Raw genomic sequence first — 1,008,458 nt, 5'->3', positions numbered from 1 at the left:
GCGTGACGGTGAAATGGTTAATGAAGCGTAAGTAATTGGGCGAGGGGCTGAGGATCCCGGCCTCGCTTGGCGACCGTCATTAGCTATTGTTCGTCGAGACGCCGACGCAGTGATCAGGAGCGTGGGGAAGAGAGGGGTAAGATTGAGCCACATTTAGCTAATGGTCTAATGAGTCTAGAGGCTCATCACAGATTGCACTTACACAGATTGCACTATCAGAGCACGGGTACCAACTTTTGAAAAGTATAACCGAGGTTGCAGATCTGTCAAAGCAACGTTTTGAACAAAACGGAGGAGTTAAATTCTCATTCCGAGAGTGCCGACCTGCTCAGCCATCCTCGAATCAGTTCGCTTGATTCTGCTTATATATGCATATTTTAAATCAGCGCGTCGCATTCTTAGGCTTTTTTTAAAAAAACCAAGTAACGTAGACTCTTGGTATTCACTGCACATAAACTAGAGACCCCCAGAATGAGAAACAACTTTAAATCATAATTATTGATGGATAAATAAACTTTTTACACACTTTGGAAAATCTCAGAAGTTCGCGGTAGTCACTTTTCGGTAAGGAACCAAGGGACTCGGTTATTGTATCGAGCAGGGTTCGAAACGATCGCAAAGGCGGTATACTACGTATACGCGCCAAAAAATATTGAAAAATATCAGCATATGTTTGAAACCCAGTTGGTAGGGAAGTATTTTCAGGATGACGCTCAGGTGAAATTAGAACAGTCTATATTCCTTCCATTCTATAAGTAAACAAAAGCAACGGAAGGTTTACGTAGGGTATAAATGCGTCACCATTTGAATACCTTTGACGCATCGCTTAGGTGAAGCAAAAAAGAGGGGTTTATTGCAAAATTTATTTTTTTTGGACAAATTATGACGCTTCCTCTCTCGATCGCACCAACCGCAAAAAATCATAATGAAATAGGTACACCTGCAAATCTCATCATTTCTTTGAATCCGAAGGCAGTTAGCCATATCAGGGCTTCTTCTACTGTTGAAATTTGAGTCTTTCAGTTGATGCCACAAATGAACAAAATAATTGAGGGGCTGGGAGGACAAGGCGCATAAGTGGAGTTTATCCTATTTCGAGAGATACGTGTTTGAAGTTTCGAAATTACAAGGATCCTTGTGGCAGAACGAAAGTTCAAACTGACTTTTTGATGCTTAAAAATTGGAATTTGGGAGCGAATTTTTCACAGAGTATGAGTTAAGACTAGTTTTACTTGAAATCATTAATATGTTAATTTTTTTTAAAAAAAACTGAACAGTGATGCGTCTTGTCCACCGAGCCCCTCATTTAGGGAAGGCCAAAATAAGAGGTCCATGCATCATAATCCAGATATCCCAGGTGCGTTGATCACGTAAAGGCAAAAACCAGGGAAGAGTTTCGATTTTTTTTGGCGATTTTCAATACCTAGGGAAGCGGACGAAGCAAAGTAGAGAATGATGGAGGGGCAAAGATACTCATAACTATCAGTTACTCTAATTACTGGGCTTCGCTCAAAGTTTGCGGACAGAGCGTGGAGAAGTGACGGGTTGAGGAGAGAGACAGAATCGGCGGTAATCATTTTAATTAGATGTACACGGGAGACCCAATTGAAATTAATCACGCCGACTTTCAGGAGGAAAAAACCAAGGGACTGGCCGAGATAGACATCCCGGTCGCAATGTTGGAGGGACAGATCTCCAACGCCTAGTCCAAGGAGGAGAAAACACGGCTCGAGGAAGAACTTAGGTTGTTGAAAAAGGTGAGCCTTGAGAGCTTTTGCTTTTAGTTACAATCACATTGAGCAGAAACTATGATTGAAATTACTAGATGTGATGTTCCATTTGAACTCTTGATCAATAGTGGTCATGACCATAAAGAGTCAAATCTTTATCATTCAGTGAGAATGTTTCCAAAATTACATGCACAATGGTGACAGTTTCAAATTATGGTAAAAATACCACTATTTTCGGTTATGGTGACTTTTGACTATCAGAGTTTATAAGCAACACCATTAATTTACCAATTTCTTCAGTCATAGTTTCTTCTGTAAGAGGACAAACTTTGCGCTGCAGATGAATAATGACTGATGTGTGTATTTAAAAAAATTTAGTCAAAAACAGCCGATCTGCATTTCACGCAGGTACCGTGAAATTTCCTCTCGTGTTTTACCTGTTTAACAGAAAAACCATCAGTGTAAGACCTTACTTCCATAGCTCTTTGGTAATTCTTTGAATAATAAAGAATATCGATTTATCTTAAGTAGAAAAATGTGTATATTTCGTTGCAACGGTGTAAGACTCCGCTTACTGTTTATTTGTTAACGGAACTAACCTTAAAGTTTTCCTAGGCATTTCCTGGAAATTTTCTCCACACATCTTTTCATGAATTTTTTATTTCTCAATAGATTATTTTTATTATTTAACTTTTAAAAAATACATTATGATGGGAAATTTTAAAACGCTGCAATGAAGATACGCATGTTTATCTTAAACCGGAGACGTGCTAAAACAATTCGAGTCGGAATTTCGATTATATCTCTGTTAGGAAGTATTGGGCCACCAAACATAGTACGAGTTGAAATATACTATGTATGTTTCCTCATCAAAAATATGCGCTGAAAGCCATTCAAGCAGCGGCAAGTATGAAAATCAACCCCTAAGTGAGATTAATATCTCGTTGATGAATATCGCGGTTGAAATCCATTTGATTGGTGCTGAATGAACATGTTATTGCGTGGACATTTGGCGCTGATCAAATGGAGTAGATATCACGTAAATGACGTTATTTGTAATTTTTCCAAGTATCTGATTAGCATATGGATGAAAATATTTCAGAGAAGCTATTTTTATCAAAAATTGAGTGTAAAATGCGAATCTTGACTTTCTAGTGAAAACTTGAAACCCCTTACTAGTGTTCCGGCAGTTGCGGAAATTTTTACATTTGGGGATCCGACGTTCCCTCATGGGTAACAAGAGCCATCTCTGATTTTTGTTGACTGTTGAATTTCGGGTCTACCAGTATCGGCTTTTTAATTTTCTATAAATATGACATTGTTTTCAGAATCGCAATGGGCCTGTTGCAAACTTTTGCTAGAGCAAAAATAAGAGTTGTTTCTTATAGATAATGCCTCAAAAATCACGATGAGCGCATCGGCAAAGTCTGAAATGCACTCATAACTTCACAATCTGCGTAAGAAATTTGCGTTTTTTTAAGCTTCCCGCTTCAAAAACGATACTACGGCATAGGTGAACATTTTGTTAGAGGAGTCGCTCCATCGTCGGCGATATTCATCATGGCCGACGCTTGCACGCAGTTCCGCGCGTAATTCAAGGAGAGTTCAAGGTCAATCAATTCGGGCGTGGAAAATATGAACGTTAACACACCGATTGTTATCTGGTCTAATCCAGTTCAGGTGTTATCTCGTCCCATCAAACGTGTTTTGGCGGATTGGCGTCGGCTATGATGATTATTGCCGACGATGGAACGACTCCTCTTACAAAATGTTCACCTGTGCCGTAGTATCGTTTTTGAAGCGGGAAGCTCAAAAAACCGCAAATTTCTTACGCAGTTTGTGAAGTTATGAGTGCATTTCAGAGTTTGCCGATGCGCTCATCGTGATTTTTGAGGCATTATCTATAAGAAACAACTCTTAGTTTTGCTCTAGCAAAAGTTTGCAACAGGCCCATTTGATGGATCAAACAATGGATAAAATTTTGGATCTGTCGATGGGAGGGTTGAAGGTTGACTTACTGAGCACAGGCGCTGTTTCAAAAAACTAGCTATTCAGTTCCAAAAGCTTTGTTTTGACAACAGCGTAAGTATTATACCTAATTTTCAAACAGTCTATTTTTTATGTAAATATGATCGGAAAAGAAGTCACACAACGACGGCCATTTTGAGTTTTACATGGAATTGTGAGATCTGTATGACTTATCTGTTCCAAATTATGTTTATGCAGTGGTATGTATGTACTTTCTGAGGTAGAAAGCTTAAACATGTGGAGCTTAACCAGCTTGTGAGGAAAAAGTCACAAAAAAAATTCGGTGGCAAATACCGAACTTTAGTTCATTTCTAACACCAAACTTTTTCGGTTCAGGTAACCAAAGAAAAATTCGCTTACCTACATCGGAAAACTTCGGTATACACCGAAGTCCGGTATCTTTTGCAATTATTTTTTCTCTGTGTGATTTTTGGACTTTTCCCGTGAGCTTATGGTTATTTTTGAAAAATTATTAGACCCACTGTAAGGAAAGATTAATACAATTTAAACTTGGGAATAACAAATCTATTTTAGGTCTAAATACATACGAAAGAAAGAATTCTGAAGTATCATAAAAGGCATATGAAAAAATCATTTTATAATCTCTTTGATTTATTTCAGAACTACTACGTTGGCCACATTCTGCCTAAGCTGTTTACCGTCTGCAAGGCAAGCGCCGAAGAGCGGGCAATCGAATCAATGTCAGCAGTTTGCACCGAACAACACCGGTCTCTCAAAAATGCAGTTTAAGTTCCTCCTTGAATAAAGAAATATAGATTCATACATTTTAATGAATACTTACGTTTTTTGAAAAGTTTCATTCAAGATTTCAAAACATGTAAAAACGCTATATTATAACATCTTGATATAAATACTGAAGGAATTTGTGTCTCGTGTGTATGTACAAATTAATGCTTACTAAACGCAAAGAAAAAACTTTTTAAAAAGCTAAATCTAAATTAGGATTTCAGTGTGGTGGTAAATAAAAAAAGAACTTGTGCGTTTGCCAACTCTCTCCATTTTGCAATGAGGAACCATCATTACTGACTCAAGTGTGAAAGCACACATCTGCAAAGGGAAACTAATGGCGCACATGTTGATCTTCAAATGAACCAGAAATAGTGGTTTCTCATTGCATAAAGTATTCAGATTTGAGCAAGTCGAGGAGAATTTGAGTTCTCTTTGAAAATATTTTGCTATCAATGGATTAATCCGTTTTTAAGTTACTGGTTGAGCTTGGAGTGCTCATGACGTAGTGCTATTGACGAAAGAATGTAACTCCATTTCAATTTTGCCAAATCGCCCTTCGAAAATTGTATTTTTATTAGGAGAATTTGACTGAAAATTTCATGAATGATCTAATGAAAAAATTATGAGAATTTGGACAAAAATTGAACAGGTTCATTCTTGTAAAAAAAATCGAATTGTTTGAGTCAATTTTGCCACCTTTGAATGGAGTTAAGTTCCTTCGTTCATGAGACGACGATGATTAGCACTCATTCGCAATGTTTTCTCTTAAAATAAAAAATGCATTTTTCCAAAAAAGAAGTTCTTGACGGTGGTTTCACGATAACTGGAACACTTTTGTTGCCGTGACAGACAACACATTTTTTGGTAATTTTTTTAGTAGTAATGATAATCACTCGAATTTTGTGTATTAATCTACACAGGGTTACATGTTATAACAATTTTAAAGATTTATTGCTCTACTTTTGGATTTTAATACATAAATGTCCGAAAATGTGCTGTCTATTACGCTGACTTTTTACCGCGTAACAGACAGCACATTTTCGGAATTTACATAATTAATTGAGTAGTAGAGCAATAAATCATTAGAAAGCGTTATAATACGTAACTCTTTGAAGATTATTGCGAAAAAATTCACGTGATTATCATTTCTACTAAAAATATGACCGAAAAATGTGTTGTCTGTTACAGCGACACAACTATTCCAATTATCGTGAAACCACCCTTGACCTCTTGAGTCTGGCTAGAAATTTACGAACGGCTGTTCCATCAAAGTCGATAAGAAGCTCCGCTGTAAACGCAAAAAAACTAATCAAATGCCCCACGCTTAGGGTGATGAATGCAAGCTGCAAATCGACCATGTTGAAAGGTCTCGGCCCGTCCTCCGTCGATAGTGAAAGGCGTTCGACGCCGAAAACATGATCCACCATAGTCCCATCCCGTGAAACACTCTGTCCGGTTAGTAAACTTTCGAGCCATTTCTTTACTTGGCCTGTCTCGAGAAGTTGTACAATTTTCTCATTCAGTGGCTCGAAGAAGAACGAATCTTTCGGCATTTTAAACGAATATGGGTATGAGAGGAGACATTCCTTAACACGATGAACCTCCATCCCTTGCGGGACGAAGAAGGTCTTTAGTAAGAAATTGTCTTGCGAGAGAAACATATCAGGGAAGCTCAGCACATAAGCATCCATCCTCATATGCGCTAGTTCGTTTTTATCTATTGCAGCAATGCCTCTGTTAAAATACTCTGCGAACATCATCGTTGAGCTTATTTTTGACAAGTTTCCGGTAAAAATATAATAATCATTCGTCTGGGCCGAATAAATATACCAGAAGCTCCGGTAAAAATAAAAGTCTTGGATCAGCTTTTCCCTCAGTTTTCCGTATTGGGGCCATTGTTGGAACATATTTGAATACGTATCAATATCTGGGACATGTATGTACATAGCCGACTCGGCTAAATCCTCCACGGTGTCGATCTCTGAATAACGCGTGTAAGCACTTAAAAGGTCAAACATTCTACTCTGAATGACTGTGGAAAATATTAAAGCAGCGAAGATAAAAATCCAAAAAAGGATTTTCCCTGTGAGCAAGCGTCCCAGTAGAAGCCTCATTGGCGCCCCACACATGAAGTACTCCCAAGCGGTAAGCAGAGCGGACGTCTCCTCGTAAGAAAATAACTCCACGGTTGAGTACAGCCGACTGAATATTCTGACCTGTGAGTACTGGAATATATATTGCATGAGTAAAAGCACAAGAGCCGACATCAAGAAACATAACCAAACGGAGGGGTCGACACACTTAATAAAAACCAAGAATTGGGGTACGAAAACAGCACGCGGGGTCACGATACACAAATTGCAGTGTTCAATGGTGCCTAACGCGTCGAAATTTGCGAAATCGGTTTTTCCGTGTTCAGGACTGAGCCCATGCGTCGCGATAAGAATATCCGGCCCATATCTCTGACCGTCCTCGTAATAATCGAATCCTTCCGTTTCTTCGAATGGGAAAAACACGCATTTTTTGGATTCTTGAACACCTTCAAGCGCTTCGGACAAAATATCTTCCCAGAGAGTGAACATAGAGGCTCTCTCTGCGCCGGGTTCCGCAGTAATTTTTACCGAAAACTGCCAACCGCCCCAATCGTTCCAATCAAAGTTGACTTGATTATCGGCACCCGAAATTGGGTACCGTAACACACGTTTCGCGAACGGGTTGTAGTAGAAACAATCCACCTGGAGGCAAATAACAGTTTTTATCCCTTTGAAAAAACGCCACATAAATTTGAAGAGGAACTGCAACTCCCACCCTATTTGCGCCCTTTTCCCTCCGGCCACAGGTTTATCTTCCAGCGATGACCTCAACTCATTGCTCGCTTCTGTCGAATAAAATACTCCAACCTCGGAGGGACTTACGACAAAGATCAGATGGTTTTTAGAGTTCCAAATTGGGTTTCGGAATAGACCACGGGTAGCGTTATGAACATGGTCGCTCAGTTCTACGCCGGGTTCCATCTCTGAGTAGGCAATGAACAATTCAAAATCGCATTTATGTTTGTTCCTCGTGAATCCGAAGAATGGGTCAATATGAATGCAATAATTGGGCAAATTCGTTGAGGTTCCATTCACATACTCTTCAGCATAGTTGAATTTCGAATAATTTCTTTGATATAATTGGAGAGTTCCATTTCCATTTTTAAAATCATTCTGTCGGTAGCTCGTGCTCCTAGCTGAGGAAGCTAGTATCAAATCGAGAATATTTTCGAAACTCCTCACAAAGAAAACAATGTTTTTTTGACGAAAACTTTGAGTAAATTCTGCAAGACGCCAGATATTGTCACAGACGGTTGTAGTGATCGAACTTTCATGCAAGCGTTCCAAAATGTTGCTGACAGAAAACCTGACATCAGTGTTGACAACGTAAAAGAACGATTGCTTAGAGAGCTTCACAGCGTTTTTGCAAACGTCCACAACCGTGTCTGTTAGATTATTTTTTAGTTTTTGTGGATGTAAGAGAATTGCTTCAGAAATACAAAGTGTTATTACCATCTGGATGAAAAGGGACATTCTCATGCGGTAGAAAATCCAGGCCGCACCACACTACACACAAGTCAGCTTTATATTCCGTGTTACTAGATATGTGTGCCACTGACTTCTGTCACAGAGTATTCTACCTGCCTGACTGATATTGTTGAAATTGTATGGACTAACACTGTTTTCAAGTTATTGATTTCAATATTCTCAACGGAATGGAGAGAAGGCACCGCAAAAAAATTGCTGAAAAATATATGAATATTTTAGTAAATGTACAATTTACAGCACATTGGTTAGATATCGACCTTGATTTGAAATCTAAAGTAACAGAGTGACCTTCTTGAAAACACTCGGACGAAAAAAGAGAAGCTCCTAGATGTCATTCTAGAATTATTTCAAGATTAGTTCGCTTTTTACCGATTCAGTAATGACATTTTATCCTTGTGGGATTTCAACACCAAGCTAAATTGTTGCTGTAAGTACATGGTGCTCTAGGTAACCTTGGGCCTATTGCACGAAGGCAACTTTTTTGAGAATAAATTTAGATCCTGACATGTGCGTTGAGATTCTTGTGAAAAAAAACTCGAGTCTAAAAGTTTAGGAATGGTAACTTATATCATTGGCTTGAAAGGGAAAATGCTTGACTCGTATTGTTTAAAAGTATTTCCTATTTTGCTTCATTTTTACGAAGGAAAAGTAGGTAATTCAAAAATTATCTTAAAATTTCCTGCGAATATTTTTGAATAAGTGGTAAAATAATTAATAATCCAAATGAGAATTATTGGTGATATGAAATAAAAAAAAAAAGAAAAACAATTCCTTACATTATTTTTAGGAAAGAAGGGCTATGAATGATCAGGAATCAGAATGCATTTCGCGATGGCCCAACAGTTTGACAAACTGGCAAATTATACGGATCACCATCCATCTGTATATGATTTATCTGATTTCGACGGGAGTATGCGATTTATCTTGTATGCGATTTATCTGCCCCCCGCTTTCGTGTACACCCCCTCCCAATCTTGAAATCGTAGCTGCGGCCCTTAAATTTGTTTTTGCTCATATAAATCCAATTCGTATGATTTGTAAAAAAGAAGAAAATATCCCCACCCCATATAAGAAAGATAATGAAAAACTTAACATTTTTAAATTTTACCTCATTTAAAATATGTTACCTCATGGGTACATACCTACTTACCCAGCTGAATTTTTATTGACCTGAAGAAGGTAGCTAGTCCTTCAATTTAAAATCTCGTAAATTTGCATTGAAGGTTACAATCAAGCAATCATCTGAGAACATGCTTAAGAAATGTAGCGTTTTTTCGGTTAAAGAAAGGAAGTCCGATTTTCCTTAAATAACTGTCAGTTTTCCTATTTTCTCCTTATGATATGCATATTTACATTTTCCAAAATTTTATTCAAATATCACGATTTTGCCCCGTTGGAATTTTTCATTTTGAACTGATAGATTAGGGAGTCTGATATATATTTAAAGATCTAGGTATGTCCATCCTTACTGATTTATAACAGAGTGCTTTTTTGCCGCAATGTTTACAGCTGCTTCTTACCCCTTCACTAGGTCTCGTAGAAACTAACTGTTATGAGAACGCAACTTATCGAGCTCCTGCGCCAGGTGTGGTATCATGTTGAATTGTAGGCACTTTTCGTCCATCTGAATGCACTGTCGCGCGCGCGGGACAATCCCTAACAGTAAGGCGGCTCAGCGCTGCTTTTTAGAGTTTTTTTTTTTTTTTTTTAAACTGGCGTGACACTAATTTAGGAGGCTGATGAGGAAGGAGAGTAAAAGGGACAGAATCGGGGAGGCTTTCTTTTGTAGTATGTAAGTAGATACGTTTTTATACTTGGGAACTGACACGAGGCACTTGTTGAAAAAGAGATTGTTCAAGTAAAAGTTTTCTTGAATTTGCCACTAAGGCAAGGAGATATTGTTCTTGAACCGAGAGGAAAAAATGCTCACATATAAAAGTGGCTTTTTTTATCAAACAAAAATCTGCTTTATTCAAGCGATTTTATTCTCGATTTACTTAAGGCCTGTAAGCTAAAATCCTCTCGCCTGCAAATTCAAGTCATCTTTTTTCCGGTGGCTTCTCTCCAGATTATTTGCAACTCCGCTGGGTAAGTGATTAGATTAGAGGAGACGATATTCTCGCGAAGAAGAGCCTAAATTTTGATAAATCCTCCTAAAATATCACTTACTTTTATGTACCTATTGATTATGAAGAGTTTTAAGGAAAACTCTAGGCCCATACACTCAAATGTTTGGATGAATAAAATTTGTATCTATCATTGAAATTATTCTGCGAGAAGTCCTCTACAAAACAGTATACCTTGTCAACACGTCTCGCACAATTAGTGTTTCAGGTGCTTCCCTTTTTTGATAGATTTCGTAAACTCGATTTCCCGATCTGCCAATTTGCCTTCAAATCTATCAAGGAGCACTGAAGATACTCGTAAATAAACTGAAGATATTCTTTGATCCATGAGGGTGCTATTCCCATGAAGCCATTGTATTGGGCGTAGACAAATTTTGAAAAAATGTCATAGCATTTTTGTTTCATAGAGGCTTGGTTTTCGAAAAATCCAAGAAAATGGCCGAAAATTCAGAATGTAAAAGAGATCGCGAAGGTATGCGTATGATATATTTGCTCGCAGGTAGAGCTATCGTGAATAACGACAGTACAAGGGAGACAAGTCTCTACGGTGGCATATTTCCGAACGAAACTAATGTTACATTTTGGGCCCCTGGATTTTTAGCCATCCCTGGTAAAAATTGGCAGTAGAATCTGTGTTTCAAAATACCATAGACCTAAAGCCAGCTGTAAGATTTCCAATAGCTTCTGTAGCCGGCTGTACAATTTCTTTTAGCCTTTTATAGCCGATGGCGATTAAGCAACAGCCAGGCGATAAATTTTATGCTAAACGTTACGAAATACGGATACCAGGACTTAGTTCTTGGACTACCACTCTCTTTTTGTGCCGTAGTATCTTGATTTATTTTGCGAGGAAAGCTTCGTACTTTTGAAGGATGCCTGTCATTCTTAATTTGTTGGAGCGCCTTCAATTTCTTATGATACTGTGCAATACATCTGGTGTGAAATAGTTGCTTCAGACGCCGTGGCACGCTGCGGGCGGGCAGAGAGCATGTAGCAGTGTAGCACGCATTAGCGCCTACAAACCTAACAGGGATACTTCACGCATTGCGCAATGCGTGAAGTATCCATGTTAGGTTTGTAGGCGCCAGTGCGTCGCCGCTCCGCGTTGGTGTTATACTAGAACGGTGGTATCTGGAACAGAAGTGAGTGCAAAGCGGAAATTGGAAAGCTTTATGAACTTCATGAGGGTTCACAGAGGCTGAAAGGAGTCCGGGCTGGATGAGTAAATTATTAACTGAGTGGCACAATGTAATGCAATTTTTTTTTTAAAAAACTTGCAATTTCATCCGATAATTCGTTTTTTCAATCCTAAAATTATGTGTATTTGTTCATCATTTGATCAGCGAATGCCGATTTTAAAAAAATAATAAAACGAATCTTACGTATTTGGAGCCATATATAATTGCAATGAAATAGCAATCATATATATAAGCTCCGAGACCTCCTAAATTTGCATATCTGGTAACGCTTAGTTCCAGCGTTCTACCCGGCCGATTTTCTTGATTTTTGCGGCTATATACAGGCAAGTGTATCTAGATGAGCCCGCATTATTCAGATTTGAAAATATGACCCAGGTTTTTTTATATTACGCGGTAAAGTTGCAAATTCTCCCATTTAAACAATGCAAATTTTTGTTTTTTGTCATAGTTGTCTACTGGGCCAATTTCCATAATTTTTGAGGCTAACGACAGGTGATAGGTCCTAAATGAGCCCGCTGTAATCAGATTTTGATATATGACCCACATTTTTTTATAATAGAGTAGGTATACCTGGAAGCTTAGAAAGGGGACAAAATTTGAAATTCCCGCTATTTTTCACTGGCGAGAATTTCAATTTTTCCGGAAAATTGAACTAAGCGGGAAATTGTGAATCTTGGTCTGTTAGTACAGCAAGGTAAGTAAATCGAAGGTGTGTTCACAGACTATCCAAAAGTAACAAAACGCTCGGTTCCGTTAGTTCCGTTTCGTTTCAGTGTAGGCCTGAAGTTTAAAATAAATGAACGGTTTTCTTATCTGATTCTTATTGGTCCAATCGCTCTCGGCCAGAGGAGATTGGATAAATTAGAGTCGGGTATGAAAATCTTTTCATTTTTTGGTCGATCATTTGCCAAAGCGAGCCTAAGAGAGGGCGAAACGCCCTCTGGGGGTTGGGCCGCGTAGCGACCAGGGGGCATAGCCCCTTAGTAACTTATAATATTTCAATTTCATTTCAAGGAGCTTTGATAAGAGGAGCCCCTTCAATAAGTAGATACGCAACGCATACAACACTCTAATGCGGTAGCAATCATTTTATCATGTAATCGCAACTTGCTACGGTTCGTTTGTATCACGTAATTATGTGGTTGAATATCAGTTATATTCAGTCATGCATTACTAAAGTTTTTAGTTCATTAAATTTATCGATGTACAAAAGCTAACCATCTGTATGAGAAGAGAGGTTGTCGTCAATAATTTTAATAAATTGGGTTCCTCGTAATGAACTTTCACTCAAAATGGAACGAATACAATCAAAAGTTATTATTTTTGGGTTTGTTTTTCGAACTACTAGTTTATGGAAAACAGGAGATACTAAACCTCGGAAACCCCTTACATACTTTACCATGCAGAACCTTTGCAAAATACTATACCAGGGTCTCATTGCACTGATGATGGTAAGTGAATCTCGTCTCATAAAAATTGTATTCAAGTATTTTTAAAATTCGACCAATTGTAAAACCAAAAATGACCCTCATGAGCGTTTGCCCTGTGCAAAGAAGTCGTGGGTCTTCAGATCGTGTCATAAGTCTTTAGGTGCTTTTCATCCTCCTCTTTACAATGTAACGCATACCGGATCGTTGAGTCTATATCCATTATCCATCAAGGTTATGCAGCAAATATCAAGAAAATAACTAAAAATCTCATCATTTGAGTCCGAAGTTGGTAACACATTTGGCTTGTTCCTTTGGTAAAAGTAAACATCTTGTGAATCCTAACTCCACTGTTGCACAGGGGAGAGGTCGACGTAGAAACTTAATGCGTTGCCTGAATATCTCAGAGAGTAGCGACTTTAAAATACCTAGGAGTATGATGATTTTTGGCAGTTTTTCACGATTCCATTCCCAATTGTACCAAAAGGAAAAAAATATTGAAAAATATCATCACATGTTTGAAACACAGGTGGTAGGGAAGTATTTTCAGGATGACGCTCAGGTGAAATTAGAACAGTCTACATTCCTCCCATTCTACGGGTAAGCAAAAGCAACGGAGGGTTTACGTAGGGTATAAATGCGTCACCATTTGAATACCTTTGACGCATCGCCTAGGTGAAGCAAACAAGAGGATGATTAAAAAATGTAATTTTTTTTTTTTTTTTTTTTTTTTTTTTTTTTTTTTTTTTTTTTTTTTTTTGGCGAATTATGACGCTTCCTCTCTCGATTGCACCAACCGCAAAAAATCATTTCATCTCTCATCTATATTATACAGCTACAAGCAAAATGTTGGAAGCATTATTTCTGACGAACTACCGGACCGATAAGGATGATCTTTACATGTATGTCATCTGTAATAGCTGTAGATGTGCAAAAAATTATGAAACTCCGAACTTTTAATGTTTTAGAGCTTTTAAAGCTCATGTCACTTATGTCCAATGTTAATAGCGTGAGAGATATGCCGTTTCCGCTAGAAACGTCGAGGTGTGGGATTCTACCTGAGTGACTCGAATAAACTATAGAACAATGGAAAAGCTCTTGTAATGAAATACACCTGCAAATCTCATCATTTCCTTGAATCTGATGGCAGTTAACCATATCAGGGCTTGTTCTTCTATTGAAATTTAAGTCTTTCAGTTGATGCCACAAATGAACAAAATAATTGAGGGGCTGGGAGGACAAGGCGCATAAGTGGAGTTTATCCTATTTCGAGAGATACGCGTTTGAAGTTTCGAAATTACATGGATACTTATGGCAAAACGAAAGTTCAAACTGACTTTTTGATGCTTAACAACTGGAATTTGGGAGCGAATTTTTCACAGAGTATGAGTTAAGACTAGTTTTACTTGAAATCATTAATTTGTCAATTTTTTAAAAAAAAAACTGAACAGCAGCCTGATTGTTGAAATTTATGTCGGCACGACAAGAATCGAAAATCGATATATTACACAGCGCAGATAGGGCTATGTCTTGTCTTATCGCGCCGACAAAGCCAGTTAAAGTTTCAACAATCAGGCTGCTGATGCGTCTTGTCCACCGAGCCCCTCAATTAAGGGAAGGCCAAATTAAGAGGTCCATGCGTCATAATCCAGATATCCCAGGTGCATTGATCACGTAAAGGAAAAAACCAGGGAAGAGTTTCGATTTTTTTTGGCGGTTTTCAATACCTAGGGATGAGTCAAACGGGAAAGTGCTCCTAGCGTGTCGCTTAATGAAAAATCATATTGCACCAGTGCACCATGCATCAGCATGCTGTTGACTGGTGGATAAATCACGCAATGTCAATGTCAATGTTCCATCTCGTATAAATGAGATGCGGAGGCACATAACGACCATTGCCGTTGCAAAACGGCGACCATCCGCCGTTCTCAGTTTCCGGTACGATTTTGTTCGTGAAAGTTTTTAGTTCGGGCCATTTTGTGCCCGCATTAGATTTCTCGGCGTCCCTTTGACGCCTTTCAACATCTGAGAGGCCGCCAGCTTGAATCATGTTGTCGATGAAAAGCTGTCCTTTTGCCGTGACTCTATTGCTCATTGTGCTTATCAGGTAAAATCTTCATCCTTGCAATTCGTAAAACGATGAAAGAAAACCAAGTTCTAAGTACCTATTTCTTATGATGATGTTGATAATGTCCGTTCAGAGGAGGAAGAAAAATTGTTGACTTTAAAATAGAAAATTTTATAAAAGACTTTCTTTTGTTAACTTTAAACCTTTATGCCGAAATTTGAAAAATATTCACGACCATGATTTCTTTATTTTCTGTGTATAATTAGGTTTGCCTTATTGATCCATATTTCCATTTATCGATAAATCCTATTACTTGTCTTTTCAAAACTCTTCTCTAGCATTCATTATGAGTGTCATCTTTAGTCAAAATTAAAGGAAAAAAATTTCAGCAAAAAGTCTGAATGATTGAATTTTCTTACGTGATGGATTAAGTTTCTAAAGGTTTTGGGTAAAAATGCATATTATTTTGCTCATTCACACAAATGTGACAAGGTGGGAAATGGTGCTCGGTCCACACCATTTTGCGGGAAAATTTCGTTTTGTGCGCACTATGCACTACGCACTTCGTTTGTGTACACAAATGTGACTGTGAACAGAGAAAAGGAATTTTCTAATACAATATTCCCGAAAAACTAAAAATGTAGCTATTGGCACCACCACTAGGAGAAATATTTCATAAGAATGATCGCAAAACAGCGGGAAAATAGCACAATAAAACTGAAGGTGTAATAAGTTCAATATGCATTTTTAAAAATGCAGTTTTAAAGTTAAGTTATTAAATGTTTTAAGCTGTTTTACGCTCGGAACGCTTAGTTAGTTATCAGATTGAAGTGAATTTTTTTGCCCTCCTCTGATCCAAAATTGAAATATACCGTTTGACAATTTGGGATAATAGAGCGTTTTCAGAAACTAAAACTCCAGTTGTTGACCCCACATTATTAAAATTGCCTTCCGAAATATTTGCCGCTGTGCGGTAGAGGCTCGTACGAATGGATATCCACAAAAAAGGGGTATCATGGGGCCATAACTGCCCCAGTCCCAGAATCGCAAGATGTTCTGATGTTTTGAAGTTGACGACGTTTACTTAATTTCAGCAAATTTTGAGTTATAGAGTACATTCACAGATAGGTCCAAACTTTAATCCGAACGCCGAGCCGGGCGACGAAAACACGAGTTTTTTCAGTGTTACTCCCAATATGTTATGCTTGGCGCGAGTGACAGTTGATATGGTTTGCTTATATTCCTGAAGACCATTTGGGACGTAAAATATGTCGACTACTGTCTCCTTTGAGCTCAAAGATGACTAACTCTTACTCATACTCAGAGTGTTTTCATAAATGTATCTGTCAAAACTGTAGCGTCTAGAAATGAGGACCAAACAAAACACCGGAATTTTTCAGTAAATTACAGTTATGATGACGGATATTTTTCAGAAACATTTGAATTTTTGTAAAAATATTATTTTTGGTTTTTAACGGGGATCGGAGTTGAGATTAAAGGCCGAAATCGGTGAAATTTCTTGTTTTTTCGTCTTCAACTTCAAAGCTGAATCCCAGACTTAAAGGTCGCAGTTGATGTTCCTTAGATATGTGTATGCTGCTAAGGGATACTTGCTACTCCTTCGATAAAATAGGACCCTTTGCTCCTTCAAGAATCGGAGTGTGAAGACTTTGAAAATACGAACTTTACACGATTTCGGGCTCGGTCTGATAATTTTGGGCCTCCGAAAACTAAGCGCATTGTCAATTTAAAAAATGTCCGAAAAATATGCATCGTACATAAAAGTATTAAGAAGTAGAGTACACAGTTAAAAATGACTGTGTTTAGTGTTACTCTGTGTTACTTTTTTTGGTGTCAAATCAACCCAAAGATCTTGGTTGCTCAACACAATTTTGTGCTAAATTGATGCAAACCGTAGGTTACTCTAAGACATCGGGGCATAAAGGTAGTGTCCTACGTAACTTATGCACTCATGTTTTTCTCCCCTTCAGTGGCGTGGCGTGCTTCACGATCTATCGATATTTCCCTAATTGAAGCTGTGGTAAATATTCGATTATTAAGGTGTTCGCTGCGAACACCCTGTTTATCGATACTTTTCCATAGGTTTAAGTGACCGATCAATCGATATATCGCAAAGCACGCCACGCCACCGCTCCCCTTACTCAGAGTTTGCGACTTACTAGTGGGTGATAACGCATTGAATTACTATCATTACGTTACAGGCTTGATCTTGGCGGTTAGTGCGTAATTTTTAACTACGTCGTAGAATCAACACAAAAATTTGGTCTATTTGACACAGAGGAAGTGATACATAAAAATTTCACCAATATCTTTAGTTTCCTCATGTTTTACTTCGCATGCATATATTAACACAAGATTTTAATTTCTTTATCTCACTGTGTATATTCCCAGGCCCTGGTTTAGCTATTTGTATCTATAGACGCCAATTTGACCAATAAATTAGTAAGAAGAAAGATTCATTCGAAAAGTGTTCGTATTTGTGTTTTACCATGGGCCTAAAGGAGCCCATTGCTCAGCTTCACATATTTGACGTTTTCAGTGCGGTTTTCAACAAAATATCCAATGCACATCGAACGTCTCCTGTGGACTCAGCGTATAATTTGTAGTAGATCATTGAAAGAACACAAATTTTCGCCGATTTTGGCCCTCGGACCCAAGTTAGAGCTTTTAAATTGACGTTGACATGACTGAGTATAGCTTTATCTCAAATATTTCTGAGAAACACAAATAGTTAACTACAAAATATCGGAAAATCTCGCCGTGATAGGACGCATGACTACCAAAGCCAATTAAGTCCAACCATCAGGATTCGATTAGCTTGCTGGGTGTTTCACTCCTCACGTCAGCTTGACACCTAAAAAATTCGAGGGTATGGCGCTTGGAGCGTGATTTCTATCACGCTCATGACAAGCCGCAGTTAGTCAACACTTTTAATTGCGAACGCCTCGGACGCAGATCTTTGAAAACAGATGGCTCCGTTCAAAGAAATCTGGGTTAATTGGATGGATCGCGTGGAGAAAATCCTTGTGATGATGGAAAGAAGTCTGAGTGACGCAAAATTGCGACAGGAAAGAGTAGGCGATTTATTCGTGAGATAGCCTGTGTCAGGTGCTTTCACTGGAATAAGGGGAAAACGTGCATTTTTTCCGGTGAAATTGACGCTGAAAACCTGACGCTCAACCCGTCAAATCAAAAGCAGGCACGCAAATCAGGAAGGAAAATTCTTAAAAAAATAGAAATCCGGAGTTATTTTGAGCGAGTGAATCACACTATCAGTTATTCCTGCGTCATGCGATGTTCCGACCGCATTCAGCATGGAGAGCAAGCTAAATGAATTGAAATTATGTTACAGAGGATATTGAATTCCTATGTTTTCATTAGAATGTTAACAAATCCTGAACAGTCTGGGTTACACGGGATCACTTTTGTATTTTAAAGGCAGAAATGATGCGTTTGAAGAATTTAAACAGAAATGCAGGTTCTCAACACAATACCTTTGTGAAGTGTAATACAAAGTTGTGTGCATGCTAAAGTGCTCCTTTTTTGGAAAGGTTATTACTTCCTTCGAATCTATATCTCAAACAAAACTTTATGATAAGACAATCCTCCAATGAAAGTTTCAGCTTGAGTTCAAAAGTTCGTTTTGGCAATACAGAGGTGCAAAGTTTAAATAAGTATTTTTTACTGTTAAAAGAGATCTGCTTTCAAAGTCGTTTGATTAAAAAGAACAACTTTAATCAATCTTTGTTTTACTTCCTGGCGCAAAATTTTATCAGTTGATGTTACTTGGGTGTAAAGATTTTTGTTGACACTACGATCTAGTAATCAATCATAATATGCAGCTTTACATACAGCGTTATATACATAAATCCTTTCCTATTCTTTCCCTTCAGTTTTTATCGAATAATTTCATCTTGTCACACAATCGCACCAGCGCGCCACACTGCTGCGTGCACTGTGCACTGCCGCTATAGAGTACATAGAGTCGTAATGTAAATGGGAGAACTGGCGCCATGTTCTGCTCGACGAGTTCCGAGCCCGGTGTGCGCCGAGTTCGGGTCACTTTTTCGATACATGTTCGATTAAAAATGGCGGTGTGGAATACGTGGTGATTCCTATCTTCTTTGTTTACATCGGATGACCAGGTACCCGTGCAGCGTGCACAGCAAACAATCGATCATGTATCGAAAAAGTGACCCGGCGTCACACAGGAGTCTCGGAATTCGGTTCCTGGAAAATGCTTAAAAGTGGCGCCCGCTCACCCACTTACATTACGACTCTATGTACTCTATGACTGCCGCATGGACTGGAGTGAGTAAAACGCCTTCCATTTATTCACATGCAACACGCGCGTCCATAGAGTACGAATAGTTGTATCATAAGGCGTTATTATCAACATCATAGGATGCGTTGCCTCTGTTGGTTGAGGTATTAACATGAGTAGTGAGAAAAATATTTGACTCAGGTGGCGTTTAAAAAACTTAAATAAAAACAAGCCGGAAAACTTAAAACTGGAAGGTTGAACATGCAGGTAACTCGTGAGAGAAAGTTGGATTCTATCAAACCCTTTTCTAGTTGATGGATGTTACATTTTTTTTTAAGTTTCCGATGAACGCCACATAATTTAAGCGGCCTCCAAATGAAACATACAATGTCAATAGTGTGCCTACTATAGTGACTTATGTAAACGGACTCCTCATCTTGTTTCAGTTCTTGCAAAGGAGATCAGTTTGCTGACGAGGTGCTTGCGGCGCACAACCATTACAGGGCTGCGCACGGTGTACCTCCTCTCACCCTCGATGAAGACGTAAGTCAACCAATTGCGGCGTGTGCTTTGCGATATATCGATTGATCTGGCATTCAAACCCATGAGAAAGGATCGATAAACAGGGTGTTCGCTACGAACACCTTTATAATCGATTCTTTATCATAGCTTCAAATGGGGAAATATCGATAATTGATCATTCACGCCTTGCTGGTGAAATTAAGAAAACTCCGCTCGATGTAACGGCTCCATATCGTGGTGCCACAATCAAAATTTTTGTTTACATCCACGTTAGATTGTGACGCATTGCGCAAAAACTCATATTTTCATTTTATACATATCTTTTCCCATCAATTTAAATGAGAATAATCCATGCAGAGTGTGCAAACATTTCAAAATCATGAATTGAGAAACGTTGACTCCGCGAGTTTAAATATTCGAGCCATACGTAGCGCGGAGCGACATGCGCACTGGCTCCTACAAACCTAACATGGATACTTCATTGCGCAATGCGTGAAGTATCCCTGTTAGGTTTGTAGGCGCCAATGCGCATGTCACGCTGATCGCCCTCGCCCGCCATGGCGCGGCGCTTCAAGCAACTACTTCACAACAGAGGTGTTGCACAATACCGCGTGGACGTGAACTACCAGAAAAACAGGTGCGCAGACGTAAAATCGTTGACGAAATGTCCTATAATCAACTAAATGAGATGTTGACTAATTTTCTGTGATGTTATTTATTGAAAAACAATTAAGTATGCAATAAAAAAACTTGAAATTCGGTGAGTTTATTCCTCATAATCTACGGTAAATCCACAGATGATTTAAATGCATTAATCAGTTTATGTCTAGTCTATCTCTATATGTGGTCAAACTCTCCATGCACAGATAGGGAGAAAATAGCGGCAAGGTTGCCACTTGGTTTTGGGACTACAGAGTTATTGAACCACGGTAACTCAGCTAATGTATTTTTCCCCTAGCTGTGCACGGAGAGTTCGACTATAGATATAAAAGTGAACTCTCAACGCAGTGTGTAATATCCCCTCCATTGCGGCCAAAATTGGACGTATTTATGCTAAAAGGAACTATACGCATAGGGTTTGTGTTTAACATAGTTCCTTTTAGCATAAATACATCCAATTTTGAAAGCTTTATTTGAGCTTGGGAGTTAATCTGACAGCAAACCAGTTCCTTTATCGTGTTTCTTGAAAAAGTTTACGTAAGAATGAATTAATTAAAACGCAAATCTCTGACACTTACAAGAACTCCATTACCTCGTTGGGATTTGACACCTCCAGTTATTTGTATTTGTTGTTTTGTTATTCTTTTATAGCTGAACGCTCTAGCTCAAGATTGGGCAGTCCATTTAACACAATTAGGACACATGGAACATCGAGACAGTGAATACGGCGAGAACGTATATTACTTTTGGTCCTCAGACCCAGATTACCCCGTCTCAGGAAACGATCCGGTCGATTCATGGTACAATGAGGTTAAGCAGTATACCTACGGCACCGAAGGCTCCGGGACTGGTAATATGTCTGCTTCTTGAAAATTGATATCCAAAAAGAAAATTAATATAACATGCAATGTAAATAGATTTTTGATATCAAAGTAGCTATTAAAAACGACAGGTAGAATAATTTTGCTTGATGATTAACCGCCTATTTATGATACGAACATGAAACGGAATGTTGTGTCAAAAGACGTAAGAGTTCTATCGTTGCACGTATGCGAATTTTTTTACGGCCAGAAGAAAGATGAAAAATTACACCCTCCCCCCTTAAAATCATGGAAAAAAATAGAAAATTAAATTAGTAGTTCAAATTCAAATTTCATAATTTCTGGGCGTTTTAAGATTTTGAATAAAAACTTACTGGTTTTCAAAGAGAGTATATCATGAGCGGTGTTCTAACTTTATTTCTAATGCTTTTTTGTAAACCTAGAAGAGGGCCTAAATTTTAATAGCCAATACTCGACAGTCGCATCGATGTCAAATTTTGATCGTGAAAACAGAGCCTGTATCATGAAAAGTGAGGTACACCTGCGAGCTAAACGCGCGTCTTGAGCGGCTAGTAGGCCTTCGGCCGTATTCGGCAATCTCCGTAACCAATCAGGTTGCAACGACTCGCCGCCCGTAACTCGCTCGAAGTAGGATTGGATCCTCCTTTTCAAGGCGGATAAAGAATGGTGGTCGCATTTCGATTTTGGCTGACATCTTGAAGCGTTGTGACGTCAGGAGGGTACGGGTTTTGCCGTGCAATCCGAGGTTGAGTCGGCCCCCCCGGTCTCGGCCAGCCCATGTACCCGATACCGTGTGACGTCTAGAGAGTACGAAATGCGACCACCATTCTTTATCCGCCTTGCTCCTTTTTGCGTCTAGACGCGCGTTTAGCACGTAGGTGTATTTGGCGGTCGAGTGACCTATTACAAGTTGACATCGTTCTTTGCACTTTCTTCAGGGCACTTCACGCAGGTGGTTTGGAAGGACTCACAAAGACTCGGAGTCGGAATCGCCAAGAGTAACGGACACGTCTACGTGGTGTGCAACTACGACCCTGCCGGGAACGTGGGCGGCATGTACGCCGAGAACGTTCTTCAACCCAACGGACCGGTTCAACCATTAGGCGGCGGCAAGAAAGGTCGCGGAGGTCGTCCAGGCTCCGGAGGCGGAAGCTTCAGTGGCGGCTTCCAGTCGTTCGGACCTTTCGGATTCAAGTCTGGATCCTTCGGGCCGGGGTCCGAGTCGCCACTCTCGTCGTTCGGGCCGGGGATGATGAAACTGGGGTCATTCGGGGGAGACTCCGCCCCCACTTCGCCGTTCGGGAGAAAATCATCCTTCGGAGGAAATTCTGGCTCTAGTTCACCCTTCGGAGGGAGTTCCGGTTCTGGGTCTCCGCAGTCTAGACCTGGCAGTCCCCGGACCATGAGGTTCACGTCGGGTCCGATCCAGATCTCGGGAGGTTCAGGGATGCCCAGCCAGTTGGCTTCGCTCTTGGGCGGTCTTTCCATGCCTGGAGGTGGGTCGATGGGCCGTATGCCGGGATCCCCCATGACGATGCCAGGGTCGCCGGGACGTGCCTCGCCGATGCAGATGCAGAGACAGCCCCAGGTCAAGCTCCAGCGCATGCCCAGTCTGAGGTTCAGCTCCCCGCCGGGCGGTCTTGGGGGCGCCAGGAGCCTTGGGGGCTCCCCTTTCCCGGCCTTCTCTGGATTTTAATTCAGGACCACGTTAATTGGACTACATTTTGAAATTTGGAACGATAAATTCTAGCCCGGTTTAAAAACGACGTATGTGCCATTAGTTTCCCTAGGCACAAAAGTGTTTTTCCAGAGGAGCCAGAATTTATAGTTCCAAATTGCAAAATGCAGTCTAGGACTATGTTTTGCAATTGGATTACATTTTGCAATTTGGAACTATAAATTCTAGCCAGGTTTAAAAACGACGTATTTGCCATTACTTTCCCTATGCACATACTTGTTTCTTCAGATGAGACAGAATGTATAGCTCCAAATTGCAAAATTCAGTCCAATTGACAATGATAAATGCACCGTAACGTTTATCTGCTCTCATAAATAGGATTCACCGATTGGATTACATTTTGCGAGAAGGAACCAGTATTTCTGGCCCATTTCAGAAGCAACATACATGCCATTGGCTTCCCTATGCAGATATGCGCTTCTATGAAAGGGTCAGAGATAGTGGTTCCTCATTGCAAACTCTAATCCGATTGATTCCACCCGTTTTCAAAATATCTTGTGCACCGCTTGGACCTATTATACACGCTACTAGCCGTGATGGGTGCGCTAAGTGCGCCCCAAACAGCTATTACACACAAAACTTCTAATTAATCACATTAAAATGTAAATGTTTTTTTCAAGGTCAGAATAAATGTTCGCCCTAAATTCCTATTTTCGTTCGCATAAAATGTTGTGTTTACCTAAATACATTCAGAATGGAACAGCCACGCTGCATCGCGTTATATGGGTCAAAATAAGACTTTTTGTCTTTCAAAAGGTTTTTTCCCCCAAAATGATTTCAGTCAGATCAAGCCCTATCTAAAATGTTCAGGGAACTTGAGACGTCGATTTTTTTAAGCCAGAGATTGATTTAGCACCAAAAATCAAGGAGAGGTAGCCATTTTCAACGAGTTTCGGTTTATAACCTTCGCCAAAATTCAGAAAGAAACATAATTGACCCAAACATGTGAGGAAGGGTATAGCTCTGAGGTAGGGCATTTCTGGGATTTTTTTGATGAAAGAAGTATTAATATGGCCGTGACACATATATGCACGAAAAAGTAGCGTGAACACTGAACATTCTGGACTAGACTCTCTTCGGGTGTTCGACAAATTGCATATATTAAAATTTGAAGGGGTTTTAAACCCGTGCTCTCTATCCACATAAGTCGTCGTCAATTTCGTGCGCAAACATTTCTATTCCGAGCAATTGAACTCTCTTTCCGTCATTAAGATCCATGTAATTTCGAAACTTCAAACACGTATTTCTAGAAATATAGGAATAACTGAACTTATGTGCCTTGTCCTCCAATGCCCTCGAATGTTCTCACTTCAAAATCTTACCCAGGATGACTACCATAACTGAAAGTTAGGGAATTAAATCCGAAACGAGGTATTACAAAGTATTTCGAACACATAGATCAAGTAGAAGCTAGACGATACAAATGGCGATATTTGTATTTTTGTCATTTTAAAAATATTAATTCTGAACACTTTATAACTTTGTGTAGGAGTTGAAATCCAGACTTCCTGCTACATTATTCGTTTTCCTCGTGAAATGTTCGAGGCGAATTTATGTTGTGTAAATCTTCACTTTGAATCGCATTTTGCAGAAGGGACCCAACGCGATTGCAGCAACCATGTATCTTAATCTATAGGTATGAAAATACACAAAATAGCAAACGATTTTGTTTTTCTGCCAAAAAATTGTTCATTTACGGAAAAATGACCGTGTGAACTGTATTAATTTACGTAAATATAGTATTCTTTTAGAGCGAAGAGGAATATGCCTGATTTTGAATGCGATCTCGCCGATTACCTTTTGCTGGCGAGGCGTGAATTGTGATGTATCGATTGTTCTGCCATTTAATCCTATGGTAAAGAATCGATTATCAAGGCGTTCGCTGCGAAAACCCTGTTTATCGATCCTTTACCATAGGTTTAAATGGCATAATAATCGATATATCGCAAAGCACGCCATGCCACTGACTTTCAGTCAATGACGTTCTTAGTCCTCCTCAAAAATTTCCGCCTGGTCCCCAAAACGAACTTCAATTAATCGATCATGAGTTTAGTTGGAATCAATTTTGCAACAAGGAATACCACTATCTCTGGCTCTTCCATAAAAGCACATCTCTCCACGGGAACCAATGGCATATACGAGGGCTGTCCCAAAAGAAACCGGACTTTTGTCATAGAGGGCGAACCGAGCGTCGTAATGAAGTTTTCTTGGGCTTGTTTGAAAGCTGATAAGCTACTGAAGATGCTTGTTTTTACAGAATGCAAAAATTCGTCTTGGTAAGGAAACTACACGCTTTGGAATAAAGGAAAGTCAAACTCGAGTTGCGATTTTTGTCTTTATGTCAAGAAAAATTTAGATACAACTTAAAAAGAAACCCAGGTTTTAAGTTAAAAACTTCGTTGCTCTCTTATTCAAATGCTTAAGTATAAGGAAATTAAAATTTTAAGCAGCTTACCATGTCATCACCTATCCCCTTCAAAATACTCGCCAGCTTTGTCGATGCATTTTTGCCACCGTTTCTTCAATTGGGAGAAACACTGTTGGAAATCCTCAGGTTTGAATGATCGCAATTTCTTCAAGGTGTTCTCTTGAATTTCCGGAATGGTTTGAAAACGTCGACCTTTCAAGGTAGATTTAAGTCGTGGAAATAAGGAAAATCACACGGAGCCAGGTCAGGTGAATAAGGGGGATGAGTGAGGACACTCATGGCATTCTTCGCACAAAATTCGCGAATTTGGAGGGATGCATGGGCAGGTGCATTATCGTGATGCAGAAACCCCAAAACTCCCCAAAGCTCTCCCCAAAGCTCGGGCCTATTTTTCTGCGGACATTTTCGCGTAATCATCTCAGAACACCATAGGAATATTCGCGATTGACAGTTTGTCCTTTCGGTAAATTCAAGAGAACACCTTGAAGGAATTGCGATCATTCAAACCTGAGGATTTCCAACAGTGTTTCTCCCAATTGAAGAAACGGTGGCAAAAATGCATCGACAAAGCTGGCGAGTATTTTGAAGGGGATAGGTGATGACATGGTAAGCTGCTTAAAATTTTAATTTCCTTATACTTAAGCATTTGAATAAGAGAGCAACGAAGTTTTTAACTTAAAACCTGGGTTTCTTTTTAAGTTGTATCTAAATTTTTCTTGACATAAAGACAAAAATCGCAACTCGAGTTTGACTTTCCTTTATTCCAAAGCGTGTAGTTTCCTTACCAAGACGAATTTTTGCATTCTGTAAAAACAAGCATCTTTAGTAGCTTATCAGCTTTCAAACAAGCCCAAGAAAACTTCATTACGACGCTCAGTTCGCCTTCTATGACAAAAGTCCGGTTTCTTTTGGGACAGCCCTCGTATGGGCTGCGTTAAGCAGAAAGGAACCAAGTCACATCAGTAATTGCCAAACTCAATCGGAGAATTTAATTCTTTATATGAAAACGGCTGTGCGGATTGTTGTGCAGATTTCAGTGAATTTTCTACATAGTGCAAAGCAAATTCCATGAAATTTTCAAAGGAATGCGCACAAACGTTCTCTCGTAAAAAATTAAATTGCCCAGGGAAATTTGGCAATAGCTGATGTGGCTTGGTTCCTTTCTGTTTAACGCGGTCCATATGTTGTTCCTAAAATGAGTCAGAAATAACGGTTCCTTATTGCAAAACGCAGTCCAGTTTTTCTGAGGAAATTTAAATGTCAAATTTGAGTCAGAACCTTCGGGGGGGGGGGGGGAGAGAAGGAGGTCAGCTTTATCAGTTTTAAAATGCGAAAAAAAAGGAAAATAGAACTTTATGAGAATGTGGTGTATTTATTAGAATTAGACCATTCAAATTAGTCGAGAGGTGTGTAAAAAAAAGTCCATTCTAGTGGTGTTTTCCGGGCGCATGAGCTCATATCCACTTTTGGTAGAGGGCCTGGCTGTAACAGCGGCAGTTGGCACCCCAGACGTTGCACTTGCAGGAGTCCTCCCGGCAGCAGCCGCCCGGGTTCGTCGTGCAACTTCCGCCGCGCCTCACGCAGTCTCGCCTGCAAATAGGATGCATGCAACAAGCGTGACATTTCCACTGGTGATACACTGAAAAAAATAGTTCTGTTCACAGGGCTCCCGCACTTCTTTTGTAACAGTCACATAAGCTTCCGTTATGAGGACAGAGCACTCTGTTCCCACGACCGAAGTTCTGTTCTCACAACAGGAAAAATCTGTAAGTGTAACAAAGAAGCTGCAGGAGCCCTCTGAACAGAGGGTTCTGTCGTCAACACCATCCATTTTTTTCTGTGTAGTGCTGCCGCACGGTGGATCGAGTCAATGGGAGGAATCGGACAAAATTTAGAAACTTTAAAAGCTTACAATTCCGTTCTTACAAACTTTGATGTTTTAAAGGTGCTCCCATTGGTTTTCTCATGAAGTTTACTCAAAGAGGCACCCCTTTAAATTGAAAAGTTGACGGGATCAACATCAAAATTTGCACTTTTAGTAAAAAATTTCATGTCCGACTTCTCTGATTGACTCGATCCACTGTGTGGCGTCCAAAGTAAAAATGCAGCAGCCTGCTTATTTAGTCAGAAAACAATTAATTTTCATTCTTAACAATAATATACCTCTCTTTGGTTCTAACTAAATTTGTACGAAGGCACGAAGACGTTAATTATTAAGCCGAAATTAATTGTAAATTTTTTACTTCTGTAAAAAACTTAACTTTAAAACTTTGATTATCTAGTTATTCCATTAAATCAATTTAAACGTAACCCACTTCATTTTTAAAAAAATATGTGTTGACTTGATTTTATTCCATTAGAGATTTTGCCGATTTTTTCCTGACAAAACACTATTATACATACGAGAAAACTGGCGAATATTCATCTTTCATTTTTTGGAGTCAATTTTGGCATACCATTAGGAACTCAAAATTAAAAAAATGAAGCCTCGTCGCGTTCAGATTGTCTTGTATTAGAGCAGTATGTGTAGACAAAAAATGCAGATTTTTAATGGAGTTACGGCGTTTTTGCTGCGGACGGCAGAGTGTGGAACGGTTTCAAGGGTCTAATGGAATCGTACATAAAATGGATTACATTTTTCAATTTGGAACTATAAATTCTAGCCCGGTTTAAAAACGACGTATAAGCCATTACTTGCCCTATGCACATAAGTGTTTTTCCAGAAGAGCCAGAATTTATTGTTCCAAATTGCAAAATACAGTCCAAATATACAATGTTCTAGGTATGGGTCTGAACCTCCGTCATAGGTGCGTTGTAGGGGAAGGAGATGGTGCAGATCTTCGTTACATTACGCTTAACTCTGTATGTTGTTACTTTTTTAAAAATTTCTTCGGTTATTTATTTTAATATTTTTTTCAATTGTTTTATAACTTCTCTTTTGATTACAATTTTCTCTGAATTTGGAATGAAAAAATATGAGGATCACTTGTTATTTCTCCGTTTTATTAATTTATTTTTACCGTTTTTTGTTCTTTTCATAAGTGAAAAAGAGGGGAAAAACGACAAAAGTTAAGTAGCGATTTTTGGGTATGGGAGGGAGGGCAAAAAGGATTGTTATACGTATGATGTGAAAGAGGATGGGTCTGCACTAAGGGTGCGTCACGAAACTTGGGAGGAGGTAAAAAAATCTGGTTCTTATCATGACATGTTTTATGTGCGATTCTTCAAATATTAATGTCTCATGACTGAAAATTGATAGTGAGAACACACATTTTTGACTAAATGGGCCACTGGAAGAGCTCTAAACTAGAGAAAAAGTCACGTAATTCCTCTTCAATATTGCAAGGAGAAATAAATGTACACACTGTTGAGGGGCTGGGGGTTGGGAGCAATAACTGGATGCAATTAAGAACTAAAAATCTAGCCTTGGATATTCTTTTAAGTATCGACTTTCCAGAACGATGACTCTATGGAAATGTTTCCTTGTTGTTGCTTAAGTGTGTGTCAATCTGCATTCAATTCAGGATTGAACCTTTATATCCACAATCGAAACAACATATATGATCTAGTTCTACTTACTTTTGGGCCGGACGGAAGAGTTTTTCTAGATCAAAATCTGGATAGTTATTGTCCGCCAGATTACCGTCTGTAACATAAATAATAAAATGCCTCGGAATAAAATTCTGTAACTTCAATGTAAAGATCATGAATTTATAAAATAGTTGTAAGACAATGGTGGATGCAGAGCTTAAGCACTTGCAATTTCAATTTTTGTTTTTCTTCAGAATTATTTATCGAATGTTCATCGTATCGATATCCTACGAAATGAGTTTGCACGTTGAGAAGTGATAATTTTACGATTTTCAAACTCACATATGAAATGCATATAACTTCTTTGATAAAAAAAAGTACTTTACTTTTATGTTCAAAGAAGTTTTATCGTATTGCTTCCGATCACTGCTGAACGTTGCTTTGTTGAACGTTCAAACACTTTTCTTATCGTAAAGTTTTATTAATTTTATTAAACTTGAATTATTTGTGCTCTATCGAAAGAGATGACCCTTGATTGTAATAATACAATTTTGGCGCATATAGGAGGCTGTTACACATTATTTAAACGGGAAAATAGATGAATCATCACATATTGCGGAATGATAAAAAACATGTGTCATATTCCGAAAATGGGAAAAGAGCAAGATCATTTGAAGAATATTAATTTTTGACCGTCGAAAATCATGGAAATCAGTCGGCTGGATCTCCAGTTTGTACCCAGAATGTAAAGGGCTAGAAAGCTCACGATTATATTATTAAATCGTGAAAGACAATGGATACATACTACTATTACAAACATTCCGCTCTCATAACGCTTCCGTGCGCTCTGCGACACCCAGCCATAACTGATAGCGATCCTGCCGATAAGCTCCTGCGGCAAAGGAGGAGCCGAAGAAAATTGGTACATACATTTTAATAAAAAATAGACTCTCGACTAAATAACGGTGGTAGTAACTCATTTAACCGTTAAACGAAATGAACAGCAATTGGACGGTATTCTAGAATACTTAAATTACATGGTACGAGTAACAGAGTTATCCAAATCAAATATTTGGTTTTAAAACGCAGTGGTTCAGAGCCAAAAACCGGGCAACATATTTTCTCCAATGCTAAGTGGCGAAAAAAACTGTCTGGCGACTCAATCACAATCAGTCCTATCGCAATTTGTAATTAGTTTAAAAGTTAGAAGTGTAAAAGTTAGTTAGAAGGATTCTGCATTCTCATGTCTGGCATTTGGTATTATAATCAATTTTCTGACACTTAAAATGGCTGTTGGGCTGTTATGTTTGCTTATGTCATGTAAAGAATGAAAATAACTGGATTCCTCCAAAAAGTTCTATACGATTAATTGGCTTTGACAATTAACTTAAAAAAAAAAAAAATAAAATAAATAAATAAATAAAAGAGAACGATTTGGCTTATTCATAATAAACACCATTTATTCATTATTTTTAAGTCATGCTCACCGTCATCTTCAGTAGCGACAGATCGTCCAATATTGCCAGGAATCACTGAGACGATGATGATTAGAATAAGGCAACAAAAGCACATCAAACAATTTCTCATCTTAACAGCAAACTCAATATCCCGGTCGGATTCTGAAAAATGCAATAAAACCTGTTTGCCCGAGGTGTTTTCTTTCGGCGAATTTTGAGCCGTGGGAAATGCGGAGGCGTTGCAGGGGCAGTGTGCGCGGATGTTGAAACCGATGGGGGTGCGCTAATTCAGAGGGCACGTTTGCGGCGGAGACGAATTGTAAGCTCAGGGCAGGCTCTGGTGGGGAATTGAAAGCTGAGAGAGGAAGGTCGGACGAACGGTCCCATGGAGTCATGAAATAGAGAGGTCTCTCGAAATCTGAGTTGCAACCCCGATGGAGAAATATCCTTTGATACAGCGGAAAGACGGTGAATTTTTGTCCATTCGACAACACTGCGAGTATCAGTTGCATTTGCTTGGATAAAATTATCTCCTATTTTGTATAATTTACGTGAAGACATTCAGAAGTTAGACAACGTTGCGGTCTTCCTCACGCAAACGCATTTTTGCCGCGGGGGCTGAAAGTCAGTAATCCGCTGAGAAAGCCATTAAGAACAAATGTAAAAGCTCAAATTATCATCATTGAATGGCAACTTCGGAATCTGTAAGTTTGGTGAGATACCGCACCGGTAAAAAAAGCTTATGTGCATGAAGTTTCCGTCCGGAATTAAATGGTTCTTACCCTGCAAGGCAGAGTTTAACGATATCTTACTATATATCCGAGGTAGCCACTTCCTCCGACGCGTGGGATTCCTTGATAAGAAATAAACATCGTAACTCTCATTAGAAATCGTGAGAGGATACGTGGTTTATGATGGTAAACCTGACACTCAGCCATCCCTACCCGCGCACCTCTCCTCCTCCCAACTCCCTCCTCCTCTCGGATGTCAGAGCTGCCCTCCCTTAGGATTTTTCATTAGTGATTGCGTCTATGAATGGCGCAGCCCAAGGGACAGTCTAGTATTTCGTCCCATGGGGAGCCAGCAGCCAGCTCAGACCTGACGGGCGGTGCGAAATTAAAGCAGCACGGGAAAAAAGTAGTCGCGCTGAAATGAGAGATCCTTCTTCGGAGATACTTCGTCATATTATGCAGTGGCGCGGCGTGCTTTGCGATATCGATTGATATGCCATTTAAACCCATGGGAAAGGAACGATAAACAGGGTATTCGCTACGAACATCTCAATAATCGATTCTTCACTGCAGCTTCAAATGGGGGGAAATATCGATAATCGATCATTCACGCCTCGCCACTGATATCGAAGTGGGAACCCTGGGACCTCTTCCTGCAAAAAATCGGTCACCACCCGCTTGCCGGGAGAGCCGCGGCGTGTGCCAGCGCGAAACGTTATTTCACAGCTAGACTGTGAAAAAACACTGATGTCTTCGCTCTGAGGACCGGTGGAATGACGTGCTTTACGCTGTATCGCTTGCAAAGACAAAACCATTTATTAATTGTGATCAAAATAGTTCATCGGGATCGAATCGTATTTCAGACCAGAAGGCACCGGCCGTAAAGTCGACCAGCGCAATCATTTGAAGCTCCTTCATTTCGTTGAGTATGCAATTTGATCTCCGGGGAGTTTAAATAGTTGCTCCAAGTTCAATAGAACGTCCGCGCCCACCGACCGAATTGGACATATTTCTGCCAAACGAAACTAAGTGCATTATGACGTGAGCCCTGTTATGCGTATATTCTTATGGGTCTCAGGGCTCATGTCTTAATGCACATAATTATGTTTGGCAGAAATACATCCAATTGTAGGGCACTGCAAAGCATCTGTCCGACTTGAAATTGCAGATGGACTCTTGGTTTTATTATAACACGATTGCAACACGAACAAACTCAGATGTCATCGATCACCCTTGAAGACCGTTGGTTGGTTAGTGGTGTGATTTCGGGTCATCGGTGACCTCTCCGTTTGTCCGTAATTTGACCGTGTACGAGGGCCTTACAAGTATTCCCTCACAGTGCATTGCTACAGTGAAGGCATTCCAGTTCCAAATTCCTTCAACTATGCTGCGGGCTGATTTTTGAAATTGATGGACAAAGCGATAGACAAGGAAGACTTAGGGAATATGGAGCGATCCTATTCAACCAATAAGATTGCTCCATACTCCCTATATCTATAGGTGGCTCCTATAGATTAATTGGGAAAATGATGGACTAACTGCATAAATTTAGTCCATCACTTAGTCCATCAGTTAGGAGATGGTGTCGTTTACGGAAAAATCATTCTGTATAAAGTGTTTTAAATTACATTTTGAGTTCATTTAAGGAAAAAAAGGACTTATTGGTCCGTGTTTCGTACTTCGAATTTCGGATTTTGCTGGAATATCGACGCCATATCGTACCGATCTACATCACGGGGTAAATAAGCCTCAATTGGACGCATTTCTGCCAAACGGAACTACGTGCATTAAGACATGAGCCCTGAGACCTATAAGAATATATGCAATACAGGGATTACGTCGTGATGCACATAGTTCCGTTTGACAAAAATACGTCCAATTAACGACCACCTCCTCCTTTTCCCAACTGTTTTGCTGCTTCTGCATAGTTCCGGCAAGGAACACACATTGGTTCATTCCCTTATCTTGCGTCTCTCATTTTGTCAATTTAGCCTTCAATAACTGTGATGGCAATACGGGCAGCTTACCCAATCGACATCTTTATCCTACTGACAATAAAGCAATGTTGGAATTTATGTGGCATTTTACGTTTAAGGTAAGAAACGTTATCTTCTTTATAAATCAGAACAATTTTTTTTATTACAAAAAAAAAAAGAAAAAAAAAATGGAATTAATGAAGACAGATCATCAGATTTTTTTTAACAATATCACAGTTTATTTAAAAACTCAACAAAACATAATTTTACAAATCAACATTTAACTACGCGCTTACGTTATCACTTAATCTCTGTGCGTTTCGAATACTTAACCACTGCGAATAACAAAATAAAACTCAATTCTTGTATGCAAACGGAAAATAAAACAAAGAACTGTATACAGAATATTTGTGATCGTTTTGACTAAAAATTCAAGTAAGAAAAGAAGTAAATTATCTTTGTTACCTTGAAATTCACATATTTCAAAATAACGTTTTCATAAAATAAAGCTAACTGGTTTCATTGAGTTAATTTCATTCCCTTTTCATTTTCTAATATGAGAAAATGAGTCACCATGAGTTTAACTTATCGAGAACAAAAGCCTAACGAATAGCGAAATACGTAAACGGAAAATATAAAATTATTAAAATAGTTATGACATTTCATTTTTGGAAACGAAAAGGTACGTTTTATGGGACCAGCGTAGTTTTGGCGAGGGCTCATCTAGGAATTTGGACGAGCCTGGATTTATTTGTTTCAGGGCATACATCCTTTTCAGAGAGATCTTCGGAAGGTCAGTATGATTAATTTGTTCTTGTCGACGTGGCTCACAGTGTTGTTGTTGGCATTCATATAAAGTTAGTTAGTTATTTCTATCAGAGACACTACTCAGCAACTTGACGCTCATGTAGGGTATGAAGGTAAAAACAAAGTTTATTTTTATTTTTTTTCCTATTTTCGGAATAGATCAATTTTTATACCCAAGTAAGTATTAACAAAAAACAACAGTCACGTGAACAAAGTTGATTTCTGTGCATTTATATGTTAGCGTTAACATATTTTTCAAATTAATTCAATCTGAACATTGACAAGACATAATTTGCTTAAGGTTAACAAACACATATTGAAGACGTACGTTGCATTGCAAACATTTGGTACCGTTCCTTTGCCGACGGATTTTCTCTAAGCTTGATCATCCTGCTCTCATTAGATAAGTACATCAGAGATCTCATTAGATAAGTACGTCAGTCTCATTAGATTAGTTCGACGTACAAAAATTATAACATATTGAGCGCGAACATATTAAATACAGCAGTTGAGCGAGTGGTGAAGGCGTACTACTTTGGAAGAGGAGCAACCCTACATGACATATTTTTATCGTGAAAACAGAAATTAACCCCTGACATCGAAATTTTCACGAGCAACTACCAAAACTCTTTATTTGAACGGATTTTACAAGTTTTTAATTATATTGTGCGTACACGAGGGGGGGGGGGGTCGCCAGCTACAGGGGACGAGCTGAATCAGATTTGGACCGCGTTTAACAGAAAGGAACCAAGCCACATTAGCTATTGCCAACTTTAACCGTCCAACGCAATTTTTTACGAGAGAACGTTTGTGCGGATTCCTTTGAAATTTTTAAGGAATTTGCTTCACTCTATGGAGAGGGTCTACTGAAATTTGCACGAGAATCCGCACAATCGTTTTCATGTAAAAAATTAAATTGCCCCATTGAATTTGGCAATAATTGATATGGCTTGGTTCTTTTCTTTTCAAAGCGGTCCGTTTAGGTCCCAGTTGTAACACTCGAATGGAATTAGATTGAAAACAATTTCGAAAAAGAGGGAATATGTTATGCACGGCGGTGAAATTATGATGAGCTTTGTAAGCAGAGCGACCCAAATTGTGCGAGACGTTATTTGGAACTTCTGTATAGGTTTGCATCATGGGTCATCAGAAACGATTTCTCCTATTTTCCACGGTAGAAAAAGAGAATAACTTTTATTAGTGCGTAATGACGGTATGGGTTATAATTCTTTGTTTTGAGAAACAAGCAAATGAAAGATTTTGTGTGCATGAAGCCGAATAACAATTATCTAGTCCCTACAATCATGCACTTGAAATTGTTTAGACATTATTGTATTCGCTTCGGTATAAGTTGAGCTCCTTTTCGCATGAAATTCACCGGTAGAAACTGCATAGTTAATTTTTAAAGAAATTATAAAGATCTTAAATCTTAACGTATACGTTTATATAAAAGCTTAAAAAATGCTCTTTGTGACGGTCAAATAACTGATTACGTAAAGTGATTGGTTGGACCACATCATAAAAGTGAGCGCTATCTTGTATTGTTTACTTTTTGTATTTTTGAGACAAAGTCTACGAAGTCTAGTGAGGACTTGAGGAGGTCAGATTGAAATTTCCTTGCAAAATATAGCATTCTTCAAGTTCTAATGCACCAGCTTCTTCTCATATCTTCTAGGTAAATATCAAGCTAAAATTAAAACGGCAACTCCTAGGCCTTAAAACTCAGAGAAAGAGATCACAAATCAGAAATAAACTGCTTCTAATCGCCCTGGAAAAAGGTATGATCATGAACATGCCCCATGGCTGACATTTTCAATCTGAAAGTATACATGACGATTTATTATGCCCAACTGTAGGTGTATGAAGTTTACGATACTTCAACTGGAAGGCGACGATATGCAAAGATCTGAAGGCGCGAGCGCTTCGGCTTTATTCTTGCCACGGCGCAGAGATGCAAATATTCTGCTTCAAGGCTGCCTGTGTTGCAGACTCAAAAAAATGAAGGCGTTTCCTTTGCGAAAATATTTTTGGTGCAACGCTACCACCAATGGCACGGCAACTTTTTGGAGTCCAAATGACGCACAATGCGAAAGGGACGTTAGTCTTGATTGGCTTTTTTTACCTGACTGAAGAAAACTTTGCTAATTTTTTTTTATCAAAACTCAAGAGTGATAGTGCTTGATCTCACTTTTTGTTGATTTTGATTTTTGTTTTTTAATTCATATAAAATTTTCACTTTTATTTTCCCTTAACATTAATTTTTACTTAGAGAAGAACATGTTTAAGGAAATGCCCTTCTGGGAAACTTAATGGATTCTAAAACTACAATGTCAATACCCAAACAAAACGGTGGACTCAATCTCATATAATGTTCAACTTAATTAGTAGAAGAAATTTAGAAAAAGTGGGTAAAATATCAATGACAGCTTGTAAGACACATTCATGACGAAAATCAGACGATCCACCTTCTTGACCCCTTTCTGAGCCTCCTATCCTCTACCAACCATAAAACGACTTATCAAGAGAAAATGGTCTCTTACTTTTTGGACTTAAACATACCTTAAACATGCTACTAAAAATATCAAAGGTGACACACCTTAATCGAAAATTAACGGCATACTGACTAGGATGTCATACTGATGGCTGAACTCTGGCATGTGCCTTCAGAATGTAATTTTTCATATCTTTAGATATCTTTCAAAACTTTCGATGTGATAAGTTAAGTATACATTGCAAGTCATGATGTAAAAATGACATATCTATGGAACAGCTTAAACGGTTTTATTCTGCATCATTTTCGCAGAGAGGACCCGAAAATTCCAAAAAATGACCCTTTGAAAGCATTTCATAGTTTTAGAATGATAAGGTGTGAATTTGAAAAAAAAAAGAAAACAAATTACACTTTGCAAACGCTGTCGCCAGTTTGGGAGTTAGTTCAATTTCAACGCCGAGGATCCACCTTAATCCGCCGTTTTTCTCACGAGAGAACATGACTATATTTCAATGTTGCCAAATTTCCCCTCGCAAATTACATCTTAACTAGGAGCATCTTGGGCATTCCTGACGAACATTTCACTGTTTTTTCCACAGACTTCATGCAAAAATCAGAAACATTTTTGATAAAACTTACATAGGCACAACTTTATAGAATAAATTAATTGTTAGAGTCAATTTGGCAACCTCGGAATTGAGTTATGTTCATTCGAGCGGGAGACGACACGGATCTTAGCAGGGTAGTCTCCAGCTATTTATGACTCCAATTCTTGCCTGCGTGCAGCGACTCGCAAATACTGTTTTGTCGTACTAAGGAAAAACGCCGTATGAACATTTGAGAGTTGCCAAATTTTCCCGGATAAAAGATGCATTTTCGGGGAGAGCTATGCATATTTTTCCTTGAAATTTGCAGATACTCTCGATTGAATTTCAAATAATAAAGTTTAAAAATTTGAGGAAAAATATCCTCAATTGGACCGCGTTCAATAGAAAGGAACCAAGCCACATCAGCTATCGCCTTTAACAGGGCAATTTACTTTTTCACGAAAGAACGTTTGTGCGGATTCCTTTGAAAATGTTGGGGACTTTGCTTTGCACTATGGAGAAAATTCACTGAAATTTGCACAAAACTCCGCACAGCCGTTTTCATGTATGAACTTAAATTGTCCGATTAAATTTGGCAATAGCTGATGTGGCTCGGTTCCTTTCTGTTGAACTCCTTTCTTTTAAAATTCTTATTGTTTCCGACTGAAAATGACTCAGTTTTGAGTCGAAATGTCTCGGGTTTCATTAATTGTGTATTTTTAGCCTTGTTTCCCGTTTTTCATCCTTGTGATTCCACTGTTTCTGTTGAACGCGGTCCAATTATTCCAGTAAATTCGTATTTTATTGAAAGAAAGTTGGCAACGTCTGACGGCTCATGCGGCGTTGTTCCTCGGCACGGCAGTGTTGAACATGTTGAGTTGAAAATATATAAAAAGGATAAAAATAATTTGATTCTGCTTAGAATTAGCGCATATAAAAGAGTAGAGAAGGGGGGTGGGGTGTTCGGCGAAGGAGGCTACAGCCAGCCCTCGGAGTTGGTGTGTCCGCTGAGTGGCTGGACGCCGGGGATGGAGGCGTTGGGCGGGCGGTAGCCGTTGTTGTGTCCCTTGAGGTCCTGGGACTCGCGCCCGGTGCCGGGGCCGGGGCCGGGGCCGGGGCCGGGGCCGGGGCCGGGGCCGGGGCCGGGGCCGGGGCCGGGGCCGGAGGTGGCGCCGTCGTGGGTCGTCTTCAGGTCCCCCGACGCGGAGCTCGTGTAAGGCTCGATCAGGAGCCGCTCCGCCTCCGCCGTCACGCTCTCGTCCGTCGTCGACGGCGACAACGTGCTCTGCACCTGAGCAGTCCAAAACAAGGAATCATCATACACAGAGATGGAAAGTGAAATTTCATGAAATTTCAAAAGGCTCGAATAAATTTCACAAAAGTTGAAATTTATTAATGTTTTTTTTAGAATTGGACCGCGTCAAACAGAAAGGAACCAAGCCACATCAGCTATTGCCAAATTTAACTAGGCAATTTAATTTTTTTACACGAAAACGGTTGGGCGGATTTTCGGGCAAATTTCGGTGGATTTTCTCCACAGTGCGAAGCAAATTCCTTCAAATCGTCGAAGGAAACCACACAAACGTTCTCTCATACAAAATTAAATTGCCCGGTCAAATTTGGCAATAGCTGATGTGGCTTGGTTCCTTTCTGTTAAACGCGGTCCAATTATTGATTAAACCTTTGGAGGTCTGAAAGCGTTCCGGATGGTCTTTCGGTTGATGCTGCAGTATTATGCTACTCTACTGAAGGTGCCGGACACAAAGAGGGGCAAAAAAGGGGAGTATAGAGAGAAGAACCAAAACCTAACCTCTAAACTAAACGAAAACATTTGCAACGCGCGAATTTTTTAGGCTTGGGGTGAAAAATTTCAAAATTTAGAATCACTGTTTCTAGGCATTTCTTAACCGCCTAAAGGTACCCCCAAAAGTTTCAATAAATTTCACGCGTGAAATTTCACTCGAATGAATTTCATGAAATTTTCCATCTCTGATCATACATGCATGAAAGCCATTTTCACAGCGCTCTCTCTGGCTGCCCTATGCGGAGACAAGAGACCTTCCACTCTGCCGTGATAGCGAAGAGAGCCGTGAGTGCAAAAATGAAATTTTGAGAAAATGGGCCTGGAAGCTTCTGAGTAGAACATTTTATTGAAAAAAGCCTCCGTTCTTTGTCAAATCACAACCAATCATTCGATAGACTCTTAGAAATCATTTGGGGGATTAAAACTCGACCGATTTTATTTTAAAGTACGTGAAAAAGGTAAAATTCAGGTTCATGTTAGGTTAGTATTTGGCAAGACAGCCGTCAGTGCTATCTTCTGCGTGCTTTTGTGGTAGCGTTTCGGACACACAACAAACACATTTTCAGGTTAGAAATCGGCAGATGAGGGCGGCATTCCTCTTGAAAGCACTGTTTTCATTGGCTCTCATGCACCTACGGCTGTCTTGAAATTTACGTTTACGTCCACGCGTAAAATAAGAGGTGTGTTGAAAGAAACTACACAAAAATGAATATAAAAGGGGGAAAAACCAAAAGATAAAAGAAATAATTAAAAGGCCTTGGGGATCATTAAATTTGACACGGAACCACCTTAATATCTACAAAACATATTTCATATTTTCCTTTAATACATCCCCCCCCCATCGATTTAAATGAGGAAAATCCATACAGGATGTGCAAACATTTCAAAATCATGAGCTGAAAAACGCTGACTCCGCGATTTTAAATATTAGAGCCGAACACAGAGCGGAGCGGTGTGCTACCGGCACGAAACGCGCACTAACGCCTTCAAACCTAAGGGAACACTTCACACATTGCGCAATGCTTGAAGTATCCCCTTAGGTTTGTAGGCGTCAATGCGCGTTGGGGGTTGGCCAGCTGCCCGCCGCGCCGCAGCGTGCCACGGCGCTTCAAGCAACTATTTCACAATAGAGGTGTTGCACAGTATCAAACGAAATTGAAGGCGCTCCAACATTTTAAGAATGATAGGTATCCTTCAAGAGTACGGAGCTTTCCTCGCAAAATAAATCAAACTACTCCCCTTCCGTAAAAAACGCGTAGACATAAACTACTAGAAGAACCAGGTGTGCAGACAACAAATCGGTGTCGAAATGTCATTGAACCGGATAAAATAGTAAAAAGAAAAATGGTAAAAATCTAAATTGGTACCTACCTGCCTGTACCTTTTCATAAACAACATTCTCGCCTTGAAAGGTACAGCCATAGGTACTATTTTAGATTTTTACCATTTTTCTTTATACTGTTTTATCCAACCAAGGGATGCTGAGTTCTCAGCCGAAACGATTTATTCAAATGGGTTTATTCGTAAAAGTTCAGCCTTGTTACCCGCTTTTTAAATTGTGTGTGTTTTTTTTTTTTTTTTTTTTTTTTTTTTTTTATTGTATATATTTTCACGGGATGCGGAACGTCAATCGTATCTCGCGTAACTTTGTAACTACGACTTTAAAAATAGCTTGAGGCCTGAGCTTGTCTACTAAAATAGGCTGGCCAAAAATCAGTACTTTTGCAATAATTTTTCAGTATATTCCAAAGAAATTTAGTACCTTCTTAACAGAAAAATTCAACACTTTTTTAGTACCCCCAATTGACGAAATTCGAAGAATTTCAAAGATTTGAATTTCTCGCTTGAAATGCGACAAAAATGAAACAATTCCGGACTTCCTTGCGGTATTTCCGCACTTTTTCAATACTTCTGGACCGCCCTTAAAAAATCAGTGCTACTCCCGGACTTTTCGGACGTGTGGACACCCTGGAAGTCTACTGTAAGAGTTCCGAAAGTAATGACTCTTGTTCCTCAACGAGGGAGACGGTTGAAAGAGAAAGCTCTCACTAGAGTCCCTTTATACTGAGAGTCAAGACAAATCGAATCCATTTCTGATTGGTTAACCGGATTTTAGGCCTTCACAGTGTCACAAACGGGAATAAAGATTACATTTTCAGCAATTGCAAAGATTATAATCTGGAATGGACCGAGGAATTTGGGGTTCGACAAGGAACAAACGGAATGAGAGAAGGAACGGAGAAAAGAATTTAAGAATGAGCCGATCAAAGATTACGAAAAACGTTCAATGTGTGTAATCTTTATTCCCGTTTGTGACTCCATGAGGGGTGTTGTCTTGACTCTCAGTATAAAGGGACTCTAGCTCTCACCTGTGACTGGGAGTCGACGGACTGGGTTTGATCAAGCCGGACGGGGAGACCGAGGCCCTGGGCAGGGTCCGGGATCTGGACGGGAACGCTGGCCGCCCGCTTGAGGTGGAGCTTGGAGGCGGCGTCCTGGAACTTGGGCGCCGTGTGCCCGAGGTGCTTGGAGGCGCTGGCGAAGTTCTCCCGCTTCTTGCGGAGGGCGGCCAAGGCCTCGGCGCGCTCCGGGAAGTGGGCGTCCCCGGGGCGCTGGTGCCCGTGGGGGCGCGGCTCCGGGGAGGCGCCCTCGCAGACCGAGTCCTCCGAGCGGGACTTGGACATGAAGCGCGAGACGCGGCCCGTGATGGCCGCCTCGATGAGGCTCTCCCAGCGCTTCTTGCGGGAGGCGTTTCGCTTTTTGTACTTGGCGGAGCTCCGGTGGGCGCCCTCCAGGTGGAGCATGTTCTGGTTGTTGGAGGAGTAGGCGCGGCGCATCGTGATCCCCGAGGAGCGCCCGATGAGGCCCGAGTGGAGGGACTCGAGGAGCTCGTGCGAGGGGCTCAGCCCGTGGTGTCCCACGTGGTGGCCCACGTTCTGGAAGCTGGCGATGAACTCGGCCGGCAAGGAGCCCTGCTGGCTGCCTAACCCGCCGGACGAAGGCGTCGGCGCGATGTTGAAGCCTTTCATGAGCCGCCGCTCTTTCTGACGGTTTTTCTTCCCACCTGCACCTGCAACAACGGGTTCATTAGCTCCTTTTCTCACTCTAAGCTTCATATCTAGACAGGCTTCGGGTCCTGTATTCGAAACTTAAATGTATGTAGTCAAACTAGGTGGTTTTTGGCCCCTGATTTTGAACCCCCCCCCTCCCAAGCGCTTCGCGGGTTTCAGGACATTTTGTCAACGATTTTTTGTCCGCGCACCTTTTTTGTCCAGTAGTTTACGCCCACACGTAAAATAAGCAGCAGTGACTTGGTCCAAGCGCCATATTTTAGTCGGTATGTAAATTCATATTGACAGTATAGGATGAGAATTTGAGAGAGAAGGAGTTGTTGTTATGGTTGCTCATTTTCTATATGAAATGTTATTACTTTCTCCTTTTGAATCATCTTTTTAAATTGTCATTGGTGAATATTTGGTTTTACTCCTATCCTTAAAATATTTGATATACAACATACCTTCTATATGTATAGGTACTTTTTTTTGTCATGGGAACGGAGTTCCCCATGATATTACAATCGTTCCGTTGCTTTCGCTATGGGATTCCCTATACCTCTGCGACCTTGAGCGTTTCGCCCAGTCTCCGATTTTTGGTTGATTTTCCGATGTATCAAAAACCGTTGTATTTTTTAGCCAATCATGTCTACGTCAAGTTGTGTTGATTTCTAAAATTCGCTTTCAGCGAGTTTTTTCCCACCTTGAGATGCCGTGTCTGACTGGTAAATCTGCGCAGAACCACGAAGTTCCGTTTTTAGGCAAATTCTTTTTTTTGGGAGGTTTTCATTGGCTATTTTTCGCCATCAGTTTTCTGTTCGTTGGTGCAAAAGATCGCCTACCTCGTTGCTCTTGAGAAGCCGCCATTATCCCACCTCAAATTTTAAACATAGATATAAAGAAATAATAACCATCGTACAAGGCGGAAAATTGTTCTGGAGGACCCGTTACGGATATATGAGCCAAAATCAGAACTCGATTGATGGATTTAATCCATGAATACAGAAATATTGCCTCAGTTTACTGCCCCGATCGTAAATGCATCCACGGATGAACCTTGTGACACATGAAAGCATAGGCAAACAATGTCTCACAGAGAAATGTGCTTAATCCGCTGTCTGTTAACAGCAGTGGCCGGATGTCAAGGTCGTCTTTTGTGAAGCCCCGCTCAGCGTCCGAGATCACTTAACTGTTATCTTTTCTCCAATCAAGAATGAGCGTCGAGATAGGTCAGATGTTTGAGACGCCAAGCTACCGCCTCGCTCGTATCCTTTTTGTTGCGAGCGGGGGTTCGAATCTCGTAGACGACAGTTAATTTTTACTGGTTGTATTGAATGTTTTAGACCAATTTCTAACAATAATTAATACTTGGCAACTTAGGAAGCACATAGGTCCCTTATGATGCGTATTCGGGCATATGTGTAGAGTAAAAATATCATACGTAGGGTGTCCCAAAAGTACCGGGACTGGTTCTGTAACTTCAAAAGTAAGATAGATACAAACATGATTTTGGTCTCATTTTGAAGATCAACTCAATACCTATCGATTAAAACCAAGATCAGCTCAATCGAATAAAAATGGACCGAGTTATGACAATTTGAAATTAGTGAGGAAAGTTTACCCCTACGGCTTTTAGGAAGATTTTTCGCTTACCAGGATTCAAAAAGTTAGTATTCGTATCCACTTTCCTCCGAATCTTCCATAACTTCCTTTTGCTTTTCAAAGTACCGTCCATCAAACCGGATGCACTTTTTCATGCGCTCTTGCCACTTATCCAACATTGTTTTCCTGAATTCTTCCTCTGGGATGGAGTTGAAGAAGTTTTGAATTGCATTCTGGATTTTTGTCTTCGATACGAATTTTCGTCCGCGAAGCTCCTTTTTAAGCGTAGGAAACATCCAAAAATCACATGGAGCCAAGTCAGGGCTATAAGGGGGATGAGGGATTGTTTCAACTCCATTTTTACTCATAAATTCACGTGTTAAGCTCGATGTGTGAGGCCGCGCATTGTCTTGATGGAGTATCCACGAAGCTTTCAAGTCCGACCGTTTCCGGGAAATGTGCATTCTCAACTCCTTTAGTACTTTGCAATAATACGCACTGTCAACTGTTGTGTTTGATGGTACAAAATGTTGATAAATGACACCTCGAAAATAAAAAAACACAATAAGCATCACTTTATCGGCCGACTTTTCGATTTACGGCGATGAAGAATCTTCCTTAAAAAACGTAGGCGTAAACTTTCCTCGCTGATTTCAAATTGCCATAACTCGGTCAATTTTTATCCGATTGAGCTGATCTTGGTTTTAATCGATGGGTATTGAGTTGATCTTTAAAATGAGATCAAGATCATGTCTGTATCTATCTTACTTTCGAAGTTACAGAACAAGTCCCGGTGCTTTTGGGACACCTTATGTATACTTTACGCCGAAAAAGCGAACCTGAAACTTAAATGCGTTAACTTCCGAAAACCATATATAATCCAACGAAAATAAATAATTGGTACATAACAGCTTTCTTGTATGCAAAGAAAATAATTAAAAATGTTAAAAAAGAGATGTCAACACAAAATTACATAGCCCCTTCAATTCAGAAGATACTACAAACGAACTGTACCTTAACATTTTCATATCCCAGAAGCTAACGTTCCCATGACGAATATTGCCATCGCTAGCGATTGCAAAATCCAACTTGTTCATTTTTTCAATTTTTTCTTTACGAAATTATTACTTCATTTTGAAAACATTTATATTTTTAAAACGTAACACATATTTGTAAAACCTTTTCCAAGCGACATTAATCTCAATGAGCCTCAGTTGTGCCGACAGAAACTGCAAAAATGAATAAAAGAGGGGAAAAAACCGAGAAGCACGCAATCTTTAGTTTTAACCCATTTGTACATCGATCTTTTAAAGTCAAATAGTCAAATTTTGAGCGTTTGGTTGCGCGTACACTTCGCTGCAGCACAATAAAAGCACAAAATGTTAAAGAAAAAATTAAAGTGCTTTGGAAATGATTAAATTTGACACGGAACCACCAATATTTAAAAAACACACGTTATATTATTATTCTCCTTTGATCGATTGATACATATTTTTCCCCATCAATTTAAATGAGAATAATCAATGCAGAGTGTGCAAACATTTCAAAATGATCAGTTAAAAAACGGTGACTATGCAAGTATACATATTAAAGCCTAACAGAGCGGAGCGGCGGCGTGCTGCCAGCGCGAGAAGACCACTGGCGCCTACAAACCTAAGTGGATACTCCACGCATTGCACAATGCTTGAAGTATCCACTTAGGTTTGTAGGCGCCAATGCGCGTATCGCGCTGGCCGGCCGGCCGCCCGCCGTGCGGCGGCGCCTGAAGCAACTATTTCACACCAGAGGTGTTGCACAGTAATATACGAAATTGAACGTATTAAGAATGACAGGCATCCTTTAAAAGTACAGATCTTTCCTCGCAAAATAAATCAAGATACTTATCGTACACAGGAAAAATCTAAGAGCCTTTGGCTGAGGCAATTATGCAGAGGTTTATCCGGTTCAGGTATAACAAGGTGGGAATTTCTTGAAAGATAATTAAGTCCTGTTACAAAGTCAATTTTGTCTCATGGAATCGACGCTCCCCCATTTTTACCAAAACTCTCGACTATATACCAAACAACCGTTGGGCCAAACAGACAAAACAAAAAAAAACAAAAAAACAAGCAAACCCTCATTCTTCCAAGATTTTATACATTTTCATCCAAAAACGTCGTGAGCAATTGTCGTTTGTATTTACATGTGGGCCAATTAACTTTGGGTCTCAACTGGCACGCGGACCAAAACTCCCGTGCCGAAAAAACGCGTGGACGTAAATTACTGGAAAAAAACAGGTGTGTGGACAAAAAATCGTTGACGAAATGTCCTATAACCGCTTCGCGCCTCAGGCGTTTTAAGTTAAGCGATACTGTAACGATTTTATATTATAGAAGTTTGATTTGGAATACGACCCCAGTGGCGATTTTGCAAGTTGGCAACACTGTTTTTCTACCCTTAAAATCCATTAAAAATATCGATATAGGTGAGGCTAGCTGACTCACCAAGGATCGATTGTTTTCCATACATTTAAATGGAAGGAAAGCGCGCAGCCGGCACGAAACGCGCATTGGCGCCTACAAACCTAAGTGGATACTTCAAGCATTGTGCAATGTGTGAAGTATCCACTTAGGTTTGTAGGCGCCAGTGAGCCTCTCGCGTTGGCAGCACCCCGCTCCGCTCTGTTAGGCTTTAATATTTATACTCGCATAGTCAGCGTTTTTTAACTCATGATTTTGAAATGTTTGCATTGTTAGCTGTCAAGAATCGCCACTGTATGGCTCAGGAAGGGATCCTTTGGGGGCTTGAAGTTTCCGCTAAGGAGCTGAGCCGCGTAGCAACTGCAGCCCAGGTTTCAGATGAATTGATAGATGGATTTTTATTTTTTTTTTATTTTTTGGAGATGGCGTTTTTCAAAAATCCGGTCCCAAATGATTCCGTTGAAATGAGTTGTATACCTGTGCCCGTGCCGGAGCTGGAGGTAATTTTCATGCCGGCATTCCTGAGGATTTCGATGAGCTCAAACCGGAAGGCGGAGATATCCTGTTTGATCTCGTTGACGTCATCCTCTGTTACCCCCTCGTTTTCTGCTTTCCGTTGTTCCACCGTGACGTAGCGTCGAACTAAATTCCGCATGATGCTCTGAAATAGACGCCATGCTATTAGATTTCCCTTCAAAACATCGTCACCTTCCAGGCAAAGTATCACAAGCGCCATGCGACGTTTAAAAATTTCCGCCGCCATTTTATTTCTTTACTGAGAAATTGTTGGTTGAATCTGTTTGGAAATTTCACTAAATTTTATCGGCAGCACAAAGAAAATTCAGTGAAATTTTCGGACAGCTTCGTTGAACAATTTCTCTGTAAAAAAATAAAATGGCGCGGAAATTTTTAAATGTCGCATGGCGCTTGTGATACTTTGCCTGGAAGGTGACGATTTATGTGCTATAGAGTATCTTTATGAAGAAAAAATACCACCAGTAGATCGATTTCCAACTGAGAGATTTGGAATCCAAGGCGCGTAAGTGCAGTTTGTGAAAAAATTTAGGTATTCATGAACTCGGCTAAAACTAGTTTGAAAGTATACTCTGTGAAAAATTCACTACCAAAATCCAACTTTAGAGCATCAAAAAGTGAGTTTAAACTTCTTTTCCTCCATAAGGCTCCATGTAATTTTGAAACCTTGAACCCGTATTTCTTGAGGTAGCAAAAGCTGCACTTATGCGCCTTGTCCTCTAAGCCCCTCGATTATGGTCGAGGACAAAAAAGTATTAGGGGTTATCCCATAAAATTGAGATACTACCCTAACTTGTCAGATGATATGGACGTTTCTAATTAATTTTGGTAGTGCCGCAAAATTGGGGTAGTGACCTACTTCACTGGGGTATCACCTTAATTAATTGGAAATGCCCGTATCATTCAACAGCCTCTACCTCTTTTCTCCGCGGTTTAGTCATTTTAGGCTTCATTAAGCACTCTGTATTGAAATGATGGCAGAAATCGCATGCAAGTTATTCGAAATGACAAAAAATGAGGTTTCACATGCTTGGATCCTACAGTGAACTTTACTTAAATTTAAGATGAGACGTACTTATTAAGTTCCGAAAACAATGGTGTGCATGACACTTCTGGTTGAATTATTTACGTAAAGTGTGAAAATTGGAACTCTACATAAATTTCTCAAATTACCGTCATTTCTCAGCTGTATTTTTTGCACATTGTGCTTTTGCCTTAGACTTTAAGCTGAGCTGAGAGCTAAATTAAATCTTATACGTTAAGTGTCGCCGATATTTGAACGTACTTAAATTAAAAATAACTTTATCCATAGTAACATGAGCCCCGTCATGCAAGTATTCTTATGGATCTCACGGCTCATGTCAGAATAGAAATAGTTCATTTTAATTTAATTACGTCCGTTTTCTCTGTTTGTTTAATATGGTGTTCTCAATGATTCCGATAATATGAAAGTGAAAAAGGAGAGAGAAAATAAAAAAATAAAAATGAAGTCAAACTGAAATTTGAAATACGGGATGCAAATATATAAAAAATACTTACTTGGTACCTTATATCCCTCTCACTGGCTTGCTTCACCTTCTGGTGCAAGCAAATCAAAAAGGGAGGGGGGAGGGATCGAGATGAGCGCGCGAAAATTGTGATATGATGAAACAGATCGGCCATGGAGAACAATGCAGTATTTGGATCAAGAGCATTGTAATTTCAAGAGTGGAAAGTCAAGGGAGAGGGGATACGAGGGAATGAAATGGTATTTATGATCCAAGATTAAAAATGTGGAGGGAATTAAAATTGTGGAGTGAAGCAAGGTTGTAGTTCCAAATCAAAAATAGCAGCATGAAACAAGAAACACACACACAAACCATTAAAATACAAGACTGATAAGTGGTGGAAGGGTAGGATTACTCCTAATGATCGCTGTTATGCAACAAATATAAGTCAAATCATAAGATAGAATAAAGTGATCTCCATTTGTTAATTTTGATCGTTGCTATATTAATCCCTCCCTCAAAAAAAAGGAATTGAACTTTTCAATTCATCATCGCTATTATTTTAGGAGTCACTGTAATTGTCAATCTTCGGTCAACTCTCTTTGGTTTTCTGTAATTGTACTGTACATGTTGGCGCAATCCAATAAGGACTATAACAGTTAAGTAAAAAAATAAACGACTGCAGTGCTTAATATGAGGTTTTTCATTCTATGAGAGCACCCAAAAAATCTCGGGTGAAAATGTACATTGGAGTGAAGGATTAATTCCATGAAGTACCGTACACAACTTCCCCTCCCTCCTCTTCTAATAATGACTAAGGCACAGTCCTGTTTGTCAAACTCTTGACTGCCGAGAACACATAAACATACACGGAGAAAAAAACGTGGTGCATGGGACCGAAAGTTAAGGTCATATGGATCTCTGAAGTTTTCGGATCATGTATCTAAAAACTTGAGGTCCAGCTGCCGAAGTTTGGGTCAAACATCTGAAGTACTTTGATATGTACCGAAGGATTCGGGTCACACATCTGAAATACATACATCTGAGGTACATACCGAAGTGCCTCGATGTCTTTCCGAACTTCGGCAGCTCGACCTCAAGTTTTCGGATGCGTGATCAGAAAACTTCAGAGATCCATATGACCTCAACATCGAGTGCCATGCACCAAGTTTTTTTTCTCCGTGTATAAATCACTAATAAGTACAAAATGTTCTTTAAAATTAAAAAAAAAAAAAAAAAAAAAAACCCAGCAAAATTCAATTATCTCCAGGGACCGTACAAAACTTTACATTTAATTTGATTTTCATCGCGTTTTGAATGCACCCTTCTTAGAAAAAAAGGATGAAGATGTTCGAGTTGATCTAACATACCCGTATTGTCCGCATGTGCTCTTTTTTGGCCGTTCTTGTGTGGCCGTAAATCCGCTTTTGAAGCCACATGATGAAATAAAAGAGGCTTTTTGGTGTAGGAATAATGTTGAACGGAGGAGGAACGGTGCCACCTTCCTCAAAGTAACTAATCCATAATCGGCTTCTCGCAAACTTCCACTCCACATCTGCCCTTTCCTGAAAGCACATCGGTTTTTACCTTACCAGATCGTAGTTGAAATCCACGACTTCATTCGAAACTGAAGTATTCAACGGATATGTTAAGTGACTTTTGCCGATAGAGTGAGTTTTTGGTTTGAATAAGAAAAGGCGTTAAAGTATGTACATGTAATTTCGGAACTCAATTCATAGTCTAATATTACTTGTTTGAACTTTTATTCAGTTATGAAATTCTGCACCCATACCTAGGGGCACGAATAATTGCGCGCACTGGTTTTGCGACTTCTGTCAGTCCTGGCAAGGAAAAGACTCATAACCCTCGGACTGTGCTGCTGTGCTAAGGAAAAACGCCGAATGAACCCTCAGGCGTTGCCAAATTTAATTTGATCGAGCACAAATTTCCTGGTAACCTTAAAAATATTTTTCTCCCAATTTTTAAGATGATTTTGATTGCAATTTCATAGAAAAATCCTGAAAATCTCAAGGAAAAATATTCATAACTTTCCTCAAAAATAAACATTTTATCGAGGAAAATTTGGCAACTCTCGAATGTTCATACGGCGTTCTTCCTTAGCACGGCAGTGTGTGTCTCTAATTCAGCCAAGTTCGCCTTCAATAAATGAGACGGCGATATGAGCGGGTTGGGAGTTCAAATAGTTGCGCGTTGTAATTCGTCAAAAATCATTACTCTGCTTTAGCCGAAAAAATGCCACTCAATATACAATTTTTGTGCATTATTTTGGCTGATCTTGGATCTTTTATCTGAATTCACCTCCAGTTTTGGTTGTCTAAAATTCATCTTAAGTTGCTGCTCCTTCAAAAAATGTCTTCCAACTCAAAAATATAGAGAAGACGTACTTAGACATAGAGATTAAGCCTGAAAAAGAAAGAAAAAATAAGCAATGTACACATATTTCATGAAAAATATTCAGTCGGAATTCAACATCATTACTTACGGATATCAGCTGATAAGAATGATTCATCATAGCTATCAGCAAATTCAAAAGCACAACAATATTGATGACAGAATAAGTGCCGAACATGAGCATGCCCCAAAATCGCGTGAAACTTTTGATCCCGGCCAGTTCAAAGTTATCCAAGTCCACGAGACCGAATACAGCCCAAAATAGCGTCTGAATTGTTTCAAAAAGGCTGTGAACAATCAAGCATACATTGCTAAGAACCGACCGAAAACTCAAAATGATTAATCAAAATTTCCGAATTGGAAATTGGCTCTTCAATACAAACTTTCTTATCGACAGTAAGAATGATACTGACGAAGAATGATACGAGGAAGCTGGTTTTTGGTCTGAGTCTTTAAATAAACCAACATTTGTATACATAAAGAGAGAGCTATGCACTGCCGTGCTAAGGAAAAACGCCGTATGAGCATTCGAGAGTTGCCAAATTTCCTTCGATAAAATGTTTATTTTTGAGGAAAGTTATGAATATTTTTCCTTGAATTTTTTAGGAACTTTAGGGGAAATTGCGAATAAAATTACCTGAAAAATTGGAAGGAAAATACTCATAAGTTTAAAGGGAAATTTGTAGAGCTACTCTGACCAGAAATTCCCACGTAGGTCATTCGGCATAGAGTACCTGAGTACCTGTAATTCAGCGGCGCGAGGTGTGCTGCCAGTGCGGAACGCGCGCCGGCGCCTACAAACCTAACAGGGATACTTCACGCATTGCGTAATACGTGAAGTATTCCTGTCAGGTTTGAAGGCGCCTGTGTGCGTGTCACGTTGGTTGACCGCCACGGCGCGGAGTGCCACGGCGCTTCCAGCAACTATTTCTCAACAGAGGTGTTGCACAGCGCAGTTTTTGGTTTATTCTAATTTGTGGAAATTTTTAGGAGCTTTAGGGGAAATTGCGAACAAAATTATCTGAAAAATTGGAAGAAAAATATTCATATCATTACCAGAAAATTCGTATTTTATCAAAGGAAATTTGGCAACGCCTGAAAGTTCATACGGCGTTTTTCCTGAGTACGGCACAGCAAGCACCGAGCAGCTTTCCGACGATGTAGAAAATTCTCAGCCTTAGAAGCAGCTCTTACCAGAAAAAATTCAAATTGACACGAAAAGGAAAGGAAGAGCTAAATAAATTGGTTTTGAACAACAGTCTCTTTAAGACGGAGCATCCTGAGTTTTTATCAAAATCTGCTGCGAAAGAAAGCACCACCATCTACTAAGACGTCTCCCAAATTTCATTCGAGTGCTTGATGAAAACCGAGCTTCCGCGATTTGAGAAAGTTGTGAATAAGGTTAAGAATCCACGGCGTTAATGACTGCACGCAGCAGCACTTTTATCCGTTCATCTCTCCTTCCTGCTCCGTTTCATGAGCCAAAGCACGGTTGCCAAAGCACAAAGGGGCAGCTTTCACCCTGCGGAACGATCGCCTTGAAAAATACAACGGCGCACAATGGATCGAGTCAATCAGAAAGGTCGAACATGAAATTTTTGACTAAAACTGCAGATTTTTACGTTTACTTTGTCACATTTTGTATTTTCAGGGGTGCTCATAGCAGGAAATTTCACGAGAAAACCAATGAAACCACTTTTAAAATCTCAAAATTTTGTATAAACGGAGTCATCAACTTTGAAAGTTTCCAAATTTCGTCCGACCTCCTCCACTGACTCGATCCACTGTGCGGTGTTTCCGCGCCCTAGCCGCCGCGGATGGAAGTCTCATCCAAAAACGAGGCTTCAAGTATAAATTATGAAACTCGCTGTCATTCTTAACCGTTTAGGGCCATTACTTATCTGAAGCATCTCTCACTGAAAAAACAATTTATAACTCTGTTTTTTCTAGGTTCATTAAATCGCTAACAGCGTCATGGCGTTGCCTGCTCGTCCACCGCTTCCATGAAAAATCGCGTCCTCACTTACTCGAAGCGTCTGTTCGAGCGAGAGGTTCCTCGGAGCTTACGACAAAATTTAGCTCGTGATGATGGTCGTTAAGCACCCCGAAATGACCTGTACTCGTAGAATAGCACTGCCGTCGTTTCTTTCACGAAAGAACGTAACTCCATTTCAATGTCGCCAAATTTCCTCGCGCAAATTGCATTTGAACCAGGAGAATCTCGGGCAATCGAAATGAATATTTCACCGATTTTTCCTCGGATTCCATGCAAAAATTAGGGGAATTTTGGATTAAAATTGCACAGGTACATGTCTGTAGAATAAATTGATTTTTGGAGTCAATTTGACAATCTCGGAATTGAGTTACGCTCCTTCGTCTAGGAGAAGACGCTGTATAATATTAGAAAAGAAGGGGAGGGCACCATGAGGGATTGATTTGTGTCGCGCTTTACACGACTCACAAGCTTTACAGGCTTTTTCAGGGCTTAACACCCAAACAGCATGAACGTATCTAAGACGGAAAAATTAAATGCTGGTTTAGCATTTAAATTGTTAAAAAAAAGCCCGTCAAGTTTCAAATGCTGATTTTACTATACAAAAATGCTAACGCAACATTTGGATTTGTTCGTTTTACAGTCGGCGTAGTTAAGTTAGCATTTCTCCAAATGTAAAATCAGCATTTGAAACTTGTCGGACATTTTTTTAACAATATAAATGCTAAATCAACATTTAATTTTTTCCTTGTACGTATAATGGATCAAGATAAGTCTTTTAAGCGCTTCGTCGAATAGGAGCGATTTTTTATTTCAACCTGCCCTCACATTCTAGTATACTGGTGGCAATACGTTCAAATTGCGTACCAGCTCAAAAAAATATGGCGGAGGGGGGCCTAACATAATTAGGATAGATTTATCTTTGAACTTTTTATATTAAAGATTCTGATGTCAAAGTGCAGAGGATGATATCGTTTTTTGATGAATTATTTTTTGGATTCCAACATTTTGGGATTGACGAGCATTGGTTAAGCCAATCAGAGAGCGTCCCAAATTTCTCGCACCAAGAGGATAAAACCGGCAATATTCCCCCTGAGGTACTCCAAGAGATTGAAAAATTGAAGAGGTTCGGCACCACGGACTGTATATCTCAAGCATCAATTGAGTAATTTTCAGTCAATTGTCATGATGATCCTACTTATAAATTCACTCTTGCGAATCCTGTGATAATACAAGGAATATTAGGGTTTCCTCCTTTTCTGCATAACGCAATCCATGGCGGCCTGCGTCCTTCGGGACGCGGCAATTAACCCCGTGGAAGAGTCCGTCCCTGACACTCCTTCAGGCTTTTTTTCAATTTTTCACCCTCCTCCCTTCATGTCAGGTACATGGCAGGCAGCATGAACCCCCTCTACCCCTCATAAATATTACCTTAACATCGTATCAACTTCATTCTCTTTAAATGTTGATCCCGAAAAATCGGCGCTTCTCGGCGTTTTCGACCGGATTCAATGGCGTGGCGTGATTTGCGATATATCGATTGATCTGCCATTCAAACCTATGGTAAAGAATCGATTATGAAGGTGTTCGCTGCGAACATCCTGTTTATCGATCCTTTTCCATATGTTTAAATGACATATAATGGCATGGTTTAATTGATATACCGCAAAGCACGCCACGCCACTGATTAGATTCTCTGCCGATTTAAGTCTGATGTCAAGTTCGGCTTGATCATACTTCCCCTATAGTAAGGTACATGTCAAGAACCCTTTGGCTATCTCTCTTCCCCTAATAACCGGACGTCAGTCATTTACGTCATCAACGTGGAAAATTTGAAGACAGCAGGATTTTTGTTTCGTAAATTTTGCGAGGAAACCTCCCTTGGAAAGTCTATATCTAATAGCTTGATTTTTTAAATTTTATTTTTGTCAACTGGTTGAGACAAGACAATAAAGAAGGCGTCTTATGACTGGTCGGTCGGAATTGATGACCTTAGCGATATACCAAAAGGAGTGTAAGGGCTAAAGAGTCAAAGAGAAATTCTGTTTCATGTGCAGGTAGGTATATACAACGTCAATCTCGCATCCACGATCGGTCAGTGGGTCGGGTCAATCGTGTAAAAACGCGGTGTGTCCTGATTTTGGACGTCGCATTTCCAGAGATAAGAGAAGCTCCACTGCAAGCTGATTATTGGGATTGATAGACAAAGCGATGGACAAAAAAGACATAGGGAGTTTGGAGCTATCGTATTGGATAAAATGGGTGAGTCCTATGGACTGAGGGAGAAAATGATGGACTAACTATCGGGTCCCTCATGGGTTGCTGTTAGTTAGTCTATTGCCAACGTCCTTTGTCCATTGCGACCACCCGCTTCCACCAATAGGATCGCTCAAAATCTCTTTTGTCTTATTTGTCTATAGCTTTGTCTATCAATTTCAATAATCGGCCCGCTAGCCTCTTGGCGAAGGGTGGAAGCTTTTACTTTCGGGGATTCAACAATTCCTTATAGAAAATTATAAAGGAGCAACAGTCATCACTCTTATTTCGGCTGTTGACTCCCCTACATGGTGGATGATGAGCTTCGGGTGACGTTATGAGCCAAACAAGTTTCCCGAACTTCGGCTTGTTTGCAAAACGAAACTGCCAACACGTTGTTAAACATCAACCATGCAGGTAAGTCAACAGTAGAATGCTGAAGTCCCGAAAGTAAAAGCTCCCACCATTGCCAAGATACCAGTGGAGGGTCTCTTGTCTCTGCGCATTTCCATCAGCAAGTCATTAACAGAGAAAGGTTAGAGTCGCATGACCTCTTTTGACATGCGGGAGTCATCCATCAAATGACTTTCCAATCCATGATCATAGTGGCGATCGGTCAGTGGTGACGGTGCTCAATCGTAAAAACCCGCGGCGGGTTTTTATTTGTCCTGATTTTGGACGCCACATTTCTATCGGCGAGTCATAACCAGATATAAATTAGAGAAGAATGACCCTTTGGACATGTGGGCCGAAATTGTTCAGTGTGTCATCGTACCAAGACAGTTTCTTCGTAATCAAGGATCAATGTCTTTCTGATCCATAAATATAAATAATGTATGTAGGTCATGACGTTGCAGGTGTGAACACTTTCAATGGGATTGAATTTATTACATGTGGAGTGATGTGCGATCGTCAAAACGCCTTCATTTATTTGAGTATGCACATTTATTTGTCTATTCTGGAACGCACAAATAGTTGTGTCTTACAAGCCGTTTGTATTTTCAAACAGGGTGAACGGAGACATCTGGTGAAAAAGTTTCAAAGCCTGCAATGCTGTAAGATTTTAATGGAAAACTCTGTGACTTAAGTAATCTGTGTTTGTAGTATCCGGAACCGTTAAAGCTACGGCTCCTGCATCCGGAACTTTCGGTCTCTGAGCCCGGAACGAACGGTATGTCTATAACGCCCGTAACTTTTTAATTTCAGTGTGCTTGGAAATTTCAGTGTGAGGTGAGTCGGTAATCATCTTGTGAAAAATGAAACTTTCACAGAATGCGGCAACTCTTCGAATGTGTTGGTCCGAAAAACTTGGCCAGCCTTTCATCTTCTCGACGAGCTCACCCGCTGTTAACTTTATCCTTTTCTGACAGACGACTTAGTTGCTGTTGATGCGTTTATTTACCCTACGTTCCCTGTCTCGCTTTTGTTTTGTTTCAATTTTGGCCCCGCTAAGGGCGCTGCGCCGCGCGCACTTTTCCACACGCATCAGTGGCAGTGGGACGATGAGTCTAAGATCCTCTGCCTTTCCGCCGGATGTAGACACCCGCGGTGAACTTTTGATTTCGATAATGCGTTTTTTTCTCGTCATTAACTGCGATTTTTTATTCCTCTGATATGGGCACTGGTAAAGTTGTTAACCTCAATTTCGTTTTTTTATTCGTTGCCACGCTTAAGAGCTATCCAAGTATTACATTAGCTACTTACGAGGAAAGATAGTCTTAAAATAGTGAAATAACAATTTAATTTGGAGAAAAGGCAGCGAAAAGAACAGAGGATTAATGAAAAAAAAAACCGAAGGTTCCGGTTGAGATGTTAAAATTTAATTATCAAAAAAATAAATAATAATTTAAATAAAATTATCCGCTGTTTTTTACTTTTTTTTGGCAGCCTTTTCCCCAAATTAAATTGTTATTTTATTATGTGTTTTGGCTGATTAAGTCGTTTTTCATCTTAAATAGTTGGGTCTTAAATACTGGACTTTGCCATTGATTGAATTATAAAAGGAAAAAACAACCACATTTCCGCTCGCAGTCAAGTGAACTACATTTTGTGATTAAGAACTACAATTTCTGACTAGGTTTAAAAACAACGTATGTGCTGTTTGTTTTCCTATACACGTAAGTGTTTTTACAGATGAGCAAGAAAGTATCAATCCGAATTGTAAAAAATAATACAAGTACTTGATGTAAGCGCATCGAAAAGTTTGCTAGACTCGCTTATTTTCGAAACGAACCAAAGGGAAAATCCAACTTTGCACAACTGATTTTAACCCTCATCGTGTAACACAACTTCAAAATTGAGCCAGAGGTTTAAAATGTCAAAAATGAAATTTTACAATATGCCACGCAGAAACTTGTTTTGCGCATTTAAGACTTCGGCCCAATGTTAGGGCCGAAAAGGGCCCTTCCCATCGGACTGCATTTTGCAATTTGGACCTATAGATTCTGGCTCATCCGAAAAAAACACTTACATGCTTAGCGAAACTAATGGCATATACGTTGTTTTTTAAGCCGGGCCGGAATTTATAGTTCCTAATTGCAAAATGTAGTCCAATTGGAATCTCTCCTTTAAAATGGGAAAAGTCGAAAATTGATGAGATACTCACTTGGAGAATCTACGCCAAACGAGGCAGGCATCGGGATCGCTGACACTTTTCGGATCGAAAGATGACGTCGCGTTCGGACATCGTTGCTTCTCCATGTCCGCGTAATACCACAGTAATTGATTCATACCTGCAAAAGCACCGAGAGGTTGGGGTTTGTGACCTTGTTTGGTAAAATATAATAATTGAAAAAAGTGATAAAATTGTTTTTAGGCATCACCACAGACTTGAAAAAACAACTTACATGAAAAAAATAAAATAAACGCCTTGTGAGACTTTAGACGTTGACAAATGTCCATTGATAAAATACCGATTTTCAACGACATTTTTTCATGTTATTCTCCGATTTTAACCACCATTTCATCGACTCAGAATTTCAGGGGAAAATATTTTTAACTTTTCTCAAAAATTAGTATTTTGTTAGGGAAAATTTGGCAACGTCCGAAGGCTCATAAAGCGTCCAAAAATCTGAATTAAGAGTTTCCGCAGAGGCTACTGCTCTTTTGTGAAAAGTGCAAGTTTCTTTCGGGTCAGTGAGTCGAAGAGTGCGTTTCAATGCCAAGAAACAATCTTGGTACTTTTCCGATTACTTAAAAAGATTGAATTTTACTATTTGAAAGACATCGAATAATTGTTAACGTGAGATCCTACTGAGCCTAAGAGGTGAGCACTTTTGGCGCATAGGTGAGTGTGGTGAAATCGCCGTTTTTCCATAACGGCTTGGCCCGATTTTTTTTTAAAAAAAGAATGCGATAGCGTGACACATAACATAACATAACATAAAACGTATAAACATGTTGTTTCAGCTTAGTGTGGCGTGTGTCAGTTGGAATAATCCAGCTCATTTCGTAGTTTGATTTTTTTCTAGCATTAGTACTTCTTGAAATATAAACTAAGGAAATTTACATGAAAATCTACCCTTGTATTAGCTTAAATATTCTCAAGTGCACTAATGGAAATGTGTTCAAAGGAAACCTTATAAAAACTTTCTTAATATATCCCTAGAAGGAGGGAGACAGAATTCACCTCCTATAGACGCTTGGAAAGTAATGATGGAAAGTAATGCACCTTCAGAGAATCAAAATAAATCTACTACCGTCGGAGACCATTCGCTTTATGCAAGTACTGCTCCACTGTAAAAAAAAAAAAAAAAAAAAAAAAAAAAAAAAAAAAAAAAAAAAAAATTCCGGCTGTTGAAGCCGTATTTGCGGGCTATATAGACATACCGTCCGCGTTCTGGGCTTAGAGGCCGAGACTTCCGGGCGTATAGCACCCGGAGCAATCGAAACTACGGCTCCAGCACCCGGAAGTTTCGGACTCCGAGACCGGAACGGACGGTAAGTCTATGAAGCCTGTAACTTTTTTTAAAGTGCACTTTGCGTCTTGTTGAAGGGTACAAACATATTTTAAAATGACATCTAATTGAAAAAAAGTTGGCGATAAGTATTTACGATTATAGAAATCTATCGGATTGATGGAATTGCTTACCACAAGAAAATGCAAAAAGGACGAGGACGTATAAGAAAAAAAACTTCATTATATCCAGCACCATTCGACTTAAAGATACTTGTAGTGGGCCCAAGTAAGGATTTACAGAAAATATATACACAAGTTTAAGAGAGCTGAAACATACAAAAGTTGCAATTATAAATATGGAATCATGGGTTGTCAAAGAAAGGCGCATAGGGAAGTTTCTTTTAAAATTATGCCGTTTTATATTATTACATTTGTTCCGCGTACAATTCGGAGATTAAATTAGCCAACAGAAATTTTCAATGGTAGAATTTACCATGCATATGGTGTATCGTACCATGTGTTGTGTAATGTATCCCTCGTCCCTTTCACACTGGAAAAAAACACATTGGATCTAGAGTCCAGACTCTTAAAAACATCGACAAGAAAAAGTACACTTGATTCAATCAGAATCTAGCTTAAATCAAGAACCGAGCCTCTTAATTTAAGCGGATTTCGTTTTGATTCAAGCAAAAATCCGATTGAATCAAGAGTATTTTTTCTTGTCAATGTTTTGAAGAGTCTGGGCTCTGGATACAATGTGTTTTTTTCTCAGTGCATTTGGGCCTTAAATTGAGTAAAGAAGTCGAGTAATTGAGTCGATTGATATCGTAAGAGCTTGGTGTTTTTCTTCATCTACATGTCACTCCATACTCGGAGCGGCTGAGAAGGAAAAATATTAGTGTCCGCACATCTCTAATGAAACATGGGATGGGTTCAGCTGAGCAAGCGAGTCGCCTCGTAGCCTCGCGCTTGTTGGACTAGACTGGCGCCGGCAAGAAATAAATGGTTCACACTGTCTTGTGCCTGTCAAATTCTCAACAACATATGCTCGCCCGCCCTGAGATGAAACTTGAGCTCCCTGTCGGAATAGCTTTAAGAGCCGCGGCCGCGAGAGATAAAAGAGATATAAACCTCTCAGTTCGTAAAAATTAAGAATGATTAATGGTCTCGATCCACCGGCACAATGTATCCCTCTTTAATTTGATGGCATTCTGTGGACTTATAAACCTTTTGAAATACATTTGCAAAATACAATAAGCCCCGATAATATGCGTTTCACGCCAACTGACCAACTGCTATACGTTTGGCGCAATGCGAGAAGTATTCATGCAGCTTTGTAGGCGCTAATATGGGCTGTGCGCCGACCGCACTGTTTGGCGCAATGCGTAAAGTATTCCTAAAGTCTTGCAGGCGCTAATAGACGTTGATCGCCGGCCGCGCTGTGTGTTCGGCGCGATTATTCGAACTCACGTTAGAATCGAATAATAAAGCTTAAAAGGCCCATGTTGTGTCTCGACGCCGCGCCGTATGCGCATTCCAACGTTGCCTCGTTTCTCTCGAATAAATATTTTTCCCGGAAAAAGTTATGAAAGTTCTTTGTACCCACGACTATTACTCGATCTTTTCACTTCATTTATCATCAGAAGGAAAGACATCGATGACTTGTGAACAAACTAACGCGTAAAAAAATGTGTTTATTTTCCAACTGTTTCCTGTTTTGCCAAACTTCTAACTTAAATTAACTTCCGAAACTACAGTCTCTGCAATTTTACAAATTAAATGACTTAATGCTGAAATTTTAAGACATTCTTTGAAACTTCTTGGACTTGAAATCTCCGTGGGGATGCACTTAAGGTATTTAAATTTGCGCATGCATAGGGAAATTTCAAAGAAAAAAGATAAGTCGATTTTGAATCGCGTCTCAAAATTCCTCACAAGTGACTAAATTCATTAAGATGAGCTCTTTGAACTCTTAACAGAGAAGTATGGTTGAATTCAGAGGTTAATGGGACTGATGAAATTTGATATTCTACAAAATGTAAGTTGGAAAGTTACTAAGAAGTTCAGACTTTCCTTTCTCTTCCATCCTTTGCCCCTATTCATTAATAGAGTAATAAAGAGCGAAAGTAGATATAAAAATATAGTAAAACGAAAAAAGAGATGTTCAGAGCTGATTGAAAGTGTAGATTAGTTTCCCCAGAAAAATTCAAACTTGACGAAATGGTCCAAAACAAATGAATACCAGTCGTTAAATTATATTCATTGAAGGAAAAATAGAATATTAAGTTTCACAATTTACGACTCGGGGTAAAAACGGGACACGCCTTTTCCCTGAGATGAAGATGGTTTTTACGTGCCTGTAATGAAAACTGCCTCCGTATATTCTCAGTAGAAGAATTTTCAAGCCGCACTGGTGAGAAATTTCCATTTTATTAACAGCTCCGTTTAATTACTGGAGCATGGATTGAATTGTTTATTTTGCGAGGGTTTGAACTCTTCTCTTTCGGTTTAGTATTCGCATTGACGTGGATTAATGATGAAGGAAAAAAGAGAAAAAAGTCTCCGACTGGATGATGACATGAACGGCTGATATGGTAATCATGGAACCGATGACTTTTCCAATCGTGAGTCACACGGAAAGAAATTAAATGTTGATTTAACATTTATACTGTTAAAAAATGTCCGACAAGTTTCAAATGGTGATTTTACATTTTAACAAATGCTAACGTAACTACACCCACTGCAAAACGTACAAATTAAAATGTTATGTTAGCATTTTTGTATTGTAAAATCAGCATTTGAAACTTGTCGGACATCTTTTTATCAGTATAAATGCCAAATCAACATTTATTTTTTTTTTCCGTGCAGGGCACGCGTCCGAAAAATCACGAATGTCATGACTGTGTATGTCATGTTACCCTCAACAAACCTAAAATAAACCTAAAAATTCCTAAAAACATTTACCTAAAAATATTTGCTGCAGAAAAAAGGCCTTCGGAGATGAGCATGGGGTCCCACGTGTCCCATTCTTCTCTCGGAACGTCTTCCGTCCGCATTTTTAATTTCATTTCTTTTTGTACCTGAAACAAATTTTTATTAAGAAATATTGACTAATGTGTAAATTAAAAATTTTAATTTTAAATCGATGAAAATTCATTGAGACTATAATTAAACGAATTATGACATTAATAATTATGAAACAAATTTTTATTCAGAAATATTGACTAATGTGTAAATTAAAAATTTTAATTTTAAATCGATGAAAATTCATTGAGACTATAATTAAACGAATTATGACATTAATAATTATGAAACAAATTTTTATTCAGAAATATTGACTAATGTGTAAATTAAAAATTTTAATTTTAAATCGATGAAAATTCATTGAGACTATAATTAAACGAATTATGACATTAATAATTATGAAACACATTTTTATTCAAAAATATTGACTAATGTATCAATTAAAAATGTTAATTTTAAATCTATGAAAATTCATTGAGACTATAATTAAATGAATTATGACAAGGATAAAGTGTTAGGTCTGATCCCCTAAAATTGTGGATACCTACCCCACACTACCCAATTTTGTTGGATAATATGGGCATTTCTAATTAATTGTTGTGGCACTGCAACTCAAGTTGGAGGTAGTACCAAAATAGTTGGGTTAGTAACCTAATTTATTGGAGTGCTACCACTTTTAAGCTCCCTATTCAGGGTTGGTTCTGACCCCTAACAAACCAAAATTAATGTTGATCATTAGGGACCATGACTATGTCATCATTTTGGAGCTCGGTTAGCAAAAGCTTGGATACAGATATTCTCATCCAGACTTTTCATCAAAGTGAAGATATTAAGAATTAGAAGAAAAATCGACGTCTAATAAGGAAATGGAATAAAAAAAACATAGGCTTTGAACGTAAATGAAAAAAAAAAAATAGCATAAGTTTTGTTCGAAAATTGATGCCTTAACTGTTAAGTTGCGGTGAATTAGGTAGAAAATTCTGGACATTTACAATAAGTCACTGGAATATGAATATTCGCATTTGATAGTATCACTATTTGAGAAGGAGTTAAAACAGAAATTAGAAAATAAACAATTTACATAACGAAGAATGTAACTTTCCTTCAGCGGAATACATCCAATTTCAAAACATTTCAATCAACCTTTATAAAAACACTGTTATCGTTTAAAAAAACTGTTTCAAAACTGCAATTCATAATTCAAATAAATTTGTCAATGCTCTCTGTTCTTCTCTCGGTGGCCTCGGCGAACATTAATTATGGAGAGAACATGTAAAACAGACGGAGTCAATTTTTTCTTATGAGCATTGAAAGAGCCTTGTTAAAAATGGGTCGAAATTCGCCCCTTTTTAGGCCCTCGATTTTGCAAACGGGACTTGCGTCAAATTGTTGCATATGATGCCCCAAGTCTCAGGTAAAAATTTCAGCTTGAGTTAAAAAGCGGTTTCGGAGATACAGGGGGGTGAAGTGGGGGAGTTGAGCGGCTGGCGTGCGCTCTTTCCGCGGCTGTTCCTCGGCAAATCTTCGTTTTGATGTCACCCATTACATGTTTTCTTATGCAATTTTTTGCGTACTTTCCATTTCTGACCTTGAAAATTACTTACAACCACTTTTCAAGGCGCTAGGGGGTGAAAATAGGGGTTGAACGGCTGGCGGCGCGCTCTTCCGCGGCTGTTCCTCGCCTAATCATCGTTTAGTTGTCACCCATTACATGTTTATCTACCGGGTGTCCATAAAGTAACTGAAAAGTGGGTATAACTTTTGAACAAAAAAAGATAGAAGGTCGCGGTTTGTGGCATACTTCATCATCCAAAGGGGGAAATTTTTCGATGGGGGGCTTTTCCTGGTGGACCCCCCTGGGGGGTCCCAGGGGGGGCAACTTCAAAAATTCAAATGGCAACCCCCATTTTTTTAGACATGATCAAAAAGAACTTAAAAAGACAAGAAAAATGGCGCAAATAAAATTAAAATCGGTTATTTCGTTCAAAAGTTACAGCCGGTCAAAGTTTTAAATTGACCACTTTTCAAAAAATCGCCGATGAGCTCCAAATTATCGGAAAAACAAAAACAAACCGGGAATGAAAAGTTTGAAAAGTGCTTTTTAGGAAGAGGAAAAACAACTGACGTTGTCACAAGTCTGGATGGCATTGTTTCAAAATAAAATTTCGGAAAATTCAACATGGCGGCAAATTTGAGGAAACGCAAAAAATGAAAATTCCAGAAACTGTTATCTTTCAAATACCCTCTAGTTTAAGGAAATCAAAGGTATCAACTTGTATTCCTTTATTTGGCCAAGTAAGAGCAAATTTGCTGACTTAAAAGTTGTCAAGCGGGGCGCCTTCAATCGTTGGAGTATGCGACATCACAGGATTAAGTGTGCTGTCGAAAAATGAAGCCGATGTGAAAAAGCGCTCTTCCTTTGGGATGCTTTAGAAATGTTTGAGGTCCTCCTCCTCAAATTTAACGAGAAAAAAGAAGAAAAGTAAAATTTAGCAATTTTTACCCACAAACTTGGCGAGCCAAAAAAACATGATTTATCCTGGTGGGGTAAAGGGGCGGTGGACATTTTTGACATTTCTCTCTCTGAAAATTAAAAATCCAAGAATAATTTTAATTCTCTAACTCCTGGCACTTCAATTTGGCAAGGAGGATATCTGCTACGCTTCACCGTGTCACCGATAAGATAGTGCATCAGATGTTACCGAAAAGATTGGTGTCTCAAATCGTAAGGTTGAGACTGTCAATAAAATAATCTCAATTCAGATAATAATCAAGAGTGGAACGGCGTCTTCGGAATTGGAAGCGTAGCACATATCCTCCTTGCCGAACTGGAGTGCCAGGAGTTAGAGAATTAAAAATTATTCTTGGATTTTTAATTTTCAGAGAGAGAAATGTCAAAAATGTCCACCGCCCCTATACCCCACCAGGATAAATCATGTTTTTTTGGCTCGCCAAGTTTGTGGGTAAAAATTGCTAAATTTTACTTTTCTTCTTTTTTCTCGTTAAATTTGAGGAGGAGGACCTTAAACATTTCTAAAGCATCCCAAAGGAGGAGCGCTTTTTCACATCGGCTTCATTTTTCGACAGCACACTTAATCCTGTGATGTCGCATACTCCAACGATTGAAGGCGCCCCGCTTGACAACTTTTAAGTCAGCAAATTTGCTCTTACTTGGCCAAATAAAGGAATACAAGTTGATACCTTTGATTTCCTTAAACTAGAGGGTATTTGAAAGATAACAGTTTCTGGAATTTTCATTTTTTGCGTTTCCTCAAATTTGCCGCCATGTTGAATTTTCCGAAATTTTATTTTGAAACAATGCCATCCAGACTTGTGACAACGTCAGTTGTTTTTCCTCTTCCTAAAAAGCACTTTTCAAACTTTTCATTCCCGGTTTGTTTTTGTTTTTCCGATAATTTGGAGCTCATCGGCGATTTTTTGAAAAGTGGTCAATTTAAAACTTTGACCGGCTGTAACTTTTGAACGAAATAACCGATTTTAATTTTATTTGCGCCATTTTTCTTGTCTTTTTAAGTTCTTTTTGATCATGTCTAAAAAAATGGGGGTTGCCATTTGAATTTTTGAAGTTGCCCCCCCTGGGGCCCCCCCGGGGGGGTCTTAAAAAGTGGTTTTAAGTAATTTTTGAGGTCAGAAATGGAAAGTACGTGGAAAATTACATAAGAAAACATGTAATGGATGACATCAAATCGAGGATTTGGCGAGGAACAGCCGCGGAAAGAGCGCGCCGCCGCCAGCCGTTCAACCCTCATCTTCACCCCGTAGCGCCTTCAAAAGTGGTTGTAAGTACTTTTTAAGGTCAGAAATGAAAAGTACGCGGAAAATTACATAGAAAAACATGTAATGGGTGACAACTAAACGATGATTAGGCGAGGAACAGCCGCGGAAGATCGCGCCGCCAGCCATTCAACCCCTATTTTCACCCCCTAGCGCCTTGAAAAGTGGTTGTAAGTAATTTTTAAGGTCAGAAATGGAAAGTACGCAAAAAATTGCATAAGAAAACATGTAATGGGTGACATCAAAACGAAGATTTGCCGAGGAACAGCCGCGGAAAGAGCGCACGCCAGCCGCTCAACTCCCCCACTTCACCCCCCTGTATCTCCGAAACCGCTTTTTAACTCAAGCTGAAATTTTTACCTGAGACTTGGGGCATCATATGCAACAATTTGACGCAAGTCCCGTTTGCAAAATCGAGGGCCTAAAAAGGGGCGAATTTCGACCCATTTTTAACAAGGCTTTTTTAACGCTCATTACTTTCAATTAAGGAGCAGATTCAAGATTTATTAAAACATTCCGGTTTGTGAACAGAACTTTCCGGATTGTAGAGGAGTGGAACTTACTTGAAAGTGTGCGACGACCCTAAGTGCTACGGTGGCGACATACAACGAATTGGTAACGAAGTCAATGACGTTCCACATATCGGCTGCGTATTCTTCCAGCCCAACGTCCCATAATTGCTTCACCTCGCTCCATATCAGTCCTGTGGTAAAAAGTTTAGTTCAATCTATCTTTCTCAACATCCTCACCTTCAATACTATTAGCAAAGGAACTTCATCTTCTATCTATCAAATCGATGGTGAAACTGCTAAACTGCGTAGCTCTATTTTCGGCTATAAGGGAGCATTCATAATTTACATAATGCTCAAGGGGATGAGCCTCTGTTATGCTGTATTAGAAAGAGAGAGGGGTGGTCGGTATCAACGGAACGTATAACCCTACCGGTGAAAAACACATAAAATCGAAATAATGCAATCCGTCAAAAATTGACGAAGACCTTCTGTAAATAAAGTCAAATGTCACGAAAGTATGCATGGTCTTTTAAACTGACGGAGATGATACATGTGATTTACCCAGTAAACATTATAGGTAGTTTCCTGATTGCTGAGATCAAGGTCTAAGGAATCTTGCTGCGCCGCTGTCCAGAATGATATTTTTTATGCAGTGTGATTTTAAGCCCCCAAGATTTGTGGTTTGAAAGAGAGCAGTGGAGGTTAGGAGTCGTAGAGCGCGAGGGAGTGCTGTAAAGCGACTTATATGTATGTATGGGGCAATCTTCATTTGTTTTGCCAGATTCGAAGAGCTTCATTGCTAATTTAAAAATTGTGTTGTCAAAAAAAGTGTCACATGTTTCAGTGTAAATTTTACAATAAGAAAATGCTAATTTAAGCACCCCTATTAGCTTTCCACTATTGTAAAATGTACATCTGAAAAATGTCGGACATATTTTTTTTAACAATTTCATTGTAAAACCAGCAATTCGTTTTTTCCGTGTAAGTAAGTAATGGATTCGTTGCGACCAACGCGACTGGCTCACCTACTTGAATGTCTGGTATGGTTCTGAACTTAAAAATAAAAAATACTTACCACAAACCCAACTTAGAATAAGCCACTCAACTAAGGACGGTGGGGACCCTCTCTTGGTCAAATCGTTACTGGCGTAACTAACGTAAGAGGGCGACTCCCCATTTAGAAACCAATCACCTAAAATTGACTCAATTCGTTGTGACGCCAATATTAATAAAACTGAAACAACAACAAACGAGTTCAGTTAGAAAAAATTAATAAGAAGTTATGTTCATTTTTTTTAAAAAAGAAGTAAAACATGGTCAAAGACTTGCAACATTACAATCGGAGGTACTTCCATATTACTCGACCTCAGCCATCGCTATCTATTCTAAAAGATTGAAGTTGTTTTATTTATCGATGATTTTGATGATTTATTTTTGGCTTGTAGCTCAATTATTCCAATCTTTTTACCATGTTCCATGAAAGCCAGCCAAATTGGCATTAAAATGTAGCTATCTATTTTTTTTGAATCACCTAGTTTTTCCCCGATACCTTTTCATATTTTAATTTTTTCGATGTCTCTATAAATGTTCCCGATTTTTTTCCTGCAACATGTTTCTTGTAATTTCAAATCAAGATCACTCCAACCAGTTGCTGGAATAGTGTGGGACCTCTGAAAAAGGTTTACGCCCTTGTAGAGATGACCCTTTTTTTTTCAAGCAAAAACTCGTTTCATCATACCGCGCATATCCACATGACGGGACTGTTCGACGAGAGATCTTTGTCAAGAACTAAAAAGATCCGCTCTCAAGAGCAATAAGCAAATCAGGCGAGCGCACAGTTCCCGAGCGCATCAACTAAAACACGGACGAAATCGCAATCTCAGAATCCGAGTTTGAAAACACACAAGACACCCGAGGCACGCTCGAGCACGGCAGGTGAAAGGACACAAGTGCCGCTGTGTTACCGCGGCGTTTACGTCCTTTCTTCGGTTAAAGCGTTCAATTTGCGGCAAATTGAGCAGCCGAAAAAAGGCGCCCGACGTTACAGAAAGCGTTTAGAGAGCCGCAGCAATATCGCTTTCCGCCTTTGGGGATTGCAAAAAATTGAGCTTCCGCTGAGAGAGTTTTCTGCTCCTTTTTTTTTCTTTCTTTTTTTACTATCGAGGATCTATCATACACAACCGCTGTGTTGAAATTCAGGATAGGAATAATGAACAAAGCCCGTTTCAAAGGATTTTTGCAACATGGACATGGAATTAGATTACACGCTTCCTGTTCCCTGGTAGCGAAGCGAAGGCTTTGCATGTCATGCGACTTGAAGAACTTCCTTGCACTGCCGAGCTAAGGAATAACACCACATGAAAAGTTTGAGGCAGCATTGCCATCAATGCGTTTTCTAATTTTACAAAAAAAATGGACTACTAGACAAGGTACGAATTTCAGTATTCTGATACATGTTTCTTAACCAAAATTTCACGTGGAACACGATACGCACAACGATAATTACCGAAATCAATCCCTTATGAAGATATTTAATGATTCTTGATGCGTGAATTCAAACCACCCGCTCATGAAAACTCAATGCTCTGCGTGATTCACATCGCGCGCTAAACGTTTATCATGACAGTCTCTGCGATATAAAAATCGGGCAAGCCCAATCTTGACGCTTTGGCTCAGCGATAGCAAATTGCTTGTAGTTTGAACAACACATGGTGGGAAATCAACATTGCTCGATTGAGAGGCTTGCTGAAACCGTTGTAGTGCGTGATTTGACTCACGTAGAGCTTTGAGTTTTTTGTGAGCGGGCAGTTAAAAATCCGCGTACCCAATATGAAATAAAAAGGTTAATATCTTCGTTAAGAGTTGGTTTCAGTAACTTTCGTTGCGCGAATCGTGTTCTACGTGAAATTCTGGTTAAGAAACATGTATCAGAATGCTTCAATTCGTGCCTTGTCTAGTGGTCCATTATGAATATTTTTCCTTGAAATTCTCAACCTCAACATACAACTTTTGCGACTAGAATTCTCTCAAAATGCAGATGAAAATTCATAAGTTTTTTTTGGAAATTCGCGTTTTGTCAGAGCCAATTTTGCAACTTTTTAAAGGTGATAAATCTTGTTTCCATGGCTCAGAGGATTCGTAAGTTTTTTCAGGGTGCAGGTATTTAATATTCTGGGTTGGAGGATTCTCAAGATTATCGAAAATTGACTAATCGAAAGTTCGATTTGAAAAAGGGTTCGCATCAAGAAGTTTTTCTTTCCTTCCCTTCCACATTTTCTGAACCTAGTATGTTTTATTGTTTGTTTGTTTGTATGGACTCATAAAGTGGAAATATTCCGTACAAATTCGTACCAAAAAACTACAAATTGCGTCTAGAAGGGGTTGAAATTTCAAAACTTATCTCTTGGAAGAGTTCCCCCACCCCATCTCCGAGGAGGTATAGTCCACCATGCTACGGAAAAGCGCCGTATGAACCTTTGCCAGCTTCCAAATTCCCTTTGACTAAATAGGGATTTTCAGGAAAACTCGTGAATCTTTTTTTTCGTCAATTTTTCAGAGAATTTTCTTCGTAATTAAATCTAAACGATCTAAAACTTTCAAGAGAAAATATTGATAACGGTCTCCAAAAAAAGAAAAAAAAATTAATGGGAGGAAATTTGACAATGCTCGAATGTTTATACGGTGATTTTTCTTAGCATGACAGTAGTTCAGAAGGACCCGTACCACAATCTGCTGCCGGAAAATCCTAGCTCCAGCTGATTGTTGAAATTGATAGACAAAGCGATAGACAAAAAAGACATAGAGAGTATGGAGCTATCCTATTGGTTAAAACGGTGGTTTTTATGGACGAAGGGGGAAAATGAAAGATTAATTAAAGGTTTCTCGTGGGTTACCTTTAGTTAGTTAATCACTAACCTCCTTTGTCAAGTGCAACTAATCGCTTCCACCAATAGGATCCCTCCTTATCCCTTTGGTCTTCTTTGTCTATAGCTTTGTCTACTAATTTCAACAATCACCCGGCTGGAATTAGTTAGTGACACTAAACATTCTGCTCTTAAAGATCGAACTATAATAGTGAAGTGAACTCCCGGATTTTTTAACAGTTTAACTAAAGCTGAGTGTAGATCGGCCGGAGTGTCGAGGAAGGATCACGCTCGGAATGAGAGGATACGTGAAATTATGGGCGTCGAAAACAACATAGTGCATGACATTTTCACAAAACAGCTTGTCTGGTATGGTCATGTACAATGGATGCCAGATGATAGGTTGCCTCAGAAGGTTCTGGATTGGGTCCCCCCTGGCAGAAAGCGTAGAGGGTGCCCTGCCAAATATTGGATAAAGGGAATAAGGCATGAAATGAGGAGATGCGATCTACCGGAGGAGCTCTAGCAGGATCGCCATCAGTGGCGGTTGGGTGTCGCAGAGCGCACAGGAGCGCTATAAGAGCGACTTGCTAGTTAGTTAGTGGTTACCAACGCTGAGATCCCTTGTTCCCTGAACCCTTGGTTCTTTTTCATCCCTCTAGATACCGCTCTTAAGAATCCGACGGAAACGCAACGTTCCTTCGCCGCACAGTGGATCGGGTCAATCAGAGAGGTCGGACATGGAATTTTGGACTAAAACTGCAAATTTTGATGTTTAATTCGTCATATTTTAATTTGCAAGGGGTGCTTCTGGAAGATAATTTTACGAGAAAACCAATGGAGCCACTTTTAGAACCATAAAGTTTATTATAAACGAAGTTAAAAGCATTTACGGTTTCCAAAATTAGGTCCGACCTCTCCTAGTGACTCGATCCACTGTGCGGCGGTGGTTGCAAGGTGGGGGAGGGGTGGAGGGGAAAAATCCGATGCAAGCAGAGCTCTCGGGGGTCGGGAGTTAGTCGCAATCTTATTACGGGCGAGTATGTTGAGGCTGACGAGCATTGAGCAAACAATCCGCCGAGTTCAATGGGCCCAAGTTCTGTTTCGAGTTGTTTATCTTGGAATCAAGAGCGGGGGAACGCTTAATCTTGTAAAAAAGGGGGATTCGAGGGGACCACAAGTGATCCCGGTCTCCCCGCCGAGAACCGCGCCGTGCTGTCAAGTTTTGCCGCGAGAGCGAGTGGATGTCACCTGATCACTGGTGATGGTTGGACAACTTCGGGTTCTTCGGGATACGGCAAAAATGTAAATTTTGAATATATTCTGCTAAAATCCTGTTTTATATCAAATTTTTGACAGAAAATGGACCATCCAACACTATTAAAAGCATATTTCAGCTGTTTATTCTAAAAAAAAAAATCTCGTTTCTCAAACCTTCATTGGAGCTGAATGTATGTGTTTGCGAAAATTAATCATTCAATTTGACTAATTTTTAATGAAATACTTTGCCTCCGCACAGTTCTAACTTTAATCCACCGATCACAAGATAGATTTTTTTTGGAAATAAGCATTGATAAACACCTCCACGCGTAATGGATCCACTTACATCAAGGATTTGAGTTTAAGTCTTGTCTTATAAGATACACTTAAGCTTTTTAAAGATGAAATTTCATCAAAAAGTGTTACTTGTTCAAACTACATATTTTGTATACGTACAAATAAAAACAAAATCAAAGATTCGGAGTGAATCACGTTGGTCAGCAAAATTGCGGTTCGATAGCTCGCCTTTTAAGTGCTTTCCGTGCAGATTCAGTTTAATTCGATGAAAATTAATAATAAGTCGATTGTATGAATAAAGAAAAATGCGAATCTTTAAGAATTACGTATTGCAACTTTAGAAATTGCCACTTCTGGTTTATTTTTTAAAAAGAAAAGTAATTAAAATATCTTGTGGATATTTTTTTGGAATATTCTCGAAGGAATTAGGACAATTACTGGAAAAAGTTCAGGCAAACCGTCGGTCAACTTCTTTTTGAAAAATAAATTATGAGCGGAGACTTGCAACGTCGCAACTGAAGGGACGAATTTTACGACTTCAGTCATCGATACTGCAGCTATTCACTGCACAAGCCCCTCCCTCCACTCTAAAACAAATGTGGGCTTGGTTCATTAGGTTCTTCAATAAGAGGTCACGCATAAATTACGGCATGTACTTGGGAAGAAAGAAAGTGTGCATATATTGCGTGACGACAAGAAGGGGAGTAGGTCCATGGCACTGTGTGACCTTAATTATCGATCATTGAAAATAATGCGCAATGTGCCTGAATCTGTCAGCAGGGACTGTTTTTTTTATAAAATATAAAGATAGTCTTGTTTTAATTATTGATTTGTAAATCGTATACCTTACTTTATAATGTAAAAGCATAAGAATAAAGCGTAACGCATAAACCGACTAAGGCCCGAGGCCCTGCGGGGGGGGGGGGGGGGGGAGGTTGGACCGCTAAGCCGTCAGGGGCCGTAGCCTCCTAGTACCTACTTTGTACACAACGGGAGTGGAAAATTCAGCGTGATAAAATTTGCTCGATTGAGCACAGGGGAGAATTTCAAGAGCCGCCACCCGCAGCGCATTACGGTCCGGAACTTAAGAATAGGAAGAAATAAGTCGTATAATGACTGAAAGATCTCAAAAGTTCCGCTACCTATGTTTTTTGAGTTGCTAATTTCGAATTTGATGTCAAATTGCAAAGATTTGAACACCCTGACCTATTAAATGTGGGCAAGTTTATGGCACGCTGCGGCGCGGCGCGTGCTGCCAGCTCGAAACGCGCATTGGCGCCTACAAACCTAAGGGGATACTTCACGCATTGCGCAATGCTTGAAGTATCCCCTTAGGTTTGTAGGCGCCAGTGCGCGTTTCGAGCTGGTAGCACGACGCGGCCTCCCGGCGGGCTGGTGGTGTACCATTTCTAGCGGGGAGAGCTCCATGGCGAAGAAACTCGTATAGCTAATTTCACCTTAGCTCAGTTTGTAACAAACTTCAGTAGCTGAGCAGATAAGACGCTCGACTGCCGAACACGCTATTCCGGGTTCGATGCCCGATGATCAAAAAACGTCCTCCATCCTCTGCACAAACCAAACAATGACGTTCTCCACGGCAAATATTTTTGAAGTTTTCAGTATCGTCTCAAAATATTTCAAACGTTTTCTGTATTCTTTTAAATTAAAGTCTTTAGTCGGGATGTCTTAGATGCTCTAAGTTTCCTTAAAAATCTTTAAACCCATATTGGTGGTTAATGTATCTCAGTTAGCGACGTTGTAGACTTCCAGTCATAATTTCCTTCTTGAGGAAAGAAATACTCAACGTCAATTCGTCACCTTCCGGCCGAAGTATCATGAGTGTCATGCAACGTTTAAAAATTTCCGCCGCCATTTTATTTTTTACAGAAATTGTTCAACGAAGCTGTCCAAAAATTTCACCGAATTCCCTTGGCGCTGCCGATAGAATTCAGTGAAATTTTCAAACAGATTCAACCAACAATTTCTCTGTAAAAAAATAAAATGGCTGCGGATACTTTGAAACCTCGCATGGCGCTTGCGATACTTTGGCCGGAAGGTAATGAATTCTTAAAAACGCCCAAGGAGTATTTTCCTCTGTGCATAGCAAATTCTGGGGAAACTTACAGGCGTGACGTTAATCAGTTTTTCTTTAAAAATATGAAAAAGAAGCGGATATTTTTAAACATCGCAAGCGAAATACGTGGTTTAGGAGTTTCATTGTCGATGAATTGGACGTAACAAGGTGGAGAAATGGTGCTGGGTCCACACCATTTCCCGGTGAAAACAAAGCCAAGAAGTTCAAAAAATTAAAATTAGAGTCAAAATTATTTAAAATTATTCAAATTATTTAAAAATTAATAATTTTGACTCCAATTTTAATTTTTTGAACTTCTTGGCTTTGTTTTCTCCGCGAAATGGTGTAGACACAGCACCATTTCTCCACCTTCTTATATACAGTTCGGGCCACTTCTTAGTGCTTTTTTTTTCATTTGAATTTTACGTATTTATACCAAAAGAAACTATGCCGAACGCAATCCCTAGGCACATAGGCCCTTTCAGCATAAATACGTTCAATTGTATCCCTCCTCTCATGGTTTCCTGCAAAATGTAGAGCGAGGAAAAAAACCGTCTGGCCATGAGGCAACGCAGAGAGGGTATCTGAGCTCCGGGGCACAGCTTTATTCAAACCTGATTCGTCGGCATCATTTTCAAGTGACTTATTATTGGAGAAAAAGTTTCAGCTGCTACCGCGAACGAAGCGAAGACGGTCTGGAGGGTCGTTCGGGGAGGGTGAAAGTTTTATCAGGATTTCATTAGCACTCATCAGTTAACGAAACATAACTTCCCTTTTTGCTCTCCCTTAATCGAGGATTAAGCAATTTCAGGGCTGAAAATTATTACGAGAGCTAAAAATACGCTCATTAAGTACACCCGCCATCCTCAAACAAATTTCATTGAATAAATATATTCAAGTTTCACGTCGCGGATCATGTCTCTCAAAGAGGAGGTATAAGTTCGTGGATTTAGAAATTATGGTTCTGTTCCGGAGACCAGACGCATCGGTTGACTCGTGCGGAAGAACTTTGACTGCTTCAAATGAGAGGCTTGGAGGACAAGGTGCATAGGTGCAGTTTTTGAAAAAATTGAGATATTAATGATTTCAATTGAAACTAGTCTTAATGCATATTCTGTGGAAAAGTCGCCCCCAAATCCCAATTTTTCAGCATCGAAAAGTCAGTTTGAACCTTCTCTCCGCCTTTAGGATCCGTGTAATTGCGAATTTTTAAACACGTATTTCTCGAAATAGCAAAAATTGCACTTGTGCGCCGTGTCCTCCAAGCCCCTCAAATATAATTTTTGTTAAAAAAAACCAGGAGACCGGCTCTGAGAAGAGCGAGACTTACCTTATTGGTTGCATCAAGTGATTTTCCTCTCTAAATGACGTGCAAAACTGGTAATTTGACACGGGAGTAGAACTAAATGAGACGGTGATAAAGGAAGTTCTCGAGGAAAATTAATTAAAAGAACCATAGAGAGGGTTATGAGTGAAGATGTTGATTGAAGATTAATAAGAAAAACTAATACTTACATAAAAATGTAAAATAAGAGGCCGAATGACATATAAATTTTATAAAAGGCTTGCGAAGAGTTTGTCCGGCACTGGAATGAGGCGCTAGGATATACATGAATGAAAAAAGAGGGAACATTATTCCTATCCGGACAATCTCTAAAGCTTGGAGCACCATATTTTTTCTTCTAAACCCTGGCAGTCCTTCGTACCAAATTGAAGCTAGGAGTTGTTGCACGTTAGGGTGCGCTACAAACTGAAACAGAAACAAATGTTCCTTGTAAGCTTACACAATAAATCTCTCAATAGGTTGAGCCATAGAAACATATTAAAATCAAGATTGAAAAGAATGCGGAAATATGAAAAAAGTGGCACTGACACAAAGATTCAACAACATTGTATAAAATAAAGTAGTCTCATTATTTCAGGGGTTTGGAGGCCAAGGCGCATAAGTGCAGTTTTTGAAAAAAATTGAGATATTAAAGATTTCATGTAAAACTAGTCTTAATGCGTACTTAGCGAGTACCTCGCCTCCAAATTCCAATTTTTAAGCATCAAAAATTCAGTTTGAAATTCCTTTCCGCCGTAAGGATCCATGTAATTTCGAAACTTCAAACACGTATTTCTCGAAATAGCAAAAACTACACCTATACGCCCCGTTCTCCAAGCCCCTCGTTTATCTTTCGAAACCAACAGAATGTAATTAAGAAGAACTTTTAAACATGGCATCAGCCCTCTAAAAAGAATATGATGACGGATACGTTATTTTTTCATTATAACAACTTAAATATTGCAATCGCTGATACTCTCTTGGTAGTCAAATTCCCTGCTCTGTGACGTGCGCTTACATTGTGAACTTAGGTAGTAAACGTGACCTTTATGATACGAGGAATAATTTTTTCTCGTTTATTCTTTAGGTCTTTCTTACAATAATTTAATAGCAATTTTTCTGGTGCAAAAAAAAATTATATAAAAAAGATTATTAAAAGTAATTATGTCTTGATTCAATGAAACGTATTGAAACGAAAAAAAAGGTCTCCATCATACAAAATGGGAAGTGTCATGCACATTGCATATTTTCTTCTGAGTCTCTCGACCCATGTCAGAATGGAGATAGTTCCTTTTGGCTTAAATACGTCCAAATAAAAAATGGACCGATACAAAAAATAATGAACGTGGCTGCTTGAATTAGATTTATTATACATCTTTTACGATGTGTGACCATACATGCTTCGGATTTATATAACCAGTTTTTACTGAATTCAGCTGCTCAATGCTGGCTGGTTATATATTACAAAAGTATCCGTTATTAAATGTATAAAATATCTGCGGGAGGACTTGAACGACAAAATTAATGAACTTTGTTCAACTCGCACCCTCCGTAGATAATTTCATGTGAGCACACACATAAATCCCAACAAAATTAGAATGAGCTACCGCAGTGTGAGCATGCAACTTGTAATCTAAATGTTGTGGATACATTTCGTGAAATAAAAAGAGCTGGGGCAAAAAAGGGGTTGCAACTAAGAGTAATTGCACGATTTTAAAAGCAGCAGGGGCTTGAATCCGCTACCCGAAACTTTGGCGCAGGTTAAAAGATAATCGGAGTCATATGTCTGTCCTTCTCGGCGTTGCCAACTGAAATAAAATGATTGCACATAGAGAGAGTTGAATTCGCCACTAATTGGTAATGAACCATAGTAGAAAGGGTTGTGAGAAAGGGGTTGCGCCTAATCCTCAGGATTGAAATGAAGTGCCACATTCATTCTTTTTCTTTTTTAATTAAAATTGCGTTTATTACCATGAACACATTAAAATTACACTTATTGCTGTAAACACTGGAGATATACCATCACAGTTGATGAAATGCGGAACGGGAAAGTTATTTCAGCTTCTAAGGGACTTGTTTGATCGTTGCATTAAGGGCGAGGAAGTACCGAAAGAGTGGAAAGAATCCTGGATTTCAGCTAAGCACAAAAAAGGAAAGAAGGATGACTGCGAAAACTACAGGGGGCTATCTGTCGTAGGGACAGTTAGTAAAATTTACGGGAAAATTTTAAAAGCTAAAATCGAAGAAGAGTGGGCTCCATATGAAGCAGAGGAGCAAGCAGGATTCAGGGCCGGTAGGTCAACTGTCGACCATTTATTCTGTATCACACAACTGGTTGAGAAAAAAATGGCCGTAGGACAGGAGCTCCATCTAGTTTTCGTTGATCTTCAGAAAGCGTATGATAGCGTTCCACTAGTGAAACTCTGGGAAGCCCTGAAAAAATCGAATTTTAGTGATGGACTTGTGAATGCGATTAAGAAATATTACTGTGGAAGTTTTACTAGAATTAAATGTCAAGGGAGGTTATCTGGTGGTTTTTATGTTTCTAAAGGTTTAAAACAAGGATGTTGTCTGTCACCTACATTATTTAAGATCTTTCTAGAACACGTTTTAAAAGAGTGGAAAAAGAAGTGCTCTGGCATGGGCGTTCCCCTAAATGATACGGACACATTGTATACTCTATGTTTTGCTGATGACCAGGTGGTGATCGCGCAGGATGCGGATGACGCTGAATATATGACTCGGAAATTAGTGCTAGAATATCGAAGGTGGGGCCTAGAGGTCAGTGTCAAGAAAACGGAAAAGTTGACGATTGGAGGGGATCAGCAAGACATAGAGCTGGAAGATGGACAGTGTATTAAAAGCTGCGAGCATTACAAATATTTAGGAGTTCGAGTATCCCAGGATGGAAAGATGGACCAAGCCATAAAAGATCGAAACCTGCAGGGAAGGAAAGCTATTGCTATGTTAAATAGGATTCTTTGGGATCAAAGTATCTCTAAAGAAAAAAAGAGAATGATTTATAACACCATAATCAAAAGCATTCTGACCTACGGCAGTGAAGTGTGGCCCATGAAAGAGCGTACCAAAAAGATTCTTAAGGCAACTGAGATGGATTTCTGGCGAAGATCAGCCGGAATCTCGAGGAGAGATCACGTAAGGAACGAAAGAGTCCGTGAGATCATGAACGCCGAGCAGAACATCGTGCACGAAATTATGACCAAACAGCTTGTCTGGTATGGTCATGTTCAACGAATGGCGGATGATAGGTTGCCTAAGAAGGTGCTAGATTGGGTTCCTCCTGGGAGAAGACGTAGGGGACGCCCAGCAAAATCGTGGATTGGTGGCATTCAAGATGAGATTACAAGATGCCATCTACCAGATGACCTCTGGATCGATAGGCAAGGATGGCGATTAGGTGTCGCAGAGCGCCCGAGCGCGCTGTAAAGCGACTGTAATGTATGTATGTATGCTGTAAACACATTAAAATTTTCGAAATTCAATCCCAAAGTTTGATCACGTTACTTTACATGCTCCTTATTAAAACCCTCCCACTCGCAAAACATGGAGAATTGAGTCTTTGGCCCTATGCTAAGTTGAGAAGCTACCTTTACAACGAGATAAGTTTCTTAGTTTGATAAATTTGTTTCAACAAATTAAAAAAAAAACTGGCGTGTAAAATAACATTTGAGAGCAATGTATAGTTTATCTTGAAGCTTAATAGGTTCGTCTCCGTCGGCAGATTTACTTCAATTTTTCCTAGAAAGGTTGCTTTCGGAAATTTGCGATTTTTTTAGCATATTCTATAAGAAATTTTGACGGAGACACATACTGCTGTCCTCAGGAGAACCACCGTATGAACATTCGAGAGTTGCCAAATTTCCCTTGATAAAACATGTATCTTTTGCCAACGTTCATGCATATTATTCCTTGCAATTTTCAGATATTATAGATTTAATTGTTTACAGAATTGTATGACAATTTTAAAAAATAATATTCACAATTTTCCCAGTAAATTCGATTTTTATCGGAGGAAACTTGGCAACGTCTGAAGGCTCATACGGCGTTCTTCCTTAGCACGGCAGCATAGGTCTCAGAATCTTTTAATTCTTATTCTGTCCGATGAGCCACAAGTGAGGCTTCGCATATTTTCCACGAGGGAAAATGAAAAAGGGTGAGAAACGACTCCCTGTCTTTTCACCACTCATCTATAAAACCGAATCTCTGATAAGTTGAAAAGTTGTTGCATTTCAAAGTATACCTCCTTGATTCAACGATACAGTTTTCAATGGTATCTTAACTTGAAAAGGCACCACCGAGAGAGAGAGGAAAAAGAAGGTTTAGAGCGGGTGGAAATAGAGAGGTAAGTGACAAGTTTGTTTGACTCTAGAGCTCAGGTTTTGAACCTCTTCAGTATGATATACGCGTCGAAGGAAAAGCCTATTTGCATAACGTTGGTTACATGCTGATTGTCAAACAACGAGTAAATTTTCAGTTTCAGTTTTCAGTTACCTCGTGCGGAGGGACCATGCTGAGAATATCTCCATTAGCGGATCCAGAAAATTGGTAACGTTGTTTTTTCCCATTTCAATCTATGGAAATGTACCGATTCTTGAAGGGGCCAGGTGCTCCGATAAGAATCGATTATTTCATATAGGTTTAAATGGAACAAATCCGGAGTTGTCAAATTGCTGGATCCGCCTATGAAAATCTCACTGTTATCACGCTCCCAATCACAATGCCTCAAGAATGTTTCGAATCACTCCGATCGTTTTTCTTTGATCACGCTCAGGGGAATTCGGGAGTATTCCACATACGAGATCTGCTCAGAATATTCTACGGTTACCCACATTGATTACCTATTACGTAAAGAATATTCTTTAAATTTTCTTCACAGGTTGAATTTGCCATGGAATATTCTTAATCATCCGACTCATTTTGAGGTAATCCCTAGCGTCTCCTTAAAAGGCGTTGTTTTTGCCCTTGATTCTTCATTACCCCTCTGGAAACATTCTCCAGAATTTTCTAGCAACTATTTTTGGAAATATTTCATCGTCATAATGCAACGCGAGAAAGAATTATTATGAAACAATGCCGTTGATATTTATGATTACTGTTTGTTACTATATGCCCTCCTCCCCTCCTTCAAAGGCGAAAAAGAAGGCGAGAAAGAAGGCGAGAAAGAAGGTGAGAAAGTAGTAGTAGTAAAATAATTTTATTTTAAAGCGGTGCTTTAGCATCTAAAGAAGGTGAGAAAGAAGGCGAGAAAGAAGGCGCGAAAGAAGATGGAGAAGGGAAAGAAGGAGAGGAGAGGGAGAGAGTGGGGCAGAGCGACGGAAAGATGAAGGAAATAGAGAGGAAGAAGAAGAGAGAGGAGAAGAAAAAAGAGAGGGAGAGAGGTCAGGAAGGATTAGGGCCGGAGAAAAAGGACAATAAAGAAGAAGAAGAAGGGGACAAAGAAGAAGAGGAAGAGGATAAGAAAGAAGATAAATATCGCTTCATTCGGTCTTTTTCTTGGTCTTGGCTATCCGTGACTCCCAGAGTGTCAGACTGCGAGAGGCGAAAACTTAAATCCGTGAGAAAGAGGCATCAGGAGCTTTTCCCGGCGATGTAATTGTTTTCTTCTCATCCTCATGTAGCAGCGACGACGCGTGGCGAGTTCGCAGCGCGGGAATTTCCGGAATTTCCCGCGCCTGCTTTCGGGCGGCTCGCACAATTTTATTACGCTTTTCCCGTTCCGTCGGGGGAAAAAACTTGATCCCCGGAAACCACGGTCGGTTTCTGTGGCGTCATCCATCATCTCCTTCTCGCCCTCTCCATTTCCTGATTATCCCCGCGTTTTTCGCGTGGAAGCTCATCCGACGTACGCGAGGCCGCAAAAACCGCGGATCTGCAGAGTGAGTCTATTGGAATTAAGCGGTTATATCGGCCCTATGGCAGTCGTATGGCTCTGGTGTATGCTGCATAACCATCCACAGATGTTTTCTATCATTCTCCTTTTTCTATGTTTAACCACAGTTTGGGATTTGGTATTTTAATAGTTCCAAATATTTTTTACTTTCTTTTCGGGAAGTACGACTAAAAACAGACTATTTATACAGATTACGAATTTTTCTCATCAGTTGGAGATGCTTACAACATGGTTTTACAACAAAGTCGGTAAAGTTTTTTTGCTTAGGGGGCTGACTGGGAAAAATTTGACGTCCAGTTAAGTTTGGTGGCAGGAGAGATAGAGGAAAGGCATAGAAGAGGAAATTATAAAAGGTCATTCGTCTAAGGATCAGAAGAGGGATAGGCTCTGATGGCGATTGAGAATTGCGGAGCGCCGCACAGTGAGAGCAAGATGCGATTATTCGTGGATCTCAGTGTGTTTGGCAGCATATTGCTCGTAAAGGTCTTTTAAGAGGAACTTAATCGAGCAATTTCCTCAAAAGTTTACCTTAATATATTTGATCTTAATCAGTTGATTAAAAAAATTCCTTACTTTTTTTTGGCGAAGTTTGATGGCTAGTTTGAGGCGGTTGAGATGCATACGCTCTCCATGCTCGAAGGCTGGTCCCGTTGGGTCATGGTTAAGGAGCACTTCTAGTTCGTATGAACTCCGCGTGTGGTCCAACAAGGCCGTTGCGAAGTCCATGCACTGCTTTCTTAATTCCTGAAAAGACACACACATTCATTATTACAAATGAAAAAACCGTATGGTGTGGACCCAGCACCATTTCTCCACCTTGTTTATTATTACATCAGCGCAATAAATAAATTGAAAATTGAACATTTTCATCTTAACCCTGGTCTGATTGATAGGCGCGGGTTTTAGGACTCCTTACATACATGGACTGCATTTCTCAAATTGAACGTTTTTCCGGATGGGCTAGAAAATTTGGTGCCGAACAAGTTCCAAATTGCAATATGTAGCCCAGGTGTATGTCCAATGTAGATTCATTGGAAAAAAAGGCAGGAGAATGAGAAGAATAAGAGGAGCAAAGAAAGCAGGGATGAGAAGGAGGAGCGGACGAAGAAGAGAGAGACAAAAAATAAGAGGGCAGTGGGAGAAATAGAGGAAGAGGACATAGAGAAATGGGAAGACGACAAAGAAAGAAGAGACATTTTGTACTTATCGTCTTTTTCTTCCGGTTTTCCTCCTTCTTATGCCTCTCGTTTTCTCCCTGCTTATCCTTTTCCACTCCTCGTTCCATTTCCTCCTCCCTGTTTGCCCCTTGTTCTTCGTATTCCAATAACAAACGCGTCTCCATCTGACATAATGAAAAGAAGACCTGGACCATCGTCCACGAGTCTTTTTTCAAATATCCTCATGCAGATTTGACCCTATTACTTCATTTCAACCAATGATGGAAAAACTCGGGTCTAATGGACCCGAGTGGATCAAACTTGGGGTAATATCTCGCGGGTAAAAAGTAGAGCTCTCGTAGAATGATTGAAGCTACCTTGAATGCAAACCAAGTTCGGAATCAAGAACGACAAAGCGTCGCTCAAACTTTTAAATGAAAGAACAAATGAAGTCTTTTATTTCCACGTGGGTCATTAGATGCCGACAAGGTGAAATACTGAAGCGTGAAGTCGTAAACAGTCGGCAAGAGAGTGCATTTTTGCTCATTTCAGTGTGGATTCGCTGAATTTCTGCACGATCTTAAAGCGCATTCGCAAGATGAGGAGGAGGAGGGGGGGGGTACGTAAGCGGCACGGAGCGTTAGTGGGTGGGGGGGGGGAGACCGAAATACGACCCAATGGCCATTTGTCGCCCGATTGAACTCGTGGGCAAGTCCGCACTAAGGAGGACAGAATGTATTGGTCGATTATTATTGCATTCCTTCCAGGCTTTTATACTTTTATTCTTCGTCTCGAGTGCGCTTTTTGCCTTGACCCGCCGCCTGCGCCTTCAATAATTCATGATTTATCGATAAAACCCACGATATCGCACTTGTGCGTCCTGATATGAGGCGTAAAGTGTAGTTTCAGAGGTGCGAAAGGTTGTTCGGAAGGGAGTTTCAAGCACCTCGGAATCAGGGTGATTTTGAGAGCTTCCTACAAGTACTTCAATGATATTATTTTACATAAATGCACATATGCGTGGAATAGGTTTGCTAATGATGATGTAACTAGGGAGCCAACCCCCTGGCCGCTACTCGTTCCCAGTGGCGGATCCAGCAATCCGGCAACACCGGGATTCCTCCATTGAAACCTGCGGAAATATATCGATTCTTGGAGGAGCCAGGTGCTCCGAGAAGAATCGATTATTTAGCATATCGACGGTGAAACTACCAAACCACGTATCTCGTTTGCGGTGTTTAAAAACCTACGCTCGCATTTTATTTTTTTGAAGTCGACCAAATCAATATCATTCCTTGAAATTTTCACAGAATTTTCTCCGCACAAAGAGGAAAAATCACAGAAAGTTTCAAGACTAGACGTTAAGTAGTTTTTCATTTAAAAAATAAAGTATGACAGGAAGTCTGCGACGTCGCAAACCGAGATACGTGGTTTGGTAGTTTCACCGTCGATATGTTTAAATGGAGGAAATTCGATGTTGCCAAATTGCTGGATCCGCTTCTGCTCGTCCCATCCCCCAAGGGCGCATTCCGCCCTCAAAGGCTTCCTTCGCGGGCCCCAGGGCCGCTTTTAGGATAATCTAAATAAGACGGGTTCATCTAGACTATTTCCTATCGATAGTTGCAAAAATCATGAACTTTTGCTCGGTAGAATAAAATTTACAAAAAATGAAAAATTAGGAGGTCGGAGCGCTTAAAATAATGATGGAACAGAAAGAAAACGTAATTTTTAGTGCGAAAATGGATACCGGTGATGATTCATTTTAAATAAGACTCTCAGCACATAGTGGCGGATGTTCTATTTGCTTTATGTACTATGAATGTTTCTTTGCTCTGATGATACTTGCGTTTGTTTATTCATGTTTGAAGCTCAACATGGCTAAAGAAACTTAAGAAATCGTCAAACTCTTCTCTTAATTGCCAGAGTTGGCGCTTGTGATGCGTTCCCCTAGACATGACGCTTCTCCTACACACTGTCTTCAACCTATGAACGTTTTTAGATGTAGTGAATGATTTTAATTTAGCAGAAACAGACATTTTCGTGCTTTATAAAGTATCCGAAAAATTCAAAACCATTGGCACCGACTCAATTTTTGCAGAAAGGGTGTTTGTGATATTTTCACCAGGAGGGAAACGATATTTAGACGCATTTAAGCAGAATCATTCCAACTATATTGGACACTGCCTCATTTTTGTTCAGGTGTTTTTTCAACAAAAAATGAGCAACAATCTCACTTAAATCTTTGTAAGTACTTGTCATTTAGGGGAAATACCTAAAGAGTTTTAAGACGTAATGCGTTTTAATGCTCTGACAAGTAAGTATACCACATGGGAAGGAATCAGACAACCTGAAATGCAGTTAGCAGATTCTGGTCGAATCCGTCCATTTCTTCAATCCAAAAAATGTGTTTGTTAAATATGCCATAACAGGATATCGCGACAGGGAAATTCCAAACCACGAATCTCCTTTACAGTATTTAAAAACATACGCTCCTATTTCACTGTCTTAAAGGTGAACAAATCAACATCAACCCTTGAAGTTGTTTTTCGGTATTTGCTTCGCACAGAGAGACAAAATCAAGGAAGTTTTTAAAAATTGACGTTGAGCAGTTGTTCATTTAAAAAATAAAGAATGACAAGAAGTCTGCAACATCGCAAAGCGAGATACGTAGTTTTGGGAGTTTCAGCTTCGAAATCCATTCGAAGGAACAGGATTACTGTTTGGAATGCGAGATCCTTTTTATCAAAAACGAGAAATTCTGTAGATGGCATTGAAGACGAGTCTCCGTTGATCCAGCAGGAAATTATTCCTAGTTTCCCTCACAAAACAACGTAACTGCATTCCAATGCTGCCTAATTTCTCCCTCGCAAATTGCATTTTTACCGGGAGATTCTTGAGCATTTCCGATTGAAAATTTCACTAATTTTTTTCCTGATCTCATAAAAAAATCTGACAAATTTTGGACAAAAATTTCGAAGGTATACTCTTGTAAAAAACTGAATTGTTTCAGGCAATTTTGCAACCTTGGAATGAAGTTACGTTCCTTCGTCCGCGAAACGACGCTTTCTCAGTTCTGCCGTCCAAAGTAAAAACACAGTATCTCCATTCGAGATTTTTTCAATTTTTTTCTGACAAAATACTATGTCACCAGAAAACTAGCGATTATATTTCTCTCCTTTTTTGGAGTCAATTTTGGCATACTATTAGAAACTCAAAAAAAAAGCCTTGTCACACTTGGATTATTCCAATGGCTGGAGGCATTACATGCCCCAGACCATCACGATAAGCTTAACCGCTTATCATACGTTCTACTTATCGTTAAATATTTTAAATATCAAAATTAATTCATGTCAATGGATACCGGCAATCTGATTGTATTTGGTAGTAGTGACAAGTATTTTATTGTATATCAATAAACTTTATTTAAAAAAAAAAAAAAAGGGTTTTTATGTATTGGAGCAGTATATGTATGGGAGAAAAATACAGATTTATAATGGAGTTACGGCGTTTTTGGTGTGGCAGGCAGAGTTTCTATCGGAGCGAAGGGGCAAACTGAGTCTTCAACGTTGGGTCTGATAGAACGAAAGCTCAATGGCACATGCAAAATCGAAGGACAAACAACATGAATGATAGGGGGACTTGTGGGACATAACACCAGGAGTGTGAGCTCAATCAATAAACTTTTGTCGTTGTGCGGTTAACACTCCCGAGTGGAGCCCTGACGGGAGACGCAACAAGTGCTCAAACCAACATTCCAACTCCCGTGCTCCGGAGAAGAGCAGTAAGTTCGATCAGGAAAGAGCCTCGGAGTGCCTAAGACCACGCTTCAACCGTGGCTCCTTCTAAATAATACATAGCTAATGCGAAAGCTGACGCAGCCGAGGCGCACTGCCGACCTAAGGAGGAACGCCGTATGAGCTTTCGAATGTTGCCGAAGTTCCCCTGATAAATAATCATTTTTGAGGAAAGTGTCAGATCGTGGTTTTCACATTGTTTTATACGTTTATATGAATAAATCCGTTAAGAAGTTATAGTTTTTACAAATCGAAACAGCGTTTTTAATTGAATCAATGAGAACGAAAACACACCAACTCGGTAACTTTTTTTTTTTTTTATCACGATAAGTCATTTATTATCAAAAGAAATATGTTATAACAGGAGTGAAATTAACTATAGTATTCAAGAGCTAACGCAAGAGAACTCGGTAACTTAAAAATGCTCAATTTTCATTAAAGAGAGTCAGTTTTCATCAAGGCCATCGAGGTTAACGCATCTGTTCCAACTTGGGCTTTTAAAGTGTCCTGAAGTACCTACTTGTGTTCTGGCACCAAAAATATTTTTCTTGTGCTAATTTATTCAATTACTGTGCAGTTTTGCGTGTGTCTTGATTAGTTTAATTTTTTCGAGTTGGTGTGTTTTCGGTCTCAATGATTCAATGATTTAATTTTTAAATGGAGTTGAAACACATTAATTAAGATGACTTTTAGGTTAAATTGCAACTGCTGCTCCTTGCTCAGTTAATATGATGATTATTTTTATTTTAGACTCCTCTGATAGAGAGGTACTTGATGTTGATTTTTAATATATTTAGATTTGTGCTGTTATACAATGTATTAAAAGCGTAATCGTGTAAAAAAATAAAGTCTCTTTCATGACAAACTCATTTTAGAGTTGTTAAAAAAGTCACTTTCATTAAGCTCATGAAAATTGACCATATTTTTGTAAAAACCAATAAGAAATGTTGACCTCTAAATTTCTCTCTGAGGCTAAACTGTACATTAGCCCTTTTAAATCAATTTTAACAATTTTGGCTAGCAAATCATTCAGTTATACCATTAAAAGTTTTTTTTTTCAATTTTCAGCTACTTCAGAGTAAATTTTAAAACAAATTCTCTAATTTTGTTGTTTCTTTTTTTTTTTGTTAATTTGTTTTACAATTTACTCTGAAAATTGAAAATTAACTTTTAATGGTATAACTGAATGGTTTTCTGACCGAAATGTTTTAAATTAATTTAAAAGAATAATAGTAGCAAGTTTCCGGGAAAATTCTGTTTTGTTTATGGGAGGAAATCTGTTAACATCTAATGATTGTTACGGCGTTCTAGCCTAGCACGGCAACGTGCGTTCTACGAACTTTCGCAACTCCGCCCAACTCCCTTTCATCCCCAGGGAACTGGAACTTTTAACTTTAGTTTAAGGCGGGAATCGATACGCCCCCCCTCCCTCTGTCCTCCTAGGAGGCGGAAAGTTATCCTTCGGTTTAAATCCTCGAAAGTTTTGCATCGCAGAAGGAGCACGCACTCTGAACTAACTTCGTGAATAATTCGGCGGAAAATCGACGTGTTTCTTGTTGATCGGGTTAAGGAAAAACATAATAAAAGCATGCGTTTTCTTTTCTCGTTTCTTGATTTACGGATTTGGGCTGTCCTCTTTTTTTTTTGGTCGATACTGTCTACAAATCAGAGACCGGGAATATTATTGGACTCAAGAGCCTTTTAATTGATCGATTGTGGCGTTTTTCAGAAGGATCGTGACGTCATTCAAAGGTTGAAAAATTGACTCAATATGTAATATTCATGCCTTGAATAGGTCATTAATAACTAAACTGCAGGCTATGAATCATTGCCGTTGTATTAACAGTAATTTTTCCAATTTGATATTTCTTTCAGTTTTCTACAAAGTACCCTGATATGTTGTTCTCATGTAAATTAAGTAAATTTAAAACAAATTATGATTTGGATTTCGTAAAGCTTTGAAATTTTGGTTCAAACGCCGCACGGTCCCATTAATGCAGAATGAATGGTGATTCATTGAAAAAATCGAGCTAAAATGAAACAACTCAATTGATTCAAGCAGCCTTGGAAACATAACCTCATCGTTGGATGGAATCTGAATATTTAGCCAAGCGCACATAGTATTGCGCGCCTTCAATCCTGCTTGATGCTCAACGCATTGCGACAACGTTAGTTTCGTTGCTCAACCCAACAAAAGCTGAAAAATTTTCCTCATCTCCTCATTCTGTGTTTGATACAAAACCGCATCTACTACTGCTGGCTCACTTCGAGTTTGGAAAGTAACCTGACGTGATAAAATTAAATCAACAATATGTGCCTCCATTTGAAATAGAAAGCATTTTGACAAGTAGATGAGTAAGCAAATTTGTTTCCCAGTTTAAGGCGTCGCAAATCGTCGCAAAAACTTTCTTTTTGTAAAAAAAGACTGACCTATATTTATTCTTGAACCCTCTGAGAAGTCTTCGCGCTCAAACAAAAATATTCATAGAAATTGCAAAGAATTACTTTAGTGAGGTCTATCGCAAATAATGAGTGTCTCACGGTCAAACAAGCAACTGCAAGAGTATAGTCTTTGCCACAAAGGCCACACTATGGTGCTGATTGGTGATTTTTTTTTTTTTTTTTTTTTTTATTCAAAGAAAATAGTTATTACACGATTATTATAAATGGTACTCAAAAATCAGAAATTAACAATACACTTCAATAATCTTAAATGTAAGTAATTACAGTATAATTTATCTATTTTCTAAGAGACCGGAACCAGCCGTGGCTACTACTTCGGTTTGTGTGGGGGTTGGCATCCTATTATGATTGGTGAATTGGTATAGGATTATTAGTCAAGATAGGTATATTTTTAACTCAAGTTATCAAGGGAAACGGGTATTTTCGGGTTTGATATCTCAATTTTAGCTCACTTCTATCCTGTCCTACTAGGGAAGAATGCCGTATGAACATTCGAGGACTACCAAATTTCCATCGATAAAATGTTTATATTTGAGGGAAGTTATGGCTCTAGGTAAAATTGCGAACGAAATTATCTGAAAATTGGAGGGAAAATACTCATAAGTTTAACGGAAAATTCGTAGAGCTACTCTGACCAGAAATTTCCACGTAGTGGAGCATTATTCGGCGTAGAGTACCTGTAATTCAGCGGCGTGAGGTGTGCTGCCAGCGCGGAACGCGCGCCGGCGCCTACAAACCTAACAGGGATACTTCACGCATTGCGTAATGCGTGAGGTATCCCAGTTAGGTTTGTAGGCGCCGGCGCGAGGTGTGCTGCCAGCGCGGGACGTGCGCCGGCGCCTACAAACCTAACAGAGATACTTCACGCATTGCGTAATGCGTGAAGTATCCCTGTTAGGTTTGTAGGCGCCTTTCTGCGTGTCACGTTGGTTGACCGCCACGGTGTGGAGTGCCACGGCGCTTCAAGCAACTATTTCACAACAGAGGTGTTGCACAGCGTAGTTTTTGGTTATTATAATTTGTGGAAAACTTAAATTTAATAAAATAGGGTTTTACATTCTATCTACTTTAATAAAATAAATTCCATTGGTTTTATTGTACTCTCTTTTCTATCTCAATATGTTTCTTTGTTACAGTTAGTTCACCTTTGGACGCTTAGGTGCTGAAGGCAGGTGAAGTCTTTACCTGATCAAATAAGAGCTTGGACCTCTAAACTTTTTTTACTCATAATTGCCCACAGTCGTAGGTACGCCTCTCCCTTTTAATATTTAAGAATTGTATCGGTATTTCTAAATTTTGGAGGTGGTTACTCACCGGAGCTCATGAAAAATAGTTACCCTTCATACAATTGAGCCCTGAATTTATCCCTAGCTTAAAGAAAAGTCGACATTTTAAGTTCATGGGAAATTTTTGGGGGTTTAAAGAACCAAATTTTTTACTCTTAAAGATCCAAGACTCTCTGAAACCCGCCCTTCTTTCGAATTATCGGTATCTTTGAAGCCATGCATGGGTGAACTTAGCGATGAACATTATCAAAACAATTTTCTATGGGTTTTGGTCCACAATCGTTGCTGAAATTCAGGAAATATTATGATTCTCCAAAGAATTGGAGGAGGCTGGGGCATTGACTTGCATTGGGAGGAGCGTAGGAAAAAAAAAACTTTAAAGGAGAGGGAATTCTTATTCCGACTTATGCAAAAATTTATTTAGAAACGACTTTGGATACAAGATGCGCATTATTAAATTTTGATCACAAAACACAACAAGGAACCAGCATTTTCATCGGCATGGAAAGCAGAAAACAAAGTAACACAAAGTTGCGGTAAATTCCTACGGGTTACAGTTTTTCCTCCTGACGAATTGATCACATTTTTCGGTTGCATTAACCGAAAAAATCAGTTAAAAAACTTCATACTGTAGAAACTAGGCACAGACAAATAGCATCGGACCAGGATTTAGAATTCGACGATCCAATTACTCTACCGAATCGCAAGTCGCAACCAGAAAACGAATGCTGGCAAAACGTGAATGCGTTATGCTTCGTAAATTTAACTAAAACTTTGGCTGTTCAACTTGGTTACTAAGTGAGGTAAATGCTTTTGTGGCTCCAGCGGAAGCGTCAACCCAAAGTTACAAAAAAACGCAGATCTTTTTAACTGTGCATCGGCGTCTCTTCCTTTTCTATTATGCAAGACTCCAAATCGATCGTGAAGAACCTGATAAAGTGGTGTCAATAAGAAGTCTCCTTCATCTAAGAGGGGGTGTTGTAGACCACAGGGGACGTCCCATCGGGAACCGCAATTGACAACGCATTTCTATCATCGCGAATTTGAAGGATTCTCTGCCGTGATGAGCTAAAAGCTCCGACCCACAATAGGGTTCTGCTACACAGTAACGCGATTCTTGCTCTACTAGATACTTAATCATCGACCTCATTCCCAGGGATAGAACCATTTCATAGTAACGTCATTAAAGAGTCATTACTGCCGTCTTAATCGCGGCCCGATTTTCCTCCGACGGAGCTGGATTCCTCCGTACTAAGAAAAAACGCCGTATTAACATTCAAGTGTTGCCAAAATTCCTTTAAAGAGTTATTACTTTTTGAGAATAGTCGGGAAAAACGTTGTGCACAATGGAAATTTCCGAAATTATATTTTATTCGAATGTTCCGCGTTTTCTCAGTTTGTAAATCGACATTGTCACTCCTCAGATAGAGATGCAGATGCGGAGCTGACATCGGCGTACAAAACGCCTACAAATAACCGTATAGGCAATTTCGCGAATGCAGTGTACGAATAGTTGCTCAGCCAGCTAAAGCAAACAGAATCCTCAACTATGCCGCGCCGTGCCGTGCTAAGGGAAATCATGGTTTAACATTCAAATTTTGCCAAATTTTTCCAGATTAAACATTCATTATAACGGGAGTTTATGAAATGTTTTCCTTGCAGAGACTTGAAAAGACAATGCGATTGCAATGTTTTGCAAATTGGGGGGAAAATATTTAAAGGTTTAAAGTTTGAGTGGTTGGAAGGGGATCAAGCAGCATCCACAGGCTCATGAGGTGTTTTACTACTACATTTCAGTATTGATTGCGTAAATTTTGAATTCGATATTATCTCGTCCGAAAAGTTGAGGATTTAAAAACACTTTTAAATTGAATAAGTTTACTTAATTCCAACACTAAAAATTCGCGTAAATCACGCACTTTGTTTTTTTTCTCATTTGAAAAAATATTATTAGACGTCTCAATTTTTACGAAGTTTAATGAGAGCTTGACAAGCGAAGAACTTCAATCTACGGACCACAAGATAAGATCTGAAGAGAGTCGTGATTTTCCTTATGTTGTGCGAGCACGCCCTACAAAGTTTCTTTTTCCCTAGTTAGAAGGGTGCCTCTCAGAATAATTTTGTTGTGAACACGTTGTTGGATTACAAAGAAGGACGTGAGTTATGTATGGACATGATTTATACATGAGGAAATTGAACACGGTTCATTAGGTACTGCGAAAAATATTTATGAAGGACATTTTCAATCACGAAAAAAAAATGGAAAAGAAACCAAGATCATTAAGGGATAAATTAAAAAAAAAAAATTTGGCAAGGGAATTATACCCTATCAAATGAAGGGAAAATAAACAATGAGGATATCTAGTTAACGCGGAGACATATTCAAATCCAGAAACAGGACTTGCAACTCGAACTTTGCAAAGGGTATCCCAAATTCTCAGCGTCTAACTAAGTTACGAGAAGTTTAGGAAAATTAGATTATCATTGACTGATTGCGTGTTTAATCCCAACTTTGTCAACTTCAGCAGAATAGTGCCAATGAAAATACATTTTCCGTTGACTAAGGTTAGATCTAATTCAAATATTCTCAAATGAGTCACTGATCATTTACCGTTGAATACGAGTATGAAGAGAGCTAAAAGTTTTTAAATTGCAAGCATCTGTTCGACTTAAAAAAGGTTGTTGTAACCTTTACGACACGTCGCTATTGTTTTATACATAATTTTTTAAAGTTCATTACATTCGTCTTTACAAGAAGTTTTATAATTTTAGAAAACATTGTTGGCTAGCATGAATCTCTTAGTTTTCAATTGGTTGTAAAAATCACACATGAATTACACTGATTTACTGAAGCAAGTTTTTCTTTAGAATTTTTAGAATTCATATTATTTTCAGCTTTTTAAGGCTTCTCTCTAACTTTGCGCTAACTTAACGCTGATTTATTAACTTATTGAATGCTAATTCGACAACCCTTCAATCAGGCGCTTTATTTATTAAGATTAGCAAGTTAGTCAATTCTCAAATTGCATTTTAGTATTATTGTTCAACAATTAATAAAATATGAAAGTTTGAACGTTTTCAACTAATCACAAAGATATCGGTGTTTTATACTTTGTTTTTGGTGTTTGGAGAGGATGAGTTGGAACTTATTTTAGAATAATCATTCGTTCGGAGCTCATAAACGTTGGGTCATTGCGTCCTATGCATGGTTACAATGAATGTGCTTTTTTGTAAATTGTCCTCGAACCTTTGAAAATGGATTTAAATCGATATTTAAAGTTCAAATTGAGGGACCAAGAGCATCACTTGACAATGTCGTAGCGTGAAGATGTTATCTTTGCTCTGAGGAGTGGTCCCATTTTGAGGTTATGACAGGAGATCGTATCGAGAGGGATCCCATTCTTGATGACGAGAAAGAGGGCAAAGGGTTGGTGGGGCAAAGGGGGGAGAGGAACAGATTGGGGCGTGAGTTGGGTTTACGAGCGTCGGACGCATTCAATCTTGATCAATTATTTCCCAGAGACTTTACAATTAAATTTGAAACGCTTGAAGACCTCTGGGACTTCTCTCACTGGCCACTGCAAGTATTTCAGCTCCGTAGTCAAGTTTAAGCAGAAAAGTTATTGAGGGAATTTCTCGGAGACTTACAATGTTTGTGAGAAACAATTACGGTGGGCCTACAGACAAAGGTATTAATTGGACCGCGTTAAACAGAAAGGAACATCAGGTATTGCCTTTAATTGGGAAATTTAATTTTTTGCATGAAAACGGTTGTGCGGATTTTCGTGCATATTTCAGTGAAAATTCGCCATGGTACGAGGCAAATTCTTTAAAATTTTCAAAGAAATCCGAACAAACGTTCTCTCGTAAAAAAATTTAATTGCCCAGTTAAACTTGGCAATAGCTGATGGGGCTTGGTTCCTTTCCGTTAAATTAGGTCCAATTAAAACACTATGCAATGTGTTTACTCTTCGATTTCACGATGAAAACGTATCACACGTAGAAAAGAAGTCTGGAGGTCAACTCCCAAACAAGATATAACTGTTTAAAATTGACATTGGTTAAATGACACGGATACAAATGACATTATTTGCATTATGTAACTTCCATTAAATACTCCTAATGTCTTGTTCACGAGTTGATTTCCAAACTTGCCACAGTGTGAACCATTTACCGTAAGATTTTTAAGATATAATATTCATGAGGTCATTTCGGAGGGGTGTCATCAAGTTTGGGGATCATTAAGGACGGTTAGTTTACCAACAAGTTCAAGTGTGCGTTCACACCGGCACGTGAAAATATACGTCTGCCACATTAAGTTGAACAGCTCTGAAATCAATTGCAGGGTGATTCTAAAAATCTCAGCGCTGATTTTGGTCCTGTCTTAATTAGATTAAATCAGGGTAATCAATATTGATAAGTCTTTTTTACTCCTCTCAGATGCCAGCAAAGCATGCTCAGGTTATTAGTCGTCTAATTTAAGAACATTAAATTACGTAAATTTAAATCAATGGATTTTTTAATCGTTTTTCAATGATTTGTTTTCAGTGGTAGTGTTGTTTTCTCAAAATTAATAGTTGAAATTTGGTGAGCGAGTTCTTCCATCTCAACGGTATCCGTCTTTTTCATGGAACTTAAAAACGCGCTTACATAGAGATCAGCTGAACGCTTCTTCAATGGGCCAGTTGCGCTGGTCATAGAATTGTGTTTTGATTATTGACTCTTGTAGATCAGTCAAAGGTAATAAGATCTGTCCCAACAGCAACTTTCCACGTTCAACATTAACCGAGATATCGCGACTTGAAAAACTCGATTTATGAGGTCATCAACCACACTTTTGCATGACATTATATGTACATATATTTATGCAGTGGATGACGTCATAAATCGAGTTGTTCAAGGAGCGATATCTCGATTATTATTGAACGTAGAAAGTTGCTGTTTTGACCTATCTTATTATTTTTAGATGATCAACAAGAATAAAGCACCAAAACAAGATTTTGTGACCAGCGCAACTGACCCATTCGAGCGTATCAGAGCTTTCCCTTTTCTTTATTCTCTGAGTAAACGTTTAGAGGTCCCCTTCTAAAAAGGATGTGCCCCATTAAGGGGGGTTTTTTGGCCCTAACTTTGGTCGGAAATTGGAACAGCTTAGAATAATTTAATGTATGGTCAAATCGACTCTTAATCATCTACCCTGTGATAACATTTCCTTATTTGAGGTGCTTTTGAAAGGTTTTCGCCTGATTTACCAGCGTAAAGTAGTGAAATTTTGCAGTTTTCTCGAATAATTGCTCATTTTCGGTCCTAAATTAGATTGTTTATGTATGAGCACAAGCGACTACCACTCTCTTCTTTAAATATGCTGTAGTGGGTGTACTAAAGATGATCATATTCAAAGAAGAAAGTGGTAGTCGCTTGTGCTCATACATAAACAATCTAATTTAGGACCGAAAATGAGCAATTATTCGAGAAAGCTGCAAAACTTCACTACTTTACGCTGGTAAATCAGGCAAAAACCTTTCAAAAACATCTCAAATAAGGACAAGTTCTCACAGGGTAGATTATTGAGAGTCAATTTGACCATACATGACATTTTTCTAACAGGGTGTCTAGTATTTTTTAATTTTGAAAAATCCTGATATTTTCCTGATTTTTCCTAATTGTATTGTATAAAAAATTCCTGAATTTTTCATTTTGAACATTCCTGATATTTTCCTGATTTTTTCCTGATTTTTCTCCACCCCTGGCACGGTAGGCAAAACACAGTAAGACTTTCTCCGTTGAGGAGATTCGCGGAAGAAAAATTCCTGATAAAACGACCGATTTTTCCGATTTTCCTGATTTTTTCCTGATCGACCAAAATTCCTGACATTTTCCGATTTTTCCGGTTTTTCCTGATGCTAGACACCCTGCCTAAGCTGTTTCAATTTTCGACCAAAGTTAGGGCCAAAATACCCCTCTTCATGGGACACATCCTTTACAAAATTCTGGAAAGGAAACAGACCCGCAACGGAGTACCTACTTTGGTTCGTAGCTCCTCCGGTGTCCCATTTGACAACATCGCGGGTGGTCGATCGCTCGGGAATCCGCGGTTCCTGTGACGTCCAGCTCCTCGAGAAAGTTTCTGTATTTAATAATTCGACGTTTCCGCCGCGTTGCGTCGTGCCCGCTTTTTTCCGCCGAGTCCCGCGCCCTTCCCAGCTCCGCCGCGGCCGTAGCGAGGACGTGACCGGATCCCCGCTTGAGCCGCGGGCAGGACGGAGTCTTGCGGGAGACAGGGCTCGCGGCCGGGCGGAGTTGGGGCGTTGCGTCGTAGGAGCGGCGATTTTTGCGAGATGATGGAGGGGCTGCCGCCAGGAATGGATGTTGGACGACCAATATCTCGCCGTTTGGTTTTCACCGCGGCCGCTCCGTCCGTCGGCGTTATTTATGGCGCTGGATTTGTTCTCATACGCGTCCATTCATTTTCACACTGATTGCTTGTCCGAGACACGTTGCCGAGCTTCGCCTTTCTCCGCCGGCTCCGTCTTACCTGCCGCTTGATTTTTCAAACTTTTGCCGCAATCACACGCTGAATTGGACGTATTTCTACCAAACAGACCTATGTGAAAGTGAGAAATATGGGGTGTGCTCGTTCGTTCTCTCGCCGTAAGAGTGAATGAGAATAATGGGCCTGTTGCAAACTTTTGCTAGAGCAAAAATAAGAGTTGTTTCTTATAGATAATGCCTCGAAAATCACGATGAGCGCATCAGCAAAGTCTGAAATGCACCCATAACTTCACAGTCTGCGTAAGAAATTTGCGGTTTTTTGAGCTTCCCGCTTCAAAAACGATACTACGGCACAGGTGAACATTTTGTAAGAGGAGTCGTTCCATCGTCGGCAATAATCATCATGGCCGACGCCAATCCGCCAAAACACGTTTGATGGGACGAGATAACATCTGAACTGGATTAGACCAGATAACAATCGGTGTGTTAACGTTCATATTTTCCACGCCCGAATTGATTGACCTTGAACTCTCCTCGAATTACGCGCGGAACTGCGCGCAAGCGTCGGCCATGATGAATATCGCCGACGATGGAGCGACTCCTCTAACAAAATGTTCACCTGTGCCGTAGTATCGTTTTTGAAGCGGGAAGCTTAAAAAAACGCAAATTTCTTACGCAGATTGTGAAGTTATGAGTGCATTTCAGACTTTGCCGATGCGCTCATCGTGATTTTTGAGGCATTATCTTCAAGAAACAACTCTTATTTTTGCTCTAGCAAAAGTTTGCAACAGGTCCATTGTGCGCCAGTGACGTCAACGGAGGAGGACGCCGGCGTCACGTTCCTCGTGGTTGCGATAGTCGTGGTCATTAACTCATGAGCCCTGTCCACAACGCTCTCTTGCCATGCCCGCGGCTCATGAGTTCCGCATTCAGTTGGCACATAGGTCTGTTTGATAGAATGTAAAATCCCGCTTTTCCAATTCTTCAAAAGGAGTCACGCCCACTTTAACATTGCTTCTAATGCAGCTTCGACGAGCACACCCCATATTTCTCACCTTCACATAGGTCTGTTTGGTAGAAATACGTCCAATTTAGAAGCTGAAGGTGGAAGTCAACAGTCATCACCCAACGGCTGAAATTTAGCGAATTCGAGTTATTTTCATCCAGTTGTGTATCAAATCCACTCGAATAGTTCAAACAAATTCGAAATTGGTCCGATGGTTGCTGAGAATCGTTGCTGAATTTTGTGCGTCACGCGGAAAATTCAGGCATCGGGCCGATGACTTCCACATTCAAGTCACATTCAGTTACCACATTCAGCGTGTGATTGCGGCATTTTGGGTCGTTCCAAGTATTACGTAACGCACTTAGGGGGAAATCGGGGTTTGAGCCAGCGTTACGGTGCGCCACAAGGGGGAGAAGGTCAAGCCCAAGGTTACGTAACACATCCGAGCCGGAGGAGGGGGGGGGATAAGACAAATAGAACATGGAAATAGAGCGAGGGAGCTAGGAGGATGCGCGTTGATTACGGCGCAGAGATACGACTATTTGTGCTTGATGGATGTCCGTGTTGCATCTTCAAAATTGAAGGCGCGATGGCGCGAGGCGTGAGCTCTCACAGCTATGCTGTAATGCTGCAAATGAGATTTCGCTCAAATTCGGGAGAGAGAGTTGAGAGATAATAATAGAAATTGAGGCCCATGCCAGCAGAGAATTAAGGTACAGCATTTCGAAAAAATGCATTTGAAAGGAATTCTCTTAACCTAGATCCCTAGAGTTTTGAAATCCATTAATACCTACTTTAAGAAAAAATAATTTAAAAAAGGAGGTATTTCGAGGTACGCCCCTCTTCCGGCATGTTTCTCAATCATAGCTTGAAACTTCGACCCAATGTTCGTGAGAGTATTAGAGAGTAATCAGCACCAAAAACTGAATTTTTATATTTTTTTACTCCCAAAAGGGTTATTCGCTGTGCTGAATAGTTTGGGTTTCTACCTCAAGGCACATTTTGCTGACTGCGTCATAAATTATAAAATATTTATTCCCGTATGAGTTGCCGGCCGTGTACACAGATCATCAAGTAAACAAATAACCTCGATTATTATCAATACCACGGAGCAACACTCAATGATGTTGGCGAACGGTCGGAACAAAACAAAGTAAAACAAAAATTGAAAAAGTTCAGGAAAGGAACAGCAATAAACGGAACACCCATAACGATTAAAGGAAAGGCAACTAGAGCGTAGCACGAAACGACCCACTAATCAGAGAGTGTAACAGTAATCAATCAAAACATAGGCTGTTGCCCCGCTGCCAGGTTGTGCACTAAACGGCTTAATCGGAGATCCTACAAGCTTCCCCTTGAATGAAGCACTGTTTTATTTATTGGGAACAGAGACAATGCATTTCAGAGACCCCATGTTACACATCTAAGCAATGTAATCGAGCGAGGCAAAATTTACATCCAGTGGTCAACGTTGTGCTGAGCATCTCCTTGAGCAAAAATCAAGAAATGAAATTCGCCTATCAATGACTGATAAGTATCGGTGTTCAACGTAGCTATTTTAGGTTTTGCAAATTAGGTTAAATTTGCCAACCCAATTGCTAAAAACTATGGAGGAGATAGCCATGCGATGTTTCTGACTGAGAGAGGAAGCAGTATGACATCTAAATAGGCTGAGTACGTTAAGTTGTTTCGACAAAAATCAACACTGAGTGTTGAGCAAGTTCTTAAAGTCAAGTCCATCATTATGGAAGAGCATGTTGTCAGCATACAGGAGGTTACATTTACTTGTGTGGTTAAATACTGTGTGATTAAAAATTTATGAAAATTTCACGGAATAGCGTTGTTTTGCTCTCCTTTGATAAGATAAAATCAGAGTAGAGATTATGAAATACCACACACGATAAATGCGGTTACGCGGTTGATATCAGAACTGAGAGTTGAAATGAAATAAAATCCAAAATTTTTAACAGCGTGCCCTGCTAAAAATGACGAGTAGGCTATTCAGAATTCGCCGACTCACATGAGTAGAACTTCCTACTTGTATGAGTAGAAATCCTACTCATATCCTTAGAATATTTTACTCATAAGAGTAGAAAAGTTCAACTCACATGAATTCAATTTTTTTTCATTTTTCGGAAGCGTTGTTTCTGACCAGAAGACACCGACATGGTATGTAATTTTGAAAAATAAAAACATTTTGTTCGTATAATTTTCTTGATGCGGAGACTAGTTTCTAAGATATCGAACACGGCAGATTCAACGTTGCGAACTCATGTGAGTTGAAACCTCTATTCATATGAGTTGGAATCTCTAGTCATATGAATCGGCGAAAACTGAATAGAGAAATTCTGCTCATATGAGTTAAATTCTATTCATATAAGTTGAAATTCTATTCATATGAGTTGGAATTCTATTCATATGAATCGAAATTCTATACATATGACTTTGATTTTCTACTCATTTGCACTCGCCATTTTTAGAAGGGTGCGGCTACTCGCTCCATTTATTTCTGTGCGGATTTCCGCAAAAATTCAATTAGTTAAATCTAAAATGTCGGACTTTAGCAGGATTTTAAAACGATTTATAAATATTGTTACTGCGAAGGGCCCTAATAGATTCTTTGTTCGGCGTGGGGCTCGTCGATTAGATACTGGAAATCGGAACTGGATTAAGCACTGGCCGTTGCGCATACAGAGGTCCCGAATGATGAGGTTAATCCGGTATTTGCGCCGTGAGAGAGTGCAGTTCTTTTGAATGCAGGGAGCCCCTGTGCCCTCGCCGGCTTATCACAAATGAACATGTGCAACCACAGACCACACAGGCCACGGTGCGGGCGCCTCCAACGCACAGTGGATCGAGTCAATAGGAGAGGTCGGACAAAATTTGGAAACTTTAAAAGCTTATAACTCGAGGTATACAAAACTTTGAGGTCCTAAAAGTGGTTCCATTGGTTGCCTCGTGAAATTAACTTCTAGATGCACCCCATGAAATTTAAAATTTGACAAAATAAACGTCAAAATTTGCAGTTTTAGTCAAAAATTTCATGTCCGACATCTCTGATTGACTTGATCCACTGTGCAACGGTTGGAACAGTAAGCCGATTATTACCGAGTTCCCGTTTGGAATAATTTGCGTGCACTGCCGCACTGAAGAAAAACGCCGTGTGAACATTCGAATGTTGTCAAATTTACTCTCAAAAAAGTATTATTTTTGAGGCGAGTTATGAATATTTTCCATTGAAATTTTGAGACACTGTAGATCAAATCACGGATAAAATTCCCTGAAAATTTTGAAGAAAAATACTTACAATTTTTCCCGAAACTCCGTGATTAGTCAAAGGAAGTTTGGCAACGGCTGAAGGCTCATGCGGCGTTTTTCCCTAACTTGGTAGCACAGCTTTCGATCTTTTCCACGTTTTCCGCCGAACTCAGGGAAACGGCACATCAACATCCACGTGTTGCCGAAATTTCTTGGGCAAAACATGAATTCTCCGGGGAATTTCACATATTTTTCTTCCAATTTTTTAGAGAATATTATTCGCAATTCGATTCAAAGTAATTTTGAAAATTCCAAGGAAAGAATATTCATAACTCTCCTCGGAAATAAATATTTCATTGTGATAAAATTTGGCAACACATTAATGTGTTGCCAAATACCGGAATACCGGATACCTTTTGAATACCGGATGGTAATTTTCATCCGGTATTTTTCCTCAGCACGTCAGTAAATTCAGAGTTGCACACCTCTCTCTTGTGGTTATTTCATTTGGTTGGACCGAAAAAAGAGAAAAAAATAAGTTGATGTAAAATAACCTTCTTGTGAGTTAAATGTGCATTTCCTGATGGGCCCGTACATGTGTAATATCATACGTAAGCGCACCCCGTGGTACTCCGCGCCGAGGCGGTCAACCAACGTGACACGCACATAGGCGCCTACAAACCTAACAGGGATACTTCACGCATTACGCAATGTGTGAAGTATCCCTGTTAGGTTTGTAGGCGCCGACCCACGTCCCGCGCTAGCAGCACACCTCGCGCCGCTGAATTAGAGGTACTCTACGCTAAATGACCCATTAAGTCGGAATTCCTGGTCAGATTAGCTCTACGGATTTCCCGTTAAGCTTATGAGTAATTTCCCTCCAATTTTTTAGATAATTTCGTTCGCAATTTCACCTAGAGCTCTTAAAAATTTCAAGGGAAAAAAGCCAAAACTTCCCTCCAAAATATACATTATTTTTATCGATGGAAAGGTAGCCCTCGAATATTCACACGGCATTCTTCTCTAGTAGGACAAAGTAGGAATGAGCTGAAATTGAGATATCAAACCCGAAAATACCCGTTTCACTTGATAACTTGAGTTAAAAATATACCTAGCCTAACTAATAATCCTGCCAATTCGCCAATCAGCACCAATTAGTGTGGCCAGTGGTGCCACTGTTAATTTACCGACGTTGCCAACTTATACATTTTTTTATTTTTCCCTATATTTTCGGCGATTTTTCGAAAATTCAGCCTCAATGCGGCACCACTTAAAATTATCGAAGAAGAAAAAAATTTGGCACACATCATTTTTTAATCCTAAGGAACAAATTTCTGAGGCGGCGTACTTCAGATTCGAAGAAAAAACATCACCCATGTTAAAGTGGACCCGCACCATGTAGATAGATGTCAAAGCTAAAAAATGGATAAGATGGGCTCCATAGTTTACCAAGGGCCAAAAGGTCGTTTCCCACCACAGTTCAGTTATCCAGCTGTCTCGTACCCTTCCCTACTTTTGCCCTCGCCTTTCTTTTCTGAATTTAAACAAAATACTACACTTATCATGCAATACAACTTTAAAACTAAGTCAGAGTGTTACCTAGTACAGTCATTAAAAATTGAACTTAGCCACGTAGAAACGTCTTAGCGCATTAAAAGTTTTGAACAAATTTTAGGGCCAGAAAAGACCCTCTAGATACACCGGAGTCCCCGCATAGAGAGAGTTGTGACAACGCGGCCTATGGATGTAACAAACAGGAATGAAGATTACACAAATCGGAAGTTTTTGTAATCTTTGATTAACTCATTCCCGAATTCCTGTTGCCGCAATCACACGCTGAATTTAGCAGCTGAATATGGAAGTCAACAGTCATCGCCCAACGGCTTAAATTTCGCAAATTCGTGTTATTTTCATCCAGATGTGTATCAAATCTACTCGAATAGCTCAGACAAATCCAACATTAGACCGATGGTTGCTGAGAATCGTTGCTGAATTTGACTTCCACATTCAAGCCACACTCAACTCCCACATTCATCGTGTGGTTGCGGCATGTCTCCGTTCCCTCACTCGTTCTATTTGTTCCTTGCCGTACCCCGATTCCCCGGTCCACTCCAGATTATAATCTTTGAAATTGGTGAAAATGTAATCTTTATTCCCGCTTGTGACACTATGAAGGCCTAGAATACGGGAACCAATCGGAAACTGATTTCCATCGCCTTTACTTCCAGTATAAAGGGACTCTAATGGGCACCTGACTTAGCGGACATAATAACTTGACGAGCAATTTTTACGACTATGCGTCACTGGAAATAAAACCACATTGGATCTAGAGTGCAGACGCTTGAAAACATTGACAAGAAAAAATACTCTTGATTCGATCGGATTTTTGCTTGAATCAAAACGAAATCCGCTTAAATTAAGGGGTTTGGTTCTTGATTTAAACTAGATTCTGATTGAATCAAGAGTACTTTTTCACGTCGAGAGAGAGTCTGGACTCTAGATCCAATGTATTTTTTTTTTTTTCAAGATATGAACGAAACACTGACCTGGTATTCACTTTTGAACTCGTGTTCTAGGAAGCTGAGCCGTCTGAGTTCCCAGGAAAGCTCGAAGGCGGTGAGGATGGGGTCTTTGGAGGAGAGGGCGATGAGTGAGGGACTGGCCAAGGCGCGGTACGCGTTTATCCGGGACCGCGAGTGACGTAACGAGTCCTCGATCCGTGACGTCACGCACTCGTCACACCCGCACCTGATTTCAAGACAGCCGGTAAAAGTCACCATTAAACCGTATAAAAAACATAAAAACAACCACACTGGAAAAAAACGCATTGGATCTAGAGTCCAGACTCTTAAAAACATCGACAAGAAAAAATAATCTTGATTCAATCGGATTTTTGCTTAAAATCAAGAACCAAGCCTCTTAATTTGAGCGGATTTCCTTTTGATTTAAAGCTTAAATCTGATCAAATCAAGAGTATTTTTTCTTGTCAATGTTTTCAAGAGACTGGACTCTAGATCCAATGTGTTTTTTCCCCAGTGCAAAGTGGAAACGTACAATATGAAATTAATAATTTGATTAACTCTTAACTGAAAAAACTACCTTTTTGCCACCGATACTGCCGAGCTAAGAAAAAACGCCGTATGAACATTTGATAGTTTTCAAATTTTCCCAGTTTAATCATGTTTTTTTTAGGAAAGTTACTAATATTTTTCCTAGAAAATTTCAGGTATTTTAGGTCGAATTGGGAACACAATCGTCTGAAAAATGTGAAACAAAACATTAAAAAAAAATTTCAAGAAATTTCGTTTTTATTAATGGAAATCTGGCAACGCTAGAGGGCTCATACGGCGTTTTTCATTAGCACAGCAAGATAGGAGCCTTGACATATACTCGTGTTTGATTCAATATACTTCCTTGTTTATCACACTGGTCTGTCTTGTTTAGGAACAACATCATTCAGTGGAAAGAAGTCTTGTAATGGGGACAAGGCTTCAGCACTCTTAACGACGCATAGCGTGGTCTAGGATCACTAAGGTCCTTGTACATCAAATATGATGTAAGGATCATTTTTTCAGTGTTTGTGATGTATAGAAACATAGATAAGTTACATGAATAGAATAGAGAAACGAAAGTTTAAAAACTAAAAACACAAATAAAGGAGGCTAATATTTTAAAAACACTTAAAAATCAGGACGTTTCCGAGACATCCACATGCTTACTTTCAGCTGCACAACTGGATACAAGCTTTTTTTTTACAAGCGAACGAATTTTTGAAAGCTCGGAACGTCTTGTTTTTTCCCCCTCGGTTTTTTTTTTAAAATTTTAGCATCGTCTACTCATGTTTTAGTATTTTTATAAACATACACGCATGCTTAATACAAACATGCTCTTTGAAGAGTTAATGACAATATTTAAAGTAATTAAAAATGTTTCTTTTTAAATAACAAAAACTAGTCATAAATTTAGTCATTAGAATCCCTCTCCGAAATCGCATTTATATCAATTTGATTATTACTTTTAGGCTATCATTCACACTCTCACGGATACAATTTTGGAGTAGGAGAATGTCTGAAGATTTCCGGCATTTTAATTCTACATGGGCTGACTGGAATATTAAGAGGATTCCAGAGCAGGGGATTTTTTTGGGCAGGGAGGGGGGAGGGATGATGCTGAGCACAGAAGTTTACCTGACATCATGAGGCATTGGAAGAGTCGCCCCTCGATCTAGTAGAATTTTGATGATTTCATAGTTATCACGATGAGCTGCTAAGATTAATGGAGTGATGTCAGGCGTGAACGTGGCAGTGTCCGGTGGTAGAGCCTCCCAACTCTGAAACATGCAAACCTGATTTTAGTCATTAGCTGCCATCACTGCTGGTTTCAGGACATTCCGTCAACGATTTTTGGTCCACGCACCTGCTTTGTCCAGTAGTTGACATCAATGCGTAAAATAAGCAACAGTGACTTGGTTCAAGCATTATATTTAAGTCCAATTTTGAAATTATATCGACAAGATCGAAATGAGAAAATTGAAAGAGAAGGGGGTGTTGTTATGGTAACTCATTTTTTAAATGAAATGTTACTTTCTTCTTTTGATTCATCTTAGTGAAACGTAACAAACATTTGTAAAACATTTTCAAGCGATGGCATCGACATTACTCTCAATGAGTCGGGTGTTGAAAGGAACTGTACAAAAATGAATAAAAGAAGGGAAAAAACCAAAAAGCACGCACTCTTTGGTTTTAACCCATTTGTACATCAATCTGTTAGAATCAAATACGTCCAATTTTGAGCGTTTGGTTTCGCTGCAGCACAGTAAAAGCACAAAATATGAAAGAAAAAATTAGAGGGCTTTGAAAATCATTAAATTTGACACGGAATCATCTTAATATTTACAGAATACACAATTTATTTTCCTTTAATACATATCTTTTTTCATCAATTTAAATGAGAATAGTCCATGCAGAGTGTGCAAGCATTTCAAAATCATGAGTTGAAAAACGCTGACTCTGCGAGTTTAAATATTAGAGCCAACAGAGCGGAGCGGTGTGCAGCCAGCGCGAGAGACTCACTGGCGCCTACAAACCTAAAGGGATACTTCACGCATTGCGCAATGTTTGAAGTATCTACTTAGGTTTGTAGGCGCCAATGTTTTGCGCTGGCCGCCCGCTCGCCGTGCCGCGGCATGGCACCTTAAGCAACTATTTCACAACAGAGGTGTTGCATAGTATCATTCGAAATTAGAGGCGCCCCAACATATTAAGAATGACGGGCATCCTTTAAGAATACGCAGCGTTCTCCGCAAAATAAATCATGATGCTACGGCACAAAAAGAAAGCGGTAGTCCTAAAACTCGTCAATTCCTAGCATCTGTATTTAATAAATTTTAGCATAACTCTCAAATTTCATCAGAGAAAAAAGTGACTCGATCTAGGCAGAAAAGTTCCTAAGTATGCCGTCAAGAATATTTTATTTTGAGTCTCAATAATAAATGGTGGGTAGACCAAAACTCCCCTGCCGAAAAAACGCGTGAACGTAAACCACTGGAAAAAACAGGTGCGCTGACAAAAAATCTTTGACAAAATGTCCTATAACCTCACTGCTCAATTGGACACAATAGACGACAAACAAGACAAATTGGAAAAAGACCCTCCGTATCCGTATTCCAACTATAAACATGCGCAAACTTGATTTCAGTGATATGGTGATATCACTGCACTATACGTATGACAAACTAGAAAAACGTCATCGTCTTAGAGCACCGATTTACGGCATATGTTTACTTCTAAAACTTCAACAACAGGGTTTGTAGGACTAGAAAAACACGTAACTCAGTTTTTCATATCGTAGAAGTTCTGCCATTGAAAATTTTATTGTCACATTTCATTCTCATAAGTATACACGATATATGAATCATTACGTCTGGAAATCCATGGGTAGGTACCTCAGTTCTTGGGGATAGCATGCCAAGTAGAGCCATGCTTTTCAAATGAAGTAGTCAAAAAAGGGTCAGTTTTTTATAATCCAAGAATGGAGAAACATTCAGGTCGTAATGTCGTATCAAAGAATAAGTTAAGAAACAGTTAATCTTTAAAAGAGCTTCGGGTTTTTAAGAGTTTATTCATTTAAATCCGACAGTTTTAAGAGATTAACATTAAAAGCTGTTTCTCAAAACTTCGTATTTTGTAAAGCAGACTGTAAAACATTTTAAGCTGCTTGGTTCTGGACGCAAAATATTCAGGTTGAAATGCATCGTTATACCCTTTAGGGTCGAACCGAACTGCTCTCAATTAATTCTTTGAGATACAAGAGAAGATGTCTCGTCAAACTGAATGAAAATTCTCCGACCTACCTCAAAATAGATGCTTCAATTTTAAAAAAAAAAATGTGCTCATGAAAACTAAGGCTCATTTACAAATTCATACATGACATTAGCTAATGTTTAAAAAAAAGTAAACCTGCATGTCATTTTTAGGGACGCACTTATTGGAGGAGGAGGAGAGAAGAAAAAAAGGACCTTGGCTCGGGAGACCAAAAAGCGTAATTTTCGAATGTTACCTCCTCCGTAAGAATTTCGTCTCTCTTATATTCAGTTACCATGACGCTCCCGTTTAACTTATTACCACGAGGCCCGTTCGGCCTTCCACACATCGCCCCTATTTTCAAGTCATCCGTTAGGCCGCGTTGAAATCCGGGGTCGGTGATGGATCGTTTCGTCTAGTCCCTTCCTTCGGAAGTTGTTTTCGAGTGTCAAAGCTACCTTAATTGGGCCGCGTCCATGTTTGCCAGTTGGACTACATCATGCAATAAGGAATTACTATTTTTGGTTCATCTACAAAAGCATCTATTCGCATAGGAAAACTGATGATAGATATGTTGTTTCTGAAATGAGCTGGAAGTAGTAGTTCCTCTCTGCAAAATGTATCCCGGTCGTTTGAAAATTAACATTTTATTTTCAATCGATTTATTCTTAACATTAGCTGACTCATTCGTTTTGTAGACGATATTAGAAGTGTAGAAGTAGATAGGTGCGATGCAGATCCTACAGAAGACCATTGAAATGAGGTTGAGGAAATTGTCTAAGAGTCATGATAAATTCTTTAACCGCGAACATTGGTTCGTTTGCGTATAAGTCTATTGATGAACACATAAAATTTAAATCAGTAAGTTTTCACCTGGGATGATGACCAACAGGCCAACTTTCTTTCAGTAGAGGTTTTTTGATCGAGCCTATGACGGCTATAAAAGAGGCAAATACAGTGAGAAATAGTTGTGTGTTCATGTTGTTGGGGAGGTAAAACACAATTTTGCTAATTTCTGTAAAAGTAGGCAATTTCTATAAATTTCGGTACTATATGTCAACGAATCAAACAGGAATATAAAACATTTACCAAAGGCTTACTTTATTGTGCATGTTTCACTTTCCGCACGACCGAATCCACGGCGAATCAACGAAGTTTTTAAGAAATTACGTTGACTAGTTTTCTAAAGGAAAAATAAAGTATGACAGGAAGTCTGCATCGTCGGAAACTGAGATGCGTGGTTTCGTACTTTATCAATCGATACGTGCTTAGCGCGTACTACAAAATAGCCGTCAGTGAGGAAAGTTGGCTTGTTTCACTTAAAAAAAAAAAACAAAATAGGAATCGAAATTAAGAGACACCAAAATGGAGATACGATGATTAGAACTTTGCATGGTCATCGATTTCGCCCCCTTTTTGCAATTGGGAACTACAGTTTCTCAATCGTTCGTAAAAACATGTATGTGCATGGAAAAATGTATGGTATCAGTTCCAAGTAAGCCCTATTCTTCATATACCTTTAAGCTTTCCGCGGCTAATCGTCGCTCCTCTGACGTAAGGGCGTATCTCGATTTCCACGTGAGCCCTAGAAAGCATAGAGTTACACGGAAAACAGGGCTCACGTTCAAATTGAGATACGCCCTTACGTCAGAAGAGCGACGTAATGTGGAAATAGAAACACGCCCTTACGTCACACAGTGAATCGAGTCATTTAGAGGGGTCGGACATGAAATTTATGACTGAAACAGCAAATTTTGATGTTTATTTTGTCACATTTTACAATTAAGGGATGCTTCTAGAGGGAAATTTCACCAGGAAACCAATGAAACCACTTTTAGAACCTCAAAGTCTTGTATGAACGGAGTTAAAGCGTTTAAAGTTTAAAAATTTCGTCCGACCTCTCCTATTGACTCGATCCACCGTGTATCAGTGGAGCGACGGTGTGTGCCCTTTTCGAGTTATCCGCATTTTTTTGTTTAATTTGACAAGTACGCGGCGGGGGCTTATTCCGCCGTCACATCGCATCGCGTCTTGCGACGAAAGCGAGGCAGGGGCCGAGAAGTAAAAGACCGGGGAGGGGCCAATCGAACCCCTCATTTCCGGAAGGATCCACACCCCTAAACTCCGGAGCCGGCCACGGTTAACAGGGAAGCGGGGCTCAAGAGTTTCGAGCACTTGGGCTGTTCCAGAAGGAAAGGGTTCAATTAACCCCGTCGAAAAGCAGTGATCGGGCGAGTAATAACGAAGTTTGCTGCCCGGCTCCCGGACACGTATGCTCCGCGGATGAGCTTTTCTAATTATCTGTTTCCGAATTGGCCTCCCGGTCGTGCCGCGCGCCTGCTTTACAGGACATATCGTCACTTCTTCGGCGTAAGGGCGAATCTCGATTCCTGCATGAGCCGCGGAAAGCGTAGATTTATATGTTAAACAGGGCTCACGTGAAGATTGAGATATGCCCTCACGTCAGGGGGATGACTATATTCGCATTCTTACACCACAGAGAGCAGTGGGTTCATCGCTCCTTCCTCGAACGACCTTGAGAGAAAGGGGCCTTCTCTTGTATTGTAATTTGTTGATGAAGGTTAATTGGACGGAGTTGAACAGAAAGGAACTAAGCCACATCGAGATGGAACCGAGAAAAAGAGGTTTAAAGCTTGGCTCCTGCATAAGACTCAATGTAAAAGATAAACTTCAAGTTCAATTTCTGCAAAATTTGCTCCGACCAAAACTTTGAATTTTTGGCGATAGATAGTAGAGCAGTTGTTGAGTTCAAAATCACTCATAACTCAATTTTTACAAAATGTGGGTTGGTTCCTTTCTGTAGAAAGGAACACAGGTTCATATTATACTACTTATTTTCATTCTCAAGATTTTTCTTTGCTATAGTTAGTTCATCAATTCTTTGCTCTCCTGGCAAAAAATAAACAGGAAAAAAAGAAAAATGGGGACGGTTCCTTTCCGAAACCGTCGCACAGTGGAACAAGCTGACGGAAGAAGTCGGACACTGAATTTTCGGCTAAAATTTCAAATTTTTATGTTCACTTCGTCACAAGTTCAATTTCAAGGAGTGTCTCTGTGAGTAAATCTCACGATAAAACCAATGAAACCACTCTTAAACAGTTTTGTCTCATATTTTTGAAAATATAGGCTTCAAAGTTTCCAAATTTTTTCCGACTTCTCCTCTGCCGTGCCAAGGAAAAACTTCGTGTGAATATTCGAGAGTTGCCAAATTGCCTTCGATAAAATGTTAATTTTGGAGGAATGTTATGAATATTATTCTTCCAATTTTTCAGATAATTTTGTTCGCAATTTCACCTAAAATTCCTGAAAATTGCAAGGAAACATATTCACAACGTTAGTCCAAAATTAACGTTTTATCGCAGGAAATTTGGCAACTCTCGAATGTTCATACGGCGTTCTTCCTTAGCACGGCAGTCCTGTTGACTCGATCCACTGTGCGGTGTGCGCGCGTCGACTCGACAAATTAAAAAGAGAGGAATAATCTGTTTCCAACATCCAGGACCGTGGGCACTGCGGCGGAAATCGACGCTCCTTTCATTCTTTTATCCCGGCGCATCAGAAGATTATCCCGGCGGTCAGGGTAATCGCTAAACAAACCCTAGGATCCGACCGAAGGTGGGTAACGATAATACTGCCGTGCCGAGGGAAAACACCGTCTGAAAACGCAAACGTCGCCAAATCTATTTCGGTGAAATTCAAATTCCCTAGAAAATTTAGTAATACTTTTACATGCATTTTTCTCCAAATTTTATTCGCGATTCAATCAAGCGGGATTCAAATTTTCCAAATAAAATATTCTTTACTCTCCACACAATTAAATATTCTATCGGGAGAAATTTGGCAACATTGGAAGGTTCTTAAGGCGTTTTTCCTCGGGACTCTAGAATACTCGAGGCGTAGAATAGCAATGGTGCTGCGAATCGAGTATACTTCCGACATCCGAGGGCGCCTCTCTAGGATGCGGGGCGGATGTAGCGAGGCTCAGCATTAACGAGAGGCCTCTCACAGGACGGGAGGAGGGGCGCACGGCGGGAGGGGAGGGGGAGGGGGGAGGGCGGCGGGGTAAAGAAGTGCTAATCGTCGGTTCATGGTGCAGTGGCGCAAAACGCCCCCGGCGGAATGAATATATTCCTGTAGGACTTTGGTCCCTTTCCCTATTCTTTTGCCTTCGCCACTCGCTCGATCATTCAACCGCCGCCGCCGCCGCCTGATGAAATTTTCCCGCCGTCGGCATAGTTGCCGTTTGTTACGTAAAATAGAAGGTTGAAACTTTGGTCGAGCTTGAGTGGGTGTTCGTTCTTTGTTTTTATTTTCTTCTCTTATTATCTATTGTAATTTTTATCATAGGGGTAGGTGTCGCACGGTGGATCGAATCATTAGGTGAGGTCGGACATGATTTAAAAATTTGAAAAGCGTATATTTTCATTAATATGAAATTTTGATATTTCAAAAGTAGTATCATTGGTTTTCTCTTAACATGTTCTACAAAAAACACCCCTTATAATTAAAATTGTGATGAGATACACGTAAAGCTTTACAATGTTCGTCAAAAATGTCTTATCCAACTTTTTCCATCGACTCGATCCACTGTGCTTCGGTTAATGAGGCACCTTGCAGTAAACGTACATATTTTACTAAACAACTTTACTCGTCTCATCGCTCCCGTAACATGTCACCTTATGCAATGAACATTATCTCACCGTATACAGGGTTATCCAAAAGTCACTGACCACCCCTGTAACTTTTTTCCAAATTGAGATAGAAGTTTGAAACTTTGGGAATGTTCCTCGGTCTAAGGTAGCAACTGTTTGGTCCCCCCAAAATTTTGGGGGGCGGCCCCCCTTAAGGGGGGCGGGGGCTAACTTTTTTTTTTCAAATGGCAACCCCCCCTTTGTGATACCTCATTCGAAAGATAATAAAAAAAGAAAATTTTTGGCGCAAACCGCAGGTCAAAATGTTCATTTTTGACAAAATGGCGGCCGGTCAAAATTCAAAATGGCGGAAATGAACATTTTGACCTGCGGTTTGCGCCAAAAATTTTCTTTTTTTATTATCTTTCGAATGAGGTATCACAAAGGGGGGGTTGCCATTTGAAAAAAAAAAGTTAGCCCCCGCCCCCCTTAAGGGGGGCCGCCCCCCAAAATTTTGGGGGGACCAAAAAGTTGCTACCTTAGACCGAGGAACATTCCCAAAGTTTCAAACTTCTATCTCAATTTGGAAAAAAGTTACAGGGGTGGTCAGTGACTTTTGGATAACCCTGTATAAAGCTCAACGATCTGATTATGATAAAATATGCGCCATAGGAATTGCCAAAAGCGAGTTGTAAGTTTTGATTCTGAGGTTTTTCAGACTGATCAATTAGGCCGAAAAGTAAGTTTGCGATGAGACGGATTAAACGAATGTGGCAAGATGACGTTTGGATGAAATTATATCTGTACCTCCTTTAGCGAGAGGGACATTTTTTGAGGCCGAGTAATGAATGCTCGGCAGCTTTCTTATTCAATTTAATGAAGGAGCTCTTGAGTGGTTTAACTCTAAAGGGCGGTTGCTATAAATCTAAAATAATTCAAGGAGAAAATAGTTTATGATAGAGAAAAGGCGACGAAGTTAAAAACAAAAAAAATATAATAGGTGAAATAAAGAGATGATATGAAGATTCAGAGTCCATTTTTACGGTGCCTCGTTTTAAGCAGGATAAGGAGGTGTAGGAATTGTTCGTTTATGCATACTCAAGGTTTACGTCGATTAAATTACTGAGTTCCTTTCGAGAAAATACTTAGCGCAGGTTAACCTCTCTACCTTAAAAACCTAGGAATTTTGTAAGCAAAGTGCGTTGTTTTTCGTCAAGGCAGAAGCTCTGCGTAGTAAAAATACAACTTTTGACGTTTAAATCCATGAGAAAATTTTCTCACGGAAAACGAAGTTTACGAAGGCGATTTGTCAACGCTGGCTGAAAACTCCCTCCTCTTTTTCGCTTGAACAGGTCATTTCCACGTGGAAAAGCCGAGCCTGGCGAAAGTCAATTAAAAATGGGAATCACTCTGGTTGAACAACCCCGGCTGTGCCACTAATATGACGGCTAACATTGTGAACATTGCTCTGCCGCCGCGGCCGTGAATGCAAAGAGATACAAGCGCGAGAAAATACTCGTAGTTATAAACAAACCGCATTGGAGCTTTTTTTTTAAGTTCTTCAAAAATCATGGTTTTTATTGAGTACGGGCGGTGAAACTGTACAAACTAGAATCTTGTTTGTGGTGCGTGCATCTGTAGCAGACAGTCAGCATTCGGCAGCAATTTGCAAGCGGCATGCATGTTAACTCATCAAATCGCAGTAATTCGAATCGACATTGAAGAGACATCATTGGCCAAGAGCTTCAAAAGCACCATTTCGGCTTCGAGCGTTTTCAGTTTCCCGTGATTAGAGTGACTACTAAAATTGGCTGGCCAACATTTAAATACTTTTACAGTACTTTTTCAGTACTTTTTCAGTGCCCTACAAAAAATTCAGTACATCATAAGCAGAAAAATTCAGTACTTTTTTGGTAACAATAAGTTGATTGTTGATTTAAGTTCTTATTATTTAGTTATATTTTCTACCGCTTGTTTATTTGTAATTCTGCTATAAAAATTATCCGGCGTAAGCCAAAAGATATCTCAGAAATTAAAAAGTTTTAACCACAACACCTTTGTTCTTTTCACCTATAGTACAAAATGGTGTTGCTCAAGTGGAACTCTATTAAAAATCATCCTCTTGTTAAATACAATCATAGCTTGAGCACACTTAAACTATGCGGTCGAAACTGCAATAGCGGCAAAGAAAAATTGACAAAGCCAGCGTGGAGGCTACTTCAATGTTCATCTTCTATCTCATTGCTCAGGCGCAATGATACAACTATTCGTACTCTTCGGAATGCGTGAGGTATCACGCCGCAATTGAAGGCGTTTTCGAAACTGCCGACTTCTAATATCGGGAGTCTCGTGTCGCATAAATAGGGTGTCTACTAAAACTTGCTGGTAAATATTAGGTAATTTTACAGTACTTTTTCAGTACCTTCCCAAGAAAGTCAGTACCTCATAAGCAGACAAATTTAGTACTTTTTTGGCACCTAAAAGTGACAGAATTCGAAATTTATCGGCATTAAAGCGTAAATCGCGAGAAAATGACGTAGCCACAAAATTTGATGCTCATTGGTGGTGAGGATACAATAGCAAGCGGATAAATACTGCACGAAGAGTCATTACGCAACAGATTGCATATTTTCTAGGTTGTTTAAAAAACACCCGTGGCACGAAGCAAGAAATTCCGGACCTTTACGAGGAATTTCCAGATTTCCAGACTTTCCGGACCAATAGACGCCCTAGTGATACTCACCGCTTTACCAAACAGATAGTTTAGTTGCCTATCCGAACCAAATCCATCAAAGATCACTGATATCACCACATGCACTTGCGATTGTGAGTGTGCTAGTTGGTTCCCCAAAAAAGAAGATAAAGAAGTAGAAGGAGAAGAACAATTAAAAGACTCACGTGAGGTTCGCCGTTTTTGTGGCAGGTTTTCTCGTGGTCGAGGAGGAGCTCAACAGCCTCGACGAACTCCTCGGAGATGGCGTGGAGGAGGGCGTCCTTGGTGTCGACTTTGTGCTCTATCAAAAGCTCCACCATGTCCAGGTTCTCGTTGTCGATCGCCATGAGCAGCGCCGACCGACCAAGAGGATCCACGCAGTTGATGTTGATGTCCCGCTGGTGGAGGTTCTCCAGTATCCTGCAACAACCACCACATCTTCTTTACTGCCTTTCGCCGCTAAGAAAATGAAGCTAATGCATTGCCGGACAGTAGAACGACCCACGATGGGGGTCGAACATGAATATTTTTTTTTTACTAGAAATGCAAAATTTCGATAAACATATCGTTACATTATAAATTTTGACTTTTTTCTAACTATAAAGGCAAGGAAATTCTTGCAATGGAGAATTTGCAAGGGTCTGAAATTTGATGAATTTCCTGTTTAAGTGGAATCCTCTGAGTGAACTGAACACGAAGATACCCTTGATTCATAAATTGAGCAATTATTGGAGGAGATATGACAAAATAACCGATTCTGCTAAAATACATGTGTTTAAATGGGAAATGCCGCCAGATGACGTCACAAGGCGGCACATTTTCTCACTTTTAAATCAATTTTTCTCCAATTTCCCATGCCAGAAAAAAATTATGAAAAATACTGCGAACTCAGCTCATTAGGCACTTTCAGATGAAGCAATAAAAAAATTGCGTGCAAATTCTCCATTTACAGGTTTGCTGAAAGATTCACAAATTTTCGATAAATTCATAGGTTCTTCGACCGATTCAAGGAGTTGTCGATCGATTCGCGGATTTGTCTGTTGGTTCACGGGTTTGTTGGTCCGTTCGCGGTCGATCGATCACTTCGGTCGGTTTACGTTTTTATTTTTCAATCCGATCGATTCACGTTTTTGGTTTTCAATGGATTCATACCCATCCATACCCATCATTCGAATCCATACCCTCCGACCCAATTCTCATCGAATCTCACCCGTGCAACTGTTTATTGAAAAAAATATACAAATTCTATAGTAGCTTTTTTCTTCTTTTTCTATGGAAAGTTTTCCGCCCATTTTGCCGTGCTAAGGAAGAATGTCACATGGACATTCGGGAGTCGCTAAATTGCCCCGGATAAAACATGTATTTTCGAGAACGATCATGCGTGTTTTTTCTTGAAATTTTCAGACATTTTATACGAAATCGCGAACAAAATCGTCTGAAAAAATCAAAGGAAAAGATTTAATATTTTTCCAGTAAATTAAGGTTTTATTGAAGGAAATGTGGCAACATATGAAGGTTCATACGGCGTTCCTCCTTAGCACGGCAGCATAGGCAACCACCTAGGCTTCCTATCCAACGAATCCGGGAATGTCCGCCGTTTTACCGAAAAGAACATAATTATCTCATTGAGGCTCGGATGATATATTTTGCTCTTTCATTAATAAAAAAACAGAATTCGTTTTCTGTTCTATTGTAAGATAACAGATTTCATGAGGGGGATTTTGCCGAGAGTCCGATAGGTTCCCTCGGTCGCTCAGAACAGAAAAGACGAGTGTAACTTCCAGAGCGTCTCTTTCGTAAAAGAGAGATCACCGATTGTCGGGAAGCATTCCAAAGTTGGTGGCGAAGTCAACAGGACAAAGATTCCCCGCGAAGTTTTCACACCTCAACCATGAACAATATTTCGGGAAGCTCCCACATCAGCTCCGCTTTTAAAGTTAATGAACAACTCTCGGTACCCGAGTGCATTTCATTTCTCATAAATTTCATTTTTTCCTCTCTCTCTCTCCTCTCTATTTTCCTCCTCCTCTCTTTTTTTCTCCTCGCCATCGCGCGGCTGACGAGTCGCGCTTCCGGGACAATGATGGAAAGAGAAAAGAGAGAGGAGAGATAAAAACTGCGACAACTTCCTTAATGACTCTTAAAACTTGCGGTGCCGAACCGCGGAAACTTCTAACGAGCCCGCGTCCCACCCAGGAGCCCGAGAGTGACGGCTTTTTCTTATTGTTTTTTACGGCGGGCTGCCCTCGAAAAAACGTAAAAAATGTATTATTTTAATATTATTTCACGCGAACTTTGAGACAATGAGCTTTCCCCTGGCGTCGCCGCTCCTCGATCCCTCTAACGGCCGAGAGACGGGTTCAATTGTGAATATTTCTCATGGTCAATTAACACCGTTGAGGACTCGATTTGCGGAGAGAAAATATTGTTTAATTGAGCAATTTAACTTAATGGGTGTCGAGGAAGCGTTATTCCGAGGCGCTGCTCCCGCGCTAGGCAAACAACGTCTCAAGGCGCGAGACGGGGCGCACAGCCCCTTGGAAAATTCCATTATTGCTCACTTCACTCGACAAATTCATCCTAGCGTAATGTCTTCGGAAGCTAGCTCGGAAGCTGCTGAAAGGCAATCAAATTTTATCCGCAAATCAACGGCGGCGTCGTTTTAAACATTTTACCCGAAAGCCAGTTTCTACTAGCTTGAAATTTAAACGGAATATTCCGCTGACAGAGAATAAAAATCAAAGAAGTTTTGAAGAAATGGACCACTAGACAAGGTACGAATTTCAGCATTTTAATATATGTTTCTTAACCAAAATTTCACGTAGAACACGATGCGCTCCACGAAAATTACCGAAATCAACTCCTTACGAAGATATTTAATGATTCTTGATGCTTGAATTCAAACCACCCGCTCATGAAAACTCAATGTTCTACGTGATTCACATCGCGCGTTGAACGTTTACCATGACAGTCTATGCGATATAAAAATCTGGCAACCTCAATCTTGACGTTTTGGCTCAGCTATAGCAAATTGCTTATAGTTTAAACAACACATGGTGGGAAATGAACTTTGCTCGATTGAGAAGATTGCTGAAACCCTTGCAGTGCGCGATTTGACTCACGTAGATCTTTGAGTTTTTTTTTGAGCGGGCAGTTCAAGTTTCTCGTAACCAATATGATATAAAACTGTTGATATCTCCGTTAGGAGTTGGTTTCAGTAATTTCCGTTGCGCGAATCGTGTTCTACGAGAAATTCTGGTTAAGATACATGTATCAAAATGCTTAAATTCGTACCTTGTCTAGTGGTCCATTATGTACAAGCTAGCACTCCCAAAAAAAAATCAATTACGACGGAAAGTGTGCAACGTCGCAGACGAAGATACGTGGTTTTGCATTTTAGCCATCGACAGGCACTTGCGCTCCGTGGGCGCGAAAAATACGGTCGTTGGTGGTAACGTGTCCCGCCGGTCGATGCTTGCGAGCGCGAGAAAAATTAAAACGCCTTCAATTAAGTGAGTCTGCAACCCGCGCATCCATCGAGTACGAATAGTTGTATGCAGCGCCTCGGTGGAAGTCGCATCCTTACGTTGTTGCGGTGGTAGCGTGTCGTTGAGCGGTTAAGTCTGCAAATCTGTGTGTTTGTGGTTGAATACCGATGCTTTTCTGATCGTTTTCTGTGGTTTAAAGTGTGCAACGTTAATGTTGCAACGAAGGAGAGTGGTTTCGCACTTTGGGCATCGATTTGAATTAGGTCCCGTTCCAAAAACGGATCAGGCGGACAGTTCTGCAGTGCTAAGGAAGAATGCCGTATGAACCCTTAGGCCTTGCAAAATTTACTTTGATAAAACACGAATTTCCTGGTAAACTTTTGAATATTTTCCTCCCAATTTTTCGGAAAATTTTGTTCGCAATTACACCTAAAGTTCCTGATTTCAGGGAAAAATATACATATCTTTACCCAAAAATAAACATTTTATTGGAGGGAATTTGGCTACTCTTGAATGTTCATACGGCGTTCATGCAACGTATGTTCTACTCTTCTGGATTAAAATTCTGAGATTATATTTTTAGTGTGTCCAATAAAATAATGGACACATATTATTATCACTAAAACGATGTCTAGAGTGAGAGGCCGCGTATCTCTATCCGCAACGTTGCGGACTTCCGGTCATACTTTATTTTTTCCTTGGAAAAGTACCTAGACAACGTAAATTCTTAAAAACTTCTTTAATTTTTCTTCTCTGTTGGTAGAATATACTACATCAATTTAAAGCCATAAAGTCGACTGCTTACTCTTCGAAAAAATAAACCAAGAGCGGAGATTTTGAAACACCGCACTGGAGATCCGTGGTGTCGTACTTTAGTCATCGATATGCTCTCTGGCTTCCTAAATTTTCATTTTTAATCGATTCAATTTTGGAAAAAATCTTCACCTAAAAAGGTGACATCTACTCGGCGCTGTCATAATCATTTCTTGAGTTCAAATTTTTGAGCTCCTTAGGTAGGTAGAAAAATCTATAGGGATGAAAAATTCGGATTTAGGACACTCCAAAGGTTTCACCTCTCAACAAATCAACATGCAGTGCGTTTCAGAGGATTGGTGCAAATAGCCACAAATATTTCGTGGAGAATAATCATATTTGTTTGACGAAGGGCCCCTGAATTAATTATTTGTCCAAAAAGATAAATCAATGGTGAAACCGCAGAGAAGCGTATTTTGGTTTTGCGACGTTGCAGTTTTCTTCTTTTTTATTCTATAAAGCTATGATGTGGGCTCGGTCCCATTTCAAAAAATGAGATGGTAGCGGATATTTTGAAACATCACAACGGAGCTACGCAAGATTGCAGTTTTACCGTCGAATTGAAACATGATGAATAACCGCTTGCTCAAACATTCGGGGATTTTCTCTAACTTTTTCCCTCATTTTCTCATTTTTTCTAGTTAACTGTCCGGTTGTATTTCATTACGCACGCCTCAATTTTCGTCACATCAGAATTTTTTTAATTTTCATCAAACCAAGAGTTGACACAAGGGGCTCGGAAAAAATGTGTTGCAGGAAGAAACAAACAGAATTATTTTCAACAGTTAAAAAATCATCTCTTATGAATGGTTGATATTGATAAAGTAATTATCCTTTTAGCTCTTTTTACCTTTCCTGTAACCTGGAGTATTGCCAAAATTATGATGAACGGTCTACCACTTAACGCCCTTTAGCTAACATAAAATATGGAACATAGAGGGGGTGGGAGGGGGTAATGAAATCGGATGCAGGGTACAGAATTGCCTCGAGAAATTAAAAAAGAAAAATAGAGGCGAAGTTATTTTTGCGTTTATACATATGCCAATTCGATTAGGCGGGAGTTTTAGGTGCCGTCAGGAAATTCTATCTGAAAAATGCTGAAATATTTTGAACGATATTTGCACGATGCTCGCGTGAAAAACGTGAGAGAGCTTTTAATGTATCTTGCTTTTTTGTGCGCCGTGTGTTTTATTTATATTTATCACATCATTAACATCTAAAATGAAGTTATCCTTTTTTGCCGTTTGCACCCTAATTAAAGCTTGCTGAGCAAGCTCGCGACGATAAAAGCTCAAATAGTGAGAGGATAAATTGTATGCAAATATGAATAAATTCATCGAACTGAGTAAAATATGAACGAGAAGACTAATAGTTTTCGAGTTTCATGCATTTAAAAATGGGTATACTGCGTCTCTCTAATCACACTGGTTCATTGTCTTGATTAAAAAACTTATCAATTTATTGCTCCTTTTATTGCTTGAGCTTTTCTTTTTCTTCTTCTACTTCCGATTTTTAAGAGCCTCGATTAGTTCGAGATTTGCTACAAACTGTATCAATGAAAAAAGAAAAGTACTGTGATGCCTCATTTATTTCCTTGGTGATGGTTCATTATTGTTGACTTGAAGCCGCGGGCATGTGATGTATGAACGCACTTTTCGCTTCATGCAACTATTACCACTCAAAACGGTATCATCTACTTTGAAGGTGCTCCTCTCGTTCAACTGCATAAATCTGGCGTGTCATTTCGATCGAACCATTCGGTTTGTTAACTCAAACCTTTGATTTGTTCCACCGATATATGAAGTTCAGTTTGATAATCCGAAAGTTGAGGTCGACACACTGAAAGCTCGGTTTGACAAACTCAACATCACGGATGTTACGGTTGTCAAAAAAATGTGCGACAACTCTTGGATGTTGTCATTACCACAGTGGCTGTTGTAGTAACATCCTAGGATGTTACTTATACATCCTAGCATGCTACGCTAACTGCCAGAGTGTTAAAAGCAACATCCAATAGTTATCGCACATTTTTTTTGACGACCGCAACATCCGTGATATTACTAGAGCATCTTTTTTTTTTGGTGTTAGCGTTTTTTTTTGTTTCTGCGCTGTAAATTTATAACGATTATTTTTGCTTACCTGCCGGTCGAGGCTATGTCACCACGCTCGACTGCAAGCAGGAACTGTTTCTCGTCCAGAGTCAGCTGCGCCATCTCTTGATGCGGCCGCACCACGTTTTCGCCCTCCGTCATCCCGTGGATGCTGTGTTTCTGAAATCAGTCACCAATCAGTTCATCCAAACTGGTCAAATCAGGAAGAAAAATCCGAATTACAATGTTAAACGCTATGCTTCTTTATTACCGTTTGCTCTCTCCGTCCTCGTAAAGTCTTTTTATACCCAGAGTTACGACATCTCAATTCTGGTCGGGCAGAAAGTGGCCTAAAAAAAATCCAATTCTGATTGGTTCTCGCTCATGGAGTCACGAAAGAGTGCACCAATATGGTGGTGGGCCGAATGTGAACTAAAATAATGAAAATATTACCTAATGGAGATGTTGCATGTGTGAGGGATTTGCGATTTGACTGTAGATTCTTATGATAAGTTCGCGAGAAACAAAATGGTGCCACTGGTTTTCCTTGAAATCAACTCCCAAGCTCAAAAAAAGCTCTCAACTTGAGGCCAAAATGGAGGGGATATCCCACGCTATCCTGAGAGTTCACCTCTGTATCAAGACAAACTCTCCATGCAAAGATAGGGAGCAAATACATTGACAGGGCTGCCACTTCATTTGGGGACTCTAAAACTGAAATCACGGCAACCCAGATGATGTATTTGCTCCCTATCTTCGCATGAAGAGTTTGTCTTGATGTAGAGGTGGACTCTCAGGATAGCGTGGGATATCCCCTCCATTTGGGCCTCAACTTGAGAGCTTTTTTAAGCTTGGGAGTTGATTTCAGAGAAAACCAGTTAAGACATTGTGTTTCTCGCGAACTTTTACGTAAGAATCATTAGTCAAATCGCAAATTCCTCACACATGCAACATCTCCATTGTGATTTATCAAGAGTTAATTGTTATTTTCATCGCACCAAAATGAAAATAGACTAAACAATTATTCATAAATCAATCTCATTTTATTTTATTACAATATCTTTGGTTAGGTTTTGATCAGTTTTGTTGATGTTGTTGTTTTTGGATAACAGACATGGCAAGTTCCCTTATCATTATCCCTCAATATCGTTCGTTTGGGTGCACACTTTTGTGACACCATGGCCAGCCCAGGCCAGCTAATAATCGAGATGTCTTAACTCTGGGTATAAAGAGACTCTACGTCCTCGATTGACTTTAACGACACCTGCTTTGATAGACAATGCACATGCGGGGTAAGAATTAGAATCTTTTGGAGAAATCCTTCGCCCGTCAGCCTCCGTGCGGGGCTTAACTTAATGAGACAGTCGTAAAGGCTGGGTGGAATAAAATGGGAAAAGATTAAAGCAGAGAGTAACAAAAGGCCTCTCGTAACTACAATTTTCAAAGTGTGAGGACATTAGTTCCTTAAAATTTCAGCGGTAATACCCCCAAGCTGTTACAGGTAATTATAAGTTAATTCACACTACGCAAACATACTCTCTACTTTTCGCGTTTATGACTTTTTTCCTCTCATGGAAAGCACAACTTTCTCACATGTCGACGGTGAAATTGCATTAACACGTGTCTCGGTTTTGGACGTTGCAGACTTCCCATCTTTTTTACTTTTTCAACTGGCTTAACATACTTACGAACTTGACACCATATTGTGAGTACGTCCGAGGATATTGGGTTGATTATAATCAAAATAGCAGAGGTTCCTCTTCCTCCTCCTCAAAAAAAAAATAAAATAAAATAAAAAATAAAATAAATAAATATAAAATTCACGACGGTTGAGATATGTTTTTGCAGTTTAAGCATATACGCATACACACAGTGTGTGTAGGGAATGTCAAATGATTTTTTCAAGCTCTGGGGTTTTATTTTATGAGAGTTAAAAAATTCTTTCCGAGGAAAATGAAAAATGTAAGAAGCACAGAAAGAAAGTGGAAGAAAAGAGGCAAAAAATTAGAGAGTAGAGCAAAGAAGGAGAGTAAAATGAGAAGAAGGGGGAAGGAGGAAGAGATAGAAATAACTACAAACAACAAGTTGGGGTGGAGAAGAAGAGATGACAAAAAAAAAGATAATACACATCACGAAGGGAGAAAAAACGAATTATAAAGAACGAAGCGAAGGGACAAAGGATTAACTAGAGAAGCGCATCTCGCGAGTTGTTATCAATGAAATGAGAAAATATGCCAAAACACGCATTGTTTATTTTATTATTAATGCTGTAATCGAATGCATTTTAGAAATATATCTCATCATGAGCAAAATGTACAAAAACACAACCAAGTTAGAGCGAATAAATATCAAAATGCATAGTGACGTAAAACATTAAAAAAATGAAAACGTAGCGAACAAACACGCAATGCGTCTTCTGGTATATTTTCTCATTCTTTTGAAATAGAGAACTAAAAAAATGGGAGAAAGGAAGAGCAGAGAAAAAATAAAGGGCGGAAATGAAAAATAGAAGATAAATATAGTCTGAAAAGGACGGAAAGAAGGAAGAGGGTAAATAGATGGATAAAAGGATAATATAAGAGAAGGGTATAGAAAAAAAAAGTGAATGTAGGAAACCTAAGAAGAAAAGTAATAAGAAAAATAAAAGACGATAATGGAGGATTTTTCAATTTTAATCTCCCCTCCGACTCCCCAGAGCCAGGAATAAACGACCCATATTTTCATATCTGCGGATGCGGAGAGTATCTGGAGCCATATCGGGGTGATGTTCCCCGAATCTGGGAGCCCGGGATGCGTCTAATCGCGAATTTCGCCGCGGGAAAAGTTCGGGAGATGGATGGAGGACGGAAACCCATACGTCGAGCTGCGCGCACGAGGCGGAGGGAGAAGGTATTGATGAATGTATCAACACTTATCAAACTGTCACCTCTTGCCCGTCGAAAAATAAATACAAATAAAAAATAAACATTTCGCATAATAGCGCGGGCGCCCGATGCGCGCCGGGATTCCTTCTGTTGCTCGTTAATGATTTCCCGCGTTGCCGCCCTTTCGTAGAATACACGAATTTTATATGAAATGGAGATGTTGCATGTGTGAGGAATTTGCGATTTGACTGTTGATTCTTATGTAACAGTTCGCGAGAAACACGATGGTCCCTCTGGTTTTCTCTAAAATTAACTCCCAAGCTCAAAAAAAGCTCTCAAGTTGAGGCAAAAATAGAGGGGATATCCCACGCTATCCTGAGATAGTCCACGTCTACATCAAGACAAACTCTCCATGCAAAGATAGGGAGCAAATATATTAGCAGGGTTGCCGTGATTTCAGTTTAGGAGTCCCCAAATAAAATGGCAGCCCTCTCAATGTATTTTCTCTCTATCTTTGCATAGAGAGTATGTCTTGATGTAGAGGTGGGCTCTCAGGATAGAGTGGGATATCCCCTTCATTTTGGCCTCAACTTGAGAGCTTTTTTTTTTAGAGAAAACCAGAGGCGCCATCGTGTTTCTTGCGAACTTTTGCATGAGAATCAACAGTAAAATCGCAAATTCCTCAGACATGCAACATCTCCATTCTGTTGAAGTACACATGCGAAATTTTGCATTAATAGTTAGGCTTTGAAACGCTGCAGCTCTCATTTGCAGCCTCACTTTTTTAAAAACCAAGTGGGTAGTCGAAATTGAACGGCTTGTTTCGAAAAATGCTCGGGGAGGGGGGGGGTAAAAAAAGGGGGGAAATCCCGGAGAGGGAAAGAAACTGGATTCAGCCGAAACTTTTCGGAGAATGCAAAATGTGATAGAGTATTAGGTACATCCAGTTTCCAAAAAGAGCCAAGGAACACGGGACACGGAGGTCCCGGGTTCGATTCCCGGCCAGGCGACCCGAGTTTGATGGTCTCAAACAATGGTTGCCTGGGACTGGTTGTTCAGTAAGGACGGAGGGGGGCCGGGACTAAAAAGCGCGGGATTAGCCCTTGTATGCTACTTAAAGTGGTAAAAAAAAAAAAAAAAAAAAAAAAAAAAAAAAAAAAGGAGCCTAAAATATGAAAAGTGTCGGTCACGTAGTAGTAAAATATGAACGTTATAAAACCTTGAAATTGAGCATTGCTGCAAAGAAACGGAATTTGTATCTATTTTGTGAAAATACGTAAAATGAAAAGTAAAAAAAAATTAACTGATACCTTAAAAACAACGTTGATGCAATTAAACGGAATTTTCATTTTTCTCGAATTAGGCAATTTTCGAAGCAAGACATCCAATTAAGATATTGGTTTAAAATGATTGTTTGTTTTGGTTTACAATTTATTTTAAATTTTTTAATCCTTACAATTAGATTAGGGTATCTCCGACAAAAAGTAAGCACTCTCAAAATCCTCTCTAATCGTACAAACGCAATCCCATGTAACTCCCACACTAATTCAAATCTTAATATTGGGTATCAAAAAACCTAAAACCTTCAAGAATTACTATGCTCGAGGGTTCTTATACTGAATATACCGGAGTATGCTGTGACACAGTATTGAAACAGGTAACATAAGAATCTCCGAGAAAGTTTAACATGTGTTGCCTATAAGACTAACCAAACTCAACGACGAACGATCGGCATAATTAAATGCTGTCCTTCCACCTTAAAAAAAACTTGACTTTTTCGATGTAATATGCGGCAATTACTCACGCTACATTTCCTCATACCAATATTAGGATATTTCGTCGCAATGCGTACGCTAAGCATTGAGTGAGATTGACAGCCATTGGGAAAAAAATTCATTGTGCGCAGAGCAACGCAGATATTCTGACAGTGAACTAGATAAATGATTGTGTACATAATGCACAAAGCAGGTGTCTCTCAATGACAATTTTCAGGACGATATCGATGCACTTTATTACAAGGAAAAATACTTGTTTGTGCGTGACACATACTGAACTTTTTTTGCTTTCAGTGCAGCGCTATCTAACGTGAGTTAATTGAATATTAGGACTCGCTGAAAGAGTGATTTTCACCATTTCAGACGACGAATTAAAAATTGTCAACAAAACTCGATTAAAGTTGAACTGAGACAATTTTTTTTAAAAACTCAATTTTGTTTTGCAACAAAAAATTTGTGATTCAATGCCGCATGTTATATCTTACGCAATGGCTTTTGAAAAAGTTAGTCAAAGTTAGTTTGAAAAATTTAGTCAATGCAAAGAGGATTGCGTGGGCTCAATTAAAAAATGTGTTTATAAACTCAATTTTACAACGACTCAAAACCACTTTGAATTAACCTTTAAAAGCCTTGACTCTCAAATTTTAAGATAAAAGAAACCTCATCGCGCGTTGATGACGGCGCGAAGGGACAACTATTTGTGCTTGATCGTTGTCCGTGTTGCATCTGCAAAATTGAAGGCACAATGGCGCGAGGCGTGAACTCGCAATGCTCCGCTCTATGCTGGTGATGAAGTGTCGTTCAGATTCGGAGGGAAAGTCAAAAAACGAGGCCAAAATACTCCAAATATCCTCGGCTGTGTCGACACTTGATTTTTTGTCATTTTTTTATTCATATGTCATTTTTCATTTGGTGTCAGATTATTTATTTAGTTTTAGACCTATACTCTTTCTAAAGCTCATAAATACACCGGCCTGATACAACCCTCGCGGCAAGCATCGATTCAATTTGAACTTGCTTGACCATTTAAGGATTAAACTGCACAAATTATGTTTAAATAAATGTATACATTTTCACATTAGCGGTAGTCTTATTACTCCATAACAATGCACGTCAGTTTAAAGGTCAACAAACCCTATCAGCTTCCTCTTATGATACGGCCATCATGAAGGAAATCTGATGGAGGTATAGTTAGGTAGGAATGGTAACGCAAGATATTAGACAATGTTGGGGTTTAAAGTCCCCCTTGATTTTAATTTCTTCTCTTTTATCATTCTCTTTATTAAAGGATTTCCTAATTTTTATGAATATACAATCATAAAGAGTGGAATTGTCTGTTTTATTTTCTTATTTTAAATATTATACTTTTACATTGAATTTTTTAATATCCCAGGTTTAATTTCTTAGCTATTTTTCTGTTCTTGCGTACCTAGTTGTGTAGTTTCTAAAAACAAAGTACAATCAAAGCAGATCTTGTTAACGCAACATGTATACTGGAAAAAAAACACATTGGATCTAGAGTCCAGACTCTTGAAAACATTGACAAGAAAAAATACTCTTGATTCAATCGGATTTTTGCTCGAATCAAAACAAAATCCGCTTAAATTAAGAGGCTTGGTTCTTAATTTAAGCTAGATTCTGATTGAATCAAGAGTACTTTTTCTTGTAGATGTTTTTAAGAGTCTGGACTCTAGATCCAATGTGTTTTTTTTCCAGTGTTGCAGAACATATTCCCTTTTTTATCTCACACGCGACCCCCGTGAAGGACGAAGTGCAACAATTGGTTATCCATCAATAATGCAGATAGAATAAGTAGCACCCTATCCGATACCGATCAAGGGCCAAATCCCCAGAGAAGTCATGGACAATCGCTCAGCCGGACAATGCGAGAGACCCGAGTCATGGTCTGGATTCATTCAAAGCAAAAAGGACCGTCAAGACGTCGGGAACGGGTAAAATAAAACAGCATTAAAATGACCGGATCCAGCATCAGCTTATTTCGAAAACGACGTGCTTGTCATTGATCTGACCGTGGAGATAGGTCCTTTCGTGAACGCGTCCATGCACTCGGTCGAAATTAGCGCTTCCGTGCGCGGGAAGCCCCGCGGGACGCACGGGTGGCACGAGCAATCAATTTGCGATTGCCGCCCGGGAGACTCAACGCTCAATTAAAGAAGTGTCCGTTTTCACCGGGTGATAGCGCTGAGAGCTCGTTGAAATTTATTGCCCGGCGTTCACGTGTGGTATCGCATGACACCCGATTGACCCTCCTAATAGTGCATTGTTACGGAGCCGCGGTGTTACTTGACGTAACGAGCTGGGGAGGATGTGGGCTTGCGGATAGAGGGAGGTTTTAAGGGGGTGGAGGACAAGGCGCATGAGTGCAGTTTTTGACAATATCGAGCTATTAACGATTTCAAGTCAAACTAGTCGTGATGCTCATTCTGTGAAAAATTCGCTCACGTATTCAAATATTTAAGTATCAAAACAAGAGTTTGAATTCTCTTTCCGCTGCAAGAATCCATGTAATTTCGAAACTTCAAACACTTATTTCTCGAAATAGCAAAAACTGCACGTATGTGCCTTGTCCGACAAGCCTCTCATTTGCTGCGGACCGCGTCCTCTAAAAACGCAGCGAGTCCTATTTTGGATACGAATAAGTTAGGGGTAGTTTAGAATATAACTGATAGTAAATTTTAGTATCGTTGACAAATTGGAACTTGAGAAAAAATATTCAAGATATGAAAAAAGTCTATAAACTTTTACCTATTGACTCTTAGTATTGATTAATAACAGTTCGATCGAAGGGCTTGGACGACAAGACGTGTAAGTGTAGTTTTTGAAAGAAATTGAGATATTCATGATTTCAAGTAAAACTGGACTTAAACATATGCTGTAAAAATTCGTTCCCGAATTCCAATTTTAAGCATCAAAAAGTCAGTTTGAACTTTCTTTCCGTCATAAAGATCCATGTAATTTTGAAACTTCAAACGCGTATTTCTCGAAAAGGCAAAAACTGCACGTACGCACCTTATCCTCCAAGTCCCTCAGTCACCCTTTTTCCGTGTAATCTTGATGCCACTCGCTGCGTTTCTATTGAACTCGGTTCAAGTTCAAGTACCCGACATTTTCCTTGAATTGGTAACCAAGCCAAATTAATTGCAGGAACATTTTCAGGTGGATGTGTCATTTCCACGAATTTGACAGATTTTGATCAACAGTAGTGCAATTGATCTTGGAAAATAGAGCTTTGGGATCGAACAAATTTAAAGTTGAGTTTTCGGCACCTCTGCTTGAGTTGGTGTCGTATAAAAAAAATTGGTTCTGTCCTGAGGCAAAGAAAGATGCAATTAAACGTTGCTTTAAACTCTTGAACAAATAGTTTCCTTGAATTATTCGACGTAGCAGATTTCTGGGGAATTTACCTTAAAAAATATCATCAATCTCCTTTGCCTGACCATGTTTTTACGGTATGCAAAATGGAGTTTGGACTTAGTACCGCTTATAATAGCGATCAACCATTTTTTAATGGGCTATACCTGATTCTTTGATTGATCTGCATTGCTTCTCTGCTTTATACAGACCTGCAAGTAATTACGCTAATTCTTAATTCCGGTAGAAATCACGCTTAAGCCCAAAAAGAGTATTCTACATCACGTTTCTAAAATTGAGTTGCCGAATTTAGCACTACCCGTCAAAATTTGACGATTCCATCGACACAGTTGAAGAAAACGCTGACGGCCGCTAATTCTTGTCAAAGGCCCTACATACCAAATTATAAAAACTCTGTCCTCAATCGCTTTCAAAGTTTATTTTTCTTATTATCATTAAGAAAGCCGTGTTTGCCTTTTTGACATGAGCATTGCGCCTAGGTGAAATTTTCAAAACTCGTAATGGACCCTTTCGTATTGCGTCGTTTCTTATTCGGCTTCCTTGGTAGCAAAAAAGTAATTCAGTACAGGATATCGTTTCAGTGCTGCCAACGATTCCGACTGCAGAATATAAATCGGGAGATGGACGGCGTGAATCATTCCTGAATTCGACACCATTTCGTCCTCTCAACTGTCCACTATACTGCCGGTTTTAGGACATTCCGTCAACGTTTTTGTCCGCGCACCTGTTTTATCTAGTAGTTTACGTCCACGCGGAAAATAAGATTTGTGTTGAGAGAAACTATACAAAAATGAATAAAAATGGGGAAAAAACCGAGAAGCACGCAATCATTAGTTTTAACCCGTTCGTACATCGATCTTTTAGACTCAAATACGTCTAATTTTGAGCGTTTGGTCGCGCGCACACCACGCTGCAGCACAGTAAATGCACAAAATATAAAAGAAAAAACTGAAGTGCTTTGGGAATCATTAAATTTGACACGGAACCACCTTAATATTTACGAAACACATTTTATATTTTCCTTAAATATATATTTTTTTCCATCAATTTAAATGAGGAAAATCCACGCAGAGTGTGCAAAAATTTCAAAATCAAGAGCTGAAAAACGCCGACTCCGCGATTTTAAATATTAGAGACTGCACTGAGCGGAGCGGTGTGCTAGTGCTACCGCGGCGGCGGCGCAAAACGCGGACTAACGCCTACAAACCTAAGGGGATACTTCACGCATTGTGCAACGCTTGGAGTATTCCCTTGGGTTTGTAGGTGCCAATGCGCGTTGGGAGTTGGGCACTTGGGCAGCCGCCCGCCGCACCGCAGCGTGCCACGGCGCCTCAAGCAACTATTCCACAACAGAGGTGTTGCACAGCATCAAACGAAATTGAAGGCGCTCCAACATTTTAAGAATGATAGGCGTCCTTTGAGAGTACGAAGCTTCCGTCGGAAAATAAATCAAGGTACTGCGGCACGAGCTCCCCTGCCGAAAAAACGCGTGGACATAAACTACTAGAAGCGTGCGGTGTGCGGACAAAAAATCGTTGTCAAAATGTCCTTCAACCATACTGCCGAGCTAAGAAAGAACGTCGTATAAACATTCGAGATTTTGCCAAATGTCTCCGGATAAAACATTTATTTTTGAAGAAAACTATGTTTATTTTTCTTTGAAATTCTCAGATATTAAAATAAAATTGAGAACAAAACCGTCTGAAAATGTTTAAAAGGATGACGATAATTTTTCCCAGTGAATTCGTTTTTTATTGAAGGAAATTTGGCACCGTCTGAAGGCTCTTACGAAGTTTTACCTTAGCACGGCAGTATACGATATCGTCGATCTGTTGACACAAGAAGTAACTCCATTTTCGCCTGAGCCCTTAAAGAGGATGGATATAACCGACAACGAGGCTCATCTGAAAGTATTGTGAGGACCCTATGTCAGCGAAGGGATGGTATCAGAGAGTGATTACGGGACAGCGAGTATCCTGTTCCGAGAGGGATGTTGACCGTTACTAGTGTTTGCGCGCGAATCCCCTCAATCGCTGGCGTATTGGATGCATGCCAAATTGGACATCAGGGAACAGAAGAAACAGACCGCTATGTAAATTAACTCATCAGGGCCCGCCTAGCAGGTCATTAGAGAGCACGAAACACCTCACATCATCCTTCAATTTCATGTTGCTCTCCACGTAAATTTTTTGAAATTTCATGGAAAATAACCTGTGAAAGTACATTTAAGTCGCTTTGCAGCACTCCTTGGCGTTTTGCGACCCCTAACCACTGTCCTCTGTCGAACTCCAACCCTTCGGGCATTGAGCACCTTGACATTTCTGCTGCAATTCCATCCCTTCAACGTCTCATTTGGCGCCCTCTGCGCCTTCTTCCAGGTCTCCCAGAAGGAACCCAATCAAGGACCTTCTTTGGCAACCTATCTCCTGCCATTCTTTGAGCATGCCCGTACAAAATAAGTTGTTTCGTCATAATATCATGCACGACGGTCTTTTTGGCATCCATGGTTTCCCGCACCGTCTCATTCAAAAAAGAAAAGTAAAAAAAAAGCTCCTGTGGAAATTACATGAGAAGATTTTCATGTGAAATTTCAAATTTTTATTTTCCACGAATTTTTCTATCTCGGCAAAAAATTTCAAAGGGGATGGGCCGCGTAGGGTCAGGGTGCCTACCACCTGGTTTCCTAGTTTCAAAATCCTAATCAACTCACAGGTGTGTTCAGGGAGGATTCTCCTTTTAACAGTACACGTCAGATTGGCCTCCTCCTCTTCTACCCTCTTCAAGTACCTCTGGATCTCACACACCTGACATAATATATGGACCCCCCGATGTCGTTGTTGTTCCCCGAAATTGATTACGTTCCGGAACAAAACGGCACACAGTGGATCGAGTCAATAGGAGAGGTCGGACGAATTTGTAAACTTTAAACGCTTATAACTCCATTTTTACAAACTTTGAGGTCCTAAAAGTGGTTTCAATGATTTCCTCGTCAAATTTTCACCCAGAATCACCCGTTGAACTTTAAAATGTGACAAAATAAATATCAAAATTTGCATATTTTCTAAAAAAATTCAAATCCGACCTAGGTAATAGAGATTTTGCAGGTATCTGAAATTTGATGGATTTTGTGTTTAAGTGGAAACTACTGAGTGAACTGAACACGAGGATACCCTTGGCTCATGAATTGAACGATTATTGGAGAAGATATGACAAAATGTGTTTAAATGGGAAATGCCGCCAGATAACGTCACTAGGCGGTGCATTTTCTCACTTTTAAATGTATTTTTATACTGTTCCCCATATCAGAAAATCATTATAAAGAATACTGTGCAAGCAGCTCTTTAAGCACTTTCTTAGAGCTCCCCTTGAAATGTAAAATGTGACGAAATAACCATCAAAAACTGCAGTTTTAGTCAAACATTTCATGTCCGACCCCTCCGATTGACTCGATCCACCGTGCGGCATTACGAGAAATTCTCCACGAATTTTCAATTTCGTTACGACTGGATGCTGGGGCTTGGCAACGCGGCGCGGCTGGCGGACGAATAGATAACGACAAGGTATAAACGGACATTGATTTATAGGAGACTGTCTTGAGTATGTTCGACATTTCTCGTCGGCGGGCTCTCGTTCTGGCGGCGGCGGGGGGGGGGGGGGGGGGGGGGGGGGTGCGACTGCTCCGGGCGGAACTCGAGACGCCTCCCTCGGGATCCGGCGTCTTTCCGGTCTTTGTTGCCGAAGCCGGACGAATCAGACGTCAACCGAGACCCGGAGAAAAATGCCCCGGCCTCGGACCCAACCGCCGCAGAGATTGAGATCGCACCGACTCCCGCGCGTCCAGCAAAAAAACTTTCACGCGCCTCTTCAAGGTTTTCTAAGAGTGGTAATCAGTGCAATTAGAAGTGAATCAGTAAGAACGAAAACACACCAACTCGGAAAAATTTAAGTAATCAAGACACACAAAAAACTGTACAGTAGATGCAGAAATTAGTCTAAGAAAAACATTTTTGGTGCCGAAATACAAGCACTTAAGCACATTTCAAAGGTTCAAGTTGGAACAGATGTGCTAATTTCAATGAACTTCATAAAAATTGACTATCTTTGATGAACATTGAGCATTTTCGAGTTACCGAATTGGTGTGTTTTCGATCTCACCGATGCAAGTGTTTTTCGAGGTTTATTTTTTTTATTTTATTTTATTTTTTTTTTGGGGGGGGGGGGTAAATAAGTCGTCACCTTCCGGTCAATGTATCACTAGCGCCAGGTGGCGTTTAAACATTTTCGCCGCCATGTTATTTTTTTTACTGAAAAATTGTCGGTTGAACCTGTTTGAAAATTTCACTGAATTTCATCGGCAGCACAAAGAAAATTCGGTGAAATTTTCGGACAGCTTCGTAGAAAAATTTCTCTGCAATGAAATAAAATGGCATCGGGAATTTTTAAACCTCGTATTACGCTCGTGATACTTTGGCCGGAAGATGACGATATGCAGCACAAACAGCACTCAAAGTTAGCACATCAACTCTTCATAGGTCGCGGTCAGGCCATCATAGAACGCCTTCAAATGCGTGTGATACTGTGCAACACACCGGAGTTGATATAGTTGTATTCGTAGGTTTGAACCTAACTCGAGTTTACTCTACCAAATAAGGCGTGCTGAAAATTTCAACAATGCGGTTTTCGTGGCAAAATTTCAAGTCAAATTTGCATTGCTGACAAAGTTACAATAATTTGAAATGAACGAAGTCAAAAGCGCATTGGCTTTGAAAATTCAAAAAGATACTTGAAATCTTGGCACATGTGGCATTTGGGTGTCACAAAACGCCACGTTATAGGAGCGAATTTAATGTATAGGTAATTGAAATCTTGATCTTTTTTTCAGTTTTTAATGCGAAAGAAAGAAACGGATAAGAAAATTTGTCATCTACTGGAAGGAGGATCGTAACTCCATTCCAAGGTTGCCGCATCGATTCAAACGATTAATTTATTTTATCTAAATTTTTATCCAAAACTTCTATTTTGCATAATGTCTGAGGGAAAATCAGTGAAATTTTCAGTTAGGAATACCCAAGATTCTCCCAGTTAATATGCAATTTGCGAGGAGAAATCTGGCAACAGTGAAATGGAGTTACCTTCTTTCGCGAGGGAAATGACAAATTAAGGACCGAACGGCAAAGAAGATAAATTCCCATAAATCTTATTTTTGCTCTCCTGCGGACCGATTATTGAAATTGATAGACAAAACTATAGACAAAGAAGACAAAGGAGATATGGAAGGATCCTATTGGTGGTTGCAATGGACAAAAGAGGTAGGTAATAGACTAAGCAACGGTACCCCATGAGGAGCCCGATAGTTAGTCCATCATTGTTTCCCTTAGTCTATAGGAACCACCCATTTCAAGCAAAAGGATAGCTCCACACCCTCTACGTCTTCTTTGTCTATCGCTTTGTCTACCAATTCCAATAATCGGCCGGCAGAAAAGTCGTCAAAATCTTGGTTTGCCTTTTTGCCGTTAAAACGACGAATTAGCTGCGTTTTCTTCGAAATCCCGATTTTTCGAGCTCCAACTTTAAAACGCTCTAGAAAAGTCAGTCATTGAACCTTTTGAGAGCGTTCTTTTAGGCTTATGTTGCGGAATTAACCCCTCTAGGCAGTGGTATTTTTAACTCAGTTCAATTTTTCTTGTTAAGACATTAGCCCAATTGGCCCATCGTTTTGAATTTAGAAATCGAGGGCTGTCGAACAATTCCGCCCAACCGACGATTTTGACGAAAGTAAGTCCGCAAAGCCGCATTCTACTATATAAAATACACAAGCTGATGATTTTACTTTTTTCCAATTCTCCAGGGGAGCGTTACAGAAACGCTGTAATGTATGAGAAAATCCCAAGAGTAGCGCAGGTTTCTCTTCCTTCTGCAAAATCGCTAGTTTGCAGATAGAAGGTATTGTTTGTTAGATATCGATATGGGTAGAAGAAGAGTCCCTTTATACTGAGAGTCAAGACAATGTGAATCCATTTCTGATTGGTTCCCGTATTTTAGGCCTTCACAGTGTCACAAACGGGAATAAAGATTATACATTTTCACCGATTGCAAAGATTATAATCTGGAATGGACCGGGGAATTACGGGTTCGGCAAGGAACAAACGGAATGAGAGACGGAACGGAGAAAGGAGTTTGAGAATGGGCCGATCAAAGATTACGAAAAACGTTCAATTTGTGTAATCTTTATTCCCGTTTGTGACTCCATGAGGGGTGTTGTCTTGACTCTCAGTATAAAGGGACTCTAAGTAGCAGTGGGCTTTACCTTGATGTTGTTGGCACCGGGCTTGGATTTGTCGTGGAAGCAGCGTGACGCGTTGGAGGGCCTGTGATTGTACTCGCGGCCATGTTCCACGTCTTGGTCCATCACACACGGCTGCAGCGTCAATCGCGTGACGCCTACGGTGGAAAGCTCGCCACCCTCATCAGCAGAAAGGTCTGAAATGTAAAACACACATACATCATTACCGTGATCACTGCGTGAACAAGGATAAGTGATGCAAATGTATAACTGAAAGCCTGGAAAAAGAGGGAAAAAATTAACAATTTCGAACCATAAAATTACATTTTAGGATGGTTCGACCGGTCTATGAGAAAAACGTGAAATCTCATTTCACATTGATTATGATATATCGACGGTGAAAATACCAAACCACGTATCTCGGTTTGCGACGTCGTAGACTTCCTGTCATACTTTATTTTTCAAATGAAAAACTACTTAACATCCAGTCTTGAAAATTTCTGTGATTTTTCCTCTTTGTGCGGAGAAAATTCCGTGAAAATTTCAAGGAATGATATTGATTCGGTCTTCTTTAAAAAAATAAAATGTGAGCGTAGATTTTTAAACACCGCAAACGAGATACGTGGTTTGGTAGTTTCACCGTTGATATGCAGCATATTAATATGGGGCCTAAAATGACGTGAAAGAGCATGAAAATCCTTTGACCAGGGCTCAGGAGGAATTATTACAGATGAGGGGTTTTTCCGCTGGTAAAAGATACCTACCTTTTTGCATACTAGGATAGGAGAGTCATATAATACTTATATGCATTATTAAAACTACAGTTTTTTTAATAGGACTGAAATGAGGTAATTTTAAGGTTTGAATGGCGAAGTTTTAAGAGGTAATCATATATAATGTCTAAACGCCTGCAAAAGGCTAATAGAGGGTCTCTGCTTGACCTGCAGCTTACTTATCTCGCCAAAGCCCGGCAAAGTATCAAAGAGTTTTTTTTCTTTTGGTGTCGCACTAGGTGGTTTTAAAATGTCCATAGAAACACCCAGATTCATAGAAACATTTTGCCTAACAAGATAAATGTACAAGAAGAATTTGGAAGAGCTTAGTGAAACTAGACAAATTATTGAGTTTCTCTTTTTTTGCTGGATATGTCCGAAGTAACATATACAGCGCTCTTGGTATTATCAAGGAGGCGTAAAGACAACAATTTTCATTTGATGAATTATTTAGTCTTTCCGATTTCCGAGAGAAAAAGATAAAAAATCATTAGACGACATATGTGTTGAATTCTGGCTGATGAATATTCAATACACAAGCTGAAAGTTTCTAAATTTCCTTCAATAAATCAGATGCTTTCAAAATTTATTGTCATCAATATAAAACAGACAAATGGTGGTGTAGCATCTATAAGTGTCAGTGGCGTGGCGTGAATTGCGATATATCGATTGTTTTGCCATTTAAACCTATGGAAAAGGATCGATAGACAGGGTGTGCGCAGCGAACACCTTCATAATCGATTCTTTACCATAGGTTTAAATGGCATAACAATCGATGTATCGCAATCCACGCCACGCCACTGATAAGTGTGGCAGACGGCAACCCCTGGGCTAAGTTTTAATCACAAGAAACAGACGAAGTTGTCCCACAGTAGCTCTAAAACAAGGTTGTCATGTTGAGGTCTGAAACTTTTCTCATTTGCGATGTTTGAACAACCAAAGTTTACTCCAAAGGGCTTGGGAAAATTACCATCGTCATAACGACGCCGAAAATTAAGGCCTGAATCGAGGAATTCCTTTCCTAAAGACGAGTTTTTTTTTTTTTTTTTTGTAAATTTAAAGAGGATACTCGCTTTGAGTGGATGAGAACTGAGCAGTGTAAACAGTCCTAAACAGCGCAATAGCATGAATTAATTACACAAGGGACACTCGATGGACAGCAAAGAATTATTTGTAAAAATCTGATTCTTCTTATTCTCTCCGTAGTGATAGGTAATGAAAACATATTAAATAATAATAAAATATGGGATTTATTTATAAGTCAACGATGGAAACAGTTATACTTGTTAATTGGTAATTCTAGTAAGAATAATTAATGTAGAAATAATTGAACATATAAGTTAATTGAATATTTAAAGACATATTCAATTAAATAATTAATGATTTATAAAAACACGAAACACACCGATGACAATTTTATTTTTATTAAAAAAATGAGCTCATTTAAAATAACAGTCTTGATGTGCTCACGATAATGGAGTTAATCATGAGCCTAACTGATTCCCGCGCCAACCGGTGAAGATTGTTAAATAAACCAACTTTCCTCGTTGAATTTATTAGCGTTAAGCAAATAAGTTATAGCAATATTGAGTACTCACACCTCTGTGCTATAGCCTATAAAGTATGACTGGTAACATGTGTTGGGTAGGGCCACATGCAAAACTGGATGTATATAGAACGCGCCGGGGAGGTTGAAAATGAATGGACATTTTGCAATAAGGAACAACTGGCTCTGGTTCATTTGAAAAACACCACATTGGCTATTTGCTTCCACATGCAAAAGGGTGATTTCATGTATGACCTAGAAACATTACTTCCGAATTGCAAAATGTAGTCTAAAAAGCACTCGCAAAAATTACCCAAGGCTCCATTAAACCCCGTGCGCTCCAACATCCTCTTATTAAATGTGTTTAATCCCTCAGCGAGCAAATATGACCCTTTTATTTAGTGTAAACTCCAATTAAATACAGTGTAACAGTTGAGGGAATAACGCTGTACCTGCTGAAGGGCAGTGTTGAGGCTATTCTACTTTTAATCTTCAACTTTGCGAGGCTACTTTTATGGAATTACGCCCAAAAACAGTCTCTGCATGACTAAATTTGGTCCAATTTATTCCACTTAACCGATAATGGCGGTGAAACTGTACGAGGGCGCATCTTGTTTGCGGTGCGTCGAAATCACTCCCCTCATTTTATTTTATCTATACGGAGAACAAAGCAACGCTACTGCTCGAAAACTTCATGGATTATTCTTTCAACAGAGAAGAAAATGCAGCTTTAAGAAACGACGTTGGGTAATTTTCCATAAGAGAGAGAAAATGAATATAGCAGAAATTTTGAAACGCCTGAAACTAAGATACGCGTTCTTGGGGTTTCACGGCTGGGAGGTTATTTTTAATAAGGCTCAATATTGAGGTATGGCTGGTTTACTTAATGCTATTCAATTACTATACAATTTGATGGAGATGTTGCATGTGTGAGGAATTTGCGATTTGACTATTGTTTCTTATGTAAAAGTTCGCGAGAAACACGATGGTGCCACTGGTTTTCTCTGAAATCATCTCCCAAGCTCAAAAAAATCTCTCAAAGTGAGGTCAAAATGGAGGGGATATCCCGTCCTACCCTGAGAGTCCACCTCTACATCAAAACAAACTCTCCATGCAAAGATAGGGAGCAAATACATCGACAGGGCTGCCACTTCATTTGGGGACTCCAAAACTGAAAAAAACGGCAACCCTGCTAATGTATTTGCTCCCTATCTTTGCATGGAGAGTTTGTTTTGATGTAGAGGTGGACTCTCAGGGTAGGGCGGGATATCCCCTCCATTTTGGCCTCAACTTGAGAGCCTTTTTTGAGCTTGGGATGTTGATTTCAGGGGAAACCAGTGGCCATCGTGTTTCTCGCGAACTTTTACATAAGAATTAACAGTCAAATCGCAAATCCCTCACACATACAACATCTCCATTGACTGCACTAAAACTTTGGTGGTATAGACCATTGACGTCTCTGCTTGTGCCTAGAGTCCCTTTATATTGAGAGTCAAGACAACACCCCTCATGGAGTCACAAACGGGAATAAAGATTACAGAAATTGAACGTTTTTCGTAATCTTTGATCGGCTCATTCTTAAATTCCTTTCTCCGTTCCTTCTCTCATTTCGTTTGTTCCTTGTCGAACCCGAAATTCCTCGGTCCATTCCAGATTATAATCTTTGCAATTGGTGAAAATGTAATCTTTATTCCCGTTTGTGACACTGTGAACATCCGGTTAACCAATCAGAAATGGATTCGCATTGTCTTGACTCTCAGTATAAAGGGACTCTACTTGTGCCTATCTATGGTTCGAACACTATTTTTCCAGCCTTGCCTTTATACTCCGACACGTGGCAGCGATGTCTCTGGTGGGCATGGAAAAGACGAGATGTGAGTGGCTCTCCTGAATGCGGAATATGTTCGTGCGCCTTGTCGATGAGTCGAGTTTCGAGCAGTCGCTAGGTAAATACGCCTGTGTCTACGAGCGGCACCAAACAAACTCAGTTTTCCTGTCGTTTGTGTCTCCCGAAGCTCCCCCCCCCCCCCCCCCCCCCCGTGTTTTCGACGACCTTTTCAAGTGCGGATTGTATGCGATTCAAATTTACGCTCGCTTGATTTGTCTGTGTATTTCACAGTTGCATTCTATTTACTACCCGTAGAGAACAGCTTTGGTTACAAGTACCAAACTGTGGCTGTCATTGCAAATTGGACTATATTTCTCGATAAGGAACTACAGTTTCTGGCTAATCCATAAAAACACATAAATGCATATGAAAACTAATAGTACATACAGTGTCTCTAAGCTGGAAAAGAAGTTGTAGTTCCTAATAATTCATGAATGAAGTCAAATCAAATTGAACTTCGATTCAATTATTTAGAAGGTTTTTTTCAATCAGAAGTCTCCGTTGCCTAAACCAAAAAACCTAGGATACCCACGAAGGAAGAATATTGCCATGTTTATGGCCTAATTTAAACAAACCCAATCGATATCTATTTGTAATTTCTAGAAAAAATGAACAAAATATAAAAGGCATTACTCAGAATATTTCAATTAAAGTTTATGAAGAAATTCGAATTCCCCCTCACTACCCGCTACCCACCGCCGTCTGGAGAACACCAATCTGCTGGCTAAAAAGGTTTTTTTATGGCGCCGTTTTTTGTAAAAATTTTGAGAGGCCATTTTAAAGATTCTTGTTTAGATGTCATTTTTAGAGACTCTTCTTAAGGTCCATCTTCACGGAGTTGTTTAGAGGACCTTTTTAGGAGGTGCTTTAAGGGGCCTACTTTTAGATTGTTTTGTTTCAAATTGCTGCCTCCTAATTATCTTCCAACAAAGGTATCCTTAAATTCGTCTGAGCTCTATCAGTAAACTATGTGCATTTTCTGAAGAAAAGACTGTTGGTGGAATGGCAACGGCCATAGCTCCGCTCCAGGGGTTTGATAAAGTATTTCCTCGATCTCATCCGTGACGTTCATTGGTAATAGACGTGTGTGTTTCTTGCCGTTTGTTATACGTCTGTGATAACTCTTCAGGCCAAAATGTCGATAGTTTTCATTTAGGTACTTTATAATGCGTTGAACAAAACGTCGTATGCTATGTGTGCACTTAAAAAGAGCGCTGGATAAAACTAATTTTGGAAATGCTTTCAGCATGAGGTTACCCATTTTGTTTGGGTATGATAAAATTATGGCCGTGATAAGATGGCCTGAAAGCTCCCACAAGCCAACTAGATGCACTATCAACTCCATGGTTCCCTGCCAAAAGCTCGATTTAGTACGGTTTATCTCCGTGCTAATGGCATTTCACCTACATAAAAGTCACTAAACGTTGTCAGGTAGTAGTAAAACGTCAATTTTCTCCCATTTTTTCGTGAGGAGTTCCCAAGTTGAAGGGTATATCCATGCTCACATGATATACACAATATGTTTATACATTTTATCCGTGCATATGTTTAAGGATAGACATGGAAATGCAAATTAAATACACGAGAAGAAACGCATAAAAAGGCGATATTTCGATTTTGAAATTCTCTACAGTCGGCTCTCACTTCCCACACCTCTAACTACTCAGTTTTCAAAATACTGCGTTAATTGCGTCATTTTATCGGTGTATTATTTGTTTTCAAAACCAAAATGTTACCGCGCCTTGCTTTTTGGCTTTTTAGCCAAAATATCTACTACTTAGGAGCGTAGAAGCAAAAACGATGTCCCAGGTATGAACATAATTATTTCAAATTTTTGGAAATTTATCTGGTATCAGTGAAATCCTACGAAATACTTAAACGTGTATTTTCACTTTCCATTTCTGTGACTAAACGAGTCCATAGCAATTCGACGGTGAAACTACCAAACCACGTATCTCGGTTTGCGACGTCGCAGATTTCCTGTCATACCTTATTTTTTAAATGAAAAACTACTTAACATCCAGTCTTGAAAATTTCTGTGATTTTTCTTCTTTGAGCGGAGAAAATTCCGTGAAAATTTCAAAGAATGATATTGATTTGGTCTACTTCAAAAAAATAAAATGTGAGAGAAACGAGAAAAAACGAGATTTTTAAACACCGCAAACGAGATACGTGGTTTGGTAGTTTCACCGTCGAATTGTGCGAAGAGTACCTCTGAGGGTGAATACGGCCACTAAGTAGATCCTTATAGGACTCAAACAAATAGCGGCAACTCTTGTGGGAGTAGTTGGGAGCGACAAAAGGGGTCGTTACCAACCTTTGACGTTCGCCACCTGTTGCATCTATTACCAACTATGTCATTGTAGAGGCTCAAATGTTTTTTTTCTTCAGTTGTAGAGTACAAAATTGGTTTCAAAACTGAAGGAATACGTCTGAATACGTGATTCGAGGGAAGCTCGCGGTATTTCACGCAAATTAAACCCGTGCTTTTGAATCATCTGCACGCAACGCCCGCCATTTTGCGGGTCCTAGGTACTCCATAAAATCTAAGATGGCTGGGCCAATCACGAGTCGACCCATCATTGGTGTTACTCTGACTATGAAGGCACTCTGAATTTACGATCCACGCGGAACTAGAGAACCTTCATAGGCTGGGTATGGGCAAATCGATTTATGTAGCTCTTAGAGCCCAAAAGGTCGACAACGTGTAAAATGAAAATCACTAAAAAAGTGACGCTGCTAACCTATGCATTTGAACGATTAATCAATATGGCCGGCAGCGCATTGTAAACAAGAGTCTTTAAGGATTAAGACTTGAAACTGAGAAAATTTATGCCAAATCAAAGTTTTATATGTGCTCTTATAATTTTTGATCCGTGTACCTACAATGGGTGGTAAGAATTGTGAAAATTAGTACCATTGGATAGTTCGATTTCATAGGTTGGCTGCCATTTTGGGCACCAAGAGCTCCATGACCTGATCAAACCTAGCCTCTAAATTCTCCTTCTTCTTTTTTTATTGGTTTAATGGCTTACATTCTAATTGAGGAACCTACAGCCAACTATAGACAAAAATTTAACTGTATGTTAGTGGGACTTCCGGGAGGTTTAGGAATAGATTAGTTAACCTCTAAATTTTCGAGCTGTCTATACTCTCCCTAAAAAGGTAACCTACGCGGAACTAGGCAACCCTGTGCGGGAGTCGGCGGACCCGAACTATTTCCGGAATAATTAGCCAGAGGGCGCTTTTAGTCGGGCGTCGGGCACCGGTCGACAATTAATATCAATCACTCTCATTACGCTTTGATGTTTAATCTACGACGATTGTTCGCAGCTCCCGCGCTGCGAGGGGACGACGGTAGGCGGGGGGAGTAGGAGGGAGCTGTGGTCCAGGGGATGGTTTACTGGTGGGGTCCCGTGCCAAAACAACAAGGCGCGCGACAATAGCCGCAATTGAATTTTGGCACCTCGTCGTCCCTGTTGTCGTCGTCTGCCCCGCTCAGACGCACATCACTTACACCGCAAGGCATCTTGCCCTGGCGCATGGTCTGATTTAGTGGCTGCGTTAGTAATGCGATGTTCGACGCATTGATGTATCTGTCAGCGGGAAAACAAACTAGACGTGCACTCATAACGCAGAAGCGGATCAAGCCATTTGGAAACACCGGGTTTCCTCCGTTTAAACCTATGTTGAATAATCGATTCTTGTTGGAGCATCTGGCCCCTCCAAGGATCGATATATTTCCTTATATTTAAATGGAGAAAAAGCAATGTTGCCAATTTGCAAGATCCTCGCCAATGTCATGAGGATGGCGAATATCGAGGGTACCTCCACTGCCGTGCTAAGGAACAACAACGTATGAACCTTCAGGCGTTGCCAAATTTTCCTTGATAAAACACGAATTCCCTGGTCAACTTATGGACGTTTTTCTTCCAATTTTTCAGAGAATTTTGAAAGTATTTTGATCTAAAGTTCCTAAAAATTTCAAGGAAACCTATTCATGACATCTCTCAATAATAAACATTTTATTGAAAGAAATTTGGCAATTCTCGAACGCTCATACGGCGTTCTTCCTTAGCACTGCAGTATATTCGTCGTTTCTCTCACGATAGAACGTAACCACATTTCAATGCTGACAAATTTCTCCTCGCAAATTACGTTTTTACGAGGAGAATTTAAGGTATTTCTAACTGATACTTTCACTGGTTTTTCTTCTGATCTCATGCATAAATCATAAAAGTTTTAGATACATATTGCACAATTACATTCTTTGGTACAATTGAATCGGTTGGATCTGTTCTCAATTTTCGAAGGGAATTACAATCCTTCGTTCGGGAGACGACGTATTGTAGCGTTTCGAAATCTCTGATTGTGTTGGATTTTCCTGTAAGAAAACAAGCCATGAAATCTCAAAGTTTCTGGTAAATATTTTTGGAAGAGTGCGAAGAAGTTCTAAAAAAAAAAAAACTGTATCTTTCCTTGAAAAAGAAACAAAATGAGCGGATATCTAAGAACAAAAATTAGAGCTAAGCATGTTTCAGTTCAGCTTCAGCCATTGGAATGAAAGCCATAAGACAGTGTGCCTCCGTAAATTTTCATTTTTTCTTAGAGTTCGTTCTGGAGATCTACTACTCAGACCAAATACGACGATTTTTGCGGATACTATCAGGTCTTTTTAACTTCGAGATACACGTATCTTTTAAAATTTTTAAGAGCACAGATGTTTTTATTATTACACGAAGAAATTGTGAATTTCCTAATTTAACCGATGTAAATTTTCATTTTTTGCCATACTGTGCTTCTATACATTTTCTGAGCCTGATCAGCATTTAGAGATTTTTGCAGAAATTGACAGGTTAATAGTAATCTAAGAAGGAATCCGATTTTTTATTAATTTTTTTCTTAAAATCATCAAAGTAAGATCTCACCTGATAAATTGTCTTATTTTCTTTTTCTGATTGGTGGGATATGAAACCATTAGTGAACATTTTCTGAGCCGATGTGTATCCCTTTTGAGACGTGATATGAAGTTCTTCGGACGTTCTAATCGATTCAAACGAGGAGAATCCGCTAAGCTTCAAGAAAAACCAATCTTAGGTGAACTTTCTCTCTCGTCACGATCGGAGAGATGCTTGGAATGTTTTCCTATAATTACAGAAGTTACTTTGAAACGCACGTCTCAATGATAGCGAGTAACTAGTTCAATTGATGTGACCTTTGTTTCTCCCTCCTCCAGTCCGCCTCTTCAACTTCCCTTCATTTTATTCTCATACCCAACCGTGGCAGCAAAGGGAGCGTATTAGCTCCATTCACGCATGATCCCTGATTGATGTTCAGTTTCATGAAAAAACGGTACCATTCTCAAAGTGCACTTACGCTCTTTTCTACAAAGCCTGGCAAGAATGGCATATGCACGCACTGTTTCCACTGGAGTTACGCCTTTCTTTTCAAGCGCAGCGATTTCGCCGCGACTTGTTCCCGTGGAACTCCCTGGGGAGACTGATGCTCGCTGCGTTGTAAGATTATATTGGAAACCCTCTTCTTTAAATAGCACGTTACTGTTTTCTGGGCAGGTTTGACAGCGTGGGACGTAAGTGTCAGAATGGCGCCCAGACGGGTTGTCATTAGAATATGTTTACTATCTCCTTAAGTGCCCTGTTGTTATCCGCGACGTCTTCTGTGATGTTGTAATTTGACTCCAATGAGATTACTTCATCTGAGGGTTACGCTTTTAAATTGTAAGTCAATTTGTCTGCCAGCTGATCTTTTAAATGAGTCAATTGTGACTGACGATTGTTTAATGGACTAAATCAACTCTTTTAATTAGACCAAGTTCAGGAAAAGAACATTCAAACCACATAAAACAATAAATCCAGATTTTCTCTTTCACTCCATCTCTCCCCGTCTTCTTCTTTTTTCTTTTTTTGGTAAACATTTGACGTTATATCCATTTGTTTGATGGAAATAACATGCTAAGAGGAACAGTTGGACGGTAATATAACATAGGTATACATTTTTCCCGGTCCTGGTACATGAGCCCAAGACGGAGCTCTAGAACTAAGTCTCGGGGACTTTTCGTATAACCCTTAACAATCAAAATCCGAGCAGAAAATGTAATAAATGATAAGATCAAAAGATCTTACAAAATGAAAGGAAAATGGCTATTCAAAGTTGAAGAAACTCGTAACCACACTATAAGTCAAAAGAATCAGAGTATGGAGAAAGTGATCTGGATGTTTAAGTTCGTTAAAATGTTTAATGAGGCTCGCCTGCATGACAGTTCTGAAAGATTTTATGAGAAATCTGACATCAAACATCTTCATACCATTCAATTTATTTCAACCAAATCGTTTAACAAAGAATTTCAACAATAAATTGATTTTTTTCTTCTTCATATTTTGCATTTTTCTCTACTTAGTATTACCCTACATTTCTGTATCGATCCATATTTTTTAAGGTGTCAATAACTTCAATTTGTCATAAGGCACCATCAAAAAACGTATTTACCTACCAACCAACCAACAATATAATTTTTCCATGAATTTTCGGTTTCCGCGGATAGGAGCATTAATTTGGATAAACAAAAACAATTATATAGAAATCATGGTTTATCAACAAAATATTTGCGGCAAAATCAATAGGAGCAGCATAGCAAGAACGCGTCATAAAAAAAATAAAAAGGGGAAGCTGTCTGCCTTGATGGGATGATCAATGGCTCTATCTTAATTAATATTTTATCCTCTCTTTTGATTATCGAATCGGCTGAGCATTCAACGCCGATTTTTATAGGATTTCGAAGTTGTAAAAACCCAAGCAATGAGTTACGAGACCGCGACCAGTTTTATTTATCCCCGCGGGAATTGAACTTAGTTCATCTATTCTCATCATCGTTTCTTTTATAATCCTTCGGAATTCGAGATACTTCGGGTTTTCTCACAATGAACAAGAAAGCTCCACATAAACGTAAATCATGCGAGACATAAAAATCCCGCGGTGTCTAGTTTCGAAATATAATGGGTAGTTTTGGCTTTCATCGGGAAACCTTTGAATTGAAGAGTTTTTTCGGTAACAGAATCGTGTGTTGATGGTGAAATTACGTGGAACTCCAAACCAGAACAAAGATATGTTCCATTCGTCGAGGTGTTACGTCCGATTTTCATGATCACATTTCTCTTCCAAATGATACTACAAATTATTAGAAAAAAAATTGTAAATCCACCCAAAAAGTGTCCAACATATGGTTTTCTGCACAGTGGTTTCATCAGTGATGGAAGATGAATCACAAATCGAATTGTGTAAATGACTGATTATTACTAAATCTGATGTGGGAGAAACCATGGTCTGCACAACCACCAATATAAAGGTAAGCTACCGGTACTTTTCAAGGACAAATGAACGTCATTTTTCGTATTTTAAGTGTAACGCAGATATAAATAAAAAAAGTGGAATATTCTTTATACGCCAAAAAACAAAACCAAAAAATTGAGAATTCCGAGAAATTAAATAAATTATTTTTCTTCAATTAAGATAAAAGGACGGGTGCTCTTAAGGGTTTTTTTGACTCGAAAACCTCTAAATCGCCAACCCATCGAAGTTCACGGCAAAACCCGAACTGTTTCTCTTATGACGTTCATAGTAGATTCCAGGTTTTCCGAATTTTCTGCTCATTGTCACAACAAACTTTGTTTGTGTTAACAAATGGTTCGTTATTTTTACCGGGAGCCAATTAACCAAAAGTAACATTGTAAATACGACTAGAAAAGTATGCGGAACTTAGAGTTCACAATGATCATTTTATAAGAGCATCGATCCTTTTTTTCTCAGTTTATGGTGCTTTATTGACGTTGCGTGTTTTGAGATACATCGATTGCTCTGTCATTTAAACGCATGGAAAAGAATCGATGAAAATAGTTTTCGCAAGGAACACTTGCCACACTGCCATAGTTTCAAATGGGGAAATATCGATGACCGATCATGCATACCTCGCCACTGTAAAGGTTATGTTTGCACTCTCCCTCAACACCCGAGTTTACGAAGCTAAACCGTGGCGATGCTGGCTTTGTTAAAACAACGACTGGGTCGGAGAGTTGACAGCCGCGACATGACACAAGGGCGTAACTCCACTCTGCAATGAACCCTGTCCTCCATACTATTCAATGCCTTTCCGGGCTCATCTCACTGTGTAGATACGCCGTTATGTCACCCAAGCGACGAGTTGACAGCCGCGACACGAAGCAAGGCACAAAGGCATCGCGGCGCCTCGATCCGACGATAACGACAAGGGTAGAATGGAACATGAACGAATGCGCAGCGGCGCCGTTGCAGAAAACACGTAACTGCAATGGAAACCTGTCGGATATGCGGGGTTTCAGGTCGGCACGGAGGCACGTCAGCCACGCTGCTGTGCTAAGGAAGAACGCCGTATGAGCCATCAGACGTTGCCAAGTTTCCTTCGATAAAAACCGACTTAATCAGGAAAGTTGTGAATATTTTCCCCCAAAATTTTCAGACAATTTTGCACGCAATTTAATCTGAAATATCTGAAAAATTTCAAGGAAAAATGTTCATGAATGTCGTCGTGAATACATGTTTTATCAAGGGAAATTTGGCAACTCTCGAATGTTCATACGGCGTTCTTCCTTAGCACGTGAGCCGCGGGTTTGTTATGACTAGCCGCGGAAACTCGGCCGGAGGGATCGCAGCTTGCCGGAAGCCGGGACAATCGACGCCATGAAAATGAAAATGAAAATTTAAATACGGAGCATAGAGCCCGGCTAGAAAAAAGGATGAATGAGCGAGGAATCTGAAAGGCCGGGGGAGAATACGAATACGAGCGCCCGCAACTGACGTTTAACCACTCCAATTCGCTCCGTCAACAATATTTCGCGAGATGCCACGTGCCCGGGAAATTATCCATTTAGCTCCGCCGTAATCTCCTTAGCTTTTTGCTCAGGTCTCCTGTGAACTCTTTTTCGTCGCACAGTGGATCGAGCCAATTGAATCAGTGAGAACGAAAACACACCAACTCGGAAAAATTAAAGTAATCAAGACACACACACAAAACTGCACAGTAGATGGAGAAATTAGTCTGAGAAAAACATTTTTGGTGCCGAAATACAAGCACTTACGGACTTTTCAAAGGCCCAAGTCGGAACAGATGCGCTAACTTCAATGAACTTCATAAAAATTGACTGTCTTCGATGAACATTGAGCATTTTCGAGTTACCGAGTTGGCCGAGTTGTTTTCGACCTCACCGATTCAATTAAAGAGGTCGGACATGAAATTTTTGGCTAAAACCGCCAATTTTGATGTTTAATTCGTCACATCTTAAATTGAATCAGTGAGAGCGAAAACACACCAACGCGAAAAAATGAAAATAATCAAGACACACACAAAACTGCATATTAGGTGAAGAAGTTAGTCTAAGAAAAGATTTTTGGTGCCTAAAAGGTAGTACTTAAGGAAATTTTAAATGTCAGAGTTGGAACAGACACGGTAACTTCAATGACCTTTATGTAAATTGTCTATCCTTAGTGAAAAGTGAGCATTTTCGAGGTACCAAGTTGGTGTGTTTTCCTTCTAACTGAGTCAATTATAAGGGGCGCTTCTAAATGAAAATTTCACGAGAAAATCAATGGAACCACTTTTAAAATTTGTAGAAACGGAGTTATTCCACATCCACTGTGCGTCGGAGAGAATTTGTTGGATACATAAAACGCGGGGCTTGGAGGATAAGACGCTAGGTGCAGTTTTTGCTATTTCAAGAAATACGCCGTTTAAAGTTGCAGAATTCCATGGAGCCTTATGGCGGAAAAAAAGTTTAAACTCATAATGTGATGCCTTAAAGTTGAATTTTAGTTTTGAATGTTTCACAGAATACAGGGTGATCCAAAAGTCCCTTCCACCCCCTCTAACTTTTTACCTAATTGAGGTAAAGATTTGAAACTTCGGGGATATTCCTAGGTCAAAGGGAGCTACTTTTTGGCCCCCCTAAAATTTTCAGGGGGCCCCCCTTGGGGGGACAACGGCCCCCAACTTTTAATTTTCAAATAGGAAGACCCCCTTTGTGATAGCTCGTTCGAAAGAGCATGAAAAAAGAAAACTTTTCGCGCAAACCCGAAGTCAATATCTCAAACCGTTTTAAAATGGCGGCCGGTTAAAGTTCAAAATGGCCGAAAATTCACACCGGTTATTTGTCGATGGATTTGCGCAAAAATCGGTATGTAGGGGTATTTTGACACGAGAAAAACGAATTTGACGTTAGATTTTCAAAAAAACCGAAATTTCCAAAATGGCGGCCGGTTAAAGTTCAAAATGACCAAAAATTGATTTTTTTAAATTCTAAGTTCAAATTTGTTTATCTTATGCCAAAATACTCTCAAATTCCAAGTTTTAGGCAAATCCATCAGTAAAAAACCGAGGTGACAATTTTCGGCCATTTTAAACTTTAACCGGCGGCCATTTTGGAAATTTCGGTTTTTTTGAAAATCTAACGTCAAATTCGTTTTTCTTGTGTCAAAATACCCCTACATACCGATTTTCGCGCAAATTCATCGACAAATAACCGGTGTGAATTTTCGGCCATTTTGAACTTTAACCGGCCGCCATTTTGAAACGGTTTGAGATATTGACTTCGGGTTTGCGCGAAAAGTTTTCTTTTTTTATGCTCTTTCGAACTAGCTATCACAAAGGGGGTCTTCCCATTTGAAAATTAAAAGTTGGGGGCCGTTGCCCCCCCAAGGGGGCCCCCTGAAAATTTTAGGGGGGCCAAAAAGTAGCTCCCTTTGACCTAGGAATATCCCCGAAGTTTCAAATCTTTACCTCAATTAGGTAAAAAGTTAGAGGGGGTGGAAGGGACTTTTGGATCACCCTGTATACTCTCAAACTAGTTTTGGAAGAGTTTATGAGTACCTCAATTTTTTTTTAAAAAAAATTGCACTTATGTGACATGTCCTCCAAGCCCCTCAAATGACTTTAGAGATTACGATAAGCATACCGAGGAAGTCTGTGGGAAAAATGTAAAAAGAGGTTTCTCTTGATGTTAATTTTACATTGGTCAACGGGCTGTTTTAAAATTTAGGAATTTTATACTGTCCATTTCAATTTTACCCTCAATTGATTTTCTGTATTCTTAACATCATTACAGGTCCTATTATGGGGTACGCCCCTGACTGCTTCTAACCCTCCAAAGTTCTTCGCGCCTCCGCCGCGGTATAGGTTCGGCACCAAGATATTACAAATTTTCAACGACCAAAGCGCGCATTGTGGTGAACGCGCAATGCTTGAAGTATTCCTACGGCCTTGCAGGCGCTAGTATATGCGTTCCACACCGATCAGCGACTGCGCTGTGTTTGGCGCAATGCGTGAAGTATTCCTCCACTCTAGTAGGCGCTAATATACTTCTTGCGCTGACCAGCACTCTGGCATTGTGCCTTACGCCTTTCTCTTATGATTATATATGTATAATAGGGTAAGATCCTGAATTGTGCCGAGAATTTTGATGTTTATCGTCCTCTTTTATAGATTTTTTTTTTCAAGCAGGGTTCTGAAAGCAGTAACTTACAATAGAGAGGATTTCTTAAACCACAAGATTCAATTATTACATAGGAGAGTTTGTGGAGTTGTCAATGAAAACGAGCTAGGTTTTTTTGAAAACTAGAAGCCAGCCCAGGAATTTCCATAAAATTTCCTGTTAATTAATGAACAATTAGTTTCGTACTGTGGATTAAATTCCACTTTTTAACAGTCTGAACAGGAACCTCGACGTATCTTTAAGCTCTCTTCCGTGATTAAATTTCGCTTTTTTTCCATTTCGGAGGACGAAGCCCTCTTACATTAAACACTGAATGAATAATTCTACCAAATGTAATTCTCTCGATAAAAAATGGACAGAAATCTCAGGGTGGATAGCTATAACTAGAGAGCATAGTTGTGCTTCTATGCATGAATCAATGCGAAATTCCGCGCACGACTTTCAATGAGTATGCACTGCATCTTATCTGCGATGAAACTTGGTTCTCTTTCACTAGACGTTGCCAATTGATGCGCTAATTTCATGGGCTGAGAGGAACACGATGCACCAGCCCACCCGCTAGGAACACGAATAACAGGAGAATAGTTATGTAGTAAGATGGTAGTTTCTTTCAGCATAAATACGTCCATTTTGTTAGTTTTGCAACTGGATAAAGGATGTCCCGCGGTCGAAACGCAATAGAGACAAACTTAGGGAGTAAGTTTGTATAACTTCACCGCGAGTATCCGTAAAACAACATGGAAACGGTGGAAACCTCTTCTTAGGTCGTTTTGTAGGGGAAACTTTCATTATTGAACCGGCGTGGTTAATATTCATACCGAGAACTTAAACCAATTTCGCCGGGAATCGCGGCTAGGCTCATCAGAATGGATGTTAACTGCATCGTAATAATATTCCGTATTCACCGAGAACCGCGATGATTTCCCGGATAATTTTTGCTCCCGCTCCCCCCCCGCTCCCCCCCCCCGCTCCCCCCCCCGCTCCCGGCCCCGCTTTTTCTTTCCGCGCTCCCCTCTTTCTTTGAGGGTGCTCTTAATTAAATAATCTTGAAAACTTGCAGCGGCTCCTCTCCCCCGAACTCAATTATTTCCTACCGGTTAAAATCCGTTTATCACGCATTTATTGAGCTCCAAGCCGAGAGTTCAGAGTAAGAATAAGAACGAGTTAGGATGCACCTTATTCTGCCTCTTTGTACTTAAAAAAAAGATCGCGAGAAATTACTCCGGTGCATAACGCGGGAAATTTTTTCTCAGAAGCCGACTCTGCCGTGCTCTGGAAAAACGCCGTATGAACCTCCAGGCGTTGCCAAATTTCCTTTGATAAAACACGAATTTCCTGGTAACTTATGAATATTTTCCTTCCAATTTTTTAGATAATTTTGTTCGCAATCTCACCTAAAGTCCCTGAAAATTTCGAGGAGTGATATTCATATCTTTCCTAAAAAATAAACATTTCATTGAAGGGAATTTGGCAACTCTCGAATGTTCTTAAGGCGTTTTTACTGAGCACGGCAGGCAGAACTACTTATAGGTTTCTTTCTTTATTTACTTAATTGACTTTATTACTTCATTTTAATCCTAAAAGGGCAACTCTGAAGAGGAAAGTGCTATCTATTAAAAGATTTGTACTGACTTACAGCTTTTCTATGGTTCGAATTTTCTTGGGTCTGTAAATAATAGACCAGCAGAAGGTATCGAATTTTTGAGTTGAAAGAACGTGAGAAGAGAAGAAACATGAAAAGAACTTTCGAAGAAATAGCAAGAGTTTATAAAATTATGGATAAGGGACGTATTAAGGCTGGTTATAATTTGCCAATGTAAATCTTGGGGAGGGTGTTTTTTTTTTTTTTTTTTTTTTTTTTTTTTTGACAGGAAATCAGAAGAGCCTAATGTAGAACCCTTAGTGGATCGCAGTTTGTTTTACAAAGGACTTTTTTACGAACAAATTTTGGGAAGCATTAATTTCAGAGGAGATGGTTGTGAGATTTACGTTACCGACGGAAGAAGCCTATTTTTAAGGAACAGTCCCTCTTGCCTTTCCGCAGCCAACCCCTTGCCGAGCGCTCTCTTGTCCGAAGACCACGTCACGGGAGTAAAAAATCTGGGTTCAGCCAACCATTATCCGGCAACGTTTCACCTGCGGACCAATTCTTACTGATAGCCGAAAAATTAGCATGCGGGATCTCTAAATTAATTATGATAAAAATCGAGCTTAAAAAACGTGAGAGTACTCAAAAGAGTATGTTCTTAGATGCTTTGACACTTGGCAAGCGTTCATCGCAATGCCAGTTTCCACCCACGCAACCACCCCCAGCGCCTCTCTATCACCCTAACCTTCCCCGCTTCCGTCTTTCGAGCGGCTTTTGTCATCAGTTCTCACTTTCAGTAGTTGTTCTTCTGTTGACCCTCGTCAACAATGGACCAACAGAGGAAGGTATCTACATTAAAGTATTCCTTCATACATTCCTATTCTCAATTTTCACTACTAAAGCAACGCACAAAGGAAAGCTCCAGTGATCCCAAGCGTACTTACGGATATATCCGCGCCGTGTGCCCTTACTGGCGCGGATCGAGATAGAGTGCGGACCAAAAGCTTATGGGGAAAACGCTTCCCTATCTTAACTGGTTCGCATGCGTGACATCATAGCATGACGAAGCAGCCAATAGCATAGCACGAAGAGTGGCACAGTGTACGGATCTCGTATCTCGAAGCACCAGGGAACGCTGAAAAGCTCAAAAAAGGGTATTCTTTTACTGGAAATGCCATCAAAGAAGAATATGAAATGGTATTATTATAGGTGCATTATTTTAGTTACTAAGTGTTCAAAAGTTATTTTAACTTGTGCACACTTTAACTATGCGTTCACAACTTCAACAAGCAGGAAGCTCCAACGCATTGGCGTCGGAGAGCGGCTCTGGGGGCAGTAGTTGTAGTCAAGAATGAGGGCCTAGACACATTTTGTCATTGATGTACAATCCGACAACTGTCGATTCATGTTTTGTAACTTAGCAGATTTACGTAGCCGGTGTATAAATGTGTATTGGGCTTTGATATGGCGAATACATGGCATTATCACTTGTTGTATACTTTTAATTTTGAAAGCTCTTTGGAGGTCCGCTTCCTAAAAAATCTCTGGTTGATAAGTCGTTTAGCGAGGCTGCAAAAAATTTGCATTTTTATATCTGAAAGTGTAGGTATTGGTTTTTTGTATAATTGTTTTTTTGGATTGCTGGAAAAGTAACGCATACTTCTATAATTTAGGACTGAGTCAGGGAAATATAAGGTTCGTTAAATAGTAAATATTCCTAGTACCGTGTGACACTATTGTTAACGAAAAGTTTTTGCAACTTGTCAAAGAGGTTGTTGAATGATCTTCGAATAACTTTTGATGAGCTAGAGGTAATGGTTCTATCTGCAGCTCGTGGACTTCTGTACGATATTGTCCAGAATCATCTAAATTTTCAAAAAGTGTCCGCTTGTTCGATACCCAATTTGCTCATTCATGCATACAAGGAGAAGCGCATGAAAGCTTTAGCAGACATTTTGGAGATGAATCAAGAATTAGATGAAGAATTTATGACTTAAATCACGGCACCTTAATCACGGGATGACCTTAATTACGGCAACTATTTATTGTCCATGAGATGCAGATGGTTCCATTTCCCTAGCTCATCAAAAGGTATTCGAAGATCAATTTCATCAGCCACCCGTACGAACCACGTTTCTAGTGACCCGTACTTGCTTCGCACGTATGAAACATACAATCAGAGAAAACAGAATTCATCTTACAATAATCAATAATCAGTAGGACATGAATCGTTGCGATGTATAATACGACATTATAATGCGGCATTACTATTGTAATTCATTTTAATGGATTAGGGGCATTATAAATCATTATTGCCACGTCGGAATGAAATGTTGTAGACTGAATTGAAAAGCATGTTGGCAAAATTTATTATAAAAATAGTATAACATGTAGGTACATAACATAAAGGTAATACAAATTAAATGATTAGAGCGTGTATATTTCATTACATTATAGGTATATTACAATCATTTTTGTCATTGTTGGAAATTTTGATAGTTTGAAATTTGATAGTTGATAGTTGATAGTTTGAGAGTTGAAAATTTGGTTATTTTATTTAGTTAAGGTGATTCGATAGACGCCATATTTTGTGTCAGAATGGCATGCGACATATCCCATCAATTGGTTCCATTTTTTCATTTACTCATCATTTTTCTCCAATTTTAAGTTTCGCAATTCTGTTTTCAGGAGACTAAAGCACTCACTTATCAATTTGTATATTTATATTGAGTTAAGGGTAGAGACGTATTCCTCACCGGAATTGAGGAATGGAGGTGTTACAGTAAGTCCGGCATTAGGTTCCATTTCGACATCAGCGACGATCAACGCTACGATACTGGAAGCCAGTCTTCCGATATTAAATCCCTAGCGGGGAAGAAAAAAAATGCCTAGATTTCGCTAAAAATCCCTAAATCCCCAGATTTGCTCAAATATACTTAAAAAATCCCTAGATTTTGCAAAAAGCGCCATTTTTTTACGAAGAATCATGATGTCATTCGATGTAGCGATTTGCAATATTTAAATCTGATTGGCTCGTTTGAATTTTGGCGCTCTCTGAAAGCAGTGCTAATCCAGACCAATAAAATGAAAGAATATTAGTTGATTTCTTATTATTAACAGGTTGAATGCAGTTGAATGTCAAGTACATCGAAGGACGCAATCGTTTTAATTTCCGGCTTATTTGCGGGGAAAATAGTGTTGCCAAAAAGGCCTACAAAATATAGATGAAAAAATGTTTTCGATTGTCGAAGCTAGAATTGAGGTTAAAAAGTTGATTTTTGGTAACTTTACCTCATCAAAAAAAAATCCCTAGATTTCCTGAAAAATCCCTAAATCCCTGGAAATTCCGGAAAATCCCTAAATCTAGGAATAAACTCTTAGACATCGGATGGCTGTTGGAAGCATTAGAGTCAACATTTGAAACGCTGCTGCAGAATTTGCCGGGAGTATAATCGAGTGTTGAAAGTCAGTAGAATTGAACAATGTAATAATTGCTTTCCGAAATAAGCGTTATAATAAAAAAACAACGAATCTGAACTGTTAATACTGGAACACACCTTCTGTAAATGTACCTTGCGAGAGATAAGTAAAAAAATAGATGTACTGGAGGAGAAGTGCTTCTCCACAGAGTTTGAAGAAGGAAAAAAAAATGCCCAAATTTACTTACTTCAGCATTTTCGGCAAAATCACTGCAATTTCCGAACCTTTTTCTGGCCAGGGGCCAAAATTAAATGATTATGAAGGGCCACTTAGATGTTGTAGATAAAAATAGGACTGTTGAAAAAGTCGCCGTTTTCAATAAATATGTCCCGGAATGGAAGACATCTAGGGGAAAATTGTTACGATTTTCCGATGCAAATATTTTCCTACAATCTATTTTCCTGCGTTTGGGATTTACGTATAAGCAGGCTAAGGCCGTCGCCAAACTAATCGGAACTGTATGAATGAATTGCTCCTTTTAAAAATCAAAACAATATCGAATTGCGATATATTACACAGTTAAGATAGGGCTATGTCCTGTCGTAAGCGGCGACATACAGTCGATATCATTTCAATAATCGCCCCAATGGCCACGATAGTTGTTAGACGTTTACGGTTTCCCTGGTAACCTTTGTTTGCTATCAGCTGATATCGAGTAAATGACTAGGAAGCTCCAACCCAGTGGTTAAAGCTTCCTTAACCGCGAAAACTTTAAAATTCAAATTTTCAAATTTTGAACGTAAAGTACATTTTTTCCATCACGAGATAAAAGCACAAACAAGTTTTGAATTGTTGACTGTATCACCATGATTCCAAAAATACAATACACAACATAGCATTGACTAACAATAAAACAGTATGCAATAAAATAAAGTCATGACAAGGAACATAGCCGAAAATGGCGCCGATTCCCATCAACCAACGCGCGGTCTCTACAATGTAACATGCTGCATTGATACTCCCCAGCTGGGACCGTCCGGAATAGCAGCTCTAGTGCAAGCACCAGAGCCGCTAAAAATGTCAAAGGAAAACCGTCGAGACCAGCGTGGAGGCTCTTTTACGTATTTAAACCTTTAATCGCATTTGTAGGGCGCAGTGATACAACTATTAGTACTCTCCGGAATGCGTGAGGTATCACGCCACGATTGAAGGCGTTTTTCAAAATTGCCAAGTTTTGCTATCGGAATTGTCGTGTCGCATTTTGGAGCAAAATGGTAAATGGAATGATTGATCTTGGGATCTAACGCGACAGTTATGGGCAACCATCTCCTTCTTTTACACAAAAAAAGATGCTGTAGTAAAATCCCGGATGTTACGGTTGTCAAAAAAATGTGCGACAACTCTTGGATGTTGCTATTAACACTCAGACGGTTAACGTGGCATGATAGGATGTAAAAGTAACATCCTGGGACGTTATTTTAACAGCCAGAGTGGTAATGACAACATCCAAGAGTTGTCGCACATTTTTTTAAATGCCCAGGATGTTACTACAGCACCTCTTTTTTTTTCGGTGAATCAACTTTTAATTGAGAAATAATGATTTACACTCAACAGTGATCATATCATGAGGTAAGAGTATTGGCTGCTAAGTCTCAATCTTTACTTATCCAGCAAATACCTTAAAGTTCATCTGCTGGACCTCCAAACCAACGGATTTTGTGATTACACTCAGCCGGAAAAAGCCGAGGATTTTTGGGAGAGATCAGTCTGTTCATTGGTTAAGCAGCTCTGAATAATTCTGCTAGCTATAGAAGAATTCGCAAAGTTTGTAAACCACGCATCAACGGTCGATGCAAGATTTTTGGACATATTAGACACAACTTCTCGAAAAGATTACTGTTACCCCACGCACGATGTTTTTTTAATCTACTATGAGGACTGAAGGCGTTAACCGATGTTGAGTTGTCTTGAACTTTAACGAGCCCAGCGGTTACCACCTAATGACTAAATCTCATTACACATAAAAAGAAGTTATTTGACTTCCTCTTTTTAGAAACCACGTATGTGCCGTTGATTTCCACATGCATAGGGATGCTTTTAAAGATGAATCAGGAATAATGATTTTTACGCATAATAAAGTCTACGATCGAAGCAGCGAATTCTCCATTCTCATAATTGCTTAGTGTATTCGAGGATTATAAAATGCAATTGATGAGAGTCGTTCCTGATCAATTAAGTGATTTGTTCATTTCTAGAAATTGATTTTACATACATGAAGGTTTGACTAGGAAGTAACAGTCACTCAGCGATACTTTCATATTATACTATCAAATATTATTTTTCTAGGCAGCAGAGAGGAACCATGTGATTACCAAAAGTATACCTACGGATTTTTAAGCCAAATTAAATTTCATTGTTCAGGAAAAATAAATAATTGCTTTACCTGCCGACATCCTAATTGTGATTTTTCTCAAGAATAAGTTTTTTAACGATAAATTTGGCGACATTCGAATGTTTATACAATGTTGTTCTCTGGCACGGCTGTAATGGAGCCAATCATATTGGCTGAATACCTGATCTGCGTTTTGTTATCCTACATGAGACCAAAAGAGCTATCCGATCTCAGCCCAATGTACCATGGTGGCACACGGAGAAGAAAACCTCGTGCGTGGGACCCGAAGTTTAGGTCATATGGATCTCTGAAGTTTTCAGATTGAGCATCTGGACACTTAAGATCTAGCTGTCGAGGTTTGGATCACACATCTGAAACTTCAGTTCTTATACATCTGAAGTACTTCAGATGTGAGAACTGAAGTTTTTCGGATGTGAAAACCGATGTACTTCAGATGTAAGAACTGAAATTTCAGATGTGTGATCCAAACCTCAGCAGCTGGACCCTAAGTGTTCGGATGCTCAATCCGAAAACTTCAGAGATCCATATGACCTAAACTTTGGGTCCCACGCATGAAGTTTTTTTATCCGTGCACAAATCTGGCGACAGGCGTCTAGAGGCAACTATTCCTGCTCGGTTAAGGTCCGGGTCGTATCCAGAGAAATGAAGGCGTTATGGTTTCGCACACTGGCCGGCATATTCGGGTAGTAACTTCCAAAACTATCGACATGTCCGTATTCTCCTCATGTCCAGTGGCGAGGCGTGCGAATGATCGATTATAATTATCGATATTTCCCCATTTGGAGCTATGGTTTAGAATCGATTATTAAGGTGTTCGCTGCGAACACCCTGTGAATCGATATTTTCCATAGGTTTAAATGGCATAACAATCGATATATCACAAAGCACGCCACGCAACTCCTCCGGCAACTCAGCTCGCAACTTTCACGGGAAGCTCCGTCTGAGAATCACCCTAAATTATAATCGCACACTTTCTACCGGTCCGTTCCAGTGGCGTGGCGTGATTTGCGATACATCGATTGTTATGCCAATTAAACCTATGGAAAAGGATCGATTGACAGGGTGTTCGCAGCGAACACCTTAATAATCGATTATTTACCATAGGCTTAAATGGCATAACAATCGATACATCGCAATCCACGCCACGCTACTGGTCCGTTCACATTAACTCGGGAGCAGTCGTCCCGAATGAAAACCGAGTGCGGCCCCTCGTTCATATTTATTTTGGAAAAACTCCAATTTATAGAATAAACACTTTAATTATTCTGTTAGGGCGGAAGCCACCGGGACGAACTTTCGACCGAGACTTTCATTAAACGACCCGGCAGCCGGTCCGGGCCAACTCCAGACGAGTTCATATCGTCGCCTTACTGATAGAAAGACGAAACTACATTCAACGATGAACCCTGCCGTCCGTACAATACAAGGCTTTTCAGGGCTCACCAGAAGTGCAGTCACGCTATTTTGTCAGCCGGGCGACGATGTGTCAACAGCAAGCTTCCATCTAAATCATGGCGGAATTTCACGCTGCATGCAAATCACGGCGAGCTTGCGCATCCAGACCAGACGTCCTCTGACCATGGGTGGAATAATCGCCGTATGGGATTAGACAAAATTAGAAATTAGGATAAGACGCACGAAAACATAGCCCGATTATACGAATACAATAGAGAGAAATGCAATACAGTAGGTAATCCTGTTGTATTAGAAATTAAGAAAATCAGGATTCAGGGATCGAAAAAGTCGGTATTCAGGAGTTAGGGGAAGCGCAGAACCATTGGGGTAGCAGGACTCATGTGGAAATCGAGATACACCCTTACGTCAATGGAGCGTCGGATTATGCATCGTGAGTTTGTCCACTCCTGTTCAGTAACTGGACTATATTTTTCAGGAACTGCTATTCCTGACTCTTTTGGAAACACAGTATGTGTCATATGTTCTCCTATGCAGATAGGTGCTTTTATGGATGAGCCAGAAATAGTAGCTCCTGGCTGAAATATGTAGGTAGTCCAATATGATGTCTCATTTTTAGTGATTATTCATTCGGAGTAAGCTGTCTCTAGAAATTTTTGTACGCAAATTAATCGCATAAAAGTCCAAGTTCGGTATTCATACTCCGATGAGTTTTCTCTATTGGGTGCCTTATTTTGAGGTGAACATATGAAGGGAAAGGGGACAAAGCAGCGTAGCGCCGTGCCGCACAGTGGAGCGAGAGAATGAACATGATTTGGAAAGCTTTTATCCCCCTTACAAAAATCGAAAAATATTAGATGTGATACCATTTCTTATCCTGTAAAATTTCTTTTGAGAAACAGCCCTTGATGTTTGATGAAATAAACATTAAATTCATCAGTTTTAATAAAAAATATCTTGTCCACCTTCTCCCAACGATTTGCTCCACCGTGCGCCAGCCGTCATCGAGAATGGGGTACGCGGATCCTGTCGAGTCAGCATGTGTTGGCGCGTAACTACGTAACAAGGTGGGCAACTTGACACAGAAAGATGAATCGATTTCCGCGGGAGGAAACAAAATTAACAATACTCCTCATCAACAACACTGTTGCTGCGCCTTTGTTTCATTCGATTTTGTCATTAATTATTCTTATTTAATTCAAACGGCGTTTTGTCGAGTTGTGCAACTTAAATCACCGCCGGGGGAACTCACTGCAGTGCTCTTTTGCAAAATTTGGCGTCGCGCTGAGTGACAAGTTCCTCGGCGTTGGGAAATGGTCCGTAAAATGGTCTGTTTTGAGTTGGATTGTATGTAAATTTTCGGATTTCATCATCAATCTTGTGACGCCGATTTTGTCACGACCCGGCGAATAGAAACAAAACCCGGTGACGGATTTCAGTCTCGGTTGCGATATTTCAGAATCGGAATAAAGGTGCTCTCCGGTAATTGGGTCAGTGGTTTGGGTCACAGGGAGGACCACTGGACAAAGATAGAAGCATATAAAAATGTCACATATTTTTCTTCAAAATCTCGAGAGTAATAAAAATAATAAAATAAAAAGAGTAGATGACGTTTCTTATATTTTTCAAAATAATATACCTCCTTTCACATTGGGAGAAATATGAAGATCACACGGAGTTGGAACTCAAATCGCTGCATGAGTAGTTTCAAATGATGGGTTTATGACAAGGCCGACAGTCATTAGAAATAAAATGTTTCAGAAACTATTGAGTAATTTTTCGAAGAAACGAGAAATCGAGCCAAATGCCAAATTCCTAGGCCTTTTATTCAAATATATGGCCTTTTGAGAGACTTAACGACATGGTCAAATGAATCATTTACCACTTCAAATCATACCATGACTTCCTCCAAAGTGATCTCATTCAATCGGCGATGAGTTATATTGTTTGCTTAAACAACGCAACTGACAAATTAGGGGGAAATTGGGATAGAGAATGACGTTATGAACGTGTAATTCTAATGGTAATAAGGTCGTCTAAACTGGAGATGAACTCTTAGGTCTTTAATAGACTTTAGCATTTTTTGCTACTCTGCAAAATTTGATCGTGAAAATACGAGTTGATAACCAGTGCAATTGAGTCATTTCTTCGCACGTAAATGAAATGTGGGTTTCCGATAGATGTGGCAACACTCGTTACAACTCGCGCTAGCTTTCGACAGTCGCAAACCCGTGTGCTGGCGTGCTATCCATCATGCGGCGCTCTGCGTCCCAATTTTCCGGCCAAAGGTCAAGTCCTGTAACATGAGGCAGCGGGGGCACCCTAATCAAAAATCAATGGTTTAATTCCCTGATTTTCTTTCTCTTTCACCCGAACCCATGTCAAGAGACTCGGTGTGAAAATTATGATCCTCTCGTATGATGCTTGGATGTGGTGATCGGTGGAATGTCGACCGAGTTTTTCAGAGATGTACCGAGTTGCATTTAAAAGAAGATGGAGAGGAAGGAGAAGTTTACAGTAGTTTTGCATGCGAACAGTTGTTCACGTAAGTTTCAGTATTTACTTCGTTAAGACAAATCTCAAATTTGAAATAACAGTCATTCAGTCGTGAATTGAGAGGGAATTTGTCCGTAATGGTTGCAAAAGATGACCTACCTCAAGAACAAGGTCCGCGTCAGCGGCGTGGCGTGAATTGCGATGCATCGATTGTTATGCCATTTAAACTTATGGAAAAGGATCGATGTACTCGGTGTTCGCAGTGAACGCCTTCATAATTGATTCTTTATAATAGGCCTAAATGGCATACAAATTGATACCTCGCAATTCACTCCATGCCACTGGTCCGCGACAAACGTGAAACGCGACGGACAATTTAGGAGCATTTTCGATAAGCTTCTAAAACAAATTAAAAGTTCTGTGGGAGAAAGTCCGGTCACACAAATTTTGTGATTGCATCTGAAGCGCAGTAAAAATGCAGTAGAAGGAAATAAAAATTATGAAAAACAGTTTCCAAATTAAAATAAATCAAGGAAAAGAAATAAGCTCTCTACTCCCTAAAGCCTGATTTTTGATCTTCGTTGCCTTTAGTCTGCCTATGATAATGTTTCATTCCCATTATTCACTTTACTTGCTTATTAATAGAGAACATGAACTCACATGCCAGGAATGCGACGATTTGAACGCCTGGGAATTGAATTTGCCTAATCCCTGGAAAGAAGGCGAACTCAAATATGTAGGAAGCATGATTGGAATTGCTATATCAAATGCGAACTTTTTTTTCATGGACAAGTTTTGGTTTTATGTCCCTGCATTGTGCAATTAATTTTTTGTTTGTTTTTGTTCGTTTTTTTCTTCCAATGATCCTCTACGCTTATGAGTGGGACTATCTTTTGTTTCAATTTGTTTCTGCTAATGGTATTAAAACCAAACTGTGTCTAGACTTTTCGCCCTAATTTTTCTGATGTATCGAACGACAGTTTGACTGACATTCCACAGATGCGGATCCAACAATTAGCAACATCGAGTTTCCTCCCTTTAAACCTATGTTAAATAATCGATTCTTGTCGGAGCATCTGGCCCCTACAAGGATCGATAAATTTCCATAGATTTAAATGGAGAAAAAGCAATGTTGCCAATTTGCAGGATCCACTAATGACATCGCACCGCGGCAGCAATCTCTATCTTTTCATTGAGTCCATGCCGCGCGTCTCCCCTGTATATTTGTGACGAGGGGAACAATGAAATAACGTCGTAACAAAGTAACGAGTACCCGCTGTTTACGGGACGCAAACCGTTTTCCGAACTGTCTGGGTGTCTCTGTCGAGTAAGCCGACTCGAATAATTGGATCATTACTCTATCGTAAACTCCTGCAAGCGTCTAAAATTGGTGGAAGATACGTCGAGTCTTCAGCAACTTTGTCGGTGCTCCATCAAAACTAAATTCTCACCGGACGTGACTCGAAACGAAAGTTGTTCGGCCGCTTTTTTGGCCCCACTTTGAGTTCTGAAACCTACACATTCGGCTCCGGACCATGTGTCCGATCACTCCTTTGAGCCTCCCTCAGCCTCAAAAGCGACTTTTAAATTCTTTGACACAGGACGTGAGTACACAGGTTTTCGCTCTTCAAAATAAAAAGGCGGGAAAAACTCAACGAGAGAGGTAAAGAACTTTCTGAAAAAATCAGGGTATGTGAGTTGAACTTGAGATCACGATCTGTTTGTTCTGACTTTTTGACACAGTGCCAAGGGGACCGAGACCCTTTGCCACCTTCACTAGTTTCAACAACTTACATGGTACATGCAAAGCACACGGAAATGTGAAATAAAAAGCATATATAGTTACAGAAGTACATTTGACGTAAGGATATATTTATTTATTTATTTTTTTTCCAGAATGCAACGCAACATGATTAAACGAGTGATGTGAACACTTAGTTTTCTCACAATAAAAGACTGAGACTTCTAAAATTCCTGGTCTTTTAGATAATTTGCTTTACCTGATATTACTCTGTTTCTTAATATCTTCGTTAACGTAATCTATGTAGGCACGTACAAGACATAAAGTTCTTGTACTAGTAATGCTATTTTCAAATAAAACTTATTTTTTAAAAAGAAATAAAGAAAGTATTGGAATTTGAGCTAACCTCATGATTCATTGAGGATTCTATAGGAAAGTGTTCATTGCAAAGATAAACTTTTTTTTTTTTTTTTTTTTTTTTTTTTTTTTTAAGTTTATTATCAACAATCTACAGAAAGTATTCAGAGAGAAAATTAGGCAACGTTAGGCTGAACCGGTCAAATTCGTTCAATTTGGGAGTTTCTCAAAAACTATTGGTCCTCCGTGCTCGAGCAGAAGTTGCGTCTATTGCATGAACGAGGTCCCAGTTTTTTGCTCATGCCCTTCCCGGTATTCCTTTATCGAAAGTGGTGCAGTTCTTCAGTGTTTTTGTGCTAAGTTTCTTCAACTTTGAAAGTTTGATTTGGATTGCCCTGTTGTGACTCTCCGACACTTTGAAGTCAAATAATTCATGCGATTAAGTGTAGCCTAACCTTTACAAAATGTACTAAAATCAAAAATTTTCACAAGCATCCCCTTGGGCGTTTCCATAGTTACCGTCAATCCATGTTGCCATTGCACGTCATTTTCTTACAATAAAACGCGAAAGATTCCTTATAAAAATGGCACAGACTAACGCTTCGTCGGAGAAAATTAATTACAATTGGAAATATGAACCGGTAACCAAAACTCATCTGACATCGTCCGAAAGTCAGCGTTCTTTACATTCCGTGCCGCCTACTTCTGCCTATCCTTTGCTACCTCAAAACGAACAAGTGTCGAGTGCATCCTCCTCTTCTTCCCATCCAAAATCCCCATGTGCTCTTCCTCTTCTCAACCTTCCAGCTAGCCAAAATCAACCGTCCAGCCTTGATCTTTCCAAAAAACACGCAATTGTGATTCCTGCTCATAATGAACTTACAATGGTTGATTACCTAGATGAGTTATCAAAAATCATCCCACCGGCGGACATTAAATATGCTGGCGAGATTTCAAACAACCGCATGTGTTTCTACCTCTCATCTTCAGCTCTAGTTGATAAGATTGTCGAGACTAAAGAAATAATAACCAAAGTTGGGCCCCTGCTAATCAAAAGACTAGATAACACAACTTTCACTTGAAGTTGTGAGAAAAATGTCTCCCTTTTCCTTAAAAAAAAAAAAGAAAAAAGAGCTACATGTATCATTATTAAAATCAATGAAATCTATATCAGTGATATTTTACTATTTATTGCTTATTTCTATTCCCATCCAATTTTTACTCCATCAATGCGCTCCATAATCAAATAAATTTTCAAAGAGAGCACAACTGTTGCTGCAAATTCGACGACAATGCTCAGTTTCTCTCCTCAGCGAGCTTCCCTCGAAATCTCGGCACCATCATTCTGCCGTGTTAAGAAAGAACCCTGTATGATCATTCGAAAGTTGTAATATTTCCTCCAATCAAATGTTTACTGTGGAAGAAAGTTGAGCATGTTTTTTCTTGAAATTTGCAGATATTTTAGATTAAATTGCGAAGGAAATCGTCTGAAAAATTTGGGGAGAAAAAACATTCACAATTTTTCCAGTAAATTTGTTATTTGTTGGAGGCAATAGGGGCAACGCTTGAAGGCTCATACGACGTTTTTCCTCAGCAAAGCGGCATAGAGGTCCTGGGGTTAACAATAATGCAGAGCAAATAAATCAATTTAGATGCCACCAGAGAATAAAGACATCCGCATGTAGGGGTGTGAATTATGTATGTTTTTCTAACTAGTTGAACATTGAGTCAAATATTTACTCTCGAATTCTCGCTGACCCGTCGTCTCGCGCTACCGCGAACGCCCATCGTGGAGAGCCACTGCGTTTCCGCCTCCGTATGGTTTTGCCCCCCCCCCCCCCGCCCCCTTTCTACATCCCCCTCTTCATTTTTCTTTGCCCTTCAGTTTAGCAGTTCTATCTCTTATTTTGAGCTCGACTTCATATGTTTTTTTGTTACTTTATACGATATTTACAAATAACATCATGCAGTTGAAAAGTGACCCAACCGGAGATTTGCATGTTTCTGCTGAAAATTTCTTTCTGCAGAAAAGAGACTTGCTCGAGGGGGATTTTAAATCGTATCAAAACAGCGAGGCTGATTAATGAAATTGATAGAAAAATTGATAGACAAAAAAGACATATAGGGAGTATGGAGCGATCCTATTGGTTGAGAAGGGTGGATTTTATAGACTAAGGGGATAAACGGGACTAACTATAGGGTTTCTCAAGGGTTGGCATTAGTTAGTCTATTACCAACTTCCTTTGTCCATTGAAATAACTCGCTCCCATCGACAGGATCCCGCCATATTCCTTTTGCCTTCTTTGCCTACAGCTTTGTCTATCCATTTTAACAAGTAGCCCACAGATACTGCTAAAAGTGGTCGAAAATCATAAAAAAGGGTTGTGTTTTGTACACCTCAACGATCAGGTTTTGACTGAGAGGGGTTGCAAGTTTGAAAATTTTCTAATGAATTATTAGGCGGGAATTTAATTAGTTTGAGTCCTATCTGATTATCTCAGAACATTTAGCCGTTTTACCGAAAATATAGTCAAATTAAAGAGCTCTATAAAGCAAGAATTTTATCTGGTATGGCTTTTTTGATTACGAAGAGCATCATCCACAAGCAAATTCATACATCATTCATTTTTTGACCGAAATGTCTGCTTTTCAAAACGAGGTCGATACGAAAAGAACCTCTTTTGTTAGGGAAAAAAAGTTCATTTTTGGTTCCAAATGTATTTATAGGAATTAGTAGCTAGTTACCGACAAGTTGTCGGCGACAACTGATGGAATGGGCGCCTTGAGCATAAACATACTTTGTCTCTGCCGTGATGAAGCTTTCGACTATTACACAGTTTTTTTATTATTTTTCAATCGCGATGTACGTCGCTTAAGTTCCACCATCGATACTTAAGTTACTAATTACTTGGACCGTATATTTTTCAATTAGGGGCTACCAGTTCTGGCTCATTTATAAAAGTACCAATTGGCACTGGGAAACTACCGGAACATAAATCGTTTCTAAAGTGAGCCGGAAATAGCAGTTCCTCATTGTGAAATATAGTCCACTTGGCACGCGGCACCGACTTGAGCCCTCAGAAACCGCAGGCGAGCAGACGTCTTTTTTAAAATTTCAAATATGATCTAGATAAAAGGAAACGATGGAAAATAATAACCATGGAGAGGAAAACAGGGGTTTTATTTATTTTATGGTTTCACTTGAGTTGAGTTTGAGTAAGGATTATTATGTAAATATGCCCCTGGCAAGTCATCCACTACGCGGGATGAAAGACGTACGATCTCGCAATCCTTTTGAGGATAATTATTTGAATGCATAATTCATGGAAGTTGAAGGCGCCCGGAACATCCAGTCGTCATCACCGATTTCCCTAAATTATTTCCACCATTAGTTGTTGCAGGATTAGACACTCACCAACGCCTTAGAGTAGTGCCGTGCTAAGGAAAAAACGCCGTATGAGCCTTCAGGCGTTGCCAAATTTCCTTTGAAAAAACACGAATTTCCTGGTAAACTTATGGATATTTTTCTTCCAATTTTATCGATAATTTTTCTAGCAATTTCCCCTAAAATTCCTGAAAATTTCAAGGACAAATATTCATAACGTTCCGCAAAAATAAACATTTTATCGAAGGAAATTTGGTAACTCTGGAATTTTCAGACGGCGTTCTTCCTTAGCACTGCAGAGTAGCACTGCTTGTTTGCTCTAATTCCTCTAGGTTCTCTTCATCGGTGTCCAGTGGCGTGGCGTGCTTTGCGAGTTATCGATTGCTCTGTCATTTAAACCTACGGAAAAGGATCGATGAATAAGGGTTCGCGACGAACACCTTAATAATCGATTCTTTACCACAGCTTAAAATGGTGAGATATCGATAATCTATAATTTAAGCCTCGCCACCGTTGGTAACCACATTTAAAAACTATTGAAAAAATATAATACCCTCAACGAAAAAGTAATTTTGTTCAACACTGTGAAGATATCAGCCTCAAAATAAGGAGAAATTAGAATTAAAACAAAGTGACGTGATAATTTTGCGTGGAGGTATATGTGTATAATTTGCATTTTAATGGAGATCCAAAGAGTACGTTTTTCTCCGGAATTGTCTTTCTCATTGAAAAAATTTCTCGCACGAAGCCAGTCAGTCCTCTCAGTAGACAAGCATTCCAGTTGTCTTGAATAGAATTCCATGGCTGGGTTTGTACTCGAAGAGTTTCAACATATCAAAATAGAAGAGCGCGCTCATAATGAGTTCTATGATGGTTGAGGGTAAATTGATTTTGAAACTCAATAAAAAATTTATAGATCTTGATTGCGAGGATAAGTACTTTTGGAAAAGCTAAGAAAGCACTTTAGCTGCCACGTTCGCCATCTTTGATTTTAGAATTTCAAAATTTAGCCAAATATTTGAGTCTCCCGTCAAAAAATACCCCATGATTCATGACAGATGCGTGCAAAAAGAATGAAATTTCTAGAACAGTTTTTACTGCAGGTACGCCTCTTTCGTTGGTCATATTAATAATGATGATTCTTTCGCTTTAAGTCGATTGAGGATTAAATATTTGTCGCGAGTAATAATGAGCATTGAACACGCGAAGTAACTTGAAATACAGCAGTTAACCAGTTGAAAAACCTTATTTGATAGGGTAATTTACTTGAAGTAGGTTCGAACCTAAGAATACAACTATTTCAACTTCGGTGTGTTGCTCAGTATCACGCGCAATTGAAGGCGTTTTATAATTGTCCAATCGCGACTTACGGGGAATAGAATTTCAATGTGTTGGCTTTGAGTGCTGTTCACGCAGCATACGTCGAACGCAAAATGATGAGTAATTTTCATTTATTATGTTACGAGGGGCCTAGAATGACATTTCGGGTCAAAATAAAGTATTCATTTTTTAATGTTGGAATTGGTTGAAAATGGAAGTGTTGGCTTCTGAAAAGTTCCGGGTTTTTTTCAATCCTTTGTTGTTTTTTTGCAGCATTTCCCCTAAACTAAGTTGTTATTATATTATATTCATTTTTATTCTGAACAAATTTTGAAAGTCTGAATTTTGTATGCCAAGAGGTTCTTTTTGTCATTTCTAGGACAGTCCCCGTTAAGAAATACCCCCTGATACCGAGTTTCACAAAAATCGATTTGGAGGACACGGCGCATAAGTAAAGTTTTTGAAAGAATTGAAATAGTCATGAACTCAACTAAAACTAGATTAAAAGTATATTCTGTGAAACATTCAAAACTAAAATTTAACTTTAAAGTATCAACAAGTGAATTTAAACTTCATTTCTACTATAAGGCTCCATGCAATTTTGAAATTTTTAAACACGTATTTCTTGAAACAGCAAAAACTGCACTTATGCGCCTTGTCCTTCAAGCCCCTGAATTCAAAATCGCGGATTTCGAATTATGTTCCTTACCTATACTAAATGCAGGGAGACAAGGTTTTCGAGAGATGGATTTTTGGTAGGTTCGATCAGAAAGCCAGATTTGAGTTATCGATCGAGCAGAATCGAACAAATAACGTAACTGATATGGACAAAGTAAAACGTAATCTCTACTTAAAAGAGAGGAAAAAACTCACATTTTCTTGCCTTTTCACGCAGCTTAATTTCAAAAGGCCTCTGAACACGGTGCTCGTTCTTTGGATTTTCAATTCCTCTCTCACTTCGTGACGGCGAATTTCATTCGAGCGCGGGTCTGAACTTCTCTGCGAGGACCCAGGACTCTACCGAAGAGGTGAAAAACCTCAATTACACGGCTTGATTGCGGATCGTCCAAACACCTTGACAATTTAATCTAGGTCCAACGTCCAACGGTCTAACGTCCAAGTCCGCTAACTAAGAAAATTTCATCTTAACACTGTTGCCTATTCGACGATCAACTTCGAATTTTCCCTGATTATACCTGGGATCCATGCACAATATATTGCCTCCCTCAGAACTTTTCTAACTAAGTTTTTACCTGGAATTTTTTGAGAAAAAAAAACACGTGACGAGGTGTGAAGCTCATACTTTTTTAAATGCAAATTATTTAGCAGTATCTTGCGGGAAACTCCCTTTTGTACGATTTTTCAGCCTTCAACTTTCCTCGATGCCGCAAAATAACGGCCCTCCTCCATATCCTTTCAGTAGAGGGTAACCCTTTCATTTTAGGTAAGTTTTTGTTATTGGAATTACTTATTTATTTCCGCTGTGCTTATATCTATTCCTATAGAAAATGAATACAATTGATAGATACTAAATTTTAAATTTTTTAAATTTTGGTTTGTTTTCTTTCAAAAAATTAAAACACGATCGGAGTCTTACAGCAATACAATTTTAGATAATTCATGAAGCGAATTTTATTTGAAGTTCCGAACCTCTGTAGGAAAGACCGCCTCGGTTTGTTTCATCAATCACCAACACTAGTGAACACCGTTGCTACCTGATTCGACCAATCAGATCGGTCGGTTTTCGATGGGTCGAATCCGTTTTAGAGCCACCTCGCTAGGTGATACCAAAATCACGCATAAATGTTGCGATTCCTTAGTCACCGAATTTGAAGTTCCGAGCTCAAATAAAATGGTAGCTCGGAGGTTGGGGCGCGAAAGTAGTACCGAACCTCTAAGATCTTGTCTCCATGGGCCGTTTCACGGGATTTGTCCCTGGGAAAAATACCACTTACGAAGTTGGGAAAAATATTGAGTTAATCAGTATTTTTCTCTGTACCAAGTATGGTCCTTGTACTCCTAGGACCCATTGAGAGAGGAAGAAGAAGTGAAAACAAAGTAAGCGATATTTTGTTGATTACTCCATTGTTAATGTTAGTTTAGTTAAAATAATGTGTCTACACGGAGAAAAAAACTTCGTGCTTGGGACCCGAAGTTGAGGTCATATGGATCTCTGAAGTTTTCGCGGATCACGTATCTAAGAACTTGAGGTCGAGCTGCCGAAGTTCGGGTCAGACATCTGAAACACTTCTATATATACCGAAGGGTTCGGGTCACACATCTGAAGTACTCCGGTACATACCGAAGTGCCTCGATGTCTGACCCGAACTTCGGCAGCTGGACCTCAAGTTTTCGGATGCGTGATCCGGAAACTTCAGAGATCCATATGACTTCAACTTTGGGTCCCATGCAGGAAGTTTTTTTCTCCGTGTAATTGTCAATTGAGTGCAATTATTATTTCAATCCCGGTTAAATACTCGACTTTAACTAATTTATCTTCCTGCGCAAACTATTCGCAGGAAACGTGGAGCCATGTCTAAATAAAATTCCCTTTTTTTGTTTTTAATCATCGATATTTCGAAGCTCCACACTAGAAGAATCTTGAGGAAATAGAAAAGGTGTGAGAACTTGGCACGACTTTGCGGCCTCGCACGAGAGTCTCGTGGCATGGCTCGAGCGGAAATTGAGCTGCGGCTCTCGGCGCGGGAGGACCAGACTCCAGTCGGGCGTGTGAAACTGTTATTGGTAATCGGGCCAGACTCCGAGTCCTAGCGACAAGGCGTCCGACGAGGTGATTAGAAATTCGACCGCACAATCCGCAGCCAATCGAGGACGGGACGACGGACACAGCGTCTCCTCCAGGGTCATACTCCCGCGCGCTGAGGGAAAACGCCGCACGATGGATCGAATCAATATGGAGAGGTGAACAAAAGCTGGAAACTTTGGAAGCTTACACTGTTAAAAATAAATGATTTACTCTGAGTGAATAGCCGGCGTGAAAAAAAATCCAGCGCGAATATCGCGCCGCACTCTGAGTGAATAGATCAGAGCGTGAATATCACCAACGATCCATGCACTCGAGTAACTGGTAGTCAAAATAACAACTGAGTAAGCGTGAATTTCGCGCCGGGATTTTTCACAGAGTATATTAAGCAGCAAAAATATAAGACAAAAAAGTTTAAAGGTGGTTTTATTGGTTTTTTCGTGAAATTAATTTTCAGGAATATCTCTTGAAATTGAATTTGTGACGAAATAAACACTAAAATTTGAAATCTTAGTCAAAAATTTCATGTCCGACTTCTTCTATTAGATCGTTCTACTGCGCCGTATGAACCTCCAGGTGTTGCCCAATTTTCTTTGATATTATACGAGTTTATTAGGAAGCTTGTAAATCTTTTTCCTTAAATTTTTCAGCAAATTTTGTTGGCAATTGAAGGTACAATATCTGAAAAATGGAGGAAAAATATGCATAAATTTCGTCCAAGGTGAATTTTTTATCAGGGAAAATTCCTCAACATTTCGATCAATGGATTTGTTTCCTTTAAGCAAACTTTATTACATAAAAACTACTGTTATTTCAGTGTTTTTTTTTTTTTTTAAATGTGACTTCATGCATTTCTGTTATACTAGGTCCATATATTCCCTCAATTTAAGTCTGACTGACGTTGAGTTACGGCTCTCGCAGAAGTTTGAAGAAAAAGTCTGGGGAATTTCAATAGCGCTGCAGTGACTTCAGCTAGCCGTCCCGAGATAAAGCCCCAGAAGGACTTTTAAACCTATCAGCTTTCTCGCTAAATAGATTTTGATCAAAGAAAACTTCAGGCACCGATCAAACTTTTACAATGCAAATTTTAAACTCGCGCTTTTCTCTCATATCAGCCTGTGTTTCATTAGAAGGAAGTTTACTTCCGGAACTCCGAAGATTCCTCAGCGTCGTCACCGTTGACTTTTTCTTTGGTTATTCACCGTCAAGGAAGTTATAAAATTTTATTGAGATAACCGGATCAGTATTAACTTCAATTCTCTCGAAAAATTCAATAAAAACACATCAAGTAACGGACGTCATTACGAAAGGGAACCAAGTCTTTTTACAAATTCCGCTGCAGTCGCTGAAAATCTTTCAAAAAGACTTTTCACTTTGGAGCGATCCTCCTTCGAGTTAGTTTCGACAAATCGAAGGAAGAAAAAAGAAAAAACAACATACATTTTGCTCCTCTTCCGGCCCTTTTTCTACTCTCCTTTTCCTCCGTTTCAATTTTTTCATGGGTGATTTACGAAATGGCAGGGGTCACAGGAAAGGTCTCTTGTTCTCATGAATTAAAATTTTACCTCCTTCAGATAGTTTTAGTTGGGACTCTCCTAATGTGTTGCCTTCCATGATTTTTCTAAATTAGCATAATTATTATTAATCTCTATATTAATCTGTAAATTTCTTCATATTGTAAAATAGGTGATGGTGAAGTATCGTGAAAAAAATAAAAAAAAAAAAAAAAAAAAAAAAAAAAAAAAAAAAAAAAAAAAAAAAAAAAAATCCATCCGTAAATGTGATGGATCGTAAGCCCTGTATTGACGATCAAATTCCGAACCTATTCCGATCAAAGTAGACATGCTGATGACTGATGGTCACCATCTACCATCAAATTTTGACGGGCCGCACTATTTTGTTCAAAGTAAGATAAGAATGGAGTGCCACCATTCATCATTTCCTGTCACAGGAAACATTTCTGCCAAGGTTTCATTTTAAAATTAAGCAAATTAATGAGTTTAAGACTGATGACTCCCGACACTTAGATGCTACTTTGATCGGAATTGGTTCGGGAATTTGATCTTCTATCCAGGGCTATCAAAGAGCGAAAGTGTAGAAACGGTGTGAGCGAGTTAACGATGTTCTTCCTAATATTTTGTGTTGTTCATTAAAATACTGAAAAGAAACAAAATGAAACGAAGCAGAACAATGCGGAGCAGAGCAGTAAGTAAGAATGAAAAGGGACCGGATAAAGAAGACTAAAACGCATTTAGATTCCGAGCTTTCAAGAAAACTCGCGGGTTTTTTGCGGTTATTGATGGATGTTCCGCGGTTTCGCAAATTCATTCGGGTACTCAAGGAAATTGGATCTCTGAGCCTGCACGTCAAAAGTATCGTTTCTGTGGCTATTGAACCATTCTCGGGTTTTTAAGGTGCATTAAAGGCGGATACGCTCCTCTTTCTGGGTTTTGCATGCATGAAAACGCAATCGACTTCGAAAATGAACTGTATACGAATCTCTTGCAAAAGCACGGAACCAGCTCCACAGAAAGATGATTGGATTGTAAAAATTATTGAGGAAAAAACTATAGCTGGAATAATGCACGATGCGCGATTGTTCTCCGAATTTGTAGCACTGAGCGATCTTAAAATTTGTCCATGCTTCAATGCCTCATACATTACTTGGATTATGAATGTTTGACTATGGGAAACCAATGGAAAATTGAATCGGTGAGTAAGAAAACGCACCAACTCGGAAAAATGAAAATAATTGAGTCACACACAAAACTGCACTGAAGGTGAAGAAGTTAGTCAAAGAAAAAGGTTTTCGGTGCCGAAAGGCAAGTATACCAGGACACTTTAAAGGTCCAAGTTGGAGCAGATGCACTAACTCCAATGACTCTTATGAAAATTAACCATCTCAAATGATAATTGAGCATTTTCGAGTTACCGAGTTGGTGTGTTTTCGTTCTCACTGATTCAATTATCAATTGAGGCAAAATTTGCACTAACATCATTCCAAGTACTCGGGAAAATTGCATTTCTCGGTCTTCAAATACACGAGTATTTTATCCATCCGACACAGGACATAATGCCTAATTATACCATCAGCCGACGACGAATTTAAGAAGACTTATAGCCCGCATGCACGGAGCAAAAATTGATGCCGCATTCAAAGGTCGACCATTAAATACGTAACGTTAAAAATTGGTTTTATCTACTCATCTCAAAAAAATTACTTGACAATTCGTTTACTTCTTTCTCCCGAATTAGCTTTGCCTGATTAATTGAGACTGGAACATTGTTAATTTTACCTTTAGAATTTCGAAAAATCGGCTTCCCGCGTCCATTCTACTGATAAGTTCAGCATCCTTAAATGTTCCTCTATATCCCAGTCTTAGACGATCTGTCTTCCCACTGGAGCGTTATGTATTTTATGAACGACGTTTAATGTTTTTTCGTTTCTTCGTTACGGAATTTGATAGCGCGGAGAATGCATTTGCCGCGAGAGCTTACACCGCGTTCTTTATTGATAAAGCTGCAGCGACTTTTTTCAAAGTGTATACCCAAAGACATGACTCTCTGGAGGATATTTCCAGAAAAAGAGGCCATCACGCTGGACACCATTAATCATCGTAATCGTGACTCCAGTGCAATGCGAGTTATAAACTCCCGCAAGTGCTTCTCGACCAACGCAATGATCAATTTGGATCAAGACTGACAGAACAAAGTCGCTCTCTTACAACGTCGCCGAACGATGTTGGGAAATTCAAAGATAAAATTGGAAAAAATTGAGGAGACGCAATAAGTCAGTTGCGCTAGTCATGAAGTTGTGCTTGGGCGGTTTAAAATGAATCCAGGGTTCGATTAGGGATAATTCAAAATTAGAGATAGCGCCACAGTCACCACTGAGAATATCACTTTCCTCGACGATTACTGAAATAATATTGTTCAAATTACAAAAAGCAGATCCACATCATATAGATTATTTTGCTTGATTTTTTGAGCTAAAAATATTGGTAATTAGAATTACAGAGAAGTACAGAGAAAGTACGGCTGAAACTTTCGGCTCAGTGGCGGCGGCCGAGCGCGCAACCGAATCCCTCATGTTCCGTCTCTCCCTCTCCCATTGCCGCAATGGGAATTACTTTCCACCGTTGTTACGACTTTATTTTTGGGGATTTGAGAAGATTTTTTTACTGAGTGTTCCTCAAGTATGTTGCTATATCCCCTGGATCCTCAATCTTGAATAATTATCGCGGGTTTTCTTATTTTGGCAAATATATACGGCTATTCTGAGCAGCGCGACGTGGTGGCCAAATCGCGCGAAGTTCGAAGCCTGGATTCACCTTAAGCTCATAGATTACAGAAAAATAGTGAGATCTGCTAAACTAGGGATCAAAAGGTGAAAAGTAGTGTTGACCCCCAAGCTTACTCAAACCTCACCCAATCACAAGGCTTAGATTGCTAGTGCGGAGAGTGGACGGTCTATAATATACATGGTCTCTCCAGCCTGATTGATGTTCGTCGACCGGGCAAGACAGGATTAAGGAGAATTGAGTCATGCGATTGGTCGGTGCTCTGAGTTGTTCGTCTTATCGTGCCGATAAAAGATAGATTTTAGGAGGATGGATGAAGAATTGACAACTCACAAGGTGCTCTTAACTGCTCGTGCGCCCCTGCTGATTACGCCCTTTTTCGGCCCGATAAAATCGCTTAGGTGGCTCCAGGAGAGAGAAATGTTGTTTTTTCACGAGTTGGCAACCCATAATAATAGCTCTAGAACACTACAGCTGAGTAGAGAACAAGAGCGCCAGAGTGAAGCAGCGAAGTCGAGTCGCGGGCTTGGGTATGTTTCATCCGCTAAAGCTGATTGGACTGCAATTCGCAAAGCTCCGAAACTTTAAGCTCAGTTTCCGACAAGATCTTAGTAATGCGAGCATTCCCGCACCAAACTCTCTTAATTCTCCTTGTCATATCATGCGAGAAGAATCGCTGGATTCCTCGGTTATTGATTATTTGGCACTAGAATTAATTTGAATTATTGATTCTTGAAAAAGTCACCTATACACCAAGAAAGACTACAGGATTTTTCAGTGATTGAATATAGGGAGAAATTTGTGATAAACTAATAATATTGAAGTTATCAAGATAACCCCGGAGTTTTAAAATAAGGGAAAGTATGCTAAAAATTATTGTGTGGTTTGAATTAAAACACTATATTTTCAATGTTAATGTTTCAATTTTAAAAGTTAAAGTGATTTTAGACATTATGTAAGTATAGCAGCTCCTAATTATAAATGTACTAGCTGAAATGGTCGCAACCACTAATAAAAAATATTATTTTCATGTACTTTGAGAGTAGTAGTAGTAGTAGTAGTAGTAGTAGTAGTAGTAGTAGTAGTAGTAGTAGTAGTAGTAGTAGTAATAGTAGTAGTAGTAGTAGTAGTAGTAGTAGTAGTAGTAGTAGTAGTAGTAATAGTAGAAGTACATAAAATTAATTCGTCTCCAAATCAACAATTGGCTGAAAGGCACCAAGAGTGAATTAAGAGTTCAGTGCAGGAAAAATAAGTTTCTTCATCGGCGAAAATTTTGAAATTGTAAATTTCCCCTACTCTTATTTCAAATCACGAAATTAAATAATTCTTCATGAATCTGATCATATTTGCCTTAAACAGAACTTAACAGTTCATAGGGTGTTATTCAAAGTGAGTGTTTCTTTCCGATTAAAAAAAGCTATAAATATTTAATTTTCCACCTGCGACGGAAAGTGACGAAGCTCAGTAACTCGAATATATCCATCAATTTAAGATGAGGTGAATGTCTGTTGATTACTTAGTTTGTGCAATATCATCACAAAACTCGTGAAATTCCAAAGAATTAAGGTCGCATTTGAGTTTACGAGTTTAATATCTTTCGCAAATGTAAGTTTCATCTGCCTGTCAGCTTAGATTTAAATTAGTTTTGAGATTAACACACTTGATTCATGGTGAGGAGGGAAAGAACTCGTGACTGCTGGGTAATTAAACTGCACTTAGTGGCACTAAGCCCAGTGTTGACACTCCCGGAATAGAATATGGTTTTCACTAGCGGCGAAAATTGCAGGGTAAGATTTGCGACGTAAAGTAGGGGTTCCAGCATCAAGGTCTGAGCGACCGAACTTTCCGCGGGTTTTTTTTAATTAAAACAGCTGAAGATTGAAGAAAAACCATACTTGTTTGAACGTTGTTTGAATATTTTAATACTATGCAAATTCCTAGCCCATCTGAAAGTCACCTGAGGTGAATTGTGTATTCTAAGTTCCGAATATTCATAAAACGTACCATGAACTTCATTTTTTATTCTTGAAAAGATCAGAATTGAATCTGGTAGTAAATCAATGTAACTTAGAGGGATAAAGTTAAAGAAAAAGCTCACTGTCAGCCAATTTTAAAATACGCGTGATTGAAAAGAAAGGAGCACACTTTAATTTTTATAAAGATTGTCGTGAGCTGCATGAATTAAGGATAGCAACCTTCTATCTACGTTAAAAAATGTTGATTCATTTTTAACAAAAAGGGTTCACCATGCGCCATACGATACAGCTGAGACTAGTTCAGAAGCCAGACATTTTTCAAAGGAGCCTAAAGTCAACGTTTTTCTAGGATGGTCGACGCTTGCATAAAAATAGATCATCTTTTAATAAAAGACAGAGATTTTCGCAATTCCTGGTCTTTTAGGGAATTGGTATTATCTACGTCTCTGAATTTCTATGTAAATTTAATTAATGTTGTTAGATACAAGGCATATGGTTCGTGTGGTAGCTACGATATTTTTTTTCAAAAGAATTCTGTTTGATAAAGAAGAAAGGAGAGTAGACGCAAAATAATAGTATAACTTTTTTGAGGAATACCGCCTGAGCTTTGGAGGGCTTACTGTTATACTGCCATACTATGATTACTATTATATTATAAGTGCATGATACTCCTTGAATCTAGTATTGACCATTTTCGCGTGGACTTTTGAAGGTAATTAAATTTTACCGTGAAGATGTGGCCCCTTTCCTCAGAGCCGGACACATATTTTCCGCTTCAAGACAGGAAAAAGAACAGATGAGCAAAACACTTGATTTGCAAAGCGAAAAATGAAATTTCTGGCGTTTCATCACGGAGAGTTGCTCCCCAAGTATGTGGAGCGAAATACTGCCGAACGCTCGTTCATGTGCGGTTGATGCAACATCGGTAGAGACTACGTCCTCACGTATCATCTCAACTTTTCTTTCAGGACTGACTGCAAGTATCTTTGCAGCGTTAGAGTTTGCACCGATGATTTCATAATATTGCAAAGTTTTAATTCATGAGAAAAAAGTTGGATCAGGTTCTCTGATTAAGGGCTCATTCGTGAAAGTAACCATTCCACCACAACTACCAAACCGCAGTTGGTGACAACTTTTCTCACCGGAGAGTATCATTTTTAACCCTTAGAGTTACACATGTTTGCACTGTAGCAGTCGGACGGCAACATTCTGGATGGGTGTGAGTACGAAACGGGTTGTTGCATGGCCAAACTACTAATATAAATGTTGCTTCGAATTAATTCATGAGAAAACCAGCCTGGGAGAAGTCGTGTGCAAGTGTGTGACGTTTCCGGGATGGAAAAGGTCAAGCACTATATATGGACCGAGTTAAACAGAAAGGAACAAGCCACATCAGCTATTAATTGCCAAATTTAATTGGGCAATTTAATTTTTTACATGAAAACGGTTGTGCGGATTTTCGTGCAAATTTCAGTGAAAATTCTCCATGGTACGAAGCAAATTCCTTAAAATTTTCAAAGAAATCCGAACAAACGTTCTCTCGTAAAAAATGTAATTGCCCATAGTTAAACTTGGCAATAGCTGATGTGGCTTGGTTCGTTTCTGTTAAACTCGGTCCATATTATCACTATATTTTTGTTAGTATTAGTCGCGGCAGTGGAGCTTTTGCATGTGAGGGGAAATTGCGATTTCAATTTTGAATCCCATGTAAAATTTTGCGAGGAACACAATCGTGCCACTAGTTTTCTCTGAAACAAACTTCAAAACTGTAAAAAAGCTCTTAAAGTCGAGGCCGTATTGGAGTGGATATCTCACGGTATTATTAGAGTCCCCCTCTGTGTATCAAATCAAACTATCTCCATGCAAAAGATAGGAGCAAATGCATTAGCAAGGTTGCCGTGTATTCCATTTTTGAGCCCCCAAATAAAGTGCCAACTCTGCTAATTTATTTTCCTCCTCCCTTTTTGCATGGAGAATTTGACTCGATGTAGAAGTGGACTCACAGGATAGCGTGGGATATCGTCTCCATTATGACCTCAACTTCGGCAACTTTTTTTGAGCTTTGGGATTCGTTTCAGAGAAAACCAGTGGCACCATCCTGTTTCTTGCGAACTTTTACGTAAGTTAAAGTACCTAAATATCAAATGGAGATGTTGCATGTGTGAGGAATTTGCGATTAGACTGTTGATTCTTATGTAAAAGTTTGAGAGAAACACGATGGTGCCACTGGTTTTCTCTCAAATCAACTCCCAAGCTCAAAAAAAGCTCTCAAGTTGTGGCCAAAATGGAGGGGATATCCCACGCTATCCTGAGAGTCCACCTCTACATCAAGGCAAACTCTTTATGCAAAGATAGGGAGCAAGTACATTAGCAATGATGACGTGTTTTCAATTTAAGAGTCCCCAAATAAAGTGGCAGCCCTGTCAATGTATTTGCTCCCTATCTTTGCATGGAGAGTTTGTTTTGATGTAGAGGTGGACTCTCAGGATAGCGTGGGATATCCCCTCCATTTTGGCCTCAACTTGAGAGCTTTTTATGAGCTTGGGAGTTGATTTCAGAGAAAACCAGTGGCACCATCGTGTTTCTCGCGAACTTTTACTTCAGAATCAACAGCCAAATCGCAAGTTCCTCACACATGCAACATCTCCATTCCCCACACATGCAAGAGCTGCATTGTGCGTGCGTTATGGTGCTGTGCGGAGCTTTTGGATCATACTTCATGAAGAGGGAAGCAAAATACGTAATAAATATCGATATGCATCCTTTTGTCTCGTATGTGGCTCAGACCTTTGACGTCGATGGGAATACACCACACCTCATAGGTTACAACCACGAAATGGGCCGCAAAGGGGACCACAATGAGATGGTTGAGAGTTGCTGCAGCACAACCGCAAAGCCCGCTGAATTTTGAATTATTTACACCTGACTTCATCTCAGGCGCATCGCTCTTGCGCTATTCATTTCACTTTGCATTAATTTGTACTTACAGCTACTCATCATTTTGGCTGCCATTTGTGATGCATGTATAGCGCTCAATTTTACACTGTTCGAAATTCGCCGTTTACTCGGTTTTTAACGGTAGGTAAAAAAGGGATGGTGCATGAGACTACAGATCACAGCGAACGATTCAGAGAAGTGATGCCGTGCTAAGTGAAACAGCCGTATGAGCGTTCAAATGATGCCACATTTCCTCTGAAGAAATATTTATTTTCAAAGACGTTATGGATATTTTTTCCTCGGCATTTTCAGACTTTTTAACTCAAATTACGAACGAAAGCCTCTGAAAAATCGGAAGAGAAATATTCACAAGTTTGCCTGAAAATTCGTGATTAGTCGGAGGAAATTCGGCAACGCCTGGTTGCTCAAACGCCATTTTATCTCAGTACGGCGGAGTAGTTAAGTACACTATCCTCACAAGAACTTTGACCGCATCAGAAGATTGCACCTAAAAAGAAGAGGGAATCTAGAATCGAAGTTTTTAAAAATTGTGCGGAAACTCTCGAAGGTTTATTGGAAAGTCCTTCACCTGTTGTTCACTTTACATCCCAGAATATGATTTTGAACTCGGCTGATGTGAATGTAACCGCAAGTAGAGGTAAATTGGCATTGAGTTCTTCGACATAAATCCTGACAGAAAATGGCATAACCCATGAGATTTGCGATAAATATGCATACTTGTAAAAAAAAAATCACTATCTCCTCCGAAGATTAAATTCCATAGCTTCATCTTATGGAGCATTACGCCTGACGATACCCAACTTTCATGCATGATGTGATAAAATAATAAAATAAAACCTAAAAGCTTGCAACTGAACTCATTGGAAAATTGGCTTCCGGCACCGGAGCGCGCCAAAGGAGACTCCGGAGGCAAGTTGCTAAACCGGGACAAAGAGGGAACGAAGAGGAACTCACCATAGGGCGGCAAGTCCGTGTCATGACCCAGCCATTCCGAAAACTGAAACAGAAAATAGAATATATTTGAAAAGTTGTAGTAAATTATAAAATCCACGGTGAGGAGGAAGGTGTGCATGTTGTGGAGGGGGTGAGGGAGGTGTTATTGGCGAGCAGCACGCTAGGGGTCGCGACCTGTATAAGCCAATGCTCCGTAAGGGGGCTACGCCAAGCAGAAACAACTTAACTACACGAGGCCTCGGTTTAAATTACGCGGTTTTTGCTTAGCACAGCAGAGGGGGCTGGGGGCACTCGCGAGGGCGGGGAAGGGCGCTGGGGGGTTGCTTCGATGCGACTGGCCTATTCCATAGCCATACTCTAATCAACTGCTTCCAGCCCGTAAATAAATGGGGCAGAATCAACTTTCGTGTTACACAAACTTTCGTACTTATGTGCATGAAACATTGTAAAATCAATAATGTTGTGTGTAACCATCCCGACGGCGCACAGTGGATCGAGTCAATAGGAAAGCTCGGACAGAATTTGGAAACTTTAAACGCTTATAACTCCGTTTATACAAAACTTTGAGGTTCTAAATGTGGTTCCATCGGTTTCCCTCGTAAAATTTTCTTCTTAGAGCACCCCTTGAAATGTAAAATGTGACAAAATAAACATAAAAATTTGTAGTTTTAGTTTAAAATTTTGTGTCCGACCTCTCCAATTGACTCGATCCACTGTGCGGCGTATAAACGCTGAGGAAATTACCTACTGTATCCTCCCCTGCCCTCTTTCTTTGAGTGTTCGAGCATCGTTCGATGTATTTGCTCGTTGTGGATTCCTCGCTCTACGCTAACCGATCAGTTTTTGCGCCCTTCTAATTTTAAGATCTATCTCAGAGGCTGTGAATGAGGACAATATGTCCACAAATCGGGCTTTGTTAGCTGGAGAGTAAATGTTTGGAGGTTTGGAATTTGAACAATCACTTTGAATATTATATAGACATAATTGTATAAAGCAGGCGAAACTGCCAAAATGCGTACCTCGATTTAAAAAAACGCAGACTTACTGTCATAACTTATTTTTTTGAATATAAATACATTCAAAATTATTTCATGAAATTTCCCTGATTTCTCCTCTCCACGTGAGTAATATTACGTGAAAAATTTAAGAAAAAGTGTTGATTCATAATTGTTCTGTGATAAAATAACATGAGGGGACCAACGAGACTAACACGGTTTGTGGCCGCCAACGAGATTTCGACGGTGAAACTACCAAACCACGTATCTCGTTTGCGGTGTTTAAAAATCTACGCTCACATTTTATTTTTTTGAAGTAGACCAAATTAATATCATTCCTTGAAATTTTCGCAGAATTTTTCCCGTACGAAGAGGAAAAATCACAGAAATTTTCGAGACTGGACGATAAGTAGTTTTTCATTTAAAAAATAAAGTATGACAGGAAGTCTGCGACGTCGCAAACCGAGATACGTGGTTTGGTAGTTTCACCGTCGATTTGTGGTTTTGACTGTTAATGTACTCTTCGGTACAATGATGCAATGCTGAGGATTTTTTTGACTAATATTCCTCTCTCGCTGGAGGGTTGAAATTAAAGAAAATATTGAGTATTTTCAGTTAAACTCCTTAAAAAAATAAACATTTGTTGGTCTTTTTTATAAACTTCAATCAAAGTTCCCTCGGCCGCAATTTTTAGTTTTGCATAAATACATATAGTTGCTCCTTTGAAATAAGAGCGTATATGACTTCAGCAGGAAAGCGTATCTCGTTTTTGCGGTATTTCAAAATCCCCGTTTCTATTTAATTGCATTAAAAGAGGACAGACCAAGGCTCCTGCTTGACATTTTCACAAAATACTCTCAACACTCAGAGGAAAAAATCGAGAATTCCTCGAACGATTACGGTGTTTTTTCTTTTGAAAAGCGAAGTATAACGAAAGTCCACAACGCCATGAACTAAGATACGCGATCCTGCAGTTTCACTGTCGATTTGAAGATCGACCACTGTCCATATGACTCCTAGCTTTCCAATCATTCCTTCGAATCCATGGCTTCCTGGAAATAAAGATGCGCTCTTACGTCAGAGCAGCGAAGAAATACAGGCGGGGTGAGTATGCACTCACACAAAGAAACCATATGATAAGTAAACTTTGATTTTGTAATAAAGTGAAAAATCGGTTATCTCCGTTATTTGGGCTTGACAGGACCGGACATGGCCGGGATGGTGAAAAGAGCAGTTAGTGCATGCTGGGATGAACCTTGAAACATATAAAAGCATGTGCTAAGCATGGCTCATACAGAAATGTACTTACTGCTCTCTTCGCTATCACGTCAGCATGGCCGGGATAAGCGAATACCCTCGTTCATACGGGATCTGCGATAATACCCCACGATGATTGTAGAAGAGCTCAGACACTTCGAATAGACCGAAAAGCTTCCTGTGTTTGATATTGAACTTTCAATAACTTTATTTCCTCTTTATTACCTCCTCAATTCAAACGGTTTGTGGTATTTCGTCGTTTCTCAAACGAGGGAACGTTACTCCATTGCAAGGATACAAGATTCTAGTTCAAACAATACCGTTTTAGGTTATAACAATTACCGAAGATATGACTGAAGCGCAATTTTTGTGAAACCATGCGGGTTTCACATTCTCAAACCAATTTTTGTTGGTTCATGTGGGGACAATGCTGTCATGCTTCAGAAAACGCCGTATGAACATTCGAGAGTTGCTAAATTTCCCTTGATAGAGCATGTATTTTTGACGCCAATTTAAGAATACTATCCCTGGAAATTTTCAAGTATTTTAGATTAAATTGCGTACAAAATTATCTGAACAATTAGGAGGAGGATATTCATATTGACCAGGGAATTCTCGTTTTATCAAAGGAAATTTGGCAACGCCTGAAGGTTTAGTCCTTAGCACGGCAGAATGGGGCTTAGGGTTAGATGTTCTGCCGTGCTAAGGAAAAACGTCATAAGAGCCTTCAGGCGTTGCAAAATTTCCTTTGACAAATCGCAAATTTTCGGATAAATTACGAATAGTTTCCTTCCGATTTTCCGAAGCATTTTGTTTGGGATTTGCTCCAAAAAACCTGAAAATTTCAAGGAAAAATATTCAGAGCATTCTTCAAAAAATAAATATTTTCTGATAGGGAAATTGGCAACGTTCGAATACTCATGCGCCGTTTTTACTTACCACTAACAGTGTTGAAGGAAGCCAGGGATGAGCGTTATGAAGAGAACTGAATAAGTGAATTTCAGCAAAATTAAGGCAAAATTGGGGGAATCGGTTCTGGTTGAAACGGAGGCACAAGAGGCTAGAGAGGCCTCGGATATATCCGTGATCCAGCTGTGGGCAGGATGACATATTGTCTCATTTAAAATGCAACGGCCTGTGAAAATGTTATAAATAACTGAGGCATGGCGAAATGCTACACTCAGTGACAGAAAATATGCGAGTGGGCCTCGGCAACGCAATTTCGCAAGTTGGTAACACTGGTTGTTACCCTCCATTTAAATGTATATAAAACAATCGATTCTTGGTGAGACAGCTTGCCTCACGTAAAATCGATATTTTCAATGGATTTAAATGAGGGAGAAACAGTGCTGCCAATTTTTAGGAATCGCCACTGGGCCTCGCGCACGCCCATTAGTGATCTCGCTCAGAAAAGCATTTAACTTAATGCCTTTATTTCAATCCGAATTAACCGCTTGATAAAGCACGTGAAGCGGCAAAAACGAAATATTACGCAACTCGACTGACAAATAAAACGAAATACAACTCAATGAACCTTGATTTCCATTTAAATTCGCGGTATCGAGGGCTCACTTAAAAATGGAGTTACAAGCTTTCGATGGCGGAGTGACGGCTTGTGCGCCGACTCAGATATTGCTTTTCATTCATTATTTTCGGCCCGCTCGGATCAAAGCGAAACAGTGGAGGAGCGTTGTCGATTTTTAACAGAATAAATGTATCCGGTTGAAAATAAATATCATACCCACGGTGATAAATTAAGGCTGAATAGACTTTTTATTGAAATTACAAGAAAATCGCAATGTTATAGGGGAGGGGGAAGACGTGAAGAGGGGCTTCACATGGCACAATTTGCGTAATCCACACCTCGAAATTGAAATTTCATCACGTCTGCAGGCACTTTTTTTAAAGCTACCAGCAATCAAGTTTGTCTGGAGAGAAGCACAAGACAATCAAATGTATAAGTAAGCCAGTGGCATGACGTGAATGATCGACTATCGACATTTCTCCATTTGAAGCTGTAGTAAAGAATCGATTATCAAGGTGTTCGCTCCGAACACCTTTTTAATAATCAATCTTTTCCCATAAATCGCAGATCAATCGATATATCGCACAGCACGCCACGCCACTGAAGTAAGCCAAAACTGGTATCAATTTTTGACACACTGTAAAACAACACTGTAAGACTACTGGTATCAATGTTTGTACGGCGTTCTTCCTTAACACGGTAGATTTGGCAACGTAGACGGGGGACGGAATGAACCGGACTCACTGCGAGTGGGCACGGAGCGAAAACTAAACCGCGGCGGGAAAAGATAATGCTGCCGTGAAAGCAGCAAAACCGCGTATCTGCATCGGAGCTCGTTTCTGAGTTGCGCGGTTTTGATAACGGTTTGATTGAGGCAGAGAAGTAAAAGGCAACAAGAGGACGACAAGTGGATGAGTATGGATTTTTGAGGGATGAGAGAATTATCGGGGCTTCGGGTATAAGTTAGAGAGCTGTTCTGCTTTGCTGAGGAAAAACGCTGTATGAGCCTTCAGACGTTGCCGAATTTCCTTCAATTAAGTCCTAATTTAGTTAAAAAGTTGTGAATCTTTTTCTTCCAATTTATCAGACGATTTTGTTTGCAATTCAATTTAATATCTGGACATTTCATGGAAAAATATATTTAACTTACTTCTTGATTATACTTTTTGTATTAAGAGAAAATTGGCAACATTTGAATGCTCATACGGCGTTCTTCCGTAGAACGGCAGAGTTATGCCACTGCTCGTGCCGCGTTGTTTCATGAAAGAGCAAGTTCGAGGCTCAAAACTCTAAAGCATGCATGAAATTTTCGCGGGGCTTTCATAGTTCCTTACACGAGGCTGCGTAACTTTATTCCAAGGTTGCATCATGGATCTGTTGCTGACAGGAGACACAACCATGCGAATATACTTTTAATGGGTATACTCGCACAGAAAGAACGCTCATCAAATCGCAGACACGCTCGCCGTAAAAATGCCTTCAAAACGTCGTACAGGCAACTTGAGCTCCGGCACGTTCGAATAGTCGTATGCAGAGCAGAGTACAGAAGGCGCTCACCGAGCTCCGAAACGGAAACGTGTTTTTTGAGAGGGGCAAAAGTCCAACAATTTGAAGGCGTTGGGTTCCTCTGTTAAAAATGTCCGCCGTGGCATGGCTGAAAATTACTAAGAGGTACAACCTATGAGAGCGAATACCAAGAATCCTTCATTTCGGTGACTGAATCGATCTGATCTGATGTTGGTAAAATCGGCACTGGCCTGAGTTGGTGTGAACAAAAAAAATGATTCTAGTCAGACCCAAATTCAATCCAGTTCTCATGTGAAGCTAGATCAATTAAAATATTTGAAGGGTATTGCATCAAGGCAGCGCGTTATCGTGGACATGCTCCGATTCAAAGCTATTTTAAAAGTTTCAACAGACTTTTTAACACCGAAGTTATATCATCAAGGGATTTTATCTATATTACAATGTCTGCCTAAAGGGATTTTCCTCATCATACGCACAGTCGAGGATCCATCCACAGGTTCCATGAAATATCCAAGACCTCCGCTCACTTATTTTAATACTTTCAATAGAACCAATTTTTGCATCTTATAAACATTTTTCGCAAAAAAACACGCGTTGTTTCATATGAGGAAAATTTTTTTCTATTTTGATAAAGAGAGACAAAAAGACTAAAATGCTGATGGGCTTTTTTAACATGTTCTTTTTTGTGAAAAATAAATAAATACATGTTAGTAATTACATAAATACAGAAGAAAAGACATGAAAGATAGAATATCGATTGTTGTTGCAGTTTTCAGGTTTTTTTGTGTTTCTTGTCCAAAAATAACGAGTACTTTAATTCAAGCTACGGAAGTGCCACCCTCTTTTTGAGCAGTATATAATATATTTAGCTCCTATTTGTAATGCTTGGTCCAATTCTTGCAATCCAACGTCGAAATCAAAGAGGCTACAGTTTAATGGCTTCTGATAACTTTTAAGTGAAAATCTGAATAATTTTATTCAATTATTTCTGAGTGAGCCTATTATTCCGTCATTTTCTTTCGACATAATGAATCTCAATCATTCTTAGCTTCGCACCGGAAATTACGAGAAGGAGAAGAAAGGCGAAAGGAAGAACTAATTATCGCTTTGCGCCGGGATCATTTCAGCTCCTTAACTGAATTCAAGCGTCAAGCTCTCTTTCGCGGTAGCTTGTAAGGACTATTTATTTATGTCGAAATAACTGAGCACAAGAAAAGCTACCTTAGTGTATGGAGAACATGTTTTCCGGGGAAAACTTATCCTTAAGTTGGGTGTAAAATTAAAGGTTTGCGTTGTTAGCAGAACACACTCTACGGTTTCTGAAATACTGAAATTACAAGAAATGATGTCAATTGTTGATCGAATCTGTCATTTTATGACGACAGAACGTATTCACATTTTAACGCTCTAAATTATTTCGCCAAAAGGACGGTTGGTCACATTCCCGGAGAAGTGGAGTGGCGTGCTCTGTGATACATAAATTGATCTGTCATTTAAGCTATGGAAAAGGATCGATAAACGGTGTTCGCGATGAACACCTTAATAATCGATTATTTACCATAGTTGCGAATGGGAAAATATCGATAATCAATCATTCACACATCGTCACTGGTCCAAAGATTATATGACTCATATGCATACCTTTTTTTTTAAATTAAGAAGTGTTGAACGCCGTGACTCTGGTTCAGTTTCATACTTCTGTGCATTTTTGGTGTTAAAGTGCCCGTTAAACACGCGTTTTACTCCAGTTTGAGTGCTGCGGACTCTTTTTGAGCATTTATATTCAAATTTTTTCACGTCACAGAGCGAATTTACTGAAATTTTAAAACCCGTCCTTTAAACTACATTCCTTCAGATTCAAAATTATCTAAATCAACGATAGAATGGAACTCATGCATGGTGCTGCACCGCGATTGTTTCTCTGTTCCCCATGTTTGGTAAAAAAAATGCAGGTTTTTTTTAAAAAACATAACTTTTTTCGGATGTAAGGACGGTGGAACTTTAAAATAAATTAGGATAAACTATTTCCTGATGTTAAAGCAAGTATGCTTTGATCACGGAAGTGTAAAAATTTAATGCTGGCAAAGGAATAGAGTATCGCTGTAATTAAACACAATTTTCAACAGTTTATCTGCGTGGAATCCTCCAGGCGCACAGCCCTAACTACTGAGGATTCCTCACAAGGATGACTGTGAAACATCCACGCCGGTACCTAGTTTTGAGATCATAAATGACAGCGCTCAGTAAGGGGCGCATAGTTGCCGCAGTGAACGAATGAGGGGGACTGAATAGTTCAATATTGATTTAACAGACACAGCGCCCTCCAAAACGAATATTAAGAGTATGTGATGTGTCACTAAACGTAGTAGAGCATTCGTCTAATGTCTACATCTTCTAACTTGGTTCATCTGTATTCTATTTGGAGGATTAGTCTAAATGAAGAGTATAAAAATTGGTAACCTAGTAAGCGCGATCAGGCGTTGCTGACAATAAAATTGTGCACGCCGATGGTAGAAATGTACTCGAAAAGGTCTTCAAATTTCAATAGCTACTGTATGAGCTATATAGAAGTTAAAAAATAAACCTTAGATCAAAATGACTTTTGGTTAATCGGTTAGTTTATGGTTAATTACCTAATTATTAGATAATTGAATAGTTAAATATAATAGTAAAGTATTCGTTATCCGGATTGCTTGATGGCTATTGATCGGACAGTTATCAATTTTAAATAGGTTTTTACGAGCAGAGGGGGACACCTGACACCTCATATGTTCACATGATTAAATATTTGCAATTCTTGAATTTTAAGACTCTTAGTTATTGTGCAGCGCTATGAGTGAATACTTGAACCAGGGCCAAATTAATCGCCACGCCGTACCGAAGTGCTACATCACCGTGGGCTGGGCCTTCGATCCCACAGGCGTTCCTGGACGATTTTTTCTAAATCCTCACCCGCCAGCGGTCCTTGAACTCTAAAAAAAAGTCTTTGAGAGACCCTAACTCTGGAATTTTGGGTTTCGTGGGGCCCTTAAACTGTTGGACATGAAGCCCCTATCGACCACCACCCCGTGCAGTCTCCTGAGCGCTTATCTGGCCCTGACTGGAACCAATCAGAAAACGGCACAGATTCCTTAATCTGAAGGGGAAAAGATGCCTCCACTTCCTACATCGATGCTCTCTGGTCCAGAATACAATTTTGCTACGATATACACGGAGAAAAAAACCTCGTTCGTGGGACCCGAAGTTTAGGTCATATGGATCTCTGAAGTTTTCGGATTGAGCATCTGAACACTTTAAGTCTAGCTGTCGAGGTTCGGATCACACATCTGAAACTTTAGGTCTTTCATCTGAAGTACTTCGGTTCTCACATCCGAAAAACTTCGGTTCTCACATCTGAAGTACTTCAGATGTAAGAACTGAAGTTTCAGATATGTGATCCGAACCTCGACAGCTAGACCTAAAGTGTTCAGATGCTCAATCCGAAAACTTCAGAGATTCATATGACCTAAACTTCGAGTCACACGCACGAGGTTTTTTCCTCCGTGTACCGAACGCTAATTTCACTAAAACCACTAAAGCTGTCAACTCAATTCACGGCAGGGACGCAGAAAGTGTCCGTTTTTCGCACAAGTTGGCAAAGACGCGGAACCTCTTAATAGATAATAATAATTATAGCGCAGCGTGAAGTGGGAAGATGAAGATGGCTCCATCGCTCCCCCCCCCCCCCGCACCCTCATAAGTGGCGGTGGGGATGACTCGCCGCGCCGCCTGACCCTTTCTCGGAACCGCCGTGCGAAAACCGCTCAACTGCGAGACGAACCCTGTGGACACTTGCGGGGTTTTCGCCGCGAGGAGCAGTTCTGCTCAGGGCGCTGAAACCAAGAAGGGAGAGCAAATTATTTATTAATTCGAGAGTGTAACTTGAGGATCATAAGTGGAAGAGTCTTAAATGCGGGAGTCCCTTCATATGGACGGTACCGACTCCAAGCCGGTCTCCGGTGACCCTGAAGCTGCTCTTTGACTTTCCTTTGCCTCATGGCTGCGTCACCGTGTTAAGAGGAAACGCCGTATGACCCTTCAGACGTTGTCAAGTTTCCAATAAGTAATACGACACGGACGTCTTAATAAACTTTTAAACATTTTTTTTTTTTCCAATTAGTCAGAGAAGTACATTCGTGATTCGATCTACACTGGGAAAAAAAAAAAAAAAAAAAAAAAAAAAAAAAAAAAAAAAAAAAACACATTGCATCTAGAGTCCAGACTCTCAGAAACATCGACAAGAAAAAATACTCTTGATTCAATCATGTTTAAGCTTAAATCAAGAACCAAGCCTCTTAATTTGAGCGGATTTCCTTTTAATTTAAGCTTAAATCAAGAGTCCTTTTTCTTGTCAATGTTTTCAAGAGTCTGGACTCTAGATCCAATGTGTTTTTTTTTCCCAGTGTAAAACATCTGAAAATGTCGAGGATAAGTACAAATAGTTATAACTTTTCTGAAGAATAAATTCTTTATCATGGGAAATTTTGCAACTTATGACTGTTCAAATAGCTTTTTCTCTTCCCAGTCCAGTGCAGGAGTCAGAATTTTCAACACGTTTCTAGATTTGTACGCTTGTACTTGAAAATATTGAGCATTAAAAAACATGGGTATGTACCACACTGGACTATATATTGTAAAAAGGGGGAAAAACACTAAAACACGGCCCGAACTGTATGAAACATAAAAAAGAGCAAAAAATGTTTTGACTCTAATTTAAAATTTTTGGAACTTTTTGGCTTCGTTCCCCCAGCGAAATGGTGTGGAAATGGTTGTGGTGGTGGTTCATTTCACCACCTTGCTTTCCAATAAGGAAGTACTATTTCTGAATAATTTTAGAAATAACATGTATAACACTAGTTTCCTCTCGAAGATGGGTGTTTTTTGGATGAGTCAAAAATAAGAGTTCCTTAATTATTGCAAAATGTAGTCAAATTGGGCCGAGGTTCATAAAACGGAAGTAACGACATCGAGTTTGAAATGAGCAGTGGAAGGGTTGAAGTTTTATATTTCTACCGGATTGGATGTCAGAGTTGAAGATTTTTAAGTACCTGCAGCATGTTCTGATCTTTTTGCGTTAGGGTCAAAGCATTTACTTCTTTCTGCCACGACTGTACTCTAAATTTGCGGCATGATCCTTTGTCATAAAAGCTCTTTCCCAATCAGTTCCAGATTTGCTGCATAAGAGGTATTGCCAGATTCCATCCTCTTTGGGGTTGCAGTTTCTATGTAACTTCATTAACCAGATCATTGCCTGCATATTTTTTCAACTTTATTTTATTTTAAGAGGAAAATTTCTATATTTTCATGAAAAATATATATCATTACAAGCGCGTTCTTGTACATTGTTATTTTTTGAAAGCCACGGACCGAGTATCCGCATTAGATCTTACCCTTAGGTATAATCCATGATGACGGGAGAACGGTTGAAGGGATGGAGGGAGGGCGAAGTCCTCACGAACAGTTATCGGACCGAATCATTTATCACTCTCTTTAAAACCATCGATGATTGACAGTATCTGGTTTTGTGGAACAGATTTTATTGTATTGTTATTTTTTTTTTTTCATTCATTTCAGTGTTGTTTTATCTTGAAACCGACCGCCGTCATACAAACTGCTGTCAACAAGCGAATCAATTTACTCAACGTTTTGAGTAAAAATGAGCCCTTAGTATGATATTCTGCCGAGCGAAGGAAAACACTGTATAATCTTTCGAACGCCGCCCAGCTTCTGATATTTTTTTTAAATGGGAAATTGGATGATTATTTTAAAAAATTACTCTATTTGTACTTTTATCTAATAAACATCCGAAAATGTTAAGGAAAAAATGTTGTCAATTTACATCGAAAAGGGTATCCCGGGATAAGCATGTCGAAATGCCCTTGTGAACGGATTTTTATTTTAACCATTTTAAGTCATCAAGGGTGTCCTAAAACTTAGGTTTTGGGGAATTTTAGCCCTCCAACCCCCTCCGCCCCCCCTCAGACCCCCAAAAACCGCTTTTTGGGGCTATTTTTGACTATGCTAACGTCTTTTCCTCATAACTTTCGTAATTTTCGATAGAATTGAACCAAAATTTGTCAGAATCTACATCAATTAGCTTAGTTTCTGTAGAAAAAAATTCATTATCATCTGATAATATTTTAGCTTCTAAAAAAATTCGTAAAATTTTAAAAAAAAATCATTTTTCTCCTTTTTTCGCGCTAGGTGACGTATGGAAACGAGGACACAAACAAAAATTGCCTCTTTTCTTAAGTTATACATCCAATAAGATACAGAAAAAATTTCGTGTTGATCGGAGTGGTGCGCCATACTTAAAAACGCAATTTTCTAACCTCAAAACGGCCAAAATGCCACCATAGCCTCCTTTGATGACTAGGCGTGGAGAAATATGTAGAGAGAAACATCCGGTTTTATCGTCTCACCTCTTAAGTGATCCACTTAAGTACCTTGAGCCAAAATTTCGAGTTGATCAGAATGGTGCGCAACACCCAAGCACGCAATTTTCTAACCTCAAAACGGTCAAATTGCCCATTTCGGCACCCATTATCACTCCGTGTCAAAAAATAAGGAGAGGGACATCCGGTTTTATCATCTCACCTCTTAAATGATCCACTTAAGTACCTTGAGCCAAAATTTCGAGTTGATCAGAGTGGTGCGCAACACCCAAACACGCAATTTTGTAACCTCAAAACGGCCAAATTGCCCATTTCGGCTGATTTCGGCACCCATTATCACTCCGTGTCAAAAAATAAGAAGAGAGACATCCGATATTATTGTCCTACCTCATAAATTAGACACTTAAGTACATTTAGTCGAAATTTCGTGTCGATCAGAGTGGTGCGCAACACCCAAGCACGCAATTTTGTAACCTCAAAACGGCCAAATTGCCCATTTCGGCTGATTTCGGCACCCATTATCACTCCGTGTCAAAAAATAAGAAGAGGGACATCCGATATTATTGTCCTACCTCATAAATTAGACACTTAAGTACATTTAGTGAAATTTCGTGTCGATCAGAGTGGTGCGCAACACCCGAACACGCCGTTTTCTTGTTAATTTAGTTACTAGAATTTGCCAGTACCTACTCGGTGCACTACTACGTATTATTGAAGTTTGGAGGAGGGCACGCTTCTACGTGGGGGATGTGCGAGCCTCCCGATTTGAGTACCAATTTAGTCGAAATTTCGTGTCAATCAGAGTGGTGCGCGACACCGGAACACGCCGTTTTCTAACCTAAAACCTCCCAAAATTCCCATTTTGGCATTCATTATCACTGTATGTCAGCGACGAGCCCGCTTGATAAGTGCATGATGCACATTTCAAAGTTCATTTTGGCACCCTACCGCGTAGCAGACCCGATCACTCAGCGAAACCTCTGAACTCCCAGGAATTATATGACAGTAGGGAGGCTCGCTCATCCCCCACGTAGAAGCGTTCCCTCCTCCAAACTTCAATAATACGTAGTAGTGCACCGAGTAGGTACTGGCAAATTCTAGTAACTAAATTAACAAGAAAACGGCGTGTTCGGGTGTTGCGCACCACTCTGATCGACACGAAATTTCGACTAAATGTACTTAAGTGTCTAATTTATGAGGTAGGACAATAATATCGGATGTCCCTCTTCTTATTTTTTGACACGGAGTGATAATGGGTGCCGAAATCAGCCGAAATGGGCAATTTGGCCGTTTTGAGGTAACAAAATTGCGTGCTTGGGTGTTGCGCACCACTCTGATCGACACGAAATTTCGACTAAATGTACTTAAGTGTCTAATTTATGAGGTAGGACAATAATATCGGATGTCTCTCTTCTTATTTTTTGACACGGAGTGATAATGGGTGCCGAAATCAGCCGAAATGGGCAATTTGGCCGTTTTGAGGTTACAAAATTGCGTGTTTGGGTGTTGCGCACCACTCTGATCAACTCGAAATTTTGGCTCAAGGTACTTAAGTGGATCATTTAAGAGGTGAGATGATAAAACCGGATGTCCCTCTCCTTATTTTTTGACACGGAGTGATAATGGGTGCCGAAATGGGCAATTTGACCGTTTTGAGGTTAGAAAATTGCGTGCTTGGGTGTTGCGCACCATTCTGATCAACTCGAAATTTTGGCTCAAGGTACTTAAGTGGATCACTTAAGAGGTGAGACGATAAAACCGGATGTTTCTCTCTACATATTTCTCCACGCCTAGTCATCAAAGGAGGCTATGGTGGCATTTTGGCCGTTTTGAGGTTAGAAAATTGCGTTTTTAAGTATGGCGCACCACTCCGATCAACACGAAATTTTTTCTGTATCTTATTGGATGTATAACTTAAGAAAAGAGGCAATTTTTGTTTGTGTCCTCGTTTCCATACGTCACCTAGCGCGAAAAAAAGGAGAAAAATGATTTTTTTTTAAAATTTTACGAATTTTTTTAGAAGCTAAAATATTATCAGATGATAATGAATTTTTTTCTACAGAAACTAAGCTAATTGATGTAGATTCTGACAAATTTTGGTTCAATTCTATCGAAAATTACGAAAGTTATGAGGAAAAGACGTTAGCATAGTCAAAAATAGCCCCAAAAAGCGGTTTTTGGGGGTCTGAGGGGGGGCGGAGGGGGTTGGAGGGCTAAAATTCCCCAAAACCTAAGTTTTAGGACACCCTTGATGACTTAAAATGGTTAAAATAAAAATCCGTTCACAAGGGCATTTTGACATGCTTATCCCGGGATACCCTTTGGCGTAATATCCGACAAGATATTGCAGCAACACCAGTTGTTGGTCCTTTTATTTTCTACTGATCGTCTACTGATATAGAGAGCCGACTATCACAAGAATACACCCAGTCCGAAAATGCCCACAAGAAAGTTAGCTTAGTAATATCTTCCAAATGTTCCAATTGCATTCAAACCACGAAAAAATAACACTTGATCAGTACATGCGTTCTAAACATTGATTATGCACATAGTAGTTGTTTTTGTTATATGCGAACGTAGTAAATATTTTTTGACTGATACAAAAATTGACCAACTTTTTCGGACATTATACAATTGGATACAACTTTAGTAAGGCTCAAATTCAGTGGACGTGTGGATGTGATGAACGAGTAGAACCGACTTGTCTATAGCTGAAATTCGAAAGAATAAGATGTGTAGCTCCATACTTTAAAAAAACTTCAGATACAATTTAAATCGTTCCAACCCCTTAAAATTGAGTTCTGATTATCTTAAGATGATCAAAATTATCTTAAGATAATTCAGCTATAGTTTCAATTAAACTTACAGCTGAATTTGCGAATCTGTATTGCAATTCTATCGATGAGTGGGCGACTATTTGAAACTTTCAATACGTGTTTCTATGCATCTCAAATGATAAAGACGTTGCAAAGCTCCTAAGCGGGGCTCTCGAAAATATCTTAAACTTTCGCTGGAGCTACGCCAGAACCTTCTTCACACGTCGCAAGTGGCAACTGAAAATAAAATATCTCCAACCCTTTCGTGAACCAGAGGTAGACTCTCGCATAAGGACTCTATTTTCACTAACTATCATTGACGTGTAAAATCGGCTAACTTTGGAGAGAATCCAACAAAAACGAAAGCACGAGATGGAAAAAATAATGAAAAATTGCGACGGACGTAACATTGCATAAAAACATAAATTAGCGATAAATCCCATGCAAATTCGACTCGTCTGATCCACGGAAAGTGCCGCGAAAAATGGGCGGAACGTGCTGAAAAAAGTCTCTCCGCATTTTATTACTCTACTTGAAAGTCCGTTTTTTTTGTGACGGAGTGCCGTGCAGCGATCCTCGAACACCTCCTTTGAAGGAGGAACTAGGGGCGACGAGATCCCCATCGCGCACAGTGGAGCGAGTCAATGGCAACTTTAAAAGCTCATATTTTTACTAATACAAAACTCGAAAGTTTAAAAGTGGCTACAGTAAAAGCTCGTTAAGACGAAATACGGTTGAGACGAAAATCCACTGAAGACGAAATTTTTGTCGGTCCCTTGACACATCCACAAGAGTCAATGTAAAAAAAATACTCATCGATTTTCTCGTAAAATTTTCCCCGAGAGGCATCATCCCCGTACTACTTATTATATCATTACTATGAGCGCTGTGAACCCCTAAATTTTCATTTTTCGTCACAATTCGTTCTACCGTTCCACTTGTCAAGATTTTTCATCTAATAAAAAAAATATGTCACTTCTTTTTATTGACATAATCTTTCACTCAATTATTATAGTTATATTTTTTTTTAAAAATTATCACGTTTACTGTTGTTAATAAAATAATAACTGAGTATATCAATAAAATCAGAATTTTGTTAATCTAAAAATTTATCTAAAGTTATCTTCAATTTCACATATTAATGATGATTTTGTACACCTATCAACGGTCTCTAAATGATCCCGCTTCATTATAAGCTCTGAGGTCCCCTGAATTTTTATTTTTTGGTCGCGGTTTGTTCTGCTATTCGGCTAGAATTTTCCAAAACGCGATATCTCGGTTAATATTGAGCTGGTACAGCGTGTTTTTTACCGGTTACAGCTGCTGGTCGGACAGACCTCATTACTTTTAGCTGATCTCCAAGAATCAAGCATGCCAGCACGGAACGCACACTAGCGCCTTCAAACCTAAATGAATACTTCACGCGTTTCGCAATGCTTGAAGTATCCTGTCAGGTTTGTAGGCGCGAATTCGAGTCCATCGCTGGCCGGCCACCCGCCGTAGCGGCTAGTACGTGAAGCATCAAATTTGCAGTTTCAGTGAAAAATGCCATATCTGCCTTTTTCCGATGGCTCTTCCCACTGTGTCTGCTCGCGTTTTTGCCTGGAAATAACACGTTACGTTGCATTGAGTCGAGTAACCAAGCGCGAGCAGTGACTATCGCTGGCGCGAAAAGCGAAGAGGTTATGTAAAAAGTCTGGATGGTTGGCTCGGTGATATCGGTAAATAAGAGTGCATCGCGAGCGGAAGCGGAGTAATAACAGGGAGAGTAGTAATTGAATGTCTTGTCGACAAGATTACGGTCGGAGCAGTCGCACGTCCGTCGCTCTGTAATTTTCATCAAAAATTGACGACGACATCACACGCTCAACTTTTCATCGCATCGAGTCGTTGAGCTTCGTCTCATACCCAAGAGAGTATGAAATTTTGAGGAGATTGACCCACTGGTAAAAAATATATTAGCTCCAGTGACAATGAGCATTGTTGGTGGGACCTAGAGTCCCATCATGCTGAGAGTCAAGACAACCCCCCTCATGGAGTCACAAACGGGAATAAAGATTACACAAATTGAAAGTTTTTCGTAATCCTCGATTTGCCCATTCTCAAATTCCTTTCTCCGTTCCTTCTCTAATTCCATTTGTTCCTTGCCGAGCCCGTAATTCCCTGGTCCAGATTATAATCTTTGCAATTGGTGAAAATGTAATCTTTATTCCCGTTTGTGACACTGTGGAGTCCTAAAATGCGGGAATCAATCAGAAATGGATTCACATTGTCTTGACTCTCACTATAAAGGGACTCTAGTGGGACTGAACTATTCTACCACACTGGGGAAGAACACCATATGAACCTTCAGGCGTTGCAAAATTTCCTTTGATAAGCAAAAATGCAATTTGCGAGAGGAAATTTGGAAAAATTGAAATATAATTACGTCCTTCCTTGAGGGAAAGAAGAATTTTGTCGTTACTGCTTTCTTTAGAACATGCAAGTCTTGATGAATGGCTCCTTTTTGGATCGTAAGTCGGTGCCGATTTGTGTCACGTACTGTCATGTTCACATTCTTTGAGGCAATACTGCCGTGCTGAGGAAAAACGCCGTATAAACCTTCAGGCGTTGCCAAATTTCCTTTGATAAAACGCAAATTCCCTGATAAACTTATAAATATTTCCCTCTAAATTTTTCAGATAATTTTTTTCGCAATTTTACCGAAAGATTCTGAAAATTTGAAGGAAGAATATTCATGACTTTCCTCAAAAATAAACATTTTATCGAAGGAAATTTGGCAACTCTCGAATGTTCATACGGCGTTCTTCCTTAGCCCGGCAGAATAGGGAAGTAGGCAAAGTCTCGATGAGAACCTTTCGCCCCTTCCCGGAGAGGGGGGGGGGAAGGGTTGGTATCACACGCGCTCCGATTGAGGGCCTATTTCCGACGGGGAAAGTGAATTACGGCCCGTTAGGCTTTCACATCATGCAGTTGCTTCATTATTTCTTGCCTCCGTTTATGATGAGTTCCAGCCGCTTGGGGCGACTCATGAGAAAAGCTCCAGTTTATGTTATCGCTGCGTAGCGAACTAGAGTACCCATACAGAAAGAGCACTGTCATATCAAGCTTTTTACTACCGAAACATTGTGCCACTCTCTGATTAGGCGAGTTTTAGGATTTCGTGGATTCCCATCCGCTCCTGGTGTTATGGACCAAAATAAACGAAGAAAGTAGCGTGGCACGAAGTTCACTTAAGGGATACAGCCAGGTGAAAACCCATCCCAGGGCTAAAATCACATTACACGAGAACCATGAAGGGTACATAAAGAAAGTCTGAAATCCATTCCTGTGGGCTGATTGTTGAAATTGATTGACAAATCCGTAGACAAAGGAGACAGAGGGAAAATTGAACGATCCTGTTGGTTGAACAGGTTGGCTCTTACAGAGTAAGGTAGAAAATGATGGACTATTTACAGGAAGGGCCATTTTTGTGTTGCCATTAGTTAGTCCATTACTAACCACTTTTCTCATTGCAACAATCTGTTTCCACCAATAGGATCCCTCCCATTTCTATTTGTCTTCTTTGTCTATCCCTTTGTCTACAGATTTCAACAATCAGCCTACTGCCGCGTAATTTTTCTAGTTTGTAATGTGTTTCACGAATTTTTTGTTGCACCATCATGATTTTCTCGTGATTTTATTAAGATAAAGCCTTTTAGTTTCGCTACATTTCTCGCATACAACATTCATTTCAGACGCGATAAGAATTTTTTCGTTTCCAACTTCTGATTAAGTTCTGAACAAACGTTGACTGTTTTTTTTTGCCGAGTGAGGTCCACTTTTTCTCCCTTATTAATGTATATTTTCTCAATCACGTTGGTCCAAATTGCCCTGAAATTACCATATAAAAAGTCTAAAACAGATGGACCAGTCTCAGAACGGCACATGCATGGCGATACTTTCCTAACATACGCTTTTTATAGAGGACCGGTTAAGAAAGAGAAGGGGAAACATGTGCGTGATGCTCCAACGTTTCCTAAACTAAAAGAGCCTTAATGTGCAAAAATTCATGGAAGTTCATATCTCTTAACGATGTGATTCTTCAGAAACTTTACCTCAGGGGAAAAATTGAACAACATATTCCTTCATGAAAAATGTTACCTGCTGAACTTCCGTGGACATATATTTTGCTTTAGCTCTCTTTAATTTTCCGATATTATAAAATTCATTTTTATATCTTTTTCAGTGTATAATAGTTATTGTGTTTTATAAAAGTTTCTTGCTGAAGATGGGATTTTCACCCGAAATGCATCCAGAACAAAACCTCTGTCACTAAAATGTGTGCTCCGGTACACTTTTTATTTCTTTATTTTACCATAATATTTTGTCTTGAGGAACCAAGGCACGAATCAATATATATAATTTAATATAGTATAATTTATGTACAATTTTAACACTGCTTTTCAAACTTCAATGTGTGCAATTTCGCGATTAAAATGTCGATTGCGTGACTACTGAAATTTCAGAGATAGAAAAACTAGCGGCCGTGCATTTCTAGCCTAGCATGCCATGGTAACGTTTTCCGAGCCCTACGTCTTGTTAGCACTTTTTTTCATCAGTTTTTAACGTATTCATTATCTCTCGGAGTTTTGCGAGCCCGTTTCCGGCCAAACCGGAAACCGGACGGCTCCTTGCTAATTCCGGTCCGTTGCGCTCCGCCCTTCCCAATCTAATTAACAGCAACACAGAATGCCTTGCACCGACGGACAGAGCCTCGAAAAAGGAAAAAGGAGAGAGCAAAGGCATGAAATTGCCTGTAATTTAAGTGTGCACGGCAAGGGTACGAGACTCGCAGCGCGTAAAAAGAAGTGCAGGGAGATCCCTGCTCATGCAAGGACTCTAACTAAGCTGCGGGGCCGCGGCAATGGGATTAATTGGGTGGCTCCTGTTGAGGCGAAAAAAAACTGAAATAATGGGATACATGCCGCCTGCTTGGGACGTGATACCTTAGTGATTTTGTGCGTCCAGTCTCTTGTTTGAGCGCATTTTATAATTATTCCTCGAAATTTGAGACTGAGGGCAGCCATATATGCTGCACTGGAAAAAAACACATTGGATCTAGAGTGCAGCCTCTTGAAAACATTGACAAGAAAAAATACTCTTGAATGGGATATATGCCGCCTGCTTGGGACGTGATACCCAAGTGATTTTGTGCGTCCAGTCTCTTGTTTAAGCGCGTTTTATAATTATTCCTCGAAACTTGAGACTGAAGGCAGCCATATGCTGCACTGAAAAAAAAAACACATCGGATCTAGAGTCCAGACTCTTGAAAACATTGACAAGAAAAAATATTCTTGATTCAATCAGATTTTTGCTTAAATCAAAAGGAAATCCGCTCAAATTAAGAGGCTTGGTTCTTGATCTAAAGCAAAAATCCGATTGAATCAAGATTATTTTTTCTTGTCGATGTTTTTAAGAGTCTGGACTCTAGATCCAATGTGTTTTTTTTTTCCAGTGTGAGAAAAGGCAGTTCGAGCTCATGGACCGTGGTTTGACGTCAGCGTGTTGCATCAGCTGCACTATTCGGTCCGTCAAATCGAAGGACCGGTTCACGCAAAAAAGTGAGAAAGGCAGGAAACGTTGGTATCCATGGAAAAAAGTGTCAAGGGTTGTCCCCAAAAATAATTGTGGTATTACCCCAATTTGTTGGCTGGTATGGACATTTCCAATTGATTGCGGTAGTACCGCAACTCAGGTTGGGGTGGTGCCGCAACTTTTGTATCAGTAACTTAATTGATTATTATAGATAAATGTAAAATTGAAAATGCCTACATCATCCGACAGCCCTCACCTCTTTTTTTCCGTGTCGATAGCCGAAATGTGACAGTTGCATAGAAAGGCGCTTGTTTCGCGTATCTTGGCAATTGGCAGAGTCCACGGATTTAGAACACGGAAAAAAAGCACGAGGTTGTTGGATGATATGGACATTTCCAATTAATTGTAGTAGTACCCCAATTATTTATGGTAGAACCCAATTAATTATGATAGTACCCCAATAAATTAGGTAACTAACCCAAATGTTGCGGTACTACCACAATTAACTAGAAATGTCCATATCATCCATCAAATTGGGGTAGTACCGCAATTTTAGGGGATAACCCCTGACACTTTTTTTCCGTGGAATGCTCATATTGTACCCTTAAAGGTCCTGAAAGTTTAAACTCTTTTTCCGGCTTCAGGACTTTTTCTGGAATTAAACATATCATTCGCTAAAAGTATTTTCCGCTTACTGAAAAAATTCGACTAAAATAATTTCATTTCGTTTTCTGGATTTCCGTTTTTCAAAATCGAGCACTTTCCGAAACAAGCAATTCATTCGCTTTCGACGGGAATCCATTTAAATTCCTCAGAGAGCACATAAAATTTTTCCCGCGAACGCTCAACCAGGCGAAAATTTCGAAGAGCCACAATGCGGAAGACCGAACCCATCGACGCTCCAATTTAAATATGAAAATCTGAGCCTCAACGGCATGATCCGAGGAGAGGAACAAACCCCAATCACGGTCAGAAACGTCTGCTGACCTTTCAACTGCAGGCGTTTCGTTCCCTTCGACTCGGAAAAAGCCGCCTATTTGTCCCCTTCAGACCCCAGTTGTGAAGAAAATGAGAGTGGGATAGGTACGCGTGTCGGTGTTTTTCTCCATTTTTCTCCAAACGGGATCCACTCCCGTTTCCCTTCGAATTCACGCGTTCCAGTAAGGATCCAAATAGAAACCACTTAACTGCAAACGCGAACTCAGATAAAATACGCGCTTTGGCATGGCACAGAAGGGAACTCACGCTTTTCTCACGCGGAAGCTCATAATCTGAATGCTCGCACGAATTCGTTGAGTGGATTTTCCTCGGCTTCAGCTCCAAGATAGAATACTGCCGCGCTAAGGAAAAACGTCGTATGAGCCTTCAAACGTTGCCGAGTTTCCGTCGATAAAACCTGAGCTAACTGGGAAAATTGTGAATATTTTCCCCCAAAATTTTCAGAAAATTTTGTACGCAATTTAATCTAAAGTATCTAAAAATGTCAAAGGTATATACGCATGGATATCGTCGAGAAAACATGATTTATCAAGGGAAATTTGGCAACTCTCGAATGTTCATTCGGCGCCCTTCCTTTATAGCACGGCAGAATAAGAGTCTCCAAGATGTAATACTGCCGTTTTAAGGAAAAACGTCGTATGAGCCTTCAAACGTTGCCAAGTTTCCTTCGATAAAATTTGAACTAACTGGGAAAATTGTGAATACTTTTCCCCAAAATTTTCAGACGATTCTGTGCGCCATTTAATCTGATATATCTAAAAATTTCAAAGATAAATACGCATGGATATCGTCGAGAATGCACGATTTATTCAAGGGAAATTTGGCAACTCTCGAATGTTCATTCGGCGCCCTTCCTTTATAGCACGGCAGAATAAGAGTCTTCGTCGCTCCTCTGACGTAAGGGCGTATCTGTAATTCCACATGAGCCCCGGAAAGCATATAAATATACAGAGATCAGGGCTCACGTAGAAATAAAGAGACGCCCTTACGTCAGAGGAGCGACGTCTTCTCGGCTTCTCAGCCTCCACCCCGAGGATAAAAAACCGCAACTGCCGTAGACACTCCGTGTGGATTTGCGGTTTTGCATCCATCGCCTCGCTCCACTCCCAAGTTTAACTCGGTTCCCGTTGCGTTATTATCGTCTGCAATGTCTCCTTCCTCGTTTCTTTGAGCAGGCGGCTTAACGCGGATCGTGGGCGAGTTGTTGTATATGTCATTTCTTCAAAACGCTTTACTCATAAAGCTGATATTCTTCATATGCCCGCCGTTTTTTATTTGTCACAGGCCAACAGTCAAATTGATCATTTTAAAGGAGAATAAGTTAACCTCGAGGTTAATCTATTTACAATCTCACTGTGATCTACTTGCAGTATGATCTCTTTTTCAGAATTGAGTAATTGATACCTAATGAGCGTAGAGAAATGCGCGTTTTTTACGATTTTTGGGGAAAAAACGCTCAAGACTGCGAGACTGGACAAAATATACGGCGATTTGAAAGTTCTGGTTTAAAACACGTAATTTTGAGAGTAAGCTACTTAAAATTATAGGGGCTTAAAATTGCCGGATTTTTAACCACTATTACGCAATGTTTCGGCACGAATATGAACTAAATTACTCGTCATCAATTCCTCAGGATAATGAAAACAAATTTCTGTCATATTCTGAAAATCCTATTTTTCAACACAACTCGTGAAAAGCCGATTTCGTGAATTCCTACCCCGGGAACTGAGGTACCCTTCCGTGGACAGTTATGGTCAGGGCCGGATTTACCTTCTTGCCGCCCATGGGCCACTAGTATTTTGCCGCCCCCTTCCTATTCGTTTTGAAACATCGATGAAAACCATCAAATGAACGTGCTAGCGGGGGAGGGGTGCATAAGCCGCGTTTACTGGTGTTGAACACATTTTTTGGGAAAGCCCTGTCAACACTACTAGCATAAGTTCACGGAACTTTGCGCGAAAGTTAAGTTTCGTAAACCTATCTCTGTGTGGACAAGGCCTTCCATTCATAAGAAATGAACGAAAAAATTATGAAAGAACAAACATAAATGTGGATTAATGATTTTAACTTCCACCGCCGCGCCTCGCAGACCGCACTGTGTTTGACGCAATGCGTGAAGTATTCACGCAGTCTTGTAGGCGCTATGCGTCTCACGCTGATCGCACTGTGTTTGCCGCAATGCGTGAGGTATTCATGCATTCTGGTAGGCGCTATCCGTTTCAAGCTGTCCGCAATGACCGCACTGTGTTTGATGCAATGCTTGAAGTATTCGTGCAGTCTTGTAGGCGCTAATATGTGTTACATGCCGATCGCCGCGCCGAGTGTTCATCTTTTTCATCTCAAGTCCTCGTAATCATTTCTCTCTAGGTAAGTCGCGCCGTTCCACGCCAAATTGCATGTTTGTTTTCTCTTTTATCTCGACTAATTAAAGGTGCTCTCTCTTGTATCACTGAAAGACGACAAAATTATAAATTACTATACTCTCAGAAAATTAGAGATTTTGTCGCCTTTTCTCGTTTGTAATTTTTTTTCTAAAGTCGAATTTACCTACATTTAAAAAAATTGCAAAATTTGCCGCCCCCTATAGATTTGCCGTCAAGGGCCGCGGCCCATGTGGCCACCTTCTTAATCCGGCCCTGGTTATGGTCACATCTGCTGTTCACATATTCACAGTGAAATTGCAAAATCATGTATCAAGTATGATGCGTTTCAAAGTATCACTCCTATTTTATTTCATGAAAGAAGAGTAAACGAATAATATTTCTTTAAATTGTTAGAGAGTATTCTTCACAAAGGGAGGGAATATCAGGGTGGTTTTCAAGAAATGACGTAGAGTATTAGCCATTCATAAAATAAAGAATGACGAGAAATCTGTGGCATCGCAAGCTGAGAGACACGTTTTTGCAGTTTCACCGTGGACATGTAACTCCTCGCTAAAAATGCGATTGACCGCGATCGTTTCAGCCGCCCCCATTGTTTCAAACTGTCGCCGAGTTCAAGTTTGCCATCGACCCGTCACTTCGGCTACCTCCATGCCTCAATAATTTAAAAAAGGAAGTAACTTCATTCAGGAGCGAGCTCTCGAAAATACAGGTTCGTGCGTCTAGCAAGGCTCATCTGTAAGTGTAGCTACGTCAATTTGTCAGGAGAACAACGATATGCACACACTCGTCGGACCAAGGCTCAAGATCTCCGGAGCTGACCCACAAGTGCGGTGAGCTGAGCCTTAGACCGGGCGTATCCAGCAAATTTGAATACCTCATTCGACAAGCCGCTAAGGCGTGGTCTCTTGTCAAGTTAAGATGGATCGCCAATCCCCTACGTTGCCTGACCTGACTCATGCCCACTCATAAACGTTGGGTTGCTCTCTGATAAAGTCAGAATTGTACTTCTACGATTGTTCTTTGCGAAAGGATGCAATGGAAGGCCTTGTCTCCACGAGCCGTTTCACGAGATTTGTCCCAGGGAAAAATCTCACTTACGAAGTTGGGGAAAATATTGAGTTAATCAATATTTTTTCCAGTACCAAGTATGGTACTTGTACCCCTAGGACCCACTGAGAGAAGAAGAAGAAGAAGTGAAAACGTATTGTGCGATATTTTATTCATTACTACATTGTTAATGTTTGTTTAGTTAAAATAATGTGTCTAATTGTCAATTGAGTGCAATCATTATTTTAATTCCGGTTAAATACTGGACTTTAGCTAATTTATCTTCCCGCGCAAACTAGTCGCAGGACTGGATGAGCCCCGTCCCGTGGAGACGGTAACTGGGAAAAATCCCAGAAGTTTCATTCCTGCGATTCGGACTTGGGACAAATCTTATGAAAACGTCCTGTGGAGACAAGGCCGAAGGAAATTAATTTTTGCTTAACCCGTATTCATGAAGCGCTTCAATAAAGGCGCGCAGGATTCAAAGTCTGGGTGCGAATTGCGAAGCCGAACGATTCAAGAAACTAGGCTCGTTGACTATCTCTATAGGATAGATGTTGTAAGTGATTGGATTAGGAATTGGAGAGAGATGTACATGGTTGAAGAAAGCAAAGAAACAAGGAGGGCAACTGTACAATTCACAGTCTTTCTATGCGAGTACGCGACTAAATCTGCAAAAATCGCACAGCCCCAACTTTTCTGTCACTTTTTACACCTCGAAATGGACCGCGTTAAGCAGAAAGGAACCAAGCCAGATCAGCTATTGCAAAATCTAACTGGGCGATTCATTTTTTTTTTTTACAAAAGAACGTTTGTGCGGATTCTTTTGAAAATGTTAAGGAATTTGCTTCGTACTATGCAAATATTTCACTGAAATTTGCGCAAAAATTCGCACAATCGTTTTCATACGTAAAAAATTAAATTGCCCAGTTAAATTTGGTAACAGCTAATGTGGCTCGGTTCCCTTCTGCTTAACGCGGACCAAATATATTCACGTTTCTTGGGTTTTAAGGTAAAAGTGAATTTTTGTCAGAATTTGTAAAAAAATATTTTCGACAGGGTGGAGGAATATCGTTTAAAATTAAGTGCAGTAAAGGGTGGTAAAGTTAAGCTAGGTGCAATGTTAAAAAAAAGGGACGAAAACTTTGCAGCATTAGAAAACAGGATACGTGTTCCTAGTTGTTTGTGATCTTGCACCCCTGGCTTAATCGAAAGACAGGTCCATGGAAGGCAAGCTGCAAAACAGCACATTAAGACTGGCTCCGTCTCTCCTCATAAATAAACGACTTCAAATACTGCGGATAAGTGAAGTTTTTATCACAGTGAGTTTCCTCTCTGCTGTGAAAACGCAGCTTTCGAGGGAATTTTTTAATACCGCGTGCTTCAGAGCAAGCCTCTTTCATTAAAAGACGCAGAGAGAGAGCAGGTATGAGAGCGCCATACGGTGAGTCTCAAGTGCATGGCTGCCCGACGTCTGAAAGTATTACCGCTAAAAGAGGAGAGAAATCGTATGTGCTTGAGCGTGAACTGCAACACAAACAGACGTCATGAGCGGTAAAGAGACCCACACATCGATCATTTTAAAACGAGCCTATCAACTTTAAGGGTGCAAATTTTGTGGTTTAAAGGTAATCTCACGGGGAATTTCATGCTCAATCTTTTTCGCACATTCATGATAGTACGTTCAATACTGCCGTGATAGCGAAGAGAGCCGTAAGTGCAAAATTTTCGGAATCGAGTTTTCTTCAAAATTCGTCTAAACTCTTTTAGATTAAATTACTGAGACAGCTAAAACAGCAAAATTCATCCTAATTTAATGAAAACAAGACGTATGAGAAAGCCGTAAGTGCACAAAAAATGACATATAGTTTTTTTCAAGACAGCCGCAGGTGCATGAGAGCCAATGAAAACAGTGCTTTCCAGTAAGGTGCCGCGCCCTCTTCTGCCAATTTCTAACCTGAAAATGTGTTTGTTGTGCGTCCAAAACGTAACCACGAAAGCATGCAGACGATAGCACTTACGGCTGTCTTGCCTAACAATAACCTAGCATGAAAATGAAAAATACCCTTTTTATGTAATGGAAATAAAATCAGTCGATTTTTAATCATCCATACGATTTCTAGGAGTCTTCCGGACGATTAGTGGCAATTTGACAAAGAACGGAGGCTTCTTTCCATAAAATGTTCTTGTCAGAAGCTTCTGAGCCCGTTTTCTCAAAACTTCATTTTTGCACTTACGGCTCTCTTCGCTATCACGGCAGAATATCCGAGAGCGTATGCGTAGGCGTAGAAAGCAGTGGCGTGGCAATCGATTGATCTGCCATTTAAACCTATGGAAAAAGATCGATAAGCAGGGTGTTTGCAACGAACACCTTAATAATCGATTCTTTGCCATAGATTTAAATGAGGAAATATCGCTAATCGATCATTCACGCCTTGCCAATAGTAGGAAGATATAGCTTTTCTTCCTCTGAGTTTTCGCAGATAACTAACCAAAATCAGCGTAACTAAATCACAATTTTTTGCCTAAATTTTTCTCCTGCTTTTTTCCTGCATCATTAAAAAAGATAAGCAACATTCTGAATTGAAATATTTTGGCTACATAATTTTAACCCCAGATGAAATTCGCAGATAGTTTCAAGGCGTTACGTTGTTCAGTTCTTTGTTAAAAAGAAAATGAAAACAGCGGAGGAAATTAGGCGACGTGAAATACAGTTGAGCGAAATCTGGTAAAATTCGTCAAAATGGCTGGAATTGCATTCCAGCCATGATTTACCTGATTGTATAGCCTGATTGTAGGTACCACATAAATACTTGCCTAGAGAAGCTAACATTTTCAAAAGGGGATTTCTAAATCCGTCATTTTCAAGATGGTTGAGCATGCAACTTCATTTTGACTTTACATCATCTGCAACTTTTTTTCTTAGGAAACTGTTGGGTATTTTAACGGCAAATTTCACTGAATTTCCTTTTGATTACTCTAACAATCTGTAAAATTTCGAGGTAAGATTCCACACTCACATTCTTGTGAGTAAATGAACGTTTTTAGTCACTTTTGCAACCTTCGAGTGAAGTTACGTTGCTTTGTCTGGACAACAAAGAAACTACTCGACAAAATATTGAGAGGAAAAATATCGTGCGATAGACCATGGACAGACAATCAGTAATGAAAGGGATCTAGCATACGGCATTTGAATACAACTATTCGATCTTCTGAGCACCCGCCTTTGCCTACTCTCAAAATTGAAGGCGACTAAGTAATCGCCGCTGCATTTCATTCTTTCCAAGCGCACATTATGCCAGCTCTCCGATTGATCGCGGATAGTCGGATCGCGGACATTCAGGTCTCCATTGCACCTTTCTTTCGATCCGGGCTGACATTTTGGGGCGCCACAGTATGATACCTGCTCTCCCGTGCTAGTGAAAAACGCCTTATGAACATTCGAGAGTTGCCAAATTTCCTCTTAAAATACTTTTATTTTTGAAGAAATTTGCGAATATTTTGCCTTGAAAATTTCAGACTATTCAGATCAAATCAAGAACAAAATTCTCTAAAAATTTGGCGGGAAAAATATTTGCAAATTTTCCCAAGTATTCGTCATTTACCAGAAGAAATTTGGCAACGTCTGAAGGTTCAAAGGGCGTTTTTCCTTAGCGCGGCAGTGCTGTTAACAATGGACACCATAACGAATGCCGTAAAGCCCTCGGTCGCGATTGATGGAGATCATGCGATCACTTGAAGGGGTGGATTTCGTTTATTGGGGGAAACAACCCTGGGAACAGCGTCTAGTCACCGGTTTTATTGCTCGAAGCGGGGAAAAAACAGCGGAACTTTCCAATTTCGTTTTATTTTGCGTGAACGAGCCCCCTCCCTCCCCTCTCAGCCCAGCTCGCACCCCACCTAACTCGCCGTGCACTCGGAGCCGATGCTTATCAATTGATGTTGCGAAGTTTTGACAAGATTCAGCTCCGATGGACGTTTATAACTTTTGATGAGAGTTCGACCGAGTTGATGAGATTGTTCCCCTGCACCTACATACATGCGGCGTCTCTGACAGATTTATTATTTTCAATTTTTTTGTGCGTCCTGCTTTTTTCATGTATGATATCATAAAGTGGTATCGGTGTTTCGTCACCTTACGGCCGCAAAGTATTACAAGCGCATTGCGATGTTTCAAAATTTCCACAGCTATTTCAAAATTTTTACAGAGAAATTGTTGATTGAATTTGTTCGTAAATTTCACTGAATTTTATCGGCAGCACAAAGGAAATAGGAGTAGGCGACGGAGAGGGCGTCCAGCCAAACGGTGGGTAGAAGGCATCCATGAAGAGATGGAGAGATGCCAGCTTCCGGAGGATCTCTACCATGACAGATTCCTGTGGAGAATAGGCGTCGCAGAGCGCCCTAGCGCGTCCTAAAAGCGGCTCATACATACAAAGGAAATTCAGTGAAATATTTGGACATCTTCGTAGAACGATTTCTCTGTAAAAAAGTAAAATGGCGGCGTGAATTTCTAAATGTCACATGGCGTTTGTGATATTTTGACCGGAAGGTGAAAATATGCAGGGCGAATAGCACTCAAAGTTAGCACATCAACTCCTTCGTGGGTCGCGGTCGGGCCATCATAAAACGCCTTCAAATGCGTGTGATACTGTGCAACACACCAGAGTTGATATAGTTGTATTCTTAGGTTGCAACCTAACTCAAGTAAATTGCTCCACCAAATAAGGCATGTTAACCTTTTAACTGCTGTATTTCAAGTTACCGCGCATGATTTTTGCCTTAATTGTCTATGAAAAAAATTTAAGGTTAAATTGATTTAAAAATAGAATTAACACAGACATGTGGCCAAAGAGAAAGCGTCACCGGAAGGAAAACCTGTTCTTGAAATTTTTATAGTTTTTAAGCGTGCCCGAGATATACCAGGGGGTATTATTGGGCGGAAATTCGATTTTTTTGGTCAAATTTGCAAAATTTCAAAATACAAAAGGGTGGATGCGGCCTGAAAGTTTTGACAAGATTCAGCTCCGATGGACGTTTATAACTTTTGATGAGAGTTCGACCGAGTTGATGAGATTGTTCCCCTGCACCTACATACATGCGGCGTCTCCGAAAAATTAATTCTTTTCAATTTTTTTGTGCGTCCTGCTTTTTTTAATGTATGATATAAAGTGGTATCGGTTTTTCGTCACCTTACGGCCAAAGTATTACAGGCGCCATGCGATGTTTCAAAATTTCCACGGCTATTTCAAAAGTTTTACAGAGAAATTGTTGGTTGAATTTGTTCGTAAATTTCACTGAATTTTATCGGCAGCACAAAGAAAATTCAGTGAAATTTTCGGACAGCTTCGTAGAACAATTTCCCTGTAAAAAGGTAAAATGGCGGCGTGAATTTCTAAACATCACATGGCGTTTGTGAGATTTCGACCGGAAGGTGAAAATATGCAGGGCGAACAGCACTCAAAGTTAGCACATCAACTCTTTGTGGGTCGCGGTCGGACCATCATAAAACGCCTTCAAATGCGTGTGATACTGTGCAACACACCGGAGTTGATATAGTTGTATTCTTAGGTTGCAACCTAACTCAAGTAAATTGCTTCACCAAATAAGGCATGTTAGCCTTTTAACTGCTGTATTTCTAGTTACCTCGCACGATTTTTGCCTTAACTGTCTATTAAGCAAATGTATAATGGCAGCGGGAATTTTGAAACGTTGCATGGTGCTTGTGATACTCTGGTCGGAATGTGACGATATGCAGCGCAAACAGCACTCAAAGTTAGCACATGAGTAAACTTTGAAACGTCCCGTGGCGCTTGTGGTACTTTAGCCGAAAGATGAGGGTTTGTTGTGTGCAGTTATGGCTATTTTTATGGTGTGTTTATCTGCTTTATTTCTCTAAAATATGTACGGTCGAACATAGATGCATCGATTATATTAAGCTATTCTCTGTATACCGTGGCCTTAGCAATATTTTGTCTTTTGAGCAACGTTGGGGATTAAAAATATTTATTAAATTGGTTGTTGCTTTCACTTCTTCCTCAAAATAGCTTAAGTGACACACATTTTTTGAAACGACGTAAGTCATCATTGTTTCCATAAATAAGGTGTATGTCGAACAGGTGTGTTCGATACTGGATGACGTGACAAATAGGCCTATGCATGCCCTAGTAGGTTGTATAGAAGAAGAAAAGAAGAAGAGGGTGTAGACAGGGCGGAATATGAACACTTTTTTTGCAAAAAGGCGTAAGAGGCGCACTGCCGCATCGCACTTTCCTGCCCTCCTGACTTGACAACAACGTGGATGGGATAAAGGGTCGACGGCCCGAAATCCTGCTTCAACAGAATTAAACACAACGCATCCGATCAAACCTAAAATCGTTTCGTTGACCTTACAGGATGCTTACAGTGCCGCGAGACAAGCTCAAAACGGAGTCTTGAAAAAATTATCGGTGTTCACTTCGTTACTTTGAACCCGAGAGTTATCCGTTGTGAGACACTTGTGCGGCACAAGTTGTGCCCACGAAAACTTCATACTGAGGATGAGATTGAAATGATTTGTCCCAGGCTGCGGTTGCTTGCGATATGTTGCATCGGGTTGGTCAAAAGTTGTAGCAGACTATAAGTCTACGTGATCATTTCAAACAAACAAAATATGCAAAATTTGAAGAAATAAAAACAGGATTTTTCAATGGGCGTAGTCGATGCTGACATCAATGCCTGTATTACTTTTTTACGAGAAAATCTTATTTCGATGGCTAAAGTGCGACAACACGTATCTTCATCGCGGTATTTCAAAATCTCCACTCCTAGTTTATTTTTTCGGAAAGGAACAAGTTAAACTCTCAGCTTGAAATGTATACAGAATATTCTACTGACAGTGAAGAAAAATCGAGGAAGTTTTCAAGAAATCACGTTGACTTGTTTTTTTAAGGAAAAAAAAGTTATGACAGGATGTCCACAACGTGGCAAAGGACATGCGGTCTCGCACTTTAGCCATCTATTTTATTATTTTTCTCAGACTCATTTGCAGGGGCTGATTTTTTTATGTTTCTCATTTTTTCCTACAACTTTCCTTTCATAAACCCTAAAATCTGTCCTGTCTATTGGGTGCATAGATGGCCAATTAAACCACCATTGAATCAAGCAACTGCCCATACTGCAATTTAAGAGTTTGTCCATGTTTTCCCCCTTTATCTTTGATAAAATTCTCTACCTTTAAAAAAAGCAACGAGCACTCACCTCAAATATTATCAAAAATCAATAATTGACGTACCTGTGCATGTATATTACTAGAATGAATTATGATTAGTGATGGAGTTTACTAATTATCGAAAATTCCGACTGAACGAAATGAAGCTATAAAGTTATCAGATTATCTTGTAATTTAGCTTTTTTTTCTCAGAGAAAATTGTAAATTCTAGAAAAAAGTCAAGGTACTTTTGCGTCGGACGACAACATAGGACGGATCACCTCAGTATTGAAGACACCACCATAGGATAAAAAATTAAATGGACTCAATGTGAGCAGAAATCTAAGCAAGCAGTCCCCGTGAAGCTATGCAGCTGGCCAGATCGGTCTGCAACATGTGGCTCTAGCAACATGTTCCCAAGAGTCCGTATGATTGATGATGTCCCTCGGACGCATTACTCTGTATCGGAGTATAATTAACCTGGAGGAGCAGTCAATTGATTACCCATTTTAGAGACCTAATCAGACGAAGCGATGACACTCAAATTATTACGCGCCCGCTGATTCGGTTACAGAATCGTTTTTTGATTATTAGAAGTTGTGGATTAGCAGAAAAAGGTTCAGATCCGTCGAAAATCAAAAGTTCCCACTTAAATTGTATTAACCGCCCCTTAAAAAATAGATCGCGCTTAGCAGAAACTAACAAAGCCACATCACCTATTGCCAAATTTAACTGATACACGAATCAAATTTCAGAACAACGAAACCGAAAAACACACAACTTAATCTTCTCCAAAATCTTCCAAACTTCCAAAAACTCTCCGAAACAACCGAGACTCAAAGAGACCCAAAAACCACACTTAGCACACCGCATGACTTGGCGGGACTTGTAAGGATTCCTCTGAAAATTTTATGAATTTGCCTCGCACTATGCAGAAAATTCATTAAAATTTTTAAAATAATCCGCACAACCATTTTCATAAGAAAAATTTTAATTGCCCGATTAAATTTTACAATAACTAATGTGGCTTGGTTTTTTTTGTGCTTAACGCGGTCCAAATGGTGCTTACCGTCGACCTCTGAGATTGTGTAGATCATAATCACTTCCACTTTTAATTTATCAATCTCCAAATCATTCATGAGTGTTGGCTGCAATCGATTTCTGGTTTCTGGTGCAATGTACTTTCTTAATCATCGGTGATCAGTTTTTCTCTTGTTTTCCGATGTTTGTTGTATTTCGTGCCTTGTTGTTTCTTCTGTTATCACTGCAGTCTCATTCCAATACCAATTTCACCATGTAACACCGTTTGTTGGATTTTATTTTAATTTCGTCTTTATTTTTAATTATATTTTAGAAGTGCCGTAAGGTGCCGTGTGCCGTGTGTAATAGTGCCGTAAGGTACCGAAACGGTCCTGCCTTTGTATTTTGTATTTTAGCCTTGTTTCCGCATTTTCCTGTGTTTTCGATTTTCTGGTTTTGTTTGTATTTTCCCATTTTGTGCACTTTTCCCCCTTAGAATTGGGTCTTTTTTGTAGGGGAAAATACCCTCCTTCGCAATTCCCAAGCCATTACCAACATCTTGCAACAGTTGCGTAACCAAATTCGTTACGAGGTAATGAGCAACGTAGCGTTAAAAGCCTCCTCGGAACGTACGAACCTCGTTACGTTGTTTTCCGAGTCGCGGCTTAGGGGGCTTTCGCTGAGCTGGTATCGTGAAATCTGACTCAAGCCGGTAGTGGGTGATTTTTTCCCTCCGGGCATCGGGGCGGGCTCATCAGAATTCAAATGAAACAGAAAAGATGGTCGATGAGCACCGGGATCCCGTCGAGAAACCGCTCAACTCCGGTTGGAAACATCGGGGTGGAGCGCGGTTTTTGCGGCGCCGCGGTGCTGCTCGATGGACCGTGAGACGGTCGCCGGATCGCGATACACGCCGGGAAATTCGAGGGAAATGTGGAGCTCAGATCCGATCTTTGCCGCTCCACTCGGTGAATCCTGGTCGGTCGCCAAACAGCCGCGTTGTCGGCTTGCTACTACGTTAAATCTCTCATTGTTGTCAGTTTTTTACACTGAAAAAAAATTCTCGGTGTTTTTACCATGGTCCGTTGGCACCTTTACCATCTCACTTTTTTTTACCGATTATTGGTAATTTTACCAAGACAGACTGGTAAGCTTACCTAAAAACCGGTATTTTTACTGTTTTTTTTTTCATGTAAGAATACCACTTTTATTGGTAATCAATTCCCGGTAACTTTGCCATTTTATCTCGGTAATTCTACCACAGTCGATAAAAAATATTGGTGTTTTTACCAAGTTCCAGTAAAATTACCGAGAAAGTTCAATAATTTTATCAAGAAAAAACTGGGATCAAATAGAACCCTGAATTCTTGGTAATTTTACCCTCTTCTTAGTAAATACACCGAGATTTTTTTTTCAGTGTATGCCGACAGAGTGTCTACTAAAACGGGCTGGCCAATAATCAGTACTTTTCAGTACGTTCCCAAAAAATTCAGTACCTCCTCAACAGAAAAGTTCAGTACTTTTCCAGTACCTCCAATTGACGAAATTCGAAAAATTTCAATAATTGGAATTTCCCGCTCAAATTGCGACAAAGATAAAAAAATTCCGGACTTTTTTGCTAAACTTTCGCACTTTTTCGGTACTTCCGGACCGCCTTTCAAAAAAAAAAAAAATCCGCCGGAAAAATCAGCACTGTTTCCGGACTTTTAGACACCCTGGCCGAATGAGAATTTCACAAAGAGCACCTGAAGCGAATTTTATTTAAAGTTCCGAACCTCTTTGGGAAAGTTCGGTCCCGGTTCGTCTCATCAATCACCAACACCAGTGGACAGTGACACCGGGGTTACTAGATTCGACCAATCAGATCCGTTAATTTTCGATAGATCGAACCTTTAAATGAACCACCTCGCGAGGTGGTACTAACATCACGCACCGACATTGCGATTCGTTAGTCACCGAATCGAAAGTTCCGAACTCAAATAAGAAGTCAGGACAATCACGACCAAATGTTCGGTAATTTCAAGTCATGGCTGGTGCGAATGTCGATAATTTCTCGGTCCCAATTAGCGCTAATAAGAACACCATATGACGGAGGGAATCAAAAATCTACAAGCGCTAAAAAGCGAGAGAAAATGGCTTGGACTTGCCCATAATTGCAGGTGGAAAGGGTGCGCTGAATTCTTGCGTTGTACGGGCGAGCCCAAGTCGCTAACCTTCGCGGCACCGCGGAAAGGTCACCATCGTTCTTTGGCCCAATTGCAGGCATTCCCTGGCAAGTTGGCTGTCGAAAGGTCACTATTTATTCGTTTTCGAAGCCTTCCGCACTCCTTCGGTGGCACCGTCAGGTGAGCAATGAATAAGGAAGAAGCGCAAAGGATCATGTGAACTTCACTGCTCGTTGAACTTTTGCAATGACACTTTCCCAGCGAGGCAATTCTGGGTCAGCCCCCGTTTGCTACCGGCGGATGATCGATTATCGATAGTTCCCCATTCGAAATCATGGTGAGGAATCGATTATTTAGAGGTTCGTTGCGAACACACTGTTTATCGATCCTTTTCCACAGATTTATATGGAAGTTCGATCGATTCATCGCAAAGCACACCACGCCACTGTTCCTTACGCCAAGACGGAACACTAATAAAATTGAAGAGTATACGAGAACTGCACGTTTTACACTTCGTATAATATTCTGAATCCTGCTAAGACTATGAGTCTCTTTTTTGAAAATGCGCGGGATTATTCTTCAGTGAAAATTGTTAAAATAATTTCGTAGGAAAAGTAGTTGGTTCACTATATTAAGTTACTTTGGAAATAGAAAAAGAAACAACGGGAATTATAGATTATCCTAATCAAAACACGAATGTGCCTCTGAAGCACCACATTTAAATCTAAACAAGTCAAAACATATGATACGGCGAGAAGCACGGCCGCCGAACGGCATTCACAGTCTGATCAAGCGTAATTTTTGCGATCAAGAGACGCAGCGCGCCTTCAACTGAACGAATATGCAATTTCAGCTACTCTGGAGCTGATATAGTTGTATCGCGCGTGTCGCTCTCTTAACACACCATCCCGAGCGTAGGACGATTTTTAACAAAAAACTGAGGCCGGTTGTATTCAACCCTTTACCTACACTTAGAGTTCAACTAACAATACATTATGTATAGGTGCGCTCTATTGTATACCATAGAGGCCAAAAAAAGGACGATTATACGCGTGAGCATAATATAATAATTCTCAACTCAAAAATTTGCAACTTTATAAAAATGAAATCAGGATTCTTTTTGAGAGAAAACCCCCGCACTTGATGCAATTGATATGGGCTTTCATCTTTTTGCAACCGATTGCAAAGATTATAATGTAGAATGGACCGGGAAATAACTGTTTTGGCAAGGAATAAATGGAATGAAAGAAGGAACGGAGAAAGGAATTTGAGAATGAGCCGATCAAAGATTACGAAAAACTGCCTATTTTGTGTAATCTTTATTCCCGTTTGTTACTCCATGATGGAGTGTTGTCTTGACTCTTAGTATAAAGGAACTCTAGTACAAACGATCTCTTGTAGAAAATAAGTCTCTTGGTTAAATTTGGCAATAGCTGATATGGCTTGGCTCCTTTCTGCTAAACGCGGTCCGTTTGATGTCCACGGAAAAAAAATTGTGAGGGGTTATTCCCTAAAATTGTGGTACTACCCCAATTTGCTGGATGATATGAACATTTCTATTAAAATTTGGTAGTACCGCACCATCAAGTTGGGGTAGCACCGTAGCATTTGGGTTAGTAACCTAATATTTTGGGGCACTAACACAATTAATCGGGGTATTACAACAATTAATTGGAAATGTCTACATTATCCAACAGTCGGGACTTAACCCCTACCTCTTTTTTTTCCGTGTCGAAAATCAGAGCGTTACTGATCTCTTCGGTAACACAGCTGGGAAAGACAGTCATATTTTTGCCGCAATTCTGCACAGGCGGGGAGTTGGGGTAGCACCGTAGCATTTAGGTTAGTAACCTAATATTTTGGGGTACTAACACAATTAATCGGGGTATCACAACAATTAATTGGAAATGTCCATATTATCCAACAGTCGGGACTTATCCCCTACCTCTTTTTTTTTCGTGTCAAAAATCAGAGCGCTACTGATCTCTTCGGTTACACAGCTGGGAAAGACAGTCATATTTCTGCCGCAATTCTGCACAGGCGGGGATGGTGAAATTGAGAATTGCCGACTCTTCCATACACATCTCCGGCCTCATTGACACGAGACGTTTTCCGGATAACCTCGTTTCGTGAAGCGGAGATGCATTGCGTGTGAGCTCGGATCGAATCCGCGGGCGCTATGACGCATCGAATCATCCGGCGGGGAACCGAGGGCGCGCGGGGCGGGGGGGGGGAGCGGGAAAATTGTTCCCGTCAATTTTCGTCCCGACTTTATTTATCATTCCATTATTTGAGTCGGAAGTCAAGGAGCGAGCTTTTGTCTCCTCCTTGATTCGGAGTCCCTCGCGCGGCAACGCAATCCCCGGCTCGAGTCGGGTGTACTAAAGGGTTACAACCCTTCCCTACCCCCCGTTACCCCTTCGTCCCCCCTAGCACCTGCCCGACCCGGTCGTAATCCACCGTCACTCAAGTTCGGCACCTTTGCGTTAGTTGTTTCGGCTCTCACGAACAGCAGCCTCGGTTCCGCGAATCTTGAAGCGCAGTTGCCAAATGGGTCACTTAGAGTTCCTTTATACTGAGAGTCAAGGCAACACCCCCTCGTGGAGTCACAAACAGGAATAAAGATTACATAAACTGAACGTTTTTCGTAATCTTTGATCGGCCCATTCTCAAATTCCTTCCTCCGTTCCTTCTCTCATTCCGTTTGTTCCTTGTCGAACCCGCGATTCCTCGGTCCATTCCAGATTATAATCTTTGCAATCGGTGAAAATGTAATCTTAATTCCCGTTTCTGACACTGTGGAGGCCTAAAATACGGGAACCAATCAGAAACGGATTCACATTGTCTTGACTCTCAGTATAAAGGGATTCTACGGAAGAGTAGATTATGCGATGATTTATTGCGTATTTTTAGAGAAAAAATCTTGGAATAGTCCGTTTTTAAAAGTTCAAAGATTCGAAAGAATTTCAAACGCGCCGGAATGGAGGGAACATAATGGAAGTCATGTGTTACGGCATTATAATCGCAGTTTCCACACATTTTTCACGGATGTTTCTTAAAATGAAATATTTCAATGGAATCGTCGCTTGTTTACTACAGATACATTAATGAGATTTGATTCTTTGAGTCTAAAGATAGAGGTATAGATATATGGTAAAACACTATTCATTCAAGTTTTCCACAAATTAGAATGAACCAAAAACTACGCTGTGCAACACCTCTGTTGTAAAATAGTGGCACTTCGGGCCGTGGCGGTCAATCAACGTGACACGCACACAGGCGCCTCAAACCTAACAGGATACTCACGATTACGCAAGCGTGAAGTATCCTGTTAGGTTTGTAGGCGCCGGCGCGCGTCCGCGCTGCAGCACACCTGCGCCGGCGCTGCAACTAACAGGGATACTTCACGCATTACGCAATGCGTGTAGTATCCTGTTAGATATATTGTTTTCATATAAAAGGAGTAGAGAGGCATTTGACGGAATAGGCATAGAAACGCGGGCTCGTTTCTGAATCGTGCCGGATCTCGGAATGACATCATTCGGTTTGGCGCGAAACTAGGACTTTTTAAATTTGCCTGCGTATTTCTAGGTTTCTGAGTTACATTTTCGCGTTTCTAGCGTGCGCAATGCGCGCCGTTTTTTTACGCATCATTTACCTGCTGAAAATACACTCGTAAGCCGAAATTTACTCATGGTTTAGTGACCAATTACATCGCTCGGTTCAGAAACGACTTGACTATGAAGGGAAAAATGCGAAAAACTGAAAAAAATAACCCTGATCGAAGCCGATAGTTATCCGTGATTTGAAAGATCTTTGAGTATCTTGAGCGGCTTTGGAAGAATTGCCTCATTTTGGGGGGATCATTTGGTTCGGACGAAGAGGTGGGTGCGCCTGGACCCTTTTAGTCGACTCTTGCTCGAATGACATATTGACAGAAGAACTGCGGAAACGTGAATATCATTCATGAAGTTTCGAAATCCTCGATACCGTTCTATTCTATCAAATGAGAACAAACTACCGCGTTCTTCTGTATTTATCACAGAATTTTCTTTACACGAAAGACGAAAATCCGTCGTGAGAAAGACTTCGAGTGCTTTGCGATTTAGATCATGAATTACGCCAGGAAATCAGAGGCGTCGGAAATCGAGTTTTACGCACGGAGAAAAAAACTTCGTGCGTGGGACCCAAAGTTGAGGTCAAATGGATCTCTGAAGTTTTCGGATCAACGCTTCCGAAAACTTGAGGTACAGCTGCCGAAGTTCGGGTCAGACATCTGAAGTACTTCGATATATACCGAAGGGTTCGGGTCACATATCGACGGTGAAACTACCAAACCACGTATCTCGTTTGCGGTGTTTAAAAATCTCCGCTCTCATTTTATTTTTTTGAAGTAGACCAAATCAATATCATTCCTTGAAATTTTCACAGAATTTTCTCCGCAAGGAGAGGAAAAATCACAGAAATTTTCAAGACTGGACGTTAAGTAGTTTTTCATTTAAAAAATAAAGTATGACAGGAAGTCTGCGACGTCGCAAATCGAGATACGTGGTTTGGTAGTTTCACCGTCGATATGTGAAGTACTCCGGTACTTACCGAAGAGCCTCGATGTCTGAACCGAACTTCGGCCTCAAGTTTTCGGATGCGTGATCAGAAAACTTCAGAGATCCATATGACCTCAACGTCGGGTCCCATGCTCGAAGTTTTTTTTTCTCCATGCGTTTTCACACTTTCAACGACGATAAACTACCGATATATTATGACCGTACGGGCGTCTTGCTGGATTGGAAAAGGCAACTGTCCCAACTTTGGGGTCAAATTCAATTCAGTGTCTATATCCCTTCATTCAAAATTTTGAGTAATTGTCTAATGGTGTTGAAAAATTCTAATAACATCCTTGGAGATATCGAAGAATTCAGAAATTTGGCAACTGTATTGAGGACACGAGCCCTGAATTCATCCCGCTTGATAAATAATTCATGCTCGCTCATAAATAATAATAAATTTTGCCTTAACGTCAAACAGTTCGCGAGAAAAACCGATGAATTGAAATCGTGTTACATCTTCGGGTGTGTTTGGTTTGGTATTAAACGGTTTGGTCTCATTCTACCCGCGATAAATTCCCCGTTTCACTGTCGATTGCTTTCATTTGCCATGTTTTCTCGAAGTTTCGCCCCGCAGCCGCTAAACCGTTGAATCCGTATTGACACAAGGCTGCTCAAATAAATTTCAAGCATGCCCGAACCTTATGGAATTAAAAGCAAGATTCTAAAACCATAAATTTTTTGCTTCATTCCTGACTTATCTTCATTATTTTTTTTCTGTTTGGTACTGCATATCGGGGAATAACGAACGATACCGCCTAAGAGACAATTTTGGCAAAAAAGAGTTTTATAAAATACACAAGCTCTACTGGGGAGTGCTTCCTTGACACTGTAATATATGGAAAAAATGTAAATCTAACCTTCTTCTTCTTCTGTTCGTTTACTGGCTTATATTCCTAATGTGGAACCTACAGCCATCAACAGACAAAATTTTATACTTGATATTATAAACATGGAGGGATCAGGAAATATAAAATAAGCTGAATAGATTGATTGTTAAGACCGTCACCATTTTCACGCCTAGAGGCCCTTCTAGGCGACTTCCTATACCGGGATTTTACTGGGTCGTGGAGAACATTCAAAGTGAACATACGGAGGACTTATATTCTTTCTTTCCCTGGTAAAAATTGGCGATAGGAGCTGCGTTTCAAAATACTATAGGAGTTCTTATAGCCGACTAAAGAAGGCTATTGAAAATCATATAGCTGGCTGTAGAAAGCGGAGCAAATCATATAGCCGGGCTATACGAAGCTATAAAAAAGTATACAGTTGGGCCATAGTTCCTATCGCCGGACTTTACACTCTATCGCCATTGGCTATAAAAGGCTATAAGAAATTGTGTAGAAATTCGTGTGCTTTGGAAATCATTAAGTTTGATACGGAACTACCTTAATATTTACAAGACACACATTATATTTTCCTTTTAAACATATTTTTTTTCATCAAATAAAATGAGAATAATCCATACTGAGTGTGCAAACATTTCAAAATTATGAGTTGAAAAACGCTGTCTCCGCAAGATTAAATATTAGAGCCTAACACAAAGCGGAGCAGCGACGCACTGGCGCCTACAAACCTAACAGGGATACTTCACGCATTGCGCAATGCGTGAAGTATCCCTGTTAGGTTTGTAGGCGCTAATGCGCGTTACGCGCTCTCTGCCCGCCGCGCCGCAGCGTGCCACGTCGTCTGAAGCAACTATTTCACACTAGAGGTATTGCACAGTATCATGAGAAATTGAAGGCGCTCCAACATATTAAGAATGACAGACATCCTTCAAAAGTAGGGAACATTCCTCGCAAAATAAATCAAGATACTACGGCACAAAGAGAGAGCGGTAGTCCTTAAACTAGCTAAGTCCTAGTATCCGTATTTAGTAACGATTAGCATAAATTTTATCGTCTGGCTGTTGCTTAATCGCCATCGGCTGTGAAAGGCTATAAGAAATTGTACAGCCCGCTACAAAAGCTATAGGAAATCTTACAGCCGGCTTTAGGTCTAGAGTATTTTGGAACACACATTCTACTGCCAATTTTTACCAGATTTTTTTTTTTAATATTAAGATTTTGGAAGATTAAAATACTGACTACTAGACTTTGGAAGTGGCTATCGGACAGCTTTAATAAAGTTATAAATAAAAAATACAAATTGTTATGGTCTTAATGTAAATAGTTAAAACATTCCTAGGCAACCGCCACCCGCAGCGACCCAGGTGGTGTTTACTCCTAAAAAATAACTAATACAGATATAACTTAGAGTTCTAATTATTCGTTATTTTTTCATAGATTTATATTATTGACTTTTAAAAAATTAGCAATGATTTTGTATATCTTGGGATCTGGGGTGTGAAGTATTTATGGGACCTTGAATGGAGGAAAGTAGTTATTTTCAATTAGATTTTGGATCATCGTATCTAGATTTATTAGATTTTGACATTCAAATAATATGTGGCTTAGGTCAACCTTAAAATTACAAAAATGACGAAGATTCCTCTTCGTTCTGCAAAATCATCAGTTTGCAGACAGGCGTTATTGCTTGTCAACCATCAAAATGTGGTTCTTTATGCAAAACATGTTCATGGATTCACTTCAAACGAAAAATGGCTTACTCTGCTCCGTTAATTCCCTGCATAATATGACAAAGATCATAGCGGTGTGTCAACTTAATCCTGCAACAAAAATCCTGCGCGACGAATGGAGCTTTACCGATCACAGTGGTTCGAAAGAGGAGTGATAAGGTTTCAATAATCAACCCGCTGCGCGATTCTGTTGCTTTATTCAAGTCACGCGATAGAGGCGCCTTCAAGGAAGAGGAGATACAATTTAGAGTACACCGGAGTGGCAATAGTTGCATCCAGAGATGAGTTATAACTACGTGCAAGGAATGAGTCATTTTTATCGATTTTATCGAGACAGATCACCAAAATTCTATCGATCGACGATTGACTAATGGCATTGCAATTATGAGGTTCTCATAATTGAAGTGATTCAACGAAGGAGCAGAAAAGTTTCGATGCACAGACCCTAGTTATTATTAAATTTTGATCTAAAATGTTATCGAAATGGACCACTTGACAAGGTCCAAATAGGATTCTAATACATGATTATTTTCTTTTCAAAATTTCACGTAAAACAAGATTCGTACGACAAAAATTTTTAAAATTAACTCCCATTTATGATAACAACTTTTTCATTAAGAATTGGTTACGACGTATTTGAATTTCGTGGTCACATGAAAACATAAGTCTACTTGAAAAAAATCGCTCACTACAACAGTTTTCGTAAGTTTTCAATGCGTACTACTTCTGCTTAACCTTGAGTGTGTAAAAAGATATGCAACAGCTGAGCCGAAGTATCGAGACTGAGGTCGTCATGTTTTCATACCCAGAGACTGCCAAGGTAACTTTTAGTGAGCCATTGAATTCAAATAGATCATTGTTTTTTCTAGGAGTGGGAAGTCTGAATTTATGCATCGAACAATATTAGCACCATGGTTAGAAGTTGCTTTCAATCATATAAAAACCATGTTCTACGAATTTTGATGGGAAAACATTTATCATGCACTGGAAAAAAACACATTGGATCTAGAGCCCAGACTCTTGAAAACATTGACAAGAAAAAATACTCTTGATTCAATCAGATTTTTGCTAAAATCAAAAGGAAATCCGCTCAAATTAAGAGGCTCGGTTCTTGATTTAAGCAAAAATCCGACTGAATCAAGAGTATTTTTTCTTGTCGATGTTTTTAAGAGTCTAGACTGTAGATTGAATGTGTTTTTTTTTTTTTTCAGTGTGATGTCATGAATCACAACATCATGGTGTTTAGTGTTCCATCGTCGCAAGTTACACTTTCCACAACCTTTTTAGAAAGCGTAGCACTCTGTGTCAAGGTCGCCGCGTAGATGACGACAGAGACGGACAACTTTTATAGAAAGGTGCGCTGGAACCAGGCTGCAACAACGAGGGACTATTTATTAGGGCAGCTGTTTGAGTGTAAACAGCGCGGACCAGTGGCGTGGCGTGAATTACGATGTATCGATTGTTCTGCCATTTAAACCTATGGTAAAGAATCGATTATTAAGGTGTTCGCTGCGAAAACCCTGTTTATCGATCCTTTTCCATAGGTTTAAATGGCCGATCAATCGATATATCGCAAAGCACGCCACGCCACTGGCTCGGACCCACGAGCGAGGAAGTAATTTGAGGGCGACATCGTCCACAATGTTCTGAATCTCGGTGATAAAAGCAACACTCTGGAGACTCGATGCCCGGCCGCGGTACTGGGTGAGGAAGTGTGAAAAGCGCTACGGAGAGCGATTACAGTGAAAGCACAATTCGCGATGGACGATGCACCGTGCTCATCCGATACCTCTGCCAGCTCGACGAATTTTCAGGCAACAATACACTGGAAAGAAAAACACATTGGATCTAGAGTCCAGACTCTGAAAATCATCGACAAGAAAAAGTACTCTTGATTTAATCAGAATCTAGCTTAAATCAAGAACCAAGACTCTTAATTTAAGCGGATTTCGTTTTGATTCAAGCAAAAATCCGATTGAATCAAGAGTATTTTTTCTTGTCGATGTTTTCAAGAGTCTGGACTCTAGATCCAATGTGTTTTTTTTTTTTTTTTCAGTGTAGTCCGTCAAAGAAAAAAATTCTGGCCATTTCAGATTCTACAGCTCCGCACTGAGAGACAGTGTAAGTATTAAACAAGCTACTTGAGGCTTAAGGTCTGAACTTATCTTAATGTAGGGTAACTTTTTTTTTTTTTTTTTTTTTTTTTTTTTTTTTTTTTTTTTTTTTTAAAGTAATAACGTTCATTCAATTTGTTTAAATATTTGTTGAAATAGCTTAATTTTATAAAAATGTAATAAAGAAGTTATTAAGATAACCTGATAGTTTTAAAACACAAATAATTCTAACATTAATTAGTGTAAAAAAAACACCATATTTTCAGTACTCGAGGAAGAAAGATTAAAAACGAAAAAAAAATATATCTTTCCTGGATTGTATTATGGTGTTCACTGCCCAATATGGCAATGACATTCAGAATCTCGGGAGGACCAATCATAAAACCGTACGCGATCGACCAATAACACGCTAGAAGACATAAAAGTGGCGACGGTGCAGCTCGCCAAGTGCCAATAATTACACTGCCCGCTTTAAGCCCCATGAATCCACCCCCAATCCTAAATTAATTTTCACCTTCTGCCTCGCGTCCCTTTTTCTCATCGTCCTTTTTTCCCATGATACGTGAAATTATGAAACCCGTGAATTTATCCATTCGATAGACCACCAGCCAAGGTGTGAATTTAAGCAGTACAGCAGTACACTGTTAAAAATCCCAGCACGAAATTCACGCTTAAGTGGACCGCGTTTAAGAGAAAGGAACCAAGCCGCAGCAGCTATTGCCAATTTTAATTGGGCAATTTAATTTTTTACGAGAAAACGTTTGTGCGGATCCCTTTGAAAATGTTAAGAAATTTGCTTCGTACTACGCAAAAAATTCACAGAAATTTGCACGAAAATTCGCACAACTGTTTTCGTGTAAAAAATTAAATTAGTCAATTTTTGGCAATAGCTGATGTGCCTTGCTTCCTTTCTGTTTAACGCGGTCCAAATGCTCACTTGCTTTTTTGACCACATGTTACTCAAGTGCATGGATCCGGCGCGAAATAAGCTCGGCGTGAATTTATCGCTCTGGCCGGAGTGAAAATCTGACAGGCAAATGTAAAACGAAGCTGCCGCAGCATGGATTCGAACTCGAGTGACGGCTGTGATAGACGAATGCGTTACCACTTTGCCAATCCATGCTAATATCTGATCACCCTGAATTCACGCTACTTGAGGGAGCTCAACTCATTCGTCCGTCGTTGGTGATACATACGCTCTGATCACGGAAAAAAATTAAATTGCTGATTCAACAATTCAATTTCTAAAAACGGTGAGTGCAATGTTTCAATGTAGATTTTACAACAAAAAAATGCTACTTTAACCACCCCTGTGGTTAAATTAGTTTGCAATGTGGTTAGAGTAGCATTTTTTTGTTGTAAAATCTACGTTGAAACATTGCACTCACTGTTTTTAGCAATTGAATTGTTGAATCAGCACTTTATTTTTTTCGGTGGATCTATTCACTCAGAGTTCGGCGCGACATTCGCGCTGGATTTTTTTTCACGCCGGCTATTTACTCAGGTATTATTTTTGGGGATTGCATCACATATTTGGCGCACGGAAATCCCCTCGACTCAATTTCAAATTTAATGTGAACGGATCGCGCTAGGTTCCAGAGACAGATTAATGAAACTTCCCCAGGTTTCAGACTATAACCAATAGCCTTTATGACGCAAGGGTGTAGCTCAATTTTCTCGTGAGCCCTGCGCAACGTAAAACTCCATACTCTCGGGGCTCACGTGAAAACAGAGGTACGCTCTTACGTCGGAGGAACGACAAACTATCCCCGTCAACTCGACGCGGCGACCCACGGCGCGAAGAGGCGCGAAGAGGCGCGGACGGGTTCCATAACTTACGGTTATTATCTGACCATCTGACCTCAGGACCAGATCAAGAAGCAACAACACCCGGCTCGAGTAAAACCGCGCAACTCGGCGCACTCCCCTCGAGCCGATCCGAGGTTTTGCCGGCCGCGATGCGGCGGATAAACAAGGTAGCGTCCAATTTCATAATGGAAAAGTGGGGAAGGCGACACGAGAGAGGGATCGATGCTCTCAATCAACAGCCGGAATTTAATGCCGGAGCTTAGTTCATAATTGCATCGTCGCTGAGTGCTCGCTGCAGTCGCCGCGCGCGGCGTGGCGTCGGCCGTATCCCCGCGCGATTAATTGAGCCCGGGTCATCACGTTGATTCCTCCAATCAGGGCGCGAATCCAAATGAAGTTGCGGTCGATTCCGCCCCCGCAAAGGCTCGTGTGGATTTTTCCTCCTTCGCCGATTCGGATTCCGATTGCCGCCGACGCACGGCTCGAATCCAGGATTATCAATTCAAAATGCGCACTCTTTACTATTAAAATAAAGTCGCGCCTGGAGCAGAGACAAGAGACCTTCCACTGCAGGCCGATTATTGAAATTATTTGTTTGTCAAGCGGACATAGATACATACATATGAGTCGCTTTTATAGCGCTCTTTGGCGCTTTACGACACCTGATCGCCACAAAGCTCGGTCTTTCCACAGATCATCAGGGAGTTGACACTCCCTCATCTCATTTAATACCCCCTGTCGCCGACCTCTCACTGGGCGTCCCCTACGTCTCCTCCCAGGAGAAACTCAATCAAGCATCTTTTTTGGCAGCCTCTATTCCGTCATCCTATTGACATGACCGTACCAGACAAGTTGTTTGGTCATGACGTCGAACACGATGTCATTTTCAACTTCCATTATCTGACGCACTCTATCATTACGGACCCGATCTCTCCTAGAAATTCCTGCCGACCTTCTCCAGAAATCCATCTCCGTTGCTCTTAGCATATCCTGGATATAGGTTACATAGTTTAAATGGATGTATTTCTGCCAAACGGAACTATAAACAAGTGGAAAAGATGGGGGTAAGCTCGAGAGAGCTGCATAAGAAACAACGTAAAAGTGGGCGTGGTTTCTTTTGGAGAAACGGAAGAGCGGGATTTTACATCCTGTCGAACGGAACTATGTGCGTTACATCTGAATGCGGCACTCATGAGCCACGGGCATGGCAACAGAGCCTTGTGGACAGGGCTCATGAGTTAATGCGGGGACGGGCGACCGCGGCGGCGGCTTTGTTGCCGCTGACGTCACTGGCTTTTTATAATTCCCATTCATTCTTATGGCCCTCGACCAACGAGCACACCCTTTCTTTCCCACCTGTCTCTGGTTCTGTTTGGCAGAAATACGTTCAAATGGTGTAGTGTGATTGGCCGGCTGCGTCTTATCTCTGCTTTTTTGTGCCTATGTTCAGTAGAATGGACGACACACTGTCGGAAACTCGCATAAGGTACCTTTAGCTTGTCGTCCATTCCACCTGACATAGGCACGACAAAGCAGTGATAAGACATAGCCGACCAATCACACTACGCCACCTAACGTATGTCGTCTATCTCCGTCTGACAAAAACAGAATTTCAATAATCGGCCTGCTGCCTTTTGACGACGGGTGAAAACTTTTACTTTCGGGAATTCGACGACACTTCTTTAAGAACAAAATTTCGAGGATGTTTTCAAGAAATTAAGTTGACTAATATTCAAAAGAAAAAATAAAGTAAGAAAAAATGCCTGCGACGCCGCAGACATAGATGTGCGGTTTCGCACTTTGGCCATCAAATTTTAATTTCAACGCGTTTTTATCAAACCTACACTATATTAACACCTGCATTTATTCTAGTCAAATTTCCTCTCAACACTTAATAAACCGTCAAACGACTTCGGTAATTCCTATCAAGCTACTTTATACAGAGCTAAAGAGGACAAATTACTCTCTTGACGAACGTTTATGCGATCAGTCATTCCGATCTCACAAAATATGCAAAAATAGCTCTTGAGAGCTACAAAAAAGAGCTTTGGTTACACTTGCCAAATTGATGGTAAATTGACTCATAAATGCATTGTTTTTCAATCTGAGAGGATGGGATTCAGACCCTCTTGACACTCATGGTTCGGCTAAGCGAGCTCCTGCATCACTTTTAAATTGCATTTAAATCTGATAAATCGCAGAGCACACACTGTCAAGAACGTCGAATTGCGCAACATTGTTGCTGAATTGGAAAAAAAAAGTATAATTCTAATCTCGAAAGACTTGCAGATGAATGAACGTCCCTGTCCTCTTACATCCTGCAGTTGTTTTACCTACATATATTTACGAAACAATTTTTGCTAAATGTAATTGTCCTTATTTTATGACTCAAAATGCAGGAACTAGAAGCATATTATATATGAGCTACCTTTCACGAAGAAAGAGGTAAAAAAAAAACTCAAACGGGTATTCTTTCAGATTATATCGTAGGAGCATAGCCCGCAGAAACATCCTCTTAAATTCATTATTATTTATAGGCAATCGAAGGATCTAAGCAAAGAATAGGTAGGAGTAATAAAACCAGGAATAATCTGTACTTTTAGGGGAAGGGAAGTAGTTTTTGTTCATAATAGCCTGAGCCAAGAAGTAAGAATCACGTTACATATTATCACGGAGCATAACATTATTGCAGAGGATTTGTTCCCACACATCGATGGTCAAGGTCGAAAAATGCGTACTTCAGTCATGACGTTTAGAAATCTCTGCCTACTTTTTATATTTTCAGAAGAAAATTGACTGAAGTGCTTCCTTGAGATTTTGTGGATATATTGTTGCATACATTGCAAAAATTCATAGAAAATTTTTGGACGTACTTTTGGTTGGTTCGCTTTTGAAAAAGTAGAAAATCAGAAGATATTTACATCGTTGCGGGCAGGTATACGCATTTCACGACTTTGGTGCTTTTTTTTTTTTTTTTTTTTTGGATGAGGGGAAAAATTTTCTACAGTGCCCCCGTCAAGAGGGTTGCCGAAACGCGCCCCCCTCCCCATGAAAGGGGCCCACCGAATACCGGGACGGCAGCGGCAATCAGCCGGTGAGGAGCCACCGAAACGACCCCTAACCGACCCGACTGCTGTGAGATGAAAACTTTGGTGATTGATAAGATATTTTCTTCTACATTGAGCACAGAGACATGACACCTAGACAGACCTGATTATCTATTCCTAATCTAGATGATTCACTTGACTTAAGACTGGTTGAAGTTATTGGCATGCATTTTCCGTTTCGCGCCATTGATCCGTAGATTTGAAACCGGCTGCAAAAATATTCTTTCCCCGTGCAATGTGGCACTAAGGCTAACAAGCGGGGAGAAAAATTGTCGCGGTATTTGCATTGTCTGCTCACCTCTTTCCCGGCGCTACACGGACTCCTAGATATCACCCCGAGTGACTCAGTGCGAAGCACTGCTCGTTACGTTCGAAGCTTTACGCGGAGTTGGAGCAGAATTTGCAGACGAAACAAGGAGTCGGATTTTACTCAGTCCGGAAAAAATTTCAGCTCCGTATTAGCATTTTGATCCTGCATACGATGAACTCTGGCATATCGCCGAGGCATGGAAAAGTTGCGACGAACTTTTGTTTTTCTGTAGGACAGGGAGAGCTGAGTTTTTTCCCTCCCTCTCTCTCTCTTTCCCGACCGCTTCAATTGTTACGATACCGTGGTTACTGTCCGTGGCAGTATGCACACGCACAGCTTGTCAAACTATCGAGATGGTGTACGTCGAGAAAAAAGTTTCATCGATATTTCTCAGAATGAAAATGTTTTTAAAATAACTTGATTTTTTTTTGAGGCGGGGGGAGGGGCCGGGGAAGACAACGAGAGTGCTCAACTTGTTTTGAAAATAATTTGATGTTTAGAATAAAATCAAATGGATGTTTATCATTGTATTCGACGATTTTTTTTGGGGGTGGCGTGAGATTATTGCCGCAATCACACGCTGAATTTAGCAGCTGAATGTGGAAGTCAACAGTCATCGCCCAACGGCTGAAATTTCGCAAAATCGAGTGATTTTCATCCAGATGTGTATCAAATCTACTCGAATAGTTTCGACGGATCCAACATTAGTCCGATGGTTGCTGAATTTTGCGCGACACGCGCAAAATTCAGGCATCGGGCCGATGACTTCCACATTCAGCTCTCACATTCGGCGTGTGATTGCGGCAATAGTCCCATGGAACAAGGATGTCCTGTATGACCGACATAATTCGCGTTGTACCTAGACAGGCATAAAAGGAATACAAAAGTAAGTAGATGAGGACCAAATGAAGTTCTGAGGAAGAGCAGACCTCCTTTCCTATCACACAGTGGATCGAGTCAATGAGGGAGGTTGGAAAAAGTTTGGAAACTTTGAAAGCTCATGACTCCGATCATACACAAATTTGAGGTTTTAAAAGTGGCTCCATTGATTTTCTCGTGACATTTTCTTTCAGGAACACCCCTTGAAATTTAAAATGTGACGAACTGAATATCAAAATTTGCAGTTTTAGTGAAAAAAAACCATGTCCGACCTCTCTCATTGACTCGTCTCACTGTGCGGCGTTAATCCTCTATCCCTCTTTAGTAGCTCCGCCCACATTCTTTTTATGTTTTATGGTGTCAAATTTCTTCACGATAAGGAAATTCCTGGTGTCAGGACTGAAATCTCACTGCGCATAATTAATTGCTTCCTTGAAGCAATGCGATTTTTCTTCAGCAAAACCAGGATATAGCTTTTTCGGCAATAGTGAATCCGAATATTTCTCAGTACGACGGCAAAGAGGGGAAGTAAAGAAAGAAGGATAGGATCATAAGCTTGAAGTTTCTCCCACAATAGTAGCAAGTTTAAATTGAATCCACGTGCCGTAAATTCAATTTGAGTCGTTGAGTATGGAGAATTAATGCATTCTACCTGACGGAGCTCACTCGGCTGAGGTTAAGAAACTGCGAGATTTCCTCGCACACTCCGAGGTGAAAGGGACTCGGACGCAATCTCAAAGTGACTCGCAAAGTTGTTACTGCCTGCAGAAGAGGAGGAAACGGCAATAAAAGAACTACTTTCAACTGCTTGCATTCGGATTATAAAAAGTCCGTCTCAAGTTCGACAGTAAAACATTTCGCCTGGCTCGAGTCCAAATCCTGCTCATTCGACCGTTAAGAAACCTCGACGGATCTCTTTCCGCCACAAAAACCGCGCATCAATAAATTAGACCTCAGCGGCACCTGCGCGGTTTTCGCGGTTGGGGGGCAGAACATATGCGTGAACCCAACCTATGATTTGTAATGACCGTTTCCGTCGTCGGCGGGGGAGGAGGGGGGAGCCGGCCATTATTGCTAAAATACTCATGAAAAAGCTTTAATTTGCGGTGGAAATTGCTCGGAAAAAATGACAAATCCCGCGCAACAAATCTAATAAAGCGAATATTAAATCTCCCGGCTTCCGACTCAAGGAGTCATGCACTTTGTCCCCCATTTTCATACGCCATTAATCTCACTCCCTACTCAGCGCGCTTATTTATTTTGTCGTTTTGCCTTCGGCGAGTGCGTCGTCCGGCTCGAATAATTGCAGCTCTATTTCACCCTCCCGCCGCTGACAAAGCACCCAAGGGTCGCCCCGTGAGAAAAATCTGTCTCGTCCTGAATTATTTTTCATTTCCGACAGCCTGCAACAGTCCCCGGCGTCTCTGCCGCCACCGGGAAATTTTTCACCCGTCGTGCAAGGTGGCCACAAAAATTTAGAAATAGGATCTCCTTACTCCTCTCTGTTTCTCCAACCTATTTTCGGAATGATCCTGTGCAATTTAGAGGTTAGACAAGTGACTGCTGAAACATAGAGGAGATACAAATGTCGACTAGAAAAACACTTTAATGAAGAGGCTGTAAACCTCTTTGATAGTGCAATTTTAGTGAAAACATTAAAAAGGTGGGACAGCGTCGAATTTTCATCAAGGTTTACTTTGTAAGTGGATAAGGTATGAATGAGAGTGTGAATGGAGTGAGAAAGGAAGAATGTTGAGTAAAATATAGGTTTTCATATTTCTAATAAAAAAGACCGAAAATTTCATAATTCCTGTTCTTTAGATAATGGTTTTATTACCTCACGTTACTTTGTATATTGAATGAAATTAATTTAGTTTATTTAAATCATGTGGATAGATACAAGACATATTCTTGTAGTAGTTACGTTTTGTCTGAATAAAGTTTGTTTTAAAAAAAAGTAAAAAAATAAAATTTAGAGAATGCTTCTACTGAAGAGTGCTCATGTGAAATGAGGGTTTGAATTTTTAATCGAAAGATTGCTATCTTACCAATACTACTTATCCATCATGGTCATTTGATAAGGATTTCGCAATCCAAGTGCTGATCACAATAGGAGATAAATTCAGGGGCTTGGAGGGCAAGGAGCCCAAGTGCAGTTTTTGCTATTTCAAGAAATATGTGTGTAAAGTTTCAAAGTTATATGGAGCCTAATAGCGGAGAGGAAGTTTAAACTCAGCTTTTGATGCTTTAAAGTGGGGTTACAGTCTTGAATTTTTCACTGAATATACCTTCAAACTAATTTTATTTGCGTTCATGAATATCTCGATCTTTTCAAAAACTGCACTCGTGCGGCTTGTCCTCCAAGCCTCTCAATTGAGGTGATGCAGTGCCATACAAAAAATATCGTCGTTTCTGTAAAAACCTAGAAAAAAAAGTTACCCTTGCTCAGTAATTTCAGCCATGGGTGGACATGCCCTATTTTTGTAAAATTTCGCTCCATCATTTAAAAATAAAAAATTATTGTGCGATTTGTCCACTGTTGGTTAATGCGGTATTTTTATCCCACGTTCTTGAGAGTGAACCACGTGAAGTCCAATTTCCAGATCGTCAACCACAAGACTTCGCAAGACGGTAGAACTCGGTGCAGCTCACTTGACAAGTGATTAATTCATGATCCGAAAATGTTGGTTGGCGAGGATAGAAGTTTACGTGACGGTGAATGAGAGAATTCAACCCGAAAATTCTTCACACGATAAATGAAGTTCTTGAAAGGAGGATGCGAGGTTGACTCCCCCTCACGAATTCTGCTTTCAAATTCCAAGGAATCCTCGAAGGCATTCAGCGTTGAGTTGAAGTAATGAATAAGAAGGTGGGAAACTTAAAATTTCGGATAAGTTTTAGTAAATGAGGGAGATAAGTTGATACTGGTGCTGATTTCCTCCCGAATTTGAATTCGCACATGTGTACCTGCATGAACGGTGCCGATTCATTCCTTACACTTTGCGTGGATTTTGAGAAGTTCGAGTACTTCTTATCTAACCTAGTTCATAACCGTGCAAAAATTCGTAGTATAAAGCCGTGCAATATAACTTATGAGCACGGCCACCATGAAACTATTCGGCATGTCTCTTATTTCTCCCAAAATAAAACAAGCAGTTTCATCACATCAGTGTTGAGGAACGCGTCCATACCAAGGTTCATACTAGCTAAGAATAGATTGATTTTGATGGTGAATAAAAAGTAAGTGTATATAGCTTGATTCCAAGGATGGATACTTTGGAAAAGCACTTCAGGCCGCATCCACCATTTGTATTTTGGAATTATCAAAATTTGACCAAAAAACGAGTTCTCCGTCCAACGATAACTTCTGGTATATTTTGGGCACGATTAAAAACTATAAAAGTTTCAAGAACAGGTTTCCCCTCTGGTGACCCTTTCTCTTTGGCCACATGTATGTGTTAATTCTATTTTTTTAAAAAAAATTCAACTTTTTTTCATTCGCAATTAAGGCAAAAATCATGCGAGGTAACTTGAAATACGGCATTTAAAAGGTTAACATGCCTTATTCGGTGGATCAGTTTACTTGAGTTAGGTTCCAACCTAAGAATACAACTATATCAACTCTGGTGTGTTGCACAGTATCACACGCATTTGAAGGCGTTTTATGATGGTCCGACCGCGACCCACGAAGAGTTGATGTGCTAACTTTGAGTACTGTTTGTGCTGCATATTTTCACCTTCCGGTCAAAATATCACAAACGCCATGCGACGTCTAGACATTTACGCCGCAATTTTATTTTTTCACAGGGAAATTGTTCAACAAAGCTGTCCGAAAATTTTACTGAATTTTTTTGGTGCTGCCCTTAAAACTCAGTGAAATTTTCAAACAGATTCAACCAACAATTTCTCTGTAAAAATAAAATGGCGGCAGAAATTTTGAAACATCGCATTGCACTTGTGACACTTTGGCTGAAGGTGATGATATGTCGAACACAAAATGATTAGTAATTTTCAGATATTAGGGTTACAAATCACTCAGTGTTTTAATTTTAATTTCAATTAGACACGTTTATTTAGATAAAAGCTATTTACAGCCTAACAATTTGTATGAATCTTTTTACATGGCATAAGATGTAAAAAGCGGAAATTGAAAATGGCGGCACAGGGCTCATAATCACGCAATTAAAACAACTCGCAAAAGAAAAACTCGAGAAAGGAAAACTCAAAAAGGAAAAACTTGAAATAGAGATTCAAGCACACAGAAGAAACCCAAAGCGCCTTTAATCTCGCAGTATGCATTGGAATAGCCTAAGTCATAGCCTCATCTCTTGACGAGAAACCCCCATAAGTATGAAGTATGACGACGCTCCAATACTGCCTTGCTTTGGAAAAACGCCGTGTGAACCTTCAAGCGTTGCCAAATTTCCTTCAAGAAACACTGAATTTACTGCAAGAATTGTGAATATTTTTCCTCAAAATTGTCAGTCAATTTTGTTCACCATTTAATCTAAAATATTTGAAAATTTCAAGGAAAAATATGCATAACTTTCCTCAAAAATACATGTCTAATTGGGAAAATTTGGCAACTCCCGAATATTCATACGGCGTTTTTCCTCGGCACGGCAGAATAGAACCCTCATACAAAACGCCCCCGCAAAGGTCAGATCCGTCTCCAGTATTTTTCCTCAGAGGCTCTCGTTGAAGAGCTACTCAATGGGGTAGGTCTTACCATCCGATACGAAACGAGTGGGCGGGAGGGGGTGGGGGATCGCGATTTTAAGGGTCGTCAATGCTGCGCGCCGTCTTCGCGGTTGCCCCGCGGGAGTGGGGAGGGGGTTGAAGGGGGAGGAGCCGTGCACCTCCGGGGCAGTGATCGACGATCAGGGCGGGCGAGGAAGAAGAAGAATCCCGGCGAGTCGCGACTGACACAGTTCACTCCGTCGGTAAGCCGCGCTGTCACAGTGGTCTAGTTTCCACCCCCTACCCCCACCCCGCCCCCCGCCGAGCCGCGCTGACCCCTCGACGCGAAATTCGAAAGTTATTCGAAAATCATTATCATTTTATAAAAGACTGAATAGCGTGATCGCCGTGAATTTAATTGCTTCACGTTTTCTTGCCCCCCCCCCTTTTACCCCCCTTCTACCCCTCCGGTGCTCGGCCCCCTTTCCTTTGTTTCGAAAATGCGCGCTGAGACTAATTTCCCAGCTGGAATGTTTCCGTTGACCGCAGCACTGCTCCACTAAGCGAGGAACGGCGTATCTCTGATGGAAGCCCGGTTGCCGCAACGGTTCAACACTGAATTTCCATAACCTCTTTGACCGATGCGCAGGATAATTTCCTGAATTCTCCCCGCGAACCCCTTTTTAATCGGAGTGTTACGCAAAATTACACTGGAAAAAAAAAACACATTGGATCTAGAGTCCAGATCTTAAAAACATCGACAAGGAAAAGTACTCTGGATTCAATCAGAATCTAGCTTAAATCAAGAACCAAGCCTCTTAATTTAGGCTGATTTCGTTTTGATTCAAGCAAAAATCCGATTAAATCAAGAGTATTCTTTCTTGTCAATGTTTTCAAGAGTCTGGACTCTAGATCCAATGTGTTTTTTTTTCCCAGTGTACTTAAAAGTCAAGTTGACTGCGTTTTGATAAGAGGTATAACTACACAGTAATTTTGCTAAAATGTCTTAAGTTCTTCGTTCAAAATACGTTATCCGAAGACCGATCACACGATGAAATTATAGTCTAACTATCAAATTTGGTTTTTCTAAACCATTCTCAGGTTTGCACGTAAGATGATAAAAGTTGCACAACTTTAGCAGAAGCACTGAAATTTGCAAATCTTTGAATTCTTAATTGCAAAGCACAGTCTAAATCGTGCACATATTTCATAAGAAATAAACTTTCCTTCCATTAGTTTTCCCCTCGGTATGCTCTGTACTCGATCTTTGAAATCGTGTGATTTTTCTTTTTATAGGTTTGCCTGCCTTCATAAGACAGCAGGGTACTGAAAACTATATGTTTTATTTTAAATATGTGAATTGGATATCATCCATTGAATACCAATTGAATTGCAGGCCTATTTTATGAGGTGCGTAACAGCTCATGTAAGATTTCTATGACTGTTGTTGCAATTGCACGATGTACCGGGTTTTATGTTTAAGACTCCTTGGTATTTTTTACTTTCTTTAATTTTCTCTGGACTTCTGGTTTAATTTGTTTGAAAATCCCCAGGATAAGCAGGCCAAACAAAAACATCGGTTTAATTTTGTATGAACTTCCAAGTTTAATCTGACTTCTGAATTGCATAGTTGCACCCCCCCCCCCCCCCGGATATTAATTTACCCTCGAGGACATTACTCAACTTATCCCTGCCGTCTCTGACTTTGGCAACCCTGAAGGGCACCACGTAGGTTTGCGGTTTTTGCTTAGCACATCAGAGCGTTTCAGGTTGGTGCCGATTCGAACGGGTCACTGCTAAAAGGGGGCATGTCCGCTTTCAAAAGAGCCCCCAACCCGGTTACTCTCTCGCCATTCAAAGCTCATCAATCGATCAACTCGTTCCTTTAATCGAAAGACTCGTTTGAAAACAAAGGCCTGAGGCTGTACCTATTTTGGAGCTGTCTTTGATATCGCTGCCTAGCTTGACAAAACGTCGTTCCTCGATCGTGAAAATACGTATCACAATTTCTACATAAGCAACGGGACGGTAGTATACAGACAACACGTTTCAAGAGAATCGAGTTATGTCCTTCTGTCAGAGGAAGGACGAAAAAACACAACACCGGGTGTTTTATTTCCCGTTTCTTTTTCGCCCTGTACTCTCGGGACCTGTTTTATAACTTAATTATGCCCGAAATTAATAAAATTTAATTGCCACCCGCGAGAACGCAGAGGGAGCCGGAAAATTCTCGGCTCAGCTGTCACGTATCACACGTTATAATCTTGACGCTTTGTATTACACATTTTTCCCCGTGGGTTTTTAATACCTACCTTTTCAGCATATCAACCCCACCAATCATCAAGCATTGTCGAGAAGGATATTTTTAGGGTTTTCATTTATTTGGGGGAAAAATAATGATCCCCAAGTTTGAATAAAATAGTAGCACGAATAACTTTTCTGAACCAACTCCAATGAAAAAAAGAAAACCCCCTTTGAAGATTTTACTTGTGTATGTAACGACGGCTAGTTAAAATTATCGCCCCATCGTCAGGTAATATAATACAAACAAAAATTTGAATGAAACTTTAGATTTATGGCGGCGAAACTGATTTGCTTCTTTTCACATATATGTTTTTACTTTGTTACCAATGTTACCTAAAGATAAAATGTTAAATTCGGAATGCTTGCCGTGACATAACCAAGTTACACCTTTTAAACATTGTACGGGTGAAACAGTTTGGACAATTTTCCGTGCTACTGCACGGATAGTTCTCCTGGCTGAAGTTATGTTATGTATAAATTAAAATTTGTACCTGAATTTTTATTATTTATTTAAAAGCAGTAAATCCACTTGCCATTTACAATACTACCTATTCAGTCACAGCTTACTTTTTATGGCAGCCTCATAAAGATAGTAGTCCTAACGGAGTGCTATGATTTAACATTCGCAGCACTGTTCATATTAATTGAGCGCATGTTCAAAAAATTAAAACCAACAAAAAAAAGAAGATAAATTGATCATAGCAGAAAACTGAACATCCAATTTCCCGCTTACGCATATCATCTCCGTTTTTCCCCCCCAGGTTATGTAAGCAGTCATTCTCCGGTACGACCCAGGAGTTAAAGGTTTACATAATTCCTTAAAAATGTCTGTATCTCTCTTATAATTTTTTATGAATTCATCAAAATATTGAAAGACAAATTACTTCCCATGCGAAAATTCTGTGCCGGGTAACTAAACACATTTTTACAGAGTTTAAAACAGCAGAGTTCAAACTCCTCCTTACTCCAACCCTTCGGCTCCAAGGCATAGATGGGCTGCAAAAACATTGTGCTAGAGAGAGCGCTTCGTATAAAAAGCTTGCGGTTTTTTTTTTTCTTTTTTCAATTTGCAATCTTAATCCTATTATTCTCTTCTCCGAGACAGGTTTTTTTTTTTGCTCACCGATAGAGCTTAATTCATCCTCACTTCTGTAGGACACCCTGTTTTCTCCGAGCTTAATTTATTTTCCTTTTTTCCGAATCCATAGTTGACGCACACGAATAGGAAGCCTGGCTGTGGTCAGCGAGTATCTGTAGTGGCGATATTGCGAGTTGTCGACACTATTTTTTTTTTCTCCATTCAAATGCATGTAAAAATATCGATTTTAAGTGAGGCAAGCTGCCTCACCAAGAATCGAATGTTTTACATACACTGAAGGTAAGCTTCAAAGGCGTGGCGTGCTTTGCGATATATCGATTGTGATGCCATTTAAACCTATGGAAAAGAATCGATAAACAGGGTGTTCGCAGCGAACACCTTAATAATCGATTCTTTACCATATGTTTAAGTGGCAGAACAATCGATATATCGCAAATCATGCCACGCCACTGGAAGCTTGTAGTCGGAAAAATCTCTAAAAAAAACTACGCCTATGTCATGTTGAATTTGTTTGTCAAAATTTGTAAATAAATTCTTTAGTCTCCTGACAAGAGAATTGCGATCTCAAAATTTGAGAACAATGACGAGTAGCTGAAAAAATGGAACCAATCGATGCGATACATTGCACGTCGTTTTGCCACAAAATATGGCGTCCATCAAATCCCCTTAAAACTAAGATACCGAATGCAGTTAGCCTATTGCTTGACATACGAGTAGTAAAGCTATTACTCAATCTAGAGCTTTAATTCAATTTTCGAAAAAAAGGGACAAAACTAAGATTCGCACCGCGACGAGGTAGCAAATCGACGAGGTGCGAATAGAGGGGTACTAAAGGGGCGGGTGGAAGTGAGGTACGCCCCGAGTACTGCAACTGGGAAACGATTTCTTCTGAATATTAAAACGAATCAATATTCACCTCCTGCAGCGTAAGGGCTGGCACTCATACACCTGTAACGCGTCCCGCCCCGCGGAGCAGTGGGACAAAATCCCGGATTCCGAGAACGGATATCGGGCATTGGTTATGCGAAACAAGGGATGAAACAATCGGGCGGCGTTTGGCGGAAGGGATGAACCCGGAACGAACCTCTGCCGCAGAGGAATCGTGCATCAAGAGGCTCAATTATTTTAGTCTCTCATTTCTGCTAGGAAAAATTTCTATTCGAATCGAAAATAACTTCCATTGGATATTTTCCACAACATAATAATAATTTGGTTTGAAAAATAATTCAGACTGTTCTGAAAATAACAGAGGGATTTTTCCCGTGGTGTTGTGGGATTTTTTCATTTCTGGAAAAATATTCAATATATACGACGGCTAAGCGGAATATACTTTTCAGAAAGGCTGATAGGAAGTTCAGGTAAGATTGGGTCTAAGTCCCTTTCTGCTATGCCACTGAAAACGCCGTATTTGACTTCAAATGTTGCAAAATCTCCCCCGATAAAATATTTATTTTTGAAGAAATATGTGCAGATTTTCCTTTAAGATTTTTAGCTATTATATATCAAAAAGGGAACAAAATTGTGAAAAATTTCAAGAAAAATATTCAAAATTTTCACGGTTAATTCGTTTTTTACTGAAGAAATTCCATTAAATTTTAAATTCTTAATCAATTAGTTATAGTCGAACTTATAAGTCTTAACCTAGAAGTTAAATAAACTATTAATAGCTTTACACTGAAAAAAAAAGTTCCTTAGATCGAGCGTGGTAATTCTTGAATTTGCCGCCAAGAATTTTCTTTATCTTGCTTTAAGCTGACTTTTTCTTGATTCTAAAAAAATAATGCTTGGGTTAAGTAAAAAGTAGCTTATATTAACCAGCAAAATTCTTGATTTAAGAAGAAATACTTCTCGGCGGCAAATTTAAGATTCTTTTTTTTCCAGTGTACATACTTGATTATAGATAAGAGAATCAGATGGTCCATAATTGAAATATGATTCCAACAGCTTATTTTAGCTTACATACCGTAGAAGTAATTTCTAGGGGACGAGGGTTCATACGACGTTTTCCCTCAGTGCGGCAGCGATCCCCGCGTAAGACCCATAAAACAAGCTCAGATCTCACTCCCCAAGTGGCTTACGTATACTTGAACGCTTGGGTTGGTTCTAGTTAGGCCCCTCGGAATGGTCAAGGAAAGTTGCGTTGCGACCCAGTGTAAGAGTCGCCACGGTTGGCGGGCGCGGCAACGCAAGGCGTGTTATTACGGCGTACACTCGAGCAAGTTTCACTTGTTATCTTCGAAACAATTACGCTCGCGAAACTTCTCTTCTTGGCCTTAGCCGCCCTCACATGGCCTCTTTCTTGGCCCCTTCCGCAGGATCCTGCTCCCAGTTGACCTGCATTAACAGGATTTCCGGAACCTCTCCACTTTTCTTTGTGTCCGACGGAAAGCTCAGTAGTTTTTATCCGTACGAATGACCGCTCACTGAAAAAGGGATCCAAGTCCACATAAACTTACACACATCGAAATTCGCCCTTCTTGCTCTGCCGTGCTGAGGAAAACCGCCGTAGGAGCCTTCAGGCGTTTCGATACTTGACTCAGTGAGATTAGTGAGGGAAAACACACCAACTCGGTAACTCGAAAATGCTCAATTTTCATTAAAGACGGTCAATCATTATAAAGGTTATTGAAGTTTTGGACCTTTAAAATTTCCTTAAGTGCTTGTATTTCGGCACTAAAAATCTGTTTCTTGGACTAATTTCTTCATCTACTGTGCAGTGTTTTGTGTGTGTCTTGATTACTTTCATCTTTCCGAGTTGGTGTGTTTTCGTTCTCACTGATTCACTTCCTTTAATGACCTACAAATTCATTGGGAAAATTTTGAATATATTCCCCCCAATTTTTCAGACGATTTTGTTCCCAATTTAATCTAAAATATCGGAAAATTTTAGGGAAAATTACGCATAACTTTCTTCAAAAATACACGTTTTATTCAAGAAAATTAGGCAACTCTCGGATATTCATACGGTGTTTTTCCTTAGCACGGCTGTACTGACGACGAGGGTTTTCGGGAAGGAGTAGGTGCCCAAAAATTGACGTCATTTTCAGTGGCGAGACGTGAATAATGGGGGAGTTGTCGAATTGGTTCCCACTTCCGAGGTCCGCATTGGTTCCCGTTTCCGAATTAGTTCCCAACTGTAAAATCGTAATTGAAGCTTTGAGGCAGTGATGAAGAATCGACTATTATGATGCTCGTTGCGAACACCCTGTTTATCGATCCTTTTCCATAAGTTTAAATGGCAGATCAATCTATATATCGCAAAGTAAGCCACACTACGGACCATTTTCAACAGGAAATCCAAATTATTCGGTAAGAAAGCTGTGTATACTGCTGTCCTGTGCAAAAGGTGCCCTTTTCTGCCTACAAAATCTTGAAATTCGTTAAGGAAAAGGGGTCTGAGTCCACAAGAATTCAAAATGAGGCTGTTTAAGAGGTGTTTCACGATCTTTTTGAGAGAAAAAGTGTTAGATAAAGTCAAACCAAACCGAAACAAACAAAAAGTTGATTCCCGGCTAACCTCGAAAATTCAGGAAACAAAAATATGCTTGTAGCCTATTAAGGTGCTGGTATCCCTTACGGTACGCGCACAGCTTCCGTTTCATTTTCCATTAGAAACGTCCGTAATATTTAACACTAAAAAAAGAAATCTTAAATTTGCCGCCTCTTGAGTCAAGAATTTTGCCGCTTAGCGTAAGCTACTTTCTTGCGTAACCCAATATTTTTTGTCTTGCATCAATAAAAATTCAGCTTAAATCAAGATAAAATAAATTCTTGGCTGCAAATTCAAGAAGCATCATGCTCGAGCCGCAAGCACATTTTTTTTTCATAAAATAAGAAAATGAACACATATAAAAAAGTGCTGAAAATCGAGTGTTTCTAGCACGCAAATTCGGGATATAATTCACGAATAAGGATGATCAATTGGACTACATTTTGCAATTTGGAACTATAAATTTTGGCTCTTCTGGATAAACACTTATGTGCATAGGGAAACAACTGGCAAGTACGTTGTTTTTAAACCGGGCTAGAATTTACAGTTCCAAATTGCAAAATGTAGTCCAATTGTACTTTATTAAACGGCCCAACACCCGAGGTATTTAAAGCATCGGGTTTTATCGGTGAAGTGATGAAGCTAATACGCGTAGAAAAGTGAGTGACTGTATTTGCTCAAGGAACAGCGATATAGATCAAACGATGGAGATAGTTAAAAAGGGGTCGTTCAAATGTTTGCTCTATCATGTTTCTAATTCCCCCATTCGTACCCTCCGGGCAGTGTGAGCACCTTCGACGACAGCCGATTCTCGGTTCGTTTTTTAGTTCAGCTGACAGTGCAGTGGAGCAAGACGGGGGTCAATGATGACTCGACTCCGCCTTATTTGCAGTTCCATGCATCTACGTTGTCACATTCCTAAAGAAAATAACGTTGGTGGTTTTAATCGGGTGAGGTAACTTTAATGTTGAACCTCCAATTTGATCACCATTCTGCTGTGCTACGCAAAAACGCCGTAAATCCATCAAGATTTTCCCTCGTTTTTGGAATTTAACACTTTCTAAAATAAAAACTGTTTGACCCATGCACCTCAAATTTTCAGGTCAAGTTTTTCATAGTATTTGAGAAAGAATTCTGTACAAACATTGTCCCAAGGTACACAAGTTTTTCTGCGATGATACATTGTTTCCAAAAAATGAAAAATGGCGTTTACGGCGTTTATGCGTTGCACGGCAACATTTGGAGGGATCGAAAGAGTTCAAAGCCATTTTTTGACGTACTGAGGTAAAAGCACCGATAAACAGTTATTTTTAAGGCCCATCTAAAGAAATACAAAATTTGCGAAAATAAAATTTTACAGATCTACGAGGGAATTCGTCTCGCTCCTCTCTTAATTTTTGGCAATTTTCCAAAAATGGACTGAATCTTCTTTTTTATTTTAGGTATGGTCGGATCTCCATGCATCCATAACTCTTTAGCCAGCCCATATTTTGAGACCATCAAACTGAAGGAGCCTGGTCGGGAATCGAGCCCGAGACTTCCTGATTAAAAAGCATAGATTATCTGGAAAAAATGGTAAACTCACTGATTTTTAGGAAAACCTTACGATTCACCACCTTTCCACTTTATCAATATAAGATCACGTAATCATTATGATCGATCAGAAAATTTTTCGAGAGGTGCCCTTCTGACTTTGCCTTCACAATGTTCCTGAGTTAAAGAGTTAGACCATTAATCACAAAGGTCGGACGAATCATGAACAAGGTGCGTGTCAAAGTTTAGAGCAAAAAGTGAGGTTAATATTCCTGAGATTGCCACTTGTTGTGTTACTGTCGAAACCATACCAAAATGATACCAAATGATGATCACCGCATAGTTCTCGGTTGTGGTTGATGATGATATGCACCGTTTAAGTGATCCGAACGCAAAAAGCGCATCTCCGAACAAATATCGAACTGAACATTAGAAATTTACGTTTCAACTCACGACACACAATTTTAAGTATGTTTATCGGTACGAAATCCATACTTCAAAATGTAAGTTGAAATTTCTGTTAAATCACTTGAAACCATTAGAATTCGGTAGTAGGTATACCATTACAAGCGAAGACGAATAAAGAAAGGTGGTCGCATTTCGAGTTGAGCCGCCATTTTGAAGGCTGTGACGCGCAAAAGGTACATGCTTTGTTATGCAATCAGGATGTACCCGAAACGTACCTGATGTCATGTGACGTCAAGAGGGTGCGAAATGAGACCATCATTCTTCATCCGCCTTGGGTACATGGACTTTATGTCCACTTTTTTTACGTCCGCAGACTTTTCGTCCACAATTTTTACGTCCACAGTTCTAAATGAAATTGATTACTTCATTTTAAAAACATTTACATTTTTAAAACGTGGTAAATATTTGTAAAACCTTTTCCAAGCAATGGCATCGATATGAATCTCAATGAGCCGTAGTTGTGATGAAAGGAACTATACAAATATTAATAAAAGAGTAAAAAAACTAAGAAGCACGCAATATTTAACACTTATTCACCTTCTTGACCTTCGACCTTCTTGCATCGACCTTCTTGAGTCAAATACGTCCAATTTTGAGGGTTTAGTTGCGCTTACACCACGCTGCAGCACAGTAAGAGCCCAAAACATATAAGAATAAAGAATGCTTTGGAAATCATCTAATTTGACACGGAACCACTATTATATTTACAAAAAACACATTATATTTTCCAGTAGTGCATATTTCTTTTTCATCAGTTTAAAAGGGAATAATCAATGCAGAGAGTGCAAACATTTCAAAATCATGAGTTGAAAAACGCTGACTCCGCGAGTTTAAATATTAGAGCCTAACACAGAGCGGAGCGGCGTGTTAGCAGCGCAGAACGTGCACTGGCGCCTACAAACCTAACGGGATACTTCACGCATTGCGCAACGCGTGAAGTATCCCGTTAGGTTTGTAGGCGCCTATGCGCGTGTCAGGCTGGTTGCCTGCCGCACCGCTACGCTTTAAGCAACTATTTCGCGTCAGAGGCGTTGCACAGTATCTTACAAGATTGAAGGCGGATTGAAGATTGATGGTTCCTGTCATTTAAATGAGAAGAAAAAAATGTGGACATAACATGTGGTTTTCGCTTCGGTTTTCATCTTATCATATCCGTACAGTGTACACATGAGCATATGTTTTTATCTGCTCTTAGAGTCTGTTCTATTTCATGACTTGATTCATGAATGAAATGTTTTTAAGAATGAAGGTAGTAGTAGTATGCATTTATTTTTGAGGTGGTTCCTGTCATTTAAATGAGAAGAAAAAAATGTGGACATAACATGTCCACAATTTGGAAAATTTTGGACATATTCATGGTTGGACATTAAATCATGTGGACTTAATAAAGACTGGACTTAACGTTTAGTGGACATAAATAGCGGTGGACATTTATTTAATGGACGAGAGGAAGGTGGACATAAAGTCCTGGAAGCCCGCCTTGATTACAAGCAATGTCTTCGGAAAGTTATTAACTCACTGGGATGCATTTCAGGTATCATAAAGTGCCTATGAGACCTTTTTTCTTATATAGGTGCATTAAGTATCCTCTTCTACAGAAAATTGCTGCGACCTCTGAGTAGAGTATTGACATTTATAGGCAAAGCGATAAACAAAGAAGGCATAGGGAGTATGGAGTGATCTTATAGGTTGGAGTGAGTGGTTTCCATAGGCTAAGGGGAAAAAAGATGGACTATAATTATACGGTCACACGTGGGTTGTCGTTAGTTAGTCTATTCCTACATCCTATTGCCTACATCCTTTGTCAATTGCAACCATCCGCTTCCACCAATTGGATCTCTTCATATCCTTTATGTCTTCTTTGTTTATGGCTTTGTCTATCAATTGCAATAATCGGCCCGATGCTCCTGTTTTATTCACAATTCAAACACTCACTGGAAACTGTCATGGAACTTACCGTCTTGTTCGTTTTCAAAAGTGACATTAAAAAACCATGTAGACGCACTCCTGATCCTCTTCATTGAGAGAGGAGAAACCGTTCCTTGAGAAAATGAATACAAATTATTTGAAAGAAGGGAAGAGAAGGCGGAAGAGGGAGGAGAAAGAGTAAGAGAGGATGCGGTGAATTCTGAGGGTGAAGTTATGCACACTTTTTGTCTACAATTTGCACGAAGCACTACGGTGTCTTAATTTACATTCTCGAGATACGCGGTAACTAAGGAAGCGGTTGTTCAAGTGATTTTAAATTATCGCTGCAATCTTTACAGATGGTGTTCATCTAGACGTTCGCCACAAAAAACTCCAGCACCGCGTTTGCAAATCCTTTTTGAGAGACGATGGTTCCCCATCTTGCGCTCACCTTGAAAATTTATTTGAAAACTTCTCGTTTAATTGATTTACTCTTTCCTTTCAAACAAAATCCTACCAAATTTAAATTGATTGTTTCTTGCCTCTACCTCGACGTCTTTTGAGACAAAAAATTATTCTAACGCAATAAAAATACAAATATAAGTATCAGTATTGGTCTCGCGTCTATTTTGAGGGGCGAAACCACTAAACATGTGCCTCTAACAAAACATGCATTTTATAGCATGTTAGGGGTTTTCTTGGTGAATAAAACCAAAAAATGTCATGGCAAGCCTTTTATGGCTTAAAATTGACCCCATTTATTACAAAATATCAGCGGTCTTTCTTAAATAAAAATCTTAATGCCTTGGTTAGGAATTAATTTCAGTAATAACCTATTTTATGTTGCGAATCGTGTTTGATGTTAGACTTTGAAGAGGAAGCATTAGAATGCTCAAGATGGATCCTTAACTTTGGCGCAAAGTTGAGTACGATCGAAGTATTTAAAATTTGTAAATTTTGAGAAAATCGTAAACTCACTTTCTAGATCAATCGTTAAGAAATATGCATGCCGAATATCATCAAAATTTTAAAAATTAAGTCAAAAGCTCTGTCTCCAATGAGCCAACTATGAACTATATATACATTGAAGCCTGTTGCAAAATGGGAACATTATTTTTGGCATTATCTTAAGATTTCGGAAGATAATTGTTGGCACCTACATTCCTTAATGATTAGTCCAGAGACTGAAATTCCAATTTTCCAAAATAATCCACGTAATGGTTAGAATTTGAAATACATCGATACCCAGGGTGTATTGCGCAAATTCTGAGGATCTCTACTCTTTCTCTGAGCAAGCTCGATCTTCTACACGATTGGTTCAAAATAAGTAAAACATTGGGGAAAAAAACACATTGAATCTAGAGTCCAGACTCGTAAAAACATCGACAAGAAAAATACTCTTGATTCAATCGGATTTTTGCTTAGATCAAGAACAAAGCCTCTTAATTTGAGCGGGTTTCCTTTTGATTTAAGCAAAAATCTGATTGAATCAAGAGTATTTTTTCTTTTCAATGTTTTCAAGAGTCTGGACTCTGGATCCAATTAGAGTCCCTTTATACTGAGAGTCAAGACAATGCGAATCCATTTCTGATTGGTTAACCGTATTTTAGGCCTTCACAGTGTCACAAACGGGAATAAAGATTACATTTTCACCAATTGCAAAGATTATAATCTGGAATGGACCGAGGAATTTCGGGTTCGACAAGGAACAAACGGAATGAGAGAAGGAACGGAGAAAGGAATTTAAGAATGAGCCGATCAAAGATTACGAAAAACTGCGATAAACGTCTAATTTGTGTAATCTTTATTCCCGTTTGTGACTCCATGAGGGGTGTTGTCTTGACTCTCAGTATAAAGAAAACTCTAGATCCAATGTGTTTTTTTTTCCAGTGAATACTGTAATTCGCATCCATTTTCCACGCGAGAACATTCCATTGCAGATTTTTGCATGAAATGCGCGAATCGCGAGCGGACCAAAAGGATTTGCAAAGCGGGTGCCTCTGTGTGCAGTTTTTGTGCCATAGTTGAGAAGTGTCTTACAAATGCGTGTAGCGGGTTCAAATTGAGATGGACATGATCTGAGGAGCTCATTTCTCGGCCGGCGAGTCACACCATCAATCTACGGCGATCCGTCTCGATCCCGGAGCCTTACACGCTCCCGGGCATCCCGTCTGCCGCTCCCGGCTCTCGAAAACTCCCGCTAGGACTTTAAAGCTCCTCTCCGAAAGCCCATCCTCACGACCTGCAAACTTTTCAACGAAAAAAAATCATCATCCTGAGAGAGAAGTTTCAGCTCTGACGTTTGGAACTAAAAAGCCACACAGAGAAATAAGAGAAATATTTCCAAGACTGCCCAGCTGGATTCCAATCAGAGCAGTGTTCGAAACTCACCTTCGAGTTTCAGGAGTCATGTGGCGCAACGAGCTCAATTTTTAGGGGCCATTGAAGATTTTTTAGGGGCCGGATTGACGTTTTGCCTATATATCACGGTGCATTTAGTGAAAAGTCAGACGCAAGATGTTTTAGTTACGGAACTAGTAACTGTAACTTGGGGGGAAATTTCGAAAAATCACCAAACATAAAAATTAGGATTTTTTAGGGGGGGGGCAATTTTTAGGGGCCACGTTGGCGCAGTGCCTTCATTTTTCAGGCGCCATGACCGATTTCTTAGGCGCATTTGGCGCGTTGGCGCCTGTGAGTTTCGAGCACTGAATCAGAGTAAAAGTCCGTATCTTTCAATGCTTTCCGCACAGGAATTCTTTACACTGGTTTTCCTATCAATGAAACTGGACTATGTCGGTTAAGGTAAGCGTAGATACAAATTTTGGTAGAGCAGCCGGAGACAATGGTGACAGAAAAAAAAACAAGGGGGAAAAACGGGAAACCAGGCTAAAACACGCGATAAAGCACCCAAGACGTTTCGACTTTAAGCTGAGTCATTTTCAGTCGGAATAATACAATAAAAATTAAAACATATCGATGAAAACACCTGAGTCCTACATGGACTAAAAATGACTCAGTTTAGAGCCAAAACGTTCGGGTGTTTTATAGTATATTTCAGCCTTCTTTCCCGTCTCCGTCCCCCTTTGTTTTTCTTCTATTAAGGTAAGCGGAGAGTTGGGACTATTGATAGCGTGTCGTTTGACTGCTGGCAGATTTCCTGTTATCTTGAACATTCGGTTAAAAATTTCCGTCTTTGATGTCACCTTGTGTTACTTTGTGTTACTTTTTTGTGTTAGGTCAACATACACGGAGAAAATAGGGCAGTCGACAAAACCAGTAGCTGGTTAAAAATGCGCCAGCTATCGTGCGGTAGTTACGATAACTACTGCGGTGGAGGTCACATGGTCACAACTAACCCGGTAGTTATCTCGTAACTACCACACGGTAGCTGGCGCATTTTTGACCAGCCGCTGGTTGTGTTGACTACCCTATAATTTCCGTTTAAAGGACTTTGTGCTCAACACATTTTAGTGTTTCAGCCCTAATTATACACAACAATGAACCATTTAAGGTGATTCAATGGACGCCATATTTTGTGTCAGAACGGCATGCGATATATCGCATCAATTGGTTCCATATTTTCAGCTACTCGTCATTTTTCTCCTATTTTGAGATCGCACTTCTGTTGTCAGGAGTCTAAAGCACTCACTTACCAATTTTAACAAAGAAATTCAACGTAATAAAGGCGTGGTTTTTTCAGGGAGAAAACATCGCATTCGATACTGATAACGAAACTGCACTCGAATGCGATATTTTCTCTCTGAAAAAACCACGCCTTTATTACGTTGAATTTCTTTGTTAAAATTGGTAAGTGAGTGCTTTAGACTCCTGACAACAAAATTGCGATCTCAAAATAGGAGAAAAATGACGAGTAGCTGAAAATATGGAACCAATTGATGCGATATATCGCATGCCGTTCTGACACAAAATATGGCGTCCATCGAATCACCTTAATCCATAGAAAATGCTGCAAAAATAAAATTACATAAAAAACCAAGCTACCTCAAAGTACTTTACAACTTCATGTCCGATTGGCAAGGAAAAAGCAAATGAAAGGGGGAAAACAAGGAAAAATGAGGTGTCAATTTCTTCTGTTGCGAAATCGAGATTCATTTCGCGAACCGTGTTCCGGTTTCCCAATGACCGCGGTCAACGGATCATTTTTCCTTGTCCTCCCCTCTTCATTCAATTTTTCCTTGCCGGTTGAAAATCAAGTCGTAAACTTATAATTCGAAACGTCCCGGGATTTTAATATAATTTTTAGTTTGCAGCCTTTTCCCCGGATTAAGTTGTTTTTTAGTGTGTATTTATCAAACGTATTAATTTGAGTATCATTATCTATTTTTGATATTTCTTATATATTTAGAGTTACTGATTTCGTGGAGAGAGCGTAGACGTTAACAGTTAACGAGGATAAGGATTTGGAAATAAGAAGTAAAAAATAAATGAGGGTATGAAAAATAGTTCAGGCAGTGCCTGATTTACCTACTTGCCGCCCATGGACGGTTTGTATTTTGTCGCCCCCTTCTCATTCGTTTTGAAACATCGATAAAAACCATCAAGTAAACGTGCCAGCGGGGGTAGGGTGCATTAGACCCTTTAATTCGCGTTGGAAACATTTTTTGGGAAAGCCCTGTCAACACTACTGGCAAAAATTCACCGAACTTTGCGCGAACGTTAAGTTTCGTAAACCTATCTCTGCGTTGACAAGGCCTTCCATTCATAAGAAATGAACGAAAAAATTCTGAAAGAACAAACATAAATGTGGTTTAATGGTTTTAACTTCCGCCGCCGCGCCGCGCAGACCGCACCGTGTTGGAGCAATGCGTGAAGTATTCCGACAGTTTTGTAGGCGCTATGAGTTTCACGCCGACGACCGCTGCTGAACACACTGTGTTTGACGCAATGCGTGAAATATTCACACAGTCTTGTAGGCGCTATGCATTCCACGCTGACCGCACTGTGTTTGGCGCAATGCGTGAAGTATTCATGCATTCTTGTAGGCGCTATCCGTTTCACGCTGACCGCGCGCAGTGACCGCACTGCGCGGTTTTGATGCAATGCGTGAAGTATTCAAGCAGTCTCGTGGGAATGTAGGCGCTAATATGTGTTACATGCCGACCGCCGCAGCAAAGAGCTTCTCCTTTTCATCTCAAGTCCTCGTCATCATTTCTCTCTCAGTCAGGCCACAGTTTTTCTTTAGATTAGAGAATGAACAAAAATGGTATTCATCCTTCTTTCAGGTAACCTTAATTTCTTTGATGCGTATTCAAGAGAATACAGGTTTAACAGGAAGCAGCCTAGTCATAGAAAATCGGACGAAAATGGTTTTGAAATTTCAATAAAAATGCGTACTAAAAAGCCATTCGAAAAACTAAAACCACTTACCGCTCATTAATTATTCTTTTTCCGACGCTTCTCCTCTTCATTTCCCCATTTTGAAGGGCTTGAAGCGACCCTTGAAGATGAGCAAATGAGCCCGAAACTCGTCGGGAACAGAATAATTAACGAGCAGTGAGTGGCCTTAGATTTTCATCTCACTCTCCAGTATTATTTTCAAATTCATCTCGTGTCAGTGTTTTGAAATTTCTAAAATATATTTTATCCTCCAAATTGCGTTTTTACTTTTATTGTAACTTCATTGTACAAATAAGTTCGTTTGCTCAACCTTTGCTCGATACGTTTTTTTTTCTTCTCCAGTAGGAAGTTACTCAATCAAAGATGAATCGTACAGAGTATGCAAAATCTCGTGAGAATATTCTAAACTTATGTAAAAATAATACTAGAAGAAACGATGCCGTTACTTTCTTACCCTGAACATTGTGTATTTGTTCCAATGCAACAGGTTGGATGGATTCCAACGACTTCAATGTTTATGGACGAACGACTGAGTTTGAATTTTACAACATGGCGTTGTTCTTATATACAGTGCATTGTAAGTTCATGAATTAAATGGCTATGAGGGCAAATGTTTTACTTTTTCCCAGATAAGAAATATGAATTTGATAATTTTGAAAATAATGACACTATACAGGGTTATTCAAAAGTCACGCACCACTGGCCATAACTTTAGTTCTAATATGATATCGATTTGCGGTTTAAGACTTTGTCCTCATATCGAGGGGGAAACTTTTTCGATACTTTCCAGTTTTTAATCCCTTCGGAGGGAGGGGGGCGTGGCCGGGCAACTCAAAAATTTTAAATGGCCACCTCTCCCCCTCATGGCCAGTGGTGCGTGACTTTTGAATGACCCTGTATGTGGAGATACAAATAAATCATGTACCGATGTTCAATCTATCCGATCTATTTCACTACTAAAAATTCAATTTGAGCATTTTTTCATCATTTTTTGTATCTCATCTAAAAGAAGCCTCTATATATTCCATGAAAATTACTAATTTTTGTCTTTTAAAATACAGAAACAGTACAAATATTGCAAGGTCCATCAAGATACACTGGAAAAAAAACACATTGGATATAGAGTCCAGACTCTTAAAAACATCGACAAGACAATTTAATCTTGATTCAATCAGCATCTAGCTTAAATCAAGAACCAAGCCTCTTAATTTAAGCTGATTTCGTTTTGATTCAAGCAAAAATCCGATTGACGCAAGAGTATTTTTTCTTGTCAATGTTTTCAAGAGTCTGGACTCTAGATCCAATGTGTTTTTTTTTCCTGTGTACATATTCACCGGTTTTAACATCGATATAACATTCGACCTCGAGACTCTCATTTCAGTCACTATTTCCCATTTTCCTGATAAACCGGCGAAAATCTGCGTTTCCCTTTTCGATAAAATCCTATTTTGACGGTATTTGCCTGGGATTATGGGCGAAGCCCGTTCCTTGGACCTGCCTGGACCTGTCAACGCTTTGTGTTTCCTCTGCGGGGGATCTCTTTGAGTTTGAGGCCGTCCGGGGTTTTCGATAATCACTGCGGCGGCTTTTCGATTCAGCCCCTCGGCCTGGAAATTTGATTTATCCTGCCCTGAAAACACGGCTGCGAACACTGCCGTGCCAAGGAAGAACGCCGTATGAACCTTCAGGCGTTGCCAAATTTCCGTCGGTAAATCACGAATTTTCGGGATAGTTTGTTAATATTTCTCTTCCAATTTTTCAGACAATTTTGTTCTCCATTTTATCTAAAATATCTAAAAACATCAATGAAAAATATGCACCAGCTTCCTCAAAAATACATGTTTTATCCGGGGAAATTTGGCAACTCTCGAATGTTCATACGGCGTTCTTCCTTAGCACGGCAGAACAGCCCGACCCGAGGAGCCTCCGTCGAAACGAACGGTTCGGTTCGATCCCGGTTCTTGTGTTTTGGTAGTGGTCCGGATTACGGGAACGCCGCGTCGTCGCGTATTCTGGTCCTGTCGGCCTGGATCCGGAGAAAATATGTCATGGGAGATGTAGAGAGGGGAAAGAAGCTCCAGCGTATGGATTTGTCTTATTTTGCGGCTGAGGCCCCACGAAAATTGCCATCAATCAATATTCGGGTGTATGTACGTACCGCACAGGGTGCGGCGAAAGTCTTGAGACTACTGATGAATTGGATTGCATTTTGCAAAAAGGAACCACTAGCATTGCAATGTTGCTAAGATTGTGCGACTTCTTTTGTCTTGGAGGGAAAACCCAATTATCCATTAATAGTTTCTATTTTACTCGCTAAATTTCATAGTTTTTCACGATTTCCGCAATTTTATTGTAAAAGACGAAGTTGCACAATCTTAGCATCATTGCAATGCTAGTGGTTCCTTTTTGCAAAATGCAATCCAATTCATGCACTCAGAAAATAACTTCGGTTACAGGGATTGATCCTCGTTTCGTACTAAAAACCAAAGTTTCTGGTTACAAGAATGTAATTTTATTCTGTAATACAGAATTATAAAAAATTAACGTAATTTAGGTTAGCAGGGTTAAAATTCGGTTCCTAAGCTAAAAAGTTTGATTACCTATACCGCAAGTTAGAAAAAAGAGTCTAGAGGTGTCAGGGAACTTTTATAAAGGTATTATAAAGGTATAACTTTTATAAAGGTAATATTCCGACCCTTTTGAAAAGCAGCGTATGCATATTGCATACGTATACTGTAGGACGTATCCAAAATTCCAACTGCTCAGTACTCTAGAGGAACATGAAATTTAATTTTTGTAAAAATATTAAATCCCTCCATGTGTCGGGAAAATTATGATCAAAAGGGATATGTTTTGCATTGTTTGCATGTGCATTTTTTCGAGTCTTCGGGCTTAATCGGTCTATGTATTTTTAAAAATTGCTTGATCTTAACCGTTTGAAAGATATAACTGCGGAGAGAAAAGCGTTACTCTTACAATACTCATTGTAGATTTCAGGCCCTGCATACGTTTCAAGTCGTATGTAGTTACAATGTTACACTCGAGGTAATGGTTATTTCGACCACAGTATGATAACGTCGTTCCAGTCAGCATTGTTAACCGGACTGAATTAATTCATCGTTTTCCGAACGAGGGAACGAAACTCCATTCCGAGGTTGCAAAATTGAATAAAACAAATCAATTTTTTACAGGAATGTATCCGTGCAATTTTTGTCCTTTCGTATGAATTTTACACGAGATGAGAGAGAAAAATTAATGAAATTTACAGTCAGAATCGTCGAATATTTTCCCAGCAAAAATGCAATTTGAGCAGGAAAATTTGGCAAAATTAAAATTTAGTCACGTCTTTTCGTGGAGGAAACGACAAATCGTCACTAAAAAAATAACATTAAAAAATCAGAAAAATAGGTAGGATCTGGAATCCATTTTAAACATTGTGATGACAACAATTCTACCCCGAAAAAAAAGTGATGTTGACTTAGCATTCTAGATGTGGAAAAAGTGTGCGAGAACTTATAATATGCTGAAATACGCTGAATTACCCGCTACACCAGTTATTTTAGCAATGCCAAGATGTAAAACTAACTGCTGTGGCAGATGATTCAGCATTTCATGAGCTCTCGCACACTACTTTTACATCCAAACTGTTAAATGAACTTCACTTTTTTTCGGTGTATTTTCCCCCTCGTGTCTCAGGACTTTTGCCGCACCCTGTGTTATCAGCGGAAGCTCCTCGCTTTCTGTAAAAACGGCATGATTCCAGGGTCACTTGATCCTCCGAAAACACGGGATTACACAGGCGGCAGGGTTCATCTCAAAAGGTACTTGAGCAACTTATTGACTCGAAGTAATCCGCATAATATGTTCTCCGATCGGTTTGCGGTCCCGCTCCCCTCGGCCTAGTGACAGCCCGGGGCTCGTTGCAATACGCACCGGATAATGCGATAAAATCGGGAGCAAACAAACATAAGATGGTAAATAAAATCAGAGGACTCGGGATACAATGTAGGTGGGGAGCACTCGTCAAAACAGGAAATAAAACTCGCAGAGCTCTCGGGATTTTTTATTGGAGCGCGTAAAAATTAAGAGGACGGGGATTCGTACAACGAGACAACATATTTTAGAGACCCTGTACAAAGTTCCCTTTTCAGTAGAAAGAAAGGTGTGTTTGAAAGTCAACGCGCAGATTCGCCTGATGAACAAGGTGTTGCGGGCAATTACGAAAAGGGAAATTTCAGACGACTTAAAGTTGATCGGAGTGTGAAAATCGCGTGATGTCTTCAATACATGTCTGTCCACGTAGGACACGATTTTTTGTACAACGAATATAATTCTTGGCAAAGATATTGTCCGGTTTTTTGATGCATGAATAAAACTTCCCGCCAATAAATACAAAAATCCACTTAAAATAAATCGCACACTGAGCGAAGACGCGACAATCTTTGCAGTGGTAAAATATGACAACCTCAATTTTGGCACTTCGGTTCAGCTGGTGCTAGTTGTTGGCACTTTGAACAACACAGGAAAAAAGAACTCTGCTAGATTACGAAGCCTACTGAAACTACCAAGGTGCTCAATTTGATTTACGTCGACTCTGGTTTTTCGCGGGAGCGGGAAATTCAAATTTTTCGTAGCCTAAGCAATTTAAAAACGTCAATATCTTGGCGACGAGTTGATTCCGGTAATTTTCGTGGCGCAGATCGTGTTTTACGTGAGATTTTGAGACAGAATAGATAAATATATCAGAAATCGAAAATCCTTATCTTGGCCGGCGCGCATTGGATCGAGTCGATTAGTGAGGTCGGACATGCAATTTTTGACTATAACTGAAAATTTTAGTGTCCGTCATATTTTACATTTCAAGGGGTAGTGCAAGAAGAAAACCTCACGAAGAAACCAATGGAACTACTTTTAGGACGTCAAAGTTTTGTATAAACGGAGTTATAAGCGTTTAAAATTTCCAAATTTTGCCAGATTTCTCCTATTGACTAGATCCACCGTGCGGCGGTCCATTCTATTGACTGTTGTTATTAGGAAGGAACCTCTAACACGAGCGCAAAAATAAAAACGCGAGTGCCACGTGAGCCCAATCAATGCAAATATGCGTTGATGTTGCAGCTGGAAGTTTTTCCCGGAGACCCCGTGGCCGTGCATTCGATGGGGGATTTCCGAGGATGGCGTTCATTGATTTTCCCGAGGCCATTAAGTAGATTATCCCCGGCCAGACTTGGCGAATCGATTAAATGGCCCGTGTCCTAATACCCGGATATTACATCAATATTATTTTGAGACACGACCGCCAACCGCCGCCGTTGCGCCTTGTCCCCGCCATTCATGAGATGATGGCAGAATGTTTAGCTTACGCTCATGAGCGCCGTATAAAAATACACCGACTGACACAGGTTGTGCGAGTGCATGGGTCTGTAGCAAACTCACGGAGAATAATGTCCCTGCAGACCGGTGTTCGAAACTCACGGATGCCAACGCGCAAAATGCGCCTAAAAAATCGGCCCTGGAGCCTAGAAAATGAAGGCTCTGCGCCAACATGGCCCCTAAAAATTGCCCCTTAAAAATCTGAATTTTCATATTAGGTGATTATTCGAAATTGTCAGCACTATAAGTGAAAGCTTTTTCTATTCTTCACGATTTCATCCTTAGTGCTTTTGTCTTCCGCAAGTTACAGTTACTTACTAGTTCTGTTACGAAAACATCTTGCGTCTAATTTTTCACTAAATGCGCCGTAATATAAAGGCAAAAAGTTAATTTATCCCCTAAAAAGTCTTTAATGGCGACTAAAAATTGGGCTTGATGCGCCACATGGCTCCTAAAACTCAAAGAAGAGTTTCGAACACTGCTGCAGACTGATGATAGACATAGAAGACATAAGGAGTATGGGGCGATCCTATTGGTTGAAATGGGTGATTCCTATAAACTAAGGGAGAAAATAATGGACTAACTATCTAGTCTCCTGTGGGTTGCCGTTGGTTACTTACTTCTTTTGTCCATTGCAACCACCCGCTTACACCGACAGGATCCCTCCGTATCCCTTTCGTCTTATTTGTCTATAGCTGTATCTATCAATTTCAAAAATCGGCCCGCAGAGCGCCTGAGGGAACGTCCTATAGATACTTTCCTCGTAGAACTTTCATTTGAGATGACCAGAAATAATGTTGCTTCAATGGGATTCTAATTTTCGTAACGAGATAATCCTATTGGGACAACGGGAATTTCGGTTGGTTCAAGTAAATATCCAAAGAAAATATTATTATTAACCAGAGTATTTCTCTCCGTGCTTTTGTTGAGGCTTTTGGAAGAGTTGATAATTGAGGGGAACTTACACCCAAAGGTCGCTTCCCGCTTTTGAGCTGAGATTGCCCTCAAAATTGCACGTTGAATTTCACGTGAAGTTTCTAAAGATTTCATTAATTACACAAAAAGTTGTCTAAAATTTCAATTCTGCAATAATTTACAGGAATTTTAAGAGAAAACTTCACAGAATTTTAAGAGAAAACTTCACAGAATTTTAAGAGATGTTTTTTCAAATTCTAATTTTTCACGAAATATTCCAGCTCCGCCTCTGAGGCCCACTTAGAGGGAGCCGGACCGAGCCCCCGTGAGTTAATCTAAATAGAGCGGGCTCAACTGGGTCACTGGGCAAGACGGCGACTATATCCTCAGCACATTCTTTTTGTGACATTTTATCTGTGTTACCACGGTCATGTGGAATGTGGATGGTAGAGCAATCATAGGTTTTTATTGATTTCCGTGTAAAATAATTTTTCTGTAGCCTTCACGAATAAAGTCAGGCAATATTTTTCACACATTTAAAAACCAACCAAACGACCTTTTCAACTTCTAGTCTAGTAACGCGAGTTTTTCTTCAATGAAATGTTGATTGATTTAATACGTACAAAAAAATTAAAGCTGATATCACGACCCTGTCAACTCATATTCATTCGATTTATCTAACAGCTACTGAGATGGATCTGTGGTATTTAGCAAGAATCGCCCCGCTCAGGAATCCCGTGCTCTCTGAATGTACTCGTTCGTTATACCGCCGTGCTAAGGAAAAATGCCATAAGAGCCTTCAGGCGTTGCCAAATTTCTTTTGATAAAACACAAATTACCGTGTGAACTTTTCAATATTTTCCTTCCAATTGTTCGGATGATTTTGCTCGCAATAGTTCCTGAATTTCGTGGAAATCAAGGGGAAATATTCATGTTTTTCTCCGAATGAATGAACATTTTATGGGAGGAAATTTGGCAATTGTCAAATGTTCATACGGCGTTTTCCCTAAGCACGGCAGTATACCTTACAGGAAAAAATGCTTAGCCGAGGAGGAGAGGAAAAATTAGACGGAGTTCGGCGAATCAATCAAAAGTACCCGCCCGGAGCGGTGCACTCAGCTGAGAATGAAGAGGGAAGCCTGAGCGAGGGGCGAGGGAAAAAATATGAAGGAGTAAGCCCTTGGAGCGTGATCAACGATGTTTCATCGGAGTAAAATTAATTAGCGCTCAATCCTGGCTTGCTACTTGATAAATTACGATTCTGCACCGTGTAGCCTCCGCAGGAGAATCGCGGAATGATTAAGATGAAAGCGAAGTTACATCAGGTGACCCCCACAGCCAGCTTTACCGCCCCTGGCTCTTGACGTGACTTCTCTCGAGGTTCTTTTTTCCAACTATCAACCGCGCATTTTTGTGGACAGGTTTCCATGAAAATTGACCGATGTAAGTTTGCGTTGGGTTCGCGTATATTCCATTGATTTTCCTATAGACCAACGTAAATGGGGTTACGCGTCTGAGCGAATATCACACCTTAGCAGGAGTAAAAATCTAACAGGCAAACGTAAAATAGAGCCTCTGCAAGATTTCACTCACTCGCGGAGCACGGCGCGATATTCGCGCTGGGTTCATTTTTCACGTCGGACATTTCATGTGAGTGAATGGTTGATTTTTAACAGCATACAACTCAATAAAAATTCTCGTTTGATATTACCAATCGGCGGAGAGGGCATCCGTGAAGAGATGGAGAGATGCCAGCTTCCGGAGGATCTCTACCATGACAGATTCCGGTGGAGAGTAGGCGTCGCAGAGCGCCCTAGCGCGCCGTAAAAGCGGCTCATACATACACATATTATTACCAATCGGAATATTCTATTGAATCGATTAAAAATGTGTCTCCGTGTAAGGAGAGGCAGGGTATGGAAAAAGCCTAACATTCGCCGAAAATGACCGACGGTTTCGAAAAAAGTAGGTGATTTTAACGCAATTGTCTGTTCGGCTGAGCCGTGCCAAAATTAGTCCATATTCGTTCCCGTTTCAAAGTACCATAGACTCGAAATTTTCCTACAGCTGTACGATTTCATTCCCTTCTATGATTTAAATTTTAAAAAACATCAACAAGAAAAATCTCTGAAACCTACTTTACGACATGCTTCGTCAGAGATGTGCAATGTGCGTGAGGAAGTGATATTAATTTTCTAGTTTAACGTCAGAATCGCATCTTTCAAATCGAGTGTTTACATAGAAAAATATACCGGATAAACTTCCTCGCGTCATATTTTAAATCTATGCAAGTTGGTGGAATTTTAGGCTGAAACGTGGCAACTTCGATGAGAATCATCGACAATAAACTTAAACGATAAAAAGTCATCGTTGGCGTTAATAAAACGCGAATATTTAGAACTTTTTAATAAAATGTCTTCGCCTTGGAACGTATTCTGAATGAACTTTATCAGACGTTCACACCTCGACGGTTTGATCGAGTGCCATAGAAACGAAAAAAAAGTTCAAGATAGTGAGCGGAAAACTTTTGCTCTCACTATTTTTTCGCGCAATAAATTCAAAAGGTGCGCTGTCATGGGGTAAAACATTTACTCTGTTTCATACGTTCAAGAGGATCATCAAACTCAATTTCCGGAGCGTGGTACAGAAGCTAGCTCCTTCAAAATTGCTATGTGCAATCCTGTATGTGAATCCATATTTTCATGGAGGGAACATGCTCATATTCTGCATGAGCCCTGGACCGCTTAGGAATACACATACCTCAGGACTTTTCAGAAATGTGACTTATTTTCCCTTTTAAAAATGTGGGTTCCTTGTATGTGATCATCCACAAGAAAAGATATCATCATTCAGTGCCTGAGGACTTAACACTGAAATACTGGTGTCGCAACTTATTGTAGAGTTGTTTGCGAAAATGTTCTTTTTCAAAACACTCCAACGTTGAACTAAACCGGAATAGGATTTGAAGTAAGTAAGGTATCCGACAAAATTAATTTTCAGAAAAGATTAGAAGATTTTTATCAAATTAGTCGGCTTCAACTGCAATTTTACTTCTTTTATTTAGCCCAAAAAGTTAAATAATGCTCGCTACTTTTTTGCATACACTGTCTCTACATATATGGCATACAACAACCCACTATAGAACACTCTGCAACATTGCGTTTATTTTTAAATTTATTTATCAGGCATACTTTTGTAAGTACAAATTTAGAACCCTATTCAAATAAGTACCTTAAGACAAGTTCTAAGACTTGATTCTTAATGCTGTGACTCGATCAAACTTAAGTAAATGATTACAAAGAAGATATGTCAAAAACTGCGTATGCAATGAAGTAGAAATAATTCAAGTATATACAGAAGTAGAGATGTATTTAACTTTCTAGTTCAGTCACTCTGGCATTTTTCTGAGAAAATCAATACATAGGTTGCTTTGCGGAGGTATAACTTATCATCTCTCCTCTGTTTCTACAGTTTCTTTCAAATCTAATGCTGTATCGTCGTTTCTAATCTCGCCAAACGTTGTGCAGCCGCTGGTCGGCTCGAAACGCATGTTATGAGCGCCTACAAGAGTGCAGGAATACTTCACGCATTGTACCAAACACACCGCGACCGCTGATAGGCGCCGAAAACATATTAGCGCCTACTAGAATAGAAGAATACGTCACGCATTGCGTCAACACAGTGTGGTCGCTGGTCGGTGTGAAACGCATATATTAATTACGAGTATTAGCGGCTACAAGAACGTATGACTACTTCACGCATCGCGCGTTCACCACAGTGCGCGCTTTGGTCGTTGAAAATTCGCAATATCTGGTTGTCATACCTATCGCGGTGCAGTCCACACCATTTCAGACCATTTTCAGCGTGCACCTCGAGACTGCAATACTAGGAACGAGGGATTGTAGAGATTTTGCACCCTGAAGGTATCTTAGTCTATTGAGTTAAATTGCAAAATCGCGTACCTTGATTGAGACGTTTCAAAATTTCTTGTACCATTTTATTTCATCAAAAGGGGACGGACTGATGTATTGCTTGAAATTTTTACAGGGTATTGCTCACAGAGAGAGGAAAGATCAAGAGAGTTTTCAAGCGGTAATTTTGAGAATTTTTCCATTCAAAAGTTAGATGTACGACATCTTGTGATAAGTTAAGGTTAATATTTTAGTCTCATTCTAGAGACAACGTATGTGCTTTTAACGTCCTTATGAATAGAGGGGCTTCTTTATATTCTTCTTCCTTCTTCTTCTTCTTCTTACTCTCATTCTTCTGATACTTCCTCATTCCTTCTAGTGATTCTCTCTATCTTCTTCCTCATATTCAATCTCCATTCCTTCCTCCTTTTTTTCCTTTCCTGCTACTGTTTCCTCCTAATTTTTTCTTTTCTGTTTCTTTTCCTTCCTTCATTTTTTCTTTTCTGCTTCATTTTCTTTCTTTCTCTTTTCACTGCTTCCTTTTCCTCATCTTTTTCGACCTCCTCTTCTTTTTTCTCGTCTAAATACCTCCTTCTTTTTCCTCCTTATCCATTATTTTTCCTCTTCTTCCTTCCCACTTACTTTGATACTGCCGATTCAGATGAGCTACAAATAATGAATCGAAAAATGTGGTCCAAATGATGATAAGTTGCCTAGGCTGAGCACTCTTCCCCTCAGTTTTGTAATGGTACTCATTAGAGCTTTAGAGCTCATTCGATAAAATTCAAAATTATTGACTCCAATTTAAAGTTTGGAACTTTTTGGCCTTGTTTTCTCCGCAAAATAGTGAGGATCCAGCGTTATTTTACCAACTTGTTACAAACTATGATAGGAGGCCTGAAGTGTCGTGAACTGAAATACGCGTTTTTACAATTTCACCATCGAAATGAGGGCCTAAATGAGGGGTTGCAATCAAGCGCCGTGGAATAATGAAATACCTAAGGCGACATTCCTGGCAGTAAGTTACTGAAAACATCCCTTTTCGCGCTCGGGCTTCCTATTAACGCCAGTGGCGTTGCGTGAATTGCGATGTATCAATTGTTATGCCATTTAAACCTATGGAAAAGGATCGATAAATAGGGTGTTCGCAGCGAACACCTTAATAATCGATTCTTTACCGAAGGTTTAAATGGCATAACAATCGATACATCGCAATTCATGCCACGCCACTGCTTCCTATTAACACCGTTGTCTCGGGGATGAAGGCAGAGCGCCGAGCCTGCCCGGCAACTGAGTCGAGCCAAATTGTCTCGCTTAAAAATGAAGTCGTTCATTTGCGAAAACGCGGAGTCTTTAAATTCAATTTCATTCGATTAAACGACAAATGAATTCAAACAAACTTCTCGACCAAGTTTTCGAGTAACTTCAAGGAAACTCCGCCGCCGCCACATTTGTACTCAGTGTTGCCATTTTGCAGCGGAAATTCACCTAATTCTTTTAACAAACAATAGAAGGCGTCCGAGAAAAATTGTCTACTATTTTTCATTTTTCCTAGATCGGAAACAGCATAAGATGTTCCTATTTTTCTCTCAACCTACGAAAAATTGGGAATTCTGATATATTTGAGGGGCTTGGAGGACAAGGCGCACACGAACAGCTTTTAAAAAAATTGAGATATTAATGATTTCAACTAAAAATCGTCTTAAAATATATTTTGTAAAAAAACTACGGTAAGTTCAATTAAGTATCAAAAAGTGAGTCTAAACTTCCTTTTCTCCATAAGACGTCATGTAATTTTGAAACTTTAAACAAGTATTTCTTGGGGGGAAAATTGGACTTATGCGGCTTGTCCTCTAAGCTACTGAATTGTCTTTCTTTTTTAATATCTCATGTAAAAACCAGAGAGTAAATGAAATTGGCCTGCCATACTCTTAGTTTTGTTTATTACAAATCGTTAATCAAATGCAATTCTGACTTTACTTATATTTTTAGAATAAATTTTATAGAAGAACTAGTTTCTTCGCTTCCATTGGGAAATTTTTCAGTCAAATGAAATGAAACACTTTACGTCTATTTTTTGGATAACAGAAGATCAGCCGAAAGTTTCTTAAAAACTTTTTAACGCTTTACATGGAAAAACAGGAAATTCGCTACATTTAGGTAAAATATTTCTGTAATATTTTATGATTTTAATTTTCCTTATGGATATAAACGCGGAGATTATTCTAAAAAAATTGGCAACGCTGAACTCGCTTATAATCCCGGAACCCTAGTTCAAGAGTAGAGGAGAAGCGAGACAAGCTAACCGAAAATTCAGTTCCAGCTGTGACGTCATACACAATCCCTTAATTTTTCCTTCTACGGAAGTTTTTGAAGACACACCCAAGGAAAGTAATGCGGCCTCTAATACAAGCCTTTTCTGAATTCGAGGAATAGAAAGATGAAAGTTTTGGAGCGATGTTATTCGCCGCATATCACTTTTAATCTTACCGTCATTTATTATGAAAAAAATTAGTCAGGAACATCTTCTCTCAGATTTCCTTAAAACTTTTATGATGTCGGAGGACTTTTTGAAAATGTTTGTATTTACACCGTTGCCAAAGGTGTACTCGTCTCTTTTTTACAAAAAAGTCCAACCAGAACTGATTTTTTTGGTAAATTTCTCTGAGGTTACAAGAAATCTTTGATTGTAATCACATAGTGCATCTGGAAAACAATAGTTGAAAACTTCGTTCGGGTATTTCGCAAATTTTGCAGAGAATAAAAATCGTCTTTTCTGAGTTTTCGTTAACAAAAGTCTCAAAACATAACAATCTGAGCTATTCTGACGGTGTTAGGTGACCACATCTCTACTTGTTTTTCGACATTTCAGCGTATATAAACTTTGCGTTGAAGATTTCACATACACCGGAGAAAGAATATTAGTTTGCGGGAGCGGAAATATCACCGGATCCATTTACTAAATGTTCTGAATGTTTCAACTACACGTATATAACAATTGAATACGGTTGCCTCCTACAAGAATGTTGGATCAGGCAACAATAATTCAATTGGAAAATCTAGTGAAAAAATGGAACTAAAATTTCTGGCACAGGAACGCGCAAATCTGTCTTCTATCTCAAGGAACATACAAAATTGAAAGTTACACTTTACATAACATTAGTATAATTCTGTAAGATCTCAAAAGCAGAATAATGGTGCGTCGTCGTATGATGGTAATTCGATAGCACTAGCAAAGGATATCCTTGTATCGTACACGTGAGAGCAGATTCAGCAAAAAGGGAAGGTGAATCATAACAGAAATATAAACGTTTATACGTGAATAATGGAAGCATAACGCGAAAATACGAAGATTAAATCAACGGAAAGACAACTTTTAACAAGCTCAGATAATGAACTAAATATTAGCTGAGAGCACAACGGAAAACAATCATGATGGAACAATAATCAATCAGAACTTCTGCTCCTGCCTGGATGCCGAGTGGGTGGGTTAAAAAGACTCTCTTGAATGAAAACGTAGAAAGCCTCTTTTACTTAAAAATCGAAGTTAAACCCGAACGCCCTGACTTTCATGCCGTACATCCTCACACAATGTATTGAAAATATCAAGGAAGGTTAGGTAATGCAGACTCATTTTTTTTCAAACCGATATTATACCCGGGTGTACATTGAGATGTAGTTAGAGAAAATGTACCTCTATTGCAAAGTTCCAAAATCTTCGATTATGTTTTGTTATTTTGAAAGATAAATTTGAGGAAGAGACTCATTTTTGAGGAAAAGACAAATTCACTGTAGATATTTTTATTGTGTGGAGAACTTTAATTACAAAATTCAGTAGAGAACTGATTGTTGGTTTTTTGTAAAAAAAAAAAAAAAAAAAAAAAAAAAAAAAAAAAAAAAATTATATGAGAGTTATTATGACGTAATTCATAACGTCGCTATTGAAAATACACATTTTTCCAATTTAACCAGATACACGTAAAACTAAAGGATTTACCTGGATGTTAGACCTGCTGTTATTTTTTTCGTCATTCTTTAAACTATTCGTATTTTATGAAGAAGAGCGAAGAGATTGATTTTCATTTAGAGCTGTAAATTTTGGCCAATATAATGAAATCATCAAAAATTGCACAAATGTTTTTTTAATTTACCATTAGGATAGTTTCCTGTTAAAACATCGAGAGGAATCTCAGCATTGCAATCTCAGATATAATAACTATCTGCCAGATATTTAATCAAATGCCCAACTCGCCAATCAACAACAGTCATCTTCATTCACTGTCAAACGGCTCTCTAATCAGCGCACCTGACCTATTAATTGAATGAAAATATATTTTCAAATTGCGATCGTAAAATAGAAACTTTTAGGGGATGGAGACAACGATGGTTCTTACGGCTAGAGGAGAGTAAACAGGGAGTGCCTCGGGTTTGGGTTGTTTATTATTTCAATAGCACCGTCTTTGAACCCTAGGCGTAACTCAACGCCCACCGTTTCAACGGGGAGCGAATTCAAACACGCACCAAAATTATTTGCTCTGGGCGCAGTTTGGAGAAGAGGGCTCCCGATTTGCATTGGCACGGCGACGCTCAGTCTCACCGAACGAAGTAGCGCAAGCTAAGCGCATCGCTGCCGGCTCCAAATAATTCACGTTTGGTTTTAATTCCTCGCCATCGTGACACCATTATGCTGCCGTGGGGCTGAGGAGAGCAGTAACTGCAAGAAGTAAGTATAGTGGCCTGGTTACACACTTAAATTTCCGTCAAATTCCGATTAAAATGATGACCAAGATGGCGGTCGAGAGTTATCTAGATTGATGAGTAAAATTAATTAAAACAGCGTGTTGGAAATAAGCATGAAATAAGCACGGTTGTGTGGAAATCAGATGAAGGATGAGCCCCACAGTTCCATCATCTACCATCAAATTTTTGCAGGCCGCAGAAATTTGATGGTAGATGGTGTGCACCAGTCACCATTTGATCGGAAATTGATGGGAATTTGAGCGTATAACCAGCACATAGAGGAAATGGATCGAATGATCGTTCTTCATAAGATGGGCTACTTAACTTCGTGTTTTTTATTTAATATTCTGAAAGCACTAGGTGAGTAGATTACGCAGTAATGATGCTGAAAGATTCGAAGAAATTTTAGGAGCGCCAGAATGGCAGGAAAATAATGAAAGTTATGCACCACCACAGTCAAATCGTAATCTTCTCTCATTTTCCATTGATATTTGTTCAAATAAACGTGTATTAATACCATGACCAAATTTTCAAAATTTGGCAATTGTCTGGTGACTTATGGTCTATTAGCTACTCGTTAAGTCGTGACGAGAGGGACGAACCACCAACGCGCGCATCGCCTGCGCCTGAAAGACAGGAAAACACGGAACGCCTTCAATTTTTGACTAGGCAACACACACGTCCGTTGACCACGAATAGTTGCATGTCAGGATGCGTTGGAGTTGGCGACTGCATCCGCCTTGAATAATTTTTGTGCGCGAACCAATCAATAATTCGATCTGTACATATAAAATTGGAAATAATCTTTCAAAAAAAATTATTTTCTTTGGAAATTGCTTGAATGGTTTATAATCGGCAAATTTTCTTTATTTCCACGGTGTAAAAGAGGGTTTTTTTTTTTTTTTTTTTACTTCATTTCAGGCAAGAAAGCATCACGCGCTATGCATGCTCACGTGAACACAAGTCTCTTTGTTTCCACTCTATCAACGAGGTATGGGTCCAAGAGGGCAGAGAAAACAAGAAACGACCAGCAGAGAAAGGGACAAAAACGTCGGGTCCTGAGAAGTTCCAGACTCCGTGATCTCCCTTCATCTGGGTTCCTTCTTTCTATCAAATGGTTTAAGCCATTTTGGTTTACGGAGATGATTCCAGCGTAATTTAGTTTGAAACGCATGGCCGCATCGTAGCGAGGGACGGCAGAATTCAGTCGGTTTTCCGTGTTGTAATAAAATGGTCAAACAATATCACGTGTCTAGATAAGTTAGCAAGCAATAAAAGTGTCGCGCTCTCGTCCTCCCACCCTCTCGTAATTGTCACGGCGAAACCACCATTTGTCTTCCGGTGAACACGCTCACTCAAAGCTGATACGGCATCACTCCAGGGAAGTTTTTATCAAATTCGCTCGAAAGGATTGAAACCTCGCAACGCTTTGTCGTACATTGAGGAAAAACCTCGAATTTACAAACCAACAGCTCAGCAGGCACTTTTTGTCGCAGAGGGCTAATTGGACTACATTTTGCAATGGGGATGTTGCATGTGTGAGGGATTTGCGAATTGACCAATTGTTCTTATGTAAAAGTTCGAGAGAAACACGATGGTGCCACTGGTTTTCTCTGAAATCAACGCTCTGTCCAGCGGAGCGGCGTGCTGTCAGAACAACACGCGCGTTAGCGCCTACAAACCTAACAGGGATACTTCACGCATTGCGCAATGCATGAAGTATCCTCTTAGGTTTGTAGGCGCCAGTGCGCGTTTCGTGCTGGCCGGCTACCCGCCGCGCCGCAGCGTGCCAAACACGATGTTGCCACTGGCTTTCTCTGAAATCAACTCCCAAGCTCAAAAAAGCTCTCAACTTGAGGCCAAAATAGAGGGGGTGTCCCACGCTATCCTGAGAGTCCAACTCTACATCAAGACAAACTCTCCATGCAAATATAGGGAGCAGATACACTGACAGGGTTGCCGTGATTTCAGTTTTAGAGTCCACAAATAAGGTGGGAGCCCTGTCAATGTATTTGCTCCCTATCTTTGCATGGAGAGTTTGTCTTGATGTAGAGGTGGACTTTTAGGATAGCGTGGAATGAAATATCCCCTCCATTTTGGCCTCAACTTGAGAACTTTTTTTGAGCTCCATCGTGTTTCTCACAAACTTTTACATAAGAATCAACAGTCAAATCGCATATTCCTCACACATGCAACATCTCCATTTCTAGCCCATCTGTAAAATCACTCTTGTGCAGAGGTAAACTAATGGTACTTACGTCATTCCTAAATTAAGCCAGATACTGTTGTTCCAAATTATAAAATAAAGTCCAATTCAAGTCGAGTCCAGCTTAACGAACCGATTACCGAGTTTAGTAATTTTAAAATGAATGGCTCGTTGAAAATCTAAAATGACGTTTCTTTTAACGCTGCGCCGGGTTTTTTTCTGTTTTAATTTTTCTGGCATAGTGGTATTTGCATATTGATCGTGAAAATAAGCAAAAGTTCCTAAAAACCCGCCCTCTTATAATAGGCGAGTTGAAAAACCACGATTCTCTGGAAGTAAAAGACTTTTGTGGTACGATTTACCTCAAACCTATGAATAGAGATGGATCAATTCTGCCTCATGACGTCCAGTTCTTCTCGTTTGAAATTATCTCCCTGGTAAGTCTCGCGGAAAACTTGTAAATATTCATGAGGCGAAGTGCTTGTGTTATGTTAGCCCTTCCGCTGCTTGCTATTGTATGAAGTAATGTCCATTGTCAGATTTACAAGGAATTCCTACACAAACCGTCATTGGAGTATCATTTTAAACAGCTATTTTTCATCTCGGTTTGTTTGTTGCATAATTCCTCTAAAAAATTTACTAGGAATCTCTCACTTACTCTCGATTTAAAATCTACGTATTGAGTCTGATATGATTATTGGTGAGTCGTGTTTCAATGACTGTTTCTTATTCTCAAATAAAAAAAAGTTACCTTATTTGTAAATGTGCTTGGTTTTTGTAAACACCTGTCAATATGGCTTGATCTCTGGTTAAAATGTTCCAGGAAAGTGAAGTGCTAGTTTTTTGACCAAATATTTCAAAAAAGTTGAAAATATTATTCGACCATAAAAGTTACTACGTTTGCCCTAACATCTCCTGAAACAAGATTCAAAGGTTAGATCTGTCGAGAGTTAAGCAGCACAGCGAAGTTTAACCACCAAGTTAATACGATTAATATCACACACACGTATAAGAGCCTCTCCCACAGAGCCAGTTGGCGCTCCGCGACATCTAGCCGCCACATTAATCTGTTCTCTCAAAGTCTCACTGGGAGTTGGCACTCCTTCATTTCTTGTAGGAGTCCCTGTCGCTATCAATGGTTTAATATTAACGGAAGTTAATTTTTGAGAACACGGAAGGTTAGATAATCCATCGAGCACATCATAGTGTCTTCTTCCTTTATTTCAACAAAAAAGGTGCATGTGACATACACATCGTATGAGGGGCTTGGAGGACAAGGCGCACAAGTTCAGTTTTTGGAGCAATTGAGTTATTAATGATTTCATGTAAAACTTGTTTCAATGCATATTCTTTGAAGAATTCGCTCCCAAATGTCGACTTTTAAGCATCAAAACGAGAGTTTGAACTCCCTTTTCGCCATAATGATCCAAGCAATTACGAAACTTCAAACACGCACTGGAAAAAAAACAAAAAACACATTGAATTTAGAGTCGAGACTCTTGAAAACATTGACAAGAAAAAATACTCTTGATTCAAGCAGATTTAAGCTTAAATCAAAAGGAAATCCGCTCAAATTAAGAGGCTTGGTTCTTGATTTAAGCAACAATCCGATTGAATCAAGAGTATTTTTTCTTGTCAAAGTTTTTAAGAGTCTGGACTCTAGATCCAATGTGTTTTTTTTCCAGAGCGTATTTCTCGAAATAGCAAAAAATGTACTTGTGCGCCATGTCCTCCAAGCGCTTCGCATATTCTTGGAATGGTTTTTAGGAAAATGAGATTCCACGGCGAGACAGTCGACGCACATCAAGGGAAAATAGGGGCGTTTTGTGACGAAATGTGGCTACAGTTGATTGCACGAAACGATCGGTGCACGCCCAGTTGTAAATTATTCTTGCGTTGATGTTACAAGAGGACGCGTTGCATTACCGTAAAGGCGCAGGATTTCACGCCGTGCCTACACGTGGCCGAATTGCTCTTCATTAGTTTTCTACATCAATGCATTCAGCCCAAAAATAGTCTTGCGGAGGAATGTGCATGTGCTTGTGCATGTGCACGCGAATTCTTCTTGAAAGACATACGATAAAAAAAGTAGGAAGGCTCTTTTAGAAGGAATCGAGATAATATTACCAGTAAATAGTGAATTTTAAGTCATATGTAAAAAAATAAACGAAAAAAACTCGAGGTTCAGGAGGGGAACTTGCTCCCACAATTTTGAAAATGTTCTAATATTAAACGAAAGCCGGAAAAATTGGATACAAATGGGAGCCCTGAGTAAATATTCAATAGTTTGTAATTTTCCAAGCTAACCATGTCTTCAGGAACAATGAATAAAATTACGCCATGGAAAAGTTGGGTTTAAAAGAGCAGTGAGACGTATGGTGGTGAAAAAAGTTGGAATCAAAAATGAACAAAGTCATTATTCCCCTAGGAAATTAAAATAATAATATCTACTTGGGCTTTTAAAATTTTCTGGTCTAATCTTATCGGCCTCGAAACATAATTAAGCTAAAATTAATCACACCAATAAGAAAATTGTTTTCCTCGATTTCCTGAAATTCGAAAAAAGGCTGTGTGTCATTTTGATCCTTCAACATACACGTTTTATTTTTTCTGTGATCGATACAACAATATCAAACGCCTACACAGTCATACCATGTTTCGTGTTTCTTCCGAAGGAGGGAGCGGGGATCCTACGGGACCCTCTGCCTCCATTACTGTGATAATCGAAGTTGAATAAACCTTTAAGTCCTCAGAATGTGACAAGAATGTGTGGCGAGCCCAGCAAGATTTATCTCTACAACTTAACTTCCTAATTTCGTGAGTTGTTGGGCCCCCGTTGTTTTTATGAAGTGACCGAAAAACATGTGCGTGCGTTCAAGTATTGTCACTTTTTTCGTAAATGAAAAAGTAAAGTAGCTGTGGTAAGAATATTTTTTCGTTGAAATATTTAGTACACTCAAGTTGCCTTAGAAAAGAACCCCATAATGGGTTATCATTAATTTGTATTGATTATTTTAAATTGTTTTTAAGGATATTTTAAGATTTTCTCTAAAAAAAAGTCATCATAATAGTAAAAAAGAAATAAGAACGCTGCATCTCATTTTGTAGACGTTGACACTTCTTAATGTAAGTAATTACTTTCAACTGTGAAAAAAACATAAAAAAAAAAAAAATAACACTTTGACTTAAGACAACCCCCCCCCCCCCCACCCCGCAAAAATTCTACTTTCAACTTATTTAAATGGCTTGCTTACAAAGCATTTCTATTGTGCGAAGTGATTTTTAAGCTCCAAGTGTATTATAATACAACTTAGCAAGACCATCAAGTATTTTGTTTGTAATTTGATCTTAAGTGTCTGCAATTTTCATAGGAAAAAATGTATAATTTTCCTCAAAAATAAACATCAAATCAAATGAAATTTGGCAACGCCTGGAGGTTCATACGGCGTTCTTCCTTAACACGGCAAAATGGGAAGGACATGCAATACTCAAATTCACTAACAAAATGGCAACAATGTGCGGATCATTATTTCATCCATTCGGAGGAATACTAGGTCCCATGATGTTATTCGCTGCCCGGGCCGGCTGAAATATTTACGGGCTCGGAAAATCCTCTCAATAGGAATAAAGGGATACAACCGACACAGTTTTACAGATCCTTAAAAGGGCGTAAAGACCGGAGGAGTAGCACCGACCCTCGTCCTAATGCCTTTCAAATAGGATTTGGTCCGATTTGATGACTTTTATAAACAGCCTAGCCTCTCCCTGCCCTCTCGGCCGATAAATTAAATGATGCTTGATTGAGATCGTATTTTATGACGTCATCATCAATTTTTACGCGGGGCCTGAAACGCTTGGTCACGCTTCCGTCCTGAGTTGGAAGAATGTGGTTACAAATACTTTCGTTCTCTATATTTCGTAAATTGAGGGCGATGGAACAACATCGCCTGACTGACAATTTTGGCAAGAGTGAGCTAGCGACTGTGCAGCAATTGCAGCATTTTCCCAGTATAAAATACGCAAGATGATGATTTTAGTTTTTTTTTCCAATTCTGTAGGAAAACACTGCAACGACGCTGCACTATATGAAAATATCGAACCTCTAAATTACCAAAATGTTGAAGTTTCCTCTTCGTCCTGCAAAATTGTCAGTTCGCAGATAGGCGGTATAGTACCTCCGCCATCGATATTTTCCTTCGTTCTTGGCGTTAAATTGTACGGTATGTTATATTTTGCTTCAAAGGAAAAATATTAATTTCAATTTTGCGGGGAAAGTTCATTCACTGCCTTTAATTTGATTTATTCATATAGGATAAGAAGAGAAAAAATAAGAAATTCAATAAGGCCTTGCAGAGAAGCTAGTACGGATTTGTCGAGTATCTTCATGCCTTTATTGGTGGTTTCTCTTTGAAACAAATTAAAAACGGGTAACTATCCACAGGGAAAGGATTTTAACAGGCAATAATTCGAGTTTGAATTAAGAATACTAATGAGTGGAGGGGAGGGGGTTTCATAAATATTTTGGAACATAAAACACCCAATGATTTCAAGCCAGACCGTATAGTTATATCGGGTTGAAATTTATAATTCAAAAAACAAAATTATGGAAAAGTTGCTTAAAGTCTTTATTTCCAAGTTCTACGACTTGAGATTTGACAAACTTTGTTTTATTCTAAGTCGTCTCGGGCAAAAAAAAAAAAAAAAAAATGAGCTTTACTTTATGCAACTGAATCTTCGTGATATAATAAAGTGAAGAATGTTTTTGTCGAAAACTGAAGTGTTGTGATGTTGACCCTATCCGATGAAAATTTCTTCCTGGGGAACTTTTTCTGAATAGTTTTGAAGCACCTCCCCTTCCCGCAGATGGTGCATTTTTTTTCATTATTTATTTGGTTTAAGATTGAAAAGCTCACTCATTTTCATGTAAAAGAAGTACAAAAAAGAAAGGAATTCAGCATTGGTCCGATATGAGCTGGTGCAGATCCATTGAAATAAACCAAGTTGGTATACTTCTCATCACGGTTGAGTACCCGGTTGAGTAAAATTAAGGAGCCTCCACTTTTTATTCTTTTTTTAAAAAAATAAACTTAAAGGAATTACTTATTATCTGATGAAAATTCGACGTTGCATGTAGATAATCTGGGAATACCTTAAAGCTTCATACTCATGCACGAAGAAATAAGTTTTGCATTGGTGACAAAATGACAGTTAATTTACCGTTTCATACGAGCAGAAAACACTCAGATAGGTGACCAATTAAATTCACAAAAAAATATCAAGAACAACCAGAAATGTTACAAACGATGTTAAAATATACTTGGGACAATTTTCTGCTGAAAATTACGCAAAATTTCAGTATTACGCCCTAAAGTAGAATAAGTAGCTTACAGCCTAGACATTTAACAAAATGCTTACTTTGACCATACTGCCGTGCTGAGCAAGAATGCCGTATGAGCCACCAGGCGTTGCCAAATTTGCCTCGATAAATCACGAATTTCCGGGAAAATGTGTGAATAAATCTCCTCCGATTTTTCGGAGATTCCGTTCGTAATTTGATCTAAAAAGTCTGAAAATTCCAAGGAAAAATAGACTGCGTTTAAAAGAAAGGAACCAAGCAACATCAGCTACTGCCAAATTTAACTGGGTAATTTTATTTTTTTTACAAAAGAACATCTGTGCGGATTCCTCTGAATATTATAAAAAAATATGCTTCGTACTCTGCCAAAAATTTACTGAAATTTGGAAAAAAATCCTTACAACCGTTTGAATGTAAAAAATTAAATTGTAAAATAAAATTTGGCAAAAGCTGGTGAGGCTTCCTCCTTTCTTCCTAACGCGGTCCAAATATTCATGACTACTCAATATTAAATATTTTCGAAAAGGAAATTTGGAAACATTTGAATGCTCATGCGGCTTTATATCTTAGCACGACGGTATTACTGCGGTGTCGAGGAAAAGCGCCGTATGAACCTTTAGGCGTTGCCAAATTTCCTTCGATAAAAACCGAATTTACTGGGAAAATTGTGAATATTATTTTCCAAAATTTTCAGACTATTCGGTGCGCAATTTGATCTTAAAAATCTGAAAGTTTCAAGGAAAAAAATCCAAGAAGGTCGTCAAAAATACATGTTTTACCAAGGGAAATTTGACAACGCCCGAAGGCTCATACGGCGTTCTTCCTTAGCACGGCAGATTAGACTGGGGCTTTTACAGTTAAAAAATCCATGCAAACATGCGTGGGCGCGCGTAATAAATTTTACCACCCCAAAAAGGAACCGGAGCCAAACTCACCGGAAAACGTTAAATTCCACACGTTCCGACCGAAGCAATTTGGGATTATAACAATCCTGAACAAGACAGGAAAAACCTAGCGCGGAGAGGAGCACTATTACATTTTCGAACGAGGCACCGGGATTTCCGCGCGGACCCGAGTTGGGGAAACGGAACGTTGCCTAGCGCTGCCGACCGGCCACGGCAGACATTACCCCGCTCATAATTAGCCCCGAGCCGACTGATGCGGCCCCGAAAAAGATCCTACCGGGGGAAGGGGAGGGGGCGCGGGGGGATTATGGAAATTAAGGGAAACTACGGGGGAGAGGGGAGGGCCGGGGAGAAACACGAACTCGCGGACGGGGCGATCGGGAGACGAACATCAAGTCGAGGCGGCACGAGGGCTCGGAGAGCACGACTGGCGTGCAGGGTGAACGCCGGTGCCCGTTGCCCCCTTTCGTGGGGCGGGGGGCGCTCACCCCCGGCCCCCTCCCCCCGCCGCCCCTCCCGTGGCGTCGCGGTAGAGCACTCAGTGCAACCCCCCCGCGGAGGAACAGTGACCGACTTAAACATCCCTCTAACTTCACTCCGTATCTGTGTTACGTGCGAACTACTTTCCTATGACTACCTGCGATGTTTAACCTAATTTACGATATTACCCCCCCCCCCCCTTCGACCCCCCTCCCCGCGTCGTTGAATTGTTTTCCCCCGCGCGGCGTTGTGGCCGCGCGTAGGAATGTTCGAATCGATGCAATTAAAAAGGGGACGTCGAATTTCTGACGCGGAAAGTAGCGTACCGCGTCGGGTTATCCGATGGAATATACGGGTAGGCCCGAAGTCTTGGGGAGCTGAAGATAGGATTTTCGAGAATCGTTGCTGACGAACTTATTCCGGAGATTTGCATTCGCTGAAAAGTGATGAGATTGACAGATTTCAATGCACATGCTTTGGAAACGTGCGCTTTAAAGTGTATCCGTGACATTAAAAGTCCTTGGGACCGGCGCGGCAATTCTAAATTAAACCCAGCACTCGAAAAAAAAAAAAAAAAAAACACAGTGGATCTAGAGTCCAGACTCTTAAAAACATCGACAAGAAAAATACTCTTGATTCGATCAGATTTAAGCTTAAATCAAGAACCAAGCCTCTTAATTTGACCGGATTTCCTTTTAATTGAGCTTAAATCTGATTGAATCAAGAGCTCATTTTCTTGTCAATGTTTTAAAAGTCTGGACTCTAGATCCAATGTATTTTTTTTCCGATGAGGGTAAAAAGTTCTGTGTAGCTGTACAAATACGCGCGTGTGCGGCGTTTAAATGTGTGCGGCTTTGATACGTAACAAATTATTAATATCCGTCGGGTTTCTTAAAAAAAATACAAAAAATTAAAAAAATAAATCGGAAAAATTGGATCGACATGGGATACATTCAATTGCTCGCACAAATGTACTGAATTTTGGTGCATCAGTGGCGAGGTGTGAATGATTAATTACCGATATTTTCCCATTTGAAACTGGCGAAGAACCGATTATTAAGGTGTTCGTTGTGAATACGCTATTAATCGATCATTTTCCATATTTTTAAATGGTGGATCAATCGATAAACCGCAAAGCATGCCACGCCACTGTGGTGCATCCAGACTCGTCCTCGAAGAAATGACGAGAAGGATGCGGGTTTACTTGATCCGCATACAAGGCACGCGCTGGTGTGAGCTGCGTCAAACTGCTGTCAGTGGTCAAAAACGATTTCCTCCTACTCATTTTAAAAAATTCCATAATGGGAACTACGAGAAAAAAGAAACGACTGTGACTGGAAAACGCCTTCAGCTTCGCGCGATGCTTCACCGCTCACACGAGAGTTAATATATTTGTATCACAAATATTGCCACCGTGCAGAATCCTATCCACATTTCAAACACTAATGAAATATAGTGTCTCGAATCCAGTTAGAAAACCTTTCTTGCAACTGTTGAGATTATATTTATGCGTAAAGACTAAGTGATGCAATATTCAAGGTAATTATCCCAAACATACATTCAAATGTACGCGACCCAAAAAAATCCATCAGTCAATTATAGTTTTTGATCGATTTTGACCGGATGCACGTAATAATATTATGGCTCACCTGAGTTTTCGGTTCTGAGAACTTCTCTCATTGAAATCGAACGTCGGAAGCCAGATAATTGAAGGTCCTGAGAAAATGCAATCTTCGATGTAGCTACCAAAATTTAGGTTTTATGAACCGAAGCTTGGTCGCCATGACTGGAAATATTGTCGGCCCAATCTGAAAAGTTAAGCAGGAAATAAGAACCGAGGTTTATTTTGTTCAAGTATAGAAATAAGATTAAAATGTAGGTCGTCATAAGAAATAATAAACTTAAAAAAAAGTAAACTCGATCAAGATTATGACTTGAAAAAAAAGCGTTGCTTCTTCGATTGTTGACGAAAATTAGGAGGGTTGACCTGATTCCCAAGCGCTATTGACCGTTGGCAGCCTGCAGCGACAGGTCACGTTTACTCGTAAGACTCATGAGAGTGTTTGCTTAACTGGGTGCCAATGTTTTAAGTCACGGCTGTTCGCAAATAAGTACCTTTGCCAATCGCTGTCCGATCGAATCAATTTGAGTCTATCCAGAGCAGGAAAGTAAGCTCATTTGAGAGCGCTCGCTCTCACAACAGTGAGTTCAGATGAGAATCGAGAGGCTTAAGTAGAATAACAGAATCAGAAACAGCTCTAAAGAAACAGTTAAACTATTATTTTTATGTGGAATAACAGTTGGATTGCATTTTGCAAAAAGAAAACCAAGAGCAATCCAATGTTGCTCAGATTGTGCCATTTTTTTACCTCACAAATATAAACTGATCATCTAAACAAGTTTATGTTACTCCCAATAAACTACAATTTCAAGCTGAAAATTACCCTGTAGATTTGATTTTCTGCAGGTATTCAATAATTTTTTTCGGAAGGAATGCATGATGCATAATCTTAGCAACATTGGATGGCTCTTGGTTCCTTTTTGCAAAATGCAATCCAGTTTGTCTTCGATTTTTTCGTTTATTTTGATTCATATATTTCTTTTCACTACTTTATAATTTTTATTCTTTCCATTTATATTGTTGTTATAGAGGAGTATGCAGGAGTTTGTGGAAAAATCAGGAATATTTATTCTATATTTTATGATTTAAATAATGCACAGTAAAAGCCCAAAACATAAAAGAATAAATTTGAATGCTTTGGAAATTATTAAACTTGACACGGAGCTACTCTTATATTTACAAAAAACACATTATATTTTCCAGTAGTACATATTTCTTTTTCATCAGTTTAAAAGTGAATAATCAATTTAGAGAGTGCAAACATTTCAAAATCATGAGTTGAAAAACGCTGACTCCGCGAGTTTAAATATTAGAGCCTAACACAGAGCGGAGCGGCGTGTTAGCAGCGCAGAACGCGCACTGGCTCCTACAAACCTAACGGGATACTTCACGCATTGCGCAACGCGTGAAGTATCCCGTTAGGTTTGTAGGCACCTATGCGGGTGTCACGCTGGTTGTCTGCCGCGCCGCAACGCTTTAAGCAACTATTTCGCGTCGGAGGCATTGCACAAGATTGAAGGCGCACGAAATAACTAGTTGAAGAGGACTTTCAATTTTGACAGCATCTGTTACTGAAAAATGTTTAATTTGGCATTGGAGCGTTTCCCAGGCTCCCGCTTCGGTTTTCATCTTATCATATCCGTACAGTGTACACATGAACATATGTTTTTATCTGCTCTTAGAGTCTGTTCTACTCCCATTTTCAAAATTATCATCTGTAAAGACGTTAAAAGCCTGAGACGCTGAATGACTTAAAATATATATAACTAACTAACTAACTCTTTCATGACTTGATTCATGAATGAAATGTTTTTAAGAATGAAGGTAGTAGTAGTATGCATTTATTTTTGAGGTGATTCTGTCACTTAAATGAGAAGAAAAAAATGTGGACATAACATGTCCACAATTTGGACAATTTTGCACATATTCAATCATGTGGACTTAATATAGACTGGTATTAATGTTTAAAGGACATAAATAGCGGTGGACATTTATTTAATGGACGAAAGGTAGGTGGACATAAAGTCCTGGAAGCGTAATTTAACAGATGAGTCAAAAACAGTTGTTTCTTACAACACACGTCAAATAGGTTTACGCGTTTTTAAAGAGCGATAGAAGATCAGCTTTCTTCGGTTAGCATAGCGAGTAAATACACAAATCAAGACGGCGGATTTCCTAAGACACTTTAAGAGTGCGTAATCCTATTTGACGTGGACTCAAGAGCGTAACGCAGTCCATTTACAAGATTACGAGGAAGCTGCTGCCTTCAATGCGCCTGAATTTCGAGAGAGATGCCACAAAAAAGCATGCAGCGCCAATTCAAGTCGAAGAAGAAAAAAACCAATTCATCAGTCAAAGAAACGGAGCTTCCGAAATTGAATTCACGGATCTTATACCAGACAACATGTGACGCCAAACTTGGAAAACCCGCACTAGTGGTCCTGTAAGTAGGATGTAATATTTATTCAGTTTCGTTTTTGAAAGCTTCATTTTCAGTTTTTTAAAGAATTTCTCAATGAGAAAAATAAATGAAGAATTATACCCCTTGCATAAACTCAAAATTCGCTCAGCAATTCTAGGACGCAGCTAATCGAATAAAAATTTGACTCTTGAAGAAATACCTTATATTATACCTCTTCAACCGAAAAGCTGGGTTACTTAAGAACTCCGTCTCCAGTGTATGATAGAGAAACTCCGAGAATCCATCAGGCCTTCACCAATGCCTCCACGAATAAAGTAGGTCCCAAACGGGCAGCAAACCTATGAATTCATATTATCCAAATTGGCTGTCCTTTTGAGACCTGAGTCCTCCATGAAACGATCCGTACATACTCTCGCTATAAAGGTACTCTGTTGTATGACAATATCAACTTGTAACCACAACCCAGAAGTGAAAAGCCCAAGAGCAGAAAGTGAAAACTCACCTAAAAGCGCAAGTAAGGTAGACGAAGTCACTGAGCAAAAAACGCTAATTTGTACATTGAAAAGAACCAAAAAACGCATGTGTAGTGGAGAAGAGGTGCAAAACTCGCCAGATTGGTGAATTTCGCAAACAGGCGTTGTGGAGAAATAAAACCAGCAGTGGAAAGTCAGATGTCCCTCGTCAACTTTAAAACTTTCGGAGCGGAGGATTTGAAGTCCCGTGTCAAAATATCGAAACTTAGAAATTTAGACACGCTTAGCTTGAAACTTCGAACTGACGCAGTGTAGGAGATGTAAAATAAAGGCGAAGTCGGTTTGCAGGAGTTTTTACTCATGATCATTTGGACCGCGTTAAACAGAAAGGAACCGAGCCACATCAGTTCTTGCCAAATTTAATTGGCTAATTTAATTTTTTACATGAAAACAGTTGTGCGGATTTTCTTGCAAATTTCAGCGAATTTCCTCCATGGTACGAAGCAAATTCCATAAAAATTACAAAGGGATCCGCACTGACGTTTTCTCGTAAAAAATTAGATTGCCCAGTTAAAATTGACAATAGTTGATGTGGCTTGGTTCCTTTCTGTTAAACGCGGTCCATTTGTCGGAGACTCGGGGTCAGAGGTGGATCCAGCACTTTGGCAACACTGAATTTCCCTCATTTAAATCTATGATAAATAATCAATTCTTATCGGAGCACCAACCCCTCCGAGAATCGATTCATTCCCATAGGTTTAAATGGAGAAAAACAATGTTGCCAATTTGCTGGATCCGCCAATGCTCGGGGTCGAAGCCGAACCGCAATTTTGAGTTTTTTGCGGAGGGCTCTGCTGTCACGGCTGCTGAGATTTAGTGTCTCCTGCGGTGCTGCAACTATGCAACCTTGCATACGCGTGTTGCCGATAGCGCGGATATTGCGTGCGTCGGGGGCATAACGCGTGGCGGAGTCGGAGTGGTATTGCCCCTCTAAGAAAGAACGACGCAAGTCCGATGGCAATCCGGTTCAAATACGCTGTTTTTGTATCTCCGGTCTCGGATTGCGTGGAGCTGTCGACTCCGCCACAGACGTGACCGAAATCTTGTATCAGAACACTTGACTCGCTTGAAATTTTATGAAAGCCACCCTCTCTCCTCTCTGTAGATTGTGTTTTACCCAGACTCACGTTTCGACACTTTCGGGATTCGTGTCTCCTACTTCCTCGATGATATCGGTGGATTAAGATGAAATCGCCGCGCATCTTCATTCTTACGTTCCGAAATGTTTGCTGGTATCTTATATCTGTTGAATTATAATAGTCGAATATAATATAATAGTCGAATCAGGCATTTTATCAAATGTCTAGGGAAATAATCGAATACCCTTCACTTATGGACTAAAATTCTGATTATTTTGCTAACTATAGAAAAAATAATTCTCTGAACATGTGGGAAAGAATATTCTCTGTAAAAATTTGCTTCATAAAATGTAAAATATTTATTTTCTCCATTAACGTTTAAGTCGCCGGTACTACATCGACGGTGTCAGTCGGCAATCACATAACTCGGTTTGCGACGCCGCAAACTTCCTCTCATACAGTATTTTTTAAATGGAAAACTACTGGACGGCAATTCTTTAAAACTGCCGTGAGTTTTCTTCTCTTTGCGAGGAAAATTATGCAAAAACTTCAAAAAATGATATCTGTTTGTTCTTCTTTAAAAAAATCACAATCAAAATTTTCAGACACTGCAAACAAGTTATGTGATTGCCGACTTACACCGTCGATATTAGTGATTTTGAAAAACACACATTGCAAAAAATCGACCTCAAAAATTCATTCTGAACTCCGAAACAGCAAATTAATCTTTCATCAGCTTAAAATGAATAATTTTAAACGCTTTGTTGTTCGAAACCTTAGACATACGTATTTTACCTACATTTACCGAAGCCTTCAACTACGCCTTAGAAATATCTTGGCACTCCGCTCAAAGATCAAATTCGAAACAATTAACCGCAAGGAACCATCAAAGAGCTCAAAATACACGAAAGTCTTACGCAAAGCCTTTGGGCGCTCCGGCTTTTGTGAAATCTCAAAAACAAAAGAGAACCGGGGATAAGAAAAAAAATAAAAGGAAGCAATTAGACTAAGGACTGGAAATATTGCGTTTCGGGCGGAATAAAATAAATTTACGAGTCCTGCGGGTATCCTTAAAACAATACTTCTCTCCATGTTTACTCGTCTCGTCTTCCTCACTCAGGCTCTGAAAGGTCAGCCGGAACAGAGGCGCCTCTCCACGTTTCCTCTTCCCCTATCATCTTGTTCCTAGGAAAAAAACACTCGATCTATGTATGGTTTCCATTGAACTTACGCGGTTTATCCTCAGAACGTCAACCGTCCGACTTCCTTCTCGGGGTTGAAATAATTCGAGTTTATTGCTCGTTGAATGAGAGACTCTTTACACAGTTACAATAAAAAACAATTAAAAAAGCGGGTAACAAGGCTGAAATTTTTTACACACAAGACCAAAACGTTTCGGCTGAAAATTCAGCCATCTTGAGTTGGATAAATACAAATAAAAAACGGATAAAAATCTAAAATAGTACGTGACTGTAAATACCTTTCAATTGAGAATGTTGTTATCAATACAACATTGATAGCGCAATATTGATAACAACATTCTCAATTGAAAGGTACTTACAGCCAGGTACTGTTTTAGATTTTTATCTATTTTTTATTTGTATTCATCCAACTGAGGATGGCTGAATTTTCAGCCGAAAAGTTTTGGTCTTGTGTGTAAAAAATTGTAGCCTCGTTCTCTGCTTTTTTAATTGTTTTTTATTGTATATCTTGTCACGGGCTGCGGAGCATCTGTCATAATTCATTTTACACAGTTATTTCGACACATACACAGAAAAAAAAAAAACACATTGAATCTAGAGTCCAGACTCTTAAAAACATCGACAAGAAAAAATACTTTTGACTCAATCAGATTTAAGCTTAAATCAAGAACCAAGCCTCTTAATTTGAGCGGATTTCCTTTTGATTTAAGCTTAAATCTGATTAAATCAAGAGTCCTTTTTCTTGTCAATGTTTTCAAGAGTCTGAACCTAGATCCAATATTTTTTTTTTTTTTTCCAGTGTAGATAAAATCAAGTATCGAAACTACGGAGCAGTATATTGATATACCTCAGTATACCTCATTTATCAATAGGAACTACAATTTTTGGCTTAATTTAGATACAACATATTTACCATTAGTTTTGCTATGCATAGAAGTCTTTTTCCGTACGAGCAGAGATTGTGGTTCCTTGTTGCAAAATGAAGTCAAATTAGTGGAACGCTTGAGAAAAACAAAATTCTGTTGGTAAAAAACTGACAAACCAAGTGGGGCATTGCAAAGGTTAGGTTGTATCCAATTTACTTAAACATTTTCCAACTTTGGAAATGTTGAAGGAATTACATAGAAATTTTTGCAAGATTGAAAGCACTAGCTAAAAAATTCTGCGTGAAGTTTCCAAAATTTTATTTTGCTCAAGAGCCACGTGTTGGGTGAAATTAAAAAAAAAAAAATTATTTGACGGATTTGAAAAATTGACATAATAAACCTGCTGAATTGTCAAAGATCAAATTAGTTTTGGGTGAAAACTTGGTAGGAATTGCTCAATGCCGATAGTAGTTTCGTGACACGAGGCTTAGAAAAACTTGAGTAAATTTTTACAAGAATTTAATGAAGTTGAAACCGGATAATACCAGCGAAAACCAAACAATGCGAAAAAGAACAAGGAAAGAAGAGTGACATGGCCGCGGTAGGATATAAATCGGAAAAAAGTGACCCCGAATTCATAAAAATAATTATATTACGTCGGATAATATACCGGGTTTAAAAAGGGAAAGAGCTGCAAGCGGCAGGCAAGAAACAGTTATTGCACGGGAAAACCCAGGGTGGGACAGTACGTTAAGGCGAACAAAAAGCGCCTTCAAATTGGAATGATACTAAACCAGGCGCAGGAGCCCGATACGTTGTAAGCTGCTGTCAATGGGCTTTCGAGGAAGCTCATTGGAGGGGAAGAAGCCGCGAGCAGCAGCTTAGAACTAATGGATGGCCCCCCCTCCCCCCGCCCAATGATTTAAGAAGTCTCGGCCAGACCGTCTATTTTTCGCACGTTATGACTCTCCAGAATTAAAAATGAGAAGTCCAGCGATACAACAAAATGAAACGCAGTAAATTTTGCTAAGTGTGGGAAATGTCTCTGCAAAACTTGACAATATGAGGGATTAAAGCACTCGTCTTACTCGAGAGGACTTGCCACTGTAAAATTTTATCGCAGCTATATACCCGTTGTACATAGCCATAACCTTCCCAGAGTGGTGATTAACCCGGCAATTGGCGAGCTGTCTTATTTGCGCAATTCTGATTTATGGTAGACATGAGGTTGAATAAACAGCAATGGAATACATCGCCATTTAGCGAGAGTGCTCCGTTTCTATTTGGAGTTTTGGAAAACGGACCCCCTCTGAAGCACTGTATTATAGGAATTTAATTAAAATGGATTAATTGGGTGTGCATATATGTTAAAAGGAACTATGTGAAAATGGATTAAATCAAAAGGAGCCACGATACACGAAAGTCCTATAATACTCGTAGTTCCTTTTGATTTCATTCACTTTCACGTATGGGTCCTGTTAGCATAAATGCGTCCAATTCAGTGTTCGAAACTCACAGGCGCCAACGCGCCTAAAAAATCGGCCATGGCGCCTAAAAAATGAAGGCTCTGCGCCAACGTGGCCCCTAAAAATCTGGATTTTCATAGGAAGCCAACATGAAAAAAGAAAAACAAATCTATTTGAATTGAAGAAACACAGAATTTTCAGCACAACAAGTGAAAGCTTTTTATATTATTCACGATTTCATTCTTAGTGCTTTTGTCTTCCCCAAGTTACAACTACTTATTAGTTCTGTTACGAAAACATCTTGCGTCTAACTTTTCACTAAATGCGCCGTAATACATAGACAAAGAGTCAATTTGGCCCCTAAAAATTCTTCAATGGCGCCTAAAAATCGGGCTTCATGCGCCACATGGCCATTGGCCCCTAGAACTCAAAGGTGAGTTTCGAACACTGGTTTAGAATGTATGAATTAAATTAACATAGCCTACCTAAAAGATCTCATCTCACAAAGCTAGATGATAATAAATATCACATCATCTTCTGACTGAGGCTTCAAACTCTTGCTGATTGGGCATGTTCCGTCCGAAGAACATTATGTGAACGCATCCATGGGTTACTATGTTGGAAGACGCCCAAAATATTGACGGAGGGTTTTTCATTTTTTTAAACGTTTAATGTAGTACATATACTAACCCCACTGTTATGCCTACGTGTCCGCATGATGCTGTATCACTCTCGGTGTCGATAAAAGAGTCAAGTTTTGGAACACCTATCTGCGTTCATGTATACGAACGAGAGTGATAAGCTAAAAAAGCATAGCGGTAACGGAATTTGTATCACCTGAAATTGAAGGGAAGTTTTATAACCGGATGTCATGCTGAGTTAAACGTTATGCCGTGCTTGCCACCATGATCGGTGCAAATACGATATAGCATGCTTCTGTTTCGTAACTGTTTTTAGAAGATGTTTGAACTCAGTATAGTATAGTGGTACCTTAATATATACATACCCTATTTATGTATATAGTATGACCTACGCTCGTTGGATAGAAAACATGTTTCCGTTTCTGAGTGCTACACACACTTTGTGATAATAAAGGGACCTGAATCCCTACAGTGTAGGTATTTGATAAGAAATCTTGTTCTTTTAGCACGTGACCTAGCAAAATATCTCCCTCACAAGGCAATTTTTGACGATAAGAGGGGCTGAGGGAGCCTTCGTCCTATGGGGCATAACCGAATATTTACAACGATAATTTCCTTAACATTGTTTTTCCCCCTCATTTTCTCTGAACAACGTCACTTTGAACCCAATCCAACTATACAACCAATTTTACGACTTTATTTATTCAAAAGATTGCGAACTTTATTTATTATTTAAAAAACTAGGGCGAAGAGTATGTATTCCCATGTACGTGAACCCCGGAGCCATCGCAGAACTTCCTACATCTCCGTTTTTGTTTGCATTTATACTCATAGGGCCGATTATTTTTGGTTTGTCCAGAAAATCTTTAGAAAACAAGCTTTTGGCATACGAGTATATATTTGTGAAATTATTCTTAAATATTTGTAATCTTTCTTCCCTGTTTCATGAGAAAGCATACTGGGTTTTGTCGCTCGTAATTCCTATTTCAAGAGTATGTCAGAGCACTTCTAAGAAAGATCAAAACACGTTTCTGTACACTTAGTAAGTCCAAAATCTCCAATGCGTTATTACGATGACCCTTTCATAAATGGTAATATCATACCACTCACAAAAGTAGCTTCAAATGACTTTTTCCGTAGCACTGACTTTCTTCAAACGCTATACCGTAGGGACGCGTATAAAGGGGATAAAGCCTCACCGAGGATAATTTGAAAGCCGGCGAAGCCGTGAATGAATTTCTTTCTAACACTCAAACGCCTCACTTTTTCTATATTGCATTGCGCACAGTAGGTCAGGTCAATCGGAGAGGTCGGACATGCAATTTTGGACTGTAACTACAAATTTTGATGTTCATTTCGTCATATTTAATATTTTGAAGCATGCTTCTAGAGGAAAATTTCACGAGAAAACAAATAAAATCACATTTAGAACCTCAAAGTGTTACATAAATGGAGTTAACAGCTTTTAAATTTTCCAAATTTTGTCTCCTATTGAATCGATTCACTGTGCTGCGGTTGAAACTGACGAGGGCAAATCCTAAGAAAAAACGGATATAGCTTTTTAAAGCGGCTCTTGCCGCAGAGATTAGCGTTTGCGCAAGGTATCAAATAGTGATGCATTAAGGCTACGAAGCACAATTGTGAAAAGTTATCTAATAGTTATCTAATAATGTTAGGTATAGTAGACTCTGGATTATCCGGATCGATTTTGCAACCTTGTAACTACGTACGCATTCCGATAAGTGAGTGGATTTGCGGAGAAGCGGTCGCAAGGCATATTGGCGCCTGCAAGGCTGAAGGAATACTTCACGCATTGCGCCGTGAGGTCGGCGTGGAAGGCATTAGCGCCTACTAGATTGCATAAATACTTCTCGCATTACGCCAAACGCAGTGCAGTCGGTTAATTAGCCTAAAACGCACATTAGCGGCTACAAGACTGAATGAATACTTCACGCATTGCGCGCTTTAATCGTTGTATTATAATTTATCGTTGTCGGCTACCATTCACAATCACCATTGAGTCGTTCAGTTTGGCGTTAACCTTTTAGTTAGTTAGTTAGTCAGTTAATTTTATTTAACGACGATCAGCATCTAGGCTATTTACGTCGGGGACTAGGCAATTTTAAATTTTTAAAAATTCGCATTGGTATGTACATGATGTATATACATAATAAGAATACTGTGGTGTTGGTTGGTGGTGTTTGTGTTTACTATTATTATCCGGATTTCTTTTTCATCCGGATCGGGCCCGGCACCAATTAATCCGGATAATCCAGAGTCTACTGTAGTCTAATTTCATCTGATAATTTTAGGAGAGTGTTCGGTCATGGAGTAGCAAAGAAAAGATTAAACGATTACTCTTGAGATATTTCTTTTAAATATACATCATTAAAATTCAGTTTACATTTCATTTATTTATGTAGTTCATTCATCACATATTTTTAATGAAGAGGAATTAGTGCCCAACAATTTATTTTAGGGTGACGCGAGAAGTTTCTACGATGAATACACTCCCGCTCTGGCAAGACCTTGTCACCTCCGATTCCATAACAAATCACATGGAATCCCTTTGCAAATCCCACAAAACTCATCCTCTGCTAACAGATGACTCTTATATGACAACTTAAACTCTTCAATTTCCCCCTATAAAATTAAGGTACGGATCTAGGTTCACTCACTACAATCCAACAAAAAACGAAATTAACAGCCATTGAAGCTACAAATGTTTGTCCATTGGAAAAGAGACAAGGAGGCAAGATATATTATACAGCGATTTGTGCTGGATTGAGTTGAAATGTGGATTTTGAGATATTTACGGAAAAACTCTCTGTTGTCATAATTCATACGTGAGACCTACCGGACCGATTTTCATGTTTTTGTTTTTTTTACTGTCGACGGGCGTCAGCAAATAAATTTGGAGCCACTCCCTTCAACTTTCAAGTATGACCAAAAGGGTGCAAAGCGGATCTTTAAGTTTGGCTGCGTACACGGAGAAAAAAAACTTAGTGCATGGGATCTGGAGTTGAGGTCATATGGATCTCTGAAGTTTTCGGATCACGCATCGAAAAACTTGATGTTTAACTGCCGAAGTTCGGGTCAGACATCTGAAGTACTTAGGTATGTACCAGATACTTCAGATGTGTGACCCGAACCCTTCGGTGTGTACCTAAGTACTTCAAATGTCTGGCCCGAAATTCGGCAGTTGGACCTCAAGTTTTTGGATGCGAGATCCGAAAACTTTAGAGATCCATGTGACCTTAACTTCGGGTCCCATGCACGAAGTTTTTTTCTCTGTGTAGTGGTCAAGGGACAAACCTAAAATATATACATCAGTATACACTCCAGTATATACATAAGGGGTTCGGAGGACAAGGCGCATAAGTGCAGTTTTTGCTATTTCAAGATATACGTGTTTAAAGGTTCACAATTAGGTGAAGCCTCGTGGCGGAAAGGAAGTTTAAACTCACTTTTTGATGCTTTGAAGTTGGATTTTAGTCGTGAATTTTATCAGATTATTCTTTCAATTTGGTTGTAGTTGAGTTCGTCACCTTCCAGGCAAAGTATCACAAGCGCCATGCGACGTTTTAAAATTTCCGCCGCCATTTTATTTTTTTACTGAGAAATTGTTCAACAAAGCTGTCCGAAAATTACACCGAATTTTCTTTGTGCTACCGATAAAATTTAGTGAAATTTTCGAACAGATTCAACCAACAATTTCTCAGTAAAAAAATAAAATGGCGGCGGAAATTTTAAAACGTCGCATGGCGCTTGTGATATTTTGCCTGGAAGGTGACGAGTTCATGAATGTCTCGATTTTCTCAAAAACCGCAATAATGCATATTGTCCTCCAAGCCCCTCATATTAGGTTCGTAACAAAAAAAGTGAAAAGTTACCGATCCAACCCCATTATCACAATACCTGTCGGCGCGTGTAAGGGGAACGTATGCGGAGTGGCGAGTGGCGGGAAGCTGGCCATCCTGAGCCGAGGTCCAGAAGATCGATTTATCGAATTGCCTCAATCGATAGATATCACTATTAAGATAGGGTGAAGATGAAGATGGTTCGATAAGGACTGAAGAGTCGATGGCCGGGGCAACTGGGGCGGCGGCGGGACGCACAGTGGATCGAGTCCGTCAGTCAGGTCGAACACGGAATTTTTTACTAAAACTGCAAATTTTCACGCTTATTTCGTCACATTTTACATTTTAAGGGGTGCTTCAAGAAGAAAATTTCACGAGGAAACCAATGAAACCACTCTCAGAACCTCAAAAATTTGTCTGGACGGAGTTATAAGCGTTTAAAGTTTCCGAATTTTGTCCGACCTCCCCCGTTGACGCGATCCATCGTGCGGCGCCCGGGTTCGGCGGCGGCGCACAGTGGATCGGGTCAGTAGGAGAGGTCGGACAAAATTTTGAAACTTTAAACGCTTATAACTCCGTTCAGACAAATTTTTGAGGTTCTGAGAGTGGTTTCATTGGTTTCTTCGTGAAATTTTCTTCTTGAAGCATCCCTTAAAACTTGAAATGTGACGAAATAAGCGTGAAAATTTGCAGTTTTAGTAAAAAATTCCATGTTTGACCTGACTGACGGACTCGATCCACTGTGCACCGCACCACCGTCCCAGTTGCCCCAGCCATCGACTCTTCAGTTCTTATCAAACCATCTTCATCTTCGCCCTATCTTAACAGTGCTGTCTATCGATTGAAGCAAGGTGCGTTTTAAAGGACCCCTTAAAATGTAAAATGTGACGAAATAAACGTAAAAATTTGGAGTTTTAGTGAAAAATTTGATGCCCAACCTCACTGACAGACTGGGTCCACTGTGCGGCGGCGGCGCGGTCCTCATTCCTAACCAGTCGTTCCCCGATTAGTCTTGGCCCGGACTTCCTCCGCACCGCCGCGCCGCGGCGCCCCCTCCCGGGGTTCCCTTCCGCGTTCCAGCATTCCACCGCGGTCCCCCCCCCCCGGCCCCCCGGCACCGGGCGAGCCCCCTCCGTGTCCTCGACTTTGAGCTCGGATCAAGGACTGCCCCGACACTGGGTCAGTAGTGGCGTGTCCTCGCCGTCCGTCGCGCTGTGTCCGTGGTGCCCGCTCTTCCCGTGTCCGCTCCTGCTCCCTGTGCCTTGGCCCGCGCCTAGCGCCTCTCCCGAACATGTTTCCTCGTACTGTTATTTTGGTGAGTCCACTTCAGAATCTCATCCCCCACCGCCTCCCCGCTGTCACCCCCCGGCGTCCTTTGCGTCGCGAGGGTTTTTCCCGCTGCTCTGCCGGGACAGCTTGCACTTTTGCGGCTTTGCGCGTGGGAAATTGCGCGGCACACTTTCGACCCGCGCACGCTCGGGTATGGAGGGTACCCGAGACGCAGTCTACCCGGGAGGACTCGCGGTCTTGACCGCAGAGAAAGAACCCCGGTCAATTTGCGCTCGTCACAGTGAGAAAAAAGCAACATGTTCCTTCTTTCCTCCTCAAAATGTTACGTGGAAAATGACGCGCACGATGAGAGGGATTTAAATCATGTAATTTCATTATGGCATCATTTGTATGATTCGTGCTCCATTTGATCAGTGCTGTCACAGTAAAAAAAAAGCAACATTTTCCTTCTTTCCTCCTCGAAATGTTACGTAGAAAATGACGCGCACGATGAAAAAGATTTAAATCATATAATTTCATTATGGCATCATTTGTATGATTCGTGCTCCATTTGATCAGTGTCAAGTGTACGTATGAAATATTACGGGAGGAAAGTGACTTGATTCATGCAGTATAATTGAATTACATTTAGCAATAAGGAACCAGCCATAAGAGCCATGATAACGATCTATGGCTCTTCTATTTAGGCACATTTCTGCAGAAAGAATCCAATGATATATATATTTTCCTTGAAATGAGTCAAAGATAACGGCTCCTTATCGCAAAACGTAGTCCAATCAATATGTTCAAAGCTGCCAAGGAGAAATTTTCCTTGATTAAGGATCAAAATATACTATTATCAAGCAGAAAGTCGCTTGTATGAAGCGATTCTATTTTTCTATTTAAGAGGAGAGCTCCTTGACAGGAAATAAAGTCGTTTTTTTGCATCTTGCTTAGAAGAAGTTATAAATGTCCCGTGGCGTGTATTGCTTTCTGCGTAATATTTTTGAAAGCAGAGGCGGATCAAGCAATTTGGCAACACTGGATTTCCTCCAATTAAACCTATGCTAAATAATCGATCCTTGTCGGAGCACCTGGACCCTCCAAGAATCGATACATTCTATAGGTTTAAATGGAGAAAAGACAATGTTGCCAATTTGCTGGACCCGCCAATGTTTGGAAGGAAAAACGTGACGCGTTGTTTCAATTTATACTTTGTCTAGTGTCCATCGGTCTTGGAACATCAGGAATCCTATTTCAATGGCTTTTTCTTTTGGCCCTACACGAGATTTTCAATACAAAGCAAGAGTCCAAAAAGTTCAGCTACTGCACAGGAGAGTGAAAGATTGAAGTGCGAAGACAGTACACATTTTTAGTTTTAGTGAGGAGTCGTGGAGGGAGCAAAGTTGTGAAGTGGTCGTGAAAGTATGCTGCGCGAACGTAATGTGATGTTATCGCGCAAATTTCCCATTTAAAATGATTTAATTCGTTTAGCTTTCAGTGTTGTAGTTGTTTTTCTTTCTATCTTTCTTTTTTTCTTTCTTTTTTAAAAAAATATGTGTTTTTACCAAACAGTCAATCCGAGGTAGTTTAGCTAGAGTAAGGCTCTATTTAGTTCTCTACTACGAGGTGAATTCATTTTTTCCTGATTTTGGTCCTTCTTTTATTGATGCTTTGAAATTATAAAACTAGAAAAAGTGACGTTTTCGAGTATCCAAAGATCGCAATTGCAATCCTGCGTAAGTGCGCCAAAGGAACAGAGAACGCTTTTTTGTGCTTTCTTTCTGCTGAAGATGTTGAAATATTGGAGGGAGTTTTGCGTTGAATTGAAAATAATATAGAAGATTGAAGAATTGTCGACTTATGCTCTTTCATGCACTAGCCGATAAAAAAAGCGCCAAATCATAATTGTTTAGAATTAATTTTGCTACGTACAATATCTGCTTGGAGAGAAAATAGTGCATCGTGAAACACTTTCAAACTTAGCTAGAAGTTTTAAGGTCACTATAGTCCCAAGTCCGTTTAGTCATTAATCCTAGGATTATCCTGGGCATTACTACGACCAAAAATATACCAGATCCTACTCAAAATTTCTCAAAACTCAGTATATCCTTACAATCGCAGCAACATGCAGCTTTAATTACTTACTTGAATTGTACGTGCCTCGTTTTACTTTAACTGAACCTACGTTGGTGATTCTTGAAACATTTTCCACCGTCAAATCTCCTGATGGATTTCTCCGACGATTATGCGTTGACTTGAACATAGAATGCATTTAACGTGACCTCTTATTGCAAATATCCCATTAGACTGGTCGATTCGTGAACGGTGGGGGAAGTCTAAAATATGAGCGGCGAAAATGAGGAAATTGATGCTTCAGCTCCGTTGTCAAAAAAGTAGAGAACTAAAAAATAGAAATTTATACGTCCCTTTTTGGCCCTTTATTTCGCAAAAATAAAAGGACCTAACTCAATGGGGCAATCACTTCTTCGCGAGCGAGAGAACCCTCCAAGTACTCGTTTTCATTTTCTTTGGAATTTGGAATCAGAATCTAGACTCTAACTGGATACGGGGAGAATTTGCGTTTGATTTTATCCTGGAATCTTTCCTAAGTCAGGCGCTGTTCATTGGATGAAAGAAGCTCGCGCGGTGGTCTGTGTTTTGGCAGCTTAGCCGATTTTGCACATTAATTTGAATGCTTCAAGAAGTGAGGGTCTTTTTTTCCCTCACTTACCGAGGGTTTAACCTGAATTCTTGGCTCGTACGATTTGGGGGATCGTAGATTGGCCTTGCATAAATTAAACCCCGAAGTCTAATATTAGCAAAGGAATGGAAAGTCTAATGTGAGGATGTCTTCCGATCCCACCTTAAATACATTGTTGCCGGTGCGATTAGAAATCATCTTATTAAAGGCTATCTAAGACCCCATTAAACAGTTATTACCCTAGGCTGGGACCTCAGGTCTATTAGTTACCCTTAGATTAGTCAATAAGTCATAAGTAAAATTTCTTAATACTGTTACGTAGGAGAATTACAAATAAAAGTTTAAAAAAAAGAAAATCAAACACGATGCTACAGGGACCATGAATGCACTGAGATGATGAAATCCGTTTAGCAGGAAGGAATTAAATTGCTTGAGATTGATGACCTTTTTCATCGCGAGTGGCTCGCGGAATTTTACTTCACTCTTCGTCTCGGCTCTGCCGGAATAGAAACAACATTATGACTCGTGTAAACAATTGCATTTTTTTGTGCTCACTTTTACGAACACATAACACGTTCTACTTTTTGAAGGAAGGGCCCTAGTCCTCATAACCACAGTTTACCAAAACTTTATTTAGCGGTTTCACTCATACCATACTCTGCTAGTACCACTTTTAGATTTTGCCTTTGTTTTAAATTACTGAGACTGGCATGATCCAATAATAAGTTCGATAAGTATGATCATTCAATCGCGAAGAGCAAGAATATTACACCAGAGTGGAAATTCTATCTCCACTGATGAAACACTTTGCCATGTTCACTAGAACATAATTTTAAATGCCTTTCCACACTAGTCTCATGGACAGCACTGCAAAACATTTTTCTTTAGATATTATTCTGACTTTACTGTCGACAATTTTTTTTTTTGGGGGGGGAGAGGGGTTAGAGAAACGTTTTGTTATCGTTTCTTTACTTTAAACTTAAGGATAAAACATAGTTTTTTTAACTAAAAAGAATGACTTTAAAAGCAATACTACAAGGAGTTAACTAAAAAAACTTGTTGGCGAGAAACGACGCGTTAAATCAAAATAATATTTAAAGAAGAAAATTTGTCAGTGAGGGGCAGCACTATAGAAAAAAAAAAAAAAAAACACATTGGATCTAGAGTCCAGACTCTTGAAAACATTGACAAGAAAAAACACTATTGATTTAATCAGATTTATCCTTAAATCAAAAGGAAATCCGCTCAAATTAAGAGGCTTGGTTCTTGATTTAAGCTTTTTGATTGAATCAAGAGTATTTTTTCTTATCGATGTTTTTAAGAGTCTGGACTCTAGATCCAATGTGTTTTTTTTCCTAGTGCTGCCCCTCACTGACAAATTTTCTTCTTTAAATATTATTTTGATTTAACGCGTCGTTTCTCGCCAACAATTTTTGTTTGGTTAACTCCTTGCAGTATTGCTTTTAAAGTCATTCTGTGTTCATCAAGTGTCGATGTTTTAAGAGTCTGGACTCTAGATCCAATGTGTTTTTTTTCCAGTGAAGGCATTGACCTTCTGTGATAAATATCTGAGTCGGCGCATACCGTTATTGTACATACTGTGACGAATTTCAAAATACTACGCAACTTGAAAACACTGCGTTGATTTGACCACTTGGTGGCCAAGTTCAAGGTGAGCGGAGCGAGCCGGACGCCAGTTCAAAGCGGAGGTGGTACTTGGCACTCTTGGCAACTGATCATTTTACGGTGACGAAAGTGCAACTGCAGGCGCCCCGCACCCTCCCCCTCTCGCTTTAAACTGTCGTGTTTGTTTGGCACCGCGCACAAAATATTGCGCTTTTGACCGCATACTCTCACGAATGAATATTTGGCAGATTAACGGAGCGATTTAGTGGCTGACACTAGGTGGTTCCGACCAAAACAAAAAAAACTCTCAACCCCATTGTCACTGTTTCATAGACGCACATAGAGGCCTTTGGCAAGTATCTCGACTAATACTACCCGCAATTTCGAGTTTCAAAATTTCTTACGCTCAGCAGTGTTGCTCTCACTTTCTCCTTGATTGCTGTTGAACCGAGTGCCGGACAAGTTTACAAAGCAACGTCTTATGAGTTGAGTGAAAAGGTGATTTCAAGAGTAGCTAGCTAGGTAAAGCCCTGAGAGTAAAGGTTTTCGTCTATCTCCATGAGGCTATCATTGAGGGTTTAGCTCAATTGATTAGGAGGGAAGCAAATTAAAAAATTGCAAAGGAGGACCTTTGAGTGCATCCATCCGTCCTCAATTTTAGTCCATACTTAGATAATTTTGAAAACTTTGGGGGTTGATTTCCCCTTCTGATCCTTACAATTTCGTTATATCCATTTAGATGTTGCTTAAAAGCTTAAAAAGTACCCTTTAAAAGTAATTTTATCTCAGATGCGTCCGAAAATGTTCGTCGACCCTCAAGTGGCGTGGCGTGAATTGCGATACATCGATTGTTATGCCATATGAACCTATGGAAAAGGATCGATAAACAGGGTGTTCGCAGCGAACACCTTAATAATCGATTCTTTACCATAGGTTCATATGGCATAACAATCGATGTATCGCAATTCGCGCCACGCCACTGCACCCTCATAATCCTAAATGCTTTGCACCTGGGACCGTTCGCGGAGAGCGTGATTTAGGTCCACAAAAACTCAAAATTGAGTCATAAATGCTGAATCATCGATGACTTTTCTGAGAGAATTTTTGGACACAATATGCCCCAAAATAAGATAAATCAAACCGGAGTCGTGGTGGTTCTAAGTTTGCAGTTCCAAACAAGTCGTTTTAAGGAAAAGCTAGATGAAGTTTTAATCTTCCCTATTCAGAGTACGAAATTGTATTATAATATCTTTTTCCGCCCTCTAACGACAAAAAAGTTAAACGCTCGTAAACTAGGCATTTATCTGGGACCTACCATCAAATTCTCAAAATTCGACGTTTGACTCTTTTTTGACGAAAAAAGCTCTCCTGAAAATTTTGCCTCTGTGGATGTCACGTGTGCCCAAGCAATCCAGCAGACAAGGAAAAAGAAACACTCAAAAATTGGCCCGAGCACTGTAAATAACAAGATAATAGAATAGTGCTAGGTCGACACCATTCAGTGGAAAAATCAAATCCAGAAAACTCAAATTTTTGAATTAGAGTCACGAAATGAGCCTTACTGACTTTCTGTGCATGCCCTGGGGGGGGGGGGGGGGGGTGTTCGGCTCAGGTAGACGCATGAGATGAGAACCTCCTTTCAGTCTTGCACTGAAACTCCTTAGAGTTCATTTCGTGACCATTGTTCTAATTAGAGTACCTATACAGGGAGAGTATATGGACATCTCTAAATATGTAGCTCTTAGGGCCCAAAAGGGTAGGTAACCTTTGAAAACGAACAATGTCACTATCAATCTCTAGCCAATCTTCCAATATCAAACGAAAATGGACAAGAAAATTCATTAGTAAGCATTCCTCCGCAAAAATGAGCAAGTTCATGCAAAAACTAAGTCCAAAACGTGCTTCACCAACGACAGTTTCCAACAATTGTGATTATAAATCACTCTGGATAATTTGAATTCATATAGATTGCCTACCCTTTTGGGCCCTAAGAGCTCCATCACCTGACCTCAAAATTTTCGACATGTTCATACCAGAGACAAGAGATCCTCCTCTGGCCTTCTAGCGGCAGGTGGAAGCTTTTACTTTCGGGGATTCAACACTTCCTCGCGGACAACTATAAGGAAACAACAGTCATCACTCTTTTTTCGGCTGTTGACCTACCTACATGGTGGACGATGAGCTTCGGGTGAGGTCATGAGCCAAACAAGTTTCCCAAACTTCGGCTTGTTTACAAAACGAAACTGCCGACCAGAGACAAGAGACCCTCCACTAGTATCTTGGCCATGGTGGAAGCTTTACTTTCGGGACTTCAGCATTCTACTTTTGACTTACCTACATAGTTGATGTTCAAAAACGTGTTGGCAGTTCCGTTTTGCAAACAAGCCGAAAATGGCCGATGTTTGGGAAACTTGTTTGGCTCATGACGTCACCCGAAGCTCATCATTCACCATGTAGGTAGGTCAACAGCCCAAAATAGGGTGATGACTGTTGCTCCCTTATAATTGTCCATAAGGAATTGTTGAATCCCCGAAAGTAAAAGCTTCCACCTGTCGCGTCGCCAAGAAGCCAGTGGAGGGTCTCTTGTCTCTGCCTAAGAGTTCCATCACCAACCTCAAAATGTTCGACATGTCCATACTCTCCCTATGTAGGTACTGTAGTTCTAATTTTAATTTTTTGAATTTTCTGGCTATAATTTCCTTGAGAAATGTATGAGCCCAGCATTACTCTAACAGCTTGTTGTCTCTTGGAAATCCACGAGTTTCAAGGACGAGACGTCGAGGATCTCGGCAGGGATGAGCGCAAGTGACCCATCGAGTGAGAGTCGGCAACTGTGTCAGGAGGTCTGTCCGCGGGAGGAACCGGATATTGTCCACTTGCGACTGTCGCGCGACTCCGTCCGCGCCATGATGGACTCGAGCTCCCGCCGCCTTCCTATTTCGTCTCTCCGTCGTCGTCCGCGGCGTCCGTCCTCCCGTCCTGCGTCGGCGACCAAGACGTCATTTTCGACTTGTCCATCATTCACGCGAGACGAACCAGGCCAACCCGCCAACCGCCATCCTCCAACGTCTTTATCTCACTTCCCCTCCGAGCCGTCTCTCCTTTTTAATATGCCTAAAGGACGCTTACGAGGAAAACGAGGTGGCGGTCGCTCTGGATATCGTCCCCTTTCCAACGATCTGAAGACTTAGATGGGTCAACGGGAGAAAAAACTTCGTGCGCGGGACCCGAAGTTTGGGTCAGTCCTAAGGTCCCGTTCCGGTCCTAAGGTTAGGTTATGTCCTTCTTAATATGCCTAAAGGACGCTTACGAGAAACATGAGGTCGCGGTCGCTCTGGATATCGTTCCCTTTCCAACGATCTGAAGACTTAGATCGGTCAACGGAAGAAAAAACTTCGTGCGGGGGACCCGAAGTTTGGGTCAGTCCTAAGGTCCCCGTCCGGTCCTAAGGTTAGATTAGGTCCTTTTCAATATGCCTAAAGGACGCTTACGAGGAAAAACGAGGTGGCGGTCGCTCTGGATATCGTCCCCTTTCCAACGATCTGAAGACTTAGATCGGTCAACGGGAGAAAAAACTTCGCGCGTAGGACCAGCAAGTTGGCAACACTGTTCTTTCTCCATTTAAATGTATGTTAAACAATCGACTCTGGGTGATGCAGCGATATTTTCAAATTGATTCAAATAGAGTGTTGGGAGTGTTGCCCACTTGCAGGCCATGTGAATCCCTGAAGCTTTCGAGAACTGGATTTTCAGCCACCGATGTCCACTGTCCAGGTCACACATCCAGGGTGTCTCCAAGTCTGGAATTTCCGGAAAGTCTGGAAATAGCACTGCTTTTTTAAGGGCGGTCCGGAAGTACTGAAAAAGTGCGGAAATTCCGCAAGAAGGTCCGGAACTTTTTTCATTTTTTGTCATTTTTTTCGCAATTTGAGCGAGAAATTGAAATTTTTCGAATTTCGTCAATTGGAGGTACTGAAAATTTTCTCAGAAATTCAAGGAGGATCCAAAAAATCCTCTTTACATACGACGGTTTCGATTATTTCCCAGACGGGAAGTGATTAATCATGCACAAAATAGCCTACCGTTTGTCGGGTGTCAAGAATTTGCCAACTACGCGAATTAACCCAAGAAATATGATTGAGATCCCTTATTAAAGTGTTCATGACATTTCTTTCATGCTTTAAAATTTCGACTTTCATGATGATTTTGCAACCATGCCTTATTTTCGGGGAAAATTAACAGAAGTGCGTGATGAATGACTGATAAGTTCCGCTGTACAGCTCATTGACAAAATGATGTTCATTTCAGTCGTAGACCATTTCCCTCATTATTATATTATTAAACCCTTGGTTCCAAAATGTGATTTATGATCGAAGATGGCTGTTGGTAAGGGGTTATTAAAAATTATGATTTTTGGGCAGTTTCGAGTTACTAGTGTCAGAGCACTCATTGAGAGGGGAAAAATACAAAACGGGCACTGGGATTGAGTACAAATACCAATTCTCTTCTTTTCCCTCAATATGTACTTGGAGAGGATCTCTATGAGGGTTGTGTCACCGGGAATTCAAAATTGCCAACAATAAACTTAGGTTGTTATCGCAGACGTCTATCATGGTCCTCATACCCGAAATGTTCTTGTTCTTACTTTTTAAAGATGTTACTATTAAAGACGAAACTTGACATTTGCACAAATCTAATCCCTCCCCGTCATTCCACAAGATCCAACGGACAAAACGCAATCCGGTGACTAAGAGACATGCTATGCATTAAAAACAAAAGTATAACTATTACGACTTAGAATCGCAAAGCGACATACTCGTAAATTCCATTTAAAAGTTCACAAATAGCAGGCGCAGTAGCGGCTATGCAAAACCGGAGACAGTCGGCAGCGAGTTCCTCATACTCGCATTTGTGCGAAACTCTGTGACAAAGCGATTTACAGGTCACCAGCACAAGTGGAGGTAACTCACCACTCCCCCCCCCCCCACTACGATCGCCCCCTCCACGAGTGAGTGAGGAAGTACGGGGGAGAGGGGGGCGCAGCATCTTACGGACTTGTGACTAATTATGTGTACTACTTGTGGTCATGAGGTATCCATAAAAACCAGAGCCGTGAAATTGATGGTTTATTGTTTCTCTTACGGCTAGAATTACCGGCTTCCCTCGCTCTAATGACGTCTGTTTCACGTCGGCTACTCCGTCCGTAGGCTCGAAAAGCGGTGCTCTATCTATTCGATGGGCCACCTGGTCTCCGTATGTCGATGGATACAGGGTGTCTTCAGAGTCGCGGTTCTTTTCCTCGAAAATTTGAAGCATATCGGATCAAGAGTCCACGAGATGACTTTTTGACTACACTGAAATAGATACACCACTAAATGATACTTTTTAAGCACACTAGAAAAAAACACATTGGATCTAGAGTCCAGACTCTTAAAAACATCGACAAGAAAAAATACTCTTGATTTAATCAGAATCTAGCTTAAATCAAGAACCAAGCCTCTTAATTTAAGCGGATTTCCTTTTGATTCAAGCAAAAATCCGATTGAATCAAGAGTATTTTTTCTTGTCAATGTTTTCAAGAGTCTGGACTCTAGATCCAATGTGTTTTTTTTTTTTTTTTTTTTTTTTTTTTTTTTTTTTTCCAGTGCAGCATCCAAATAGATGAAAGGAATTGGTGCGTAACACATTATCGGGCACTGGCAGAAACCCAGCCCTCTCCCAAATTTTGAAAATTTGCCAACTGTGGACTGAAACTAAAACCAAAAACCGAATTCATTTAAAGGTCATGTTTGCTAATTTTGTAATTTTTACCCTCTACGTCAGCTGTGTCCCACCTTCTTATCATCCCAACAATGGTGCTCTTCAACTCCTGTAGTGGGATACGTCAAACAATGTTGAAACTTTCGGAATAAGGAGTGTCGGCGCACAAGAAACTTGTTGAAGTTCATCGATCCAGGCGCAAGGTCTCTAGATTTATCAGCAGTGTAGCAAACTTTTGAAACACCCTCTATTGGTTTGCACATGAAATGCGCGTGTCTTCTTGACCACTTTGAGCTAGTAGTGGTCAGGCAATGAGGATGGGTCGAATGGATCTTTGTAATCTCTCAAAATGTTCGCTCGCGTAATCTATTTCCACTAGGTTGATGCTCCACCGTCACCGTCTGTGCGAGGTTTGGAAGAAGATTGCCCGATGATATCGTAATATAATCGATTCGTCTAAGCATGAAGTCGAAGTTTCATATCGATTTTTGAGTTTGTGGTTGATTCGATCATAACGGGCTTCGCAAGTTAGGCCAAAAAGCTTGGTTTAATTAACGTAACGCAATGCAATCTGAGCTAAAGCTTGAAAAAATTAGGGGTTATGCCCGCGTGTTCCCAGCGATCATGTTCGCTGCACAAATGTCTTCATTTCTTTATTTTTCTCGGTGGACATTACCGATTTCTGCGGCTCTTTTCAAATTTTAGAAATGCGGGATTTGTATCAGCATGTACACCAGTCTTGTCGCCGAAAAACAAACGTTCAATCGTATGAATTAAAGCTCCATATTCCTCGATTTTCCAGTTTTCAGACTGAAATCTCGTTTTCTATGACCGAACTTTTGATTTATGAGAGATATGTGGATACAAAGGAAAAAGACATGATAGATCATCGCTGAAATAAAGCGAGAAGATGTTGATAAACTGTGTCTAAATGAAGCTTTGCGAGCTGTTGTTTTTCCTAGCCGTGCGTTTAAGTCTCTCCGTCAATACTTCGGATCTCATCGAAAGCAAGACGGCAACACATTTTCTCTACACGGAATATACATTTTTAAAACTTTCCATAAGAGTCTAATATATTTTGAAGAGTTTCACGATACCATTAGTTACAATGCAGACTTGTTCTATTTTAATTTGACCGACATAAAACTGGGACAACAATTTGGATTGTCAAAAAGGTTGGGGCAAGTAGGGAAGGTAGGCTGGAATTGAATGGGATCAGCCCTTGGGGGCTATCTCAAGTGTCCAAAAAAAAAAAAAAAATCAAGACCACTCGATTTCAGTAGTGGCGAGGCGTGAAAATCGACTATCGATATTACGCCATTTGAGGCTGTGATAAAGTATCGATTATTACGGTGCTCGTTGCGAACGCCCTGGTCATCGGTTTTTTTTCATACACTGGGAAAAAAACACTTTGGATCTAGAGTCCATAGACTCTTAAAACATCGACAAGAAAAAATACTCTTGATTCAATCAGATTTAAGCTTAAATCAGGAACCAAGCCTCTTAATTTGAGCGGATTTCCTTTCGATTTAAGCTTAAATCTGATTGAATCAAGAGTATTTATTCTTGTCAATCTTTTCAAGAGTCTGGACTCTAGATCCAATGTGTTTTTTTTCCAGTGAAGGTTTGAATGACATATCAACTGATACATCATGCACAAAATTTTTCAGTAAGGCGAGAAGATGCCCGGCAACGATGGATGGTGGATCAAATTAATTGAGTGGAGATTGATGGTAATCGCGGTTAGCGCCCGCGTCTGCACCCCCCTCCCCCCCAACCTTCCTTCAATCCGCTCTGACGCTTCGAAGCTTCACGCCTCTCAATCTCAGCTCTTAAATGCTTGAGCTCAGAGCACGGAGCATCCGAGCATTTGCGTGCGATTTATCTCGCATGAATCCCATTGAGAAAATGCAGCAGTCGGTAAGGCACCTCAGATTTGGCAGGTCATTTGATTACGTCACCAATGAAACGGCAGGCGTCTAGTTTTTAGAAAACTGTCACAAGATATAGAAATACTAGGGGGCTATGCCCCTAGTCTCTACGCGGCCCGACTCCCAGGGGGCGCTTTGCGCTCTCTTAGGTCCGTTTTGACAAACGTGCGACCAAAAAAAATGAAAAGATTTTCATACCCGACTCTCATTTGTCCAATCTCCTTTCGGCCGGGAGCGATTGAACCAATAAGAATCCTCAGGCTAAGACTGAAACGCAACGGAACGAACGGAACGGAGCGTTTCGTCACTTTTGGATAGTCGTAGTAAAAGAGCATATACCTTCGATTCACTTATACCTCACCCTACTATCGGATCGAGATTCACAATTTCCCGCTTAGTTCAAGTTTCCGTAAAATTTGAAATTCCCGCCAATGAAAAATGGCGGGGATTTCAAATTTTACCCCCCTTTCTAAGCTCCCTGGTATACTCATTATAAAAAAATTTAGGTCTTATTTCCAAAATCTGAGTAAAACGGGTTCACCTGTCGATAACCGCAGAAATCATGGAAATCGGCCTAGTAGAACGCTCAAACGAACTATGACAAAAAATATAAATTAACATTGTTTAAATAGGAAAATTCGCAACTTTACCATGTAATATAAAAAAACCTGGGTCATATTTTCAAAATCTGAATAGAGCAAGCTCATCTAAAGACAATTGCCTGTCGATAGCCGCAAAAATCAAGAAAATTGGCCCGGTAGAACGCTGGAACTAAGCGTTACCAGATATGCAAATTTAGGAGGTCTTGGCGCTTGATGATAGCGATGGCTAGCGAGCAGTACCAGCACCTACACACGGTACTTGCTTTTTAAATGAACGCCGAAATAGGGGGAAAAAGATACGAGGAGAAGTAAGTGTAATGAGAAGCAGTGAGATACGTAAGAAAAACCGATGATAATTGAAAATAAAGAGGGTGTACATGAGTAAGTCTGATTTAAAATTTAAAATAGTGAGAGAAGAAAGAGGCAGGGTCGGATTTAGGGGATGGAGGGGTGACCGCATGGGCCGTGGCCCATGGCGGCAAATGTTGTACTTTTTTCAAATGTAGGTATCAAGAAAAAAATCGGATTCAGAAAAAAAATTACAAATGAGAAAAGGCGACAAAATCTCTCATTTCCTGAGAGTTAAAGTAAAGTAACTTCTAATTCGTTTGTCTTTCGGTGATACCACAGACAGCGCCTTTCATTAGTCTAGTTGAGAGAGAAACAAAACACGCGATTTGGCCTGGGAAGGCGCGGCGCAGAGAGCAATGATGACGAAGACTTGAGATGAAAAGGAGAAGCTCTCGGCGCGCCGGTCAGCATGAAACACATATTGGCCCCTGCAAGACTCCATGAATACTTCACGCATTGCGTCAAACGTAGTGCGGTCAACAGCGGTTGGCGTGAAACTCATAGTGGCTGCAAGACTGCATGAATACTTCACGCATTGCGTCAAAAACAGTGCGGTCAGCAGCGGTCGGCGTGAAACGCATAGCGCCTACAAGAGTGTAGGGATACTTCAAGCATTGCGCCAAACACAGTGCGCTTGCGCGGTGGCGGAAATTAAAATCATTAAACCACATTCATGTTTATTCTTTCATAATATGTTCGTTCTTTTCTTATAAATGAAAGGCCTCGTCCACACAGAGATAGGTTTACGGAACGTAATTTTCGCGCAAAGTTCCGTGAACTTTTGCTAGTGTTGACAAGGCTTTCACAAAAAACGTGCCCAACACGAGTATACGCGTGTTATGCACCCCTCCTCCTCCGGCACGTTCAGTTGATGGCTTGTATCGATGTTTCAAAACGAATGAGAAGGGGCGGCAAAATACAGGCGGCCCATGGGCGGCAAGTACGTAAATCCGACCCTGGAAAGGGGTGGCAAAGAAAAAGAATAAAACAAGTTGATGGAATTGGCAACATTTTCTATTTTGCAGATTAACGGTTTCGGGATCTGCCAGGATTTAAGTAAATTTTTCATCATTCGCACGTCATTTTCATTTTTTTTATTTTTTATTTTTTTAATTTTTAAAAAATTGATGACTCCTTGAGGGTAGTTCTTTTTGTTAGTGATAAAAAATGGTTAATAGGCCGTACTCCAAAACTTTAAATCATGGTCGTGCGTATCTAGAGGAGAGGCAAATTTGAATGTCGAGTGTTTTAATCAAGACTTTCAAACAACACAATAAGTTTTCCTCTACACTCAAGGTTTCGCCTATTATCATTTCCACTGTGCCTCAGTACATTCAGCAACTGCATGTGTTGATCTATTTTTCGCTTAACCAAGTTTTATTTGCTTCATCATTTCCAATCGAAAATTTGTAAGTAGTTAGCGAAATTTCTTTCCTGGGTGACATTAACATTTAACTTGCCCCAACCGTGAAAATGATTTCATTCATATAAGGCCTGAGGTCCAATAATTTGCAGACTTACAGAGAATTTTGCTGAAAATAAAGGAAAGAGGCTGACTTTATTCCGTCGCGAGAGTTCTTACTCAAAGTGAATTTCTCTTTACAAATAAATGAAAGTGTTCACTTTCATTAGCAGTTATAATCTAATCAGTTGGCGTAATTGGTCACCCACAGCAGTTTTGTCGATCAGTCTCGTTCTATTCCAAGGACTTATCGAGCAGTGTTCCCTCATCTATTTTCGCCTCAAATGACTGAGCAGAGAATGGATTGCTAGAAACGCAGCGTAAAAAATAGAGGCGCGCGTGCAGATCAACCGACGACTTTCGATGAGGCTCTGCTCAACGATTTTGCAAGGATTGCTGTACATCAATCCGGTAAAATGGAATTTACAGAACGCATTTTGTTCACTGTACTAGTTCAGTAACACTAATACACTTGGAAATGACATAAATTCAATACGATTTTTTTAATTTTATTGTTTTTTAATATTTTATTATAATTTTACTTGAGAATATAAAAAAATCTGTTTTAAAGAAAAGTGACGGCAAATTTCAAGCATTTAAAATAATAGACAGCTTTTAAACGAGAAATGTAAGTAATCATGGTCAAGTATTTCAATTTACTTCAGCATTAAACATTTGATTATTGAATGTATGGAAGTTTCTTCGTTAAATAAAGGGAATTTTATGCCTGTGCCTACGTCTATGGTTGTCTTACGTCTGTTGTCTATGGTCATATGTTTGAACATGGCCGTGTCATTTTCATGCTTGGACATCTCATGCCACGCACAGGTACGGTAAATTAACCTGAGGGAAACATATAGTAACGCGGCCTCTAAAAAAAAAATCCTAATTTTTCTGCTTGGTGATTTTCCGAAATTTCCTCCAAGTTACAGTTACAAGTTCTGTAACTAAAACATCTTGCGTTTTACTTTTCACTAAATGCGCTAGGATATATCGGCAAAAAGTGAATTAGGCCCCTAAAAAATCTTCAATGGCCCCCAAAAATCGAAGGTGAGTTTTGAACACTGTGCAACATGTTCCTTGAACACACTTTTACGCTCTTCTACGCGTATAAACGGCTTCATGTCGAGGTTTTGGTCTGAAGGCACTCTCCTTGTAGATCAGAGACAAGAGACCCTCCACTAGCCTCCTAGCGACAGGTGGAAGCTTTTACTTTCGAGGTTTCAACAATTCCTTATTGACAATTATAAGGGAGCAACAGTCATCATCCTAATTTCGGCTGTTGACTTACCTACATGGTCGATGATGAGCTTCGGATGACGTCATGAGCCAAACAAGTTTCCCAAACGTCGGCCATTTTCGGCGTGTTTGCAAAACGAAACTGCCAACACGGTGTTGAACATCAACCGTGTATGTAAGTCAACAGTAGAGTGCTGAAGTCCCGAAAGTAAAAGCTTCCACAACGGCCAAGCTACTAGTGGAGGGTCTCTTGTCTCTGTTGTAGACGGTCAAAAATATAAAATTAAATTTTGCAGCGTTGCAGAGTCCGTCTGCTTAAACAGTCCAATTATTATCCTAAAAAGTTATCAGCCTCAGGGAAAAAATCGGTAAGGAGATATTCCTCAAACGTAAAGAGTGTAAATGAGACATCTCATTAGATGAAAAGATGACAAAAGACGATACGCGGATATATAGCAGGATGCCCTCATCCGGAGCCCTCCCTCGCCCTCCCTCACACTCCCCCCCCCCTCGCCCCTCGAGTCGACGACTGAGTAATTGATGTTCCAACACAGCGCCTCGCGACAACTCCATCGGATGCGGCCTTCCCTGACACCGACACGTTTAATTCCCATTGTTACAGATCTTCTTCTAATTGACCGGCAAACTGCCCAATTTGCGCCCCGCGAACCAACTTACTTGACAGCGGGAGGGCCACAGCGCCGCTGTCAGACCTTCTACCGAGGAACGTCCAGTTGGACGCATTTAATCAGAATTCAGGGGCTTGGAGGACAAGACGCTGAAGTGCGGTTTGCGAAAAAATTGAGATATGAATGATTTAAAAAAAAAAAAACAAAAAAACAAAAAAAAAACTAGCAAAAAACAGAAATGGATGGATTCAAGCGGAATCGCAGTTTATCCGTATCTGTGGGCTACACTGGGGAAAAAACACATTGGATCAAGAGTCAAGACTCTTAAAAACATCGACAAGAAAAAGTACTCTTGATTCAATCAGAATCTAGCTTAAATCAAGAACCGAGCCTCATAATTTGAGCGGATTTCGTTTTGATTCAAGCAAAAATCCGATTGAATCAAGAGTATTTTTTCTTGTCAATGTTTTCAAGAGTCTGGACTCTAGATCCAATGTGTTTTTTTTCCAGTGTGGTTATTGAAATTGATAAACAAAGCTATGGGCAATGAAGACAGAGGGAAAATGGAGCTAGGGGAAGACGGGGTAATAAGAGAGACCATGGGGTAATAAGAGAGTGACACCCTTATTTGAAGAGTTGTAATTGAGTTACAAATTTGAAAAAAATAGGCATATGCACCTATCAGTAAGTAACACTTCCTCAAAGTTTCAATGTTTTTCGTGCTTTTTTTTAGCGAAAAAAAATGTAAATATTTAAAAAAAAAAATTTCTCTTATTGTACCCCCTGGGGTAATAGTAGAGCAGGTCTGTATCTCGCATGAAATTTTAATTGTAAGCACGGAAAAGTATATAAGATCAAGCATTACATTACTCTTAATAGCCCTGCAAAATTTGAGTGAGATCGGACTAATAGTTCTTGAGTTATGAACTTTTGACACTTGAAAATCGCTAAGTTTAAGAAATGAATTCAAAATGCAAGTTTTAGAAATTGTATCAAAACCATACCCAAAAAAAACCCCTCCAATCCCCCTGCCCCTGTGTGCCTGCCAATTCTCTTTAGTGTAAGGCACCCTCAGGCCCTTCTTTTTTCGGTTTCGAGTCATTTAATGTGAAAAAAAAAAATCACCAACAGTTTTAGTGTTCATTCTACTATTGTACCCCTCCCTGACATAACCTCACTCTCTTATTAGCCACAGGGGTCACCGCTTGGGCCAATAAGAGTAGAACATTATAAATCAGTAAAAAAAAAACTAATCTAAAAAACCAAGTATCAGGAAGAAGCCCCATATCCTAAGCTTCAAAATGATATATAGTTCGATTTTTATGAAAATGTTTACTTGACTTTATGTTGATTAAAGCGCCGAGGTACCCGAACTTCGAAACCCAGTTCAAAAAGAGGTTAAGTTTACACGCTGGTCCTGTCCCAGCCACTTTTCCGATTCGGCCCGGAATTAAATACGAAACGCGGCAATGGACCAAGATTCGTTCCCCACGACGGTAGTTCTGTTATCACTCACCAGAGAGCGGCAAAATCCAATCTACCTTATTGTCCCACTCTCTTATTACCCCGTCTTCCCCTATCCATTTGGTGGAAGCGAGTGGTTGTAATGATAGTCAAAGGAGGTACGGTAGGTCATAGACTGATAAACGGCAACTGACCTGAGACTCTACAGGTGGTCCATCATTTTCCCCCTTCGTCTTTGACAATTGCCCGTTTCAAGCAATGCGATCGTGTTTGACAATTGCCCGTTTCAAGCAATGCGATCCCCCATTTTCTCTTTGCTTTCTTTGTCTATAACTTTGTCTATCGATTAAATTAACCAGCCTGCTGCGGAAAGTAAACCCGATAATTTTAAATTTAACACCGGTGCCGCGAATAAGTAGTTAGTATTATGCGGGTACACCTAGGTACTGAAGGTTCACTTGATTCCTTTACTAAGCCTAAATTACCTAATTACCCAAATTACCTCAATTCCTAAACATAACACGCCTGGATGCGAGAAATTTACTACATTTAACATTGTATTGATGCCATTTTAGTGATTCGCAGCAAATAAACATTTAGAGCCGTACAGCAATGCACTTTTTTTGGAGACTTTAACGCAAAAGTAGAAAAAACAACTAAAACGTTGGTTGCCCCTCTGGAGTTTCTAAACCAGAGTTTAAGACTTCCTTATGATAAATATAATGTATTTTAAAGGAGAAACAATATTCTATGATATTTTTGCTCGCCTTTGACTATTGAAAATTGATTGAATACAGTAACTTATCCTTTTACGCACGAAGCAGCTGGAAACTTATGGAAGTCAAAATTATTAGCTTTTACGAGACGCATACACCACCAAGTTTTTTTTTTACGTACAAGCAGAAAGTGCAATCTTCTTTACTGGGCCTGCAGGCAGATTACTTTAATCAATAAACAAAGCTATGGATGAAGAAGACAAAAAAAACTGTCCTAAAAATTTACATATATTATTTATTGAGTATTACCAATACATTCACGGCGTCGTTTATCGGTTCAATGAAAGCTCATGGAGCGATATATTTGTGTTTTTTCGCTTTTGTGTTTATTCGCGTTCTTCAGTACCTATGTTCGTTGCATATAGGGCTGATGAATTGAAGGCAAATCTCATGTGAACATTTTCTGTCAATAAATTTACGTACAGTCTTATGGTTCTATCAAAGCTCATATGGAGCTTATTGGTGCTCATCGGTGTACACACCCTACAATATAGAGCTTGATAGTGGCTACCAGATTGTCTGGACACAGGCCTGCTCTCCAAAAATTCCCGTGGCTAGTCAGTGCTGCCATTTTATTTTATGAAAAGATTCCGAAATAATTCCGATTTGCCGAAGTTCCGAGAAAAATTTCGATTTTTTCGAAAATTCCGGGGGAAAATTCCGAAATACGCCCGGATATAATTCCGAAGATCGTCAAATTTGATCAAAAAGTCCCTAAATTTGATTAAATATATGGTCAAACTGGCGGAAAACCGCAAATTTCGAGGAAATTCCGTAAAGAGCTGAAAATTCCGGGGATTCAGATAATGCCGGGGAAAATTCCGATAATTTGAAAAGTCCCGAATTTCGGAATTGATTCCGGAAAATGGCAGCACAGTCCACAAATCTGCACCACTTGATACTAGATTTTCTGGGGAGAGATTAGCCGCTTCTAAGCCTCCTTCATCTAGATACAGGAGAGATCCAGACATATTAAACTCCCATCGGCTGCACCCCACGAGTTCTTCCATTCGCTTAAGAGGATCGAGTGAGCTCTGAATATCGTTCCGGTTCAATTTGTGCGGCCGGTACAAATTGGAGCCATATTCAAACAAAATCATCGGCGTCTGGATGAATTTTCCATTTCTCGATGGCGCCTGGAGTACAAAAGAGAGAGGAGAAAATATGATTTTCTTTTATCGGGAGAAAGGACGAGGACACCCGAGAGGTGCGGGTGGACTCGCGGGGACAAAAAAAAAAAAACAAGTGACAGTGCAGTTTGCGTTCGGCCCGCTCTCGGCAGAAGAAATCATGGGCGTCTAATTGACGTAAATTAGTCAATAAAAAGATGACGCTCTTGCTTTGTGCTCAGCTCATGCGAAGCGGGTGCTATTGGCGCAGTGGCGTAATGGCAAACGAGCAACTTGGAGAAAGTGATAGCCGGCCCTGACTTTCTGACCAAGAGCCGCGTCATTTCCGTTGAGTCTCCATGGCGGGTGCGCGGTTCTTGCCGAAGGAGAGAGAGGGATCGGGCATTATGCTCGTGTGATTGTGTTCCGGAAAAAAAAAGATCCGCATTTCTCAATGGATCCGCTGTGCTCTTTTAAGCGCCTGTACTCGTGCCTTGTGTAGACGCTCTTGTAAGCTAAAGAGAAAAACAAATCGTTACGAAGTGACACGGAAAAAAGAAAGGACTTGATTCTACGCAACATAATATTGGATCAACAAAAATTTCATTCGATGACGCAAAATTTGTGTTGATTTTCTACAACGCTGAAGATGAGTAAAGATGGTCAACCCAACGCGTTTTGTTAGTGAAACCTAAGATTAGTGTTGATTTCACAGAAATGGAGATGTCGCATGTGTGAGGAATTTGCGATTTGACTGCTGATTCTTATGTAAAAGTTCGCGAAAAACACGATGGTGCTACTGGCTTTCTCTGAAATCAACTCCCAAGCTTAAAAAAGCTCTCAAGTTGAGGCCAAAATGGATGGGATATCCATGCAGATATAGGGAGCAATTACATTTAGCATGGTTGCCATGTTTTCGATTTTAGAACCGCAAATAAAGTGGCAGCACTGTCATATGTATTTGCTCCCTATCTTTGCATGGAGAGTTCGCCTTGATGTAGAGGTGGACTCTCAGGATAGCGTGGGATGTCCCCTCCATTTTGCCCTCAACTTGAGAGCTTTTTTAAGCTTGGGAGTTGATTTCAGATAAAACCATTGACACCATCGTGGTTCTCGCGAACTTTTACATAAGAATCAATAGTCAAATCGCAAATTCCTCACACATGCAACATCTCCGTTAGCTCCTTACTATGCTTAAAATTCACTGAAATTGGCACTAAAATCTGCACAGCCGTTTTCATGTAAAAAATTAAATTGCCCCATGAAATTTGGCAGTAGCTGAAGTGGCTTGGTTCCTTTCTGCCTGACGAGGTCCGAATGCTCATACGACATCCTTACTCAGCACGGCAGTGGCAGTGCATGGCGTGCTTTGCGATTTATCGATTGTTATGCCATATAAACCTATGGTAAAGAATCGATTATTCAGGTGTTCGCTGCGAACACCCTGTTTATCGATCCTTTTCCATAGGTTTAAATGGCATAGAAATGGATATATCGCAAAGCACGCCACGCCACTGGTGCATGGAGGCACTCGAGGTATTCTCCGCGGCTGCACCTCAGCTTGGGGGCGTGTGACACCGCCGCAGGGACCTGAACCCGGACCGTCTTCGCGGTGCATGTCTCGGCATCCGTCACCCGGGTCCCGGCACGCAGCCGATTAAACGCATGGAGCATGAGAGGGAACGGTGCTGAAATATTCGCGCCACCGTGGTTGGAGGCTAAAAGCGGAGCGCCCGGAGGACTCCAGGCCCGGTTCCGCGGCTCAGCCGACAAGTGTAAATATGATTGACAAGTGCCGTTAACTTAGTCCCAGCCTGGGGACACCGGGTCCTGGGTTCGAGGTCGGAGCACAAGCGACCCGGTCGCCGCGGGTCGGCTACCAGCCTCCAACCCGGCGTTGTTGACATTATCGCCGATAATAATGTCCGCTTTTATCGTCGCATCGTCGGAATCCAATCGAAGCTTGCCTTATTTTATTTCTTTATTTATTTTTTATTGGTGCTTCGAGTATGTAGTCTGCATGCACTGATTCCGCGACGAACTCCCCGACATTCCTGCATTCCAGAACCGGGAACCCTCGTTCCCACCTCCCATCGAACTCAGGCCACCTAGTCGGGAATCGAACCCGGAACTTGTGGATATCAGGGCTACACTGGGGGAAAAATCTATAGGTAGTTCAGGAGGTGCTTTTCGGCTCAATTGATAGGACGTCCAGTTAAGCTACACTGAAAAAAATGTGCTTGGCTCAAGCATGATGATTCTTGAAATTGCCGCCACGAATTTTTTTTATTTTGATTTAAGCTGAATTTTTCTTGTTACGAGGAAAATAAGGCTTGGGTTAAGCAAAAAATTAGTTCATATTAAGCAGCAAAATTCTTGATTTAAGAAAAAAAAATACTTCTTGGCGGCAAGTTTAGGATTGTTTTTTTTTTTTTTTCGGTGAACTGTTGTCCGAACTGAACTTAAGTTTGGTTAACCGATGGGTGAGTTTAACGAACCAAAACATCAGTTCACTGAATTGAAAAATCTGCGCGTGAAACTAAAAAGGCGAAAAGGAGGAAAAATCAGTTACAGTCGGCGAAAAACAAGTTTACGCACTTTCGGAATGTGACCGAGGATCTGCCGTTTTGATTCTTGGATTTACTTTCAATGCTAAACCGAAGACAGCTGATCTTCTGTCGCACTGTAAGAGAGAGAGTGAACTTCTTTGCAAACCGAATATTTCAGTAGGCGCTTCCTGTTCAGAGAACTGAGTCTTCAGTAAGGCTAACTGAAAGCTTCAGTCGACAGAACTGAAGTACAGTTAGGTCAACCGAAAGGCTCTGTTCAAACGACTCAAAATCTTAGTTCATTGGAATGAAAAAATCCAGTTGTTATGGAAATTTTTTCAGAGTTTTAGATTTCTAAATTGAAAAACTTCGGTTTGCATGAAATATCCATATCAACCGAGTTTTTTCAGTTCAGTTAACTGATATTTTAGTCAGTTGAACTGAACCTTCGCTTAATCGAAATTAAGTTCAGTTCTGACAACAGATGCGGTCAGTAAGCTTAACCGAGTGCTCAATCTTCTGAACCAAAAAGCACCGACTGAACTATTTGGTTCGTATGAATGAGGTTTTTCTCTCCGTGTGGCTCTTTTGTCTGCAAATTCTGGGTTCGGATCTTGCCCAGGCGACTCAAGTTTGATGGGAAAGAAGGAACGAGAGTTTCAGGGGTTGAAATGCAGAAATTTTGGGGAGTTTGACCTAAAAGTCGTCTATGCAGAATACTTGAAGCACTATGAAAAAATAAACCAAGTCTCTATTCTCTAGATGGTAAAGTCAAGAGTCCACGGATGAGTTGGTTGTTGTTTGTTCCAGAATCGAGCCTAGTTGATTGAATCCTGCAGTTAAGCAAGGACTAGCACGAGCACAGCAGCGTAATGTTTCAAAGAATAGGGATTTTGACCTGATTAATTTTATTGTTCGTTTTCCTTTTACCCCAACAATACCCGATCACTTACGTTCCTCAAAAAGTGCTCCACAATGCGAAATTAATCCTTAAGATGAGTGGTCATGTCCAACGAAAAGTGATTAAGTTCATTACTGATAAAAACTAAGACCGGAATTTTAAGATGCCCCTTGAAACTTCCTTGACTTGAAATCTTTTCATAATCACCCCTAGCACATGGACTTCTATGTACATGAAGCACTCTCGAAGGGGTTTTGAAATGCAGGGCTATGAGATGTTTCTCCACTGGGAAAAAACACATTGGATCTAGAGTCCAGACTCTTGAAATCATTGACAAGAAAAAATACTCTTGATTCAATCAGATTTTTGCTTGAATCAAAACGAAATCCGCTTAAATTAAGAGGCTTGGCTCTTGATTTAAGCTAGATTCTGATTGAATCAAGAGTACTTTTTCTTCTCGATGTTTTTAAGAGTCTGGACTCTAGATCCAATGTGTTTTTTTTCCAGTGGCTGATTGGTATGGGGCCAAATCCCTGACACCTTGTGGCATTAAAAAACTTTGGTGTTGATTTGAGAAGTGGACTTCCAACTCATCCAAAAAAGATAACACGTCAGGAACTAAAACATTATTCAGATCAGATATGTGGATTCCCAAGAACAACTTTGATAAAAAAATAAAGGAAGCCTTGTAGTAATGATACCTACCTGATATGAAAAAGATCTTGGATGTCGTCATCCAGTTTGAATCGGATTAAAGTATCTCTCCTCTTGGTCCTATTTAAGTAATTTTAACGCACACATAAAACGGAGGCGTGTTTCTGCCTCGGCAGGATAGAATACGGGAATTTCTGATTTCTGTGAGATCTGGCAACTGTGGCACGGCGGTGCGGTAACAGATGCAAATTAGCTAAAAGCAGATTAGAATTCCAACTACATTTAATAACAGCTTCAGATGCCGTTGGACTTGTTGTTAGCTTCTTGAGACTTAACCTCTTCGCACTTTCCAGCGCACCGTGCAAGCATCTCGCATTTTTGTGCCACCCTTAAAGTTGGAAAATGGGTCAATTGCTCTGATCACAGAATCGAATTTTGTTGGCTGAACTTTATTGATTAGATGCATAGTTAAGAGACTTGAAATTCGCGGTTACATCCGCTTTTAGCACCGCGGTTTTTATGCGAAATAAGTGATGATACGTGTTCACCACGTTGAAGAGCCAGTTTTTGGCATTACGAGTACACCAGAAAGTGAATTAAGTAATGATACGTGTTTACCACGTTGAAGAGCCAGTTTTTGGCATTACAAGTACACCAGAAAAGGTGCTACTAGTGTTAACCGTCACATTGAGCCCTTTTGTTCCCAAAGCGCAATAATTTTAGGATCCTAAAGTATTAGTGAGAAAATTGGAGGGACGATACATCCAGGTCCCACGCACTATAAAAGCCTGGTAATTGCATACACATCAAAATTCAGGTTAAAAATGTTCATGTTGTCGCACCATGTCGACGTTGAAATCACGTACAAATGTACGTAAATTTTAGTGAGCCGAAATTTTTTAGCCAAAATTATTTTATCAGAATATAATTACAAACGTACATATATTACGATGCATTTCTACAAGAGAATTCTTGGACGAACAGAGAGAAATCATAAGAAATTTTTGTCAATACCTCGATCAGCCATCTTCGAAACATGAAAACAAAAGGGTAGAAACGTTCTAACATTTCAAACGCGGGTTCTTATTTTCATCATCGGTATTGACCTACTTATAAACTGAGATGTGCCAGTCTGCTTTATGGTCTTTAATACACAGTTTATAAAATTTCAGATTTCCTTGCTTAGATATGAATATTAGGTTTAACTATTTGCAGCCAGTTGCCATGCTTTCCGGAATGTACGTGTAGATCAAAAGTTCGTATGTTTAGACCATTAAGCAAGTGAACTCAGCACATAGGGTACGAAGTTATCCTTGAACCTCTATCGATCCGTCACCGATTAACTATAATCAATAAAAAACGATTCAACGTAGGGTTGAATCGATTAAGGTCGATAAGAACTGCGATGCTAGGGAACAACGCCGTATGTGCCTTTAGACATTGCCAAATTTCTTTCGATAAAATACGAATTTCCTGTAAAACTTGTGAACATTTTTCCTTCAAATTTACGAAAGATTTCGTTCGTAGCTTAACCTGACGTATTTGAAAATTTCAAAGATGAATATGCGTCAAATACTGCCGTGCTAAGGAAAAACGCCGTCTGAACCTTCAGGCGTTGCCAAATTTCCTTTCATAAAACGCGAATTTTCGGGTAAACTGATGAATATTTTCTCCCCAATTTTTCAGACAATTTTGTTCACAATTTCACCTAAAGATTCTGGAAATTCAGAGGAAAAATATTCACAACTTTTCTCAAAAATAACCATTTTATCGAAGTAAAGGCAACTCTCGAATGTTCATACGGCGTTCTTCTCCAGCACGGCAAAATACCAAAAAAAAATAAATATTTCATCGGAAGAAACTTGGCAACTTCCGAAAGTTCATACGGCGTTTTCGCTTAACGCAGGCAGTAAAAGAGCGCTAAGTTTCGAAAAGCCACCCGCAAGAATCCCGAGGTGTGCACCACTTCCGTAAGGTCGGGACGAAATTTAAATTTTATATTCGAGCGGCCGGCGGGCACGGTGTCCGGAGGTATGTGGGATGCCGAAAAAATTCCAGCGGATGGCTTGCGAGGGGGGGGGGGGGGAGGGGGGCGGTTGCGGTTTGCGACGGCTTCGCGGGAAAACCGTGAACAATTCACGGGCTCGCAGCTCCATTGTGGAGCTCCGAACTCAGCGGGACATCCTCGCGGCCATGCAGAATCTAGTGTGGAGCTAGCTCGGCCTCAAAACCGCCTCGCGTTTCTGGCAGGTGCAGAAGGCTAGTGCAGGTTTGACGGATCTTGTGCATGGTTCCCTTTACACGGAGAAAAAAAACTCGTGCGTGGGACCCGAAGTTTAGGTCATATGGATCTCTGAAGTTTTTAGATTGAGCATCTGAACACTTTAGGTCCAGCTGCCGAGGTTCGGATCATACATCTGAAACTTCAGTTCTTACATCTGAAGTACTTCAGATGTGAGAACCGCAATACTTCGGATGTGAGAACCGAAGTACTTCGGATGTGAGAACCGAAGTACTTCGGATGTGAGAACCGAAGTACTTCAGATGTAAGAACTGAAGTTTCAGATGTGTGATCCGAACCTCGGCAGCTAGACCTAAAGTGTTCAGATGCTCAATCTGAAAACTTCAGAAATCCATATGACCTAAACTTCGGGTCCCACGCACGAGTTTTTTTTTCTCCGTGTAGAGTACCTATATAGCGAGAGTATGGACAGATCGCTTCATGGAGGGGTAAGGGCCCGAAAGTGCAGCCACCCTTCTAACCAACTTCTAACGCACAAAATTTCTCAGCCAGTTTGCAGATTCCAATTCTAACCAAGATGGCTGAGAATGTACATAAATGAGCGTTCTTCCGCAAAAATGAGTAAATATATGCAAAAAATAAGTCAAATACGTGCTTTATAAACGATAGTGCGTAATAATTGTACTAGTAAATCGCTCTGGATAATTGAAATTCATAGGTTGGCTGCATTTCTGGGCCCTAACTATATTCGCAGAGGCATCGGTGAAGGCCTGATGGATTTTCGGAGTTTTACATCTGTCTACTCTCGCTATGCAGGTATACTCTAGTTCCCTTCAGGTGGAAACTCATGTAGTGGGTTTGGAGGACAAGGCGCATAAGTCCAAAGTTTTTGCTTTGCCAAGAAATACGTGTTTAAAGTTTCAAAATAACGTGTAGCCTTATGGCAGAAAGGAAGTTAAAACTAATTCATTTTTTAGGCGCCATGGCCGATTTTTAGGCACATTTGGCGCGTTGGCGCCTGTGAGCTTCGAACACCGGTTGTGAACACCCTGTTTATCGATCCTTTTCCATAAGTTTAAACGGTAAATCAATCGATACATCGCAAAGTATGCCACGCCGCTGCTTTCGTTGACCATTCGGATCACGTCTTTGGAGCCTTTGAGAATCCCTGTGCGGGAGACGGATCTCGCGAGGAGTCTCGTCGGTGACAAGTGACGCTGGACGACGCCTCGACGTCGGGTGCGCAGGGCGTCGCGACGCCAGCCGGGCGATGGACGGCCACGGCGGCGGACGCAACGGCCGGCGACCGCTACGCAGCGTAATATTTTAGTAGGTGCGCCGCGACGGACCGGGCCTGGACCAGTGATGCTACGTCTCTGGAACCGGATGACTGGCTGATTAGCGATTACAGCTGAAAAATAACGCCAGGCATCTCTAGTCGACGTCTAACGTGCCCGCGCCGGCCGAATAATCGACTATCGAAATTTTCCCATATGAAACCATGGTAAAGAATCGATTAGTCGGAGATCGATTCTTTTCCATAGGTTCAAATGGCGGATCAGTCGATCCAGCGCCAAGCGCGACACGCACTCACGCTCGCCGCGCCATCGGATCCGATCGGGACTTTAACCGGTTTTTTGAACTTCTCGGGTGACGTCACGCTAGAGTCATTGCACCGGTCGCCCGCCCGGGCCCGCCCCTCTCCCCCCCCTCCCAATCGCGCAACTTGTCGGCTCCGTGATAGTCCGATCGCGTAGCTCGGGCTTATTTTAATATTGAATATTCTGGGCAATTTGACAGTCATGCTTACGCATCCTGCACGAAAAGTATTAAACTTTGAGATGATGTGTCCCAAATGATGATGAATCTCTTGCATGCCGCAGGGATTTGCGATACTTTTGTGTAGGTAAAATTTCGTGTGAAACACGACGATGCCATGAGCTAATGCCACAGTATCAAACCGTGCCATCAATATGCCAAAGTCAAGTGATGTGATTGATCCAAGTCATCCAATAAGCCGATCACAGTGCCAGACCTTGAGGATTTGATGGCCCAATTTGATCGTGTGACCTCAGCCGATGACTTCTCTGGAGCAAACTCCCATCGATCAAAGTTTGTCTCTGGTCGAAGTCATCTAAGAAGTCAATCACAATCCAACACCTGATCTTGAGGCTTTGAAGGCTCGATTTGATCGGACATATCAGTGGGTGATTTGCTCTAGAGCAAGCCTCCAAGCTTTAAAAAAAAGCTCTCAAAGGTGAGGCCGTAATTGTGAAGATCGCATATATTTCGACAAGACTCTGTAGGACTCTCGACAGGACCTGTGTAGTCTGTCAAATTCTTCATGCAGAGGGTCTCTACTCTAATGACCATGACAATAACTTCACGACGAGCTCATTTAACACAGACTAATTTTGACTCGCACCGAATGGGACATTCGTGAATGAAACAGGAAGAGCACGGATTCCGGATTTTCAACAGTGGATGAAGAATAATAACAGAGCAACCCTTTATTCCAATGATGAGCAAAGAGGCGATTGAAGTAACTTATGATGGAGGACTTTTTCAGTAAAAGGGTGTATGAGGCTTGCAATATACTGCTAAGATTGTGCAATTTTTATAGCGTTTGTGGCGAATGCAATTCATTCACAGTCGACTAACTTCTTTACAATTGCGAGAGAAAGCTCGGAGCACATTCAGGGAAAATTCGTAGCAGAATTGCCGGATAAGTTACGTAGAACTACAGAACAACATTACACAACCATAGCAGCATTGGAAGTCTCAGACGCCCCAGGGGCGGATCCAACGATTTGGCAACACCGGATTTCTTCCATTCAAACCTATGTTGAATAGTCGATTCTTGTCAAGGCACCTGGCTCCTCCAAAAATCGGTACATTTCCATACGTTTAAATGGGGGAAAAATAATGTTGCCAATTTGCTGGAACGGCCAATGAGACGCCCTTTCATCGAAAAAAGTCTCAATTATTGCCTTCGCGAAGATAGTGAAACTTCCTCTTCCCTATTTCCGTTAAAAAAGCGCACGATGACGCGAAGACTCCGGGAGACTTGAACGCCGGCGTACAAAAGTAAACCAGAGTGCATCCACTGCTACGAGGCGGTCTGCACCGCATTTTTTTGCTCTCATTGTTGCTGCTCGGCGATGATGAGAACCACTCTACCGCGGCCCAAAAGTCTTGTGTCTGGATGTAGATGTTTCCATTTCTCTTTCTCCCCCATGCCCCATGCCCGGCCACTAATTATCCATACAGAATCGCAAAGACTTTGAACAGACCTCATTATTAATGTCCCCACGAGACGCCTCAGAATTTTGCCTTGTGCTTGTCCTAATTATTCGTGCCTTTCCTCGTACCCTTATTTCCTGTGAATACAAATTTAAATGAATTTATGTGCGTGCGATTCAAACAAGCAGATTCCTCAAAAGGAACCGAAAGAAGTGAGAACAAACACGAAACTAACGGAGAGATCCGAGGGTAATAAATTGTGAGCGGATGAACATTACAGTTGATATTTTACTTTATAGATGCAGGTTTCGTTTTCAATTATTTTCCTAGTTCCTTTTGGTTCTGTTTCCTTGGAGTTTCATGATTGAAAAAATAACACAAAACATTAAAATGGACGAAAAAAATAATTTAAGCTTATTTTCGCAATTTCATGCTTTCTTTTTATGCGCTTTAAACGTGAAACTTTGACAAGATAACGTGGATTGTGGAAGTTAAATTCATACCCTGTCTAGGGATCCATAACTACATCTGCCGGCTGATTAAGTATTGAAATTGATGGAAAAAGCAATGGAAAAAGAAGAAAAGAGCGATCCTATTGGTTGAACGGGTAGTTGTTAAAGACAAAGCAGGAATATGATGGACTAACTTCGGAGTCTATCGCGGGTGGCCGTTACTTAGTCTATCATCCGTTGTCCATTGCAACCACGTACTTTTACCAATAGAGTTACTCATTACATTGTAGAGTTGGCTCTCTTTTCCTGAGGATAACCGACGATTTTATGCTGCTTTTATTGATTTGACGAGTCCTTTATATTTAGTGATTTTTAGATTTTTAATACTTATATATAGTTTGTTATGCTCGATACTTGATGGCCTGACGAACAGGGGTATGCCCTATAGTCGTTAGAGGAAGAAGAAGAATTACTCCATTTTTTCTTCGCGTACTTTAGCAATTGCTTTGTCTATCAGTTTCAATAATCAGCCCTTAGGGCAACTTTGAAAGGTTTAAGGTGATTCGATGGACGCCATATTTTGTGTCAGAAAGGCATTCGATATATCGCATCCATTGGTTCCATTTTTTCAGCTACTCGTCATTTTTCTCGAGTGCAGTTCCGATATCAGTATCGAATGCGATGTTTTCTCTCTAAAAAAACCACGCCTTTAGTACGTTGAATTTCTTTGTTAAAATTGGTAAGTGAATGCTTTAGTCTCCTGACAACAGAATTGCGATCTCAAAATTGCAGAAAAATCACAAATAGCTGAAAAAATGGAACCAATTGATGCGATATATCGCATGCCGTTCTGACACAAAATATGGCGTCCATCAAATCACCTTAACCATCAGTGATCAAGGTGTTTCAAGCGGCATCGTTGCGAAACGTGACAGTGAAATTATTAGCTAGCCAAAATATGGAGGAGCACGGTGCGATTTCCCGGTAGGTCGTTCCGATCGAGGAACAGCAACGTTGCCAGATCGAAGCTACCGTGCCGCGAGGGCGTAACTGCGGATAGAGATGAGCCCTGCCATCCGCACAACTACACGGTTTTAGCGTCTCAAGTGAGAATGGAGTAACGATTCTGCGTTACGAGAACCACGTCGGCAATGCACGTGGTCTCCACGGCGTCGCCGTTGACGCGAATGCGCTGCGTTACTCGGCTGCATCCTCGAGAATCGAAAGTAAACCGAGGCAAACGAAACAGAGAGAAAGAAGATGAGCAACATGGGAATCTTCCACCTCTCATCCACACCTTAGGCATACCTTTGTGTGAACTGTTCTAACGTGCTGGAGAAAAACGCCGTATAAATATTCGCGAGCCACCAAATTTCCTCCGGTAAAATGACCATTCTTGAAGAAAGTTATGGATTTTCTTCTTTGAGGTTTTCAGGAACTTTTTGTAAAATTGTGAAAAAAATTCTTTGGAAAATTCGCTTTGGAAAAAAAGTTTTATCAGATGAAATGTGGCAATGCCTGAAGGTTCATACGGCGTTCTTCCTTAGCACGGCAGTGTTGGGACCGAACTTCATAGTAGGTGAATCCAGCGGACTGATTGTTGAAATCCATAGACAGAGTGATAGACAAATAAGACAAAAAGGATATAAGGGGATCCTATTGGTGGAAGCGGGCGGTTGTAATGGACAAAGGGCGTAGGTAATAGACTAACTAACCGGCAACCCACGAGAGACCCGATGGTTAGTCGATCATTTACCCCTTGGTCTGTATAAGAACCACCCATTCAAGCAATAGGATCGTTCCATAATCCTTATGTCTTCCTTATCTACCGCTTTTCTATCAATTTCAGCAATCAGCCCGCAGGAGGGAGGGAGGGCGTAGAGAGCGTACCGAAAAAAAGGAATAAGGAAAAGGGAAGAAATAAAGAAGAAACGAAGAAGGAATGAGGCATATATTTGATAATTATTCAAGACAAAATTGACGCAAACCGCTCATTAGATACTGTAAACTTTCAACAAATTTCAGGAGGGGGGGCGCAAGGGGTGTCGAGGGGGGGATGGATCCCTGAAAATTGTCGCAATTTTAAAGCATCTAACGTGCAGTTTGAGTCAATTTGGTCATGGATAATTACCAAATGTAAGCGTCCTTCCTTCTTTGGTTCTTTCCTCTTTCTTCCTCCGTTCTTCAGGCGAACAGAGGGGAGGGGGCGTAGCACCCCCCTCTACGCCCTCCCTGGATCCGCCTATGACAATTTTACACAGATTTTGAGAGATAACGCCCAAATCCCCAGAATTTACAGGGAAATAATCAATGGGCAAAATTATATAGCGTCCTTATCTCATCTTCCGGATATTTGAAGCCGAGTCTGGGGGCGACGTCAGAGGATCGGCAACATCAAGGATCATTTTGTCCTCGACGTTGACTGACCCACTGCTGCTCCGGGAGGGGGGGGGGCGAAAAATGGATCGAACAAAAAAAGAGGGGGGACTGGAGGAAAGTTGCGGTCTCAATAGCTGATCATCGGATCTGCGGATCATGCTTATTCGTCGTTCATCCGTCTATGAATCTTCAGTCTTTCCGCGATTGTGATTGTGCAAGCGGGGAATCTTCATCTCCCAGTGCCCCGGATTTGGTTGCAGCCACTTCTTGCTTCTCCCGACCTTCTTCCTGGCACTTCCTTGTCGACGTCACGCGTCACGCTCCCGAATACGGGGGTAAACTGATGACGTCAAAGCTGTCGGCTGGATCAAGGGCACGTGCCGAGAAATTCTGCTCCAAGTGCTCATACACGGAAAAAACGAGCTTAGGGTTGGGACCTACATGTTAGTGCTGGGCACTAACGAGGGTTAGATCAAATGGAGCCAGCAAGTCAGAGGAGTGCTGGGCACTAAACAGCTCGAGGCTGGGTCACTAAGGAAGAAGTAGTGTCAAGCCCTAAAGTGACTTTGGAGCGAGCGTAAAATATGAAACGCCTCCGCCGGGGATCGAACTCGAGTTGCGCCGGTGGAAGACCAGCGCGTTACCACCAGGCTATCGTAACTCCGACGTTTCATGTGTGAATTTACACCTGTTAAGCGCAACTACGTCTCGCGGCATCTGATTAGCACTACTCATGTTCAGTGCTCACCTGTACTGCCTTCCGGTGTTGAGCTGTACAGCGCTTAGACGCCAGCCCTCAACTACTCCCCACTAAACGGCCAGTAGTGCTCAACACTAGTCTTGTTTTTTCCGTGTACTTTTACAGAAAGGGAGCTTTTGCATGTGAGAGGGATTTGCGATTTGAGTATTATTTCTTGCATACAATTTCGCGAAAAATACGGTGGTGTCACTGGTTCCAGGCTCCGAAGCTCAGAAAAAGCTCTCAAAGATGAGGCCGTAATGGCGGGTATATCCACCTGAGAGTCCACCTCTATATCAAGTCAAACTCTCCATGCAAAGATAGGGAGCAAATACATCGACAGGGCTGCCACAGGGACTCTAAAATTGAAAACACGGCAACCCTGCTAATGTATTCGCTCCCTATCTTTGCATGGAGAGTTTGTCTTGATGTGGCCGTGGACTCTCAGGATAGCGTGGGATATCCCCTCCATTTTGGCCTCAACTTCAGAGCTTTTTTTGAGCTTGGGAGTTGATTTCAGAGAAAACCAGTGGCACCATAGTGTTTCTCGCGAAGTTTTACCTAAGAATGAAGAGTAAAATTCCTTACACATGCAACACTTCCATTTGTACTTAAAGCGAATTCATGGCAATAAATGGTTCCAAACGACGCCAAAACTGGCGGGAATATTCTGTATCAGAGCGCCTGGCCTCCAACAAAAATGAGATTTCCCGAGTCACGCGAACAGGTAAGATCCAAATCGCCGGATGAAAAGCCCGAGCTACGAAATGCTCGCCGGAGGAAATTCGCCGTTTTGGCAATAAATGGTTCCAAACGACGCCAAAACTGGCGGAAATATTCTGTATCAGAGCGCCCGGCCTCCAACAAAAATGAGATTTCCCGAGTCATGCGAGCAGGTACGATCCAAATCGCCGGATGAAAAGCCCGAGCTATGAAATGCTCGCCGGAGGAAATTCGCCGTTTTACCGTTGGCACGCATGCAGCGCGCCCGAACGCCCGACGAAAAACCGCGCATCTCCAACGAAAACCACGCTCGGACCCGCGCGTTTTTCCACAACGAGAGCCATTCGGCGTTTCGCGCTCCTGCGGCGAATACACCCAGATCGGGCCACGACAAGTATATCGAATATCACAACGACCGGGGCCTAAAGAGGACACGCACACCCCCCCCCCCCCCCCGACTAGAGCTCGGCTATTGGCTCAGCATGCTAAATCAGTAACGGGGACCGGAGTTTCAGAGCGCCGCCACTCCACCTGTCACCATCGACCACCGAACAATGGCCTGGCCGGTAATCACAGTCTCGCATTCATGTGCGTCCCCCCTGGCTTCCCCTCACCCCCCACCCCTCCCCGCCGAGATAGTGATACATTTTCCAACTTGAAAAAATTCGGCCACCGCGCCGAGGATATAGAGGTCACCGCAAAGTGAACTATGACCATGACCACGGTGTGGACACTACCTACCGAGGCGAGATCGCCGCGAGTCCACTCCAGATTTTGCAATTTTGTTTCCGGCAAAACTCTCTGTAGGTACAGTCACTCTGAAGAAGTACAGGATTTTTGCAAGTTCTTTTTTTTATTTTATTTTTTCATAGTCATTTCGATACTTCTCATTCGTACGGGTAATTTTGGACGAGAATCGGAGCAAACCATATTTGGAACAAGAAAGGGTCCTCCTGATTAATACTCGGAAAAGAATCTTGTATGGGCTCACTTTCTTATCCCGCCGTTTAAGTCACCGACCTTCTTTTAGTACCTCTCATTCGTCCAGGTAATTTTTGACGAGAATTAGAAAAAATCATACTCTTAACAAGAAAGAGGCCTGATTTATACCTAGAACAGAATCTCCCGTAAGTTGACTTTCTTATCCCGTCGTTTAAGTCACCAAAGTTATTATAACACCGTACAGGTAATTTCTGACGAGAATTAGACCGAAACATATTGGGAATAACAAAATTTCCTCCTAATATTTACTTTGAACAGAATCTCATGTAGACTCACTTTCTTAGCCCATTGTTTAAGTCACTTGAGTAAAGTTAACATTTTGGCGGAAATCACTGATCATACGAAAACCGCGATATGTGACTAAAATCAGCTCTCTAGCTTTCTTAGTTCAAAAGGTACAGCACTAGTCTCAGTTCTTTTGGGTCAGCATTTAGCCTTTCAATGTCTCCTTTCCGAATCTGACAATTTTCTGAAAATTTTGCAAAAATATGTCATTTTAAGAGAGACGGACGGAGGAAAGGTAAATCTGTCATCTTCGGGCCGGGGAGGGAGGCTTCAGGATTCACCTCCCCTCACTTCCCCCGCAGAGTAAGGGTACACCACAATCTCGCTATGGAAGAGTGAAGTCCAGTTGTACAACGTTTCACATGGACGACTCCGCGGGTGACGTCATAGGGAGCTCATACCTCTCAGGTGATGCATGGAAGTTGAAACAAAGATTATGTAAAATCACAGAGCGTGTACATGCACTCGGTAGGGTTAACTGAGCTAATCACTCCACTGCTCAGCCTCGGTACCTGCTCTCTCCGGTGTAGCCATTTCATTCCTAAATTAATCTTTACCTGAGATGCCATTAAACCAACACTGAAAAAAGTAAAGTAACACCTCCTTTAAGCCTACTTGATTTTATACACAGTGATACTATTTAGTGATAATAACTAAACTGGACCACTAAGGTACTAATTTCAGCATTCTGATATATGTTTCCTGACCAAAATTTCACGTAAAACACGATGTGCACAACGAAAATTACCGAAATCAACTCCTTGCGAAGATATTTAATGATTCTTGGTGCTTGAATTGAAAGCACCCGCTCATGAAAACTCAATGCTTTACGTGATTCACATCGCGCGCTAAACGTTATCATGAACGTCTCTGCGATATAAAAATCTGGCAACCTCAATTTTGACGCTTTGGCTCAGCTGTAGCAGGTTTTTTATAGTTTGAACAACACATGGTGGGACATGAACATTGCTCGATTGAGAAGCTTGCTGAAACCGTTGTAGTGCGCGATTTGACTCACGTAGAGCTTTGAGTTTCTTGTGAGCGGGCAGTTCAAATTCCTTGTAACCAATGTGAAATAAAAATGTTAATATCTCCGTTAGGAGTTGGTTTCAGCAATTTTCGTTGCGCGAATCCTGTTCTACGTGAAGTTCTGGTTAAGAAACATGTATCAGAATATACTTAAATTCGTACCTTGTCCAGTGATCCATTATAGTGGTATTCACCAGAATTTTGCTTACACTTCCCATAATACGGTAAATTCTACCATAGAGTCTGGTGTTACATACCATACTCGGATCACTGTGTCAGGGTATGGTAAAATTTACCATATTTTTTTTTTCAGTGAAGGTTGGTGGAACGGCCATTTTTAGCCAGTTCTCGAGCCCTTTCAATGCAGCATAATAGCGTGCATCCCTCTTAAAACCCTATTCAAAATGGCTCAAATTTACCGGAAATGGGATGATCGAAAAAGCTCCGGTTTTAAAGGTCCTTTTGTTGTGAGTAACGTTAATTTTTCATGAACGACCGTAACGGTAATCTAGGCCTACCTCCGATTGCGTCATACTTTAAATGCAGTCTGTTCAAATGAGAATGATTTTGCGTGATTTTAGACCAAAGCTCATTGGGTTTTTCCCTCTGAGAATATTTTTGATAGGGAAGTTGTAACACTTGCGTTTTGGCTATGCATAAATGACTCTTTGACTATTTTGCGATTCAAGTGTCTTTTCAGGGTATAAATAGTCAAATGATGATTTTTTACGAAAGCCTAGGTAGAGGTAGATAACCTGGCTTAACCTAATGATTGAATCTTCGGATTTTTTCTTGCTAAACTGAATTCATCTTTCTTACTTAAAGCTCAAAGAGAAATCATCACGCTTATTTTTAGCAAACTGCAGATATTAGCACTTTGACTTTGTTTTCGCGGTATATACTTTATAAAATACAAAAATCTTTCATTTTTCCCGCGGGTAAATGTTAATAAAAAGCGGAACTTTATTTTTAAATTTTTTACAAAAAAAATAAGAAAAAAATATATTAGCACCCACATCTATGATTGATTTAAAATTAAGATGGACTGAAAGGTCTCCGTGCAGTGCGTGCATAATTTCACAGAGTTTTAAAATTTGGCGATTTTCCTGCGCATATGATAAAACGTCTAACTTGATCCTTGTTACTTGGGTCGTGGGTGCGCAGTGCAGTTTGACAACTGACGTACTTAAAATGAAGAATAAGAAGGCAGTAGAGGCCAGTGGCGTGGCACGCTTTGCGATATATCGATTGTTATGCCATTTAAACCTATGGAAAAGGATCGATAGTCAGGGTGTTCGCAGCGAACACCTTAGTAATCGATCCTTTTCCATAGGTTTAAATGGCAGAACAATCGATATATCGCAAAGCACGCCACGCCACTGGTAGAGGCTAGCACGTTTGACGCCCTCGAAGCAAGGAAAAACTGCCTCTCGAGCGACGCGTGTAGTCCGAGGCTCAAGTTACACCACTGTTCTGCCGTGCTAAGGAAGAACACCGTATGGACCATCAGACGTTGCCAAATTTTCTCTGCTGAAATGCGAATTTTCAGGAAAATCTGTAAATATTTTCTCTCGATTTTTCCAGAGAATTTCATTCACAATCAGATCTTGATAATCTGATAATTTCACTGGAAAATATTCATAACTCTCCTCAAAAATTAACATTTTATTGGAGGATACTTGGCAACTCTCAAATGCTCTTATGGCGTTTTTCCTTTGAACGGCAGTGTTCCGTGCGATACTCTCGGACATCAACCGTTTCCCCTCGTGCACCTGGACACCCGGACAGTAATTTTTAGGCACTATCACTGCAGCCCTACGCTTATTATATTCATAATTGTGTCCATGTTGGTCGGGTTACTATAATTTCAAATTGAAAGATAAAACTTCCAAATACACGAAGAATCATTAAATATATATTTTGGACGAACACACATATATATGATAAAGCGTGTTGTCTCTATTCGTTGATTTAGTCATCCACTGTGCTGGGAAGCAAAGTTCCCTAGAATTGTCAAACGTTGGGGAAAATATTTTTCCGGAAATTTTTAGGGAGCTTTCTCGTTAACTTCCCAGATTATGATCGTTTGCTGTATAAGTGATGTATGTGGACACATGCGTATTCATCTCGGGGGAAGGTAATTTTTGATGAGAATAGACGAAAGGATTCTGGGAACATGAAAGGTTCCTCCTGATTTTCGCTCTGAAAAAAATCTCACGTAGGCTTACTTTCTTAGCCCGTCGTTTAAGTCACCAAAGTTATTTTGATACTCCTCATTCGTACGGGTAATTTTGGACGAAAATTAAAAGAAAACATGCTCGGAATAAGGAGGGTTTCTCCTGATTTTCACTCTGAACAGAATCTTACGTGGGTTTACTTTCTTAGCCTGTCGCCTGTCGTTTAAGTCACCAAAGTTATTTTGATACTTCTCATTTGCACAGGTAATATATTTGACGAGAATTACACGGAAACATGCTCGGAACCAGAGAGGTTCCTCCCGATTTGTAGGTACTCAGAACAAAATCTCGCGAGTGTTTACTTTCTTAACCCGTCGTTTAAGTCACAAAAGTTATTTTGATACTTCTCATTCGTAAAGCATATCAACATGTAAATGATGCGATGTTTGTGTCAAATGAATGGATGACGATTTCACAAAGGGAGTTGCTGAACTTGTATTTTGTCAAATTTTTCCTATTAATTTATTTTTCCTCATATTTTCTTTCGAAGAAAATCCATCAGCGTCGGCATGACATTTTGCTCACGGTAGTCCATCAAATCTGCTTAAAAGCGATGTATCACGTTATCCACGAAGTTGTGGAAAGGTGGGAAGGCAGCGGTGCCAAATTATCGTCTTATGAATAACTTTTCTACGCGGTCTGCAGAAAAATCATGTAAGAAAACAATTTATTGGGGACGGACGATTCCCGGAAAATTGTAAATTTGAGAACACATAATCGGCATGTTAAAGATGGCGGTAAGAGTGGTTAAACTGTGACAGGATAAGCTCTATTTATAAATGTGACTCCATTAACTCCTACTCATCAATAATTCACATGGAACCTGCAAATGGACTGCATTTTGCAATTTGGAACTATAAATTCTGGCCCGATTTAAAAACAACGTATGTGCAATAGTTTCCCTATGCACATAAGTGTTTTTTCAGATGAGCCAGAATTTATAGTTCCAAATTACAAAATGCAGTCTAAATATGGTAATAGCCTTGTTGTAAACTTCAGCTAGAGTAAGAAGAAGAGTTATTTCCTACACAGAATGTTTAAAAAATCACGATGAGCGCATCGGAAAAACTGAGATACGTACTCCTGACTTCATAGTCTGCGTAAAAAATATGCGTTTTTTTTAAGCTTCCCGCTCCAAAAACGAAACGACGACACAGATTAACTCTTGCGCACTAGGATTCTACACAGTGTTCAACATGACTAACGCTTTCGTGCGCAAATTTTGAGGAAGCACCATGGTCTTTATCAACGCAAGGAAAATGTAAATATTAAAATGCCGGTTGATAAAATTCCGTTTCGCCACGTTTGTTTTGGCGTGTTGAATATTGCGTAGCAACCTAGCGCGCAAGTGTTGGATTGAACGACTTCTCGACGAGCTCTTCTCATATGCCGTAGTATCGTTTTTGAAGCAAAGAGCTTGAAAAACGCCGTTCATGAACTTGGGATCGTATAACTGAGACTATCCCGAAGCACTCATCGTCATTTTCGAACCGTTAAGCGAACTTTTGCGATCGAATATCATTCACCGTTGAATGATATTCGACGATTGTGCATTTTTTTAAAATGAAATTCGACTTACTCGTTGGTCTCACCGGAGGCCGTTGAAATCCATCAATTTGAAATTTCGAATTCACCTCGGGACCGATCAATTCGTTTGATGAATGATATTAGATCGCGAAAATTCTCTTATTTTCTATAAGAAATAACTCTTTTTCCGCTCTGGCTAAAGATTGCGACAGGCCCATAGGTATATTCACGACAGTGATGAGAGTAGTTACATCGTGTGAAAATAGCTCTATTTATGATTATGACTCCTATTCATCAGAAACTCACAAGGAACACTATATATATGGTAATTTTAATCACCGTTCTATCTCCGTACGGCCGCTGTATCTTATTAGAGTCCCTTTATACTGAGAGTCAAGACAACACCCCTCATGGAGTCACAAACGGGAATAAAGATTACAGAAATTGAATGTTTTTCGTAATCTTTGATCGGCCCATTCTCGAATTCCTTTCCTCGTTCCTTCCCTCATTCCGTTTGTTCCTTGCCGAACCCGTAATTCCCCGGTCCATTCCAGATTATAATCTTTGCAATCGGTGAAACTGTAATCTTTATTCCCGTTTGTGACACTGTGAAGGCCTAAAATACGGGAACCAATCAGAAATGGATTCACATTGTCTTGACTCTCATCTGACCACCACCATTTGTCCTTTCTCCATGGAATGTGACAACCATGGCTCGGGAGCGCGGCGAGGAATTGTTGGCGATCTCGGTCATCAGCTGATGTGCATGCCCCATCAATTCGAGTTCGCTACCCGCTTCGTCCACGAGCATACACCTGGGTATGATGACTCGCGAAAATGATCAGATCGCTGGCCGCCGCGCCGGCCGCTCACAGAGTGTCGCTCAACTTGGAAGGCTCAATCCGAGCGCCTGCACCGCGCGGAGGCGAATTGAATGAGATCAGAATGAAGACTCGACTATCTCGGCACAGGGCTTAAGTATGATGTCATGTCTAGAAACAAGATCGGAAGTCACTGCAATGGAAGTTGAAACAAGCGGGAAAGTTCTAATACTGTCGTATTAGAAAAGTGCTCAGGTGTTAGTAAATGTATTTAATGAAGAAAGGACGTATAAACTCCGTCGACTTGGCTGGGTAACGGAAATAAAACATCAGCTGATAGCAAACAAAGGTTACCAAGGAAACCGTAAACGCGTATTTTTGTTTCCCGAAAATGAGCTCACCGTTGAGCTCATCAGGCGCGTTTTTTTTTAGGCCTCATTTAAGTTCAACGATCAATTTCGATAAGAATTACTCTACCGTTAAGAAATTTTCTTATAGACAAACGATCGAAACTACCTGCGCATTACGTTAAAAGCGTAAAATACGGTTTTCACAGCTTTATTTATTTTAAAACTGGACCCCCCCCCCCCCCAAAAAAAAAGCCTACACATCGATGAGCTGGTGCGCCATTTAAACGCATTAGCACTAGTATACTAGTACTCAGAGGCAAGTCGAAATCAAAAAGCGCTTCCTATCGGCTGAGCGCTTAATACACGCGGCTGGCTCTCGTGGTCCTACATATATTATTAGTTGTTCCTTAGGGAGGACCCTATATGATTTACATTGTGACTAAGGTAAAGCTTCACAACGGATCGACTATTTATTGGGTTTCATTCGCTTGTATAATCGGAAATTCTATTCATCTCCTTGTAAGTAACGCAATGAAACGAGCTCAATCCATTTGAAAACAAATTTTTAATCTCGTTAAAAAAACTCCTTCATGCGTAGACATGTTTCGTGACAAGGCCTGCACAAAGTTCCGCAAATAATAACCGAGATCTCTCCCTCAACCTGACAAAACCATAAGATAAAAATAACCATAATATGCATCCGCGCGTGTTTACGTTTTTTTTTTTTTTTTTATTATTTTCTATTTGTATTCGCGCAGACAGAATTGATTCAAGAAAGTAACGGAAACATTATAAGATCCGTTGAAAACAACGTGATAAAAGGTTGTAGCGTAGCTCCTTGCTAGGTTTTGTACCCGCAGTCAATTTTAAGGACATGCTATCGATGTTCGATGCGTCATTCACGAGGCCCTAAATTCAGCTCCGATTAAATTCCGCGAGACAGTTTATGACCCATTTCAAACACAATATAAACGAGGAGATTTTGAGCGCTAATTACCCTAATTGCCGTTTCTATGTAGCCGCCCGGACCTGTTCTCTGTACGGTATTACGCGGTAGTTTCCATTTGGGCAAAATGCTCTTTCTTCAACTCTTGTACGGATTTAGAACACCGTCGTTTTCCTGTAAGACTTGAACACGTGTCATTTCAACCGAGGAGAAAAAAAGTATGGCGTTGATATTATATTTTGACGGTAAACTAGAAACACACTCGGCGGTCGCAAACATTATATTTTATGTTTTTTTTCTGGATGGAAAATAATTGTTTGATGTCACTCTCGTAAAATCCCGTGATTCGCGCACTTGAGAATATACAGAATATTCTATCAGTAATATCCACTAACAAAGTCTGTTAGTTGTCTCCTGGAATAAAAAACAAACAAAAAATATTCGAGGGGAAAAAATTAAACGTAGAAAAGATAGAAAGAGAGAGAAAACGAAAAAGAAAAAGAGAGAATAGGAAAAATATGAATTGAAGGGGAAAACGGAAAATGAATGGCAGCTGGTAGCAGTAGTAATATTCCTTTATTTTAAAGCGATGCCTCAACAGCAATGGACGTATTGTAGGCGCTAATATGTATTTCATGCTGACCGGCGCGCCGAAATACATATTAGCGCCTACAATACCCCATGAATACTTCACGCACTGCGTCAAACGTAGTGCGGTCAGCAGCGGTTGGCGTGAAACGCATAGCGCCTACATGACTGCATGAATACTTCACGCATTGCGTCAAAAACAGTGCGGTCAGCAGCGGTCGGCGTGAAACGCGTAGCGCCTACAAGACTGTAGGGATACTTCAAGCATTGTGCCAGACACAGTGCGGTCGGCGCGGTGGCGGAAATTAAAATCATTAAACCACATTCATGTTTATTCTTTCATAATTCTTTCGTTCTTTCCTTATAAATGAAAGGCCTCGTCCGCACAGAGATAGGTCTACGGAACTTAACTTTCGCGCATAGTTCCGTGAACTTTTGCTAGTGTTGACAGGGCTTTCACAAAAAATGTGCCCAACACGAGTAAACACGTCTTATGCACCCCTCCTCCTCCGGCACGTTCACTTGATGGCTTGTATAGATGTTTCAAAACGAATGTGAAGGGGCGGCAAAATACAGGCGGCCCATGGGCGGCAAGTAGGTAAATCCGGCCCTGGTCGCCGCTAGAGTCCCTTTATACTGAGAGTCAAGACAACACCCCTCATGGGGTCACAAACGGGAATAAAGATTACAGAAATTGAACGTTTTTCGTAATCTTTGATCGGCCCATTCTCGAATTCCTTTCTTCGTTCCTTCCCTCATTCCGTTTGTTCCTTGCCGAACCCGTAATTCCCCGGTCCATTCCAGATTATAATCTTTGCAATCGATGAAACTGTAATCTTTATTCCCGTTTGTGACACTGTGAAGGCCTAAAATACGGGAACCAATCAGAAATGGATTCACATTGCCTTGACTCTCAGTATAAAGGGACTCTAGTCGCCGCTTATCTATACATCCCCATTTGACGCTATGGTCATGAATCGATTTTTAAGGTGCTCCTTGCGAACACTCTTTTCATCGATCCTTTTTCATAGGTCTAAATGGCAGATCAATCGATATATCGCAATGCACGCCACACCAGTGACTTCCGTTTCATGCAACCGGGCTGGTCGCGTGGTCAGTAAGTTTGTGCACGTCTGGAAAAGTTTATCAAATCACAGAACTGGTTAAATGTGCCTATAAAGGGAGAATATGGAAATGTCATTTCACGGAGGCATTAAGGCCCACAACACAGTTAACCTCCCCACACGAAATATCCGAAATCGAGTCGTTGCCAGCCCTCACGTTCGGGGAAAAAAAACAGGCTGGCCAAGCTGGCGGCGATCAGCAGTGCAATTCAGTTGGTTCAGCTCTGAAATTGTTAGTGCGGGGGTCCTAAAATACTTGTGGGAGGGTATGGATTCAATCGACATGCATTCATCGAAAAATAAAAAAAGTGAATCTTAAAAACCGGTGTCGATTTGATGGACATAAATTGGTCGGAAAATGTAAACGTGAGCCGACTAACGGGATTTGATCGACAAAAGTCGATGGATTTACGGATTTGTTGAACATTATTGAAAATAGCAAGGTTTAATAAATTATGAAAATAAAGACAACACTGGAAAAAAAAACACATTGGATCTAGAGTTCAGACTCTTGAAAACATTGACAAGCAAAAGGACTCTTGATCCAATCAGATTTAAGCTTAAATCAAAAGGAAATCCGCTCAAATTCTGAGGCTTGGTTCTTAATTTAAGCTTAGATCTGATTGAATCAAGAGTATTTTTTCTTGTCGATATTTTTAAGAGTCTGGACTCTAGATCCAATGTGTTTTTTTTTTCCCAGTGAAGTTTATAGCCTTACTTTGCATGATTTAAATAACTTCTCTTTATTTTCGTACGGGTTTGTCGATCGATACACAGATTTTGTCGATCGATTCTCGATTTGTCGATCGATTCACAGCTGTCGATCGAATCATGTCGAGTGGCTCACGTTTTTATTTATCGATGGATTCATGTCGATCGAATCCTTCCTCCTTTTGTCTACACCTTATTAGTACAGTTAAATGACACTTGTGGTAGGAGCTCCATTGGTTCTTCGTGATCCGATCGTGCAACCAGCCAAAGGCACTGGAAAGTGAGGAGAGCAATAGCCGAGGTGGGTGATAAGGGTGAGGGAGAGGGGGAGGGGAGAGGGGGAGGAGAGAGGGAGGCTCGTCCGAACAAATAAAATAATAATTCATGACGAATCTGCTCGCGTTTACTCGCGCTTGAGCGGCGTGTCTTGGCGACGTGCCGCTCGGTTTCCTCGACGTAGCTTCGCACTGTGGACCTAGAAATGGAAGAGGTCGGACAACATGGCATTTTTACGCAAACTGCTAATTTTTAAGTCTACTATCAACTTTATGGGGTTGTTCCCTGGTAAAAATTGGCGATAAGAGCTGCGCTTCAAAATACCATAGGAATTCTTATGGCCGGCTAAAGAAGGCTACAGAAAATCATATAGCTGGCTGTAGAATGCGGAGAAAATCATATAGCTGGCTGTAGAATGCGGAGAAAATCATACGGCCGGGCTATACGAAGCGATAAAAATTATGCAGCCGGGCCTTACACTTTATCGCCTGGCTGATGCTTTTTCGCCATCGATTATAAAAGGCTATAAGAAATTGTGTAGAAATTCGTGTGCTTTGGAAATCATTAAGTTTGATACGGAACCACCGTAATATTTATAAACTACAAAAACCCTCAAAAACATTTTCGGGCAAAAAATCCGGTCGAGGAAATTGACGTGTTACATCTTATTAACCAAAAAAATTCCCTTTCACCCCTCCAAGGAGGTTGATAAAACCAAGTAAGTAACTATGAGATGGCAAAAAGCTCTCTTTTAAATTCTCAGGGTCCATCAAGGCCACATATGTCCAAAAACTTACTCTATATGGTTTAAAAAAAAGAAACAAAAAATAATCCCTTAACAATAAGAAAATTTAAAAAAAAAAAAACAAAAACAAAAACCGATTATGTGGTTCACAGATATGTACATAAATCCTTCGAATGAACTTGAAATCACAAAATCGGTCGAGAAAATTTAAATGAATTTTCTCCTTCAATTATGAGTTCCGCAACAAGCACGACTCGCTTGAAGCTTACCATACACGAGCCGCAAGAAACTAATTTCTTCTTTCTTACCTACTGATTGTGAGGAGAGCGGGAGCATTTACTTTTTCCTTCATTTATACAGGATGCAACAAGCATGACTCTTGCGTTTGCAGAAACCCTTTCATTAAGGAGATCGCGAGAGCCTTTACCGCGTTCATTTCCAAAAGGGATTACTCCAGAATTTCATGCATTTTAATAATTTAAACGATTCATCTGTTCTTCTCTTCTCTCCTTCTGTCCATTGACAGAGATACACAATTTTTCCGACTCACTGACGCGACCGGCTCGATGCTCTCAGTGAAACGATGCCTTTTTATCCCTGACGCCAGCTTCAGTTTTACAAGTGGACCCATTTTACCACATAGGTACATTTCAGACTCTTTCGATTAACTTCGCTGCATCTAAATCATGGTTGCTTTTACTGTAAGCTTACTATATGATTTGGATGGTGAGAAGGCTAAAAGTTTTCGTTTACTTTTCCTTTTTTTCATTTTCACGAAATGGGTCCCATTTGACAAGAAGAGTTACTTAAAGAAATTGAATTAAGTTTCGATATAAGAAAACTCACACCCATGCTGTGATGTGTTATTCTGATTTTTTTTTTTTTTTTTTTTTTTTTTTTATACCTTAGAGGTAATCCACACTTGTTTACGCATCGAGCCGGTCGCGTCAGTGAGTCGGAAAAATTGTGTATCTCTGTCAATGGACAGAAGGAGAGAAGAGAAGAACAGATGAATCGTTTAAATTATTAAAATGCATGAAATTCTGGAGTAATCCCTTTTGGAAATGAACGCGGTAAAGGCTCTCGCGATCTCCTTAATGAAAGGGTTTCTGCAAACGCAAGAGTCATGCTTGTTGCATCCTGTATAAATGAAGGAAAAAGTAAATGCTCCCGCTCTCCTCACAATCAGTAGGTAAGAAAGAAGAAATTAGTTTCTTGCGGCTCGTGTATGGTAAGCTTCAAGCGAGTCGTGCTTGTTGCGGAACTCATAATTGAAGGAGAAAATTCATTTAAATTTTCTCGACCGATTTTGTGATTTCAAGTTCATTCGAAGGATTTATGTACATATCTGTGAACCACATAATCGGTTTTTGTTTTTGTTTTTTTTTTTTTAAATTTTCTTATTGTTAAGGGATTATTTTTTGTTTCTTTTTTTTAAACCATATAGAGTAAGTTTTTGGACATATGTGGCCTTGATGGACCCTGAGAATTTAAAAGAGAGCTTTTTGCCATCTCATAGTTACTTACTTGGTTTTATCAACCTCCTTGGAGGGGTGAAAGGGAATTTTTTTGGTTAATAAGATGTAACACGTCAATTTCCTCGACCGGATTTTTTGCCCGAAAATGTTTTTGAGGGTTTTTGTAGTTTATATCAGCTCGTTTTTGAATGGAGAAAGGTGTGGCCATAAAATATTAAGTAGGTACTATTGGCTATTTGAAAATCCTGAATGAATGGAAAGTAAACAACATCTGCTAAAGCACTAACACATTCAGCGGAAATTTTAATAGCACCCACTGACTTTGTGATCAGTCTGGAAATAGGTAGTTGAAAGTAGTGGGGCTACCTAAGGTAGTCAAATGTATCAGTACCTATTGGAAAGGCTCACAGGAAAAGGGTGACAGGGGAGGGGGAGGGGTTAAATAGCTATCGAGTTTTCATTTACCTGCGTGAGAAAATTAATGGAAAAAGAGTATAACTTATTGTCATAGGCATTACACTGCTAGCTTATTCCAAGTGATAAAATAATTTTGCTCATTTGTTTCAACTACGCACATCATCCCTCTTAAGCGCACCTATGTTTGTATTAATGCTAGCAGCAAGTTTTTCGATAAGTACTGAATTTGATCACTCAGCAACCTATCAGATGATAATGGAAATTCATGAGAGCGTTGCCTTATAAATCATAGGTACTCTGTATGGAATGATGAATTATTCATGAAACAACCAGTGAATGAAGTAGTAGAGCACAAATTTTACCAAAATGAGTCTATTTGGTGTGGCGTAACTTTAAACCAGCTAGGTATTTTCATGACTTTTGGGATTATTATTCTTTAGAGCATCCGAACATCCAAACTTTGTTCCTACAGACTCTAGGTACACCATACTCTAAGGAGCATTGTAAAAGAAAAATTGTCGATGATTGCAATGAAATGAGAAATATTTTCATTTCCCCTGAATACTTAATTTCTCATTGAAAATTTGGCAACAGGCATACTTATCGCATAAAATGATCTTCCTAACTTGAGGGTGCCAGCAGCCTGATTGTTGAAAGTTTGTGTTTGAAAGGTAGACACAGATGACATTGGTTAAAAGGTGGAGCGTTATTGATCAAATATGTCTTATCGCTGCTTTATCGTGCCTTTGTCTGGTGGAATGGACAACATACTGTCAGAAACTTAAGAGATGCCTTTAGCTTGTCTAGGGTTCCACCCATCAGAGGCACGACAAAACAGCGACAAGACATAGCGCCGACCAATCACGTACCGCCTTTTGACCTATGTCATCTATGTCTACCCGAGAAACACACAATTTCGACAATCAGGCTGCAGGTTCTGACAATGAATACCTATTAAGAGAATTTCTCACTGACCTTATTAAGTATCGGCCATTGCAAAAAAATACCTGCGCATGCAATGAAATAGCTTGTCTTTCTCTTGGATTAATTTCGAATAATATCGCTTCACCATAAAATTTGTCAAATCATATACTTGCCCACCTAGGTAGTGCCTTAGGTTATTTTAAAAAATGCAATAGCCACGAAGAAAGTATTTGGTCGTAATACAGGCATTTTTTGGGTAAAATATTGCAAAATTTACCTCTTAGTTTCCTTGAGTTTTTAAGGTTCACTGACAGACATCAACCGAAACGGCAATCTCTTGATAAGAGCATTTAGTTAATATATGGAAGGTGATATGCGAGCTTTCAATTTCTTCTCATAAATGATACCAATTGATCTAATCACATTCAGCCTTGGAAGATTAGCGGTGCAGAAACTAGGTAGGTCAATACTGAACTCCGAACACCTGATATTTTACGTGCACTGTTTCACTGGAGTAATTACATGCTGGGAGCTGAGCTTAGAAAGCACTCGCTAGGTCAAAATGGAATAATACTTCAGTAACACATCTAGTAATAAGTATAAATAGCAATAAGTGGGTGCAAACATAACCTTATGACTTGATGTAAACAAACACTCAATACGTGAATGACACAGAGGCTCCCTCTAGCAAACTGGTCCTCATTTAAAACAGAGAACTGAGATTAAATATCCATTAACAGGGTGGAGATTATCCCCTCACATAAGCAGCAAGAAAGAGGGGCGGCGATTTAAACAAAGCTTTCCATTCCGATTTAGGTGGGTATATCCTCTCACTTACTGGGGCTGATGCGATCAGGCAAGGCTCATAGACAAAGTAAGGATCATGAAGACATACTTCTGGCTGGATAAAAAGATAATTGTTAATATAATTGTATTCAGCCTTGATTGACACAATCGCACTTATTCCAATGGAACTAGGTAGGAACTGGGGGTGTAATTCGGTATTTGGACTGCTCGGAAAGTCGCTTTTGTACGGAGGAAGAATGGACGCACCCATTTCACACGGTAATCGATGCAAGAAAATGAAGCCTTCATTGTGTTTTCATCATCAACTTATGAAATTATGAGAATAATACGAGTACATACCTTTCATTAAAGACCTTGTTACTAAAGTTGGGCAAAATGATGTTTCTAACAACTCCTGACGCAAAATCAAAGAGACTCAGAAGAAACCAATTTGAGCAAATGCTCACAGTCAAAGACCTTTGATTATGTGACATTCAGTTGACCTATGATTGAACTGTTCCGAAAAGGGATGGAATTGTGCCTCACATACTCAGGTACGCAAGCCGCGCGTAACAAGAACGGTAGAAGAGATAGGAGGATTCCAAGATAAATCATGAAGGAAACATGTTCTTAATGTAAATAACATACACTTCAGAGAAGCATAATCACTCCAGAGCACATAGGTTGATGGCAAGATATAGAGCGAATAAATTTTGGTCGAAGTTCAGTGACAGTCGCATGTGAAGACCGAGGCTCATATTCCAGTAATTTTTAGACTTTAGTAGTGAGAATACATTCTGTGATGTAAATGCTGCTTTCTTTGGAGAGTTTGGCACAATTTCGGTGTAATTTCTTGGACGTAATTTACCGGAATTACATCGATCGCTTCGGTCAGGTACTGACATAAACATGACGACATAACCTCACTTAAAATTTTGTCACATATCGTTCAATAAAATAAAGATATCACTTGAACATTTTAAGAGAAATTAAGGTATATCGGGCTCCAGTAGAACACGTGAGACGTAATAATAAGAGTACGTACATATAGTGGTTAGCATCTACAAAGAATTAAACTCTTATACAAATTAGGTAAATCTATTCACAACTAGTTAAAGAGGTTGGTAACGACCGACCAGAAATCACTTGAGATTTTTAAGAAACCAATGGAGTAGTGTATCGGGATCAAAGTGGGCGTAATAATAGAAGTGTGTAATATTAGTTAGGATCTAAAATGAATTGAACTTTTAAATTAAATCTGTTCATTTTCATTATTCACAAATAAATACAGTAGATGGAGGTTGATAACGACGACAGGAATTTCGTTCCCGAAACTCGGACGAACCTGAACAGAATGAACCAATGGCGTTGAACCATTATAATACTGGCTTTTTTCTAAATTCAAAAATTATAGCTAAAATTTTGAAGGATGTAAGCGGATGCTGGATTATCCGTGAGATAAAGCGCTTTTTTATGTGGCAAAATGAAATCCTCACATCTTCACGGAGTGCCCTTTATATAGGCTCCATTACGATCTGCGGCCGGGTAAGCGAGAAATCTGTTGTTAAAGATGGTCATGACGGGCAGTTTAGTCGTATTTTCCGTAATTTCTCTTTTAGAACACCAGGAATGTTAAAAAACTGTAAAAACCCGTGGACACGGTAACATGGTGATTCTTTAGGTACCCACTTTTATGGGTCTAAGGTTTACCGTTATCGCGGAGTTTGAGTGACTTTCTCAGGACCCTGGATTCTTGAAATTCAAATTTCCCGGCAAAGTAAAAAGTAAAATTTTCCTTGTTTTGGGTCATTAAGTGCTTATAACTTTTTGAAAACTCGATGGATCTTAATGAAACCCTTAAACGCCATCCGGCTAACTTAGCTGCGTCCATAGACACCAAGATCGTTGGAATCCGTGCCGCCGTTTGCTCTGAATTCCATTCTAAATCGAATCAATTTTCAGATTAAGGGAGTTGCCTGTGACTAAGAGTGTCGGCCACCCGTTTGTTATCGGGACTTTAGTAGGACGTCATTTTCCTCGACCGGGGGTGGCTACCGCCACTCTTGACAAAACACACATTATATTTTCCTTTAATACATATTTTTTTTCATCAATTAAAATGAGAATAATCCATACCGGATGTGCAAACATTTCAAAATCATGAATTGAATAACGCCGACTCCGCCAGATTAAATATTAGAGCCTAACACAAAGCGGAGCGGCGACGCCCTGGCGCCTACAAACCTAACAGGGATACTTCACGCATTGCGCAACGCGTGAAGTATCCCTGTTAGGTTTGTAGGCGCCAATGCGTGTTTCGCGCTGGCTGCCCGCATGCCACGGCGCTTGAAGCAACTATATCACACCAGAGGTATTGCACAGTATCATACGAAACTGAAGGCGCTCTAATATATTAGTAATGGCAGGCATCCATCAAAAGTACGGAGCTTTCCTCGCAAAATAAATCAAGATACTACGGCCCAAAAAGAGAGCAGATTTCCAAAAACTCACTAAGTCCTAGCATCCGTAATTAGTAACGTTCAGCATACACTTTATCGCCTGGCTGTTGCTTAATCGCCATCGGCTATAAAAGGCTATAAGAAATTGTGTAGCCGGCTATAGAAGCTATTGGAAATCTTACAGCCGGCCAGGGGCGGACTAGTCATTGGGGCGGGAAGGCGATCGTCTCCTAACGATTTGCCGCGGAGGTCCCAAAGGGGCCCTCGGGGCAATTTTTTTCGAATCATCGTTTTTTCCCCGTAATGTTGTGATTTTCCTATCCTTTTCAGTCACTAAAAGGCCCTGAAATCCTTGAAAATTTGTCTCTAAGAGATATGAAAGGTCGCCTAAAGCTTATGTGATGAAGGGACCCCCGAAGTATCCTGAGAATGGGTTATTTAGAAGTTCAAGTACTGTAGAATCCAACTACAATAATGCTTAAAATTGCGTTTAAAAAGTGTGAAATTTTCAAAATTTTCCGGGAGAGGGCCCCTGGACCTTCTTAGAGGGGCTCCCGAACGACAGGAGGGGCCCCCACATTTAGGTCGCCTCCTAACTTTTCGACTACCAGTCCGCCCCTGCAGCCGGCTGTAGGTCTATGGTATTTTGGAACACAGATTCTACTGCCAATTTTTACCAGGGGCTGTTGAAGGAAATTTTATCGGAAAAATCAATCGGGCCACTTTTAAACTTTAAGATTTCGTATGAACGAATATGTAAGTTTTTGAAGAGTCCACAAGATGTCCAACTTGGGTCGCTGATTCGCTCTACCGAGCGGCGGTGCGGTTGAGCTCCGGTTGCGGTCGCTTCTGCCGGCGGATTAGTTAAATTGTTTGACTAAGAGGCATGTGCTCTATATTTTGCCGCTGCCCAACGCCCGGATCCACGGCAAAACGCCGACGCCAATCTGATTCCGGACGCGAAGCCGCCTCCGCGACGAAACCGCCGACGGGTCAACGTCAACGTCGCATCGTGCCGATCGCCGACCCAGAGAGCTCTTCACCAACAATCCGATCGGTGTAATTGCACGAGATACAAATTTACGATGATGGTAGAGGAGCAACATGTTAACCCTTTGTTGCGTGAGCCAGTCACCGATTTCAGAGGAAAAATCTACATTTTGCAGTGTTGTTGGACTAGAGGAACAGATGCAGTTATCCAGTTTACATTTTTTTTGAAAACTTTAGAGATTAGACCTCTAATCCTCTCAAAAAAACAATGTGTTGCTTTGCTCAATTTAATGTCATAGAGGATCAAAGCCCAAAAAAACATTTGTTGCTTTCATGCAACGCTACGCAATAAAGGGTTAAGCATGAGATTCGCCAAACTATGACGGATGAATGTCGAGATACCCCGGTGGCAAAATAAAAATATTTTATGAAAAGAAAAAAAAAAAATTGATGAAAAAATTGAGAAAATAAAGAAAAAGTAGCTGGTGTTATGGAGAGAAGACAGAAAATTTAAAGTGAGTGTCACTATTTACCAAAGAGAATAGGTCTATTTCCTGTCTACAAAATGGATCTACTTTCCGTCTGGAAAACTGATAGGGCTATTTCCTTGAGAAAAAATATACGAAAACCTGATGGAAAATGGAGAAAAACTGAGTATTTCATGAACATTAATAAAAGAGGTCCGTCTGAAGGAATTTCTTCGGAGGAAATTAATCACTCTGGATAATTTGAATGCATAAGTTGGCTGCTCTTTTTGGCCCTGAAAGCTCCATGATCCAACCTCAAAAGAGTTGCGTGGCGTGCTTCGAGATACATCAATAACCCCCCCCCCCCCCCCAGTGGCGTGGCTTGCTTTGCGATGTATCGATTTATCTACCATTTGCGGTGAACACCTTAATAATCGATTCTTTACCACAGCTCAAATGGAGAAATATCGATAATCAGTCGTTCACGTCTCGCCACTGATTCCCCCATTTAAGGCTATGGTAAAGAATCGATTATTAAGGTGTCCGTTGCGAACACCCTGATAATCGATCATTTTCTATAGGTTTAAACGGCAGATCAATCGATATATCGCAAAGCACGCCACGCCACTGCCTCAAAACTACCGACACGTCCGTGCTCTTCCTATATGGGTACTCTGGAGCGATCTCACAACGTCTAAATGTCCATACGGTTTTTTTCTCAGCACGACAGAGCTCCTCAATGAGCGTCTAGCTGGGAAGCATCCGTGGCTAATGCACGACCACGATTTACATGGATAATGGATTAGGAGGCCGCAGCAGCATCACCATCGCTGTACCACACAGTGGAAAGAGGCATTCGGGATGGTCGGACAAAATGTTTTTGACTAAAACCACGAATGTTAATGTTAGTTACGTCACTTCAAATGGAGTCCCTCCTGATAGGAGATTTCACAAGAAAACTAGAGTCCTTGTATAGAGAGAGTTAAGACAACGCGGCTCATGGACGTCACAAACGGAAATAAAGATTATACAAATCGGACGTTTTTTTTGTAATCTTTAATCAACCCATTCCCGAATTCCTATCTCCGTTCCCTCTTTAGGGTGTCTACTAAAACAAGTAGGCCAAAAATCAGTACCTTTACAGTACTTTTTCAGTACATTCCCAAGAAATTCAGTACCTCCTCCCCAGAAAAATTCAGTACTTTTTCAGCACCTTCATTCGACGAAATTCGAAAAATTTCAAAGATTTGAATTTCTCGCTCAAATTGCGGCAAAAATTCCGGACCTTCTTGCGGAATTCCCGCACTTTTTCCGTACTTCCGGACCGCCCTTAAAAAATCAGTACTATTTCCCGACTTGTAGACACCCTGCTCTCTCATTCCATTTGTTTCTTGCCATACCCCCAATGCCCCGGTCCATTCCAGTTTATAATCTTTGCAATATTAGTGAAAATATAATCTTTATTCCCGTTTGTGACACTGTGAAGGCCTAAGATACGGGAGCCAATGGGCCAATACGGGATTCGCATTGTCTTTACTCTCAGTATAAAGGGACTCTAAGGGGGAGAGATCGGGTCCGTAATGATAGAGTGCGTCAGATAGGTAATGGAAGTCGAAAATGACATCGTGTTCGACGTCATGACCAAACAACTTGTTTGGTATGGTCATGTCAATAGAATGACGGAGGAGAGGCTGCCAAAAACGATACTTGACTGGGTTCCTCCTGGGAGGAGACGTAGGGGACGCCTAGTGAGAGGTTGGCGACAGGGGGTGTTAAATGAGATAAGAGATTGTCAACTCCCTGATGACCTGTGGGAAGACCGAGCTTGGTGGCGATTAGGCGTCGTAAAGCGCCAAAGAGCGCTGTAAAAGCGACATATATATATATATATATATATGAATCTAAAGTAAACCAACTTCTACGTTTCGCATTATTGGAGATACGAGCTTTCGAAGTTTCTACACGATGTCCGATACCTCGAACTGCCTGGCTCCATTGTGCGGTGCTGTGGATGCCACGATTGCCACGCCGAGATCGCGTCGAAAACGAGATGAGACGAAATCCTTTGACCCAATTATGACGGCTAATATCGATAAGCGCTGCCCATTCACTAAAACCCCATCTCCATACCGACAACCTCCTCGTGGCCAAGTGTCGGGCTCTACCCTACATTCGGCATAATTTGCAACGAAATTGATCTCTCCACGCTCGTCCAGCCGTTTCCTCTCCGTATTTATTGTGCTGCCTCGCGCCTCCGCGCATACGACTACACGTGCTTTTTTTTATTATTTTTCGGACACTGCCTAATCTGCTCGTTTTCCTGCTTTCTATCACATGCAGATCTCTTTTTTCCATAAAAATAGGAGCGATATTCTGTATGCTAAGCAAGAACGCCGTAAATCCAACAAGATTTTCCTGCGTTTTTCGGAACTCAACACTTTTTAAAATAAAAACTGTTTTACCTATGCACCTCAAATTTTCAGGTTAAGTTCTTGATAGTATTTGTGAGCAAATTCTGTAAAAAACATTGTCCCAAGGTACACAAGTTTTTCTACTATGATACATCGTTTCCAAAAAAATTAAAATGGCGTTTACGGCGTTTTTGCATTGCACGACAGTATGAATAGCCGCTCCTTAGGGTGGATTGAGGGGCTTGGAGGACAAGGCGCAAAAGTGCAGTTTTCTTTGAAAAATTGAGCTATCAATGACTTCAAGTAAAACTAGCCTTGATGCATATTCTGTGAAAAATTCGCTCCGAAATTCCAATTTTTAAGCATCAAAATGTCGCAGTTTGAACAGCATCGAACACAGTGCGGTCATTGCGGTCAGCGTGAAACGGATAGCGCCTACAAGAATGCATGAATACTTCACGCATTGCGCTAAACACAGTGCGGTCACCGTGAAACGCATAGCGCCTACAAGAATGCATGAATACTTCACGCATTGCGTCCAACACAGTGCGTTCAGCAGCGGTCGGCGTGAAACGCATAGCGCCTACAAGACTGTCTGAATACTACACGCTTTGCGCCAAACGTGGAGGGCCTTGTCCACACAGAGATAGGTTTACGAAACTTAACTTTCGCGCAAAGTTCCGTGAACTTTTGCTAGTAGTGCTGACAGGGCTTTCCCAAAAAATGCGTTCAACACGAGTAAATGCGTCTTATGCACCCCTCCCCCGCTGGCACGTTCACTTGATTGTTTTTATCGAGTTTCAAAACGAATGAGGTGGGGGCGGCAAAATACAGGCGGCCCATGGGCGGCAAGTAGGTGAATCCGGCCCCGAAATTAACACCACAAAAATCAACCAACAGATTGTGTAAAAGAAACCAAAATTACAGGAGTTTCCATTGAAACTAAATGTGTAAGTGATCCATCACTAAACTTCAACCAAGATAGAACCGTGTATTCTTCCTCCGTGCATAAATTCCCAGATTAACACAAACTTTCGTCTGATTTTCTTATTGTGTAGGTGAAACGGATAATACACATCCCAGTCTGACAACGGACAGTTTCCCGGCCGGCGCTGGCCCTCCCGAGTCGGCCGCCCGCTGATAGAGCAGATCCGTCTGCGAGTGACCTATTTTACGTAATAATGATTTAATTTAATCCCAAGATCCTCCTCCCCCGACGCCGGTGCACCTCGACACGGTTGCGGCCTCGTAAAACGCCGCGCACTCCAGATTTCCTCGGTTCAAACACCCGTGTAACTCCGGCCTCAAAGTTTGGCAATGGCTCCCGGCGACCACAACCGCAAGACACGCACCGTGTTTTTTCTCCTCGAGCTTGTGCTTTTTGCCAACTCATCGGCGAAATCATCGGTGAGGTCTCGTCGCACGTGTGACGTCATCTCCGGCTCACCGCTCTACAACTGTTGTAACGGATGATGAGAGAGTCCGTTGCCAGGTCCAGGCTTTTCGTATTTTCCGAATTTCCCGAGTTTTTCTTATTTTGTCGGCAGCAGGATGATTTTTGAAACTGACAGAAAAGAAGACGTACGGAGTATGGAACGATCCTATTGGTTGAAATGGGTGAATTCCATGGACTAAGGGAGAACATGATGAACTAACTATATAGGGTCTCTCCTGGGTTGTCTGTTACCTGCCCTACTGGAAAAAAAAACATATTGGATCTAGAATCCAGAATCTTAAAAACATCGACAAGAAAAAGTACTCTTGATTCAATCAGAATCTAGCTTAAATCAAGAACCAAGCCTCTTAATTTATAAGCGGATTTCGTTTTGATTCAAGCAAAAATCCGATTGAATCAAGAGTATTTTTTCTCGTCAATATTTTCAAGAGTCTAGACTCTAGATTCAATGTGTTTTTTTACCCAGTGCTCCTTTGTTCATTATAACCACCTGCTTCCATCAATAGGATCCCTCCATATCCCTTTTGTCTTCTTTGTCTATAGCATTGTCTATAAGTTTCAATATCGACCCGCAAATTTCTTACTTTGCACAGGAATTGGAGACGCAAAAAGACCCTCCACTAAACTTTTGGCGACAGGGAAGCTTTTATTCTCGGGAATCAAACTTTCCTTACGAACTTGGGGGTATTGAACACCAAGAGGGCACTTCTCGGTTTCAGTGTTTCGGATGTAAGGATGTACCTCAATTTCTACGTGGGCCGTGTTCCTCGTTTAACTTTATGCTTTTCAGTGATCTTTTGGATAAAGAGATATGCCTTTACGTCGGAGGAACGACGATAAAGCCGCAACAGTCACCTATTTCTTGTTGACTATTAGTGACTACCTAATTGTTGATTGATGAGCTTCGGGTGATACAGTGCGCGAAAAGAGTTTTTTCTAAACATCGACTGGTTTGCTGAATGAATTGCTGGGTGCATTGCTCAACATTCAACAGTAAGTTCGCGTGCATGAGCTGGATTGAATGTTGAAGTCTTGAAATCTTGTTCTTGACGCAAAGGAATACGAAACACAAAATCCACCGCATTAAAAACATTCAGACGGCGATAAATATTTCGTCTTTGTCCATGATGCAAAATTGAAATCCCCTACGTTTTTTTTTCGAAAATCCTGAGTTTCTCAGGCGTTTTCTCGTTAAGTTACGTTCCTGGTGTTTTTCAAACTTCGTGGCTCAAAACCCTGCACTCCTCCAGGTCGGACTCACATGAATACTCAATGTAACATCCCCGGTAAGAACCAGCAAGTGCCACTTCGCATCCTGGATTACCATTAAATCTCCGAGTTAATTAACCTCAACTGGTCGGAGTTAATTTCATACTTCGGCATTGAAATTACATCTACTTGAGGTTATTAACTTGACTTCGGACAGTTGAGGTCAATTAAAACCAAGTTTTTCGGTCAGAGTGAGGAAGGTGGAATCAATGTCGGATACCTATGCCGGGTCTCAATTTGCGTCGGAAACTTTTTTACTGATACGTGCGGTCCAATGAGATCGAGTTTTACCATCTCTTGAGAGACCAAAACATTGAATTATGTTTTGGCATAAAGTACACAATATAAGCAGTTCATGATTCGAATGAAATTGTTGGCTATACCGAGAAATTTTTGTTAAAGAAGAAAAATATTTAAAAAACTCTAAACTACTTCATTGATTTCCTTGAGATTTGACAGGTACCACGATCACATTATGAACTAAGTATAAATAGTTTTGAAAAAGCGAGAATTAGGTTAATAATGTCTGTAGCTAGGAGGATATTTTTTACCAAGCCAGACTTATGAGTATTTAAATTCCAATTATAGATTTAACGATAGAGTATTTGGAAACACGTTTTTCTACAAGTACCTTGCTGTCGAATTGAATCAAAGAGAACGAAAACACACCAACTCAATAACTCGAAAATGATCACTCTTCACTAAGGACAGACAATTTTTATAAAGGTCATTGAAGCTACCGTATCTGTTCCGATTTGGACATTTAAAATGTCCTTAAGTACTTGCTTTTAAGCACCAAAAATCTTTTCTTTTTTTTAGACTAACTTCTTCACCTACTATGCAGTTTTGTGTGTGTCTCGATTATTTCCATTTTTTCGAGTTGGTGGTGTTTTTGTTCTCACTGATTCAATTTCGCAAAATCGCAAATTTCAAAATCAATCAATTTTTGCGATTTTTCAAAATCGCAAGAAGTAATAGAATGGCGAAGGCGATGTAAAAACTTAAAGTTTAGACGAGCGTAACTGACCTATATTCATAATAAAAGGAGGGGGCGAAAAAGCGATATTTTCGCTTGGAACTCGGCGTCAATGGTGCGAGTACGGACTGGAGCTGGGTAAGTAAAGAGAATGAGCAAATGAATGAAAGATCGCGAGGCGACCACACGGCGATGCTGGCGGCAGCGCTGGCTCTGGGAGTAAGTGCTCCTGCACTCACTATCATGATCATGGTCTCGGTCAAAGTGTTGCCGATTCATCGTCTCTTCCAGTTGAGATTCACCTCAACGTCCCGTCCTCCTTAGTGGACTGATTCTTAAAATCAGAGACAAGAGACCCTCCATTGGCCTCTCGGAGACAGGTGGAAGCTTTTACTTTCGGGGATTCAACCCATCCTTATGGACAATGGAGATGTTGCATGTGTGAGGAATTTGCGATTTGACTGTTGATTCTTGTGTAAACGTTCGCGAGAAATACAATGGTGCCACTGGTTTTCTCTGAAATCAACGCCGAAGCTCAGAAAAAGCTCTCAAGTTGAGGCCAAAATGGAGGGGATATCCCACGCTATCCTGAGAGTCCCCCTCTACATCAATACAAACTCCCTATGCAAAGATAGGGAGCAAATACATTAGCAGGGTTGACGTGTTTTCAGTTTTAGATTCCCCAAATAAAGTGGCAGCCCTGTCAATGCATTTGCTCCCTATCTTTGCATGGAGAGTTTGTCTTGATGTAGACGTGGACTCTCAGGATAGCGTGGGATATCCCCTCCATTTTGGCCTCAACTTGAGAGCTTTTTTGAGCTTGGGAGTGAATTTCAGAGAAAACCAGTGGCACCATCGTGTTTCTCGCGAACTTTTACGTAAGAATCAACAGTCAAATCGCAAATTCCTCACACATGCAACATCTCCATTGTAAGAGAACATGAACAACATACAGTCATCACCCTAATTTCGGCTGTTGACCTACCTACATGGTAGATGATGAGCTCCGGGTGACGTCATCAGCCAAACAAGTTTCCCAAACTTCGGCTTGTTTGCATACGAAACTGCCAACACGTTGTTGAACACCAACAGTAGAATGCTGAAGTCCCGAAAGTAAAAGTTTCCACCAGGGCCAAGATACTAATGGTTGTCTCTGATTAGAATCGACAGACAAAAAGGACATGGGAAAATTGAGCGATCCTATTGGTGGAAGCGAGTTGTTGCAATGGACAAAGTAGGAAAATGATAAATTAACTTCAGGAGCTCTCGTGGGTTGCCACTGGTTAGTCCCTCGTTCATCTCCTACGTTCATTGCAACCAGTCGCTTCCACAATTATATCACTGAAAAAAGAAAAGTGTCAGAATCGAAACTATACTCAAATTTTGTAAAAACTTTTTCTTACCGATTTTTCTAATAAGAAATTTCTAATTTTTAGAAAAAACGGTAAGAAAAAGTTTTTACAAAATTTCATAAAGTTAACAAAAGAAGTGATACGAAACTGTACTCCTGGCTGATTTTGGCGCCAAATAAAATAAGAGGAGATGCATTAGCCAGAGGTATTGTCGATCCAACCACACTTTTGGCAGATTTAACAATAACTCTGACTGGTGCAACTGCTATTAATCTGGCACCGAAGTCAGCCGGGAGTATGGTTGGGGTTGTGATACTTTTTTCCGTGAGGGTCGCTATATTTTCCTTTTTTTTTTTTTTTTTTTTTTTTTTTTTTTTTTTTGTCTACAGCTTTATCTGTACATTTCAATAATATTTCTACCCATGGTGGCGGAATAAGCCCTGTTTCCGACGTTTGTCGTTTGCGTTTGTGTTTGCGTATACCTGATGGAAAAATGATGAATGCGACTGAAGACTCATCTGATTGGAAATTTTCTGCATAGGTTCTGAGAAGAAACTCTGTTCCGGACATTTGAAAAAACGCGCACATTACAATTTAACACTCGTTACACCTGCGTCATGTCGTGTGGCAACCTGACAACACAAGGAATCAGCGGAACACCGACTACAGAGACCCAGGGTCTATAGAATTTCAGAAAATTGAAATTTAATGGTAGACGCCGAACAGCTACGAGGTATCGCGTAACCTGAGACACGCACAGAGCACGCTTCTGAATCGGAAAGTCGTTCTGGGTCACTGTGCGCTCGGCCAATGTCAAATTTTGTCATGTCACGTATGACCCGTATTTGGACTTGTTTGTGCATTACTGGATACTCACACCGTGCCTCCCGATGGCCGAAAGAACTCACCGCGGTCCCGGAAAGGGTCGGGGTAAACTTCATCATTGGGAGCAAATAGCTTGATTTTCTCATCGGTTTTTTTCCTATTTTTTTTTTTTTCTAAATTAGTGACTTTTCGCAGTGGCGTAGGCACTGCGATTATTTCAAATAATACTAGTCTTAAAATATAATGTGTGCAAAATTTAGCGCTAATATAAAATTTTTAAGCATCAAAAAGTGAGTTTGAACTTCCTTTCCACCATAAGGCTTCATGTAATGTTGGAAAACTGTGTACAAAATCTGCACACATACGCCTTGTCCATCAAGTCTTTCATTTAGTTAGGAGTGCAGAGGGTTCTTCATTGTACGCTTTCGCAAACAATCCATACATTTTCTACGGACTATTACACAGCGCAGTCGGTGTAATTGAAGCAGAAAAAATCCCACGGTTGCGGGAAACAAAAGCCGCCTCTACGAACGCGGACCCGATGTAGCGCCTTCGACACTGCGGAATACTTCCAACGCTACACCGTTTGACCCTTGATATCTGATGTGCAAATTGCCTACACTGCGCCTGCCAGAGTGTACACCTTGTTTCGAGCCTTCAAGGCGCAGTGTCTATCCGCGATCCACGGATCGGGCGATCGGCCACATTCTACGCGTCTGAATTTATCTCAGCTAAAAGTCCTTCCATGGAACAGCACAGTTTGAAAATACACGACGAAAATTCGGACCGTCTGGAGCAACAAAAAAAAACTTACTTTGGCTCGATAACTTTTTGATGAATGTTATTCCGGCAGACATGATACGTCTCTACTTTCCCGTTATGCATCTTATTCAGTAGAATAGTTTAGTGTTTCGCGCTTGAAGAATCGTTATAAAATACCCCATCAAGACGGCAACCGTATTATTCGGTGCACAATTCACTATTAGATTGGTCCATAGTTTCACAGATCCATGGAACGTCTCAAGATTGCTATGGCTATGGGAATTTTATTTGCCAGTAAACTACCTTGAGAAAAATTGCCTGGAATTACTGAATCTGATTTGGCGTAGGCAAAGGAGGGGGACCCAGACCCCTCGCCCCTTGTCTATGCCCCCTTTAGCCTCATTAATTGTACCTTTTTTTCTTTTGAAGAGCAGACATAAAATATTACCAGGAGCGTATACTCAAAATAATGTAACTTTACCGTCACGTTTTTGAAAGGACACCCCCTCCCCCTTAAAGAATTCCTGGCTACGCCACTGACTTTCCACCGAAAAGGGACTATAATCAACGGGGGAAATGTTTAATGAGGCAAAAATTCAGCTGAGTCGAAAAATCGGATATTGAGATTTAAACGAACAACTTGCCTGTGTCCTGAAGGATGACCCAAGTAGCAATTTTCGCGAGAAGTTGCGATTTGATCGGAGAATGTATCACAATTTTGTTGACGGCCATTCATTGCAATGTAATCGGATAAAAAGTTGCGAGTTTATCGACGGCGTTTTGTCGCGATATTACTGAACAAAAAAATCGAGACAAATTTTGAAAAAGTTTCGATTTTATCAAAAACGAGTTCAGTGGGATAAAATTGCGACAAGTTTAAGGATAACTGCTCAGATCTTGATGATCGTAGCGATTTTATCGCAAAAAAATCGCGATTTTTCCGTTGAGGAATGCCATTTGGGAAGTTGGGAGCGGTTTGGTTTACTTGAGGGACAATTATTGAGAGCGTAAATCTGCATCTCAGTCCGGCATGGCAGATACAAATTAAAGTAGCTCTTTCTCGAAGTTATTTTTTGGAAGTAAAACCAAAATTGCATGCCTTATCATCGGCTGGGTACGACATTTTTAACACATTTTGCCACTGAAATGTTCGCAGAACTAGCCTCTATACAATGGTGTTACTGACTCAAATTTGAGTTTATGAGAACTAGCATTCTTATATTTTCAGGGAAGCTTTTGGCCTTGAAAAAGATCTCTCATGAACTTAAATTAATGACCCAGGTGATGTGCTCGATGCCCACTTTTAAGGAATTAAAGGCATTTTTAAAAATTTACAGTCCTTCAAAATGAGCTTTCCGTGTGATTTTGCTGAGAATGTACCATGGCCCCGAGCCCCTTCTCCCCAAATTTTAGCGTACCCCGAAATCGTTTGACGTGCATAAAGAGACCATAGATATGGTCTTCTCTGCAAATTTTGAGTGAGATCGAACAGATAGATTCCGGGAGAGCACTGTACACAGATTAGGAGGACGCCTGACGGACGGACACACATTTTTTCAAGTATGGTTATTTTGACTCCTGGGACCTTAAAACGTCTAGAAATGATGAAATTTCAACTCCCCCCCCCCCCCTTGCAGGATGACAATACTTCCGCTAACCTGGGGGAGCGAGAAAGTAAAACATAGAGTACATAGAGTCGTAATGTAAGTGGTTGAGCTGGCGCCACTTTTAAGCATTTTCCAGGTCCGAATTCCGAGACTCCTGTGTGACGCCGGGTCACTTTTTCGATACATAATCGATTGTTTGTGATACACGGGTACCCGGTCATCCGATGTAAACAAAGAGGATAGGAATCACCACGTATTCCATACCGCCATTTTGGATCGAACATGCATCGAAAAAGTGACCCGAACTCGGCACACACCGGGCTCGGAATTTGTTGAGCAGATCATGATGCCAGCTCTCCCATTTACATTACGACTCTATGTACTCTATGAAGTAAAAATATACTTCAATGGATGCCTTGACTGATTGTTTGTGTATTTGTTCCAGGTTACCGTATGTGTTCTATGCGCTGTGTCTCTATGTTCTGCCATCATCGCTCAGCCCCAAAGCTACGCGCCTCTACCACCGCAAGAGGAAGCTGACCCGGAAGAGACACCGGAGGGATACTACGCCTTCATCGAGTCCGCCAAGTCCGAGCCCCCGCAAGTCAGACCCCCGCCCTACTTCAAATCCAACAAAATGTGTCCAGGTTAGTCTCCTTTTATCCTCAATGGAGATGTTGCATGTGTGAGGGATTTACAATTTGACTGGTATTTCGTATGTAAAAGTCCGCGAGAAACACGATGGTGCCACTGGTTTTCTCTGAAATCATCTCCCAAGCTCTAAAAAAGCTCTCAGAGTGAGGCCAAAATGGAGGGGATATCCCGCCCTACCCTGAGAGTCCACCTCTACATCAAAACAAACTCTCCATGCAAAGATAGGGAGCAAATACATTGACAGGGCTGCCACTTTGTTTGGCGACTCCAAAACTGAAAACACGGCAACCCTGCTAATGTATTTGCTCCCTATCTTCGCATGGAGAGTTTGTTTTGATGTAGAGGTGGACTCTCAGGGTAGGGTGGGATATCCCCTCCATTTTGGCCTCACTTTGAGAGCTTTTTTTGAGCTTGGGAGTTGATTTCAGAGAAAACCAGCGGCACCATCGAGTTTCTCGCGAACTTTTACATAGGAATTAATGGTCAAATCGCAAATCCCTCACACATGCAACATCTTCATTTCAGGTGAATTGTCCCGGGACTTGGCGTTATCGTTAATATCGTAAGTAAATAATCGAATAGTAAGGTGTTTGCAGTGTTTGCTACGAACACCCTGTTTATCGATCCTTCTCCGTAGGTTTAAATGGCATAAAAATCGATATATCGCAAAACACGCCACGCCACTGCCATTTGGCTTTAGTAAGTCCATCATGATCTCCTTCGGCGACACAACATCACCCATATCCCATATGCAACGTGCATTCGGTTACCATTTCAGAAACGGCGTGACTTGCGAGTAATCATGCCCAATTGATGTCCGTCTTGCGTGCACAAAAACTGAAGGCGCTCCATGAGTGTCAGCGTCCCTGAGACGACGTGCGCGGCAGAATGGCATTCCATCCTATAAGTTGGACGTATTTCTACCAAACAGAACTATGTGTATTAAGACATGAGCCCTGAGACCCATAAGCGGATATGCGACGACACCCCCAGCACATGATAATGAAACGCGAAAAATAATGCTAAATTCGGACAAATGAAAAAAGGATTTGCCTCAGGAGGGAAAACGTTCAATTCTATACGAAATTTGACAGTTGTCTTGAGTGAGATATTTTTTAAAGCCGAATTCTGTTTTCATCCCTCAAAATTATTCAATTACTTTTCGTCGCGATATTTCTTCAGACTTATAAGATGAGGGTATCGTCATTTTTGAGGCTACTGAGACGAAATCGGCCAATTTTTTTACATAATCGATGAGATATATCGCACACTAGTTCGACCAAAACCAAATTCGGGGATGAACACCTTAAGCGATTCATGACGAACAGAACGGAGTGCCATACCACCGAGCGCATCGTTTGGGAGGATTTAAACACGCGCAAAGCGCCTTCAATAATTGAGCATGCAACACGGACATCTACCGAGCACGAATAGTTGCATGTCACGCCGTTTCTGAGATGATGACGGAATATTGCGAATAGTCGTGTCGCTGGGGGTCGAGAGAGCTTTGAAGCAAAACATTTGGATTAAATTTTGCATTAAAGAACCATTATTTCTGGCCCATTTTAGAGACAGCATACATGACATTGGACTCCTTATGCAGATTTCTGCTTTTATGGGAGAGCCAGAGATAGTGGTTCCTTATTGCAAAATGTAACCCATTTGAAAGTCAAGGTAATATAAATCAGAGGTCACGATGTCCCATACATTTTGAGTGCAAAATATCATGAATCATTCTGATTATATTTAAAATCCAAAGTCTTAAAGACTGACTGAGACCGGTCGTTTCTTTCGTTACAAGTTGCCAATTCCGATTTTGAATGCAAAATAGTAATTTTCGGCAATTGATGGAATAATCTTGGATTTCTCGACGGTGCCCTTTGAAAGGAGTCGCGAATATTCACGAAAGTTTTAATAATCGTGCGAAAAAAGTCATGGAAAAGTTGTGACACCGCTAACGGCATAACACGATTCGGCAGTTACACTTAGTGCAGTTATTTTTTGCGTGATAGAGCCAGGAGTTTTAAAAATGTTACGAATGGTTCTGTAAGGTGTATCCGAGTGAAACGTTAGCGGTAAATTGGAATGTATTTACAGGCAAAACTTTATTTTAGAAAATAAACAGTAGTAAGAGGTGTGTTGTATTAATTCCTCAGCCCCGTCATTTCTCAAATGGATATGATGAAATGGGAAGGAAGTCTCCAAAGTTACGAAATAGTTCAATGCAGCTCTGAGTGTGCTTCATATTTTAAGAATCGACAGTTTTCATCTTTTCAATTTCGATTTTTAGACTTTGGTTACGTAACCGACAAAATTTGACAATGCTGCCATAGTTACTAACACGGCCGCAATAGCCGAACGTACCAGTTCAATTGGCTTAATACCTGGTTAATTAGCAATTTTAACTCGGTACAAAATCGAAGTCATTCATGTCAAAGCTAGGGCAAAAGGAGTTCAATACAATACCTTCGATCATGGCGAAATAATGGCATTTGGTAAAATGTCGTGCACTTTTATTTTTGAAGTGTTACACACCGAACTATTCCTGCTCTCTTGAGATCACCTTATGCGACTCTTTATAAAACAAGCAGGCCTGAGTGTCATGCTGCAGCTGCCGCCGCTCGGTGGATCGAGTCAATAGGAGAGGAGAGGTCGGACAAAATTTGGAAACTTTAAACGCTTACGACTTTTTTTAAATGAAACTTTGAGGTTCTGAAAGCGGTTCCATTGATTTCCTCGTGAAATTTTCTACCACTGGCACCCCTTCAAATTTAAAATGTGACGAAATAAACTTAAAAATTTGAAATTTTAGTCCAAAGTTCCATGTCCTACTTTTCTTATATTGACTCGATTCACTGTGCGCCGCGCTGGCGCTCGTCATCTAGAGGATAGAAAACCCGAGAGCGCCTTCAAATTTCGGGTATGCAACACGGACATCCGTTGAACACGAATAGTTGCAAGTCACGATACGTCTAACGTGTCGGCCATGCACCAATTGCACCACGCATATTTCTAAATAAATGAAGACTCTCCTTCAGTAGCGTTCTCTTACTTGCTTTCATTGTGTTTAATTTTCACATTTCAGGTGCTGGAATGGTGGGACCAGTCAAGTCACTAAATAACCTATGTGGAGATTTAAATAAAGGATTCATTCCGATCAATCCGATGCGGCAGAATGTGTTAGGGGCTCCATATCCTTTGTAAGTTATTTCCGACGAGTAATAAATTCTTTTAAATTTCAGTTGGTTTTCGATGAGTTGGTGGCAACGCTAGCTATCGCTAAGATAATTTTAGTGAAAGAGAAACAGTGATTTTTTTCTGATGTATGTACTTGCTGAATCGACCGAAAAATCCTAAGAATAAGTTTAATTCAAATCTGCATTTAACGAGGAAGGCCATCACTGAGCAAAAAGTAAATAACGTTCATTGGGTGGATTTGACAAACTTCAATGTAACGCTCCCTTCACATTTTTTGAAGCAGCTAGCCTTCACATTGCTATCCACATAGCACTGCAACTATTTTCTTCCCACAAAATTACCGACATATAAGCTTCCTCCTCAAAAAATGGCCCGTCCAATGGTTTCCGTCACCAAAAAAAAAAAAAAAAAAAAAAAAAAAAAAAAAAAAAAAAAAAAAAAAGATAAATAAATAAATAAATAATCCCGAATGCTTTCTGCCTTCGAATTTTCCTCTCTTCTCAGGTACCTTGATACATTTACCAAATGATCGGCTTACGATCGGCCGATCGAGCAGTTTCTGCACCCGTGATTGAAGATATAATGTTGTCAAAATCTCTCACCGTAGATAACTTTTGCTTACGGCTTTTACTTGGACGAATCATCTGCCTAGTCCACCAAGCATTGTCGGATTCTTTTCCACGTTTTCCCTATTTGGCAAAAAACTAAGCAAAATTCTGACTCAAAATTTTGTGAGTGCATTCCTCATTACCTCAGGGAAACGCAGAGGACGATATGATATTCACAACAAGGAATGATGAATGATGATTGTGCAAAAAATAAAACATGAGAGAACATTAGGCAAGAAAAAAGCAGTTAAACTAATCCGATGACATCCGTCCAATTACGGCTAGTAACTGTTCCGATACAAAAACCTAACGAGATTGTAATAGTCCATACGTTGATTTTTCATTTTCTGTTTCAGTGATCTTCTGAAAAACAAAACATTAGAATTTTTCAGTAAAACCTTACCAATCCTGAAAGCAGACGAGACACTGCCAAAAGTTGCTCGTCAAGAACCAGACCTATCGATGTACCAGTCTTATGCACCAACAACTTATACGAAGTAAGTTCTTTTATGAGTTTTATTCACTTTATAAACATAGATTAAGAATTTTTAAAGGAGAAAATAACGACGATCAAAGGGCGAAACCACGTATCTCCGTTCGAAACGTCGCAGACTTCCTAACGTTTTTTTTCCTTTGGAAAACTGGTCGGCGCAACCTCTTGAAATAATTTTTCTTTTCTGTTAGCGAAATATTCTACATAAATTTCAAGCTCTTGAAATAATTTTTCTTTTCTGTTAGTGAAATATTCTGCATAAATTTCAAGCTTTAAAGTTTATTTGTTTCTCTTGGAAAAAATAAGGTAGGAGCCGAAATTTTGAAACACCGCAATGAAGATACGCGAACATCAGTGGCGTGGCGTGAATGATCGATTATCGATATCTCGCCATTTGAAGTAATGGTAAAGAATCGATTTCTGAGGTGTTCGCTGCGAACACCCTGATAATCGATCTTTTTTCATGGGTTTGAGTGGCGTATCAATCGATATATCGCAAATCACGCCACGCCACTGGCGAACATAACTTTAAAAATGGATGAGGAAGAAATTTAAAAGGTCCCTACCCTTCCCGCGATTCTTCCTGGGATTTTTCGATATATTTTCTCCGTTTATCCTGACATACTTGCCTTCCTCCTCACTGGGACAAATCTTGAGGATTCCTCCAGTTTGATAGGTACTTCAGGGCGATTTTTGCCGAGAAGAAAGAAACGACTCCTTATTGCGTTACAAGACGTGGTACTTCAGCCGACAACACATCATAATTTGCCTTCCTTTGAACGGGTATGCAAAAAGTATACTGTTCTTGTGAGAGTTCAGCTTCGTGCTTGAGATCGGATTCTTAAGAAATTAAGATGCTCCTTGAACCCTATTGACAGTGTAGTGTGTCTTCTTTAAAACATCTTATGTGCGGGGAGCTCAATGTCCATAAGATTCGCTTGAGGTGATACGTCAAGGATGTGCCAAAGAGTATATTCATGGCGAAAGCCAAAAAATGAGACTTTTCAACTGTGATGTTGCAAATCTACGCTCAAGTTTCATTTTTTAAGAGAAAACTAGTTTTTCTACACATTTTCAGGGAATATACTTCATTATTTCAAAAAAATTTTACAGAGAATTTTAAGAGGATATTTCATGGCTAGTTTTCTTTTAAAAAATAGACACGAGAGAAAAGTTTGAAACCTTACACCAGAGATATGCATTTTAAGACTTCGGCCATCGGTTCTAAGCCTCGGGAGAAAAAAGAAAAAAAAGAAAGATATAAAATTCCTGTTTAGCCAAGAACTCTCGGCTCATCTATCTTAAAGTCTGTCCACCCATAGGGCCGGATTTAGGGGGTGGCCAAATGGGTCGCGGCCCGTGGCGGCAAATTTAGGAGGCGGCTTTGCAATTTTTTTAAATGTGGGTGTAATAAAAAAATTGGACTCAGAAAAAAATTACACACGAGAAATGGCGACAAAATCTCTCATTTCCTGAGAGTAAAGTAATTTCTGATTTTGTCGTCTTTCGGTGATACGAGAGAGAACTTTTAGTTAGTCGAGTTAAGAGGGAAACCAAACACACAATTCGGCCTGGAGCGGCGCGGCGCAGAGAGCATTGATGACGAGGACTTGAGATGAAAAGGAGAAACCCTCGGCGCGGCGGCGGTCGGCATGTAACACATATTAGCACCTACAAGACTGCATGAATACTTCACGCATTGCGTCAAAAACCAGTGCGGTCAGCAGCGATCGGCGTGAAACGCATAGCGCCTACAAGACTGGAGGGATACTTCAAGCATTGCGCCAAACACAGTGCGGTCAACGCGGCGCGGTGGCGGAAGTTAAACTTATTAAACCACATTTATGTTTGTTCTTTCATAGTTTTTTCGTTCATTTTTTATAGATGGAAGACCTTGTCCACACAGAGATAGGTTTACAGAACTTATCTTTCGCGCAAAGTTCTGTGAACTTTTGCTAGTAGTGTTGAAAGGGCTTTCGCAAAAAATGTATCCAACACGAGTAAACGCGTCTTATACACCCCTCCCCCTCCGGTACGTTCACTCGATGGCTTTTATTAATGTTTCAAAACGAATGAAAAGGGGGCGGCAAAATACAGGCGGCCCATATGGGCAGCAAGTAGGTAAATCCTGCCCTGTCCACCCAACCTTATCTTAGACCGTCTAAGAAAGGATTAGATAGGTAACTATATATAAGTAATAGTTACATCTTGTAATTTTGAGTGTCTCTGCCTTTTTCTATTTTTTTTTTTTTTTTAATCTTCATTTTTCAGTCTACCACCTTCTCGTTACAATCCCAGTAATAGTTACATCTTATAATTTTGAATGTCTGCCTTTTGCTATCTTTTAATCTTTATTTTTCAGTCTACCACCTCCTCGTTACAGTCCCAGTAGTAGATCCAAAAGGTCAGCAGAGTCTAATTCAACCCTTGGCCTGGAGATGAAAAACCCTCCTCCTCAGCTCGATAATGAAACAGGTGCTCCACCTGTAAATATTACTATTGCCAGGAGGACATCTAGGAAATTCTGCGACAATGGCGGAGGGATGTAAGTATAGTCTTGTTTTACTTTGAAATGCACTTATTATCTATCATGATATTAAGGGGAATTGAAATGAATTTTTCTTCATTGGATAAGATCTTAAAAATATTTAAACATCATGATATAATCATGGACCCATTCATATGCATGTTAGTTTTTAGAATAAAGAAGGAGAGAATTAAGATATGGGTAAAACAAGGCTAAAACATTAAAAAACACTAAAAGGCAGGACGTTTTGAGCTGTTACTAGCTCATTTTTAGCTGCAAAAGCACATAATACAAGAAAAAAATTGAGTGGCGACCTGACCCCAGCCGTTATCACGTAACCACTCTTATTCGTATATTCGGGCTTTGTTTTTGTGCTTTATCGATAGTTTTTAGATAGGTACACCCTACTAGCAACAGCTGTTAAAATATATGAAGAAGGAAACCCTTTTTGGGATTTTTTATAAACGACTATTGTACTTAAATTTGACCTCTCGTAAAATTTACGTAAAAAAATTCCAGAAAGGGTTTCCTTCTTCATAAATTTTAATAGTTTAATTAAGAGTTTTTAATTAAAATGTACACATTTTTTAGGAAATTGTTTACAGTCCCTGCTATTATGGCAACATTACAAATTTTCCTAGGGACTGGTGTTTAGGAAGACCCATGAGAGAGACATTTTGAGAAGCCAGACTTTGTATAAGATTTCATTGTAACAGTTTGCAATATAAAATTATTTTCCTCTTTTTCTCATGGCTGAACTCCTAGCAAATGATGCCTCTATGCTTGTTCCAAGGAGGTATAGAGCACAATAGGAATGTATAAACCTGAGCAAGAAGTGAGAATTTGATATGAGAATTATTTTTTTGCAGTTTGTGCATGTTGTACAAAGCAATCCAAGGACGACCTCTAGGCTCTGGTATGATTGAGAGGAGGGACGATGAGTCACTTGACTACCGAACGAAGACTGACAGCACCAATGGTTTGCCATTAGATGGACCACCAACTCCCTGTCCAGCAAAGGTGGAATATGCAACACCTGTGTTTGCCAGAAATTATCAAGGAGTTTGGCGATATGTGGTTCAAATTCCATATGAGGGATACTTCACACAAACAGTAGAAGTAACAAGATGCGTGTAAGTGCAAATCTCTTAAACGTAAAGGATCAGTGTTAAATTTTAAATGAATCAATCCTCATTTTCAAACGTGGAAAGGTGAAAACTGGAAACTAGGCAGTATTTTCAACACACTGAAAAATCTTATTAAAACGTACAAGCCAAGATTGGTTTCACTGAATATTATCTGGTAAGAATTTAAAAACTTTGGATTGCAACATTACATATTCCCATTTATGCTCATTAAATGTTTAAAAACAAAAACTGAGTAACATTTTTCTTGAATCTTCTTCTGAATTTTTCTCCTGACACAGAATATTTTGTAAGAAAATTTCAGAGAAAAAATTCAAAATTTTAGAACAAACCCTTTATTTATTTAAACAATAATATCTATAGATTTTTCTTTTAAAAAGATGAAGTTGCCGCTTAAATATTGATACACTACCGATTGAGTGTGCATTTTTTAGTTTCTCCCCGAGGGTAAGTTTTAGGTGTTCCCACTATTCATAAAATTTCACTTTGAGTTAAGCTAAAAAATTTTGTTCCAGACAAAGTAAGTGTCACTACATGGACGGTGGTTGTCTGTCTTCTCCAAGATGGGCAAGTTTACTTGTAGCTGAAATTTTCTACCCTGACACTTTCTTGCCATCAAATAGACGGCAACCAGTTGTGCATCGAACTCCAGTGGCTGGAGAGGAGCCACCAGCGGTTCAAGACTTCCAACAATATCAGCAATATTTACAAAAAAGAGCTGGCTCTGAAAACTCAACTCCTAGCAGTAAGCGTTCACACTGCGACGGCGTTGATCAGCTGGGTTGCTTCCAGGTAAATGGTTTGATGATTTTTGACCCTGATGTTGCCCTTTGACTGATAACTTAAACAATATGTATAAAACTACGGAGATGCTGGATGAGACCACATGAAACATTGTCCTTGGATGAGATAGGTACCCATAAAACAGTGTTTTTAAAGCTGATTGTAAGGGCTTAATCAAGAGACGGACCCTGATTTAATGGGAACAGATGACCTTTTTCTATGAATTTGGCGTCCACAAACATACTTTATTCAATCACATTTGCTACTCGGAAGATTTGCTTTTTTTTTTCAAAAAAACACAAGTCACTCAATTGTTTCATCATTTTCTCTGAATTCAATACGTGCCTAAAATGTATTAAAATCTCCCACATTTTTCCACTTTGGGACCTGACCTTCTTGCTGAAACTACAGTCACATACGAATACCTATCATTGAATATCTTTAGAGAAGGTACTTATTTACAACTTTTCCAACTCCTTCCTTGGTGATAAATGTGCTTTTCAAAATTAAGGTCAAAATGTGCCCAAAAAAAAAAAAAAAAAAAATACTTTGAACTACTGTTCCAAATTTTGCATTGAATAATGTTCTAATTAAAAAACCGTCTTCCAAGAAATAGTCAGTTCTGGAACATGGATTAAAGTTTGACAACATGGTTCTACCACTTCATTCTAGTGCAGAGCACAGATTACATAAATGATCATCATGTTTTTCAGGTACGAAAGAATTCTTACCAATAATTAGCATTCAACGTCAAAAGTTCTATTTTTATACATTGAAGATAAAGGGAAGAATGAAGACTATACGAATTTAATTTTCAAAATCTTGTCATACGACTGATTCCATGTTTATTAACCCTCAACAATTAATAAATGATTTCAGGTCCGTCTATACTATGACTGGTTCTTAATCCCTGGAAGCTGTAAATGCTGGAGGCCTGATTACTTCTCGAGGTATGTTCGGAGAAAACATATGGGCTCTGAACTTTAGGGACTAGAAAATTTGTTTTTGAGAAATTATGCCATCCTTGAAGGCCTGTTTTCCACAGTATCAATGATCTACATTGCCAATTTGTTTGGCACCTTCAGTGTATCTGAGGGCCACCTTGATTTATGAAGTTTTAAGCTCTCTTGTGCTCAAAAAATCAAAGATTTGCCATAATTTACAACCAGATAACTGAGCATCCATTGATTAGAGTTAACACTATTCCCTCTAAAGAATGAGATTGGGTGCGTCCCCACAACAGAGTAGATACAACTTGGATTTCACTTTTAGGCACTACAAAAACCTGTTGGGTCAACACTGCTGGAGGCTTAGTAAATTTTTTAGAATGCTTTCATTTTTCTTCAGTTCAAAGCCATGATGTTTGGTAGATTGAAGGCAAACAGTTCATAATTATAAGTAAAAGTTTGACTAAAAACATTTCATTTATAATTTTTAAGAAAATTAACACCTCATCTTTTCATGAATACCGGCCTACCAAAATCATTATATGTACGTCAAACTTAGTGATCCTCAGGAATCCAGAAATAATATTTTTATAATTTACTTTCCACAAATGAAGTATGCTCAAATTCACTTCGAAGAGGTGAAATAATTTCACTTGTAAATACATGCAGTGAATCAACTTTTACTTTTGAGAATTCGCTTGCATTCAGTATAACACTATTTCTACGGGCTCTTTAGGATTGGTTGACCTAATGGTCGTTTTAAGCTTGATGGTCAGTTTCAGCTACAATACCTACAATTAATACATATTTCCGGATTCTCTAACCCACCTAATTTTATTTTCAAAGCACTGGATGGCAACAGTCTAAAACTTGATCTCACAAATGTCAACTCATGCCAATTCTCATGAAGTAAATAATGTTAATAATGACTCAGTTCTCATAATGAAAGGCTGGCCACAGAAGAAATCAGTTTTCAGATTTGTGAAAATTCTATTCAAAGATGAGCATTTCCTTTTGATGGTTCTTTTAAGAGGAGTTTACAACTTTTAGACACATTTCTCTGTTTGAGCACTGCAAAATTTTACACGAAATCAGCATTTAAAGTTCGTATCTGAACTCATGATCATGACTCTTCTTCAAGTGTTATTATTAGTATTTTGATACACACATAGTAAGAAATTCCAAAGTCATCTCGAACGAGTTATACATTAGCAAGTTCTTTTTTTCTTTTCGTCGTTTTAACACCGATAAAATAGAAATTAGACTATACAAATGATTTGGTTTGCATTTTCGCCATTTAACCAATGTTGACTGTAAACAGTTAAATCTAGTTAAGGATTTGAGTTTCAGACTTCCCGTTGCGTCATTTGTTTTCTTGTGAAATTTTGAAGAGAAAATATGTGCAAAGTGCTTAAGATCTTACCTCAGCTAGTGACACATTATGGCCGTTACTAATTAAATTTACGTTTTAACCACCGTTTTTTATATTGTTCAATTTAGCCATATCTTGGATTAAAAGTAAAAGAACTGTGGTAAATTTTTTTGTAAGACCAGGTAACTAAACCGAAATTTATGTTAATAACACAGCTACAAACTTTTTTAGCATTGTTCATGTTCTGAAGATGAGAAAAATTTGGAGATTTACAATTTTTAGAGGGATAAAAAATATTTATCTCACCTTCAGTTCTCACGCTGCAAATCTAGCAGAGAAAAAAAAAATAAGATAAAGAAGCAAATTTAAATAATTAGTGAATGATAATTTGTTTACTACTATGCATTTGAAGGGTCACACAGACAATAATTTTAATGACTGAAGAAAACTGAGAATATAAGTTTCATATTTTGCAAAATCAACTTAAAATGGGACTAGGGCTGCAAAATCATAAAATAAAAAACCCAGAGCATTTCACGGTGTTACAACCGTATTTTTTCGCACTGCAGTTGTAACACTGTGAAGCGTCCTGGGTTTTTTTAATTTACGTTTTTGAGGCTTTTGTCTCATTTTAAGTTGATTTACTTAGTCTTATTGCTTCAAGCCAATTAAGTTGTTTTTTTTTTTTTCTTATTTTGTCAAGTAATGACAGCGAGCTGATGTATGACATTCATTCAAACTCAGGAGTTTTCATTATGAGAGCCACATATCGTCGTTCCTCCGACGTAAAGGCATCTATTTTATCTATTCCCACATGAGCCCTATCATGCTAAGACTCAATGCTTTTTGGAGTTTGTATGGAAATAGTTATACGCCCTTACATCGTAGGAACGACGATATAGGTATGTATTCTATTACTCTCAACGTCTTGTAACCTAGCTGATTACTATTTTTATACAGTTGTTATTTCATTCAAAAGTTTAATGAGAACCAAAAAATAGCAAATTTTCGAATGTAGACTTGTAAATAAATTCTGTACAAATTATGAAAATAAATAATTTATAAATGATTATTTGCAATATAAATTGCATGTAAGTATTTAAAAATTATCTGAAAGTCTTTGTAAATATTTATAAGCCTGTATAAAAAATAAATTACTTATTTTCCCATTTAGAGTTTTGTGCTTTGTCCTATGATTTTTTTCTTCTTTTTTTTTTTGGCATTAAGAAAAAGTTGAAAACATTGCCAGACTTGCATTGTGCCAAAATGATGCTACTGTTACCAAGAGGAATACTCAAGCGCCGAAACTATTGTGCGTAGCGTCAACCAACAGCACTCAGTATTTCTTCTCAGATAAATAGATTTTTTCAAATAAATGGTTCTGAATATTCCGTTCAGTGGGATATTAATAAACCGAAATTTTTGTGCAAGCTTGAACCAGTGTTTTTTTGAGTTAAATGAGAGGATGCAAGTCTAAAAACAATAGAAAAAAAACTTTATTTTTAGACCATACGTCCATAATTAAAATTGAACATGAAAATCAGTAAGGTTTGGATGCCCAAACAGCAAAATTGTTGGAAAATTTTTAAAAATGTATCTTTCAAATGCGTAGAGTATTTCTGCTAGAGAGTAAAAATGATGGAGTGCTTGAAAATAAAAACAAAAAAAACGAATTAAATATATCAGATTAGGTTCTTGTCAAAGGAGAAAGTATTTGCCAAGAGGAAATGATTTCTAGATGGAATACATTATGTTCTTTTTCCCTGAGTCAACCTTCATCCTGGGCATTATGATCATGATCAAAACTTGTAATAAGTCAGAAATAAGAGAAACACAAAAACTAATCTGAAGAGAACAAATATCTCAATGATTCATTCTGCTCAACAAATGAATGAAATTTTTTGTTGGGAACAGAAGTTTCGAATTTGTATGATTTTACCGATGAATGATCAAAATATATTAGAGAGAAAAGGAACAACAAAAAAGAAAGAAGGTATTTTTAGACAAATATAAGCTGTGTCAACTGCAGTCACACACGACTGAAAATCCCGCAAGAAAAAAATTCAAATGAAGATAAAAATGAGAGACAAATAAAATTAAATCAAAATGTTTTGTAGATTCTTGACACCACAAGTTTAAGGTGCTATAGTTGTAAAAACTGTAATGAAAATACTAAGCATTTAATTATTTGATCCACTTGCCGAAGAGGCAAAACAAAGCAGAGTGCAAAAAAAAGGAGAGAATTTCAATGAAAGAGATTTATTCAACCTTTTTTTTGACTGACCCAATGAATTCAAAAATGGAAAAAAATTTCAGATTTTAATAAGAGGTATACGAATTGAGGGCTTGAACCAATGAGTTTTCTAGAATATCAACAACTCATAATTTTGTAAACAAAACCAGAAATATTACAAATCCTTTCAAAAAGAAGGAACAAAAACTAGGAAAGGAGGTCACAGAGTGGCGCTGATAGGTTCAAAATCAAACCTACTCGATATCACTTGTGGCTAGAGCCATACAAATATTCCATAAAAAAAGAAAAATTCTAGACTACATTCTACACAACCCAAATAGCTAATAACTCCCTTCAATCCCACTTAAGTATAAAAATCAGACCAATAAAAACACCAGATGATTAGCAATGTGCCTGCAATACAACAAATTACAAAAAAAACTTTTGTAAAAGCAAGAGCCATTTAAATAATGTAGCTAACGAATAATTTTTGGGACAAACTTCACTCAATTGTTTATGAGTGCATCTTTAGATTTAGTGCAATGCATTACGAGTATGATTGTACAATTTTAAATAGAAAATTTTAGCTTCTAGATGTATTGTTTTGGAAAACTGAAAATTCAATCTAAAGAAAAGTTACAATGGCATATTTGTAACGATGATTGACCGTCAAAAACCCAAAATGAGATTGATAATTCAATTCAAATTTACTGTCAGGGTCGATTTATGATTTGAACAACATGTATTTGATCTTTGATCTTTTTGATTTTCCTTAATAATCTGTCAGATGTATAAAAATTTAAAAAAATTAATCTTACCCAAACTGCATGGCACTAAATCTGAGGATTGATCGAGAGCTATGCAACAACTTTCTTTCTACTTAAATCTCCGAACGAAAGTTGAAAAGATTTTTTAAAGGCAGCCATACCTAAAATAAGATTGGCATGCAACGTAAAAAGGTCGTAACTTTAAAGAAACTCTGAGTAGATGTACTTTTCTTGCTTTGCATGTGGTTCCAAAGTATACAATGGTAAGGGCTTTTGTACATGAAACCGACAAATGGTTGCAATATAAGTAGAGGGTACCTATCTCAAGGATACAACAACATTAAATAAATAAAGGGTGATATTATTCCCTGCTTTAAAACAGAAATCGATTCATAGTTACGATCCAATAATTAAAAATTAACCATGGATAATGGTTGCTTTGATTGTTGACTTAAATCTAGACCTGAACCTTTGTTTTAATAAGAAAAGAAAAACATAAACAGATAAAAAAAGACCTCTATAAATAATGCATCCACATTTCAAAAACCTTGAACTCATTGAATAAAATTCCTTATCATTCAATTTTCATTTATACTGATAAAATATTTTCATTCACCAAACCAACAAATATTTTCAAACACCAAATTTAATAATACATAATTTAATGATTCATACTGATTCAACATTTATCACACATTTCATCAGTCATTCCATTTCATAATCATGTCACATCACCTATACATGTGGTTCAAATAAGTTGTTGGAGGATGTGGAAAAGTTTTTCTGGGCTGCCAAAAAAATTACAGGTAATGGATAGAAAACATCTCATTCTTAGAATCCAAGCTTCTGTTGTTTATTGTTTTATTTTTTTATGCATAGATATTTTTTTAAAAAAATTAAATTTTGAGATTTGTAACCTCCGGAAATTCAAACATCATCTAAGAACAAAAAATGGATGCACCATTTATAAAGAAGATATTGTCACAGAAGCAACATTTTAAGAGGGGGCTAGCTTTGCAAAAGGATCAATTAAAGCGTACAAACCAGCTGCAGAAGAGATCACACCTAAAACTCCAACTGTTCCTGGACTGAGTTTGACGTAGCCCAATGCGGCTAATGGAATGAAGACATCACAGAGATTTTTCAGACTGTCTAAAACTACATCTTTGTGACCCACAGCAAAGCGGGATAGTTCTCGAGAAAACAGTGACAAGTTTTTGGTGTTGAATTTGTATTGTTGACTTTTCAAAATTTTTTGGAGTTCATATAGATCACGGACTAGACTCATGACAATTGAATACAGCCAATACCTACAAAATAATTGGTTTTCATTAGTTTAATATTTTTGCTGATTTAACTGGAATCCAAAACTGGTCTGAAGTACATGAATTCATTAGAACAGAATGAAATTTAATATGAAAATTAGAATTTAAATTTAATGATTTTTTAAGCTGCGGTTTGGCATTTCTTTCTGAAAGTAGACTGACACATCTATTAATGAGAAATGTAACTTACTATTTGAATGAATTTGAGAGCTATACAATAGTCAAATCTCTTCCTCAATCAAAAGTACAATAGAACATTTCAAATGCACATATTTCATTAAATTTAATTGATTTATTATTTTATTTGAATTAATTTTCTGGGTATTATGGCATTTTACATCATTTTATTGTGGGCGGGGGCGGGGAAGGGGGCTCTTTCTTTCAGATGCTTAAGTTTTTAATTTAGATGTGCAGGTATAGTTGCTTTCATTGTTTATGCATAAAGTGCGCATTTACCGTAGAAATAGTATACTTTTTGAATAGAAATCATCATCAATCAACTCGTAGGTTCACGCAAAAAAAAAAAAAAAAAAAAAAAAAAAAAACGCATTCGATCTAGAGGCCGGACTCTTAAAAACATCTACAAGAAAAAATACTCTTGATTCAATCAGATTTAAGCTTAAATCAAGAACCAAGCCTCTTAATTTGAGTGGATTTCCTTTTGATTCAAGCTTAAATCTGATTTAATCAAGAGTATTTTTTCTTGTCCATGTTTTCAAGAGTCTGAACTCAAGATCCAATGTGTTTTTTTTCCAGTGTTGGATTAGTCCAACACAGTTATCAGCTAACAATTTTGAAATTAAAGTAATGTCGAAAAACAGTTTGTCTAAGGGATTTCTACCCACGACCCACTGATAAAAGTCTCTTCAAAAAAATTCCTCCAGTGGCTTTGCACAACGAAGTATTTGTCTAAAATGTTTTTGCACAACGAAGTATTTGTCTAAAATGTTTTTGCCTCTGACCCTTAATGTGAGGAACATATTCCGAAAAACTTTCCAGTCTTGAATCACTATTCAGCGCGGCGCCAAGCCCCATCCAGTTAGGTTATAATATGCAAGTTGCAACGTTTGCACCTTGCCGTTGATTCGAGTTACGTTGTTTAACTTTTGGCCATACACTATTTCTATGCAGTGTAGAAATTGTTGCCATATCGTTTTTGGGAGGTATGCGTTAAGTTTAATCACATTATTTTTATGTCGTTCAAATGAAGAGTCCTGGGGCCAAAATTTTGAGGAGCCTTTCTATACTGAGAGTAAAGACACGTGGAATCTGCTCACAATGCTTACCTGTATTTTAGGCTCTAATGGTGTCACAAATAGGCAGCAAGTTTACAATTCACCTGTTACAAGGATTATAGAGACCTATAGAGACTTATGAATCATTCCCCTGGAATTTTCTCAATTTCTCCCGTCCTGTACATTGGTTGACACATTGGCTTTGATGCATTTCTTGCTTTTCATATTTAAACCCTTAAATCGCTGGTAAAAAGTTTTACTGAAACCACTGCTACATATTTCCTACCAATTTTTCAGAGTATGAACTAAGATTGATGAAAAAAGGGACAAAATTTTTTGTAACGGATCACTTGTTACTTACTCTCACAAGGTCTGCTTCCTTGCAACTAATATTTATGTCAATGTGCAGAGTGAAAGGTCTCCAAAATTTAGAAAAAAGGAAGTACACATACCTGTTGGCTGTCTCCAACCACTGATCACTGCGCACATCCATCAGTCCCACACGACTGAACCAAATAATATGGTCACAAAGCAAGTAGAGAGCATGTGCAACTTTAGACATAGAACTTGTTGCACTGACAATGCGATCAGAATAGTGAAGAGAATTTAAGGCACCATACAATACATCTAAGGAGCGTCCAAGTCGTAAAACTGCAAAGGACATGGAACCACATGAAAATTAGAGGCATACTTAAATATGGGCGTCCATTTTATCGAAGGAGTTTTGTCAGTATAAACTTCCTTCGAATGAATGCATTACCCTAGGTATTGCCCTTCATTTGTAGAATCCCATTACAGAGACAGATAATTGAGATCACAGCTTTTTGTCTGAGAGGGACAAAAAACTACAGTACTTGAAGTACAAGGAACTTTTGGCCAGACTATGATTGAAATCTTGGTCGGACACTGCGTAACCTCTGACCTCCTCTTGTTAGACTTTACTGTTGTTTTAATAGGAAAATAAGCCCTTGAAAAAATAAAAACTACCAGAGGTGTGGAAAATGCCTGATATGGCAAGTTTAAGAAACCAGGCATTTTGCTATAAAATCGGACGTTTGGCCCAGAGGAATGTTGGTAAAAACGCCAAATTTCTGCGGATGGTCAGCATTTTGGGGCCTTCTGCTTCAAACTACAAACTGTAAAAACTGAAAGGTGAAGTAAATTGTCTTCCATGTAAACAGAAAAAAGTGGACTAATTAGCTTCTTTCTTGTCTTTTAGAACAAATGAGGATCTTCTGACTACTGACCTCATGCTTTCAACACAAAGCATCTCCTTGCCCATCTTTTGATCTTTCACAATGATGGCTATGAGACTCATTAAATGTTGACAAGTTATTTTTCTAAATTCTGAAGATATCCACAAAAAGACCTCATTTTAAAATCCAGAGAGTCTTACGTTCCCTCCTTAAAAACTACAGTTTTGAACTTTTACTGTTTTTCAAAATCTATTTGATGGATGTAACAGGTGCCTCTTTCATTAATATCTCATGTAGGTACTTTCTTCTAGTTACTCCATTTGTTGGATCTGCTGCATGAAATTTGGGACTGCTCTTCGACTCGAGCGAATCTTTTGCTTTGAAAACTTAATCAAGAGAAACTAACCCAATCTTCTTCCACTTTCTTAAATATTTTAATCTAACTAAAGAAGCAATTTGTAAAACTGAACACTCAAAACGTGGTAAACTTACGTTTACGAAATGTGCTGAGGTGATACTCAAGGTTTTTTAATTTATCCATGGATTTTTGATTGAGGTTCCGTTTCTGTAAAAAGTACCATACTGCACGGCTGGCATACTGCAACAACCTTGTGAAAAAATTGGAGAGTTGATTAATTTTTAGGGAAACTTCCATAAGAATCTATGCATGAAAAAGAATAGGAAAAAAAAGAGGGTAAGGAAAGTGATGATAGTTGTTAGGAGGTGTCAGACTGTCTTTTATTGAGAGGCTTTTACAATGTAGAGAAGTGGTCACTAGAAAGAAATTAAACTTCAGAGCCTAAAACAGCCAATTCCTAATTTTTCATGGCGAATCTCTTGAATCTGAAATGTCTAACAACTTAGGCAAGGCCTTTTCACAACATTGAGCAATTTGGATTGTTGAGAAATTCTTGGCTTGACCATGTAAAATCATATTTGAGAGGGTGTTCTTTTAACCTCTCCTCTCCTCCAAAAACATGGGATTGAAAAAAAGAGATTAATGAAAGGACTAGGATGAAATGGGTCAATGATACTTAATCTTTATTTTTTTAATTCATTTTGTTCAAATGTTTCACGAGTTCAGCTCCCAGTAATTTTTTCAAATTTTATCCTAGTCAAAATGACATAAAAAAACAATTTCAAAGTTAACATAATCTGAATGTACTTAGAATAATATTTTTGGCAGCCTGTTATAATGTAGGCAGGTGAGGGAATTCTGCATTCGCTGGATGGCTAGAGCCCACCGGAAGACATGGCCTACTTACATCATCTCATCATCAGCCTTCCGTTGGTCAAATTTTAATTAGCTGGGTATATTTGATTTGGAAATGCCTTTTTAGTGGACGTCTTGGTTGCTTCAAATTAAACTTTGCATGGGGAATAGGTACTCTGCAGATATGTTATGCTACTGACCCATTTTGGCACTTTAAAAGCCTTGTTTCAGATGATACAACCAAATATATTCAATATCTATTCCATAAAAACTTCAAATACATCAATGGAAACCATACAAACCTGGCTAATTTATCCCTGCCAGCTGTTAAGTTGTTTAATTTGATGACCTCGTCCATAGGAATATTCATATCTTGGGTTGAAAAAAAATCTTCAAGAATTCTGTAAAAAAGAAAGAAAAAAGCATGAGAACGGGTATGACTACTGAGGAACACTGGACAAGTTCTACTTAGAGAAATGTAAAGCAACAGACTGAGTGCATGCGTCTCCTCTGATTTGCTGGTTAGATGGGTAGTACAAACTTTCCACGTTCAAAAAACTGGATGGACACTCCTGTTCTGCTGGATAAATTTTCTAGGACCAAAATGCTTGGTCTAATGTCATCCAAGGATAAAATGCTATGACAAAGGCATCAATTATTAGCAAAATATTGATAAATCATATTCACCAAATTTCATGATTGGAATTCATCACAATCGGTAATTGAGGGGCTTGGAGGACAAGGCGCGTAAGTGCAGTTCTTGCTATTTCGAGAAATATGTGTTTGAAGTTTTGAGCTTCCATGGATCCTTGCGGCGGAAAGAAAGTCCAAACTGACTATTTCATACTAAAAAATTTGAATTTGGGTGCAAATTTGACATAGAATATGTACTAGGACTAGTTTTACTTGAAATCATTGATGTCTCGATTTTTTTACAAAACTGCACTTATGCATCTAGTCTTCCAAGTCCTTCAGTTCTACAACCTAGAAAAGATCTGGGCTGAGCACGATTCCACACTATGCCTCCAATACCTAACAGTGAAATTTCCACCAAATGGAGTATGCGTATAGTCAAAATGCACTCTCTGGAAGTTTTTAGGATAGGGAAATTTTTCATAATTTTGAAGTATGAGTTAATCTCATCACAGTACAGCAATATCAGATGACGAGAGTACCTTTTAAAATTGGAGATAATAAAAAATTTCCAATGACGCAAAATCGAATTCCATCTCATACTGAAATTTTTGACGGCTATTAATAACAAATGAATGTGTACTCGGATCTTCGAGAGAAACTTTGTGGTTAAGTTTGTAACAACTTCAAGCGTTGGCTCCTGCATGAACTTCAGAGTTTGGTTATCGATTCCGAACAAGGTATGTAATGTCATAATCATTGAGTGGTTGGGTGGGGAAATTCTTAAGTCGATGCTGTTGATAGCATAATCCAATTTGGATAAGATAAAGAAACTGTTACGCACCAAGGAGTGAGATGTTAGTCTTGATATTTTTGGCTCTGATTAACTCACTGCTTAAGTAGCTAAGGTAAAAAAATGAAAGAACCTTAAAAAAGTCGAAGCAAGGAAGAGGACTTCAGATACAATATTTAAATATGTTAAGATTTGAGATTTGAGACAAACACAGAGAAATTCATTAATTTTCAACTTGATCACGTACTCGCCCACAACATGTTTTTGTTTTCATTGAACTTTACCCCTTCCCCCGTCCCATGCGCGAACTTAAGTCAACAATAACATAACCTCAAATATAAAGTTCGAAAAAAGCCGCTTCTGAGAGCGAGGGAGGGAAAGTTGGTGTTTTTTTTGTACTTTTTCAATAGGAAGCCCCTGCTTGAATATCTCGGTGAATTAGTTTCTCATTAATCTGAAGATAATTTTATTTATTCTCTGTTGTTATCTGTTTTTTGTAAGTAAACTCTAACGATTCGCACTTAGGTTTAAGTCACTTATCTCACGCATGTTTCACATGCCTCATCTCACTCTTTTCCATCATCTATCGCATAGAGAACCGTACTGGCATCAATGAAGTTTTCTTTCATTATTTCAGGGTCCAGATTTTTGTTTGATTAACTCTTCTGTCATGGCGGATGTATCTTCCACACCTGATTCACAGCCTCTCAGCAACGGAGAAGCTTCCTCCTCAACAGCTAGCACCAAATCATCTTTGACGCCTTATGACAGAGCAAGGATTGAAGAGAAAAGACAAAAAGCTATACTCCTAAGGAAGTCTCGTGTGGTGTCTCATCCTTATCTTAAGCCGTAAGTAACACTCTATACTTACGTTCCAGAAACAATGCTCTTAACATGAGCTCCTCTCCTTGTAAGGCACCTATAAGACAACTTTTTACCCATCCCTTTTTGAATTATGTAAGGTTGGCCTGATCATGTTTCCCCGAATGTCATCTGATAATAATGAAGAAAGTCTGAAAAATTGGAGGCTGAAACAAGACTTGGCTCGACCCACCCCCTGCCTCTCGTAAGTTAAACTCAGACTCTGGTTCCCTCCAAAGTAGCTGAAGTAAGTAATACTCGGATGGTCTTAAATTCCAAATCGATACAAATAGATTTTTCACTTATGCTTTACTCACTAAAGTACTGTTGTCTAGAACACTTGTCCCTCAAGGTTTCAGCTACAGTAAGTATTATAGTCTTCCACTATGTTACCTTTCTTGGAAAATTCCTGGTGCCTTGGTAAGTATCTTTGGAAAAGAAAGAAAAAGAGTGCATGAAATTATTGGATCAGCAAAGCTGCAGCAAGTATGAATTTATTTGTGCAATGGCGAAATTTCAAGCTCACCTTCAGTTCAAGTCCTAGTGATTAAAAGGGAAGCTACCTCGATATGTAATAGACATCACCTATGAACATTTTAGCATTGAGTTGATGGACCTATTATACATCTAAGATATTTTAATTTAATCACTCATCATCGGCATAAAATCAGTGGGCTGTACTCTTCATTAGAAAGAGGAGGAAACCGATCACTACTGCAATGTATTTATTCATTTCTGCCCCTGTGTTTCTGATCTTTAGATTAGTTGAAAACATAAAAACCACAAGTGGGAGTACTTTCAATGATCAAGGAACTAAATTTATAGATACTGGAGGTGGATTTTTGATTGAAGAAGAGGAATTTTGCTCTGAGTCTTCTGGGAAGGTATGTATGTTCCTCTTTTCCAATGAGGTGGGTTCCCATCAAAGACATTGAATCACGTAGACCGTGCGTTCGGCTCGGTTTAGTACTGGCGGAGCGAGGCAAGTCTCTCGGAGCCCCATGATGGGCGGACGGGGAAGGGGAGAGAGCGTGTGTCCCAAGCACTCGAAGAGACTGCAGAGAGGCAATGGAGAATTCATGCCCACGCTCGGTTTTTCACGAGTATCTCGTTTAGAGTCCATTTTCAGACCAAATTCCTAAGAACGACAAAATCCAACGAAAAATGTTATGATAATAGCATGATGAGGAAGCCTCATTTGCATATCTAATTTAATGAAAATATGCAGCTTAATGTTTTTCTTTAGTATTTTTGCTAATTTTTTGTAGTTCGTTTTCACAAACATATGCCTCTTTGCTTTATTTTAAACAGTGTTATGGTTAAAATGACAGAATTTGATTCACAAATGAAATTGATGGGAAAAAGTATTAACGATTCAATGCCTGATGTAGTTTTATCCTCTAAGATTTTTGTATTTTTTTAAATTCCAGGTTAATCTTGTCAAAGAACCAGCACCAATTCTTGAATCGGACAGGCCATCTTGTCTGGAGTGTGAAAAAGAATTTGCTGATTCGTACCTGCTGAAGACTTTTGATCATCCTGTTTGTGATGGCTGCAGGTCAGTGGAGTGTCCTTTTTTGGGGTTTACCTGACTGTAAAATTAGAAATTCTTGTAAATTTGTATGATTTGTCAGTAGCAGGTAGGTCATTGAAAAGAAATTGAGGAAATTTAATTTACTTCAAAAGATATTGAAGAAATATTTAAGTGATCCCCTCTGAAGTCCAAGATTTCCTCTGTTTTTGAATGAGCTCTGTGCATAAAAAGACAATACCCCTGCTAACAAGTGAAAAAAGTCATCTACAATATTAGAATTATCAAGTTTCAAGAAGGAAACACAGGTTTCGTTCATGGAAAAAACATTCTACCTCAATTGACATAGCACATGTATTGTTCAAAAATGTAGAAACGCCCCAAAAAACGTGGAAGGAGGGAAGACTTTGAGGGGCCAAAAGTCAATAATCAAAGGAAAACAGACAAAAAACATCATCTTTTTTTAGATCGGTGGGAAATTTTCTGAAAAAATGATGAGACAAAAGTGGGAAGCAAGCTAGCGGGCGTGCGAAAATGTACAAGCATTGAAGATTCTGCATCCCTGAAATTTAGGGTGCACGACCTGAGTCCTTACGTAATTTTTTCCCATCTACACTTGTTTGACTCTTTTAACATCCATCTACTCAGTGGTCAATTTTATAATACATGTAATCATTGATATCAGCTGTTTTCTCAACTAGTGTCACTATTTTCCAGGGACCAGGATGAAAAACATACACTAATTACTAAAACAGATGCCAAAAACGAATATTTATTGAAAGACTGTGATTTGGAAAAAAGAGAGCCTCCATTAAAATTTATTGTCAGAAAGAACCCTCACAACATAAGATGGGGTGAAATGAAGCTGTATTTACACCTACAGGTAAGAAAGTTTCTGCACTTAAGTATTTCTCTCAAGTGTGGTAAACATCTGAAATATAAATTTAATTTGATTTTTTTTTTAAAACGATTTTAAAAATGACATCTATCACCAATTGAAGACAGAGGTGGAGCCTAGGATGAAATATACTTACTGGCGGTGAATTAAAAAAAAGAATGCGTCTAGAATAAAGGTCCCAAAATTTCTGTTTAGTTTCTTCTTCACAAGAATATTACGCATATTGACAGCGTAAGTCCGCTATCACATATCTCATTTGCGGTGTCTGAAAATTTCTACCTCCATGTTATTTTTTTAAAGGAGAACAAATTGGCATAATTCCTTGAAGTTTTTGCAGAATTTTCTTCGTACAGAGAAGAAAAATCATGGCAGTTTTAAAGAATTGCCTTTGAATAGTTTTCCGTTATAAAATGAAGTATGTCAGTAAGTCTGCAACATTGCAAACCGAGGTATGTGATTGCTGACTCACAACGTCCATATAATATTTATGCATGGAATTTATAAATATAGTATTTGTTCATTAAAGGGCAAAGAAAAATCTTGAAAAATGTCTAATGGAGAAGTATAAATGATGATATTTTAAAAAAGGAAAACAAGATCAGAAGCTTTAAATCTTGCCGGTGGAGGTAACTTTTTTACAGTTTCCTCATCAACATGAAGTTTTTGTGTGTTGTTGAGATTGGGAAAATGTATTTTACAAACATATGTATTTGTCGCCTTTAAGCCTTTAGGACCTGTAACCACCACTGTTCTCTACTGAACCATAACTCTCAGGGTGGGGAATCTAGAACCTAACCATTTTTCATTGAATACCATTTTTCCACTCTCTCTTTGGGTGCCCTTTACGCCTTCTTCCATACTTGAGGGCCTTTTTTAGCAACCTGTCATTAGCCATTCTCTGCACTTGATCATTGATCATGCATGTTGGTTGTTTCATCATTATGCCATAAACAATGGTCTGTTGCTCAGACATTCTCTTTCTTAGAAAGTTAAAAACCTGAGAGAAAATGTTTAAATCCTGCTATAAACTTACATGTTTTCTAGTTTTACTATGGACATTTGATGGCTTGTAAAAAGTGCAGCCTGAGTGAGTTCCTGGATTTTCATCTGCAAAATGGCACAAGAGATTTCCAGGGAAACAGGGGAACTTCAGCAAAAGTTCTCGGTGTTGTTTTCTTTTTGTCATCTTTTCAGCAAGCAAATTTTTATTTTTAGGTCGAGAAAAGAGCACTAGAAGTTTGGGGAACAGAGGAGAAACTTGCAGAAGAAAAAGAACTGCGAGAAGAGAAGCGTGTTAAATCAAAAATAAAGAAATATCAAAATAATATGAAAGGTAAGTGCCTCCATTTTAGTGGATCAAGTTAAATTTTATGAAAATCCGTAATTTTTATTAAATTCAGCGAAAATAAGTAGATAAAGAATTTTCTGGAATTCAAGGCACATCCAAGATCTCCATCAATATTTTTGCAATGCAGTTGTGTTAATAACTTCATAAAGATACAATTTTATAGAAAAAATTTCAAAGCAAAACTTTTCTATTGCGTATTAGGTATTGATGTACAGATACATAATGATACCATAAGAAATAGGTTCAAAGGATGATGGTTGTGAGCATAGACAGTTAAAGGCTGAGCCAGTGAATTGATTCTTTATACATGTAATTATTAGAGAGCAAAAAAAAAGGTAAGTTCCACCTATCAACAGACTCGTGAGTTAGAAAGAGATGCAGAAAATAGCATTAGAGCCATTGCATGTTCCCTTGCTTTTTTACAAACAAATGCTCTATTCTTTTATTTGTTAAAAATTTTTGACCTGCAGTCTATAAGTATTTCTGTCGTGGAGCTAACATTTTGTAATCAGGATAAGTCATTTAAAATGTATTGGATTGGATTGGATGACATTTTAAGTGAAATTATAGGGCATTCTTTAATATTTTCAAAGCAAGTGGCATTCTTTTTCACTGTTTGATCAACCGAGAGAAGCATGTCGGCCGAAGTTTGTTTGTTGAAATTGTTTTGAGAAAAAGTCATTTAGATTTAAACCTGCCTTGTCTGGAGCTCATAATCATTAGATTACAATGACTAAGGTTCTCTCAACTGTTGCTTTGAGATTCTAGAAAACATTTTCTGTTGAAAACTCAACAAAATACTGCTATCTAGGTGTAACTTTGCAAAAATTGCTCCTCTAAACAATTTTTTTCGCAGAACAGAGGTTCATTAGCGGGGGATGGAAGATTAGTGCTTGGTTTACACTATTCTGCATGAAAACTGAAGTCAAAACATCTAGTGTGTTTCAGTGCAAGATGGAGGGGTAGAGTATTCAGCCTAGGCATTAGGCATATAAGTACATTGGAATACTCAGCTGGGGTCACACAGAAAGATCTAAAACGTTTTGGGTTTTTTTTGACCTCATCAGTAAATCTTACTCAGTCAGTGAGCCCAGCTTAGTTTCCTGCTTGCACCACTGGAGTGGATGGTGTAATACGCTGTGCTTTTTGATGGGTAATATTTTCCTTAATATTGAATGTAGGAATTTGGTGAGCAGACAGATCTGATTTATTTTTGTTGATCCACAGGCTTAAATCATCAAAGCTTGATTCTGTGATCGGTAAAACTGACTTACATTACCTCTTTAATTTAAAGTTTAAATCTGGTGAAAGGAGAGAAGTCTTCAATACCTTTTGGTAAACTGCAGTTTTTATTTAAAACTGCAACCTATCAGTTCTCATTATGAATATCACATACTCATTTAAGCATGATCCATTCATTCTTTTTCAGCTTTGCGAATGAATGTAAGAAGTAGTCTATTCAACAAAACAACTGCAGCAGCTGCTCATGAGCACACTTTTGGAGCAGAAACATACAATGCAGACGATGATGATTACACACGAACGTGCACATCGTGCGGCTTCTCGGAAACTTTTGAAAAAATGTGAATTCGTCCAGATTTGACTGAAAACTGTCTTGCAGCTGAAATGCTTTAAAAACTAAAACCGATGCTATCAACGAAAAAAAAAGCCTGTTATCATTAATGAAATCAGATTTTAAGTAGTGGAGGTTGACTCTAACATCAAACGTTTTAGATCTCATTTTTCCAACGCACATCAAACTAATTTCGATGTGTGACGTTTTTTGCGTTTGTGTTGGATGGCCTTTGAGGGTTTCTTCAAGAGTTTGATAGCAAAACTTGAAGGACAAGTAATTGAAACTAATTGCAAGGGCAAGTTCACGGCAGATAACAGCCCCACTTTTTGGGTGATGGAATTAATCAAATAAAATCCTTCAGACGTCATTTTTACAATATTTTTTGTTGTTTTGTGAGATAAGTATTTTAATATTAATTGTGGATCAATTTTTTAAAAATCATCTAAAATGACTTAATTCTAGTCATTTTAGATGATTTTTAAGTCTAGAATTAAGTGCCAAGGAAGGCTTTCAGACGGTTTTTTTGTCACCAAGGGGCTTAAGCAGGGATGTTGTCTGTCACCGACGCTGTTTAAGATATATCTAGAGCACGTTCTGAAGGAATGGAAAAGAAAGTGTGCCGGCATGGGCGTCCCTCTAAATGACCAAGAAACACTGTTCACGCTATGCTTTGCTGACGACCAGGTAGTCATAAGTCAAGATCACGATGACGCGGAGTATATGACCCGGAAGTTGGTGGAGGAGTACCGCAAATGGGGCCTCGAGGTTAGTGTCCGTAAGACAAAAAAGATGTCAGTTGGAGGTGCTCAGCAAAGCATAGTCCTGGAGGATGGTCAACATATAGAAAGTTGCGAACAATACAAGTACCTGGGGGTGAACCTGACTTCGGATGGGAAGCTGGATCAGGCCATTCGGGACCGTAATCTTCTAGGAAGGAAAGCCATCGCCATGCTTAATGGGATCCTTTGGGACCAAAGGATTTCCAAAGACAACAAGAAGAGGATTTATAACTCGGTTGTCAAGCCTATTATCACCTATGGCAGTGAAGTGTGGCAGTTGAAGAAGCGGACCCAAGAAATGCTCAAGGCGACCGAGATGGATTTCTGGCGAAGATCGGCTGGAATCTCGAGGAGAGAACGTGTCAGGAATGAACGTGTCCGAGAGATAATGGGCGTTGAGGGGACGATTGTGCACGATATCATGACCAAGCAATTGGTATGGTATGGGCATGTGCAGAGAATGGCTGATACCAGGTTGCCGAAGAAGGTGTTGGAGTGGGTCCCACCAGGTAGGCGACGGAGAGGGCGTCCAGCCAAACGGTGGGTAGAGGGCATCCATGAAGAGATGGAGAGATGCCACCTTCCAGAGGATCTCTACCATGACAGATTCCTGTGGAGAATAGGCGTCGCAGAGCGCCCTAGCGCGCCGTAAAAGCGGCTCATACATACATACATCTAAAATGAACCAAAAGATATTAAAAAATTGGCATGATGGAGAGGATATAACATTAGTCTATTGCATGGATTTACATAAATGCTAGATAAATATTTTTTTTTGTCTCCTGGTATCTGGCTTAAGGCACTGTTAGAATGTTAATAGATGAGATGTATAGGAAAGATCATTGAGGGCTGAAAGTTAGGAAATTTGTTAATCACAAACGAGGAGTACATTAATCTGTCATCAAGTCAAGTAACTGTGTCAGGTAATAAATATACCCTTTATTATGAGTTTACAAGTGATTGCGTAATGTAGCTCCAATAATTTGTATTCTGTTTGTATACTAAAACAATATTAAAGCTTTCAGTTAAGTAACTAGTTTATCTTGTGAAAGTACAAGATCACATCAGAAACAAAAAATGTATCACTATATTAGTTTTATATTCCTTTTTTTTATATTACCTGTGAAGAGGCTAGACTTGCCTCCATTTTTATTGCCCTGAACAAATTTGATGCTGATTGTGTTACTCCTAATCTAAGATCACCGTAACTACTTTTTACACAATTTTATTCTTGCATGTACAAACATTTCAATAAAATACATGGAAAATTAGCTGCATTCTCATGTTTTTCATCTACCCTTCATTAATCTATTCTCAGTCCAAACTTTTAGACGAAGGACCGCTGAAGGATACTTTTTTTATTTTTATGACTCTTCGTGTAAAAATTTGGCATTTTGATGGCCAAAGAGCGAAACCATGTATCTCTATAGTGGTTTTTGAAAATTTTTGCTCCTATAACATTTTTTCGAAGAAAAACAAGCAAACTTTATATTTTGAAATTCATATAGAATATTCTGCTAACTGAGGAGCTAAATCAAGGAAGTTTTCAAGGAGTTACACTGACTAGTCTTGCAAAGAAAATGTAAAGTATGAGAGGAAGTTTGCAACGTTTCAAATGGAGATATGCGGTTTTGCATTTTGGACATTGATTTGAAGAGACCAAAAATTAATTAATGATTCTCAGTATGTATACTTATATTATCCTCACATGCCCAATGCACAGCCTTGGCAACACACCGCTGAAGGTATAAATTTCCAGTCTTCTATTTTCGACTGTAAAGAAAATTTTAAAAAAATTCAAGGCATTTAAATATGGGAAAATATTTTCAAATGTTGAAATACAGAGGAATCTTCGCAAGGTGAATGGTGATGATATCAAGTGTCGATTTTAAAATTGGCGCTTAAATATTGAGTTCTATTGTACTGCTATCTATAGGCGTTCGCGGTAACTTTCAAGACATCTCAGAACTGGGCTCCGATTGGCTGACACAAGTTCTAGGCACAATGAATGAAAACAAACGAACGAACCCGGAAAAATTCTGAAAATTCATCGAATGCACGTGGAAAACTTCCCCCCATCACATAAATCAACCACTTTGCGTCGCTGTCTTTGTTTTTATTAGGTGCGTTTACATTTCGTCTTCTTGCTGCCACTCAAGAATTTTTAATCTGGTAAGTTTGAGTCCCTTCTTTTAATTGGACAAGAATGATGCTCTTATTGATAAGGGAAGCAACAGGTACTTATTTAAGTGAGCTTTGTCAATTTAATTCCGAACCCTGCTCATTTTCCTCCTTTTGCACACTAACATAGACTAATCTGATACTGCTATTTTATCACAAAAGCGCATCAATTTCTTCCAACTTCTATATTTACTCTAAAGATTATCATCTCGATCCTGTCCCTGATTTACTTTGGGTAGTGCTTAGATAGACGCGCTCTGCCTGGAACGAGAAGTCATGACGGTTGTAAACTGCCAGCCTTCTAGGCCCTAGTTCTGGAAGTAACATTGAACAACAAGATTCTTTGATCAGCAAGCCTTGCAAGGTGCGGGCCATTAAGGAGGTGATTACGAGAGAGAGTTGAAACGGCAGCAATTTTTTCACCTAGTCACGAAAAACCTCTTGAATTCTTGCAGGAGTAACTTTATTTTCAATGAGGTGACTAGCTTTTTCACTAAGTCAATCTTTACTATTGATTTGTCAGGTTGTCAAGATGGAAAGCAAGTTACGCCAATTCGCTGTACAACTCTATGAGGCTGGTGCTTTGAAACTGGGCACTTTCACTTTGAAAAGTGGTGCAATATCTCCCTTTTACGTCGATCTTCGCAATGTTGTATGCTCAACAGAAATGCATGTAAGTAATTAGTACCCACCAAATCATCTTTTTAGTAATGAACTAAGATAGTGTCAATGATAAACTTGACTTAAAGCATCTATGCTCAGGTAATACATCAAAGAGTGGTTGTACACAGGTACCATGGAGCTGGGTAAAATCCTAATCTTATTTTACATCAATGGGTCAGTTGCGCTGGTCACAGAATCGTGTTTTGATGCTTGATTCATGTAGATTAGCAAAAATTAATATGATCCGTCCACACCGCAAATTTCTACGTTCAGTATTATCCGTGATATCGCCCTTTGAAAAGTCAGGTTTTCAACATCATCCACCACGGTAGTGAGTTAGTGACTCCCTTGGTTTCTCTCTCTTTTGTTCAATCAGTGATGCAGAGGGTGCAACACGAAATTTCAACAACTTTAAACGTTAACAAACTCAAGAAACAGACGTATCCGCACTTTAAAGATCCTTCCCATCGGGTGGTAACGCTCTTGCCGCGAAGAGATTAAGCAGTCAGGCAGTTTACCTCAGTTTGTTTACGTTCAATGTCGCTGAAGTTTTGTGTTGGATCTTCTGCATCACTAATGGAACAAAAGAGGAAGAGACTAAGGGTGTCACTGCAGCGGTGGATGACGTCAAAAACCTGACTTTTCGCAGGGCAATATCTCCGTTAATATTGAATGTGAAAAGTTGCGGTTTGAATAGATCCCATTATTAACCCTCGTCTTCCCGACCATTTTTTTCTACGCTAATGCCCGACCAGGGCCTCGGAGGCCCTCTGAGGCCGTCGGCCTCGTGCCTCTGGGAGGCACTTATTTTTTGTCGCTTTTTCTCTAGTTTACACGTTATATCCCTTTTCTACTTTTTGTTTTCACTAAAAAATAATTTCTTGCATAACCTCCTCACCTCCCCCCCCCCCCCCCCCCCCCCCGCTCAAGCTCTGAAAATTCCAAGTTCCTGATTTTCATACAAGTATATTATTCATTTTTCTTGTTTTGATTTAATTTTCCATGAATTATTATTATTTTAGCCTTTATATACAGTATCTTTCATAACTATGTGTCATAAAATGTTTTGGTGAAGTGAAAGAGGGAGGGGGAGGGGAAAAGTTATAAGAATGTACTCAACCGCTTACGGCGCGTCAACTCTTAACATCATGGTTTTACTGATTAGGTTGTGGTTATAATTTTAATTTTGATTTTTGATTTTGAATGCAGTACTCTCAACTCTTCAGTATTCCATCCATCACTCCAACCCTCTCTCTTTTCCATCAAAACAATGAGAAAAAGAAAAAAAAATGGCAAAACTTCCAAAAATAATTTTATAAAAAATCGCATAATTCACAGAAAATACCATGTGAGTTATTCATTTTTACAAAACTAAAGTAAAAAAATTGCTAATATCAAATAGCCTGCTTGGTTTGTTCATTATGTTTTGCATTTTTTTCAATTTTTTTTTGTTTTTTTTAGTTTTTATCATATTTTGGAAACATTTTCTCTGCGTGGGACACTTTCTAACAATTGAGGCTTCTTTTTTTTTCTCTTTTTTCTTTATTTTATTTAGGTTTGAGAGACAAATAGGACAATGTAAAAGAATAAAATATTTTTTTTGAATCATATTTTTATTCAGTCTTATTTCATCAGTCATAAAGTAGAAAATAAGAAAATATGTAAGGAAAGAAAAATTCTAAACTGATTGGAAACATTTGAAAATTCAGTCACAAAAAAATACAATATCTGAGGAATACCTCTACATTTTTGAAAGAGGGAGATAAGTGCCTACAGTTAAAATTTTACTGCCTGTTAGAACCTTTGAAATCATGAAATACCTAACATAATAGCTATTTACAAAAACCAAGAACACATTACGTTAGATAAATTTTCAAAAAAAGAAACACAAACTTAGCGCAAAAACAAACGTAAAGTAACTAAAGTACTGGTAACGAATGCGAAGAAACTAGCACAAGGTAACTAACTTAACATGACTAAGGCAGGAAAAGTATTGACTAAGTAAAAATAAAATCAGTCTACTCATTAGATTGGCAGGTTTCACAAATAATACTACTATGCTCTCCACACACAGTTGACTTGCACTTGTAACAGCACACTTTAGATTTTCTGTGTTTTCCATAAGGACACAGTGAGCACCTTTTTCTTTTTTTTGGTTGGGGCTCTTCGTCATCTGAAAGTTGATCAGGCAAGCGACGCTTAATACCACTTAACTCCAAAGCCAGCCTCGTCTCTTTTCTCAGTAAGGTACTTTCATTACGTGTAATCATTTGCGGCGTTATGAGCTGTTCAACTAAGCCCCTCAGAAAAATTTTACGACACTTTTTTACTTTATGCCAGTTTAATTCTGGATGTTGCATCTCAAAAATTCTGAATGCATTCACTCCTGCAACATCCAAGATATTATAAAAAAAAGCAAAGGGCCACCTTCTGGTCTGGCGTTTAGCAGTGTAAGTCCGCACCAGTTTGTCAACAGTGTCCACACCCCCTTTTGTTTTGTTATAATAAACCACAATTTCAGGTTTATTTTTTAGCGTTTCTACAATGGCTGTGTCGTTGTGAACTGTACTAAGGAGAACTACACTTCTATTTTTTTTTGGCACATAGCTAGTCATTGTTATATCATTATGGAACCCAAAAATTGACGAATGCTTTGCGCGGTCCCGACTTGGTTTCATAATGGGCGGCACTTCTCTCCTGTTTTGTTTCACCGTACCTACTATGGTTGTGTTAATAGAAAGTCATAAAAGAGTGTCATAAAATGAATAAATAGCTGAGTTCAATGTAGAACTGGCAAGTTTATATGATGAAAAGTAAATGCAAACTATTTGATGAATGCATCCCACATGATAAATACTCCTACATTTTGAATGATAAAATAACAAAAAACATTACTTACTTGAAAAAAAAATGGTCTTGTTTCTTATCAATTTATCTTGAACATCGGCGATAATCACATAACCTCAAAACAAAACAATAACAAACACTAGTGCCAACTATCATGGCGAAATAAAACAAAAATTCCCTCTGAATTGACAGCAGGGCCTGGGAGGCCCTGGTTGGGAAGTCACGGGGTAGAGGTGAAAAAAAAATTACTGTGCCTAGAATTTTTTTTTTTTTTTTATAATTTCACTAAAATATTGTTTTTGAAGGTTTTTGTAGAGATGTCACAAAAGCACAAAATTATAGATAGCTTTGAGAAGAAATGCCACAAAAAACAAACAAGCCCAGGGCCTCTCAGGCCCTGGTCGGGAAGACGAGGGTTAATGATTCTTGATTTTTTTTTCTCCGTTATCTATATTTAAACAAATTGCAAAATTTGCTGTAGCCCCCCCTCCCTGAACTGAACCTAAACTTCTACTTTTCTTTCTTACATTACTTTTGCTTTGGGTTTCAGATGTTCGTAGCGGAATTGCTCCGTGAACTCATTGTATCAAAAAAATTGGAAAGTCAAATTCTTTGTGGTGTGCCCTACACAGCATTGCCTTTGGCCACTCTAGTTGCGACCAAGTTAGGTCAGAATATGGTCATTAGGAGGAAAGAGGCAAAAGCGTATGGTTTGAAAAATTTAATTGAAGGTGTAAAAGATGGAATGGCTGGACAAAAATGTCTCGTCATCGAAGATCTCATCTCCAGTGGTGCCAGTATTGTTGAAACAGTTAGCGTAAGTCAATACTTTTCATGTAACAATACTTATAATTTGATCAAGATTTAAAATGCAAACTGCTCTCTTGAGTCTCTAATGGTTGGATTGTTGTAAAAGTATCACTGACCCGCTGACTGCCTTGGGTGATCAGTAGTTGTTCAGTCATGTAATGAGCTGCAAGCTGTACCGAGTCGCAGTTGCTTTGCTGTCTTTCGTTTTGATGCCATTTTACTGCAATCAACAACATACATGGTAGCTAAATATGGAGTGGGAATGTTTATGTCGAGGTCATTTCAGTCATGTCAGATTTTCAACTTAGCATCTAGCTAATCTTTTTAAATTATGTTAAACTGGCTTTATCCATCCTCTTCAATTTTTCCTAAAATAAACGAAAAATCCTGAATAATAGCTGAAAAATTATTTTAATTGGATCTAAACTTCCCTGGCCCCCTCGCAATAACTCATGGTGGCTTTTATAATACTTATTAAAGACCCCTTGACCCTCACCCTCCTGACTAAAGAGTTTTGTATAATGATAGATAGCTCTTAAATCATTTGTTTTTTTTTCCAGGATTTAGAAGCAAGTGGTTTCATAGTCAAAGATGCGGTTGTTATCCTTAACAGGGAGCAAGGTGGTGTTGCGAACTTGGAAAAAAAGAATATAAATGTTCATGCTTTATTTACAATTTCTGAGGTATGCGACTCTTTTGCAATTCAACTTTACCAGGTTAAGTTTATCTTGTCAAGCCTTGTTAGGTCCATTTTACTCAGTGAAAATTGATATCAGATGTCTGCGGTATGTATAGATACTCTGAAAAAGCACAGATTTTGAACTCTTAGTGCGGAAGTATAGAAGCATATGTAATTTTAGTGTGACCATACCGAACTTTGTCATCAATGATGCAACGAACTGAATAAAAGAACCTGGAGGGTGTGTAATTTTTGTAGATTTTTTACTTTATAATGTCTTTACACAACCTCTGTTAGATTCTCAACATTTCAATCCATTTCCCTAAAATTCTCAAACTCTTCCCTCCAAATCTGAGTTTCTTTATCTATTGAAAGATTGTGTCCTTGTGAGAGTTATAACGCCTGTTATCATAGAAAAACGTGAGGCAAAGACCATGAAAAAACAAGGATTCATGCAAGCTTGTGGGAGGTTTGGAAAAAGCAAAGGAAAGGTAATGAAAAAACAAGGATTTTAGATCGATGAACCTACCAGTGGACACTTTTTATTTTTATTCTTGGGAAGATCTGAAAAGGTTTTTTCTACCGATTAAAACTTTTCAAAAGTCCTCATTTAATTATTAATTCAGAAGCAGAGTTTGACCTCACTGAGACGCAGGAGTACTATTCAAAGCTGCCTTTTTTATTGTGCATGTACATGTACAGTATGAGAACCTAAAATGTTTTAGAGCAAATAAGTGAAAATTTTAGTGTATCTCAAATTTTTAAACATAATCAAAAAATTTTGTCGAATATTTTCTCAGATCGTTGACATGCTACTTCTAGAAAAGAAAATCGAAGAAAGTGTTGTTACCACTGTGAAAGAATACATTAAAACTGGACAGATTCCTTTGAAGATTTCCCCTGAGCTCTCATTATCTGGTAAGAAATTTTTAACCTCTTGGAAGACAACTTACCTTTTCTACACAATGTGGAAAGGAGGTTTCAAGACAGGAAGGGGTGCAGAACATTTTTCCCTTCCAGAGGACAACGCACTGCATAGGTACTAAAATAATTCAGTGCCGGCTAAATTTCGAGATTTCTTATGATGATTTTCTAGACATGATGTTCCTTACGATCTCCTGAGTAAAATAAGTTTTAAAATCGAACTTTCTATGTGCTAACTACAAAAAAATTAGACTGAAAACAGCTCTTTTGGCAGTTTCAAATGCTTTATTAAGTACGGAAATGAAAGTGACCGAGAAGTAAGCTTCTTTTTCCTTGTCTCACGCCGGCCTACAAGATAAGACAGACGTGCAGCATTTGGTGTGTCACCTCAGTTCAAAACAAAAATCTCTGCATCTTGGACTCAGCAATGATGCCATTGCACCGTTTGATAACTGTTAAACTTTCGAAATATGCACTATTGAGACCTAAATTTCGCCAGACTCTCACAAATGTAAGTCTTGATTTTAAAAGCTCATTTTATTCAGGAGATCGCAAGGAACATCATATGAAAAAATCTCAAATTTTACCTGGGGCTGAATCTCTTGGTAATGTGTACTTAGTCCATTCAACAACTGTATGATTGGGAAATTAATCACGAATTAAAATAGATGTTTCTGAAAAATGACTGCACGTTTAAGAAAATGCAGAAAAATTTAGAATGATTTAAGTCCCTATTAATGCTTAAGGCTTCCAGGAGTGACCTGCATTCCAGAATCCCATATTTTCTATGTACTACACAAAAAGGGGCTGATGTTGCAAATCAATGTGTCTAAAAACCCTCTGCTAGCGGTTTAGATTTTCTAGTTTTTTTTTTTATTGTTTGTTTGCCGTTACAATATAAATACACAATAAACTTATTTCATACAGTAAATGAAATGATTTTTAAAATAACTGATATTAGAGATACATAATAAAAAGGGACCATAAAAAGAAAGCCTCTAAAGGAGGCTGGATGTTGTACTTCTGAGCCTTCCATCTAGAAAGGAAGGTTTTAGGACAGTCCTCTGACGGCTCCGGAAATTGCCGGTTGGCGTGCATCGGATAGTGTGGCCTCGTACATAAATTTCCTCTTAGCGGTCAGGATCGAGCTGAGGTAGTTCCCAACCAGCAACCAGTCTTCTTTTGTGCGACAGATCAACTTCTGAAAAGCGGTTAACGTGAGAGGTTCGCCTAATTTAACCTCAATTTCATCTCGTTCAGCTATGAAATGAGAGCAATTGAAGATGGTATGCTCAGGAGAATCAAAAATCCCAGGACAATAGGGGCAGGAGTCAGTTGAAGATACGCCAATTTTATGAAGAAAGCTGTTAAAAATTCCATGTCCAGTAATTGCTTGAGTGATGTAGAAATTAGGTTCGCCATGTTTCCTGTTTAACCAGCCTTCTGGGTCGTTGATTATTTGCCTTAGCCATTTGTCTTTCTCGGGGGTTGAGTTCCAAATCTCCATCCATTTTTGTTGTGTTTCTGCCTTGATAACCATCTTATCTTCTTCTTTATTCAGTAGCCTGATTCTTTCTTCAATAAGGATCTCTACAGGGGGAATACCGCAGATAAAGTCAAGAGCACTTGATGATACAGTTCTGTACGCCATACAGAGGCGTGCTTTGATGGGACGTATAGCCCTCGTAAGCTTCTTGACGTTCATCTTTGAAACACCTGACGCCGCCCAAATGTTCACTCCGTACAATATAATGGAGAGTATTGCAGATGTTATTAGTTTCCTTTTCAAAAAGGAAGGACCTTTAGTATTTGGAAGTATACACGAGAAAGCTTTGGTGACAGATGATACTCTATTGCAAATTTTATCCACATGACTATTGAAGGTTCCATTATTGTCAAGCCATATGCCAAGATATCTTAGAGCGAGAGAGGGAGTTATAGCTTCGTATCAAAGGCACTGCCAAACTCATTTAGATAAGGTATCAGGTTGGAGATTTTGTTTGGTTGATACAGTGTAAATACATGAGCAACTTCTGTTGGACTAATCCAAAACAACTTGTGATTTTATTCATTGTCTCTTTCAGCAGTCTGGGTTTTGTTTTATCCCACCTCCTTCATCTAAACTAGGTTTTTTCCCATTGGATTTTTTCCCTAGTTATTTTCATGTGCAACTTATTAAATTGTACAGCCTAAAATTCCTCCCTATCTAAAACTTTCTGTAGAAAATCTTAACCTACAAATTCAAATGGATACCTTCTAAACAGAGGTAGTTGTTGTAATAATTCTTAAGTGTATTCTAAAAAGTCATGTTCTTTCTTTGTATTGATTTCTTTCTTGACAATAAATTCGATATATATATATATTCATTGTCGTTTCCCTAAATGTGTACTTTAAAGGAATTATACCCTTTTGAATTCTACCCTTATTGTTGATTTCCCCGCAGGAGATAGATTGAAGCTTTCGTTCGAAAAAAGGAAACAGTTTGCCAAATCCGCTGCGGCTGCCTCTTTATTTGACATCATGGTGGCCAAAAATTCGAACTTGTGTGTTGCTGCTGATGTGCCCACTGCAGAAAAACTCCTGGAAATCACTAAGCTCGTTGGGCCTTATATCTGTGTATTAAAAACTCACCACGATATAGTGGACAATTTCACCGATGACACAGCTGTAGAGCTCCAGAAGTTAGCAAAAAAGTTCAATTTCCTGATCATGGAAGACAGGTTAGTTTTCAATTTTAACCTGCGGACTGATTATTGAAATTGATGGATAAAGCTATAGACATAGAAGACGGGAGTTTGGAGCGATTCTATTGGTTGAAATGGGTGGTTCCTATAGACAAAGGAGAAAGACTAACTGTCGGGTCTCTCGTGGGTTGCTGTTGGTTAGTCTATTCCTTTCCTCCTTTGTCCATTGCAACCACCCGCTTCGTCCAATAGGATCTCACCGTATGTCTTTTGTCTCCTTTGTCTATAGTTTTGTCTATCAATTTCAATAATCAGCGTGCAGACCTGTTTATCTTTCATCGTCCAAAGTTCTTCAGAGATGAAAGAGCCTCACCATCTGTCTTGTTTTAATAAGTGTTTTGCCTCTAATTTGCAACAAATCTTCCGTTCTAACTGCTGCAGTTGCATGTATTTTAGAATATGAAGTCTCAAATGGAGAAACAGGTTAATTATCGAGGGAATAAAAAAATCTATGGGCAAGGCAGAAATTTCAGTGCTAAAAATTAAGAAGTTCTTCCTACTCTGCTCAGAAAACATTTATCCTGCAAAAATGTTCAGTAACTTGGTGCCGTAGACGCATGACCTAAAATCATCACTTTAAAGTCAGCAGAAAAATATTGTTCTTCCTCAAAGAATCTTTGAGACAGTGTCCGGAAAGTTCAAGTATTCACCGAAAATATTCCCCCCAAATGCAGTGAAGTATCAAGGAAATCCTTCTTTTTCTTATTTTGTTTTTCTCCCTATACGTAGTAGAAGTATTTACAACATCATTTTACTTTAAAAAAATGAAAAATTATGAAATTTTACTTATATCCAAATCAATCCTAAATCTATCAATCTCAAATTTTTACAGGAAATTTGCTGAAATTGGGAGCATTGCCTTAAAGCAAGCCAGTAAGGTAGCTGGATGGGCAGATCTTGTCACAGCTCACAGTAACGCAGGCCCAGATATAGTGCCTGCTCTCAGATCTGCTTTCAGCACTTGTCCAGAAGGGGATAAAAAAGGCGTGTTCCTTGTTGCAGAAATGAGTTCTAAAGGCAACCTTCACTCTCCAGAATATGCGAAAGGTATTTATCTCATTTTACTCAGGTCTACCCTCCTTGGCTGTACTCCTCCCTGTTTTTATTTACCGCTATGTTTAATTTTCAACCCCAAAAAAGGTATTCAATGTCCTCAGGGTCCTCGGTGGGGGGGGGGGGGGGGGCTTTTAGTTCGTTTCGGTAAAACTCTATTACCTAGAGTCATTTGTATGATTATTTTAGGCCCAGAGCTGACAAGTAAGTTGAATCTCACCTCAGGAAGTCAAAATGTCAGCCTGAGTCAAAGACGCACTATTTTTTGTGCAGCAGAGGACTGAAAATCCTTCCTCTGAAATCTCCTCTCTTCGTTTTGGTCATCTATCTTTCTGCGTTACATCTGACACGTGAAGTTTTCTTCAAATAATGATGACTAAAATGACCATATATAATGACTTGATGTTGCTTAGTTGTTAGCTGTAAAATACTGAGTAGTTCTAATTATTGCAAAATAATTTCAGCTACCGCAAACATGGCAATCTTATATCCTGAAGTCGTCTCTGGCTTGGTTTGCCAGTCACCATCAGTCGTGCCTTCATTGGGAGTCCTACAACTTACACCTGGTGTAAACCTCGAAACAAAAGGAGACTCACTCGGACAGCAGTACAACACTCCAGAGGTTGTAGTAGGCGAGAAGGGAGCCGATATTGCTGTTGTGGGTCGCGGAATTGTCTCGGTAAGCGATCCAGCGGCTGCGGCGCAGAAGTATCAAACTCTGCTATGGCAAGCTTACCTGAATCGACTTGCTTAAAAAGGTCTAATATGAGCTGCTTACCACTGTTTTTTCTGGAAGTTTGCAAGAAAGAGAAAAGTATCATGCTGTCAGAGAAAATACCAGTGGGTAGATTTGAGAGCCCTCTTTATCAATTTTGGTGTCTCATAATTTCTGTTCCTATTTTATTTTTTCGACAGGACTCCAGAGAACTTTATAGTTAACATTTTCACATAATGCTCCTCAGGTAAGTTTGAAGAATCGTACTGAAATTTTTGAGGAATTTTGTCGTTTTTTTTTTTTACTTGAATAACAAAGTATGGTGTGAAATCTGTATGGGGCACATTAAGATGAAAATTTTCAAAGTTCAACCATTGGTATGAAGAAATTATAACAGATTCAGTTGATATGTTGATTTTAGATGCGTGAGTATTTTCAGTCTAGTTTTAATCCCTGTTAGTGTAAGTAGTAAGTTGCTGCAAGTAACCCCATTTCTGTGAGTAGCTGCAAACGAATTTTAACAAAACTCTGTCCGGCCCACAGGCCTCAACAGGCATCACTGTGAAGCTGACTTTTTATTCACATTATTATCAGCATCAAATTGAAACAATTTAGAAATTTGCTACACTGCCTCTAGTGGCAGTATGCATAATAATTATATCGCTCAGTGTTACAAGAGATTTTTAAGTTTCTTGGAACCGACAGTGCCATTTTTGCAGTATTACTTCGACCATTTGAAGCAAAAGGAGAAAGCAGATGAAGGTTGTTTACCGATAGGTGCTCTTATCAGCAATCCTAATTTCCTCGGAATTTGTGATAATAGAGTAGGAGATAATCATTCCAAAAGTTTGGTTGCCTCAAATCTCAGGGCTATCACTTAATTGCTTCATCACGCACCTTTAAATTAAGCTGTATTTTTATAAGTATTTTTTGGAAAGTATCATACAAGTATCTATTTCATAAACTCTTTAAAACTATGTACCAAGTAGATGAGGAAATCTTAATTTACTATGTATTAATTTCTTGGATGTAGTATTATTTCCAAAGTGAAATTCCAGTGAACGGCCAGCAGCTTTAAATGTGAGAGAGAGAGAAATATTGTCCTTGTGAAAACGTGAATTAGCCTCAGAAATGAGCTCAGTTCATTCATTATTTCCTAAAGTGTTTTGTATGTTTCTCAACGAAGTGCCATTTATACCTAGTATTTTTTAGCATACGTATCATTCCACTACAATAATGTTAGACAAACTGATATTAGTCATGTAAGATAATCTGTACCTTTTTTGCCTTTTGAATCTTTGAGAATCAGTGCTTAGAAGTTCGTGTGTCGAAGATTCTCAGGGAATTGAAAAATGTAAGTATGGAAATCGTGCTGAAGATACTTGATGTATCAAAATATTTTTTAATCCATTAATTTAAAATTTTTCGTCTTATCGTATAAAATGCTCAAATCGATCAAGAGGTCAGCTTTTTTGTGATTTATTTTATTAACTGCAATATATTCTAATCATTCTCTTTAGCCAGGTCAATTTTTAAAATGGACTGAAAACTGAAAGGAGACGACTTTGAAATTGTTATCCTCTAAGTGACAGGACAAAAGTTGCTTTTGTTGAGCTTTTGCTAGTCCCTCAATGTTTTGTTAAAGTTAATTTTCTCCAGTTTTTGCAGTTATTACCCCTTATTATCCATAATCTGTTGTTACATGAAGCAAGCGTTGAATTTTACAATGTGATAATTATCTTGAGTGCTGTGCATTTTGTATGGAAGTCTTAGCTTGTAAGTGAAAATCAACCATGCAAAATTTTTCACCTTCATAAGTCTAGGATGATCGGTAATTTTAAATGATTACTTAAATTTTCCAGTTTGTGTCTTCCTGTCAAATCATTTCATTTTTTTTAAAAATCATTTCGATTATATAAAGTGTAAAGAAGAACTTTTAGTCTTGATTTGCTTATATTTTTATTCATTAGTTACGCATATCACAATTCATTTGAGGAAATCAGCACAGGCCAGGGATCTTATAGCAGCCAAGAGATGAACACAATTGTTTTAAAACCGTTTATTACTCACTAGACATAATCATAAGTATATTCCATGTTACATACTGATAGGATTTCATAACTTGTAGACCCAATTCCTTCGGTAACTGGGCGATGGTTTATCAGGCACTTGAAATTCAAATCTGGAGAATCTGCACCAGTAAGAAAATGTGAAAAATCCTGAACCTGATCCTACTTTTTTACTTCTCTCTTTTTATTTACTCAGCTTATTTTTAATTTTCTCAAACTTCAACCTATCTGGTGGTAATGATGAATAAATTTTATGCAATTACTATCTTGTTGTTACTACTTTTTCTGTATTTAGCTCCAGTTTCAGCCTGAATCTTCTTTTTGTATCACTTTTCGTATAGAAATTAAGCAACCAAAATTCTTTGTATTGAGAGAAGGTGAACATCTCTCCCATTTGAAAGGAATTTTTCCAATACCTAAACAATTGATAAACTGCAACACATTGCATTGACGCACTGGATTGTATGCACCAAGCTGGGATCCCATCTTGGGTCTCAGCAACTATCATCATAAAATATACCCTATTTCCGAGAGGAAGATGGTGTGGCTAACTAAGGACAAAACCGAAAACAAAACTGTATCATGAAATTATTATACGTGGTTGGTTTTTGTAGAGGCTATCAAGAACTAAGCATACTTTATAGAGGAACATTGTAACCTTTGCATCAATTTGTCCATTCTTTTCAAAGAAGTAACTATTGATCATCACTTTTTATTTCAAGAAATATTACTTCCTTCGTTAATACTTCATTTACCCAGTGATGTAAAATGATCATGCATATATCTTCGGCCTTAGCTATAGGTAAACTATCTGTTTCCTGTAAAGCAGCCAAAATTACCTCGGAAACCATGAATTGCATGCTTTCCGTTCTGTCCCTAATACTGAGGTTTTTCTAGACAAGGGCTCCTTTTGGTTCATATAACATCATGTAGAGCCAGGTCCGCCACATCCCATCTTGGGCCCTGGTACCAGTTTTAAGGTCCGGGCCCCAAGCACGGAGGGGAGGGGGGTCCGAGGGGCATCCCCCAAGAAATTTTAGAATTTATACGACTAATCGGACGCATTTTGAAGCTTTCATAAAGAATTTTTCCATCAATTTCTGCGGAATAATTATGTTTTTTTTTCTACATTCAGCACAAAATACTTGCGAATTGTTTGCGCCATAAGAATGTGACGGAAGATTTAAATGGAGATAGCCTCCATGCACGCTGGGCTTGTCGATTTCCTCTGAAATTTTTGCAGTGGTGAATGCATAGCTGGAGTGCGCTTCACCTAGAATTGTATTTAAAAATGGGTGGTTTTTCTACGACGATTAAAAATAAACGAGTGGTACCGAATATAACAAAAGAACATGAACTATGCAAAACGATAATGCGGGTATCGGAACTTGGCTGTTTTGAAAACGCCTTCAAATGCGGCGTGATACCTCACGCATTCCGGAGAGTTCGAATAGTTGTATCATTGCGCCGTAAGAATGTGACGGAAAATTTAAATGGAGATAGCCTCCATGCACGCTGGGCTTGTCGATTTCCTCTGAAATTTTTGCAGTGGTGAATGCATAGCTGGAGTGCGCTTCACCTAGAATTGTATTTAAAAATGGGTGGTTTTTCTACGACGATTAAAAATAAACGAGTGGTACCGAATATAACAAAAGAACATGAACTATGCAAAACGATAATGCGGGTATCGGAACTTGGCTGTTTTGAAAACGCCTTCAAATGCGGCGTGATACCTCACGCATTCCGGAGAGTTCGAATAGTTGTATCATTGCGCCGTAAGAATGTGACGGAAAATTTAAATGGAGATAGCCTCCATACACGCTGGGCTTGTCGATTTCCTCCGAAATTTTTGCAGTGGTGAATGCATAGCTGGAGTGCGCTTCACCTAGAATTGTATTTACAAATGGGTGGTTTTTCTACGACGATTAAAAATAAACGAGTGGTACCGAATATAACAAAAGAACATGAACTATGCAAAACGATAATGCGGGTATCGGAACTTGGCTGTTTTGAAAACGCCTTCAAATGCGGCGTGATACCTCACGCATTCCGGAGAGTTCGAATAGTTGTATCATTGCGCCGTAAGAATGTGACGGAAAATTTAAAGCCTCCATGCACGCTGGGCTTGTCGATTTCCGTTAACAAATTTGCAGTCATGAATGCGCTTAAGTGCGCTTTAGCTAGAATTGTATTTAGCAGATGGGTGGTCTTTATATAAGGATTATAATTAAACAAGTGGTTAGAAATGGAAACAAAATAATATGAACTATGCAAAACGATTATTCCGATAACGGAACTTGGTTGTTTTGAAAACGTTTTCAAATGTGGCGTGATATCTCACGCATTCCGGATGGTTCAAATAGTTTTATCATTGCGCCGTAAGAATGTGACGAAAGAATTAAATGGAAATAGCCTCCATGCACGCTGGGCTTGTCCATTTCCTCTGAAATTTTTGCAGTGGTGAATGCATAGCTGAAGTTCGCTTCAGCTAGAATTGTTTTTACGAATGGGTGGTTTTTCTACGCGGATTAAAAATAGACAAGTGGCACGGAATATAACAAAAGAATATGAACTATGCAAAACGATAATGCGGATATCGGAACTTGGCTGATTTGAAAACGCCTTCAAATGCGGCGTGATACCTCACACATTCCGGAGAGTTCAAATAGTTGTATCATTGCGCCTTAGAAATGCGACGGAAGATTACAATTGAAATAGCCTTCATGCACGCTGGCCTTTTCGATTTCCGTTAACATTTTTGTAGTCATGAATGCGCTTAAGTGCGCTTCAGGTAGAATTGTTTTTAGCAAATGGGTGGTTCTCTACGAGGATTGTAATGAAACAAGTGGTTAGAAATGGAAACAAAAGAATACAGTGCCCCAGCGTGTTTCTGAAAATCTATTCACCTTTTGAGAAATTTTTAGGGTAAATTCTTCACTTTTTCTTACGAAACAAGGGTTGCATGTGAATTCGTAGTGATTTTTCACGGGTAACACGGGCCCCGGTACCAGGGACCCAGTATCCCCCCCCCCCCCCTTGTGGCGGGCCTGTGTAGAGCTCATCTGATTGTTTTCCGGCGAAAATAAGGGAGAAAGTTATTTTTTCAGGTAATAAGTGGAGTAATTCTCACTCATTTATTGCCACTGAAGTCGTAAATGATCTTCGTTTTCTTCCAAAATACATCAAATTTGTGGAAAATCGATTTTCTAAAGTACCTAAAAGCGTTTTTTCACTGAGAAAAATCCCCTCTTTTTGGAAACTTGATTTTACAAAGATTTTGGATGAAAACAAAGGTCATTTATGGCTTCAGGGGCAAAAAATTTGAGTAGAAAGAATCGCAGTTGTCACCCAAGAACAAATACTTTCCCCTCCTCTCCAACGCAAAACAATCGGATGAGCTTTACATGGTGTTATATGGGTGAAAAGGAGCACTTGTCCAGATAAACCTCGATATTAAGAGGAGAAAGGAAACTTTGTTAGGCCTGCAGTTCATGGTTTCGATGTAATTTTGGATGCCGAATCCGGAAGTGATTGAAGTTTTTCTCCATCCTGCACAGGTTTTTCAGAGAATCGACTATTCTTTAAAGAAGCTCGATTTTCAGGGAAAATTTTGATACATACGGGGAAAATCGAGTCAGCCCAGAAAAACCAAGGTCATTTTCGGCATCAGCGCTAAAAATCAATCGGTGGTCAGTTGATACATCGTGGGCAAATTGATCCGGTGCGTGATGTGGTGTCACGCGATAATGATAGAATATTTTAACTTTTCGCCTGTCTAAAATTACTGACATTTCGTATGATTGTGGGCATGATGGTCATCGATACATGCGGAAATTAAGCGTAGAACTCCTCTAACTCTGAAGTAGGTATGTGAATTGGTATCACAAGATTATGAAGGAAAATCTTAGCTCTTCACCAATCTCAACTTGCCGACGTTTTTGAATGTAGGCACTACGCTCCCATCGTGAAATACCGGGATTATGTGCAAAACTATATTCGAACTCCGGAGGAGGTATGCGATGTGGTATCACCGCGGAAAATGAAATAAAAATCGCCTAACTTATCATCCGTCTCAAATTGCTGACGATTATGTGTGGACATTACATTCGCATTGTTACATGCGGTAACCAAGCGCGTATCTGTCGGACCTGATGAGTAGGCTGCATGCGATGTGGTATCATGTAAAAATGAAGGAAAATCTTAGCATTTCACATTCTATCCCAAATTACTGGCGTTCATGATGTAGGCATTTTGCTTGTTGTATCGTTAAAACGGAGAAATAAAGCGCGCGATCACTAGGACTGCTGCGTCGGTATGAGATGTGGTATCACGCAAAAATGAAGGATAAGCTTAGCTCCAAAAGTTCCCAAACTCGCGAAGATATCCTTGCATTAACCAGTGAGAATTCCTACCACCAGATTCTTAGCCAGGAAAGCTGGCATAAGAGCATGGATTTTTCATTGTCTTCCGACCAATTTCATCGACTCCATCATAAATAACGTGTTTTGAACTCTCTCAAATCAAAATTGAAAAAAAAGAAATAAAGAAAAAAAAATACTCCATTTGGTCGAAAATATGCGAGGGGAAAAACTCGAAATTCCACGCTGCGGATGGTCATCCAAGACAAATGGCAAGAGAATACATTGATTTTTCGTTCGTTTCCGACCAATTGCATGAACTCGATTATTTATAGCGCGTTATTAACTTTCTCGGATGGACCTTTCAAAAGTTTCCATCTGCGCACAGTGTAACAAGCCAATAGAAGAGGTCGGACATAAAATTGTTTGCTAAAATTCCAAATTTTGATGTTAATTTCATCACTATTTTAATTTCAGGGGGTGCCTCTAAAATGAAATTTCACGAAAAAACCACTTAAACCCTCTTTTGAACTTCTTCGTTTTATACTATCGAAGATATGAGCTTTCAAAGTTTCCAAATTTTGTCCGACTTTCCTCGTTGACTCGTCCCACTGTGAGGCGTGGAGACATCCTCAGAAAATGACTTCAAAATCCTGCGCATTTGATGGTCAGCCGAGAAAAATAGCGATTAGCGGTATAGCATGTACTTTTTTGTTACTTTTCGATCTTGTGGATGGACTTATTATTTGAAGCGCGTTTCCAACTTTCTCTGATCGAAATTTCAAAAATATTTACACGGGCGAAAATATCCTCGGAAAAACTATTGAAAATTCCGGGCTCCAGATTCTTAGACAGGAAATCTGGCATTGGAGCATGGATTTTTGGTTTTCTTCCATCCAGTCGATACAATCCATGAGCGCGTTTTTAACATTCTCGGGCTGAAGTTTTAAAAACTCTCGCAGAAAAGAAAACTGAAGATTCCCAAATTATTGGGCATTATGCCCGCATCGTTAAATGCGGAAATCAAGCACGTATTTTTTCGGAATATTGAGTGGGCATGTGATGTGGTATCACGCGGAAATGAAGGAAATTGCGAGCCTTTCATCCATATCAAATTGACGACGTTCGTGAATGTAGGCATGCTGATCGCATCGTTTGAAAATCAAGTTGGCAACTATTGGGACCACCAAAATTTCTATGGTTGCAAAAATATCCTTGGAAAAACTATTGCAAATTCCGAGTTTCAAATTCTCGGCCAGGGAAACTGGCAGAGGAGCATCGATTTTTTGGAGTTTCCCGACCAGTTGCTTCGCAACTATTTCATATGGTGCGTTTTTAATGCTCTCAAATACGAGTAGAAATTTCACAAACTTCCGTAGGCGCGGTTTCCTCGGAAAAGAAAACTAAAAAAAAAAATCACGCTTTCCTTAACCTAAAAGCCTTCACCTAAAAATTTCAGCCTTGCATGGCTGCAATGAAGAGATTCTCAGGTTTTGCCGTTACTTATCTATTTTACCGTTGCATCTTGCATAGCCAGTAGCCATAATCCAAACGAGCTCTCTTCCACACCATCTTAGGAGAACCCGGTCAAGCAGAGGATGTGGTGCTGCTCCTGAAGGTAGAGCTTTCTGCGCATTTTTTTTTTTTTAACGTGGTACCGCCTTCGGTCGCGGGAACAAACGTCAGATGGACTGCATTTTGCAATTTGGAACTATAAATTCTGGCTCATCTGAAAAAACACGTATGTGCATAGGGAAGATAATGGCACATACGTTGTTTTTAAACCGGGCCGTAATTTATAGTTCCCAATTGCAAAATGCAGTCCAGATGATCCAGCGGCAACAGTTACGGCACCTGAAACAGTAAGAACGCACATTTTTATTATAGGTTGTGAAGTTATGGGGTGTATTTCAGACTTTCTCGATGCGCTCATCGTGGTATTTGAGCTATTTTTGTAAGAAATTACTCTTTATTTTGCTCCAGCTGAAGTTCGCAACAACGGGCCGACTTTACGGTTCTCGGAGTAGGTGTGTAAGGTAGTATCACCCAAAAATGAAGGAAAATCTTAACATTTCACATGTGTCAAAGTGACGTTTATAAATGTAGGAGTTTTGCATCGTTAATGGGTTAGTTGTGCTGGTCGCAGAATCGTGTTTTGATGCTTTATTCTTGCAGATCAACTAAAAATAATAAAATCTGTCCAAACAACAACTTCCTACGCTGAACATTAACCGAGTTGGCGTAAAAACCCGACTTTTCATAGGACGATATATCGGTTAATATTGAGTGTAGAAAGTTGCTGTTTGGAGAGATCTTCTTATTTCTAGCTAATCTACAAGTATCTAGCATTAAAACACGATCCTCTCACCAGCGCAACCGGCCCATTGCAAAAATCAAGCGTACAAGAATTCGGACTCCTGAGTAGATGTGTGATGTTGTACCTATCTCTCGCGATCTAGCAAATGACCCAAAAATCTCGATGAGCGCATCAAAAAGGTCTGAAAACCACTCCTAACTGCACAATCTGTTCAAGAAAGATGCGTTTTTTATAAAGCTTCTAGCGTCAAAAAGGACACATCTGCACAGTTCTTACACAAAGTTCGGAGCTTACGATGATATTGCTTCTCGAAGACTCTGACTGTAGGGGCGTAGCTTGGTAACGGATCTCGTCCTTAGATCTCCTAGATTCACCTTAAAAACTCCCCGCACCCCTGGCGCCCAAGCCTTCGCGCGAATATTTAGATTTAGCCCGTAGACGACTCAGACTTTTCGGTTTCACCTCTCCACACCCAGGTAGTCAACGTCGTTGCGAAACCGCAGATATACCGTAAAGCTCCCGCGGAAGTTGAGTGGTTTTTACTTCGCGGAGCCGCGCCGCCGCGATATCTAACGGAGCCGCTGCGTCCCTAAATCGCCCCCTCTTCCAGCCCTTCAGTCGCGAGCACCTTTCGGAGCACACACCACGCGTTCGCTCGGTTTTCCCGCGTCGCGATTTCGCAAAACTCTACCTCGAATTTTCGAGCGACGGTCTCTCTCCTTCATCAGTTGTTTCCTCTCAAAAAAGTGCTCTTGTGCCACAGTGGCGGGAATTTCAACGCCATTCTCAATTTCGCGAAATTTAAAGTTTCCTCGAAATTTTGAAGAATTCTTCAACCCTCTCAAATATTTCGAAATAATCCTGGATAGTGTAATTTTTCGGTAAAGGTCGAAAAAATCCACGCACTCGCTTTTAATAACATTGCTTCATTTGTGATTTGAACAACTATACGCGCGTGTTACCGCCGTTTTGTGAACAGAATATTTGTTCTATCAGGCATCTAGAAAAATACCCCCAAGTTTCTTTATAAATCTCGCGAGGCGATATATATCACCGCCTCTATGCACCAATCCTCAGTCACACATCAATTTTATCGCATCTAGTAAAATTGGAGTGATTTTACTGTGTACTAAATAATTAACCGCAAGTGTTGGCTCCGCCGAAGCAGCTTTTTCTTTCATCGATCCCCGCTGATAATCCGCAGTGAGACAGCTAATAACACGACAGTGGCAATTTGTGCAGTTGTGCGACGATCAAATTGATTTTATGGTCACCGTCCCTCGTTATCGTCGGTTATTGTTTTTCTAATTGTTTCCGTCATTAGTGCAGTGCTTCGACTACGAGCGGACATTCGCTATTTTTTTCGGAGGTACAATTTCGACGGGAATCTTTCCGAGTTTTCGAAACTGATTAAATTGTTGTTTCGGTGGTCTCGCGATTTCAGAGTGACCCGACTCACAGGGGTAAAATTTCAGCCGATGTGATGTTGAAAATCGCAAAATTCACCGAACTGTGAAGTCGATCGGCGATAAACCGAAAGCAACATTATCAACCGAGAAACAGGATGTCCGAAGCTCAGATTATGCAAATTGTATGGTTTTCCAGGAGCTTATAATTCTTAAAGTCATCATGAAGAGTGCGTTTACCGTTCCTAAAATACGCAGTTTTAAGTCGTAATTTGCACGGAAACTTTTGAACTGATTTTGGGGGTTCAATATTGCGTTCAAAGGTAAATTTTTAAGAATGCAAAACCTCTTGAGGGCGATTGGCTACCTTAGTGCTTGGAACTTATAAATAATTTTCAAACGTTCCAGGTGGTTAATTCGTACGGAAATTTTTGAATTGTTTTTGGGGGCTCAGTAATTCGTTCGAGGGTGAATTTTTAAGAATGCAAAGCTTTTTGGGGGCGATCGGCTGCCTTGGCTCGGAACTTTTAAATAATTTTTAAACGTTGCAGGTGGGATATTTCGATTCGAAAAATGTGGAGCCCTCTGGGTAAGTGCGATCACCGTTGCGGTTCGGCGTTCTAAGTCATTACTTTCGGATGCCAGCGGGGGTTGACAATTCGGGGCGCGGAAATGTGGGGGCGTGCGGCGGCCGTGGCCGTTCCGAGGCGGGATGTGAGCTTTTTCGGGCGGGGGTGGCTCGCGGCTCCGTTCAATTAGCCGCGGCTCTAAATGTCGCGCATTGTTTTCGTGAAATGTCGCCATGGCAGGTTGAATTAGTGGCCCGCGCCCGGGTACATATTTAATGAGCGGGGGTAGTTTTGAATTAGTGCAGTGCCGGTTGCGTGCCGCTCGGCGGAAGGCGCAGCTTCCGCGCTTCATTTGATTTCTGATTCCTGTGGATTATGTCGTCTTGAAATATTCAACGCCATGGTAATATTCTGGCCGGACGCTTCCTTGGCCGCCCCTGCTAGAGCAACTCTCTTCCTCTGCTGCTGCGCTTTCCTCCAGAATACTAAAGGTATGCTCCTCCTTTATTCCCCTTATTTCAGCCTTCTTTGCCGTCGTAAATCTTTCGGTTTCTATAGGCGCACAGTGGATCGAGCACTGGAAAAAACCACATTGGATCTAGAGTCCAGACTCTTAAAAACATCGACAAAAAAAAAAAAAAAATACTCTGGATTCAATCAGATTTAAGCTTAAATCGAGAACCAAGCCTCTTAATTTGAGCGGATTTCCTTTTGATTTAAGCTTAAATCTGATTGAATCAAGAGTCTTTTTTTCTTTTCAATGTTTTCAAGAGTCTGGACTCTAGATCCAATGTGTTTTTTTTTCCAGTGAGTCAATAAGAGCAGAGGTCGCGGACAAAATTCGGAAACTTTAAGAGCTTATAACCCCGTTTATACACATTTTTGAGGCACTAAAGTGATCTCATTGGTTTCTTCGCGAAATTCGGTTCCAGAGGCACCCTTTAAAATTTTAGACGTGACAAAATTAACATCAAAATTTGCAGTTTCAGTCAAAAATGTTATGTCCGACCTCTCTGATTGTCTCGATCCATTGTGAGGCGTAGCCAGAGCAATGGGGGGGGGGGGGGGCGGCTTGGCCAGGTGACCTAGCTGCACTTTTCCAGGAGAGGGTCTTCCCAGAGAGGGGGGTTAAGAGAGGGGGTTCTGTCTCCGAAAATGTCTCGAGATTAGACTCTCTTTGACGCGTTTTAAGTCCATTACGTCAAAGGCCCCACGCAAACTTCAGGTTCAACTTCACTGCACGTCTCAATAGCCCTTGAAAAACATCTCGAACTTGTTCATTTTTCCTATCGCATTATGCAACGAGACAAGGCTATTCTCTATTGGGCTTATTTTGTCAGGGGTGGAGGCAGTGGCGTGGCGTGGTTTGCGATAGATCGAATGATCTGCCATTTAAACCTTTGGAAAAGTATCGATAAATAGGGTGTTCGCAGCGAACACCTATCGATTACTTACCATACGTTCAAATGGAGGAATATCGATAATCGATCATTCACGCCTCGCCACTGGGTGGAGGGCGGGGGCAGGTACTCCAAAATCTGAAGTGAGCCGGACCTACAGTGGACCGTGATAAACTATTAACCCTGAAATGAACTCTCATGCAGTTCAGTGGCGCGGCGTGCTTTGCAATATATAGATTGATCGGCCATTTAAACCTATGAAAAAGTATCGATAAACAGGGTGTTCGTAGCGAACACCTTAATAATCGATTATTTACTATAGCTTCAAATGGGGAATTATCGATAGATCGCAAAGCACGCCACGCACGCCACTGATGGCAGTTTTCCTTCTCTCATCGTCGTCAGGGAACATAAAAAAACGGAGGAATATTTAAAAGAGTAATCATTGAAATTTGAAATTTTAGCGAGTTTCAGCCGAGGCTGAGAATAAGTACCCTGTGCCACCCTTCGATCGTATATTTTCGCCAATTCCTTCCTCTAAAGGAAAAAGAAGAAAAACAGCGAACTTTATATTCGGAGACTTCGGAAGGAAATAATTTGTTTTCCTGACTTTTTTCAATGAAAATTCTGGAAAAACTGCATCGAACAGATTTGACAGCCCTTATTTCCTTTTACTAAACACATTCGGCAAACTGACGTGATATTACAAGGTATTGCTAACATACCGGAGTAATTTCACAGTACATATGCATGTAGCTATCATGTAGCAAACTTGTAATCGTCTGTAAATTGCTTGACTGCACCCATTGCATCTACCCATAAGTTCAATAACCAGAGGGAATCAGGAGATTTTTTTTGAGCCATTGTATTCCTTCTGCATGTAAAAATTCCATGAAAATAATTTGCCTCGAACATATTTTTAAAGTATTTCATTTTTAGTTTTACTGTAATAATAAGTAAAAACTAACTTTCGGGATAGGGGAAAAGAAACAAACAAAATAACGAATTCAACAAAAATTTTCCTGGCCGGTCAGAAAAATTGGGAGGGGGAAGCGGGGGGGGGGGGGGGGGGGTTCGAGCCCGTGCTGTAATGAGTGCAAATTTTAAAGAAGTAGGGAATAATAAAGTTGCATCCGAGATCTTGATCTCTTGTGTATGACTATTTGAACGGGGTGACGGAAGAAAAACTATGATGGAAGATACTTAATTGGGCTTCCCTCGGGAGGAGGCAAAAGGATACCGGGAAAGGGTGTTGATGCGACGAAGGGTTAAACAAGGAAAGAGAGTGACAACTCCATGAATGGCTTTGGTAGAATAGGGAACTGTAATGTTTCGGCTCCACAGAGCGCTGCTAAAGCGGATCTTATACATGTAAAAAATAATATAACCTGTTGAAACTTCAGATTTTCAAGTACGTATAATATCAACGTGTGGTTAGCCCTTCCACGGCAACTATATGTAATACGCAGTCATCAATACTATAGAAAAGATTGAGGTGATCTCATAAACCATGTAATCAAGTATATAACATTTATATGGGAGCTGGAACTCCCTAATTTCTTGTTCACCCCCGTGTTGCCATCAGTGGCGTGCTTTGCGATATATTGATTGATCCGCCATCTAAATCTATGGAAAAGGATCGATAAACAGGGTGTTTGCAACGAAAACCTTCATATTCGATTCCTTATCACAGCTTCAAATGGGGAAATATCAATTGTCGATCAGTCACGTCGCACCATCGGTTGACATTCTGGATGTCACTGAATGTCTCATTCATTTCCTCCCCCTAAAAACCCAATCAAGTATCCTCTTCACTAAATATTACAATTTTAATAAATTATACAAATGAACCACTGTATCGATGGCTAAAGTGCGGAACCAAGTATCTCCGTTTGCGACGCTACAGACTTCCGGTTATACTTTATTTTCTCTTCGAAAAACTGGTCATCTTAATGTCTTGAAAAGTTCCTTGATTTTTCTTCACTATCAGCAGAATATTCCGTAGATAATTTATGCTTTATACTGCCGTGCTAAAGAGGAACCCCGTATGAACCTTTAGGCGTTGCCAAATCTTTTTAGGTGAAACGAATTTTCAAGAAAATGTGTGGATTTTTTTTACTCCAAATTTTCGGAAAACTTTGTGCGCAATTTTATCTAAATTATCTGAAAATTTCATGGGAAAAGTATTCATAACTTTCCTCAAAAATAAGCCGCATTTTGTCGAAGGAAATTTGGCAACTCTCGAATGTACATATGGCGTTTTTCCTTAGCATGGCAGTATAGTTGACTCGCTCCTCTGTGAAGAAATAAAGTAGAAGCAGAGATTTTGCAACACCTTGATGGAGATACGTGGCTCCAAACTTTGGTCATCGATATATATTCTATTAAAGGAAAAGCACACGAAATGTCGTGGAATGGTGGCGAATAGTGATCATGCGGAACAGCATAAAACATGAGGAACTCTGCAACGTTGCAAAGTGAGTTGCGTGGTTATGCCGTAGATTTGCCCGGATTATCGGGATGGTTGTTTCGTTTCGATACGAAATGGTCGTCCCACACGGAGAAAAAAACCTCGTCCGTGGGACCCGAAGTTTAGGTCATATGGATCTCTGAAGTTTATTCGGATTGAGCATCTGAACACTTTAGGTCTAGCTGTCGAGGTTCGGATCACACATCTGAAACTCCAGTTCTTACATCTAAAGTACTTCAGATGTGAGAACCGAAGTTTTTCGGGTGTGAAAACCGAAGTACTTCAGATGTAAGAACTGAAATTTCAGATGTGTGATCCAAATCTCAGCAGCTGGACCTAAAGTGTTCGGATGCTCAATCCGAAAACGTCAGAGGTCCATACGACCTAAACTTCGGGTCCCACGCACGAAGTTTTTTTCCCCGTGCAAAAGGCGGCACAAAGTCGCAGTCAAGATCATGCAGTTGCCTCTTTTCGCCTTTAATTTCGATGATGCTTCAAGCACATTCACAGAGCACGAATAGTGGTATTGAAGAACCGCTGGGGCTCGAAATACTCGTCCTCTCGTCGTACCTCGATATTCAGCACCTCAATGGTATTTTTTTAGTGTCTTGATTCGATTGTGTCGTGATATTGAAGGAAACTGAAGTAAAGTTTCTCGGTGTTGTTGCACGCTCTAGAAATCATTCCACTCAAACGCTTTTCACATGCACGTGTGATGCAAATAGTAGTTTGAAATTTTGACGGTAGTAACGACTTCCAGTTCACTCGAATGGATCAGTTGCGCTGGTCAAGGAATCGTGTTGTGACGCTTGATTCTTGTATATAGGTCAGCTGAAAATAATCAGATCCGTCCAAACCAGCAACTTCCTACGTTCACTATCAACCGAGATATCGTCCTTTGAAGAAATTCGGTTTGTGACGTCATCCACCGCAGTAGTGACACCCTCGGTTTCTTCCAACTTACTTTAATCAATCAGGAAGACACACATTTGCACTTGGTTACTCAACGTGAAGGTGAAACTCAAATATAATCAAGGTGAAAGAAACCAAGGGTGTCATTACTGCGGTGGATGACGTCACAGACCGAATTTTTCAAAGCGCGATGTCTCGGTTAATGTTGAACGTAGCAATTTGCTGTTTGGACGAATCTTATCATTTTTAGCTGATCTGTAAGAATCAAGCATCAAAACACGATTCAGTGTCCAGCGTAACTGACCCATTTCGACCCAGCAGCGGGGTGATAATTGAAATGACATCGACTCTACGTCGCCGCTTTGTCGTGCCGCGCAATCGACTGATGGTAAGTGCCACTCACGACAAAACGGCGACATAGAATCGATATCATTTCAATAATCGCCCCGCCGGCTGATTATTGAAATTGATAGACAAAGCTGTAGACAAAAAAGACAAAAGAGATATGGAGAGATCTTATTTGTGGAAGCGCATGGTTGGAATGGACAAAGGAGATAGGAAATAGACTAACCAACGGCAACCCACGAGAGACCCTATAGTCAGTCCATCATTTCTCCCTCAGTCTATAAGAATATATGAAATGGGTGCATTTCAACCAATAGGATCGCTCCGTACTCCCCATGTCTTCTTTGTCTGTAGCTTAGTCCATCAATGGAGATGTTGCATGTGTGAGGAATTTGCGATTTGACCGTTGATCCTTATGTAAAAGTTCGCGAGAAACACGATGGTGCCACTGGTTTTCTCTGAAATCAACTCCCAAGCTCAAAATAAGCTCTCAAGCTGAGGCAAAAATGGAGGGGATATCCCACGCTATCCTGAGAGTCCACCTCTACATCAAAACAAACTCTTTATGCAAAGATAGGGAGCAAATAAATTGACATGGCTGCCATTTTATTTGGGGACTCCAAAACTGAAAACACGGCATCACTGCTAATGTATTTGCTCCCTATCTTTGCATGGAGAGTTTGTCTTGATGTAGACGTGAATTCTTAGGGTATAGGGTGAGATATCCCCTCCATTTTGGGCTCAACTTGAGAGCTTTTTTTTGAGCTTGGGAGTTGATTTCAGAGAAAACCAGTGGCACCATCGTGTTTCTTGCAAATTTTTACATAAGAATCATCAGTCAAATTGCAAATTCCTCACACATGCAACATCTTCCTTTCAAAATCGGCCCGTAGGATTTTCATTATTTCAAAGCAAGGGTTGAGCCGAGGTTCCCTACTTGCGGTCGGGATCGTGTTCCCGTCTGTGTGTTGCCGGTTGAAGCCTCGCGTGTTGCCGGCCCCGAAATTGCAGGCGCGGCGGCGCTCACGCAGCACGCTCGGCGCGAACGTGAAGTCGTGGACTCGGACACGCTCGGCTGATCTATCTCGTAAGCGATTCTCTCACGGCTCTCATGAATGACTTATGATGAATCTTTCCGCGAGGCAGCGCATGGGTATCCTCCCGCCTTTTTCACTCCGCCGCCCCGGCCACTCCGGCTCCTCCATCACTCGCCCCTAAACGTTTCACTCTCCCGCCCACTCCTGCCAAATCCCACCGCTTTTTCCTCGGGTTTTCAAGGGGATTACAGGATTTTGGCAACGTTGCTTTCCTCCCGTATCCGCCCGAATTTCCCTCTGAGTGCTCGCTGCCCCCGACTTCCTCCATTCAACGGATTTTTAAGTAAGCGTAAGACGGGCTCATATCTTCGTTTCCCGCGGTTCGTTACTCAATGGACCACTAGACAAGGTACGAATTTAAGCAACCTGATACATGTTTTTTAACCAGAATTTCACGCAGAACACGATTCATACAACGGAAATTACTGAAACCAACTCCTAAGAAAGATATTAAAGTTTTTATTTCACATCGGTTACGAGGAATTTGAACTGCCCGCCCACAAGAAACTCAAAGCTCTACGTGAGTCAAATCTCGCACTACAACGGTTTCAGCAAGCTTCTCAATCGAGCAATGTTCATTTCCCACCATGTTGTTGTTCAAACTATTAGCAATTTGCTACAGCTGAGCCAAAGCGTCAAGATTGAGGTTGCCAGATTTTTATATCGCAGAGACTGCCATGATAACGTTTAGCGCGCGATGTGAATCACGTTGAGCATTGAGTTTTCATGAGCGGACGGTTTGAATTCACGCATCAAGAATCATAAAATATCTTCGTAAGGAGTTAATTTCGGTAATTTTTGCTGTGCGCATCGTGTTCTACGTGAAATTTTAGTTACGAAACATGTATCAGAATGCTGAAATTCGTACCTTGTCTAGTGGTCCATTCTGAAGTTACAGAACTCTAACGATTGAGGGGCTTGGAGAACAAGGCGCATAAATGCAGTTTTTGCTATTTCCAGAAATACGTGTTCGAAGTTTCGAAGTAAAATGGATCCTCGTGGCGGAAAGAAAGTTCAAACTGAGTTTTTGGTGCTTAAAAATTGGAATTTTGGGGCGAATTTTTCACCGAATGTGCACATCAAACACAACAAACACATCAAACTGCGATACACATGGATTATCATATGTATCGATACTCGCATACACAGCGATGCTGTGGCGGCGGTTGCTTAGCAACCGTGAGCCCGTTCCTCTCCCCAATTTTCCCATTTTTTGACGATAAAATCCCGAAATCACGACCGGGATAAAATTGATGTAGCCAGTGTCACCCACCGAACCGGAGAGGACCTGTACACAAATTTTAGGGAAGATCGTACGAACGGTACGACCCCCATTTCGTGAAAACCGTCAAAACCGACCTTTACTTCATTTATAAGAAGATATGGTGTAAGAAACCAAGCAAAGCGTCCCAGTTAGTATTACGTGTTACGAACATTTGATGAGTTTTATTACAACGCCTGGATGCAGCTATTCGGGCTCCACGGATGTCCGTGTTGCATACCCGCAAAAATGAAGGCATTTTGATCCTCCAGGCACTACTCGCTGCTTCGCTTCAACCGCGTCGGGGTTGTACTGCGAGGATTCAGAATGACAGATCGTCTTCAATCCTTCATTTATACTACAAAGACATATCCTATTGGTACGAATTGTTGCACTAAGGCGCAGGATGCGAGTATTTTGTGGCTTAGCTTTGATATCGCAATATGCTGGAGCATGATTTGTAGAACAAATATTTGCACTATAAATGAAGAATTGGAAGCGCTGTCATTTTGGATCCTCGCAGTATAGTCCGCCTCTCCACCGTGAGTCCAGCCCGGTACGGCCGTAAAGTTCCAGATTCTACCGTGCTAACAAAAACACCGTATTAAAATTAAAATAATGCCAAATTTTTCCCATTGAAATATTTAATTTGAACAAAAATCGTCGATATTTTTCCTTGAGTTTTTCAATATTTTCACGCTAGCTCAAAGTGCCAGTAGGACTCTTAAAATAATGCAAGAAGGAAATTCACGAGTTTTCTATAAAAATCATATTTAACCAGAGACGATGTGGCAACGTTCGAATGATCATCCGACGTTTTACCCTATCCCGGCGGTTTTGAAATTGCGCCAGGTCGCGCTCCGTTCCACGAGGGGGTCACGTCGTGGGCCAAGATCGTGGACGGTGGACAAACAAGCCGGCCCCGCGTCGCACAGTGGATCGAATCGATATGTGAGGTCGGACACATTTTGGAAACTTTAAACGCTGATAACTCCGTTCATACAGACTTTTGAGGTTCTAAGGCCTTGTCTCCACGGGACGTTTTCATAGGATTTGTCCCAAGTTCGAATCGCAGGAATGAAACTTCTGGGATTTTTCCCAGTTACCGTCTCCACGGGACGGGGCTCATTCAGTCCTGCGACTAGTTTGCGCGGGAAGATAAATTAGTTAAAGTCGAGTATTTAACCGGGATTAAAATAATAAATGCACTCAATTGACAATTAGACACATTATTTTAACGAAACAAACATGAACAATGTAGTAATGAATAAAATATCGCACAATTCGTTTTCACTTCTTCTTCTTCTCTCAGTGGGTCCGAGGGGTACAAGTACCATACTTGGTACTGGGAAAAATATTGGTTAACTCAATATTTTTCCCAACTTCGGAAGTGGGATTTTTCCCTGGGACAAATCTCGCGAAACGGCTCGTGGAGACAAGGCCTAAAAGTAGTTCCATTGGTTTCCTTGTGAAATTTTCTTCTGGAGGCACCCCTTAGAAATGAAAATGTGACGGGATAAACGTCAAAATATGCAGTTTTAGTCAAAAATTTCATGTCCGACCTCTCGAATTGACTCGATCCACTGTGCGTCGGTCCACGACTGAGGGTGAAGCTCGACCGGACAATGTCAACAGATTCAGAGGACCTTTATCGAGAGCGTATCACCGTCTTCATCCTTCTGCCGCCCTCTGATTGGCTCCGCCAGGTTTACGCTCTTTAAAAATGTGCTCCTGGTCTAAGAAGCTGGTGGGCACGAGCTGTTTAGAACAAGGTGTCTACAAGTCCGGAATTTTCGGAAAGTCCGAAAATAGTACTGTTTTTAAGGGCGGTCCGGAAGTGCTGAAAATGTGCGGAAATTCCGCAAGAAGATCCGGATTTTTTTAAATTTTTTGTTATTTTTGTCGCAATTTCAAATTTTTGAAATTTTTCTAATTTCGTCACATAGAGGTACTGAAAAAGTTCTGAATTTTTCTGTCGGAGGATGTACTGAATTACTCGAGAATGCACTGAAAAAGTACTGTAAGGTACCAGCCTGTTTTAGTAGACACCCTGGTTTGAGCGAGTTTCCAGCGGCTGACAAATCAGTGCAGTTTCACGAGCGTTGCGAGCATGGTGTTGACCACTTGTAAATGAAGAGAAGAAAATTAGTTGGTTTTTATGTAATTGCTTTGTTTTATCATTTTAAATGACAGTAATCCATACAGAGTGTGCAAAAACATTATGGTAGTAACAAGTTGAAAATATCTGTTTCCGCAAGTTTAACTTATCGCGCCAAACACTATGCGGTCGGCGCACAACTCCTATAATAGCGCCTACGAGACTACAGGAATACTTCACGCATTGCGCCAAAGAGTACGGTCGGCGCGGACGCATAGTAGCGCCTACAAGACTGGCTGAATACTTCACGCATTGCGCGTATACCACGATGCCGGACTCTCAGCGGTGTGCATCATTTCCTACCAGTGCACTTGCCGATCCTTCAACCGTGGATCGAGGGATCGATCGATCGCATCGTAGCGATTTTGTATCCGTGAATGGTACCTTAGGGTCTAGACGCCGAGCAATCCGGATTATGAAGTCGAGGGTTCCGGCACTGCTGAGTGTGCCTCTTGTTCTCTCAATTTGATATTTTTTTGAACAGTGAAAAATTGAAAATTTTAAATTTTATAGTTTGAAGATTTTTGTTTTGCTGTTTTTTGGTTTATATTCTTTAAGGAATCTGCAGCTATCATAAGATATAGAGGAAACCGGAGGGTTAAGAAACACCCATGCTCGAAGGCCCTCTAGGCATTTAAAATTTCAAGGAGCACACTGAATAAAATAATGAACATGATCTCAACCCGTCTGATCCCGATTGGCGTTGCACGTAAATGTATCGGTACTTCACAGCAAACTTATTTGAGTTTTACCCCCACTTATTGGAGTTATATTCTAACTAATTTGTGCTGCTCCAACAAGTTGGAGTATAACTCCGATAAGTTTGCTTCGCAGTACCAATCAGTTTGTACCCGACACCAATTTGAGTTTGCGAAGACAAAATCTTCCAGCCCTTTTTTCTTCAATTTGTTGATTTCCAAGAAACTCCTTATCTACAGGGGAGGGATCTCTCGGAAATCAGACACGCTTGTTCGTAGTTCGTCACTGCCACCAGCGGGCCGATTTTTGAAATCTATAAAAAATGCGATAGACAAAGAGAGTATGGGACAATCTTATTGGTCGAAACGGGTGGTTCTTATAGACTAAGGGAATAAATGATGGACTGACAATGGGGACTCTTGTGGGTTGCTGATAGTCAGTCTATTACTTACCTCTTTTTCCCATTCCAGCCACACACTTCCATCAATAGGCCTTAATTAACTATGTGTTCTCTGTCTATCGGTTTGTCTATATCAATTTCAATAATCAACCCGCGGGGTTTTAATGCGAAACCTATTGATTTTGTAGAGGGAGACGCGCTAAGCTGACCCAGGTTGTTCAGAAACTTCAATTGTTAAGCTCTTTTCTTGCTAACTCTATGATTCGACTATCACCGATGCCAAATTCGATGCTTATTGATCACACTCGGAGTCACCTCAATAGTCAGGAACCTTCACATTCATAATAGGCAAGAACGGATGTAATAGGCACTGCGCTGAAGCAACAGTGCCTCGGAACAGCCTCCGTAGAAATTGTTTTAGTGCTATGTAACTATTTAACTTCGAGGAGAAAATGACGCGCCACAAATAAAGCGCCGAAAACAAAGTTTAAAGAGTAAAGTTTCCCTCGAGGCAATTTCGGAGCCATGACACCTGACAATCCCTCCGAACCTTAGTCTGAAGCTTTATCCACTGCTCTTTCGGACGCCTTTTCTTCCTACTTATCAAAGAATTGCATTTGTAAATACTCATATCGTTAGAAAGAATCTTTCCACTCCTGCTTGGGAAAACTTTCTCGGGCAAGCCCCAAGCTTGCGTTTTTTTTTTTATCCTGACTGTCAAGTTGGAACTTTTTCGGAACCACCATTGGCCATTTGACTCGCGATCTTATGCTGAGCTGAGCTGGTTTTATTGAAGCCCCTTTCGTCGCACAGCGATCATGAACCAAGATACAACTGAATAAACTCAATGCGTGCATAACAACCGGAAAACGGTCATAATAAAAATCAAAATAAAAAGTGATTCTTTTTCCAATTGAGGCATGTAGATTGTCGATAGAATCAATCAGATATTTGTTGAAAATTTGTTCAACCTAATTGTAAATTTGAGAAACTTACAAATATCCGAGATTTTTTCGAGCATCCCTATAACACTGTGCCCTAAGACACAATACCGATATCGACTCACGGTTGAGTAAAATATTTTAGTTTTGAATCTTTGCAACGTACAGGGTTCGTGCGGCCTTGAAAAGTCCTCCAATATTTTTGATTGTTCCAAAATTTCAAGTCCTCAGAAGTATTAGATTCATGGACAAAATCATTGAAAGCTTCTGTAGGTCTTTGATTTTCAAAGTTGAGGATCTAACTGCTGAAAATCATAGTTCTCGTATCACAATAATTTAAGAGTCTGTTTTAATTTTCTCATCGTCATAGCTGTACAGACAAAGTCGTGCTTGAAAGTAATTTTATTATTCCTTCTCTCTCGATTGTCTTAACTAATCTTCTGGCGACTTTGTTACTTTACTGGACGCATACTCATAGCCGCGGGTGAGTTGCAAGTACCCTGCGTTAACACCACCTTGTCACACAAACTTTCGTAGCTCATTTTCTTTAAAAAAAAGCACTCGACTGTAGTGTCATTACAGTGTCCAGAATATTCCGGAAAAGCCCTCAGACTAATATAGGTCCATAAATTCCAATGGTTTTGGCTGCAAGAACCGTGTATCAAACTCACCACCATTACTTAAAGCTTCTAAATTCCCTAATTTTAATTTTGCATTCAAGTTATTTCTAGAGAGCTACCGAGAGAATCTTCATGACTCCTCGGTAATCGACAGAAATGGCTTCCAAATGGACATAACTTTTTACGACAATAAATTCCAATTTCTAGCCCATCTGTAAAAATACTCATCTGCATAGGGGAACTAATGGAACATACGTCGTTTCTGAACTGAGCCAGATATTGCCATTCCTAATTGCAAAATGCCTTCCAAATGACCTGCTATTTCATAATCATCCAACTACTTCAATCAGGTTTTTATTTGCGCCAAGGGTTCATCGGGGGTTAAACATGGGTATGGTGACAGTAGGAGGTGGCTATGGCTAATGTGAATGTTATGTGGAGTGAGTTTACCCACTGTGCCCCGTCGTTTGAAAGGAATCGAGGAGCCTTGGAACCGACTTTGAATTAACATTCAGCCGGACAAAGTTCAGTTTCAATTTGTGTCGAAATTGGAATTCGAAAAGGGAAAAATCCGAGTGCGGTGGTAAGTTTTCTCCGGGCCGCACCCCGTGACGGTCAAACCCCGGCCATCGCCGCGAATCTCTTTTCACATAAAGCTCCCCTAGCAACGTTGCCAAAGGCGTGGAAATCGAGACTAGTAAGAAAGTTTCCTGAATTTGGGAGAAATTCGTCGAATGGTTCGTTCACATGCCTTGAAGTTGCAGTGAACGTTATGAAAAGGGGAAAGAAACGTTCGAAAGGATCGGAAATATAAGAGAGATATTTCGAAAAGGGAAGCTTTTTTGGTATGTATATGGATGAAACATTCTTGTTACTTTGCAATTTTTGTCAAGAAAACAGTTTTTTAACTTTATGATAAAAACGTAAACTGCTTGGCTATTTAATTACCAATATTATTTATTCATCTGTTATAATGAATGGAGAATTCATTATGGTAAAGTAGAAGTTTACAATAAATAGTAAGAAGAATAATTGGATGAAAAACCCTCAGTTTCACGGACATTTAATCGTAAGAGAATGATTGAATCCCACTGTATTTCTTTTTAATTTGTTAAATTAAATATTTGCGTCCTTTCCCATCGATTTCAAAACTGTGAATTTTTCCGTGAACTAGGAGATCCTAAAAAATTACAAATTCTTAATGTGAATTCTAAATTACGTCTCGGAAAAGAAACGAAATCTCTCAAAGTTGTTAAAATTATTTTCCTCTCATTCACCCTCCCTTACTTCAAGGGTGCGGAGAAGAAATCCCAATTCATAAAGGGTTTTCTTTTTTTTCCTACGTAAAATTTATCTAATTCGGTTTCGCACATCAACTTATTAGAATCACACATAGGAGGGAAACTTCCATCAACAAATCAGTAGAGAATGAGGAATTTTCTCAATTGGATCCAGAAATTTTGGGGAGACAGGGATTCGCAAAGGTGAATTTTAACTTGTTTTACCTTCCAAATGTAAACTATTGAGACAAGTTTTATTTTCACTCCCAATAAACTATAAATTCAAGACAAAAATGACCTTTGAATTTAATTTTTTGCACAATTCCAGTAATTTTATTGCGATGAATGTAAGTTGCACAATCTAGCAACATTGTAATGCTCTTGGTTCCTTTCTGCATAACGCAATCCAATGGGCCTGTTGCAAACTTTTGCTAGAGCAAAAATAAGAGTTGTTTCTTATAGATAATGCCTCAAAAATCACGATGAGCGCATCGGCAAAGTCTGAAATGCACTCATAACTTCACAGTCTGCGTAAGAAATTTGCGGTTTTTTGAGCTTCCCGCTTCAAAAGCGATACTACGGCACAGGTGAACATTTTGTAAGAGGAGTCGTTCCATCGTCGGCAATACTCATCATGGCCGACGCCAATCCGCCAAAACACGCGTGATGGGACGAGATAATACCTGAACTGGGTTGGACCAGATAACAATCGGCGTGTTTTAACGTTCATGTTTTCCACGCCCGAATTGATTGACCTTGAACTCTCCTCGAATTACGCGCGGAACTGCGCGCAAGTGTCGGCCATGATGAATATCGCCGACGATGGAGCGACTCCTCTAACAAAATGTTCACCTGTGCCGTAGTATCGTTTTTGAAGCGGGAAGCTTAAAAAAACGCAAATTTCTTACGCAGATTGTGAAGTTATGAGTGCATTTCAGACTTTGCCGATGCGCTCATCGTGATTTTTGAGGCATTATCTATAAGAAACAACTCATATTTTTGCTCTAGCAAAAGTTTGCAACAGGCCCATTGGTGTTGAGAAATCGGGCAGATTCCTCGAAGCAAGGCAGCGGAGTCAGCGACCCACCTTAAAGTAGCGAATCAAGTTAGGACTCAATCTGTTTTCTTTAGTCTGCAGTCGGATTGCAAGTTGAAAACTTAGAGGGGACGCAAGAAGCCGAAGCTCGGTCAAAATCCCCCGCTTCTTCCCTCAACCTCGCAGTCTTCGTCCACCAGGGTCAGTTGCAAATGGATCGGGTTTAGCGGATTGGAATCAACTTTCAAAGCACGGTCCAGTAACAACGTATCTCCTGTTGAGTTCTCAGCACTATTGGTGCTTTTATTAATTTTGCCATGAAAATGACCCCCGAAAGCAAGCCTTGAATTCTCTCTGTTGGATGGATCGGCGGCTCTTAGACTTGTTGGTCGCAAACATCCCAATAATCCGGATTCATACGATTTTTTCTCGCGTTTTACCATTTCTATGCTCAAACAAGAAAACTGTGAATGCCAATTTTTTTACGAATATATTGTTCCTGTCGTTCAAGCACTCTCATCACTGCAACAAACTCAAAAAATCTTGAAGGAAAATGTATGCGTAAAAATGTCAAAAATAACTGAAAATTTCGAATTTTATATCTCCCTCAGTTACTCCAAATTCTTGAGTGTTGGCTTAAAGCAGAAACAATGATTTTCGAAAAAGTAAACTGCGGGGAAATTTTGTCTTTACAATTATTTCAAATAAATTGCTATTACATCAGACTCATCCATAAATGCACCCATCTTCGCAGTGCCTAATTCATTTAGTGGTTGCAACATACCCAACCGTATGTTGTTTCTAAAACGAAGCAGAAATAGTGGTTTCTTCCCTTCAATGATGGTTTCCCTGATGGTTTTCGTTGACGCAAGTCCCGGAATTATTCCTCCGAAGCAACACCTCGCTGACATCGCTAGATTGCAGTCGCGTAAAGCAGCAGATACACTTGCGAGTTACAAGCGCTTTTTGAAAGTGGAAAACCAAGATTTCAATCGCTGGACGTCGAGCTATCGAAATCCTCTTTGCGTATTCTGCCGTGCTACGGGAGAACGCCGTATGAACATTCGAGAGTTGCCAATTTCCCATGATAAAACATGTACCTATTTTTGACAACATTCATGCATAGTTTTCCTTGAAATTTTTAGGGCATTTAGATTAAATTGCGTACAAAATTGTCTGAAAATTTTGGAAAATAATTTTCAGAACTCTCTCCTTAAATTAAGTTTTTATCGAAAGAAACTTGGCGACGTCTGAAGGCTCATACGGCGTTTTTCCTTAGCACGGCAGTATTGATGCTTTCTTTTTCAACAAACGCTTGTAACTCGCAGGTATATCTGGGCCTTTACTGCCCTGCTAAGGAAGAACGCCGTTTGAACATTCGACAGTTGCCAAATTTCCTTCGATAACATGTTCATTTTTGAGGAAAGTTAAGAATACTTTTCCTTTACTTTATCAGAATCTTTAGGTAAAATTGTGAACTAAATTATCTGAAAAATTGAGAAGAAAATATTCATAAATTCACTGGGAAATTCGCGTTTTATGAAAGGAAATTTGGCAATGCCTGAAGGTTCATACGGCGTTTTACCTTAGCATGGCAGTTTAGGTGTGCCGCGAGCGGTAAGTCCATACTGTGACAGCACATAACCAACACCAAACCAATATTAAAAGCGGAAACGAATACAAAACCACGATGAGAACAGTAATTCCAGTCGTGTGGTGGTTTACCGTAGGGTGCCGTATCCCGTAAATTCCGCAAGTCTGCTTCGCGCTTCGAGACGATTGAGCGCTCGTTCATCTCTACGTGGAGCTATCACCGAGCTGAACCTAAATAGCGTAACTCCAACGACGCCCGTATGGATATACGCGGTTTTTGCCCGCGCGCCATAACGCGATTCGCGACTGGATCCGACGCGGGGACGGACGGAGCGACGCACAGTGTGTCAAAACACCAATCTAGCTGCTCAAAACCTCTTAACGTCTCTAAATTTGGTCGGATAACCACCAAATTTTGCACAGGCATTAGTGTAAGCTTGAAGAGGGTTCACCTAAAATTTCAAAACTTAGTCATCAAAAGTTTCAAAATGGCAGCCATCTAAAAATCCTGTTTAACTCATGTAAAAATCCTAAAATTTCAACTAATTTTTAGGCGCCATATGTGACCTGATGAACCCCAAAAATCAGTTAAATTGTGTTTTTAGATCCAAAATAAGTCCTGGAGGATGTCTCGGGCTTATGCATTCCACTTCAAAATGGCGAATTTCTCATTTGGCCGTCCAAAGAAGTATGAATTCCATATTATTAAAATGATACGTTTCGGCAACTCTATATGATCAGTCAAAGGTAATATTTTCAAAATGTTTGCCTGTAAAGGAAAATTTGGGCAAAATCGTAATGAAAGAAAATAAAATTTTAAAAAATTGGACGGTTCGAGATTTGATCCCCGATCTCGCAAGTAATAATGAAGGAAGCTACCAACTGAGCCACAATTCCGTCTTATCTGTCCCGGTGAAAAGCCTCATGATAAGGTTCACTCAAATCAGGGGACCGAACGCGCGTATTGAGATGCTGCCTCCGTCTCAATTCACCTGTGACAGCCTGTAGAGGGAGAGCGCATAACGCCGCCCGCACGCTTTTACACTAGGAATCGCCGAACAAAATGTGCTCTCTCTCTCAAGGTCGCGGAAGGTCGCAGTAAAACTAAAGATATTTCAAATCTAGATAGTTTTCTGAACACTCTCATATAAGTTTCATGGTGTTCCGTGTAGTTCCGCGCTTTTGCGGCTCTACTAAAGCCAGGAAAAGTAAACGGTTTCGGGTACTGTTTTCAATGAGCAATTATAATACTTAAATAATGATTTTGGAGAAATCAACGGTCATATTTCCTTTCTCTGGCCTTTGACATCTCGTTTCATCCATAAATGACACTTTTTCGCCACGAAGTACTCTAAAAAAAAGCAATACAGTGGCACCACTCCTGATGGCGAGATTGAGGCAGGACGTTTACCGGCTGCAATCCCTTTCATTTTAGCGACCACAATATTTATTTTTGTGATAACCATGATAGATACGTAACCAGTGGGTGCCTGTGGACCCACTCTGACCATAAATAAAACCATTTGTTGACTTGATATAAGGGGGGTTTTGAGCAGCTAGATTGGGGGTTTGACACACTGTGCGACGGAGCGACGGCGCGCGGCGTTTAATCTCCGACCGTCTGAGACTCGAGCTTGAAAGATGAGCCCCCCCCCCCCCCTTTCGCCTCGTTTTCCCAGTCTTAGCCTTAAATTCCTCAACTTTTTAAATTTCGCCCCATCGGAGAATCCTCGGCTGATTACTCCCATCGGTTGATCGCTCGTCGAAAAGTTCTGGGAGGCAGACCCTCCCAGAAATCTGATCGGTTCATTCCAGTAAGTGTGGGTAAATTACTAAGTAAATGCGTGATGCATCCAGGGTAAGATAAGGTAAGATAAGATATTTTATTCAGAAAGTAAAACTTAAAGTAAAGAACAACATTAATCTGCCCGGAAAATTGGGATGCTCAAATAATCTGCCGGATCAAACATAAAATTAAATTCAACTAATGATAGTAAGAAAGAGAGAAAAAAAGAAGAAAAAAGAAAAGAAAAGAAAAAAATAAATAAATACCGTGGATACATCGACATAAATTAAAACCAGAAAAAGGCCCGAATAATTAAAACTGGAAAAGACGCAATTATAAAAAAAACAGTAATTTAGTACAAAACAAATGAGAGAGAGAGAGTTTAAAAAAAAAGAAAAAAAAAATCATTCCAATGAATGGTAAAAAATTCTTAACTAGTCAAGGGAAACCTGGAAAAGGTTTGTGCGAGTTTCCAGTGGCTGACAAATCAGTGCATTTTCACGAGCGTTGCGAGCATGGTGTTGACCACTTGTAAATGAAGAGAGGAAAATTAGTTGGTTTTCATGTAATTGTTTTGTTTTATCAATTTAAATGACAGTAATCCATGCAGAGTGTGCGGAAACGTAATGGTAGTAACAAATTGAAAATCGCTGTTTCCGCAAGTTTAACTTATTGCGCCAAACACTCTTCGCGCGGTAACTCCTAACAGCGCCTACGAGACTATAGGAATACTTCACGCATTGCACTCAAAGTGCGGTCGGCGCGGCACGCATAGTAGCGCCTACAAGACTGGCTGATTACTTCACGCATTGCGCGTATATCACGATGCCGGACTCAAAGCGGTGTGCACCATTTCCTACCAGTGCACTTGCCGATCCTGCAACCCTGGATCGAGGGATCGATCGCATCGTAGCGATTTTGTATCCCTTGAATGGTACCATAGTCTGCTGAGTCACTGATGTCGGAGTTCGTCCATCTTTTTATGATCGACCATCGCTTAAACGAGAACCTTTCTATAGCGAAGTAATCGGCCGGTCCATTGAGTTCTCGGTTTAGAGAGAAATTAATGTACTAAGCTACGTTCAGTAGAAGGCAATAGAGTTGATTTATAGACTGAGTGCCTGCTAAGAGGACAAATAGAGAAGTTTACAATTTGCAGAGAGATTTTAAGGAAAGACCATATGGTAACCGGAGATAGATCCATGCGTCGACTTCAGGCACAAATGTCTTCTGTCGATGTTTGAAGTACCCGCCCATTGGATATTTTTCTCAATTTCAGGCGTGCAGAATGTTCACGAGCTTGCTATTTGCTATCTGTATTTCGCGGGTGAACCGTGTACACTGCAAAACATTATGTTCACTTTGGCAGCCTGTAGCCGCGCTGATTGTTAAACTTACTTCAACAGCGTTGATTTTTTGTCAGATATACTTCAATCGTGCTGATTATTGTTAAAAGTACTTCAGTCGTGCTTAAATTTTGTCAAATTTACTTCGACCGCGCTGTGTAATAGTGTGTAGAGAAAATTTACGTTTTGTGGTGAGAGCGTACACTGATGTACTTTCTGCACCTCTGCTTAGTTGGATCGCATTTAGCAAAAAGGAACCAGCGCAAATACAGTGTTGTTAAAATGTTACTTCTTCATAATATTCTAAAAATCTCCCAAAATTGCAAATAGTTTTTGTATCCCACCAAAAAATTTTTAATTTCAAAGGGAAATAATTGTGTAAATTTTAATACTGTACGTATGTTTATTATTTTTAAAAGAAAAAACATTGTTTGAAACACTGTAATCAGGCTGGTTCCTTTTTACTAAATGCGATCTAATTCTCTCTGGTGTTTTCTTAAAAATTGGACCTTCTATTTCTTACAATGACGTTATCCAAATAACGGCGCAAGTGAGGCGGCGGCGGTTTATTATTTTTAAAAGGAAAAAAAAATGTTTGAAAACACTGTAATCGGGCTGGTTCTTTTTTGCTAAATGCAATCCAATTCACTCATGTTTTCTCCTAAAAATTGGACATTCTATTTCTTACAATGACGTCATCCAAATAACTAATTGACCCGAAGTTAGGCCACGTCTAATTTGCCCGCTACCTCACATCTTCGCTGTGAGAGCTAATTACTTTAACTTACCAGTCGAGAACGCCTACAATCCGAAGACGGGAACATAGGCAAGTGTGAGGTGTCGTTTCATCGCCAGAAGTTGGGTCGTCTACCGGTCGACCGACGGATCCGAAGGACCGCAGCGTTTCGCGTGGATCGACCAAGAGGGAGGGAAACTTTTTCAAAGCACCGGCAGCTAGCTATCTTTCGCAATCACTCCTGCTCGCCGAGAACTAAGAACTGCTGAACTGCGGAAAGTTGTTTCATTGCCGCCTTCCCAAGTTTATAAGGTCCTTATTCGGTGAGAATATTTTCTCCGATGGCTCATTGTCTTTTTATTATCGAAGTTTCCGAGTCGCTTCGCGCCGACGAGTAACGGCACCGAAATATCGCTCCCTGATAAGGCCTCCAACTCGCCACCGTGTCAGATCTACCCTCGACCCGTGGGGATTCTACCTTGGACGACGTTCGTTGCGAGCTCTTGTGACACTTGGCAACTCCGATAGTGAATAGTTAACGATCAAGTTCCGAGTTCAATCCAGACAAAGTGGGTGGGATTTATCGCTCCAGAAGTCATCATCCTGTAGTTTTCTGCAGAGGAACAGAAATGACGGCAGTAGCGGGTCCAGGATGTGGTCGAAGGGAAGGAGCTGTTTCACAAGGTCAAATGGATTTCATTTCGCAGTAGCGAACTATCCATTTCAAAATGAAGTCCGTGTGGATACAATTAGGAAAATCTGGGAAACGGGGTATTGTGAGTTTGCGGAGAAACTATGTCAGGGACACCCCGGCAAAGGTCAGAGGAAAAGAGGAAAATGATCCGAGGTGAGGAAAAGTTAACGGAAATGCCAAATTTATACGTATCACATTATTTCAACTTGTCTTCTGATTCTGATTTTTGAAATCGATAGACAAAGCTATAGACAAAGAAGACAAAAGGGATATGGAGGGATCATACCAGTTGTGGAAGCGATGGCGTGATTGCGATGGAAAAAGCAGGTAATAGACTAACTAACGGCAACCCTCGAGATACGCCACAGTTAAGTCACCATTTTCTCCTTTAGTCTATAGGAACCACCCATTTCAACAAATATGATGGCTCCATACTCCCTGTGTCTTCTTGTCTATAGGAGTCACCCATTTCAACAAATAGGATGGCTCCATACAACCTGTATCCTCTTCGTCTATCAATTTCAACAATGAGCCTGCTGGACCGATCGGAAACTCTCAAGTTGATGCGACTGGTGCGTCATTTGCAGGGCCTTGTTGGCAATTACCTGTAATTAGTCATGCTAATGACCCTCAAACAATTACGTGATCGGAGAGTTGCCATCGGTTAGGCATCCATCGTTGCGATACATGGAAGAGTGCACCTCCGCAACCAAACAAACACTCTATTCAGGAACAAGACTGAATACATCAGCAGGGTAGCCCTGAATGTGGGCTAAAACCAGGTGGATTTTTCACTCTGTTCAATGGAGCCTCTTTCACCGGAGCCCTTTCGTTCTCGTCTCCCCCCCTCCACCCCGAGATGTTTCAGATGAATAGTTAAGTCCGGCATTGAGTTTTTCATAATGTTTTTTTTTTTTTTTTTTTTTTTTTTTTTTTTTTTTTTTTTTTTTTTTTTTTTTTTTTTTAGCTTGCTTGCGGCTAGTTAACCGTCAGTGATCGATTCGAATAACGGCGCATTCATAAAATAGAACAAACTTTTTATTGGTTTTTTTTTTTTAGAAAAAAAAACCTCGTATCTTGTTCACCTTTTAATGCGGGTGTGTGTTTTTTTATGAAAGTATTTCCGAATCTATCGCTTTTTAACAAAACCTGTCTATTTTTCGGGCCGATTTGGGGTTTTTTGACGAAATTACGATTTCACATCACATTGTCTCGTCAGTATTTTTGAGTTGCATAATATATTCTCGTTGATACTGCTGCCATGTTGAGTATGTTGAGCAACCATGTCCTTCGCGTTGATCTGACACAAAGAAAAGTAACACAGAGTAACACCGAACACGGAAATGTTTAAATGTGATGTGATTGAATCCATTTCTTTTTCCCCGTGCCAATGTGACTTGTGGCTACTTTGGATGCATGAAGGAGACGAGTTTTGAAACACGGCCGTGTAGATAAGTTTTCCTGAAGTGTCACCAAAAATGTTATCCGTCGTGCCAAGGAAGAACGCCGTATGAGTCTTCAGGCGTTGCCACATTTCTTTCAACACAGAACGAATTTATTGGATAATATGTGAGTATTTATCTTCAAATTTTTCTGACAATGGAGGTGTTGCATGTGTGAGGAATTTGCGATTTGACTATTGATACGTATGTAAAAGTTCGCGAGAAACACGATGGTGCCACTGGTTTTCTGTGAAACCCCACTGAACTGGTTTTCTCAACTCCCAAGCTCAAAAAAAGCTCTCAAGTTGAGGCCAAAATGGAGGGGATATCCCACGCTATCCTAAAAGTCCACGTCTACATCAAGACAAACTCTCCATGCGAAGATAGGGAGCGAATACATTACCAGGGTTGCCGTGTTTTCAGTCTTAGAGTCCCCAAATAAAGTAGCAGCCCTGTCAATGTATTTGCTTCCTATCTTTGCATGGAGAGTTTGTCTTGATGTAGAGGTGGACTCTCAGGATAGCGTGGGATATCCCCTCCATTTTGGCTTAACTTGAGAGCTTTTTTTGAGCTTGGGAGTTAATTTCAGAGGAAACCAATGGCACCATCGTGTTTCTCGCGAAATTTTACAAAGAATCAATTGTCAAATCGCAAATTCCTCACACATGCAACATCTCCATTGTCTGCACATACATCCTAAAAAGAATCACGCATCAAATTGAAAAAAGAAAAAGAAATCGAGAATCCACACATCCGATCATGGGAGAGACGTATTCTGGCGTCGTTTCTTGACTTTTCTCCCTAATCTAAACGAAAACCTCATCGGTAGCATAGAGCCTAGCACTGCGAGTTCACACGTGTCGCGCCATCGCGCCTTCAATTTTGCAAACGCAACATGGACATCCATTAAGCACGAATAGTTGTATCTCTGCGCCGTTAACCCTAGTCTGCCTGAGCCTCTGAACCAACGAGAAAGCCTGAGCGGGGTCAATTTGACCCCATAGCTGAAAATCAATTAGTTATGTTTTTTTCATGTTTTTAGTTAATATCAGTGCACTAACCTTACAGGCCGTAACCATAAAGCATATCCAAGTTTTAAAAAACACGGCATAGGGTATGCAACCATTTTATCATACATATGTTGCCATGTTGTTCTCAGCATGAGAAAAAAAATCATAGGGCTACTAAATGCTGAAAACGAAAAAATCTGAAAAATTTTGCTTGTTTTATAAGTTTCTGAAAAAAATTAAAAAGAGAAAAATGATTACACCTTCAAAGTAAGCTTTTGTGATGCTAAATGGTAAAATATATGTTATAAGGATATCTGACCCTGCTCAGGCTTTCTAGGGGTACTCGTGAATTTTTTAATCTCTCATGCATATTTTTCCCCCCCCTTCAAAATCGTGTTCCTAGATGTTTTTGTAGAGCTGTTTGTGAAGGACAAAAAATTTCGTGCATACCACGAGAAATGGCAAAGAGTTGAAACTCCTGTGGAGTCAATCTGACCCCACTCAGGCAGACTAGGGTTAACAACGCGCATCCTTTTCCTTGCTTTGTTCCCATATTATGTTTGTTTCCACCGTTCTGATTTGTGGTGGTGCTTCCAGGACTACATGAGCAACACAAGCTGAATATAGGAGGTACGTAATAGGGCTTCATTTTTAAACTTTTCTCCCGAATCTGAGCGACATCCAACTAGCAGCATACAGAGGAGCATTTTCGACTTACGCAGGAACTTCGTCTTAATCGTGGTTCGAATTAGCGAGATTTTACTGTAACTAGTCTTCCAAACCTCATATAATTTTACTCGCTATTTAAGCGATATAATTTGAGATGTTGAGGGAAAAATATCCACTCATTCCTAAAAAAAATATTTTATCGGAGGAGTTTAGCAATGTACGAGTGGTTGTACGGTATTCTTCCTTACTACTCCAGAGCGAGTCACCTACTCAGGGTTGCCATTATTTCTTCATCGTCAAATACCCTGACTTTTCTCTGACTCCAGAATTTTCACATTCCCTGTCTCCCTGACTTCCCTGACTAATTTTCTTTGCGATTGAATCTTGAATATCTGAAGATTTCGAGCGAAACTACGCATAACTGTCCGCAAAAATACATGTTTTGTACGGGAAAATTCGGCAACTATCGAAAGTTCATACAGCGTTGTTCCTTAACATCGCAGTAATGGATCGGAATGACGGTGCACTGGGGAAAAAACACATTGGATCTAGAGTCCAAACTCTCAAAAACATCGACAAGAGAAAATACTCTTGATTCAATCGGATTTTTGCTTAAATCAAGAACCAAGCCTCTTAATTTGAGCGGATTTCCTTTTGATTTAAGCTTAAATCTGATTGAATCAAGAGTATTTTTTCTTGTCAATGTTTTCAAGAGTCTGGACTCTAGATCCAATGTGTTTTTTTTCCAGTGTGCGGTCTCATCAAAGTCGAGGATTATTTGATTCGACCCGGATTCCAAATTTCGACAAAAGCACCAGGTTCGTTCCGTCGAGCGGTGCCAGCGTGTTGGGTGCGAAAATGAATGCAATCGTAGCGTCATCCACGCCGCCCTAAAAAGACGCAAGAACGACGGACCCGCAGCAAGGTTCAATCGGGAGTTACGCGGTTCTGCCCCGACCGTATCGTCGCGCGGTGTGCAAGCATAATTTGGCCGGGTCCCCGACGCCCCCCCCCCCCCCCTCGTCTCCCCAGGTGGCCCCCCGATTCGGAATTGACCGCGCTTTCCATTGTTTACCCGCTCCTGTTGTTAGTGACGGAGAAAACGTTTTCACGTGGCGCGCTTTCAGCCGGCGAAATGCACCCCCGAAACGGTTTTATTTTCGCTCTTTCTTCCCTTTTTCGGCCGCTTTTGTTTCCCTGCCAGCACTCGGGTCCGCTCCCCGCCCGATATTGCTTTTGTGCCGGTTACCCGAAGTTGCCAGACTGTGCAATTAAATCGTCGTTTCCTTCACGAAAAGACGTAACTCCATTTCATTGCTGTCAAATTTCCCCTCGCAAATTGCATATCAACCAGGAGAATCTTGGGTAGAGTACCTATATTGAGAGAGTATGGCCACTGGGGTTACCCCCTCTGATTGGCTCAGCCATCTTAGGCTGAATGGAGCCCCTAGGACCCAAAAATGGCGGACGCCATAAATTAATGAAATGCAAAATGACTCAAAATGTAGTTTTCTTTGCTTATCGTAACGAGAAATTTACCCAAATGCACTATTGCGACATCTTTACATATTTTTAAGGCTAATCGTGTGCATTTTTTGAGAAAAATTATCGTAGATGTAGTAAGGTTGGCAGCAAGTGCGGTTGGTGATAACCGTCAAAAGTTGGCAATGACCCCCCTCCCATCCACAAAAACCAAAACAAAGCACCGCCATTTTTGGGTCCTAAGCCTCTCCATGGAGCCCAGTGGCCATACTCTCTCAATATAGGTACTCTAATCTTGGGCATTTCTAACTGAAAATTGCGCTGATTTTTCCTCATATTGCATGCAAAAATCAGCGAAATTTTGGATAAAATTGCACCGGTACATTTTTGTAAAACAAATTAATTGTTTGACCCAACCAATTTGGCAACCTTGAAATGGAGTTACGTTCCTTCGCACGGGAGACGACGAAATGTAGATATTTTACATGGGAAAGTGCTGATGTTTCAGCACGATCTGGCAACAATGCGGCTGCCCCGTTCTGCAAGGACCTTCCGGGCGTTGCTGCCTGACGTCACGGCTCGCTGTAATTTTGGATTGTTGTGGCGTCGGGGGGAGGGAAACTTTTGACTTTTCGGGTGGGGATAATCGTGTTGGTAGCGTAACAACGTGCATCAGAGAATGCCGCGTTATCAGGCAACTTTAACAGGATAACAGGTTCTCGGAACGGTATTGAAAACCTTCAAAAGTCTAAAATTGTTGCCCAAGTGCAGAGAGTCAGGAAGACTTGTGGTGTAATCTTGAAATTCTTCCCTCTGGCCGAGATATTTAGTTATTTTCAACTGCATTCGACATAAATGAGAGCTCGTGAATCAACTAATCATGATGTCTTTAGTTTTTTATTTTTGTATTTAATTCAAGAGATTTTTCGCAATGATATCCTTGTGGCAAGCATTTGCACGTGAAAAAATGCCCAGAAATACGTTTGAATATCATGAGCAAATCAGGTAATTTTATATTGAAAAACACCGGAAAGTTAGGAGATTTTAAATTCAAAAGCTTTAAACAAGTTTTGGATTTTTTTTTTTTTAAAAAAAGTTTTGTTAACATTTATCTACTCATCATACAGCGGGGAGTACTGAATACCAAGAAAATGTCCCTCCCAGTTAATCGCTCCAAAAATTAAACCTAATTTTATGGAACTATCTCTCACCGAAGTCAATTTAAAGCTCCTTATTGGTGCTTTTTTCGAAACCCGGTCTCGAATTAATGTCTAGCGTTTTTTTTACTCGTATTTCCCCGATTTCCCTCTTTTCTCCATCTTTCCCATCTTTCGCGCTTTTTAGCCCTTCGCTCTCTCGTTTATTTATTTTTCTCTGCACTCTGTTTCCCACTTTCTTACTTTTGCTCCCAGTTTCGTCATATCTCTTCCTCTGTTTCCCTATCTCTCCCTTTATTTTTTTTTTTTTATGGTTTTTGTAGTTTTTTGTTTCTCTTTCGTTTTATGTAGAGTACCTTTATAGGGAGAGTATGGACAACTCGAAAATTTGGAAATTAGGTTTGATCAGGTCATGTAGCTCTTGGGGCCCAAAAGGGTAGCCAACCTATGAACTGGAACCATCCAGTGGTACTAATTTTAACTGCGAGAGCAGGTACACCGATTAAAAATTATAAAAGCACGTATAAAACTTTGATTTCGCATTAATTTTCTCAGTTTCATAGTCTCAGTCCTTAAAACGCTTGTTTACAATATGCTGTCGGCCCTATTGATCAATATTTCAAATGTATAGGTTGGCAGCGGCACTTTTCTAGTGATTTTCTTTTTCACGTTGTCGCCCTTTTGGACCTAAATTACATAAATCGACTTTTCCATACTCTCCCTATAAAGGTACTCTCGTTTTGTGTAGCCGGAAAAGCCGCCCGATTTCAACAACCATCCGGCAATGGGGATCCGGGTCTCATCGGAGATGCATCGCGGAGCTATCAAAGGCCAGCGATTATTCATGCCGGAGGCATTGTCAAATCTCCGCGGATATCGGCGCGGTCAGCACCGCCGGACGGCTCCTCCGCGTCCGCTTTTCCGCTGTGAAAAGTGAAAACACGGCCGAGCTGGCCACCGCCGACGGGCACCGGGACTGGACAGCAATATGTGGAGAGATGAAACACAGCGGGCCCGGCCGGGCTGAGGTCCGAAGTGCGGCACTGCTCTCCATGCTGCCGTGCTAAGGAAGAACGCCGTATGAACATTCGAGAGTTGCCAAATTTCCCTTGATAAAACATTTATTTTTGACAACACGCATACATATTTTTCTTTGAAATTTTCGGATATTTTAGATTAAATTGCGTACAAAATCGCTTGAAAATTTTGGAAAATAATTGTCAGAATTTTCCGAGGAAATTCGGTTTTTATTCGAAGAAACTTGGCAACGTCTGAAGGCTCATACGGCGTTTTTCCCTAGCACGGCAGCATGTTCGATAGCATCGGAGTTATTCATCTCAGACCGACGCCGACGCCACGCAGCGTCATTCGACCCGACGCCCGCGACCGCGGGGAAAATTGGGTGTTGGTTTTTCCGCCGCGTCCACCCTCATCGCCCGGGAATTGAGCGCCGTTTTTATTCACGTCCCGCTACAAATGACCATGCTAATATCCTCGTTTCCCCGTCCCAAGTGCGTGGCCATATTTTTTAACACCGCAAATTTCCCGCTTGCAAATGGGTCGGTTGCGCGCTGGTCACAGACTCGTGTTTTGATGCTTGATCTTCTGTGGTGTGATGGTTGTAGCGCAGGCTCTATGACTAAGAGGTCCCGGGCTCGATTCCCGAACAGGTTACCTAAGTTTGATGGTCTCGGGCAATGATTACCTGAGGCTGCGATAATATATTAGCCAATAGAATACTTGAAATTAGTTTAAAAAATAAATATAAAATAAAATAAACTAGAAAAAAATTCTTACAAGAATAAAAAATCTCACACAAAAAACTCGTTTCCACAGGTTACTTTAGAGTCCCTCTATACTGAGAGTAAAAACAAAGTGAATCCATTCCTGATTGGTTCTCATATTTTACCCCTTCACAGTGTCACATTGTCACAGACGGGAATAAAGATTACAGTTTCACCAATTGCAAAGATTATAAGCTGGAATGGACTGGGACATTGGAGGTACGGCAAGGAACAAATGGAATGAGAGAGGGAACGGAGATAGGAATTCGGGAATGGGTTGATCAAAAATTACAAAAAACGTCCAATTTGTGTAATCTTTATTCCCGTTTGTGACATCCATGAGCCGCGCTGTCCTAACTCTCTCTATTTGGGGACTCTAAGTTACTCGATTGACTATTCTGCCGTGCTTAGGAAGAACACCGTATGAGCCTTCAGACGTTGCCAGTGAGTGTGGAACGATATAGTGGCAGTAACAAGTTGAAAAACACTGTTTCCGCAAGTTGAACTTATTGCGCCAAACACTGTGGTCGGCGCGCAACTTCCATGATAGCGCCTACGAGACTACAGAAATACTTCACGCATTGCGCCAAACAGTGCGATCGGCGCGGACGCATAGTAGCGCCTACAAGACTGACTAAATACTTCACGCATTGCGCGTATATCACGATGCCGGACCCACACTGCCGTGCTAAGGAAGAACGCCGTATGAGCCGTCAGATGTTGCCAAGTTTCCTCCGATAAAAGCTGAATTTACTGGGAAAATTGCGAATATTATTTTCCAAAATTTTTATACTATTTTGTTCGCAGTTTAATCTAAAATATCCGAAAATTCCAAGGATAAAAATGTATGAATATTGTAAAAAAAAAAGTGTTTAATGAAGGGAAATCTGGCAACTCTCGAATGTTCTTACGGCGTTTTTCCTCAGCACGGCAGTATTGAGGCCATGTTTACATGTTGAACCAATCGATATCGATACGATCTCACCTGTTTAACGTTTCGAATACGATCCATTGATGCCCATCCAATACGATCTATTGATGCCCATCCAAAACGATCTATTGATGCCCATCCAAAACGATCTATTGATGCCCATCCAATACGATCTATTGCTGCACATCCAAGAGTCAAAATCGCCAGCTCCGAGAGGATCCTCGATAGACAAAGACTCAGTTCGAAGTAGAACCCGGCGTATCGAGTCATGAACAAAGCAGATACGTAATCAAAGACAGAAAAACTCATTTGGAACTAATCAAAAGACTATTTTGTCGTTGAGGGTCTTCGTTGGGAGAACTTTCTCGTCAATGGGCATTGTTATACGATGCTGCATCGAAGAAGCACACCACGCCGGCGTTCTTAAACCTCTCTCAGCAATTCGACGGAACTTTAGAGAAGGAAAGCATGCCGGGAAACAAAGGCCCGATCCCGGAGGAAGATGTGCAAATAAGGGAGAGAGGGCAAAGTTGAACCCTTTATTTTAAAAAGGTCCAAAGCGTAAAAAACTCGGGAGCTCTGATAGTCGTGATGTAAGGCCTATCATGGCTCGGAAGTATTGAGCGTTTGGGTTCTTTTTGAAATAAACGGCCTAGTTGACGTCAAGTTCTATCCTTGGTGGACGGACGGACGATTTCTATGGACTTCGTTCGCATAGAAAAGATATAGACACCGAACGAAGAGTAGTAAGGAAATTAGACGAATCGATAGTTACGGAGACTTGCGACAAAATCGTCTTACTTGATCATCGTTTGCTTTGCCTTCTGAAGAATTTCTTCCTACGTTTTTTGAACGCGAAAAATAGATACAATGGATTTTTTTCTATCAGGTTTAAAAGTTTTGAATGACAACGTCTTTTTTCCTGTGCCATAGTCCAGCAATGAGTTCAACTATTCAGTTACAGATCAATCGTTTAACTTTTGTCGTTTGCTTTTTACTCGACGTCGTTCTAATTAGCAATCTCTGATGCTTATCGATTATTTTCGAAGTCATCTTGACTTTCTGATCCTTAAATTTTCACTCAACATACTTCTTACCAATGCCAAGCTTCCCGCTTCTGCTAATACCTCAAGTGTCAGGAACTTTTACCAAAATGTGGCAGAAAAATCGGGGAAATGTCAAAGAATTTCATTTTCAAAATTCTGTGGCAACCCTATTTCTAAGCATGCGAACGATCTCCAAGCGTATTTTGCATGATTATCGACAATTGTATGCGAGAAACGAAAGGGTTCGTTCTGAAAGTTTTCTGTCAGGACGCTATACCAGCTCGCTTTTCTGAGATTTTCATTTTTGCACCAACTGCTCTCCTCGGGAGCACGCGGCAGCATAATCAAGAGTGTAATTACATGTTTATAAATCTTCTTTCCTCGACGTTGCGGATGATTTTATCGCATGCCGCTACCACCGCTGCCGCACAGTGGATCGAGTCAGTAGGAGAGGTCGGACAAAATTTGGACACTTTAAACGCTTATAACTCCATTTATACAAAATTCTGAGCTTCGAAAGGTGGTTCCATTGGTTTTCTACTGAAATTTCCTTCACTAAAGACTTCTTTAACTTTAAAATTTGGCAAAATAAACATTAAAATTCGCAGTTTTGGTCGAGAATTCCATGTCCGACCTCTCTTTTTGACTCGACCCACTGTGCGCCGCGCCAACGCTCTGAAGAATCGGCTTCGTGAAACATCCGAGCGGGTATAACAAATTATGCGGAAAAGTGCGTCCGCACCGACTGCGACTGCTCACCGTCGAAGTTTTTCGAAAACTCGCTTGATTGATCGAAGTCGATCTGAAAGTGCCTCAACTTTTTCAATTTAAGAAATTTTCATTGTTGCTCGCCGCCGCGCCGAGCGTGAGGCAATCTCCGAGATCCCGCCGAACCGAGGACCGAAATCAAAGGAAAATTCCAGAACAGAATATACTGTCTATCGAACTTTTCCAGAAATTAATCCGGAAGAAACCCTTCCTGAGACTACCAACAAAGTAAAAAATGCATACGCAAATCGGTGAATGTACCCAACCGCAAAATCTCCTAAAACTTTAAATATGAATTTTTTTAAATGAAGTCTGAATGAAATTTTCTCGCAAAATAGTGTTCCTAGCCGCATGAGAAGTTTGAATTCCTGTGCAGAAGGGCAAAACCAGGTTGGAATTTTCATACGACTATTTGAGCCCTAGAGCACGCCGGGTGGTATCCATTTTAGTTGAAGGCGATTTTTTCACCTAAGTTGGCTTGAAATAAATAGGTATACGATGTTCGCAGATAACGGGAAACAACTTGATCGGCCCGAAACGATACCACATATTCAACATCTTAAATTGCGACTAATGCCGCAAAATAAATAATTATTTTATGTTTTATTTTTCGGCCCCAGTCCCATTTTAAGTTCTTGAATTTGCAGATAACGCAATACTCAAATCCCCGAATAGACAACTATTCCTGCACGATAGATGTTTTCTGGCCTACCCCGAAAATTGAAGGCGAAAATGTAATGTGTCCAATCTGCTTACACCTACGTGTGAATCCTGCTTCCTCTTTTTCTAGGTATGAAGCAAACGTGACTTCTTTTTCCACCTGTCTTTTTCCAGCCTCTAGCCCTGCAGACACTTGAGCCAATCATTCCACCCCCACTCAATTCAATCGAATTCGGCCTAAATAAAATAAATATAAAAATCAAGGACGATGAGGGATGCAAGGACGCAAAGGTGTGCAGAAGCCGAAAAACGATTCACCGGAACAAGGGTTGAACGCAGTGGCGTGGCGTGAATTGCGATGTATCGATTGTTATGCCATTTAAACCTATGGTAAAGAATCGATTATTAAAGTGCTCGCTGCGAACACCCTGTCTATCGATCATTTTCCATAGGTTTAAATGGCATAACAATCGATATATCGCAAAGCACGCTACGCCACTGTTTGAACGGCTCATCACGGGGGTGGCGGAGATCGCTTTGGCGAGCAATTTTCCCGCGAGGAGCGAAACACTTCGCTCCCACCCTGATGAGATACTTCCATCGGAATGAAGCCGAGATTGTAGTTTTCTCGCAAGGTCGCGTCATTTGGGCGGAACTGCCTCAACCACCCCTCCCCACCCGAAGCTCATTTAGGATTGATTCAAGCTCCAGCGGAGGGGGTCCTGCCCCGCGAAGCAAGAGTCGCTTAACTCCAATCAGAACTCCTCGCACATACGTGGTTTTTGGATTAGGAAGGGAGGGTCCCCGTCGATTCCCGACACCCGGCGCGGGATCCACCGGCGAAGTCACCGGATCCTCCGGGCTAATAATTGACGAAAATTTTGGGGTCTTTGACCTCTCTGCCACGCGGAGGAAAAACGCCGTATGAACATTTGGATGTTGCCGAATTTCTCAAAATTGAATGTTCAGAGCCATATTCTTTGTCGTTCTTTAATCTGTCCTTTCTCAAGGAGTCCCTACACAGTTTTCACCGTGACTGAGGGAGGGTAATGGAGATCTCTGACATGCCATCATAGAAAGGACATTTTTTCGAAACCTCGAGTAAAATACATTAGTGGAATTCCAGAAATGGATCCTTACCAGGTCTAATTATGATTTGCCATTGCAAAAAATACAATGTACCGAAGAAAATAATTATTTGCTTTTTCGAACCTCAATATAAGTGCATCCTGCCTCAAAATTTACAAAATTTTCAGTATACTTTCCTCAGTAATCTGCACTTTTTGCAGTCGCAGATCGTCGTAATCCTAAAGATTTATTTTCAGACTTATACTACTGAAAAAAATTGTATTTTTCTATGATACCATGCCAATGAGCTCCTTAAACTTTCTTAAACCCTAATTCAACCATATCGACGCTGAAACTACCAGACCACACATCTCGTTTCCTGCGTTTAAAAATCTCTGCTCCCATTTTATTTTTTCGAAGCAGAACAAATCAATATCATTCATCAAAATTTTCACCGAGTTTTTTTCGGACAGGGAAGAGTTGAACTTCAAGAATCGAAGTTGAGTAATTTTCCGTTTAAAGAAAAAAGTGTGGCAGGAAGTCTGCAACGTCGGAAACCGAGGTACGTGGTCTACTAGTTTCAACGTTGATGTGGGGCCTCTTAAGCAAAGAAACTGATTAAGACAGGACCATGAATACGAACCTAACTCTTGAGACAAAGTATATCAAATCTCAATCAAATTCTCATGAAATCACAATCAAATTCTCAAAAAATTTCAAAGAATAGATTGAAGTAATGGACCACTAGAAAAGGCACGAATTTCAGCAATCCGATACATTTTTCTAAATCAAAATTTCACGTAAAACACGATGCGCACAACAAAAATTACCAAAATTGACTCCTTACGAAAATGTGGAATGCAAAAATGCAAAAAATTGCATGGAAACAAATGTAATGTGGAAATAGAACAAGAGGGAACGGAAGCGAGTTTATACGGCGCAGAGATACAACCATTCGTATCTGACGGATGTCCGTGTTGCATGTGCAAAATTGAAGGCGCGATGACGCGAGACGTAAATTCTCAATGCTTTGGTCTATGCTGCTATAGCCCGTTTCAGATTACTTTTCCACCTTTGTTGTGTGTAATTCTCTATCCTGCGCATACAGGAAAAGAGCGATTTTCGTCTACTTTGTGGTTTTTTCATGTGCGTACGGAATTTCACCGTTCCGACGTTAAGAACGATTACACGGAACCTCGAACTGGATGATAAATGTTAGAATGGAACACTATGCAGGGTTTACAAGGTATATCTGATACATGTTTCTCAAACAAAATTTCACGTAAAACACGATGCGCACATCAAAAATTACCGAAATCGACTCCTTACGAAAATATTTAATGCGTCTTGATGCGTGAATTCAAACCACCCGCTCAAGAAAACTCGATGCTCCACGTGACTCTCATCGTGCGCTAAACGTTATATGACAGTCTCTGCGATATAAAAATGTGGCAACCTCAATCTTGACGCTTTGGCTCAGCTATAGCGAGTTGCTTACAGTGTGAACAACACATGGGGAAATGAACATTGCTCGATTGAGAAGCTTGCTGAAACCGGTGTAATGCACGATTTAACTCGCGTAGAGCTTTGAGTTGCTTGTGAGTGGGCAGTTCAAATTCCTCGTGACGAAAATGAAATTAAAACGTTAATATCTTCGTTAGAAGTTTATTTCAGTAATTTTTGTTGCGCGAATAGTGTTGTCAGTGAAATTCTGGATAAAAAACATGTATCAGACTGCTTAAATTCGTACCTTGTCTAGTGGTCCATTTTAGAAAAATTCACGTCTTGTCGGGAGAAATTTGACAACGTTCAAGTGCTCTTACGGCGGAATCCCTCAGCACGGCCTCTCCGAGTGAGTTTCCTTCACCCTGCGGGTTTAAATGTTGGGGTGTAATCGTTGGGCTCCATCGTTTATTACAGCCGTACTCATAATTGAGCAGTTTATTTGAACGGGCTGTTTCTAAATAGAATGGGCCCATTTCCCAGATGAGTCCTGGATAGGCAGAAATACTTGCCTTGCGGGGCTCACCTGCAAAATGGATTTCTTCTGTTTTAGGAACCCACCGTTAATGCGCGAAAGGGATCAAATGTCAAAAAGTCAAAAGACTTGAGGGCTGTGATGGATATCGCGGGTTAATTTCAATGATTTTTGACACTTAGGTCTGAGGAAGCTAGTGACAGTAACAGTCGAAGACTTGACATTTTTAAAGTCGGTATGGGTGCCCTTTTAAAGACCTTCAAAAGGACGCTTACTAGTGCGTGACTATCTACGGATAAAATATGTTGAGGTTGTTGGATGATACGAGCATTTTCAATTAATTGCGGTAGTAGGTACCCCAATAAATTAGGTAACTAACCCAAAAATGTTGCGGTAATACCCCAACTTGAGTTGTTGTACTACCACAATTAATTAGAATTGCCCATATCATCCAACAAATTTGGGCAGTGCCACAATTTTAGTGGATAACCCCCGACACTTTTTCCCCCCTTGTCGGTTCACCTATCGTCCTTTTGTATGTTTAAAAAAAAATGCATGCATTCAACTGGTGGTTGCACCAAAATATTCGATTTAAATTAGCTTTCTCCTCAAAAACCAATTTTTTTTACTAATCCAAGATTTTCTAATTCTTTTGTTACAGGTGAGCCTTTCAAAAACTTCCCTACCAATACATCAGTTAAACTTTGAAGCCTGAAACATGTAAGTGGCAAATTATAATCTCTTGTTTTTCATCTCGTTGTATTTATCTACCAACGTTCAAATCATCGAATCAATGACTTCAAACGGGCTGCAGTCGCAGGTCACAGACACGTGTTTTGTCATTGTTTTTGTAACTGCGATATTTCCGTTGATATTTGACGCATAAAAACATGACGTTTGCACAGATCTTATCTACGGACTCCAACCATCTAAAAACAATCCCGTGATACGCGCAACAGTGACTCATCATTCGGAAACGTCCGGCGTGACGTATCAATTTATTTTCACCTAGTTGGCGTGTGTTTTGAACTTTTGATTACATCGGAGTATGCCCGGAACTCACGTCGCTCGCAATCTCATTAATTTTATTGCGTATTGTCTCATCCGTTCGAGCGGAGAGAGATGTAACAGTGGCGAGGCGCGATGACCGATTATCGATACTTCCCCATTTGAAGCTATGGTAAAGAATCGATTATTTGCGAACACCGTGTTTACCGATTCTTTTCCATAGGTTCGAATAGCAGATCAATCGGTAGATCGCAATGTGCTCTACGCCACCGAGATGTAACGAAATTTCGGACGCGATTCACCCATCAGTGGATTCGGATGCAGTATCCTGCCGTGCTAAGGAAGAACGCCGTATGAGCCATCAGACGCTGCCAAATTTCCTTCGATAAATACCGAATTTGCAGAGACAATTGTGAACATTTTTTCCCAAAAATTTCAGACGATTTCGGACGCAATTCGATCTGAAATATCTGCAAATTTCAAAGAAAAATGTGCATTAATGTCGTCAAAAATGCATGTTTTATCAAGGGCAATTTGGCAACTCTCGAATGTTCTTACGGCGTTTTTCCTTAGCACGGCAGTATTGTACGCACTTTCAACTCGGCCGTTCGAAAACCGCGTATCCGCTCGGGGTTTTTGCTCGCTGTGCGCGGTTTTATTTTAACGGAGCGGCTTTCAGGATCCGGAAAACGGATCGATGGTCACTTCCGGGAATTCCATTTGCATGAAAAGCGGCAGCATTTATTTTTTCGGCTCAACGGTCCGCCGCACAGTGGATCGAGTCATTCAGAGAGGTCGGACCTGAAATTTTTGACTTAAACTGCAAATTTTGATGTTTATTTCGTCACATTTTCAATTTCAAGGGGTGATTTTAGAGGAAAATTTCACGAAGAAACCAACGGGGCCACTTTCAGAACCTCGAAATTTTGTATAAACGGAGTTAACAGCGTTTAAAGTTTCCAAATATTGTCCGACCTCTCTAATTGAATCGATCCACTGTGCGCCGATGTGCTTTCGTGTTCCGCTCGCGGAGGCTGACATTTCAATGTGTTGTGTTCTCTCGCTTTTCGGATCTCATATCGATATGCTCGAACGCTCTGCCTCCCCCTAATTTCTCCTGAGATGCGCCGCGTGTAGCTTGGATTTTTCGTGCGGTGGCTTTGTAAAGATGCAGCGCCGTGAATCCTTTCAAATCTGCCGTGCTAAGGAAGAACGCCGTATGAACATTCGAGAGTTGCCAAATTTCCGCTGATAAATTGTTCAATTTAGAGGAAACTTGTAAATATTTTTTCGTGAAATTTTCAGACACTTCAGATCAAATTATAAACAAAATTATCTGAGAAATTGGCAGAAAAATATTCAAAAATTTCCCCAAAAATCAGTGATTTGCCAGAGGAAATTTGGCAACGTCTGAAGGCTCATACGGCGTTTTTCCTTAGCACGGCAGAAATGCGATCCGAGTCCACGGAAATTGCCTACGCCCTGGAAGTCCTGACAAAGGAATTAAATAGCTATGGCTGAATGACGCCGAGTAAGTTTGAATTTTCCTGCTCGAGAAACTAAGACCGGGAATTTTTGAACAGTTGGAAAACGGCAAAGTAATACAAATCCATCGTTACAACTTCTTAAATGTCGAGATAATTTTGCCTAACCCCGGAAGAGTAAAGGGATTTGCTGAGGGATTTCAAAATGTTATCGCCCACAGTCAAATCACTATAATTTAAAAGAGTCTGCACGCTTAAAATTTTTGGAGAAAGAAATTCTGGAAAAACATTGGGGGAATAATTAAAAAATCAGGGAGTTTTAAATCGAAAATCCGTGTTAAGTCAGGGAACTGTATGTTAAAAATCCGTGTTATATCGGGGAATTTTATATACCGAAAATCCGTGGTAAGTCAGGGAATTTTACATTAAAATTCAGTGATAAGTCGGGAAATTTTACGTTGACAATACGTGAAAAGTCATGAAAAAGCAAGGAAATTCGAATGTTCAGGATACATTGTGACCCTGTATTTAATTGACAACCATCGTGTTGCGTCTGAAGTTCTATGTAAAACAGTGGCGCAGCGAGCTTTGCGATTTATCAATTTATCTAAGGAAAAGGATCTATAGACAGGGTGTTCGCAACGGACGATTAACAATAGGTTCTTTACCAAAGCCACAAATGGGGAATATCGATAATCGATCATTCACGCCTCGCCACTTTTAAAAATAAGGTTGATAGTATGACTTTGGAGGCTGGTATTTCGTATCGATCAAATTATCGATTAACGACGATGAAGGCGTTCGCTTCGAAAAGCTTCGGTATAAATTTGTTGATAAAAAGTAAGTTTTTTAAAGAAATTTTACATTATTTCTAGCACTCGGCTACAATCCAAACTCCAATATATTCAGTGCTACTACCTTCAGACATTGCATTACAATGTTCGCTGATTTTAATGATCTCAATTTACCGCGTATTTGGTGTGTCCTCAAATTATCCAATCTTCACAGAGAGTGTCGCATTGCCCAAACTCAATGAGTTCAAAATGTAAACATCATGTCCATGCTACCGATTTCACTCATTAATGAGCAGTGAGCATCGAAATTACCCGTCGTGTATTTCGGTGTCAGGGAATAAATAATTCACGGCGAAAAAGGGAATCCCACTCGATCGCAAGTCGAGATTCCGTCGTTTTCATGCAACTTCTATCATGGTTGCAAGTTCTATAATATTTTGATTTTCCCTGATTTTTCTTGACTCCACCAATAATTTCCATGCTTTGCAGTGCAATTCAAATCTATTAAGACAAAAGACCCTTGTGATGACCCTGTTTAGGGGTCGATAGGGGACGTAGCCGGAGCGTCGTGACGTCAGCCGACGGGACGTCTCTAAAGAGAGATATCTCGAGCTGACGTCACAGGACTCCAGACTGTTGTGTCGGACAGTGGTCGCCCGTGGTCTCTAGAGAGAGATCTCGTGCAGACCACGACGCAACACAACAGTGGGGCTTTTGGCAGTCGTTGACCTCCCAAAAAACGAAAGACGTAGTCAATAAAGAGAGAAAAGGTCTGTCTTGACTGAATTTCGGTATATTGTTTGAGTTGGCTATTCTATCAAATGAAAGGGCTCGACAAGACACAGAAAAGAATAGCAAAAAGGGGGAGAAAAGACTCAAAAATATAGACGTGTTGAGAACGAACCGGAGTCGTTCGTCTGACGGTGTGGTTCGACAATGACATGCAACTGCAGACCTCCGTAGCAAGTGCATAAGACGACCACGTTGCGAAGACTGGCTTTCTCGAGCGTCGGAGCAAGTGGCCCAGCTCCCTACGCTTCGGCCGGCGGCGCGCATGCGCATTTCCCAGGGACATCAGCATTTTTCCTAAAGTCGGTGCTCCTCCTGACGTTGCCAATTTCCCCCTGAAATGATGAATTGTCTGGGAAAATTGGGCGTCTCCTCACACCCTCAAGATGGACACTCATTTTTTGCATAATGCACCGGAAAAAAAACACATTGGATCTAGAGTCCAGACTCTTAAAAACATCGACAAGAAAAATACTCTTGATTCAATCAGATTTAAGCTTAAATCAAGAACCAATTAAGCCTCTTAATTTGAGCGGATTTCCTTTCGATTTAAGCTTAAATCTGATTGAATCAAGAGTTCTTTTTCTTGTCAATGTTTTCAAGAGTCTGGACTCTAGATCCAATGTGTTTTTCTTTTTTTTCCAGTGTGGCAAAACTTATTACTCGAACCCAATTATATGTAGACAGAGTTGTCGGTAGTTCGAGAGGGTCTACAGCCTAGGATTATAATCTATGCTTTGACTGCTTGAGGGTTAATCGTTGTCTCGTCCATTTTTGGCGCTATCTCAAAAGATGAGTCCAAAATTTTGCGTAAGGTCGTCTTCCCTGTAAAGGTGAAAAAGCTAATGCAGTGCAGCGTAATAAGTTCCTGAAAGAATACGGAAAACCTAGAAATTTTTCCCAAACCCAGAAAGTGAGGGAATTTTGCTGCTGAACTATAGAATGTCAGAACATTATATTCTCCTCATTCCAAGAGACCTTTTTTAATATTTTTTGTTAATTACATTTTTATAGAATATCATAGTCCAGAAAAAAAAAATTAAAAAGTCAGAGAATTTTATGTTCCAAATCAGGGAAGTTTGGAATCTAAGCACACTTTTCACCCTGGTGTAGCCTTTTTGTTTTGCTGAAATGGAAGTTAAAAATACGTCATTAACTGAACTGGATGTCCTCACATTCCCTTTTATTGTAAAAACTATGATATAGCATCAAAATCCAACAAGTGCAAAAGGTAAACTATCACGTCTGTATCACCGACCAACCACGGTAAGTAACGAGTGCAGTGAACATCCAAATCAACAAAGGAATGTTCGGCATCATCGCGGAGATAAATTATCGCACCTTTGACATAAGGACGTATCTCAATTTTCTTATGAGCCCCAGAGATCATGTATTTATAAGTGAAACAGGGCTCATGTGGAAATTGAATTACGCCCTTACGTCAGAGGAGCGACAAAATATTACACTGCAAAAAAGGGTATCTGCACCCGACCGCAATTTGAGATTGCGGGGTTTTTATTCGGCACGTCTGTCAATATTGAAAATGGGGTTTACGTGGCAGCGTCGGGCCGGTGGGAAAGCGAATTTATTTGATTACTCGTGGGGGCCGAGGACAGGGCCAAACTTGCAGTATAGAATATCATTAATACTTTAATCCCCAGTGACTGGGCACTGAATTAAAAATGCATCGCTTCCGTTTTATACCCCCCCCCCCCACACACTCTCACGCGCCCGTCAACCCCGACCCCCGCGGATAAATTAAATAAATTGAAACACGGGTTACGTAATTTGATTATGGTTCACGCAAAGAGACAGTCGGCCCCGTTCTTGTGTGAGTGCTCGGGTTTTTTCGAGTGCGGTCTCTCGGCCGGCTCATATTTTGGGGCCCAATCAAAGGAATGGAAATTTCGGAGATTTGCGGCAGGGTTCGTGTGGCCTTTAAAACTCCTTGAACCCTTACTTTTTTCCGTTTTATAAATTTTTGAAGTATCCAATTATTAAATTTTTCGTGGCATTGCCTGGGGTTCTTCAACTCAAGTCAGCGGGCTGATCGTTGAAATTGATAGACAAAGCGATAGACAAAGAAAACGTAGGGAACATAGAGCGATCCTATTGGTTGAAACGGGTGGTCCGTATAGACTAAGCATGAAAATGATAGACTCACTACAGGGCCTCTCGTGGGTTGCTGTTAAGCCGGCTCGTGCGGTTCGCGGTATATTTCTTGTGACTTTCGAACGACTCAACGCTAGGAAGCTGTGTTTCACGCGATTTTGAAGCTTCCTGGGTTGTGCGAAAACGGTAATCCCGTTGTGCGGTCCGCGCGATATTTTTGTGACTTTCGACGAAAATTTCACCGATTTTTCGTCTGATCTCGTGCAAAAATCCGAAAAATGTTAAACAAAAAGGTGTGGAATCTTATAAAAAATCGAATCGTTTGAGTCGATTTTAGAACATAGGAATGGAGTTTCGTTCTTTCGTCCCGAAAACGGCGTAATGTAATGTTACGAGCTACGTCCTCTGCCGTTACCACGACAGCTTATCTTTCAATAGCGGAAGAACACCGGAGTTAATGTGAAAGTGAAAGGGCAACATGAATGTTCCCAACTTTTGAACTTTGCTAACTGACCTACATTCGTTACGGTTATATCCCTGCACCTAAGCTGCTTCCCCTGCTGAAAAATTTTGACCTCTCGATCTTAAAGTTTGTATCAAAAGTTGTGCATTATTGGATGAAAAAAGCACACTAAAAGTATAGTCATAAAAATCTGCGCAATATAATGAACGAGAGAAAATTTAATAAGTCAGATTTTGCAAAATATACATTTACGAGAGTCATATCAGGTAATACTACGTACGCCCTACGTCACATGCGTTCTCAGCCGGGTTTAAAAGTTACTCGTAAAGTTAATCGAATTTAAATGGAAAGAAAAGGATTGAATACGCCGACATTTCTGGGAGTGTCTGCGCAAGCCATTCAATCGTGTCTCACAGCAGAAGGATAACATTTTCTGTAGCTAAAAAAGTAATTGTCATCCGTTTCTGGTGTACTCGGTCCGCGAGTTCCTAGACATACAGCACTAGTTCCAAGAATTTAGTTATTTTACAGAGAAAAAGAGTGCATCTGGAACATCAGAATGTATTTAGAGTGCATTGTGTGTAGAGTGTCAACATAAGAGTGCATTTAAAGTGCACTTTGTTGGGCATAAGCAACATCAATAAAACAATTTTAAGACAAGAGGAAGAAAAGTATAGCCTTTAAAGAAAAAATTCAGCTCATATTTTTGAGTATTGCATTGCGACGACCATCAGCTGAAGCTTAGATAGTATGAGTCATCCATGCAGTGTTACTTTCCACTTGAAGTGTGAAATGTCGTAATGGAGATGTTGCATGTGTGAGGAATTTGCGATTTGACTGTTGATTCTTATGCAACAGTTCGCGAGAAACACGATGGTGCCACTGGTTTTCTCTGAAATCAACTCCCAAGCTCAAAAAAAACTCTCAAGTTGAGGCCGAAATGGAGGGGATACCCCGCGCTGTCCTGAGAGTCCTCGTCTACATCAAGACAAACCCTCCATGCAAAGATAGGGAGCAAATACATTGACAGGGCTGTCACTTTATTTGGGGACTCTAAAACTGAAAACGCGGCAACCCTGCTAATGTAATTGCTCCCTATCTTTGCATGGAGAATTGTTTTGATGTAGAGGTGGACTTTCGGGATAGCGTGGGATATCCCCTCCATTTTGGCCTTGACTTGAGAGCTTTTTTTGAGCTTGGGAGTAAATTTTAGAAAAAACCAGTGGCACCATCGTGTTTATCGCAAACTTATACATAAGAATCAACAGTCAAATCGCCAATTCCTCACACATGCAACATCTCCATCGTCAACATTGGTGGACCCCAACAGTTAACTTCTTTATCGTGCCTATCTTGGGTGAATTTTTGGACAAACTAAAGACGATTCCGGAGTTGCCTATACTTTGTCGTTAAATCCACCCGACGGACATGGGCACGATAACAAGGACAGCTATAATACTACTGTGCTAAGGAAAAACGCTGCGTGAACCCTCAGGCGTTGCCAAACTTCCGCTGATGAAACACGAAGCTCCAGGTAAGCTTATGAATATCTTTCTTCCAATGTTTTGATAATTTTGCTCGCATTTTCATCTTAAATTCTTGAAAATTTCAAGGAAAAATATCCACGGCCCAAATAAATTCCCAAAAATGAATAATTATTTTCAAAGAAAATATGTCAACTATCGAATGTTCATGCGGCGTTCTTTCTTAGCACGGCAGGATAGTCGACCAATCACATAGCCCGTTTGTCTTAAATTACACTTGTCTCGTACTGCCGTGCTAAGGAAGAACGCCGTATGAACATTCGAGAGTTACCAAATTTCCTTCTGTAAAATGTTTACTCTTTCGAAAAGTTATGAACGCTTTTCCTTGAAATTTTCAGGAACTTGAGGTAAAATTGCGAACTAAAGTATCTGAAAAATTGGGAGAAGAATATTTACAAATTTTCCCCAAAATTTGTGATTTACCAACGGAAATTTGGCAACGCTTGAAGGTTCACACGGCGTTCTTCCTTAGGACGGCAGCATATCGACGGTGAAACTACCAAACCACGTATCTCGTTTGCGGTGTTTAAAAATCTACGCTCACATTTTATTTTTTGAAGTAGACCAAATCAATATCATTCCTTGAAATTTTCACAGAATTTTCTCCGCACGAAGAGGAAAAATCACAGAAATTTTCAAGAGTGGACGTTAAGTAGTTTTTCATTTAAAAAATAAAGTATGGCAAGAAGTCTGCGACGTCGCAAACCGAGATACGTGGTTTGGTAGTTTCACCGTCGATATCCGGTCGACATACACGAAATTTCAACAGCCACACTGAGTTCATTTTAAATGGTCAAGCGCATACAACTTAAAACCTCGAAGGACGTCTTACGGCAGGAAAACCCTCAAGCTCAGAAAGGTTCATCACTCCGTGAAAATGAACGATTCAACTCGAACATTTTAAGCTGCTCCACCAGAGCAGTCACTCGGTTCAGTGTGCGTTCCGCTTACGCCGTCCTTTGAGTCGATGGAGAAAATGTGGAAAAATTGACATTTATAGCGTGCGCGAGGTATCTAAACAGACTAATTTATTATTCCTCGCTCCCGGGGAGTCGAGTCGAGTCGAGTCGACGTGAGGAAACGATGAGGCGTTCCTGCCTCCCGGATTGCGCCCGGATCTGACATTCACCGGTGTAACCTACTCTCACACAGCACCGCGGCGGCAGCCGAACTCTACGGATACGTCTCGGGCCGTAGACAATTGAATTCGAAGCTCATGTGCTGGCATTTGAAACAAAAGTTCACGAGGTTTTATTTAATCATCTTAATATCAAGGTCTTTGTTTCACATTGACAGGATCCTTCGCTGCCGGAAAAATCTAGGGAATTTAATACGGCTCGGAATACTCTGTAAACATAGGAGAATTGGGGAAAAGCCCTAAAATACAGAGAATATTGATTGTTCTTGGAAATCACCGGCAGGAATTGCAATTTTTAATCAAATTCTCATTTCAAGTTTTTGTATTTTATCATCGCACATTAAATATATGTACGAAATATGGAAAACGTACGTACAGCTGATGTCTGAAAAAACTCAGAGAGTTTTGGAGAAAAGCAGGAAATTAGAAGTACGGAAAGTGTTTATTTATTTTTATTTTTTTAAAACAAAGCTTATTTAAATGCAACATAAATACAACGAAATTTTGTCTTGTACCCATTCGACACGATTTAAATAAAATGATTAACATTATTAAATTAATTAAAAATGAAAGGTATAACCTTAGATAATAATACCATTATTTAAAAGAAACAGGAATTCTAAAATTCTCCGTCTTTTTTTATTTTTATTTTTTTTTTATCTTTAGAAAAATTACAACATATAAGTGACCAGTTTAATTACTGAACATTCTTCTTCACGCATTCCATTCACACTTTCATTCATATCTTCTCATAAACTAAATCTTGATGGGAGTTCAAAGGTCTCCTATACTTTTTTAACCTTTTCACTAAAATTTTACTATCTAAAAGGTTTACGGCCTCTTGATTAACATGTTTTTGCAGTCAACATTTGTATCTCCTCGAAGGAAAGTATGAAAAGAACTTTCTTAAAAAACGGTAAAAAGGTGAGCTACGGCTATGTCCAGTATTCTGCAGAATAAATATACTAATAAAACAATGCATAGAGTGTTTGCAGCTTGAATTGACATAATGAGATTAATTGTTGCACCTCATTAAAGCATTACTCATATCAACTCCGTATGTGAAAAGGACCCATGCAGTCGAAGAGCCATGCGTAACTTAGGTTACTCTCTGTTCCATATGCGTGTTTGCTAAGGAACTTCAGCGCGCCTTCAGTTTGAAGATATGCAACATGGACATCCATGAAGCAGTAATAGTTGTATCCAGGCGCCGTGTGCGTGTGCGGTACGGAAATGAATAGGAGCTGAGTGGGGGACCCAATGAAATGCATCCGCCTAATTATTCCAACGACAGAAGTGATAATTTTTGAAAACTTTTATAATTTTACAAAAGAATAGATTGCGCAGTGATTAATCTCCTACGCAGAAACTGTGCCTGTGTGCTATTTTCAACCAATAATCCAAGTTCCCTCATCTTTGATAAGTATAAACGCGTTCATTTTACAACTTTAATTTCTAACCTTTCGAGTTTTTTATTTCTATATAACTCTTTACATAATAATATATTCCCACTGAATTAGAGTCACTCGGGGAGATCATTTAAGGAAGACGTGTACACAATGTATCGCATGCTCACATTTTAAGACTTGTTCCCGATTTAAAACTTTAATTTTCCTTTTTTATCTTATTCATTTCTCTTCCTTTCAAATGTATTTCATAATTGAATTTTTTTATCGGTCATCTTTTTATTCTTGTTTTCTCTGATGATAGAATTCGACGAAGCTCTTTCTTGTTCTCTTTTTTAAGTCACATGAGTCCTTTTTACTTTTGATTAGTTTACATCCCAACGAATGAGTGCATCATTTATTCAGGGTTTCCACAGTCCGAGAAAATCAGGATTTGTCAGGGGATTTCAAAAGATTTAAAAAAACCAGGAAGTATAAAGGAAAATGACGAGAAGACTACCTGAAAACACAACGTACAAGAAAAATCGTTGCGTTAATTTTATTTGATTTCTGGAGGAAAGCCCTGTAAAAATAAATCATTCAAAGGGGAAAAAATTTCCCTCAGTCACTGCCAATGATAAAGAAACTAGATGTATACACAACGTATGTATATAAGTTTTTCACCATCAAACTAATATGTTTTCATGAAAACTACTTCAAATTATGTCCTTCCAATCTAACCGTACACTGGAAAAAAAACACATTGGATCTAGAGTCTAGACTCTTAAAAACATTGACAAGAAAAAGGACTCTTGATTCAATCAGATTTAAGCTTAAATCAAAAGGAAATCCGCTCAAATTAAGAGGCTTGGTTCTTGATTTAAGCTTAAATATGATTGAATCAAGAGTATTTTTTCTTGTTGATATTTTTAAGAGTCTAGACTCTAGATCCAATGTGTTTTTTTCCCAGTGTACGTCCTTAAATATCAGGAATTTTCACCAAAACGTGCGAGGGGAATTAAGGAAGCTGGGAAGAGTTAGAGGCTTTAATCTTCTAAATTTCGTGGCAACCCTGTTCCCCAGTCGTGACGTTTAGTTTTTGCACACTCACCATCGAGCCAGTCATTCAACAGGGCCTCGAAGGATCGAAGCTCGGTAAAAACTCCGAGCCATCAATAGCTCATTATGAAAGTCAAGATATCCGAATACAGCGATGAATAATTAAAGGGCCGTCTCCTTCTTCTGATAGCTTGAACCTCTTCTCCCGATCGTGACCGTCGATCTGTGAAACACTCTCGAAAGTTTTAAAACGCTTTCGATTCTGACGTGCTGCAGCAGCGGAGCGGGTTGAAGTTAACGGGAGGAATGCCCGTGCCCGTATCGGCGGTCGAGCAGGGGAGGGGGTCAAAACGCCCCCGACCGAGTCGAAAAGTTGGGAGGAAAGTGACACGAGTAACGGCCGCGTCATAGAGAACATGCAAAACCAATAAAACTCGGTGAATAAGCGATTAGCGTGGGGACAGCTTTTGGCTTTCGACGACTTCCACCCTACCCCTCCATCGGCCATCATCCTCCAGATAGATTCTGAATAATTCGTCGTAACTGTCTTTGTGTTCAGACAGCAGGAGGCAGTGCCAGCCTTGCCGATATTTTCGCGATTAATGCCCATCAATTTTCTTCCACCTCCATTCTTCGGTTTATTATGAATATAATCTCGGAAAAATTTCCACGTGAATTACCATATTCTGTGTTGAAAATTCCTTCTCTCTGCTCTTTGCGATTGACTACATTTTGCAGTAGGGAACTAAAGTTTCTGGCTCATACCTGAAAGAACCTATCTGCATGGGGAAATAAATGACTCATATGTTTTTCCTAAAATGAGTCTGAAATAGTAGTGTCTAACTGCGAAGTGTAGTCCAAATTCTCTTCAGGGTAATAAATTCTTCAGAATTCATTAAGAACCTGGAACATCCAAATAATTTCGCCCCACCTAGAATAGTCAGGGAATTTCACCGCGGAAACTTGTAATTTTTTTCTTCCAGTCTAGTCGTAAATGCCCCTTTGGCGTAATGGAGTGTCTGGATTTCCGCATGAACCCAGAAAGCATGGGTTTATTTGTAAAACACAGCTCACGCAAAAATCGCTGTACGCCCTTACGTCAGAGAGGCGACGAAATGACTGCATTTTTTCAATTTAAGAAACTAAAAAAAAAAAAAAAATTGTGAAGAATATTTTTGAAAAAGCATCCAATTAAAAATAGTAAATAGCCAGGGAATGTTACATTCAAAATATCCGTAGAATGTCGGGGGATCCTGAAATCTAAGAAAACTTGTCACCCCGACTTGTTTCTTGCGTTGAAAATTTCTTTGCGCTGTCATTTTAAGTAATTAAATATTGTTTAGCCTTTCAACCCTTATGCCTACCTTCATATTTAAACTTTTTAGTTTTCGCTTTCGGAGAATATCTGGCAACGCCGTGTTGTTACTGTTCTCGTTCAGAGCAAAGCATTAGAAGAACATGAAGCACTGTTATCATATTCAAAGATTCAGTTTGTCGAAACGTCACACGAATTTTCCTCAGAATTTGAAGTGACTTCTTTGAAATGCTTACCAGAGAAATCACACGTGGCTTGCTTGGAGGAAACGAAATGTTCGTTGAAGTGTATTTGCCTTGATCGGCTTAGTGGAAGTTACTTACCGCACAGTTTCTGGGTCTGATCTCCTCTCAAAATTAGTCCTTATGAACTAATAAGATCTCCCATACCTCTGTAGCCTAACAAATTGCCAAAAATGGACGCAGGTTGCCGTAGATGTAGGAATTAAATTGTCAAGTTAAGATCCTCTAAATTTCCGTTTTTGACCTTCTTCGATTTTTGTGTGAGGGAGAGGTTTGAATTTATTAATTCTGCTGTGAACAATTTGATGTCAATTTCCTCCTCATGAAGGAATTTCGGAAGTCCCCAATTTATTCCACATCTTTTTCCTACACAGTGACCTACATAGTCTTTAGGAGGGTTGGTATTCTTTGAGCTTTAGTAATCTAAAATTTCAATCCCTCCCGTCATTTCTAGATCGCGTTGATCGTTAAGAATATGAGTTGATCAAAATCAAATCATCTTCTTAAATTGGTTTTTTATTATTTGATCCGCAAAAGCCAAAATACAGAGTGCAGTAATGCAGTATACTTCAGAATACCACTGGGGCTCAATGCGATGTACTGTATGAATAGATAATATACGCAAGACAAGTCTCAAAACTCATATTTCATAAAAAAATAATTTCGCGCGGCGAACCTTATAAATGTATTTTCATTCAATTTAACCAGAATCAACCAAGCTTCGAAAACGTTTATATATCGTACCTAGAAGTTGATTTCAGTAGTTTTCGTTGCGCGAATCGTATTTTACGTGACATTCTGGTGAAGAATCATGTATCAGAGTGCTTAAATTCGTACCTTGTTAAGTGGTCCATTCAATCGAAAAAAGCGAACACAGAGAACTTTCCTAACTTTTTTCAGAAAAAATATTTCACCGAGAGAATCAAGGCAACGTTGGAATGCTCATACGGCCTCAAAATACAATATGGGCTTCTTCGGCCCCATTGTTTGATGCCGCACCCTAACGCGAGCTCGAATAATCGCGCCAAACACGGTGCGGTCGGCGTCAAACGCATGTTAGCGCCTGCAAGACTGCATGAATACTTCTCGCATTGCACCAAACGCAATGCGAGAGTTATTTGCTATGACTATTTTAAAGTAAGGAATACCTCGTTGAAACCGAACCCTTACTCTGTTGAATGGCCCATTGGAACTCGAGTTATTTGTGAGGAATCATTGATGTTACTATAATAAGGAGTCCAGATATTCCAAAGGGAAATCCGCATCCAGAAACATTAATCAAATGTTGTACACTATCGATCCGAACGGAAATATTGTTTCAAGCAAATGCCTTTTTAGTACAATAGCGCAGTAAGAAAAAGTAACCAACATTTTGTATTAGCAGGAGGTAACACAAACCTCTCGGTAATTTATTTTGGTTAGTTTTTCCTTGCACTGGCTTAAACTGATCAAATTACTCGAGTGGAAAGATAGGATCCCAAGCTGCTCTCCAAGCTCAACCAATATTCTAGTCTTCTGCAATTCGCAACCGATCAACAAAAGTGAGGGAAACGTGAGTACGTTAGGTCCAAAGGACATGTCGATAGTGAAATTACAAGACCACATATTTTGTTTGCAGTGATTGAAAAATTCCGCTCCCATTTTATTTTTATAGAGGAGAACAAATCAATGTCAATTCTTGAAATTTTTGCAGAGTTTTTTTCACAACGAGAAGAAAAAACACGGAAGTTTTCAAGAATTGACTTTAAGTGGTTTTCTATACAAAAAGTAAGTATGAAGGAAGTCTACAACGTCGCAAAATGAGAAACGTGGTCTGGTAGTTTCATCGGCGACATCCTTTATCCTGAGAAGTCTCGAAGTAACCTATAAGGTCTAAGTTAGTTTAACCAAACGTTTCGAGTTCAGCGAACATTGTAAAACAATGTCTAAAAGGTAGTAACACTGAATGTATTGGTATTAGGAGTGTAGCCGAGTGCTAGAAACAATGTAAAATTTTCTTTAAAAAAATGTACATTTTATTAACGAACTTTGACCGAAGCTGCCGATGAAGCGGTTGCCCCGAAAAGCTTCGGTCAAAGTTCGTCAATAAAATGTAAGTTTTTTAAAGAAAATTTTACATTATTTCTAGCACTCGGCTCCACTCCTTATACCAAACGTTTCGGTTAAATCTGAGTCATTCAATCAGCCAAATCGTTCTGGTTGATCCAATTGAAACGGGAGTAACCCGAAATAACCAAAAAGCACATACATTTTTAACTGTACAAGAGAGCATGGAGCTTTCTCTGCACATACACCTACCTCCCGAGCAGAATGTAATACGAAGGAGCCATCGCTAGAAAAGACCATATCCACTTCCAGATGAACCCTAGCATACCCCGGGAAACCCTGATTTCGGGGCTCATCCGGGCCTCCTTTCAAAGTCGACCCGGTCGTATGAATTAGTGGTTGAAGTTGGGTCGTTGTCGCATATCCGCAGTCGCATACATTCGAGGCGGCGTTGCCATTTCGGGTGGGGTAAAATCGCCGACCGACGGGTTTCGGGCACGGGTTGGCAACGCTGCTCGGAGGACATCCGGCGTCGGAGCTGCCGAGCGTCTCCGGGGATGATGCCGCGCCGCGACGCCGACGCCGCCGCCCGAGCCCGTTTAAAACTTGTTCTTTATCGCGGGACCCGGGTCCAAGTCTGCCCCGAAAAGGTAGAACCGCTTAAGTGCAATGGAGACCGAGTGCAGATCCGCGGTTCTTCCACCGCGCGTCGCGCGCCACCCCGCTCAATTATTTTTCGTCCCTTCCGCCCGTCTGACCCACGGTCGACGTTGCCGTCTTACGGTGGAAATTCTCGACTAATTACAGGGCGTGCATTTCGGGAATGGCGAGGGAAAAGGGTAACTCGAAAAGTTTTGGGTCAGATAGAAAAATATCTTTACAGGCCTTCACGATTTGTTCGATCACTGGAAAAAAAGAGGTGCTGTAGTAGCATCTTGGATGTTGAAAAAATGTGCGACAACTCTTGGATGTTGTCATTACCTCTCTGGCTGTTAAAGTAACATCCCAGGATGTTACTTTTACATCCTATCATGCTGCGTTAACTGTCAGAATGTTAATAGCAACATCCAAGATTTGTCGCACATTTTTTTAACATCCAGGATGTTACTACAGCATCTTTTTTCTTGGTGTAATTGAAGGAGATGGTTGCCCATAACTGTTGCGTTAGATCCCAAAATCAATCATTCCATTGACCGTTTTGCTCCAAAATGCGACGCGATAATTCCGATAGCAAAACTTGGCAATTTTGAAAACGCCTTCAATTGTGGCGTGATACCTCACGCGTTCCGGGGAGTACTAATAGTTGTATCACTGCGCCTTACAAATGCGATTAAAGATACAAATACGTAAAAGAGCCTCCACGCTGGTCGCGACGGTTTTTCTTTGACATTTTTGAAGTTCTGAACGCACATAAGTTAAAATAACTTTTGCACACGAAGTAACTAAAATAATGCACCTATAATAATACAATTTCTTATTTTCTTATTTTTGGCCTTCCCAACAGTACGCGTTTGAATGGCAGCTCAAAATATGCAACTTTAAACTTATTTATTCAGGGTTAATCTTTTTTTAGAAAAAAATCGGGGGAAATTCATGTAATCTATGTGCACTCTCTACCTCTTACAAATGTAGTAATTTAAAATTACTTAACAATCTCATTGTCGGAGGACAAATGGAGATCCTCCACTAACTTCTAGGCGTCGGAAGGAAAACGTTTGCTGAGTTCTGCCACTCATTTCTTGATGTAATGCTCTTATTGGCTGGTGAGAAACGCTTTTAGTTTTTCGTTGAACAAACAAGCCGATAGGGCGGCCAGCCATGTTGGCCTATTGTAATTTTTGCGTCCGGATCTAGATCAATAGGTTTCGGGCTCAAATGACGTTAGTGGCAGCTTTACCCGGAATCGGCGAGTAGATCTACCAATTCAGATTTCACTTAACCTTTTCCTTGACGTTGATAAGCCAAAATAATGAATGTGGTTATTTCCCGATGGTCGAGGACAATAAATAGAGATTGGAGTTGACTCGTCGCACAATGGATTGAGTCAATTTGAGAGGTCGGACATGAAATTTTCGACTAAAACTACAAATTTTGATGTTTATTTCGTTACATTTTCAATTGCAAGGGGTCCTTTGGAAAGAAAATTGGACGAGAAAACCATTGAAACCACTTTTAAAACCTCAAAAATTTGTATAAACGGAGTTATTCGCGTTTAAAGTTTCCGAATTTTGTCCGACCTCTCCCATTGACTCGATCCACTGTGCGTCGTTCCCTTCACGAAAGAACGTAACTACATTTCGATGATGCCAAATTTCCCCTCGCTATATGTATTTTTACCAAGAGAATATTGGGCATTTCGGACTTAAAATTTCACTGACAATCCTTCTGATCACATTCAAAAATCAGACCAATTTTGGGAAACGATGGTACAAGTACACTCTTGTAAAAAATGGAATTGTTTGAGTCAATTTTGAAACCTTGGAATGGAATCACGTTCCTTCTCGTGGAGAACGACGAACTGTAGGTTCCTAACGGCATTAAACCAGGAAAAAAAAGAACTACAAAATAACTTGTTGGGAGTAGAGTCCCTTTATACTGAGAGTTAAGACAATTTGAATCCATTTCTGATTGGTTCCCGTATTTTAGGCCTCCACAGTGTCACAAACGGGAATAAAGATTACATTTTCACCAATTGCAAAGATTATAATCTGGAATGGACCAGGGAATTACGGGTTCGGCAAGGCACAAACGGAATGAGAGGAGGAACGGAGAAAGGCATTTGAGAATGGGCCGATCAAAGATTACGAAAAACGTTCAATTTCTGTAATCTTTATTCCCGTTTGTGACATCCATGAGCCGAATTGTCTTGACTCTCAGTATAAAGGGACTCTAGTTGGGAGCACTGCTTATCCCAAAACTCAACAGCCAACGCGAGGTTTGATGATTGTTGCTGCCTATCATTGAAGGAGATGTTGAATCTCCGAAAATGAAAGTTCCCACCGTTGGCGAGTCTATATTAGTTAGTGGAACTGACCATCAAGAAACGGAGTCTTTGTCACGCGAGTTGACCCACTTCTGCAAGAGAGTTCAAAGTTCGAAGTTGTTTAAGAAGAGGCAACGTGGGACTCATTGATAAAGCCATGCACTGCGAAAGTTTTTCGAGTTAATAAAGCACGGGGACGACATGCCCCCCGCTCGGGATGTTTACGGGGCCGAAGCTGCTTCGCTAAGCGGAAACGTCGTATGAACACCCAGACGCTGCCAAATTTCCTTCGATAAAATACGAATTTTCACGGGAAACTTGTGGATATTTTTCTTCTAATTTTTAAGAGAATTCCGTTTGTAATTTAAGATGAAGTGTATGAAAAGTTTAGGGAAAGATATCCGCAACTTTTATCGAAACTAGAGTATCTTTATAGGGAGAGTACAACCATACAACCAAAAAACCATACAACCCAAAAATTTGGAGGCTAGGTTTGATCAGGACATATAGCTCTTGGGGCCCAAAAGGCAGCCAACTCGTAGGTAACTCGAATTATCCAGTGGTACTAATTTTCAGAATTCTTACTCCCCGTCGTTTCTGAAATTATGAAAGCACGTGTACAACTTTGATTTTGCATACATTTTCTCAATCTCAAAGTCTCGATCCTTTAAAACGCTTGTTCAGAATGCGCTGTCGGCCCTATTGATTAATCTTTCTAATGCATAGGTTGGCAGTGGCACTTTTTTAGTGATTTTCATTTTTCACGTTGTCACCCTTTCGGGCCCTAAGAGCTACATAAATCGAGTTGTGCATATTCTCCCTATACAGGTACTCTAATCGAAACTAAGTACTTTATCGGGGGAAATTATTTTATTTATTTCTTTTTTTTTAGTTATTATATTTACGTACATGAAAACCCCATTATTGGAGCTATGGCACAAGTCAAAAAACATTAGGAATCACAAAATACAATAATTGAAAATATTAATTATAATTGTAAAATGTTAAATTAAGTGGTGATTGGTAGAATGTTATTCAACGGCTGAAGTCAGAAATTCGTTAATATCATAAAATGCCTTGGTTAAGAGGAGATTTCGAAGTAAATTGAAGAATTTTTTTACTTCACCATCGCGGAGTTGTTGTTTGATGTTCCAGGGTAGAGCATTTATAACTTGGATAGCCGAAAATTTGCAATCTCGTTCAGATCTCTTCAGTCGAACTTTTTACGTTTTTTTAAGGCAAAATTAGGCATCGCAGCAGGGTTCATATGTCGTTTTTCCTAAGCACGGCAGTAAAAGTAGCCGAATTCCAGTCGGAGCCCGAATGACGTGTGGCCCTCGGAAAGTTCTTCCGGATGTAACCGCGCGATTACCGCGGAGAAAAATTAGGAAAGTTTCAGGCTCGGCTCACCGTACGGCCTGCGGGCCAAAACCGCGCAACTGGACACTCAAACCCGGCGGAGATACGTTGTCCCGGCCCAGCGGCGGCGGTGTGTGTTTATCGCTTGCGTGACTGATTGCAGCCGCGCCGGGCGTCAAGTGAGAGGCGGAAGAGGGTGTGAAATTTCCGCTCACCCCCGCCCCGCCCACTCGGACCGCCGCTCCGTGGCCATGCTATATTTCCCCGTCATAAAACCCCTCGATTTTTATCAGTTTCGAAACCTGTTAGAGTCCGGCAACTTGGCGAACTCTCTCCGAGTTTGACCAGGTTTCTCACCCAAGGTGAGCGGCGATCGCGTGTATCGGTGTATCGCACAACTTGACCGCAACTTTCACGTTTCGGTTTTCGCTTATTGAAATCTGGATTCGTTGTTTTGTCGTGGGTTTGTAGTGAACTTTTGCCGAAGCGAAAAGTCGCTGAAAGAATCAGATCGTTCGCAATTGCTTTTGCTTTTCGAGGGCTTGCGAACGATTGATTAACAAAAGGTTTAGATTCATAAACTTTTATGGATTTGCATATTAAATTTGATGCTGAGATTTTCTTGATATTGTTTGATTGTGCTTGTATATCTTGCTTTCTTGACGAGGCACAGTGGAACAAGTCATTGTAAGAGGCTGGACAAAAATTGGAGATTTTGAAAGCTTATATCTCCGTTTAAACGAAACTTTGAAATTTTAAAAGTGGTTCCACTGGTTTCCTTGTGAAATGTTCTTTCAGGAGCACCCCTTAAAATTTAAAAGATGACAAAATCAAAATTCGCAAGTTTAGTTGAAAGTTTCATGTCCGCTCTGATTGACTCGATCCACTGTGCGAGGAATGTAAATTAATTGAAATTTAAGAGATTGTATTAGTACATAGAGTATAATTAATTTCCAGAAAAAAAGTAGTTGGAAGTTTCTTCAGAGGACCTTATCCGCCGTTTAATGTGTGTCAAATTGAAAAAATTTAAGGAGCAATGAAAAGATGTCGCAAATTCTACTGCAATAAAAAGAAGAGATGGTTCTTACGGTAAAGGGCATAAAAATCATGGTAAACTCATAAAAAAAGTCTGAAACTATCAGTGCCATGTATCACCAGCGCAACTTTTGAACACATTGAGATAGAGACACGAAAATTTATGAATGTTCCTAGGTCGCAAAGGACACAACTTTTGAGAACCCCCTTTAAAAGGACCACCCTGAAACGGGGCAAGAACTAGTGTTCTAACACTAGGGGTTACAACCTCCTACTTGCTACTGTATTTTGTAAATTTTTTCAGAAATGAATAACGTTTTGAGGTATCGTCTAAGTACCACATACGACATTTTGACCGATTTTTGACGCCCACTCCTTCCCTTGTAAGACACCTTCAACGAAATACTGAGCCCGCTCTTTTTGAATTTCGTAAAACTGTTCTAAAATTCTCCCTAGATTCCTTTCCCCGGGAAATGCCTGAAAAGTAGCTGAAAAATATATCCTTTTTTCATTTTGAAATGGAAGGCCTCCACATTAGACCGAGTCTGAATCCGCCCTTTCCCCCCCTAAGACCCGGTAAGGGAAGCTCAGACCCGCCTCCCCTCTCAAGTGGCTTACGTAATATTTGAACGATCCGAAATGTAAGACGCGGTCTGTAAGAAATTTTGGGCAATCCTTCGCACGCCATCGCTATAATGCGCGTAGGTGAACTCAACGAAAGCGTCTTAGGATTACTCGAGAATTATTCTTTTCCTATGGTGTAATTCTTTTCTGCGATTTGACGAGTAATTTAATTCGCTCTCTAAATATTTGTAGATGTTGTCTCTCCATCGGGCTGAGCCCTCTCGAATAATGCACTGACAGTAATTTTGAGGTGGTATTTTCTTATTACGTTTTACGGAAGCTTCCATTTTCATCCGACGATAGAATTCCACGAATTTCCCGCTTCCAGACACTTGTATCTTCAATTTAAAATCTTGGCTCTGCTTTATTCTGAGGCATTCAATCGCTATGAGAGGTGCAGCGCAATCCGCAACATGCAATGTTGCCCGAGCTCTGAGACTCGACCAAGCACTGAATTCTCTCTTCTTTCTTCCCTCACGACTTTCCCTTAGAATCTTCTTCCATAACACTGTAACACACTCACTTGTTTGTTCACAAAGACTAGCGCTTAAATGACTTGATGTGAGTTTTTACGAAATAATACTTTAATTTCCCAGAGAGTGCGAACAGTACGAAAATTACGAAGTCGATTCATATATGTAGTCCCTGGGGTTGCAAAGTTGCATTGTAATCGACAACGCCCGGATTACAGGAAATTAAACAAGTTGGATTTTGCAATCGCTAGCGATAGCAATATTCGTCATGGGAACGTTAGCTTCTGGGGTATGAAAATGTTAAGGTACAGTTCGTTTGTAGTATCTTCTGAATTGAAGGGGCTATGTAATTTTGTGTTGACATCTCTTTTTTAACATTTTTAATTATTTTCTTTGCATACAAGAAAGCTGTTATGTACCAATTATTTATTTTCGTTGGGTTATATATGGTTTTCGGAGGTTAACGCATTTAAGTTTCAGGTTCGCTTTTTCGGCGTAAAGTATACGTAAGGTGTCCCAAAAGCACCGGGACTTGTTCTGTAACTTCGAAATTAAGATAGATACAGACATGATCTTGATCTCATTTTAAAGATCAACTCAATACCTATCGATTAAAACCAAGATCAGCTCAATCGAATACAAATTGACCGAGTTATGGCAATTTGAAATCAGCGAGGAAAGTTTACGCCTACGGTTTTTAAGGAAGATTCTTCATCGCCGTAAATCGAAAAGTCGGCCGATAAAGTGATGCTTATTGTGTTTTTTTATTTTCGAGGTGTCATTTATCAACATTTTGTACCATCAAACACAACAGTTGACAGTGCGTATTATTGCAAAGTACTAAAGGAGTTGAGAATGCACATTTCCCGGAAACGGTCGGACTTGAAAGCTTCGTGGATACTCCATCAAGACAATGCGCGGCCTCACACATCGAGCTTAACACGTGAATTTATGAGTAAAAATGGAGTTGAAACAATCCCTCATCCTCCTTATAGCCCTGACTTGGCTCCACGTAATTTTTGGATGTTTCCTACGCTTAAAAAGGAGCTTCGCGGACGAAGATTCGTATCGAAGACAAAAATCCAGAATGCAATTCAAAACTTCTTCAACTCCATCCCAGAGGAAGAATTCAGGAAAACAATGTTGGATAAGTGGCAAGAGCGCATGAAAAAGTGCATCCGGTTTGATGGACGGTACTTTGAAAAGCAAAAGGAAGTTATGGAAGATTCGGAGGAAAGTGGATACGAATATTAACTTTTTGAATCCTGGTGAGCGAAAAATCTTCCTAAAAACCGTAGGGGTAAACTTTTCTCACTAATTTCAAATTGTCATAACTCGGTCAATTTTTATTCGATTGAGCTGATCTTGGTTTTAATCGATAGGTACCTATTGAGTTGATCTTTAAAATGAGACCAAAATCATGTCTGTATCTATCTTACTTTTGAAGTTACAGAACCAGTCCCGGTATACTTTTGGGACACCCTACGTATGATATTTTTACTCTACACATATGCCCGAATACGCATCATAAGGGACCTATGTGCTTCCTAAGTTGCCAAGTATTAATTATTGTTAGATGATTGGTCTAAAACATTCAATACAACCAGTAAAAATTAACTGTCTCTTACGAGATTCGATCCCCCGCTCGCACCAAAAGGGACGAGTCTCATGCGCCAGAGCGGTGTTTTAGACAACTGAGCTATCTCGGCACTGCCCAAACATCGGGAGAAAAAAGAACTGTTAAGGGATCTCGGACGCTGAGTGGGACTTCACAAAAGACGGCCTTGAGGTTTCGGCGGTGCGGCCACTGCCGGCCGTGATAAGAGAACGGATTAAGCGCATTTCTCTGTGAGACATTGTTTGCCTATGCTATCATGTGTCTCAAGGTTCATCTCAGGATGCATTTGCTATCGCGGCAGTAAGCGGAGGCAATATTTCTGTATTCATGGATTAAATCCATCAATCGAGTTCTGATTTTGGCTCATATATCCGTAACGGGTCCTCCAGAACAATTTTCCACCTTGTACGATGGTTATTATTTCTTTATATCTATGTTTAAAATTTGAGGTGGGATAATGGCGGCTTCTCAAGAGCACCGAGGTAGGCGATCTTTTGCACCAACGAACAAAAAACTGATGGCGAAAAATAACCAATCAGAACCTCCCAAAAAAAAGAATTTGCCCAAAATCGGAACTTCTTGGTTCTGCGCAGATTTACCAGTCAGACACGACATCTCAAGGTGGAGAAAAACTCGCTGAAAGCGAATTTTAGAAATCAACACAACTTGACGTAGAGACATGATTGGTTAAAAAATACAACGGTTTTTGATACATCGGAAAATCAACCAAAAATCGAAGACTGGGCGAAACGCTCAAGGTCGCAGAGGCATAGGGAATCCCATAGCGATAGCAACGGAACGATTGTAATATCATGGGGAACTCCGTTCCCATGACAAAATTTCTTGAGACTATATGATTTGAAATTCAAATATTGGCATCTTATTTTGTTTAATTTTACATTTTCGCGTTCTATCCATGTCAAAATGATGGTGAAACACTTGAGGTCTCCATGAAGCGGAGTCACTATTTCAATTTCAATATTTGCGGCAACAAGGTCTCTTTTTCCGTCGGACGGGCGCAAATAAAGATAATAAGATTATCAAATGTAATTTAAATAAAGAATCCTAAGTTGCTTTGTCTGAAATCACTTTTTTAGTTAGTTACGTACGACGAAGGTAACATAATCTTCCGTTCTGAAGATATATCCCTGAGTCCTACCAGAACTACTACTCCAGATGGGGGGGGGGGGGGGGGTTGATTATTGAATTTGATCGACAAAGAAGACATGGGGAGTATGGAGCGATCCTATTGGTTGAAGTGGGAGATTCCTGTAGACTAGGCGGTATCTCGGTTAATATTGAACGTAGAGAGTTGATGTTTGGCTGGATCTTATTATTTTTAGCAAATCTTCAAGACTCAATCATCAAAATACGACTCTGTGAAGAGCGTAACTGCGGGCCGATTATTGAAATTTTGTGTTTGTCAGGCGGACATAGATGACATAGGTTAAAAGGCGGAGCGTGATTGGTCGGCTATGTCTTATCGTTCCTATGTCGGGTTGAACTCACGACAAGCTATCGGTGCCTCTTAAGTTTCCGACAGTATGTCGTCCAATCCACCTGACAAAAGGACGAAAAAGCAGCGATAAGACATAGCCGACCAATCACGCCTCGTCATTTAACTCATGTCATCCATGTCCGCCCGACAAACACAAAATTTCAATAATCGGCCCGCTGATCCGTTCCTTCCTTTTCTTTTTATCTCCTTTGTCTATCGCTTAATCTATCTATTTCAACTATTAAGCCCGCTGTTCCCGTGGGGTGCGACCATGATGAGGCAACACCGGGGTGACGTGTGCGAGGGTGCGGATTGCACGGAAGCAATTACCGGCCTCCTGCGGTAACAATGAGCGCAGATCGCGGAATCATTCGATCAAAAGCTTCGGCCCCGGCCCCGGTTTCAGCTCGGGTCCCCGATACATTCCGCAGATTTTTGACCGCGGCCACCCTTCCCCTCTCCTCCTCCGGGAGCATCCACCTGCCCGCCCCCGCCCTCCCCGCGAAGGTGGAGGTGGAGGTGCTGCCCTGCTCCTGGCTCGGAAGGGGCGTGAAATGGACCGCGCTTCATCCGCCCCCATTGTGTTGCTCTTAAATTCAATTCTACGACTCAGCGAGCGAACCCCGACGCTGCCGAACTTGGACTTCCGCGTCGCCGGAAACAGGGATGTGGAATTGGGTTTCATGGAGTGGAATGGACTCCCCGATGGAGTGAGAGCAACATTAAAAAAATACTTGAAGATTTCATCGTTTCCCTCACGAAAAAGCGTAACTGCATTTCAATGTTGCCAAATTTCCCTTCGCAAAGTTCATTTTTGACTGGAAAATGTCAGGCATTTCTAACTGAAAATTTCACGGATATATCCTCTGATTTCATGCAGAAATCAGAGTAATTCTCGGAAAAAATTGCGTGAGTACATTTTTTTTAAAAAATTTAATTGTTTGAGCCAATTTCGCAAGATTGGAATGGAGTTAGGTTCTTCGTCTAGGTAACGACTGTATGAGAAAGAATATAAGACACCGTAACATGCTGGACCAACATAGGAAGTAAGAACTAAAATAATTAACATGTCTGGATATGAGAATACGAAAGTCTTCATACCATTAAAGTTTGATGAAGTGAGTTCTTTTGATTGATCTGACCGGAAAAAAGTTACTCTAAAGGCGGAAGTAACCAAAAACGCGGAAATTCGTAACTTTGTGCTCATTCTAGTTCGTTAAGAAAAGGCTTAACCGTCTGCATTCATCCAATGGCTTCACATTTGGGACGGGTGACACAATGTAACACATTCTTCAATTGGACTGCATTTTGCAATATGGAACTATAAATTCTGGCTCTTCTGGAAAACACTCATGTGCATAGGGAAACTAATGGCACATACGTTGTTTTTAAACCGGGCTATAATTTATAGTTCCAAATTGCAAAATGTTAGTACAATTGTATTGAGCATTTGTGCAGGTGAATTCATTGTATCTTCCTTGAAAGAACGTACTTGTATTTCAATGTTGCCACATTTTTTCTCTCAAATTACATTTTTACGAAAAGAACCTTGAATATTTTCAACTGAAAATTTCACTGATTTTTCTTCAGATCTCGTGTAAGAACCAAATAAATTTTCACAGATACACTGTCTTAATAAAACAAATTGTCTGAGTCAATTTTGCAACCTTGGAATGGTGTTACGTCCCTTCGTCCGGAAAACGACGAATATTGTGAGACCCTAGAACTGCCGTGCAACGCAAAAACGCTGTAAACGCCATTTTAAATTTTTTTGGAAACAATTAATCATAGCAGAGAAACTTGCGCATCTTGGACAACGTTTTTACAGAATTCTTTCGCAAATACTATCAAGAACTTAACCTAAAAATTTGAGTTGCATGGGTAAAACAGTTTTTATTTGATATAGTGTTAAGTTTCAAAAAACGCGAGAAAATCTTGATGGATTTAAGGCGTTCTTGCTTAGCACGGCAGAGAACGTGTCAGGTGTAGGAGTTCATGACTCTTCTGGGACCCTACGTACCTGTTCGCTGTTTTTTTATGAAATTAAGTTTCTTTCAAGCCAAAAAATTAAAAGATGAATTGCGTCTTGTACACAGATTTTTTAAAATTGAAATGAACGTTAGCACGGAAGAAAATCCTCCGGAAGCACGGGCGCCGTTTCCCTCTCATACAATATTTGTTGAGCAAGGTTTTATCAACGCAAGAAAGCAGAAGGGGGAAAAAGAAAACTTTTATTAACTTCTTATTTGTGTTGAATGTAGGTCAGAAAGCTTATGCCGTGAGTCTTGTTTGAATAAGTGCTGCGTTCAATTTCTTATGGCAGGATGAAATACTTATAAAGAAAATTCCTACGATAACGTTTTTGATCCTTCGAAAAGCAGGATTTTTCGTTTATTGACGTTGTTTTCACAGCCGTCTCCGGAGGTAGGACGAAGTCGCTATGACCAGTTTTAAGTCATCAATGAGCCACAAGGTTTCCAGCATTTTTTATGAAATTTCAATTGTGTTGAAGTGCTCAGTAGCCGTAGGACTTAAAATTACAACGACGTGAAATATACTTCATCAAATATCATTGCGTTTTTAGCCAATAGTTTGTTATTTCCCATGATTTTAAGAACACATTTGAATCGGTGAGAACGGAAACACACCAACTCGGTAACTCATAAATGCTCTATTTTCATTGAAGACAGTCAATTTTCAAAAAATTCATTGAAGTTAGCGCATCTGTGCCAACTTGAACCTTTAAAGTGTCCTTAAGTACTTTTCCCCCGGGACCACGAATCTTTTTCTTAGACTAACTCCTGCACCTACTGTGCAGTTTTGTGTGCGTTTTGATTATTTTCATTTTTTCGAGTTGGTGTGTTTTCGTTCTCATTGATTCATTTATGTTTCCGCCATACTTGAAAGCTGATTCACTAACAATAAATTTGGGACTACATAAAATACTGTCAATTTTTTACCCAATAATTTCAATGAAATTTTAGAGTAAAATAAAGGAACTAGGAACGAAACTCAACAGATCATACACTAACCACAAGAATCTCCTCTTCTAAGTGCAAATGTTCCAAGAAATATCCAGAGTGTTCCTTCTCCCATTAAATCACAAATCTGTAAATCTTCTGTTAGTGAATCAATGATACATGTGTTTTTTCATAACAAGCCAGAAAAATTGCTCCTTTTTGGGTGATGCAACCCTAATGAAATTAAAGGTTAGCTATTTGTCACAACAGGAGAAGACGTAAACATTTTTCTCCTACTATGTTTAGGAATGTAAAAACAATTCCATATTTACTTCTAAGATACTAAAATTTCTCGTATTTTTCAAATTTTGGCAAGCACTAGTCAGAATCAAAATCACTCTTAGTATATACACTCTGTTGCCTCACCTGTAAAAGATCCCATCAGATGAAGGATCGCCCTTTTTCACCCTCGCCCATGGGTGACTTTTCTTAACAAACCAGAGAAATTACATTTTTTCTGCATTATTTTGTCCAAACTTTTCTGATCTTTTTGTGTTACTTAAAAGGAATCCAGCAGGAAAAAGTAAATTCGCATATTAAAAGTTTGCTCTCCTCTCAACTTAGCCTTAATGTAGATAACTTATTTTTGCTTATTTCTATCGTGTCAGTGAAGTTCTAAGTCATCGGAAGGGGCAAAACGCTTGTTGAAAGTGAAACACCAATAGGAAACCAGGATTTCGATCGCTCGACGTCGAGCTATCGAAATTCTCCCAGCCCATTGGTGTTTCTATTTCAACAAGCGCTCGTAATTCGTGGGTGTATCTGGGCCTAAAGTTTCGAAAACGCTTTGGGGGTTCGAGTGACCCGGCAACGCGGCTGCAGCGTGGTTGCAACCCATGTTGCTCCCCTGAAAGCGGAGGGCGCTGGACGCAACCCGCAGAACCCTCGGAATTTCCTACGCGTGATTGAAGCTATTGCTCGCTCCCGAGTTATTGCCGAGTACCCGCCCTCTCATTGTAGCTCGCCAGGGGCGCTGCGGCGGAGGGGAGGGGGAGGACTCCTCAAGAATCCCGCCGCCAACCTGAGCACCGCCGATTCGTTTTTATACCCTTTCATTCGCTCATTCACGTATTTATTTTATTTCCTTTGATAGAAAATGTCACTGGCATCAGAAGCGACGCTCCGCTTGTGTCAGCGTTTTATGTCACCCTCCACCCCCTCCCCGTTTCGACGCCCTTTTTCACCCTCCTCTCATCTTCGCTGATGTGTTTCTTAATACCTCAATCGAGCACGCGTGTTTTCTCGGGCGCGAGGGAGGGCGGGCGACTGCGGGAGGCCCGTCCGAGATTAGCACAATGGCGAGTAAATTGCCGGGTGCGGCTGTGCCGATGGAATTTTTATGGGATATTCTACGCGATGATCCGATATTAATTTACCGGGAGAAACTGAATCCGGGCGAAGCGCTGTGTGTATGGGGCTTTACTGCCGTGCTAAGGGAAAACGCCGTATGAACCTTCAGGCGTTGCCAAATTTCCTTCGATAAGATACGAATCTCCTGGTAAACTTATGAATATTTTCCTTCCGATTTTTCAGATAATTTTTTTTCACAATTTCATCTAAGGTTCCTGAAAATTTAAAGGAAGAATATGCATAACTTTCCTCAAAAATTCATATTTTATTCGAGGAAATTTGGCAACTCTCGAATGTTCATACGGGGTTCTTCCTTAGCATGGCAGTTTAGGGACCGTGGTCCTCCCTTCCTCCCCTTCCGCTTCATCGGGTTGGAGGGGTCTGATTTTATTTTGGTAAAAATCGTTTGTTGAAAATGGCAGAGAACGAAGACAGTTGGAAAAATTGGAGAGAAAAGAAAGAGGAATGTTAACAATAGATCAGAGAAACGGAGGTGACTATAAATTAAAAATGGTTGGAGGAACACAATACGAAAAATAATAAAAATCAGAAGCTTAAGAAATGTAGACGGAGGGAAATATAAATTTAGAAAGGGCTGGGAATGAATTGAAGAAGAGAGGCGGAAAAACAGGCTAAAAGAGAGATAAGGAGTAGGATTAGTGCAAGAATATAATATGCATAGGGAAAAGTAGGAAGTAGGTGCATTAATAGGAAACAACAGACGGAGGGAATTGATTAAGTTCCTTTTTTTCTTTTTATTGTTTTTTTTCGGTGATTATTTTGGTTTCTATTCCTGTATAGGAAGTTTATTGAAAGCAAGCAAGGGATAGACAACAAGAAGAAAAAAGCGGAAGAAATAGAAGAAGAATAACCGAGCAGAACAAGGATTAGACTGATGCAACGAGCAAGAAATTAGAATGAAAAGAAGTTATATCGCGAACACATCAAGAGGAGAAATATCAGTAACGCAAAAAAGAAGGGAACACTTGGAGAGAGGACGGGGAAACGAGAGGTTGAAATTAAGAAATTAGATGTAATAAAGAGGAATATGTAGAAGGTCAAGCATGAACATGAATCATAAAAATAGAAGATGAAGAAGAGCGTTTTATGTCCTTAACATCAATTTCACCCTCTTCATCTGCGCGAGATACGATCCCTCGCAGTCGCAGTGGCTTATTGTTAGTGTCCTAATCAAGTAAGTGTGTTATGCTCACACGTCGGGCAGTTCGAAGGGGATGTCGTGAGAGTTACACAGCTACCGTTTAGAAGGGAATGAAAAAAGCAATATGAGGAACTCAAATCAACAATTAAATGAAAGAAAATCCAGTCAAAAATTAATGTAAAAAGTTCAACTATAGAATGATAGCACGTTACGTTTCAGGGAAATTACTCGTTCATTTTCAACTGGAACAATAGCTATGAATAAAAAATTACACCGAAAAAAAGGTGCTTTAGTAATATCTTGGATGTTAAAAAAATGTGCGACAACTCTTGGATGTTGTCATTACCACTCTGGCTGTTGAAGTAACATCCTATCATGCTACGTTAACTGTCTGAGTGTTAATAGCAACATCCAAGAGTTGTCGCACATTTTTAACAACCGTAACACCCGGGATGTTACTACAGCATCTTTTTTTTTTTTTTTTTTTGTGTAAAAGAAGGAGATGGTTGCTCATAACTGTTGCGTTAGGTTCCAAGATCAATCATTCCAATGACCGTTTTGCTCCAGAATGCGACACTACAATTCCGATAGCAAAACTTGGCAATTTTGAAAACGCCTTCAATTGTGGCGTGATACCTCACGCATTCCGGAGAGTACTAATAGTTGTATCACTGCGCCTTTCAAATGCGATTAAAGATTTAAATATGTGAAAGAGCCTCCACGCTGGTCTCGGCGGTTTTACTTTGACATTTTTGAAGTTGTGAACGCATAGTTAAAGTGTGCACAAGTTTAAATAACTTTAATTCCATTGACCGTTTTGCTCCAGAATGCGACACGACGATTCCGATAGCAAAACTTGGCAATTTTGAAAACGCCTTCAATTGTGGCGTGATACCTCACGCATTCCGGAGAGTACTAATAATTGTATCACTGCGCCTTACAAATTCGATTAAAGATTTAAATATGTAAAAGAGCCTCCACGCTGGTCTCGGCGGTTTTCCTTTAACATTTTTAAATTTGTGAATGCACACTTAAAGTGTGCACAAGTTAAAATAACTTTAAACACTAAGTAACTCAAATAATGCAGCTATTATAATACAATTTCTTATTCTTTTTTGATGGCATTTCCAGTAAGAGAATACCCTTTCTTCCGTTGTAGCAAGCATTCGCAACAGACTATCTACCATCTGCTTTTCCTTGCTGACCTTTACATGGGAAGGAGCAGAGTTCTTTTTCAAAAAGCCCCAGATAGATAGGGGGCTCATTCATTTGCGAAGTCGCGAGGCTGCAACCGTCCGCCCGTTCTTTGGGGAATCGTCGTTTTTACATTCGGACGCTGAGTTTCCCTCCTCAAACATTAATTTTTCAAAAATTGTCAAAGAAATTTTCCAAAAAAATGTTAAAGAAAATTGATCGTAAATTCTCTCAAAAATATGTTGACGGTGAAATTCCCAAGGCAAGTATCTCGGCGTAAGACGTAGCAGATTTCCTACAATACTTTATCTCTTAAATGGAAAACCGCTCAAAGTAAATTCTTGCCGACTGCCGTGATTTTTCCTCTTTGTGCGAAGAATATTCCGTGAAAAATGTATGGAATGATGTCGATTTACTCTATTTTTTTAAAAAAAAAAAAACAAACAACAACATCAACAACAACACCAGGAGTGGAGATTTTAAAACTTTACAGGAACCGGAAAATATCAGAAAATTCGATGATATAAAAATAATCAGAAAAATATCAGAAAAATCAGTCAGGGATCAGGAAATTTTGAGTGACTCGAGTATTCATCAAACATTTGATCCATTGCATTACATATGTTGATTTTTTAAATCAAACGAGGGCCAATTTACTCGCGCAAAGAATCTCGTCTCACACATCATGGAAATTCAGGAACTTCCAAAATTAAATTTCAGGATACACCCTATTATGGGAGTTCACCATCGCGTCGAAGTGTTTTACCCGGTACAGTTGAACATCACTCGGATGCTCATACTCGTGTTTTCAGCAGCGTGATAGCATACCCAAAAATCGCTAGCACGCCACACCTTTTGAGCTAGCTGACATTCCTCGGAGCTGCTAGCGCGTGAATGACGGCGACGCGTGAACGAAACTCGGGGAAAACGACGGAACGACATCGAATCCGGGCGGTGGCGTACAGTGGATCGAGTCACTAGGAGAGGTCGGACAAAATTTGGAAACTTCAAACGCTTATAACTCCATTTATACAAAACTTTGCGGTTTTAAAAGTGGTTCCATTGGTTTTCTCGTAAAATTTTCTTCCAGAAGAACTCCTAGAAATTTAAAATGTGACGAAATAAACGTCAAAATTTGCAGCTTTAGTTAGAAATTTCATGTGCGACCTCTCTGATTGACTCGATCCACTGTGCGGCGGGGCGTTATTTACAAATTGGCCGAGTGTCAGTTGCATCGGTGCATGAAGTCCCCCGGTGAACTTTACCACCCTCCGCAGCGACACCCCGTAACTCCAGCCCCGACCCCGGTTAAGATACGCGGTTTTGTTGAGTTCACACCTCGTCTGGGAGTTTTTTTTCCGCCGGAACTGAGCACAAAGGAACGAGGCACCTCCGAACACTTACGCAGCTACGTCGAGGGAGAACCGCAGAGTCGCGTAAGGTTTGTGTTGGAGTTGGGTGGTTTTTGAGAAATGGGGCACTTTGAGAGCGCGTAACCTCGCCTCGTCCCAAGTCAATGCTTATCGGACCGATTAACGAATGCGCTCATTAGTTTTTCGCGTCCTTGGCGATGACGTCATCACCTCGACGACGGATTGCCAGATTGTGACGTAGGGTGACAAGTTCGTGAGAAGGTACACATTTTTTAAGAGCAGCCCGAGACAATGATAACAGTGGTAAAAACAAGGAGGAAAAACGGGAAACAAGGCTAAAAATACACAGTTAATAAAACCCCCAGAGGTTTCGACTCAAAACTGAGTCATTTTTAGTCAGAGACAATGAAAATTTAAAAAGAAAGATGGAAAACCTGAGCTCTATATGGCGGTGGCCGGGATCTGAGATAAAAAAGTTTCTTTCAAAAAAATCTAATTTTTTTTTTCTCAGATCCCGGCCACCACCATGTACGACTCAGGTTTTTCATTGTTTTTTTTTTTTTTTTTTTTTTTTTTTTGTGTTTGTTTGTTTGGTCCAACGGAGAAGAATATATAATTGAGATTTTTGGTAAAAATGGGGGAGCGTCAATTCCACGAGACAAAATTCACTAAAACTCTCCACACCTCTTTGCTGCAACAGGACTTAATTTTCAAGAAATTCCCACCTTGTTATACCTAAACCGGATAAACCTCTTGATTTGCCTCAGCTAAAGGCTCTTACATTTTTCCTATGTACGATAAGTATCTTGATTTATTTTGCGAAGAAATATCTGTACTTTTAAAGGATGCCTGTCATTCTTAATACGTTCAATTTCGTATAATACTGTGCTTCACCTCTGTTGTGAAATAGTTGCTTCAGGCGCCGCCGCATGACGGGCGGGCGGCCAGCGCGGAACGCGCATTGGCGCCTACAAACCTAAGTGGATACTTCACGCATTGCGCAATGCGTGAAGTATCCACTTAGGTTTGTAGGCGCTAGTGAGCCTCTCGCGCTAGCAGCACGCAGCTCTGCTCTGTTAGGCTTTAATATTTAGACTCGCATAGTCAGCGTTTTTTAACGTTAAAATTCTGACTAGGAAACTTGTATCAGAATGCTTAAATTCGTACCTTGTCTAGTGGTCCATTCAAAAATTTGCCCATGATTACCTCCTTCTTGCAAAACGAACTTAACAAAGATCGACAAAATCGGTCCTCAACTGTCTGAATCGAAGGACTCGAATCGATGTAACAAACTTTCGCTCCCATGCGATTGGAACATCCATACCTCAACCTCGCCTCCCACCACCGCCGCCGAATGTAACCGAACCGCAAAACCGCTAAGCCCAGCAAAAAATCCGAACCCCAGCTCATAAAGCACGTTCCAAGTTCTCCCGTTTTTAATTTCCGCGCTGACCGGCACTTTTTTCACGAGTTACAGTTTCGATTCGGAGGAGACGTGTTTGAATGAGCGTGTGTACTTGCAGCAGCGCTAACTGAAGCGGTTCAAGCGCTGGTCAGCACGTAACGAGGTTCCTAACGATCATTTACCAGTTACTTTGTTTCTTTTTATAGTAATTGATTCTTCGAATCCCCTCCGGTTGTTGCTTTGAGTACATATATTGGTAGCGAACAATGTTGTAATTATTTTACCGCCCGAAGCATGAACGCTGTAAATCCACTCTTGATGTTCGAATTCAACAGAGACGAGCCAAATATCTTGGCGAACGAGGAGTAAGCTTATTGGTTGCTGGGGTCATCGTACAGTTGGTTATTCCTTATTTGAATTGGATCTATTTTTACTGTAGAGAACTATGTACACATTACGTCGTTTCCCGTACGAAGGAAAGTAACTTTATTTCAAGCCGACATCGGTTGGTCCAGTGGTTAGCGCAACTGATCACAGACCTAGATGTCCCGGGTTCGAATCCCGGCCTCGGTGGCAAGATTTGATGGTCTCAGATCTTGTCACCGTGGAGTGGCATGGATGTTTCTCTTCGTTTCTTCCTTCGTTTCTTCCTTTGTACTTCTGTTTCTACTGTTGTTGTAATCTTCCCATCATTTAGCGGTGGCTGTTTGTCTACACGACTAAGGCCAATGAACTATACCTAGAGTGCGCAAGCTCTCAAAAAAAAAAAAAAAAAAAAAACTTTATTTCAATGTTGTCAAATTTCCCCTCGCAAATTGCATTTTTACCTGGGGAATCTCCGGCATTTTCCTCTGGAAAACTCACTGATTTTCCTTCTGATCTCCAGCAAATATCGGAAAAATTTAGGACAAAAATTTTACAAGTATATTCTTGTAAAAAATCGAGGTTTTTGTGTCAATTTTTCAACCTTGGAATCGAGTTACGTTCCTTCGTATGTAAAACGACCTGCAAAGGAACAAGTCTTTGGAAGAATAAGTCAGACATGAAATTTTTGACAAAAACTGTAAAATGGTACGTTCATTATGTCACAATTTTAATTTTAAGGGGTGCTTTTTGTAGAAAATTATACGAAAGAACCAAAGAAACTACCCTTTAAAACATTAGCATTTCAATTAATGGAGATATACGCTTTTAAAGTATGTCCGACCTCTCCCGTTGACTCGATTCACTGTGCCAGGATCTATTCAATCCGATCCACAAGATGGAGCATCATGCTGCCATGCTAAGGAAAAAACGCCGTATGATCCTTCAGACGTTGCCAAGTTCCCTCCGATAAAAACCGAATTTACTGGGAAAATTCTGAAAATTATTTTCCAAAATTCTCAGACAATTTTGTCCGCAATTTAATCTAAAATATCTGAAAATTTCACGGAAAAGTATGCACGAGTGTTGTCGAAAATACATGTTTTATCAAGTAGAATTTGGCAACTCTCGAATGTTTATACGGCGTTTTTCCTAACACTGGAGAAAAAAACACATTGGATCGAGAGTCCAGACTCTTGAAAACATCGACAAGAATAAATACTCTTGATTCAATCGGATTTTTGCTTGAATCAAAACGAAATCCGCTTAAATTAAGAGGCTTGGTTCTTGATTTAAGCTAGATTCTGATTAAATCAAGAGTAATTTTTCTTGTCGATGTTTTTAAGAGTCTGGACTCTGGATCAAATGTGTTTTTTTCCAGTGGAGCTGTAACAGAGCATTGTGTATGGAAGAAAAATGAAAAATCTGGAATGGAGTTACGACATTCTTGCAGTGGACGGCAGAGTAGAGGGATGATACCCGAGGACGGAGCTGAAACTTGTGTTCCGGTCGTATTCAGAGAGCATTCTGCCGCGAAACGGGAAAAGTCGTATGTCTCGAGGATTTTTTTCATCTTTCACGCGGTTTTTGCCGGATGAAGGAGGATTCAAGTCCCGTCGGTGCCGACACCAATTAAAGACGGACAATTAGAAACGCACGATTTATCCGGCCGCGAGCGACGCGGAAGCGATTCAACTTTCTGAGTCAACAGAGACTCAAACATTGCAACTCAAACACAAAGAAACGGGGAAATGAAAAAGCGGGACGGCAACCGGCCGTGCGTCCGAAACTGTCGGCTCATTGTTCTTCGCCGTTGCCGCAGTCGAGGAAAATTCAGAGGAAAATCATGGGGAAAATGCTCCTAAATGAATAGCGTGTTTCGAAAACTATTCAAGTCAAAAAATAAAAAAATAAAGAAATAGAAAAAAAGGTAAAATGAAATTCATCCAAAAAATGTCAATGAATGAAAAGTGTTCCTATAGCACACGTCATCCATACCCAAAACGAGCCCTCTACCCAAGAATATGAACATTTTCGGTCTGAAGAAAAGCTGAAACTTAAAATTGTGCAAGTATATTCTCCATAATCTAGGATAAATTCGTTAAACGTTTCAATGCGTTTACTGTAGAAAATTATTTTCTTATCTCTGTTAAAAAGAAATGAAACAAGACGACGGTTCCAACGTTAAGACGTTGGAGAGCGTTCACCGTAGCGGCGTAGCACCTCGTCAATATGTAAAAGTGGTTTTGCACGGACGGAAGAGAGCGCTGCAAGACGCTGTTGAACTTAACGTGGGGCGTAACTTAGGAGACATACATCTATATAAGAAATGACTTGTCTTCATAGAGTAAAATATAGGGGTCATTAGTGAAGGGGTACTTTGTACCCAACAATTTTTTTAGATCTCCGACGACTAAAAATTTGAACGATTCTTGAAAGAGTCATTAAATAAAAGTACTTTGCAGAGTTTTAAAACGTAAAGATATTAATTTCTCAAGGACAAGTCAACAGGCATTACATAAAGTGGACAAAATAGGAGAAAAAAGGTAAAAATGATACATAAAAAAAAATTGAGAAACTAGGTATTGATTCCCGCCACGAAAAATTGCGCCGATTCTCGCGGAGCAGTGCTGGCCTTTGCCAATGGATACATTAGTAACATACCCGATGCAAAACGACAGGAAAGAGCGTACCCTAGACCCTACTAACGTGGTGAACGTTCAAAATGAGAGAACATTACCCTACGTTAATGCAATAATTCTGGTTAATTTATCACCGTAAATTTGGAGTTGGTCGTGAAAATGTCTCTTACCTTCACATATCTATGAAGGTCTACTGAAAGTAATGGTCAGAGTTCGAAAAAAAACCGGACATCTTTTTAAACGCTGGAATTCTTAGCTTCGCGGGATTTGACTTTAGAGCCCGTTTAAGTCTCATTTCCACCTAAAAAAATTCTCTCTTAACCCTGCTGGTTAAAACTGGGACACCCTGTATAACGTACTTAAAATTAGTCGACATCCAAGAAGTGGGGAGTCCCGCCAGTTACGAGTACACTCCTACGTTAGAATAACAGTGCGAAGATACCTACATGCGCGTATGTAGCGATCTTGATGGAGTCGAAGCACGCACTCGTACGTTCTCCCGCTCTTTGGGAGCACTTAATGGAAACACGGAGATTATGACGTAGATAAAATAAATATGCACGCTCCTGTGCTCCCGCGCTAGGGAAGAACGCCGTGTGAACATTCGAGAGTTGCCAAATTTCCTCCGATAAAATGTTTATTTTTGAGGATTGTTATGAATATTTTACTTGAAATGGAGATGCTGCATGTGTGGTGAATTTGCGATTTGACTGTTGATTCTTATGTAAAAGTTTGTGAGAAACACGATGGTGCCACTTGTTTTCTCTGAAATCAACTCTCAAGCTCAAAAAAGCTCTCAAATTAAAGCCAAAATGAAGGGGATATCCCACGGTATCCTGAGAGTCCACCTCTACATCAAGACAAACTCTCTCCATGCGAAAATAGGAAGCAAATACATTGACAGGGCAGCCACTTTATTTGGGGACTCTAAAACTGAAAACACGGCAACCCTGCTGAAGTATTTGCTCCTTATCTTTGCATGGAGAGTTTGTCTTGATGTAGAGGTGGACTTTCAGGATAGCGTGGGGTAGCCCCTCCATTTTGGCCTCAATTTGAGAGTTTTTTTGAGTTTGGGAGTTGATTTCAGGGAAAACCAGTGGCACCATCGTGTTTCTCGCGAACTTTTACGTAAGAATCAATAGTCAAATCGCAAATTCCTCACACATACAACATCTCCATTTTCAAGAACTTTAGATGAAATGGCGAACAAAATTATCTAAAAAGTTGGATGGAAAATATTCATAAAATTACCAGGAAATTCGTGTTTCATCAAAGGAAATTTGGCAACGCGTGAAGGTTCATACGGCGTTTTTCCTTAGCACGGCAGTGTGTTCATCTGCACCGGGAAACATGAACGCAGCCGAGTCGGCGGAGTCATGCTCTTTGTTTCTTAAGCTCAGCTCTGATGCGTCGCTCAAATGTTTGCTCCCTTTTAATGGCCGGAACAGGAAGCGTTAGCAGGGTGGCCGCCGCACAATGGATCGAGTCGATAGGACAGGTCGGACAAATTGTGGAAACTTTAAACGCTTGTAACTCCGTTTAAACAAAACTTTGAGATTTGAAAAGTGGTTCCATTGGTTTTCTCGTGATATTTTCTTCCATAAGCACCCCTTGAAATTTAAAATCTGACGAATTAAACATCAAAATTTCCAGTTGCAGTCAAAAATTTCATGTCCGACGTCTCTAATTGACTCGAGCCACTGTGCGCCGCACAGTCCAATGGACCATTGGGAGAAATGGGCAGGGTGGCATGAAACGTAAGAAAGAAATGAAAGATTGGGAATTTCAGTGAATTTCATGAGATTCCACGAGGCTGTGAAATATTTCGTATTTTTCAGGGGCCAGAGTATGCAACCTGCCCTCAAACACACAAAAATAGAAGAAAGTCACGATTTTTAAATTTTGCGGAACATGAAAAGGAATCGGTATTTTTCAATATCTTTCATAAAATTCTGAAATCATGAAATATTTCTCGTGAAATTTCAATATTTTATTTTTCATGAAATTTTGCCACCCTGGAAATGGGTCACTAAGTTCTTGACTATAACTCCAAATTTTGACGTCACTGCCTTTACAATTTGTATTTTTATTGGTGCTTCGTGAAGGACTTCTTACGGGAAATCAAATGAAACAGAGTTTATACTTCTACGTTTTGTGCTCATTAAGATATTAGATTTTAAGGTTTCTCCATAATTGCCAGCCTCTCCCGATCACTAGCCCCACTGTGCGCCGCAACCCGTAGAGCCTCGAATAATCTCAGTCGCGGAAAATTCGTTTTTCCTCGACGAACAGGTACTTACCCCGAGGGTAATTGGTGAAACGGCGTTAGAGTCTTTCGAACTTCCTTAAATCTGCGAAACTGATGCAATTTTAAACTCCAGGTAATGAAGTTTTTAAGTGTATGGAAAGGGACCTCTAAGAAGGGTTGTAATTTTTCACGATTTCTCTCCGACCAAATCGACGACGACTCCCGATCACTTTCCTAAGCTCTTAACTATAGTGTCATACGCGTTGGCGGATTCAGAAATTTGGCAACACCGGATTTTCTCCATTTGAACCAATGGAAATGTATCGATTCTTTGAGGGGCCAGGTGCTCCGACAAGAATCGATTACTTAACATAGGTTTAAATGGAGGAAACCCGGTGTTGCCGAATTGCTGGATCCGCTTCTGCTCACACGATCAATTCGAGCTAACAAATCCTCAAGGTTAGACAATTTTTCTTCAAATACCAGCGGCCTCTCGGTATTTGATGGAATGGATGAGCTGTGATAAGCCAACTTAGCTAATAAGCACTCCATTAAATACCTGCGGACCGCTGGTATTTCATGGAAAAATTTGTGATTTTGGCCATTTGATCGTGTGGTACAAGCTATTTACTCATGTTTAACAATACACTAACTGCGCAAAATTATGAAAAAACCACCATCGAGACTAAAAACACCAAATTTGTTTTATTTATCCATGTAGCACAAAAAATTGTATTTTAATCCAAAGCTAACTCCTAACCGGCACGAAAAATCAGCGACATGGGACAAGTCGGAGGAGAAGCAAATATGAATGTAGGGCACCCTATTGAGACTCTCACCAAAAGCAAAAGATCACCCCCAATTTTCAGCTTCATTTTCCTCCCATATTTCTGTTTTGTAAAAAGTTTTATCCCTCCTGAAAATTGTTTGAGAATAAATAATTTGCAGGTGGCAGAAATTTGATGAATTTGGTGGTTAAGTGGAAACCAACGAGTGAACTGAACACGAGAATACCCTTCGTTCATGAAATGAACAGTCAAAATGATCTAATCTGCTGAAATAGGTGCATGCGTTAAACTTGGAAATGCCGCCAGATGATGTCCCCGCGCGGTACATTTTTCGCACCTCTAAAATTTCTTTTATACCATTTCCCTCATCAGAAAAAAATTATGAAAAATACTGCGAAAACAGCTCTTTAAACACTCTCAGGTAAAACAATAATACATTTTCGTTCAAATTCTCCACATCTTGGATTGGCCAATCTTCCGATTTCCACTGGTATCGTGTACAATACCAGAAGGTCAATTCGGGAGAGAGGAGATCTTAGTCATTGCTGACAAAAAGAAATCTGCCTCACTAAATTCCACGACAGCCTTTCAGACTTTATTCCTCCTGTTCTCCAGCCGTGTAGACTCGCGGGGAGCACGCGTCAAGGCGAGGCGAGGCAGAGCGCTCGGCATTGTCGAATAAAGTGTTGGCTTGTCGCGCAAATCGTCGAGCGCCCCTTCACTTTTGTGATAAAGCCTCACCTCGAGGATTCGGATGACTGCGCGGAGAAGAATGGGAAAGAGTTGAAGAGGGTGCGAGATCCGCGGCCTCGGCCCCGGCCCCGGCGTGTCAGCGTCGCGACGCCGCCATGCTAATGCGCGGCGTGATTTCGGCGCCGGAGACACACGCCGCGACGCTTTAATAATGACGAGCGCCGGTGCAAAGGGGCGAGCTCTCACGCACGAGGTGGCGGAATCACAAAGCCGCGCTAAGCGACGGGCGAAAAAATCCGAAATTCGCGGAACACCTTTGTCAAGCCCGGCTGACGGGAGCACTGAGAAGTCACCTAGGAAAAATGACGCGCCTTCACGCCCAAAATCCCGCAACCCGCAGCCCAATGTCTTCATCGCTTCCCGCCGCGGCTCGCTGATAAAAGTATTTCCTCCGTACAGGGTGGTTCAGTATGATGTTCAGAGTTTTCTCATCGTATACATAGTCCATTGAAATGCGTTAGAAAAATCAAGGGAAAGAAAATTGTCGCAATGGACCACTAGACAAGATACGAATTTAAGCATTCTGATATAAGTTTCTTAACAAAAATTTCACGTAGAACACGATTCACACAACAAAAATTTTTGAACCCAACTCCTAACTACGATATTAACGTTTTTATTTCGGATTGGTTACGAGGAATTCGAACTGCCCGCTCACAAGAAACTCAAAGCTCTACGTGAGTCAAATCGCGCACTACAACGGTTTCAGCAAGCTTCTCAATCGAGCAATGTTTCCCACCATGTGTTGTTCAAACTATAATAAATTCGCTATAGCTGAGCCAAGGCGTCAAGATTGAGGTTGCCAGATTTTTATATTGCAGAGACTGTCATGATAACGTTTAGCGCGCGATGTGAGTCACGTAGAGCATTGAGTTTTCATAAGCGGGTGGTTTGAATTCACGCATCAACAATCATTAAATATCTTCGTAAGGAGTTGATTTTGGTAATTTTCGTTGTGCGCATCGTGTTCAACGTGAAATTTTGGTGAAGAAACATGTATCAGAATGCTGAAATTCGTACCTTGTCTAGTGGTCCATTGAGGCGCTACGTGCAAAAGGGGCATTTCTTGGTTGTGGTGTTTCAGAATCTGCAGTGCTAATTTTTATTTTAGAGCGAAAACTATTGTATGAATTTTCTGAAACTTTACGTGCTCAGCAATGTAAAATCATGAAGAATAATCAGTGAAAGTTACAGCAAATTACACATATTTGCGTGAGTTATAATGGATGAAACGTAGGCGGAGATTTTGAGACACTGCAACTATATGTAAGAATACATTTTCTGTACCCAGCGCTTCAATGTCAGTCTTTTTTATGCAAATTTTCGTGATTAGAACATTGAAATTCCGAATATAAAAATAAGCCTAGAATATTTCTAAGGCATTTAAAAAAAAATATTATTTTATTCCGGTGAGCATTCTTTACTATGAAGAGCAAAAGAGGAAAAAAATGATAGAAACAGTGAGGAAGTCAATAATTAAGGTAGAGTCCATCCTTAACAGAACTTTTCTTTGCCACTCGGCCATGTGAGGCCCCATATTTTTTACGCTGTGATCAAGGGAGGAGGAGGTTTAAGGAATCCCCTAAAATAGCATCATGAAAAGAAACTTTTTTGCAAATCTCAAGTAAAACTCAGAAGCATAACTTTGGAAATGGGTCCTTGGAAGTGATCACATTGCTTGCCAATCACAAAAAGTACGAAATATGGTAGAAAATATTCTGCGAGTTGTAAAAACTTTATGGTAGGTTTGCACCTGGCCCAGAGTTTGTCAAAATCATAGAATTTTTTCTTCCGTATATTATTCAGTGGTATCTTGTAATCTGTTGCAATGCTCCATTCCCAAAAATATATACCCAGCTTTTCAATTTCAGTCTTTTTTTCTGCAAATTTTCGGGAATAGAGCATTGACATTCCAAACTTAAAAATAAGCAAAGAATTTTCTTAAGGCATTTAAAAAAAAGTCATAATTTTTACCCCTAAATACTCCTGAATGCCACTACTGAATTCTATTCGAGGTTGGCAAAAACGGTCTTTTTCATGTTGTTATTTTGAGGGATATTTCAAAAGTTTTTTAAAAAAAATTCTTAAAAAATTAAGTAAATAAAAAAATAAACACATATTATTTTAATTGACGGCTGAAATCTCCAGATTCAATCCTGAATCACCCTGTATAAGAATTCTCCCTCCGTATAAGACTCGCCGTAAAGGTGGCGAGAATTTCCGCTGAGATCGACGGTGCTGCTCACCGAATCTTGACGTTTCTGGTCTTCCCGTCTGGATATTTTGTCACGACTCACGATAGCTGCCGGACGACGAGACAAATAAAAAGCCGAGAAAATGGAATAACTTTAGAGGGAATAATAATGCGAAAGCAAACATGGGACGAACCCACGGAGATTTTCCCTTACGAGTCACCACTTCTTCGTATGTTCTGTCGCCGCACAGCGAAAATTATGCATGCATGAGAGCGAAGATTTGGATGCGTTTACGCAAAAGTAGTCTATCTGTATGAGGCGCCTTTGAAAGCCAGACTTCTTTCATGATAAAGTCAGAGAAAAGGGCACCCAGGACGAAAGCTCGATTTTTTCAGCTTTGCATTAACACAAAGCAATGAGGGAATATTCATTTCTTGTTACTTTTTGCTGAAAATCTATTTGCGCTTAAAACAGCTGTATCAAAATTTTTCTCAGCATTCTGTCAACTTATCTTAATATCAACAATTTCCCATTATTTTTTTGCAAGTTAGTCAAATCATTTGACATGCGTCAAAAGTTTGTCGTAAGTTTTTCACGGTTTTTCCTGGATTAAATATGGAACTTGCGATTGCCAATGCATCAAAGAAATTTCAATCTCGCGTTGTATCCATTTATTTTATTTTTTTCTGAGGGTGTTAGTTTTCTTTTGTTATTCTCATGATATTATTATGTATGAGGAAAAGGGAGTTAACTATTTGATACGTATTTCAGAGAGTCAACCGAGTGTATATACTTGTCGATTATTGTAAGTTGACCTAAACCTCTCGTAATGAATCATAATCTTTCTCAGTGTAAGCTATGAACGAACTTTCAAAGATAATTTGCGTGAACTCGTTACGAGAGATTTTTTTCGTTGAAAATTACGTTTCCATGATTACAAGCAGCTTTCGTCTACGAGATCAAAAATGAATAAATAAATGCTTCAAAAGAAATAGAATCATAGAATTCAACCTGTCACACTAAGCCACTGTAAAATCATTTCAGGTCGTAAGCTTCGTGTATTTTCTTTCTTTATATATTTTTCTTAAACTAAAAATTTTAACTTGACTAATGAATGTAATGACCCTTTTGCGTGCAACCTCAACTTTACGCTTTGAATTCAAAAATTGTCCACGCATATCGCCCTCGTTTGATGTAAAATGTCACTGTAAGGCAATGACTGGTGATCACTAGTAGATTTCGATTTCTTCCTTTTTTCTCGGCAGTTTTAAAGAATTGCCGTTGGGTAGTTTTCCGTTTAAAAAATGAAGTATGACAGGAAGTCTGCGACGTCGCAAACCAAGTTATGTGATTGCCGACTTACACCGTCGATATGTTTTTTGCGCCAGTAGTACTTTACATATCCTCTGATCAGGCAAACTATTACTTTCAGAAAAACAAGTCAAAATTGCATCATAAAATTATGTTCGCTTCATTAAAGACTCACTTTCTCAGTGGGTGCTTTATTTCTGCCTCGTCCATAACAGTCTTTTTCCTCGCGATTTCCCGTCAGAATTCACGGGGATCAACATCGACAATTTCCGCGATAAAATCAAGACCCTAAGAGTAACGGCGTATCAAATCCAGACCAGCGTCGCCCTCTTTACGAGAAACGCCCATTTCGCGATAGAAAACAACGAAAGTAGGTAAATTTTACGAGAAGAAACCGGCAATACCGACCCGGTTTAAATAGAAAAGTCTGCAGCGGACATTAAAACTTCATTTCCTCAGATCTTGAGCTCAAACACACGATCCACGCGGCGTAATTTCTTAGGTTCTGTACTGCCATGCTAAGGAAAAACGCCGTATGAACCTTCAGGCGTTGCCAAATTTCCTTTCACAAAACGCGAATTTCCCGGCAAATTTATGAATATTTTCCTTCCAATTTTTTAGATAATTTAGTTTACAATTTTACCTTAAGATCCTGAAAATGTAAAGGAAATGCATTCATAATTTTCCTCAAAAATGACCATTTTATCGAAGGAAATTTGGCAACTCTCGAATGTTCATACGGCGTTCTTCCTTAACACGGCAGAGCAGGTCCTCGACGTAAAATCTTACAACTCGCCAGTCATGGAGCGCGAATATAATTAGCACTATCAGGACAGAGTTGTGTGTTTTGTGCAGTTATGTAACCATCAGGATGAAATCCGAGTTGGCCTAATAAGCTGGTAATAGGGAAAGCAGCGGAATCGATGGATAATCCAGCTTAAACAAACGGTCGTCAGTTGTAAATACTGTCAGTTACAAGAAATCTAATCCGCTAAGCCGGACGCACTATTGCCGAATTGTTAGTCCCTGACTCGACGAAGTGGAGTTACGCTGGTTCTATTTGATGACTAACGCGGAAAAGACTTACAAGTTCTTGAAACGTCAAGAAATTTGCCTCAACCACGCAAAATCAGTGAAAATTCAGACAATTTTGCATCGGAACCTTGAAATTTGAAACTTGAAGGGTGGTGACAAGGGGTTTTTAGAAGAAATGAGGGTTTGCCAACTCCCTGAAGGGCTTTGAGAGGATAGGGTACTTTGGCGGCTAAGGGTCGCAGAGCGCCAGAGAGCGCTATAAAAGCGGCTTTATGCATACATACCTTGAAATTTTTCCCTCAGTCAAAACTCATGATCTCTAATGTAAGTTGTGACACATAAGGCTAAAAGGCTCAAAAGCATTTGTCACTCAAGCCTTTATCGTCTCGTTTTCCCAACAGCAACGGTAAACAGATCGAAAGGACAGGGCTTAAACTTTAAACGAAGGGAATCAATGTTTATGCAAGGAGTATCGTCTGATTATTAAATTAGCAGGTTTGCCGAGTTTAAAACCTGTACGTAATGAAAATGTTCGTGCATGCATGCTCATTGCTAAGTTTAGTGGGATAGGAGATGAATAAAATAAAGTCCTTACCAGTAAACGTTTTGTTCTATTTTTCGAATTAATTTAAAAAATAGACGACTTATTTCATAAAAGTTAGTCTACTAAATTTTTTAAGACTTAAACTGAATCGATCACATCGCATCAATACTGAAAATATATATTTCAATTTCAAAGTAGAATGTTAGAAGTGTAAAAAAATTTCAACTTTATTTATTAAAAGTGGTTAACAACGAATCATATAATTGGACTGCATTTTGCAATTTGGAACTATAAATTCTGGCTCATCGGAAGAAGCACTTATGTGGATAGGGAAACTAATTGCACATATCTTTCTTTTAAACCGGGCTAGAATTTATAGTTCCAAATTGCAAAATGCATTCCAATTATCAATCCTGGAAATCCTGCGATTAGACTCAATGAAGGGACCATTAAGCAATTGAACCATCTGATTACCCTTGCCAGGGTGGAAATCTAATTTCCATGTGACAACTGTGCAAATTGTTCCTATGGCCTGTTCAGACCTAACGCAGACCATCAATGAGCTGTTGGGATTGTTAAAAGGTTTCTGCCTGCTGAAAATCTGTTTTCCTGTTCAATCACTTTTTACTTTGAAAGCCTCGTGTAGGCTCCATTTCGTGAAAGCGTTCAATAAGAGTCAAATGTGAGTTGCTCACCGTTGCAATTCATCTCACCATTATGATCGTTCTTTTTGTGGCGGAAGAGGTAGCCGCCATTCACGCAAATTTCACCATCAAAAACAATCACAAATTGATCTTGGATATCGATAGCCAAAGTTAATAAATGGGTGTTTGCAACGGTTGAATACCTCCAATGATATGCATTTTTTATTTTTTTCATGGAAACCTAACATAACTCATTCCTGAAAAAGTGAGGGAAGCTCACAGGCATTTTTCAGAATGACTATTGGTTAGTTTATATTTAGCTCTTAAAAAGAATATTTGAGTAAATTTTTTTTCACAATTACTCCATAATCGGAAGACCCCGCCGTTTTATTTTATCATACCAGTGCGATCTAACAAACAAATGAAAGATTTGCAATTTCATTAAAGAGATCCTCACATTGACCGTCCTCATTTCGGCCAAGTTTAACCATAACGCTCCAAATCTATTTTGGAAAGAAATAAGTTGAGAGTACTTTTGAAATATGGTCGTACATTTACTCCCATCAAAATGCATCTTATAACAAAATACAGAGCATTTTGAAAATCCTGGTCCTCTAGATAATCTGCATCATGTTACTTTTCTGCTTAAAATCTTCGTTAATCTGATTTATGAAGATAGACGCAAGGCATATCGACGGTGTTAGTCCAAAACCAAGTATCTCGGTTAGCGACGTCGCAGACTTCCTATCACACTTTATTTTATAAATGGAAAAGTTCCTACCGCTATCTTCAAAAACTGCTGTGATCTTTCTTCTCCGTACAAAGAATATCCTGCGAAAACTTCAAGGAACGATGTAGATTTGTTCTCCTTTAAAAAAATAAAATAGGAGCGGAGGTTTTCAATCACCGCAAACGAGATATATGGTTGCGGACTTACACCGTCGATATAGTCCCTGTAGTAAAATATTTTGAGGTAAAATACATGTTTGAAAAAAAATCAATTCCAAGTCGAGAAAAAAGATTTTAAACGTTACAGCAGTCGTTACGCTTTGTCATTTACACTGAGCCCTACACTGAAAAAAAAGTTCGGTCGCACGTACTAAAGTTCGGTGTTCCATATCATCATCCCAACCAATTCGGTTCGTCGAACTGAATTTCCGGTTTGTCAAACCAAACTTTCGGTTCGTGTAACCGAAATTGTGCGGTAAAGTGAACTGACGAACAAAGTTTAGTCATAAATGCCGAGCATTCGGTCACTTGAACCGATAGTTCAGTTTGACGAACCGAATATTTGGTACGATGTGGAACACCGGACGTTCGGTTCATAAGACCGAATTTGTTTTTTCAGTGTATAGAGGAACTAAACTTCAAACCTACTTTTTCGGTACAAACATAATGCGCCTGGCTTCGTTTGACTCGGTCCCTTTGCATATTAAACAAGTTGGTTTTTGCAATCGCTAGCGATAGCAATATTCGTCATGGGAACTTTTGCTTCTGGGATATGAAAATTTTAAGGTAGGTACAGTTCGTTTGTAGTATCTTCAGAATTGAAGGGGCTATGTAATTTTGTGTCGACATCTCTTTTTTAACATTTTTAATTTTTTTTCTTTGCATACAAGAAAGCTGTTATTTACCAATTATTTATTTTCGTTGGATTATGTATGGTTTTTGGAAGTTAACGCATTTAACTTTCAGTTTCGTTTTTTCGGCGTAAAGTATGATATTTTTACTCTACGCATATGCCAGAATACGCATCATAACGACGGTGAAACTACCAAACCACGTATCTCGTTTGCGGTGTTTAAAAATCTCCGCTCACATTTTATTTTTTTGAAGTAGACCAAATCAATATCATTCCTTGAAATTTTCACAGAATTTTCTCCGCACGAAGAGGAAAAATCACGGAAATTTTCAAGACTGGACGTTAAGTAGCTTTTCATTTAAAAAATAAAGTATGACAGGAAGTCTGCGACGTCGCAAACCGAGATACGTGGTTTGGTAGTTTCACCGTCGATAAGTGACCTATGTGCTTCCTAAGTTGCCATTTTTTTCATTCAAATAGATGTAACCGAAATGTTAGATGTGTACTACCTATACTACTTTCATGTCATTGCTTTATTTATTTATTTACTTTTTGCGTAGGTATAAATTGTTATTTTTTGCTGAATTTTGGAGAAAATATTGCTTTAAGAACGTGGAATGTAAATTAATTTTATTGAAAAAAGAAAATACCATCATAAATTTGGGCGAACAGAGAAAATATACATCAATATTTGGGTCAACATCTCCCTGATTATATAAAGGATGAATATATTAGTATTTCTGTATCAAAAAACTTAGCTTTTGTCTTCAGAGATACGATGATTCTAGTCCCAGTCAATTTGTTTTATTGAAAAAACAAAAAAACAAAAAATAAATAAAAAAAAAAAAAAAAACAACTGAAATGTTAGCATACTATTTTCATGTCTTTCTATTTGTATCAATAGGTACTTTTTGCTTAACTTACGAACGTTGAATGCAAATTAACTTTATTGAAAAAAGAAAATAACGTCATTAATTTGGGGGAACATGTGGCTGATTATATGAAGGAGGTATATTCCAGTATTTTTGTTTAACATATTAACTCACGAGAAAATGTTCGTACATTTATCATCTAGTATTAATTATTTTTTGATGATTGGTCTAAAACATTCAATACAACCATTAAAAATTATCTCCCATCGCCGGGTATCGAACTCCCGATCACCTATTGCCCGCACCTTATCAAAAATATGGGGCGCCTCAGTCGACTAGGTTATCACAGATCGGCGAATGGATGGGAAAAAATAGCATTTAAAAGACTCGGACGATGGGCGGGACTTATCACAAGAGTTGTCCTTGAGCGATTCGGCGATTCGCGTCTTCGTAGCTTCTGGAGAAATGAGCTAAGCGCCTTTCTCTGTGAGACATTGTTTGCCTATGCTATCATGTGTCTCAAGGTTCATATCAGCAGGCATTTGCCATCGCGGCAGTAAGCTGAGGCAATATTTCTGTATTCATGGAATAAATCAATCAATCGAGTTCCGATTTTGGCTCATATATCCGTAACGGGTCCTCCAGAGCAGTTTTCCACCTTGCGCAATAGTTATAATTTCTTCATTTCTATTTGTAAAATTTGAGGTGGGATAATGGCGGCTTCTCAAGAGCAACGAGGTAGGCGATCTTTTGCACCAACGAACAGAAAACTGATGGCGAAAAATAACCAATCAGAACCTCCCAAAAAAAAGAATTTGCCTAAAAACGGAACTTCGTGGATCTGCGCAGATTTACCAGTCAGACGGGACATCTCAAGGTGGAAAAAAACTCGCTGAAAGCGAATTTTAGCAATCAACACAACTTGACGTAGAGACATGATTGGCTAAAAAATACAACGGTTTTTGATACAGCGGAAAATCAACCAAAAATCGGAGACTGGGCGAAACGCTCAAGGTCGCAGAGGTATAGGGAATCCCATAGCGAAAGCAACGGAACGATTGTAATATCATGGGGAACTCCGTTCCCATGACAATAATAAAAAGAAGCTTTTAGATGTTGAAGCGCAAACTTCTGCTGCCTGGCAACCCGACCATCCACGAGCGAAGTCCCAGGTGGTGTTCAGCGGTGCGCAGCCTTCGGCGGTTGGTCACTTCCAGAAATGGACTGAATGCATCATTAGGTGCAAAGACCCCTGAAATGTAAACAGCTAAGGTCATATGGATGTCATTAGGCAAAAGAGATCCATCTAAAAAGACGGTTTTGGAAGAGACCGTATCCACGAAACTGCGACAATGCCGACTAGCCTCCTTCTTTGAAACATGTTTCGTATTTTTCGTACATACATACATACTGCCGTGCTAAAGAAAAACGCCATATGAACCCTCAAGCGTTGCCAAATTTCCTTTGATAAAACACGAATTTACTGGTGAACTTATGAATATTTTCCTTTCAACTTTTTAGATAGTTTTGTTCGCAATTTCATCTAAAGTTCCTGAAAATTTCAAGTAAAAATATTCATAACAATCCTCAAAAAATTAACATTTTAGCTGAGGAAATTTGGAATTCTCGAATGTTCATACGGCGTTCTTCCCTAGCACGGCAGCATAAGTCTTCAGAATTGATCTCTACTATTTCTTTTCTACGTGAACACCTGGATTCGTAAACACTGGCGGAAGAAGAGCTTTTGATTATTACAGGCAGTTTTTGACCCAGCATTGCCGTGTATACAATACATGTTTAAGAGTTGACGTTTGATGCAAAACTAGTAATATTCTTTAGTAATATTGATCCATTCTCCAGTTATATCTTATTTATAAACATATTTGAAAATAGTAGAAAATATGACATAATTATCTTTCAAGAAATTCCCACTTTGTTATACCTGAGCCGCATAAACCTCTATATTTGCCTCAGCTAAAGGCTCTTAGATTTTTCCTGTGTACGATAAATATCTTGATTTATTTTGCAAGGAAAGATCTGTACTTTTAAAGGATGCCTGTCATTCTTAATACGTTCAATTTCGTATAATAATGTGCAATACCTCTGTTGTGAAATAGTTGCTTCAGGCGCCGCCGCACGGCGGGCGGGCGGTCAGCCCGAGATGCGCATTGGCGCCTACAAACCTAAGTGGATACTTCACGCATTGCACAGTGCTTGAAGTATCCACTTAGGTTTGTAGGCGCCAGTGAGCCTCTCGCGCTGGCAGCACGCCGCTCCGCTCTGTTAGGCTTTAATAGTTATACTCGCATTGTCAGCGTTTTTTGACTCATGATTTTGAAATGTTTGCACACTCAGCATTGATTATTCTCATTTAAATTGATGGGGAAAAATATGTATCAATTTATCAAAGGAGAATAATAATATAATGTGTGATTTTTAAATATTGGTGGTTCCGTGTCGAATTTGCGGATATGCAATAGTACGCGGACAAAAAATCGTTGACAAAATGTCCTGAAACCTTCATGCTCTTCGTTTCATCATTGATTTTGCAGCAGTTTCTGGCCTTTTGGGCACCTCCATTTCCATCTCTCTTAAATACATACAAATTTAAAATATGTGCATTTTCTGTATGTTTCAGGTAAAGCCAGCATCATGTTGTGTTGACGTCATTTTCATAGAATTGTTTCGTAAGTTACATTAATAGCATCATTGCATCCTAATTATTATATTCCGTGCTTCCTTTTATCTCTATATTTTTACTTTTCCCGGAATCCGCTTCTATTAAAACTCTGAACTTGCATCTTAACGGAAAGTATCCTCCCTGATCTTAAGCTTACGGCTGGATATTTTATTCAAACTCGACAACAATGCGTAAATCAACTAATTGCAAAAGAGAAAGCGAGGAAACCTACGTAAAAAGGAATACAGTTGACAGTCGAAGACGAATTTCAAATCGAAGATCGAACAGGACAAGCACTTGAAGTCAGCCATATTAACTGGATTCTAATGTATTGATAATGTTGCCAAGTCAGGGTTTGAAGATTTAGAATTTCGATACATTCTCCGTCCAAAAAAGTGGCCAGCTTTTCGGTGCATTGTGGCAAGGGAGATCAAACCTGAGAGTCACGAACGCCCTTTATGGTGTTGGGCGGGATCGGAAAAATCCCGCCTTAAAACGTCACCGAATCAATTTGCTCCGCAATGAATGTCTCGACTCACGGCATGTCAGCCAGACTGTGAGATAATTTGCGTCTTAAAAGGAAATCCATAGGATTATCTCGAGGAAACCTATCCCATCTAACGCTACAATGCATTCCGCCGTGCCGAGGAAAAACGCCGTATGAGCCTTCAGACATTGCCGTGTTTCCTTCAATAAAAACGAACTTACTGGTAAATTTCCGAATAACAAGGTGGAGAAATGATGCTGGGTCCATAGCATTTCGCGGGGAAAACAAAGCCGAGAAGTTCCAAAAATTATAATTAGAGTAAAAAATAATTTTTTTAACTCTAATGAGCTTTTTACCTCTTCTTGGCTTTGTTTTCCCCGCGAAATGGTGTGGACCCAGCACTATTTCTCCACCTTGTTACGTACAGTTCGGGTCACTTCTTAGTGTTTTTTTTCCCCTTCAAAATTCTGAATATTTTTCGTCCAATTTTCTAGGCAGTTTCATTTACGATTTCATCTGAAACATCTTAAAATTTCAAGGAAAATTTGTGTAATTTTTCTCGAAAATAACTATTTTGTTGAGGGTGATTTGGAAACATCAGAATGCTCATACGGCATTCTTACTTAGCACGGGAGCATTGGTGGCGTTTTCGGAAAAACGTTCCTCAGTTCTCCAGGTGAAATTTGCAGTGGAGCGATTTTTTTTATGCTGCATAGTTGTAAGGAAAAACGCCGAATGAACATTCAAGATTTGCCACATCCCTCCGATAATACGTTTATTTTTGAGGAAAATTATTGTCTATCGATCCAGAGATCATCTGGTAAATGGCATCTTGTAATTTCATCTTGAATGCCGCTTATCCACGATTTTGCCGGACGTCCCCTACGTCTCCTCCCAGGAGGATCCCAATCTAGTACCTTCTAGAAAGGTACCTAAGAAGGTACACTGGAAAAAAAAAAAACACATTGGATCTAGAGTCCCGACTCTTAAAAACATCGACAAGAGAAAATACTCTTGATTCAATCGGATTTTTGCTTAAATCAAGAACCAAGCCTCTTAATTTGAGCGGATTTCCTTTTTGATTTAAACAAAAATCTGATTGAATCAAGAGTATTTTTTCTTGTCAATGTTTTCAAGAGTCTGGACTCGAGATCGAATGTGTTTTTCTTTTCCAGTGTACTAGAAGTTCGGTTCATTCGCCGGGGAAATAACAAATCAAGCTTGTTGTTTTTTCAGTGTAGGTGTGATGTATTCGTTAATTTTTACAATCTCATGTCTCACTGTTTCTCGGGCAGAGAATAAGCCGAAAAGGGTTAGTGAATATCCTCGGAGAAATAATAATTTGAGAAAGGGATTGGTCTTTCTTTCGGTTTCGTGATGTATATCTAACTAGACGTCAAATCATGTCTTTCTCCGATGTTGCGTAGGAGAAGGGGAGCTCATCTCCGTTGAAAATATGAAAAGGAAGGCAGAGGTCCCGCTCGGTTTTTTTCGCGGCGTCGTTTTGTTCACCGATCGAGGAACATTCTCGCAAACGCCTTGATCATAAGTCACATCTGTTGAGGTCGTAGCCCTCTCAATCTTCTTTATCCGTTCTATCTCTACCGCGGTGTAGCTTTCGAGCCATTTCCTCCGCTCCACCTCTTGTTGCCAAACAACTTCCGTCCATTACCGGGCGGCCACCACCAGGAAAAACCGGGAAAATTCACGGTGAAAATGTGCAATGACGTCCTCTGAGTGAATACTCGCAGGAAGGAGAGTTGGTATCTACGCAGGATATCCGCATTGATACTTCGCCTTCAATTCGCCAGGTAGGCCATAAAACATCCCTCGTGCAGCAATAGTTATCTATTTCAGGATATTTGTCCGATGTCGTCCTGTTACCGGAGCCAGGTGTCAGTTAAATTTAACTATGTGGTCGAACTTTGACTGTCAAGAATTCGTAATTCACGGAAAAAAATTGAATAGTGATTTAGCTTTTACACTGTTGAAAAAATGTTCTTCGACAAGTATCAGATGCTAATTTTACATTGAAAAATGCTAACTTAACATTGAATTTGTTCATTTAACCGTGCACGTGGTTAACGTGGCAATTTTTTAATTGTAAAATCAGCATTTTTATTTGCCGCACATTTTATGTACATTATAAATACTAAAGCAACATTCAATTTTTTTCCGTGCTGAGAAAAATTACAATTGAGCATGCAAATAGTCGCTATTAGTCCTCAACATTGAGTCGTATAAAATAATGCAACTTTAAACATTCTTTTGGCGATTAAAACTCGATGTGACTTAGTGCGTTTCTAGCAAAGCTGGTTTCAGGTTTAAGTTTTATTTTAACCTCTTGCGATTCACCCTCCCTTTTCCTAGAGAATTTTGGTAATATTTACAGTGCTTGCGTACAAAAACCTTCAAATACAATTATACAAATACAAATTCAGGTTTTTTTAAAATCCGATTTAATTCTCCCAGGTTTGGCAACCCCCATCGCAGCAACTATCAGCAACTGCTAGGTGATCCCCTCACCCCCTGCCACCCCCGTCAACCCCCCCCCCGGCCACCCTTCCGGCACCCTCTCGAAAAACGGGGCTCATTATTTAAATGCACATTTTCTCGAGTTTTTCCACGCGAGGTTTATCAATCACTCAGCTTATGCTGCGTTTGTTAATATTCTTCTGCTTTATTATCACCTCCCCTCCACTTTACCGCCACGTCCCCCTTCACCCCGCCTCTCGAGTCATCTGACTCCGATGTTTTATTCGGTTTCTTGTGTCGATCCTCACCCGATTTGCGCTTTTAAATCCGCTCGTCTTAGCAGCGTCTCTAATTCTTTCGACAAATGTCGCGCCATTAGCGCATTCAATTTTCAACTTGTTAATTTTATTGCCTTTTTCCCTCACTCTCTCCGCCTCCTCTTCTTCGTTCTCTTCTGAGGGATTTGAATGGCAGGAAAGGCGATCATGTGAGGATCGTGTACTACAGCTGTAGAAAAGTAGGGGGATGAAAAAGGAGGAGAAAAGAATGAGGAGAAGAGTACAGTGGGCTTATACAATGCTGCATTTTCCGGTGAAAACTTTAAGACTTTTAATAGTTGAAAATATTGCGCTATGGGTGGAATATCGGATGAGTGGAGGTGTAGTTTCTGCGGATTTTTGAATTTTTCCTGCGATTCTCCCTCCTTATAAATATACGGCCTTTCAACAAGTATTCAAGTGTAAATACACACTTTTCCAATGCACGGAGAAAAGAACATGGTTATTACACGGTTACCACGGTAGTGATGTCACACGAGATTCCTTGATAGTAGAACTGTGGATTTTGGTAAGATTATTGATGAGCATAGTAGCATAACCATGTTCATGGTAGCATTCCTTCGTTTTAAAATCATCAAATATCTTAAAAAATATAAATAATTGTCTTGAGATTACAACCTCGCATCTAAAGCGGTGGGAAAAGTATATAAAATTTTCAAAATAGAGGAGTCGCATAAACTTTTTTTAGAATCGCAAGAGCAGTTAGTTTCAAAGGGAAATACATGTCAAAAAGCACGTAAGCTTTCGGTGAATGCGTATTGCACTTACTATACGTACCTCACACCTGCGGGCCGATTATTGAAATTGATAGACAAAGCTATAGACAAAGGAGACACAAGTGATATGGAGAGATCTTATTGGTGGAAGCGGGTGGTTGCAATGGACAAAGGAAGTGGGTAATAGACTAACTAACGGCAACCCACGATAGACCCGATAGTTAGTCCACCATTTTCTCCCTCGGCCTATAAGAACCATCCATTTTAACCAATATGCTCGCTCTATACTTCGTATTTCTTCTTTGTCCATAGCTTTGTCTATAAATTTCAATAATCAGTCCGCAGGCGGTTTTGTCCAACTGTCAGATAAATATTTGTGGTCGTAAGTGTGGTTTATTGCAGACAGTGATGTTATTGATAAGGATATCTATAAGCGGTTCCGCTAATGGCTTTCTTTTATTAAAATTTTAAACTGAGCTCGGAATGCCCGCCTGTTAGTGGATTCCTGTTTTGGCATATCCTCGGAAATTCCTAATTCCCGCGTCAATACAAAGCGACCGGTCCTTATAAATATCAACGAGGAACGCATCGCTCCAGGAAGAGGACGCTCTAGGAATCCACCGCCTCCCACCTCCCCCTCCCCCCGCCTCCGCGTAATATCAAGAAAGCGAATAAAATTTTCAATAAAAACGTAAACTCGCGGGATGAGCGCTTCCGTGCCGAGTAAGAACAACATAAGTCCCGCCTGCAGTGCGATTAGAGTTGAGCGGTTTTAGGTCGGGGAGCGAGTGCGGGCGCGTTTCGGATTCCGAACCAAATCGCTCGCTGGCCTGTTTCGGGGTGGCTAAGCTCACCTAGTGATTAATGACTCCCAAACCTCGAAATATTTCGATTCAATTTCGCTTTTTCTTTTTCGTTCCCCGTTCTCATTCCCACTCTCGCTTTCTCGGCGTTCCCATATTTTCCCGAATGATTGATCTTTCAAGAGCAGATTGTGAGATGATGGACTTTTTAAGCATTCGCCTCCTCCTCCGGACTGCGCCTAGCTAAAGCCGCCCCGAAGGGTTCCGACTTCCTCCGTCAGGACTGAAGACAATCCGATGGGCTAAAGTAGAATCCGTCCGTCGATGGGGTACTCTCCCGTGCTAAGGAAAAACGCCGTATGAAGCTTCAGGCGTTGCCAAATTTCCTTTGATAAAACTTTAATTTTCTGGAAAACTTATGAGTATTTTCGCTTTAATTTTTGTAGATAATTTTGTTCTAAATTTGATCTAAATAGTCTAAAATTGTCAAGGCTAAATATTCATCACTTTCTTCTAAAATAAACATTTTATTACTGGATATTTGGCAACTCTCGAATGTTCATACGGCGTTCATCCTTAGCACGGCATTACTCTCTCGTGCTAAGGAAAAACGCCGTATGAACTTATGAGAGTTGCCAAATTTCCTCAAATGAAAGGTTTTATTTTTGAGGAAAGTTGTGAATATTTTCTCTCATAACTTTCAGATTATTTACATTCAATTACGAAGAAAATTCTCTGAAAAATTGAACGGAAAATATATTCATGAGTCTTCCTGAAATAAGGCATTTAATCAAAGAAAATTTGGTGACTGCCGAAGGTTCGTACGGCGTTTTTCCTTAGCGAGGAAGTATTTTAAGGAAGAATGCCGGGAAAGCATTCAAATGTTGCCACATTCCCCGGCAACCAAATTCCCATTTCCTAACTCCACTAAAAATCCAACCCTTAAATTTTTCCTAATCCCACTAAAAATCCAACCTCTAAATATTTCCTAACTCCACTAAAAATCCAACCCCTAAATATTTCCCAACTCCACTACAAATCCAACCCTTAAATTTTTTCTAACTCTCCTAAAAATCCGACCCCCAAATATTTCCTAGCTCCACTAAAAATCCAACCCTTAAATTTTTCCTAACTCCACTAAAAATCCAACCCCCAAATATTTCCTAACTCCACTAAAAATCCAACCCATAAATTTTTCCTAACTCCACTAAAAATCCAACCCCCAAATATTTCCTAACTCCACTAAAAATCCAACCCTCAAATTTTTCCTAACTTCACTAAAAATCCAACCCCTAAATTCTTCCTAACTCCGCTAAAAATCCAACCCCTAAATTTTTCCCCTTGTGGCAACGCAGTGTCCTCGATCTTGCCGGCGGCGGTCCAAGTTCATAAAACGTATCCGAGCTGGAAGGCGAAGGCGGTCGGATTTACCTAACGGTGGTTTCATGAACTACACGTGACGTGAGTCGATTATGACGGGATGATTAATTTAACCCCCTCGCCGCCCTCCTTCAACTCCCACCCCCACCCCCAACCCTCGCGGCCCCTCGCCGGCGCTCGGCAGAAATGTGCAGCGTCGTCTAAATGGCAGAAGCTCGTCAAAGTTACACACTGAGTGAATGGGTTCGCCCCGGTCCGACCCAGGTGTATGATGAATTGGATACTCCGCCTTGAGATTACGCCGTGATCATCGATTTCCTCTTGTTTTGGCTCGAACTTTACGTCTATCTCGCTCCACCGTTTCCTCGAGTCCTTATTTTATACTTATAAATTAATCAGCAGATGGTAATTATAGAGCTGCAGCCTATCATTTTTTTAATAGTGCCATTATTTAGTCCTATAAGACTTCCGAAAAATGTATACCATAAGTGTAGCAAAGAAAAATTTGAGATAGAAAATAAATAGTATAATTAGATCGACGGAATTAACTTTATTAAAGCAGATAAGATGAAAAATCTTATTCATTCGAGTTTTCCACTAATTAAAAATAAACCATTTTTTCCTCGATCGAGGGAGCGAGAATTTTCCAAAACTTTTCGCTTTTACAGGATTTTCGGCAATAGCACGCGGTTTTAACCATGTCAGACCCCGAGAAAATTTAAACATTTTGGGACTCACTAGGAAATGGAAAATATCCGGAAATTCGTGCTAAAAACCGAAAATTCTTTCACTCCTCACAGCGAGATCATTTTTTTTAAGTGATGGCCCTAGGGCCGGATTAAGGGGGTGGCCACATGGGCCGCGGCCCATGGCGGCAAATCTATAGGGGGCGGCAAATTTTGCAATTTTTTTAAAAGTAGGAATAAAAAAATTCGGATTTAGAAAAAAAATTACTAACGAGAAAAGGCGACAAAATCTCTGATTTTCTGAGAGTATAGTAACTTCTACTTTTGTCGTCTTTCAGTGATACAAGAGGCAGCACCTTTAATTAGTCGAGTTGAGAGAGAAACCAAACACGCAATTTGGCCTGGAACGGCGACTTACCTAGAGAGAAATGATGACGAGGACTTGAGAAGCCCTCGGCGCGGCGATCGGCATGTAACACCTATTAGCGCCTACAAGACTGCACGAATACTTCACGCATTGCATCAAACACAGTGCGGTCATTGCGAACAGCGTGAAACGGATAGCGCCTAAAAGAATGCATGAATACCTCACGCATTGCGGCAAACACACTGCGATCAGCGTGAGACGCACAGCGCCTACAAGACTGCGTGAATACTTCACACATTGCGTCAAACACAGTGCGGTCTGCGAGGCGGGGCAGCGGAACTTAAAATCATTAATCCACATTAATGTTTGTTCTTTCATAATTTTTCGTTCATTTCTTATGAATGGAAGGCCTTGTCCACACAGAGATAGGGTTACGAAACTTAACTTATAGTTCCGTGAACTTTTGCTAGTAGTGTTGATAAGGCTTTCCCAAAAAATGTGTTCAACACCTGTAAACGCGTCTTATGCACCCATCCCCCGCTGGCACGTTCATTTGATGGTTTTCATTGATGTTTCTAAAGGAATGAGAAGGGGGCGGCAGAATACTAGCGGCCCATGGGCGGCAAGTGGGTGAATCCGGCCCTGGATGGCCCATCACTGAAAAAAAAGTATCAAAATCTCACCTGCACTCCTGGCTAATTTTAGCACCAGTTATAGAAGTAGTAGAACCAGCCAGAGGTATGGTTGATCCAACATCACTATCGGCAGACTCAACCGAATCGCTCACTGGTGCAATTACTCTCATATCTGGTTCGAAAATAAGTCAGGAGAATAGTTGGGATTGTAATACTTTTTTGCCGTGATGTTGGCTTGATTTCAAAGAATCAGATCTTAGATAAAAAAATTGATTTTCTTTCTCTCAAATCCGGAAAAATACATTGTTTTTTTCCTATCAAATAAGATTAGCGGAAAGTGAGAGAGATTCTCGGGTAGATACCAAAGAATCTTAGAAATCAATGAAATATCGTATCTTTAGATATCGTCCTTTAAAAAGAGCATCATTTTAGAATATCATAGGAGAGGGTTGCAAATTTAAAATAAAAAGAATAGTGTAGAATATTTTACTACTCAAATTTTTACAGAGGAAAATAACAGAGAGGTAGCTTATGTTCAAAATAGGTACCTGAAAGATCAGATCATTTTGTAAGCTAACCTAATCTGGCCCTTCAAGATGAAATAATCTACACAATCTCAGTAGCATTGCAAGTAAAGCGCTGGGTGCAGAAGGGGTATTTCTTGGCTGTGGTGAGGATCTACGTTAAAGTTTTATTCAATATAATTAAAGCAAATGCATGGAATTCGTTAAAAATTTTACTGAATTTTCTCTGTGATTTACAATGCTGGAAGCTGAAAATCTCAGAAAATTCGCCCAACAGTCTTTCGAATCCCCGAGCACTGGAAAAAAAAAAAAAAAAAAACACATTGGATCTAGAGTCCAGACTCTTGAAAACATTGTCAAGAAAATATGCTCCTGATTCAATCGGATTTTTGCTTGAATCAAAACGAAATCCGCTTTAATTAAGAGGCTTGGTTCTTGATTTAAGCTAGATTCTGATTGAGCCAAGAGTACTTTTTCTTTTCGATGTTTTCAAGAGTCTGGACTCTAGATCCAATGTGTTTTTTTTTCCAGTGAGATCCAAAATATAAAGTAGGAGTGGAGATTTCGAAACACCGCAACCAAGGGTTGCCGTTTTTGCACCCAACGCCTCAATTCTATTAGTCTCTAATTACAAAATTCTGTCCAAATGACCCTCGTAATTCGGCTGAAGGTTGCCCAAATAGCAACTCCAATGCACACACAGTTTCCGGTCGATCGGACGTTACGCCACGAGGACGTATTTATGCTAAAAGGAAGTATGTGCATAGAGTTTGTGTGCAACATAGTTTCTTTCAGCATAAATACGTTCATGAGTGGCCCCCTGAAATTCAATTCAAGGAAGTGTAAGTGTGTCTTTTGATAATTGCTCTAAGTTGTGTTGTGAAAGCAAACTCGTCAAGAATCAGGAAGCGTCTTATGATTTACAAATCTTGGCGGGCGGCGGGACTTGGAGGCATCGTGCTCGGGAAACGGGAATCCTAGGGTTCGAACTTGTCCCCAGGGGCACAAAACTTCCGTTTTACGCCTCTGCTCGCTCCGCTTTGCGCCGTTGTCAACGGCTCCCGCTCCTCGAATTCGGTGCAGTTCTGCCTGCCCCGAATTTCGCATCTGACGTGTTTGAGCACATTCTAAGCGTCCAAACATGGCACGAATACTGCCGTGCTAAGAAAAAACGCCGTATGAACCTTTAGACGATGCCAAATTTATTTGATAAAACACTAATTTCCTGGTAAACTTATGAATATTTTCCCTCCAATTTTTCAGATGATTTTGTTCGCAATTTTACCTGAAGTTCCTGAAAATTTGAAGGAAAAATATTCATAACATTTCGCAAAAATGAAAGTCTTATCGAAGGAAATTTCGCAACTCTCGAATGTTCATACGGCGTTTTTCCTTAGCAGGGCAGAATAGTCCAATAAAGAATTTCCAAGAAATTGTTTTATTGCCCCGTGTGACAGTGTTTTATTGAGCTGATTTCGTAGCATATTTTATCATATTTTTCTGATGCGGGAAATGTTAAAAAAATTGAGTTCAACGTGAAAAAATGCACCGCTTTTTCACGTCATCAGGTGGAATAGACCACTAGACAAGGTACGAATTTAAGCATTCTGATACATGTTTCTCAGCCAGAATTTTGCATGAAGAACACGATTCTTGCATCAAAAATAACCGAAATCAACTCCTCACAAAGGTATTTAATGATTCTTGGTGCGTGAATTGAAACTACCCGCTCATGAAAACTCTATGCTGTACGTGATTCACATCGCGCACTAAACTTTAATCATGACAGTCTCTGCGATATAAATATATGGCAACCTCAATCTTGACGCTTTGGCTCAGCTGAAGCAAATTCCTCATAGTTTGAACAATAAATGGTGGGAAATGAACATTACTCGATTGAGAAGCTTGTTGAAACCGTTGTAGTGCGCGATTTGACTCACGTAGAGCTTTGAGTTTCTTGTGAGCGGGCAGTACAAATTCCTCGTAACCAATGTGAAATAAAAACGTTAATTTCTTCGTTAGGAGTAGGTATCAGTAATTTTCGTTGTGCAAATCGTGTATTACGTGAAATTCTGGTGAAGGAACTTGTATTAGATTGCTTAAATTTGTACCTTCTCTAGTGGTTCATTGACTTTTGAGGCTATGTTTATGTTTTGAACCGATCGATATCGATACAATCTCACCCGTTCGATGTATCGAATACGATCTTTCTCAGAGCAACCGCTCTGAAGATGTTGAGAAATCGAGACGAAGGAATCGCATTGGCAACGCAGGGCGCGAGTGTCGGTAAAATAGCTGTGTGCTGTGTGCCACCACGGCAGAGCAGCGCGCACCGGGGTTAACTGTATCGATACCCCCCGATCAGAAATGAGGATGGTCGGCCAAGCGAGAACAGTTATCGAACGTTAGGAGCATTGACTTGCCACTCATTTCTCTGCGTATGACACTAATATGGGCTTTGAGATTTACGTCGTTCCCCCCACCCCCCGTCAAAGCTTCCCACGACCCCCTTGATACCCCTTCCACTTGGGCACCGATCAACTGCCAGCCTCTATTTCTTCGCGATGCTTCATCCCTCACACCAACATTAGCTCTTAGTCGGCAGAGCCATGAGACTCGATTTTCACGCCCGTTACCCGTTACCGGTTACCGCTAACCGCAAAGGGCAAATTGGCTCCCTAATGAGAGCTACTTACGAAAGCGGGCCGGGTTTCTCATGAACAAGGGACTGCTAATTAGTCAGCTAGTCTGCGAAACTTTTGATGAAAACTAAAGGGTAATAGGTTCCTTTTTGTGAGTGAAAGTGCATTCTCTAGAAATCTAAAAAGGTTTATTTGTGAGTTATTCTTTTCAATGATGAATCATCCCTTACATTCAATTCGGAAGTGTTTGGAATAAAATTTTTAGACAGTATTGAATGCTGCGCACTTTTTTTATTTTAAATATGTTGTTTTGCCATCAGAACAGAAAAATGTGATGATTTTAAATACATATATATAACTAAAACCAGAAAGGTATGGGGGATCGAAATCCACAAGGAATATTGCAAGAGCAATGATTCTTTTTTCTTCGTGCAGTTCAAGAACATTATCTATCAGGTCCTTTTCATATTTTGTTGATTTTTTCTTCTTTATGAGGATTCACGATAATCTTGGAATTTTTACCCTTTTGTTGTTCTTGGTCTTCTAGTTTTGTCCTCGACTCACTCATTATTGAACGATGGCTATTTCGAGAGTTTTTTTCCCAACTTCAGGTCCTCTGTTTCTTTATGATCACTCTTTGTTCGGTTCTTTGTGTTTGAGTTCCATCCCTAGTTTTTTGAGGCCCGATAAAAATTGAAAAAGGACAAAACTAGGAGATCAGGAACAACAAACAGGTCTGCGAAAATTCGAAAATTAAAGTTGCTATTCCGTCATTATTTGGCGCATAGACAGATCCAGACACTTCAAATAGGAAGGGTGGAAGTGGGTTTTTTTTTGGGGGGGGGGCAGCTTCCCCCAGAAAATTTTCAAAATTTTGAAGCATGAAATTTGTAGTTTTAGTCCATTTCGTCATTAATAATCACTATGCATAAGCGCCCTTTCTTTTTCTTTCCTCCGGTCTTTTAATCTTTCTTTTTCCCACTTGCTTTTCTCCTTTTTCTCGAGCGAACGCGGGAGGCATACCCCCCTACTGCTGTGCTAAGGAAAAACGCCACATGAACCTTCAGGCGTCGCCAAATTTCCTTTGATATAACGTATATTTCCTGGTGAATTTACAAATACTTTTCTCTCAATTTTCCGAATGATTCAGTTCGCAATTTTACCTAAAGATTCTGAAAATTCAACGAGAAAAAATTCATAACTTTCCTAAAAAACAAACATTTTACTGAAGGAAATTTGGCAACTCCCAAGTGCTCTTTACGGCGTTCTTCCTTAGCACGGCAGCCAACGTCCCCTCTTTGAATTCGTCTATGATTCGGCGAAAAGTTATATGTCTTACGAAATCAAGATTTACTTTCACCTGTTTTTCTCGGTCGCACAGTCAGGTGATATTTGGTTTCTGTTATTAGACGGTGAAAATTCCCTAACGGATCCGTAAAATTAGTGGGGGGAAATGAAGATGGAAAAATTGGCTGTGGGTCGCAACACCATAACTCCCCCGGGAAAGCGATCCGCCCCTGCGACGAAGGGAGCGGCGCCGACGGAGAGGGACGGAGAAAGAATGAAAGAATATCAGAGAAGGATCTACAGAAGATCTACCATGAAATGGTACCACAATGTGGTTACCGTATTGCACCATGTTGCTGGGTCCTATATTTCCAATGCTATTGGTTTGTGATATATTTGTAGATGGTGAAAATTCCCTAACGGACCCGTAAAATTAGTGGGGGGAAATGAAGATGGAAAAATTGGCTGTGGGTCGCAACACCATAACTCCCGCGGGAAAGCGATCCGCCCCTGCGACGAGGGCAGCGGCGCCGACGGGAAGGGATGGAGAAAGAATGGCTGGAATGGGTGGATCCTAATTGAAAACGAAGGCTATCATCTTGTCGTCGACAGTATCCACTCCGGGACCTGTCCGACACACAAAGGTGTCGAGTGGGGACTGGGGAAAACAATCCCGGACCTGCCGCGGCCTTTTGAGGAGCCCCGTAGTTCTCACTCTCGCCTCATTCCTCTCCCAGGATTTAATTGAGTTTTCAAAGTCAATTTTCTCATGTAGCCTCAAGCGTCGGAGCCCTTTGCGAACTTCTCTTTTAAAAGTGACTTTTGTCTTCCGTATAAGTCCCCGCGCTCTTGGATGAATTAAGCGATCTCTTGTCGAGCGCCAAACTATCCCTGCCCATCGAGCCTCCGCCGAAGAATGCATTCCGTCAAGTAGGCAGGGTTGCCGCCGGTCTGAGAAACCGGGAAGGTTAGGGAATGTCAGGGAATTTGCGGCGACAGGGAAAAGTCAGGGAATCCACAGGAAAAATTAGGGAATTTTAGGAAAAATCAGGGAATATATCCCGTCAAGTAGGCAGGGTTGCCGCCGGTCTGAAAACCGGGAAGGTCAGGGAAAGTCAGGGAATTTGCGGCGACAGGGAAAAGTCAGGGAATCCACAGGAAAAATTAGGGAATTTAGCGAGGTGCGTTTAGCAGCAGTGTGAGTGATTTAAAGGAAAAAACATCAAAGTGGAAGTTTGATTCAAATGTCAGGGAGAATCGGGGAATCCGAAAATTTTGGAGTCAGGGAAAAGCTAAAAAGTCAGGAAATTTGATGATGAAAAAATTATGGCAACCCTGAGTAGATGACTCGCTCTGTCGTAGTAAGGAAGAACACCGTATGAGTACTCAAACATAGATAGATAGATAGATAGATCGAATTTATTGATGCATACAGCCTATAGTAAAAAGCTCTGGCACAAGTCAAATTTACAATTTATACAACAATTTAAGCAAAATGAAATTATACAGGTTCCTCAAAAAATTCTTTTAGATTATAATAAGCTTTATTTTTTAGTTTTATTTTCATTTGGTTAAAGAATATTTTGCTACATTTTTTACTAACATTGCTGAATTCCTCCGATAAAATATTTACTTTTGAAGTATCTTATAAATACTTGTCCTTCAACACATTAAACTCTTTATATCAATTCGCGAGTAAAATTATGTGAGAATTTGAAAGACTAATATTACAATAAAATCCGCTAAGTCGAACTACTAAAATGAAATCCCGCTTGAGAAGAGAATTCTCCTCTGTATACTAAATGGAAACAAACAATACACTTATGGGAATAGAGCAAAGGAACGAATGCGCGTTGATGACGGCGCAGAGATACAACTATTCGTACTTGATGGATGTCCATGTTGCGTTTGCAAAATTGAAGGCGCGATGGCGCAACGCGTGTGAACTCGCAATATGCTACCAACGAGGTTTCGCTCAGATTGGGGAGAGACGTAAAAAAAACGAGACCCGAATACGTCTCTCCTATGTCCAGATGTATGGATTCTCGGTTTTTTTTTCTCTTTTTTCAATTTGTAGTGTGCTTCTTTTTAGGATGTATTTGCAGACTATCTAAAGCTCGAATGTGCCGTTATCACACAACTTACGGGTCACGTGTTTTTAAAGAGCCTCTGTCCAATTTGACCCGACTTGAGTATTCAAGGGTTAAGTCAAAAAGAAATTGTCAAAAAACCAGACTAAAATTATATTTTATAGTAAATAATCCAAGCGAAGGAGCTTTTTGTAAGAAAAAAAGTTCGCAAAAGAAATTCGCGATGACGCACTTGGTGCAGAACTCACTTGAACAATGCAACTTCTCACAAAAATATAACTGTGCAATTCCTGACAACAATATTTTCTGTGTACCCAGTAGAAGTATTTGTGAAATTCTCAGTAAAAAGTGCTCATAGTTTTTCTGTAAAAATCCAGTTTCGAGCATCAGTGGCGTGGCGTGCTTTGCGATCTATCGATATTTCCCCATTTGAAGCTGTGGTAAACAATCGATTATTAAGGTGTTCGCTGCGAACATCCTGTTTATCGATACTTTTCCAAAGGTTTAAATGGTCGATCAATCGATATAACGCAAAGCACGCCACGCCACTGTCGAGCAGTCATCTTATAACGTTGAAACACATGTAGCTTCCTACATGGGCTGATAAAATAACCGTTCATGCATCAAAACGTCTCAAAATTTTACGTTACAACTGAGCCTTCATCCATCATGTGTTTTATCTGTCCGTGTTTATATATTGAAATATTGACTTTCCTTCGATGAAAAAGACCGTTCCATTCAATATTCCCCGATGAAACTCATTTGGACCTCGAACCGATCCGCTCCGAACTAATCCGAACTATCAAATGTCTCAAATTTTTGCGTTACAACTGAGCCTTCATCCATCATGTGTTTTATCTGTATGTGTTCAATATTCCTCGATGAAACTCATTTGGACCTCGAACCGATCCACTCCGAACCAACCCGAACTATCAAATGTCTCAAATTTTTGCGTTACAACTGAGCCTTCATCCATCATGTGTTTTATCTGTATGTGTTTACTAGCCGTTCTGGGCGCGCTTCGCGCGCCCGTCACGCCTAGCCGGGGGCTACGCCCCCTGGACCCCCGGTCACTCGCTACGCGAGTGACATTCGGCTCGCCTCGCGAGCCGATTTTGTAGTAGTTGCAAATTTTTTATCACTATATTTTGAAGATTTCATAGAAAACATTATGAAATTCTCACTCCACAATTAACTTGTAGAATAATAATGGCAGGGCAAGAAATAGACTATATCTTAAAATGGACGGTTCCCACTTAGTAAAAACAGCCAACACCACGTGAAGGTGAGGAACCATCGTTAGCCACTTTTTTCTTTCTTTTTTTTCTTTTTTTCTTTACTTTTCTGAAAAAAAATTTACTGAAATTTTAGTTGCGTCCCCTGAAAGGAAACACGGAGAAAAAAATTTGTGCATGGAACCCGAAGCTGAGATCGTATGGATCTCTCAAGCTTTCGGATCACGCATCCGAAAAGTTAAGGTCCATCTGCCGAAGTTCGGGTCAGACAATTGAAGTAGTTCGGTATATACCGAAGATTTCACGTCACAATCTGAAGTACTCGGTGCATACCGAAGTGCTTCAGATTTCTGACTCAGAGATTTAGGAAAAACACAGTAGAGAACCAAGGAAATCACAGTAGAACAGAGAAAAAACTACAGTCGAATAAATAAAGAAAACTATTATCGAAGAAATTCTAATTATTAGAAAGTAATTAGCTGGCGTAATCAATGCGTAGCTGCATAGGAGCATGAGCGAGATTTATCATCAACTGACCGCTGGTACCTAGGTACCTGGGTGGGCGAGCGACAAGACGTAAGCGGTGGCATATGGTTCGATTGACAGAGGAGTGGGGAACGGTCAGACGTAGGGGAAAGGTTCAGGCTGAACCGTTCAGCACAGCGCAGCGTCAGTCACCGGGTGGGGAAGAGAGTCCGGGAGGGGACACTTCCCCTCGAGTGAAATAGAAAAAGGCAGAATCCTTCGAAGTTTATATTAATGAGATACATTGAAATATTGACTTTCCTTCGATGAAAAAGACCATTTCATTCAATATTCCTCGATGAAACTCATTTGGACCTCGAACCGATCCACTCCGAACCAACCCGAACTATCAAATGTCTCAAATGTTTGCGTTACAACTGAGCCTTCATCCATCATGCGTATTATCCGTATGTGTTTATATATTGAAATATCGACTTTCCTTCGATGAAAAAGACCATTCCATTTAATATTCCTCGATGAAACTCATTTGGACCACCAACCGATCCGCTCCGAACCAACCCGAACTATCAAATGGACGTATTTCTGTCAAACGGAACTATGTGCATTCAGACATGAGCCCTGAGACCCATAAGGATACAAGCGTAACAGGGCTCACGTCATAATGCAAATAGTTCCGTTTGATAGAAATACGTCCAAATGTCTCAAATTTTTGAGTTACAACTGAGCCTTCATCAATCATGTGTTTTATCCGTATGTGTTTATACATTGAAATATCGACTTTCCTTCGATGGAAAAGACCATTCCATTCAATATTCCTCGATGAAACTCATTTGGACCTCGAACCGATCCGCTCCGAACTAATCCGAACTATCGGTTATGCAAAACGAGCGGAGGAACTCGGCACGAACTCGGCGGGAATGTGACGCGAAACAGTCTCGAATCTCTTCATAGGGAATTTTTATTCGGTTGGGAGAGCGGCGACCGAAATAAGACCAATATCCGTGCGAATACAAAACAGGGACGGGAAGCGAGCGCGAAGAAAGGAGCGAGCGCGGCGCAAACAAATTCAATCTCCGCGGGCGGATGCGGACATTTTCCCGCTGGTTTCAAAATAAACTTTTGACAGAGCCTTTGACACTAGCCGGGAAGTAAATATTCGTCCGACAAATCACGTATTTTTAGCGCTAAAAGGAGGATATAAAGGCATAATGTATTCCCGCGCGGAGATCCGAATCCGGGCTTCGGTTTTAAGGAAATCCACTGACCCCGCCAAGGAGCGCGGGGGATGCTTTGCGTCAAGTCAAGTACAAAATAAGGGCTGAGCGTCAACAGACTGGATTCACTTCCTATTTGAATATTTCGATCGGAATATCTCCCGACGTTTTGCTTTGGCCGCGAGGCGAACCCCACGGCGACGCTGCTTCCTCTGGGACATCCTTGCCGCGCCCGAGGGGATATTCCGGGAATCCTCCCGGTTTCCCGTCGGAAATAAATCACGAGATGCTAAACTCGTCGGCTGCGGCTGTATTTCGGTCTCTTTTCCGCTTCTTTCGTGCCTACGCTCGGCTGTCGCCGTGGGACGTGCGCTTGACTCTCCTGACCTCGAAGCGAATGATGGGAGTCGGCGGAGGCTTCTGAGAAGGAGCTCACGAAACCTCGTCTTCCTGAAATTCGTCGTTTTCCAGACGGAAGGATGCAGCTGCATTTCAGCGTAGTAAAATTTTCACTATCACGTCGTATTTTTACCAAGAAAATGTTTGACGTTTTGAACTACAAATGTCACAGAACTGAGGTGACTCAGGGTGCATATAAGGTCGGAATTTCCGGAAAGTCCGGAAATAGTACTGATTTTTGAAGAACGGTCCAGAAGAACTGAAAAAGTGCGGAAATTCTGCAAGAGGGTCTGGTATTTTTTTAATTTTTTGTCATTTTTGTCGCAATTTCGAATTTTTGAAATTTTTCGAATTTCGTCAAATGGAGGTACTGAGAAAGTACGGAATTTTTCTGTTGGAGGAGGGACTGAATTTCCTGAGCAAGTACTGGAAAAGTACTGTAAATGTACTTATTGTTGACTAGCTTGGTTTAGTAGACACCCTGGGTAACCTCATCTTCCTAAAAGTCGTCGTTTCCCAGACGGAAGGATGCAACTTGCATTTCAACGTTGTAAAATTTTCACTATCAACTCGTAGTTTTACCAGGAAAGTGTTTGACGTTCTGGACTACGAATTTCCCAGAACTGAGGTAACCTCATCTTCCTGAAATTCGTTGTTTCCCAGATGAGAGGATGCAACTGCGTTTCAACGTAGTAAAATTTTCATCGTCAAATCGTACCTTTACCAGGAAAATGTTTGACGTTTTGAACTGTAACACAGAACTGAGGTAACCTCATCTTCCAAAAGTCGTCGTTTCCTAGACGGATGGATGCAACTCGACGGTGTAAGTCGGCAATTACATAACTCGTTTGCGGTGTTTGAAAATCTCCGCCTCATATCATTTTTTAAAGGAGAACTAATTGACATAATTTCTTGAAGTTTTTGCAGAATTTTCTTCGCATAGAGAAGAAAAATCGCGACAGTTTTAAAGAATTGCCGTTGAGTAGTTTTCCGTTTATAAAATAAAGTATGATAGGAACTCTTCGACGTCGCAAACCGAGTTATGTGATTGCCGACTTACACCGTCGATACTGCATTTCAACGATGTAAAATTTTTACTATCAACTCGTATTTCTACCAGGAAAGTGGTTGACGTTTTGAACTACGAATTTCACAGAACCGAGGTAACCTCATCTTCCTAAGGGTCGTCGTTTCCCGGACGGAAGGATGCAACTGCGTTTCAACGTAGTAAAATTTTCACCATCAACTCGTATTTTTACCAGGAAAATGTTTGACGTTTTGAACTACGAATTTCGCAGAACTGAGGTAACCTCATCTTCCTAATAGCCGTCGTTTCCTAGGTGGGAGGATGCAACTGTATTTCAACGTTGTAAAATTTACACTGACACGCTGTATTTTTAGCAGGAAAATATTCGACGTTTTGAACCGCAAATTTCACACAATTTATGACTGCAAGCAAGAGTCAGCCACATTTGCAAGGAAATATTCTTGTGAGGAATTGATATTTTAAAGTAGCAATTTATCGAATTGCAGTTTTGCAGTCTTGGAGTGGAGTCACGCTCTTTCGTCTTAGAAATGACAAATTTCCTGGTGGCGCGACATTTGGAAACGGGAGAAAAAGTGTCCGCTGAAAGTTGAAAGGCACGGAGCCTTCCATGACTTATCTTAATGTATTTTTAGGGCATTGACTTTGACTTCAACCAACTATTTGATTGAGACCGCAATTCAATGTCAATTCTACGTATGGTCCTCCACTCAGATGTACGAATGACTTCGTGTTTAACTATTAAAGTTACTGTTAAGATATGAAATAATTTATCGTAGAAAAGTTTTCGTGCAGATAGCTCCTAATAATTAAGGAATTAATCATTTTTGTCCTCAATAGTCCTGAAATGAATCATTAAAAAAACTTATACGAGTAGCGCAGGTTTAAATGTACAGGTCAACTTTGGTTCCTTAAAGTTCGACGAACTATCCAATAATACAGTTTCGCTCTTGCAAGATGAGACATCAGTATTACACCATAAACTACACTCGGAAAAGTTCTCCAAGTTCCATCTATTTCACCATTGGCACGCTGTTACAGGAAGAGGCTTCTTTTTAGAGTCTGACGACACATTTTCTTCGACAATTACACTCTCCATCATAAAAAAGTCTTACTTTAGTCTTTACCTTAATAATCTTCTCCTTAATTATTTATCTCTAATTTAAGGCCAACCCTCAATCCGTCAGGTATGACTAGAGAATAAAATAGTTTATTCTGGCTTATGTGTCAGTAAACGGTTAAACAAGCAGTTGATTAAATCATTCGACCACGTTAAATTTTGCCATTAGTTTTAAGAAAATCTTGTCTGAATTTTTCACGGTCCAGCGGAAGAATACACCCGAAAACAAAGCGTCAAGATGAACTGCACCGCTATCCTTCCGCAACCCTCATTTGAATCGAATGAAAAGCCAAGGCGGGCTATTTACTCTGCGTCTGGCGGGAGAAAAAATGGTTGTTGAAAACGCCGAGTGCCGCACAATGGAAAGGACGCCAGCTCTGAATGGCCAGGCTTAAGAAGAAAAGTTTAGCGAGACAATGGACGCCTTAATTTCCGGCTCAAACTACCAATTATTACGTCAAGGACGGCACTGATGGGCGAAAAAAAAAAAAAAAAAAAAAAAAAAAAAACGGGAGAGCAAAGAGAAACCTCCCCCCGCTCCGCATCGAAAAATTCAAGTATCTCTCCGCTTTCGAGGTTTTTTCCCTTCGAAATTCAAGCGAACGAATTGTTTGATAATTTAATCATCTGAGCTGCCTCCAATTTAAGGGATCGAGCCGGGCAATAACCCAAGCGCCACCACGTCGTGCCCCCTAGCGCCGTAATGACTTAAAGGATTCGGATCTCACGGAATTCCGGAACTTGCGCCGTTTTCCGGATCTCCTCTCGTTCAGTCACCTATTGTCTGCACGGCCGGTCCGGGCGCGGGCGGAGTGCGGCGAGGCAAAAATCATTGCCGCTGCTTAGCTAATTCCATTAGCCCGAGTTTTACATGAATTTTATGCATTTCAATTAAATGTGGTTAAAGCTCTGAAAAATTGAGTGTGACGTTGCGCCTCGCCGAGGACGGGGTCGTCCCCGGAGTGATTCTTTATCTCCGCTACTCAACGACTTCCATTCGGGCCCGGCGCGCTCCTTGTTGGAGCAAAGCGGATCTAATTTAAATGTTAATAGCGCGAGAGCCCCCGTCTTTTGGAACGAGAACCGCGTAACCGTCAAAAGAGTTTTATGGAGATACGTTGTTTCGGCTTAGCGGGATGGTTTTGGACCGCAACCTGCTTTTCCGAACGCCGCGTTAGTTTCCCTCGAAACGGGACGCTCCGACTCTTGCCGTCTTAGTTGGGAACGGTTAGGCTTGCAATTGCTTTCGTTACTGCTCAAGAGACGAATTTGCGGGATCGAATTTGGTTTTTCTTTATTTTTTAACGAAATTCAGCTTTTTCGTTATTTTCAAACAAAACTGCCCGCGGGAATCGAATGCTTGGTTCACACGCTGAGTGCAATTAGGAACTATAAATTCTGGCTCGGTATAAAAACAACGTATGAACCATTAGTTTCCTTATGCACGTAATTGTTTTTTCGGATGAGCCAGAAATTATAGTTCCTAATTGCAAAATGAAGTCTACTTGTTGGTCGTCATTCAACAGTCATCAACCAGGGTGTGTCTTCTAATCTGGAATTTCCGGAAAGTCCGGAAATGGTACTAATTTTTTAGGGGCGGCCCGGAAGTACTGAATAAGTGTGGAAATTCTGCAAGAAGGTCCGGAATTGTTTCCATCATATCACGAGTGCTTTTTTATAAGGGCTGGGAAGTATACACCCCCCTGCATTTTGATTCTTAGAGTAGTATTTGACTGCAATATTGCGATTGTGCAGTCAGTTTATCTTCAGCCACCAATGAATTTTTGTGTCTACGCAATTCGAAGATTTTCTCACAAAATTTGGAAGGACTAAATGGCTGTTAAGCGCCAATCCTCATTAATTTTATTTCATTCTTACATGTGAATCAGCAGAAGACGCTAAACAGCAGAACTGTTGTTCTGTACTTTTTTGGTCAACAATCGCAACAATGATGCATTTGATGAATTTTTCCATTTACATAATATGGTTACTATTGTTCGTTAAAGTTTGCCCTAGAGATTTACTGGGCTGATCTTCAATTTTTTGCGACTCTCGGCAAGTTATATCATCCACACAAGAAAGCTCTTTTTAAACTTTTGAAAAATAATCTAAGAGGCGGTCCTTTAAGGGCGGATCGTCATTCGAGGGTTACTCCGCGTTGCGCCCAGGCGGTGTGCCCCTATTACATTTTTACACCATAAAAATCTCATTTAGTCGCAGAAATTCCTCTTAAAACTATGTTAGTTGAGGTCAAAATGTTAGCCTAAAACTTGTCTGTAGAAGAGATCACCTATTACCTTACTTCCGTATTCAGTCCTTTCTCAAAGATAAGGCTGAGTATAGCGTAGGCTTTCCATGCCTGTGGGATGAAAATCATCCCCTTGGAATTTCCTCCTACAATCTGACAACCCTGTGGTTGTGTACTGCCCTATCTCTGCATAAAGAATTTGATAAATTACAGAAGTGGACTCTCGCATAATCGTGTCTTGCACCACCACAGACGTTGCCACAATATTGAAGAAATTAATCTTTTGAACATCCTCGGTGGAGTAACTCCAAATGTAATGCGTCACGAAAACTTGGGTTACTGGGTTGAACTTCTCAGTAAAATGGCAAACTGAAGTTCTCAACTCAGATTACCAAAGTCCCTTGTAAAATAATACGAACCCTAGAAGGGCTAACATTTTCGTTACTTTAGCCGAATTTGTGTTTCTTTGACAAAAAATTCCGGTAACTTTAGTGTACCGCGTGAACAGATCTGTTTTCCAGTGTACAAATAGTTTCATTCTCCGATTCGACATCTTCTCTTACATTATTTAGTCCTTGTGTCATTTCAAGCATTTCAATGGCCAGATTTTGCATACTACTACCTGTATTAATGCACAACATAATAATTTAACCCTGGTAGATTTCCTAAAACATGTCTTCAAATATAAAATTGCTTGCGATTAAATGGTAAACTGAAGTTATCAACTCAAACTATCAAAGTATTTTGTAAAAAATTGTGAGCCCCAGAGAAGGGCTAACAATAATTACTGTCGTTACTTTAACCGAAGTTTCGTTTCTATGACAAAAAATGCCAGAAACTTTATTGTGCCGCATGAACAGATATTTTTTTCAGAACACGAATACTTTCATCTTCCGATTCGGCAGTTTCTCTTACATTATTTAGTTTTAGTGCCATTTCAAGTATTTTAACAATCAAACTTTGCATACTTGTACCTGTAAGAAGAAAGAACACCAAGAAGTGGCCCGAATACTGTATGTAACAAGATGGAGAAATGGTGCTGGGTCCACACCATTTCGCAGGGAAATCAAAGCCAAGAAGTTCCAAAAATTATAATTAGAGTAAAAAATAAATATTTTTAACTTTAATGAGTACCGGTACAAAACTGAGTACTTGTACCTGTATTCATGCACTACAGAATAATTTAACCATGTTAGATTTTCTATAACATGTTTTCAAATTTAAAATTTCCTATTCTCTCTAAAAGGGCGATGTAATTTTAAGTTTCTTCAGGATTGCTCAATGCTCATTCCCTCTTATCAGGTGGTGGAAATTCAAACTCAAGTAAGTATTGTAGATCCACCTTAAGGGATTTCCGGGCTGGTTCTCCTCCGACGCCTCTCTCAAACACCAGCTCGGCATTACTCTTGTAAGATCTCTAAGTGATTTTTGGAACAATCTTCCAGCGCCTTCCCCAAACACCATCCCGGCATAACACTCTTGTAAGATGCTGCTTCTGCTTGATTTGTACGTGCAAGAGACGAGGTTTACAAGCAGAGGTGTCAACCTGTGAAATAAATAACCGATCCTCATCGCACATTCCATCCTCTTATTTTGCTATTCTCGCACCGAACGGCAACGGTGGCTAAATGTTCGCACGCTTCTGTCGCGGTGCTAAATCTCTTGTTTGCAAGACTCACATCTTGTCTCAAGCAACGCAACGAGACCGATGCATGAAAAATTTATGTAACCCGTATATGTCACTTCCCGTGCGAAAATTTATGGTCTCCCGGTCGAGGGCGAAAGAAAAAATTAAAAAAGCATTCGTTTCCGCGATATAAAAGGGAATGGCGCCAGGTCGCTCCTTCGCCGTTGCGTTTTATATCTTCCTTCACTTCGTTCCTCTGAGTCTGAACACCGTTTCATCCACCGATGCATCCGTTGATTTGATTTCTGCGGCCTATAGATTATTACTTGCCAGTCTTTCTTAATGGAAAACTACCGAATTACAAAGGGAAAGATCAATTTATGTATGCAGGGTACCTTAACATACAGGGTGAACCGCGACATTGCAAGAGCGTGTTCTATGGGTCAAGATTAGGTGTTCTAAAGTTATTTTCTAAAAACGCCTTCTCTAAAAATTGGGGTTTCAGGACATTTTGTCAACGATTTTTTGTCCGCGCACCTTTTTGTCCAGTAGTTTACAACCACACGTAAAATAAGCAACGGTGATTTGGTCCAAGCGTTACCTATATTTTAATCGGTATGTAAAATTATATTGACAATATGGAAATGAGAAATTGAAAGGGAAGGAGGTGTTGTTATGGTTGCTCATTTTCTAAATTAAATCTTATTACTTTCTCCTGTTGAATTATCTTTTTAAATTGTCATTGGTGAATATTTGGTTTTATTTCTATCCTTAAAATATTCGATGTACAATATACCTTATACATATACGTATAGGTACTTTTTTATTTTTTTTCTTTAAGAAATTATTACTTCATTTTGAAAACATTTATATTTTTGAAACGTGAATATTTATAAAACCTTTTCCAAGTGACATTAATCTCAATACGCCGCAATTGTGCCGACAGAAACTGCAAACATGAATTAAAGAGGAACAAAAAACCAAGAAGCACGCAATCTTTAGTTTCAACCCATTTGTACATCTATATTTTAGAGTCAAATACGTCAAATTTTGAGCGTTTGGTTACGCGTACACCTCCCTGCAGCACAATAAAAGTACAAAATGTAAAAGAAAAAATTAAAGTGCTTTGGAAATCATTAAATTTGGCACAGAACCACCAATATTTAATTTACACACATTATATTATTATTCTCTTTTGATAAATTGATACTTATTTTTTCCCATCAATTTAAATGAGAATAATCAATGCAGAGTGTGCAAACATTTCAAAATCATGAGTTAAAAAACGCTGACTATGCGAGTATAAATACTAAAGCCTAACAGAGCGGAGCGGCGTGCTGCCAGCGCGAGAGGCTCATTGGCGCCTCCAAACCTAAGTGGATACTTCTCGCATTGCACAGTGCTTGAAGTATCCACATAGGTTTGTAGGCGCCAATGCGCGTTTCGCGCTGGCCGCCCGCCCGCCGTGCGGCGGCGCCTGAAGCAGCTATTTCATAACAGAGGTGTGGCACAGTATTATACGAAATTGAACTCTGAGAACTTATACGAAATTGCATATTGAATAGGTTAAAATTTTCAGTCTAAAATGCTCAACAGGCTCCGAGTAAAACTATTATTTTCGAGTGATAAATTGGAAACGTTGAAATTTAGTTACGCTGTGTCAGGCAAAACGTTCACTAAAAACAACAAAATGTCGGACTGAAATATTAGGATCAAGATCAGTCTTGCAATTCAGTTTGCGCTGTGAACTTGTCCCTTGCCACGAAACGGAGGAGGTGAAATAAGTCTTAATATCTCTCGAGAACCAAAAAAAGTTCCTCGATTCTCCAGTCTCCGCTCGGTAGTTCATGAAGTATCTCTGGCACTGTTCCGGGCTGCCCCCAAGCATCGGCAATTAGCATTTATGGAACAGCTGTTGACCGTCCGCCACCTCCAATCTTCATCTTGGAGATTAAGTACCTTTCAACTCCCTTCGTCGTTGTCAAGTTTATTAAACAAGCTCATTCCAAAACGAACAGCATATGACATTTTAACTTAAAATTGACAACATCAGGACAAAAGCGATTTGATATAAGTAGAAATATTCTGGAATTTGCCGTCAAAAAGATTCCCCGTTGAATCAATAGTAAAACTGATTGAATCTAGTAGAAACCTCATCTATAAAAGTGACTCTTTTTTAAATGGAAGTATTTTCGTAACTAGGCGTTTCCCTCTTAATGCAAGGTCATTTCCACCTGGTGGAAAATTTAATATTTTTTTTCTTAAATCAAGTCATCATTTTCTCGGTAAAATTTTCTGCGCGTATTTCTAATTGGGCCTGACTGAATTTAGAACTACCTAACTACCAATCATCCTACGACAACCAAGTAATGAAAGTCTCCCATTTGCTCGCTCGTGTTCAGCCTCAGTAGTGACTCAGGTAATTGAAGCAGAAGCATCAATTCTGAAATTATTTCAATGAACAGAAACTAAATAAATCTGCACGGAGGCTGCACCAGAATATATTGAATGAACATCAAAACTATTTTACTCCTCTGAACCTGTTCTTTTTGAAAATGGACTTGTTTCACTCTAGGCTGTAGAGCATCAGTAGTGTCACTGCTATGCACTTTTCAAAAGAGGATTTCTTCTTGAATCTACATTAAAATCGCTTGAATCAAGCAGGTTTCTTCTTAACATTAGTATCTTTTTTTTATTGACGTAAGCCTTTTTTTAGATGAGAAAAAAATTTCTGGCGGCGAATTCAAGAATATTTCTGTCAAAATCAGTCCACCCCCCCCACCCCCCCCCCAAGGTCCATCTAAAGGTTAATTCTGCGCCGTATGAGATCATCTCCAGCTGAATGTCTCGCCAAGTCATAAATGTTTATTGTTCTCAGTATTCTCTTGAAATAAAGGGCTTTCTCGTTGGGGGTGAAGTTTGTCGTTTCATTTTAAATGATTAACTATGCGTCATTTGTTTTCATATACTTCTTGGAATTCCAAAAATGAACGAACTGAAAATAACCGCAATAGCAATATATTCCCTAGGAATTGACAGTACTTATCATGCGTTTCGGATCGCTTTCTTATCTTTCACCAATAATTTTTACCGTGTTTGATAGAAAATAAAGTAGATACCATTCTGCAGACCACAGTAGAATCATTGGAAGGCGGTAGAATTACTAAAAATTCCTGATGATCAATAACTACTCGTAATTTTGGTGCGGTAATCCTGCCAATGTTTTTCTGTGCAACCCATACGATAATTTTTTCCCCAACTAGGCAACGTAAGGCTTTTTGCGCCTGAACCCTTCAATATGCTGACGTCGAACGCTCATCTCGTAGGGAGCTTTCACACTCTGTGAAGGAAAAACCGCGTAAGACACATCGTGTTTCCATCGGCGTTCCAATTTTCATCCTTGAGGCAGAGCGAAGGCCACGGCTCCACTTCTCGCCGACATTGAGCGCCGCAACTCTAATCTACCGCTCCAAGGAAAAACCTCGCATCTACACATGGGCTCCACAGGAGTTAGGCGGTTCTTGCCTCGCGGGTTAGTAATCCCTGGGCATCTGAGCTACCGACCGTTAAACTTAATCGCTCCGCTCCGTTCGGGATGCGAGACGCGAAAGGGAACAAACCTGGATACTGGACAGACCTCCGTCGATTAATATCATCAATAATATAGGGATGTATCAATCAAGGTCACTCAAGAACGACTTCAGAATCGAACCCTCCATCGATTAATATCATCGATAAGATAGGGATTTATCGATCGAAGTCACTCAAGAAAGACTTCAGAATCGAACCCTCCATCGATTAATATCATCACTAAGATAGGGATTTATCGATCGAAGTCACTCGAGAACGACTCCAGAATCGAACCCTCCATCGATTAATATCATCAATAAGATAGGGATTTATCGATCGAAGTCACTCGAGAACGACTCCAGAATCGAACCCTCCATCGATTAATATCATCAATAAGATAGGGATTTATTGATCGAAGTCACTCGAGAACGACTCCAGAATCGAACCCTTTATCGATTAATATCATCAATAAGATAGGGATTTATCGATCAAAGGTCACTCAAGAAAGACTTCAGAATCGAACCCTCCATCGATTAATATCATCAATAAGATAGGGATTTATCGATCAAAGGTCACTCAAGAAAGACGTCAGAATCGAACCCTCCATCGATTAATATCATCAATAAGATAGGGATTTATCGGTCGAAGTCACTCAAGAACGACTCCAGAATCGAACTTCAGGAATGTTCTACGCGATTTCTCACAGAATTTTCGCCGTTACGCCTCGCGTATAACTCGAGCTTTCAGCTGAACGTATTAATGCTAAAAGGAACTATGTGCATAGGGTTTGCGAGAGACATAGGTCCTTTTGGCTTAAATACGTTCAGCTTGAGGTTTGGCTCTTAACATTTCGCCGGGGTCTGCTCTCTGCTACGTGATTTCTTCTCAGAGGAATCGGAATGCGCAAGGGTGGAATAGCGAATAGCGAGGATGAGAAACATTCCCACAGCCTTTTTGAAATCATTATCATGAACTTTGTTGCGCATCTTCGGATTCGGTTCATTGGAGCCGTTCCTTGCAGCCCTCTCCTCCAGTTTTTGTTGAAAGACGTGGTGTTGTAAACTCGTCGGTTTCCAAACGAAGAAACGTAACTCCATTCCAAGGTTGCAAAATGAACTCTAATAATTCTTGTTTTTAAAAGAATGCACGTGTGCAATTTTTGTGGAAAATATTTCTGATTTTTGCTGAAGATCGGGAGAATAATCAGTGATATTTTCTGTTAAATGTCCGAAATGTTTTTTGTAAAAATGCAATTTAGTAGGGGAAATTTGGCAACATTGAAATGCAGTTACGTTCTTTCGTGAGGGGATCAAGGGGTCTCATCGGAAACGAAGGAATTGCGGGATAATCAGGAGATCGTAAGATGTCGGGAATAATCTCTTCCTATTCTGCTCTAAGAACAGTTCCTAAAATTATCTAAAAGATTAAAAATAAAAGCATACTAAGCTTCAAAATTTGAAGACGATTTTAGTTTTTTGACACAGCTCCGTAAAAAATGAAAGAAAATCCTAGATTTTCATCAGGAATTCACCTCCCAAAGTCAGGAACATATCAGAGAATGGTAGGTTTTAAGAATTCTGGGCACCGTGCCTCACCCAGGAGAGCGTCGTTAATCTGGTTTCATGAGCTTACAGTGCGTCTGACACACCTTCGTGACGTAACAACGCAACTTGCGACTTACGCAAATAACTTAATCCTCAGCGCAGCAGGGTTCCAAAGTGTTCGTTCACTGAAACGGATCTCAACTGCAAAAACAGCCTCGAACACTGAGGAACGTCGTTGCAAAGTAATTGTGATAAATTTCTATTTTCTTCGAGAGGTTGCTAAAAAATTTCATCATTTTAAGAACCATTTCAAATCTTCCCAAAATTCTCAGGAAAGTCAGGCAATTTTGATAAAATTAGTCGAGTGGTTTTTTTTTTCTTTTTTCTTTTTTTTTTTATAGAAATACCGAACAAGTCGGAAGAATCTGAGGCAATCTTGATGGTTCAGCTCGGTTTGACAAATCGTATAGTTCGATCGACTTTGAACATCAAATGTTCAGCTCAAGTGATCGAACTTTGGTTTTCAGTAGACGATTGTACCACAATGTACATGTACAATGCACAATGTACAATGTATGATTGTACTTCCCTTGTATACATTTTGGCGGAGAAAACTACAAAAATGGCCCGATCGTTAAGCAGATCATGCAATTAGAAGTGAATCCGAGATTTTTCCGATGCGCTCATCGTAATTCTTCCATCCTTTGGGGAAAGTTCAACAGCAACGCACTAACTTGCATTAAAAAACATGAGTTGGGAGTAGTTTTGAATTCAATTAGTCGTCGTAAATTTTGCCCTGTCAACAATTTATTTAAGGTGGAAGAAAAATAATTTCACCTTAAAAATAGTCGTTAATTTTCTCATTTAACATCGGGCCTCTAGAGAAATAAAACTTCAAATCTTTTTTTACTCGGCTAAAACTCGATACGAGTCGGTGCGTCTCTGTTAACGCTGGTCCAACTCTCTCGCAAAAGTTCGCAACAGGCCGATGTTGCAGGTTTCGGTGCGATGTTTAATTGAAATATTCGCAACAAGTTGAACGGAATCAAGTGCCGACGACAATTAAGTCGGCGTAATGGGGTCGTCAAAGGGAGGGACGCGGATTACTCGATTGCTTTTAGTCCGCACTGAAAAATACGGACACGGTCCCGGTTTTACACGGGTCGCTTCTTTTCGTAATTTTGCGCGGCCCTAGATCACGTGGATTCGAAGTTGGGTTTCCAGCCGAGCGAGGAACGAATTAAAAGTCACGAATTAAGTTGGAAACGCTCAACGAGTAAATTGCCGAGTGCATGATTCGGATTACATTTTGCAATAAGGAACCACTACTTCTGGCCCATTTTAGAAACAACATACGCACCATTGTTTTCCCTATGCAGATATGTGCTATTATGGGAGAGCTAGAAAAAGTTGTTCCTATTGGAAAATGTAATCCATTTGTGAACGCCCTCATTTATTTGCACTCGCAGGCCTTTCAGTCATGGCGCAAACACCTCGGTAAGAGTAGTGGCGTGGCGTAAATGATCGATCATCGATATATCTCAATTTGAAGTTATGGTAAAAAATCGATTATCAAGATGCTCCTCGCAAACACCTTGTTAATCGATCCTTTTCCATAGGTTTAAATCGCAGATCAATCGACATATCGCAAAGCACGCTACGCCACTGGTAACTATGAACTCACTCTGCGAGAAAAGAGTGTCAGCGGATTATAGATTATTGATTATACATGACCCCTCAAGAAAGTCTTTTCCTGATAGCACACGTTTTAGAAATGTTCCGAATATGTGTTCACCTTGTTTTTTATGTAACCGCGTGACACAGTTAAAAATGTCCGTATTTAAGGTTACTTAGAGTTACTTTTTTTCCAACCAGATCAACCAAGAGTATATGACGGTTTGATCAAATTTTCGGTTAAATCCACCAAAACCGTAGGTTACTCTGAGACATCTTGGGAAAAAGAAAGTGTCGTGGTAAACTTTAATGTCCTCTTGTTCATCTTGATGTCACTTAGAGTGTTTAATCAGGGTGGCTGGCGCCTGTTTCTCAACACTGTGTCCTAGTGCTTGAGGATTGGCTGAAACGACTCCCCTTACGGAATACTAACCTGTGTCGTGGTATCATTTTTGAAGCGGGAACCTTAAAAAAAACATATTTCTGACGCAGATTGTGATGTTAGTTGTATATTTGGACTGAGTCAAACAGAAAGGAACCAAGCCACATCAGCTATTGACAAATTTAATCGGGCAATTCAATTTTTTACATGAAAACGGTTGTGCGGATTTTCGTGCAAATTTCAGAGAATTTTCTCCATGGTACGAAGCAAATTCCTTAAAAATTTTACAGGAATCCGCACGAACGTTCTCTCGTAAAAAATTAAATTTCCCAGTTAACTTTGGCAACAGCTGATGTGGCTTGGTTCCTCTCTGTTAAAGGCGGTCCATTTCAGACATTTTCGATGCGCTCAACTTGATTCTGGAGTCATTTTCTTTAAAAAACAACTATGCTCTTTGCTCTAGGTAAGGTCCAGTTACACGTCTTTTCGGTCTTTTCCCACCAATCAGAGCTTCAATTTGATCGTGTAACTGGACCATTGAAGTTTGCAACAGGCCATTGTTTTGACTACCCACTTTGCCTCTCCTCCTACCCTTTCACACCTCCTTCCCCTCCTCCCCACCCTCAAAAAGTTCTAAATGATTCAACCGCTCGGCCCGTAGATAGAAAGTACTCGTTGAGTGGGGGACGGCGAAGGGGGGGTCGTATCAATTCACAAATTCGAGATCGTATGCGAGACGACGTTTTGAGCGGATGGAGGCACTTAAGGGATGCGCGGGCGGCGTGGGCGGCTGGAGGGCGCCGGGGCCGAGGCAAATCGTCGCCCCTCTGGCGTAAGGGCGTATCTCTATTTCCACGTGGACCCTGTTGTCCATTTAACTTTATGCTTTCCAGGGCTCATGTCGAAATTAAGATACGCCCTTACGTCAGAGGAGCGACGAAATGGGCCCGGGCCTGGCGCAGTCGTCACGAAAAATAATTCGATGCGATCGGCCCAGACGGAAGCGGAATTTTGATGAGCCGCGCCATTCCGACTCGGATTCAGATTCCCGGCCCATGCGAACGGGGCTCGGTCAGCGGCAGCCGCCCCCCGGCCAAACCGCGTAACACACGCCGGGTTTCCGTTGCAGTTACGAGGTTTTTGCACGGAGGGAGTGCATCGCGACAACAGTGCCGCAGTTCACAAATAAACATCCGCCGCCCGGACCGGGATGAGGTGAATCCGTGCGTTTTATCCGCGTGTATCGAGGTCGCATCGATTTGTGGCGGTTTTGGGGTCGTCTTGCCTCGAGCCAATTTAAATAGGAGGGGTGGAATCTCGTGATGAGGCTTAGAGAGAGCAAAGAGGAAAAAAAGGAGGTCTCATCTTCAGGATTATTTACTTCGTGATGTAGTTCGGTACAATATGGCGTCAATGTTCCAGCAAAATCCAACGATATAGAAATTGTAGATTGGTGATGGTCTAATTGGTCTACAAACAACGTAACACACATAGAACAGTCGTTTGATAAGTGGGCGGGGAGTGGAACTGACCAATGCTATTCACGTCATAATCTCAATTATATGGGATCTTACGGAATTTTATAAATTAAATGACTCAGCGTTGAAATTTTTTATCGTAAATGCACTCGATGAACAACTAGGTTTCATATCTGATCACAGATTTTCAACAGTTTTTAACGGTCATTTTAGCGGCTCTGGTGCTTGCACTAGAGCTGCTATTCCGGACGGTCCCAGCTGGGGAGTATCAATGCAGCATGTTACATTGTAGAGACCGCGCGTTGGTTGATGGGAATCGGCGCCATTTTCGGCTATGTTCCTTGTCATGACTTTATTTTATTGCATACTGTTTTATTGTTAGTCAATGCTACGTTGTGTATTGTATTTTTGGAATCATGGTGATACAGTCAACAATTCAAAACTTGTTTGTGCTTTTATCTCGTGATGGAAAAAATGTACTTTACGTTCAAAATTTGAAAATTTGAATTTTAAAGTTTTCGCGGTTAAGGAAGCTTTAACCACTGGGTTGGAGCTTCCTAGTCATTTACTCGATATCAGCTGATAGCAAACAAAGGTTACCAGGGAAACCGTAAACGTCTAACAACTATCGTGGCCATTGGGGCGATTATTGAAATGATATCGACTGTATGTCGCCGCTTACGACAGGACATAGCCCTATCTTAACTGTGTAATATATCGCAATTCGATATTGTTTTGATTTTTAAAAGGAGCAATTCATTCATACAGTTCCGATTAGTTTTGGCGAACGGGCCCTTAACCTACGGCACTCGGCTCATGGGAATTTTTTAACTTGTCCTGGACGGACTCGTCTATAGCGCCTCGTTCTTCGTTGTGTGTGTGATTTCGTGAAGAAGTTTCTATGGCAATTTGCTTTTATTTGTGAGCTGTTTTTTCACGGGATTTTTGAATGTTCTGTACGAATAAATTCGGTGAGTACCTCATTTATCCCTCCTTCCAGTAAAATTATTTCAACTTTTCCTTCTCCCTCATTCTGGACCCACTCATGGGCTGATTATTTTCTCATTCTTGAAACTTTAGACTGGCAATTTCTATGCACAATCTATAGCTCATTAACCTATAGTTCAAGAGTTCCTCACTAGTGTCTTGCTCTTCTTTTTTATTTTTAAAGCCTCAATGTATTTATAGAATTTCAAAAATTTAGTTTTTGAATCGAATCACCTTAACTAAATAAAATAACCAAATTTTCAACTCTCAAACTATCAACTATCAACTATCAAAATTCAAACTATCAAAATTTCCAACAATGACAAAAATGATTGTAATATACCTATAATGTAATGAAATATACACGCTCTAATCATTTAATTTGTATTACCTTTATGTTATGTACCTACATGTTATACTATTTTTATAATAAATTTTGCCAACATGCTTTTCAATTCAGTCTACAACATTTCATTCCGACGTGGCAATAATGATTTATAATGCCCCTAAACATTAAAATGAATTACAATAGTAATGCCGCATTATAATGTCGTATTATACATCGCAACGATTCATGTCCTACTGATTATTGATTATTGTAAGATGAATTCTGTTTTCTCTGATTGTATGTTTCATACGTGCGAAGCAAGTACGGGTCACTAGAAACGTGGTTCGTACAGGTGGCTGATGAAATTTATCTTCGAATACCTTTTGATGAGCTAGGGAAATGGAACCATCTGCATCTCATGGACAATAAATAGTTGCCGTAATTAAGGTCATCCCGTGATTAAGGTGCCGTGATTTAAGTCATAAATTCTTCATCTAATTCTTGATTCATCTCCAAAATGTCTGCTAAAGCTTTCATGCGCTTCTCCTTGTATGCATGAATGAGCAAATTGGGTATCGAACAAGCGGACACTTTTTGAAAATTTAGATGATTCTGGACAATATGGTACAGAAGTCCACGAGCTGCAGATAGAACCATTACCTCTAGCTCATCAAAAGTTATTCGAAGATCATTCAACAACCTCTTTGACAAGTTGCAAAAACTTTTCGTTAACAATAGTGTCACACGGTACTAGGAATATTTACTATTTAACGAACCTTATATTTCCCTGACTCAGTCCTAAATTATAGAAGTATGCGTTACTTTTCCAGCAATCCAAAAAAACAATTATACAAAAAACCAATACCTACACTTTCAGATATAAAAATGCAAATTTTTTGCAGCCTCGCTAAACGACTTATCAACCAGAGATTTTTTAGGAAGCGGACCTCCAAAGAGCTTTCAAAATTAAAAGTATACAACAAGTGATAATGCCATGTATTCGCCATATCAAAGCCCAATACACATTTATACACCGGCTACGTAAATCTGCTAAGTTACAAAACATGAATCGACAGTTGTCGGATTGTACATCAATGACAAAATGTGTCTAGGCCCTCATTCTTGACTACAACTACTGCCCCCAGAGCCGCTCTCCGACGCCAATGCGTTGGAGCTTCCTGCTTGTTTTAACACTTGGTTCTGGCAATAGGATGAACCTGATTGGTTTTTGCAAATCGGTTGGACCTATAACCCAGTGAATACAATCACATGATAAGCGCACTGCTAACAGGTTAAAGGGACTTTAAGGAGCTGATGAAAAGAGGATTCTTTTATGTAAAAGAATGTAGGAAATATTGCGAGAAAACTGCGAAAACTTTCTAACGCTTTATTTTTTTTAAAACCCAAGTCCAAAACATTTTATCTCACCCTACTGAGCGGTAGTAGTAATGTCATCCACAACACTGAGAAACATTAATGCGCATAATATGAGTTTGTATTTCTTCGTTGCGAAAATTGCATGGGGGAGTTGCAACAGGAAACTTTAGTTCCTCCCGGAGTATACGGAAGGTGGTTGTAGGACATTTCGTCAAAGATTTTTTGTCTACGCACCTGTTTTTTCTGGTTGTTTACGTCCAGGTGACACTGTGCAACACCTCTGTTGTGAAGTAGTTGCTTGAAGCGCCGCGCCATGGCGGGCGAGGGCGATCAGCGTGACACGCGCATTGGCGCCTACAAACCTAACAGGGATACTTCACGCATTGCGCAATGCGTGAAGTATCCCTGTTAGGTTTGTAGGAGCCAGTGCGCGTGCCGCTCCGCTCTACGTGAAGCTCGAATATTTAAACTCGCGGTGTCAACGTTTCTCAATTAATGATTTTGAAATGTTTGCACACTTTGCATGGATTATTCTCATTTAAATCGATGGGAAAAGATATATATAAAAGACAAATATGACGTGTGTTTTATAAATATTAAGGCAGTTTCGTATCAAACTTTATGATCTGCTAAGAACGTTAATTTTTTCTTTTATATTTTGTGCTTTTACTGTGTTACAGCGTGGTGTACGCGCAACCAAACTCTCAAAATTGGACTTATTTGACTCTAAAAGATCGATGTAGAAATGGATTAAAATCAAATATTGCGTGCTTCTTGATTTTCCCCGTTTTATTCATTTTCATATAGTTCCTTTCAACATAACTATGACTAATTGAGATTAATATTGAAGCCATCGCTTGGAAAGCGTTTTACAAATATTTGCCAGATTTTAAAAATTTAAATGTTTTTAAAATGAAGTAATAATTTCATGAAGAAGAAGAAGAAAGAGAAAAAGATATATAATGTATATTTTGTGTTAAACATTTTAAGGATAGAAATAAAACCGAGTATTCACCAATGACAATTTGAAAAGATGAATCAAAAGAAGAAAGTAAAGTTTCATTCAAAAAATGAGTTACCATAACTGCACTTCCCTCTCCCTGAATTTTCTCATTTCGATAATGTCAACATAATTTTACATACGGACTAAAATATAACGCTTGAACCAAGTCACTGTTGCTTATTTTACGCGTAGACGTAAACTACTGGACAAAACAGGCGCGCGGACAAAAAATCGTTGACGGAATGTCCTGAAACCCGGAAGGTAATTACCAATTTAAAATATGTCTCGAAGTCAATAGGTTGATCAGGCTAATCCAACCCTAATTTTGCGCCTTCTTTCAGAGTGTCTTCAAGCAGATTTTCTTTCTCAAAAGGAAAAAAATTCTCAAGCCACTCAAGGATAGTTGTCAAACAATGTCTTTGATTTTACGTTAGAGGAATTGAACTGCACGGCCGGAAAATCCTTTAATGAGCTTTCCCATTTTGTTGCAGGTAACGTTGACGGAAAAGCAGAGGCTTGTTTGAATACGACGCATAAAGCGAGATGAAAAGTAAGGCGATGTGCCGTTCAAACGACTGAGATTAAAGGTAAATTGTTTACACAACTTTTTATGCTCGAAAGATGGCGGCGCGGAAGGAAGGAAATCCCGCCTACAACGAGCGAAACTTCGTCGAGTAGGTAAAACCGTTACGGGGGAAAAAATTGCTCCGAGTGACTGTGTTTCTTTTGACGGGCTCTGTTTGAATTATTTTGATTATTTTAAAAGCAGATAATTAAAATCTGCCCCCGCGCAATCCCGTAATCAATCAGCGACCAAGGGTGAGTCGCTTTTTTACGCCCGGTATTAAAAAATTAGACGTGAATATTTTTCTCTCGTAATGCCGGTTTTTCTACCCCATCTTCCGCCTCCACCGTCCCCCGTGCATTCTAATTGAGTCGTCATGCACTGCAGCCGACGTTATAAGCAAGAGCAAGTTTTATTGGTTTATTATGCTGTGAGCTTTTCGCGTATGTGTTTTTGTTTTTTATGGCATCACGTGGTCAGTGCAGAACGTATGCACACGATCACTACTGAGGAAGGATTATTTGGGCAAGGGGAATATAAACGGACAAAATAATTTCAATACAGCTGTGAATTAATTTTAGAGCAGAGGGAGAGACACCAAGAGATGATTTCCAATCCATCTAATTCTTATAAACTTTGCAATTTTGTAAGTTATTAAAGCTGAATGGCCAGAAAATCAAGAAGCATCTAGCGATAGCAGAAATGGTCATGCTTGTTATAAATGTTGATATTTTAAGACCAACGCCGACGATTTAAACATGATTTTCAGATATCTCTGAAAACACGGAACATTTTTCAAGGATGTTGCTTTCGAACGAAGGAACGAAGTAAAAAAATTCAAAATTACTTTGAAGTGCTTAAAAATACATGAGTTGAGGTGACATACATGTAAAAAATGCTTCAAAATAATTTGGTTTTCCTCTTTTAAAAATTTAATATAAAGTAGTCATAGTAAGAAGTAATTTTCAAATCGTTTCAGCCCGTTTTTAAAAAGCGACAGAAAAGCTTTAAAATGTATTTAAAAATAAATATGAGCTATTTTTCTTTTTAAAAAAAATATGGGTTAGTCCAAAACATGTCTGAACTCTAAAATTGTTTTATTTTGAAATCGAGCACAAGAAAATATTCCTAGCATATTTTTTTTTTAAAAAAAAAATAAAAAGGTTTTCAGAAAAAGGATTGTTTAAATTGTCATCGTGAATTTCTTTTTCCTAGATTGCATTGAAACTTGTTTCAAACTAGCGTGTTTTCGGGTGTTCTTTAAGGGTTGAGCGCTAAGGATCAGCCACTTCCCAGACACCAGTGGCGTGGCGTGCTTTGCGATTTATCGATTTATCTGTCATTTAAACCTATGGAAAAGGATTGATAAACAGGGTGTTCCTAACGAACACCTTAATAATCAATTCTTCACCACAGCTTTAAACGGAGAATTATTGATAATCTATCCTTCACGCCTCGCCACTGCTACGCACCCAAAGCTAAAGAGTTTTGATTCTCTGTTCACGGTTTATGCTCTATTCACATTTCTCTATTCAGTGCCTAAAGCTCCATCGAGCGGAATCTTTGTTTCTCTGAAATCTCCATTCCTTGTCGCTGATCGCGGTCCATTTGCAGGGATGTACGGGACAGAGTACTGCCGTGCTAAGGATAAACGCCGTATGAACATTCGGGAGTTGTCAAATTTACTTCGATAAAATGTTCATTTTTGAGTAAAGATATGAATATTTTTTTTTGAAATTTTCAGGAACTTTAGGTGAGATTGCGAACAAAATTATCAGAAAAATTGAAAGGAAAATATTCATAAGTTTACCAGGAAATTCGTGTTTTATCAAAGGAAATTTGGCAACGCCTGAAGGTTCATACGGCGTTTTTCCTTAGCACGACAGAGTGGGCGTCGTTGGTTGCGCCCGGTGTAAATGAATTCAGGGATATCCCGGACCCCGCTGGCGGCAGTAAGCTGATTTCACGCTGCTCCGCGCCGTGTTCGGCGGTGTGACGCCGCGGCGTCGGCGTTGATCCGCTCAGCGCTAAGGAAAAACGACCGATGAAAATTCGAGAGTTGTCACATTTCCCCGTTTAAAACGTGTGTTTTTAAGGGAGGACATGCATACCCTTCCTTGAAATTTTCGCAGATTTCAGATTAAGGTGATTCGATGGACGCCGTATTTTGTGTCAGAACGAGATGCGATGTATCGCATGGATTGGTTCCATTTTTTCAGCTATTCGTCATTTGTCTCGAATTTTGAGATCGCAATTCTGTTGTCAGGAGACTAAATAAATCACTTACCAATTTTAACAAATAAATACAATGTAATAAAGGCGTGGTTTTTTCAGAGGAAACATATCGCTTTCGATATTGATATCGAAACTGCACTCGAATGCGTTATTTTTCCTCTGAAAAAACCACGCCTTTATTACATCGTATTTATTTGTTAAAATTGGTAAGTGATTTCTTTAGTCTCCTGACAACAGAATTGCGATCTCAAAATTCGAGACAAATGACGAATAGCTGAAAAAATGTAACCAATCATGCGATACATCGCATTTCGTTCTGACATAAGATATGGCGTCCATCGAATCACCTTAAACTGCTAATAAAATTTTTCGAAAAATTTAAAGAATAATGTTCCTAATTTTTCCGATTAATTAGGTTTTCATTGGGAAAATGTGGCAACGTCTCAGGGCTCATACGTCATTCTTACTCAGCACGGCAGTGTAACCCAGTCGACTGCCTCGTGTCCGCCTGCCGGACAACCGGCAAAATTCTCACGGACAGCGCACTAGAAAAAAATGTCCCCCGGCTCTCGTAAATCGAGGGGCATGAAATGCGGCATTTTTTTATAAAGGCTGAGCACGGAAAAACTGAGTCTCGATTGGAACACGCGATTCGAAGTTAGGTAGTTATATGAATGCCTCCGGAGCTTAGTTTTTATATTAAACGCGTGGCCAGGTGACTGATAACTGAACTTTATGGACAGAGAGATGTACATTGTACAAAGAATATGACAAGAAAATAGGGGATCCTATCGGTGAAATCGGGTGGTTGTAATCGTCAAAGGAGATGAGGAACGGAATAAATCGACCACAGCATAAAGGATCCAATCCACATCAGTTATGGCCAAATGTAACTGGGTACTTCAATATTTTACAAGAAAAACTTTATGCGGATCACGGAAAAAAAAGCACGAGGTTGTTGGATGATATAGACATTTCCAATCAATTGTGGTGGTACCCCAATTAATTATGGTAGCACCTCAATTAATTACGGTAACACCCCAATAAATTTGGTAACTAACTAAAATGTTGCGGTACTACCCTAACTTGAGTTGCGGTACTAATACAATTAATTAGAAATGTCCATATCATCCAACAAATTGGGGTGGTACCACATCAGGGGATAACCCGTGACACTTTTTTTCCGCGATTCTTTTGAAAATTTTAAAGAACTCGCTTTGCATTATGCAGACAACTGACTGTAATTTTCACAAAAATCCACACAATCATTTTCATGTAAAAAATCAAATTGCTCCATTTTTGGCAATAGCCTATGTGGCTTGGTTCCTTTCTGCTTAACGCAATCCAATGACGGAAACCCACGAAAAACCCTGTCATTTTTTACATTAGCCTTCAAGAACCGCCTGTTTCAACCAAGTAGATCGCTCCGTTTCCTGTGTGTCATCTTCAGTTAGTTAGTTAGTTAGTTAGTTAGTTAGTTAGTTAGTTAGTTAGTTAGTTAGTTAGTTAGTTAGTTAGTTAGTTAGTTAGTTAGTTAGTTAGCTAGCTAGCTAGCTAGTTAGTTAGTTAGTTAGTTAGTTAGTTAGTTAGTTAGTTAGTTAGTTAGTTAGTTAGTTAGTTAGTTAGTTAGTTAGTTAGGGGTTAGTTAGTTGATTAGTCAGTTACGTTCTTTCGTTGGGAGAACGAGGAATTTAGAAGCTTTTCGTGAGCTTGGATGCTGATTTTAAACGAAGCCAACGACACCACTAAGTTCCTCTCCCAAATTTCCGGAAAAATTCGTCGGCGCAATCGAAACTTTTCAGTCATCACTTGAGCTTCATTACTGTAGTTAATCGTTTTCTTTGTTATCCCATCGTGACGTCACAATTTATGCAAGGATCTTGGCAACAAACGGCCGTAAAGATTCCTCACGAGCTCAGTGGTCTGCAAGGTTAAAGAGCGAGAAGTCGGTAGGAGAGGGCGGGAGTCGCATTAAATGAGACCTAAATTTAATATACTCGTTGCCTTGTTTCCAGATCATTTCGTTGTGAATCGATTCCACCGCAGAAAACAACGATCGGAATTCGGGTTTCGACAGAAAAATGGCAGCGGTCGGTGGCTCACGGTCCGGGCCGGAGTCTCGCTGGCGAGGGAACCCTTTCGCCGAAAGTGTATGATAAATGGAACTCGTTCGTTTGCATTCGGGGGAGATTAGCGGGCTCAGGTCGGCGTCGCCATTTTGAACGTAAAAAAATTGATTATTGAAATTTCATAAATCATAACTAGTACGTCGAATGATTTCGATCGAAAAAACCCTATCGTGAAATTTCATTTGTCGATCAATGTCGTAGACAAGCTGTCGACCGGTTTTCATAATCTGCCTGCCGTAGGTTGAAAATGGTAACTTCGGTAACTCGAAAATACTCAATTTCCATTAAAGACAGTTATTTTACATGAATGTCATTGACGTTAGCGCGTCTGTTCCAACTTGGACCTTTAAAGTGGCCATAAGTACTTGTCTTTCGGCAGCAAAAATCTTTTTCTTAAACTAACTTCTTCACCTACGGTGCAGTTTTGTGTGTGTCTTAATTATTTTCTGTTTTCCGAGTTGGTGTGTTTTCGTTCTCACTGATTCAAATGTATTACCCCTTTGTCGAATGACCTAAACTTCCCTGGAGTTTCAACGTGCCATTTGATACAACTATTTCAACTCCGGCGTACGCGAAATTGTATCCTCGCCGTTTTGAAGGCGTTTTTTCAGCGCTACCTAGTGGTAACCACAGAGACCTCAAGCTGCAAGCGAGTCCAGGTGCTTTATCGCTCTGTAAATCGTTCCTCTGACGTGAGGGCGTATCTCGATTTTTGTTTGAGCCCCAGAAAGCATGGGTTTATATAAAGTACGGGGCTCATATGGGTGTTGAGATACGCCCTTAGGTCAGAGGGACGACTTGTCCAATGAACTTGATCGACAAAACCCTATTGTAGAATGTTATTCAACAAACAATCAATCGCATCTCAATGCGTTTACCAGACGAGGTATAAATTTAGCACCACACCACGCAACATGTTTTCTCTTTAAAATCTCACGAAGAAAAAATATCACACCACAAGAAGTCTGGATATCAACTTCTAAAACATATATTCTAATCAAGATATAAGCGTTTACAATGAACATCGGGTAAATGGAAAAAAAAAACGAATTACGTCATTTGTAAAATCTAAATTCCATTTGATGTGTGTAAAAGAAAACGTGTTGATATCTCGTTCGGGAGTCTACTTCCAAATTCCCTGCAGTCAATTTCGTCAAAAAAAAAAAAAAAAAAAAAAAAAAAAAAAAAAAAATTCCCTGTAGTTTGAATCATTTTCTATGTCAGATTTTAAAGAGGGAAAATGTGAATTTTTGCTAATTCACATCTCCTCTAGTGATGTCATTGTTTACCCTATGAATTGTCTGAAAACGGCTCATTTCTATAATTATATGTGTTCAGTCGTATCTCGTTTTAACGTTTGCGAAGGCGAATTAAAAGTAGAAAGTTGTTTCCGGAAAAACGTTTTTCCTAGCAGCATTTTAACGAGAAATGGTTGGCAGGGACTTGAAAAAATGAACGTCGTTTCGAGGAAAACATTATTTCGAGAAACGCCAGAAGGAGATGCGACTGAAGTTTCAATAAGTTAGTTGATACAACTATTACTACTCTGGTGTACTTTAAATTGTATCCTTACCTTTTTGAAGGCGTTTCTACAGTGTAATTAGAATGAAGCTTGAAGCTAGTGGAAACGTTCAGCCACTTGACTATTAGAACTTCATGGCACTTTCATGAAATGTCCGCGATCAAAAAATCCCCATCTCTGAGTATCGTTTTGTGACCGTTCGTGAAGAGAGGGACCGTAGATCTCGGAGGCAAAATTTTCAGGAAATAATTTTGGTCTGAGGTATGCAGCTCAGAGATTCAGATTTTCAAATTTCAACTGAATATTCCTTCCAGTGCACTGAATGAATGAGTTGCGTTCATTTTTATGGTAATTGAAGGCCCACAGTTGCTTGAAAATCCAGACATTTTGTTCTCAAATGCAAAATAAAATATACTTTCAATCTATGCATTCAGTACTGATTTTTTCCCAAACTACTTGTTTGGAAACTGAGCTTCAAAACCGCCATTATTTCAGTTTTCCGATAGAAATAGGGTTTTTTTTTTTCTCTCAGCCGTTCTTAGAACATTCCTCTATACTCTGCCGCAATTATGAATTTTCATGTAGGTTCTTTTCCTAAATACGATTAAATTTTGTCGTTTCCAAACAAGGGAATGTAACTCCATTCCAAGGTTTAAAAGACTCCAACAATTTGGTTCTTCACACGAATGTGACTGAACAAACATTCTTACAAAATTTTGCGTGAAATTAGAAAAATGCGTGACATTAGTAGTTCGAAAACCCAAACAGCTCCCGGCAATAATGAAATTTGTGTGTATGTATGAAAGTCGCTTTTATAGCGCTCTCTGGCGCTCTGCGACTTTTAGCCGCCAAAGTCCCCTATCCTCCCAAAGCCCTTCAGGGAGTTGGCAAACCCTTAAAAATGAAATTTGCCGGTAGAAATCTCGCAACGTTGAAATGTAGTTACGATCTTTGTGTGGGAAACGAGAATTTGTCTACAAAGCCCATCGGACAAGCAACCGATCAATTTTGATACCACGCAAGCTGTTTTACCAACCTTTGAGGGGATAATTCATCGATCAAGCACTGAGCGGCAACACCGGTATTGCCCCGATTTTGGGCCGGTCGCAAATGGGGGCTCGCTCTCCGCCCCCGCTCTCACACCCACCTCTAAGATAGATGGTGCGCTAAATATCTTATCTTAAAAGCTGAACAAGAAAATAATCTCCGCAGTAGGGAGATACTTCGGATCTGAGTAATTCCTACCGCGTTCATGCGTTCGAGTTTCGCCGCGAGGAGAGGTGGAGAAGGGAGGAGAAGGGTAGAAGAGAGGAGGGTAGTGGTACGGGTTGCAGAGATTTAAGCCGTCAGCTTCCCATCAGATCTTCTCCGGGTTGTTTTCGGTGCTTAGCAACATGGTCGTCCGACTGAATGGTATTTTTTTCTGGAATCTCTAAGGTCGGTGTGGGAAATCCACGGTGAAGTGCAACCAAATGTCAACGTCTTTATGGGAATAAGTGTTCACGAAAACCAAATTTTCAGTAGAGTTCCGAGTATCTTATTGGAGTTGGGGCCGAAAATCAGATATTTTACAGGGCAATTCTTAAGTATCTTTAAAAATAAATTACGAGCAATTTTGGTTATATGTAGATAAAATTTTGTTATAGTCCTGCATTTTAACCACTGGTAACTTCACGTTGCATTGTCATGATGCATATCAAAACATGGTATAAAAATTCAAGAATTTGGAGGAAATGGCTCGAATACTTGGATCATAATGAAGTTTAGCCAAAAATGTTTTATTTATAATATTTTTTTTCTAAATTCCTTCTTCTTCTTTTTAGAGGCGAAAAGCGCCTAGAGAGGTTTAGCCGCCAAGCAGTTAGGGAGTGCAGCCATCTATTTACTACAGATTATACCATGCGACTCCCTAATTCGTCTGAAAACATTTTATCTAGTTTCCAAACGGAAACTTTAACATCGTGTCATATGTCTCAAACCATTCACTCTCGCTTCAAAAGAGGCCAGTTTTCCGTATTCCTAACAACCCAATCGTCAGATTATCTTATCATCCTTGAACTGCAAAGTTGCATATTACAACAAGGCACAAAAATTACATACAAGGTACAGCCGTGTACTAAGATTTTAGGTTTTTACCGTCTTTTATCCAACTAAGAAAACTGAGTTTTCAGCCGGGACGTTTTGGTGTTATCTGTGTGAAAAAACCTCGTTACCAGCTGTTTATTTGTTTTATCACTGCAGCGAAATTACAGCCTATGCCGTTTAAAGTGGAGTGTTCATAATCGAAGTGAAAATTTTGAGTCCGTGCTTACTTTCGGTTTCCTTGCCGAGCGGATAAGTAGCATAGCGTGGGGTGCTTCTCGAACTTTGAGGAGTAACGAATTCAATTTATTTAACGTTTGATTTTCTCTCATGCGAAACTTACAGGCGTCGAAGTGCACTGTTTCCGGGGAGTAGCTTTTGATAAGTTTTTCAATTCTTTTAGGAGTTCGCAAGAAGTTTGCAATTAGGAGAACTGCAGGCCGGAGAAAGGCTGTCTGGGCCTTTGGATTGAGGTTTGTTGCGTTCGCTAGCCAGAACTTTTTCTCGAGAGAGCGGAGGTAGTACAGAAGAGCGTGGGTTGGCCCATTGTCATTGTTCCTAAAAACGGCGGACCCTAATAGCTTTGAATCCAAGAAACAACAGCGTTAAATACCAAAATTAAACGAGTGAATAGGTTTTTGGCTTGGAATTCACCTCAAAAGATTTGATAATTACTAAAATAACCAAGTCGAATAATTTGCAGTTGGCTTATTTTACACATTAATTAATGGAATATTAATGAGGAAACTCTTATTTGTCTGCAATATCAGGTACGCTTCGAAATTTTACTGTAGAAAATACGCATTGGCGAAGAATAATTACAAACAGTTAATTTGAAATCGTTTAATTAAAAGGAAATATTGAAACGAATTTTCTGAAAATGATTATTAAATCTTAGAAGTAGTGCGATTACGGGCTTACGTAGCACCACGACAAAAAAGAGAATCGGAACCAACACAGGGGAGAGAGCAAAGAAAAGGACGCGTTGATGACGGCGCAGAGATACAACTATTCGTACTTGATGGATGTCCGTGTTGCGTCTACAAAATTGAAGGCGCGATGGTGTGCGAGGCGTGAATTCGCACTGCTCCGCTGTATGCTGCCATTGAGGTGACAGTGACACCGTGTCACCCAGACTCGGGTGAAAAGTTTATAATGGAGGCTCGATTACATTTTATATAGTTGTTGTTTTGACTTTTTTTTTTCGAAAACATATATGGCGTCTACGTATGCATAATACAATACGTGGCTCATGCAGTTATGAATGCTGTTTGAGCACTTCAGTGTACTGTCTTAAAAAGTGCTGAAATTTTCCTGAATTTTTTCCTCGGCTTTCAGGCCTAAAAAAGCTACCGAATTCACAAGAAATGTGCATGCTTCCCATTTTGAAATCCTAGAAGTTAATGATTTTAAACCTAAGGGATAAATTATTCGATTATTGTCGCATACTGTAGATTTCTTTGTAATAGGTATGGCTCTATCTTGCATGATTAATTAATTAATTATGCATTATCAATGCAATTATTGATGCATCTGCCTAAATTGAACACTTTTGCCCCTCAGTCTTGTGCTGATACTCATTAGAGCTCAAAAATATTGACTGTAATAGAAATTTTTGGAATTCTTTGGCCTTACTTTCCGCGTAACGTACTATGGACCCAGCACTGAATCAAAACCTTGTTACCTACGATTCGGACCACATTTTTAGTGGTATTTATTTTTTAAATTGTTGTGTTGATTAATAAGTAACTTTCATATTCATAAATTTTTCAACCGGATCCCAGAAGAAAAATTATTTGTAAAATAACCCGTGCGATTTTCTGAAATAACTCGCCATAAGTCCTTCCAATGCCCAAATGCCCCTTGAAGTTTATACATTTTCCTCCTGTTTAGCTCGAAAGCTTTTCCAATGCGCATGTGTTTTTTGTTTTGTTTGTTTGTTTCCTGCAATTGAATAATCCTCCTAAAAGTTCTCAAACATGATGGACCTATTTCAATAATTGACCCTAAACATGAAATGTCATACCATAGACTATTAGATAGTTATGATTCTACCGTTTTTGTATACCTACATCTCTTCAAAGATGCTAAGGATTACATTTTAGACGTTGCTATGTGATTTTCGTCTAATTTTGATTGCATGAAATGAATATAGTGAACTGCATCTCTTGCACAGAAAAGATGCATCGATTGTATAACCTAAACAAGCGGGAAAGTTCTAATACTGTCGTATTAGAAAAGCGCTCAGTTTTTGTCATGGGAACGGAGTTCCCCATGATATTAGAATCGTTCCGTTGCTATCGCTATGGGATTCCCTATACCTCTGCGACCTTGAGCGTTTCGCCCAGTCTCCGATTTTTGGTTGATTTTCCGATGTATCAAAAACCGTTGTATTTTTTAGCCAATCATGTCTCTACGTCAAGTTGTGTTGATTGCTAAAATTCGCTTTCAGCGAGTCTTTTTCCACCTTGAGATGTCGTGTCTGACTGGTAAATCTGCGCAGAACCACGAAGTTCCGTTTTTGGGCAAATTCTTTTTTTTGGGAGGTTCTGATTGGTTATTTTTCGCCATCAGTTTTCTGTTCGTTGGTGCAAAAGATCGCCTACCTCGGTGTTCTTGAGAAGCCGCCATTATCCCACCTCAAATTTGAAAAATAGAAGTAAAGAAATAATAACCATCGTATACAATGTGGAAAATTGTTCTGGAGGACTCGTTACGGATAAAGAAGTCAAAATCAGAGCTCGATTGATTGATTTAATTCATGGATACGCAAATAATGCCTTAGCTCAACTGCCGCGATCGGAATGCATGCTGGGATGAACCTCGAGACGCATTAAAACAGTGCGAACCATGGCTCCTACAGCAATGCGCTTCATATTCCAAAAGCAGTCAAGGTCTCTTGTGATAAGTCCCGCCCACTGCCGAGTCTTTTAAATGCTATTTTTACTCTCGCTCACGTAGATCCGTTATAGCCTAGTTGACTAAACCGCCTCGCATTTTTGATAAGGTGCGGGCACCCGGCGATCGGGAGTTCGATACCCGACAATGGGAATTACTTTTTAATGGTTGTATTGAATGTTTTAGACTAATCATCAAAAAATAATTAATAGTAGATGATAAATGTACGAACATTTTCTCGTGAGTTAATATGTTAAACAAAAATACTGGAATATACCTCCTTCATATAATCAGCCACATGTTCCCCCAAATTAATGACGTTATTTTCTTTTTTCAATAAAGTTAATTTGCATTCAACGTTCGTAAGTTAAGCAAAAAGTACCTATTGATACAAATAGAAAGACATGAAAATAGTATGTCTAACATTTCAGTTGTTTTTTTTTTTATTTATTTTTTGTTTTTTTGTTTTTTCAATAAAACAAATTGACTGGGACTAGAATCATCGTATCTCTGAAGACAAAAGCTAAGTTTTTTGATACAGAAATACTAATATATTCATCCTTTATATAATCAGGGAGATGTTGACCCAAATATTGATGTATATTTTCTCTGTTCGCCCAAATTAATGATGGTATTTTCTTTTTTCAATAAAATTAATTTACATTCCACGTTCTTAAAGCAATATTTTCTCCAATATTCAGCAAAAAATAACAATTTATACCTACGCAAAAAGTAAATAAATAAATAAAGCAATGACATGAAAGTAGTATAGGTAGTACACATCTAACATTTCGGTTACATCTATTTGAATGAAAAAAATGGCAACTTAGGAAGCACAAAGGTCACTTATCGACGGTGAAACTACCAAACCACGTATCTCGGTTTGCGACGTCGCAGACTTCCTGTCATACTTTATTTTTTAGATGAAAAGCTACTAAACGTCCAGTCTTGAAAATTTCCGTGATTTTTCCTCTTCGTGCGGAGAAAATTCTGTGAAAATTTCAAGGAATGATATTGATTTGGTCTACTTCAAAAAAATAAAATGTGAGCGGAGATTTTTAAACACCGCAAACGAGATACGTGGTTTGGTAGTTTCATCGTCGTTATGATGCGTATTCGGGCATATGCGTAGAGTAAAAATATCATACTTTACGCCGAAAAAACGAAACTGAAAGTTAAATGCGTTGACTTCCAAAAACCATACATAATCCAACGAAAAAAAATAATTGGTAAATAACAGCTTTCTTGTATGCAAAGAAAAAAAATTAAAAATGTTAAAAAAGAGATGTCGACACAAAATTACATAGCCCCTTCAATTCTGAAGATACTACAAACGAACTGTATCTTAAAATCTCATATCCCAGAAGCAAAAGTTCCCATGACGAATATTGCTATCGCTAGCGATTGCAAAAACCAACTTGTTAGTAAATGTATTTAGTGGAGAAAGGAAGTATAAACTCCGTCGACTTGGCTGGGAAATGGAATTAAAGCATCAGCTGATAGCAAACAAAGGTTACCAAGGAAACCGTAAACGCGTTTTTTCGTTTCCCGAAAATGATAACCACCGTTGAGCTCATCAGGGGCGTTTTTTTAGGCTTCGTTTAAGTTCAACGATCAATTTCGATAAGAATTCCTCTACCGCTAAGAAATTGTCTTATAGACAAACGATCGAAACTACCTGCGCATTACGTTAAAAGCATAAAATAAAGTTTTCACAGCTTTATTTATTTTAAAAATGGACCCCCCCCCCCCCAAAAAAGCCTACAAATCGATGAGCTGGTGCGCCATTTAAACGCATTAGCTCTAGTATACTAGTACTCAGAGGCAAGTCGAAATCAAAAAGCGCTGCCTATCGGCTGAGCGCTTAAAACTACTAGATATTTTACTAATCGGCAACCTGCTCGGATAGAAAGGTACATACACTTGTCCCAGTGAAAACTTTGCTTTAAGCAAACACGAAAGTTTCAGGAACGCCCCTTGTTATTGAAAGGGAGCCCGGGACAATTTTTATTAAGGGATCCGCTTCCCGGATCCGTTTTATCAGCCTATGAGCCGCGCCTCGCCAGATGCAAAGCTCCGAAATGAAGCAATAAAACAGGAATTATGCCCGTGATCAGCCCAACTTTTTCAATGGCCCCGGCGTCCTCTCTCCTCCCACCCGCGCTTTCACTAACAATCTCAAAAGAAATGGACCGTGACTCTTTCGAAACGGGACCTCCCCGAACCGTGACCCGGCAAGTTCTCATTCAAAAGACTCCTCGAGCAGGAACGGAACGAGGCGAACATTTCGGCCTTAGATTTTTCCTCCTCGTGCGCTGTAATCGGCTCGGGTCCATGAGCCGTCCCAAAGTGCAATCGGCTCGCTTCGCGTGGATTCCTTACGTTTTTGGAAATGGCTTCGCCGAAAAGACGATTCCGACACCTGAGCCGGTCGATCGGCCCAGACTATCTCCATAAGGAAAAATGCTTCTTCATTCTTCGAATGCTGCCGAATTTCTTCATGTGATACGCAAAGTTTTTTACAATAATTTTTTTAGAATTTTTTGGGAGTTTCTTTATTTTTCTTCTTCCTCCTCTCCTTGTTTTTGTCTTTCTTCTTCTTCTCCTCCTCCCTCTACCTCTCCTACTTCCTCCTTCTCTCTCTCTCTCCTTCTTCTCCCCCTCCCCTTCCCTCCTCCCCCTCCTCCTTCTTCTTCCTCTTCCTCCTCTTCTTATTCTTCTTCGTCTCCTTCTTCTGCTATGAACGACTAAGGCATAGTCCTGTTTGTCAGACCATCTAGTACCGAGTACTTGGAACGTTTTTAAAAAATAGCATTTCACCAAACTGGAGAAGACTAATTAACGTCATTTCATTTCGCCTTCAATTTCAGTGTAGGCAACAGGAGCTTCCGCGTGGTCAAATAGCAGTATCGTCGTGAAATAGCACGCTCACTCAGGCAAAACAAGCTCCCATGTGGTCGAATAGTGGTATCATCCCCGAAACAATATCGGCCTAATGCTCCTCGTTATTAAATTAATAATTATTTTTGGTGAAGTATCTAGACTCGTGACTTTAGTCACGGGCTTTCCGCCAGTTAAATCATGAATATCATGAAACAAATAGTTTTTTTTCCACAATCTAATATTGTGTCTCTAGAAATTGCTAATAAGAATATTTTTTTTTTCGCAAAATAATATTTTATTCCGGGAAATTTTGCAACATCCTAACGCTAGCAGAATTCTCATGTGGTGCAGAAGCTCTTTACTCTTGGGACTTTTACAGAACTGGAAAAGCAATAATACCCGGGAGGAAATATTTTACTCAAAAGTAGCAACAGAATTACGGGAATACAGCAGTGTATCGTGATAACTGTATATTTGTCCTTCTGATCAATTTTTCTGTTTTAATTTTCACAAACGTCCCAGCAAAAAATTCTAGAAAATTGCGGTTCCGATAAGAAAGAGTGATGATTTTGAAGTTCCTGTAACTCGGTGGAAACTAAATGTGTGACTTTTATTGTTTTTTTTTTTACTCAGTCTTCCAGAGAGCAAAATGTATGAATTCATGAGGATAAAAAAACTCACTCCATGCGAGTTGAACTTGAAATTTTTCGATGTTGCTTTCGTGTTCTCCCTAATAACCGGTGAGGAAACATGTCTTATGATGCTTGATCCACACCTCTGACTATTACTTCGAGCCTTCAAAATAGCAACACTGCGTCACGCTTCCCTCACCGCAAGGATATTAATTTATCACGGGGAAATTTGCATCCACAGGGCTGCAACCCTGCGCAGATTAAGCGCAAATTCCACCGAAAGCAAAAACAGCACATCTCCAATGAAGATGCCATCGAACTTGCGTGGTTCTACCGGGTGCGGTCGCCCCGGTTCGGCAAACGCGGGTAATTATGTACGCCTGATTCCCGAAATGATAACATCATTAACAATAACGCTAGCACCATCAACAATAACGTTGGGCGCCCGGTTGTGTGTTGTGTCACACCCCTCCCCCGACACCTCTCCTCGGCCGACCCGAAGGAGGAGTGATTACATTCTTGCTCGGAGCAATTTAGGTGTTTGCGCCCCCACCCCCACCCTCCCGCTGCCTGCTGGTGCGAATCTTGACCGGATCCGTAATCAGACTCTGATTCCCATTGGCTCTTGGCGTGCATTCGTACGTCGCATCCTACCGTACTAAGTGAAAACGTCGTATGAGCATCCGTATATTGCCAAATTTCCATTCGGAAAATTTTTATTTTTGAAGAAACTTATGAGTTTTTCCCCTTGAAATTCTCGGTCTTTTTAAATCAAATTACGAATGAAATCCTGTGAAAAATTGGAAGAGAGATATTCGCAAATTTCCCTGTAAAGTTGCAATTTGTCGAGGGAGATTTGGCAACGCCTGGAGGCGCATACGGTGTTCTTCCTTAGCAGGGCAGTATTTCTCTTCCTCCCTTCTCGCGGAAATTGCAGCTTTGATAGCTCCCTTTCATGTATAACGATAGTGAAAGTCGGCGAATAGTATTTGAGTGGGATCAGCTGCGCTAGTCATGAAATCGTGTTTTGGTGGTGTGAGCTTATAGAGGAACAGAAAAGAAGTAAAATTTGATCTGTTGAAATGTCAAGTTTCTACCTGCAGTATGAACGGAGATGTCGCTCGTTGTAAAACTGGGTGTTTGACGTCATCTACCGCAGTAGTGTATAAAATAGCATATGTGTATAATTGGATTGTATTTAAGGGAAAGAAACACAAATTTTGCAATGCCGCTTTTTTGCAATTTTTTTGTCGTGCGAAAAATCTGACAGTCAAACTGATGTAAGCTTTAACTGCAGACCTTAAAAGGTTTAGATTAAGGAAGGATATAAGTCCAAATTTTTAATTTTGTTGCGCTATTTTTTCTTTGTTTTGTCGGTTTCTGTGTAAGCTAAGTAGAAACTGCCCAATCTGAGTAACATTACGACGTATACGGTCATTCCCCGCTGAAATCGGCCCAAGTCTGTTTCGAGCTATAGTCATCAGATCGTCACCATCAGATTTCTGACGGCTCCTCATATTTCATTTCTTTTCCAGGTCATTTCGAGAGATTTATTTTCCTGATTACCATGATTTCCAGGCTATCGCTGAGTAATACTCATCAGACGACTTGCTGTCTTCTCATGTTTGAATTATGATCCAGGTTTTTATCATCGCGAAACCTTCCTTTAAGAGCACGAAATGTCCTCTGAAAGTCGCACCGGCGAAGGAGTTATTGTACCGGAGAAAAAAACAAAGGCGGCAACTATTCAAACTCTCAGGATGTTATTTTGCCTATTCGACTATTTGAAGGTGAACTGAGTTTCTTTCGAAGCAATAGCAACATCATTACAATAAATATTGGAATTTCGACGGTGTAAGTCGGCAATCACATAACTCGTTCGCGGTGTCTGAAAATCTCGGCCTCTATGTTATTTTTTAAAAGAGAACAAATTGACATCATTCCTTGAAGTTTATGCAGAATTTTCTTCACACAGAGAAGAAAAATCACGGCAGTTTTAAAGAATTGCCATCGAGTAGTTTTCCGTTTAAAAAATAAAGTATGACAGGAATTTTGCGACGTTGCAACCCGAGTTATGTGATTGCCGGCTTACTGTCGATTTGTCCACATAAAATGACTAGTGACTTAAAAAAGTAGCGTGGTTCAGTTAATGAATGTGGGATACATCCAGGGGCAAATGTTCCAGTTCAGCGTATGGAGAGAATGATTCACAAAAGTGACGGTGACTGATTTTGTTCATAATAAACCATTGCCCCGAAACCTTGTAGTCGAACACTGAGCACAGAGCAGGATCAATTCATACAGCTCCCAGGATCATCGTCCAATGAAATTCGCAATCATGTATCCTTGTAAAGCGGACTTTTTCGCCTCTCTATTCTGCATGCCCGTAAACGAAATAGATTCGCTCAAAACAGCCAAAACTGCTGATCTCACGGGAGCCGTGGAGTTGCTCAACTCTGGCAACGAGCCAGCATACCTCAACATGGTAATAGCCTCTCGGTCCGACCCACCGCCCCCGCGAAACCGCTTAAGTCACACAGTCTTTCCCATCGCAGTTAAGTGTTTCTTCACCCGAAGGGCGGTGTTTCCGATTGCGAGGCCGCGCCGGGGTTGGAGGGGGTCAGAAAAGCGGGATCTGTGATGTCTGAAAGCAAGACAGTTATAATACGGGGGTGATTTGGGGGATCGATGGAGCGGGGGGTGTTTAGGGGGGGCTCGTCTAGGAGACGGGGTGGTGGGGTCGGGGACGTCATTATTAAGCAGGTCGCAGTTTCAATGATTTCGCAGCACAATTGAAGCCGGACTAAGCCCGGATTTGCCGCGCGTAATAATATTGACCCTGCTCGCAAACGAGGCACAACAAGGCTGCACGGTCGGCAGATCGTCGGCCACTCTACCGCGAAAGTGGCACTCTCGTGCTATTCTCCTCGCCTCGAGGACCTGAAATTGATATTGATAGATAGTCGATGCAGTAGTGCCGCGTGCGTGGTCGAGGATGAGTAGAAGGGAACGTACGATGGAATTGAATTTTCTCAGCAAGGAAAAGAAGAAATGGGTGTAGATGACGATATTATGCAAGAAGAAGAAAATTAAAAGGAGTTGGAATTGCAGAGAATCAATCCGAAGAAAGTAAAGATGAATAAAATAGGAAGGTGCAGTGAGAATCGGCCTACGTTTTGCAATTTAGATCAGCAATTCCTGACTTAGATTAGAAACAACGTATTATTCATTAGTATCCCTATGCTTTCAAGTGTTTTTTTTATAGATGCGCCAGGTACAAAATGTAGTCCAATTAAGACAAGAAAAGAGGAGGGGTGTGAGAAAAAAGGGCTAAAAGGGAAAGAGCGAGCAGAAGTGGATGGTGATGGCAATGAAGAAAGAAAGGAAGGCGAAAGAAGATGAGAACGAAAGAAATATTAATTATTAAAAGAATAGTAAGAAGAACAACAGAAAATGACGACGGGGAAGAATAGAATAGACAATTGTTCATTGTGTCAATTTTCCAAATATCTTGTGAAACTATCCTAAAAACATCTAAGCACTATTCTGTTGGAACCTCATGTTCCGCGTCATTCTGCTTAGTAAAGACTTGTCTCTTCTTTGTATTGTGGCTTTATGTAATTCATAGATGGTCCGTATAACTTAGGTCTAACGAATCAATCTGAAAAATCTGAGAATCTAGAGAGTTTGTCGAAAGGCACTGAATAAGGATAGCTTCGATGTAATATCGGATGCAACGGCTGAATCCAGGCTTCATGCCAAGTTTATACGCTGAGAATGGGAACTGAAAATGATAGTCATCTTTGCGTTGTACAATGACTCCATATAACTGTTCGAATATATCTGGTACTTTTGATGAAGAAACTCAAGCGACCGGTTTGCGTTTCACTTCCTGTATTAACCAAATGTAACACAAGAACACAAAAGCTCTCGATACACGATCAAATTCCGATCAAAGTAGATCAGTTGATGACTGATTTTCCCCATTCAACAGTCCTCTTTCATCAAAATTGGACGGGCCGTCAAATTTAGATAAGAATGGAGTGCCGCCATGCATCATTTCTTGCCACATGTAACATTTCTGCCAGGTTCTCATTTGAAAATTAGGCGAAGTAACGATTTTAAGACTGATGACTCCCGACGTTTTGATGGTAATTGGTTCGGGAATTGATCGCGTATCAAGGCCTAAATATTTTTCTCGGTGTAGTAGGTATGATGACTCTTGCTCCCTCATATTTGTCCATAAGGAAGCGTTGAATCCCCGAATGTCAAAGTTTCCACCTGTCGCTACGAGGCTAGTGGAGAGTCTCTAGTCTACTCTGTTTTGTCGTAGACTCGTAGACCTGAACTCGGCCGATGACTCTACTTTCCAGTGAGTGAACTTGGCATCAAGCTGATATTGAAATTAGTTCAAGGAACAATTTTTCACGAGAATGAATTCCACGAAACAATCAATAAAACCTGATTTGGGGATGATAGGATGCACCGCACAGGCCGCACACGGTTGCCGGGAGGAGGCACTTACGCTGCGCCGTCATAAAAATGAGGGCGAACTACTGAACGCGCGGGCAGGGCTCCGAAGGAAAGAAAGCCGGGTTCTCGGAAACAATATATTACAAACGCTTTTATCATAATAATTAATTCATTTCCCGGGAGTTTGTCTTATAGCAGCGCAACAAACTCGAATTCCGGATAGTTTCTTTGCTCAACGCGGATAGGATTTCCCCGGAAAGGAAAAAAAACTTAGCCAAAGAAGTTTGCAGGTCTTGTTGATTTTCTTCCGAGCGCCGCACCGGCGAGTTGCGACGCAGGTCGTTAACATCATCGCCAGTTCGTGACGAAAAAACCGTATAAAAAAGCTCGTAAAAATCGAGTCCGAGTAACTGCTACTCTCAAGTGTTACTGCATGTAATTAGGGTTTTAGTGATGGCGTTAAATTTCGAGGTATCGCAGGATCAACCTTCGGAGCACGTCTTCATCTCTCTCTGTCTTAATTGACCCACCGTTCATTCGTGCCCCTTTTGCTTTCTTTAGGATTCCCCATTCAGACTGCAACGCAAAATTAGTAGCTCATATGGAGCGTTATATTAATTGGTCCCCACACACGTGACTTAGGTGCGTAAACTACATTTTCGAGATGAAGTTGGTTACCCGCATACTTTTGGATTTCCAAGTCGTAGCGTGGCTTACTTTGCGCTATGTCGATTGATCTGCAATTCAAAGGTATGGAAAATGATCGATAAACAGGGTGTTCGCAAAGAACGACTTAATAACCGATTCTTTACCATAGTTTCAAATGGGGAAATATCGATAAGCGATCATTCACGCTCGCCTCTGGTAATAATATAGTTCCTAACCAATCCTCCAGGATTTCGCCAATTGAGGCCTCTTTTGAATGAAAGAGGGGACAATAAAGCAAACGGAGCAGTGATGGGTGAAGTGAATGGACTCGGGTTTTTTTGATCTCAAGAAAAATCAGCATCAAGCTCTAAAATCGAATTGAGTCTCTAGAGTAGTGAAAAGTTGGAACTATATCGTTTTGATGGAAATAAAGGTGAATTTGTTCTCAAAGTTTACCTTAAAATAAGTTTTGTTCAAGGTTATTATTATATTTTCCTCGTTACCAAAAAAATTATTTATCCTCTTTAATCACCGCAAGTTTCAATTGTAGGGCTAGCTGATCCTAATATAGTCTAGTTAAACTTCACCTCAAATGTGTGTGGAAGAAAAACCCAATTCATTTGGATAACACAGTTGTTGCGGATAGATTTTTAGAATCGGACTGCATTACCCAATGATGAACCACTATTTCTCGCTCATTTGGCTGCATAAAATATCTAATGACACATACTTCCCTCCAAAATGAGCCAAAGGTTCCTTATCGCAAAATGTTGTCCAATTTATGAAGTTTCGCATGAGCTCTTAATGCAATACTTCCGTGCTAAGGAAGAACGCCGTATGATCATTTGAGAGCTGCCAAACATTCTCCGATAAAATTTTCATTTTTGAGAAAAATCGTCGATATTTTTCCTTGAAATTCTCAGACTTTTTAGATCAAATTACAAGCAAAATTACTCGAGAAATTGGAAGAAAAATATTCACAAATTTTCTTAAAAAATAGTGATTTGTCAACGGAAATTTGGCAACGTCTGAAGGCTCATACGACGTTTTTCCTTAGCATGGCAGAGTAAGTCTCGAAGCAAAGTACCGACAAAGTAGATCCATCAGACTTTTTGACATAGTCGCCATAACCTGGCAACTGGTAAAAATACACAGAGGGAAGAAGCTCTCGCAATCCCCCACGGATCGAGCCGAAACTGGAGTTAAAATAAATTTATAATTCTGCTACTCAAAAATATTCCCGCGGCGTCTTCTCCGTTTTAGCTGGGTTATTTTTATCTTGTTTTTAAGTATGATCATCTTAAAAGTGTACTTTCATCAGCGTCTTATTTTTACCAACGTGCCCCACTGCCATACGCGATGAACGGCGTATGAAAATGCGGCCGACTGATAATGGATTGAACAGTATCGCAAATAAACCGTGGCTCACGGTATTTATTTTTTTTTCAATGTTTTGCAACTGAGAACCGCAAGCATTTAAGAGAAAAGAGTGACCAGCCTTTTTTCTGGGGGGGAATATTCGGATGTTTTCTTGAAATTTTTGGAGGGACACATTTCCCGATCTCCTAAAAGATCATTCGCTACGGTTTTAGGACATTTCGTTAATGATTTTTTGTACGCGCACCTGTTTTTTCCAGTAATTTACGTCCACGCGTTTTCTCGGCATGGGAGTTTTGGTCCACGTGCCAGTTGAGACCCAAAGTTAATTTGCCCACATGTAAATACAAACGACCATTGCTCACGACGTTTTTGGATGAAAATGTATAATGTATTGGAAGAATGAGGGTTTGCTTGTTTTTTGTTTTTTCTGTTTGATACAATTGAGAATAATATGTAGTTGAGAGTTTTAGTAAAAATGGGGGAGCGTCATGAGACAAAATTCACTAAAACTATCTCCACCTCTTTGGTGTAACAGGACTTAATTATCTTTCAAGTAACTCCCACCTTGTTATACCTGAACCGGATGAACCTCTATATTTGCCTCAGCTAAAGGCTCTTAGATTTTTCCTGTGTACGATAAGTATCTTGATTTATTTTGCGAGGAAAGATCTGTACTTTTAAAGGATGCCTGTCATTCTTAATACGTTCAATTTCGTATAATATTGTGCAATACTTCTGTTGTGAAATAGTTGTTTCAGGCGCCGCCGCACGGCGGGCGGGCGGCCAGCCCGAGACGCGCATTGGCGTCTACAAACCTAAGTGGATACTTCACGCATTGCGCAATGCGTGAAGTATCCACTTAGGTTTGTAGGCGCCAGTGAGCCTCTCACGCTGGCAGCACGCCGCTCCGCTCTGTTAGGCTTTAGGCTGACTCGCATAGTCAGCGTTTTTTAACCCATGATTTTGAAATGTTTGCACACTCTGCATTGATTATTCTCACTTAAATTGATGGGAAAAAAATATGTATCAATTTATCAAAAGAGAATAAGCAACCGTAAGCAGAGTTGGAATATTTCCTGAAGTTTATTCGTGTTAAATTTCATGAAATTCATTCGTGTTAAATTTCATAAAATTTTGTGAAACTTTTGGAGATGCATTCAGGATGCCACGAAACGCCAAGAAAAAGTGATTCTAAATTTTGAAATTTTTTACCCCAACCCAAAAAAATTTGCGCGTTGCAAATGTTTTCGTTTAGTTTAGAGGCTAGGTTGGGGTTTTTCTCTCTAAACTCCCCTTTTTGCCCCCCCCCCCTTTGTGTCTGGCACCTACAGTAAAGTAGCATAATACCGCAGCATCAACAGAAAGACCATCTGAAACGCTTTCAGACCTACAAAGGTTTAATTAATAATTCTAAAAAAAATTAATAAATTTCAACTTTTGTGAAATTTATTCGAGCCTTATGAAATTTCACTTTCCATCTCTGTCCGTAAGAACTAGGAGCACGCCTCCTGACCGTTAATCGTTACTCTTATGACCTTACATCATCGAGTATAAGATAACAGCTGTTTAAGGAGCGACCATAAATACGGATCTCTGAGTGTGTTGAAAGTGGGAAACGAGATTCGCGAGCGAGGGCCGATGTACGCAAGCGCGCTTCTCGCCCTGAGTGTTTAAGTCGTCGCTTACCTGATATAAGAGCGTAACCTGCAACTCTGCAATGAGCCTTGTTTCCCATACAATTCAATGCGTTTCCGGGCTCATCTCAATGTGAAGTTACGCCCTTATGTCGGCCAAGCGACGAAATGTTGGAAGGGTCTGAAAAGAGGAGCGGGCGCGGTGCGATTATTAGGAGCCAGTTAACGCGGTGGATTATGAGGTTGCTGTGACAGGTCTGCGGAGCCAGCGGGGTCCGGGGTGATCATCCCTAATACGCAACGCATCGTTGACACGTGTTAACTTAAAAATCTTTTTACGCCGGCGTATCGCCCGCAGGCGAACGCGGAAGAGCCGTTTTTGTCAAGTTTGGTCGAAAAATCCGGATTTGAGTTGGACAAAGTGATTGAGTTACCGAACATCGGGAAACCTTCCGGATTCGGGAATTTTGTTGCGAATGCTGAACCTTGAAATTTTGTCTCTCAGCTAAGAAATTGCGATTTTTCAATCTCTAAATATTTTGCGCTTTTTGTCCGTGAATATAATTTTTTAGGAAAACCTAGCCCTAAACACTGGGGGAAAAAAAAAAACACATTGGATCCAGAGTCCAGACTCTTAAAAACATCGACAAGAAAAAATACTCTTGATTCAATCAGATTTGAGCTTACATCAAGTATCAAGCCTCTTAATTTGAGCGAATTTCCTTTTGATTTAAGCTTAAATCTGATTGAATCAAGAGTCCTTTTTCTTGTCAATGTTTTCAAGAGTCTGAACTCTAGATCGAATGTCTTTTTTTCCGGTGAATTTGAGAAGTCGGAGAAAAGTTGGGATCTTTATGTTTGAAATTCCTGTGAATTGGGCAGTTTTATCAGTCCCTAAAAAGTCCAAAGATTTTGTTGCGGAACTTTTATTGTTTTAATTTTTTTTTTTTTTTTTTGGAAAAATTGGTGTTTCTTTATTTCAAGAGTTTTTTAGTTCACCATGTTTTGTGGATTGAATTCTTAGGAGGAATTGTGTCTAAAAAATACATTGAAACCTCAAAAATCCACTAGAAGCCCATTAACGTTAATATATTTTCCTGTTTCTGGTAAGGAGCAATTAGCATAAGAGAATAGAGCTTTCATCCAGAGCATCCGCACGAAGGTACTTGAAGTGATGGTAAAATAATTTCTTCAAACTTTCTGTCATTTTTCCACGTGCCGCTCGTAACGTAGGAAAGATATTCAAAGATAATATTAATTACTAAGGAGCTACGCGGCCCCTGCAGGGCGTTTCCCTCTATAAAGCTCGCTTCGCGGGCCCCCGTGAGGTGATTTCAATAGAGCGGGTGTATTTAGGGACTATCTCTCACCGATAACCGCAAAACTCGTAAGGGTCGGTTCGATAGATCTTTAGAACAAACTTGGACAAAAAATGAAAATTTACACTGCTTCCGTGCTAAGGACAAACGTCGTATGAACCTCTAGGCGCTGCCAAATTTCCTTTGGTAAATCATGAATTTTCGAGAAAATTTGTAAACACTTTTTTCCAGTTTTTCAGAAAATTTTGCCACCCCCGTGGTTAAATTAGCTTAGTACAGTGGTTACAGTGGCATTTTTTTGTTGTAAAGTCTACGTTGAAACATTGCAGTCACTTTTTTTAGCGATTGAATAGTTAAATCAGCAATTTAATTTTTTCCGTGCTGTATAGGTTACCGTGGTAGAAACGGTAAGCTGATTCAGGGGCGGATTTGGCAACAGGTAGTGGGCAGCGAAGAGGGGCGCAGCTTTTCCAGAGGGTGAGAAGGGGTGGCCGGGCCGGGGTTGGGCGGACCCGATGAGAAGTTTGAGTGTATTAAATATTTAACAGGCTCGGCAATCATATTAGCGAGTTTTAAGTTTTGGAGGAAGGATTACTCTTGACAGCAAGCCGAAATAAGTGGCTCTTTGCAACCGCGCACCTCGCACCCCTCATCCCTCGCCCTCGTCCCCGGCGAAGAACCGCGTAACTCCAACGGGTATCGAATGCGGGTCCGCCGTTTCTGCAGCGAGAGGGAGCTCAGCCTCGTTAATAAGGATCAGAACTGCGGCGGTGGCGCTTCTCCCTGCACCGGGACCTGCATCGTCGCCCATTCATCTTTCCCGATAAACTTAAGATCTTTTACTTTAAATCATTGCGGTGCTTTGCAAAAATCCTCGCTTTTAGATTTTACTCTATTTTTTTTTCATGCTTTTCTATTTTTAAATGGAGATGCGTAGGCTATTCAACATGAATGCCTACCTCAAGAACTGCCGAACAGCAAATCATTAAATTAGACACAGAACTACCTTAATAATCAAAAAACACACATTATATTTTCCTTAACTTTATACATTTTTTTTTCATCAGTTTAAATGAGAATAATCCATGCAGAGTATCCATGCAGAGAGCATTGCGCAATGCGTGAAGTATCCCCTTAGGTTTGTAGGCGCCAATGCGCGTTTCGGCAATGCGTGAAGTATCCCTGTTAGGTTTGTAGGTGCCAATGCGCGTTTCGCGCTGGCCGGCTAATAAGCCCTGAGACCCATAAAAATGTCTGCATAACAGGACTCACGTCATAATGCACATAGTTCCGTTTGGCAGAAATACGTCCAGTTGGTTGATAGACTGATACGTGCAATGGGAAAATTAAAAATAGATCGAGTACATAATCTGTTAGCCATTAACTTGCGCGGAAAATTTCTTAGTTTAGTTCTTTTTCGCTTTGATTTCATAAGTTCATTTCATTTCTGTAATGACGCTTCAGTTTAGTATATCCAGGTTATTCGTGTAGTCGTGGAAATCCCCAAAAAATGGGTATATTTACCGATTAGCCAGCGCTGCACTTATCCGACGTAGCTTTTTGCTCTTCATGCTGTTAGTTTTTTTCCTAGAATTTGACCACATCATTTGCAACATATTTAACGCACTTCCGATAATTAGCCGTCTCATCGAAGTTCTCTATCACAAATCGCGGGATAGACAAGTTTTACTTGTTTGTCAAGACGAGCGTAAAACATCAAGCTTTTTTCTTCCTCAATTGTTCCCATAGGAAATTGAAGGTTAAAGCGTGATACCACAGAAATTCACCGTATATACTAACTTGATACCTCTAAAATCCAGGAAACGCGCGAGGTATAGCTTATGGTCTTGTGTGTTCGTTAGCTGACCTTTCGTGAATCCTTTCTGTCGCTTGCACGACTCGCAAATATTTCTTCTTTTTTATGTGTCCTCGTGCAATTTATTTTACTTTCTCTAAAGGTCACAGCCCTAATTGCACATTAACGGTAGTGAGACTGAGGATATTGGAAAAGACGATTACAGTATTGTTGCAAACCAGCATAAAATCACCGGAATTGCACCTCATGTGCGAACTGTGATATGGACGTATTTCTGCCAAAAGAACCTATGTGCATTAAGGCATGGGCCTTGCGACCCATAAGAATGTATGTATAACAGGGCTCATGTCATAATGCACGTAGTTCCGTTTGGCAGAAATAGTCCGTATATGATATTTGATAGCAACATACACGGCATTAGTTGAGGTCACCGACGCCAAGGATTCCGTTATTATTGGACGCTAAAATGCAGCGTCCAGGCGAACCTTAAATTGAAAAATAAAGTCTCTTTGATCCAGAGTCAAGACTGTGAAAACTTTGACCAGAAAAGGTACTCTCGATTCAATCTGATTTTTGCTTGAATCGAGAGCCAAGCCTCCTAATTTAAGCGTATTCCCTTTTGATTCAAGCAAAAGTCAGATTGAATCAAGAGTATATATTCTTGTCAAATTTTTCAATAGTCCGGACTCTTTTTCCAAGAGACTTTTTTCCAGTTTTCGGTTTTTCTCCTTCTCTGAGAACTCGACTCCTGTCGGATACGCCCCTTTAACACGAAACAGCCAAACTCCAAATCGTTCCGAACCGCGGCCTAACGAGCGGATGACTCAGATTCATATCGAATCATCGTGTTCGGACCGTTCACTGGAAAAAAGTCTCTTGGTTCCGGAGTTCACACTCTTACAACTTTGACAAGAAAAAATCCTCCTGATTCAGTCGGATTTTCGCTTGAATCGAGAACCAGGCCTTCTAATTTAAGGGGTCTCCTTTTGATTTAAGCAAAAATCCGACTGAATCAAGAGTATTTTTTCGTGTCTAATTTTTCAGGAGCCTGAACTCTTTTTCCTATCCTCGTTTGTTCTTGTTCTCCCAGAACTTAACTCCCTCTGGATACGCCCCTTCAAAACGAAAGAGCCAAACTCGAAATCGTTCCGAACCGCGGCCAAACGAGCGGATGACTCAGATTCGTATCGAATCACCGTGTTCGGACCGTACAGGGTCGTTGCGGCGGAAAGGGGTGGGGGCGGTTGTAGCGGGTCGAAGCGGAGGAGTCAGGACATGTCCGTCGAAGCTGGTCTTCCCTCGTGCTCTGACTTTAATTGCAGTTGGGAGCCGAGCTCGGAGGAGGCAAAGGCAACGACTATCGATTCCGCTCCTGATAAAATGCAGCGCAACGGCGACGCAAAGGCAGGACGCAGCCGAGTTTTAAGACCATTTGACATCGCGCCAAATAGGCTCTACAGCAGACGAAGAGATTCTAAAGGCCGCCCCCGCCCCGGACCCGGCCCAGTTAATGACCCGTCCCCGGACTTGCCGATTCTTCAACTTTTTCCCCTGAAAATACTACTTTGAAAAAAATTCATGGGCTACCAGGGTGTCTACAAGTCCGGAATTTCCGGAAAGTCCGAAAATAGCACTGAGTTTTTAAGGACGGTCCGAAAGTACTGAAAAAGTGCGGAAATTCTGCCAAAAGGTCCGGAATTTTTTCATTTTTTGTCAGTTTTGTCGCAATTAGAGCGAGAAATTCACAGTTATAGATTTTTCGGATTTCGTCAAGGAAAGGTACTGAAAAAGTACTGATTTTTGCCAATGCGCTATCCACTCGCAGCTGAGTATTTTTGGAGGAAAACAAGAGTGGAATCGCAGAATAATTTTTTCATGCTCGATTTTTCAGAGTTACCTACGGTTTGGGTTGATTCAACACGAAAGTGCGTTGAGCAACCAAGCCCTTCGGGTTGATCTGACACAAAAAAGTACACGAAGAAAAAAACTTCGTGCGTGGGACCCGGAGTTGAGGTCATGTGGATCTCTGAAGTTTTCGGATCACGTATCTAAAAACTTGAGGTCCAGTTGCCGAAGTTCGGGTCAGACATCTGAAATACTTCGATACCTACCGAAGGGTTTGGATCATACATCTGAAGTACTCCGGTACGTACCGAAGTGCCTCGATGTCTGACTCCAACCTTCGGCAGCTGGACCTCAAGTTTTTGGATACGTGATAAGAAAACTTCAGAGATCCATATGACCTCAACTTCGGGTCCCATGCGCGAAGTTTTTTTCTCCGTGTAACGCACAGCAACACAGATTAACACTAAACACGGAATTTGTCGATCGTGTAGATTGCAACTAATTGAAATTACTGAAATTATTCATAGTTACTGCAATCATCTCCTAACCAAGGCAGTAACTTTCTTAGATAAGCATCGGTCACTGACAAAAAATTCTAAGCTGATACCGGCCGACGGCGCCTTCATTTGCACACGATACTCGACAAGCTGCCCCGGAGTTGGTTTAGTTGCTTAACCCAATCGAACCCAACTGAGGGACGATAGAAGTTTTTGGAATGATTTTCCAATCAGGATTGCTTGCATTGCAATGCTGATGTGATTGTGAAATTTCTTTTATTTTTCAGGAATCCCTAACAATTTAAACAGTTTTTTATTTCTGCGAAAATAAATTAACGAAATTAATAAACGAATCGTGTTTTATGTGAAATTTTGATAAGTAACAATTGAGTTTAGCAGAAAAGAAAGAAGCCACATGCGTAATAGCGGATGGTTGTGCGAATTTTTGTTCAAATTTCTAAAGAATTTGCCTTTTTATTCTGTAGAAAATTCACTGAAATTTTCCCACAAATCCGCACAAACGTGTTCACATAAAAAATTGAATTTCTCGATTAAATCGGACTTAGCTGATGTGACTTGGCCCCTCTCTGCAGCTTAATGCGGTCCAATTATCATAATGCTTGTACCCGCACCTTGTCTAGTGGTCCATTACCTTATATTCAGAGACCGAAGAAACAGGTCCCGCCTCCTGAATGGGTCTGTTTCGAAGTTTCATTAAAGCAAATAGAAGAGTTGTTTTTTTATGAATAGTGGCTCATTCATCCCTCATATCGGATAATAAATCACTTCCATTCTTAGTATTTAAACATCGTAAAAAATTTAAAAGTAGATCTAAACACAAGGCTTGTTCACTTTCTTTGCTGTGTAGATTTTATACAATTTAACCGGTCGAGCGAGTGGAAAGCAACGTCAAAATCATCGAAACGGTCACCAGTATCAGTGGCGTGCCGTGCTTTTTGATCTATCGATATTTCCCCATTAGAAGCTGTGGTAAAGAATCGATTATTAAGGTGTTCGATGCAAACATCCTTTTCATCGATACTTTTCAATAGGTTTAAGTGGCAGATCAATCGATATATCGCAAAGCAAGCCACGCCACTGACCCGTTTATGGTTATTCCAAAAATTGAGGAAAAAAAAATCCTCCTAGGATGAGTTCCAGTGGCGTGGCTTGTTTTGCGATGTATCGATTGTTATGTCATTTAAACCTATGGAAAAGGATCGATGAACAGGGTGTTCGCAGCAAACACCTTAATAATCGATTCTTTACCGTAGGTTTAAAGTACATATCAATCGACATATCGCAATGCACGCCACGCTTCTGATGAGTTCCATTATTCAAATTTTGACAAGCCGTGGATTAATCTTTATTTCAAAAATCCTTGCTGAGGTCATGACCCATGACAACAACTATTTTATCAATTTTGATTGGTTTTTATGTCAGCAATAAAAATACTGAATTGGTCGAAAAATAGGTATTGCCGGCTTTCATCAAGTAACAAAAGCCCGGTTTTGTTCTTATCATGCGTGAAATTGTTGGGTGTGCCCCACGGAACATTACGGTTCCAGGTGAGCAAACCTTTGAGAAACATGGCTTTAATATATAAAACGCGGTGATAGTCAAATTCCTCAAAGTCGTTAGCATTGAGAACCTACTACCATGCCCTTCTGAAGGGCGCCAGATTTTCCGATATTATTCTGAAGACGGTAATTCCTGGAAAAGCCGTAAAATTGTGGTCTTCTGTTGACTGAGCAGCGTTTCACGAGAGCATGGAATATACACTCAGGGCTAGCCCTCCATCATGTAATTGGCCGACGCTTAAACATTTATGGGTTCCGTGTCAGAATGCAAGTAGGCTTGTAGATGATCCATTAAACGCTGTCAAATTTCTGAAAGGAATTATCGAATCAGCAAAGTATTTCTGAAATATTTAATAATCAATTTGAATCATGGACGGTTACCACCTATTCTAGGATCTTTTTAAAAATCCATTCGTAACTATTTAATTACGTTACGACTTGAAAATGCATGTTTGACCATAAGCAGGAGGATGAAACTCAGTCATTGGAGCCTAAATTTTCGGTTTAGCAATTTTTGTTGAATCATGTTGAAAAATCGAATTGAAAATGTTGCTGGAAATCCTTCTCAGTGTCCCAAGAAGAAACTGCAAGGTTTCTTGTCTATTTTCATCCAAATAAAGGCGCGAAATTGCATTTCAACAGCCTCATTTTGCCCTGAACATGTCAAATTATAGTTTTTAACAACTTCTCCTCAAAAAGAACAGTTTTGAATCGTAGGCTTTAAACCGCCATTGTCCTGATTTGGCTGAAAATTTGGGAGTGTTTTCTCCAATTTCTTGTCGTAAAATATGCGTGTAAAGAATTCATCAATGCATGCACGGTGTCGATCAGTGACATGGCTTACTTTGCGATGGATCGTTTGATCTGCCATTTAGACTTATGGAAAAGATCGATAAATATGGTGTTTGCAACAAACACCTATATAATAATCGATTCTTTACCATAGCTTCAAATTGGAAAATATCGATACCTAATAAGTAATCGATCATTTTAGCCACGCCACTGGTGTCGATAAGTGGATATTGAGTAACCAAGATTCCTTAACGATCATAACGGGCACGAGAGTTGTTTGATTACGTTTAATCCATTTGTCAATGTCCACTAAAAAAATACTGGAAAACTCAAAATTTAGTAGTACGAAGAAGAAGTGATTGAAACCGGTGGTCTCGGTGTAACCGATTATCATGGTTCAAGAAAACGCCCAAAATTATGTGTAACCATTTTAGAGTTTTGATAGTGAAGCTCGCAGTTGGAATAACGTTGTTTGCAGTTATAAATCAGTTACAGTTTTATGCTGAGTTGTTCAGAGCTTAAAATCGGCGGAATAAAATGTACTTTACTGTCTAAAATTGTCACAATAAGCATCTTAATCGTTTAAATCTTATGCTGCAATATAGCTGGTACCGCAACGTTTATTATTTATAACTGAAATCATAAACCAATCCGACAAAAATCATTTCGCTGAAAAAATTTGCCCTCTTTCTCCCCCCGAGAACTGCAGCCCGATGTTTCTCCTCTTTTCATTTCTAAATAAGGTGTTTCAAAGGTTCATGATAATTTTTTTCTCGATTTTATTCATTTTTAATGTTTTTTTAGAAGATAAATGCAGGTATCGTTTAGCGGAAACGGTGTGAAAAATCATACTGCGCGTTAGTTTCGAATAATCGGTATGCGCACAGAAATATTGCAATGCCGATGGGATCCCCCCTTTCAATTAGCGCCTTTGTTTGAAGGCATGTAAAGATAACAGAAATTACTTCTTGACGCACCTACACTCGGCTGGCATTGTTTTCCTGCTTACTGAAGCGATGCAACACTCAGTGGGCGGTATCAGAGGAAAATTGGTGCCGCTGAACCGAACAATCATGCTCTCCAAAGTAAGAGCGTCGTAAGTCCATTCCAGGTTTTGACATTTCGATTTCAGCAACGTGAACTATCAAAGTAATTAACGAGCACTCTTGTGCTATATCTCGGCATTTACTTCAGTATTAGCTCCCGATGGTATGATACAGTCATCTTAAAGGTATAAATGGTGAGTGTCTGCTGGTTCTCTTAGAATTGATCTCAAAACAACTCTCGCAACCGTTAAGATCATGAAAGAGATCTTGGTTACTCATAATCGACGTATCGACACCAGTGGCGTGGCTAAAATGATCGATTATTATCGATATTTTCCAATTTGAAGCTATGGTAAAGAATCGATTATTAAGGTGTTTGTTGCAAACACCCTGTTTATCGATCTTTTCCATAGGTCTTAATGACAGATCAATCGATCTATTGCAAGGCAAGCCATGTTACTGATCAACACCGTGCATGCATTGATAAATTCTTTACGCGCACATTTTACGACAAGATATTGGAGAAAACACTCCAAAATGTTCAGCCAAATCAGGACAATAGCAGTTTAGAGCCTAGGATTCAAAACTGTTATTTTTGAGGAGAAGTTGTCAAAAACTATGATATGACATGTTCCGGGCAAAATGAGGCTGTTAAAATGCAATTTTACGCCTTTATTTGGATGAAAATAGACCAGAAACCTTGCAGTTTCTCTCAAAAACGTCGTATCTCCATTCAACGCATTTCCGAATCCTTCCCGACACCATGCTGTTTTACAAAAACAAATGTTCATCCTTAATTTTTTCAATACAACTCCGCCACACCATTACTAACTAAAAATTATAAAATGAACCCTCGTGGCAATTGCATTTCCTTGTATTAGAGCAATACGTGCTGGAAAAAATTAATCCATTTTGAGTGGAGTTACAGCACTTTTGCTGTGAACGGCAGTATGTATCCAGATACTTGATTCCGAATCCTACCGATCGGCCTATTGAGCGACGAGTGAATGTTTGCCGCCCATCAGAACACCGCGCTGCGCGATACTTTAAATATTTACGGGGAATTGAAGGGGGCGCTTTTCCTCCCCTCTCCCTCCTCTCCTGGCAGCGCACTAATAAGGGCTGCTAATACTAAAACAAAATATCGGCTCGTGTTTCCCTCGATCGTCGAGAATCCTCAGCATCCGAAGCTACGTTCTCACCTCACACTCCGCAAGTTAACAATGGAATCAGCAGCAGCTTTCCTATACTCCTATAGCGTGGGATATCCCCTCCATTTTGGCCTAAACTTGAGAGCTTTTTTTGAGCTTGGGAGTTAATTTCAGAGAAAACCAGTGGTACCATCGTGTTTCTCGCCAACTTAAACATAAGAATCAATGGTCAAATCGCAAATTCCTCACACATGCAACATCTCCATTTTCGCTTCATTTTGATTGATGAGCGACTTATTGAGCATAACTGCCGTGCTAAGGAAAAACGCCGTATGAACCTTCAGGCCTTGCCAAATTTCCTTTGATAAAACACAAATTTCCCAGCAAACTTATGCATATTTTCCTCCCAATTTTTCAGATATTTTCGTTCGCAATTTCACCTACAGTTCCTGAATACTTCAAGGAAAAATATCCATGAATTTCCTCAAAAATGAACATTTTACCGAAGGAAATTTGGCAACTCTCGAATGTTCATACGGTGTTCTTCCTTAGCACGGCAGTATACAGAATGGAGAATCCGCATACAAACAGTTTGTTGCTTCATCTGAGAGTGCCTAATGAGCTGAGTTCGCAGTATTTTTTATAATATTTTTCTGACATGGGAAATTGGAGACAAATTGATTTCAAAGTGGGAAAATTTTTGTCGTATGACGTCATCTGGTGGCATTTTCCATTTAAACACTAGCAGATTAGGTCATTTCATTGTATTTTTTACAATAATTGTTCAATTTAGAAACTAAGGATATCCTCGCACTCAGTTTTCCTAGCAGTATCATTTTAAAGATGAAATTTACAAAATTTCAGACACCTGCAAATTCTCTATGTTGCTTGATTTTCTCTCGTGTATAAGTTTTTCGGTACCAAACCAAGAAAATCTCTTGCATTGAAATTTTGTGAGTATGTTTTTCATGATCTCTGAAAAATTCACAGTAAGTTTTAAGGCCTTGTGTTACTTAGTTTTTTGCAAAACATTAAAAGATGAGAGCAAAGAAGGCAAGATGTGGCGCAGACAAGCTGAAACCGGGGTGTCTCCTGACCTGGAATACCGGGTATACTGAAATCACCAGGAAATATTTATCAGCAGAAAATGCCTAGAAGAATCGTTGCAATATTCCTGAAAAGTTTGTAGATTGTGAAATGGTTTGTGAAAATTTCCTTTTTCGTGTTTTGAAAAATCGGTAATTTTACAAAAATTCTGAAAAAAATTTCTCAGTACGTTCTTAACAACTATAACTTTTTTACGCGGGGTGCTCTCATTGCAGGCTTCAATGTTTTAGCTCTTTTTAATTTGAGACATTTCCACTTATTTTAGAGGTAGGTTCAAGTTTTCGGATCTTGGGGCAAGTGTTTCCTATTATCTATGATTTATAGCAAAAATTTGACTCCGAAAATCAAAAGAAATAGTTTGGAATTTTTTTTCTGACAATTGCTAACACCGGGTGTATTTTGAGCTCGCCCACTCGGGAGAGCTCTTTGCGATCGATTTCTTTTAGCATTGGTAGTGTCCGTGGCGACAAATGGATGGTTCTCGTTGCCGTCGGAGGAACGGCCAAAATCCCATTGATTTCAAGGTCTAAAAGTTGAATTTTCGCGGGTTACAGTTTTCCTCCGTCGAACATTTCCGTTCCCTCATTCAACTGAGGATTAATTGTTCCTCGTTTGCTACACTAGAGAGCAGCACTTTCCAGTGGCCGAGTATATCATAGCATGTTGCTATGGTTTTATAGCAAATTACCTAATTGTATGTTATCATCCTCTTATCTTTTCAATGCAGTTTTTGTGTGCAGTTGTACTTGCAATTGTTATTATTTCTTAAAATAAAAAACATGGTGACCTCGACGTGATTTAATAATTTGTTCAATTAATTTTAAGTTACTAAGACTAAGATTGAGATTTGCGCATAATTAATGGATAATCCTTAAGATTGCCGTTATTGGTACCATAGAAGGTTAATTAACCTCAAAATAATTGCATGCTTGAGAGCTCGGTTGAGACTCGCATTGGGATCCTTTCAGAGTTTGTTTAAACCTCATATTAAGAATGCTTTAGGATTCGTTTGAGCCCCTCGCATTAAGAATGCTTGGGAGTTCGTTTGAGCCTCGCATTAAGAATGCTTGAGAGTTCGTTTGAGCCTCGCATTGAGTTTCTTTAGAGTTCGTTTTAACCTTAAAATACAGATGCATGAAGTGCTCTTTCGAGCTCCGTGCTATTTATAGTGCGCGAGGTGCTCCATTGAGCCACCGCATACATACAAAGGCGTGATGTGCTCCATTGAGCCACTCGCATACAAAGACTTGAAGTGGTCTTTCGAGCTCCACGCTAAAATTCAAGTGAGTTCCTTTTCCGCTCTTAGTGTATACCATAAGTATTGTGTAAGAATTATGGCAGAAACGTTCCTCCGAACCGTGCTCAATTATAGTTTCTTTGAACTCTGTGCCGATAAAAATTCAGAATTTCAGACTGCCAGCTTAACAAAGTATAACCTTAATTCAAGTTGGCGACTTGATTTAAAAAAAAAAAAATTAAAATTAAATCATATGGTTTCATTACATTGTTGACAAGTTAAGAAAAAGCTTATCAACGATGAAAGCCAGAAACAAAGATGCGATGGCAAAAATAGCCATTGCAACATTTGCCGCAAAATCACATTCATAAAAGATAATTCCATTTCTCTCTCTTTATTTCTCTTTATTTATTGAAATGTGAAAAATTTGACTTATGAAATTACGTCATAACATTTTGCATCGGCATGTAACCTCTGATAATTGGGTAAAGATTCATTTAATACGTTTACAATTTTAGAAAAAAGCATTAATAGTTGTTAATAGTTTCCCAAAGGCGAGCTCTCCAACACAGTAGTGTTGGAACCAGCAGCTTGTTTTAATTTCTAGGTAGGAAATTATGAAATTATCTTTTCTTTTATTTTTTTGTTTTTTTTTTTTTGTTTTCAAAATTTGTCGAAGGGACCACAATGTGATTTAATCCGTCCAAATATAATTTAAAATTGTCTAATTAATTTCGGTTGGACTGACTATGCTTAGTGGCCTCTTTGCGTGTGTAATTTAGCGCGTAAACATGTATATCATCAACAAAATCGAGGTGGAAGAATTCACAGAGGATATCATGCACCCTTTTTCTTCGAGGAACAATAACTCCATGTCTATCAAATGTAGTAACTTTTCGTATGGAATGTTCGTATTAAATTTTCTACGCCTAGCATATTCAATCATTTGAAGTGCTTCAGATGTGAAGGCATCTGTTGTATTCGTCACTTCCGTTGTACATCAATCTGAAAGAGTGGATTTTAGTCGTTTTTTGATCTGCTTCTCATAACATTAATGCGATTTTACATGCGAAAAGAGTGATCAGTCGGCTGTATCTTCCGCGCGTAAAACACCCATCGTCGGCGACGTGCATTCTGCCGTGCTAAGGAAGAACGCCGTAAGAACATTCGAGAGTTGCCAAATTTCCTCCAATATAATGTTTATTTTTTAGGAAAGTTGTGAATATGTTTCCTTAAAATTTTCAGGAGCTCTAGTTGAAATTGCAAACGAAATTATCTAAATAATTGGAGGGAAAATACTCTTAAGTTTAACGGGAAATTCGTAGAGCTACTCTGACCAGAAATTCCCACTTAGTGGGTCATTTAGTATAGAAGTACCTGAAATTCAGCGGGGCGCGGTGTGCTGCCAGCGCAGAACTCGCGCCGGCTCCTGCAAACCCAACAGGGATACTTCACGCATTGCGTAATGCGTGAAGTATCCCTGTTAGGTTTGTAGGCGCCTATGTGCGTGTCACGCTGTATCTGATCAGTCGGCTGTATCCTCCGCGCGTAACACACCCATCGTCGGTGACGTGCATTCTTCCGTGCTAAGGAAGAACGCCGTATGAACATTCGAGAGTTGCCAAATTTCCTCCCATAAAATGTTTATTTTTAAGGAAAGTTATGAATATGATTCCTTAAAATTGTCAGACACTTTAAGTAAAATTACGAACAAAAGTATCTGAGAAAATGGAAGAAAATTATTCACACATTTTCCTGAGAATCGATGATTTGTCTAAGGAAATTTGGCAACGCCTAAAGGCTCATACGGCGTTTTCCCCGCATTATCTGGCGGTCATTTGGAGCTCGATATCGGCAACGGTGACGAAATCAATATCCCGGGGAATAATGACCGATCAGAGTTCGGGGCGAGGAGCCGTGTGATTTGCGACGAGCGACATTTAGTCGGAATAACAGATCAAAAGACCCGCGTTGCCCCCTCCACCCACCCCCCTGCCCGCGACCGCGCGCCTACAGATTTATCCGCGTAATGTGACGTCATCGTCCGCCCGTTGAAATGATTGGCCCCGCGCTCTCATAAATATTTTCGCCGTTGATTTCGTCCTTTCGCCACATCCATCCCCCCCCCCTCCCGGCGTCCCCCCGGCGGGGCGACCTGTCCTAATTACTGACGGATCGAGGCAACAGTTTCCCGGGCCATTGTTACCGGGTCGGGGGCGGGGTGGGAGGGGAGCTTCGATTGTCCGAGCGCATCCGTCTGTCAAACCTAGGGGAGTGGATTTGAAAGGTGTTCGGAAAAGTCTTATTTTATTTGTACATTCCGCTGATCAAAGCGCGGTCGCACCGGATGAATGCGGCGTTTTCAAAGTGTCGCAGTTTCCGTTATTTAGAGACCGTGCTTAACACATTGTTCTGCAGTTTTTTCCTCTGATTTTATCGTGTACAGGGTCGTCGCGGTTAGAAACAACTCGTGGAAGCGAGAAAGGTGAGAGAAAAATGGAGCCAGAAAATCCTGGAAATGTTACGAGGAAAGAATTCCGTTAATCAGAGGACGAGCACAGATTGTTGTTAAAAATTGTCTCCGGTTATTTCACTATTTTTATTTTATGACGTGCATCGTGGCTTTGATCAGGAAAAAACCTGCCAGAAAAGTCAGGATTAAGAGGTCAGAAAAATCTGAGAAGAATCAGAGAAATTTTGGGTCAGAAAAACCCTCGAAAGGTTAAGCAAAAAGCAAAAAATGGCTCAATAGATAGTTGAAAAATTACCATTTACGAAAGAAGTGAATTTTGTGTATCGCACAACGTATGTACAGCCTGTCTCCCATTCGGATCGAAAAATCTCGAGAGTACTATCAAGAATTCATTTTTTCGTAAGGATGTATTATTTCTCACTCATTTGTAAAACAAAATATGTGTCATCGGTTTCTCTATGCAGATATGTGCCGGTATGGATGAGCCATAAAGAGTGGTTCCTCTTTGTAAAGTGCAGTCCATTTATTATCCCATACTGTCCTAAATCAGTTCAGTAAAAATCTAAGGAGATAGAAAAATCCAATTTTTTTGGCTGAAGTTTTTTCTGGAGCACGGTGTGTAGGACCGGTAAAATAAGGAAATCGGTAATAAAATCCAAGAATTTCCTTTCTTTCCGTTTCGAGGTCAAATTATCATTAAAATGTACGGTCCGTGGTGTGGTGACTTGCTTTCATAGAATCGGACGAAATAAAAAACAAGAAGAAACATCCAACATGAATATGTTGGAAAAGCGTGCCGAAGAACTGAAATCTAGTGTGTGCACTATTTCCATTTCAACGAGATGTGTATAAATTAGTACTCTCTGCAAATTGGGGAGGAATTATTGATTTGATACCGTTGAATGTAAATACATTTTATTGAAAATACATTTTATTGAATAAAGAAAGTAACATAATTATATTGGATGAACAAAGAAAATAACATCATAAATCATTTAACTGAATTGGTTCATTCAGAATTTCAAATTAAAGTTTGGAAATTGTTCAGTTTGTTGCGTCATGTTGGAGATTGCTCAGTTTGCAGCAGCAGAGTATGGAGTTTACTCTGTTTAATGAGTCAAACTTTGTCTTTTCTCTTTTCTTAGATTGATTTGTATTAAAATGAGACTTTAAGGTATCTTTTCTGGAAATAAAAAAAAAAAACGTGGCACAAAAAAAAAAAAAAAAAAAAAAAAAAAAAAAAAAAAAAAAAAAAAAAAAAAAAAAAAAAAAAAAATGCAACTTACACTCAGAGAATCAACAAGGGAACCTATCCTCCAAAACTCTGCCTTCCAATTGGTCGAATTGGAGATTGCTCACTTCGCTGCAGTTGTAACTATGGAGATGCAGCCAACTTGGGTTTAACCGCTTTTGAAAAGACGCTGATTCGCTAAATAGTTATGGCGGCATTTAAACTTCTAATTTAAATCCTCCGAGCGTAGAAAAGCTTATTTGACGTACCTATGAAAGAAAATAATACGGTTTCCACGGGAAAATGTTCTCAAGGGTTTCCAGTAACAGGATAATTCGGTTTCTCGATGAATGACCTTCAGGGCTTGACACTATAACGGTTCAAAAACGGAAGAACGGATCCGACGGAAAAAAAATTCGGACCGCCCCTTGAAAAGCATTGGTCGATCGGTGTGCTGTACTACAGTACATCCGAGTGATTTCAAAAAGCGAGCCCTATAGGCACGCTTAAAAGTATGATTTTCCCCGTGAACTTTGTGCATTTATTTTATTTTATTTTATTTTTTTTTGTGGAGAATCTAGCAAAAAATGAGAGAAAATTCCGGATTTTTATACCAGAATGTATCGTAAGAATCAGGCTGAATCAGGAAAATATCAGGGAATGGATCGAATCAAAGAGTCTAAACACCATGTTCTGGAGTAGCAACGCATGAGAGATTTACGTCTGAAAAATAGGGATGAATAAATTGCGAGGACAAGACGCGGTGGAGTAATAACAGTTGACAACAGAGTTGGCGTGGACTCGTCGATAAATAATAGAAACTGTCAACGGAAGTGAGCCCCGGTCAGTAGCGGAGGCATTAAAATGCTCAGTGATAGCGGGCTTGATGAATAGACGCTTGTTTTGAAATAACGCCCTGAAATATTTACCAGTCCCTCCCTTATGCTCTCACTTCAACGTTTGTCTTTCCTCCCCTGCCAAATGCCTCTCATATATCAGTTACGAGTTCAGGGCTCAGGGAAAAGTCAGGGTACTCTAACTCTTGGCAGGGGACTTTTGACTCCCGGAGTGCGCAGATATAAAATGTATTATTAGAGTTTTCGGCGATCTAGAAAACCAGTAGTTATTAGAAAATTCAGGGACAAGTCCACGTCTCTTAAGGTGATTCGATGGACGCCATATTTTGTGTCAGAACTACATGCGATACATCGCATCGATTGGTTCCGTTTCTTTAGCTACTCGTCATTTTTCTCAAATTTTGAGATCGCAATTCTGTTGTCAGGAGACTAAAGAATCCGCTTACTAATTTTGACAAACAAATTCAACGTATTACAGGCGTGGTTTTTTAAAAACTACGCATTTATTACGTTGAATTTGTTTGTCAAAATTGGTAAGTGGATTCTTTAGTCTCCTGATAACAGAATTGCGATCTCAAAATTCGAGAAAAATGACAAGTAGCTGAAAAAATGGAACCGATCTATGCGATATATTGCATGTCGTTCTGACACAAAATATGGCTACCATGGCTTAAAGGCCGGAAATTAAAAAAAAAAATAAGTAAATAAAAAAAAAAATAGTAAAATTGAAAGAAAAACATGAGCGCTTTCCTTACAGGCAAACTGAGTATTCGTCTGGTTTGCGGCTCAATCTTTATACATTCTGAATGGTGACTCGACGACTTTTGCGCAACCCGGTTAAGTAGGAAAAAGTTGGAGAATTTTGCTGCGGAAATTTTATTCTCCAGCCAAAACGTTACATTTTCTCACTCTCAAGATACTCCGCTCTCAGAAGTTTTCGTGATTATAAAATCTTAATCAGGAGCTATGCCACAATAAAAACTGAAAATTCGAGGATTTTTGTACTCAAAATATCTGGAAAGTCACGGAAGTTTAGAATCGAAGAAATATTCGGAGGTCGTAGTTCCACTCGCTTTTGCCGATAAAGATCTCTCAAACTGCACGATTTGGCAACTTTGCCACTTACGGAGAATAGTAAATAAATAATATGATACGATTGGTACATATTTTCAAGTGAATGAAATGAGAAGATTCATAATTCATAATGCCGATAACGTCAGGCGAGTAATTGCCTCGTGAATATTCTGCATTTCATTTATAAGTTTCCCAGTTTTATAATTTACTTATTTCTTTCTTTCAATTTTATTAAACACTTCAATCACCGTATCTTTGTGTAACAAAGACGTGTGCATGCAATGAATGACACAATTGGCTATTACAAACGGCAAAAATTGAAGGCGCTCTGGCGCTCTGGCGCTCTGCCTCATTTAACGGCCAAGTCTGAAATGCAACTATTCGTGTTCCTAGGATGTCCGGGTTGCATACTTAGAAATTGGAGGCGCTCTTTCTTCGGCACAACGTATATTTGCGGCTGTTAGTTATCAATTATTTTCTTTATTTTTTACAATCGCGCATTTACAGTTGTGTTTACCATAAAATCCTCGAACTGTGGAGGAGTCGTATAGCACCATGGCAGCGTTGCAATACATTGCTAATTACGGAAATGTTATCGGTAGTAATTTGAAGGATTGACGACCACGATGGCCTTTTGGAAATGTTTTTAGTGGCAATTTTTTTGAAAATTCCGCAAATTTTCTGAGGAGAAGGTTCATGTAGATTTGCAGATAGACTTGGCCCCTCGGCTTCCACCACTTTTTTTTAGATTTTATTTAGAATTTCACCTATTTTACAATATTAAGAAATTTACAGATTAATATAGTGATTAAGAATAATTATGTTAATTGGTGGGTCCCAAAGTGTCAACGGGACTTTTGAGAAGCAGCACTAAAGCCTTTCGTTCCTCACGGAAAAACGTAACTACATTACAATGTTGTCAAATTTTCCCTCACAAATAGAATACTTTCGGTATTTTTCACTGAAAATTCCACTGACTTTTTTTTTATCTCATGGAAAATCCAGGGTGGTTATGGACAAAAATTGCACATATGTATTCTTGTAAAAAATTGAATTGTTTGAGTCAATTTGGCAGCCTTGGAATGATTTTAAGTTTCTACGTTGCGTCGGGGGGATGACGAATTGATGATCCGATAAGTTGCCCTGTTTATTTAGTAAAGAAGACTCAGTCCGGCAGATTTGCTAGAAAAACTGATTAACCTGATTAATGAGGCACTATTAGGCGAGAAAAACGATGAGAGACTAACTAAGTCAGTTCATCATTATCACAATACTTAAGCAAGTGTTGGTCAGTAAAATACAATTTGTGCGGCCTCCAAATGCTCTAATACTCTGTCGGGGAGTGTCCCGACAAGAAACGCGACTTATCCTTGTCTGACCGGGGATATCAAGGATTTTCAAGCGGTTATTTATTCGAGGTTTACCTCCTCTTTCACGGAACACCAACCAATCGAAAAAGTGAAAAAAATCGATCGAAGGAAATTTGAGCCGCGTTCAACAGAAAAGAATCAAGCCACATCAGCCGTTGCCAAATTTAATTGGGAAATTTCATTTTTTGCGAGAGAACGTTTGGGTGGATTTCTTTGAAATGTCTAAGGAATTTGCTTCGTACTATGAAGAAATTTCACTGAAATTTGCGCCAAAATCCGCACAACCGTTATCATGTCAGAAATTAAATCGCCCAATTATATTTGGCAATAGCTGATGGCTTGGTTCCTTTCTGTTTAACGCAGTCCATTTATTATGTATTACCCTTGTTAATTAACATTTCTTTACTGGTCGAACCAGAGAAATTAAAGATCCACTTTTCTACGACCTCTACTGGCCCAAATCCGGAATCAGAAATTGATCAAAGCATGTAGTCTGGAGCTGAATTTTGTCGGTTCTTTCACATAGGTGCAACATCCATAGATGAGTCCAAACCGCACCACCGGCCAATTAGAAGCGCTGAGCTGGACTATAGTGCACTCAAGACTCGTCTTAAGTTTATTTAAGTGCGATAGAAGGACCCAAAAAAATCCACTCCCCAGATTTTTTTAAGGAAAGTAGTTTTGACTCCATTCGGACCTCATTCTGCGCTATAAAGGTATTAAGATCCGTATCCGAAAGGCACATCGCAGGAAGATCTCGTTTTCTGAGCAGCGTCCAACTCCGAGACGATCCGTAATGCATTTACAATCTAAATGCGTATCGGATGAACCGCAGCCAACCGGATGCAACATCGTGCAGGAGAATTTTTCCCCCGAACACTCGCAATATCGAATCCGATGTAGATACGTAGCGAAATAAATCACTTAAAAATGAATCCCTCGTAAATACTTGTAATCTGTAAACAATACTAAAGCCAAATTGAAGCTCGATGTTATTTCACCCCATCGGGTAATTGAACGGCTTATCTGAAGAAACACTCAAGTGCCTCTAAAACCCACCGGGGGTGGCGCCCTTCTTCAAGTAAACCATTCAATTGTAGGCTTATTCGCAGGGGTGAGAGGAGCAAGGGACCTATTATTGCCGCCCCCTCGCAGAATCGCCGCAGCGCGCGATTTCGAGCATCATTGCCAAGTTGTCGAAATTAATACGATTTTATTTGTAAATTCTTCGGAAAATAGGTAATTTTTCAACGAAGGGCGGCAGCGCTCGGTCGAAAGCTCATTGTTCCCGCCGCACCTTTCGGCCGGAAATTTATCGGCTCGCGAGTGGCCTAGAAGGCTCGCCGTATTAAGCTTCTTTTTAAAAACCACTTATCTCAATTTGGAATCCTTTTCCGGATGCGTTGTTTTCCCTCACCGGGGCAGAGTAGGAATCGGCATAGCACGAATTCTGCCACCGTGGATCCAGACACAGTTGTCATTTTGTAATTTTGATGATTATGATTCCGTTTAGTGCCGACGCGTTTCATGACGGATTTGGGCTCGCCGGATGCCGATCCCGTTGAATGGGTCTCGTTTTCGGGTTGTTCTGTTTTGTTTGAAATATCCGTCCGAATGCATAACCCAATTGCAAATATTGATACCCATGACCGCTTCCATTTACACTTGCTCACATTGGGAATGGGTTCGCTTTTTTGGATGTTGCGGTCCCCCGCGATGGGTTTGTTCGGTAATTTTTTTATCCGCTCATATTTGGAAAAAGCTTTGTGAACTGAATGCAGAAGGGTTCGTTTTTTAGGTTGAAGAGGGGAGAGGCCACGATGAAATACTGATCGAGCAATTAGCAGAGGCAGTAACAATAATCCAACAATTCACCGAGGCTTCATCATCCCCATTACTTTCCGCTCTCTGACTGTCTGAATTTCATTTTTGCTGAGCTGTATCTAGAGATCTACCGAGCCAGTTTCCTTGATTTTTCAGCCATCTGCAGGTTTCTCTAAATGAACCTCTTACTCTAAAATTTAATTATAACTCTTTTAGTTTATCGCTACAGAGTGTGTCCCGAGGGTAGGTCCGCGTAACAGCCAGGGAGAAATCGTTTGAAGGGAGCTCTCCCGTGAAAATATGACAATATTAGCAGATTTTACAAAATAGAAAGAGTAAAAACATATTTTTACAATGTGATTTTTTGGAGGAAGTTTTACAGAAAATAACTGATACTTAACTCGATCGAATCGAGTAAAAATGGTTTCCTTCAGAAGCGAGGCATGGATGATCGGTTATCGACATTTTCCCCGTTTAAGACTGTGGTAAAGAATCGATTATTAAGATGTCTTTTGCGAATACCCTTTTTATCGATCCTTTTCCATAGGTTTAAGTGGCCGATCAATCGATGAACCGCAAAGCACGCCACATAGCTGGTTTCTTTCACAAGACCCATTGGTAGAGATAAAATTCAAAGTCTGTTTTCACTCTCTTTTTTTCGAATTTGTATTTGTGACAAAAAAATCTGTGGCTTTTCAAGCTCAAAACTACGCCAAACTTATTTTGTTTTAAAACCATAACTTGTCTCCCCTCAGTTTTTTCAGTCAATTTTTCCAAGTGAGCGATACTCCAATTTCCACTTTCATTAGGACCCACCTGTTCCAGTAAATTATCTCCACTTTGTATTTATCAATGCGTGTGACATGTAGATTCGGCCAATGATCACTGATGATTGAAGTGTCGTTCAATCTGTCCAGCAAACAAGATCAGGCTCTGATGGAGTAAAGAGGCTTTGCAGGTGAAAAAGAATATAAATGAAGTAACTCTACTTAGCTAAGAACGCTTAATCCTGCATCATCTGGTACTAACAGAATACCGTGAATTCCAAATATTGACCCTTTGGGAACAATTCAAAGTTCGAGGACGAGAAAAGAGTGCTTTGAGGAAAAACTCAGTCAACATTTGTTCAAAAGCTTGAAGCATCATTAATATGCAAATTATGACATGAAGTATGACTCAAACTTCATGAGAGAATTAATTAACGTTTCGCATTGAAACTGAAAATCAATATTTTCAACCCCAAACTGATTTTTTCATGTACGTATTTAACCTTTTTAATTTCCTCTTTAAGGGTCCTTTAGGCTAACTTCATCCAATTGGAAGGCCGTTTTTGAAAATCGATCGATCCGACATGTATTAGTCAATATACGGCAAAAATTGGTGAACAAATCGCTTATTTATCATCCTTATAAAGAAAAAAATGTTATTTTCCGAATTTAACTTGCACCTCAATTGTTCATATTGTTTTAATCAGCAGCGTAATCTTTGAAGGATTTTGTCTCAGGTTGACCCATCGGTGCATTTGTTTATATTACTCTGAATCACGTGAAGGACCACTAGACAATACGAAACTAAGTGCCACAATGTAAAATTCCTTGTTGAACTTTTATGCAGAATACAATTGATGCTTAAAATAATCCATAAGTTTCATGTACAGTGAGAAAATATAGTTTTTTATACCTTTTATTCCTCAAAGTATACTTAGAATGCTCACCGACCACGCTACTGAATATAAGGCGGTGACACCTTTGAAACGCGTCTAGGACATTTCAACTGTTTTCAGGAGACATAAGTAGTGTATTTGGACCGTGAGCGTTAAGCAGAAAGAAAACAAGCCACATCAGCTATTGCTAAAAATTGGGCAATTTAATACTTTACGTCACAACGGTTGTGCAAATTGTTGTGCAAATTTCAATGAATTTTCTGCATGGTACAAAGCAAATTCTTTGACATTTTCAAACAATTCACACAAACGTTCTCTTAACATTAAATCGTCTAATTAAATGCGGCAATAGCTGATGTGGTTTGGTTTTTTTTCTGCTACACGTGGATCATATAATGTCTATAAAATTGTATGATTTTAATCTCGTTGTTTATTAATTTTATTTTTACCACTTTCCTCCTCAGGGTGTTCAGTTTGAAATTTCTAGGAGAAAACATATATTTCAGGGGTCTGGCTCTCCCTCTGTCTAGTGGTCTATTTGGATCGAGTTTAACAGAAAGGAACCACGCCACATCAGCTATTGTCAAATTTAACCGGGCAGTTAAATTTTTTTACGAGAGAGCGTTTGTGCAGATTCCTTTGAAATTTTTATGGAATTTGCTTCAAAATATGAAAATTTTTCACTGAAAGCACGGGAATCCGCGCAATAATTTTCACGTTAAAAATTAAACTGCCCGATTAAATTTGGGAATATCTGATGCAGCTTGGTTCCTTTTAGAGTCCCTTTATACTGAGAGTCAAGACAACACCCCTTCATGGAGTCACATACAGGAATAAAGATTACACAAATTGAAAGTTTTGCGTAATCTTTAATCGGCCCATTCTCAAAATCCTGTCTCCGTTTCTTCTCTCATTCCGTTTGTTTCTTGTCGAAACCATAATTCCCCGGTCCATTCCAGATTATAATCTTTGCAATTGATGAAAATGTAACCTTTATTCCCGTTTGTGACACTGTGGAGGCCTAAAATACGGGAACCAATCAGAAATGGATTCACATTGTAATCACTCTCAGTAAAAAGGGTTTCTATATAGTTCCTTTCTGTTAAACTCAGTCCATTTTCACTTAACCCCTTCTTCCACGAAACCCTTTCAATGAAATAGCCCGAAATGTGGCAACAACGAGTCGTCCTGCACACCGGCAGGAATCCGAAATGAACTGTTGATGTTTCACGTAACGGGGAGCTGTCCCCAAGAAAGAGATCCACCGCCCCGAAAGGAAACGTATTTAAACGACAGGACTGGGGATTTGCGGCTCGCTGCAGGGCGAGTAGGGGCCAACAAGGGGGGGGGGGTCAATTTGGGAGTTGACGGATCAGAGAGGCGGGCTTCTATTGGGGCTGACAGGCCGAAAATAAACCGGACGCGCGAAGGCCGCCGGGCAACCCGCGAGTATTTCCAGATTAAAATTAGCAAGTTAAAATGTCGGCCGCTTTACGCTTTACTTAAATTGAGCGAAACAGATCCATCGGGTGTCTCTCACGCTTTTCTTCCCCTCCCAGTGGCTTGACGGGCAGACGCTCGTAATCTCTTTGGGAATCCTTCCCCCTTTAAATTTGTTCTACAGGATTTTATAATAGTTCTCTCTTACCCTCCACGGCGTGAATTAATTTTGGATCTCAGATTCTGCGGGGGACATACTTATCTATATTGTTAAAATGCATGTAAAAAACATGCTATTTATTCTTCAAAAATAATGATAACTATTAATTGGACTGCATTTTGCCAAAAGGAACCGAGAGCATTGCAATGTTGCTAAGATTGTGCAACTTCTCTTGTCTTGGAAGAAAAACCTGGTCATCTATAAACATTTTCTATTTCACACGCTAAAAACTGTGAATTTAAGACCAAAATTACCATGTAAATTTCTTATTTTTGCATGATTACAGTAATTTTATTGCAAAGGGTGAAGTTGCACAATCTTAGCATTACGGCAATGTTTCTGGTTCCTTTTTGTAAAATGCGATCCAATTTAAACAAAATATCTTTAATTATGAAAATAAGAAAAGAAATTACTAACCAAGAACTAAGAAAATTTTTCTTTTAATTCCATCCGTAATTCTAGGAAACAAGTTATCATGATTAATGGACTTAAATAAAGATTAAAAAAACTTACAACTTACGTGTATGTATTGTTGGGGGCTTGCATTAAAAAAATATAGAGCACCAAATTTGGTTCCGAATTTTCTAACGTTAAGTGCTACTGATTCTTCCTCTAAGTTCATTTTAAGCAGGTTATAAGGGACTAACTTTAAAATCCGCAATTTTCAATCAAGGTGGATGTGACGTAAAGTTAATACCATTTTAGCTCCTGTTCGATAGATTTTTGTGAAATTTTGGATCACGGCGTATTCGCCGAGGACTATCCGAGGACTCGGAACAGGAGCGTCTTAGCATAACAAGTGCAGACTTTCAACATTAGTCTGAAATAAAGTTGAATATTCTATTTTAACCAGCAATACCATTTTATGCTCTTCATAACACCAACGTATGTGAATTACTCATAATTATGCATTCGATGTCTCCAGCGCAAACAGCACTCAAAGTCAATACGTCAATACTCTACTCTCTGCAAGTCACGGTCGGACCATCATAAAACGCCTTCAATTGCGTCTGATACTGTGCAACACACTGGAGTTGATATAGTTGTATTCTTGGGTTGGAACCTAACTCTAGTGAAATGCTGCATGAAATGAGCCATGTGTCCCTTCTGTTACCTGCTGTATTTTAAGTTACCTCGTATATTTTATGCCCATTTTTGCCCGTGGCGAAATTTGAAGCCTCGATCGGTGTAAAAAGACAGAATTTTCATTATTTATTATGCGAAAGAAAAAGGCTCACCCTAAGAGATACATGCTCTTGACGCTTATATGGTTTCAAAGCGCGCCCGTTGTGTACTGAGTGGTATTTTTTAACAGGGAAGTTATTCGGATTTCAAAGTCTTTGTGGTGAATTTGCAGCTCATTTAGTGTGGAGAACTTTACTTTCATCGGTAATCCAAATTTTCATTTTGCATCTACTTATGTGTAAGTTACAAACTACATTATTTACGAAATCTTTTCTTTCCCATCCAGTCGGATTGCAACTTACTGAAGGAAATGAGAACTGTCGTAAATGGTCACCCGATTTCTTTGATCACCCAGTTCCCCCTGATGAAATTTGGTTCCCCCCCCCCCCCCACCACAGCTACCGTGGCAAGGAAAAACGCCGTTTGAACATTCGAGAGTTGCCAAATTTCTTTCGATGAAATGTTTATTATTAAGGAGAGTTATGAATATTTCCTCTTGAAATTTTCAGATAATTTAGATTTAATTACGACGAAAATTTTCTGAAAAATTCAACGGAAAATATTCGCGAGTTTTCCTGACAATTCTTATTCAATCAATGGAAATTCGGCGATTGCCAAAAGGTTCATACGGCATTTTTTCCTAGCACGGTAGCATAGTCTCTGGCAATACCGCATAGAATATGAGTCCATACCTATGCATGTGAACGTGTGTAGAGTGTGTGTGTGCATATATTATGGCAGTTATGAGAAGCGCAGTTACCAGAGGAGAACATGGGAAGGAACACGGAGCGATGCGAAACAACGGGAAGAAAGGAGAAACATTTGGAGGTATTTCTGTCAAACGGAACTATGTGCATTTAGACATGAGCCCTGAGACCCATAAGAATATATGTATAACAGGGATCACGTCATGATGCACATAGTTCCGTTTGATAGAAATACGTCCATTTGGAGGACGTAACGACCAAGCAGCCATTCCTCTCCTCGGTGTTTGCTCGGCAAGATTTCCTCGCCTTGGAGAATTTTTCGACCGCACGAATATGTAAATCCGCAATTGAATTTAAGCACAATTCCCAACTTCCACCACTGTCCTCCGAAGATCGAGATGCTTCTTGTCACCGACGTCTCGCTTAAGGGCATACACGATTTTCACATTTTGTGGGCTTTCCTTTATCCTAATAATTTCACCACGTGCGATGCATCAGGAAGTACGAAAAAAAGAGGGGTTTAAGTCTTGGCCTAAAAACTACCTGCGATATTCCCCCGGAACGCGCCCGGCTCCGAAGTGAGGAAGTTTAGCATTTTCCTACTTTTTTCTCCCCGCCTCATAACGGGCGGGTTTCGGGTCTCGGGTTGAAATGAAAGTTAGTCGGTGAGATTTAGAAGTTTGAAACTCAACCTTTCAGGAATCTGAATCTATAATGAGCGTGCTTTACTCTTCATAAGTCCACTTCAATTTCGAATCTTTAAGCTTCGTGTTCAGTCGGCTACAATGAATCGGTCGTATCCGCTGATCCGATGGAATAATCTTTTCAGCGCCGGTGGTTAAGGTGGTTTGTTTTTCAACATTTGCATTCGTTAAAATAGCATTCTCTTCTTTTTAGAGAGACTTATTATGATCATTTTTCTTTTTATACTATTCGGATTACATTTTAGGTCTTTGCCTCTCTGTGCGTACACATTATTGGAGAGCAAATGAAGGATATGATTAAGATGATGATGAGGAAAGATTAACGTAATGTTTTTGTGATTCCCAAAAATTTGGGGTTGAAGTTCATGACTTGAATAATTTTAACTTGAATAGTTGAGTAGAAGACTGAGCATTGTTGTTATTTTTGTGAAAAATATTCTTCTGACAATTTTAAAACGAATCGACTTTAGCATCAATTTTCATAGAATCATTACTCATGCTCTTTTGTTCGTGACTGAAACGCCTCAAATTCTATTTGGAATCCTCAATTCTCTCTTTTTCATAGTAATTGGTATGACCATATTTAAATTATCTCCGGCATTTTTCAAATTTTAATTCCTATCCTGCTACGTATTTCTTTATATTCTATTTGTCCCTCTTTCATCTAGAAACCTTCAAACTGTAGGTCTTTTTTTGCCATCTGCGAGGCTAAATTCCTCTTGCCCGTTTGCCAAACGTAAGTTGCCTGAGATGCCTGACGTAAGTTATGGACAGCTCCCGGGTTTAAATGGGAATAGGAAAAACAATTTTCTCCCGAATGAATGATCATTTTAAAAAGATACACTTTATTTCACATCGCAGTGGTCATTAACGTTGATCTATTTTCCTCTGTTGCAGGTAAGAAGCAATTAGCACAAGAGAATAGGACTTTCATTCAGAAACCCCGCTTAAAGGCACTTGAAGTAATGGTGAAGTAATTTCCTCAACCGTTCCGTTATTCATCTACTGTTCAATTTTAACCTAGAAAAGATATTCAAAGATAATGTTAAGTACGTCAGACCCTGTGCTTTATTTCACGTATAACTTCGAATTCGTAAAGTTCCTCTTGTGCGAAAAATACTAATGTGGAGCAATGCGTGAAGCAAACGGAGATTTCTTTGTTTTCATCGTGGTTCTATTGCCTTAAATTCAGTAATCTGATGGAGTGTTGAAAATTTTACAATAAACAACAAAAATTGTCTCATTTTTAGATTATAACATTTTACTAGGAACCGAGTGTAAAATTCAGGGACTCCTTGTTTTCTTCATCACGGAAAACCCTGAAGGGCTATTTTCTTTCCGTGAAGTCAAAATACACAGAGAGAGTATTAAGCGATGCACTAGTTCAGCAGACAGAATCTCAAGTATCAGTTTTATCAGTGTGATCGTGATTTGATGAAATGAAGTTATGATATCATAGACGACAAAATTGCTAGGATCGTCATCATATGAATGATAATCTTTGATTTGATCGCGATTAAATGGTGATATTTTTCTGAGGGACGCAGAAAATTTTTCTGCGCCGATGTTTTTCTTGACGCTAACGTCAAGAAAAACAATCTCGATTTTATCACAATAAAATCGAGGATAACCGCTCCTATGCTGGTGATCGCAATGATGTCGCCGTTAAAATCACATCGATTTTACAAAGATTTTTGATTCGATAATTTTACGGTAGATTGTCTTCAATGAAATCGTGATAATCTACCGATCGAATTGCAACCCATCGCGATCACTGCTACTTGTGATGGCGGTAAGACGGAACGTAAGCACCGTTAGAGGGTCGTTGGAGCGGCACTTTGGCACCGAACTCCCGAACTTCGAGTGCGGAAACCCAAAGTGGAAGTGGCAGTTTCCTCAAAGAAACTCGAAAGTTAGACGGAACACCGCCGGAAAGTAAGGTTCATTATGAGCCCTGACAATTTTTACCAATCGCTCAACACAACACCGCATCGGCGAGAACTGCAAGGAAGTTAAGTTTGAGCCTCATCTTTTGCTTACACCCGAGCTTATTAGATTCCTGGCCCAGGGCTAAAAGCGCGTTGCCAAATTGTCCAAGATGGGTTGTTAGCGTTGCAAACGCAACTCCTAAACAGAAATAGCACCCTCAGAAACACGGTGTGGACTAGCTTAGGTGATCTCCGTTTGAATCGTGCGCTTGTCTCAATATGGCAACGCATTTTTAGCCCAAGGTCAACAATCTGATGGGAATATCTTGGGAAAAAGAAGGAGGAAAAAAATGTATGACTTGAGGTACAGAATCTGTACATTAGTCAGGGGAGGAAGATTTTTTCCCAACAGTCCATCTCTAGACTTGTGGACAGCCGGTGACTGTCTTCAGGACACTCTTTTCGCACTTGATGACGTAATGTCTGTGCTTTATGACCATCGTGTGGACTGTTTATGCGGAACTAATTTTAATTTTCCTCCTGTATTTAATTAACCGATGCATCATTAATTTCCTTATGCAGATAGATGCTTTCACGAATGAGCCAGGAATAGCAGTTCCGCATCGAAAAACTTAGTCCACAGATTGTTTCTAAGATGAGCCAAAGAAGTTAGTTCCCTTTTGCGAATAATGCGGTCAACTTGTGCTTTATTTTCCAACGAAGAACTGTTATTTCTGGCTAAGCCATAAGAGCACCTTTCCTCATGAGAGAACGGATAGACCTTACTTTGCATCTAAGATGGGCCTAAAAACATTAGTTCCTCACTGCGTAATGTGATGAAACTGCTCTTCCCCCTTGACTGTACATTATCGCCATATCTACACGTAGGTCATCTCCCAGCGGGCTGATTGTTGAAATTGACAAACGAAGTGATAGACAAAAGATGACATAGGAAGTATGGAGCGATCCTATTGGTTGAAATGGGTGGTTCCTACAGACCAAGGAAGAAAATGATGAACTATATAACTATAATTAACTATAGGGTCTCTCGTAAGTTGCTATTAGTCAGCCTATTACCTCTCTCCTTTGTTCATTGCAACCACCCGCTCCCACTGATAGGATGCCTCCATATACCTCTTGTCTTCTTTTTGTATAACTTTGTCTATCAATTTCAAAAATCGGCCAACAGAGGTCGCGGAGGACCTGGCTCAGTGCGGAAGCCATCGCCGCGGGATGTCGAGGAGTTCTTGTCCCCGATCGACATGGCAACGGACGGGTTTATCGGAAGTTGCAAAGCCACTTACTTCCCAGTTTACGTTAGACGAGACTTAATCAGCCGCTCCAAGAATCCCACTTCCGCTCCGCCCACCGGCGGGGGTATCAGATTTCGGGGACCGCCCCGCCGCACAGTGGATCGAGTCCATTAGAAAGGTCGGTCACGAAATTTTTGACCAGAACTACACATTTTGATGTTTATTTCGTCACATTTTAAATTTCAAGGGGTGCTTTCAAAAGAAAATTCTGCGAGGAAACCAATAAAACAACTTTCAGAACCGCAAAATTTTGTATATATAGAGTTATAAGCGTTTGAAGTTTCCAAATTTTGTCCGACCTTTCCTATTGACTCGATCCACAGTGCGCCGCCGGGCCGCCGAGGGCGCGCCGCCCCCGTTTCGCCTGCCGATCTGGAAACGCTTCCCGCCAGACTTCCGGCCCGCGCCGCACCCTGGCGGTGGTGCTCATGCTCATCGAAGTAGTTAAATTACCGCCGAGCTCCCCCGGTTCCCAGTTTTGCCGAAACTCTAATTAGTTTTTTCGCGTCGGTAGTTGTTTGCGCCAAACATCCGCCCGGGATAGATTGATCCCCGCCGCCGCGCCGTGCGTCGCACTGCGGGAGAACGTACGCGGGAACAATGGGGTGGTCGTCGGTTTGGGATCTGTACCCTGCTGACGTCACGCAAGAAAACAAACAACACCAACATCCGGATTGATAATAATTAAAACCGTCCTGACTGTGAACCGCAAATTTTGGTCGCCGCTCACAGTTGGGTTAGGTTTGGTCCGGCACACAGTGGATCCGGCACTGGAAAAAAACACATTGGATCTGGGGTCCAGACTCTTGAAAACATTGACAAGAAAAAATACTCTTGATTCAATCAGATTTTTGCTTAAATCAAAAGGAAATCCGCTCAAATTAAGAGGCTTGGTTCTTGATTCGAGCAAAAATCCGATTGAATCAATAGTATTTTTTATTGTCGATGTTTTTAAGAGTCTGGACTCTAGATCAAATGTGTTTTTTTCCAATGGGTCAATAGGAGAGGCTGGACAACATTTGGAAACTTTAAGCTTATAACTTCGTTTATACGAAAAGTTGAGGTTCTAAAAGTGGTTCAATTGGTTTTCTCGTGCAATTTTCCTCTAAATGCACCCCTTGAAATTAAAAATATGACGAAGTAAACATCAAAATTCGCAGTTTTAGTAAAAAATTTCATATCCGATCAATCTAATTGACTCGATCCACTGTGCTGTAATTGAATTAACGTGACTGCAAAGTGTTGCCGAAAAATGAACGGAATTTACCCCGATTTGGTGAGGAATAAGTGTTCAATAAGCGCCCCTTACGCGGAGACATTGCTTACTCCTCGGAGCTGTAGATAAACGTTAAATGTATATTTCCGTTTCGGATACTCAAAAATGTATTCTGTGTTGAATTTAGAGGTTACGTCGACCAAACTCGCGGTGGACCGTAACAAGAAACTCCGGACCAAAGACATAAAGACGGAGGGCTAAAAGCAAAAAATGAAGCTTCTTTTCAACCACCTCTACTATTGGCTAGAGGATTGGCGGGGAAATCGGGACAAGTTTGAAATTCAAATGTAGGGCGGGAACTAAATAAAATTGCGGAAACAAAGTATTCTAGGTTGATTTTTGCCCAAATTCACTTACCCACTCATATTTTTTTAACTTTAGGCTAGTTTTGGTCCGTCGTCGACCGATTAATTTCATTTGGGAGTAACGGTCATCTAGCACTGTAACGGCCTGTTTGAACCTGCAGAACCACCATGAGCAGAAGAAAAACTAACTTTATCTGAGATTACTGCCTGTTACTGAGCAAAAGTAGGTGTATTATATTAGGACGCAGACCGAACTTTCTTAATATAATCGTTTTAGGCATTTAAAACACGTTTAGAAGAAGAAATAAGGAAAAATCAAGAGGACAAGTGCAAATCAAATTTCCGTTTGCCGCCATGGATTCCCGCGCTCATTTACACACTCACACAAGCACCCAGCGCCAAACCAGGCTTCACTTTTTTCCCGTGCTTTTAGATACGAGCACTCCGTCTTTATGTCTTTGCTCCGGACTCAGATTAGTAGATCCGTCGGGTGGGCAGCGACAAATAAACGCGTAATAATGAACCAAGAAATCAAAACAAAACGGTGGTGCCCCCTGCGAAGAGAAATTTCTTACTTCTCGGAGCTGTAGATAAACGTTAAATTTATATTTTCTGTCTAAGATATTTAGAACTAGATTTTGTGTCGAATTTAGAGGTTACGTCGATCGAACTCGCGGTGGACCGTAACAAGAAACTCCGGACTCAGATTAGCAGGTCCGTCCGGTGGCAGCGGTGAGGAAACGCGCAATAATACTGCCGTGCTAAGGAAGAACGCCGAATGAGCCTTCAGACGTTGCCAAGTTTCCTCCGATAAAAACCGAAATTACTGGGAAAATGGACCAGTAGACAAAGTACGAATTTCAGCATTCTAATACCTGCTTCGCAACCAAAATTTCACGTAAAACACGATAGGCACAACGAAAGTTACCGATATCAACTTCTTACGAAGATAATTAATGATTCTTGATGCGTGAATTCAAACTACCCGCTCATGAAAACTCAATGCTCTACGTGACTCACATCGCGCACTAAACGTTATCATGACAGTTTCTGCGATATAAAAATCTGGCAACCTCAATCTAGACGCTTTGGCTCAGCTATTACAAATAGCTTATAGTTTGAACAACACATGGTGGGAAATGAACATTGTTCGATTGAGGAGCTTGCTGAAACCTTTGTAGTGCGCGATTTGACTCACTTAGAGCTTTGAGTTTCTTGTGAGCGGGCAGTTCAAATTCCTCGTAACCAATGTGAAATAAAATCGTTCATATCCTCGTTAGGAGTTGGTTTCAGTAATTTTCGTTGTACGAATCGTGTTCTACGTGAAATTCTGGTTAAGATGCATGTATCAGATTGCTTAAATTCGTACCTTGTCTAGTGGTCCATTGTGAATGTTATTTTCTCAAATTTTCAGACAATTTTGGACACAATTTTATCTAGAACATCTGAAAATCTCAGGGAAAATAATGCATGAATTTTGTCAAAAATACAAGTTTTATCAAGGGAAATTTGGCAATTCTCGAATCTTCATACAGCGTTCTTCCTTAGCAGGGCAGAATAGGTCACAACGTCAACGCGGTCCCTAGGGAGGCTTAGAGACACTGCGGTGACGGTGGGCCGACAAAGGGAGGGAGCCGAGTCGGAGAGCGACGGGCATTCATCCCGGTATGGAATCACGCTCCGAGCCACTAATTAGTGGCATTAAATCGCAGGCGAAATCTGCCCGTCGAGTTTTTCACATGCCGCAAATCCGCAGCCGAGACCCGGGTCTGGAGACGGGAGCTAAGCGTGACCTCGAGTGGCCGTTAACGACCTGCCCCGGAGCCGCCCTCCAATCAGGCTCCGACCGCATCGGCAACGTTATTTAGACGCAGAAATAACGGGGACGCTTGTAGCCCCTCTAGATCCAGAAATTTGGCCACTTTCGGACAATGCGTTGTTTTCAGAGAAAATACATAACTACATGTCCACGGTGTTTACAAGTCCGGAAATAGTACTGTTTTTTAAAGGGCGGTCCGGAAGTACTGAAAAATGCGGAAATTTTGCAAAAAGGTCCGGAATGTTTTTAAATTTTTTGTCGTTATTTCAAGTTTTTGAAATTTTTCTAATTTTGTCAAATGGAGGTTCTGAAAATGCATGGAATTTTTCTGTTGGAGGAGATACTGAATTTCTCGAGCATGTACTGAAAAAGTACTGTAAAAGTACGAGGAAGGTCCTTTCAACAGGTATTTCCATCTTATTTAAATGTTTTCAAACACGCCGTGGAAGTTGTCAAACCAATCTGCGAGAACGCAGCGAAGCGCCTTCAATTACGCTTGATACTTTTAGCTTCATCGCGAAGTTAGTTTAGTTGCTTAACCCAACCAAACCTAACTTGACTTGGTTCTCTTCACCGTCCGCTCTTTTTGACGCAAAATACGATAACCATTAAACGGCAGAGCTGTCGTTATATTTTGACATGAATATAAGGCACCGACAAGTAAGCTGTGTTAAAAAAGAAAACAAGTATTATCATTGGATTAAATGAGTAACGCAATTATTAAGCTCAGAAATTGTTTGCTGCCACGACGATAATTCTTTTAAATAAATTATGGAAAAAATCACTCACATGGAGGAATATTGCTCTGCTAAGGAAGAACGCCGTATGAACATTCGAGAGTTGCCAAATTTCCTTCGATAGAATGTTTAGTTTTAAGAAAAATTATGAATAATTTTCCTTAATATTTTCAGACGCTTTAGATCTAAATACAAATAAAATTATCTGAGAAATCGGTAGACAAACGTTCAAAACTTTTCCTGAAAATTAGTAATTTTCTAGGGAAAATTTGGCAACGCCTAAAGGCTCATACGGCGTTTTTCCTTAGCACGGCAGTATAGCTCACAACTGCAATTGTCTATCATTGCCTTAAAATGCCAATCAATTACATTTTTGGAAAGTTCAACTTCAGAATGCTAATTTAAACTAACAACAAGTAAGATTCTCAGATTTTTGACTTATTGCTATTACATTTGACGGAATACCATTGCCATCTTTACATTGTAACCTCCTCACTACCCATTGAGAATGGTGGAATGGCTATTTTTGAAATTTCCAAGACTCCGCCCCCCTCCTGTAGCGCTGCCAAGTTAAAAATGTTCTTGTATCCGCGGGAACTTTTTCCTTAGTCTCCGGCAACCAGAGTTACATTGAAAAATGTAAGAAAACGTAACCCTAACATACAAATATTTTTGCATTTACTTCTCATTCTCTTTCGAAACTCTCTTTCTCAAAGAATCTTTGATTCAAGGGGAACAATTAAGTAAATCGGAAGGATGCACTGGAAAAAAAAAAACCACATTGGATCTAGACTCCAGACTCTTGAAAACATTGACAAGAAAAAGGACTCCTGATTCAATCAGATTTAAGCTTAAATCAAAAGGAAATCCGCTCAAATTAAGAGGCTTGGTTCTCTATTTAAGCTTAAATCTGATTGAATCAAGAGTATTTTTTCTTGTCAATGTTTTTAAGAGTCTGGACTCTAGATCCAATGTGTTTTTTTTCCAGTGTGATATGCAATAGGAGTACACAAATCATCGAGAGAATAAACGAGATAATGAGGGAAACAAAGGAATTAAATCGGTAAACGGAGCAGATATTAAAAATTAATAAGAGCGCGAGAACGTAAGTGGGGTGTTTATCGAGAGCCAAAAATGGGCGTGGATAAACGGTATTAAGTCATTGTGTGAGAGTCCTCTTTCCGGCGCTCGGCGTTTTTTGGATATGCGTGGTTTGTGCTTTTCTTTTTAGTCTTTTCTGTGAAAGGGAGGCGTGGCTCTCGATACGTCTCCATATGTTATGTGCCCCCAACTTAACCAAAACACGTTTGCCAAATCAGCCTTTTTCCATGTATCACTCAATTGAATTTAGCTAATTTTATCTAACGATCAGGCAGCCCTGCGCTGAAGTCAAGTTTCCGCCCCGCGATAATTCATCTCGTCCTTCGAAACTTCAGCCCCCCAACCCTTATCACTGGCCGTGGTCCCCCTTTCAGAGTTTGTTTTTGTTTCGTCATCTTTACGATCTTTCAGAAATAATTTCTCCAAACTCCCCCACTTAATCTCTGGGACAGGAAATGTATGCTTGAAAAGGAAGGGAATTCCCATCATTTCTCGACTAAAATCCTCAATCGATGACTGAGCGTCCTCGTCCAATTAAAAATATTGTCTTTCATGAAGTTGGAATCAAGTTGAATGAGGAGTTTTGCTCGGGACCCGCCCTGATTTTATGGGCGAATGAATGGGCTCTTTAATTTTTACCTCCCGCTAGCTTGGCTCGCAAACGATGAAAGTAAGATAGACGCGTGCGTATTTAAAACTCATCTTCCGATTTCCTCGTACTACCTTATCTACACTCTGAAATTATAATTTGAATTACTAGAAAGTTTCCTGTACAGGAAAAAATTAACGTAGCAGGATCTCATAATGCTGTTAATTACGCAACACTCAAAATCAGATATTGGTTTTGCTTCCGCACTCTAGCCTGGATGGAAATTCTCTCCACCCTGACTTTTCTTCTAACTTTCAAAGTTTTTTGGGGGTAAAACTAATTCTTTCGAGTTTTGCACAGCAAGGGCTCTCGTTTTTTCTCGATGTGAAATTTAAAGTTTGCTCAAATTCTTAACGTAATTGATGCTCTCTCGCTTTGAACCAAGCGGCAATTTAATCAAAACTGAAGTCAGCAAGAAAAGAATTGACTGAGGTTCTTTTATTTCTCATTTTTGTTTTTGTCAAAAAAATACAGTTTAGAAATGAGCGTACCGGGAGGATTCTTAATCGTTTCAAAACAGAAAGTGTCCAAAATGGTTGAAAACATCATAAAATTGGATGCACAGCTGTAATTTTTCAAAAAGGTTTTCACTTTTCAGCCATTGTAAAGCTTCCTAATTCGAGTCTCAAGATTTTAAATAATTTATTCCCACCTCTTCCGGCAGTCATGCAGTCTGTAATATAACCTCTCTAGGATTTAGGCTTGCAGAGATGAATCGTATTGAACTGGCAGGTTCAGTTGCATTGCGAAACAATGTTCTGTAGGCTAGCAAAAATTATTTCGTCCGTAAGGATACCGCTTTTTCCCTACGATCGTGAACCTTCAAGAAGTCAGTTGGCTAGGGTAACTTCGGCAACTTCACCATGAAGCTCCACGCTGTTTTTCAACCGCAACCAGCAAAATCATGTTTCCGTTCTGAGCGACGAGACGGTTCACTACGAATCTCCGCTCATCGATCTGTGTCAATGCGAATTTTGACCCGGTTACATATTCGCTCGAATTGTTCGAGCTGCAACACGCCTGCGATTCATCCTTGCTGAATGTTTGCTCCAAATAGATTTTATCGACAGGAGGAATCTTTCACGCAAATGTTTTGACAGAATCATGTCTCGGAGTCCGTTGGTTTTGGATTACAAATCACTATTTGAGCGCGGATTAAAAATTTGCCAGAATTTGATCCCCTTCCAAGTAAAATCACACCTCTATTTTAATATTGGATACAGAACGGAGAAATGAAAGTCTCTAAAACCTTCTGAATTTAGTTATTCCCAAAATATGTGTTGATAGCACCAAGAGATCAAAATGGTCCTTAATCATCACGGAGAAAAAATGATCGCTGCTTTTACAATGCTCATAGTTGACTCCGGGTCCAATCTTCTTTTCAACTTGTAATTAAAAAGTTACTTTTGTGGTAAAATTGTACCTATGACTAAAAATGTAGGTAGAACGTATCTGAAAACTAATAAAACCATTGCAGCAATGATTTTGTGTGCTCTGGGCTGGAATCAAACAATGGTCGTATGATATGACTCGTTTAATATGAATGGCACCAGGATATCATAAACATGGTCTTTGGTGATAAATTCAAATGAAATTCAATTAAAAACGAGGTGCGCGTAATAAAAAAATACGAGTTCCTCAATATGTAGACATACATTGTTTCAAAACTGGTTTTTTTACTGGAAGGATTTTTAAACTGCGGAAAATTTTGCAATTTTTAATCTACCTCCTCTTTCTGTTTCCTTTTCCATTTTTTTCGGGATGAAAAGTCTCTCTTTTGTGTCAAAGGAAGCGAAAGAGAAAATTTTAACTTAATACAAGTATGCTGCTTATCTAAACAGAGCTGATCAAAACCGGTTTCACGACAAAATACTTCATAGCGTCAGAACCGTTTATGTTGTCCACAATTAATCGTAACCTGTCTTAATGAACAGGGGTGTAAATCACTATGTATTTGATCCGTTAGTTTTTGTTTTTTTCTCTTTTTTACTCAAATATAGAGTCAAAGTTTTCCTCGAAAAGTCCTTATTACCTTCATCCTGATTCAATTTTCTTCATTTTCCGTTCTTAACTGCTGATTAATTGGTTCCTCTAATGTATTTAAGGGTGAAGTTCCTCTTAAACTTCGTAAGCTCCCAGATGCAGCTTTATAAAAAGGTTGGCCAAGAGCCTGCTTTCGAAATTTTATGAGCAACAGGACGTGAGCATTTACTTCTTGAGGTTATCTTGTGCTTCTTCTTGTTGCACTTTTCATTGTTTACTTTTCCGTGCTTGTTGCCTTTGAATTTGGTGAGCTGTGCAAGGTGAACATTAATTTTTGTTAGGGTTTATCGTTTCAGATCCACCCTTGAAACATTCAACGAGGGTCAAGCCTGTCTGCTGGGAAAGCAGTACTGAGTTAAAACTGAACCAGTGCATGGGTGAACCTTTAGCACAGTTGTCTGCCTTCAATTAAGAGTATAGGCAAAACGAGCTCCTAGAAGTTAAATTAGTGGTATCAAACTCAAGCATATTAACATTTCAGCTTCATTTCTGCTGCAGGTCAACTAGCTGACAGTGGGAATTTCGCCGCAACATCGGACGAATTTAAGTTCTTTCCCGTTTTTTTCTTCTTTTTAAACCATGACAAGTATTTTATGTACAATCTGTTATCACAGCAAAACATACACTGGAAAAAAACACAATGGATCTAGAGTCCAGGCTCTTAAAAACATCGACAAGAAAAAATGCTCTTGATTCAATAAGATTTAAGCTTAAATCAAGAACCAAGCCTCTTAATTTGAGCGGATTTCCTTTTGATTTAAGCTTAAATCTGATTGAATCAAGAGTAATTTTTCTTGTCAATCTTGTCAAGAGTCTAGACTCTAAATCCAATGTGCTTTTTTTTCCCAGTGTAGAATAGCTTCGCAGTACTTCTTGAGGAGAAACGAAACAAAATTCCTAAGCAAGACTGGAAAATCGTCAATGGAGCGAGCTTGGATCTTTTTTAATTTCTTTCCTCAAAAAAACAGAAAACAAAAAAAAAAAAAACTTGGTTTCAAATGCAATTTTGTTTTGTTTCTTCTATTCAAGTATGCTTTTTTCTCGTCATGAAAAGGACTGAAACCACCCTAAAACGCTCCGGCCTTTTAATTCCATTTTTAACCATGGTCACTATAGTTACATAAGTTTTTTCTAAAGCCATGCAGTCATGCATGAAAAATTTAAAAATTTCCACGATTTCAATAATATAAATATTAACAATATTCAAGCAATTTTGGTCAATTTAGTACACTCTTTACAAGTCTTTCAGTTCTACCGCTAAGAAACTTATCTCGCCCCTAACAAATTTTAAATCTCCCTAATTTACCTCTGCTTTCTTAATATCCGCCGGAAATGGTGCCCCTGAAAAAAAAGAAACAAGGTGGACACACTTTGCTACGCAGTGAGAATTTTGTCCGCGTTGTATTCTTTAAGATACAAAAACCACCCCGTTTCCCTCCGAATAAAACTTAACGAGACGGTTCCGCTATCATTTCGTTCTCATCTGGAGCTGAAGTTAGTCTTCGCCCGACGCTCCTTTTACGGGGAAGTGTGAGCATTTAACAGCTCCTCGCAGGTCGTGAATGGGTTCCAGCTGAAAAGAACTCGTAGATTACCGGACTATTGATTCAATGAAACGGAAACGCGGATGGCTGGACGCCGGAAACGGCGAGTGTCAAGCTACACACGGCCAAATTGAGGGTTTCATCGCATCCGTCCGCTGTTATCTTTCTCTTGTTGACCCGTCATGTATCAAACCGCGGCTTCGTGAAAAGATTCTATTATTGGACTCATGTGGTGAAACATCTTAGAAGTCGGTTTTTGTGCGTTCGTAATTTGATAATCCCGATTTTTTTGTAAACGTGAATATTAAGCGTATGGTCATTTTTGTTATCTTTTTCTTGTTGGCCCCGTCATGTATCAAACCGCGGCTCCGTGAAAAGATTCTATTATTGGACTTATGTGGTGAAACATCTTAGAAGTCGGTTTTTGTACGTTCGTAATTCGATTATCCCGATGGTTTGTAAACGTGAATATTAAGCGCATGGTCATTTTTAAAGGTCGAATACTAAATACTATGAGATTTCGATTTTATTCTCCGGGGTGTATACAAGTCTGGAATATCCGGAAATAGTACTGATTTTTTAAGGGCGGTCCGGAAGTACTGAAAAAGTGCGGAAAATCCGCAAAAAGGTCCGGAATTGTATAAAAATTTGTTGTCATTTTTGGCGCAATTTCAAATTTCTGAAATTATTCTAATTTCGTCAAAAGGAGGTACTGAAAAAGTACGGAATATTCTGTTGGCGGAGGTACTGAATTTCTTGAGAATGTACTGAAAAAGTACTGTAAAAGTACTTATTTTTGACCAGCCTGTTTTAGTAGACACCTTGTCCAGGGTGTGTACAAGTTCGGAATTTCCGGAAAGTCCGGAAATAGTACTGATTATTTAAGGGCGGTCCGGAAGTACTGAAAAAGTGCGCAAGATTGTCCGGAATTTTTCTCATTTTTTGTCATTTTTGTCGCATTTTAAGCGAGAAATTAAAATCTTTGAAATTCCTCGAATTTCGTTGATTGGAGGTACCGAAAAAGTACTGAATTTTTCTGTAAAGAAGGTACTGAATTTCTTGAGAATGTACCGAAAAAGTACTGCAAAAGTACTGATTTTTGGCCAGCCTATTTTAGTAGACACCCTGCACTGGCTATTCTTCAGATCTCACGCAAAAATAAAAAAAAAAAAAAAAATGAACAAAAATTGCATAGGAGCTTTTTCGTAAAATTTCAATTGTTTGAGTTAATTTCGCCACCTTGGAATGAAGTCATGTGCCTTCGCCCGAGACACCACGAAATGTCTTCCTCAGCGTATTTTTAGAGCCGACAATAATTAACCGAGATGTGTCCCACTTTCCACTCATTTATTCGTGAAATCGGCAAGCGCCCGGTAGTGGCTCCCCTGTCGAGTGCACACCCCCTCCCCCAACTTTACCTGGGTATTCATCCAAGAAACGACACCGCACCAAACTTCCGTTCCACTCCAGAAACCCTCCGGAACGTTCTCTTCCGACCCCACCAGCAAATCGGGCTGGAAATCGTCCGATTTTTCCGGAGCAGCGGGAACCGGGATAAAAAGAGGAGAGGCGCGCCCCACGTGGCAACCCCGGAAACCGCGAGCGGGACAGCCGCACGAGGCAAAATATTTGCGCGCGCGTGTTTGCGACTAGTAAACTGTGCCCGTGTATCAGCAGTTCCCGGAACCGGCGAATGATGACGGGAAGAAATTTGGAGAGGGTAGCGGGAGTAGCGACAAGGGTCCTAAACGGAATATGAAAACATCCCCGGAAAACAGCCCCTCTATTAAATAGTCCACACTGGTTTTGAGTCTCGTCGTAATTTGCTCCACAACTGTCGAAAAAGATGCATTCTCATTTTCTCTTGCGCCTTGTGCCGAGAATCTTATAGTAATGCACCGTAAAGCGAGTTTGTTTCAAAGTTGCCTCATTGAAATCTGTATGATAAAAAGATTTCAAGAAAATAGCTAAGACTGAAAAAAAAAGAATCTTAAATTTGCCGCCAAGAAGTATTTTTTCTTGAATCAAGAATTTTGCTGCTTATTATAAACTACTTTTTTGCTTAAACCAAGCCATATTTTCTTGCATCAAGAAAAATCCAGCTCAAATCCAGAAGAAAAAAATTCTTGGCGACAAATTCAAGAATCTTCATGCTTGAGTCAAGCACCTTTTTTTTCAGTGAAGCATTATCTTAAGAATACTAAGCAACTTGTGTATGTTATGCACTGGTTGCATTTTTAAAATTTTAAAACATATTTTGAAAGTTAAATTTTCAGAATAAGAAATGCGTAAATTTTGAAATATGTTTAAGTTTTTAAAGGGTAAACAATAGCTAATAAATATGTTTTGATACTTCTAAAAAAATTTTTTCATGAAACTTTTTATGACTACGATACATTTTAATAATGTTTTTAAAACGATTAATCAATGACCTCAAGGCATAATAGAGACGCGTTTAAGTCACAGTAATTTACCTCCCGAAACGTTCCAAAGTCTTATCAATAATAGCTCAGCTTTTACTCGTTTTAAAGGAACATTTGTGGAACGGTAGTACATTAAAAACATATTGTCATCAAGTTGTGCGCTACGACAAACTGTTTTTGTTGCCAGTCAAAAACGCCTTCAATTTTGTGTGATACTTCACTGCCAACACCGGAGTTAAATTATTTGTATCAAAAATCATTACCTATGCATCTTGATAACTAACTCGTGGGCTCTTTTAATCGCTTATCGAACATTCATGAAGTATCATCTCGTAGTTAGTCGGAAACAAACGTTTTTTTTTTGCAAACTCTCCGATTTTTCAATGATAATTGGTAGGTGAAACCAGCAATGGAGAATTTGCAGGTGTCTGAAATTTTGTGAATTCCATGTTTAAAATGAAACTGTTAAGAAAACTGAGTACGAGGATATCCTTGGTTTCTAAATTTAACAATTATTGGAAAAAATTCGACAGAATAACCTAATTTGCCAAAATACATGTGTTTAAATGGAAAATGCCGCCAGATGATGTCACAAGGCGGCACATTTTCTCACTTTATAATCTACTTTTCTCCGATTTCTCATTTCAGAAAGAAATTATGAAAAATACTGCGAACTCGTCTTATTATGCACTCTCAGATGAATCAATAAAATTTGTGTGTGCAAATTCTCCATTTTTTGTCATTTCGGTCAGGCAACACCTGGATGAGCTCGGGAATATTTGACTGGGAGTCTATAGGGGAAGACACCCAGTATAACCTGGTTGGCAGGCGACTGGTAACGTGAATTATTCTAACGGCAGGTTTATTAGAGGCGGCGCTAAAGGTGGCTCGGATTCAAAATTAACGCATTCTTCCGGGCGGAGCGAGACGATTGCCCTAATGAGCGAGGCCATTACAATTGACAAGGGTGAAACATGAACACGCGGAAGGTGCTCGAATCCGGAGACAAAGGGATCGGAAGGGATGACGTGGCGCGCCCGAAGGGCGGGGAGGGGGCGCGGGAACCGAACGGTGAGGAGCCGAGGGGGTTTTGAGTCCCTGTCAGTTCGCCCGTTCGCTCTGTCAGATTGCGACTCCTCGGCTGGAAATCTGCCCGACGAAGAGAACCGCGTATCCTCCATAGGGAGTTCGTGGACGATGCACGATTTTGGATCGCAGACTCCGGGCTTGTTTAAGTCAGCCGGGTAGCCCGTTCTGCAAGGTTGCCGCAGTCGGGAAAATCCTGGGAAAAATCAGAAAAATGTGGAGGAATTCTTAGGTGAATTTAAGTAGAATTGGACCGCTTTAAACAGAAAGGAACCAAGCCACATCAGCTTTTTCCAAATTTATTCGACTAATTCAATTTCTTACATGTAAACAGTTGTGTGGATTTTCGTGCAAACAGTGAATCCTCTCCATAGTACGAAGCAAATTCCTTAACATTTTCAAAGGGATCCTTACAAACATTTTCTCGTAAAAAATTAAATTGCCCAGTTAAAATTGGTAATAGCTGATGTGGCTTGATTCCTTTCTGTAAGGTCCAATTAGAGTCCCTTTATACTGAGAGTCAAGACAATGTGAGTTAATTTCTGATTGGCTCCCGCATTTTAGGCCTCCACAGTGTCACAAACGGATATAAAGGTTAGATTTTCACCGATTGCAAAGATTATAACGTAGAATGGACCGGGGAATAACGGGTTCGGCAAGAAACAAACGGAATAAGAGAAGGAACGGTGAAAGGAATTTGAGAATGAACCGATCAAAGATTACGGAAAACTGCCAATTTGTGTAATCTTTATCCCCGTTTGTGACTCCATGAGGTGGGTTGTCTTGACTGTCAGTACAAAGGGGCTCTCAGTAGAGTCAGCCTATTACATTTCATGCCGCCTGATTTCCTCTGAGGATGAATTTTTTTTAAAAGAGGACCAAACAACTTAACGCCTTGAAATTTTCAGGGAATTTTACCCTGAAATTATAAAACGACACCCACAAAATTTTAAGTTAGAATCATGATTGGATTTTTGTTGAAAAAATAGAGTATGAGGGGAAATTAGGCAACGTCTGACATAGCTAGGCTGGTTCTAATTAAATCCGTCTATTTTAGTGTCCACAGAAATAGGCCACGTGCGGAACCAAATAAAATCATGAAGAGAAGTCTTCTACACTTAAATGCCAGCAAAAACAAAAAAGGTGTCGTGGAAAAAACTTGAAAAGTTGAAAGGTTTTACTAATAATACTAACAGGTAGGTACTTACTAATAGGTTTTACTGCTGCATCTACTGGACCAGAAATACAGAGATCGTTAAGTTTACCCATAACTTGCTAAGAAAAGTGGGGAAATGCGAAAAAATGACGTTGAGTTCCCTCCTCTCAAAAAAAGTCCGGAAAATTCAAGACTTTTCTCAGGAGGAAGACTTTGTACTCCAGGACGTCCAGCTAAAAAGTGGATATATGGTATCCAGAAGGAGAACGAGGGATGCCAGCTTTCGGAAAATGTCTACCTTGACAGATTCCAGTGGCGCTCTTATCGTCACATAGCTTTTAGCCTTCTATAACCATTCTGCTCAGTAGGAGTGACCACTACGTACATGCTGGAAAACTACAGGAAACCGTAAGGGAAAAATCTACCGAAAACTGTTATGGAAAACAAATAAGATCTGAGTTAAAGTGCAGTGCTGAAATGATGAAGTACGAATGATCATGAATAACTTGGAAGATTAGGGAATATACTGAGAATACGAGCTTCTTACGGAACTGACATTTTTACAATCCCGAAAAAATTGGGAGGAGTATCCTCATAGGAATATACAAGAAGAACAATCCTGGAATTAATCGAACGCCAAGGCACCCTTGAGGAAAATTATGCAACGCGCGACCAATACTTCATGTCATCACGCTGCTACTGATAAAAAATTAAGGAAAAGTTCGGGCATTCCCTCAAAATCGGTGGCAGAATATCTTTTCCGCACAAAGTACATGTGTCGTACTTTTTCCGATTATCGTTGCCACACAAAATCATTTTCGCACAAATCAGATCTCAAACATCTGGTGACATCGATAATTTTTCCAATCTTTGTTCGCTCATTTTTCTTACATAAGCCTCATGTTTTTCTCGACGTTGCCATATACTACAGACAAAAATTTAATTATAAAAATTTAATTTAAGTAAAGATGATAATCTTTTACCTTTTGTATCAGGGTTAATTAACAATAAAAAAGAGTTTAATGTCTCGAAATTTACAACCATATAAGAATTTTACATAGAATTTGCGCGAAAATGATTTTTTGCGGCAACGATAATCGGAAAAATTACCACAAAATGTCCTTCGAGCGGAAAAGATAGTCAGCCAAATCGGTTTGAAAAGTTAGGGGATCGTATTTTCCAGTATATGTGGCAACTCTGGCTTTGTTACACCGGGCGTAACCACACAGTGAAGTGAAGGAGCCAAGAGAATAACTCCGCGAGGACCCAGATCCCGTGGGCCGTGTAACCCCGAGACAGCGATGAATCCAGAGCTCAAGAGTTTTTGGCATCTCCGACCTTGTTCGCTCGAGCTTTTGAAGTGGAAAATGCGAATGCCAGCAGAGCCAGGCCCGAGTTTTCCGTAATTAACGATAACAACTCTACAACTTTTGAAAGAATGCAACTAATGCCGCAGCGCTGTAACGCATGTCGTGTTTGCGAGTCCTCACTCCATTCCGGTATCTGCATTATCGAGCAAAGCAGAAAAGTGAAGTTATCTGTGAACTTACGTTATATGCGAAATTACTTGTCATAAACGGATCATCATATTATATAAAAACGAGCCACCAGACTAGGTCTGCAGCCTGATTGTTAAAATGGAGATGGTGCATGTGTGAGGAATTTGCGATTTGACCGTTGATTTTTACGTAAAAGTTCGCGAGAAACACGACGGTGCCACTGGTTCTCTCAGAAATCAACTCCCAAGCTCAAAAAAAGCTCTCAAGTTGAGGCCAAAATGTAGGGATATCCCACGCTATCCTGAGAGTCCACCTCTACATCAGGACAAACTCTCCATGCAAAGATAGGGAGCAAATACATTGACAGGGCTGCCACTTCATTTGGGAACTCTATAACTGAAAACACGGCATAACTGCTGATGTATTTGCTCCCTTGCATAGAGAGTTTTTCTTGATGTAGCGGTGGACTCTCATGATAGCGTGGGATATCCCCTCCATTTTGGCCTCAACTTGAGAGCTTCTTTTGAGCTTGGGAGTTGATTTCAGAGAAAACCAGTGGGACCATCGTGTTTCTCGCGAACTTTCATTTGAGAATCAACAATCAAATCGCAAATTCCTCACACATGCAACATCTCCATTTTAAAGCATCTTATATCGTCATATTCCGGTCAAAGTATCACAAGCACCATTCAACGTTTCAGAATTCCCGCTGCCATTTTTTATTTTTTTCATAGACAGTTAAGGCAAAAATCACGCGAGGTAAGTTGAAATACAGCAGTTAAAAGGTTAACATGCCTTATTCGGTGGAGCAAATTACTTGAGTTGGGTTCCGACCTAAGAATACAACTATATCAACTCTGGTGTGTTGCACAGTATCACACGCATTTGAAGGCGTTTTATGATGGTCCGACCGCGACCTAAGAAGAGTTGGTGTGCTAACTTTGAGAGCTGTTTGCGCTGCATATTATCACCTTCCGGCCAAAATATCACAAACGCCATGCGACGTTTAGAAATTTACGCCGCAATTTTATTTTTTCACAGGAAAATTGTTCAACGAAGCTGTCCGAAAATTTTACTGAATTTTCATCGTGCTACCGATAAAATTCAGTGAAATTTTTGAACAGATTAAACCAACAATTTCTCTGTAAAAAATTCGAATGGCGGCGGAAATTTTGAACTGTTCCTGCCTGTTTTTTTTCCTTTCAACAACGGAGGGCGGGAGGGGGGGGGTTACGCCCCCTAGTTTTCATAGTTTAACTAGAATGTTTTAAGAGACATCAAGCACTGAGTGAATCACAGAATAGTTTCGCTCATTATAGGTACTTTGAACACATTCCTTTGAATTATTATTTATTTAAAACAGGCAGAACTATACTCTATTGAAACGTGTTTGAACGTTGACGCGAAGAAAAACACTTGAACGTTCGAGCTTTCGAGGGTACTGAGGGCTGAAAAAGACTATTGTATCACCACGCAATTGAAAACCGCTACAGCTTTATTTGATTGCTTCCCGAAGTCTATTGATTTTACTTCGTTCATTTCCAAAACCAGAGGCACCACCGTGTTTCTCGCGAACTTTCACATAAGAATCAACAGTCAAATCGCAAATCCCTCACACATGCAACATCTCCATTCGGGAACTCTCGAATGTTCATACGGCGTTTTTCCTTAGCACGGCAGGATGGCTTTCGCTCAAAGCTTGTGAGCCGACTCATCAGGAAACGTGACAACGGCGACAATGTGTGTCATTTCGTTATCTTAGCCCCAAGTTCTGGGAATGTTGGGGGTTTACGGGTCTCATACGTGAACGGAGGTGGGTGGAAACGGTAGCGGTGCGGCGGCGGAGGTGGAGCTCCAGGCGGGCGGCGCACAGTGGATCGAGTCAATTAGAGAGGACGGACACGAAATTTTTGACTAAAACTGCAAATTTTTGCGTTGATTTTGTCACATTTTACATTTCAAGGGGTGCATTAGGTAGAAAATTTTACGAGAAAACCAACGAAACCACTTTCAGAACCTCAAAGTTTTGTATAAACGGAGTTATAAGCGTTTAAAGCTTCCAAATTTTGTCCGACCTCTCCTATTGACTCGATCCACTGTGCGGCGCATGAAGCCGCGGTGGCGGGGCGTGGGAGGAAGGAGTAACTTCTAATGGATTCTCAAGTCAAGGTGACGCCTGCACGGTGTTAATTAGAACCCTCTATTAATTTCACTCACTGTGTCACTGAGCCTCAGCGTCCCTGTTTTTAATTTACCCCGACGCGATCCATTGATAAATTCTCGGGCCCCGACTCGGCTCCGACGTTACAAGTATGCGCCGGAGCGGCCGCAACCATCACCGCACCCATCAGCTTGTTAATCGGGGAACTCCTGCAGCGGTATCCTATGCAATTATGTTTGAATAGATCAAATATCAACAGGATTATGCGTTTGTTCGCCTACGGAATCCCGAGGCTGATGAAATGCATCGCGTGAAGTATCGTAACAGTGTTAAGCAGAGACATCAATGTTGCCGTGCTAAGGAAGAACGCCGTATGAACATTTGACAGTTGCCAAATTTCCTTCAATAAAATGTTTATTTTTGAGGAAATTTTTGCATATTTTTTCTTGAAACTTTCAGACACTTTAGATTAAATTGCGTGAAACATTGTGTGAAAATTTTGGAAACAAATATTCACAATTTCGTCAGTAAATTAGGTTTTGATTGGAGGAGATTTGGCAACGCCTGAAAGCTCATACGACGTTTTTCCCTAGCACGGCAGAATGGCGGTGGATATGTTTCTGTAAGTCAGAGGTTCGATTTCAAACAGATGCTTTTGTGTCAAGTTTGCATTGTAAGCAGAATGAACCTGTAATGATACCTGAATAAGAGTCCATCAGTCTCAAGAGAGAATCTGTCCTCCATTCCATCCAGTGTTCGAAACTCACCTTTGAGTTTCAAGAGCCAAGCTCGATTTTTAGGGGCCATTGAAAATTTTTAAAGGGCCAAATTGACTTTTTGCCTCTATACCACGGCACATGTAGTGAAAAGTTAGACGCAAGATGTTGAAGTTACAGAAGTAGTAACTGTAACTTGGGGGAAATTTCGAAAAATCACCAAACAGAGAATTTAGGATTTTTTCCGGAGGGGGGAGGGGCAATTCTTAGGGGCCACGTTGGCGCAGAACCTTCTTTTTTTAGGCGCCATGACCGATTTCTTAGGCGCATTTGGCGCGTTGGCGCATGTGAGTTTCGAACACTGATTCCATCACATAGTTTTCCGTTTAAAGAATGAAGTATGATAGAAATTCTGCGGCGTCGCAAACCGATTTATGTGTTTGCCGACCTTCACCGTCGATATTCGAATTCTGTAGAGGCAGGTCGAAATCAAAAAGCGCTCCTCATCGACTGAGCGCTGAAACCGAAGTGTTTCTTTATACTTCAGCCTTGCTGAACTCACGTTTCAATATTTAAATCATACTTCTCATGTATTTCTCTCGCGTTTTGAAATTCTCTAATATTTAACCTTACGGGACACCATCGGAATGTGAGTGCATCCTAAGCGTAGCCGTGCTAAGGAAAAACAACGTATGAAGATTCGAGAGTTGCCAAATTTCCCAACATAAAACACGTATTATTGACAACTTTCATGCATATTTTTCTTTGAAATTTTCAGGTATTTTAGATTAAATTGCGTACAAAATTGTCTGAAAATTTTGGAAAATAATATTCGCAATTTTCCGAGTAAATTCAGTTTTTATCAAAGGAAATTCGGCAACGCGTGAAGGTTCATGTGGCGTTTTTCTTTAGCACGGCAGAGTCGGTTCATATCCGGCGAGCGAATGCATGGTGCCAACGAGCGCGCTGTCCTCGGTCCAAGGCAGGTGGCTGAAGAGGGGAAAAAAACGACATTAATTAACTTGATGTCAATAGCATTAATCTCGTGATAAGTTCAGCCGAGAGAATATTGAGCTGTTAATGAACGTTGGGCGGGCTGGGGGCCCGGGCGGAGGGGAAGGGGGTGGCGGGAGGCGCGGGGCATAGGTAAAAGTTATTTGCATATTCTGTCGATTTAACGAGTTCCGCTCCAGAGCAGATCCGAGAACTGTCCATCGCCTCGATATTCGTCTCGGAATCTGCTAAAGACTCCCGCGCCCCGCCAAAACCGCGTATCTCTTACGGGGTTTACGTTCGAGTTGCGGGGTTTTTGCTTAGTGCGCTGCAGTGAACTCCGCTCGTTTTATTGAAATATGCTGATTGCTCTCCGATAAGCGTTTAAGCGCGGTGCCGGTGTTGCTTGCAACAGAGTAATCGCTCCGCTGTAATTGCAGTGGGAATTGCGTTGCCGTTGAGATCCTCGCGTAAGGAGCTCTTCGCGCCTTTTTTGAGGAGACGCGATTGTGGAAAGTTGCACCTGGCCAGGGTGTCTACAAGTCCGGAATTTCCGGAAAGTCCACACTGGAAAAAAAAAAACACATTGGATCTAGAGTCAAGACTCTTAAAAACATCGATAAGAAAAAATACTCTTGATTCAGTCGGATTTCTGCTTAAATCAAGAACCCAGCCTCTTAATTTGAGCGGATTTTCTTTTAATTTAAGCAAAAATCTGATTGAATCAATGGTATTTTTCTCATGAATGTTTCCAAGAGTCTGGACTCTAGATCCAGTGTGTTTTTTTCCAGTGCAGATAAAGTACTGCTTTTTTAAGGGCGGCCGGAGGTACTGAAAAAGTGCAGAAATTCCGCAAGAGGGTCTGGAATTTTTTGTCACTTTTGACGTAATTTGAGCGAGAAATTCAAATTTTTGGAATTTCGTCAATCGGAGGTACTGAAAAAGTACTGAATATTTTTAGTGAAGAGGTACTGAATTTCTTGAGAATGTACTGAAAAAGCACTGTATAAGTACTGATTTTTGGCTAGCCTGTTTCAGTAGGCACCCTGCTGGCGTATTATTTTACGAAATCAGGAGATATTAAAAGAGCGACTAAATCGGGATCAGCCTTGCAATTTTCACTAGTAGATACCTTAAAGAAGTTCTTGCTGCCGTGGTAATGAGAAACGCTGTGCGAGCTTTGAGAATTTACCAAATATGAGGGGCTTGGAGGACAAGGCGCATAAGTGCAGTTTTTGCTATTTCGAGAAATACGTGTTTGATGTTTTGAAATTACATGGATTCTCATGGCGGAAAGGAAGTTCTAACTGAGTTTTTGACGCGTAAAAATTGGAATTCGGGAGCGAATTTTTCACAGGTATTGAATTACGACTAGTTTGACTTGACATTAATATCTCAATTTTTTTTTTTTTTTTAAACTGCACTCATGCGCCTTGTTCTCCAAACCCCTCATATATACTTCAATAATAAACCAAATTAGGGACACACTGATATTATCAGGAATAATAATGATAAAATGGATTCATGAATATTGGTGTCAAGAGACTTTATAAATATTAGATCAACGTGAGTTATTTTACCAATAATTAGTATACTTTCAAGAAGAGCTCAAATCTCATTCTCTTCGTGATTAACAAAGCCCAAGCAGCTTCAACTCCCGTAACAGCTCTTGTTCATTCTTCAACTTTAGTAACAGCTGGTGTTTATTTAATCATCGGTTTTGGATCAAGATTAGTCGATCAAGATTTTTGACATAATATGAAGTTTCAGAAATACTTGCGAATATTTTAACCCAATTTCCAAGAAAATTGGATCCGCGATTTCAGCTTTACTTGGAAACTTTGAGGACAAATGTTTGAGACTTTGCAAAAATAAACATCCAACAGGGGAAAATTTAGCAATGTCAAAGTATGAACCAGTTTATAAGTGCTGATTTTTCAGTTTTCACCTCCGGTTTAATATTTTGTCTTCCTTTTTCGCACGTGAAGCCATTGTCGGTGAAGCTACTCGTGACGTAAGATTTACGGAGCGAGCTTTAAAGCCTATCCTGCCGTGTTAAGAAAGAACGCCGTATAAGTCTTCAAGCGTTGCCAAATTTCATTTCATTAAACACGAATTTTCTGGTAAACTTATGAATATTTGTCTTCTAATTTTTCGAATAATTTTCTTCGCAATTACACCTAAAGGTCTTAAAAATTTAAAGGAAAAATATTCATTACTCTCCTAAAAAATGAACGTTTCATCGTAGGAAATTTGGCAACTCTCGAATGTTCATACGGCGTTTTTCCTCAGTACGGCAGTATCGGCCCCGGGATTCAGAGGCGATCAAAGTGAGGCTGGCGAGTAATCATTTCAATGGTTTTATCACCGCGTGCTAAGTTTTTACGACAGAACGTGAGAAAATTAGATTAGAGGAGCATCGCCTGCTACCTTGGGAGCTGCGTAATGCGGCTTGTGAAAGTTTTTCCTCCTCCGATATTTACATCTCCCTCGCCAGTGAGAAAGCCATCGGGAAAATTAAGGGAACTATGAGCTGGAAACACCCCGCCAAGTTTTCCCACAATTAACACTCCTGGAACCTCTTGTTCTTCGTAGCTGTGAGGGAGACGTTCATGGCGCGGTTACGGGATCTGCTTTGACAACGTTTCTTAATTAAGGAGGAAGCAGATCATCAGAGGGGAGTCTAAATGAGGAAAAAAGAACAAAAAATTCGCTAATATCGCGTTTCTCCCGCGAGTAACTATTTGATCGGAAGGATATCAAAATATCCTAAATTATAATTGGAGGTAACTCAATAATGTTGGGAATGGAAACATCACTGTCTCGAATCTGAAACTGCTGTAGTGCGTTATTTAACTGCGGGGTTTCGAGATTTCCGCCTCTATTTTATTTACTCAAAGGAGACCGAATCATCATCGTGGCTTGACATTTTCACCACACAGAAAAGCACACTCACCGAAGTCTTCAGAAAGTAACTTCGATTTGTTTTCTATATAGATAAATTAAGTATGTCAGGAGGTCTGCTAGAAGCGTGGCTAACGGATTTACGCGCTTTTGCAGTTTCATTGTCGCGCCTGTTCTCTGTCAACTTGGTATCCCGGCAGAAGTTCAAGTGGTTCTGAAAAACCGGGAAACACTTTGCTAACGGAAATGCTAATTTTATTCAATTACGATCATTTCTTATCTTTTCCAGGGAAAAATACTCATTTCTAAGCCTTTTGCTCTGGTAGACGCGTCAAGTTTTGCAAAACTGAGCCAGCAAAGTGTAGTCTGGCGACCTTCAAAACAGTTAACTGTTATTTAATATGGCATACGAAGCATAGTTTGTATTTTATCTAATTTTTTAGTTTTTAGGATTTGCCACCATCTTGGATTTAAGGATTTTGCAAGAATAAGGTCAAATTTGAATTCAGCGACTCAAAAAACATAAGCACATTAAATTTAATAATAATCTGACCATTTCCTGATTTATGACCACAATTCGGCGCTCCCAGACCACAGTGCACCCCTCGAATTTCTAAGAAGCGTAGCAAGTTTGTCGTAAGAAAAATCCTAGGCTTTCGTCAGCAATCCTCCCCACGAATTGGTGTGAAAACAAACAAAAAAGATCGTGAGAAAGATCGGTCCGCTGAACCGAACCAGAAGAATTTGTAATAGTTCGGTTGCACAAACCGAGGAGTTTGGTCCAGGAGACCGAATTATTCGGTTATGTGTACCGAACAAAACCTGGCTCCATATGCTCCTAACTAGTTCGGATTCACCGAACTTTTTTTTTCAGTGTAACCTTTTAAAAATTCAATAAGCGAGTAGAAATTTAGTAACTTCGATGTTGTACAGTTACGTTCTTTCTCCCGGGACACGACGAATGTGGCCGCGGGAACGAGCACGCTGCGGAGAGGCGGAGTGCGCTACCTCGCGACCTCAACTCCACCGGAAGCCCTGGGTGGTTGCGCGGTTCTTGTCGGGGACGACAGCCGGGGTCGTTGCACGGCACGGTCGGGCCGCATCGCCGTCTTTTTCAATTATCCGAGCGGGCAAGAACAATGAGAGCAACTGCTGGAACAGCCTCTCCCCGGGTTTTTTCCCCCACCTCTTTCATTTTTAATCATCTCGCCCACCCTTCGAGCCTCGCCTGCCACCTTAATTGCTCGATGATTTAAACGTAATTAACTTGATTTTTAAAAAGCGCAGCGTTTAGCGCACCTCGCCGACCCTTGCACCGCCCCTCGTTGCATCCTCCTTGCGCCGCCCGACGAGCCGCTAACGGGACTGCATTCAGCGAAAAAAATACCTGGATTCGGGGAAGACGAAGAGCGAGAGCCCCTCAAAAGGTTCCCATGTTGCTCATCAGGATGGACTGATTTAGTAACTACGTCATTTGATGTAATATCGAACTCAGTGGTCCAAACCAAAACGAACAACATAACCTCGTCTGCAATATCTGTGTGGGTCAATGGGGATGTTGCATGTGTGAGGAATTTGCAATTTGACTGTTGATTCTTACGTAAAAGTTCGCGAGAAACACGATGGTGCCACTGGTTTTCTCTGAGATCAACTCCTAAGCTCAAAAAAAGCTCTCAAGTTGAGGTCAAAATGGAGGGGATATCCCACGCTATCCTGAGAGTCCACCTCTACATCGAGACAAACTCTCCGCGGTTCGGTTGCGCGTACACCATGCTGCAGCACAGTAAAAGCACATAATACAAACAAAGAAATTAAAGTGCTTTGGAAATCATTAAATTAAACACAGAACTAACTTCTAACTAAAAATCAGAAAACACACATTGTATTTTCCGTAACCTTATACATTTTTTTCATCAATTTAAATGAGAATAATCCATGCAGAGTGTGCAAACATTTCAAAATCATGAATCGGAAAACGCTGACTCCGCGAGTTTAAATATTAGAGCCAAACACAGAGCGGAGCGGCGTGCTGTCAGAGCGACAAGCGCATTGGCGCCTACAAACCTAACAGGGATACTTCACGCATTGCGCAATGCGTGAAGTATCCCCTTAGGTTTGTAGGCGCCAATGCGCGTTTCGGCAATGCGTGAAGTATCCCTGTTAGGTTTGTAGGCGCCAATGCGCGTTTCGCGCTGGCCGGCTACCCGCCGCGCCGCAACGTGCCAAGGAGCAATTGTCGTTTGTATTTACATGTGGACCAATGAATTTGGGTCTCAATTTGTAGGTGGACCAAAACTCCCCTGCCGAAAAAACGCGTGGACGTAAACTCCAGGAAAAAAACAGGTGCGCGGACAATAAATCGTTGACCAAATGTCCGATAACCGTCGAAAAGGAGCCAAAACATTATAGATCTCTCGGCGTGAGCTCAATTTAATATTCCAAAGCAAGCTGCTCGAGCTAGACCCCCTCCCCCCATCCCTTAATATTGTACTGGCACTCATTAAAGCTCAAAAATTGTTGATTCTAATTGACAATTTCGAATTTTTTGGAATGGAGGAAAATAATTTGGGATTTTACATTCGGAATTCCTTTCAGAATTTAGAAATTATGTTCCCGCACCGGACCGGCCCAGTGAGAGGGTAGCGACAGTGGCTTTTAAATGAGATGAGAGAGTGTCAACTTTCTGATCGATTGTGGGAAGACCGAGTTTTGTGGCGATTAGGCGTCGCAGACCGCCAGAGAGCGCCATAAAAGCGACTCATGTATGTATGTATGTATGTAACCGGAGTTCGGTTAGGAACCGAACGATATAGTGTTCTATATGAACCGAACTGTGGTACGTGTGTAACCGAGCTTTTACTTCTTTCTCAGTGCAGGATTTTGAGGATTACGTATCATCGCGGCCATGATATTGGACTCCATGCTCACCCTTGATATAATTGCCTGCTCATCTCGTCCAAGATTTTGGACTCCACGCTCGTCGCTAAACTTCTCACTCCTTTGCTTGAGCATGGAGTCCAAAAGCAAGTAGACCTCCCTTAGTTTCAAAGTTCATCATAATAGAAAATCGGATACTTCGCTTATCTAATCGAATTTGAACTAACCTAACTTAACCTAACCAACACTCAAAAAAGGTATGACTCTGACACCTATAAAATATGGCTCGGAGATCCATAATTTCTAACCAAAGTGACTTACCGTCTACAGTATGGCTTTCTGAGCCATACTTCATTGGTCGTGAACCTATAAGCATGGCTCCACGAACTATATTTTACTAGGGGGCTACGCCCCCTGGCCGCTACGCGGCCCAACCCCCTGAAGGCGCTCCGCGCCATCAATGGGCCGCTTCGCGGCCCTATTGAGCTCGCCCACTCGGGAGAGCTCTTTGCGATCGATTTCTTTTAGCATTGGTAGTGTCCGTGGCGACGAATGGATGGTTCTCGTTGCCGTCGGAGGAACGGCCAAAATCCCATTGATTTCAAGGTCTAAAAGTTGAATTTTCGCGGGTTACAGTTTTCCTCCGTCGAACATTTCCGTTCCCTCATTCAACTGAGGATTAATTGTTCCTCGTTTGCTACACTAGAGAGCAGCACTTTCCAGTGGCCGAGCATATCATAGCATGTTGCTATGGTTTTATATCAAATAACCTAATTGTATGTTATCATCCTCTTATTTTTTCAATGCAGTTTTTGTGTGCAGTTGTACTTGCAATTGTTATTATTTCTTAAAATAAAAAACATGGTGACCTCGACGTGATTTAATAATTTGTTCAATTAATTTTAAGTTACTAAGACTAAGATTGAGATTTGCGCATAATTAATGGATAATCCTTAAGATTGCCGTTATTGGTACCATAGAAGGTTAATTAACCTCAAAATAATTGCATGCTTGAGAGCTCGGTTGAGACTCGCATTGGGATCCTTTCAGAGTTTGTGTAAACCTCATATTAAGAATGCTTTAGGATTCGTTTGAGCCCCTCGCATCAAGAATGCTTGGGAATTCGTTTGAGCCTCGCATTTAGAATGCTTGAGAATTCGTTTGAGCCTCGCATTGAGTTTCTTTAGAGTTCGTTTTAACCTTAAAATACAGATGCATGAAGTGCTCTTTCGAGCTCCGTGCTATTTATAGTGCGCGAGGTGCTCCATTGAGCCACCCCATACCTACAAAGGCGTGATGTGCTCCATTGAGCCACTCGCATACAAAGGCTTGAAGTGGTCTCTCGAGCTCCACGCTAAAATTCAAGTGAATTCCTTTTCAGCTCTTAGTGTATACCATAAGTATTGTGTAAGAATTATGGCAGAAACGTTCCTCCAAACCGTGCTAAATTATAGTTTCTTTGAACTCTGTGCCGATAAAAATTCAGAATTTCAGACTGCCAGCTTAACAAAGTATAACCTTAATTCAAGTTGGCGACTTGATTTAAAAAAAAAAATTAAAATTAAATAATATGGTTTCATTACATTGTTGACAAGTTAAGAAAAAGCTTATCAACGATGAAAGCCAGAAACAAAAATGCGATGGCAAAAATAGCCATTGCAACATTTGCCGCAAAATCACATTCATAAAAGATAATTCCATTTCTCTCTCTTTATTTCTCTTTATTTATTGTAATGTGAAAAATTTGTCATATGAAATTACGTCATAACATTTTGCATCGGCATGTAACCTCTGATAATTGGGTAAAGATTCATTTAATACATATACAATTTCAGAAAAAATCATTAATAGTTGTTAATAGTTTCCCAAAGGCGAGCTCTCCAACACAGTAGTGTTGGAACCAGCAGCTTGTTTTTACCCTCCTATCAGTGTCAGTTTTATTTTTCCCCTAAAAAATTACGATATGAGGTATACTTTAATTTTAAACTTTACTTAAAATTACTTTAAAATTAAAAGGACGCGTTTTGGAATGACTGCTTGATGAGTTATTGCAGTAAAACAATGAACAATGATAGTGAGGTAATAATCAAGTTTTTCATGCGTCGGGAATTGAACCCACACCGAAATCACATTGGACGTATTCGACGTCTTAGACGACTCGGCCACCGCTCGACGTGAGGACGACGGTGCGAATCTTGTGTAGATAAGTGTAGAGCTGATGCGCAAGCTACACACTGCGCAACCTCCTCGACCACTGCGCATCCTCCCGCGCATAGCGGTAGCGGTACCGGAGCATTCTGTAAACTCACTCACTTTTATAACGTGATTTTAAAAAAACCTGGGTCCTTTTTCCAAAATCTGATCACAGCGGGCTCATCTAGGGCCTATTACCTGTCGATTTACGCAAAAATCATGGAAATCGGCCCGGTAGAACGCTCAAACGAACTATGACAAAAAGTATAAATTTACATTGTTTAAATGGGAGAATTCGCAACTTCACCACGTAATATAAAAAAACCTGGGCCATATTTTGAAAATCTGAAAAGAGTTGGCTTATCTAGAGACAATTGCCCGTCGGTAGCCGCAAAAATCATGAAAATCGGCCCGGTAGAACGCTGGAACTAAGCGTCACCAGTTTCGCAAAATTAGGAGGTCTTGGAGCTTATAGTATAGATAGATAGATAGATGGCTCCATGATCCAAAACTCGACCGGTAAGTCACTCTTACCATACTTGTTTTTTGAGTGAACCTAACCTAACCTAAGCAATGCACAATTTTTTCTCGAGAACACATTTTTTCGTCTTCATTTCACAAAAATTGTCTTATTACATTTTTGGACCCTATACTCGTGTATTGCCAGAGAATATCTGCATCCCACAATTCTGGACGCTATGCTCACTTCGATTTTTCGAAAAAAGTATCCCTGATTAAAGTGAGCATGGAGTCCAATATCATGGACGCGATGCTACATTACCATTTCGAGCATCCTCTAAAAAATACTGGACATTGCCACTGAACCGGGGATATTTTGCCCGGGGCATCCCAACTGGGCAGAAAACTGCGCGCAAACAATACTCGAGGGACCGACGGCGTTTTTCCAGGCGGACGCGGCCTCAGGGTCGACTCAAAGGCAGTTAATGAGAAACCGAACTGAAAGGGCTCACTGTTCACCGGGGCCGGTGGCGCGGTCATTAGCCGCAAAAACCATGATTAAAAGCCCCCTTTCAGAGCAAACCTGTTGACACGCTGCAGCGACAGTATTCATGAGCTAATCTCTAGGTCCCTGAAAAAAGTCTCAAGTCATCTATTTTACAGTTGCTCCCCTCGCGCCCCCGCCTCCCGCCGACTGTCGCCGGCTCCCGGTTGCTCTCTTTCTATGCTAATGTGACTTTTCAAACACGTTTAAATACTCCCGCGCCGAGGAAGAACGCCGTATGAGCCATCAGCCGTTGCCAAAATTTATTCGATAAAATACGAATTCTTGCTGCAATATTAGTGCAATTGACACTCCCAGACACACATTCTTTGAGTGTCCTACCTGGAACAAAGACAGATCTGATTTAGAAAAGACACTAGGTATAGGACATAGGATTACGCCAGAAAATATTGTAAATATAATGATAGATAGTAAACATAATTGGAATTGTATATATCGTTTTATTAAGAATATACTAACGCATAAGAATATCGCACTAAATAGTCCAACCAAACTAACAACCCGATGTAATATCACCGATGGTTCCGGGTATAGCAATAGTATAGATTAAACTAGTTAACCCTAAGTAAATTAAAATAAGATATTTAGTAATTAAATAAATAAATAATAGTAAAAATTAGGTTAAGACTACTGTAAAATTCTAATATGTAACTGCACTATCTATATCTTTTTACTGCACCTAATATTATTACTCTCATTTCAAAGATTGTAATTTGTAAAAGAACTAATAAATGCTATAAAATAAAAAAAAAAAAAAAAAAAAAAAAAAAAAAAAAATACGAATTCTAAGGGCAATCCGTGGATGTTATGCTTCGCATTTTTCAGAGAAATTCGTTCATAGTTGGATCTGAAACGTCTGAAATTATGAATGAAAAATATTCATAACTTTCCCCGGAAAAGGACGTTCTATCGGAGGAAATTTGGCAACGCTCGGACGTTCATACGGCGTTTTTCTTTAGCGCGGCAGAATACCAAGCTTACTTTCCAATGTCTCTGCGGAATGGATCGAGTTTTCTGCGCCGCGGTCCACCGACGTGCTTCGAGCCAGTGGCGTGGCGTGAATTGCGATATATCGATTGTTATGCCATATAAACCTATGGAAAAGGACCGATAAACAGGGTATTTGCAGCGAACACTTTAAAAATCGATTCTTTACCATAGGTTTAAATGGCATAACAATCGATATATCGCAATGGAGAATTTGCAAGGGTCTGAAATTTGATGAATTTCCTGTTTAAGTGGAATCCTCTGAGTGAACTGAACACGAAGATACCCTTGATTCATAAATTGAGCGATTATTAGAGGAGATATGACAAAATAACCGATTCTGCTAAAATACATGTGTTTAAATGGGAAATGCCGCCAGATGACGTCACAAGGCGGCGCATTTTCTCACTTTTAAATCAATGTTTCTCCAATTTCCCATGTCAGAAAAAAATTATGAAAAATATTGCGAACTCAGCTCATTAGGCACTTTCAGATGAAGCAATAAAAAAATTGCGTGCAAATTCTCCATTCACGCCACGCCACTGCTTCGAGCCCGTTTATTTTCCTATCGGGCTAATACGGTCGCAGTGCGCCTCCGCGCGGGTCCCCCGGCGGAGTCGAGCCTCGAGCCGCTTTGGATTCTTACGCTGCCGTGCTAAGGAAAAACGCAGTATGAACCTTCAGGCGTTGCCAAATTTCCTTTAATAAAACACGAATTTACTAGTGAACTTGTGAATGTTTTCTTTCCGATTTTTCAGATAATTTCGTTCTCAATGCCACCTAAAGCTCGTCACAATTTTAATGGAAAATCTTCATAACGCTCCTCATAAATGAAGATTTTTTTCGAAGGAAATTTGGCAATTCTCGAATGTTCATACGGCGTTCTTCTCTAGCACGGAAGTACGGTTCCGCTCAAGAAGCCGACTGAGTTGAAGTTGCGTTCCGTAGCCCTTTCACGCAGTTTCTGTCACTACGCAAGTCCGCTATAGTGCATGACGACATTTCAACTGATCGAAATTTTAAATCTAAATGTGCAATCACCAATTTCTTCAACAGCTGTGGTCTAAACCTGTACTTCCGTCCTAAGAAAAAGCGCCGTATGAACCTTCAGGTGCCGGTGTATAGAGTTCCAGATACAGGTCTATACATACATTCTAAAAAAAGAATCAGACATCAAATTGAAGAAGAGAAAAAATGCACACACAGGAAAAGTTAGAGGAGACATATTTGGGCCTCCTTTTTTTAAGTTTTTCTGTCAAAACTGAGTAATACCTAATTGGCAGCACAGAGCGAAGCATTGCGAGTTCATGCCTCACGCCATCGCGCCTTCAACTTTGCATACGCAACATGGACATCCATCAAGCACGAATAGTTGTATCTCTGCGCCGTCATCAAGGCATGCCCTTTAATATTTTGCCAACCAATAAAACTCAACCTTAAAATAAGATTCTATTACTTGTAATACGAAATCTTCTTTTTTATGATAATATTATAAAGAGGTTAATAATAGTCATATATTCGTTCTCCTCTTTCTATCTGATCTTTACGCACTTTGTTCGAACCTGTCTACAGAGAGCCCCTCCGAAAACTTTTTTTTTTCTTCGAGAAATAATTAATCCTAGGTGAGTAGTTTTTTTATGATGAGTGTTATTTTAATGATACATACTATTGACACGACAGAACTGAAAATACATAGTTTTTAGAGAGAAATGCCAGCTCAAGAGAATGAAAATGATGACGTCGAGAAAATAGAAGCAGCGCGTGTCATTGTTTCAGGTCGCGTTAGTTTTTGTTTTATTTGTCTCTTCTTTCCCGTCCCATCCCCCCAGCCTCCCGCTGTCCCGAAAACAAAAAGTCTCGCCCATTTTTCAGCCGCGTCTAATGTAAGTCCTCTGCCCCACGGCCCACACGCCTGTAAATTGAAGACCATTATAGCTCTACCATTATACTATCAAATTGTCCGTCTGACAGCGCGAAACAAGCTTTGTGCGATGCGGGTCGTCCCAGTGAGAGCGCCTGGATTCAAGAATGAAATAGAAAGCGACGCAGAAGCTTTAGTCTCAAAATAAATTAATACAGCTGTTAAACTGGCGGAGAAATATTTTTCTTCCGTTGTGGAATGTAGTTATACCACCCGTTCAAGTTTCAGAGGCACCGGATCACGTGTATCGTTGACTTTCATGTTGTGTGAAGTACGCTGACTCAATACTACTGATTTTTATGATTTTCTACAATCATTTCAGACTCTATTGTGGCTCTCTGAATGTTGGAAAACTCAAGATTAAGATGTTGGTACCGTTGCTTATAAGTGATTTTTAGGGCCGTTTTGAAACCAAAATACGCCAAAAAATGTTAGACTGGTTGAAAGGTGTATGAAGTTGAAGGAATGTAGACTGGTTAATACATTTTCTTTCAAAAATTTATGTACGTTTTTAATCGGCCGTGTTTAGAGCCCTCACATGTCAGATAAAATGGAATTTCCCCCTCTTTATTAATATAAAAATGAACTTAACGCAGTAAATTTATTTTGCAAAGACAGTAACATCCAAAATAAAAGTTTTTATTTTCACCCCGATTTGACAAAAATAACCCTCATTTTGAAAAAAAGGGGAAGAAAAAGAATAGGAAGAAGATAAAGGAGTAGGACAGGAAGAAACAGAAGTGAGAGGAGGTTAAATAGAAGTATAATAGGAAGAAGAGTAAATTTCCATCATCTTATTTTTACTCTTCTTTTTCGAAAAATCGAAGAACTTGATTATTTTGAACTAGGATTAAGTGATTCTTTACCGTCAAACTCTGAGGTTTCGGTAAAATCTTTTCCCCTAAAATAGGAGCCGCTCGAATGCAAAATTGCCAAAGACAGTTGGAACGCTTTACGTAGAAAGGAGCCAAGCCACATCAGCTATTGCCAAATTTAATTGGGAAATTTAATTTTTTCAAGAAAACGGTTGTGCGGATTTGTGTGCAAATTTTACTGAATCTTTTGCATAGTACGAAGCAAATTCCTCAACATTTTCAAAGGAATCCGCACAAACGTTCTCTCGTAAAAAATTAAAATGCCTTGTCAAATTTGTCAATAGCTGATGTGGCTTGGATCCTTTCTGCTAAACGTGGTCCAATATTGACACCGTAGCCGCGGTCATTTCATTCACGCACAGTGGATCGAGTCAATTTGAGAGGTCGGACATAATTTGGAAACTTTAAACGCTTATAACACCGTTGAGGTTCCAAATGTGGTTCCATTGGTTTTCTCGTGGAATTTTCCTCTGGAAGCACCCCTTGAAATTTAAAATGTGACGAAGTAAACATCAAAATTTGCAGTTTTATTCAAAAATTCCATGTCCGACCTCTCCGATTGACTCGGCCCACTGTGCCACGCGGGGGAATAGCCGAAACACGCGGGTGGAGTCTTTTCGGCTGTTGCTCAGCGGTGCGCGGCCCTTTGAACTTTTTCCCGGCGACCGACCGATAAATAAAGCCCCGAAAAAAGATAAACGTCCAAGCTCGTTTTGTGTTGTTTGCGTCCCTGTTTCGGCGCGGGGTAACAAGCGGCCCAGCGCCCGGACTCGGAAATCAACTTAGCAGTCCGTTGTTATTTCGGCGGCCCGACGCACGGCCTCTCGGCGAAGTCGCCCCTTTTTTTCGAGTCTAATTTAGTTTTCTCCCGCCGCCGCTCCAAGTTATCGTCGCTGACAGCTCTCATTTTCCTCTTTTACATATGGCCTCCGTCGGTGTTGCCAATTTGCTACAAAACCCATCGAATATCCTGCCGTGCTGAAGAAAAACGCAGTATGTAACTTCAGGTGTTTCCAAATTTGCTTTGCTGAAACAAGACTTTCCCGGGAAAATTATGAGTATTTTCCTTCCAATTTTTCCGATAATTTTGTTTGCAATTTTACCCAAAGTTCCTGAAAATTTCAGGGAAAAATATTCATAAATTTTCTCAATAAAAAACGTTTTAGTGAAGGAAATTTGGCGACTATTGAATGTTCATAAGGCGTTCTTCCATAGCACGGCAGTATCCATGATAATCCGCGACTAATCTGCCTAAAATGCACTGCTGGCTGTGTTAGAGTTGAAGGCCGAGAAATGGTTGCGCTGGAGAGACAGCAGAGTAGCACGTGGCTGAATTGTGTCAAGTGTGACTTTCCTGGCCGCATAATGAATCATCCATCGTGAATTTTAACTACAGAGTCAAACATTTCCTTTTCAAAGGCCGCCTTCCTTAAAATTTTAGCGGAAACGAGTTAGCGACTCTGCCACATTCTACAATTTAAAACGGCCCAGCTGATGTTCTTAGTTTTTTCCAATTCCACATGGGCGCACATGTAACGCTGTAATGTGTAACAAAAGGAGTATCTAACTTCAAATCAGAAAAAAGGAATAAATCTCTCAAAGGTAATCTTGAAACGACTTTCTGCGCGGAAGATGGTTATCAAGTAATTTTGGAGATTCCCAGAGGTGCAAAATCGGCCATTCGGCCGAACATGTTTCGGAACTTGGGGTCTCTCAGTGGTAATCTTAAAACAACTCCCTGCGCGGTAGATGAACATTATGTAATTTTGGAGGTTCCTAGGGGTGCAAAACCCGTCGTTTGGCCGAACGTTTCACGCGATTCAATTGGTAACCTTAAATCCACTCCATTCTTTGACGACGCGTGCTTTTGGAGATGTTCAGGGTTGCGGATACGGCCATTCGGCCGAATGTCCGGCGCGACTCGGGCGGGATCTATCAGCGGCAACCTCTAAACGACTCTTCGCCTGGACGATGTACTTTATGCCCTTTGGGAGATGCCCAGGGGTGGGCGAACGGCTTTTCTGCCGACCTTTTTACGCGATTTGGGGACTTACTGCGGATGCATTAAAACGAATCTAAGGGCAGATGATGTGCTGTATGTGCTGTTGGAGATGCTAAGGGGTGCTGAAATGGTTATTCGGCTGAACTTTTCTCGGTTTTTGATCGGTAACCTTAAATGCAATACTGGTCCAACTATGACAGTTTGCGCGTGTGTGATACTAAACGAGTTTGCAAATTTCCAACCCCTAAGATTTGTTCAATGAAACCTAAAAAAAAACTGCCCGAAACATGTTAACCGCGCATGTAGAATATTTTGCGTTCTACTTCCCATATCAACTTAAAATGACCATTTCTTTTTCATACCATGTAGCACGTCAGTTTTCTATCCGAATTATTTTATTTTAGAAAATTGTTCAAGGAAAGATAGTTTCACTAAGAAGAGAAGACAGCAGCACCAGCACCCACTTATTTTTCGTTATTGGAACGATAACAGATTTGCCCGCTTAATTGGCGGATCCAGCAAATCGGAAACATTGTTTTTCTCCAGTTAAACCTATGGAAACGTTTCGATAATACAGAAGCCAGATGCTCCGACAAGAATCGATTATTTAATAAAGGTTTAAATGATGGACTTCCAGTGTTGCCAAATTGCTGCATTCGCCTCTGGCCTGCTTTTATTGTCATCGCAGAGCTCCGCACAGTCCTTCCGGGTTATGATAAATGACCTTCAAATACCAGCTACCGAAACGGCGAGCTTTGATTAATACCAGTCGGCATTCATCCGCACGCAGAGTGAAAAAAAAACCGACGGTCCCGTCTCTCCCGAAAATTAAAAACATCCTCAAGTCCCGATGTTGGCGTCGGCGAGGCAGCGAAAAATTAATTCCGAAAAGTTAGAGGGAATAATTAATGTTGGATCAGTCGCCGGCTGTCCAGAGGCGGGGCGAACAGGTACGCGAGGCAGGTCAAAAAGTTTCGCCAGATGGAAAGCTGAGGAGCGTAATGAAGATATATTTCATTATTTGTCTGGGAAGCGCCTCAAACGGTGAAAAATCGGACACAAGGGGGACGCAGGGCGCGCGCACTGCCCAGCGGCCCTTTCCCCGTTGAGCATCTAACGAGGGAAGTAAGCACGGGGACACGCCGGGGGAGGGAGGGGGATAAAAAGTTTCCGTTGGTCAGTATTTTTAACATTGTTTGGGTGAACTGCGCTATCTCAATATTTTGATTAACGATCCTAGTTGGTCCAACTAAATGGGAGCGTTGCTTATTTTCATCCCCCCCCTCCCCCCCGCGCCGTGCCCGCTGACCCCGCCGGTGAAAGTATTAAACATGAAAATAAAAACGCGGGAAAGTTAAATAAATGAAAGAGATGCGTGTATTGTGTTGAGCGGCTCGGAAATAAGTGCATTATCTGCTCAAGTGCAAGTCATGCGATGCGATGCGGTGCAACAGGATCCAACTTCGCTGCCGTGCCGAGCAGAAACGGCAGATCTGTGCTTTCGTGCTGAGGAAAAACACCGTATGAACATTCGAGAGTTGCCAAATTACCTCGGATGAAACGTGTATTTTTAAAGAAAATTATGCGTATTTTTCCTTGAACTTTTCAGACGTTTTAGGTACACTGAAAAAAAAGTGGAAGTGGGATTGACCATAATGGTATAGTAAAAAAAAATATGGTGATAAAAAGCCAAATAATGGTCGATTTAAGCATCTAGATGAAATTTAGAATCATACTCGATATAAAAATTACCATACCCGGATTGTAAATATCAGTTAGGTGTGTCTGTCCATCGTTTAGGTATTTCTCACCATCAGCTGGGTATTTTTTACCATACGATGAGTTAAAAGTATGGAATAACATGGTAACACTTGCGTTTGATATCTGTAGGCATCTGTATGCGACTGGTCATGGTGTTGGTAGGTTAAATTTACCATACTGGTATAGTCAGCGTGGTGAGAGCTCCCGCTTGACTGCGCTGCGGTCTGTGGTCCGCCATTTTTCGTTTGTCTGTTTGTCAGTTATAAATTTATCACGTTGAGGGTCGGAGTCCGTGGCTGTGTTTTATTGATCCATATTAATCCATGTGAATCCACGCGTAATTTGCCCAAATTTGTGTTCGAATTGTCCCTAAAGCTACCGTCTTCTCTTCGAATCTATCTATATTGATCTGCCACATACATTTTCTGAGATTTTTTCGTTATTCGTATCGACCAATTTCTGGAGGTTAGGAGTTGCTACAATGAATCTGGCTTGCAAAGTGAAGGAATCCTGAAAATTTGAAAACCTTCGCAAAGTTGTTCTGCAATCCAGTGAATATCGGTTCTGTGTAAAGTCATTTCGAAAACATAAAAGTGCGGAAGTAATTTGAAAATAATCGACTAGAAGTGATTTTTGAATACTTCGTTCGTAGGTATATCTATATTCTTGTTAAAATTTTCGAAGCTCAACATACTCAGATGAAGAGACAAATGTGCGTGGGATTGATGTTTAACTGTAACTTTAAGCAAAATTTGGCAGCTTCTGCCCCACCGTGAACCGTGCGATTGGATTTTCATGTAGTGTCTTTTTGTGGGTATATTTTGAACTATCTATTTATTATATGCAATTAAATTTTCCGTGGATCTGATTTAGTCTGTAAATGATACCTTAACGCGAATAACAAGTATGGTTGTGGTATCATTTACTTGAAATCAGTGAAGCAATTATCTGCTATTTCTCGTTGAAACTGTCTTTAACTGCCATTGATTGTGTATGTAACGGAATTTCTAAAAGTAAGATGTAAGTAAAATATCCACGACTTTCATCAAAAGCATTTAATAATATAAGATGAGTGGATTTTAGAATCTACAAGGTTTGTCGCAGCATCTGGATGCTTGAAATTACCATACTAGTCAGTCGGGAACGCCACACTGCCACTGTGTCGCATAGTGTCAGCCGTATCGTGTTATTTACCATACCGGTATATTGGTAACTATGCTGCAGCTTCACAGTGTAAAAAATCAAGTAGACAGTATGGTAAATAACACCCAAACTCTGGTAAATCCCACCGATTATTTTTTTCAGTGTAGAATTGCGAACAAAATTGTCTGAGAAAATTGAGGGAAAATTTTAACAATTTGCTATTAAATTAGGTATCTATTGAAGGAAATATGGCAGCATCTGAAGGCTCATACGACGTTCTTCCTTAGCACGGCAGTATGTCAGATTTTCGGTGAAGTTACACAGCTCTCAGTGGAAGCGGTGGGATAGGCGAATATTCGTGCACCGCAGTCGTTGACTGCATATTCGGATGAGTGAAGGCGTTTTAAACTGATTTGTTTGGCCATGGAAAAAAATAGGTTGGGGCTCAGTGCCAACTCGGCATTTCCAATTAACTGTGGTAGGGCCGCAATTAATAAGGTACCTAACCCAAACGTTGCGGTACTAACCGTACGTTGCGTACGGTTACGGTTACGGTACGTTGCGTTGCGGTGTATGAATTTGAATTCATTGAAAATGCCCATATCCTCCAACAAATTGGCTCAATACTTCCTCTGATACTTTTTCCCGTGGCAAAAACGGCGTATCTCATAAAATCTCTAGGAGGATAAATAACAGCATAAACGACTGTGTACGCGCCACTGACAAATTTTGGAGAGTTTGATTGCCCAAGTAAAGTGCCGAAAGGTAACCCCTACGTTGTTCTCCGTATGCAACGTAAAAAGTACTAACCCACTTCCGAACGGCAATGCTTGAATCCATCGCCTTGTTTTACAAGTAGCACGGCGCGAGCAAATAAATAAACAAAAAAAAACTTCTAAATAGGATAATTCATGTCAGAGGTCTTTTAATGAAGTCGTAACGATAATCTTTAAATTTTGAGGGTCAATCTGGACTAGATTGCCTCATTGTATCAGAATTTAAGCTCAATTTTTATATACGTATAATATTAAACGAATTCACAAATTCTCAGTTTGAAAATATATGTTTTTCCCCCTTACCGTTCTTATGTTTCTTTTTTCCCGCCTTTTATAAAAATGAATAATTCACAGCATTTATTCAGCGATGTAAAGAAAAGAAGGACGGAAGAGAGATACTCAGCATAAATTTTCATTAACTTCTCTTCCACGAAAAGAAATATCGGAAGCTAACATTGAAATTATATGTTGTGCAAAAAGAAAAATAATAAAAAAGCAGGCCCATCTGATTTAGGCCTGATTGTATTTAAATTAATGATTTTTTCCCCCTTTTTTTCCAGGTATGTTTTTGTGTACTTACTATCAATTTATGGATTGGTCACTTTACGTAAGTCTTAGTTATATTATTTATTTTAGTTTAGTTATTTAGTTTAGTTATTTTTTATTTTACGCTCATAATTTCGAAGGTCCAACGGGTCTGTTGCGCTGGTCACAGAATCGTGTTTTGATGCTTGCTTCTTGCAGATTAGCTAAAAATAATAAGCTCCATCCAAACAGCAAGTTTCTGCGTTCGATATTAACAGAACATCGCCGTTTAAAAAGTCGGGGTTTTGACGTCATCCACCGCGGTAGTGACACCCTTGAATTCTTCCACCTCGCTTTCATCAGTCGGTGAAAACACATTTCCACTGGTTACTCAACGTAAAACTCAGATGAAACGCGATATCTCGGTTATTATTGACCGTAAAAAGTTGCTGTTTGGGCAGCTCTTATTATTTTAGCCAATCTGCGAGAATCAAGCATCAAAACACGAGTCTGTGACCAGCGCAACTGAGCCATTGTTCGCCATTTTACCTCTCGGGATTGGGCTCTCAGCCCCTCCTTTCAATCTCAATTGTTTAAAATCCGTCAAGACGCTTAAATGCCTGAATTTAATTTGCCGGAACTTACAAACCTGGATGAGTTCGGAAATTGGCTAGAAATTGGGGGGATGTTTCCTATAAAATTGAGCAACTTGAGGTTCGTCGGGCGCGAGGGCGAGGGGGTGCGGAGAGGGGGTGTCAATATCCGGCTGCTGCGGAGATAGACAGCGGCTGTCGGGAAAGGCGGCTTGTCGCGGGAACGTCTCGCTTGTTCCTCCGACCGGGACTGGGAACCGGGGGTCGGGTTAGCTGAAATTTCCGAAGACACGCCGAAACACGAAACAAAGCAAACAGACTGCCAGCGCCGCGCCGGGGCGGCAACCACCCGTACCTTCAGACCCAAGATCTGGAATATCTTGATAGGGAGAGTATCGCCATGTGGATATCGTTTCTGCACTGGGAAAAAAAAAAACACATTGGATCAAGAGTCCAGACCCTTGAAAACATTGACAAGAAAGAAGACTCTTGATTCAATCAGATTTGAGCTTAAATCAAAAGGAAATCTGCTCAAATTAAGAGGCTTGGTTCTTGATTTAAGCTTAAATCTGATTGAATCAAGAGTATTTCTTCTTGTCGATGTTTTTAAGAGTCTGGACTCTGAATCGATTATCGCGATATCGCGATTTGTAAAACACGATTCTGTGGCATTCATTTTAAAAACTTAAGTATTCAAAACATTAATCCGTGAAACGCGCAAGGAATTTACTTTACTCTCGACTTTTAAGTAGATCTGTAAGGTTCAGAGTTGAAATCCATCGCCTGAATCCGGCCGGGTCACTATTCGAGCACGTAAGTCGTGGGATTGCCTATACGAATATTTGAAGGCATTTCAATCGCCAAGGCTCGGTCCGCTCTCCGCTCGGCGCGGTGTCGTGAGGAATGATAATAATCGGACCGCGTAAAGTAGAAAAGAACCAAGCCACATCGGCAATTGCCAAATTTAATTGGGCGATTTAATTTTTTACATTATAAAGGATTGTGCGGATTCCTGCACAAATTTCAGTAAATTTTCTACGTAGATCGATTGTCAAAGGAATGCGCATAACACTGGAAAAAAAACACATTGGATCTAGAGTCCAGAATCTTAAAAACATCGACAAGAAAAAATACTCTTGATTCAATCAGATTCAAGCTTAAATCAAGAACCAATCCTCTTAATTTGAGCGGATTTCCTTTTGATTTAAGCTGAAATCTGATTGAACCAAGAGTTCTTTTTCTTGTCAATGTTTTCAAGAGTCTGGACTCAAGATCCAATGTGTTTTTTTTTCCAGTGAAACGTTCCCCTGTAAAAGATTATATTACCCAGTTAATTTTGGCAATATCTGATGTGGCTTGGTCACTTTCTGCCAAACGCGGTCCAATCGCTGAAGGGATATTCTTGCGATTGAGAGTGTACTTTGGACAAAAATAATCAGCAGCACCATCATGATTCTCATAAAAATTATAAGAATCTCCAAGGCAGTTTTAAAATGAGCCTACAAACATGCTCCGTGAATACACGGAAAAAAATAGGTTGTCTCTAACAGCTAATGCGGTATGGTTGAAAAGTAAAAAGCCGTGAGAACCAACAAAAATAGTTGGATTCACCAGCCACGTTGACCGATGTGACCAAGCACGAATCCAATTTACCTATACGCCTAAATTAAATCCGACTGTTGCATCTTTTAGTGGTGCAACCAGCAATGTATGTTATCATACCCTCACATGTAGGCCAAGCCAGCAAGAATATTACGGCGGATGTCACTGTGGCTGAGATGGACGGATTAACCATCTTGACAAAGCTGATCTGGCCATCACAAAGGCGACCCAACCATCAGGTACTGTCAGCGCGGTGAGAGTTCCCGCCTGGCTAAGCTGCGGTCCGCCATTTTTCCTTTGTCACTCAGTAACTCAGTTACGAGTTCATCACGTTGTTGTTTGGAGTCTGTGCGCTTGGCTTTATTTATCTATATTAATCCATGTGAATTTACGCGTAATTTGCCCAAATTCGTGTTCGAATCGTTTCTACAGCTACCGTCTTCTCTTTAAATCTATCTGTTTTAACTTTCCACGCATATTTTCCGAGATTTCCTAGTTACCTGTATCGACCACTTTTTGGAGGTTATAAGAGTTGCTGCGATGAATCTGGCTAACAAAATGTGTGAATTCTGAAAACTTGAAGGGCGTTTCGCAAAATTGTTCTGTTATTTAGTGAGTGTCGGTTCTGTATAAAGTCATTGCGAAAGCGGGAAGATACGGAAGTCCCTTGAAAATGATAGACCAGTGATTATTGAATACTTCGTTCGTATATCTATTTGTGTTAATATTTTAGAGAATCAAAATACTCTGATGCAGAGTAAAATTTTCCTGGGATATTTGTTGAATATAAGCTTTGATCAAAATTTGACAGTTTCTGTCCCACCGTGAACTGTGGCAATTGGTACTGCGTGTAGTTTATTTTTTTAGGTATATTTTGAACTATCTATCTACTTATTATGAAATCAAACTTTTTGTGAAACTGATTTAGTCTGTAAATGATTCTTTGACGGTAAAAACAAGTTTCGTTTTGGTATCATTTACTTGAAATCGGTGAAGCAATTATCTGCTATTTCTCGTCAAATTTGCTTTAACTGCCAGTAATTGTATGTGTACCGGAATTTTTAATCAAAAAGTAAGTAAAACATCCACTACTTTCATATCAAATTTGTTTCTGATAATTTGAGTTAATATTTAAAAATATATGTTGAGTGGATGTTAGAATCCATAAAGTTCGTCGGAGCATCTGGAATTCGGGAAGCTTGAAATTACCATACTACGCAGTCGGAAACGCCACACTAGCATGGTGTCAGCCGTATCGTGTAATTTACAATACTGGTATATTGGTAACTAACTAAACTGCGCAGCTTCATTGGAAAAAAAGCAAGAAGACAGCATGGTTAATAATAACCAAACACTGGTAAATCCGATCATATTTTTTTTTGTAGCGTGTGTAGTAGAAATAAAAAGTATAATAAAGAAAAAAAACAGGCTGTGCGATTTAAAGAAATGAAACAAATGATCACAAATACAAATCTAGATTCCAATTCAGTTATCAAACTCAAGCAGATCGACGTTGACGGTTAAATATAGATTTTTTGTGCTCCTTCATCATCGGTCGTCATAGCTCAATCGTTAGGGTGTTAGGTTAGGATTAGGTAGGTCCAGGTTCAATCCCAAATAATGGGTTGAAAAAATTCTATCGTAGTAAAATAAGTTGAGTAAATTGACAAATTTCATATTTTTCATTTTTACAATTTAGCGTTCTCAGATATTTATTTTACGGGGCTTCTGGCCCCCTATTTTCCATTAAAAGCCCCGAAAAATTGTAGCAATGACCGTTGTCCATTTTGGCAAAACTAAGCGGGCATGGTAGCCCTCAAAATGGGTCACTTTGACATAATTGCTAAGCGCTGCGGCCGAGCGCTCGGGTTGATCTAACCATCTCCGCAGGGCTGACCCAGCCGCGCGGCATGAAAGCAGCGTCACTACCTGCTGGTTGTCGATCTAGCCAACAATTTGGTTGGCGCGGTTTTCAGCTTTCGAAGATGGTCGAATCGACCATCTTCACGGCTGCACGAGACAACCTTTTTTTTCCGTGTATCCCGTATTTGTTCTCGTTTTGTTTCACGGATATTCTGGTAATGCCTCGAGCTAAACCCTCATCGCAAACAACGGAAATGAATAATCACGAAAAAGATACACGGTAGGACGCTGAGGAGAAGAAGAGGGAGTCCCGTTCGGGATAATTTAACGAGACACTTTATCCCGGAGTTGCGGGAGGCGAACTTTTACTTTCAATCGCCCGGGCCCGGGAACGGTTTCGGAATTTAAAACTGGTGAACCGTTAAATAACGACTAAGGAATATGATTTAGTAGACTGCGCACTCGGCGCTGTCTCCTCGCCGCGCCGCGCCGCGCCGCCCGCGCGCCGCGAAATCCGCCGGGCGAGATTTCCGAGCGCGGGCGAAACTTTGCTCCGAGCCCGGGATAAAAGTTGCAGTTTGTTACTCGCGGAACAAGCGAGCGCGGAACAAACGAGGGATGTTTATCGTCTTCCACCGAGTTGACGAGCAAAGTGGGGAAATTCTCGTCTCGCAATTGAGTGAGGGATCACGGGCCTCGCATGGCTCCGAGCAGGCATAGCTCCCGAGCTACCCAACAGGAGAGCAGTATCTGGAGCTAGGAGTTACGTCCCCTGGCCGCTACGCGGCCCTACCCCTAGAAGGCGCTTTCTGTGGGCCACTGGGAAAAAAAACATATTGGATCTAGAGTCCAGACTGTTGAAAACATTGACAAGAAAAAATATTCTTGATTCGATCGGATTCTTGCTTGAATCAAAACGAAATCCGCTTAAATTAAGAGGCTAGGTTCTTGATTTAAGCTGGATTCTGATTTAATCAAGAGCACTTTTTCTCGTCGATGTTTTTAAGAGTCTGGACTCTGGATCCAAAGTGTTTTTTCCCCAGCGTAGGAAATGCGGTCATCGTCGTGCCGCACAGTGGAACGAGCTTAAAGAGGAGGTCGGACATGAAATTTTTGGCTAAAATTTCAAATTTTGATGTTATTTCGTCACGTTTCGAATTATAAGCACTGGAAAAAAACACATTGGATCTGGAGTCCAGAGTCTTGAAAACATTGACAAGAAAAAGGACTCTTGATTCAATCGGATTTTTGCTTGAATCAAAACGAAATCCGCTTAAACTAAGAGGCTTGGTTCTTGATTTAAGCTAGATTCTGATTGAATCAAAAGTACTTTTTCTTGTCGATGTTTTTAAGAGTCTGGACTCTAGATCCAATGTGTTTTTTTCCAGTGCTGATTCTTGAAATTGATAGACAAAGCTATAGACAAAGAAAGCATAGAACGCATGGAGCGATCCTACCGGTCGGAATGGGTGGGTGTAATAGACAAAGGGGGAAAATGATGGGCTAAGTACAGGGTCCCTCGTGGGTTGCCGTTACTTAGTTTATTACTTACCTCCTTTGTTCATCGCAACCACTCGCTTCCACCAATAGTATTGCTTTATTTTTAATTCGTCTTCCTTGTCTATCCATTTCTATAATCAGGCCGCTGGGTTTCCTGGGTGTGGCTCTCTGTGAAAAAGATACTCTATTTCCGGGAAAAAATTTTCCACAACTTTTCGCAAAAACTGAAACCTCGTATATCATCTACAACCTTGGAATTTTCGTCTCAGTAGAACTTCAGGACGCATATCTTTGAGCTTTCAGGATCAAACTTGTGCCAAAATTTCCAGCTCATCCCCCTTCATGCATTTTAAAACAAATTGAGGAAAATTTTCTCCCGGAAGATGAGGTCCTTTTTTTCAGACCCGTGGTCACAATTGTTAAAAAATTGAAAAAATGGGACCATCCAACCCGTTATTCCCCGGTTCATTCTACATTATAATCTTTGCAATCGGTGAAAATGTAATCTTTATTCCCGTTTGTGGCTCTGTGGAGGCCTAAAATACGGAACCAATCAGAAATTGATTCACATTGTCTTGACTCTCAGCATAAATGGACTCTAATTGTAGCCAAGAAGGCGGTTTCAGAGTTTACCCTTCAACATGCCTTGCCTCTTGCTCAAGCAAAACTCGGTGTCATCACAAGAAAGGAGGGTCACGCATGAACATGTGTCGATCGTCGGAGAGAGGACTCCGAAATTGCAGAAATAACCGAAGTTTAAGGGCGACTAAACGAGCCCCCGGCAGGGGCGGGCAGCTGCTTGATATGCGCTCGGCGGTTTCGGCAAGGGTGCAACTTATTTTTTTCCTCGCGCCGCGCCGTAAACAATATCCATCGCGAGCGGCGGGATAACTTGCGGGAAACTCGATAAGTCCCCGAGTTGTCACCGCCCCCCCCCCCGGGGGGGGGGGGGGCGCCGTAATGGCCCAAGTTTCCGCGGCAGCAAATTAAACGTGGGTGCTCCGCTAGTTTCGTCATAACCGGATAATCTTTCTCCGCTTTCGGGGATTTTTCACTTTCTCCGGGCTTCGCGCCTGGGCGTCGCTTGAGCCCCCGTCGGCGTCGGATTTGGAGAAGTTTCGGCGTCGTGACCGCCTCCGCGCTCGCTTTAACTTTCAAATTCCGAGGGGTTTTACGTATGAATTAGTTTCCAGGGTCCTTGATCAGGAAAACAGGGAAACTCGCGAAAAACGCAGAAACGATTTTAAAGATCGAGTTAGGGTAGGTTAGGTTAGGTTAGGTTAGGTTAGGTTCAAAACCTCACGAGTTAGGTTAGGTTAGTTTAGGTTAGGTTAGGTTAGGACAGAAAACTCACGAAAAACGCAAAAAACGGGGATTCAGAGGTACGTTAGGTTAGGTTAGGTTAGGTTAGGAGACTCACGAAAAACGCAAAAAACGGAGATTCAGAATCGCGTGCAACTTTTGCTCAATAACCCGAGATTCGCATATAAAAAACCAGAAATTCCCTGAACAAGAATGTCAGGAAAACTTTGGAACGAAAAGAATGTATCAATAATTTTTTCGTCATTTGCGCGATGTTTTGATACCCACAAAAACTTGAAGGAAAACGGCCTACTAGATGGAGCACGAAAAAAATCGACTCTCGGTTCGATTTTTTTAAACCAAAATTTATTTGGGAGGCTCGGAGACAAGACGCGTACGTGCATTTTTTGAAAATATTGAGATATTTATGACTTCACGTGTAACTGGATTCCAATTTTTAAGCATCAAGAAGTCAGTTTGAACTTTCTTTCCGCCATAAGGATCCATGTAATTTCGAAAATTCTAACACGCATTCCTCGAAATAGGAAAAACTGCACTAATGCGCCTTGCCCTCCAAACCCCAAGTCTCCAAATTCAACTCATGAGCAAGAAAATATGGTTTTCTGTATTTGCTGTCTAAATACAATTTAACGTCGGGACTACACCTTCACGCTTTTAACAATTGGTCTATGGCCTGAGCTAAAAACTATGAAAATTCATCGAGAAGGTTTCCAGGTAAAGCGGCTTCACAAAAAGCTTTTAGGAAGCAAACCTTGGTAAACATTAAATATTAAAATGATGTTCAAAAGATCGTCAGAGGTACGAAGTAACTTCAGTGATCATCAAAGAAGTGTCACCGAAATATGGTGCGGCCTCTTGCAGGTTCTTTAACCTGAAACTCGCGTATTCTGACTCGTGAATTCAAGGAAAGAAACAAGAGCGGAACGTATCACAATTTGATACACCGTAGTAGAGCTCCAATTTTCCGAAACTCGTTCCGAGTTCCGGAACTTTTGAGGTTTTCCTAAATTTTTCCCGGAACTTATGGAATTCCCGAAATGTTTCGGATCCTTTGCATTATCCGAAACTTTTGAAAAAAATCTAAAAGAAATCCCGGAACTTTTGACGGTTATACGGAGTGAGAGTAATTATTAAGGTCCAGTTACACGATCAAATTGAGCCATCAAATTGGGCCTCTCATCGGTCGCATCCTCACCTCAGGTCTTTTTCCACCAATCAGAGCTTCAGTTTGATGGCTCAATTTGATCGTGTAACTGAACCACAACAGTTCCAAATCCCGGAACTTTTAACGTACATGGAATGGGAGCACAGCGCCGTAAGTGATGATCTTTGAAGTTCTATTCGTACCACTGATAACCATTTGAATATCATGATGATGTTTTATTTTTACTTGGAAATAGTTTTAAGTATTTATTTTGACAGTAGTTCCTTCCCACAGATATGGGTTTGTGTTGGTAGCCGAGTGCTAGAAATAATGCAAAAAAATGTTTTCAAAAAAACACTTACATTTTATTATTAAAGTACCGAAGCTTTTTTCACCAGACTGACCGGATCATAAACCAATTCTCAAAATACCTAAATAGCCACTTAAAACACATTCAATTCACCATCGAACATATGAGTAATAACCAAATTAATTTCTTAGATCTTACTGTAATTGTCGACAAGGATAACCTCATCCAATTCAAAATATTTCGTAAACCTACAGCCACTAATAGTATAATTCCATTCCATTCTAATAACCCTAACAGCCATAAACACGCTGCAATTCATGCAATGGCACATAGAGTGTTTTCCATTCCTCTTAGCCACAAACATAGACAAGAGGAAATTGGAATTATCCAGAATATTGCTAAAATTAATGGATTCCCCAAATATATTGTCAACAAAATTTTAAGGAGACATAAAAAACAGCACTCTGATGCCAACAGAAATGAGGCTAAAAAACCCAAAAATAATGACAAATATGTAAAAATCGATTATTTTGGCCCTGTTAGCTCAAAAATTAGCAATTGTTTCAAAAAAACTGAGTACAAAACAGCTTTTAAGACTAATAACAGCGTACTAGACAATATAAGGAAGGTCACCAACAAAATCAAAAAAGGTAAAATCAATAGTGATAATAGTAAGAAAATAACTGGCGTTTACCGTTTAGATTGTAATTCATGCAAGAAAATATATATTGGAAAAACTGAGCGCTCAATCAACTGTAGAGTTAATGAACACTTGACTCTTCCATCCTCAAACGTATTTAAGCACTTAAAAACAGAAAAACATCAGATAAAAGAAATTAAAATTCTACACAAAAACAGGGACAGTAAAATGCTTAGCATCCTAGAGAAATATGAAATAACTAAGGCAGTAAAAAGAGGGGAAGAATTATTAAATGTACAAAAAGAAGTAGACCTGACAACTAATCCCCTGTACCTAAAATGTGCTGCCATCTCTGATGAGAAACAGATACTAACTTGATACTACTTGACTTTGTTTTGATTAGTAAGACTGATCTAATAACTTGTTACCTAGTTTGAAATTTAAAGTATGGCAACGGCCTTTGTGATATTAATTTTGTTGTTACCCTGACGATGAGGCGTCCGCCTCGAAAAGCTTCGGTACTTTATTAATAAAATGTAAGTGTTTTTTTGAAAACATTTTTTTGCATTATTTCTAGCACTCGGCTACCAACACAAACCCATATATATATAGTGCTACTACCTCCACACATTGCTTGACAATGTTCGCTGACTTTGGTTCCCACAGATAGTATAAGGACTATGATTTCTCGAAAAAACCGCTCCCTCTGCACAGTAGAAAATGAAGCTTCGAACATATTCAGGGTGTTCGTGGAAGGGGGAGTGTCAGTCAAAGCTCGGATGATCGACTATCGATATTTCCCCATTTGAAACCACGGTAAAGAATCGATTATCAAGGTACTCGTTGCGAAAACCCCGTTAACGATCCTTTTCCATAGATTTAAACGGCAGATAAATCGATATATCGCAAGGCACACCACGCCACTAGTGTTTGTGTAGGCCAGAATTGCGCCTCGGCACTCTGCCAAAGTTTGGTGGCGTCCGACAGCACCAGTACACATTCCTATTACAGTCTTGTCAGCTCGTGTGCAGAGCAAGAAAACTTTAACTCACCCGCATTCAACAGATAGCTGTGTTTTCCCCCCTTTTCTCATTTTCATACCGCATTCTTGAAACAGTGATCTTCCTCCGGGGTAACTACCAGAGATGAAAGAGACCCTCCACTGAAGTGTCTTTTTAGGGGAATCATAACCCCCTCAAAAAAAGCTCGATTGACCTGCGGGTTTCGGGCTGTCGCGAAGCCCTTGTGACCGCGGGTGACCACAAGAAAAAGAAAATACCAATCGCCCCTTTTGGTTGATAGGCCGTATAAGTAACTGTTTGCATAGAAATTAATGTGCAACAAAAGTTCTCTCTAAAGTATCGTTTTCTTGTGTTTTTTTTTCTTTTCATCAAGTATAAATACTACCGATGACAGTCGTTGCCACTGAGTTTGATTGCATCAGACTTGAGATGAGAAGGAGAAACCCTCGGCGCGGCGGCGGCCGGCATGTAATACATATTAGCGCCTATAAGACTGCATGAATACTTCACGCATCGCATCAAACACAGTGCGGTCAGCATGAAACGCATAGCGCCTACAAGACTGCGTGAATACTTCACGCATTGCATCAAATTCAGTGCGGTCAGCAGCGGTCGGTGTGAAACGCATAGCGCTTACAAGACTACATCTTGCATCAGTTTGATTTACCAATAATGCATCACCGTGACCAGTTCGAAATTCGAGACGTTCCGGGTCTGAGATGAGAGTTGATACATGTCCGTTGTTCAGTAAATTTCTCCAAGATTGACGGATTCATAAAACATGTTGAATGCTCACTGCTCAGCAGTCCGTGACTAGGAAGCGCAAATGAAAACAAGATATTTTCGGCTGGAAACATCGCAGCCTTCCTCAGTTAGACAAAAAAAAATAAACATTTAGAAACTTAGTACTCGGCCGTACCTTTTGTAATCGAGACGAATGTCGTTACCTACATGTTGTTATTTCGTTTCCTATGAATTCACCATCGGGGTCATAGAAAAAGGGGGGTCAGAAGATATGTAGAGACGTTTCACAACCAAATGCATAACATCATTCATCTCGCTTTGGAAAGGTACAACCGCGTACTAAGTTTTTAAATTTTAAAATGTTTGTTGTTTTTTTATCAAACTGGAGAAGGCTATGGTGTTCCAGCCGAAACATCTTGGTTTCATTTGTGTTTTCTAGCCCTGTTACCCGCTATTGTAATAGTTCAAATGAATGTCTAATTCCTGAATTGTATGAAAAATCAAAGGCAGACGAAAACCACAACAGCCCAAAGAAACCGCGTCGGAAGAGATGCTGTAACCCAAGCTGCGACTACTGACCCACTGTAAATAAATCCGTAAAATAAAGGGGGCGGCGGAAATTAAAAGGAGGGAAATCTACGGGGGCTTCCCGGAGGTGAGCTCGCCCGCCGAAAATATTCTTTCTATCAAACTTTATATTGCCAAGTTCGGAGGCAGCGAACTCTCTAAATGCTAATTCAGCCACCGGACAGCGTTGCCAGACGGGCGCGCCTGCCACGCTCCCGGCGAGGACCCGAGAGGAATCCCCGGAATAATGGCAACGCCGCAGCGGCCCTGCCTCCGTATTGTATTGATTTAATACTTTGGCGCGGACACGTTTGAGAGACGAGGAGTCTCATAATTTACGTGACGGAATTTGCTTGGCGCCGGATTTTTGCATTTTTATACCTCCGCAGCATCCGTGCATTCTGCCGGAATTTCGCGGCGCAATCTCCAGCGTGATTGGCGATCGTGTTTACAATTTTCCCGTTGACGTGAAAATAGGTTCCGCCCCCCTCGCCGCCCTCCCGTCCCCGCCGACCCCGCCCACGCGCTCGCCGTGAAATATGCTCGAACCTTTCAATTTCGCCTAGATCCGGTAGAATTTGTTCCTGGGAAATCGCCCGTGTCAGTTCGCGAGCGAGATCCTCTCGACCATTCTTCGCGAGATAACGTATGGGTTTGTCTAGTTTTTGGAGAGAGTAGGGAGGGTGTCCACTTGTTTGACAGGCAGACAAAGGTTAGAGTGCCTAGATAGAGAGGGTTTGAGAGCGTGCTAAGGAAAAACGCCATATGTGCCCTCAGCTGTTGCCAAATTTCCTATGAGTCCTGAAGTCTCATTAAGAAGTTTACACCGGGGGAAAAAAAACACATTGAATCTAGAGTCCAGACTCTCGAAAACATTGACAAGAAAAAGGATTCTTGATTCAAGCAGATTTAAGCTTATATTAAAAGGAAATCCGCTCAAATTAAGAGGCTTGGTTCTTGATGTAAGCTTATAAATCTGAGTAAATCAAGAGTATTTTTCACTGTTGATGTTTTTAAGAGTCTGGACTCTAGATCCAATGTGTTTTTATTCCAGTGTAATTACTAACAATAAGTTAGTACTGTTTTCATAAAAAGCTATGTGAATCGAAAATTTAAAAGTTCCAAATTGGAAGATGAATACGAAGAAGGTGATGAAAAACACAAAGACAACGGCCTCTTATGGTGTAGTGGTTGAAGCGCTAGCTCTATGATCAGGAGGTCCCGGGTTCGATTCCCGGCCAGGCGACCCGAGTTTGATGTTCTCAAACAATGGTTGCCTGGGACTGGTTGTGGGGACGGAGGGGGAACGGGACTAAAGCGTAAGGATTAGCCCTCGTGGGCTATTTGAAGTAGTAAAAAAAGAAACGATGAAGCAGGAGAAGAAGGAAAAGCGGAACAAACCCAAGACGAAGAAACGGTCCATGCAGAGTGCCAACAAAAGTATTCAAATAAAAAGTCTATCGAAAATAAAATGTTAATAAGAAGTAAAGATAACGCGGGTAAATCAGCCGTGAAAAAGAGAATTTCATCGGAGGAAAATTGTGACGTCTTAGTTCGCATTAGCTTCGACTTCTTGTTTGCATTTTATTTTCGATAGACTTTTTATTCGAATATTTTTGTCTGCCCTCTGCATGGCCTGTTTCATTTATTTTACCCAGCCGTTCTTCAAACATATTATTTCTCCTCTATTTTTACAGTTTTTTTAATTCAAATCTAATGCTGAATAATCGTTTCTAATATCGCTAAACACAGTGCGATCGCCGGTCGGCGCAAAGCGCATATGATAGCCCCTACAAGACTGCAGGAATACTTCACGCATTGCGCTCACACCGTGCGGTCGCTGGTTAGCGCGGAGCACGTTAGCACCTACAAGAGTGCTTGAATACTTCAAGCATTGACACAGTGCAAGCAATTATTCTTTTTTCTCTTTTTCCTTTCCTGTTTCCTTCTAATTTTGATTTTTCCCCTTTCCTTCCCTTTTGTTCCGCTTCCCTTTTCCCCTCATCTTATTCCTCTTAATCTTTACCCTCTTCTTTTTCCTTCTTTGCTCCATCTTTTGATTTTATTTCTTTTTATTTTTTATGCTCCATCACCCGACGTATGTTACATGTCGGAGCCTAGATTCTATCAGACATGCTGCCGACACGAAACGCATATTAGCACCCACAAGATTGAAGAAATACTTCACGCATTGTGCTAAACGCCACTGCAGTTGAAGTTCGGCGCAACACGCCGAAGAGCGCCTACAAGACTGCAGGAATACTTCAAGCATTGCGCCAAACACAGTGCAAGCAGTCTATGTGCATTAGGAGTAAGTTGTATAGTTTTTGAAAAATGAAAAGTCTAATTCCCTCATTTAAAACTTCTCTGTTAACGCGAAAACCACAAAAACGCCAGCGTGTCGCCAGGTGTCCCGACAAAATATCTCACCCACGTGATAATGTCCCCAATCCCGTTTCCTCTTGAATTTGTCAATCTAAGGCCTTGTCTCCACGAGACGTTGCATGGGATATGTCCCAGGGAAAAATTTCACTTGCGAAGTTGGGAAAAATATTGAGTTAGTCAATACTAATCACAGTGCCATCTAAGAGTCATTGTGGAGTCCCAGGAACGACTTAAAAAGAAGAAAAAGAAATCTTGTCGTGTTGTTACGGGAGGAGAGGGGGAGCCAGGAAGTTTCATTCCTGCGATTTGAGCTTGGGGAAAATCCCGTGAAACGTCCGGTGGCTACAGCTATTTCGTGTTTTACTTCCCGTTTTAACCAAACTTTTGTGTTGAAATTTCTCTCAGTGTACCTTCCCTATCTAGGTACTCTGATCCGGGATGAAGCCGAATTGAAACTCGGTGGACAGCTTGTCGAACGACCTTGATCGGCGAATGACATTGCAAGATCGGGCTCTGTCGAGCGATGCCGTTCGATGGAAGGAATCCTCGAGAGTCGAGCGACGAGCAGGGCGGCAACGCGGGGGAGTTATCACCTGCGAATGGTAATGCGGCCGGCTCAGCGTCGAGATACCGGGTGACACGAAACGCGCTCGCCCTAATTATCTCGTATCATCCATCATTCCTCTCGAACTCCCCTGTAATAACTGACCCCGCCCCTCCCCCCGAATTTCCCTTGATTGATGAGTGTCCATAACGCGAGCGTTTCGCACGACCCCCCGCCCCTCCGGGCGCCCGGCGTTGTTTTATCATCGCATGTAAATGATTATAATTGTCAAATTCGAAATCATCGTCGATTACGGTGAGTTATGCCCTGATCGCGTGGCCCTTTGCTCCCGCGCCGTCTCCTTCGGGATCGCCGACGTTATCACGTGGGTGAGATATTTTGTCGGGACACCTGGCGACACGCTGCCGTTTTCGCGGTTTTCGCGTTAACAGAGAAGTTTAAAGGAGGGATTAGACATTTTTTTTTTCGAAAACTATACAACTTACTCCTAATGCACATGGACTGCTTGTGCTGTGTTAGGCGCAATGCTTGAAGTATTCATGCAGTCTTGTAGGCGCTCAGAGGCGTGTTGCGCCGACCCGCGACTGCACTGCGTTTCGCACAATGCGTGAAGTATTTCTTCAATCTTGTGGGCGCTAATATGCGTTTCGTGTCGGCAGCATGTCTGACAGAATCGAGGCTCCGACATGTAACATACGTCGGGTGATGGAGCATAAAAAATAAAGAGAAATAAAATCAAAAGATGGAGCAAAGAAGGAAAAAAGGAGAGGGTGAAGATTAAGAGAAATGAGGGGGAAAAGTGAAGCGGAACAAGCGGGGAGGTAAGGGAAAAATCACAATTAGAAGGAAACAGGATTAAGGGAAAAAGAGAAAAAAGAATAATCGCTTGCACGACGTGTTAGCGCAATGCGTGAAGTATTCCTGTAGTCTTGTAGGGGCTCATATCATATGCGCTTTGCGACGACCGGTGATCACTGTGTGGCGGCAAAAATTGTCGCAGAAAATAATTCGCTCAATAGATGAACCTACAATACATTTCTATTGGAAGAATTTGCTTTTTAAAGTATCAGTGCTTTACCGTGCATATCAATGTCTCGATTGCAAGAAAAATAAATGTCCACGCGAGTTAAAGTAGTTTTTGTGTAAGATTTTGCACGTTTGCGCAGCTCAAGTTTCCGGTGTAAAGGAAAGGATCATCCCTTTTCGATGCAAGGCAGATAAAATTTTCCACACGGGAAAAAAATTAGCACACTAGAAACTCATCAATTCCAAAACATGATAACATTCTTTTCGTATATGATAATGACTCACGTTATACGCTCATCAAGTACAAATATTTAATGAACGGTATGTTTGAATTTACGGACGCATGTACCTCTGTTGGGAATGAGAATATATCATTTCAGTTGCTCAAATCGTTTTTTGCACGAAATTTCAGTGAGGAATCCTGCAATATTATGCTCAATTTCAGAACGTTTACTTGTTTACCTTGCTATGCTAAGGAGAAAGATTTTTCCTGCGTTACGAAATCCCTTCTGATCACCATACATTTTTTGGGAGACTTGCGAATATTTTTCTCGGAAAGTCTTATAGAAAAATTTTGCAACATTGGGTGCTCACCCTTTTCTCTTCCTCTGTCTCTCCTCCTCCTTCTGTTTTTTCTGATTACTACTTCTCTATTTCATTATCTTCCTCTGTTGTTCTCTTATTTCTTCTTTTTCCTCCTCTCTTTCTCTTCACTCTTTCTTCTTTTCCTTTCATTCCCTCTCCTTTCTCACCTTCTCTTCTTGCTTCCTCGTCTTTTAATTTGTATTTTCTTCTTCTTCTGTTCTTCCTCCCCTTATTCCTATTCGCTTTTTTCTCTCTCGTCTTATTCCTCCTTCCCCTCTTCCTCCTCTCCTTCTCCTTTTGCTTCCTCGTCTTCTAATTAGTTTTCTTCTTTTCCTGTTCTTCCTCTCTCTTCTTTTTCTTTCTTTCTATACCATTTCTCTCTCTTTCTTTCCATCTCCCTCTTCTTTTCCTTTTTCCTCTCTTTCCTCTCACCTTCTCTTTCTTTCTTTCCCTCTCCTTTTTCTTTTCCTTTTTCCTCTCTTCCCTCTCACATTCTCTCTCTTTCTTTCCCTCTTCTTCCTCTTTTCCTTTTTCCTCTCTTCCCTCTCACCTTTTCTCTCTTTCTCCCCCTCTCCTTCCTCTTTTCCTTTTTCCTCTCTTCCCTCTCACATTTTCTCTCTTTCTCCCCCTCTCCTTTCTCTTTTCCTTTTTCCTCTCTTCCATCCCACCTTTTCTCTCTTTCTTTCCCTCTTCTTCCTCTTTTCCTTTTTCCTCTCTTTCCTCTCACCTTCTCTTTCTTTCTTTCCCTCTCCTTTTTCTTTTCCTTTTTCCTCTCTTCCCTCTCACATTCTCTCTCTTTCTTTCCCTCTCCTTCCTCTTTTCCTTTTTCCTCTCTTCCCTCTCACCTTTTCTCTCTTTCTCGCCCTCTCCTTCCTCTTTTCCTTTTTCCTCTCTTCCCTCTCACCTTTTCTCTCTTTCTCCCCCTCTCCTTTCTCTTTTCCTTTTTCCTCTCTTCCATCCCACCTTTTCTCTCTTTCTTTCCCTCTTCTTCCTCTTTTCCGCTCTTCCCTCTCACCTTCTCCCTCTTTCTTTCCCTCCCCTCTTCCTTAAAGCACCGCTTTAAAATAAAATTATTTTACTACTACTACTACCTCTTTTCCTTTTTCCTCTCTTCCCTCTCTCCGTTCTTCATCCTCCTCTTCTCCCTTCATCAATTGACCCGAGTGGTGTAGACCTGGTCCCAGATTCACAGTTTGCGTGGGTGCCAATCCACCCCCGCGACTTCATCCCCTTGATTCGTTCGGCAACAGGGGATCGCGAGCTCTCGCGGAGGAATTATCTACCCGGGAAGCCCCCACGGCCGCGGGATCACGAAATTATCGCGTCGATCGAGACTCAAACTCGCAGGCGATATTAAATATTTGATTTATGTCCCCGAGTACGGAGTTTTTCGCACGGGTCCGCGCCTCGCACGTCTCGATCGGCACACCGTTGTCATTTACACACACAACCCTCCAATTTTCTATGAGCTCGGTGGCTTTGACTCGAAAAAACGGCAATATTCGACAGGAGTCGAATTTTAAACCGCGCAAACGTGGACGGACACCTCGCAAAAGTACGTGGTTTTTGCAATGTGGTTGCGGATGGTTGATCGCAGCATCGCCCCAGTGCACATAATGGTTCGTTGCCGCATCTCATTTAAAATTCTCGGATTTGTATTGATTCATATGGGGAAAATTAGCCGGATCCGTCGAATACGGCACGTGTGGAATCCGAGTTGTTCCGCTCACTCCACTCCGCCGAAACTTCCAACTCGACCATATCACAATGCTTGCATAATGACATCAGAATAGTTTCAGGCTCAATTGATTCCTTTCTCTCCGGAAGTTTTCGCGCAAGTCCCCGAAAGTCGACTTATCAAAATGTGACGTTGCGTTTGCTTCGGCGGTTCGCCGGGAAAATAGGGAAAAATACTGTTATTGCCCTCTCGCCTATCACTGCCTCCGTTTAAACCGCTCGTTTATCATTGAGATTTTTTCTTTTGTACTTTTCTCCCGTCAGAATTTCCTTTCACCTTCTGAGACTTGAATATTAAGAGAGCTGTACACATTAGCTATCCTTTAACTTTGTTAGGCACACGAATGATGTTGATAAACACAAGGCGTGTGGATATCTTAAACCAATTTCGTTATTTAATCTGGTCAAATCACCGTTTTTTTGGTCCATTAGAGACTCCGGAAGGAAAACGTGATTTTGATTTGTCGTCAAGAAAATTTCCTCTTTCATCACGCACAAATCTGCTCCAAGCCAATTACTGCTTAATGCAACCAGGGGTGAGAAACAATACCGTCTAACTCACAATTTTGACGAAAATGAATTGGCGACCTTGCTGGATTCTGAAGTATGGGGGCTGTTAGATTAGAAACCGAATTTTGTTAATAACTAGCCCATTGTGCGTCCAAATTAGATTTTCTTGGACTTTCCTGATAGCTGATAACATACTGAAGAACGCTAGATTCACAGATTTTGTTTATTTTGATCAGTGTTCATTCTGTGTCTGTGTGTGGATACGAACAAATCAAGTGATGGAATCAAGGATTTTTCAAATTTGTGAACGTAGCGTTCTTAAATATATTTCCAACTATCAGGAAAGTCCAAGAAAACCTAATTTGGACGCATAGTGGGCTATTTATCACCAAAATCCGGTTTCTAATCTAACAGACCTCGTATAAAATACGCAAACTGATGTTTGTAGTTTTTCCCAATTCCGTATTTCTTCTTTCAAGCGCTGTAATGATGCCATAATATTTGAAAAATGTATTGCAAACCTCACCTTAAAATTACAAAAATGGCGAAGTTTATTTCTTTTTCCTGTAAAACTGTCAGTTTGCAGATAACTGCCGGATGACTATAAAGCCATCGATAAGCAATTTTCTTCTCGGTACAGGTAATGATTTCTGCTTGATTCAAGGAAAAAATAGATTTTTCTTGGCAGCGAATTCAAAATTATTCTTTTTAACATCAAGTTCCTTTTTTCCGGAGGCAAAGGGATGAAGTACATATTCTCCTCCATCACAGAAAGGTTCGACTAAACTATCTGCCCATGTCCGTAGTCTTAATCTCCGTGTGTGTTTTGCGATATTAGTCGGAAAGTGTTAGAGCGTGCCAAAACTTGTGCACAAGTTGAGAAGCAGCTGAAGTGACGTCTGCGGCTCTCCTATGAATACCTACATCTCCCCTCCCTCTCTTCCTGCCCAGACGTTACACGGCTCTCGTGCCAAAATCCTTTTTCTCAGCAAAGTTGCCGGCTTGAAGAGAAAATTACCCGTTTTTCAAAACCCTGAAACTCGAGAGCATCTCGGAGACAATTCCGATACGATTTACTGTAGGCGGACCCGGAGGGGGGGGGGGTGTTAGGAGGTCCCCTTCCCCCGTTCCCTCGAAAAAAGGGAGTAAGAAAAAAAGGGAAGACCTTCCCTTCCTCACCCTACCTTCCTCACCCTATGGCGCTTAGGTCCGTTTGACAGAAATACGTCCGTTTGGTGCTTATTTCGTGAAAAAACTCAGTCATACTGCATATTAGATGCTTTAAAATTTTGACAATTTTCTTGGAAAGCCCCCCGGAAGCCCCATACGCCTCCTCCGTTGGAGGTGTCTGGATCTGCCTATGTGATTTACATGGTTGCTGCTCTTAAATATCATCACTCTTGGAAACCTGTGCAGGCTGTTTACTATCGATGAAAACCGGAAAATAGCAGGAAATTCGACGTCATCAGAAAAATGTCAGGAAAATTGGTCATGGATCAGGAAATTCTGAGTATAATCACCAGTTTTCGGACGTTCGATTCAATTCATCAGTTACGTTGATTTTTTAAATCAAACGAAATTTTTTCGCGCAGAAAATTAGGAAATTTCGTCGAAAATATCAGGAAAATCTGAAATTAAATTTTAGTTGCCATCTTGGCGTGACAAAATCCTTGTTTTTTCCTCCAAAATTGTTTCATTCAAATTTCATTTCTCTAGTCTCCTAAGGATTTTTAGGTTTAACCGTCTCGTGTGTTTAAAATTACAGCTTACCAGATGTTGAATGTTGTATACTCCTTGATTTTTCCTCTTGTTAATTCTCCGAAGCAACCAGCGTTTCCAATTGTGTTTGTTGTTTTTGTACTCGCTTAAAGCTCGTAAGTAAAATCAGAGAAAAGAAAGGAAAAAACCGGCGCTCCGCTTCGCTCCGCGCCGGTTTTTTGGGGGGGCTTCGCCCCCCCAAGCCCCCCCAGGACGCGCGCTTCGCGCGCGTATTGTAGACGCGCACTTCGCGCGCGCTTTTTAGTTTGAGTGTCCATTCCAGTTGTTCTGTCTTCTTAAGCGACCCGCGCGTCCACCGCGGGAAGAGTGTATTTTCCGAAGGGGGGGGGGGGGAGATCAATCTGTAAGGGAATGAATTAAGAATTGAAACAGAAGTTGAGTTGTGAGCAGGTGAGCACGTTGTGAGCAAGAAGTTGCGTGGTTGTGACGGTTAAATGGTGAGATTTTGTTCAAGAACAGATCATTTAACCTGACCCACTGTGCGACGAACAATTTGTCCAGAATCTTCCTTCCCCTGACCCACTGTGCGACGATCAGCTTGTCCAAAAACTTTCTCCCCCGACCCACTGTGCGGCCCTGCTCTGGCCGGCTCCCCTCATGCCGCGCACCCCTCGCCTAAAACTTTCAAAGCTCGCCATTCTTAAACGGCTCGGCCGATTTAGCTCAAATTCAATACCAAACCAGTCCTAGGAGAGAACTACCACCTATAAAAATTTCAGCTCAAAATATTCATTTTCGCTCGAGTTATCGAGTGGACAAGATTTCACCTCCCCCCACTTTCGAGCCCCACCCCTCAAAATCTATTGCCTCAAATTTCAATTTTTTTCGCAGAATAGTAGTCCTAATGAGTCTCTACAAAATGCAAAAAAATTGGTCAAAATATCTTTCAACGTAAGAAAGATATAACCACTCAAAAATCGAAAAATCTTCAAAAGGCGGAAATACACACATACATACATACATACATACATACATACATATATATACACATGAATTTGAATAGCATATATTTTCGTGATCTACGACCCGTGATCGGTGCTCTTCACAATGTCTTAGGTCTGGGTCCGACATCATGGGAGAATGCAATAGTGTATTTCCTTCGGAAAATACACTAAAAACCATCCGCGATAGCCCTTGAATAATCAAAATCTCTAATGACGATTGCTATGAGTTGTTAACTCTCTTTATCCTCCTTTTAAGTGCACTTTAAATGATAGATTCCAGTTAAAACAGCCCGCCTCAATTAATATCGATCGTTTTACGTACGTTTAAACAAAACGTAAACAGTATTGCTAACTTGTGCGAGTAACCACTGTTAAACGCAAACAAAAACTGCGCTGCAGTACATCAAATTGCATAACCACCGAAACGAAGGAGTCGTAGGTTCATTGCTCTCGTATCACTTGTTCAGTGCCGCCCGACGATAGAGCGATGGTGCAGGGGAAGGGGTGGGCCGGTGAGGGTAATGATTTAGACCTATGTAAATCTAAAGGAACCGTATTTATCGTGACATGAACCCTGCCACGCATGCATTCTAGTGGATCTCAGGGCTCATGTCATGGATGTACATAGTTCATTTTGATTTAAATACGTCCATGTCAGGCAAATGCAAACGCGAGCTTCTTGCTCGCTAGACTGCCGTGCTGAGGAAGAACGCCGTAAGAACATTCGAGAGTTGCCAAATTTCCTTCATTAAAATGCTTATTTTTGAGGAAAGTTGTGAATATTCTTCCTTGAAATTTTCAGGAACCGTAGGTAAAATTGCGAACAAAATGGACCACTAGACAAGGTAAGAATTTCAGCATTCTGATACATGTTTCGTAACCGAAATTTCACGTAGAACACGATGCGCACAGCGAAAATTGCCAAAATTAACTCCTTACGACGATATTTAATGATTCTTGATGCGTGAATTCAAACCACCTGCTCATGAAAATTCAATGCTCTACGTGATTCACATCGCGCGCTAAACGTTATCATGACAGTCTCTGCGATTTAAAAATCTGGCAACCTCAGTCCTGACGCTTTGACTCAGCTATAGAAAATTGCTTAAAGTTTGAAAAATGCATGGCGGAAAATGAACATTGCTCGGTTGAGAAGCTTCCTGAAACCGCTATAGTGCGCGATTTGACTCACGTAGAGCTTTGAGTTTCTTGTGAGCGGGCAGTTCAAATTCCTCGTAACCAATGTGAAATAAAAACGTTAATATCTTCGTTAGGAGTTGGTTTCAGTAATTTTCGTTGTGTGAATTATGTTCTACATGAAATTCTGGTTAAGAAACATGTATCAGATTACTTAAATTCGTACCTTGTCTAGTGGTCCATTATATGAAAAGTTGGAGGGAAAATATTCATAAGTTTACCAGGGAATTTTGCATTTTATCAATCGAAATTTGGCAACGCCTGAAGGTTAATACGGCGTTCTTCCTTAGCACGGCAGTAGAAAACGGCAACCGGTACGATAGCCCGGCGGTAGTCGGGCTCGGGAGGTCGGGGTCATAAACATTGGTTTTATCGTGATGAAGATGGCATTGGGAAAAATGCAGGAGCGGCCGCCCGCTACGGACGAGATAAAAGCAAATAAACCAACGGCTAAACTGCACTTGTTGGGAGGGGGCGGGCACGTTTGCGAGCGGCGGGGAGGGGGGCTCTAAACGGTGGGAAACGTCAATTTATGAACAATTGATAACGGGCCCGTTTTAAAGTAGGCGTTTATTCCGTGACACATCGTGCGGCCGCCTCTTAATGGGGATACAAATAGGCCGGCGCCGTTTCGAACGTCTGCATTTTGATTTTTATTGCATTTTTTTCTTTTTATTATTTTTTAAAGGAAAACTTGAGGAGTAGCACTTGTAAGTATAAATGTACCTCCTTCTTTATCGGAGCACATTAATAATGAAAACACAGCACTTGGGGGAAAATACGGGTTTCGCGAAGAAAAACTTACTGAAGCTCGCGGTTAGCTGGTGTTTTGAGCCCTCTTTTTCGTTCTCTGATTTCGTAATTTGATTCGATAATGATTGCGTATCAACTGTAATTCAACTGTTGTAACCTTTAAAGACATGAAAAAAATTACATAAAATTTCTTAACATGTCATTACTTAACATTTCTACTCGCGGGGTTTTGAATTCTTGCAGCAAAACTATTGGAGCTGATTACGGTATTTAATGGACTGCATCAAACGGAAAAGAACCTAATCAATTTTTTGAAAAAAGAGAAGAAAAATAGTGGCGATCGATTTTAAGCATAACTTTATCTCTAACGTTGAGTCTGACGGAAACTCCAGATGATTGATCTTGGTTTTACAGGGTTCCTTTCTGTCGAACTCGCTCCTTATGTATAGGGAAATCCTCAAATTAGAAACCAACTGAACCGCTGCGATCAGTGTTACCGAATTGTTATCTGTCAATAAAAGTTTCCACTAGAGAAAGGAAGTGATCACTTGAAATGAGAGCAGCAACTATTTCAACTCCTAAGTAGCTGGAATAGTATCTACCTAAATTGAAGGCGTTCCGTCGAGTTCGACTTGTTTGACTTGATTTGTTACCATGATGTAATCGCTTGTATTCGCGTCATTATTTTTTGTCCAAAAAAAGGAAGAGCAGAAACTGAGTATTTTTCAGCTGAAGGACCTAAAGATGCAAATTTATAGCCCTTCGTCGTGAAAAGGTGACTGATAAGAAAGAAAGAAAGAAAGAAAGAAAGAAAGAAAGAAAGAAAGAAAAAACATCGAAAAATATTAACATACTGGCACCATAATGTAACGAAAAGGATTTTTGAACTTAAATACAACGTGAACTTCTATCATCGATATATGCATATCCTCGAGCCGGTACATCCCTGGATTCAAAACTTTGAGTTGTTATCAACTTTATACCAGAATGTTACAACCATGCTACCGTGCTGAGGAAAAACGCCATATGAAGATTCGGGAGTTGCCAATGAAATGTTTATTTTTAAGGAGAGTTATGAATATTCTCTCTTAGAATTTTCAGAAATTTTGAATTTAATTACAAAGAACTTTCTCTGGAAATCGATCGGAAAATAATCACGAGTTTTTCTGAAAATTCATACTTAATCAAAGGAAATTCCGCGAATGCCGAGGGTTCATACGGCGTTTTTCCTTAGCACGGCAGCTTTCTCTTTCACTTCTGAGGATAATCGAAGCAGTGATATTCCTTTGAATTCCCTCCAATTTTCCTCTCCATTCCTGCGTTCATTAAATGCTTTCGACGAGCGACGATAATGATCCGGGCTTTCCTCGAAAAGAAAATGTAATCCGCCCGGCAACATCCCATACCGCCTCTGCAGTGCTAAGGAAGAACGTCGTATGAACATTCGAGAGTTGTCAAATTCCCTTCGATAAAAAGTTTATTTTTGAGGAAAGTTATGGTTATTTTTCCTTGAAATTTTCCGGAACTTTAGGTGAAATTGCCAGCAAAAGTACCTGAAAAATTGTAAAGAAAATATTCATAAGTTTACCAGGAAATTCGTGTTTTATCAAAGGAAATTTGGCAACGCCTGGAAGTTCATATGACGTTTTTCCTTAGCTCGGCAGGGTTATTTCCTGACCGTTCTCGGCAGAACCAGTGGCGTGGCGTGAATTGCGATGCATCGATTGTTATGCCATTTAAAACTATGGTAAAGAATCGATTATTAAGGTGTTCGCTGCGAACACCCTGTTTATCGATCCTTTTCCATGGGTTTAAATGGCCGATCAATCGATATATCGCAAAGCACGCCACGCCACTGGGCGGAACCCGATCCGCGTGACCCTTTCATTACGCAATTCCAATCCAAAAGGAAGCCTCACTCATCTTAATTTAGTCTCACCGCCCACAGGGTTGGCCGAGGAATGTTATAATCTCTTTTTTGTAGACACGGGGTTTTCCGCCCGCGTCGAGTCGGGAACCGCTAAACTTAATTCCTGGAACCGTGCACCGCGGCGCCGGCGGTTCATATTCGAAAATAAACCGTGCATTTTTCATTCATTCTCGAGTATTATGCGCCTCGTTTCCCGGTGAGTAAACATCTCGTTTCGTGGACCTCCGACCTCACCCCCGCCTCCTCCGCCGGTTGCCGCTCTCTCATTATGACTGCCTCTCAACCCCAATTGATTTCGCTCTTTATTGTTGCGTTCTCGAGAGAACGAGCTCCGTGCATCATACTTTAATGACGTATTCCGATTCCGATCCGGGTTCCGATGCCGGATTGGGCGCAGGTGACGTCATCGCGTAGCTCAGTCTTTTTTAGACACCCTGCCCTAACAATTTGAGCATTGTAATCAGGAGAAGAACCACGTTTAAGTTACTTTGTGTTTTACTTTCCATGTGAACGCAGAAGTCAGTTACTATTAAGCGCTCAGTCAATGGAAAGAGCTTTTCGATTTCAACCTGCTTCTGGAATCCTAGTACACTGGTGGTAATACATTTCAACAGCGCAACAGCTCAATAATAAGATGGCAAAGAGAGGCCCAGCATATTTAAAATGGATGAATCTGTGATACCTTTATTTAATGCTTCTAATACCAAAGTACGGATGACAATAATCGTTTTTCTGTAATTTATTTTCTTAACGGTAGTGTATTTTTCTCAAAATTGATAGTTCACTGGAAAAAAACACATTGTATCTAGAGTCCAGACTCTTGAAAACATCGACAAGAAAAAAATACTCTCGATTCAATCGGATTTTTGCTTAAATCAAGAACCAAGCCTCTTAATTTGAGCAGATTTTCTTTTAATTTAGGCAAACATCCGATTGAATCAAGAGTATTTTTTCTTGTCAATATTTTCAAGAGTCTGGACTTCAGATTCAATGTGTTTTTTTTTCCAGTGTTGAAATTTTGATGAGGGAGTTCTTTCATATCAACGGGGCTCATCTTCTTCAAGGAACCTAAAAACGTGCCTACATAGAAAACAGATGAGCGCTTCTCTTATACCAACGTATTGGAAAAATGATTCCTGCTTGTTCTTATTGTGCACTCTCTCTGTTTGTGGAGATACCATTTCCAACATTTCAAATGATTGTTTGCAAATGCAAACTCCGTATCTTTTTAGATACACCCTGCCTTCGGCATAGCCCGCCAGTAGATTCATTCTATTTTCTAGTGACGTGGGCAGGCTTTCGGATGACGAGGCTTCGGGTTGTGGTCTGATGTTTCCAAGGCGTAAAAAATATCGCGGGGCCGTTTGTGGACTTTCTCTGTGAAAGGTGGTTCGGGCGCGAGAAAGCGGGAGATTGTGGATCCATTTTTAATCAGTGTACTTATCCATCATGATTCATCATTATTCTTTTCGTCTAGACCGCTCCATCATACTGTATCGCCGCACGGGGCACCGGCGGGAGAGAAAAGAATGGATCATCGTTTATAACAATCTCACTCCCCTAAGCGCCCGCACTATACACCTACACCTGGGAAAAGGTCCGCACGTACAGAGCTGAGCTTCAAAATGTGTATATGATTATTAAAAGGAAAGCTCAATTGCACAAAGAGATAATTGCGGGGCTTGTGGACAAGGCGCATAAAAGCAGTTTTTGAAAAAATTTAGATATGAATGATTTCAAGTGAGACAAGTCTTGATTGTGTAAAAAAAAAAAAAAAATTCTCCCAAATTCCGCCATAAGAATCCATGTAATGTCGGAACTTCAAACATGTATTTCTAGAAATAGCAAAAACTCTACTTATGCGCCTTGTCCTCTAAGCCCCTCATTTAAAATGTAACCCCGAGCAGTTGCAAACAAGTTGTCATAACATTCAGCAGGGTAAAATTCCTTTACATTTACAAGTTTTTCCTGGCTAAAATTATCAAAACTTCTTGACTTTTTACATCGACAGTTTTCACGCAAAGAAATGAAGCCAGAACGGATGTTTAGGAAGAACACCATATCGTCGGCTCTTTGACAGAGAAACGTAACTTCACTTCAAGGTTACCAAATTGTCCCCAACGTTAAATTGATTTTACAAAGATGTATCTGTGCATTTTTTATCAACAGTTTGCTCATTTTTGAATGAACCATGAATTCTGGGGGAAAAATAGTGAAAGTTTCAGTTAAAGATGCCCAAGACTTTCCTGGATAATTTGCAATTTACAAGGAGAACGTTGGCAACACTGAAATTTAGTTACGCTTTTTCGCGAGGGAGACGACGATATGAGCCTCCTAGTGTTATCCTCGAATGAATCATGAATTTTCTGGAGCGCTTGTGATTATTTTCCTTCTAATGTTTTCGCAAATTTTATTCGCAGTTTTAATCTGGAGTGAACAACTCCAGCAGTAACTCCAGAATAACTCCAGAATAACTCCAAGAGCAAATATTTATGACCTTATCTGAGGAAATTTGGAAAAATTTAAATGTTCATAGGGGGTTTTCCTTCACTGGAAAAAAACACATTGGATCTACCGTCCAGACTCTTTAAAACATCGACAAGAAAAATTACCTTTGATTCAATCAGATTTAAGCTTAAATCAAGAACCAAGCGTCTTAATTTGAGCGAATTTCCTTTTGATTTAAGCTTAAATCTGATTGAATCAAAAGTCCTTTTTCTTGTCAGTGTTTTCAAGAGTCTGGACTCTAGATCCAATGTGTTTTTTTCCAGTGTTTAACACTCTGGACCACTCTTATAGCCCACTTTTGACCTGCTGCCTTGCTTCTAAATATCTTTCCTGTAAGCTCCAAGTTTTTTTTTTTTTTTTTTTTTTTTTTTTTTTTCCTTCAAGGATCATTGATCATACGGAACGGAGCTAGCTGGAGAGAAGTCCCCCGATGCAGTTAGGTAGGCATGGAAAATTCGCTCGGCTAATCGGGTTACTTTCCCTCATAATCCTTTTAGGTGTATCAAGGCGGGGCGCGCGGGGCGGGGGGGGGGGGGGGGGGGGGCGGCGGCTGCTCCTTTGCCCCGACGCGTCTACGGCTAAATTAAACGCAAACAGAAGCAATTAGACAGAACGAGCTTGCACATATTTAGATAACTCCGAAAGTGCAATTAACGGCTGCACACGGCTACGTGCCTCAATCCGGGCACGTGTTGTGAAGAACTCGAGTTACGAATCCGACCAAACAAACGAGACCAACATTCTAAAGTCGGCGCACTTTCGGCGCCCCGAACCCCCGCCCCCGGGCCCGCTGCTCCGCTTCCGCCCGATTATGCACTCCGAAAAGAAGTCAACTAATTAAAAAAAATTAAAGTCGAACGGTGGAAATTAGTTAGTTCGGGGCTTGAAGCTCGCGTCTTTTTTCCTTCGCTTTTTTTTAGAGGGGCTGGGGCTATGCTACTGTGCTAAGGAAGAGCACCGTATGCGCTTTCAGACGTTGCCATGTTCCTTTCGACCAAAAACGAATTTACGTATAGAAAGTTATGAATATTCGTGTTCAAAATTTTCAGACAGTTTTATTCGAAATTTGTTCAAAATTTACTCCATGCTATCTTAAAATTTCAAGAGAAAAATATGCATTACTTTCCTCAAAAATACATGTTTCATCCGGGAAAATTTGGCATCTCTCGAATGTTTCTACGGTGTTCTTCCTTAGCGCGGCTGTGTGTGTGCAAACCCGCATTTGAAATGAACCCTAAATGAAGGTCTATGAATTTGTCGTAACGCGACATGCTTCGATGCTTTTGATTTCGCAAGAGTGAAATGCGTACCCTGGTAAAAATTTGCTTTAAGAGCTGAGTTTCAAAATAGCATAGGAATTCTTACAGGCGGCTATTGAAAGCGATAGTCATGTAGCTGACTAGGAATACGAAGTTATTTCTTTCGGCTGCAAGATCAGTCGTAGTCGGGACTTTACCTCTCTCCCCCCTCCCCCCCCCCCCCCCCGTTGGCAGGCGGCGCACAGTGATTCCAGTCAATTAGAGAGGTCGGACATGAAATTTTTGACTACAACTGCAAATTTTGATGTTTATTTTGTCACATTTTAAATTTTAAGGGGTGCGTTACATAGAAAATTTCACGAGAAAACCAATGGAGCCACTTTTAGAGCCTCAAAGTTTTGTTTAAACGGAGTTATAGGCGTTAAAGTTCCCAAATTTTGTCCGACCTTTCACTGAAAAAAAATTCTCGGCGTTTTTACCAAGGTCCGTTGGTACCTTTACCATCTCACTTTTTTTACCAATTATTGGTAATTTTACCAAGACAGAATAGTAAGCTTACCTAAAAATCGGTATTTTTACTGTTTTTTTCAGGTAAGAATACCACTTCCATTGGTAATCAATTCCCGGTAACTTTGCCATTTTATCTCGGCAATTCTATCACAGTCAATAAAAAATGTTGGCATTTTTACCGGAGTTCCGTAAAATTACCGAGAAAGTCAATAATTTTACCGAGAATCTCGGTATAATTACCAATTCCATACATGGTAATTTTACCAAGAAAAAACTGGAATCAAATAGAACCCTGAATTCTTGGTAATTTTACCGAGGCCCTTTTCTCAGTAAAAACACCGAGATTTTTTTTCAGTGAATTCCTATTGACTCGATCCGTTGTTCGGCGCCCACACCCCCTCTCCGACCGAACTTCGATCGGTCGCCGATCGGAGCCCGGGCCTTCCTGTTTGTCATCAATTGTGTCACCGCGGGAAGGTATCCCTATTTGTCTCGTCTTTTTATCTGATTTCCGCGGGTCCCCGCTCCAAATGGCCTTTATATTAGTGCCTGTCGCGTGTTCGTGTCGCCCCGCGTCGCCCGAGCCTCTTGTTCCGGGCCGCTCTAAATCAAAACTGCCATCGAGGTGAGTCCGACTTTACCATCGCCGCCGTTGTTATCGCGTCGTCATTTTTCTCGAGAATTCACGCTGTTGAAAGTATCATCCGAAATGGAGATGTTGCATGTGTGAGGGATTTGCGATTTGACCGTTGATTCTTTTGTAAAAGTTTGCGAAAAACACAATGATGCCACTGGTTTTCTCTGAAATTATCTCCCAGGCTCAAGAAAAGCTCTCAAAGTGAAGCCAAAATGGAGAGGATATCCCACCCTACCCTGAGAGTCCACCTCTACATCAAAACAAACTCTCCATGCAAGGATTAGCAAGGTTGTCGTGTTTTCAGTTTTGGAGTCCCCAAATAAAGTGGCAACCCTGTCAATGTATTTGCTCCCTATCTTTGCATGGAGAGTTTGTTTTGATGTAGAGGTGGACTCTCAGGGTAGGGTGGGATATCCCCTCCATTTTGGCCTCACTTTGAGAGCTTTTTTTGAGCTTGGGAGATGATTTCAGAGAAAACCAGTGGCATTATCGTGTTTCTCGCAAACTTCACATAAGAAACAACCGTCAAATCGCAAATCCCTCACACATCCAACATCTCCATTGCATGCGTTTCTCTTGAACGTGTCTCAGTGTCATATTCGGAGTTGCTCTTGAAACAGCTCTTTTCCTCAGGAAGCTACATTTCGACGGTGAAACTGCAAACATGTGTATTGTGTTTACGGTATTTCGAAATCTCCGCTCCTATTCTGTTTTTTAATAGGAGAGCAAGGAAAAATTATGACTTGAAATAGTCACAGAATTTTCTTCTTAAATAGAGGTTATAGGACATTTCGTCAACGATTTTTTGTCCGCGTACCTGTTTTTTCCAGTAATTTACGTCCACGTGTTTTTTCGGCACGGGAGTTTTGGTCCACGTGCCAGTTGAGAACCAAAGTTAATTGGCCCACATGTAAATACAAACGACAAATTATTGCTCACAACGTTTTTGGATGAACTTGTAAAATGTCTTGGAAGAATGAGGGAATGAGGGTTTGCTTGTTTTGTTGTTTTGTCTGTTTGGTCCAACGGAGAATAATATGTAGTTGAGAGTTTTGGTAAAAATGGGGGAGCGTCAATTCCATGAGACAAAATTCACTAAAACTCTCTACACCTCTTTGGTGTAACAGGACTTAATAATCTTTCAAGATTTTCCCAACTTGTTATACCTGAACCGGATAAACCTCTATATTTGCCCCAGCTAAAGGCTCTTAGATTTTTCCAGTGTGCAATAAGTATCTTGATTTATTTTGCGAGGAAAGATCTGTACTTTAAATGATGCCTGTCATTCTTCATACCGTCAATTTCGTATAATACTGTGCAACATCTCTGTTGTGAAATAGTTGCTTCAGGCGCCGCCGCACGGCGGGTGGGCGGCCAGCGCGAGACGCGCATTGGCGCCTACAAACCTAAGTGGATACTTCACGCATCGTGCAATGCTTGAAGTATCCACTTAGGTTTGTAGGCGCCATTGAGCCTCTCGCGCTGGCAGCAAGCCGCTCCGCTCTGTTAGGCTTTAGTATTTATACTCGCATAGTTAGCGTTTTTAACTTATGATTTTGAAATGTTTGCATACTCTGCATTGATTGTTCTGATTTAAATTGATGGGAAAAATATGTATCAATTTATCAAAAGAGAATAATAATATAATGTGTGTTATTTAAATATTGGTGGTTCCGTGTCAAATTTAATGATTTCCAAAGCACTTTAATTTTTTCTTTTACATTTTGTGCTTTTATTGTGCTGCAGCGAGGTGTGCGCGCAACGAAACGCTCAAAATTTGGCGTATTTGACTCTAAAAGATCGATGTACAAATGGGTGAAAACTAAAGATTGCGTGCTTCTTGGTTTTTTCCCCTCTTTTATTCATTTTTGCGGTTTCTGTCGGCACAACTGCGGCGTATTGAGATTAATGTCGCTTGGAAAAGGTTTTACAAATATTTGTCACGTTTTAAAAATATAAATGTTTTCAAAATGAAGTAATAATTTTGTAAAGAAAAAATAAAAAAAATAAAAAAAAGTATTTATACATATATAAGGTATATCGTACATCGAATATCTTAAGGATAGAAATAAAACCAAATATTCACCAATGACAGTTTAAAAAGATGATTCAAAAGGAGAAAGTAATAATATTTCAAATAGAAAATGAGCAACCATAACAACACCTCCTTCCCTCTCAATTTCTCATTTCTATATTGTCAATATAATTTTACATACCGACTAAAATTGTATAACGCTTGGACCAAGTCACCGTTGCTTATTTTAAGTGTGGGCGTAAACTACTGGACAAAAATGGTGCGCGGACTAAAAATCGTCTAAAAAAATGCCTGAAACCCACAGAGAATATAGACTATCGTAGTTTTAAAGAAATGGACCGCGTTCAGCAGAAAAGAACCAAGCCACATCAGCTATTGCCAAATTTAACTTAGCAATTCAATTTTTTACAAGAGAACGTTTATGCGGATTCCTCTGAAAATTTAAGGAATTTTCTTCGTCCTATGTAGGAAATTCACTGAAATTTGCCCGAAAATCCACACAACCTTTTTCATGTAAAAATTAAATTGCCGAATTAAATTTGGCATCAGCTAATGTGGTTTGGTTACTTTCTGCTTAACGCGGTCCAAGTAACGTTGAGTAGTTTTCTTTGTCGAAAATATAATGTATAACAGGAAGTCTGCATCGCCGCAAACTGAGATACGCATATGCTGTATCACCATCGATTTGGTGTACACCCTTTTTGATTAGCATTAATTGTTAAAAATAGCCCGTGACTTGGCCGTGAATTATTGTGCATTTGCTTTCTACCGAATGGTCGTTGAATTAGGTGGGAAGTTCATTGTATAAGTTTGGCAGCAGTGAATGTGCGTTTCCTTGCACAATCGAAACGGTAGCGGGGGGAAAACGAAAAAAGTTCACCGCAAATTCAATTAAATGGTTAACTTCTCACGCCCTCTTTTTCTTTTCTTTTGAGGATGAGTTGACCACTTGAACTTTAACAGCCTTACCTTTGAGCCAGTTCTTCACTCGGAGTCAATCCCAGCACAGAATAAGCATCGGTACTTTGACTCTGTTCATAAATCCGGTTTCAATTCGGGTAGATGTTGACATTAGGAGTTTAAAAAAAGCTTTTCTGATCTCTAATGGAGGTTTATTTTTTTTTATGGAAAACCGCTGTAGTTTTTCGTGAAATTTTCTTCGAAAATGCTTCTTTTACTAAAATATGTTCACAGACAACTTTGACGACACATTTTGGTTAGTTTCTCATGAAAAAAATAGACCCTATTGTAAGATTTTCGAACAGAGCAACAGAACTACGCATTCGTAAAGGTGATCAATCCATGAATGAGGGGCTCAACGCGTTTAGATCTCTGCACATGGACCTCGGACCTGATTTTCGACCAGATGTCAGTTGTTGCATACTTGCACTATCATGATTGATCATGAATCACTATCATGAATTGCAAAGCAATGGACCGGTTGCGCTGCTGGTCACAGAATTGTATTTTGATGCTTGATTCTTGTAGAGTGGCTAAAAATAATAAGATCTGTTCAAACAGCAATTTTCTACGTTGGGTATTAATCGCGATATCGTCCTCTGAAAAGTCGTGTTTTTGACGTCATCCACCGCGGTTGTGCATAGAAAGGTATGTATTACCGCAGTGGATGACGTCATATATCGAGTTTTTCAAGGTGCGATATCTCGGTTGATAATCAACGTACACGGAGAAAAAAACTTCGTGCGTGGGACCCGAAGTTTAGGTCATATGGATCTCTGAAGTTTTTGGATCGAGCATCCGAACACTTACGGTCCAGCTGCTGAGGTTTGGATCACACATCTGAAACTTCAGTTCTTACATCTGAAGTACTTAGGTTCTCACATCCGAAAAACTTCGGTTCTCACATCTGAAGTACTTCAGATGTAAGAATGGAAGTTTCAGATGTGTGATCCGGAACAGCTAGACCTAAAGTGTTCAGATGCTCAATCTTAAAACTTCCATATGAGATCCATATGACCTAAACTTCGGGTTCCACGCACGAGGTTTTTTCCTCCGTGTAGAAAGTTGCTGTTTTATGTTGCTGACAGATCTTATTATTTTTAGCTAATCTACAAGAACCAAGCATCAAAACACAATTCGGTTACCAGCGCAACTGGCCTATTGTCTAGGAAATTGCTACCCCCTCTTTTGCGTCTTCCCTGCTCGTCGCCCCAGAACACTCGAATAACCCGGCGAATAAACGGTGGTCGTTCCCGGGCGGAAAAAAAATAAAAGCGTGGGAAGGAATCCAGATATCGTCACCTTCCAGGCAAAGTATCACAAGCGCCATGCGAAGTTTAAAAATTTCCGCCGCCATCTTATTTCTTTACTGAGAAATTGTTGGTTGAATCTGTTTGGAAATTTCACTAAATTTTATCGGCAGCACAAAGAAAATTCAGTGAAATTTTCGGACAGCTTCGTTGAAAAATTTCTCTGTAAAAAAATAAAATGACGGCGGAAATTTTTAAACGTTGCATGGCGCTTGTGATACTTTGCCTGGAAGGTGACGATCGTGAACTTGCGTTCATACGTAGGACTCCGTGCACAATGTCCGGTGCAAAAATGCGGTGGCGCGAATTCCGTTTATGCAGAGATTTAAATGGAAGCACGGGGCGGGGGGGGGGGTGCAGCAATTTCCGAATGTGGCGGGGATTGATCCCTAGGAAATCCCTGCGGAATTGGGAGCGGCTCGGACTGGCTTGGCGGCGGCGGCGGGTTTAACAATTCGAGGAGCGTTGCGCTCGAGTGTGTAATCTACGGATGGAAAGAAAATAAGTCGCAGCGACGACGCCGACGACCGACGTGGTTCTGGTTCCCCGTTCCCCGGTCCCCGGTCCCCGTCCGCGGTTTCCCCCGACTCGAATCGCCCGGCCATGATTAACAACGGAGACCAGAATGCCCGTCTTGTTGCCTGGTCGCTCATAAATAAACGTAAACAGGCCGTAATAAGGCTCCTGAGCATGATTCAACTCGGTGCTCCCTTTCCATGTCCGTCAAAAGTTCCGGAATTTCTTTCAAATTTTATCAAAAGTTCTGGAAAATGTAAAAGCTCCGGATCATTATGGGAATTCCATGTCCGTCAAAAGTTCCGGGATTCGGAACTTCTTGTTCCAATGGAGATGTTGAATGTGCGAGGGATTTGCGATTTGACCATTGATTCTTATCTTATGTAAAAGTTTGCGAGAAACACGATGGTGCCACTGATTTTTTTCTGAAATCAACTCCCAAGCTCGAAAATAGCTCTCAGGTCGAGGCCAAAATGGAGGGAATATCCCACGCTATCCTGAGAGTCCACCACTACATCAAGACAAACTCTCCATGCAAAAATAGGAAGCAAATACATTAGCAGTATCACCATGTTTTCAGTTTTAGAGTCCCCAAATAAAAAGGCACCTCTGTCAATGTAGTTGCTCCCTATCTTCGCACGAAGAGTTTGTCTTGATGTAGAGCTGGACTCTCAGAATAGCGTGGGATATCCCCTCCATTTTGGCCTCAACTTCAGAGCTTTTTTGCGCTTGGGAGTTGATTTCAGAGAAAACCAGTGGGATCATCGTGTTTCTCGCGAACTTTTACATAAGAATCAAAAGTCAAATCGCAAATTCCTCACACATACAACATCTCCATTTTAAAGCATCTTATATCGTCACATCCCGGTCAATGTATCACAAGTGCCATGCAACGTTCCAGAATTTCCGCTGCCATTTTATATTTGTTTCATAGACTATTAAGGCAAACATCATGGGAGGTAACTTGAAATACAGCAGTTAAAAGGTTAACATGCCTTATTTGGTGGAGCGATTTACTCAAGTTAGGTTCCAACCTAAGAATACAACTATATCAACCCTGGTGTGTTGCACAGTGTATCACACGCATTTGAAGGCGTTTTATGATGGCCCGACCGCGACCTACGAAGAGTTGATGTGCTAACTTTGAGAGCTGTTTGCGATGCATATTTTCACTCCACTCCATGGCCATCAAAAGTTCCGGAATTTCTTTCAGATTTTTTTTGAAAGTTCCGGAAAATGTAAAAGATCCGAATCATCTCGGGAATTTCAAACGTCCCGGGAAACATTCAGAAAATCTCAAAAGTTCTGGGAAATGGGAGCACCGTTTAAACTAAGGGGCTATGCCCTCTGGCCTCCACGTGACCCAACTCCTGGAGGGTCCGCTTCTCGGGACCCCATAGGTTAATTTAAATTGAGCAACGGGCCGATTGTTGAAATTGCCATACAAAGCTATAGACAAACAAGATAACAGGGATATTGAGGGATCCTGTCGGTGAAAGCGGGTGGTTGCAATGGACATATGAGGTAGGTAATAACTGACTAACGGCGACCCACGAGAGGCCCTATGGTTGGTCCATCCTTTACCCCCGTGGTCTATATGAATCACCCATTTCAACCAATAGAATCGCTCCATACTCCCTACGTCTTCTTAGTCTATAGCTTTGTCCATCAATTTCAGTTATAGGAACTTTGCAAAACGATAATCCGGGTATCGGAACTTGCCTGTTTTGAAAACGCCTTCAAATGCGGTGTGATACCTCACGCATTCCGGAGAGTTCAAATAGCTGTATCATTGCGCCTTAGGAATGTGACGGACGATTACAAATAAAATAACCTTCATGCACGCTGGGCTCGTCTATTTCCTTTGACATTTTTGCAGCGGTGAATGCATAGCTGAAGTGCGCTTTAGCTAGAATTTTATTTAGCAAATGGGTGGTTTTTATACGAGGATTAAAAATAAACAGGTGGTAAGGAATAAAACAAAAGAATATGAACTATGCAAAACGATAATCCGGATATCGGAACTTGGCTGTTTTGAAAACGCCTTCAAATGCGGCGTGATACCTCACGCATTCCGGAGAGTTCAAATAGTTGTATCATTGCGCCTTAGGAATGTGACGGAAGATTATAATTAAATAAGCCTCCATGCACGCTGGCCTTTTCGATTTTCGTTAACATTTTAGCAGTCGTGAATGCATAACTAAAATGCGCTCCAGCTAGATTTATATTTAGCAAATGAGTAGTTTTTATAAAAGGATTGAAAATAAACAAATGGTAGGAAATAAAACATAATAACACTGGTCAACATGGGTTCTATACTTCGAACCAAACCAATTTTTTTCGATTTCTAGGTGCCAAAGAAGCCTCAAAATGGCCATATTAACCTCAGGAAAATTTGCGGGTCCTCAGATGCCGCCACTTTGAATATTCCAAAATTGAGATTGCTCCATACTCCCTTTATCTTCTTTATAAATAGCTCTGTCTACAATTTTAACATTCAGCCCGCATGCCTATTTAGGAATAATCTGTGTTAATCTTTTGGGCTCCGGGATAGCCGCAAGAATCATGAAAATCACCGCGTAAAAGGTATGTATCACAAATTAGCAAAACCATCAAATCGTGCTATCAACATGTCAGGATCAAGTGTTGTGATTGGTGCAAGTCATAAAATAAGCCAATATCAACACCTAACCTTGGGGGTTTGTTAGGTCGATTTGGTCGTGTAACAGTAGCCACTGGATTCAATCGTAAATAATTCGCCAGGAAATGGGAAATTTTGGTTGGTTGTGGGAGTTCAAGTCTCAGTTCAAGTCTCCCTCCGTCAGACTTTGAAAAAAAAAAATGAAAAATAAAAATGACCTATGGACTATAATTAATATCCTTTGATTCCTGGGGATATCTATGTTACGGTTGGCTCTTTTTGGCTTATAGGGCTTTTGGAACGTAGACAAACATTTTGCGACGCCAGCTTTGATTTGTTTTTCGAGCACTCCTCTGATCTGCGCGTTCCACGGTTCAAACGAAAAATGAAATTCCTCTCGTGGAATTATTTGATTTACGGTGTTTTCCACGGGCGTTAAAAAGCTACGATGGCTAAGAGTACGAAGCCGAGGTTCTTAGTCCATCACCGGATACATGCGCTGCTTTCCTTGTTTATACCAACGGAAAATTTAATTTTCCTCGTATTTTAATCTTGCTGCGTTTCGTTGTTGAAATTTTAATGCACTGACTTGCTGCAGAGGATGAGGGTTTGTCTTCAATTGCATCTTGCTTTTGCGTATCTTCCTTGTACGTCTCAACTTTTGGGCTGGGTATACTACAGAGTGTTTCCCGGTACGAAAAGTCCGGGAATTGTTTTGCTTTCTTAAGGGCGGCTCGGAATTTCCGATTTCGCACGGAGATTTGGAATTTTTCGCTTCATGCCTCGCGTGCTTTTGAAGACAGCTTAGAAAGGATACAGTCCCTTTGCACATCGATTTTCAATGCAGTATTTGCTTGATGTATTGCGATTGTAAAGTTAGTTGATCTTTAGGCCACTAATTAGCTTCTAATTATGTGACCTTCATGTTTGTCGGGATTCGCGGGTGAATTTTAAATTTTCAAAATCTTGCGAATTTCGTCACATAGGAGCGTTCTGAAAAATCCCTATGAATAATTAAATCCCCTAATATTATGAGGATACACTGGATTTTTGGTGGATTTTCTGGAGGTGGAAAGCACCAAAAACTTGCCAAAAACGTATTGTGAGAGTACTAATGTTTGCTCAGCCAGTTTTGGTGAATTCCATGAATCGGAAGACTCTCGAATCTCACCTCATCGAGATATGCAGTCAATTGGCCGAACATAAAATCAAAGTTTGAATGTGCAACCAACGGGCCTCTCCCAGAATTTTCTTCAATATGTGAGTTTCACCAAGAAAATCAAATTTCACGTCTCGCACTATTGGCAGCCAAAAATTACGTTATATGTCCAAACGCTAAGTTTTGCATATATGTAACATTGATAAGGATACATTACTCTTCAAAAAAGCATTAATCGACATTATTGCGATGATGCATTTCATGGTAATTCAATCCTTTACCTTAAGTGTACTTGTCATTCATCTTTGTGTAAATTCATGAATTCACCATTTTAAGGATACAGGGTGAAATAAAACATGGAACAACACTATTGTGGTGGATGTATTTTGAAGAACGATGTTTTCCTCAATATTATACAGAAATCTATTGAATGTTAGACACAACGCCAATTCACAGGACCCGCTAATCTGTAGGATTTGATTTGCTAATTCATGGAAGTTCATCATTTAAATACAATTCTGAGGGCCGATTATTGAAATTCATAGACAAACCCACAGGCAAAGAAGACAATAGGGGTATGAAGGGATTCTATGGGTGAAAGCGGGGTGGTTTCAATAGATTACGGAGGTTAAATAATAGACTAACTAAGAAGAACCCATGAGAGACCCTGTAGTTAGTCCACCATTTTTGAGCTCGCCCACTCGGGAGAGCTCTTTGCGATCGATTTCTTTTAGCATTGTTAGTGTCCGTGGCGACAAATGGATGGTTCTCGTTGCCGTCGGAGGAACGGCCAAAATCCCATTGATTTCAAGGTCTAAAAGTTGAATTTTCGCGGGTTACAGTTTTCCTCCTTCGAACATTTCCGTTCCCTCATTCAACTGAGGATTAATTGTTCCTCGTTTGCTACACTAGAGAGCAGCACTTTCCAGTGGCCGAGTATATCATAGCATGTTGCTATGGTTTTATAGCAAATTACCTAATTGTATGTTATCATCCTCTTATCTTTTCAATGCAGTTTTTGTGTGCAGTTGTACTTGCAATTGTTATTATTTCTTAAAATAAAAAACATGGTGACCTCGACGTGATTTAATAATTTGTTCAATTAATTTTAAGTTACTAAGACTAAGATTGAGATTTGCGCATAATTAATGGATAATCCTTAAGATTGCCGTTATTGGTACCATAGAAGGTTAATTAACCTCAAAATAATTGCATGCTTGAGAGCTCGGTTGAGACTCGCATTGGGATCCTTTCAGAGTTTGTTTAAACCTCATATTAAGAATGCTTTTAGGATTCGTTTGAGCCCCTCGCATTAAGAATGCTTGGGAGTTCGTTTGAGCCTCGCATTAAGAATGCTTGAGAGTTCGTTTGAGCCTCGCATTGAGTTTCTTTAGAGTTCGTTTTAACCTTAAAATACAGATGCATGAAGTGCTCTTTCGAGCTCCGTGCTATTTATAGTGCGCGAGGTGCTCCATTGAGCCACCGCATACATACAAAGGCGTGATGTGCTCCATTGAGCCACTCGCATACAAAGACTTGAAGTGGTCTTTCGAGCTCCACGCTAAAATTCAAGTGAGTTCCTTTTCCGCTCTTAGTGTATACCATAAGTATTGTGTAAGAATTATGGCAGAAACGTTCCTCCGAACCGTGCTCAATTATAGTTTCTTTGAACTCTGTGCCGATAAAAATTCAGAATTTCAGACTGCCAGCTTAACAAAGTATAACCTTAATTCAAGTTGGCGACTTGATTTAAAAAAAAAAAAAATTAAAATTAAATCATATGGTTTCATTACATTGTTGACAAGTTAAGAAAAAGCTTATCAACGATGAAAGCCAGAAACAAAAATGCGATGGCAAAAATAGCCATTGCAACATTTGCCGCAAAATTACATTCATAAAAGATAATTCCATTTCTCTCTCTTTATTTCTCTTTATTTATTGAAATGTGAAAAATTTGACTTATGAAATTACGTCATAACATTTTGCATCGGCATGTAACCTCTGATAATTGGGTAAAGATTCATTTAATACGTATACAATTTTAGAAAAAAGCATTAATAGTTGTTAATAGTTTCCCAAAGGCGAGCTCTCCAACACAGTAGTGTTGGAACCAGCAGCTTGTTTCCCTTAGTCTATGGGAGCCACTCATGTCCACCATAAGGATAGGTCTATACTCCCTATGTCTTTTTTGTCTATCAGTTTCAATAATCAGCCCGCTGTAACCAGGGCAAGTGACCTATTGCGGTTTAAATAAGATGACGTCCGTCAGCTCGCCCCGATGATAATATTACTACTATAAAATTACTACGTCAAACAGTTTCGTATAATTCCTGTTGACTCATCAATTTTTGTTTAAAGTTTTATATCCACAGCTCACCGTGCACTGGAAAAAAAACACATTGGATCTAGAGTCCAGACTCTTAAAAAACATTGACAAGAAAAAGTACTCTTGATTCAATCAGAATCTACCTTATTTTAAGAACCAAGCCTCTTAATTCAAGCGGATTTCGTTTTGATTCAAGCAAAAATCCGATTGAATCGAGAGTATTTTTTCTTTTCAATGTTTTCAAGAATCTGGACTCTAGATCCAATGTGCTTTTTTTTCCCAATGTATTTTTGTTCAAAATTTTCCCTCTCAGCGTCTTCCGAATGAACGGAATTTCTCCCGAATAGACAACCCTGCGGATAGTTAGGGAGACTCCTCGTCAATTATGAGCATAATGAAAAAGTTAGCTGAAGAAAACGTTTCGCCGGAGAATGGAAGAAAAATTGAAAATTTACCCAGAATTCTGGAATCATTAGTCATGGACGTTGACAAAATTTATCCGCGCTTATGATTTTTCACTCTCCGTCCCATTTTGAACAGAGGAGAGGTGGGGGGGGGGGGGGTCCATTGTGCCAGCGATGCACCAAGTCGCGATTCCACAGAGTCCCTCCCCCCCTTCCTCCGTTTTTATCTTATTCCCGTCCTTTTCTTTCAATTTTTTTTCCTCCCTGTCCTCTGCCTCTTTGTCCGCCGGTGACGAGGACGCTCCATGACACTGGGCGTCGCGAGAAAAAAATTAGAATAAGAAATGACTTTATTGCTCGTGTAAATTCGCTGCGCGCTCATGTGATTAATTCACGGTCGTCCCTTCCCCAGCGATGCCGAACCGTGGAAATCACTCCGATTTCACCGCAACCGGCAGTATAATTCAGGCGAATTCCGCGTGAAAACTTGCAACGCTGCCTCTCTTCCTCTGTCGCAGCGCCAAGTTACTCTGACGCCCGATTACTTTTTGTTCGTCTCCCCTCCACCTACATTTTCCCTGGAAATCGCGGCGAAATTTTTGCGGTGCCGAGTTCAACATAATGCGGAAAAGTCCTCTTCAGGTGAGGCGTTTTCATGGAGTCACCGGAGCACAAAGTGACGGAAAATTGAAGTATTAAAAGCCAGTTAGTAATGCCCTTTGCCGACTGCAGAGACAAAGTGGACTGCATTTTGTGAAAAGAGAACCTATAGCATTGAGATGTTGCTGAGGTTGCGTCACGTTTCTTTCAGCCCTCTGGGAACCTTAAAGTTATGGACAGTTTTATTCTTGTGAACCGTTTTTAAGTAGAAAATGTATCGATGGCCAAATTACGATACTTTCGATATTTTAGCACTTTAACCTGCTGTGTAATTTCTTTTATTATTGTATATCGTCACCTTCCGGGCAAAGTATCACAAGCGCCATGCGACGTTTAAAAATTTCTGCTGCCATTTTATTTTTTTACAGAAAAATTGTTGGTTGAATCTGTTTGAAAATTTTACTGAATTTTATCGGCAGCACAAAAAAAATTCTGTGAAATTTTTGAACAGCTTTGTTGAAAAATTCCTCTGAAAGGAAATGAAATAGCGGCGGAAATTTTTAAACGTCGCATGGCGCTCGTGATACTTTGCCCGGAAGGTGACGATATCTTGTCACGGGCTGCGGAGCAAAAATCATATCTCACTGCAAGGAGCGTCTCTTGTTAGCGGTGTTCCAAATTTTCGCTCTTACTTTATTAAGGTTACTTTACGCTCAAAAGGAGGAGAAACTACCACTATGGCTGATAAACTAAGTTGAACAGTTTTCCATCCGAAAAATTAACTATAACAGGAAGTTCACAGCGTCGCACGCCGAGCTACTCGTCTTTTCAGGTTCGCAAAATCCAGTACTTACCACCTGTAAACTCAATAATAGCGGACGTAGCGCCTTGCAGCAATTAAGACTACCTGATATCATTTGCACGCGGTAACTATGTCCAATTACCGAATGTTGTCCAATTTTGATTAGCAGAACACTTCATTTGTCACATTAATCCGCGAGCAAAAGTACACGTTACCTCCGAAATTGCGTCAGATTTCGTGGGGCAGCCCGAAAACAGCCTAACTGCAACCTAAACCTTTTCCAGATACGTTGTTTCCGCTCTAGAGTGCTAATGTTATTTCAGTGCCGGACAGCGTTGACACGGTTCGTGGGCTGCGCGTGATGCTTTTAAGTGCATGTCTGTGTATTCGCCAGGCGACACGCGGCCAGTACGTGTAAAAACCACTTATCTCCGGTTTGCAGCCTTTTTCGGATATGTTGTTTCGTCGGAGGATGACAAGGGAGGCTAATTAAATACAACGTCCAGTGCTCGGGTGGCAAGCACACCAGATTTTGTGATTAAATGTGGATATTTTACGTGCGGTTAAGTAGGAAAATGCTAATTTTTGAGCATTCTTTGGCAACAATGTTGGTGGCGATGCACGTTGCGGACAACACATCCAACAGCAACAGCACACCCACGCGACAACACTAATAAATAAGCCGGCTAAAACGGGCTTATTTGATCAATTTCGAATCTTCCTTCTCCGTAGATTCCACAGCTCGCTTCTTCCTGCCTTTCTGCCGACACTAATTGGACCACAAGTGGACGAATGCACGTCTCGAAAGCACAAGATAAAGTAACTTCAACTGTAATAGGTATATAAAACTCTAGCCCACCCCACAAATTTCTGAGCAACCAAAATAGACTCCCGATAGATTAGCTGTAGGTGTAAGCAACGAACGGTTTTTGAGAGGGTTTGGGAGTCCAATCTCCAAATTTCGAAGAAAAAAAAATAATTTGAGACTCAAGTTGTTTCTTTAATCCTTATATGAATGTAAAATGTACTTCTTGCTTCAAAAATCAGTGATTAATTCATGCAATAAAGGATTACCTAATTAGAATAGATTCTACTTAACTCCAAAATCCGCGGATTTCACGAATATGGAGGTCCAAAGTTGTCTGATTTTCGGTACAAATAGGCTCGAAAGAAGGAGGTAAGATATCATGATTCAGGAACAATTATTCTGAGAGTAATGATAAAAATAATTTTGTCAGATCACGATCCTTCATGTAGACTTGCTCGAAGTATAATTATATTTTTAATTATTAGTATATTAATTATTCTTATGCTATTATCATTATGACAGGTTGGATTACTTCTGTTTTGAAAAAAGTTGAGTTCATCAAAGGAAGATTAATCCACAGCAAAAAAAAAAAAAAAAGTTTTACGTTTTGTTGCTACATAAAATTCCGTAAGGTAATCAAAATGTTTATTTCACAAACTAATTGTAATGGAGGCAGGTTCTCGTAAGATGAAAATAGGTGAACTCTCGTAGCCCTTAAAACACCACCAAAAAATAAGACAAAAAACACAACTTCAACACAACAACAACACAACACAAATAACACAACATAGCACAACACAAATAACATAACTTGGAAATAGAGCAATGACAAGGACGCGTTTTGATGACGGCGCAGAGATACAACTATTCGTGCTTGACGGATGTCCGTGTTGCGTCTGAAAAATTGAAGGCGCGATGGCAAGAGGCGTGAACGCGCAATGCTCCGCTCTACGCTAAACATTTTATAACATTTCGTGCACTGACTTGGGGTAAAATTTCATCGATGGAGACGCGTTTCAGAGCTTAGAATGAAGTTGTTATTCTTTTTCTTCCCAATCCATGCGCCGGTATTATAGACTGTTGGCATGTTTCTATGTATTTTAACAGCATATTGTTGGTACCAGCCAAGTCCGTATTGAAGTTGTTTGTCCTGTGTATATAAATATTTTCCCAGACATCTAGTTCCTTGCATTGTTTATTTTTTTTCTTTAAATGTGTTTGTTGGCTATTTCATGCTTTTTTAGCCAATGATTGCCCGAAACTTGCATTATATTTTCCGTAATTTCAAAAGCACCACTCATTCTTAATTATGATGGACTCCGGCTCCATTTTGGCACCCAACTTTATTGGAGGTGATGTTCCTTTGCTTTTGAAAGAGCTCAAAGTGTTAATCCATGACGATAAACAGAAAAAGGTCCAGGTTCCTGGGGACTCTAAGCCAGACTGCCGTGCGAAGGAAAAACGCCGTTTGAGCATTCGAATGTTGCCAGATTTCCTATCAGATAATATTTATTTTTGGAGATAGTTATGCATATTCTGCCTTATAATTTTCAGACTTTTTAGATCAGATTTCGAATGAAATCCTCCAAAAAATCGCAGAAGAAATATTCCTGAGTATTCCCGAAAATTCGTGGCCTGTCAAAGGGACTTTGGCAACTGACGAAGTTTTATACGGTGTTTTTCTCGAACACGGCGGTAGAGGTAGAGGGAATCAGCGCAGAGGACTCCAGACGGGAGAGAATGAAAGAGGGAAGCAGAATGTTGATTCGATTTCTATCGATTCGTTACGAGTGAATTACAAGTTCATAAAACTATGAGCCGCCAATAAATAGACTGTAAATGATTTCACGAGCCGCGCGTCCAGTCTCGCGGAAAATTTCCCCGCCCTGTCCCTCTTCCCTTTCTCTTTTCCCGTTGCTACCAACGTGTCTTACGGTGAGAGAGGGTGGGACCTCTCACTGTTGCGAAATTACTAGGTCATCGGCTCCGCCGTCCTCCACACTGAGAACGCCGTGAGTCCTTTCCAGATGTGGTATTTCTTCTGGGATTAAAAACGCTGATACGCTGAGAAAAAGGGATTGCAGATCTTGCCACTCTTTTTCGATGGACGCCATATTTTGTGTCTGAATGACATGCGATGTATTGCATCAATTGACTCACTTTAAGTGAAACAAGAATCCCGATATAGAAAGTCGGCAGTTTCGAAAACGCCTTCAATTGTGGCGTGATACCTCACGCATTCCGGAGAGTACGAATAGTTGTATCCTGCGCCTTAGCAATGCGATGGAATGTTAATATTAAGGTGATTCGATGGACGCCATATTTTGTGTCAGAACGACATGCGATGTATCGCATCAATTGGTTCCATTTTTCAGCTATTCGTAATTTTTCTTGAATTTTGAGATCGCAATTCTGTTGTCAGGAGACTAAAGAATTCACTTACCAATTTTGACAAACAAATTCAATGTAATAAATAAATTCGTGGTTTTTTTAGAGGAAAAATATAGCTTTCGATACTGACTTCGAAACTGCACTTGGATGCGATATTTTTTCTCTGAAAAAACCACGCATTTATTACATTGAATTTGTGTGTCAAAATTGGTAAGTGAATTCTTTAGTCTCCTTACAACAGCATTGCGATCTCAAAATTCGAGAAAAATGACGAAGAGCTGAAAAAATGGACCCAATTGATGCGATACATCGCATGTCATTCTGACACAAAATATGGCGTCCACCGAATCACCTTAAAGGGTACGAAGATAGAAAATACATAATACGGCCTCTTTTTTAACTTCTTTGCCGAATCTGAGCGATATACACCTCATTGGCAGCACAGAACGGAGTATTAGGAAATCGCCGTTCGCGCCATAGCGCCTTCAATTTTGCGCACGCAACATGGACATCCATCAAGTACGAATAGTTGTATCTCTGTGCCGTCATCAACGCGCGTCGTTCCTCTCGCTCTTGCGAAACCAATTGATGCGATACATCGCATGTCGTTCTGACACAAAATATGACGTCCATTGAATCACCTTAATATTTTTAATTGTTTGAAAACTGGTGGTATTTTGTTCAAGCGTTTTGGCACCTTTACGGGGTTCATTTCTTAAAAAGAAAATGATCCTTTTTTGGAAATCCAATTTTTACAGCGCTACGGAGTTCTTACCAATAGGACCAACGCGGTGTATTTTTACCTAGAATATGTCGTGTGAGGGGCTAAGGGAACGAGAGAAGACAGATTCAACAGAAATCTACCTAAATAAATCAGAAGTTGCATAATTTGCTCTCATTTTATTCATTAAAGAGGAAAATACGATGTGACCTGTCCTGGAATTTCGAGCGTATCTTTGTAATCTAGGGGCTCACAGAGATTTTCAATATGTTATGTTATTACTCAATTTTGTATCCTAAAAATTAAACGCGAGATGGAATCAGGCTACGTAAAATATAGTCATACTAACTCCATATTTTAGGCCTTGAGGCGACTTTTTTAATGCTCGTTTGTCATACTAGTTCAAGTTCGTGTTTCAACAATGAAAACTTGCCAGGGATAGTTTCCTGTGTGTGCCTTTTTGAGAATCTTATTTTTTTTCCAGGATTAAGAAAATTTTAAAAATCGAACATTATTCCATTCCGTGTGCAACCGATTGATTCTGCGCACAAGTTTGACAATGCCTCAGTCGGAAGACATCAGTTTTTGACAACTGAAAAAATTCCTCATCATGTGATCTCTTTAAATAATGAATGATCCTCCTCTGACTGAACCCCCTCTCCTGAGACCAATAACTCGAAGGGACTAAATTCTCACGTTTCACGAACGATGGTCGCGGCAGAGGGGGGGGGGGGGAGAGTCCGCCACGTCGCTATATTTGTGTCAAGCGATAATGGTGAATTCCCCGGCTCAAAGGGGACGTAAAGTGAGTAAAAATGAAGCATCCTCATCAATTATACTAAAACAACACTCTGCTCCGTTTAATGGTGGCCGGTGACCTCGAAACGTTTCATCTCAGTCAGAGAAAACGTTGCACCGACATGGGAGAGCGGCGAGAGAGGCAACCGCTGACACAGATCCAGTCAAGTAAATTAAATATTTCTTCTCCTTTGCCGCTCAAGATATCGCTTTAAACCATGCCTCCTCCGGACTCGGGTGTTCGAAACCCTCCATCTCAGTGGCGTGACGTGCTTTGCGATATATCGCTTACTCTGCTATTTAAACCTATGGAATAGGATCGAGGAACAGGGTGTTCGCAGCGAACGCCTTAATAATCGATGTTTTATTATACCTACAAATAGGGAGATATCGATAATCGATCATTTACGCCACGCCTCTGCTCCATTTTCTCGGAGCGCCATCATCTCGCGATCTGATTTACTTTTTAACTATTCGTGTCTGTAGAACTTTCAAATTTTTACGCTGTGATGTTTTTAATTTTATCTAATTAGTAGAGTCGTTGTGCTCTAATATCACGACGGGAAATTAGACGAAGACGGCTTCAGGGGAACATAAAAGGAATCTTTCGGAGCATCTGGGAAGGAAGTTCGCTTCAAATACTCATTGAGTTTTATCGACCCAGCGTCAAAATTTCCTCTCAATAACAGTCTTTACCTCTTTTATTGCATAAAATAATTGCGGAAAATTCTGTCCCATAAAAATGAAAGGGAATAATTATTATGAATGCATTTATTCGCATCTTATACACTTGCCAAGGGTTCTTGATATCATCAAGATTAAGGGGCTTGGAGGACAAGGCGCATAAGTGCATTTGTTTTAAAAAAAATTGAGATATTAATGGTTTCAAGTAAAACTGGTCTCAAAGCACACTCCGTAAAAATTAGCTCCCAAATTCCAATTTTTAAGCATGAAAAGGTTAGTTCGAACTTTTCCTCTATCACAAGAATCCTTGTAATTCAAAACTTTTAAACACGTATTTCTCGAAATAGCAAAACTGCACTCATCCGCTTTGTCCTCTAAGCCTCTCAATTGGACGTATTTCTGTCAAACGGAACTATGCGCATGAAGACATGAGCCCTGAGACCCATAAGAATTTATGCCTAACAGGGCTCACGTCACAATGCACCTAGTTCCGTTTGACAGAAATACGTCCAATTGTCCTTAAAATTAAACTGCTTAATTTGTATATGAATGAAAAAAGAAAATCTGTCGGAAGAGTGACGGGAAAGCGATGAAAAGAAATGAAAGAAAATCAAATGCTGAATAAAAACCGAAAGGGAGGAGATAAGTTTCAAACAATATCTGTAAATACAATCTCAAAATCCGAGATCAGTTTTTAAGAAGAGTGTTTAATTACGACCCAGGAATCTCCTGCGCTTTTTCATTTACGGTTACTATCAAAGAATTGAAATTAAAAGCAAATTATTCAAAACCGATACATTATTCATAGAAAGCGAATTAAAGAGGGAAGCGAGGGTGCTTGTCGGTTTTCGAGCCTTGATTTTTCAGAATATTAATATTTATGGACCGAGTGCATAACCTGTTATCAAAGGCGGCCGACCCTAATTATTCGGACGGCTTTTCTTTCCCAAAGTGCGCCTCCTGTAATGCGATTAAATATTTTCAAGATGTAGGCTTAGCCCAGTTGCCCACTTTTTTGTGTCATTTGAAAGTCAAATTGGTGCGGTGAAAAAGTTCATACCTCACCGCTATTATTATGATCTTCCGAGAAATTATAATGTGACGGCTCGTTCCCTCGTCAAGCCTCACGAGGAAAAAAATCTTCTCGAGTTCGTTTCCGGTTGGAAATATGCGTGCGGAAGGACATTATTTAAGCGTCCTTTTATATTTTTGTATCCAAAAAGCGAATTCGAGCATTGCTGTAACTAACTCTATCCTCCCTGACGGATAGCGCTTAAGCCTGAGATTGCAGAACGCATGCAATAGTTTGCCCCAGTGTGTGGTTCCCACAAGATTCACGGTCCTTGTTCGATGCAAAACTGGCTGCGTTCGTAAGAAGGACAAGTAGTTGGTTAAAAAAACAATGAAGAATTTGCAGGCGTCTGAAATTTGGAGAATTTCATGCCTAAGAGAAACTATTGAGCAGACAAAGCAGGAAAATATTCCTGTTTTTTATGATGAACAATAAATTGATAGAGGACATGACCAAATCATCTAATTTGCTAAAATACTTCGATGGCCAAGGTATGAAACCACGAACCCTTCAATTCAGTGTTTTAACATTTCCGCTCCTATTTTATTTTTTCGATAAGAAAAAGTCAACTTAAAATTTCAAGCCATTATAAGCTGGAATATTCTGCTACAAGAGAAGGAAAATTAAAACATATTCAAAGAAATTACGTTGAGTAATTTTCGAAAGAAAAAATAAAGTTTGACAGGAAGTTTTCATTTTAAACATTCAATTTGCACAATTTCAGACTCCTGCAAATTCTCCATTTTCCATTCAGATTTTTTAACCCGAGCGGGTATCTCAATTAATTCGCTGAAAAATCGAAGGCTCGAAACCCAAGGGATTTTCTCGATTAACTCGATAAATTCTCCATTTCCCATCCAGATTTTTTAACCCGAGGGATTTTCTCGATTAATTCGCTGAAAAATCAAAGGCTCGAAACCCAAGGGATTTTCTCGATTAACTCGATAAATTCTCCATTTCCCATTCAGATTTTTTAACCCGAGGGATTTTCTCGATTAATTCGCTGAAAAATCAAAGGCGCGAAACCCAAGGGATTTTCTCGATTAACTCGATAAATTCTCCATTTCCCATTCAGATTTTTTAACCCGAGGGATTTTCTCGATTAATTCGCTGAAAAATCAAAGGCGCGAACCCGAGGGATTTCCTCGATTAACTCGATAAATTCTCCATTTTCCATTCAGATTTTTTGACCCGAGGTATTTTCTCGATTAATTCGCTGAGAAACCAAAGACTCGAAACCCAATGGATTTTCTCGATTAACTCGATAAATTCTCCATTTTCCATTCAGATTTTTTAACCCGAGGGATTTTCTCGATTAACTGCGCTGAAAAATCAAATTCTCAAAGTAATCGATTTGAAATCAGGAGCCCTAGAGAGTGGCAGCAACGGCGTCGGGACGGCTAATCGTCGCCGGTCGCGGGCGCCTAGCGCGGAGCTGTTATCAGACAGTGTTGAACGTTGATGCTCATGTTGATGGGGGCGGCCGCGAAATATGCTTTCTTAAACGCCGCCCCGCGCCTTTCCCGCGCCGTTTAATGACTTAACTTAATCTCCTCCCCATTCGCGCTCCGAACCCCGTACCGTCCCCCATCCCCCCCTCCGGCGGAATCTGAGCCGCCCGCAATCCCCACTATTGCCTCCACGTTGCAATCCGTTATGACGTCACTAGGAGCACGATAATGACGCCAGAACAGGCTCACGGCGGAGGGTTGTGTCGCAACGGACCCGATATTGTTGCCGAGTCGAACGGAATCCGGCATGATGTAATCGAAACTTTACACGGAAAAAAAGGTAAGGTTTAAGCCCTACCTCGAAAATTTCCAATTTCTTGTAGTATTACCACAAGAAATTATGTTACTAACACACTTGTTGTGGTGCCACGCAAACTTGAGTTGTGGTACTACCAAAATGAATCGGAAATTTTCATTTTATCCAACATATTGGGAAGGTACCACCAGTCCAGGGATAACCCCCAACATGAATTCCGTGTACAGAAGGGTGGAAGTGTATTGCAACGTCTTCAAATTGCCACGGACAGTTTATTTTTATGAGGGTGAAACACCGAGCGAATTCATTCGGTAAGATTGGATATTTGTCTTACTACGATCATTCGTACTAAGATTTGTTGGTGCTGTACTTCTTATACGGAATATCTCTTTTTTGAACCGAACTTTCAAACTAAATCGGTGATGATGGGTTCCATGAACACAAACTGAGCAGCACAATAAGAAAAAGCTATAGTTTGACGGACTGCGTGCGCACGGTACCATTAGTATTGAAAATTCGTTCATTGGGTTAAGTCATCATTTCAAGTAAACTTTTGCGTTGAATAACATGAACTTTTTTCTGGAAGAAGTTTTAGAGGAAAAAATTATTTTTTGTTATTTTGATCCCAACTTTCTCTCTTCATTAGTAATTCCACTATTATATATTTGCTCTATTGATCCTAAAACTTTCATGGTGTAACTTCAGAATTTTTTGGAGTACACCATTTATGCGGATGGAGGTGAATTAGAGGATTTTTATTTTATTACTTACAGAACCTAGGGTTTTATTTTTCCAATCGTGGTAATTTTTATGTGCATTTTCAAAATTCTCCAAGATTGATTTCTCCTCAGACCGCTGATTGTTGTAACTATTATCTGTCTAACTACCTTATGTACTTCTTTGTGTACCCGATCTGAAAAATTCGACTTTTATGCAGTGGAAAGGTTTCGACACACGCGATGACGTGCGAAGTATTACACAAGTTCATTCTAAAGTGGGACAGTTGTAAATAGGCCAGATAAGCATACTTAAAAGCGGGGCCCTTTTTATCAGGCCAATAAATTGCGGGACACCTGTGCTCGGATGATGGTTTCGTCAGCTCGCAGGCTGTAGTCCCCGGCCCCTCCCCGCGACCACCTGCTTCCTCGTTGCGCCCTGCAAAAAAAGCGCATCTGCTCGCGATTCCCGTGACACTTACGCGGTTCTCGCTAGGGCCGGCAGTGCTTCAGACTTAAAAACGAGAGCGACGCCGCGCCGCGGTGGATTTTCATTTCGTCTTTTTTATGTTTTCCTCATTTACTTTTGACTGCAACGAACGCTTTCGCCGCCCTTAATTTGCGTCTCGGCATAATTTCCAATTACGAGCGTAATAAAGCGGTTATTATTTAGACGAGGTGAATGTACAGGGTGTTCTGGAACATTTTCTTGGCGTTTCTGTCGACGCGCGAGTTGCTTCGCAACTCTTTCCACGACTTTCAAACTTTTCATTGTAAATTTTGTAACCTTGAATTCGTCGTCTCCCGTACGAAGGAACGTAACTCCTTTCCAAGGTTGCTAAACTGACTCAAACAAATAAATAATTTTACAAAAATCCACCTGAGCAATTTGTATCCAACATTTTTCTGATTTTTGCATGAAATCTGAGGAATAATCAATGATAATTTCAGTTAGAAATGCTCAAGATTCTCCTGGTTAACATGCAATTTGCGAGGGTCAATTTGGCAACCTCAAATTGGAGCTACGTTCTTTTGTGAGGGAGACGACGAAGTATGTATACACTTATATATTATGTATGTCCGGGAAAAGACGGATTGATCCAAACAGACACTTTTCGAAGTGGTTTTGTTCTCAAAATTTTGCAGCAAATGCACACAAATATGAATCTTACATCATCAAGTACGTGTCATTATGTAATTTTTTGTTTGTTATTTTACAGGTAAGAACCTTTGCAAAACTTGTAATTAACAGAGGCAGTGCTCGTTATAAAATGTAAGTTCTTGACTTTTATTTTCATCTTTTGATCTCTCTTCTTTTAATTTAGCTGCCACCATCTAAAAAATTTCAAATCATAATAACTCTACAGACACGAATATTCTCGACTGAAATGTGTTAGTCACTAATCTGGAATGGTTCGAATTTCAGCGGGCCTTTGTGCATGCTCCAGATACTTCCCAGCATGTAAATTAATTACTATCGAATCTGTGAATTTTCGATATTGCTGCCCTCACAATTCGAGATCTATATATCGATAGTTATTAGATGCGGTATCAGGAAGTTTACATCTTTGCGGTTCTTGAAGCTGTCTGACTCGTAGCGTAGATATCACGTGTTGCAAAGGTCAAGAAATACATGACGTCCACTTTGCTCTGAATGGCGCCGAATCAATGCAGTGCCTTTTTCAAAGGAAGATATTGAAACATAGCGTTTGGACAACTTTCCTGGAAAGTATTTTACGGCAGGGAGGCTGGCAGGTAGAAAAAAATATCTTACTGAAATCTCAAGCTTCAATCACGAATTAAATAAACAATCTCAAAGAGAAACTCCTAATCCATCGAGCACGTCACATCGGGTAGATATTTTTTTCACAGTTCAGAAACAGTAAAGATTGTAGATGAAATATAATAATAAATCAATCGTTAAAAAATCGGAAGGGAATGGGAAAACTCGTTCTCATGAGTAATTGACTTTGCTGAGGCGAAATGAAAAATTCATTTCTGGACGCATAGAGCTCAGGTACTTAGCGTTGATGAATAATAAATAAAAACAAGCGGATGGCATCGGAGAGGAATTGATTTCAGTTCGCCGTCAATTAATTGCAGCGAAAGTAAATTTGGAGGGATTTTCTTCTACATCAAAGCTATATTCGAGTCGCTTGGGCGGGCTCCAGCCGGAGCATCGATAATCAAAGCTTTTATTGAAATCGATTCCCATTAATATGTTTTACAGCGCGATGGAATGACCGTCGCCTCTTATTATGACGCATTAAAGGCGGAGTTACATCTAAGCTAACACGAGCTGCTTCTCTGCTGCCAAATCTAGAAAAAAGAATTATCGAATGAACAGTGCAAGAAACGTCAGGTCAGGTTTAGACACTCGTAAATTTAGTCGTCGGAGTAACTAAATTAACGTCAGCGTCACGCGGGCTTCGTTAACGTAGTCAAACATTAACGAAGATGCCTTAAAAAAAACTCGCAAAATGACGTCATGTTCCGTAGTTCCTCACTCGTCGATCTCATCTGTGAGACACTCGGAACCAGTGTTCGAAACTCGCAGGCGCCAACGAGCCAAATGCGCCTAAAAAATGACGGCTCTGCGCCAACGTGACCCATAAAAATTGCCCCCTAAAATCTGGATTTTCACAGGAAGTCACATAAAGAAAGAAAAAGAAATCTATTTGAATTGAAAAAACTCAGAATTGTCAGCACCACAAGTGAAAGCTTGCTTTTTTTATTCTTCACGATTTCATTCTTAGTGCTTTTGTCTTCCCCAAGTTACAGCTCCTTACTAGTTCTGTTACGAAAACATCTATTGCGTCTAACTTTTCACTAAATGCGCCGTAGTATATAGACAAAAAGTCAATTTGGCCCCTAAACAATCATCAATGGCGCCTAAAAATCGTGCTTGATGCGGCACATGGCTCCTAAAACTCAAAGGTGAGTTTCGAACACTGCTGGGAACAATCATTACGGATTTTACACATTACTTATAGGACTGCGTGCCCAGTGCTTTACTATCGTATTTTCCCGACAGACTGTGGCAACGTTGCTCTGGCAAATAGCATTGACCGCTATTATTAACATTAATCGAAAATTGAAACAAACCAGAGTTTACTGCCCTCTATTTTGCACTGTTTTCTGCTCAATTGCTATTGAGCTCGAATTTAAATGAGTTTCCATGTTTTCACTGTAGCCACTACGCCTCTGATCCTCGCGCTGTGTTCCTGCAGGGAAATTCGAAACGCTTCGCTTTCATTTATGAACCCACTCAGTATGAGTCAAGTTTTGCGAGTAAGCCGTCGCAATTAATTCTCTCAAAATGAAGTCTTTAGTCATTGCCTTCATCGAAGATATTCCCCCTTGTATTCGCACAGTTGTTTGGTTTTGAAGTGTTAGGAAAATTCGTTCTGCCTCTTTAGAATACCTTTAAATTGACTTTTCCGTGAGAATATATTTTCTGAGTTGATTTGACCCGTTGATTTTCTTCAACTGCGATTACGCTCTGTATAAAAGAAGAAAATTGACAGACAACTCAAATCTTGTCTGATGTTTCAATACGACCTCTTCTTTATATTTCCTTGAAACAAATTAGGGGGACCCACTCAGGTAGAGAGTATTAATTTTTATTGATATTTTATTTCCTTGCATTATTATAGAATCTATTGAACAAAATTACTTCAATACACCATGATGAGGATTTTGCAATTACAAATTGAACCCTAAGATCCAAGCCGCAGTGGTATCTTGTGTAATCCAAATACTTTATATTTGACCGATTTTAGACAAGCATGATTGTCTCAACAGTTTTTTTCCGAAATATATTTACAATTTCACAAACAGCTGGGAAAGTTGAGACTGCAATGTCCTTCTATACTGGAAGAATGGGAGCATCTACCACTTTAATTAAACACATTTTGAACGCAAAACCAGGGTTGCAGGCTTAGCCGTATGTATGAGAACTTCCAAGGGGGAATGGTAATGTTTAGCTTCCAGTCACAAACTCGTGCATTTGGCTCCATCTCTTTTTTGGGAATCTTACCGATGGCGAAAGTGACTCCCAAATAAAACAGCTCTCATAGTTGAAGTCGTAATGGAGAGAACCCCCGTGCCTTAAGTTATGAAAGAGTCTTCTTCTATATCCAGTCAAACTGTCCATGCGCAGCTAGGATGAGTGAATAAATACACGAGGGTTGTCTCGGCTGCAGACTTGAAGTCTCTGGAAGAAATGGCAAGGCTCATGTATTTTCGCCCTATCTGCACTTAACTACCTTTGTCTGGATACACAGGTTGACTCTCTCATTGAGTAGGCAGTCCCATTCATTATGGCCTCAACTTTGAAAGCGTTTTTTGAACTCGGGAGTATTTTTTCGAAAAAATTGATGGTAATATTGTGTTTTTTGCAATATTTTCCCCAGAAGACTGTCCCTTTATTGCAAAACGCCTAGCATGCAAGAGTTTCACTGTCTAAAGGAAAAAGTTAGAAAGATACATCAACTTTAGAGCTCAAACTATTACCGTAATGCATAATATTCAATGGTACCATTATTTGTCACGTTTCAGCTGCGATTTTAACTTACTGAGGGTTTTCACACCTTGACCATTTTGCGGTCCAACCCCCTGAAGCGTTTCCCACATCAAGCGTCATGTGTTACGCGTTATTCTCATGATATTTTGTAACAGAGTATAATTTTAGCTCTATGCTACATATGTTTACTGTTTTTTCTTGAATTTAACGTGATATAAGCGTTTAAAGTTTGCTAATCATTGCCAACTCCTCTCATCGACCCTCTCCATCGTGCGAAAAAGGAAGCTCGGCAACGTCTGTGGAGGAGCATCCTTCGTTGGTGGATCACGTGCACTCGTAAACTGGGAGGAAACAAGAGTGCAAGAAATCTGCTCGGAGCTTACGACTCGGTCCCGGAGACGAGCGAGAAATTAGTTCGGGTCGTGTCCCGGGCCGCAGTCCCGGTCATTCGTAAATTTCACTCAGCTACTAAGTGGTCGCCCCGAACTTTCGTCCGCCCAGGGGCCCACCCCCTCCCCCGCTTGCCGCCCGCCCAACTACCCAGACGCTCATTCCGCGCATTCGGGGAAAAAAGTTCAGTCGGTGTTTAATATCCACCCAACTCTCCGGTTAGTCAAATTGAACTCTAGATCCGTGCAACTGAACTTTCGAATGTCGAGCAAACCAGTCATATCCACGACAGAGAAGAGAGTTCCTTGTACAGTAAGCATGCAGTTAAAAATTTCCGTTTTTATGGTTACTTTGAATTACTTTTTTTCGGTGAGATCAATCAAGAGTACTCGGTTAGTCGACCAAAGTTCCTCTCGCCGAACGATCTAGACGCTCATCATTCCGTACATTGGGGGAAAAGTTCACTCCGTGTTTCATATCGACCCAACTCTTCGGTTAGTCAAATAATTGAACTCTAGATCTGTGCAACTGAACTTTCGAATAGATGAAGTTCTTTTAGATTTTTTAATATTTTCTTTTTCGACGGTTGGACCGGTTAAAACGTCCCATTTTTTGTAAATTATTGTATTTTTTAGCCTCGTCCCGCCTTTCCCTGTCCTATTTTATATCGAAGTAACAGTAGTCTGCTTTGTATCATAGGAATAAATCGGTGTGCAAAGTTGGCAGCATTGGCCAGTCTTGCCGTGCGTTCGAACACAACTTTAAACTGTAAACATTGCTCCATGCTGTGCGAGCCCTACTTCACACGCACTGAGGGGTCAACGGGAAAAGGGCCACCATTTTACGCCATGTCTCAATAATTGGAAAGCTCCGCCGAACCTCAACCGTTTTTCAGATTGCAGTATTTCTAAGGGAACATAGTCACAATATTTAGGACCGACTGTTCGGTAACCGTGCGATAATCTTCCTTGCTACCCAAACGTAAAAAATAGGGATGTTAAATCGTGCAAGACGACTTTCAGCTATTATAGCTTTCGCATGGAATCGGTACTTCGGTCCTGTTTCGAACTCAAATCTCCCGTTAAGAGTACCTTTTTACGGAGAGTATGGACTTTTTGTAATTTACCTCTGATTGCTCCCGCCATTTCGGGCTTTTGGCTATTCAGGGATCAAAAATGATTCTTAATGGGCCTGTTGCAAACTTTTGCTAGAGCAAAAATAAGAGTTGTTTCTTATAGATAATGCCTCAAAAATTACGATGAGCGCATCGGCAAAGTCTGAAATGTACTCATAACTTCACAGTCTGCGTAAGAAATTTGCGGTTTTTTGAGCTTCCCGCTTCAAGAACGATACTACGGCACAGGTGAACATTTTGTAAGAGGAGTCGTTTCATCGTCGGCAATAATCATCATGGCCGACGCCAATCCGCCAAAACACGTTTGATGGGACGAGATAACACCTGAACTGGATTAGACCAGATAATAATCGGTGTGTTAACGTTCATATTTTCCACGCCCGAATTGATTGACCTTGAACTCTCCTCGAATTACGCGCGGAACTGCGCGCAAGCGTCGGCCATGATGAATATCGCCGACGATGGAGCGACTCCTCTAACAAAATGTTCATCTGTGCCGTAGTATCGTTTTTGAAGCGGGAAGCTTAAAAAAACGCAAATTTCTTACGCAGATTGTGAAGTTATGAGTGCATTTCAGACTTTGCCGATGCGCTCATCGTGATTTTTAAGGCATTATCTACAAGAAACAACTCTTATTTTTGCTCTAGCAAAAGTTTGCAACAGGCCCATTAAAACATGTAATGATACGTGCTCAATTCATTTGAAAGCCAATTTTAAGCTTCACATGGAAACTTGAAAATTGTTTTTGTTTTCGTCTTTTCCATGACATGGTTGGCAAAAAGTACAGGTAAGGTGAGGTTGGGTAACTGGGCAGGAGTTCGGAGAAAAATGTCAAAATTTCAACTTCATGATTTTTTTCCCATCATTATATTGACAGTGGAGGCTACTTTTAAATTTTTTTTAGTAAGTACAACACCTTGTCTAAATGTAGGAAGAGTCAAAAGTCGAATTTCATCTTTCAATTTTTTCCCACAAATTTTCAAAAATTTCCCGTTTTTTTCACCCAGTTACCCAACGTCGTGGGGTAACTGGACTACCCCCCCTTAATTTTTGAGGGGAGCATTATTTTTAATTCTCATTGGCCAGAAAGTGATGTCCTGCTCATGAAGGTTTAAGAAAATGTCATTTGAATGTATATAAACATGTTCAAGTGGTTAAGAATGATGTCGTAACAGTTAGCGGCAAAAAAACCCTCAAATCTGAGAATTGAATAACGGTAAAAAAAATTGTTTCCTTGTAGATAAATGCTTAGAACTTTCTGTATTACTACTTATAAAGTAGTATTGTATACCAGGACACTGTTTGGCCACTTTTAGTGAGATTAAGCATGATACATTTTTAAAAAATGAAAAAAAATTAAGCCGCAAGGCTGATCTGGGATAGAGTCAGGCGCCAAAAAGTTCCCTTAATTTTTAAGGGGGGCATTATTTGTAATTCTCATTGGCCAGAAAAGAATGTCCTTCTCATGAGGGTTTCAGAGAATTTCATTTGAATTTATATAACCATGTTTAAGTCGTTTAAAGTGATGTCATAACAGTTAGCCGCAAAAATGTAATTAAGTAATGCTTAAGTTATGCTATAATTGACTTAAGTTAGAAGTTTAGTGTGCTGGGAACCCTGATTATTGGTCTTTGGCACTTAAAAGTCCACAATAGTCAATTAGTTTTTACATTTTCAGAAGTAAACAAACACCGAAGCACAGCAACCTTGCAATGGGTAACTGGGCAGGTGCCACCACTGCCACCTGCCCAGTTACCTTGGGGTGGGTGCCCAGTTACCCCACAAAGGGAAAATTTTCAAGGTAACTGGGCATCAACCCTTTGCAGCCAGTATTTTCATCCAATTACGTTGTAATTACTCACGCATTACACAAATACATCATACATGAAGAAGAATTGTCAAAGTTGAATAAAATACTTGCTGGGAGTGAGATATGAGGCTCTTTTCGGGACCACCTCCGGCGTTGTTTTGAAAAAAAAGCTGTCCAATTTTCGGCACTTCACCATTCACCATAAAATTTTTTTTTGAAGTTATGTTTACATGTTCTAGATGGTTTACGTCATAATGAAGGTATGCCAACAGTGAAAACAATTTTTGCACTAATCTGGTAGAAATACAGAGGGTACTGCCCAGTTACCCCACCGCCCAGTTACCCAACCTCACCTTAGTGCTAATAATATTTAAAAGTTATAACAAAAACCCTCTTAATCCCCCCCCCCCCCATCAATCGTCTTCCGTCTAACGTTGCCGCCCTTTTAGGGCCTTAAACAGCATTCACACTGTCCAGTGTCCATACTCTTCCTACAAACGTACTCTGATTCCACTCATGTAAGTAGTTCCTTCACCGCTAATAAATTACAAATTCAACAGAATATTCCTCCTTAAAATTTTGCAGAAAATACAACGATGCCAGAACATCTATAACATGAATTCCTAAGCCCATCAATTTGAAATCGTGATTATCCTCTATCGAGTGAATCTAAAGCCTCGGTTCTCTGTATTACTTTTCTCCTAGTTTTATCGAGGACTTGAGTAAAAGCCAGTGTTACTCTAAGACACCAAGGTATTGCGATCCATATATACAGTCATTTGGGCTTCGTTTAGCAGAAAATAACCAAAGCCACATCAGCTAATGCCGAATTGAGCGGGGCAATTCAATTTTTTACATGAGAACGTTTGTGCAAATTCCTGTGATAGTTTTAGGGCTTTTACCTCGTACTATGTAGAAAATTCACTGAAATTTGCGCAAAAATCTGCCCAAGCGTTTTCAGGTAAAAAACTGAATTGCTAAATTAAATTTAGCAATAGCTGATGTGGCTTGGTTCCTCTCTGCTTAACGCGGTCCAATTGTGCCATAGATCTTACGAATTGGCAGGAAAACCATTGTTCATACTTAAACGTAACAGAAATCAATGACTTTATTGGAACTTCCCTAGACTTTCCGTGAAGTATTACTCACCATAAAACGTCTGAAATATCCTTGCTTTAAATTCATCTCACCTAATAGGTTCGCCGCAATTGGCATGTACTACAAATAAAAATTGCACATTTGGACGGAGTTAAACAGAAAGGAACCAAGCCAAATCGGGATCGAACCGAGAAAAAGAGGCTTAAAGTTTAGCTCCTGCATAAGACTCAATGTAAAAGTTAAACTTCAAGTTCAATTTCTGCAAAATTTGCTCCAGCAAAAACTTTGAATTTTTGGCAATAGATAGTAGAGCAGTGGTTGAGTTCAAAACCACTCATAACTCCATTTTTTCCAAAATGTGGGTTGGTTCCTTTCTGCTTAACTCAGTCCATTTAGTCTCTCTGCGTGGTGTTTCGTGTTTACGAGGATATCTAGCATTATTGAGGGACGTTTCCTCCACTCCTATCATTCATCAGCAGTCATAACAGTGGTTTGCACAGGTTGTTTAGAGATGGTATTAAAGATAGGCGGAGCCAACACAGCCGTCATAAACATAATCATAAACGATAGAATTAGCTGGAAACATCACCATAGACCAATTAAGCACATTATATCCATAACCACGCAGGCATGGCTATAGGACTATTTATAGACGTATTCATATCTGCCCGTAATTATTATTTATTTTTCGCTTTATGTGTCTGTTTTGACTCAAAAAGCGGATGTGTAGACATAAGAATACTGTAATCATTAGCCAAAAGGTTAGGCATGTAGACGTAGCCTTGAATAAAAGGCATTGTTGCCAAGAAACTAACCATAAACACAACCGTTTCTTTAGACCTTTGCCTATTGAAATAGTTACAGATTTAACTATCCCTACTCTTTATAAGTGAAGTATAATTTCGATGGTGAAACTCCAGAAATGCGTATCTCGATTTGCGGCGTGGCTGCCTCCCTGCCATATTTCATTTTCTACATGTATAACTACTGAACGTCATTTTCTGATAATTTCAGTGATTTTTCTTCTCTCTACAAAGAATGTTCTGTGAAAATTTTAAGCAAAGATGTTTTCTCGGTCTCCTTTAAAAAATAAAACGGTGGCGGAAATTTCAAAACATCGGAACGAGATACGCATTTTTGCATCTTCACCGTCGATTTGCTTTTGCCTCGTCGTGCCAAGCAGGCCTTTGGCTGAGGCGTTTTTAGATATAGCCTCAAGAGAGCAATCACCTGAAAGGTATCTATGAAAAATTGGCATCTTGAATAATAGAGATAGTTATAAATGTCGCAGATCAATAGTCAAATCAATTATTTTTGAACGGGTTTATTCACACATTGTACAGATTTTTTGTCAAACGTGCAAGAAAATAATCACATTTTGAAGGCTTCGAAGATTGTTGCCCAAGACTTAACTAGTGTGTAGTTGAGTGAGGCATGTTCAGACATCGAATCAGAGAGAGCACTCAGCTAGGAGGTAACTATAGATATTTGACATAAATGCCTCGAACTGTAGGCATAGTTACATCTAGTTTTATATAGACTGATCGCCAATGAGATAATAAATATCACTGTCGATTCGACAAACATAGCTCTCCATTTACACTGAAAAAAAAAAAAATTATCGGCGTTTTTACCAAGGTCCGTTGGTACCTTTACCATCTCACTTTTTTTACCAATTATTGGTAATTTTACCAAGACAGACTGGTAAGCTTACCTAAAAACCGGTATTTTATCTGTTTTTTCAGATAAGAATACCACTTTTTTTGGTAATCAATTCCCGGTAACTTGGCCATTTTATCTCGGTAATTCTACCACAGTCGATAAAAAATATTGGCGTTTTTACCAAGGTCCGGTACAACTACAGAGAAAGTTCAATAGTTTTACCGAGATTTCTTGGTAAAATTACCAATTCCATAAGTGGTAATTTTACCAAGAAAAAACTGGGATCAAATAGAACCCTGAATTCTTGGTAATTTTACCTTTTTCTTAGTAAGTATACCGAGATTTTTTTTTTTTTTTTCAGTGAAATTCATTTCTTCTGCAAATACTATTCATAGATAATTCGCTGTAATAGATCTGCTGGCCTCGACTTGGCAAGCGGGCCGTTGGGAGAGGCATCTCATCGGGCGATAACACGAGAGCTCGAAAGAAAAACACATTCATCTCTCCGGGAGCCCGCTCAAGCACCGCGTTTGATTTATATCCATTTTTCCAGCGCACTTTTTCAATTGTTTCGCTACAATTAACTGTGCTCGTACTCTGACGCCGCCGCCGAGCCCGGAGAGACGAATGACAAACACACGGCAAAAACCCGCCCGCCACGCCGAAACTTCTTACGCAATCGGAAGCCAGCCGCACATAAAAACCCTCCGCGCGGAGAACAATAGTCAGCGCAACCTTTCAACAAGCCGCACTGCCGTATCGATACGGTAATGGATCTTGTGCAAGTAGAAGATAAAGTGAAATCGGAGACAAATAGGGAGTTAGCCCCCACCCAGAACTTGTAGAAACTTTTACTTTCGGGGACTCAGCACTCATCTAACCTCCTCGCTCGGAGACAAAGAGAGACCTTTCGCGAATCTCTTGGCGACAGGTGGAAACTTTTACTATCAAGGATCCAGGGCCAGAATCTTGCCAGCCAGCGGGCTGATTGTTGAAATTGATAGACAAAACTATAGACAAAGAAGACGTAAGGAGTATGGAGCCATCTAATTGGTGGAAATGTGTAGTTATTTTAGACTGAAGTAGTAAATGATGGACTACCTAACGGGTCTCCCGTGGGTTGTCGTTAGTTAGTCTATTTCCTACTTCATTTGTCTATCGCATGCTATTGCTACCTGCTGCCGCTAATAGGATGCCATCATATCCCTCTTGTCTTCTTTGTCTAGGGCTTTGTCTATAAATTTTAATAGTCAGCCCGCAGTTGGACTGCATTTTGCAGTAAGGAACTATAATTTCTGGCTCATACATAACAACACTTATCTGCATACGGAAACTGGCACATATGTTGTTTCTAAAATGTGCCAGGAAATGTAGTTCCTAAGTGCAAATGGTGGTCCAGCTTATGTACGGCTGAAAGTTGCGGTAAAAATATAGAACACGGAAAAAAATAGGTTGTCTCTAACAGCTAATGCGGTATGGTTGAAAAGTAAAAAGCCGTGAGAACCAACAAAAATAGTTGGATTCACCAGCCACGTTGACCGAGCACGAATGCAATTTACCTATACGCCTAAATTAAATCCGACTGTTGCATCTTTCAGTGGTGCAACCAGCAATGTATGTTATCATACCCTCACATGTAGGCCAAGCCAGCAAGAATCTTACGGCGGATGTCACTGTGGCTGAGATGGACGGATTAACCATCTTGACAAAGCTGAACTGGCCATCACAAAGGCGACCCAACCATCAGGTACTGTCAGCGCGGTGAGAGTTCCCGCCTGGCTAAGCTGCGGTCCGCCATTTTTCCTTTGTGACTCAGTTACGAGTTCATCACGTTGTTGTTCGGAGTCTTTGCGCTTGGCTTTATTTATCTATATTAATCCACGTGAATTTACGCGTAATTTGCCCAAATTCGTGTTCGAATCGTTTCTACAGCTACCGTCTTCTCTTTAAATCTATCTGTTTTAACTTTCCACGCATATTTTCCGAGATTTCCTAGTTACCTGTATCGACCACTTTTTGGAGGTTATAAGAGTTGCTGCAATGAATCTGGCTAACAAAATGTGTTAATTCTGAAAACTTGAAGGGCGTTTCGCAAAATTGTTCTGTTATTTAGTGAGTGTCGGTTCTGTATAAAGTCATTGCGAAAGCGGGAAGATACGGAAGTCCCTTGAAAATGATAGACCAGTGATTATTGAATACTTCGTTCGTATATCTATTTGTGTTAATATTTTAGAGAATCAAAATACTCTGATGCAGAGTAAAATTTTCCTGGGATATTTGTTGAATATAAGCTTTAATCAAAATTTGACAGTTTCTGTCCCACCGTGAACTGTGGCAATTGGTACTGCGTGTAGTTTATTTTTTTAGGTATATTTTGAACTATCTATCTACTTATTATGAAATCAAACTTTTTGTGAAACTGATTAAGTCTGTAAATGATTCTTTGACGGTAAAAACACGTTTCGTTTTGGTATCATTTACTTGAAATCGGTGAAGCAATTATCTGCTATTTCTCGTCAAATTTGCTTTAACTGCCAGTAATTGTATGTGTACCGGAATTTTTAATCAAAAAGTAAGTAAAATATCTACTACTTTCATATCAAATTTGTTTCTGATAATTTGAGTTAATATTTAAAAATATATGTTGAGTGGATGTTAGAATCCATAAAGTTCGTCGGAGCATCTGGAATTCGGGAAGCTTGAAATTACCATACTACGCAGTCGGAAACGCCACACTAGCATGGTGTCAGCCGTATCGTGTAATTTACAATACTGGTATATCGGTAACTAACTAAACTGCGCAGCTTCATTGGAAAAAAAGCAAGAAGACAGCATGGTTAATAATAACCAAACACTGGTAAATCCGATCATATTTTTTTTTTGTAGCGTGTGTAGTAGAAATAAAAAGTATAATAAAGAAAAAAACAGGCTGTGCGATTTAAAGAAATGAAACAAATGATCACAAATACAAATCTAGATTAGAATTCAGTTATCAAACTCAAGCAGATCGACGTTGACGGTTAAATATAGATTTTTTGTGCTCCTTCATCATCGGTCGTCATAGCTCAATCGTTAGGGTGTTAGGTTAGGATTAGGTAGGTCCAGGTTCAATCCCAAATAATGGGTAGAAAAAATTCTATCGTAGTAAAATAAGTTGAGTAAATTAACAAATTTCATATTTTTCATTTTTACAATTTAGCGTTCTCAGATATTTATTTTACGGGGCTCCTGGCCCCCTATTTTCCATTAAAAGCCCCGAAAAATTGTAGCAATGACCGCTGTCCATTTTGGCAAAACTAAGCGGGCATGGTAGCCCTCAAAATGGGTCACTTTGACATAATTGCTGAGCGCTGCGGCCGAGCGCTCGGGTTGATCTAACCATCTCCGCAGGGCTGACCCAGCCGCGCGGCATGAAGGCAGCGTCGCTACCTGCTGGTTGTCGATCTAGCCAACAATTTGGTTGGCGCGGTTTTCAGCTTTCGAAGATAGTCGAATCGACCATCTTCATGGCTGCACGAGACAACCTTTTTTTCCGTGAATTTGTTATTCGGTAGCCAATGAATGGTTTGCATCGTTAAGGAGCTAAGGATGACTTGAGCCTGCTGTAATAAAAGCTAGCTTGAGGTTAGGATATATTTTTCCTTCCTTGAAGTCAAATTTAGAGGTTCGGTTTCACAAGTTGCGGTCGACCGTAAAATAGCAAGGTTGGAACCGTATCATTTTCCAATAGGAACTGCCTAGCTAGCCTGCTAGCTGTTGACTGCCTCGTCGTTGGCCGATGAACTTCGGGTGATACAATGCGGCAGAATCTGATTCTACTATTACGTTATCCACCGCGGTAGCACAAACCTTGATTTCTTTCACCTTGGTCCCATCGATTAGTGATACGGACACTTGCACTGGTTTTTCGACGTAGAACACGGCTGAAATCAAGACGGAAGGGAGAACGCCCGGGTGAATGTCATAAAATGTATTTTTCGAAAGTCGATACCGCCATTAATTTGGACCTAAAAATTTGACTTTTCGATAGATTTTATTTATTTTTGCTAATCTATAAATTTAAACCAACAAAACACCACTTTGTAGCCATAGCTTATTTGACCCTTGACAATATGGTTAGTGCTCTTGGAGACAAACAGTCTGGTTGGATGACTTTCGAAGTCGGGGATGAAGTTTGATGGAAAGATTTTTGTGGAATAGTCGTTGAAAAAAAACCACTACTACCGTTTCGTTTGATATAATGGAATGCGAAGGAGAAAATAGAGCAGCTTTGAAATATTTATTGGATATAATCCCGCATGAAGAGACTGAGAGACTACAGCCTTTCGTTTTGAAGTTCCTCTTCATCTTTTTTCGCGAAAACTTGAGGGTGGAATGAAATCCAACGTCCGTAAAGTATTGCGACCCCAGTTTCGCGACCGAACCCGCCCTTGAAACAAAAACCGCGCCAGCTTTTTGCGGTGTTACAGCAACTCAAGGAGATTGCCGCGACTCACGAGGGTTACCGCCCGTCGTGCGTGCCGCGACCACCCCCAGGGGGTATATTACCCGGAGAATCTTGTCATTTTGAAGACATAATCACGACAACGTTAAGTTTTAGGCAATGGTGGCAGCAAGTGCTGGATCACAAATGAATCAAGTTTACCAGCATGACCAGAGACGATATATTTTGAAGACCCCTCACTGTTTTCTTCAGTTTAAAACTTACTTCCAGAAGTCAAGGCCCAGATTTGCTGAGGTCATATTTGTCCTAAATTTGTTTTCTTTCCTACTACAAGTTTTCTTAATACTTTCAACCTACTCGGTTTTTCCCCATCACAGTAAGTTCTATGAGTGAGATGTCCTACTGGCTTTATCCCCCAAGGGTGTTTGGACCGCGTTTAACAGAAAGGAACCAAGCCACATCAGCTGTATTGCCAAATTTAACTGGGCAATTTTATTTTTTACGAGAGAACGTTTGGGCGGATTTTTTTGAAAATTTCAAGGAATTTGGTTCGTACTATGGAGAAAATTCACTGAAATTTGCATGAAAATCTGGTTAACCGATCTCATGAAAAAAATTAAAGTGCCCAGTTTTTGGCAATAGCTGATGTGGCTCGGTCCCTTTCTGTTTAACGCGATCTATTTGTCCTAATTGAAATTGAAACTTTAACATGAGAAGAGCAGAAGGGAAAATTCTTGACCTAGCCCCGCAACTTATACTACATGTACTTCCCAAAAAACACCCCTAATTGGAGCCAAGTTGCTGGAATGCTGGATACCGACGGTGAAACTACCAAACCACGTATCTCGGTTTGGTCGTCGCAGACTTCCTGTCATACTTTATTTACTAAATGAAAAACTACTTAACGTCCAGTCTCGAAACTTTTTGTGATTTTTCCTCATCGCGCGGAGAAAATTCCGTGAAAATTTCAAGGAATGATATTGATTTGGTCTACTTCAAAAAAATAAAATGCGAGCGTAGATTTTTAAACACCGCAAACGAGATACGTGGTTTGGTAGTTTCACCGTCAATACGTCTCTGATGGTTCATTTTCACCGTGACATTTTGAAAAGAAACAATGATGCGTACTGCCATAATTTAAACCTTGTTATAAGTGGCCAATTCTCTCCAAGAATAGCCTGACTATACTCATGGAGATCGAACATGTATTGAGACTGGATGCGTGAATCTTGCTCAGTTGTTATGCAATTAAGACGAGTGGATTCTGTTCCGTTTCGGATTTGACAATACTCAACAGTTGGAGTTGTCTCATTAAAAGTTCCGTAGTCAATTTAGCTGAGATGTCATGACTGGCGCAAAGACTAAATGACGGCAAACACTAGGATCTCATTAAGGTCTCGAGCACATACTCGGTAGCTCCAGTCACTGAGAAAGTTTGTACTTGCTTCGAAATTATGTGAGAGCCTTGTCTCGTGGGGGAGCTTTTCATGCAGGGCCCTAATTATGAAATAAATAAATGATTATAGTGCTGCAATCCGTATCATTATTTTCCTTTTTCCACTCATTTTACCTACTTAAGCGATATTGTCGTGAACATTTCGGGGTGCTCATGAACAAAAAGAAAATTAGTGGACACCAGGCTGTCTTGTTATTTTTGCTCTCGAGGGAATATTTTAGTCAGCACTAGATTTCTGGCAGTGTTAAACATACTTCCAATAGATCTACCAAACGTCTGCTCAACTCTAACCGGGGCGGGAGCCAAAACTAGGGCTCTAGGATACAACATTTCTTGTAGAACAAAAATAACCAGACAATCTTGTTTACACTGCCATTTTCCTCCTTACCTATCCACTTCTGGTGTTTATAACTATTTTATTGCGTTACAATTAATTCAATCAATGGATAAATTCTACAACCAATTACGTCACAGTATTGCAACTTTTAAAAATTTCCTATTTGTGTTTTTTCGTCGTTTCTAAGACAAAAGAATGTATCTTCTATCTAAGGTTACAATACAAAATAAAGGTAAACGATAAATTAGAACGGTTTCTAAAGTAAAATGTACTTAAATAATTCAATTTTTCACAGAAATAAATGACTCTGCGATTCGTGTCCCAATTCATCTAATTTTATTATGCAATGAGAAAAAATTAGATATTACCAGTTAGAACAGTTGAAATATTTCCAGTTAGAAATACTCAACGGTTTCCTGGTACAATATAACTAGAGAGAGAAAACGTTGCAACGTTTAAATGCAGTTATGTCCCTTCGCCTGCGGAACGATAAAATATCTAGGGAAAAAACAAATCGCCGCAAAATATTTCTAATTTTCTCAGATGTTTTCGATTTTTGCAACGTCTGGGTCTCTATTTAAAAAAAAAAAAAAAAAAAAAAAAAAAAAAAAAAAAAAAAAAAACAAACGATCGAGAAGTTCCACATTTACAGTTTTCTGCGGTTTTACAAAAGTTGAGGAAACGTAAGGCTTGTCCGATTTGATTCGATACGCCTAAATTTCCCCTCATGGTGGCAACAGATTTTCGCGCCGGTTTCATTATTACATAGAGTAATTATCGTAGCCAAGCCGTTTGGGTCGACGGGAGGGCGCAATGCAGGCGCGCAGTCCGAGTTTAGAGGTATATACAGGGTGATTCAAAAGTCTCGGATCACATCTGTGGCTCCCGAAGGCTCTTAACTGCTTTTGGGGCAATCCCTGAATTTTAGGGAGTCTAAATAGTCGTTTCCTCAGACCTTGAAGCTTTCACAAAATGTGAAGTCCCTACCTAGATTTGTTCAAAAGTTAGAAGGATTATGTCGGGTGCTGGTGGTGGAGGTCGTATAGGTCACCCTGTATTGCAGCAACCGGCGTGGCACGAATTCCGACTGGGGCTAAAGATACCGCGGCGTCGATGACTACAAACATAATTTCACATTTTGATGTGTGACAATGAAATAATGCATTTGCAGCTGCGTTTGAACTTAATTAACCGGCCATTTAGATACAGGGCTCCTCGCGTATGCCCAATGTGATTGTCCGGTGTTGAAAATGGGCATGATCACAGATGAAGTGAGACCTTCCGCTAACCTATTCTGCCGTGCTCCGGAGAAACGTCGTATGAACATTCGAGAGTTGCCAGATTACCTCAAATAAAATGTTTATTTTAAGGAGAATTGTGAAAATTCTCTCTGAAAATTTAGATCTGATTCCGAATAATATTCCCTAAAAAATGGGAGGAAAAATATTCACAGATTTCCCTGAAAATTCGTATTCTGACGCGTCAGTATTGACGACGGGTAGAACATTGTACTTTCGGGGATTCAAAACTTTCTAATGACAAATTATGAGGCAACAGCAGTCATCGCCTTTTTTTGGTCCCCCTCCCAGTAGGTGGACGATGAGTTTTGGATAACGTAATGAACTAAACGAGAGAAAAAAAAAAACACCGAGAAATGTGGCTCGAAACTGCACTTAACACAGTCACTGACGAGCGTGATCTATTCATGAGGTCTAAAAGGGTTTTTTTTTTCTTTTTCTAATGAAAATATTACTTCATTTAAATAGATTTACATTTTTAAAACACGGACAAATATTTGTAAAACCTTTTTTAAGCGTTGGCGTCTATGTTCATCTCAATGAGCCGTAGTTGTGTCGAAAGACATTACACAAAAATGAATAACATGGGGAAAGCCGCCAGAAGTAGGCAATCTTTAAGATGATAACCCATTTTTACATCAAACTTTTAAAGTCAAATACGTCTAATTTTGGGCGTTCGATTGTGCGTACACTATGCTGCGGCACAGTAAAAGCACATAATACAAAAAAAAAGAAATTAAAGTGCTTTGGAAAGCATTAAATTAGACACAGAACTACCTTAATAATCAGAAAACACGCATTATATTTTCCTTAACTTTATACATTTTTTTTTCATCAATTTAAATGAGAATAATCCATGCAGAGTGTGCAAACATTTCGAAATCATGAATCGGAAAACGCTGGCTCCGCGAGTTTGAATATTAGAGCCAAACACAGAGCGGAGCGGCGTGCTGTCAGAGCGACACGCGCATTGGCGCCTACAAACCTAACACGGATACTTCACGCATTGCGCAATGCGTGAGGTATCCCCTTAGGTTTGTAGGCACCAATGCGCGTTTCGGCAATGCGTGAAGTATCCCTGTTAGATTTGTAGGCGCCAATGTGCGTTTCGCGCTGGCCGGCTACCTGCCGCGCCGCAACGTGCGAAGGAGCAATTGTAGTTTGTATTTACATGGTAAAATGGTGTAAACCCCCGGTTTTCCACAACGGATTTTCCCTAAAAAAAATTAGGAAAATATCTGTGGATGCGGAACGATTAAGATTTTTGGACGCCGTGATTCCGCCGCAATCGGCCCTAAACTACGTAACGCTCGGCAGGGAGGAGGGGGGTGGTGGTGACGGGAGCGTCATGCCATTTTGTTTTTACGTGTTATAGGACAGGTGCCTATGTTACAAAAACGTTACAAGGGGGAGGGGGGTCAAAAATGACGAAAAAGTGCGTTACTTAATGGAGATGTTGCATGTATGAGAAATTTGCGATTTGACCATTGGTTCTTTTGTAAAAGTTTGGGAGAAACACGATGGTGCCACTGGTTTTCTCTGAAATCAACGCCCAAGCTCAAAAATTAAAGCTCAAGTTGAGGCCAAAATGGAGGGGATATCCCACGCTATCCTGAGAGACTACCTCTACGTCAAGACAAACTCTCCATGCAAAGATCGGGAGCAACTACATTGACAGGGCTGCCACTTTATTTGGGGACTCCAAAACTGAAAACACGGCATCACTGCTAATGTATTTGCTCCCTATCTTCGCACGGAGAGTTTGTCTTGATGCAGAGGTGGACTCTCAGGATTGCGCGGGATATCCCCTCTATTTTGGCCTCAACTTGAGAGCTTTTTTTGAGCTTGGGAGTTGATTTCAGAGAAAACTAGTGGCACCATCGTGTTTCTCGCGAACTTTTACATAAGAACCTATAGGCAAATCGCAAATTCCTCACACATGCAACATCTCCATTTCGGGACGGCTCTTCTCCGATGATTACCGGCTGAAGTTTTGCAACGCGGGGGCACTGGAAGTGGGCAATCGGGGGCTCGGGGCCTTCATGAAGCCCGTGGGCGCAAGTTTGGCGCTTTATCATTCTGTCAGCAGTTATGGGCGCACAAGGCGCGGCTTAAGTGCATCTGACAGCTGCAACCGGGAACTAGAAACTGGGAAGCGGGCTCCTCAACTGCAACCTGCTCGCCGCTCCGCTCTTGCCCTGCGCAGGAGTGTGGTCAGAGATGTGTCCGCTCAACTTACACCCTAATTTGCCTCCTTCGTTTCGACGGTGAAACTCCAGGAACTCGTACCTCGGTTTGCGACATTGCATAGGGTGTCTAGCGACCGGGCAAACCGGGAAATGTAAGGGAATTTTTGGCGGTATCAGGGAAATCAGGGGAAACGTCAAGGAATCTGTAAAAATTCGGCATATCAGGAAATTGTATTTTGCAAGCGATTTTTGTGTCAGAGAAACATCAGAGAAATAGAAAAACGCGGATTTTCCGGAAAATGTCTTTGTGAAATTTACTCTTACGGAAACTTCTACCAAAATTTCTACTCGAATTTCTGCAGATGTCTTTTGAATTTTAAAAATAAGGCAAGAATATCTCGCATAAGTGTAGGTATGGTGTCATATATCTTGCTCTATTTACTACACTATATTCCTAAAACATGAAAAAAATTCTTAATTACATCTGATCAGTTCAAACGTGTCGAAAAATTGGGCATTTTTATAATTTTGTCAGGGAAATGGTAGATAAATATCTTTTCCGTCTCTTAGGGAATTTTGAATTTTTTGCCGACTTTTTGGCCGCTTTTGTCAGGGAAATCAGGTAAAATGTCAGGGAATTTGTTTTGAAAATCGTTAGAATTCCTACATCGCAGACGTCTTGTTTTCTAAGTGGGGAAGCACTCAAAGTCATCCCTGTCATATCGGAGAGGTATCCCTCTAAAGCCAAGAAAGTGTGCTGCATCCTGTATATAATCTTTGTATTAAAGTTGTATTAAATGACAAGTTAAAACCACATCCAAGAATACGTTGTTTCCGTTCATTCTTGCAGCAGGCGATTCTTGAAAATCGGTCGACAGTTTATCAAAGGACCCCTACTGACAAATAGTTTCGTGAGATAGAACTTCATCGAGTAAGCTAGCTAGGTGATCAGACGGGGAAGCTATGGAGTTTCAAAAATTAACTGAGTGACCGTAGATTCATTTTACTTACACCATAGAAGTGCCCTCAAAAAAACTAAGGATACAATTTCAAGTACACCAGAGTCGCAATAGTTGTACCAAGAGACGAGTTGAGGCTACATGCAAGAAATGGCTCGTTTCTAGTGTTACAAGCAGACAGATCTTTGGATATTGATCAACATTTGTGAAATAGATAACATAAAATGAGATAAAGTTGTATTGATCAGTTTCCTTCAATGCACGAACAATCATTTTTCAAAAATCAACCCGCTGAACGACGATTTTATTATTTTCATTTTGGCTGCATTGAAGAGGCACCTTCAAAAAAGTAGGGATACCATTTCGGGCATACTGGAGTTGCAATAGACGTATTTATTGACGAGTAGAAACCACATGCATAAAATGAGTTGCTTTCAATGCCACCAGTGGACCCATCATTAAAAATCGATCGACATTCGTATCACAAGTAAGATGAAGTTATATCGATCAAGGTCAATCGACAAAGGAGCGTGAAAGTTTCAATAATCAAGGCACAGCCGTCATTAGAATTCAAGAGATTGCTTGTCCGGGGACGGGTATTGTGCTTGGCGAGTGTGTAGCCCTGTCAAAGTTAATTAAGGTGTATTCATAAGGTTGGTGTTCGGCCCTGGACCGGGAGACTGGGTCTCGCCGCGGTCGAGAGTTGAATCGCTCGCGATTGACCTTGATCGATAAACAGCATCTCTAAGATAGGGACTTATCGATCGAGAACGATTCAAGAATCGACATGGAGGCCTCCCTCCGCGTGCGTCAGTTGATACTCACGGGCATGACCACAATGCGGCTTGCCTTATTCCTGTTGCGCGCTGTCAAATTTCCGCAGCTATCTCGAAGGGTCAGTTTTCGCTTTTTGACCTCGGAATTTGGCATGGTGATCAGTTTGTTGACTCTAGGTCAGCAGGTCCTGGGTTTGAATCTATGTACTGCGTGGATGCAAATTCATCAATGTACCTTCTTAATATATGAAGGTGAATTCAGATAAAAAGTGCCGGCGGACGGCTGGTCCTTTCAGGAGGGATGTGGTATCTGCCGGCGCGTCGCGAAAAATGTAGTCCCCAAAGAAAAGTCCCCGATTTTCACTCATTTTTGCAGGTATTTCAATGTCCAATTCCGACTATAAATTGTTCAATGATGTCTTAGATATCGAAGCGCGGTTTGCAGTGGTTGATTCAGCTACATCTGGTGGATTTTTCTACATCTTTCACAAACCTTCACTTGATTTTTTCGGGGGGGGGGGGGAGGGGGTGTCTTTTTCCCTTTCACAAGGTATTGGTATTTGTCAATACCTCGAGAACGGCTGATGATATTGACTTGCGGTTTGTACGAAACTTCCTTGAATTAAAGTAGGTACATTTTTGGTGAGGGGTCATGATCCCCCCCTTGCTTTCCAGGAGGATTGAGATGAAGGGCAACTTTTGAATCTCTAATAGGAACTCCTGATATCACGTTAGAAAGAAAATACAAAAAGACAATTATTCGCGTTAATGGAGAATTTGCAAGGGTCTGAAATTTGATGAATTTCCTGTTTAAGTGGAATCCTCTGAGTGAACTGAACACGAAGATACCCTTGATTCATAAATTGAGCAATTATTAGAGGAGATATGACAAAATAACCGATTCTGCTAAAATACATGTGTTTAAATGGGAAATGCCGCCAGATGACGTCACAAGGCGGCACATTTTCTCACTTTTAAATCAATTTTTCTCCAATTTCCCATGTCAGAAAAAAATTATGAAAAATGTTGCGAACTCAGCTCATTAGGCACTTTCAGATGAAGCAATAAAAAAATTGCGTGCAAATTCTCCATTGCAGGTTTCCATCTATCACCGTCACGAAACGGCGGCTGGATCAAGTTCAAAATGGCGGACAATTGATATCTTGGTCGTTAAGCGGCGGATTTTGATGAAATTCAGTAAACAGAAGTATTTCTTCCAGGAATAGTACTCAAGAGTGCAAGTGGGTAAGGGACATCTTATCATTTCGGTCTGGGCATGCCCAAAGGTTTAAAAATCCTGCGATTTCAAATATAATTGTGGGAACAGTTTAGTTAGCAAACCTAATTGTAAGAAGCCACTACAGCTGTTTCGATACCACAAAACTTGTGATAATGCATCAGAAAATATTGTTAGAAGTATGGAAGAGATAGCAAAAATTAGTGTTGAAGACAGTCAGGTGTTATGGAATGGTTGGCCAGCGCACCTTATTTTTCGTCGCATTCCGTGCATGCCACTCGGAGCATCAATAACACTGGTTCTCTTTGCCTACTCGGTGCATTTAATTTCTAATATTTCTAACAGTCACGAAATGTCCTCAGTCACAATCCGAAAATGTCCTCGACCAGCAATTTCATTTCTCGTGTGCTCGGCTATTGCCGGTACACCTAGAGCGTTTTCCAGGAGCCAAGTTGCAAGCGTGCGGTCACCATCGCAGCATCGCAAAACGTTCTGAATGTTAGCTGCGCCTGCTTGTCCATGAATATGCAGCCGGCAGTGCACGCGGAAATTCGGGAGTGCAAAAGGACCGCCTCTGCCCACTTCCCTTCCAAATCCAATACGGCTAATTAATGTGCCGTCATAGGTTATAACTGAGTTATACCAGGTTCACTTGCTGGGGAGCGTTGTCACCGAATAGCCGGATATTTTCGTTCCTCGAACGTATTACTCGCGCTTCACGCTGAAATGTGACAACAAGGGTCCAAACCCCCATAGAAGCTCCTTGTATATACTTGAGCGTGTCTAGCACCACCCGAGACATTAATTCTCTACTAGCGGCAGCTCCTACGCACACACTAGGACACGAGAATGGAGGTTTTGATGTTCCGCCATTAATGTCCGCTCTTCAGTAAATTCCATGATTTCGATCGACTTGGGATGTGTATCTTTAAGTGGCGACGACCTAAGTAAAATGACATGAGTGCCAAAGTTGAATTTTACCTCCAGAGATTATTATCCGGGAGTCTGGTTGTGATCGATTAATCGCATTGTATCGACTGGATGAAGAAATGGCGCAAAGTCTCAGTTTACAATGAAAAAAAATGTTACGGGCTATATAACATACCGTTCGTTCCGGACTCAGAAGCCTGATATTCCTTTATTAAGATTTTGTTCAATTATTGAAGAAAAATTGGCCTAATCGTTTTTCGCTGCATGTGTTTTGACGTTCTCAGTCTCAATTTATTTACGTATCTTAGTACGTGTCCTGACTTCCATCGGTTTTCTTTGACTTTTGAAAGGTTGTCTACCGCATTTTGTCTTTTTTCGGATGAAAGAACGTGACCATACGTTTCAAAGTCGCAAAATAGATTTTTATTTGGAGACTCCTTGGCGTTTCAAACTTAATTTTTTATTTATCTTTCCTTTGAAGTTGCAACTTTGAAATACAGTTACGTTCCTTTGTCTGGAGACCGGCGTTATATTTGATGCTCATTTTGCGATTACTCGGACCAGAAGGCTGATTACACAGCACAACAAATTTCGGGTTTTGGTTTGTCCTTCAAACCAAACCAGATTTTTTTTAATTCTAGGTGCTAAAGAAGCCCAAAAATGGCCATAATAACTTCAGGAATATTGGCTGGTCCTCATGGCGCTGCCATTTTGAATTTTTCAAAAATGAGAAAACCCACGATAAGATTTTTGCAAATATCTCCTGAACGGTTCATCTCACGAAAAAAAAAAAACAAAAAAAAAACCAGCGGAAAAAACATAACATTTCCTATCGAAATCATTCTTCTTTGTTTTTTCTAACTTAATTTTTTGGTCGTTAAATTTACGTTTTATTCAAAAATTAGCTTAAACAAGGCGCATTTTTGCTGATTTTAGGAGAAACTTTGATTCATACCTCCAGCCACGATTATCTGAGAAAAAAACTGTTATGCTCATTGAAAAGAGCGTAAAATTTACTTCTAGAAAACTTATATGTCAATAGTTCCTAAAATTGATTTATTCCTGTGAAGCTGCAGTTTATTTTAATTTTACTTTATAATTTTGGGACAATTTATACCTCATCAGTAGATCACACTAGTCATGTGAAACCAACTGAAATTCTCGTAAAATCCAAGACGGCATCAAAGCTTAGAAATCGAAAAAATTGGTTTGGTTCGGAAGACAGAACCCACGTTGACCAGTGTTATTAAGTTTTACTTCCTACCATTTGTTTATTTTCAATCCTTTTATAAAAACTACTCATTTGCTAAATAAAATTCTCGCTGGGGGGGGGGGGGGGCATTTTAGCTATGCATTCACGACTGCTAAAATGTTAACGGAAATCGAAAAGGCCAGCGTGCATGAAGGCTAATTTAATTGTAATCTCCCGTCACATTCCTAAGGCGCAATGATACAAACTCTCCGGAATGCGTGAGGTATCACACCGCATTTGAAGGCGTTTTCAAAACAGCCATGGTTCCGATATCAGGATAATCGTTTAGCATAGTTCATATTATTTTGTTTTCATTTCTTACCACTTGTTAATTTATAATCCCTCTATGTATAAAACTTACCCATTTGCTGTATACAATTCTACCTGAAGCACACTTCAGCTATGCACTAACGACTGCAAACATGTTAACGGAAATCGAAAAGGCCAGCGTGCATGAAGGCTAATTTAATTGTAATCTTCCGTCGCATTTCTAAGGCGCAATGATATAACTATTCGAACTCTCCGGAATGCGTGAGGTATCACGCCGCATTTGAGGCGTTTTCAAAACAGCCAGGTTCCGATATCCGGATAATCGTTTAGCATAGTTCATCTTATTTGTTTTCATTTCATACCACTTGTATATTTATAATCCTACTAGGTATAAAACTTACCCATTTGCAAAATAAAATTCTATTTAAAGCGCACTTCAGCTTTGCATTCACCACTGCAAAAATGTTAAAGCAAATCGACAAGCCCAGCGTGCATGAAGGCTAATTTAATTGTAATCTTCCGTCGCATTTCTAAGGCGCAATGATATAACTATTCGAACTCTCCGGAATGCGTGAGGTATCACGCCGCATTTGAGGCGTTTTCAAAACAGCCAGGTTCCGATATCCGGATAATTGTTTAGCATAGTTCATCTTATTTGTTTTCATTTCATACCACTTGTATATTTATAATCCTACTAGGTATAAAACTTACCCATTTGCAAAATAAAATTCTATTTAAAGCGCACTTCAGCTTTGCATTCACCACTGCAAAAATGTTAAAGCAAATCGACAAGCCCAGCGTGCATGAAGGCTAATTTAATTTTAGTCTTCCGTCGCATTTCTAAGGCGCAATGATACAACTATTTGAACTCTCCGGAATGCGTGAGGTATCACGCCGCATTTGAAGGCTTTTTCAAAACAGCCAAGTTCCGATACCCGCGAATTATCATTTTGCAAAGTTTCTATTTCTGAAATTGATGGACAAAGCTATATACAAAGAAGACATAGGGAGTATGGAGCGATCCTATTGGATGAAATGGGTAGTTCCTATCGACAAAGGGAGAAAATGATAGACTAACCGTCGGGTTTCTCGTGAGTTGCCGTTGGTTAGTTTATTGCCTACCTTCTTTGTCCATTGCAACCACCCGCTTTCACCAATAGGATCTCTGCATACCTCTTTTCTCTCCTATGTCTATAGCTGTGTTGATTAATTTCAATAATCGGCCCACAGAGGGCTGATTATTGAAATTGATAGACAAAGCAATCGGCAAACAATACATGGACACGGAGCGATCTTATTGGTTGGAACCGGTGGTCGTTTTAGACCAAGGGGGAAAATTATGGACAAACTATAGGGTCCGTCGTGGGTTGTCGTTGATTTGTCTTTTACTTACCTCCTTTGTCCATTGCAACCACCTATTTTCACCAATAGGATCTCTTTATTTCCCTTTTGTCTTCTTTGTCTATAGCTTTATCTATCAATTTTAACAATCAAACCACAGATAACCTAACTGCATTTCGACGCCTCGAATTCTCCACCCGCAACTAGTTTTTACGGAACTTTAGGACATTTCTATCGGAAAATTTTACCAATTTTTCTCTCGACGACACTTCAGAATTGACGAAAGTTTGAATAGAAATCGAACTCTTCCCAATAAAAATAAAATAAATTAGAAACAATTTATAACACCTTGGAGTGAAATTACGTTTCTTTGTTCATGAAAAGTCGCGTTACGTTTGAGTTCTACGAAACTCAAGATTCGTCTGACGCCCAGAAAGCGTGATTTTTCCAGGGGTGGTTCGAGGAAGGGCTCAAAGTGACGGACACTGAGGCTAATCAAAGCCGCGAACCAGGGGGGTTGAGAAGAGGGGGGGGGGGGGCTCGACAGTATTTGCGCGTGCATATCATAGCAGTCGAAGTGAACCGAGAGTGGGGGGCAACTTCGGGACTAATCAGGGGGCTTATGAAGTTTAGAAGTTGTCTAACTACCAAATTGAATTCATCACTCCTACTCCGGGGAACCCGCCGCTCGAAATATGATGGATCTCCCATTCTCCTCCACGTTGCGTAATTTAGACGCCCGCGCAAACCGCGCAACTCCCGCGGGGACCCCGGCGCGCGTCCGCGGTTTTCGCTCTCGAGTAGGTGGAGATTGAGCGGAAATATTCGCCCTTGTCCCCCAACTGTTTCCTCTTCAAGTTGCGTCGCGCAGTGGACCGAGTCGATCAGAGAAGTTGGACATGATTCTTTTTTAATTAGACTGCAAATTTTCATGTCCAATTCTTCACATTTTAAAGTTTAAGAGGTGTTTCTGGAAGGAATTTTTAAGAGGAAACCAATGAAGCCACTTTTAAAATCTGAAATGGAGATGTAGCATGTGTGAGGAATTTGCGATTTGCCTATTGGTTCTTATGTAAAAGTTCGCGAGAAACACGATGGTGCCACTGGTTTCCTCTGAAATCAACTCCCAAGCTCAAAAAAATCTCTCAAGTTGAGGCCAAAATGGAGGGGATATTCCACACTATCCTGAGAGTCCACGTCTACGTCAAGACAAACTCTCCATGCAAAGATAGGGAGCAAATACATTAGCAGGGTTGCCGTGTTCTCAGTTTTAGAGTCCCCAAACAAAGAGGCAGCCCTGTCAATAATGTATTTGCTCCCTATCTTTGCATGGAGAGTTTGTCTTGATGTAGAGGGGGACTCTCAGGATAGCGTGGGATATCCCCTCCATTTTGGCCTCAACTTGAGAGCTTTTTTTGAAAGTGGGAGTTGATTTCAGAGAAAACCAGTGGCACCATCGTGTTCCTCGCGAACTTTTACATAAGAATCAACCGTCAAATCGCAAATTCCTCACACATGCAACATCTCCATTGCTGAATGAACGGAGTTATGAGCTTTTAAAGTTTCCAAATCTTGTCCGACCTCTTCCATTGACTCGATCCTTTGTGCGTCGCTCCGCCCCCGCCGCCCCCGCCGCCCCCGCCGCCCCCGCCGCCCCCGCGGCCGCGGTTGGCGCGACTCTCTTGAGTTGCGGCCGACGGATTACTCTGAGTGGCCTCCGTCCAAGCGCCGGTTTGATCGGAAGCTTTGTGCTCCGCAATCCGAAAAGGTTTGACAAGGAAACAGAGTCTTTGCTCGGACCTTTTTACGTGACAGTTGATCCGTGAATCAACTTTGGTTCAATTCCTTGTTGCGCACTGTTAAATATAATAATACTCTGCTCCCATATTCAAGATAAGATTGAGTCAACTTTGAACCTACTTTTCGACGGTGTCAATCCGCAACCACGTATCTCGGTTTGCGACGTGGCAGACGTACTGTTATAGTTAATTTTTTAAATGGAGAACTACTCAATGGTAATTGCTAAAAACTGTGATGATTTTTCTTGCCTGATGAAAGAAAATTCTGCGAAAACTTCAAGGAATAATGTCGCTTTGTTCTCCTTTAAAAACATAAAATAAAAGCGGAGATTTTTAAACACCGCAAACGAGATACGTGGTTACGGACTTAGACCGTCGTTTTACGCTAAATTTAACTTGCTTCAATGGATCGTATTTGCTACATCGAGCAGGTAAGATTGTACCGATATCGACTAGTTCAACGACTTGTCCAAATCCTGGTCGATACGTATCTGGTGAAGATAACCTCAAAATTCAATTGAGTAATCTGAGGGAACGGGTTTTTTGTGATAGAATTTTGATTCTTTTAAGTTCAAAATGGCAACGAAAAGTGAAATTGTCATAAAAATTTTCTCATTTTTAGCTAATCCAACTTAAATCCGAACATTTTTGTTTGAGGTTATGGTCCATTGTTTTAAACCGTACAATACATCGAACCACAATCGAATACGATCCATTGAGGCGCTGGGTGCAAAAAGCGCACATGTTGGTCGCGGTGTATCAGGATGTTCATTAACGTTTCATCCAATATAACTAAAGCAAAAGCATGGAATCCGTCAAAACTTTCACTGAATTTTCATCATGATTTTAAAATGCTAAAAACTAGAAATCTCAGAAAATTCACCCAATAGTTTCCTCTCTAAAATATAAATTGAATGCAGAGATTCCGAAACACCGATAATAAGAAATTCTCTTTCTGCACCCAACGCACCAATATTTTGACCTGTATTGACTTTGATTGACTCTCGTTTACTCGAATATGATTTTAATCGACTTTAAAAACGTGTCCGACTAGTCAACTAGCTGACTAAGCCAACTTGACATTACTTAGGTTAAAAAGAGTTGTTTCTTACAGCATATTTTGTCATTCTCCTCACGAAAGAAGGTAATATAGCATTTCAATGTGGTCAAAAATTTCCCCTCGCATATTGCACATTCACCAGGAGAATCACGGGCATCTCTTCCTGAATATTTCCCCGATTTCTCCCGGGATCTCATGCAAAAATCAGACAAATTTTGGACAGTTATTTCACTGGTGTATTTTCTTAAAAATTTGAACTATTTGAATCAGTTTTGCAACCTTGGAATGGTATTACATTCTCTCGTCCTGGAGATGACGATTTCTCTCATATCACGATGAGATGTAATGCAAAGCCGATGTCTAATAATCGTCTCTGAAACTGCGGATTTCTTACGAAACTTGTGACTGTTTTTCCTCTAATGTTCCAGGTAACTTTACTCAGAATTTAATCAGAATAATTTGAGCATTTTACGAAAAAGTATTCATAACTAACGTCAAAAAATAATATATTTACGGGAGAAAATGTGGCAACATTCGTATTTTATAAGGTGGTTTTCCTTAGCGTAGCAGATCAGGCCCATGAGCCTAGATCCACGCATATGTCATCCTACTAAAGAGATTAACGGAACGGGGAAGACTTCAACCTTTACTGGGGGTGTTTAGATCAAGATTAGGCTTAAAAACATGCATATGCATAATACATTACCCAGCTCCATTTTAAGGTAAAAAAAGAGTTAGAAATGGGGATAATTTCCGACAACTCGGCGAATTTTACAAAATCTGGCGCAGGTAAGTGCAGAATCTAGCACTTCGCCGCAACGAGGCATGAAGTCAAAGGCCACCAAACCAAGGACCATTATCCAACGCGACGTTCAAACGCGCATTATTCTAATTCGCTCCAGGAAGTAAAGTTTTCTGTTGGTACAATAATTGGATTATGTCCCATGCAACGCTAGTGCAGGGGATTATAATTTGTCGGAGCAAACTTCTCCTACTTGAGTAGCTTTCAGAAAAAAGTGGCGCTTTTTTCTAAATACCTGCCGCGAACGTTGAAATCCTTTTGAGTGTCTTACATGCGCCCAGACGCGGTCCTGCAATCGTTTCCCGGAACTAGTTCACGAGATGTTGCCTGTTCGTTCATTTAAAATACGTCTTGTACACATTTACGGCTAAAACAGCGAAGTTTCAAAGATTTTTCAATGGACGTATGTGCTTTATACTCAAAACGTCCGTTTACAAGGCGAGAGACTTGTGAGTCATCAAAGTCGCCTGCAACTATGCTACCTCTTTCCTCGACAAACGTAACAGTCAACTCTCTGAGCGAAATCCAAAGTCCTTGTGTGAAGTGCCATGCTTTGATTTTTGATATTCCTCGAATTTTCATATCTTTCCTTGCGTGCTCTTTTACCTGAGAGTAGGAACGATAAATCGTCTCATCTTCTAAAAAATTAAAGGTTTCCCCGTGTCCATGCAACGCAAAATGCAGTCATACGAACACGCATCTTTAAGTTTGCCAAATAATTGGACCGCGTTTAACAGAAAGGAACCAAGGCACATCAGCTATTGCCAAATTTAACCGGGCAATTTAATATTTAACGAGTGAACGTTTGTGCGGATTCTTTCGAAAATTTAAAGGAATTTGCTTCGTACTATGCAGAAAATTCACTGAAATTTGCATGAAAATCTGCATAACCATTTTCACATGAAAAAATAAAGTGCCCAATTAAATTTGGCAATAGCTGATGTGGTTTGGTTCCTTTCTGTTTAACGGGGTCAAATTGTTTCAGGATGGTACTATTAAAATGTTTGGGTCTAGTGGTTTTTTTTTTCAACATTTGCAGAGAGAAAATTAAAACAATTCTTAGTGGCATTAGGTTTAACTAGCTGGATCTCACCAGTCTCACATGTTGGGGAAATTGAATTTCATTCATCTAAATGTATGATAAACACTCATACATCTATAAAATTGATAAACGATAGCAGAATATCCTGTAATGATCTGAGAATACAGTTCATGCTTTTATGTATACAGTTCCACGCATCCTTATATTCTAATTTGCTTTTAACTATTGTTTCAGGTACGTTCATGCATCAGCTACGTCTTAATGTCCTCTCAAGATCCTGTCTTTCTTTGTGAAAGGAGGAACACTCAAAAAGGTATGTATAAGGATAATGATGATTCCTATGGCGCCGATATTCCAACACTGATACAAGAGGGAATTACACAGAGACTTTCTGGTGAGGAATACCACGTAAAACCTCACTAACACCTAGCGGCGTTCAGGATGCTTTGAATTCCCACACTCCAGTTGTTTTTCCTCGGAGTTGGACACTTTCCGAAACAAGACATTCAATTAAGCTCAACGTTGCGTCGGGAGTGCGTTTTGAGTGATACCGCGCTCCCCGCCCCCACGGGTAATTTCCGTCTGAGTGGTCAAAGCCACAGTTTTGAAGCTGGCAGACATGGAGACGGATCGGGGGAGGGGGGTAAGGTGGGTAATTGGCGGGGAAACGGGACAGGGACAGGGAATTAAATTTGGGCCGGAGGAAGACGGCCGAAATTACTTGAGCTCGCACGGAGCGGGGCGGCGCGGTGGCCCGACGTAAGCCCCACTAATCTCTGTTCCCTCGTAGCCCGTTTATCAGTCGAACCATTTATCATGGTGCGAAGTTTTGTCGCCTGCATTTGTTCCCATCCGAGCTGCCGGATTCACTTTTTACCCGACGCCGTCTTCGCCGCGTTACGGGAATCAGGAAGACTCTGGAAATCAGGGAGAAATCAGGGAATGGACTGCTCAGAGACAAGAAACCCTCCACTGACCTCTTGACGACAGGTGGAAGCTTTTACTTTCGGGGTTCAACAATTTCGTATGGAGAATTATAAGGGAGCAACAGTCCTCACTCTTTTTCGGCTGTTGACCTACCTACATGGTGGATGATGAGCTTCGAGTGACGTCATGAGCCAATCGAGTTTCCCAAACTTCGGCTTGTTCGCAAAACGAAACTGCCAACACGTTGTTAAACATCAACTATGTAGGTAAGTCAATAGCTTAATGTTGAAGTCACGAAAGTAAAAGCTACCTCCATAGCCGAGTTGCGAGTGGAGAGTCTCTGTGTCTCTGGGACTGCTTGACAAGATCAATAACCAAGCATTACACTCGAAGAGGAGAAATTTAGAGTTCCTTATGAGGAGAGTGTGGACACTGGGTTACATGCAGAAACAAGAGACCCTCCGCTCGTATCTCGGCTATTATGGAAGCTTTTATTTTTGGGACTTCAACAAACTGTTGACTTACCTACATGCTTGATGTTTAGCAACGTGTTGGCAGTTGCGTTCCGCAAACAAGCCGAAGTTTGGGAAACTTGTTTGGCTCATGACGTCACCCATCTACCTTGTAGGTAGGTCAACAGCCGGAAACAGAGTGATGACTATTGCTCCCATATGATTCTCCCTAAGGAATTGTTGATTAAGGTTGAATAAGGAAGAACGCCGTATGAGCCTTCAGGAGTTGCCAAATTTTCTTCGATAAAAACCTTATTTACTGGAAGAATTGTGAATATTTTCCCCCAAAATTTTCATGCAATTTTGTACGAAATTTAATCTAAAATATCTGGAAATTCCAAGGAAAAATATGCACAAATTTCGTCGGAAGTATACATGTTTTATCAAGGGAAATTTGGCAACTCTCTAATGTTCATACGGCGTTCTTCCTTAGCATGGCAGTGTGGAGGGCAGCATAACGAATCCTTGTTCTGCCAGAAAATTAAAAGGGAACAGTGTTTTGGTAAACTGTATACGATATTTCAATAATTTTTTTTTTTTTTTTTACAACTGGCGTAAATTCACCCTAAGGCCGCACCCACTCCGCGCGGGTTGAGCGGGACCTCGGCGAGGTCCCGCTCACCTCGCACCCGCGCTTTATCTTTCCGGCGCATTTTCTCAGGTTTCCGAGCTCTCCTTGAGCGGTGAATCAGGGTGGAGCGCGGGATTTGCATGACTCGACGGCGGTACATGCACCCACGTCCCGGCTCCGTTCCGTCCGCCGATGCCGCCCCGCCCCGAAAAACCACCCCTTTCCGGGGTCCCGCACACCGCTCCAGCCCCGAGCGGCACCCCGGCCGCATTTCAGACGTGGCTTATTACCCCGAGAAAGAGACTAAATGTCGCGCAGAAGAGCACTTTATCCACCCCCCTTTCATATTTCTTGCCTTATTACTTGTAAGCACCACCGTCCCCTGCCATGTCGCCCCGATAAACAACCGCACACGACGGAAAATATTTTTACAGCGCGCAAGAACAACACACTCGAATCGCTCCGCGTCCTCGGAATGCCTAATGTCGGAGCTCTGTTGCTTCACCTCGTTCGGGCCCTTGTTTCGGGGATCGTTCTGGTGTCACAGGACGCGATGAAGCTCTTGCATGTGTGAGGAATTTGCGAATAGAGAACTGACTCGTGTTATGCAAAATTTTGCGAGAAACACGGTGGTGCCACTGGTTTTCTCTGGAACCAACCCAAAAACTCAAAAAAAGTTTCAAAGTTGAGGCCGCAAAGATGGGAATAGTCCACACTGGAAAAAAAAAAAACACATTGGATCTAGAGTCCAGACTCCTCAAAACATTGACAAGAAAAAGGACTCTTGATTCAAGCAGATTTAAGCTTAAATCAAAACGAAATCCGGTTAAATTAAGAGGCTGGTTCTTGATTTAAGCTTAAATCTGATTGAATCAAGAGTATTTTTTCTTGTCGATGTTTTTAAGAGTCTAGACTCTAGATCCAATGTGTTTTTTTTTTTCCAGTGCACGCTGTTACGAGAATCCACCACTACATCATGGTTTTAAACACGGCAGGAACCCTGATAATGTATTTGCTAGGTGCCTACCTTTGCGTGAAGAGTTTGACTCCATTACTTTTAATATACTACTTTATGACTATTTTGACAGCTTTTTTCGAGCTTTGGATATCGTTTCAGAGAAAACCGGTGGCACCATCGTGTTTCACGCAAAATTTTACGCAAGAAAAAGTATTTAAAGAAATCCTTCACATATGCGAGAGCTATACATTCTCCGAATTCAGACGTCGCCTTACCCGCTGTCATAAGCATCTAAAAATCTAATCTGGATTTTCCGATGTAAAAAACCTCTACTTTTTGAAGGCCTCTAGAATTTTTTTCCATGAACGTTTCGTGCACATCAATGGAAAACCGCGACTTTTTTTCGCACCCGTCATGACAATCAAGAGAGGTTTTTTCCCCCGGATTGCAGTTATTTATACCTCTGTCGATGAGTTTCCAAAAAAAAAGCAAGAAAAAAAGGTACGTATTGTGTGAGGGAGCGCCTTGATCCGAATCCAACCGCATACCTATTTCGGTTTGAAGTAAAAAAATTCCCTTCTTCATCAGTTTTTTTCTTTTTCCTCTGTAATGAAGCTCTGTAATCCATCTCCTGATCCTCCATTTTTGTCAAGTATCTTTTAAGAGTATTTTGGGCAGATTGAAATTTTTTCTTACTTCTTTTCACATTTTTACTACTGCTTTGGAGGAAAGTGCATTCAAGTGTGCTACCCCCCCCCCCCCTTCCACTTTATGAAAAGGCTATTCGTGGATAATCATGTCGGAAATTCATCGTCTACGAATTTTTACTGCCCAGATCTTAATTCATCAAAGACATTATTAAAAAAAAGCTTTTAGTTAATTGTTGGCCTCCTGATCTCATCTGCTCCCTTGAGGCTCCTAAACAACCCTTTTTGAGATTATTCGGATTTTGTTGTCGATCTTTTCATTTCTCTGGTTTGATTCTTCTCATAGGAGTGAACCTAGAGTCGACTGAATAAATCAGTTTTTGCAAGAACAACCTGAGGGCCAATGGATTATCTTTGAGTATTTAACAATTCTGAAGGGTTTCAATCACTAGTTTTGTATTAAAACATTGAAATGATTAAAATGATAAATCACTTGCACAGAAATAAAATTCTAAAATCGGACCGGTTCGGTTTCGAGTACTTTGCCTCATCATCAGCCATCACGACGGTGATTGATGTCGACGATCGCTGATGATTTAGACAGTGCTCAAAACCGGTCCGATTTTAGTACTTCATTTGTGTGCAAGTGAGTAACCATTTAAAAATGTTAGTCTAGTGCAATTCGTTTTACGTTGAATTTGCCAATTTTTTGTTCGTTTTCTTTTAAGCGAATAGAATATGCAAACACTTTCATCTAAAGTCACATCATCCCACCTTTTTAGTAAGAAATTTATAGAGTTTCAGTTAAAATTTCTTTTTCGGGAGTGAAACTTACCTTTACAGCTATAAGTGACGTTCAGCAGTCAGTTTATATTTCTAACTCATCCACAGAGGCACCACTCTCCGTTAGGAACTCAATAGCACATATATTGTTTCTAAAATGAGCCAGGAAAGCTGATGAAATAGCGACGATTTACTGTGCAAAATATAGCTTAGCTGGTACCTCTTTTGCAAACCACTCTAAAGCTAACACTGATGTGATGTTCCCATGCTGTGATTACTGTTACTGAGAAAGAAATAATAGGTTTATTCTGTCCGAAAATATGTTTTTTATTTGACAAGTAAAACACACTTTATCTTACAAAAATGTTGAGGAAACGTGTTGAGGCTTACAATTATTAGTAACATTTTTCATGAGTTTTAATAACATTTTTTAATACGTGTTTCTTCAACTGTTCATACAAGAATCTTTTTTTTTGTTGTTTATGAATAAAAAATGTAACAGCTTTGAGCCCGGCGATTCCGTTTTTACCATATTCAATTAGAGTTCGTAAATATACTGCAACTGATGAATTCGCTCAGTCAGGTTCGTGTCCTTTTGTTCACGTGTACGTTTTGGATGTGCCGATTGACATCTGCCGTTCTGTTGAAAGATCTCCCGCAAAAAAGGCAAATCTTGGATTTTTTGTGATCATCTTTGTGGTTTAATAGATTCTCAAAGGTTCCAAAATCAACTTGACAAATTTGACACACATAAGACTCAGGAACTGGAGGTTTTGGATGCTTATCGTACACATGTCGATTGTAAGCTGAGACGTTCCCATACTCTTTCTTACAAGTATCGCAATATGTTCGTCCTTCATGACGTTTTTTGTGATTCTGCATGGACGCCTTACTCGCGAATGACTCATTGCAAACATCGCAGGGAAATAATTTTTCCTTGGGTTCCTTCTTCGCAGGCTCTTAAAAAAGAAATAGAAGTAAAAAATTAACAGCAGCTTCATGCCTTTCACCTATTCTCTAAAAAACGAAGAAACGAACGATACTGCAAAAAATGTATTTTTCAGGATCGTTGAAAAATTAACAATCAGGATAGAAATTTCAATTAAATTAACCCCTCGTCATATTATTTTGGAGTGTGCTGAGTAATTCTGCCGTGCTAAGGAAGAATGGAGTACCTATATAGGGAGAGTATGGAAAGCTCGAATTATGTAGCTCTTAGGGCCCAAAAGGGTAGGTAACCTTTGAAAACGAAAAATGTCACTGTCGATGTTTAGACTCAAATATCAAACGAAATTTGACAAGAAAATTTACAAGTAAGTATTCTTCCGCAAAAATGAGTAAGTTTATGCAAAAACCAAGTCAAATACGTGCTTTACCAAAGACAGTTCCCAACAATTGTGATTATAAATCACTCTGGAAAATTTGAATTCATAGATTGCCTACCCTTTTGGGGTCTAAAGTTCCATCACCTAACCTCAAAATTTTCGACATGTCCATACTCTCCCTATATAGATACTCTAAGGAAGAACGCCGTATGAGCCTTTAAACGTTACCAGGTTTCCTCCTATAAAATCCGAAATTACTGCGAAAATAGTGAAATTTTTTCTCCAAAATTTTCAGACAGTTTAGTACGCAGTTTAATCTAAGATATCTAAAAATTTCATTGAAAAATATGCATGAATGTTGTCAAAAATACAGGATTTATGAAGGAAGATTTGGCAACTCTCGATTGTTCGTACGGCGTTCTTCTTTAGCACGACAGAATTATTGTGAGTGAAATAAGCATACGCTTTGAAAACTTCGGATCCTTGAATGTGAATAAGCCTCCCATTTGATTTGAAATATCTTGGTCGTTTATGAATGAGCGGCTCATTGGTTTTGAACAGTGTTCGTCGTCAAATTTTGATGAGTAAATCATTGAAAATGTATAATTGTTTCCCCTGAAAATGAGCTAACTGCTCGTTGGGGCTCACAATTTTCATAAATGTATACACACGAGAAGCAGATATTTGATACTGAGCAACAGTTTCCTACATTTAAACAAGGTAGCGTGTAGTGGTGTAGCCACTTCATTGAGATAAAAAAAATCATTTATAGAAATGTATATTATTCATATATTTAATTTCTATATATAGGGCTATAAATGAACAATACCGCTTGAATACCAACTTTGGCGAAAATGAATTGGCAAATTGTCCGCATTTTAAAGTGTAATATATGTAAACTAATGTTTTTAGTTTTTTCACATTTGCCTGGGAGCGCTGTAATTAATAATTCAATTTCAAACGCAACCTCAAAATTACATAAACGGCGAAATTTATTCGTCGTCCCGTATTATCTTCAGCTTGCAGAAAAACGATATAGCTCCTGAGTCATCGATGCGTTTTCCAGCTTCTACTCGTTTGAAATTAAAATAAAAAAGTAAATAGTGCCCTAGGTCAAGGCGTCTTGATTTTTAGATTACCCGAAAAGAGGTAATATTCATGGAATCGTCTACTCTCAGCACTTCGCAACTTTTTGCTCATTCTTTTTAGTGACGAGCGTCGTGCAGTTTTCTAATTGATTAAAGAGACCGGCTTGCTATGTAAACCGTACCCGGTACCCACCGTCTACAAATTTTCTGAGGATAATTTCAAAATAGAAATAACCTTTTACCACTAAGCATGATTACGCCACGCTTTCTCTTGTCTTAGGAGTGATAGCTCGATCAATATAAATTGAGTGTTGGCGTTTGGACATATTTAATTCTTAAACTTATCACAATTAACCTGCGACTACCAAATTACGATTCAAACATTCAGATAGTATATTCTTCCAGTAGAAATGTATGAACTCACCTTCTTGGTGTACATTTTGCAAATGCGTTCGGTAGGTATATACTGTTTGGAAATACTTATCGCATAAAATGCAGTAAGTGTCCGCTGTGTGAGTTTCCAGGTGTTTCCCCGCCTCGTTTTCAGTGGGGAAGTATTCTTTGCAATGGGGACATTTGACTGACTTAGAAACGCCTCCTTCACCAGCTTCTGAATAACATATAATTCCAATTATCAATTGCAAAGTGGGTTTTTTCCCCTACGTTTCATTGTTATCGTTGAGACTATTCATCATCGAGCAAATCTTCGCTGATATTAGGGGGAAAAAGATTATCCCTGGAACGATCACTCCGCAAAATGTAGCTATTAATTTTTTTCCTAAGTCTAATGAGGTATATAGATTTTCCCAAAGAATTTACGGATAAGTTTCCCGAGATTGCGACAAAGGGCCACGAGGATCCGACATTGAGAGATTCCGAAAAATGTATCCGAAAATTGAATACAGGTTCACTAAAAATTAAAAAATTGACTGCTCAGGAAGGAAGGAATTGTTGTTCTCGTAATGTCGATATTAGACCCTGTCCGGTCGAAGTTGCAATGTTACTTTCGTGATAATAATCATTTTGATACCGGTAAAGATGCATCAGTGTTATTGATAACGCAGCCAAGATACCCGGATTAAAATATTTGTTACCATCGAAATGAAATTATAATTACCAAAGCATCCAACTATAAAAAAGTAGGATCTGGAATCCCTAACGAAGAACGTTGTATGAGCCCTCAGACATTGCCAAATTTCTCCAGAAAAATCAAGAATTTTCGAGAGAATTCATGCACACTTTTCCTCCGATTTTCTAAAGGATTTTGTTTATAATTTGATCTGAAGTGTCCGAAATTTTTGAGGGAAAATATTCTTCACTTTCTCTTTAAAAAATAATTTCTGAGAGGAAATTTGGCAGCATTTCAATGTTCATACGGTGTGTTTCCTTCAGCATGGCGGTAGCACCTTGTGATTGCGGGTTTATTTAACGCAGCTCGCTACGAATTTCCACAGTGTTCATTCTGAAGAATGCTGAATTTGAAGGAACACATGGGTTAAAAGGGCGAGCAACCGAACAAAGCACTTATTAGAGAAGACCATGCTCTAAAATATACAACGATTCAGCGATATAATTCACAAATACCTCTAGCGGATTGGGAAGCTGTAGTTGGTGGATGAGCTGTAGTGGGCGTTTATGCTGCAATGGGTCGAGGAACTACAGTAGGTCGAGGAACTGCAGCGGGTCGAGGAACTGCAGCGGGTCGAGGAACTGCAGCGGGTCGAGGAACTGCAGCGGGTCGAGGAACTGCAGCGGGTCGAGGAACTGCAGTGGTTCTAGGATTCGGCGCGTGAGTATAACCAGGAGCATATGAAGGACCACCACCATAAGAAGAACCACCATAAGAAGAACCACCATAAAAAGAACCACCAACAAACGAAGAGCCACCACCTTGAAAAAAGCCTGCCGGAATGGGGGGAAAATCTCCGTAAGGACTTGCAGGAACAGAACGGCTTGTAGCGTTTGGCACCTTTGTGCCGGCTGAAACTGGGTGAAAAAGTCTAATTAAGTAAACGAAAAAAAAAACAAATCAGATGAGATTCGGAAAATTTTGTTGAACCCTGACTTTGTCATCGAAATGTCATCCCCCCCTCCCTCAAAACTTTTAGGGTTTATAGTTCTACCTATAATTCGTGTTCATTTATGCCTAAATCATGCGACATCATTTCAACTCAAGATATCAAGGTCAAAATAAACTCTCATTGCGATTGCTTCTGTATATATCAGGGTCAGACACACAATCAAAAATGATAGTTTCGGCTCACGAGCTCTCAAATGTTTCAATTTTTTCCCTCAGTTCTGATATTATGTGACGTATGATGTATCTTTTTAAAGTTTCCCCGTGCCACACGGCCTTCCTGAGGCGCGGAGGAGCTCCAGTGGCTCGCAAGTTTGGAAATCAGTAGGTATATCCAATCTAAGGAATCAACTTTGGGAGGTGACCAGCAAAGCATTGAGTTGGAGCAGTATGGGCTGCAGATCAAAGGCTGCGTGGACCATAGTATTTAGGGGTGCAGTTGACCCAGGATGAAAAGACGGATCAAGCTATCAAGGAAAGGAACATCCCAGGGAGGAAGGCCATAGCGATTTTCAATGGAATCCTCTAACCGAGATCAGCGGACGTCCTAAGAGGATAAAGGGTGAAATGGGCCTGTTGCATGCAAGAGATACAGCCGCGCGAATAGACTTTTTAGAGGTTAAATGAGACGAAAATTACGATGGTCACATTAAAAAAGTCTGAAATACACTCCTTACTGCGCAATTTGCGTTGTTAGGAACGCGCTTTTTCAAATTTCCCGCGTCTGGGGGCAGTTTTCTAATCACCGGAAACGAGCAAACGGCGGGCTCGGTGATTTCTGGAAGATGCCGAGTCGTTGTTGTTGTTGTTATTTTTTCCTTCAGTTTGTTTACAAACCCAACGTGATCTCCTATAGTGGTCCATATACGCTTTATGCGGTAGCCAAATTGATCAACTTTTAAATATCCAACGCAATCCTTCTACATTTCATTTCACGATGTCACGATCTCCGATTTTTAGGTTATGTTGTCAGTTTTAGTTGACCGGAAATAGCCGCGAGTTGCCGTTAATTGTTTCCGTTAGAAAACTGCCCCCAGACGCGGGAAATTTGAAAAAAGCGCGTTCCTAACAACACAAATTGCGCAGTAAGGAGTGTATTTCAGACTTTTTTAATGTGCCCATCGTAATTTTCGTGTCATTTAACCTCTGAAAAGTATATTCGCACGGCTGTATCTCTTGCATGCAACAGGCCCATTACAATTTTGCGTTGTAGTCAAAAGCACGCTTACTTGTGGACGTGAAGTTTTGCAGCTGGGCAGGGTAAGCTAGAGCGACGGATGAATTTCTGCGGAAGGTCAGCTGGGAAACCCAGGAGACATCGGCTCCGCAGTGATAGAGTGCATTAGATCATGGGAGTCGAAAATGGCATCTTATTCGACGTCATGCCCAAGCAGCTTGTGTGGTGCGGACATGTTAACTGGATGACAGGAGAAAGGCTGCCAAAGAAGATGCTTGATTGGGTTCCTCCTGGGAGGAGTCGAAGGGGGCCCAGTGAAAGGGTGGCGATAGGAGGTTTTAGAGGAAATGAGGGAGTTCCAATTCCCTGGCGGGCTTTGGCATAATAGGAGACTTTGTCGGTTAGGCGTCGCAAAACGCCGAAGAGCTTCGTAAAAGTGGATGTTCTATAAGTAGAGCACCGAAAAGCTCTGTGAAAGTGCAGGGGCGGATCCAGCAATTTGGCAACAACGGATTCCCTCCATTTAAACCTATAATCGATTCTTGTCGGGGCACCTGGCCCCTTCAAGAATCGATACATTTCCAAAGGTTTAAATGGAGAAAAACAGTGTTGCCAAATTGCTGGATCCGCTAATGTGGAAGTGGTTCTCGCGTTTGGATGTATAAACGATGATCACGTATAAAATGTGTTTTCTCAGAGCGTACTTTTAAAGTTTTCCGAGGGTCACAGGAAATTATTAGACTAAGATTGTGGCTGATTTATGGCTCCAAAGAAATGTCTGCACCCCTGCATCCTTGAACAGTCAGGAGAAACGACAAGAAATCTTACAATCCGAGAAAAATAGCTACCTTGTGAAGCGCTTTTACCCTTCTTGCGCTTGCTTTGAGCAGCCTCAATCCGTTGATCCAGGTCTCTTTTCACCCGCGAGTACGTGTCCGAGTGTTGCGGCGGTTCTTCGTTTATTTCCTCCTGGAGCCTGAAGTAGAAGGAACAGTCGCGGAATGTCTTGACCTTGGTTGTCGAAACCCAAACGTTACAAGTGCGGACGACGACAGAGCATCGGACTTGGTTCACGGCCGAGATGAAGCGGCATCCAGCCTGGCGCCATCCGCGACAAGACTCATCCATGAGTCCGGCCCGTTCCAGAGCCTGGAAGGCCGATTCGCAATTGCTGTTGGCTGCACTGATCGCGTCGGGTCCCGAACCCGAGATGTTGGTGCATTGGTCGCTCCATGATGTGAAACTGAGAAGAGCCCGGTCACGATCACCTTGTCCCTGTGCATGAATAAAAATGCCAATTTGATCGACTTTGATTCGTGGGCAAGCGAAAAGTTTGAATCGACGAGCATAGAAAACGATGATAAAAAAGTCCAATTTGATAGACTTTGATTGTCGGGCAAGCAACAATTTTGAATCGACAACCATAGAAAACTATGATTCCTCGTGTGGATTGCATTTTGCAAAAAGGAACCAAAAGCATTCTAATGCTGCTAGGATTGTGCAACTTACACTTTTGGTAATACCATTACTGAAATCGTGCCAAAAATTAAATTTACAAACGTAATTTTTTTCATGAATTTATAGTTTATTGAGAGTAAAGATAACAAGTTGGATTTTGCAATCGCTAGCGATGGCAATATTCGTCATGGGAACGTTAGCTTCTGGGATATGAAAATGTTAAGGTACAGTTCGTTTGTAGTATCTTCTGAATTGAAGGGGCTATGTAATTTTGTGTTGACATCTCTTTTTTAACATTTTTAATTATTTTCTTTGCATACAAGAAAGCTGTTATGTACCAATTATTTATTTTCGTTGGATTATATATGGTTTTTGGAAGTTAACGCATTTAAGTTTCAGGTTCGCTTTTTCCGCGTAAAGTATACATAAGGTGTCCCAAAAGCACCGGGACTGGTTCTGTAACTTCGAAAGTAAGATAGATACAGACATGATCTTGATCTCATTTTAAAGATCAACTCAATACCCATCGATTAAAACCAAAATCAGCTCAATCGGATAAAAATTGACCGAGTTATGGCAATTTGAAATCAGCGAGGAAAGTTTACGCCTACGGTTTTTAAGGAAGATTCTTCATCGCCGTAAATCGAAAAGTCGGCCGATAAAGTTATGCTTATTGTGTTTTTTTATTTTCGAGGTGTCATTTATCAACATTTTGTACCATCAAACACAACAGTTGTCAGTGCGTATTATTGCAAAGTACTAAAGGAGTTGAGAATGCACATTTCCCGGAAACGGTCGGACTTGAAAGCTTCGTGGATACTCCATCAAGACAATGCGCGGCCTCACACATCGAGCTTAACACGTGAATTTATGAGTAAAAATGGAGTTGAAACAATCCCTCATCCCCCTTATAGCCCTGACTTGGCTCCATGTGATTTTTGGATGTTTCCTACGCTTAAAAAGGAGCTTCGCGGACGAAGATTCGTATCGAAGACAAAAATCCAGAATGCAATTCAAAACTTCTTCAACTCTATCCCAGAGGAAGAATTCAGGAAAACAATGTTGGATAAGTGGCAAGAGCGCATGAAAAAGTGCATCCGGTTTGATGGACGGTACTTTGAAAAGCAAAAGGAAGTTATAGAAGATTCGGAGGAAAGTGGATACGAATATTAACTTTTTGAATCCTGGTAAGCGAAAAATCTTCCTAAAAACCTTAGGGGTAAACTTTCCTCACTAATTTCAAATTGTCATAACTCGGTCAATTTTTATTCGATTGAGCTGATCTTGGTTTTAATCGATAGGTATTGAGTTGATCTTCAAAATGTGACCAAAATCATGCCTGTATCTATCTTATTTTTGAAGTTACAAAACCAGTCCCGGTACTTTTGGGACACCCTACGTATGATATTTTTACTCTACACATATGCCCGAATACGCATCATAAGGGACCTATGTGCTTCCTAAGTTGCCAAGTATTAATTATTGTTAGATGATTGGTCTAAAACATTCAATACAACCAGTAAAAATTAACTGTCGTCTACGAGATTCGAACCCCCGCTCGCAACAAAAAGGATGGTGATGATGCACTGACTTGGCGTCTCAAACATCCGAGCTATCTCGACGCTCATTCACGGTTGGAGAAAAGATAACAGTTAAGTGATCTCGGACGCTGAGCGGGGCTTCACAAAAGACGACCTTGACATCCGGCCACTGCTGTTAAGAGACAGCGGATTAAGTGCATTTCTCTGTGAGACATTGTTTGCCTATGCTTTCATGTGTCACAAGGTTCATCTCACCTTGCATTTGCTATCGCGGCAGTAAACTGAGGCAATATTTCTGTATTCATGGATTAGATCCATCAATCGAGTTCTGATTTTGGCTCATATATCCGTAACGGGTCCTCCAGAACAATTTTCCGCCTTGTACGATGGTTATTATTTCTTTATATCTATGTTTAAAATTTGAGGTGGGATAATGGCGGCTTCTCAAGAGCAACGAGGTAGGCGATCTTTTGCACCAACGAACAGAAAACTGATGGCGAAAAATAGCCAATGAAAACCTCCCAAAAAAAAGAATTTGCCTAAAAACGGAACTTCGTGGTTTTGCGCAGATTTACCAGTCAGACACGACATCTCAAGGTGGAAAAAAACTCGCTGAAAGCGAATTTTAGAAATCAACACAACTTGACGTAGAGACATGATTGGCTAAAAAATACAACGGTTTTTGATACATCGGAAAATCAACCAAAAATCGGAGACTGGGCGAAACGCTCAAGGTCGCAGAGGTATAGGGAATCCCATAGCGAAAGCAACGGAACGATTGTAATATCATGGGGAACTCCGTTCCCATGACAAAACTTGTTTGGATGATCAGTTTATGTTTGCAAGGTAAATAAAGTTGCACAATCTTAGCAATATTGGAATGCTCCTGGTTCCTTTTGCACAAAGGAAATCCATGTATGAGTCAAATGGGTCAATTGCGCTGGTCACAGAATCGTGTTTAAATGCTTTATTTTTTGAAGAGTAGCTAAAAATAATAAGAGCCGTCCAAATAGCAACTCTCTACGTTGAATATTAACTTAAATATCGCGCTTTGAAAAATTCGGGTTATATCGTCATCCACCGCGATAGTGCCTCTCTTGGTTTTTTCCACCTTGGTTTATCAGTGAGGGAAACACATATCATACCCCTGGTAATTCAACGTGTAATTTTGATGAATGCGAGAGGAAGTAGCCAAGGGCTTCCCTACCGTCGTAGATGACGTCATAAGCCGATTTTTTCAAAACGCGGTACCTCGGTTAATACTGAACGTAGAAAGTTGCTGTTTTGACAGACCTTAATATTTTTAGGTTATCAACAAGAAGAATTTAAAACATGATGCTAAGACCAGCGCAACTGATCTATTTGGAGCTTCCTGGTGTTCCGCCGAATTTTAAAACTTGTGCTATGTCGCTCAATATCTTAGCTTGTCTATTGGTTCATGAAGCAGGAATCGCCAGAGGTTGGAGAATCGACGAGTTGAATAAGCTCGTTAAGATTTTCTTTCGATGGATCACTTCATCATGAAAATTTTTCACGCCATCAATTATGTTTTAATAGAAATATAATAAAATTTGCTTTGATCAGTTGTCGGATCAACATGTGTGACAAATTAATTTTTTTCTAATCTAAAATTATATGATTCAAGTGATTTTTCAGCGATTCGTGAACCACCCTTCATATATATCGGTTTCTTTCTTATAGTAAAGTATCATTCTTATTGACTTCCTCAGTAATTCTGAGCATATATTAATAATTTTTTTATATCTCACTTTAAAATTTGGAATATAGCCTTTGGCTATCGATAAGATGTAGTTCTTATATGAGCTTACTCTTTATGGATTAACTGACAAGGGGTTTGCGGAGCACCCTCGGGGAGTGTTGTAGGGCTAGGAGGCGGACCCCCTAATAATCACTAAAAAATCACTAACTTGTAAGCGTTATGGAAGTATAAATGTTTGAGAAATAAATTAATATTTTTATCCCCTGAGCAATGCAAATATATAAATATCTTGTTACGTGCTAAACTTCTGACTCACCACTACCCCTGTTTGGAACAGAGACAATAAGGTCACGACCAACCATAAGAGGCACGTTAATACTTTTAACCCCATCGTGAAAATAACTCTTCTTCACTAAATCTCACAAGCACCAATTTTTGATGTGAGGAACGGCGCGGTTGAAGCCTGAAAAGCCGATCGTCACATATTTATTTTTAGGCACGATTTTGATCTCTTTCTATAGATAAAATTCGTGGAAATCTACAGAATTTCTTATGAGTCTTTCCGATGTGAAAAGTTGGCCTGTTTCAAACTTCAGCTTGAGGAAAGAGAAGAGTTGCTTTTTCCAGAAAATGGCTCGAAAATCACGATGAATGCATCAGGAAATGGTTCAATTTTTGTACTAATTTCATCAAAAATACTGGTCGTTGAATGGGCAAGGCATTTGACTTTTTAAAAAATAGATTTTCCACCTGAAATATTTTGAAAATATGCTGTCATGAAGTTCCTACGTCACGGGTGTTTTTGCTCATCAAAACGGCTGCTCACGACAATCAAATTACTACAAAACGTTCCATTCCGTTAAGTAAAGTGTTCAAATCAAAATATGATCGCACAGCAGTCACTGCCGGAATTGAGAATATTCCGGAAAGATTTAAAACGCAAATTTTCTCCATTGAACCTTTTTGCTTGTTACGACTGTCACGCTTTTTATTTATGAAGCGCGTGGTTTTCTGAAAATATTTGTGCCCACTTCATAGTCCTTACCTCCAATTGCACATGTGCCGAATTTAGAGATTGTGCTTCAATGGTGTTCCGTGTACCCGCCGTTTTTGTTTATATTTGTCACATCGTATAGGATATTTTGCTTGTAGAAAGAAGGGGAGAAATACATCATTATAAATGGTACCCGTGTTAAAGTTTCAAGCCTGATGCTATACTTGATCAGGAAAATAATCCCTTGATCCAAAATAATCAAGTTGGATTTTTAGGTTTTTGGTGGTCGGATTCGACAGTTATCGTAGCGTAGCGTCAGAAGCGTAGAATTGCCCTATGCGTTTCACGCTGACCAGCGACCGCACCGTGTTAGGCGCAATGTGTGAAGTTTTCCTACAGTTGAGTAGGCGTTAATATGCTTTTCGCGCCGATTTGCGACCGCACCGTGTTAGGCGCAGTGCGTGAAGTATTCCTGCACTCTTGTAGGCGCTGATATGATTCTCGCGCCGACCAGCGACAGCTCTGTGTTAGGTGCAATGCGTGAAGTATTCCTGCACTCTTGTAGGCACTATTATGCGTTTAGCGTCGACCGGCGCGGCGGCCGCACTATGTTTAGTGAGATTTGGAACGATGATCCAGCATTAAATTTGAAAAAAAAAACTGCATAAAGAGAGGAGGGATTATAAGTTTGAAGAATGACAGGGTAAAATTGATGAACCGGTTCATGCAGAGTGCAGACAAAAATATTCAAAGAAAGAGCCCATCGAAAATTAAATGAAAACAAGACGCGGGAATAAGCAAGGACAGGTACATAGAGAATCCACTTATGGGAATGAAGAAAAATGTTCAACTCCAGGAATGGTGTGGAAGTTTCTTACAACGCAAGCCTGAAAAAAGAACGATTGAGAAATTGTTAAAATATGTGCTACGTACAGAACTGGTTTTCAATGATACCGCCACTGCCGCTCAGAATCTTCTTTCGCAAGTGGAAGCTTTATTATATTAATTCATGTTATTACCATGAAGTCACTAATTTGTGAGCGCTATGTTTGGATATTATATTCTTGAAATAGAATATATTTGGTTCTCTTAAGCAATATAAATATGTACTTGTCTTTTTAAGTGATAAACTTTCGACTCACCTTCAGCAGAAACATGAAAGCCACGACCAATAATGAGAAGCAAAGAAATACGTGAGATCTCATTGTGAAAAATACATTTTCTTAACTCAACCTAACGACTAAAAAATGTGTACGTCAGTACTGGAAAGCCGAGGAAAGGAGTTTTGATGCGAGGAATAGTAGTATAGCTGTGAAGAATGAAGAGCCGATTGGAATTTTTTTTTTTCACTTGAAAGGAATTATCCAATGGAATTAAAGAAATCCCACTATCTCTTTAATGGAATTAAAGAAAATTGATCCCACCTGAAACTCCTCCCCTTCTTTGAAATTGGAACTCTGCGGCAGCTGAGCTATTGAATTGAATCTATTTTTTCAATTGTCTAGTCTTTCCTTAGATAAAACATGACCTGGAATACAATCACAATTTTTTTTGGCCTCGCCAATCAGAAACACTAACTTAAAAGTTCAACGGTGTCACAATTTCTGCCCTTTCCTCGGTTTCATTAGTACTTTTCTAAAACGTATAAAATGAGGAGGGTCGCCATTTGAAAATGAAGTTTTGAAAAAAATGTTAAACTAGTCGGTGATGGCATACACAGGAGTTTTGCAAAGGCGCGTCTGTAAAAAGAGAGTGTTGAGATTCATTCGAATTGAATTCATTAGAATGGGGAACACGAGAAAAGTAGGATTGGCGTCCTGAAGAGGCTTGATTGCGCTTACTATGTCGCATTTTGGAATTCACGATAACCCATAGCAAACATAATTCAGGCATCGTAAGCGGCACAGAGTCGCGCAGCGGAGAAACATTATGATCGTGTTTACTATTATATGAGATCATTGTAACACCTACTGTTCGGTCTACCTTGGCTTTTAGGCTAGGCATCAAAGGCAGCACGAAAAATTAATAAGAACGATGACGATAAGTATAGCTGATAATTGGTTAATTGGGTTTAAGTAAATGACACAAAAACCATCGATATTATTCCATTCAAAGTATTATTTATAGACTAAATCCGTTTCGTAATGAGTCAAACTCACCAAAATCCTAATAGTTCTAATGTACCTAAACACTGCACAAAAATTTAATCGTTGCAGTTTCTGGTGAGGCATAAAAAACACGGTTTCGAGACCGTCAACAAATTACGCAAGTTGCATTTTTTAGGTTCAGACTCTCCCCCTCCCCATTAAGACACCTGCAAGCCACCTCTCGACACTCTTGACTGACACTGAGTTTCAATTTACGATGAAGAATTTCGTTGTAACGCATCAAACTTTCAAAATTCACTCATTTTGCAAGCCAGATTCACTGCAATGCTCCAATTAAACGTTGTTTCAGAACTTCTCAAAGCAAAGGTTCTTAGAAGCATAACAATGTAATAACCACTGAAACAAACGACTGCAAATTTCAATTGCTCATTACTCATCTTCATACTTGTTACTCATTACTTTTGCCCATTACTCGTCATGAAAAAAATCACCCATATGGAACTTCTAAAATTCTGGGACCAACGAACGTTGCCATGGAGAGGGAGACTTCACTTTAGGATGGAGGTCATTATTTTAGGTGGTGAAATAGCGACGATTTATCAATGCAACACATAGCTGAGCTGCTACATATTATGCAATATTATATACCGTGATATAGATACCATTACTGAGGAGGAAATAATAGGTTTATTTTGTCCGATAATATATTTTTATTTGACCGGTAAAACTCATGTCATCTTAAATAAAATTTGAAGAAATAAGTCGAGGCTTACAATTAGAAATATTCTTCATCAGTTTTAATTACAGTTCTTAATATATGTCTGTGTCCTCAACTGTTCATGCAACAACCGTTCTCTTTCTGTTTATGAATCGAAAATGTAACAGCTATATGAGCGGGGCGATTCTGTTTTTACCACATGTGATTAGAGTTTGCAAATATATAGAAATCGATGAATTCGTTCAGTTAGGTTAGTGACCTTTCTTCACGTGTACATTTTGGATATGCCGATTGACATCTCCCGATGCGTGGAGAGATTTCCCGCAAAAAAGGCAAATCTTGGATTTTTTGTGATCATCTTTGTGGTTTAATAGATTTTCAAAGGTTCCGTAATCAACCTGACAAATCTGACACTTAAAGGACCCAGAGTGATGATTTTCTCTCATATGTGTATCGAACGTAACCACGCTTTTATAGTCTATCTTACAAATACTGCAGTATGTTAGTCCTTCGTGACTTCGTTGGTGATTTTTCATACCCTTCAGAGATGCAAATGACCTGTCGCAAGCGTCGCAGGGAAAACGCTTTTCCTTAGTTTTCTCCTTATCTTGCTCTGTAAAAATAAACAGGAATAATAAATGTAAACCATCTATAGATATCGTCACCTTCCAGGCAAAGTATCACAAGCGCCATGCGACGTTTAAAAATTTCCGCCGCCACTTTATTTTTTTACAGAGAAATTGTTCAACGAAGCTGTCCGAAAATTTCACTGAATTTTCTTTGTGCTGCCGATAAAATTTAGTGAAATTTCCAAACAGATTCAACCAACAATTTCTCAGTAAAGAAATAAAATGGCGGCGGAAATTTTTAAACGTCGCATGGCGCTTGTGATACTTTTCCTGGAAGGTGACGATATCTTTTATCTATTTTCCAACAAACAAAAGAACGAAATAATCTTTTTAAAAAAAATGGATTTTTTAGAACAATTATACGACTTTGAGTTGAATGAACAGCTTATCATATTTGAATTGTGTTAAGCGTTTCATTTGAGTGAAACTCTCATCCAATTTAAAGAATGCGGGTTGTTGAATGTTAATCAGCCTCTCATTTCATTTGAACTATCCTGGTCGTTGAATTTCATGGACTGGCTCATTGGCTCTGAACGGCGGTCATCGTCAAATTGTAATGAGTAGCTCATTGAAACTGAATCATTTTTTCACTGAAATTGAACTGACTGACTAGTTGGGGCTCGCAAATCTCTTAAAATTATTCACATGAGAATCAGATCATTCTATTGAAGAGGCACAAAATTGCAAAATGTTTTCTTGGTCTTGTAAGATCTTCAGTTTGCATATACCTAAGCGGTTTTCAACTTCCACTCGTTTGAAGTGCAAAGTCCTAGGTGCCTCGATTTTCAGATAACCTAAAAAATAGGTATTATTTTCATATATTTATCATGGAATCGTCGATTCCAGTAGACGGCAACATAAGCAACGTATGACTGCCAAATTACGATTCTGCTAACATTCTCAGAATAGATTCTTCCAATAAGATTGTACTTACCCACTCCGTGCTTCTGCCACATATGCTCTCGGAGGTAAGGTACCGAATTAAGATACTTATCGCATATCTTGCAGTACTTGTCCGGTGTGTGAGTTTCCAGGTGTTTTGCAACCTCGTCTTCAGTGGGAAATGTTTTCTTGCAATGCGGACATTTGATGGACTTAGAAATGCCTCCTTTACCAACTTCTAAACAAACATAAAGTGTAAATTACTCATAACGAGGTGATTTTTTATTCTTAAGTTTCACCTACTGATTGACACTGTTCACCATGCAGCAAATCTTTGCTGATAATCCGAATGAAAATATTATCTCTGGAGTGGACATAGCGCAGAATGTAATTATTCTTTTTTTTTTTTTTCAAGCAGTTAGATAGGGTAAAAGTTTTCCCAAAGAACGTAAGGATAAGTCTCCCAAGTTTGCGACGGCGGTCCGAAAGGATCCGAAAAAGAGTATATCTGACAAACTTCGGCATTGAATAAAGTTTCTCCCAAAATTGAAAAATCGACTCCACGGGCTCAAATAAATCGTTACTCTCTTTATGTTGGTAATAGACCCCGTAATGTTCCTTTTGTGGCAACGATCATTTGGATCCCAGTAGAAACACAACCTACGGAAAAGAATTGATAATAATCGATTCTTATTCATTATAAGTTTAAATGGCGTAACAAGCGATACATCGCAATTCACGCCACGCCACTGCCTGGCAGAGAAAACGATGCCTCAAGATGTACTGTAAGATTCAGTGTAAAATGTTGCAAAAGTACCTGTAGCAGATTGCGGAGCTGCAGTGGGTCTAGTATTTGGCGCATAGGTATAACCGGGAGCATATGAAGATCCACCACCGTAAAATAAGTCTCCTGGAATTGGAGGGAAATCTTCGTAAGGACTTGCAGGAACAGGAGTCGCAGATTGAGAGCGGCTTGCAGCGTATGGAGCCATCGTGCCGGCTGAAACTGGTTGAAAAGGGAAATTCCACTGTTGAATAGTGAATTTGTCACTGAAATGTGATCCTCCCCCCGAAAAAAAACCTTTAAAGTGCATAGTTTTACCTACTTTTTTTGTTCATCCATGCCAAAATCATGCGAAATCATGCAAACGCAAGATATCAACGCCAAAATACACTCTCTTTACAATTGCGTCTGTATTTATCAGAATTAGACAGATAGTAAGAAACTTCGTCAGTTTCTGCTCCCGCGTTCTTGAATTTTTAAATCCCCCCCATCCCTTATTCAAAGTATGTAACATATAATGTGTCTTTTCAAAAGCTATGTCATGCTTTACACCCTTGATTCCACCCTAACGTTAATGTCCACCCTAACCTAAGCCTTGATGCTTATTCTGGTGAATGCTATATTCCGAGGAACACATGAGTTAAAAGGGAGAGAATCCAATCACGTCACCTGTTAGAGAAAACCATGCATTAAAATAATCTGTATGATTCAGCGTAAAATTTTGCAAAAGTACCTCCAGCGGGTTACGGAGCTGTAGTAGGTTGAGGAACTGCAGTGGATCTAGTATTTGGCGCGTAGGTGTAACCAGGAGCATATGAAGAACCACCAGCATATGAAGATCCACCACCGTAAAATAAATCTGTTGGAATTGGGGGGAAATCCTCATAAGGACTTGCAGGAACAGGAGTCGCAGATTGAGAGCGGCTTGCAGCGTATGGAGCCATTGTGCCGGCTGAAATTGATTGAAAAGGTCTTATTAAGTAAACGAAAAATACAAATCAGATGAAAATCGGAAAATTCCTCTGTTGAACAGTGAGTTAGTCACTGCAATGTGATACCTAGGGTGCGGCTTATTTGGGGCAAGTCTGAAATGTTATGACGGCACGTTTTCAATCGGTTCCATTTCATGAGAAAACATATACCAAGAAAAATTTCAGCTCGAAATTCGAAAATTTAGAAGTCGCTCAAAAGCCTCAATTTTTTGATGGAAAAATTCGTTGAAATTCGCGAGCTTATTAGGAATTTTTCAATGAAAAGGGGTTCCTTATAGGGCGGGGAGAGGAAATATAATTACATTCAGACATTATTTAATTTAAAAAAAGTATACGATTTTTTTCAAAGGATGCCCAGTGAAAGCATAGTGACGGAGGGTTAAAGAAATTAAGGGAACCCAACTTCCAAAGGGGCTCTGGGAGGTTAAGGGGCTGTGGCCATCAGGTGCCGGAAAGCATCAAAGAGCGCTGTGAAAGTGTCGTGAAAGTTCAACGTAGACTTATAACGTTTTTGCGGAGTGATAGAAAATTATGGGACTAAGATTGTGGCTGATTTTCTCCATAGAAATGTCTCCACCCCTACATCTTTGAACAATCAGAGAAACATGTAGGAAACTTGGGAAACCAACCCTGCTAAAAATTTTTCATGGAATTCCGTGCTGGTTTTCCATGGAAAATTTCTCCACGTAAAATTGGGCACGGAAAATTTTTCCATGGAAAATTTCTCCACGGAAAGCACCACGGAAAATGTCACCATGGAAAATTTCTCCATGGAAAATTTCTCCACGGCAAATTCTCACCGTGGAAACCTGCCACAGCACTCACTGTGTCTCATGCAGGTTTCCACCATCAAGTTACCATGGTGTTGTTTCTTTAAGTCATCATAGAACTGTTCTACTCAATGTTTCTGGTTTTTTTAGTATTTAATTAGATAATTTACAAGTTTTCCTTGTAATCAAAATAAATGAAAATGATACACTCACCAACTTGAAGACACATAGTACCAACTATACTTGACAGAGATGTAATAATTCTTTTAACAATTGAGAAACTACCGCACTGTACCTTCGCGTCACATACTGCACGCTCAACGTTTCAAATAAGATTTCATTCAGTTGACAATGTGAAAACATATTCAAATTATTTCACAATAAGCACGGAAAACAGCACCAAAAATTATCACAACACTATCCAAATTAGAGGCCAAGAGAGTGAAATATGAACTGTAGATTTTGGTTTCTGTCTGGGAAGCTTAATTGCATCTAGATGGTTTAAAGGTTGCCACTAATTCCCTGCGAATGGCTGTTCGATAAGATCAAAGGAACTGCCAGATGATAGGAAACAAATGGCGATTGCTGCAGCTGAACAAGGCAGGTAAATGTCTCGGTGTGTTTTTATGAAAGCTCTGAAAAATGAATAATGTACAGCGCATCAAAACCATGAGTACAACCAATGATCAGCACTAAATTGAAACAATCTCAAGGTGAAGCCAACCAACATTTCTTGAGAAGTTAAAATAAGTTCTGAGGATAGCCAAATAATTTTTAGTAATTGGACAAAATACTTGTGAAAAAGCATTGGTAAAATTGTGTGTAAAAGCAATTATTGCATTGGTAGCCATAAAAATAGGAAGTAAATTATTGGACATCTGATAATTCACTGAAACATCGTTGATAAGGATGTGATGTTTTAGCCCTCTAGAGTTAAAAGTTTAAGGCCTCATCTGTAACTTCAGATATATCTCTCACACTACTTACATTTCTGAATAAAAATACCAAGTAATAGCTAAGGCTCAATTCAGACGTCACTTTTCCTTCACTCATGTCAAATGAAAAGTTGGATCGTGTAATACAACACGAGAACACAACGATCATTTGAGAGGTTGAACAAAAATTTGAAAGTCAGGTCACACCAAGGTTTCCGTTCAACTTCTCAAACAAATGTTAGCGCTCGCGCATCATACATTGAGACAAACGTCAAAAGTATTGCTTAAGTCACCATTCACCAGTGGTGCCACCTGACTACATGAATTTACCTGTTGAGTGGTGCGAATTCAGAGCTAATCAGAGAGAAACATTTGTTTCAACATACGATGAGCGAGCTCTATGTTCTCATGTCCGTATCAAACGATCCAACTTTTCACTCTGTATAAGTGGAGGAAAGCTAGACTGTCTGAGGTGGGCTTTAGTTTCCATCACACAGCAAAAAAATCTAGAAGGGCCTGTATTTAAGGTTTTTTTTTCAGTCCTAAGTAGTTCTCACCTGTGAATTTTATTCACAGTCTATATGGGTTTCAGCAAACGATAAGAAATGGCAATCTCATATGATCTGACAGATATCTGATATTATCCCTGAGGAGGACGATGACATGAGCTGATGAGCAGCTGGGAATGGAATGCAGTTAGAATGTTAACCGTGTGCTGAAAACACGATAAGGGAGACTGTAACCAATATTCGATCACAGTTCATGTTCGGGGTGCAGACTTGGAGGAGCGACCAAGGAGAAGATAGAGAAAATGATGAGCACATACGAATCTACTATTCAACAAAGAATGTTAGAATAGTTTATCAAGATACAGAGATAAATGTAATGCTATGATTCTATGGAGAGGTTACAGATCAGTGGCTGATGGATCACTATTGGTGCCTATGCCTACATTCAGTAATAGAAATTGCTAATCATTGTTATTCATGACTTACCTAGATTCAGTTCAAGGCCCTTGCATTCAACTCAGATTTGGCGTGATGTAGCGAAAGCAGGAAGTCAAGAAATATATAAATTTCTGAGAATTACTGTATGGTTTGCGAGAGCTTCATTGAGCCTGACGATTCACGCCTCGTTGATAATATAACCTCAAAATACCGACAGGGCAGGGCGAGGCAGGGCGAGGCAGGGCGAGGCAGGGCGGGGCGGCACATCTCCTGACTTGCCGAATTGAATTGAGGATTTTTTATTTAAATCTGCATGATCTATAAAAACTCATTCGCTTATTTATTACTGAAATGCGTAACGCCGATAATGTTTCATACTTCACACGCTTTAACATTTGCGTTCTATTCTTGCTTTTATTTTTATTTTTATTTTTATACAATTTCAACATGAAACAGGGCAGGCCGGCAGGATTGCAACGCAGGTTTTGTTTTGGAGTCGGAACTGAATCACTTTGTAAACACAACACAAGATGAGTTGTTGGTTATCACTGCCAGTAATGCAAATTTTAATTTTTTTATGTGATTTAATTAGTATCAGCTCGAATTCGAGTCTTCTTCGTTACGAAAGTAATGTTACCTCGAAGTTGGTGAATTTTGATTAACCTGAAAGTAAGCCAGCAGTGTATCGCAATGGACTCTTGGTAATCGATATTCAAATTTTTATTTTGGCCATGCGTAGAAATAGAATGAAAAAATTCTGATAGATACAACTCAATTCTCATTGGTTTTGCTTTTACCGCTATTCGGTTCTTTCTACAATTCAATGTTGGTTTCACACAGGAGATTTGAAAGTATGACGGTTGAGCTTCAGTAGGTGAAGGCGATCCTATTGAATAGTTAGTGTCTAAACTAATCTTGCAAAACACAGACGTTTGGTCTCTAATTGACAGACTTTAAAGCTGTACCTACAGGTTCGAAGAAGCTGCGTGTTTTCTGTTTTTTGACAAACTATTGCGGTTATTTCAGTTGTCTTAAACAGAGTATAAGCAGCAAATTATTATTACATCTCTGTCAACCATAACGAATCTCTGAGTTAATCATATTTTAAATGAAAACATTCTCCGTACAAAAAGTAATTGCTACCTACTGGTACAATTATTAAATTATCGTTAAATAGTGGGCATTGTCTTGGGAATGCCATGGTTGTAGAAATTTCAGTGCACTAATGAAGACTTATTCTGTGATAACTGATGACATGAAACATTTTAGTGGCCCTCACTTGTGAACTTCGGTGAGTAATTCAACTTAATTCTATGATGCATAACGAAACAGCAAATAGTTGCTGATTGTCAATGATCAAAGGCTTACAGATTACCATGTTTATTCTTGTGGTGGTCTCCAGTGTTTCACGGTGTTCCAATGCATGTCCTCTGCTATTCCGTTACACTCCCTTGAAATTCCATGTAGCCACCACGGAATCTCCTGCTGCCACCATGGAATCCCATGCAGTCTCCACGGAAACCCAAGGAGTCACCATGGAGTTCCGTGCCTCCTCCATGGAGTCTTCATGGAGTCTCCATGGAGTTCCGTGTCTTCACCATGGGATTCCATGAGAAACAGCACGGAATACTATGGAATTCCATGAAAAATTTTTAGCAGGGAAGAAAACCCGTTACCTTGTGAAACGCTTTTACCCTTCCTCCGCTTGCTCTGAGCAGCTTCAGCCTGTCGATCCAGCTCTCTTTTCTGCCGCAGAAACTTGTCCGAGTGTTGCGGCGGTTCCTCGTTTATTTCTTCCTGGAGCCTGAAGTAGAAGGAACAGTCACGGAATGTCTTGACTTTGTTTGGAACCCAAATATTACAAGTGCGGACGACGACAGAGCATCGGACTTGGTTCACGGCCAAGATGAAGCGGCATTTAGCCTGGCGCCATCCGCGACAGGAGTCATCCATGAGTCCGGTCCGTTCCAGAGCCCGGAAGGCCTCCTCGCAAGCCCAGTCCGCGGCGCTCGTCGCGTCGGGACCCAAGCCTGAGGTACTCGTGCAACGGTCGCTAGATGATGTGTAAGTGAGAAGAGCCCGGTCACGGTCACCTTGTCCCTGTGCATGAATAACAAATTTAGCCAGTGGGTCAGCGACAGGGCACAGCGGGCTGATTATTGAAATTGATATACAAAGCTATAGACAAAGACGACTATAGGGATTTGGAGGGATCCTATTGATGGAAGCGGGTGGCGGCAATGGACATAGGAGGTAGGTAATGGACTAACTAACGGCAACCCACCGAAGACCCGACAGTTAGTCCATCATTTTCTTCCTTAGTCTATAAGAACCAACCATGTCAACCAATAGGATCGCTCTATACTCCCTGTGTCCTCTTTGTCTATCGCTTTGTCTATCAATTTCAATAATCGGCCCGCTGGGGAGAATTTTATGAGTCGTCCTGCGCCGTCCGCAGCGCGCATGGCGCACGACCCGCCTTTCATTATTACACATCATCTAGCATTGAGAGTTCACTGATTACTTCACACGTCCAGTGTGTGATTTTAAAAGTCGAAAATTTAAAAAAAAAATTAAAAAAAAAATTCGCCGAGCGAGTTTCTCCGCCAGGAAGCTCTCCCCGCCTTAAAGCGGTCACCGCCCGCCCGCCGGGAGAGCCGCGGCGTGCTGCCAGCGCGAAACGCGCACCGACGCCTACAAACCTAAGAGGATACTTCAAGCATTGCGCAATGCGTGAAGTATCCCCTTAGGTTTGTAGGTGTCAGTGGGCGTTTCGAGCTGGCAGCACGCCGCGTCGCGCCGCAGCGTGCCATAAAATCCGTAGGCAATTTGACGTCAAATTCGAAATTAGAGACTCAAAAAACATCTGCTACGAAACTTTCGTGATCTTAATATACTTTCTAACTATCTAATATCTTTCAGTTAATGAGTGGATCAAGGATTACAAACATTTTTCAAACTGTGTAATCAGTGTAATCTTTACTCCGGGTTGTGACATCTATCTTAACTCTCCCTATAAAGGGACTCTAGACTTGAAGCGCACAGAAAACGATGATTATGACGATTTTGATGACACGATGATCGATTTTGGAAATTGCAATCACCCTGTTTCACGTTTATCTGTTGTTTTGCTGAAACTTATAGCCTGTTCTACGCGTCATGAAGCAGGAAACAGCTAAGGTTGGAGAGTGATGAATTAAATAATAATTTCAGCAAGCGTACTTCACTTTTATGGATCATCTTATAAGGAAAAATTACACGAGATCAGTTGAGTTTTAATGGAAATATAGTTAAATGTGTCTGGATCAGTAATCGAATCCACATATCGACGGTGAAACTACCAAACCACGTATCTCGTTTGCGGTGTTTAAAAATCTACGCTCGCATTTTATTTTTTTGAAGTAGACCAAATCAATATCATTTCTTGAAATTTTCACGGAATTTTCTCCGCACAAAGAGGAAAAATCACAGAAATTTTCAAGACTGGATGTTAAGTAGTTTTTCATTTAAAAAATAAAGTATGACAGGAAGTCTGCGACGTCGCAAACCGAGATACGTGGTTTGGTAGTTTCACCGTCGATATGTGACAAAGCAAAGAAGGATTAAATTTTTTTTGGTATACAATGAGGTTGCAATTTTACATTATTACCAAAACTGGAGCCCCAAAACAATTGTTGCTTAATTTGCAAGTACAGGTTTGAAGGGAATGCACTCATCAGAACGAAGGAAAATGTCTAACTCTAGCAAGGATGTGAAAGTTTCTTGTAACGAAAATCTGATAAATAAGCGGATGAGAAATTTTAGGGACATGTGTGCACCATGTAAAAACGATCTCCGAAAATTCCACTGCCACAATGGAACTTCTTTCGCATTTTGAGGCATATGCGTGTATAGGTAACAACTATGAAGTAACTAACTTGTAAGCGTTGTGTGTGGACATATATTTGGGAAATAGGATGTTTTTTTCTCCTGAGCAATACAAACGTGTAAGTATCTTGTCACTGCTAAGCTTCCGACTTACCACTACCCCTGTTTGAAATAGAAAGGAAGAGGCCACAACCAACCATGAGAGGCAAGGGAATACTCGGAACCTCATTGTGAAAAATCACTTTTCTCAACTTAACCTCACGAGTAGAAAATTTTTTGTGAGTCTGTGAGTACTGAAAAAACAAGGGAAGGAGTTTCTTGATCAGAAAACCTCAGGGCCTCCTCCGCCACCGAGTGAACGCAATTCTTAATGAACTCATACCGCACCTCCGTGCTGCCATCACATGATATTTTTTTGATTTCATGTTGCACTAAGATTTTTTTTTTTTTTAAATAAAAAGTGACGCAATTTTCTCTGAATCCGACCGTAAAACTGCAACATTTGAATAGTTCATCAAATTAAGCGCCTTTTCTTCTTATCCTAGAGTTTTTTACACCATTGCTTTCAATTCCTTATTGTCTACTTCACTTGCTCAGGTAGTGATTCTCAAAATTATATTTGATTTATTATAGTCTGAGTTTTTGTAGCATGCCACACACATTAATTTGTAGGCACGGTTTTTATTTCGTTCTATTTTATCGTTCCAAGATTACAGGTAATACTGAATACTGGTAAAAATTTCCAATATTTCTTACGACCATTTTCGATGCGAAAAATTAGAGGTGAACAAGATGTGTATGCATGAGATGAATTTTATAGTGAGAGAAAGCGTAGTATAATTAAGCCCTATTTTGATTTTGTCCTTCCAAATCTCCTCATCCTCTGATTCGATCAATCTTACACTCTCCGTTATTTAATACTTGCGAGGATAAAAATTGAAACGGCCCTCCTGCTGAGTATTTTCGTAATTATTCCCAAGGTGCATAGCTCAATTTGGCTAGCTGGAAAAAAAACACTGGACTAAGTAAAACCAGAGTCCAGACTCTTAAAAACATCGACAAGAAAAAATACTCTTGATTCAATCAGATGTAAGCTTAAATCAAGAACCAAGCCTCTTAATTTGAGCGGATTTCCCTTTGATTTAAGCTTAAATTTGATTGAATCAAGAGTTATTTTTCTTGTCAATGTTTTCAAGAGTCTAGACTCTAGATCCAATGTGTTTTTTTTCCAGTGTACGTCAATTTTTCTTTTTTAAAACCAGGCTGCACGAGGAGAAGCTTAAACACTGTACTCTGACTTATTTTTCCCTTGCTCAGGACAGCAAGGCAAGGGCTTCGTGCTTTGTAGATTCATAATTGCATTTCTGGGGAATTTCTAGAGAGTGCAATGCTGCTTCAAGCTTCATCCTGCAAGGAGGTCAACAGACCACTTCAAGAAAGACAGACTCACATGACTATGGTAGTTCTTTGGAGCGAGATCAAACGCGCTTCATTATGTGTACGTTAAATCGCGCCGACATTATCCAATTATGCAATCGCGGTCTCCATAATTGGACTGTATTCAACAATAGAACCGGTGCTTTTAGTTTTTGGCCCTTCGCTTTTTAAAAGCTTTATTTCACGTTTTCCAATTTCTTCATGGACTCAGTGATTTCAAAAAATCAAATAAGCGGATCAAAATTCTCTGTTGATACATACAATGTAAATTTTCTCCATAATTATCCATCTCCATCATTTTTTTTTTTTTTTTTTTTTTTTTTTTTTTTTTTTTTTTTTTTTTTTTTTTTTTTTTTTTTTTTTTTAACAAGTTAAATCATTGTGCACAAAATATAAACTGTAAAATACTTAGTAGTAATATTACATTGTAATACAGTTAAACTATAGTCTTATCTAATGATTAACACTGAATGAACTGTCCGGAACTATCCATCATCGGAATCATGGATATTTTTAATCAATTACCATGTTCTATAGTCTACACAGCTTAGCCAGCCAAATTTGTTAATAAAATGTATTCGTATTTAACTTTGTCTATCAATTTCAACAATCAGCCCGCAGCCTTCCTTTAACTATCTTCCATGATGAAAACACGCGGCAACATCCCGTCCCTCTCTGAGTTTCCGGCTGACCCTCGAGGGAGGCAGACGGGGGAGGGGGCGAAAATGGAGCACGTGGGTACGTGTAAATGGGCGCAGCGGAGTCAGTTCAGGGCAGCCGGAGTACTGAAGTAGACGCAACGAATAGCCCGAATAGGCGTTCCAGACGGAAAGAAGATAACGAAAGATTATTTCTTCGGGGAGATTAGTCCCGACGCCCCCACCCCCCACCCCACCCCCCGACGCCGCGGCGCTCCGGAGCACTTGAGCAAATACCAGAGGTATTATCACAACAATTTTAATTGGAACTGTATATAACGTACGATTGTACGCCGAGGGCCTCCGCTGAAAGTTCCTCCGCCCGAATTTGTTTTTCTTTCCGCCTCCCCCCCCCCCCCGCCCCGCCTTGCCGCCGCGCCAGACTTGGTTTCGCGTTTTTAATAACTCGGGTCAGAGACAATGAGGGTTCCGGCGCGGAATGTGCGTTCGTCCCAATTTGCGTCGACGTTTTTAATTATCGTTTTCGGCGGTCGCGGTCGGTCGGACGGTCTTGTTTCGGCGGAATTAATCCGGACGAGCCGCTCGCTTGGCTAAATCGCGTTTCCGCGTCGATACGGACTCGTGATATTTAGATTATCCCGCAGTTACGCTGGGGAATTGGAGCGGTATGATTCCGGGCTGTTTTTGGTGGTTAATATGGTATTATGCTGATGTATGTCGATGAAGCTATGCGAAAATTAAAGAACATGAAAACCGTTTGAAATGAATACAAGCTGATTGAGGAAAAAGAAGCAGAATGCTTTCATGATTCATGTTGCAGAATATCGCACGGAAAGAAGACAACGGGGTTTTCGGATGATATGGGCATTTACAATTAATTTGGGCTGCACTTCAATTAGTTTTGGTACCATCTCTATCAATTTTGGTAATACCCCAAAAAATTAGGTAACTTACCAAAATCTTGCGATGTTACTCCAACTTGAGTTTTGGTACTATCACAGTTACTTGAAAATGTCCACATCATCCAACAAATTGCGGTAATGCCGCTATTTTAGGAGATAACCCGTAACCTTTTTTTTCGTAATCATCGTGGAAGTATGCCAAGACCATGAAGAAGTCGATATTGATTTTGTATCGAACTATATTCAGCATGAAACGAACACCATAAACAAATTTTACTATAACGCCTGGATGCTACGCTACTATTCGGGATCCATGGATGTGCGTGTTGCATACACACGCAAGTGAAGGCGTTTTGACTCTCAATGAACTTACGGCTTCACTTGAGATGCGGTGCGGTGGCGGGCATTACTACGTGGATGCCAAAAGACAGGGCGCCTTCAATTCTTCGTTTATCGTCATCAGACATCTCTAAGGCACCGAATTGTCGAAAGCATGTGAGTGTATTTTGTGCTTCAGTTTTGGTATCGCCATTCGCTGAGAATGATTTGTAGAGCAACAATCGCATCATCTTGTAGTATAATATAGGAATTATGGAGGACGCTCTATCATATTGAATATTCTTACATTTACCACCAGCCGCAGTTGAACTGTTGATTGTCTGGTGAGTCAAAACGCCTTCACCTCCGGGCGTATGCAACACGGATATCCGTAGAGTCCGAATAGTTGTATCCAGGAGTAAAATTATCATGAAACTCGTATAGTGCTTATCGCACGCGATACTAACTGAGAATTGGTGCCATTAACGACCATTTTTGCCCTCAACGTCCGTTAATTGCCTTTAACAGCCAATGTCTCCTTGAATGACCATTGTTGTGGCCGTCAACGAACATTGTTGCTCTTCACGGCCACTGTTGCTCTTTACGATCATTTTTGCATTTAAGGACAAATATTTCCTTGATTGACAACCGTTGCCGTCATACCACAACTTGGAGAAACTTAAAATGAAACTTTTGAAGTTATGTTTGGCGATTCGATTTTCATGTAATAAGATCAGTATGCGCGCGGAAGGTAAATACCTAATTTGTAATGGAGTTACGACGCTTTTGCTACGAACGACGCTAAACGACTCTCTGTTGATTTCACTTCCTCAAAGTCGTATTGCACTTTTTTATTTCGATTTGAGCTTTTGGAATTTCATCGATACGATTCGAGCTGCTGATAGGGTTTATGAAAACACACTGTAAAAAAAAAACACACACACATTGGATTCAGAGTCCAGACTCTTGAAAACATTGACAAGAAAAAATACACTTGATTCAATCGGATTTCTGCTTGAATCAAAACGAAATCCGCTCAAATTAATAGGCCTGGTTCTTGATTTAAGCTAGATTCTGATTGAGTCAAGAGTACTTTTTCTTGTCGATGTTTTTGAGAGTTAGGACTCTAGATCCAATGTGTTTTTTTTTTCCAGTGCATCATTCGAAGGGAGTTTTGTCGTTGGTTTACACCGGTTGGTATTTTCTGCCATCTGCGATCGAAGAAATTCGCCCGACGTTGGATCTAGACGGAACGGCAACGTCGACAAGATCCGTGTCAGAGGTCGGCTCTCAGCGGAGAACAATAGAAGCTCCAGCGCAAGGCGCGTCGATGGAGGTGGAGGCGGCGTGGGGCTCATAAACGCTTAAAAACACTGTAAACACTGTAAACGCTTTAAACGCTTAATCGTTTAACCAAATGAGCTTTTACCAACTGCACAGATCCCAGAGCCCCGTTCCGGCTTAGCATAGACGTCTCAATGCCGGCCCGGTCGTCTCCCGAACGAGCCCATCAACTTCCCCACGCACCGGCGAATAGCCTGCACCGACGCACAGTGGATCGAGGCAATCAGAGAGGTTGCACATAAAATTTTTAACTAAAACTGCAAATTTAATTTAAAATTTGTCAAATTTTCAATTTCAACTCGAGGTTTTCTTCCGGGCAACTAACGAACACATCCATTGTTTACTAGAAAAATCGTGGTTTCTCTTTTGTTGAACTCGATATAAACGTACCACGGTGGATCGAGTCAGTTGGAGAGGTCGGACATGAAATTTTCAACTGAAACTGCAAATTTAAATGTTTAATTTGTCAAATTTTCAATTTTAAGGGGTGCTTCTAAAAAAATTTCACGAAGACTAATGGAATCACTTTTAAAACCTCAAAGTTTTGTATGAACGGAGTAATAGCTTTTAAAGTTTCCAAGTCCGACCTTCTCCATTGACTCGATTCACTGTGCGACGCGCAGTGTACTGCTGAAATTTCACACCGGGTGAAAAAGTCATGCAGAGAAAATCTGAAACAGTCCGTAATTTTGTTCAGTCGTGAAAAGTTAGCAAAAATTATAGAACCTAATAGTTCCTTTTGATCTAACTCATTTGCGAATAGTTCTTCTTAGCTTTGAAACGTCCTTGCCAAGTTCAAAATAGAGTACTCATTTAGAGAGAGCGCGGATATCAAAAATGTTGTTACTTTTGAGGTTGGGTCATGTAGCTTTTAGGGCCCAAAAAGGCAGCCAACCTGTGAATTCAAATTATCGTGAACGATTAATTATTACTATTGTTACCACTCGTCGTTTGTAAAACACGCTTTTGATTTAGTTTTTGCACCAATTTACTTATTTTTGCAGGAGAACGGTCTTTTATGAACATTCTCGGTCATCGTTGCTTGTTGCTGGAATCTAAAGTTTGGCAGTGACATTTTTTGTGGCAGAAGGTTTGCTGCCCTTTTGGGCCCTAAGAGCTCTATATTGCGACATGTTTGTACTCTCCCTATATAAGTACTATCTACTTCGAAATCAGCAATTTACAGCTGCAACTCATGAGCAACTTTCCAGTTTTGAAGCAAAATCCTATGAGAAATACGAGTATTTTTATCATGAAACCCCCCGATTCCAGTCTTAAAAGGGCCACTTTTTTACTTTAAAAAGGGTAAGTAGTTCAAACATTTTAAAATGGGTAGTCCATTTTGCAGACGATTGCGAGCTGATAACTTAGAATTTATAGAATTCGGGTTTTTAAATCTGTACGAGTAGGATACCAACATTTATGAAAAAAATGATAATTTGGAGAATAAGAGAGCTCGCAGGAAGTAAATTTTGAAATACGAGTATTTCTCTGGGTAATGGCCCATTAGTTTTGGAAAACACTCTTCGATGAGCGCAAAAGGCGTCGAAGAACACCAGTGAATGGAGGAATGCTTATCAGGAAAGCGTAGCGGCGCGGCGGCGGTGGCGCGCGAGCGGCGAGAAGCGGAACTAGGAAGCACGCTTCGCCCCGGAGCTGGGTTCGGTGCCGGGCGCGGGAGTAAGGAGGAATAAATCAAGTAAAAATTAATACATTCACACGGCATAGACGACTTCGTTAGAGTTTATTGGAGGGAGCTCGCGGATGGTTGCGTCTGTAACGGGAGCCAAGTGCAGCCATCTGTAATCTTTGAAGATACCGATGCACCCGGCGACACTTAGCCTCGCGAACAAGTTGCTTCTCCCGGCTCGCCCGATGAATTTGCATGCGTTGATTGAATTTATGCGCTCCAGTCGGGAAGCGTCTTTCCTTGCCGCCGGATCGAACTCCTTGCAGAGTCTTGGAGGTTTTCTTTCCGACACCGTTCACTCTTTCATTCTGGCATGGAAAAATTAAAGGCATTTTTCCAAAATCTACAGCCCTTAATACTGAGCTGTTTGTGTGATCTCGCGGAAAAAGTGCCGTTCTTACACGGAGAAAAAAACTTCGTGCGTGGGACCCGCGGTTGAGGTCATATGGATCTCTGAAGTCTTCTAATCACGCATTTGAAAACGTGAGGTTGAGCTGCCGAAGTTCGGGTCAGACATCGAGGCACATCGATACATACCGGAGTACTTTAGATTTGTGACCCGAACCCTTCGGTATATATCGAAGCACTTCGGATGTCTGACCCGAACTTTGGCAGCTCGACCTCAAGTTTTCGGATGCGTGCATCAGAAAACTTCAGAGATCCATATGACTCTAACCTCAGGTCCCACGCACGAAATTTTTTTTCTACGCGTATGTGCCTCGTATCCCTTGAATTTTGAGTTTAGTCAAGGTGGTATTTGATGCTCCATTTTTAAAGAATTAAAGGCATTTTTTTCAAAATTTACAGTCCTTGATGTGTGATTTGGCTAAGAATCATGTTTGGCCCCTAGCCCCCCCCCCCCCCAAATTTTAGGGTTCCTTAAGATTGTTTGATATCCGGAAGGAGACGAAAGGTATGGTCCTCCACGCAAATTTTGAATAATATCGAGCAAATAGATTTTGAGATATGGCTGTACACAGAAAAAAGGTACGCCCGACGGTCGGACATACATTTTTTCAAGTATGGGTTTTTTACTCTAGGTACCTTAAAACGCCTAGAAATGATGAAATTTCAAGTTTTTTTCTTTTATTTTTTTTCTTGGACGATGACAATACTTTCTCTACCCGCAAGGGGCGCGAGAAAGTAAACATAATTGTGTAAAAGAACTAGATGACGGAATGACCGGATCAAGGGTGCAGATAGTGCTCGATCGGCCGTTGGCAGACCGATCGCGAAGCAAATGAGGAAGCACCTGAAAAGGGGTAAAAAATGTGAAGACATCTGGAAAAGGGGAAAAATGCAAAGGCATAAACCTGCTAAGCGCATAACTTTTTGCGAAGGAAACTGTAACACGCTCTAATTAAGCGCACTCTTTTATGCGAAAGGAATAGTGAAGCGCGTGCGTCTTATCGTCGTCCCTCTGACGTACCTAAGGGCGTATCTCGATTTGTATATGAGTCCTGTTAACTTATTATTCCATGCTTTCTGGGGCTCATGCTGAAATCGAGTTACGCCCTTACGCCAGAGGAACAACGATATGTGGGTAGCAATGTGGAGGCACCTTAAAAAAATATGAAGTCGAATAAAGTTCTGCACCCTTGGAGCGGATGATTCCAATCTACTGACCTGTTCAATCTAGGGGAGACAAGCAAGCAGGAAAATTGGGGATGATTCCGGAAGATGAGATCAACAGGCAAGACAAGCTGATTCAAAATCAAAATCTCTCGATTTGAAGTGCGCTAAAGCATAGCTATCAGCAAATAATTGGAGAATTTTCGTGGTTGCATTTTTCGAAAACCTATAAAAATCTCACTAAAAAAGATATAATTCATAATTGAGTGAAAAATATTGTAATTTTAAACAGGAGAAATATAGATGACAATGTACAACATTCTATCCAGCGTGGCGAGGAATGACGATTTTCCGAATAAATCGATACGATTTTATGGAAAAAATTAAAATAATTTTAAAATCTGAACAAAAAACCAATTTAAAAAAGTCGATTTTTCCGAACTTGAAAAAGTTGGTTACTTTCACTAGTTTTCATTACTTTCCCACAATAACCTTCTTCTTTAAAATTATTTATCGAATCTACCCACACTGAGGGAAAAAAGCACATTGGATCTAGAGTCCAGACTCTTGAAAACATTGACAAGAAAAAGGACTCTTGATTCAATCAGATTTAAGCTTGAATCAAAAGAAAATCTGCTCAAATTAGGAGGCTTGGTTCTTGATCTAAGCTTAAATCTGATTGAATCAAAAGTCCTTTTTTTCGATGTTTTTAAGAGTCTAGACTTTAGATCCAATGTGTTTTTTTTTTCCAGTGCATAAGAAGGAAGCAATTCAATTTTCGCTGGAAAAATCGATTCCGATTCAAAATCGACCTCGAGAAATCAATTCGATTCAACCGGCTATCCTTGCAATCATTTAAATCGCCATCACTACGAACGCTCAATCCCGGCAACAGCGCGAGAGGTGTGACTGCGGGGGCGTCGACGTGACTTGTGCCTTCCGATCGGCGATCACCGCAGTCGGGACCGCAGCATCCCTGTCCCAGCCCCGGTCCCTGCGTCCCCGTTCCTCGGTCCCCGGTGGCCCGTGCAAATCTGCTGAAAAATCCCGCTCCATTTCAAAGGCGGCTTTCACCTCCCATTCACGGCGGCGCTCTCCCCCATACACGCGGTGTGGGGGGGGGGGGGGGGGCGACCTCAGACTCCACACACGAGTGACTAACCTCCTAATTCGTCGTCTCGTTTGATCACTATCGCCGCCGCCGTCTTCCCGCTGAAACCGTCTCCGGTACCGTTTCAAAGGGACCCTTCACGCCAAAGGTGTTCAGCCGTGAAACTTGATGGGGTGTCTCGCGTGACTTGTGAAAGCGCCGAGTAGGCGACTTTTAGGCTTTGGTTTTTTGGCCGGTGCAATCTCCACGGATCGCTAAACAAGGTCTGAACCGGAGAAAAACATCGCATCCATGGCCAAAGTGCAGAACCACGTATCTGTATTGCGATGTTTACTAATTTCCGCTCCTATTTTCTTCTTTGGAGGAGAAAGAAGTCAACTTTGTAGCTTGAAATTAATACAAAATATATATACACTGAAAAAAAATTCTCGGCGTTTTTACCACGGTCCGTTGGTACCTTTACCATCTCACTTTTTCCACCAATTATTGGTAATTTTACCAAGACAGGCTGGTAAGCTTACCTAAAAACCGGTATTTTTACTGTTTTTTTCAGGTAAGAATACCACTTTTATTGGTAATCAATTCCCGGTAACTTTGCCATTTCATCTCGGTAATTCTACCGAAGTCGATAAAAAATGTTGGCGTTTTTACCAAGGTCCAGTAAAATTACGGAGAAATTTCAATGATTTTACCGAGATTTCTGGGTAAAATTACCAATTCCAGTAATGGTAATGTTACCAACAAAAAAACTGGGATCAAATATAATCCTGAATTCTTGGTAATTTTACCCTTTTCTTAGTAAATACACCGAGATTTTTTTTTCAGTGAAGGTCTGAACCAGAGAAAATCATCGCATCCATAACCAAAATGCATAGCCACGTATCTCTATTGCGATGTTTACTTTCCGCTCCTATTTTCTTCTTTGGAAGAGAGAGAAATCAACTTTTTAGCTTGAAACTTATACAAAATATATATACTGCTAACAGAGAAGAAAAATCAAGGTGGTTTTCAACAATTACGCTGATAGTTTCACGAAGAAAGAATAAAGTATGACGGGAAAATCTGCACAACATCGCAAACAAAGGTTCGTAATTTCGCACTTTGGCTATAGACATGTTCCCTCTTTAGAATCTTACGAAGAAAACGATTTATGGAACGGGAATTCAGGTAATTTACCTCTGAACGGGATAATAACTACATTCTTAACACAAATTAAATGGAAATTAGATTATGAAATTAGAAATTGGAAATTACATGACGTTATTTGAATCCTTGCCATGGACTGCATTTTGTAATGAAGAGCCACCATTTTTGGTGCATCCAGGCGTGGCACATGTTAAAGTAAGATTGGCATAATGTTGCAGTTGGTATTGGATGCTGTGAGGGGAAGTTTTTGAAAAATTAAAGATATTTGAATCGATATTATTCTGATGTAAGAGTCATTGCGAAAGCACAATGGTACTTTGAATGCCAAATGTATGAAAGAAGATGAACGCTCCTCGCGAGTCTGAAAATTGGAATTATAGTTTTGAGGTTGAGAAATGGGGAAAAAGACCGAGATATATCTTTATTTTGTTCCACTTGGTTTTTTTAAAGCTACAGAAATGCCTCTTATTCTCCAATCGCCGAATTCGTCAATTACATCTCAATGATTAAATTAAAACATCATGCAACTTGACATTAAAGAGTTTAACTTTTGACTTACATCGGCAATAATCTATAGCTGTACTTCGAATGCTTATTCATACCTACCATACGCCAATATATTACAAAAGCTTGTCTGGTTTACAATCCATAGTAATGATCGTGTTTCACGTTTTCCAGAACGTCTTCAATATTACTGTAATTGGCAGTATTGTGCATCAATTTCATTCAGCAACCCGTCAAGGGAACCAATGATGGAAGTGTGAAAAGAGGGCGCTCAATGAACACACCTAATGATCCTCACGCCAATCGGATGGAATCCAAAAGGATCCGAGTTGTAAAACATCACCGATAAATTATCAATTTTTTCTTTCACACGTCTAATGCGGCTAAAAAAAGTGAGCTCGTGAGATGTTGCGAAATGTAATTTTTTATTTCTGTATGTACCTCTACTGGGTGTTTTTCAGATTTCATAGTTCCCTTCTTGTCATGAAATGTATTGATAAATCAGTGACACGTGCCCCAAAATTTTGTTTTGATACTAAAATTTGAGGCTGCAGACAAAACGTACATCCGGACACTCTTAGAATCCTAAGGCAGTCTATTTGTGTGTTTGCGTGGAAATCTGTGAGTCGTTTTAGCAATCATAGAAAATTGTGTCACTAATGAATTTATCACATAGCGCCAAAAAGGTGTGATTTTTCGACGTTGTTGTTTTTCAGAACAAAGTCCTACGCATTATCAAGATTAAAACATTGTGAAAATTTTTGAGCTCAAGTGTTGTATGGGTATGTGGTTGCATTGAAATTTTTTTTTTTTTTTATAGTGAACCCCAAATGTCTAAGTTTATTGAATAGAGATGTCGCGTCCAAAAAATACAGGGAGGGACGGTAAAGAGTGTACAGTTTGCGCACAGCGTATAATGCCTTGATATCATCATCATTTGATAGTTTCAAAATTTGATGTATGAATAGAAAATGGAAGCAAGGTACGTAAGAATTTTAAACTTGTTCCTATTTATTCCCAAAATAATGGGCAATTTAATTGGGCAAAGGAGGGAAATGATGAACCACGCTCGATGTAACTTTTAATCCCAATTTTTCTCCAGAGAAACTGCGTGAATAGAGGTTCAATGGCCTACTATCGGAAAGGAAATAATGCTATTTTGTTGAGTTTTCAAGCAGGTTTCGCAGGCTGTCCGCAGGTGTGGAGAACTGCGAATTTAGACAGCTGCTCCTGAAGGAATCTGGTTAAGCGAAATTACGAAAACTCGAATTTTCCGGTGTGTGGGTCGAGGGTGGAACAGCAGCGCCGGGGCCCGCAGTTGATGGCAAACAAAATTGCTCCACGAAATTCGGCGAGGGAAAGTTTCCAGCGGCGGAATTCCGAGAATTTCCAATTGAGTTGCAAAGAGGTTCATCCCCGATACTCAGCCGGCGGTTTTACTTTTGGCAAGTGTCAAACTCCGCTCGATATTCCAGCCTCCTCGCTACACGCTTGGAAGATCACAGGCGTCAACGTCACACCCATGTCACTCCGAAAATTTACTCAAAAACCGAGCGCTCCGGAGTTTTAGAAATACAATACCCGGTCCGCTCAAAATGGGTCACTAGCGCCAGTCAAAGACTCGTGTTTTGATCAGAACCTTTCGTCGCACTCCAGACTAGAGTCTCCTTATACTGAGAGTCAAGACAACACCCCCTCATGGAGTCACAAACGGGAATAAAGATTACAGAAATTGCACGTTTTTTGCAATCTTTGATCGGCCCATTCCCAAATTCCTTTCTCCGTTCCTTTTCTCATTCCGTTTGTTCCTTGCCGAACCCATGATTCCCTGGTCCATTCCAGATTATAATATTTGCAATCGGTGAAAATGCAATCTTTATTCCCGTTTGTGACACTGTGAAGGCCTAAAATACGGGAACCAATCAGAAATGGATTCGCATTGTCTTGACTCTCAGTATAAAGGGACTCTACTCCAGACGAAGAAACGCAACTCCATTCCCAACTCGCACAATGTACATTTTACAGAAATGTGTTTCTGCAAGTTCGGTTCAAGGTGTGTCTGATTTTTTTGTGTGATAAAAGTGTCCGAAGATATGCTCAGACCACGAAAAGTGAAACATAGGTATGCTCTCTTGCCGACCCCTTTAGCCAAAAAGCTATTCGTTCCCACCGCCTTTATGCCGCGGCGCGAGATTTGAAACTCGACAATTGATTTTACAATGCTGAATTCTGAAAATTTCGGAAAATCCACCCAATTGTTGCCTCTCTAAAATATAAATTAGCATCGGAAATTCTGAAACACCGCAACCAAAAAATTTCCTCTCTGCACCCAACGCCTTAAAAGTGGCCGTCTGCTGTCGATAAAAATAAAAAACTTTGGTGCAAACAAATTCGTGAAGAATCAAAATGTATTTACTTTCAGCGAGGTGGTTATTTTCTTACTTTATCAACAGCAGAAGTTCATATTTGCTTTCGGTCAAGACTGCACAAGTATTAAAATTCAAATCTCGCGCCACGGCTATGGTGGTGGGAACGAAGAAAGCTGCATTTCGGCTAAAAGGGTCGGTAAGAGCAGAGCCTACGTCTCACTTACCTTGAGTTGAGCAACTGTTACTCTGATTTACTGTAAGTGTAATGGCCGGAGGATGGAAATGCTTGTCATAAAATAAGATCAAAATAATTCAGAGAAAATTTCCCCTGTAATGAAGCGGAGGCATTTAGGCTCTTTTACAGTACCCTGCAAAAAAAAACACATTGAATCTTGAGTCCAGACTCCTGAAAACATTGACAAGAAAAAATACTTTTGTTTCAATCAGATTTTTGCTTGAAGCAAAACGAAATCCGCTTAAATTAATAGGCTTGGTTCTTGATTTAAGCTAGATTCTGATTGAATCAAGAGTACTTTTTCTTGTCGATGTTTTCAAGAGTCTGGACTCTAGATCCAATGTGTTTTTTTTCCAGTGTAAAGAACAACACGAATAATCTTAGGAACACCTGATGGCCCCTCACCAGGTTTTGAATGGCTAATCTTTAACTCCTCCCAGCAGAGCGGCGAGTGCGGAATGATCGGAGACAAAAGACGAGCGTGAATTTAAATACGTGTAAAACGGCGCGGGTAGGCGGGGCCGGGGAGCGTGGAGTGTTGAACGGTGAGCGGTGAACGGTGGAGCCGAAAAGCTCAACACGTGCTTACACTCAGGGCGTCTGCCACGGAATGGGCGGCTTTCAGTGGGGATTCGAATCCAATAATAATAATTAGAGCATGTTGTAAGCCCGGCCGGGAAATTGGCGAATTCATGAATACCGGATTAGACTCGCCTTACCTCGCTGTCAGATGGGGGCCCCAGCCACTTGACGCTTTTCTTCGGCTCTTTCAAGGGCGCGCCACCCTCTCGTCGGAAGTGTGAATGAGCTCCGTCGTGGCACCGCAAGGAGTGTGAGTAGTAAGTGCAAAAATAATTTTTGAGGAAATGCCGCAATCAGACGCTGAATTTAGCACCTGAATGTGGAAGTCAACAGTCATCGCCCAACGGCTGAAATTTAGCAAATTCGAGTTATTTTCATCCAGATGTGTATTAAATCTACTCGAATAGTTCAGACAAATTCAAAATTGGTCCGATGGTTGCTGAGAATCGTTGCTGAATTTTGCGCGTCACGCGCAAAATTCAGGCATCGGGCCGATGACTTCCACATTCAAGCCACATTCAGCTCCCACATTCAGCGTGTGATTGCGGTGAAAGGGGCCCAGGGTCGTATTCACAGTTACTCAATAAGCGCCTTTCCTAAGGAGCTCCCATATGGTTTACACTGTGGTGAAAAGAATTTTAAGGGAATCCTCAACATAGTATCATAGAAAGGACGATTTGAATGAGTGTCGAGTATAGCTCAACTGGTTTCAGGACATTCCGTCAACGATTTTTTGTCCGTGCATTTGTTTTGTCCTGGAGTTTACACCCAAGCGTAAAATAAGCAACGGTGACTTGGTTCAAGCGTTATATTTTAGGCCGAATGTAAAATTATATTGACCATATCAAAATAAAAAAATGGAGAGAGAAGGAGGTAATTTTATGGTAACTCATTTTTTAAAGTTTTTTTTTAACTTTCTCCTTTTGATTTATCTTTTCATTTTGTCATCGGTGAATATTTGGTTTTATTTCTATCGTTGAAATTTTCGGTATCAAATATACCTCCTATACGTTTTTTTTTAAATGAAAATATTACTTCATTTTAAAAAAAAAATTTAAGTTTTTACCAATGGGGAGAACCTTTTTCAAGCGATAGCATCAATATTAATATCAATGAGCCGTAGTGATGTTGAAAGAAACAATACAAAAATAACCTAGAAAACCTAGAAGCACGCAATCTTTTGTTTTAACCCATTTGTACATCGATGTTTTAGAGTCAAGCACGTTCAATTTCAAGCATGTATTTGCGCGCTAACCACACTGCAGTACAGTAAAATTGCAAAGCATAAAAGAAAAAATTAAAATGCTATGGTAATTATCAAATCTGACACGGAACCACGTTAATATTTACAAAATACTTACCGCCAATACATATTTTTTTTCATCAACTTAAATGAGAATAATCCATGCAGAGTGTGCAAACATTTCAAAATCATGAGTTGAAAAGCGCGGACTCTGCGAGGTTGAACACAGAGCGAAGCAACGTGCAGCCAGCGCGAAAAGCGCACTAGCGCCTACAAACCCAACAGGGATACTTCACGCATTGCGCAATGCTTGAAGTATCCCCTTAGGTTTGTAGGCGCCAATGCACTTGGCGCGCTGGCTAGCCGTCTGCTGCCGCTCAGCGTGCTTCGGTGCCTCCAGCAACTATTTCGCAATAATGGTATTGCCCGGTATCATGCAAAATTGAAGGCGCTCCAGCATATTAAGAATAGCAGGCAACTTTTATGAGTATGGACCTCTCTTCGAAAAATAAATCAAGATACTACGGCACAAAAAGAGAGCGGTAATCCAATTACTCACTAATTCCTAGCATACATATAATAATGTGCAACGTTTACAGATGATAACGTTTGGCATAATTTTTTCATTTTATTACAGAAAAAAGTAACTCGATGTAGGCAGAAACATTCTTGAGTATGCGGTCAAGAAGATTTCAATATGAATCAAGAATAAAATAGCCGAATCAAAGCGGGTTTCTGCTTGATATGACTTTTTGTTTTATATCAGGATCGTGTCTTCTTTTAACAAGCAAATTTATTTCGATGAGACATACACTTTTAGGAAAACTTGTTAGTATATTCTTCCAATTTTTCAGAGAACTTTATTCACATTTTTATCTGGTGTATCACTCAATTTCAAGGAAAAATATTCATGACTTCTCCGAATAATGCATAATTGATCGGGTGAATTCGGCAATTTTCGAATGTTCATACGGCGTTTTCCCTTAAGTTGGTGGTGGAAGATAAGCCGGAATTCGGAAAATAGTATCAATCCTAATATGATTATCGTGATACGCTATCAGGAAAAATCAAGACAAAATGCTCGTGGAAAAGCGGCACTCGAGCAAGGGTTTCGTTGCAAGGTGGTGAGGCTCCGGGGGCGGATTTTTGTTGGCATCCCGATAATTATTGACCTGAAAAACCGGGAGCCCGGATCCCGAAATTCGGCGCGGGGCCTCGGATCGGTGACGACGCCGGGGCATTTCCAACTCCGGGCACGTTCATACCGACGAAATTTTATAATGATGATGGAATTCCGGGCAAACTTTCCGAGTGGAAGCGACGGATAATGAATTCATGTTCCGTTGCTTCAAAACTCCGCGAGTCTTAATTTTTTCCCATTCTGCCTTTCTTTTCCCCGACTTCCGGAACTGCTTTATCACCCGCCCTCCGCCCCCTCCCGGGAACTCTTTCAGAAGTACTCTTAATATTCTGCGTGAAACGCGAGGGGTCATTTAATTATCGCTTCCTCCCGAACGAAAATACCAGTAAATTTCGGGGCCCAAAGCTCCAGACCCTCAGATCCTGAATTTCAGAACAACTCGCGATGATGTATTTCATGTTCGAGCTACTACGACTGACTCACGTCAGAATTGGTGCTGAGCTTTTTGTGCCTTCACCAACAGAGTTTTTCCCTTCTTTCAGACGGTTCTTGCCGCAAGATGCTCGACCCTCAACTCATAGCTTGAAATCTAATGTTTACAAAGCAGTCAAAGCAAAATTCCACGCAAATTTGCAAAGCAATGAATGCGAAGCCATTATAAATTTTAAACAAAATATTGTAAAGAAACAAGAATAAATACTGTGCAAGGAAATTTGTGCAGTAAAAAGTTTAAAAAAAAAAAAAAAAAAATTAATGATTCTCCAAGAATCAGAGCCAGCTCAGTGCTATCTATTAGGAAGTCGTCTAGGCAAGGCATCAGACATTTTTCCATTGTTAAGAGCATTTAACAATTTGAATAAAATATCACCTTCGATTCTATCTACATTCTATCTATGAGATAGAATCATACATCAAAATTAATTTAATTTTTGTTAACCCAATGCTGAAATTGCTGTATCCTATCCAGACGTTTCCACTCGTGAAACTTGATCAAAGAAATACAGTCTTGCATCGTGTCCGTCCGTTTTAAAACCCTCGTGGTGTGTTCCTAGCAAACTTAATAAGAAACCATGAAAATCTTGTCGAAAGTTGAGCTTGCGTCACTGACAGCCAACAATGTTTTCGTCATATGGTTTACCGGTCTCGCGTATCAAACTTCAAACTTTTGACAAGGTTTTCCCGGCATTCGGTGTGTTATGAGCAGGGGTCGGAAAAAGCTTCTCTTTGCTGAAATCAGAGCCAGTCTGAAACCGGCTTCACAAAAATAGCTCAACTTAAAAATTTTCCTCTCATGCGTTAAAGCCTCTTACCTCATGGATAAGAAATAACTGCTCGAAGTCTCGAGCCTATGCTCGCACGGGTTACTGTTTACTGTTCGTGTATAACGTTCGATACGGAAGATAGAATATGTTAGATTTTTTTTTTTTTTGGAGTTTTGTGGCTTCTATTCCTCTGTATTATTTTGATAGGAATCTACAGCCATCTATAGACAGAGGAAGTTATATTAAAGCTAAGAAGGATTTGAAAGAATAGGAATGTACAGTAGAATTTTTTTTAAGGTTTTAGGGAGTTGGGTGGGTATATAGTAAAAGTAAGAGTCCCCTACACCAGCTTCACGCTAAGAGGCTCGAGATAGCGACTAATAAGAAAATAATTGACTGAGCCATGGAGAACATACCAAGTGAACAATCAGGACAAGTTGTTTGGTAGGGCACAAAAGGGTTGTATGGACTACTGGATTGGACTAGTCCAATCCAGTTAGCTGGAATCTACCATATTGTCTTCTGTTAAAAAGTCGATTTACAAAAGTTGGGAGTTAACGCGCAAATTTGCCTTACGCTGGCTGATGATTAACAAGGTGAGCAATTGATTCAGCAATCCTGATGAGGTAATTTGCAAAAAATCGCCAGCAAAGCGCTTACCCCGACACTTATCAGCCATCATTTTGATTTTATGATCAACCTGTCTCTCATCAATCACCATTTTGCGAAAAGTATAGCATTGACGTCCGAATTAAACTTTGCCTCGCCCAATCACATTGCACCAATCGATAATGCGGGAATTCCTAAGACTACTTAAAAACTGTGCAATAAGGGGAAAATGAATGGAATCAATGCTCAAGATCTCTTGTCATTCTATAATCGAGTAGAAAGGTTGTACCCACTATAAAATGACGTTTTGTTAAGTTCTTTCCAACCACTCAACCTCATTCAATTAAACCGCAGAGCTGGAAGGCTCCGAAGAAATAACAATTACCGCGATGGAAACCATAAAAGTCAAGCATTGAACATAAAGTTTTCAAGTTTTAAGTACAGTTTCAAGCCATCGGTCTCCCGTCTGGAGTGACTGAATATTGCTGTTAAAAAGGTTACACATTTAAGCGATTAGAGCGGGTCCCTGTAAAATATTGCACCCAACACTTCTCGGGGAAGTCGAATGAGCTCGAACCGCGGTCGGGTTCCAAAAATTGATAGCCGCGAAGTTTTCGCATTAATAAAATCCACCATCGATGTCTGGTGAGATGACGGCGGTCGTTGCCGATCAAGGAAATCGGGTTGAAATTCCGCGCACGAGATTGCGTTGAGGGCCGGAGTGATTCGATTGGTTTGGCAAATCTGCCCGAGAAATAATTACACGAGCATCGGACCACGACTGACGCTGTTTCGCGGGTCGAATCAGAGCGGCGCCTCGATATTTTCTCCCAGTACGCGAGGGGGAGTAAATAATGACGGAAGTTCTAACAGTACATGAGCCCTGTTCTTATTTCTGGTTCGCAGATCTTAGAGCTCATAAGCACTAACGTTTACATGATTCATTTCTACTCAACCTGTATTCATCGTAGTCAATTAGTCAAATCAAGCATTTTGTCAAATGCCCAGGAAAATAGTCGATAACATAGTCGATACATGAGCCCTGTTCTTATTTCTGGTTCGCAGATCTTAAAGCTCATAAGTACTTGACGTTCACATGATTCGTCTCCTCACAACCTGTATCCATCGCAGGCAATTAGGCAAATCAGGCATTTTGTCAAATGCCCTTGAAAATAGTCGATAACATTGGACACCAAGAAAACCGTAGACGGCTCCAATTACTTGATCGGCCCCAAAAACTTATGAAAACAGGTGGTAAAATGGTGCTGGGTCCGCACTTTTTTGCGGAAAATGCAAGACCAAAAAGTGAAAAAAGTTTCAATTACAGTAAAAAATGCCTGAGTTGAATACCCTTTTCCCCTTCCCACCGCTTCAATCTTGTGCTTGCAGTCGTCGAGTTTTAAAATAGTTGACTCTAATTGAAATTGGTGAACTTTTTGCGCAAAACAATGTGTACCCAGCAATATTTTATAACCCTGTGATGTACAGGTCGGGCCACATTTTTTAGTGTTTCTTTTTTCTTGCTTATGAAAAAATTGGGTTTCGCTGCCAGTGTTGAGAAAAATTGGCCAATGTATGCAAAATACTCCAGTTTTGTACACTTCTGCGCGTGTTGTAGCAGGGAATCTGCATTAGGTTAAAACGGCACTGCTGCAAAGTGTGACTTCGATGCGACAGCATCACCAAACGCCTTCAATTTAGGTGGATACCATCTAGAGCGACCGCCGAGGTTGTATAGTTGCTTCTCGCCCCTGCGAACTCGACCGCTTCGACGTGGCCTGCGCTTGCAGCCCAACAACATAACTTATTCGCGTTTATTTGTTATGAAACAGTTTGGCGTTATAACTGAAGATTTCACTGATTTTTTCTTCAATTTCACTAAAATATTGGCATGATTTGACCCAGTATTAGCATTATTTTTTTTTCGCAATGAACTTAGCGTTCTAGTCTATTTTAACCTTGGAATTGAGTTAACTTTTTTCGTCCGGAAATTTTCGGGAACGAGGACGTAAGAACAAGTTTACGCTAACTACAACTATTTGACGTCATAACTAAAACATTTACTGAATTTCTCTTCAATTACACTAAATATCAGCATAATAGCCCAATCTTATTCTCGCAATAAACTTAGCGTTCAGTCAATTATTCAACCTTGGAATTGAGTCAACTTTTTTCGTCCGGAAACGATGCTAAATTTTCACTCGTAAATTTTATTTTCACTGTAAAACTGTTCGGCGTCACTGACTGAAAAATTACACTGATTTCCCCTTTTACACTGATTTTCCCTTTAGTAACACTAAAATATCGGCATAATTTGACCCATAGCACAATTTTATTTTCGCAATAAACTCAGCGTTCGAGTCAATTTTTTAACCTTGGAATTGAGTTAACTTTCGGCGTTACTAACTGGAAAATTACACTGATTCCCCCTATTACACTGATTTTCCCTTAGTGACACTAAAATATCAGCATAATTTGACCCAGTAGTAGCACAATTTTATTTTCGCAATAAACTTAGCGTTCGAGTCAATTTTTTAACCTTGGAATTGAGTTAACTTTCGGTAACGAGGACGTAAGAACAGATTTACATTCCCACGTCAGGAAAGCGATGATTCGATAGCTGCACGTTTTAAGCGACGAACAGACCGGGAAGCTCGAACACGGATCCGCGGGATTTTCTTCGGGAAATTCAACGCCGCGACGTGCGCCGTTGAATAATACTCTCCTCGGCTGCGGTTGAAACCCTCTTGCAAAGAGCCATGCACAAAGTGGCCCATTTTTGGGCCCTCGAAATTGGGGTCGAAGTGAGGTTTTTTTTCATCCTTAGGGTGACCCTTTACACATACTAAAATTTCAGATTGAGTATATGCACCGTTTTCGAGTTATGGGGGGGCAAAGTCCCCGATTTTCACCCATTTTTGCAGGTGTTTTAATGTCGAACTCCGGCTGTTACGAGGTACCAGATTTAGATGTTGAAGCGCGGTTTGCGGTGATTTGTTCACCTATTCCTGTAGTATTTTTCCACATCTTTCACAAAGCCCCAAATGGTTTTTCGGGGGGCGGGGAGGGGGCTTTATTCATACTATCATGACCGTTAGCGCATCTTACTGACTTTACTTTGTTCTCTTCTCTCCACGCCGCAGTCACGATGGTATTTTCTGTTGGGGATTTTCCTTCTTCTTCACATTTTACCAATTTTCATGTCCTCCCCCTCTTTTCCCTTTTTACCCCCTCCCCCTCAATCCAAACACTTCCTCTCAAGCGCTTCTTCCTGTAAGGCAGATATGACGGGGTCATATGTGGGGGATTATTTTTCTTTCTTTACGATTGATAAACTTTGACCCAACTTACTTCTCCCGTACATACAGGGCCCTCCTTACCCCTGTATTATCCCTGCCCCCTACCCGCTCCACTTTACTTGAAGTATTTTGCTCCCTCCGCAGCAGAAATGACGATGTTTCTGAAGAAAAGAATGTTTTACTTATGTTTAGGTACTGAAATTCTGAATACATGGGAGCCACCCTCCTCCTCTTCTCTATTAATTATTCCCCCTCTTCTTCCTCTTCCCCTTACCCTCTTGTTTGTCCCTCTTTTGCCTCGTTCTCTTTACTTTTCACTTTTCTTTTTTTTTTACTACTTTTTTGTGGGAGTAATATGGTCACGCGACGAGAAAGTGGAAGAGAATGTACCTAGGAAAGAATAAATCAAACATAGAAGTGGAAAGAGAAACGAGAAAAATATGAATAAGAAACAATTCTTCACAGGAAACATCGTCATTTCTGCTGCGGAGGGAGCAAAATACTTCAAGTAAAGTGGAGCGGGCAGGGGGCAGGGATAATACAGGGGTAAGGAGGGCCCTGTATGTAAGGGAGAAGTAAGTTGGGTCAAAGTTTATCAATCGTAAAGAAAGAAAAATAATCCCCCACATATGACCCCGTCATATCTGCCTTACAGGAAGAAGCGCTTGAGAGGAAGTGTTTGGATTGAGGGGGAGGGGGTAAAAAGGGAAAAGAGGGGGAGGACATGAAAATTGGTAAAATGTGAAGAAGAAGGAAAATCCCCAACAGAAAATACCATCGTGACTGCGGCGTGGAGAGAAGAGAACAAAGTAAAGTCAGTAAGATGCGCTAACGGTCATGATAGTATGAATAAAGCCCCCCTCCCCGCCCCCCGAAAAACCATTTGGGGCTTTGTGAAAGATGTGGAAAAATACTACAGGAATAGGTGAACAAATCACCGCAAACCGCGCTTCAACATCTAAATCTGGTACCTCGTAACAGCCGGAGTTCGACATTAAAACACCTGCAAAAATGGGTGAAAATCGGGGACTTTGCCCCCCCATAACTCGAAAACGGTGCATATACTCAATCTGAAATTTTAGTATGTGTAAAGGGTCACCCTAAGGATGAAAAAAAACCTCACTTCGACCCCAATTTCGAAGGCCCAAAAATGGGCCGTTTTTGGCCCTTTTTGTGCATGGCTCTTTACGCATAATAAATTCGATTACATCGGCCAGATTAAAGGCTCAGCTTACGCGCTTGCCAAGCTGCTGGGACCCGACCCGGAATGCAACGGGAGCGAGGGAAAAACCACCTAACTCCCGTGATAAACCCTACGCAGGTAAGCGGTTCTTGCGAGGCGCGGAAAGTGTCAGGTATTTTTCCGCGGGGCTGAGCAGCTGCGCTCGGTAGTGATACGCCGAGTCGATAAAGACACCTCCGCCGCACGGTGGATCGAGTCAATAGAAGAGGTCGAACAAAATTTGGAAACTTTAAACGCTTATAACTTCGTTTATACAAAACTTTGAGGATCTAAAAGTTGTTCCGTTCGTTTCCTCGTGGAATTTTTATCTGGAAGCAACCCCAACATTTGGATTGCATTTTGCAAAAAGGAAGCACTAGCATTGCAATGATGCTAAGATTGTGCAACTTCATCCTTTGCAATAAAATTGCGGAAATCGTGAAAAACTACGAAATTTAGATGGTAATTCTTGTCTTAAATTCACAGTTTTTAGCGAGTAAAATAGAAACTATTAATGGATAACCGGGTTTTTCCTCCAAGACAAAAGAAGTTGCACAATCTTAGCAACATTGCAATGCTAGTGCTTCCTTTTTGCTAAATGCAATCCATTTAAAATGATATGAAATAGACATCAAAATTTGCAGTTTTAGTTCAAACTTTCATGTCCGACCTCTCTGGTTGACTCGACTCACTGTGCGTCGAGGCCCAGGCTCACTATCCCGGGAATTCATCGCCGAGAGGTTTTCATTCACTGATTTTTTTTTTTTTTTTTTTCGCGTTTTTTTCGCGTTTTTTCTGCGGAGAATGGCGAAAGGTGCGAGGCAGGTTCCCGCGATTTTTTTATCCCGCGAGATGCGGAGATTGATGCCTGGTCTTGCAGATAACTCGATCCTTTTGCCTGCGTTAACCGTGCGTTTGTGTGCGCGAGGAAATGTCAATTTTGCCAATAACGACCGTATACAAATAAAAAATAAAAGCAACACCGATAAAAAAAAAAAGTGATGCTGATTTAACATTCTGGATGTAAAAATGTGTGCGAGAACTCACAAAACGCTGAACCAACCGCTACAGTAGTTACTTTAGCAATTTCAAGATGTAAAAGTAACTGCCATGGCGGTTGATTCAGCGTTTCGTGAGTTCTCGCACACTTTTTGACATCTAAAATGTTAAATGAGCGTCACCTTTTTTCAGTGAAGGCAAATGCTTAAAAAAAAAGAAGAGAACTATGCATTCAATGAACAAATTGATGTCAGAAAATTGAAAAACCTAAGACAGTTTCAATGAGTAATAAATAATTTCACAGACACAGGTTGGTTATGATCATACGATCAGAGGCAAGATGACGTCATGACACCATTACTCAGAGTAATCTCACCATAGAGGAAAAAATCGTGTATAGAGCATAACCATTCTCATAAAGTTAAGCTGTTTTGTCAGAATACTCTAATGCAAAGTCATGATCTCACCTTGCTATTTCGTGTGATCACCAACTTGCGTCTATTTACTGGTGCATCTTCTCGATTTGTTCTTAGTAAAAATTATTGAGTTTATGTATGCTATTTGCTTTTTATCATCAATAATCGACTCACGATATTATATGCAGTTTTAAATTCAGCTCAATTCCAAAACTGCACAATTCACTCCAATATACTTTGCGAAAATAACCGCAATTTCTGTCAAAGATTCAGCTAAATTTCACCCGCAATCCATTGTGAAATTGGACTGCATTTAGCAATAAGGAATTAGATTCCTAACTCCTGCATTAAAACATCTATCTGCATAGGAGAGCTGATGGCGCATACGTTGTTCCTAAAGTGAGCATCAAACTGCAGTTTTTAATCGTGAAATGTAGTCCAATCAGTACCCTCCCCCCCCCCCACAAAAAATCCCAAAAATTTGGGAGTAAAAACTCAACTGCCCCAACATTTGCAACTTGGAATGAAACTTGTATCTCTCGCCAGCGAGATAACAAAATACCAGACCCATCAAATTAGAAAAAAAAACGAAAAAATACGGCAGTTTAAAAAATGCATGAATTTTGCACTCTAGTGCTAGTAATCATGCTTTTACAAAGTATTTAAACGGTCTATGTTTTAAAAAATTCTTGAAGTGGGTCTATCTTTCAAAAATCATCGGAAAATGTTCCTCCTTCGGTTTGCAAGGCGCGAATAGCAGGAGGTCAACTTGGTGTTCAGAGCGCAGAGATGTATCAGGCAGGGAGAGACGAGTGCCCTAGTGAATCTGAGAGGGAGGATGCACCGGTTTTAGCCGCAATTACCGACGCTTGGCTGGTGTAAATCAAGATTTGGGAAAGCTTCACCGCGACACGCCCGCAACCCGCAAAACGCAGGGGACATCGTTGCTATATTGCTGCGTAAAAGACTGCCAGCGACAAAATAAAGGAGGGAAAACTGTGTGGTTCACGGAACGGATAACAGACTGAGTACAGTTACATTCTCAATCATTCGCAATTTTCGAGACCGGGGGTATCGCGGATATTCAATAGTTCGGATGAACAATACGAATTATCATGAGAGAATACGATCATAACATACGATCGGTATATTCACTGGGAAAAAAACACTCTGGATCTAGAGTCCGGACTCTTAAAAACATCTACAAGAAAAAATACTCTTGATTCAATCAGATTTAAGCTTAAATCAAGAACCAAGTCTCTTAATTTGAGCGGATTTCCTTTTGATTTAAGCTTAAATCTGATTGAATCAAGAGTATTTTTTCTTGTCAATGTTTTCAAGAGTCTGGACTCTAGCTCCAATGTGTTTTTTTCCAGTGGTGTCCTTATTTTTTTTTTTAAACTTTTTGCTGAAGTTTCGACATTTCCCGGACGAAGGATTGTAATTTCCTTCCGAGGGTGCAAAATGACTTTATATCCAAGGAAATTTGGCACCACCTGAAGTTTCATACCTCGTTCTTCCTTAGCACGCACTGGGAGAAAAACACATTGGATCTAGAACCCAGACTCTTGAAAACATTGACAAGAAAAATGACTCTTGATTCAATCAGATTTAATCTTAAATCAAAAGGAAATCCGCTCAAATTAAGAGGCTTGGTTCTTGATTTAAGCTTAAATCTGATTGAATCAAGAGTATTTTTTCTTGTCGATGTTTTCAAGAGTCTAAACTCTAGATTCCATGTGTTTTTTATTCCAGTGCGGCAGAATTCTTGGCTAAGATTGAACTCATTTTAGCTTGAAGTCAGAGGATAAATCGGTAAAATTTTCAGTTGAAAATTTCCAAGATTCTCACGGCAAAAATGCAATTTGCGAGGGAAAATTTGGCATCAATGAGATATAGTTACGTTCTTTCGTGATAAAAAAGACGTTATCCAACTTTTAAAACTCATGCATTTGTCGTGGAGGTCAAGTACCCAGAAAATGTCCTTTTATGAGCAGAATCTTAAAATACGACTACAGATCATTGTGTCTCTCCAGCAGACACGCGTTTTTACAAACACTGCAAAAAAACACACTGGATCTAGAGTCCAGACTCTTAAAAACATCGTCAAGAAAGAGTACTCCTGATTCAATCAGAATCTAACTTAAATTAAGAACCAAGCCTAATAATTCAAGCGGATTTCGTTTTGATTCAAGCAAAAATCCGATTGAATCAAGAGTATTTTTTCTTGTCAATGTTTTTAAGAGTCTAGACTCTAGATCCAATGTGTTTTTTTTGCAGTGAGAGCTTTTCTTTGCAGCTTTTTTCCTAGGTGTATTGTGCTGAATAGCGTCCAATTTGGCAACAAGTGGCAGGAAAGATGTTCGCACAGGTTCCTTAGGGAGACAATCTCTCGGCATCGGGTTTTAGTAATGGTTGTCTTGTCCGCTCGATGACAGTGGTTCGAGGAAGGGCGAGCAAGAGCGAGGCATTGAGTCATTGCTTCCTTTCGCCGCAAAAAAAAGGAAAAGAATGGGATAATAGTCGTATCGCCGGGAAGCCAGCCACAGTTTTTGATCCTCGCCAAAATCTCTCAGGACCTGACAAGTTAACGTCGTAGAATAGAGGGCTTTACTCATGACGTATACTCCGCTGCGCAGCAACCTATGATTATCGCGGAACTTTTTTGACATCACACAGTGACAGAGGTCGGACATGTTTTAAAAACTTCAAAAGCGTACACGGAGAAAAAAACCTCGTGCGTGGGACCCGAAGTTTAGGTCACATGGATCTCTGAAATTTTCAGATTGAGCATCTGAACACTTTAGGTCTAGCTGTCGAGGTTCGGATCACACATCTGAAACTTCAGTTCTTACATCTGAAGTACTTCAGATGTGAGGACCGAAGCTTTTCGGATGTGAGAACCGAAGTTTTTCAGATGTGAAAACCGAAGTACTTCAGATGTAAGAACTGAAGTTTCAGATGTGTGATCCGAACCTCAGCAGCTGGACCTCAAGTGTTCGGATGCTCAATCCGAAAACTTCAGAGATCCATATGACCTTAACTTTGGGTCCCACGCATGAAGTCTTTTTCTCCGTGTACATCTTCATTAATATGAAGTGCTATGTTTAAAAGGTAGACTTTTTGGTTTTCTTGTAAAAATTTCTTTAATAAACACCCCTTAAAATTAAAATTGTGACAAAATAAACGTACAATTTCACACTTTTTGTCAAAAATGCCATATCCAACTTCTTCCAAAGACTCGTTCTACTGTCCGAGAAAAGATGAGCGACAACGTTATGGATCCTGCTAAATCATTCCTAATTAAGAACCTCTTCGAGGAAGTTTAAAATTTTCACTCCTCCTCGCTCCTCTGATGTAAGAGCGAATCTCAATAGACCACAAGACAAGGTACGATTTTAAACGATCTGATATATGTTTCGCAACCAGAATTCCACGTAGAACACGTTCGTACAACGAAAATAACCAAAACCAACTCCTAACGAAGATATTACGTTTTTATTTCACATTGGTTACAAGGAATGTGAACTGCCCGCTAACAAGAAACTCAAGGCTCTACGTGAGTCAAATCGCGCACTACAACGGTTTCAGCAAGCTTCTCAATCGAGCAATGTTCATTTCCCATCATGTGTTGTTCAAACTATTAGCAATTTGATACAGCTGAGCCAAAGCGTCAAGATTGAGGTTGCCAGATTTTATATCGCAGAGACTGTCATGATAACGTTTATCGCGCGATGTGAATCACGCAGAGCATTGAGTTTTCATGAGCGGGTGGTTTGAATTCACGCATCAGGAATCATTAAATATCTTCGTAAGGAGTTGATTTCGGTAATTTTTTTGGTGCGCATCGTGTTCTACATGAAATTTTAGTTACAAAACATATCAGAATGCTGAACTTCGTACCTAGCATAGTGGTCCATTTCTACGTGAGCCCTATGCTCTGTATAACTCTTAGCTTTCCACGGCTCAAAGGGATATAGAGAAACGCCCTCACGTTGTAAGTGACAATTCAAGGAGGAAGAATTAAAAACCTGGTGAGCTCCATGGATTGTCGCTAAGATTGTGTATGGTGTTTCAAATTATAAAGTTCCCTCGCTATTTAGGCTTTTTATTGGAAAGTTTTTTCTGAGTGACTTAACTTTCAATAAAAAATGCTCATTAGCTACTACTAGACTCCTGTTAATTTGTTGCTCCTCTGACGGAAAGGCGTATCTTGATTCCCACTTGAGCCCTGTTATACATATAAATGCATCCTTTCTGGGGCTCATGCAAAAATCGATGTACACCCTTACGCCAAAGGAGCGACGAATTGAGAGAAAAATCTGCATAAGTACAGGGTGTTTCAGACCACCCGTACCAGGCCTTTTTCTCGGTTGGTATAGGTCGTACGAAGTCGGAGACCGCGGGGTTGAATAGGGAATTGACCCCAAGAAATCCGAATTTCGTGGTCCCGAAACCCCCCCACCGCCCCTTGGGGGGTAAAGGGGGGGTCACGATGCTAAAAGTCACGGTTCCCGACCGAATTGCGGATAGATCGCATCAGAATTGAAAAGCACGGAAAATTTCACGTGGAATTGACCCCTAAAAATCCAAAATCGGACCATCCAAGGCCCAAAAATGACCCCCTAAAGAGGGGGACAGTACCCCCCTCCAATGTTTCTCTTTGGTCTCAAAATTGACGTAAATTCTCCAGAAAAAGGCGGTTTCCCAGGTAATCGACCTCGAGAAATCCAAATTTCATGGTCCCGAAGCTCCTCTAGCTCTCTTGGGGGTTAAACGGGGGGGCCCAATTTCAAACAAGCAGGAAGCTCCAACGCATTGGCGTCGGAGAGCGGCTCTGGGGGCAGTAGTTGTAGTCAAGAATGAGGGCCTAGACACATTTTGTCATTGATGTACAATCCGACAACTGTCGATTCAATCAACGAAAACGATTCAAACTGTCGAATCGCCCCAATGGCCACGATAGTTGTTAGACGTTTACGGTTTCCCTGGTAACCTTTGTTTGCTATCAGCTGATATCAAGTAATATGACTAAGGAAGCTCCAGCCCAGTGGTTAAAGCTTCCTTAACCGCGAAAACTTTAAAATTCAAATTTTCAAATTTTGAACGTAAAGTACATTTTTTCCATCACGAGATAAAAGCACAAACAAGTTTTGAATTGTTGACTGTATCACCATGATTCCAAAAATACAATACACAACATAGCATTGACTAACAATAAAACAGTATGCAATAAAATAAAGTCATGACAAGGAACATAGCCGAAAATGGCGCCGATTCCCATCAACCAACGCGCGGTCTCTACAATGTAACATGCTGCATTGATACTCCCCAGCTGGGACCGTCCGGAATAGCAGCTCTAGTGCAAGCACCAGAGCCGCTAAAATCGGGGCTCCTTTCCGAATCGCAAATTGATTGCATCCAAATTGAGGAGCAGAACACATTTACATCTTAAGTGACTCCTAAGAGTTCTAATTGACCCCCCTGAACGGCAGAAAGTAACCCCTGAGGAAGGGGGCCTCGCCCCCGCCAAAAATTTCTCAGGATTCCTCTTTGGTCGCAAAATTGACGTCGGTTCTCCAGAAAAAGACGGTTTCCCATGTAATCGACCCCGAAGAGCTCAGGGAACATGAAATTTAGAGTCCTCGGGGTCGATTACATGGGAAACCGTCTTTTTCTGGAGAACCGACGTCAATTTTGCGACCAAAGAGGAATCCTCAGAAATTTTTGGCGGGGGCGAGGCCCCCTTCCTCTGGGGTTACTTTCTGCCGTTCAGGGGGGTCAATTAGAACTCTTAGGAGTCACTTAAGATGTAAATGTGTTCTGCTCCTCAATTTGGATGCAATCAATTTGCGATTCGGAAAGGAGCCCCGATTTTTGAAATTGGGCCCCCCCGTTTAACCCCCAAGGGGAGCTAGAGGAGCTTCGGGACCATGAAATTTGGATTTCTCGGGGTCGATTACCTGGGAAACCGTCTTTTTCTGGAGAATTTACGTCAATTTTGAGACCAAAGAGAAATATTGGAGGGGGGTACTGTCCCCCTCTTTAGGGGGTCATTTTTGGGCCTTGGATGGTCCGATTTTGGATTTTTAGGGGTCAATTCCACGTGAAATTTTCCGTGCTTTTCAATTCTGATGCGATCTATCCGCAATTCGGTCGGGAACCGTGACTTTTAGCATCGTGACCCCCCCTTTACCCCCCAAGGGGGGTGGGGGGGTTTCGGGACCACGAAATTCGGATTTCTTGGGGTCAATTCCCTATTCAACCCCGCGGTCTCCGACTTCGTACGACCTATACCAACCGAGAAAAAGGCCTGGTACGGGTGGTCTGAAACACCCTGTATAGCAACCTCTGATGACGCTAACCAGGTTTTGAATTCCCTTCCTCATTCTTGGATAAGAAAAAAAAAATTGAGGATCAAGTGGAAAATTCCGTGGGTGTCCCACAGGAAAAACGATCGTCGGAAAAAGAATTCCAGCCTAGGAAGTATTCATTGGACGTTCCTGTCGATCAAAGCGGATATTTGTCTCCGCGCGGAAATGAACGCAGGAAAGATAATCCCACGTCATCGGCAACTTTCAATTTCCTACACGGACGTATCTCTACCAAACGGAACTATGTGCATTATGACGTGAGCCCTGTTATGCACATATACTTATGGGTCTCAGGGCTCATGTCATAATGCACGTAACTCTGTTTGGTAGGAATACGTTCACATATCAAACGAAAATATTCCGGACGCGGAGTCCGAGAAAAATTCCGGCGTTCCGGGAAGCCTTGTCTCCGTCGGTTGATGGGGGCGATTTTTTATCGCGACCGCGTGTCACCTGTTCCATGATTGCCTTTCAAACGTAGCACGTGCCGTAAATATTTCCGGGGGAGGACGAGGGGCATATTTCAGGCCTAAATCGGCGCGGGGAGAAGTTAGCGATTCCGGTTCCGTATGCAAGCGAAGCATCGCCGAGGTGAGTTTAACGTTTCCAACACTCGGAGCCACTAAAATACGGAAATAACGCGAAATCGTAAAAGAGTTGCCCGACCCCGGAAGCAGAGAGGAGGAGAAATAACAGTTCAACGTCGAGTAAAATGCCTCCGAGGCCGTAAAATTTTTCTCAGGATCCATTGTCTTGGCTCCGTTGCCAATCAGGGTCGGAATCCGTTTCCTACTCTGTTGAAATCTCGGAGTTCATTTCACTGGCACTCCTTGTCCATATCGGCGATGCACTGAGGAAAAAAAAACACATTGGATCTAGAGTCCTGACTCTTAAAAACATCGACAAGAAAAAATACTCTTGATTCAATCAGATTTAAGATAAATCAAGAACCAAGCCTCTTAATTTGAGCGGATTTCCTTTTGATTTAAGCTTAAATCTGATTGAATCAAGAGTCCTTTTTCCTGTCAATGTTTTCAAGAGTCTGGACTCTAGATCCAATGTGTTTTTTCCCCCAGTGTACTGACAGGTATTTAGCGAGAACTACGATGATGCCACCAGTTGTATCTCAACTTGATTACATTTTTTTGCAATGTTGAACTACTAATGTACAATGGGCCTGTTGCAAACTTTTGCTATAGCAAAAATAAGAGTTGTCTCTTATAGATAATGCCTCAAAAATCACGATGAGCGCATCAGCAAAGTCTGAAATGCACTCATAACTCCACAATCTGCGTAAGAAATTTGCGTTATTTTAAGCTTCCCGCTTCAAAAACGATACTACGGCACAGGTGAACATTTTGTTAGAGGAGTCGCTCCATCGTCGGCGATATTCAGCATGCCTGACGCTTGCGCGCAGTTCCGCGCGTAATTCGAGGAGAGTTCAAGGTCAATCAATTCGGGCGTGGAAAATATGAACGTAAACACGCCGATTGTTATCTGGTCTAATCCAGTTCAGATGTTATCTCGTCCCATCACACGTGTTTTGGCGGATTGGCGTCGGCCATGATGAGTATTGCCGACGATGGAACGACTCCTCCATCAAAATGTTCACCTGTGCCGTAGTATCGTTTTTGAAGCGGGAAGCTCAAAATAACGCAAATTTCTTACGCAGATTGTGAATTTATGAGTGCATTTTAGACTTTGCCGATGCGCTCATCGTGATTTTTGAGGCATCATCTATGGGAAACAACTCTTATTTTTGCTCTAGCAAAAGTTTGCAACAGGCCCATTGTCGGCTCGTTTTGGAAACAACGTATGTGCTATCAATTTTTCTATGTCGATAGATGCTTTTGTGGATAAGATGGAGATACAACTGGTTGCATGATCGTAGTTCTTCCTAAATATTACCTATCAGTGCACTGGAAAAAAAAAACCACATCGGATCTAGAGTCCAGACTCTTGAAAACATTGACAGGAAAAAATACTCTTGATTCAATCAGATTTAAGCTTAAATAAAAAGTAAAGCCGCTCAAATTAAGAGACTTGGTTCGTGATTTAAGCAAAAATCCGATTGAATCAAGAGTATTTTTTCTTGTCGATGTTTTTAAGAGTCTGGACTCTAGATCCAATGTGTTTTTTTCCAGTGTATAGTAAAAATCGCAAATCCTCTCTTCATGTTAGATTTTTACAAAATTGTGACTAATTAATTTGTATTTTTGGGCGATACGGCCTCTCTGTATGTTAGATTTTTATAAAATTGTGACTATTTAATTTGTATTTTCGGGCAATGCGGCAACGGCGCGGCGCGGGTGGGTGTGTTACGGATTCAAATGTTACGTCGATGCGGGTTTATTTCCTGAGCGCCCCGCTCCCGGCCCGAGGGCTGGCGGCTCGGGTTTTTTTTGCACTCCCTTTTTTCACTTTAAAAGTTTCCCGTTGAAAGCTCTCCCAACTTTGTTTCTTCATCCGTCAAGCTCTAATTTAGATTACCCTGTCGGCAACCCAGTGAAAATTAGGACGGATCCCGCGGTCGGCGCACGGTGGATCCGGTCAATCAGAGATGTCGGACATAAAATTTCCGGCTGAAACAGCAAATTTTGATGTTTATTTTGTCATATTTTAAACTTTAAAGGGTGTTGCTAGAAGAAAATTTCACGAGGGAGCCAATGGGACCACTTTTAAAACCTTAATATTTTGCATAAACAAATTTGTAAGCTTTTAAGGTTCCCAACTTTTGTCCGACTTCTCGAATTGACTCGATCCACTGTGCGGCAGTTCGGACGCCTCCATGAAAAGTTCCTCTAGGAGGGACTCAGTTTTTTAAACCCCGCGACTGGATCTGCTTGTTTAGGGTCGCGTGACTAAGGATGGGAAACCAAATATTTGGCGATGCTCGGATTTTGATGAAGTTCGTTGATAGATTTGTATGCCTACGTGAAGAATTGAGTTCTGACTTATTTTTTCGGTGCCGGAAGATGTGCTCTGGAGTAATTCCACGTTGTCACGTTTAACCCCGAACTGCCTCTTACCTTTGTTTGAAGCACTGGAAAAAAAACACATTGGATTTAGAGTCCAGAATCTTAAAAACATCGACAAGAAAAAGTACTCCTGATTCAATCAGAATCTAGCTTATATCAAGAACCAAGCCTCTTAATTTAAGCGGATTTCCTTTTGATTCAAGCAAAAATCCGATTAGTCATATGAGTTGGAATCTCTAGTCATATGAGTTTGCAAAAACTGAATAGAGAAATCCTGCTCATATGAATCAAATTCTATTCATATAATTTGAAATTCTATTCTTATGAGTTGAAATTCTATTCATATGAATTGAAATTCTATTCATATGACTTTGATTTTCTACTCGTCTGTACTCACCATTTTTAGCAGGGTAGACCTTGAATCAAAATTGGGAGAGTGATGGATGGACAGAGAGTTAATATGACTGAAATAGCAACGCTCCAGTTCAATGAACTGTGCCGACCGGCACCAAATTAGACGAAACAATGCGAGATTAAAACCTGTAAATGATCACACCGACCTAATACTCTCCGTTGTACGCGTCAGCCTCAGCTGGGTAGTTCGTCATTCAGGGGTTACATTAGGATATTGAAATGAGTCTCAATTCAATACCAATTTCACCAAGTAACGCCGTTTGCTGGTTTTTATTTTAATTTATTTTTTATTTTTAATTCTATTTTAGCAGTCGATAATGGTGCCGTAAGGTACCGAAACGTCCTGCCTTCGTATTTTTGTATTTTAGCCTTGTTTCCGCATTTTCCTGTTGTTTTCGTTTATATTTGCTCCCTATCTGTGCATGACTAGGTATAGAAGAGGACTCTCAACGTAACGTGGGAGATCCCCTCAATTATAGCCTGAGCTCGGAGAGTTTTTTCGTGTATTTTCTGAAGAAAATTCACTATTTTGAGCTTGGGAGTTTATTTTAGAGAAAACCAGTAGCAATATCGTTCTTCTCGCAAAATTTTACATCAACCGCGGTGAAATCCTTAAAACGCAAATTCCTGACAAGTGCAAGACTCCATCGTCCCTGATACAGCTGTCGATTTGAAAATTTAGTGAAAAGCAATTGAATTAGTGAGAACGAAAACACACTAACTCGGAAAAATGAAAGTAACCAAGACACACACAAAACTTTACAGTAGATAAAGAACCTAGTCAGAGAAAAATATTTTTGGTGCCGAAAGATGAGTACTTAGGGACATTTTAAAAGTCCAAGTTGGAACAGATGCGCTAACTTCCATGACCTTTATAACAATTCAATGAAAATTGAGCATTTTCGGGTTATCGAGTTGGTGTGTTTTCGATCTCACTGATTCAATTTCTTTGAATGTATATGTTGAGAGTGGATCATTAAATGTTGGCTGGAGAGAAGAAATCAAGCCGAGAATGATTGCGTCGGGCCCGGTAACACTGTAACGGAAATGACTGCGGAGCCGGCTGAAAAATAATAAAATAACTGAGATACAGCGTAATCTGCGCAAGAAATAAATAAAATTAATTACCGCAAAGAAGGGGGCGGCGAAGGCGGCGCGAGTTGTTAAACCGCGCATTTACGCACGGCGCGGAGACTATGAGAAACCGGGTGCCGAGCGGGTTGCCTGATTGCTCGATGGCAGGCGCGGGTCGGCGAGGGGGTTGCCCGAATTCGTAGTTGCAGGCGCAGCGCATTAAGATTTATGATCTGTGGTGGGCCACGACCGCCACCGGTGGGCGCGGAGCTTCGCGATGCCCCGGCGTTGCCATATTTTCAAAAAAATTAACACAAAACCTAATCATGTAAGTACAAAATACTCGATTTGTGTAAGTGATGTGGCAACGCTGATTCAGTTTCCCTCCCTAGTGTCAAAACTAATACTTGCATGATACCACACGGGAACCATCTCAACTTTTCAACACACACAAAAAAGTAATGAATACATAAATGAGAATACAAATAAATTAGCCGTGGATTTTTTTGACCCATCACAGGACTCCTAGGCTTGCTCTATCAGTTATATTTGGACCGCGTTAAGTAGAAAGGAACCAAGTCACACGAGCTATTCCCAAATTTGATCGGGCAGTTTAATGTTTTTCATGAAAACGGTTGTGCGGAATTTTGTGCAAATTTCAGTGAATTTTCTCCATAATACAAAGAAAATTCCTTAAAATTTTCATAGGAATCCGCATGAACGTTCTTTCGTAAAAAATAAAATTGCCCCGTTAAATTTGGAAATAGCTGATGTGTCTTGGTTCATTTCTGTTTAATGCAGTCCAATTTGTCATTAGTATGCCAATCCAAGTTTGTGCGAGTTCTTTAAAAATCAAGGAAAACCTGGGAAAATCAGGAAATTGTACTGGGCCATTACTAAATAAAGCGAGTTTGTTAATGAACCTTGATTTTTTTACAATTGCATTATGTTATATTAAAAAAAAACCCGATCAATTTATTTGTCGGGCCCACGTGGAGGTTAAAGCCTACCAATACACACAAATTCATAGACTTCGGCCCAGTAGATATCTAAAACAATATATAAAAGATAGAGAATGAAAATTTAAGGTTTCAGAGATCTGTGCATTACATTTTGCCACAAAGAACTACACTTTTTGGTTCATCCGTAAATGCATATACCAGCTTAGGGTAACTATTGGCGAATTTTTTGCTCCGAACTTAAGACCTTAGAAATAACAATAGTTCCTCTTTGCAAAATGTAGTCCCTATGATACCTCTCTTCTCCTTCATTCCGCAGCCCTTCCTGGAACACTTTCAAACTAGAAACGGACCACGTTGAGCTCTAACACTTTTTGAAAGCGAATGACAGGACGGTGAAGTGGTGCCGAACAGACCCATTAGCAAGTCTGCGGTGTTCCAAGTCACAAATGCAAATGCCGAACCATCCAAACTCATTTACATGTACATCTCACTGGCAGATCTGTTCTAGCCCTCCAACCTTGTCCCTTTAATTTGACGCCCTTTTTCAGTCGTTTACTCCTGTTCCTACCAGCAATTATCTGCCGCCCGTGTTTTCCACCGTTTTAAAACAAGCTCATCCGTCTAGTCTTCGGAAATATTTGCTCCGCCATATAAGGCACCTGCTTTGACGTTTTTCACATACTCTCGCTCTCGTTTCAACTCTGGAACATTGCTCTGTAGTCGGATGAGTTGAATATCACCCATTGAAAACATCTGCACGAAGAACACTGTTCCCATTTTATTTTGTCGCAGATCACATCAATACACATTAATCGCATCAGAATCAATTGTTTCTACACTTTTATCTTTCTTCCCTGATAATTAGTCCATTATAGACGACGGCCGTTTCGAGTGGACTTCATCCTTAACATATTAGTTGGTTGGAATTTTTTGCCAGATTTCTTTTGTAGAAGCGTAATACAGGTAACACGACGTTTAACCTAACAAACTTGAAGCATAGAGGATCAAAAAGGCACAATGGAACTTTTTATTGAAATTAAGATATCCACCAAAGGTTGAGCATGGATCAAAAACTTCGCAGCTTCAGTGACTTATATGCATACTATTCTGCATGCCAGAAAACGCCCTGATCAAGTGTTGTATAGGTCCTCTCTATTGAGGCAAAATTGTGTCGGTCCTCTACATCAAGGACAAACATTGTAGGCATATGTGCATTAATTTGTCTATTCCTGTAAAACATGTAATATTTCAAACTTATGAGAGGCTTCTGAATGTATTAAACAATTTGTAGTCTCACATTTGAATCCAAGGAAAATAATGTTTTGACTTGAAATAATAAAACAAAAGATTTTTTGACCCAAAGTACTCACTGACTTCAAAGTATGAACTAAACTTGTACGTAATAAAAAGTTATACTTTTTGAGAAAATAAATGAATTTTTGCTGCAAGGAGTTTGCTCTCCAAAGTTTCCCATCTATGCGTTATTTTGTGTGCGTTGAGAACCCGCCCGAAATTTGACCTATAATCGCCAGGGTGTGTTCGTTTCTTAGAACGGCTGGTAAGTGGAAAAGCATTATCGACTTTGAGATCACTAACTGCTTTTCCAGGTAATACTCCTAGCGCATTCATGAACTTTCGTAGATTTTCGCTCTTCCACGAAACTAGCACATGTTTTAAGATAATGTTGCAAGTTTCAAAATTCTACAAGTCTCAATTAGATTTTCCTACCACTCCAGGGTAGGTATAGAATTTGAAATAGTTGTGTGAAATAATTGTGGAGAAAATGTGTTAGGTGAAAGGAGACAAATTAATTACATGCAGAAAATCAGGGAAAATGCGGGAGATGTGAGTCAGGAAAAATAATTTTTTCCATTTAAATCGGCCGTATATAGCTACTACTACCACATCACTGACATTAATTAACGGGGCACCAAATTTCACGGTGTGCTTGTGCTAGCTATGAAAGCTCCGATAATTGGACTTTATTTGGCGATTCAGAGCTACGATTTTTGGTTCACTTGTAAAAATACTTATATGCATATTGAGAAAATGGTGCGTGCGTTGTTTGTAAACTCAGTCACAAACTATAGTTCCTAATTTCAAAATGTAGTCTAACTGCCGGTAAGTTTATTTGCAGCGTCACCTTTCCCTTGAACCGTTTTCATAACTCCTTAAAAATCTATGGAACACCTCTACTCCAGGCAAGATCAGGAACTGCCAAAAATATATACATAATAAATTTTCAAAAAGTTAGGGACCGTCCAAAAGTCAATGAGAATAAATACGGAAAAGTCGGAAAATTTCATGTCCGAATCGTCGTAATCTAAACAACTTTATCCAAGGAAAATCGGTTTCAGTGTATTTTCCGAAGAAAATGCACTATTTTCTATTGTGTTTTCTGTACAGTTGACATTTTAGCACTTGGGATATTATTTACGGAGGGGAAATTATTATCTTCAAATGAGGGTCTATCCGTGCAACTTGGAAAGGCCACCGAGTGTCGTTTGATGAGAGAGATATGAGCTGAAAGAAGCCAGCTAGCATTGCGGTGAATTGCTCCGGTAATCGATGCGGACTATCGTTGGCGTTCCGATCGCGTGTTGCTCTCTTTAGTTCTAACTACAATAGGTGAGCCGCCACATGATTAATTATCTTGTCAATCGTCCCGCGCCTGTTGTCGCTTGTTCTCAAATCCCACAATTTCCGACACCCCAGATCAGCTAGAATTTCCACCCTTGAGTCTCAAATGAATAAGCTGGTCTCTCAGGGCCTAAATAACTCCATCATGTCCCGCTTGGCTTGAGCTCGTGTCCCACTATCGAATGAACTCATCAAATTCAATATGGCGGAGATGAGTACTTGTTTTTGCGCAAGTCCGCTATCAGAAGCTGGCGGGCCGTCAAATGTTCATGAACAATTGCCATCCAACATTTGATGAATTCATTTGATAGTGAGACACGGGCTACAGCTAAATGAGGACAGATGAACTGCCTATCAATGGCTAAAAAGCGACTTTTCCCCCGATTGAAAATGGCTGATTGTAAGGAATCTGTCGAAACATTAGGGCTTTTTTTGAACTTTATTGAAGCCTTGATTTTCGTTAAATGTCCTCTTGAAAAGATGAAGTTAGGTTGAAGCTTTCAATTATAAAAGTGCTAAAGAGACTAAGGAGTCTTCTCTTTCTACATCGTAATTTCCAGCACTTAGCAATGTTTGACGGGTTTTGGTCTTTTTAAGACATAACGGTCAAGAAACATCTCGTTTCATGACACACAGATTGTTCGAAGGTAAATTTCAAGAGTTGCAATCACTGAATATCTTAAACCGTTTGGCAAGAGCGTGCAAGGTTTGTCGCAACAACTTGACAAGACGAATTACCCTCATTCCTGAACAGCTCGCTTTTCCTTTCTCTTTTTTTAGCGTCGTTTTCAAGGGTTTTCTATATCAACAATCAATCGCTATTACGATTGGACAACTTTATTTTTCCGGCCGATCACCGATTTTTCAGTGCCTCCCTGCATTTCAGGAAAATGTTTAATTAATAACAAAATTTTAACTCACCTTTTGTGATTCTCAAATCGAATAAGGCAAGTGAGGTCATCACTATTACACGGGTAACATATTTTCTGAAGCACGAAGCTCAAAGCAGCTCACATTTTCTTACGGAGATTCTGTAGGTAGAAGTGAATTTTAGACTTCGACAGTTCAAAATTCTAGAGTGAAATTCAATATTTGTAGAGTCTCTACATTTATAATTCCAAGTAGACTATTGGCCACCTAGACTGTTACAACTTATCAAGGGATTTGTTCCATCTATTGAACATGAAATATGCGACTAGAAGGAACAGCTAAAATACTAAAAAATAATTGGTGGTAACAAGATAATCCGAAAATATTTCAAGAACTGATTATGTAAAACACGATGATTAGGGGCGCCGTTCATAAAATACGTATAGCTAAATCTCGGATTTCCCCTTCCCCCTCCCACTCCTCTTGTAATGCTTCTATGAGAAAGACCCTATCCATTCACAAGTACAAACAAAATGGCAAAAAACTCTCGACCCTCGCCCTCCTATGCATGTCACGGACTTTTAAAATATAAACTAATTAAACGAAAATATTTATATTACTTACATTATACTTTTTGTATCAAGGCTCATTAAGATTTAAAAAAATTAAAATATCCAAATTTAAATGGATAATAATTTAAATATTATATATTAAAGGTTTAAAGTTGAAGTAAATAAGTTTTTAGATTTATTTTGAAACCAGATTTCAGCTCTACAGGTACAGAGTGTTATTTTTGTGCCATATTTGTCATCATTAGAAGAAACTCTCCTTTCCATCCCGCGGGATGGAAAATTTGCCGCATGCGGCAAATTTTCCAACAGCCCCATTTTCCGGATGGTGACTTCCTCAAATTTAAATCCCACACTCTCGACTCTCGGTAGAACTCACTTCAGATAGTCCGGTGACTTCCCTCGGTGGACCGCGAGTAGTGTCGGGGGTGCTCAGGGGTCTCAACTTGGCTTCACGCCACGGCTCCGCGAGACTTTGGGCAGCTCCTGCTCCTAGCGCCCCCTAGCGCCCCTGTGACCGAAAGTGGGTGCGTGGCTCGCCCGCAACTGCCTATATTGCTCATTAGCGGGATTCCGCGATCCGCGCAAGTTTCTAATTTATTTCGCGCGCCACCGGGCAAAAAGATAATTACCTTGTTATGCCACTTAATTAAGGTCGCGCCGTAAAAGTTACCGCCGCCGCATCTTCCTCCCCGCCCCCGCACCCCTCGCCGCACGCGGTACCCCGGCCAAACCGCGCAAGTGTAATGAGGACTAGTCGTGAGAAAGGCGTTTTACAATCCAGGCACACTCTGTCCTCGCTCCACGCGGTACCCCCGGCCAAACCGCGCAAGTGAAACGAGGACTGGTCGTGAGTGAGGGGGTTTTATATTCCACTCTGTCGCGACTTTAGGCCAGACTGTCCCTTATCCCTTTCTCTCTCCGGCTCCTTTCAAGTGCCTTGATGAATTCATCGGGAAGCTCCTAATTAATGTGCGCGCCGTTTACGGGGTTAAATGCTCTGAACGTGGAGTTTTCCAATATGGCCGCCGCTAGAAAGGTGTCATTTGTGGAAGGGCAAAGAGATCGTTGCGTTGTACTCAGAGATGACTGAGAATTGTCCTGTTTCCGAGAAAGCTCCATGGTATTCCCGACTGAAATCTTCTTTCCCGGGAATCTTTGAATGAAACATCATATACAAAGCTGCAATACCTCCTAAATTTGTGTACCTAGTAACGCTTAGTCCCAGCGTTCTACCGGGCCGATTATCTTGATTTTTGCAGCTACCGACAGGAAATTGTCTCTAGATGAGCCCGCTCTATTCAGATTTTGAAAATATGACCCAGGTTTTTTTTTTACATCACGCGGCAAAGTTGCGAATTTTCCCATTTAAACAATGTAAATTTTTAGTTTTTGTCATAGTTCGTTTGAACGTTCTACTGAGCCAATTTCCGTGATTTTTGCGGTCATCTACAGGTGATAGTCCCTAAATGAGCTGACAACTCTTGGATGTTGTATACAAATAGTGAGTGAAAAATTGCAACATTGAACGTGTTGCTATATATATCATCTGGAAAACAATGAATTGACGGGAGTTTTGAATGACGGCATTCGATAATGACCCGTGCTTGAGTATTAATTCTTACAAACTAGACCACGAGATTTGACTCCTAGATCTCGAACAATTCTCTGCATTTTGCAAAGAGGAAAAATTATGGCTGACGCATTTCAAAAATACTATATTCTCCATTATTAAACCCCTTTTGCAGATAGATCTTGTTACTGATGAGCCAAAGAAATTAGTTCCTCATTGCAAAAAAATAGTCCGATTCGACTGTCGTCGTGATTAGCTATACACGAACGTATAATCTTGCCGTTTAACGACCCTCCGAAAAACTCACGAGTAAAACGCAGCACGCAAAATTATGACGAAGATCTTTAAGGAACACTCTATGACCGCACAGTGGATCAAATCATTTAGAGAGGTCGGACATGAAATTCTTGACTGAAATTGAAAATTTTGATGCTTACTTTGTCTCATTTTAAATTTTAAGTTGTGTTTCTAGAAGAAAACTTCACGAGGAACCCAATGGAGCTACTTTCAGAACCTCAAAATTACATATAAACGGAGTTATAAGCGTTTAAAGTTTCCAAATTTTGTCCAAAATCTCCTATTGACTCAATCCACTGCGCGCCGCTGCCCGGCACAACTTCAACAGTCTTACATCCTCGGTGATAAAATTAATTTCAGAAGAGAGTCCACACACCCCCGCTATCCACTCGGCGTCTTTGTCAGCTCCTTTTACGAGGACAAAAGCTCGGCGAAGATAAACCAGACGAGAAATATTTGTCGCGCGGCAGAGACTCAGCTCGCGACGCGTCCGTGAATAAAATCTGTACTATCTCAACCAGGAGTTTCGCAGTAAAAGTTGTGAAACTCAGTGCATAACATTTATTGGAAAAAGTTGGCGCGAACAAACTCGCGATGATAAAAACAGGGCCCTCCCCCGCGTGTCCACCGCGGCCGGGGCGTTGTTAAATTATCAGCTAGCTTTACAAGTTGGTGTTTTTAAGTCAATAACGGGGAGCGTCGTGTAGTTCGCACTCGGGCCGGGAATAAAATTTAACAAACCTCATTAGTTATTTCGACGGCCGCCGTAACCGGGGCTCCGTCGTGATTTAGAAACTTTTAAGTGGACGCCGAGTCATCCGCGGCCGGCTTTTTTAACGGCCGCCGTCGTAAAATTGCGCGTGCTGCCCCGCTTTAATGCGCCCAAGATTGCATTCCCTGGAACGCTATGGTACACGCTCTACAGCTGTGTTCCGCGGTACACTCGGAGGATGAATCCGATGCATTTCGTTGTTCCTCTCACGAGAGGGCGTATCTCCTTCTCCATTACTGCCGTGCTAAGGAAGAACGCCGCACGAACCTTCAGGCATTGCCAAATTGCCTTTGATAAGACACGAATTATTTACTGATGAATCTTTTGAATATTTTTCTTCCAATTTTGCAGATAACTTTGCTCGCAATTCAGCCAAAAAGTCCTGAAATTTTCAAGAGGAAATATTCATGACTTTCTTAAAAAAATATCATTTTATCGAAGGAAATTTGGCAACTCTAGAATGTTCATACGGCGTTATTCCTTGGCACGGCAGATTACAACGTAGGTAAGCCCTGTTCTGTCATGCTGAGGGAAAACGCCGTATGAGTCTTGAAATGTTGCCCAAGTTCCCTTGATAATATACACCGATAAAAAAGATGATGTAGTAACATCCCGGATGTGACGGTAACAAGACCTATCTGCAAAAGGGGTTTAATAATGGAGCATATGGTATTTTTGAAATGCGTCAGCTATAGTTTTTCCTCTTTGCAAAATGCAGAAAATTGTTCGAGATCTAGGAGTCAAGTCTCGTGGTCTAGTTTGTAAGAATTAATATACTCAAACACGGGTTATTATCGAATGCCGTCATTCAAAACTCCCTTCATTTCATTGTTTTCCAGATGATATATATAGCAGCACGTTCAATGTTGCAATTTTTCACTCACTACTCGTATATTTACTTGGAAGCTATAGAGCAAATTCCTTCAATTTGTCTACTTATTGCGGGCAAAATTCATCAGAATTTTGAATGGGAAGCGCACAGTCACATTCGTATAAAAAATAATTGTTGGAGTAAATAATTTTGCAGCATTGGAATGAAGTTAGGTTCTTTTGTCTGGTAAATGACTAACGATCATCGGTCTCCGTGATTTATCCTTTTTCTTTATATTATCATACATAATTATCCATGTTTCCCTGTGTTTTTGCATCTTTCAAGCAATTACCTCTTCAATTTTATGAGTTTTTATCTAATTTGCATACAGGCGGATTCTGTATCGTACTTTTTCTCATGATAGTATTAGAATGCCTAATATTCAATGACATGAGTACATTCTATAATTTTTCTTTCTTTCTCTTTGTTGCAGGTAATCGAATGCAGAAAATTCATTCATTCGTTTGACTTAGTGAAAGTACATTGGTACAAAACAACAACAGTGAGTTTTGTCTTGAATATTTTCCTTGTCACAGAACATCATACATCTGCAGTTATTGAAAGTCCTTCATTTTTTACATCATTTCACACGTTCAAGGGGCAAAATCGGGTTTTCTTCCCACGGCTGGCTTTGGTGATACGAAACACCAAGTGCAATTGTAATTTGTACCAAATAATTTTACTACGAGAACCGTTATGTGTCAATGTGCACACCAAACATTCGGTAAAATTGGTGAACGTAAATTACGAATTGGTTCTTACTAATAGGCCAATGCGCACAAATTATAAATCAATTTCATACTTTGTATATTTTAGGGTGATGGACAGAATTCTGCATCAAAAATCCCATTTCATCAACATGCCATAAAAAATGGCGCCTGAAATCTACTTCTGATCGGACTCTAGAAACTATTAAGTTACCGAAATTATCATGCGCTTTGTCCAATAAATAATTTTGATTTTCAATGTAATTTACTCCTTGAATTTGCCGCATAATATAGCATGAAGTTGACACACATTAGAAAGAATCTTTCGAAGAAGTAAAACATTAAATTTTTGACAAATATTGTAAAAGTTTACGTTTATGTCGTGACAATTTTAATTTTAAGGGGTGCTTTTAAGAGTGAATTTTACGAGAAAACCAACGAATTTTCTTCTAAAACATCAACATTTCATATTATTGAAGATTTTTTAAAAGTTTTTAAATAATGTCCGACCTCTCCCATTGACTCACCCCATTGTGTGGCAGTGGCAACAACTCACAAATAGCAAGGTGAGTCCGGGTGAAAAAGTTATCTACCGCGACTCGGCTCCATTTTTATTCATTTTCTTGTCATATTTTAAATTTCATTTCGTTGAAACTTTGTCTTCCGGTGTCATGTCATTATAAAGTTTCCTATCGGCCTTTGGCCGCACGACTTATTCACAGTGAAATAAAGAGGATTGCATTGCATATCCCTTGCCTTATCATCAACCAGTCAGATCGCGTTCAGTGTAATCGGGCGCTCCATTTTGTTTCAGCGTAAGCTAGCAGGTGATTAAGTAGGGCTTCATAATTAAAATCCGTGCAAATAACGATTTTTGGTGGAAGTTGGAATTTCAAAAATATGGATCTCAGATCGCAGCGTTGCAGATTTACCAAATTTTGTCTATTTATTAAAAATGAATATTACTTCTCCTTTTAATCTTCTTCCTGCCGGCCAGGTTGGCCTAGTGCTCAGCGCGCCTGACTCCAGGTCAATACGCCCCGGGTTCGAATTCCAGACGTGGCGTCAAATTTTCACGGAACTGACGAGTGGTTCTGCAGAAACAATTTCTACTCGACCTGAATCCCTGAAAATTTGAAAAGCCTGGTGTATGGGTGTGCCAACGCTCAGATACCATTCACATGTGTTTAAAGATAGCCGTAGATTCTACCCTGATACATAAAATAATGAAAGCCAAACGAAGTGGAAAAAAACAATCTTCGCTTCTTTTCGTTTTTAAATTCCTGCGGTTTTTAACTTCGCTTCAGTAAGGATGTCTCGTAAAAAGTCCAAAGAATCGTACTGCTGTTTTTATGCAAAATATGAAGAAGTTCAAAGAAAAAATTCAAAGTTCAGTACCATCATGTTTACAGTATCTATTAACTATGATCAAGGTGGAGAAATGGTGCTGGGTTCACACCATTTCACGGGGAAAACAAAGCCAAGAAATTCCAAAAATTAAAATTAGAGTCAAAATTATCTCTCATGACATAAATTTTGACTCTAATTTTAATTTTTGAAAATTCTTGGCTTTCCCCTTGAAATGGTGTGGATCCAGTACCATTTCTCCACCTTGTTACATACAGTTCGGACCACTTCTTGGTGTTCTTTTTTTTTTCATTAAACTATGATCATCTATACCGTTAATTTAATTGTTTCCGAAATCATTTCGCTCCTTCGCTTCTCATTAACAAATACGGCTCGCGTGAAAAATTCACCTAATAAACAAGCCACACCTTTTTATCCTGACAGAAAAAATGGCCCTCTCCTCTCACCAGGGTCTGTCGGCATTTTTTCAGGATTTTTTTCTTTTTTCATCCGACGTTTTAATTTGTGCCGGAGGGCTGGTTTTAATCTTCGCAAATGGGCGAGAGCTGGACTCTCTTGCTCAGAGTCTTTTGCGTTCGTAGTGAAAGCGGTTAAAAATTGTCCTTGAATCCCCCTCTTCGTAGTTATCCCTTTCATCTGCCCCACTAAGTAAGAACCGCGCATCTCTCGTGGAACCCTCGTGCAAGTACGCGGTTTTGGATTAGCGTCGGAGGAAAGTAACAGCCGATGATAATCGTGTCGCTCGCCTTTTATGCCCGAGGGCTCATCACGATGCGACAAATTGTCACGTTTTAAAATAATTAAGGATAAAATAGTAAGCTGCCGTGCTAGGGGAAAACGCCCTATGAGCCTACAGGCGTTGCCATATCTCCTTCAATGGACACCGAATTTACTATAAAAATCGTGAATACTTTTCCTCGCATTTTTCAGACAGTTTTGTTTGGTGCTTAATCTAAAATATATGAGAATTTCAAAGAAAAATATGCAAAGCTTTCTTCAGAAAAGCATATTTTATCCGGTGAAATTTGGCAACCCTCAAATGTTCATACGACGTTCTTCCTTAGCCTGGTGATGAAGGCCCCTTCGAGATCCAAGCGCGTGACGGAGATAGTACATTGATTTTTACAGCTCTTCAGGATACGAAACAAAATTGGACTGAGTTTATCAGAAAGAAACCAACCCACATTTGCGAAAAAATTAAGTTGAGCATGTTTTTGAGTTAAACTAGTCGTGTATTTTCTCTTGCCCAAAACTCAAAGTCGTTTTTTTTTTTTTCTTAAAAAAAAATAAATAAAGTAGGAACGGAAATTTTGGAACGCCGAAACGGAGCATCTCGGAAAAAATTAAATTGCTGATTTAACAATTAAATTTCTAAAAAAAAAGTGACTGCAATGTTTGAATGTAGATTTTACAACAAAAAAATGCTACTTTAACCACCCCCGTGGTTAAATTAGCTTACAATAGTGGTTAGAGCAGCATTCGTTTGTTGTAAAATCTACGTTGAAACATTGCATTCACTTTTCTAGCAATTTAATTGTTAACTCAGCAACTTACTTTTTCCCGTGATGGCCATCGAATGTATCGTTAAAATTGTTTTATTTAATTTCCTTTGAGAAATGATTTATTAATCCTGTAAGCTCAAATGATGATGAGATTAATTTTGAGTATAAATTGCTCAGTTTAAACGTAGCGTAGATGATTTCTATTTTTCAATTCGGTACTTGCTCGCGTGATGTTGAGTGACATTATACTTGGTAGCGAAAGCAGGAGCACTACCTCTGCTGTTCAAAAATGTATGACCACCTCGCCGCCTCTATATTGAAAATGAGTTTGCCCACGTGAATGACAACCCATTTCTGAATAATTTATCCGAAAATCCGGAAGTTCCTACGAGGAGAAGTCATCTCCCGCACTCCTCTCCCCCCTTCCGTCTCGCGAAACGCCCGTGAATGTAAATATGCAAATGAACTTCAGCCGTTTAACAATACTAAATTCCAAGTGCTTGCTTAGTATGTAAATGCACATCAGCCCATTGTTAGTCCCTTGACTTGTCAGCAAATGAACCACTAAGAAGTTTTGAAACAAACTTGGTCTATATTTTGTAATGAGGAACCACTATATTAGGTTTATCGACTGGTCATGGCCTTTTATAGTCGGCGAGGAGAGAAATGGGCATTTTGCACCGAATTGCAACTTCTTCTAGATCTTTTAGAAAAGTAATTTGTTTTTACACTCAAGCTCTAACAACATCTTTGAATTACGAAGAGGCTTTTTTTAAAATGAGATACTAGACAAAGTTCATAATCATGCCTCTTAATGTAGGAATGTATGATCACTTATCAAAAAGATTCGTACAACATGACGGACTCATTCCGCTCACGAAAAATATCTGAGTCTGCTCGAGTTAGATCAAGCATAAAGCTTATCTCGGTATATTTTACGACTGAAGAATTTTCCTGAGCTCCAACTTTTGTTGACAATATTAAAGGTTTTTAACATCAATAGAGGAAGATTTGTGTGTAAAACTGTGCTCTAGTAATTTGCGTAAAGCTCAGGTTGAATTATCACTGCTTAATTTGACCTACATTGACAACGGCTTGTTCACGAGCAGCAGTTTTAATATTCTGTTAATAATGTAAACGGAGTACGTTTCTTCCTCATTTATAAGTTGATTTTGACTGTTTTCAATATGTTCTACGGGTTTTGCGTGAAATTTTAACGATAGGACTTGTGCTATAGTGTTTAATTTTTTGTTTTGTCAGGTAGTCAATTGCTGCATTCAGTGACTGATACCAACCTCATACCATTAAATATTTGGACTTATTCATGCTAAAAGGAACTTTATTGCACGGAACCCTATACTTATAGTTCCCTTTAGCATAAGTACGTCCATTTTAGGCTCCGTGATCATCACCGACGCGACGTGCAATTTTCGTGGGAGTTGGGTTTGGTTGGGTCACGCAACTAAACTAACTTCGTAGTGAGGCATAAAGTATGAAGCGAAATTGAAGGCGCTTCGCTGACGAGAAACGTGTGAATTACACAAAGCGGAGGAAATTTGCAATGAAAAACGGAGCGGTTTTAAATATTACCATTATCAATCTGAATTTTATCATTACATTATCAGCTCTTATAGTTCTAAAGACATACTTTAATTGATTATATCGAGAAGAATTGTAAAGTTAAATTGTGAGATCCGATGGATTTCACGCACTGAATAGGGTGTATTCACGAATCAATCGCATCATGAGGGAAAACATTAATTGGCTGTATTGTTAGTTGAAGAAGAAACTTATATGAGAAAATCGTGATATCTCAAGGTATTTAATCGTCTGAAACACTCGCAGAAAGTTGCTTAAACTTGAGATCACGAGATATCGCTTTTCCTAAGTTAGCCATAAAATCTGCACGCACGATAGTTTTCAAATAAAACGCACTTGGCGTTTTGTTTGAATAAGAACAGTTCCAATAATCAGTATAAATTCTCTTTTTACCTGAGACTCGTTGCGTTTTTGCAGAAATATATACAAGTTACATTTGACAGCTCTTTTCGTGAATTGAACGACAGTATTTCAGATATCGTCCATCGGCAAGTCAGATTTTTTTAAGCACTTACTGACACGATCCAGTTGACGTGAAAGTTAATATTGAATAGTCAAGATATTGAAGATTTTGTACCTTTGAAATATTAAAGCACGAGGCAAATCCGACGACGACATGCTTGGTTTATTCATACATTCTTCATCGAAGGCGCGCCTGCAATCGCGCATGATACCTCGTGCCTCACTACTAAGTTAGTTTAGTTGCGTGACCTAGCCAAACCCAACTCTCACGAGAAACGCAGGTTCGTGATATTCAGAAGTAATATCGGTGTTGTTAGTTTTTTTTGTTTTTGCTAATTTATTGTGATTTCTTTCGACGCGGCAAAGAAAAATAATATATAACTGTGCTTTAATCACAATTTTGCACAAAAAAAGCGCACTTATCAGGTAACTTTTTATCCCATATGCTTCTATCACCTAAATGTTTTTCCTGCTTCTTATTCAATTGAGACCTCATTCTTTAGAGAAAAGGTTGGCCTTTTGTAGGAAATTGATAAAAGGGAGAACGTACCAATGATATTGGCGGAAGAGACCATGACTGTCGGGTTTTCCTGGTCATGAAGTCCAGGAATAATTGCGGTTTTTTGACCTTTCATGATTACACGAAGTCTTCAAGTATTAAAACAGCAACTAATTACAAGTGAATTCAATAAGGAAAGATCTTGTGCTTTTGTGCTCTGCTTTGACATTACGGAATTAATTGCATCAATCTTTATATTTCTTCCGTCGAGAGCCACTGTAAATAGAGGAAAAGCACTGTCAATGTGTGTCCTACTATGATTGATGAGACCAAGTATGAACAGGCCATCATATATGTACGAATACGGCATATTGAGATTGAAACTGAAATAGTACGTATCTAGACTGGGGGTGTTTCATAATCATCGCATCAATTCCATTTTTTCCTATTTTAATACAATATGTTCTATTATTCCTTTTTTGGAAGCGTCTTCAGATATTATGTACGACTTTTGCGGAGAGAATTTGTGAAAGGATCTCACGAAACTTTAAAAAAAAATGATTTTTTTAGTATTTGAGGCTTACTGCGAATTTAGCTTTTGGCCAAGTGGCCATGCAATGGACCACTAGACAAGGTACGAATTTAAGCGATCTGATACATGTTTCTTAACCAGAGTTTTACGTAGAAAACGATTCACACAACGAAAATTACGGAAACCAACTCCTAACGAAGATATTAACGTTTTATTTCACATTGGTTACGAGGAATTTGAACTGCCCGCTCACAAGAAACTCAAAACTCTACGTGAGTCAAATCGCCCACTACAACGGTTTCAGCAAGCTTCTCAATCGAGCAATGTTCATTTCCCACCATGTGTTGTTCAAACTATTAGCAATTTGCTATAACTGAGCCAAAGCGTCAAGATTGAGGTTGCCAGATTTTTATATCGTAGAGACTGTCATGATAACGTTTAGCGCGCGATGTGAATCACGTAGAGCATTGAGTTTTCATGAGCGGGTGGTTTGAATTCACGCATTAAGAATCATTAAATATCTTCGTAAGGAGTTAATTTCGGTAATTTTCGTTGTGTGCATCGTGTTTTACGTAAAATTTTGGTTAAGAAACATGTGTCAGAATGCTGAAATTCGTACCTTATCTAGTGGTCCATTGTGAGGATCTCGTTATAGATTTTGCCCCGGAAATAAACATGTTCCATTCCTGGAATTTAACGAGTTGCAATATGACCCTTGTGACAATTGAATGTGCTTAAACAAATATGTACATTGGAAGTGAATTACATTTGATGGCAAACATTCAATGGATGTTATTTGAGAATTTCACAGCCACATGGCAACATCTGCCGTAATTGCGCTCAATACTGTGTTGGATATATTCCATATGGGCCTCATCCAACGCAAAAAAGGATGATCTTATGATCCGCGTATGCATCACGACAAGTAGTAACCCAGTTATTTTACGAGTCGCTCGAACTTTTCTGGGAGCAAGGACCTGTAAAAATGTTGCCGGCCTGTCATAAAAACTTAAAATTGATTTTACCGTCATGGTGTTAATGATATAATCATGATTTATGATACAGTGGCGCATGTAGGATACTCGTAGGAGCCAAATCTTGCTCAATCGAGGACATTAGATACCTCAGACACAGATGTTCCTATACCAAGTGACATCGATTTTCGATGTCTTGTCAGTTTGGCATAAGTCTCAAAGATCAGGCCGCAGGAGGCCGATTATCAATTGATAGACAAAGTTATAGACAAAGAAGACAAAAGAGATATGGAGAGATCTAATTGGTGGAAGCGGGTGGTCGCACTGGACTAACGAGGTAGGTAACAGACTAACTAACAGCAACCCACGAGAGATCCGATAGTTAGTCCATTATTTTCTCCCTTAGTCTAAAGGAATCACCCATTCAAACCAATATGGTCGCTCCATGCGCCCTATGTCTTCTTTGTCTATTGTTTTGTCTATCAATTTCAATAATCAGTCGGCTGGTCATAACGGAATCTCTGAGCACAGATAAATGTCTCCCTCAACAGCATGTTTTTGTTGCAAGCAAGTTCATTTACATGTATTCTTGATAGAGATGCCAGATCTTGGAAGATCTCTATCATAACAGATTCCTGTGACGGTTAGGCGTCACGAAGGGCATTTTGCACTGTAAAAGCGACTAATACATACATATATGTAAATCATCTAAGGTAAAGTCTCACATTTTACCCTTCAAAATGTTTAATCCTTGAACCTAAAGGTTTACAATTTGCTCCGAGGAGAATTGGTCCGCTACGTATTTCAAAATTATGGTTTCCGTTATTTCAAGTAGAGACCGCTTTGCAAAGGCGATCAAGCATGCCTAAGAGCATTAAGATCCTAATTTAAGTTGAAAGGGAATTCGTCTCGTCGCTTCCCAGAAATCCAGTCTCTCCGCTGTCTGATTCGCGTTGTTGTGGCATGTTCCTCGGTTGATCTTTTCAGCTGTTGCAGTTCAGCCGCGTCAACACCAGACTTCCTGAAACCTCCCTCCAACTTCCTTGCCTACGTTTTATCCCGGCTTATTTATCATATAAAGTGGAGGCGCTGTTCCGATTGTTGTCTCCCGAAATCCAAGCGCAAATAATAATATTTGTCGTATCCCAGGATTGCTCCATCTTCTTCAAGTCGAGGGTTTCATAGTTTGATCAGATGAAGACCGCACTTTACTCTAATAGAGCGCAATAAGGAAAATACATTTTTTCAGTATTTTCCGTACTAAACCGAAATTAACTGTCATGGGGACTTTTTTTCAGTTTTCACTCCCTCCTCTGTTTTCGATTTTTTTTAACCCTTGGAAGTTTCAAGACCATCTTTCTGAATTAGAAAAAAAATTACGGCCGTAAAGAAATAAAGAAGATGTTGTAACATCGATAAGAAGCTATTTGATAAAAATTTCAGTTATACGGCAGTTCTATTTAAACTAGCATGTTTACGAATAACACATGAAAAAACATATGAAAACGCTGTTTAATCGCCTTTCATCTTAATCACAGGAGGATGTAACATGTGCATAACCTCAAACTTGCTTGCTGATAACAGCCATCTCGTTTGTTTATTTACGGCTGTAAGAACATCGTGTCATGCCGCAATCACACGCTGAATTTAGCAGCTGAATGTGGAAGTCAACAGTCATCGCCCAAAGGCTGAAATTTAGAAAATTCATCATCAAATCTACTCGAATAGTTCAGACAAATTCAAAATTGGTCCGATGGTTGCTGAGAATCATTGCCATTTTGCGCGTGACGCGCAAAATTCAGGCATCGGGCCGATGACTTCCACATTCAAGCAACATTCAGCTCCCACATTCAGCGTGTGATAGCGGCATCAGCCCATTTTCACGTGACTAACGAAAAACCGGCACAGAAATGGCCATACTCTGTCTATAAAGGCACGCTAAGGTAGCAGAGTTCGCTCAATGCTATACAGATGGCGCTCTGAACGCTTCCAGTATGAGGTCGCGATTTGGCAACCTTATAGCGCAATGACGAGCGTTTTAATCAAATCAGTTGTGTAACGCTATGTTTCATCAACTGCGCCGTCCGTGGCATGTCCCGGCCGGTCTACCGCCCTTCCGCCCTCCGCCGGGAAATTGGATTCCGCGATAACTGGTCCTGGATAACCGACGGATCAGTCAAAGGTGTCAAAGGTGCTCGCGGTTTCCCGACACCAGCTATGCCGCTCGACTGTTACGACGACCGAATGTGGCCACGCAGATTAACCGCTCCGTGGATCTTGGAATTCATATCCGCATGCATGCACTTGCACATGCAGCAGTGGCGATTCGTAAAAGTCGGCAACACTGTTTTGCTCCATTCAAATACATGTGAAACAATCGATTCATGTTGAGACAGCTTGCATCACCCAACAGCGATATTTTTAATGGATTTAAGGGGAGCCGCATGCATACGCTTGTACATACAGAAGTGGCGATTCATGAAAGGCGGCAACACTGTGATCCTCCATTTAAATACATATAAAACAATCGATTCATGTTGAGACAGCTTGCATCACGCAAGAGCGATATTTTTAATGGATTTAAGGGGAGCCGCATGCATACACTTGCATATGCAGAAGTGGCGATTCGTAAGAGTCGGCAACACTGTGATCCTCCATTTAAATACATGTAAAACAATCGATTCATGTTGAGACAGCCCTCATCACCAGGGTGTCTACAAGTCCGGAATTTCCGGAAAGTCCGGAATAGTACTAATTTTTTAAGAGCGGTCCGGAAGTAATGGAAAAGTACGGAAATTCCGCAAAAAGGTCCGGAATTTGTTTTAATTTTTTGTCATTTTTGTCGCAGTTTCAAATTGAAATTTTTCGAATTTCGTCAAATGGAGGTACTGAAAAAGTACGGAATTTTTCTGTTGGAGGAGATACTGAATTTCTTGATAAGGTACTGAAAAAGTACTGTAAAATTACTTATTTTTGATCAGCCTGTTTTAGTGGACACCCTGATCAACCAAGACGTCACGTGATCGGGCTGAGGTTTAAGTCTTGTTTTCTCTGCGAAAGCGCACTCTCATCGACACTCACTGAAAAAAATCTTAAATTTGCCACCACTAAATATTTTTTTTGAACAAAGGATGTTGCTGCTATATTTAACCCTCTTTTTTGCCTGACCCAAGCACGTATTTTCTTGTTTTTAGAGCATTTCAGCTTGAATCAAAATAAAGCAAATAAAGTTCTTGGTGGCAAATTCAAGAATCATCAGACTCGAGCCAAGCAACTTTTTTGCAGTGCTTTGCTCCTCCACAGCAGAGCAGTATAGTCTTTGTATCGTCGTCTGATGTTCAGATCTAATGATGAGCAACGGTTCTAGCACGCGATTCTATAATGCCCGATTTCTGGGCGGATTCTCAACAGGGAGTACGGCACATCTATGAGGCCAAGTACGACTGCAAATTATACTTGCAATCTAGACTGCATTCACTAACGTCACGAAATTTGAAGATGAGCCGGAACCCTTAGCAGCGTGCCTTGTCCTTAATGTAGCTCCGTTGTAGTATCGATCTGATGTTCTTAAGACACGTCTCGTCAGGAGGCGTAATGAGTCCTTGGCCGACCACTAATATCTACACGAACAAGGCGTTCTCTGGACCAGGGGTCGAACCAGGGAAGCTGCCGAACAAAACAATTCCATTAGCATAGGAGGATGTCCCTACACCGGTTGTTTGGACAAGATAGGCTGACGCAGGGCTGCCGTTCTTGCGTGTCATCCAGTTCTGTATGTATAGGCAAATTACGGTTGGTCGGAGTAGCCATAAATTGTTCACGGGGAGGACCACTGCCGTGCTAAGGAAGAACGCCGTATGAGCCTTCAGGCGTTGCCAAATATCCTTTGATGAAATACAAATTTCCTGGTAAACATATGAGTATTTTTCTTCCAATTTTTCATATAATTTTGATCGCAATTTCACCTAAATTTCCTGAAAATTTCAAGGAAAAATATTCATAACTTGCCTCAAAAATAAACATTTTATCGAAGGACATTTGGCAACTCTCGAATGTTCTTACGGCGTTCTGCCTTAGCACGGCAAAGTAGGTATCGACGTTGGGACTTTCCCGGGGAAGTTCCAGGAAAGTCCTGGTTCAAGTCTACCTACCTCAACAATTTTGGTAGAAAAACACATTCTCATGTACAGATGTACAATAAATAACCAAATGTTAAGAAAAACGCATAAAACCTGAGGCGAGAAACGGTTCAGGAGGTTGAAGTGGTCAGCAGCTTATACAAGAAACATACCCATACACTCTCTGAATAAAATAAAATATTATGTCAAAAAAAAAAAAAACACTCCCTGAAGAGTTACCGAAAACCGAACGTTCGGGAATATACAAAAAAACCGTTTTGTAAGACCACATGTCACCGTTCCTCAAACAAAAGAATGTAACCACATTTCAACGTTTCGAAATTTTCAATCGCAGAACTGATTTTTACACCATGGACGGTGTGAGCGTTTCACTGAAAATTTCACTAATTTTTCTTCTGAGTTTGCGCAGAAATCGGAAAAATTTCGGGAAAAAGTTACGAAGTCTTGTCTTTGTGAAAATTTAAACGGTTTAGTCTGATTTCATAACCCTGGAATGCGGACTTACGTTACTTCCAGGGCCGGATTCACCTACTTGCCGTCCATGGGCTACCTGTATTTTGCCGCCCCCTTCTCATTCGTTTTGAAACTCGATAAAAACCATCAAGTGAACGTGCCAGCGGGGGAGGGGTGCATAAGACGCATTTACTCGTGTTCAACACATTTTTTGGGAAAGCCTTGTCAACACTACTAGCAAAAGTTCATGAAACTTTGCGCGAAAGTTAAGTTTCGTAAACCTATCTCTGTGTGCACAAGACCTTCCATGTTTGGCGCAAAGCGTGAAGTATTCAGACAGTCTTGTAGGCGCTATGCGTTTCACGCCGACCGCCGCTGAATGCACTGTGTTGGACGCAATGCGTGAAGTATTCATGCATTCTTGTAGGCGCTATGCATTTCACGCTGACCGCATTGTGTTCGGCGCAATGCGTGAAGTATTCATGCATTCTTGTAGGCGCTATCCGTTTCATTCTGACCGCAATGACCGCACTGTGTTTGATGCAATGCGAGAAGTATTCGTGAAGTCTTGTAGGCGCTAATATGTGTTATATGCAGATCGCCGCGCCGAGGCTTCTCCTTTTCATCTCAAGTCCTCGTTATCATTTCTCTCTAAGTCGCGCCGTTCCAGGCAAAATTGCGGTTTGGTTTCTCTCTTAATAACTCGACTAATTGAAGGTACTGTCTCTTGTATCATTAAGAGACGACAAAATTCGAAATTACTATACTCTCAGTAAATTAGAGATTTTGTCACCTTTTCTCGTTTGTAATTCTTTTTGTCTAAATCCGATTTTTTTAATACAGCTGGGTGAGTTCAAATATGCGTCTAATTTGGTGTCCCGAGCTGTTTTAATCGTCATAATCTGAGAATCATGGGCAGATCAAATTTTTTTCTCATTTTCCACACTATTTTTGACTATTACATGTTACTTCCCACTTTATTTGGACTGAAATAAAAATTTAGGAGAACTTTGAATGTGCAAATTGCCTACATTTGTCCCAAATTTGCGTGTCCCCCGTGCCTGGTTCTTGACTTTAAATCTATGTTGCAGCATAACTAGAGTGATTATTTGAGAAAACTTTATCGGAGATGATAGGTAATGCTTTTGAATTTGAGAAAAAAAATAAGTCAATTTATTTTTTGCTCCATCAATAACTTTTTCACGCGCTAGAATCATTGTCCCGAGCAACAGTCAGCAACAGTCAGGAGAGACATGGCAACGATGTAATAAGCTCTAAATGACAGCCGTAACGTTGAGGTTTTTCCAAAAACGACTTTTTTTGTTTTGATTGAATAGTTCACACGTCGTAGATGGCAAAAATTCTGAAATTCGCAAATTTTTGTGCAAGATTAACGCCATTAATGATGCCAAACAGAATGCTATACATGATAACTAACAGGGCGTCAAGCATACACACACACACTAATATCAGCTCGTAAAATACTTTCGAAGTGTGCGTTAGGGAAAATTTTCTCTTATTCCGATCCTCTAGGACGTGCTACTAAATATTCCGTGAAAAAAAACACCAAAATTGTCTTTACTGTTAGAGATAAGCTTAAAAAACAGCTTATTCCATCCTGTCCCGTTCCATCTTGTCCCGTTCCATCCTGTCCCATATGTTTCCATCCTGTCCCATGTCCCACTGTAGTGGGACAGAGTGGAAAACTGTTACAACTGATACTTGCTTGTTTAAGCCCTGTAGGCGCTCTTTTCTACCGATTTAAGTGAAACTTGGTACCCGGGGGTATTTTTCAATGGGGAACTCGAATTTTTAGTCGAATTTTGAAAATTCGAAAATCCAAGATGGCGGACATGACCTAAAATGCTATCGCAGCGCCTAATCAACTGGGACTCGTTTGTTTAAGCCCTGTAGGCGCTCTTTTCGACCGATTTAAGTGAAACTTGGTACCCGGGGGTATTTTTCAATGGGGAACTCGAATTTTTAGTCGAATTTTGAAAATTCGAAAATCCAAGATGGCGGACATGACCTAAAATGCTATCGCAGCGCCTAATCAACTGGGACTCGTTTGTTTAAGCCCTGTAGGCGCTCTTTTCGACCGATTTAAGTGAAACTTGGTACTCGGAGGTATTTTTCAATGGGGAACTCGAATTTTTAGTCGAATTTTCAAAATTCGAAAATCCAAGATGGCGGACATGACCTAAAATGCTATATCAGCGCCTAATCAATCGATTTACGCAAAACTTGGTACCCGGGGTATTTTTGAATGGGAAACTCGAATTTTTAGTCGAATTTTCAAAATTCGAAAATCCAAGATGGCGGACGTGGCCTAAAATGCTATCTCAGCACCTAATCAGTCGATTTACGCAAAACTTGGTGCCCAGGGGTATTTTTGAATGGGAAACTCGAATTTTGAGTCGAATTTTCAAAATTCGAAAATCCAAGATGGCGGACGTGGCCTAAAATGCTATCTCAGCACCTAATCAGTCGATTAAAGTGAAACTTGGTACCCGGGGGTACTTTTCAATGGGGAACTTGAATTTTTAGTCAAATTTTTAAAATTCGAAAATCCAAGATGGCGGACATGGCCTAAAATGCTATCTCAGAGCCTAATCAATCGATTTACGTGAAACTTGGTACCCGCGGGTATTTTTAAATGGGGAACTCGAATTTTAGTCAAATTTCCGAGATTCGAAAATCTAAGATGGTGGCCGTGGCTTAAAACACTATCTCGGTGACTAATTAATTGATTTTTATGAAACTGGACCGGAAAACCTTGGTATAAGGAAAAGAAAGGAAATTTTAATAGGGGTGCAATAGGGTTTCTTATGTATCTTAGGCTACGAAATCGAAAAATTCCTGTGTTTTTTCCATCGTGCACAGATTCTCCCGGAAAATTGACTCATCTGGAAAAGCTAGACTTTTAAGGAAAATTCCGATTTCTCCGGAAAAATTCCGAACTTTCCCAGGATAAATCGCATTGATATAGGTAAATGGAGGTGTTCTTCAGAATCAGCGCCAAAAATCTACTCCGAAACCATTGGCAAATCTTCGGAAAATCAAAAATAATAATAAAAAAAAAAAAAAAAAAAAAAAAAAAAAAAGTTGACCGGTGTAATTGTTATGTTAATGTAAGTCCTCAAAATTTCCTGGCTTTATCGCCACTTCAGCGGGTAAACGCCCACTCGAAGTTTTAAAATTCGGTGTTTTTGATCCATTTTGTATTGCAATATTCCAAGAAATAAAAGCTTCTTCTCGTGTGAAACGAAATCAGTGCGCATTTTGATAAACAGACGGAACTGTCTAAAAGACAAGCAGAATAAGCTCCAGATATCTTTCATGACAGATGAATTTTTTCTTAATTTTTTTGGTTCTGCAAGATATGAAAGGGTTACATGTTTTCAATTATGCTTTAATTTAGTAATCGACGATGCTTTTATGACAATTGTGTTCAATTTTTAATTATAAGTATTACATGTCACCTCTGAGATGAAAATTTAGGAAATCAGGCAAAATTACGGCAAATTTTGGGAAGTGATACACTTGACGGTGGAAATTCGGGTTTAAGCCCAACTATTAAGCTCGACGAGCTATATTTCCTAAGTCTACACCTAATGATAGTCAAAATAAAGTTTGGTTTGCCCAAAAATTCAGAAAAAATTTTTGGGAGGAAATAGAACCTGGAATTTGACCCTTATTTGAATTCACCCACCTACACTTAAAAAAATTGCAAACTTTTGCCGCTCCTTTGATTTGCCGCCATGAGCCGCGGCCCATATGGCCACCCCCTTAATCCGGCCCTGGTTACTTCATGCAGAAAACAAGAATGTGCACGATCAAGGCAAGGTTAAGGCAGATTTTCACTCAGTGCCTAATCTGTGCTTATAAGCTAATATCACACGATCAAACTGTGCCGTCAATATATCAACATCAGATCTTTTGATTGGTTTATTCCATGACATGGACCAATCATAACTTCTGACCTTGAAGATTTGATGGCTCGATTTGATCGTGTAACATCAGCTATACTGTACTCCTCCTCGGTTGTATCGACGATCAATCGGAAAATCCCCGCAATGCTGCCGTGCTAAGGAAAACCGCCGTTTGAACATTCAAGAGTTGCCAAATTTTCTTCGATAAAATGTTTATAAGGGAGAAAAATTATAAACAAATTCCTTGAAATTTTCAATCACTTTAGATCAAATTACGAACAAAATTATCTGAGAAATTGGCAGGTTAATATCCATAAATTTTCTTGAAAATTAGTGATTTATTGGAGGAAACTTGGCAACGCTCGAAGGCTCATACGGCATTTTTCCTTAGCACGGGAGAGTACGGGAGCGTAGCGACACGGCTTTTGGCGCGCCGTTTCGCAGCGGGGATAATCCTCATAATTGATCGGAGGGCATTGAGGGACGGGCGTCTGCCGGCGACAGGGATCGAGGCCGCGACGCAGGGACGCAGGGACGCAGGGTCGCAGGAGGGGGCGGGAGGCCGGTGAAAAAGCGGCCCGGCCGACGGAGGCGGCACCCATTCCCCGTTCGCTTGTATCTACTGTCCACCGAGATTAATCTGAGCCCGGCAAAAAAGGTGCCCTTAATGAGCTACGTTTGATCACTGCCTCGTCCCCGCCCGCCTCGCCAGGGCTCCTAAACGGATACGCCGCTCGTGCTGTATCGGCGGGGCGCGAGCCGCGTGCGTTTTCGGGTGCGTCGCGCGGTGGAACGAGTCGATGGAAGTAGGACAAAATTTGGAAACTTCAAACGCTTGTAAGTCCGTTTATACTGAACTTTGAGGTTCTTAAAGTGGCTACATTCGTTTCCTCGTGAAATTTTCCTGAGAGAGCACTCATTGAAAGAGGTTGTCCCATTTTCCATAGGAAATGGCCGCAAGAGCTGGTTTATGTAATGATTCATGCGTTCCCTTTTATAGAAATCCCCGAAACTGAATTTTTTGGGCTTGAAAAATCAAACAATGATTTTTTTACATTGAAAAATTACCAAAAACAGACAATACTACACATCAAATAAAAGGTCTCGTCAAGAGCTTTCATTTGAGCCCAAGATCAAGTTGATCCAATGATTCGTTCAAAAGTTATGGCGGTCGGAGCGTTTGACCTTTGACCCCCTCCCCCCTCCCCCTGGAGGGCTAGACGGGAAATGACACCGGATTTAGGCCTCTCCGATGATACGTCATGATTCCTGAAAGTATGGATGGAAAAGCTCTTGCGGCCACTTCCTATGGAAAATGAGACAACCTCTTTAAAATATGACGAAATAAACATCTAAATTTGCAGTTTTAGTCAAAAATTCCATGTCCAGCCTCTCTGATGGACTCGATCCTCTGTGCGTCGTCCGAACTTATGTGTTTAGGAGTAAAAGACACCTGATTTTGGCAGTAAAACTGCATAAATGCGTGTATCAGTCGCGGTGTTTCAAAATTTACGCCATTACTTCATCTTTTAATAGAAGACTGAACCAATATCGTCACCTTCCGGAAAAAATTATCGCAAGCGCCATGCGACGTTTAAAACTTTCCGCCGCAATTTCCGAAAGTTTCATTGAATTCTCTTTGTGTTGCCGATGAAATTCAGGGAAACTTTCAAACAGATTCAACCAATAATTTCTCCGTAATAAAATAAAATGCCGGCGGAAATTTCGGAAAGTCGCATGGCGCTTGTGATACTTTGGTTGGAAGGTGACGATATCACGGCTTGAAGCTTTTACATAGAATATTCTCATAAAGCGAAGAAAAGTCACTAAATTTTTTTTTAAAAAAAATGACACTCAGTAGTTTTTTATGTACAAAATAAAATATACCAGGAAATTTGCAACGGCGCAAACCGAAACGCGCATTTCTGCAGTTTCTCCATCGATTTACTCTGCCGTGATAGCGGTGTTAGAGAACACCTAGAAAAGTGGGATAGGAAAGAGAAGAAGAAAAGAAGTCATCCCGAGGATAGTCTCGCAGGCAGCCATCTTAAAGGCAGGGCAACAAGAATAACTTAGGAAGAGAGAGAAGAAGAAATGTAGAGTGAAAAAGAGTTGTTGATTGACGAAGGGGTTGAAAGAATGTAACGAAGAGAGAAAGAGAGAGAAGGGAGGGGGCGTCAGATTGAGAATCGCCCTTGAAGGAAGAGTTCGTGGCGCCGTAAAGCTTAGCGCCGAAGCAGAGTGCCGAAAAACGTGGCAACCCTGTTGAAGAAGTCTTAGCGCCCCAAGAACGTAGCGCCGAAGAAGAGAAGCAGAGTACCGAAAGACGTGGCAACCCTGTTGAAGAAGTCTTTGCGCCGCAAAACGTAGCGCCGAAGAAGGGTACCGAAAGTCGTGGCAGGGACGAGTTCTATAGGACGCCGTTCTGTTGTGAGCGGGTGATTGCAGCGCATTCTCGCGTAGGATCCTAGTCAACTCAGAGGATCCTTCCCCCCGAACCTCGACTCATCCATCGCCCGCTCCAAAAGTGAGGTTAAGCCGGAGATTGAAAAATAACACATAAGGCGGCTGAATTCTTGAAAAATAAGTATATTTTTGGCGTTTTTCGACCCCTATCGACGAGGATGGGCCTGCTGCATGTATTAGAATGACGAAAACTTCGATTTTTCGCAGTTATACGCGATCCTACGGATTTTAATGAAGTCCAACAACTGATAACAGCAGTGAGTCGCGAGGATCCTACGCGCGATAGCAGCACTAGTACCTGCTCACGAATTTTTACATTGACTCTTACGGGAGTCCAGGGTCCTATAGAACTGGTCCCTGGTCGTGGCAACCCTTGTTTGAAGAGGTCTTAGCGCCGAAAGAACGTAGCGCCGAATGAAGGAAAGGAGCGCCGAAATGCTTGGCAGCTCCGAATACTTACTCGTACTTACTTGTAGGTGAAGGAAGATCTGGAGATAACAATCTCAGAAGGTTGAAGACGAGACCTTACACAATGAAATCGAGAGATGAATTGAAGAAGTGGGCAGAGCCCAGGTGAAACGGGTGCGGGCCCCATTGACGGGATGGTCGCGCACGGAGCGCTGCCAAAAGTCTCCATTTGAGCCTTTCAGCTTGAAATCCCGGTAAGACGGGTTAAACGTCCATGGGTCATGTGCCCAACACGCCAAAGGGCGAAAGGTCGCAGTTTGTGCCCTTTAATTTCCCCTAAAAGGGACCGCAACGGCAGAATTGCGCCGAGCGCGCCCTGGTGGCGAATATAGCAAGCGCGGTCGCAGTATGCTCGCCGCGCAGTCGCCCGGGTTGCAAGGAGGCGGACAAGCTGATCCTTAACAAGCGGAAAGAGTCGTTATTGTAAATATGCTCCCATTATAAAATTGCCACCAAACATCCGATAGACTCTCAGAAGTAGATTAAGTGGTTTAAAATGGGCCTGTTGCATGCAAGAGATACAGCCGTGCGAATAGACTTTTTAGAGGTTAAATGACACGAAAATTACGATGGTCACATTAAAAAAGTCTGAAATACACTCCTTACTGCGCAATTTGTGTTGTTAGGAACGTGCTTTTTCAAATTTCCCGCGTCTGGGGGCGGTTTTCTAACGGAAACAATTAACGGCAACTCGCGGCTATTTCCGGTCAACTAAAACTGACAACATAACCTAAAAATCGGAGCTCGTGACATCGTGAAATGAAATGTAGAAGGATTGCGTTGGATATTTAAAAGTTGATCGATTTGATACCGCATAAAGCGTATATGGACCACTATAGGAGATCACGTTGGGTCTGTAAACAAACTGAAGGAAAAAATAACAACAACAACAACAACAACAACGACTCGGCATCTTCCGGAAATCATACCGAGCCCGCCGTTTGCTCGTTTCCGGTGATGAGAAAACTGCCCCCAGACGCGGGAAATTTAAAAAAGCGCGTTCCTAACAACGCAAATTGCGCAGAAAGGAGTGTATTTCAGACTTTTTTAATATGACCATCGTAATTTTCGTGTCATTTAACCTCTAAAAAGTCTATTCGTGCGGCTGTATCTCTTGCATGCAACAGGCCCATTAACGAATTTTATTTTGAACGTTTTAAAAAGCGCATTTTTCCCTTTTCATGTTAGGCTGGTAAGGCAGCTGGAAGTGATATCCTCCGCGTATTTTCGTGATTGCATTTTGGACAAACAACAAACAAATTTAAAGGCTAGAAATTGGCAGAAAAGAGGGCCATACTCAATTGACAATAACTCGAGGACCTATCATCGACAAATAATATTGCAAAATAGGGCTTTTCGGGGGATTTGCTTGAGGCACCTTGCCTCATCTAAAATCGATGTTTTAAATGAATTTAAATGGAAGAAAAACAGGATTGCCAACTTTTAAAATTGCCACCGAACTCGGTTCATTTTTTTTTTAAAAAAAAAGGTTGTGTTTATTTTTTGAACCCGGTACTGAAGCCAATTCCAGTGTGAGTCTTTACTAAATTAGAAGACTTCCCGGGTTCCCGTCTAGCAACATCGGTTGACCGCGTGACGGCAATATAACTGACCCGCACCGAGGAAGCGGGATCCGGGGTGTTTGTCAAAGCCGTGTTTTCTTTACAAATTTATCGTAATTAAAAACGCGGAGATGAAGCGCAGTTTTACATAATTACCAGTGTCCAGATTGGTGCGGCTTACAGCGCGGTGAATTTTTACTTACTCCGCACAAATAGAAACATGGTTGCCACCCTCGTTTTTTTTAATACCGTCTGAGAAATTGATGTCGTTAGGTTGGCAACCACCCACCAGCGAAGACGATGCTAAACCACGATTGGAGACTTACGAGGGTGGTATTCAATGTAGGTAGTCCTTCTAGCCCATGATTCTAATGGCTTATAGAGGCATTTGAGTTTAAGAAACGACTTTGAATATGATCCTAACGTCCCCAATTTCGGGGATAGAATCTCTTACGTGCGTGCTAAAAATGTAAAATTATTTGAGCCGTGAACAATGTATCCTATCATTACTTTCACCTGTGGGAGGAAAGGGGACAATTGCAATTGGATGTTACAGAGCGCGAAGCTGCGCTATAAAATCGGCTATCATGTACGTATTATTTTCAGCTTTTTGACTCCTGAAGTTTTCACGTTTTGCTCTAGGTATAAAGTTGAACTATTTTCAGATATCTACAAAGCCGTAAAATTTTCATCTGCATATGAGCTTACCGTATTTACAATTTCAAAATAACCTCGAATTGATGCGTTTTGGGAATGGGGAAGTCGCGACTTCTCCATTCCCTTGCGGTTCTTTAAAAACTAAAAATTGATGAATAGACCCAACAGATAATTTCCTATTCCGAGTGTCTTATAATAAGAGCCTTAAATAATTTTGGGTCTCCTAAACCTAGATCCTTATTGTTTTACGAAAAAAAAAAAAATCTAAAACCAGGGAACTACGTATAACATCTGAGGAAATTTGGCATTACCAGTCCGATATGTTTTTATTCTTTTTTTGGGCGTGAGGAAATTATAGAATATTAGTAATGCAAAACCCAAAAATTTAACTTAAATTGGAACCCAAAATTTTTGTTTGGCCGAAATCGGTGGAAAAATCACGTTTCCAAGTGTCAAAACTCGTAATACTTACAACTTCAACCTACCCGGAAGTAACAGCGCATAAACATTTGAACGTTGCCAAACTTCTTTATATAATTTCCTTAAAAAACCTCGCAAATTTTTCTCTCTAACTTTTTGACATAGATTTTTTTGCTACATAACTCATACACATACCAAGGAAAAATATTCAAAACTCTTCTAAAAAAAATTATTTTACCGGGAGGAATTAGGTAGCATTCAACTTGTCATACGGCGTTCTTTTGTATCCCGGCAGCGTAAACTTACATTACTGCTACTACTACTTTCTTTCTTTCTAAAATTTAACCTCCCCTCTCAACCCTTTTGTATTTTCACTGATGTAACCTTGATTTCCATGTAAACACACAAAGGTGTAAATGAACCAAGTTTAACAGAAAGGAACCAAGCCACATCAACTATATGGCCAAGTTTATATAACTGGGCAATTACATTTTTACGAGAGAACGTTTGTTCAGATTTCTTTGAAAATTTTAAGGAATTCGCTTCGCACCATGGAAAATTTTCACTGAAATTTGCACGAAAATCCGCACAACCGTTTTCATGTAAAACATTAAATTGCCCAATTAAATTTGGCAATTGCTGATGTGGCTTGGTTCCTTTCTGTTTAACGCGGTCCAAATGGCTTTAGATGCTAAAGCACCGCTTTAAAATAAACTTATCTTACTACTACTACTACTAATCTACTTTTCAGCGGAGATGTGGCTACCTACGGGACGACCGAAACAAAGTTTTTATTGCCGGGCGAGCTTCCTAGCATACGCTTTCGTCTCCCCTGTTTAATTAAACCATTTTTATGTAGCTCCCACCACACGTTAGCCATCGGCCATTAGCCCTGCGCCGGGACTGCCAGATAGGAGAGGATCCTGAATTAGCCCGCATGTCGGCGACCGGGGATTCGGGCCCACGTGACAGCCGCGAGCTCCTCTTTTTGTAATTTTCCGAGTTGCGCTCCAGACGAGCTCCCGGATTTATTCATCAGACCCAGGTTGCCCGCAGGTAATTTCTAATGCAGGAGGAGCTGTCATTTCACGCAGAGCCACGACGGAGACCGTTTGACTTGAGGACTCCCGCCAGCAGATCCGAATTCTATTCGTTTAATTATTTACTTGCTTACACGCTTATTTTTCTGCGTTTTGGAACGGAGAGGCCAGTTGCTATGAGAAAAATGCAGACATTTTGTGTAGAAACGAAGTGTACTTTGTCCACTGTTAAAAATTTTCGTGTTTATGGTTACTTTGGGTTACTTTTTTTCAGGTCAGATCAAACGAACGGACTTGGTTGGAGAAAGCCAGTCGCTATGAGAAAAATTGAGACATTTTGTGTAAAATCGATGTGTTAATTTTTAAGAGGATGGTGCGACTTTGTGCACCGTAAAAAAATTCCGTGTCAATGGTTCACTGGGAAAAAAAAACACATTGGATCTAGAGTCCAGACTCTTGAAAACATTGACAAGAAAAAGGACTCTTGATTCAATCAGATTTAAGCTTAAATCAAAAGGAAATCAAATTAAGAGGCTTGGTTCTTGATTTAAGCTTAAATCTGATTGAATTAAGAGTATTTTTTCTTGTCGATGTTTTTAAGAGTCTGGACTCTAAATAAAATGTGGTTTTTTTCCAGTGTTACTTTGGGTTACTTGAAGTTACTTTCTCCGGTCAAATCAACCAAACGGATTTGGTTGATCGACCAAATATTTGGTTGAATCGTCCTAGACTATGAGTTACTCCGAGACATGTGAAAATAAAGAAAGTGTCCCGCTGAAGTAATAATGCACTCTTGTTCCTCGTGATCTCGATGTCTCTCAAAAGTTACGAGTTCCAAACGGCTACCGCAAAATACCAAGAGCATTTTCTTTTTATGTCACGTATTTCCTCAAAAAGCAAGTAGGAAAATTCTCCAGAAAAAGATTACTCTCATTCATCCACTATACTAAAATTTTGCTCCCTTCAATTTCCAAACAAATAAAATTGCTTCGTTTACAAATGTTGTTCAGGCAATTTAACGAATGAACAAATTCTCTTATCGACTTTTGGATTGAGATTTCTTGAAACCGGATTCCTCAGGATATCGTGTAGGAATTCATCAATATTCTTTGGATTTCTTTGAAATGTTCATAGTTTAGCACCGGTTGAAAGTTCCAAACTTCCAGGCAACATCTGTGAAACTTATAGGCGGCTCTTGGAAACTTTTTAAAATGATTTTCAAATTACAGAAGAAAAATTTACACCCAAAAGAGCAATCGTTACATTTGAAGTGAACCGAATTACAGAATTCACGGTTTTCTCTATCACACGACGGGGTTTGCGGCAGGAAACTTTCCATCATTAGCAATTTGTTTATGACTCTGCGGGTCCTGAAAGCCTGCCACACCGTTGTTTCTTCGGAGGAGTCAAAAAAAGTCGGAAGCTTTTTAAGTGGTGACGCAGCTATGGATTGTAAAGCGTTAGTTGAAAAAATGAAAAGTGGTGAAAATTATCGGGACGGCGAAAGTAAAGGGGGGGGGGGGGGGGGGGGGCGAAGGATAGGAACGGAACAACAATAATTGTTAAGTGTTGTTTGCAACTGTGAGCGGAGCTACCGAGACGACAGGAGTCGTCGGGGTTTAATTAGGTTTAAAATACGCTCAATATTGTCGTTAGCAGGACTCGAGTCATATCTCCCGGCTGAAATATCACAGGTTTCTTTTTGTGCGGGGGCGTAATTTGTCTCGGGGAGAAATGCGCTGAAATAACCGAGGTCGCTCCGCTTCGCAGGACTCTTTATTCCGGCTGAAAAATCGCTCACGCTCCGCGGTTCTGATGCAGTGTGCCAATTCTTTTAAATTGCGTTTTCACAAGTTTTTATTTCGCCGTGGCGCGGCGCGCCCGCTCAGCGCTTGATTTTTCTATTGAAAATTACGTTGCACTCCTTCGAACCTTCAATTGCTCCTTTCGGGGCGTTGCCAGCCTACTCTCCACTTGGCCAAAAAATACGCTTACGTTCATTGTTTGAGGCGCACTGGAAAAAAAAACACATTTGATCTAGAGTCCAGACTCTTGAAAACATTGACAAGAAAAAATACTCTTGATTCAATCGGATTTTTGCTAGAATCAAAAGGAAATCCGCTTAAATTAAGATGCTTGGCTCTTGATTTAAGCTAGATTCTTTTTGATTCAAGATTACTTTTTCTTGTCAATGTTTTTAAGAGTCTGGACTCTAGATCCAATGTGTTTTTTTTTCCAGTACGACCGACACGCGTGACTTGCAGAATTTCGTCCAAATAATCGAAATTTCCAACCCATTTTTCGCTTTGAAATGCTTACATCGTCGTTTTTCAGCCAAAGCATCACAAGCACCATGCGTTGTTTCATAATTCCCGCTGCCACTTTATTTTTGTACAGAGAAATCCCAAAGCTCAAGAAAAGCTCTCAGGGCAGCAGGCAGGAACAGTCCAAAATTTCCGCCGCCATTCGATTTTTTTACGGAGAAATTGTTGGTTGAATCTGAAATTTCACTGGATATTATCGGTAGCACAATAAAATTTCATTGAAATTTGTGTGAAAAAGAATATTCAGTAACATTTTCGGACAGCTTCGTTGGACAATTTCTTCGTAAAAAAATGAAATGACGGCAGAAATTTTGAAACGTCGCATGGCGTTTGTGATATGTTGGCCGGAAGGTGAAAATATGCAGCGCAAACAGCTCTCAAAGTTAGCACACCAACTCTTCGTAGGTCGCGGTCGGACCATTATAAAACGCCTTCAAATGCGTGTGATACTGTGCAACACACCAGAGTTGATATAGTTGTATTCTTAGGTTGGAACCTAACTCAGGTAAATTGCTCCATCAAATAAGGCATGTTAACCTTTTAACTGATGTGTAACAAGTTACCTCGCATGAATTTTGCCTAAACTGTATATGAAACAAATATAAAATGGCAGCGGGAATTCTGAAACGTTCTATTCTCAAGTAGTATGCTTTCCTCTTCTGAGAGAGGCACTGTCATTTGCTACTCAATGTAATACATTGAGAAAAAGATTGTAAATTTGAAAAGTAATTGATTTTTAAGTTTTTTATATCCCCCGTTCAAACCTGTGATATTGCATTTGTTCTAAAAATTAGCTCCTTCTTCAAGATTACAAGAACCTTGATGTGTGAGGTAAATATGTTTTGAATACAAATATGTCAGTCTCATGAGTAGATTTGTATTATTCATGCAGTAAAAATTGTGAAAACATGGACTCCGACGATATAGACGCTGTTTGTGGCAATGTCACCAAATGAATTCTCTCTTGTATCGAATCTTTTTATAAGAACAATAATAAAAACAAAATTCTTTTCTATTCTACAAAAAAACCCGATTTATACATAAAGTTGTTTTGATTTAACATTAATAGCTCTCATACTAGTAATGGATTTTCTTGAATCAAACAGGAATCAAGGAACCAGTTCACACTTCGACTTTATTTTAAGTCATTTTCCTGGCTTTAAATTTACATTAGCCTTTACAAAGACAAACTCCAATTTGAATTCTTCAGGTCAATCACTTCATTGGTTCTTCAAAAAAAAGTTCCTCCTCTACTTGTTGGAGGACATTAACTGATCCCGCAAGATTTGAGTCTTAAAATTCCACACAATGATCAGTTCTTTCATCCCTTTGAATACAGTGCTACAGATGCACTCAGACTATTTTGCAGTTCGCAATGGCCAATGGGATAACGGTTTAAAAGATTACGCGATAGACAGTTAAATAAAACACCGATTGATATCACGCTACTCTTTTCGTGGAGGCAAGCCTCCAAAAATTTAAAATTAAAATCTCTGATAAAATGGAAGAATCTGAGAATTTATTTGCTTAGGAGTACTTTCTGAATCAATAAACGTGCCAAGAGTAGTCAAGATCCCTGCCGAAGCCGTGGAGAAAACTGTCGTGCGCTAATCCCAGTTCTAACACCACGTGACAACGCTTTTTTCCGTTCCCTCATAACGGTGCACCAAGCGTGTCTGCCATAAATATGTTGGGGATTAACCTTGGAGTTAATCAGTCGGATAGGATTGAAAATGTTTTTCACTTAATCAGCAACCCCATCATCTTTCCTTTTTCCTCCAATCTTTTTAACTTTTCTGTAGAGTTCATCCGGACAAGTACTCTACCTCTGTCACTTGAATATCAAGTTCTATTCTCAAGAAACTATATTTGAGTCTTCTAGTCCAAATTATACTTTGAGGGTGCTATTTAAGATTACCGAGACTGCACTTTATTTGAGCAGCACTGAGAAGCCTGTCGGAGCACTGATCAATCGCTGGTGCTATCTAATTGGTGCACCATTGAAACGCAAAGTAGGCACAAAGAATTCCTGCTTTCGACGGAGAGAGCAAAAAATTATTCTAATTTGCTCTATTCAAGATATGATACTGCCAAATTATATGCAACATGGCTACCCTGTTGATCAGCTGAAAATCAGCTAGATGACTCTCAATTTATTCTATGAGCCACAAAAAATACTGTTTCGTTAAAATTCTCATGTGCGGTGCTGAAAAAAAATTTTGAGCGAAAAATTTTACCTCCCAGAATGAAGAGCTGTTTTTCTGAGTTTCCTCGGTCAAATAATTTTTTCCTACCAATTCTTACAGCTGTTACTGCATCACTTCTTGATCTCTTCTCATCAGTTTAAAGCTCTTTTCTTACCAAACTTAGAGTTTAACGGCCAAACTCCCGAGGTACATCTAAAACTGTGATATTTTTTTTTTTTTTTTCTTTTGCTGTAACTTCCTGTTTGAATTAGTTTCACACTCATCGTTGAGAATTAAAGTTTATAAATTTGTAAATTTCAAAAATGGAATTGGAAAAATAAGGTTCCCTCTTCAATCATACATTCCGTGCAAATATTGATACCAAGGCAACAGAGAAAGTTCTATCTTTTCCCAGAACAATATTTTTATCACCTAAACTACACATAACATTCAGTTCCTTCTTCTCTGAACATACATGGGTGACTTTACGCTTTCATGATTCGGTGCTCATCATAACTAAGTTGGGCTAGTAAACAAGCACAGATTGGTTCTAAGAGGCAGTCTTGCCATGTGTCTTCTCTTCGTAAAACAATACTAGACTTCCATGTAATATATTCGAGTGATTGCAAATGTGCTTCCTGTATTCAATTTGCTCTCATTTCGTATTCAGGTACTTATTCTTTTTGAGGAGGACATTAATGGTTGAAAAAAGTTGGATGAAACCGTGCACTCGCAATAAAGCATGTTTACGTGTCGTAAAAATCCGAGGTTGTAACTAACAACGTTAGAGACTTCATAATGGCGAATACCGAGCTGAATTTTCATTGATTTTACGTAAGTTTCATCGTGGAACTACGCTGAATACCAATAGAGAAAGTCGAAAAAATTGTATTTTAATTGCAACTTTTCAAAATATCTTATCAAATTTTACTTCTCAAAAATAAAATTGACTTTTATTGAAATTTACAAAAAATTCTGACCCTCAATTTAAGGATTTGCTTCGTCACAATTTGATATACGCTGTTCAGCACCGAAATGTAATATTCCGGAAGTTTCAAGTAACCTTCTTCTGCTAGTGGATTAATGAGGGGTTGTCAAAGTAAATGAAAGCGTTCAAACAAAATTTTAAGAAATTCATTAGGTCAAAAATTTGGATCTAACAAAGATGAAGAAATGATATAAGAATGAATAAAAATAAATAATCAATAAAAACAAAAATAAAAGTCATACATTTATTAATTATGTAAATTAAGTTAGATTTTTTCTTAACTCTAAAAGGCCGGCCCAATTAGTCGAAATCCACGACTTGATGATCTCAGTTCCTCATTAAAACGATCGCTCAGCAGCTTATACACTCGACGTTGGGTTCGATTCGTTGATACAACTATTACAGCTTCTGAGTGTTGCACAGTATCATGTGCAATTGAAGGCGTTTTTCTGCTCTGATGTTCTACACGCAATGACTTGGCACCACGGCTACGGCGTTCGAATCGTTGATACAACTATTTCAGCTTCCAAGTGTTGTACAGTATCATGCGCAATTGAAGGCGTTTTTCTGCTCTGATGTTCTACATGCAATGACTTGACGCCATGCTACTACCACGGCGAAGACGGGTGCGTTACGGGAAGGGGTGATTGAAAAATCCGGATTTCAGCGTCGTGTCTTTTCCGGATGACCCTTTACCTTTGTCTATCGTGCGGCTACAGGGGCTTTGTTTCCCCAACGCAAGCTAGGAAGAGGGGCAACGTGGCACAAATAAGTAGCGCTCCTCGAGGAAACGAGTAGCATCTCTGCGTGCAGTAATAAGTGAAGTCGTAGCGGAAACCTATTCCGATCTTCTGAATTGTTTGCGAGAGCTACTTCCCCAGATTCCCCAATTCCGGGATTCATGCTATGAGCAGATAAGACGTGATTTTCACCCCCTCCCGCCCCCCTCCCCGTTGTTACCGCCCCGCGCTCGGGATTTTAACATTGTATCTTCGAGTACACGACTATTACCGGAGATTATCGTTTAACGCACGAGAAATCATCCGCTTCATGGGTTGCTCCGCCGTAGATTTAATGCAACGTGATTTATATTCCTACTTTAAGCTGGTTCGACCGCCTCTTTTCCGGAAAGCGGTAGTTGAATTGAGTATGGACTCTCTATTTGGAGAGAGTTATCCGTGCTGGGATCTCCGAATAGAAACTTTGGGTGGAGTTCGTAAAATGCAACTGTCCAGTGTCTGCAAACCATGAAGTCCGCGGTAATTCAAGGTCAAGTAGAAGTCGAGAGCTTAGGAGACTAAACTTTGAACATTTTGGAGCTAAAAACGCCCAAAAATAACCAAGAAATAATATATTGTAGAGAATCTGCACTAACAATATTAGTGATGTAATCGGGTAAGGCAAAAGATAAGTTAAGTGGTCAACGCTATATTTCTCGCCTGGAGATGCTTGATGTGCAGCGGGTTGAGTATAAAAGTGCATGAAATAAGCGCAATGATAATCAATTAATTGTGGGAGGAATCATTTTGCTAGGCGAGTTTCCGGAAATAAGGTTAAAATTGCTAGTTCTACTCTTTAGTCATCAGACATCATTAGACGATGAACGGTATCTCCCAAAAAAAACTTGCGTTAGGTATAGCCTTAAGATTGACAGCAATGCTAGGTCTCTAAAATATATTATTCCCGGTGGAAGTGTATGATAAAAAGCTGCCAATGTTTTGGGACTAATACCCAACAAGTTTAAAGCAAACCGTTACAGCGGTTTAAAATACATAGTTTAGAGTGAAAAATTACACAGCATAATTCTCATTGATCACATTCAGGGCCAGAAATAATTTATTAAAATGCTTTTTTAAGCCCTAAGTCAACAGGAAACTGAATTTAACCTTGTACCTTATTTTTCAAGACTTAACGAGCATTTTTAAATGAAATCTAAAGTTTGGATTTTTTGACCCAATTCTATGAAAACAGTGTTTGCCTCTGAAGTTTGAGGGTTTTCTCACCTTAACGTTGAGATTCCTTCTGCGTCGCGTCTTCGCCGTAAAACGCCTTCAATCGCGCATGATACTGTGCAACACGCAGGAGTTGAAATAGTTGTATCAAAGAATCGAACCCATCGTCAAGTGTAAGCTGATGAGCGATCATTTTGATGAGTAACCGAGAGTATCAAGTCGTGAATTTAGACTTGTCTCGCCGGCTTTCCAGAGTTTTTATGAAAATAATCAAACCTAATTTATCATGATATAATTTCCTTGCCTTTTTTAGATCCACATAACTTCATAGTTTACCTATTTTTAAAAATACCTTGAATATACCTTTAATATAACTTTCTTTTTTATCTATCTTTACTATCTTTTTCCGTCATCGTTTGATTTAAAGAAAACCCGACACGTTAGTCATGAATTATCATTCGTCCTTAGAGTAGCGTTAAGCCTCGAAATTAACTTGTCCTTGCCTTTTAGTTTTTACTTTGTTTGAATACTCAGAGCATGTTCTTTAAAATATTTTAGTTTTCGTTTTCCTTATATCTGCCATTCATAGTAAAAATACCGAACTTCCATACAAAGTATTGCATGTTTTCTCCATATTTAATGCGCTTCTGCGAGCAAACGTCATCACAATTACTATGATAATTTTTTTCAGTCTGAGTCTTTAAATATTGCTACTATAATTTTGAAAATTTAATAGGTATATACTCGTCATCTTGTCATTTGACAATTTACCAGAGGAAAATTTGAAAATTCATGAATAATGAAGTTACGGCGGTTTTTCTTTGGACAGCGCTGCTAAAATGTCCATGACCCGAAGCTTGAATTCGACTCTAGCGCGGCACCAACGGAGCAGGTCGCAATCATTTTGCGGTCTTCATTTCGCCGAGCAGCGAGCTTAATGTCAAAGACGTGGATATTGAAAAGAAACATGGACTTTTCAATAAGATGCAGCTATGAGCTTATTCCTCGCTTCCGAAAACTAAGATCCAATCCGACCAATCTCGAGAACAACGATGAAATAAGACCGACCTCGCATCGCTCGCAACACGAACCAGACACATGACTCCGCGCGTAGCTGCCGCTCTCAATCAATTTTGCCACCGACTCCCGGGACACCGCTCTCGAGAATAGCGTAAATGCTATTAAATTCCCGCGTAGATAGGCGGTTTTCGCCACGCTCGACAATACAGATAATCTTGTTCAATCTGTTACGGGTGACTTATAAGATTGAGTAGAAATGATTGAATGATAATGTGGTATCTCGTGGAAGTTTTCCCGTTATATTTGCAGGAATAATATCGGGTAAAACTCATGGAGTCTGAAGTTTTAAAACAAGTGTCTTAGGGTCTTTTCTTTCTATCATTTCTTGTTTTTATCGTTTCATATGTCTGACAGTTGTTTAATCCTGTGTTTTATTACATTTCACTGAATTCAATTTTTTTTGTTTCAGGTAGGTAATTCGAAATTTAATGCGAATTCATTTAGTATCATCGGGCGTAAGTACATTTCCCATAATTTCTCTAGTCTCCTTCCATATCAGTCGATTTTTAGGTTGCTATAGATACTATGCAATGCCGAAGGCACTGGTATATTATCAATCTGTTTTGAGAAAAACAGGTCTCAAATTAGAAACGAAAAAAGACAAATTTCGTCCAGGTGACCTGAGCAAACATAAACTAGGGTCGTGAGACTAACATTAAGTTTTAATTTTCCAGTTTTTACAAGTTGATAAACACGTTATATCTCGACCACAAAAATAATAAATTCCCCTTTTCTCCAAAAATTTTTCAGTCCATGTACATTTTTAGTGACGGCGTAGCTGTTTTGTGCATGAACGAAACAAAACTTAATGGGCATCCAATGTCTGCTTTTTCTCAATCAGTAGCCTTCGAATTACCCGTGGAATAAGGGTATTGCCGTCTTAATCTTATTACTGTAGAAAAAGTGTGTCGCTCACTGATTCGTCTTTGAGTTCTTGGCTTTCACGGTAGCCCCCGCTCCTAGTTTTGGACCAAGGTATACAAACAAGATGGCAACCGATTTCTGGACAATGTATTATTCATACCTAATTTTCAATCTCTGATACAAATGTTGAGCCAACTCGATTCTTGCCAAAAATTACACTTTTTTGTCAGTGTCATTGATTTTCCCCTCGATAATGCAATTTCCTCTTATGGGTTTGTTTACACTAGTCCTCCAGAGGCCCATGAAAAACCTGAAACTGATGAACCAATTATAGAGCGGCACATACGTGATGATTCTCTCCTTACATCGGTACACTCTTTCATTGCGAGATCGGAAAAGAAGCCCTAGGAACCCAATAAACACCATCCGCACTGCTGTGCTAAGGAAAAACGCTTTATGAACATTCAAGAGTTGCCAAATTTTCTTTCCATTTTTGCGGAATGTTATGAATCTTTTTCCTTGAAATTTCCTGATATCTTAAATTAAATTGTCAAAAAAATTGCCTGAACAATCGGAGGAATATTATTCAAAAACTTTCCCGTAAATTATTGTTTTATTGAAGGCAATATGGCAACGCCAAAAGGCTCATACGGCGTTCTTCCTTGGGATGGCAGCGTATAGTTCACAGCATCAATGTTGCGTTCAATCGAGAACTTTCCAAAGCTTCATTTACCCGCCCACTATTAATATTTCCACCGAATAAAAAATGGTCCGCCTCGGGGGAGCATCGGGGCCTTTGAAAGGCCCGATCCGCCCGAGGAAGCTGCCGCTCTAAGAGAATACGCCGTAGGAAAATTCCAACGTCGCCAAATTTCCCCCGATAAAATATTCATTTTTGCGGAAAGTTACAAATACCCGCCGTTGAAATTTTGAAGTCCACCAAATTAAACCGCAAATAAATTCCTGTGATGGATTCAACCTAAAAATCTAACAAATTTCCATGGAAATCCGTGTTTTGTCGGGGGAAATTCGGCATCGTTCGGTGGTCGATACGGGGTTTCTCCCGAGCGCAGCGGAGAGGCCGTAAGGTGTGAAAATTGTTGATTAATTCTCACGGCCCTCGAGGGTACGAACGGGAACAATGTTACTTCAACGCCCGAGATTTGGGTTAAGTCCGCGAAGTGCTTTTCAAAAGGGCGCGGAAAGCCGGGCGGGGCGGGGAATGGAGGAGGGGGGCGGCTGGAAACGTGTGAAAGATGACCCTAAGATGTAGTCAGCCCTCAACTCGGCGCTAATACAAAAGGACTTGGCTCGCCGCGCAGCGCTCCCAGCACTCGGCAGTTCCGCGAACTCCCTCCTCAAGAATCGAAGCGCGATCTACCGTCCGACCCGGAAAACGCCGTCTCGTCCCGGAAAACCGCGCATCTTCCCATGAAGGCATCGGGTCGATAGGTGGTTTTTTAGCGGGCTTTGAAGGGTGCGAATAACGAGCACCATTCGGCAACCTCGCGACCGCAGCGCGTCCGACACTCCAGGGCCGCGACTTATTACGCAAATGAAAATGAGTAGTTCGGAATACCTTACGAGAGGCTCGGTAAATATTAAATGCGGTGTTTAGTATTGCGCGATGGGTTTACACTGCTTTTGCAGTTCGGTGGAATCGGGGACCGTATTTGGGTGCTTAAGTGGCTTAGTTGTAGTATCAGGGATACATTGCGAGACGGGCAGCGTTTATCAATTGGACGTATCCTCGCTGAAAGGAAGTATGTGCTCGGCTCCTATGCTGCCGTGCTAAGGAAAAACGCCGTATGAACCTTCAGGCGTCGCCAAATTTTTTTCGATAAAACACGAATTCCCTGGTAAACTTATGCATATTTTTCTTCCAATTTTTCAGAGAATATTCTTTGTATTTTGATCTGAAGTCCCTGAAACTTTCAAGGAAAAATATTCATAATTTTCCTCATAAATGAAAATTTTATCAAATGAAATTTGGCAACTCTCGAATGTTCATACGGCGTTCTTCTGTAGCACGGCAGTATAGCGAAAGGGTGTATCTCAATTTCTACGTGAGCCGTGTTCTCCGTATAGCTTCATGCTTTCGGGGGCTCATGTGGAAATTGAGGTACGATCTTACGTCAGAAGAGTAACTTACAGACTTGAAGAATCGAAAGTAACTACAAAACAAGAAAAATTCACGTGCTTTTTTCGTTTCATTTGATTGATTTTATTTGTACATACAGTAAAAACTTGCGGAGACGAGCTACGTGATTTTTCCCGTATACGCTAATTTCATAGCCATACTGCATACTATGAAAAGCACCGATTTGTACCGAAAAATCACTAACAGGTGTGCTCTTGTTGACTTTTGCCAACACTTAGTTTTCTTTGATGAACACAGACCAAGTGAACCTAGTCCTGTTGACTCAAGAAGGAAATGTACAGGATCTGGTACTTTTCTCCCTGTCGCAATATGAATATAGTCAGAGAATTTTCTGTCAAAAACTGAAACATCGATTCTTACATGAACCAAAATTTCTCCTTAAAAATTTGGTCCCTTGGAACTATGAAATGAAAAATATGAAACTCTGAAAATCGGATTTTATTACCCCATCCCTCTCCACCATAACGCATCTGTAACATGTGTTTCCTCATCTTAATAAAATACAAAACACCAAGTTCGACCCTCCTCCCGTCCTCATATTGGCGTTTCGTGATAAATCTTGCATGGACAATTGCCACTCAGTGTCAATCATCCTAGATTTCCGAAAAATCAGTGTCCTGCACCGGTATCAACTTTGTGCGTCGCAGTCAGTTGACTCCCCTTTCCCTCTTTTGACGCACCCGCGACGCAAGCACAGGCATCTCTCCTTAAAACGTTGCGTATTTTATGAGGGCTCCGAACGCTTTTTTTCCTGTAGACTGTCACATTTTCACCTTTTTATTTTACTGATTGATTGTGCCTTTTTGTACCCTTCGCATGCGGTTTTTCCATCAAACAAAGACGCAGTCTTCATACCAAAAGACAGACAGAATGGGGAAAAAAACACATTCGAAAAGAGCAAGAGTTTTTTACTCCTATTTTTTCGCCCTCTCGTCCATGTTCTCGCTTCGAGGAAAACGTTGAGGAAAGTCAGAGGTTGAAAAGGTTTAATTTTAAAAAAAGCGCTCAAATTGAGACTGACACACCCCTTGCACGGAGGATGTGAAGGCCGTTCTTCACGGACGAGTAGTATCTTTCCGGTGAAATTAAAATTGATGGATAACGAGACGTCCTCGGAAGAGCGGAAAAAGCTTGAGGCTGAACCGCTCTCAAAAATCCAATCCTATGACTTGTTACACTTGCACCACTGCTGATAGGCGTCAGGCGTCACATCCCCGGAGGAGTGCCTTGCACCCTTGTCACATTTTCAAATAACGTATAAAGTATTCTTCAAAATGAAGAATGAAATTTTCTCTTTGGGATCCCGAAATGGACCACTAGACAAGGTACGAATTTCAGCATTCTGATACATGTTTTGTAACTAAAAGGGTATCCCGGGATAAGCATGTCAAAATGCCCTTGTGAATGGATTTTTATTTTAACCATTTTAAGTCATCAAGGGGGTCCTAAAACTTAGGTTTTGGGGGGTTTTAGCCCCCCAACCCCCTCCGCCCCCCCTCAGACCCCCAAAAACCGCTTTTTGGGGCTATTTTTGACTATGCTAACGTCATTTCCTCATAACTTTCGTAATTTTCGATAGAATTGAACCAAAATTTGTCAGAATCTACATCAATTAGCTTAGTTTTTGTAGAAAAAAATTCATTATCATCGGATAATATTTTAGCCTCTAAAAAAATTCGTAAAATTTTTGAAAAAATCATTTTTTTTTCCTTTTTTCGCGGCTAGGTGGCATATGGAAACATGTACACAAACAAAAATTGTCTCTTTTCTTAATGTATACATTCAATAAGATACAGGAAAAATTTCGTGTTGATCGGAGTGGTGCGCCATACTTAAAAACGCAATTTTCTAACCTCAAAACGGCCTAAATGCCACCATTAGCCTCCTTTGATGACTGGGCGTGGAGAAATTTAGAGAGAAATATCCGATTTTATCGTCTCACCTCTTAAGTGATTCACTTAAGTACCTTTAGTCAAAATTTCGAGTCGATCGGAGTGGTGCGCAACACCCAAGCACGCAATTTTCTAACCTCAAAACGCCGAAATTGCCCATTTCGGCACCCATTATCACTCCGTGTGAAAAAATAAGAAGAGATACATCCGATATTATTGTCCTACCTTATAAATTAGACACTTAAGTGCATTCAGTCAAAATTTCGTGTCGATCAGAGTGGTGCGCAACACCTAAGCACGCAATTTTCTAACCTCAAAACGCCGAAATTGCCCATTTCGGCACCCATTATCACTCCGTGTGAAAAAATAAGAAGAGGTACATCCGATATTATTGTCCTACCTCATGAATTAGACACTTAAGTGCATTCAGTCAAAATTTCGTGTCGATCAGAGTGGTGCGCAACACCTAAGCACGCAATTTTCTAACCTCAAAACGCCGAAATTGCCCATTTCGGCACCCATTATCACTCCGTGTGAAAAAATAAGAAGAGGTACATCCGATATTATTGTCCTACCTCATGAATTAGACACTTAAGTGCATTCAGTCAAAATTTCGTGTCGATCAGAGTGGTGCGCAACACCCAAGCACGCAATTTTCTAACCTCAAAACGCCGAAATTGCCCATTTCGGCACCCATTAACACTCCGTGTGAAAAAATAAGAAGAGGTACATCCGATATTATTGTCCTACCTCATGAATTAGACACTTGAGTACCTCCAGTCAAAATTTCGTGTCGATCAGAGTGATGCGCAACACCTAAGCACGCAATTTTCTAACCTCAAAACGCCGAAATTGCCCATTTCGGCACCCATTAACACTCCGTGTGAAAAAATAAGAAGAGGTACATCCGATATTATTGTCCTACCTCATGAATTAGACACTTGAGTACCTCCAGTCAAAATTTCGTGTCGATCAGAGTGATGCGCAACACCCGAACACGCCGCTTTCTAACCTGAAACCTCCCAAAATTCCCATTTTGGCATTCATTATCACTGTATGTCAGCCAAGATCCCGCTTGAAAATTGCATGATGCACATTTCAAAGTTTATTTTGGCACCCTGCCGCGTAGCAAACCCGGTCACTCAGGGAAACCTCTAAACTCTCTGGATATATATGCCGGTAGGGAGGCTCGCTCATCCCCCACGAAGAAGCGTTCCCTCGTCCAAACTTCCATAATACGTAGCGGTGCAATGAGTACTGGCAAATTCAAGTCAATAAATTAACAAGAGGTTAGAAAGAATCCTAAAGTGAAAGGAAAACACTTTTTCAGTAAAGAAACTTTGTTATGAGTGAAAGAAACGGGGTTTTTTTTTTTTAAATATAATTAATATTTACAATTGTAGAGATGACAAAATTAGTACTTAAGGTAAGACATGATATACAAATCGGAAAATAAACAAAAATCAGTGGCAAGAAATAAATACGAGTGATCAATGGTTTTAAGTTGCTCCATTTTGCCGGTGTCAATCGCAATTTTGCGTTTAATTTACAGAATAGATTTTTTTTAAGAAGCACGAGATAAATTTGACCTAATTTGGTGGGTATTTGGTATGATTTCTTCTTGGCAAAGAAGGTCCATTTTAACAGACTTTGTCAACAAACACTTGCTCATTACAATTTTTTTTGTTTACCTCTGAAACAATTTGTACGTATATTAGGTTAAAACAAAAACAGAGAACAAATTGAAGGTGTTTTTTTTTTTTTTTTTTTTTTTTTTTTTTTTTTTTAAGACTTCAGTCTACCTTATACCTTAAGTCTGACAATCCATAACCCGCTGAGACCCGAGACAGCCGAACCAATGTGACAACCAAATCCCGACATCCCGGCACCTCCCCACCTCCAATGGCGCAATCAACTACCCAAACGACCGATCTGGCTCCCCAAACCTGATGCCGCTTATCCCCCCAGGCTAGGCAACGTCACCGGAATTGACTAGACTACGCGACCGTATTTCTAGTCACTCCAGACGACCCTGCCAGACCTTATTAAAACTTACATGAAGGGGGGGTCGGGGTAAGCCCCCGCAATAAATTGCGGGCGGGCCCCGACTTGTTCCTCCCTCATGCAAAGATTAAAAATGATAAAATGAAGGTGTGGTTAAACACCCCTCCCTCTCCTCCGAAGAGAGAAGTTGTATGCAACTTCACACACACAATTTCTTGAAGAATGACATGTTTTTCATCTTAAGTGATCAGTGGAGTTTTCCAGCCTCGCCAGCTCCAACTCTTGTATTTTATTCTTGTTCTTTGATCCTTGGTCTCTGAATGCCCAACACCCCCTGGTCTTGTGAGGTCATTCCGTTATACTCTGACTAAAGAAAGAGAAAACAAGGGAAAACGATGTCAGAGACCCGAGGGTGTTGGACAGTGAGAGACCAAAGGATTAAAGAACAAGACGAAAACACACGAGTTACAGTTTGCGGGGCCGGAAAAACTCCTCTAATCACTGGAGATGAAGAATATGAGAGAAAAGGTAAGCCGACCGAGGTTAAAAGCCCCGGCTTTCAAAAGTCACATTTTTTCGCGAGCATAATGAGCCGATGCTCCAATGGAAAAACTCGAAAACGGAATCATGCAGCTCCCGCTCGCGCAGACGGCGCTCGCTTTCCCCCAAGTCCTGCTCACGGAAACCAGTTCTCTAATCAAATGAGTTTTCCAGGCAAGATATTGCCTGGAATTTTTCTAAGGCGGGAAGTGGAGTTCGCAGCCAGGCTGGAAAAGATGCAGGGGCCGGGACAGAGTTTGAAAAAGAGGACGGACATATTATATTTACACATATTCATACTAAGTATGAATAATATATAAAATGGCACCGAGTCACAGAATATATGTATACTGGAAGGGAAACTATACTAGCTATGTTATTAAAAAAATACGTAATTTTGTATTTACTGTAATCAGGACCAAAAGAAAAAGAAGAAGGAATAAAAAATGGGCAGTAAAATTGAAAACAAAAGGCGAAGCTTTTTAGTCTTCATCGCTGTCTTCGTTTATGGAAGTTTCTCCCCGAAGTTGTTGTTTCCTTCCGCGCATGTCCCACTCAGTTTTTCGTTATTTTTCTTACCACATTCGCTTACTCTTCGTAGTTGTCGAAATAGACACGAAATAAAGAAAAGGAACAACATTTCGGTGTTAAATAACGTTTGTAGAGTAGATTTCGAAGATAGAATAAGAAATGATAATGTTTCTCCTTACCTGCAGAGAACTTGCACATCTATGAGGTAGTAAATAAAGCTGGTGAGCGCGAGCATCACTTGTTAATGAACTCTTCTTTAATTAGTCAGAAGAAATCAACTTGTCAAGGTCACCATAAAGTAAATAAATTCTACAGAGCACTAGTTTAGCATTAGAACGCCGGCAAAAATCAAATACCAATTTCACTATCACCAAAAATCAAACACGAATCCGTGTTTACTGTCAAGTTAAGCTTCCTCCCGCCAGGTCCATGAGCAGATTCCCGCGCAGTGTGTTGTAATATTGCTCCACTGGAGCGCTGGAGTCGTGCCCGGCATTTTTCCCCTGTGTTTACACAGTTGCCAAACTGTCACTCGGAATTCATTCCCAGTTTGCCAGTAATTTCCATGAAAATGAACTTAATCCGAGTGTTTATCCGTATATATTTCCCTGAGTGACCGGGTTAGCTACGCGGCAGGGTGCCAAAATAAACTTTGAAATGTGCATCATGCAATTTTCAAGCGGGATCTTGGCTGACATACAGTGATAATGAATGCCAAAATGGGAATTTTGGGAGGTTTCAGGTTAGAAAGCGGCGTGTTCGGGTGTTGCGCATCACTCTGATCGACACGAAATTTTGACTGGAGGTACTCAAGTGTCTAATTCATGAGGTAGGACAATAATATCGGATGTACCTCTTCTTATTTTTTCACACGGAGTGTTAATGGGTGCCGAAATGGGCAATTTCGGCGTTTTGAGGTTAGAAAATTGCGTGCTTAGGTGTTGCGCATCACTCTGATCGACACGAAATTTTGACTGGAGGTACTCAAGTGTCTAATTCATGAGGTAGGACAATAATATCGGATGTACCTCTTCTTATTTTTTCACACGGAGTGTTAATGGGTGCCGAAATGGGCAATTTCGGCGTTTTGAGGTTAGAAAATTGCGTGCTTGGGTGTTGCGCACCACTCTGATCGACACGAAATTTTGACTGAATGCACTTAAGTGTCTAATTCATGAGGTAGGACAATAATATCGGATGTACCTCTTCTTATTTTTTCACACGGAGTGATAATGGGTGCCGAAATGGGCAATTTCGGCGTTTTGAGGTTAGAAAATTGCGTGCTTAGGTGTTGCGCACCACTCTGATCGACACGAAATTTTGACTGAATGCACTTAAGTGTCTAATTCATGAGGTAGGACAATAATATCGGATGTACCTCTTCTTATTTTTTCACACGGAGTGATAATGGGTGCCGAAATGGGCAATTTCGGCGTTTTGAGGTTAGAAAATTGCGTGCTTAGGTGTTGCGCACCACTCCGATCGACTCGAAATTTTGACTAAAGGTACTTAAGTGAATCACTTAAGAGGTGAGACGATAAAATCGGATATTTCTCTCTAAATTTCTCCACGCCCAGTCATCAAAGGAGGCTAATGGTGGCATTTAGGCCGTTTTGAGGTTAGAAAATTGCGTTTTTAAGTATGGCGCACCACTCCGATCAACACGAAATTTTTCCTGTATCTTATTGAATGTATACATTAAGAAAAGAGACAATTTTTGTTTGTGTACATGTTTCCATATGCCACCTAGCCGCGAAAAAAGGAAAAAAATGATTTTTTCAAAAATTTTACGAATTTTTTTAGAGGCTAAAATATTATCCGATGATAATGAATTTTTTTCTACAAAAACTAAGCTAATTGATGTAGATTCTGACAAATTTTGGTTCAATTCTATCGAAAATTACGAAAGTTATGAGGAAATGACGTTAGCATAGTCAAAAATAGCCCCAAAAAGCGGTTTTTGGGGGTCGGAGGAGGGGCGGAGGGGGTTGGGGGGCTAAAACCCCCCAAAACCTAAGTTTTAGGACCCCCTTGATGACTTAAAATGGTTAAAATAAAAATCCATTCACAAGGGCATTTTGACATTCTTATCCCGGGATACCCTTTCAAGTAGAACACGATGCACACCGCAAAAATTACCGAAATCAACTCCTTACGAAGATATTTAATGATTCTTGATGCATGAATTCAAACCACCCACTCATGAAAACTCAATGCTCTACGTGATTCACATCGCGCGCTAAACGTTTATCATGACAGTCTCTGCGATATAAAAATCTGGCAACCTCAATCTTGACGCTTTGGCTCAGCTACAGCAAATTTCTTGTGGTTTAAACAACACATGATGGGAAATGAACATTGCTCGATTGAGAAGCTTGCTGAAACCGTTGTAGTGCGCGATTTGACTCAAGTAGAGCTTTGAGTTTCTTGTAAGCGGGCAGAGCAAATTCCTCGTAACCAATGTGAAATGAGAACGTTAATATCTTCGTTAGGAGTTGGTTTTAGTAATTTTCGTTGCACGAATCGTGTTCTCCGTGAAATTCTGGTAAAGAAAAATGTATCAGATTGCTTAGATTCGTACCTTGTCTAGTGGTCCATTAAACTAACCGCACGACAAAGCGGCAGGTATCACGAAAAATGAAGGCGCTTCCCGACAAGATCTTTTGAGCCCTCTATCAATAAACCGTTATCATATTCATTGTATGAGACATTCACATGTTCTCTCACGTAAATCTTTTGTCCTGAAAAATCCACACCAAAATCAGGGTCCTTACCGTGCGAAAAAGCACACATACTCTGGAATGATGCGGATTTTGCAAATTCGGTACGGAAGTATGGAAAATGTGCGGACATTCTGTGGAATATGAGAATTTCAAAGGAGACTCGATTTCGAAAAAGAAGAAAAAAACAACTCATCATTTTTGCACGCAGTAATGTTATCCAATCGAAATTATGAGAACGTACTGTTGATTTGTCTGAAACGACGTCATTTATTTTTTGCAGACTACATGCCGCTATCTCATAACTCTAATTGTTGTGTTTTTTTATGAATAAGAGGAATTTTGCTGTTTCAATTGAATTAGCCAATTCTTTCAAATCAGGACAATCAAATTTTTAAGGAGACTCGATTTTAAAATTTGTTGAAAAGTTCGAAAAAAAACATCATCCATGTCCACGTAGTAATGTTATCCAATCAAAATAAGAAGAATTTACCGTCGGTTCATCTGAAACGACGTCATTCATTGCGGACTTCTTGCTGTTTTCTCATAACTCCAGTTTTGCCCCTTTTCTCTATACAAGTAAGAAGAATTTTGCTGTTTCAATTGAATTAGTCAATTTTTATATATCTCCAGTAGCATGGGGTTCTATTTTCTGTCTAGCGCTAATTTAGAAATTGTCTATTTTCTAGAGAGAAAAATAAAATAGAAAGAAAATGGAAAGAAAATAGATGTATAAAATGGAGATAAGAAAATTATTAAAAAAATTCCGTCCGTTAAATTATTAAATATGTTCTGGACACTAAATACAAGGAAAACAGACAGTTTTTCTGCCTACGTTCTGTGTTTTTTCTATCTGTTTTCTGAATTTTAAATTTCTAAGAGATAGATAAAGAAAATATTCAGTTTTTCTCCATTTTCCATCAGGTTTTCGAATATTGTTTCCTAAGGAAATAGCCTCATCAATTTTCTGGACGGGAAATAGATCCATTTTGTAGACCGCAAACAGACCTATTTTCTTTGGTAAATAGTGACACTCACTTTAAATTTTCTGTCTACTTTCCATAATGCTAGCTACGTTTTCTCTTTTCTAAATTTTTTTAATTCATTTTTTTCCATAAAATATTTTCATTTTGCTACTTGGGATTAGAATAGTCGAATTTTAAGGAAGACTAGATTTAAACAAATTCAGTATCACTGCTGTCTTATAATATCTCATAAAATCATCTAAATTGATTATCTCAATAAGGCGAGGTAATAGAGAGGTTTAAAAAAATGGGTAATTTTTGCACTTTAGAGGGGCTGGGGGGCGGGGTTAAGCAGAGGCGGTAAAAGTGAGGACTTTTTGGAAAACACTACTTTTGAAGAACATAATCGATGGTAAAAAATTCAGCTTTTTTCCAGTTTGTTCCACTCAAATCCCTGCTCTGAGTCCTGAATCGGCACCAGTGGGCGCACGTGATTCGGCGTGGATGTGCGCGCCACGGCCCGTTAACTTATGCTCGAGAAAAAACCGAGAGGTTAGCAGTGTCATACATTTTCGTAATTCATCTTTCGGCGGACTGACATTCGTAAATCTGCCGCAGCCTCCCAGCCACCCCTCCTCCCTCCCCACCTCACTTTTTATCTACCCGCTACTTATCTCGAGGAGCCCCGTCCTTTGATAATGCGCTCACATCCCTTACCCTGTCTCCTTTTATTTCGTTCATTTACCCTATCTCCTTCCCGGCCTCATTTTTCTTCTTCACCCGGGGAAGAGTATCCCCCGGGCTTTCCCTTCGCCGCTTCCCCTTTAATTATTTTACATACGAGTCTGTAACTCACCGCAAGTTCTGCCAGATCTATGGCGAGCGGATAGAGAGGCGAATATGTTTGCCGTCGGCGGAGAGAGGCTCCTCGGCATTTTTGTGAAATGTTCAGGAGGAGAAAAAATTTAGAATGGACTAGAGTCCCTTTATACTGAGAATCAAGACAATGTGAATCCATTTCTGATTGGTTCCCGTATTTTAGGCCTTCGTAGTGTCACAAACGGGAATAAAGATTACATTTTTGCCGATTGCAAAGATTATAATCTGGAATAGACCAGGGAATTATGGGTTCGGCAAGGAACAAACGGAATGAGAGAAGGAACGGAGAGAGGAATTTGAGAATGAGCCGATCAAAGATTACGAAAAACGTTCAATTTCTGTAATCTTTATTCCGGTTTGTGACTCCATGGGGGGTGTTGTCTTGACTCTTAGTATAAAGGGACTCTAGAATGGACTACTAGACAAGGTACGAATTTAAACAATCTGATACATGTTTCTTCACCAGAATTTCACGTAGTACACGATTCGCGCAACGAAAATTACTGAAATCAACTCCTAATGGAGATATTAACATTTTTATTTCACATTGGTTACGAGGAATTTGAACTGCCCGCTCAAAAGAAACTCAAAGCTCTACGTGAGTCAAATCGCCCACTACAACGGTCTCAGCAAGCTTCTCAATCGAGCAATATACATTTCCCACCATGTGTTGTTCAAACTATAAGTAATTTGCTATAACTGGGCAAAAGCGTCAAGATTGAGGTTGCCAGATTTTTATATCGCAGAGACTGTCATGATAACGTTTAGCGCTTCATGAGCGGGTGGTTTCAATTCACGCATCAAGAATCATTAACTATATTCGGTAGGAGTTGATTTCGGTAATTTTCGTCGTGCGCATCTTGTTTTGCGTGAAAATTTGATAAAGACACATGTATCCGAATGCTGAAATTCATACCTTGTCCAGTGGTCCATTGTTTTCTTTTTATGGAGGAGATTGAAGCTTTACGTATCTTGGAGCATTTTTTTTTGGTCCCAGTTTGGAACCACTTAACCTTTGACCTCTACCTCCCATGCTAATACAAGATATCGACGGTGTGAGTTGGCGGTCGCATCCCTTTTGGGCGAATGACTTTTGGGCGAGGCCGAAATCGTGGCACTTTTGGGCGAGGTAATTCGCTGGTTGCCCTTGTCAATCATAGGACTTTTGGGCGAGGGTAGATGATACTGAATTTTTAATTTTTGGCAACAGTGCATCCATGGGATTTGTTTACAGGTGAGCGTATCAGATGGTCATGTATCGGATACTGATAAGAAGGACCGTGGATGCGGGGTCTTGGCGAACGCGTTGTATTTTCCCCAGTTTGTGCACGCTGCTTGCTGCAGCCTCTTACATTGTCAATATGGATCGACAAATATGGATCTACAATATGAATAGGTTAGGTTAGGTTAGGTTAGGTCAGGTCAGGTCAGGTCAGGTTAGGTTAGGTTAGGTTAGGTTTGGTTAGGTAAGGTCAGGTTAGGTTAACGATTCGGCTGTGATAATTCTCAGTGAAGTTTCCATGAACCCTTCTTTCAATAATATTCATAATATTCTTCTTCTATTTTATTCTACTTTTTAATATTACTTTTGACGACCGTCCGGTTCGGCTGGGATAATTTTCAGTGAAGTTTCCATGAACCCTTCTTTTATCGTTTTTTTACCATGCTTCCCCTGTCAATCGTCTAAATTTGCCGCAATGGAGGTAAGCTATTTAAGTGCTATCACAAATCTCGTTTGCGGTGTCTGAAAATCTCCGCCTCTATGTTATTTTCATAAAGAATAAAACATTTACAGCATTCCTTGAAGTTTTTGCAGAATTCTTTTCACGCAGAGAAGAAAAATCACGTTAGTTTTAAAGATTTGCCGTAGGGTAGTTTTCCCTTTAAAAAATAAAGTATGACAGGAAGTCTGCGACGTCGCAAACCGAGTTATGTGATTGCCGAATTACACCGTCGATATCGATTACTTGTTCTAGCCGTGCACGTAAGATTTTGAAGAAAACTTTTTGAACATTTTCTTAAATCCCCCTTACTTATTGATGAGGTATGATTTTGGAGGTCTTCAAATGAAGAACTTGGTCCACGCCTTGAACCCTCTTTTGGCTCCCTTTTTCTCGAGATTTTTAAATTATTGAGGCTTTTACGCACTAAAATTACGAAACGTAGCCATTTTTGCAGTTTCGGCCCATCGCTGTCCCTAAAATACAGAGGAAACGGTGCCTTTCCTTAAAAAAATTGGGGGACCGTGGCTTCAACTGAGAACAATTTTAAGAAAAACTTGTTTTAAAAAAAGTCTCATTTTGACCCATAGAACACCTGACCAAAAATCAATTGTAGCTCCTAAAATAACTAGAACAAGTTGATTGTATTTTGCAAAAAGGAACCAGCAGAATTGCAATGATGCTAAGATTGTGCATATTCGTCCTTTGCAATGAAATTACTGAACCCATGAAATAATATGAAATTTAGATGGTAATTTTTGTCTTAAATTTACAGTTTTTAGCGAGTAAAATAGAGACTGTTAATGGATAATCGAGTTTTTCTTCCAAGACAAAAGAAGTTGCTCAATCTTAGCCACATTGCAATGTTCCTGGTTCCTTTTTGCAAAATGCAATCCAAGTATAACCAAAATTTACTGTGCTGACTTATGCATTAACGCAGAGATTATTTAATTCTATTAAATTTAACTGTATGCATAAATGAGATCTCGAGAAACTCTTTATAGTCAGGAATCTATGACCACCTCTACCTTTTTCATCCGTGCAACCGTGGACCATTGCCTCAAACCTTCGGACAAAATGCCGAAGCTCCATCAATAGCCGGGATTTTCAGCGAATCAAAATAATACCGCCTCTACTCTCATCATCCTCTCGCTCATTCGCAAGTTTCCCTCAACCCACCTCGTCGCCCGAAATTCCTGTTGTCAACGTAATCTTCGTTCACGCAAATCCCTCGAAATTCTGCCTCATCGGAACGAAGTGCCTGTTGTTTCCGGATGGTCGGACAATATGACGGATAGCCGCGGCTGGAGACGAGAGACAATCGAGAGTTTTCCAAAAAGGGAACAAGTTCATTTTCTAGATGAGCCCTGGACCACGTAAGAATACTAGCATTGTAAGGACCATTTGAAAAATGGACTTGTTCTCGATTAGAAACAATTCGAGTCCGGTAACTGCCCCAATACGATTTTTATTCCGCCCTTTGTCCCCGCGGCTTGATTCGGAACTTTACTGCCGTGCACAGGAAGAACGCCGTATGGACCCTCGAGAGTTGCCAAATTTCCTTCGATAAAATGTTCATTTTTGAGAAAAGTTATGAATATTTTTCTTTGAAATTTTCAGCAACTTTAGATCAAAATATGAGCAAAATTCTCTGAAAAATTGAAAGGAAAATATTGATAAGTTTACCAGGGAATTCGTGTTTTATCAAGGAAAATTTGGCAACGTCTGGAGGTTCATACGGCGTTTTTCTTTATCGACGGTCCGTCTTGTAATCCGTCGAACCGCGGAGAAATGACGGAGTCGAGATTATTGTGTATTGATACAGTGTCAAGGCGAAGGACACGTTGATCCCGAGCCGTGCGTGCGTGCCTACACGGGGCTTTGAGCCCGAAATTAGTCCCCCCGACTTGTCCCTCTGTGTCCGGCAAAGCTCTTTTGAAACCTTTAAAAGCTCGCTAACCCTCATTTTTCCCCCGATCGCTTTCCGGCCGCCCAACCGCTTATTTTCGGGCCGCTCCAAGGAATCGATCGCTTCTCGATGATGAAAACCGCGGCATGGATCGGAGCCGCTTGGATAGTATCCTTGCTTAAAGCGAATGTCTGCCATCGCACACTGGAAAAAAAAAAAAAAAAACACATTGGATCTAGAGTCCAGACTCTTGAAAACATTGACAAGAAAAAATACTCTTGATTCAATCGGATTTTTGCTTGAATCAAAACGAAATCCGCTCAAATTAAGATGCTTGGTTCTTGATTAAAGCTAGATTCTGATTGAATCAAGAGTACTTTTTCTTGTCGATGTTTTTAAGAGTCTGGACTCTAGATCCAATTTGTTTTTTTTCCAGTGTATGTGCACGGAGAGAAATTTTAACAGGAAAGTTTGGTTAACACGTGAGATAAAAACACAAAGTAACCCTGTCCTTCGATTGGCAATTTCAAGAGGAAATGCAAGCTAGTTTTCTTGAAGATAGGATGTGTCCCATTAAGGAGGTTATTTTGACCCTAATTTTGGTGGAAAATTGAAGCAGCTTAGAATAATGTCATGTATGGTCAAATCGACCCTTAATCATCTATCCTGTGAGAACTTGTCCTTCTTTGAGGTGTTTTTGAAAGGTTTTTGCCTGGTTTACCATCGCAAAATAGTGAAGTTTTGCAGTTTTCTCGAATAATTGCTCACTTTCGGTTCTGAATTAGATTGTTAATGTATGAGCACAAGCGACTACCAATTTCTCCTTTAAATGTGATGTAATGGGTGTACTAAAGATTAACATATTCGAATATGACAGTGGTAGTCGCTTGTTCTCACCTCGGTCACGTGGACCATAATTTACGGCAAGGAATAAAGTCGTAAGCTGTGGCGAAGCGTGAATGATCGATTATCGATACCTCCCCATTTGAGGCTGTGGTAAAGAATCGATTAAATTGTTCGTTGCGAGCACCGTGTTCATCGATTCTTTTCCATAGGTTTAAATGACAGATCAATCGATACATCGCAAAGCACGCCCACGCTCCCGGTCGTAAGTGCACGATTCAGTCCCCGGTTCGGCAACGCAATGCAGGCACGAACGCGAAAGGAAACGGACGGCGAACAACATCAAAATTTGTAATCGCGGCATCTAATATGCCCTCATTTATAATTCGCGGGGCGGGCAATATAAAACCTCAGTCCTGCGCTACGTTATGACGGAAGGCTATGCCGGGCACGGAGGGCTGCGCCGGCGAGGGATGGGGGGGGGGGGGGGGGGGGGTCGGCGCGTTTACAAATATGTACACGCTTCATTTCAGGTTGATGAAAAATATCCGCTCCCGCGGCTACGCGTAACGATGAAATGTGCAGCGCGAATTTATTGGCCCGCCGGGTTGTCGGTTCCTAGCCGCCGCGTCGAGAAACAGACGTGGAGAAAAAAGGAACATTTTGCAACATTCCTTGAGTTGAAAAAAAAAAAAAAAAAAAATTAGTCCATACACAGGTTGATTCAAATCATAGAGTACATAGAGTCGTAATGTAAGTGGGAGAGCTGGCGCCATGTTCTGCCGACGAGTTCCGAGCCCGGTGTGCGGGGTCACTTTTTCGATACACATTCGATCCAAAATGGCGGTGTGGAATATGGCTGGGTCCCCGTGTATCGCAAACAATCGATTATGTATCGAAAAGGGGACCCGGCGCCGCACAGGAATCTCGGAATTCTGGACCTGGAAAATTCTTAAAAGCGGCGCCAGCTCTCCCACTTGCATTACGACTCCATGTACTCTGTGATTCAAGTGCCCAGCATCATACCTGTAGACCTCAGGGTTCGCGGCCTTTTTTAGGGAGATCCCCTTAAATTTTGGAGGTTAGCCTGCCAGGTTGGCCTAGCAGTCAGCGCGTCTGACTCTAGACCAATAGATCCCGGGTTCGAATCCCGGTAGTGGCGACAAATTTTTACGGAGCTGACGAGTGGATCTGAGGCACAGATTCCACTCGGCTTTAATCCCTGAAAATTTGAAAGCCGGAGCATATGTGTCCCTATCGCCCTGTTGTCTAAGGTTATTAAGTCTCTGTCTATAGTTGGCCGTAGACCTCTGAGAAGAGGCATACGCTATTAAACTTGAAAAGAAATTGGAGGTTATTGGGCATTTTGTCAACGATGTTTCGTCCGCGCACCTGGTTTTCCTAGTAATTTACGTTCACGCGTCTTTTCGGCGGGAGAGTTCTGGTCCACTTACCAATTGAGACCCAAAGCTAATTGGTCAACATGTAAATACACACGACACGTGCTCACCACGTATTTGGATGGGAATGTCTAATGTCTCGGAAGAATGAGGGTTTGTTTGTTTTTTTTGTGTGCCCAGTCCAACGGAGAAAAATGTAAAATTGAGATTTTTGGTAAAAATGGGGGAGCGTCAATTCCATGAGGGAGAATTCACTGAATCTCTCTATACTTCATTGGTGCAACAGGACTTTAGTATCTTTCAAGAAAATCCCATCTTGTTATACCTGAAGTAAATAAACCTTTTGATTTGCCTTATCTATAGGCTCTGTGTTTTTTCCTGTGTACGACAACTTCACGACGGTGCCGGCATGCCACGACGCTTTGATCCACTATTTCGCCACGGAGGTGTTGCTAAGTGTCAAACGAGATTGAAGGTACTCCAATGTATCATGATTGATGGCATCTTTCAAAACCACGAAGTTCGCTCGCAAATTCAATCGAGTGACAAAACCAAAAAGAGAACGGTAGTCGAAAAACTCACTAAGTCCTAGTCTCTACATTCCATAACGTTTAGCATGATTTTTGAACTTCATTAGAAGAAAAAGTCACTTGATTCCAGCAGAAATATGCTCAAATTTACCGCCGAGAAGATTTCCTTATGATACAATAAAGAAAATAATGCTTCTTTAGAGAAGAAAAGATGCTTATGTTGAAAGAAAAGTCACTTACATTAAATAGAAACTTGCTTTTATACAGCAATTTTATTCTTTATTCGTATTAAAATCTTCCTGACGGCATACTTAAGAATTTTGCTGCCTAAATCAAGTCACTTTTTTCTGTAATGAATTTCAAAAATTATGTCAAACGTTATTAAATACGAATGCTAGGAATTAGTGAGTTTTTAGACTCCCGCTCTCTTTTTGTGCCGAGTATGTATGTATTATGTGATGTATTTTGCGAGGGAAGCTCAGTATTCTTAAAGGATGCCTGACAATCTTGATGCGTTGGAGAGCCTTCAATTTCGTATGATACTGTGCAACACCTCTGTTGCAAAATAGTTTCTTGATGCGGCGAGGCGCGGCGGGCGAAGGCGACCAGAACGACACGCGCAATGGCGCCTATAAACCTAACAGGGATACTTCGCGCATTGCGCAATACGTGAAGTATCCCTGTTAGGTTTGTAGGCGCCAGTGCGCGTGTCGCGCTGATAGCACGCCGCTCCTCTCTGCATGTGTTTGGCTCTAATATTTAAACTCGCGTAGTTAGCGTTTTTCAATTCATGATTTTGAAATGTACGCACACTGTGCATGGATTATTCTCATTTAAATTGATGGGGAAAAAATAAGTATTTCAGGAAAATATACTGTGTGTTTAATAAATATTAAGGTGGTTCCGTGTCAAATGTATTGATTTCCAAAGCAGTTTAATTTTTTCGTTTTTATGTTGTGCTTTTACTTTGCTGCGGCGTAGTGTACGTGCAACCAAACGCTCAAAATTTGACGTATTTGACTCTAAAAGATCGATGTACGAATGGGTTAGAATCAAATTTTTCCCCAAAAATTAATTTGTCGATATTTTTAGCAATTTTTTACCTTTGAACCAGCTCCTATGAAAATTTTCGGATATGCCATTGCAGTGAAAACTTCGATCGTGACTTTTTTACGCGGGAGCGGCGCGGGGAGCCTGCGAAGCGGGGCTCGAACCGCTCGCGAACTAATTAGTTATTTGCTATCGGACTGTTTTACTGTCGCTTGTGGGAGCAGATAAAGCACTATTTATGATAGGTCGACGGGAAGTTTGTTAGGCTTTCGCGCCTAATTTGCATGACTCGGTCGGGACCGCGAATACCGCTCCGGTGATCGGAACGGGGAGTTGGGTCCATCTCAAAATATCCAACTCCCGCCTCCATCATCTGGGTCATGCTCATGCCATTTTTTTCGCGTATTTTTCTTTCCACGGACCGGAGCATACGTCAGGTTTTTTTGGCTCTACCGTTTGATCGATGCATGCGCGCCGAATATAGGGCAAACGTATTGGCAGATGCGAATGTTGATGAATGGTTGTGTTGCAGGATTCGTCATTTACCCGATGAAGGAGCGTAATTCCTTTCGAATGTTGTGGAATGGACTGAAACAATTTGAAATCATTCCGCAATACGATGCTGCTATTCCTGACTCATCGATTTGAGTTTTTATTTACATGGGAAAACTAATGTTATCATCCATTGTTTTGACGTGAGCCAGAAGTCAATTTTTCCATGGATCAAACCTTTTATGGATCAACCTTTCGAGGCGGCACGAAAATCACTCACCAACGATGTAAAATTATATTGAAAATATCGAAATGAGAAAATTGAGAGAAGGAGGTGTTTTTAAGGATAACTTATTTTTAAATGAAATGTTACTTTCTTCTTTTGATTCATCTTTCCAAATTGTCATTGGTGAATATATGGTTTTATTTCTATTCTAACAATTTTTGATATAAAATATACCTTAGCTATAACTTTTTTTCCCCCAATGAAAATATTACTTCATTTTATAAACATTTGCAAATATTTGTAAAACCTTTCCCGAGCGATGGCATCGATATTAATCTTAATGAGCCGTAGTTGTGTTGAAAGAAACTGCACAAAAATGAATAAATGAGAGAAAGAAAACAAGAAGCACGCATAATTTTTGGTTATGTAAATAAAGCAATTCTACTGGTGTCTTCGTAAAACTCGCCTCAAAAAACACCCCTAAAATCAACCATGAGAAAAAAACATCAAAATTCGAAGTTTCAGTCAAAAATATAACATCTAACTTCTCCTAATATCTCGTTTTATTGAGTACTGCACCGTGGTCAAGGCCAAGGGGGTGGGGGGGAAGGGGCTCAGAGGATCTCAACTCCAAATTTCTGAAAAATTCGTCACCTTTCGGCCAAAGCATCACAACCGCCATGCGGCGTTTAAAAATTTCCGCCGCCATATTTTTTTCATAGACATAGTTAAGGCAAAAATCATGCGAGGTATAACTTGAAATACAGCAGTTAAAAGGTTAACATGCCTTATTCGGTGGAGCAATTTGCTTGAGTTAGGTTCCAACCTAAGAATATAACTACATCAACTCTGGTTTGTTGCACAGTATCACACGCATTTGAAGGCGTTTTATGATGGTCCGACCGCGACCTAAGAAGAGTTGATGTGCTAACTTTGAGAGCTAATATCACAAACGCCATGCGACGTTTAGAAATTTACGCCGCAATTTTATTTTTTTACAGAGAGATCGTTAAACGAAGCTACCTGAAAATTTCACCGAATTTTTTTTTTTTTTTTTTTTTTTTTTTTTTTTTTTTTTTTTTTTTGCGCTGCCAATAAAATTCAGTGACATTTTCAAACAGATTCAACCAATAATTTCTCTGTAAAAAAATAAAAAGGCGGTGGAAATTTTTAATCATCGCATGGCGCTCATGATACCCCCGTGGAGGATGACGAATTGTTCAGATTGGGAGTTGAGATCCTCTGAGGACCGCATTCCTTTGGCCATCCCACTGTGCGGTACTTCATGGGACGAGGTATCGGAAGAAATTGGCTACGATATTATCGACTGAAACTTCAAATATTGATGTTAATGTAAGATGGTTAATTTTAGGGTTTTTTTTTTTGGATGAGTTTTACGAAGACACCAGTAAAATCGCTGAATGCTCCCGCAAATTGCATTCATAAAGGTATAAGCTTACAAATTTTCCTAATCTTGGCCGAATTTTTTCATTAACCTGCATATTCATGTGGCATGCTGAATTTCTCATTTCATGCCCAACGAAAATTTCGCAGGATGACAAGTTTGCATAAAGTCACCTTGAAACTTCAACTAATGCTCATGATCACCAAATTTCTCTCTCAATTCCACTAGTTGTGTTACAAATGAGCCCCTGAAAGTAGTACATGTCCCCTCAGTAATATACGTATCGTAACTCATAACATGAGACGGTGCATAACGGACGTAACGAGTTCCGCGCGCTGTGACCCTTGCCTTGAGTCTCGCCGAAAAATAGAGCAGAAATCTAAATAATCGAAAGAGCCCGCATAAGAGGAATTTGAAAGCAGGAGGAACGAAATGAACTTTCAAAGAAGAAGAATAGGCATAGGAACAGAAAGAGGAGTGAAATGAAGAATTAAGAAAAGAAGAAGAATATAAATATGAATAAAAATGCAATAGAAAAAGAGGAAGAAAAAGAAGAACACCAATTTTTCAATTTAGGCCCACTTTTTTAACACCACGTGCCGCCCGAACCCCCTTCGCTCATCGTCATGCACTCGGAGTAATGCTCCATTTGTCTTGTGCCATCCCTCTCTTCCTGCTATGCTTCACTCGGTCTTCGTGGCACCTAACACATGTTTTATTCAACTCCAATGACTTCGAAGTTTGGTGACGTTGGGGTCTTAGAATTCCCAACTGATTATCGTATTCTCTAGATTATGTTTCCATTTTCCAATAAAGGAATAATCACCCCTCCCCTCCCTTTTCCCCCTCAAAATTAACCGTTTAACCTAAGGATTGAATAGAAATTTTATCATTCAAGGTGAAGATGTGAAACAAACCAATGAAGGAGAGATTTTTTCATCACTGGTAAAAAAAACCTCTTGGTTCAAGAGTGCAGTTTCTTGTCGCCAGATTTAAGAGTCAGGACTCTTGTTTCAAGCGGATATTGAATTGAATCAATGCAAAATCCGCTTGAAACAAGAGTTCAAGACTCTTAAATCCGGCGACAAGAAACTGCACTCTTAAGTCAATGCACCGCGGCATTGGTCCAAGAGGTTTTTTTTACCAGTGATTAAATCTTACTCCTCAATGTAAAATCATGAGAGTAATGCAACGTGCTTTGGGGGAAGGACCGCAAATCGTTAAGGGGGAGTCTTGAAATAATATCATATTAGCGTGGCGCAACAATTTCATTTTTGAATACTAGGCTCTCAATACTTCGACCGCGTTGAGCAGATAAAAAGCCAAGTTCACAACTGCCAGTACCAAATTTTATCGAATTTATTTTTCTTTACATAAAGCGGCTCTACGGATCCTTTTGAACATTTCAGAAAATTTGCTTTATATTAAGTCGCAGAGAAAATACCTTGAAATTTTCAAAAGAATCTTCACCACCATTCTTCCTAAAAAAACACTCCCTGCAAAATGTGGTCAAACCGAAGAAGTACATGTTTATGCCTGTCTCTCGATTGGTCTTTGACAAAACGTGAGTATCTCCAAGATATAATAGTATCAATTTTTCCCCCAGTGTTTAAGATAAGATTTAGTAAGAGTCTGCCAATATCCAAGACTGTCATGAGCATATTTCCCCCTATCTACATACTTTAAGCCACAACGTTCAACATCAGCAGTGAATACGTGGATTCAAAGGACCTTCTGTTCTCTTGGACGGGAAGATATTAAAGAGCGTTGTCAAAAGTTGCGAGGACATGGACTCACAAAGCAAATATGTTCCCATGGTGCAAGAAGAGAGCAAACAAGGGTACGTTTAAACTTGAACGAGGCAGGATCTCAATGACGTCAGATATGGCTCAAAAATCCACTCTTAGTTTTTAACAACCGCTTGTAACATTTACGACGTCTCTTTCTTTCAGTGAACGTTCCGAGACTTCAACCTATATCGGGCATCGGAAATAAAAAATTTGTTCAGATAGAGAGTACTGATTCGCTAGGTAACCTTGATTACAGCTTTTTTCAAAAGTAATTCTCTTTCTTCATTTCAAGTTGAAAAGATAGGCAGACTTTTTGACTAGTCCGAAACATGTAGATGCCCATGGTTTAAGAACGTTCATTTTGCACCATCAAGTAGCCAAGAAGTTTCAAATCGACGGTGTAAGTCGGCAATCACATAACTCGGTTTGCGACAGCGCAGATTTCCTGCATGCTTTATTTTTTAAACGGAAAACTACTCCATGACAATTCTTTCAAACTGCCGTGATTTTTCTTCTCATGTGTGAAGAAAATTCTGCAAAAACTTCAAGGAATGATGTCAATTTGTTCTCCTTTAAAAAAATAGCATAGAGGCGGAGATTTCCAGACAACGCAAACGATATTTGTGATTGCTGACCTACACCGTTGATATACTTTTAGGTTGTGAGGCTCTTTTTGGAATGTAATCAATACTAGCTGCTTCAACTTGCTACGCTCGCTTGCGCCGCTAGCCGAGGGCTAGCCCCGAGATCGAATTAGCGCAAACTGTCCAAACTGAAGGAGGATAAAAAAAGCCTTAGGATATTAAATACATAGATGTGTCAAAAATATTTTCCACTTGCCAACATTTCTCGGCTGAATCTAATCTTTTTTCTGTCTCTGGGTTGTTTTCGGAGTTTTGCAATTTTTGCTGCATTCATTAAATTCGGTAATTTACCCCTCTTATGCATGATCTTTGTCATGAAAAATCAGATACTAATTGTCTTCCCTTTCATTCGACAAGCCTGCGTGATCTACTCACCGAGGAAAGTACCAAATGAGGAACTCCATTTGGCAACCCGGCGAAGCTGCAGAGAGGTCGACAGGCGAGCCGAACAAAGGTGAGGCCTCGAAGATGATTTAAAATCAGCAGGAGCCGAGGCAGGAAAAGGCGGAATGTACTTAAGCTCGAATTAAATTCTACATCGAAAGTTAAAGGGACTAATACTCTACTTCAAAGAAACGCCTGCTCAAAGGCCCGGCGAGAATGCAGCGAGAGAATATTTACTAAACATGGGCGTCGCCGTCGGGTTGTGCCACCAGTCGCCGGGTTCCTTGCGCGAAGGGGGGGATCTGCCCCCTCCGCTGGGGACGCTCCGACAAACCAGCGTGGATGTTGCAAACAGCGGGGCAAGTTTGGACGTAGCCTACATTAGCGCGGCGCTCGAGACTAACTGTGACGGGAGACCCCATCCCAAGTCCCCAATAAACACCATTTTGGATTCCCTTATCCTGTGGGAGATCTTCCGGAGAGTAATGGAGCTCCAGAGACAGTTATTTTTTGGTAGGATATCACCGAAAAACATGGTATGCTGTTTTGGCACCTAGGATGTCAAAAATGTGTCTGGTCATCCTAAGATGCTACCTTGATTGTCCACGCAGTTGAATTTGCATTCGTAGGATGTAAAGTTAACTGCGAGGGCAGTAAAAGCAGCATTTTGGGATCACCAGACACATTTTTGACATCCTAGGTGCTAAAACAGCAAATACTATTTTTTCAATGATTGAAATGACCGATGAATGGTTCAAGGGTTATCCAAAAAAATAGGGTCATTCTTCACATACGTAACGCTCTAGGGGACGTTCAAGTACCATATAACGCACGTAACGTAGGGGAAGGGAGAGTTTGAGCCACTGTTACGGTGCGTTACGAGGGGGAGAGGGATCAAGCCAAGCGTTACTTAACAAAACCGGGCCGTGGGGAAAAGACGTGCAAAAAACTGTCCATTTTTTCAAGCTGTTTTCGAAAAATATCTGCAATTGCACTGCACAGCATTGTCACTTCTCAGCGCATTTTGAATCAAATGATTCTGATGCAAGAATCCGTCATCACTTCCAATATTTTGAAATAAAGTTGCTCAATATACTTTGCCTTAATTTTTTGAAAGGCATAATACTGACAGAGAGAGACACTTTTGCAATGCTTGTAATCTGGTATTGTATTGCACTCAAAAGCAAACGCGTACTGCAAATTCAGATTGTTGGAACAATTTGAGACTATCATGTTGACGTCCCGATATTTGTTGAAATTGTTTAAAAGCAATGTAAACCATATCCCATATGGAAGTCGTTCCTATCACAGCTTTTTTCCTAAGGAGAGCAAGAGCTATTTTAAAGACGAGGACAGTCCATACTCTCTCACGTTATCTGTGCCGTTTATTTTCATGCTGGAATCTCAAAGGTCTCGACGGACAGAGAAACCGCTTGAAAATACTCACAAACCACGAAGAGGAGGTCTCTGAGCGGCGCACGGTGGATCGAGTCAGTTAGAGAGGTCGGACGGTAAAATTTTAACTAAAACTGCAAATTTTGTTGTTCATTTTGTCGCATTTTAAATTTTGAGGGTTGCCTCTGGAAGAAAATTTCGCAAGAAAATCAATGGAACCACTTTCAGAACCTCAAAGTTTTGTATAAACGGAATTATAATCGTTTAAAGCTGCCAAATTTTGTCCGACCTCTCCTATTGACTCGATCCACTGTGCGGCTTAGAGACGAAGCCGAGAAGAATTCGACGGTCTCGACGTATGCAGGCAAATTTCTTCGTGCCCGAGATATCGTTGCCCTGGAAGATACGTGGAAAACACGAGACAAAACCAGTGGTAACACTGCGCTCCGGAACAGCAACCGCCCAACTCCAGCAGAGGCTTTGCACGGATCCGCGATTTTTGCGCGACGGTGAAAATTGGGCGAGAGGAGAGTCGAGAGGAGAGTCTCGCCGCAGCTATGCACCCAATTTACTCGGGACAAAATTCACGCCGTGTTCCCAGGTTAAGGGATTAAAACCGTAGCAACGCCCCTCTCCCTCCGCCCGGGCCGTGCCCGGGCCTGGAGGTGGAGGAAGCAACGCGGGGGAGGTGGCTGTTTTTGTTAAGACGAATTGATGAACTGCAGAGTTTTCTTCGAGCTCAAAAACGCGGGCACCGTTGCAGCTTCGCCGACGTTTGCCAAATTTTGCAAACTGTTGCGTAAGAAACCTCACACATTTTGCGTGAAAAATTTATTCAACACATCGTCCCGTTCAATAATCTCGTCAGCGTGATTTGTTATCACACATTTTCAGTGCGAGATTCTCCCTTGTATTTCTCAAAAATTATAGTCTCCACATATTGCGCTACATTGTAGCAAGAATATAGTTTTTAGTTCTGTTGTTGTTGTTTTTTAGTATTGGTTACCCGTTTTTCTTGCGTTTTTAGTGAAACTATTTCGCTATTTTCGTGTATTTGTGTCTTCCTAGAAAGGGAGCTTACCTAGTAAAGGTGATACTATCATTGTGATTATCAAAACTATCACCAAAATCTCCTTTCTTACCACCATCAATTGTATTGCATTTTGTAATAAGGAATTACAATTTCTGGCTCATATGTAAAAAGACCTATCTGCATAGAGAAATTAATGTCACATATGTTGTTTCTGCAATGAGCCAGAAATTGTAGCTCTTAATTAAAAAATGCGGCCGAGCGCCCCAAGTTCGGCTCTGTCGTGCATGTATTCTTTAAGATACGGGATCATGATATAGACGCCGTTATAGTGTTACATCACAGAAAACTAATATTACATCAATTTATTCTAATTTAAAGCGTGAATAAGGGTTATGCCATTGTTATTATTTGGATACGATTCAATATGATGAACAATCCCTTATGGTGACATCACTACTACTATCGTCTTTTTAATCTTCAAGGTTTTACTATAATCACGGCGACCATAGACTGAGGGGCTTCAAGTACAAGGCGCATAAGTTCAGTTTTCGATAGAATTGAATTATTGATGATTTCAAGTAAAGCTAGTTCTAATGCATATTCTGTGAAAAATTCGCGTCCAAATTCCAATTTTTAAGCAGTAAAAAAAGTCAGTTTGATCTTTCTTTCCGCCAAAAGGATCCATGTAATTTTGCAACTTCAAACACGTATTTCTCGAAATTGCAAGCACACTGCACTTACGAGCCTTGTCCTCCAAGTGCCTCAACTGCGAAATAATGAAGTGTATGTGTGTGACTTTGTAGTCCTTGTAGAGTGAAGTTACAACACTTTTACTTAGGAAGGCAGTTTACGGGTGGTTTCTCGATAACTGGAATAGTTTTTTCGCCGTAACAGACACCACATTTTTCGGTCATATTTTTAGTAGTAATGATAATCACTCGATTTTTTTTTGCATTAATCTACACAGGGCTACGGGTCATAACGCTTTTCAAAGATTTATCGCCCTATTTTCCAATTTCAATATATAAATGGCGCAAAATGTGCTGTCTGTTACGCGCGTAGCAAACAGCACATTTTCGGATTTTACATAATATCAATTGAGATGTAGAGCAATAAAGCATTAGAAAGCGTTATGATACGTAACCCGTTGAGGATTAATGCAAAACAATTCGAGTGATTATCATTTCTACTAAAACTATGACCTTTAAATGTGTTGTCTGTCACGGCGACAAAACTATTCCAGTTATCGTGAAACCACCCATGTGTGTGACTTAATAGTCCCTGTGGAGCGAAGTTACAGCACTTTTACTTACACTGAAAAAAAATTCACGGCGTTTTTACCAAGTCCGTTGGTACCTTTACCATCTCACTTTTTTACCAATTATTGGTAATTTTATCAAAACAGACTGGTAAGCTTACCTAAAAACCGGTATTTTTACTGTTTTTTTCAGGTAAGAATACCACTTTTATTGGTAATCAATTCCCAGTAACTTTGCCATTTTATCTCGGTAATTCTACCTCAGTCGATAAAAAATATTGGCGTTTTTACCAAAGTCCAGTAAAATTACCGAGAAAGTTCAATAATTTTACCGAGATTTCTCGGTAAAATTACCAATTCCATAAATGGTAATTTTACCAAGAACAAACTGGGATCAAATAGAACCCTGAATTCTTGGTAATTTTACCCTTTTCTTAGTAAATACACCGAGATTTTTTTTCAGTGTAGGGAGGCAGTATACTAGTCAAACGTGATACCTCTGATTTTCCGCACCGGGCGGTGTCTGTTATCGGAGCTTTCGTGGCGGGGAATTTCCCGACGACCGTGATTCCATCGGCGACCTCGCGACTCGCAGCGGCGCCGGTGGGTGGCGCCCGCGAAACCGCGACAAAAGTGCACGCCGCGGCGCGCGATCCTCGAGTATTCTCCGAGTGATTCCGCACCCCCGCCCACCACTACCCCCCGCTCCCCACCCTGCTAACCTCCCCGTCTCAACCACGTGCTTTTCATTTTCCCGGAAAAGAGATCGTGGGAACCTTCTCGCCCCCCCTCACCCTCGCTGCTGCTCGCCCGGGCGAGAGGTGTCTTGTTGCCGCGATACTCCTGCGCCGGGTTTTTGCAGGTTCTGAACCTTTGCACTGGGTGCAAACTGAACTGCATTTTGGTACTTTAATATTGCTAATATTTTGCAGTTTCTAATTTTCCAATGAATCGTACTGGAAAAAAACACATTGAAACTAGAGTCCGTACTCTTAAAAACATCGACAAGGAAAAAATACTCTTGATTCAATCAGATTTAAGCTTAAATCAAGAACCAAGCCTCTTAATTTGAGCGGATTTCCTTTAAATTTAAGCTTAAATCTGATTGAATCAAGAGTCCTTTTCCTTGTCAATGTTTTCAAGAGTCTGGGCTCTAGATCCAATGTGTTTTTTTTTTTTTTTTTCCCAATGCAACTGGTGGAATTGGTGCACGGGTACATTGGCCATGGATGCCAAAGAAACCATCGTGCATGACTTTATGACGAAACAACTTAAATGGTGTGGTCATGTACAGAGAATGGTAGAAGAATGGTTACCAAAGATGGTTCTGAATTGGGTTTCTACTGGGAGAAGGCGCATATGGTTCCCAATTACTGGGTAGAGGGTATAGGGATGGGTTTGAAGAAGAGATGTTGAGGTAATCGATTTCCGAAGGGTTATGGTTCGATAGGGGACAGTAGCGGTAAAGTGTCGTGAAGCACCCGGAAGTGCTATGAAGTATGAAGTATGTATTAACTGATAGCCGAGCAATACGCACGATGGAGGAAAATTTCCTCGTTTGGTCAATATTTTTTCGTAAAGCGACAGAAATGCACTGTTTGTTGGTAGTTCCATATTTCAAAATCCAGTTGAACTTTGACTCAGTTAACCAAACATGTAATGGTATAGTCATCTCCACTACCGACGACCCGCACAGAACATTATGGATAGTGGGGCACGTGCAGAGTCCTATTTAGACTGCATTTTGCAATTTGGAGCTATAAATTCTGTCTCATCTGAAAAAACACTTATGTGCATAGGGAAGCTAATGGCACATACGTTGTTTTTAAACCGGGCTATAATTTATAGTTCCGAATTGCAAAATGTAGTCCAATTTAGTGGTGCAATTCGCCATTATTCTGTTGTTAGTCATTGCCTCTCGACCTGTTCTCCTACCTTTTTGGTTCGGTCAGTTTTACTTTTAGCTCGTCATTTTCCCGAATTTTTTTTACCATTGATACGTTAATATCTGTATGAATATGACAAAATTTTAGTTCATACAACACGAACACCCGGCACCCCTGCGATTGAAGGGTATCATTTGGAAATAATCGGAACTAAGCCGACAAAATTTAAGCCGGATTTTGGAAAAAACCGAGTTTGGAACGATTTCCAAAACTTCAATGTCGAAAAAAAAACATGTTTTTTTCAACCTAAAAATTAGCATTGATACTATGAAAGAGAAAAGCCTCAGACCCCTTTCTTCGGTTCTAACTTCTGCCGTGATAGCGAAGAGAGCAGTAAGTGCATATCGGTATGAGCCATGATTAACACATGATTTTATGCGTCTCGAGGTCCACTCTAGCATGCACTAACTGCTCTCTTCGCTATCACACCAGTCTTCTGCCGTGCTAAGGAAAAACGCCGTATGAGCCATCAGGCGTTGTCAAATTACCTTTGATAAAACACAAATTTTCTGGTAAACTTATGAGTATTTTCCTCCCAATTTTTCTGATAATTTTGTCCGCAATTTCACCTGAATTCCCTGAAAATGTCAAGGAAAAATATTCATATCTTTCCTCAAAAATCAACATTTTACTGGCGGAAATTTGGCAACTCTCGAATGTTCATACGCCGTTCTTCCTTAGCACGGCAGTCTTGATGTGCCTCGGTCTCGTGCCGCTGAAAGCTGCCCAAACGGTTGTTAATGTAAACCACAAGATAGAGACGAAAATCGGGGAAATCAAGATAACACGAAACTCATTAATGTCCCCCAGTCTTATTAACATGCCACTCGTATTGGCTTTTCTGGAATCAGCGGAGTAGATCCACCCAAAATTTCCAAATCTCTCTCCAACTCTTTGTGCTCCCTCTCACAACACCGTTCAACTGTCAAGTGGTAAATATTCTTGAGCGTAATATTGACCTTTTTCCATGTCAGAGTCGACGCTCTCCCGCCCGCGTGCAGAGTGCCTCTGCCCCCGGTGACGTCACTTTCGGGGGGGGGGGGGAGTTTAGCGACCAGACGCAGAGTGATTCGGAAGCAGGTCACGCAAATTTCGCCTCGGTTTTCGCGCAAGAGCACTCCCTCAAAGCTCCCTGTTCAAACAGCTCTGTTTACCCGTTTTATTTATCGAGTTTTCACGGCGCAGCCGAGGTACCTCCGCTGCATCTTCCGCCGAGCGTTTTCCATATTTGCTCAATTTTTATGAAATATTTGCTCTGTCAACGGAGACACTTTGGGCTTTTATCTAATTTCTAGCTCCTTTGTCACGTCGTCACATCCGCGCGCGGGGAACCCAAGGTTGAGCGGAGGCCTCCGCGCTCGGGGAAATCGCCATTAATGACACGGGAGTCAGGAGGTCCCGCTTCCTATTCCATGATTTTTCTTGGCATTTTTTACGCCGAAATAGAAATGTTTCGGGCCTCCCGATTCAAAACACATCCTACGATCGTTGCAATGTTGCAAAATTTAGTAGGTTTTCGGCCTGTTCTTTTCAATCATATGCCCGTTTGCGTATTTTGGTGCGTGCATGCTCACTAGCGTGTGTACATATATAAGCAAGTTCTAAATCAAACATAAACCCATCTGTTACTTCTGCAATTTATCACCTCTAACCATCAAATACGTAATTATGGACTGCACTGCCCTCAGATATCTCCAATCACAGATCTACTCTCCTACAATCAACAGAAATACAAACCCGTTTACATGGGATGAACCCACTGTCACTGCCAAAATTCTGAAACTCTTCACCTCTCTCAATTTAAACAAGCAGGAAGCTCCAACGCATTCGCGTCGGAGAGCGGCTCTGGCGACAGTAGTTGCAGTCAAGAATGAGGGCCTAGACACATTTTGTCACTGATGTACAATCCGACAACTGTCGATTCATGTTTTGTAACTTAGCAGATTTACGTAGCCGGTGTATAAATGTGTATTGGCCCTTGATATGCAGAATGCATGGCACTATCACTTGTTGTATACTTTTAATTTTGAAGGCTCTTTGGAGGTCCGCATCCTAAAAAATTTCTTCCACAGTATTTTTTTTAACTTGTCTTTGTGATTGGGCGCCAATTTCTTTCAATTGAGTGATCATCTTCTTTTTTTGTCAAATAACTAGTTTGTGCAACAATAAGACTGAAACTGACTGTAACTGAAATTTTGTCTTTTTAGATATTTGGTTATTTTGTATTTATTAGATTGTATATTTTCGCAGCCCTGTGATAAGAAACTTTGGAATGCATGGTTGATAAGTCGTTTAGCGAGGCTGCAAAAAATTTGCATTTTTATATCTGAAATTGTAGGTAATGGTTTTGAATATCGAATTGCGATTTATTACACGGTTAAGATAGGGCTATATGTCTTGTCGTAAGCGGCGACATAGAGTCGATGTCATTTCAATAATCGCCCCGATGGCCACGGTAGTTGTGTGCCGTCTGCCCACGTAGCAAATGGGAGGCGAAAATGGAAGTCATCAGTGCATCGGTGAGTGTTGAACGTGAAAATTGCGCGGGCCGCGCAAATTTCGCGATCATCGATGTGTCGGGGCTGAGCATCCATCATTTTCTATCTTGTTTTGAAGCTATGTGAGTTGTGATAAAGTACATAATTTTTTTGTATTATATTACTGTATAAATAGTGTAAAATTTGTACAGAACCTTGTACAAAATAGTTTCTTGTAAAAAGTGTGGACTACTGCCACGTCGTTTCCATACAAACTCCCAATACGCCGCAAGTACCACAAATGCCCATGTTAACCAAATCACCTCATCATCCATTTTTTAAGGACACAATTTTTAATTCAAATCAACTTACTTTATCAAAACTCCAATCGTTTATCAAATAACATATATCGAGTCATTTTAACAAAATCAAAGACGGCATAATATCATTTATCACACAGCCAAAAACCTAACCTAGAAACCACGATGTTTACAAACTCAAATTGGAGAACACTCATTGGTCCAATAATAAAAATTGATTTGCCGCCTTTTTTCTTTGCAAGCAAAACGTGTGAACATGTCTGAAAATGGGATCGGGCGTCAACACTCAACGATGCACTGATGACTTCCATTTTCGCCTCCCATTTGCTACGTGGGCAGACGGCATTAGACGTTTACAGTTTCCTTGGTAACCTTTGTTTGCTATCAGCTAATATCGAGTAATATGACTAGGAAGCTCCAACCCAGTGGTTGGAGCTTCCTTAACCGCGAAAACTTTAAAATTCAAATTTTCAAATTTTGAACGTAAAGTACATTTTTTCCATCACGAGATTAAAGCACAGACAAGTTTTGAATTATTGACTGTATCACCATGATTCCAAAAATACACTACACAACTTAGCATTGGCTAACAATAAAACAATATGCAATAAAATAAAGTCATGACAAGGAACATAGCCGAAAATGGCGCCGATTCCCATTAACCAACGCGCGGTCTCTCCAATGTAACATGGTCCAATGATACTCCCCAGCTGGGACCGTCCGGAATAGCAGCTCTAGTGCAAGCACCAGAGCCGCTAAAATCTTAATTTTCGTATATACACCCATTCTCAAAAATCTCTGTAAAGACGTCAATAGCCTGTGAAGCTGAATGTCTTAAAATATATTAACTAACTAACTATATGTACTTATCAAAATGATAACCATCTTACTATTTAATTCTCCCAACTCAAATTGTATGTAATTTATATTGTCGGAAATGCTCCACTGTTGATAATACATAACTTGAGATGACCCACCATTCTGTCATAAATTGAGACAGGATGGCTTTTATCAGAGTCTGAATAGTGATGAAAAAAAATCCGCGCATTTAGAATTAGTGTCGTTTTTTTAATCGTCTTATTATCCTATCTTGAATTGACCTTAGGACGTTTAAGAGGGCTAACTATACTAATATAGTCATTCAAAGTATGCGGACTGTTCCTCTAGCATGCTTAACATGTTAAAAATATTTAGCGGTCTCATCGAAAAAAAAGTGAAGTTGATATACTATTCTGGATGTAAAAAAAGTGTGCGAGAACTTATAAAATGCTGTATACCCGCCACAGTAATAAGTTTTAAATTTTGGCATTGCTAAAGTAACTGCTGTAGTGGGTAATTTAGCATTTTGTAAGTTATCGCACCCTTGTTTTACATCCAGAATGTTAAATCAATTTCACTTTTTTTTTCGGTGTACATAATGATAATATCTTTGATGAACATTTTATGTGGTAAAGACGTACGTAAAAAAATTTAATACACATGTTTTTTCTTGTATAAACTCCATAAGAATGAAATCTGGTTCCAATGGTCACCGGAGATGGAAACATCTTAAGGAGGTCACCGGTGATTGCCAAGTTGCCCTCAATTTCGAGAGTAGGCAAAAGCGGGTGCTCTGAAGATCGAATAGTGGTATTCAAACACAGGAAGCTGTACCGCTCATTCTTCATTATAATGCTCGTGCATGTGTGGTCCTCTGCTGCACAAAATTGTTGACGGGTATACGAGTGTCATCAAGGAAGGTATCTTATAGATTTTAAAATTTGTTCATCAACAAAAAGACACTAGTTGCAGGTTGCAGTAAGGGGACTTCTCGGTCGGAATGTTTCATAATCTCTGCTGACATTTCATCCATTACAAGGAAAGAAAATGCATATGCCTATCAAAACTTTTAATAAATATTGCTAATGATTTAAAAATTTCCAAACGAAAAATTCCAGAAGTATCACATCCCAGTTCTCTCCCTTCAATATAAATTATTCGCAGCAACTCCAAAAAGCGCAGCCGAAAAATGCTCTCCTTACGTTCAGCGCTTCAACTGCATTTTTTGATGCTAGACATTTCGCAAAATAATTTCAAGTTGAGTAGCAGTGGCGCTGCGTGAATTATTGACTATCGATATGTTCTCATTCAACATCATAGTAAAAAATCGATCTGTGAGGTGTTCGTTGCAAGCACCCTGTTCATCGATCATTTTCCATAGATGTATAAGGCAGATAAATCGATTTATCGCAGAGCTTTCCACGCCACCGTTGAGTAGAGTTTATTGATACGGTGTCGAAGTGTACGGAAAATGTATCTGCCTGAATAGAAACCCTGCTTCGATAATAGAACAAGAGTACATCCTCAGGTTAACGGGCGGGAATAGAGTACCTTTATAGAGAAAGTATGGCCATTCGTATATTTTTACTACAGGAAAACTGTTCCGCTTTTTGATTCGTCAACGAGTCTTTAGGCTTCATGATGCTCTTAGGGCCGTGAATAAACAAACAAGATGGCGGCTCACCGTAACATCGATGAGAAGCTAAATTTGACAAAAATTTCAATTATGCGGCAGTAACAATTTAAACGAGCATATCTACGAATAGCACACGAAAAACACACGAAAATATTGTTAAATCGCCTTTCACCTTTATCACAACAGGAGGATGTAAGATGTGCATAACCTCAATCTTGCTTGCTGATAACGGCCATCTTTTTTGTTTATTTACGGCCCTAAGAGCATCGTGTCAGCCTATTCGCTCGCGACCAATGAAAAACCGGAACAGAAATGGCCATACTCTGTCTATAAAGGTACTCTAGGCGGGACCCCGAAGGAGTTTCCGAGTCAAATTTGACAACGGGAGCGGATCTATCGAAACTAAAAGGTCTATTTCCCGCGGGACACGAAAGATGAGCCGTGGATCCGTCACGTAACTCACGTAAGCAAACGGAGGAAAGTGCCCATTTGATCTTTTACAATATTCCTCACTTGTAAAAGCCAACATGATAGAAAGGTAGACACGAGGGGTTTTCGGCCCCGAACCCAGCGGGGGGAGGGGGTGTTATTTCATCTTGAAGATTACATCCCTCACGCCCCCGCACCCCGGGCTCGGCAATAGGTTCGCGGACAAAGGTGGAGGCGCGGGGTATTATTTTACGCTGAAAATTGAATGTCTGCTTTTGACAGACACAATACTCGCATTAAATTTTCTATTTCCTCCTCTCGACTCATTTCTTTGTGTCTCGCAGCCCGCCGCGCCCGCCCTCCGTTCACCCGTGCAGTGGACAACTTTGAGGTTAGGTCTTACGCGAGCTTGCGTCGGGGGCTCTTGGATTTTTCTTGAGGGAGGGGGACTCCAAGAATTTCAAAAGCCCACTTTAGCATACTCGAAAACGCTGGAGTCTAAGCTGCCGTGCTGAGGAAGAACGCCGCATAAACCATCAGCCATTGCAAAATCTCCTTCGACAAATCATGAATTTTCGGGATTTTTTTTCTCATATTTTCCCCCGATTTTTTTAGAGAATTTTGGTCTAAATTTGATCTGAAAATTTCAAAGAAAAATATTCATACCTTCCTTCAAAAATATACTTTCTAAGAGAAAATTTGGCAACTCTCGAATGTTCATACGGCGTTTTTCCTCGGCGCGGCCGTAAGGGAGTCTTCTCCTAGATGCAAGATCTGGAGAGCCAAATTGTTGTTTGAAACGTTTGATTTCACATAGTTAATGGATCTAGAGACAGGAAAAGATGTTAACTAGTGTTGTAAGCAGTCGTTGTAGTAGTTGTAAAAAGTTAGTGTTGCACCAAACAGCGTGTCTCTTTGAGGGAAAATCGGGCTCATATGAGCTTCTTCCCTCTGTATTGAAATTTTCAGCTTTATGTTGCTTTTTAACGCACGTTCGCGAAAAAATTCCAACTCACTTTTTGAAAGATATTACAAAAAATATGCTCGCTTTCATTTACCACCGCATTGTATTTTACTTTCCTGTGCACTTAAAAAGAAATGCGGAGATTCCCTAAACGCAATGGCAATTCTTTCAAAGTGATAACCTTTATTTTCTTCCATTTTAATTTTGTGTAAAAAAATCGATTCTCATGCAGGCTGCCTTACACTGAATCTGTATTTCTACTGCCGTGCTAAGGAAGAACACCGTATGGACTCTCGAGAGTTGCCAAATTTCTCCGCACCAAACATGTATTTTTAAGGAAAGTTATGAATATTTTCTTTTGAAATATTCAGATATTTTAGATTAAACTGCGAAAAAAATTGTCTGAAAAATTGAAAGTATTATAATGACAACTTTCCAAGAAATTCAAATTTTAGCGAAGGGAATGTAGCAACGCCTGAAGGTTTCTAAGGCATTTTTCCTTAGCACGGCAGTATAATGTATTGAAATTAAGGAAAAACAATGTTGCCAACTTTCCAGAATAGCGCGTCACTTAAAGCTCAGGGGTAATCACCACCGTAGCCTCCCTAAGTTACGGTTTCAGCCCAAGTTTGAATCCGTATCAGTTTTGCGTATAAAAGTTTTCGAAAATTCCATTAATTTTTCCGATATTTTCAAAGTTTGAGGGAATTTTGTACAAACTAAGATCCTAGCTTCTCTAGAAAAATTCTATCATTTTTTAAATTTGGAACCTATCCCGGGAAACAATAACACTAGCTCGGATATAAGCTAACACTTGTAAACGCGGCTTTTAAGACTTCGAACCGCACCGACCGTGAAAATCTCTCAGGTACGGACCAGCGTAAAACGGAGGAGCCCCGCGGGTTTATTTCGGGGTGTCCAACGGCGCGAAATCTTCAAAAATCGCGGCTTTTCCTGCTAAATTAAGCATAAACCTCGCATATAGACACTGAGTTGCAGAGGCAGTTGCGGGTTTTATCTATGGCGAATCGATTTAGCAAGTGTTTTCAGCGCAATCTGGTGGTCATGTTGCGTTTTATGGAGCTCACTCCAATCGTTAACGCTTTTACGAGGGACCGGCCCAGCGCTGCCATGCTGAGGAAGAACGCCTTACGAACACGTAAATATTGTCAAACTTCCTCCAATCAAATATTTATTCACGAAAAAAGTTATACATAATTTATTTTGAAATATTCAAATATATTAATATAAATTGCGATTAAAATTCGCTGTAAAATGTAAGGTTAAAAATCGATAAATTTCTCGGATAATCAGTATTTTATAAAAAGGAAATTTGTCAACATTCAAAAGTAGATACGGTGTTTTTGCCCAGCAAGGCTCAGCAGTCCGCCGAGAGCTCCATCGCTTCTGGAGTAAATGATACACCGACATTTAGATCACACCGCTTACGATAAGCTCTGGGGTGAAAGGGATGAGGGGGAGGGGGATTATACTGGTCGCGCATCAGTCGCTGCCCTGAGTGGATTCTTTCAGTCTGAGCTCAGTTAACAACCAAGTAAACGAAAATAATCTAGGGAAGCTTTAGCGCTGACCGTAAAAATTGTCGCTGCCGATAGATGCTATATTTAGTGGCCGTCCCTTGATGCTCAAATTTTAGACGCTCCTCTCTATACAGTGCAATTTTTACTGCCTTTTATCTCTCTCCCAGTCTCTCGAAGCTTAAAGGCATTTATGGACTTTTGATATTTGTATGCATTTATTTAAAACGGAAACTGGATGGGTTCAAAGAGAATGTGGCAACTTTCATGACAAAGAGAGGGTTTCTTGACAGAAATTTACGTACATTTTTAATAATAAAGTTTTGTGCCTAATTTAAATTCTAATGAGCCACGGCAGAACTTTTGTCCGTTTTTATTTCCTTTTAAAAATTGAATTTGATATAAAAATCATACTTGTATAGATATAGATACAGAAGTTTATTAACATTACGACTGCATCAGTATTTCATTAGAGGATTTAGAAGTAATAATGCCAATTATTTGATTGAGTGTGAAATTAAGTGAACATTTATACACTATCTCCGGTCTGTTTAATCGAACTTCCTTTCAGGATACCACAACATTCAGCCATTAAAGTGCGATTTTCTAACACGCAGAACTGACCCATTATCACATGAAATTTTCCAACTTTGAACAAAGCGTTCCCATTTAATTTGCTACATAACCGTGCGAAACGAAAACATCGTGTGAGCTTTCAGATGTTGCCAAACTCTTTTTGATAAACTACGAATTTTTCGGGAAACTTGTGAATTTTTTCCTTCAAATTTTTTAGTGAACTCCACTCGCACTTCAATCTAAAATGTATGAAAGTGTCTAGAGAATATATTCATAACTTTCCTCACAGGTAAATATTTTATCGAGGAAAATTAGGCAACTTTAGAATGCTCGTGCGTCGTTTTGTTTCAGCATGGGAGTATTCGCGGTGCCAGGTAATTTCATCGCTTGAGGCGGAGAGAAAAAAAAAAAAAAAAAAATTGAGCGTGAACAAGGAGTGACACTCGACGCATTCCTGGCCTTTGTGCGAAGCAAATTAGCTTGAAAACAAATACGGAACCGCCGGCGGAAAAACCGCCTACCTATCCGCGGTGCGCATCGCGGAGTTAGGCGGTTTCGGCGGCGGGCGGGGAGGGAGAAGTGGACCGCAGGGACGGAATCGCTGCAAAAAACGCGGGGAAATCGCGGGCAATGAAAGGGCCGAGCGTGTGAAAGAGGTGTTTACGTTTGGCGGATAACAACTTCGTGAAATATTCAGCGCTCGCCGCGCCCGGACAAACTTTTCCCGGACCTGACGTTATTATGGAGTTATGAGACATAATTTGAGCTTCATTAATTTGTGATTGGACGTATGCTCGGCGCTGTTGCTGTTTTAGAGCACACAGATTTTGAGGGTTGGGTGGTGAGCGGGATCGGGTTTTCGTGTGTGCATGCGTGAGTGCTCGTGATTGTCGTTTGCTTTGAATCATACATTTTTTGTGTTTTCACATCGGTGATTATTTATGAAAATAGGTCAAAGGTATTGTCGGTAGGCAAACAGAATTTCAGGGCGAAATAATCCTAGAGCAAAGGAAAAGGTGTTCGTACACTGGAAAGAAACGCATTGGATCTACAGTCCAGACTTTTAAAAACATCGACAAGAAAAAGTACCCTTGATTCAATCAGAATCTAGCTTAAATCAAGAACCAAGCCTCTTATATAAAGCGGATTTCGTTTTGATTCAAGAAAAAATCCGATTGAATCAAGAGTATTTTATCTTGTCAATGTTTTCAAGAGTCTGGACTCTAGATCTAATGTGTTTTTTTTCCAGTGTAGTTGGAAAGTTTGGAAAGAAATCGATGCCGTCAGTGGGTACAGACATTTTTGTCACCGGCTTCCTCGACAATGGTCCGTATTCCACACTAGCTTTGAATTTCGGAATTTGCAAAGATATTTGCGGCGTATTGTACGCCTCTGTGTCTTGGTATGAGTTAATAGGAAACTGCAACCACTCCTTTTTCTCGATGAAAAATAATGACAAAAAGAGAGAATTAAGAGGGAAAATAGACAAAATTGAAGCTTCATGTCAGTTTATTTGTAGAATAATTCAGTTCATTAGACGTATTTTTTAGGAAAGTATATTCGTGTGTTATTGTTACCTTCAAATTTGTTTTTTTTTTTGTTTTTTCAACCCTTAGATGCCCAAACGGGTCGAAATCCGACAGTCTCTTCTGGGGGAGTTAGTGAGTTATGCGGCCGGTACACATGAACCTTAGATGTAGGTCAAAAAATACATATTTAAAAAATAATTAAACATTACATTGAAGAAAAAGAAAAAAATCGAAGGTCAACACATCCAAAGATAGGAGAGACGTATTTGGGCCTCGTTATTTGAATTTTCTCCCGAATCTGAGCGACATCTCATCATCAGAATGGAGCGTAGGTCTGTAAGTTCTCGCCTCACGCCATAGCGCCTTCAATTTTGGAGACGCAACACGGACATCCATTAAGCACGAATAGTTGTATCTCTGCGCCGTCACCAACGCGCATCCTTTTCCTCGCTATATTTCCATACTTAAATGGTTCCGTCCATCTTATTTGTAATGATAATTCTAGATCTACTTGAGCAACAAAGCCGAGGATGAGAGAGACTTTGGATTTTGAAGACTGCTAGAGATGTTCTATCTTTTGAAAAGAAACCTCTCGCCCCAAAATATTGCCTTTGAACATAAATTCGAGTGAAAAATGTGTATATGAGGACTTATCTGTAACAATAGGGGATGTGATAAATTACCTTTTAGAAACACGCTTAAAAAACTCTTTGTTCACACAAAAATTTAATATGTTTGGCTCTGGCATGATGTATATTAGTAAAATAGTATTTTTAATCATCTAAAAACTTATATTTAAAGTTATCTTTAATTTCACATATTAATGTTTTTATAAACTATTTAGATTTAAATAATTAATAAATCTGGATTAACTGAAATCAAAACCATGGGGGTGATGAGTATAACGGAAGACGGAATATGATCTCAAAGATCACATCTCAAGTATATTTTCAAAATTTTCTCGATGCCAAAACAGTTTTTTGAATGTGTTTCGAAAAGGTAATTTTTCACATCCGCTATTGTTACAGATAAGTCCTTATATGTCCCATCAAAATTCTGGCTCAGCCCACTTGCTGATGATATTAATAGGCTTAATGAATGACACTTTGGCAACGGTGTTAATTTACATTTGATTTCGAGCAGGCGTTTAAAATTAGTAACTTTAACTCCCGGGAATAGACCTCAATATGAAAACTGCAACGATTCGCCGCTTAACTCCCCGCCAAAGTCCCCGCAGGTAAATGCAAAATTCACGCGCATCACAAATAAAGCCGCGCTAATTAGATTTCGCATTTTGAGATGAGGCCGTCAATGAACAACATTTCCCTGCTCGGCGTGAATTTTTGCGGATTCCTCTAATTATTTACCGGCGGTTTAATAATTAGACATTGATTGTCAATACTCTCACCTGCGCTTTGTCGGTGTTTTCCACTCCGATTTCCAAAATTTGCATACATGTTTGGAGAAGTTATTCCATGAATTTTGCAATGGGTCTGGCAGAGAGGAATAAAGGTTTTTACGTCGAAAATAGGATACGCTCCGAATAGAGCTCTTGCATTACGGGGGAATTTTTTATTTAGTCAACTAATTCTACGTATACCATTTTGCGAGAAACGATGGTTTCATCCAACGAAAAAACATTTGATTTTTCAATTTTTCTGAAAAAAAAAAACAAGAAGAAAAAAAGTAAAAAGAAGTTGCAAAAGCATAGCCGAAATTCATAAGCGGAAGGCGTGTTTTGCACAAAATGTCTGAATTATTGCATCGATGATCAACGAATCTATGTTGGAAGATACTAGGCTTTGCACCTTCGCGCTGATGTCTGCGGCCTTCGAATTTCAAAATTTTTCGGTCTGTAATGATCAGCATTTAGCAAAGCAACAACTAAAACATTCAAAATAGTCTGGATTTCATAAGAGATCATTAACTATACATTTCAATCATTTTATTTTAAGTATTCAACGAGATACCTAAAATTTCAAATGGAGAGAATTTAATTTACTATCGGCCGAGACATGTGACAGCAAAACAGATTTGACTGTTAGGCTTGGTCTTACATATTTGCATAATGTCAATAACAAGTTAATTCAACAATTCCGAAAATCCTAAAAGTTAATGCTTAAGATGTTTTCTAAAAATTAAATTTTCCCGTGAGAAAATTCGGCATCACGCTTACGCTTTACGCTCACATAGCGTTAATCTCTTAATCGGTGGATCTTTTGTGTAACTCGATTTCTAACCTTATCTAGTCTTTAGTAGTCCTCTATGTGGCTCTCGTAACTGTCTCACTCTGTGACCAATGTCCCCGACCTATTTAAACCGTGCTCCGGCCCCCTTTAATCAATCAATTGAGATCAATCAATTAATTATGCAAGGCCACGCAAGGACCGCAGTGACAGAATACTTTCGCAGTTCCTTGAACCGGAATGCAATCAATGCCGATTCGAATCTGATCAATTTGTGACGAGTCGCTCAGTCACCATTCTTCGTGCCTTTACAGGAGTGCAGCGGCGCTGAAGCCGGGATGAAGTGCAGCACACTCTGGAGTCGCTGAACCGAAGCGAAGTTTCGAGTCGCCCCGAAAACGAGACGCTCTCCAGTGCACTGTCCCATTCTATTGTTCCTCAACCCGCGTACTTCTCCTTGCTTTTCGCCCGTCTCTTGTTCTAGTGTGGCCATGTTGCCGATGATGATGACCTCGGTATGCAGACAGAAGGTCTACAGCAAAAATGTCCACAAGCAGGAAGTATAAATTTTTTGGTCTACATTTACAATGTCTAGAGCTAAAAAGTCTACTACGAAAATGTCTACAAATAATAATGTCTTCTAAAAAAAAGTCTATACTCAGAAAGTTCAGTTCTGAATGGAATAGGTAGAGTGAACTCACATCAGTTACTTCTTTAGTTGTATCTACGGAGAAGAATCATCGTGGTTTCATTTTCCTTTAATAGACGCGTTATATGTGGATATTTACTTTCTTCGGCATTCTAAAAGTAGACTTCTTGATTGTAGACATTTTGACTGTAGACCAAAAAATGTAGACATTTTTTGAGTAGACCTTTTTTCCGTAGACCTACCGTCCGTGATTCACGACCTCTAAGTGACACGAGTTACCATCAGATCACGCAAGACACATTGAATAATTCGAAACTCCCAAAATTAACTTCCAAGTACGAAATTAACGTATAATTCAAATCGAACAACACTATCATCGTTAACACACGTCTAATTAGCCATTGCAAGCAAATTATACTTTAGGCAAATCACAAGAGCTTTGTTTCATACACGGAAAAAAGAGATAGGCGTTGTTGGGTGATATGGGCATTTCCAATTAATTGTAGTAGTACCCCAATACATTATCTTACCAACACAAATTTTGCGGCACTACCAAATTAAATAGAAATGTTCATATCATCCAACAATTGAGATGGTAACACAATTTTAGGAGATAATCCCTAACATTTTTTTCCGTGTGCACAATCCTATCCTCCTTTTATAAGTGACACCTCTAACCTTGTCAAAACAATGGCACCTCTCGGAAAAAGTCTTCCATTGGAAAACATCAAAAGTTAAGCGTTAGCGAGAGGAGACGTTGGTTTTTTAAGAGCAGGGTGTGTGAATGGATGAAAAAGAAACGCTTTTCTCCTGCTAATAACCCTCCCTAAGTTTCAATGAGAGGAATAAAAATATTAAAACTCGGAAATCAAAGGACGATTTTTTTCATATTTTTGGCCGTTTTTGGTGCTGTAGGAAATGTAGGTGCATGTAACAACTCTCCAGTGTAATGCAAACTTGACTTCGTGTCGATTCTTCAAGAAATTAGACCATGAACGAACGTTTTCAAAAAGCGACCTTAATTCAACAAACCCAAAATTAAACTATTTACATCAGAGCGTAGGGAATTATTCAAAGCCCAAATACGTCAATTCAAACCGCAGTCATAACAATTTGTAGTTTTCAGTCCAAAAAAAGTTCTATTGAGAAAAATTCATTTTAATTTCTAATATGCCGTGTTCTACGCACAAATTGTGTATGCAAAAATTCCTAAATGCACCTTTAGCTGAAATTTTCAACAGTTCTGTCGAACAGAATTAGCAGACCAAATTCAGTTTTCTCTGTCTTATTTTAGCGACTGTACTTGATTTTCGTCTATTTCTCTGTACAAAAAGGTGCTTTCGAAGATTACGTCCAAATGTTTACAGTTTCCTCTTTTTAAACTCATTCGAATCGACCGCTTCAGGTTCGCATTGTTTCTTACGGAAAAATTGAGAAATTCTGTGCAAAAATGGCAATGTCGCGTGTCTGTCTGTGCACTCATCATCTCCTTCGGGCACCACTCACTCGCGCTCACTTAACCGACCAGCCGTGGTATTTTCGCCAGCTTTTCAATTAGTGAAATGGGAAATGGGCTCGCTTATTCCCACGCCCAAGATACGACGTGACATTCTCTCGCCTACCGAATTTATTTTTCGCCCCGACACCTGAAACGGAGCATCAAATGAACGGCTCAGTGACTTCAACTCCTTCATTGTGAACTATTTTTTACAAACTTGCAGGCTGTAAAAAGTATCACGTTGTACTGAAAAACGGCCGGTCGATGCATACAGTATTTTTTTCAGTACGAACAACGAACATTTTAAGTGTGCTCAACCAAACTGCGATTCAACAATCAAAAGCGTGAATATCTATTGAGTTAACCTGGAAAGGAGGCTGAGTAGGCTGAAAATTTGGTTTTCGTGAAGCGAACAAAATTATAGTTCTGCATCGTTGAATTCTATTCTAGAATACTAATTTTTCAATAAACATTCAGAAAATAAAGATACATAGCGGTTGCTTTTAATGTATGAATATGTGTCTCCTATTTTGATATTCCGAAACTTCGCTCCTGTTTAAAAGAAAATCAACCAATAGTATTTCCGGAAATTGTCTAAGAATTCTTTGCTCATGCTGAAATATTCACGGTAAAGAAGGAGATATTTCGGTTTGTTTTTTTCAAAAATTAAAAACACGATCGGGGATTTTTAATCGTTGCAACGCAGGTACAAATTCTCAACCTCTATCATAATCGATATTTCGCAGGGTATAATATTTAAATCAGGAATTTTGTTAAATAACCTAGCAAATAGTCAATAACTTCAACTAAAATTGAACTAATCAGCTTTTATCTGATTTTTGAAGAGAAACTGTTCCGCATATTTATACTGAGGCTTTGTGTTACGTGTCTGTTTTTTTCATGATTGACTTTAAAATTTTTAGCAATGAGTAATGATTTTAAATTTCAATAATATTAAGATTGATTAAGGTTTATGAAATACAAGTTACTTAAATTTAAAAAAAGCAGATACTTATTTGAGACACTTTCTACAAATTGTAGAAATATAGGTCGTTGATTTATTATCCACTTTTGAGCCCCAGAAATCTTAAAAAAAAACAAAGCAAAAAAAAAAAACATGAAAGACGTGAATGGGCCTCTTTGACCATATGCCTGGTCATTTGACAAAATTCCTGATTACACTATGCACTATGCGACGCTATGTGCACTATGCGCACTATGTGACAGATACGATGATAAGTATTCAACCTTTTTTCAGAGCGTGGTTTGTTTCCACCGAAGAAAAACACCGGAATGACAACCCGCTCGACGGAGAGAACCCTCAGGACTCTTGGTGGGGTGCTGGAGCTGGGCGGGCAAAATTAAAAATGAAAACTCTGCAATCCGTTCGAATTTGCATGGAAATTGCACACCATTTGCATAGAATTCAGGTTCGAATTTCAGTCGAGGGCGGGAAAAAAAATGAAAAACGACCGGAGAATTTCAACAATTAATCTTCGATTTTAATGAAGTGAATAGGAATTATGGCCGCGGCGAAACGTTCCGGGGGAAAAAGTTCGCCTATCGAAAAGCCATAGGGATCGGATACCCGTCGAGCGCGGGACTTTTATCAGTGGCAAAGCGTAAATCATCATTCATCGATAGTTTCCCATTTAAATCTATGGTAAAGAATCGATTTATAAGGAACATCCTGATAATCGACCCTTTTCTATAGGTTTAAATGGCAAATAAATCGATTCATCATGAATCACAATACGCTACTGCTTTTATCTCGACAAAAATACATCTTGGCGCGGGCGGCGACTTTACGAGCCTTTTATCGCTTGTCCAAGCAAAATTGAAATCCTTTCAGCTCCACCTCGACGCGTAATAAAACCAAAACTCCGTAGCGCTCATTAATGGTTATGAGATATGAGGGCCGCCCCCGGCCCCTCCCCTCCAACGCGCCCCGGAACATTTGCTTTTCCCTCTGCAGCCGTAATTAAATGTCTGAATCATCCCCCACTTGCCTCCGTTTCGATATCACTAGCCCGCGCAGGTGATATCGCTGCGATATCTCGAATTAGAGCGTCCTTAAAGGGAGGGCATTGCCATATTCGATCGAAGCAGTGTTTGAAACTCACATGTGCCAACGCGCCAAATGCGCCTGAGAAATCGGTCATGGCGCCTAAAAAATGAAGGCTCTGCGCCATCGTGGCCCCTAAAAGAGGAAGAGGTAGATAAGAGAAGGAGAAATGAAGAAGAGGCAGAGGGAATAGAACAGAAAAGAGAAAAGAAGAGGGGGAAACACCTAAAGAGGAAGAGACAGGGTGTAAAGAGGGTTAAGAAGGAGCAGAAGGAGAGGGAGTAGAGAAAAAAATGCTTTTCTCGTATTTTCTTTTTTCTCTTTTCCTTCTTCCTCTTCTTCTTCATCTTCTGCTTCTTCTTCTTTTTCTTCTCTCTCTTTTTCTCCCTCCTTTCCTCCATATCTGAGATTTTTTTGCGGAACCATCAAATATTGTCTTGTTTAATTAAGTTAAATCTTAAAAGGCCCAAGCCTGTAGCCACGGATGACCTTTAAATCTAGAGAGAAAATAAAATCCCAAAACGAAGTTTTCACTTGAGATGACATCATTCTTAAGGCCAAGATACACCTCCGAATTACAAGTGCTTGTCGAAAGTGAAACACCAATAGGCAAGGAGGATTTTGAGCGATCGGAATCCTTGTTTCCTATTGGTGTTCCGCTTTCAATAAGAGCTTGTAACTCGCAGATATGTATCTGCCGCTTAAGGACGCACATGAGCGTATTCTCGTTGTAAAGGTTCTCGTCCTCGAGTCGCGATACCTCGAACGGCGGGTGATCGAGAGGGGATTGTAATGAGTTCGGTGGCGAGTTGACTAGTCAAATATGCCGGTTTTATTACCGGAACGCTTCCGCTCAGGTGGCGAAGCCGTGCCGCGCCGCACAGTGGATCGAGCCAATCAGAGATGTCGAACATAAACTTTTTAACCAAAACTGTAAATTTTGATGTTTGATTCGTCACATTTTAAATTTTAAGGGGTGCCTCTAGCAGAGGATCTCACGAGAAAACCGATGGAATTACTTTCGGAACCTCAAAGTTTTGTATAAACGGAGTTATAAGCGTTTAAAGTTTCCAAATTTTGTCCAATCTCTCATATTGTTTCGATCCGCTGTGCGCCGCGCCGCGCTACCGAGAAGGGACCGGGCCGCCGCGTCTATTGAAATATGATCTAGCGCGCTCCTGCCTCCTGGCTCCCGCCGTATAAAAGCTAACAACGTGAAATTCTCAATTATGCTAACAGATTGTTTGAGCTAATATGCAAAGCTAACGTGTCGGCATTTCTATGCCAGGTTTGTTTGTGCTCTGCGGGCTGCGTCCCGTCCTGCCGCGGCGCAGCCGGTAAGTGGAGCCTGACAACCATCACGATCATCCTAGTGTTGCTGAAACGCCGTATGAAGCCTCCGAACGTTGCAAAATTTTGCCCGATAAAAATTTTATTTTTGATGGGAGATATTGATGATTTTTCTTGAAAACTACAGAGACTATGTAGATTCAACAACAATTTCCCTGTGAAAAAATAAAATTGCGGCGTAAATTTCTCAACGCCGCACGGCGTTTGTGCTATTTTGGCCGGAAGGTGAAAATATGCAGCGCAAACAGCTCTCAAAGTTAGCACATCAACTCTTTGTAGGTCGCGGTCGGACCATTATAAAACGCCTTCAAATGCGTGTGATACTGTGCAACACCCCGGAGTTGATATAGTTGTATTCTTAGGTTGGAACCTAACTCAAGGAAATTGCTCCACCGAATAAGGCGTGTTAACAAATAACTGCTGTAATTCAAGTTACCTCGCATTATTTTTGCCTTAACTGTCTATGAAACAAATATAAAATGGCAGCGGGAATTCTGAAACCTTGCATGGTGCTTGCTTGTGATACTTTGACCGGAATGTGACGATATAAGATGCTTTAAAATGGAGATGTTGAATGTGTGAGGAATTTGCGATTTGACTGTTGATTCTTAAGTAAAAGTGCGCGAGACGATGGTGCCACTGGTTTTCTTTGAAATCAACTTCCAAGCTCAAAAAAAGCTCTCATGTTGAGGCAAAAATGGAGGGGATATCCCACGCTATCCTGAAAGTCCACTTCTACATCAAGACAAACTCTCCATGCAAAGAAAGGGAGCAAATACATTGACAGGGCTGCCACCTTATTTGGGGACTTTAAAACTGAAAACACGGCAACCCTGCTGATGTAGTTGCTCCCTGTCTTTGTATGGAGAGTTTGTTTTGATGTAGAGGTGGACTCTCAGGATAGCGTGGGATATCCCTTCCATTTCGGCCTCAACTTGGGAGCTTTTTTTGAGCTTGGGAGTTGATTTTAGAGAACACCAGTGGCACCATCGTGTTTCTCGCGAACTTTTACGTAAGAAACGACAGTCAAATCGCAATTTCCTCAGACATGCAACATCTTCATTATGAATGAAATTTTAGCAAAATTGGTAGGAAAATATTCGCAAGTTGCTCAAAATGAATTTTTATGAGATGAAATTTGGCAACGCCTGCTGGCTCATATGATGCTCTTCCACAGTGCAGCGGAGCATGTGTAACATCATTCTGTGTTCACTGAAATAGGGACGCACAAGATTACTGAGAATCTGGAGCCGCACTTGGATAATGACACGATTACTGAGTTCTGGTCTGGACGATATTCCAACGGCGCTACATAGAGAATTAAGAGAGGGTGATCGTGAGTCAAGCAATTGTATCCACTGGCTTCATCGGATACACGTGAAAATTAGCTACGGTGTACTCAGTTATTTTTCAACGTGTATCTGGATTTCATTTCGCAATAAGGAACCACTAATTTCCGGCCATTTTAGAAACAACATACATGCCATTGGTTTCCCTGTGCAGATATGTGATTTTATGGGAGAGTCAGATAGTGGTTTCTACTTGCAAAATGCAATCCATCGCATTCTCGGCCTCAAAAATATAAAATCTCAAGTTGTAGGTGAATTTCAGGGGGTGCAAGGGGAAGAGGCAATTTTTTTCACCCTAAAGATTTAAAACCTCTTTAAATCCCCTATAACTTGATTTTTAATTTTTTTAAGGCAATAAACAATTCAGCGCCAAAACCCACGATAGGTGGCATTTTTAGGGGTTTTCGGTGCACAACTGCGACCAAATTTTGGGGGCTGAAAAATGTTTTATAGAAAATTCCAAAATATGTGTCTTAACTCATACAACATACTCCTGCAGTATGGTGGTTTAACCAAGAGCATAATCTTTTGACGTAAAATATGCCGTGATAATTTCAAGCTACGGTGCCAATTCGTTCTTCTTTGATAAAATATAATGGGGAGGGGAGATTTCGAAATAACGTGAATGAGATACGCGTTTTTTTACAGCTTCGCCGTCCATTCGTGGAATAAATAATAAAGCACAGCGGGTCACTGACCCATTAATTCTGCCCGATGTATCTAATCTTCTCTTTTGTCTGTGTTATTTATTCGGGCCTTGTTGTTTGTTCGCAGGACTACCTCGTGTGGATTTTTCAAACACCGCCAACACAATTAACAGCACGAACTTGTTCCCGTATTTCGATTTGAACGTCGAGCGAAATGTGACGACGGCCGTGGGTCAAACGGCTTTTTTACACTGCAGAGTGGAGCATCTAGGCGATAAATCGGTGAGTGCTTTTAGAAAACTCATCCCAACTTTACGTTCGTCTCATCAATGTACCTCAAACTGGGAAAAAAAAACACATTGGACCTAGAGTCCAGGCTCTTGAAAACATTGACAAGAAAAAATACTCTTGATTCAATCAGATTTAAGCTTAAATCAAAAGGAAATCCGCTCAAATTAAGAGGCTGGGTTCTTGATTTAAGCTTAATCTGATTGAATCAAGAGTATTTTTTCTTATCGATGTTTTTAAGAGTCTGGACTCTAGATCCAATGTGTTGTTTTTCCAGTGCAAGTGGCATCCTGGATAACGAGAGTTGCCATCAGAAAGGAGACAGGGAACTGTCGGGGAATTTTTTCCGATTTGCAGTGCTCCCATTTCCCGGAACTAGTTCCGAATCCCGGAACTTTTTAGATTTTCCTCAATTTTCCCCCGGAACTTTTGAAATACCCAACATGCTCCGGATCTTTTACATTTTTCGGAACTTTTGGAAAAATCTAAAAGGAATCCCGGAACTTTTGACGGTCTTGCAATGGGGAAAACTTGAAACAAAAAAGTTCCGAGTCCCGGAACTTGGAATGGGAACACTGCCGATTTGTGCCCTAAATTGGTCGATAAAGTCAGGGAAATGTGGAAAGTTAATTACTTGGGAGTTAAAAGTTCCCACCTGTAGTTAGGAGAATATATCGTCGCTCCTCTGACGCAATCGCATCATTCGCACCAAATATTGGAGTGAGGAGGCAAAAGCTATTGAAAAGAGACTTTGTCTTTATGGAGAGAGCCAACAAGAAAATAAAAGATTTTCAAGGAATACCCTAATTTGATCAAAATTAACGAAAATTGGTCTACAATAGATCAATTTCACTATAGTAGGGGGAGGGGTGCCTACATTCCGAAATGGCGCAATTTTCTTCATTCAATCGTCATTATACATATATCTAACTGTTCATTCCCGAAAGTTATGGAATTTACCTCAAATTGATCCATAAGGCCACAGGGAAAAGGAAAAAGTAGTAAGGGCTCTACATTATTTCCGTTGCCGTCAGGACTATACAGAGGGCCTGCAAGTTCCCTCTGGTTTTAATCGACCGATGAGCTCTAACACCAAATAATACAAGTCCTTGACGTAAAGTCTGTGACGAATTGGACACCCTGTGCTTAAAACTTACAATCCCTCCGCAAAGAGACACTATTTTACGAACTTAGATTGAAACTTCCGGAAGAATGCCTCCAAGAGTTGCAGGTGTCGAATTCGACCTTTTTGAGCTTTGCGCTTTCCCTATTTTGACGGCGGTTTTCCCTCTTCTTCTTCTCTCCACCCTCTCTCCTGTAAAGTTCAAACAGAACATCACCGGTATCTGGGAACTGAGTGTCGGTATCAAGAAAATTACTTCAAAGGAGTTTAATTTTAAACACAAGATATTTAGGATATTCAAACTAAATACTCCTTTATAAATTGGCCATGAACTGTTTTCTCGACCCATGTCCTTCTTTTACTCAAAAACTTGTGCGTTATCGACTCACAGGGATATGTTGCATGTGTGAGGCATTTGCGATTTGATTATTGATTCTCATGTAAAAGTTCGCGAGAAACACGATGGTGCCACTGGTTTTCTCTGAAATCAACTCCCAAGCTCAAAAAAAGCTCTCAAGTTGAGGCCAAAATTGGAAGGACATCTCACGCTATCCCGAGAGTCCACCACTACATCAAGACAAACTCTCCATGCAAAGATAGGGAGCAAATACATGACAGGTCTGCCACTTTATTTGGGAATCTACAACTGAAAACACGGCAACCCTGCTAATGTATTTGCTCCCTATCTTTACATGGAGAGTTTGTCTTGATGTAGAGGTGGACTCTCAGATAGCGTGGGATATCTCCTCCATTTTGGTCTCGACTTGAGAGCTTTTTTGAGCTTGGGAGTTGATTTCAGAGAAAAGTAGTCGCACCATCGTGTTTCTCACAAAATTTTACAAAAGAATCAACAGTCAAATAGCAAATTCCTCACACATGCAACATCTCCATTCACATTACCCTTTCGGGTGGGTTTAAACTGACCCTCGAGGGTTCTATGAGAGACCTATCAATTTTGAAACAAAACATAGTGACATTGACTTTCAATTGGACGTCTTTATGCTAAAAGGAACTATGTTACCGCAAATCCAAAGCACATAGTTCCTTTTAGCTTAAAGACGTCCAATTTCTTGCTATAAATATTACACGATATGATACTTCGGAGTGAAAACGAAATCCGAGAATCACCACACCATGTGAACTGTGGAACCTGCTCTTTGTTTGGAGTGGAATTCGCTCTCGCACAGCTGGAGTATCACTTTTCGCAAAGTAACCATCAATTTTATGTATAGCGAATATCTCTATTTATATTCACATCAATGCTGCCGTGCTAAGGAATAACGTCGTATGAACATTCGGGAGTTGCCAAATTTCCCCGGATAAAACATGCATTTTTGACGGGATTAATGCATATTTTTCCTTGACATTTTCAAATATTTTAAATTAAATTGCAAACAAAATAGTCTGAAAAGTTGGAAGAAAAATATTTACAATTTCCCCCAAGAAATTCGTATTTTATCAGAGGAAATTTGGCAACGCCCGAAGGTTCATACGGCATTTTTTCTTAGCACGGCAGAATGGAGGCTCCGAAATCAAAATAGCATCCGAACAGCGACAAGCTCCGGAAATGCCGAATTTCACTCCGAGAATCGTAAACGTATACTTGACAACAATGTTGCTTCGTTGCAGGAAATGCGAATCCATAGACTCATAGACCCATAGACTGGTGGCGAGGCAGCTATTTATGCTTATTGCCCCCCCATGCCCCCCTCTGCTACCTCACCCCACCCTCAAACATCATCGACGTCACGGTCCATGAAAACGCACCTTCCCAGATCTTGGTGCGGAAACGTGTCGGAGAGAGCCTACCTGGAGGCAATGACGTCACGGTGATGGGGCGGAAAGAGCAGTGGGGAGGGGAGGGGGTTTAGGGTAGGACGGCGGGGACGCGAGGTTCGTGACTCTCCGTCCACCTGGCCAATTATTCGCCGCGGCGACCTCAGGGCCCGAGGGGGGCGCTAAGGGGAGGGCGGGGTGTGGTGCGGGGGCCCCGGCCAATTCTGCACATCTGGGGGTCGTCGGATGTGACACGAGGTTGCCACCCTTGCATTCCCGATTCAGTTTCGGGAGTGAGAGAGTTGGAGGTGGTAGATATCATGTTACGTTAAATAAGCTCAAGTTTTTTTTTTTTTTTTTTTTTTTTTTTTTTTTTTTTTTTTAAAAAAAAAATGAAAATATGATTGAAAGGGTTGGTTGGTTTTAATTTTAGTGTGCCAAGGTTTTAGTTATTAGCGTTCCCTTTTTATTACGCCTGGCTTTCAAAAAACTACACAGAAGTTCAAAATTTTAGACTTGTATTTTCTCCTCTGTGATGATGCATATAAATTGTAGAAATATTTGTAACTTAACTTTCAGGTCGGAAAATTTACAAAAATAGACGAAGAATTTTAAAAAAAAATTACTTTATTTTCACGATATAAACATAATTTTTTTTTAAAAAAAATCGAATGTCTTGAAAAAGTAAGTTTAGTATCTGTATTCTATGCTACATTTTACTCGAAACCACTATGGGCAAGGCAGTAGCGTAACCCTTTATTTTTAAGAGGCGAGAGCATCTCCAGTCAAATGCATCTTTCTGATCGAGGGTCCTCAGGTAAAATATCCCTAAGAATCACGAAAGATGATTCATTTCGCAAAAACCATTTTTTAAGGAGGGATCTATCCCCCAGTACCCCCTCCTCGGTTTGATTTGACTTTATTTGTCGAGATAATGCTGAGTGACAGTAAAGAATCAAAGTCAAAAGTTCGCCGAAAAATCAAGTGCCAGGAACGGAAATAGGGAGGTTCTCGGGACGTTCCCAGCGGTTTTTTCAGGACCAAGTTACTACCGCGTGTTTTTAAAAATGAATGAACGAATTTGAAGAAAAAATGGAGATCCTCGATCGAAATTCAAATTTGGCGACGACGCGGAGCACCCGATCGGATTTGCTTACTCAATAGGGGTTTCGTTGCCGCTGTTTCGGATGACTTGGGATGGATTGCGGACAGAATTCACCCGGGCGAGTGAATAGCAAGCACCGAGGGGGGGGGGGAGGGGGGGGGGGGAAGGGGCTGACGGCAGCATCCAAATTTGCTGACAGCTCCCGACACTTAGTCACAGGCGCCGCTTCGCTGCCGGGGGCCCCGAGGGCGGAGGGGCGGGGGCGGCGGGGGGCGCTTGGGGGCTATTGTACCGCGTCACCAGTTGTGCTCGGTGCGCCAAAGGCCACATTACTAACCTTTGTTTCTTCACCTAAATCGGTGGGCAAATAGCCTTGCGTGTGCACTCCGGGAGCGCTCAAACGGATTCGGCTCCGTTTCAAGATGGCGATGGCGAACGTCGGGCGATTGATGGATTTTAAATTGGACTCGTTTCCTAACTGCTGGCGGAATGGTGGTCTAATTCTGAAGGATGGGATTCACTCTCGTGTAGTTTTTGAATAATAATACAAGGAATCGTAAAAACTTCAGTAAAGTTGGGCTAAGTGTCGCGGATATGAAGAATGTTGGGGGTTACTAGATTCCTGATCATAGATCGAATCGCATCAATCAGACGGAAACCAACGCAACGGAGATGTTGCATGTGTGAGGAATTTGCGATTTGACTGTTGAATCTCATGTAAAAGTTTGCGAGAAACACGATGGTGCCACTGGTTTTCTCTGAAATCAACTTCCAAGCTCAAAAAAAGCTCTCAAGTTGAAGCCAAAATGGAGGGGATATCCCACGCTATCCTGAGAGTCCACCTCTACATCAAGTCGAACTCTCCATGCAAAGAATGGGAGCAAATACATTGACAGGACTGCCACTTTATTTGGGTACTTGAAACTGAAAACACGACAACCCTGATAATTTATTTGCTCTCTATCTTTGTATGGAGAGTTTGTTTTTTTGTAGAAGTGGAATCTCAGGATAGCGTGGGATATCCCCTCCATTTTGCCCTCAACTTGAGAGTTTTTTCTAAGCTCGGGAGTTGATTTCAGAGAAAACCAGTGGCACCATCGTGTTTCTCGCAAAATTTCACATTAGAATCAACAATCAAATCGCAAATTCCTCACGCATGCAAAATCTCCATTTTAAAGCATCTTATATCGTCACATTCCGGTCAAAGTATCACGAGCACCATGCAACGTTTCAGAATTCCCGCTGCCATTTTATATTTGTTTCATAGACAGTTGAGGCGAAACTCATGCGAGGTAACTTGAAATACAGCAGTTAAGAGGTTAACATGCCTTATTCGGTGGAGCGATTTACTCGAGTTAGGTTCCAACCTAAGAATACAACTGTATTAACTCCGGTGTGTTGCACAGTATCACGCGCATTTGAAGGCGTTTTATGATGGTCCGACCGCGACCCACGAAGAGTTGATGTGCTAACTTTAAGAGCTGTTTGCGCTGCATATTTTCACCTTCCAAATGCGATCCATAAGATCCCAAAGAAATCTAGTGGCGAGTACTAGATTTCTGGCATTTCCTGTCATACGGCTTGTAAATCTTATACCAAATGTCTGATCAGAACTAACAGAAGTCTAGTCCTGATTACCAGATCTCCGAGGATTGCAGGTATAATTTGGAATATAGTAACCACCATCATTTCTATTTTTACCGTGTTCATCATCTCTTTCGTATCAATACTTAGTATTTCTTGGGCGGATGAGTTTTTCACAAGTTTTCAGTATGTTAAAATTTTCTTTAGCCATCGTGCGTTAAAAATTCAGCACAAAGCTGAAAATCTCAATATAGAGGGAAAAAGCTCATAGATGAGCACAATTTTCCTTCAAAGAGATATGCTGTTTGGTGCAAAACTAGTTACGACTGTCGTAACTAGTGTTGCACGTTGAGAGAAAATTGTGCTCATATGAGTTTTTTCCCTCTGAATTGAGGTTTTCAGCTTTATGCTGAATTTTTAACGCACGTTGACTTTAAAAAAAACTCCAACATACACAGTCTTACGACCCGTGCATCCATCGCAATCAGTTCTTGTGCACAAGTTTCAGTAATTTTAAATGGAAGAGATCTTGGAAATTGTAATCATGCTGTAACTAACGAGTAATAGGTTGGAAATGGAGCTTTTTGCGGATAGAAACTGAAAATGTGATGCTAATAGATCTCTCACACTCTCATTTAGTTTTGAGGTCGAATGAAATGAACAGCCAAAGCTTCGGCAAAGTTCGACAAAGACGTTTCATCCCTTTGTTATTAATACCTAATGTTTAATGAGAAAAAGAGCTGTTCACTGGTATTTAGTGGTTTCTAAAGTAATGAAGTCTTGGAAGTCTTTGATTGCAACTTGTAAATAATTAATGACTACACTTTACAAAATCGTCTTATCGCAGAGTTCTTGTTAAAAGCGAGACACCTTTGTCACTGAAGTTTTTGAGGATTTCATTGAAGATCTAATCCTAGAAACCACTGTAAATTCGTAAATAGCTTGCTTCTAAGAAGTTCTATCAGTTACCAGAAAAACGAAAGAAATGAATTGGTAATGAGGCTTTCCACAATTTTCACAGGGCCACTGTCGTTACCAAGTACTCCAAAAATGTATTTCAATCTCATATTCTTAGCTGACAAATGTCTTATCAGTCAAAGGAGTGTAATAATATTGGTAGGTAACTTTATTCATAAAGAAAACAAACAACTTAACAACTTCCTTAACTCTATTTAGCTCACTGGTTATTATACCAAAGCTGCTTCATGTTCGGAGATACTAGTCCTCTAAGTGTGATTTTTCCGTTCTTCTTCACTTGACAGTAAATATTCCCAGAAAATCATCGGAAGTATTTTTTTTTTGTAAACTTTCTATTAAAATAATAAAATGCAATAATTCACAATACATTAAGTATACAAACCTTTGAAGCATGTCATAGCATCGCACTGCCGAACTTATTTGAATGAGCAATGCTTCTATTGTATAATGTAGAAAACATTTCCATCCTGTGAATCTCTTATGGACTCATATATTAAGAATGAAATGCCAACTCTATTTTGCGTGAGAAAGCAGAATCGAACTCGGTACCGGGCTTTTAAAGGTATAAGAAGCCGTATTGATAGTCGTTTCTCAGTCCGCTGCCTCCTGAGGTAGACCTTGTGTGGTTTACACTTTCATTAAGGGAGGATCAAAGGAGCTTTCGACATAACATCATAAAAAAGAATCTTTTTGCAAGCCCCGTGTAAAATTCAGCAATTAAATTTTGAAAAAAAAAATGTCTTTGCGAGGGACTACAATACATTATTACCACAAATAAATAAAAATTCAAAATAATGAATTCTACGATTTTGGTCAACTTAAATGGAAGTGCGGATTCAGGCCAACCTGAAAATTTGAAAAACCTGTTTTACTTTCCTTTTTTGTATTTTGAAAGTGGCAAATTATTTTAATCCCCTCAAAGGATCCATGTCTATTTTTATGATGTTAAATCTTACTTGATGTATGTAATAATCCTCTTTTTTTATGATGCAACCTTGAAGATCGGCATGAACCTCTCCAAATCACAATGTGAATCAGTGAGGCGCATACGTGGCATACGTGCAGTTTTTGCTATTTTGAGAAATACGTGTTCGACATTTCAAAATCACACGGAGTCTTGTGGCGGAAAGAAAGTTCAAAGTGACTCTTTGATGCTTCAAAGTTGCATTTTTCTTGAAAATTTTTCACAGAATATACTTTCAAACTAGTTTTAGTTGAGTTCATGAATATCCGATTTTTTTTCAAACACTGCACTTATGCGCCTTGTCCTCAAAGCCCTTCATTTGGGGCCTCACTAAGTAAAGAAACTTATGGACCGCGTTAAACAGAAAGGAACCAAGCCACAACAGCTATTGCCAAATTTAATTGGGCAATTTAATTTTTTACACGAAAACGGTTGTGCGGATTTTTGTGCAAATTTCAGTGAATTTTCTCCATAATACAAAGCAAATTCCTTAAAATTTTCAGAGGAATCTACACAGACGTTCTCTCGTAAAAAATGAAATGTCCCTCACTGAAAAAAAACACATTGGATCTAGAGTCCAGACTCTTAAAAACATCGACAAGAAGAAATACTCTTGATTCAATCGGATTTTTGCTTAAATCAAGAACCAAGCCTCTTAATTTGAGCGGATTTCCTTTTGATCTAAGCAAAAATCTGATTGAATCAAGAGTATTTTTTCTTAATTGTCAATGTTTTCATGAGTCTGGACTCTAGATCCAATGTGTTTTTTTTCCAGTGCTGTTAAATTTGGCAATATGTGATGTGACTTGGTTCCTTTCTGTTTAACGCGGACCAAATCAGAGTGAGCAAACTCTGGAACGACGATGAAAACAATCCAAAGTCTCGAACTTACACAAGATTGGCGGTCATCGAATCGACGAAACCAAAGACAGCACCGCATGTAAGTGAAATCCAGTACCAAGAAGCTCGTTCGACAGGCGTTCAAATGCGTCGGCGAGATCTTACGTCGGGGAAGCTCGGCGAAAACTTCTGGAAGGAAGTTAAAAATTATTCCAAGCCGAGGAGCGGAATCAAAGCCGACAGAAAGTTTCTGGTCGAGACAGCGGCGAAACACGTCGGACACGACTCGGACAGCCGGACGGAGCCTTTTTGCGTTCCTCGATATCGCGGCGGGGGTTTCAGCCAATTTGATTTGCTTTGGCCCCTCCGTTTTAATGAGCAAAACGCGGCGAGCAAATAAATTTATCTTCCTTAGAGTGATTCCCGCTCAACACCTACGTCCATTTGTCAAACTGTTCACATATTTCAGCGCGGCTACTTACTCTGTCTCTGGAACTCCGCCGAATAATACTCTTGTAATTCTCCGACCCTTTCTTCTTCCCGCGGTATCGACTTTTTGCCCCTTGTTTTACCCTTGCCATTTTGGACACTACTGTTTGGCAGACTCTCGGCGAAATTCATCCTCTCCTCGACGAAGCAGCGTAACTGCATTTTAGTTTTGTCAAATTTTTACTTGCAAATTGCATTTTTACTCGGAGAAACCTGGATATTTTTAACTGAAAATTTTACTGAATTATCCTCATGATCTCCTGCAAAAATTACACGAAGGGTTTGTCCCATTAAGGAGGGTATTTTGGCCCCAACTTTGGTCGAAAATTGAAACAGCTTAGAATAATGTCATGTATGGTCAAATCGACTCTTAATCATCTATCTTGTGAGACCTTGTCCTTATTTGAGGTGTTTTTGAAAGGTTTTTGCCTGATTTACCAGCGCAAAGTAGTGAAGGTTTGCAGTTTTCTCGAATAATTGTTCATTTTCGGTCCTAAATTAGATTGTTTATGTATGAGCACAAACGACTACCATTTTCTCAATTAAATATGTTGTAATGGGTGTACTAAATATTAACATATTCGAATATGAAAGTGGTAGTCGCTTGCGCTCATACATAAACAATCTAATTTGGGACCGAAAATGAGCAATTACTCAAGAAAACTGCAAAACTTCACTACCTCGCGCTGGTAAATCAGGCAAAAACCTTTCAAAAACACCTCAAATAAGGACGAGTTCTCACAGGATAGATATTATTAAGAGTTGATTTGACCATACATGACATCATTCTAAGCTGTTTCAATTTTCGACCACAGTTAGGGCCAAAATACCCTCCTTAATGGGACACATCCTTTACTCAGAGATGTTTTTAACTATGGAAATTTTACTGAATTATCCTCAAGATCTCCTGCAAAAATTACACAAATGGGCAGATACTGCAAACGTGCATTCTTGTAAAAAGTTGAATTGTTTGAGCCAATTTTGCAGTCTTGGAAGGAAGTTGCGTTCCTTTGTGTGGGATTCGACGAATTTAGCCATTTGTCGTAAAAACTGCTTACAACTTTTGCCGTGCTGCTCAGATTGCGTAGCTTTGTGCTCGATTTCCAACTGATCGGTATGAACATTCCACTCGAACTTTCTCTCCGAAAATCTACCACATTTATACTCATTTTGCTATAGAATTATTGGCAAACGTATTTGCACAAAGTGAACAACTCTGCAACGCTTAAACGTCGGTTCTAGCTAAATAAGCTAAAACACGAGGCCGTAGTACGCATTTTCTATATTCGGCTGTGTTACCCACGTATAGCTCTGGAAGCACCACTTCAACCAACTAACACAATATGGAAGTGGAGGTAGGATTAGGACAGGCATTGATGACGGCGTAGCGATACAACTATTCGTGCTTATTGGATGACCACGTTGTATCTCCAAAATTGAAGGCGCTATGGCGTGAGGCGTGAACTCGCAATGCTCCGTTTTATGTTACTAGTGAGGCGTCACTCAAGATTCGAGAGAAAAGTTAAACAACGAGGATCGATTAGGTTCTTCCTAGGTGTGTTGACACTCGACTTGTCTCTTCTTCTCTTTTCAATTTGATGTCTGATTCTTTTTCATGATGTGTTCGTTGGCATTTATCTAAGCTTGTATACACCGACCCAATCCAACCCGCAGTGCACTTGTTTTTAGCATGCCTTTCGGGTGAATTGGACTTGGCTTATAACTGGGCATCTAAGAGTATAAGTAAGAGGGACATTATAATGTTTAGTCACTCCCATTTTCCATAATTTAAATCGTAGGGTAATGAAACCATGTGTATCGTATCATGATCAATAAATCTCGAGATCGCGATGTCTAAGCACTGAATTTGGCATAGATGACAATCCGAATCTAAAATGGGCACAAAAAATGCTCAAATTTTTACCTTTAAAATTATCAAACTGACGGCTGTCCAAATTTTAAAAATTCCTCACTAAAATGATGCAAGTGAATTAAAGATAGAGCGAGTTCAAATTCCATCCTACGACAACTAGGCAGAAATGTAAACACGCACCTGCAAGTGCGTGAATAACTTTTTCCCCCAACAACTTTTTCTTATCTCTGTTCAAATGACTGTATAACTTCATTTCACCGTTCCAGCAATTCGCCTAACCCCGTGCGTGTTCGCAAAAGACGCTCCCGGAAAAACCCGGCAAGAGCGAATCTCATTTTCAGCGCCGGTTAAAAATTACTGCCGTCCTGTCTACTAATTTCCTGTTAAAAACGAACTGAGCATCACTTCCGCCGGTCCGAGAGGAGCGCGACATTAAAGCAAGACGCAAAACTATCTAACGAAGAATAATATTTACTCAGCCAAGGGAAGAAGCCGCGCTACGGTCGCAAACTTTCGCGAGACAACTTGTTTGCCCGAAAACTTGCTCGCTGCGAATTAGCCGCAAACCTCGAAAAAGGGGTCGGAGCGAAAACCACTTTGCGTTCCCCGACGGGTCCGGCAGACGGGGACGGCGGGGGACCCCGAGGGGGGGGGGGGTTCAGGGGGGTTCAGGGGGGGCGCAGGGGAGGATACAGATCTAAATTCGCGCGCCCGTCCGCGATTTATCCTGGTTAGCGGTTATCTGGCCGGTGGCCGGCGGCCGCGGCAACGGGATTGATTTATTCAAAAGCGGAAATAGGCCCTCCGCCTTTCCGGCCGGGCCGTACCTGCATCGATGCCCTATTCATCACTCAACGCCGCGTATCGGGGCTCATCATTAATCTCGCCGGCCGCTGTCTCGAACCGGTTTCGCTCCGGAGCGATTTTTATTTATTTAATTTTCTTGGCGTTGTCAAAGCCGGGAGCGCGCCGCCGCCCGAAACAGACTTAAATTGATTAACATCATTTCGTCGTAATTTTTTTCCCGCCCGTCTGCACTGCGCCACCGCCCCCCTCTTTTTTAATTGAATTGACCGTCGCGACGCGACGGGCGTCGTCGCCCCCCCCCCCCGCGCTTCAGCTGTGACTAAATAACTACCCCCCTTTTTTCTCCCCCGCGAAATTCTCGCCGCTCACCTCGCCCCCATCAATTGCGCCCCGGCTCGATCAGCGTTGATTTTCGTCCGGTGCGCCGCCAGCGAGGGAATTTCCGTCTTCCGGAGATGGATGGCCCGCTGACAAGACCCCGATGGGATTGACTTAACGACCCCGCAATCGCCAAGATTTAGGAGCGTCTTTAAATTACGTGACGCTAAATTTGCAGTTTTTTCACCTCTTTTCTCGCCATCTTGGCAATAGTGACTCGACTTAAACGGAAATTTTCTTGAAGTTGCCGTCGAGGAGATTTGAGCTAAATGCAACAGGAATGCGCTGGGCCACATCAAGTTTGATACCATTTGATCGTATTTCTGCGAAACAGAACTGTGTGCATTATGGCGTGAGACCTGTTATGCATATATTCTCATGGGTCTCAGGGCTCATGTATTAATGCACATAGTTCTGTTTGGCCGAAATACGGCAATTCCATATAATGGAAGCGTGTTCATTTATTCAGCATGTAGAAAAATTCCTACACTCAAAAAAAGGTATGGCTCTTAGACCCATAGAAAATGGCTCGGAGATCCATAATTTCTAACCAAAGTGACTTACCGTCTACAGTATGGCTTTTTGAGCCATACTTTATCGGTTGTGAACCTATAAGCATGGCTCCACGAACTATATTCTATGACTCCATGATCCATAACTCGGCCGGCAAGTCACTCTTCCCATACTTGTTTTTTGAGTGTACTATATCAAACAAAACCGGTTCGCAGTTGAAAGCTCGATGCTCAAGAAACGAAGTTTCGAGAAAAATCCATTGGAAATTATTATCGTCTATTTTTAAGATACTCGATATCTGGATTGAAATGAAACTTTTCGCCTTCTGTCGAGACAACGATGAACTAAGCGTCTCGCAATTCCTTATTATTCCCTATATTCATTGGATCACTGGTGGGAGTTTCCGGTCAAAAACTAGAAATCGATCAAACGTGGCAAAAAAAGGACTAAAAATTACCTTGATTTTCTTACAAAAATTATTCAAACCAAAAAATATATTACTTCTTTTATGAACTTTATCGGTCATATTTATCAAAATGTTATGAGACCTTTCCCTTACCAATTTTTCCAAATTGCTCGTTGAGTACGAGGCATTGCATCGTCCAGTTGATTGAAACGGCTGTAGTGGAAAAATAGAAGCATCAAAAATTTGGAAAAATCGGTAAGAAAAAGGTTTCATAACATCTTTAAAAAAACATTGCAGTGTCGAGTTCCAGTCAGGCTGATTCCAGGAAAAGCAGGCTGTCCAGACATACTCGTCGATAACAGCGGTGGCACCAATACTTACAGATTTATTCCATCGTCCACCCGTATAGCAAGAAAATACTTTACCTGCAACGCACTTCTCCCATAAACAATAATTTATCCATTATTCCTGCTTCCTCCCATTATTTTCAATGTAAATGCATTAGAGTTGTACCCTCCTCCGTTTGTTTCGTCCGCTTGCGACAGGAGTGGAATTCATGGAGGAACCTCCCAATAAAATACCTAGCCGCCGACTACGCTCGGATTTGAATATCTCCATCGCTGCCACGAATCTGCGGAAATCGGTCGCAACCAAATGACCGCGAAAAACAGCAGGTCGATTTTTGAATCGATATCGAATGACCTTGATTGACTCCTACCTTCTCGATGATATTTGGACCGCGTTAAGCAGAAAGGAACCAAGCCACAACAGCTATTGCCAGATTTAACTGAGCAGTTTACTTTTTTACAAGAGAACGTATGTACGGATTCCTTTGAAAATTTGAGGGACTATGCCTCACACTACGCAGAAAATTCACTGAAATTTGCACAAAAATCTGCACAATCGTTTTCACAAAAACAGTTGAATTGTCCAATTAAATTTTGCATTAGCTAATGTGGCTTGGTTCTTTTCTGCTCATCGCGGTCCAATTGACTTCGACGTTCAACGCTACTATACGCACAAATGATAATTGATGAGTAATCTTGTGGGTTTACATTATGCCAAATGATGACACAAGAAGAGAGAGCTATTTTTAAGTATAGTTGAACCAGGTATTTATCTGGATTTAAAAAAGGTGAATAAATTATATCATACTAAATTATAGGAAGATTTTTTCATAATTTTGGGCGATCGGCCAGACTTGTCAAAATTCACCATTTGGTTTGGTGCTCGCGGTTCCTTATCAAAGCCATCGCTCAGCAGCTTACACTAGACGATTGGTTCGCTTCTTTGATACAACTATGATTGTGCCGATTTTTGTGCGAATTTCAGTGATTTTTCTACACAGCACGAAGGGAAATCCTTAAAAGTTTCAAAGGGATCCGCACTAATGTTGTCTTGTAAAAAATTAGATTGCCTAGTTAAAGGCACTGGCTGATGTATGTGACTAGGTTCAATTCTGCTGAACGCAGTCCATTTTTCAATCAACATCATTCGACGATGATGATTCCAAAATCGACTCGCGGAATAAATTTTTTTAAAGAGCAAAAAGTCCATTTTATCTATGGAGTGCGTACTAATATTTGTAAACTAAAATTCAACCAAAAAATACCGGTTTTCCTCTTAAAAACGGTGGATGTAACTGGTCGCGACGAGAATTAGGCGACATAAAAAGTGCTCGCAAGAAGATCGATACAACTCATATCGGAAACAAAATGAGTCGCTTGAAAAGAGTGTACAGTTCACTGAGGAAAAAAAAAACATTGGATCTACAGTCCAGAATCTTGAAAACATTGACAAGAAAAAAGACTCTTGATTCAATCAGATTTAAGCTTAAATCAAAAGGAAATCCGCTCAAATTAAGAGGCTTGGTTCTTGATTTAAGCTTAAATCTAATTGAATCAAGAGTATTTTTTCTTTTCGATGTTTTTTAGAGTCTGGACTCTAGATATAATGTGTTTTTTTCCCAGTGTTGTAAAAACCGGAAAATTAGCGCATTAAATGAAAAGTAAACGGGGAACCCCTGGTTTTAGCTATGTACCAGACATCTTGATCCATCAACTCAGGATTATGAGTGTAAATGTCATCATGAAGTACACCTAAAAGTATGAATGAGGCTAAAAAAAAAATTAAAAATCATAACGTTCCAGCCATATATTGTAGTCATGTTTATATGAAAAATTTGGAAGAAACTCATTGAAAATAGATGAAAAAAAACCCGTGGAGCGAAAGGGGCAGAGTTTGAATTATTATGAGAGTATGTAATCGGTAAGTCAATGTAAATTAGAGTCCCTATATAGGGAGAGTATGGACATGTCGAGAATTTTGAGGTTAGGTGATGGAGCTCTTAGACCCCAAAAGGGTACCTAGGCAATCTATGAATTCAAATTATCCAGAGTGATTTATAATCACAATTGTTGAGAACTGTCGTTGGCAAAGCACTTACTCTTTTTGAAGAATACTTACTTATGAATTTTCTTGTCCATTTTCGTTTGATATTAGGGTCTAAAGATTGATAGTGATATTTTTCGTTTTCAAAGGTTACCTACCCTTTTGAGCCCTAAGAGGTACATAATTCGAGTAGTCCATACTCTCCCTATGTATGTACTCTAATGTAAATTGGGCAGTTTGATCAAAAATACAGAATTTCGGTGAAAGCCGGCAACCTCACGTAGTCGCATCGTACGCCGTTATAAAGGCATGAATATAAACTTACATATTTGCGCCGTCCCGCAATGCATGAAAGACGTTCACTGCAAATAAATATCATGTCAAATCGTCTATTTTTACTCGATGCGAAGGATAGTTCGGTGCAACCGAGCGAGTTTTAGCAGATAATTTATCGACGTTCAAGGTTAGGACTATTTTTACTTATCAAGCTTTGAATGTTATTTAGACGTTTAAAAAGAATTCTGTTCTTAGTTGTAAATGTTGTACATCGAGCATAATCAACTGTTGTTTGATTTTCTTTCTTTTTATTAAAAAATTGGTATGTTAAGGAATAGAAAACTGAAAATGAGGGCACTGTGATAACTTTGTAAAGTCTACGTTAAATCATGTTTTACAATCTTTACAACCCAATCAAAGCGCACACAAGTGTTGCTTATAAATTAATGGAAAAGAATGAGATCCTTCTGAATCCCAAAGTTCCACGTTGAAATTACTGACTTAACTAATATTAATGAATACTTTAAATTGTTAAATTAATATAATATTATTAAATTGTGCGCTTCCACGCTTACATTATACATACTTCGTGTGTTTCTCACTGACAAATTACCGACCTAACTAATATGAATGAATAATTTAAATTATCAAAGTAGTACGTATAATATTATTAAATCGTGCTTCCACCCTTAAATTATGTCTGCTTCGTGTGTTTCTCCCTACTTGTCACACATTTAATTCGACGGAGTAAGAATCGCAGTTACCTGGATAAAAGGTATGCCTGAGCATAAACAACCACTGTTGATTCTTAGAGGTTGTTAGAGCGCCTTTGTCTCTTTCGGCGGGATGGAAGAGGCGTTCGTCTCTGGAAGAGGAAGAACAGCCAAAGGAACGGGAGCAGGTTCGGAAATTGCATATCTCTCGCGGAACTGAGCTCGTAATTACAACTCAAACCCACCGAAAAAGCTCCTTGACGCTACGCTCAAGTGAGACAGCATCGGCAGTCGCTGTGTTGCTAAATTTTGCATGTGAATACAGTTAAAGCCCCCAGTGAACAAAGGAAGTAAGACATATTGTACTGTGTTCGTTGCACGCAAGATATACAGCCGACTAAGGCAACTTTTGTATAATGAAACCGCACAAAAATCACCTATGCATCAGCAATGATGCAATCAGCATATGATAAATATCTAAAATTTACTCCTGCATGCACGAGTTGTGTACTTTACATCACGCGTTTTCGCCGACAATCACTGACTTTTTTTAAATAGGTGATTCTTAGGTATACTTTTGATGCTTGCTGAAAGTACATCAAACAAATCATGCGTCTTATATGAGTTCAATAATGTGCAATCTACAAAGTATAATTTTTTTTTAAAAAACTCTTATTAATTTTTTGTTACAGGTAAGAATGCGTGGAAAAATATGAGCTAGCGTTTCTGTTTTTGGTGAATTCTCGCGAGTAAGTTAAAATTTTGTCGGCCGATTTTTGCTTTCTATTTCATCCGCCGCTTCCTATTTTGTCTTCTTCTCCTTTTCCTTTTTCCTCTCCCTTTTCTTAATTTTCAATTTATTATTTAACGTGTCCCAGGCTTGTTGATGAGCCCCTGGAAACAGTGGCACTTTTGCAAGTTACCAACATGGCTCTCGTACATTTAAATGAATGTAAAACAATGGATATGAAACGAAACGGGCTTCTTCGTGCAAAAGGGATCCAGAAAAATGAATCATTTTTGGAATCATAGTTGAAAATGGAATCATGCAGTTGCCAACTTTTTGTCAAATCTGTGGACTTGCTGGGTAACGTTGAAATATTTGCCACAATCTTCTCCCAGCAATTAGGAATTACTATCTCTGGCTCATTTCAGAAATAATGTTTGAGCCATAAGTTTTCCTATGATGCAGAGTAGAGTTTCTATGGATGAGCTAGAAATTTTAGTTCTTTATCGTAAAATGTAGAATCTAATGCGCTCAGAGCTTTGCATCTATAATTATTAAAATGAGAATAAGACGGTAAAAAATCAAACAATCAACTAGGAATCAATTTCAGTTTCTACTCTCATCGCTGTGCGTTAATTTAGAGGATATGCACAAGGGAATACTATACAACCTTTTTGAAAGTTCTTCTATTCCTTCTTTTTTTAAAACTTCGTATCATCAGTCATCCGTTCCTCTATAGTTCCGCTCTGATGGACGTACCATTTAAGTGCACTGGAAGTTCTTGGTATTCCTAATGAACTTGTCGATCACTCTGTACGTGGTCTTCGGCTGCGTGCCATAGATAATATGTCCAGCACCCCTGATGAGAACTTCCGTGAAACGTCTCACTGACCTGTAATATCCAGCCACTCGGTCGTTGATTCGGAACTGACATCTTCTCGCTGCGTTAAAATCAGCAGCACCGGGCCATCTCAACGAAGTGAAGAGTTCTTCGAACACGATGTACGGATAGGACATATCTTGCTGACCAGTTAAGAACAGGATATCTGGTGGTATGTAAAATTCATTAGGAAATGAATGAGTTAGGGCATGTTAAAAGATCACCCAAAATAAGTTGATGCATGGTATAGATAATCTGGGTTTCTAGCCTGAACGAACGAGCTTTGGAACTCCATCTGTTTCCAGAATTTTGGATAGGTGCTCGCCCGGGGGCTCTGACTATATAAGAAGAAAACCCCAGTTTAAAGGGGTGTTTTTTTCATTTATTCTTTTTTAAGTACAGACCTGTGAAATGATTAAATCGGCAGTTTCATATCTAAAATATAGATTAAGGGGTAATCCTCATCAGTAGCTTCAGATATGGCTATCACTCAGTAGACGACACATTTTAACAATTCAATAATAGTGCGAGGGAGAGGTTCTCGAAATCATGGCGAGTTGAGAAATGATGAAAAATTCCACTGAGATTATAAAACGCACTTTCGGTAGTTATGAAACATTCTGAAGAACGATTCGGAAGTTATCGATCAACTGGTAATCCGCAAGTGTCACGCTGAAGTGCGTCCAATATTCAGACACGAACGATTTGGCCAGAAACAATTTTGAAGTGACTCCGAAAGTAAATCCATAGGGATATCTCAAGTACTTAATTCTGTCTTCCGATTTTCGATATCCACTCGAAATGTACTTCTTAGGTCATAGCAAAATTTCTCTTGGCTAAATATTGTGCGCCAATACCTGACGGGCTGCAGCGTGATGTAACTTGGAGGATTTTTAAAAACAACTATAAAATCCAGGAATAATTAATTGATCAATCAGCTATCGCATCGTTCATAGAAGTGCCGAAGATCCACTGTAAAAGAAATAAGTCGACGGTGCAAGTCGGCAATCACATAACTCGGTTTGCGACGTCGCAGACTTCCTGTCATACTTTATTTTTTAAACGGAAAACTATTCAACGGCAATTCTTTAAAACTGCCATGATTTTTCTTCATTGTGCGAAGAAAATTCTGCAAAAACTTCAAGGAACGATGTCAATTAGTTCTCTTTTAAAAAAATAACATCGAAGCGGAGATTTTCAGACACCGCAAACGAGTTATGTGATTGCCGACTTGCACCGTCGAAGTGCCATTCGCGATGTAAAATAGGATGACGCTTCAATGACTATCAAGATAGATGTACTAATACATACATTGAGTCTCTTTCACAGCGCCATTCGCCATTGCCCCCTAACATTTTTAACGTACTAATCTTATACACACAAATTTAAGTACAAGTCTCGTGTATTCATAATGATTTGAGGTGCATATACTTGTCATGCACTCAGACTTTAATTCAAATCTCGAGAGGTTCGAAAATTTTTCATGTTTACCAATGAAACCAAAATGAGCCTGGTGGTGTGGCCATGGCCATTGGTCAAGTAATGCATTAACAACTTTTTAAAATGGGACTAAGGCAGCAAATTGAAACGTAGAAAACCGGGAAGTTTTGCAGCTATCAAAACTGCATTTTCAACTGGAATTTAAGAAGGAAAAATTAAAAAGAAACTCAAATTTACTGAGCCTCACCACTGTTATTGTGTGTTCACCATAACAACGGTCATATTCCCACTTTAAGTTGTTGATTTTATACCCTGTATGAGTTCTGCAACTAAGTGACAATCGACAACGTAAAAAAAAAAAACTCAATTGATGTAACGAATGTACTTACCTATATCAGTCGCAAGGAGGCCCTCGAAGGTAGGAATAGCAGACTGCCCCATCTCGGGAAGCATGTGAAATTCGATTGTTTTTCCGTTACTAAAAGCACGGTGACCCGCATGGAGGGCTTGCCGGGTTTCTGGATGGTTGTAAAACTTTTCCTCCGTGCTGTTGGGATTGCGGCCGAAATCATCGCGCATAAAGTCCGATGCACGTTTGAACCCAGTTACGCTTGTCAAAAAAAACCTCTCATCAAGCCAGCCCTCCCTTACGGCCGAGAATTCATGGGCTCTGGCGTTGGCCCCAATTCTGGCTTGTCGCTCTAAAGATCTGAAACATATTAAAAGATTGTATTGAATTCAAGGATGATGTCATGCATCGAAATCAATCTATCTGGAGTGTTCTAGCATCAAGTGATTATTGCTCTTTTCTGCTCCTATGGTGAAAGAGCGTAACTGGTTTTTTTTCAATGAGCCCTAGCATCTGTAAAAGTCCACAAATTTTAGGGCTCGTGTAGAGATATAGTTACGTCCATACGTTTGAAGAGCGACGAAAAGAAGAATCAAAAGTTTTAACGCGAAAGTGTTATGTAATATTTAAATTGGTAATTTTCATGGCGACTTAAGCGCCAGAAATATAAAAATAATTAGGAAAGCATTAAGTACTACAGACTTTTTTAATCGTTACGTTTCAAAACTCTTCAGAGTTCGGAATTATTAGTGTACAAGATGAAACAAATTTTTAATCGAATAATAGTTAAGGATTTCAGATTTTGTCTGATGAGTACTTCGAATAGAATAGAAACAAAAAAAACCCAATTGGTGCTTTGAGCCTATTTGAGAATGAATGCTCAAGTTTCAAAATTTTCCTCATTTAAAGTCAAGTTTTTTTTTTCTTTTAATGTATATAAAAACGCAGGTTTTCACTCATTACTTTGATACAAGACACTTCCATGATTGTGAAGACAGTAATACTCGTAAATCGTCAATAGCTCAATTTCTGCTGCTGGCAATTTGGCGTTGGAGGCTCTTTGAGAATAACCTATCATTTCCTGGAATCATTGTAAGGGTATGCTTGAAGTACAAGTATTGCTTACGTGTAATAATTGAGAGCAATCGAATGCTCTCTTTCTAAACTTAGATTAAAGAAAGGATTTTTTATAACTGTAATTAAAAAGTAAGTGATTAAAACTATATCGATAGTGAGAACAAAGCGCTACCTCCGTAAAATGTCACAGGGTTTTGTGCGGTGCACCGACACACTGGCTCTTAACTTGTCTGTTCTTGGGGTTTATCATCTCTGCAAATTTCCTGGGCCAAACGATTAAGCAACAAACCTCGTCAGCTGATTGTTGTCGTACAGTCCCAAATTCCATAAACCCGAGGCCGATGTCACCATCGAGTAGGATAGAGCTCCTGCAAGGATAATAATGCCCGACAGATTCACTCTGATCGTGGAAGTTGGACCTCGATCCAGAATTTTCCGCGCTAGTTCTGGAGGATACCTTGCACTAGCTGAAGATCCGACTACAAAGAATCTATTCTTCTGCAATGAAGGGAACAGAGTGTGAAGTTGCACCAGCGCCGCGTACAATCCGTCTGCTACTTTGACGCGACTATCAGGATAGCAGGCATCGTTTTCCGTGAAGCTGAGACCAGTCCCAACAGTGCTGTCAATGAACATTACATTATAATCGCGTGTAAGAGAGTGCACACGACGTTTCAAATGAAAATTTTCGTCAACGGAGAAGGGACCGACTTGTCGAAAAACTACGAACGGAAGGGTTGGGTTCCCCACGTCGGCGTCCAGCCACAACACTAGAGGGCGTTTTTTCCAATTTCCTCTTTGGCTTCTGAAGAGCCAGAAGAAGAGGTTCGCATTGCAGGTCTTGTTGATGGTCAAGTAACCCGAGAAACTGTGAATTTTCTCCATCATCGGTAACACCGTTGCCAACTTCCGAGCCTCTTTGATTTGTCCGTTCTCAATTAGAGGGGTTAAAAACAGTTCTGTGTTCTCTGAGCGGCATTTAGGAGAAATTTCACAGGTGGAAAGGACGCAAGAAGTCATTAAAACTGCGCAGGTTAACCAAGACATAACTCCAGAAAGTGCATTTGAAATAGCTACAAACTCACTAAGCGTCTGGAAAATAAATGAAACATATACTTCAGTAGTGAGGAGAGAAAATCGCACTCTTACCCTTTTTTTACATTCATAAAAAGTCAGCATATAGTAGTCTCGTGCTCGTTTTTTTTATTATTATTCATTTTTACCCTCCTTTAGAATTTCTGCCACAAGACGATCATTGCTATCGTGCACGATTTGGGCCAGGTTAAAATCCTAGACCATCGTAAGGTTAAGGCTACGAGATAGGTACAACAACTGTATAGATTAAACACAAGTAAAAAGTATTCGTAGAATGAGAATTGTGAATCTTGCACGGGATATCATCTTTAAAAGCATAGAAAATTCATATTTCCCTCTGAAATATCTGGGACCGTTCCGAAGGGTACAGAAAGTACGCACTTGCGAGATGCGCCAACCTCTACTTCAAATCAAAGTTTAAAAAGTAGCTCTTCAAGTCTAAATTTAAATAATTGCCTCAAGCTACAAATATGTTTTCGGTCGTACGTCTGAAGCAGAAAAAAAAAACTCTATCATAAATTGCGATGAGCACTTCAAAAATAATCCTTATCAACCTGTAATTGAATGAGAAGTGTTTATTTGTACAATGAATACGCATACTGACCTCCACCTTCATCCCAACGATATTTTGAAATTTTCACTTTGATTGTTCAGAAAAAAGAAAAAACAAATTTAAGAGTCGCACAGATCAAACACCGTCTGTCACAGCGTGCTAGTTTTCTCTGACAACTGAAGTATATAGATGCTTTCAGACTACCGGTTTCAGGCGCTCGAGATATGACGGAACAACCGTCGACCACTCTCTGAGAGCGTTTTCGGCTACCTCATGTGAAGTAACATACGAGAAAATAACTGGGTTCAACTCACAAATAGCAACAGGTGTGCACGTAAGAGTAAGTTTCAGTGTGAACCAACCACTTTGAAGGCACGAATTGTGACTGAGAGGTTGACAATACGCGCACCCTTTCCCACGAACGAGTCGCTATTATATTTTGGTCCAGCGTCTCAATTACTCTCCCGGTTAACACACATGTTCTTCCTTCATACGTAACTCTGTTCTGAAAAAGCTGAAATTTTATATCAAAGGGAAAAAATTACTTTGCTTGGTAGTTCAGACATACTTTAAAGGATATTTCGACTGTAAATTTCACATTGCCCGCGATAATAATTGAGGGACTTGGAGGACAAGTGAGATACGAGCAAAAGTGAATGTGATCTTTCGCTCCGCCATGGGGCTCCACGTAATTTTGAAACTTTAAAACATGTTTTTCTTGAAATAGGAAGAACTGCACTGATTCCCCTTGTCCTCCAAGCCTCTCAATTCAGTATCGTGAACTTTTCTGCCTTTTATTAGCCAGTTTTGTTTACAATGTTTGTTTGAATTTCCAAGAAGAAAATATCTTTTCCGATTAATCACAGATTTTTTCAGTTTTCATCTGTGGTAAGCCAGTAGGCTACCGATTTAAAATATGTGGTGACGGAATTTTAGTGAAAGAGTCCCCTTGCTTCGTATTTTCGCAATGAGATGCTCTTTTGTGTGTTTAACATGACAATTGATGGATACTGCGATACTGTTGGTCTATGCAAGATAGTACACGGGAAAACTCCGACACAAAATAAAATTCCAAAACGGTATACCAGAGACAAACTCCATGTCCGATGGATAATTTAAATTTCTTCAACTTAAAACCTATGGCAGGCGAAAATGATCAGAGAACTGCATCGATGTGGCGACGATCTATTTATGAAAGTTATTTGGGGGAATATCTTCAGCCCCCTCATAAATGATCAAACCACCTTCAAAAATATCATGCTATATAGCTATGTAAAATGCACAAGAGGGAAGTTCATCCTAGCTTGAAACTTGTTTTCAGTTGAATGGATTCCTTTGGATAATAGTATTTGGACCTTTCACATGAAAGGAGTCGAAAAGTTGAAAATAAAAAATAAGTAAAAAAAAAAATTAAAAAAAAACAAGTTGGATTTTGCAATCGCTAGCGATAGCAATATTCGTCATGGGAACGTTAGCTTCTGGGATATGAAAATGTTAAGGTACAGTTCGTTTGTAGTATCTTCTGAATTGAAGGGGCTATGTAATTTTGTGTTGACATCTCTTTTTTAACATTTTTAATTATTTTCTTTGCATACAAGAAAGCTGTTATGTACCAATTATTTATTTTCGTTGGATTATATATGGTTTTCGGAAGTTAACGCATTTAAGTTTCAGGTTCGCTTTTTCGGCGTAAAGTGTATATAAGGTGTCCCAAAAGCACCGGGACTTGTTCTGTAACTTCGAAAGTAAGATAGATACAGACATGATCTTGATTTCATTTTAAAGATCAACTCAATACCTATCGATTAAAACCAAGATCAGCTCAATCGGATAAAAATTGACCGAGTTATGGCAATTTGAAATCAGCGAGAAAAGTTTACGCCTACGGGTTTTAAGGAAGATTCTTCATCGCCGTAAATCGAAAAGTCGGCCGATAAAGTGATGCTTATTGTGTTTTTTTATTTTCGAGGTGTCATTTATCAACATTTTGTACCATCAAACACAACAGTTGGCAGTGCGTATTATTGCAAAGTACTAAAGGAGTTGAGAATGCACATTTCCCGGAAACGGTCGGACTTGAAAGCTTCGTGGATACTCCATCAAGACAATGCGTGGCCTCACACATCGAGCTTAACACGTGAATTTATGAGTAAAAATGGAGTTGAAACAATCCCTCATCCCCCTTATAGCCCTGACTTGGCTCCATGTGATTTTTGGATGTTTCCTGCGCTTAAAAAGGAGCTTCGCGGACGAAGATTCGTATCGAAGACAAAAATCCAGAATGCAATTCAAAACTTCTTCAACTCCATCCCAGAGGAAGAATTCAGGAAAACAATGTTGGATAAGTGGCAAGAGCGCATGAAAAAGTGCATCCGGTTTGATGGACGGTACTTTGAAAAGCAAAAGGAAGTTATGGAAGATTCGGAGGAAAGTGGATACGAATATTAACTTTTTGAATCCTGGTAAGCGAAAAATCTTCCTAAAAACCGTAGGGGTAAACTTTCCTCACTAATTTCAAATTGTCATAACTCGGTCAGTTTTTATTCGATTGAGCTGATCTTGGTTTTAATCGATAGGTATTGAGTTGATCTTTAAAATGAGACCAAAATCATGTCTGCATCTATCTTACTTTTGAAGTTACAGAACCAGTCCCGGTACTTTTGGGACACCCTACGTATGATATTTTTACTCTACACGTATGCCCAAATACTCATCATAAGGGACCTATGTGCTTCCTAAGTTGCCAAGTATTAATTATTGTTAGATTATTGGTCTAAAACATTCAATACAACCAGTAAAAATTAACTGTCCCCTGCGAGATTCGAACCCCCGCTCCCACAAAAAGTGAGACCCTCCCAGAACCAGAACGGTGTTGTAGTTGACTGAGCTATCTCACCGATCGGAATGGGAGGAGAAAAAGAGAACAGTTAAGTGATCTCGGACGCTGAGCGGGGCTTCACAAAAGACGTCCTTGAGATTTCAACGGTTCGGCTACTGGCGTGATAAGAGACAAATGGATCAAGCGCATTACTCTGTGAGACATTGTTTACCTATGCGGTCATATGTCACAAGGTTCATCTCAGTATGCATTTACGATCGCGGCAGTAAGCTGAGGCAATATTTCTGTATTCATGGATTAAATCCATCAATCGAGTTCTGATTTTGGCTCATATATCCGTAACGGGTCCTCCAGAGCAATTTTCCACCTTGTACGATGGTTATTATTTCTTTACTTCTATTTCTCAAATTTGAGGTGGGATAATGGCGGCTCCTCAAGAGCAACGAGGTAGGCGATCTTTTGCACCAACGAACAGAAAACTGATGGCGAAAAATAACCAATCAGAACCTCCCAAAAAAAAGAGTTTGCCTAAAAACGGAACTTCGTGGATCTGCGCAGATTTACCAGTCAGACACGACATCTTAAGGTGGAAAAAAACTCGCTGAAAGCGAATTTAGAAATCAACACAACTTGACGTAGAGACATGATTGGCTAAAAAATACAACGGTTTTTGATACATCGGAAAATCAACCAAAAATCGGAGACTGGGCGAAACGCTCAAGGTCGCAGAGGTATAGGGAATCCCATTGCGAAAGCAACGGAACGATTGTAATATCATGGGGAACTCCGTTCCCATGACAAAAAAAAAAAAAAAAAAAAAAAAATATCCTATTACGCGTGCGTGGTTTTCATAAACATTATAAGATGTCGGTCGAGGTGGAGAACGAGTCTGCGCTTATCGACGACGAAAATTCAAAAACTTTTTTCTTGGTTTACGACGCTGCAGGCTTCTTTGTTTAATCTAATTTTTAATGAAAAAATACTCAAAGTGATTTTTATAATACGTCCCTGATTTTTCTCTCCTGTGTGAAGAATACTCTATGAAAATTACAAGCGATATTGTTGGTTCGTTCTCTCGTGATAAAATGAAATCTAAGCGGAAATTTTGAAATACCGCGAAGAAAATACGCGTTTTTGAAGTTTCACATCCGTTATGGTGTGTCTCTCGGCGAGAGAATGTCCCATAGGTAAGAGTCGGGAGAGCGGAAGGAACATCCGGTTGAAGTTGTAAGTTCTGACATAAACGAGTTGATCAAGGTAAAAGACTGCACCAGCTCCACGCCCTGAGCGGGAATGAATCCTGCAGTTTTTGGCATCTTGTTTTATCAGTTAGCGACCTTTTTGTCAAGTCGTTTCGAGACGCAGAGTTTCCGCGTAAAATGAAACTTACGGAACGCAACTTTGAACTGATAATTTTTCGGTTTTGATGCCAAATCTCGGGAAAATTTCAAGTTTGCTTTCCAGATTAAGTGGATTGCATTTTGCAAAAAGGAACCACTAGCATTGCAATGATGCTATAAGATTGTGCAACTTCATCCTTTGCAATAAAATTGCGGAAATTGTGAAAAACTCTGAAATTTAGATGGTAATTTTTGTCTTAAATTTACAGTTTTTAGCGAGTAAAATAGAAACTATGAAGGCATAATCGGGTTTTTCCTCCAAGATAAAAGAAGTTGCACAATCTTAGCAACAGTGCAATGCTAGTGTTCCCTTTTTGCAAAATGCAATCCAAGTAAAACGTTCATCGCAGAGTTTAAAAATTATGCAGCCTCCTCTCTGAAAATTGAAAATGTGAAATGTGAGAATTACAGAATTGGTTTGTTTTCAAATTATTTTTTGCCTTTGAAAACAACGTTGCTTCAAACTTACAGGCTGCACCGCCGTGAAACAAAATGCTCATCCCGGGTGATTTTGGAATTATTTTGGTTTTTTTCTGCCTAACTTTTGCGACGAGCTTAAGTATAATATTGTGTGTGTGTGTGTGGGAGGTCTTCACTTACTCGATTAGCCTGACTTTTCTTTGTTTTAAAAATTCTATATGTTTTCTACGATTACTTAAATTTTCGGATTGAAATTGAGAATCATATCGTGGCAGTGCAAGCTACGATAGTCACCAGAAAAGTATTCTCATTCTTTAGTCATTTCATTTAGGATTTTCGGAAATATTGTTATATTTTAAGTGTCAAGAAACAAACAATAGTTCATAATCAAGGGAACAAATTTTTGGTTGGACGATCTATTTCCAGAAAAACCATATGATAACAAATCTAAGGAGTTGGGAAAATCAGGAAGAAGTCAACTTATTTTGAAGTCTTACCCAAACTGCCATTCCGCATAATTTTTGGCCCGTGTTTAACTTCATTATCACTTTAAATATATGTAGCTTAAGTATTTTATATATTAAATATAGTTTCATACATACATATATGCGTCGCTCAAACAGCGCACCCTGGCATTGTACGACACCCAACGCCACATGTGCGTATCCACCAAAGTTAATCAGGCAACTGACAACTCAACGGAGTTTGCAGTTTCATAAGTTTGAAATAATTGTTAGCCGCCAGATTTGAAACCTCTATCATTTGGACGCTTCAAATGATTCAGAAACAATTTTGCACTATATACTCATTTTGCAAGATAATAAAGCACAAGGAATTACTTCTGGCAACGCTCGTCCATGGAAAGCGAATTGAATCCGCGTGCAAAAATTCCCTCTTGATTTTGTCAAGGACTCCCTATATGATAGCGTGATAGCTCAATTTATATCAAGGAACTTGGGGGAACTGTTCTATGGTCGAGCAAAATGGGAGAGATTTGGAGAGGGAGAAACCCCTCCCTCTCTTTCCCTCCCTTCTTCATTTCTTCGGTACGCCCGCCTTCAACGGGAGATTAAACCACTCTCAAACGGAGGCAAAAGAGATAATCTTAAATAAAAGGGTTTTCCGAGCAGCTCCTAAAAATATCATCCCGCCCTACTAACATCAGTTAAATACGTGCTTTGCTTTATCCAAACACACGAGGAGAAGAAAATAGAATCGCGCGCAAGGCACCACGGACAATTACATCGAGATTCGATTAGTCGATTTCCGCAGTTCACGTGATGTTCATTTCGTAAACACGAGATACTATTTCTCGAGCGACTATTTGCCAGGACATTATTTTTTATCTAGAGGACGGTCTAAGGATCTCTCTAGTATCCTGATGAAAAGAAAACTTCAAAATACCTAACCGAGAATTGACTTGCTTCTTTTCTAGAAATACGAACCCAAACATGAAACTTCCCTTTGAACCTGTGAAAAAAACAAGAAAGTATAAATGAACCATAAGTTGTTTCTCTTTTCGAAGAGTATAAACGGATGACATCACGGATGAAAATAGTAAGCAGTGTTTATATTATTTGAGAGGAACATGATAAATGCAGTTGACAAATTATACAGACTGTATTGCGCTGTAAGAAACTAATATTTTCGGCTCATCCATAAAAGCACCTACCCTCATAGGAAAAGTGATATCCCCTACGAGGTTTCTAAAATGAACCAGAAATGATGGACTACATTTTACAATCAGAAACCACTTTCCTCACTTATTTTAGAAAGAACCTAATGCCATTAGTTTCCCTATACATATGTACACGTGCCCGTATGACTAAGCCACAAAAACACGACAGAAATAGTGGTTCCTGAGTGCAAAAAAAGTCCAGTCGTTAGTTTTTGCATAGTGCAATACATATGGAAATATCATTTGAATAAGTTTTAACTTCGAAGGCGAAAAATTAGCTCTCGTATTCATTGTTTCATAAAATATACATTGAAATAAGTTTCACTACGAATTTCTTTAGTCATCAATGACCCTGACATCAAAATTTTGAGCATGGAGAATTGTTTTACAATTGTAATGAGGAACTAGTTTATCGATAAAAACACGTACATATCTGGATAAGAAAACTGATGGCACGCATGTTCATCCTAAAACGACCCAGAAATATATGAGTTTCTTCTTGCAAAATCAAACAAAATTGCGCTTAATGCTGTCACTAGTGACGCCCTTCAAACTCGATCAGCAGTGTCCGTGCAGCAGCTCGAAGTAAACGTTCACTTTAAACGCCGATCAGTGCTTCCTGGAAAGTTGGAGGGATAATTACAGGAGTTTCGTTTTATCCTAGGCTTTTCGGGAAGATCCGTGCCTTTGATTTCCGAGAGGGCACCCTCAAATTGACAGATAAACTTTGACCGTGCCGCGGACGAAGATTGAGAGTTTCAAATTTCACTTCTCGTCACGAAGTAGGTCCGCTTGCCGCTCGCAACTGAAACAACCGAGGAGGGAATCCGTTACTCTGCCGTGCTTAGGAAAAACGCCGTTTGAACCTCCAGGTGTTGCCAAATTTCCTTCGATAAATCACGAATTTAATGGTAAACCTAAGATTATTTTCTCTCCAATTTTCAGATACCTTTGCTCGCAATTTCACCTGAACAGGATGTCTACGAGTCCGGAATTCCCGGAAAGTCCGGAAATAGTACTGATTTTTTTAAGGTGGTCCGGAAGTACTGAAAAAGTACGCAAATTCCGCAAGAAAGTTCGGAAATTTTTTCGTTTTATTAAAGCTATTTGAGAGAGAAATTCAAATTCTTGAAATTTTTTTGAATTTCTTCAAATGAAGGCACTGAAAAGTACTGAATTTTTTCGTTGTGGAGGTACTGCATCTCTTGGGAATGTACTGAAAAATTACTGTAAAAACACTGATTTTTGGTCAGCCTGTTTTAGTAAACACCCTGCTGAAGTTCCTGAAGTTTGCAAGGAAAAATATCCATAACTCTCCTAAAAAATGAACATTTTATCGAGGGAAATTTGGCAACTCTCGAATGTTGATATGGCGTTCTTCCGTAGCACGGCAGTACTTTCCGCACATTCTAGGGGCGCAGGGGGGGGGGCGGTCTTGGAGTGGCCGCTCTGCCGGGAACGAAACAAAAAGGATCAATTCGAAGTTTGGGAATGGTTGTTTAAACATCGGTCCGAGAAACCCAGGTGTGGAGACGCCGCGGGCCCTCCCTCGGAAGGTGGAGGGATAAGTAAGAACCGCGTAACTGCGTTTAGTTTGCGTTGGAGTTAGGTGGTTCTGGGTCGGGTGGAATATTTCCTGGCGCAGCGTCCCTTCGTGTTGGCAAATAGTTCCACAAATCCTCGGCTCTTATGGCAGAGGCACGTTACTGCCGGCTCCCGGTCCTTGTCATCTTTTTCCGGGTTCCCATCGGAAGCGAATTGTTTTATGCCGCTTTCTTGCAGTTGAGGTGATTCGATGGACGCCATATTTTGTGTCAGAACGGCATGCGATATATCGCATCGAATGGCTCCATTTTTTCAGCTACTCGTCATTTTTCTCCAATTTTGAGATCGCGATTCTGTTGTCAGGAGACTGAAGCACTCACTTACCAATTTTATCAAAGAAATTTGACGTAACAAAGGCGTGGTTTTTTTAGAGAGAAAATATCGCATTCGAGTGCAGTTTCGATATCAGTATCGAATCCGATGTTTTCGCTCTAAAAAAAACCACGCCTTTAGTACGTTGAATTTTTTTGTTAAAATTGGTAAGTGAGTGCTTTAGTCCCCTGACAACAGAATTGCGATCTCAAAATTGGAGAAAAATGGTGAGTAGCTGAAAAAATGGAACCAATTGATGCGATATATCGCATTCCGCTCTGACACAAAATATGGTGTTCATCGAATCACCTTAAGGTGAAGTATTCGAAGTGAGATTGATAGAATCACTGGGTTTGAAGCAAACTCCCTTCTGGGGAAAATATTGCAAAAAACTGTAGATAAAACACCATGAAATCGACATTTTACAAGGATTTGAAAAATATATTTTATGCACGTTGTGAAGCTATCGTGGAGAGACTAACAGGCAGTGGTGCTGAAATATTTGATTTTGTAGTCTTGAACATTGGCGATTGGAAATTCTAGACTTTGGTCGTTTTTGAACCGAACGGAGTTTACCAATGTTAACTCTATGCGGTAGCAAGTATTTCTTTTTTTTAAAGAAAGTATATAATTAAATAAAAGTTGCGTTGACCTTTTACGTCGGTTAAGCAGGAAAATGAACTCTCTAAATTTCTTCAGTTAGGTCGTTTTCAAACTGAAAACTATTGTCTATAGGCACTTGCAGCTTATTTGGCACTTCATACAAACTTGTTAGCATTGAAAAAGCAATTGTTCGTAATGAAAACGTATTTTGTTCCTTTATTGATACTAATCATAAGATGACCATGTAAAAAATCTTGAATCGAAATTAAATATTTAGCATAGCTTTACTCTTTAATACGAAGCCTGTTAGATAAGAAACCGGATTTTGTTATTAACTAGCCCATCGTGCGTCCAAATCAGGTTTTCTTCTTTTTAAATGAAAATATTACCTCATTTTATAAATATTTGGAAATATTTGTAAAACCTTTTCCAAGCAATGGCATCGATATTATTCTCAATGAGTCGTAGTTGTGTTGAAAGAAACTGCACAAAAATTAATAAAAGAGAGGAAAAAACAAGAAGCACGCAATTTTGGTTTCGACCCATTTGTACATCGATCATTTAGAGTCGAATACGTCAAATTTGAGCGTTTGGTTGCGCGTACACTACACTGCAGCAAAGTAAAATCACAACATGAAAAAGAAAAAATTAAACTGCTATTTGACACGGAACCACCTTAATATTTACTAAACACATAGTATATTTTCCTGAAATACATATTTTTTCCTCATCAATTCAAATGAGAATAATCCATGCAGAATGTGCAAATATTTCAAAATCATGAATCGAAAAACGTTCACTCCGCGAGTTTAAATATTAGAGTCGAACACAGTGCGGAACGACGTGCTGTCAGCGCGACACGCGCGTTGGCGCCTACAAACCTAACAGGGATACTTCACGCATTGCGTACACGCGCACTGGCGCCTACAAACCTATCAGGGATACTTCACGCATTGCGCAATGCGTGAAGTATCCCTGTTAGGTTTGTAGGCGCCAATGCGCGTGTCCCGCTGGTCGCCTTCGAACGCTGAATCAAACAATCGTTCTGCAACAAAGGTGTTGCACAGTATCATACGAAATTGAAGGCTCTCCAACGTATCAAGATTGACACGCATCCTTTAAGAGTACGGAGCTTTCCTCGCAAAATACATCAAGATACTATGTTACAAGATACAATAACATCCCAAATATTCGGTTCGTCAAACCGAACTTCGGTTCCTGTAACCGAACTCGTGCGGTAAATTGAACTGACGAACTAAGTTAAATCATGTACGCCGAACTTCCGGTTACACGAACCGAATATTTGGGATGGTATGGAACACCAAACATTCGGTTCACCAATTTTTTTCTTTTTTTTTTCTTTCAGCGTGGAAGAATGAGTAAAATACTGTAGATTCCAGGAGTAAAAATCTAGTGGGACTTCCTGAAACTAATTTATATTGAAAGCTCCCAGCGGCACCGGTTTCATTCCTCCGCCGTTGGCGGAACATACAGCCCACGTCGCACTTATCTCTTGGTCGGCGGAGCCTCCTTTGACACGGTGGGATGCCTGTCCGTCCGGTATTTTATAGCTCGGCGAAATCAATTACCCGGAAGGGAAGAGACGCGGAGCTCGGAGCTTGGGAGTCTGGAGGATTAAAACCGGGATAGAGTGCCATCCAAATGCGGGCGCGGGAGGTGCCAAAAAAGGGCAACTGGAAAACGTAGCTCGGCGACGTGACCGCGCCTCTGTGGCCGCTCCTTGAGTGATAAGTCCGCCGCCCCCGCCCCCGCCTTCGCCGCCTTAGGCAGCAGGTAATAGACTCTTACTCGTACACGATGCACTCCTTGCATTTCTCCAACGGGAAGATCTAGGAGCCACGGCTCCGGAGCGTTGTCACTTTGCTCGAAACACCGCCGAGTTTAAGGGTTCTATTCCTTATCCTTGTCTGGTTTCACAGAAAAAAATAAATGGTCCTGACGACAGAACCTTCGGTTCACAGGGCTCCTGCAGTTTCTTTGTTACTGTTGTGAGAACAGATCTTCGGTCGTGGGTCGTGGGTGAACGACCGCAGTTCTGTTCTCACAACAGAAAAATTCTGTAAAAGTAACAAAAAAACTGCAGGAGCCCTATGAACAGAAGGTTTTGTCATCAGCACCATCTATTTTTTTCTGTGTGAGAGACTCAGATCGTAGGACTTCTTACGTGGTGTCAGATGAGGAAACATGAGAAATAAAGGGACTGCTTTTTGCAATTAAGAACTAAAACTTCTGGCTCATACATGGAAATGTCGCAGGCAAATATTGAAATCAGACATTTTGTCAAATGTCTAGGCAAATAGTCGAATATTCTGGCTAAGATGGAAATTCTGATTCTTTTCCTAATTTTAGACAAAATGATTAATTTATCCCTTAAGAAACAATTCTCAGTAGAAATTTGCATCACAAAATAGTATTTTAAACGATTTTTAGCTCCTGAGTAGACACTTACCTTGAAAATTTCAGCATGTCGGAGAATACAGCATTTTTAGAATTTCTACATTTAAAAATACTTCATCTTCAAAACGCCTTAGCTTTTTCGTGTAGGCAATACGGATAGCCCCTGAGTACGAAGAGTTGTATCCGGAGGTTGACGAAACCTGTGAACACGCTAATCGTGTCTAGGAGTTGATTTTCCAGGCTTCCTTTGGTGTGATTCATTTTTCTCGTGGAATTTCGAAAAGAAAATACGTTTCGTAGTGTTTTAAATTTTCTTTTATCTAATTACTCATTCCTCTCATTTTTCTCTTCTAAACTTTAGGCCGTCTTTGATTGCACCTATACTTTCCATCGGCGCGGCATATCCCTAGTTTTTTGCTCGACACGGTTCATGTGTAAAACATTTTCACCTTCAAAATCCTTGAGAAGTTGGGGAAAAGTCCTAAAATTTTGCCTTAAAAACTATGGACAGGCGATGAAAAGTTGACAATTTTCGGAAGAGTCCATGAAGTTTGTCACCTCGCAAAAGCCTCAAAGATTTCGTGCGATATGATATTGAAAGAAATGGAGGTCAAGCCCGTTTTCTTGAGGGGGAGGGGATTCTATCCCCTTCTCGACGCGGCCTTAAAAAATGCAAAATCCATCCCTCACAACTATAATCGTATCCTTTATAAAGTAATCCGTGTATTTTCAAGGCACTGATATAAATTAAGTCTCTTACGTAAATTTCCCTACCCCTTAATTTTAGGATTATCCGTGATTATCCGTGATCCCGTGATTTTAGGATTTTCCATTCAACCGCGGCTCTTTCGGTTTCAATCAGTGATGATTTTTACGCAGCTGCAATAGTTTGATTGAGTCCATTGAAAAGCATGTAAATCAATTGATATTTATCGAGATAGGCTATCGCACTTAGAATATCATGATTTTAAGCTCTCTGAGTTCTTAAATTTTCAGTTTTGGTAACAGTTCGTTCTTGCATTGTACATGGTCGATTTTGACGATTTATGCGGCTATCGACAGATGTTATTCTTTCAATTAGCCCGCTTAATTCAAATTTTAGAGATTGAGATTTGTGTAAATTACGCGATAAATATGCAAATTCTCCCTTCTTTGACAATGTAAATTTTCATTTTTTTGACACAGTTCGTTTCAGCGTTCTACTGGGCCGATTCACATGATCTTTGCGGTCATCGTTAGGAGATAGCCTCTAGTCAAACCATTTTTTTTTAAGTTTGGAAATATGACCCACGTTTCTCACATTAGGGTAGAGAATTGTAGAGATTATCGACGAAAAAGTATCTTATTGGGTGAAGCCGACAACCCTTTACCGCTGTTTTCTGCATGGAAAGTTTCATTCTCTCGTAAAACGGAGTGTTACGGCTGCGAAAAACGGGATCAAAGCTCACCCAACTCTACCCGAGCAATTCAAATTCTCTTACGACGCGACCAAAGGCCTCATACTGGGTCCTCCACTCGATGTTACTCGAGTCCCACATTGTGAGTGGGTGGATGTTTAAACCGAGCATGTCCATCATGTGATGATCCGTCAAATACAAGCATCCTTGTGGACCCTAGGGATCATAAGAAAATGGACTCGTTACTTTTGAATATCAACCGCTTGCTTGCAGTTTGCTTGCCTCTCGAAATCATTCTAGTTAGTTCCGTCCTTGAGACCTGGTTTCTAGATCTCAACAATCTCAGATGCATGGAGGAAAATACTTTGGTCACAAGAATGGAACTTCAACTCATCAAGCACTAAAATGTTTGATTAGATATCTGAAGTTTCCGGTCGGAAATCCCAAACCATACGGTTCAAAGAACCATGATTTTTAGCACAGAATATGAATCACAAAGTCATCTCTCCTTTGGCGAAAGGGCGTATCTCGATTTTTGCATGAGCTCCAGAAAGCATATAGATTCCAGTGGCGTGGCGTGAATTGCTATGTATCGATCGTTATGCCATTTAAACCCATCGTAAAGAATCGATTATTAAGGTGTTCGCTGCGAACACCCTGTCTATCGATCCTTTTCCATAGGTTTAAATGGCCTAACAATCGATATATTGCAATTCACGCCACGCCACTGATAGATTCTTATGTATGATAGGGCTCAGCTGAAAAATGAATGTGCCCTTACGGATCAAAGGGCACCTGGTGTGCACCTGACAATAGAGAGGGAGAGTTAGAAGCTAAACCAGATGTTAAGCTCAATAGGGTGCAAAAATCCCATTTTTAAGAAAATTCCAATTAAAAGCCGCGCGGAACGCCAATTTTTTGCAACATGAGGTGAAGAATAGGGGTTGATTCAAACCTGACGTAATTTTAAAGGAGAGATCAAAGCCGCCTATCATATACTTGTAATGGGGAGGAGAGGGTGTCAAAAAGTTGGGGGTAAAATTTGAAGTCATATCGATGGCCAACGGCCAACGTGCGAAACCATGTATATCTCCGTCCGTTGCGGTGTTTCAAAATTTACGCTCCTATTTCATTATTCCAGAGAGAAGCAGGCCGAATTTATAGCTTGAAATGTGAAGAGAGTATTATAGCTAACAGGAAATATAATTCAAGGAAGCTGTCAAGAAATTATGGCGCCTAGTTCCGTTTAACAGAAATCGTCCAATTTTGCTTTGAAAATATGTTAGAAAATGAAGGAAATCTGGCTTTGACGGCTCTCGGATCCTGAGGGACTGCGCAAGATTGGCGGGACGAGGGGACTGGTGGCCGGGGAGAGGTAATGGAATCAGTGTAATAATGGTCTTGTACCGCAATAGCAATACTGCATACCGCTTAGGCCGCAGGTACGCGGCTCTAGAGCACGAGCGCAGGTGAATAATGGAGGCTCAAATCACTTAGTGAATTTTATCTCCGCCGCTTCCGTTCCTTGTCCGCATTCCACCGTCGGGTCACTCCTCGGATCTGATCCAGGTCCCAGTAGACTGTCTCAGACGTGACGTCACTCCAGGTCTAGGAATCCATCCAAAATCAACAGATGGGTCATCGGTCTGTTGCAGGCTAAATTACGTATCTCTCATTTGTTTGGTAATTTGAAAGAAAAAATCAATGGACCACTAGACAAGGTACGAATTTCAGCATTCTGATACATGATTCCTGACCAAAATTTCACGTAAAACACGATGCGCACAACGAAAATTGCCGATATTAACTCCTTACGAAGATAATTAATCATTCTTGATGCGTAAATTCAAACCACCCGCTTATGAAAACTCAATTCTCTACGTGATTCACATCGCGCGCTAAACGTTATCATGACAGTATCTGCGATTTAAAAATTTGGCAACCTCAATTTTGACGCTTTGGCTCAGCTATAGCAAATTGCTCATAGTTTGAACAACACATGGTGGGAAATGAACATTGCTCGATTGAGAAGCTTGCTGAAACCGTTGTAGTGCACGATTTCACTCAAGTAGAGCTTTGAGTTTCTTGTGAGCGGACAGTTCAAATTCATCGTAACCAATGTAAAATAAAAACGTTAATATCTTCGTTAGGAGTTAGTTTCAGTAATATTCGTTGCGTTAATCGTGTTTTACGTGGAATTTTGGTTAAGAAACATATATCAGATCGCTTAAAATCGTACCTTGTCTAGTGGTCCATCACAGCATGAAAACATCTCTTAAATGGATCGCATCTAGCAAAATGGAACTTGCGCGATTACAGTGTTGTAAAAATTTTGCTTCTTTATAATTATCTATAAAATCCCTCGGAATAGTAAATAGCTTTGGCTTTCTACCGAAAAATTGTTAATTTTAAAGGAAAATAATGGTGTAAATTTTAGTGTTGTATGTATATTAGGTATTTTTGATAGAGGAGGAGAAATTGCACGATTTTGAAAACACTATGAACGTGCTGGTTCCTTTTTGCTGAATGCGATGCAAATATGGACGTATTTCTCCCGAACGGAACTATGTGTATTAAGACATGAGCCCTAGGACCCATGAGACATATAAGCATTATAGGGCTCACGTCAGAAAGCATATAGTTCCGTTTGGCAAAAATACGTCCATATGACTCTTGTACCCCTCTTCAAAACGCTTTCCAATTAAATTTCCATATAAATAGTGTAGAATATATGGAGTATAAAGCAATTTTTAGATTAATCTTCAATGAGCATATCTTGCACAAAAATAGCCCGAATAACTCAACTAAAAAACACAAGAAAATGGGCAACCAAGGCTAAAAACAATGTAGAAGTAGGGGTCCAAGGAGTCCCTTGATTTTCATAACTATGTATGTTTTTGTTTCCTGGTTTTGAAGGGGATTGAAACCACCTTGAAACGTACTAGGCATTTTGTCTTGGTTTCTTATTTTCTTGTGTTTTTTAATCTTCGATGAGCTGTATAAAGTCTGAGGAAAATCTTTCAGAGGATTCAATTTTACGATTTCCGCAATTTCCACTGCAAGAATTTAATATGTATGAGAACCAGTGATATTCCGTTCTAGGAGTGCACACATAGTTAAATGACGTTTAAGCCTCATAATTATTTTCAAGTCTCTACATTCATAATTTTTCACTCATAACTTCCCCACGAGGCTCTATCCTGTGAGTTTTCATTTTAGCGAAAAACAAAATTAAGACTGATCGATTTTGGCTCTGAAAATTACTGGCCTGAGAAAGTTCTGAAACTCAAAGAAGGTCTCTCATATACTGCTCCCAAAAGTCCTTCATTAAAACTAACATTAGACAAATCAATGCTCATTAAAAATCAACGTTTTCCATATTAAACCTTTTTCTTTAAAAAATCCTGACTTTCAATGTGATTTTGAGAGTCGAAAGGTGTCTCATCGCACAACTATAACAGAGAAATTCACAACTCCTTCTACACTGCATATTCCTCACGCAAAACCTTTAATTTCTTTCAGCGATAAGCACGATCGAGACTCAAGATATCAGCACTGAAAAAGCCGACAGTATTATCGACAGCGAAAGACAAAGGAAAAATTGAAAGGAAATAAAGGATCTTGTAATTGAACGCTCAGGGTAGGAATCGGTGAATGTAGGCATAAAGGAAGAAGAAGACATCACAAGTTAATAAAGAGGAGCGCGAAGCGTTGTAAATTGCTCGCCTGGGCAGAGTTGCCATTTTTAAATGGTTATATATAATCTACCATAGATAATACGCAAATTCATTGGAAAATCCGCAACACTGTCCCCTCCTCAGAAGACCCAGCCGGGAGAATCCTAAACGTAATTTATAATAACCGCTGCAGCGCGGATTACTTCAATGCAAAACACTTTCACCTGTGCAATTGAATCGGAAGAAAGGTATTTCCTCCCCTCCTCGAATCGCCACTAGATCGCTTTCAAGAGGCGGCGTCGATAACTAATTAAGACAAACAGCGTCTATTTATTTCTTTAAATTTTCATTAATCTCCCGCTAGTGAGGAGAAAGAACTTGATAAATTGCAGTTTGATATTGCACGCGGTGCGGTTGTGGAAGCACGCCTTCTTTCGGCCCTCTTTATGGGCGAACTCCGCCCCATGAACCGATGTGTACATTGTTTTTCTTTCGCACACTTCGAAGGCACTTTGAGGCCAGCGCTTCCGTGTATACTAACGTGCCGAGAAAGAACGCCGTATGAACACTCGAGAGTTGCCAAATTTCCTCTGATAGAATGTTTGTTTTTGAGGAGTGTTATAATTATTTTTTCTTGAGACCGCCAGGTAATTTAGATCTAACTATACAAATGAAATTCTGTGAAAAAGTCGGATGAAAATATTCAAAATTTCCCTCAAAATTCGTATTTTATTGAAGGAAATTTGGCAGTATGTGTAGGTTCTCGCGGCGATCTTCCTTAGCACACCGTTTGCACATTCGAACGCATTTTCCCGAGAAACTTATGAATATTTTCCTTCGCATTTTTCAATCGCAAATTAATGCACATTATCTGAAAGTTGCAAGGAAAAATACTCGTAATTTTCATCAAAATAAATATTTTATCGAGAGAAATTTGGTAACGTTTGAAAACCCCTACGATTTTTTCTTAGGCTCGGCAGAGCTCTCCTACTTATCTAAGTGCAGATGAAATGTATGTTTCCTTTTTACTCCATCATTATATTAAGCCCTCTCAAGTTTAAAATATGATTATATGTAGGCACAGGTATATCTAGAGGTTTACCGGGCCAATTTTCATCGGAAAAGCCATTGGCAGATAATAATCCCCAGATGATCCTGCTGTTTTCAAATATTCGTATTTTGTACGTGCACTGGAATTAAAACAAATTGGATCTAGAGTCCGGACTCTTGAAAGCATTGACAAGAAAAAATACTCTTGATTCGATCGGATTTTTGCTTGAATCAAAACGAAATCCGCTTAAATTAAGTGGCTTGGTTCTTGATTTAAGCTAGATTCTGATTGAATCAAGAGTACCTACTTTTTCTTGTCGATGTTTTTAAGAGTCTGAACTTTAGATCCAATGTGGTTTTTTTCAGTGTGTATTTTATGTCTTTTTATATTTTTTATTATCCTCATCGCTGCGATGCGGCTCTCTTAGGGAGCTGAGTTTGTAGGAAGGGGGGCGTAGCGACCCCTTAATCTATGCTTCATCATCTAATTAGAAGTAGAGCTTAGATCTCCGAGGCAGAGGTTAGGTGAGCGATTTTTTTCTTGGTTAGTCAAATGGTTAATGTTCAAATTTTAGAAGCAAAAGCCACTTCTGCACCTAAAGAATTAGTCTGCGTAGGGTCAAAAGAACATAAGTATCATCCTTGGAAAAACCGAATTACTCGAATTCTCGATAGCCCTATAAGAGTGCAACGATGTTGGTTATTGGTAGCGATACCTGGTACCCTAAAATTGCGAATCATCATATGGAGTAGTGTAATTTAAGCTGAGCTAATATCTCAAATTTGCGAGTAATCTGTTCCATAACGCGAACTGGAATTGAATTCCCGGGAGTGAAAAATTAGATTTATTAAGGAAAAAAAGATAATATTTTCATATTGCGGTACCTCAAGTTGAGCTCGCACTTATTATTGGCGATTCACCGGTGTAGCACCGTATAGCACGCGGGTGCGCGGAGAGTCGCCGCAAGTTGAGTTAGCAGCACCAAAACGCCTTCAGCCAATTGTTTATGCAATATGGACATCCGCAGAGCACGTATAGTTTCTGCATCTATGGGTTTTAATCAATGTATGTCCTTGCTTCGTGGGTCTTTGAAGTTGCCATCAAAGAATTGTGCCGACACTTCCTTGCAAGCGAGAGTATCAAAATGCGTTAGGTCAACCGATGAAAAACTTCTGTCATAATTGCCAAATAATAACGTAAGGCATGAGAATTTCATTCCCGCCCGCAACGGCGAAGCGAAGTTTAGTACTCAGAAAACACAACCTTCATCAGTCAGGTATCGGCATCCCATTGTTCCTCTATGAATTTCGGAATTTCACCGCTTTATATTCTCGAGCAAACTTGAAAATTGTACAAATTTAAACACATTTTATTTTCAGATCAAATTTACATACCCTTCATTTCTAAACAGGAACAAAGGGGGAAAAATTGAATTCAGTAGCCAGAAAACGTGACCTCTGACTTTTTGGCATAATTTATGTGCAAAATACGAGATTTCTAAGCGTGAAATCCCGTGATCCTTATCCTGTACACACCCCTGAATTTCCAGGCTTTCAATTCTTGAGCAAGCTTGAATTATTGCACATTTAAACATACTTTACTGGAGAAAAGGATGTGTCCCAAGGAGGGTATTTTGGCCCTAACTTTGGTCGAGAATTAAAACAGCTTAGAATGATGTCATGTATGGTCAAATCGACTCTTAATCATCTATCTTGTGAGAACTTGTCCTTATTTGAGGTGTTTTTGAAAGGTTTTCGCCTGATTTACCAGCGCAAAGTAGTGAAGTTTTGCAGTTTTCTCGAATAATTGCTCATTTTCGGTCCTAAATTAGATTGTTTTTGTATGAGCACAGGTGACTACCTCTTTCTCCTTTAAATACGTTAATCTTTAGTACACCCATTACAACATATTTAAAAGAGAAAGAGGTAGTCGCCTGTGCTCATACATAAACAATCTAATTTAGGACCGAAAATGAGCAATTATTCGAGAAAACTGCAAAACTTCATTACTTTACGCTGGTAAATCAAGCAAATACCTTTCAAGACCCCTCAAATAAGGACAAGTTCTCACAGGATAGATGATTAAGAGTCAATTTGACCATACATGACATTATTCTAAGCTGTCTCAATTTTCGACCGAAGTTAGTGCCAAAATACCCTAGTTAATGGGACACATACTTTACTTATTTCTCAATTATTAAGAGAATTAAAAGAAGACAATTGAATATATAGCAGCCAGTAAACGCGACCTCTGACTTTTTGGCTTTTGGAGTCGTGTGCAAAATACAAGATGTCTGAGCCCGAAACCCCGTGATCCCTGTATACAACCCTGAATTTCCCGGCTTTCAATTCCGGAGCAAACTTGAAATATCGCCGATTCAGCGGTAAAGCAGAGCCCGGGCGTCCCTCTCGGATCGGTCGCGAAGCAGTTCGTATCCCCGTGCAAAATAGGCGCCTACCCACTTAATTAGGATTTATGTTGCCGTGTAAATTTTATGAGTCACATTTGTCTCCGAACTATAATCTTGTAGAAACAATATATTACCCGCGTCCACGCACAATATAAACAGGTCATGATACCGTTATTATGCCCCTTATCTTAATTATTTCCCGTCTCTCTCCACCCGTCGACTCGTGCCAGTTGGACGCATTTCTGTCGAACGGAACTATGTGCATCATGACGTGAGCTCTGTCATGCATGTATTCTTATGGGTCTCAGGGCTCATGTCTTAATGCGCATAGTTCCGTTTGGCAGAAATACGTCCAGTTACGGAAACGGACAGTGCGAATTTCACACCCGGCCCGACTCCCGCTCCGCCGTGCTGAGTCAAAACGCCGTATGAGCATTTGGACGTTGCCAAATTGCCTCTCAGGAAATATTTATTTTTGAGGAGACTTATGAATAATTTTTCTTGAAATTTTCAGGCTTTATTGACTATATTATGAACAAAATAAATCGAAAAATTAGAATAAAAATATTCTCAAAATTGCAATAAAATTCGTGATTTGTTGAAGGGAATTTGGCAACGCCTGATGGTTCTTACGGCGTTATTCCTTAGCACGGCAGGGCTCCCTCCCGTCAGCTACCCCCCCTCCCGGGCCCCCAGCTGCGTGCTCGACTCTGCGAATGTCGAGTAATTAATAGTAGCCCGGATTTATCATCGTTTTTCATTTATGACTCGCGCTTTCGTCTCTCGTCGCGTTTCTCGCGCTCCCGAATAGGCTGGATCGGTCACGCGCGTATTCTTTCAGGATCAGCTCTCCGACCAGAAGCTGAATCAGTAATATTTCGCAATATTTTATTTCTATTTTTTTCTTTGCACAAAAAACTGTACTGGTGTGCTCAGCTGTGCTGAGCGAGAACGCTGTGAATCTATCAAGATTTTCCTGCATTTTTTGGAACACTGGGAAAAAAACACTTTAGATCTAGAGTCCAGACTCTTAAAAACATCGACAGGAAAAAATACTCTTGATTCAATCAGATTTAAGCTAGAATCAAGAACCAAGCCTCTTAATTTGAGAAGATTTCCTTTTGATTTAAGCTTAAATCTGATTGATCAAGAGTCCTTTTTCTTGTCAATGTTTTCAAAAGTCTGGACTGTAGATCCAATGTTTTTTTTTTTTTTTTTTTTTTTTTTCCAGTGCTGCGTTTTTCGGAACTTAAAACTTTATAAAATAAAAACCGCTTTACCCATGCACCTCAAATATTTTAAGGTTAAGTTCTTGATAGTATTTGCGAAAGAATTCTGTAAAAACATTGTCCTGAGGTACACAAGTTTTTCTGCCATGATTCATTGTTTCCTAAAAATTTAAAATGGCGTTTACGGTGTTTTCGCGTTGCCCGACAGTGTTAGGGGAGAACGACGTATGAACATTCGAGAGCTCCTAAATTTCCATAGATAAAACATGCATCTTTGAGAAAAATTGGATTGCATTTTGCAATAAATAACAACTATCTCTGGCTATTCCATAAAAGCACCTTTCTGCATAGGAAAATCAATGGCACATATGCTGTTTCTAAAATGAGCTAGAGATAGTGGTTCCTTTCTGCAAAATTTGGTCCAGTTATGCACCTATTTCCTCATACATTATTCAGATATTTTATAACAAACATCAAACTAAACTCTCCGACAAATTTGAAGAAAAACAATCCAAATTATCTCACTAAATTCGGTTTAATTAAAGAAAATGTGGCCACGACAAATAAAGCTCACACGACGTTCATCCTTAACGCTGCAGTGTATACAATTGTTTTTAGACAAATATAAAATGTCTTGAAAAAAACTCATTTCTTACTTTCTAACTTAGATATGAAACTTCGGTCTAGAACTTAAGATTAACAACCCTAATTTCTAACATCGTAAAAGGACGCCACAAAAAGTTTTTTTTTTCTTGTTTTTTAATTAAGATTTATCTAGTTTGAGAAAAAAACATATTTTTGTCACAAATTTTTGCAGATGAATAAAGATCACGTTTAGAACTGTGCATAGTTAGAAACGGACTGTTTTCTCGGAGTTGAAGTCTACGAATTTTAAAGTAAAAGGAGCACACGTGACTACGCACAGCGGAGCATTGAGAGTTTACGTCTCGCGCTATCGCCCTTTCAATTTTGCGCGTATGCAACACGGACATCCATCAAGTACGAATAGTTGTATCTCTGCGCCGTATTATCGTGAGCCCATCTTCTTGCTCTGCTTCCATATTTTTTTTGTGTCCGTTTGTCTTAACCGCAGGTATATTTTGATGATCAGATAGTTTTCCTTATCAAGAATAATTCGGTAATCAACTTCAAATGTTTAGTGCCTCGAAAACTTATTCCGCAAAGTAAACCAGCGTTGGAAGGTGGTGTGAAGTGACTCGAGAGACTACAATTAGAAATGACCATCTTGCCTCGATTTATGAAATCGGATTTTCCATTCGTGCGAATTTATTTTAAGCTCAGGTCATGGAACAAATTACTCGCAGCAGTTATTGCCAACGCTACGATGCGTTTCGAATACCTCCAGAGTTTGGAGTTCGAACGCTGCAACTTTTTTCTCCTTCATTCGATGTAATTAAAAAAAGGAAAATTACAGAAAAAAACCAAGTAACTGCGTCGACTGAAATTTTCCCCGCGCCCTGCCTTGCCACGTGGAGATGCGACTGCATTTGAGACGTACGAGTTTTTCAGTTGCTTCGGAGCAATCTGGCAACGTCGACTAGAGAGAAGCAATATTTTCCCATTAAAACATCATCTCCGCGAGTCGAGACAGGACCACGATTTACGCCGGCCCCCAACTTATTTTTCGAGTTAATTAATATACTTTTAAAAGTTTTATAAAACGCTTCACAAGGTATCGGAATATCGCCCACAGTCACTGCGCTCTGAACAAGCAGTCTCGCTATTTCAAAGCGCCCCTCACAAACCCGTTTACCTGCTTTCAAAAAGCCTCTCAAGTTCAGGAAGCGCAATTTAGAGCCAACAATTAGCAGCTCTGTTCGTCACACCTTGAATAATAAATTCGTGGAAGTCAAGTCCGCACTTTATCGCAAATTTAACATGGAAGATGAAACCTACGAATTTAGCTCCAGTCGTGAAATATTTTATGAATTGCTTATCACTCGGTCTGAATGAATTCAAGAATAAAAGCGGGACTTCAAGAATTCGACAAATCGCGCTGAACCAGTCCATGATTGTTTCCATTCTGTAGGGTGCATTCCGGTACCAGCAGTCTGATTATTGGAATGGATAGATAAAGCGATAGACAAAACAATAGACAAAGAAGACATAAGGAGTATGGAGCTATCCCATTGGTTGAAATGAGTGGTTCTCATAGACTAAGGGCGAAAATAATGGACTAACTAAATGGTCTATCTCGTTGGTTATTGTTAGTTAGTCTATTACCTACCTCTTTTGTCCGTTACAACCACCCGTTTCCATCAAGAGAATCCCTCCATATCCTTTTTGTCTTCTTTGTATATAGCTTTGTCCAATAATTTCAAAAATCAGCCCGCAGATGGTAACATTTTTAAGCCTAATTGTTGCAGATCAATCTTGCCACCGACTAAATTGTGAGTTTCGGCATCTGTTTAGCATAGACCAGTCAACATATTAAAATATACTCCTCCTTGTCGTGAGATGACCTTGCAATTCTTGATAATAAGTGGTATAACTTGAGGCTAATTACTAGTTATACACGGAAATTTTAGAGAAGAAACATTCTCTGTAGAGTTTGAATCAATGACATGGATTAGCCATTATCTAGTTCTGATTTTTGTAACTTGTAGATCGGTAAAAGATACTAAGTTGCATACAATCGTCACGGAATAGCTTTTAAATTCATCAAATGTAATTTAAAAGTGCTAAAAAAAAGAAGAAGAAACATTCTTGTATAAATTGTCAACTGCATGAAAAATGTATGTATCTTTAATTGGACTGCGTAAAGCAGAAAGGAACCAAGCTACATCAGCTTTTGCCAAATTTAAGTGGGTAATTTAAATTTTTACATGATAACGGTTGAGCGGATTTTTGTGTAAATATCACTGAAATATTCTGCATAGTACGAAGCGAGTTCCTTAAAAGTTTCAAAGGAATACACACAAACGTTCTCTTGCATAAAATTAAATTGCGAATTGAAAGTAATCTACAGGAAAAGTTCCGTCAAAATATTCCTTAACCAATTGAAAATAAAACTCAAAAATAAAGTCTAAAAGAATTTTCCGAAGAATCTTATAATTTCATCTTGCTTAAATTGTTGTAATTGTTGTATAAATTGTAAATTTGACTTGTGCCAGAGCTTTTAACTATAGGCTGTATGCATCAATAAATTCTATCTATCTACCTACTGCCCAGTTTTTGCCGATAGCTGATGTGGTTTGATTCATTCCTGCTATGAGCGGTCCAATTTTTCAGAGATATAAAGATTGGCTCTACTACTAGGGTCTCTACGACCAATATAAAGCCGGGCAATTTCACCTGAGAACGGCAACTATCAGTTAATTGTTGGCACAGCAGGGCAAGGATGGCGGGATCAACATTTTGCATATCAAAACGTTTTCATATTTGACCCGCGCCGGGCCGCGGGGGAGAGGGGGGGGGGGGGGGGGGGGGGCGTCTCAAGTCTCCAGCAGAGCTGTAAGCAGCGAGATCACCAGAAACCCTATTAACATCAAGTTTGAGAAACCCATTCGAGAGCAGATAATAGCTACTCGGCATAATCAAAGCGAGCGGTCTCGCTTTACCGTTAAAATCCAGGAAATGAGCCCGACTTGGACCCTTGAAATTCATGCGGTTGCCCTCTTCTTGATCATCGATTAGATTGCCTTTTAATAGCTTCCTCTCCGGGCCGCTGAAGCGAATCCCCGCGACGTTCCTGTTTATTCGCAAATGAGAGCGCTTCCCGACATTGCGACTTTTTTCAACTGTGACATTCTGCCTGTCGCAAAACTAGAGTCCCTATATACCGAGAGTCAAGACAACACCCTTCATAGAGTCACAAACGGGAATAAAGATTACAGAAATTGAACGTTCTTTGTAATCTTTGATCGGCCCATTCTAAAATTCCTTTCTCCGTTCCTTCTCTCATTCCGTTTGTTCCTTGCCGAACCCGTAATTCCCTGGTCCATTCCAGATTATAATCTTTGCAATCGGTGAAAATGTAATCTTTATTCCCGTTTGTGACACTGTGAAGGCTTAAAATATGGGAACCAATCAGAAATGGATTCACATTGTCTTGACTCTCAGTATAAAGGGACTCTACGCAAAACTAGCTGTCCTTTCCTGAAGCTCCTCTAGTCCACCATTGCGCTGCCGTGCTAAGCAAGAACGCCGTAAATCCATAAATATTTTCCCTCGTTTTTGGAACTTAACACTTCATAAAACAAAAACTGTTTTACACATGTACCTAAATTTTTCAGGTTAAGTTCTTGATAGTATTTGCGAAAAAATTCTGTAAAATCATTGTCCCAAGTTACACAATATTTCCTGCTATGATACATTGTTTCCAAAAATGTAAAATGGCGTTTACGGCGTTTTTGCGTTGCACGGCAGTGCGGGTGGTTACGATTATAATTGGTTCCATAGCTTGTCGAAAATTGAGCGATCCCATCGGTTTGTTTTCAATGTGAATCCGTTAGGAAGGATCGTAATCGTGTTGTTAATCTCTTGGGTGGCTCTTGAAATTACGCTGCTTTTGAAGTCAATTCACGGACAAGATTGATCTTACTCTAATACACACTTGCCCCATTTACGATTAGGCCAAGAATCAGATTGTGCGTTATTTAATTTCACCTCTGAATTTTAGGACCTATTCGGATAGAAAGCTTAATTTTCAGGCAACATTTCAAATGCCAACGTCTAATATTTGTGACTTTACGTAGTTAGCGGAGAATGAAATCATAGCTCAGACCGTGTTGGAAAGTGTTCATTTGTTGATGTGTCCTTCAAAATGTTCTCGATAAGCTTAAAAAAAACCCCTTGATTTTACAATGAATCTCCTACAGGCCAAAAGGATTTGCGATCTAAAGACTTCTCCGTACTTAAAATTTTGCAATAAAAAAAAAAAAAAAAAAAAAAAAAAAAAAAAAAAAAAAAAAAAAAAAATTGTTACAATTGGTCTATTCTAAAACAAACTCCTAAGCTAAAGAAAAGCTTTCAAAATTGAGACTATAATAGAGGGAATCTCTCACGTCAAGTTATGAGTCCACCTTCTAATCCAGGTAAACTCGCCATAATGCACAGATAGGAAGAAAATACATTCATGGTGTTGCTAATGCTGCAGCTTTGAAGTTCCTCTACAGATTGGCAACCCTACTGGACTATTTTTTCCCTATCTGTACATGGAGAGTTTGACTTATTGTAAGAGCACCCTCTCACCATAGCATAAGCGATCTGCTCTATTACTTCCTCAACTTTGAGAGCTTTTTAGAGCTCGGGAGTTTGCTCAGGGGGAATTAGTGGCACCATCGTGTTCCTCAGAAAATTCTCCGTAGGAAAAAATTCTCAAATTGCAAATCCCTGTCGCATGCAAGAACTCCATTAGAACTCCTCGAGAAGTCTTTGATAAGGTGTCATGAACTATTTGAGAGTCTCCGGCGATTTTTCCCTGGTCTGGCAAGTCTGAGATCCGAGAAAGTTTCCATGGAAGTATCAGATGGAGGAATCATCAGTTTATCCAGTGCTGATCGCGTCACTTCAATCTTACTCTTTCGCGAAGATCTTTTTCAATTTAATCCGCTTCGCCTCTCATTTTATGCTAATAGCGTCACGTTCATCATGCACCGATCGGCGCTGTCTTGGCGGAAACGAGGCATGTTAAATGAAATGAGTAAATTTATGAAACGAATAACAAACTGTATATTTTTATCAACCCAGTCGAGCATATGCACCGTCACTGCTTCCGTCCTTTTCTCCAAGGGCGAGGCGTGAAGGATCGATTATTTATAATTCCCCATTTGAAGTTGTGGTGAAGAATCGATTATTAAGGTGTTCGCTGTGAACACTCTATTTATCGATCCTTTTCTATAAATTAACATGACAAATCAATCGATATATCGCAAAGCACGCCACGCCACTGCTTCTCTCCAACTCCAGTGCCGTTCCAGTTCTAACGGTTAGATTGACGTGTTCAGCGACGGAATATCTTAAAACCCCCATTCTTGAAACTTGAGTAGCTCAATAGTGAATAAGGTCACTTTCGAGACTGTTCTTTATTCTTATTTTCAGCATACCAGCAGTCCAGTAGCGAGGCGTTGACGATCGATTATCGATATTTCCCCATTTGAAGCTGTCGTAAAGAATCAATAATTGGGATGTTTCTTGCGAACATCATGTGTATCGATTCTTACCCATAGGTTTAAAGTACAGATCGATCGATCTATCGCATAGCACGCCACGCCGATGTTAGATATGTGCTTAGTTGACTATATCTCTTGCGTAACAGACTCATTTCACCAATAAACCGAGAAAGGGAGACTCTCGAATGATTTAAGGTGATTCGTCAACCTCAAGTGACGTGCTCTAACTGGCGTGCGATATATCGCAATGATTAGGTAAAAAATCTCGGCAGATTTTGAATTTTTGGCCAAACAAAGGATGACAGCCCCTACGCAGAGCCTAAAGAATCATTGTAAGCCCAAAAATCGGCAAAATTCAGGGAAATTAAAGCAGAATAGACTTTGGGATATAACCTCGCATTCGATTCAGCTATCGATTTCTGTATCGAATGCGAAGTTTTTTTTCAAACACTATTCTGCTTTAATTTCTCTGGATTTTGCCGATTTTTGGGCTTACAATGATTCTTTAGGCTCTGCGTAGGGGCTATCGTCCTTTGTTTGGCTAAAAATTCAAAATCTGCCGAGATTTTTGACCTAATCGATGCGATATATCTGATGCCAGTTTTACCACGTCAATTGAGCTTGACGAATCACCTTAACAATCGATACCTCGAAATCCATCGCGAGCATCTCGCAGGAGCGTGAGAAGGTCAAGGCGGTAAAAATGGCAGCCTCGGACACTTAGGGGAAGCCGCTAAGGTGAGAACACTCCAAGTTCCCACGGAATCGGAGGCTGGTAACGGAGGCTCCGTTACGGGAAACTAGTTTAAGGGAAATTATTTTTCAATAGAAGAAAACTGAGGAAGATTCGCAACCCGTCACGAGCGTCTGGAAGTTTTATTTGTTTTGATGAGCGGACTCCGGCAGAGACTCCCGGAAAATTATTCTTCGGGAAAAATGAAATTGTTTGACCCAGATTTCATTAAGTAGATTTGTGGGAGGTGGATAAAAAACCGATTTCCCGAGGCTGCCTCGCAACTAGTCCGGCGCTGTTGCCTGATCCCGGTGTTAAATTCAGTTTGCCGACTCCTGAGATACATGACAAAAAACAGTTTAATCCCGCGAAAGGCTGCAAAATACATGAATGAAATGGAAATCCACAAGTAAAGTTAATAACTTACTTAGTTTCCGAAGCCGTGTTCCGGTTCTCGGTTTAATTTTTGTTTTTTGCAACCCTTCCACAAATTAATTTGTTATTGTGATTTTTGGCTGATGAAATGTTAATTGAAAGATAGAGGAAAGGGTTCAGCGAATCTCGCGAAAGGCTGCAAAATACATAATGAAATGAAAATCCATAAGTAAAATTAGTAGTTTACTTAATTTCCTGAGCCGTGTCCCGGTTCTCAGTTGAATTTTTGTTTTTTGCAACCCTTCCCCAACCTAATTTGTTACTGTGATTTTTGGCTGATGAAATCTTAATGGAGGACAGGGTTCAGCGAATCTCGCGAAAGGCTGCAAAATACATGAATGAAATTAAAATCCACGAGTAGAGTTAATAACTTACTTAATTTCCGAAGCCGTATTCCGGTTCTCAGTTTAATTTTTTGTTTTTTGCAACCCTACCCCAAATTAATTTGTTACTGTGATTTTTGGCTGATGAAATGTTAATTGAAAGATACAGAGGACGGGGTTCAAAAATGCAGGTTTCACTGGAAAAAAATACAATGGATCTATAAGAGTCCATACTCTTTAAAACATTGACAAGAAAAAATACTCTTGATTAAATCGGATTTTTGCTTGAATCAAAACAAAATCAGCTCGAATTAAGAGCCTTGGTTCTTGATTTAAGCTAAAATCCGATTGAATCAAGAGTATTTTTCTTGTCGATGTTTTTAAGCGTCCGGATTCTAGATCCAATGTGTTTTTTTTTTTCCAGTGTTTGCATCGATGAAAGCTCGGTTGCGGTGTTTTTAGGTGGCTGCGCTATCAAAATTTCTTTCATAACAACATTTCTCTCGCTTTGAAAGGTACAGCCAAGTACTAAGTTTTTAGATTTTTAAAATTGTCTACTGTTTTTATCCAACTGAAGAAGGCTGAGTTTTCAGCCGAAACGTTTTGTTGGTATTTATGTAAAAATTAGCCTTCTTGCCCGCTTTTTGAATTGTTATGATCGTATACCGACAAATACACCTTAAAATGACTCTAAAAGATTATGCCATTAAAAAAATTCCAGCATTCCCTCGTTTCCTATGCATTTTTGCAAATCGCTCATTGAAAAGGGCAGAAAGTGGTAAGGTGCTCAGAACTTTTGTCGTTCCTTGATGATGGTTTCACGATTAACTTCAGCGTGCTCGCAGACAGTATTGTGTCTTCTGTATTATTAATATCGGTAAATGTTGCACTCTTCGACCCAAAAGTAATGAAAGGTCGGCGTCGATCGGGTAAAAAACGGCGACGCTGCCACAAAATGTCCTCTCTTTGGTCATCGTGATACGGTAATAAGTAGTCAGCGTCACCTCTCAATTCTCAATCGTTTACGAGCACTATGTAATTATCTCACAGAATAATACGCCTCCAGCACTTTGATTAAATGGGTTTTACATACTTTCAGGATTTTTACGTAAAAAAGTTTGAAATCGAAGGCTTTTTCATAGGAATCACTGTCCTATCTTTCAGTATTTCAGAATGTCATTAAAACATTTTTCAGAGGAAATCGAATGCCTTTAGGTAAGAGGAATGTTGCCGTTCATTCCTCGTCATTTTATGAAGCTTTCGGTAGTAATTTTAAGGGACACGTTTCCCTGATTTCATTTAAAGAAAAGCTAACTTCCAGGGAAATTTGCAACTCTGTGTCAGAGGTGTTTCGCAGCTGGACCCTCAGCTATAATTTTTAAATACAAAACTTCGAAAAAAGTAATTTAAAAAGTGTTTCGTTAAAATTGTCTCTGAATTTTCTCCTTTCGTGAAAAATATTTGTTTCGAGATTGAAGAAATAAGTAACAGCTGTCCTTTTTCCTAAAATAAAAGAAAAAAATAAAAGATTCACGTAGGGCAATAATTGAATAGTTCAGAGAATGGACATGCCAAGTGACATTACTTTGGAAAAACTCGAGATATAATTAATTATTTTAAGCAGACCTGGTCCCGAAGTATTCCATATGTAGATACGCCAGTAAGGCTCTGGAGAATTTTTCAATCAATTTAGATTCGTCCCTCTCAAAATTATCACCCTTACAGAATTTTCAATCGTAATTTTTTCTCAAAACTACAAAAATCGTGTAAAAACATGGGTATTAAATTTTTTTAATCGTTAAACGCTTAACTGAATAAATATATCTCTTGATATTATAGAATGTTTAATTGTCCATAGTATTTTTGTATTTTAGCTTATTTTAACAATTCTGTTGGACAAACCGGTCAATATTTAACCATATTTTCGGTTCATGTAGTCGGATTACCAGGTAACGAAGTCATAAAGTTTTGAAACTTAGAAAATCTATGGGAAAAACTCATCACATGAACCGAAAGGATAGTTATATACATGAGCCAAATATTCAGTTTGACGAGCCAAACTCAAGGCCAATTTAGAACTGTTTCATAGCTCATTTCATCGAACTCTCTTTTTCTAACGTTCGTTTATCATGTTAAGAGCTCAAGCACCCGGTTATGTATATTTTTCGCCTCAAGACAAAGCTAATATTGAGAGAAACCAGGATGTTCACTCTATCCATTAAAACGAAGCGAAAAACTCGACAATGAAACACCAAACGCTCTCTCCGCTGTGCTCTCACTGTCAATAAGTCGAGTTTTAACTCCAAATTGGATTTGAAGGCAGAAAGTTCCACTTCCTCAACAGCTCTCTTTCCCGCTTTCTTCCCACCGATTTATTTTTAAACGTCAAAATTCGCGCGGATTGTGGCTTGAATAAAGCGGTTACTTTTCGGAGCTGAGGTGGATTACCGAAGAACGGTGACAATAGAAAAAGAACAAATAACAAACGAGAAACTTAGCGGAGGAACTGTATAAATAAGACTCGGAGAAGGCGAAATACGCCGATAATACAGACAATTTCATACTTTTGAGAGTGCAGATCTCTTAGCAGTGTAAGAGGATTACCTTTCGAAGTAAGCGAAAAATCTTTTGAACTGATCATTTGATTGTGCGAATAATTGTGTGGTGTAGTGCTTGTGTTAATTATTAAAACGTGGCAGTTCATTAAGACTTAGCTGGAAAAAATTGTGATTTTTTTACCGAAAGAAGACTCGGCGATCAGATCTATTTCTGTACTTCCGTAATTATGATTCTTCACAATCTTAAAATTGTTCGTTACTTTCATCGGAGACCACTGACTTTCAACGATTAAAAATTTTGATTTCGATACACAGTAACTGAAAAATTTTAAATACGCTCTCTTAAATCAGCGATTTTTCGTTCTCAATTCTAATATCGCTGGCTAAAGAATCATACCACCTATCCGCAAACTAACACTTGTACAATTTCGGAGTTAGATCTGCAATTATTTCATACATAACAGCTTATTCTAAGATATTTGAACCGCGGAATGCGGCAAAGTCGCCGAATCATTTTCGCCAAATGGAATGGTCAATGGAAACTCCAATAGAACTCCATTCGAAGGTTGCCAAATCGACTCAAAAAATTAATTTTTTACAAAGTTATATATATATATATATATATATATATATATATATATATAAGTCGCTTTACAACGCACTCTGGCGTTCTACGACACCCAAACGCCACATATGCCTGTCCTCCCAGAGGTTATCGGGCAACTGACACCGCAACATCTCTTCGTCAACGCCCTGCCGCCAACCCTTTACGGGACGTCCCCGTCGCCTCTTCCCAGGTGGTATACCCAATCCAAAACTTGTTTGGGACAAAGTTATACCTGGGTAATTTTTATCGAACATTCTTCTGATTTTTGCATGAAATCTGAGGAAAAATCAGTGAAATTTTCGGTCAGGAATGGGGAAATTTGACAAAAATGAAATGAAGTTACCTTTCGTCAGGAAAACGACGAATTGTCAGTTAGACCGTTCGTAATTGTTCCTAAGCCCTCGAAATGCTGCCGGAGAATCGGAATATGGGGGAGGGGGGGGCTGGACCGTGAGGTGGTCAGAGATCATAGCCCCCTACTTGAAATAGAAACTTGTGAAAAGTGAGGATAAGCATGTGGCCTGTCCATAATACGCCAAGTAATCGCGCTAAGGTTAGAGTCGACTTTCTCTGACAGCCTGTTCTCCACTCCAGACTTTGCGTTTTTTCAGCAGCGCAGAATAATTATGACTCTTTCTGACGCGAGTCCCGAGTCATTCGCCGAGCTGAAAGTTGGCTGATGACTCGAGACGGAGGAAACGGCGCGGGGAGAAAAAAAGCTGTCGGGGTGATCCTCGCGCTACGTCGCGTCGCCGTCTGAGCGCGGGCCGCATTAATCCGCGCTTTAAAAAGTCGTTACCGAAAAAAAGGAACATAACAATTTTTCCGTTAGCCGCGGCTTGCCTCCACCGGGGAGGGGGGGGGGCTATGAATAATCGGGGCTGAGCATAAACATTGGTGGATTTACATAAATTTCCCGGGCGTTATTTATTCACGAGGTGTGCCGGGTCCTGGTTCTTCGACGCCGACGCCGACGCCGGGTGCGGGTGCCGACTCGATGTAATTCAAATTTTAACTCGTTCTCGTAATGCATCCTCAACGTGTTCTTCCCGCGCGTCCTCCGGGCAGGGTTCCTGGAGCGCCGCGAGGGCCGCGCCCAGGCCAAGTGGCACATGTCCATCCCACCATTGCCAAGACTTCCGGGCTGTTCCTTTTCTTACAGACGGGTGTGCAATACTGCCGTATTAAGGAAGAACGCCGTATGGATTGCATTTTGCAAAATGGAACCAAGAAGATTCCAATGCTGCTAAGATTGTGCAACTTACAATCTTTGTAATGAAATCACTGACATTATGCAAAAAGTTAAATTTCCAAAGGTAATTTTCGTCTAGACGTCATGTCCAGGCAGTTATGCTGGTATGGACATGTGCAAAGAATGTCGGAGGAGAGGTTGCCCAAACAAGTTTTGGATTGGGTACCACCTGGGAAGAGGCGACGGGGACGTCCCGTAAAGGGTTGGCGGCAGGGCGTTGATAAAGAGATGTTGCGGTGTCAGTTGCCCGATAACCTCTGGGAAGACAGGCATATGTGGCGCTTGGGTGTCGTAGAACGCCAGAGTGCGTTATAAAGCGACTTTATATATATATATATAATTTTCGTCTAGAATTTATAGATTATTGGGGGTATAGATAAATTTCGATAAGATGATCAGGCTATAGTTGCAAGGTTAAAAAGTTGCACAATCTTAGCAACATTGGAATTCTTGTGGTTCCTTTTTGCAAAATGCAATCTATATCAGCCATCAGGCGTTGCCAAATCTCTTGCGACAAATCACGAACTTTTTTGAAATTTTGTGAATATTTCTATTCCAATTTTTCGGTTTACTTCGGTATATTAAACTTGCAAATCGATCGACGAACCCATGAATCGATCGACAAATCCAAGACTATTTCGAAAAACCCATGAATCAATCGTCAGGTTCGTGAATCAATCAACAAAACCCGTGAGTCGATCAACAAACCCATGAATCGATCGAATTTCGTCCGTCGAATTGGTGTCGATCGAATCACGTCGATCGGTTCACGTTCTTACTCTTCGATCGATTCATGTCGATCTAATCCATTCCCTCCACTATATATCGTAATTTATATAAACCGAACCGCGGTATAGGAACGTGTAACAAACTTTATTTCAGTACATCGACGGTTAGAGCAAAACGCCGCCCGTATATTTCAAGTTATAGAGGAGCGTCAGACGACACCGGAGTGCGAAGTCCTCAAATCGGGAGCGCATGGCATGAATGTTTACGGGACGCAAATAAGGAGTTTATGTTTTCCAAGGAAGCCCGGAAGTTCTGCTCCCGGAAGAGTCACGGTGGCGCTGCGCGCGGCGGGGATTACGGGTGGCGCTTTTTGACCGCGTAAAAATCGGAGCGGGAATTTATCGCTGATTTCGGTGGCCGGAGCACTGTCTCCACCGAAGCCCGAACGTGTAGCAATAAAATATAGACGTCGTCACCCTAATCCCCGCGCGGCCCCCGGCCCGGGGAGTTTATTGAAATCATAAATAACTCTAAAAACGCACTTATTCCGGTCTTGCCCGGAACAATGATTAATACGCTTCCGAAATGTTTCCTCCTCTTTTTCCCACCGCGATGATTGATAAAGTTGATGTGCGAGTCGAGGTGATGATGGATCGCCCCGCGGTGGAGGTAGCGTTGTCTCGTGGTCCTTCCGGCTCAGATCCGTCTTCGCTCGCCGCGGAGAGTTCGCTCATTTACAAGACCGGACTCCCGGGGAATGAGCAAAAACCCACCTTGACTCCCCGAAGAGCCGTGCCCGAGTCAACAGGGTATGAAATCCATTATTCGAGCAAAGCAGCGCGTTATCTCGTGATTTCTTTGTAGGCGGATCCAGGCTCTTCGAACGGTAGAGGAGCGTGAGGTGGGACTGGGAGGCTCCCCATCTCCCAGAAAATTTTCAAAATTTTAAAGCATCTTATATCGTCACATTCCGGTCAAAGTATCACAAGCACCATGCAAAATGGAGATGTTCCATATGTGAAAAATTTGCGATTTGACTGATGATTCTTACGTAAAAGTTCGCGAGAAACAAGATGTTGCCACTGGTTTTCTCTGAAATCAACTCCCAAGCTCAAAAAAAGCTCTCAAGGCAGCAGGCAGGAACAGTTCAAAATTTCGCCGCCATTCGACTTTTTTTACAGAGAAATTACAGAGGATAGCGTGGGATATCCCCTCCATTTTAGCCTCAAGAGCCTTGAGAGCTTTTTTTTAACGTGGGAGTTGATTTCAGAGAATCCAGTGGCACCATCGTGTTTCTCGCGAACTTTTACTTAAGAATCAACAGTCAAATCGCAAATTCCTCAAACATGCAACATCTCCATTTTAAAGCATCTTATAATTCTTATATCGTCACATTCCGGTCAAAGTATCACAAGCACCATGCAACGTTTTAGAATTCCTGCTGCCATTTTATATTTTTTTCATAGACAGTTAAAGCAAAAATCATGCGAGGTAACTTGAAATTTAGCAGTTAAAAGGTTGACATGCCTTATTGATGGAGCAATTTACTCGAGTTAGGTTCCAACCTAAGAATACAACTATACCAACTCTGGTGTGTTGCACAGTATCACGCGCATTTGAAGGCGTTTTATGATGGTCCGACCGCGACCCATGAAGAGTTGATGTGCTAACTTTGGGAGTTGTTTGCTCTGCATATTTTCACCTTCTGGCCGAAATATCACAAACGCCATGCGACGTTTAGAAATTTACGTCGCAATTTTATTTTTTCACAGGGAAATTGTTCAACGAAGCTGTCTGAAAATTGCACTGAATTTTCATTGCGCTACCGATAAAATTCAGTGAAATTTTCAAACAGATTCAACCAACAATATCTCTGTAAAAAAAATCGAATGGCGGCGGAAATTTTGAACTGCTCCTGCCTGCTTTTTTCCTTGCAAAACCGGGGGGGGGGGGGGGGTACGCCCCCTAGTTTTCATAGTTTAACATGAATGTTTTAAGAGACATTAAGCACTGAGTGAATCACAGAATAGTTTTGCTCATTCAAGGTAGTTTGAACACTTTCCTTTGGATTTGTATTTCTTAGAGCAGGCAGAACTATACTTTCATGAAACACGTTTGAACGTTGGTGTGAAGAAAAACACTTGAAAGTTCGAGCTTTCAAGGGCACTGAGGGCTGAAAAAGACTATTGTATCACCACGCCATTGAAAACCGCTACAGCTTTATTTGATTGCTTCCCGAAGTCTATTAATTTTATTTTGTTCATTTCCTTTAATATTTTCTTTTCTCGGATTCATTCGAGTCAATTTATCTTCCTATCATTCGAGATGTGATATAACACTCCCCGACTCTCCCACGCGGAGACTACCAACTCATCTGGAAAAATGACAAAGGAAGAGAAGTGAAGTCGTTTCGAAAGCTTTTGTGAATCCTCTCGTTTGATCAAATTTCATGTTCAGATGCACTCCGGAGTTGGCTTTTTATAGTGTCATTTTATTGCTGAACTTAAAAACTCCTCAATTACCTTTACGAGCAAATGTTGTTCTTGTGCGACAAGTTTTTCTTTGGTAGGGCCCAGTTTTAGAAATCGTATACCTTGCTGAGTGCACTGAGGAAATAGTTTCGGGCAGAAAACACCTAACTCGTTCTTCCGTCCAAACAAGCGTGGTTAGACATTCTTAGAGGAGATATTGATAGTAAATAGGGGCTGTTGAGAGACTCGGTAACTCTTTATCAGCTGCTCTGACAAGTTTTTCCCCTCTCGTCAAGCTCTTATTTTTTTACTGTATTACTTATAACAATTGTGTTCAACTCCAAGAGTGATCCGAGAAAATGGTAAGAATAAAACATTTAAGGAGACCACTTCAGAATCATATGTTTTAGTTTAATCATTGCATGATTCAATCATTGAGGCATTGAAAGTGAAGTAGACCGGGGGGAAATGATGGACTAATCTCAAATGGAGGTCCGCAACGAACACCTCAATAATCGATTCTTCACCACAGCCTCCAATGGGGAAATATCAATCATTGGACTAAAATTTGCAATTTGGAACTATACATTCTAGCCCGGTTTAAAAACAACGTACGTGCCATTAGTTTCCCTGTGCACATAAGTGTTTTTCCAGAAAAGCCAGAATTTATAGTTCCGAATTGCAAAATGCAGTCCAATTGATCATTCACCCCTCGCCTCTGCTCTGCTCTAGGATGAAGCTCCAGAGAGTAACTTTCGTCTTCCACCAACGCAGAACATGTTTGAAGAGCTAACCTCAATCAGGAAACTATAAGCACCTGCATAAAACACCTTGCCAACGTCTCTTGACAGTTGGATTACATTTTGCAAAAAGGAACCAGGGGCATTCCAATGTTGCTAGGATTGCGCAACCAACATTCGTTGCAGTAAAATTACTGAAATCTCGCGACAAATTAAATTTACAAAGGTAATTTTCTTCTTGAATTTACAGTTTATTGGGAATAAAGACAAAATTTCTTTCGATGACCGGTCTATATTTGCAAGGGGAAAAAGTTGCACAGTCTTAGCAACATTGGAATGCTCTTTGTTCCTTTTTGCAAAATGCAATCCAGTTGAGAAAGGGTATACCTGGAACCAAGCGCTACCATTAAGTAGATTGAGTTTCACCTCTTAGGTTTTTTTTTTTTTTTTGCTCGTGTGGTTCCACCGTAAGATAACTGTCAGCAATCTATTCATAAACGTAAAAGCCAGACGATCTTATTCGTCGCAGTGGCGTGGCGTGAATGATCGATTTTCGATATATCCCCATTTGAATCCTATGTAAAGAATCGATTATTAAGGTGTTCGCTGCGAACACCCTGTTTATCGATCCTTTTCCATAGGTTTAAATGCTTAACAATCGATACATCGCAATTCACGCCACGCCACTGATTTGTGGAGGTCTCTTTAATTGCGTTCAAATTGCAACATGTGTTCTAAAACGGTCATAAGCTCATTTAAGCGTCCTTATTTATTTGATCTCTTCCGTGAGGATGGTTTAAGTTCCCTCATTGCTTCAAAGATGAGATTTCCTAAGCGTCAACGCCGTAAAACTCGGAAGAAAACTTTAAAAACAGACGTGTGTTCACATCAAAATTCAAGTCGAGGAACAGTATCATAAAGTTGCGAAGAAACTTTAACGTCAAAGAACGGTGAGATCAGTTTTCGGAACCCCGACAATCTCCAGGGCCTCTACACTATTCTCATAGCTTTGATCGATCGATGTACATGTACATCAGCATTTTGAAAAGCTAGGCATTAAAATGCAGCTTCCTCGATGCACCGAACCAAAAATGAAAAAGAGGTATATATTCAATCGTGTAAACAAAACTCATACATTTTATTTAAGTGCTTTAGAATGTTCAAAAAACTTAAACACGCTCTCTGAGAAAAATACTTCCGGGAAATCTGCGCTAAAATTAATAGAAGCATTAAATTTGGTATTCATAAATTGTAGTAAGCTAACTAAAAATAGACCCAACTCAGATAATAAATCAACGGACAGTACCAATAACAAAGATTTACTTTAAATGATAATAAATAATCATTTTTTCCATCAGTATAGCTTAAGTATAGTTTGTGTATCTTAGATGTAATATCGAAACTACATAAGCTATTACATCATAATACTCATTTTATCACCTAAAATACATTCTTCTATCTCTCAACTTTGCTAATGTTTATTAAACACTGGAAAAAAACACATTGGATCTAGAGTCCAGACTCTTGAAAACATCGACAAGAAAAAATACTCTTGATTCAATCAGATTTTTGCTTAAATCAAATTGAGAGGTTTGGTTCTTGATTTAAGCAAAAGTCCGATTGAATCGGGAGTCTTTTTTCTTGTCGATGTTTTTAAGAGTCTGGACTCTAGATCCAATGTGTTTTTTTCCAGCGAATATAATTCTTATATTTATTAATGTAAGTATATTTAAATGCTGTTTCATTAGTACAGCACTTAAATATTATTAAATATATTCCATTTCCTTCCAATTCATGCCGTTTCAAACCTGTTTTCGATTAACCTGGTGTAATGGTTAAGTGATTTTTATCGAAAACGTGACAACGAGGGCGCCGCTGACCGCGACGCGGCGGTGGCACATCCCTCAACGCGCCTAATCTAAACGACACCGAGGAACAAGAATAAAAGCCGTCAGATTAAGAGGGTATCTTGTTCCGGGAGGGGCGGCGAGACCCCCGTTTTTTTCCCTCCCCTTCCCGCCCCTCTTAAAGAGTTTTTACGACGTAACAATGCTCACGCCCGGCTCTCCCAGAGCTATAAAGCAAATCTAGGAGCTTCCTCCGGCATTCACGTTATCAGCGGGACTGAAAATATAATATCCGGCCGGGAGGTGGCGCGCTCTGCCGGGCCCGATCGCTTGACGCCCCGCGACAGCACCTTTTTATGACGTCATTTATTATTCACCGTCTTCTATTTCTCGATGACTCTCGGCAGTGCGACTTCCGGCCTCAGATAACGCGCCGGGGCTCCTGGCCGCGGACGAAGTTACAGTTTTAGACCCGCCGCTCTCTCTTTATCTCCGCCGAGTTTAATTGAAAACGGGGGATACGAAGTATGCCGCCGCGGCAATTATTATGTGCCTCCTCGCCGTCGGCGTCCGTGATAAGGAGGGATTCGCGCGTGTTGCCTGAGGAACGGCTTTTTTTTCCTGGCAGGGCTATCGGGGCTCGCGCGCGGGTCAAAGCTGGAACGAGCGGTGTCGCGCGGGGCCTTTAATGAGATGAAACTGCCGTTTTAAGAGGGTTGCGCCGCGGTTATCGGTGGCTCCGTTCTAGGAGCTCGAATTTGCAACTTTAATCTTCGAAAGCAAGACACGAGAGGCTGGTTGGTCGCTGGTTATCTGAAGGAATCTTTTTTGGAGGGTAGCAAAAATATTTCGACGGTGCAAGTCGGCAATCACATAACTCGGTTTGCGACGTCGCAGATTTTTTGTCATACTTTATTTTTTAAATGGAAAGTTACTCAACCGCAATTCTTTAAAATTGCCGTGATTTTTCCTCTCGGTGCGAAGAAAATTCGGCAAAAACTTCAGTGAATGATGTCAATTTATTCTCCTTTAAAAAATAACTTAGAGGCGGAGATTTTTAGACACCGCAAACGAGTTACGTGATTGCCGACTTACACCGTCGATTTATCGATTTGCTGTTTTTCGATTTGTAAAAATACGCTAAACTTCAACCAAAACTTTTTTCCTTTTGCTCCTCAACATGTAATATGGTATATAACCTTCTTGAGAATAATAAAAAAAAACATGTGTTTGGTTTTTTTTGTGAAAAAGATTTTTGGGGTCAATCTGAACCAAAGCTTGTGAAAATAACCCGAAATTGACAGAAGTATAGCATTATGTCCATCACTCCCCGCAAGGTCTTTAAAAGATATGAAATGTCCAGAATCACGTTCAATTTTTTGACATAAATTAAATTAGTTTTAACGAGCTATATCCGGTTTTTACAAAAGATACTTTGGTCAGCTCACAAAGTCTTTTTCTCGTGGGGGATTGGGGGATCGAATGGGGCATATGCAATAGAATCAATATTTTTTGATCTCCTGAGACCAAAGTCAGGAGATTCGGGACCTTTTGTTGGCTTGGAAATGTGAACCGCCTTCAATTTACGAAGTATACAACCCACAATGTGCGAGCACTTCCACCTGCGAGCACTCTGGACCCCTGAGCGCTGCCCTGTTAGTTGCCGAGTGCAATGTAGCTGAATCAGCACATTTGTAGTCTCAATGCAACTCAGGCCGAAATCCACCCAAAAAAGTTTGGAATCAACTTTTGGGATTTCGGCGGATAATGGCCTAGGAAAAGATTTACCGGAAGCGTGACTTACCGATCACCTTTTCTCATATAAACTTTGTCGTTAGAGGAGTCCCCTGGCAGGATACCCGATATCACACCCCTCGGGCGAACATTTATTACATTTACCCTTCCTTCAAAGTGACATAGATCTATATTAAGCCCTAATGCTCTTCTTTCGGGGCACGGGACATGGGACGTCGTGCCGCGTCGCGGAGCTTATATCTCCAAAATTTTCTGCCCCTCATAGATTTCGGTCCGCGCTCGTGGCTGGCGCTCGCTCGACCCGGAAAAATGAACTTGTTGCTCCGTTGTCAAAACGCTCCGAGCGGTGTTTTACGCAACAGTATTTACTCAGGCTCAGACTCCCTCTCGGCTCATACAGTTCTGTTTGTGTTCGCCCGGGGCTGTCCGAGTAGCCAGTTGTCCCTACAACTTCCGAAAGCTCGGATTCTTCGGCAGTTTTTGTGAGTAATAGAGGATGATTCAAGGCAGTGGCGATTCTCGGATGTTGGCAACCATGATTTTCCTCAATTTGAACGTATGTAATATAATCGATTCTAGGTGAGGCAGCATGTCTCTCACAATCGATATATTCAATGGATATAAATGGAATATTATAGTGTTACCAACTTGCTGGAATCGCCACTGACCCAAGATTAAACATTCAGACTGCAGGAGTGTGTTCTACAGGGTAAGGTAAAGGTTTTTTCTTGCATGAATTTTTTTTCCGAAAGTGACATATAAGGGGAGCATAGCCCCCTCCCCCCTCGCACCAAGTTCTGATAAATAAATTGCGTTTACCGCACTTTGGAAAATGTATTGAGCCGAATCTCATGCAAATTCGCACGCACCGATAATTTGATACGCTGAATTCATTCGTGACATTTGAAACACAAATTCTCAATTGAAAGATGAGTTATAGGGGGTGTCAAGAGGGTTCTCGACTTAAAAAGGCCAATTTACTTGCTTTTTAGCGTATAAAGGGGCTTTTTAAGGATCTTTTTGACCCCAATTTTAACTGAGATTTCGATTTTTCTAATATCTGTAATAAATTTAGCGTACCAAATTTGGAATACAAATACATACCAATTTCCACGAGATTTTGTGAAATACTGTTTCCAAAGTACAGGAAAAACTATTTTGCCCAAGAATTTTGGGGGAAAAATAAAGACGCACAATTTTGAAAACACTGCAATTGAACCGGTTTCCTTCTGTTAAATGCAATCCAAATTATGAAGCATATATCCAAGAAACATCATGTGAATATACTTACTGGCTTATTGAAATGAGGTCTAACCTAACTTGCTCTCTATAGGTAGAATCTTCCGATTGCTCATCTGAATTTTATTTGTTTGTTTGTTTCTTTGTTGCAGGTATCGTGGATTAGGAAAAGGGATTTACATATCCTGACAGCCGGTGTCCTAACGTATACGACGGACCAAAGGTTCCTCGTGATTAGGCCGGACAAGTCCGAGAATTGGACTCTGTCGATAAAATTCCCTCAACTGAGGGACTCCGGCATCTACGAGTGTCAAGTTAGCACCGAGCCCAAGATGAGTCTAGCTTTCAGCCTTAATGTTATAGGTAAGAATTCGATTTAACTAACTTCGTTTGAGGAGCCTGGAGGACAAAACGCATAGCTTTTTGCCATTTCAAGCAATTTGTGTTTAAATTTTCAAAATTGCATGGACCCTTATGGAACGAAGAATATTTGAACTCCATTTTTGATGCTTAAAAATTGGATGTCAGCGGTGAATTTTTCACAAAATATATTCAAAGACTGGCTTTAGTTACAATCATTAACATCTTAATTTTTTTCAAAAACAGCACTTAGGCTAGACGCCTTGTCCTCCAAGCCTTTCATTTAAATTAAGCTATTCACAAAAATACCGTCAATTCCTGGATACAACTGAAGGATCTTCCAGAAAAAGAGCACATGTATTGTGTGCATTCATCGCTGCTAAAATCGAGCAGCTTTCGATGCGTTGCTCTGTCAATCAGTAGCATTTAATTTCATATGTTTGCCCTCTGGAATATTCAACTTTTATGAGGCAATTTTCTTGGATATTGTGGGCAGATTGAGTGAATTCTTACTATAGGAAAAGCACGTGAAGTTTCATTGTCTCAGCAACACTGGATATCAGTGGCGAGGCGTGAGTGATCGGTTATCGATATTTCCCCATTTGAGCTGTGGTGGAGAATCGATTATTATTGTGTTCACTGCGAACACCCTAATAATCGATCCTTTTCCATAGGTGTAAACAGTAGATCAATCGATATATCGCAAAGCACGCCACGCCACTGCTGGATATGACCATAATGGCTGTCCTCGCCAGCTCGTTTTGCCTACCCTGTTTACCTGATAACTCATTTTAAAGATACTTCTATTTATGCTTCGTAAGCGCGTTTTGCCTATACCTTGTCGAGAATAGGCCAATTTGTTCCATCATTGTAAGATATAGTGTCTGCTTTCGGAACCTCGTTTCAGCTACTTTACTACCTGATCAAATGAAAGTGAACCCAATGGAGATGTTGCATGTGTGAGGAATTTGCGATTTGACTTTTGATTCTAATGTAAAAGTTCGCGAGAAACACGATGGTGCCACTGGTTTTCTCTGAAATCAACTCCCATGCTCAAAAAAAGCTCTCAAGTTGAGGCCACATTGGTGGGGATATCCCACACTATCCTGAGAGTCCCCCTCTACATCAAGACAAACTATCCATGCAAAGATAGGGAGCGAATACATTAGCAGTGATGCCGTGTTTTCAGTTTTTGAATGAATGAAAGCGAATTCGTTTAAACGAATGTTTCGCCCATGAATCTGAGCATAAAATGCATTGCTTTTAGTAAGAGGATCCAGTGTTGGAACGGAACTTACCTCTCGCTGAGTCGAAACGCTACGACTTGTAATGAAACTTGTAATAAAAACAAGCTTGAAAGCGATTGCAAAATGCAATCTCGGTTCTCATATTTCATGATTCTCGTTCAAAGCAGGAACGCAAAAAGGAGAGGGATTCATCTTTTACGATCCATCCGTTCTATTTAAACCCACCTTAACATGCTGAAAAATTTTGTTTTGTCACAAGTAAAATTAACAGAGCTATGCAATGAGAGAACCGTTGACTTACATCGTATATTGAGGCATTTTTAATTCTATAGGAGATCCTTGAGCGAAAAAGTGGTAACCACTGGTTAGACTAAAAGATAGTGGAAAAAACCTCTGACTGCCGGTTGCTAAAATCCCAAGCCTATGCGGTTTCAAACGCCTTCGAATTAAAATACTTTAAACTCAACATTTTAAAGCCTTTTGCTCAAAGTCACCGTTCCTCTAACTTATTGTAACTTGCTTTCACAATATCACTAATTCTCATGGTCGCCGAGTTCTTAAGTCAGAGTGGCTCAAAGATGAAACATCTCACACTCAGATTTTGATTGCATTCTGCTCAAAATGAGTTAGCGATTTTCCAAATCTTAGGACTCAAACTTCATTTAACTCGCATTCAGACTGTAAAGGCGTCGCACTCCGCCTTTGAGGTCGTCGAACGCAGTCTTTGAGTGCCTCGAGCTTAGACTTTGAGTTTCTCGAACTCAGACTTTGAGACCCTCGAACTCATACTTACAGTATCTCACACTCAGACATCAAGTTCAAACGGTCAAAATTAGAATCAGGAGGAGTCTGACTAAAAAACGACTCCAGCGGGCTGATTTTTGAAATTTATAGGCAAAGCTATAGACAAAGAAGACAAAAAGGGATATTGTTGGAGGAAGCGGGTGGTTGGAATAGACGAAGAAGGTAGGTAATCGTTTGTGCGGATTCCTTCGAAATTTTTAAGGAATTTGCTTCAAAGTATGGAGAATTTTCACTGAAATTTGCACGAAAATCCGCACAACCGTTTTCATGAAAAAAAATTAACTTGCCCGATTAAATTTGGCAATAGCTGATGTGGCTTGGTTTCTTTCTGTTTAACGCGGTCCAGTTAGTTCACAATTCTATAGGAACCAACCATTTCAACCAATAGGGTCGCTCCCTTACTCTCTGTGTCTTCTTCGTCTATGGTTTTGTCTGTGGTCTTGTCTATGGTTTTGTCTGTGGTTTTGTCTATGGTTTTGTCTATCGCTTTATCTATAGATTTGTCTATCGCTTTTTCCTGCTTTTGTCTATCAATTTCAACAATCAACCCGCAGGTGTTTTTTTCTTCAAAATCAGAGAGTGAGCGGCAATGCGGCCCGGAAGGAGGGTCTCTTGGCAAGTCCGAAACGGAATGAAAAGTGCTCTTATCATTGAGCCGGAATTAGCCGAGAGCTGACTGGAAAGCGGCGGAGTCAGGAAAAAACGGCTGGAAATTCCGGGCGTCGGGATGCGCTCGGTGGTTCGTGTGCGCGGCGCGGCGGGCGAAATCCCTGCTCGCTCCGACGTTTCCCGCTAAAGTATTGGTCCGGGGAGACCCCGACGCCGGCGAAACGTACGGAACGCCCGCCCCGAATCGCGGCCCCCGCCCCCCGCCGCGGGAAATTGCGCCCGGCGGTATTCCCCGGATTGTCTTGTACTTGCCGCCCCGTTAAATAACGCCCGATCCGATATTGAAAGTATCCAACAAATATCCGAGCGCCGCAAACGTCCCCAATAACGCCAATAACGGTGAATCATCAATGAAACGGCGCGCCGCAGCAGGGACATCGGGATTAAAGAAGGGCCGCGGATAACGATCCCGGAGACTCGGCGTTTTTCTTCGTGTTAACTCCTTCTGGCCCGCGTCGAGAGGGTTGGCACGGTCAGAGAATACTCGGAAAACCGGGAAATGTCAGGGAATATAAAATAAGGAGACCATAGATATGGTGTTCTGAGCAAATTTTGAATGAAATCGAACAGATAGATTTTGAGATATCGCTGTAGACAGATTTGGGGGACGCCGCACAGACGGACACACATTTTTTCAAGTATGGTTATTTTGACTCCTGGGACCTTAAAACGTCTAGAAATGATGAAATTTCAACTTTTTTTTTTTTTTTGGAGGATGACAATACTTCCTCTCTACCCTAGGGGAGCGAGAAAGTAAAAATCAGGGAAGACCTGGATGTGTCGGGGAAAATGGAGAATATAACCCGTGTTGCACTATCAAAATACTCCATCAAAATGTCAAGGTCAAGAGCTGTGATTGGTCCAAGTCATCGAATAAGCCAATCACAACACCTGACCTTAGTATTTTGATGGGTAGCTTTGATAGTGTGACACTGGCAAATGTCAGGGAAAAATTGTCAAGTCACCTTTGTTTCCTTTCTTGAATGGGTTTGACCGACAAATTTGGCCCCAAAACTATTTCTAATTATGAATTTTTAACCATCTGGCATACCTTTAAGTGTCAGGGAATTTCACCAAAATGTTAATTTAAAAAATCAGGGAAAACCTGGATGTGTTAGGGAAAATGGAGAAAATGTCAGGGAAAAATTTTCAAGCCACCCTTATTTGCTGTCCTAAATGGGTTTGACGTCTCGACCGACAAATTTTGCCCAAAAACTATTTCTAATTATGAACCATCTGGCTTACCTTTAAGTGTCAGGGAATTTCACCAAAAAGTGTCAGGGAAATCAGGGAAATGTCAGGGAATTTAATTTTCTAGACTCAGTTGCAACACTGCGTGGAGACTTCCTTCGATTATTCGTTGCTGAGGATTGGTTTAGTTTTTAAAAAAATGGAACTTAACCTATAGAGGCCCAAGTCGAGTGAAATTGACCCCAGGCTTGGTAAAAAACACGTGGACCGTGGGACTTAATGGGGCCGGGACATACAAGCTCGAGGTATAGATCAACAGACACATCCTAAAAAAAGAATCAGACATCAATTGAAAACAACACATTAAATTCGAGGGCCAAAATAGCCGAAGATAGGAGAAACGTATTCGGGCCTCGATTTGTAACTTTTCTCTCGAATCTTAAGGTCTTGATGCACGATCAAATTCCCAAACCAATTACTATCAAAGTGTCGGAAGTCATCGGTCTTAAAATCATTATTTTGCTTACTTTTAAAATAAAAACTTGGCAGAAGTGTTATAACTCGCGGCAGGAAATGATAAATGGTAGCACTCTATTTTTGATCAAAGAGGACTGTTGCATGGTGACCGTCTGTCATCAACTGGTCTACTTTGATTGGAACTACTTGAATTGGTTCGGAATTTGATCGTGTATCTATCCCTATAGCGACACTACATTGAAGCCTTGAGCGGAGCATTGCGAGTTCACGCCTCGCATCATCGCGCCTTCAATTTTGGAGATGCAACACGGACATCCATCAAGCACGAATAGTCGTATCTCTGTGCCGTCATCAACGCGCTTTTTTTTGCTCCTTGTCGAGATGAAAAGGCAAAATGAATGGCTGCGAATAAATTGAAATCTTGTATGAGAAAAACTTTGGAACAGTTCAAAAGGTTTTAGTTTTCGGTCAGATTTTTTCGTATCTCTCCAAGTAAGCTGATTACGGACGATTGAGAAAGAAGTGCCCGCATACAGTGCGGTAAATTTAAATATTTTCTCGTTGCAGACTGTGCAAGCCGTGCGTCAAGAATAGTATTTTAGACATTTTTTTCATGTGCGATTATACAGTTTTAAAATTTACTTAGTTTGCTGTATTTCTAGGAAGCAACATACCCTTTATGTTTTTAAATACTGTGCTTTCATAACTTCGCACTGGATAAAATTGCATGTTGGAATCTTAAATGCGTTCTGAATTCTCTCCGAGGATCAACCGCCCAGGTTGTTGATAGGTAAAGGTATTTATATGGGGCAAATAAACTTTACCTGGGGTGAAATGATGAAATCTTTGATAAATATCGATGAATTCCTTGAATTTTATACCAAGGAAGTGAGATTTAAAGCCTCATCTCTCGAGCTAACTCCGTGCCGAACTTAAGGTTTTTCAGCTATCCCTTTTATCTGAAATATGATCTTCTCAGCTCAAACTTTTCTTCTCGCTGGGCCGTAAAACCTATTCTACTAGTTGCCATATTTTCAAGAGATGAACATGATTTAACTGGACCTCCTCGTGTCTCTAGAAATTATTTTTAATATAGTTTCGATTGATGTCGAGGAATTTTGATCCAACCAGTGACGCTAAAAAGCTTTGAAACATGAGGTTTTGATAAAAAAGACATGCCAATACAGAAGAATTCATTAAGGAAGGTTAGGATGCTTCTTAGAGTCGTATATTAATACAATACCAATATTAATGGTCGTTTCTTAAACAGCTTCTTCCCTCAGGGGAGTCCTGTATGATTTCCAATGTGACTGGCTGACTCAGTGAGATTTAAGGATGCCTTTGATGTAGCAACGCACAAAAGAAAATATTTGTAAACCTTTAGTGAAATTCAGCAGTTTAACTCTGAATATAGGTTCTTGTAAGAGATCAGAATGAGTTGAGACCACAAAATGTACAAAATATAAAAGTACACGTGTACAAATACAAATTTTAAGGTAGGCACACCGCTATTTTAAAATTTGCAGAATCCTTCACACATTTTCCCTTTTTTGTATTTTTTGTTACCGCAAATCTATGTGAACCCTAGCAAGAATCTATTTTCTAAGTTTTACTGCTGAATTCCATAAGTTCGGAAAATCTATCCTTTGTATGATGCTTTACTAAATATATCATTGACCCTCTCTCGTTCCGAATGAAATTTTCGTAAGGATGGAGCTGCCCAAGAAACAACTATGAATCCGGCATACTTTGTACAAAACCGTCCCAGAAAAGCCGTTTCGTAAAATTTTCACGCACTAGTCGCACTATGATTCTTTTGGCGCCCATAATGTCCCGCACTGAAACAATGGTCACATGATTTCGACGCAGCTTATCCAACTTGGTGTTGTGCATCAACTTATTGCTACTATTCAACAAATTAGTTAGAGCGGCTTTAATTAGTTAGTCCCCGAAAAATCGGTTGGAATAAAACTCTAATAACTTTGGCGCATAGTACAAATAAGTTGGTACACAACAATTGGACTTTATTTTGCAATTAGGAATTACAATTTCTGACTCATTCGTGAAAACACTCATGTACACAGGGAAACTAATATTACATCCGTTGTTTCTTATCTGAGCCAGAAATTCAAATTTCAAATTGCAAAATATAGTCCAATTTGGATGAGCTGGGTAAAGTTAGTCCAATCTCTTTTTTTTTTTTTGTGGTAATACTTTCTTTCAAACGTAATCCTTCCCAATGTTTTTCCCGGTTAAAAATGAATTAAACCGCTTGAGTAATGCAACCTAAAGTATGCTCTCCCACAATCCGACAAGGCAACGTCACCGCTGGATAAGGGATGAGTTCTGGGCCTGGCAACAAGTACCGAAGTACCCGCAGCACCTCCGCCATATCACTCCCTAAATCTCCCGACTTTTCACCATCCACCGAACCGCAACCCGCGAGAAAAGCGCAAAATTTCCCGGGACAACGGCAAGCGGGAGCCGAGCTCCATTCGGTGCGGGGGGGGGGGGGGGGGGTACGGCGCGGCGCAGCGCGGGCAAGGCGCGGCTCGTTAAACGCACCCAGCTTTAAGTTGTTCAACTTTAACTTTGTTTATCCTTCACCTGATTTCGTCGCCCTTCCCCCGGCTCCGGCTGCTGTCACAATATCCGCGCGCGACCCGAGCCACGCCGCATCACCGCGAGTGAATCCCGTCAAAATGGAGTGCATTTGCATAATTCAACAGCTATTTTTATCCCCGACCGCGGCGCCATCTCGCGGCGCTTTTTCAGATGACACTCGGAAACCTCCAGAGTACCTGCACAGGGCACGGGATCGTATTCATAGTTGTTTCTTAAACATCTCTTCTCCTTCACTGAGAAAAAGTTCCTGTCGGATCAACGGAAAATAAACCGACGAGACAACAAAGTGACGCGCAGATTCGGGAAAAAAGTTGGAAGACGAGTCCCGATTACGTCTCTTTCAGAGACTAGAGACCCTCCACTAGTGCCATGGCAATGGTGGGAGCTTTTACTTTCGGGACTTCAGCATTTTACTGTTGACTTACCTACATGGTTGATGTTCAAGAATGTGTTGGCAGTTTCGTTTTGCAAACAAGCCAAAGATGGCCGAAGTTTGTGAAATTTGTTTGGCTCATGATGTTACCTGAAGCTCATCATCCACCATGTAGATTGGTCAACAACCGAAATAAGAGCGATGACTGAACGTTGCTTCCTTATAATTGTCCATAAGGAATTGTTGAATCCCCGAAAGTAAAAGCTTCCACCTGTCACCAAGTGGCCAATTAAGGGTATCTTGTCTCTGGTCTCTCCTGTCTTCGGCTGTGTTTCTCACGTAGCCTTTGGAGCACCGCTACAAATAAGACAAACCGAACCAACACACATGGTAATCGAGCAAGAGAAAGAACGCACGTTGATGACGGCGCAGAGATACAACTATTCGTGCTTGACGGATGTCCGTGTTGCATCTGAAAAATTGAAGGCGCGATGCCGCGAGGCGTGAACTCACAATGCTCCGCTCCATGCTAACGATGAGGTGTCTTTTAGATTCGGGAGAAAAGTCAAGAAACGAGGCATAAACATTAGCGAGCATGAGGATTTTAAAACACGAGGCGATGGACAAAATAGACAACGTTGACGTTAGAAAAATCTACAAAAATTTCGGACAAAATAATGATGAATCAGATATCAGAAGAAAGTTGTAAGAACTTGAATCCTTTTTTTTTCGTAGGTGTGAGGTTTTTTCGCGTATTTTATACTCCTTGCAACGAGCATCCTCTCATAAAATTAGATACTTTTCCAAAAATCAGTTATAAAATGTTTTTTCCTGGAAGTCGGTCCCCAAATTGAATCAGTGAGAACGAAACCACACCAACTCGAAAAAATCAAAATAATCAAGACACAAGCAAAACTGCACAGTGGTAGGAGAAGTTAGCACAAGAAAAAGATTTTTGGTGACGAAAGACAAACATTTAAGGACACTTTAAAGGTCCAAGTTGGAACAGATGCGTTAACTTCAATGGCTTTTATGAAAACTGACTCTCTTTAATGAAAATGGAGCATTTTTGAGTTACTGAATTGGTGTGTTTTCGTTCTCGCCGATTCAATTCCTGTGGCTACTCCGTTTGACATACTGCAAGGAGAAAAGAGCTATATTTTTCCAATGTTTGACAATAACCAACGAGGGTCAGAGGAAGGCCGTGCCGGATGTTGAATCGAACTTCTTTTAATGGACCCTAAACTGACGCATGATTCAACGACGCACAAATAATGTAAAGCCCCACATTTCTTGAAAAGAACAATCGGGTCGCACAGTGAGCTTGAACTCTCTTTTAACCATCATCAAAGGTTTTCAGGTTTTTGATAAGGACAGGAAATTAGAGTCTGGTTAGGTTAGCGTCTAGACTATTGAGTCGCTAAAAGTGGCTTCATGATCTTCTACCTCATATATGGCCATTAAAAGTTTCATCGTGGCGAAATTAATATGCCTGACACGCGAAGAAATAAAGAAGAAATGAACATCATGACAAATAGTGTTTCGTCAAAAGTTACGAGCAATTAGTCAATGACCAATATTAATTATGATCTGTACATTCCTAATAATAATCAAGGAATCATCAGGGAATGATTAAGCATTTTCAAGGAAGTTTTGAACATTCGGTTTTGAGAAATTTATCAATTTTTCGGGAAAAGAAGACTTATGAAAGCTCCATTAAAAATACCATTAAATTTCCCAAAAATTCCACAAAAATTCCGGGTTTCCATTTGAAAATCAGATAGTTACGGAAATCCAACTGAATTTTTTCCTCCGAAAACTGTCGATGAACAAGTAACATTTTATAGTTCTGAACTACTACCTACTTACTACTTTACCACTACTTTTACTACTACCACTATAGTACTAGTACTTTGATAGTACTCCTGAATCTTTTCCTTCGAAAATTGCCGATGAACAAGTAACATTTTATAGTATCGTCAAGGAAATTATTGAAAATATCACACTTAATCGTATTTTACGATTTACGATTGTGAAAGTTATGAGATACTTTGCAGGTTAAGTGTATATTCAGGGATACTAAAATGCGGACTCCGATTACCGTGTGAAATTGGAAAAGCCTCCCCAAAAAATTAGGAAACCACTTTTCCTACACACTTTTTTGAAAATTTCGAAAAAATTAGAAAAGTTATGGAAATTTTCCCTTTTTTCGGAAACATTTAGAACTGTCTAAATTTATTCCACCAAGTTGTCTGATGCTCCCAACATCTTTTTCGGAATTTCTTCAAAGTTTTAAATATCTCTCACGATTTGAAAAGAAGAGATTCAAGTATTTTTTGCAAAGTCTTAAAGCGCTATTACATGGTAAATTTTTAGCAAGCGCGTACTTTTCATCTTCCGCAGAAAAAATCTCGTGATATGGAAAAAATTCAGGAGCGTTTTTCTATGATTTTTTCAGAAAATCGTAGGGATTTTGATTATTTTGAGAAGAATTCCCCCCGGTGGTGTGCGTTGATCCCCCGGGAGGCCGAAACGGCCGCGTGTGCGACGCGACGCGCGCGTTTCATTTCGAGTGGAAATGAACCGACCATGGGCATGGGCATGGGGTTGAAATTGATAAAATACGTGGAAAAAGCCGCCACCTGTTGGGTTTCCACTCCTGTCACCAAGGTAGCTAAAAGAATTATGTGCCCGATCCGCGTCCCACCGCAGTTCACCCCCACCTTCTCCACCTCGCCCTCCGTCGTGTAGAAATTAAAGCACGGACACATACACCAGGCCTCATAGCATGCGTGAGCAAGTAAGAGCACCCGCGCACCCTGGAAAAAGTGAATAAACGAGTAATGCCCTACTCAGGTAAAACACCGTATAAGCCCTCTGGCGTTGCCAAATTTCCTTTGATAAAATACGAACTTCCTGGTAAACTCATGAATATTTTTTCTTCCAATTGTTTAGATAATTTTGTTCGCAATTTCACCTAAAGGTTCTGAAAATTCAAAGGAAAAATATTCATAACTTTCCACAAAAATGGAAATTTTTTCGAAGGAAATTTGGCAACTCTTGAATGTTCATACGGCGTTTTTCCTTACCACGGCGGAGTAGAACTCTTACACTCTGCTCGCTCTGCAGTCCGCGGATTACGAATTCCTGGAACTAATTATTACTTATGAACTCAAACATTCATAACTGATTCAGCGCCTGAAAGCGCCTGACTAATGGGCTCTTAAAACCACAACGACTGCACACACCCGAGCGTTTTTATGTTGAAAAGAACTATGTGCTCTTGAATCAAATCAAAAGGAATCGTGTACACGAGATTTGTCTGGCTTTTAGTTCCTTTTGATTTAATCCGTTTGCACATACTTTCTTTTAGTATTTGTCCCGATGTCACTTGGAACTACGTATCACAGATTACAGATTATTACACATATCTCGAGGGGTTGGTTGTTAATTACCTGTCGGGAACATTCTACGTGAGTAATAATCAACGAGGCTATCGGAGTAGAAATGTCGTTCCTGTGAACTTGTCCCCAACATGAAGGGCTCACTTTTACTGAGCTAACATGAAGTTGAATATCGCTCATTGCACTCGTATCACAGACCGATCTCATATTAATATACACAAACTGATTGGACGCACGGGTCGTAAGACAGTATGTTGGAATTTTTTAGCCGAAGTGCGTTACAAATTCAGCATAAAGCTGAAAATCTCAATATAGAGGGAAAAACCTCATATATGAGCACAATTTTCCCTCAAAGAGATATGCAATTTGGTGCAACATTAGTTACGTCGGTTGTAACTAGTGTTGCACGTTGAGGGAGAATTGTGCTCATATGAGCTTTTTCCCTCTGTATTGAGGTTTTCAGCTTTATGCTGAATTTTTAACGCACGTTGCCTAAAAAAAAACTCCAACATACACAGTCTTACGACCCGTGCATTCACCGCAAGTAGTTCATTGCACTCGTATCACAGACAAATCTCATATTAATTCACACAAACTGATTGGACGCACGGGTCGTAAGACAGTGTGTTGGAATTTTTTTAGCCAAAGTGCGTTACAAATTCAGCATGAAGCTGAAAATCTCAAAACCACGGGAAAAAGCTCACACACAAGCACAACATTCTCTCAAAGAGATACGCTGTTAGGTGCAACACTAATAACGACCATTCAAGAGGGCAACTGCAGACGCGTTTCGGCCTTATTGGTCAATCCTCAGTGCATTGCATTGTGCTTGTGTGTGAGCTTTTTCCCTCTGTATTGAGATTTTCAACTTCATGCTGAATTTTTAACTCACGTTACCTAAAAAATTTCAACATACTGTTACATTGATTTAGTTTCTAACATAGCCTTGAATTGAATCGTTTGATTATAGCCATCTCAGAATTCGTAGATCTAAGGCATAAAGCGGGAGGGAGGCCCTCTTCAAAATTGAAAATTTAGGCTTCTAATTTGCCATCAAAGTATTTTTACCAATAAATCATCCTCAATAACCCGGAAATCAATTCTATAACACTGTTTCCAAGTATAAAACGATATAACGAGTAAGTGGGACTCTAAAAGCAGCAGAAACTGAAATCGCTCCGTTGTGTATTTTATATTCATTATTTGACGTATCTTTCGACATTAAGTCCGAAAATCAATCCTTAGGTATAAGTATTTAGAATCAAAAATAGGTAAAAGACAAGGACTCAAATCATATATTCTATGTGATATTACATGTAAGTCAATTTTGATACTGTCCAGAAATGAAGAGTCTTACTTTTTCCCCGTAGATCATGCTTCTGTAGTCAGGAGGTTTAACCTTGGATCCAGTGGCAATTCTTGAAAATTGGCAACAATGTTTTTCATCCATTTAAATTGCGCTCAAAACAATGCCTATTCCAAAATCGATATTTTCAATGGATTTAAATGGAGGAAAAATAGCGTTGCAAAAGTGCCACTGGATCACCCTGTATATTCAGAGTATAGTGAATCGTATCAATGAACACATTTTAATGGTTCATCGCGGGAGGGTATATTTTCCTTTGATTTTACTTTGAGAATCAGTGATTTCATCAACGCAACGATATACCGAATTATTTTTCGATGTACGTTAGGTATCCAATATCTCCTAATATATACCCGGAGAAACTATTGATAAAAAGAGAAGCAATCCGAATCCATAATATTGTGTAAAGTGAGATAAAACGGTTCATTTGCAGGCCCGAAGGAAATTCATAGTCCTTCATTCTGGGCTGTCGTGAAAACCGCGTATCGCCAATAGGATTCCCGCAGGAGATAGGAGGTTTTGTGTCAGGAGTCCTTCATTCTGAGCTGTCGTGAAAACCGCGTATCGTCGATAGATTTCCCGTGGGAGATAGGTGGTTTCGTATCGGGGGCGGCGCGGCGTGGATCATCACCGGACGAGCGGCGAGCAAACATGGAAACAAAGGCTCTAAAAAAGTAGACTCATTTGTCTCGCTCGCACTGCTACCGAAACAAAGCTCAGAGCCTCGAACTGCGGGGGATTGATAAATGATGGTGAATTCAAAAAAGGGAAAAAGGGGGGAAATTATCAATTCGACGGACGCGTGACGACGCCGCCGAGCGAATAATGATTGAATATGCCTCGTATTTTACCCGCAGAGAAATGTTTTTTGCATGAGGACGAGCTCCGGCCGATGTTTATTCCATCGGCTGCCCGCCGAAAGTTGCAGAGCAGTCTCAAGGGCGTGAACTTGTGATCATCTTACTCGGGCGATGGACTTCGGGAGTCGAAAACCTCGTCGAATGGAGAGAAAGAACTAACAAGTTGGATTTTGCAATCGCTAGCGATGGCAATATTCGCCATGGGAACGTTAGCTTCTGGGATATGAAAATGTTAAGGTACAGTTCGTTTGTAGTATCTTCTGAATTGAAGGGGCTATGTAATTTTGTGTTGACATCTCTTTTTTAACATTTTTAATTATTTTCTTTGCATACAAGAAAGCTGTTATGTACCAATTATTTATTTTCGTTGGATTATATATGGTTTTCGGAAGTTAACGCATTTAAGTTTCAGGTTCGCTTTTTCGGCGTAAAGTATACATAAGGTATCCCAAAAAACTTGTTCTGTAACTTCGAAAGTAAGATAGATACAGACATGATCTTGATTCCATTTTAAAGATCAACTCAATGCTCATCGATTAAAACCAAGATCAGCTCAATCGGATAAAAATTGACCGAGTTATGGCAATTTGAAATCAGCGAGGAAAGTTTACGCCTACGGTTTTTAAGGAAGATTCTTCATCGCCGTAAATCGAAAATTCGGCCGATAAAGTGATGCTTGTTGTGTTTTTTTATTTTCGAGGTGTCATTTATCAACATTTTGTACCATCAAACACAACAGTTGACAGTGCGTATTATTGCAAAGTACTAAAGGAGTTGAGAATGCACATTTCCCGGAAACGGTCGGACTTGAAAGCTTCGTGGATACTCCATCAAGACAATGCGCGGCCTCACACATCGAGCTTAACACGTGAATTTATGAGTAAAAATGGAGTTGAAACAATCCCTCATCCCCCTTATAGCCCTGACTTGGCTCCATGTGATTTTTGAATGTTTCCTACGCTTAAAAAGGAGCTTCGCGGACGAAGATTCGTATCGAAGACCGAAATCCAGAATGCAATTCAAAACTTTTTCAACTCCATCCCAGAGGAAGAATTCAGGAAAACAATGTTGGATAAGTGGCAAGAGCGCATGAAAAAGTGCATCCGGTTTGATGGACGGTACTTTGAAAAGCAAAAGGAAGTTATGGAAGATTCGGAGGAAAGTGGATAGGAATATTAACTTTTCGAATCCTGGTAAGCGAAAAATCTTCCTAAAAACCGTAGGGGTAAACTTTCCTCACTAATTTCAAATTGTCATAACTCGGTCAATTTTTATTCGATTGAGCTGATCTTGGTTTTAATCGATAGGTATTGAGTTGATCTTTAAAATGAGACTAAAATCATGTCTGTATCTATCTTACTTTTGAAGTTACAGAACCAGTCCCGGTACTTTTGGGACACCCTACGTATGATATTTTTACTCTACACATATGCCCGAATACGCATCGTAAGGGACCTATGTGCTTCCTAAGTTGCCAAGTATTAATTATTGTTAGATGATTGGTCTAAAACATTCAATACAACCAGTAAAAATTAGCTGTCCCCTACGAGATTCGAACCCCCGCTCGCACAAAAAGTGACGCTCTCCCAGAATCAGAACAGTGGCGTAGCTAACTGAGCTATCTCGCCGCTCGGATGAGAGTGGAGAAAAAGAGAACAGTTAAGTGATCTCGGACGCTGAGCGGGGCTTCACAAAAGACGACCTTGAGATTTCAGCAGTTCGGCCACTGGCGTCCTAAGAGACAACGGATTAAGCGCATTACTCTGTGAGACATTGTTTACCTATGCTGTCATATGTCACAAGGTTCATCACACCATGCATTTGCGATTGCGGCAGTAAGCTGAGGCAATATTTCTGTATTCATGGATTAAATCCATCAATCGAGTTCTGATTTTGGCTCATATATCCGTAACGGGTCCTCCAGAGCAATTTTCCACCTTGTACGATGGTTATTATTTCTTTATATCTATGTTTAAAATTTGAGGTGGGATAATGGCGGCTTCTCAAGAGCAACGAGGTAGGCGATCTTTTGCACCAACGAACAGAAAACTGATGGCGAAAAATAGCCAATGAAAACCTCCCAAAAAAAAGAATTTGCCTAAAAACGGAACTTCGTGGTTCTGCGCAGATTTACCAGTCAGACACGACATCTCAAAGTGGAAAAAAACTCGCTGAAAGCGAATTTTAGAAATCAACACAACTTGACATAGAGACATGATTGGCTAAAAAATACAACGGTTTTTGATACATCGGAAAATCAACCAAAAATCGGAGACTGGGCGAAACGCTCAAGGTCGCAGAGGTATAGGGAATCCCATAGCGAAAGCAACGGAACGATTGTAATATCATGGGGAACTCCGTTCCCATGACAAAAAACAAAACGAAAAAAAAGGGGCTTGATTAGACAGAAAGTTGGTGTAACGTAGCTAACGTGCCTTAAAAATCAGCATAAAGCTGAGAATCTCAGTAGAGAGGGAAAAAGCTCATATGGGCACAGTTTTCCCTCAAAAAGATGTGCTGTTTGTTGGTGCAACACTAGTTACGACCATTTGAGTGAAAATGGAGGTGTTGCATGTGTGAGGAATTTGCTATTCGACTATTGATTCTTACGTAAAAGTTTGCGAGGAACACGATGGTGCCACTGGTTAGCTCTGAAATCAACCCCCAAGCTCTAAAAAAGCTCTCAAGGTGAGGCTAAAATGGAGGGGATATCCCGCGCTGTCCTGAGAGCCCACATCTACATCAAGACAATCTCTCCATGCAAAGATAGGGAGCAAATACATTAACAGTGATGCCGTGTTTTAAGTTTTAGAGTCCCCAAATAAAGTTGCAGCCCTGTCAATTTATTTGCTTTGTATCTTTGCATGAAGAGTTTGTCTTGACGTAGAGGTGGACTCTCAGGATAGCGTGGGATATCCCCTCCATTTTGGCCTCAACTTGAGAGCTTTTCTTGAGCTTGGGAGTTGATTTCAAACCATCGTGTTTCTAGCGAACTTTTACATAAAAACCAGTAGTCAAATCGCAAATTCCTCACACATGCAACATCTCCATTTTAAAGCATCTTATAACGTCACATTCCGATCAAAGTATCACGAGCACCATGCAACGTTTCAGAATTCCCGCTGCCATTTTATATTTGTTTCATAGACAGTTAAGGCAAAAATAATGCTAGGTAACTTGAAATACAGCAGTTAAAAGGTTAACATGCCTTATTCGGTGGAGAGATTTACTCGAGTTAGGTTCCAACCTAAGAATACAACTATATCAACTCCGGTGTGTTGCACAGTATCACGCGCATTTGAAGGCGTTTTATGATGGTCCGACCACGACCCACGAAGAGTTGATGAGAGCTGTTTGCGCTGCATACTTTCACCGAAACTCTATTGAGATTTTCAGCTTTATGGTGATTTTTAACGTTGGCTGCGTTACCAACTTTCAATCTAAAATTAACTTGTTCGTCTACTACAATCAGTTTGTAAAAGGACAAGGGGATAGGGAGTGGTTTACATGAAACAGGGTCAACGGAGTTTAAGCAAGAGCAGGGATTTTGCACTTCAATCAACTGATTCCACGTCTAATTTCACTAGAAATCCAAAGGTGCATTTAATGTGTCTAAGATCGCATGCACAGTCGCTAAATGAAAGGATTAAACTTAAAAAAACTTTTTCTGTGTGCTAAATATGAATTTTGTTGCTCTCTCTGAATTTTGACGCATTAAATGCTAATTTTTCCCGCAGAATCCTCTATTCGCGATTTCCCGCGACATCTTTGGGTCAATTTTCTCCTGCGCCCAAGCTTTCCCTCTTCTGAAGCCCAGAAATCGACCGTGCCGAGGAAAATTTTTGCATGATATTCCAATGTTGCCAAAGTTTCCTAGGAAAAAAATATTTTAGAGATATTGCCGTCGCTCTGACGTAAAGGCGTATCTCGATTTCCGCATGAACCCCAGAAAACGTGGATCCATAAGTAAATTACTGCCGCGCTAAGGAAAAACGCCGTATGAGCCTTCAGGCGTTGCCAAATTTCCCCCGGCAAGTCACTAATTTTCAGGAAAATTTTTGAATATTTCTCTGCGAATTTCTCAAATAATTTGTTTTGTAATTTGATCTAAGACCTCTCGAAATTTCAAGAAAAAATATTCATAATTTTCTTTAACAATAAACGTTTTATCGAATAAAATTTGGCAACTCTCGAGTGTTCATACAGCGTTCTTCCTTAGCACGGCAGATTAGGACTCACGTGGGAATTGAGATACGCTATTACGTCAGAGGAGCGACGATATCGACGGTGGAATTTCCAGACCACGTATCTCGTTTGCGGTGTTTAAAAATCTTTGCTCCCATTTTATTTATTCGAAGGAGCAATTTTATTTCTTGAAGTTACCACGGAGTTTTCTTCACACGGAGAAGAAAAATCCCGGAAGTTTTCAAAAATTGACGTTGAGTGGTTTTCCGTCCAAAAAACAAAGTATGACAGGAAATCTACGACGTCGCAAACCGAGATACGCGGTCTGGTAGTTTCACCGTCGATTTGTACGTATGCATATTCTTCGTAGACATTTTCAGAAACCCTTAATTGAATCGGGAAATTTTCCACAAAATGTATCAGTTTCCCGAGTACAAACAGCGCGTTTTTCCGTAGAACGACAGAAATTGACTGCTAGGGTCCCCTTACTCAAAACTAACAAGGCGGCGAAAACAGCCGCGCGATGAGAGGCCCTCGATGAATGCATTAATTGGAGGATAAGATTAGATCAATCGGGTATCGCTGGCAAAGGCTCAAAGGCGACCGTTCGTTGGGTTTGACGCGGATCTCCCCCCCCCCGGGGGGGGGGGGGGGGGCAATGCGTTGGCGCCCGGAGGTAAACTAAATAATTACTTGTTGAATTCCGGCTGGAACGTGATTCGAGTGACAATTATTCGACTCTCGGAATCGAATCGCCTACATCCGGGTCCGTCGTCCGAATCAGCGCTCGCCGCCCTTGCGCGTGTCTTGGAAAATTTTAATGAGACCTCCGGCGACCGACCGCCGCAACCCCCCCCCCCCCCTCTCCCGGGAGGAGATCGCTTTGAAAGGCCCCGATCTCACCGTGTCTTGCGATTTCAAGTGTCCGCAGTTTATTTTCGCCTCCCCGATAGTCGTATTCGTAGTCGTTTCTATAATGTTAAAGCTTCCTTAAGCAATGCAATTCTCACGGCTTAAGGGGGTTTCAATGTTCGAAGAGCGACTGTAAATACGACCCAAAATTTAATTGTTTCACTGTATTTATTTACTCATCATAATTTTACGAAACCTGCTTCATACCTGAACAATCACCCTCAATCTACAAACTGTTTCGTATCATATTATGAAAATCAGTCCTCGTCTTCGCTGGAACTCATATCGATTATCCAGTGGCGTGGCGTGCTTTACGATGTATCGCTTGTTATGTCATTTAAAATTATGGAAAAGGATCTATAAACAGGGTGTTCGCAGCGAACACCTTAATAATCGATTCTTTGCCATATGTTTAAATGGCATAACCATCGATACATCGCAATTCACGCCACGCCACTGGATAGTCGATATGAGTTCCAGCGAAGACGGGGACTGCTTTTTCATAATGTGATACGAAACAGTTCGTAGATTAAGGGTGATTGTTCAGGTATGAAACGGGTTTCGTAAAATTATGATGAGTAAATAAATACAGTGAAATAATTAAATGTTGGGTCGTATTTATAGTAGCTCTTTGAACATTGAAACCTCCTTAAGTCGTGAGAATTGCATTGCTTAAGGAAGCTTTAACATTACAGAAACGACTACGACTACGATCCTTACGTATTCTGCCGTGCTAAGGAAGAACGCCGTATGAACGTTCGAGAGTTGCCAAATTTCCCCGGATAAAACAAGTATTTTTGACGAAATTTGAGCATATTTTTCCTTGAAATTTTCAGATATTTTGGATTGAAGTGCGAACAAAATAGTCTGAAAAATCTGAAGAAAAATGTTTAAAATTTTCCCCAATAAATTCGTATTTTATCCGAGGAAATTTGGCAGCGCCTGGAGGTTCAAACGGCGTTCTTCCTTACCATGGCAGTAATTACAGCCTTGGTCTTGTAACTGTTTTTATAATTTTTAACTGGAATACCTGTATTAATTCATGTTTATTAAAAACGACGTGTGATAATAGTAGGTTGATTTTGATTAAAGCCCTCTTTAGTCATCACTTTAAACCATAAACATTATGAGATTCTCAAATCGCCTTCATATCATAAGATAGGCAATAGCACGTACTTAGGAGGTAGAAAAGTGGTATCCCTAAATTACATACATTGTGTGCTCAGATGTCCGGTTGCAATCGTTTTCTCTGAAGCTTCACCTCATATCGGGATTTTTCATCCGAACTTTTGAATCTTGAATATTTGCTTTTCAGATCTTTTTCTTCAAATTATCACTATTTACCTCAAATCTAATGATTGAAATGTTACGGTTAGGTCACCATACACTAGAGTACCTGAATAGCGAGAGTTTAAACAGATGTGAAACTCCGAAAATCCATGAGGCCTTCACCGATGCCTCCGCGAATAAAGTTAGGGCCCAGAAATGCAGCCAATCTGTGACTTTCAATTATTCAGAGCGATTTACTAATACAAATGTTACGGACCATCGTTTATAAAACACGTATTTGACTTAGTTTTTGCATAAATTTACTCATTTTTGCGGAAGAACGCTAATTGTTGTACATTCCTAGCCATCTTGGCTAGAATTGGAATCTGCAGACCGGCAGTGAAATTTTGTGCGTCAGAAGTTGGTTGGAAGGGTGGCTGCACTTTTGGGCCCTAAGCCCTCCATGAAGCGATCCGTCCATACTCTCGCTATATAGGCACTCTACTATACACCCTCTAAATTTTTAGCACAGTGTGACGGAAACAAAACGTTCAAAAGGAGTGAATGAGCGCCGGCACACGGTACAAGAATCATAAGCTCTCACGGTGGCAACATTGTTAGATTAAAGCCTACATTGACCAGCCCGAGCGTGGCACAAAAGCCGTAACAAAGGGGATGAGGGACGCGCCGCTTCAATTTGATTAAACTTCGTTCGGGAATTTTTCTGGACCCCGTGCCCCGTGCCGTGTTCCACTCTCCCGCGCTAAGGCCAAACCGCGTATCTACCTGCGATTTCTATAGGAGTTGTGTGATTTTTGCGTAACTGGACATCGGCCGATTTGACCGAGTTGCGCGACAGATGGAGTTTTAATATTTTTAATGTGAGCCGTTTAATTACAGACGACTGGATGAGGGCCATCAGAAAAAGGTTCGAGGTCAGAGTAAAATTTGTGCGTCAGTTTTCTGATTAATTGTGTTTCGTTAAAATTTGACATTCCCCTCCCTTTTTTCCCTCTATTGAAGAGCGCCTGTCCCAAAATTACTGACAATATTTTGGTTTTGGGTTAAGATCATCGGTTGATAACAGCTCTGTAACTCTGCTGTGATAAGAAGAACGCCGTAAGTCCATCAAAATTTTCCCGCGTTTTTTGGAATTTAACACTTATAAAATAAAAATGTTCTACCCATGCACCTTGTAGGGGCATAGGACATGCCCATTTTCTAGAAGTTACTCTTTGCGTTCATTCTACCGTTTTCTAAGTGTTTTTCACCCAGTGAACTCCTTTTTTAGAAGTTTCCTTTATGTTCATTCGCCCAGTGAGGCAACAATGCGCTATAAGCTTATATAAGATAAGCTTATATAAGACCTGGTTACGTGACTAGTTGCGTAACCACTATGCCTCGTTGCATAACACATTGACGGTTATGCAACCACTCCTATAAAAACCCATGCGGTCAGTCAGACAAGGGCCAGTCTTCCTCTTCACTCCTCTCGGCACGCTGGTGAAAGCTGTCATCTCCTGGTACGCTGGTCAAAGCTACCACTTTCCCTACACTCTCTTGGTACGCTGGTTAAAGCTACCACTTTCTCTCCATCTCTTGGTACGCTGGTTAAAGCTACCACTTTCTCTCCATCTCTTGGTACGCTGGTTAAAGCTACCACTTTGTCTCCATCTCTTGGTACGCTGGTCAAAGCTACCACTTTCTCTTCACTCTCTTGGTACGCTGGTTAAAGCTACCACTTTGTCTCCATCTCTTGGTACGCTGGTCAAAGCTACCACTTTCTCTTCACTCTCTTGGTACGCTGGTTAAAGCTACCACTTTGTCTCCATCTCTTGGTACGCTGGTTAAAGCTACCACTTTCTCGTCACCCTCTCGGTACGCTGGTCAAAGCTGCCACTTCTCTGAACTGACCACAAGTATATTCTTTTATTTCCAGATGTCACTTTCATTTCCTTTTTGAGCACGCCGGTCAAGGCTGCACAGGGACCTGTTTTCTTTGCTTGATACATTCACAAACTTCATTGTTCACGTCTTTATTGTCCTGAAGATATTTTAAGTTATACGCCGGTCAAGGCTATTTATGCGTTTTATGTTACCGTTATATTTATTTTCCATGGGCGCTCGCTGATGAAATCCGCATCCGACTGTCATTGACGTCATCGTGGTTCTGAGAGCGCCCATCCATTTTCCTGGTTAGACCCTGGTCCTCCGAAACTATAAGATACGCGACATGGTCCTCCGAGCCGGATCACCTTAGTTATCAGAGCCAGAATCTTGTAGGCTCTTACATAGCTACACCGTTATGCAGCGACGGTAATACAGTTCCCTCATTTTGACTTATCTACGATTCCACAATGGCGACTCTTGAAGCGGCTAAAGTCCAACAAGAAAAGCTATTCGATAGGTTACAACGACTCTATGACTTTACAAAGGATATAAAGGGAAATCAAGCCGAAGACTTTCTGGTCCGAGCTGGAAAAATAGAAGAACATTCTGCAGATTTTGAGAATTATGCGTTGAAGTACTGGGAACACTCGTTAGCCCAGGCCTCTACAGAAGCAGAGAAGAAGTTGTGCACCGATTCCTACAAGGAGAAGTGCAGGGCTTATGAAGAACTCTATCACGCCGTAGCATATATGGTACAAAAATGCAAGAAACTCGTCAAGACAGCAGAATCCGCGGAATCTGTTCGACATAACACTGAAGTCAAACTCCCCAAGATAGAATTGAAGACCTTCGATGGAACGCGCACCCAGTGGCCTGTGTTTTATGAAAACTTCAAGACACTGATACACGACAATAAGTTATTATCTTCGACTCAGAAGCTACAATACTTAAGTTCTTCGCTGAAAGGCAACGCCGAGAGCTACGTCAAGAATGTTCAGATCACAGAGGCCAATTATCCTATTGTATGGAAAGCATTGATAGACCACTATCAAGACGACCGAGCTTTAGGCTCAAGTCTGCTGGAAACGGTGCTCAGTCACCCTCCAATGCAAACCACAACAGCAACGACACTTACGAATTTAGTGCACACCCTCTACGACGCAGTTGAAGCACTCAACGCCCTGAAATTCGAAAATTTGGACGACTTCATACTACTCAACATCGCCTTAAAAAAGTTACCTAACTATTTAAGGAAACTCTTCGAGAATCAACTCAAGGGAACAACTATTCCCACTTTCAAAATGCTGATGGATTTCCTTCGCAAACAAGCGAAGATAGCAGAAATCACTCAGACTCCAAGTCCTCAACCACATCAAACTAACAAGGAAGAGAAGACAAAAACTCAACCTACAAAATCCAAGGTTTACCTCAACCACACAAACCAAAAAAAATCAGAATGCCCTGTTTGTAAAGGACCACATTCTATCTACAAATGTGACACATTCAAGAGTCTCACTACCGCCGCAAGGGCAGAACAGGTTAAGGAGCTAAACAGATGCACACGTTGCCTGGGAGGCCACTCCAATGAATGCAAAAGCAAATTCAGTTGTAAGGAATGTAACATGAAGAATCATCACACTCTCCTCCACGTAAGCAAAACAGAGAAGATTAAACAGCCCACGTCTCAAAATTCGAGCAATATGGTAGCAAATTTGCTCGCACCTACAGCGAAAAATCATAGAACCTTACTGGGCACTGCAATAGTTGCCATTAAAGACGCTGATGGCGAATATCAACATATCCGCGCCATTTTGGATTCCGGGGCTATGTCATCATTCATAACAAAAGACTGCGCTCAGCGCCTCCGTTTGCCTGTTCTGACCGATCGCACCAGCATAACGGGCCTGGCTGATAAACCAGTCAAATCTCTAGGAGCGGTAGAGTGCTTAATAAAACCCCGTCAGCGGGATAATCCAAAATTGCTTGTAAGAACCATTATAATTCCAGTCATCACAGACGGTCTACCCTCAGTCAAAATATCGTCGGAAGTTAGAAACTTTTGGAGCACGCTAGACTTGGCAGACCCCGACTTTGATACGGTCAACGCCAAAGTTGACATGTTACTTGGCTCTGAAGTTTACTGCAGTATTTTATCCGACAAGAGAAGGATAACCAACAAACTAGGACACGGACTTCAAACCATCTTTGGTTGGGTGTTGATGGGAAAGGTCCCCACCATCAAATCTCCTAAAAATCAAGCAACGTTTATTTGTACTGAGGATCTACTCCTGAAGGAAATTCTAATAAAGTTTTGGCAGACTGAAGAACCCTGCCATAAGCCAGCCATAAGTCCCGAGGATGAAATCTGTGAAAACATGTTTCAAGCGCTCCACTACCGTGAGCCTTCTGGGCAATATGTGGTTCCAATTCTCTTAAAAACTGATAACCCTGTGCTAACAGGCTCGTATGAACTAGCAAAACGGCAATTAATTGCTATTCAGGCACGATTACGAAAATCACCTGCTGTTCAGATCAAATATTCAGAATTTATGGAGGAATATGCAAATCTAGGTCATATGCTACCATCTACAAGTCACGGTCTGGCCGCGTACTATATTCCACATCACTCAGTTATTAAAGAGTCTAGCCTAACTACAAAATTAAGGGTAGTATTTAACGCGTCAATGCCGACGCCTTCAGGCCTTAGCCTGAACCAAGTATTATATACCGGCCCGAAATTGCAAGCCGACATTGTACAGTTGATTATCCGCTTTCGGACGTATAGAATTGCTTTCAAGACAGATCTGTGCAAAATGTTCCGACAAATTCTTATCCGCCCTCAGGATCGAAAGTACCAACACATATTATGGGAGTCGAAAAACGGTGATCCCGTTGTAGACTACGAATTGCAGACGGTAACGTACGGCACCGCTTCTGCCCCATACTTAGCGAATAGAGTTTTGAAACAACTCATTATTGATGAAGGACATGACTTTCCAGACGATGTCCGTCGTGTTATCAATGAAGAAACTTACATCGACGACTCCTTATCGGGAGCAGACTCTATTGATGACGCCATCAAACTCAGAGATGGAATCTACCAAGCGCTTCATCGGGGCCATTTCGCCCCACGACAATGGGCCAGCAGTCATCAAGAGGTACTCGAAGGCTTGCCCACGGATGATATTGCTTTATCCTCCGATTCCGTGAACTTTGATCGGTTCCTTGAAAATTCACTTGGCGTATTGGGCCTGAGATGGGTACCCGTAACGGACTCCTTCTCTTACAATAAAATTGAATTCAAGTCAAAGTTCACAAAAAGAGCAATTTTATCCGACATTGCTCGGGTTTTTGACCCATTGGGTTGGGCAACCCCTTCCATAATCCTTGGAAAATTGATAATACAAGTCCTATGGAATCTAGGTATTGGCTGGGACGATCCAGTACCAACGGATATTGCAGATACTTGGAGCTGTTTGATCAGCCAGATTCACTTGTTAAATGATCTTACAATTCCAAGATTAATCACTAACCCTGACGCAAAAAGCATCACTCTAATTGGGTTCGCCGACGCATCACAAAAGGCCTATGCAGCAGCCATCTACGTAAGAGTGCCTGTAAACGAAGGGTTTGATTCGAACCTGCTAATGGCCAAATCAAAGGTAGGCCCCACTAAGCCTCACAGTATTCCAAGAATGGAACTATGCGGAGCCGAACTTCTTGCCAAAATTATACCCGTGGCAGTGACTTCTTTGGAGCCAACCCCTTATAAGATCGAGAAAATTGTTGCGCTCACGGATTCAACAACGGTACTCTCCTGGTTGACCACCCCTGCTTTCAGACTTAAAACATACGTGGCAAATCGCGTGGTGAACATTACAGACGCAATTCATACTGAATCGTGGTTCCACGTCTCATCCGCCGACAACGCTGCCGATATTCCTTCCAGAGGAATATTACCACAAAACTTGGTAAATAACACAATGTGGTGGAAAGGCCCAGCTTGGTTGACAAAACCACAGCAGGAGTGGCCTATTTCCAACATCACGGCGGTACGTAAATTGGATGTCCCAGAACTTAAGCCTGAGGTCAAAATTCTTGTAAGTACGGAAAAACTTCCAAACTTGTACGACACAATTAACAAAGTGTCCTCTTTAACCAGGCTCCAGAGAATAATTGCTTGGGCTCTTCGCTTCCCTACTAATGCCAGAAGCAAGGAAAAAGTTTCTGGACCCTTATCCGCTGAAGAACTGAAACAATCGCTACTAATCATCATTAAAGAGGTTCAAAGGCAACATTTCAGTGAGGAATTAGAGTTAATCGAAAAAAATAAGCACGTTCCGAAATTAGCGTCTCTAAACCCCTTTATCGACACCCGAGGTGTCCTCAGGGTGGGGGGTAGGCTAACGCATTCTGACCTGCCTTATGAAGCAAAACACCCTTGCATTTTACCTAAATGCCATTTTACGGAAATCATTGTGCGTCATTTTCACGCCTTACATTTGCACGCAGGACCAAAATTACTACAGAGTATAATTTCTCAAGAATTCTGGATTATTGCTGCCAGAAATGTTATTCGTTCGCAGCTCCATAAATGTGTAAAATGCTTTCGAAACAAACCGCACAATTGTATTCCTATTATGGGAAATTTGCCCAAATCACGGGTTGTCCCAGCACGATGCTTTCTAAAGGTTAGCACAGACTTTGGCGGACCTTTTCAACTGAAAGAAAGCAAACGGCGCAACTCACGTGCGTATAAAGCGTACATTTGCCTATTCATCTGCATGAGCACTAAGGCAGTGCACATAGAACCCGTGACTGACTTAACCGCAGAGGGATTTATCGCGGCGCTGGACCGTTTTACCTCCCGCAGAGGGTTGTGCCGAGAAATCTATTCTGACAATGCCACTAATTACATAGGTGCTGAGAATCATTTTTCAGACCTGTACAAGTGTCTAACCGAAGGCGACGAAACTGAAAAACTCAAATCTCGTTTAGCCGATAGACAAATAACATGGCATCACAGCCCTCCATCCGGTCCTCACTTTAATGGACTAAGCGAGGCCGGAATTAAATCGGTCAAATTTCATCTACATCGAGTCATGGGCGACGAAAAATTAACAATGGACAGCTTTTCTACGCTCCTATGCAAAATAGAGGCAGTCCTAAACTCACGGCCGCTGTGCCCCATCACAGCAGATGTAGAGGAACTTACGGCGCTGACTCCTGCTCATTTCATAATTGGAGCACCATTACTCAGCCTCCCCGAATATAACTGGGAAGATACTCCTAGCAATAGACTTTCAAAATGGCAACACATCCAAAAGATGTCCCAACAACTGTGGCAGAGATGGTCAAAGGAGTATTTATCAACATTGCAAACCCGACAACACTGGACACAGGAATCACCGCCGCTTCGAGTCAATGATGTAGTCGTTGTAGCTGAAGACAACATGCCTCCTCTGCATTGGAGCCTCGCGCGGGTTACCGAGCTTCATCCCGGCGCTGATAAGGTGCCGCGCGTCGCGACGATTCGCGTGCGTGATAAGCTCCTGAAAAGACCCGTGGCCAAGCTTTATCGGCTACCAACTGACTAAGTTCGTTAGCGGATTCAGTACCTCCCAGACTGCAGCGGGCTTCACGTGTCGGGCTCACTAAAATTTACCTGCAGTCGCTAGTAAACTATCGAAAGTTATTAAAGTTTAAGTTCATTTTCACTCGTTTGTTTGTCGTTTTGTGTCTCACTCAAATCCTTACGGTCAGTATATCCTTAACCCCCCTCCCCCTCTGATATCCGACTTACTGTCCCTTTGCTCACAATGGAGCTAGAATCGAACGCGGTCGCTAAATTATTACTCAACGAATGGTTGAGCGATTCAGTCATAAACGCTTACGGGGCTCTTCTAAAAAAGAGGGCCGACCAGAATCCGAGCCTACCACGGATCTTCGTGGCAGACAGCTTCTTTTATACAAGTTACCTACAAAACGGCCCTAGTCAAGCGGCAGGCCGCTTTAAAGCAGTTAATATTCTTGAATTAGACTTCATCATAATCCCTTGCAATATTAACAATGTACATTGGATCTTGAGCGTGATTGATCTGAGATCACACCTCGTAATAATATTTGACAGCATCTACAACGACGCAACTGCTCAGACAGTCCTCTCCGCCTTAAAAGGCTTCCTTAGTTTTATCCTAGAGAATTCGTGGGACGCCTCAACATGGTCGTGCTATCCCGCGGTGTGTCCTCAACAGGAAAATAACAGTGATTGCGGTCTTTTTACACTCGTCTGCGCGGAAGCGGTCGCCCGGCGAGCCGAAATCTGTATTCCCCCGACCTTGCGAGTAGGCAATTCACTTCGAATTGAAATAAAAAAACAACTTTTCAACGACGCAGCAGCGCAGATATCGATGTGCGCTGGGGAGTTGTACCGTCCCTCATGTTTCCTTTGGCCGCCTAGACCTCAATTCACGTTCGCAGATGTACTTCTAGTCCCAAACCCCCAGCCACGAATAATCACTGACGTCATTGATTTGGACTCGCCCTCCCCCCCTCAGGAAGAGAGCCCAACTTCGTTCTTAAATTCTCTCAATTTGACCCCGGCAACTGCCAGTCCTCCACAAAGCACTGAAGGACCCCAACCCGTGCCCTCCTCTCTCACTGAACTTCGGCGATACGTCGTGAGGACAGCCGGTAAGAAAAGGCCCGACAGGCAAGCCTTGAAGTTTAAAGATGGCTCCGTACGAAGGTTCTACCCGTCGCAGGCCGTGGAGTTCCTGCGAACCTTGGGTCAAGCCGCTTAACTATTCGATTTCGCTGTTTTACACTTATAAGTTACGTGCTTTCTTCAAAAATGCACACTGATTGTGCATTTTGGTGGGGGGTATGTAGGGGCATAGGACATGCCCATTTTCTAGAAGTTACTCTTTGCGTTCATTCTACCGTTTTCTAAGTGTTTTTCACCCAGTGAACTCCTTTTTTAGAAGTTTCCTTTATGTTCATTCGCCCAGTGAGGCAACAATGCGCTATAAGCTTATATAAGATAAGCTTATATAAGACCTGGTTACGTGACTAGTTGCGTAACCACTATGCCTCGTTGCATAACACATTGACGGTTATGCAACCACTCCTATAAAAACCCATGCGGTCAGTCAGACAAGGGCCAGTCTTCCTCTTCACTCCTCTCGGCACGCTGGTGAAAGCTGTCATCTCCTGGTACGCTGGTCAAAGCTACCACTTTCCCTACACTCTCTTGGTACGCTGGTTAAAGCTACCACTTTCTCTCCATCTCTTGGTACGCTGGTTAAAGCTACCACTTTGTCTCCATCTCTTGGTACGCTGGTCAAAGCTACCACTTTCTCTTCACTCTCTTGGTACGCTGGTTAAAGCTACCACTTTGTCTCCATCTCTTGGTACGCTGGTCAAAGCTACCACTTTCTCTTCACTCTCTTGGTACGCTGGTTAAAGCTACCACTTTGTCTCCATCTCTTGGTACGCTGGTTAAAGCTACCACTTTCTCGTCACCCTCTCGGTACGCTGGTCAAAGCTGCCACTTCTCTGAACTGACCACAAGTATATTCTTTTATTTCCAGATGTCACTTTCATTTCCTTTTTGAGCACGCCGGTCAAGGCTGCACAGGGACCTGTTTTCTTTGCTTGATACATTCACAAACTTCATTGTTCACGTCTTTATTGTCCTGAAGATATTTTAAGTTATACGCCGGTCAAGGCTATTTATGCGTTTTATGTTACCGTTATATTTATTTTCCATGGGCGCTCGCTGATGAAACCCGCATCCGACTGTCATTGACGTCATCGTGGTTCTGAGAGCGCCCATCCATTTTCCTGGTTAGACCCTGGTCCTCCGAAACTATAAGATACGCGACACACCTCGAAGTTTCAGGTTAGGTTCTTGATAATATTTGCAGAAGAATTCAGTAAAATTATCGTCCCAAGGTACACAAGCTTTCCTGCAATGATTCATTGTTTCCGAAAAATTTAAAATGGCGTTTACGGCGTTTTTGCGTTGCACGGCAGTAACTGCACTTACAACCCCATGAATTTTAAGTTTTGAGATTTTCTTTTATGCAGGTGAGGGTCGATCCCCATCAAGTAGAAAAATCTCAGAGTAGGTAAAAGTTGACGATTTATAGTTTGTTTTTCATAATATTTAGTTAAAAAATCAGAGAATTTTTCGTTGTAGCAATTACTGCATTCCATATCCTTTTTAAAATCAACTCGGCATCGTTAAGATCAGCGTTTGGCTAATTCTTCCTCCAAATCGGTCCCAATTTTTCGAGAGCAGAAGTTTTTAAATTGACCGAATTTGACGTGAAAACGACTAGTTGTCATTTCTTAAAAACTTTGCTCGTTGCCTTAAGAATATAAATCAATCAGGAACCTATATTTTGAGACGTCGCAACCGAGAAACGCATTTTTGCAGTTTTACCGTCGAGATGCAGACACGATAATTAGGGTACGGACATTGGGGGTAGATACGTTGTTTGTTTGAAAATTTCATTTCAGGATTTGACAATGTATCCTTAAGTATAATGCTCTGATGATGGGACTGAGTCCTGAAATGCATTAGCACTTCAAAAATAAAATTGTAAAAACTATGCATCTTTGGCACACGTTTTTCTTTTTCACATATGTTCTCGTTAAAGTGAGCCAGAAATCGTGGTTCTTTTACGTAGTGCAGTCCAATTGTTCATAATATTCATAGCCTCGTAGCTTCCCGAAGAGGGGGAATCGAATCAACTGCACCACCTTTCACGTGCATAAGCGGAATGAAGCACTCACATGCACACCGCAATAAACATCAACGACAATGACGTCATAGCCCGAGGATGTTCATCACCTCCCTATTTCGAGTGAAGTTACACCGAGGCTGAACGGAGCCTGAATAGAGAACGCCAAAGTCGGATCAGATCGGGGGCGTTTTAAAAGTTTAAAGGCGCCAAGTTAGACGAATGAAATTAGGAAACCGAGCGGTGCCAAATTGAGAGTATAACTTCGACAAGTTGTCGATTCAGTGCTGCCACATGGGTCTGCTGCTCTTATACACGGAGAAAAAAACTTCGTGCGTGGGACCCAAAGCTTAGGTCATATGGATCTCTAAAGTTTTCGGATTGCATCTGAAAACTTTAGGTCCAGCTGCTGAGGTTTGGATCACACATCTGAAACTTCAGTTATTACATCTGAAGTACTTCGGTTTTCACATCCGAAAAACTTTGGTTCTCACATCTGAAGTACTTCAGGTGTAAGAACTGAAGTTTCAGATGCGTGATCCGAACCTCGACAGCTAGACCTAAAGTGTTCAGATGCTCTATTCGAAAACTTCAGAGATCCATATGACCTAAACTTCGTGTCCCACGCACGAGGTTTTTTTCTCCGTGTAGTTTTTTTTTCTTCTTTATTCGTGGTGTGTGTCATTAGGCGCACGGAAAAAAAAGAGGTAGGGGTTAAGTCCCAACTGCGTTGGATGATATGGACATTCCTAATTAAATGTGGTAATACCCCGATTAATTGTGGTAGTATCCCGATTAATTTGGTTACTAACCCAAATGTTGCGGCACTACCCCAACTTGAGTTACGGTGCTACCAAAATTAATTGGAAATATCCACATCATCCAACAAATTGGGGTAGTACCACAATTCTGGGAGATAATCCCTGACACTTTTTTTTCCGTGCGGTTTTAAAATTTTCAAGGAAACACCCAGATCTGTAGAAACATGTTGCCTAACAACAAGACTGCACCTGAAAAATTTGGAAGACATTTGGAAGAGCTAAGTGAAACTAGAAAAATTATTGAATGACACGTTTCCTGTCTTGTTTTGCTAGATCTCTCGCTTTTCCGTAATTTCCGCATCCCATCGATCTTTACATCGAATTCAATAGTTTTACAGGCATGTACTGTATTAATCTGCCCTAATTTTGCAATTTTTCTCATAATTAATTATTTTTTGATCACAGTCGTGGGGGCTACTGTTCTTCGCCAACGGAGTCAAAATCTGCCGAGATTTGTTACCCGGACGAATCGCCTGAGGGTCTGACCGTTTTGCCTGACTCCATCACAACGTTGAAACTGCAATACTTCATATCTTGACTGCGATGTTTTTTCTCCACTTCTACTTTATATGTTAAAGAGGAGATGGAATCAGAGAACACGGGAAAAAGAGGTGGGGGTTAAACTACAACTTAGACTTTTCCAAATAATTGTGGTAGTACTCAAATAAATTAGGTTACGAACCCGAATGTTGCGGCACTACCAAAATCAATTGGAAATTCTAGTAGCACCCAACGAAGACCTACAGTTTCAGAGGATAACCCATAACTTTGTTCTCCATGAATGGCGTTAAATTTTTACAAGATAGCCTTTACATCATAAACAGGAAAAATTACCGAAGTTTTCAAGACATTACGTCCAGTAGTTTTCTACGTAGAAAATGTAGGACGATGAGAAGTCTGAAACGCTGCAAACTGATATACGTGTCGTAGGCAAATAGTGAAATCAGGCATTTTGTCAAATGCCTATGCACATAGTTAAATTCCGACGGTTTACAAAATTTTGTGAATTCATGGCGAAGAGCTCACGAGTTTTCAATATTTTTGGAAGAATAACTCATGAAACCTACGAACTCTTTTTGTCTCTTCCTCTTCAATTGCTCCTCATATTTTCAAATGTTGAAATTCCAAAAATTCTGTATTTTATGACATACTGAAAATTTCACGATAAATGGCTGCTCAGGGGCTAAAAATTGTTTAAAATACTATTGTGCGGTGCAAATTTTTCCTGAGAATTTTTTATCACATGAGCAATTAATTATTTTATGTAAAATTAAACCAAGTGGAATATTTGACTATTTGCTTAGGCATTTGACAAAATGCCTGATTTTACTATTTGCCTGCGACATACGCATCCCTGCAGTTTTATCAGCGATACGCGGGTCTTCCGATGCTAATTTTCGTGTAATTTTCGAAAAATTCGAACGGCATCACTGCGCGGGGGTTGACCAAAATTAGTTTCCGCGTCTCCCGCAAGAGGGCGAGAAACGAACGCACGGAGGGGGGGGGGGGGGGCTGCGGCTGATGGGGATACGGAGAAATTGAGAGAGTTGAACGAGTTTAATTGGATGCAAATTTCTTAATAGCTCTGGCATTTCTTGCGTTCGCAGACGCCCCCGCGCCCGCCGCTGTAGCGTGCTCGGTTAAAAACGCGAGAGTCTGTTCCGGGCGTTCCCGCCTTTTCGCACTTTAGCGGCTTCCCGTGATAAACTTGTCCTCAAGTGCGTAGCGATTGCGCCCAAGTTTTCTCTCGTGGGACGAGCACGTTCCTCAGTTCTCATGCCCACAACTCCGTCAAAACAAGTGGTAAATAATCCACGCGGATAGGTGAACGTCATTAAGGGGTGAGGTTGGGGGTAAAACGGAGTCAGGTAAGTACCGAGGTGTCTCCCTCGGCCACTACGCAGCCCAACTCCTGAGGTGGAATGAAGATGTTGCATGTGTGAGGAATTTGCAATTTGACTGTTGATTCTTATGTAAAAGTTCGCAAAAAACGTGATGGTGCCACTGGTTTTCTCTGAAATCAACTCCCAAGCTCAAAAAAAGCTCTCAAATTGAGGCCAAAATGGAGGGGATATCCCACGCTATCCTGAGAGTCCACCTCTACATCAAAACAAACTCTCCATGCAAAGATAGGGAGCAAATACATTAGCGGGATTGCCGTGTTTTCAGTTTTGAAGTCCCCAAATAAAGTGTCAGCCCTGTCAATGTATTTTCTCTCTATCTTTGCATGGAGAGTTTGTTTTGATGTAGACGTGGACTCTCAGGATAGCGTGGGATATCCCCTCCATTTTGGCCTCAACTTGAGAGCTTTTTTTGAAAGTGGGAGTTGATTTCAGAGAAAACCAGTGGCACCATCGTGTTTCTCGCGAACTTTTACATAAGAATCAAAAGTCAAATCGCAAATTCCTCACACATGCAACATCTCCATTTTAAAGCATTTTATATATCGTCACATTCCGGTCAAAGTATCACAAGCACCATGCAACGTTTCAGAATTCCCGCTGCCATTTTACATTTGTTTCATAGACAGTTAAGGCAAACATCATGCGAGATAACTTTAAATACAGCAGTTAAAAGTTTAACATGCCTTATTCGGTGGAGCGATTTACTCGAGTTAGGTTCCAACCTAAGAATACAACTATATCAACTCTGGTGTGTTGCACAGTATCACGCGCATTTGAAGGCGTTTGATGATGGCCCGACCGCGACCTACGAAGAGTTGATGTGCTAACTTTGAGAGCTGTTTGCGCTGCATAAATAAAGTGCCAGCCCTGCTAATGTATTTGCTACCTATCTCTGCATGGAGAGTTTGTCTTGATTTAGACGTGGACTCTCAGGATATTGTGGGATATCCCCTCCATTTTGGCCTCAACTTGAGAGCTTTTTTTGAGCTTGGTAGTTGATTTCAGAGAAAACCAGTGGCACCATCGTGTTTCTCGCAAACTTTTACCTTAAAATTGACAGTCGAATCGCAAATTTCTCACACATGCAACATCTTAATTGGCAAAAACAATTTTTTTTAACGTATATGCGGGTATGACACACCTCTCCATTGAATCTTTTGGCAGTCTGATGGTCCTACGTCACCATTCGCAACATTATAAAAGAGCGAGAGCATTTTAGTCTTAAATTGGACTGAATTTTGCAAGAAAGACCTACTTTATGTGGCACTCCCTCAAAAGCACATATTCGTATAAGGAAAGTAATGGCACATATGTTGTTCCTAAAATGAGTCAGAAATTAACAGTAGTTCCTTATTGCAAAATTTAGTTCAATTTGCACTCGGAATATATTTTCGATCCAGAATGTGCACAAAGTCAGACCCTTAAAAGTACTGCGTTCCGTGTTGTATAATTCACTATTGTGCTAAGGAAAAACGCCGTATGAACATTCGAGAGTTGCCAAATCGCCTTCGATAAAATGTTCATTTTGGAGGGAATTCATGAATATTGTTCATCGAAACTTCAGATGAAATCACGAACTAAATTTTCTGAAAAATTGGAAGAAAAATATCCACGAATTTTTGCCGCATATCCATAGGAATGCAGAAATATCAGAGGAAATTTGGCAACGTCTGTGGGCTCATACGGCGTTTTTCCTCAGCACGGCAGGGCACTGCGCTGCAACACAAAGCGGGGAAATCCGAGGTGGAGCATCAGAGCGGACGGCTAATTATTTAAGGGTTTTGATTTGAACTTAGTTGCCCGGCTAATTGGGGCCGCGGTCAGGGGTGGCCACCTCCCCGGCCGGCCAGAAGCTCCCTGGGAACAGCGAAAAATGTTTGCCGGCTCATCCGAAAATGATACGCCCCCCTCCCCCTCCCCCACCCGGCTGCACCGAACGAAACTCGATACAGATCCGATCGGATCGTAGTCGAGTGTTTTTACCCGCGGAGCCCGGAAACTAATTGGGGTTCGGTTTCTGGGGAGCCCGCCCCCGGCCCCCGGGGCTCTGGCTGCAATTAAACTTTTCGACTCCGGGAAAAATCGGGGGGCAACGCTCCCGTAATTAAAAACATTGCGCGGGTCTCGCGGTTCCATGGAGGTGGGGGAGGGGGGGAGGACGTTGCGCTTCCTCGTTGACCTCGCAAACCGACGCGAGTTGAAATGAATGTCACGGCTCGGTCCGTCCGAATCGTGGGAAGTAAAAGTTAGGAAGGGTACAACTGGAAAACCCGGAAAATTCGAGCTTGTCGATTGACGAAAAGTGTCTGGAATTATCCTAAAATTTGTAAGGAAAGGGTATCCCGGGTTAAGCATGTCAAAATGCCCTTGCGAACGGATTTTTATTTTAACCATTTTAAGTCATCAAGGGTGTCCTAAAACTTAGGTTTTGGGGAATTTTAGCCCCCCAACCCCCTCCGCCCCCCCTCAGACCCCAAAAAAACCGCTTTTTGGGGCTATTTTTGACTATGCTAACGTCTTTTCCTTATAACTTTCGTAATTTTCGATGGAATTGAACCAAAATTTGTCAGAATCTACATCAATTAGCTTAGTTTTTGTAGGAAAAAATTCATTATCATCGGATAATATTTTAGCGTCTAAAAAAATTCGTAAAATTTTGAAAAAAAATCATTTTTTCCCTTTTTTCGCGCTAGGCGACGTATGGAAACGAGGACACAAACAAAAATTGTCTCTTTTCTTAAGTTATACATCCAATAAGATACAGAAAAAATTTCGTGCTGATCGGAGTGGTGCGCCATACTTAAAAACGCAATTTTCTAACCTCAAAACGGCCAAAATGCCACCATAGCCTCCTTTGATGACTAGGCGTGGAGAAATATGTAGAGAGAAACATCCGGTTTTATCGTCTCACCTCTTAAGTGATCCACTTAAGTACCTTGAGCCAAAATTTCGAGTTGATCAGAGTGGTGCGCAACACCCAAGCACGCAATTTTCTAACCTCAAAACGGTCAAATTGCCCATTTCGGCACCCATTATCACTCCGTGTCAAAAAATAAGAAGAGGGACATCCGATATTATTGTCCTACCTCATAAATTAGACACTTACGTACATTTAGTCGAAATTTCGTGTCGATCAGAGTGGTGCGCAACACCCAAGCACGCAATTTTTTAACCTCAAAACGGCCAAAATTGCCATTTCGGCTAATTTCGTAACCCATTATCACTCCGTGTCAAAAAATAAGAAGAGGGACATCCGATATTATTGTCCTACCTCTTAAGTAATCCACTTAAGTACGTGTAGCCAAAATTTCGAGTCGATCAGAGTGGTGCGCAACACCCAAGCACGCAATTTTTTAACCTCAAAACGGCCAAAATTGCCATTTCGGCTAATTTCGTAACCCATTATCACTCCGTGTCAAAAAATAAGAAGAGGGACATCCGATATTATTGTCCTACCTCTTAAGTAATCCACTTAAGTACGTTTAGCCAAAATTTCGAGTCGATCAGAGTGGTGCGCAACACCCAAGCACGCAATTTTTTAACCTCAAAACGGCCAAATTGCCATTTCGGCTAATTTCGTAACCCATTATCACTCCGTGTCAAAAAATAAGAAGAGGGACATCCGATATTATTGTCCTACCTCATAAATTAGACACTTAAGTACATTTAGTCGAAATTTCGTGTCAATCAGAGTGGTGCGTGACACCGGAATACGCCGTTTTCTAGCCTGAAACCTCTCGAAATTCCCATTTTGGCATTCATTATCACTGTATGTCAGCGATGAGCCCGCTTGAAAAGTGCATGATGCACATTTCAAAGTTCATTTTGGCATCCTACCGCGTAGCAGACCCGATCACTCAGCGATACCTCTGAACTCCCAGGAATTATATGATAGTAGGGAGGCTCGCTCATCCCCCACGTAGAAGCGTTCCCTCCTCTAAACTTCAATAATACGTAGTAGTGCACTGAGTACTGGCAAATTCTAGTAACTAAATTAACAAGGAAACGGCGTGCTTGGGTGTTGCGCACCACTCTCATCGTCACGAAATTTCGACTAAATGTACTTAAGTGTCTAATTTATGAGGTAGGACAATAATATCGGATGTCCCTCTTCTTATTTTTTGACACGGAGTGATAATGGGTTACGAAATTAGCCGAAATGGCAATTTGGCCGTTTTGAGGTTAAAAAATTGCGTGCTTGGGTGTTGCGCACCACTCTGATCGACACGAAATTTCGACTAAATGTACTTAAGTGTCTAATTTATGAGGTAGGACAATAATATCGGATGTCCCTCTTCTTATTTTTTGACACGGAGTGATAATGGGTTACGAAATTAGCCGAAATGGCAATTTTGGCCGTTTTGAGGTTAAAAAATTGCGTGCTTGGGTGTTGCGCACCACTCTGATCGACACGAAATTTCGACTAAATGTACTTAAGTGTCTAATTTATGAGGTAGGACAATAATATCGGATGTCCCTCTTCTTATTTTTTGACACGGAGTGATAATGGGTTACGAAATTAGCCGAAATGGCAATTTGGCCGTTTTGAGGTTAAAAAATTGCGTGCTTGGGTGTTGCGCACCACTCTGATCGACTCGAAATTTTGGCTACACGTACTTAAGTGGATTACTTAAGAGGTAGGACAATAATATCGGATGTCCCTCTTCTTATTTTTTGACACGGAGTGATAATGGGTTACGAAATTAGCCGAAATGGCAATTTTGGCCGTTTTGAGGTTAAAAAATTGCGTGCTTGGGTGTTGCGCACCACTCTGATCGACACGAAATTTCGACTAAATGTACGTAAGTGTCTAATTTATGAGGTAGGACAATAATATCGGATGTCCCTCTTCTTATTTTTTGACACGGAGTGATAATGGGTGCCGAAATGGGCAATTTGACCGTTTTGAGGTTAGAAAATTGCGTGCTTGGGTGTTGCGCACCACTCTGATCAACTCGAAATTTTGGCTCAAGGTACTTAAGTGGATCACTTAAGAGGTGAGACGATAAAACCGGATGTTTCTCTCTACATATTTCTCCACGCCTAGTCATCAAAGGAGGCTATGGTGGCATTTTGGCCGTTTTGAGGTTAGAAAATTGCGTTTTTAAGTATGGCGCACCACTCCGATCAGCACGAAATTTTTTCTGTATCTTATTGGATGTATAACTTAAGAAAAGAGACAATTTTTGTTTGTGTCCTCGTTTCCATACGTCGCCTAGCGCGAAAAAAGGGAAAAAATGATTTTTTTTCAAAATTTTACGAATTTTTTTAGACGCTAAAATATTATCCGATGATAATGAATTTTTTCCTACAAAAACTAAGCTAATTGATGTAGATTCTGACAAATTTTGGTTCAATTCCATCGAAAATTACGAAAGTTATAAGGAAAAGACGTTAGCATAGTCAAAAATAGCCCCAAAAAGCGGTTTTTTGGGGTCTGAGGGGGGGCGGAGGGGGTTGGGGGGCTAAAATTCCCCAAAACCTAAGTTTTAGGACACCCTTGATGACTTAAAATGGTTAAAATAAAAATCCGTTCACAAGGGCATTTTGACATGCTTAACCCGGGATACCCTTTGTGTGAAAGACAGGGAATTTATTGACCTTCTCTTATTGCACAGGGAGACATTTTCAACACAGAAATTCGGTTAATTCGTTGATCCACACAAGAAAAGTATTACAGGACGTTTGTTTGGTCCAATTCGTTGCTCTTATGGCGTAAGGGTGTATCTCAAATTCCGCATGAGTCCCGGCACAGTGGTTTTGAAGCAAAAAAAAAAAAAAAAAAAAAAAAAAATGAGACAAAAATGTACCCAAAAATGGTTTGCTCGGGGTGAGTCCATGGTACGTGCACACTTAAAATCGCAAAAAATCAAAATCTTGGCTAGTGCTATTTTCGAAATACGCGCTTTGAAATTTTCATAGTAAATGCAACTTTTCTACTGATCTTGATCCACGTTTTATTTATTTGTACATTGAATCGGTGTTGATCGGTTCACGTTTTTATTTTTTGTTCGAATCAAGTCGATCGAATACATGCCCTCTCTTTACATGCACACTTCCTTTCATACTCTTTTTTTAACCGAAAAATTCGCCTTCTGCTGCGTCTGCGGCAATTGTTGTTACGAGTATGCGGTGCGTGCTGGTTTCAAGTAGTTACATACTCGAATCTTTGAAGGCGTTTTGTGTGCGAGAGCAATTCGCCAGTTCTCCAACAGGGTGCGCCACTTGCGCACATAAAACGCCTTCAGAGAGTCGAGTATGTAATGACCTGAAACCAGCACGCACAACATATTCGTAACAACAATTGCTGCATACGCAGCTGAAGGCGAATTGCTCTCGCACATAAAACGCCTTCCGAGATTCGTGTATGTAATGACCTGAAACCAGCACGCACAACATATTCGTAACAACAATTGCCGCAGACGCAGCTGAAGACGAATTCTTCAGTTAAAAAAAAGGGTATGAAAGGAAGTGTGCGTGTAACGAGAGGGTATGTATGATCGACATGAATCGAACGAAAAATGAAAACGTTAACCGATCAACACCGATTCAATGTACAAATAAATAAAAAATCGGATCAAAATCAGTGGAAAAGTTGCATTTACTATGAAAATCTCAAATCGCGTATTTCGAAAAAAGGATCAGTCAAGATTTTGATTTTTCACAATTTTACGTGTACACGTACCATAGACTCGCCCCCTGCAAACCATTTTTGGATACATTTTTGTCGCTTTTTTTTTATCTTTTAGATAAAAAATCTCGGCAGATTTTGAATTTTCAGCAAAAAAAAGGACAATAGCCCCTGCGCATGAGTCTAAAGAATCATTCTAAACCTAAAAATCGGCAAAATTAAGAGAAATGAAAGCAGAATAGTGTTTGGAAAAAAACCTCACATTCGATACAGAAATCGGTCAAGGGTCAATTCCAAGCGAGCTTACTTGGTTCCGACCCTTTCGGCGAAATTTCCATTTTGACCCGAAAAATTTAGTCCATGTTATCCGTGTCGATTTTTCTCGATTTGGGACGGAGAAAAATATTCGAGATTTCAGTCGTATCCTACGTTGCTGGAAGCGACTGGAAGCGACAAGAAACTGCACTCTTAAGTCAATGCACCGCGGCATTGGTCCAAGAGGTTTTTTTTACCAGTGTTTGTTCCTCGCTAAGTTCAAAAAAAGGTTGCCTTACTGATGATGGGCATATATTTATTAAAATTCATTGAAAAATTCGTTTAAAACAATTCATTAAAAAAATGCATTCATTAAAAAAAATCATTATATTATTATTATTATTATTAAACAAATTAACAAACAGCTTGTGTTACTTCGTGTTCTCCTTCCGAAATTAAGAACAAATGTTGGTTACTTGTGTACAAAACAGTGCATTCCAAGTTGTATATCATTTCCAAATCGATTTTTCTCTCCGTAGAAGAACCCTGGCACTTCAATTCTCTATTCATTGAGTTGTTTCGACTTTAGAATATTCAAACTTCACACGTCAGCGGTATTCGCATCGAGAAATCTGAAGAAGCGTGTACACAATTTTACCTTGAGGAGATGCGTCCTTCAAATTTCTCAACGTCCAAAGATCCATGGAATCAAGGACGGAAACCCAGCGTGCTTTTTTCCGTGGATCACGGGAATGTGCTAATGGAGGCAAGCCGAGAGACCCATGTGTTAAAGCCCGGTGGTTGTTTCGGTTTCGGAGCGGTGAGCTCTGCGTTGCGGGGGCGTTAAGAGTCGTAAAATGGTCGATTTACAGGGGATAGATTCGTTGAGTTTTCGGCTGGGAACTCGGGTAGTTTATTGGCCGCGGGATCGAGACTCGGGACCCGGGACCCACACAGGGATCGGGATTCCGAGATACGATGTTGGCCGTGCCCGTCGGTGTCCCTCGAGAAATCCCTGCAGCGCTGCAACCTCGAGCTAATATACAAGGATTCTTTGGAAAAAGAGTCGGGAATGGTACCCAGCACTGCCGTGCTAAGGAAGAACGCCGCATGAGCCTTCGGACGTCGCCAAGTTTCCTCCGATTAAAACCGAATTTACCGGGAAAGTTGTGAATATTTTTTCCCGAAAATGTCGGATAATTTTGTACGAAATTTAATCTAAAGTATCCGAAAATTTCAAGAAAAAATATGCTTGAAGTGTCGGAAATGCTGCCTTGCTAAGGAAGAAAGCCGTACGCGCCTTCAGACGTTGCCAAGTTTCCTTCGACGAACACCGAATTTACTGGGAAAACTGTGAATATTTTTTCCGAAATTTTCAGATAATTTTGAACGAAATTTAATCTGAAATATCTGACAATTTTCAGATAATTGTGTACGAAATTTAATATAAAATATCTGAAAATTTCAAGAAAAAATATGCTTGAATGTTGTCAAAGAGTCGGAAATGCTGCCTTGCGAAGGAAGAACGCCTTATGCGCCTTCAGACGTTGCCAAGTTTCCTCCGATTGAAACCGAATCTACTGGGGACCTTAATTTCCGAAATTTCTAGACAATTTTGTACGATATTTAATCTAAAATATCAGAAAATTTCAAGGAAAAATATGCTTGAAAGTTGTTAAAAGTACATGTTTATCGAGAGATATTTGGCAACTTTCAAATGTTTATACGACGTTATTTTTTGGCACGCAGAATGGTGAATACCTAGCAGTGGTGAGGCGTGAATGATAGATTATCGATATTTCTCCATTTGAAGTTACGGTAAAAAATCGATTATTAAGGCGTTCGTTGCGAAAATCCTGTTTGTCGATCTTTTTTCATAGGTTTAAATGGCCGATCGATCTATATATAGCATAGCTCGCCACGCCATTGGTACCCAGAAGTTTCCCACGTTACAACGGGGCAGGAGGCAATATTGCATAGGAAAACAAGCTAAGAATTACGCATGAAAAAATCTTAAATGTGCTGCCAAGAAATATTTCTTCTTGAATCAACACTGACTCATTATTTAAGCTACTTGATCACAAATCATTAACACTAAATTTCAAACTTTCTCCACACGAAGCTCCATTATCAATTGGATCAAAACAAATTGATAACAAACCAAATGGCATGTTAGACAAACGAGTGCCTAGACCTTGATTCTGTACTCTTTTCTTCCCCTAACCGTGTCAAATGGATCGACCTGCGATTAGAATTCTCTGGAAAATGAGAGTAAAAGTTTGTAAATTTTCTCCGAGAATTCGTTGTCGGAGGGGAAATTTGACAACTTCTAGAGGCTCATAAGACGTTTACCATCGTAGCACTAGCGTAACATCATCCGCATTCTATGCATGAAGCAAGAATGACGTTTATTCCGTCATTAGAAGCGAGAAATATTGAAGGCGCCTTGATACGACTATTCGTGCTGTTAGGATGCCCGTGTTGCATACACACGGAATTGCAGGCGCTCCAGTTTTCTAAATCACAACAACTGTCAGAACTTTTTTGCGCTCAAGAAATGTTCGTGTCGCGGATACAATCGCGCTGACTTTAACAAGGCTTTGAACCCCGGATGAGCTGTGGAATGCCTCTTAAAATTTTTATGCCAACCAAATTTAAACCAAAGAATATGACGGGCCTATTTCTATCGAAAAATTTGTAAATTGGTCCGCGTAATCAAAAGAAAAATTAATTAAATTTCCAGTTCGAAACTCTGAACAGTTTTCTAGTATAAACATAATTTCACCAACGCTAAAATGCAGTTACGCTCCTTCAGCTGGCAAACGACCGTTTGTGACAAAAAGAGATACTGGCACAATATTGTTCGACAGGAATGACAGAAATATTGTAATGCGCGTATTCCTTTACAATTCACGATATTGTCAGACTTTGCAAACGAAAAAAATTCCATAAATGTAACTGCAACTTGTTGAAAATAAAGGCACATGTCAAAACAAAGTATCAGCACAAAATTTACGCTTATTTTGACCCCCAATAACGCTACTATATTTCCTGACGATACCGCTTTGAGAGGAGGGACTTTGTAACAATGTGGTGGAATAAGTCACACACATTCCAGTCCTGTAATTTTTGAGGCTGTGGCAACGTGCGTTGCAAAAAAAGGAAACATCGATGATGAATGTCAAATAATACGTTTATCAATTTGCAATGTTGCAAATTGTGTGAGTCACGTGTAAGCCACAAGGTTTTAAAGAGGCTATAGCTTCCTTTCCGTGTATTGTAAATACATTCTGCTTCAATTGTTTACCTCATTATTTTTGGCTAATCAGTATGATTCAACAACACGGAAAAAACTACACAGTGCTAAGCACTAACTGTTTAGATCGAATGGAGTCAGCTAGTATGGTAGTAGCACGGAGCCCTAAAACTTTAGGGTCCAGCCTACAGACTGTAAGTCTCAGCAGTACTGTAACTGGACAATCTTATTTTCGCATGAAAACGGTTGTGCGGATTTTGTGTAAATTTCAGTGATCTTTCTGCATACTGCAAAGCCAATTCCTTAAGATGTTCAAGGGAATCTGCACGAACGATCTCTTGTATAAAATTAAATTAACTAAGTTCATTTTGGCAATAGCTGATGTGGCTTGTTCCTTTTTGCTGACGCGGTCCTCTTATTCTATCCCCAACTCTTAATACTTTCAACAGCACTATGGGTTTTTCATGATGGCAGCGATAACCGCGTCCGAACTTTTTGACCTAATTTCGGAGAAAAGAAAATTAAGCAAACGTCTTCGTGGTAGAAGGCTGGCTATCCTTCTGGGCCTAAGAGCTCCATTTTTTGGCATGTCCGCATTCTCTCTGTGCAGGTACTCAAGCAGGGAGTCTACAAGCCCGGAAAGTCCGGAAATAGTACTGATTTTTTTTAGGGTGGTCCGGAAGTACTGAAAAAGTGCGGAAATTCCGTTAGAAGGTCCGGAATTTTTTTCATTTTCCCGTCATTTTTGTCGCAATCTGAGCGAGAAATTCAAATTTTTGAAATTTTTCGAATTTCGTCGATTGGAGGTACTGAAAAAGTACTGAATTTTTCTTTTGAGGAGATACTGAATTTCGTGGGAATGCACTGAAACATTACTGTAAAAGTACTGATTTTTGGCGAGCCTGTTTTGGTAGACACCCTGCAAGCCGAACCGGTTAATTTTTCCCGTGAAAATTTCCGTTTTTGACTTTCGATTCCCTTCGGGGAAACCGACGGAAATGGCACAGTTCGCCAGCAACATGGCGCGAGCGGCCACGACCTTTTCCAGGGCTCGGGTCCGGTCCCTCCGGCATTAAGCGCGGCGGCCCCGGCGTGCCGACCAACAACCGCGTATCCGTACCGGGGTCTCCACGGTCAGTTACGCGGTTTTGGCCGCGGGGCGCGGTGCATCCCAAGCGAAACTCCCGCGCGCGCCGCTCCGGAGCTTTAAAGTTCCTTGATGCTTGAAATTAATGTCGCCGGAAATATATTATCCTGCAGTGTGTTTCCGGCCCCGATTTCTTACCTCCGACCACGATTTCGGCGCCCCCCGCCCCCCCACCCCCCGCCCCTCGGCACGCCTCGCCGGCCGGGAACTTGTGATAATGTTTACTGTCTCAATATTTCTTCAGATTTTCTTTTCCTTGCGCCGATTCCGCACCCCCCTCCCCCTTCATCGTCTCCCCCGCTCCTCTCAAGCTGCAATCCTTAGTAGCACTCTTGTTTTGTTTCATTTTGTACTCCGGTGTTGCTATTTTCAACGTTAATGGCTCAAAACGGAGAAAAAACTTCGTGCGTGGGACTCGAAGTTGAGGTCATATGGATCTCTGAAGTTTTCGGATCTATAAATACCCACAAATACTATAAAAGAAGGACGTGTCCCATTAAGGAAGGTATTTTGGCCCTAACTTTGGTCGAAAATTAAAACAGCTTAGAATAATGTCATGTATGGTCAAATCGACTCTTAATCATCTACCCTGTGAGAACTTGTCCTTATTTGAGGTGTTTTTGAAAAGTTATGTTTTTGAAAGGTTGCTCATTTTCGGTCCTAAATTAGATTGTTTATGTATGAGCACAATCGACTACCACTTTCTCCATTAAATATGTTGTAATGGGTGTACTGAAGATTAACATATTCGAAGGTGAAAGTGCACGGAGAAAAACACTTTGTGCGTGGGACCCGAAGTTGAGGTCGTATGGATCTCTGAAGTTTTCGGATCACGTATCTAAAAACTTGAGGTCCAGCTGCCGAAGTTCGGGTCACACATCTGAAGTACTCCGGTACATACCGACGTGCCTTGATGTGTGACACGAACTTCGGCAGCTCGACCTCAAATTTTCGGATGCGTGATCAGAAAACTTCAAAGATCCATATGACCTCAACTTCGGGTCCCATGCACGAAGTTTTTTTCTCCGTGGAGAAGAAAAAATTGATAGGTAAAGTGCAAAACCACGTATCTCCATTGCGGTGCTTCAAAATCTCCTACTTGATTTTTTTGAGGAGATGAGGGTCAACTTAATAACTTGAAATCTCTACAGAATATCCCTCTAATATAGAAGAAAAAACAAGGAAATTTTCAAGAAATTATGTTGATCAGTTTTTCAAAGACAAAACTAAGTATGACAAGAAGTTTCCAACGTTACAAACAGGGATAGGTGGTTTCACAATTTAGCCATCGACAAGCTGTCAAGGATCAAGTACCGAGTTTTGCCAGGAGAGGAGAAATACCTGAAGGAAAAATCAGGGAATCTGCCTGGGAATGCTAGGAGCCAACAATTTCATCTCTCTCCACTCAGAGATCATTTTTTTTTTAAATTATCAGTTCATATTGAGTTGTTTTTTCTCCAAACTTTGGAGAATATTGATTTTCTCTGAAAAAATTCTTGGGAACTTTTAGAAGAAATCCCAGGTTCAAATCTAGAAATTTTTCCATGGAACAGAGAAATATTAGGGATAGAAGAAATAAAAAATTGTAGATTCCGTGATAGGAAAAACGTTGGTTCATGTAGCGCACACTGAAAAAAAAATATTGCTGAAATTGCCGTGCACGCGAGTATTTCATGACATGTTGTAGCTGAAAAACGAAAGTGCAAACCATGCAGGTAAAATCGCTACACAAATTTCAGCTAACTTACACAGACGCGTGTAGGTGATTTTGCTCTCTGAAAAGCTACGCCTGTTATCTTTTTAGTTATTCTTCCGTAAATTTCGCTATTTTTCCGTAAAGTCCGTTATTTCAGCCCAACTATTGAGCTATTTTTACTGTTCGCAAAGTACCAGTACCGAAAAATACAGTTTCACTTCCAAGCCACTCGATGCAAGATTAACTGCATGAAGGCGCGCAGATGTAGCAAATCGGTGTAGCAACTCGTGCTAGTCGTTCACTTGATTCAACACCGTGCACGGATAAGAAAGCTTTACGAAGTGAAGCAAATTTTGCTCCACCCTAAATCGGTGAATTAGCAATCCTTTTTTTTCAGTGCACCCATGAGCTTAGTTTTTACGTCAGGGTGATCCCCCTAGAATTTGAAATAGACCTCTGAATATGTCTCTACCTGAAAAATCTGCATTTAGATGTAGTCTTACAACTAGTGCCTTTCATCGCCTCACTGGATCAGTTTCACGACGTTTTTCGAATTCTATGGTTGAAATTAATTCCAAAGTTTGCATACGGTCAAATTTTGCGTGAGATAGCCTTAAAATGTATTTAAAAAAGCGTAAAACATCAATTATTTTAAAGGGGAAACCCATTTTAATAAGTAGGACCCACGTGCCAAGTCTCTCTTTAAAAAGTGGAAGCTAGGCAACCCCAAGAATTAATCGTTCTAGCTACGTCCGTCGGTACACAAAAGTTTTTAGTCCTCGTGACCGAAGGTTTTTGTCTAAAGTGCCAAACTCAGTTCAGGTAATTTAAGTTGTTCGGCTCTCTAAGGCTTACCAAAAATGTCGATTATCTGAATTCACCTTCAGTTTTTATGGCCGAAAATCTCACTTACAAGGACGAAAAACTTTGGTCGAAAACTTTTGAAGTTTAGTGTCTCGAAAACATATAAGAATTTTTATATTGTTTCCAATTAAGAGGTGAAATTGATAAATTTTTAGGTTTCAAACAAAATCATGTTTTAAATATCTAGTTATTAAATAAAATAATTTAATTAAATACTGTTACCATATGCACCTGAGTTCGGTCCTTTGAACCGAATTATTTGTTTCTCCGTGGTTTTTCAGACCAGGATTAAATCGCGGATGAAATCTTCCAACTTGAATGACGTTACGTGGCAAGGTACGAAAGTATCTCGCTGGAAACGTTGAATGAATTTCCACGAAGGTAGACTGAAGATTGAAAGTTGCTAAATGGCAACAAAGGGTTTTCCCTCCTCCATTTTCCCACTCCAAGCGTCCTTTCCTCCTCCATTCTTCCGTTTGCTTTATGTTGTAATGGCTCACGGTCATTGTCGCGCTAAAGATTTAAAACTCTTGAAACTTATCGCTCATGTTTCGCGAGGACAGGCTTCTCACATCTCATAATTTATGGGTCTGCGTAGTCAGAGCGTGGTGTCTTTGTTTTATCCTTCGCCCTCCGCTTTGAGTGCACGACGATGGTTTTTCTCGATAGATATTTTGTGTCCGGTCACCTTGTCATCCCTCCCTGCGTCTTTTTTTACTTGCGTGAGCCTCTCATTTGTTTTCCGTGTCTCGTGGCTCATATTTGGATTGCATTTTGCAAAAAGGAACCACTAGCATTGCAATGATGCTAAGATTGTGCAACGGCATCCTTTGCAATAAAATTGCGGAAATTGTGAAAAACTATGAAATTTATATGGTAATTTTTGTCTTAAATTTACAGTTTTTAGCGAGTAAAATAGACAAGTTGGATTTTGCAATCGCTAGCGATAGCAATATTCGCCATGGGAACGTTAGCTTCTGGGATATGAAAATGTTAAGGTACAGTTCGTTTGTAGTATCTTCTGAATAGAAGGGGCTATGTAATTTTGTGTTGACATCTCTTTTTTAACATTTTTAATTATTTTCTTTGCATACAAGAAAGCTGTTATGTACCAATTATTTATTTTCGTTGGATTATTTATGGTTTTCGGAAGTTAACGCATTTAAGTTTCAGGTTCGCTTATTCGGCGTAAAGTATACATAAGGTGTCCCAAAAGCACCGGGACTTGTTCTGTAACTTCGAAAGTAAGATAGATACAGACATGATCTTGATTTCATTTTAAAGATCAACTCAATACCTATCGATTAAAACCAAGATCAGCTCAATCGGATAAAAATTGACCGAGTTATGGCAATTTGAAATCAGCGAGGAAACTTTACGCCTACGGTTTTTAAGGAAGATTCTTCATCGCCGTAAATCGAAAAGTCGGCCGATAAAGTGATGCTTATTGTGTTTTTTTATTTTCGAGGTGTCATTTATCAACATTTTGTACCATCAAACACAACAGTTGACACTGCGTATTATTGCAAAGTGCTAAAGGAGTTGAGAATGCACATTTCCCGGAAACGGTCGGACTTGAAAGCTTCGTGGATACTCCATCAAGACAATGCGCGGCCTCGCACATCGAGCTTAACACGTGAATTTATGAGTAAAAATGGAGTTGAAACAATCCCTCATCCCCCTTATAGCCCTGACTTGGCTCCATGTGATTTTTGAATGTTTCCTACGCTTAAAAAGGAGCTTCGCGGACGAAGATTCGTATCGAAGACCGAAATCCAGAATGCAATTCAAAACTTCTTCAACTCCATCCCAGAGGAAGAATTCAGGAAAACAATGTTGGATAAGTGGCAAGAGCGCATGAAAAAGTGCATCCGGTTTGATGGACGGTCCTTTGAAAAGCAAAAGGAAGTTATGGAAGATTCGGAGGAAAGTGGATACGAATATTAACTTTTTGAATCCTGGTAAGCGAAAAATCTTCCTAAAAACCGTAGGGGTAAACTTTCCTCACTAATTTCAAATTGTCATGACTCTTTCAATTTTTATTCGATTGAGCTGATCTTGGTTTTAATCGATAGGTATTGAGTTGATCTTTAAAATGAGACCAAAATTATGTCTGTATCTATCTTACTTTTGAAGTTACAGAACCAGTCCCGGTACTTTTGGGACACCCTACGTATGATATTTTTACTCTACACATATGCCCGAATACGCATCTTAAGGGACCTATGTGCTTGCTAAGTTGCCAAGTATTAATTATTGTTTGATGATTGGTCTAAAACATTCAATACAACCAGTAAAAATTAACTGTCCCCTGCGAGATTCGAACCCCCGCTCGCACAAAAAGTGACAACCTCTCATAGTCAAAATGGTAGCTCTGCTGACTGAGCCATCCCGCCGTTCGGGAGCGATGTGAGAAAAGAGAACAGTTAAGTGATCTCGGACGCTGAGCGGGGCTTCACAAAAGACGACCTTGAGATTTCGGCAGTTCGGCCACTGGCGTCATAAAAGACAACGGATTAAGCGCTTTACTCTGTGAGACATTGTTTACCTATGCTGTCATATGTCACAAGGTTCATCTCAACATGCATTTGCGATCGCGGCCGTAAGCTGAAGCAATATTTCTGTATTCATGGATTAAATCCATCAATCGAGTTCTGATTTTGGCTCATATATCCGTAACGGGTCCTCCAGAGCAATCCCAGATAAGACATAATATTTTTACAATATTGGGCAAATATTGTCAGTACTGTCGCAATATTTACACAATACTGACAATATTTTGATAATATTATAATCAAAATTATTTTTTTAGAAAATATTTAAAGAATCATCATTTAGTATTTTTAAAAATAATATGTTTACCCAAAACATCATAAAAATATTTTCAAAATATTTGTATTTCAATACTGTAAAAATTTATATCGTGAGAGTATTTTTAAAATATCAGTACATATAATATTTATATTCAAAATATTTATTATATATTTTAAAAACATTTTAAAAGACAGTAATGCATTGGTAAGTATTTTCAAAATATTTTGAAAATATTTTAAACAATAATACTGCTATTCAAAATATTTTTAAAATATTTTCAATATCCTAATCGGTATAAGTCATCATACTAAATGCCTGCCCATAACGAAAAGTATTAAACATAATAAGGCTTAGATTTAAGACGTAGCTCAAATGTGTTCTTTCTGAACAATTATCCATTATTTTCAACCTTATTATTCATAAAGGTTATTGCAGTTGTTGTCAAATTTAATATAATATAATATAATATATATTTTTTTGCCTCCCAAGAAATTGTTGAATTTCCACCTCCTTGAGGTCATTTTCAATGTATTTGCGCGTGATCTCAGTTTATTTCTTTTTTTGTTTCGTTTGTAGTTCATGTACTGTTGTGAATATTATCATTGAATGAGAATGTTATCATTCATTCACATCTGGTTGTTTATTTTTTATTTTTCAAATTTCAAATGAAACATTTAAATTCAACTGAAGAAGAAATTCTTGATCTCGTGTGCTTATTGGTCTCCTGTAGAACTTGCACTTAGTAGCTGTGCAGCTGTGAGATTATGGCAATCGCACCTGCATAGTCTTTATGAGGAAGACATCAAACTGCAATCAAATGCAAAATGCATCTCAGAATGTCGATGAAAAATTTAAAGAGAAAAAAATAAATAAAATAATAGAATGGTGGAAATAATAGAATAACAGAGACAAAAGAAGAGAAATAAAATGAAGTAAATCAAATTAATGATAAAATGAAGTCAAAGACTAAACTGAAGTAAAACATTAGAGGGAGCAAGGAGATGAAGTAAAAAAACTGAGATGAAGAAAAAAATAAAGTATAAGGGAAAAAACTAAATGAGGTTAAAGAATAGAATGAATTTAAAGAATTAACTGAAGTCAAAAAAATTATGATGAAGTATTAAAATAAATTACAGTAAAACAAAACAAAGTAAAGGAATAAGAAGTAAATAATTAAAGAAAAAAAATGAAGTGCTTGAAAAAAAAAAAAAATAGAGTGAAGAAAAAAATAGAGTCAGCAAGGAAATAAAACAAAGTAAAACGATAAAATAAATTTAAAAAATATAGTAAAGTAAAAAGTAAAATAAATACACGGACAAATCCAGGCAGATGGAAAATATCCTAGTTGCCCGTCCAACTCGACGTTAAATACCGGTTTTAAGTCACTAAATACATCGTCTAGTGAAGCTCAATCGGTAGGGTCGTCGGTTAGTGTTAGGTAGGTCCCGGGTTCAATCCCCAAGGTGGATGAAAAATTTCTAATCTGCAAAATCGATTCAATAACATCCCAGTGGTTTCATTATTTTTATTTTTCATGGTTTCTAAAATTATTTCCACAATTAACCCTTTTCCACCATCCCCTAGCTGCGAACCCCTAAATTGATTCAATATTGGTGTAGTATTGTCTCAATATTGATATCCAAATACTTTCCCTTTGAAGTACTGGCACAGTATTCTCAGCCAAAGTATTGGCACAGTATTTATGCCAAAAGGAAAGATGGTGTACGATTTTAACATTGGCTCAATATTTAACCAATATTGGCCCAATGTTTGCATAAATACCAAAACAATATTGTTTAAATATTGGCTAAATATTCCTGTCTTATCTGGGATTTTCCACCTTGTACGATGGTTATTATTCCTTTATATCTATGTTTAAAATTTGAGGTGGGATAATGGCGGCTTCTCAAGAGCAACGAGGTAGGCGATCTTTTGCACCAACGAACAGAAAACTGATGGCGAAAAATAACCAATCGGAATCTCCCAAAAAAAAAGAATTTGCCCAAAATCGGAACTTCGTGGTTCTGCGCAGATTTACCAGTCAGACACGACATCTCAAGGTGGAAAAAAACTCGCTGAAAGCGAATTTTAGAAATCAACACAACTTGACGTAGAGACATGATTGGCTAAAAAATACAACGGTTTTTGATACATCGGAAAATCAACCAAAAATCGAAGACTGGGCGAAACGCTCAAGGTCGCAGAGGCATAGGGAATCCCATAGCGATAGCAACGGAACGATTGTAATATCATGGGGAACTCCGTTCCCATGACAAAACTATTAAGGGATAATCGGGGTTTTCCTCCAAGACAAAAGAAGTTGCACAATCTTAACAACATTGCAATGCTAATGGTTCCTTTTTGCAAAATGCAATCCATTTTGAATTACTTCTCACGGGAAAAGTGCTGGTTTTTGCTCAATATGGTGCGTGAAGTGTTGTCGATTGTTTTGTCTACGTTAAGGTGATTCGATGGACGCCTTATTTTGTGTCAGAACGACATGCGATATATCGCATCAATTGGTCCCATTTTTCAACTACTCGTCATTTTTCTCGAATTTTGAGATCGCAATTCTGTTGTCAGGAGACTAAAGAATTCACTCACCGATTTTGTCAAACAAATTCAATGTAATAAATGCGTAGGTTTTTTAGAGGAAAAATATAGCTTTCGATACCAATATCGAAACTGCATTCGAATGCGATATTTTTCCTCTGTTAAAACCATGCCCTTATTACGTCAAATTTCTTTGTTAAAATTGGTAAGTGAATTCTTTAGTCTCCTGACAACAAAATTGCGATCTCGAAATTCGAGAAAAATGACGAGTAGCTGAAAAAATGGAACTAATCGACGCGATGTATCGCACGTCGTTTTGACACAAAATATGGCGTCCATCGAATTACCTTAAAGTTTACGAAGATACATAATCCGGCCTCTTTTTTAACTTCTTCACCGAATCTGAGCAATATACACCTCATTGGCAGCACAGGACGGAGCATTAGGAAATCGCCGCTCACGCCATAGCGCCTTCAATTTTGCGCACGCAACGTGGACATCCATCAGGTACGAATAGTTGTATCTCTGCGCCGTCATCAACGGGCATCCTTCCTCGCTCTATCTTCGTGTTGTGTTGGATTCGTTTATCTCATTTGAAGTGGTGTTTTAAGGGCTACGCGATGCAACACACCCGAAAATAGGAAAGACGTAATCGAGTCTCGTCTTTTTAGCTTTTCTTTTGAATCTGTGTAAAACATCATTTGCAGCATAGAGCGCGAAGCATGCATTGCAAGTTCTCGCCTCACGTCATAGCACCCTTAATATTGTGCTCATGTAACAACGGTATTTATCAAGCAGGAATACTTTTGTCTCTGCGCTGTCATCCACGCTCACACGCGTCGAGGTGTATCTTATTTTTTTGAAATTTAAAAAAAAAATGAATCTTGAGTTTGATCCAAATATGAGATGATGTGTCCAAATCAATTATTATCAATTTTTAAGCTTTCACGATCAAACTTTGGCCAAAATTTCAAGATTGCCTCACTCCACGCAATGGTCCCGAACCTCAACTTTAAATTTTTGGAGCCTTTTTACAGATTTGCTCACAAATAGTCGTTTCCCGGAGAAGGTGACGTAATTCGATCACAAGGTTGCCAAATTGACGAAACAGCTTATTCATTTTATAAAAATGTATCTGCACAATTTTTATTCGCGGGTTTCCTCGTTTATGCATGAAATCTGAGGAGATTCAGGGAATTTCTCAGTCAGAACTGTCCAAGATTCTTCAGGTTAATATGCAATTTGCAAGGGGAAATTTGGCGAAATTGCCTTCGAGTTACGTTTTTTCTTGAGAAAAACAACGAATTAGCAAGTAGAAATTTTTTAATGATGAAATGCAGTTGCATTCTTTCTCACGTGGAACGGCGAAATTTCCTGAAATCCAGAGTTTAGCAATGGAGATGTTCCATGTGTGAGGAATTTGCGATTTGACTGATGATTCTTGTGCAAAAGTTCCCGAGAAACACGATGGTGCCACTGGTTTTCTTTGAAATCAACGCTCTGTCCAGCGGAGCGGCGTGCTGTCAAAACGACAATCGCGTTGGCGCCTACAAACCTAACAGGGATACTTCACGCATTGCGCAATGCGTGAAGTATCCCCTTAGGTTTGTAGGCGCCAATGCGCGTTTTGTGCTGGCCGGCTACCCGCCGCGCCGCAGCGTGCCAGACACGATGTTGCCACTGGTTTTCTCTGAAATCAACTCCCAAGTTCAAAAAAAGCTCTTAAGTTATGGCTAAAATGGAAGGGATATCCCACACTATCCTGAGAGTCCACCTCTACACCAAGACGAACTCTTCAGGCAAAGATAGGGAGCAAATACATTAGCAGTGATGCCGTGTTTTCAGTTCTAGAGTCCCCAAATAAAGTGGCAATCCTGTCAATGTATTTGCTCCCTATCTTTGCATGCAGAGTTTGTTTTGATGTAGAGGTGGACTCTCAGGATAGCGTGGGATATACTCTCCAATTTGGCTTAAAGTTGAGAGCTTTTTTTGAGGTTGGGAGTTGATTTCAGAGGAAACCAGCGGCTTCATCGTGTTTCTCGTGAATTTTTCATAAGAATCATCAGTCAAATCGCAAATCCCTCACACATACAACATCTCCATTCCCGCTGCCATTTTATATTTTTTTCATAGACTGCAGTTAAGGCAAAAAGCATGGGAGGTATAACTTGAAATACGGCAGTTAAAAGGTTAACATGCCTTATTCGGTGGAGCAATTTACTCGAGTTAGGTTCCAACCTAAGAATACAACTATATCAACTCTGGTGTGTTGCACAGTATCACGCGCATTTGAAGGCGTTTTATGATGGTCCGACCGCGACCTACGAGGACCATCGTGTTTCTCGCGAACTTTAACGTAAGAATCAACAGTCAAATCGCAAATTCCTCACACATGCAACATCTCCATTAATGAATTGACTATCGAATCGTTTTTCAAAGCTCTATAGAGTTACATCAACCATTTGCATCAGGAAACCGCTCGAACGGGTGGTTTCTTCTCGATCATACAGAAATCAAAAAGAACCGCATTCGTCTTCTCTACCCGAAGCGGGAAGCGCGAACGTGAACCGGGGCCTGAATTTTCCGACGAGCCGGCGGTGGCCGCGCCGCGCCACTCGAAAATATTGGCCTCGCGCCAATAATTCATCCCAACTTCCATCCGCGGAAGAAAGGGTTACTTACCCTCTCCTCCCCGCCTGGCCACCGCCGCCCCGGCTTGCCGCTTGGTTTCATGAATACTTCTTGTTTTTCTAACCGGAGTTTATTGTCTCCCCGGCTCCTCGTTTGTATACACACCCATTTTTACCCCCCCCCATCCCCTTACTCCCTGCCTCCTCTCGCTGTCGCGTTGCGGTCCCGGTTGGAAGTTGAGTGAAGTTTCAACGCGCGGGTCCATTGTTGACGGCCACCGTTCTCACTCAATACGGAACTTATTAAAATGAACCTCGCCTCGCCTCAAATTCGAGGACATCCGAGCCTTGCCCCTATCGGGGGCAGCCGAGAGGGCCGCCAGCTGTGCTCCGGAAAAATGTTATAATAAAATGAAATAAAATAAAATAAAATAAATAAAGAGTAGTAGTAGTAGTACTACATAGGATTTATTCGGCTCCTGAGTAACTGTCGGCTGTACTGCCGTGGTAAGGAAGAACGCCGTAAGAGCCTCCAGACATTGCCAAGTTTCCTCCGATAAAAACCGAATTTACTGGGAAACTTACCATAGTTATTTTCCAAAAGTTTCATGCAATTTTGCACGTAATTTAATCTAAAATATCTGAAAATTTCATGGCAAAATATGCATGAATGTTGTCAAAAAAACATGTTTTATCAAGGTAAATTTGGCAACTCTCGAAGCTTTATGTGGCATTTATCCTTAGCATGGCAGTGTACGGTACCTGAAGTGAGGTGGAACACAAAAATTTGGGAAGTCAAGAGGAGAAAAAGGGTAAAAACAGGAAATGTCACGGGCAGAATGATATAGACGTTATGGGAATAGTAAGATAAGAAGAGAACCTTAAACGAGGACTGATATAATTTTTGAAGCCGATCAAACTGTGGTTTCTAAAGTGATATTTATCCTCGTTTGAGGTTGCGTTTGTAGTTTTTCTATATATATAAAGGTCGCTTTACAGCACTTCCTCGCGCTCTACGACTCCTAACCTCCACTGCTCTCTTTCAAACCACAAATCTTGGGGGATTGAGCACCTTAACCACCGTGTAGTTTTTCTTCTTCTTTATTTATTTTTTCTTTGTATGTATTGCACTAGGTGGTTTTTAAATATCCAAGGAAACACCCAGATCCGTAGTAACATTTTGCCCAACAGCAAAACTGCACAGTAAAAATTTGGAAGAAATTTGGAAGAGCTTAGTGAAACTAGAAAAATCATTGAATGACACATTTCCTGCGTTGTGTTGCTGAATGCTGATCTGCCGAGAAACAGACGGGTTTGGTTCTATTTATTCGGAATACATCAGGATGGGGCTGATAAAGTTTTAGCAAAGTGCGTTATGCAACAACAAAGTGAATAATTAAATAGAGGCTACTTGATTTAAATAGAAATTTGCCTATTGCCTGTACCGAATGACGTCACATCAAAAATCTTCTAGGGTCAGAAACCCGGCAACGCATTCCGGAGACGCTTATATGACAATCTCGGAGTGATGTATACGGGAGCTAATAGGTTGGGAAATACGCGCGCGCCGCGAATGAAAATCTCCACGGCCCGTGCCTTGCTTTTGCCCCCTCGCCGATTTTAATGAGCCCCATTTTTTGTTGCTTTCCCGGGGAGCGCGCGGAGATGGGGTGGGAAGGGGGGCGACGCGGCGCCCATGCCGATACGGCGGTCGCCGTCGCCTAACCCTCATTTCATGACGTCATTATTCAAAAGACCACCGTGGCAATGAACTTTACCCTGAAGATCCCTCCGGCTTCGTCTCCGAGCGCGTCTTGGGACCGCCCTCGTCGCGCGATATTAGCTGATTAATGGGAATGGATCCCTTGCAAAGTTTTGCGAGGGTAAGAAAGAGTTGTCGCTCACAAAAAATGGCTAAATAAACACGATGCGCGTATTGGGAAGATATGATACACCCCTAATATTGCAATCTGTGTCGAAAATTTCCGAAATTTTGAGCTTTTCCCACTTCGAAAAATACCCTACGGCAAAAACATAATTTGAAAAGGATGAATGATATAGGTTTCACAACTCCTCGCAAATCTCCAACTGGTCCTTGTCGCTGCAAAATGGGAATGAATCTTTTGCAAACTTTTGCCAGGGCAAAAAAGAGATCTGATATTCAACCCTAACATTACAGTTCGCGTTAGAAATTCCGAAATTTTGAGTTCTACCCACTTGGAAAAATGCCCCACGGCAAAAACGTGATTTGAAAAGGAAGCTTACATCGGTTTCACAACTCCACGCAAAACTTCAACTGGATCGCGTTTAGCAAAAAGGAGCCAGCGCGACTACAGTGTTGTAAAAATGCTGCTTCTTCATATGTGTCCAAAAAATGTCCCAGAATAGCAAATGGTTTTTGCTTCCAACCATAAACTTGTTAATTATAAATGAAAGTAATCGTGTAAATTTTAAAACTGTGCATATATTAAGTATTTTTAAATTAAAAGGGGAAATTGCACAGTTTTGAAAGCACTACAATTGCGCTGGTTCCTTTTTACTAAATGCATTCCAACTGGTCTTTGCTTGTGAGACGGTATCTCAAATAAAAACAATCAGTAAATGTATTTTGACCTCTTTTGACTCAAAATACAGCATAGTAACAACGTTAGATGGATGATTTTTCCCCGTCAACGTGGCATGGGGGCTATCTTGGACTTGATCGTGAATATGAATAATTATTAAGAATTTTGATTTACCAGCAAAACCTGGCAAAAATATAAAATGCCCGTAAAACGTGCCAATCAATAAACATTTCCGAGAAGTATCAAAATTAAAAACGGATACGAAATAAATAATTAATTGTGCTTTCTTAAAATTAAAATTGTTTCTAAATTATTCGCAAGTCCCTCGCCGTCAACCGTCGTAAGTTCCACGTTAAATTGTAAATGATCTCTAAAAAATTAAGTACGTCAGACCTGTAAGCTTTTTTCATCTGAGTAGATTGCGTAAGCGCTGTTTTTGAACGTTGTCTCTCATTCCCTAGGTTCTTTCCCTCCCAACAGAAGCATCTTTTTCGCCTTTGTTCCCTGCATTTTGCGAGAGCGTTTAGAGTCTGAACTCCGGAGAAAGAGCTCTATTGTATGTAAAATAATTAATAGCTTGATTCGAGAAAAAATATAATTATTCTATTAGAGCAGCTTGAATGGGGGACAGGGTTCGTTTAAGGGCTCCCCCTCCCCCGCGAGGCTTTTCAGTTTGCAGTGACCCTTCCGACCGAACTTTAAATTAGAAATCCTAGCCGTAACATAATTTGAATAAGTCCCGACCAGCTAAAAAGAATTGTAAAGTTTTATTTATTTACGCTTCGCCCGACTCCTTCCCTGGAAACTTTCCGTTGTTATTCATGATTAGTCGAAAGATTTTTATAAACTCTCCGCTTATAATTCCCGTTCCGGCACGGTGGCGGTAAAAATTATTTTAATTGAGTTGCCATAAATATTTATGTCCGGGGTCGGTCGGTGTGGATTCAGAGTCCGTCCGCTAATCAAGTCGCAAATCTTCCCTCGTTCCTCCGGGCCACCGTCAATTTTCAGTCTATTGTGCTCCACCTTTGTCCGCTCTAATTGAATACCTTGAGTCGTCCCGGGCCCGCCGTCCGTTTTAGGAGTTTTTTTTTTATGTTCGCAGCGGTCATCCAACAAAACAGTCACATCTTATTTTCCGCCGGTTTCATCTCTATGCCCCTCGACTGCACCGTGCACCGAACCTTTTAACCTCTCGGTGGAGAATGTTGGTACGATTCCAGCGGCCGGCGCGACGGAAAAAAATGCTCTCTTTAAAGTTATGGGACTCTTCTTTATACCCGAGATATCAAAAGCTCCTCTTTCTTATTCTCCCTTTTTTATCTTACTTTTCGTTCCGTCCCGCACTCCGAAAAAACGCTCCAGCCGGTCGGTTTGGTTGAGTTGATAGCGCGTCTGACTCCAGGTCAATCGGTCTCGCGTTCAAATCCCGGTGGTAGCGACAACTTTTCCGGGATTGACGTACTGGCATTCGCGAATCCAGCAGATTGGCAACATCTTTTTTTCTCCATTCAAAAAAGATTTGATCAAAATCGTTTGTTTAACAAAGGTTTTTTTTTTTATTTATTAGTTTCCAAAGTGTGAAACAACCACCTATAACAGTGTTAATTATCTTGGTTTTACAAGTTTAATAAACTTACAAACTAGCTAACGTCTGATTATCTTTTTTAGCTTTCTATATATAATCCATTCTCACACATCACCCAGACTACATGTATGCTACTCAAAAATACACAGATAAGAATTAAAATAAGAATAAGGGGAACCTAGTGCAGGATCTTGCATGACTTTACCATGGCTTATATTTACAAAATTAGTCTAATTTACTGTCAATCTAATTTACTGCCTTTCGATTTTTTACTGTTTTTGGATTTTTTACTGTCTTACTGGATTTTTTACTGTCTTACTGGATTTTTTACTGTCTGTACTTTTTTACTGGATTTTTTACCTCAGAGATGGCCGTCCACAGAATATGTCACAAACCCACTAAAATCGAGAAAAATCCAAAACTAGGTCGAACATCAAAGACTCCTCAAGACCCCGCGCATCCCGGCGGGATTCAACAGGAAACCCCGCGGGACGCAGCGACTCGGTTGCAGCGGGAGCGTCAGTAAAAAATCGTCGGGAATTAAGAAGATGAAACTTTTAAGCTTGTTTCCAATTAGTGTACAAAGCAACGGTGACGTGATTAAGGGGCGTGACGCGGGGAGGGGGAGGGGGGTGCTGGGAGGGGGAGGGGGACGCTGGGGGACTAAGCGCAACGTATGGGGTCATCCGGGCCCGGCTAGGCAGGTCCCTGGGCGACCTAAGCGTAGGAATTATCCGGGACGTGAGTGAAATCCTGACGACGCAATTAAAGGCGCTATCCGCCAGTTAACGTTCATTTCTCGTCGCGGCTTCTCCGAGGAGTCGCGTGACCTTACGCTACGCCTCCCGTCGCGTCGCCCGGTCCCCGGCTCCGTATCGCCTGATTAACGTGTTAACGTGATCTCTACGCAATTTCCAGTTGATACTTTCCGCCGTGAGCTTTGCTTTCCGACCGGGATTCGGACCTCCCCCCCCCTCCCCACCCCTTGCAAGGGCGTCCCTGAACTGGTCAGTTGCGTGTTATGAAAGATAACGGTCCACGGGAAAAGGGTTCTGTGTCCGAAAGGATACTTTCCAGAAGGGCTACTTTTGCCGAGTTGGGTTAGAAAATTGAATTTTGAAATTTTTCCTGCGAATTTCTAGGTAGACTAGAAAACATTCTCGGCGATGACGGTCCACGGGAAAAGGGTTCTTTGTCCGAATGGATACTTTCCAGAAGGGCTACTTTTGTCGAGTTGGGTCAGAAAATTGAATTTTGAGGTTTTTTCTGCAAATCTCAAGGTAGGCTAGAAAACATTCTCGGAGATGACGGTCCACAGGAAAAGGGTTCTTCGTCCGAAAGGATGCTTTCCATAAGGGCTACTTTTGTCGAGTTGGATCAGAAAATTGAATTTTGAGATTTTTCCTGCAAATTTCAAGGTGGGCTAGAAAACATTCCCTGTGTAGAAAAATGTTGATATATCTTAAGATTTGTGTCTTTGACGTGTTTACGGGTCTACCTTACACTACATGGTGAATATCGAGGGTGAAAACCCCAAACCACGTATGTCGCTGGCGGTGTCGTAAAAGCTCCGCTCCTATTATAATTTTGAGAAGGAACAAAGCATCATCATTCGTGGCAGTTTTCACAGACATTTTTTCGTACAGAGAAGAGAAATCCCGTAAATTTTAAAGAATGGACAGGAGTAGTTTTCAATTAAAAAATGATTGCATGATAGAAAATTTGCAACATCGCAAACCGAAATACGTGGTTTGGGAGTTTTACCATCGATATATTAGAGTTTATCCAACAGTTTTGATGATTTATTTTTTTTATTCGTGTATGTTTTCTCTCTATGACACTAGAATCCTCTTCTTTTTAATTACCGAATCTCGTCATTCCTCTATACCCGTTTCTTTCCCATTTCTTTACCCACAGAGTATTTATTAATCAATATTTTTTTTACGCACAGAAATTATTTGCGCCTTCATGTGTTGTTCAGCACGTCCTTATCACAAGCATGCTACTGCAAGGCAGGGACTAAATTGCCTGTGTCACACTATCAAAACACTCCCATCAAATGTCCCATCAAATGTGGACATTTTTTAACAAGAGTTAGTGGGCTTTGATTGGTTCCTCAACAGAAATGGGCTTGCGCAGAGCGCTGACCTTGACGTTTTGATGGAACGCAGGCCCTTATTGGTCCCTTCACCATACTCAAATATATTTTGAGCTTCTGATTAGCCGGTGGTGCGGTTTGGACTCATCGATGGATGTTGCATCTCTGTGTGAAAGGACCGATAAAATTCGGCCCCGGGCGATGCACTTTACCCACTTGATTTTTTACCACTGTACTTTAAACCGAACATTATATGGATTACATTTTGCAAAAGTGAACCAGGAGCATTCCAATGATGCCACTTAAATCTTTTGCATGAAATTACCGGAACTGTGCAAAAAGTTAAATTTATAAAGGTAATTTCCGAATTAAATTTGTAGTATACATGGAGTGTAGATGGAGCTTGTTTCGATGATCACTTTATTTTTACAAGGTAAAAAAATTGCACAATCTCAGCGACATCGGAATGCTCTTAGTTCCTTTTTGCGAAATGAAACCCATATTAAAGTTGCTTGGATGCCATGAGATTAACAGGAGTGCGATGGGTGTGTGTTCCAGAATCGAAAGCGAAGATCCTGGGCCCGTCGGAGGTGTACATCAAGTCGGGCTCGGAGCTGACGCTGACGTGCGTGATCAGTCAGGGGCCGCACAACCTGGGCACCATCTTCTGGTACCGCGGCGAGCGCCTCGTCCACGACGACGGCCAGCGACGGCTCACCATCGACACCCGGTGGACCGACGGCTTCACCTCCGAGCTCCACATATCCCGCGCCCTCGGCTCTGACACCGGCAACTACACCTGCCGACCCACTTCCGCCGAGGCCACCTCCGTCAACGTCCACGTCATCAACGGTAAGCCACCTCTTTCTCATCCACTCTCAGGAATACCTGTACTCTGTTCTAGAGTCCCTTTCTACCCAGAGTTACGACAACTCACTTTTGGTTGGGCCAGGATTGGGCTGAAAGTGGCCTAAAAAAAAAATCCAATTCTGATTGGTTCTCGCTCATGGAGGCCGAAACGAGTGCACCAAGATGGCGGCACCTCGAATGTGAACAAGAATAATGAAAATATTACCTAATTGTGGTTTATCAAGAGTAAATTGTTCTTTCCATAGGTCCAAAATGAAAATAGATTCAGAAATTATTCACAAACCAATCTCATTTTCTTTTTAATTGATCACTTTGTTGATGTTGTTTTTGTGTGACAGACATCGCAGGATTCCTGATCCTTATCCCTCAATATCGTTCGTTTGGGTGCACTCGTTTCGGCTTCCATGGCCAGCCAAGGACGGCTGCCAGTCAGCTGATAATCGAGTTGTCGTAACTCTGGGTATAAAGGGACTCTACTCTGTTCCATGTCGGAGGATCCTCAGCTCGAGGTTATTTTACAACCCCTTTGGCAACACTGCAGCTGACCCCAGGCAAAAAAAAAAAAACACTAAAAAGTAATGCCGCAATCATACACTGAATGTGGGAGCTGATAGTGGCCTGAATGTGGAAGTCATCGGCCCAATGCCTGAATTTTCAGCAACGATTCTCAGCAACCATCGGACGAATTTTGGATTTGTCTGAGCTTTTCGAATAGATTTGACACACATCTGGATGAAAATAACTTGAATTTGCGAAATTTCAGCTGTTGGGTGATGACTGTTGACTTCTACATTCAGCTGCTAAATTCAGCGTGTGATTGCGGCATAAGGAACTTTTATGATAAAAATTCCTGACAAAGGTAAGAGTATTTTGGAATCCGATGAAATTCGCCAATTGTCTAAGACTTATGACACGCAATTCAGTGATCGTAATGGGCCACTAGAAGAGGTCTAAACTAGATGAGAATGTTATACGTGTTATCTCTTCAAAATTTTACGCTGCAAACGATTCACAAAATAGGGCATTTTGAAATCAAATCCTAAACAAAGTATCAACAAGTATTTTCAACACAAATCAAATGGAAGTTAAACTATACAAAAGATGTCATTGGTATTTTTCCCATTTAACCAGTGCAAATTGTAAACACTCAAATTTTGTAGAGGTGGTTATTATCAGATTACTCGTCGTGTGATTTGTTTTCTTCCTGCAATTTTGAAGAGAAAATATGCTGCGTAGTGCTCCAATATTCATACCTTGTCTAATGCCTGGAGGCTCATTATTGCAACAAATGCATCTAGAATTCAACTTAGCGCAGAAAAATTTAAACCAATAGAGTTCAAATTTTGGACACCATCGTACCTTCAGCATGCGATGCAAATTCGAAACCTAGCCTAAGCCGTAGAATAATAATAATTAAAAGTAAAATTTCCCACGTGAAAACTTTTTCTGAGCACAATACATTTTCAGACCAAAAAAGCCCTGATGGGCACTCATCCTTTTCAGTTGGATTAAACAGATAAAAGTATTGTTCAACCGTTTAGTTACGGAACGAAGTTTGCGCGAATTTTGACTATGAGGCAACGAACCGAACTTGAACATATGCTGACCATGAGAACAGCGCTCCGGGCTGTTAACCGAGTCTCATGGTTGTCAGATGGTCTGAAATGTTAGTTTTTGCCCCCATGAGTGAGTATGAAATATGCACATTTTACCTCACAGCCCGCAACTATGAGCTGTTTCGGCAAAAGTTCCGAAAGTTCGACGACCCGGCAAGCCGCCGACAATGCGGTCATCTGATACCTATCAATAGACGTGTTTCAGATATGACGTCAATACAGAAATTTGTCAGTTGCTCTAGTCTTAGAGTCGTGTTTAGATGGGTGGATGCCGAGAATTCCTGGAAAATAAGAGTTTGTCCCAACGCAAAGTTTTAATGGAGAAATTTCTCTCAAAAAAATATGGAAATTGACGTTATCCAAGACATCATGGATTTTATAAGGGCATTGTGTGATTTTTTGTCGATACCCAAGGTTCATATTGGTTTCGAAAGACACAATCTTGTCGTGCCTAGCCAGACAATATGATTTTCGTTGAGCTACTCTCATGTCGTGCTGAAGAAAAACATTGCATGTACAATAAGGATGTGGACCTCAAGTTTTCAATGGTCTCACCTAGTGGTATATGAATAAAAGTATGGTAGTACCATGCACTGAGCATTGTGATTAAGAAAACTAGAACGCCTTCAATTTCGTGTGTATGCAACACGGACATCCCTTGGGCACGAATAGTCGTATCATAGCGCCTTCGAGTTTTCTTGCCTCTATTGAGTGAATAAATTACATTCCTGCATTGGCCGTGAAATGTGAAAAAGCTCACACACAAGCACAATTTTCCCTCAAAGAGATATGCCCCTCTCTTTTTTCCCTCTCTAATGAGATTTCAGCTTTAAGCTGAATTTTTTACGCACGTTGGCTAAAAAACTCCAACATCTCGTCTTTCGACCCGTGCGTTCACCGCAATTGGTTGGGGTAAGAAACAATAGTCAAATCGCAAATTCCTCACACATGCAACATCTCAATTCTCAATCCTTCCGAAAGTCAACGAGCTGTCGATTCGGCACCGCTCGGCCAGGGAGGCGAGGGGTGTCCGATGGTCAAAGCGGAGACGAGAGGGGCGGCGGGGGGTGAGTGATGTGCGTGCGACTGGGTATGAGTCTTGGTGGATTTACGGCCGAATTATACATTAGCCAGCTCAATTGACGCGCCTGGAAATCCGCGGTCAGTCCCGCCCCAGCCAAAACCGCGTAACTCAAATAAATATACCGCGACGGATTGGTGTTTTTTTACTCGGTGCCCACCGGAGAACCGCGCCATATTGAAATGTCTTCCTCGAGCACCTTTTTATTTCCAGCAACGAGCGCCACGGGAACACCGCTCGAGTGCGTAAATTACGGGTGCACACCCCCCCCCCACCCCCACCCCCACTCCACACCCATGGGCCCCCTCCGCACCCGCCCCTGACATGGGTGCCGAATGCTCGCTTTTTCGATCGCCTCCGTTAATTTTAATAGGCGTCTTAACTGTTGGCACTGGTCATAAAGTGGGAGAAAAAAAATGGACCGCGTTAAACAAAAAGGAACCGAGCCACATCAGCTATTGCCAAATTTAGTCGGGCAATTTAATTTTTTACACACTGGCAAAGAAAACACATTGGATCTAGAGTCCAGACTCCTAAAAACATCGACAAGAAAAAGTACTCTTAATTCAATCAGAATTTAGCTTAAATGAAGAACCAAGCCTCTTAATTTAAGCGGTTTTAGTTTTGATTCAAGCAAAAATCCGATTGAATCAAGAGTATTTTTTCTTGCCAATGTTTTCGAGAGTCTGAATTCTAGATCCAATGTGTTTTTTTTCCAGTGCATGAAAACGGTTGTGCGGATTTTTGTGCAAATTTCAGTGAATTTTCTCCATAATACAAAGCAAATCCCTTAAAATTGTCAAAGGAATCTGCGCAGACGTTCTCTCGTAAAAAATGAAATCTCCCTGTTAAATTTGGCAATAGCTGATGTGCTTGGTTCCTTTCTGTTTAACGCGGTCCAAATAACTAGGTTAATCCAAATTGCATGATTTTACAAGTTGCGCTAACGTGCATATGAGCAGCGTTTGGCAAAGAGGAAGTACTTTTCTTGATATAGCAGATGTCCAGTGGAAAGTAAAAGATAGAATTCTAAATTCATGGTCTTTCAGAGGAAAGGGGACCTTGGTCAACGGATGCGGCATAATGACGGCGCAGCAATTGATTTTTTCGGAGTTCGGTCAAAAAACTAGCTTATATTGTGGCATGAGACACATACTTACAGTAGCCTGTAGGCAAATTTGCGTGTGATTTGTTTACTTTTCGTCGCTCCTCTGACGTAAGAGCATTTCTAAATTTCCACGTTAGCCCTAAAACACATGAAATCATATGGATAATACTGCCGTGCTAAGGAAGAACGCCGTACGAACACTGGAGCATTGCCAAATTTCCTTCGGTAAAATGTTTATTTTTAGGAAAAGTTATGAATATTTTACCTTGAAATTTTCGGGAGCCTTACGTGAAATTGCGAACAAAATTATCTGAAAAATTGGAAGGAAAATATTCATAAGTTTACCCGGAAATTTGTGTTTTATCAAAAGGAATTTGGCAACACTTGAAGGTTCATACGACGTTTTCCCTTAGCACGGCAGAATAAAGCCCGACTCAAGAAGCAGCTACTCAAACAAAAATTTGAGGTCTCAAGTTAGGAAAGCCATAATTAAGAGGAAGATTTAACAATTTTACTTCTTACTGCAATATAGTGCTCGTCAGAATAAAAAATCAATAAAAAAAAAACTCGATCCCCGGACTTTTGAGGCTACGTCTTTATGTTGAACCAATAGATATCGATACAATCTAACCTGTTCGATGTATCGAGTACGATCCGTAGGTAACTTTACCTCACCCCGAGTCCGAGCAGAATGAGCGGAAAAATTTGTCGAGGATTAAACCGGACAACGTTGCCGGTAGGTAGAGCGGCACACGTGCTTACCCCGAGCACATCCCTTAATACATATTTTGTCTTTATGAATACCTTTTTGTGGATTCCGGTCCGGTCGGGGTCGCCCAGAGGGCGGAGGAAGGGGGGGGGCGTCAGGGGTGATATTTTAATGCGCTCTCGGCCGCATGCCGCCCCTCTTCCCCCCTTCCCCCTCGACTCCACCCTCCTCGTCTGGGAGTCCATTTGCAGTGCCAAAACCCCAAAGAGCCCCTCCGCGCAAACATTCGCCGCGAACAAAAATACTTTTTCATGAGCCGGAATTGCTCTCAAGACAAGGGGAGCAAAACGCCCCGGTCGCCAGTCGGAAGGCTCACCTGCACCCCCTACCTCCGCCGCTCGTTCACCCCCGCTACCTCCCCCGCGTCCGGCCTCAACGTGCCCGGCTAACGAGTAACCAATTTAGTTTGCTTTATTGCCGCGAAAATTTCTGCCAAGCTCGTAGTTTCGCGAAATAACTTGTCCGGCGAGCTCCGGCTCTAATTGGACCGCATTCAGCGGAAATGAAGCAACTAACATTTTCGAAGCTGAATCGCGCTGATGCGTGCGCGGATGTGAGCGCGGACAATGCGACGCTCCCACTTAAGAATTCGCAGATCGAAAGTAAGATTAAAGTGTCGTTGTGACCAAGAACGTAATGGAGAGCCTGGTCGTAGAAGAAAATAGACTGTAGGATTTGTCTGTATAAGAGTGTATAAGCTAAGATGAAACTTATTCAAAGCTAATCAGGGGTTTGCCTCTTCTTTTTTATGGTTTTTTAGAATTGTCACAAGTGTCGAAAGTCACAAGTGTCAAAAGTCACGGATGTCGAAAGTCACAAGGGTTGAAAGTCACAAGTGTCGAAAATCTCAAGTGTCGAATGCCAAAAGTATCGAAAGTCACAAGTTTCGAAAGTCACAGGTGTCGAAAGTCACAGTACTACAGGTGCCGAAAGTTACAAGGGTCGAAAGTCACAATTGTCGAAAGTCAGGAAAGTCACAAGTGTCGAAAGTCATAAAAACACAAAATGCTGGTTACTTTTCTTATTGTGTACGTCGTCAGCAAGGACCAGCTTAAAGTTTGAGGCCACTCAATTCATTTTTTTTTTTTTTTTTTTTTTTTTGGTCTCGCAGATTATTTTTTCATCTTTTCCTCCGAATAAACGTGGAGTACTTGGCCTCAACATTCAAAGTCACACGATGCTTCATGAAATTTCGAGGGTGTAATAACGCGGAAGGTTTAAAGTGAGGACAAAAGCTTTATCCAGCTACTCGCCGAATTTTCGAAGTTCATCGCGGGAGCAGCGACCTCAGAGGCAGAATTTTCCAATATTCCCAAGAACTAATGACGCGGATCATCTATCGCTTCGCAACGCGTTTGGAAGGGGCGCTCTCCGCGTACAGTGGTTTGTTGACTTGCTACGTGTCGGCGAGAAGCCACTTCGCGCCACCATCTTTGCCCAAAAATCTATCTTTGATTCATTCAAGATTTTTTTTAGTTTTTACTTCCGCAGACTGTATTTTGCATCGTAAGGAGAGGCTCAGATGAAAATTGAACATTACACACACCACTATCACAAGTATTCAGCACGGATCGAAAAGGACTCCGTTGGGACGCGTTGAGTAATTCGTCAGGCAAACAACATCACCTGAAGTTCAACAGAACACCGGATAAAGGATGAAGTTGATTGAACATTCTTGATGTAAAAAAAGTGTGCGAGAACTTTTAAATGGTGAATTACCCGCCGCAGCAGTTAGTTTTACATCTTTGCACTGTTAAAGTAACTGCTGTGGCGCGTAATTGATCCAGAATGATGAATCAATTTCCCTCTTCTTTCGGTGAAAACAGTATAGTGATCAAAAGTCAACAAGAAGTTACAGGATCGTTTCTGTCCATAAGGGAATTTTCGATCCTCGACGGTTAAAGCTTACCGCCATTTTCGGAATTCTGGCCCTACATTAGTAACAAAACTGTTCCAGAAGAACCTTTTAAAAAAACGTAAAAAGACGACTGTCAAGAAAACTGTCACCATTTTCGTTCAACGAACCACAAATAGGTATTTTTGTGTAAAATTCATAATTTATGAAAGAGTACCAAAAGTGCACTGGAAAAAAATACACATTGGATCTATAGTCCAGACTCTTAAAAACATCGACAAGAAAAAATAATCTTGATTCAATCAGTTTTATGCTTAAATCAAGAACCAAGCCTCTTATTTTGAGCGGATTTCCTTTTGATTTAATCTTAAATCTGATTGAATCAAGAGTATTTGTTTTTGTCAATGTTTTCAAGAGTCTGGACTCTAGATCCAATGTGTTTTTATCCAGTGTGTTTAACATGTTTCACAAGGTCCATTGAAGTTCTTTAGCCCCTATAATTTGAAAAAAATTATGGAAAATAATAGTATTCTCTTTGAAAGACCTGTAAAGGCCTAGGTACAAACGGCAATTAATCGCCACGAGTGAAAGGCGGAAACCAATGGAGAGCCTTTATTTCGATCCATTGACGTCGATATATCGAGATCAAGGCTCTCCATTGGCTTTCGTCTTCCACTTGCGGCGATTAATGGCCAAGTGGATCTAGGCCTTCAGCGTAAATTTTACATCGAAAAATAAAAAAAAAAAGGTCATTTAAATATAATATTTAATAATTTTCCTTTTTATTGTTCAAGGAGAAAAAAATCCTCCAATGTTATCGTAGATTCGAGGTCATACCAACTTTTCTAATCGTCATTACAATGCCATCCCTTCGTTGGTTACAATTACTTCGGTCCCGGTTACAATGAAACACTTGGGATTGACGTATTGTTACCGGGGTGAACTATTTGTTTCCACGAAAGTAACATTGAAAGTACCACTACAAAAGTAAGTTCGACCGAAAATCTATCAAGTATGAGCATTTTGAGGGAAACGATTCTCTCTTTCCGTGCTGAAGCGTCTCTCTTTGTGTCGAAATCGTGTACGAACTCCATTCGCAAGAGCCTCATGTGCGACCCCCCCTCCCCTCCCCATTTTGGGTGTGTTGTCGGATGTGGAAACACTCTCACAAGCCTTCCTTTAATGTACCAAAATCGAGAGTCTATTCCCTTTTACTGTCTAGCGCGGCGACGATGGTTCCTCTCAACATAATGACTGTGTCTACAGCGTTATTTTGATCATTCATCGAACCTGATACTCCGAGCGGCGAAAATGATGGAACGTTAGCGCGTACAACGGCTCTCTATTCCAATTTTTCGATGGATTCGCGCGGCATCCAACAAATCGGCGTTTTCAATAGGCCTCGATTATTTTCAATCGATGCGGAGGAGGTTATAAAATGGGGTTTCGAGCTGGTCTTGCGTGGGATCGTCCGAACCAGAGTCGCAAAATGGTAACATTTTGCGAAACGGAATTTCATGAAGTTTCGTAGAATTTATTTTTGCTAAAACGAAGCTCTAAAAACTCTTATTGGATCTCAGGAGATGGAGTATGCGACCCGTAAAAATAACTGATAGTTCGACCTGAAGATGAGAGGTTCGAATCATAATTTTTTTACAAGATTTTAAACTAATATTTTTGCTAAGCATTTCAACAAAGTGCAAAGAACTCTCATTCATACGATTTGACGAAATGTCGCAAGTATGTTCTATATTTCCTCTAAACAATCCACTAACATTTTACTTATATCTCGCTAAATTCTAACTTTTATCCATGGATGTACACAGCTCCGGATTAAGGGGGTGGCCACATGGGCCGCGGGCCGCAGCCCATGGCAGCAAATCTATAGGGGGCGGCAAATTTTGACATTTTTTTAAATGTAGGTATATAAAAAAATCGGATTTAAAAAAAATTACAAACGAGAAAAGGCGACAAAATCTCTAATTTTCTGAGAGTATAGTAATTTCTACTTTTGTCGTCTTTCAGTGATACAAGAGGCAGCACCTTTAATTAGTCGAGTTAAGAGAGAAACCAAACACGCAATTTGGCCTGGAACGGCGCGACTTACCTAGAGAGAAATGATGACGAGGACTTTAGATGAAAAGGAGAAGCCCTCGGCGCGGCGATCGGCATGTAACACATATTGGCGCCTACAAGACTGCAAGAATACTTCACGCATTGCATCAAACACGGTGCGGTCATTGCGGACAGCGTGAAACGGATAGCGCCTACAAGACTGCGTGAATACCTCACGCATTGCGTCAAACACAGTGCGGTCTGCGAGGCGTGGCAGCGGAAGTTAAAATCTTTAATCCACATTTATGTTTGTTCTTTCATAATTGTTTCGTTCATTTCTTATGAACGGTAGGCCTTGTCCACACAGAGATAGGTTTACGAAACTTAACTTTCGCGCAAAGTTCCGTGAACTTTTGCTAGTAGTGTTGACAGGGCTTTCCCAAAAAATGTGTTCAACACCAGTAAACGCGTCTTATGCACCCCTCGCCCGCTGGCACGTTCATTTGATGGTTTTCATTGATGTTTCAAAACGAATGAGAAGGGAGCGGCAAAATACTAGCGGCCCATGGACGGCAAGTAGGTAAATCCGGCCCTGGATGTACATAAGAATAATATATAAATAGTGGCATTAACTCCACGATAATGCCATAAAGAATCTTATAATTCAAAATTCACGCACTCAAGAGGCTTTTCTGCAAAAGGAACGAAATCTCAAATTACATCAATATCACTGAAAGTAGTATACGATTCCCATTCTTAAATACCCCTCCGAATTTTCTGCGAGCGTCATGAATAAGTGGTGGCAGATTGATCGAGGACCATTAGTTGGGGTCAAAGTTTTCATAATAAAATCAGAGCTTTCCCGTTTTTGAGATATTTGGGGTTCCTCTAGAGTTAATATTTACCATCCTCATCTCTCTCTCTCTTGCTCTGCTGAAAAGCTCGGATTGTTCAATTTTCTTTATTACATCGTTTCATGCCGTTAATGTTCATATTACGGTTTGGTCGCGCAAACGGGCCTCCAGGCCGGGCAGTTATCTTCAGGCCCTTTCCTCAACAGCGGAACAGCAACGCAGCGATGTCGATCGTTTAATCATTATCGAATGACTTTACTCGATAAATATCATTGTTTAGATAGGGATTTGTCAATATCTAGGTCATTTGGTAACTATTCGACAATCGACCTCGGCGATTGACTTCTTGACCTCCTGTTTGTCAGCTCAAGCTCCAATCCTACTCGCATTCGCAGAGAATTGTACGTAACCTAATTTGAAGCGACGGTATGTCAGAACCAATTCCCGATACTTTGCAAGAATGTTTTTCCTCCGTATTTAAAGGTGTGTACAAAAATCAATTTTAGGTGAAGCAAGCTTCTTAACTTCGGCTAAAGCTGCCAGCACTATTTTGAAACCTTAACTTGCCTCACACATCTATTTATGAAGAACAGTTTTAAATATTCTTTTATAAATTTTAAATTTAATGCCTGTCACATCAGGCATAGAAAATTAAAGATAATTCTTCAAACCTATGATTGAAACTTGGCTTATTAATGTTTCATTCTAAATGTCTATGCAAAAGAAACAAAATTGCCGGATAGCAATGAAACTTTGAGTCCTCCAGCGGCAAAAATAAATAAATAAATAAATAAATCCATCTGATCGCAACTTACTCTAGGATACTAGAGAGAGAGCTGCCCACCAAAATCCCAAAATTCAATTTCTAATCAGCCTTATAAAAATTGCCCTGCTGAAATAATTACCTCCTTGGACTAAAATTCCTTTTCCCGCAGCGCATCTCATGTATTATTAAACGTGAAGATTCCGTCAGAAAAAGAGCAAGCATAAAAATTGCCTGGCGGTCTTTAAAATAATTTGTTGTGGGATAAATTTGTAGACATTTCGCACAAAACATAGATCACTTAGATCTAGAGCCCGTTTCAGATAATTTTTCCGGTTCGCTGTATGCGCCGACTGCGGAATCTCGTACTGCTTCTGGCTCTATTACTGCACAGAGAATGATTTCTGGCCTACTTCGAAAATTGAAGGCGAAATCTCACACTTCAGTTTTTTTACCAAACTCAACAAAGATTGCTCCACCAGAGATTTTACGCCTGTTTAATGCCTTCAGTCGATTCTGAGACACAAATTGTCGTTTCTCTCACGAAAGAACGTAACTAAATTTCAACGTTACCAAATTTTCTCTCGCAAATTGCATTTTTACCAGAAGAATCTTGGGCTTTATAACTGACACTTTCTCGAATTTTTATTTTGATCTTTAGCTAAAATAAAAACAAATGCTAACTACAAAATATCAGGTACATTCTTGTAAAAAATTAAATTGTCCGAGTCCATTTTGCTTCCTTGGGATGCAAAATGGCTCCTAGTTGCATCTGTAGATGTTCTTCATTCTTGAACTGTGCCTGCATTCTTGGTAAAAGTTGATTCTGTTCCTGGGCGGTTAAATCAGTTAAATTTTACAGTTAACCGTTTGGGTGTTTAATTTGGGAAATGTTCAGAAGTTCATGGAGTTAATCATAGATTTATACCTATTATGGTTGAAGTGGTTTTAAATCAAGGGTTATCAGTTCGGGCAACGAGGAAATCTATGTGTGGTACACTTGGATTGCATTTTGCAAAAAGGAACCACTAGCATTGCAATGTTGCTAAGATTGTGCAACTTCTTTTTTCCTGGAGGAAAAACCTGATTATCCATTAATAGTTTCTATTTTACTCGCTAAAAACTGTAAATTTAAGACAAAAATTACCATCTAAATTTCACAGTTTTTCACGATTTCCGCAATTGTATTGCAAAAGATGAAGTTGACAAACTTAGCATCATTGCAATGCTAATCGCTCCTTTTTGCAAAATGCAATCCACTTAACAGTGTAAAATTGTTGTTTTTCCAACTTGGCAACGGCTGAATCGAAGGGCCAAAGCTGAGGAAAATGGCGAAAAAAATGGACTGTGAAACTGTTAATACCCCGGGCGAGGTCCCCTCGACGAAGTCAAGACGAGCGGAGCAAACGAGCGCCCAGCGAAAAAATCCCGCCCCAAACGCCGAACGAGCCCCCCTCTCCCTCCCTCCCGGCGATGGTCTCAAATATAAATCGGCATCGATAAATCTTTTGAAATAGGCAAAAACTACTGGGTCCCCTCTCGACGAGGTTGTCTCGTCGTGCTGGGAATCCGTTGTGTCCTGCGCAAGTCGACACATTGCTCGTCCATCAACTTTGGATGCTCGTAGTTAATAACCTGAATCTTTTTGTGGTGGTAGGGGCCGTTCAAGTACACTGGAAAAAAAGTCTCTTGGATCCAAAATTCAGACTCTTAAAAAATTCGACAAGAAAAAATATTCTTTGATTCAATCGGATATTTTCTTGAATAAAAAGGAAATCCTGCGCAAGTCGACACATTGCTCGTCCATCAACTTTGGATGCTCGCAGTTAATAACCTGAATCTTTTTGTGGTGGTAGGGGCCGTTCAAGTACACTGGAAAAAAAGTCTCTTGGATCCAAAATTCAGACTCTTAAAAAATTCGACAAGAAAAAATTCTCTTTGATTCAATCGGATATTTTCTTGAATAAAAAGGAAATCCTACGCAAGTCGACGCATTGTTCATCCATCAACTTTGGATGCTTATAGTTAACAGCCTGAATCTTTTTGTGGTGGTAGAGGCCGTTCAGGTACACTGGAAAAAAAGTCTCTTGGATCCAAAATTCAGACTCGTAAAAAATTCGACGAGATTTTTGCTTGAACAAAAAGGAAATCCGCTTAAATTAAGAGGCTGGGCTCTGGATTCAAGGAAAAATCAGATTTGAATCAAGAGCAAATCAAAATTTTTAGCAGAGCAATTTTGTCAAGCTGGTTGACAATCGAATTTTGAGATTTCAATGATGGAGTCCCTCCTCAGAGTTTGAATGGAAGTTTCGATCGGCTGAATTCATTTATTTTCTTTTTTTTTTTGCCAATAGAGAAACCGTTACAATTGGTAAGCACCGCACTAGTGACATGAAATGAACTCGTTCTGGAATTTGAATAGTGAAAGCAGCTTTGAAAGAGGACCTGGAGTTGAACGATTAGAATTATTCCCGACTTGTCTTATCGAAATGCGACGGAGGAGTTAACAAACTTAAAAATCGAGCGTATTTACCCGAGGTCTCTACTGTCGTGCTAAGGGAGAACGCCGTATGAACAATCGAGAATCGCCGAATTTCTCTGGATAAAGGATGTATCTTAAGGAAAATGCATATTTTCCCTGGAAATTTTTAAGTGTTTAGATTAAATTGCGAACAAAATTGTCTGAAAAATTTAAGGAAAAATATTCACCATTTTCTAACTAAATTTGCCTTTTATGGATGGAAATATGGCAACATCTGAAGGCTCATACGGCGTTCTTCCCTAGCACGGCAGTCTAGGTGGCCGAGTTAAATGAGAGACACTGTTGACTCGCCTCCCAAATTGTTCAACTCCGTTTTGAATTCCCTCAAGCTCCCCCACCGTTTCAAGTAAAAGCTGGAAATCTCGGCTGTAAACAGTTGCTGCCGCCATTCCGTAAACAGTTGCTTTCCATAGGGATACCGATGAAATATCCCGACCAATATTGCTAATGAAAGTACAAGAACCTTTATCTCAAATTCCCACGTTTTAGAGTACCAACAATATGACATCCCCCAAATAGAAATTAAAGAATATTTTCTCCAGAATTTTAATTTATCTTTGCCCGACTTAAAATATTCGGTACAAGTTCTAATTTTCTCCGATTGAATATTTATTTATGGAATTTTTAAGGAAAGCTACGGAATTGTGTACATGAAATTTCTGGATATTTTAGAACAAATAACAAAAATCATTCTTTGAAAAATTAGGAGGCAAATTGTTATTTTCTCTGAAAATTCGTAATTTGTCGAGTACGGAAAAAATCAAATTGCTGATGTAACAATTAAATTGCTAAAAAAAAGTGACTGCAATGTTTTAATGTAGATTTTATAACAAAAAAATGCTTCTTTAACCATCCCCTTGGTTGAAGTAGCTTGCAATGGGGGTTAAAGTAGCATTTTCTTTTTGTAAAATCTACGTTGAAACATTGCAGTCACTTTTTTTTAGCAATTTAATTGTTAAAACAGCAATTAGATTTTTTCCGTGAGGGAAAATTGGCAACGGCTGAATGCTCATATTACGTTCTTCCTCACCATGACAGCTTTAGTGGCATCACTCACATTTCACGGCCAAACCAGGAATGTAATTTTTTCAGTCATTAGAGGCGAGAAAAATTGAAGGCGCTATGATACGACTATTCGTACTCAAGGGATGTCCGTGTTGCATACAAACGAGATTGCAGGCGCTCTATTTTTCTTGATCATAACAACCAGCAGAATGTATCTACGCTCAAGAAATTTTCGTGTTGCCATAATACAGTCGCGCTGACCTTAACGAACATGGAGCTTGGATGAGCCCTGCAATTTCGCTGCAGCGTTGCCAAATTTGACTTCCGGAGCTGTTTTTGAAAAATATAGTACGGAAGTGACATTCTCAATTGTTATCGTGCGAAAATGTTTGTCGGTTGAACTTTCTCTGCGTCTATTCAGTGTTGCACACTCTGCATTCTCTGCGTTCTCATGGTCCCAAAAATTTGGCTCTTCAGAAATTTTTGCATCAATGTCGTCATTCGCAGGGTTCAAAATCAAGGTTGATAAGTCTGTGAAATAATTTAGGAGGATCATATTTTTAGAGTCGTGTTGACGCCCGAATATTTTTTTTCCTTTTTTTCTGTAAATCAAGTTGAATGGGATCGGTGATCGTGTGAGTCATAACATTTTCATCTTGCAAGCTCTGTATCGAGGTTGTGACACGACAGGGAAATTTAAAATCAATGATTTTGAAACTTGTTTGGCGTGAATTTGCAACAGTTTTCATGAAAACTGTCAGAGATAGTTTGACCATGCCATCTCGGACGCCTAGCACAGGATCCTGGAGCTCCCTAGGACAGAGTGCTAAGTTCGAAACGATTAAGACACTTGGACCGTGCTAAGCAGAAAGGAACCAAGCCACATCACCTATTGCCAAATTTAAATAGGCATTTTAATTGTTTGCACAAAAACGGTTGTGCGGATTTTTATGCAACTTTCAGTGAATTTCCTGCAAAATACAAAGCAAATTCCTTAAAATTTTCAAAGGAATCCGCACAAGCGTTCTTTTGTAAATAATTAAATTGCCCAGTTTTTTGCAATAGCTGATGTGGCTTTTCACTTTCTGCTGAACGCGGTCTGTTTAAAAATGAGATGATTTGGGTCATAATGTTCATGAACCTAAGACCTACGCGCAAGAAAAGCCTTTGTTTCGCAGTTGTTCAGGGTAAGGAAACTCGCACATTCCCCGAGTTCAATTTAAAGTGATATGGGTACCCACTTGACGTTCAAATGCAACTGCAAGGTGTAAACAAGAAAAATTGGAGCAGTTTGCGTGAAATTCCACATGCATAATATTGATATTGCCGTGTGCTATGTCGTCGGAAAACACTCTCCAACAACTGAATTGTTGCCTGAATATGTGCTCAACAAGTTGTTTCATGCAGAAAAAAGCAGCATCTTTGAATACCTCGAGGATCTTGAGATTCAGAAACCGCTGAAACAAATATTCACTTATTTTAAGGGGGTATCCTTCAAAACGGGAACGTCCCGTAAAGGGATGGCGGCAGGGCGTTGACGAAGAGATGTTGCGGTGTCAGTTGTCCGACACCCTCCGGGAATATAGGCATGTGTGGCGTTTGGGTGTCGCAGAACGCCAGAGTGCGTCGTAGGAGCGACTTTATGTAATATTCTCCAAAACTATCTTCACTCGGGTATTCTCCTGTCGGGGCGCTAGGGGGGGTGTCCCCTGTCCCCCCTCCCCTATAACTCTGAATTTGAGCAGCTTCTTTTTTCTGAAACACTCAGTATTTTTCCTTGGACATCAGTAGATTTTGTCTTTCTTTTGCGTGTTGAATAAAACACACCTTTTAAAACAAAGTGCAGAATACTTTCTATAAGAACTGTAACTGATGAGCTATTATTTTTTTGTTTCAGATGAGCATCCAGCCGCAATGCAGCACGGAAATAGGAGTGCCGGCAGCACGAACCTTTCTCTCCAATGTCTTTTGTACAGTATAGCAGTGATTATGACCAATAAACTTGTTAACAGATGAAGCTAAGACATTCCACCCCTATTTGTTATTACCTGTTTTGTAAATACCTGTAAGTATGTTACAAAGTCCATCCTCAGATGACCTGTGAAAAAGAGTTTTTTTGTCCGTCAAATGCAAGATCTCCACAACTTAATTTTCATCACCCAAAAATTATTGTTAGTCAAATATTTCTCTCTCTCTCCCTCCTATTTTTTGACTAGGGTTTGTTCAAAAAGTGAGTAAAGATAATGACAACGTTCTTCTCAAAATCGTGATTAAATAGGAATACAGCTAAGTTCACTCAGTCATCAGAAACCGGTGACGAATCCGAGAAAAGGAATATTCTCTCCGAGACTCATCAAATAAGTTTATAAATTTCTTAAAATTTTAAAATAATATTTGATCGTTAAAATTATTTTTTTCATCATGCTATTGCAATAGAGCAGGGCTCGATCTCGGATCTCGGTCTTTGTTATCGAACGTCGGATCAAAAAAGCAGCTTTATTTGCTTTGTTTTGAAATTTTCGTTCAAAGAGATATACTTCTACTACACAGTCAGAAATTTTTGAGCACTTGTCATTTTTTGTGCAAAATATTGACAAATTAATTCCATGAAAAAATACTTGAATCTGAATCGCTTGTTGCAAAATGTACTCATTTTCGAAAAATGCGAAACGAAAAATCCAGGATACGAAAAAAAACTTGGTTCAGAAGATATTTTTCTGTCAGAGAAAATTTTTTTGGCGTATATTTTTCAATTCTCAAAAAAGCCCCTTTGCCAAAAATGCGGCTTTTTCTGGTCCTTCAATGGGGCAAAATGAACCCTCTTAAACTTCGAAGTTTTTTCCCCATTTGGAGCCCATTATTTCAATGTATATTGGAAGAAAAATGGAGAACAAATGAATGATGTTCATGACTCAAAAACGTTCCGCAATTAAATCGAATTTTCATACATTCTGAGATTGGAAATTTTTAAGGCAAGACATTCATTTAGACCATATCCAATGACGATCCATTGCATTCAGGTATTGCTCGACTCCAGAGTGAAGTTTGTCATCCATTCTTTCTCAGGCATTCTTCCAGAGATCGCAGGCATTTTTCCCGCTTAGAGTCCATTTTTTCAATGTATAATGCAAGAAAAATGGAAAAAGAATGAATGATGTGCATGACTCACAAACTTTCCGCAATTGAATCGGATTTCCGTCCATTCCAAGATGGGAAATTGTGAAAACAAGACATTCATCTAGACCATATCCAATGATGATCCATTGCATTCAGGTATGGTGATCGACTCCATCGCCAAGTTCGTCATCCATTCTTTCGCAGGCATTCTTCCAGAGATCGCAGCGGGACGACAATGATATTATGATTTTCCGTTCCTTTATAAACGTGTAAACAGAAAAACTCTTTCGGCGGGTCTGAAGAATACTTTTCCCCCCTCCCCTTTTCCGTACTGTACAGTCAACGTTTTGTACTTGTTTAAAAATAAATTGTTAGCGAAGTTACTGGTGCGCGCTGGGCGTTCATTTTTGCCGGGGCGGCGAGGTCGGGATTTCGCAATTATTATCCGAACTAACGCTTTTGTCGAGGGAGGTGAGACTCGTTATCACAAAAAAAAAAAAAAAAAAAAAAAAAAAAAAAAAACCGGAGTCGCCCGAAGAAAGTTCTGAAACAGGAAAAACCGGAGACTCCGGCTTTTGTCTCCTTATTTCGCCTCGCTATTCCGCGATCGGCGCTGGCTCCATCGTGACGTCCTCGAATACCCCGCCAATGACGTCATTAACACTCAGAAATGCTGTATCGTGTCAACACGGATGCAGTTAAAATGAAGCTCCTGCATCCTGTAATGGAGCACCCGCAAGATTGAAAAAAATCTGATCGAGGTGCGATTCCTGGTTTGAAAATTTCGGGAGAAGTAGGATAAAAGTATTGAATCCCTCCGAGCTCCCTTCCTTAACAGCGATGCAAAATTTCATGAAATCTTGTAAAATGAAAGGACAGGTGTCCTTTTTTGCCCTAATATCCAAAGTACTTGAAATATGTATGTCGTGGTAAATATTATTTTTTAACATCAATACAAGGTTTTGAAGTTGTATCGCATGATAGTGGTAGTCTGTGGTGGTCTGTGGTTTGGGTCTTCTTCTGTCTTTTTTGAAAGTTTCAAAAATTGCTCGAAAAGCGCAAAGTTTGCTGTTTTTTCACCTTTTGAATATGTTATATTCTAAGATATATTAATACAGAATATCATACGCTAAAGAAAAAACCAGCGCTCATAGTGAAATTACAGCAAAATCGTCGGAATATTAGCTAATTTTAGTTAGTTTTGCAGAGGCAATGTAAAGACCCAATTTTGGACATCTAATACCTACTATATCATGATTACTTCAACACAATTTGAAAAAACTGAGCCGCAGTCTTAAAATAATGATGTGAAAAATTACTATTTGCCACGCACAACCTCTTTTTTCGCGCTTTTACTATTTTCAATCATTTTCAGGACCATAAAAGGCGCTTATGGATACTTACCCCACTTGTCACGAAGAAAATTTCATGAAAAAGTTTGTAACTTTTGAAAATTTATTCAGAATACCCTAAAACACTTAACATATTTAACAACTCGATTTTGAAATTTACTGAGTCCCAAATGTAAAATCTACCTTTCTAAATCCATTTAATTGAACCCGGAACAGCAACACAGAAGAAAACCACGACCTTGGACCTAAAAAAAATACCTCTGACGAATTTATATGTGAACCTGAATTTTTAAAGTAATATATATTATCAAATTCTTAATTTTTTTAAGATAATTTCGACATGCAAGTATCAAAATAAATGTAGTATGTGTAATAAATTATACATATGATTTCCAACAATTTTCAGATGTATGCTCACCATCCCATTTCGAACACTGAAATGTTAAGTTCCCAATAACTTTTTTCTCCTGCGTGTATGAAAATCGCGAGAACCCTCGCAAGTTTCGTGTGAGGGTTGATCTTTGCACCAAAAATAACTAACTACTTATAATTTAATTAAAAATTCTCAACCCACAAATAAACATCATTAATTTTTTAGATATACAAAGTAATTTCAACAAACTTTAACAGGCTAACATAAAAGATATTAGATTTTTCGAAAAACAACTCTCTTCTGATAAGCGTTCACAAAGGTGGTCTTGCAGTTTTCCATCTCCGTCGTTCGGGGGCCGAGATGGAAGCCGTTATTCACGCTAAACGCGATAGTTCTTTTCACACTTTCGAATTCGCAGCTTTACATCCTGCAGAATCATAAAATAAACGACCTCAATTCCCGCGGCATCAACATTAAAACAATCAAAAATCAATTCACAAGGTTCCCTCCGTCTCTGAAATAATGGATCGCCAAGTTTCCCAAGTTCCATTTTTCACGATCAAAATGACTCAGCTGAAAATTAGCCCTCAAGTTTCTATCCACAAGTTGAGACGTTTCACAGTGTTGCCGGAGGAAAGAATCGGTAAAATATCGACGCGAGGGCGGTCCCTATATTTTAAAACCACGTAACTCCAGTTCTAACCTTTCGCACATACGCGTTTTAGCGCATCGCCAGTTTTCCCGGTTTCCTCCGGTCAATATGACTGCTTTGCACGGAAGTATTGACAGCTCAAGCACCGGTAACTTTGCTCCGACTCTTTTGTAAGTTTGTAAAAAATGTTCGCTCCAGTCTTGTTGTACATACTGTATAAAATAAAAGGAACTATCCTGAAGCACTGATGTATTAAAGAGAAACTATGAAAACGATTAATTGTTTTCATTTCACTCCAGTAATTTTCCCCTCGCATGCCCAGACACTTCAAAAGCATGTGTATTACCCGCGCAACATTGACAGCTCACCTCTGGGCAACTTTTAATCGACGGTGAACTTGCAGAAACGCGAATCTGGTTTGAGGTGTTTCAATATCTCTGCTCCTATTCTATTTTATGAAATAAACCAACACTATTGCTTGAAATTTTCACCAAACCTTCCTCACACAGAGGAGAATAATCAGAGAAGTTTTCGAGATATGAGGTTTTTTATGAGCCCTTAAATTCTTATTCGCTGTTCTACGTTAACATAATCTAGTCTAACCTCCCAGATGCAACGCGCCTTGAAATTATTGTTGTTCCAATTTTTCTTCGACTAAAAAGATACTGTCAAGTTGCGTTAAAGTTCAATTTTTAGAGTAACCTCTGACGTCAAAGTTGCGTTGTGAGGAATATGTCTCAGGGACATTTACAATCGCAACCAGCGTTAGATGGACCGAGTCTATCAGAAAGGAACCAACCCACATTAAGTCGAAACTAAAAAAAAGAGGTTTGAAGTTTTCTTCCTGCATAAGGCTCAATGTAGAAAATAAACTTTAACCCCTCTTTTCACAAACTAATTTCTGTTTTTCGACCTTCAGTTTTTGGCAGGAGCACTGCTAGTGAAACTCAAAAACATTCTTAACTCAATTTTTTCGAATATGTGGGTTGGTTTCTCTCATCTGATATGTTGGTTCAGATGTATTTCTTTCACCTTTATCTTCCTCCCAAAAGTATGGGAAAGATCTTTGGCACATACGCGGTTTTTTTCCAAATTTGTGATAAAATATTTAGTTTATTTTCGATCTTTGCCGCAAGTAAGTATGTGGAAAAAATCAAGTTCATTAATACGTTTTTGAACTTCGACAATTTTTGGTTGTGCGCGGCTATTTTCTGTAATGAGTATTTCAGATTTTTTATCTAAGTTGTAGCGTAGGGCCGCATTCTGTAAAATGAATCAGCGTTCATTTCCTGTCACACAGTGTTCTTCATAATGTCTCTAAGGAGTAAACCTACCTATCTAGGCAGAGCTTGCGACAATAAATATGAGGAAAAGTGAAAAAATAATTTGCATACTGTATTTAAGAGGACCAAGTTTAAAACATGAAAACTTCTCTAATGGAAAATTCTGCAAATTAGCTACAAATAATGCAAAGGTTGAGTAAAAACTTTTCCTAAAGCTGAGAATTTTCTGCCCGACTGGCAAACCAGCCAGGAATTCGTCGCGGAAAGTTTAAAAAAGCGAGTATGATTTAAGACTCTCCTGACACCGTACTCTACACACTCCTGTACTCACTGCGCAGCACCGGAACATCTTTGATGAGCAGTGCAGTGGAATTTTATGAGTTTATCCCTTCAGTTTCCTCCTAATTCCACCAAATTACCGGGGAAAATCTTCGAAATTCTTGTGTAAGGTTTTACACATCACAACTTTGACCGTATTTCTCTGACAAGACCTTTAAATTTACGGCAATCTGGTTGTTTTCGAAGCTGTGTATTAACAATGCCCGGACTGAAATAATGTGCTTTTCAAGAGGAACATCCTCATAGAATTCTGAGGCTCTAATCAAACGAAGTTGACATGACTTTTCCGTGTCAAATTACCTCTTTTTCGCAGGAAACCTTTAACTATTATAATGTAAAGAGTAAATTCTAGACCTCGTTCGTACATTTCGGGTAATTTTTGGGGTGTAAGAATGAGGAAACTCTTTGATTTTGCTATAGCTGCTGCTCACAACAAGTCAACTCTAATGCTAATTTATTTAAGTTAAACAACAAATCTTGTCACTCACTAAGGTATCTTAATCTGTATGAATGCATCTCTCAGGGGTCCGTTCTATCAATCATGATTTTTTCACCTCTGGTCACAAATAATTTATGAATAATTTTTTTTAACAATTTTCAAGCCGTAAACAACCAAACCCCCTTGCGTAAGTGTCATATTTAACGAAAAATAATTAATTTGAAAACTTATTCAGACGGAGGTTTGCGTCAGTGTTCAACATGTCCTCGAAGTGTTTATTAGACTCAATGACTTTTTTGAGCGTATCTGAGGAATGGGGCGAAACTTGTAGAATTTGTGATAAAATATATGCTCAGAGGGCCCCAAAACTTTAAAAATCTCAGAAAATGTCCTTAAATCGATCAACATTGACCACAACAGCATACCATTTATCATCTGCAACCAGAGCACCTTAGAAGTCGAAATACTTGTATACGCCATGTCCTCGGGATCGAACTCTTAAAGTGGCATGTTCACCCGTAGCCGCTCACATTTAATAAGTTTCGAAGTCCAGGGCCGGATTTACCTACTTGCCGCCCATGGCCGCCTGTATTTTGCCGCCCCCTTCTCATTCGTTTTGAAATATCAGTAAAAACCATCAAGTGAACGTGCCGGAGGGGGAGGGGTGCATAAGACGCGTTTACCTACTCGTGTTGGATACATTTTTTGCGAAAGCCCTGTCAACACCACAAGCAAAACTTCACGGAACTTTGCGCGAAAGTTAAGTTCCGTAAACCTATCTCTATGTGGACAAGGTCCTCCATTTATAAGAAATAAACCAAAAAATTATGAAAGAACAGATATAAATGTTTTTATAATTTTAACTTCCGCCGCTGCGCCGCGCCGCGCTGATCGCGCGTGATTGGCGCAATGCGTGAAGTATTCCTGCAGTCTTGTAGGCGCTATACGTTTCACGCCAACCGCTCCTGATCGCACTGTGTTTGGCGCAATGGGTGAAGTATTCATGCAGTCTTGTAGGCGCTAATATGTGTTACATGCCGATCGCCGCGCCGAGGGCTTGTCTTTTTCATCTCAAGTCCTCGTCATCATTCCACTCTGCGTTGAGCTCCAGGCTAAATTGCGTGTTTAGTTCCTCTCTTCACACCACTAATTAAAGATGCTATTTCTTGTATTACCGAAAAACGACAAAATAAGAAATTACTATACTCTCAGGAAAGAGAGATTTCGTCCCCTTTTCTCATTGATAATTTTTTTCTGAATCCGATTTTTTTTATACCTACTTTTAAAAAAGTTGCAAAATTTGCCGCCATGGGCCACGGCCCATGTGGCCACCCCATTAATCCGGCCTTGTCGAAGTCTCGAGGAAACAAAGATCAGGATTTTAGATATTTTATGGTCCTATTCTGTTATTTACATAGGATTGAATAGAGTGAACTTATTATTTCAAAAGGAAGCCTTACACGTGCTCTTTGACGAGCACCGTCAAAGAACCAACAACAACAAACCTGCGCCGCTGTAACGAAACTTATTTGTGTTCGCAAGCCGTGTTTGGCTTTCCGCGAAACTATCGGTTGGACTTGTTTGAACTCCGTTACATAGCAGGTAAGTGGCACTTACTGTAAGTGCAGATCTTCAAAAGCACGAATCGTGCGGGGAGTTAGTACGGCGGGAACCTTATCTCACACGTACAAAAACTGTTGTCATTTAATCAAGTGTTTTGTTACTACGTGAAGAGCTCTCAAATACGGTCCTTCATTAGCATTTTAAGCATACAATCCACTGGTGGTCTCTCGTATCAAACTCTAGTATTGCAGCAAACTGATCATTGAAAGTTCGTTTTTATCGTTGGCAAAGCGGCTGAATTATTTTCAATTGTTTCACTTTTTTAAAAAAGTTTTTTGAGGTTTTGAATCTTTTAATCGTCACCTTCCAGGCAAAGTATCACAAGCGCCATGCGACGTTTAAAAATTTCCGCCGCCATTATATGTTTTTACAGAGAAATTGTTCAACGAAGCTGTCCGAAAATTACACCGAATTTTCTTTGTGCTGCGCCGATAAAATTTAGTGAAATTTTCGAACAGATTCAACCAACAATTTCTCAGTAAAAAAATAAAATGGCGGCGGAAATTTTTAAACGTCGCATGGCGCTTGTGATACTTTGCCTGAAAGGTGACGTAATGTGTTTGTAAACTTAAATGAGCTTCGGGCCAGAGAATTAGTACTCAACTTTGCTGTGGGCTCTCAAAGTTTTAGGGATTGAGGCCGAGTAGACTCTGTATCTGCAAATCCATGCGTGAGTTCCGTGAAAATATTTGTCGTCACTACCGGGATTTGAACCCGAGACTTTATCGACCTAAAGTCAGATGCGCACCACTGCACTGTTAGACTAAACTACGAGTAAAATAGCGTTACGCGATTGGTCGGGTGTATCACTCGATTTATCCTGATTGGATCTGAGCATTTTCAAGTGATTGGTAGTGAATAGTTTCATCCAAGCCGATTAAAAATAATCAACTCACCCATTCAGAAAAGCCAGTTTCAGCTTAGACTTTTTCTAATGCATCAACGACGAGTATATTTCAATAAGCGGCCTCCAGGACATGAAAATGGCCGTGGGAAAATTATGGTAACCTCGGTCCGAATAACGAAACCATTAAAGAAGCAACCACATCGGTATTCTCTCAGCCTCAAGATAGTAAAATATTGGAGAAAGTAAAATAGGTTGCCCGGGGGAATCACAACT

General features: G+C 40.2%; 11 protein-coding genes and 2 long non-coding RNA genes across 25 annotated transcripts; 8 read left to right on the top strand and 5 right to left on the bottom strand.

The window, feature by feature from the left end:
* Nucleotides 1-3,682: 3,682 nt before the first annotated feature.
* On the top strand, nt 3,683-4,541 carry LOC109036446 (uncharacterized). Its single transcript, XR_002009362.2, has 2 exons — nt 3,683-3,812; nt 4,380-4,541. It is a non-coding gene; the product is annotated as an uncharacterized lncRNA (long non-coding RNA).
* A 10,187-nt stretch (nt 4,542-14,728) lies between these two features.
* LOC109036530 (uncharacterized) lies at nt 14,729-23,606 on the top strand. Its single transcript, XM_072301543.1, has 4 exons — nt 14,729-14,948; nt 19,641-19,737; nt 21,028-21,226; nt 22,157-23,606. The coding sequence occupies exons 1-4, from the start codon at nt 14,890-14,892 to the stop codon at nt 22,912-22,914; spliced, it is 1,113 nt and encodes a 370-aa protein (XP_072157644.1). The 5' UTR covers nt 14,729-14,889; the 3' UTR covers nt 22,915-23,606.
* Nucleotides 23,607-26,736: 3,130 nt separating this feature from the next.
* Nucleotides 26,737-30,741, bottom strand: LOC109036525 (uncharacterized). The gene is made up of 3 exons (XM_019050807.2): nt 30,403-30,741; nt 28,964-29,030; nt 26,737-26,974 (listed from the first exon to the last, which is right to left on the bottom strand). Exons 1-3 carry the CDS (start codon nt 30,500-30,502, stop codon nt 26,839-26,841), a joined length of 303 nt encoding a protein of 100 aa, XP_018906352.1. The 5' UTR covers nt 30,503-30,741; the 3' UTR covers nt 26,737-26,838.
* A 2,554-nt stretch (nt 30,742-33,295) lies between these two features.
* Trpgamma (Transient receptor potential cation channel gamma) lies at nt 33,296-276,172 on the bottom strand. 5 transcript variants are annotated; one of them, XM_072301540.1, is made up of 21 exons: nt 275,794-276,172; nt 249,037-249,245; nt 181,179-181,221; nt 134,376-134,548; nt 120,086-120,216; nt 113,831-114,065; nt 104,166-104,308; nt 102,525-102,726; nt 81,096-81,266; nt 74,803-75,037; nt 66,869-67,027; nt 65,845-65,984; nt 61,427-61,542; nt 58,655-58,788; nt 57,170-57,296; nt 50,407-50,602; nt 49,274-49,468; nt 47,956-47,994; nt 46,360-46,543; nt 41,138-41,838; nt 33,296-38,255 (listed from the first exon to the last, which is right to left on the bottom strand). In XM_072301540.1, the coding sequence occupies exons 2-21, from the start codon at nt 249,085-249,087 to the stop codon at nt 37,941-37,943; spliced, it is 3,690 nt and encodes a 1,229-aa protein (XP_072157641.1). In that variant the 5' UTR covers nt 249,088-249,245; nt 275,794-276,172; the 3' UTR covers nt 33,296-37,940. The 5 variants fall into 5 exon arrangements, with proteins under 5 accessions (XP_072157641.1, XP_072157642.1, XP_018906369.2 ...); XM_072301541.1 differs by having other exon boundaries at nt 41,138-41,832; XM_019050824.2 differs by having other exon boundaries at nt 47,956-47,991.
* Nucleotides 276,173-290,962: 14,790 nt separating this feature from the next.
* On the top strand, nt 290,963-369,077 carry spz6 (Spaetzle domain-containing protein 6). Its single transcript, XM_072301511.1, has 8 exons — nt 290,963-291,248; nt 355,003-355,204; nt 358,297-358,411; nt 359,374-359,514; nt 361,873-362,055; nt 362,907-363,170; nt 363,698-363,974; nt 364,845-369,077. Exons 1-8 carry the CDS (start codon nt 291,225-291,227, stop codon nt 364,950-364,952), a joined length of 1,314 nt encoding a protein of 437 aa, XP_072157612.1. The 5' UTR covers nt 290,963-291,224; the 3' UTR covers nt 364,953-369,077.
* Nucleotides 369,078-369,690: 613 nt separating this feature from the next.
* Nucleotides 369,691-375,946, bottom strand: Pex11ab (peroxisomal biogenesis factor 11ab). 3 transcript variants are annotated; one of them, XM_019050763.2, is made up of 5 exons: nt 375,813-375,946; nt 374,556-374,654; nt 373,533-373,648; nt 372,297-372,495; nt 369,691-370,594 (listed from the first exon to the last, which is right to left on the bottom strand). In XM_019050763.2, the coding sequence occupies exons 2-5, from the start codon at nt 374,621-374,623 to the stop codon at nt 370,282-370,284; spliced, it is 696 nt and encodes a 231-aa protein (XP_018906308.1). In that variant the 5' UTR covers nt 374,624-374,654; nt 375,813-375,946; the 3' UTR covers nt 369,691-370,281. The 3 variants fall into 3 exon arrangements, with proteins under 3 accessions (XP_018906308.1, XP_018906307.1, XP_018906306.2); XM_019050762.2 differs by having other exon boundaries at nt 375,731-375,873; XM_019050761.2 differs by lacking the exon at nt 375,813-375,946 and adding an exon at nt 375,429-375,616.
* Xpac (DNA repair protein complementing XP-A cells homolog Xpac) lies at nt 375,852-383,943 on the top strand. Of its 4 annotated transcripts, none has more exons than XM_072301512.1 (7): nt 375,852-375,992; nt 376,317-376,528; nt 377,301-377,424; nt 377,971-378,098; nt 378,789-378,954; nt 380,185-380,302; nt 381,747-383,943. In XM_072301512.1, the coding sequence occupies exons 2-7, from the start codon at nt 376,350-376,352 to the stop codon at nt 381,902-381,904; spliced, it is 873 nt and encodes a 290-aa protein (XP_072157613.1). In that variant the 5' UTR covers nt 375,852-375,992; nt 376,317-376,349; the 3' UTR covers nt 381,905-383,943. The 4 variants fall into 4 exon arrangements, with proteins under 4 accessions (XP_072157613.1, XP_018906311.2, XP_018906309.2 ...); XM_019050766.2 differs by lacking the exon at nt 375,852-375,992 and adding an exon at nt 376,005-376,112; XM_019050764.2 differs by lacking the exon at nt 375,852-375,992 and adding an exon at nt 376,007-376,175.
* LOC140224814 (uncharacterized) lies at nt 378,004-393,185 on the bottom strand. Of its 3 annotated transcripts, XR_011900044.1 has the most exons (4): nt 390,806-393,185; nt 389,887-389,973; nt 389,290-389,393; nt 378,004-378,132 (listed from the first exon to the last, which is right to left on the bottom strand). It is a non-coding gene; the product is annotated as an uncharacterized lncRNA (long non-coding RNA). The 3 variants fall into 3 exon arrangements; XR_011900045.1 differs by lacking the exon at nt 389,290-389,393 and having other exon boundaries at nt 378,063-378,132; nt 390,806-393,184; XR_011900043.1 differs by lacking the exon at nt 378,004-378,132 and having other exon boundaries at nt 389,073-389,393; nt 390,806-393,183.
* Nucleotides 384,655-397,622, top strand: r-l (rudimentary-like). Of its 2 annotated transcripts, none has more exons than XM_019050786.2 (8): nt 384,655-384,795; nt 385,377-385,526; nt 388,914-389,180; nt 389,734-389,856; nt 390,653-390,770; nt 393,220-393,496; nt 394,353-394,567; nt 395,038-397,622. In XM_019050786.2, the coding sequence occupies exons 2-8, from the start codon at nt 385,386-385,388 to the stop codon at nt 395,325-395,327; spliced, it is 1,431 nt and encodes a 476-aa protein (XP_018906331.2). In that variant the 5' UTR covers nt 384,655-384,795; nt 385,377-385,385; the 3' UTR covers nt 395,328-397,622. The 2 variants fall into 2 exon arrangements, with proteins under 2 accessions (XP_018906331.2, XP_018906330.2); XM_019050785.2 differs by having other exon boundaries at nt 384,663-384,844.
* Nucleotides 397,623-404,644: 7,022 nt separating this feature from the next.
* Nucleotides 404,645-1,003,929, top strand: LOC109036532 (zwei Ig domain protein zig-8). Its single transcript, XM_019050817.2, has 5 exons — nt 404,645-406,498; nt 858,080-858,234; nt 922,592-922,802; nt 984,201-984,494; nt 1,000,058-1,003,929. The coding sequence occupies exons 1-5, from the start codon at nt 406,408-406,410 to the stop codon at nt 1,000,174-1,000,176; spliced, it is 870 nt and encodes a 289-aa protein (XP_018906362.1). The 5' UTR covers nt 404,645-406,407; the 3' UTR covers nt 1,000,177-1,003,929.
* LOC140224812 (probable serine carboxypeptidase CPVL) lies at nt 875,695-878,191 on the bottom strand. Its single transcript, XM_072301504.1, has 2 exons — nt 877,893-878,191; nt 875,695-876,229 (listed from the first exon to the last, which is right to left on the bottom strand). The coding sequence occupies exons 1-2, from the start codon at nt 878,080-878,082 to the stop codon at nt 875,946-875,948; spliced, it is 474 nt and encodes a 157-aa protein (XP_072157605.1). The 5' UTR covers nt 878,083-878,191; the 3' UTR covers nt 875,695-875,945.
* On the top strand, nt 943,381-949,788 carry LOC140224810 (uncharacterized). The gene has a single exon (XM_072301502.1). The coding sequence runs from the start codon at nt 944,539-944,541 to the stop codon at nt 949,666-949,668; it is 5,130 nt and encodes a 1,709-aa protein (XP_072157603.1). The 5' UTR covers nt 943,381-944,538; the 3' UTR covers nt 949,669-949,788.
* Nucleotides 949,880-951,852, top strand: LOC140224811 (uncharacterized). Its single transcript, XM_072301503.1, has one exon. The coding sequence runs from the start codon at nt 949,891-949,893 to the stop codon at nt 950,872-950,874; it is 984 nt and encodes a 327-aa protein (XP_072157604.1). The 5' UTR covers nt 949,880-949,890; the 3' UTR covers nt 950,875-951,852.
* Nucleotides 1,003,930-1,008,458: the final 4,529 nt, after the last annotated feature.

Source organism: Bemisia tabaci, chromosome 6, assembly GCF_918797505.1.
Source record: "Bemisia tabaci chromosome 6, PGI_BMITA_v3".
Lineage (NCBI taxonomy): Eukaryota > Metazoa > Arthropoda > Insecta > Hemiptera > Aleyrodidae > Bemisia > Bemisia tabaci.
This window is presented reverse-complemented; position numbering and strand designations above follow the sequence as displayed.

Bases quoted from the DNA above. Each gene is read 5' to 3' on its own strand.
- LOC109036530 (XM_072301543.1), top strand. From the start codon at position 14,890: ATGTTGTCGATGAAAAGCTGTCCTTTTGCCGTGACTCTATTGCTCATT. The intron at 14,949-19,640 runs GTAAAATCTTCA...ATCTTGTTTCAG, and splicing joins TTGCTCATTGTGCTTATCAG to TTCTTGCAAAGGAGATCAGT. The intron at 19,738-21,027 runs GTAAGTCAACCA...ATTCTTTTATAG, and splicing joins CTCTCACCCTCGATGAAGAC to CTGAACGCTCTAGCTCAAGA.
- spz6 (XM_072301511.1), top strand. From the start codon at position 291,225: ATGTTTCCTCGTACTGTTATTTTG. The intron at 355,205-358,296 runs GTTAGTCTCCTT...TTCACATTTCAG, and splicing joins ATCCAACAAAATGTGTCCAG to GTGCTGGAATGGTGGGACCA. The intron at 362,056-362,906 runs GTAAGTATAGTC...ATTTTTTTGCAG, and splicing joins TGCGACAATGGCGGAGGGAT to TTTGTGCATGTTGTACAAAG.
- Trpgamma (XM_072301540.1), bottom strand. From the start codon at position 249,087: ATGAGCTCCTCAGATCATGTCCATCTCAATTTGAACCCGCTACACGCA. The intron at 104,309-113,830 runs GTGAGTCTTTTA...TGCATGTTTCAG, and splicing joins ACAAAAACGGCGAACCTCAC to AGTTGGGAGGCTCTACCACC. The intron at 49,469-50,406 runs GTAAGTAATGAT...ATGTGCTTTCAG, and splicing joins ATTCTTATCAGCTGATATCC to GAAAGGGCAGATGTGGAGTG.
- LOC140224810 (XM_072301502.1), top strand. From the start codon at position 944,539: ATGGCGACTCTTGAAGCGGCTAAAGTCCAACAAGAAAAGCTATTCGAT.
- LOC140224811 (XM_072301503.1), top strand. From the start codon at position 949,891: ATGGAGCTAGAATCGAACGCGGTCGCTAAATTATTACTCAACGAATGG.
- r-l (XM_019050786.2), top strand. From the start codon at position 385,386: ATGGAAAGCAAGTTACGCCAATTCGCTGTACAACTCTATGAGGCTGGT. The intron at 389,857-390,652 runs GTATGCGACTCT...ATATTTTCTCAG, and splicing joins CTTTATTTACAATTTCTGAG to ATCGTTGACATGCTACTTCT. The intron at 390,771-393,219 runs GTAAGAAATTTT...ATTTCCCCGCAG, and splicing joins CCCTGAGCTCTCATTATCTG to GAGATAGATTGAAGCTTTCG.
- LOC109036532 (XM_019050817.2), top strand. From the start codon at position 406,408: ATGGTAATATTCTGGCCGGACGCTTCCTTGGCCGCCCCTGCTAGAGCA. The intron at 406,499-858,079 runs GTATGCTCCTCC...GTTTGTTCGCAG, and splicing joins TTTCCTCCAGAATACTAAAG to GACTACCTCGTGTGGATTTT. The intron at 984,495-1,000,057 runs GTAAGCCACCTC...TTTTTGTTTCAG, and splicing joins CAACGTCCACGTCATCAACG to ATGAGCATCCAGCCGCAATG.
- Pex11ab (XM_019050761.2), bottom strand. From the start codon at position 375,592: ATGCAGGAGCCAACGCTTGAAGTTGTTACAAACTTAACCACAAAGTTT. The intron at 373,649-374,555 runs GTTTGTATGGTT...TTTTTTCACAAG, and splicing joins GGCAGGGATAAATTAGCCAG to GTTGTTGCAGTATGCCAGCC. The intron at 370,595-372,296 runs GTATGTGTACTT...ATTATTTTGTAG, and splicing joins TGGTTGGAGACAGCCAACAG to GTATTGGCTGTATTCAATTG.
- LOC140224812 (XM_072301504.1), bottom strand. From the start codon at position 878,082: ATGCGCGATGATTTCGGCCGCAATCCCAACAGCACGGAGGAAAAGTTT. The intron at 876,230-877,892 runs GTAAGTACATTC...ACATACCACCAG, and splicing joins CCTCCTTGCGACTGATATAG to ATATCCTGTTCTTAACTGGT.
- LOC109036525 (XM_019050807.2), bottom strand. From the start codon at position 30,502: ATGAGAAATTGTTTGATGTGCTTTTGTTGCCTTATTCTAATCATCATC. The intron at 29,031-30,402 runs GTGAGCATGACT...TTTATGTTACAG, and splicing joins TGTCGCTACTGAAGATGACG to ACGGTAATCTGGCGGACAAT. The intron at 26,975-28,963 runs GTAAGTAGAACT...TCCTATTTGCAG, and splicing joins CTCTTCCGTCCGGCCCAAAA to GCGAGACTGCGTGAGGCGCG.
- Xpac (XM_072301512.1), top strand. From the start codon at position 376,350: ATGGCGGATGTATCTTCCACACCTGATTCACAGCCTCTCAGCAACGGA. The intron at 378,099-378,788 runs GTCAGTGGAGTG...ACTATTTTCCAG, and splicing joins CCTGTTTGTGATGGCTGCAG to GGACCAGGATGAAAAACATA. The intron at 378,955-380,184 runs GTAAGAAAGTTT...TTTTATTTTTAG, and splicing joins AGCTGTATTTACACCTACAG to GTCGAGAAAAGAGCACTAGA.